At 39.7% G+C, this 1,153,433-nt stretch overlaps 11 protein-coding genes and 3 long non-coding RNA genes across 29 annotated transcripts in view; 9 read left to right on the forward strand and 5 right to left on the reverse strand.

Annotated features, from left to right (window-relative positions):
• Nucleotides 1-217: 217 nt before the first annotated feature.
• On the reverse strand, nucleotides 218-21,435 carry USP38 (ubiquitin specific peptidase 38). Its single transcript, XM_039696060.1, has 10 exons — nucleotides 20,679-21,435; nucleotides 19,256-19,391; nucleotides 14,842-14,971; nucleotides 14,468-14,569; nucleotides 11,259-11,417; nucleotides 10,709-10,902; nucleotides 10,087-10,180; nucleotides 9,156-9,262; nucleotides 6,723-8,070; nucleotides 218-3,966 (listed from the first exon to the last, which is right to left on the reverse strand). Exons 1-10 carry the CDS (start codon nucleotides 21,361-21,363, stop codon nucleotides 3,805-3,807), a joined length of 3,117 nt encoding a protein of 1,038 aa, XP_039551994.1. The 5' UTR covers nucleotides 21,364-21,435; the 3' UTR covers nucleotides 218-3,804.
• LOC120496033 lies at nucleotides 21,436-28,177 on the forward strand. Its single transcript, XR_005626202.1, has 3 exons — nucleotides 21,436-21,809; nucleotides 23,144-25,865; nucleotides 27,313-28,177. It is a non-coding gene; the product is annotated as an uncharacterized LOC120496033 (long non-coding RNA).
• A 124,591-nt stretch (nucleotides 28,178-152,768) lies between these two features.
• SCOC (short coiled-coil protein) lies at nucleotides 152,769-855,184 on the reverse strand. 3 transcript variants are annotated; one of them, XM_039696140.1, is made up of 4 exons: nucleotides 855,045-855,184; nucleotides 845,821-845,892; nucleotides 845,637-845,720; nucleotides 152,769-152,978 (listed from the first exon to the last, which is right to left on the reverse strand). In XM_039696140.1, exons 1-4 carry the CDS (start codon nucleotides 855,106-855,108, stop codon nucleotides 152,845-152,847), a joined length of 354 nt encoding a protein of 117 aa, XP_039552074.1. In that variant the 5' UTR covers nucleotides 855,109-855,184; the 3' UTR covers nucleotides 152,769-152,844. The 3 variants fall into 3 exon arrangements, with proteins under 3 accessions (XP_039552074.1, XP_039552073.1, XP_039552075.1); XM_039696139.1 differs by lacking the exon at nucleotides 152,769-152,978 and adding an exon at nucleotides 842,820-845,076 and having other exon boundaries at nucleotides 855,045-855,172; XM_039696141.1 differs by lacking the exons at nucleotides 152,769-152,978; nucleotides 855,045-855,184 and adding exons at nucleotides 842,820-845,076; nucleotides 846,550-846,625.
• INPP4B (inositol polyphosphate-4-phosphatase type II B) lies at nucleotides 193,837-381,094 on the forward strand. 2 transcript variants are annotated; one of them, XM_039696121.1, is made up of 23 exons: nucleotides 193,837-193,927; nucleotides 195,532-195,576; nucleotides 217,672-217,790; nucleotides 219,639-219,755; nucleotides 261,793-261,843; nucleotides 265,159-265,238; nucleotides 271,764-271,875; nucleotides 273,609-273,681; nucleotides 279,488-279,635; nucleotides 290,672-290,802; nucleotides 295,420-295,524; nucleotides 300,257-300,365; nucleotides 308,337-308,514; nucleotides 313,712-313,924; nucleotides 319,935-320,079; nucleotides 330,584-330,756; nucleotides 332,295-332,418; nucleotides 333,347-333,464; nucleotides 338,605-338,745; nucleotides 341,177-341,274; nucleotides 344,935-345,047; nucleotides 347,982-348,136; nucleotides 375,785-381,094. In XM_039696121.1, the coding sequence occupies exons 1-23, from the start codon at nucleotides 193,837-193,839 to the stop codon at nucleotides 375,915-375,917; spliced, it is 2,772 nt and encodes a 923-aa protein (XP_039552055.1). In that variant the 3' UTR covers nucleotides 375,918-381,094. The 2 variants fall into 2 exon arrangements, with proteins under 2 accessions (XP_039552055.1, XP_039552054.1); XM_039696120.1 differs by lacking the exon at nucleotides 375,785-381,094 and adding an exon at nucleotides 374,383-375,765.
• Nucleotides 419,065-450,359, reverse strand: IL15 (interleukin 15). 4 transcript variants are annotated; one of them, XM_039696138.1, is made up of 6 exons: nucleotides 450,233-450,359; nucleotides 434,275-434,375; nucleotides 433,783-433,864; nucleotides 433,588-433,629; nucleotides 432,577-432,720; nucleotides 419,065-419,088 (listed from the first exon to the last, which is right to left on the reverse strand). In XM_039696138.1, exons 1-6 carry the CDS (start codon nucleotides 450,293-450,295, stop codon nucleotides 419,080-419,082), a joined length of 441 nt encoding a protein of 146 aa, XP_039552072.1. In that variant the 5' UTR covers nucleotides 450,296-450,359; the 3' UTR covers nucleotides 419,065-419,079. The 4 variants fall into 4 exon arrangements, with proteins under 4 accessions (XP_039552072.1, XP_039552071.1, XP_039552069.1 ...); XM_039696137.1 differs by lacking the exon at nucleotides 419,065-419,088 and adding an exon at nucleotides 431,128-431,181; XM_039696135.1 differs by lacking the exon at nucleotides 419,065-419,088 and adding an exon at nucleotides 431,659-432,050.
• On the forward strand, nucleotides 422,795-456,772 carry LOC120496076. The gene is made up of 5 exons (XR_005626205.1): nucleotides 422,795-422,916; nucleotides 450,245-450,380; nucleotides 451,720-452,125; nucleotides 452,643-452,729; nucleotides 455,063-456,772. It is a non-coding gene; the product is annotated as an uncharacterized LOC120496076 (long non-coding RNA).
• On the forward strand, nucleotides 431,010-448,618 carry LOC120496077. The gene is made up of 3 exons (XR_005626206.1): nucleotides 431,010-431,121; nucleotides 447,594-447,950; nucleotides 448,059-448,618. It is a non-coding gene; the product is annotated as an uncharacterized LOC120496077 (long non-coding RNA).
• Nucleotides 529,751-541,472, reverse strand: ZNF330 (zinc finger protein 330). Of its 2 annotated transcripts, none has more exons than XM_039696130.1 (10): nucleotides 541,368-541,472; nucleotides 538,550-538,678; nucleotides 538,274-538,293; nucleotides 538,086-538,156; nucleotides 536,735-536,814; nucleotides 535,371-535,497; nucleotides 534,529-534,633; nucleotides 531,984-532,030; nucleotides 530,797-530,914; nucleotides 529,751-530,458 (listed from the first exon to the last, which is right to left on the reverse strand). In XM_039696130.1, the coding sequence occupies exons 2-10, from the start codon at nucleotides 538,667-538,669 to the stop codon at nucleotides 530,181-530,183; spliced, it is 966 nt and encodes a 321-aa protein (XP_039552064.1). In that variant the 5' UTR covers nucleotides 538,670-538,678; nucleotides 541,368-541,472; the 3' UTR covers nucleotides 529,751-530,180. The 2 variants fall into 2 exon arrangements, with proteins under 2 accessions (XP_039552064.1, XP_039552065.1); XM_039696131.1 differs by lacking the exon at nucleotides 541,368-541,472 and adding an exon at nucleotides 540,960-541,342.
• Nucleotides 565,825-674,942, forward strand: RNF150 (ring finger protein 150). Its single transcript, XM_039696128.1, has 7 exons — nucleotides 565,825-566,727; nucleotides 630,469-630,719; nucleotides 636,709-636,780; nucleotides 637,187-637,269; nucleotides 643,384-643,480; nucleotides 649,043-649,253; nucleotides 672,732-674,942. The coding sequence occupies exons 1-7, from the start codon at nucleotides 566,262-566,264 to the stop codon at nucleotides 672,848-672,850; spliced, it is 1,299 nt and encodes a 432-aa protein (XP_039552062.1). The 5' UTR covers nucleotides 565,825-566,261; the 3' UTR covers nucleotides 672,851-674,942.
• Nucleotides 708,957-757,302, forward strand: TBC1D9 (TBC1 domain family member 9). The gene is made up of 21 exons (XM_039696119.1): nucleotides 708,957-709,091; nucleotides 722,725-722,835; nucleotides 728,448-728,566; nucleotides 730,203-730,431; nucleotides 731,407-731,668; nucleotides 732,782-732,989; nucleotides 735,055-735,261; nucleotides 736,674-736,844; nucleotides 737,913-738,063; nucleotides 739,565-739,779; nucleotides 741,220-741,337; nucleotides 742,248-742,533; nucleotides 743,240-743,369; nucleotides 746,840-746,938; nucleotides 747,059-747,127; nucleotides 748,455-748,695; nucleotides 751,789-751,854; nucleotides 753,098-753,184; nucleotides 753,817-753,891; nucleotides 754,031-754,131; nucleotides 755,066-757,302. The coding sequence occupies exons 1-21, from the start codon at nucleotides 708,965-708,967 to the stop codon at nucleotides 755,786-755,788; spliced, it is 3,795 nt and encodes a 1,264-aa protein (XP_039552053.1). The 5' UTR covers nucleotides 708,957-708,964; the 3' UTR covers nucleotides 755,789-757,302.
• Nucleotides 754,179-771,397, reverse strand: ELMOD2 (ELMO domain containing 2). 3 transcript variants are annotated; one of them, XM_039696134.1, is made up of 9 exons: nucleotides 771,179-771,397; nucleotides 770,049-770,077; nucleotides 769,356-769,450; nucleotides 768,494-768,623; nucleotides 767,538-767,671; nucleotides 766,920-766,988; nucleotides 766,042-766,175; nucleotides 758,401-758,470; nucleotides 754,179-754,556 (listed from the first exon to the last, which is right to left on the reverse strand). In XM_039696134.1, the coding sequence occupies exons 1-8, from the start codon at nucleotides 771,321-771,323 to the stop codon at nucleotides 758,406-758,408; spliced, it is 801 nt and encodes a 266-aa protein (XP_039552068.1). In that variant the 5' UTR covers nucleotides 771,324-771,397; the 3' UTR covers nucleotides 754,179-754,556; nucleotides 758,401-758,405. The 3 variants fall into 3 exon arrangements, with proteins under 3 accessions (XP_039552068.1, XP_039552067.1, XP_039552066.1); XM_039696133.1 differs by having other exon boundaries at nucleotides 754,179-754,814; XM_039696132.1 differs by lacking the exons at nucleotides 754,179-754,556; nucleotides 758,401-758,470 and adding an exon at nucleotides 761,324-765,681.
• On the forward strand, nucleotides 777,514-813,479 carry MGAT4D (MGAT4 family member D). The gene is made up of 15 exons (XM_039696142.1): nucleotides 777,514-777,747; nucleotides 788,196-788,357; nucleotides 790,410-790,550; nucleotides 792,258-792,391; nucleotides 794,582-794,628; nucleotides 796,422-796,535; nucleotides 797,851-797,926; nucleotides 802,773-802,884; nucleotides 803,437-803,567; nucleotides 807,524-807,631; nucleotides 808,982-809,175; nucleotides 810,840-810,918; nucleotides 811,026-811,104; nucleotides 812,081-812,193; nucleotides 812,706-813,479. The coding sequence occupies exons 1-15, from the start codon at nucleotides 777,657-777,659 to the stop codon at nucleotides 812,730-812,732; spliced, it is 1,608 nt and encodes a 535-aa protein (XP_039552076.1). The 5' UTR covers nucleotides 777,514-777,656; the 3' UTR covers nucleotides 812,733-813,479.
• Nucleotides 816,771-841,722, forward strand: CLGN (calmegin). 6 transcript variants are annotated; one of them, XM_039696125.1, is made up of 16 exons: nucleotides 816,771-817,015; nucleotides 821,154-821,324; nucleotides 822,087-822,157; nucleotides 823,929-823,987; nucleotides 825,962-826,103; nucleotides 826,299-826,380; nucleotides 827,318-827,510; nucleotides 829,469-829,658; nucleotides 830,210-830,323; nucleotides 830,898-831,054; nucleotides 831,927-832,142; nucleotides 833,539-833,658; nucleotides 833,836-833,971; nucleotides 835,768-835,848; nucleotides 837,934-838,067; nucleotides 840,034-841,722. In XM_039696125.1, the coding sequence occupies exons 2-16, from the start codon at nucleotides 821,163-821,165 to the stop codon at nucleotides 840,106-840,108; spliced, it is 1,932 nt and encodes a 643-aa protein (XP_039552059.1). In that variant the 5' UTR covers nucleotides 816,771-817,015; nucleotides 821,154-821,162; the 3' UTR covers nucleotides 840,109-841,722. The 6 variants fall into 6 exon arrangements, with proteins under 6 accessions (XP_039552059.1, XP_039552056.1, XP_039552061.1 ...); XM_039696122.1 differs by having other exon boundaries at nucleotides 816,772-817,015; nucleotides 833,836-833,974; XM_039696123.1 differs by lacking the exon at nucleotides 816,771-817,015 and adding an exon at nucleotides 818,950-818,969 and having other exon boundaries at nucleotides 833,836-833,974.
• Nucleotides 855,185-908,397: 53,213 nt separating the features above from the next.
• MAML3 (mastermind like transcriptional coactivator 3) overlaps nucleotides 908,398-1,153,433 on the forward strand; it is a 246,148-nt gene continuing 1,112 nt past the window's right edge. Inside the window, exons 1-5 of one of the 2 annotated variants that reach the window (XM_039696148.1) lie at nucleotides 908,398-909,990; nucleotides 1,065,961-1,067,445; nucleotides 1,145,688-1,145,921; nucleotides 1,147,987-1,148,074; nucleotides 1,150,757-1,153,433. The exon at nucleotides 1,150,757-1,153,433 is cut by the window's right edge and continues 1,112 nt beyond it. In XM_039696148.1, the coding sequence (XP_039552082.1) occupies nucleotides 909,541-909,990; nucleotides 1,065,961-1,067,445; nucleotides 1,145,688-1,145,921; nucleotides 1,147,987-1,148,074; nucleotides 1,150,757-1,151,739 (3,240 nt within the window). In that variant the 5' untranslated portion in view covers nucleotides 908,398-909,540 and the 3' untranslated portion in view covers nucleotides 1,151,740-1,153,433. The remainder of the gene's footprint in view (nucleotides 909,991-1,065,960; nucleotides 1,067,446-1,145,687; nucleotides 1,145,922-1,147,986; nucleotides 1,148,075-1,150,756) is intronic. The other variant, XM_039696149.1, reaches the window with a different exon arrangement.

The following is a 1,153,433-nucleotide window of genomic DNA, read 5'->3' on the forward strand; positions in this document are numbered from 1 at the left end:
ACAGCCTACTGAAGATACCAAGTGCTACAACTCATTACATCTCATTGTAGGTTGTTACCCAGGGAAATCACCCTTGTGTTAGAAACTGAGCACATTTCTTCAGATCACAACTCCTCTAAGCTTCCACTTGCCATGATTTGGAAATTTTTATGCTTCATTCCCCTACATCAGAAACCAACATCACCCAAAATTAAGCAGTTAACTTTTGTTGTTATGTCACAATTTAATATTCTCTTTATTTACCCTCAAATCTTTAAGCCTTAAAAACAAGACTGGCAATGAGGCAAGACAGGAAACCCAAGAAAAGAGCAAAACTCTAGGAAGAGACTGGAGAGGACCTCTGGTTTATCAGGTCTAGTTGCCTACTATTCAGACACCACTTTGCATTTCATGTCTTTCATAGCCATAGCTCGCTCTTCCTTCAAAGCAAGGCTCTGCCCAGAAGGCTGTTCCAGAATTAGGAACTTTGTTTCTAATCTAAATTTTATTTACAGAAAGTTTATACCCACTTGATTTTGTATCAACACTCTCTTCTCCCAGAGCTTTTGCCCTTTGCTTGTCACTTGTACAGAAAAAGTGTTCTGATTCAATGAACAAACTTATTGCTAGAGATTAAAAAAACTAATAAATTAAGGCTTACCCATTAAATTAAACTTCCAGAGCATAGAGAAGGTAAAATATTTAACTTTCCAAAGAAGGGAACACAGGAAAAAAAAAGAAAAAAAAAGAAAAACAGCTAGCCAGAAAGTGTGATTTGTTCAGTTATTCAAAGAAGCCTCTTCTCATCCTGGATAAATGGGCTCACAGACATTGTAATCACTTGTTACAGGGGAGACTGTTCACAGTAATCCACTGTGATGCTCCACATGAAAAAACGATAAAAAATTAACAGCACAAAAGAAAGTTAATACAACTCCAGTGACCATGAAAACAAAGACCAAATCACAGTCTGTCTTGGTAGAAGCAAATACGATTTTAAGACACACCACCCTTGAGTGGTACAACTGTGTCTCTTTCATGAAAGTAAACAACAAAAACCCCAAAGCTTCTGAAATGGTCTTATGCATTTTGTATCTTTCTATTGATTCAACTTAATAAACTTGCTAAGAATGGAGCCAAAAACGTAAATAAATCATCCAGCATTCATTCACAAGCAAAAGAAATCAAAGTACATTTTTCTTTCACGTCCAGAAGATAGTGGCATGCAACACCATTGCTGTAAACAATAAAAAAGGTGCACATTTCAAAGTGTGAAATAATTCTTCACTCCCACTAGGTTTACTGAAACCTTCCAAGTTGGGTATCTATGACTCACCAGCCTAGGACAGCTGTCAAGTCAGCAAGCAGACTTACGAAAAGGTAACCTGAATTTTAAAGTCTACTTTTAAAACCCCAAGCAAATGCATTGACAGAAGTCAACAAGGTGAAAGAAAGAAGTTATTTTCAGTTTCAGACATCCATAATTTTGCACCTAAGCAGATTCAACCTGATTTGCATTATTCTCATGTAAATTTTCCATATTTAACAACTAATTTAGAATAGGCAAAAAGGGTGTAGAAAGCCTTCTAAGATCTTATGAAATAAATATAGTTCAACAGGTATACAAAAGACATACTGCATATTACTTTTAGGTAGGCTGCATAATTTGTATTTTTACTGTAAGAACATAAAAACAAAACTGACCTTTACAAAATTATGATTTCATATAAAGTAAAACCACTTGCCCCTGCTTCTACTCACTAGTAGTTGAAAATGAACAGTAAATTGATACAGAGACAAAATATTCCCAAGATAATGCAATGAGTAGACAGCTTTTTAGTGTGTCCACAATCTGGGAGACAAAAGCCAAATTAACCTGTCTTATAAAACATTTTCAAGCCAAAGCAAACTGGCAGAGAAGCCTAAAAGAAAATAAAGAACCCTCTTGGACTCAGTTACAGAATTTCAAAGCAAAGTGAACTTTCAAAAAAAACCTCATCCAAATGCAATGAAATGAGAATGTTCCTCATGCTGGTCTCAAAACATTCCATGTTTCTGTGGCTGAGCCCCTGGTTCAGAGACCTACCACTGAGATAGCAATGAAAAGAGTAGGCCAAAGCCAAGGTATCACAAACTGTCACAAGAAAGCTTGGATTAAAAAAAAATAAAAAAATCAAAGTGAGCTGCTCTAGCTTTCTTGAGTATAACATCTGAATGTATAGTAAATCACATAGTTTTAGTGATAACAGAAAAATAGCTTGCAAGCCAAATTACCTTTCAGACTCAACTCCATATATTTAAAATCCTATGAACAAGACTTTATACTCTCAACATATCTTAGGCTTTTTTTAAAGCATTTTAAAAGAAATTTGCTTATTTTTATACAGTTATTCTAAAACTTCCGCATGCTTTTTAGGGACACACTTTGTCACCTAACAGAGTACAAAAACACAGCAAAAACAGTGCAGAATTTTGTAAAAAATATTTTAAATAAATTTACACTTCACTCTAAGATTACTCAAGAATTAATCACTGGGTTCAACAGTCTAAGTCCTTTACTTCCGTTATCCTCATTGCACATCAAAATCAAAGTTGCTATTTCTGTCAAGCCTCAAAGGAGTGGATCCTCAGCCTCTGCTTGCCTAAGAGCCATCAAACACTGCTCCTTAGGCAGAATAATTGTGGGCTTCTGCAGACAATAAAAAAAATCCTGAACTCACCAGAAAGTTCCCACTACCAGCAAAACCCAAAGGCAAAACTTCAAAAGACTCTTATAAGCAAAGATCCTCAGCAAAGACCAGTAGAGGCAGATTTTCTGTGATTTCACAAACATAGCTCCATTTTTATGACCAGCTTTTTCTCAGCAGTACAGGCCATGAACGTTACAGATCACTAGGTATGTATATTTTTTAATCGAAAAATAAAGGGCAATATTTACTGCATTTCAAACTAACAGATTTTAATTTCTGTAAACTTAGAAGCTTTCTATAAATGTCTTGATTTCTAATGCTGACAAAAAAATTGACTACTAAGACATTTTTCTCATCTTCTGCAGCCTCAGAGAGTTTAAGTTACAGTACTGCAAGGCACATACAGAATCTCTTCCTTTCCAATACTCAGCAGATATATTCCCTGAAATAATTTTAAAATCCTCAAAACAATTAGAAATGCTACTGAGTTAAGAATTTCTATTTAAAAACATCGCTCCTACACAACATGCATTTTTTGCATGACAAGGTAGCAAATACTTATAATTTTTTTCTTTTCATTTACACTGGAAATGGACTGACTAATTTTTAACCTGGAAAGTACTGTATCATGTCACATTTAAGTTATTGCCTTCATTACAAATTGCATCATCTCTGAAAATCCACATAGGTATTGTATTTGAACAAGCAGTGGGTGAGACTACAGATGCAGTTTAGCCCATCTGAAAATGGCTTTTCACATAAAGCAATACCATCAGAGTAAAAAAGTGAACTTTCTTCATTCAGTGTATGAGGACAAGAGAAACTGATGTAAGTACATTTTGTTCAGTTTAATGCAACGTTATTAGCATTTACTAAAAAAAAAATAATCTTAATTTTCTGGTTTTTGGGCAAGCATATCTTACTATGAAAGCAACTGAACTTTTAAGAGGTAGGTTTTTTCCATTATGCAATTATTTATTTCAAATAGAACATAACCAAAAAACCACTAATATTTGCTTTTGGACAAGGATCAAGTCTCAAAGCCTGGTACAACTCCGACAGAGTTCAGTATTTTATTTGTCCTCAGCAGTACTAGGCTGCCTTGGAACCAGTGTATTCCAGGTTGTCTTCATAGTCAAAAGACCAATCTACCAACAGTACTGAACCCACCCCCTCCTCCTCCACCCGCGGGCCCACAACTTCCTGGGGGATCATTGTCATCAAATCCATTGGGTCGGAAAGAGCAAGAGGCTGAGGCAGCTTGAAGTGCTTGAGTTCGAGCACTAAGCTCTTGTTCCTGAAATGAAAGAATAAAGACAATTAAAAAAAATCCCCCACAATCTCATGCCCTTGAAATAGCTTTTAAAACAGCATCACTAATTTCTAGTGAACAGCTATGCTGAACTTTCAAGTTGAACATCCACAGCCAACCTAAGATGTACAATTTCACTGACTGTCAGTAAGGGTAAGTGAAACAAAATTAAATCCATCTGAGTTCATGCTAAAATTGTATTTTATAGCAATATGGGATGTCACCAAAAAATGAGACTGCTGATGAGAAGCTAACAAAACAGATTTTGATACATGTTTCATATAAATTTTCATCCTAGCAATTTTAATATACTCTTGGTTGCAAAGTCAAAAGGTAAAACCTTTATATCAATGTTCATTACTTTAAAGACACTTCTTCATTCCACTCCACAGAGTGGAATGTTACAACTGCATAGAGTAACAACACACTCCAATAAAAGCCAAAGGATGGACAAGCTCTCTAGTTTCCATTCACTGCAGCTTTTCAGCTTTCCATTATTATTGCTACGCTAACTGTTATAATGTAGCAAGTCTCTGCAACTCTCAAGCACTTCCTAAAAATCAGAGTTACTTGCCGGAAATGTACCCGCATGAGTGGAAGGAACATGAAAGTTCTGCTGCCTGCCAGCTGCTTTTTCAGCTGAATGCTCCTGAGGCTTCTTAAGACATCTAAGAAGGGGATGAGCACACGCTTTTCCCTCATTAGACATATCATGCACTGTTTCGTCTCTGGACAACTAGTTCAATAAACCCTGCAGCAATTTTCTGTCTTTAGTATACCTTTCTCAAACTGGCCAATAACTTCAAAAATTGAGGGAGAGAAGGCAGACCTTTGCTCTGGAAGGCTAACAGGAAAAGACAGTGGACCTGGCAACAAACTGAAATTATTCCAATGCTAAGGCTCATACTGACAGCTGCCTTCCCATGACACTTCATCACCACACACCTCCCTAAAGTCAATGCGAGCAAACTTTAGAACAGGGTTTCAGTAACTACAGGGGTCACCTTCAGTTCTCCCTGACTGTATTATACTACCATGAAACCACTAAACTGAAGTTTTGTCCAAATACTTTCACAGATGCTAAAAGGAGACCTTGCAAATTTAAATTATTTTGCCCTTTTCAAAAACACAGCCTAAGTTTGAAACTAGTGTACACTACTAAGGACTGAAATGTATACTCATTTTCAAAATTAAGATATTTGGAGGACAGTGTCTACAGAGATGTGCTGGCCATACTCCTGAAGACAGTATTATGCTATCTCCAGCAATATGGGGAGTTGCAAGTGTCTGGCTAACTCTATGACACACCAAAAACTATGTATGTTTATTTGGAATAACAAGGAAATATTAAAAACTTGTAGTACCAGAAATCAACCATAGATTTTGATTTAAATACCAGACTTTGCATAAATAGCCTGTTTAGTTCAAAAAACTACACTACCAAACCGTTTACCTTATAGCATTGGCATTTTTACAAGCAACAGCCTTATTTCTAAAATCATTTAATGTTTTCAGGATGTTATATTTATCCCCACAAGTACTACATTAGGTAAGTAAAACTTGATAGTCAATCAGTTTTCTGGACTCAGATAATGCAGAGCATCCCCTCTTGCATTGATTCACAGTAAGGGTTTTAAAATTTGTTTTAAATAGAGTGCAGGTTTAGTTATTTATACTGAAAACATCTTCATTTGCCATGTGGTAAACAGATATGCACTAGCAAAAAAAAAGCAGTAAGATACAGAATTTTTTTTGAACATACCTTCTGAAAATTAAAGGCTTTCTCAGGACAGAAAAATATATTCTTAACTTAGCTGGAAAACATTAATTTAGAACTCTGAACCAACAGTGAAATATGGCATCTTAGAATAATCTAATTCAGTGAATCACAGTATTTGCAATAATTTCAGAAAAACAATAACCAAGCACTTGTAATGAGCCTCAATTAAAATGACAAAAGGTCAGGAGGCTGAGAAACTCTGAGATTAATAAAACACTACAAAAAAGTTCAATTTACCTAGTTTTTCTAATTTGAGTTAGCCTAGAGCCCTTTATAGGACAAAGGGCACACAGTGAAACATACTTTTACTCCTAGAACATCAAAAGAAAGCAGCAATGCTCCAAGAAAAACATACTGAAGTGTGGAGAACACTGGAGTTTTTTAACAGCAAACAAAAAGGCTGCCACAGAGCTAGGTGAAGTTCTCAGAACACAGGGAGTGTGCTGCTGGAAGCACTGGTCCCAGAGAGGATATGGCATAGGCAGCAAAGGGAAAATGGAATCCAGTCCCCCACATTTGGTCATTGTTTTAGTTGCTCCAGCATTTGAGTAAGCACAGTTTTTTAAGTCAAACTTTACTACAAATGAAAATGCACTAGTAAGAACACCACTTAGAAGTTTTTTAAGTAAACTTAAGCCACTCTTGTAATTTCCTAAAGGCAATGAAAAGTTTGAACTGTTTGAAGCCTCTCCCATATGGAATGATAAGTGGTTAAAAGATGCTGTACAAGCATCTTCACTCTAAGTTTAAACTGAAATGAGTTTATGCCATTTTCCTTGACATTTCCCATCTAACAGTGACAAACTTACTACAAAACCTGTCCAGTAACACCAAGATGAAGCCAGACTGGTGATTTGTAAGGTTAATATAGCAGAACACTTAAAAGCTACCTTGTTCTTTCCTTTCGACCGCCTCTTGTGAGGCTTAAGGAGACACCCTTTACACAAAATTTCCATCTTACCTGCAAGTACAGTTTGTTATCTTTTGTAATTGCATCCATGAGGTCTTTTTGTAGAGGAGGGTCTCCATTTACCCAGAGGCCATTTGCTGGATTGGTGTTGAAGCCACAGGTGCTGTTCTGTTTTTTGTAAAACAGAACATAAGCAGTGTCCTTTGGAAATCTACTGGTGATTTTCTGGACTGACTGAAATGAGGTAAATGTCACTCTGCTGTCATTGAACAGAAACCATTCTCTTGGCATCTCAGCGTCCAGCTCATTTTCTACAACAGTACAAGGACTCTCCTCTGTAAACAACTTATCCTGAGGAGAAACTAAAGAAAGAGCTGTAGACTGGTGGCAGAGCCCTGAAGGCCCTGACCCAGTAACATTTCTAGCATATGAATAATAATGTCCACTTTCAGAGGATACACCAGAATGCACCACCACAGAGCTCAACACATAGGGCACCAATTGTGGGCAGATCACTTCATCAGCACCAGAGGGCTTCAGTTTTTTAGCAAGGTTTTCTCCAGTATCAGAAATCTCCACACCAACAGACCAGCCTCCCGAAACGACGGCTAAAGGGGATGTTGCTCTTTTCACTGGCAGTTCCAATACAAGTGGTAGAGAAACATTGTCCAAGATTTTGCGCCTTATGTGACACTTTGGATCATATGAAAATCTCAAAAGAGTGAGAATGAGGTATTCAGGTTCCTCAATGATTTGCATAGTTTTTTCAGCATTCTGTAGAGAGGCACACTTTTCGCAATAATATTTGTTGTCTCCACTAAGGATCTCAGGTGCCAGAAAATAATTGAGTAAGTCTGTAACTGACAGGGTATTTTTACCTACTAGACTCTGAGACATATCCCCATTATTTTCAACTTTGAGTTCAGAAATTGTGGTATTCTCAGAGCTTGGCTCACTAGAAACATCTTCTATGGTTCCTTCATTCATTATTGTGTCACATCCATGATTTACTTCCAAATTACTGAGAGGTGTTTCTGCAACAGGACTGGTTGCTGAAGTATTACTTTGCACCATGTAGTCATCTTTCACTTCAGAATGTTCTATGCATTTTGGGTCAACATTCTCCAAGGAAGTTGGGGGACAGAAAGCCAAAGAGAGATCTGTAAAAGCTTCTTCCTTTTGAGACATACTTTTGCAGTTCAAACAGCATATGTTAGTCTTCAATTTTCCTCCAAACATCTTCTCTATCAGCGTTCTTTCTTCACTTTCCATACAAGATGCTTCAGTAAATCCTTGTGTTTTATGGGCAGTTTCTTGTGCCTGGGACTTGTCAGTCATAATACTTGCAGAACTCTTGGCTGAAGACAATGCTTTCAAAGTTCTCTCTTCTTCATGCAACCTGAAGACAAAGAAAAATAAATCCAACTGTGCTATTTTCCAAATATTGCCACACTATTTCAGATTTTTTTTCCAGCTAAAAAATACAGATGGTTAAGTTATTGAAGTGTCTTACAGTAAAAAAATCTGTTTGTTATTTTTTATAAAAGGAAGCTGAAGCAGAGTTCTGCAAATGAGTACGAGTGGCACAAATGCATTTGTGGTGGATATCATTACATAGAACACAAGGGCTATATTGAAAGAACTAGCAAATATTAAAGAAACCTAACAATGTTTTTATTATTTACCATTACATTGTGTAAATAAATCAGCCCTTGAGTTGACTGGGCCTGTATGACAGACTTTGTAAGAGAAAAAGTAACTATTTGTCTACAGCCAAACTATTTCCAAATAAAATGTCAGAATTCTGCAGCCAGGAAAGTTCTGCAGCAAGAAAATCCAAATGAAAAAAGGAACCCAAAACATGGGGGGCCAAAAAAGAGAGAACACTATTTCACTATTGAGATAAATTTCTCCAGAAGCGGAATGTGTCTTAAAGTAATATTGCTTAAGCCCCATTTAGCAAGCCAAAAATAAAGAGGGTTATTTATTTAATTATTTTAAATAATAAAATAAATTTAAATAAAATATTATTTATTTAGTTATTTAATTTCGTTATTACTGATTTATCTCTGACACAGTTAATTTGCTTGCTTAATTAACTGGTTATAAAGACATGTACATCTCTTTGTGACTTATGCACCCAGTATGAAATACAGCTGTCTACCAACATGAAATTCCAGAAGCACAACTAAACTGCTTTCACCAACTACATTAATTTAACAAGAGGACCACAACTTGAACATAACACCCATGTTTAGATTTATCAAAATGGCACATTGTTACCACCCTAACCTGTTCTCAATTATGCGGATTCAAGGTGGCATCCAGACTTTACTAGAGACTAAACCAGAGAAAGACAGGAATGAGGTTGAAAATTCCTGATCCCCACTCATGCAATGGAATTGTTACACAACTGCTCCTAAGAGTTCAACATTAAGTGGTAAGGCTGTAGATTCGTACCCATTAATGGCACCATAACCATACCTGTCTAGCAGGAATCTGAGATATTCCGAACAATCCTGCTGGGATCGAGGAGTGAACCATGGCGGTCTGGAAGCTTCAAAGAAAATTGTAGGAGCATATGCCTCCCTCTGTTCAAGTGAGAGAACAGGCAAGGTAACACAGGAACAACTTAGAAAGTTGGTTATATAATTTTGATATTAGCTGAACTATGGACTACATTATCGCAGAGTAGCTGAATGAAACACAAGGTACACAAACATTTAAACAGCTTAATCATACAAAGGGAGAGCCATTAATTTTGTAGCAAATCACCTCTAGTACAAAGATAAAAATAGCTTATTCTGCTGGCAAATATTAATGTTTAGTGAGTACAAGCCAGGTATTATAGCAGCTACCATTCTTGCTGGTGAATTAAAAAACCTGTTTGCTTTCTTCAGAACACCAGCACTTCATAAGTACCCACTTATTTTGAAGCTGATCCAGCCTCATTCTCTTCAGAAGTTTATTGCTATTATTCAAAGAAGTGTCTTGTGCCTTTCCACAATTAGCAAAATGTTTTGAACAGCTAATGATGTTCACATTAGAATTTGAACTACAATAAAATTTAGTGTAAATATCAATGAAGAAGGTCACAGTTTACTCTAGAAGGACAGATAAAATCAGCTTGTATATCAACTCAGGTCTTATTTGGATTTTTTCATTCTCGTTTCTCAAAGAAAACCTATCACTACCTATTAATAGAGACAACAAAATACCAACATATTCCACCTAGAGAAACATGTATTTCTTAAGTACATCCACACCATCTGAGCATTTGAAGGCAGACTGATTCCCATACAAAACTATGTTTACATTTGAAATATTCAGGACTCCTCCCATGGCATCATGCTTGTTTCTCAATTTTGGTATATGGATCTAAGCTTGAAGAAAAGCAGATGAAAAACCAACATACCTGGGTATGGGCCAAAAATGCAAAAAGATGCTGTAATTTTCTCATTAGGGAATTACAGCCATTTAGATTCAGAGATAAAACATGTCTTCTGAAACTGAAATGAAAGGGAGAGACATCAGTTTCCTTGCTAGACTTCTAACAATGCAGTTATCATTCCAGCTCAGATAATTACTTCAAATTGAAAGCAAAACACAACACTTCCCTTTAATACTGGTATGCAGATATAAAATTACTGTATGGTAAGAATTAACACTGCAAAATACCTAAGTCTTTAAAATTTAAATGTGTAGGAATGGGATACAGATAGATTTTTAATTCCCTTCCAGATTATAACAAAAGCATCACCAAAATTTTTTACAATACAGTAGTGAGTGAGCAAGGACAGTGAGGGAAAAAGGACTTGTCTTTTGACACTAGGCAGAAGGATCAGGATTTTTAGTGGCTAAAATTGCAGTTTCCAGAGCTGAACTTGAACAAAGCAATCAATAACTGAGTGCAAAATAAACCCGCTCAGCTCTAGCAAGGTGAGAGACCCCAGGACATGTTACTATTGTGTGAAAATCAAGAATGCAGTAACTACAAGAATTATTTGCCATGAAACAAGCTGTTAAGAAGCACTTACTCTGTAGCCATAAAAAGTGCCTGAATAACACTGTTCATGTAGCAAGTATTTCCTAGATTTATTAGGCCTGTCTTCCCAGTTTCAGATTTTCCAGAAGGTCTAGATAAACAAGATGGCAAAGAACTGGATTGAGAAGTCCAGGCACTCTGATTGAGGATCAACTTAATCTTCTCTTCAGTGGGTTTGGGCATATCCTGCAAGAGAAACAATTAACATGCTTAATAGGTTTCTTTATTTGTTTCTCCAATGGGTCTTGCCATTCAGCAGTATTCTATCTTCCCCTGCTCCCCAGCTCTCCTTCAAGTTCTTGCTGCTGTCCCTAAGAGCCTAGGAGATACAAGACCCCCCACCCATGTTCCCTTCCCTCCCTGCAACCTTCTTCTTCAAAGTTTTACATTTATTTTATATTTCAAACACAGGATTGACATGAGATTATGTGGTTAGCTCTTTTCTCCATGTGGAAGCTCTAAAGAATTTGGATCTGTGGAACTACAGCTTCACATCTGGGAGAACAAAAAAACATTCCATGTTCTTAACATTCCTGATGTACCTTAATAGCTTCCAGAATGGGTTCATAGAGCTCAGGAAAACCTGAATAATGATACATCATACAGTGTATCAACTCAGTCAACTGCATCAAAAAGGCTGTGCTGGAAGGCAAGCCATCTCTTTTGAAGGAGTGAACCAAACCGACCACATGTGGGACAATCTGAATGAGAAAAAGAAACAAAAAAAGGTGTTAACTGCATTTTTTCATTGTTTTTTTTCTTCTACAAAATACTTCATTAAACTTCCTTGGTTTATACATGCCAAATGACATGGGATCTTTTGTTATTAAATATGAAGTGGTTGAGAAACAATAACTTGAAAAACAAACATTATTCTTTACACACGACAATTTTCAAGCAGCACAATTAATTATTCAATGCTCTCTTTAGCTCACATAGCAAGTTTTAACAGGAACATTATGAACTTAAAAGGTGCATGCTAAGGTTTTAAACAGTCAAGTGTCCAAAAGTACTCATCTTATTAAGGATATTAACTGCAAACATTTTGCTTTTGTGCCACTAAGATGGGACTTAGGTGGGGACAGTGTGTCAGATTGAATGTCTCCATTCTAATATTAGCTTTGCTTCCAAGTAATCTGCTGTCATCCTCTGGTTTGGGTTGTGTGCCCAAGGACATCTAAGCTTTTGTACAACAGTTACTCTGTGAAAATGCTGTTCTGTTTTCCTAACACTTTGTGCTGTCACAGCTGGGACACTGCAATAGCCTGGATGTGCTGAGTGCCTAAAACCAACTATATGCCATAAACTTTCCATTTCTCAGGGTTATTTCCTACTTAAATGTGTAAAATTTACTAACGTGTAAAAGATACTAACAGTTTACTATCTTGTTCTGATTTCACAGACATGTTTTTTAAAACAAACCTCTAAATTTTCCTTTAACAGAATCTATGCTTGGACTTACGAGCCAATGAATACATTCGTGTTATTCCTACAAGAAGGAAACTGGTCCATAGCTCCACCTAGTGAGGCAGCTCAGCTCCATAAACCACAACCATGTCATTTACTACAAGCTGAAAGTTTACCACAGCTACAGTAATCTATCTGAGACTTAGTTCAGATTCAGGAATACTTTAAATTTGGTCAGATTAGAATCAGAAATGTTTACTTCATCTCCTTCCTCTTCTTCAGCACAGCTGTCTACTTTTAAATGTGGGAGACATTGGCCTTAAGACATCAAGTAGAAGTTTACATCAAAGCAATTTACAAAGAGCAGGGACTTCTCATTGTGAACCAAAGTATTTCAGACTCCTTTGCCAGTTTCCAAGTGATTAAGATCGATTAACTGTTAAAAAACTTGATAGAATAATTTCTCGTCATTAATTACTACCAAACAATTTGTAAGCTAAAGGCATAAAATACAGAAGAGGAATCATAAGAATATAGGAATCTGAGGAAGGTATACCAATTACAAGAACTCATATAGTTCAAAACACCAAAGTAAAAAGGGCTAGGTGCAAAATACAGATTTGTCACTTTTTCATATATTGGTTATTCTCTGGGTATAAAAAATATTTTTACATCTTTGATAAATCTTGCTCTTTAGGTAAGCAAGATACCCACTGTTTAAAAATAAAAACACAAAGATGAAGTGTTCACTGTATCACAAGTCAATACTGAAAGCTTTTGCAATGAAAAAATTCCATCTTCCACTTTATAAATGTGGGTACACAGCAATGAGAAAGCAACTACTGAGCTCCAAGAAGGAGCTTTGTATCAAGTAGATCTGAGATATGGTAATTCTGAACAAAGCACATGGGAAGAACAGAAAAAGGATAGGTTTTCAATTCTATCAAAGAGTCAAATTCTGCAGGCTGGATAATACTGAAAGTTACACCTTGAATACACACAAAATTCTCTTCTGGCTTGAGGTTGCATTAAACTTTTATATATCAGTAGATGTTTGATGATCATAAGTTCTACATCATAAGTACAAGACTGCTTCTGCTACAAAAATATCAAACTAATTTATGCTAATGGTGCTCAAGTGCAAGGAGAGGGAATGTAATTTCAGATGCATTATCAAGTAAATTCATTTCTATTTATCAAATGTGCATTTGACACTTTCATAATCAGAGCATTTGTTATTAAAAAAGTAAACAAGCACTTAAAGTGAAGGAAGATATTACAGAATATTAAATGGTAGTAGCACAAGAAAATGATAGTGAAGAAAATTGTTTAAAATGGAGGAAAAATGGTCAAGAAATCTTACAGGGAGGTATTTATGCAGTACAATATGCAGCCTCCAATAGAAATTTTCTTTGGTAAATCAAATTCCTCTTTCTAGAACAGGCTATCTTACATTTTTCTGATGTTTTGTCTCTCTCAGGAAAAAAGAAGCAAGACAGAAAAATATATGAAATATTTATGTTTTGAACATATTCAAAGCTTTTAATTGTAACTGAAATTTCTATCCTAAGACAAGATCAGGGCAGTGGAGAAACTTCAGAGATCTCTTGTTAAACACCAGTGTAATGGACATAAGGCAATTACTCTGACATTAAACAAAGGGCTTGATATCCCTTCAGAGCCTTAGGAACAGCTTAGAAACAATGTGCCAGGCTGCTACTATTAAATCTCAGATACTTCTCCTAAACTTTAAGCTGAACACCAAGTGTGGGAACACCTTGTTAATACCTTGCTGTATTAACACAGTCACTGTCACGCCCTCCTATCTATGGCCTTCACTAATGGATTGCATTTTGAAAAGGGGTCATTAAAAATGGTGACCTTTAATTTGCTCATAAACATTGACACAGACAGCACAGCTTTCTGGAAGTTAAGTACTTCTTGGTCTCATGAGCCTGTTCAGGCTGACCAGGTTACATATAGAACAGATTATCCCTGTTACCTGTTTTCCCCAAACAGCTGTCCTCAAAAACCTACTTGCAGCCCGACTTTATCAGCTGATTTCACATACACAAAATGGATTTCCAGAAGCACACAGTCAAAATGTGGTGCCCAGATACTCCTGCCAGAAATAGGTACATTCAAGGAAGGACAATGCTTTTTTCCAGTTATATATGAAGTGGTTGAATTTGGAAGTTAAAAAGCCTCCCTGTAACCACAGGAACCTGAGTCCAGGACCTTCCAACAGACAAAATCCAAGCACATCAATTCTGATGCTCTTTACACCCATTTCAGAAATCACACAGTGAGTGACATTTCAAAGCACTGAAAAACAGTAACTCACCAAATGAAAAGCTTCTGGAGAATGCTGGAAACTAAGTAACATGTGGGAGAGGACAGCAAGGGCACCAGGCCTCACTAGAGGAAACCAAAGTCGATTAAAGACCTAAAAAAACCCACATTTATTTCAGTGAATCTGCAAAGTAAAATTTCAGTAAACACAAAAACAAATCTTCAAACACACATGAAATAGAAAAAAATCATTACCTGCTTTACATTTACATATATATTTTACATATATCATACATATACATTTACATCATATTTGCAGAGGAAGAAGATACTGTATGTTACAAAAAAAAGGATGCTACACAATTGCATAGCTGGTAGCAATTCCTTTCCCTGTCCCTCAGTTTTGAATACTTTTTTCCAACATACCAATTCGATCTTAAGTAGAGTGACATCAATGAGGATGGTAAATTTCTGGACTGCAGCCAAGCCTTTCAGCAGTGCAATCACCCATGTTTCCACGTGCTGAGCCAGAGGCCAGGACAGCCAGTCAATCATTCTGCAAGGCAACAGGAGAACAAAAAAATATAAGAAAACCAATATGCCACTAACTTTAATCTCCACAAAAAAGATACTCTATATTAGCTTGCAACATACTTATGCAATAAGACTCACAATAAGTAACGTAGGAATGTTGGGCAAGTGGTAAATTAATTTTAATTCTATCTCAAGTCATTTAACTCTGAAATTAATAATGATTTATTTAATACATTTGAAATAAATATGCATCCCCAAAAATACCTTATCATAAAAAAGTCAATATTTTGTATTGCTTCTTTTTTGTCTAGAAAATGCACTCTGATGTTATAGACATTGAGCTAACATATGGCAAAAACTTACAGCTGAAAAAGTGCCTGTACCTGGTAACGTCCCCTCTAACACCTTTTACTCCAAAGCAGACCAAAACTGACCACTAAGTAAGATTCTACAACTTACAGCCACACTCCTGGAAGCCAACCCAAACACTCTAAATTAATGGTAAAATCTAGTAATTTTAAATACATTGAGCAGTCTGGGGTCTGCATACATCTCAAAAGGGAGCATTTTGCTTGAGCTAAGAAAAAAGTGAAGGAACCTCCTGTGCCTAGAACATACAGTGAAATATCAGGAGCAGGAAACAGAGGTATTTTAAATTAATAGTCAGTTTATACTGATCCTTAAGGCAGACAAGCAGATGTGTTGAAACAATTCTAAGACAGACAATATTGCAAGGGAGTGCCAGCTAAAACATGAAATCTAGGCTTTGTTCTTCTGAGATTTTACTTGGCAATAGTTTGAATTTTCTTTCACCATCCATAAGATTCCTTTCTTCAAACAAGATGAGGCAGCACTAATTAGGTGGAAGAAAAAACCTTCTACCATGAGTGGACAGATATTGAGACAAGTTATAATGTATATATCTTAGAATCTGCACATATAAAGTTCAGAGGTTTCTCTAAAAGAAGGGATATTTAGAACTCTCTTTTTAACAAACAAGCACAAATCTTACCAAGTTTCTTCCCTATTACCATAAAAAAAAAGGGAAAAAAAACCTGGCAACATCCTAATCAGTGCTCTGAATTTACACAAAGCTCTCATTTCCTCAAGGTGTTGAATTCAAACATGTTTATCCTGAGCAACCTTTCCATATATCCTCTAAAATAGAGAATCAAAAACACAGGCCCAAACTGTTTTTGTTTGCTAAGAAATAACCTTAACCTAAAAAAAGGCCCCATAACTCATAAACCAATCATCTTCAAATCTTCCCCTCCTTGATTGTAGGCCTGATATTTTTCAGCAGAAACATCTGCACAGCTAATTTAAACCTAATGACAATATTTTCTTATCTGTTTAGACAAGTATCCTGTAGAGCCCTACATCAGAACCACTATTCTAAAACATCTGACTGTTAATCTGAGAGTTAATGATTTTGAGAGCAGAAACAAAAGCCAGAAGAAGAGACAGAAGTGAACTTGCAGACCTGCTTGAGACTGTCCCAAAAAGCACCACATCTTAGATCTCGTAGGTGAAGATCAGGTACTTTGGTTGCATTTACTTGGCTTCTGCTCTGTTTCAATCAATGAGAGCATTTTTAAGCAGACACTAGTATGGGCCATGATGATCATGAATATAAACAGAGGATGCTTTTTTGGGTTTGACTAGATTAAGAGAAGCTTAAAAGCCTCAAGAGGACCCTGTGCTTCATACCACCCTAAAATCAGCAGGTCTTTTACCCACATATGTGCCTAGTAAGGACAGCATTTTTGATATCTTTGAATAGAAAAAAAAATTATTTGTGCAACCTCAGACAAACTTCCTTCACAAAATATCTTCTTTACCACACCAAAGAATCTGGCAGCTCAGTCGTGAGTCCCTCAGATTAGGAAAAAAAACCCCAAAATAGCAACAGAAGATCCTCAGACTACCTGTTACCCCCAATAACTTACAAATCTTTTACAGAATTTTACATTTTTTCCCAACAGGACAGATCACCTGGCTACATCTGGAGTTCTTATTAGCAAAATTTTCAATTTCTCTCAGCAAAGATACTTGGGTTGAAGTGCAAAGAAGCATTATACTTGTCAGGATGCAGAGTACAGCCAGTTCATTTCCTCCCAGAGTTATGAATTAGACTTTTAAAGTACCCATATATCCTCAATGAGATTCAACAATTTTCTGCTTTTCCTTCCTGATGCTTCAGGTAAGGTTTCATGAGACAGCTGCATCAATCAGAAACAGCTCAAGCCAAATTCTAACATGATCTTGTGTCTAATGTACCACCCACTCTGAACAAACTAAATTTATGAGTTTGTTAAATACAAATTATTTACTATTCTGTGCTGAACTTTAGAAAAGACTGCAGTGCCACAGATGTTACACTTGGGAAGTGAGCAACAAGGTCTCTAATCTACAGTCACCAAAAGCTCTGCTAACTCTCATCAGACCTTGTTGTGCCTGGAGTTCTGCATCTCCTGGGAATGCTGCAAGCCTGATGACTGCACAGTCATTTGGTGCTTCAGACATTCCAGCTGCATTAACCTCTTAACAATTGGTTCACTAAGCCAGAAGAGAGTAATAACTGCAAAGGGTTGCCAGAGGTAGAAAAAGAAACGGGATGCAGTGGTGACATGAGGTTCCATGGAACCAAAAAGGTTCCATGGAACAAAACTAGAGGCTCTTAAGAGAGCGTATTACCTCAAAGAATGAACAAAGCAAGTAAGATTATCCTTCCATTTCAAAAACAAGAGAAAAACTCACCCATTACATGGCTGGTACCAAAAAAAAAAAGCACTTATTTGATAATAACAGCTCCTACTGTAACCAAAGCTCAGTACTGCATTACTTCCCTAACCAGAGGGACACAGTGAAGCTGTTCTCAAGCTCCAGTTATATGATTACAGTGTCTTGATGCAGCAATGCAACATAAATGTCATAACTACACTAACTTGAAAATTAATCACCAGCACATTACTGGCAAATTATCAGCATGACCAAATCCTTAATTTCCCAGCTCTGACCTTTAGACCCGGAACACAGTTTTGATGAAATCTCTTCAGTCAAGGAGATTCTCTTAAAGTCCCTAAACAATATGTTTACCCCAAATTGTATTACTAATGCTGCTTCTTTTAATTATGTTTTTGACTGAAATACAGTTTCTCGACTTACTGTAAACACAAGGAATGTTTTCAGTGTGAGAAAGCCCACCAAGATATTCAAGTGCTACACTACATGAATGCTTAAGTATTACAGTACACTCAAATGGATGTACTTAAAAGTAATAATATTGCATACACTGAACTCTGAGTTTAAGGCTTCTTAAATATTATTATTTAAACAATACAAATTTGTAATACTTCCCTTCTTAACTGCATAACCCATTTTCCTACCCTTTAGTGCTCAGTAACAGCTTTTTAAATTTGGTTTAATTGGATTAAAAAAAACAAAACTTCAAGGTCTTCATCCTTCTATCACTGTCATCTTTCTGCATCACTATTATTTGCATATCTGAAGATACTAATCATGATTGCAATCTGAATCCCAGTCTGTTTACACTGCTACTCACCTACACCACATTTACTCAAGGTAAGATTATTGACAAACATAATATGCGACTGCTTTTACATCATTTCTATTTCTGTATCATTCAAAGAACATCCAAAAACCTATAAGGGCTTGAGTGAAAAGGGTAACAGAGGCTATTCTCTGTGAATCCTTCTAAAGCATCATTAAGATATCCAAGTAGGAAAAACCCCTCAAAACTAAGCAGTAAAATTCATTTTGAACTGGCTCCACTCTTCAGAGCAGGACATGATGGTTAATACCATCACATGAGAATGCTACCTTGCTTCTTGAAAAAGCAGAAAGGTTCATCTTCTGAAAACAAGGCCTTATTTCTTAGCTTGACTGTAAACCCTATGAAGTTTCCTACTTACACCATCTTCCATAAGGCAGAAGACCTCAGTTAAGATGCCATCTAAGAGGAACACAGGTGTTTCCTCTCAGTTACTATTTAGCCCTCTTCATCCACCCTGGCAGGGTTGGAGAATGAAGCCACAATAGCAATGAAGGCAGCAACCTTAAACTGAAACCATGCCAGTAATATCCACAGCATCAGATAGATAAATAGATAGATCTCCTTAAATTTTAATGTGCCAAAAAGCATGACTTGGAATACCATTTTAAAAGTTCCTCTTCTTCATGCTTTTGTTTGTTTGGTTTTTTTTAATGGAACTTCAGTAACAGCTTCAAGAAAGGCAAGATTAAGAAAGAGTCTTTTCTCTCCCTTCACAATTAAATACGTTACCTGCACAGAGCTTGAGTCATACTTGTATCTTTCACATTAGGATCTGTAGTAAGGCTCCTGATGAGTACTGTAATCATCTGCAATGGTATGTGCTGCACAAGACTTGCCAGTGCAACAGAAGGCTCGAATGAAGTGTCTGTAACAATTGAATATTACAATGTAAGGAAGTAAAAAGAAAACCTCACAGAAAAAAAGTAAGCTTCTTGTTCTACCCTACAGCCTCATCATAGTTTAAAAGTGACAATAAATCTATCCTATATCTTGCATTCTATTATCACAAACCAACCCAAAATTAGAACACATCAGTGAATTAAGGACAATGAACAGCAGCGAATTACGAACTCCATTAGTTCATTTCATAGCCATGCCACAAAGTGACAATCTGCCAACTACTTCCTCCTCCACTCTAACAGAATTGAGAAGTAGGTGTTGTATTTTTCTAAAAAGAAGTACCATAAATTGTTTATTATACTTCATATTAAGCCTAGGAATTTAGTGCAGCAGGTATTCCCCACATCCTATCTCAACAATTCTCTGCTAACCATATCACTTATGGCAAAATGCAATGTCAAATTTCCCAGGTGCCTCAACAGCAAAGGCACTTTGCAATGGGAACTGTTATAGTACTTCACTGATTTCAGAAGTCAGAAAGGACCTATTTACAATCACATTTCCATTACTCAGGCACTGGATGCTTCCTAAAATTTTATACATATTACTTATACATATTTATAAATCCTGATTTGTTAAACAGTTCCAAGGAGCAAGAAGGAGCAGTTTTTCATTGAATCACATAACTGTGTTGGAAGGGACCTCTGGAGACCACGAAGCCCAACCCCTCTGCCAAGGCAGGCTCACCTGGAGCAGGTAACACAAGAACACACCCAAGTGGGGTCTCCCTCTCTCCAGAAAGGGAGCCTCCACGACCTCCATGCGCAGCCTGTTCCAGTGCTCCACCACCCTCAATCTAAACAAGTTCTTCATGTTAAGGTGAAACTCATGGTTTAAGTTTACGGCCTTTGCCCATTGTCATGTTGCTGGGCACCACCAAAGAGTCTGACACCAATTTCTTGGCAAGAGCCTTTGAGATATTTATATGAGTTTTGCTATTGATATTTTAAATCTTCCTTAATAGGGCACCCAAAACCTCATTCCGGTATATGATTTAAAGCACTGCATGACACAACACAATCCTGCTCTGCAGCAAAATAAATCAGTATTCCCCCTCTAGCTTTTGGGGGGTGGGCAGGAAATAAAAAATAAAAAAGGATTTGCTTTCTCGACAGTCAGAAGTTGCATTTTAGTATCTGGGTGATAAAGCAGTGGTTACCAGGTGATGCCTGCAGAGCGCCCACCGCCCGCACTAAAGCTTTTCCCGTTTGAATAACCTACGCCCCCGTTACTCCGCGCCGCTCCCGCTCACCCGCGGCGGAGATGACAGCGAACAGCTCCTGAAGCGAGGGCAGCAGCGTGTCGGGCTCGGCCTTCCAGACGCTCCGGAGCAGCGCGCTGACCTGCGTTACCTGCGACACGTAGAGGCGCAGCTCGGCCTCGCGGGTGCCCTGGCTCTGGAAGTGGGCGATACTGCGCACCAGCTGCTGGCAGAAGGCGAGCGAGAGCTTCCTGCCGCGGGGCAGGCACTGCGGGAAGTCGCCCAGCAGCTGGCAGAGGCGGGCGCAGAGCGGCGGCGCCGGCCGCTCGCACACCAGCCGCAGCGCCTCCACCTGCAGCAGCTCGAAGAGCTCCAGCACCGACGGGCAGCTCATGATGAGCCGCAGCCCCGCCTGGATGTAGTCGAGGATGGCGGGGTCGCGGTTGCTCAGCTCGCCGTAGCCTCGCTGCAGGAGGCCGAGGACGAGCCCGCGGTTGAAGAACGCCTCGAACTCGGCGCGGTGGAAGCGGCCGTAGGCGTCCAGCACCTGCCGCCCCACCTGCCGCTGGAAGGGGTCGGGGCCCTGCAGCACCAGCCGGGTGCCCAGCGCGAACATGGCGCGGCACTGCGCCTGGCTCAGCGGCGTCTCGGCCGACTCCACCACGCGCCGCACGATCACCCGCTTCAGCGGCAGCGGGTGCGAGGAGCTCACCAGCCCCTCCAGGATCTTGTCCATGGCTCCGGGCGCATCGGCCGAGCGGCGGCGGCGGCGGGCCAGACCAGGCCTCGCAGGGGGCCGCCGCGAGCCGACCCGGAAGCGGAGCCCCGCGAGCGGGAAGCCGGTCCGGCGGGGGCGAAGGAGCATCGCGCAGGCGCCGGCTCTGCCGCGGCACGCCCCGCCCCCCGCGCTGCCCGCGGCCAATGGCGAGCGAGGGCGGGGCTGGCCTGGCCGTGAGGGGACGGCAGGAATGGCGCGGCGGGAAGGGCTGGAATGACTGCGTGGCAGGGGTTGGGGTACCGGGAGCGGCTCCGAGAGGCCGGGGAATTTAGAGTCGGCGCGGGTGGGTCCCCTGTCCCCCGCTCCCCCGCGTACATGACGTCCCGCCTGCTCCGTCCTCTGTCACGGAGGCGCTCTGGCGCATGAGGCGATGGCCGCCCTGCCTCGGCCTGCGTGTACAGTCCGTAAGCTCCTCCTGGGATGTGTGTTTATTGCTTCAGTTACCGCTCATCCTTGCTGTAGTTATTGCTCGTGTTTAGATGCTCGGTGCGGGTGTGCTGGTGACCAGCGGCACTTCTTCAGAGAAGCCTTTGCTCTTTGGCAGCGCTCTAACCGAGTAGCAGTTCGTGCCGACACACGTGCTTGCTGTTCCCATCCTTATTTAAGGATCCTTCATTTCTGACCCGGTTTACCTCCAGTTTCCAACAATCAAATCTTGTTACTTTGCATTTTTATACCACAATACATTTTGAGAATAAGTGAAAAAGAACAAGTTCTGCAAATTACACAGACTGAATATTATCATACACTCATGGAATAAGGGAACGCTTTGGCTTGGAAGGGATCTCAAAGGTTACCTAGTTCCAGTCCCTCCTACCATGGGCAGGGATGGCACTCAGTACATCACCTTTCTCAGAGCTCCATCCACTTCTGTTAGCTCTTTGTGAGCTAGGTAACAAGAAAGGTCACAAATTGAATTAAGACCATCATTGCCAGTAAAATAACTGGAGGCCAAACTCCACTTGCTCAAATGAAATCCTTTAGGCTAGCTCGCTGTGGCATAAGCTGGGCAAAGCCTTCTTGATTTGCTGTTTCTCAATAAATCTTCATGCTATGTGGTTGAGCAATACCTGCAATTCAGCATCAGGAGAGTGTGGGAAATGAGCCTAATTAATCCCTGCTAGTATTTAAAGTGGAACAGGTGCAGAATCTGAGCTGGAGCTTAGGCTGACAACAGATACCATTGATTTTAGAGTAAGAAAAAGACCCACAAACTCTCCAGGGAGAGCTGTGAGATACTACAGCTGTCAAACAACAAAACACAAAACTGAGAAGTTCAGAGATGGCCTGAAAATTGAGTGCCCTGTTGATAAAATATTTCAATTGCTCAGTTAAACAGCTTAGATGACCTGGACTTTGCTCCTCACAGATGTAAAGTCTGGTTCTAGAAACCACTGTGCAATTTACCAAGTTATTACAGTCCAGTATAAAGTGTGTTGGTCAAGGGCTTTTTTACAAGAACTTTTCAAAGGCCAGATGCTGTTACTACCAACATCTTAACTATCTAAATTGTGTTTGTACAGTGTTCTGTATGGGAATGATATCTAAATTAACTATTTTTTTTCAGAAGGACTTTGTTGTAAGCATAGATAAAAAATTAACCTTGAAGAAGGTGCTGGATTCTGTGGCTTGTATACCTGTGGAACTTAATGCTTTGCCTTCTGTGATCCTGACTAGGAGTGGTTTAATTTTCTTATGTTTACTAGTGTGAACTTTTTTTATTTATTTTTTTTCCTAGCACTGTGGATGGTGAGTTCTGAAGCCAGAAGAGGAGAAGAGTCCCCTCAAGATCCAAAACAGAGCTCTGAAAGAAAGAAGCACTAAAATCAAGTTGCCAGGGACACATGCATGGAAAGGGATGAAGTGAGACCTTATCTCAGCAGAGAATCATGGAGAATGGAAGGAGAAAGGAAGTTTGGAAGTATGTGAAGCTGCAAAGGTGCTCAGGTTTATTGTTGTGAAAGAGAATAAAGGGGAAGAAAGGGAGAAAGGCAGGTGGTATGGCAGGCTTGTGGGACATAGGATGGAGTAGGAAAAGCAGAGAGATAATGAGTGAAGCAGTTGCCACAAATAGGGAAGAAAATGTGGAAGAGCTAGAACAGTCATTTGAAAAGCTGGAGACTTATGGATGATTTTCAGGAGCACGGAGATATGGGGAATGCTGAAAGCATGAGCAGCTGCAGATTAGCAGGATCAGGGTTCCTGTGAGCCAGGAAATCAGAGGTCCCAACAGGTGTTTAGTGCTTTGCCCTTTGTTTACATAGCAGTGTGGGTGGGAGGGGAGGCAGTGCCCACTGCTTGGGATAGGAGAGCAGTTTTCCTGGCAGCCTGGAACTGCTCTGTCCAGCAGCTCAGCCACAGAACAGTCACTGTGTAGATAAAGCAGGTTCTTCCCAAAAGGCCCAGGAAGGTGTGAAAATCTACAGCCCCCATAAAAATTAAAATTGATAGGTGGAGGTGAGTAGTTGGAAGGAGGGCAAGGTAATTCTAGCAGAGAAGCTTGAAAATAGTGATCATATTTGCAGACAGATGACCAAGCATGCATAGTCCTTATTTAATTGTTGTATTTCAAGCAATAGAGCCAGCAATGAAAAACAAACTGTTATGATGTTTGGTTGAGTCACGTAATTGCCTGTGACCTCAGAGCTAAGACTAACCTGAACTGTGGGGATGATTCTAATGACAACCTTACTATTAGATATGCAATTACCAATCTATAATTACAAGCTAAATTGTAGAACACTGGCTGTTCCTCTGTTTACAGTGAAACCTGACTCTTCTATATAAGAACATTACTAAATGTGACAAAATTAAAAATAAATTCATTATTCAGTGAACAAAATATATATTTAAATACTTTCTTTGAAAAAGTAAGTAAAACACCCAGTCATGTTTCATGAAAAGTAATGATTATTGTTAAATACTAATTACCCTTACTGTGAAAAACTACAAATAGCAGCAGAAGGTTAACCATGGTGGCATCTCTGTCATAACTTGACAATATTAAAGACAGGAATGCAAAAAGGAAACTTTTTACTAATAATCCTGGATTAAAGATATTCTGTCAGCCTTATGCATGAGATGTATCCTTTCTAGCAGAACATTTCATAGATAAGGGGGCCATCCTAAAGGCTTGTGAGGCTTTGGATGCAGCAGCTGCCCATTCCTTATGGTGCTCACGTGAAGCAGTTTGACATGCTGGACCTCCTGCTGCTGTACAGAGGCATGTCCAGTGAGGTCAGACTTCCTGAGAGGCAGGATCCCAGCCTCTGCAAGAGGTTCAGGGCCTCTGACAGAGAGCATCACGTGGCTTGGCTGTGTGCTTGCATGATTGCCAAATGTGGTGTAAGACAGGCAACAGGAGACTAGGGGAGATGAGGAGCAGGCTTCTCTTTTCAGTCACAGCTTGCTCTTCGAAGTGTCACAGTGACATGAAACTGCACCATGAGTGAGGAGCTCCTGAGCACTGCTTGTGGCCTCCATATCTACTCCAGTAATTCTGCCAGCAGCTGAATTAACTGCTCAGGGTTGGTATCTGTCAGGTACAAAGAGTGGTAGCTAGGTGCTTGAGAGCACTGCAAGGTTCAATTAATAATGTTTGCTAACTATTAATTAAGTGTTTTAAGTTCTAAAGTGTTGATGAGAAATGCCTGAACGTTGAATCATCGTGTTCTAGTTGTCCCAAAGGTTCATTCAGCTGATAAACAACAGGGCCAGAGGTTTATTTATCCAAAAATCAAGACAGCACAGCATGTGGCCCCAGTGTCTTACGGAAACCTGTTATCATGATGCAATTATTTATTTTTGAGGAGAGAATCTTTGATTTGTTTTGCCAGAGCTGTTTTGCCTCCTGCAGATACAATCTGTCATGATTCAGTTTTGCATCTATAATATAAATATATTTGCCATGTCAAGGAGCAACATCTGACTGAATGTGGCTTTATTTCTACTTCTGTATTAGTTTTTCTCAGTTGTAAAAGAGAAATGTCACAGGGCTTGCATTTGGTATTCAAGACCTGTGCAGTAATTGCCTTGAAAGCAGGGAGAATCCATAGCTTCAGACAAGGAACTGACTATTAACAGCCGAGATTAAAGGCTGCAGTCCAGCAATGGTGGGAGATCTGGGTAGCTCTTTAACACTCATGTGACAATAATCTGCCACAGTATTAGGCTGAGGCATGAAAAAAGTTTGAGGAGACTCAGGCCTTAAACATACGCAGCGTGGATTGAGGGGCCAGAAAGGTGATGTTTTAAAAGGCAAGCATATCCATGTGAGATAAACTAATAGACAATACCTGCCCCTGCAAATTTACTGGAATAAGAAGCATCCCTGTGATTCAGCATGGCTCAGATATATCTTGGCTGAAAAACTGTATTTCAGCTCAGGCTTCTGTGCCAGATACATCCGCCTTCTTCACTAAGTACTCTGTCTCAGTAAGGAGTTCAGCTGGTCCACTGTGGTGAGTTTATTTTGTATTTCTGCTTTTTATTGAAAAGGATGACTGGCAAAGCTTTACACAACAACTTTCTCTCAAATCTCCCTTACATGAATAAACAATACTGCTTGTTACCAAATATACTTTTCTCACTGATGTCTATCTCAATGCACACCCTAGAGGAAATGAATGTACTAGCCATGGTGAAACAATGGTGGTTAGATTGATATTTGGACAGCTGGAAACTCAGCTGTGCATTAGACTCTCCTTGTTCTTCACTTTGTGAGATTTAGAATTAGATCAGTGAAGTCTCACAGTGGTCAGGAAGGTTTAAGGTCCCTAGACATTCACAGCTATACCCCAGAGGCAATCTATATGCCAGCATTGTGTGTCATCAGTATGAATGATACACAAATTCCAAGTCCTGACAATGTAAAAAGTGAACTTTTGGTGGCTCCATATCTCCTTTCTCTCGCATTGCAGAAAATGTTCATTATAAACATCCCAGATTTTAAAGTTGATATAAACTCCATTATGTTTGGGATGTGTGAACCTAGATGTTTAAATTTAGAGAATCAGACTAAGTTGTGCCAAAACCCTTTGAATTTGTGAAATCCTTTATTTATTTTACTTGTGCAAATGCTTACTTTGCATGCATAAATTTGCAATACAAATACGACTTGAGTGTGTTCATATGAAAATGTGGCATCATGTAGGAATTTATGTGCAATGATCATACTATTTTCAGGGAAAAATTTGTAATGGTGATCATCTCTTTCAAGTACAAACTGCTCTTAAACCCAGGAAAGTGGGCCTCTATGAAGAGCTTCATTTGATAAATGATACATTTGATAAAATTCAGATATGTGCTGAGGAAATGACCTGTTTATAGAAATAGAGTTATACATCAACCCAGCTATCTGGCAGAAAATAATAAAAGTTGATTGCCCGTGAGGTCATCTGTGACTCAGAAATTAGACAGAATATGGACTGTGGAAATCAGCTGTGAGGCTATGGCAGAGAACAATGCCCCACAGCTGATTGAACTTGATTGAATCCTCCCCAAAAGATGTGTCAAATATCACACCTTTCTCACGAAAGAAGAGACTCAGTAGGTGAAGAAAGTATGAAGCATTCTACTTCCTTGCCTAGCATGCACAACTGACTTAACAGGTTTTTCATGATGGGATAGTTCTAAAATTTTTATGAAATGTTTGGTAGTTGCACAGACATCCAACCACATACATATTGTAATTTGTGAAAATGTGGCAGCATGCGTCACAGTAGCAGGAAAAGTAGCAGGTTTAGCTTAAGTTAGACTGCTGTTGCTTTTATCAGTTTTTAATGAGACACTTGGCAGAACCAATACTGAAATCCTTATAGCTGTTGGCTGACACACACAATGTCTACTGCTTAATGAAGGAGTAAATTGTATCATAAATCTCCTATTTTTATTGCTGTTTCTTTGTAGGAGGAGTGAAAATCACCTTTCAAACGTGGACATTTCTGCTGTTTCCTTCTTCATGTATTATCAATGTGTATTGTAAAGGATACCATAAAAGGATGTAATTTGTCCAAGACCAAGTATCAAAGATGCTATCACATCTTCTGGTTATATATTTTATATTTTTATTTTATAAAAAATTTATATTTAAAATATAATATTTTAATTTTTAAAAATGTTTTATGGATGAAATTTTGTGGAATGATTGAGGACTAAATGCATATTATCATTAAAAACAAGTCCAAAAATACATGGGCAAATCCAGAAAAAAATCCCAAAAAACAGAAAGTAAAGTTTCATAGAATAAAATGTTTTATTCCTGAGAGATTTGCCCATGGCTTGATTTGTGTGTATTTTAAAAGATTTACCTTATTGGAGTCCATCAATTTTCCAGTATTGCAATATCTATGCAGCCTGTGACGATCTATGTGTACCTTTGCTAGTTGTTACCTTACATTTCTAGCACTTCTCTCACTAATCCAGCACTTTTGCATGTATGGAGCCCTTTGCCCTGAGCTAATGACACAAAATGTTTCAGTATATGTCTGATAATGTGGCACAAAAGAAATCTCATTATTTTCAGTGGGGCTTTTGTAAGGCTAACTGGTGATCATTGCCTGGGCCGTTGCTGTTCTACTGATGTGTGCAGACTCCTCCAAAGTGGAGTAATACACACAGAGTCTGTGTTTAGTCTTACTTCCATAGTGCTGTTACTACCCTGGTCAGGCTTCATCCGTTTCACGGGCTGTACAACTTCATTTGTTTTGCCAAAGATTCAGCACTAGTTTTCCTACCTTCTGGGAATTTTGTTCCAGGTAATAAACATGATTTTCCTTTCTCCACTTAAGCCATTAATACATTTGTTGTTTATCAATCACAAATATCTCTTGGCATCTTTTTTTTTTTTTTATTGTCTGTGTTTAAAAATATACTGCTTGGTTAGCTCATGATATTCTGACTTATTCAGGAAACACTTCGTGTTGAAAGCATCAGGCAGAGATCCCTTTTATCCTCTGTTGTCTTTGTGACTGCATCTAACCTACGCTGCGTGATAGAGGCACCTAGCTTAGTCCCATCCTGAGCAGGTGTGTTGGGACCCTGCCTCAAATAATAAATAATGCAATAATAAGCAAAGCAATTCATGGAGGCACAGCTGAACTGCTGGCACTTGAATTCAGCTGCCATCAGTTCAAGTATCTCTGCAGTATCCTTTGTTGGGAGGTAGGTAGGTCCTTCACTGCCAGAGAAAGTCTGTTTCATCAGGTAACTCGTTGGGTTTCAGAGCCCACCGTAAGGGTCAAAGCATTACACCTCTGAAGTCTGTACCTCTTGACAAATCCAAGTGAAATCAGCATTTTTTTCCTAATGCTTATGATGAGGAAGAGGAGGTCAGACACAGGGTCATGACAACATATGTCTTCTTTCCTTGCAAATCTAAGAAAAAGAGTCTGACTTCCAGCTTGAGGAGTCCCAAAACACCGGAGAGATCATATGCTGAATAAATTCACTCAGCAAGGGAAGTGCTCTGGAATGAGGAACACAGCAGATCTGGACAATAATGAGGGGAAGAAAATAAAGAGTATTTTCGGCAAATGTGCAGGCATGTTTAATGAAACAGAAATCAGATGTAGATCTGTATATCCACTAGCATATATCCTCCAAGACTAGGGCAGCATAAGTGCATTGTGTTGGCCTTGTACAGACATCCTTAAAGATTTTACACTTAAATGAGCAGATCACAAGGAGTGATTTAGCCCTAAGACACAGGGTAGCCACACTGGTAATTAGAATGTACAATTAGTTTCTATCTTCTGCCAGAAATGTCAATGCAGTTTAGTGAATTTTTTGAAGGGTTTGCAAACCTGCAGTTTCATTTACCTAGTAGATTGTGGAATTTTTTTGCTTTTTAAATTCAGCTCCAAAATTCAAATTCCCTGAAGACTTCATAGCAACAAAGTCATGTATCTTAATTCAGAATATTTTGGTTTGGAATCTGTGATAATCTTCAAAGTAAGCCAGCCTGTCCGTATTTTGATACCTTGGTGGTGGTATTGGATGCACTAACTGAAATGCATAAGAACAAAAGGAATAATAACCATCATTAGGGTTGAATAGCTGAATTTTGTGTTAAAATTTGGATAATTAAGAAAATTTTCTAGACCTCAACTTACTTAAGATCCATGAAAATAACTATTACGGGGTACAGAAAAGCAGTGCAGGGTCAAAAATATACTTTGAAATGTGAAATTTTGTAAATACATTTTTATTTGATTTCATTTTAACTTTCAGCACAGACAGAGCTTGTGATAATTCAGTAGTGGCGGTACTTTGTCTCCATCTGAAACCAGGATGTGACATGTTCTTCTCTTACAGTAGCTGCTGAGGAGAGCTTAGGTTAATGTGTAAAATAATTAGTTCTCTGAACAGTTGGGCACAGTCTCAATCAATTCCAGTTTCAGTATCAGATTTTTTTAATCAGAGAGAAGTATAGTATTTTTTTGATTCTCTGTATGCACTGAAATTGCTTGGAAAGAAAATGCTTTGAGCAGTGCAGTATAGAAGCAAATATTCAATGTTATAAATAACATATGATAATACAAATATACTAAAATTATAGAGTTTATTTATGTTGAATCAGTTGTCAGGGTTTACTATGGACTCTTTTGTCCTGATTACAATGATCTCATTCTTCTGGGAGATGACCTATTTAAAGTAAATTTCATGCAAAATATATATACGTACACATTCATACATATAGTCAAATAGTTATTTTTCTTTATTGAAGACAAAATTCTCTACTACATATTATCTACAATATGAAAAAATGAAAACTCATTACTTGTGGCCAAAACATTTTTAAAAAATGAGGCAGATCCAGCCCCGTCTTTTTAAAAATTACCTGCTCTATGCTGACAGCTTGATATAACTTAGCCAAATTAAAAGAAGACGGACACTTTTTTCTCATGTAGTTGTTACATATGTTTGAGTATCTTCATTTTCCTAGAAAGACTTAAAGCAATGAGAGGATCACAGAAAGTTTATAGTGCCATAAATTGCTGTAGAAAAATGTGGATAATAGAGAGGAAAATAATTTTTATTTAAGTGGCTATAAATTGCTCCTGGTTTGTTAATGTAGCTTAATGTAAATCAGACACTTAACATATGTATGGAATGTTCTTTCTAAAAAACACATTACCATTCTAGCTTTTCAACAAAGATCTGGCTAAAGTTGATCCCCTGGGGAGGGCTGAAAGGTACTTGTTTTTCCCTTTGAGCCAGTCACCTTCCAGTCCTTCCTGAGCTGTGAGTGCACATTGCTGGGTCATGTCCAACCTCTCATCCACTGGCACCCCCAAGTCCTTCTGGGCAGGGCTGCTCTCCATCTGTTCATCCCCGAGTCTGGACTGATACTGGAGGTTGCACCAAGCCACATGTAAAACCTTGCACTTGGTCTTGTTACACCTCTTGAGATTCCCATGAGCCACTTCTTCAGATTGTCCAGGTCCCTCTGGATGTGTCCCGTCCTTCAGGTGTGTCAGCAGCACCACTCAGCTTGGTGCCATCTGCAGATATGCTGAGGGTGCTCTCAATCCCTTTGTCTATGTCGGTAATGAGGACTCAAATACCACTGGTCCAGTACAGACCCCTGAGGGACAGTTCTTGTCACTGATATCCTCTGAGCCCTTGACCACGACCCTCTGGATGCAACCATCTGGCCAATTCCTAGTCCACCTAACAGTCCAGCCATTCAGTGCATCTCTCTCCAGTTTGGAGAAGAGGATGTTGTGGGGGACCATGTCATAGGCTTTATAGAAGTCCAGAAAAATGGCATCTGTAACCCTTCCCTTGTCCACTGATGTAGTCACCCCATCATAGAAGAACCCTGGGCTGGTCAGGCAGGACTTGCCCATGGTGAAGCCGTGGTGGCTGTCCTGGATCACCTCCCTGTCCTCCCTGTGCCTTAGCAGAGCTTCTGGGAGGGTCTGCTCCGTGATCTTCCCAGGCACAGAGGGGAGGCTGACAGGTCTGTAGTTCCATGTCCTTTCTTCCCTGTTAAAAGATGGGTGCAATATTTATTTCCCTTTTGCAGTCACCCGTGACTGCCATGACTTTCCAAATATGGTGGAGAGAGGCTTGGCAATTACACCCACCAATTTCTTTAGGACTGGGATGCCTCTCATCAGGTCCCATAGACTTATGTGCATTCAGCTTCCTTGGGTGGTCATGAACTTTATTTACAGTGGGAGAGACTTTGCTCTCTCAGTCCCCATCCTTCTATCCATCCATTTGAGGAGTGTGGGAAGAGAGGTTGCCATTGATGACTGAGGCAAAAAAGTTGTTGATTCTTCTACTTCAGTCTTCCCCTCATGAGTTGTTACCTGTTCACCAGTGTTTCTTATCAGGGGGATTTCACCTTCTTTGACATTCCTTTTCCGACTAATGTACCTGTAGAAGCCCTTCCTGTTATTCATTGTGTACCTTGACAGGTTCAGTTCCAGTTTTGCTTTGGTCTTCCTCACACCCCCTCTACACAATCATACTTTTTTCTGTTCTCTTCCCAGGTCTTCTCTATACTCTTCTCAGGTTACCTGTCCTAGTTTCCACTGCTTCTGCATTTGTTTCTTTCCCTTTATTTGACCAGCAGGTCCCTGCTCAGCCATTCTGGTCTCTTACCTTCCTTGCATGATTTCATGCTCCTGAGAATCTCTAACTCTTTTTCTCTATAGAAGATTTCTTGAAAGATTTGCCAGTTCTGTTCTGCTCCCTTTTCCCCAAGGGCAGTGTCCCAGGGGATGCCTCTGACAATCTCTCTGAAGAACAGAAAGTCTGCCTTCCTAAGGTTCAGAAGCCTTACTTCTTACTTGACCTATGTTCCTCAAGAGTGCAAACTCCACCAATGCATGATTGCTCCGATCCTGACATCCCCAATTATCTCTCTTATTTTGGAGACCATCAAATCTAGTGTCATGTTCCCTCTGGTAGGGCTGGCTATTACCTGGCCTAAGAAATTATCTCTGGAGTCTTCTAGATTGTCTACAGTTCACCATGCTACTTTCTACCAATACTTCACAAATGCCAGTGCTTTTGAAGGTAAAAGGCTTTTAGTGCTTGGTTATTTAAAGTTTGTCTTCCCTACTCTCTCCTAGAACCCTTGCAAAAGATTAATTGTAGCCCACGAGTTGCTTGTGAAGTTGACATCACTGTAGACAGTCTAAATCATTCACCTAAGGCCAAATAAGGATTTTACAGCACCTGGAACTCTCAGAGAATTATACTTGACCTTATTAAGTAAACTAATTTATTTTTATTTAGACAGTAATTTGTCTGTATTTTAAAAGTGGATCAGGAGGAAAAGAAATTACCATTGCAGTTTCAAAGTGCTTTATGAGTATCAGCCTTGCTAAAAACCAATAGGATGCGTGTTCTGAAATTTCTGAGATGCTTTTGAAAATCCATCTCTGCAAACACCTTAACATTTTTCCTCATGAAGCTCCCTCTCACATACCTTATAAATACCTGCAAAACCACCTCATTCTTTTTGTCACTTTTTGTCAAATTTGTCTTGATGTGATACTTACAGAAAAAAATCTAGTTTGCTGTTGGAACCTTGGTTACTGAGAATTTTAGACTTTCTCTGCTGACAGGCACTGACCCTCAAGAGAACACTGCATTTGACCTGAGGCCATGGAGAAGGCTTCCAAAATTGAATGATAAAACTGGGATTATGGGCGTGTAGTTTGAATAGAAGTGTATCACAGTTGAATAGAAGTAATATCACAGGGTGGAAAATTTAAAGTTTAAGGTTTTAGGATATAGTAATACATATAAAGCAAGATGGAAGTTTTAGGGCAGAGGCTAGTCCTTCTTCTTCACCTTCTTCTTCATGGGTTTGGGTGGTATTTTGTAATTGGATAAAAAAGTTCACATTGCGGGCCACAGGTGGTTGGTTGTTGGGTTAAAAGTAAAAATAATTTAGGTGTCATTTCTTAATTGGACAGTTTACCCTTAAAAAGCCTTGTAGAGAGAGAGATACAGCTCCATTTTTTAATCTGTTAGAGTGAGGTGCTGTAGAACTGACAGTTTGTGAGACTGTAATATAAATAAGAACTAATAAAGATCTGAGTCTGAATGAGAAATACTGTCTCACGCATTTAACCCCAACCCTGGCAAAAAAAAAGTTAAGACTCAACAGTTTGCTTTCTGTGATCATTCCTTGTTTTTACTGGCCTGAATAATCACAGTCACCTTCATACTCCATCTATTTGTTATTTCTTCTCTCTTGGCCCATATTTACATCAGCAATGCTCAGGAACTGGACTGTTCTTCCCATTTTGTAATTTTCCAAAATGTGCTAGGGCATAGCTTGCTTCACAATGAACATTTCCAGCAATCCCAAAGCAATAATGCACCAAATTTACATGCCAGGGAAAAAGCAAGTGAGTGTTGCATGAACAGAGGTGCCACTACCCAACTGTAAGTAGGGAACCCCATCTACCAGGGACTGTTTGCCACTGCAGTACTAAGAAGTGCTTCAAAATGAGGTGGAAATTACCAAAATCTTATTCGTAATTTTGCCTTAGTAGGCATGCTTATATCTTGACAGGACATGCCATGAAAAGATGTTTCATTACAGAGGAATGGTGTAGCATTGGAAATATAAATAGGGACTGTATAATACAAATACAGATGCTTAAATAAAAGCATTTGGGATTCATCTGGAAAGAATGAAATGAAACTGATTTTTGCTTAATTTGGATAGTTCAAATAGAAAAAAAGACCATTATAGTGCCAGTGACACACTTGCTAGCACAATAGAAATAATCAGGATTCCAGTTTAATGAGATATTGTAGAAGGTGAGAATATTTTGAAGTGCTAATGAAAAAGAAAGAAGTGTTATAAGTGTTAGAAAATGGTAATTGGTAGATAGTAGCACTTTTAAAGAATAATAACAGTTTCATATGAAAAAGGATTGTAAGAATATTGATTAGCTTAACTGGAACAGGAATGATTTACAGAAAGAAGGGATTCAAAAGAGGAGCAGCTTTACTTCTGTTCTTACAAAGCATTGAGTAGTGTTAATTAAAACTGAGGCAGGACAAAGCTTAGGGCATGCACAATAGCACAGGTATCCTCTGAATGGCATTGACCAACAGAGGTGAGTGTAATATTGCAGAACTTGGGAGAATTACTGATTGCAGAGCTCATTGCCTTGTACCTAAGAGGTTGCATGGGTAAAGCATTCCTATTCCAACTTTTTGTTCTCATTGTCCTCTCTGTATTCCTGGTTACCTGTGGCAGGAGCTCGCTGCCTATAGGCCATGGACATTCTGGTCTCATTTGTGTAATTTGTGCATAGTATTTGAGCCCTCTGTACCTATTTTTATAAGAAATTATTGAGAATTAGGGATTATGATGCTTCTGGCATGGCTTTGTGCATGCTGGTTTTAGATGCAAAACAGGGAAGCAGCAAGTAATAACCTGAACTTCTATCTGGTTTTATTTATTTAGGTCTGCCTTTTTCACACTACTCACTGACAAAATGAATGCAATGAAAACTTTGATTTTTATTTTATGCTACTTATGGTACTGCAAATGTTTTAAAGATACGGTTTTTAAAATACATTTAATATAAAATTGAAGGGTTTTTTATTCAGAGCTGAATATGTCTGATGCTGTTGTCAAATATCTTATCTTACTCGATGTTAACATAATTAATTTCTTACAACTAAACTAAATTACCATCTTAATCATTATTCTCTGGTTTGTCAGCTGAAGTTAGACCACATTTAATGGTAATGCTATGTAAAATCTGATATGCTGGGAATATATAACATGTTTCTGAAGGGCATGATGATAATCAGATTTGTCTAGACATGTAAAACACATTTGTGATGCTGTGAACTCCTCCAATTAATTTCATGAGTTTCTGAGACTCATAATAATTTAATTCAGATGTAGTGTGGGATTAGAAATTGTAGCAGCCACAAGTTTTTTAGCAGAAAAGCCACAGACTTCTTAAAATATTGAGGCCATGTCCCCATGTCTTATAAGTACCATTGGTGTGTTATTTCCAGTATTGAATGTATTCACTAAGATTTTTACTTGATGCAGGTACTTGCCTGTCTGAGGAAGGGTAAATTTATACATTGGGCAATGTAGTTTATCCACTGGTTATTTAATGGCATGCTGTCTTCTGCTGCAGCCATGCAGCTGTGAACTTTTTCAGTTCATCATGCTTCTCTCATCCTTATCCAGCATATGCTGGTTGCAGCAATCCCTCTCCAAAGTGGTTGAGGAGTAGTGGAGCACGTTGGGATATCCATGATTTTCTACTGTGGCTCTGCTCAGTAGGAATATAACATTGTCCAAAACAGTACTGGTAAGCTGCTGCATGTTCTAAAGTTGCAAAATGAGAGGTGCACCAATTCCAGTTTTAAGCAGCTTAAGTGCTGCATGTTGCCACCACTTCAAAGCCTTGGAACACCCACTGGTTCTCATATTTGCCTTTCAGTTCCCCTTGCTTTCCCCAACATGCATGCCTCTGCTGATGAATGTGTTCATTTAAAGCACTGATGACATATCATTTGTCAAGCTGAATCTTTTCCCACCTCAGTCTGGGTTTGGTGTGGGTATTCTCCATACTTCATTTCCCCATGTGGAAAGAGAGGTTTGTCTTTCTCTCTTTCTTTTCCATCTCTGCAGATGCCCACAGACGCTGTAACACAATGTGAGCTGGCACAGGAGACCTGGCTGTGGGGGGGGACTGGGGGCAGTCTGTCTCTCTGTCTACCTGTCTGCATCCATCAGCTGATTTGTCTTCACTGTCAGACTGCACAGGAGCAGTGGATGACTGAGGAAGATGAGCTGTTCCATGGAAAGGACAGCCTCTTGCCCCAGCAATGCCCCAGCTAGGCTGGTCTCTAGCCTTCCACAGCTGTGCCTGACCCTGCCTGGACAAACCCCTCTGGGCTCTCCTCACTGCCCCCAGCTCCCATTCCTAATGGAGCTGACAACTCTTGCTGTGCTCAGAAAGACTTGCCCAGAGAATAAAGGCTTGAAAATCACAGGGACATTTAAAAAACAAATATCCATCACTTTAAGATAGACTCATGTCATTTTTTTTTCAAGGTGTGTCTTGAAAAGTTTTGATGTGTGAAATCCAGTTCTAGCTGGGAGCTATCTGAATTTCCCAAGCAAAATGTTACCAATGGGGGGAATGTGTTTCAAAATCAGGAACAAAATGTGTGACCTAGAAGCCATAGGGGAGACAAGGAATTAATTGGAGAAAGCTCCAAATGGAGCTCCAAACCTGCTGTGGGGGAGGACCATAGGAAGGGTTTCCAGGAGACTCATCTGCTTGGCAGTGTTGTCACCTAGACACCTCAGTAGGGATCTAAATGCCAGCCAGAGTGCATGAACAGGAAAGACAAGAGTGGAAGAGTAAACTGTACAAGGAAGGCAGTTAATTTCCTGTATAAAGGTGTAGGAGAAAGAAGGAGAAAATCTTTTAGGGAAAACTGGGATGATTGTTTCTCAAAGAACAGATGAAAACACTAAAGAATGATGCAAAACAGGATTTGAGGATTTGACAGTCTGGGCTTGAGCACTTCTTAGAGTGCATTATGGGAGTAAATGAGTCTCCACTACATCTGTAGGAGAAGGAGTGTTCCCACTGCCTCTAGGTTTATCAGCATAGGGTCTGGTTGTACCTTTGGACGCTTTTGGAAGAACTGACATAGCCAAAGGCAAGGTACACAACTTCCCCTTCCACCCTGTGTCCACAAATAGGTTGTCAATGTTGTTGCATCTGAGGAAAAACTGCCTGACTGTAAACTTTCATTTGCTGACTGTCTTCTTTTACCAGTGCCTTGGTTTGTTCATCTACCTGGCTGCTTTTGTGTGGGTTGATGCTAAAAGCTGTAGCGCACTCTCCTCTAATGCATGTTAAAGCACAGAAGCTTTGAAGATACAGATGTTTTCATTGTGAGCTAACATCTGCCAGCTTGAACGTATGGTGCCAAAACAGCAGTTCCCCACAGCAGACACAGCATGTGAGCCTTATTCTGAGTGGAGGTTAGAGGGGAATGCAAATAGTTTTTCCTTGGTTAGCATCAAAACTTTGAGTTAGCGCCCCAGCAAAGCTGAGTCTTTCTCTGGGGAATACTTGTGAACCTTAGCATCATCATCAAATTAATTAAAAGTTGTTCCTTCTCTCTTGAGGTTAATCTGAAATATGGGCTTTAGCAGAGGACTGAAAAAGTTTTCTCTTTCCATAGGAGGTCCTGAGCTACCATATTGTTTATACTCACTGGAAGTGATCACCTCTGAAGTACTAAAAGATATTAGGTTACTTTTATATTATTTATGTTAGGTTCAGTTATATTGTTGTAATGTCTTATTCCAGTATTCATCCAGGAATATATTAGTAATTACTAATACTATAATACAATTATAAGATCTCTTGAGTAGGTGCATGAATAAAGCCATCAAATAAGACAAAGGTCTAATAAAATCTTACACAGCTGGGGGAATATTGCTATAATAACACTTAATGAAGAAAAGGTCATACATAACAAAAATACAGTAGTACAATGAAAACAATACTATAGTTAAGGATTATTAATTAAAGTACTTTCCATTAATGTAATTTGACTATAGTCCCATTCCACTAGGGGTCAAATTCATCCCTGGTGTTACATGGAGAGTGTGTATTTGAGAGATGGATTTTTGCCTTTGGTTCGGGCTGCTTAGAATTTTGTGTCCTGCTGCTTCTGAAGAAGTTCTGAGCACCTTCTTCTGGCATTTGTGTAAACCTGAGCTACAGTTTTTTCAGTTCCTTAGCTTTGTGTCCCTGCACGCCCCTACTCCTTATGCTCTTGTCCTTGAATGCCTTCTAGTGATTCCAGCACTCTACTGAACCAGAAATGTTTGCTGAAACCCAGGAGCAGAGCTGTCCTGTGACTTGGGGAATACTCGCATCAGTAGGTGGAGCTGTGCCGCGCAGCAGGAGCTCACTTGGATGCTCTGGGTTGCATCCACATTAGCGCAGGCGTTGTGTTGCTACAGGTCAGAGGAGCGCATTTGAAGAAAACTTGGCAGCTGTCCCTGACACGCTGCACTTTGACCCGCAGCACAGAGCAGAGGGGACAGCAGTCCTGTGTGATCCTGGCCGGACAGGCCCTTCCCATTAGCAGAACAGAGCCTTAGATTAGGGAGTCCCCAGCATAAAACTGTTTGCTGAGTGTGCTTGAGGTAACACTGATGATTATATGATCAGAAATCATTAAACTATTCTTTTTTCTGTTCTCTTTTGTCTCCTACTAATCAGCTTGCTGACTATTTCATAAGGATGAAACTGAGCACTTTCAGTGCTGCCCCAGGATGTATTGGCTACAGTCAGAGGTCTGCATGTGCAGATTACTTCTTTATTAGATGTGTTTTCTGCCTTCTCACCAAAGTAAACAAACCATCACTTGCAGTAGTTGAATTCATTTTATGTTTGTTTGTGTTTTTGGTAATTTATTCTGTATGACTGCTGGTGTTTGAGTGGAATAGCTGTCTGAGTTCATTAGTCAAAGAATGAGAAGGCTTCCTGGAGCTATCTCTCCATGCTTGTAAATGTCTTGCTAGTATTAAAACTTTATTTCTATCAGCTTTACTAGTCCTTCCCACAATTTTCAGTTCTGTTAGGCCACACTTCAGTCTTCTTTTTGCGTACATCTCATGTTCCACAGAAATTGTCATAAGCTGTTGAGACCTGATATTATTTTTATTGTTTTAGTAGCTCTCAAAAGCCATGGTGCCCCATAAAGCAGAATTAATACAGTAGTACATCTTATAAGCTCTCATGTTTTAATTCTGATCAACACAGCAGAACATGTAAAAAAATACTATTTAATTTGCCTCCTTTATTGCATTTATGTATTGGACAGATGGATGTTTCGATGATTCTTTCACAGTAATTACAAAATCCTTTTTCTGTTCACTTTGCTGGATGATTGCTCCATTTAGCACATTCCTGAGCTTGATTCTTCACTTCCAGGCTAATTATTTCACAAGGTGCAATGGCTAATCTAAACTGTTATGTCAGGCTGTCAATACCTGTAATCCGTTTCTTTCCCACCTACAGGTACACCCAACCAAACATTCAGTGGAAAAAAAATAATGTGAAGGACAACTCTCATTCAGATGTCAGTCATATTGCTGTGTAAACCAGGTGACAAACATCAATGAAGTAGCAATCACATTTCCACCAGTTTTCCTTAACTCTTTCAGTTATCTCAGCACTTCTTTGCCACAGTAAGATCTGAGAAGACCCACACTCTACCCACTTATAACTATAATCTCAGTTATATGAAATACTGCTTCAGCAATGTTTGCATTTAAAAACAGTCATCCCCTTTTTCTGCCATCCCATATTCTCCCTTGGGCTATATGAGCTTTATGCAGAAAACAATTTGGCATCTCTCAAACAGTGTTTTTTCTCCTTTTTCCCTGAGAGAGGCATTAACTTCTTTCAAGAACTTTTCAGAGACTTCATACTGACTAAGATATCTTAATCATTTGTTTGCTAAAAAAAAAATCAGGCTAAATGATGTAGATCTGAGTATTAGCAATGAGAACTTGTTTCTCTGCCAACCAGGTATGTCTTGCAGTAGGCTGATCAAAGATTTCAACATGCCATCATGAAGCCCATGTCAGCAAAGCCTCAGGTGACTTAAAGCCCTAAATTAGTGTGTGTATTTGAAAAATGTATTTTGGAAGAGAGTCTGAATGCAATCAGCAAGGACTATTGCAACATCATGGTCGTCTAAAGCAACAGAAGCAGTCATGTTCACCCAGATTTTGCCTCCCTCACTGTTGAGGAGAACTGAAAGAGGGTGTGGACTTAAAGAAGGCACCACTTACAGCAAGGAAAATTCCAGATAAACTCTAAGAAAACAGTTAGGTTGGACAATCATTCAATCAGGCTGCTCAGGAAGGTTGTGGGATCTCTATCCTTAGAGATATTCAGCATTGGACTGGCCATAACCCTCAGAAATTTCATCTAGTTTGGAAGCTGGATCTGACTTAGAATTGGTGATATTTAGTGCAATGGACCAAATGACCTCCAGAGGTCCCTTCTAATCTACATCTCTCTGATTCTGTGGTTACAAAAGAGCTGATGAGTTGCAGTGAGAAAGCAGAAATTGGGAGGATGAAGGGGAAAATACAGTGCTAGTTTTGCTCTCTACAGTAAACAGTTTTCTTAGATTCTTGGGCTGTTACAGAATATTTAAGAAAATGCTGCTGTGTCCAAATGACTCAGATTCACAATGCTTCCAGCAGTGCAATGGCAGCACAAAAGGAGGTTTTTAAAAATGTTTATTCTTCTTAGCATGAGTTTTCTTGAACCTTGTTGAGTTTAACACTGTTAAGAGTTAGATGTATAGAAATACAATCTTGAAATGTAGCAAGGAATATGCATAAGAAGAGACCATTTAAAATCTGTCTTCCATACAGAGTTATCTGGAAAACAAGAGAAAAGGTACTAATAACAATATCTGCTTTTGGCATGGTTGAATATTTTCTGTGGAAGAAAAACTAGATGGAGTTTTTTAGTAACTTCAATAGTCAGCTTCACCCTGGTGACTTACATCCATTCCTATTGATTTTTACATCCATTCATCAATCACTTGTTTTGTAACTGAATCTGCAAATTGTTTCTGGCTTAAAACTCTAAATTTTGGGATGCAATAATGGAAAATTGCAGTTCAGAGCAGAATAGAAAGTAAGAAAGTACTATGGTGATTATGCTGGTTTCTCTTGTTTGATTGTCTTGTATTCCTATGTGTCTTTGAAAACAGTGCTTAAAATCCTTGGGCACGGATGGTAGGATGGTGGTCAGGGAACTAAAAATAGCACTGATAACATGCACAGATTTAGCAGTGACACTGGTGATTCATGATTTATCTGATTCTTCCACTTCAAAAAATATTTTCTTGCATCTCTGCATGGCATCAACTTACATCTTCTCTCCAAGATCTGCTGCATTAAAAAATCAGTAGAGCATAAAGTTTTTCCGTTTTCAAAATAATAGGAACCTGTGATTTTCTGGATTTCATATTTTTAAGGACTCTGAATGAGATCTGTGCTTATATTGTACATTTTTACCATTTTATTTTTCTTCCTAAAATATGCTGATCTAAGACAGACTATATGAAAAGACCTGTAGTAGTAAAAATTGAAATTATTTATGCTCCAAACAGTATTTTTCCTTAGAAATGCTGTGCAAACACAGCAGCACATTCCACCCTTTCACGTTCATGGCAGACAAAGAATATATTGTCATTCAGTGATCGTTGTAAGGGAAGCTCACTGAACTGACATTTCAGTGTAAATTTATGATTTATTAAAACATTTGAGATGTTCTGCTAAATCACTTCCCTCTTGCCTTTCCCTTGTGCCTTCTCTAGCTTATTCATATAGTTCTCTTCTCCTTACAGGAAAAGTCTCTGTGCCATACAAACTGTGACAGCATTGCCATCCATATGGTTATTACTTCCTTGATCCTGAGTGAGGGATGATGGCATTGAAAGCAATGGGAAATGACTATGAGAATATGAGAAGTCATTTTAGAAGTCATCTACTTAACTGAACACAGCCAAATGCCAGTTACCAAAATGAAACTCCAGTGTAGTATTTCCGGCAGATATTTACGTTTATGGTTATGTGTCTGTGTTTATGGTTTAGTGGTTAACCAGTAACTGGTGCCATCACTGTAGAGGCAGTGGAACTGGGCTGTCCTTCCCCCCCTCAGGGTCATGTCCCAGTTCCATTACCAGCAGAAGAGTTTCTGAAAGGAAGGTGTACACTCATCCAGACCCCTGTGCATCCAGCATTTCTGTTGGATGTAAAGGATGTTTCAGGGCAGTCCCCACCAGGCAGTGCTTCCAGCAGGGCTGGGCTGACCTGTGCATGCACACAAGGAAAAAACAAGTGTATCAATGCAAAACATTTATTTCCCTGACTTTGCACAGAAACTGAGCTCCAACTTTATTTGAGTAAGGAAGGGTATTGGTGCCCATCTCGTGATGATTCAAAAGCAAGTCAAGAGCTGTCCTGATTATTCTGCTTTCCAAGTTGTATGGTTGGCTCATCCTAAGACCAGATATTGATTTGTGGTCAAAACTTAACCCAGAACACATCAAAACCAGTGAGAGTTCTGCTGAGATTAGGTGGACTCAGATTTTACAGGTAATGATGAATATTTTGTCTCACCTGACTAACCAACTGACAGGACAATAAGGGGATTCGTGTCTAGGGGCAGGGAGATTTGCCATAGCTCTGTAACTTCTTTTGTTTTTCTTCAGTTTGTAATTAAAGGAATTTTGGAGGCTATGAAGCATTAAATGAAGTGGTTCTGTGGTCACTGTCCCTCCAGAGTTCCCTCTTGGTAGAGAGGAATCCTTTCTCCCTTGCTTCTGTAGATTGTTTTAGGAAGTCCCTGCAGTCCTGTACTGTAATTGTTCTCTTATTAAGGGAAGTTCTTACATACTTTTTTAGAAGCTACTAAAATGCATGCACATTTAGCCCTGGAGCCCTAGTTCTCCTCTTTGCACAGAGGGGAGTGGCTGTGTTTGATTAACAGCCATGACCGGCAGCCAGAAAAATAGCACATAAAATCAGAGGTAAACAAGGATACTTTGTCTGAGACTGTGTGGAGTAGCCTTCATACCTCATTAACAAAGTCTCAGCTTCACATATCTCTTCTTTATAACAAATGACAGTCAAAGATACAAAGTCTCTGAGTGACACCCTGCACCACTGAGCCCCTGCACTGGGGTGGACTGGGAACACAGGGATCCTGGCACCCTGCAGGCACCACCCTTTACTATTTCATTTAACAATGTGTCTGACTTCTGTCCTTGGATTCCTGAGCATGGGCTCTTACTTGTTACAGCTCTAGAGTCTGGCAGGAAGAAAATTTGCTTTTATCACTAAAATGTGACTCTGATCATACTTCAAGAGTGGATTTGTTGCTGAAGTAGGGACTGTTTTTGTAATCACATTTTCAGAGAACCAAGCCAGAAATTATTTAACACTGGCAAAGTAGACACATTTTTATAGTGGGAAAGAGTCATGTTTCTACAGTTCTTTGTGATAGCAAACCAAAGATACTGGTTTTGTATATCTAATATAAAAAATTAATTTCCTTTAGCATATCCCTGCAAGTGAGTGCTGTAAAAATAAAAGGGAATGTGTGCATTCTTATAGTACACAAGTCAGTTTGTGTTGTGTCTTCCATTAAAAGTAAATCAAATGAAATGCTGCTTATGCCATTACATTTTGAAGAATACAAACTACATATTATTTTGAACCTCAGCAGAGAAAAGTGCAGTGCACTTGCTTCTCCCAGTTGTATCAACTTTCCATTCAAGATGTTTTGGCCTTCAAACCCCATATACTAGTCGAGGTGCATAAGGATTAACCTAACTAAAAGTTCATAATTCTGTCCAAAGGATTCACCTGTAATTCAGGTGGCAGGAGAAAAGGGGAGGTAGAATATGAGAAATATTTTTAATTCATAAACTAACACATCTGTTATATATCTTTTTGGGACGATAAGGTTCATATTGAAATCAACTGGCTCTGCACATGTTTCAGAGTCTCTTGTCGGTAATTGCCATGTTGAAAAAATCTTGAAGGTCTCTTCTATGTGACAGAGTAGCTGGGTATTGGTAAATTTAGCTTTTTGTTTGTGATTTGAAATGGTTCCTGTTAACCTAGGCCCTTAAGGTGATGCTTTAAGATAGTGAGGTTCCCAAGCAGAAGACACAAGACAGAAGTAGAAAGTTGCACAGAATGTTTTTTTAATACAGCTATGTTTTTCTTTAATGAACAGTAACTGAAGGCCTATTATTTAGCAGATCCAGATTAATGCATGTAATTACAAGTGGAAAACACTTTGGTGATAGGAGCCTTTCCTCCAACAGGAAAATCCTGGCCCTATGTCAGAAGCCTCAAGGATTGAGCCAGCAGCAAGGTTTTGGGTGAGACAGGGACTACTTTTTGTTCTGTAAATGTAGATATAAACATATAGCAGTTAAGTCCCTGTCCTGCAGCAGTTTGATATTACCACATGGTATTGATTGAGTGCTTAGTGGCAAATAACATACATATAGAAAAAATAATTTGTCCTGTATTTCATTTTACCACTACAATCACTTTTGTGTGATGTGGTTAGACTTTTGTATACAAAGGATCATTTTTATGATCTCTTGAGGTTCCAAAAATTTTGTTGCAACTCATTTTTTCCTTATCAGTCATGATCAAATGATGTATTAGTATTATATAAGCATTTTAAATGATAGTAATTTGGATGATTTTATTACAAATGTCTTATGTAGTTTCCCTTGTTTTTTCTATTTGTGTCTGCTGAAAGACCATAGTAGAAGAGTGATTTACTAAATCCATTTGAGAATTAAACAATACTTATTAGCCAATGTTCCATGTTGTGTTTACCAGCAAAATGTGAAGTACAAAAAATCAGTATAAGGAAATATTTTGAAATGTCCTTAAATCATATGGAACATAGCTGTTCTAAGTATAATAGGTGATAGAATAGATGGGTGAAATAAACTGAGTTTATCTGCCAGCAGCTGAAGTCAATTAACCAAGCAAGCATGTTTACCATATTTCTATTTCTATTTCTGTCAGAAATGAAAATCCCCATTTTGAAAGAAGGAAAAAACCCCACCATATCTAATAAGAAAATGCTCGGTTTTGTAGGCCTTTTTTCCCTCCCTTTCACAAATCTCTGTAATCCTCTTCAATGGTGTATGTAGGAGTTTATAAATACTGTGAAGGAGCATCTCCTAGAAGAGCTTCTAGCAGCTGGGAATTGGCTCCAGTGCACACAGCAGTGTTATTGGTGCTGTAGGTTTAACTGAAGTACTTCATGCTTCCAGACAGCATTATTCAAATGACTTTTCAGGATAAACTTTGTGTTATGCATTAGCTGTTAGAAGAGCTGGTACTGGAGAGAGAATGCACAAATACCCCTTTCCCCTTTCCTGACCTCAAAAGAGTGAAGAAAAATATTTGTGTTTTGCTCCACAGATTTTAAGGGGTGAGAGACTGCAACAAGAACTCTTTCTTCTTGTCCTTCTTATGTTTCTGAGTGTAGTGAAGAGTGACTCTAAAAATTAAAGTTTTATGAGCCAGTTTGTAAACCTTCGAGTATTGCTCCATCAAATTTATTTTTGGACTCTGCTAATAATTCTTACTCCCCTCATGACCCATTCAGTCCATCTTATCTGCAGTTGCCTACAGTCACTTTCAGACAACTAAATTCAGACAACTAAACCCCTCCTGAGTAGTTCCCTGCCAAGCCTCCTTTACAAAGCCAGCTGCTGCCTCTGGGACCACCTTTATGCGGTGCCTGTAGGATTACGACACACAGGGTACAGATATGTGCCTGCAGCCCCATCTTTTTGAGTGGCACAGTGAGATAAAGTTGTCAATATTCACTTAGGAGTGTTACAGGATAAATATAATCCTTGTGAATACAAAGAATGTCTGAAGACACAATTTAAGTGTGTCTCTTGAGTACAGTGACCTTCTGAGGACATGGCAGGATGGCTTCAGATGGTATCAGTTGTCCCTTTCATCATAACTGGCTCCCTCTACTATGTTAAAGGAAGCTTGGGAACAGGTATGTGTAATGGCCAAAGATGGAGTTGTGCAGGGAGAAACACTTCACAGATACTATGCCCAGAACTATATAATTTTTGCTCTGGAAACAATATCTCCTGCAATGGAGATATTCTGGAAAAGACTTGCAGGCTGTTGAGACAGAATTGGTGGACTGAGGGCTGGTAATGGAAGAAATAGCTGGAACAGTATGAAACCCTGAAGTACAGTAACAGGATGTATTTTCCAATGTAAAACTTTTATGACTGCTGCTTTTTGGAGTAGGATTAAATCCCAGCTGGATTGCAATTGGCAGTTTGTTATAGCAGCTCATCTTGAATTTCTCATGAGCTGAGACAGTTGTTTTGGTTGGGGGTAAACAGTCCCCCAAAGGGAAGAAGGGTACTAACTGAATCAGAGAGAACTGCCTGTTATACTTATTTAACTGCAATCTTATTCTAATATCATTCAGTCCTTCTGACGTCCATCTTTTTTCTCAAGATAATTTTAAAGAAGCACACATACTCAAAGCTAATAAAAAATGTTTTATTTAAGCAATTTTTGTAAAGAAAAAAAATTCTGTCTGGTAGTTCATTTCCCATCCCCATTTTATCTTCTACTTTGAAGAAACTTTCTTTTAAAGTGAGGAAAATTATTTTGGAAAACACTTAAACGTCTTGTTGAACAGCTGCAGAATGCAGTGCCTTGAGTTTTGCTCCTATTTAAAAAGTCTTTGCATAAATTAACAGAATGGAAACATTTATAATTTATTGACATGTTTTGACTGTGGACTTGTGTTACATAAATTTTGATTAATTGAAAAAAATCACAATATGCCTTTTTCTTCCAGCTTGGAATTATATCACTGCATTTTCCAGTCACCACTACTTCAGAAAAAAGAAATATGGAAGTGGGTAGGCATAACAGCTACTGAAATTCTCTGGGATGCCTCTTTAAATTTATTTCCTTTCCTACGGTTTCGATCATTTGTCATTACATTTGATTTTGCTGTGCTTTGGGACAAATTATGTACTTGGTCATGATAGCCCACTATTTTACAACACCACTAGTAGGAAAATATTGATTATCACAAACTTAAACCAAATCCCATAACATTAAATGATAATATTCCTTTTTTTTTGGTCTGTCTGCTGCTCTGTGCAGACAGACACCCACCAGCCTGATTCCAGGAGGCAAAATTTTAATAAGTTTGCCAGTATTCTGAATTCAGACTGAGCTGGCTGCAGTTCCAATGGTGAATTACTACCAGGAGCTTTCTGGGGGCCTCTGCGCTCTCTTGTGCTTGGCATTGCACAAGCACACAGTAAGAGTTTGTGTCTGACCCAAAGAACTACCTCAAAGCTTGTGCAGGCAAACATACGAAGCAGAAACTGGAGCTGAGACTAATTAATCTAGTGTGCTGACTCCAAACATCAATTAGCTGGGAATAAATTTTAATCCCTGCTTGAGCCAGGCAGAGTTTCATTTGGTATGAAGAGGTGACAGGCTGTATCATTCATTTTCCACACTTTGTGTTCTGGGAATAGATTATGATATTGAGTCCTTATATTTTTTGGATTTTGCACAGTCCCAGTCACCTCGTTTTTGGGAATACAAGTGAATCTGCTCAGTTCAAAGGGTGCTTAATGTTATTTCTTCATTCTAGTCACTTGTCACCTTTGCCAATAGCAACATAAGTGCCCCAGTTTGTGTACTGATTCAGATTGTGCACCACTGAAGGATATGCTGCAGCCTGAGAAGCACAGTCCCAGTGAAGCCAGGAGGCTGCCACAGCTCTTCCTCGAAGAGCTGGATAGTGTCAGTCAGAGAAAAAAATGTACAGCAGTAAAACATATAGTAACACAAATCTTGAAGTCATATATTAATTTAATACATTGGCATAAAATTGTTCTAGAAGCATCTGAATTGGCCTCTCAGTCTGTGCAGGAGCCCATACTGGCCTGTGAGTCCTGGTTTCAGTGATGTCCAAATCACTTTTAGAAGTCCTTTTTCTGCAGAACTGGAGAATAATAGATACTGTGCAATTTGATGTAATGTATTGGGTTGTGAAGGGCAGAGAAATATTAACCACAGTTGGCAGAACAGCTGGGACTTGAACAATTAGCCTCTAGACACATAGATAAAGCTCTCTTCCTCAAAGCCCTAAGACGTTTTGAATGGGATTAGTTCCTCATTCTCATTTTGCTTTGCAAAAATTGTGTGAAAATTGCAAGATTATATATAGCGGCAAAACAGCCTATAGCAGTGACCAGAATTATGTTACCTGTGATTAATAAAAAATGACAACAGTGTATGTATGTGGCCTATTTTAGCAGGAGGAATCCAGAAGTTGCAAACACAGAAGCTGGCCTCCACCCTGCTGCTCTCTGTGGTGAAAGAGTCATCACTTTAGCTAGTGCAAGAACAGGCCTTTTGCAGAATTTTGCAAGCTACACTTGTGGCACAATTAATCTCTCACTGTGTAGCCACTCCATGTTTGACACTGTAATATCCAGCAGTTCCGCTTCATCGCATCACTCCAAAATAAAGGACAGCTGAAGACTTTGGGATAGATGCTTTCTCTTCCTGTGGTTACTTCTGACCTACAGGGCCAAGAGGATCCCACTGCAGAAGCAATTTGTAGGGCATGACCCTAAGCTTTGTGGCCTGCTAGAGCTTTCCCATCAGCGCCTGCATGCTGAGAGAGTCCCAGGGAGGTGAACTAGGGTAAATGTAAAGCCCTTGTGCATGGCTCTGCAGGTTTTCTAAGGTTCTTGGTCTGCAGGTGTCATACGGGATGATCTTCTGGAAGTCGTAGTAGTTGATAATTTACCCTCAGTTATTCTAGCTTTAATTTCTAGCCTCCAAAATGGCCCACATTGTAGTGTAAAAAATAAAAGCAGCTATTAGCTGTACAAATTCCTGGGGTTTTTTTTGTTTGGTTGGTTTACTTTTTTTTGTTGGCGGGGGGTGGGTAGTGGATTGTTTTTGTTTGGTTGCTTGGTTGGTTTGTTGGTTTGTTGGTTGTTGTTGTTTCTCAGTTTGGGCTTGGTTTTGGTGGTTTTTTGTTTTGGTTTGGTTTGGTTTTTTTTCCCTTTCTGTGTCATTTTTAGCAAATAAAACAATTTCTACATGTCCCTTGGTTTCTTTTGAAATCAGGCACCTTCAGTAACTCGATGCCCCTTTCTCATAGCACTGAGGAAGTGATTTATTACTGATTGAGAGAGACACTGTGCAATCAGTATCTGTTATGACTTGATTCTGCTGTGCTGTTTTACTTGCCTTTTCTCTAAAACAAATTCCTGTGAAATGGGGGTGGTGTCAGTTTTGTGATCAGATGCAGCCTGCAGCAAGATAAACATGGAAATGGTAAGGAAGACCTTATATTTACTCTCTGAAGCTTTTTGTTCAGTGTAAGATAAAGGTCATTTTAGAGAAACATGTCAAGAATTCTAGTGAAGCTGGCTGACATCTAACTTAACCAGAGAACCAGGAAGTTTAAAAGGGATTTAAAACAGCAAAAGGAAATATTCTAAAAATATTGTTTAGAAATCTACAAGTTTGCTTTTTGAATGTAAGGACATTCGGTCCTGGTCATGTCTTCTGAACTGCAGAAAGCTTCAGGTGTAAAATGATTTCTTCTCTGTTTAGAGATGCACCACTTTCCTTTCCCTTGTGTTTTCCAGCCATGGTAAACTTGGTAAAGTGGGATGGCACTTAGCAGATATTTATATGCTGAATTTCAAAAACAAACATTAATCTATAAAGAACAAGCCTCAACAGATACAAATAATAATACCGATTTATGAATCACTTCCTGAAGCCTCCGTTTCCTTTGGCAAGTCTCATTCCTGCTGAAATTGGAAGACCTGGAATGTAGGTTATTATAGAGGCCACAGTAATCAGGATGTGTAAATTTAAAAAGAGCCTTTTAAATATTGTTGGGAGTGTGTAAAATGTGCTTCCTTCTCCATCCTTTCTTTGATGCAGAATGACATTGATTTTCTTCTTTGATGGTCAAGGTTCTAGAGTTTGTGACCTAACAGATCCACTAAGTATAAAGGCAGAGGGAGCTCTGATTTTGAAACTATTGGGTTCTTATCTGGTAGGTGTATCAAAAGTCCAAAAGAGGTGAATGGGTGAGGATTTGAGATGCAGCACCGTTTTCAAGATGCAGCACCGTTTTCAAGATACAGCACCATTTTCATCTGGCTGACAGGGAATCTGGTGAAAAGTTGTCCTTGGCCATCAGCCTAAACCAAATTTACAGCTTAAGGGTCTCTTTCCTGTTCTAATAATATCACAAAGAGCACCTCTATGACTGTTGGCAGTTGCTGCTCTTTCTCCCAGTCGCTGCTCTTTCTCACTGAGCATAGGTGCACATTAATGTGATAGAGCAGGATGCCCTTTTGAGGGGCACTGGCCTGTCTGGAAGCATTGGCTGAATTGTTACTTGCATTTACTTCTCTTTTAAATGCAGAAGTAAGCATAACTTGCTCCTCCAGCTACTTTAAAGGCCTTCCATGAACAAAGTGGATGAAGAACATGTAAGAATTTTACTTGGCACTCTCAGAGGACACCTGTGACTTATGACCCTGGATAACGAAGTTCAGAAAGGGTATTTACAGGCAGGTCGAGATACAGCTCAGATCAGCTTGGGTCAGGCTAGCATTGCCCACCTCATAGCAGTTCATGAATTTATAATCTGACAACTGAATGAGTTAAAGTCAAATGTGCTTTTAAACCCTGCTGGAAAAACAGAGGTTTATGTCAGCCAGTCATTTCCTGATACATTTCCTGGGTACTCTGCACCCTGTCTGTTGGGATGTGTCTTCCTTCCCCTTACAGCAAACTAAAATATTTCAAGTTTTGTAGTAATTTCTGATGGAAAAGCCAAAGCCACTGAACTTTCCCAGCTGGCTTCCAAGTCAAACTTGTCCCTCTTTCCTCCACTGGTATGAGCCCCCACCCCCACCAGGTTGGTCCTCCCCCATCACCACAGTGCAACAAGTCTGCCATAGGTATGTTGCTGCACAAGCTCTTGCACCCATATCTCTTACTTCACAGCTTGTCCTTTCCAGATGATCCTGCCTATACTCCTAAATTAGATGATAGGGGTGGCAGTGCCTAACTCCTAAATTAGATGATAGGGGTGAAAAGGCAGTTTAGGGTCACTCAATGAAATTAAGCTATAATATGATTATATTTGCCTGCTAGATCCTACATCATGGGCATGAGTTGTACGAGTTGTTCCTATAAGTTATTGGCTATATAGGGTATGACTTCCCCATGGTTGAGGACAGGTAGCATAGCTTCACTGCCACTTCTAGGACTCCAGGGGTCCAACTGAGTATAGCATGGCACAGCTAAGACTTCAGGGCATGCCTGTCCTTATTTCTGTTGATGCTTTTAGTTGCATCTTGGTGCTAGGACAGTCTGAAAACTGCTCTAAAAGATGACTCAGGAATGTGTGACATGGCTTGCCTGAGAAGAAAGAATGAAACAGTAGGAAGCTACATACAGGTACTGAAAATTTGGGCCATAGTACCTGAATGTGTCAGCAGGCACAGTGCTCGTTTTTCACGCTTTTTTCCATTTCAGGTTGATAAACATTGTATTCAGTCATTCATCAAAGTTAATAAAAGATGCTGGTAGCAGGCTTTGGGACTGAGTTCCTTTATTCAGAGAAGATACTTCACAGAGGCAGTGAAAACATTCACATCCCCTAGACAGTTCTTTCAAAGTGCCTTTATGCTCAGTCACCATCTCTGAGATGTTAAAGGTCAGTTCAGTCAAAATGTTTATGGAATCCTTGCCCTTTCAACTTAAACTGCCTACAGGGAAGGCAACTAATTCTGGCTCGTTGGAATGTAAACAGTAAGGACTGCTTCTTGAGCACCAAACCTTCTAAGTATCATTTATAATAAGGTTTTTCATTTTATTTAAAACCTTCTCTGCTACAGTAGTTCCCATACTGTGCTGAAGTATAGATTGTCATGACCAAATACTCTGATCTTTCACAGAGGTGTATTAATAATAGCTTCTTAAATGAGCCACAGGACTGCCTTCCTTGTACAGAAGCAAGAAATGGGGAGCTTTTGCTTATTCCTAACCTTGCACCCATCATCCTCAGGCTCAGAATGATGGACAGTGGAGGTCCATGCCTCCAATGCACTGACTCACTCCCCTCTTCTCAGTTGGTACATAAGTCAATAGCATTTTCTTCCTCTGTGAAGCATAAAAATCTCTGGATTTTTGTAGCTCTCAGGCAACAATATTTCTCCTCCTGCAACTGGTCATGTACCTAGAACATAATCACATTCTTAGCAGTTAATTTTAGGAGGGAGAATAAATAATGGGCTGTCAAGATTATCTGTATATTTAGAATCTTTGTATAGTCCAATTTTGTTGTCAAATCTTCATTATTTGATAGTGGTAGATAAATGCTTCTTTCTCTCCTGATAAGTAGCAAAACTTTCATTCGAACAGCTGATTACTCTTAACAAAGTCACTGTAGGAAAAAAATCACTCAGAATTTAGGTAGGGGCAGCCTGTTTCTGGTGAGATTTTACTTTCTGTGGTGGGCTTGTATGTTTTATACAATTAAACTGGGTCCAAGCAACCACTAAGAGAAGGGATCTTCTCCTCTTTGTATTATTTACTGAATTAGCCTTGTGCAGAGCAGATTGAAGGGGTGATGTGTGCCAAGTAGCAGCCTCCTATTCCATAAATTGTAGGATTTTAGGGAATGTGAAGAATAAATACAAACACAGATTGCTGAGAGGTTTTATTAGCTGAAGTCTTTTGAGAGATCTTAGGTAAATGGACACTGTTTTCTTCACTGTAGTCTCTGTGGAGGAGAGAGATCTTGGTCACCATTGCTCAACTCATTTATTGACAGTGCAAACAGGGTATTAAAGGACACCATTAGATTTTAATAGGTTTCTGTATTTGCTCAGCACCTGGTTAACATTAGTGCAAATGGATGTACTTTTCTTTTTCTGAAAGTAGTATAAGCTGTGGCATTTTGTCTGCTTCCTCTTTGTGTTGCTTTTCTTTTACTTCCAGAGCCACAGCTCAGGACAGATTTGACTCAATGCTGAGCCCTTAGCCAACTTAACCAAGAGAAACCTCCCCACAGTGCACAGAGGCAGAAGTCACCTTTCCACTGAGGGACACTGATGGCTTCAGAAAAACCAACAAACCAAAGAGAGCACTGAGGCAGCACTTCTGGGTCGATGGTGACCGACATCTGACACCACATGCTGTCCCACAGACCAGCCATGGGAACTTGTGCTGGTACTGGCCTAAACATGCATGGGAACACCTACACCAAAGCTTTCTTATTCTCTTGTGGACAGCTCTTCTAGGGCTCAAAGAAATGATCCCTCATGCCACCCTAAACACCATACAGGACACCTGAAGCCTCAGACTGTCCCATTTCATCATTATCTGCTGCTCATAGAATTTCCTTTGTGTTTCTTCCTCTGGCCACCAGACAGAGATCCCAAACAACTGCTCTCCCTGAAGTCCCTCCAGCATTCCTACAAGACTTGACTTGATGACCAGGCTTACCACCTACCAGAAAAGGGATGTAAGGTAGTCTGCTCCCCACCTAGAGCTGTCTTTAAACATCCCATGCTCAGCCTGTTAATCCAGATAAACTATTTTTTTTTAAATTTACATGTAGTGTTACATAGACTAAAAAAAAACCCCCAAACCCCAAAACAAAAACCAGAAAAAAAAAATCAGAAAATAAAGAAATCTTTCTCTTGCTGCTTTGTGGTAATTTAATTTCCTCTTACATATTCTAATACCAGTACTTCCTAATCAAAGAGTTGAAACCTTGTGTTTTGTTTTCAGTATTCTCTAAGCAAAGGAGTAAGTCTGACTGACATTGAAATAAAGAGGAGTCTGCTTTCCAGGACTAAAATAGTTTATCATCCTCTACCTCTGTCAGTAAGTTCTAAGCTTTTAGCTGTTCTTTTAATGGCTGCTCTAACTAATTGGTTTGTTGTTTACAGGCAGAGATATAACTGTCAGGCTTGTTAAGGGGTTCTGGTCCTATATCCATTTTTTACCCATATTACTGCTGTCTCCTATTTCTTTTCCAAGATCTCTAATTGCCATTCCCAGCTTGTGCTGTCATTAGTTCCCTGTGCCTTTTACCTGCTGCTGCTGCGAACTCACCACAACAGTGATTTAGGAGCTCTCCTACCTACCTAAAATTTTGTGGATTAAATTGAATATGTCCCCATCTGCAAGGTTTGGGAACTGCCATGCTCTCAGTTGCAGGAGAGAGAAGCAGGTTTTGACAAGCATCCAAAATACAAATGTCCCAGAAACTGGTGGAAGAGACAACAGTTAGACTCTCTCAGTAAACTCATCAAATAATAGGAAAATAATATTTTTGGTTCCAGACAAAAGACTTGATAAGAAAAGAGCTGAATGAGTTTTGACTTCTGACTTGTCAGGTTTTGTCCTTCAGTTAAGAACTCAACAGAAGGGCATTTTTCCAGAACAAACTAACTGATAGGGAGAAAAGAGAGATAGCAGAATAAAGAAAGAGGAAAGGATTAAAAGGTAAAAATTAAATTGAGAAAATCATCATCTTTTCTCTTTGAACCTTCCGCCAAATCCTTTGATCTCTTTTTGGAGCTGTGCTCTTTCTGCTGAGGAAGATGAAGCAATGTCCCTTTCAAACCTTTGCAGAGGCATCTGTTGTTTTGTTTGTTTATAGCAGACAGTCCAATTCTTTATCTCCTTTTGCTCTATCAATATACCAGGCCTGGGGGAAGGGGTAGAGAGGAAAGACCAGCAGTTGTTAATGCTAGCACAGCTTAGTTAGTGTGGGAAACCCAAGCTTGAACTATATTTTTGAGAGCTGACCTAGCTACTGTCATGAAATCCTTTTCCTGCTCTACGGCATTATGCTAAAAAATATCATCAATTGCTTAGATTTCAGCTCAGGATTATGTTTTCACCCCTATTTATGTGGTGGCTGTTAAACAATTTTATGAGATTTTGCGAGGACCAAATTTTGCACACAAGTAGTCCCACTGAGCTGGATTTCAGCTCAGTAATACAGGGGTAAATGCAGATTAGCTCCTTCAAAGGCAGTGGAATAAGTCCAGATTTACTGTGGTGTTTTTTTCTGACTATTTCTATGAAAGAAAAAAAAAGACAAAAAAGACATGCAGGCACTTGCTTAAACTCTGCTGAGACTGTCTGGAAGAAATTGTATTCAGGTTATCAGACATGATGGTTTGGGAGGGAGAAAAAACGGACTGTTAAGGTTTTGAACCAGCAGTCCTTAGAGAAGTAAAATTTCCGGAGATGCCAACAGGGAGTTTGGTGAGGATGGAGGATCTCAGTACTGCACGTAGGTCTCTCAGAACACCAGCAGAGAAATTGCACAGGGAAACAGGGTGACTGCTGTGAGCAAATTCACAGATTGTTTAGGAGAAACAGGAACTTTAATAGGTAGGAAAGGCTGACTTTAAAGCACAGGCTTTTACTTTGCATTTCAAGTTAGCTTATAACCCAGCCTAGCATTTAGATCATAACACACCAGCCTGAGAAACTGCTGTCTGGGAAGACAGCCAAGAGCTAAGAAAATTAGCGAAGGGAGAAAACACATTCTGTAAATGTTGAGCTTCAGAGAAGGTATGCTCCAGCCTGATATTTCTACAGTTTTCTTGGGACTGATATTCATATCCTTAAAGCAGTCTGCTTTTATGTGAACAACAGTTACTTCTTTTTGATGAAAAATGAAAGGTTGTGCATCCCTGATTCCTTTTGCTTTACTTCCTTCTGTGCTCACTTCTCTGTCCATCCCAGTAACAGTTTTACAGTAGTGAAGAGTACTGAATTCAAGTTAAGAGTGACAACTCTTTCCTTCTATTTTGTCACAGATTGCAGCTTTAAAAACAAAATGTACAATGGGTGGTCTGCAGTACTGTGTATTACTAAACTCTTCTCTAAGTGGAGAGAAAAATGTACAATTAGCTTAGTAATAAACAGAATTGTAGTCCACTAAAATAGTAAAATGAAAAAAAAATCTAGAGGGTTTTAGCTCTGCACTTTATTAGTCTGCCAAGATGAATAGTTATATGTGTTTTTAAAATAACAGCACATGCTATTACAAGAATAGAGCTTGGACAGAAAAAAATTCCCTTTAACTATATAGCACAAAAATGGCTCAGAAGGGTGCAGTGTCCTCTGAAGATGCAATGCTGTATTTCACAGAGTTTATGCACATGCCTACAGAAGAATTCTACTTTGGTTAACAAACGTATTTTTGGGATGGAGTTACAGGATAAGGCATTGGGTGCTAGGTAGTAAAGTTTGCATTGTTTACTATCCTGTAATAAAACAGAGGAAGTAAACTGGAAAAAATGTGGCTGATCTAATTTGAATTTGCTGTCCAAAGATGCTCACAGGACTTCCATATAATGTAAATCAAATAATGCTATATATCAAGGATTATAGAAGGTGAATAAAAGGCGCCTAGGTCACACACAGTATTTTGTGAAGACTATGAACTCCAAGTTGGATCTTAAGGAGAAACATCTGAAATATTATTTTGGTCAAATTAATTGAAAGTCTCTCCAAAGCAGTGTAGCATTAAATTTGTTTTTGCCTTCTGAAATTGTGGGGTTTATGCATTAAGTTTGAGCACATCCCAAAGGTTTGACCAGTAAAGTAGTTCTATAATATTAAGAAATTGAGATTTTTTTTCAGCTGAAGGAAGGAGTATGCAAAAAGCCTGAAACTGCAGAATGTAAAAGGAAAGAGAGAACACTTGCAAACCTATCAGAACCAACAAATTACTCTACCACTGGCACTAAAAGATTGTGCTGGCATGACCAGTAATGAGTAAAGCTTTTTGAATTGAATATAGAAAACCTATTCCCATTCCTGTATGGGTTGCAAGAAGCTGAACACAGTAGATGCTTAAACACAGCAGAATGTTGTCTTTTCTTAAATGATGAATTGCTTGGTAGCAAAGAAGCCTCACACAAAGTGATTTTATACTCCTATTTTCTATAAAATATGTGATTGTTTTTATGATCATTTTATTTTATTTTATTGCTTTCGTATGGCTCTTGTAATAAATTTTCAGCCTTATTTTTACCAACAGAGTAGTGAAAAATAAGAATAGATTTATATGATTGCTGAAATGACTTATATTTGAATACACACAAACACATACACATACACATATATATATATATATATATATGAAATATATATTTTCCCACTCAAAATCCTAATTAATTTATTACCTTAGATAGGAGACAGGTAAAACTATAAACAGAACCCCTATTTGAATGGCTTTATCACTTTTTAAAAAGCCCTGAACACAAAAATGAACAATCAAAGACATTAACAGAAACACTCTTTCTACAATGAAAACAAAAAAGAAAATCAATACAATGATAACAAAATATTGTTATTTTGAAGATATAACTATAATAATTACTATAATATTTCTTTTTTTATATATTATTACCAAAACAAATGACCTAGCAAAAATGAATCTAGGAGATGAGGCATTAGTATTTTTTCTGACTGGCCATATTTCTTTCTGCCCAGGATGCAGGACTGGTTTCAGGTATAAAACAGAAAAAATTTCTACTCATATTTGATGCCAGTGAGGCTTTTCTGGTGTGCAGCACAGCCCCATCCTGTTTTCCCAGCCTCAGGTACAGATGTTGAGCTGTAGGTAAGCTACAGGACCTTTATGCCTACTGCAAGCTTCCTGTGGTGACACCCTTCTTCAGAGAACTTGGTCCATTTTTCAGTGTCTGTTTTTTGCAGGAGCCCAAAGAGGATGGAGTGGGCCAGAGCCTTCACTGTACTTTTAGACACCTAAATAAGAAAGAGATACATAAAGTTCCTGCTTTGGTTTACAGCAGGGATCCCAGAATTAATTGTCCAGATATTTTGACAGCTCTGTTAGATTAGAATTAAAACCTAGTTCTTTTCCATATGCACAACTTCAGAAGTCAGAGGGAATGACTGAGCTTTCCCCAGAAACTGTACACAGTTAGGGAGGACCTTCCCAGGGTCTCTCTGCTGCTGGGGGTGGGTTTGGACTCCCTGCTCTCAGCACACGCTTGTGAGGAACTGCCTGGTTTTGCAAACACTGCTAGAAATAAAGCTCTGCACAACCCTCCATCTGAGGTTTTCTGCTGATCAGTCCTTGTATGCACCAAACCAATGGGAATAAACATCAAGGCTGGGATACATAGGCTGCATGGGTATATCCACTGATGTCATTGTCATGGACACAGCCATGGAAAAGAAGCCTTTGTACTCTGTTTCTCCTCCTTCCCTTGCAGTTTCTGTGGCCAGAGGCCTTTGAGCTATCCTTGATGGAAATGCTTTCAGGTTGTAGAATAATGACTGGGAGAAGGAAGCACTGTGAAAGGGATGTTCCATTACATTGTACAACAAGTTTGTTATAAAATTCCAAAACATCTTGCTAAGCAGAATCCTGGTTTACTGTGTAAGAATGAGAGCAGAGAGGAGGCTGTAGCTCACTACTTTTGGCCAGTGTGCCATGCCTATTTGACATGCTATCTGTCACATTAGACATGAAAATCTTCTTCAGATATCTTTCCTACAAAGGAAGGAGTTTGATTCCTTCAGACATTCAGGTTTTTAGTCCGTCACAGAAGAGGTTTAAGAATTCACAGCTTCAAATAATAGCCTAAGAGTCTACAGTGAGAGTCTGGTAGATATGATGATGTCTGCTTCTTGCCTTCAACCACTTTTTTTTACATTAAAATGGAAACAGGATTACTATTGTATGGTTTTGAAATTTAATATTTTTCAATAAGCTGTGCAATTTTCAGTCTCTGTAATAATCAGAGCCCAGAAAATTAGCTGTTTCATGCTCAGATAATCACTTTTGCAGTAGAAGTGGGTCTAAATAAAGAATTATTTCTGAATCAAACACAGTTGTACTCTCTTTTTCTTGCATACCGGTCAAATTTCATTGCATTTACACTTAGTTGCTGATAATTATTGTCAGAACAGGCAGAACAAACCCTGTGGCTCCTGACATGCTAGAAGGCAGCATTCAGCACTGCTGTGCTGAGCTGGCTGGAGGAACCTGTGCTCTCTTACAGCACCTGAACTCCCGTGAGAGGAAAGCTACTCCCCATAGAAAAGTGTAGAACCTCTCCTACAAGGAGGTCATCATTATTTGTTTGTCCTTTGCACCTCAAAAGCTCAAGTCTGCAAGCATTGTCTTTTACTGTTCTTATGAAATGAACCCAGTGGAAGAAAAGCACCTGCTTGTTTGCAAGCATGCCAGCTGTGCAGGTATCTGGTACTAACACACGTCAGACCTTGTTAAACCATTTGGCCACCTAACACATAAAGAAAATCCCCTAAGGACAACATCTTAGTTTTTACCTGTGATTTGAATTATCATTGAGCTCAGTTCTATTATTTTTTCCTTCTTTGCAGAGAAGAAACTCATGTTTAATTCTCACTTAATTTGATGGGCTTTTGGTCTGTTTAATTAGTCAGAATAAAAAATAAATAACTCCTATAATCTATAACCTATTTTGAAAACAACTCCTTAGAATTGTTCTGTAAATATCAGAATAGACCAACAAGTATGATACTTTGTTTGAACTTTTAGATACCAGTGGGTTTTCTTAGTGAAAGTGAAGGTTGGCGCACTGGAAGTAAAATGGTGCAAAGAAGCAGTGCTGTTCTTCCATAGCCTTGGTCCAATTATTGCATTAGCAAACTTTCCAATTAACCTGTGATCCACAGCTTGACAATGCAGTTATCACTCAAAGATGTTGCAGTTGTCCCAGAGGAATCTAAAGTGTCTAAAGTGCTAGATGTATTTATCACAGAGTCTGCTTTCCAGTGTGCCAGACACCATTCTAAGTTAATTCTCCATCTGCATTAATGGCTGCTTTAACTAAAATGCAGACTCAGTTGTCTGAGTGGTCTCTAGAAAACCTGACAAGAAGTGGAGCCAGCCTCCACAATGTAGGGTGCAAATGCACACAGTTGCAGCTGATTTTGTCTAGAAGTAGCTCAGGCAGAAATCAATATATAAGGCAGGCAGAAGGTAACTGTCAGACAATGAATAGTTTTGGTCACCTGCCTGTACCCCAACCCAAAATCATTCACACACTTGGCTGCCAATCTTGCATCTGTTTTGAAAAGATTTGGATGCACCATTAAGCAATCCTCATGTGTGAGCTAACAGCATAAATCAGCCTATGTTTGAAAGTAGGCTGCTGGGCTTCTCTGCATGTTTCTGTACTCCAGAAACATGTGTAAAGCCCCGTATTTGTACCCTGAATTCTAGTTTGCTCTGAAAGGAAGCTCAGACTGAATTATGTACAGTACAAGGAAACGGGATGTTACAGTTTGAGCAAAACAGATTAAACGCTTCTAGACCAGGTAGTCTTTGACATTGAATAACAGATAAGTAGCAACATATGAGTCATATAAAGAAATAGCCAGAGTTTTTTTCTTAAAATTTTTACTGGTGTAACAGTACATCAGACTTGAGGTGTTCTGTTCTTGTTACATTTTTGTTTCATACTTACCTTCTGTCAAAACCATACAAGAAGAAAATTGAAATATTCAGGAGAGACTTGAATTTTTTTTTTTTGGTCATGAAGCAGTTTCAATCAGCCATTACTGAAATCTCTTGTTTCTCTAACCAGTCCTTGAATCATTTTGGTCTGCCCAGGAAAATTCTCCCTGTATTTAAAATCTAGCATTGCAGATGTTTCAGATCACACAGATGAGAACAACCCTACCTAGAGATACATTTTGTGTTATGTTTTTTGGTAGAGATGAGATCATATAAATTTCTTCATAAGAAATTCAAGTAGTATTTGTCTCAGACCACTAAGTTACATATTCAGTAACACAATTTTGAAACAATATTCTATTGCTTAAGCCCATACGTTTTTATGTATCTACCCTTATGGAAGTGTTTCTGGATTTAAGAACCTAGAAACTGCAGAAAATGGTATGCTCCATTATCCATTATGTCATTCAATGGAAATAATAAGAGCTGTGTTGGAGATTAATTTGGAGCTAGTTTGGCTATCAGGTGTTTCTGCAGCAAAAGGTAACCTATCTGGATATTTTTAAACTATTGAAGTTACTACAGAGCATCTAGTAAAGATTCCTTTTTTATTATTATAAATATTGTTGTTATTATTTCAAAAATAATAAAAATGCTGCTCTCTTCTCATTAACACACACAAGACTCAGGGAAGTAATATCCACTGTGGATCTGCATTGAGAGAATTTTAAACTTTAAAGGCAGAGCTTTTAAAAGGTAATTTATTGAGTGTTTCTATGACAATAAAGACATGAACTTTGGAGACTTAAAGCGAAAATAGCAAGACGATGATAAAACCATAATTGTCACCAAAAGGAAGAACAAATTCGAAGCACTTTTTGCTTTCTTGAAATTTGGCATTTTTTTGTCATTGAAACTACCAGAAGAAACTAAACAAGTGTCTTGGGATGCACTGAGCAATTTAAAGTCCATCAAGTTTCTCAAGAGAAAATTACTTCCTTACTCTGCTGGAGAGTTTACAAGCAGGTAAGAGGTAAGTCTCTTTGAGCTGAACACCACATCTCATAAGATGCTACAGAAAACAGAGAGACTTGTTAATGAGTGAAAAAAATTAATATTCCCTTTTCTGTTTTGAATTTGATGACATTGTAGAAATGGTTTAAGCTAGAAGTTGTGGACATCATAGGGGCATGGACAAGGTAAGGAGACCATGGTAGCTCTGATCAGTCTCTGTTCCACTAATTCTGGCTTAATGCTTTGTCGTTTAGTATTAAAGACATGGAGGGAAGAGATGAAGTAGGACCCAAGGTAAGACAACACTTATAAGCACTGAAACTAGCTGTCAATAAAAATTGGTTGATTTTAGCATAGATTTTAGAAGGTGTAAATTTAATAGGCCATTTTCCAAATGTTATTTCAAAGTGTCTCTGTGTTTCTGTCCCCCTGTTCTTCACATAGATTCTGCAATGCCTAATAATGTGTGAGCATGTTTTCATTCTCTGTAGGGCTTCCTGTCTTCTTGACTGTCTAGATTACCAGAACTTGTAGAAATCAAATAATTTGGAGGATTCTTTATTCCTACTAGATTAAATGTGACCAGAATTTTAAACCAGTATTGAAGAAATGGGATGGAAATAAACAGAAAAGTACATATACAGAGCTGGACCTTGAGGGCCAGTTCCTCATAAACCATATATAAATAAGTTTCAGTCTGTGGATTTGGTACAGGGGAGGGTACAAGGTAGCAAGAAAGATCAATGTGTACTTCATGTACTATGGGGTGTCTGCCCAGAATTACATCCAAGACCTGGTACATGTGGCAGGATGTTCTGATACAAACCTCAGCTTTATCAAGACTGCAAGAAATTATGCACATTGAGAAATCCCTGTGGCTCAGGTGCACCTACCTTAGGGACATAGCTAAAATGTAACAGTTACAATAGTTCTTCCCTTTGCCTCAGGTACTTAAATTTCATTTCTCAAACCCTTGGATGCAGCAAGGAATTTAGATTTAGATGGTGTCAGATCCCAACAAAGAGAAATCAGGAACTGAGGTTCGGACTCATTCCAATTTTGAAGCAGGTCCAGAGCATTCTGAGGCTTGGGCTTCATTCAACTCCCTTATCAGAAACCCTTCAACTGCTTCTGCCATCTCTGAATGGAGAATAAAACTGATCTTATTATTTGATATTTCTAGTTCAATGTCTGATCCTCTGCTGGGAAAAAGTGAAATCCATGGATATCGAAATCAGGACATCCCAGAAAGTTGGAGTGGAGAGGATGATGCATCTGACTCCACGGATATCAAAAGGCTAATTAATTACTTTATTATACCATATTACATACATCTAAACTGAATCTGCCAAGCACTCACCCTGCACACAACTGCACAGAGCTGCACTCACCTCCTGACTGTCCCGGGACTCTCAGCCGACAGCCCCGGCACACGCACACACTCTTGGCCCTGACAGGCCAAGGAAACAAAACAGCATCACTCTGGGTAAACACTCTCCATATTGCATTCTACTTTGGCACAACACAGGCACAGCAAATGACAAGAATTGGGGTTTTTTTCTCTGACATTCAATCAATGTGAATCTCAGAAATCCTTGGGAAGAACTGTGTCTTGCTTTTCTCTGTGAAGAGAAATGTGGCAACACATGGACACTTTATACTAGCAGAGAATCTTAATTTTTCTCCTTCAGCTACAAGGAAAGAGGTGGAAAACCCCATAGGGAAAAAAAGAAAAGTGAATCAATCCATTTTGTGAAGCTGGGCAAGCTGGAGAGCCTGGGAAGTCACTGATTCCAGATGCCTTACTCAGCTTTCTCTGTGTGCCAGCAGAAAGTATAGGAGTACTTCGGACTCATCCGGACTACTGTGGGTTTTTTTTTCCTTTGAAGTGTGTAGTTTCTTCCAGTCTGTTGTGCTAGCTCCCACAAGGGCTCTAGCTGGAGGAGAATGCCTCTGACACCACCCTGCCTTCAGCAGCAAGCCCCTGCCTCTGTCCCTGTCCCTGCCCATGCCAGCCACTCCCTGCAGCATCGCAGTGCAAGGGCTGGCAGATCCAGGAGAAACCCCCATGACAGCCCCTCTCAAGCATAAACTGCAATAACTCTTACTCTTGCAAGTCAGCATGATGCCCATAATTTATTCATCCCAAGATGTATTCATCCATCCATTATTGATTTGCATTTGTTTTACTACTATCATTACAATTTCATAAACAAACATAGAGAAGGAGATGGGAAGTTAAAGGCAGAGGTAGCTGCTGGACAAAGACCCTGGCCTTGCCTCTCCTTGGCTTCTGAAGGCCTTCAGGTTTTGTGTGAAGGCATAACACAGAGTAAGCAAAATTTCTCCTCTTTCTGTTCGCTTCAGCAGTTTGGTGGCAATCCTTTCTGCCACCTAAATTCCTCTCTGAAGTAATTTATATTCTGTTAATGTGGTGAGGACACTGGAATGTAGCAAGGCGGTAGTCAAAAGCCAAGAGAAAGGCAGGGATAGAAGGGGAAGGGATGTTGGTGCTACAGGTCACCATCTTCCCTCCTTAATGCATTCTGTGGGAGCAGGTTTCTGCTTCTCTGAGTATTAGGAATGAACTGGCTTAAGGTCTATTTGTACAATGAAGAGATTTAGATTTACTATTTCTGGCCATGATGAGGTGTGAGGATTCCAAGGGAAGTGGGAGATTGTGTTGAAAGGAGTGGGTGGAAAAATCCTGTGTAAAACATTCCCTCCATGGCACCCTTCCTCCACAGGCTCAGCTACCTGGTCTGGGGACAGATGGTTGGGAATTATTGGATTCCTGTGTTTTGGCTGTGGCAGCTGCTGGCCTGTGTGCTCATCACGAGTCAGCTGCAAGGAAAGGAGGGTTGGCTTAAGCCACCTCCATGATCATTTTCTGTAGACAGAAGTTCAAACACCAGGTACATCAAGGAACATGATTGAAGGCCACTCGGTTTCCCATCAGGGAACTCGAGCCCTTCTGTAGCACAGGGCTTTCTGCAACGTGTTATTGACTTTATAAAAACATAGCAGTCTTCCTCTGACTACTGCCCTCTAAACCCCCTTCTTTCAAAAAATATGCAGCACTATTGTAAATCAATGTCCAAAACCACTTCAGCAATACTACTTTTATCTGGAGGGACCATTTTGTAGAAAAAGGACATTTCTTTAAAAAATAAATATATATATACAAAACTTCCTAAGGAATCATTTTGAGCCTTTTCAATCAGCCAGATATTCACTTCATGCTACAAAACCACAGATTCGTTATTCAATTTATAAGAAAAAAATAAAAGAAAAAGATTGCTATTTCACTACTATATAGAAGCAAAAAATAAATTGTTATGAAATTAGATGATGGTATATAAACCATTTATGTAAATTAGGACAAGAGGCTAAGTAAAAAAGTCCTTAGCATGAAAAGTGAACTGTTTCATATTATATATGTTCTGGATTTTTAAAAGGACAACTTATCTGTAGCTTTGTGTAAAACAACTGCAGATTTTGGAAAACATGAATCCAACAAAATCAAATCAAGGTCTTAGACATGAAAATTTAATTAGGAAAAAAGTACTAAATAATACATGTCAATGTCATGGATATTTGAACATTTGTTGTGCAATATATGGTACATAGAGTTGTTTCTTACAACAGAAGGTTATATTCTGAGGAGTTTTCTGCACATAAGCACAGGTGAGAAGAGCAGCTGTGAGATGGAGGAGCAGAAGTTAGCATCCCCTGTTCTCTCCTCAATAACTGCAGGAAGTGTGTTTTGCTGATTGTCCCTGCTAGGCACGAATGAACACACAGGCTCTGGGTCCAGCAGACCTGGGGCATTGTCAGTGTATTTAGATGTGTAACCAACCAAGAAAATGAACTATTATACACTATTCTCTTCCTTAGGTATCCTTACTGTATTATTTCTGTTATATTTTAAGGGTTCCCTAGTTAGCTCTGATTGCAATAATAACCTTATCTCCCCATTACTGTCAAACAAAAGTACTATTATTATCTCTTAAGTTGGGGTAAAAACTATGGCCAAGAATGCACCATTAGAGATCAGAACTATTAAGTGGCAACAGTTTCCTTATTTCTGGACTTGAAGGATGCAGAAGAATTGTACACAACTGCCATTTGGTTTGGCAATATTATCCCAAAATAGTGTTCTCTCTCTGGGTAGTATGCACCTAATGGAACTTCATGGTATTTGTAAAGCATTTGCACCACATAATTCTGCACTAGAACAGTGTAAATTTGGGTCAGTTTCATGTGCATCATAACACAGAATGTGGAGAGACTTAAAATATTTATAGTATTGTGCTGTATGATATCTTAATGCCATCTCTGCATTTACATTTGATTTAACTGTTATGCTGCCCTTAGGGAAATCTCTTTTGCCCAAGAATACATGCTTTCTGTAACAAATAGGATCAAAAAAAATCACAAAAAGGAATCAAACAGCAGTAATATTTATAGAAGAAGAAATATCTGTGAATTTGCCATGATCAAGAATATTGACCTAGAGAAGCATTTTTGCACTTGAATAAAATCATTATTAAGCACTTGGTCTGTATGTGGTAGCAAAGCTTTGAAGGAAAAATGAGCAGAATATATATCACATAGTGTGTTCCATTGTTAAAAATTTCTGTACATTGGAAGTGTCTGATGTGTCCTTAACAATATTTTAAGCATCTGATCCCCTGTGCTTTAGATTCCTGTTAGAAGGTCTCTGACCATCTCCTGTGTGGGAGGACTCAAATAGTTAAGGGAACCTGGACAGTTTTATATTTCTTCAGAATTCAGCTCAGAAGGTGAACAGCATTTTCCAGTCATATAGGAAAAATAAACCAGAAGAAACTCTAGGGAAATAAGTTTCTGGCAGACCAGAAGTTAAAAATGATGAAATCTTTGTCTGAAATTGAAGGTGGACAGAAACTCCAAGCCACATGACTTGAAAGCAAATCAGAGGTGGGTGAATACCCTTTGATCAAGGCACTGACCTGAGAGCAAGCCTACGTCCCTGTCTGTGCTCTGCCACAGACCTCTCCCTTTACATCTGCTGCCTGTGGTTTTTTCTGTGTACAGAGGCTTGGAGCATCTCATCTGCTGGGCTGGGGGCTGGCTCTGTCTTCTGCAGGGAAGTGCCTCTTTTACATCCTTTGAAAGAAATTGGAGCCATATCACCTCCAAGTATTTTACAATATGTTGGTTTCTGGAAAACTGGCAGCTTTTTGACATTCTTTCCTGGGCTTGTAATTAAAACAAATGTAAAAAACCTACAGTTTTCCTCTCCGACATACATCCTACTTATCAACAAGCCTCGCTACACAGAGTCCACCAAGATCACCGTTTTAATAAAAATGCCTTCAAAGCATTAATTCCACTGTTATTAATTCAAAAACCCTCTCAAAAGTTCAGTATTCATAAAAGAAAAATCTTCTTTGGCTCACTAATATATAAAAGTAATCCTTCTAATTCAGCAGTACTGTATCAACAGGAGCCAAATGCTACAGATATAATTACTGGGCATCACTGGCTCAGGAGTCATAAAAACCTTGACTCTGAATAAAAAGCAAAACTTCTATTAATAAATTATAACAACTACTTCTTGTAGCAAACCATATCTTCTTATTATAAAGAAATGCATATTTATGAAAATATTAAATAATCTGATTATGTAAGAGCATATTTGTGGCCTAAAAATGTCCAGCCATGCTGCTATCACTAATCTTTACACTGAATTATAATCAGGGTATGGTAACAAGAAAAGAAGAGTGGTGTCTCTCGATGAAATTTGAGAGACAGGGCTTGCTGACTTCCCTCTAGGCAAAGTAAATTTTATAAATTTTATGCCCAGCTCCACCACTGTCTGTCTGAGACAAAGATGTGTTTTCAAAAGTGCTCATCAGCTGGCTGATTTCAGTGGACTCAGCAGACTCAGTTCTCTCAGTGGGAACAGAGCTGAGACACTGACGAGATCTTTTTGAAGTCCTTCCCTCCTCTGCTGTCCTAGGGCCAAATCTCTGCTTTCCACGGCAGAGTGAAAAAAAGATTCTACAGAATGGAAATCTCTAGACTGTTTCTTTGCACTGTTTTTTTTGGGGGGTTTTTTTGGGTGTGGGTTTTTTTTTTGTGGTTGTTGTTGTTGTTTTTCAAATTATGACATGGTGGTTTTTCAAATTATAACATGGTGGGAAAGAGTTTACATCATTAAGCAAAGTTGTCTTCACTCAAAAGCAGTAGTGAAGGCTTCCCATCACACTGGGCATTCTTGTTCAAGTGCCTGGTTCCACAGCTGTCTTGAAATCCTCTAAGAAAGGATTTTCTAGCCTCCAAGGAACACAACAGGATAGATAAAGGGCATTTGATCTTACTTCCTTTTTCCAAATGCATTCCTGAACTTTCACAAAGCCTACTATTGATTAATGAGGAGATAGCAAGAAAATTGTGGAAATAGCTTGCTTTGAGGTGGTGTATAAAGCGATAGCTTTCCATGTCTGCACATTATTACTCATTCATGAGTAGAAGGGCATGAGCAGATTCTGTGTAAGTCCGTAGATTTCTGTCATAGTATTCAAAGGAGTACCATTTACCTATTTCTGAGAGAAAGCTGTTTTCTTAATTATGTAGATATCTGTCACTGATAGATAGAAATTAAGAAGATAGAAATTAAGAAGGAAAGAAATAAACCTAGCAAAGAATGAGAGCAGTCATTTCTAGCTTCTTTGGTCTGGGAATTTACAAACACTGGGTCTGTGCAGGCACAGGTTGTAACACAAGCACAGGCACTCTGGAATCAGAGGACTGTGTACAGCAGAACAGAGAGTCAGGCTGTGTTGGGGTTTTTCACGAATGGAACAGGACTGCTGGGATACATTCCTTGAGTTTTATTGCAGCATCAGCCTCATTACATGGCTGAGACAATAGAAAGATGGCAACAGCCAGCAGCAGCTGAAGATTTCTTTGTTACAGAGCATTTTAAAAACTTTCTAGCCAATAGCATATTGCCAAAGCTTACAGACAATTGTTCTAACCAATCTCTAAAAGTACACGTTCGACTGCTGCACACAATGCTTGCTTGTATGCTTTCTATTAGCAATACACAATACATCATTATTAAGCTTAAAACCTTCTACTATCTTGCTAGGCATATTTTTCTGTAGTCTTAAGGTCTATCTTAGCCATGCCTAAAACTCAAACTATTGTTTCATGTCCTTGCTTGCTGTACTATTGTAACCTTTACTACTTTTAGACTTAGCTAGTCCTGAGTTTCCTGCTCTTTCTGTTTCTAAAGCCCATTTTTACAGCTTTCTGGAAATCATCTTACGTTTACTATTTCCTGCATTTCCCCCTCTTGGTACAACTGGAAAGAAACTTTCTTAACTTTGTCATTTATTAACTACTTTGCGTTACATAGCTGTACTATACTATGGGTTTTTTTGGTTTGTTTTTTTTTTTGCTTGTTTGAGGCACCTCTCTTGTTTGTTTTAAGTGTTGTTATTTACCACTGCAGCAGTTTTTAATGTTGTAAAGGATACAAGGATAAAGGATACAAGTTAAATCTGATAGTAGTTACTATTTACTGTTCCAATGTCTCGTCTGTTCTAAGGTATTAATTTAAAGGTTTTATCTATATCTATACTTGCATCTACTATCTCTGTAAGATCTTGAGAACTTTCTGTGATTCTGTTTTTTACCTCTTTCTCTTGTATGATAAAAATCTCTTTGATAGTTTTGTCTACCATATGTAGCACATACTGAAGTATATAAGGTAGTACTACTAGTAAAACTATTAGTAGTAGTTGTAGTAGTTTACTAGTACTACTACTAAAACTACTAACAAATACAAACCTATTTTACAAAGTTCCTTTAACTATGGTGTAAAGTTTTATCTTTTGAACAAATCATCTAACTATGATCTACCATCTTTTTATTTAAGCTGTTAGATATTTTAGTTTTTGTATGCTTTTGTGGATGGATTTAGAATGGTTAGACAGATCCATATAACACAATATTTCAAATTCTTCATAACTATGTCTATGTGCCAGTAAAAGAAAATCAATTCAGTGAAAGAAAATCAAATAAAAGAAAATCAATTCCAGAAAGCTTTTCCATCTTTCTAGAAATCATCTCACCTTTACTATTTCCCACATCAGGCTTGTAGCACATGCTGATTTAAGTGGTGGAGCAGAGAGGAATGGAGGAGGCATAGAAGTGGTAGGTTTTGATTCAAATGAGCAAGACCAAGTATCAGGACTACAGGAGATAAAACATCAGGAATCAATACGTTCAGTACATCTTAAACTGAGGCTGTTTTCCATTCAGATTGAATGAATCCACTAGTAGTTGTACAAACCAACACAAATTATAATTGGGGAAAACATAAAGAGCACTCAGCCTCTGTGGTAATGAGGCAAGACTTCATTTACTCCTTGTTATACCAACTCAAGTGGATGAGACCACCTTTCCTTCAATGGTGCTGAACTCAGTTCAATGTGGTCAATAGACAGCTGTTACAACAGGATATTCAAAGTGCCCTAATCCTGTAGGCACGTCTGAATAACCTACCGTTACAGCAGAGGAGACTTACAAAAGAAATAGGCAATAAAAGAGTAATAATTCAATCACAGCCATTCCGTTGTATTCGTATTGGGAAAAGTTAAAACCTGCCAGATTGGATTTGAGGAATTAGTGACTAGTAAGAAGGTATAAGAGAAAGGTTGGAGAAATATAGTACCCTGGTGAGGAGAGAAATCCCTCTTGTAAGGAGAAACGGCATCTCACTAGACTTGTCTAAGTATGGTTTAAAATGATTGAGTCAATGTAGTCCACTTGGATTTCCAGAGGACTTTGGGTTAGGTATAAAATCTCTCAATGAAATCTTGCAACACTGGCATGAGGAGATGGATGAAAAAATGTTAAATGATCGTTATCATACGATACAAGAATCTGCAGATGGCATGAGGAGAAAGATCTTTGCATGGATGAAAAAATGTTAAATGATCGTTATCATACGATACAAGAACCTGCAGGGAGGCTGCTGAGGGTATGGACCAGGCTCATCTCAGTGGTGCCCAGCAATAGCACAAGAGGAAGGGCAGAAAAGGATGAACAGGAAGTGCCACCTGAACAAGAGGAAGAACTTCTTTATTGTGCGGTGTCCAAGCACTGGAACAGGCTGCCCAGAGAAGGTGTGGAGTCTCTCTCTCTGGAGATATTCCAGAACTGTCTGGAGGCAATCCCTTAACATGTGCACTGGGATGACCCTGCCTGAGCAAGAAGGTTGGCTCAGATGACCCAATATGGTCCCTTCCTGACCCATTCCGTGACTCTGTGATGCGACTAGATGAATAATATGGCAGTGGAAAGAGATAGTGAAGAGTTCTGCAGGGCCAGTGCTAGGATCTATGCTGTGCAGTATATCCATAAAAAATGTAGGAAAGCTGATGAGTGGTGACATGAAAAACTTTGTAAATAACACTAACTGATGTGAGAGAATAAGAAAGAAATATTGGTGAAAGATCCCATAAGCTTAATAATAACACAATGGCAACTGAAATTTCATTTAACTCAAATGTGAAAGGAAAAAATTGTTGCCTAAGTTTATACAAACTCTTTGTTTACTAGTGGTATTACAGAATAAGATTCCAAGTTTGTAATATAGACAGTTTTTTGAAAGTTTCTTGTCAGTGCCCAGCTGCAGTCAAAAAAAGTTAATTTAGAAATTAAATCTTAAACTGAGGCTCTTTCCCATTCAGACCGAATGAATCCACTAGTACAAAACATTAGAAATGGAAAATAACAGAGAACACAATTTCCCACCTCTGAATACTGCATGCTGTTCTGGTCCTTGCATTTTAAAGGATCTAGAAGAACTAGAAAGGTTTCAGAAAATGGCAACAGGCTTGTCAAAATTATTGGACAACCTCACTTGAAGTCAGGATTAAATAGACGGGAATCCTTCAGACTGACAAAAGAAAAGCCTGAGGGATGTAGACCAGTGAGTGACATGACAGAATGCATAATGATAGGTCGTCCACAGCTTCATCTACTACAAAAACAAAAATATATGAAACAGAGATAACAGAATCTAAATTCAAAATAAAGGATATGATAATAGACCTGAGGAACTCCCTTGTATATGCTGATGGTTTACAGGCATTTGCATGAAGATTCCATGAATTTGTAAAAGGAAAATCTATGAAGGAATACTCAATGCCCAGAAACCAACTCTGTTTCAGGAATTCCTTGAGCTGGCGAAGATTGAATGGTAGGAGACTCTCAGAGGAGAACCATGTTTCTCAGGCATCCACATTTGACCATTGGTGGAAACAGAATACTAGATTATTTTTTTTATACTCCAGTGTGGTTTACTTTTGTTCTGTAACATCCTTTCAGTACTTGAAGGGGCTTATAAAAAAGTGGGAGGATGACTTTTTACACAGGCAGATAGTGAGAGGACACAGCAGGAACAAAATGATCATTAAGGTCCCTTCCAACCCAAACCATTCTAAGATTCTATGATGGTCAATAACAGGGCAAAGCAATTTCTAGCTGCAGGCTAGAACCTGCTATGTTTGCAGGTTCCCTGTCTTATATTCAGGGAATGCTATAGAAACTAGGCTGTAATTAATAAATTTTCCTATGCTCTTGGTAACTGGACCAAATACCCCAAATTATATATTTGTAGCAATACTGTGCATGCAATAAAATCTTAACTGTGAACATTTCCGTCTGGATTGTTGGTTACTCTGAACATACATCACAGGCAGTAAAACAGGGAACAAAAGTAGTGTAAGTTACCCTTTCACATTCTTTTCAGGCTCTCCTATGCTGCCAGAGCAATGTGAAATGGTCTTAAATTTGTGAAGAGCAGGCTGTTCCAGCTTACATCTGCCATTCTTTGAGAGGGGCAGTCCCAGCCTATTTGATTTCTGACAGGAAAGAAGTACGAGGGAGATGGTAGGAGAGTAAACTTGTCACTGATGTGGCCCATAAATGCATGCTGCAGAGCTACTTTCTCGAGTCTAGGTGACAAAGAAGAGCAAGATGAAACAAATGACACACAAAAATGTTCTTTAGATTTGAGCTGTTTCAACAATAATTTGTTGTCCATCAGACTCATGAAGCTTAACTAATGTTTTGTGAACTATATCAACTAGGATATCCTTTTTCTTCAAATATCTTTTCCAGTTCATTAGCCTGTAACTAAAATGTCTCTTGGGTAAGCTACAAATTCTAGAAGCCCTAATAAACTGACTGACCTGCAGCCTGTTCCCATCTCCACACTGCTTTCCCTCTTGTAATTCGGTAGGGTTATTTCTGTCAATATATTTTTTTCTATAAAAAGTGTTGATTATTTTCCACCAGCTCTGTACTTGACCTCACCCTTCCTGATGCAAACCTTAAAATTAATGGGATACCGCATGTATCAGCTGAATTTTAAATTTAAAACCAAGCCTCTTGTTTAATGACTCCACCAGGCCAGTGTCATAGATATAACTGGTAGAGTGGTCTTTTACAGATTTTTGGCTGGTTTTAACTTCTAGATATGTTTTGTTAAAAGATAACCTTTAGCTGAGAAATCTAAAATATATTTTTTACTATGATATAAGTGTGCAGTACCATTTTTTGTGGGCTTATGGGAAAGCAAATAACCAGGACTCACCTCTAATTGCAGTAGACTGTCACCATAAAAATCAAGCCTTGCTTAGCTGCCTTTCATTGTGACCTGGTGTGCAACAATCTGCACAACTTTTGTCCTGCAAAGGCTAAGGGAGAAGTAATTCTAATATATAAAGCACAGATGCCTTTATTATCATTAGCAAGCAGGCTAGATTATTCATGAAAGTTTCACTTAGAAAAGAGGAAAATATAGAAATTATGGAGAAAAATTGTTTTCCTAGTTTTTTAAGCTAAAGAGGCAAACATACATGTACATGTGGCTACCTCTCCCAGTTATGAGTCAGGTAGTGGTAAAATGAACTGTTATCTATTCTTGAAATCAGGCAGAAGTGGGTAATTTCTATTCTGGAAAATTAGAGGAAAGCTCACTCTGTTGACTTCTGTTTGTCCTTGACTACACAACTGCATGTAGTTTTATGTCTGGGGGTTTTATGTTCATGTGTAATGGCATCTCAAATTTTTAAAAAAGCACTAAACTTTGCACCGTTAAACTGAAAATAATAAACTGAAATGGCCTGCTTAGCACCTTTAACAGGTGTGTTCTTCAAGGTGGTTAGCTGTGGGGTTTTTTTCAGCTCTTTGTTTCTAAAGACATAACATAAAACTTCCTAGAATTTGCTCTAACAAAAAAATTATTCCCACTAAAAGTCACCTTATTTCCATGTGATTTTTATGTGTATTATACATTACAATTCTCTATAAAATTATATATTATGTACAAAAATAACACCACATTTTTAAAATAGTTTATTATTCCATGGACATTTTCCATAAAACTATTTATTTTTTACAAACTTCTTCTCGCCTCACCTGTTTTTGGGTGTTCTGCCTGCTCCCATATCTCTTTACTATTTTAATGAATGACAGTCATATCAAAAAGCCAGATAAGTCAATTAAATCATTGGTTTAGAGAAGAATAAATAATGGTGCCGTAGAAACACGCCTCAACAAGAGGCAATGAAGGTTTGATTAGGTTGTTGCAAAGGGAAGAGCAGCTTCTTGGAGCTGGAGCTCTACTTCACCTATTAAGCAGAAAGATTTCTGCGTAACAGCCTCATTTTCTTCAGCTCCCGTTCTTCCTTGTCTTGGCTCCTGTGCTGAAACTGTTATTGTGGCCGTAACAGACATTTGTGCTGTTTGTGCTATCACCTAAACGTGAGCCATGATTTGTGTGCTTGCAAGGTGACAGTATTGCAGAGTTGTTTATGGCAACCCCTGGCTGAGAAAGGGAAGGGAAGGGAGGGATGCCCTACACTGCATTACAGCTCACACTAAAACTCAACCAGCTGCACATCATTTGCCTCCTCTCTCAGCTTGTACCTCTCTGAGCTTCCTTTTGTTTGAAAGTCCAAGGAGGAGAAAACAAGGATCATTGAAGTGGCATATGTAATTATTTCATTTCATCTTGAAATGATAAATGCTGTTTGCTTGAATGTTAAGCAATAAATACACTCAGGCTGAACATTATGATAAATTCTGTTGCACAGTGATGCAGGGAATCCAAGGCAGATTTTCTTGCTATTTCAAGTTTTTGAAAGGAATTATAGATATTTCCTAAATCTGTTATGCCATCATTTTATATGGGCCAAAATTGGGCCTTCATCAATGGTAGCATTTCTGCCCAGCTGCGGGTATTTTGAATCCCTGCCAATACTTCTGAACATCTATGAATATAATTAAAATATGCATTTCCACCCAGTCACTAGGTGCAGAAGAAAATTGGGTGTTTTTTTGGTTTTTTTTCTCTTCTATACACCATCCTCATTTAAAAAAATAAAATTAAAATTCTCTTTCTTTACATGCTCGTCTTGCCTTAACACTGTACGTCAGAGATTTCAGGCTACTATTTTGTCTGGGAATGGTTTGTTTTTCTTTTGTCCTTAGCAGTTTTGCATGATCAGTAGATAAAGGAACTTCATGAATGTTCTTGTTTTATTGAAATGGACACATAGAGATTGGGCTGTCTGTATAAAGTGAACCACAGAATGCAATAAATATTTTTCCTATGCATACTGCCTGATCACACAGACAGGAAAAGGGCTTAAACAAAATGTCAGCTGAGAAATATGCTTGATTCTGTGTAGCCAATGTGTTTAATTTTAAAGAAGCATTTTGTCATATTCCCTGACATTTTAACCTTTTTATTATGGCACTGTCAACTTTTTTAAAAGCACTGTAGTGACAATATGGATTTATCCAAGCAGCATTTCCAAACAGCAGGCTGGTTTACTACTCTTCTGCACACTGTGTCTTCTAGAAATCCTAAAGTAAAGGGAATAAATGCCTCAGTGCTGAGAAGAGTAGATTACATCTGTGCTGAAATGAATAAACTCTGTATCTAAATCAACTCTCCCCCATTTTGACAGTTTATGATAACTTTTTGTGTCATTTTTTCCAACAACCATATTTACAGAAATTGTACTCTGAGATCTAAAGCATCCTGTTACATTTTATAGAAAGTATAACAGCACAGTAACTATCAGCCTGAAGTCTGAGGAAGCAATTCCTTGATATGACAATGGTTGTTGCTTTAATCTCCATCTCCTTTGTTTATAACAAGTGGTGTCACAAGGAAAGCACCATGCACTACAATCCTTCTGGCCAGAAAGCAAAGCTGCTATTGCCAATACGTGCTGAGGTAATAAATGTCAATGCTAAATGAAGGACTGCAGTGCCTTGAAGATCACTGGGTCATGTGCTTCTTAGTCCTTGCTCAGATTTTGTCTAGATTATTCCTGCAGTCATATGACTTTTCCAAACTTTTTAATGATTATCTTATTGTCGGCTACACAAATATACACTGAACTGTACAAGAAGAGTGAATGGCAAGAAGCCCTGATGTACTTCTAACTTCCTTCATGAAATCTGTAGTTTTGTGCTTCAGCACTCCTTAGTTTCTAAGATTTAATATGAAAATGAGCATGAAAATAAATCCATTTCCACAGGTATAGTCAAGAGAGATGACACTCAGCAGTTTCCTCAGAAAGCAAAGCTCCAGTGAAAGCACTCGACAGACTCAAGCTCTTGGAGACTCATTACTAGCAGCAATACCACAGACTTTTCCCTTGTACGCTGTCATCCTGCTCTCACCTTTAATTCTGAAGTGCTTGTTCATTCCCCAGGTTTTAACTCTTGCCCTTAAGGAGAGGAAAATGAGTGGCTGCCATAGCAGTAGCTGTGGCACGAACATTATCCAGGATATATGTTTCTTCTCTAGCCAGTTTCACATGAAGGTTAATTTTGTTCTTTCAACCACAAGAGATGTTCGTTCCCCATGTCCTCTGCATGCAAGCTGGGGCTCATGCTGCATGTCCTCTGAGCACGGCAGAGGTGAAACAGCTCTACCTCAAGGACTCTGTTTCATCTACAGCCAAAATTTCTTATATCCAATAAATGCTCAGAAAAAACTTCCCCTCTGGCAAGATTATTTCCACCTAAAGGAGAACTTGCCTTCAAAAATGTAATATACAAATCCAGAGTTTCATAGTTCCAACATGTTTTTTTCTTTGCCATTGTGTCTTCTCAGTTTTCTTTTTCTTTCTTCATTTTATGTACTTTGCAAGAAACCTCCTCAGGCAGATCACTGTCAGAATACAAAAGGCAGAAAAAATAAAACATATGTATATTCTGGAATGAGATTTTAGGGAAATCTTAAAGAAAATCAGAATTTGTCCAAATTTACTTTGCAGGAGGAATGTAATATTTGAAATATCCCCCAGATTCCCTTGGCAAAGGCTGCTGGACAATAACTCTGTGGAAGTCAGCATTTGCTTCCTGTCTTTTAGTCTCACCTTTTTTTCCCCACAAAATGGTTTGAGGTTGAGTTGGAGGGTTAAAGTCTCTCCACAAAGCATGTGGAGCCATGTAGAGCACAGGGAGGGGACAGGCAGCCACAGCACTCGTGGTCACACTGGCCTCAGGGTGGAGGAATGACAGAGCACAGCCCCAGCCTTTGCCTCTACCTTGCTGTCCACCCCCATACTTCCTACTCAGCTCATCTCTCACTCACTTTCCAGCCCACACTACAGAGTTCAGCTACTTGGTTCATGTTTCCTGAGGCTCTGCGGGGTAATTTTAAAAGAAATGTGAGAGGTGCAAGGTAAATTCCACCTGTGATTGGCTGGAAGGCAGCTAGAAGTGCATCTCTTGCAGGGTGGACAAATCCTCTTCTTACTCCGATGCTGCAGCTTCAGAACACTTTAGCTGGATCCAATAGAATTTCTCTGAATTTGTCATGGGGGGAAAAAATAAACAGACTCTGACGCAATGAACCAAATGCAGCTAGCTTAATACTTCTGCAAGAAGCTGTACTTTAATTTTTTCGTGCTTGACTTACAAGTAATATATGTGTAAACCACTAGATCTCACACTGTCCCCAAAAATAAGAGGGAGGAAGTGGTTAAAGAGTTATTAACACCATCCACATTTGCTAAAATGTTTTTGCTACTCTGAAATTAACATCTTAGCTAGTAATGCTAGCTAACGAGCAAAAGAGATCCTCCCCCATACAAAAAAAGCCCCCAAACTCATGAATGCAAATATTATATTGTAACGGGTTTATACTTTACCTGTGGAAATTACCTTTTAAGTAGACTTAACAAAAATAATGCTAGTCACATAGGTCAATTTACCCTGAAATAGCTGAAATTGTATTTATTCTGAAGGCATTTATCTATAGCTAGTGAGCCAAGCAAATTAACATGCACTGGAGTTATGTACCTACCAAAATATATATTTTTTTGAGAAGGATCAAGAGCAAATGTTTCTCTCTAACTGATGTGCTCTATCAGTTATAGCTATCTTCTCTGTGTGGTTATGCTCCAGGACACAGAATCCTTGATTTTTTTGTGATAGCAGTAAAATATTAGAATGTTGGCAGAAAAATACATAAAGCATAGAGCTAAATATTCTTACTGTCAAGCTGCAGAAAGAGGTCCTAAAGCTACATGAGAATAACTACATTAAATTCAGTGGAATATTTGCATATATCAAGATGACCTAGATAAAAGTCAGGAAGAAGCAGGGAATAGCTCTTGAAACCAACCTTCTGCTAACCAGAGAAACTGACAGATATTAATTCCCTGATAAAAATGGGCTTGACTTCTCATATGACCTTAAACATGACTTAAATTATCTTAAATGTGTTCCTCTTGAAATGAATAACACTTTACTCTTGTCTAGAGTCTGTTGGTCGAGGATTTTAGCTTGTCCTAACCACACAATTAAAGGCCAGGCTGTCCTAGGCATGGAGAGACAGACAGAAGCCTGATGGAGACTCAAAGGAAATGTGCTTTCTTCTTAAATATTTATAGGCCAGCAATGCCACATGATTCTACATTCTCCCAAGCTCTTTGAGGTAATCATCTGTGTTATTTTACAAGTGGTTCTGATTCATTTAAGTGAAACTCTCAAAATTAAGTAAAAGATCAGTGACAAAGATGAAACTAACCCCACATCCTCACCATCAATCACCACATAGTCATTATTTCCATTTGTTTCATTTACAGTGAAAGGCAGAAAATATTTTTAAACACAGTGGAATAAACAGACCTCAGCCAGCAGAGCAGACAGCTCACTTTGGGAGTGAACATCATTAGCCTTAGGTGGTTGATTCATGTTGCACACAAATTTTCACAGGACAGACAGGGTCAAAATCCAAAATATATTAAAGATCAGGAGAGGAGAAGTGAGAGACATAATCAGCTAGGCATATAGTAAGCTCTCCAAAATATTCTTTGTATCACTCTTTTAAATTGCAGTACAGGGAAAAAGATACACCATTAAGTGGTGATGATTTCAGATTAAGCATTTACCCTAAGACAGGCTGCAATATCATACACAGACAAGAGACTGCTATTTTTGAATGGCATCAAATTGTGAATTGAAGCACAGTGGGTACGAAAATACTGCAAAGGGATTTGGAAATGATTGCTCATCTGTGTAGTAAAATATATCCTCTTTAAAGTCCTGCTGTGACCAGTATAAAATGATCAGGGATGAGAGTCTGCATGTGGTCTGCCAACATGCAGGAAACAGAAGGGGAATCATTGTCCAAGATAGGGCTGTACTTTACAGTTACATGAATAAGGCAATACCAAATGGTGACAGAAAGTTATCCTACAAGTTAAACTTTTCTGAAATCAAGATGGCTGTGATTTAAAGTTTTGTCTGATTAGAACAGGGGCTAGCAATTTTCAAACAAGAGGTGTCAGAACTGTAGTTTCCTTTTTCAAATTAGAAAAAAAAAAGTGTGACAGCAGGAGCTTGGTAGAAGCTCAGCAAGACCAAAGAGGGTTTTTTCCCTTCAAGAGATAAGATGCTGCTAATTAGCTGAGTGGTGGTATCTTACCTCTGTGGCAGGCAGGCAGAGCTCTCTGCTTCTGCTGCTCCTGGTACCACAGGGAGCAGTGAGCCAGCCCCTTGCTCAGATGTCTCCCTTGGGGTGCAACATCCCTCCACCTGCTATTCAAACGTGCCTGCTTGTTGAGTTCAGTATTGCCTCGTGAGTCCTTGTTTTTCACAGTCAATATATGATGTGGTTAATCTGCCTGTGTTGTCAGTGACATCCTCTTGAGGTATGGATGACACACAGTGAGAGAAAAACATGTGCTGGAAGCGATATGTTCATTTCTCTGAGGGAGTTCCCCAATGGTTGCTCTACATGGATGTGAGAGGTTTGGAGAGTCATGGTGCAGGGCACCAGGTTTGCCCCCAGCTTTAAGGTTTTTGTTAGCACCCATATCAGGAATCCACTTAGGAACTATGAAATTTAATAATCCAGAATTTTTTTACATGAACCATGCCCTGGAAAAATTGTCAGAATCCAAGCTAAAGGCAAAAAATGCTGCTCTACAGAGTAATGGACTTGCACAAAGAGTTCCCTCAGATATCAACTGCACCTGTCCTATACCCAAACCCCTTTCAAGGCAAGAGGGGATAGCCTGTAAACAGAAAAGAATGCAACTTCCAAAGGTTATTTTTGTAGTTTCAGTCACACCTTATTTCTGAACATTCTATTCAAGCTCTAAACCCCTGTTTTTATATGGAAGAGAGTATCTGTTAAAACTTCAGCTTAAATTATTTTCTTTAGTTTTCAAGTGTTTATTCTTCCTCAGACAAGTATGGGATCTTCTTGGACTCCTCTCGCTGTGAATTCACAGGGTATACATAAAAGGATATTTATGCAGCTGTAAAGGCAGATGCATATTAAATAAGAATGGGGTTCTCATAATGATTTTATCAAGCTACCGATGACAAGGTATCCTATCATCTTGCTACTTCAATCTGGCAGGCATTTGTGGATTTTCAGGTTTTTAGATGTTGCTCATCTTCAACCAGCTGCCACAAGTGAAGCCAAAATCTATTTCAAAGGAGAGTGTGAATTACTGTGTGAACTACTTCAACAATAGCACTGGAAAGCTCTAAGGGCTTCATATTCTATTGCATCAAATCTTTTAATTTTCACCATGCAAATTAAATAAAAAAAGCTGTCATGGTCTGAGAGAAAGTTGTTTTCAATATAACATGATATAAATAATTACACCAGTGGAGAGCAATGCAAATGTGAACTTGGCTGCTTTCTGAAAAATTGTCCCTTTGAAAAATGAGAGAATTGGGAACAGCTGGCCATTGGCAGGGACACCTGTTTTTGTAGGCTCTGCTATCCCAGAGGACTGTTTTGTCTCTGAATGCTGAAGCAAAGGGAACCTGGGATTAAATTTAGGACAAAGCCAGATTCTCTTGAATTTTTGGCAGAATTATAAAGGGACAAGATCAATAATATTGTTTTTTTGTAGGTAGGTAATAGTTACAGTTCTAACTCCTGAGAATGAAACTGGAAGTCTGAACTAAAATTTAAGGAGGTTGTAGGGGAGTAAAAAGTGCCATAAAATTGGTTTCAAAGCTATAGGAATGGGGTTGGATTTGGGGATTTGAGGGCTGGAGATTTTTTTTTAAAGAAATGTTCTTGACAGGTGTTTTTGTTTTATTAGATTTTTTTTTGGTGGGGTGGAATTATGGTTGGGTTTTTCTTTTTGTTGTTGTTGTTGTTGTTGTTTTTTGGAGTTTTTTTGTTTTGGTTGGGTTTTTCTTTTTTTTTGTTGTTGTTGTTGTTGTTTTTTGGAGTTTTTTTGGTTTCTTTTTGTTGTTGTTGTTGTTTCTTTGTTTGGTTTTTTTGGGGTTTTTTTTGTGGTGGAGAGCAACAAAATACTTTAAAACAGGTCTGTTCTGGCAATGTAATTCCTTGAAATTCAGCCTACATAGAAAATGTGAAAAAAGTGATGGTGAAATCTTGTCAGCAAGAAGGGAACCATGTACAGCATCCACTTAAGCCTGTCTGATGACTTTATTGTTTTAGACAGTAAACTATCTGCTGGCCTGCCCTTTCACCTTCTGTCCCAAAAAAGTATTGCCAAAAGATATTGAAGTGTTTTTGCCTTGTGAGATAAAATCGAGCAGTGTGATTTTTTGGCAGAGGTTAAGTGTCCATCAAGTAACAAGGCATTTGGTCTGAAAAATGGCATCCAGTACTAGTAGACCTAATAAAAACTATGGCTTCTGCCCTAAGCATAGGTCAGTAAAAGACCTCTGAAGTCTACAGACTTTGTACTAATGGAACTGGTCCAATAATGAAACCGTTTATCTTGACTCTTTTAAGCCTTGCATGCTATCTAGTCATTTACACTGGTGTAAAGGGAGCAGAAAATGAAATTAAAACTCCATCTCTGGGGTTTTTTGTTTGTTTGTTTGGTTGGTTGGTTTTTATTTTTGTTTCAGAAGGGTTTTTAAAGCAGCAGCCCCACACTATTTATTACAAGATCTGCACATGTCTGTCTCTCCTGGCAAATCTGATCCAGATTTGGCCTGGGCACACAGCTGCACTATTGTCAGAGTGGCCAGAGAACACGACACAGTGGTTATACAAGCTGTAAGAGATGACACCTCACATGGGGGCTGCTTCAATAAAGTCTCTCCATTTAATGTTTTGAGCAATAGAGAAGGCTTATGCTGTTTAGCATTTTGTGTCATATGAATATGATATTTCCAAATTCATATTAGTGATAGAATCACATTTTCTGTCCTTTGGAACTTTACTTCTTGTCCCTTGGTTTTACACAAAACATTGCACAGCAACAAATGTTGAAACTGAGAGAAAATGCTATTGAAAAAAGAACAATAATAGTGCAATAGTGCTTTGTCTGGGATTTCTACGATTGCCTTTTTCCTGGCAGTGGGGCAAGAAGTGGAATTATTGTTTAGATTGATGATAAATAGTTGCATGTTTTATCCAATGTGCAGAAAAACATTTGAGTTACTGTGTTACAATCATTCCCTACTTGTACAACCAACACAGTAAATATTGCCAAAATGTAAAGAAAGCAAATTAATCTACCTTTCAGCAGAAGGTAAAATCTAGGCAGCATAAGACATCATTTTGGTTTGGGATTTTTTACTATTTGCCATAACCCCCCCTCTTTTATTTAGTACCCAGTGTGATACTCTCTCTGCAGTGCTTCCTCCAGCAGCTCTGTGTTGGTTTTCCTCCATGTATTTTGATGAAAAGTCTGTGATCATTTCAGACAACTGAGGAAGTGTTTTCCTTTGCCATTGCTTTCTTCTGTATTTGGTAGTAAGGTGTTTTTCTCAGTTTCAATTTCACCTCAGTGTTATTAGTTACACAGCTCTTCCTCTGGTGGCTGTTGATCCTGCAAGTTGTTTGATGCTGACACTGGCCTGCAGGGGCCTCAGAGGAGCCACTGGTACAATCTATTGCCCACACAGAATAACCTGCAAAGTCAAGGCTTCACTTTGTTCAGTAAGTCATGGTTTGCAGCTCCCCTGCAGAACCTAGGCCCTCTTCCTGCTTCTTCTGCAGTCATTCTGTAGCTGCAATATGTATGTTTGGTATAAATTGCAATATTTAAGTTGTCAAGGTAGCTCTTTGGCACATGTCCACCATCAGCATAAGTTACAAGGTGTGAGGCACTGAGAGCTAAACTGAAGTTTACGGTCACCGGTTCTGTTGAGAACCTGCCAGTGCAAGGATTTAAATTTTGTGCAATAATCTAGAGTGACACTGTTATGCAGGAAGCCCTACCAGTCAAGTTCAGTCCTGCTATGATGTGGTTTTTGCTGATTTTCATTTAATGTTTTAGGTTTATCTTCAGTATCAGAAGCATCCTTTGGTTTCAGGCGGGGTTGTTGGTTCCAGCAAGAGATGACATTAAGGGGTGGAAGTGGTCCTGCACTGATAGAGGAAAGGTTTATGCTTTCATTAGGACTTAATTTTTGATTCCCTAGATTTTTGCAGTTAAAAAGCTGGTGTAAATTCAACAATATTTGCTGTACTGTGGGTAGTATGAAGAAGAAATGCAATTATCCTGTGCAATTATTCATATCAACTGTCCAGAGAATGAGCAGCCTTCAATTTTTACCCTAACTCTGCCTTCAAAGATATTTCATAACTTGGGAATACACTATGCTTTAGATCTTCTTCAGTCCCTCTGATTCTGAGCCTAAATTTAACTTCTCTGCCTAAAACAGCCCTGCTTCCTAACAAGGTTAGCATGACAGCCCCAATTGTGTTTGCTGTACATTCAGTCCTTTCCCTTGGTAAACTGTCCTACTGAATGCCAATTGAAGATAACACAAAAAGCACTTCTTGAAAACAAACCCTTTCTATCCATCAAAATGTACTCTGTGCAAAGATTCACAACAATAAATACTTGCATTTCTTCTTGCTTAGGTGTTGCCTTTCCTTGAAGATTTAGTAAATTCCTATCTTTCCCCCTGTGCACTGGGGGGGACTTGGATTGCTAGTTAGAACTTCTCCAGTAGAGAAGTTCTACTCCAGCTGCTGACAGGCCTACTTCTTTTCTTCATCCTGAAGTTCTTCAATGACTTATTGTTGTCTTTGATCCCAGGCCTTGGTATAGCAAACCTCGCTAGTCAGAGTACATCTGGTTAGACTGGATCTGGCTAGCAGAGCAGGGATATTCTCCAGTAGCGCCACTTGCTATCCTCTTATGAAGTCTTAAGTCTGTCACAATTTAATTTCTTCTTTTCTTCCCCTCTCATCTCCTCATCTTTACCCTTTTCCACTAAGTTAGAGACTCCTGATAAAGATTTCATATTTAAAGGTGCAATGTGGGATGCTATACATAGGAGTTGGGAGATAGTAGATAGGGAGACTTCGGAGCAATAACATTGATTTGGAAAATAGTGGGGAATAGTGGAAAGATATTAATAAAACTGCCATAATATTAATTAATATTAATTTTTTCTCCTTCTACTAGAGAAGTCTGCTAAAAGCTGGGCTTCAGATGCTACTTTCCATATACCAAAATGAGCTGAATTATACAGTCAAGTACTTTGTTAGGTTGGAGTTTTGTTTTCTCATGGCTGAAGTCTGCATTTCTTTTTTGAGAATACTTTTATAGCTTGCCTGAAGCTTTCTGATACATTTATTATGAAGCACAGGTAGAGGTAGGCTAAAATTTTCAAGCCTGAATGGATGCAGTTAGACACCCTAAATCCATATCTAGGCACTTTAGGAAATGTGATTTTCAGAGGTAGGGAGCATAGAAACACATTCAAAATAATTTTGAGGCTAGTATTTTTGAGCATTAGATACCATTTTTTATGCTTAAGTGTATTTTCAAGCTCTGAAAATTTTGACTATATCACAAAAGAGAGCTTTAGACTATATATCCATTATAAAACATTTCAGAGCTGGATGAAACTCTGATTAGCTAATATATTTTTTTTCCATTCTGATATAGGGCTGATTTCTGAACATCCATTTTCTAGTAACATCTTGAGTCTTAACATAAGACTAATCTAAAAATCAGCCTTTTTCCTTCCTGTGGTCTGCAGTATGACTGGCTATACAACAAAGTCTTGTCCCAAGAAAAAGTGTTCTTCAAGAAAATATTTTTGATAACTGCTCTTAATAAAGTTCAAAGTCAAGGTTTTATTACTGAAAAAAGAAAGCAGGGGCTGTCATTGCATTTCTCCCCAAATCTAACAGAACATCTACTTCACAGACTCAGTATTCCATTCTGAACTTATATAGGAGTTTGGGATTGCTTTCATTTGAAAAACAACCACAGACTAAACCCCCATAGCATTTGGTTCTTAAGGGAGCACAGAGAAAGGAACAATCTATGCAATTGAATTGCACATAGCCAAGTTTTTCAAGTTCCCTGTTCACCATCTAGATTGTCATTGGTGGCAACCTGAGTCTACTGTTACCAGTTTCTGTGACAGCAGGATCTTTCCTGCTATATGTTACACTATGGAACGTTAAAAGTTTAACAAGGAAGATTGTTCCAAAACTCCTGTTGTGAGAAGCAAAATATTGTTCATGAGAGAGGCTCAAAGACTAATGTCTGAATTGAAAAGACAGTTTAACTTCATTACGACGATTTGTTCAATATGAGCCTTATTCTGCAAACATTTATGCATGAGTAGCATTATATAAGTGGATAGTTCCATCAAGCTAGATTTTTTGTGTACTCCTTTGTTTAGGTGTTTGGACAAGGTCAAATATCTCTTGTGCCTTCTCAGGATTTTCCTTTCAATTTTGTGTGTAGCTTATAATGCTATTTGTTTAGTTCCCATCTTTGTGTCTCTGCTCCCAGCTTTGTATCTCTGTTTTGACTTCAAGCTCTTGAAGCTCAATCAATCTTGCTTTGCACAGATCATTATAATGCTTTGTGCTGGTACCTTGTAGATGACTGCAGTTATTACAACATAGGAAACACTAAATCCAACCCTGAAACAAATGATATTGAGTAGGCTAATGTAGCTATCTAATCTGTATTAACTTCAGTCACTTGGAGAATGATGGTGTAGGAGCGTGTTATGCTGCTCAAATCCCAGACGGTGTCCTGCAATAATGCACAAGTAGTCTCAAAAGGACTGATTGAAGCGTCAAATACCAGGATTTATCTAACTACAAAAGAAGTAGAAAAAAAACCCCGAATTAAAAAAAAATTATTATCAAGTGAGCAAAATGCTTTACAAATTATTTGCCTTAATCCCTCTGTTGCCATACATACAAACCCGGTTTTCAGATGCCATGAATCAAAGGCCAGGTGTATGGATGCCATGAATACTTTCTGGAGCTGCAGCACCGGCCGGAGGCGAGGTAGGTCCCTGACAGGACCAGGCATCCCTTATCGCCCACCCCTCCAAGTTTTGAGGCTGGAAGGCAGCTGGCCCGCGACACCGCTTGCTTGCCTTGTAGGCAGATTCGGTTTCCAGCTCCGGGACAGGGAAGGGACTAGTGTTTCCCACCGGTCCTGCTGCCTTCCCCTGAGCCCCCCGGGAGGTACCGATGCGGAGCGTGCCCGCCGGGTCCAGCCGGCGCCGGCCTCCTCGGGAGCGACCCCAGCCTGCTCCCGGTGGCCCGGGGCCGGGCGAGCTCCGGCCGCCTCCTGCCAGCCCCGGCAGCGGCGGCCGGGCTCCCTCTGGGCGGCAGGAGGTGAATGGCAAGCGCCGGCATCTCCCTCCCACACCCCAGCGTCGGTCTCGCCTTCTCCAGCAGCAGCAGCAGCAGCGGGTCACCTCTGCGCGGCTGAGCCGAGCCGAGCCGAGCCGAGCCGCGCTCTGCTGGCCGCAGGGCTCCCGGGGAGGCGGCTGGCGGCTACCGTGGCTACCTGCGGGGCCGCCGCCGGCTCGCGGTGACATTGGGAGGGGACGGCAGCGCTGGGGGCAGCAGGAGCGCCGTGCCCGGAGCCAGCCGCACCTCTCCCTCCCTCCCGGGCGGGCTCCGGCTGCCCGAGCCCTTCATTTCCTCTCGCCGGCCGCCGCGCTGCTGGAGGCTCCGGACTATAAATAGCCCCGAGCGCCTCCCGCACACGGAGGGCAAAGTGCCGCCCGCCGCTGGACAGGTACGGCCGCCTGGGAGGGGTGCGGGGGCTCTTGCTGCCGGCCAGGGTTTGGTCTCCTTGTTTTCCCCCCGGGCTCCGGCGCGTCGGGAGAGATTAGGAGCCGAGAATCGGATCCGGCGAAGTCCCTCCCTTTTATTCCCTTACCAAGTTTCTTAAGGTCGCAGCCCGGCGGGCGCGCAGCCCGGCAGCGAGCGGAGGAAGGCGGCTGTGCCGGGAGCCGCGCGCGAGGGGCTATCCCGGCTGGAGCGCGCCGCTTCCCGCCCCCTCAGGGCTGGGGGAAGGAAGGTGGCCCGGCCGCCCCGCAGACCCCCGCCCGGCCCGCCCTCCGGGGATCACCGGCAGTGCGGAAGGAGCCGACCTGCCGGGGCAGCTTCCAGGTAGGAAGCGCCGGGGATCTGCCCTGGTTTCTCCCGCCGGGAGCTGGGATGCCGCCCCGGCCGCGGTGCCGGTCCCCAGCGCAGCTGGGATCGTGGCCCTTCTGAACGGGTTTGGGGGGCTGGAGGAACTTATCTGCGAAAGGTTTTTTGTCGCGATCGAAAGTTGGGAATACTCGGGTGAGGGCAGCGACTTCTGTGGGTGACGCTAAGGGTTAATTTGGTGGAGTAATGGAGCTATAGGATCCCCATTTGCAAAGAGCAGCGTCTGCCGAGATGTAATGGAAACCACAAGAAAGGTATCACAGATAATGAAATTGAGCAGAGTTGTTACTTGAAATTGTATCAGCCAGAAAAGGTGGGAGTGGGGGATGATGTTCAATTTCTGATCTACAGTCGAGGAGAGCTCTGTTTTCTTTTTCTGAAATGACACATAGAATTTGAAGCGTGGATGGCAGAGCTTGGGAGTCCCATCTTGATCCCCAAAACACTAACCCCGTACCTCATCCAAAATAGAAATAATAGGATCAAGTCTTTGTGGAGCTGTGTTTTCATCTGATGCCTAATTATGATTCCATTTATCTTCCTTGCCAGAAGAAATTTGCTTGTTTATTTACCCATTAATGATGCGTTAAATAGATATACTAAAATCAGGCCATACATATGCCATTTAAATCTGACTTTCAATCTCAAAGATGAGAATATTTTTAGTCTTTACTGGCTTACAGGCACTCTCTGTATGTAAATGATGCCTACATAGCAAGAATGATGGGGAGAATGTCTCTTTCTCGGTCTGTATCAAAGAAAAAGTATACAAATAATTGGTTACTAACAAAACTTCTGTTTGGATAAGTATTTGCAAATGTGATAGCAGTCTTTAAAAAGGCAGTTTTCTAGTCACTTGGTTATTTTCAATGTTGCTTTTATTTCACTTGATTAAATTTGAGCTAGCTTTAAAGCCCTGCAGAATCTCAGATTTTTTGTACTGTGAACCTGTCTGTTGAATGGCGTTTGTGTACATAAGCTCTTATTACTGTATCTATCCATGCAGGACTGAATGCTGTTTACTTCACACATATTGATAATTCCACTAAAATTAGGATACAAGTCACAAGATTAATATGAGCAGTAATTAGTCCTGTGAGATTTTTTTCAGCCCTGATGGCATTAGTGGCAGCATGTGGTAGTGTTACTACTTCAGAGCCCTATTTTTGCCTTTTTTTTCCCCCTTCTGCTTTCTGACAGTTTCTACAGCACTCAAGATCAGATTAAATCTTTCCTGAAAATACATCTTTTCTTTTACTGGCTTTCTTGGACTGACTGAAGCTTCAAGTTTCTGTACTCCATGGGTTCCTCAAACCTTGCAAGTGTGGCTGATCCTTCTTTTGCTTGGGTTTCTCTTTCTCTGGAGAGACTTATCTGTGAGGCTGCTTTACTTTTTTTTGATCAAAGAATTCTGTCTTCCTCTGCCTAAGGTATATCCGTTTGAGCAGGTGTATCCAAGTGCCTCTTACATATCCTCCTTTATGATCTATAGTCTCCTTATCTTCTGATCTGCCTGGAAGATTTCATATTAGGTGAAGGTTTTGTGAACCAAGAATGCAAGATTAATACTCTGCTTAGTGCCTAGGAGTCTACTGTACTGTAAGAAGAAGAAAAAAAAAACAAAACAAAACCACAAACCCCCACCATCCCAAAAAAACCACAGGAGTGGAAGACCTGCCTGGAGCATTGAAGTCAGCCTGCAGAGGACAGTGCTGCCAGCTTACAGTGATGAGTGGAGGCTGTGAGAGAGTCTGCAGGTGAAGTAATTGTCTGAATAGGCCTAGGCCTAAAATCAGTGTGAATTTTTGGAGGCAAAGCAGTGAGATTGATAGGTATGCTGAATTATTAAGTTTGCTATGGATATATATTTTAGCATATGACTTCTGCAGAGAAATATGAAAAGAATACTTTTTGAATTTATGTGACAGATTTACATGAGGAAGCAAGATTGTTTATGAGACAAATCCAAAGGTGGACAGTTACTCCCAACACTAAAGTTTCTTCAAAACTTCTGATGACTTGAGGCTGCATGCTTAAACACTTGGGTAAACAGCTTAAACACTGTGTAGCTAACACAGTTAGTTACACGTCTCTCCCTAACTTATATTTTCATAACTCTTCCTGTACGTCAAATGCTCTGACTGATGGAAATTTTTAGGAAGAGCTAGTTTTGCTTGGCTTATTAAATGTCATGTATTACACTAATATTTTGTTGTTATTATTGATGAATGGTGAATTTTATTTGAGAAAGGATTCTTTCTTTGAAGTAATCTGGGCTGATATAACTCAAATTCTACGAAATAATTTTCCCTGGATTTTTAAATTTGCTTGTAAATCTCGCTTTGATTGTCAAAACATGAGCTGGATGGAAAGCTGAAATGTTATTTGGGATGAGTCGGCAGTCCTGGCCTTATCAGGCCTTGACTCTTGTCTACTACTTACCCTCCCCATGCTTCCTGATTTCACCTACAAACCTGGTAATTTCACTACAAATTTGTCCTGATTTCTACATCTCTTTATCCAGCAGCAATCACAGCTGATTTCACTCTTTTAAGTTTGTTTGTTTGTTTTTAAGGGAATGTCTAACTCTTCCTTAACTCAGTTGAGTAAGGATCTGGTGAGTTAGTTTCTCAGGCTCTCCTGTCCTGGATAGTTGATGTGTTACAGAAAACCTGAGGCAAACTGTGAAAGGCCAGCTGGATTGACAAGGTTTGAGTGTAGTGCTGGACTTCAGCTCACAGATGTCTTCACAGTGATACAGGATTTTAATTAAAAAGACTTGCTTGTCTTCATACAAAATCCATGTTGACAATTCTAAAGAGGGCTTGAGGTTTGTGGATTTCAGTTTCCTGCTGTTTGGAGAGCTGTGCTTTTACTGCTTGCCAGAAGAGGGGGAAAAAAATGAACTACTGATGTAGAATTCTCCATAATCTGCAAAGGGCGATTCAGTTGATTTGGCCAGGTCAGTAGCAGGTCTTCTTGGGGAAGAATTTTCCCCTTTTTTTTTTCTTTTTTTTGGTCATCATAAATTAACTAAATATGGACAGAATCTCAAAGAGCAAATCAGATTTAAGCAATCCATTCTACTATGAAAATTGCTGATAGGAGACAGGATACGTTGTGTCTTCCAAGACTTGTGTACCTTTTTGGCAAGGCATACTGAAATAACATACTGAAAAGTGAAGTGAACATCTTATGCTGTACACGGTACGAGTATTAATTTGTCTTGAGAGGGAGTGAATAGAACAAACTGTATCTGCTTTTTCTGTAGGGTTTTCAAGTTTACAATGATAAAGTTTGCTTACCTGTTTCAGTAATGGGTTTTGAATTGTTTGATGTCAGTTGGTGTGACTTTTAAGAAATGTAGAATTATTTCTGCTTCTCAAGTGTTATAAATCCAAGGTCTAAAGAATTTGCCACCCTTCAGAATCCAAAGAGACTGGGCTGGAGTGTTCTTTTTACAGTCGCTTCAGCTCTGTCTCTGCACAGGAAGTTTAAAATTTGGTTTGGATGTAAAAAGCCTTTTTGTCTCAGTCTGGCAAAATAAGCATCTTCCTATTTGTCAGTGAATTTGCCCCACAGGTTCCTTTAGATTGCTTTTAATGTTGAACCAGGCTCTATTTAATGAAAATACATAAGAAAACTCAAGCTAAAGGTACTTACTTGACATAGTACCATGTCAAAGTGTTAAATGTGATGCCGTTTATCAAGGTCACTTTGGCAGGCTGAGTTTGTGCTCTGTTGCTGGGTGCCATGGCCTTAAAAATTAAAACCATCAGTGCTTTTTTTTCTGGATGTCTTTTGTTTTGTTTTGTATCCTGTTTCTATACAATTTTACCCTGTGACCCCAGTGAAAATTTATCCCGAGTATGGCAGTAAAGTCAGTCTGGGGGGAACTTTCTCGTAAACTTAACATATATAAGTATCAATTTCTTTCATTCTGTTATCTGTACTCTTTTTAATTGAAGTTTCTTGCTGCAAAAGCACTATTTTGGCAAATAGAGTGAAGTCTCTTAACATGAGGCACTACGAAGACCCTGTTTTTTCAATGTGACTGCAAGAGGTGGATATGTGAAGGGCAATTAAGAGGAAGAAACTCTTGGGAGGAATAAGCTTTTATTGTATTTTGACAGCTGTTCATGTATCATTAAGTTTGTATTGTTTGTTTAGTTATCAAGTGTGATCTTAGTGTATTATAGCAATGCTAGTAAGATGCACTAAGCCTAGGGTGCATATTTCTCTTATGAAAATGGCTCAGAAACATGCAAATGTGTGTAAAATCTAGGTGTTAAATGTGGCTTGGTATCTTGTGCATTTGTGCAGATGGAGCACTAAGCAGAATGCATCAGCTCTGGTGTTGTACTGTGTTTGTGTAGCAGCAGTAACAGGTTCTGTTTGCTTTGTGTTTGTGTAAGTGGCTAAAGAAAACAGCTGTTAGTAAAGCTGGGTTTTCTAAGATGAAATAACTTTGTCTGCTATAGAAATGTAATTTTGGAATAATATCTTCATTGGGTTATTCCATATTGTTCTGTAAATGAGAACAGGGTTTGGTACACAGAGTAGGAGATACTGCATTTGACATTCATAATAAACTCAGTCTGCTATTTTTATATTTAAAAAATATAGCATAAATATAAAACTATATTTTAAAATATTTTACATATACAGTTTTAAAAAGACAGCACTTTCAATCGATGATAATTAATTTAAATTAATTTTTCAAATTAATCATCTAGACATTGTAGTGTCTAAGAGTGCCTTTTGCTTTAGCCAAGTATGAGTGTGGGGAGGGTTTTATTTTTCCCCCTTGAAAAGGCAGCTATAGAGCTCTGCTGTATCTGGAATTTCTGTATTACTGCCTGTCATGACACAGAACTTGGTGGCTTTTGTATAGTAGCCATGGAATGTAGCCTCTCTGGGTTAGCTGGAATGAGAATTCCATGAGATGTTGCCTCTGTGAGGAAAGTGGGCTGTAAAGCAAGCTCCCCTGCAGTCCTGCACAGCAGCTCTTTCCACAGGAGTACTGTGACAAGGATCATCAGATGGTGACCCAGCCACTGAACCTTGCAATAAAGACAGAGGATGTAAATGAGGAAGAAACACCTGGTGAAAAAAAAAAGTAAACATTGAAGTAAATGTTCTGACCTGCAATTGAGAAATATTGTTCAATTTGTTCTGTAGTTTCTACACAAGCACAAATGCTTAACTTGCATTAATTTTCACTCAGTGAATCTACACTGAACATTTTTCCAAAAGATTCATATTTGATAAATGTTCAGCCATAGAGTTACAACAACTAGGAACTATGTATTTTTAATTCTAGGAAATTTTTTTTGGCTTTCCTGATGTCAGTGTCAGATTACTTTAAGTTCTGCTATTTTGTTTCAGCTGCCTAGCATTGACATTTTCTACTAGGAACTGAGAGTTTCCAGGTAAGACAAACAAAAGTGATGACTGCTGTTTTTATGGAGGTTGTTTTGGTTTTGGAGACCACAGGTGGCAATAGTCAGGAGCTTGCAATATATCAATACAGCCTACACTAGGTGGCAGTGTCAAATATGAAGAAGCCTAAAAACATTTGGAATTCTTTATGAACCCAATATAAGCTGACACATTTATAGCTCATTTTGTTGATAAGACTATTTTTACTGCATAGTCTCCTCTTAGATATGAGGTCACTTACTTTTCATGGTCCTAATTTTTCTTGACTTAACCTTGTTTGAGTCAGGGAATATATTTGGGCACCTACTTACTGTAATATAGCTGGTATACTGAAAATTCAGTCTACACTTTTATTGTGGTTAGTTGGCTTGTGTTTGTAGTTAGTTATTGTTTAGGAAAATCATACACAGTTGAAAATGTTATGTGAGATGTATATTTTTAACTGTAGGACAGAAGCTGTCAGCTGATGAAACAAGGATGGGTGAGACTTCATTTAAACCTTTTATAGCTGTATTATAGCCATTTATAATTTATCTAGAATGATCTGGTGTGCATATATTATTTTTAAAACGAAAATACTGGAATTGTACATAATCTGATGTCAAATTGCATGTACTGTTGGAGCTTACAGTCTTTCACTTAGAGAATATGAGAATGTCTATATGTGTGAACTGATATATGTATTTATACACCCCCCCACCCCCAGTTGCTGTGGCTATAAGTGTTCTTATAAATGTTAAGATGTGTGAGTCTTAAAAAGCTCAAATGCATCTTAATGCTCTTCAAGCATTGTAAGAGAGCTGAAGTGACAGTGGGAGGCGGGACAGTGGTCTGTGAGCAAAGTACATCCTTTGTTAGTAAAGTTTGGAGTCCTTTCCAAGTTTTCCTTCAGCAATGCCTGATTATACACAAACTCTGATCAGGATGGAGAAAATAACATTTACTGAAACCTTTAAATCAGTTTCTGTGCCATCAAGATGTGATAGCCCAGAGACAGAACTCCCTACTAAAGCATAAAAAGCAAGAGGGATCAGATGACCCAGCCTGTAAAGGTTATGTGCAGAGTTCCTGAACTGCTTTGTTATGTGAAATGAGAAAGCAGTTTGATGTAACACCATGAAAACTTTTTATTTTTATAAATTGGATTTTCTCTCTCTGACAAAAATGAAAAGCCTGGTCACAATAGCTTCTTTGGAGCTGTGTATTACAAAAAGCCAAGCTGTCCACATGCTGAGGTTCTGAAATGAATTTAAGCTGTCAAAATATGCATGGAAATATATTTAGTATCTTGCACTAAAATAGATCAGTAATTAATCTGATGGTAAATGAAGAAGACTGTACATATATAAGGTACCAGTCAGGATATGCTGAATATGTTTGAAGAATGAACATTTTATAAAATCCCAGCATTTGATAATGACTTCTTTTAAGCAGCAGACACAAAAATGCTATGAAGAAGTGGGAGTATTTAGTGAGGAAACACTTCCCCCTCATTGCTTTTTGTTCATAGTACTGTGCTTTTCACAGAAGAAAATGTTTAGTACCATTGATATCTGTCATTTCAGTATTTTGAAGATAATGTGAAAGATTTACTAGCAGAAAATGTAGATAGTCAAGTAAACCTGTGATTTCAGACTAAGTGAATGGATGTAATGGTCCTGGAGGGGCATCATAAGTAGTGACCCTCTATGTTCATGTAGTCTTTGGGAAATTTGGCCTTAACTTTTATCATTCATAGTTTCAGCAAAGGAAACCTGGCATGAATTCTCCTTGGCAGCTCTGAATCTTAGTTGTTGCTTGAACTCCAACTGTAAATTGAGACATCATGTCTTAGTTTGGATTGTTTTGGTTCAGCATTCATATCTATTTTTGTTCATTTTGACTGGTGTTGATTAAATGGCAAACTGTGCTAATCTTGCACAAAAGTAAAAGCAGGCTAGGCACCAGTTTATCAAAAAAGGAGGATTGTGGATGGCAATATTAATGTTAATAGGAGTTGTCCTACAATTTGCAATTGAAGATTGATCTAAAGATGTGTGGGAACCTGACAGAGCAGTTCCCTGACAAAAGCAGATTGTGAAAAGTCAGTGACTGAGTCACAGGGTGAAAGGAATAGAGACACCGAAGCAAGATTAAATGGTAGCTTATTTTAGGCCTGTATAAAAAGTATTCCAGAAATAAACTGTCTGATCTGATATCCAAGAGCTCATCGCCAACCATGATTATAAGGAAAATTAAATCCTGTGGTCCAGTTTGGGCTGTGTTTTATAACCCATGGGTGAAAACTGAAGGAATTACTGATGCAGATCTGGGAAGCAAAGTGGTGAACCCCAGCCTAAGCAAAGCAAACAGTCTCCAGAGGTTCTGGGAACAAGTCAAGTCTTATCTGAGCAGTGGGGAAAAAAGGAAGTCAACCCATCTGGAATTCTCCGCTTGTTTTGTCTAGTAGAACCAAACCTTGGAGCCTTCTTCTAGGTGGTAGCATTTGTTGGCTACTATGTTTAAATAAATCTGATATTTCACTAGAAAACATGCTAGAACTGTTTCTATGTTACTCTGAGAAGATACATTTATAACAATTATTTTAAACTCTAATTCAGCACTTGGTCTACTTGTTGAACAACATGTTAATGAGGTGTCCTGGAGTTATCTATGAATATTTATTAAGATTTATATCAAGAGTAAAATATAGAACAACTGTACTCCTTTTCAAAAGAGAAATGATGATTACTCATTTTCAGTGCTCTGAAATTACCTTAACAATAAATTTTGATATGTTAAAATAATTGCACGCTTTTGAATTTTACCTGAAGCAGAGATCTGATGTTTATGGCTTCTCTGTGTTTTGGGGGGCTTTTTTTTTTTTTTACTCTTCTAGAAAAAGAGCTACCTTTATCCTCATTGTAAAACATAAACATAAAATATTTTGCCTATATTAAATAAAATACTGATGAAGATCTAGCCCATGTCTGTGGGAAGTTTTCTTGGCAGATGCTTCCTAAGTTCTGAGAAACATCAGCTTTGAGAATCTATTTTTGTGTTCTGGAAGAGCAGTGTCTCTCACTAAAGAGACTTGAAGGTTAAGGTAGAAATACGTTTTTGGAAATTGAACTATGAAGTGCAAGAAGATATATTTTTAAGCAATTTTAAAAGACAATACCAGCCTGTCAGTTTTGACCCTAGTTTTTCATTTCTTTATTTGGAACAGTGTTGCAGCTTTGCACCCAGATGATTTGTTAGTTCTGCTGTAGTAAATAATTCAAAAGAGCCTTTGTTGTGTAGTCAGCAATGTCACACATCTCTCACCTCCCCTAAGTGATGGGAGCAGATTCTGACCCCATTTGCAGTGCTGTAGGTTTGTGGCAGCTCAAGGAAGCACTTTAGAAGATCTTGGCTTTTGGGTTTTGTTTTCTAAAAATAAATAAAATCTTCACTTAAAAATGGAATTTTAAAACTTAGCAGTAATTTAGCCTCTCGTATGTTGATTCTGAAAACTCACAGATGGGACAAGACGGTAAAGAGAAACCCAAGCATGCTGGTATTTTGGTAAGAAGTGTAGGCTTCTTCTTGGAAACACTTACTGGGCTGAGTGTCAGACTGGAATTTTGAATCCTTGAACAAGGTAGGATGTGCCTCTGTTGAATGGCACCAGGGAACTGTTAGAGGAGAGCTGGTGCCTGCAGAGCAGAGCACCTCTGGGAAACCATAAAAACATCGGGGCTAATAGAAATTTGCCTACCAGCTGGGAAAAGGAGTATGCCATAACCAATCTCAGTGTCGCAGCTTTCCTCAATCTTTAACAAGTGTGCTTGGCTACTTTGCATCTTATCTGAAAGTTTGTTTTGTTTCTGTTTGTGTTTAGAGAATTTCTGTGTCTATGAGGATATAAGCTGGCTGCCTCTTTCGACTACAGTAAATTCTATTCTTACATGCTGCTGAGCAGTCTGGGCTTTGTTTTTTAATGAAAGGTGCATATAGCTGTTTTTTTGGAACTTAATGAGAAATTTTAGTATGAAAAACTTGTAAAGTCTCTGTCATACTACTGCCAACTCGCCCACTTGTCAGCAGAACTGGATTTTCCTTTTTCTTCATGGATGGTTACCTTTCAGCTTGTTCTATTTCTGTCCAAAGTGATGCTCCTATTCTAGCCCAGTGAAGGATATTCATAGTTTTCAGACCTAGTTCTCATCACAGCCAGACCACTAACAGAATCAGACAGTGCTGAGGTGGGAGGTGCATGGAACTTGCCATGCTCTTCTCAGTAGAATTTTCTGCATCTGACAGGTGATGCAACCAAACAAATAAACAAAAGTCAGATCCTGTAATGTCTGTAGGCAGCAGGTGTTTGTACAGGTCATGGACTGCAGTGGCTCAGGTAACTGAAAAAATAAGCAAAATTTATACTGTCTTGAAAACAGACACTGCCTTAATCTATCAACTTAAAAGTTGTCATATGTGAAGGAGGGGACAATGTAAGTAAGTTCATAAGATTGGACTGAGAGAGACAGATGATTCTTCTTTTCTGCTGTGCCACATTAATAAAAAAAAAATAAGAAAAAAAAGCCTTAAAAGAATTACCAGGCAATGAGGAGATAATTATACCATCAAGCACAGGGAATTTCATGGCCATTGTGGGTAAACAACTCTGGCTGCTCCATTCAAAGGACCAACTTAATTAAAAACAATGACCAAAAAGAAAAGTCAAACCTAAAATTCAAATTTAGTTAACCCATTTACCAAAGAAAAATATTGAAAGCCCATTAGTTTTTCTACAGAAATGAACATTTTGTCTATAAATGCAACATTTTAGAAACTTGCTAAACTTCCTCTGGCTTTGCTTTAAAAATATAAAAACAGCATTAGTTCCAAAATTTGTGGATTTAAAATATATTTTGTGTCAATTTTCTGATACTGTTTTCTCATCACGAAATATTTAATTTTTCACATCTAAGTAAGGGGAAAGCTGAGATCTATAGCAGGAATTTAATTTTTTATTTTTTAAATTTATTGGAATAACCTTAGGGCAGAGAGAAAGATGCAGAGGAAGCCAACCATACCCTGGCTGCATCCAGAGCCCTGTGGGCAGCAGGTCAAGGGAAGGGATTCTGCCCCTCTACTCTGCTCTGGTGAGACTCTGCCTGCAGAGCTGCATTGGTTCTGGGGTCTCAGGATAAGAAGGGTGTGGACCTGTTGGAACAAGTTCAGAGGAGGCCACAAAGATGGTGAGAGGGCTGGAGCACCTCTCCTATGAAGACAGGCTGAGAAAGGTGGGGTTGTTTAGCCTTGGGAAGAGAAGGCTTCCAGGGAGACCTTTAGAGCAACCTAAAAGTGCTGCAAGAGAGCTGGAGTGGAACCCTTGGGGCATGGAGTGGCAGGACAAGGGGTAATTAGTTAACACTGAAGGTGGGCAAGTGTAGATTAGATATTGGGAAAAAAAATTGTTACTGTGAGGGTGGTGAGATACTGGAATAGGTTGTCCAGAAAATCTGAGTATGCCTCATCCATAGGCCAGATTACATGGGACTTGGAGCCGCCTGGTCTAAGGAAGGGTATTACTGCCCATGGCAGGGGGGTTGGAAGGAGATTATCTTTGAGGTCACTTCTAACCCAAACCTTTCTGTGATTCTGTGACCATCATGTACAATGAAGCAAATAACCTGTTTCATCTGTGGTAGTATGGGTGCTGTCCTGGCCTGTAAGCCTTGCCTTGTCTGCAATTGAACCATTGTGGCTACAGCATTACCAGTTTAATATCTCATTACATAGCAAGCATAGGGAAATAGAAACTTCTAGGCTGGATAGCCCAGGGAAGCACTTAATGGCTCAAGTAAAGATGGGTGTTTGTGTGAGCTTGGGACTGTGTTGTACCTTTAGATTCCAAATCCAAAACTTACCAAGTCAACATCAAAGAAAAAATTCAGAATGAATCTATATAATACTTTCAACCTTCAGTTTTTAAGAACATTTTTATTTGCACTTGGTATGCAAAATTGTTACAGAATATGGTGTGGGAATGGAACTGGCTGGGATGAATAGTGGTTTAGCCTCAGTGGTATATACAGGAGGCATCAACCTGAGACCATGGGAAGTGGGATGCTGGTAAGGTCATGGTGAGAAGAGTGTTGCCATGGGAGTTGGTATGTTAATGGTATGTTAATGGCATTACTCTATAATAGGTCATATATAATTGTTCCCAGTTGGTTGATGACCTGTGACATATCAGGTCATGTTCCTAGTTTGTGCTTGTGATTGGAGCCTTGCCCTCAGAATACCCCTATGGATTTTTACACTTCATCTTTGGATCTTGCCCCTCAGATTGTGTGGTTTCTATGTTTGTTATTTTGCTGTTAAAGTTCTTTATTCTTTGGGCAATTCCATCTGTCCTGACCCTCTATTTTTACCACATTCCCCCTGGCTGGACCAGGCTTGGGCTCACAGTGATCTGGACTGCTACAATGTGGTATTTGAAAATAGCAGCATCACTTCATAAATTGCTGCCACTCTTACTGGCCTATGTACATGCATTAGCCACATTTCTGAAGTTGGGGGGGAAAAGCCTAGAACTGAGTGCTTTCTTATAAATGGACATATATAAAATTGTGCCAAAATGGCAGCAAGGGAGAAAATGTGGAAACCAAAAGGCAGAAATAAAGATTCTTATAGAAGTTTCTGCTGCTGTGCTTATAAACAATGAAAACTTTTCCTGTTGTGTCCAGTTGAGCTACCTGGCACCTCTCTGACATTGGTTTGGAAATGTCAAAACTGAAATGTTTTTGAGTCAGAGTATGTGCATCCCTTCTAGCTCAGTGGGACAGTGATTCCTGGTAATAGAAACTGAATTCAACATCAAAGTCATATTATTACAGGGCATAATTCTCTAACAGTTTTTGCAAGTAATTTTCCAATCTTACTTTTAATTGTGGATTTAATATTTAACATGTGAGGATTCTTAATGTTAAGGGTAACATTAAGGAATATTAATGTTTAATTCAACATCATAAGAAATAGCTTACACTCATTTTTGCAGATGAAATAGGTAGAGATATCTCTCATAGTTTCTTTAGAATTTTGGTGCTTCTTAATCACTCTGCTTAAGGGATAAGGCATAAAATCTTCTTTTTATGTGACTACCAGAAGTTAGATTACATTAGAACTAAATAAACACTGAGTTGGAAGGGATTTAGATTAACATCCATATTTGTAGATTTTGAAATTACCTTAATCTGGAAAAACAAAGCTTGAAAGTTGTCATCTGTGTCAGCACTACGCTAAGCTCTGCATTGGCACAGTTCTTACTTCTGTGCTGCTCTAAGCTAGAACTTGGTGTTTTGTAGCTCTAATTTTCATTCATGGAAGTAGGACATAGTGGAAGAGCTGTCTCCTTGAATGTGTGCTTTGAATTTCACTCTTCAGGGCAGCTCGCTGGTCAGAGTTGGTGACTTCACTGGAACAGAAGGTTCAGATCAGATCAAGAAATTAACCTCAGTTAAGGTCAACACTGAAAAGTATTAAATCTGCATTATCATTAAAACCAGAACACATTGCTGATTTTATTAAAAGTCTTGCTTTGAATTATGGTTTGAATTTGAATTCTTCCTTTAAAGAATTTTTGGCAGATTTCTTCTGGCTCCCCTGTGCCTCTGTCCCTGAGCCCAGAGGCACTTTTGTGTGCTGGTAACTGCTCACTAGCTCAGTTTCCTATTCTTCAGCTTAGTTGTAGTACTCTATCATTAAGAATTACTTAATGATCTGGTTAGATCTGTGTATTGCCATATACTGAAATATTTCTTCCTCTTCATTCTTTTAGTGCTATTTTTCTGCCTTAATCTAAAATGCAGTTTTATTCTTCGCACTGAATGCAGTGGTTTAATGACTTTCTTTACAACTAAAAATATGGGGTTTCTGGCTGAAATAAGGTTGTTGAGTTTTGGGTTTGTTTTTTGTTTGTTTGTTCTTTTAATAGTGGGATAGATTAAACTGTTTAAGAGTATTTTAGGGAATGTCTGCCTCAAACATGGTAAGATGCTGGGAAACGGGAAAGATTTGGGAACAGAATGGTTTTACTAGAGAATGCTAATGTTGGAAATGGTGGGAATCAGTTTTGTGGGAAAAAAAGACAAGGTAGTTCCTGTAATAACAGCCAGGTATAATTGAAGTAGGAGGTAGGTATGGGAGATTAGGATGAGAATATTTTATAAGGATTAGAAGGATGGTCACTACAGGTGAAGTGACAGTCTCTTGGATCATTTTGCTGTCTACATGGATTTCTTCCTCAGTTTTTGAGGTTTTTCTGTTAACAAATTCTATGCAATTTATTTTGGGTAGCCTACAAATTATTTGCATGACTATCAAAAATCTTGTGCAAGTCATAGTCAAAAAAATTAAATAAATCCCAGTCTCTCCCTTCCACGTGACTGAAAAATTACAGTCTAACACAGGAATAAATAATCTGAATAAATGCGACAGAAAAAGGCAGAAGAGCACACATAGCCTGTGAGGTAGTATGAGTTCCACTATATGAAAGAGAAGAATGATGAGTATTCTGTAATCAGTTGGTACAGGACAACAGTGTTTATTCTATTGGTTGACTTGTCATCCAATAAAGTTTCCTGAATGCTCTCACTGAAACACCTAACTTAGTATCAATAACAAAAGTCACGTTGCTCCCAATGTGCTGAGCTGGCATCTGCGTCCATCTGCCAGCAGTCACTTCACCCCTTGAAGCACAACTCAGCAAAACCAGACAAGTAAGGGGGCAGAATTAGTACTGTAGGATTGAGTCCCCTGATGACATAAAAAGAGGCAAATTATACATTTCTATCCAATGATCTAGGGCTCAGAACTTACTGTTGTATTTCATTAACTGCTTTTATTTAGCTTTCTTCCTTTAGTTTAAAATGAAAATTGCAATTTTCAAATTGCAAATTTAAAGACAAATATATTGTTTTCTCGGGATCCATGGAAATGTAATAAAATAGCAGAGAATGCAGCTGTCAGTGGGAGCTGTGCTTATTAAATAACTGTAAAATTTGACCTGAAGCTAGGCCTCTTTGTATTTCCTTTCCTGTGGATAAGGGATTTGATGGAAGTATTTTGGTATGGTAGCATTTCAAAATTTTGACATATATTTAAATAAATGCTTGAATGTGTACTTAGCCTTTCACTTAACCTGAAGACTTATGAATGAAAACAAAACAAATGAACAAAAGCATTTTCTAAAATCATCTTGAGTGATGCCTGCCATGTGAGGAAAACAGCAAAGCAGCTGCCAGACAGTATCAGACCTAAAAAGAGACAACCTCATCTGTTACTGGCTACTGCAAAGAGTTATAGTAAAATGTGGTTACTGCTACGCAGTTATTAGGAGATAAACTACCCTTTTCTTTTTTTTTATTTTTATTTTTTTATTTTAAATGCTGTGCTGTAGAGTAAATAGAAGCAGTTATTAGGAGGTAAACTACCCCTTTTTTTTTTGTGTATTATAAATGCTGTGCTGTAGAGTAAATAGACAGCATAAATGTTACTGATGTGTCTCAAGATGTATGAAATGTCCTAGAACAATGTTCCCAGTCTGTGGAACATGGCAGCTGGTAACACAGCTGTCTTCTGTGACAAGTTGGCCTGGCACTGCTGCAGCCAGGCCGGGTAACTGTGAAACCTCAGATATGTTTTGTCTGCACGGCTGTTTTCTCCTCATTAAATGTATGTCCCACCCCTGATCATCCTCTCTGGAGTCTAAGACCGGAAGTACACTACTGGATTTTGGGACAGTGGAAGATGAAGCTGTTGCATTTCTCCCTTCAGGCTCAATTGGCATTCCTATAATTTATGTCAGTTTTGAGCTGATGCCTCAATATCTCTGCTGTTCAGATTACTCCAAGCATAAGATGTTTTGAGTAAATTGTTTCTCATGCTCAGATTGGCTTCCAGCACCTCTCTCCCTGGTGTGAATGTAGGACCACTTTGTTGCTGAGATGAGAATTTAAATTACTACCAGACACATTATGGATTCTTTTAAGGATTAGCCCAGAACAGAGAAGTGAAACATTTAATTTTGATACTACTCCCTTCCTTCTCTTTGAAAGGGTTCCAAACACTGTCCAACCAGAGAACTTGAACTGTACACTGGTACGTGCCCGTTTTTCTGTTGCTGGATTTTTTCTTTATTTTTACTAGAATGCAGAAGCCCTTTAACATAGCCACCAATAAGGACAAAGAGATGAACAGTATCTATCTGAAACAGCACAGGAGAATCTAGGCATTGTGCCAGTTTTTCTGTTGCTGGATTTATTTCTTTATCTTTACTATGTTTGGGGTAGAATGCAGAAGCCATTTAACATAGCCACCATTAAGGACAAAGAGATGAACAGTATCTATCTGAAACAGCACAGGAAAATCTAGGTATGTATCTGGGAGTTAGGTTTTGTCCAGGATGCCATAATTAATGCCCTTAGTAGAAGGCAAGTCTCCATTGCTACATGCCAAATGTCTTCCATGCTCATCCCAGTGTCAGAGGGTGCTGTGCCCCTATAAAACTAGCAGGTTTTCACCTTTTTCTTGGAGCTGTAGGTAACCAGAAGTCCTTTCTGTCTTGGCAAAGTGATGAGCTCCAAAAAATCTCTTGGACTGCTTGTGTTGTGTGTGTTTATCTCCTTACTTCTGAGAGTAAATAATACACTACCCAATACACTCCCCAGATTTTGCTGCAGCAGTGGACAAAATACTTAACTCACCATTGTAGTTTTAAATATCTTTTTCAAATGTATATGAAATTGTCACTCATCCCAACATTAATACTCTATTCAGAATGTTAATTCAGCTAGAAAATAGTCTCAGAATTAAACATCTACTTTTTCTTCAGAGGATATTTTAAAATTAAATTTGGCTGATTCCTCACGGTGTTTTTTGTGTCCTGTATCAATAATACATTGATATGAGTTTTTTTTTTCTGAAGGAAATTTCATTAAGTTGATCAGTTGCTGCTTTATACTCCTTCATCCATGCAGTTCAGCTTGATTTTTGTTGGTAGCAGCAGTGGAGTGTAAGGAGCAGAAAAATGAATTACTGGTGTTGCCTGTCTCCTCACCAGAAGTGTTTGTAAGTTAGCTACTCCATTCTTCATACCATTCCAGTCAGGACAACCTGTACAGAAATGGCTTTCTTCATCAAAGTGAGAGAACATACCACTTAGAATCCCATTTTCATCCTGGAAATGGAGAATTGCTTTCCTTCTGGGAGGCATGGGTATTCAGACACACTAATGTCTTCGTAACTTTAAAACCAGCACACAGCTCCTTAGGAAAATGAACGAGCTGTCAGGCCTATAATCTATGTCCAAGAGTCTGAGTCTTCCAAGGCTCAACATGCAGGACCAGAATTTTGTCCCTTTGAGATGAAAATTCTGTGAGTAAGGAGAGCTCCCTGTTTCACAATTCATTAAGTAAATCATTACCCCTTTTGATATATCTGAAATGTTTGCTCTCCACGTATACCATGCATTGCCTGATTCAATGAGAAGACTCAGATAGGATTTGGGTGTTTTCTTTCTTTCCCTAGTTAACCAGCATGTTTGTGGCAGATAATTAAGGTGTAAGAGAAGCAAAAGTGAAGCTGTGCAGTCATTGATGGAGTGAGCAGTCATTGAAAAGAAAAGCATTTGCGGGATCCCAGCACTAACATCCATCTATCTGTGATCTCCAGGTCTGTTTTATTCACCAAGGTTTTCAGGAATACAGAGCCTCCTTGTAAAAAGCTCTCTGAGGAATGATTCATGTTTTTGCCAACAGGATGACACCAGTCTGTAGTAAACTGTGTCTAGTCTGTAATCAGACTCAGTGGGGCAGATTAGGTGTTCTCATAAAGTAAACATGGCTGGAGAAAATTGGCAGCAGAAAACAACACAGATACTGAAGCAGCTGGACTTGGATAATCAGTACTCCAGGAGGCTGGAGAATTTGTTTTTGAATGCTTTGCTTAAATTTTAGGTTAAGAAATAAGACTTGACATTCTCTAGACATAGCACCAAGTCCCTTCAGATTGTAGGAATTGTTTATTTGCATACATTCATCTACTTGATTATGTGGTTTTTGTATTTGTTAAATGATGGTGATCAGCTATGCTATTGCAAGAACTAATCCCATCAGGAGCAGCCTTGCAATTATGGAAAACCATAACCTTCAGGGATTATGATTCATCTGTGTTTAAAAGGAACATACCGACATGAAATACAAGTTATATTACTGAGCATCCTGAGATCCCTGCCCCCTGGCTTTGTACAGCAGAAAGGAAAGCAAGAGTAGAAGGCAAATGAAGGCTTTGCTGTGTGTTGCTGAGGTTGCTGGGGAAATGACTCTCCCTGACTGGGTTGTTGTGGTGTTAGTGCTGGGCAGCAGAAACAAATGATGTTCTGGCTGTTACTGGTCCCAGCCAGGTGTTCTACTTTGTGTTGATACCGGTGCTCATTTGTGTTGAACAGCAGGTGCTGAGAATTAGCATTTGGTTTTCTTTGTCCTCTTGCCCTGGGGGTGGTGTCTTCCCCAAGGAAGGAGGAGTGGCAACCAGAAATACAGCAGTTTTAGGCTGTTACTGCTAAATTCAGTGCTGTCTGTTGGAGAGGGAAAAGAGCAAGATTTGTAGAAAATTGAAAATTTCAGGGAAGAGGGGAAAAAATCACAAGCAATGAACACGAGTTTTTTGAAGACATTCTGCATTCTACCCCTGATTCACTAAGTTCAGGTAAGGTAGTTGGGTTGTAATTTTGAAGACAGTGCCCTGACTCACTAAGTTCAGGTAAGGTAGTTGGGTTGTAATTGCCTTTCATTTAGAAGTAATTATTGACAATTATGTATTATATATTATATAATTATATATTTTTTATATAGTATGATATATAATAATTATTGACAGTTATATATATGTTATGTGTTATATATAATAGTTCTTGACAATTATGTGTTTTGGTGCTTAGCCTGGTCCTGGCTCACCAGGGTATCTGAAAGCTGTTTGACCTAATGGAGTAAGCATTGTAATGTAGGCTCTATTTTGCATGTAGTAGCCCAAAGGGAATTATGACAAATATATGTGGTCCCCTATTTAATGAAAAAATTGCTCTTTAGGCTGAAGCTAGCTCTAAAGAAACTGTTAATAGTTTTAATATTAGTTCTTCATTGAAACAAGACCTTTGGAAATAACTGTAGGTTTCTATTGCAGCATCAGATTTATTTGTTAGATATTTTGGTAACGCGGTGCTGAGTAGCTTAGGTTCCCCTATGATGTCTTTTTTCTTCTTTCTCTGCATAAAATGTAGAGCCCAACAAGAGTGAACCCCACAATATGCAGGTTTTGGTCCTAACTGCATCTACAGAGATTTGATGTGGAAGAAATCTTAAGCGATCTGTGTCTTCTTGATGAGTTTCATAAGCTAGAAACTATAGATTTGTATTTCATTAAATAAAATTTATGTTATTTCTGTTCTTTTTATTTATCTTAGCAGCCTTTTGGTTTGGTGTCCCTATGAGAGCACTGCATTAATCTTTTCTTATCTATTATTTTGCAACTAGCTTGCCTTTTTCTTTCCCTCCTCAATAGCAGAACTTGATGCCTCATTTTTTCCTGTCCTCTGAGGGTATACCACTCTGTTATCCTCTAGAGGCTGCTGTAGAAATTGCTGTAATACATAAAAAAACTGCTAATGTGATTAGTAAATTTAAAAGTTTTACCAAATTTCCTTATTAGTTTCCATTTAAGAATGCACATCTAGACAACGTATTTTCTCTACTTGACCCAAGGGCCTTTTGCAGTTGAATAGGCTGTTCAGTGTTTTTTAAAATTTGTAAAAGTCATAATAAGCAAGTTGTACATTGTTAGTTGGTTCCTGTTTTCTCTGAAAAAATACAGATGCAGTGAAGCATACTGAGAGTTATCTGCTGTCTGATCCCAGGCTAAAATCAGAATTATGTTATCAGTCATTTACCTAAGGTTACCTTGAGGCCCTATCAGTGAGTTGGTCTCTTTATCCCAGATGGATTAGTTTAGGTATCACATGTGTTTATATATCCCACTTATCTTTTATATGATCAATCTAACTTCAGGTTTTCAGTAAGCAGTTTTCCCTTTAATCCCATCAATTCATGCATGCAACTTCTTTACAGGCTAGCACTTAGCTTGTACCTGCATAGTGTCTATGTCGAACTTCCATCTTTTTATCATTTTTATGATAAAAGACAAAGTTACCAAGTTTGTATTCAAAGTAATCTCAAAGTTGCAGCTGGGTTAGAAAAGGTACTTGAATATTAAAGAAAAGGAATAAATAACAAAGAAAAGATGGTCAAAGACAGGCCAGAAGTTTGCTGACCTGTGTATTATAAATATAGCCAATGTGTGGAATTTCAACCTGGATTAAAAATGACAAGAAGTAAGGTTGATAATACAGAGGTGTGTGTGTGTGTTCAGGTGGATGTGATAAGTCTGAGCTCTGTCATTTGCTGAAAAATAATCTGGAAACTAATTGTAAATTACTAGTTGGATTATTATTTTGGCTTTAAAAAAATGTAGTGTGTTTCAAACCCCTTGTTATGTGTTATGGGCAAGTTACTAGTGGCGAACACTGTGCCTGAAATTAAATAGCTGCTAGAAAAGGGAGGCTGAGTAGATAAGAGACAGGGTTGGGTTAATGCTTGCAGGAGGGCCAGACTTCCTTGACAGGGTCAGTTGGTGGCCAAGAAATGCCTTGTGAGAAGGAGTGTTGTGCACCTTTAGGAGATGTGGTAGAAGCTGTGTTCCCTCTTGTGTTTGTAGCAGTTACTGCATTTCTGTACCGCTCATGAGTGAAATGGGGACAGCTGCATTTCAAATAGGAGGATGTCTGGCCTTTCTGGTTTTCTTCTGTAAAATTAGTGAAGCTGTGTTCTGTGAATCGATGGATAGCTCTTAGATGCGATGATATAGATGGAGATAATCAACATTGGCATTTTTTAGTACTTAAAAAAATACACTTGTAACTTTGGGGTTAGGATCTTGGGCTTCTGTGATTTGGTCTGAACTGAGAGAACAGGCTCAGTATTTCCAATAGCCCAGTTCAAAAATTTTTAAGAAATGTATCTGCATATATTAAACTTTCTGGTGAAAATATGAGGCTTAGTCTGGTGTAAAGTAATTGTCTGCTAAAGTAATTGTGTCCATAGGCTTTGGATTCTGTACAAAAATGCATCTGATTTTGAATTCATGTCATGTTTTGATAGTGTTCCTGTTTGCATGTTCTCTATAGAGAGTCTAGTGCTGATAAAACCAAACTTTATGGTTATATGCAACTTCTACTTGACTTGCCCTCCCGCCATTTTCTAGCATGATATTTTAGTAGAAAGAAGCAAAGTATACCAGCTACTGCTCCATCTCTTTTCCTTTATGAATAGGATAAGGAGCTCAATGGAAAAGAGAAAGATGCTGTGTTTCTTTAAGAGTGACACAATGGTGTTACAAGCTATGTTTCTAAGATTGAGAGAGCATGTAAAATGAGTAAAAACATTTGTAGTTACTTATGTATGTGTGAATAACATTTGTGCTTAAGAGTGAAAACATGAAGACCAAGTATTTTCAGACAATATGTGCTAAAAAGATTTGATGTTTTTACAGAGGGAAATATATAATTTCATACTTATGCAAAATAGAATTAGTGTTCCATCATAACTTTCTGAGCTCTAAGTCTAGCCTCTTGTAAATAGTTTTATCACAAAGGAATTTAAGTGTTACCTGGACTATTCAGAAACCTTTCTTAAGGATCCAGAACAGAGTTGCTATATTAACCTTTTCTGTTCTATGACATGAGAAACTGAAAATTTGTCTTTGCTGCTTGTGTTCTGCATGTTATTTTTTTAAAATTTCATTTTCATTCTGTTTTAGAAATCGGAGCCTGTTTCTCTATTAGTATCTCCTAGAGACAGGGATAGTACTACCTATTGTTTCTTATTCTGAATTAATTCTGACTTAATTTTACAACTGAAGAGGATGGAAATACTGATTTGTGGTTACTGCTTTCACATTTTGTCATTATTTTCTTTATCGTTGTTTGAGACAAGTGACAAGCCTCCATTTGAGATTCAGAGCTTTCTTAGTGTGGTAGTACCCTTAAGTTTTGTCAGCTGAGACTGCATTGCTTTGCTGTGAGAACAAGTGTCACATCCTCTGTTGTGGCTTTGAATGTTTACTGCCTTAAATTTCTAGTTGGATACTTGGATTTTTGGTATCTTGGATTTTTGGTATCTAGAGGAGTATGACTGCTAACTTTTAAAAAGAGAGAATATTCAGAAATCACCCCTGTATTTTTCTGTGAGATTCTCCACCCCTGTTACTCATGGTTAACAAATGAGTCACTAGAAGCTTCATGTAACCCATGCTGGTGACAGTCATGGAAGTGGGGGAAGGTGAAAGAAATGTTAAGTTGCAATGAACCTCTTTTCTAAGCCTGCTAGCCTCTTTTTGTTTTTGTTTTGTTGCTTTGTTATGGAGAGACCAAAAGCTTACAGGCTTGAGGTCACATAAGACTTTGGCATAGAGGTATGTGTGTAGATTAAGGTATGTGAACTTAGAGATCGGCATATGCAAAATTCTAAGTCTGGACAAAATGGTAACTCTGCTGGTAAATCAGTAGAACCTGTCTATTCAATAAGCTTGAGATGCTGAAGAACAAGGCTGAAGAGAAATCTGAAGGGTAAGATGTTTGTGACTCTGCAGACAGCAGAGATATGGAAGGTTTCTTTTGGAAGAGTGCACTGGGTTTGGAAAAGCTGCATGGCTCTCCTAGGCCTTGGAACAAAGATGAAACAGGGTAACAGAGATGTATCACTTGAGACCTTTTCCTACAGAGAGGATTTGAAAATTTTGACCATTTAAATGCATTTACTGGAAGAGGAGTCTTTGAAAAGATGAGATAAAACTGCATTCTCCAGAGAAATGGTTTGCTGGCGTTGAGAATTTATGCTGTTGCTGAAGAAGAACTTGAAATTGAGAAGTGTGATAGATTTGCATAATGCCTATTTTTTTTTTCTTTAAAGTGTACATGAAAAGAGATAGAAATCCAAGGATACCATAGCAGATAAAGTGATGTAACTGAACAGAACAAAAGACAATTATTAGAATAAAAGTTAAGTGCAATAAATATTTCTGAGAATAGTAGTCAGGTATGTAACTACCAGTTATGACTATACCAGCTTTCAGTGCATAAGATTGTGTATTAGCTGAAGTGCAAGCAAAACTGAAACATTTTTGTGCAAATACCAAGAGGTTCGGGTGTAAAAAGGAATAATTTAAATTGCAAAATGTTAGACTGGATATTGCAGCCATAAGGTAATAGCATAGCAGGCACAGCAGAACATGAATATTGAAGGATACAACTGAAACCTAGAAATAGACATTATTGAGTGGCATTAGAGTGTTGCTGTAAGAGCTTAGAAGAAATGCTAGTGAAGCAGAAACCACTTGGACTGATGTCAGTTCAGTGAAAGGTGCTAAGTCTTCTGGGGCACTGGTGGACTTCTGCACGGCTGAATCTAGAAACAGGTAATTGTAATGGAGTCAAGATCAAAATTACTTGGCACATCACAAGAGAAACCATCTTTGTGAGTATCAATTGGAGAACAAATGCTGCTGACAATAGTAGGTAGGGCTATGGTAGTGCGGTTTAACTGCATAACAGTTTTTAAAATTTGAAAATAAATCATGGGACCAAAACCAGGTGGGTCTGGTTTTGAGTAATGTAGTTTCAACTCAACTTGTATATCTTGAGGATTTATGAGGGTTTGGTCTTATATGTTTTCCTGAGAGATGGGTTCAGGGAAGGATTATGAGAACTGGAAAGCATTTCCTACAGGGGATGAATTAGGGAATGAAAACAACCCAAACCTTGGCTTCCTTTATCACTTCCATTAAGGGAAAAAAAAGAGAATATACATGTAAGATAGAGGTCAGTGTTAGCATAATATTGTGGATAATTTGGACATTAAGACATTTACTTTGAAAATTAAAGAAGCTCCTTGATGTTAAACCAGTCAGCTTCTGGACCAACATTCCTCTGTGAATATAGAGACAAAGCTATCTAGACACTTTTAGGCTTGAGCTAAATAATATGTTGGGGAAAGTATTAGATTTTTGCGTTGCATGTTGTAGTGGATCTTATACCTCAGAGGGCTCTTTCTGTTTTCTGATGTGGTTGGACTAATCCTGTCCCCAGCATGTGGTTTCTGGGTTCAGTTTGGTTGAAGTCAGTTTGTCTTTTTCTTTGCTGAGATAGTTCAGGCTTTACAAGGAGTAACTTTGTGCTAACAGTTTCTTCTGAGAATTAAAACAGTTTCTTCTGTGGTGCCCTAAACCTACCATGCAATTAAGTTGCAATGGTAAGTTTAGGGCACCACACAAAAAAAGTTGCCCTAAACCTTTCTTTTTCACGTCAAGAGAAAGTACTGAATGTGAAGTTTAAAGAACTTCATGTCTTTAAAACTGGCAGTGCTGTAGCTGACTGGTTTCTGACCCTTGTAATTTTTTTGTGCTTGAAAGGTAATCACAGGAACAGTCTTTCATTTCCACACATTTCAAAAGCAGCAGCACAGAAAAACAAGGTGACAACAATTCCCCTCCTTCACCTGCTACCCTTTTAGACTTCACACCTCTTCCATTCACCTGCATAAAAAGTCTGATGTGACTGGTTTTGACACTTGTGCTAATGGCAAGGGAATTGTCTATGCATCTCCATACACAGTGATTCTTAAATGAATGTTAGACTCCTTTCCTAGAGAAAAATAAAGGCTGAACCTTCTTATTTTGGTAGAGCAGGAGAAATCAGATGATACATCCATAGACTAATATAGGAAAGCTGGATTTGAGGAAGAAAATAAAAAGCAGCTACCTAAAGAAGTTGTGTGTGCCTGTCTTACTGCTGGGAGATGGGAAAAAATATTTTAAAAGATAAATGTTGGGCAGAAGTTAAAACTTTGGCCATGTTTACTGTGAATGATCAAAGAAAGTGCCAACATAGTGGCATTTCAAGCAAAATGTCAGACTTCCTTTGATTTATTCATTTGAAAATTTTATTTGTTTTAACAATTTATTTAAAATATTTTCTTATAAGTGCTGGGAAAGGAAGGAGACAGGTAAGTTTGAGAAACAGCAGAGAGCCAAGTTTCTCTGATTGTATCTTCCAACTAACATATTCTTAATTGCCTGACTGCCTGAAGGAAATCAAGAAATCAGTTTTTGAATAATTTATGAAGGTTTTTTTGTCACCCTTGTAAGGTGCTAAAATGCCATAGCGAGTTGAGGAGGGGGTGGGTAGCCACAACAACTTGTAGTGCATAAAATTAGTGGAATGCTTTTAGAAAATACTGTTTGTGGGCACATGTGTGTGCTTGCAGTCTGAAAATTTAAAGATGTTCTCAGAAGAATGCAAAAGCTACTTACCAGGAGAATTTAAGTTTCCTAAACTCGTTTGTGTGAACTCCCGCACAAGTTGCTTTTCTTCCTTGAAGTAAGATGAATAAAATTGTTTAGGCTAACATCTGAAAATTCAAGAACAGGAGGGGAAAAGAAATCCTGAAACAAATTATGTTCTGTTTGGGATAAGAATTTTAAGGCTGTTATACATCAGTTGCAAAATGTGTGCCCCTCTTCAACTGCAGAAGAGCTGTTGGTCCCCAGAGCCAACCATCTTAGCTGGGCTTGTTTAGAGAGCTGGTAGAAGCAGTGCATGAGTCTTAAAAACTGACTCCCTTCTGACCTGGACCCTGAAGTTTTAGTGTGCTGCCTTTTTACCCATCTTTTTTTCCTTTCTAGGCCTACTAGCAGCTCTTACAGAGGGCTCTTTCCACAATCCTTCTCATATGTTCTCTACTTTGTGTTTCCAGCAACTCTAATGACTCTTCCCAGGCCATGCTCAGTTGCCATTTTATACAGATATGTCTCTCATCTTTAAAGTGTGTTGCTATATTTGGTCCTTTCCTTTCTGTCCCCAAACTTTGCTTCTTTTTGTGGTGTCCAATTTCAATTGACTCTCTGGTGGCTCTTTCCACAAAGTCTGCACTCTTAAAGCTAACTTTGAGAAGTATGTCCTGGAACTGCATTTCTTTAGAAAATACTTTCTTGAGAAACACTTTAATTTCATAAGTTAGGTAATATTCCTGGTAATTGAATAAGAAAGAAAGTATTCATTCTGAAAGATTTAGATCCTAAGAGATTCACATCTTTTAATGTATGCAAATGTAGTTAAGATCAAAATAACTTCATGTCTGCAGCAGTGCAATGGCATTGTAATGGAATGATGCAGTGAGGAGGAGGAGATAGTTCATGATGGTATTATTCAAATTTATTTTTGTGCTGAATTAATTGTACTTCATACAGACAGAGTGATTATATGGGGTGTGTTTTTCTTCAATATCTGGCTCTATGTCATTAGTAACATTGATAATTGTTCCAGTGCTGACTGGGATGGAGTTTAGTCCAGCCACTATTTTTCCTTGGAGGGCATCCTCCTCAGACTGTGCTTACTGTGTGAAGCACCTCTCCATGGGCTGTGAGATCTTACTCCTCTATTTTTGCCTACTGCAAACACCTCAGACACTTAGTGATACCCAGGCTGGTGAGAGAAGCTTGCTCCAAGCTCTGGCCAGGCTGTAGGTGTTGTGCTTTAATACTGTGGTGGGATGACAGGAAAGCCAAGAACACAAGTGTGACCAAGGAACAGCCTGTTTGTAGCCACCACTGCAGAGCTTTGCAAGATTAAGTTCTGAGGGATATTTTTCTTTTTAGCCTTCTTAGAGTCAGATCTTTTGGTGCATTGGGTTTTTTGGTCCCCTTCTAAGCTCTGACTCTCTGCTTCAGGCTTCCCCGTTAATTCTTGCCCAGAGGATTTTTTAGAAGCTGAGAATCCTTCAAAGCATGTAGGTCTGATTAAAATGTAGGTGATAATCCCTCAGCTAGGCGTTGAGCAGCTATTCCAGGCTGGGCAATCAGATGAAATTTTGCTACAGATGAAAAAGAGGCTGTTGCCAACCATTCACATCCTGAGGCAAGCTCAGTTTCTGTCGAGGGACTTGGCTTGTACTACTGTGCACCTTCAGTTTTCATCACAGAAACATTCGGCCCTGGACTGACTCTAGTAAAAATCATAGTTATGTTTCATGTTAAATATAAAGCCATTCATTTAATTCAGACATACCTGCTTTGTAATAATTGCATCATACCACTTCAGTCATGGCCTTTTTACCCAAGTCTGTAGCTGAGGAGCATGAATATCTTAGGAAACCAACTCTTGAATTTTGTTTATAGTGAATAATTGTGATAGCCTTATATTTATTAAGTTATTGTGAGCTTTTTTCTTTGCATGAAGATTTAATCTGCAAAACATCTACTTTTAGCAGGTTTTATGTAGCTTGGCTATTTATCAGTTTTAACTTCTTAGACTAGAAGCAAAAGTTCCAGTTATTGCCACTCAGATACTGTATCTTGCAGAATGGAGGAGTACAGTGCAATATTTTTTGAAACTGTTTACTGTGTCCTACCTTCATTCCTTCCTTTAAGGGATTGGTGTTCCCAGCAAACCACCTCCCCTAGCCTGGTTTTACTACTGACTTGTGTGTAGGAGCTCCTTGTGAATTGAGCTGTGCCACACTCATTTACTTAGGATTTTGTTTTGTTTAGTTTGAAATGGCACCTTACAGGTTCATGTATTTTCATGCCTGGAGATTAGAGAAAGAAATCTGCTGTGTAAATAAATTTGTAAGTAAGTACTGACTGAAATGCTAATATCTAGCTGAGCTCCACTTGCTCTGAACCCATGGGGTCACAGTCGTGGGTGAACCTGTCTTCACAGTTGTTTGCACGTAGCAGATGTCTTGAAACATTAGTTGGTGCAGTCACTTTTGAATAAGGTTTTGAAAGACTGACTTAACCTTCCAGTATTTGTTTTCAAGTGCAAGAGAAGATAATGCCCATAACACAGTCTTCTTGCTGGTCCAAGGGAAAGTTACAGCCAGTGCTACAGCATATCTGTGGCTGAGCAGACATGGGAGAAGGAGGAATATAGACAGTGTTTCTTGAAAGTATCATTGGGAATTTGAGTGAAGATCATGGATTAATTTGAATTTGTCATGAATTGTCTTGAGTGAGGACTATGTTTGAGGTTCTTCATGTGGGAATTGTTTTGTAAGGCTGTACTTACACAATCATCCTCTGCAGAAGGATTACCTGTGGGGTCACACTTTTGCCCTCCATGTTGGGCTGGCACTGACGTTTCTGCAGCTGGCCAGATCAGAGAACAGCTTGGTTAGGTTTTCATCGAGGTCAGTTCCTTGAGCTGACCGAGGCTGTGTGGCTCCATCAGCACTGGTGCTGCTGTGGGGAAGGAGAGCCCCTGTAACCTGTACCTGTGTTGGGCTCTCAGGTGCAGCCTGATGAAGGTTGCACTTTGAACACTTGGTGTCACAGTGCAGTGGCTGTGCTGAGCAAAGCAGTGAATTCTTGCTCAATCTCTGCCTAGCGTGGTGCACTAAAACCACGAGGGACAACTCCCACAACAGATAAATGACTTCCTTCTCACAGGGCAGGTTTTCAGCTGGATCAGTATCAGTAGCTGGAAGTACATTGTTCAGTGGGTGTGTCAGGTGATACCTGTTGGTGGTAAGTGCTTATTTGCATTATCCCTTCTAGAGGAAACAGAAGGCAAGATTTCCCCCCCCCCCTTCCCCAGGAAGATCACATCTGAATGTGATCTGGGAATGAATACTGGGAAACTACATGAATCGTTTAGGAATTTGCTTGACTGGGAAATCTGTCAGCTGAAGGGAAGATAGAGCTGTTCTGCTTGGTTGCTAATTTTTTTCAGCAGAAGGGAATACCTTCAAGGCAAGCCAGCATTTAATTTTTCATTATCTGTCTCCAAATAGAATAGCTCACCTCTAAGTACCTCTATTCACAGGAGATACTTTGCTTTTAAGGTCTTGTTTGGTTTAAGACTTTAAAAAGGGACTTGCAAACAGCAGTGATAGTGGATGAGGGTGTTGGTTGGTTTATGTGGCAGAAAATTATGCCATTGCTACGTCACACGTCCATTGGAAGAAGTCTGGTTCTGTTTAGGGATTGCTGTGTCAGCTGGAGCTCCTATGGTGTTTTTCAGGGCATAGTGAGGTAAGGGTGACTGAAATGAAAACTTACAGAGGATGAAGTTATTATGATATGGTGTGTGTGATTCAGCATAAAATAAAACTGAAATAACACTGGTACTGTTGCAAAAATGGACAACTACTTAATGTTTCTGTTACCTTTCTTCTATACAATCAAACAAATCAAAATTGTTTTCAATGCTCAGTAAAGGGTGTTCTAGGAAATAACATTACTTATTAACTTGTTGAATATTGCAGGCCTTGTATTGAAAATTGTAATTTTTTGATTCTAATTGTTTTTGAAAGGCACAGTGGCTGATAAATTGTAGGAAGAAACATTTGAAGAAGTTAAGGATGATAATTTGTTCAAATAGATTGCTATGGTACTTCCAGCCTACCAAAGTATAAGTGAAAATTACAAACATTATTTGATCAGCCCTAGCTTTGACCTTGCTGGAAGAAAATAAGAGCCAGGATACCAAGTGAGGTGACTGTGCAGCTAGAAAGAAACTGAAATTTTCCCTGAGTATAATCAGTTAGCTTGACTGCGTGCAGCCAGCTGATAAGCATCTTTATATAGAAAGGCATGAATAACTTTGTAATGCCAATAGGTATCTTCTGTAGATATCCTAGTACTTAGTGATACTTGGTATATAGGTCTTGCCTGTCTTTCTTCAGTGAGGAAAAAAGAAAAACCCTAACCTAAAGAGAAGATTATTTTGTAAGATAATTTTTTCTACTACTTTCTACTTTTTCCCCCCTTTATATTAAGGTTGCCTTTGCAGATCTCTGAAACCTTCTTTGGAATGCAGTCCCTGAATGTAGGTCAGCCAAGAGTTTTCTTCCCTGCTGATCAGCTGTTAATGATTTTCAAGGTAAAACTTAACTATAGCTTTTTGAAATTTTTACTTATAAATACCCAATATCTGTGTATTTGAAACTCCTGCTATGTATTAATTCTTTTTGCTGACTCTGCCTTGTACTCTTATTTCCTCAGTCTAAGGCAGAAAACCCAGTGTTTTGTTTCAATGTGCAGGGATCAGGGGTAGAATGGATAGTTTTAATGAGGGAGCATCAGGTGTTATTTATATTTTATGACCTAATAAAGAGACAGTATGATGAATTAGCAATATCTCCTTGCTTAAAAAGAATATAATTTTTGAAGACAAATTATGGACTAATTTTGCAGCATTCCTTTTGAAGGCTGATTCGTGTGCTGTGTGCTGAAAAGATTACAGAAATTCTTAATGCAAAATGATGTGAACTAAAAATACTGTACCTTTTCAAAGGAGGAGAATGGGAGTTTTGAATGTATTCGGTAGAGTCTCTGAGGACTTGAAGATGTGAGTTCTGGTGTTTTTCTTTTTGAAATAGCTAAACTAGTGAAATTGGGCAGTCAATTTTATTGACTTTACTTCAGAGATTTAGGAGATTGTAGTATTTAAAAGCTTGTATTTTAACACTTTACCAGAATATCTAGAATTATATGAAGTATTAATGAAAGCTGCAAGGTATTGTGCACTGATTTGATGTTGATCTGGGCTTATGATCTATAAGAAAACTTGGAACCTAAGAGACAGTGCTGAAAGTGTTTTTTCAGGGTGGTGCATGCAGCCATGAAGGTTCTTACTCCCTTTTGTATTTGTAGTAGTGACCTTCTGCACTTTCTGCTTTGGATAGATAAAGTGTGGTATTTGTAATAATAAAAAACTAATAAAATATGCTTTAGTAGCTGTTCTGCATGGTTAAAGAGTTGCACATTTTTCAATGGGTAGCTATTATTCATGCTAGCCTTTAAGTGCTGAAGTCAATTTTGTGTGGGTTTTACATGATAAAAATTGCTTGTAATTAAAATTTCCTCAAACATGCTACTGGGTTTTTTGACTTACAGTATTTATGTATGGGGCAAGAGGTGCATTTGCATCTCCTCAAGTTTCAGCACTTTTTCTGTGTCACATATATCAAATAATTCTGATTTTACCCTGTCCATAGAAAGCGATCATGAAAACTATAACTTCAAATGCAGGGAGAATGTCCAGCAGAGAACTTGATAAATTTTGTGGTCTATCAGCTGTCAAAATGGTCATCTCTTCTAAAATTATTGCTTCGAAGGACATAGACTCCTCCACCTCTTTCTCTCCTGGCCTCTCACAAAGTAATTGATTGGACCAGTTTGTTTATAAATGATGGTTGTGGTGATTGTGTGCAGAAGAATGTTGAGAAGGACTTTGGACTCAGCACGCTTTTGTCTTTTACCATGAGTATTAAATAATGCCTGTCTTTTGAACCACTGGTGTTAAATAACTGAAGATAATTTCTTTCCTAGCATGAGCTCAGTTGAAAAGAGACTATCTAGGACAAACATTTGAAGGCACTATATGACTACGTAGTTTCCCTGACTGACAGTTTTAGTCTGAAATGGAGACAGAAGGGAAGTGCACTATTGAGCTAGAAAGTCTTTCTTGTCCTTCAGGGAGACCCAGTCCTGCAGCTGAAGACAGACATGTTGTTTGGGGTGGCCTACCTTTAATTTTATTATTGTGATCACTGGTTGTGATAGCCTTTGGATGGTCATTGAGTCTCTAAGTTAAACCAAAGTTTGAATCCCAGGATCTTTTACATATTTTAGGTCTGAATACTATTCAGACACTGTCAGATTAATTTAGCTTCTCTGGCAAACTTCCAGGGAACAGGCACCTTGATTATTATTGCTGTGGAACTACTGGCCCTGCTGCCTTGCATTTCCAGGTGCTGGCTGATCTGTACCAAAGTGTTCTGTCTCAAGGGTTTTACTGCTGGGTCCTGTCCCCCATGATTTACACGTTATGGCTCCTATGCAGAGCTAGTGGTGCACAGGTGTGACAAAAGGAATTCTAGGCTGTTACTTCTTTACTGATAGATGAATGCAAGATACATACCATCTCCCCTGGAGGGAAAAATAATAGAATCAATAAGCACATCTCTTCCTGAAACGTCTTTATTACTTCCCATAGCCTTTCCAGAAGTCTGGTGTGTTCCATTTACCTGGCACTATTTTTCCTTTGCTAGAAAGCAAATGCCTTCCTAATAGCAGTTTACAACTTGTCTCATCTCCTGACCTTCTGTGTTTTGCAGTTCTATGTGGAGTACAGATGTCTGTGCATTACAATAATTACTACATTTAAGCATAATTAGCTTAGTCAGTAACCTTTATTTGCTTTGATAACTTAGGTTTTATTAAATTATTGGCAGTTTTCAAGGCTTTTCCATCTGGGACCAGACTCAGAGGTTCTGATTTTCCTTATGCTATTCAAAGAGATTGAAGCAATCAAAAATAACTGTAAGTAGATGAAGTTGCAATTTAGGATAGATTTATAATGTGTTTATAAAAAGGACTGGAACTAATTGGTTCACAAACCAGTGAGGAGATTGTTCTAGAAATCCAGCAGCAACCATTCTCTAAAACAAGAAGGGTACCAATGAGCTGTGTGAAAGGTGTGCAAGAGATCTAAGAGGGAACCAGCCAAACCAAAACTGTGCACAGATGGAGACCACAGAAATTGTTTAGCTTGCCAAATTTTCATGTTTTTCTTGAAAAATAGGCCCATTGCAAAGAATTTCTACTCTGTTTTTAAAAATACAGTCTGTGGCTATAAAACAAAATAAAGAATTAATTCAATTCAGCATATGGAGACTGTTTGGAATTGGCAGTGCATACATTCCTGAGCTCCTTTTGCAAGGGTCTCTTGTGGCTGGGTTTCATGTGTCATGTGGCCCAACCAGTGTCTTTTCATGGATTTGGTCTGTGTAAGATTACAGTGCATAATAAGTATCGTATTTGTGAGTGCTGTATGAGTCATCTTTCCACAGCTGTAATCTGTCAATTTACAAAACACTGGCAGCCAGCTGCACCTGCATGGTGGAGCCTCTGGTAGCTCATTTTGGGCACAACAGCATCCTTGTGCTGGAAATCGTAGGTCAGGTTTTCAGATGATTGTGGAGTTATGAGGTTATTTCAAGGAGATTATGAAGATGGGATAAAAAGTATAGCTGCTGGTGCTCAGGGGAAAACAAGAAAGAATGTGTATATGTGGGAATGAATGGAAAAGTTGGAGCTGTACCTTCTAATTCTTAGATACCCGTTGGGACTGCTTGCACATATTCTCTTCCTTGTTTGCCAGGGTATTTGATAATGGAAATGAAACTAAAGAGATTTTAGCTCTGTACCAGTTCTGTAGAACCTCCCTAGGAAAAAAGAAATACTTGGAGATTCATCTTCAGAACATCATATTTTTGACTTGGCTATTTTTCACATGTACAAAATAACAGCTAAGTTTGGTTTACTTTCACTGACATAGAGCTATTGGAATTGGCTATTGGAAATTACAGGACACAGCAGTGACCATTGCTTGAGGGATAAATTCAAAAAGAAAGTGAATGTAAAGGTAAAAGTGGGAATGTAAGGGCCCACAGAAAGATGCAGTGCAGATGTAGCTTCTCCTTCAGCTCAACAGTTGGGAGCAACTCTATCAGGAATTGTTAAGAGTTATAGTTCTCCACCAGAAAAATATGCCAGTGTTGCTCTCTGAAAAATAAAGGTTCCTGATTTAGAAACTGAAACTGGCTTTTGAAGCCCATGTACTGAGAATTAGACAGCTTTTTTTTTTTTTTTTTCTTAGACTGCATAGGAGTATTAAAATGTATCCGACAGGCTTCACTTGCTTGATTGTATGAGGGTCATAGCAGTAATTCTTTTTTTGAATAAGACCTTTACAGAAGTATTGGATATTAAAAGCATAGAATATTGTGGGAATTAAAAAGAAGATCTCTAGAACTACTTTTCTGGCCTTATTTTCTCATCTTTGCAGCAGCATGGTGCTGTGTTAACTGCAATTTGGAAAAAAATATTTGCTACCAAATATCCAGTGTTCAAGATTCCTGTGGAACTTAATGTTAAAATAATTTTCAATAAACAGAGGAGAGGTTTTGAGAAAGAAACAGAGATGTCTTATATGTGCCAAGTATAATTTTTTCATTAAATTCAGTATATGTATTTCCAAGAAATAAAAGCTCTTGGGTTATTTTTGGTGGGTTTTTTTGGGGGGGTGGGGGAAGAGAGAGAAACACAACTCATTTCCTGAAACCACAGAGGAAAATATTCCAAAAGTACTGAAAACTGTTTGAACTGTGGACTTTTATAGTTAATGCTTGGTATTTTGTTAGAGCTACTGTTCCTGTGAAGGAGATAGAAATAAAAGCCAATCTACCCTCTTCCCCATGCCTCATAAATGCATCTTGGAGCTTTCTAGTTATTATATGTCCATAGCCAAAATGTATCTTTAATGGTATTACTTAACTGTGGAAATGCTGCATAAAAATTACATCTTCTGCATAAGATTCTAGAGCTACTGAAAAGAAACTAAGTTTTTCTTTCTCAAGAAATGTGTGGGGTTACCTAAGTGACTTTGAGTTTTTTCTCCTATTACGTACACTGCTCACATGTTATGAAAAGAAAGTAATATTTGGAGTCCATCCAATAGAATGGAAACCACAATAAACAATGGCATATTTCATATTTATGACTTTTTTGTTTTAATGTCTCAGGTGACCTTCACATCTGCTGTCTAGATTTTTCGCAGCTTCAACAGATTAAGTGGCACCATCATTGTCCCCCTCCATCTCTTACTTATCTTCATCCTCTTCCCTGGCAGCCCCATGAGATTCAATGCCAAAGATCTGGCATTGCTGGCCAGGTGCCCATCAGGTTGTTTTCACAAGGAAGGAAAACTGAAGATTTGCAGGGATAAAAATGTGTGGTCGGGGATCAAAAATGAATAGTTATAAATGACTTGCACTGAAAACTACTCCTGAGTGCTTTGTGCAGTTGTTAGCTTGGTTTCACTCATCACATCGATCTAACTTTTTTTTTGTTTTCTTCATTTCTGGTGCTTGACTGGCACTAAATACCTTTCTAAATAATGCAACTTAAAACTGGTTTGCTCAAGTTTCCTTTTGTAGTTGTTAGCTTGGTTTCACTCATGACATCAATCTAACTTTTTTTTTTGTTTTCTTCATTTCTGGTGCTTGACTGGCACTAAATACCTTTCTAAATAATGCAACTTAAAACTGGTTTGCTCAAGTTTCCTTTGTCATATACCTGAGAAAGGGTACAAAGTCCTTAACATTATTTTTCCCTTGTAAACAAAGACTTGTTTTTCTCTGCTAGTAACTAGTCACTGGTTGCCATGTTCTAAAAATTAGATATCTACTTCCTCAGAATTTACCCCTCCCATCTCAAAAGACTGGGTTCTTTTATCAGTATAGATTTCCCATTGCTCACTTTACACCTCCTTTGCAGGTTTCTTCAGGCTTTTATGACCATATTTTAAATGTCTTTCAATTTCCAGTAAGCTTGAATAAATGTCTATTCCCTCAGTGGCTGTTAGAAAATAGCTCATGTTTAGTGATAAAATCAGTCCTAACACAGTCATTTCAGCAACAGCAAATGTTTTATCTTCACTTGTCCCAGTTGATTTTCATTGTGATTGTATTTACTTTTATTCTGTTAGAAAAACCAACCCAAACAAGCTCAAACCCAGCACAGACTCAGTTATAAGGGGCAGAGCAAGTTCTGTGCCACATCTTCAGAATATTTTATGCATGTCCTGGTCAGACCACAATGTGCATTTTCTAATGATAATTAGCCGTAATTTCCTGTGAAGTGTGCAGCAACTTTACTGGGCAGAAAGCTTCAGGAAGCATTCACTTCTGTCTGCCTTGAGGTTCCTCACCAGGTTTACTTACCCTGTGTACTCATTGTAGGCATCACATAAAGCCCTGCCTGATGCTTTGAGGCTGTTCTTGAATTTTCTGTTAGTGATGGTTATGTTGAGTGCTGTTACTGCTAGTACTGTTAAAATACCTTGTATTTGCTGGAGACATACCAAACATTTCTGCAGCCCAGTATTGTGGGCTATCTGTGCCATGGTGAGCAGTAGATTCTAGGAAAGTGTTTAAAGAGTTATGCATGATGTTCCTATTACTGAGTGAATGCTTCTGGCTCCCAGCAACCTGTTATGACCCCATGAGAAGAAGGGTCCTTTCTATCAGGGCATGTTAGTCACTGTGTGTCCTGGTCTCTGATAGGCTTGTCATTGTTAGTCTGACTAATCTTTGGATCTGCTTATTTTTCGCACATACGAGGTAATGACTTTCCCAATCCTATAGAAAAATATCTTTTAACTGAAAAAGCTGCAGTGTGAATGTGATTCCTTCCTTCCTTAAGCCCACAGGCTTCTGGGGGATGGAATTTGGTCTTAGCAGCATTCTGTGCTTGTACTCTAAAGCTACATACTTGGATCTGATAACTTAAAGTTTTTAGTTGGTGGATGTGTGCCAATTCATGTTACATTATTTGCTGTGTTGTCCTTGCACTACTAGGTCTGAAAAGATGCAGGAACTTCAATTCCTTTTCTAAGAAACTCCCCCAGGTTATTACTGAACACAGTTGCTCCAAGACTCAGTGCCTGTAAGTGTAAACCTCCCACTCATGGGGAAAAAGGTACTCTGCTTTTTCCAATGTTGCTCATTGAAGCATCTTAATTGAAATTATCAACAGAAAAAGAGAATGTTTCTATCCCTCCGCTAAAAACCTTAACTTTTTAAAATCATGATTCATTAGTGTATTTATTTACTGCAACAAGACATCCTCCTGCTCAATATAATGATTTTAGTGGTGGCTAGCTTAGGAATATACAAGAGTTCCTCAGAGGCAGCTGTAGAATAACATAACCTTAAGGTACAGCTGTGCTTCCAGCTCCCTAGCAATTCCAGTCTGGCTGCTGTCTGGAGGTACAGGATTTCATGTGTCCCCTCAAAAATGTGAAAGAATACATCTTGTTTAGAAAGAGTTCTTCCTCTTTTAAGAAATGATCTCTAAAGAGATCACATTTTTCTATGAGATTTATATCTGTTTATAATAGGTTTATGTATCTATATGTATCTACTCATACATCTGAAAGTGTGTTTTTTAGAAGAAAAATAATGTAATATTAAAAATCATCTGTTTATGGAAGAATAACTTTTCAAAATTTTTTGACCACTCACTGACTGTGAAGTTGTGAAACATTCCCCATTCTCAAAAGTTTGTGTACATACCTGCATGTGTCTACAAACAAAACGATGTTATCCCACAGTTTAACAGTTTAGCACTGTTAAAAAGTGTAGCAAAATAGTAATAGCAAAGTGGCTGTAAATATTTAGGCCTCATTTTACTCCTTTTTTTTATCTTCTGAAAACTGTAAATTCGTATTAGCATGTTCTCATATAAGTGCAGTAGTGAATGTTTTTCTGTTTTAACATAGATTAGTTCTGACCTCCTGAAATAATGGGAGCAAAAGGTGTTCCATGATAAAATGCCTGCTTTTGCTCCCCTGTGAGGAACAGGGAGAAAAGCTGAGAAAATAGTGTTGAGTGTGACCAACCAGTTCTCCTGGCTACAGAGTAGAAGAAACCTTCTGGGAAGTTATTTGACATCTGACACAGGCAGCCACTGAGTTATGCTTTCTTGTTGGTTGATAATGATTTTCTTTCCTGACCTTTATAACTAATTCACCTTTTTGAGAAGCATTTAGTGTGTGAAGACAAAAGGTTGGTTTTATTAATCTCTTACCTCTTTGCATGCAGAACCAAGGGCAAGATGGTGCTGACTGAAAGGAAATCTGCTTTTTCTAATGAAAAATAAGGTAATTCATTTTCCTACTGCCTTTTTGCATGTGCTAGTCTAACGTGAGAACTTGAGTAATCCTTTTTAATGACAGGTATATTGGCATTGTGCTTTTAGGGACAAAAAATATAAATCACTATTATTAGAAGAGTAGAAATGAAAAAAACCTGTTTGCTGTCTGTAATGCTGGCTCTTCTTCATGACATCAACATCCTTCAGCTGACTCATAAATAGTCTCTACTCAGGGTCTGCTCATAACATACACAGGTCTAAATCCAGAATTACTCCACCAAATCCACTGGAATAATGAAAATGAAATCTCACAGCTAAATGAGGCATTGTGGCAATGTTCAAGATGCAATTTCAGAGCCTGACTACAGTTTTTTCATTTGATTTTGTAGCTAGATCTGTTATAAAGAACGTTATTTTCTCTTCCTTTGTTGTAGAAGGCGATTATATGCCGAATATGAAGGGCTTGTTCAAATAGGCTGTGACCCTGACATGTGGTGGAAAGCTTTGCACAAGTTGCTGAGTGCCCTCATCTGTCATTGGCTTTATTAGGAGTTGAGGCCACTCATCTTCTGCAATGAACAAGCACTAAGTGTGGAATTGCCCTTTTTCTTACCCTTTCTGTCTGATACTATAGACATGCTTCTGTAATTGCCTGAAAATAGCACTGGCCTGGAAAGAATTGGGGAATAGTGTGCAGCTTGAGATGCTCACCTGTTAACAGTAAGTACTTTATAATTGGCTTCCAGGATATTTTTGTACTGTATAAAATCTTTCCAACAAAATATACAGTCTGACCAGCAGTTGGAAATGATTGCACTGCTGGGCAGACTGTATATTTTGTTGGAAAGATTTTTTGATATGATATAGTGACTTATCTTAATATAGTGATGAATGTGCACATATGGTACATTTTTAAAGCAGTGTTTGCTTTCAAAGCACTGTTCAGGAGCTTGTGAGATTTCTGCATGTTTGCAAACAAAAGGAGGCAGTAGGATGTAAGGCGTTCTATGGCTGCAGTTTCATTCAGCTGCCTTCCTGTGGGTGGTAAATGATCTGACATGTTTAATGTAGGTAACAGCAAGCTCATGGCTATGCCTTTGTCACACCTTCATGCATTATCATTCTGCTGAGTGACTTGCAGACATTTTTAGTGAAGGGCTTTAAATTTGAAATTACTCTCCTCTACTCCATGTTCCTCCAAGCACCCTATTTTCATGGGAGCCTTGGCATTTTAAGTGAAACAGTTTAAGGAAATGTTTTGATCAACTTTGCAACAGTGAAGAAAGGAGTGGGTGAGTTTTGTGGAAATCAACTGCTAGGTCCACTTAGGCTTTTGAAATTCAAAGCTGCATTTTGAAAAACTTGGAGAGTGAGACACGAATTAATGGCTTGTTGCTGAAATGATTTAGGCTTGCAGAAAATAAGCGGGAATTCCCCTTGAAATGCTGCAGTTTGAAACCAGTTAAATAGGTGGGTGATTTTCACTCCACATCCAGGTCAGTGCTAGAAAACTGTAGCTTATTCTGATTTGTTTAAACAAGTTTTCAAAATTTGCGGAAGTTAAGGAAGGAACCAGGACATTGGACAAAAGGTGATTTTATCTGGTACTTTCTTTAATTAGGGAGATGACAATAAGAGAGCCACTTGGAAATGGAAGCCAGACAAATGAATCTGATCACAGTCCCAAGTGTGGTTAGATATAGCAGGTGCTTGGTTTTAAAATATCACAAGGTTCCAGACTCAGTACAGAGACCAGTGAGTGATTAAAGGGCAATGTCTTGTGATGGATCAAACTAAATGATGTAGCACTTCCTAGCCAGCTTATATCCCAGGAATTTGTAAAACAGTCATTTTCACAGGCTTCATCTGTTGGATACTATAAAGGATAGCTTCTTTGACAAAGACAAATCTCTCTTGAATCTCATAACCATGTTTCAAAAGATGTAATTTATAGGCATACTAAGTAAAACCAAAGCAATTTGTGTGCTGTGAGGACAGAAGGGAGTGTACCCTGTATTTTTTTTCTTCTTACATCATCCTAGATATGAATAGGTTTCTCATCTGAAGCAGACTGTTGACATATGAAATCATAGTTTAAATTTTGAGAGCTAATTTGCCAGTATGAAAACAAAAAATAGTCTTATGATGAAATGTATCTTAATAAGCATGGTTGCCAGTTTTCTGCTCTTTGCTTGAATTAGCAAAGGTTTCAGTAGGCTGCTAATGCAGTTTGTGAAAGATATGTCCCAAACAGCACTAATGAAGACATGTGCCAATTTTTGTTGTTGGAATCTGGCTTGGCTTATGGCTTGGCATGGAAGAAAAGTAACTTTGATGTTTTAGAAGATCATCTGAATGCTAAACAATTAACTCTGGAAGTCACTGCCATGAAGCAAAGACTGATTCGTTAGTATTTGTTAACTGCTCTCAGGGGCACGTGCATGTCTGTATGTACAAATATTTATAGTTTAGTGGCAGACACTCATTTTAGTTCAGATGTTCATAAATTATACTACTTGTAAAGAAGAATCATCCCTATGAAATTGCAAAGAATGCCTCCCAACCTATCTGTGCTGTAAATCTTAAGTAGGAATAAGTCTTCGGTGTAGGGAGAAAATATGGTTCATTCTTCCACTTTTTCAAATTTAGATGCAGGATAATAAACCATTAGGCATCTTAAGGACATTTATTTTCTTTGGTCTTGCAGTGTAGTTGGTTATTTTGAACTGAGACACAATCCAGCATTTGCTGGTGTTAGTGAAGCTCTTTTCCTTTGTAAACTTTGGTGTGGTTTGGTAAGTGGTTCTTTGGTTGTTTGTTCTTCCCCCCACCCCCCGTTTTTTCCCTACCATATTGCATTGGTTATAGATAGCCAAGTTGCAGCAGTGATGTATGAGAAAGATATATTTAGGAAATGTATTAGGAATGTATTTTGGTATTTGTTATAGCAAGATGTATTTAGAAAATGGAGGTATGAGAAATAGCTTTGCCAAAACTAAAGTGAGAGGAGATTTTGCAGGGGCATACAGATATACTCTGAATGGTGTGAAGCCCGTGGCCAGTCCATGTTGGTGCTGGTCCTTTTGAAAGGAGCTGTAGCCCACGGAGATGATCCACACTGGAGCAGATCTTTGATATCTGGACCCTGTAGGAGGGGCTCGATGCTGGAGCAGGGGAAAATGTATGAGGAGGAAGGAGTGGCAGAGAGGAACTGTGACAGACTGACTATAAACCCATTTGCTATCTTCCTTGTGCCACTTAAGATGTGTGGACAAGGAGGTTAAGTAGTTGAGAATGAAGGAGTGTGAAGCTGTACCTTGGGAAGAAGGGGGATTGGAGAAAGCTGCTTTAGTTCTTCTCTTTGTTTCTTATTGTCTTTCTCTGTTTTAATTGGCATAAACTTAAATTAATTATCTCTGGGTTTTGCCTGTGATGATTATTGGCAAGTAACATTCCCGTCTTCATCTTAACCCATTAACATTTAAATTTTATTTTCTTGCCCAGTCCTGCTAAGAGGAGGCCTGACCAACCACAGATACGATCCCCTTTGGGAAGCATATTTTGCTAATACTTCCATGTGTGAAGTCCTTAAACCTTGAGCTTGTGTGTGGGCTTTGTGTCCACTTCCCAGGAGGTGGCAGATGTGCCTTTGCATCCTATGGGCACACTCAGTGTAAGTTGCTTTTGAAGGCAGAGCTGGGAAAGGGACTCCATAAAGCTGCGGTCAGGAATGTGACAGGGCTGGGGAACCTAGTGCATGCAGGGCTTCCAGAGAAAAAATTGGCATTGTGTTAATCTTGAACCAGTTCTTACAGATCCCAGTCCAAAATATTTCTTGTGGAATTTGGCAGCTGTGCGACTCACCTAGAGTATCTGGCAAGTGGGTTATATATATACTGAGTTTCTACCCACGTTGAGCCTGGGAGGTACCTTCTTCCAGAACGCAAGTGGGATACTGGGAGAATGATTACTCAGCATCAGTTATGAATGTATGCAATAAGTATCAGAAATTTATGTACCTTTTTTCATTAGCATAGGAGGGGACTTTTGATTAGAAATTTTGGATCTCTTTGAGGATTGCAGTATTGTGTACTAATTTTTGCTTTAATTGCAGATCACAATTTGTAGCAATGGTTTTCTTGAGGAAAACACCTCAATATAAACCAACAAAAAAGCAAGAAAACAGAACATATTTTTGGCATGCTGTTTCATTTCCTTTTTTCTGTTCATAAGTTCTTCAGAATAGTTTTGTGTTTTCCTTTTCCCTAAAGGAATAAACATATAGCTTTGGCCTTTTTCAGTTTCTTAATGCTTATGCCAATTCAGGGCTGGATTTAATCCTAAACTGTTATTTGCCATATATGTGTGCATTTGGATTAATTGCTAGTAATGAAAAGAAAGAAGGTACCTAACCCACCTATGGTTCATTTCCCCATATCCTAATATTCCCAAATAGTAGTGTTGATACTTAAGCAGATTTATAAATTACTTTGCAATTTAGTCACAAAAAAGATACATTAAGAAGTACAATTATGTTTTTGCATCCAAGTAACAGTTCCAGAGGGCCCATTATATTCTATTGAGTAAACATGTTGACATTGCTGCTTATTTTTGAACACTTATTTAGGAGTTTAGTTAAAAATGGATTATTGATCAATGGTCTGTAGTGAATTCCCTAGGAGAATCATTAGTGTCCATTGTGTAAAACTTGTGTAGCTTGATGATCCTGTGGAGGTAAACATTCCAGTCTGTCAGGTCAGTTCGTCCATGCAACAGCTCAATAAACTCATTCTGCTGTTGTGTAGGAAAAGTTGCCTTTTAAGATTGCTGTGATTTACTGATTTTTAAAAATTATCACACAGGAAAAAAAAAATAGTTTACAGATGACACTATTGAAAGTTAAAGTAAAAGCCGCTATGAATGCTGAAAGTTTTTTGCATTAGAAGTTGTATTTCATAAATTATAAATATATCCCTTTTTTCCCCTGTAATCTAAACAATGTTGTGGTAGCAAACTTGTATGGCACATTCATACTGTAATAAATCCATATGCTTGTTTCATTACCTGCCCTAAACCTAAAGGGATTTATATTGGCCAGAGCCAATCCATGGACTTAACTACACAGATGTAAATTAAAATGCTGTAATAGCCCTAATTCCAGAGAGAATTATGTAAAAGATGGTGAATATTTTGAGACTCCTCTTATAATGAATTAAATTTTCTTAAACCAAGTGCATTGTTGGGCTTGAGATTTTATAGATTTTAAAGAGCAAATCTTAATGGTTATACTGTCAATAAAAACAAGCTTTCCTGTAATGTATGTGGAAGCTTAACATAAATTACATTGTTACAGCATTTATTGCAAGTGTAATGTGTTATTAACAGTTGGTATAAACAGCCTGAAAGTGAGATTTCAGATTGACTCATAAATCAATAATCAGAGAACCACATAGAAGGTAGAAATAATAGAATAATGACATTGTCCTGAATTTTGTATATGAATTTCATTGTAATGCATCTGTGAAAATACTGTTTGAGTTTTCATGACATAGTTGTATGTGAGTTCTGCCACAGAAATGTGTGAATGTATCACAGAATCTTATCTGCATCAGGCAGGCATACACAATGTATTTTCACCATTTCATAGCTGTAGAGTTTTAGTATTTTTCTCTCCCGTTTGATATTTTAAAAATATTCTTACAGAATGAAATTGCTTTATATGTACTGAAGCTGTAGAGTCTTTTCTGATCTGTTAGAATATGGAGTTTCTGTGTGTGTGTGGTTTAGCATTCTGTAAGTCAGTGATCTCTCCAGGGCATCTTGAAATAAAAGTGTCTCTTCTAGCTAAGGATGTACTTATTGTAAACCATTTTTCAGCAGTCATTTTAATTTTCTAGAGCATGCTCTGTGTCAGTTTAAAGACGGAGCAACTGAGTAAGTGCTGCTGCACAATGTAGCAGAGCTTTGGGATTGAATATCATTGCTCAGTGTGGTTTTTGTCTGGCTATAAACTACATGTATGATATTAGTTATGAACACGTTCTGCAAGCTGAGGAGCAGGTAAATGAATGTCCATTAAGTTTCAGTGAAGTATGTTGTTGCTGTGTTGGTAAGATTTTGATTTGCAGTAGGAAGTGTGCTAAATGGAGAAGAAAGTGGAAAAACTACAAAACTGTGGTACAGGTGGCTCTGAAAGCCTTATCACCCCTTCATGGTTCAGAAGCCCCAGTGTGTTTGAGTGCTTGCAGCTCCAGTCTTGTCTGTGCTTCTGCCTGCACTTTAACTGGCATGTGAGTTGTTCTCTGACTGTGGGAATGTTAGGTATATAACATTATATACACATGAATATAAATTTACAGCTATCCAGAAATATGTAAATATCAGTCAGTGTTTAGTGAAGAACTCAAATGAATTTGGTTTTGTTGAGAGAAGAGATGTTGCCATGTAGGCTTTGAATCTGCATTCGAGTTGGTCACTTTCCTGTTCCTGTAGTCTTGCATTCAACTCAGCAACACGGAAGGGCTGGGCTCAGCTGAAGATGTTTACTAAATAAATAAAAGGCCACAAATGAGCGTGCAAAACAAAACATAAAAAGGGCTGCTTCACAAGTCCCCGAAGTGGGGCTGACGTGTATGTATAAGCATGTGTGTATATATATATATATAGATATATATATTTAGTCTCTCATGGAATGTTCTAGACATTTTCTGGCCAATGATGGGCTGTTACACCATCTGCATGGCCACTCCCAATTGGTCCCCACCTTTGCTTCTCGCCATAAGCTGCCTGGATGTCATTGGCTGTGGCTGCTTATCTCTTGAGACTTGATGTTTGTTATCCATTGTGTGGCACATCCCCCCCAGGACAAGCCCTCACAGCAAAGCAGGCTCAAAACTTGGAAAGCATATAAAGAAAACTTTATTAATAGAAATTAAAAGCATAATAAGAATTGGAATAAAATTTTTAGAATACTTATCTTTTTCCCTGTAACTTCTTTTTATTGTTTACAATGTCTAGAAATAATTTAGTTTATTACTTTTAGAATAGCCCTTTTTTAGTTTACTTAGGGAGAGAGGGAGAGGAGTCTCTCTTGTCAATTTAGGGAGACTTCTCTATAAGAAAACAGTTTTTTCATGGCTTTTAATGTTTACGAATAGCAGCTGCCTAGAAATCTTGCAGTTGTGAAGTTTCTCTTATTTTTTACAGCTTTTTTTAATAGCGGTGTTTATGGGCTATGTTAACTTATGGGGTATTATTTTAAGGATGAGCTGTTAAGAGTAAAGGGTTTTTTTGTTTATCTTTGACATCATCCTTATTTCTGGAAACAGAGGTTTTCTTCTCTTCTTGGGGCAAAGGGTCTTTATCACTCTTTTCTCTCTCTCTCTGTGTTCAAACTTCTTATGGGATCACAGCTACTTTAATATCTCTTTGCTTTAACATAGATACTTTGGTTCATATTGATAATTTGAATGCTTCATCTTTCATAAAATTATAAGGAAAAAAGAGTCTGATGTATTAACTATGTATTTTTTAATAGCTTTATAAAAAGATTCTGGCTTAGAATTGAGGCATCGCTAAATCTTTCTTATTTGGCACTTAACTTTTTTCTTCACTGACTTTAATGTCTTTATGTTGTTCTTCTGCATGTTTTCACTCCATCCTTTTCTCTCACCCAAGAAAAGACTGAAGACTGTAAGTCCTATTTTTGTACTAAAAGAGTTCATATCTTGCCCAGGGCTTTCAGATAGCCAGGTGACCCCAGCTGGGCTCAGCAGTCTGCAGTAGGTTGAGGCTGGGCTGGGGGAGCAGCTCAGATCTCAGCAGTGAAGCTAAGGCCCAGTTCTAGTACAGCAAGGGTGGATGGTGTCCCCTGCCTGCCACCCACTGGGGCTTGGCCCCGCAGCAGAGCCCGCCTGGCCTAGCCCGGCTGAGACGAGGGTTCAGGCAGGCCTTTTTACTTGTTCTTAGGCCAGAAGAAAAAAGAAAATTCCCGAAATTTTTCACTTTTAACGTATGTGTTCATAGAAGGGTGTTTAGCTTTCTAGTAGTTTAATGAAGTATCAATATTTAAAATTACTCTCTGATTAGTTTTATTAGACACAGAAGAAGATCTTAACAGCTCCTCTTAATATGAACGCTGTAAACTCTAGCCTTAGAACCCTGCTGAGCATGATACACATAATGCCAATGCAAAGCCCTGGGTCAGCAGAAGACCACCTCTCCTTGGGGTAGCAAGGGCACACTGGGATTTTGTTCCCAAGGGTCTGTGCTGGATCTAGAAGTACTGACTATTGCTGCAGTCTTTCCAACAGTACTTGGAAATGCAATTTATAACCATTGAGGAATAAGAATAATTAATTGCTTCTATCTTTACTATGAACTGAAAGACTTTACATCTCTCATTTCCCTTCTTAACAGGATCCAGGCAAGCCCTACTGCCTTTTTGCCATCTGATTCCCTCCATCAATTGCTTCTATCTTTACTGTGAACAGAGACTTTACATCTCTCATTTCCCTTCTTAACAGGATCCAGGCAAGCCCTACTGCCTTTTTGCCATCTGATTCCCTCCATTTCCTTGCTGCTTCTCCTTCCCTGCTCCAGATATGACTGACTTTTTCTGCACACAGTAAAGCCCTCTCTTCTCTTCCACTGCTGTTGGAGTCAGACTTTTCTTCTAATGTGTTCTCACTTGGATAATCTATCTCCTGGTTTTTCTCTGTGTCTGCTTTCACGTCTTGCATAACTTGTTCCATGCCTTCCTTTCCTTATGTTTTTTTATGGTGTAAGCAGGTTTTACTCCTTCCTCTTTTGTGTCTATTTGTCCTTGACCTGCCTGCTCCCTCAGCTTGGTGCCCACTACTCGGTTTGATATCCGAAGTATTGCTTTGTTTACAGTGTCCTCCATTGCATTTCCATCCCAGAATCCTCCCTGGTCCTGTGCTATTCCTTGCATTCTATAGAACAGTCTTTTACTAATCACTGAATAAACTCTTCTAAATGAGAGCTAAGAAGCATCTCTTGTTCATGTGACTGACTAGGGGAGAAAGGAGCCACAGTGAGAGGGTGAGCTAGTGTTGGAAGCAACAGACATTCTCAACTTTTTCCATTGATTTTATTCTTTTGAGGGATTAATGCTGTGCTGTACCTAGGGTCAAAGCATATATGAGAAAAATGTAACTTTAAACGGAATATTCTTCAGTACTAAGTTGCATCTAGACTTGCCTCAATACTTGTTTGTCCAAACTGCGCTTTCATCTTGCCTTTCAAAGACCTCTTCCTGTGCATTTAGCCATGAATTCAATTTCAGTGAGCATCAAACAGCTGCTTAATCTTTTATGTCAAATTCTTTCTTCCATTGCTTTTGATGGCTGAAGCAAACATCACTTCTGTTCCTGCTGCTCATGTAATTTTTAGCATTGCTTTCAACAGGGATGTGTTTCTAAGTATTTGTGTTCTGGCCTTCTTTGTGTTTTACAGATTCTTTTTAAGACAGACAACTCTTTCCTGCTCTGTATCACCCAGAAGTCTGGACTGCGATAATCTAATTTTGCATTTTCTTTACTGAAATATCCTTCTCCTATTCTAGGTAAAGAAGGCATTTGGTTATATTCATTAGACCCTTGCAAAACCAATTTTCCTCAGTTTTTATCTCTTTTTTGACCATCATGCTTTCATTTGCATCAGATTGTTGTGTCCTTCCTTACATAAACTTTTTGTTTTTACTGTGAAGATTTTTCCCAGTCTCCAGTACCCTTCTTGTTCTTTCCTGAAGTTTTCTTTAAAATTCTGATTCTGAACTGTGTCCGGCATACAACAAACATGTTCACAGATCTGTCAAACCAGCAAGGAATTACCAAAACAAAACACTTAATAAAAATGTATTATAATAATTATCATACCCAAAGTTCTGCCTTTACAAATAATCTTTTCTATAATGCCTGCCAGAAACTCACAACAATAATATTTTTAAATTTAATATTCATTGGCTTTTGTGTAGTCTGATGCAGGCTTGCATGTCTGTGGTGTGTAAGCTCTCCAGCTTTCTTTTTTATCATCTGTGTTCCGTATCTGTCAGTGGTTAATATCAGAGGGTCCTGTGATCCTTGATCTGCATTTGTAAACCCTTGGGTGATAAATATACACTTTTAATCTGAGCAAATCCCTGAATTAGTGTTATCTAACAGAATTAGCTCAGTTGAAATTTTAAGAAATTGTTGAAGCAATTGCTGAATTATAATTATGTAATAGATAGAATTGTATGTGTTACAGTTACATAATTGATGGTAATCAAGTATTAGTCTCATTTGCACTAGATAATTGTCTAGATAACTGTATTTAATGAAATGTTACTGAGCATCCCCATGTGGTTCTGTCTCAGTTCAGTGGCTCTTACTGGATTTGGTGCTGCTCTGTGGTGTTTCTCAGAGTGTGGGGTCTATCAGATGTTTTTGTTGAACAGCTTCTCACATCACTGCAGAGAGTCCTAGGAATGAGTGTGCATTCATTATTTGAGATAAATTTACAAGATCAGAACTTGATTAGCCTTCCGTACTGTGCTGTTTTGGGGGACTTGGGTGGCAGTTCTTGAAATGCAAGCTATTGTTTTTAGAGAGGACTCTAATAGCTATCTGGTTTGGGTTAGAGAGGACCTGGTAGCTATACTGGAGACAAGAAAGGCTTTGAAATGCTGTGTGCAAGTCCTGTAGTGGAACAGTCTGTAACTGAGTAGATGGCAAGTGAAACACTTGGTATTTATTAAATATTAGATTTTAACACATGAAAGAAACCTAGGGATGGGGGAAGGCTAATAATACCAGAGCATGTACATGCTGCATTAAGAGATGGCTGCTGCTGCAGTCCATGAAGCCACACTGAAGGGAATAATGGAAATGTTGTGGTTTGTGTTTTGAAGTTGGTATTGACTGTAGCGGGAAGAGCTTTTAGGTCTCTGACACTTTTTTGCTTCACAATGCATGCCAATGAAGGACCTCTTAGGAAAACAAAACCATATCAAACCAAGCACAGAACTGGCCCTTTTGATTACGTTATATAAACTGCAATATTATTCTAAGACTATATGCTGTCAGAGAATTAGAGCTTGATCTTGCCAATAGTGTACTTACATTCCTTTATTGCTGAGTGATTAGTAATCAAAGAAAGAAGTCCCCACACTTCATTAAGAAAATAAACCACCTCAAAAAACTTATGGCTTGCATCAGATTTCTTCTGTTTACGGCAGTAAAATAATTTTTGAGGATATTGTTGCTAAACTCTTCCTTCACTGAAAGTAATCTGTGCCTGGTATGAAGTATTACTTGTGTTTTATTATTCTGTTGTACGGAGAGTGTAGTCTGGCTGCCAGTCTGTGCATGCCGGACTTTTCTATTGCACCAGTTTGTCTCACTTTAGACTAACCTTGGTTTAAGCTGCTTTAAATTTTGTTTATAAGGGAAGCTGTCAGTAGATGGCAGCAGCAATCTCCTCACATAATAGTTTTAGGTTACCAGCCAAATGAACATCTTACATTAATGTTAACTAATCCCAAGGAAAACCACTCTACTGAAGTAATTCAGTGCAAGCAAAACTCACTTTTATTCTTAGCCTAAAGCAGGATTTTGAAGCTAGGGGCTGCTGATTCACCTCGGTTTAGGCTTTCATGTGCCGGCTGATGAACGAGGAAGGGAAGGCAAAAGAGTCTATCTACAGCTAGACACACCTTGCAGCTGCAAAGTGATTGATGGCAGCCAGCCCTAGAAACTCGTGGGTGGAGCCGAATGGACCATTAGAGATCTTCGGGCTGGGCTGCTTTCTGCGCCGTATACTCATGAGTGTAGGCTGTGTTTAGCACAAGGGGGAGAGGGGCTGTGCATATACATACACGTGCATTTCAGGGTGCTGCTCTTTCAGTTGCATTAGTGATCCTGAGTAGCTCTAGTGCCTGCTCTGCAGTGGCTCCCAGGTCTGAGAGCAGGCTGATCTCAAGGGGCAGGGGGTCCAGCCTGCCATACCCTCTGCCCCTTCAGGAAGTGAAGCATCAAGGGTTGCTCCGTGCTGTCCACATCCTTTCCTGAGAGGGGCTGACACAGGATGCGTTTTATGGCTGCTGGAAGGTGCCTCAGGGAAAGGCTGTGTTACTCCTCTCAAGGGCCCAGCTGTAACACGATGCTGTGGTCTGGGTGCTGTAGGGATGAAGGGTAACCTCTGAGTCGTCTTGGCACCAGCACGGCGATGAGACAAAGGAGGTCAGCAGTGAAAAGGAGCCATGCTTCAGGAATCTGGTTGTACCAAGAAGAAAAAGACGATTATTTTTTTTACCTGTCTCTCACTCTGAGATGAGATTTTAATTTTCCTCCAAAGAACCTGAATACCTCTGATTTATAAGAAAGGCTGTAGTGCTATCCTACCCTCACATTTGGGCAAAAAGGTGCCCTCTCATTCAGTATCTCCACTGAGCACTATTTACTATTCCCATTCTTCTTCTGACCAGCCCTGAGAACTGAGCTGAATTCTCCACAGTGCCACCTGAACTTATTTGCTGAGTGCTGAGAGCTAGTTTTAAGTCCAGTGGTATAAAAGTGGTTGTGCTTTGACAAAGGTGTACAGTTTGCACTTAGCAGCAGTGAATTTCATTTAATATTTGAACTTGGCGGGGATACTGAGAGCCTTTAGCTCTCCCTTCAGTTATCACCTTGCTATACATTGTTGTACCTGGGCATCTATTAATAGCAGATATTTGCCTTTTATGCCTCTGCGGTGCAGTTTTTCCAAGCAATTGGCCAAGGACCTTGTAAACATTTTCTTAAAAGGAAGTCAATTAATGCTACACCAGTGCTTCTGATTACTTGCCAAGTTTGTAACAGGTGACTTTTATAAAACCTGTTAACTCTTCACCTTCCTGTTATTTTATTTTTATAAATTTCTCTTATTTTACTCTGTGTTATAATTTCCACCCATTAGTACACCACAGTGGAGTTCCTCATCAGAAAGATTTGAAATCTGCTATTATGTGCCTGCTTGTAGAAGTTTAGTAATACTAGCCATAGGCAAGGATTGGCCAGGATATGAGCCAAACTAGCTTTTTAGGGCAAGTTAAATACTTCTTTTGACAGAGGATTTGTTATTTAGATTAATAAAAAACTGGCATACTTAGGGCATTTTTCTAGCTATCTGATAGAAGTTCAGAAGAAGTGAAAGATGGGGAAAACCATCTGTAGCTTAAATCATACATGTTCTATTTTCCTTCATAGCAAGCAGGAGACAATGGCAGATTTTATATGTAGAAACAACTACTTGGTTTGGGAAAGTTTGGTTATGTGGTCTTGTGGGTGTTTTTGTCTTTTCTATTTTTTTTAGCCAAGTTTTTAAAATTTAGTGTTAACGTCTTAGTGGGGTTTTTTTGGTAGTGTGTTTTAATTTTGTGTGGATTTTGGTCACTGTTTTTGTGTGCTGGTGTGTTTTGGTTCTTTTAAATCATATGCATCTGGCTTTTAGGCTTATTTAATTTCTTAGACTTTGGCTCCCTTCACTATTAGAAATGTCTGCCTGTTATTGAACGTATCTGTAGACTTTTGCCATTGACCTTTTCTTTAGAGCAGTATTTATAAGACTAGAACAAAAGTGGAAGGAAAAAAAAACACTCCTGAAACAGAAAAGGATATCTATATACTGTTTCAGAATGGTATAAAAGCTTTCCTAATATAAAAACATTCTGAAGTATTCCCATGAGAGAAGATATGCCTGAGCATTAGCCCTGATGTCTCCTTTTTTCTCACAGCCTTACACTTGAGTACTAATGGATCAGCTCTTTAGAGAATTGCAATTAATTCTATTTCTGTTAAGTGCATTGCAGATACCAGTGCAGCATGGCATGTGAGTGACAAGCTCCTGTGTCCTACCCGGCACAGGTGGTTCGATTTCATTGGAGTGGAGATCATGGGATGCAGCAGTACTGCTTTTTTTGCAGGAGTTATTTGGATGATGTAGGTTTGTTAATGTGCTACGCACCTGAAGTAGGAGGAGAAAAGAATAAAGTAAATTAAAAATTAAATAACCAGGATCACACCACCATTTCAAAATTAGTTGGTGGAACTGCTTTTAGTTGATGCAGTCTTCAATTTTATGGATATGTCCTAGATACATAGAAAGCTTAAATAAACAATTAAACTGTAATGGGACATTTTGATGATTAATGCCAGTGTAATCAAAGATATTAATGGGATTCAGTGAGGTCAACCTGATGGCATTTCAGAGAAATAGAGTGTATAATCAGTTTTTACTGATGAGGTTTTCTGTATTTGAGGAGGAGTTTCTGATTGATAGCCTGGTGACTAATCAGTGTTACTTGGTCTGGGTTTTACCAAAGCTTTGGTAGCTTCAACTTTACTGAACATGGTTTTAATACCATGTATAGCCATCTTGAGCAAAGCCAATTTATAAACTGATGAATTCTTTGGGATACATGTAGCAACAAGGAAACATAATTTTCTTTTTTAAGAAATGAAATAGTTGAAGAGAAGAATCATTAGGGTGGTATAGGTTTTTCTGGATGCATCATTACTCTTTTTATATGTATTGACACTACTTTCCTTCTATTTAGGAAGTATTATATAGATTTTAAGGACTTGGGACTGATGTCTGGAATGCTGTACACATGGCATCTACCTGAAGCCAAATTATTGGTTAGAATATTCTTAAATTCCACTGCACTTCTCTTTAATGAGCACAGCAGCTTTGGTCAGGTGTGTGGGAAGTGCTTCTGTGTTCCTCGAGTTTGGTATTTGTTTCTACCTATCGTTCTTTTCTGACCCATGGTGCCAACATTGACCCTGCAAATCCCCCTGAACACTTTAAAGACCCACCTTCAAGTTTAAAAATGGTTTTAAGGTACTGGTGCTTGCTATGTTTTGTCTTGGAATGATTCTATGGTCACCAGCGATCACAGTATGATTGTGTTGAAAAGATGGGACCTTGAGCTTTTTCTGGTGCTGGCTGGAACAAATTGTACTTGTTTCAGTTAACTTACATGTGGGGAAAATACCATGTCTGTTCTCTAAGTTATTAAACATAAAATTAATGTTTTTAAATAGTTTTATGGTTGAGAACTGTGCTGGGAAACTAGGACAGAAAGAGAATTCCTGTGGCATGAAAATAATTAACACTTAAACAGCCATTATTGAGACTTAGGTGTTTACCCTGTTTAAAAAGATGTGAATTGAAGGGAAAAGAATGTTTTTATATACGTTACCACAAAAATGGTTTTATATACATGATCACAAAAATCTTTAAAGATTCTTTTAAATGCTCAGTAATCTATATTGGAGAAAATTGCATTTGGGAAGTGGTAGGATAAGAGAAAAGGCCTTAAGTTGTGCCAGGGGAGGTTTAGATGGGATATTAGGGAAAATTTATTCACTTAAAGGGTTCCAGCATTGGAACAGGCTGCCTAGGGAAGTGGTGGAGACAACATCCCTGGAGATATTTAGAAGATGTGTAAATGTGGTGCTTAGGGACAGGTTTTAGTGGTGTGTTTGGTGGAGACTGTCACCACATTCCAGTATGTGGCTGCAGAGAAAATTGAGATCCCCATTTTAACAAGGAGTCACATGGGAAAGAAGACTAATGGGTATGAGTTACTTCTGGGGAGATTGCTACTAGTCACAAGAGGAGAATTTTTCACAATGAGATCAATTAGTTGGAATAATCTCCCCAAAGAAGTGGTGCATTCTCCAAATTTGGATGCTTCTAAAATTCAGCTGGACAGGTTGCTGAACTTTCTTGTCTAGATGGTGCTTTTGCCCTGAAGGGTTGGACCTCATGATCCTTGGGGTCCTTTGCAACCTGGAATTCTGTGGTTCTAAAAAAGGCACTGTGAGTTCAGAATTTCTGTTCCTTCCCTGCACAGAAGACTCAGTGCTCTACACTGTCTACTCTGACATGAGTTAAAATGTGTTTGTTGAAGACAGACAGAAAAGCTTTGTATTTCACTTGAAAAACTTTGCTTGTTCTGATTATACATGTAGCTACCAACCTGCTTACTTGCTTTAGACTGTTACATGTATTGATGCAATGCTAAACTGCTGAAAGATTCCATATAATAACTCTAAAAGTTGTGCAGATGGGCTGTTCTGTTCCACTGGTGTATTGTACTTTTCTTTGTATGGGTAGGTTTAATCTGACTACTTTTTCATTACAAGGGGTCACATGCTGGTGGGAATCCACTTTGAAGTAGATTCTTGTCTGAAATGTTCTGAATATCTCTGTCAGAAACAACAGGTCCTTTTACTGTGTGAAGCAGTAGGCCATGTTCCCTTGTACATGCCCCTTTCTGCCCTGGAAAAAATTGCAAACAAAAGGGTAGGATGAACTTTCATACGTTATTCATTACTCTGTCCATTGTTATTCAGTGATACATTATTTTTGGTGTCCAACCAGGTTGAACAAACCCTTAAGGTGACCAGGATCAACAGTATAATTGACAGGAATGTGTTGTTTTTCTTTTAAATTTTATTTTATTCATGGAGAGTCTGATTTTTCAATCTGTGCTCCCTCATGCCCCCAGTTTCATGGTTAACACAAATATTTTTTTATCTAATCTGTGAACTGCCTATGCTTTTAGCCTCTATGTCACTGTCTTCACATTTCAGAGTTTAATTCAGACTTAATTCAGTTTGTGAGGAAATGTTTCCAGTTTATTTCTGCTTGGAGGTGGAAATAAGTTAAATCAATGTCTGACCTACTAATGATTTTGTCCTCTTCCAAAAGTTGAAAGGAACTGGAAATATTCTTCCAAGATGTCTTTAGCTGCCACATGAATAACAAGGAATCCAAGTCTCTTTTTTTGCATATGTGCAAGCTAATTTGAATGTTTTCAGCTCTATTCTACTGTATTTTAAATGTGTTTTTTTGTTGAATGAAGGAATGTTCTTCTAATTGTTTTTCAAAAGAGGTTTTGAATTCACTATTTAATTTATATAAAGTAGGTAAATTAAGAATGAGGAAAAACTACCATTATTTTGTTACTTGATTTCTTAATTGCATACTCAGTTATTTTTTAATTATATGCCCTATTCTCCACCTTCCTTTTAGAAGGTGATAATTTTTGAGTGTAAAGTTCAAAATAGAAAGTGTCTTTATAAGGATCATTTCAATGCTCGGCTGTATTCTTAAGCCAAGTATTAGTGGTTGCACATTTTTAAACATTGTTCCCTGCTCACTGTGTAGGGAAACATAACCTGACAGTATGGCTGTGCTCCTATGAAGGAAGCAGCATAATTTGTATGTAAACATTACAGGCTAAAAACCCTAATCAACAGGTGTGCCTATGCATGCTAGAAATTCTGGTTAAGGAGATGAGAACTGTGCTTCCATGATCTTCATCTCTCCCTGGTTATCATGAATGAGGATTTTCTGGGTGACCCTGCCCTAACAGATTTATTGCTACATGTGCCTCTTTGGGGTCTCTGCTTTATGGAAAAGATCATTAAAGACAAGGAAGTTTTGCATTGAATTCTGCATTCCACCACTTTAATGTTGCTATTCCTATGTCTGTCCTTCTCGTCAGGAAGGAGTTCTCATCTCTGAAAGGAGATGATAGTTGCTGTTTTGATTTTTTTTTTTTTTTCCCCCTGGTGCTAGACCTACCTGAATTGTGACTGCTGTCATCTAGGGCAATCCTGAAGATCTATATTGAAACCTTACAACAAGGTCAGAATACCCTTTTACCGGAATGATGGAATCTTGCTGATGTCATCTTAGGATCTCTAAATTACACTTTCTATACCTCTTTCCATAAATATGGGAAAACTAAAATATCACTGTCTACCTTTCAGATATATTAAGTCTTTTCCTGTTTAAAGTTAGGAGCCTATAATGTTAAAGTCAGAAGAGACTTTTAGAATTGTGTAGCTAAAAGAAAAAATGCCTGGTATTGAGTCTTGTATGTGATTTTTGTTTATTGCTTTAAGTTGTCTGGAAGATGAATTTCTAAATTTTTTAGGACAACCAGTGAAATATGGAACTGTGTGAAATATCTCCTCAACAAAGTATTGCTCTTGAATGTCACTGGCTCCTTCTCTTTCCAGTCTTGCAGGAGCTCCAAAGCTGTTAATACTCAAATGTTCTACTTGTACAGGAATATATGTTTTCTGATCCAAAGTCAATAGAAAAGTGTTGAATGAAGTCAGCTCTTGCCTATTAAGTAATATTTTTGTGGCTTGTAAAATGGGGAAATGGAATATGTGACAATGAAGCGTTCATTTTGATGTATTGCTGGCTGTTACTCCTTTCAGAATAATAAAAGGCATACTTATATATGAATTGGAGAATAATGTCAAGGGAAAAAATGTTACTTTTCGGCAATGTTTTAAAATAACTTAAACTTTAGAAATGTTCAGAGTCAGGTGTTTCCATTTTGATTCATTCCATTGCATTAATATATCCCTAATATTTTTTGTAGTAAATGACCTTTTCCATTTCAAATTAAAAAGACAAATTATGGGCAAAGCTTTTTCTGATTTTCTTCTTCCACTCTGAAATAGAAGCATCTTCAAGTTCAGTAAGTAATCAAACATTTACGAATGAGGTAAGGAGTAGAAATTTAGAGTGAGTTGTTCCATAAAACTGGAGTAAATGCAATACTTTCATTTAAATAGTAACAAAACAAAAATTTGATAGAATTTTATTTTTCTTTGAAGATCAGGTATATGCCTGCATAGGTGGTGTTTGTGGTGTGTATTGGATTCCTTTGGGTGTGTTTCTTTATTTGCTCTTTGTCTTTTTGCCTGTTTCTTGGAATGTGAGATCTGAAGTCAGTGGATAGAGCTGCCCTTAGGCTACACCACCTTTCAGGAGCCATGGAGACCTTGGTTTCCAGCTAGGGCTTGCCAGACCACCTTAATGAGGTGTTTCATGTTCTCCAGATCAGCAGGTTGTAAGAGAGCCTAAATTCTGATTAGCTCTGTTGACGTGTATCACACCCGTGCTTCTAGAAGGAGATTAAGGTGAGCTGCTGCTTAACAATTCCCAAGCTCTTCAACACAGCAGCGTATAAAGTGAGCAGCATGATGGTCACTTCACTGTTCATTTGTGTGCATCAATGCAAACATTGATTGGAAACTGGAAGAAAGGTCAAGTCTGTTCTATCAACTACTCTCACAGCAGTTCTACATAATTTGCCATCATGGTGACAACTCCTGCCTCTGATTCTTCCATTAATTAAAATAGGAAAGAAAAAGGTCTCACTGAGAAGTCTTTAAGTGGGATATTACTTGGCAAGCACTAGCCAGCCATGTAGATACCTCAGTAAGGTTCCTTAAATTCCTTCAGATTCTCAGTGAAGGAAGACAATGACACATCCTTTGAATTCAATAATCAATTTGAGATTTTATTACTCTGTTGGTCAGGATTCCTCTAAAAGCTGGCTCAAAACAATATTTAGGAACTTTTCATTATTGGTGAAACCTTGATATTCTGAGACCTAGTGAAGTGAGATTCAAAAGTCCATAGGTATAGCAAAAAGAAATTTTTCTGTATTATCTCAACCTTGCTTCATTCAAAAAGTCTTAAGAAATAAAAAATGCAATTTTTATTTCTTTTTTAAAGATTTAGTATGTTTTTGGAATTCCATAATGCTGACTGTTTTGGTAGGCAAAGGGATCCATTATATTGTAGCTTAAAATTAATATAAAGTAAGCAAATTTAGAATTTTCCAAGTTCAGTTCAGTTTAACTTTATATTAAGCAAATATTTGTGTTTTAGCACAGCTCTCAAAGGCATAATTTAGGCAACTTCATCTTGCAATCAGTGTCAATATAACTTTTTTCTTTGAAAATTTTAACTAATGAAATTCTTTCAAATTATAGAGTTTAATAAGAACCAAGTTGAGCAAATGTAGCCCATTGACTTTACTATGATCTCTATATGGATTAGTACATGGTGCCAAAAATAACATTCCTTTCTGTTGATACCCATTACTGTATCACACGGTGATCTTGTCATTTTTGTCCTTATTGGTGACCTTAGATGTTGTGGTTGAGATGTCTATTAAATTGCAGCTTTGCTTACATTCTTATTTAAGATGAAAGTTTTGTATTACATTTCACTCTGTTTTATTAGTTAAATTTTATGCCAAAGAATTTCTGTTTCTTTAATAGCTTCGTGTCAGCAATGCATCAGCTTTCACTTTGTGCACAAGTCGTATTTCTCTACCCATAATGTAGGTTAGAGTAACTGAGAGGCATATAAGTTATAAGGCTCCCCAAACTATTCCCAGATGCTATTCACTTTGACTTCACTGAGAGTGCTGTGAACTCAAGGTTTTTAAGGTTATGCCCTTAGTGTGGGACATATTTGAGATGAGAACTCAAATTTAAACTCAACATTGCTATGTGTTGCATTGACTTTGTAGATGAGTGAGGTGTGCTCACACTGCATGCAAACTAATTATATTAAGTATTCTCTTAAGTGGAAACAAGTCAAAATAGTACAAAACATGTTAAAATTAGAGGACTAAGTGAATGAAAGACAGTTCTTCACATAATTAAAACACTTGTTTCCAGATGTCATAAAACTGATAAAATAATAGAATTGAGGTTATTTTTTTTAAAGATAAGACTGAATAATAAAACAGTGGAAGATGGAAAATAAAGCATGTGTTAAATATATTTATGGAGATGGAAAATATATACTCAGAGATAAAATTCAATGTGTTTTATTACATCAAGTGTATTGAGGATAAATGACAGAGATAATTAATCAAAATAAGCCAAGAAGAACATGAGTATTGAAATTGTTAAAAAGACAGGGTTTTATGTTGAGCTAGGAATCTTGTATCTTTGCCTGGATAGGTTAGGAACATATTGGTGGACTATTTCTAGATTTTCAAGATAGGTTTTTAAGCTTCTTAAGGACAAGCTTACTTGTGTTCTTTGTGGGTTTTTTTGGTTGTGGGTTTGGTTTTTTTTTTATTTAGTGGTTTTGTGTGGTGTTTTTTTTTTTTTTTTGTTTTGGTTTTTTTTTTTAGGGGAAAGCATATTCCAAAGTATTGAAAAATCCTACTTTTTGATCTCACTAGCTTGATAAAAGCTTTTCAAGCTTTTCTTTCATTGCAATCTACCAATGGCAAGGTAGAGTAACATCCTTCAGGAAAAGAAACAAGTGTGAAATACAACAGAGCTACCTTAAAAGTGCATAATTGTAATGGTTACAACAATACTAATGAAAGCATTATTTCAGGTACTTGTTTCTGCAGGGAGAGAGGTTGTGGATCAATTAAGGATTACTGCAGCACTGGAATGTGATACACTGTTCTTTAGTAAGTCTTGTTTTATCCCCTAGAGGCCTCAGGAAGGCTGCAGTTTGACTGAGCCATTTCAGGTCTTGAAGTCTCTTTGTTCTCTTTGCTCTTGCTTATTTATAATAGACTCAGGTGTACTGTGTGTATTTCTGCTTTGCTGGTGCAACTCACTGAGAGCCGAATAACAGAACAGGTTTGTTTTTTAGGAACTGAAGGCTAATATTCACCCCTCTTCCATGCTTTTCAAAGGATTCTACGAAGACATTATCTGGCACAGTAGCAGCAGTTGATGGAACTGCTCCTTCAGCAGCAGAGATTCCCAAATGTGCACTGAATAGACTGCTAAATCATGCTCTGACAGCATTCATGACTACTGGATACTTAGAAAATTTTGTTTTGTTGGTAGGAACATGAATGGAGTTGGTTAATGTAAGACATAAGGCAAGAGGATCAGTAAAGGTCAGGGAAAAAAGGTGCCTAGAGACAACAGCAGCTTGAAAAGTGGTGAAAATGAAAGAAAATATCTAAATCCTTTTTACGGATTGTTTGTCTTCTGAAGGTAGAATTGGAATAAATGTGTAATTATGTCTCAAAGGTGCTTTTTCAAACTGTACATCATGTGCTGCACCTTCCATGGCTCTTTTCCCTCACTGGTAGCAGAGCACCTTCCGTCACCTGTAATAGCATTGCCTCCTGCATACTGACTTCTCTCAGGAAAAGTGAGTGACCGTTTCTACTTAAGAAACTGCAGAAATTGCAGCTGGGTTGGGTCTGATTTGGTGCAAGAGTCATATTCTCTGCATCAGTTTGATTATGCTGCCCCCAGTCTGATATTCAGAACTTTAGAACAGTGACTGATGTAATTATTTCTTCATTGTAGCATTCATTTAGGCCAGTCTTAAAAAAAAAAAAAGGAATTATGGCAGGTACTGTATATTGTTGTGTCTCAATTTCTTCATGATTTCTCTAAGTGAGAGCTGGAAATGCAGTTTGTCCTGTATGGAGTTGCTTTGATTAAATGAGGAAGAGATGCTTATAAAGTATTTGTAAGATTCCAGACCATTCCAGACCCCTGTGTCCAAGGTGCCTGAAGAGCTCCAAAGGGAATGTGCTCTCTTATGTGGAAAACACTTGGCACTATATGCAGCATTGGACTGATGATCCTTTTTTTCAGATGCCAGGGTTGAGCGTTTCCTAAACACTCCAAACTGGATTTTTGTACCTTGGTACATAAATTATGTAACCCTTTTTTTGGGTTTCATTCATGTCAAATTGTTGCAGGAATACTATGTTTCAACTTTTCTTTTAGTCTAGCTGTCCCATCTTGGTTTTAAGGTAGTTTGGTTTAGTCAGGCCTTTTGTTTCTTTCAGTTTCTTTCTTTTAACCTCTGCTAGTTTTTTCCCTGTTTCTTGAGGGAGATGTAGTTCTTTCTTCCAGTTATGTATGAAACCCCCAGTTCTCCATCTGCCTCCTACTTTTATTTTTCCTTTAGCTTTTTGTATTTTGTTCAGTTTTTCCATTTTCATCCCAATACCCTTTCTGCATTAGCAGTAATAATTTCTCATTTTATAGTGGTGTTTTTTCTTGTCTTTCTTGTGATCCATGTTTTAGAGGCTGCATAATGTCAGTGTTACCAGGCATATCAATATTATGTTGCATTTTCAAGAAGCCATTAAACCTGACATGTTTTGTGACTCCTACTCTTGTATGTTATAATTAACCCTAACTATTAATCAAGACAGAAAGACTAGTAACTAATATAATGAACTAATTCTGTTCCATATTATTAAAGTAAGTTATTATTTACTTTATGTGGGAAATATTTTATGTATGTTAGAAAGGATGCTGTAAGGATGGAAACATTAAAATGGTTCAGTTAACAAACTGTGATTGCTTTTTCTATCTACTGAAGAGCCTAGTTGTTAAAGAGATTGAATGACTTCAACACCCACTCATTGTTCACGATGCAATAAGAAATACTGTGCCTTCTAAGTAAAATTTTAACAATCTGCTCCTAATTCAACACCCATTTAACTTTTTGAGCCTGATTATTTTCCAGTAAACCAGCAAAATCAGTAGCTTATGTTACTATGTCAGCCAATTTTCACCTTTAGATAGAGCATTTCTTAATATTTAAAACTGAGGGTTTATTTGGCTTACAGCTGCAAAACTATTGTGGTTTTCCTTGCTGCTCATGGAATGAAAATTGGCTGTGTATAATTGTGTGCTTGATAGTCACATTGCTGCTAGAATTTGTATGGCTTGTATTGACTTATTGACAGCAAGCTCTTGAGTTTCCTTCAGTTTAAATAGGGCATGGCATGGAATTGAATCTGCACTTTTTACTAATAACTGTAAAGCTGATAGACTTCAAAGAGTCCTAAATTTAATTTTCAATAAAGAAAAGTTGTTCAAAAATTTAAAGCTATTGCTATTTCAAGACAAATTACAGCATTGTGTTAAAATTCTGCTTGTATATGCCACAAAATTCAAGGAGCTGGAGTTTCCTGCAGTATAAATGCAATTGCATTTGCCTTGTACTGTGTTGTCCGAATTTGTTTTACTTTCATAGAGGTTGGGTGAGAATCACAGAGGAATGGCTAGAATTATGCTTTGTTCATGACCAGAAGGTGAGAGTTATACTTTGTTCATGACCAGATCCTGCAGAGAAACGAAAACTGGAAAAAACCCACACGCTTTCTTCCTCACCCTCCCCCCGGCCTCAGTTCCCAAACCCAAGAATTTAAAGATAGATGTAGAATTGGGTTTATCCATCTTATTCTATTAGTCCCACAATTTAAAGTTTAATGAATGTTATCCGGAAAAGGTCTTTGCACTATGATCAATCCAAACAGGCCATGCACAAGGAGGATTGCTTGGCTTTTGCTCTCTGGGAGAAAGGCAAAACTTTGCTTTGAGGTCATCTTGCGGGGTTGGATGATGTCTCCTGAGGTTTTTCCTGTGGTGGGGCTGGGTTGAAGGTGGGCTGGGCAGATGGGAGGCCTCTGATGCACCAACCTTCCTGCATATCTTTGGAAGACCCACCCTTGCTCTGGGTCCTGGTGCTGTTTGCCTCAAGAAGCTATAGAATAGCAATCTCTTGGTTATATGAAGGTTGACCTGTCTCTGAGTAATGCTTTTCTAACATTACTCAGGCACCAACTTCTCCTCCTCTGATGAAGCATGGATTTTCTTGCCTTGATCAGTTCTCTTTGGAAAAACAATAAGGAAATAAATTATTGTTTTTAGCTAACCACTAGAAATATCATGATACAAATCTGTCAACACTGGTCAAAATAATGAATTGGTTACAAAACCTATTCAACTGCTCACAAAAATGTGGATCAGAGTCATAAATTGATTTGATTTGGGAAATTACAGGTAGTGTGTAGCCATGGATGGCCAGGAAGGTAATAGACTGCAGCCTCCATAGATGGTTTTGTTTTTTAAAAGCCCTTTTCTATGTTTTGTCTGAACCATCTAGGACAGAAGCATTAGTTGTTGGCAATAGAGAAAATTTGGCAGCTGCTCTCAGGAATCATTTTGTAGATGTAGGTCTCTTCAACTGTACTTATTTTTGATTCTGCTAATTCGATGCATTTTGATTAGGGAATATTCTGTGGAAGGCCAAATAATCTTGCCATGAATAAGCAGATATTATATATAACTTTGTTACTCCTAAATAAACCACTCTTTAATTATTACTATGTAGCTTATGATGTGAAAGAAAATACAAGGAAAACACAATAAATGAAATGTGCTGTTTTTTGTGGACACAGACAAAAAAGTCTTTCCATGAAGAAAAAAAAAATTGGATTGGAAAACTGCATCTACCTAAAGTATTCCACATAGAGAAATAATAGCGAAGGATTAAAGCAAAAGGTTGATTCCTGGATTGCTAGCAGTATTTTGTTTAGTTGGAGGATTGCACAGTAGGCTTGGCACACCTACATTGATATTGACAGGTGGTGTTTTTCTTGAAGGTCAGCAGCTACACCAGGTGAAAAATTCCACGGTCAGGCAGGAGACACTTTGACTAGTGATAATAGCATTACAAAAATTGATTTATTTTGCTTTTATCTTGTGCTTTATTAGATTTGGTTTTAGTTTTACTGTTTTGTAGGCTTAGGAGTAAGAGGATGATGCCTCCATCTTGTTTATTCTCTGTACAAAGTTTAACAAGGGCAGGTGCCAGATTCTGAATCTGGGATGGGGCAACCCTGGATGTACAGACAGCCTGGGGAATGAGGGGCTGGAGAGCAGCGCTGTGCAAAGGGCCCTGGGGGTCCTGCTCGATGGAAAGCTGAGTGTGAGTCAGCAGTGCCCTGGCAGCCAGGAGGGCACCAGGCACAGCATGGCCAGCTGGGCAAGGGAGGGGATTGTCCTGCTCTGCTCTGCACTGGGGCGGCCTCACCTCCAGTGCTGGGGGCAGTTTGGGGTGCCACAGTATAAAAAAGGCATGAAGCCACTAGAGAGTGTCCAAAGGAGGACCACGAGGATATTGAAGGGCCTTGAAGGGAAGTTGTACGAGGAGTGGCTGAGGTCACTTGGTCTGTTCAGCCTGGAGGAGACCGATGAGAGACCTCATCGCAAACTACAATTCCATACTTGCCTTGTGAGGGAAGTGGAGGGGCAGGCACTGATCTGTTCTCTGTGGTCACCAGTGACAGGACTAGAGGGAATGGCTTGAAGTTGTGTCAGGAGAGGTTTAAGTTGGATATCCAGAAAAGTTTCTTCACTCAACAAACTCCCCAGGGATAGGTGAGATTAATTTGTTTCCTTTGAGCAATATTTGAGCTGATAGTATCAAAATTTGGTATAAAAGTGTTTTGCACAAGACAGAAGTGGGACTGAGTAGCTTTCAAATTGTTGTCTGTAGTATCCTTAGTATAACAAGCAAGCCAAACTTAAAATGTTCAGTCTCTCTTCTGCTGTGTTGTACTTTCTAATTTGTGGCCCCAAAAAGCTGTTCTAGATTCCCTGGTCTTAAGACTGTAACATTGTTCTTATCTGCTCCATTGCACAAAACATGCTTCATCAGCAAAGAAGCAGGATGTAGTGAGTGAAAACACAGAAAAACTCTAAATAGATATCATCTTTTATGCCTTAATCTCTTACTTCTTAATAGAAATAAACTAATATAAGTTTATTCTTCATAGGAACTGGATTTTAGAAGTGGAAAAATTGATGTTAAACATTCTAAAAATCTGAAGAAAGTGATTTGGAAATTCTGCTCTAAACTCAAGTCATTTTACTGGAGAAATCTTTGTTTTAAATTGAAATACTGATTTGGATATATACTTCAGTGGATGAGGCTTGTTCTGCTGGCAAACGCCCCAGAAAATTTGCGCTTTAAGCACCATGCTGATGGTATTAGAGAGAGAATCATTATCTTTGCTCTAAGTGATTTGAGATAATTTGCCCTACATCAGCTAGTCCATGAGGTTCTGTAAGCATGCAGCACACTGCTTTCCCTTTATGTGCTAAATGGCTGCCTGAAAAAATAAATGTGGCATCTCAGTGTGTTGCTTTTTAGTCAGATATTTGAATTTATGTGTGTACGTGTGCAAGCACAACTGTGTGTAGCTGAAAGGACAGAAGGCAAGGGAAGCAGTGATAAATACTTGAGAAGGATCACAAACTGCATGTCCAAACTGCCAGAATTACTGCTGCAGGAAAACAATGTACGGTGCTTATTGCACAGCAGTAAGTTTCTGTTCCTCTCTTCAGCATGTGAGGAAATGCCACTGTTCCCCATTTCTGGGATCCAGAAAAGTGTATTAGCACAGCACATATCTCATCCTGTGCTGCCAGTCTTTACTATTTTTCGAAACACGTCCAAAAAAAGCTAAATTGACTATTTTTCTGTACTCCATGGTCATAAGTAGATTAAAATAATCTATTTGAGGTCAAGGCTGTTAGCATGTGCTACAAGTTATGAATGGTTCTGTACTCCAGTCTGAATTTTTGTATGTGTGTCCCTCAAGGTGCTGCGCAGGTAAACTACAGTTGTGGTTCTTAGGGCATCATGGAGTAAGGGATTCTGTGTTCTGTTCTTCATCTAAAATGCTGCTTAGAGTCAGTTTTCTGAAAGGTCTTTTCTTTGTAAATTGACTGAGAGCAGATTTGGGATGTATTTTTATAAGCCTCTGTAAATTTTTATTTAAGTGTTTGCAGATTGCCCTATTTCTTAAAGCACCTTCATGATTTACTGGCAAAGTTTATTTCTTTAACGTGAATTGTTATCCTGCCTCTTTCTCCTGAGAACTGGCAATTAACTGCAATTCTCGTATTTGACCTGCTGCATTTACCATGTGTAACATGTTTAACATGAATGTTTTTTTTATATAAACTATCTGAAGTATTTATCTATGTAAAATATCTAAATGCTTTTGGTCATGTTGAATACCAAAGGTGTAGGCTTGTTCATTCATTGAAATAATGCGTAGTCCTTTGTCCTGGCTTAGGACAAATTTGGGAGAAAACCTCCAAAGGGGGCCCTTCCACAAAGCAAACCCACACGGCCCCTCCCCCCAGCCAGTTTGGAAAGGATTCCTTGTAGAGAAGTGGAAAGAACGTGTTTATTTAACAGGCAAAATACCCCCAGCACACAAAATGAACAACACCGGATGACAACACTCCTTCACTGCTCTGAAAAGGATGACAAAGTCAGAAAGTCTCTCCTGGGAGTGGTGGCTCTGCTGTCGCTCCCTCCGGCGCTGGGGATGGCTGCTGCAGCCACAAGGTGCAAACTCCTGGTGTTTCCCAGGTCCCAGTCTGGAGCAGGCTCGAGTGGTTCCAAGAAAAGGGAAAGAAAAACAGTCCAGGGAAAATTCGGACTGTCTAGCTAAACTAACTAACAAGCAAAAAGCAAGAGCAAAGCAAAAGCAGCACCATGTTCTGCCCCGTGTCTGTGGGGGAGTGTCCCGCTGACTGTGGGGGGAGTGAGCAGGCTGATAACAAAACAAAACTTCACTTTTCAGAGCCAGTCTTGAAGGCACAGAACATAATATACAGCATAAACAGAACACATGATTGGGATACAAGCATCATAACGTCACCCTAGGACATTCCACCCCTTATCCCCATATTGTCAATATACCCCCACACATCATGTATTTTATTCACGTACAAACTTCCGTCTGTTCCCCCCAAAAATTACAAGCTATACCCATCATGCCCTGGGCCAAGGGCTACTGCATGAGCAGTCTCCTGCTTAATGTGGGCAAAGGCTTGTTTCTGCTCAGGTCCCCAGTGGAAATCGTTCTTCTTACGGGTGACCAGGTAGAGATATGACTGTACTCGGGAATGTGCATTCTCCAAAAACCTATGGCACCTAGGAAAGCTTGTGTCTCCTTCTTATTTGTTGGTGGAGACATTGCTGTGATCTTGTTGATGACATCCATAGGAGTCTGACGCCGTCCGTCTTGCCACTTTACTCCTAGGAACTGAATCTCATGAGCTGGTCCCCTAACTTTGCTCTTTTTGATGGCAAAACCAGCTCCCAGGAGGATTTGGATGGTTTTCTCTCCTTTCTCAAACACTTCTGCAGCTGTGTTTCCCCACACAATGATGTCATCAATATACTGTAGATGTTGTGGAGCCTCACCCTTTTCCAGTGCAGTCTGGATCGGTCCATGGCAGATGGTAGGATTGTGCTTCCAGCCCTGGGGCTGTCGGTTCCAGGTATACTGCACTCCCCTCCACGTGAAAGCAAACTGAGGCCTGCATTCTTCTGCCAGAGGAATGGAGAAAAATGCATTGGCAATGTTAATGGTGGCACACCACTTCACTGCTTTGGACTCAAGCTTGTACTGGAGCTTTAATGTGTCTGGCACGGCAGTGTTGAGTGGTGGAGTCCATTCAATGCATGGTAGTCCACAGTCAATCTCCATTCTCCTTCAGATTTACACACAGGCCAAATGGGGCTGTTGAAGGGTGAGTGGGTCTTGCTTGACCACCTCTTGGCTCTCCAGCTCTTGGATCATCTTATGGATGGGAATCACAGCATCTCGAGTGGTTCTATACTGTCAATGATGTACTATGGAAGTGGCAATTGGTACCTGTTGTTCTTCTCCCTTCAGAAGCCCTACTGTAGACGGATTCTTAAGACAGTCCAGGTAAGGTGTTCAATTGCTGGATGCCCTCTGTCACTACAGCTGCTATCCCAAATGCCCACCTAAGTCCTTTTAGGTCTTTGAAATACCCACTTCAGAGATAATCTATGCCCAAAACACATGGGGCCTCTGGGCCAGTCACAACAGAGTGCTTCTGTCATTCATTTCCAGTAAGGCTCACATCAGCTTCCACCAAAGTGAAATATTGTGATCCCCCTGTCATGCCAGCTATAGAAACAGACTCTGTCTCCAATGGGGATGTAACAGATTCAGAGGAGAAGAAGGAAAGCAAAGCACCTAAATATCCCTTTCTTCTATTCCTCTAATTAAGCCTCTGCTAAAGTGAGAGAGTAAATCATTTGAGTAGAATGGAAACTGTATTCTAACAGAAAAATGTTGCTTTTCAAACTTACTTGACCAATAGTGGTATGAACTCTGTTCCAAGTTCAGGCCCAGGGAGGAATATAGGGTTTTCTACTTTGTTTTAAGATGGTGCAGATAATTGTAATGAAAGTGCAACGTCTGCAGGCAGTTTTTAGTGTATTTATTATGTTTCATTGTAAAATCATTGCTAAATTCTTATGTTACTTTTTTATTAGCTGTGATAATTTAGGATAAGGTTTGTCTTGGAACTGGCAAATGGAAACCTTGATCTATTTATTTAACCAGAGCAATTTTTCAAAATTCAGGCTTGTTTATCTGAGAGCAACTATTTGAAGAAAAGGATAATATTCTTTTTTTCAACACTGGAAGTGTTGGTACCTCATGAGAAAAATCTATCTCTAGAAGATAGAAGGGTGCACATGGTTAGAAGAGAACCTGCTTAAGGGTGGTAGACCTTTTTTGTTTCCTCTGTATGGAAAGGAAACTTAAAAAGTAGTTTTGCTGCATTTAACAGCACTAAGCCTTAAGAGGAATACAAGTGAAACAAATGAGCTTTGGTTCATTTTTGTAACTTCTGTGAATATGAAAATACTTTTTCACTGCATGCAGTCCCAAAATAGTATGCTGTCTTGGCCTTGGTGGTCTTTCAAAATGGGGAACTATTCAAGTAAGTAACATCTCTACAACTGAAAGGAGGGTGTCAGTCTCTTCTCCCTGACAACAGGGACAAGAAGAGACAGTCTCAAGTTGTGCCAGAGTGGGTTAGATGAGCTGTTAGTAAAAATTTACTCACCAAAAATGGCAGTGTCACCATCCCTGGCGGGATTTAAAAGACGTGTAGATATGGCACTCAGGGGCATGGTTTCAGTGCTGGGTTGATGGTTGGACTTCATGGTGTTAAAGGTCTTTTCCAACCTAAATTATGCTGTAGTTCTTATTCTGTTTAGTTTTTCTGACCTGGATCAGAGTAGTATCCACACCTGTCTTACGAAGTGTTGTAAATTACATAGATATTTCTGTCAGAAGTGACGAATTTCTCAGTGTTAGTTTATGTATGTACTTCCATTTTAAATTCAGAATTGCCTTGTATTTCTTTCTACCTTTGTTAGTGGAGAGTTCAGAAGCACAAAATAGTTTTCAAATGGGATTGATTACTGAAACTTCATCTCTGTTTTCAAGCTGTTGGTTAAATAAATACATGGTTGCCTAATGCATCTGCTGTACTGGTTTTAGGAATCTGGATGTGACTGCCTGTCCCTGATGCCAAACATGGATGCTTGCTATTTCAGCTTTTCTGTAATGCAGCTTTCTGCAGCACTTGAAAATTGTGAAATGAAATAACAGAAATGAAAGTTAGAATTGCTGTACAGAACAGAGCAAAACATAAAGTGCTTGATAATGTCAATTTTGTTTCTTAAAAATATATACTTAAAAACCCCCAGAGGCTCTTAAACACATACCAGATGACTAAGACTGTTATTAAAGAATGTTTTTGGAGTCTATAGAACTACATTTATGTTATGATTGTGTTACTCTTCAGATCAAAGCTACAAAACAGACAACTGGAAAGAAGATTTCAGCTGTATGAGAGCTTTAAAAGCCAGACAGGCAGTCACTGATGTTGTGAAATTTCATTCATTAAACACAGTAGGAGTATAATACTCTAAATGAAACAAGAAATTTAAATTATTTAATTGTGGAGTAATGCCAAATTTCTTGTAGCTGCCTTTTCTTTGTACTACAAATAGCTATAAGGATATTACTGATTGTTTTTCAGGGTTTTAGCTGCAGTAAATCTGCTATTTCAGGTCTTTTTGTTCTCCTTTGAAATTGACACCTTCAGACAGGAGAGTTAAAAACTTGTAGTAAGTTTTGTTGCGGGCAAAGCATACTGTTGCCTCTGTGTTTGTTCCATTTTGAGCAAATCCCCAAGTTTCAGCCTGTTGGGATTCACAAGGAGGCTGAAGTACACATGTTGAGGAAGCTCCAGAACTGAACGTGGTGGGGCAGAAAAAGATTGACTTGTGCAATAAATATGCAACATTTGAATCATGGGACACACCAGACATGTTCTTGAATCCTTGCCCTGCCAGCTGTGCAGGTGCAACTAGTACAATAATTTTATTTGACTTTTCAGAGATAGTGAGTTAATAAGAAGCAGAAACTGAGGGAGAAACTGTGGCCCTTGGTTGAGATGAGCTCTTCCACTGTCCTGCGCCACCAGGCAGCTCTTAAGGTCAGACTTCATGTAGCAGTGGGGGTTTAGGGGGTTTTTGAGTCTATTTGGGGCTCCTTTGCAGTGGATTTTGGGTATGTCTCTGACTGTCTGGTTGGGATGGCAGTTTGAAAATTTTTAGTCTTATGTTTGCCTCTTGTTTAGCTTGTGGCACTTGGAGTAATTTGTCTGTCCCAAAAAAATCCTGCACCTAGCCTAAAGAATTCTCTGTCACTTACAGTCTTTTCTCTTTACTATTGGTTTGTCTTTCTCGCCTGGGCTTCTGACCTTCCCCCCGCTCCCCGACTTCCCGCACTGTCCTACAGAAAAGCAGCAGTTCTCTGTCCCCTCGCTCTCTGCCACTGCCGGACCCCGAACGGCGCCGGCACAGCCACCGCGGCTCTCGGCTGCGGGAGGGGACATCGGCTGCGGTTTCTGCTGAGGGAGCGAGACCGGCCTGAGGGACTGGGACCGCCCTGAGGGACCGGGACCGGCCCGCGCGGCTCCGGCCGCCCCGCTCCGCCGCCGCCGCCTGCCAGTGCTGCGTCATCGGCCTGGCGCCGGCGCTGCTGCCCCGCGCGAAAGCCGCGCTGCCAAAGCCCAGCGGCGCCAGCCACAGCGCCGTCCCCCGCGGGAGAGAAATAAAAGCAGCTCAGGGCCCTTCTTTATTCCTCTGCCACGAATGCTTTAGGCGTTGGAGCCGCGTTCTGACCCAGGGCACGGCCCCGTGTCACGCGTGCCCCGATCGCCGCCCGCGGCCGGGGCGCAGCGTCAGCTTCACGTGAGGTAATCAAGTGTGAGATGAGACCACTGGAAGCAGTGGCAGAGGAGGTGAGATAAACGTTCTTTCCCTCTCTTGATGCGACATCAAGTTGACTGTGAAATGGTTCACGAGGACCTCGCCGATGCTGGTCAATAAGCTGTTCGTTTGACAGTAACTCCAGTGTTCTGCTTGTCCGCCTTCAGCTTTCAGAGAGGCAGGACCTGAGTGATGTTTTTGAGTGTGAGTAAGTGGCATGGTGGCCTTGGAAGTGCAGTAGGGACAGTACGTTGCATGCTTTGGAAAGTTGCTTTACTGATGCTCTAGATTAATTCTGTTTTGATTGTGAATGCCTCTGCTTTGTTGGCAACATCCCACATTAAACTAGTATGTCCATTGTGAAAATGTGTATTTTATGATTGGCTTTTCAAAAAGGTACCCGGACTGTCCGTATCTCTTTGTTTTCATTGTCTCATATTGTCCTAATCTCAAATGTTCAAATTTTATTATTCTAATTATATTACTATTTTTATAACCATTTTATTACTAATAAACTTTTAAAATTTCAAAACCAAGTGATTGGCGTTTTTCACACCTTTGAGCTGCATCAATGTTAAAATCTCAAGATGAAAAGAAAAAGCACATTTTGTTGTATTTATTTGCTTAGGTATTAGAATTGAAATGCTTAACTCACAGGAGTTTTGAATTTTGCTAGTAACTTGTCTTTGATGGGTTATGGAGTTTTATGTTGACCATAACGTAAGTAATTAAGGTAAAATGGCCATAGAATTTGCAATTACATGAATTAAAAAGTCATGTGATGAGATGATTAAAGTGGTTATTGACTACATATTGAAGTGTAGGCCAGCTGTTTAGTAACAAAGTTTAACTGTTCTTATATACATGAAGGAATGAGAGAGGTCCTTTGCAATAAGGAGAAGTTATTCAGAAAGACAAAACCATTAGATCAGAGCTGTATTAGCTGAAGGTACATTGATGGAATGGTAGGGTATTATGCAATACACTGGGAATAGATTCCCAACTTCAAGTGCTGATTACCCAGATACAATTTCTTGCAGTGCCTCCATGGTATTTTACACTTGCTTGCTGCTCTGTTTTGGCTGTGGGAATTGAAACTGGGCCCTTGTGTGCCATTCAGAACTGGACACAGGAGAAGTGGCTCAGTGGAGACTGGAAACTGCATGCAGTTCCTTAAATTCTCTCAGTGAAGCTTAGATCTTGGAACTAAAACTTTTATTAAGGCAAGCCAGTAAGACAGCCTTTTGGATTTGGCTACCATTTTTAATGAGGCTTGGGGGTTCCAGATCCATTTAAGACTTCCTGTATACCACTCCTAATGAAAAACTGTGTGGAAATCTGGTTTTGAAACCTTATGGTACTGACTTTATAAACTTTCTTTAAAAAACCCCAAACCTGAGGAAGACTTCTAACAGCACAGGCAAAAAGCGTTCTCTGAAGCAAATTTATTTATTATGAAATAAATTTTATTTTATTTTTATTATGGTATTGCTTAGCACTGCACTCTATTGCCAGGTTTCTGAAGTGTTCTATTTAAATTGAAGTCATAGCCAAAGGGAGTCTTAAGTTATGTAAATATTGTCAAAACCACTGTTCAAACCCTAGAGGAATTACTGCTTGCTTCCTGTCAATAAATATAATTTAAAATCCAGGGCTTCTGAAAGAATAGAGGGACAGCCTGCATAAGAACCTTTTAAAAAAAATTTCTTTTAGAGAGACTTAACTCATACAGAGACAGAAATCTTGTTAGACCAAATTTTAATTAAGTTTTCTTTTTTGACTGTTTTGTGTCCTCTTTTAACCTATTTTTGATGCTTAAGAAATACTCTTCTTTTTCTGCTTAGGAAAACTCTTCTTTTTTTCATCTTAGAAATGAATACTATATTGGACTACATGAGGAAAATGAAGGTATTTTGTATTTAATGTCTTTCTAGAAATCTAATTGGATAACGATTTTGTCTTCATGGGTAAAACTGGACATCACAGCCATCTTCCGAAAAAGACAAGTGAGGGGGTAAATGGACCTGCTTCACACAGGCTGCTTGTAACCATAGAGGAACAGAAACCAGAAACTGTTGTGGAAAATGCCAAGCAACAAGATGGGCTTCATTTGATTCTGACGCTATCAAGTTTTTTAGGTTCAAATTGGCTTGCTCAGCATTGTGCAGCTGGAAAGGTGCAAACACTGCTGGTGTCTTGCAGGACAGGGTGAGAGTAACCCCATAAATAAGGGGTGTATATTACAGGCAGCATACTTAGGTGGGAGGACTTGATTTTGATAGGGAGTTCACATAGCCTTGGAAAAGCAAAACTAGTGAATAATGCTTTTGCAATAACTGAAAAGGAAGAAAATTGTTTTAGGTATTCTGAAATGCAGAGTAGCTAACAGTAAGATTACCTTTTCTTTCTGTCTCCATCCTACAAGAATTTTTACAGCAACATATGAATCTGTGTTGTAGCAGTGGTCCTACTGAATGTGCAGATTGTGCTTCATCCAAAATTTGACCTGTGAAATGGAACTTGTTAGTGTAATTCCTGAGTCACTGATGAATTGCAAGGGACATATTTGACCCACAGAGGTAGAGCTGGCAGCTGAAAAGCCTGGAATAAGCCATCATATTTCTCAGTATACCTTAAGATTTTTTACTTATTAATTCACCTTCTTGGTGTTTGTTTTGGTTGTTTTTGTTTTGTGGGTGTTTTTGATTGGTTGGCTTTTTTTTTTTAATTTTTAAAGCTCAGTGTCAGTGCAGAATTCAGCCTAGTAGACATGGTTTCTCATGTCATCATTGGCTTTTTAAGCAGTGTAACTTTCTATGAATACAATTTTTAACATAAAAGAGAAATAGTTTATGTTCTCAAATGTGATCTAAACCCATGTTTTGGAGCAAGTCATTATGGAAGTGTTGAAACTGATCTTCTTCTTTTGATTTTGCTTCTTTTTCTCTCTGTAAATGCTACTTTCATAAAAAAAAAAACCAAAACATAAAAAGTGAAGGCTTGGTTTCCTATTTTTAACTGCACCAGAGCTGTATGGGAGTGCAGTCAATGCATTTAAGCAAAGAAGCAGGAAGGCAGATTTCCCAGACTTAAGAGGCATCTGGGAAGAAGATTTGAAATCACCATTCTGAACTCTCTTTCTTAGTTTATTTCTCAAAGTAGCCTTGAAGCTTTTTGATGGGCTTCACTTCAGTTACATGAAATTAAACCTGGGACTGATGCAAGAGATGCCATCTTAAAAAACGTGAAGATTTCCACATCATTTGGTTATCTGCAGTCACGCCTCTTTAGCATTTACAGTTTTCAAAGGTTTTATGGTCTTTTATGTGATAAGTCTTACTTAAGTCTTAGAGCAAGACTGGCTCTTGTACTACAAAGTGACCGCAGTGGCACAGCACTAGGAATTTGAAGTTCTTGGAATTGTACAGTGAACTGTACCAGCTGCTGGAACAATCCTTCTCATCAATCAGTACTTTGAGTGCACAAATCTTTTTTAAATGAGGATTGCAAAACTTGAGTCTTCTAGTCAAATACATTCTTTCCCTTTTAGTTTAGATTCTTCTATATGTGTGCCAAGCATATCTTTGCACAAGTCATTTACCTCTCATCAAATTTTTTAAAAGTTCCATGCTGTATATTCCAAAGACTCTGATTATTTTCCAGTTTTGGAGGTGGGGTGCTGCTCACCAAGAACTTAGGGCTGATTTTCCAATTATGCCTTTAGAAAAGGAAAGGCAATCTGTTTGGTGTGGCAAGAAAAGCTTAATGATATCATGATTAAAGTGGACACTTTAGTCCACTTTATAGTCCAATATCACTGCATTTCTAGTACCTTTCAGACTGAATAGGTTTTTTTAAGTATAAAAAGATATTTAACGAGTAGCCTAAAATCCCTCATATAAGTGGTGAATATATTCTTAATCTAATTTAAAAGGCTGTATGAAAAAGAATGAAAAAATAAGTTTAAGTATTAGGGTATTTTACATGTAGTTTTCAGGTAATTTCCATAGTATTTCAATGTAAAGAACTTGACTATAATTGTAACACTATTTTTTTTTCTCCCAAGGGAAAAAATATGGTCATGAAGTTCAAGCACGTTAGAAAGATTCTCACTTTTCTTTCCAATTGTTTGAATTAGGCTTTTTTATCTGGCTGTTGTCCTATGAGTCGCTGGATAAACATCTACAGTTTATTAATGGATGTGCTATTTACTTCTCCTTTGTATTTTTTGTCTTATTGAGTGTCTTGATGATTTTCAAAGCAGTTCCCATCTCAGCTCTAATGGAATGATGATCTTTTAAGAGAAAGGAAAGAACAGTATATTTTGGGCCAGGAGAAGAGGGAGGTGAAGTGAAAAGATCCCTTTAAATAGTAGGAAAAGCAGTAAAATGAATAAAATGGAATACTACATGAATGGTCAAAAATTATTTTTCTGGGACAGAAAGCTGCTTTAAGGGGCATGAAAGGGAAGTTTCACTACTGTTACAGCCCTGAAGAGTGATAAATGTCTCACATATCATCAAAAAGTCACACAAATCATTCAGCTTCCGTAATAGTGCAGCTCATTTAATACTTGTATTTGAATTCTTGCCATTATTCATAATCTTTAAACAATAGTTCTCACCAAGTACATTTATATTTTATGTTCTATTCCCATAGGTGTGTTTTCCTAGTTCTATTCAAGCTGGATTTCATTTTATTTCTGGTCCACCCACTTTACCTCTTTAATTTTGGCTGAAATTTTTTTCTCAGCCTCTTGTGTTGGAAGGAGTGATCCCACTTTTATTCTGTATTAGATCACTTATGGCTATGAAGGAAAATAAATTTCTTCAACGTCTGTCGCTTTCTTCATGTCAGAGATAAAAACTTTGCAAGTCTCACTATTATCTTTGTATCCCAGGGTAAGGTCCTCTGTAAAGGTGAGATTTTAGTCCGAAATTATATAAAAATGTACCAGTCACATATTGACAACAGAGGAAAGCACAGGGAGATGGAGGAGGGATACAGTACAAGTGGTGAACTGTGATGTCCCTGTTGATACTATTAACACATGTTTTTCTTTATTAGAAGCAATATGGTGACCAGGGTGGCAGGAAATGCCATTTGTTTGAGCAGTCAGTATAGCTGTTAGATGGCTTGGTGTATCTTCTCCAGCTCTTTTCAGCAAACGGGGCCAGCAGAGTATTAAGGACCTCAAAGCAAATCTCTTCCTATACAAACAACAGTTGCCTGCTTAGGAAATCCATGTGAGCCAGCACAGCATGTGAGAATAGAGAATGCAGGAAATGCTTTACAAAGCTCTAGCACTAACATAGCCACCTGGTTAGAATTGATTTGCCTGATTTTCTGCCCCCTGTGCAATGGAATAATCTTGTCAAATTACATAGGGAGCTTGGTAGCCACAGTGCCACAGCAGTCTAGTGGCAGAATTAGGTAAAGTTTCCAGTGTTTGACTATTTAGGAATTTTATACATGTTGTCCAGGACTTCTGTGGCTGACTATGCAGAAATTGACAATTTTTCATAACAAAACACCATTACAACAGTTTGTCTTTTTTTTGTTTTTTGTTTGTTTGTTTAGTTGGTTGGTTTTGAGATGAGCAGCAAGATGGTTTCACCATTCATCTACTTCATGTGGGCACCCTTGTTCTGATTTAGGAAAAGCCTTAGAACAGTACTTTTACTCTGTGTGTGTGTCTCAGTTATTTTCCTGTTCAATTTGAATGTAAATTAATTGGTAGCCTGTATTAATACTTGCTTGCATAAGGAATGCATGATTTTGATGTGGTTCTACATGGATTTGCTAGCTATCTGTGGGATTAAATATTTAATATGTTAATTTCTGGCTGCAGTTGAGTATTGTCCCAGATCAGTGCCGCTTCTCTGAGTTGTAGGTCTATCTAGAGATTATCCCTTTGTTAAAATTATTGGTATTTTTTTAATGTCTGTTCTGTTCTTTGTGACATTCTTCTGCAAGAGATTTGGCTGTGCATCACAGAAAACTCTGTATCAAGTTACATAAAACTTGCTGAAAAGTTATTCTGTAGCTGTACCCAGCCTCAGAAGCACTACTAGGGAATTCAGTATTTCCAGATGAAGAAGGATCTGGATGTAGTTTACAACAATGGGTGAATAGCCTTTCACACCAGTTTTTGCAGATGGCAGATCTACACTGGACTTCAAATTGGGATGCCCAAGCCATGTAAACAGCATTTTACATTGTAAAACTGCCAGCAAGAGAAAAAAAAAACCAAACCAAAGCCCAAACCATTAAAATAGCATTATGGGATAACTGAATTTAGTGTTGGTAAGATATGAGACTAACTTCTTTGTGCTCTAGATATGTGGATAGTACTTATCAATTGCTTTTTATTATGATTAAAACTTCAGTTACTTGAGTGCTGACTACTTCTTGTTGGTAATATATCTGAAGTCCTGCGTTGGAAACTGGAGTGTTCTAACATTCTAACACAAAATGCTGAAACAAATTGGCTATGCCTCTCCAAAAGATTATTAGGCAGAACAGACCATAGGATTGAATGTCTATAGGTATATGTTCGCAGTCAGTTTGTTTTAGGATTAACTTCTATTAAGTTTGAATTGCAGAACTTGACCGTATTTGTCCTTTTTTTCCCCCCCCAAATTTCACATTAGTTTGAAAATGTTATGCTTCCTGGAAGATAGAATCCATATTGGCTGGCTTCACATGTTTTACTCAGGATTATTGGATATACTTTAGAGAAGCCTCTTAGTTGATAATGTACTGAGCTCAGAAGTATCTTGTTGAGTTGTTAAACTGGGACATGGGGAAACATTACATGCTTATTTACAAAAAATAGGCCATAGTTTTCAGGGCCATTTGCAGAGCTGTTTTTTTAATAGCATTACCACCATGTGCTGCATGCTGGCTGAAGTCACACTGCAACTGGGGAAGAATTTTCTCTTTTCAATAAACTTTTAAATTTAAGTTGTTTTTTGTTGTTCACATAAGTATTGGTTTCAATTATTTGAAAGACTGAGATCAAATACAGGAAAGAAAAGCAGCAGTGTTTTTTTCTTATTTTTTCCTGTTTGCTTATCAGAAGTTAAGGTGAACTGTCATGTACCTACTTCTCCTTTAGAACTAGAAGCATCCTCAGTTTTTGTGGTTTCCTGCCTGAGGAGGATAGGAATATTTACAGTGGTGCTGAACTAAATTTATGAACTAATGAGAGACCTGCAGTTCATTCAGTTTTGCCTTCCTATGTGCTTGTTGTGGGGTACTATTGTCAAATATTCTGTAATTTGGAGTGCCCTCTTTATAGGTGTGCTCCATTCATTTTTGAGGCTTGCAATGTTTGCAAAAATGTATTCAAATTGCCATGCTAAACCTCAATAGACTATGTAAAATTCACACTGTCTTGTAGAGACATAAGATACTTCTCCCAGTTATGTGAAAACAGCCCAGTTTGTGAGAAGATTAGACCTTGTTCTTTGGGCTGAAAAGGAAGTATATCAGTTATCAATTGAAACAAAGTTTATTCTTCTTTTGAAAGCATCAGCTGGATTTTAAAAATAATTCTTGTTTTTTGAATTCTAAAAAGAGGTGCTATTTTCCCAAATTCTGATTTCTGATGTGAACTTGAGTTGTACATGAACATTTTTCCCCTCTTGTGAACCTATCAAAATAGTAATTAAAAAGAAAGAATGGAATGCCTCATCTCAACTTCTCAAACAACAGCTCCTGCTCCATGGTTTTCCAATTCTTAAGTGTTTCAAAAACTTCCTCTAGATTTTAAATCTTTTATTGGTCCAAGCCTCTCTAGAAGCAGAGCTTCTCTTTAGGCTACTGTGGGATATCACTTGGATCCCTCTACAGCAGTGGCAGTGATTCTGCTTTGAGGTTTTGAGCAAGCAGAAGGATTCCTTTTCTTTCCTTTCACCCTTAACAGGAAGTTAAGATAACAGGAAGTATTTTATGTTGTAGATAGTTTTCTCAGGTGGGGGGTGAGGGGGAGACAGCTGTTAGCCTAGTTGGAAAAATTAATTAGATTTTAGGGATGCTATCACAGATCTGCCTTCCTATAAAGGAAGGCAGATCTGTGATATCTCTGAGCTAATTGTATGGAAGACTGGTAGTAGAGCAAGTGGGTATTACTGAAACCTGTCAATCTCTGAGTTGATGGCTTTATGGAAGCTGACTCCTGCAAGACACAAGCTGCTTGATGAGCTTGCAGCTGGCTGGTATTATATATTTGCAGCATTATAGCAGTGCATTTGCTAGGTGGGACATAGCACACAAAAAAGGGACTCTGTTGAAAATACCTGGAGAAGTCTCTCTCTTTTCAGGCAGACCTGGGTTCTGCTATCCTTGCAGCTGAACTTTTGCGTGTTTCAGATTCAGTGATAAGCTGTTTGAATGAGGTCTGACATATCTTTTCACCAGTTGTCACTAGCCACTTGCTTAACTTCAACTGTAGTGATAATATTGCCTATAGTGATTGCTTTCTCAAGGACTGAAGTTGTCAAGTGTTTAAGAAGAAAACCCTTAGGTACTATGAAAATTAGCCAGCATCTCAAACTGCTTAAATAGAGCCTTGTTGCTGAAGTAGTTTGCTCAGATCATTTACTTGACTCCTTTCCAGTGGTAAAGGTTGTTAGTAAAATCAACAGCTGTCCTCATGAAATAACAGGATAACCAGAATTATTTTTCTACCGGCTTGAATAAGGACTCTGCTTTCTGTTTGCTGTAATTCTACTATTTTAAGCTGCCTCTTCAATTTTGGACATCATCAGTAGCATGGGCTCAAGTTCTGGAGGTCATAGTTACCTTTGGGGCTGAACTTAGCTTGGAGTGCTGTCTATTGACTGCACCATTCAAACTGTTGTGGATTTTTTTTTTCATTTGAAGATGCTGGTTTTATTCTATCACTTAAAGATTCAGTGAAATAAAATACGTTATGGCTTTTCTCTAAGAATGACAGAACTTAGGTTTCTATACTATGGAGAATTTCTAAACATAAGTAAAACACAGTCTTGAAGGATCTGGAGAGCTGTCATTCCAAATACTGCATGGAAAATTATTTTTAAGCCCTTCAACATTGTAGTACATTTGAATGTACTATCTGGGATTTAGTTCCACTACTAAGAATGGTCTTTATCTTTAATCAGACATGTCTGTCTTTCTTCCAGTCTCAACCAGTTTTAGCACTGCAGCATAGTGGTATCCTGCAATTGTCAAGTTTAACACTGGCATGTGTTTTCTTGAAGTTAATTGTTGTTTCATGAAAATGTTTTGGGAGTTCATAATGTTAATATGGTGATTATTTCCTGATAAAAACAGGTAAAGCCAAAAGCAGATTGCAAGCTCACATCACCTTGCACCAAAATGAAACTCTGTGTGTTCAGCTAGCAGTGAGGCAGATGTTCCTTGGATTTACAACTTCTCACAGCCACCGGGATTAAGAAGTACTTTTTCTGCAAGGTCCAATGTCACTGAAACAGCTGCGACTGCATTCTATATTCAGAGTATGCTGGCATCTGTGGTGAAATTAGAGATGGTACTTATTCCAGCCAGGAGCACAAGGTATTGGGCAAGGGGTTTTGTCTATTCATGGGCTTTTGTTTTGTTTACTTTGTGTTAATTGGGTTTTTTTAAAGTTCTGTTTGCCCAGAAAAGTTTGCTCAAACTACATAAAAGTCATCAGTTAATTGATGATGATCTTTTAATAGAACATTTGGATGTTTACTGAACTTGAAATACATAAATTTAAAGCCTGTCATATCTAAGTTGAAAGGACATATTTAAATGGAATGCCAAATTGAAATTTTATTGGGAGAGAAGCCAGGAAATGAAGAATTATAGTTCTGATATGGACTAAATTGAAAATCCTGCTTGCTTTGTGTATGTACAGTGCTTCTGATTAAGGAATCAATTTCTTGTTTATTCTTTGCTGAAAAATTCATGGGTTTGAACTTATGTTTTTACTTAAAAAAATAGGCATTTCTAAGAAATGTGAGAACCAATAACATATGATCAGTGAGTATAAATAATATTTTTTCTAACCCTATACTAAGCTTGAAATAATACTGATTTGAGTTATCAGTCCATTTTAACTAGTGGTTTAAATCTGTGGGTGAAGCTGTGCAGTGAGCGGATTGACATTATGTTGCTGTTAAAGGAAAATTAAGTAATCCTGCTCCTTGAATTCGCCCTTGGTCACAATGGTGTGGTTCTGTGCTCATCACTGTGTTTCTCCTGATGGTATTTTGAACTGATTTGTTCACTAAGTTAGCAGAAAAACCATTGTATTACTGGGTTTCTCATCTTCAGGCTAATACTTGATATAGCTTATGGAGTCTCATGGAGCGAATACCAGAATGAAGTGTGCGGCAGCGTAGGTGGCAATGCAGAGAGAGAACAAAAAACCCTAGATATTGTGATATATCTACATATGGATGGCAGTTAGACTGGCACAGCCACCTTTATTCCTTCACCCTGAATTTATGGGATTTTGTGGCAGCCTGCTCCAAAATTCCTCACTCCAAATAAATCTCTGTCATCGCTAGTTCAGGAGCCTTATAAGTCATTCTATGGTTTCTTTCAGATGTTTAATAGTGAGTGCATTGAAGAAATGAAATCATAAAAGGGTGGAATGGTGAGGGTTGGAAAGGACCTTAAAGATCATCCCATTTCAATCACTCTGCTATAGTCAAAGACAACTTCCACTATGAGGCTGCTCAAAGCCCCATCCAGTCTGGCCTTGAAAAATGAAAATGTGAACACAGATCAAGTAAAAATTAATAGATTGCATACTAGAGTGACTAAACTAGCTTGTAGCGTTTTTTAACACAATTTAACTGTGGTTTTTTTGAATTTTTATGTGTTGCACCTATAGTGCTTTTTTAGGTTGGGTGTCATTTTGGAGTTTGAAGCTGTGATGTTTGGCACTCTTACACGTATAAGCTGGAGTTTTGGCTCTAGAAGAGTTATGTAGTAATTGCTTTGGTGTTGTGGTAAAATAAGTAGTAACAGAAAAGCAAAAATAACTTGGTAGAAAATTTAACAGCTTAAGTTAATGAAGGCTTTATGGATTTTTGCCACTTATTTCCAAAAAACTGGCCATAAATCATGGAAAAAAAAATCTGTAGTAAGTATTGTAGTATTGCAAAATATGTTCTTACAGAACTTGATGTGCTGTAAGTTTGATTTCTCTTTTTGGCATCTTAGCTTATAGAGTAATAGAGTTTTAATAGAGTAATTTCTCTCCAAGTGTAATGTACTAGACATCATCTCTCTGCTTTCTGCACCCAGTTAGTTTGTTGTAGTTCAGAGGGTTCTTCTGGAGACTAAAACAGTTTTCTCATTTCATCATATATGATCCATCTTGATAGAAATCATGGCTAATAATAACGATGATGATAAAATTCTCTGTGCAATAGTTTTCATGAGGAATAATGCAATTGAACTTCTTAGCTGCAGCCCGAATGGTGGACTTTGAAATGGTTTTTTAAGTTCTTACCCTGATCATCCCATCTTCTGCAAATGGGAAGACAGAGAAAGGTATGGAGGGCTCTCTTTTTGCTCAGGCTGCATTCCTGATCTGCACAATTTGGGGATCAGGACCTGAGACTGTGTTCTGGACGCAGAAGTTGAAGTCAGCCTCAGTGAGCAGTCTGTCTGGTTTGAGTGTTTGTGGAGGTGCTGTCAAATTGGCAGGAGTTTTAGGCTGGGCTCATCTGGGACGTGCCCAGGTTTGACCTCCATGTCCTTGAGGGCTGTTGCTCTTGGGTGTGTGTTAAACTGTTTCTGCATGAAGTAAACATCTTTGGCAGATTGGCTTTCCAGCTTTTAGCTCCTGCTGCAGCTCATTCGCCCAACACAGAGGAGCAGAAATGGGAATAAGAGACTTATCCTAGAATTGTCTGTCACCATGTGGTACTGAATGTAGCCTGATTTCTCACTAATCTGAAAATGAGAGTGAGCTTATTTGTTGACCTTATATGTGGCAGCTTACATTTTTTATGCAAAATAGGGTGTTTGGGGATTTGTATTTAATGAGGCCAGAACTGGGTCAAAATTAACACCTAGAATGGAGGGAGCCTAAAGGCTTAATAGGAGTTTGCATCCGGCAATGCAGAAGCAGAATGATCTCAATATGACAGAACTTTCTTCTACTTGCCATGTCATATCAAGTTATTTAACCCAGAGCAGAAATGCCATGTGGGACCTTTTACTTATCTTTTCACGTTTTGCCTAATATGGTCTTTGATAACTGCTTATTGGCCGGAAATGCAGTTTTTGATCTATTACTCAGATGTTTTTATTCCTAGCAACATTTTATTGGTAAATTAAGATGTTAACACATCTGTTGCTGTTTTCTTACTGCTTTCTTGTGCTATTGTGTAACTCATAATAAATAATTTTTCAGAACAACACTGTCTTTTTATGGCCTTTGCAAACCAGCAAAACTGTATTACAGCCATGACAGTGATGACAATTTTAGTAACTAAAGTCTTGTGTTTTAGGCACAATTTGTTTCAGTTTATATACTATAGAAAGGTGATTTCACAATGCAATTACTCTGTAAAACACACCACTTTTTCCTGGCAAAATGAAAACATTGTAATTATATTCATGTATCACCTCACAGCCATTATGTCAAAGTGAGGGGCTCATATAGTCAGAATAGCTTCATTTAAGGCTAAAATTCTGTTACACCCAAAGAATTAGTAATGAATGACCTCTTGAAGTTTAAGTAGTGCTTGGCACTACTGTGCTTGTGGAGAGCCCAGATGAACTGGAAGGAGCCCGGTACAGCTGCCTGCAGTTGCTTGGGCACGGCAGCCTGTCTTCAGGCACTGTGCAAAGTCCTGTCTCTGTGCTGAAAACCTGGGATACTTAAAATAGGCTGTTTAAATCCTGTGCTCTTTGTGCTGGGATGCTGGATAGTAATTGCAATAGGAAACCAGGAACTCTTTCTGTTAGATCCAGCTCTCTGTAAAGCTGCTGTGCTCCTCTGGAGCGTTATGTGCAAGAAGACCCTGAGTCAGGAAAGTGCTAGAGGCATTTATCTCAAGCTGTGTTCTTTGCCCTTGTCTGCCAGTAAGGATGCAGCTCCATGTGCTAATTCCTTGGAAAGTGGTGCTGCTTGTACAAAGTCCTGCCATTTGCTGCCTTGTTAGTTGTGCTGATGGTGCTGGTTGTAGGGCTACCTTATACTTAGAGCAGATCCATGAAGTGCTGGAGGGATGTTGTTCCTTCTTAGATAGAATGATTTCAGCTGAAGGTCTGGAGTATGTGCACACTTCAGGACATGCCCATAAAGTGCGCTTCCAGCTTTCACTCTCTTATATTTGCAGAAGATATGTTTTCATTTTAATTGTAAGATGTGGGTGGGCGTATGTTTTAATGATAAGCTTGTCATAGAACTCGTATTTCGCAACATCTACTATACTTTGAATTAAGATCAGCTTTTCAAGTCATTTGTATGTATTCACAGAAGGCAAGATGGTAAGATTTACATTCTGCATTGAACACTTTACATCAAGGCTGAATGGGGCAAGTAGTTATGTAATTATTAACTGTGGTTAACAAAGAGAGCCCAAATTAAATATTTTATAAATGAATGTGCAGGATTTCTGGACATTTTTCCAGCTTGCTGCATTTGACATTTGTCAGGCTCAAATGCAGGTGGCATTGATGTAAGATAGGCTGTTGTAGTAGCAGCAGTTGCTGGGGAATATGTGAACCATGAGAGTTGGTGCTGCTTTCTGGGGCTACAGGTGAGCTGTGTTTGGTAGCAGCCTAGGGAGAGGTGGAAGCCACAGACACTCTGCTAGTGAGAAGCATTGGGGAGAACTGTCATATAAACAGGCTTATTTTCTTCTCTTGCACTTCCTTTCCTTGTGGCCTTCATGAGCATGTCTTAATAGGAATTGAAATTGTGATAAGAGTTGCAAATGTCTGGGAGGCTTCTTGGTCCCTCTACTGTGCTTTATATCCTCCTGTATCCTTATGCTTTTGTGTCACCATCTAGTCCCTTATGTGAAGGTGGAAACCCTTCCAGAATTTTGGTTTACCACAGTGGAAAAAATATTTTAATGATAATGGCAATGCAATTTCAATATATTCACTGATTAGTATAGTATGATTTTCAGAAAATTAAAATAGGAAATTAAATACACCAAGACACATCAACCTTGAATCTAGCTTCTCTATCTTCACCTGTCTTAGCAATGCATTAACAGTACTTGATGTCTGCAATTTGGGTTTGTAAAAATGTTAAAAACTTAGTAATTTTCAAAAAAAATTAAGCTTTTCTTTTAACTTTGAGTTAAAGTGTGAGATTGAGTGATTATCTATTTAAGACCATATGGCTGGAGCAACTTATGGTGCAAAAACTCTATTAGTATCATTGGCATTCTGGACTTCAGTTCACCTTTGCCATTGTCTCTGTTATAGTTTGGCTGTTATAAGGTCTAAAGACATGATGGATTATGGTGCTTGAGGATAAACTATGTGAAACTCTTTTTTGGGGTGCTGCACGAAAAAAACCAGTTTTAGATGTTCCATCAAAAAAAAAAAAAGAAGGAAACAAAAAACCTCCCTAAAAATACTGAGGTAGAATCAAAATATTGTATAAAGTTCAATTTCAGATAATACATATTCAAAAGCTGTTACAAGAACCTTGAAACTGACACATGAAATGTAACAACTTGGGATTAAATTATCTGGGGTAGTTATTATGGCATAGCCAGGAAGTACCAGAAAAAGATATTTTAAAAGGTTTGTATGGAAGAAGATTATTATTTTGGATATCCAAGTAAAAACAACACATTCTGCTACATTAATATGATTATTGAAAAGTTGATTTACATTTTCCACAGCTAAAAAATTAATATAAGAAATGTCTTAAGAGAAAAAATTCTGGTCTTCTGTTGAAGACTTCTCTGCTGCGTTCTTCTAGAGTGTCTGTGTTCTGAAATCAACAGGTTTCTGTGATGAAAATAACACATTGACCTAGGCATAAAAATGTTGCTTTTTCTCCTAAAAGCAAATTTCCTGTTTAAGCACTGATTTAAAAAAAAAACAAAAAAACAAAGCAAAACAAAACAGAGGGTTGAAGGGGGGGCGTTTATGGCATGTGTGTTTCTTATGAGCACATATGGTTCCAGTGGTTTCCTTTTTCAGAGCTGGAATACCAATATTATTCCTACTGATGAAAAGAGCATGAAAGTCAGCCTTGCAAATTTAGATTGTGTGTATGTAACTTTCTGGACATGATACTGCTGCTTAACATTCCTAGCCAGTTTCCTGAATTAAAAGCTAGCTGCATGTAAGGAAATGCCCAATATGTTTCAATTTATACACAGCAAAAAAGGTTAAATGGTAGCTGTAGTTCTTATATTGACGTGAATAAGATGTTCTGGAAAGTTGATTCTTTTACTTAAGGGCTTCCTTGTGTGAGAAACTTACCTGAAGAGAAGTTCTGTGGTAAAGAATTAACGAAGACTGATTGTGCGTATCCCTGGCAATTATGAGAAAGATAGTTGGAAGAAGCTGAATTTCATTTTCTCTTCCTCAGAAATTACTGCATTTATATTGGGCCCTTAGAGAGAAATTACAGCTAGCAGCTTAAGAAAACTTAAAGTCCTAATTTTGGTTTCACTTCTTTGGTTTATTGATGTTAAAAAAAAATGAAATAAAGAAGCCCTCCTGAAGTGCTTCACTGTCTCTGGAAATGACACTTTGAGTCAGATCTTTTAAGTATCTTCTGTGTATTGAAACACTTGCTGAGTTTTATCCTTACTGCTTTTATGGCCATTCCTTCCCCTCCTCCTGGTCTCTTCATGAACATCTCTGCTCAGGATCCCTGTCCACAAGTCTTGTGTGTTTAGACAGTCTTGTTTTTCACATGCCCAGAATGATGCTGAGGTGGTTTTGTGCAAGAAGATGAGACTCCTGTGGCTGTCAAGCCTTTCTTTTTCTTGGTATAGGTCATGAGTACATATCTCCTGCAGGAGAAAGAAAATTAGAGATGAGAGCATCTGAACAGAATTATAGATAGCTCATTTTTTATTTTTATAGGTTTTTATGTGACACAGTGCTAGTCTCAACCCTGCTAGCTCCACAGCACTTGGTAAGCTCCACTTACCAAGGAGTGGGGTGAATCCCAAAAGTTTAATATTCAGAGTTCAGCTTAGCTGGGGGAGAAAGCTCTACAGCACAGCTTTGTAATCCTCCACATGGGCAGAGGTAACAACAAGGAAGAGGTCTTCTGTATGGGTTCCAGAGAGTTTTATTCTCAGGAAAGTCCAGGGACAGAAAACAGAAATTCAGAATGTTCAAGGGTTTTTTAAACAGGGGAGGTTCAAGGAGAGGGTACAAAACTTTAGCCAGTAGGGGGAAAACTGGGGAGGAGCATAAGGCGAGATTCACAATTTACAAACCAAGGGGCTGGGAACAGATCCAACAAACCAAGGGGGCTTTGGAGGATATAAAAATGACAGGGAAGTCTCTGGAAAAAGTGGTAGGTATGAGGAGGGATTGACAGCTGTAGGGAGGAGGAACATCAAACATTCTGGGCAAAGAGGCTGGTTCAGGATAACCAGGTGGACAGGGGAGCTGGGAGGATACAGGTTAAGGATAAACCAACTGTATGGGGGAAACAGAATAAACCATTTGGAATAATAATAATACATAATAAAACACACTGCAACATTTACCCAATGTCAAATATAATTATCTAATTTTGTTTTAGTTTGAAGTCCACAGCAAAGTGGTAAAGACAAGAATCAACTTAGTGGAAGCTGTTGCTTCCTCTAAAGTTTTTTGAGTTCAGGACTGGATTGACAAAATCAACATTGCACAGCTTTATCCTCTGTTTTGCCTCAAACTCCAGAAAGATGAAGGCAGTATAGGGTCTAGGACTAATGGCCTGTGAAGACTTAGGGAAACAGGACTTCAAGCCTAAGTTACTCAGTGACTAGAGAGAGCTGGTACCTGCAAGCTTCCCTAAACCAGGAATTTGGAAGAAATATTTAGGGGTTCCAGTAAAGGGAGAAAATACGCTTTTTTCCCTAAAATTCCAGAGGAGAAGGAAATGGTTTTTATTCCCACTCTGAGTAGAAATCCAGGACCAGTTGGGAATGGTGTTCCTTTGGTCCCCTGACAACACAGATATGAGGTCATTCATCTCTGGGTCCTGGCTGGTGGAGATTTAGTGGTGTTTTACCAAGAGAAATGAAAATGCATGTGTAGCGATGTTACAGTGTCAACCGTATAATTTTACCAGGTTGTCTGCAAGCTCACAATGTCCTAAAGTGTAGCTGGGGTAGATGTGACAAAACAAAATATATTATTCATGTGTATTACTTTGAAATGTTCAGCTGGTGGGTTCTTCTCCTTATCAAATATGATTACACGTTGCAGCGTCTCGGTATGATAAACATATCCTTCTGTAACACTGAAAAGTCACTGTTAGTTGCTTTGACATTTAAATTATTAGTAATATGATGGATGTAGTGGGTACAGAAGTCAATGATGTAAGTAGCTTCACAGGGTTTCTATGCAACTGAGTATAAATATTGTACTAATTCTTTAATGTGCTGTTGTTTTATTGTACCCTAGATTGCTAGTTGCCATTTATGCTGTGTCATTTTGATCAGTTTCCTGGGGAATATCTAATACTTCATTCAATGTTTAGGCACAGAACTTACAATGAGATGGTGTATGAAGCAATAAATGCTTTTTTGAGGGTGGCTAAATGCCAGGGCAGTGATGAAGCTGCTAAATGAAAGAACTGTTTATAGATGGGGTTTTTTTTTGGAGAAGCATTTTTCTGTTTTGCTCTAGATGGAAAACAAAACTAGTAAATGGAAGCAGGAGAAATAATGTTCTGTTTATTTTAGATTGAGAACATACACTTTGCTGCTCACTAAGTGTCTCTGTGTGCAAACTGCTTGTGAAAGTCTGGAAGGATTTGGCAGCATGGCACAGGAAAACTCATTAAAACCACAAAGGAACAAATGTGTGACACTGTGTTAGCATTGTACATATATCTATTTGCAGGGGGATGTGTGCATGTGTGTTTGTAGTGTTTTGTGGATGTATATCCATGTGTTCACAAGCACTACATAGATGGGAGCAGATTTTGAAACAAGATTAGTGTGTGTTTTGATGTCTGTAAAGAAAAAAGTGGTTGTCTGTGGCTTTTATGGGGAGTTGGTGTTTGGTTTTAGGGAGGGGGTACTATGGCTAAAATTTTCCTTAGTCATTTATAATGTAGTCTGGAAGTTTTTTATTTGCTGTTTGAGAACAGTGCTAAAACTATGACCTTTTAGTTTTATATTCTCTTTTTTTAGACCTATAATTCTAGCTTCAAGTTGGAATATGAAGCCCATATGAATGTTATAGTTGGCTCTGTGAAGGGTTTCCAAGTGGTTATGTTGCAATAAACATTGACATTTCCAGAACACTGTACAGCTTCACCATCTTTAATCCAGTGCTTTCAGCTGCACTCTTCTTTTAGTAATAGTAATGAATGTGTTTTAATTTTATGCTGAAAAATCTTTGGGGAAACTTAGTTGCTGTTATCTGTAGTTCAGCATTTGACTTAGTTGTTTCAGAAACTGTAAGCTGCCTTTTTATGACTGATGAAGTAAAAGGCTGAAGGGCTAAATAACAGCTGTTTAACCTTAACTTGCTCATGATCATGTAGTAAAATCACTTTGTTGCCAGTGGGATTTTAGAGTATTTTATCAAAAGACCTCCAAGTGCAGTATGAACCAAGAACCTAACAAACCCCAAAACTGAATGCTAAAATGTTGACATTTTTGAAATTATTGCTTTGTTCCTTTTTCTCACAAAACAGATGTGTTTGTGATTTGTCTCAGTCCACGTTTATGGTGAGCTAAGTTTAACCTAATTTTGCAGAGCCTGCAGTAAATGTTAACTCAGTCTTTACTTATATATAGTTTTGTCAGCAAACTGTAACTTCTTACTTGGATTCTTCAAATGCATGGGCCCTTGAGGCTGTGTATCAGAACATTGTACAGAATCTTTTCCTTGAGGATGAGCTTTTGTCTGTAGAACTGGTCTCTCCAGATATGGTTGCACAAACATTACTTAGCCATTGTGTCCTAGCCTTAAAACACTTAAAAAAAATTAGGATATCATTCTTGCAACAGTTAAATATGTGTTTTTTAGCCAAACTCAAATTCTCAGAGGTGAAAATGATAGGACTTATATGTAATTTTGCAAGAACTCAGAAGTGATCCATATTGGCTTTTTGCTTGCCTGAAACCTATCTGTGTGGCGTGCTTTCTGCATATTTCCAAGTGTTTTCAAAGAATTTTTACTGGAGGTTTTATTTTGTTTTCTTTTGTTATTGCTGTGTGAGTACAGCAAACTAGAAGAATGTCTTTTGTAGGAGGTTATTTAAAATAAAGGCCAAGGTAATTTCAGGAAAAAAATTGAGCAAGTTATAAAAAAATAGAAAAAATGAATACATTCACAAATGCATTATGCTGAAGGAATTGATACAAATTCATTAAACACAATTGCCCATTTGTTCAGAAAAGTCCCTGAACAGGCCTAGCAGAAGCTTGGAGGTGTTTTAGAGGAGCATGATTATGAGCTTGCCCTGTTCTTAAAGAATTCCATGTTTATTTTCCTTTGCTTGCTGTCATAAATTCACACAGTGCTATGTGGATCTTTGCACAGATGCAGCAATTATTGTGTAGTTTATTTATTTAGGCTTTTAAAAATTTTAATTTTCTGGCTTCTGTTGTGATGTAAATGTGGTTCTGTCAGAGTAGTCTGGTTAGGAAATTAAGAGTTTGAATTTTTGTCAGACACTGACATGACTGGAGGGATAAGCAATACTGTTTCTCTAGATGATAGCAAAGATTCCAAAATATTTTATTCTTGCCTGCTCTCTTTATTGTGTACCATTTTTTGAATATTAGAATATTGGAACAAATTTCAAAGCAAGTTGAGGCATCTGTCTTGATGATGGTAAAATCTGATATTAATGTCATGCATAGTAGCTAACGGTGGCCTGTGAAATAACCTTAGTATTTGATGAAGGATATGTATTTTAAGGCATATTTTAGAGCTTTTCACTTACCACTAATTTAACAATAAATTTTATGTTTGCTGTTTATAGCCAACATGTGCTCCTCTAGACTTCAGTATCAGACACCATATTTGAGGCAAGTGAAATATATCAAAATAGAATTTAGATGTAAATGAAGAAATATTTAGGGCTTGTTAATGCTATGATCAACAATTTCTGGATTCATTGCATTTCAATTATCTAACTTTATAGTGGCTGTATTCATTTTGCTTTGAATGTAGAAGGTGATACTTAATTTTTTGAGAATCCAGAAGACTGATAGCTTCTGCAGCTGGACACTTTTGTTCTTCATGCTCATGGCTTCAATTAGAGATTGCATATCTGGGGTTTTCAGTTTGGGACTGAATTTTGTGGTTTCCTTTTTATATATACTTTGATTTTTGGAAAATGTAGAAAGAAAAGATTTACACAGAGAAGTGCAATAGGTCTAAGTACAGATAAAAGTTTGCTTTAATGTATTTACTCATCGTTATTTAAAAATAATTTAAAATTTAAAAAAAGAATTCTGTTAAATAGATGAGAAACCCCAGTGTTACTCTTTGCTAGGTACCTTTGAAAACTGTATTTGAACTGCACATTAATTGTTAAATGTAGTTTGAATTTAAACATGCACTGGTGTCCCCACTCAAACAAGTAGGTGCCTTCCTTGCTCACACGTATTCACCTATTGACCTTTCTTTCCGAATTGCTAAAAATACCTTTCCTAATTTTTTTTTCTGTGGGCTCATTACTCCTTTTTTTTCTTTTTGTTTGTGTTACATTGAACAATGATAGTTGCCACGTATCTGATGGAAGAACACAATAAAGACCAGTAGCTGGAGGCTGTGGGGTTTATTAGACCAGGTGACACAGCTGACACATGACATGTTCTTGATCACAAATGCCTTTGTTAAGGAAATCAAAATATCAGTATTCAAAATTATATAGAAGGTGAAGACTGTTTCTAAGAGTTAAATAGAGATCAATTTTCCATCTCAGAAACAGAAGGTAGCTCCTGGGAGGTGATGCAGGAGAAAAGTAGACAGTATATTCTTGCTGGAGTGAAGAGATGTGAAAGCATTTGCCTCCCAAGGGTCAGGCAGTTTATAGCCGGTGGAATGTGAGGCGTTGACTGTGGAGGGAAGAGATCATATGGAGCCCATAATTTTTATTTTAAGGCCAATTGGATGTATTTGGTATCTAGCAGAGTTAAGAATTATTGTCATTATGTCAGTTTAGTTCCTTGTAAAACTGCACCCTCCATTCCAAAGCTTGGATTTGAGAAATGCTGTGTAGGTTTCCCTTGATGATGGTCGAGAGTTTGGAGATGAAACAACTCTTTAATGAGAAGTGTCTTATCTGGCTGGTTTTGTTCCATATCAGTGTGCTTATTTCTTAAATATTTGTTCATGCTTAGTTACAGGTGTTACAAATACTCCAAAATAGTATGATGTTTTAGTGAAGCAAAACAGTGATATTTTTTGAGTTGAAGCACTTGTTTTTGTAATAAGTATCTCTATACAAATTTGTCTGTTAAGAATAAATTGGGGCAAGCTTATTTTTTGTGTGATTTCACAATTTCCTTTGATAATAAATTAATCTTAAATATTAGTCTTGCTGTTTACAACATTTTTCTCCTGATTCCCAAACACCAAAGTCCTGCAACCATGTGAATACTTTAATTCGTGAGAGAGTTCCTGAGATGTAATCCTGAACGCCAAAAAGCCAATAAGATGTCTGAAATAATGTTGCTAATCAGTAGTGAAGGGAGATGTTTTTCTTTTTTAAACTAAAATTGATGAAGCTTAATTAATCTCTCTCATTTCAAATAGTGTGATGTAAGCTTTCTAAATTGAGAGCTTATAACCTAGATGGCTTTTCTCTGAGTGCCCACACATGAATTGATCCTTCTACCTTTTATGTCCAGTGACTTAATGGTAGCAAGGGAATATGAGAAGAAATTTCTCTGGGAGATAAAAAACCAATCATATTTATTTCTATGGCTGTTGTCTGAGGTTTTTTTGCTTTGTTTTTCCTCAAACATGATATCCTCTATATATTTTAAGGGCCTATTTCTGCTGCTCTTACAAACACACAGATGTGGAGATTAAAGGCAGAGTGTACCTTGCTCTGACATATCTTCTTATGCCCATTGCATTTGGAAGTGGCCTGTAGAGCTGTCATTTATCAGCTCCAAAAAAGAGAGGAAAGGAAGAGCAAATGCTCGAGAAGGAATGGTGAAGTTAACATGAAGAAGCCTAAGAAGAATTCAAGTATTTCTCTTATTTGGTTCTCTGTTCAGAAGTTGTTGTTTAGTGACTTTGGGTCTGGTGACAATTTACAGGTCTGCTAGGATGACTTCTGATCCTCTTATGGACTACAGCTAATCACACATTCCATCTCTTAGCATGACAAGTCTTAAGCATCCTGAAAAATATTCTGTTTGCTGCTTCTGAAAGCACTGTGCAGGAGATTAAAGTTTAGGGGCTGTGTGGGGGAGAATCATAGCCTGCTTTCAAATGTACATCACTGTGGGCAGTCTAAGGAAGCAGAAGGAGTTATCTTTACAATACATACACTAGATACATTTGCAGTTTATAATTAAAAGTATTCAAACCACTTAATTTTTGCAGTGTTTCTATTCCAATTTTTTTATCCTAAGGTTGTGCAAAAAGTGAGTAACATGTAGTAAATTTTGGGTTCATTTTTCAATTTGGGGGAAAATGTAAGAATGGTTATAAAGGATATTTTGTTAGGAAGTGTTCCATCCTGAAGTTCTCTGTGGAGTTCTCTGGTTCATGAAGCTCAGTCTTGAATAAAGTACAGTTCTCTGCAGAGGTAATTTGCATAACATATTACTTGTTGGAGACCAATGAGTAGAATGCAGTTTGGTCCTGTTTTTCTCTGCTCTTGAGGTATATTTAGAATGCCATATTTTGCTACAGTTTGTGTTGTCACTTATGATATTCATCCTTTAAAAGTATTAGACTAATTGCATTTGTAGTTTTTGCATCATTTAAATCAATGATCTCTATGATGCCTGAAAATATCTTTTACTTCCAAAAATTAATGGAAAATAGTTATATAAGCAACTATTTTCATTCACTTTATATGCTTGCATTCTTCATTTGCCTTTCGATACAATTTTTCTCACCTTCTGATGCAAATAATGCTGACCACTATATTGCTAGACTTCCACTTACATGAAAAACTAATTGAATATAATATCAGGTCTAGGAACTGTGACAGCCTGGTGCTGTCACATCTGCATAAATAGGGAAAAGAAGGTAGGCAGTGAGGTGAGAAATTCTCTTACTTGCTAAATAGTTAAGATGGGGTGCCAAATATGAGAAGTCATAATGCAAGTCTAAACCGTCAGCAATTAAGTGGTAGATAAAAGTCAACATCCAAAAATGTTAATGAAGAACACTACATTTTGAAGAAAGTTTATAAGCATTTTTCCTTATCACACAGCTTGGGTTGTAGACACAGGATGGAGATAGTATTATGGCAGAAGAATATATAATATTGAAGGAGATTTTTGATTGTTGAATTCTGCTTGCTAGCATTTAAAGGGGTGTTTCTAATTCTGCAAATTGTATATTTGTGATTGCCATTGAGTCATTTGTTAATATCTCAAAATTAGAAAATTTTTTTACTCTCTTTGGTAATGGACATATTGCTGTGGAAATATATGGAAATAAATTTAAGACCACTAGCTTTTCTGTTTGTGAATGATAATGCACTATAATTCCTGCTCCTTTTTTTCTTGTTGAATCTATAAGAAAGCTGTACTTTATCTGTGGAGTGATGAACATCATCTTTGCTAATGCCTGAATATCAAATGTAGGTGGTAATGTTTTTGTAGCATAGTCAAAAGTGTAACCCGTGTACATACCTTCATTATTGAGCTACTGTCAGTCTGATTAGCTCATTTGCCAGTACCAGGGAAAATAACTGATGTGAAAAAACACAAGCAGTTTGGTGTATGTAGCATTCCTAGTCTATAGGGTTTTGATTTAATTTTTTTGAATTTGTGAATGTATGCTTTTAAAATAAATTAACTCTGCAATTCACACACACCCACCCCCAGCTGACTGGAGATGCTTTAAATAAGGTCTTGTTAGAAGAATTTTTGCTTTCTGTTGTGTTCTTTCTACAGTGCTATAGCTTTACTTTTTTACTTACTGTTTTAACACAAAGGAATTACCTGGAATGTCACTTCTAATTTTAACTGTCAGCTTAGTTCTTGGCTTGATATACCTATTAGTGCGTTCCCTCCCCTGCCTCCAGGAACAAATCTCCTGTTGTAAAATCGATTCACAATGACACACTTCTTCCCCCCCACAATGGTACATCAAAACAGATCTAGAGGAATGCAGAAATAGCTCAAACGTGATGTTCTCTTTGACAGATTCAAAAGTTTCTCAGTGCTTTAATTTTCTAGGTTTGGGGACTCTTCTTTAGCAGTTTCACTGAGATATTTAATTCAGATTTAGAAATAATTTGTCTCCTCAAATCACTGTTTTAAAACAATTTCCCAATCTGGGACGGTGGTGGGGTGCCTATTGAGTTTATCACTGTTTAGAGGAAGATGTAAGAGTTTGTCTAGTTGCTGTTTGGCATTTGATTGATTCAGTAAATTTTTATAAAAGTTATTGAATAATACCAATGGCAGGAGTAAAACCTCCCTAATGTATTACAGCTTAACACAGTGGTACAGATCTGATTTTGATAATATTTTCTATGCATAAAGACGAGATCATTACAATGTGCCCTTTTAATAAAAGAAAACCTAGAAAAATAAGATAATAGCTAATCCAGATGAGTTTATGTTATGCATCTAAAATAGGAGAAATTTTGGATCTCTTCAGGTGCTGAAAAACAAAGCTGATCCTTTATCAGATATGCATAATGGTTTCCTTGATTACAATTTTGTTATTTAATTTGTAAGTAAATTTCTTGTTAGCTTTTTGTGTGACAGGCCATAGCACAGCTCATATAATGGATGAAAAGTCCACCATAATGGCAATTCTGAAGATTTTTTTATTCAGGTTTGGGTCAGGATATAGGAAATGTTGTGCAGCAACAGATGCTTTGTTTTCTGGCAGCTGCACTGAAAGATTGACAGCTCTTGAACATATGAGCCTGCATTATCTGCTTTTCAAGGAAGGGTTATCTGTTTTCAAGAGAGACTCTGTTGGGGCTTTGAAATGTAAAGAATTAAAATAGTTACCAGGATCATTCCAGTGGAAGACTCTTCCTAATTAGTCTGCTGTTTGTTTTGTTGGACTATTATTGCCTATTTTCCCCAACTGACTTTAGCTCTTGCTCATAAAGGCCTGGTAGATCCTCAAAGAATGCTTCACTCAACAGCACTTGAGAATTGCTGCTCGGTTGCCATGTATTGCCACTGACTTGATGGATTCTATAAATAAAAAAGTTCTGAACATAGCACTTGGGTTACTATCAAAACTCACTGCGTTGTTTCACTACTTTCTCCTTTTCTCTCTATCTGTTTTAAACAATCAGATGGGCTGTTTTTCTGTCTGCATGACAATATGTTCCTTCTAGACCAGCCCAGTCAGGATAATTTTTCGAAGAAATCAGTTTACAAGTAGTTTCTAGATAAGACTGTTTTTCTTAATGTACTACAGCTTGTCTCTTGAATTCATATTTCACATGAATTTTTCATATTTCAATACAACATTTTGTTCTTTTTTCATACTTATCTGTTTTATTTTAACCTTTTGTTTCCTTTGGGTGATGATTTGTGTTTAATAACTGGGTTTGGAGTATTCATTTAGTAAGTGGTAAAATGTTAGAGAGAATAGAGTTTTCAAGGAAATACTTTTTAGACTTTCTGAAATGTTATGTGTTCTGTTTCTAGTCAGCCTTTCAGTAGGCAGTGTATCACGATGTAGGTAAAAGGTCCTTTTGTGAGAAAAACAGGATCAAGACATCCACTTGAAAATTAACCCAAAACCCTTGGAAAAAAGTTTAGTCTTGTTCTGGTGGGCCAAATAAAGCAGCATAGATACAGAGAAAGGGGTAGACAAGAAAACTTGTGCATATTAGGCAGGTGTTATAAATATGAACTGTTTCATGAAGTCATTCAGTAATTGGCAGATATGTTAAACTAAAGTTCAGGCTTTTGGTAAAATTGCTGCACAATGTGAAAAATATTTTATCTTTAGGATCAATTGGAATAAAGTACCACCTGAGGAACGAGTGCTAAAACAAGCGTTTGCATTAATCCCTGCAGAATCTCACTGAAGTTGAAAGTGAGCTCTGTAACATTCATGTTGGGAACCTGGTATGAAGGGAGTTATGGGTGCATAGTCTGAGGGTTATTTGTTAACAGTTAAGGATAAAAAATGGATAATGGATAATAAGAGATTTCAGGGAAAAATATTAATCCTGAGGGGAGTGATTGATAGCTTCACTCTTCTGAAATATGAGTCACACTTATTAACTAGGTGAGTTTGCATCTTATCTGCAAAGCATTCACAAAAAATTGTAGTGGTAATTTGTATCCTATTGCATTCAGCAATAGGTCCATATAATTTAATTCATTTGAATTTCATAGCCAGAGACCATATTCAAAGTTTCAAGTGCTGATAAAGAAATCCCTTTAAATAAAAATGGAAGAGAAATGCCTTCTGTAAAATTATGCGTTATTTTGTTCACTTGAAAATATCCTAGTCTTTGAATAGAATCTGACATTTGATTCAGCCTTGTTCGAAAATATGAAAGTTTGAATGAGCTGGGCTTGCCTGACTTGCCTAGGAATGAGGTGTCATCTAAACTTTCGAATACTGGAAGTATGACAAAAACCCTCTGAAGTAACTTTTTAAAGTTTCCTGCAGGGTCTTTTCTTACAGTTTATTCATTTTTTAACTCATTGATCTGAAGTAGGATGGCACAGATGAGTAATTAAAGAATGCCTTTATCCATCTGCCTAGTGACTTCTATGCTTCGTTGTCTTTGTACCTCTGTGTCACTTCAGGTGTGAACAGACAAACAGAAGGACTTCCCAGTTAGATTCCAAATCCTAATGTTTTGCCATCTTTGTTTCACAGAGCTCTGATGCCTCTGAAGTGGTAATGCTGGAGTGCTTCTGGGTAGTGGAATTCAGGAGTAAAACAGATGTTTCAATAGTTCTCAGTAATTAAGGTATATCTCAATGTGTTCAGTGTGACTCTTTTATTTCTGCCAAAAAAAAAAAAAAGAAAATAAAGAACCCCAGCCACCCAGGCATTGGAATTTTGTGAGAAATTTAACTAAAATATATCCAACTGTCTGTTCAATGCATACATTTAAATACTGGTGGTCTCTGAATTCATGCCTACAAAGAAAATCCTAAAATCAAGTGAAAGCCAAGTCATCATCTTCCTCTGACAATAAACAGAAGTTTGAGATTCTGTTTTGTCAGATATCTTGTACAAAATGGGGTTTATGTTGACGCGTAGTCAATGCATCTTGTTCTTCAATAACTAATCATTGCTAAACTCTCTATTAAATGACAGGTTTTCTGTTTTTCTTACTTCTTGCCAATTATTCATTCATACAATTGTTAAAAACAGCAGGAAAAAAATAGCTATCTCATATAAATCAGAATCCTTATTTAGGGGAAAGATTTTATCTGGAGAAAGTGCTGACAGTTTTCTCTGCAGGAGCCACTGAAATAGCCATTGTATTAGAATTGTTTTATGACATGAATTCTTTCTAATACCTCTGCAAAGTTTTGAAGTCCTTAGAACAGTTTGCCATTTTCTGTTAGCTGTGATGGTCTAAGAGCTGAGGTAAAAAAGTTAGGCTGTGTTTGTGGGCTTGATGGATACATTTAAATTCAGTAGAAGCTCCTATCATCTTTTTATGCACCAAAATCTCTAGCCCACTTCTAAGAAAATGTTGCATTAATTATGCTGACTTTTGTCCTCACCTGCTGAAGTGATTCATAGTGGTTGGTCATGTTTGAGAAAGCAGTGATTTAAATTATATTAATTGTGGATTTTATCCTTATCTGGGTAGTAATCTGGGCAATAGCTCAAATCCTTCATCTTTTGTAGGGAACAAAATAATGTATTTTGTACCTGGTGTTGAGGCACTGCATCAAAAAGTATTTCTTTCTTTCTTTCTGGGTTTGGAAGCATTGCTTTCCCTGACTAAAAGAGCTGAATGTTTCCCATTGACTGTCAAATTGAGACTTTCTAATTGTGCCCTCAATGACTCCAGTTCATTCACAGAGTTCCCAACTTTATGAGTATGAATACAGTTATGTCAGTTCTCTTCTGACACTTGTGTTACAGTGCTTGAACACAAGGCAGCTGAATGAACCCAGAATACAGCTGTAATTGCTGACAGGACTCAATTAGCTTTGAAGCCTGCAAAGAGGATGATTTCTGTAGCAGCGACACTGGCAGATTTTGAGCCCAAAAGCTGGGGCATAGACAACAATGGATACTGAGTAAGCACTTCAGGCTGCCTGTGGAGAAAAGAAAACCTGTGAATATGTGTGAAGGAAGAAATAAGTTTGTATAATTAGGAACTAGCTGAGAGACAGACTTTCCAAAACCAAGTTTTGAAGGTTGATGGTGTTTCAGTAGGAATCTGGGGTAAGGGTGGCATTCTGTGTATCCTCTAAAACCATATTAAAGGGGAAAATAAGAAACAATGTAGGAAATTTCAGGTAAACAGAGCTAGCAAATAATGATGAATTCCTGGGCATGCCCAAACAATATAGAGGAAAAGACAAGACAGGTAGAGGAGAAATATATTTCAGACTGGGCAATTTTCCCATGCTGGAGAGCAAGGATGACAACCTGGCTGATGATTTGTTGGATGGGAAAAGAAAGCTGGACTATTATGAGGTATTAGAACAAAACTGAAGACAAATGAAAATGATATACAATGTACAGAATGAGGATAAAATACTAAAAGAAGTGAAATAATAATCCATGTACTGTAGGGTAGAATGAAATTCAGAAGACAAAACGGGGGAGAAAAGCAAGACTTATGAACTATGAAGAGAAGCCTTTTATCAGTAAGGACTTTGACCATGAAAAGCTAGTTGTGTTGTCACAAGATTAGATCCATTGGCTATTGGGAGCCAAAAAAAGCTATAGAACATGTATCTGGGACTTTAAAGGATTCGGATGAAAACAGGATAGGAGGACATAGCTGCTCACAATGTCAGATTTCTTGTGGAACTGATGAAGGAGAGTTTGCCACAGCATAGCAGAAGCTCCAAGAAAGGATGCTGTGAGATTTAACTTGTGGTCAAAGGACATTTTCTTCATCTTGCAAGCTTCAATTTGGAACTGTGAAGGGGAATTGGAGAGAGCCTTTGTCCAGTTGTCTCCATGTGTCTCTGACTGATGGATTGAATCCTAGGAGTCGTAAGAGTGAGAAAAGGAGACTGACTGGGCTGTTGAGGAAGAGAACATAATTAGATTAATTTAGTAAATCAGGAAAATAATAAAAAATGGGCCTGTATGTAGGAATACCCCTAAGACAGCAAGCATTCCCTTTTGCTGTTTGTAGTATGCAAGCCACTTAAATTTGGAGATTTTTGTTTCAATAGTGGTGACTTGGAAAGGCAGGTCAGGACCATTCCGTATTTTAGAGATGCAATAAGTGAGGCATATACAAAGGTTTCTGTTGCAGATCTAGGCAGAGAAAGAAGGTCTCTGAATCCTGCCTTTTTAACGGCAGACTGATGGTCCAGCCAGGGATATGAACTGCTTCCATTCAGGAACAGCAATCCACTGCTTTGCAAAGGCCACCCTTGGAACTTTCAGTGAATGCTGCAGTGTATTTGTTCAGGGATCTTGAGATACCAATGTGATATTCAAATATTTGTGTGGTTTGCATTGCTTCCAGTATAGGTGTGGTATTTAATGAAAGGGTATAAGCAGTGTGGCCTGTGTGGAAAGTACAGGTATGAGAAGAAAACAGTGTTCTACTGCAGTAGTCAACCTGGGGCATCATGCTACATTAATTTCAAATGCACTCTAAGTGAGGCTCTGTAGGGACTTAAATGGAGCTTATAATAGTAACTTATGTAAGTTTATTTCAGCATTGCAAAATTAAAAAACATCACTGAAGATAAAAATTTTAATTAAATTCTTTATCTTTGATTGAAAATGTAACTTCCAAAGAAAGATTAACATAGCATCATGAGTAACCATGGGATGATTTCATCACTACTAATTTGAACATGAAATGCATCAGCATATAGAATTCAGACAGCTTTGTGAATTAAAAGCCTCTGATGTCTGTATTAGAAATATCCTGCGGATATAATTTATGTATCAAAGCTTTCATTCTACTTTCGTTACAGCATATGGTAGTTAGCTGTGATGGTGCTTTATATTTTAGAGTGTCAGTGACTCACTGATATTCTTAACCCTTTTCCACTGCTGAGCTAGCAGCTAATCTGAGAATTGCTTTTTTGCTGGTGTGTGTGAAAAGAGACAGACAACCTTTAACCTTTCTGAACTCTCTTAATTTGCATGTTAGCATAGAAGGAAAAATAGTGATCCTCTAAAAAAGTCAGGGCTGTCATTGTGGATGTTGACCGTGGGCTTTGTACATTTTATTAATTTGAATTATCCCTGTAATTTCTTCTTCATCCTGTTCAACATGATGTTATGCTTAAATTCTCATGAAGGAAAATACAGCAAGCCAAAGAGCATCAGTTTTCCTGTCACCTTTAACTGTCTAGTAAAATAAACCAAAAAACTTAAAATAAAAAACCGTTAATAACAAGTGAATAAGATGTAAAACCAAAGTGGAAATATATTTGTTTTATTCGTTTTTATTTTGAAAACCTTTCCATTAAACTGCAGTCTTTTGCAAGGCAAGAATCAGGTCCAATAACTGCCTAAAGCTTTTTGGTGAATTAACAGAAACCAAAGGTTCTGTGTAAAAGACTGTGACTAAAATTGCAATAAAATACTTTAAAAAATTCAGGGAAATATCACTCAGACAATTTTAGCAAGACATTAGTTTTTATTTTAAAAACAACAGACCTATATAAGTATTTAGAGGGAAAAGAAGCAACTGCTACTGTTAAATTGAAAAAGTTAGGAAGAACAAATTTTATTATAAAATAATGGAAAGAAGGAAAAGGTTTCTGAGGAGGAAGGAACTAATATCAACATAAATTTCTGATTTTAGGCTGTTGGATTAGAGTAGAACAGGCTTTCCAGTGCCACTAGGAATGTGTCAGCTCTTTGTGCTGTTCCGTTTTTCGACAGCAGCCCTTCAGAGTAGGGGCATTGAGTTACTTATTTGAGCAGCAGAAGTCCTGTGGGACCAAAACTTTCTATACTGACTTCTGTGGGAGAAAGTCTCATTGAGACGGTGCTTAAGCAAAGAGTTGTTGGTGAACAGACCATGTCCTCAGGTCTTGCCTTCCGTTGGGTCTCTGATACTGAAATGAGGAGGAGCAGGGAGAGATAGAGCTACAATTATATATAATTTTCCTTTCAATTTAGTGCTGTGGGTATTTTGAAGGAATTTTTAATGAATTAGTGATGAGACCTCTGAGTTGCTTTTGATGGTGTGATTTATTTTTCTTCTTTTCTACATAGGCAGGAAGGGTGAGTTTGGCTCACATCTTCACTGCATGGCTCAGATGGTCACAAGACCTCTAGTTATAAGACCTTTTAAGGATTTATTAATCAATAAAACACTGCTAAAAAGGATATTTATGCTTTTGACTCAATCCTTAGATATTTTGTCTTATGGACTCATGCTAGAATGTAAGCTTTCTTAGCCAATCATTATGACATACAACCTTACGGTACTACACTTTGAAACTCTAAACTTTACTTAGCTTAATGTGTCTCTCCTTTAAACTATAAATCCATATTCTTGCTTCTAGCGCTTACATTTGGAAGCCTTTTCCAAGGTCTCAGATAAAATCCTGTGTTTAATTGTAAGCTTTGGCTTACAGGTCCAAAGTTCTGCAAATTCCCTGCATTTTGGATTCCAACAACTACTACTAAGTTCTAAGTTTGTTCTGCAAAGAAAACCAGTGTATTTAGGTTTTTTTAAGGTTTTCCCCCGGGTTTATGAACTGGAAACCCCACTGGGGATGTCCAGCTTTAAGAGGAGGATTATTGTTCTGCTATTGCAGATTCACAAGTAGAAAATTCTCTTAATATAGAATGTTCTTAAAGCTTACATGTCATCATGTTCAAAAATGGTATCACAACAATAAAATTAGGAGTGCAAACTAGATAAGCCACTGTTGTTGTTGAGGTTAGCAGTAAATGCTTGTAAAAGGTAAGGTTTTTTTCCAAAACTACTCATGGTAACTCCTTTCAGCAGTAACACTATAGCGCAGGGTGCTTGTGTTCTACAATAACTTCTTATCAGCAAAGTGTGAAGTGCTTTTGTCCACCTATGAAATACTACTGCATTTAGGTCTATTATTTATATTGTTATAAATTAACATATCTCTTATTTATTTGAGTGTTAATATTTTAATAAAACATGAAGTAGCAATTTTTATTTAATTATTTATATAACTCTTCTGGTATGTCTGCGCTTTGTTTGAGGCCTTCACTGCATTTGTTGGTCTATTAGTTTCATTTTGGGAAAGATTCATATCAATTTTTTCCCCTTACTGATATTTGGAATGTCTGAGCTTGTTAGGGAGTACTGTATGCAGCTGATTTAAAATAATAGTCAGCAACTATTTGAAGGAGAAGAGCAAAGAGATTATGATCTTTATTACATAAATAAACCTGTGTGCTCCTTTATTGCAACAGACTTTTTTTACCAGCGTGCATTTTTCTTGTTGTGTTTCCTCTGGCAAGTTGACTTTTTGTACATATATAAACCTTTCAGAACCTAAAGAGGGATCTGCAGGAGAGCTGGAGAGACTTTACTGGGCCATGGATTGATAGGACAAGGGGGGATGGGTTTGAACTAAAAATGAACAGGTTTAGATGTTAAGAAGAAATTCTTCACTGTGAGGATGATGAGGGACAGGCACAGTTGATCCAGAGAAGTTGTGGGTGTCCCATCCCTGGGGACAAGGCCAGGTTGGATGGGTCCTTAGCAACCTGGTCTAGCAGAAGGTATTCCTGTCCAGGGGCAGGGGGATTGAGCCAGATAATTAAGGTCCCTTCCAACACAAACCATGCTGTGATTATGTGCATTGAAACAGAATGGAAAATAGGTAACTTACCAACTGAGGTAGGTAACTTACCTACCAGGCATACTGGTATCAGTGTACCTACTGATACCTTCATTCTTACTGCAGAATGAAACTTTTTACATTTGCAGTGATGAGTATTTTCCAGGCATTTTCATATGTTTTTCAGAATTTAACTTAGCTCTCAGAGTACTCCAAGGATCTAAATATAGCAAACTGTAGTGTTCTGAAGTGATAGTTTAGAATGAATTTCCACATCTCAAAACTAGCACCTGTTAGATCAGAATTATGCCCACTGCTACTGCATTTCACTCTTATTTCTGGTTCCATGCATGTTAATGATGATTCAGTATGCCTTTTGAGCTTGGCAGTCTGATTTTTACAGCTAAGAGGTAAATATAAATAACATGATTTCATGAATTGAGAAACATAGATTTCCTCCCAAAGCAGATGTTTTTTATCAAGCTAGTGGTAGGATATTTCAAGGCAAGATTACTGTTCCTATTTCCATTTAAAGATAAAGGGAGAAAAAAAAAAGAACACCTGGGTATGTTTGTATTTTGGCTGTTAGGTGTTGACTTGTTTCTTTGACAGCTTTTCTTTCACCTAAGGTATTTTGGATATCCAAACTGCTTTTATTAAAATTGTCTGTCTTTTTTTCCTTTAGAAAGTTGAATGGTATAAAGACATGTTAACTTTGTGGTTTGTTTTTTGTGTCTGTGCATTTTGGTGGTTTTTTTTGTTTGTGTGGGTGGTTTCTTATTGTCATTGTTGTTCAGTTTTTAACGTTTTGTTTGGTTTTTGTTTTATGGTTTTTTTTAATTAAAGTGAATTAGTTAATTTTGATCTTGATTCTTACATACCTTTTCTTTCCTTTCCTTTCAATTTTCCACTAGTAGCTCAAAAATACTATGAAATATGACAGACTTCAGACTCATTGATGTCAATGACAGGAGGAAGTAGGGCATTCTGCTGGTGTGGACCTTATCAGAGCAACAGAAAGTTAATAGCTCTTCTAAATACTGGTCTTTCTGAAGGTTACTTCATGAAAGTATGGCTCACATGGAGTATCAGATCACAGGAGTGCTTACAGCTAAATCTTCTGTCTCTCCAGTCACCTTGGACAAACAGCAGAGCTCATCTTGGTCAGGTTTGGTTGTTCAAGAAAAGATCTTGTCTGAAAACAGGATCTAATGAACATCTGAAGCTCTCTAAGGTTTTGAATATTCTTCTCTCAAGCATTGAATACCTGTTTTTTCTGACAGAGTCAGGGTTAAAGGCAAGCATTTGAATCCTTATTAGCTTTTTATCTGCCCCTGAAGCAGATGTTTCCACTTAATTTCTCTTTCCAGTCTTTCCTCATGAAATCTATGGTCCAGATGGTACATGAAATGATACCCAGCATTTTTAGCAGCATCTGCAGCCACACAATTGGATTTCCTTAGATCCAGCCCAGACAAAAAACTTGTCCTATCTCCACAGGGATTTGTGTACAGTTTTTAGAGCCTTCCAGACTTGAGGTTTCATCTTTTATCCCCTCCATAACCATAAAAGTAGAGGTTATTGGTAACAAGCAGATGCTCACTTTATGAAGTGAAAACAGGTTTAGAATAACATGTGTGCAAGTGCCCAAGGTTCAATACTCAAGGTAGTAAAAGAAATTTAAGTTCACATTGTATGGAAAAGAACTTTTCTATTGTTTCTATTGTTGTTTGCATTTTGAAACTAAGTATGAAAACCTTTCAGTGTTCTGTGTTGTCCAGTGATATGATATATAGCTGATTTAGCTCAGAATGATTTTCAGGCCCAATGAAATACTTCAATCCTTGTTAATAAAATAGCACAGGTGTTTTATAGTTTTAGGTTTCTAAATTAGTTAGTGACTTGTTTTTAAAAAAAATTGATTTGCTTTCTTTCCCAGTTTGCTCTTCTTGGTGTGTGTTGCACTAATTTGTGCACGCATTGAATTTGTGACTCTGTGAAGCCATCTATTCTGCAAAATTTTAAATGCCTAAGAGGTCTTTATTCTTCCTGTTCTAATATTAATAAAATTACTAGCCCTTGCTACTTATCTGGATTCCTTGGGAGCTTCAGCTTCCCCCCCAACCCCTTCTTCTTATGTTCTCAGAAAATTTGATCATTAAACAATTAGACTCCAGGCAGAACAGCAAATGACATGTGTATAATAATGAGGTCAGAAGCTCCCACATACAACCTGTTGAGTCTTCGCAAAGGAGTTATGTTGTGCTAAATTATCTGCATGTGTTCCTGATTGTATTCTGGCAAGGATGAATGAGAGGATGAGCATAATGGAGATCTTTAATAGAAGAGATGATGGACATGTTCATTCTGGTGAATCCCATTCTCTGAAAGAGCTGTGTCTGCTGCCCTTGCTAAATCAAATTCTTTGTCAAATTAGCAGCTCAGAGAGCTGCCTTGTAGGCTGCAGAATCTGTGCTGGAAAAGCATTTCCCTTTTTGGTTTGATTCTGCCACCTAATTTAGCCATCTGTTAACTGATCTTTGAATTAATCTGTGGATATGTTTAGTACTGCACCAATTCTGAAGGAGTTGGGATTTGACTCCAGAGGTGGATGGGGCTGCATGGTTCTGTGACCATGAACATAAGTGTGTATGTAGTGGTTTTGATTGCTTGTGCCATCAGTATTTCCATCATCCCCCTTTCCAATCACAGTCCCTAAGAGCTGCTTTCATGCTTTCTGAGTGCAGAACCGGATCTTTGCCTCCAAGCTGCATCAAAGCCAGACTGTGAATCTTGGGCTGCGGCGCTGGGAGAGGCGAACTCGGAAGATTTGCGGAATAAAATTCAGCAGCTCCGGAAGCTGATCATGGAAATCAAAGAGGAGAGATCATCAGATGAAGCACGACAGTTTTTCCCTTCATCCCAGTTAAACAGTCTAGGAGAGCCCCAGTTTACGAGTAAGTGCATGTACTCATTTTATGGAATGGTACAATAAAGGTGGCCCAGTCTCTGTGGCAGTTCAGATAGTGTCACAAGCAGGGTGCAAAATGTTGTTCAACTTCTTGCTTGTCAAAGTGCAGTTTAGAGGAAATAAACTGATGAAAATTGTCTTTAAATTTTTTTCCCTGATATATTTTGATTTATGCACATAACCTTCAGGGGAACAACTGTGTGATTTCTGTGTTTCTGAGTTTTTCTCTCTAACTTATTTTCTTCATAAGAATTAAAGCATTTTTTTTTCTCTTCTATGTGCTATATGGACTACTGTTTAAAATATAGTCTGATAATGTTAATAAGTCTATAAATCTTTAGTGATACTTAAACTAGTATCACAGGTTTGTTCTATGTGATGTGAAAGCAGTCTGGGGATTTGAATGCAAGTAGCCATATGTTGAGTTGTATTTGGTGCACTGGAGTCAAAAGATTCTATTTCAGTTGCCCGGTCACTTAATCAGTTCTGTAGCCAGGATATTCATGAAGTTGTTTCAGGCCAATATGCTACTGGCAGAATTCAACTCAGAAATTTGCTAAAGCTCCATTAAAAAAGCCCAAAACCCCTTTTTTCTTTCCTTTTTGACCTTTCTAAGCTCTGCAGCTGTAATTTTCCTCACACAGATGTGAATGAATAGCAACATTAATGAGAACGGTGTGAATCTAGACTTAGCAGAATCATGTTTTTATGGAGCAGACACAGCTATAATCTTGGGGTGATTTTTCTGTTCATGGGTTTTTAATTTTTTTTTTAACAAAAGTCTTGCTCCAGTTCATATACTAACTCAATCCTTCCCATCTCACCACATTCTTCAATACCGACCAATATTTAATAATGCTTACTGGAGACAGTACAAAAATGTCAAGACGAGAGAGTTTAACTTCTACAAGTTCATTGAAACTGTACTTGTTATCCAATTACTTTGTGCATCAGATGAACAATTAAGTGTTACTCACCTATCCCTCCTTGCTTCCTACTTTTCTGTTGTTGCATCTCTGTGATTCACTCCTTTATTTTAGCACAAGAAATAGCAAGAAATTATTGCCCTTTGCAATAGAACATAATTCCGCAATGGATTAAACTGTTCCTGCTACGTAAGAAGAGGAATTAATGTATTTATTCTCCAACAAAAAGAAGTTGGGCTTATTGCTTTACAGTTTGTTTGTAGATCAATAATGGGTTTATATTTTACTATATTAACCTGATCTACCTACTTTCACTAAACATGGAGTTTGTTTTTTATGTGATGACATACCTACTTAAAAATTATGAGACTTAATATTTTCCAACACATATATAGTCAGTCGCTGTAACTGAAAATCTTACAAGCAACCCATCCATGAAAACTTGGGTTTTTTTCCTAGTTTCCTTTCCCAGCAACAGAAAGTTTCTATTAAGAAGGAAGTCTTCTTCAAAAGTAGCCTTTTTTCAGGCAAATATTTCATCCAAGTTTGCTTTGCCCATGAGTTTCTAACATAAAATGTTACTTCAGTGGCAATGGCTATGTATTAGAAATTAAGACATGGAAATCAAATTATCTCTAATTTTTCTTTTTCTTGACCTTTTAAGGTATTCAGAGAATTGCAAATGAGCCAAAGCTGGAGTTCAGTCTTGGTAAGATACAATTTTGAATTTTTGGAATCATAATGGCCTGTGTGTGAGAAGTTTTTATATATATATTGTTATACAGTGTAGCATGTGACCTGTTTAAAAAAAATGAAGGTCTAGGTGGGAGAAGTGCCTGTGCATGCCTTTTGAAATGCTGATTTTAGTTTCTTAATTGGTTGGAATGTCTAAAGGTTTATTGAATTCTCTTGTGCTATGCTGCTCTACCAGGGTGAAAATCTGCCCAACAGCTTTGTGGATGTAGTTTTTGAAATACTACTTATTTGGAAAAAGACATTTAATTTGAAGATTTTGAAACAATATTCAGATAAAAGGACTGTTGCTTTAGAACAAACTTTAATCGAATTGTGATATTATTTGGTAGTGAGGAGGCAATGTAACTGTTTACCTGACTTTGCCATTTTATACTTAGTAATACTTAGTATACTTAGTAACTGGTATATGAGAATTATATATTGTTATAGTATGTAGCAGAATTGTTTTGGGAAGGGTTCTATCAGCTCAAGCTTCCCCTTCCATTTAGAGGTACGGAATGATTCAGATTGCTCAGTAAGTCAAGAAATCTAATTGAATAATGGTATATTTGTAATACAAGGTCACGGCGCACAATATGTCACCTCAAACTGTGCAAAGCAAGCTTGGCTACTTTTCACTGTTCTTTCAGTGCAAAAGCTTTGAAGCCTTTGAAATAGTAAGTGAAATAATTATTTGCTGTAGAAGCACAAACCACAATAATTCCGTGTGGGAAATAAGAATGATAACTAGGTTTAGTTGATTAGTGGCTGGACTCTCTTCAGCTGAAATGATCCTGTGATTATTCCCTGCTCCTGTGTATGGTAAAAGAACACAGTCAGAAATAGTGACTTTTCAAATATTTGATTCTATGTGCTGTCTGCATTATGAACTAGTCAAATTTGTTATAATGTTTATATCCATACGACCTGTGAATAATTATCTGATGTTGTGTAGCTATAAACTGAGAAACATAGTGTTATTCAGTGTCTGTTAAGTTCACTCTGGTATAAAAACTTTTATAACATCTGTTGCAAAAAAATGTAAGTGTAAGCGGGAGAGGAAAATACAGATAACTATGAGAAGACTATTATATAAATATCAATTAGACTGCACTATTTGGAGAATTTAAATAGTCTGCAAACAAATATCCTTCAGAAATTCCAAACACAGCAAGCAGGATGGCATGAGTGATGTGGCTTCTGTGGTTCTGTTTTTGCCCATTGCATTCTGGGAGCTTCTTTCCTGGCCTTGTCCTTGGAAGTGGGTTACACTCGGCTTGTGTGCTGCTGCAACTACACTGATTGAAAAGCTGACACCTTAAAGCTGTGCCCTTTGGGACAGGCACAGTTCTATTTGTTACAGCCATTTTTAGAATAACTTACATTTTATCTGTGTATTTTTTATCTGTATGTCTTTTAAAAATCAGAAAGTTATGGCATCACAAAAAATTTTGTTGAGTAGGTCATGAAGTTTTTTTGTTCTGTATAGACTATATCTGCAGAAATTGTTAAATGTTGGCATGGAACAAAGGCCTCATTCTCTGTTGGCGGGAAATCACCATGGTGTAATAATCGTTAAGAGCAGATTTAACTTTTCTGTGCATTTGTATTTACATCTTATAGGTGATGTGACTGTAGTACTTGGGCAGAGCCAGTAATTGCAGCATTCCAGCAATAGCAAACTCTCACAATGACTAGTGTAGTGTAGGAGAGGGAGGAAGGTGCTACAGGCACTGACTACAAATTAGATGAGCAGTGCTTCAGGAGAAGTTGCTTTCAGTGATAAATGTGCCCCAGCAGGTAGAAGTGTAAAAACAAAGTAAAGCCATTTTCAGACTTGTTTGGGCTCGTGCTGGATGGATCTCTGTTCACTCAGTGTCAGTATTTGTGTTTTGCATTGGGCTGTTTCTAGTAGGCATTTATGTTCTGTGGTTTGTTCTGCAGCATTATTGATTGAGTCATTGCAGCCCTTTGAGGGATTTCATACACTGGATCCTGCTGCTGCTCAGGTAACAATTGGGAGTAGCAGCATAAACCTCTTGATTTTGGCTGATACTCCTGTCCAGAGTCGTAAGTCAGGGATATTTGGCAGTACAGGCAATTGTATAAAGGTGATTCTTAGTGTCTTGGACCCTAAGTACACTAAATGTTTAAGCATAATACATTTGCATTAGGGGAATCCACCTTTAGTGACTGAACAGTCCATGAAATTCTTAGCAGTTATCCTTCTTACTGGAATATCAACATTCCCATGCCAACACTTCCTAGCTCCAGGCACCCCAGTCACCAGCACTGTGCTGTTGGTTTGTACAAATGTTCAGCAGACACCTCCTACTGATGAGTGACACAGGAACAATTTAGCTGGGAAGGATGCATGTGATGTGTGGTGCTAAAATTCCCCTCACAAGGGCAGTGAAGATGCCCCTGTGCTGTTCACCTGGTTACTGGCAGGGCTGGAAGGGACTCTGCAGCCTGGCCTGTGCACCTGGGGAACACCACTGCTGCTGGCAGGCCAAGGACACTGCTTGACTGACACCATCCTTTGAGGGATTTTATCTAGTTAAAGATTTGGCTTTCACTTCAGCTAATTAAGGACTTCCAAGATCTCTCTCTGAGATGAACCAAAACATGGTAAGCAGGGATGAGAGAGGAATTTGCTGCAAGCAAGTGCCACAGGTATGATGTGTGCCTAGCTTGGGTAACCAAATCTTTAGGACTCTGTAGAAACATTTCAGCTTGATTAGGCTGGTATTTGGCATTTATAATTTGGAAGGCAAATCTAACAGTAAGATTTATAAAGCTGGTCTCTAGCCCTGAAAGAATGGCTTATGCCTGTAATTTTGTTCATATTAGTTATATAATCAATATTATTATATTAGTTAAGTAGCATACTTACACATATATATGCAAATAGACATTTTCTTTTATCATTTGATATACAAATGTGTTTAAATATATTAAAAAATTGTAACATCTCATAATTGTAGTTTAAGTCTCTTGTCACTTATTGGTCAATAAATAACATTCAGAAGTGGAGCTCCAGTAACTAAAACAAAATATAGCTTTTAAATAATATTTGAGTGCTGCCTAATACATGGGTTTTATTTATGGACATTATAAATAAATACTGCTGTTCAGTGTTTGAAGTTCTGATAACTAAATTTTGAAATAATGATATTAAAATTCTTCCTAGGGTTTTGTATTTTGTTACGGTAGTTACCTTGCAACATACTATGTCCACAATACTCCGGAAAGCATTCTCTTCATAAAATGTCTAAATATTGCCTTCTCTTATTTTATTCTAAAGTGCAATAAAGTGGTATTTTTTTCTTTTTTCCTGAGGTTAAAGCAAAGAATAAAACTCACCTGAATCACAGCTTTCCACTGCATTACACTCAGCATTTTCAGGAGTGTGCCTGTCTTGTAACATAACTTTGGAGTCAGAGCATCCTTTAGACAAAGATTTTTTGTGGTTTTATATTCCTGGGGACTCTTTGGAAAGGTGGGTGATTTCTGAACCTTGTAGCTGCTGCTAAGTTTACCTTTTCAAACTCTGTGTTGCTGTTTGGCATTTTGAGTGCCTGTGTTCTGCAAGCAGTTCCATGAAGCATTAGGAGGTAGGATCTGAAAGCCTATGCAAGGTGCTGAGTAGAGAGGAGGAGCAGAGCAAACAGAATGAAACCAGATACTGGGCCTGAATAACAAACCAGTGAAACTGATGAAAATCTTTCCCATGACTTTGAAGTGTGCGGGTTTAGATCTGTTTATTTTGAAGCTGCTCTTCTTGGTTGTTTCTCCAAAATATCCCAGCCCTTGAGTCCCAGATCTAACTAAATATGTTGTGGGTTCCTGACTTCAAAGTAGCTGTGCTACCTCAATGTGAAGTATGTGAGCCCAGCTGATGTATAAGGTTATAGTTATGGGAGATAAATTATATTGTGCATTTTGATAAACACTATTGTGAAGTTTTCAAGAGCTTGTGCTTCTAAGGGTATTTGATAGTGAACTGGAAAAGCAGCACAAGAAAAGTGCAACAATCAGAAAAATGAGGGAACAGGGTAGAATGCACAGTTGGTGGTCAAAGTGCTCAAATGTGAACTTGGTAATGAACATGATGTTAGTAGGGAGAAATAAATCAGAGGAAAAAAGGAAATGAGTTTGTTAGTTACTCTCTCTATAACCAACACAATTTTAGTGGTTTTGCATTTGTCTAATTGCTTAGAGTTGTGAAGAGAGGGCAAGGGATATGATGGCTGTAGTAGGGTAATAGCAACCAAAATTGCTGTGCAGAAAAAAATGTCTTTGCACATATTGCAGCATATTCAGGTGGTAATTTTTATGACAACACCTGTCTGACATTTCCAAAAGTGATCTCTTTTTTTGCAAATATATTAGGTCAGTGAATTCTGATGGACTGTTCTATTATTGAATAACTTGTAGGTACTTTTCAACGTGTAGAGTAATGTAAATCTTGTGATTGTGTTTTTACAAAAAATCTCATTAAATAGTGCACAAATCACAGGAAACTTGAGCAAGTACTTGAAAGAATTAAAATTAAAAATTTCTAGGTTATTTTTTTTATTCTTTTTGCTAAGTAGTGGGTTGATACAAAGGCAGTCTACCTGTAAATGCCAAAATTTTCATTCTCTACGATCTTATTTTTCCCCAAGTGATATTGTGATGCCATCCCTTTGGAAAAGGTCTTGAAGCAGATTTAACTCTGCATGCTGAACATAAATGGTACATTGATGCTGCTCAAAGAGCATGACTAAATGATTTTTCCAATTCTGAAACATAATCTGGAACTTTTTCAGCAGCAGCTTATCATTCACTAGAAGAATGATAAGCAGAAAAACTTGTTTTATTCTTACCACAAACTTGAAGCCAGTCTTGGTCCTAGTAGAATTTGCCCATTTGGTTATCCTTCTGCTTCATCAAGTTATGAGCTGGTGAATAAATGATGCTTTGTTGTGTTAGCCAAATAAAATTGTAAAAAAAGTCGTCATTGCACTTTTGAGTAAATCTAAAAAGTGATCACTTCCCTGTGAATCAAACTCACAGTGTCACTTATTGCTGAGGGATATTTATCCCTCAAAAAAAGTTGTGTTGGCCATGTTAGAAGCAGTAGCAGCAAAAACATAAAAATGAAGGCTGGGTTTGTGACTTTTAAATTTCATTTTATTTGTTCGTTTCGCTCTTTGTTGTTATAACAATTTTCTGAGTTTTACTTGAGTTAGTTCTAGTCCCACACAAATTCCATCTTCCACCAAAGCAGCTAGTCAGGTTTTTTCCCCCCTTATTTTTACTGGTGTATCTTAGATACTGTTACATCACAACAAGAAATAGTAAATAAAAAGGCAGTGTAAATTGAACAGAAAAGATTCAGGATGTAGAAAAGCTACCACATGATTGGAAAGAATGCTCTTGTTTTCCTCTGGGAGCTGCTTATTTGACTTCTGTCTGCTTTGAGACTCCTGCACTGCAGCATAAGATGCCTTAAATGCAGTTTATTCTTCATAACTCAGTGTTGCTAGGATGAGTCCTTTTTTGACTGAAAGGAATCCTCCCAAAGAGACAGCAATTCAAGCCCAGTCTGAGGCTGTGTTGGCGTGTTTTGACTTAGGACTTGTAATGTTTTAGCAGTAACTCCGGCAGGAATTTCTCCTTTCCTCACTTCTGAAGGAGAACTTGAGCTAACTTGCAGTTGGTTTCAGTGGAGATAAAGCAGCAAGTGAAACAGTCTTCCAAAAGGTTCTAAGGTAGTGAATGCCTGTCATCTTTCACATCATGCTGTCACCTCTCTTGGCAGTGTTCAATGATGGATAATGTATATCCAGCAAATTGATGAGTGATGCTGAGTTAGTGACTCCTGAGGAGAGTCAGCCCTTCTTCTGTGCTCCTGCATTCTCTTGCACTCACAGTAAGCTTTTTTTGTTATATGCAGAAGTTGTGTGAACATTGCTGCAAAGTGATTTGAGAATGGATTTTCCAAAATCCCACATCATTTTTTTATCCACCTCTCCTCCCACAGTACTTTGCTCACTTTAAAGAAGGCTTTTGGGATTCTGTGATAGCCGTTGCCACACTGAGCCTGACAGTTTGGGGTTTTTAAATAGGCAGCTTTCTGAAACACTGCTCCTTCATCATTGTATACCTCTTTAAAGCATCTCTCCTGAGTTTTGCGTGTTGTGTACACTGTCAGAAAAAAAGGCCAAAACTCACTATATACTACCATTAAGACTTGGTAATGTTGGAAAAACAAATCCAGGAAATTGAGATTTTGGGGTGGGATGTGTATGTGGCATGGACACGTATCCCAAAAAGCTCAAAACCAGAATCCTTTCAAAAACTCATACACTTGTTTGGTTTTTTTCCAGCTTAGGTGGGTTTGAGTCCTAAAAATTAGGCTGGATTTTTAAATTTGCACCTGTAGGCACTGTAATTCTAGAAGTCTATCCTTCAATCCCTTTTAGGGCAGGGATTGTCTTAATTTTCACTGCAGCTAGAGAAGCAGGCTACTGTCACGGTCCTTAAATATTAATCTGTACTAATTGTTGGGCATACAGTGCAAGGACTCAAAAATTCCAAACATGAAACTTGGGAAGTTGTGTGAACAGTTAGTGTTCTTTGTGCTTGTTGCATATTAAGAGAAACTGAAAATTCTGTTTATAATAATATGTACTTTACAGTTAAATAGAGTTCTTAAAGAAATTATCTGTATAGAGAGTTAAATAGCTACTCTATGTAGTCCATAAATATGATTTTTTTTTGTTGCTGAAAACCCATTACATCTAGTGTAGCATTATTCATTTTTATCTACTTTGTTTCTGTGTCAGTAAGAAGCACTTCCTAATAGAAGCAGTCACAGAAATATTTCCAATTTGTCACCATCCATTGATACTTAATGATTTTCATTAACCAGCTTTGACTTGTGTAAATTCAATTTCTGTGTAGGTGTTAGAGATTAAAATTCTACGTTACAAGGTCCTGTGTAGCAGTTAATCCCCACAGTGGGCTCTTTAAATGCAGGGATATTTATTTGCTCTGAAGTGGGTCAGAGCAGAGGATGAACCAGCATGAGGGAGCAAGTTGTTACTGTCTGAGTATATTTCAGATGGATTTACAGGAATCTGCTGATGTGCTGATGCAAGTAGTAAGAAACATTGAAGATGTTTTGAGTATCAATATTAAACCCAGGTGCAAACTGAGTTTCAGGCAGTTTTCTTCCATTCTGCTTCATGAAATTGAAGTATTTCCTGTTTCCAGAAGCTTTTGCTTTTGTGAAAAAAAATTGTATTTGAAACTATGGGAAGAAAGTGGTTGACAACCTTGTAAATATAAATATGTATAAATAAGGGCTGAAACTAAGGGAAGCTTTTAAATCTAATAGCCTAAAGATTCTCACAGTGACTTTCACATGTTTTGATATAAACACTTATCTAGAGATAAATTTTGAATAGCTATGGGTAATCTGTTTAGAGAGGAGTTTGTAGATGCCTGAATTTGAAAAGCTATTTAACAGTTGAGAGGGTTTTTTGGAATTTAGCCATTCTGAGAGACAGGGGTTTATCATCTTAGCTCTTGAGTGATGCAGCAGATAATAGGATTAAATTCTGTCAGAAATGTACAAATTCTGAAATCTTGTCAGTTATAAAACTGCTGGATTTATAAGTCCAAGGAAAAAAAAGGAGGATAAGACTAGGAAGGACCTTTCTTTTTCAAACCTTAAATAAATAAAATTGGTAGGCTTCTTAGTAAAATCAGGTTTTTTTCTTATACTGAAAATGCTGCTTTTGTGTCTATGGCATGTATTTCTCATAGACTTTGCAATTGCTGTCTCACATGTGCAAAATTCCTTTTATCCAAAATTTCAGAGGCAAGGCTGTGTCTGTGCTGAAAACTGTTATATTTTCTGTGAAGTGGGGTTCCAGCTCAGTTTCCCAGTGAGTCCGAATCCTAGAAACAGATTAATGACAAGAGCTCAGTCTTAGCATGTGTTCATCTACCTCATTCCATGCTGCTTTGCCGGAACTATTTCTAGTTTCTGAGGTAAAACATTCATAGCTATCAGTAATATAATGGTAATTTTTAAGGCTGATTCAAAGTTATATATGGAAAAGGACTCCAGAATTACTAAAGAATTTATAGATATGGGTAGAGATTTAATGCAATTCTCTCAGAATTGAGCTTTCGTAATTTTTTTCTCCCTTAGATATTAAAAAAAAACCCACCAGAAAAGAGCTAGTGGATACCTTAATTTGTCCTTTAGTATTTTCACATGCATTGTGCTTGGCTTCTGAATTATTAGGTGTTCTGGTGAACGTGACATTAATTTTTCAGTTAGTCTGATGAAATGGAAAACTTGTGTTTCCAGGGTATTTTTAAACTAGTTCATAGGAAAGCAGGATTAAAGATCATTGCATTAGAGAGAAGTTATTTTTGGCATATGCCGCTGCTCTTTTTTCATCATTATTTTTCTCTTCCTGCTTTTGCCCAAAAATATGCCTCCTATTGTGCATACTTTCTCCTATTTGCCTTGCCAGTCTATGTGTTCTTTCCAGTTTGATATTTGAACCTGATTTTCTCAAATTAGGCTCTTCAGTTTCCCTAGGTTGGTTCCCACATGGGTGTGGTAGATCTCATCAGGAGATTTGACTTTCTCTTTGCCCATACACAAATGTGTGTGCATCCTTTACCCCTTCAGGCTTTAGGATCTTGGGGTGGCCCAAGAGAGCGAGTGGGAGGAGGTGTGGCAGTTCAGTGGCTGAACTGGGAAGGGAAGAACCATGGTCTACCTGGCAGTTTTCTGCCGTGGAAGGAGATTTTCTTGCCAGCATCTTCCCAGTGAGCGTGGCTCTGAGTGCACTGTCCCGCTATGTCACCACACATCCACAGGAACAGCCCCTAAGTGACTGGCTGGCTTTGTGCTTACCTGGTACATAATAAATCTATGACTGATTTCTCTGTGGGTCCATGAAACTTGTCAGAATAAAGAGGACTATTTAGATGCTTACTGAGAATGTTTTCCATTTCAGATATTTGTACACAGAGAGCAACAAGCCAAATAAGGATGAGGTATTTCTTTGTTGTTAGAGAAAGCTCTATAAGACTTTCTTACCTACAACTGTGATTTGGATGGCAGTTCTGGCCCTGCTGCCTTCTTCCAACCTTTCTCTGCCTCCCAGGAAGCTGACAGTTTAACTATTCAGAATGCAAGAGATTTTTTTTTCTTAACTCCTTAACTGTGCTGTTGTGAGGGAAGCTTCAAATGTATGCAGTGTTTGCACAATGTTTTCAGCAATAGATGTTGGTCTTCTCCACATTTTCATAAATCCTTTAACACTACAATGTTTCTTCTAGAAACAGAGCTTTTTTTGATCAAACTGCAAAGTGTGCTAACATTAAAGTTTTAAACTTTATATCTACTTAAAAAAGAAATTGTGTGTACCATGAAGTTTCCTGAAGAGCCATTTTTAGTATCCCTGGTTGTGTGCTTCAGTGCCTGACATCTTAGTTTTCTCTGCTATTGCCTAATTGGCCCTTGCAGTCCTGGGATTTTTTTCTAGGTAGAAATGAGAAATAAATTTTATTTTGGAATTACTGGACAGGGATAGTTGGGATTTTTTTTACTGTGAAGGTGGTCAAGCACTGGCACAGTGCTTGGAGGAGGTTGTGAAGTCTTTGTCCTTGGATGTTGTGAACACTTAAGTGGATGCAGCCTGCTGTGGTTGACCCTGCTTGGGTTAGACTTGTTAAACTTAAAGCTGATTCCTGTGCCACAAATTTGTCATGTAACTTTCCAGGAAGAGTTTGGAGGCTTTTTAGAGCTGGTAGTGATTGGTTTGACATGAACTCCTCCAACATTATCTGTTGATCCTTACTGTTGTTGATACCCAGCTTGTGATCTAAAAAATCTTCAAGTTCTCTAAACAATCACTTACAGTTATGTTGCAGTTAGACTATTTTAAATGGTTGCTCTCTATGTGGACTCAAGCTGTTCTGTTAATTATGTTCTTGCATCATAATTAAACCATTATGTGGGGCACACTGAAGGTACCATAAAGGATTTAAGAGCAGCCTGAATAGCCTTTGCTTTTGGGAAAAAAGAGTCAGGACGGGATAGAGTCAGCCATTGTTAAAATAATTTTGTGGATGCTCTTGGCCTGGATAATATGTTACTGGTGCTCATTTTTATGAATTTTTGTATATGTACAAAATCATGTTTGGATTTTTTTTTTTTTTTTGCATTGCATTTCCTTGTTCTCTCAAGGAACAGTTATTCATGGGAAGGTTTGGAAAATGAAAGCTTGAAGTAAAACATGTGTAGTAAACTTGTGTTTTCAGAAGTGGTGTTTTCCAGGAATAAAATTGAAATGGACTTCTACCCTGAATTTAAACTCTCAGCCCTTTCTCTGCAAAGAAGAGAATTTGGGTCAAAGACAAAATAAGCTGATGATGACTGTTAAGTGATTAGTGCCCTTTTTCCAGTGGGATGGACCTCAGTTCTGGAGTGATTATGGACAGCAACCTGCGTTCAGTGGTACTGGAATGTAAAAATATATATGTAAAATATCAAAATACTATCGTCTTTTGTGCCCTCTATGCCTGCTGCCAGGAAAATCTTCCTTATTTTGCAGTCAAGGGGAGACAGCTTTGAGTGGATACAAGCAGACTCTCAAGTCTTCCTCTCTCTTGTGTAATTGTTTGCAGCTTTTTGTGGTTTGCAGCTGCTGTGTTAGAGGTGGGCAGAATGCTAAAACCCTTGGATCTGCTCCGTGTGTGACCCCCTTCTGGTCCAGTGCTCTGTTGAATGAAGAGAGGCACTGGCCCCATTTCTCCTTCAGCCACCCCGCCGGGAGTTGTGAAGGAAATCAGCAGTGATGTTTTTGCAGAATGTGGACGAGCAGCTGTGCCCTGACACTGCCTGCCAGCCCCAGCTTGTCAGGAGAGATGTGTGGTTTTCAGATCCTGACAGGGCCAGAGGTGGGCTTGGAGCTCAGGGCTGAGACAGTCGGGATGTGCCCTGGAGCCAACCTGCAGGTGTGTAGGGACCTCTTGCAGTTCAAAACTTAAATACCTGGGGGCTTCAAATACCTCCAAAGCCAAGGAGGTGTGTGGAGTCTCAGAGTACTCTGTTTGAAAACCACTGGTGGATATCTCTGGCTTGTTGAGAGTTTACTTTCAACTTTTTTGCTGCCACTTTTTGCAGTTGCTCTTTTCTAACCTTTAGCCCAGTCTGTCAAACACTTAATGAAAAATTGCCTGGGGAATTCCTTCCATCTCATTCCTTGTGTATCTTTCTCTGTGAAGGTAAAGTCACCTCATAATTCCAAAAGGGTAGAGATTATTTGGAAGACAAAAAGCAAGCAAATGATTTAGAGGTTATAGTAGTCATAGAGTTGGTGCTTCTCATGCCGAATGGTAATGACTAAAGAGAACAACTCTGTTGTTAGGCCAGTAATATATTAACTGAAAACATTTTTAATAACTCAAAGCATGGTAGCTCTTGACTTTTTTGACTCTTTGCTGCATTAGCTGAACCTTTGTGTTTCAAGTGGCAGTTGTTAAATACCTCTCTGAATGTGCCTGTAAAAATAATTGCAGAAATACTTTCATGTTGTAAAACATTTCCCAGTGGACTTGTTTTTAATCTTTGTGTGTGGAAACAGAAGTTACATAAATAGAAAAACATGGAATTAATAGACGACTAAAGTCATCCTCTCCTTTTGAAAACATTAGTTATAGATGTATATTTTTGGAAATTCTGGAATGCATGGCCTGTGGTGAGATTTTACTCAGAAATCAGGTTCTCCTGCAGGCCCTGAGAAAACTGGAATTCTCCTAAATTCAGCAGCACAAAATCCCACACAACACGTGATGCAGCATGACTAGCAGACTGACCTGAGGTGCTTTGCTGAAAACAAACAAAATGCTTAAGAATGCTTTTCTCCATTGTTTTACCCTTACCTACTGTGGCAAATAAATTTTCTAGTCCAGTTATGGACACTTTAATTATTATTATCAGCCAAATTTTCAGAGTGGTTTTTTGCCTCTTATGTGGAATATAAAAGTGCTATGTAATACAGAAGCATTAAAAAAAATTACTTCAGTCTTGTTCCAATGTTCAAAACAAGCTAAAAGTTCAGTCTGGAATTCTGTTGCTTTTAAAATTGATTTCTGAGAGACTGAAGGTGTGTAGAATTTCATTATGATGAGTTAAGAAGAATTTGGTCTTAGCATTCATTAAAGATGAGAATTCTTCATACCTGAGAAGCTGAGGATTGTTGTTGGTAGGATTGTAAATTAGCTCCTTAAAAACTGAAGTGGGCTAGCGCTGTTTTCAACTTTGATATGAAGAGCTGCAATACCTAAGTAATTCAAGATTCAGATCTCTAATCTGCCAAGGGGACAGAGACAGATAAAAGTTTTTGGAGTTTTTTTTGGTTGTTGGGTTTTTTTGTTGTTGTTGGTTTTATCATTGTTTTGTTTCCTCTTAATCCTGAACTATTATTTCTTTGTACAAATGAGTGAAAATAATTTAAAATTTTATCTCTGAAGAAGTCAGCTATGTTTTTACATGTGTCAACATATCAAAATCAAGGCAGTTTCAAACATATTATTGTTGCATGTAAATAACTATTGTTCACCCTTGAAGAAACTTCTCCTAGAAATTAAGAGTGTATTTATAGTATAAGGATTAAATTCTCTGGTTTGGGTCTTACTCCTTTGTAGAAATCATTAATGTGTCCCCTTTTAAATCTTCTTCAAAATACAAACTGCAGAGTTGAAAATTTAGAGTAATAATTATGACCCTGTGTCTTGGAGGGGAAGTGATCTTGGTGTTGATATTGAAGAAACTACATATACAGATGTATTTGCTGCTTTAAAAATTTTACTTTGAAATAACATCTAGGCAATCACAACAGCTACAGTCACTATGGTGTTTTTCACTCTGTACCTTTTAGAAGGCTGTTTGTCTGTACCACCAGAGTTCTCATGGCTGAGGTATGTTTTTTGGAGAAGTTTAGGAGTAAAGGTTATTACTTGAGAATACACAAGTAAACAAATGCAGGATGTTGACTTCTTGAAGCTTGTCCTCTGACATGATCCTTGACCTGTGAGGTTTTATTATTTCTGGACTCTGTCATTTATGTGAAAAAACCCAAATATATGTTTTCTAAAATTCCTTGCGAAGGAGTTCTACTTTGTTATCTTGTGCAGGTCCCATGCTATTAAAGAAACTGTAAATAATTGGTCAGAATGACTGCTTCAAAATCCTCTGAGGAGTTAATCATTGTCTCTTATTTAGATTTCTAAATTAGGTATTAATCCAGTATTGCCACCTTTTCAAACAAGTCTTACTTATGTTAGAAGATCTTCTCTTTTTAACTACAGCTTGAATGCAGATTATTTAACATTTATCAAGCATTTCCCTACCAGCAAATTTAATCATTACTGGGCTAAAAGTGATTGTTCCGGATTGCAGAAATCTATTTTCTCCTTTGATTAAAAGTGTGTCTTACTCTTCTTTGCCTTGTCTTTGAAGTACATTTTAGTCTGCTTTCCTTTGAGATGTGTGGGTTTTGTTTTGCTAAAAGGTCACCTCTGGCATATTGGAGGGATTAGTCAGTGGTTTGCATTGCGTTTTCTGTAGAGGATCATCTTTTTAGGCTATCTCACTGGTCATTTTCAACATCAGACACCTATGCAATGAGAACCAATTGTGAATCAGCCTGACGTTTAGGAATCCAGCAGAGTTGGGGGTTAAAAATGAAAAAAAAAACAAACCCAAAACAAACATACAGGTAAATAATACACTGCCTACTTTTTTTTAAAGGCCACATTTTACCTCTTTTGAACACTACACATGGAGAGTACTACAAGGCTCAAACATTCCTGCTGTCTTCCCTTAGGGTATGTTAAGGAGGTGGTTTTGGTGGGGGGTTTTAATTATTTTATTTTTGGGGGTTTTGTTTGAATCTTTTTGAAGTTGAAACTACATCACTTTCTTGTCCCCTTGGCACAAAGAAAGGGAGGAACACAGATCTTCTCACACAGATGATTGTTATGGCTGTTCAGTAAGACAGTAGATCTATAGTTTGCTTTTATTATTGTCTGTCTTTTATTTTGTGAGTTACTGTTGTTAATATAGCTCCCTACTGCATCTTGTCCTAGCATCTTCATTTGGTTAGCTGTAATATGTAGCATTTTTACTTAAAGAAGGAATTATTAGTTTTATTCACCAGTAGAGTCTCATGGGTATCAGGGCTGTGGCCACACATCAATTTGCTGACAATTAATTATGGAGCTGGCTCCAGAGAATTTTACACAAAGTGCTTAATGCAGCCCCTAAACTTGAAGCATTTCTTAGGTGTACTTATGTTGGTGTTAACATCAGCTGGTTTGGGTGGCTTGTCCAGGCTGCAGGTGGATCACTTCCTCCGGGGGGCTGGACTCCAGTCCAGTTCTCTTGTAGGTGGGCTTCTACCCAGGAGCCAGAGTAGCTCCCTTACAGCTGCTCAGAGCAGCTGGTGTGCAGCAAAGAAGCACCCTGAAAGATTTCAGGTTGCTTGGAGCTCTTCCTGAACCTTCTTGTCTGCTGTAGTTGCTAGACTGTGTTGCTTGACTGCCTTCCTTTGTTTTGCGAGGGGAGCATTTTTCTTCACCAAGCATGAAAGTATCTTGTGAAGATGCATATGGTGACATGGAATTGGAGTCAGGCTAAGCAACAGCTGAATTTTCTTTACATATTAGAGAAGAATTACAGTCAGTCAATACTGCACACTGAGGATCAAACCCATGTAATACTACACTTGACAACTGGTACAGCAGTGAAAAAATGCTCCTGTCAAAGGACGCAATGTGTGCTGTTGTAATAAAAACAGATGTGGCAGACTGAAAACTTTGAGACTTGGCACTTTTGTTTCTTTTCGTCTTCTTGTGGTATTGCTGATGTATTTTTTTTATATTTATCTTATTTCCAAAGAGATGTAAAATGTTAGGAAACAGAAGAATATATTTTCTAATAAAATCTAAAATAAATTGTTATAGGTTCTAGTGCGTTTTTGTTGAAATGCCAGCTGCAATGATCATCTTATTTGCAGATGAAGTGATTACTGGTATAAGAGTATGATATAAAGAAGGTCATAGTTCAAAGAAAAATGGAATTCTGCTTACCATTTGCAGATCTTCCAATTCTTCATTTGGTACTTTAACTTGTAACCACTCTATTTTTTGGATGGCGAGAAATCTGTGAGAGAAATTACAGCAAGATTACTTTGTCATTAGATACTTGATATGACAATTTAGGAAAAGGTGAAGGAGGAAATGGTATTTAGCTCTATTTCTATGAAGATTCAAACCCCTTTTTGGTATTCTGAAATACCAACAACACCAAAATAAATTGCAGCCTTGGAATAGCAGTATCAAATTTATTTTGGTATGGATGTATTTTGAAGTAGAAATGTATAGCAAGTTTTTGTAAGGCTTCAAGCCCCTGCCCCCGTTCTTTCTTCATTTCTCTCACTAGAAAACTGAAGATCAGAGCCTAAATATGATTAGGAGCTGGTGCCTTGAGTAGAATAGTTTTGAACAGAAGGAAAGAGGATAATTTATAATCTAAAGCAAACAGCAAGAGATCTGCTTTGCTGTCACAAGTCTACTGCAGCATCTCTGTGAAAGTTTTCTGTGCTATTAGTCACAGTGTGCTCAGTAGGGAAATGCACTCTTTTTCATAAAAAATATATTTTTGCAATTACTTGAAAGAGATAAACAGAGACATATATTCTCAGGAACATTTTCAAAAATTAAAGAAGTTCAAAAATCTTGATCAAAACCAGTTTGTTTCATTACTTAAGGAGGTCTTCTAAGCCAAGCTGTAAGTTCTTGTTGCTGTTGTGTAGCTGAAGCCTAGAGCACAAAGATGATGGAATTCAGTTCTCCACAACTGTAAATAAAGCTGGAGCAAGATTATGGATGTGCTGGAACAGATCATCTGTCGTTAGCAGCAGATCAATGCACAACAAATGTAAATAGCACTGGATGGATACTTAACACATGTAATCATGCCTTCACTCCTGCAGTGCAGGAGTGCCTGTGAGCTGTGTTGATCGAGTCAGCCTGTTTCCTGAGCCTCTTGCATCTATCGTGCTTAAACCCCTACATGTCTGGGGCTGTCCAGGCTAAAGAGCAAAGCTGTAAGAGGAAATAAGTGTGTTCTAGCATGTCAGAAGAATTGAAACCCCATTGCTGGCAACGGGCAATGAAAAGTTGCACATTAAGCCTTTGCATTGCTAAGGAAACTTCTCTGTCTGACCATCCAAGCTCCACTCTGGCAGTCAGAATCCACCACCTGAGCTGGGATCAAAGCTCCCTTACAGCTACACCCCCCACACTAACACAGGCCTTACTCTGAAATAGATCACGTCTGATTTTCACGGTGGTAGTTCTAACCAGATTAATCACTTCATCTGCAAATAAGATCATGAGTGCAGCAGGCATCTCAACTCATGGGCATGACCACTTATCAGCGTATAACATTTCTCCCCTGCAGCATTCATGTGTATCTTATTTCAATGGCTCATAAATAATCTTGTTCTTTTAGCTGCTAATTAAGTGGGTAATGATTGATGTTTTTCTGGGCAGCATACTGATAGATTATTTAACAGTTAGTACTGTTAATATTGTTTTGTGTTTGTGGGGGTTTATTCCCCCAAAACCTGTACTTGTAGAGATGTCTTAAGAGATATTTTTTTAATTATTAATTTGGTAAGACTTCCCTGTTATCTTTCTCCTTGGATTGTTGGTAGAAATTTCTTCCTGGTGTTTATTACAGACATCCCTGAAGGATACTAATTGTTTTATGTGTGTACATTTCCTTGAAAATATAACTAGGTTTCTTTAGCAACCAGCTGTATGTTCTAGAGACCAGATATATTATTTTTATAGAAGCCTCTCGCCCTCAGAGACAGGAACAGTGATCTTGAATGTCTCCATAAGTAAAAATCAGTGGATCTGTACTTATTTGTATATGTGCTCCAAGTGTAGTTTTCTGTTACACTGAGTTTGTTTTCATTATAGAGGTCACCTGAATCTGAGCATCTATTGTGGTCACTCCGATTAAAGAGTGTCGCTCCTAATGCATACCTGTTGCATGGCTGTGTAACTGTGCCCTCTTTTTGTGGTAACGTGACATTAATTTTTGTGGTCACATCCATTTAGCATTGCATGATGAATTGTTCTGGGAGTCCACATTGCAAATAGTGGGAGCAACTTCTCTGTTCTTTCTGTCCCCATTAGCAAACTGAAGCATTCCTGCTGACACAGGAATGGGACAACCAGTTAGTAGTATCTATGATAAACTAGTTAGTGAAGTTTATTATGGAGCACTAGCAGGAGTGCTCATTAACACCATTCTGTGCTAAAGCCCATCCTCAAATGTTAATTTCATTTGCTTTCAGGCATGTTTCGCCAAACAGAGAACACACTGCTGTTCAGTTCTCAGCCCTCTCACAGTTTCTTTTGCACTCTTTTAGAAGTATGGCCAAAGCTTTCCTGTGTGTTCCAAAATTTGATTATTCCTAAGCTTTTGCATGTGCCTGACTGGAGGTATTCGTTTTCAGTGGAGGCAGAAACAGTGGTGATGTGCACTTCCTTCTCTTATACTTCCCTACCATCCTCAACATTCCCCCAGGGTGGAAGAAAGTAAACTGTATGCTGTTCAGTGTTCTGCTTGTAGCACAGGTCCAAGTGTGGCATTCCCTTCTTTAACATGTCTTTTTGCCCACTAAGGAATAGCTACACCTTACTTAATTAGTTTATCAAGACAGACTGTACATTATCATTTATAAATTAAGTTTCTTTGGGATAATAATGCTGCTGCATTGTCATGAAATGAATAAAAATGTGAACATTACCTTCATATATATATGTGTGTGTGAGACACAGGCTTTTCCCATGCCCCTTGTCATCAGATACTACTAATTTTTTGTTGTTTTGACAGTGTACAAAATAGCATACCCTGGAGACAACAGGGCTATGTTGTTAATTCCTGTTCTTAGCCAGCCCCCTGGAATCTGTTTTGGTTTGGAATATGGGAAGGAATGAAGCTGTGGGAAACAGTGTTTCTGTCACTGGTTAGAGAAAGAGCTGCCCTGTACACTGCCATATAGGCTAATACATACATTGTGTGAATCCAGAGTATGAGAAGAATTCACCAGTGTACTGTATTTTTCCTCACTAGCAAAAATAAACTATTCAGTTTATTCCCAATTTTTGATATCCTGTTTGGCTCATTTCCCAAACAACTCTGAACTCTGAGCTGGGAATTGGGAATCTCTTTCATTCCCCCTGCCCATGTTGTTTGCTCTAGCTACTGGAACTTTTCCATTCCTGGGAGATGCTGCATCTCCCTGTTTCTCTGCCAGACTAATTTTTTTGCTCTAGTGGGCTTTGTACTTGGAGCAGAGTGTGCTAAATGCCTGGTCAGAAGTGTTACAGTTTCAGGGAAGGTAGATGATGAATTTCCAGGCTATTTCTGTTTTGGGTTTTCTTTGTTTGTTTGGTTTGTTTGTGTTTTTTTGTTTGTTGGGTTTTTTTTTTTCCTTTTTTTGTTTCCTTTCTTCTTACTGTTATGTAGTAATTGGGATTTTTTAGTTTTTCTCTCTGTACTCTCTTCCAATATGGATGTAAAATTTTCAAAAAATCCTCTAAGGTCCCATGAGGAAACAGTAACCAGTCTTTCCATTCTTTATGTGGGCACATACACACAGAAGGGCAAAGAGCAGAGCCATCATGTCAGTGTAGCACAGAGAACAGTGAAATATCAGTAGAAGATTTCTTTCTCCCTGCTATCTTAACTTTTTTCTTTGTTGATATTAAAGCATAAATTACTCTTAACACAGTTCTTCCTTAAACATTCATTGTACACTGATAGGCTCAGCAGAGGTTTGGTCACCAGGGGAATGGATGACTCAGGCTTTTACACACTGAGTCAACAGTCACAATGAGTAGATTCATATACTTTTGGCATGTAAGTACAAGCTGGTCCTTCATTTCACTGTGTTTTGTTAATTAATTTTTCCAGAATTAATTCAGACATTCTGAAGTATTGGGCAATAACATAACCTGTGGTCTGCCTGGGCGTAGGTTACGGTCGAAAGTGCGTTGATGTTGTTACCTGCTCTCACGGTGTCACGTTTGCAGTTAAGCAAACAGCCTCAGAATGCCTTTCATGCTTGTGTTTTCATCAGTTTCTGTTGGAGGGGTATGCTAATAATACCTAGCAAACTTGTTTAAATATATAACATGCTTCCCTAACTCTGTAACGTTTCACTTTGTTTCTTTGAAGACCTAAGGTTTTTGAAGGTGCTGATAGTAAATTTGTTCAAAGGGCAATAATGGAGCATGGGGCTGTGGAGCTTGCCAGGCTGCAAACAGGATATAACAAGCTTTTATTCTTTGGCATCTGCTTAAAGGTAGTCCTTTTGTTTTGCTAAAATTTTCATTTGGACTGTTTTGAAGTGAAGTGATGCACTGTGGCTCAAACTGGCAAGTTCTATGTTCTTTACCTGGGATAACTTTATTGAATATTCTCTCTGATTGAAAAGCAAGTTGTGAACAGCAGTAGTCCAGTGTCACAATAGAGATAAATAACACTGTCATCAAAGTAGGTGCAGGTTTCATTTAATTTCATTTATCTTTCTGCACCAGTGTCTCCCAAAGAGTTCTGATGCTTTATGCTGATCCTCCCTACTGGAGATATGCAGATGAGTTATTTTTCTGTCAGCTCTATCCAATGAAATTCAAGATCATGCTGCTAAGCCATCTTTTTAAAGGAAAAATGATCTAATGACTGGATTGCAGTACTGTCACAGAAATAAATTGTCTCCTATGTTCAGATAGCACCAAAGTAGTGACCACTTGGTGCAAATCTTCTTCCTATTGTTAATGGTTTCTCAGTAGGATAAAAGCCGGTGCTCTTGGTAGCTAAAAGATTTAGTCACATCTAGATAATGTATTTGAGACAAGCCACAACTAGATCAACTATTATTTGTGAGGGTTTTGCCTCCATTCATCATGCAGTAGTACTTTTTGCAAGAGTTCAGCTGTAAAGCTCCTGCCAGAGTCACTGATAATGTTTTATGGGGGTCTAATTTTATTTTTCCTAAGTGTCTGTGTCTTTCTGTTTTTCTCACTTTTGTGGTATTCTATTGAATTGTGAGCTGGCTAGCCTTCCTTTGTGGTGGGTGGGAAAAATTTGTCTCTCTGTTCCAGCTTCTGGTAGTGAACATGAGCTCTCTTGCCATTCCTCTGAATCTGTGCTACATTCTAAAAAGATGATTGTAGAGTGCAATATTTAAGGGTTGTATGGTGCATGAGATCAGGTTCTGTGGGGGGAACTGGCTATATTTGGAAATGTCAGTGATCTGCTACTACTTAAAAGATCAGCTTTCGAGAGGACAAAGTCAAATAGTGTCAAAAGGTGTCTGCCAAACCTTTTGTGCTTTGAGAACTGCTTTTCACGAAGTCTACTGTAATTTTTAGGGTGATGTCAAGTAGTGCTAATATTCAGTCATTTTAATAATGCAGTAAGTCTTAGCAGCAAAGACTTGCTGGCAACTCACTGTTTGAGCCTGGTACTGTTACATCAGTCGTTTCGTAAAGACTTCATCATGCACAAACTTTTATGCTTATCCCATTTTTCCCACCAAATTATAATGGGGTCAGTTTGAAACTATGTACCAGGAGATTTTAATTGGCAATTGGACTAAAGCAAAATCTTTCATGGTTAGATTTCTCTCCCTGTCTCTTAACTCTAATAAAAGAATGGTAAAAAAGCTTCAGCTAGTTTTCCTTTTATTTACTCCAGCAGCAGGTTGAAGCCCAAAGGAAAAAAAAAGGTATAAAACAAGCTGAGTTGGCCTTTTGTATGTATTAGAGCTTTTCTAGCATTGGCTTCTCATCAGACGAAGTTTGCTTGCTGTGAAGATAATCTGACTCACCTTTTGAAAAGTTAAAGGTCAGCTGCACTTGAGGAAGCCCCTGGTAGGCAATGGCTCATAGAAAATACCCTCAGCTCTTTCTTGACAATTACTCTCTCTGAAGCCATAGTCTTTTCTTTGTGTGCCTCAGGCTTCTGAGATCCCGGGGTAGTTTATTACCCTGCAAAAAGCACTGGCTAGATCCCACCACAGTGTTCACTGCTGCATATTCCTTAGGGAATAATAGAAGGTGTATGGTTTTTGATTTTTGGCCAATGCATGCCCCATTAATCTGTGTCCCTTCTGTGGAGCAGCTGATGATGCATTTATTTGTTTCTTCCTCCTTTTTCTTCAGTGCTTTCACCCTTTCATTTTGAAGGCACAAAGTGTATTAGTGTAAAGAATGATCTCAGTCACCTGCATGACTCTGAGCCCAGGATAAAAGTGAATTATTAAACCAGAATGGAATTTCTCTGTTAAGTAGAATGAGTTTTAATAATGATGCTATATAGGCAGAATGCAATTCTCATTTATATACCAGTCACTGACAAAATAATTGGTTATGTCACTGTCTGCTTTTAGGTATGTAGATTTATACCTGACAACTAGTTCTGCTAAGTTTACAAGTAGTAACAAACAATATAAACCAGCTTAACCACTGATAGCAATTAGTTGTTTTAGAATGTATTTGAAATGGTTGTGTAACTGGGGGAATTGTCAGACAAGAGAGGATCCAATAAGCTGCCAAAAGAGATTTTGTGGGCAAATTAAATGAGTACTTATGTAAAATTACCTACTATTGCAGCGTTTGCACACGCACACTCATGGACTGGAGCTGATGAGCCTCTGGCAGGGAGCTTTGCAGAAGCTGCAAGTATTTTTAGTGGAAACGAGATCTCAGCTCAGTTCTGTGGCATGTGACTTCCTATTTCTGTAGGTTACTTCCAAGGGACTTCCTCTGTTAAATCGACTTGCCTCTGGAGATTTAATCTGGAGCCGGAGCGTGGTCTGCTTTGTCCTGTCTCTGTGACAGCATTTTCCTGGAGTTTGCTTTTGAGTATTTTATTTTTATTTTGCACTGTCTCCAGCATGCAAGGATCTAGTGGCTGCTACCCGTGATCGGAAGCTGAATACGTTTATCCAAGTCTCAGTGGTGCATCCAGCAGAGCACATTTTGACGTGGTATTCAAGCACTGAAATCGTGGAGGTGAGAGTCTTTCTTATTCAATTAACATTTTGATTATTGGATTGCTCATTTCTTCCTTAGTAAGTGAATTAGGAATAAAACAAGTCAGTGCATTGTCTTCGGTAACTCTGGCAGTTAGTAAAGCATACCTAAGTGTGCTGTAGTTCTTGGCATTTAACCAGAATAAACAGAAATTAACTTGGCTTTTCATGAAAGCTCTGTTGTTCCAAGTAGAGGCATGGAGAATATTCGAATTTTGCAGACAGAGGTTTAGAATGAAACAGGGAATAGTTGTTCACATGAAGGGACAAGGCAATCCAAAATAAAACTTAATTAAGAGTATAGTGAGTTTGGAAAGTATTTTTAAATGCAGAAAAGCATAGTGTATTATGTGGTTTTATACTATTTGTTTTTGTTCTATTTTTTCCATTAAAGAGTTGATGCTTTTGCAATTGGAAAAATATTACCCTAGATCTATAATTTGTGAAAGAAATGTGTGTATGTAATGTCTGTGACTTTACATAAAATAATTAGTAATTTGCATCATACATTGCAACAAAAGTTGTCTGAGGCTGCTTTGCTAGTCCTACTTTGCCCTGTAAGCATTAGTGTCAGAAACAGCAAAAATCGTTCAGAGAAAATGAAGGGTGAGCAATGTAGGTGTAACTTGTTTAACTTACTGGAGAGATTCATTAAGAGCAGGGAAGTCTCATTGTAAACACACACATGATTTCACCAGAGGCTTGTTTTAACTGTTAAATACAATGAGAATATTTCATGAGCTCTTAGTGTGACTACTTTCAACCAACTACTAATTAAATTATTATGGTTTCAGCCCTCAACCATCCTGAAACTGCTTAATTCAAGTATCTTGTATCTGATCAGGATGTCTCATTGCAGACTGTCTGGAATGATGTTGTGCAAAAGATGAATGGATAACTATGTATTTTTTTAATAGAAGTTGATGTATTTCCTAATGCAATGTCCTAGACCTCAACAAATTCCTGAATTTGTTTTGTCAAGGTTCTTGGCTTTGTAGTCAAGCTTTGGTGGAGGGCAAGACAGGGGCACAGAAAGTTAATCCATAAGATAAATTACCTTTGTCATGCACAATTCTTTTTTAATTTTATTTTTACTTAATGGAAAATTTAAGGATACGCGCATGGTAATCTTTGGAAATTAAATATAATTAAACATTAAGAAATTATAAACAACATTTTGTATTATTCATTTAATTGCATGTCTTTAGCTATGATATAGGTACTTCTGTGTACAGCTTTTAAGTGTAATCATAATGTTTCAAAGCACAGGAATGTTATTTTATTGCACTACTGCCTAAAGAGGAGTATTTCAATCCCCTCTCCACAAATCAATATACTTACTGAGAGTCTCTGTAGCATTTCTATGCACTTATTATTGTGACTTAATGAAGATTGCTCCTTTTTGTATGTGTGTGCAAGTGAAATCTTTAGTTTATTTAAATTAAGATGAAATTGTGGTACTTTCAAAAAGTGTCACGGGAATAAGAAAGGGTTTGGTTGTCATGAATTGTCATGAACCTGATACTGGCTGAGCTGTTTAAAAATGTGATACTAGGCTCTGCTTCAGAAGCACTTCATATCTTTTCCAGTTAAAAACACTTTCCAGGAAGTAGTTGTGGTTTTGTTTGGATTTTGTTAATATGTTTTTAGTTTTCCTGAGAAAGTTTTAAGGCTGTTTGTTTTTTTTCATTGATTGGGTAGTAAAACTGAGCTGTTCCCATATCTCTGCTGTAGACAGCTGACACTTTTTGGGTTTCTGTACGTCCACAGTGACATCCCTCACATTGCTCAGCTGTTACCTTACTGAGTGTTTACTCATGTTGCACAGGGTACAAAAGATCCACTGTTTTTGACTGGTGTGACCTTCCCACCGGAATACCCGATCTATGAGGAAACTAAAATTAAACTAACAGTCTATGATGTCAAAGATAAATCCCAAGACACGGTAAGTGCTTTGCTTCAGTCCTTGCACAGATATTACTGAGGAATAAGTTTCTTGCTGTGTTGCTTTTTTGCTCTCATTAGCAAATTGGGGAAATGGTTTGATGTGAAATTAGTTTTGTTGTTCTCTTGTGCCTAAAATCTACTTTATCTGTTGTTGATATATTAGAGAATAGAGAAAGAGAATCATGCACTTAAGATGGGCATTTTGCTGTTGGCTTTTTAACTGGTTACATGAGTCAGCACAGGTATATAAAGGTCACAGCACTGGCAAATAAAAGATTGCTCTGGTGTGCTTTTGAGGGCAGAGAACACATGGAATAGACTGAGATAGCACCACTGTGAATAATTTTTCAGAAATACATTTCTGATAATATTTTACTTACATGCACAAACCAGAATGACAGTAGAGACTGTAACTTGGGAGAGAGCTTCTCAAATTTTAATCTCTTGTGTGGTGGTATCTGCAGCTTTTCTGGTGCTGCTTCGTTATTGATTTGTAGCAGTCCAAGCTCTACAGTGTCACAGCTAAAGGTGAATCTGTTGGGGTTCCAGTGTTGTACATTTTTGAATACAGAGTCAGCTTTTTATTCTTGGGTGTTACTCACTTGAACTGATATATGGAGGTCAGTGGGACAATCTGAGTGATTTAACTGCCAAATAAAGAGCTTGAGTACTATTCTGTGTGTTCCAGGTAATTTAAGACTACCTTAGAAAAAGGCTAAGCCTTTGTCTTAGCCTAGATGTCATCATAGGACCTATGGGAGATGTGTGTTTTTCTTCTGCGGCAGCTGGAGTCCAGCTGATAGGTTGCTCTTCGACATCAAGAATGGCCCTTGACACCTGTATTTAATTAAGTGAATTGCTTTTTGTGTATCTGCAGTTGGCACCCAGCATGATTAAAGCAAGTGCAAGCTTATGTCCTGACTGTATATCTGTTCATTTTCTGTAAGAAGGAAATCGAAGGCATAATTTAAAGCTTGAGTCTTTGAACTGCTTACAGAAGTAAAGTTCTATGTTTTGAGAACTTGTAATTTTTTTCAGGTAGAAAATTATTGATGTATTTAAATTTTCAACCTTTGTGAGCCAACAGGTTGGTTCTGTCTCCTCACTGTGCTCTTTCATGGGAATGTGTGGAGTATTTTAAGCATAGAATCTGAATTTCTCTCTAATTACCAGGAAAGGGACATGTACATGCATTTTGTAATGTATATATTTTAAATTTGGTATTGGTTTAGACTAGAGTGCCTTAAAATGGGATGTGCTGTTTATTCAGTAGAGTTGTCACCTGTAGACAGGTAACAGGCATTGAGTGAAGGGAGTTGGACTTTGTCCTTCTCTTCCAGTTTCATTCTGACTGACAGATGCTGGAGAATAATACTCTGTCTGTGGGTGATAAAAGTGAACTGAGTTTATGTGGGGGGATAGACTATAAGGTAATCTTACCCCTGAGGAGTTGCAGCTGTACAAACTACCAAAGATTAAGAACAGCCAGAGCTGTAACCAAGAAGAGTGCTGTAAGAGAGTGGTCTGGCTGATCGAGGAGGAAATTAGGGTTTGTTGGCTGTGCTGTGAGGAAGGAGTCAGTACTGTGAGGGGCTGCCCATGAGAAATCATGAAGAAGGTATGGAACATTTGCGAATAAGGAGACAACAATTGAACTTTTGCAAATAAGATGATAATAAGTTTATAGTACTTTTCCCTGTACTACTTCTTTTTTAGCTCCAGGCTCCTCTACTGCCACTTTTGAAAGAGAAGATCACCCTAGAGAACTAATATAATTTGATAAGCTTTTTGCAAACCTGTAAGAACTTTTTGTAACTGTTCTAACAACTGTAGTTCAAGACTAGAGTCTCTTCCAGGGAATTCCATTGATGTAGCTTGTAAATCATGAGAGAATACCTTTATCTTTTGTCATAGCATTTATATTGTTCCTATGTGAAACATTCTAGATCTGTGCTGTAGTATCTTTTTGTGGGGGAAAATATTAATCTCATCTTTGGTTTACATACATTTAGCATTTTTTACTACTCAGCCATTTTAAAACTGGATGTAGGCAAGAAAAAATTAAATAATATGTAAGATTTAAATCAAGATAATCTGCAGCATATGTGAATGACCCCAGGCTATCCTGGTTGCAATTTCATCTGTGGCAATATTTGGACTTCTGTTTACATCCTAAAATCTCACTTGTGAAAAACTTCACTTTCTTACCTGTAATTAATTAGAAACCATCGCACTTTCTATTAGTTTGGGTGACTTTTTTCAAGTCTGGATGTTTATGTAGGCTCATAAAAGTGAGGTTGAAATAAGCTATAATTTGATATCATTACTGGCATAGCTGCAGCAGCACAGACCTCCATGCTTGCTTCACAACCCCAGAAATTGGATATGACCCTTTGGCAGTGAAACTGCTCCAAGTGCTGTGGTGTCACAGCTCTGATTCTCCAGTCTGCAGTAGAACTGGTTTTCTTGTTTCTCAAAAAGTGCTGCCACATACTATGGCTACCATTCCTCCAAACAGACTGGTAATCCAGTTGGGGGTGAAGGGGAATCCAGGCCTGCTAGGCATGTCCTGCTCTTCTAGGCTGTGCTCCAGAGCAGACACCAACTCAAATAATTGGGCATTTATGGCAGAAATAAACCTTGAACTTGACTGTGAGATATTTTGCAGAAATTGTGTTACAGTAATAATTCCACAGCATCAGAGCTGTAGTACTGCCTGCCTCAGTTAATAAGCTCGAAGTAGTTAATATCCCTTGTCACAAATATATACTTTTAACTTTTCTTCTCTTGTTGCAACTATAAGAAGTGAATTCTGTGCATTAACTCAGCAGGATTTTACTGCCACAAATAGTAGACTGTAGAGAAGGTGGGGAAAGAGCAGTGAGTACATCACTGAGTAAAGCGTTTTCCTGGGTTTTGTTAAACCTGACTGACTACACAAGAGAATTAATTCTCATTTTCAAACCTGCTGGACTTTTACTATAACACAAAAGTAACTAAATGCTTCTTGAGTTGTGCATGCAGGTGATAATATTAAAGTGAAAGAGGCTGCTCCTCACTGAAAAACAACCAGAATTTATTTTTGGCCTGCTCTTTTAAAAAAATCTTGAAAATAACCTTTCAGTGCCAGTATTCCTGTACCAGAAAGCTTTTAGTTACTTTATTCTTGCTTGTCATTTAACTTACATTATGTAAGAAGTATGGTTTAATTATATTGAAATACTGTGCAGCTGGGATCACATTCACTGTGCTTGACACACTGAATGTTCTGACTGCACTTTTCACTTTTTATGCATCTCTGTCTGATGCTGATTATAATTATATCTTGGCTGTGTCAGATTTTCTGTAATTGAGGCTTTTTAGTTTAATGAAACAGGGGTTTTTGTTTGTTTTGACTAGTCTTTCTAAGTGATTAGTTACTGTAAGTTTTTATGTAAATAGAAACTTTTAAGGACGACTATGGTATTCCTAGTTTACTTTGATATACTTAGAAAAAAAGTAGTTGAAATGCTTATGAAATATCCTTTAAATATATCCAGTGAAGCCACCTATACAGATTAGTGGGTAAATACCATTTTATGAAAAATGTATAGTGACATGTATGTCTACATCACAAAGATTTTTCTTATATTGCCATGAGCAAATTTATGTTTTGTTAGCTTGAGCTACACTGTCTTTAGGACTTTATAAATTTAGGTTTTGTTGTAATGCAGGGGCTGTACCTGTTCTTTGTCATTGTCTAATAAGATCAGGCTTGTAAACTGTTGAAACCTCTGTCCCAGTTTTGTACAAACATGCTGTTCTCACCTTTCTTATAGACATGCAGGTTAGCCCAGTTTGGTCCAGCAAGTTTTAGAGCCGAAGCCAGGTTCATTGTCTGGGACAATACTGCATAGCACAAGTCAGGTACCACTCCTACATGACAGAACCACAGATCTGCTGATTTTGTGTTACACTGAGGGAAGTCTACTGCCTAATCAGGGAGGCAGCAGTTTGGAATATGCGTATCCTGCAGCAAGGGTTATGAATCTAGTACTCGGCTGGGCCACCTCTTTTTCATCCACACGTGGACAAGTGCTGGGAACAGAAGCAACTTTCTGTACCTGCTGGGAACTTTCTGTATGTTATCTTTGCGTCACCCCTTCAAAGATAATGTCCTTTGGATGGATATTACTACTGGAACTCGCATGCGATACTGAAGGTTATACACAGCCACTCCAATGTTATCCCCTGAGAGCAAGGAGAAACTTGGTGTATAAAAGGCTGTTAAAATATTTGACAGTCTGGTCTTCCTTTTTTTATTTCCCAAATTTTATCTTAATCACTGAGAATAAAATTAAATTGATATTTTTAGAAGTAGTGGGGCTAGAAGTTCTCTTTTGGATATGGGAACATATGTTGTAAAGCGGCAATTTTAGATTACTTTGGCTTTAAATTACGTCTTTTAAATCTTGAGGTTTAAATCTTCTATTAAACCTGCTCACTAGGAATGAAATTTTGCAAAAGGTCTTGCTTTGTGTGTTTCTTGATTTTGCAAGTGCCCCTGTTAAAACTGAATCCCGCTGGGGTGAGTGGAAAACGAAGACTTTCCATCATGACAGAGGTATTTTGAGTTAAGCTGTGAAACCAAATCTGAAGCGACAGCTTTCCATGTTCCCTCATGGGCATTGATCCCTGTCACACCACCACCATCATGCAGTTTGGTCTTTGGTGCTTTGCCATCTCTGCTGAAAAGACTCAGGGCTGGAACATTAGGAACACTGCAGAGCAGTGTGTAAAATGCATTAGCAGAGATAAATGTGAAATCTGGTACCTCGCTTTCCTGTTCTCTGCCTCCACCAGAGTGCACTCAGTCCCTCACTCCTTTGAATGCTAAAAATACTCAAACAGTTTCTCTTCAAAAACTGAAGCAAAGTGCTGTACTTTGTTTAAAGAAAAAAACTTCCCTTTGTCAGTTGTGTTCACTGCCGTCTCTGCAGGATTTGCAGAGAAATACTGTCTAAATTAGAAACTCTTATTATGTCATTCTCCATAACAGAGCAGTACTGTAGACTACTACAGTCCTACCCATAGAAATACTTGCACTAAAGCTTTAGATGTTCATGTTTCTCTTCAAAATCATGTATTTTTTTCATAAATATATATTTGATGATAGATTTAGTTTTCCTTTTGCATCAGGCTAGATGTTCTTACTAAGCATCATTATTAGCATGAGGAGAGGAATGTTTTTTGATTCTTCAAGGTACCTGCATATTGAATCCACCTAAAGTATTATTGTCAGTCCTTCTCTGTTTTTTTTTTTTTTAAAGTCTTGGATACAAAAAGAGAAATTCAAACTACTGACTTTCCTTTGGGTTTATATTGATATAAATTTGTTTGCAGTGGCTGAGAGTACAAATAGGTATCATATATCTTAGTCTGTCTGTAAGAGAATTGTGGATCGGATAAGTGTCAAGACTGGTAAAGTTACTGTTAAAGCCCATTTGTAGCCTTACTGCTCTTTGCACCTCACCCTTAAAAATTAAGTGGGAGGATTTGGTTTTGTAAAAATCTTTCTCCCTTTGAAACTATCTACTACTTTTTATCCTACCCTTTTATTATTTTTTTCTTTTCTTATTGAGGCAAACTCCTCCCTATTGCTGTATCTTCAGGGAAAATTGTAACCTACTATTCATTAATTTTCCATTTTCTTTTTCTTTTCCACTTACTCTGCCAATCAAATGCTATTGCTGCCTCACATCAGGCAAAGGTTTGTTCTAAGAGCTGACATTTGGGAAAAGGTTTGTAAAAGTACTTAGCAAAGAGACCAATGGTATTCTCTAAAAGTTTAAAGGGTTGCCTTGAAAATTTCTTAGAAAGAAAGAAACAAATTAGTAAATTATAACATTTTCCTGTAAATTTTATTTTAATGAGCTAGGGATTTCAGTAACATAGGCATGATTATTACAGTCTCTGTAGCACTGCCTAAAAAGCTTGCAAATATATCATTCTTGTATATCCTTCATTGCTCTGCCCCTCAATAGACCAGCACAGAGCACATCAGAGCAGTCAAACAAATCCAAGGTGGCTTTTCTACTGCCCTGTCATTTCTAATGATGACTTCTAGTGTTCAAGGGGCAAGTGCCTTGTATGGAAGGCTGGGATGTTTTCCTCTGAAATATGTATGCTGCAGCAAATAGAGGATACAGAGCATGGCAGCACAGTGTTTCTGTAGTCAGTGCGGAGCAACCTGGCTGTGAAGACATGCCCTCAAGTTGTAGAGTATGCTTCTGTCCTTTCAGAGGGCTGATCTGCTTTCCCTGTGAGTGCCTTTGACGCTGACACGCCTGGACAAGGCACTGGAGGAGCGGCTCCTCAGGAGGGATGGCTGGTGCTGCCAGCAGGCTGACTACTGAAACCCTCATAGGGAGCCCAGGCACTGCAGGGGTGAAGGACTTCCTTGAGCTAAATGCAGCAACATGGAAATGTTTGAGTCACTTCAAGGATAAGATTTGTTTGTTCTCATTGGTAATTTTTTATTTATTGTCGGTTTTTATTTATTGATCAGTTCTTCCAGCTCAGATGCATGGGTGCCCAGATATCAGCTGGTCTTGCTATTAAAGTCTGGGGCAAAGAAGGCATTTTAAGTACCTCAGCCTTTCCCTCATTCTTTGTCTCTGTGTGCCTCTGCATCCATTAAAGATGAGGTTCTCTTTAGCCCTCCTTTTGTAGCTAACGTATTTATAGAAACATTTGTTACTGTCTTTTATGGCAGACGCCAAATGAAATTCCAGATAGCCTTTGGTCTGCTAATGGAATCTTTGTTGTCCTCCTGCATTGCTTTCCCTTTCTTCCAAGGGCCACAAACTCTCTTTTTCTCCTTGAGTTGCAGCCAAAGCTCTTTGCTCATCCAGCCCAGTCTTCTTTCCCACCAGCAAGTCTTTTTGCATGGGGGGATGCCTGCTCCTGTGTTTTTAAGATTTTGTGAAGAGTGTCCATCCTTCCTGGACCTCTTTGCTCCTCAGGACTGCTACCCAAGGGTAACCACATTCCTAAACAGGCCAAACCTTGCCTTCTGAAACTGCAAACTGGCTGTTCTGCTGACTCCCTTTCCTTTTCTGAGACTTGAAAACTCATTATTTTGTGATCATTTTGCGCAAGGCAGCCCCCAACCAACACATTACCCACCGGTTCTCCTCTGTTCACAGAAAACAGGTTCAGTGAGGTGCTCCCCCGGTTGGCTCACTCACCAGCTATGTCAGGAAAGCCTCTTTCCCACATTCCAGGAATCTCCTGGACCCTTTCCTCTCTGCTGGGTTGAATTTCTTGAAGATATCTGGGAAGTTGAAGTCCCACCATGAGAACGAGGACTACTGATAGTGTGACTTCTCCCAAAGTTTTGTCCACCTCTTCATCCTGGTTGGGTGGTCTATCTGTCTTGTTGCCCTTCCCCGATCCTTTCCTGTAAACACTTGACCCTATAGTAACCATCATTAAGCTCTAGACAATCAGAACCCTTCCTAATACACGGATCTACCCCACCACCTCTCCTTCCTTGCTTATTCCTTCTGAAGGGTTTGTAGACATTTGTAGATATTACACCCTTTGTAGAGATCGATGTAAAGCAGTGAAGTATCCAATCAGTATTGAAAATATGAAAAGAAAGGTGTATGGAGCAGTGGTAAGTTTGCTTTTGCTTTTGTGTTATGAAAGCAGGCACTCAGATGTTAGAAACAGATTTTTCTTTTGAGGTTTTAGGATGTGTGTTCTGTGAAATTCAAAACAGTAAATTCAATCTGTTAGAACAGATTTTTCTTCCTTTACCATGTTCCTCACAAAAGTGTCTTTTACAGTTATGTTTACATTTGAAACTTTGTACTTAAAAACTAAAGCTGAGCAAATAATGCTATTAAAAAATTAAATTAGAAACATATGCACTGGATGTAATGTAAGACTTTATCTTCTTGAGCAAATTTTTGCTAGAAGAGCATAGTAAATTGCTCTCAAAGCAAACTAGTTAAATGTTTTGTATTATGCTGTATTTTAAATATTTGATGAATAAACATGAAATGCTTGTGTAATCATTTAGAATTTCCAATGCTGTTAGAAGTGCATGTATCATTGAATTTTACAGTAATCAAAGCCTCTTTATGTAATCATTATGCAGTATTTTACAGAACTAAATTCCCATGTGGCTTACATTCTCCATACTTGGCTTTCTTTATGCCAGAAATGAGGATTTTATTTTGATCAGTTTTTTGTTTGGTCCATCATGGATTGTGTGATCACAAAGGGAGGGCAAAAATCCCTGCCTTCCAGCTTACGCTTGCTTTAAGGATCTGTTTGCAGCTTGCATAGTGATAGCCAGAAAGCCAGGAGACCAAAGGAAAAGTGCAGCCTTGTAGCGTGATCAAAATTTAGTGCATGTGGTCCTCTCAAAATCTCAGCAGCATAAATGTGAGTGAACACTATTAACAGCAACAATTGTGGACCCATGTTTCAGTGTACAAAGCAGTTACTGTGTTTGTTCAACAGAGCATCAGCTGCTTTGTAGTGTTCTGGCACTTTGTGGTATCTGAGATGTCCTTTCACTAGGAGTAAACTGACTTCCCTTACCTTGAATTTATTACTTGTAGGTGAGATCATGGATTACAACCAAGGACTCACTGGCACAGTGACATTAGTTATGTTTCTATTTATTCTTTTTTTTGTGTTTGCTTTTTTCACCATTCTTCAGTGATGAGAATTTAGTGCATTTTTTTCCCCCTCCCCTCTGTCCTTCCCCCCCCACCTCACCCTCCACCACCCCCCACTGAGTTCTTCTCATTACAATTGTGGTATTTTAAAAGCAAGAATAGCTGAATACTTTTATAGCACCATGCAGCTGTTGATGTTCTTGCAGTCTTATAATCCTTAAATCCTTTGCGTTATACACAGTCGCACTAATGTCAAATGAAAATGATGGAAGTCACAACTATCCAAACCACTTTGATAAGATTTCATTTTTCTTTTCTTTATTTTTTTTCCCCACTTCAGAGTAGGGAGCAGGACAAGTTTCTGTTTTACTGCGTTTTTCTGCCCCAGCTTTCCCTGCAGGCTTCAGCATATTTCAGTAAGGCACAGCATTTAAAGCATAACCAGTGTAATGGCTCATAGACCTTTCAAGGTAATTCAGAGCAGAAAACAAAGATGACATTAGCAGAGACTGTTCTGTCAACTTTGACTGTACAACACCTGAGCCAACTTCTAGTGAAATTCAGAGGTCTCTCACTGGAGAGGAAATAGAGAAATGTATTTTGTCTGCAAGTTGATAAGCAGACATGTTGCCATACACATGTCAGGAATAGTAAAGAAGTAGAACATTTGCACCATTTCTAGCGTATGTGTTCTTGTGAGATAAAATAAAGGTTTTGAGTGTGTGTATGTCATATGTTAGGGTTGTCAAGTCAGATATCTAGGTCAGACTTTCTGGTTGTCTTCTGAAGTCTTATTCTTGTGAGATAAAATAAAGGTTTTCAGTGTGTGTATGTCATATGTTAGTCTGACCTAGATATCTGACTTGACAACCCTTTCTGGTTGTCTTCTGAAGTCTTTTTACTTCATGTGTCTCACCATTACATATAGTTGTCTACATTGCTCTGGTTTTTGGTTCTAAGGTAAGACCGTGGGCATTTGTCACTGTATTTTTAGTGAAATAAAGAAAATTACTAAATCTCTGTGGAGCAGAAGTCTGGGTCTTTTAGCACAAAATTGTGCAGGTGTAACTGTCTTAGAAATTTGTACTACTACTTCCATCAAAATCTGGCAGCAGCAGTTGGGCAGCACTGTATCACAGCCCTTCAGTTTTATTTTTCCTACTTTATTCTACAGCAGTTTTACTGGGTGTATTAGAAGTGCATTGAGAGTTACAAGCTATTTCCTTTCATTGCAGCATCATCTGCACTGTGAGTAGTTGTATGTAGGTATGTTTTGTCTTAAAATGCAGATCCTTAAGTTTGTTGGAGAAAATAATTTCTCTGTTGAGAACCCTTCAGACAGGGTTGTTTGCTTCTGAACAAAAAGCATCTATGTCATGAGGGACAAATGTGTTTTTTTTTCCTGTAGAAGGCAGCAGTTAGTATGTTTTTGAGATGCTTGGAAGGCTTGGATTTTGACACACAGCTGCCTCAGTGAAATCGAACACTGAGGTCCTTGATTTGTTATAGCTGTAGATTCTCACTGCCTCTGTTCCTGGGGAATAACTTGGCAGCTTTTCAAAAAGAAGTAATTGCTAGGCTCTTGCTAAAGAAATTATCTCTGAATGTGGAAGCTCTGGATGGTTACTGCCCAATTATTGCTACCCTGTTCTGAAATAACTTCATCCCTGTGAGACAAGGAAATTTCTGAATAATTAGCTGGGTCCAAATGGCTTTCAGGCTTGGGTATGACAGAAAACTGTCCTTGCAGTATAAATTAAAGTGTAGGTATATACACCCAATTTCATTGAGAGACTTCCTGAGAGACTTTTTCCTGTGTACACAAAATACTCTGTATGGGTCATGTCCACAGTTTTATTGCCCATTAAGATGACCTTGGCATTATCAGCTTGCAATCCTCTCCTGGTGAATAAATCTGTCTGGACTTAGAGTTAGTCCTGTACAGAGTATTTGATAGTTGGGCAGGGGTGTATTCTTTTCTCTACTACTTTCTTAATGTTCCTCAGGCAGTAGCCCAGTGCCCCCTGGAAAAGGCTCCTGTAGGAGGGACCACAGGGCTTGAAGTTTTCATGTCTGTTTTCAGACAGGTGAAACCTCATAATCAGCAGTGTATTCAGTATGAAGACAAAAAGCCTGTTGACTCCAGTTGCATTAAACTCCACAGGAATAGGATACTGGCATTCTTAACATCTGAAATATTGTTCCTCAAAATCCATGAGCTATCTCTTGAAGGAGTTGAAGAAGATGGTAACAAGAAGTGAAAGGGGTGTTATGTAATTTGAAAAAGCAAAGCATTTTTTGCCTTGGTTTTGGTTTGTTTCCCCCCTTTTCCTGCCAGTTCATTTTTTTTCAGATTTGCAGTTTGGTTTGCCTGCTAGGTATGCAGCCTGTTCTGTATGCTCAGCATGGACCATGCTGTTTATTTGATGTTTCTGAAACTCTTAAATGAAACTGCTTTTAGAGTTACCTGATTTTTTTTTACTTTTATTTAAGACAAATTGGATGTAGTAATTGAACTACTAATGACTATAGGTCTTTACACAGGAAAAAGCTCCAAATTCAGATTATGTAGACAGAGTAATTAAGTCCGCCTATGATGCTGCTTTTAGAGTTACCTGATTTTTTTTTCACTTTTATTTAAAACAAATTGGATGTAGTAATTGAACTACTAGTGACTATAGGTCCTTTACACAGGAAAAAGCTGCAAATTCAGATTATGTAGACAGAGTAATTAAGTCCGCCTATGATCTGAACACCTAGCACAAGTAACATAAAATATTCTGGATTGTCAATCTCCTCTTTAAGATAAATTGTCAGGAAATTTGTATTTAGTATATTTGCATCTGTGATATAATCACAGTGAATCTTGTGAGACTGCATAGCTCAGACACTTCTTTTGATTAGATCATAATTATTGATGTATTTTAATTATTAAAAATAGAATGGGCAGTAAATTCTTTGCTTCTTTAGTGAGTGGCTGTCATCCATAACAGTTTATTGAGAATGCTGTAAGTTAACCTGCACAGCATGATGCTTCACAGTCAATTAAAATGGAAGTGGTTGGTCCTGGCTTTGGGAATTCAGTATTGTAGACCCTGTCTGTTTAAGACTAGGTTTTTTGTATCCTGGTTGCTGGATACTTTCCATAACTGAGATTGCACTGTCTGAAACCAGATACAATAAGTATTTTTATATAATGATGGCAACTTGTTTAATATGGAAATGCGAAAAAATTTTAGATTTTCAACAAGCCCCTTAGCTTTATTAGAGATAAAAAGCAAAGTTTTAGTCTATAGTCTATTTTCTTTATTCTATAAAGAAAAGAAAACATGTATTTGCAGGTGGTTTTAACATTTTTTATGACTTCTAAATTAGAGATAATAAAAGTAAGCAAATGTGGTTTGGGAATGTGCAGATGTTTTCCTTTACCCTTTTCCCCACCAACTGATGAGAGGACAGGGATTTAACGTGGAATTAAGCAAAACTGATGTTGAAAATGAGCTTCTAATGCAACCTCTGGACTGGGGAGAAGATGTGCTTTGCTGTAACATCCTGTAGTCCTTCTCTACCAATACCCAGACCTGGTAACCTGGGTGGAGAAATGTGGCGAGTATCTGGTCAACATCCCAACACAAAGTGCAGAGTGGAAGGTAGATGCTAGGAAAAATCTTAAGGGCCTAGATATGATCTAGAGGACCAATCTAATAGTCCCTAGCAAAGTAGACCATCATTGCTCTCTTACATGTCTCACCACACTAAAATACTGTTTTGGCTGTTCTGTTCCTTGGCTGCTGAAATTTGATTTTGTCACATGATGAGTGGGGGATGAGGAGCATCTGGCCAAGTGGAATAATTAGTAGGGTTGTGATAGGAAGGAAGTCCTAGGGAAATTCATATTCAGAAAGAGGTTGAATTAGAAGATATGGTCAGACTTTGTTATGTTGAGTTAAACAGCCCACACCAGTCTGTCCTCGGTGTGCATTGAACTGGAGATGGGTTTGTTTGCCTACAAACAGAGCAGGATCTCTGAAATGGGCTTCAAGTCCTAATTCCTCTGATATTTGCCATTGGAAAGAGTGATGATATGTGTAAGGCATTGCAAGGAGTTACTGGAGAGATAAGCACCAATACTGTGGAGCCTTAAGATAACACATCTTTGCCTTTGTGTTTGTAGTGAAAAATACAGAATTAGCTAAAATATTAATATTGCAAAGACTCGGGTGTTACGTAAGGTAAATAATCTCAAAGCTCAGGTAAAATGAAGGAGACCACAGGTTCCCCTACAGTTGCTTTGCTATCCAAAGTTTGTGTAATTACATTGTATACCTGCAGTTTGTGTGACTGCAGTGTGTACCTGCTTACTCTTGTTTTCTGGGCCTAAGGCACAGGAAGTTTAGTGAAGCTGTTATTGTCATTTGCTTCCACAGTTACCAATATTGTAACACTGGGTATAACAAATTATTTGTGATGTTGAGGTTAGGGGAAAAAAATTTATACAGTTTGAGACTTTTTTTTTAAACATGGAACTTAAAGCATTAGTAACGAAAACAACTGCAAGTAAAGTGTGTTTCATTGTCCTTGAAAAATGCAACCAATATATGCTGACATTACTAGCAAGTGCAATATAATGAGTTTTGCAAGTATTTTTCTTAATATCTTAAAAACATGTTCAGAGTATATCAAATTGCCTAGTGTGCTTGCCTACACCAAAATAGGAATTTAAAGTACTTTATTTCATTTTATTTGTGGTTTCTCATTTATGTGATGTATTCATGTCTTGTTCGGGATTAGCCCTGCAAAATATGAGAAAAAGCCTTCAATACTTTATTAAAGTAATTTAATTTTTCAATGAATTATTTAAGTTGGCTTTTCCAAATAAAGAAACATTGTAATTACTATTAAACTAATGTAATAATACTGCATTATTATTAGCAGTTATTTTAAGCAGATAATCACGTTATCTTAAATTAGCCTCTCCTGTTACTGTAAGGCCATTCACCTCTGATGACATCTCACCTTCCTGCAGAATGCAGTGGTTAATGGGGGCATTTGGTTTGGCTCATATTTCTAAAATTATTTCATTTTCTTATCTTCCATGAAATTTAAACTGTTTTAAAAGATGATATTAGACAAAGTACCCTTTAAATGTTTGAAATAAAATTCCAAGAATGTTTACCTAGTGTGTTTGATTTCCCTTGAATTAGTTTTTGTTTGGTTGGATTGAGAGATACTAGAACAGTCCCTTTTCCCCCTAAAAGTAAGATCCTTGGCCTGATACTTTAAACTTCCTAGGTCTAGCTGGCTGGATGAGTCAAAATTTCCATGTGGGATAATTCCTGGAGCTTGAGCTGGCAGGGAGTCTGCGGGCAGGGTGCTGCTTGCAGCCTGGAATATAGGTTAGTATCTCAGCAACAATAGTGTTTGCAGGAGACAGGGCTAAAATTATGAAAGGTGCATGTATTTACATGAAGGTTTCTACATTCATTTTTGAGAGGCAGCTTATGTTGTTTCTTTTAATCTCTTACTTCTTCTCCTGGTTTTCTGATCAGTAAGGAGATCACATATAGGTGGATTATTTTCTAAGCTGGGTGTAAAGATTGGAGTTTGTACCCAAGAGCAGCGTGTGCTGTTTAGTGCTCTGACTTCCTTCTGTGTGCTCTTATTAGAGTCAATATTAACAAAGTCCTATGGAAGATGAAAACAGTCTACAATGAAAAATGGATAACATAACAAAGTCTGCTACATATTAATAGAGCAGTTCCTGTTTATGCGGGAGGAATTTGTATACCTGTATTTAGAGTCATGCAGTCTTAGAAAAGCTGCTACTTTTGAGGTATAGTTTCTTTAGGATGTTTAAAGGAAAAGGCTGGAATGTAGGCTACAGTATGAGGTATCTTTATTTACCTTTGTTTGTTTTGTTTGTGGGGGTTTTTTTGTTTGTTTGTTTCTTTCTCTTTCTAAAGCTATATAGTCCTTGTTGCTGCTGATCAAGTTCACTGTCTCTCTGTAACCTTTCAATTTTTAGGGAAGGAAGTTGCAGTAGTGCTTGTATTGTTACATTTGGTTAGCTTCAAATTCAGAGCTGGAAATCTACGAGTTTTGTTAATAAATCCTTTTCTCTAATGTCTGTCTGGAAGTGGAAGTGATGTGTGGCTGCAGTATTCCTCTGGTGGTATCACTTCAAACACAGAGTTGTTTGCATCATGTACTGAGTGCTCACGCTTCTTTCTTCTGAGGGTTCTGTAAAAGTTACTGTTCACAATATTTTGATACTTAATAGTAACTCGCAGAATTTATTTCCTGAAAAATTAGTTGTGCAGGTAAGGATAGTGACTGCCCTGATAATCTGAAAAAAATCTGCATGTGTAGCACCTGTTTTTAAAATAAAAGCAGTATTATGCCAGGGAAATAGAGCCTCTAGTCATGTGGGATATAATTTCTACATGGAAAGAGAGACTTAAATTAAATGTAGTCATCACAGGAGTTAGCAATGCTTTGACTAAGACCCAGCAATGCTACACACTGCTGGAAGAGAAGAGCTGAAGTCATACCTTACTGCAGGTACTGGGAGGCTTTAGACAGGTGTGTTTTAATCAAGAACAGGGCTGGAGCACAAGAATCCAGACCTGCATTTCAGGACTAACCCCTCACCAAGAACAAGGATGTGTTGAAGTAAAATGCTGCAAGAATAAGCAGTGACATTGTGTTTAACTGAATTCTCCTGGCAGTTGTGCAGATAATATTAATTGCAGAAGCTTTTGTGGCTGAAAATTATGTTTGCAGTGTGTTAGTACAAGTTGCATTTCCTTCCCAGGAGCTGTTAGTATTTTCATAATGTTGGAATTGAACATTGGATGTAATTTAACTCTGAAAATTTCTTGCTAAAGAAAATTTTCTTTGCAGTAAATGCACATGAAAATTTACCTAATTATATTTCCAGAACTTGAGAAATTTCCAGAGAATTGAGGTACTTTTTTTTTTTTAGGCCCATGTACCTCCTCAGGCACTTTTAAACTGCTTTAAAAAGTCTGTCAGCACCTTTTTCAGACTACATGTACATTTGAAAGATGTGACCCTACCTTCTCCAGAGTGGTGCCCACCAGAGTATCTGTTAGGAAACAGAGGTCAGCCTACCTACACAAAGCAATATGCTCCTTAAGAGCAAGACCAAGTACCTTTCCAAGAATTAATTAATCAAGGGTCTGGATGAAACACATTCCTGGCCTTCAGGTCACTCTTCAGACCTGGTCCTAACAGTTGTCTTCAGTGGGAAAATGGAGAGCTCTCTCCTACAGTCACATGGGGGGTGGGGGAAATATTTGCCTTACATAGTGGTATAGGTTTTCAGGGATTCTTTGGGCAGACTGGGGAAGAGATGTGTGTGTGTCCAGTCTTTGTCTTGGTGGTTATTATGCTCAACTGAGTTGAAGAAATTCAGTTATATGGTTGAAATGCTCTTAAAAAAAAAAAAAGAGGGAAGGAACCCAGGTTTTAATACAGTTGCAGCAGGTATCTGTAGAATGAGTCAAATGTTCTGGGGAGTGAAAATCAAGTAAGAGCAGGAGTGCCTTTGGAATGTAGAACCTGGAAACCCATGTCTGGCAGGTTTATAGACAACCAGCAACATGGCATTGAGATAAGTTTTTTTCAGAAGAAAAGATGTCAACTGTGATGAGGTGGTAATTCAGCAGAACAGCTTTGGACTGAATTCCAAAATATTACTAATGTAGTTTCCCTCTCATTTCTTTTGGGAAACTGAGTAAGCCTAGACTCAATTGTAAAATTTTGTTTACCTTTGTTTGTACTCAAACACACAGATGGTTGCTATGACAAAATTTTGTCTTATATGTAACAAAATGGGATGTTAATAAAGAAAGGGGGTCAAAAAACTAATACATTTGCTTCAATCTCCATCCTTTTTTAGTGAAAAACTTGGCAGTAAAAATCTTAAACTGAGATAAGAATATGTGTTCATTACTCCTGTTCTTACAGTCACAGGAAAGTCTGTGAAGGCTGCGATCCTTTGCTTCTAAGTCTTTGTTATAAAAGACCACTGGAAAGGAAAGTAAGTGTTTAATACAGCAATGAGAATGCATTTAGGAAATTCCAGCTCTGTCAGCAAGCCCTTTCTAAAATTCCTATTCTCTTGGGGGATTTTTTGTCAAAGAAATTGGCTTTGGGCTAAATGCATAACGATTTAAGGCTGAAGTATAGGAAGACTTTGATACAGGCACCTCTTATTCTGACAATGTGAATATATGTAATAATTATTATTTTTTAAATTAATTTTAAAAGTAGTTGGTTTTAGGTGCTCAAGTGTGATGGTTGGGTTTGGAAGAGGTCCTTGGGCCGGGTTAGTTTTGTGGGGGTTTTTTGTTGTTGGTTTGAGGGTTATTTGGGGTTTTTTATTGTTCATTTAAAGTAATTTGTGAGAATAGGGTAAGAAGGAGGAATGAGGAAGGTTTTGTGGGGGCTACAATACTGATCCTGTGCTTATATGGATCCTGTGCTTATATGGTATGTCATTAGCACAATGCTGTAGCTATTTTAAGCAGGGCAATGTTCATACTCTTTTATGCACCTCAGGACAAAACAGGAATTTGGGGTTCTTTGAACCTATCCCACTGAATACTGGATTTACACTGGCCAGGTGGTTAAAAACTATGACAGCTTCATAGTTCAGTATGTCTGCTGTGGTCCAGAAAGCAGTCATAGTCCCCAGGGCAATGCAAGCATAGTAGCAGTCATGGAGTGCCCAAAAGAATTCAAGAGGAATACAGCCCAAAGGGAATTTGCAATTGTTCAATTACATTCAAAGATATGGTTATTTAGAGGACAGAATTCAGTTAAGTTGAAAATTAATCTTTTTCTGTAAGAGAAATAATTATGCTGAGTCACAAGGGGATCTATTTTTTAAATTATTTTGGTATTATACAGTCTTCAAACTGAAGACTTTTATCTATTTTATCTGTGTGTGCTAAGATTATCTTTTTTGCATGGATCAGGGCAATCCCTAGCAAAAATATGGGCTGGGTGGTGAATAGATTGAGAACAACCCTGCCCTGCAAGTAGGACTTGGGGGTGCTGGTGGAGAAGAGGATGGTCATGACCCTGCCATGGCACTCTCAGTCCAGAAAGCCAAATGTGTTCTGGGCTGCATCCAGAGCACTGTGGACAGCAGGGAAAGAAAGGGATTGTGCCCCTCTGCTCTGCTGAGAGCCCACCTGCAGAGCTGCATCCAGCTCTGGGGTTCCAGCACCTGTAGGAGTGATTCCAGAGGAGATCATGGAGATGATGAGAGGGCTGGAACACCTCTCCATAGGGAGACAGGCTAAGAGAGTTAGGGCTGGGCAGAAGATGTGGCTCTGGGGTAACCTTATAGCATCTTCCAGGGGTGCCTACAAGAGGGCTGGAGAGGGACTTTTTACAGGGTCATGGAATGATAAGACAAGGAGGAATGGCTTCACACTGAAAGAAAGTAGGTTTAGATTAGATATTAGGAATAAATTCTTCCTTGTGAAGGTGGTGAGACACTGACATAGGTTGCCTTGAGAAGTTGTGGATCCCCCATCCCTGGAAGTGTTCAAGGCCAGGTTGGATGGGGTTTGTGCCACCTGGACTTGTGGAAAGTAAATTTCATTCTCCATTCTTATCAGCATCCTTAGACCTGTTTCTTGAATGTTACTGGCAAGTGTTCAGAGTATTGCTGGCAAGTGTTCAGAGTATTGCTGACAAACAGGAAATAGATTTCCTGTTGTATCTGAAAAGAATAATTGTATTTTTTTTCAAAGTTATTGATTTCTGATACTAAGCCTGCTTACCCCTGATATGCTTAATTCTTTCTGCCACTGTGTTTTCTGAACTAACATGCTTCCAGCACAGAGAGGAAGTGCTAGTTCTTCCTATTGAATGCATTGTCTTGTACTTAATATGTGTATATTTCTGTTATTCATATCTTCCATGGGTAATTCCTTCTGTAGCCCATTGTGGTTTTATTTGTTACAGATTCTGCCTTTTATATTTCATTATAAAACTCCTACAACTTTTGTTGTAGCATTCAGTGAAAACCTGAAATAAAAATATCCCCACTGAATCTCAAGGAAATCTCCTTACTGTTTCAGCTCTACATTTCCTGATTAGGCAGTCTGTTAATCTCTCTAATTCCTTTCCAACTCAGTAATAACTTTTGAAAAGGTGCTATATCAAATGCTTTGTTGAAGTTCAGGAGATAAGAGCTACTGCATTTCCTTTTATCTAAACAAGCAGTTAACTTATTGAAGGAAATTAAATTAGTCTGCTTGATCTCCTCTTAATGAATACATCTATTTTCCTAATAAGAGTATATACTGTATGTATGTATATGTATTGTGAAAACCATCAGAAATAGTCAACCAGTCAGTGAATGCAAAGTCATGACTAAAACCTAAATTAAACTGGAAATGTCTAGAATAAATTGCAGTTCATAGTAAGATACCAGCTAGATCATACACTTTCCCTGTAATGCTACTGACATAGGAGGTGTTAAACTACAAAAGGTATGAAGTACTCTGAACTGATGGGACTTGAGAAAAAGGAAGATTCAGAAATGCATCAACGAAAGTCTGAATCGTAACTGGTGGCGTTCTGGAGTGGTGGGTGTTTTTTTGTTTCTATTTCTTTAGCATAATTGGGAGGCTTGATATCTGTGAGATCTTTCTGACATGTGAAGGCTTGTTTTTAGTCTTAAGAGTCTAATATGCAGGGTTAATTCTGGGGTTTTTAGTTTATATTAAATAATTTATATTCCTAAATACTTTCCATATCACTCACTATTTTGGTTTTTTTTTTTACACTGGGCTAGTACCATCATAGTTTATTTGCAAAGTGTTTCTGACTGCAACTTTAAATCTATTTGGATCTCAGCCTCTTGGTGTGTTTCAGATGGCAGCAGGTGGGTTGAACAAAACCAAAATATGCTGCTACATGTCATGGTGGATCTGTCTTAGCTTTTTCCCCTTCTCAGTTTTAGATTCTTTAGTCAGCTTTAGTGTTAACATTGAGCTAGAATAACAAGTCAGAAATAATGCAGATTTCTTTGAAACTTCATTGTTGAAAGTCAAGTGATAAGTCTCCTTCAGTCAGTCTTAACTTTTTGTCCTGAAATAATAGAACTATTAAGATGACATTTGGTTCATGCACATTTGAGATACTTCTATCATGAGCATTTTAAACTTTCATGACAAGACAATTTTTAATAAGCACAGAAAGTACCTCAATATCTGCAGAAAAATACATTTTTATTGGGTCTTAATTAATTGCATAATTTTCTTGTCTTTAGCAAGTGATTGTTTTTCCATGGAGAAAATCTGTTTTACAAGCTTTAGGTAAGTTTTAGTCTGGTATGAAGCATTTCTCATTTGCCATTTTGGTGTTTGCAAAAGATAGATTCTGCTCTTGTACTTAAAGGCAAGAGTGGTTCAGTTTTACTCAGAGCTAAACTCAGCTGGTTAGAAAATGGACTCCTAAATTTTCAACACAAGCCAAGAGAATACATCTTCCCCTTTGCCTTCTTAGTGAGAGACTCTTTCCCATGGAAGAAGCAGCACTGAAGTAGCAAAACTCTTGAGATGGGTTTGAAAACACAGATCAACTATTCATTGTGTTAATTTATATTATGATTTGACATTGTGCACCTAATCTGAAGTAGATGTACTAAATATTGAATTCCATCCTATCCTGCTCCCCCCCCACCCAGTTTTTTTAAGCCATTTTAAGCCATGTAAATACCACTTTTTTCTATCTGTTAAAGTAAAAATTTATAGTTTGGTTTAATTTCAAAGGAGTACTTTTTTTTTTTTCCCTAGATTATCCTTTATAGACCCAAAGCCCCTGGTTTTGCAGTGGTGTTACTTCGGTGACCTGGGTTTGCTTTTAATTCACATTTAGACAGCTAGGATCTGCTCTTAATTGTTTTAATCTATATCTGGCTTGCAAAAAGCATGAAATATTTATATTCATGTTTGTAAAATACCTGTTTAACAGCATATTTTTCATTGTACTTATTGAATCTTTCTCTGTTAAGAATAATTTTTTTGTTCCAATTGTGCTTTCCTTACAAAATGGCTGCCATATAGCATCTGGATAGATCCATTTCCCCATGAGGTGTCTTTGTGAAAGGGCTATTCAGATTAACTATTTCACAGTTAATTAAAATGATACCATCGTTTTGTCCTTTTTGTTATGGTCTAGAAATTCTGAAGTTTTGACATTAATCTCTTGTCTCCTTTTAAGCTTATTCCTTTCTTTTGCTGACTTTGAAGGTGATTTCCAATAGCCTTAGACACTGTTAGGGCAGAAATTACTGATGCTCCTGGAATGGAAACTGCTGCAGAAATCCTGCATAGTACCTTAGCACTAAAGTGCAGTTGCAGTTTCAATGGTGACGATATTATTGTGATGTTTGTACTGACTTAAGGGAAGGGAGAGGGGGAAGTGAAATTAAGAGTCAAGATGCTCAATTTAGTTATGGATATGCCAAAGAATTATTATAAAAGAAACGTCAAAAAGAAACTTGTTAATGCAAGGAATTAAGACATTTTTCACTCTTTAGGTGTTGACATTGTGTTTCCTGCTTCTTTTACTGGAGGAAAGAAATGAAGTCTGCAGTGTAGAATTTTCAGTGACACCAATTGCCATGGGAACCTGCTTTCACATCCTCAAGTTCTGAACCGGGAGTGACAAATATTGTTTATCTTCCTTGAAAGCATTGCCACTGTCCAACTGGAACGGGAAAGATTTCAAAAAGTGATGTAGAAAATCATAGTTTACTTCATCACATCTGACATCAACAGTTTATTTTTCAGTATAATTTTAAATTTGTCATTAAAAACCCACCCCTAAGCTACTGGTCAAGTAGTAAAACTAGTTATGTAGCTGTAATTAGTTTTATTCTATTCAGATGATCTGAGGTTGTAAAACACGGTTAAACAACCAGGGCCCTTTCAATGATTTCATATTGGTCTATCTTCCGTCCTTAGCACCCAAACTGTTCTTCAAAACAAGAAGGTGCTTGTAGCTCTGAGAGACACCCTGTGCTTTGCTAATAGTGTTTCTAAATCGTCTGAGGAGATAAATCACTTGTGTAAGGTGCTGGATGGGAAGTCCCTGAATAGCCTGACTTTTAATGGAGCTCTGCCCAGCTGGACCTTGTGGCTGGCACACATGGCTTTTTGGGAGTTTTTCAATTAGGTCTTGGACTTTGAAGAGGTATTAAGGTAGTGCAGTGGTTAGAATAGATAAATGGATTGGGGGGATACCCCCAGCTGTGAAAGGAGAAAGGAAGCTGAGTAATCCTGTGGAATGGGAGACAAAAAACTGTGTTCTTAATTTTTGCCCCAGGCTTACTATGTTATCACAGGCAAGTCAAAACCATTTTATTTCTATTCTGCGGAGGATATTTTCTTTTGCAAAATTACCCCCAGTGGATGAGTTTAAATCTATTTGGATATGTTGCTAGGAGCAGTGAGCCAGGTAACTAGCAAGCACCACTACAGTGGCTGGGTAAGGAGGAGCTTCTGCCTCAATGAAGTGATGAAAATACCTAGGCATTTTACAGAGAAAATGCCTGGCATGTTATAGAGTTAACTTTCTCTTTTAATAGAAAATAATGTAAAAAATGCCAGGCTCCTTCCATCCCTGTACCCCTTTTTATTTTCTAGCAATATTTGGATGCAAGGAAGTTCTCTTTTCTAGTAAAATTCTGCCACTTTTCTTGTTGCTAGTTTTAAATAGAGGAATGGTGAGAAGCTTAGAACTGCTTGGAGTCTTTAATATGCTACTATCTCTCTGATTTGGATGTTCCCACGTGCTGTTGCATGGTGTTTGGGATGTTCCAAAAGTTTCAGTTCTTTGCTTTTGGTTAAAGGTTACCCCAGCTTTTAAACACTACTGATAGCTACTCTGATATTAGACATCTGCATTCTAAGTAGAAAAATTGAGTTTCTTCCTTGGGATGCCAGAGGGCTACCAGTGGCTTTAGAATTTATTTTTCGTCCTGGTGCAACAACTTATTTGCACTTGGTCAGACATAATTTTTTCACCTCTTCCCCAAACCAGCATGCATTCCACTGCCAAAGGCACTTTCTGACTCCACTGAGGAGTTCTGAAGCAGCATTGTTCATGCCCCTCATGAAAATATCACTCATAGAGAGGAATGGTTTTCGTTTTCTGCAGGTAAATTCCTCATAAGTAATCCGTTGTATCTCTGGAAGTCTTGGGCTGTAGGAGAAGGCAAAGTTAGTAATTTTGCCCCTAACTCTTTTGTGTGGAGAGTTCTCACCAGAATGGAGCAAGAGTGCCATAATTTAAAACAGTTTCTGAACAGCTAAACCAAGTAAAAAAAACTTTAATAAGTTTCTTTTTTTTCTTCTTTTTCTTTCTCAAAGGTATGTAAGTACACAGCAATAAAAGTTATAGAAACAGATTTTTTTTAAAGCTCTTGTAGCTAGAGTTCATCTATCTGCCTGAAAGGAACAGGGATCCACAGCTTTGCCATACCTTCTTGGTTTATTAACTCCTTTTTTGCAGGTGCAGGTACACTGGAGTGGGAGTTCTATGGAATATTACTGTGTGTGATGGACAGCAACATGATTTGAGCTGGCATTTCGTTTAGTTACCCAACTGAGCTGCCTTTAATTTAAGTGTTACTGTGTGTAACCTTTGCTGAAACATTTTGAGTTGTCCTACTTTGCTGCCAGTCAGCCTCTGGGGGCTTCACCCTGACTATTTACTGCAGCTTGTTTTCACTTTGAGTATGGTGGTGTTGCTTATTTTAATATGCAAACAAGTGGAGATTTCTAAAAATGTTTTTTAAAATTTGAAATGTGGGTGTCAGGCTTTCCTGATCTATTGTACAGGAATTACTGAAATTTGCAGGAGCGTGAAGCCATTTATGAATAATTTTCTTTCATACATGGAGAGAACAGATCTTATTCTCTGTAAGTAAAGAGCAAGAAAGTCAGGAGTAGATTACAGAACAATCATTTAATGTAGTCTGATGTGTGTGTGTCTCCTCATGGAAAGTGGCATATATTCAAATACAGAAAATAGTGGTACAAGAAAAACTTTCTGTGAAATCCTATTAGAAATGCTGGTACATAACACCCAGGAATATGCTTGCCAATGTTGTGGTGAGTATTAAAAGAAAGTTAAAAGACATATATGTGAACTTTGGTAATTTTGAATTTGAAACTTTGTAGATGAAGTTTGTAAAGGCCTTCATATAAAAAGGCTGTGAATGTGGGAGTTTAGAAAAGCAGAGATGACTTTCCTTTGTGATGTGAACTTGGTGACCAATGAACTGGTTGCTCTAAGTCAAGCACAGAACCTACTTTGATTTCTGCTTACTAAAAAAATAAAAAGATACATACAGAAAAGAGTGAAGCCCTTTTCTGGGTTCAGTGTAACCATGCTGACTCCTAGTGTCTCAAGCAAGTGAATATGCTGTACTGGCCCAGTGCCACAGGGCAGCCTTTATCTGTGCCCTGCAGGCATGAGGAATTATTTTTCCAGATGATTCATGGGTTGCCAACAGAGCAGGATTTATAAAGAATGCATTGGAACTGTTAGTTATCAGCACAGGATGTGGGAAATCTAGGGGAGAAAAAAAGGGAGAGGAAAAAATACTGCTGGTTAATACAATTGAACTGCGTAACTGGAAGTGGCTTTTGTTGTTGCTTTTCTATATGAAGGCAGTGCTGGAAGCAAACTGAGCTTCTGCTCAGGAAGTTTGGTTTTCTTAAATGATGTTCACTAGGCACTGGTGCTTATCTTTACAGGGAAATATGCAAGTCAAAATGGCAGTCAGCCTGCAGATTTTCTTTCTTGGAAAGTGTAGTTTGCTGAGAGGATACTTTGGTTATGTCTTTGGTGAAATGGAACAAGAATAGTAGCTCTGCACTTGAGAGATCTTCAGCATCCACAACACAGTAAATGAAGAAAAGGTTAAAAACATGAATAATTCTTTGTCTTTTTAAAGATCACTTTTTAGCAGGGAAAAAAATAAGATCTTCCAGACTTCACTTGGATTTGTGGGGGGTTCTTTTGGGGTTTTTTTGGGGTTTTTTGGGTTTTTTTGGAAGGTTGGTTGGTTGGGTTTGTTTTGTTTTGTGGGGTGTTTTTTCCTGAAGTTTATTTTTCTTAATTGTGGATGGTAGCTATAGTGCTGGCAGGAGCTCTGTTGTGTGTAGGCAAGTGAAGTGCATGATTGTAAAATGATCTTCAATCCACATGGCAAACCAGAATGATTAACAGGAATTTTTTGGCCATAGGACTAATGATACTTATCATGATGCTGATGCTTCCAGCTGATGCTTCTTAATGTTGTCTTTGGAAGAACCAAAATATCCATAACATATATTCTGTGAATATATGTTATGGATAAATGGTATTTTTAAGTAGAAACTGAAGTTAGAAATAAAATAGGTTCTGTCATTTGAAAAAACTTGCAAGAGACATGTAACAAAAAGTAGTCCTTCAGCAGCAGTGTGCCTTTTCCCAAGGCTTCTACCAGCTGTGTTCACAAATAAAACATAAAAAGGGGAAATGGTAATTTTTTTTTAAGGAAGGCATTTCTTTGCATCAGTTTCCTTTTTATGTCTATAAAATAAAAAAAGAGTAATTAATTTAACTTTTGTTTCATACCCCAGTGGTAAAACTTCATAATGACTTATATGAAACAGAAACTTCTGCAGCAAACTTCATTATTAAATTCTTGATAGTGAAGAATGGAAAAAAGTAGAAGTTTGGCCTACCAGCAAAGAAAAGTTTCTGATCATGGGAGTCCAGAATTCCTGGAAAAATGCTTATGACATGTGGTCCATACTTGTGCTGTCAAGGTTGAGATGTTAAATACCAGATTCCCTCAGCAGGGCTTTGTAGATCACTGTGTTCAGCTCATTGTTAAGGAGGGAAAATAATTCTCTCTTCCAGAAGAAAAATATCTGAGGAGAAAATACACCTCAGTTGGGAATTGATTTTTAAAGAAAAGAAGGGTCTGTATGCTTTCTGAATATTGTGGAGTCTGACTTCTCTCTGACAGAGGCTGAAAATACCTTCTCTGTGTCTTCTTGTGAGTCATGGGGAGGAAATAAGGGAAGTACTGCTTCAGGAATGACATGTTTCACTGTGGCAGCATGGGAAGAAATTGCTATGTGCTAAGGACAAAGATGCTAGGTAGAAAAATAAATTAACAGTTGAATTAAATTGTGGTGGGGAAAACAAAAATTACCATGACAGAAATGAAAGTTCATGCAGAGCAGAGAATTGATGTCTGGGCATTAAAATATGGGCTCCAGCATCTTGCGTCCTCCATTCTGCAGGACAAAGGTATTCAGTTTTACATAGACATGGATGGCTTTTATGAGATGGATGTCAATCGGAAAACAACTTCCATAAGTGTCTAGCTTTTGAGCTTGCTATTTTACACAATTGACCTTCCTGCAGGGGTCTGAAAGTCTGTCACTCCTTTGTTTGCAAAATATCCTTCATGGGTGTCATTCAAGGGCTCTTGGTTTATTCTTGCATGTGCAAGGGAAAAGGGAAGTATCATTAACTCAGAAGAACTTTGAGAATTCTTGGGATTTTTGGGGACCTTCACGTGCCCTGAAAGTGTCCCTGTCAAGGTATTTGCAATTGTGGATTGCTCAAGGTTTGTGGAGCAGTTATGGTGGTAGAGAGCGGTACATAAATCACTGCCTTTCTGTGCCATGAGGTCTGTGTAGAAGGAGGAGAAGTATAAGCTGAAGTCTTTAAATCAGACCTGTCATGCACACTTTGTTAATCCTAACATTATCTTGAGCTGAAGCCTCACATAAAATTTGGATCAGTGGTGGGTCTTCCTTTTAAAGAATGCTCAGCTAGTATTTTTAAATGTGTACTTTCAAGTTCAAGCATGTTTTAGTTTTTGCAGGAGTGATTACTGAAGATCATTGATGTGGGTTTTATTCCACTCTGATCTTTTCAAAACCAAAAGATTCAGACTTCAATAAAGAGCATGTTATCAATGGCTCTCTGATAAGGTCTATGCTGACAACTTTGGAGTTAAGGTTCTTGCAGCAGTATTAAAATAGGTATTATTTCAGGATCTTTAGTGCTTAAAGCTGAGCAGAGTGACTTAATGAAATCAGAGACTGCAACAGAAAGAAATTAATCTCTTTTAGGCCATGACTATTGAAAATGTATAAATAAGCAATTGGTATACTTTGGATTAATTGCTCATTCTTATTCTTGTGCATCTGAATAAAGATGGTTTTACATGGTGCTAATATTTACGTGCAAATAGAGGAAATTATAGCAAATTCTAGCAAATGTGTATGGGAATACTTATTTTGATTTTTCTGGTGTTTTGTGTTCTTTTTTAAGTTAATTTATTGACCTCTGAGATTTTAAAAATATTTTTTCCATTTGCTAGACCAAATAATGAAAAGCATTTTGACCCTTTTTATTCTTTCTTTTGTGAAATGAGCTAGAAATGACAGAATTAATTTTGGCCAACTTTATAGAAGTTTTAAAGATGGAGAAAAGATTCAGGGCTAATTTCAAAATAATTCTGATGATACCGGTACTGTACAAAATAATCACCAAGTTGGGGAATACATGTGAGAATGGAATTTTTCTGTCTTCAGAGAGATGTGATCAACTTTTATATGAGATGTTTCAAATGATGTGTGTAAAACAGACCCTGTCTGTCTCCCTTTAAGGTTACACTCTCTACCCATCTCCAGTGTTCACTGGCTTCATTACATCCTTATATTTTGTTTGTCATTTTGCAATGTGGCTGTTACTGTTGTAGATGAGGACCTGGACTGTTTATCTGTAGTATAAGAAATAAAAAGTCATAAATCTGTGTGTAGACGGTGTTTGTGGCTGGTTTTGCGTTGTGGTTTTAGGGTTTGATTCTGAATCAACTTGTACAATTCAGCTCCTGGATGTGGCTTTTTTAGCATTGGAAATTGAATGGGTTTTATTAGAAAATTGGGCACATGACCCTTGGCATTCATGCTAAATTAGTTCACATCTTGAAATGTTTTCTAGAATTAATTATATAAAAATTAATGCATTTTTATCTAATGGAGTTTTGTCTTGCTTTTGATTTGTGTCAGAAGGACCCATCTGTAAGATGGTTGAGTTTGGAGAACTACTTTTGGAGGGCTTTTCCAACATTGATGGTTCAATGATTCCACTGTAATAGTCATATTGGATGCAATGTGGGTCTGCAATAGTTTACAAAGAATCTATGGCCTGTGTTGGACGATCTTCTATGAATGCAACATTATTTCACATATAAGCTCTTCTTTGTTGCATATATCTTTTTCCCTTTTAGTTGAGTTGTGGAAGGGGAAGCCTTTAAACATTAATTTTCTAGAACTACCATTATCCTGCCAGGACATAGGATGCTGTGCTATTGAGGGTGCTATATCACCACTTGTCCTCAAGCTGAAGAGATTACCATATTTTCACATGTAAAGCTACCATTCATATAATTCATCATGTATTAAAATGCTTTTCTTTTACAAATAATGATTCCTTTTGTCAGGAAAGGAGGTTCTACTGAATGTGGAAGGAGTAAGGCTGCTCTGTACTTGGATGAATTATAATACCTATAACTTATGACATATAGCCTTATGATACATAAAGGCTACCAACACATTTTTGGAAGCATAGACTATGTGGTTTACTAAGCAGATAGAATCTCTCACTGTTTTTCAGAAGTCCCTCCTCAAAATGTTGCATTATCTGTAGTGACCCATTTGAAGGTATATAAATTTAGATTTATCTATGGCAAGATGTATCTGTTCCTTTCACTTTGTTTAGACAGAAATCAACTCTGTCATCTAGTTTAGATTACATAAAATCTTTGCTGTGGAAATGTTCATGTGCTTTTTTCATCCCCTACTCTTGTTGTAGGTTCACTTTCTAGTGAATTTCTAATATCAGTTTTGATGTTGGAGAGAACTGTTAATGATTTAAAATGCAGCTACCTTCCAGAAGCTAATTTATCTAGACCAGGACTCAAATCAAAAAGAATGTAATGCACTTCTCTAAACCAAGTGTACTCTTAATAAGTGGACTGGTTTTAGGTTAAGGTTGTTGACTGACAAAGTGTTTTTTACAAGTGCAGTTTGTTCAGTGGCATGGAAATACTGGCCTATTAAAAAATCTCCTCTTTCCATTCCTGGTGTCCATTTGCACATATCCTGAGAAACAATGCTGACTTGAAATCTCTGCATCCCACCCTATTTTTTGCCACTTGCTGAGGAAATAAACAGTGACTCAGCAAGCACTGTCATCTAAGCAGAGCACTGCTGGAAGCAACAAAATGATGTGAGAGTGAAAAAATATCCTGAGCATCATAAGAGGGGAAAAAAAAGTAAAATACAAAAATGCTATTACTGGAGTTTGTGCCATAACTTTTCTGTCAGCTGGTTGTGGCACTCTCATTCAATAAGCTATAGTGGCTGGTGTTTGGATATCTCTCAGAAAATGTTTCTGGTGGGATACAATGGAGATGGCTTGGTGTTAAACATCAGGGAATACCACAGAGAGGGTGTCTCTTTTCTTACACTGCTTATGGTAGTTTGGGGGTGAGCTAAGGATCCACAGAAGCAGGTAGCCTTTTGTTAGATGAGCAGGTATAATGGAGAAAACACAGAATTTTTCAGAAGCACAAGCTTTCTTTGGTTCCTGAAGGAACCATGGACAAAGGAAGTGTCTGTTTCCATTTTACATCAGCTTGTCTGATAACAGATTGTATCTTTCCCAGAAAACAATATCTTGATGAATTTCCAAATAAGAAGATGCAATATAAAAGGAAGAAAGAATAAGTAATTTCTAGAAATAGAAGTGTGGTGGTCAAATTTCAGACCTAAGCAGCTTTGCCAACAATATTGTTCCTAATAGATATTTTTATGTGCTGAGAAAGCATCACTGAAAGAGTTCCCCAGAAAAATACCACTTTTCAGGCTTTGAAAAAAGTTTATTTTATTTTTTTCTAAGTAGTAAAAATATTTAAGTATATTTGGGGCTTACTCTGAGCCTTAGAATCTTTCTGCATCCTCAGAACATTAATTCTGAAAGAAGCAAAATGATTGCTTAAAAACATATACCTAATGTCTTTATTCACACCTTATGCTTCAAAAGAATCAGAATTTAATTACTTAGCTCAGGCAGCTGTGACTAACAACCTGCCTGAGCCTACTTATCAGTCTGAAAGTAGGGTGCTCATAACTTAACTTGGTTTTAAGTAACATCTCTGCAAGAGCTTGATCATGCTTGTCTTAAAGGATTACCATGTCTTGCAGATTGCAGTTATGCTTTAAAAAAAGTAAAATTGACATTGTAGAGAGGGAAGAGGGTTTATCTTTACGTGGCAGTTAAGCACAGTGACACATGCTCAGGTGAGGAAAACTGGTCTTCCTGTGAACCAGTTTTGGGAGCAAAATCATGTGTTTAATGGGGAAGTAATTATGAATATAGTATCACTGATAGAAAAAAAAAATGAACTGCTCTTCACATAAACCGGTCTCTGTTACAGGAAAGAGAGGTACTGTGTGAAATCTGCTTTTTATCTTCTCTTGTAAGTACAAAGTTACTTTTAGATTGCTGCATAGTAAAATAGGCCCACAGAGATACTAGTTTCCAGTGATATCTCCTTCTTCCTTTACAGAAGAAACTAATTTAGATTGTGGGAGAAATCACACATTTGTCTTGAAACTTCTTCTAAAGCCAGCAGTGAATTTATTTTATAAATAAATAAATAAAACTCCTTTCAGTTTCTCATCTCAGAAGACAGGGAGAAAAGGGCAGAGCACTAGCAAAGACTGTTTAAAGATGGCTGACCAGAATGTTATGGGTTTTAGTGTTTGTGTACTCAAGAATTTAATTCTTGCTATGCAGGTTTAACTGTTTTAATCCAAGGAAAAATGCATTCTCAAATAAATAAAAAGAATTGTACATTTTTTTCTTTTTAGATAGCTTTTGAAATGTTTATATTTGGATAGTTGGGAGTGTTTATATTTGGATAGTTGGGAACATTTATTTTCCCAGGATCTTCTAGAGGTTCTTCTGAGAAAATTCCTTGCTCCCTGCAAGTGTGGATTGTTAGAAATGTGGATGAAGCATGTGGGAGCCCTGGACACAACAGTGGTTCTCATGAGAGTACTGTGGTTCCACAGGTTGGAATGGCCATTACCTATGGAAGTGCAGCTATAATCTTGCTAAAAACAGACTTTTATGAATAGATAGGTCGTGTCTATGAAGGCAAAGACAACTGAGCTTGTAGGATGCCCCAAATATTTACGTACTTCCTCTCATCTGTCAAAAATATATTTATGCCTTCTGCCACAGTAAATCTGATGAGCAATTTTACCCCTAATTCTGTAAAAGAGAAGTGAATTCCTATCCATTAGGAAATACTACTACCAGACCTCAGCCTCAACTGTTTTTTAAACATTATCACAAACTGTCAGAAGAACAAAAGAAAAATCCTTATTGGTGAATATAATTTGCTTTGCTTTTGTGGATATTTCTGTGAGAGTCCTTCAGCTTCTATGTGTTAAAGTTTGGTGTGTGCAGAAATTTCCCATAGTTCTCCTAAAAGAAAAAAAGGGGTTGCCAGCTGATACTACTCCTTACCCATGGAACTGCTTCAAAGCAGTCTGGAATAATAGAAATAGGATGAAATACAGTAGTCTCTCAGTACATGACTGTTCTTTTCTAATAACATGAAGTTTTTTGGGTGAACAAATACCTAATGTGTCAGAAACAAATTGTGTGAAGGAAACCACAGGTAAATTAGTTGTTCAAAGTGTAACAGAGCAGTGGATCTAATGCAGCAGAAAGAGGGAAACAGAACTGATTCACAGAAGAATCCAGGGAACTCTGTTCCATACACACAGGTTAGGTCTCTTCTGGAAAGCTGGCAGTAATTAGATCATTTGTGTTCGAGAAAGATGAATGTGACTGGAGCAGATGATGTGATCTGGGGAATGGAGAACTTATTGTATGACAGTGTATTGGAAAAGCCTGGCTTATTACCCTAACAAAATGAAGTACGAGAGGGCATATGATTCCTTTCTTATTAATACATCAGGAGACCAGTATGAGGAACAGAAAATAATTACTTATCTAAAAGACCATGTTGGCAGAAGAGCAAAGGAGTATAAACTCAGCATGAGTAATGATGGGCTGTAGATTATAAAATTACTCTGAACTATTATTGCAATCATTTTTTGGAATGACCTTCCAGTCAGAAGGGAGGGAGAGGAAATTAAAATAATTTCAACGTGTAGTTAAAAAATGGGTGGGGAGGTTTATTATAGGGTGCCTGTGACAGTAAAATACTAAAACAAATGATCTGAAAATTATCATTGAATGATGAATCTGATTGTGTGTTGCTAATAGGTTTGGTTGTTTTTGTTTTTTTTTACTGAAAGTACCAGACTCTTGGTTGCTTTTCATACGCCTATGATGGATTTTGAGGGGAGTGGGTTTAGTCAGAAAATGTATGCTCCACTCATATTCATTCATATGCTGCTTTCCCTGCTTCTCTCAATGTCTCACAGATGTCCAGGTTACTGATGTATGGCTCTGCTTGTAGACCTAGCACAGACTGTAGGGAATCAAAGGAATTCCTTTAAGCATTCACAAAATTTCTTCCTGGTGATACTAGTGCTGCAGCTGCCTGTAGCAGTAGCTGCAGGGAAAATCCACTGCTGGAATTCTCTGTGGGAGACACCCATTGAGAAATTAAAAGGTCAAGACTGACTGGCTGAGCTTCATTGCTCCAAAATGTTCACTTTAGAATCTAAAAATTTATGTTAAAAAGTTACCATAAAACATGGAGTGGGAGATAAAATCTTCAGTGTTTTTGGGAGGTGATCTTAAAACTGTTTGCTTCTATGAGAGCTGATATTTGGTTAGTTCATAACCTCACATAAAAATAACTCTTTCCAAATACTGAACTTCAGGCCCCCAGCTGGCAATGCACTCACGTGTTGGCACAAGGATAATACCAGCTTCTCCAAGGGACCTTTGGAGGCTCATGGACTGGGGATGTGACTGCTCCAACAAGTTAAATTCTGAGTTCTTCATTTCAGCTTCTGCCATGAGTCAGAAGACAGGGATATTTTGTGAAGAGTCTTGAAAAGTCTGGATTTGTGTAAGGCAGCAAGACTTTTTTTTTTCGGTGTTTAATATGCGAAAAGCCTTTTGTCACTTAAGTAGATGTTGCAATCTGTTAAGGAACTGGGAGTGTTGGAAATACCTCTATAAGATGCTAATATAAATCTTGTTTCTTGTAACTGGTTCATCAGTGGAAATGGCATAATGTTTAATTTATTGTAAAACTTTTTAATTCAACCTTTATGGTAATAGATGCAAATTATGGAATGTGGACTTCAGCATGCTCAAAAAAGACTGTTTATTCAGTATATAAAAAAATTGGATTTCAATTTATTTTGTCAGATATTCACAGTCAAAGTTCAAATGTTGCTGAAATTTTGAGGCAGAAGATCATGTTCTGGAAATTTTATTATGCCACTGAGCTCATCTGATCAATTCAGTAATACTTGCTTTAATTCATGTTGTCTGCCATACACTGAAGTGAGACTGAGTTGACCTGGCTGTTCATCAGACAACTGTATGAGCTTTTTACCAGCCTTGGCTTGCATCTTCTCAAGTTTCCCCTGAAATAAATGGTTAGAGTTTAAGTTCTTTCCTTGGCTTTTTTAGCACTGTTTTTTGGACAGGTTCTCTGATATTCATATGGGAATGAGATTTCCCCTGAAATAAATGGTTAGAGTATAAGTTCTTTCCTTGGCTTTTTTAGCACTGTTTTTTGGACAGGTTCTCTGATATTCATATGGGAATGAAATTTCTTTTTTATTTCTCTTTCCACCCAGCTGCCTCAGGCCCTCTGAGCAGTGCTGAAATCTTGCATTCTAGGAAGGCATTTTCCCCTGAAATTCCAACTTGAACACTCAGAGTCTGCTGCTTCAGGCGAGCAAGGTGCTCAGACAGACAGACTGAGAGATTGCTGGATAGTCATGTTTTGCTGAAGCAGTGTGCACAGCTGGGTGTGTGGGGAGTAGGGTGGAAAAGCGTGACAAAACCCCCTCTCCTATTTTCTTCATCATTCTAGAGTGAGTATTCTTTGGGATTTAATTTGTCAGAACGTTTGGATTTCTTTGGCTGCTATTAACTGCTGCCTTTTTTGGACTGTGGAGTCTGTCTCAGGGATTTTTGGATAGTGGCATTGCAGTAACTAGCCTGAGGTATTTAGACTTGAGCAAGTAACAAGTCCCCCTTGGCTGGTCCATGTAAATGAAGAGCCAAAAGAGCTTAGGAATGCTCCATCTGTAGCTTGCTGACAGAAGCCAGAATTTGCCTTTTGTGAATTTTATTTTGCAGTGGAAGAAAGCCAGGAAGAGGAGGCATCAAAAGCACTTTGAAGGGTATTTTTACTCTTCAAATTTTGTAGATTTAAAAAATCTTCATTAAAAAATAAAATATGAAGCTTCAAAATAAAATCGGTATAAAAAAGACTTTAAAGGGATCATTCCTGGAAATTATTATGGGGAGGGGGCAAGGCTAACTGGCTAATTGTAACAGCTACAGATTTAAATGTGATTTTATATTATATTTTAGTAAAACTGTAGCTGACCAAATGCCTAGAATATTCAGTACCTATTAAGACTTTAGAAGGCTACTTTGCATCATTAGGTTTTGTTCAAAAAAGCCTGAAAGATGGCGAAAAAAGCCTGCAGCTCATTAGCTTGCTACCAGTGGTCATTGATTGCAAAAATTTGACTGCTTAAAAAAACTGCAATAGGTTGACTGATAAACAGCAACGAGCTGCTCTCTGTGTCAGTCAGCACTCATCGCTGGGGGGACTGGGGTGGGTGAGTGTCCCTTCCCTGTCATGGTTATGCACTTTGCAGCTGTATTTGAGCCCCTGCAATGCCTGAGCCATCGCCTGTGGGTGTTTCTTGGTGGGTGCAAAGTGTGTACTGGAGGCACAATGCAAAGTTTGTGTTTTACTGGGAGCTGTTCAGGAGCGGAATGAGGATGAGCTCATCATGCAACACAAGAAGGTTTAACTGGGTGCAGCAGTGCACAGCTTTTTCCCCTCCCCAAAAAGCAATGTTCTACAGCAACTGCTACTGGTAGAGTGATGTACCCCAAGTTTCAATAAAAAGCAAATTAATTGTGAGTAAAAGAGGTTCTATTTTTCATGATGCTAAGACTCAAATGTTAATTATCTCTAATTTATAGAGGCCATTTCTCTTTGTCGCTTTTAATCTGTTGCATAACCTTACATGACAGAGCTTTCTCTGTAGAAAGAAAGCTGTTTCAATTTGGTTAAAAAAACTGAATCCAGTGCTCATGCTGTGTGCTATGTTTAGAAGGTAAATAAACTCTTCTTCCTTCCATTTTTTGTTGCATACACTAAAAATGTATTAAAGATTATTTAGATTTATGTGGCTAGACATGACAGCTTTTTCTTATTTCCTGTAAGTACAAGAGATATATGAATCTTAGGACTTTGCCTTCATCAGCTCTTTATTTATTATATGAAAGTAAATAACTGTGGAATAGAATAGACCTTAATATGGGGAGGTGGTTACAAGTGTGTTCCAAAGAGGTGTTTTTCAGCTCTATGATTTTCAGGTTTTTTTGCAATGTACTGAGGAACAAGCTCTGTGTGTGATCTTAATGCTTCGTGAGGGAAAGGCCAAGAACAGGAGCTGCCTTTTTTTCCTCTTTGCACATCTTAGTTGTTTTTGCTGGTCTGAGACCAAGTTCCAGCAGCTGATGCTCCGATCCATGCGAGCTGGGCCCTGTTTGTTGTCCCCATTATGTAACCTCTGCTTGGAATCTGAGCTACGCTGGGTGCTTGTATAGATACGGCTGGTGTCATTTTGCATTGATGCACAGTGCAAAGTGGTGCAGCTCTACTCTGGCTGGCAATTATGCTGAGTTAATAAGCTTTGCTGGATCAGATCTGACTCTGTTGCTGCATGCCCCAAAGCACTCATATGTATTGATCTTTTCTGTCACTTGAAGTTCCAGCTTCCATGTGGATGCTGCAGAGTTGGTATGTTTTTGTGGTGTGCTCAGTATGGAGAGAGTTCCTAAGTAATCTGTTCTCTTCGAACTGTGAGGTTTTCATTCTGATCAAATGCCCAAGCTGTAAAAATAGACAAACAAAACTGTATTTCTAATCAAACACTCACGATTTTGTGGTTCTCTGCTCATTATTCATACACCAAATTACATACCTACATAAGCTGTTAAATTTTGTTAACTTTAGTCTTTGCTTGTGATTCTTCTCTTGTGCCATGTGTTCTCTAGAAAGCACACAAAGATGCAGCCTATACAGAGAAAGATACTGAGCTGTAGAGATGTCTGAAAGAAAAGCAATTTATGAAGATTCTTAGAGACTGAGAAGTATATATTTTCTATTATCCTCACATTACATCTTAAGGAGTGTGCCTGGAGGTAGCACACAGTGTCAGTGCTGCACAAATTAATGGACTTGACTCCATGCTCTGCAAAAGAGTCACATTCAAACACTGCCTATGGAAAGGATGCTGATAGTCCTGTCCTTCTGTTTGACCTTTTCAGATAAGTAAACAGATGAAACTGTCAGTTTCTATACAGCAAGTAATAGGGTTATACATATTTTCCCTACTGTCTGTAGAAGGGAATATATATATATAAAACATTTTGTAAGTTTAAATTTAATTAATATATTATACAAATAACATTATAAAACATTGCAGTAATTTGATATAGCTTATATTCTCTTTATTAGTTTTCATCTTTAATTCAGTTTTAACTGAATTATTAGTTTCTCTGCCTATCAGCTTTTCTATTGGAACTGTAAATCCTGCAATACCATGTGCATGTCCATTGGGAAAAGATTTTCACTTTCATTTTATATGGACTGTTGGAAATAGTGTGCTGAAGGTTGGGAAATTACTGCATTGGTATTGTCCTACATTCAATAAGCCCTCATCCAACAAACTACTGATGGAAGTATTTTACTTTGCTGACTACAATATGCTGATTGAAATGATGCCTCAGATTTTAGCTTTTATATTTTTCAGATTCTGTACTTCTAGTGTGTAATTCTGAGCTTCATATTAGGGGATGGTGAGCTCTCTTCACAGAGTAGGAAGACAAAACAGTTCCTTGTCTAGCTGGGAACCAAGAACAACCAATTCAAATTTCAGGCCCAAGAGCATAAGCAATGGCGGAATGAAGAGAGGAAAACAAGAAAGATGGGACTTCATAACCTAAAGCTGTAGTTGGGCAATCAACTCCAACATGCTAATGGACCAGAGCTTACAAAAGTGAGAGACTTTGTGACCAGTTGTCCGTTCTGTGACCATTTTAGGTTCGTCTTGGGTGTAGCCCAGGCTGAGATCTTGTACTGCCCAAGGTGAATCGATTGAGGCCTTTTAATAAATACCGACTTCATTCTTTAACTCCATCTAGCCTCTGTTCTAGGTCAGACTTCACAATGCTTCAGTTCTGGTGACAGCAAAGGGACAGAACGCATCTGGAAAACCTCCTGGACCAGAGCTAGAGGAACACCCAGCTTCTGCCCCACCACTCTTGCATCAGAACTATTTAGCAAATTGTTAATCTATATGATGAAAATAAATAGCTGGTAAATGCAAAATATCTTCATTCAAAAAATAATTTGCTGCATGTACTGGAATGGGTTCTGTCCTATAAAAGCTAATTCATGTTGTTGCAGAACCCCATAACAATTTTGGCATTTTCAGCTCACCCCGCACAAATACATGAAGCCGCAATTTCTTTGACTGAAAAATTCCAAGAAATAGTAACTCCTGGACTCTAATGGGTGGTGGTGCCAGCTAGCAGGCAGAGAGTGGTGGTGAAGATGGGGCTGACTGCCTACAGCAGCTGTCTGTGAAGCGTATGGTTGTGTTAGGAGAGTTTAGTGTTCTTTTCCCTGTGGGAGCAGAAAGGTGCAGATGGTCACCCTCCCAGAGCACCTCCAGGTTACTGCATGTGCATGTTGCGTTCCCATACAACTTCAGTTTTACTGAAGTCGGGAATGCTTTCCTGGAAGGTGCTTTATTGAAGGAGTGCCAGTAAATTTTTCAGTGACTGCTTTCAGTAGTCTCTTTCATCTTGCCTTGCCTAGCCTTGCCTGATGTGTGTACTTAGTTATTGTGAGATGCCAGGAGTGTATACCAATGATGACAGAAGAGTGGATTTGACCAGCCAACAGCAGTGAGTACTGGGAAGTCACTGGAAGCCTCTGTTGATTTGATGGAAGAAATCCACTGTAACCAAGGGAAGGATCTAGCATTATTTGTTTGTGAAACTTGAGTGCGTTCTGAACATGGCCTTTGATCATCAACTGAAATGCAAAGGCTTTAATTAAAGGCAGGCACAAAAGATGATTAGGTAATGATAGTGAATGAATCTTCTGTATTTTGACAGTGTGTGAGAATGTTGCTCAGAGTGCTGCAAATGACTGAAAGAAATGTTCCCTTTAATCACACAAAACTGTCTTCTACAAAAGGGACAGTTCATTAAAGCTGAATTTAGCATCTCTGCCTAGAGAAATTTAACAGATGTGTCTGTGACAAATGCATTACTCACTGCATATTGTTTTGTACGAGACTTAAAGAAAAGTAAGCATATCATGAGTGCCCACTGTTGTCCACTGGTGTTCCTCCTGGTTCAACAAGCTGTGGTGTGTAGCTGCGAGGAGATGTGGTCAGTGCTGCTACCTTCTCCCTCTTGAGGACAAGTGTCCTCAGAGGGAGAACATTTGGGCAGGCACATGACATTCACACACTCGAGCACACCATAGCTGGCAGGCAGGCAAGACATGGGAAGATCTTCTGTATGGGCTTCCAGTGAGGGTTTAGAGTCTGGCACTGAAAGGCTCCAGGGAGGGAAGACAACGGACAGAGGAATGTCCAGGGTAAAAATATGCAAAGGAGAGGGTGGAGCAAAGCATCAGGGCCAATCAGCTGAGAGGGCATAGGTGAGGTACGAAGGGCAGGAGCCAATGGGCAGTGCCAGGGTGGACAAGCAGGGCTACATTAACCAATGGGGAAACAGGGATTATTCTAGAACAAGACCATATAGGGTTAAAAGGGGTAGGAATGGCCAACGGGGACTACAGAACTGGGGTGAATTGGCAGAGTGCTGCAGAGCGCCATGGGGCAAGCCTTCTGTCTCCCCCCAAACTGTGGGAGATGCCCACAGCCTATGGTGCATGCCTCCAGGGCATTGCCACTGCCCTTTTCCCAGTAGGTTCACAGGCCTCCACAGTGGTGTAAAAAGGTAACTGTATTATTCTACAAACAAAATTACAGGAATGGATAAACTTTTTTGCATTTAGCCTAGGTCGCAAGCTGTCTTTCTTGCATGCCTTTGTGATCTCTTCTTGTCTGGGGAGGTAAAGCAGTAGTGTGTGCTGTTCCAGGGAAGGATGGTTTTATCCTAGTTGTAAATTAACTCCCCTTTCAGAGGTTTGCATTTTGCACAGGAAAACCTAGGGCAAAAAATGAGAGAGCTGAAATTCTAACAGAGTAGTGGATGTTTGGGATTAAAATCTGACTTTCTGTTTGCATTTATATTTTGTAGTTGTTCTAGATGAGGCCGGTGGGGAAAAGTTGATTTATGACAAGGTTTTAAAAAGTGTGGCGGTTTGTTTAATGAGGAAATGCACTGGGAAAATATTTGACCTTTCAAATCCTCTGTAATTGTCTCCATTTTTTCTCCTCCATTTTATGGATTGGGACTAGAACTGACTTGTTTCTTATGCTGTATAAGTTTTTATGAGCTGACTTTATAATGAGACCTGCGTGAACATCCCATAATGATACCCCAATAATTTCAGCATTCAGAGAGTTTTTTAGGAGCTCAACAAACAGACAACCTGAAAGGATTGTACCATCCATGTACGTATTTACGTACACATATTTGGCTTCTCTTTTAATAAATATCAAATAGTAAAAGTTTCTAAAATTACATATATTTGCGCACACTTAGATCAAGATATTAGATTTAATTTAAAACAAAATATATTTTGGGGAGAAGAGAGATACAGTCTAATGTCAGTCCCACCAAAGACAGAGTTAGATTTGGCTGTCCAGCTACTGGTTATAAAGGGGTTAAAACCAAATGAAAACAAACAAACATAGCTGAACAAAAAAATATTGCAAAATGCAACAGAAATTGTTTCTGTATTTTAAATCCATTTGAAATTCAGGAATATGCTTGTATTAAATGGAAGACTCTAGGTTAGTCAGGTCTTGGCATCCCTTTCCACGTTTGTGTTGGGCCAGAAAAGCTGAAATATGTTCTCCTGAATTGATATTTTATTCAGCAAAAGAAGGAATTAATATTCTATGAGTCTAAATGAATGTTGAATTCCCTTGATTTCAGTATGTGTAAGAGACACTTTAACTTTATCTAGCTGTAAAGTACAACTTAGTATCACATAAAAACACATACACTTCTAAAAATATTTGCTGAACTGCTGTTGGGTTATAAATACATAAGTAAATGGTGAAGAATAATGTTAATGCTTACATTATTAGTTTATTTTTCTTGAAAAAATAGCCATAATAATAATTGGAAAATATAAATACCAGACTTCTTGTTGAGCCAGATGTCACTTCTTTGAGGCTGGCACATAGAACAGCTTTTAGCATCTTAAAATGACACAGCATTTTTGGCCTGATGTTGATACTCCATCTTTCTTTTAAGAAAGAGATTGCTCTTAGTTATTTGTTCACCTTCAAAAGGGAAAGATGGGTATCATCAGCAAGAAAATGTTAGTAATTTCATTTTCATTCATGGCTTGAAGCATTTAAAGATTAATTTCAGATGTAAATATTGTTATTGAACATTTTATACTAGTTTTCTGTAGATGGCCAAATGCTTTGGAGTTGTTAATGTACATAGTGTCTAAAATCTAAATGTAAAATTGCATCCCTATGAGGACTCCCACAGATTTCTAAAGTATGCTGTCCCTTACTAAATTAATTATAGCATGTTTTATTATCTTCAGGCTTTTGTGGAAAAAACAATGCTCTCACTGTAGGAAATCAAGGGATAAGAGCTGGCTGAGAAAAGCTGTGCTTCTGCTTTGTCAAGACTTTGTGGTAGCCTTTATATCGGTGCTTTATAACAGCATGTATTTAGAATAACAGACAAATTATCTTTGTGTTAAAGGAGTGTTTCTTTTTGTGTACTAAGTTGCAGCTAGAATAGAAAAACTGGTCATATTTGAGGGCATGGAAAAAAATAGTCTTTTGCAAAATGAGTTTGAGTTTTACTTGGAAATCAAGCTAAAAGTTTGTTCTTGGGGAATGAATATCTGTTATTTAGGCTGGGTAATCATACAGATGTACATGCTCAGTGTATTGTCCCTTGGGTGTTGCTTTTAACAGCAAGTTATTCCAAAGGGCCGATTTTGGCCCAGGCAGGCCATCAGGGATGTCACTGGGGTTTTCTTATACATTTTCTATCTAATTTTTGCTGTTTAATCAGTTGTCTGTTCTCAACCACCTCTCAACAGTAAAATTATAAAGACACTGAAGACACACCCACACACCAACCTGTACTATATTTTGGGAAATACAGAAAAGGAAGTCAGATTATCCCATCCTTGCTCTTGTGAAATGAAAGCAGTTGAGTACAGTGGTAGCTCCACCTTGCAGAAAATACAGGGACAACAGGAGGTTCTGTGTAGGGGAGAATATAGAGGATTTCCTTCTCTGAATGCCTACAAACATCTCTCACCTCAGAGATGCTTAGCAAGTGTTTGAAGGAGGTAGGGTCATACACTAAGACTGGGGATCAGGATTTCTGCTGCAGATCAGTTGGCAAAGGCAAGTACTTATTTGGAGAAAATACATTTCAATGTACTATGCTCTTTCACTTGAAGCTGAAAATTCTGTTTCCAGATAACACCTCTAGATGAAGCATTCTGTCACTCAAGTTACAGCAAAAAAAAAAATATCTCCTTTTAGGAAAAAAAACAACTAAACACAGGTTTTCTCCCTTCAGAGACTCAGGAAAGTTCAGAATTATAAAAAGGGCAGTGGTAAGAGACTATCTTTACAGCAACCAGCAAATATTATGCTTAAATTACTAGCTGTTATAAATTATATATACATATATAGCTCCATTTAAATTTATCTCCAAAATGTCAAAAATATGAGGAAAGAAAGGCATGAGTACTTCTTTCATTCTAGTTGGAAGGCATCAATAAAAAATATAATCATTTCTTGCCTTTTTTCCCCTCCCTTCTCTCAGGTTCGCACCAGTGTCCTACCTGATTACAAGGAACCAAAAGCAGATGTCGGGGTAAGCAATTATTTTCAGTAATTGATTTTTGTTTTTTTCATCTCATTGGCAGGCAAAAACACTCAGTGCTCAACAAGAGCTGACAAGCTTTTTTAATAGCAAAAATTTTTTGTTAAATGAATAAAATAATCAAGGCAGGAGTGGTAGTCTCATGGTAATCTCATTGATGTATTCCCATTCAAATATCTAAAGTCTTTTTGAACTGAAGCTATCCTGAGATAAGCACAACCATGTAAACTCCTTGCTAATGTCATTCAAGCAATCTGGATGAGATTTAGAGTCTGGAATGGCATTTCCTCAGGAAGCCTGGGCTGTCGCTTTCTGGTCTTCGTGTGCAGGGTATCAAACATTCTGCAGCAGGAGTTGCCTTTGGTTTGTGTTGTCAGAAGTGAAACTGGCAACATATAGAGGACTCACTTTCATGTGTAGATCTACAGAATATTTGAGAAAGGTATTGGGAAGTAATTTTCTGGGAGGGCAAAAACCTCGCAGATAATAAACCTTCCCACCTGGTGGGGGTAGGAAAGGTTGGCCCTGCTAGAGCTGGATAAAAGAACAAAGACCACCTGGTGCAGGTGTCAGATCTGTCTGCAAACATGTAAAATACCTGGGGGGTTAAATTTTTTAGCCTAAGGTATCGACTTTTCTGCCTTACTGGGGCTTCCTTGGTTTCAAGACTTCAGCTAGTGTTTGAAAAATCTGTAGCTTGGCAGCAAGTTCAATCTTAGTGAAATAATCGATGTGGTTTAGCTTTCCATATAGCTATTATAGAGACTTTTCTCTTTGGCTAGTTGAGATTATTCATCAAACTACTTAAGGCACATATCTTAAGATTTATTGTTGTGTCTAGAACACTAGCAAAATTCCACAGGAATGTTATTCTGCAATTAGCATTACAGCAGTAATTTTGTTTAAAGCCTACTTTTCAAGCCTTTCCAAGTTATGTGGGCAATGTTAAATTGGTTTGTAGACTGCCAGTTCAGGTCCCAGGGTGGACTGTTGATATCTAAATCAGTATGGAAAAAGTATTCTCCATTTTGATATTAGATGCCTTGAACATTAGCATAACTCTCTTAATTTGGGTCATGGGATAATTTAAAATTGTATTTGATTTTGCACCTAGCTCTGTGTTGTCAGGCAAAGAATTTCTTTTTTTCTAAATAAGAATAAAACTATGAAACAGAACTGTTCTATTGAACAGTAGAACATTTTAAGCCAATAAAATAATTCATCTTTAATTTCATGACACTGGAGAAGTAGATCTGACGCTCAGACACGTTTAGTGGGTACAATCCACTCTCTGACTTTATGAGAGAGCAGTGTAGCTGTTTCTTGGCCCTGATCACTTGAGGACTCTGACTTAGGATTCTTAAATATATATATATGGTTCTATTTTGCAGCAGGAAGAAGCCCCAAGTGACCAAACCTTTTATCAGTTTCATTCCAAATACCCCCCTTCCCCTTTCCAAATGGTCAGCTTTCGAGTACAAGCACTCAAATGTCATGAAATGCCAGAATAAAGGCTGCCATAGAGGCACAGTGTTGTGGAATGTTTTCTTACAGTATGAAGAAGGATATGCTCTTGGAAAAAGATAAATAATCTGGGCTAAATGTGTGACCAGAGTGTTTTAGTGCGGAAACACTCTCATGTTGACTCATCTAAAGGAAGACAGAACCATCTGCGTGTTCACTCCAGCAAGGCTGTGCATCACCATATTTTGCACCTGGGTGTCTTTTTTGTCAAAAGTACCTTTCATTTTGGCACTGAAAAGTAACTGTGATCTTTGCTTGTGTGGCTATATTCTTTTTCTTCTTTTCTTCCTGTTCATCACTTCCCAGATCCACTGTTTTTCCAGCCTTCCCTAGATTCTCAACTTGTGTGCTTTTTCCTTTCCTGCTTACATGCTGCTTAGGAAATCCAAACCTGTGCCATTGATGGGAGCAACCATACCTCATGACTCAGTTTACCAAACTTCAGACCAGCAGTTTGCAGTTTACTAACTGCAGTGTTGGTGCTTGCCTAATTTCAGAATTGGTTTTGAACTGTACATTGTATATGGAAGAAAACTTATCTTAGTGTAGAACTTTATTGTTTGCATTCAAACAATCCGCATCCTGCCAGCTTTCCTGAAAGAAAACAGGCTGAAGGGTTTGTTTTTTTACCAGAGGAAGTTACTCTTCTCAGCAGTGAGAAATTCTTTTCTGTTTTCCCAGAAGGGAACATTGCTCTCTGTAGGCAGCCTCTGTTGACTCATAGCAACTTGATTCTTCTTTAATTTGTATATCCAAGAATATATCTAATTTAGCCTAGAATTCTAATTTGCCGTTCCAACAGTAAACTTAGTGTTATGTAACAAAACCCAAACTTTGTGTTCGTTTTATTGCCAGAAATTAAACATAATGTAATGATCTTCTTACAGTTTCTTTAGAGCAAGTGATACGGTGTTGTATATTTGGAGGATAAGTTGATAGAAGATGGCTGTAGGCTGTTAGTTTCTTGCCCATTGTTCCCAAGGCAAGAATACTGGCCAAGTTGACAAAACGGGATTTGAGCAATGTGGAGCAGGATATGAGCAGAGGTTAAAAAGTAGCCAAAGTGCAAAAGAAGATTTAACCCTTTTTCCTCTTTGAACTTTTTTTTTGTGTCAAGAGTGATTTTTATAGAAGAAAAAGATACAGTGGTGTAGCTAAATTTAACTTTAGGCATTTTCATTGCATTACCACATTTCTTTGCAGTTTTAATGCAGTGAATAGGTTCACCTTAAAATGGAAATAGAGGAAAACTGTACTAAAAACATTGCCAAGAACTAGATAAATATAACATTTCTATTAATATACTTGTGCTAAACTCAAGAGTATCTTCCTAGCATATACATTCATATTTGGAATACACGGATGGTAGTGCCAATGGCTTGAGAGAAATCATAACAAGAACAACTTTGGTAAAACACTGAAAACTTAGCACTTCTTGTAATCCAGAAATTGGAAAAATAGGAATAGATGCAAAATGCAAATACTTGTACTGAATGAAAATTTTCCTGTGGCTGTACATCTTACAACCTGTTATTTTGTCAGATTGTTAGACACTTCTTAATGGAAAAGGGAAAGGTTCCTGCCCATAAAACCAATGTTTTTAACAGTTTACTGATAATAGCAGTGCACCAATAAATTCTAGTGGATAAAGTAATAAAGTAAAACTGCTATGTTGAAATGCAATATTTTTCTGGGTACCGAAGAAAGATTGCCAAGTGTGAGACCAAAAGAAGTAAAAAAATGAATGAATATATTATCTTTTCTTTCTGCTTTTATTTGTAGCAAAGCTTCCTGGGCTGTGCAACTTTTAGAGTAGGAGATCTGGTAAAGTCAAAGGAGCACCAGTTGACCCTCACTCTCAGGTAAGTGTTTCCCTCTGTTGTAAATCATGGTTTTTCTAATTACTAACCCTTGGCATTTCTCATCCAAAGATTGGCAACAAAGATAGGGAAGGGTCTGCAGCTCTAGTAAGGTTAGGTATGGCTGAGGGAGTTGGCAGTGTTTATCCTGGAGAAAAGGAGGCTCAGTGGAGACCCTATCACCGTCTACAATTAACTGAAATGAAGTGTTGTGAGGTGGGAGTTGGTCTCTTCTCCCAAGAGGCAGCAAGTAAGAGGACAAGAGAAAATGGCCCCAAGTTGCACCAGGTGAGGTTTAGATTGGATATGAGGAAAAAAATTCTTCACATGAGGGGTTATCAAGCGCTGGAACAGGCTGCCCAGGGAAGTAGGGGGGGGTCACCATCCCTGGAGCTATTTATAAGATATGTGGATGTGGTCCTTAGGAACAGGGTTTAATGGTGGGCTTGGCAATGCTGGATTTATGGTTGGACTCAATGCTCTTAAAGTTCTTTTCCAGCCTATACAATTCTATGATTGCTGCTTGACTGTGTTGTAGACTCCATGTTCTGTCAGGTATATTAGATGAGAACTTGAAATGCTTCTAATTCTGCCATCTCTGCAATTAACTGAAAGGAAGTGTTGTGAGGTGGGGGTTGGTCTCTTCTCCCAAGAGGCAGCAAGTAAGAGGACAAGAGAAAATGGCCCCAAGTTGCACCAGGTGAGGTTTAGATTGGATATGAGGAAAAAAATTCTTCACATGAGGGGTTATCAAGCGCTGGAACAGGCTGCCCAGGGAAGTAGGGGGGGGTCACCATCCCTGGAGCTATTTATAAGATATGTGGATGTGGTCCTTAGGAACAGGGTTTAATGGTGGGCTTGGCAATGCTGGATTTATGGTTGGACTCAATGCTCTTAAAGTTCTTTTCCAGCCTATACAATTCTATGATTGCTGCTTGACTGTGTTGTAGACTCCATGTTCTGTCAGGTATATTAGATGACAACTTGAAATGCTTCTAATTCTGCCATGTACAAATTCAAAATTAAACACCAAAATCAACCCTATAACCTGGAGCTTTCCAGGTGCCAGATTAGAAAAGGTGATTTCATACTATGATAACCTATGGAAGAATTGCAGGAACTTGGCATAGGGAATATTCATTCAAAGCTTCCTTTAGAGAGGAGCATAAGATTCTCAGTTTTGTTCGGTATGTGTGGTTTAAAGAATTAGCAATGTACAGTTTTTTTCAGGCATGTTTAAAGAAGGTGGGCCTAAATTTTGAAGGTGTCTCCCATGTGAAAATGCTTGTGGTCTCCTAAACTCATTGTTATATGCAGCCATACTGAAATTGTAGTGGGTGTGATGTACAACTCTAATCAGTGACAAAGTACAGAGCTCCAGAAGGGTCAGAGACAATGTTCAAAACCTAGGGCTGGGCTGAGCAGATACATCTGGGCACTGAAGGAAAAAAAAAATCCCTTTCCCTGTGGTGGTATTTTGCCTGTTTCCAGGAAGGGCCTCTTTGGTTGGGCAATTTTGATCTGATTTTCACTTAGTTACCTGTAAGAAGCAGCAAAGGAAAAAGACAATAGTGCTGTCTTGTGTTCTCTGCAAAAATAAGGTGCATCTGTCTGACAGGCTTCTTTTAAGAGACTGACAAAAGTGTAAGTAGGGTACTTCAGTGTGAAACTGGGGTGGTGTTAGTACCGCTCTGATCCTTTGGCCTCTGTGACAAGAAACTCCATAGGAGTGGAACTAAACAAAGAGGAACTAGGAGGGAGGGTATGAATTATACACATGTCGTGGTTTACAAGACAGGTTTCTGCTTGGGAAGGCAGAAAAGCCTTTCTTGGAAGGGAGAATGTAAATACTTTCCCTCCGAATTATTAGAATTTGTCTCTTTTTATCTGCCCCCATTCTTGCAGTATCTCTGCCCATCCACTCCTGCAGAGAAACTCCCAAAAACTAAAGTTCTCCCCTCCCTGCCCATCTCAACGACTCAGCTCTCAGTGTTTCTTAGCAACTCAATAGAAGAAATTCTAGAGGTAATAAGGAAAGAACACAGAAAACCCAACCCCCAACAACAGTTTATCTGGGAGGTCATGTCTCTATATGTCTGTCAGTCATGTACTATACAGGCTTCTTTAATCATGTGTCAGTGCTTAAGCTCTTGGCCAGTATCTATTTGTCTAGCTATCTATCTAATTTTAGTTGTCATCTTTTCGTTAATCTTGGACAGGACTGAACTTTCTTTAAAGAAAGAAGATAAACCTAGCTATTTTTGACAAAAAGGTCCTCTTAATTTCCCTCCCTCCTAACAGCTTGTAGTTCAGTGGGTCAGAAAACATGTAACTGCACTTTGGTAGTAGTAATATTCACAAAGTTTAACTAACTAGAGAGAATTGGAAAGCCACACAGTAATTTCTGCAGTCATTTATGTACTTAGCATTACTTCCCTAGAAAATGATGACTATAAAATGCTAAATATTTAGCTGCTTTTCCCTATTAAAATTCAGTAGATATGTCTACAACTAGTTGTACTTGGTCTCCCTCCTGAAATTGTTTCTTGGCTCCTTCATGTTGTGTCATCCGCCTCAGGAAGCTGGTGAACAACAGCTTGACTTCATAAGTCAGGCGAGTCTCCAGTACAGTTGAGGTGAAATCTGTTCTGACATGAAACTTAATCAACTATACATTGAAATAATGAAAACAGAAGGAACTGAGCATTGCAAAATTTTGTTTATCTATCTTAGAATGCAACAAAATTTTATTTACAGTGGACTTGTTTAAAACCAGTATTGATTATTTTAATATGCTTCACTGTGAATTCACAGATAAACATTTTTCTGTAAGTGCAATACTTTTGTGCTTGGATATATCAAAATATATTATACCAGCAGAGAAATTAATTTTATGACAATCTGTAGGTTAGCCTTTGCTAATTGCATTTATTGTGTATTGTGCACTGGAGAAAGGGGCTGCCTGCTAGACTCAATCATGCAGTTTGCTTTTCAGGCAGTCACTTTGTCTTTTATAATTAACACAGCCATAGAGATGTGAAGTCTGCTTCCTTTCTTTCTTTATGTTATTGAATATTTTTCTTGTTTTCTTTTTTTTTTTTTTTTTGTTTTGGAAGAAAGGTGTATGGCCAGGGGAACCAATTAGCAGGCCTAAATTTAAATATTCAATATGTAGTAATGAGACTTGATGAGGTCACCATTGGAGGTGAATGAGGTCACCATTGAAGGTGAATGACTGCTGTTCTCAGTCCATCTAGCTCACATGCTTTTCCATCAATAGCTTGTTAACCTTTTTCCTCTCTGGATGCCTTGGTCAACATTTTATGGCCAGAAGTAGTAAGGTGGGCACAAGTTCCTGCTGTGTTACTGGCTGTCTCCTTCCCTCATATTTGAGGGAACTAATACTGACCTGTGGATCCTTAAGGGCTTGGGATGGTAGAGAAATCTATTTCAAATGCAGGTGCTCTGCTGACAGGTATCAGATGATTGCTGAGCCTTGTCCCAGGGTGCTAAAAAATACCAGCAATTTTCCAGCTCCATAAGCCAGGTGGATTTTGTCCCATGTATGGGCTTCTTATGTTGATACTGATTTTATTCTCTTTGCAGTATCCCCCATCCCAACTTGTCCTAAACAGGTTGTCGAGGTGCAGTCTTTTGTTCTGTGGGGATATAGTGTCTCCTGTCTTGTGACTGAGAGCAATTTCATGCAGGGATCATCTTCAGTGCACCATGTGAGTGCCGAGTGTCCTTCTCAGCTTTATTAAACTACAGCAAATGAGCTGATTTCATCCTAATGCATTATGAAGTATCCTAAAACCAATTAATTATTTCTCTGATGCTGTGTTGAACAGTGTGTATGTGTGAGAGTCTTCACATCTCCGCAGGCAAAAGACATGAAGTGTGTACATAACGTGTGTGTGCTCAATACTGTTAGTGCAAAGTAAAATTATCCTACTAAAGTATGATCACTAAGCTTTTTTTAATTTTTTCCCACTGCATCATTTCTGTTTCTCTTTTTAAATTTTCTTTCAAGTGAAATTTTAATCTCATGACATTGCTGGAAAGTTTGAAATGTGTGTCTTCAAGTACCTGAAGACTCACGCACTGCTGGTGTTTTAAAATCACAGTCTGACACTGCTCACAGCAGTTTTGCCCTGGGCATTTATAGAGCTTTTTGTTGATTTGAATGCCTGTAGCATTCAAAAGAAACTTTGATTTTGGGTTTTGGTGGTATTGTTGTTGTTGCCTTTTTTTGTTGTGTCTTCGTATTTCTGTGTGGGAAGATAAGAACTGGAGAAAGAAGTGCAACTACAATGCGACAAGTCCCACTGTTTAGTTTTATTGTGTTGCATTACCTTCTCTTACAGATTGGTATTGTTGTTGTTGGCTTTTTTTGTTAAGTTGTGTCTTAGTATTTCTGTGTGGGAAGATAAGAACTGGAGAAAGAAGTGCAACTACAATGCGACAAGTCCCACTGTTTAGTTTTATTGTGTTGCATTACCTTCTCTTACAGGTAACACATGTTCCAGATTGTAATATTACAAATGTATTAGACCAGAACAGGAGTGATTTTGAGAAGAAAATAATAATAAAAAATACATAAAAGTGAAATTTGATCAATCACTGTTTTTAAACCCATTCAAAATATGTATTGCTCCTCATGCAGGCAAGTAATGCAATGCTTACTGTCATACTGAGGCCAAGTTTTTACTAACAGCATCAAAGGAAACATTTAGGATTCTAAAGAATAAAAGACAAGGACTGAGAAACTGTAGCTAGCATTTCCATTTTACTGGTGCAACAGGTCTTGTTGGCTTGGATCACTTTATTCACTTGACACTTTGATCAGAACACCTTAAGCTACTGAAAAATTTTCAGTCTTACAAGCACACACTTTGGCTTTTAAAGATATGTGATTTGCTGACATCTGCTGTATTTCCTTTCTGCTTGGGAATGCTGAAGTGCATTTGTTGACAGAGCCTAATTTGGGTGCCAATTTGACACAAGAAAGAGAAAAGAAGTAAAGTCAAACTTTCCCCTGAGTTGTAGCAACTCAGGGGAAAGTACTTAATTCAGAAGGCCTTTTCAAAAGTATTATGTATTTCTGCTCATAACCACAATTTGGACACTGAACCCTTATTACTTTTCTTCTGGATGCTTTGTCAATTAATATAGGCTTCTTCAATTGCAAAACTTTTTGGAACGGGTTCATTTTTAATAGTTTCTTTATTGTCAGTAATTAATCTGGCTTAGAACAGATGAAGTTTTACATGTGTAAAATATGACAAATTATGTTTATTTTGCAAGGTTTTATAGAAGACCAGATTTGTATAGTTGCAAGATGAGTGTATTCTACTGACTGTATATTAAAGCCTAATGGATTTCAAGGAAAATAATTATTTAATTTGGAAGCTTGAGGGGGTAACTATTTTTTGAGATTTTACTGTAGGAGTTGGACTTGTTTACTTTAATGGGTCCCTTCCAACTCAGCATGTTCAGTAATTCTGTGGTTTTATGATTTTATGACATTGAACTTTTCTATGTATTGTTTTTTTCCTGATCTGTCACTCTTCATTTCCACTGCTCAGAAAATACACAGTATTGCCGCACACATATTTGTTTTGATTCTCCTTCCTCACTGTGTTTTTGTAATTGTGCTGAACTTATTATCATCATTTCCTTTTTGCCTATTTTTGCTTGGTGCCTTTTGTCATCCTTTCCTCATTATTATGAAACAATCTGTTACTCTTCTTTCCTTCCTTTCCAAAAATCCAGCTGTTCAGAATAAGCCAGGGGAGATAGACTGTATGGTTAAACTTGGTGCTGTGCTGCCAGTGAAAGCTGAAAAGCATTTGGTATCTTTCAGGAGTTTAAACCCTTGTTTCTTCCAAAAGGTAGATGATACTCTTTTCTTGGTGATCTACATCTGAATGATTATTTGTTTTTGATTAATTGAAAGTAAATTATTTGTGGAGATTATAATAAAGGAATTCACCTGTAACTGTACCACGATTCCCATATAGTTCAAGAAATGGGATGGATTCTGAATAATTTCTCTGTGGAGGGATTAGAAAGGGAAACATGATATTCAGATTAGTTTTGTTGTTTTGGTTTTGCAGGGGTTTTATTAATACACGATGTCCTTTCTTTGCAGATTTTTAGGAAACAAAGCCATGTAATCGGCATTGGGATTGCAGATCCTATGTGGAATATTGGTGCAGTGTTACAGCCCTTTATCCAATGGTCCACAGACAGGATAAGGTCTAGAATGAAAACTTGGCAGTGTTCATGGATTTGTGCACCATTTATAGCACTTACCCGTCCTCAGTTTTGTGATGAAAAGTTTTGTTGTCCTGAAGAAGTTACCTCATTGTTAACATTTGGTTTGTGGTGGTAAATAACCAATTCAATACAGGTGGCTGCAGCTTTACAGAATGGAGAGGGCACTAAATATTTACTGATAATATTCTAATTGAAAGAATTTTATGCTGCAAGTGACCCAATGTCATGGGTTGGTTTTTTTTCCAGAACATCTAATGGTGGAAAGACAGTTGGTACCATTGAAGTCAACCTTGTGAAGATGGGAGAGCTGGAGGAGGGGGAAACAGACCACATCATAGCAAATACCCAGGATCAGAAGGTAGAAACTCAGTTTATTGCACAAAGTTAATTAGAATGATCAGTTGTACCAGATGTCTAAAATACTAATTACCAAACTGGGTTAAGGACATAAAATTTCTGGAGTAAGTACTATTATACACTTATCTCCCTCAACTAAAAATGTGCAGAGTAATAGTCTAACCTGAGTTTCCTAGGCCCTTTCCTTCTTTAAGAAAAAAATAGCTTATTTTTATCTCAACTGGATGTATTTGATCACTTCTGATCAAAAACTGTCCAGAGAGATGCCATAAGTACAGCTTTTTTTTGCCTTGGATAGCTGCTCTGGTTTCTGCCCTTGAAATCCTGTTGATGTTGATTTTTATGTGCAATCTGTGCCCACAATACTGAAAAGCTGGGAAAAATGACAGGTAAACCAAAGAAGAGGTGAATTCCCTTGCAAAGGGGCAGGTTTATCTGTATTTCATTGGAGCACACATTTTTTACAGCCTTAATACGACAGTTTACTGCTTAACACTATGGTGTATTCTGTTCTTCGTGAATATAAAGAAAGGAAATACTGCTACAGCAAATGGAGTGGTTTTTTTTGTTTGGAAGTTACATAAGATTTTTTTTTGAGAAAAGGACATTGTTTTCAGTAGCTTTTCTGCTTAGCACAATCAGTCTGCTTTTACGTCAAATTCTGAGGGCAAGTTTCACACTTTTTTTTCACCACTTATCTCAGAGGACTTCAATGCCTTTTTAAAACAGTAGATATGTGTGACCAGTTCCAAAAAGCCAACAAATGCTGTGAAATCTTTCAGATTTTGACCTGTAAAACTTGCATGATAGAGGCAACACGAGCCGGTTTTTCAGCCTTCTCTCTTATTTTGCTTTTCTTCCACTGCAAAATGTGGAATGAGACTCCTTGCAATTATTGGAGATGTAATTAATGAGCCTGGGGAAGACAGAAGGCTTTAATACCATCTTTCTAGGGTTTTCTAATACTTGTAAATAGAGACCAGACTCATGACCGAGGTATTTTCTGTGGTCTTTAAAGGAGTCCTTGGTTTGTACAAATGAGTTGCAACACTATCTTGGTTTATATATTGATAGTGAGGATGCAATTGTGAGAACGATGAGTTATTGAATTAATATTAAATAAATAAGTTTTGAACTGGGCTTGTTCAGTTTTAGATAAACTATGTGCAGGAATTTCTCATAGAAGAGGAAGGTGATGGTTAAATTCATTTTCAGATATAGAGAGAACATGATGTGTTGTTCTCTGCCTTAAGTTCTCCACTGACAAAACCTGAGCATATTTTAAGGACTTTTTTATGCTTCTTACTTTTCCCTTGTTTAAAAATTAATTAAGTGTTTTCTTGCATTGTGCATTTGAAAATGCTTTGCCTAAAGAAACTTCTTTGAAAGCATAGAACTTGTCAAAAATTGTTGTAAACTAAACTGCCTTATTCTTATAATAAAACTTACTAAGCTAAACTATTATTATCTCTCAACATTTCTGCCATAATACTGGAAGGAAACATTTCTGTTTTATTATGGAACAGCTGATCATATTTTTTTCATTTTCTTGGCTATAATTCTTTGTGTTACAGTATCTTGGAACAGAAATATAAAGATAAAAATGTAGATGATAAGTAAGACTTTGGAAGTTTGTATTATCAGTGGTGGTTTTCAGCCTACCTTTTATAAACTGCCATGGATTTATTTCAGACCCCTGAATGTGTCACATTTATGGTTGTATTTCTTTTGCAGTGTGCATTGGTTCATGAGTGTACAGCCACTGAAGGCATAAGTGGGAAAGACAACCTGCCTTCCTTAAATGCAGGTAAGAATTCCAATATCTGTAAGAGACAGGTCTTGCAACTCTACGTCTGGTCCTGCAGAAATCGCACAAATTTGTGGCAGAGCTCATAAATGTCTCTTCAAATGCTGCACAGGTGTTTAAGTTAATATTTGAGTGTTTCATACATATTTGACATTATCATTTTATTGAGAATTTTAAATAAATGTGTTTCAATTATGTTTTCTGGAGCAGTGCTGAAATCTCCATCTCCTACATCTTCACTGTTCAATGATTTTCAAGACTGTCAGTGACTTCCATGGGCATGGAATTAACATCATATGTTTCTGTCATGTCATTGCATGGCATTCTGTTAAATAATGTTAAATAATTATGCGTTATTTGTAAGTGAATACGCAGGACAATCAATCACTCTTGTAACTGATGAAGTGGCAGTTTCAGTTTGTCTGGAAACTATATGTCCTGGAATGAAGGGAGCTGTTGGCAAGGCATTCTCAATTCTACATCAACTCAGAGCTTGAGTGCATGGTGTTAGACTAGATCTATTTTTCTTTCATTATGCTGAGAAATATTACATGCTGATATGCTGCACCATAAAACTTTTAGTAGCCCAAGTTTATGAATCTCCATTACTCTGCAGTAACAATGTCACAAATAAGTTATTTGGGTCATCTAAAACCACAGCACTGTCAAGAATTCTGTGTTTGCTACGTACAATTGAGGGGGAATGTTACTCAACTTTTACAACTTTTTAAAATTTTTACTGAAACTTCATCTGACTTCTCTGGTAGGGCAGACTTTCTGAATCAGCTTTGCAGTGTAAAGGAAGCACTAAAAACTGCCAAAATTAAGTCTTCCATATATGCATGAATATTGTAATCTTTTTTAGTTGTTTAGCCTAGATCAGAAAAAGAAAAAGTATGTTCTAGAGAAATACCATTTATTTTCATCCGTTCAAAGTGAGAAAGATGTTAATTGAGAATTTCTGAATGTACAGGAACTACATCTGGCTACAGAAATTCCTGAACTGGAAATAGCTGGAGGCAGGGAGGGTATCTTGTATCTCTAGGTATTTATTTATGGCTTTTCTTGGACACAAGATACAGAGCCAGTTGAAGGATTTGTTCTAACCCAGTACAGAATCTTTGATTCTGATTCTGTATGTCATCCAGATTAGTGAGACTTGAAGAAACAACATTTCTGTTCAGAGAATGATATGGATTCACAACAGATTTTTTTCTATTTCTATTGCCTCCATTGCGTAGGTTTGACTGGAGTTTTTTGTTGACTTCTTTTGTATAGAAAAATGCTGTAGGTTATGAATGTATTTTGTTGGAACTTCCAAGGTAGATGTCAGTTTTAGGAATATTGAAGTCTAGATCAATTTGTCAAGAATATTTCTATGTGATTCTATAGTGTATCTAGACAATGTTTGTGTATTTATTATTGTCATATACAAACACAATATAAAACCAAAGCCCACCCAACATTACTAGAGTTTATAAAGTCAAACATACCATGGAGAGCTTTTTTTTGGTCATTTTTTGGGTTGTCATGTTTTTTTAAAGAATTGAAGGGAAAGAGGTGCATATGCAAGAAATGACAGCATGCAGGAGATTGGAAAGAGTTTACACTCACAGGAAGTTTTTTCTGATAAATAGTTAATTTTCAGTCTGTTTCCTGCATTTGTGACTTTCTCTTCTCATCCAGCATTGCCTCCACTTTCCGGCTGACGCCAGGCACTGATTCTAGGTTTTGTCAGTCCTACTCTTTTTATTAAATTCCTGATTTCTTTTCTTAGAAAAATTTTAGCTGCCGTTTTATACTGTCAGCCTCTTTCCCCAGCCCATCAGACTTCTTGCCCAGCATGCCTCCATGACTGGGCTTCCTGTGGATTAAGGCTCTCTGTGTTGCCTGGAGACAGACAGGATTTCTCAGATGGATACCTGGGCAGAAGTGTCAGGAAAAAACCTGATAACATCAACAGTGCCTGCACTGCTTTGCCTGCTTTGTTCATACAGAACTACCCCCAGAACAGTATGTTTTCCATATACATTCATATTTAGTACATATGTATGCTGTTGTAAAGCTGTCTGGTACTTTCTGCTTCTTGTTGTTTATCAGTCCTTCAAAATGATGAAACTGAAAAAAACCCGCCTCTGTGAATCCTTAAGCCTGTGGGTATAGAAGCATGCAGCATTCTTCTGAAATTTAAATCTTAGGATAGGGAACTCTCAGCCCTCCAGTGAGTTAGGAGATGCTTATTGAGTGAGTGGGAATGAGCAGTGTTTTTCAGAGCCTTATCACTATTCCATCTATACCTCAAGAGATTGAATCTACATCTCAAAATGCAGTGGTTTATTTATAATGCTGGAGAGTTTGCCAGTTGTTTACATGTAAACAAATTGCATTCTAAATAAAAAAAAAGAATTAAAGTAATTGAAATAAAGCAAAATTAAGAAAGCTGTAATTATTATTCCTGAGGTAATACACATCATATACCTATGCTACAAAGAAAGATATAAATAGGAACACTGTTGGCAAATTAATATATGGCAGAGATATGCTTTGATCTATGTTCAGTAGGGAATGAAAATAAAACCAGAGTATTCAATCTTTTTTTTTTTTTTATTGTACTTTCAGGGGAAGCAATGTGAAGGATATGGCATGGAATAAAAAGCACAGAGGTCTTCATTTTTAAAAATGAGAATGTCCAAAAATAGGAATGGGTAAATATATGGCATTGGCTTTTAGGCTTGATGCTCTAGAGAAAAGCTTTTAAAACAGGGTTTTCTCTTTTTTAACCACTGCAGCTCATGTGGATTTTGGGGTTTTTTTAATGCCTCTCATGATCACTGTCTAAATACAGGAAGGATTATTTTTATGAAACTTACATTCATTTTAATCACTACTTTTTATAAAATCCAATTTAGTCTTGCCATTCTTATTGTACATGCCTTCTAGAATGTGGTTCCAGACAACTTGTTATAGTTAGAAATTAATTACTGTTACAGTTGGAGGGGAAGATACTTCTGAGATTTTTATAGAGTTGCATGCCTTCAGTAGTTCTGTTTATAAGGAAACCTCAAGTACTATGCAGCTTTTATTGGCAATCATAAGCTTTAGCAATACTGCATATTGGGATTATTTGGGAAAAATTCCCAGGCTTTTTTTTTTTTACTTTGTAAATGAAATTTTCCTCTTAAACCCATGGAGATACGATTTGACCATTTTAAAAAACTTACAACACACTTGAGATTATCCCCATCTGAAAATTCAGAACTGAATCAAAGACCTGAAAATTCAGCTAGTACCTGGAGAGGAGTTTCATAATTCTAGCAACAATAAAAGCCACAACTTTGAATCCATATTTTCAGTGTTCTTTGTCCCTTGCTGCAGTCCTGCTGGGTTTTCTAGGGTTTGTTTTTTTTCTTTGTGATGGTGGTGACAAGGGAGATATTGGAGGAAAGAGATTTTTCAGGTACATATTTGCATTAGGTTCTAACAGATTAATGTCTGTTTTTCAGTGTAGTAGATTCTGAGTGTGAATTTAAGGGCTGCTCTTGGAAAAAATCCCATGATAAACTCCTTAGTAAGTAGATATAAAAAAGTAAAATAAAGTCTTTTGTGTCTGGGGCATCATCATTTAAAATGTCTAGGTAATATACTGATCGGGGGCATAACAGAAAAAAGCAGTACCAACCCAAAATTATCATCTGGTTTGGCAGTTTTCTGTTTAAGGCCAGACCTGAATTAGCCCTTCGTTTCCTGAGCTCTCCCTGACATTTGAAAATTTGCATTCCCTACCTTGTTAATGGGAGATGATTGGTGCATACATCAGCTTCGTGAATTGTCACAAACTGTTAATATTATCAATGAGACTGATTTCATTGATTACAAGAATCTCAGCTGAAGAGAAGGATAATAGGAAATATGCATTGCCACATATTTTAACCAAGTGATATAATAAAGCCTGAACAGTTGGTGAAAGTTGATGATAGGCACAGGACTTGCAGATGGTTTTTTTTTCTGTAATTAAATCTCCAGGGTGAGGATCCTTAAACTAAAACTGTGTGGAAAAGTGTTTGAACATTGAGATATTTTGGGTATTAGTAGTAAAGAAAAATTGCTCTTTTTAACATGTCACAGAAATTAAGCATCTCTTTTGTTTATTTCACAACACTGAGTGAAAATTTCGTTTTTGAAAGTAAAATCACTAAGAATTCAAGGCAAAGTGACTCTAAAAAGGCTTATAAAATGACTGTAAAAAGGCAAGAAATGCTTATAATGTGCTGTAGTTAAGAAATAGTTGGCTTCTGATTGTAAAGGCATGAATTATAACATCAGTGTTGTCTCACCCTTCACAAGAGACTGAAAATAGAATAAAAGTTTTTAAAACACCTCTCAGTTGCTGGATCTCTGGGTCAGAAAAGGGCATAATCTAACAACAGTTTTTCATCAAAGACTAACGATGAAAGACATCTCAGTAGAGTGATGGGAATATAGAGCAGTACAACCACTTAAACATTGCTCCTTTTTTCAAGTTGCCAGCAATGGATTTATTATCAGTATATTTAAATCTCTGGTCTTCTTTTAGGCATTTCCTAAAGGATTTTTGTTAAAAATCCTGATTGCTTAGATAGACAAGACAGTTTGTATACTTTTTATTTTTCATTCTCTATAAATCAGACTACATAAACATTAATGGTGTCAGGAAGCTGGGAATTGAAATGTCTATTAGTAGCTGTCATTTTGACAGCAGCAGTTTCCCCGCAGCACACATGGGGAATGTATTCCCCTGAGTTATAGACCACTCAGTGGCTGATCAATGGGAGCCTGCTGGAAGGCAGCTTTTTCCAGAAGGCTTGACAGAAAGGTAGCAGTGGAGGATTTGGATGGCTGTCGAAAGTTAGTCTTATTCCAAGTTAGGATGTTGTGGACATGTGTGTTAAATGACAATCATTTGTCTCCAAGTAAGCTTATCAAAGTAGTGAAACAGAGCTTTTTATTCCTCAGCTTTTTCCCTTTGTGTTCTTTCTGGAAAATAAGAGCAGAGTAAAAAAAGAAAATAAAAATATGGAGGGAGTAGATTATATGGCATCTTTTTAAGATCTGAATGGAAGTGTAGCCAACACATGTAAACTGTAAAATGAAAAATGTGATGGGTTTTAAGCATTATTTTCCAAAATACAAAGAAATGTGATTTTCTTAGGTCACGTTGCAATAGTAATCTGAAAACAGTGTATGTAACATACTGACAGGGCTGTTATATTTATTTCTATGTAGTGGCAGTGTCTTGACCACATCAATGATGAAGGTAGCTCTAATGTGGTCAAAGGTTTCCTTTAATGTAAAAGCACATCTTCTGTTTGTGCTAATGATTTGTATGTGCATGTCAAGGGGAAGACGCAGTTGAACTCTGAATCCTGTACAAGTTATCAGAATAGTGAGTGGTGACAGCAGGTGGTGACAAGCTATGGTAGTGACTGTATTAAGTTCTTTGTTCATTTGTGCATTCTGTTCTTCCTAACTTCAGCTTAAATGTAAGAAAAGAGAGTCTAATTTATATTCTCACTACTTTGAAGACTAAATTCAAAGGTTACCTGCTCTGCTGGTAAAACGTACTTTATTGATGTACTAGTAATATTTTGTCCTCCACATGCTGGTATAAAAAATGAAATAAAAATTAAATGGTTTTAGTATAATTTTAATGGTTTTTAAATTAATTTTGTTAGCAAGGGGGAAAATAATATAATAATTTTATATTGTCATAAATTTTCAGAGTCATATAACCACAGTAAAGCAATGATATCATTTTTCCTCTTTGCAGTGTTGAGAAACCCAGTTTGTAAGTTATATAGATTCCCTACTTCTGACAACAAGTGGATGCGGATCCGGGAACAGATGGCTGAGACTACCCTATCTTTCCACGTTCCTAAAGAGCTAATAAATCTGCATATAAAGGAAGATATGAGAAGGTAAGGAACAAGCAGCAGCAATAGTAAGTACTAAATTATACTTTTCTGACTTGGAATTGTGCAAATGATGAGCTAAAAATATTAATTTGAAATATGAAATAGGCACTTCCTGGCCGCCAAGAATTTGCAGTTGTAACTGAGCAACAGAATTGACTGCTCAGTAGGACTTGAGTAGCCTCATAAGTTCTGAGCATTGAACTGTGCTAAAGTGTGGTCATGACTTTAAATCTGTGAACAACACCATTTGGTTAACAATATAAATATTCTGGAACATGAACATTTTATGAAGAATCAGCAAATGACAGGGGTGTGAACAACATTATGTTGTGTTTGGCTATGTGTGTGGGTAGAGTTAGTAACATAGACAAACATGTGCAATGAAAAATGACAAGTTTATAATAAAAAAAGGAGCAATGAGGATGAAAATTACATTCCTCTAGCTAATCTAAATTAGTTGGCGTAAGAAAAGGATACCAAAGTAATGTTTGTTTGAAACCTTAATGTTTGGCCTTGTAACCCAGAGAGATGTCTGAGAATCGTTACAACGTGTATGCCGTGGAGAAAAAGGAGAATAGGGAACACAGATGTCCCAAAAGCCTTTGAATTTCCAATTTCCCTTTGCAGTGATTAAAATGGCAGCCTGTCTTGTAAGCTGTGATGATAAAATTTGGGGAAACACATTTATTTTAAGTAGTCCAGGGCTACCCTGAAGACAATGCCTTCTCCTTCCAGTGATAATGGATGATGTCGAAGATATTGCCTCCTTTCTCATGAAAGTTAAATCACACATAGATGGGTGTCTGGTCTCAGGTGTAAGAGTAATGCTGTGACCTAGTGTTGCATCCCAGAGCCATCCTGTATGCTTTCAGGCAATTCCTTCCTGTGTGGTTTACAGAGGTTGTTTGTTCTGCAGTATGGAGCTTCTTTTTTTATTCACTCCATCTCTTGCTTCTCTGTGATGTTTATATGACAATAGAACAGCAGGTGAGAGACTGGAATCTTGATTTTAATAAAGTCAGTGGACTGATACATACTTATACATGGTGATGATGGGTTATAAAATTCCTGTGAATTGTTATAATAGTTTATTTTATTCATTTAATAGTGTGTTTAGGCATTTATGGCCTCATCTTGTTTGAGAATACTTATGTGCAAGGTTTTTTTAGTAAGCAATAAAAATAGATTATGCTGAGTCTCACAGTTCATGCACTTCCCATATTCTTATTTGCCCCATGGGTAAATGCCTTTTAAATGTTAGAGGATTACTTTAACCACTTTTACTACTACTGCATCATTCTCTCCAAAGGCATAATCCAAGAAATAGCCCTTGTTGCTATTTCATATTATAGAATTCACCTCCCTGGATAAACTGATAGTAAAAATTCACCATGGTGAGGTTTTCTGTTCACCAAAATAAATATTTGAGAAAGAAACAGAAGTAAAAGTTGCACAAAGATTGAGATAAGTGCCTCTGATTTTTCTGATTGCCAAAGTTGAACTAGCTTGAACAGCTTGAACTAGCTGTTCAAGCCTAGTTGAAAGTGTGGGTGTGAAAGAAAGAGAGACAAAGTGATTTATACAGTTTGCAGGAGAGGATAAGACTAACCAAAAGGAGCAACAACATGTACAATACTAGCAGATGGTGGTAATAGGGGCATCTGTCATCACTTAAGAGTGTGGGTTGGAGCTTCAGCTTTGTCTGGGCTTTTTCAAAATAATTGTGAAGATGTGTGTGCTTGTGGAGTCCTTACACTTGTAATCTAGTAAAATGTGTGAGGAGGATGCTACTATATTAGGTGTTGAGCTCACACAAAACATACACTGCACCATCTTCAGGCTATTCTCTTCTGAAGTATTCTTCTCTGTGTCTTTTTCCCTCAGTTAGCATGAAAGGATAAATATTTTTGTCTCAGACGCCATTTATCACACTCAGCCTGTTGCATTTTTTTTTATTGTGGCTTCCGTATAGTCAGGTCTCAAGCAATTACCTATAAAAATACACAAGTGTTAATCCTATTCAGTATTCATTATAAATTGTAGTTTAAATTCCCTTTTCTCACAGCTCTTAAGATTGATTATCTCTTGATAAAACTTCAGTGTTCATTGTTAACCAAACCCTTCCATTTACTGACATGATGCTTTGAAATATGTAACCTCTAAGGGTATTTAACTTTGGATTTCAGCATGAAATAATGCTTTTAAAGAAATGCATGAATTGAAGATTTTATCCTTCAAGCCTCCCTGGAAGAAATTTTAGTAGGAGCTATATGGTAATTTTTATTGTTCTAGTAAAGGTCATACAATCTGCTTTGCTGGTTTTTATTACAAAATTATCTCTGTTTCCTCTTTGAGGTATTCCAGTGAGTCCTTTCTGCTGTTTTTAATATTTCTTTACGCAAATCTGGTCCAGATATTTTACATGTGTCATGCAAGATTAGCCAACTGGTTCTTTGAACCTAATGATTATAAGAAAGTCTTAGCTTACAATAATTTTTCAGAAAGTTGATTTGCCTATATAATTGAAGCTTGCAGTTGTAGATGCAACCAGTGTAAGTGGGTCAGAATAGCAAGAGATTTGGCTGAAAGGAAATTCCACCTGTACTTGAATTTGGCCCATGGCATTTGTGATCACAACTCATAAGCAAATTTCAAATATGAATTACTGAACTTAAACCCTCTCTCCAGAGTACAAAGCACACATGCAGGCTTTGTCCTGCATCAGAAATTACTGTCCTGTCCCATCAGCATGCGGCTTTTTTTTTTTTTTTTTGGTGTAAATCTATGCTGTCTGTATTTTATTTCTTTCATGAAACATTTTGAAACTATGACAACATACAGACTGTCTGAAAAATACGTTTTTTTTTTTTACTTCCTCTTACTACACTACTTCTGTTGAGAAATAGAACCCCAGGCATTGATGCCATGGGTTGAGAGTAGGCTTTGATATTTTTTGGATGTTGGTATTTACTTGACTTGTTTTTGAGCAGTGGCATTGTTGTACTGATAGGCGGTGATAGCATTTAATGAAAGTGATTTTGGGTAAGTTTATAATGACTTCTGAAGATATTTGAACCAACCACATTCAGAGAGGCACTGAATTATGCTTATCCAGTCAAGGATTTTCACAAGATTGTTTCTTGTAAGTACCTAATTTTCAACACTTAAAAAGTTCCCAAACCTGTCAGTAAAATGTAGCTCAAATGCATACAAAGGCAGTATTTACCTCATCGTACATCAAAAAGGATATGAAACTTCTCTTACTCTCCATCAGTTACTGCATAAAGGAATATAAGTATACGAACATAAGTGTAGCTTGACTTCTGTAAACAGTGTTTAGACAGTTGTCTTCATGAGTCAATATCAATTTTAAATCCCGTTAATTTATAAACTAAAGGATAAAATATTGTAATGAATTAACATAATTTTCTCTCCTCTTGATATCACTGTTCACAACCAATTTTGGAAGATATGGCCTCTGTGAAAGCCTAAGAGGGACTGTTATAGGTGACTCAAGTAAAATTTTCTGGATTTGACTTTGATTTTGGGTGTCTAAAGTTGTACTGCACTGGAATGGAGTGACATCACTTGATTTTTTTGTGACAGTTACCTCTACATAATGTTACCTTGAATTCAGCAATACTGTGTGGCAGCAGCTGTCTGGCCACAGAGAGCAAGACATAGCTTTCCCATGCATCCTCTTTGGAAAGGCTGTGGGATGATCAGAGAAAAGAATGATAAACAATTCTTATCTTCACTTGCTGCACCTGTTGTGAACACACGGAATGTGTTATGGAGATGTGTTTACCAAAGGGTGGTTTCTTAATTGGCCAGTGGTGATGGGTTTGGACTGGAGGACCAGTTAGGTCCACCTGTATCATAACTGTCTATAAAAGTAATGGGTTTCTCAATAAGTATAGTATAATGAAGTGATTGATCAGCCTTCTATGAATCATGGAGTCAGTGCTAATTCTTACCTGTCAGGGGGGCAGTGACGACAGTGCTGAATCTATAAAATGCTAATTTACATATTATATTGGGACTGCCCTCTCAGAGAAGTCTTTTTTGCAAGATCCATACAGGTTTTAAGACTCCAGAGAAATCATTCAGTACCAATTAGCAAAGGCTGCTGAGATTCCCAGATGTTGTATTTGGACACAGCATGCCCTGAGGAAGTCCATATTGAGCAAATTAGATCTTCCCACAACATCGTGAAAGAATGCAAAATTGAAGTGAAAAATTTTGTCGCTTCCTGTCACTTAAGCCTTTAGGGTGACTAAAAAAGCTTTCTACAGTTTTATAATATTGTTTGTGTCATAGAGATCCTCACTCAGTATTTGGAATTATGCATGCTGATTAATAAATTGGGGGAAAAAAACCCCCCAGAAACCCAGAAAAATGTTTGAATGGTTGAGTAATTGTTAAATTAATAATGTGATCAATCTTGCCACATATATGACTCCAAGCTGAAAGAAGGAAATAAAGTTTTAAATGTAAACTGTGAAAATAAAACGGTTTTGATCATATCGTGCAACTGAAGCAATATTGTCTAAAGCTGATTACACTGTATTCTGGTGAAACAATCAAAATTGAAAAATAACCAAACAAAAAAAAAACTCCCTAAAGCAATTCTAGACACTACTGCTAATTAATAAAATATAATTGAGTATAAAAGTGTAAATTGCACAGATGCCATTCTAAGTGTTACTTAAATCAAGACTCTGCAATTGGGTGATGCAGGAGAATGATCTTCTGCTATTAAATGCAAATCATACAATTAAGTCCAAATTATCATGCTCTTCGAAGACATTGAGGTTTTGAAAGGTAAACCCTAGTAATATAATATCTAAGGAAGGGAGAGAGTTCAGTAAGGAAAGAATTTAAGGCAGGAATGGAAGCAAAATGGTCTAAAGTAGGAAGGGGGAAATTAGTTAAATTTAGCTTATATATTGTCTACACTTTTGTATAATAAAAAGGGAATGGTGGTGGATAGAAAGTAAAAAGGAACTTAAAATTTTTATCTCTTAGGAATGGTATAAAATCTTATGGCTTTGCAAACCCAAGTCTATTCTCCTTACATGTATAGGAAAAGAGGCTTTAAAATATTTTTTAATGCATTTGTTGCCTTTTTTGGGTTGGGTAGTTTGCTCCTGTGGTTCTGGTGAGATTTCTTTTGTCTCTCTGCTTTGTTTTTTCTTTTTCTGTTTGTTTGTTTCTAAACACCTGCTCAGGGCATGCAAAAGGTAAGCACAACCTATATTGTAGTTTTTAGTTGCTTGTCAGGTCAGGCTTACTAAAACTTGGAATAATTTTGGGAAAGTCTGTAAGAAGACAAAAATGGCAACTGTTTTCAAGACAGTCTAAAAGAAAATTATTAGTAGAAATAAAAACATGCCTCTTTTTTTTTTTCCCCTTCTTTCTTACTGACTCCTCCTCAATAGTTATTTGCCTGTTTTGGACACAACAGAATGAAAAAGCTATGAGTATTTTATTTCTGGAGGGAATGTTATATTGTTTGTCTGGAGTTTATTGCCTGTGTATCACGGAAGCATATCTTGTGGCAAAGAAAAATGAGAGTAATTTTATCTGATTCTGTTCTTAAAAAAACAAAAAAAGGCTATCTATACATTTGAAAGTGAACTTTGTTAGGAAGAATAATAACTCCTGTGTTCCTTTCCTTAAAAAGAAGCTTCTCGACTTCCTTAACACATGAGTGATTGAGTCATATTTGAAAGCTTATGGTGTATGTTTACTCCAGAGCTCCTGTTTGATAAATATTCAGAATTTTTATGCTGTTATAATATTACAGAATTTTTGCAAATACAATCTGCAGAAATGTCTCCTCTTGTTTTGAATCCTGCCAAGCTCTTTGCTTCTGATGTTTTGTGAAAGTAGATTTCAGAAGCTAATTTTGCTTGGTAGAGACCAAAATCACTTCATTTTTTAGGTGTTGAATTTGTTATGTTTACTTCACTAGGAAACATCATTGGATTTTTGAAGCTGTATGTAGAAAAAATTGCTACTTGGTCTTCCTAAGAATTTTTAGTTTGTCCTTTTATCATATATTCTCTTAATTATCTCCTCTTCTTTTAAGTGCACTGATCTTTTCAACTTCATCTTTCAATTTGTCAATCATCTCCTTCTTTTCATGTCACAATGGCCTTTCTCATTTTACCAGACCCATCATTGAATACAGCAATTCATTTTAAGGGTGTTCAACTGTTCAGGCGTTTTAGGGATAGCTCAGTGATCTTATGCATTTGCAGGAATATATGACTTGGTAAATGATAACAAATTTGTCCCTTGATATTTTGTGAAGCACTTTGTAAACATGTGCTGCTGGCATAGCACCATTCAAGTTCTTCTTGCTTTACAGGTAGAATGATTTTTAATGGATCTGTTGTGTTCAATCACAAACATCTCTAATGGCTTTTAATAATTAACTGGGCAATTAATCGTAGATGGTAGGGGGCTGTCTTTTTGCTTGATGGGGCAAAACACCCGCTCTAAAACATGCAAAGGGTCAGACCACTGAGTATCCCCTTGTCCAATGATAGTGGTAGGATGAAAATCAGCATTGAAAATAAACACAGTAATACACATTTCCAGGTACACCTGTTGTCATATTATTGCAAAAAATTCCATACTATTGTCTCCTCATTGCAAAAATTTCATACCTTCTTGGTGTTTTCTGCTGGGCAGCTCCTCAGAGCACTGACTCTTTCCTCTTCACAAAGTAGTCAAAATACCACCCATATAATGATAAGAGTATGCCCCTTGGAATTGTTCCCTTTTTGATGAAAGAGCCTGTGCAGCATACCATTGGCAGATTGTGGGGCTGTTTTTCGTACCTTGAGGAAGAATTTTCTATTGATAATGCTCCAGTGGTGCAGCGTTATTAATGGAAGGCACAGTGATGGCAAACTTTGGGGTATCATTTGGATGCAGTGGAATAGTAAAGACGCAGTCTTTTAAATCCACAATTAGGATATCCCAATTGGCAGGAGTCATTGTAGGAGATGGCATACTTGGCTGTAAGGCTCCCATGCTCTCCCATGACTGCATTGATCTTTCTTAAATCATGAAGCAGGCTCCATTTCCCAGATTTTTTTTTTAAACAGACAAAGGGGTGTTCCAAGGGCTTGTGGATGGTTCTATGTGTTTTTGAGCCAGTTGTTCCTGCACCAAAGACTTAAGGGTGTGTAGCTTCGGTTTCTCAAGGGGCCAGTGTGGCACCCACACAGGCTGAGTGGTAAGCCGTTTTAAGGCTAGTGTACGATGTTTCATGCCCTTTAGGACAGTGGCCCCCATTAAAAATCTGCCACCACCTGGACTCCCCAAGCAGATAAAACATCCCTTTCCCACAGGTTAAGTGGAGCTGCCATGATGTAAGGTCTAATGATAGCTGTTTGACCCTCAGGATTTTTTACTAATACAGGTTTACTCCTCAGGCAGCTCTGTGTGATCCCTCCAGGGCCAGCAACAATAGATTTTGCAGGCTCAGTGGGCCACCATGAAGGCCAGTTGTGGGTAGAGAGGATAGTGACATCTGCTCCTGTTTCAGTCAACCCTCGGATATTTATTTGGGAAGGCCTTGCCCGTGGCAGTGTGATGCCTGTGGCAACAGTCCGTATTGGGCCTCTGCTCACCCACGACCTGGGTCTCAAATACTTGGGGTTCTCCCATAGATCTGAAGCCCTGGTCTCCTTTCACCTTTAGGCCTGTTTCAGGGACACAAGACTTAAACAGAATAATCTCGGCAGTTCTGGTTTTCTCAGGGATTGTCGAGGATGGAGTGGGGATGGAAACCATAGCATGCATTTGTCTGGTGAAGTCTAAGTCAAAAATACCAAGATGAACATTGATACCTTGCATCATAGCACTAGACCTTCCAATCAACAGTGCGCTTAATCCTTTCCTGATAGATTCCTCTCAAAGTTTGGGGACCTTATGCATCTTTGAGTTGCTTATGGTAACTGTGTTGGAGGTGAACACAAGGACTGGAAGCTGCTCTTCCAGTCCTTCCTGTGAGCTGGTCACATAAACCTGCACAGGAAGGTGAGGAGATGCTTTTGTCTTCGCTCGTCCCGTCTTTGCACTGGGTCTTTCTTTTCCCTGGTCCTTGAGAGAATGCCCGTTAGAATGAAATTTTGATCTACATTTTTTGGCCTTTCATGTAATAATAATAAAGCTTTGTACTATGGAGTATTGTTGATGGAGTTTAGACATAGGAAAGACAATTCTCTTTTTTCATCCATAATTCAGAATTGTATTAAGTCAACAACAGCAGTGATAAACTGTAAAAAACCCACAAGACATAAATCCAATTTAAATCCTCTGTCTTCTATAATTTCATTAGAAAAAGAAATAAAGATATAAAGTGAGGCTGTGAGGCTATTTTCTGAGGAAGTGTCTGTCATATAATCCTGTTTTCTAATGGTTTTGATTTTGTTGTATTTTAAACTGAAAATAAATTCAGATAATGTAGTCTTTAAAGTTTCCATACTGCATATGCTCTAGATTGCTATAGCACTGTACTCTTACTTTAAACATTGTTGATATGTCTTTTTTTGCAACATATTGAAGACTGAATTTTTACTTCAGTGATTTGTACATGTTTCTGAGAAGAAACAAGTACCAACCTTGTCACCAGTAATGGGGGCAGGATTTGATATTTCCTGAAAACCTATTTAAAAATTAATATTGAGGGATTTGAGTTTCCCCTTCCCCTTGCTGTTGGTGTCAGTGGAGTTAACTCATAGTCAGCCTGTTAAACAAGTTTTTGGGTTTGGTTGGATGTTTTAGTCTGAGATAAAAGTTTTCTATTCCTGCTGTTGTTTAACTTTAGTTTGAGACCAACAGCCCCAGGCTTGAGCTTAGACAGAGGCAGGGATATTGTTCTTGGATAGAATGCTATCATTCCTATACAGAAGGAGTAGGAAACGTTTTGAAAGCCAGCCAGGTCCAAAAATTGTTGCTAAAACTATTAAATCAGACACCATCAATATTAAGGACCAAAATATTATCACTGCACATAAACAGAATTGCATACCCTGACAAGTTTTACACACTTTTTTTGAGAAGGAAGCCCGAAGATTTTATTTGAAAGGGATGCCTCATGTTATGCTGCTAAAAAAATAATATTATCACTGCATATAAACAAAATTGCATTCCCTGACAAGTTTTACACACTTTTCTGAGAAGGAAGCCCTAAGATTTTATTTGAAAGGGATGCCTCATGTTATGCTGCTAAAAACTGGCAAAGAAAATTATCACTGAGAATGTTTGGTTTATCCTTTCATCCCTTCATGGCAGATGGTTCTTATGCTAAAACATTGCCAGTTTGTATTGTTGGAGGAAAGTTGAATTGATTCAGCTTCAGGAGCAATTAAATGGCAGAAAGTAATAATATCATTAACATAAACTGTCAACAAGTTCATGTGTTGTAATCTTTGTTTCCAAGTTGATGTTTTCAAGAACATGTATAAATTAAATGCTTTAATTCTGCTTCCAGTGCAATCTGTTTGGTTTTGATTGTCATCTACACCAGGAGCAGAGTTATGCCTATGGAGCTTATTCTGACACTGTTCACACTAATACAAAGCTAATAATGATGGGGTAAACATCACCAGTGTGTGGCTGTTCTGTTTAAGAAGTAATTTTAAGACTTTTTGAGTAATGGTCAGATCTGCCGCTCACATAAGTGAACTCTGTGTTCCTGTGCTGCAGGCTCACTGGTCTTTTTTCCCTCTTTCCACCTCTTCTCCCCCATTTTTTCATTTTCTTACATAATTTCCTGTGCTGCAGGCACACAATTGGTCTTTTCCTCCCTCTTTCCACCTCTTCTCCCCCATTTTTCGTGTTCTTACATAATTTTTCTGTGTGCAAGAGCTGTCCTCTGGAAGACTTTTTGGAGACTTCCAAGAATTGCAGTGAAGCACTATTCTTGATGCTCCAAGGAAAATAATGAAAACTGGTTGTGTTGCAAACATTTTCTCCTGTAAAATTCCAGATGTTTGAAGACTCAAGATCTTTTATTTGCTTTAAAAGCAGGTCCCACAAAGTGGCTTTGGGAGAGATACAGGAGAAACTTCCTCTGCAAGAGGAAAAACCAAACAGAAAGCCTAGAATACTAGGCTTGTTTGTGCAGGAAATTCAGATTATTTCACTCAGGTCAGCTCTCAAGACTGTACAGGAAAACTGATAATTTACTAAAGGATTTCCTTTTGGATTTCCAGTGACATGTTTGGTTACCATAGCACTACTGTTTTGACCTGACAAAAACCAAACAGAAAGCCCAGAGTACTAAGTTTGTTTGTGCAGGAAATTCAGATTATCTCTATTTCACTCAGGTCAACTCTCAAGGCTGTACAGGAAAACTGATAATTAACTAAAGGATTTCCTTTTGGATTTCCAGTGACATGTTTGGTTACCATAGCACTACTGTTTTGACCTGATGAACATTGTAAAGCTGGGCATGACGTATTAGGGAACTGATGTTGGGGGTGTTTGTGTGTGTATGTTTTGTTTTGAATGCTGAAGAAATGTGGTGAGGGCTGGTGTGTTGCTTAAACTGACTTTTGCAGAAACACTGCTAGAAATATGTTTATGAAAGTATCCAAAGAGTAGTGCATCAAAACAGCTATACTGAAAGTTTTGCAGGAAAAACAAACTTTGTGTTCTTTCCAATGGTGATTAATATTTCTTTACAAAAAGTTACTTGCTCTAAGCACAGCTCTGTGGAGCCTGGAAGCCTTCTTTCCTCCATGAAAGAAAAAGTATTTCATTTTGAAGGTTACTGCATTTATACCAGGTGAGTTTTGAACACAAAAATTACTGCATTATCTACTGACATACTTTATTGTGTACTTGTAAAACAGAGAAGAAAAGCAGATCTTACAAGCATTCTGAAAAAAGATTTTATTTCAATTAGGAAATCTTTCTGAGGTCTTGTAGCAAACTTGTTTTAGATTAATTTCAATTAATCTTAATAAATTAATGAATTAATTAGTGCCTTCTCTTTTTGCTTTTTGGTACAGGAATCAAGAACTTAAAGACCTGGGAGAACTTGCTCCTCACTGGGACAACATGCGCAAAAGTGTAATTACTCACTGTGATCAGATGTTGAGCATGTACCAGGACACTCTTGCAGAGCTTGGGAAGCATACAGGTAGGAATCTCTGATTTTATCTGGAACATTTAAGAACTTACTAGATTGTTAACTATGAAATACTGGCATATTCAGCAAGAATAAAATACATAAAAATCTTAGAATCAAAGGATGGTTTGGATTGAAAGGGATCTTAAATATTTTCAAGTTCTAACCCACCTGCCACATGCAGGGATGTCCTCCTCTAGACCAGGTTCTCAAACTCCTGTCCAGCCTGGTCTTGAATACTTCCAGCAATGGGGCATCCACAGCTACTCTGGGCAACCTGTTCCCATGTCTCACCCCCCCTTACATTAAAGAATTTCTTCCTAATGTCTAATCCAAATCTACCCACTTTCAGTTTGAATCCATTCCCCCTTGTCCTGTCATCACATGATCTTGTAAATAGTCCTGCTCCAGCTTTCTTGTAAGCTCTCTCCATTACCGAAAGGTTGCAATTATGTTAGCCTGAAATCTCTTTTCCAGGTTGAACTATTCCAATAAGCATCTCTGTGACCTCCTCTGGACTCACTCCAACAGGTCTATGTCCCTCCTGTGCTGGGAGCCCAGAGCTGGATGCAGAGATGCTTGGTCACAGAAAAAGAGAAATCCTATTTTAGTGTATGAAGAAAAGCCACTCTCTAACTGAAAGTAAGCTTTTTGAAAGCAATTGATCAACTGCTTAAATATTTGTCGGGGGAAAAAAGCTCTTGTGTTGCACTAAATGTTGTATAATAATTTCTATTTTATTTGCAGAAGTGACATTTATTGTATTTAAGATTGTTTGCCATCATCAGAATATCCCGGTTCCAATTTTGGCAGCTACTGTCTAACGCAGTATGACACTTCCTGTGATTCTGTTTTAAATAATATATATATGTATTTTCAGTCTTTGGCTAATTGATCTTGAAAGCACTCCATAAAGTGTCATAAGCAAGCCAATAAATATAAATACAGATAATGATGGATCCAATGTAATGATTATAACGTGGAGGAAAATATTGAAAGGATGATTTGAGAATAGAAAAAATAGACAATATAATCTATTAAACATAATTCCTGTGAGACCTGTATTGTGCAAAGTGTCTTTCTAAAGAGTTTATAATGTTAAAAGACCCATCTTAATTGGGTCTTGGGAGAAATAATGTGGGCCTGGGAAACTGAGATTATCCAGGAGGAGCAAATCAGCACATATAAAAGAGAAGGGACATTTATCAGAAAACAAAGCAACCTAATAATTGTAGAAAAAAGAGAAATAACCACAAGGCTTAAGTGGTTTCATTTCTTCTCTATAAACAGTACACTTTTTATAACTTAAAAAAACCAAGATCATAGTCTTTGATTAGAAAAGCAAGCCAGACATAGATTTGACTGCATACTGTAGTTGTACAAATAGTTATGTTGGGAGCACATTGTAGCTACTTGAAATTCAAGTACTTATGAAGTAGAAATTGCTAAGATTAAGGATGTGAGCACAATTTTAATTCAGACTTTTCAGGTCAACATATTTCAAGGCATGCTAAAAACCATTTTGCTTTTCAGTTTAGGCAGTGCAGGTGTCTTTCTTCATCTTAGAATATTGCCTGAGTTTGGGCTGAATTGTTCAGAAGGGCAGATAGCACCTGCAAATAAAATTTCTCAAAAATATTCTCATGCTTCCCCAACACAATCTCATGTTGGGCTTTTTGAGTGATACCCACTTCAACTCAATGAAACTATTTGTGGAATTTAGTGGAGAAGGCTGTTAGGAGACCACTTAATTTCTTTCTGAAATTGAGAGATTGCTGTGGAAGTATGAGGAAACCACATTAGTGTTAGACAGCAATTTTGCTTTACCAGCATATTTATTGAAAATGGATGTTTAAGAAGGTTAAGACTATTTTAGATTTGAGTTGTTTTGGCAAACACTTTTATCCTCAGTAATGGGAGAATTTTAGAGAATGTAAAGCATTTTATTGTAAGGAAACATACCAGGAAGATATAAGGGTTAGGAAACAAAAACCCCAATAATTTTAAGTAAATCTCAAGCACAGATTTGGTGATATTGGGAAGGAGTGGAACTTGGAAAATTATTTGTTGGTTTCAGTTTGACCTGAAATCATCCCCAAATGATTTCTGCTACTCCCCAACTTACTTTTTTTTTGGTTTCAGTCATCAAACAGAAAAATCTATTCTTCATCCACCCCGAGAAGTGGGAAGACAGTCAAGGCTAAGGCAATTGAATGTTGTTCTCAAAAACTGGACACTATCCCTGCCTCTGTTGCAAAGCTCCTATGTGGGCAAGTCAGACTTGAGAAGTGGTTAGTGTGTTCTTTTATGGAAGCCTGGCACTAGACTCAAGTTGTTTTGCAGAAGTGCTTGGTACTTATGGATGCAATTCAGCCCAGTGGGAGCTGTGCTTCCAAAATGGAATGTGACGTTGCATTATAATGAGTGTTCTGCAGGACAAATTCTGCCATATCTTATATTGATGCATTGTTTCTTAAATGTTTATTCCCTGACATAAGGATGTGTGAAATTGTAACTCAACCAATTAAAATTATTTTATCAAAATTTGTAAAGTCCTTAGAGGCTGTTAATATGTATATAGTAGACAGGTTTGAGGAGATGAATAACCTTGACTTTGAGGCAGGTTTGAGCAACATGTTAAAATCCTGAATGAATACTGAAATAAAAGTTGGAAACAAGATATTGAATCACTGCTTTTAAATGGAGCAGCAAAGACACTGAACATTCAATGAACTGGTAAAAGCTCATACATGATATATTATTGAAGCCCATTTCACAATTCTTCTTCAGGTGGATGTCGGATGAAAGTTGCATCTATATTCTGTTATTTCCTAACTTTGAAGAGTTTGATCTTGCAACAATAATAAGAAGAACTGTTTTAATTGAGAGAGTGTTTCTTTTGGGTTTTGTTTAGTTCTTAAATTAAACTTAAGAAGTTACTTAAAAACAGACTATACTTAAAGTTAGTTTTATTGTATGGATGCTATTGGTAAATGCAGATAGAGATGTTAATTCCACTGCATGGATCTCATACCTGAGCAAATCTAGTGACTGATAGCAGCTGGATGGTCCTTATCCAGTAATTTTATGGCACTGGATGGGAAGGGATACCTGCTTCACAGGTCTTCCCTGAAAAAAGGAAAAACACAGTTCAGCAATGCTGCATATCTTGTGCTCCTGCTCAGGGTGAAGTGTACTCTTGGGAGCAGGCTCTTCTCCCTCCTACTATTCTTTCACCTGTCCTTTTAATCTGCTATCATCTTATGCTCCCCTTGTTCAGCCAGTGTCTCCTTGTCTCAGGTCCATTATCAATCCTTAAGCTTTGAACTTGGTCTCAGCTGAATTCTCAGAAATAATCTTCCCTCCTTCTGTTCTGTTTCCAAATTACTTAGAGTCTCCTTCCCTACACTATTCTAGTTTATTTTCTGATAGTTTGAGTTGCCTTTGCTACCCCCCTAATTGCCTATGTTTTTCAGATGCATCATCAACAGCTCCTGATTTCAATCTGCATCATGGGATTTCCTGTCTAATCTAAAATTTTGACTCCTGTGACTTGCTTTTCTTCCTGGCTTTGCTCTTCATCTGTATTAAATTATTATTTTAAGTTCCTAAACTTCGGGAGCAACCTAATCAAGCTTGGCTGGTCTGGAGCATCATTGGTGCCCTCTGGAAGAGTGGTTTATATTGGGAGGCTCAGTGTTTAGTCCTGCTGGAAACTATGGCAGTTTCAACAGAAAAACACTAGCAAGTCTTGACTGAACAAGCAAAAAACAATTTAAAATATTTCCTTTAACTTTTTGTGTGTTTGTTTCAAAAAAAGGCTGAACCTTGGAAAAATTTATTTAAAAATTCTATTTGAATGAGAGGAATTTTAGTTCTAATAATTAATAGTTGGCAAAATGAGAGGGTGTTGAAAAATAGGTAAACATTGGGCTGCCTGAATTAGAAGACAAGGCCACCTCTCTTTCCTAATCTACACCCTTTTATTTTATACAGATTCTGTATCGAATATCTTCAGGTAAATTATATTTTCATATTCTCAGACTTTAATTATATTCCTTTACACTACCATAAAACTACTCATAATCTAATGTTTTGGAAACATGCAGCCACATTCATATTTTTTTTGTTTTTCCAAGGCATCATGCCTCCTGTGAACAAATATATGTCTTTCCTTAAGATAGTTTGTGTTTCTTTATTTGAGCTTTCTAGGAAGAATGCATATCCTATTCAATATAATACTTTGAAGAAAAAAATCTGACTTGGAAATAGGCAGTGCTATCATAGTTCTGTAACCTTGCAGTTTTAGCACAGAATAAACATAATGCATATTAACTGCTACATTGTCTCCAGCAGACTCTACAGACTGATTTCAGACAGCAGGGAAAAGTATCCATTTCCTAGAATAAAAAAATTAGATTGCTCTGTGAATTAAAAGCTGGTTTGTTGTTTCCAGTATGGATATGTGCTGAGAGTCAGATAGTGAACCTTTCATCTCGTAATTTATAATTATCCGTTGAAGGTAAATTAAAGACAACTCCTCACATATAAGTATCATCCTCACTTTAAAAGGCATACAAAAACATCTGGGTGCTTAAGACAATGATTCTTTAAACTTTTGTTTTTCAGGTTCTTCCTTTAAGTCAAGCTGTAGCAAAGGAGAAAAAACACTAGAATTCATCCCAATAAATCTTCATCTGCAAAGAATGCATGTGCATAGTCCTCAATTCAAAGGTAAAGAAATTCCCCAAGTGTGACAAAGTATGCTTTGAAATACAGTTTCACTGAAATTTAGAAATCATGTCCAAAGTCAAAGCTCTACAAGGAGTTTCCCTGCCTCATCTTCTGATGCCACAAGTTGTGGACGTTTACTGTACATCTTGGAAAACTAAGGGCTGATTAACTAAATTCCTTTCTAAAAATGGATTCCAGGGATGTGCTCATTTTGTTTCTATGACACTTCAAGCAAATAAGTAAGCGCAGAATATACGCTCACTGAAATGTATTGGTAACCTATGCATGGTTAAAAATATTCTGTTGTAGCAGTGCAGAACTAATACTGTCATGATTCGTAGTGACACGCTGCACAATGCTCAGTAAGATTCAGGTCCTTCTTGCACACCCACTTAATTTTTCATTGTGATCCATAATGCTGTAAAAGCCATGCTGTAATGCTCTTGTTTTAAGGTGGTTTTTCTTCTTACCCCCCCTCCCAAACCCATCACCACCAGAGATAGTGATAGTGCACAATACAGTACTTTTCCTCCCAGAGATTGCTGGGATGAGCTCACCTGCCCTGGTGATGGGAGTTACATGGTTCCATAAAGGACAGTATTACTTCTAAACCTAATTTATCATATTTCTTAAGAAGTTGTAATGAGCCCAGCACTGCTTGGCTCTAAATCAGCTTGTGCAGTGCTACTCTGTTGTGCCCACCTACTCCATGTAAGTGTTTGCTCAGAGTTAAGTGAAAATACCTCACTGGTTATTGTTGAGTTTGCAGGGGTCCCCAGGAAGAGGTGAGAGATGAATCTGACTCCATGTTCTGAGAAGGCTGATTTATTATATTATGATATTATATTATGTTAAAAGAATGCTATACTAAAATTATACTAAAGAAAGAGAAAGGATAAATCAGAAGGCTAACAAGAATGAATAATAAAAATTCGTGACTGCTGCCAGAGTCTTGACACAGCTGGATGGTGATTGGTCATTAAGTTAAAACAATTCACATGAGACCAATCAAACCACCTGCCACATTCCAAAGCAGCAAAACAGGAGAAGTAAATCAGATAATTATTATTTACATTTTCCTCTGAGGCTTCTCAGCTTCCCAGGAAAAGAATCCGGAGCAAAGAAATTTTACAGAAAATATTATGGTGGGAGATTATGCTGAAAATACTGCAAAGTTCCAACATCACTTGGAAAGGGAGATAACTTTCTATAACATCATCTGTGGTTCTTTTTAACACAGAATTCTGTTGTTGCCACTTGCTTATGTTTTTAGCAGCTTCCTTTACAGATCAAAGATTATACTGATACATATATATGACCAAATCATGACACAGTGAATAATTTGTTGATAAATTGAGACCTGTTGAATTTGCTGTCACTGCAAACACAGAAATTACATGCTGTAAGGTGTTTGCCTTATTAATACACTCTACACCTAAGATTGTAAAACAGTAAGTACAAACAGTGGTAAAACTTCTGATGTTCTGATGTTCATCCACTTCTAAGTTGGGACCAGGGCCTTCCAATTATCTGTTAGATACTGGTTGGTTCAATGTTTTGTTATTTCTTTTACTAAAAAACTGTGCCTCCAAATATTTCAGCAAGATGGGCATTTATAGTGACATAATGTGATAGCACAGATTTTAATTTAATGTTTTCAAGTTAATTAACTCAAAAGGATTTTTAGGTTTGTAATGGTGGCCAGAAGCTTAACATTGTCTTTTCAAGAAAACCTCTTCATGAACAGGACATTGTATGTCTGTTTGCTAAATAAAAAGAAAAGTGGAATGAAATATGTGACTTACTTAAGCACGCACAACTTTTATAGTACTGAAATTTTGTTTGGTGTTTTGTTTTTTTTTACGAATTTTCTCCCTTCTTCTCCAAAACCATTTTGCTTGGGTTACATGGTTAATCCATAATCAAACAGAAAGAGATAAATGTTAGAATTATTCTAGTTGTCTTCTAAATTTGGATCTTTAAATGATAAAACTCTGCCTCTATTACTTAACTAACATTCACTGTGTCTTGTATTAGATATATAGAGTCTAAACAGTTTCTAGCAATTGCTAATCAATCTGGAATAGGCAGTACTTCGATATTAAGTGGGTCTTTCTCAGCTCATGCTTTGCTTGGCATATATCAAAGGACACCTGGAATATAACCAGGAGAATGACATTGGAAGGGGGAGAATAAAAGTTCATAGAGGTGGCATTTAAACAAGCTAATTATCCATGGAGGTGTCATTAACCCTTACACTATCAGATATCTTAATTTTGGGAACACAAGATAGGTTTTAATCCCATCTATTGTATATACACATTGGTATGTGTTTTCTTTGTGTTTGACATGTATAATACCAGGTGTACTTCTCCTGAACTTTTATTTGGGTGGTTATTGGGTACTGACATGGAAGAGAAAGTGTGCTTAAGCTTTCAGTAGGAATAGCTCTGAGAAAAATAGTATTTTCCTATGGGTCAATGGTATCCTTATCCATTTGATAAACACCACATTGTGCTCTGTTCATCATACTAGAGAGATTAAATCTATATATTGACATAGCTTTGCTTTTGTTCCTGTTTACAATATGTGCTTGTTTTAAATAGATTAGTGAACTGAAGTGGTTTTTGTTTTGCATCTGGCCAGTTTAAGACACTGCCTGCCTCCTGTGGAGGAAGGCAGGTTGACTCAAAATTGGGATTGAGATGTTCTTGACAGCAAGATACAACTCCTGTGGTGCTCTGCTGCCTTTTAAGCTCTGTCTTCACTTCAAAGGGGTGTCAGCAGTAGCCTGCACTTGCTTGATGGTTATGAGTTACTGGAGCACTCCTGCAGCAGTGCACTGATGCTGACACTACATGTCCTTCACAAGGAGCTCCACTGATGTGTAAGTAGAGCATATCACAAGACATTTCTCCCAAGCCATGCAGCACTTTCTGCTGCACTGTGCTGTGGAAAATGAGAGTGAGATTGCTCTGTACCCATCACCAGGTGTGGATGTTTGCTCCTCATCTTTGCCATCCTCACTCTCCCATGTAGGTTGTGTGAGGCAGATACTCAGCTGTGCTGGGTGTGTTTCTGTCTCAGACAGCTGCTCCTCTACCATGCTGAGAAGAGACCATAGGCTGAATAAAGGCTCCCTTCTGTATAAATCCCCCCCACCTCCCAAAGTAACTATAAGCAGGGTCATGTCTATTTTTAAAACAGTCAGAAGCGGGTTTAGTCTTTTAAATGTTTTCCTGTTGTTTCATGAGTTATCTCTAAACATATTCAGAACCCTGATGAGTTCATTTCTTATCTTGATTTCAAGCCACTGCTGTTTTAAGCAACAGAACTCCTTGTTGTCAAGTACTAGTGGAACTCTAATAGCCGAAGAATATGTGTTATGAATAAATCTGTATTAAGACCTGAAAGAATGGGCTATTTAAGAATCTTGAAGCTCACCTTAGGCTAATGAAATTATGTCACTTCTCCTTTTAAGTGGATATTGAAGAGTCACCAGCTCATTAGAGTTCAAATCAATTTGAGCAAATATGTTCTGAGATTCAGCTCAGGAAGTAAAGCATAGTTCATTAACTGTGAATCATTTCTACAGTGTTCATGCTTCTGGGGATATTTATCATCAGAATGCAAGTTCTATTTTAGGAGAGGTCCAGATTTTAATTTACATGGGAAACTTCTTTGATGAATAAAACAGTTCTCAAAAAACATCCTGTTTCCTTTAAGAATGAGGCATTCTGAACTGTATTTTTATACCTCCAGTGAATTCAGGTACAAAACAGGTACTCACTGTAAATGTAAATTTAAACTTAGACGAAATAGTTATGTGGTGTGGGGTGTAATTAAGTCTTCATCTCTGCACTGACAATCAGTCACAAGCTCTTTGAAAAATGGTGTTTCACCTCCAGTTCTGTAAGCATATATCCACACAAAAAGTTCATCCCCTATGCCATAAGGCATCAGGTATATACAGCAGGAGACAACAGATTGTTTTCTCAGCAAGAATTTCATTAGTATGGTTTATCTCCTATTCTGGTAGCTTCTCAGCTGTGAACAACTGACTTCCTCCGTGTTTATAAACATATATAAAAAGTGTATGTCGTAGAGCAGGGCTCACCAATTTAGCATTAAACACCATTATATCTGAAAGTACAGTAGCATTACATCTAAACAAATTCAAACTAGAAAAGGAATTGGGAATGCAGTGAATTCATTGTCACTTGAAATCTTTAAATCATGACTAGATGCCTAAACAAAGAGATGCCTTCGCTCAACCAAGAGACAAGGTTGATGCAGGAATTATTAGCTGTAATTCTGTAGTCTCTATTATTCAGTGAGACTATTCCATGATAATGGTCTCTTTTGACTCTAAAATGCTTGAATCTATGCATCTCAACATGACTACAAGTTAAATAATGAAAGTGGCAATAAAATGAAATACACAATGGACCAATTTACTTGGCAGCTTTGTAAACTGCAGAGCTGGAATATTGCTCTTTACAGTGGCACATAATTTAGATATAGCCATAAATCAAATGAACTTTTTAAAGTGTGCAGGTGGCTGTATAAAAAGATTGATTAGCTCTTGGGCCTTCTTGGGACATGGATTATCAATTATTCCCTGGAAATTATATAGACTTATCCTTACTTTTTGTGGAGTAGATGTCACAGTGTTGCCATGACTTGGGGATAGGAGCATTCAAATGTCTGTGTTCCTCTATTCCCATTCCAGATGCTCTGTATGATGTTATCACTGTGGGAGCCCCGGCAGCACATTTCCAAGGATTTAAGAATGGTGGGCTCCGGAAACTGCTGAGTAAATTTGAGGCAGAAAGACGAAAGTAAGTATTCTTGCTGTTAGCTGGGAAAATACCATTAAGGTTGCGTTAAAATGTTGTCAGTTCACTGAATAGCGAAACAGTTTATCCTGCTGAATGAATGGAAGATTAAACACTACTAGGATTGGACATTGCATTCATAAAATATTTCCTTTTTTCCCCCTGCTTTGATGAAAATTGAAGCACGGTCTACTTTTAGTGTTAAGACTAATTTTGAATAAACACAGGAAATTACCTCAAGCTGTGCCAGGGGATGTTCAGGTTGGGCATCAGAAGGATTTTTTCATGAAAAGGGTTTTGTGCATTGGAACTTGCCAGAGAAGTGGTGGAGTCATCATCCCTGGAAGTGCTCAAGAAGAGACTTGGCACTTGGTGCTATGGTTTAGTTGATATGGTGATTCTATCAAAGATGGAACTCGATGATCTTGGAGGTCTTTTGCAATCTTCATGACTCAGAATTGTGATATTTTTCCTCATATTTTAGGAAGCTGGAGGTATATCGGTACTTGAAAAGCTGTGGTTCAGAATGAGGCATTTGGCAATTGTTGTGCTAAGATGAACGCACCTCTAGACAATTTTTAAATACAGAAACTGTAACTTAAGATAGCAACTTTACTTCTGACAGGCCTGGGTGTATGCTAAGATAAAAATATTTTCAGTACACTGTGAAAAAACAAACTAATCTTATTCTTCAGAAAGCCAAAATAAGACTAATCAAAAATAAAGGTTTCAGTTTATTGTGGAACTCAAATGCTTTGTTCACTGTTGAACATGCACAAAAGTGTTAGTTACATATTTTCCTAAGAATTGGATGTATTTGTGTTTGTTGCTGTGGCTGTTCAGATTTTCAGGCAGGCACAATTGTCACTGGCAGCACCTGTAGTTGTGACTGCTCAGTGCTTCAGTTGATGGTGCTGACTGTGGTGTTCCAAAGAGAATGCAGGAAGGAAGTACTCTGATCTAAATTATCATGACAGGCCACAGAAAAATAATTCCATGATATTCAATACTCAAAAAAGTTTCATATTCATATAAAATATTGTAAAGAATAAAAGGAAAATTATTCAAATCTGCTGTTGACTTCTAGGTTGAATAGGAGTTGGCATTAATATTAAAATCAAGCAAAACCCAGCAGATCTAGTTGCTTTGAAAGCTGTATTAATGAGGGGGTCTTGCTTGCACTACACAGTATAAAAACTCTGTTAAATCTTCAAATATCTTTCATTTCCCTGACCACCTCTGATGCTGAAACCTGCCAAATGAAACATATACATCATGTTGATCACATAAGACACATCAATGAACTCTGTGTTAATATTCTGCTGTCAGCAAACTGGTAGGGGCAGCCTTATCCCCATCATATGAAGGCCTACAAAGTACATGTTTTCTGCTGAAGAAAATGTCTGAAGACATTTCTTAAAGTATCTGTTCCTTTACTATCTGATTAATGTAGTTGCAATAGTGGTTTGTGGATTTTTATCATAATAATTTATAACTGAAGCCACAAGATATAAATAATATAATAGATGTAATCCTTTAAAGTCATATGATATACAGTTCTCACAGTGCTCAGCTTTCAGAAGATGAACCATTTCTTACTACCTCAGTCCTGCAGCATATCCATGCTGGCAAAGTGCGACTGCCGAAAATGGAGGATAGCTGTGAGACAAATTATTCTCTGTGATTTCCCTTCATTGGAGAAAAGAGAAAATGCCTTATAGGGAAGAGAATGTCTTCCTGGAAGAACACACATTGCAGTATCTCATAGGAATCACTAGACATTGCCCATGTTTCTTAGTTGCTGGTAATAGAGGGGAGGAGATGATGGGTGAGAGCTTTGTGCAGGTTCTATCAAGGCATTTCAGGCCTATGTCAAAAGCCTGCACATCATTTTACATTTGCTCTGCTGTTTAGATTTTCCTGCATCCCTCAGAAACACCCATGTTTTGGCAATTTTTAAGGACAGGGTAGAAGAAGTTTACTCTGACAGTTTCCTTTATGTTCCTGGGCTCTCCTGAAAAAGCAAAAGTCTCTCTTCAGGATGATGTAACTAGGGTGGTAGCTATATTGCTATTCTGTTACTATCATGTGTTCCTAAAAAATTAGCCTGAGTCAGTCTAGGAAACTGAAGTTTGAGCCCTGAAAACAGTGCACTGCAGTTTTCAGCTAATCACTGGCCACAGCTGGGGAAGTGGTCACTTGTGTATGAACTTCCACAAACCAGAAACCAGGAAGCCTCAAAATCATCTTTCCTGCTATCTTTTAGAGCAGCTCAGAGAAAACTCCTGTGGTTTTTGTTTTTACAGCTTCAAGAACGTGTGCAAGTTGAAAGACAGGAGTAAGCAAGCTCTCAATACAATCTCACTTAATGAATATTCAGGAGGGGTCTGCTTTAAATACATGAGAGGACCATTCTCAATCTTATAATGGAGACATTTATTTCACTGTAGCGACATCAACAGTTTATTTTGCTGTATAAAGATGCTTTGAGGGCACATAGTGTCCTCAAAGGCGTGCCTTTTGCAATTTAAATTTCCCGTTTTACAGTGGGGGCAGATTTTCTGAAGATTTTGTTGAAGGAAGTGATGCTTTGCAATATCAGTCAATATACAGAATGAACAGAAAAAATGCAGATTCAGCAGCCATTTTCTCTAGGCTAACTGAGCTGAAGACCTAGAGCAAGATGTGGGAAGAGATTAGTTCTCAGCCAGTCCTGGTAGCTTTCAAGATGTGACAGAATTGCCTTGCATGTCTTTGGCCTTCAGTCTGATTGTTAGAACAGTTTATCAAAATATTCATCAGTGGCAGCATATTGCAATATATTTCATGCTCAGTCTTAGACTTGTGGAATTAACAGACAAAGAGGAATGGTTATCTGGTAGCATTGGTAGTTGCAAAACAAAAACAAGACTGGGACGTATGTTTTGTGAAAGTTTATCAAACAGAAGAATGTGGAAATGTGTATCTGAAGATAGTTCGGGCATGTTTTCTATTACACAGAATATGCATCTTTGTGCAGACACAAAGGGAAAGCCCTGTATAATAATATTTACCAAAAATGCAGTGTTTTTGCAATTCTTCTCTCATTTATTACCATCAGGAATGTCATATCCAACTTTTTAAAAAGGTATATTAAAAAAAAAGGTTTGAAATAAGAACAAGAAAGGCTTTTCTTTAGGTGAAAAATATAGAAATTTCTGGTATATGATCTGAAGCCCATTCCGTTGCATACTATTATACTTCATCTGTACCAAAGACACAGATCAAAGGCCCTTCCACTATAAACATGAGTCAAGTCTATGAGTCATGGCTCTAGTATGTCTGTCCCTTTAGTAGCAGGTAGTGAATTTCATAACACAAGTAAGAACAATTGATACTTTTTAAAATTTTTGTTTAGCCATGATAGCATTTACATTAAAATAAATTAAATAGGATGATTAAAATATGGTAAATAATTGCAGAATATTAATTACTTGTGAATGATATACATTTTTCTTAGAATATTTTTCATTATTCTGTATGGGTATGTTCTTTTATTTTTTTTCCTTTCCTATATCTGTATAAAAGAAAAAGTCAGGCATTTGTTCATACAGTCTCTTTTGGCTTGACAGTATAGATTATTTCTCCTTCCAGCAAATGGAAGGGCTTGTCTTCTCGTCAGTCTAGATGGCATAACAAATTATTGTTTTTAGAGCTCAGCTGTGCAGAAATATTTAAATCAGATATTCTCTAAGTTATACCCATATAGTGTCTCACTGATTGAAGTGTTCATAAATCAATTCAAGATACACAAAGGACCTTTTTTCTTATTTAAAATCTAATTTAATCATCTCTGTTTTAACCAAAACACATAGACTTAAAATTGCAAAATTTTAATGCCCCAACTCTAACCATCAAGACAAAGAGGTATGTACAAGCTGCATTAGGTGCTGTGATTCACTGTGGATTTATACTTAATTTCTAGCAAGCTGTTTAGAAATGATCCTGCTTTAAATGTGCAAAATGTTTAAACTAGAACACTACTGAAGACGACTTTCTGTTAGTTTTTTGGTTTTTTTTTCTCCAATGCTGTAATAATTTAATTAATTTAATTTGGTTTTGAACAGTCTGAAAGGACTATTTCTGTTTGAGGCTTAGATTTTTGTAAAAAGTGAGGTGTGCTCCTTCAGTAAGGTAACTTTTTGGTGACCAGAGATTTTATTAATGTTGCAATATTCTGTGTTCCTATTGCCTGAATTTTGTAGCCTTCAAACCATTCCCATTCTCTGAGGAATCAGAAATGCCACCATTACACAGAAAGTCCCGGAGGTATTGAAATAATAAAGATCTGTGTTTGATCTAATTGTAATCTTTCTTCTCAAAGGAAATGCCTGCCATGCCTAACACTTTTCATGTGATTCTTTGCTCACTTTACCCTATTTTTTGCATGTATACATCTGTGTGAGGAAGAGAGATTGGACTTCATTGAGTTAGGAATGAAGAAAAAATAGAGAAGCAGCAGGAAACGTGCTATGCATACAGCCTTAGCTATTTGCCTCAAGATGAGGATTTGTGGACATTTGGCCATCATAGACAGAACTAACAGCATCATTCCATTTTCCTCATATTCAACATTAGAATTACCAAGGTGGCAAGGGAATCTTCAGGAAATAAAAAGAATCAAAGTAATTCAAACTTCTAGTTTCTTTCAAACCTGTTTTCATAACCTCAGCACTGATCATCTGGTTTAGTTTCATTTCCTGAGATCATGAATTATCCAGAGTTTTTTATGTAGCAATTTATTTTTTATCATAAGTTCCCACTTTAGACAGAATGCATATGATCCATAAGTAAGCCACTGAATCAGTATCTTCAGTAATGTAGATAAAATTCAAGTTATCTAGGGGTGGATGTACTTGCTCTGTATGCTTTAACTGTATTCTTGATGCTAATGTCTGTGGGTTTGGCTGTGGAAAATAGGAGGTCAAATGTTCATTGCTGGAAGACTGAGCCAGTCCCAGATGGTGACAATTTAACTCAGTGACACAAATTATGCAGTTAACAGCGGGAATGGGGTAACTCAGAGGTTCATTATAAATTAGACATTTACCATACTGCAGTATTTATTCTCAGGCAAAAACTCTGTTAATCTAGACTTAAAATGTAGCCAATTTAATATTAATTGAAATGTCTTGGTTTGAAAGACAGGTGTCTGCCAAAGAAGGCAGGAACCTCCCTTGGAATAGAAAATATGACCCCCTACCCTCCAAATGATTGTAACTTTGAAATTACAGGGCTTTTAGGCAAAGACGTGGAAAAAGGAATAACACTTCTTTACTAGAATATACATACATATATATAAAAATATTTAAAAAAAAATATATATATAACATGGCAACAAACAAGCACAACAGCAGCACTACAAGCAGAACAGAAGCAGAAATCCACCCGCAGTGAAAGGGAAAGAGGTAGCTTTCAACATGTGACAGAATTGCCTAGCAGATGAGGGAATGTCACTGACTTGTAAGTAATAATGTATTTTTATGAAGGGTACGGCCACAGTAAACCTCATCCAGTCATAGATGCAACAGTGTGAAGACAACAGTTAGAAACTTCAAATACTCCCAAATGTGTTGTTTCTGAAAAATAATTATGCATTCTTCTAGGGGGGTGGAGAAAGTTGCCCTCAAATTATGAGAGAAACTAAATATTTGAAGTTGTGTCATGCTTACTAGGGTTCTGGAAGTGTTTAAATTATCCAAATAATTACCAGTCTGGTAATATAATTAATTCTGAAGAGTCATTCTCTCTTCACTAATTCCTTTACTTAAAAGCTATATTATTTACTTAATTGCAGTGAGAACTGCCCCACACCTTTGGTGTCACTCTACCCTCTTTCTTACAGTGGTGTCTGTAGCTTTTCTGCTGCAATATTCAGTGAAGCTTAGAGCTGTGGGAGATCAGTGAAGATTATCTGGGATCTAAAGACTGAGGGAAATCCCAAAAAGGAGTATGTGCATGGTGAGCTTGATAACAGCATTAGCCAGATTCTGCCTGCAAAAAAGACTGTTTGATAAAGGGAGGGAAAAGCCTGATGGGGAATTAGAGAAGTATCAAGACTTTTAAGACTATGTCTTCACTGCAATTAGCATAAACTATTACTCTTTGTCCCTGCCCTATCTACTGAGCCTGGCTGCTTGAGTGTTCCAGTGAACACTCAAGTGTTCCAGTGAATGTCCAGCTAGGTCTGACTCTGGAAGTCTGTCTCACTAACAATGTATCCACCTCGAAGGTAGAACTGTGGCAGTTTCCTTATTACTCAGAGGGACAGAGGTTTGTTTGGGCTTTTTTCTCTAATTCATACGGAGAGACAGTTTATATTATTAATTTTGCTGAAATACTCAGAATTATGACTTCTACTAGCCATGAGTCTAGTAGACACGAATAGCTCATTTAGGTTGGAGATGCATTGTAATTTAGATGTGGCTGGTAGCATGGCTGAGCTTTGCTCACTTAGATGCCATTCATCCTGACTGCCTCTGCAAAGAATTGTATCTAGGAATGAAGACATTGGTGAAAGACAGAAATATATATTGGGTATAGGGGAATAGAAGAATAGAATTGGGTATTGAGACTGTAACTCAGCAAAATATGTAAGCAAGAGCTTTAATTGTAAGACTGCTTGAAGCTATCCTTATTTGCCAGAATCATAGAAAATGCTGAATTGGAAGGGGCTGATCAAGATCTAGTTTCTAATTTGTAGAAAACTAACGAGAAGGAATTGGAAGTGACTCAATAAAAGACACAAAGGGGAGGTAGGGGGAATGAGGAGGTCTGGATAAAGACTGAAATGAAATGCAATGCATAAAGTTCAGAGGATTGAACAAGTGTCAATATTTGGTCTTGGTATGCAAAATTAAGAAAGAAATTAGTGGTGAAAGAGCTGAAGGGACTGAAGTACTTATGATGAAAAAAACACAAGAGGAGAGAGGGGAGATACAAACACTACCAGCTGGGACTAGTATGTACATTTCTCTGACTTTGGTGATGTGCCAGGAGGTGGTTTCTTTTTTTCCTGTTTTAATCTGAAGCTGCAAAATATTTTGGTTAGTTTCTCTGAAAGACTAAAACAGGGCTTTATAAAAGGAAGAGTTACGTACAAGAGGTTCAGGTGAGAAGCTGTGCACTGCAGGCATGAGCCAGTGGGTGCATGCATGCTGTCTGAAATGGCGTTTGAGAACAATGGTATAAGAGGATATTGCAAAATTTGTAAGGAGGAGAAGAGGAAAGAGAGGTAGAAGTCCTGCAAAAGAATTGCAGTAGTTTGAGCAGTTGAAAGTAGGAAGTTTGCAGTGTGCATATTGTGTGGTTTTGAAGTAATTCACTTCCACACCCCATTGCTGTGTCTCTTCTTGCAAATCAGACACCTGTTTTTTGTTGGAGATAGTGCTGTTTATCGTCACTTCCTGGACATCACTGAGGCTAATCAAAAAACATTGTGGGCCACTGAGGCTGATCAAAAACACAGTGTGGGCCACAATTGATCAACTAAACATTAATGGCCCATTTTGAAAGACTTAGTGAGGTAGTTAATACTCTTTTGGGAAGTTCAGTTGGAAAAATAAGGAGCCTTAAGCTCTTTGATATTATTATATGACTTTGTCAAATATTTTCTGTCTCTAGAATTACAGTGTTTAAAAGAAACACATAAAAATATGGGGGTTTTATGTTCAGATCAGTCCCTCAAAGGAATTTTGTACTGTATTACTTGGAGCATGTGGTGGTGGGCAGTCTGCTTTATGCTACTGTTCAAGGAAAGGTTTGTTTTTACCTGTAAAGGCAGGAGCATTTCAGTGGTGTCTATGAAGTTCAGGCATCTGGCTTTTTTTTTTTTTTTTTTTTTTTGCAAAAGTAGTGGCAAGATTTTTAGCACCGTAAGCATTGCTATTAATGGCAGAAATGAATTTGACATTATGTGACTCTCTGTTATCACAGTACTGGATACCAGTGTATTTACTATTCACCTGAAAACACAGCCAAGGCAAAAGAAGTTCTCAGCAACATCAGTCATCTGCAACCTCTCATATCAAGCCATGCAGACCTGCTGCTTAGCTCTGCAAGCCAACGTTCTCCAGACAGCTTGAAGAATTCTTTAAAGATGCTTTCAGAAAAAGTAAGATTCAAATCCTCACTGCAATGGAAAATGGAATAACCAAGTCTCTCTAACTGCTGGGGAGGAAGGGGGGTTTCTGCATCAGGAAATGTTAAATAAACTCAGCTAAAATAAGCATCAAAATGTTGTTATTAGAAAAATAATGTTATTTAGCATTTCTTTAGGCTTTCCATACAGAAAATTAATGAAATCTATAAAGATTGCCTTTATTTAAAAATATTTAATTCCATGTATCTTCTTTATTCTCTAGTGACCACATACTGGAGTTTGCAAAATACCAAAAATTATAAATAATTTTGTAGTATAAGAAGTCATTATTTTTTAATCTCTTCCTGTTATATTTCAAGTTGCTGCTTATGGGAGGTAGTTCAAGCCAGGTTGGTGTATAAGCTTTGGAATAACAGCATGATCAGAAATGGTGATGCAGCCTGGAAGGAGAAGCTGGGAAATTTGTTCTAGAAGATCTCGAATTTTAGTTCTCTTTCTCCTATTAGTCTGTAGCTGTAGGCTCTTCCTCATTTAAGTTCCTTTAGTTCTAAGTTAGAGAAGATAATATTTCCCACCGGTCTCACAGACCGATAACGGAGATTAGCTGAAGCCTGTAGTACTTCCCAGCATATGTTATCCTATAAAAATATGAAGCTCTATAGCTGTGACCTGAGTGGTTGTGAAGAGTTTCCCATTTCTCCATGGGCCAGCCCTTCAGTAATGCGATCCCGGTATGGCTTAATAATACGATCAATAACCATTTCAATATATCTTCAGCTATTGGGAAGTGACAGCCCTTGTGGTCTGTTGAGCACCATTACCCCAGTAGTTCCTTGTTCAATGGAGAGTTTAAAATCTGAATATTGAGCTTGGCCACTTGCTGTGAAGGCATTCCAGAAGAGCCATGGGGGAGAGAAATATTGCTTTCAGTTGCAGATGCGTAAATCCACAGTAAATCTGAGAACACTGGAGTCACTGTGAATGTCAGGGATAATGGAAGAAAGCAGAATTCAGCCTGGAAATTAAACAGAAGAATTCAAAATGGGGTGTTGTAGCAATTACAGTGTACCTTTGCATGTAGCAGGGCATTTTTAGCTGTGCATAGAACAACTGAAGCTTCTCTGTTAGAGGTTAGTTCAAAGCTTTATCTGTAAGCACAGGTAAAGCAAATCAGACAAAGAAGTGTTTGTTCAGAAGATCCAAAGGGTGGTTGCTAAGGAATGTCTGTTTCCTCTGGCCATTTGCCTTTGGGCAGGAGGAGGGGATGATTTCAAAGGGGTTGCAGGCAGCCATGGCACTAAAGCACTGCTTGAACTGTGGCCTGCTGGAGATTCTGGCTATAGAAAAGGGACAAAAAAAGACAATTCATTTAGTTTGCAAAAGTCATAGGTATTTTACATTTATAGCTGGTGACTTAGTTGAGTATGTTCGTATCAACTTTTCAGGACCAGGATCAAATTGCTGTTAGTACATGAGCTCACTCCATGTACTCTGTGGATGTCTGTCTAGACCTTTAGCTTGGAAGAGATAAATCCAGTTGTCTGAACAACTGCAGCAGGAGTGGTTCAATACCTGCTTCCCTGTCTATCACCAAATTTACTCTTAGGAAAAGAAGGATAATAGAGAAATAGGGTGGATTGCTGAGGAAGCAAGTGTGGTGGGACCAGCTGCTTGTAAAGAGAGGAAGAGAGATAGGGAGGAAAGACTGAGAAACAACTTCAGGAAAGGGAAATACCATTTCAAAGCCCTAAACTCAGTGAACCCACACAATACTGAAATTAGATCCCTCATAGTTAATTCAAAGCCTTATATTGCTGTCTGAAAATATTCTGTCTATAGTCTGGTACAATACTGGAGAATCAAGACTACCAGAGTGTTCTTGCTTATATTTAATAGAGAATAGCACATGCACTGCTGAGTATAATTACATGACACCTACTTGTACTCAAGGCATATGTAGTAGTTCTGCTATTCCATCTTTCCTGCACTTTTTACATGTAAAAAATAAATGCTCTTATGTTTTAACTTGATAGAAATTTAGAAATTAAACAGCTCTTTGAAGAAGTCATAAACATGATTTGCCTGGTGATTAAATTCTGCAAGTTTATTAAAAAACATATCACTTGATATATATAATAATTCTTTCTGTAATTATTAGGTAGCAGTGAGTAAATCTGACCTATCAATAATGTGAATTACATTTAAGTGTTCATGTTGGAAATGGAAGGACTGCCTGAATGGATTGGAAATGGAAAATTAAATCATTCCACTGCTGCTTCTTAAATGCATCTTATTTTCTCATATGAAGCATGGTTTTACATCTCCATATATAATTTACAATTTACTGTAGTTTTTTTTCCTGAGACTAACCTTTTATCAACAATTTTGTTAATTGATTAAGGAAGCCTTTAACTATCAACAAGTGTATCAGCATTTGCAGCTTGCAGAAGGCTTGATAAATTAATTTTCCAGCTCTGCCTATCTTTGTTTGCAGAAATACTCTTTAGCAGAGTATCTTAAAGATTTTGCAGAGTTTTTATTTCTTTGTATAGACTGTTTTTGTGATTTCAGTGCAATTTCATAAATAGTGATGTTCTGCAAATTTAGCTGTACTGAGATGTTAGAAAGTGAGGTTAAAATGTAGACTGCTGTGAAACCAATGGGATCCCTGAATGGAATTTAATTACAGGATAACTTTAGTTTCTGCATGAAAAAATGGAGTCTCACTTCTGTACTGATTTTCTTTTAAAAACTAAATTTCCCTATAAAATATTTCTATTAAATTATATTATTTTAACTTCGCAGTCATAGTGGACATTCTTTACATCAAGCTATCCAATACTCATAATTTTTTGAAAAGCAAAGTTTTTTTGAGTCTGCCATACTGAACCAGAGACCTGAAATTATCTCAAACAGACATCTTGGGGAGGATAGGTATGAAACCTCAGCAAAACCATGATACTGCTGTTTTTAAGGATAGACAAGTAATGGAGTTTCAGCTCTCTTGATATGGAACTGTAGAAGAGTCCTGAAGAGGAGCTTTGCTGTTACAACACAACCCTTAAATCTCATTGTGCCATGGTAAGGCAAAGTAATGCTAGGGCTTGATAGCACTATTCCCCAAAGACTAATTCATTCTTCCAAGCCTGCACCATCTGGAAGCTGGAAATGTAGAAAACTGAAATTGTCCTGCAGAGCAATTCAGGACTATGAGGAGACAGTCCTGAGGGGCTGCATATAAGAAAACTGTTTAAAAATACCCTTTCCCTTGGGCACGAAGTTGGTAATGAGGAGAAGGAATGGGTCTGGTGATATTGCCAGGGAGATGAGTAGTGTTGCCTAGTCTAAAGAATCCCAAGTCAGATCTGATTTTTGTTTAAAAAAATCAATATTTTTTTTTAGATATGCCTGCAGTTCTTATTTTTAGAGCTGTAGAGATTTATTTGCAGTAAAATTTTCAGCCTTTCCGTGTGAAACTATTTAGAAAATATTTTTTTCCTAAACATAATGAAAATAGGAAAAAAGCAGAAACTTCTCATTCAAGTACCTAACCCAGCAGCTGGAGCCTTAAGAAAACCGTCAATTTTTTAGAGCCTTTTTGTCTTAAATATCCGTAAACTTTTGAGAGGGTATTGAGACAGGAAGACAAGAAAAAGAATTTGAGTAGGAGTGGATACAAAAGGTGAACAGGTAGCATGAAGAAGGGATAGGATAAGAATAGAAATGCAGGAACTGGGAGAAAAGACTAACAGGAATCTTCTCAGGAGTTCGAGGGAGATGCTTGACACTTGTTTGATTTGGGATTATTTTGCTACTTTTTCCTCCAGTTTTTGCATAAGCAGTACATAAGGGCTGAATGGAGCTTGGCTGGGCAACCCTTATTTCTAGCATTTCCTGCTGGTTTAGGCTGGATCCTCTGACTCTTATCTACATACCTTCCCACATCCCTGTTTAATTAAGATTGCGTGCACAAAGGCATTTCAGCACTTGAATCTGCCTGCACATGGCAATCCACTATGTTCTGGGATAATAAGGATTTAGTTCCCATGGACCTGGGATAAATAAAATCCCACTGACCTGGGATAAATAAATTCAGGTAATTGTGCTGTGAAAGAAATTTTCAGCCTCCCCTGTGAACCATGACTTCTGTCTGTGGAGGGGAGCTCTGGGTGGGATGTGTGGGATGTTCTATGGCAGCAGGGTGTGCCCTCTCTCCCTGCTCTGACAGATGAACCCTGTTCAATGTTGTTGAAGTAACAAAAATTGGGACTCTTCCGAGCTGTTCCTGTGGCTTTGTTAGCTGTTACACCCTGTAGTGAAAGGAAGTGTCTGCTCCTGTTCCGTAGGTTCTGGCAGCTGATGGAGGGAATAAGCCAAGTCTCCCAGGGGAGATAGGGAGATGGGCATGTTTGTCACACCGGTGGCTGTTGCAATGGTTGTGTTGATGCACAAGTGCTGTTGCAATGGTGACAATCTGGACATGGTGAAGCCCATATGCAGAAAGTATTTTACTTTTCTTGTTGAGGTGGAAGGGAGATTAATAATGCAGGAAGATTGAAGGATTTTAAAAATATGGTAAAATTCCAGCTGTAACAGCCAACATAGAAAAATGACACAGAGATTGAGTAGCATCTTCTGAAGACCCAAGACAACTACTTCAGAGTTTCCTTTCTTTAAAATGTACATAAAATCAAGCTTAAAATCAGGTGTCACCTACCATGATATCTTGGTTGATACCTGCCAGTAATGAAATTTATCTCTGGAAACACTGCTTTTGCAGATACTGCTATTTCAGGGTTGTAGAGTGGTGGGTTTTATTTAGGGATATTATTAAACTGGTTAATTGTGTTTTATCTAACACTTATTCAGAAATTTTTATTATGCTGTGGTTGTTTACTCTTGGACCTGGTTGAGGCTCGCCTCTGAGGCGAAATTTGTAATTGGAATAAGATGTGAAAAGATTATGATCGCTATGACAGATAATGTACTCTTGTGTTAATCCTTAGAACACTGGGATTATAGAATGTGATGATATCTCTAAAACCCTTTAAATTTTCCTCGTTATTTGTTGGCCTACTTTTTTTTTCTGCCTCCCAGGCAGGCCTGAAACAAATACCTGCTCTGCCTAAGGATAATTCAGTGTTATACAACTTTGCTGCAGTACTGCATTCTTTGGTCTAACCTTTTCATTTGTTTGGTTTTTTCCTAGACGGAGTTATTTGTGCACACATTCAAGGACCAGCTGGTCAGAAGTGCCCTTTTAGCACTGTACACAGCCCGGCCTGGCTGTGTCCTCAAGAAACCAGCTGTGCCTAGAAACAGTGCAGAAGAAGGGGCTGATGCACAGCACCAGGATCATCCTTCTCAGATTAAAAGGCAGGACTCTATACCCCATCATTCTGAGTATGATGAGGAAGAGTGGGTAAGTAGACAGAAACCCTTGGTCAGTGTTCAATGTGAAACCCTACAAATCAGCATAAACAAGCTCAAGCCCTAGGTGTCCTTGTCACATGTCATTGCAGGGGGTAAGGGGTGCAAAAATGTAAAGTTGTGTTTTTCAGATGCATCGCAGATTTTGAAGCTAGATTTGAAGAATTTTCCTAAATACGGTGTGCTGCTCTGAGACTGCCTGGTTGTGCATATAACAGTGAAGATATTGAGTATCTTCTTGCCCAGTCAGAAAAATAGTCTTTGTTCTTACATGGATTGGTTTTGCTAGTTGGGCAGATTTAAGGACTGGAACAGCATATGCTGTTCAGAGGGAAATATTCTTTTCTTCCCCACCCCCTGCAACATCCCTCTCCAGCCCTCAGGCTGTAACCATTTTAAATATACTTGAATTAACCCTCAGCAAAACAGAGGCCTTTGCCCTTAGATTCTATTCTTAGAGAGTGTCTGAGGTTGTGTAAAAGAATTAAATATAACTTTTATATTTTAACATTCTTAGCATATCTTTCAAAGGTATGTATTATTTATGTGGCTGAGATTTTATAAATCAATTATTTGGTAGATGTCTTCATAATAGATCTGTTACTTTATTTCTTACGTACTCAAGCTATTTTTATTCAGTCCAGGCTCATACATTGAGTTCATCACTATATTCTCATAAATGTAAAGGGTGCCAGCATATTCATCTCTGTTGTAAATAATTAATAACTTGTGTGAGCTATGGTATTGCATCTGAACTGTAATTTTTATCCACACCCAAAAATAAAGGAAGAAGAATATATTTATTCTAGAAGAAAGGCAATTATTTTCAGCCCCATGCATTATGTAGTCATGAGATTTAAACAATAAATAACTCATTATTTTATTTGTCCTCCGGTTTTAGAGCCTTTAATTCACTTTTTTGTGTTTTCTCAACAACCTGAGAGGCTGGAATGGTGGTTCTTTCATTGAACTAAAGCCAAAACGTTCATTTTCAGCTGTTGAAACATTCAGAAATATAAATAACACAATAGTTTTTGTAAAAGAGAGAAGTTTTGCACTGGAAAAAGTGGCAATTTGTGAAAGCTGTATTTTAATTTAGTAATGCATTTTAGCATTTCTGGAGAGAAGATAGCTTTGCTGTATTTCATAACTGATTTAAAAAAGCTGGTAGGTGCTTGGTCCTCACCTATTAAACTGCACAAGTGGGTCGTTTTAAACAGTATTTATTTTTTTCTGCTGAATTAGTAAGATTATCTTGATTCAAAATTAAATGTATCTTTCACTGTTTTCTGAATTGAATTGAGTCAGAGTCATTGTCAAACTTGAAACAGTATAAATTCTGGAGAAATTTTGTGATTTTTTTCTGAATTTCAATGATTAGACTTTGGATAGATAGAAGTTATTTCTGTCAGTAGAGGTGATAAATAATGTGTTTTAATAATCAAATTGTGATTACCATGATCGAAAGAGAAAGAATAAATGCATATAAAATTTGAAAAAACACTTAATCTACTGTGAAACTCAACTGTAAAGGAAAAATCTCTAATATATGTTGCTTTGCATGCACAATGCTATATCCGTCTTTGCTGTTGTAGGTTTTTTCCTCGCTGTTACCAAGTACTAGTGTTACATTTTGCAATTGGAATTTTGGTTTTGCCTGAAATCTAAATCCTTAAACAACTCTTTAAGCTGACCCTGCTCCATCCACTTCACATGACTGTGTTACCTTATGACATCACAGAAGTACAAAGAGCCACTGGCAGCAGTATGGATTGAGCTATTTATATTGGTGCACTATGCACAGGCAGCAGGAAAGCATACTGCCAAAGGGAGAATATTTAACTTGAGAGTTTTATGTTAGGAAAGGTGTTCTTTTCTCCTCTCACCAATTGCTTCTGCTATCCTAGAACCTAGGATATCTATCCTAGAACCCTAGATATGTGTAGGAGGGCACATACCAAGTTTTCTTTTATGATACAAGAAAAGGTGGGCACATTGCCACTTGGAGCTGGCCCTACACTTCTGACTGGTTAATGGGGTTGGAGCTGCAAAGAGCAGATAAAATGGCATTTCCAATAAACTCTGTACGAATGCTGATGTGGTGATCAGACATGGGGCTGAAGGACTAATGTGTGTGTGACCTATTCCATGTGCCACAGCACAAGGGGGTATTAATCATACATGTAACTTAAGATATTTCCTGTATCTCTGAACAGAGCTCAAAAGGACCTTAAGGAAATATCTAAATATCCACTCAAGAAGACACAGCTTCTTCAGAGCTCTGGGAATGCAGATGCTGTGTCATACATGGCACAAGTAAAGCACACAACTGCAGTGGTGTCCATGGAGGGACAAGAAATGACTGAGGAGCTCTGTGGTGAATTCAGAAAGGCTGAGAATGCTTTAAAAACAAAGATACAGCTTCTGTGACTTCACTGGCTGGCAGTGTTTAGAAGGAAGACATCCAGTTAGGTGCAGTGACAGAAGAGAGTATCCTTTCCTGCTCTCTGAAATGAGGAGGCTGTCCTACTTTTTAATGATACTTTCCAATCAGATGGAAATTAATTACTTTTTTTTCAGTTGGATGAATGAAAGAGAATTATTTTACAGGTTCATTTTTAATTGTCCTAGGAGAAGTGCCCAGCTTTCACTGATGTCAAGGCCTACCTTTCCAAGGAGATCTTTCAATGTGCATGTCTGCTGGCCAGTACCATAGCATAGCTGACAGTAGAAGTGTGACTATGGTCATTTTTAACTAGCAACACCTAGCTGCATGAGCCAGGGCTCCATATCATTCCAGATGACTTCTGAAGTTTGGGAGAAGTATAAGATGTAAATGCACTGCCTTGTCTCAATGGGGTCAAGTCCTATCACAGATTTCCACCTTCCCTGTCATTGCCTTGACTTAAAGAAGCAGTAATGAGAGGGAGAAAGAGATCTTGTTTCTCTCTTTCATACCACAAACCTACCATCCACATTTGCTCCAGCAACTAGTGGGAAACTTGTGATCAGGGGAGAAGTATCCTGCTAGAAAACTAGGGTGTTATTATGACACTGTTGAGTCAGGGGCAGGCGAAATGAGACCATGGTTCAGAAGGTGAAAAAGAGATACTTTATTAAGCGGTAGTGTCCTGTTACAACCAGGATTGCTAAGGTGAAATCTGACTGATCTCAAAGTAGAAACCTTTCACACTGTTGGTGAACTATGAATGGCACACTCCAAAGGTACATATCTATAAACAACATGAACAGAAAGAGAGATAATAATTGTTTTTATTCTTCCTCTCTAAGTTTCCCAGGCCTGAAACCTGGGAGATTTCTCTTCGACTGAACTGAGAAACTCCACATTAGTATTTCAGCGTGTCAATAAAAATTTCTCCTGATCCATCACTTGACACAGAGAGTTTGTAAGAGTGCTTACTTAAGAGACTGCTAGACTCTATTTTGTCCTTTAACCTGGCACATGCTATAAAGTGATCACTTGTGAGATTGTTCATGGGCAAATTGAAAATAGACTGGTTAAGAAGATGAAAGGTCAGTGCTAGGCTACAGGAAAATATTCTGGAAATAGTAAAGAATGACAATATGAAGTGGATTAATTTCTTCTCGTGGAGAATCATTGAAAGCTACTTGATTTTCACTGATTGGAAACTGCATTTTTACTTGAGAATGGTTCCTGCCAAACTGTGGAATTTCAGCAGCCTTCTTAGATAAATGTGACTGCCTTTGGTGGAGACAGAATAACATCTCAATGAATGATAGATATCTCTACATTTACTATCTGCCCACAATCCCAGGAACCTCCTATGTGGAGAAAAAGAGCTGTGAGACAGGCCCTTGCTCCCTCTCAGTTGCTTGTATATAAAAAAGCCAGATACATGATAATAAGAGTGAGCTTTCTGCCAACAGATGTTTATGAATTTTGCTTCTAAACCCTCAGGGAATGCTTGTGAGAATGTTGCATAGACATCATCTCAATGCTGTGTTAATAGTTGGTTTGAAAAAAGAAAAGTGCTCTTTCCAATGTGAAACAAGGGCTCATATTTGTGTTGCTTGTGCAATAACTCCAGATGCTCCTTAAGAGCTTAATGGTTTTGTTGGTTTTTTGGGTTTTTTTTAGTGGGGGAATTAAGCTCCCCCAGCAGACAAAGGAAAGATAAATTAGATTGCTGCAGCCTCTCTGAGCAACCTCAGTTGCATATTCCTCAGCAACTTCAGTAACTGGAAGCTCTGAAGCTCCTTGATACTCTCTGGAGGATTCTTCATAGAATCCTTCTCCCCAAAATTATGTTTGTGGGTGGTAAAAATCAGTAGTTTCACAAATATTCTAAATGTTTTTTCAGGATTGCTTGAGCTGCATATAGGAGGAAACTTTCGAAGGAATCTATACCTGCCCTCTGTCTTTTGACTTCTAACTGTATCTAATTGTATGTGAATACCAAATACTCATGTGTCTAATGTTTTATCTCATGTACAGGTGCAGATGTTTCCACATGTTACATTGTACATGCAGCACTTTAAACAGTTGTGGAATAAATGCAGTTCTGCTTGAGTGTGACCAACTTCTTGCCTCTTGTAAATCAACAGTACCTTTTTCATAGTATGGTTAAAGCAGGTCTATCTAGGGAGAAAATGAAAACATTGTTTCCATGTTCACCTATAAACTGGATGCTCACTTGTCCTTAAGGCTGCCCACAAGAATGCTCCAGGAGTCAGGTTTGGGGAGCTGGAGGAGAGGAACTCTGTTGTACAGGTTGGGAAAGTCCATGCTTCTGTCTGTGGGCCAGTGTATTGTCTTTTGGGTCAGGATGCCACTTGTCACAGGTTGTGTCCTCAGGAGAATGGAGCAGGGAAAGATAAGATCCGTCTAGTCAGGCTGAAGTGTGGTGCATAGTTGAAAAGTAACATTAGATTTAAATGTTTGCCTTACTAGTAGTAGTAGTTATAGATTTGCCTCCACTCAAAATCCAAGGGTTGCCATTTATATGGAACTATGGTATTTCTCTGAGTTCTCAGTTTTCTTTAACCTTCTCTTTCTTCTGGCACTGTAAAATACAAAATCAAGTAGTGATGTTATATTCCCATTTTTAACCCTCAAGCAAACTCTGGTTGCTTTACAATATTTTCAAAATGACTCATCATTGAAACATATACTTGGAGAGGGGAGGGTGATTTCAGTGGGTTTGTTATGTTTTGGTTTTAGTCTGATTGTGTGTCTTGTGTACAGCCTCATTTCTTGTATGGCTTGGTTTTTTTTTCTTCTTATTCAGTGCTGCAAAAGTAGATGCAAAAGCTTTGATTTCTGCAGCATCCAGTACCTGAAGGACTCTCCCTATATCTCTGTTCCATAACAACTCTTTCATGTGTTCCACATTATTTCTTTTGTTCTCAGCTCGTACAGAATTTTTTCTACCACTCTTACTTCAGTAATTCTCCTACTATAAACTCTGTTAATTGTGATGATTGCAGTTTATGTGAGAGGTGGGGAATGAAACTGAAATGGTGTTACCTAATAAATATGCCATGACAGCAAGTTTCTCATTCTAGTAGTTGAATTTAGCATTTACTTTGGCAGAGTAACTGATGTGATAAAATACAGGATATGTTAAATTATCAAAAAGAGGTTATTACGTACTGTGATAAAACTGGCCCACAAAAGGTTTGATTTGGCAAGGCTTTTGAGTGTGTCTATACTCCTAAGGTATCATTTAAATAGACAAGCTGCTCAGTTCCTTGCTATTAGACGTGAAACTTTGTCTGCATTTTTATGTCAAGTTTGAAGCACAGTGTCTAAAACCGTAAGAATTTGCATTCATTTACACTGCAAGAAAAATCTCCATGAAAATGTCTCAGGTTGGTAATAGGCTGAAGGATGAGAGTTGTCTAATATTTCTAGTAATTTGCATGTCTGTCTCAGCTTGAGGGGTTAATAAATTACTATTGTCTTCTCTTTTTTTTTTTTATTCTTCAGTAACATGCAGTGATAATTCTGCTCTTTTCAGGACAGGGTGTGGGCCAATGTGGCAAAGAGTTTGAACTGCCTTATTGCTATGGTGGACAGATTGCTTGAAAAAGACAACATCAGCAACATTAAGGAGGGTGAAAATGAGCCTTCAGCAGCAGATTGCAAGGTGTTGCATACAGGAGGTAAGCAACACCCCCTAAATTTTTATTTTTTAATCATTGACAAGAGTCAATAAAAATCTACACAGCAACAGAAAAGTCATCTAGAGAAGATTCCATAGTATCTTTGATGAGAGTGCTAATAGCAAGGTTTTCACACTTGTAGGGAAGTTATGTAACAAAGTACAGCTTTAATATGTGCTCAGACTGCTTGCCATGCTCAGTTGTTTGTGCTAGAGTGTAAACCTTTTGCAACCACAACGTTTTCTTTTTGTAGGCTGATGTAATATAATTTACTTTAGGTTTTACTTGCATGTAATATTTTGAGGAAAAAAAATTGGACTGTGTCTTACCCCATAGAAAACTTGTATGGAAAGGTGAACATTCTGTATCAGTCTCATTCTCCTGCAAAAGCTTCTACTTTTCTGAGGTGATATACTGATTTTTACTTTCTGATTTGATAAAATTCATGTTTACCTGCATATACTTATCAGTCTATGTCAAAAGGTCAAGTGGAATAATTCCATGGGATGATGTAAAGAAAATTTTGTACATGGTGAGTCCTTGTCACTTTCTGATCTTCACCTTCTGATCTTCTTCTGATCTTCTCCTATGGCTTATTCATGTTTGCATTCTTGATGCAGAGATTAGATCTGCTTAATAAGTCTGGTGAGACTTTCTAGTCTGAAAGTGTGTTGCAATAAATTAAACAGATCCTTAGTGATAGTGGTGGTAGTCCTAATGCAAGGAAATCAGAGCCAACCTTTGTGCCGCTCTTTAGCTAAATAAAACAACTCCCCATACAAAACAACAAACCAACACAACTACTTTACTTTTTGGAGCTTTGTGTAGTTTCAACTTTCTTTTTTTTTTAATTGTGCATTTTATCCTGTATCTTCCCTTACATGTTCTCCACAGAATTTGATTACATAATTTTAAAGTTATGAGTACTCACTTGTAATTTCCTTCTTACATAACAAGAATTAAAATTACTTTTTTAGCTTTATGTCATTTGTGTGGTACTGGTGAGTTCTGTGAATTCTGATTGTAGTCTTGATTTTTAATGCAACTGTAACATCTGCATTTTACCAGTGTGAGAGGTTTGTGTTGGAGTCCTGGAATCCTTGTTTTCACCGCAAGATGTGTTGGACTTGATTTTGTATGATTAATCCAGAGAGCAACTTATTCCTTATCTGTTTGGTTCTCTAAGTTTCTGTTTACCAGACATGTAATGTTAGAGAGGAAGGTGATAAAATCTCTGTTCTCTAGTGAAGCCTTGCAGGTGAAAAATATCAACACAGCTTTCTCTACCTTTCCTGCCTTCCTCAGAGAAGGTACAAACATTTAACAGCTAGGTAGGTGTAGTTTTGAACTGGGAAGAATCCTGAGATGGTGAACTCAGGCATATTCATTGTGATTAAAAGAGAAAAACTGAATATTGTTCTTGTTCCTAACTCCCTTCTCTTCCCCGTGGTGCTAACAAGCTTTCGTGCTATTGTTAGAAGCCCAGTATGTCTTGTAGAAATGTTTTGCAGTTAAAGTGGTAGTAGTACACTTTCTCCCAGACTTTCCCCCAAGTGACTGCAGTGCATTTGTGTGTGTATGCATTGACATACATGTTGTGGGTTTTGTCTGTATTTCATAGTTGTGGAACAAAAGTTCTGATTTCCATACCTCCTTCCTCTATCTGGAAAAAAAAAGGTATGAATTAGGATAATTATTTTGGAATGCTTTCTGACAAGCCTAGCTCATGCCAGCATGAACTTTTACATAATTTCCTTTACTCTCTTCAGCCCCCTGAACATCTCCTCTGCTGTACGCCATGTTATGGATTTAACCAGTTTGTTTGAGTCTTTCATTCTGTGATCATAGCTTTGATTCAGGTTCACACCCTTCACAGGCAAATGGAATATTGGTTAGAGCTTTTAGGTCACAAGCCAAAAAAAAAAAAAGTTGAATAATTTTAAGTATTATAATAAGCAGCCATCAAGTAGAATGAAATGTAGCTCTTGTTTTAGTAATAATGGTAACAGTAATTGTTAGAAAATTATAGATGAGTTTTATCCAGCTGAGAAGTTGACTTCTGGAGCTGGTAGGCCAAGGACACAAGAAGTATCCAACTGCTGTGGTGCTGGAATAAATCCTTCCTTTTTTCTTCATTTCAGAGCCATCCCTATTTCTCTTGAATCAGTACAGTTGTCCTTCAGTGAGTGCAGTCAGTACTTTTGTTAAGTTGTCCCAAAAGTTCTGTAATACTCCCTCACGGGAGAACTGCAGAGATTTGTGGGGCAGACTGCTGTGTTTTCACGTTCTTCTTGAGTAAGACATCATTTTAGGAATGCCTTGGACAGTTTATAGGACTTTCAAGGTCAAATAGAGATGGAGGTATTTTAAAATTGCTTTCTTTTATAGGACTAACTTGAAAGATGGAGCTTTCTGAAGAGCTGTCCACGTGTATGCCAAAGTTGGTTCCCTAATGATTTTCAAAACTTTGGGGCCAGAATTTTTCATGCTTGACTTCTCTAGGAGAGTGTGGGTTTAGATGTTTGGTTTTTTCTGCATCTCCCTCTCTGAAATTTAACAAGAAACCATAAGGGTGCACTGTGAAGCACCTACACAGAGGTTGAGATTCCAAGATTACAGTTACAAATTTGGCCTTAATTCTGCTTAATTTTAAACTTGAAGCCTGGTTGTGAGTTCACAGCATTTTCCTAGATACAAAATCACACTATGTGTACACACATAGATACATTTCTAAAATTACAGACTTCTCTGCTACTTAAAATTCACAAATGTGACATAAATGAAAATCTTGCCACATCTTGCTTATATATTATACATAATTTGAGCATAATGTATTTCATTAATGCTGCAAATATATGGGCACAGATTGATCTTTGACTCTGAAACTGCTTTAGTTAATCCTCTGAGAAACTGGGCTGCTTTTGTAAGAAAAAAGAATACAGAGTTTTGAACAAAATATTGACAAGTATGCCTTGAAGTATGGGATACAATTTTGCTTATTTAGTGAACCTGACTGTTTTTTGTAGCATGTAGCAATGAAAACCTTTCAAAGAATGCACACCTGTTCATTTTAGATTATAGAAAATGTTATGACATTAATTTGATGCAATAGCATCTTCATATAATTATAGATGTTATTGTGACATATATTCAGGGTTTCCTAAAGTAGGTTTATATTTGCAGTCTCAATGACTGTGTCATTGTGTGATCTTACTCTTTTTTTTTTTTTCCAAATACATTTATATTTGTTGTTTGGAATCTTTGTAATTGGAAATATTGAAGCACTTTTTCTCCCCTGTACTCTGCCTTTCAGTGTGAATTATACCTTCTTCAGCCTTAACTTTTCATGCAGTCTGACCTTTGAGTGTATTCTAAAGACTGAATTTGAGTTACAGTTACCAAGGTAACATGCTATGGTTTCATCAGTTGCAGGATTATGAATCCTCTGCAGGATAAATCAGGAAGAGTAGAAGGATTTTTAAGGAGAGGGGGTTTTTTGGTTCTTCTAACTCTAGTCTGGCTTGCCTTGGAGAAATATGTGACAACATTAAATTCTTTTTACTTTTGCCTTTTCATTTTCCATGAGCGTTGGAATGTGAAAGCCTGTCCTGTAGCATTAAAGGTGCCAGTGAAACACAGCAGTTTGCTTTTGTGCTTACACAGCCCCTGACAGATGTCTGTGTTTGGCTGCTGAAAGTGGCTGTTTCCATCTGCTTCTTGTACCATCCCATCAGGGCTCCCACCCAGCTGTTCCTTCACCGGTTCTGGGTGAGAACTCCCTAATTTGATACATACAGGATCCACCACATTATCACAAACGATTTGAGTTGCCAGTGTGATTGCACCTGGATTTTGCCTTTAAGTGAATTATGGAATCGTAAGCTCTGTGAATTGGCCTTTGATAACCTTCAGCATAGGTTTGCTTGGGGAACGTTGCCACATTTCCTAGCTGGAATTAGAGGAAACCTCTGTTCATACTCACATTGCTACAGACATATGTGGGTTAATTTTTCTTGTATTATCTGTTATTATGTATTACCTGTTTGGGACAATATAAGTCTAGATTCAAAATTTCTGACTTTTAAATGCCCTGGGGATGAGCACTGCATCCTTTCAGTGCATCCGTTCCAATGCAATTCTGGTAGAAGTGGGAAATAAAGCCATGTTCTAGTTTTATTTGCATCTTCAGAAAAACTTTTATTTTAAAATATTGTTTAGTCAGGAAGATGAAAATTTTTTTTGTGGTCTGTGTCCTTGAGTAGCAGACATAATTTATTTAGAGCAATCAAAAGCTTTCTCTTCCCTTCCTCTTCCTTCCATTTTCCCTTCCTTTACTTTTAAGCTTGTCTTTGCATGAATTTTACTTATGCCTTTTTTTTTTCCCTTTTCCCTCTCACTTTTGTGTCATCATTTTCTTTTTGATAGGATCTTTATCTGGGCTGAATGTAGCCCAGAAATACAAGACAACCCCTTCAGCCGTACTTTCTCTAAGTACTTTGGCTAAAAACAGAAGCTGAAAAATATGTAAGGTAAAGAAAGACTATTTAACTGAATCAACAAATTAAAACAAGATATCAGAATATTTAGTAGCACAGCATTCACAGGACATTCCTATGTTTAAAATGTATTAGATTTCTTTAGCTTTGTCTTTTACTACCTTTGTCTTCTCTTTCTGTTTTCACTGTGATTAAATGTGCTGAGATACTTGTGTATGTATGATTGGATGGTTTTGGGTTTAACCATTAATCCATGTGACAGTGTAGAAAATCTTGGATGATTGCAATGGAATAATAAATCCCAAGAATTCAAAATTTCTGGACACCCAAACTGTGCTTTAAAGGGCAGGAATACTAGGAAAAATAATTCCGGTTTTTATTGTTCCTGGAAATTATGAGTACAAAGCCTCCTCCTTTTTAAAGAGCTTAGCCCTCAGCTGGAGTTAAACTGAGCTCCAAGAGCTGAGTGGCAAAATATAGAAATAAGGCACTGACCTTTTTATGGTGCAAAGCTGAATATGTGAAATCTTCTAAGTTAGTCTTTTTAAACCTCCCTTTAAAAAATATAAATTAAAAGACTGCTCCTGTCCTATGTGAGTAAAACCAAATTCTGGGTTAATTATTTCGCACTGATTTTAGGGATTTACTGCTGCTCTGTGTTGGTTGGTTGGTTTGATTTGCCTCCTTTTTCCTTAAAACAGAGTTTGTCCAATGTTCACTTTGTGATATCAAGACAACTCATTTATGTTGTTTTACCTCTATTATTTCAATTCTGTCATGGATTATTTTTATGATCAGGCAGTAAGTGATTAATTTAAGTGAAAGGTTACCTCGTGGGTATCTGCTGTTACATTTATATGTCACATTTATATTTATATATCTTACATGTCTGTAGTGCCCTCCTTTGATTTAAGAGCATGACATTATACATTCTTCTGCTTATTTAAGGTTTGGTTTTTAACTTCACACCATTTAATTTTGAAGTGACTTAAAGCCATTCATGGATTTTAGGTGGCACAAATAGCAGTGACAAAATTGACTTTTTTAATCTGTTGTAGGGCTAAAGGAGATGCTATGCTGAAGCATCCTTTTTGGTTACCAGCATATTTTAATAAGCATTTCAGTGGGCTTGACTTTGAAAAGACCAGGAGCTTGCTTTTCTGCCAAGCTTTGTCAAATTTAACATGTGGTTTGACATATTTTAACTTGGGTATGAGCATGCAGAACTGACTAGCTGCCTGCTAAGCAGGTCATTTGCCTGTACAGGCCTGTTGATTACAGGAACATGGTACTGAAAGGTATTTTCCAGTAACCAAAAGGCAAGTCCTATCACAAACTGAGCTGCTACCACTCTCTTGGCAATGGACATGGAATATTTACTCAGTGCTTTGCTGAACATGCACTTTTGTTTTAATCTCATTCTAACCGCATAGCGGTGGTACTGTCTTCTTAGTTTCATCCTTTCATTCTTTAATTTAACGTGTTTAGTTTTTATGCCTTGTTTTAGTTTCCAGTGGCTGACTAACACTATTTTTGTACTGAGTTTCTTTGCTTCATCAGGAGACTCTGACAGTTCTTCTGGATGCTAAGTGATCCAACCTGACAGGCTGCCCATGTCATTTTAGCAACCTGACAGTCATCCTGGAGTCTCCTTGTTGCTTCTGTTCTTGCTCCTAATCTCTTTTTTTCAGATATTCACTCATTCAGTTAATTCTTTACCTTTTTTCAAACAATTTTCCACTGTGTTGTGGATACAAATGTTGTGATTTTAATTTAAAAGAAAGTTGAGATCTGAAGACTCAATGTGTTTGAGTCTGTGTATGTGTTAAAAGCAATAATTTGTATAATTCCTTTTCTGAAGTGATTCTACAAAGAAATTATTTGGAAATAATAATTGATATTTGGAAAGATATTTTAAAATGTAGTCAAAGTGATTCTACAGTCACTCTAAGAGATGTGACATGTCAGCTCCCTTTATAAATAATGTCTATATATTAATTGCATTAGTATTATATATTTATGCCTTGCGTAAAAAACAATCTTTTTTCCCCAAGATCTACTGAATTTACTTGGAGGCTTCAAAATACAATGTTTATTTGTTCTTTTGTTTCACAAACTTTAGTTTCACAGTGCTTCTCAGTTTCAAGGAACAACTTACAAGCTGCAGTACTTACATATAAGTAGGTGTTACTGCTTGATTTTTGGATCATTGTGCATTGTTAATGAATGGATTCTCATTCGGATTCCTGGTGGAGTATTTGCAGCATGACATCCTGCATAACAAGTGACACAGTGAAATTTAACCGAGCAAAAATTGGGCACCTTTTTTTTTCTTCCTAGGATTGGCTTTTTTAAGATCTCATTCTCTGATTCACCTCTTATTTTGATTTTAAATAAAGCATAAGCATGAGAATATACTTGTTCATTCATGAACATTCTTTTTTTTCAAGAAACAATGCAATCCCTGTCACATTTGCCTACTAGCTCCACCTTCTGGGGACTGGACATCCTTATTAACACAGTTTCAGTGTGAGCAAGGAGCAGAAGATTGTTTCGGAAAACTTAATCACACAAAGGTTCTCTTCTTTACTAGTGACATGTGCAACTCTATATTCTACAATAATTTCTATTTCTCAGTTGCTTGGGTAAGGTTTTCTACAAACTTACAATTTTTATTGTTTACCAAAAAGCCAAATACCTATGTAAGTAAGGCTCTGTATTCTTTGGGACATTAAGTACTCAGTAGGATTTATTTTTAATAAATTTAGTATGAATGTTCTTTAGTAAAAACATGACCTTGAGAATTTAAGGTCTTTGAAATCCTTTTAAATGCAACTGTTACAGACAAAAACTGCTTATGTTGGTAAATTAATAAGTTAGTATTCCAAACATGTAGTCTCCCCTCAAAAAATGTTGTGAGAAAATTATCTTGAAGCTACCAAAAGGTATGTGCAAATTTGGAAAATCGTAATAGAAGGTGGTTATCAGTTGTTTACTGCCAACCTAGAAAGCTGCATGGAGAAGAATCCACTTAGATTTGTTCTGGGTCCAGTATTATTCAGTATTTTTATTACTGACTTGCCTTATGAAATATGGATGATGCATATAAAATTTGCAGATGCTTAAAGCTGGGAGAGGCCTTTAAGCATTGTGGGAGCAGGAGTGGAATGGATGCTGATGAAACAGAGCACTGAAATGTTAGGATGCAGTTCATCCTGCATCCAAAGAGAAATACAAAGTTATGTTCCTGAAGAATCAGAAATCCACAGTGGGTGGACTCGTTAACTGGTAGCTCTGTTAAAACAGATCTAAGTATTAAGTGACTTGTGGCCAGTATGTGACCCCCTCTGTTCATAAATTTAAAGAATGGTATGGGTTGGAAGGGATCTTAAAGGGCATCTCATTCCATCCAACCCATCTGCAGCAGTTGGGCAGGGACACCTTCCACTAGACCTGGTTACTCAAAGCCCCAGTCAGCCTGGCCTTGTACACTTCCAGGAATGGGGCATCCACAGCTGCTCTGGGCAGCCTGTGCCAGTCCCTCATCACCTTCACTCTGAAGAATTTTTAATTTCTTCACTCCTAATATCCAATCCAATCCTACTCTCTTTCAGTTTGAATCCATTCCCCCCTCTCCTGTCCGTACATGCTCTTCTTTTATGAAAAAGGCTGTCAGAAATGCTCTTTAGCCCTATCTACATAACCTGAAATCATAATAGCAGGTTCAAGAAGTGTAGTTAGTTCTAGAAATTCTGCTTTTTCTGCCCTGGCTATCAGAGTATGTGCCATATCCTTGGCATCTGTATCTGTATCCAGCTTTTCTTTCCCATGTAGGGGGAACAGATGCCTGCTGTACCTTCAAGTCTATTTTGAAATGGCCAAGTGTAATATTTTTCATTATTTGCTTAAGTAAGGGGCAGCCAACAAACTAGTCTTACCACATCCAGCCTTCCTTATTGGTTCAGTGTGCCTTACATTTTTTGAGCTTATTTTGCTGCTGTTGCTTTTATTGCTATTAATAAAGGATTGTAATTTGACTTGAAAAGAGAGTTTAGATTGCCTGATCTGTCTACACTGACTTCCAGTATATCACACTTTTTGTCTACCTTATTTCTAAACTTGTCTGTGTTTTGCAGCAGCCTCTGATTGTTCTTTTGCTTTTATTCCCTAGAATAAACACCACAGTTAGTCCTTGTTATTTTCTCCTCATGAAGAGGGGAAATCAAGTTGCTGCTCAGACTTTTTCATCATCCTAAAGAGATTAAATTCTAAATCTTGGTAGCTCTGCCCTGCAAGCTCTCAATTTTTCCAGCAGTCTCTTTAAAACGTGTACACCAGACCTTGGCACGCAGTGTGTCATCCCTCTGTTAGTCAATGACATGTATAAAATCACCCGGAGCTTGTACCTGGGGGTGGATTACGATCTGTTTTGTCAGGATGACACTCACTTCAGAGCTGCTGTTTTCCAGGGAATGCTTCCTCAGTCTGTATTACTCATGGTTAAATATGTATGACTGTGTTAAAACCCATGTTGTCTGACCACAAAGACAATAAAGGAGCTCAGGTTGTTCTCTGTGCCTTCTCTGTCCTTGTTCCCCTTTCCTGCTCCTTGCTTTCTCTCATTTCTCCCAACTTTCAGAGTTCTCTTCAGTCTTCTTGGCTACAGTTTTATTAATTTATGTGTTTTTCTGGAGCTCTGCCAAATTGACTGGCACCAGGCAGCCGTGTCTTCCTGCCTAAAGAACTTCCTCAGTACTAATGAGTTTTTACTGGCCTGACTCAGAATGTTACCTGAAACAAGATGCTGCTGTCTTGCACCTAATTACAACAGATTTTAATTACCATTGATTCTTAATTACACTAATCTACAGAAAATATGAGCCAATTATAGACTATTGCATTGTCAGTTGTATTCCCAACTTTTATATAGATTCTTCCAGAGTGTTGATTTTCCCCATTTCAAACTGTACAATGAAACTGAGATGTAGATTCCGAAGGAGGAGGATTTTTTTTTCTGTTTGTTTGTATTATGTGCTCAGCTTAGAGGGTAGGCAAAACAACTACAGTGCAGGTCTGATTCTATTAAATCCTGTAAAATTCAGGAACAGCTGGGATTATTGGGAAAGTTTGTGTAAGGTGTTCTGATTTTCTTCCATTTCTAGCTATCACTGTTTCATTTGTAATGTATTAAGGAATCATATTTTTCAAGCATTTCACTAGGGGTTTTTTAATATTTTACATATTATTATTTATAAATAATTTATATGTAAACAATATATTTTAATAATTTTATATTATATATAAAAATAATATATTTAATAATAGCATGTATTTTTACAGGGAAAAACATGTTTCAAAATAGTCTGCATCTCTCTGATGGAAATAGTTAAAATGAGTTCAATATCTCTAAATATTTAAAGAGAACAACATAAAGAAAAGCTAAAAAAAAAAAGGAATATGATCTGAAACTTATTATTTTTCCAGCCTGTAGATTAAGCAGGTACCCTTCCAGATACCTATTTGTTATTGTGTTTTGCCCTCCAGCACCCACATTTTCTTAAATACATGGTTATCCTCTCTGGTTTTGCATTTTTGATGCTACTTCAGTTCTTACATAGCCAGTTGTAAGTCCTGGAATGGAGACCTTCATCTCCACGGTATTAATCTTTACGTGCTAAATGAGGATTTATGTGTTTCCCTGTATACTCTGTCTGTGACACTTAAATACAAGTTTTACAGAGATACTGGGACTGTTAGAAATGGCCATTGTTTCACAGTGCAGTTGGATTCAGGCCTGGGATTTACCCATTCCCAGTGGTAAGATGGAGTCCTACTTATAAGCATGTTCTCAGGTGGCATTTGTGATCCCACAGTGGTCTGTGGAGAGCTTCAGGGTTGTTTTAAAGGGAAGGGTGATCTACACAGCTGCTGCCACTGTCCTTCCTAGCGGAAAAGGGTTTTTCACTGCAAGTTTTCCACTTTGGAACAGATGACCTGTTGTGTTCTAGATGACTGGTATGAGCAGCTGTACCCGCTGGTGATTACACTGAAGGACTGCATGGGAGAGGTGGTGACCAGGGCCAAGCAATCCATGGCGTTTGTCCTGCTCCAGGAACTTGCCTGTGGTTTGCCGCAGTGTTTGATGCTGACCCTAAGAAGAGACATCGTCTTCAGCCAAGCAGTAGGTTGTCTTGTGTCACTTACTTCCTTCTGTTGCTGTGATTATAAGTATACTGTTCATGCCAGTGTTTGTGGTTTGTTTTTTTGGTGGTTTTTTTTTTTTGGTTGGGCTTTTTCCTTCCAATTTGCCACAACTTTTAATTTATTTTCCATGATATTTACCTAAATATTTTATAATATGGTAAGAAACTAAATAGTAAGTAAAAATTCATGGTACTTCTATCACTAAGTCAGAGAAGCAGGTCTGCAATGGGCTGGAAAAGTTGCCTAATCCCGCCTTTGCACAAATAAATATCCAGAAATCTATTTTTAGACTTGATAGATTATATACTCTCAAGTCTAGCTTTGACTATATCTTGCTGATATTCATAATCACAGAATAGGTAGTGTTGAGGGACCTCTAGACATCGTCCAATTCAACCCCCCTGCCAAGGCAGGGTCACTTAGAGCAGGTGACACAGGAACACTCCCAGGTGGGGTTGGAAGGAATCCAGAAGGGGGACTCCAAATTCTCCTTGGTCAGCCTGTTCCAGTGCTCTGCCACCCTCAGTGTAAAGAAATTCTTCCTCATGTTGAGGTGGAATGTCTTGTGGTTTAGTTTATGGCCCTTTGCTCCTCATCCTGTCGCCGGGGACCACTGAAAAGAATCTGGCACATCCTCTTGGCACTTGCCTTTGGGGTATTTATGTGCATTAATGAGATCCCCTTCAGTCTTCCCCAGACTGAACAGGCCGAGCCCCTGCAGTCTCCACTCATAAGAGATGCTCCAGACCCAAATTATCTTTGTGTTCCTTCTCTGGGCTCTCTCCAGTAGCTCCTTGTCTTTCTTGTCCTAATGAGCCCAGAACACAGCACTCCAGATCCAGCCTCACAGGGCACTGGCTAGGCAGCGTCCAAGCTAAGGGAGATTTTTTCTCCTGGTCACCTTGGAAATAGAGAGCAGATTATTTGTTTTCAGTTTGTAGCAGTATTTTAAGTGTTTAAAGACTATTAGCATGTCTTTCCTTAGAACTGTCTTCCCTTGGCAAATAACTGAAGCTCTTTATATCTTCTCCTGTAGATCATGTTTTTTCAGATAGATTTTTCTCTAAATATTTCACTTAATTTCTGCCTTAAGTTGTATATTGCAGCTGCCAAGGAGATTCAGTTGCATTAGATGTTGAACCACTTTCAAATCCATCATCATTCACATGTTTAATTCACATCATAATTCACAGTCTTACATGTTTAAAGCCTGACAAGTAAGGTTCTGGTCTGATTTATATCAGTGTAAATTACATACAGTGACACCAAACAAATTAAGCTTATCTAATATAAATTAACAGAATATTTCACTACTTCATACACCCCAAAAAAAAAAGGCATCAAAATACATTATTATGAAATCATGTATATAGTCACTAAACAGAAATATCTATGCTGTTTTCTTAAATATGTTGGTGTTACCTCTGTTGTGTATAATGATAGCAAGCCTTATTTTAACTATTTGTCCTGTAACAGTACACCTCTTAGTTGCACGTGTTTTAATTATCTTTACAGCTTGCTGGATTGGTCTGTGGTTTCATAATCAAACTGCACACAGGTTTACATGATCAAGGATTTTTACAACAGCTTCATACTGTTGGATTGCTCGTGCAGTATGAAGGACTCCTTAGTACATATAGTAAGTATTGTTCTTGGACAAAGTTCCTTATGTACCTGGCCCAGAAATTACCCAGGAAGTTCTTATTTTAACCTCTGTCCTGTTTCCAGTAATTTGGCTTGTTGAATCAAATATTGTCCTTACAGGACAGTAGACTTGCACATAATAGCACAGCTGAAGTTATTGATACTGTGTTGCCAATTCTGCAACAAAAATTATTAATCTATTTAATTCTGAGTTCCTCAGAGAACACGACCTGCTAATTGTTCCATGCAGACCTGATCCAAAATACCAGTTTTATAAAGCTAACCCAAACAGCAGGTTTAAATACTTACTGCCTTTATCAGCCTCAGCCCTGATCACCAGTGCTGATAATGTGAAGATAGCCTGAAAACTGTTTCATAGTTTGTTATGGATGCCATTATTTGATATGTCTTAAAAAGGAAATTTTGAACAAGAAATTGCCTTATGTTCTCAACTTTGAACTACATCTCTTGGAATCATTCTCTGAATCAGAGGTTTTGACTAAAGTAGAGGAATATAGCATTTGTGCAGCTTTTTAATGCAGTTACTCACTTGGAGATAGCTGTCTTCTCCATATTACATGATACTTGTTGTTATTCTCAAAATCTTTGTCCTCCATCAGCAGGAAAGGCTTTTAAACACTTTCAGAATCGACAAAAATGGCTTTTCTGAGGTTATACTATGCCTGTATAGAGCAGGCTGATTTTCAGAACTGCTTAATACTCATAGTTACCATTTAGGCCACAGAATTGTCAGCAGTTCAAGAAATTAGTCTGGTTTTATGTAGGTTACTGTAATGTGGATTTAGAATTGTGATTTTTAGATGCACAGACTGGAAAATATAATCCTTGTATTGCTTTACTCTAACCTATACAGTGACCGATCTGCCAACTCTGTTAACAATCTCTTTAATCTTTTCATGTAGGTGAAGAAGCAGGGATGCTAGAAGACATGGCTGTGGGCATTTCAGATTTGCAGAAAGTAATGTTTAAAGTAATTGAAGCCAAGTCAGAAGATTTTTTGCCTATTATAACTGGAAGGCGGTAAGAATGTTATTTCTTGGACCCAGGAAACAAAGCTACGGTTTTAATCTGTAGCCCATGAAATCTAATGGTTTTCTTGCTGCTGAATTCTGTTTTATTGAAAGTGCAATAGTTTTACTTTTCAGAAGGTGAGGTAGTAGGGATTCTAAAAGCCAGTAAGCTCTGGGTTATTCTCCTGATAAAAACCTAGAACTTCCAGTTACTAATACAAATTAATCAGAACAATGTCTGTGTTGTGCAGAGCTGCTGGTGCATTATTCACACATAGATACTGAATCCTAGAGAGGTGAAAAAGTCATTATTTACAAATGTGGTCTCTAACTGAGAAACTTTGGTTTTGAATGTCCCAAATTCGTATTTCAGTGTGAGCAATAAAATTGCAATTCCAAGAGTTAGGTCTTGATTGTTTTTAAGATGGAAACCAAAAAATTCAGAGGCCACTTAGCATTCAAAACTTAGTAGTCACTTATAAAAATGGAAGCCTTTTTTAGCTGCTGAAAATCCCACAGGACATACGCAGTCTCAGAAATCCTTGCACAAAATCACTTATCATTTATGAATCTCATGTAAGTACTGCTGAATATCAGGACATAAACTGCAATACTCCATTAATTTTGGCTATTTGAGGGTTAACAAGATTGGAATGGATTTTTCATCTTTATTATTATTCTAGTCTGAAGCTCCAAATGCTTTTATTTTTCAGAAATCACTTCCTTAATAGTATCATTATTCTTACAATGACTGTAAATTAAATTCAGCTAAAATCAGCAACTTCCAGAAAATATATGTTTCCTCTGAAGGGGTCTTTCACCACTGATTTACTTAATTATTCTGGATGATTGACTCTCATTGTATGGGCTTTCTGAGAAAGAATTTAAATAAATAACAGGAAGGCTGGAGTATCATAGGCAACACATTGGGAATAATTAAGAATAATTATGATGCGTGGATAAAACAGAAGAAATACATCCTTTGTAAATCACAGCAGTCAAAAATCCTGAAAAATCCAGCATTTGCTGGTTTGCTGCCATTACTGTGGTACACTGAGCTGTGACAGCAGGAGGTCCTGGATTTGAACTTTCAGCTGCCTCAGGCATTCTGGACTCAGTGTTTAGGAAGAAGAACTACAGCCCATGATTGCTGTACTGTACTTACTGGCAGATATTCACTGGATGGGATTGGTATCAGAAAAAAAAATCTATAAGGCTTATGTGGAGCAGTCCCATTCTTAGAGCTGTGATGAGACTGCTCCTATCAAGCCAACCATAAAAAGAGAAGATGGTGAAAATCTAGTTATTTTGTAATAATTGTTTAAGAAACCCTCCATTTTTATTTTGGTTGTTATATGATATGGCTCAATAAATGAGAGTAAAAGACTGTAGAAATGCAAGACAGAAAATCAAACTACAAATTCTTATTTTAAAGAGTCGCTATATTCACTTGTAATTGTTTCTTCTAGGGAAGTGCTTAAACCTGACATTCTGTGTGTACAAACAAATCAATCCAAACTGTGTGGCACTGTCTAGCAGTGCACTGGTCTGCTGGTGTGGGTAATAGATACCAGCCACCCAGGGGAGATGAAATTCTGTTCAGGAACTCACATTCTTTTATTAGAGGCCAAAATAGGCAATTTTTGAACAGTCTTTACAGAATCACAGGATATTTTGAGTTAGAAGGGACCCACAAGCATCATCAAGTCCAACTCCTGGCCCTGCACAGGGTTTCCCAAGAATCACACCCGGTGCCTGAGAGTTGAAATGCTTCTTGAACTCTGTAAGGCTTGGTGCTGTGACACTTCCTTGGGGAGCCAGTTCAACCTGCTCAACCACTCTCTGGCTGAAGAAGCTTTTCCTGACATCCAACCTAAATCTCCTCTGACACAGCTTCAGGCTGCTTCCTCCTGGAGTCGAGTCCTGTCACAACTCACTGGAGAGAAGAGATCAGTGCCTGCCCTGCTTCCCACAAATCACACCCGGTGCCTGAGAGTTCAAATGCTTCTTGAACTCTGTAAGGCTTGGTGCTGTGACACTTCCTTGGGGAGCCAGTTCAACCTGCTCAGCCACTCTCTGGCTGAAGAAACTTTTCCTGACATCCAAGCTAAATCTCCTCTGACACAGCTTCAGGCTGGAGGAGATTCTTTGCTCTGAGGGTGGTGAAGGACTGAAACAGATTGAACTGTGAAGTTGTTGATGCCTCATCCCTGGAAGTGTTCATGACACGGTTGGATGGGGCTCTGACCAACGTGGTCTTGTGAAAGGTGTCCCTGCCCACAGCAGAGGAGTTGAATTTAGATGATCTTTAAGGTCCCTTCCAACCCAAACCATTCTATGATTGTGCACATGAACTTTGAGCTATCACAGTCTCTTACACTGTGTTATCAATGAAGTCCAAGACTGGACTAGCACTTAAAGCCACACTGAAGTGATCTAAAACATTGCACTCAGCTGAAAGAAGATCTGGGTAAAGAACCTCCAAGCTGAGTTGCTGTGACTGACCAAAGTCCATGTAAATAACTTGTTTTGGGTTTACTGCAATGAGTTAAAGGTGTGTGATTTCAGCCAACTCAAAACAGCTGCAGGATCCACGAGCCTCAGCTGTGTGGGGGGTACCTTTTAGAAGCATTCTACCAGGATTACAAGTGTTTGTCTATCTTCATATGTGATGATAACAAATATTAGAGAATAATGCAAAGAAAATTAGAGAGGAATATTTTTAAGCAGTCCTGTTTAGGCAAATAATATGCATTTAAATATTTAAGACCTAAATTTATACAGTTTCTTCCTCAGTAGATGAAAATTTATTATTTAGTCTCTTAAAACACAAGCTTGCTTTCTCCATTCTGTTTTTCTGAAAAGTCATTAAATGTTAAAAATTATATACTGATTTTTGCATCTCATTGGAAAATGTTGTACCCACCTAATCCATCTCCTGCCTAATAGCTGTGCACTGAATGTAGCCATGAAAGAGAAAGCATATGATGATAAAATTTACTGTTATTTTTTTTTAAGTACAATCATAGACCTGTAAGATTTTTGGCTAACTGTTGTCAAACAAGTCCTCCAGATGTCCTCCAGTCCTCCAGTACTACTCTGAATTGTTTCTTTTTTTGCCTCCATTTGACTTCAGTACTTACTCCTGGGCTTTCTAGACAGCTCTGTCATAGCTTTATGGCCTTTTCCTTCCACAAACAGAAACACATTGTTTTTATTGTGCAATTGGTAGCAGACTTTTTAAAGTTACCAAGAATTATCTCTGAGACTTCAAAAACTGTTTTGAAAAAAAAAAATGACAAGGGGGAAGTCTCAAATTGTTCTGATACTAATTTATCATGCCTAAAGGTCAGTATTTCTCAGCATTCTTTCACATGCAGAGATTTGTAGTGATTTTGGGAGTAGTGAAATACAACAATGCAGTAATTTGCTGGCAGTTCAGTTCTGTAGTGCATGCTCTTTGAATTAGACTAAACCAATCTTTCTTAAGCTCATCAAAGCACTCCAACTCCAGAGTGTTCTGGTAGCACTTGACAGCAGCCAGGAGGGCTCTCAGGCAGGCTAAGAATTAATGCTGCTATGCAGAGGTCATGAGAACCACATTCTTTACTCTCCTTTTTTGCTATTTCTTTCTCATGGGTGAATTAATTAAACAAAACACAAACTTACCTGGGAAGCAGAACTATTTTGATTTCCCTCCTCCCTGAGACATGTATTCTCCATTCAGGACTGATATTCCCTCTCAGTGGGGAACATCTGGCATTTGCTCAAAGATTGGATGCCAGTTCTAGCCTGTACTAAACAGATGTTGCTGCCTTTGCTCAATGCAATTACATTGCAGTCACAGGTCTGCACTGATCCATTTTACTTTTTTCTCAGACATAAGAGCAGGATAAAGTTTAAACAAGACCACTGGCTCTTCCAAGTGAAATCTGTTTTTCCAAACACTTGAGGTGGTGCCAGTCATCCCTCTAGCTTGCAAAAGGTGTCAGAGCTGCTACAGAAACTGACAATTTTCTTCAAGGTTTTCTGTCTTTTTCTCACCCAGATTCTCCAGAGGGCATTTTTATTCTTTAGCAAGTATGTGATTGAAGAGTTGGAGGGACTTCAGGATTATTTACATAGGTGCAAACAATTATCCATCTTAAATTTACATACAAAACTTGAGTCACTTCCTCGGCCTGACTTCTGTAGGCAGAATAGACCTTCCTTCCTCTGTGTTGCTGTAACACTCCTTGTTGCTTGTTTCATATTTCAAATGTTCTCTGCAGGAATGAAAATTTCAGCCTCCATTATCAGTCAGTCCTCTCTGATTAAAATACCAGGAACCCTGGAAACAAATGGGTTTTCTACTAGTCTGTTTCGGTTTTTTTTTTTTGCCTTTTTAAAATTTAGATTGGTTGCTCTAACAATGAAAAGAAAGCAAATAAAAGCTAAGATAACATCACCCTAATTGTTTCTGTTGTGGGGTGGGGCATCAGTTCTCAAAGGCAGGTGGAATCCAACTGGGGGCTTCCATGTGATCAGAATTTGGCCTGGCAGCCAAAGTAGCACATTTTTCATGAAGCCAGACCGAACACAAATATAAGCCCAGAACTGCTATATATTATATCCCTTCTCCTAAATCAGGATTCATGTTTGTGTGATGAGCATTCAGTTATTATCTTCACAATTTTGTTGGTGGTGATGCTTTCTACCCCCAGGGAGAAAATCCAACCACTGAAGAAAATGTGAGTTTTACTTTGGGTTTTTATGAAACATTTTTGCTCATATTACTTTTAGAGTGGATACCAGATCAAGTTGTGACTTTGGAAGTTTTTGTAACTCAGCAGCATGCATTTTAAGAGTTGAGGTATTCTTATTGATATTTTGGTAGCAGAGGACTTTTTTGCTGCTTTCATCCTTACTTATATATGCCTATTTTCACTTCAGTAAAGTTAGTTTGTAGTTATACACAGTTATACCTGCCTTTCTTCATGTAGCTTGGTTATGCTTTTAAAACAAGCAAGCTGAATCATCCCTTTTTATGGTTCAATTAAGGGAAAAAGGGACAGATTTGTAAGTTTACACATTCTCTATAATTTTGGAAGGTTATTTTAAGCAGACCACTCAAGAACCCTATCTTTATTCTTGTTTTATATTTTTTCTAGTGAACATTACATTATAGAGGTCCAGCTTCCAGCAAAGATGTTTGAGCTGCTGCCACAAGAGATTAAAGAAGGAAAGCTGCTTCGCATGTATCCGGTGCTCTTTAATGTTGGAATCAATGAGCAGCAAACACTGGCAGAGAGGTAAGAAAAAGTCACATTTCATTTTCTGTGCAAGTACTCCATGCTGGTACAGGATATCTCTCAGGATTAGAAATAAATCTTTTTTGTTATTTGCTCTTGGAAAATCTCACATTGACTCAGTGTGTATTTTCAAAGGTATTAAAGGAAATAAAAACAAGCTATGAAGCAATGTAGAACAATGAAAAAGTCCAGATGAAGATACGACCATAAGTAGGGCTTCGTTTCACAAAGTCAGTGCCATGTTTCTCTTGGATACAGATGCAAAATATTTCACAGATGCAGAATTTTTTTTGTATGCACTACTCTGAAATTCTCAAACAAGTTTGAAAATTCAAAGTTCTTATATCTTAAAGTGTTGAAGAGTCTGGACAAATGATAAGCTAGAGAAATGGTCTCCATTTTTTAGGGCTTTCTTCCAGGGTTGTGGAGTGGTGGTTAATAATAGGGAATGCATTAGTAGTATGTTTGTAGAAATGTGAAGGCTGATAAAGTTCTGATGTGTTATTAGTACTCCTCTGCAACAGATTGCTGGAAACTAATTAATTAGTATAATAATAGTCAAAGTTTCACAAATGTATTAATTTTCTTTTCCAAGAGAAGGTATCTGTCCGTCATGTTAAATTACTATGTTTGTGCAGTGCTAAAACTGAAAGGTAGAAGTCAAGATGTCAATACAGACAACTACTTTTAAAAAACTTCTTTTCTTCTAGCTGCTTTTATTAACAGAGCATCCAAAATACATAATGCTTATCTTTAGGTTGCATTTGCTGTAAGCCAAAAGCTTATAGCAAAGCTGTAGCTGGAGTGAGAGGGAGACAGTGAAAATCCTTAACCTGGATAATAGGCAAGAAGTTAAGCACCACAGTATTTCACCTCCTGCTCATTGTAGACAGTCAAGTAAAATCAGTCTCATAAAGAAGTCTATTAAAGAATGCTATCAGGTAGCTTTGTGAATGTTTATGGGACACTTTTCCAAGTTGAGTGGTGATATGTGAGAAAATTTAGACAGAAAATTGAAATGGGAGACATAGACTGAATTGAAAGACAGAAAATTTGGCATTTTACTGGTGAAAAGGTTGGATAGTTGGTTAGAGAACTTGGGAACTTCTTGAAAATGAAAATAGGTTGTTCTTGATGCCATAAAGAGGAAAGCGTTGAGAGCAGTGATGTGGCCAAACTCATAATGAGCAAAACCAACAAAATCAGTCATGACAGTTCTGAGTGGGACACTCAAAAAATAAGAGATAAGACATGAGGTGGTAGCCAAGAAGCAGGCTAGTGGGAGCTTACATGTGTGAGACAAGCAGGAAGCACTGAATGTTACGAATGTTCTGAGGAAAAATTGAGAAATAGCCTGATTACCTGGGGGCTTGTAGAGGAGTTGGTATGAAAAGATGCCTGGCTTGCAAGTGAAGTGGCAGAAGGTATTGTTCCCAGTGGTCATTTTACATTGTGCACAAAGAAAGCCATGAGAGAAAACGTAATAGCCACATATCTATAAATATGGATATGTACTATTACTCTATTAGAAAAAACCATCTTTTTATTTGTTCTTTGATAGAATACACTTGACCATATTTCTGATTTAATAGAAATGTTCTCATGTGACAATGCAGCAATGGCTACTGAGGAAGTAGTCACATCTCCCTGTGCCCATTGAAATATTTTCTTCCGTTGTACACAATATAGCCGTATATTTGGTATCTTCTGATCCGTGTCCCCTTCTCTCTACCTGAGTTTCTCACTTACCTGCCCATGCCTCTCTTCCTGTACTCCTCCATTTCCATTTCAAAGCTATTCTAAACGTGAATTGCAAAAACTTGGCCCTAAATGCCACAGGGACATCCTTGTCTTTACAGTCACATCTCCGTAGTACCATGAGATTTATTTTCTTGGCATGTGAAATGTGGCTGTTGTAGAAATCTTGATCTTAGAGAGAAAGATAATTGTTTCTACAGCTATAGTTAGTTTGTAGATAAGCTTCTCTTCCGTCTTGTGTCACTTCCATATTGTCCAGCTCTTAGAGAAATTAATATGCTTAAGCAACAGCTGCACTAAGAGATGGAGGAGTTGGTATTCTCTGCCTATGATACCATTTGGAATTACCCAAAAGTGCCTTTCATTTATTCAGGATTTGTGAGGGAAAAAAAAAAGTGCCTTATTGCATGTGTATAAATAGATTGCTTTGTTAATGAACTTTTGGAAGAAGTATGCATCAGTGATGATCTCATTTCCAAAAATTAGTTCCAAAGCATACAAGAACTTAACTACTGCATGTTTGACAAAATCTAATGCATTCAGCACTATAAGACAAGTAATAGAAAACCAAAGTCATTTCTTTATGCAAAGAAATAGTTATGAAGGATAATTTATCTTTTTTTTTGTTTGTGGGTTTTGGGTTTTTTTCATAATTTATTGTGTATTTTCATAGGTTTGGAGATACCACTTTGCAGGAAAACATTAACCAGGAAAACTTAGAACTTCTCAAAGAATATTACAAGTTATTTACGGAAAAAATGCCTCCTGATTGTGAGTACAAAATAATGCAATGTCCAGGTGGCCTTGAAAAGCTTTGATGGGTAAAAGGTTATAAGACAGTAATATTAGCAGAATTGTATAACTTGTTCCATAAATTTAAACATTTTGTATCTGTACATGACTCTGTTGATCTCAAGAGTGATTTCAGGCTCAGTGCCACAGCAGAAACTACAGAGAAAATGAAACAGAGGAATGAAGAACTGAACAGCTATTTTAAGTTATTAAAATAATAAGTTTCTTAATATTTCATGTAGAAGACACTCTGTGCCTACTGTATTTGTACAGAAATACTTGGTGGGAAATTTCATCAGCTTCAGTCATACCCTCTGTTCTTATTTGGAAAATGTGTTGAGGTTTGGTGAACCACTGAGAAATCTGCAGATGCAAATAAAAGCAATGAGCCACATCATCATTATATGAATAACAAGGTTTCATTAGAATAGGCCCTGTATTCCACTTCTACAGAAATTCCGTATTATAAACATAAACATTACTATGCTGTTACTCAGATTGCCAAAAGCAAGGACTGAAAAAACATTTCCATCAATCTTATCCTGTTAGTTTTAATGCCTGAACTACGAACTATAGTCCCAAATGTTGCAGATTTAGCAGCCTGATTTTTAAATGCTATGTAAAGCTTTGATACATCACATGCGTATGAATATGATTATCTCTTATATCAGGATGATTTAAATTTGATAATAATTTTGATAGAAACAAAAGTTCTCTTCCTGAATGGTGGGCAGGATGCCCATCCATCACAGACCTAGTATTTCTAGGATGCCTACAGAGAAACTCATACAACAAGTTGGGTGATTAATTTAGGAGAATCTTGCCAAGAAAATATCCTCGAAAAACTAACTTCATTCAGGTTAGGACTAAGGTAGATGTGGTACCTCATACACGGATTTTATTTTATAAAAGCAAAAATTTGCATGCAGATAGTATTGGCTGCTCTTCATTAACAGAATTTAAACTTGTACTGCCTTCCTGCAGGATTATTAGTGAGCCACACAGTTCCTGGACTTCTTTCAGACTGTGAAGGCTTTTGAGAATTAATCTTGTCTAGTTCATCATGTATTCTATGGTTATTATAACTTTCTTGCTTTCTTCTCTACTTTTAAAAACTGAGTCTCTTTTTTTATACAATTTCTTACAGAACACAAAGCACCTTTTGGTTCCACTGCCCTTCCCAGTAGCTCCCTGCCAGCATATGGAATCCCCCTTTTGCCTTGGAGAAATATGCCTTTTAAGCCAGCCCCCTGGGAAAAAAGTGAAGCTCTCAAACTTGTTCATTTAGGGGAGGACTTTAATCCCACTCCTGTTCCCCCACCTCTGGAAGACAAACTTCCATACAAGGCTGGCAGCAGCCCTGGTGCTGAGGCCAAGTGAGAGGCATTCAATATTGATGGCTCTTTGATGGTTTTATCCTACCTATCCAGATAATTTCCTGTAGTGCCAAATCTGTGCTACAAAATAAATGCAGGACTGTGTTCCCAAAGCTGTTAGTTCCAAAGAGTGCTCATAAAGCCCAACAGAATTTGAGGACTCGCAGCCCTATTTGCCAGGCTGGTGCATCCACTCTTGGCAGCCTTCCTGGCCTGCTGCTTCATTCATATATTCCCTTTCAAAAAATTCAATTTTCCACTCCCAGAAAGGTATTGCCACCTTTGCTGTTAGTTTTTCCTCTTGTGTCTATATTTGTCCTTGCCAATATACTTGCTTGCAACTAAGCATCCACTGACTTTCTGTCTTTTTTAAGATAAACATACACTTCACCATTTACACATTTCTTAACCTCTTAAATTTTTAGCAGAAACTGAAAATAAGAGTGTATTTCCAGCAAAATTCCTACCAAAAATGCTGACCAAATATAGCTCTGATTGAAACACCAAAATGGTACCACTTTTATAGAAATGCTGAGGATAGTAGGGGTCCAAAAATATAAGATTTTTGTTTAGTCGTATATAATTAACTGAAAACAACAATGCTGTTTGGTACTTCCAGGCTCCTCCCCCTTATAATCTATAAGCCTGATTTGGTGGTTTGATACTATGAGAGACCCAAGGAGTTTAAGCAATTGATCATTTCCAGTCAAGGTGTGACTCATTTGGCAGTACTATAAATTAGGAGACTCTTGTGGTGCAGTCACCCCTCTGAGATGTCACATTTTCTGCTGTGAACCAAAGGAAAGCTGCCTGGAAGCAGTAAAATGTTTAGTGATACATCTGCATAATCTCAAAGCATCTTTATAATTGTGTGCTCTATGTATTAAAGAAACAGATGCACCCATTAGTGTAATAGTCTAGCAGAGCGTGATGTGTTTTTATGTGCTCTGCATTATCTAAGTGTACAGTCAGAACTTGTAATACACGGTTAAAACAATCCACATTGAAATTATTGCAAAGCAGATTCTGGATGTACATTTTCCTCCCTATTTCTTTTTTTGTTGTTTGTGAGTTTTTTTAGACAGCGCAGTATGAGTGAATCAACTTATTTCTTTTTGAATGTATTTAAATTACTTCTTACTATGAATCATGGATAAGGGAAACTACAGAATTTATTAGATGTGAAAGGTAAAAGCCTGTTGATAAGAGGGATCATTCTAACTTGGATCATGTTAGGAGAATGGATATTGAGCTTCATTAATACTTCCCTCATTTTTATTCTTCCAACTGAGTATAAATCTTTGGGCTTGGATTTGGGGCCTGGATTGTGGGGTTTTTTTGCTTCACTGGATGGACAATTTACTTTCTTTGCTTGAAGAAACTGTATCCATTGATCAATTTAGTTTCACTTTGTTTCACCCCTTTTTGGTGAAAAATATAATTAAAATTCTTTTTACTTTGCCACCATGAGAAGAAATCATTTCAGAAAACAGATTCTGTTTGTTTTTATTGATTTTCCAAACTAGTGAAGATAAAAGTAGCATTAGAAAAAATGCTCCTCTATATACATATGAAACAGGGGGGGAAATTAAATTGTTTGCTCTTGAATTTTTGCTAGAGACGTAGGGTAAATTAAACTTCAGCTTAAATGCCATACCCAGAACAAGCAGGTAAAATTTTGGATTTTAAGTAAACTTGAAATTGACTTGAAATTTTCTGCCTCAAAATAAAGCCCCACTTAATTTCAGGAGAAATATACTTTGATACTTTTTAGAGGGGATACTTAGTGCTGTTTAACCCTTATGTTACATTGTATAAAAATCTAAGGCACATTTCAAAACAATAATTAGATGTTTCAATTTGGAAACAAAACCAAAATGTTTGACTTTAAAATAAAAAATCATCCCATCAAAGTAGGTTGTAATACACTCAAGTTTTGTTTTCTGATTTCTGTTGCATGTGTGTAATAGCTGATGAACAGAACCACAGCAGAGATTTGATTTTGTTTTTCACCATCCATTTATAAGATAAAAGTTGAAGATACTTTAAATTTCCACATAAAGATCTTAGGGAAGACAAAGCAATACTCAAAAAGACATAAGGTTTGCTTATTCCTTAAATATTTAGCTGGTAATTTCCATCTTGTATTCCAAAACAAGGCTGTAAATAATAGACCTGTTCTTTAGCATAAGCATTCTTTAGTCAGGACAACTATACCATCAGCCTTATCAAAACAAGCAACTTTTTCATCCTTTTTTTCCAGGTTTACCACATTTTCAAGAACAAAATGATTTAAAGGGATTGCTAGAAAGTCTTAATCAAAATATCCAGGCCAAAAAGAGAAAGAATGTAGAAATCATGTGGCTGGCTGCAACGGTAAGCTCTGTTGTTTCAAAGAAATTGATGAACCAATCATGAACTCATTTTTATAAGCTTACTGATATTGTAAATGCAGTGGATTTTAAGGATATGATTGGAGAACTCACTGGTTGAAGGAGGCAGATGTGCTGTAATAGTTTTTAATGTACTCATTCCACTCATAAATTTATCTCTTCTTCTTCCACCTAAATTGAAGACAATTTCTTTTTCTCACTTTTTAAACTAGTAGAACCTGCTAGAATTTGAGCAATTTGTTTCATATCCATTCTTTGATAATATAAAATTACTCAAAATAATTTCTGTTTTTAGTGTCCCTGAGGTATGATGTGGGACATGATTGCTTGCTCTGGATTTTTTTTTTTTTTTTTGCTATTGCTGCATTCAACTTTTGATTTTCTGTAATTGAATTAATTTCACAAGTAACTTGTCACAAAAGACATGCAAAGGACAGACAATCAGACAGGGAGAGCACAAAGAAAATTGTTTATCTAACAGTGATTAATACTTACTTTACTTTTCTCCCATAATTCCTTTCTGTGTCCCAATTCTGTGGGGTTTGCACACTCATGACAGTGCAAAAAAAAGTTTCTTACATGAAAAAAAAAAGGCCAGGAAAACAACTTGTAGTTTATAAAGAGCTCAAGCTTTTCAGGAATGTGAAATTCAGCCACATAGTTGTCTTATATTTAGAAAAATACCTTTGGTATCTCTACGCCTTACACCAGCAGAGAGTTTTTGGTATCTACTGAAAGTGAAGCAAGGCTTTGTGTTTTGGGAGACTTTAAAATGTATATACCCTTCAAGGCAAATAAATATTTGATACAAAATTATTAATAACATTTTCCATTACTTTTTTTTTGCATTACTTTTTAATACCAGGGAAAAGACAGTCTTAACTGTATCTTTGTATTAATAATAGTGCTGTAACTTTCATATTACTAATAACATTTTGCCATGTGGTTAATAAATATTATCATACGCTATTGCAGTATAATTCCTTTATAAGGAAAAATATGTTTTTCTTGCAGCACTAGTCTTGCAATTACTATGAAACACTGCTTTTAAAAAAGTAAAAGATACAATGCAAAATTATTTACATAAGAATGTGCTACATCCTTGGGTATAGAAAGTTGTATTTTACAATCTATTTGGGGTTCCCTGAAAATAATTTGATGGGTAAAAAGCATTCTTTGGATATATAAAGTGTTTCAGGTTTTTCATTCACAGAATTCTATTTCTCTTTAGGTTCCCTTAGTTTACCTTCCTGAAATGTGTATTTCTGGTTCCAGTGATCTACACATTGTTATTCTATATTCCATTTATTTTTTGAAAAAGATGTAAGAATAAAACTTTGTCAGTGCGGTAGCTGTGAATATCACTTTTTTATTGCAGTAGGTGTACGAGATTCCACTTTTGTATCTGTACCTGCATGGAATCCCTGATATAATTGGAATAAATTTATAAGAAGTTATAATACAATAAGAATAAATTTAATAGAAGTTGTCTATTTCCTCTACTCCTATGTCTCCCTACATCAGAGCCCATCACTCATCGAGAATAATTACTTGGGATTTTTTACTTTATTTTTTTATGGGTTTTTTAATATTTTAATTTTTTTTAGGACTCATTCACATTGAATAGCCCCCATGAATCATGGACTTCCAAAGATACTAGTGCAAAGAGAATTAATCTCTTCAATTATAGAGTTAACTTCTTTCACACCATTATTTAAGAAAATTATCATATAGTACTTGTTTTAAATCCCAGTGTAACTGTTCAAATTGTTAAACAGATTTAACTTATAAAATTTTAAGTTATAGGATAGAAGAAATACTCATAGGTTCTCCTTCACTATCCTGTACCTCTTTGGATTCTAAGTAAGATTCCCTTAACTGATTCCCTCAATTAAACTTTTGAGTTGCCTCACCATGGTATCACAAAGAACTTAAAGGCTCTAAGTATTTTCTGATTTTAATAGAATTTAATAGTATTTATTGATTTGAATAGAATTTCTGAGAATGCAATTAGCAGATGAAGAAACACTTATTTGCTGAACTGACATTGTGGAGATCATGTTCCAGTTCATCCTGCAAGCTCTCCCATGATAGCCAATGTGGGAAGTTCCTTTTTGTGATTACTGCTGTAGTTTATTGCCTTGCCCTCTTCTCACAAACATTTTGAGGTTTTGTGCAATTATACCTATGATTCTCCAGGAATAGGTGTAAGCAAAGTATTACCTTTTCCTAGGACAAATTATATCTGGGGAAAGGTAGACCCACACTTGGGCGCAGCAGCTCTCCTTTAAATTTTTCTTTTTCTAGTAAAATATTGTTTGAAACTGAAGTATAAACTAATAGAATGTTACAACCACCGATTGATTCTTAAGGGGAGAAATCATCCTCCAAAATGTCATGTTTCCTTTATGTGTTATAACTTTTTCAAAGTATAAGTGAAAGTAGACAATCCGTGGCAGTCATTTGTGTTAAACTTTATTAATTGTGAGCCATACACTGAACAGTTTACCTGCTGAAAATAAAAACTATATAAGTTCAGATGTGTCTGACTCCATACCTTCACAAGAATTTAATCTGCTGCATTCATGTTTGTGGGTTAAGACTTATCAAGATTTTTCTTTATTCATTAGGTATTCAGACAATTAAGCTTTAATTTAACAGGGTGGTTGCTAGATTAAGTGAGGAAATAGTGAAGGAATTGTTTCTTTTATAGTTATAAAAAATGTCTTTTTATAGTTATAAAAATCCTACGTCAAATTCAGGAATTTAATGTACCGGTACTGACTTTTAATGGGTGCTTTCTTCTTGAGAAATGCTGTAGCTGTCTGGATGCACTTTCTGGGCTTGCAGAGTTGCAGGGGCTGCACAGCCTGCCTGGTGGAGAATGGCTGACCTGTGGGGCCTGCCTGTGTTTCAGATTTGCCGGAAGCTGAACGGGGTGCGCTTCACCTGCTGCAAAAGTGCCAAAGACAGGACATCCATGTCAGTGACGCTGGAGCAGTGCTCCATCCTGAGGGACGAGCACCAGCTGCACAAAGACTTCTTCATTCGGGCGCTGGATTGCATGAGGAGGTAGGTGGGGCTCCGTGCACTTCAGGCACGGACCACCAGTCCGTGGCCAGGAAGGACCAGCACAGAGGGTCTAAGGCTGGTTCTAAATGCCCAGCAGAGCCCAAGCCTGGCTGAGCAGCAGCCTGACTGCTGCTAGGTCACCTCTGGAGTGCAGGGTCTTTGCAGCTGTGTGTTTTAGCAGTAATTAACAGTTTCTGAGATAGGTGATACCTTGCAAGGGTCAGTGACTGCAGAATCTGAGCAGCAGTCTGAACAACAGTTTCTTTAAAAAAAAGTTATATTTCAGTTTTGAGGGTATTTGAAAAACATTTGCACAGTCATTAAATAATTTGTTCAACATCTACACAAGTATTGAGAAAGCAGAAGAAACATTTGTTACAGATGGCAATTCTTACTAGTCTGTGTTATTGAAAAGAAACATCCAAGTAGGTTTGGACTGGTGGTGTTTGCCATTAATATCTGATAAAATCTTTACTGTGCTTTAGAAGAAGTTAATTAAAATATATTTTATTCTAAATTGCAACTATGCAGAAATTGAGGCTGATGTTATCAGGGATGTTTAATTAAAAGATGTAAAGATTTCTCATTACCTGAGTTTTTGATGAATAAAAAACCTTAAGCAAAAAAGTTTTGATCATAAAATTAATCCAGATGCTAGATTGTCTAAAGACACTTTCATCATTGGTTTTAACGAGCTTCATCATATAGTTTTATTCATATAGTAATAGTTTTAATCATATTGTCTATAGCAGTTTTAAAATATATATCCCCAACACTAGAATAACATATAGCAAAGATCACTGCAAAACTAATAGAAAATATTTTGGTCAGCCTGCAAAGAAGTAACTGAATCATATCTTGGACATTTGTGAAACACAAGTTGTTTGCATGGTAGATTTTTAAAGATCATAATAAGTAAGCAATCATGTTTACAGTCTGTAATGGGTAATTCTGGACCTTCATATTCATTATTGCCAAAATAGATGCTTACTGTGTTGATTAATACTATAGGTTTACCCACATAAACCCTTTGCCCTTTGGCAAAGATAGCTGTTCTAAAGAAAAAAGGTAATTTTATAAAGAGTAAATGAGCTGAGATGGCTTAGTTGTAAGTTTAGTTCACAAGGTGCTGCTAATGCAGTGAGATGTGGTGTGCTGAACTGAGCTGTATCGTTTTGGATGTATTGTACCTTGCATAAATCCCTCAGTCTCTGTAGTAATTCAGTGAGTGAATGAGTTTTGTGCAGTCTTTCATAACTACATGTTTTATCATTAATGAATTCTGAGTTTTCTGTGTTAAATTTCGTTTATTGGCATTTCAAATGCTTTTTTTTTTTCTGTTATGTCTCCAAGAAATATAAAAGTATGTAAGCTACAGTAAGTTACCAGACACAGGAAAACTAATTAATTACACAAAATCACCATAATGTTAGAATAGCATTGAAAATTTTCACATAAATATAATTTTAAAAACCCTGAACTTGTTACTAAAAAATCTAGTATGTTTTTGTAGATCAAAATATAAATGATTTTGAGTGGGTTTATGTCATGTGACTGATTTGAAAGTTGAGAAGATGAACACATTAGTTATATTTGCAGGCAACAGTAATTTGAAGTCATGAAAGAGTGACGTAAAGGAAAAAAAATCTGAATAATACTTAAAAATTAAACAGGAAAATGGTTATATGATGTTGAAGCACCATTACAAAAATGTAAAATCTATCAGTTATGCTGTAGTTTCAAACAGACAAAAGCTTTATCCTGCTCTTACCCTGTATATGAATTTCACAATTGAACTAAAGTAGGCGAAAAATGTGTTGGATAGGCGGTAATGACTTTTATCTGGGTGATAGGATTGTCTGAGGATTAAAACAAAGGCTTTGCAAGTAGTGGCAGTAGCATACAAAATAATTTGCACCATCAGGATAATAAAGAAAGAAATAAATCTAACTATGCTAGTTGCTATCAGTCTAACACTGTTCACATAACTAGAGATTTAAAAACAAAATAAAATAAAAAACCAGCCAAATTACTCTTTTTCCCTCCCAAATTTATTCTTTTCCCTCCCCAGATATTTTTTTCCCTCATGAGTTGGTCAATGAAAGCCCAAAAGGTCAGAACAGAAGAGTACAAATGTCAAATGGGAGCATAGCACTTCACCCCACAGTGCTCCCAGTGGGAGTTGGCCATTGGCCTAGCAGTTTAAGATGTGTCTTTGGATGGGGGCGTGGGAGTTGTATCTCTGCTGCTATTTTCCAAAACAGGGTTATGCAGATACCAACTGAGCAGGGGCTGCTGCTCACTCCCCTGGGCTGCAGTGTCTCTGGAGCAGGGTTAGAAGGGACACAGCGCTGCTGCCTGGGTGGCCTGGCAGGGATCCTCCAGCTGGGCACTGCTCCTGTTTGCAGATGCAGAATGGAGCATCACAGAGAAAGGCATTCTGAGACAGCACACTGGGAAGGAAAGAGCAGGTAGGCAAAGGAGAGGAGAAAAAACCCTTGATTTCCACAGGTGTTTTAGCTAAATGTCCTGTATTTCACTTGAGGGAAGTTTGGCAATTGTGTTTTTGAGGTTTGTGTGAATGAGGTCAACAGACTTGTTTGGTAGCCATTGTTGCACTTGTCCTTTTGTAGTTTCTTTTTTATTTGATTACTTTTGCAGATTTGAAAGATAATGCTTTGCATTTCTAAAATTTTCATTAGGTACTTTTAGAAGCTTTTAGAATGATTTTCACATCTAAAAGAACCTATTTTCTTTCAAGGGCAGACAGAGGAAAACCATTTGCCGTTTAATTTGCAATTTTAGCAGTTTTTTCCCCAATGAATCTTCTCTAGATCACTTTGTTAAACTTTGCCAATCAAATCCCTTTGTGCTGATTGCCACAAATTGCTTTTAAGCCTTTCAAAAGAACAAGTAGACATGAAAAATTCAATTTTAACCTCCAGAATCCTAACAGTTTGGATTGACCTTTGAAAGGCTTCTTTTAAGAGTTAACAGTAGGAGGTAGAGACTACTGTGAAACTAAGTGAGCTGTAGGTGATTCAAAAGCAGACTTTATTGGAAATGCCATAATTCTGAGATATGAAAATTATAAAGATGCCTGTGTAGCTGTTAGGCATTTTCTTTGTCTGCCAGTGGTGACACAGCTTTTGCTGTTGGGAAAGGGAAGCATGTACTTACAGGTTCATGCTTTCTTGCCACCAGAAGCTTGGAGATGCTGGACTTCTGTGTGCTGCTGCTTTTCAGTTTCTTCAGGGTGCCCAGAATTTTGATCAATCCAGAAGTGATTCCCATAGTTTCAGCATATTTACTTTAGTGTACATTGCATAACTCTGTTTTGGAAAATACTGCCTGTAGCTGTTTTTTTAATGACTTAGCTTGTAAGTGGAATTGTTGTCTTTTAGTGACAAACTATACAATGTTTGTTGCTTCTTTAGAAAAAAAGGCTGTACAGGAATCCTTCTATTAGCTCTTCCTTTCACTTATGAAAAATGTGGTGAATGAAGCAATGATGGGAATGCGTGCTTTATCATTTACAATATGTAATAGATGGCTTTGTCCTCAGTCATAAGTCTGGCCATTATGTTGCTGCAGTTGATGTGTACCTGAAGCAGCCATTCTATAAATAATTCCACATATTATAATTTCCTTGATATAGGTTTGTGACTTCCATTGATCTTAGTGACATGCATAGTTCAGAATGAGGAAAATCCATATATCATCCCCTCTATATCAAGTGCTTGTAATTCACATCATATTAAAATCCTGTTTATAATGTCTTTGCCACTTCCAAGTCACTTTTTACAGGCATCAGTATTCTTATTTTTCCCTTCACCCATACATGAATGTTTCCTATCATTTGGTGTTAACTCTATTCCAAGAGACAGAGAAGAATAAAACTGATTTATCTGAGTTCTTTGTGTTATCTGTCACATGATCTGTTTCCTTGTCTTTAGAGCTGGCTACTGTTAAGGGAGAATGGACCCTTGTGGGCAGCACATAATGAAGCAGCTCTGTAAAAAAAACAGATTTTTTTTTTTCATTTTAAAGGTTTATTTCTTTTCTGAATCTATTTGGCTTTATTATTTCAGTGATAGGATCCCTTTTGGATGCTGTGGGTAGTGAATAATTTCAGAATCTCCTATCATTGAGCATGTTTCCAACAAAGCCTCAAACTAGTAACAAACAAAGGAAATGACAAATCCACTGTCTATGATGAATCCTCCATGCTGTCAGCCTTATCATCATTCTTAGCAGGGCCCAACACCTGTCATGTATTTCTGACATTGAATACAAAATTTGACTCAATGTGGGACACACTGTTTCCACTTGAAATGGTTAAGGATATTTTAGGGTATTTTATATAAATTGCCTATCAAAAATATGACTGAAGCACAAGTTCAAAGAATGAATGATCTGGACAACAAGTACTGGGCTTTTGATGAGCCAATTATGAAGAAAATATCTCCTTTTTTAAAGAGCTGTTTGAGGACAGCTTTGCTTAAAAATGAGTGAGTTGAGGAGGAGGAATAGATGTAATAGCTCTTTCATCAGGGACTTCCAGGTGTTCTGGGTGTTGAGGTGGACCTTGGCCAGGGAAGAGCCTGTACTAAACACCAGAGCTGTAATTGCCACATGGACTAGGAAGGAGGAGCAAAGGGATGGGGTTAGAGACAGGGATGATCCATGTGCAAATCTTTCTGTGCCTTTCACCCTGTCCCTGTGAGCTTGTGGCAAGAGATGCAGCACATGAGGAGTCACACAGAAGAGGAGGCACAAGTTCTCCTCTAACCTTTTTCCCGGCCCATCTAACCTTCTCCACCTTTTCTTTTTTCATTTAAAAGTATTAGCACAGTGCAAACAAAACTTTAAAAAGGAAAGCCTGACTTCCAGTGTAGATTTTTACATTTATAGAAACTTGGAAACTTAACATCTCTATTTTGAGGTGGAAACTGTAGGTGATTTGCATCACCTGAGGTACTGATAGGAACCTGGGCATTAAGTAACAGCAGGGTCCAGTTTTGATGCATTGAACTGCCATCCATTTTGTTTTCTAAAATTAAATTACTGGTTTGAGGTTTTTTAATAGCCACAGTGTGCAGAGGGAAAGAAAACAAAATGGAGAGAGGTGTAATGAGAGTCAATGCCATTGGACACCTTGCTGGAGCTTTTTAGAATTAAGGTCTAATTCTCACCATCCTTCTGGAAGGAGGAGGATTATAGACAATCATTGTGAGCAAAATATCAAACAGTAGTTGAAAAAGCTTTTATATTAGAAAATCTAAGCTTTTCTACTACAACTTTTGAATTTCACAGAATTTAACTTTACAGTGTATCTTTAAAGCAAGTCTCAGATTTTAAAGACTTAAACCAAGTTAAAAAAATGAAATAAAGGTAACACATGCACACTTTATTTGCACTCTGGAAGGTCCTGAGGTTCAGATGTACTGCATAGACAAACTAGGCAGTATAATTGGCAGTTGTTTTGTAATATAGCCTCGCACTATATGAACCAATTTTATCTGCCTCACTGGGGTCAGATGTTTGAGTTCATGTTTTGCAAGTGAATGTTCTCTAGCTGCATGCAGAAGTTTCATTCTCCTGGACCTCATTTCTCCATCTTCTTCCTAAGTGCTGTTTTCAGACTTCTTTCTGATCAACACCCTAGTCAGAGTCCCAAAAACTCTCTCATGTGATCTTTTTCATCTTCCTCTTTTTTACTACACTTTTGCTTGAATATTTCCCTCCTTTTTCCTCTGCATGTATGGCTGCCTCTTTCTCCTCCTGTTCAGAATTTGGGCTCTGGCCTCAGTCACAGCACAGAGAGAACAGCAGAGCCAGTCCCCTGCCTCATGGTTTTGGCTTCATGTTACAGTAGTCATCCTCTGCAAGGGAAAAGAATAGCAAGGAAAAGCCTTATCCAGCTCCTTCACCTGGCATATGTTGAATCCTCAAAGTATGTACCTGCTGAATTTTAACAAGGCTTTGTTAGGAAGAGATTTGAAAGTCTTGCAGGAGCATGCTCTTGGTAGTTACATCTCTCACATCTTTATTATCTTGGAATATCAAACCCTGTTCTTCAGCATGGGGGTACTAGTAATTCTCTCAAAAAATAGGGGGGGAAAAAGCTGTATTTTTTCTTCTCTAAATGACATTGTAAGTTTGAATTTTGCCATTCAAAATGAGCTAACAATTATGAGTAGACTCTAAATTGAAAGCATTGTGTAGCCTTACTTATAATTACCTTTCCCCTGGAACGTGTAATAATATTCTTGGACCAATCACTTGGGAGGAAAGGGTGTTCAAGGGAAAACACTGAAAACCTTTGCCACTCTTTACAAAGAGTATTTAGGGAAGTGACTCAGTCTACATCGATGTAGCAGGCAGTAAGCAAGAATTCTGAAATAATGCTTTGCTTTTCTATCAGTGCATGAGGGGAAGGTAGAGCCAACAGAAATCTGTATGGTCTCTAAATTTTGACACCAGTGTTTGGGGAGTCAGTCCTTGAAATGCACCTGCTCCTTCTTCAGTGACTACTTAGGGAAGGTGAGCTCTTCAGGAGGACTCAGAACTTGACAGTAAATTTTATATAATAGGAAAGCATACTAATATATCAATTGTAGTATACGGTATTTTATTGTATATTAAAATAAGTTCCTTTTCAGTTGAAAAAGAAAATTTTAGGCAACATTTAGGTTTCAGCTTTGTGACAAGAAACAACCCTTGATTCCCTGTGATCTTTTTACTGAAGGGCCCCTTTTACCTTTGGTTTCAGACTGTGTGTGCCAGAGTTCTCCAAAGAAGAGCTCAGTTAATGGAATTCCAATCTAAAACTTGCCCTACTCTTGAGTATTCACCTCTGATTTGAACTTTTTATTTCTCACTGAGATATTGATGAGGTAAACAATCGGTTAAGTAGCCCAAAGTTGTATTTGTCATATCTTGATCCAAATGAGAGTACAGAGAACTGAGCTTTGTCTTAGCTCTGTGTGAATATTTTAATTATTCAGTATAGACAGTGAGAAATATATGAAATTAATTACCATGTGCACTCTATGGTCACTTAGTTTCTAAAACCAGCCTAATGAAAAAACCTTATCTGATAAATTTGCTTTCCCATTTACTGCCACAGTCTGTGTTTGGATGCTTAATAGCGTAGAAGTTAATTTAAACACTGCATTTGATTAATTACAGAACAAAAACAAAAAAAAACCAAAAAAAAATGAAAAGGAAAAAGCTTCCTAAAAACCTCTTCCAATGGAAAGTGTTTCTGTCACTTTTGCCATACATATATTGCAGGCCCATAGTTCTGGATTTCACCTGTCATGGTTCGACAAATCTAGCATGCAAGTAGTTAGATTATTGTAAAATATTGTTTGGTGTTCACTTTTGAGATTCTTCTACTTGTTTATGGAAAACTTCATTAATTTTCTCATTCATTTAGTGCTTTATTGCTTATTTAGAGCTTCCATGAAAGACTAGGTCTTAGCAGAAATCAACGACCTGATGTATTATAATCACCAGACTGAGTAGTACCAGTTTTCTTCCTGTTATATTTCACTTTAATTCAGATTTCCTGGAAGAGTGTGAGAAAGTCCTGTATGCATGCTTATTATCTGTTGAAAATCCAAGTCCTACAGCTGAATTACCATGGCTTTGGCCATGTTCAGTTAAATCTCAGGAAGAACAACACTGCCAAGTCTAAAATTTAGATAAGAAAGAAGCAGGAAATGAGAGTAAGAGGGCAGTAGCAGCATACAATAGCTAGTTAAAGCTATCAAACATGCAATCTCTTCAAGAAATTATTGGCCTCTAAAACAGTGTTCTTCTCTGAGTAATATAACTTGGACAGGGAGGGCTCATAACTTCCTGTCTGCGGTCCCAGCAACCTACAGACTGTCCAAAGGTTGGAGGGGGCACACAAAGAAGCAGCCAACTGCTCTTCCAAAAAAGGTTGTTTTGTAATAGAAGATTCTGCATTCGTTCAGGAGAAAGATGATGGAGTGTCAGGCCACAGCTCTGGCTGGCTTGTGAAAGAAGCAGGTAACAGACACTTCTAGGTTTATCATTCTCTCATTTTAGACTCCCTTGATCCCTTCATAAACTTAGTTTCTTTTTGTAGGAATACTCCCTGGCTTGGATAATCATCTTTTCTTGTCCAGCACCCTGGTTTCATTTTTTTTTTTTCATAAGTTCCATCCCTTGTGATGCTGTGCTGGCTCAGGGCCAGCCACCATCTCTGGGGACTGGCCTAGTGCTTATTATGTACATCACATGAGAGAATCCAGCATTCAATCTCCATATTATCTTTCTCCATTTTATTATTATTAGTAGTAGTAGTAGTAGTAATAGTATTACTATTATTATCATGCATTCATAAGGCAACCTGGCACATTATGTTATAGAATTGTGCTTTCAAGTAGTTAGGGTCCTATTCAACTTCAGGCACTGGATCTGAAATTTTCTATCTCAGGTTCTTTATTGGATACCAAAATAAAAGGAGAGATGTAATTGCGTGTCATTGTCACGCCAGCCCCCCCCCCCCCCCCCCCCCATTTCATAACCATAATTTGAGGAACTGTCTTCGCTGTATGGGGGTTTTCTATGGGGGTTTTCTCCCTTCAGTCTGCTGCTGTTTTCTTTTTCCAATGAGCATTTCCCTGTTTCTTACTCTCTTGCAGTAACATCTTGGTGTGTGGTATTTTTATAGAAACTCTTTTGACAGTGGCCTTTCTCAGCTCAGCTGAGGGACTTAGTTTTAGTAGTAGTTTCTACTTGTTGCTTTCTGTTGCTTTCTGTGGCAGCTCTGGTTTGGTGAGTGACATTTCATAAGTGTGTCCTTATTACAGCAGCCACTGGTGACCTTTCACTGGAATAGCTGGCAGCAAAAAGTTCTTTCTCAGTGTTTGCCTGCAGTACAAGTTCTGGTAGCTGTTTGCAGTGGAATGACCAGAGGCGTTTCCGTTTGGATTATTTTGTACCTATTATGTATTTCCTACTTTCGTGATGTTATCTGCAGTCAGTTGGAACTAAACCCAGTAATGGAGCTGGCAGTATTATATTGCTATCCCATTCTCTGGATCATCCAGAGACAAAGCTGGGAGATAATTCTGGGAACTTGCATTCTTAATAGCAGAAGTCTCTACTATAATTTGTGTGAATAGGAAGCACATGTTTATAATGAAGTTAATGCAAAGGAAATGTTGGAGTCCTCCCAAAGTGCACAGCCAGCTCCACAGTTGACTCCTAATGCTAGACCAGTTAAAGTGGTTTCTTCAGCCTTGGGACTTGGTGGTGCTGCAGTTATTCTGTGGTTCTAAGCACACCCCTAATGCCAAAATCACTGGCCACTGCTTTGGCTGTGCATCTCCAGTGCTGTTCTTGTGCCCTGGTCTAGGTTTACTTCCCTGCCAGCTTGTCTCCTCTCCTCAGCCTGGATGTTGCCATGTGTGTATTGTCTTCCAGCAGTGGGAAAAGCACCTGGCTTTTCTCCTCTGTTGGAGATGCTCCTAATGCCCCAGGAAGGTGCCAGAGCAAGTTTCTACCACTGCAGAGTCTTTCGATTCCAGGCAAGGCTTAGCCAAGATTTGAAGTCGCTTAGACCAGGGAGATCAGAGCATGGGAAGGGAATCACTGTTCCCTTTCTCTTCTGTTGAAGGATGACATACTTTGGTATATGAACCAGCCTCTTTGTTACATTACTTCTTACTGAGGCAGACAATGCCTCTGCATGTGGTACTCAGGAACTTCACTTATTGTTCTTTGAAATTATTGTGTAGTACATATATAAGAAATCTTCCTTTTCTCCCCTCTCATTCATCATGTGGGTTTCATGACATATCATCAGCTTTAATTTCATGCTACAGCCTCCCCTTGACTGCACATTTCCTTACACTAGTTACACATTGTAATGTTTGAGCCTTCTTATCCCACATTTCAATTTAACTGAACTCAGTCCCTGTGCCCAAAGAGGGAATGCACAGATTGCTGTTCCTTCCCCTCACACCAAGAGCTAGCATGTACCCTTTGCTTCTAGAGAAAGACAGGCTAAAAAGGCATCAGCTAATTATTATCAGCAATAGATCAGTGAGATACACCTGACTTTTAAAAATATATATATTTACTCTTCAGCCCCACTCCAGTCAGCATTTTTCAGATTTGAGGAACTTTAGATTACTAAAACATTGAAAAGTCTAAAGTGTAATCTGATGTCATGTATATTTTATAAAACCCTGTTGTAGGATCATCTCGTTAGTAGTTTGTGTCCCAGGTGAACTGATAGGTCTGATGAAAATATATAATTCCTGTCAAAATAATGGTGGGTTTTATATTTGTTTTGCAAAAATCATTACAAAGTTGGTGATTCTTTAATTTAAATCCCTTTATAACTCCTTCATAACTGTTGACAGCAGAGCACCTACAGAATACAAAGTAATCAGCTCAGAAAGGTTTGCAACTTCCAGCAACCTGCATTGTGGTGGTGTGGTAAGTAGAATATATGAAGGTCCAGAGTAGTTTGTTGTGGAATGTTTTTCATGTTTTTGGTTTTGTTTCTTTTGGGTTTTACCTCATGTAGTTTAACCAAGACTGGCATGGTCTGTTCTAAATTTATTTCTGTTAAATGGCTGCTACACTGAAAGCCTCAGGAAAGCAAATAAAAATGGCTAAACTGGCACTGTGGCAGGGGCATTATTGGTTGGTTTTGAAATGATCAAAGTAGCGTCAGGCAGAGGCAAGCAGCTACAACAATATCTCATTCTCAAAGATCCATTAAATGATTCTGAAAATCCACAAGAGACTGCTTTGATAATATTGGTTATAACCAATTGGTTCAAATATTTATTCCATTTGCACTTTCTGAAGTAAAATGTTTTTTGACTTAAAAAGCTTGTAATTGACAAGCAAAGGGTGAGAGAAAGAAATACACTTGCTTCTCTTTCAATTTTAAAGTGTGAGAAAACTAGTATAGAGGTGCCAAGTCCCTTATGACCTCATAGTCCTTCCTTTGTTTGAAATTAAATTTGAATCTACTTTTTCTTTTAAAGGGCCTCTTCTCACAGACTGTTTTGCTTTAAATAAGAGTCCTGTTGCTGTATTTGAATGTGCAGTAGCAAAGCTTGTAAATGTTCATTCCCTTACTGACATTCACTATTCTGCATGTTACTAATTCTCTTTTCACATCCTTTTTGCTACTTGGGGTCATGCTGACATAGCAAATGCAGCAATGCTGACTGCACAATTCAAGGCCCTCTGCCTTCTGGACATTGCTGAACTGGTGTGTAAGCATCTGAGTGTTGATGGATAGTCTTCCCTCAACATGATCCTGAATAAAGTTCTCTTTTGCTTTCCTGCTGTGTGGTCACCTCAGGGAGAAAGCTGCTCCCTATGTCACCTTTCTCTATAAAAATGTGCTGCCACAGTGGTATTATCAGCAAATTTGTAGACAATCACTTTAAACTTAGTTTGACATTCATTTGCCATGTGAAGAGGCTTTTCGAATTTATTTTTAAAGTAAGTTGGCATATATCAGACCACTATGATGCTGTTTATTTTCTCTCTTGTGCCGTGGAAGCAGCCCAAGATGTGCTGCCAGGCAGAGGCATTTTGCTTTTGCTTCTGTAGGATTGTTTTTCCCCCATTAAGTTGCACTGCTGCATTCTGTAAATACTGTCGTGCTCTTGCAGCAGCTCACATCCTTCTGCTCTTTCTCGGAGGGAAAAGTACAGTACTTCATAGAATCATGGAATGGCTTGAGTTAGAAAGGACCTTAACAATCACTTCATTCCAATCCCCTGCCATGGGTGGGGACATCTTCCACTAGACCAGGTTGCTCCAAGCCCCATCCAGCCTGGCCTTGAACACTTCCAGGGATGAAGTATCCACAATTCCGTTAAGCCCTTAGTGTGAATACAGCCTTATGTTTCATGCTGTCTTTGCTCTGCAGAAGAATTAGAATACTGTGTTGTGACTGTGGTTATTGTCTGTCTGACTATGATTTGCTCAATTTCAATCTAGTAGAGCAAAATTCAGTAAAATATTTTCCGGCTAAAGGGGATTGAAATCACCTTTTGGTGATGCTTGACAAGGCAACACTGCATACATCAAAGCTTTGCTTCCCAAGTATGCTGGTCTGTGTTACAGTGCATATAATATGCACACACACATAATTATATGCAAATATAGAAATGTAGGAATTGATACATTTTAGTTTGTCACAGTGGTGATTAATTACATGACATAATGAAGCAAATTATTTTAAATTGCTTACAAACTTTGCAAATATTTTTCCAAGACAGGAAACTGGTTTTAGAGTACTTTATTTCTGCATCACTGTGGTTTCTGATTGGCAATTAAAAGGTAATTAAAACACTTGAGACTTCCATGTCCGGTGTTGACCTGGTTTTGTCCTGTGATTTCTGGTATTATCTTCATGTGATAATCCTTGTTTGTAGATGAAGATTTTGGTGGGATAGAAGCTCTAGGAAAGTATGGTTATTTCATACGATGTGATCAAGCTCTTGTTTTTGGTTTTCAGAGAAACTTGAGTGCTGGTTTTTCAAATCAGACATATTTTCTTACTTTTACACCAAGGGTATTCACTGGCAAGACAGTGCTGAGCACTGTAGTGTAGAAAAGTATTTGTAGGCTTAGCTGACTTCTTAAAAATCTTTTTGTGACAGATGCATCTCAGATTTTATGTTTTCTATCCCAAAGGCAATCTTTCTTCCTGCTGTCACAAAGCATCTTCTTTGGTACAGCACACAGGGATAACAAAACTCATTTCAGTCTTAATTTCAATATAAAAAACTCGCAATGAGGTGGTAATGAACTTGAACTCAGTACAGATTACCTCCTGCATGCTTACATAGATGTTCAAACACAAAACAGATATTTTCAAGACATGGTTCTGTTCTGAGAGTGTTTCTCTCTTGAGCAGATTAAACCCTGAAATTTTCTGCTTTGTTTGTTGTTACAGTTAATACAGTAACACCATTTGGAGTTCCACCTTCTAGGTTTGAATTAGATCTACATAAATACATACCCAAAAGAAAAAATTATCATCATGATTATCAGGATGAGATCATTTTAGCAAATAACGAGTTGGTAAGATAGAGACTGATCCTCTGAAACAGAGAATTATCAGACCAATGAAAACCATTTGAAAAGCAAAACTCAAACATGTTTCATAGTCCCAGCTGTGCAGTCCAGTGAGTACTGTGCTGATAACAGCCACCATCTTCCTCAAGTGCTTTGAATTTTGACGTGTTTGTTTTTTCCAACATACTGGCTTGTGCCCCATACACTTACTACACTCATGGATAAAAAGCCAAATAATAATAATTTTTATTTTCTCTGAACTAAAACTGTAGTAGCTCTAGCAAAGTCAAAAGAATGACACCAGCAAACACTGGCTAGAAATTTGCTGTCGGAGGTCTCTGGTGAGCCTTGTTCCATGCCCTGCTCTAAGCAGCTTCAGCAGCTGTATGCCAAGTAGGGAAGAGAATGCAGATCTTTATGATGCTGTCATCAGTCCTTTCTGGCCAGTTTGCTCTCCACTAACAGTCCCTACCAACTGTTAAATTAAAAAGGAACTTCTCCCCATGCATTCAGCTTTTCAGGCACAGATGAGATATCTGTTCTCCCCAAATGTGGCTCTCTGTGGTGAGCACTTCACTGATCTCTGTGCTAATGTGTAGCCCAATGAAATAATGGGTCCACACTGGGTTAAGGAAAGTCTAAAGACCTTTTTTCAGACAGCCCACCTGGTATTTACTGGTGGGCTGTTTTATGCAAATATTACAGCTTCATTATTATTGCACCACAAAATGCATTAGGCATCCAATTTTCTTTGTAAATGAAACAATGTATTACTTGAATAGCTACTTTTTAAGCTCTCTGCAACTTAAACCACAGATGTTAAAAACTATTGGAATTAAATGAACCCCCTCTGAGTTGTAATCCTTGAGTAGACTATGAGGGTTTTTTAATTATAAGGTTTATTAAATGAAATATATACTATAATGGAGTGCAAAAAGTCAAATGATCTTATATGGCAAAAATAAAAACTTGAAGCTCGCTATATATACTCCATTGGGTATGGAATGCCAAAAGAGAAATAAAAGACATTTAATCTTGTTGCAAAGCCTAATGTTCTGTACCACATCATAATGTAGCCCAAAACAGACAATTGCTGCCTCATAAATCTCTTGGTTTTTCTTGTATTCACACTGCAGACAAAAATCAAGTCTGACCTTCAAAAATACTCTGTTGTCAAGTGAGCTTGAAAGTTTACGTTGTTATCCATCATGTTTGACTATGTTTATGGTGCTGGAGATAAAATCTGAGGCTTGTGAGGTTCATTTTTTAGGTGATGCAGTGGCAGTGCAAGTATGGGCTGGAGATTATAAAGCTCTTTGAAGATGAGAGGGGAAAAGCATTTTGCAATTGGCATTGGAGAAGTTATTTCCAAAGACCATTGAATTTAGTGCAACACTTATAATCAAGCTGTTTCCATCATAAAACTTTAGATACCTAGGTAGGAATGCCTAGTTAAGGACTCAAGTTCCCAATACTCTCCTGGGGGGGGATGGTTTGTAGCCTGATTTAGGGGCCCTGAATCATCCTGAGGATGTTCGGTTGAAGTAGGGGAAGCCTGGGCTGTTAAATTTGGCACCCAAAGACTTGCCACTCATGTTTAGGGATTGTTGCCTTTTAGAGGATTTGGATCAGATCTCAGTAGTGTATTCTATAGTTATCATGGTAAACAGTTGAAGGTAAAATAAAGGTAGGAGGGCAAAACTTAGCATGAGGAAGATTTTGCTGACATCAGCACCTGCTGTGCTTTTAAACATGTGCTTGTCACTAGACACTAATTTATTTATTATCATGAGATCAAGGAAGCCAAAAGTTATTAAAAAGAAGAAACGTGTAAGAAACTAAATGTGTACTGTTTAAAGCTTAAAGTTTAGCTGCTATGACTATTGGCTGCTTCCTTTGCTTGTTTACTCAATTAATATGATAAAATAACTACTGCATGCTTTGAAGTAAGGGTAAAAGTCCACTTTGGTTACTTTCCTTGTTTACATAGAGAGCAGTAGCCATTAAGTGATGTAGTTATAGTGCCCTTATCTTAAATTGTAGTTTATTTTCATAGGAAAACTTTATTTGATAACTCTTCTGGACAAAGTTACTTTAATTTGCATAATTTCAGCAACATTATGAATTTGGCAAATATTTTGCCATTTTGAGTAGATACATGTGTAGAAGTTATACTTCTATACTGAAGAATACTTTTTCAGTATTTCATTAAAAGTTGCTCTAGTTTTTCTACCATTGTGATTTGATGTGTTTATTTTCAAAAAAGAACTTATAATCAGTGTTCCTTAGTAAAAATATGCAGCTAATAATTTGAATGAATGGGAGGGAGAAGAAGCTTTCTAAATAAAGTATGTCCTGTTTATGGAAGCAAGTGTTTGGTAGAGAGCTCTTTCCTTGCCCTCAGGTTGTCTGTTGCTTCTTCAGTTGTTAAATTATTCTGTACTCAAGAGAACATTATTGGTCGAATCTAAACCCATTATTTTTCCACTGAAATTTCCATTATCTGTTAGCAATTCCATCTTGGGGAGGATTATAATATTTTTCATTTTCTGTAGTGTTCTGCATGTGTTTCATTACTGTGCACCCTACATGAGAAAATGTCATTATTTCATGCACCAAAATACTCTGTCTGCACTGATGAGCATTCTTGTCTGACAAGTGCAGCTGCTGGCCTGCACTAACATGTCTTTAGCTTTATTTGAATCTCATTTCTGCCATCATTAACAATTCATGCAAACAGCAAAACCAGAGGAAAGTAGTTCAAGGAATTCATAGTGCTTGCTTTAACCAAGTCTTACATTCTGAGAGTAGGAAGGATATTATGAACCACGTGGTACATAAACAGTGCAAAGGTCAACCCTGTTCCCTGTGTACATTAATGAGATAACAAGAGATGCCTGTAGCTCAGCAAAGATAATTGTTTAAAATTGCTTTTGCTGTTTAATTGCAGCTTTTGTATTTTATAGATTTTATTTAAGCTGTCAGTAACTGTGCATTAATAGTGTATTTAACAAACACAGAATTGAATACTAACAAAAAGAGAAGCGGACTCCTTTTCATGTGTATGCCAGGCTCTGACAAGATGATGTGAACTGATAATAAGTTTTTAATAAAGGGTAACTGAAAATAAAGCTATAAGAATAGTTGAGATCTTTAAAAACACCCCAAAATTGTTTAGTTACCAGAAGCTTGTAAGTGCTGTCCAACAGCCACAGAAGCTCAGGATTATCCAAAAAATAGGGACAGAATCAGCCTGTTCAGATGTTTTTGGGGAGTGGCTGCACTTTTTCATAGTCCACTGGCCATGAGCAAGTGCTAGAGGATTGTGAGTTCTGATATCCCTCACTTACCTGGAAAGTAGTATTATTCCCAATGAGGTTAATGTGGGGTGAGTTGCAATATATTTGAAGGGTATTAGCATTTATTAGAAATTAAAAATGAAGCAGAATTCCTTAAGGCCTGACATTACAGGCATTTGGAGAGGATGAAATGTTTCTCATTAACAACTTATGTGCTTTTTGGCTGCACTGCAGATTTTTTTGTATGAACACCTGGCCTCTGGCTCATATTTATTCAATCCAAACACCTGAAGCATATGAATAAGTGTGATTGGTTTTCCTAGTAATTAAAGAAAGCATGGCCAGAAACATGAACAATACCAGGATGTATTGTTTCTCTGACTTGTGTTGAGAACTATATTCTTATAAAGCAAGTGTAAAATCAGAGGCACTGGCATTGCCCCCAGCACAGCCTCAGTCCATGTTGTCTAATATTTTGAAGTTATTTCAAAATACAGGGTTTATCTGGAAAATTGGAGCAGTGTTTATCTAAAGTGGCAGCACCATGAGATGATGAAACACTGAAATGTTTCTTAAACTGTTTTCCTTCCAGTGTGCATAATAAGCAGTGCATATAATAGAGTAGAAAAATGCACTGTAGACAAAGATCACTCTCCATCATCCCAGTGAGAGATTTGTACCCACTTGCTACCTTCTGTGTCCCATCCTGGGGAAGGAAGGAAGGAAATACTCCAACATTGCTACTGACCTGCTGCTTCTGAAGAAGAAAATAATAATGGATGAATGTTTCCCACAAAATCTTGGATGTTTCCAATTTTTTTTTTTTTTATATTTTGGATTTTTGATAGGAAAACACCTTCTTTTCCCAATTATAGGCATTTAAGAATAGCATCCATTCCACTTACATGTGATTGCAATTGCCATTGCCACCAAATGTGGAAAGGCCCATTACTGTTCTGCTTGGTAGTTGCATATCTGGCTTGCTGAACGTGTGCTTGGGAACATTCATGCTTAAAATATCTCAAATCCAGAGTCTCCAAAGTTTCAGGAACTGGCAGATTCTATAGAAGGTCGAAAGGCATTGTAGTTAGAACTCCGGTGAGAATGTTTCTGCACTACTGATTTTGTGCTTGAGAGAACACAGTCTGCCACACAGGAAAGACTGACTTTATAAAAAAATTAACATGTATCTGATAGTTTAGTCCAGGTCAGGAAGTAAATTGCCATTTTTTTTCATCTGTCAGAGACTTAGGTCATGGTTAAGCAATGCTGACAGTGTAGTGAGCTCCTCTTCTGCTCAGGGAGTCCTGAGCATAGTTCATAAAGCTTATCCTGAAAGCTGCATCTTTGATCTTTGGCAAACTGACAATTACTGTTACTGCACTGAGCAAAACCATGTCCTTCAGCTCTTTGTAACAGTAAGAAAAATGTAGTGTTATTATAGAGAGGAAGATATTTTCACCTGTATTATAAATTATTTACTCCTTTCTGCCAGCAAAGATTTAGGAATGCAGAAGCTAAATATATGGCTTATGGAATTTTTAGTCTTTAGTGATCCCAAATCTTCTGAAAGTCTTTTTTTTTCTTGATACTGGGGGCAAAACGGTATGGGCTTTCATCTCTTTATTCTCAGCTTATGGAATTTTTAGACTTTAGTGATCTCAAATCTTCTGAAAGTCTTTTTTTTCTTGATACTGGGGGCAAAACGGTATGGGCTTTCATCTCTTTATTCTCCCTGTCAGTGCAGTGCTATTTTTGCTTAAAAAGTGAATCTATGCTAATATTGTCTTTGTGAGATTCAATGAACTTCTTAACAAATCTGCAGTAGCATTCAAATAAAAATTTCTTTACAAATGCTACTTAACAACCAAAGAGAAGATGCTTGTATTCAATATACTGTTTAAAAGGTTTCAGTTCTCCTCCTTGATACTTGGGTGAAGAACAAGCTCCAAAATTTCAGCCATCTTCTAAAAATATACTGAAGCAAAACAAGTAAAATGAAAGAATTACATTCACTCCTAATTTCTCATAGAAAGGTTTATTCCTCTAAGTCTCCACATTGTACCTATTAACAAAAAAGATGACAAATGCATTCAAAGCATTTAAATTAGAATTTTATCCAGCCTTGTCATTTGCCCTGAAGGAAGTACATGGAAAAGTAGTGTGTTTCAGATTCAAATAGAATTTTCCTTGCATTTTCCAAAGTTCTCTTAAAATCTGCCTGCTAGAGAGAAGAGAAGATGGTTTATTGGTAGTAATGTTGGAATACAATTTTCAGGTTGCTGCAGTCTGCATGCCAGCCTATACATTTTTTTGATAGGTTGTTTTGGTCAGCTCCCTACCTAACCAAAACAGGGCTGCATTTTTTGTTTCTGGTAGCAGCTAAAATCAGATTTAGGTGCATTTTTCTTTGTCACTGGGAATTTATATGTGCACAAATTTCTTGTCTAAATATACACACATACTCTGTGTGCTGCTGAAAGAACAGATAAGATCTCAAACTGATTTTGTGTTTTTTAAAAAATGTATCAGTGTGTTAGGTGAAAGTTTTTAATGAACTGGCAATATTTAGCTGAAAGGGACTAGCAGTTGCCTGTAGTTTGTGACTCACACTTTGGTTAATCCCATGAAGAGACTATGTGAGTTGGTGTCATTAATGAGAAGCAGTTGCATTCCTCCTTTCGTATATCTCAAACTGAAGTTGCATGCAAAAAATCCCACCAAGTCAAAACATTCAAATTTAGAATTCCTGCTGTTCAGCACCCTCTTCCCTTAAAATACCCAAGTCAGAGATGTAACATAGATTAAATGATCTGTTTACACCAGCAGTTCTCTAACCTTAATTCTGTCATCCTACCCGTAGATTTGAACACCTAAAAATGAATGACAGATTTTAAGCATCATCTTTCACACATGTCTGTTAACTAATGTATGAAGCCCTTTCTGCCTCTTAAATCAGCTTTGCTACTTGTCCTCAGCATAGGGAAAAAGACTAAAAAAATCTTTTCCAAAAGAAAAGGGATGACTCATGAAGATTTATTTTCATGGTCAACAGAAAGTATTTAAACCTGATTAGACATATGAAAGAATTTATCATGGATTTATGTTTCACTGTGCTATGTGAGCTAAATGTATAAATACATCTTCAGTAAAACTTTCTTACTGTGACAGAAACAGTCTGGAAACAAGTGTGACTCACTAACCAATTATGCCAGTGCCATAATGCTGTGGAAGGAAATGTTGTAAGTATTCAGAGCTTAACTGAAGGTAAAACCTGTGGGGTTTTGCTTGGTTGTTTTCCTGCACAAAGATGTAGACTACATTTACTTTCATTTTGGTTGTACATTAGGCTGAATTTCAAACCTTGTAAGAGAAGTTTGTCAGGAAAGATTTTTGCAATTTTGTCCTGAGAAATTCCCACATACATGTAATCCTAATACTTTATAGAAGAGTGTCTAGGAAGATTATTAGAACCATATTTTTTACTAGAAAGAGAAACCTTTGTAAAATTTATGTGTAATACTGCAGAGCACTATCAGTAAATAGCAGAATAAAACATCAAATCCTTTCCTTGGAGTATAATAGAGGTGAAAATCATGTTTCAAACACTGCTTATCTGTCTTGGCAGGTAAGGAAGAATCTCTTCTGCAAACCCATCACTTTTCAGTTCTGAAGCTAATCTCTCACACAGTCACCACAATGACTTTGCAGGACTTGAAGCCTCTGGCCACACTTGTAAATTGAAAACCTCTGAGGATAGATTCTAGAATATGATCTCAGTCATTTTATACAGTAAAAGTATTTAAGGTTTCCTGATGCAGTTTTGGCAGATTGTGTGCTCTCAAGTGATTCCAGGGCAGTTTGGGAGTTAGCATGACCAAGGTACTGTTCCCATGTGGCAATATCTGGTTGTCCATTTTGGCAGATTAAGGGTCATAGGCACAGAAAGTCAACTTGGCTCTTCAGATGCTGAGGGTGAATTTAACCTGCTAATGTAGGTGTCTTAAATGCACCAGTGAAAAAAATTGTGATTCTAACTGGAACTTTTTTTTAATGTTTCTTATATTTTCACTATAATAATTTTGTCAATGTTATTTTTTACCATATAGATACTCTTAATGTTGAGGGGAAAACATTCTTGCAGGCATTCTGTATCAGTCACAAAGGAAAATATTAATTCCTCTGCAGTCAGCAGAGATTTCTGAACTGCTAAGATTAACACTGGTAGAGATGTATATTACCCAGTAGCATGTTTTATGCATATTAGATATAAAGCTTGAAACTGCCCTTTTTTCATCTATTCTTTGGAATTAATTGTATATTAAAAGTAAACATAGACAAATAGTAGGGGTGTTGCTCTGTGGTGAACCAACAATTTGGGAGATGTTCCCATAGCCCAAAGCTGGAGTGAATTGTGCTGTTTCCTTGCCTGCAGTGCAGGGTGTGTGTCTCTTTCACCTACTCTGGGAAATGCAAACACAGCTAAGCTGATAAAATAGGTCATAAATTTGCACATTTATAATTATTTTGACTTCAAGGCGAACACATACACAGCAGAGCAAAAGAGCAACTGTGTAAATTGAATTTTGACTTCATCATTCCTTCCAAAGGATCCCTGTCTGTCCATGTGAGCATGTTAGACAGCAGGGTTTTCCTGGATATGGATATGTGGCTGTAAGACGGTGTCTCCTTGCCTGTTAGTAAATACTGCTGCAAGAGGGTTTCTTTATTAATCTGTTGCTCTGCACTGAACTGTTATAGCCTGTTCATAATAGTGCTTAAAATCTGTATCCTGTCCACAGCTGAACCTCCAGTAGCTTGCTGTCTCTGACCACCTCCTCAAAGCTGAATTTTTAGCTCTGTACAGACTGAAACTCCATAATAGTTTTGAGCTCAAACCCTACAGTTATTTCTCAATAGCTGTTTTTCAAGATCTAGGTGTCTTATCATCATAACTGCACCATGAATCTGCTGCTTAGTCCAACTCAGTGGTCAAGCCTCATGTTATATGATATGCTTTCTTTTTTATTTCCTAAATAATGCATTAGAAAGTCATGTGTTATAACCAAACAAGGAGAGAAGAAAGGAATAGGGAAATGGAGGATGCCAGCACAAGCAACAAGGGTAGGGAAAAACTTGCAGCACAAGAGGTAAAACAGGAGGAGGGGATTAAGTGACAATTTGATAAAACAGATTTGATAAACAGTCTGTTTTTTTGGTGTATGTTTAAATAGCTGTCTAAATCACTGACTGAATTCCTCAGTATTCTTAGATCTAAGACTGCTCATCAGTTTCAGCAATTCTAGTTGTTTTGAGCTGAGATTATAGGATCATATAAGCAGCAAAAATTTATTTCTAGCATCTTCTACTTTATTTAGTGCCATGTAGATTTGAGGGGGAAAAATTGTAAGTTATTAAATGTGTATCAGAAAAAGAATGGTTGTAAAGATCATTGATACAGAAGATGTCTCTGCTGGTTCTCTTCCCTCATCTTCCATTTTGAAACAATGCAGAACCATTTTTTTGGTTCTAAAAAATTGTTAGAGGTTTATTGTACCAACTTTATCTTTCAAAATAATTTTTTTCCCCAATATTCCTTTATATGTTTTATCTGAGTTCTGCTCTGATACTGAAATCCTTCAGGACTAAGCTGAGACCTGTTTATTTCCTTCTGAATCATGTTTTATTCTTCCAGATGTTATAGTGCAGCAGCTTTGTAATAACTAGGAGATGTTCACAAGGATCCCACCTTTTCTCTTTGAAAAAGTTAAGGCTGCCTTCTTGAACTGCAGTGCTGTACATTGATACAGTTGATTATTCTCTGAAGTGTTTCAGTCAATCCCAGTAACATGTATAATGTAGAAATTAGGATGCTTTCATTCCAAAAACTTCTTAAGATAAGCTGCTTCTTGAAAGCTGCTTCTGAGTTTGACTGTCTTGAAATAAAAAGAATAGGTAAGTTATCAAAATTGTGTAAGACTAAGAACTGTTGGCAATCCTTTCTATTTGAAGAAATGTCTCTACTATTGTCAGATGGGACTTCTTACTTTTGCGGTTTTTGTGTGTCAGCACTGGAGTTTAGCAAGCAAAACACAGCAGGAGCAGAAAATACTGCTTCAATCTGTCTGCAAAAAAAGGAAAATTCCCATAAAGTACAAGTGGAGTAGGACATTAATTCAAACTGTAGTCACCACTAGCACATGGGACTCCGGCCTGTTGATAGAAAGCTGCCCATTTATTCTACCTTAGGAAATCATGTAGAACAGTTCAGCATTTCCAGTGTCACTAGTGACTGTAGCTGGAAAAGTTCTAAAAAAGAAGCATGCATCCCAAAATGTGAAAATCATCTCCTCCAAAAACCTTGCTCAGGGACATCTGTGTGACTGATAATCAAAAGCCAGAATGTGCCCTCATGTGTGTGCTTGACTCTATAAGGACTTGAGAGGCTTTTTCCTCACACTATTTTCATCATCTCTGCTTCGCTACTTTGAGGTTCAAATAATTTGTCATCTGATTTGAAAACAGCAAAAAATACCTGCTGTTTTGTCTTTGTCTCATTTGACAGGCATGCAGCAACTCCTAATAGGAGTTTAGGATAATAAAACATCAAATGAGATGGAAGACAGGCTGAAATGGTTATATTGTCATTAACTTAGAGTATCCTTGGCTGCTACAATGTGTTTGTGCTATGCTGTAGGTCTCAAATGAACAATTTGAGAGTAAATGAATAAAAATTGTATGCTAGGTTAGTGGGGTGTTCATGACTCCAGATGTTACAAACTTAGAAGCTTTCACTACTTCTGTTAAAATTATTTGTGAAATAGAAACTTGCTGGTTATGTTGGGAGTCTTCTTCCTTCCTTTTGCTGTTACAGTACAGTTTGTGATGGAGATAACATCTGAAACTACAGCTGCATCTTCCCACCTTAGCATGTTGCACTCTGTTCTGGTTGTGCTGTCAGTCAGAAGCCAAATAAATCCAGCTGACAGGGCACTAGTGGGATTCCTGCTGTTTGCAGTAAAACTTCTCCAGGGTTGGATGAGCCAGGGGAAGCAATATTATGATGCTGACAGCAGGGTATAGGTCCTTTCTTTGTTTAATAGTCACTGCAGAGGACGCTTTAGGGTGTGTTGGAAGGCACTGTCACTGCACTGCATTAAAAAATATTGGCAGATCCTAGCAAGGCATCTGACCCTGATCAAATATTCCTTTTAAATTAAAAGCATATTTAGCTATTCTGCTCAGCTTGTTCTTAGGAAGCTAATAATGGAGTTGGATCCTCTTGCTCTATTTTGAGGATGTTTTATTGAATTATGCATTGAATGATGTGACTAATTTGTGGAACAGAAGTCCCTGTGCATCAGCAGTTCACGGTCATTTTCCTGGGGGAAAGATAGAACTTTTTATGTTAAAAGACACTGATCATTCTTTTCAGCATATCAAAGAACAAATGTACTGTATGCTTTTCTATTGAAAAAAAATAGAACAAATGGCTTTTATCTGTATTTTCATCACTACACCTGCATAAATCTCACTGATGCTAATGGGACTTGTAGCAATGTAGATAAAAGCCAGTCACACTGTTGAGATGTGGAGTCCAACAGAGCAAGGTACACAGCAGAAGTAGGAGGGTTCATCCCTGTAGGGACAACCTGCAAGTGTGTGACTCAGCCTGCTTGGAATAAACCATTGGTGTGCAAAGCCAAGGCCCTCCAAATTGGTGTACACAATCAGTCTGATTAATGCAGTGGCTGTGCAAACTTACTGAATGCTCAACTTCACTGCTGCCCAGATGGATTTCTCCAGAAAAAAAAAGTTTGGTCTCTTCATCCACTCAGCCATAGGAGCACATACGATGTCTGTGATGGAAGAGAGGCCAGGCAAACAAAATCACCTGGACTCTGACTGGGAAGGAAGAGATGGGACTATGAGGGTTGAGCTAGAGCTCTCATGAATTGTGGGCATAATGGGAGTTAGCTGAAACCTGCAGGCTCACCTTGAAGAGCAGGAAAGGAGTGAGGGGACAGTGCGAAAGGGTCAAAGGGGCAAACCTGTGGGATGATGTAGAGATTAAGAAAAAAAAAAGAAAGAAAACCAGCAAGCAGCAGGTTCTTAAAAGTATATAGAAATGCATTGTGGAGGACAACATTAACTGGGAGCAATAAAGTTAGTCCTCACAGCTGATCACAAATAGTAATGTGACTGTGAGCAGAAGAGGAAGGAAGTTCTGTGGGTGGACCCTAGGACAGAGGCATTAACTGGGGCAGTCTGATTGAGAAACACAGAATTACTTATTTCAGTGTTGACAACTGATAAATCATGTAATTAGCTTCATTTCTTGATATCTTCTGAGAGAATGCCTGCAGTAAAGTCTGAGTTCTGCCCAAGTTCTATCCATGGACACTTGAAATCTGTAGAACAAAAGCAGCAGACACACTGCCCCCAGCAATTACTTTGACCTAGATGAAAATAGCAGGGATTTTATTTTTTATCTTTTATTTTGCTATTTAAAATAGTAACTGTTGATCCCTTTATTAGTGTAACATACAGATTGAATGTTCAAAGCAAAGAATCAGACTAAGAACTTATTATAGAAGGCTTATTCAAAAGAGGAATTAGGCAAGGTTGATCATTTGATCAACCCCCTTGCCTAGGGTTCCACCTGTAAATGCAGTTCTTGCACCTCTCTTGCTATCCAAGCTTAAGAAAAGCAACATTGCTCTTTAATACACAAGTCAGAAAGGCAAGCTTTCTGTAAGGTGAAGTGGCTGCTGCTGTCTTCAGAGTATCATTTTCATCTTACCTGGAGCTGTAGGACAGTAATGTCTGCCAGCATTTTCTTTCTTAAAGAAAGAGCATACTTGTCATATGTGCTTCTGAAAGGGCACTGTGTTGTCATCTGATATATTTGGATATTCTCAAGTCCACAGAAAAAAATGGCAAGTTATCTTTCCATCATAGGATATTCATAGTAAATAGAAATTTGCCAGTCCTTGCTGCCCAAAGGAAGTCTATACACAGAACTCCCGAGGGTATGCAAGTAAGCTTCAGAGGGATTGAAGAGGTGTGGTTGAAGTGTGAGTAATTCTACTTATAGAGAATCTGTCAAGAATACAAAAGAAAAGCCTGGCAGTGGAAGTATCCCTGTTGCTCTGGTAGGACAGTGACCACACAATTCAGTGAGACTCAATAGAACTTGTAAGTAGATTGGCTTCTCCCTGTGTTGACTGATAAAGATACACGGTGATATGCTTACAAGAATGTAAGTGCAAGCCTTTAAATAAAAAGAACTGCTATTGACTTTGAGTCACCAGCACTGATGAATTTTTTGAGTCAATTCACCATCATTTAATATACTATTTTGGAATAGCTGTTAGTGTGTGGCCTTTTCATTTCTGCCAATAAACTTCATAATAGATACCAAAGCAGGACTGAAAAGCCTGTGAACAGCATGGAGACACTATTTGTTCAGTGTTGCATTGTGACATACTCATGATCTTTTTTTCTTTGCTTCCTTAGCTTTTTTTTTTATTATTATTATTTTAAACTTCCTTATTTCATTTCTGTTAAGTGTGTGTGTTCATTTTAGTGATAGTGTAGTTCATTGTGGAAGTTATTTAATGTTTGCTTGTGTCCAAGGCACCTAGCAGCATTAATATGTTAGTAGCCCCCACAGTCATCATGCTTCCCATGTCAGCTGTAGAACACAAAAGTTATACTGGAAGTACTTAGATAAATCTGTTTCATCAGAATGGCTGTGTGCTTTCACTTTGTCAAAATACCTGCGTGTTGGCTTTCTTTGCTGCTTAAATGCTGTTCTATCTGTTCCTAACTTCCCCTGTTTAACAGCAGACAAACCCAGGGAGCACTGAATGAATCGGATGATCCCGAAACAGGCTGTCTAACTGATAACAAGCCAACTTCTCGACACTTCTATCCTGTCGCCTTGCTGCTTGTCAGCTCACACTTGCTGGTTGTGTGGCTTATTTTAAGTCTTGCTTTGCTATTAGCCAAATATCAATAAACTTCACTTGTGTTCCTTTCTTTTCTACAAACTGCAACAAACTAACTCTAGAAAAAAGGAATCATGTTGTAATATTTCTACAGACTCAGACCCCAAGGATTCATCTTTAAGATTCCAATGTCTGAAATGTACTGTGTTTTCATTCTTTTTTCTGAACTCTAAGAAGTATACTATGCATTGAGTGAATTGATTTGCTCTTTCTGTTCATGGTAGAGCTTTCCCGTTGTAATTAGCGCAAAGAAAGCCCACTTACAATGCTGTCACTGTATAGAAGTTGTGGAATCCTGAATGCTTGAACCCCTCTTTCCAGAGTAATTAGTCTGACAAAAAAAAAAATTAAAAATGAATTTGCACAACACAAACTAACCCCTAGACAAATATGGCAGGGCAATGGTTTGTGAGACTTTTCTTTTGTTGTGGTTTTTTTCACTGTTACTAGCTGATGGGATTGTTTTCGTTTAATAAATGATTATTACTTTGCTACAACTAACCCTTTTCTGTAGAGTAAATAGAATATAATAAGTTCTGTTTTGTAATGAAATTAGCCTGTTTGTAATTGTTGCTTTAGTTGCTTTTGCTTTCAAGACACTTTTATATTCTTTTTAACAAAGTCCTGTTTATGTCTTGATGCACCACTTTGGCACTTGTGACTTTTGTACTCTGTGTGAACGAACATCCTTCCTTTATAAAGCAGAGAGGTGGATTGGACTGTTTGAAAAGCCATTCTCTCTTTTTTTCATTGCAAAGCTGAACATACAGGAAATGAAGCAGAGATGAAACTTTCCTTCACAAATCTCTAGGGCCAGACTTAATAAAATTCCTTGTTCCTAGAATGCACATTTTAGGGCAGTGTATACTCGCACATATATAGCAAACAAATTGAAAAAAAAGGTATAAAAATGTTTAAAAGGCAAATATATTTCTGGAATTAGAACAAAATGTATCATTAAAGTATTTAATTTTTTTTTACTGAACTTGAAACTGCAAGGGCAGATATATTAGGGGGAATGGAAAATCTTATCACCTATTTCTGAGGGCAATAACTGTACTGGGCCTGGCCTTGGATTTAATTCTGTAAGATGTATCATCACTCGTGGAAAACAAAAATGTAGAGTTGAATCCTTGTTATTTTTACTTCAACTGTTGCTGAAACTCTGCAATGAACAAATAAAGCATATTTATTTATTCTGTGTTTCATGAAGTTGTACTTTTTCCCCCTTTCACTAGAGAAGGATGCCGCATAGAGAATGTTCTGAAGAATGTCAAATGCAGAAAGTATGCATTCAACATGATACAGCTGATGGCTTTCCCAAAGTACTACAGACCTCCAGAGGGGACATATGGAAAAGCTGACACCTAAGTTTCACAAAAGTGTAATCAGGAGCATATATCATGCTAATTAGTGACTATAACAACCGCTGTTTATGACGTATGAATTGGGAATGTATAACCAGTGGAGGTGTTATTTTTATAAGGTTTTATCATTTTACATTGAAATTAATCTGGTTAGTCATTATGAAATAAATACCATGAAAAAGCAATGGACTGGATATTCTGAAAAACAAATATATTCAAGTTATTTTTGTGAAATTGAAGCTTAGTATGACTCATAAGCCAGCTGGAATTAGTTTCTGGGGTCATTTGATTGAAGATTAAAAAGGGAAATGGCATTTGCTGTAGGAACAGAGATTAGTAATCTGGAAGGTGGCATTCTGACTCCAAACAAACCCTGAGATTTGATTTAAGGGGTCTCTTACTGCTGGAAAAGGTGTTTTCTGTAACCAGCAGAGCACTGAGGTGTTGATCACTAATGATTAAACCCTTCACAGAAATATTTATGAAACATGCTAATGTTAATATCTGGGCTAAATATAATTTTGGTAATTACAATTAGCTTCTTTACATAAGCATGGTAACTTCATAATATGTTTTTAGTAATTGCAGACTGTAATTTCAGTAATTCCATTTTGATTCCCTGCGGTTCATTTGGATGTATCACTCCTGGTTTTTTGCACCCCAGCCAAATACCGCTTATTTCACTTTCACATAAATTGCACTGAAATCAGGGAGATAATTCCAGAAGTAAGGTGACCTGAATTTGACCTCCTATTTAGTGTAAACCCTTAAAAGTAAATTTTCTTTAGTGGTAGGGAAAATAAGTTGTATATACAGGAGTTAATGTATCTTTTGACTATGAAAAGATATGTTATTACAAAGCCTAAAATAAATATTATGAGTAAACTGCTGTAGTAGGACTACTTAGCCACTGCAGCTGATTTATACCAAGTTTGTAATGCTGCAGGTAGACACTCTAGGATGAAGAGCTATCAGCTTTAAAAATGAATGTTAATGCTCTGCCAGCTTGTGTTAGTCCTGAAATTTGTCTTGCAGAGAACATTTGTGTTTTCTAATTAGGTCTATTTACTACCTTCTTCTGCCTCCCAGAGAGAAACACAATTTAAAATTCCCAAGTATTCACTGGTTACTGACCTTTATGTAATGCCTTCTTTTCATAACTAGAGCAGAAGTATGAGAAATGTATCCTAATGAAAGTACCCTGGGAATTTGAGCATCTGTAGGAAATTGTAGTTGCCATGGATAAAGAAGTAAATGTTTGCTTACTCCTATGGAAGTCAAAGAAATCTCTATACACCATGACTTTTAATTTGTTGTTTTTAATCCATTAATACCCATTACTGGGTATAAATCTGTAACTATAACAGAATTTAAGAGCCTGATTCTGCAAATTTCATTTGGGTGATCCATAGAACTGATCTATCGTTTAGCTAAAATTAAATGTATCTTGTATATTTGCATGATCAGGCTTTGGAGTTTGTAGGAAAACATCAGAAAGAGATCCTCATTCTAATATTCATTTACTTCAGTGGAGCCAGAAATTCACCTATACAATATATTAACTAATTGGAACTTCTTTTTCCAAGAAAAGTAGATAATGTAAGTAGTGTTTTGGTGCATTAGTTTTTTATTTCTATTATATAATGTGCTGTCATTAATTGCTTCCTTTTTCTTGGAATGTATTACTTCAGTATATGTCAGAAGAGTTGACAATGCATCACAGATAAGCTCAGACTGATGAGAACATAATGCCTTGATTTCTTCTTGTCATGTACCAGTAAAAGTGGACAATACTCATTGGCTGGATATGTGCGTAAATTAGTGTTTGTCAATGAATATAATGTAGCTGATCTCTGTGAAACTTTTTTGCGGATTTATGGAACATAATCCTTCCTAGAAAAGTAATGTTTTCTTCTGTCAGGCTGCTGCACTAGCCCTTACTACATACATGTTTATTATTAGCTTAAAAAAGCACTACACATGCAATTTAGAGATAGTGATAAATTCCTCATGGATCACCGATATAACCCCAGGTATGTAGTAGAGAATGCCAACCACTGCACAGTAGTTCTGAAATTATCTGTAAAAATCTCAGTGGAGATGGTGTTCTCTGCTGGGTGCTATAGATAGCGAGACTTCTTTATCTGAGTACCATTGGCATTCTGTCAAGTTAAAAATATGAAATTATCTAGATTTTCTTGTCAGGAAAACAGTTTTTCAAGATTTTGCCTCAGGATTTTAATCCTGCCTGGGCTCTAAATTGCTGTTGTCACTACCATGTTATTTTTGTGTTGAAGTTGTTTTTCACGTTGAAGCCATGGATTTGATGAGGAGAAAGAAAAAATGGCACTGAATTACTGTCCTTTTTGTTTTAACAGCCATTCACAGTATGTTCTGGTGAAATTAAGTAATCTCTTATTTGCTAAAGGTAATTAAGACAAAACCACAAGCACATCAGTCAATGCAATGAAACTTCATTGTGCTCGGGCCATTACAGAAGAGTTGGCTGAGTTCTGCCCTAAATAATGCTAAAATTTCTCTCACTAATATTTGGATTATAACATCTTGTTGTAGGTCAGGAGAGCTTTGTAAAACCTGCTGAAGTGCTCCAAGTCTCCTGAAAAAGCCTCATTGCTTCAGTAGCAAAAAAGGCCCAAATGTTTTGTTGTTTGGTCAGTGCCTGCTGGTGGTCCCTGTGGGCAAAGGCTGTGCCATCAGCTGACCATGGATTCAAAATTCGTGGGTTTTCTGGTCTGCCTTTTATGAAGAAACAAAGAGGGGTTTGTTGCACCTTGATGGTTGTGTTACATGGAGTACATTTACTTTTTCGGCAGCTGCTTGCAGCCCTCTGAGTTGTTTGAATGTCTAACAGAGGAGTTAAATTATCCCTAGGGTCTTGCACATTATCTGGTAGCTCACTGTGGATTTCAGATTAGTAAAACCACACAACTTAATTTTTATAAGCAAACTACATTGTTTGTTTTGCAGAGGGATAAGGTAAGCATAGTGATTTTGATAGTGGCTTTGCAAAAACGGTTCCATAACTGCTCTCTTAAAACTTTTGTAAGGTATAAAATAATCTGCTTTTAGAGGAGGGCAGTTCTCAAGGGCTAGAAGATGAAAATTCAAAAATACATCTGGCATCTAAAGCCAAATCTTGTCTTACAGATTATATTATTTGTAGAAATCAAATCAGGATCTGTCTTGAGGAATCCTGAAATAAGGGCTCCTAGCTTTCAATATTTGTACAATGCAGCACACACTTAGATGGGGGTTTTGTCCCACAGAGTTATGACTAGATAGAGAGCTAGTCTGAAATACCTAAAAACATAAGGAAAGGAATGTTAAAGTATTTTTTTTTCCCAGAAATGATTGTAATATTGTTATAATACATGTCTATGACTGACATTATATTATCTATTGTTTATAATACATGTTTATGACTGACATTAAACAGGCAGGTCTTTTTTTTCTGAAGTCTTTTGAGGAATTTAAAATACATTCTGATTAATGTTTGTATTTTGGCTTTTATGGAGCAATTAGGAAGCAAAACTTTTTATTATGTTATCTGATTTTTGTCTATGTGAAGCTATGTATTTTGATGAAATCCTAGCAATGTGTGTGTTATAAAGAAAAAATAATTTAGGAGGACAACTGAAACAAAATACAAACTGAGAAGTAGTGTTAATGAAGCCCTTTGCAATCTTAATTTTTTGGTGTCTGAACTTTGCTATTACATAAGTGAAATGAGGAAATTAACAAACAATTTTGTGTCTAAATCAATCTCTCCTGATGAAAATTCACTTAGTTGCAGTGGAATAACTTGAAATGGTATTCCAAATCTTCACTAGTAATTTTGGTATAATGAAGTGCAACACTTCATTCTGAAACATTCTCTAGAATATGCCTATTGAAAATTTCAGGAAAAACTTGTTTTTCTTTCTAGATTAAACACAAGTTCCAAGAAATCCTTTGGTCCATTTAAAAAGAAGCAGAAAATGCACTGAACATCAACCAGTGTAATAAAGAAAGGAATTGCATTGAAAACTATGCAGAAAAATTACTTGTGTGAATTAATTTTTGTAATCACTTAACAGTCTTATATGTACATTGTGTCAGTTGATTATATTGTAAACTTGAAACCATTGATATCTATATTTATGCTCTTTTTATTATAAAGAAGTGTACTGTATAGGCAGTGCCATGAGACATGAATTTGCATCTTGCTTTTCACTTCCTTGCAGCTTAAAAGCATATGTTTACAATGGATATGCTTTAAAGTAATTTGCTGTTCTTGAAAACACAAACTTACCTTGTATATTGCATGTTTACAAAAAAAAAAAATCATACAAATGCTTTTTTAGAGAGAAAAAAAATCACAGACTTCAGTCCTTAAAACATTGTTTTTTTCCCTAAGCCATGCAACACCTCAACTGTTGTGTTGCCAAGCATTTGGCTTACACTCAACAGGACTCAAACATTTATTTTCTCTTTCTTTCATAGCATCTGCTGAATAAGTAATATAACAGCCATGACTATCAGCATGACACTCGTGAGCCAAGGTTAAAAACTTACATTTCCTATGAGCAATTACTTCAGGATAAATAAACTGTAAGAGACTTGTGAACCAGCGTCTCCCTGTTCCAAAGAGCTGAAACATAAAGCACAGGATTTGTGTGCTGACTGGGAAAAAGAGTTACAGTAGGAGTCTGACTATGATAAAAGAGTGCCCTGGACAAGCCAGGTTCAGAGTAGTGAGATTTGAACCACACTGCACTTACTTAGAGTTCTAACTGTTGGCAGTGGTATTTGATTACTCTTTCCATGCATGCAAAATGCTTTAAAAGTTTTCAGCACTTCTGTTTATGAATGGTCTGATTTTAAAACTTCTGAAAAACCAAATTACTTTGGTACTTGTTTTCTTTTTGTGTAGCTGTTCCTTGTGATGTTCCTGTCTTACATTCTGGAGCACATAGGGCTGTGTACAAGTAACATTAACAGGACTTCAGTATGCAGCATGTGTTTGTCCAGAGAAACAAAGCACAACTATAGGAATTCAATGCTTTTTATGTTTCAGGGTTTATCATTTTTGTTTCATTGCTGTTTGTAAGCCATGTCCATTGTACACTATGTGTATATTTTTATTTAAATAAATTTAATGTTTATTTTTTATGTTTCTGACTTTTTTGTTTGTTATTCATTTTTCATTGTCATTGCGGTGGTGTTGCCCAGAGGGAGGATTGTCCATGCTAAAGAGAGTGTGTTCCCTCCTGAAGGAGTTGGTGGGAGCCCACTCAAAGGTCTCATCACTGCTAGGAGGAAGGATTTAAGAAAAGTTCTGATATAACAATTAAAAAGCCTGTAATGGGCAAAAATTAATAGTTCCTATTCTTAGTCTTACCATAACTTTCATCTCAGAACCAGGTGGGTCATGCATTTTCTAGGGCAAAGCAAGCAAAACATTCACATGCCCATGAGGAAATCCCTTTCACATAACTCTTGGTCTGTAATTCAGGCGGGATCAACACTTTTCGTAATGAAGACTTTAAAAAAGGTAACGTCATACTCTGTCTGGCACTACATCTTCACCATCTCAGTGAATTGCTTCCTTGGGAAATAATTGCTTCTGTGCTGTTTTCTTGAGCTTCTGTTGGTATCTGGATTTATTATATGATCTCTCACCACAATGAAAGGTAAGTTCCCCAAGAACAGATCTTCTTTTTGGGTATATGATAAAATGTGGCTCATCTGTGCTATCAGTACTATGAATAGAAGGTGGTTGCATAATTTAGTATCTCTGTTTATATGTTAGCATTTTTAGTTTTACTAAAATATATTTAGTGAGATTTTAATTGTCACAATACATGCAAGGTAGAATATTATATATATTATAATATATAATACTTATATAATACTTGCAAGTCTCTTGATAACACTGGGAATTAGTGCTTCTCTGGAAATAAGTTAAAAAGCTGTTATCATTCAGCTAACAGGAACCAAGGAGTTCTGTCTCTTACTAATAAAAGTGAAAGTCTTTTAAAATTACTTTGTCTCACTTGGCATGTTTATGGATTTTATTTTCCTCCTAAACTGGGAGCCACTTTCTTCTCACAGCAATGTAAGAGAGAAAAAGAGAAAGAACCTACAGCTGAAGTGAGATGATAGAATAATATGATAGTAAAAATATGTTTTCACCAATTCCCTTTCTAATGTCACTTCAGGGTATGCTTGAGTATACCACATAGTATTTATGAACCACAGCCTGCAGGGTTCTACACTGGGATGACCATTGCTGCCAGTAAAACAATGTGTTCACAAATGCTGCTTCTGCTAGGCAAGAGCTTTCCTGTGAGTTTAGTGATGAATCTTGTACAAATCACAGCCTTCAATAGGTATGTGACAGAGGTTCTTTATGGAATTGAGGGCAAGAAGGTTCTAGATGCAAACTAGACTGTGTGCTGCTTGCTGTGCCCAATTAAACAGACCCTTTGCATTTCTGTGTAGGCTGTCTGTGCCCAGTCCTAACCCAGTACATAAATGAGAAGTACACTTGCTCTGCTGCAGGGAAAATTCTTGACATTATTAGAGTAGATGTAAGCTGCTTCTAAATAAGCTGGAATAAGAAGTTGAATTGAAAGATTTCTTCCATGTGTTTGTTTACATGTATATGCATATATATTATATTTACATTTTATTTCTTTATATGTTGTAGGATAGCAAAGGGCAGTGACATATGATCAGTTGAAAAATTGAACTTGTGATATTTCTAGCAGTCAAATACAATTTTGCTATTGGAAGTGTGGCACCAAAGACAGGCTCACATGAACAAAGCTGTGGCTTGTAGCATGCCTGGTGGCATGTGGTGACTCTAATGGTAAGTTGCTTCTGGGGAAAAAACAGAGAGAGAAATGGGAAAGGGAAGGTATTTCCCAGACTGGAGTCTGCCATTCCTGCCAGGAGCTTGAAGATCTCAAGCCCTGGCTGGCTGTTTCCTCTCATAACTCTGTTGTCAGTAGCTGAAGTGGGGCTTGGTCAGGGCAGTTCTCTCTGCTGCCAGGTAATGAGCTTGGTGTGCATGTGCTCTCATGAAAACAAAAGGCTTCAGTCAGGGGACACAAAGAGGAGGAAGGAAGGGGCTAATTCTGTCCCACTAGAAATCACTTTCCTAAGTGTCTGTCTGCTCCAGTAGTACCAGACCACAGGTGCAAAGCTGTGAGAATAACAGCAGAAGAACAAGGAAAGAATACTGCTATCTTTCCCCAGCAAAGTCTACATGTTATATCCATTTTTCATAGAACAATAATTTTGATTGCTGCAATTTACAGGACTGCTGACTTGAACAAAATAAGAACAACTGTCATAGATAAGCAGAGCAGAATTTACCCCTTGGGTGATACCATTCCTCAGTGGTTTCGTTTTAGAGGCAGAAAAGTTTAAGGTCTGGTCCTAAAGTCATTATTCACAAGCAAAGAATCAGAAATGGGGCATTTCAGGTGAGAAACTCCAAGGACCAGGTTTTGTGAGAGGTTTCAGAATCATTAACATTCCTCAACTTTGGTTCAGAACTGTAAAAAACATTTTGTTTGTACAAGGCCCCACACAGGAAGAACATATTCATAGTCATGGCAAAGAAGTTGATGGCAGTTTCCTGTAAATTATTATAATAAGTAGCTGATGCTAAGAAACTTGCATAGAGAAGGAAATATATGCCATCAACACAGTGTCTTTAGAAGGACTTTTTTAGTGGAGTAAAATATTCAAAAGCATCTGAATAGGATCTGGTTTTGCTAGTAAGATGTAGTACCCAACTTTCTTGAGCACTTATCAGCATTTAAAAAACATCACATAAATAGGAGCTTAAGTCTGGTTTCCTACTTAAATCTAGCTAGATTCTGAATACTCTCCATTTGAATTTAACTTCTATCTGGTATGAAATATTACAGTCTGGCTTTTCCTATTTTTCAAACAAGACCAGAGTACCACGAAATAGTGACGAGGTTGTGTCAAACAATGTATATAAATGGAGTAATCTGACTTGATTCTGCTTGCAGATGGAAACTCAAAGTCTTAGTGACAAAGATGAGACTGATGTTACTATGGTTAACATCTGGACTGGTTTCCAGCAGCCAAATTCAGCTGCCTGCTCTGTAATATGGCAGCTCTCAGCCAGACTCAACTGGAACTCAGTAATCCCAAAAGAACCTCTTAATAAATCCCAGCCTTCTTCCACTCAGCAACGTGAATTGTGTTCTAGTGTTGGGGATTAATGGGCAATCCCAGCTGTCCCCCATCACCCCATCTCTGCATCATGGCAGGTGGGTTCTCTTTTCAGAGAGCAGCTGTGTTGTGGTGGTTATGTGAGGGAACTCAGGGTTCAGCTCATGGCATCTATGTGAAACCCCCAATAATAAACATGTAATAAAAAATAAGAACACAGGTAATAAAATCATGGACCAAAGAGATCTATGAACTAGGTAAGGAAGGTTATGTCTAAGCTCTGCATTTTAGACTGCATTCAACTTTTGTCTTCACCTGAAATGTTCTTGGAGTTGGAAGATTTTGCTGCTTTTGTGACTGTGGTAGCAGCTACAATGGACATAGACTGCAGGAGTATCAACATAAAAATAACCTTGAACAAATAACAGGATTGTTGCAAGGGCTGTTGCTGATTGGCCAAACAGTATTGTGCACAAACATTCTCGTACAGGCAAAATCATTTTGAGGGAAAAATGGTTGTACCACTTTGTACATTCTGCCAACAGCAAAGGACAAGGACAGTGCTCAGCTGAGAACATAAGGAGTGTAAGAATACATCAAGGCAGTCCCTTTTATGATTGATAAAAATTGTAATCATATCCAAACATAACAAAACATTTTAGAAGTTGATTGCAAGTCCTAATGTAAATAGAAATTACATGCTTCTAAGTACTTTTAATTAAGTTTAAATAGGTTAATTATTTACACTGTTCAACAGGAATATTTGATACAAATCAAGGTAATTTCCAGCATGAATTAAAAGCAACTCCCCAACTCACAAAATAACATTAGCTACTATAAATCAATACTTTTACTAGCTACCTTTACCTCCTCATGATACACTACCTCCATGCTTTGTTGAATGAAGGATTATTTAAAAAAAAAATTAAAAATCAATAATATCAGTATGGGAAATAGAAGTGATCATTTCATGAGTGGGAAGTAGTAGCTGTTAGCAGGTTTTTAGTATGTGAATCCAGTTAGTGTGCTTAGGTATAAAATGCTGAGTAAGAGTTTAAAAAAGAAAAAAAAGTGGAGCACCCAGCTTATATTCACATATTCATGGGCATAGTTAATAGACATCAGCAGGAGAGATGTGATCCCACACTTTTTAAAAATCAAGAGGAAAGCAGTGCACACCATGCAATTCCCTTTTGCATTAAACTTATTAAGTCAAATCAATTTTTACAAGCACATAGTCTAGAGTTCTGGCACTTAATTCCTTTTGATCTTCTGCCTGCTAAATTCTGCTTCCCACTGTGCTACCATGCCGTTTATTTTTAACAGATAATTTGTTTGGACATCATTAAAATGAAAATACTGCAACTTCTAGCTCTACTAAGGCACTGAAATTCCTCTCAAGTTATTAACTGTCTGCACACACCCACACACCCACATAGCCATTTGCACAAGGGAGAATTGTAGAGTTAAGAAAATGCCACTGTTCTGTTCAAGAGCATGAAGCACACAAAATACAGGATCTTGACTTTTGCAAAGCCAGCATTACAGAATACTCCCACTAATTTCTGTGCTTGAGGTTCAGCTCCCATAGCAGTTAGGTGTCTGGAGAAGAAGACTGCTATGATGTGACAGGTTTTAAATGGGAGATTTTCTGGCTGAGTCAATTGGTTTTTATTTTCATTACAATATGACGTTAATTCAAAACTTTTCCATGATTAGTGTTCTGAAAGGCATATTTCCTAATTATGGATTGTTTTTTCAGCTGAGCACTACTTAGTATAAGGTGTTTTCTGAACAAGTAATGCACATCTTTGGCATGAGGGTTTTCATTCTCCTTACACCTTTCTGTGAGGAGCATCTTAAAATGTTTTAAATATTTCAGTATCAATTACACTGTGATTATACTACTTTTTTTTATTATTATTATTAAACTAGTAGTTCACTGACTTTTAGTGATGGGCCTACAAACAGATCTTACCCCCAGGTGTGCTCCACTTGCAGCAGCCAGATCCACACTGGTTTGAGCACCAAGAGTTTAAATAGCCCTAAATTCTGATGGATTGCTGACAAGGGCTGATCGGGCCCTTAGCCGCCGTGTCATGGAACCTCAGTGACGAAGAAAACAAGATCTTGGGCTCACACACAGATTAACTCATTGCTCTCCTTCAGGGAGGTGAGTCTTGGAGAAGGATGGTGGCACCTTAGCTGGGAATGGAACTGTGTGCATCCAGTGACCTTCAGGTATTTTCATGGTTTGTGATTGCACCCTCACAGATCATAAATGCTGTCATAATCCCGTGGCCTACTAAATATCCTGACCTTTTGTCTTGCTCTAACTAACACCTCTTATCTCCTTTTCAAGTAATGATCTAATTAGTAATTCATGATTTCATGAATAACCTACTTAAGTAGATATGAGTTCATGTCCTCAGAAAGGATGATATTACAAAAGATAACGAGACACATGAGAAGTTCATTCTATGGATTAAATACTCTGGTGAGTCTTGATCTGAATCATCCCTAGGTCCATAAATCCCTGCCACTATCACCAGTATAGATCTTTGACACTGCAGGAATCTTCTAGTACCTAGTTTTCCTCTGCCAGATTTTTTTTTTACAATCTAGCTTCCTGCTTTCATTGCTGGTCTGGTAACTTGGGAAGACAGATGCAAAACTGGGTCGGGAGAACTGTTGTACAAGCTTTGCCCTTTGAGCCCTGAAGAATTGCTCAACAGAGAACTCTTAAAAACTAAGGCAAAAGTACAGGCTCAGCAAACAGTACGTACAAGTCATGCTATCAAGTTATACCTCAAAAGCAGGAATCAGATCCACCAGGAGAAAATTCTGTGGGACGGCTTTTCCTTGGATATGCCAATTACAAATAGGGAGCACTTCAGTAAAACATAGGGGTCTGGCTCAGTTCAGATTTCATTATGCAGTAGGGAAAACATGACAGATTAGCCTTTTTAGATCTAGGTTAAGTAGAACATCTACTTATCCAAGGCTTGGAAAATGTAGGTCTTAAAGTGAGTTTTCAATAAACTTGTTAAGAAGACAAAGTTATGACGTGAATTCCAGTGAGACAAGCAAAGCCTGGAGCCTGTAACAAAATCATTCCAATCACAAGGCAAAGGGATCAGCTAGTACCCACCTAATCTTTTGTAGGATAATGCAGTTCAGGAAATTTCAGGTATAATTGCCACTTACCTTCTTCAAAATGAACATTTGTTTCATCTATCAGGTATAGAACACATTTTGTTCTGACTTTCATTGTGTTTCTTTAACTTGGGCTTGTGTCTTCCATCCAAGGCAGGATGAACATAGATAAACTTGATATTTGTGTTGCACATTTATTTTAATAGAAAATTCTGTGGTCCTCCAATAAAGTTTTGAAGTATCATCTGCTATAAGAATAAAGTGTACACCTAAAAATATGAAGTTAATCTATGCTTATGTGTCTTGGTTTGAAAAGACAAGTGTCTGCTAAGGAAGGCAGGAACCTCCCTTGAAATGGGAGAATGTAAACTCCCTCCCTCCAAATTATTATAATTCTGAAATTAAGGGGTTCTCAGGAAGAAATATGGGAATAGAAATAACAGTTATTTATTAGGGAAAAAATAAAATAAAAATGCAGTAACTCAAAACAACACCGACAGAGTCAGAATACAACTTGGCACCCTGTGGGTCAGGGCGTTGGTAGCAGTCCCATTAAATGGTGGCTGCAGTCCTGCTGGAGTGGCAGATGTGGTTCTGTTGAAGCAGTGATCCTGCAGAAGAGTGGAGTTTTTGAAGATCCAGTGGTGGTGTAGATGGGCCTGGTCTTCCTCTGGGAATCCAGTAGAAAAGGCTGCCTATGGTGTTCCAAATCTCAGATTATCTCCAGGTAGGAATGCTTGGCTCCTCCCCCTGGGTGGAGCATCTCCCAATGGGATGATGTAATTTTATCAGTCATGCAGTAACACTCATGGTCCATTAACAGAAGATATTTCCCCGAGGGAGGATTGGTTGTGGAAGAGATAAAGCAAACTTCCCCACCTGGTTCTAACAGGTGGCCCAATTAACAGAAGGTAACTGCCCCACCTCTTAACAGATGGCAATGGAACACACACCCCCAGCCACATCTTGCACTTCCATCCCAAGACATTATGAAACTGAAATAGGACAATAAATTTGACAGCAAGAAAACAAAAAAATGTCTAGAAATAATGTTATTCATAACATGATCAAAACCAGGATTTGGATGGAGACTTTATGTATATTTAAAATCAGTTAACCAAGCAAATACCCAATTATTTGGAACACAAGGTATGTCACTCTTGAGTATTCTATTTTAGTCCTAAATTTCCTTTTGGAAGGTTTGGTTTGATATTTTGATGGGGAATAACTAATACAGTTTGGGGAATAACTAATACAGTTTTACTGGTAAAGTCCTTAATTTCTGGCCATGCTAAGGCCATAAGTCAGTGGAGAATCTATATGTAATGTACTTCTCATTTGGAAAAAAATACTACTCATTCCATCTGAAATTCGATATTACACAAGTGAAAATAGTTATAAAATGTAGCCAAAGTGGTCAGGAAAACTGGCATTTTGATCCGCATGCTTCAAACTTAAAAACTAGAATAGCAAACTCAGCCCTCTTGCATTGCACTAAAAACTTTATTCCACTTCAACAGTTTCCTCAAATTAGCCAAATTGGTCAGGGAAAACTGGCATTTTGATCAGCATGCTTCAAATTTAAAAACTAGAATAGCAAACTCAGCCCTCTTGCATTGCACTAAAAACTTTATTCCACTTCAACAGTTTCCTCAAGCATTTTCTCCCAGTGTACTGCTCAGTTCATGAGTGGGTTTGAAAGGAAATGTGTCATAATATATCTTATTTCTCTAATGCGTTTTTGAAACAGCAAAATGAAGACTAATAGCAATTAAGGCAACTTAATCAGCACACAAGGCAGATAGGAGAGTATTATATCTATTCCTATTTGAGGCAGCTGAATGTTTGTACTTTGCTTGCTTTTTGCTTCCCTACAGCAATCCATGATCCAGGAGCTTGACCTTGGAATGTTGGCTGTATGTTAAACTCCTCTATCTCTTTCTCTGGTATTTGCTACAGTTTTTATTGGCTGATAATCTTCATCCTCTTCCGCTGTCTAGAAAAAGACATAAAGCAAAAGGGAAAAAGATGTAATGCACAGTAATGTGTATAATGTGTGTTTTTCTCCCTAACGATGTGTGTGTATATATATAGTGCACCAGTGGGGATACAGATACATAACACGTTTTGTCTATATACCTTATTCTACAGCAAATTACCATCACTGTGCTGATATATTCTTGAGTTTGAGATGTAGACTTCAGCAGTAATAATGCTATTGATCACAGTTTTCCAAGTTGCTAACTGCATTGAGATTTTGCAAATGATGCAAGATGTAATACATTGCCATCACAGGTCCGAGACTGCAATCTAAATTTAATGCTGCTTTATTTCATTTGACCTGGAGGAATTATGATGAATTCCACACATCAAAATGTTTTCCAAAAGAAAATTAAATATTTGCATTTCTCTCATTGATAAATTTATCAATTTCAGGTATCATTAAGACTATCGCATTTTAAAATGGCATGGGTTTTATAAGATAGATCTTTATTATGATTCCATATTTTATTATGAGTGAGAGTCTCTGAGGCCATGATGGGCATGAGGCCGTCTCCTCAAGGAGCTGGTGTTGTGATGGTGGTTTTCCTCCTGAGGAAGCTGCCATTTATCAGTGAGGTAAGGCAAATCCTCCACAAACCAAAGGCTCCATCTTGACAGGATGAGCTGGACGGGAAGGGGAGATCCATTTAAAAAAAAAAAAAAAAGAGTTGATAACTCATTCACTGTTTCTTTTCCCTGTAAACACTTTTATAACAGGTTATTTATATCTGAACTTACCGTAACAAAGAGATCAACTTTCTCTGCACCACCATCCCACTCCAAAAACTACCTTCTGCAAAATCAGACTCTGGGTTTTCCAGGGAGTGTTTTCCAGAGTCCTGTGTTATTGTCTACAGTGGGAACACCACTGTGCAGGCCAGCACAGCTGTCTGTGACCCTCCTGCCACATCTCCTCAGGGCTGTCTCACTGTAGACACAGGAGAACCCTCTGGAAGGTGCGGGGTGAGAAGGGGGACCTCTGGGAAGCTCTGAAATGTGTGTTTGAGGAAGGCAGCTCTTCTGAATGGTCAGAGCCCGGTGGAGGGGCTGCAGGAGCCCTGGGGACATCCACTGAGAGTCTCTGAGGCCATGATGGGCATGAGGCCATCTCCTCAAGGAGCTGGTGTTGTGATGGTGGTTTTCCTCCTGAGGAAGCTGCCATTTATCAGCAAGATGAGGCAAATCCTCCACAAACCAAAGGCTCCATCTTGACAGGATGAGCTGGATGGGAGGGGGAGATCCACTTAAAAAAAAAAAAAAAAAATCAGCTTTGTTGAGTGAAACTTGTTGCACAGGTTCTTCCCACTACTGCTGTGGTGAGTGTTTGGAGAGAAGACACAGGCAGCCTCCCCTCAGCACCGTGACACGGTCGGGATGGGGTCCCTGAGGGGACTGTGCCTTGCCTATGGCCTCAGAGCATACACCATTTTGGCAGGGAATTGGTATTTCCAAGAGGGATTGCATCAAACCTGCTTGTGCAGCACAGCCAGGGGTGGCAACATGTTGAGGAATACTCAGGAGCTTCACAACTTCAGGATCCTTTATTCTGTAACCTGGCAGCATGTAAAAGGGAGTGCCTTTAATTCTCTTTCTGTTTTAAAGATCTGCTTGCAGAATGAAAAAGAGCAATCGAGAGCAAGTTTCCTGTGACAGATTCCAGGATAGGTACTTGTGGGTAGTTGCTTTTGCCTACAAACCCACTGGTATTGAAATTGCTTGCACTGCTGCAATCCTACCCTGCTGGCTCTGGCAGCAGAACTTGTCGGCTGGGTTTTTTAGGCTCCATGGGCTCTTTTCTTACAAATATGCTACAACAAGAGATGAAAGCTGAAAATACTACACCCTTGCTTTTCTTGTGCCCTGATTTTTAAATATTTGGTTTACCCACCAAATATTAGATACAAAATGGCAAAGGAAACTACTCAAAAGAATTAAAAAATGCTTAAAAATACAGATCTCTAACTCTTTTTCCCAAACTGCTTTCATACTCTCGAGATGATGGGAGCATTTATTGTGGATGTTAGCTGGATGAACAATTTTTCCTTTGAGTGTGAGGGTGTGATAGCATTTAGATGTCAAACAAGGCAAGAAAAAATTAGCATTGGGATGAGATTTTTCTAGATCAGAGTGTTGCATGGGGTTTTTTCCCTGCTGTTTGTAACCACTTGTTCTGTAGCTTTACAGTACAGTTCAGCAAGAGCTGCAGAGGACAAGGTTACCTTACTGCCACCTTCCTGACACCTCTTGGTCAGGAGCCAAATCAGGGTGTGTAGAATTTAAATACCTCTATCAGTCTCTTCAGGAAATAGTGATTCTCAGATTTCAGTTCCTTGTAAGCCTGGTTATGAAATTAATGACACCACAACATATGTAGACTTTGAACACTCCTGTGTTGTTTTTTCACATTTTCTGGACTTACAGCCAGGTGAATACACATGACAAATCAAACATAAAACTTATACAAAATGTTTGTTCAGGTACTAGAATTTAGTAAATGCTCACCTCTGTGTAGCAGTGCCTTTTCTTTCATGTAAAGTCTGTTAAATTATTGTATGACTTACAAGCACTTGTAACCTGACAAATGTGGGACCTAAAACGAATACTTAAGGTTTCATGTCTCTTTTCTTGAAATAAGACAAACTTTTGGCAAAGTTTTTCTGGAGGCCAGTTTGTATTCTAGTGCACACTTCAGAAATGCATGGAAAGTTTCTTACACTGATGTTGATTATTGTTATTCTCAGGCCATGAATCAAGCCTGCAAAAGTGCAAATAATTCACTGTAGTTAGATAGCAGTTATCATACAAGTTAGGCACCCTTACAAGTTCAGATGCTTGTGTTTCAAATCACTGTTGGACTATTTGATAAAAATGAATTTGCAGTTTGATGGTAAATTCAACAGAATGGTGCTATTTCTCCTCCCTTAAAATAACGGTAAAACCCAGCTGATTTGGAAGCAATCTTTATTTTGTTCCAAGAACTTCAACATACTGAAGATTATGGGTACTCCTTTGCTGAGGAATTTGAGTCTGCAGAAAAGAACAAAAATGCCTGAACATCTGCAGTTAGCTAAGATCAATTGATGTGTGACATTGCCAGGGTTCTGAAATGGCTTTTACTCATAAGTCACCAGACTTACCCAGAGAATGAGAAGATTCCTCAGGTGCCCTGGGTTCTGAGAACTCTGTATAACACCATGATTTTTCACAGGAGTGAAACTGTCCCTTAATGCCCCCAGGTTTTTAATGCCAAGTTATGGCATTTTGCAGTTAGCATTTGTCAATGTCTTATTTTGACACTGTACCGTGCTTAGCCAGCGAGATATCAGATAAACCAATTAGATCATGTGTGTGCAGTGAACTCTGTGTGCCCCAAGGACGGCTTGCTGTGCTGTAGGACACGCGGGTCTCTACAGTGTGTTTGACACTAATGAACACGAGCACAATTGCTGTATAGCACTTGACTGTCACATCAGGATTTGGGGTGGAGGATAGAGCAGCCTCTTTTCCAGAGATGCAAACCAAACACGGAAATTTACGATGACCAGGGGTTTTTTAGGTGGAATTAAAGGAACATTGGGAAAATAGAAGTGCATGTTAAATGTGGTCTGTGCACTGAATTCCAGAAGTGGCATCTGTAAGGTAGCTTAATTGTCCACAAAATGTATTGGACATTGTGAGAAATGACACTGACTTTTAAAATTCCAAAGGCTTTTTGAACCTTAACAAAAAATACAACAAAGGGCTAAAAAACAGCACTGGGAGTCTCTGTGACTAGCAGTCACGTGCTCATCTACAAAATGGGTGCTCTGCCTTTTATACCCTTAGCGTCTCCCAAGGTTTTGTCGGTCAACTCCTTCTCTGCCGTCCATTGGTGGTGATCACTTTTTTACATCTTGATTGGAGGTCAGGTGCTGCCATGTTGCACCTCTTAGGAATAAACCGGCACTCCCCAAGTGCTGTGACTGCCAAGGCTGTTACAGGAGGACATATTCTCTTATAATACATATAATATCTGTCTCTTAATTGTGAGGGCCAACTGTCACATTATTAATCTATAACAGACATGTTGCTGCAGCCTTTGTTTTGTTCATTCTCCATGCTCCATGAACAGAATAGCCTGAGACTGCACAGCCAAAAATTCATGGGGCCCAGGCAGACATCTGTGAAAGCATTATTTTCAGTTTAGCAATGCAAAAGTGTTTTCTGAAGCTGCAATGTCTCCTGAGAGGTCACTTTTAACTGTTTTTCTCACAGCTTTAAAAAATACTTTCTGCTTTTCTCATAAGAGTTCTCTGTTCTGCTTATCTGTACAAACAAAGCAATGCTCATTTAATTCAATTATGGATCAATATGTTTGGTTGTTGGGTTTGGGTTTTTTCTGTTTTTTCTTGTTACGTGTGGTATTTTCCCCATTGAGTAGCTAAGAAGCACTGATGGCTGGGTGTTTGAGATGGAAGGGAAGGGGAACTCCTTTGGCTTTGGGGAATTTTCTCTCGGGGAGTGTGGAGAAGAAACACGAAAGAATGGGGGCAGTTTAAAAAATATGGAGTTGGGGACAGCCTCTCTCTCTCTGCTGGGCCTCATACGAGGACAGTCGGGCCTGTGGCTTGGGAAAGGAGTTCACTGCCACCACCATAACCCAGCAGGGAACCTTTCTTCTGCCGCTGTGCTCCGCATACCCCTGCCCTGCCAGGACATCCTGCAGCTTCCAGCTATTTGTCGTAGAGTTTTGAGACATTCTTGTCCATGCCCCGGGATTTCTGCCCATCCCTGCTGTTCCAGCCTGCTGCTTCTGAGAGTCCCGCTAGGCGCACCGGGACTGGCTGCCCCAGGGTTTGTGGATCAAGGCCTCTCCTCCAGCACCGGGACCGGCTGCCCCAGGGTCTGTGGATCAAGGCCTCTCCTCCAGCCCCTCCCGTCTGGGCCCGGCCGCCATTGCCGCGCTGCCCGAGCCCGCGCCACAGCGCCCCCTGCAGGCGCGGGGGATCACCGCCCCTGCCCCGCCCCCCGGGAGCAGCAGCGCCCCTGCTGGCCGTGAGCGGAACTGCACCGGCGGGAACAGACAGCGGGGTGTCGATGCTCGTTTAGTTATCAAGTACAAGTAATGAAGACTTTTCTCTTAGCCATGGGGAGAGAAAAATTTAGAAGCAGTCACCTGAGAGAAAATGTAACAATTAGGTTCACAGAGCAGTGAAAATTGAGAAATGCATTGTGATTGTAGACAGAGCTGTTTGCTGAGGAAAACTGCTGGCAAAAATTTGTTTGCAGCCCTTTGAAGGGTGTATGTAGTGACACATGTAGGATAATTAAGCAGATAATTGACATGTAGTGTGGTTGGGTATTGATTGTTCCTCCTTAGAGGGAGTGATTAAGGTAGTGATTTCTCTGCCTTCTGTTTCATGGACATGGCATTAACAGTTGTGATCATTCTATTCTTTGCTCTCACTGGCTTCAGGTTTTCACCTGGTGCTATGCAGATTATATCCTGCATATGAGACAATTAATTTTGTCTAGAACTTTTATTTTTCCTTTTTTTTTTTCATGCCTGCAGTGTAGCAGGTAACCTCACACCAAGGACCTAATTACATTACTTTTCCTAGCATTTCTTCTCTCCTTAAAACATTCATGAAGACTGTGTAACTGTTTCTGAGGTCCTCATAGGAGTTGAAGAAAGCTTGTCTGGCAAGGAAATACTTTAAGAAATATATGTGAATGTGATGTGTTTAAAATCTGTCAGGATCTTTAGTGTAATGAAATTGTGTACTGCTGTTTTAAAACAGAATAACTGCTGCCAGTTCTCTGTCACACCCTTCTCAAATTTTTAAACAGAAGTGAGCATAACTAATAGTGATAAGCGGCAGTGAACCCTACAGGGCTGTTCCTCTCTTACCTGAGATTTTTTTCTATTAGGGAAAAAAGAAGATTATGTAATTTTCAAGGTATTTCTCTCTTTTGTATATTCCAGTGTCTTTCCAAATGTTTTAAGCAAGATCAAAGTCTAGAGTCTTGTAAAGTCTGAATTTAGAATCCTTATCTGCAGTAGATTTGGGATCTGGCTTCACACAACTCTCTTGTATGACAAGGTGTGGAAAGGACTCTCTTGCTTTCTAAACTCCTTCTCAGAGAGGAGTCTGCTTGGTGTTGGACCCAATCTTGGCCCCAGACTTTGTCAATAGTTTATGTCCAAAGGATTATACAGATGTAATTGAGACTTTATCCAACTTTGTTCAGCAGGATTAAGGGTGGCAAACCAAATTTATCTAAAAATAAATTGTTTATTATGATAATTATTAGACTAGATTATCTTAATCAGAATTATTTACCACTGAGTATAGGTAGCTATAACTATAAGTATAGTGCACTATTTTTGAAACAATATTGAAGCAATTATATTAAAGCAATTATCTTGAAGCAATTATATTAAAGCTAGCAAACCAGTTTTTAAGAACAGATTGATATTACTCACCCATGACAATCTCTTTCACTCAGCCTCAAGGAGTAACTTTGAGGGATGCCCCCACTCAAGGGAGCAATCTCCACGTATACTTTGAGAAGGGGGTTGTTAGTAAACCTTCCTGTTAAATGGTAGGACTGGGTTTTTATAGTGATACATATACATATTGCTGTAACATATTTTTAAGTGTGTACATGTAGGGGTATATATACTATATATATATGTATAATAATAATAATAATAATGGCAATATGAAGTGATTTTCTATCAATCATAGATGTTTGAGCCAGCAGTGTCAGCTTAGCATCTTTAGATAAGTTACCAGAAGTGTCACTTGTTTGTGCCTTTATGAGATAGGCCACATGTTCACCTCACTGCCAGGATGTTGAACTTTGGGACTGATGAGTCAGGCAGGTCTCAGCACTGTTCAGCACCAAAAGCAGCATAACACCCGCTCCTCCATCCAGCACAGTTAGCTTTGCAGAGAGGATATTGTTCAAGTGATTTTGCCCCCACTCTAGGAAGAGTTTTCCTGCTACACTGGTGCAGCTGGTGTAATGGATATCCATTTCTTGTCCCTGATTTTCACTGCCTGTTTGTTCTCTGCCTTTTTCTTGACTGTTTCCTTTTCAAAGGAGGGCAGTGCTGCTTGTATGTCTGTCTGTCTTTTCCACTCCAGCAGTGGCTCTGTAAGGGCAATTCTGATGAGGTGTGCTGAATCTCTGCTATTCTGCCATCCAAAAGCACACCCCAATCTTTCCACCAAGTGCTGCAGCAGAGCTGAGGTACCAGGTGGGTCTGTGTGTTGCAGTTAGGGAGATGAGTGCAAGAAAGATTTTTTTCCTATAACTGATTCTCATTTGACCTTATGACATTGTCTTCAGCAGAAGATTTAGGAGGACAACTCCAGCCTTTCAGTAAGATCAAATCATTTGGGAAAGAGACAGTAATGGGAGGAGTTAAAAATAAATTTCCTTTTGCTTTTCCCAACCAGCTATCTGAGATCATACTGAACCTTTTTCTAGAGTCTTAATATTAGCAAAATCCTTGGTGATACTTTGAGAGGTAACACCGTTTATGGAATATTCAGATGAAACTGCTCAGCACAGCACTGCAAGTAAGCATTCAAGTATAATAAAAGCAGAGTAAAATTTTATGCAAGTGTTAAAATGTGTTCAAACTTCCAAAAGATGGAGGAGGAGAACATATTGCTATATAATTCCCTCCTAGTTTTCTCCTACTCGTAATCAGATCTCAGCTAGTGCACCATAGCCAAGCTGAGTGAAACTCTTCCATCTTTCAGTTCCAAATGATTTCATATCCAAAGGTAAATAAGAAGCTGTTTACAGTAAAGCAGGGCAAAATAGCTCACTTCTCACATATTTGTAACTCTGCCACCTGAAAAAATGGCAACATTTTCTTCCTTATAGATTTTTCAGGTAGGGTGGCTAGACAATATAGCTTCCTGCAGCTTCTCCGTCTGTTAGAAGCGCACTTGATGTGAAGGAAAATGAAGCATTTTACTCTGATTTTAGGGACATTCACTTAAAACAAAGTTGCTTTTACTGATCTGACTACCTCAGTGGTATATTTCTTCATCTGACATAAAATCAAGAGAGGAGGGAAATCGGAGTGTCTTCAACAAGAGATGTCTGTTAATACCAAAATATGCTGACAGTGAAATTTCAGAACGGTTTCAGCCTTGCTCATTTGCTTGTAAGTAGGAAGCCAGCAGGGTGATTTTGTTTTGGCATTAAAGTAATGAGTTCTGTTCAACTCAAAATTCAGCACTGAATGCTGAGTTGCTGTAATCTGAGACAAAGTTGATTTGGAATGTCAGGTGCTTTCTGATATAGAAAGATTTTATCTGATGCTGTGGTCTGATCTGTTTTCCAAATATGGTAAAGCTTAAATGCAGAAAGTTTGACTCTTCCTCAAAAGAGGTGCTGGAAAAGCATGTATTATTTTTTCTTGAGGTTAATAAGCCAACCTTAGGTTGCTAATGGTAAATACATAAAGTACATGATTAAGGCACTTGTATTTAGATTATTTTGTTTTGTAAATGCCTTTTTTATTATTATTTTATTTCAGAAAGATTCTTCTTGTGGCTATGCAGGGTATTTTGCACCTATGGTTTTGTTTAAAAATATCTCTTCCCCTTGGAATCAAATAGATTTTATATTTCCTCATCCTAAGTTCAGCATTGAAAGATTTCAAACTGCTGTACTGCTGTTATTTGGAACTGATTGCTAATAAATCTTTTTTGAAAACTATAACAGTGAGATAAAGTTTACTCTTCTCTTATACTTGGGATAGTACTTAGAATTAGTGTTACACTCTCCAACAGTTTTCTTTTAAGTGAAGAGTGCAACTTTAAAGGAACATGTTTTTCACTGTTTGTTGGGTTTTATTTCATTCTGGGGTTTTACAGGAAAAGTAATAGCTGAAATACAAGTGGAATTATTGCTTAAATATCTCAGCTTTATGAATAAGCCAGCATAGACTTTTTAGCTTTGTTGGAAGAAAAGCCTCATCATCTGTATTTCATAGTTCACTGTAATAATCAAGGTTGGCACAGAGTTGGCACAAGTTCCAGCTTCTTGCTCTTGGACTAGATTCACCTCCTGCAGTTCTCATGTACTTTGAACATCCTTTCGCATTGTGATGGCAGAAATCCAGCAAGAATTGATCTTGTCCAGTTCTGTGAGTGAATGTTGCCATTTTGGTGTTGCCTTGAGTTCCGTGGACTGAAGGTGACTGTGGGGTCCCTGCACAGTAGAAATGTTTGTCCTCCCATCTTCAAACTCTTTGTCCTGCAATGCTGATATTCCAATATCCTGCTTGGTGCTGCCTTGGAGGCCACCAGTGTGGGAGCACAACCATTTGTTTGTCAAAAGTGTATTGGAGGAAGCATTCTTGAAACTAATTTCCTCATACACATTGTGTTTTCTTGCATCTAAATTATTATTTCGTGCCACTGAAGGGGGAAGGAGGAGGAATATAAAGTACAATAAAATTGCTGCCTCTGTGAGGCAGGTTAAGACATGGCTGTGCTTAAAATCTTGATGAATGAGGTCATTTATGGGCTTCCCCACACAGAAGAGATCTGCTTAACATTTTCTCCTGACATACAGTTCCCATATGAAGAGATTATGTACCACATTATGGAATATGAAGTTTGTGATCTCTTAAAAGAATATTCCAGGAAAGGTGAGAGAGAATCCAGTACTTCTGAAAATGTATTTAAAGCCTCTGCCAACAAGATCATCTTAAGAATTAGACAGAGATTTTCTTAGTCATTTTGCTTTCAGTGCTGCTGACATTTCTAAATAAGAGGTTGACAATAAACTAATTCAGAATGAGTTCATGCCTTCAGGCTTTTATCATACTATAGACACAGCAGTCTCCATTGGAAAAAAAAAGGCAGTGCAGAGGACAGGGTTTAGAAGGCTTTGAGACTCATTATTTCTCATGTCAGCAGTGTTTTAGATTTCCTGGTGTAAAGAATCTTACAACTTCAACAGATGCCAGTTGCCTTTTTTCTTCATCTTTTTCTTAATCCCAAGTTGCCAACAGCCGTTGTAGAAATAAAATATTCTGTCTGGTTATGCAGATGCATGCCTGATTTTTAATTAACCCAGTGAACACATATAGGTCAAATTTGCTATATCCATTCCTCTGTACTTGAATTAGGGAGAGGCATGTCTTCAGTGCTGTAAGGTAGTAAAGTTTATTTTTAATTAACCTGCTTTGCACTTATAAATGAAAGCTAATTAGTACGGCTCATTCATTGTTTATATCTAGGACCACTGGGAATGGTTTGATTTTTCTACCTACTTGGTTCTGGGCCATAAATATACATCCACTACCTGCAACTTTCAGGTTTTTCACTGAACTGATACCAGTATTTGTAAGAGTTCTTATTATATAACAACAAAGTTGTCCTAGGGCAAGATCCCAGAAAAGATTTCTGAATCTTTGTCCATTTTAGCTATTGCAGTATGTAAATCATGGATCTGAGTTTTGCAGATATAACCAGGTTTTATTCTTCTTAAGCAACTGTGAATTATCCTTAAATAACTTCTCATTTTGATGAGAGAGCATACTGAATCATAGAAAACTGGGGGCTTACAGAGCCCATCTCCCTCCTTTCACTCCTGAGTCATATTTAACTTGCTGGCACACCACTGATCTCAGACAGAAGGAAAAATAGTGCATCCTTCCTCTTCCTCTGCCCCTGCCAAAAAAATTCAGTCAAATTTTCCCTGTGGCTTTCAATGTTTAATCTTGGAAAGGTTTCCTAATATCTGCCTGAATCTTCCAGGAATGCTCTGGACAGTGAATCTTTCAGGAAACAAATAAGCTACAGCAGAATGGTTTGGGAAAGATCTTTGGAGGGAAAATATATCATTGGAGGTCATATTCCACGTTGCTATACAGATACCCAAAGCTAAAAAAATATATTGCAAACTCTGGTTTTCTGGAGGATAAAAGGAAAAAGACTGGGACAGGATGTATTCTGAGCTTACTGGTTCCCTTAAAGGAGTAAACAATGGCAGCAAAAATACCCCTGGTATTCTATAGCTGCTGGCATCTGGAGCTGGTAAAAAGATATTTGTTAATGGTGCACACTGCTAAATGTTTTATTTCCTGACAGCTTTTCTGAATAAACAATTTAAGTTGAATTTGTTTGCACCAGTTAAGCTGTTTTAAATGTGATCCGACTGCCTTCTTGATGTGTTTTTTTTTATTACTCCTCAGTGCATAAGCCCTATAATCAGCAAATGGCAATGTTTCCTTGTAGAATGCAAATGCAACTTCTTCTCTGGGTGCACCTGATTCCCCCTCCCTGTTGGTCTACACTGAGGGAGGTCAGTACACAAACCTAGCATGGCACAAAGCAATCAAGCCATTTTTAGCACCTACACATGCCAGAGGAAAAAAAAATCAGATTTCAGGACAAGATAAAATAGGAACCTACCATCTTGTCAGAGCAGTGAGTTGTTTGTGGAACAAAAGTTTCCTTCACGAGTTATGTTGTTAGTGTGAGTGCAAACTTAAACATGCTCCCAGATAGAACCAATTTCTGTTTCCTTTCATGAGATCTGAGGAGGACATGCAGAAATTAAAGACTGAGAGTGTCAGAGTGCAAACGTCCTGCGCTGGCCAAGGCCTCATGTCTAGCTGACAGTAAGTGGTGTCAGAGCTGGCCTTCACTTGAGGGACACTGTTTCCATGCAACAGCACTGTTGCCATGCACTTCCCTGGGGAGCCTGTTCCAGTGCCTAACCACCCGCTGGGTGAAGAACCTTTTCCTGATATTCAACCTAAACCCCCCTGACACAGCTTCTTGGGCAACATAGGACAGGTAGTAGATTAATTGCTGCACTGGCCTTTTTTACTCAGTCAATGAGTAGTAAAAACTGTCTTATCTTCTTTGTAGCACGGGAGAAAGCAACGGTCTATCATCTTTCCAGCAGTGAGTGTTAGTTTTTACTTCGTTAAATGCGCAGAAGGTTTCCATTATCTTTCTCTGCATCTCAGAAACTGTTCAGTACCATAATGCTCTCTTTGACACACAAGTGTTCTGTCTCAACAAGAGCCAGCTGAGAAGTTACCTCTTCTTGAGGTAACTTCTGCATAAACAACTTGGAAGTTCATCCCTGACACTCCTCATGTAGTTTCCTCCATCTCTACCCAGCCTATCTAAACCAAAAAGGAAGCAGAGCTTCAAAAGGCAAGAATAAAAAAGGTGGATTTTTCCTTATGAGAAATGTGGCTCTTTGGACTTCCTGGCTGACTGCTCTGCAAAAAATAATAACCTGAAGTTAATATAATGAGCAAGTATTTTCTCTTAATTAAATATGTGGGGAGATGCAGTGTTGATCAGGCTGTATTTAAGTCTAGACAGTTTATGTTAATTATGGTTTCCTGAGATTGTTGTTACTTTAAGCAAACTGCTTTTGTTGGCAGTGTCCACTCAGCAGATTATCCTTTTTACACATTGTAGTTGTTTCACAGGAAACCTCTTTTTATGTGTGGACCTTTATGATGAGAAACAACACAGCAGTGGGTAAAATTGTTTCTACTTTCCTTCATTTTGTTTGATGAAAAATCAGTGGCAAGTAAGACTCTTTCAGGCTTCTGTCACTGTTAATTTTCATATAGAATTCACAAAAGATTAATCAATGCATTTGTTTGAAAGTATCTCTGGGGATGTTGTTGGAGAAAATCATGTTTATGCTTGTTGTAGACTTTCTGCCCATGTCTTGAACCAACACTTATACTAATTTCTACTACAACTGCTCTGTCTTAAATATAAAATTAAATTCTGGTTGATCTCATGTTCAGGTTTATTTTTTTTGGGGGTGGTGGTAACAGGTGTTCAATGAATAACCTCACACTTTTAAGACAAATTATTTTCTTTTTTTTTTTTTTAAACATTGTAGTTTTAAATTAAATGAAGCCATTGCCTAGTACATATTTTTTCAATTTTTAAAATGACAGGTTAATTACTTGTCCATTTTGCATTGCTGGGAGATAAAACTTTGTGAAATGGAATTACAATTTCTGATATAAACTATTTTTGATGCTATCACTTAGAAGTGATTATTCTGACAGCCTGTATTCTTCAAGGGTCAAAATTACTTTAACAACCTTGCTTTTCACATTAAATTTTGAGGTGTTTTATCAGATAAGTGAGGTACACAGAGTGCCCTAAGTCCCCACCCCTCTTTCTCTTTTAGGGCTTAATGTGTCATGAGATTTATTCCTGGGAACTGGCTAAAGTGAGCACTGATGCTGATAGGAAGTGCTCTATGGGGAGATTTGGCAGCTGAGGGTAATTGACCCGTGGTTGCTTCAACTGCACACAATTTAACAATGCCATTCATTCTCCCTAGAGTATTGTTTTAAGGTCATTTATAGCATCCATTTACAGTGCTCCAGTACTGCTGGAAAGCCCTGTGCCTTATCAGAACAGGCAGCTGGAAGCCAGGAGGTTCCAAATTCTCTTCAGCTTCCGCTCTCCGCTCCATGTAGGGTGTGGCTCATCACCTTCCAGCCTCAGTTCAGCGTCTGCACAGCCTCCCTGACAGAGGAGATGCTTGTTAAGTCTCCAGCAGGACACAGACATTATGAGTATTAACTTGTTAAAGCCTCACTCATTGCCCTCAACACATGCCTTGTTATAAAAACGTGTGGTCCATCACAAAATATAGCACAGGAAGCAATTGGGGAAGAAAGTTTGCAAATAACAGATAAAGAGCGTTCCTGAGGCAATGAAAGTTCTTCAGATGTTGTACAAAACTCCAAAGAAACCAAAGAGTCTGCTCTGTCAAAGCTGATACACAGCAAGAACACAGCACATGAATTTTTAAAAGCTGCTTAGAAACATATGGGCAAAGCACTGCCTTATATGTACCTGCTTGTGGTTTTGGTTTTATTCCTTCTCCTCAAAGGTTTTACTCCTTCATCACTGCTTCCTGTGATGAAACCAGAAGCCCAAATTATGAGTGTCTGATGGAGGCTGATGAATTGCAGGGATGGAACCTTGCTATTAGACTACAGCAAATATAACACCTTTGGAAAAAGGTATTAGGGATTCAGGAAATAAAAAAGGTAAAAATCAGGAAGCAGAAGTGGATAGCATAAAATAAAAGCAAAATTTGTACTAACTGCAAAAAGTGTTTCTGTGTTGCAAATTACACAGGTATCTGTATTTATAGTTCAGTACTAATATTGTAAAAATATAGGAATGTTATTATTAAGTAGTTATTATTTTTAATGAGTGGGAAGGTGTTGAGACAGTGCAGAACCATGATCTGAATAAGATTAAAAGTGAGAATGAAGATAAAGGTATTGGTTGTCCTTAGGGATTCCCTAGATGCTCTTCAAATCAAGAGGGAACTGTTATGGAACTAACAATGCAGTGGTGTGTTTTCTGCATAAGATCACTACTACTATACAGAAGATATAAGAAATAACTGCAGGGCCACCACAAAGGGGAAAATCAATTAAGACCTGAAAAGTTTGATGTGATATAATCTTACCTGATAGGATATTGGATTTTCACTGATATTAGAACCTGGATTTTCCAAGTGGGTAGAGAAAAATGTGGGTGAGTTAGAGCACTGGATGAACTAATAAATCTCTATTACATTATTACAACATATTGAACTCTGTTTGCATAGACATTCTTTTTACTGGTAACAGCAGAGCTGTTCTATTTATTGGGCGTGTGTACACCCTCTTTTTCTAAAGTAAAGTGTATAACTCTGTGTTTTACCACATTCTCAGGCCTCACTGCATGAAATCCCTCCACCAGCAAGGAACTCAGCTTGCAGTCTCCTCTCTTTCTAGCCTTGTATTCCAGCTACCAAAGCTGGACAATCCCTGAGTATGAGTGGAGGACATATTTAATTGGTTGTGATAATTCTTAGAAAACTAGATTCAACTTGGACAGTAAATCCATGTAGTTGGATTGCTATACTTACTATAAGTGTCAAGAAGATCAAGTGACTGCAACTAGGAAAATATATAAAAAAATTGAAATTACTCGGCCAAGAAATAACAGCATTAAAAAGATCCATGTTGGCACTCAGGGGACTTGATAAGCTCTGATGGTTCAGCCAAAACTGAGATTTAAAAAAAGATACCTCTTAACTGTTAAGTGCCTTAGAGAAATTGAAAAAATTACAGTATAATAAAACATTGTATTTGATGTCAAAGTGAAGCTTTATGCAGACAGTGTACTAATGATATTACTCTCTGGAGTGGAAGGTGATGCATAAAATAAAACAGGCATGAGAAGGCTCTAGGCAGTGCAGGTGAGAATTCTTCAAAAGATGGCAAGCGCCAAGTACAACTTTTTAAAATCAAATGTGGGCAAAAAAGGTTAAGGTTTGAAATCATGGGACAGGAAAAGCTACAGAGAGCCTAAGAACAGACCTAAAAATAAAAAGGGCAGGCTAGTCCCAGAGTGATGACAGAGAGAAAGGCAGGGCAGTCTAGGAAGTGTGCCCAGCCTGCTCTGAGGAGTGCAGCAATCCCCAGCCAAGCGTGGAGTGATCACTGCCCCAGTGCCCTGGAGCACTGAGCTCACTCCCCAGGTGACAGCCCCCGCAGCACAGCCAGCTGAGGGCAGGGAGCCAGCCCTGTGCCCTGGAGTCCATTAGCCTCTCGATAAGGCACAGCAGGGATTTGACTTACCTGGCTCAGACATCTCTTTGCTGGGGGGAAGTGGAAAGAAGACAACTTTCACATCCTCTTAAATATAAGACATCAGAAATTGTAAGTTTATATAAAAGTTATGAATTCTTTCTACACAACAGCACATTATTTAATAGTATGCTGTCAAACTGCGATGTGACAAAATATATGCAACAAATACTTTGGTATACATCCGAATTTGCCTCAATTACATCTGGCAAAGGACAGAATGAGCAATGCATTTTTGGCAGCAATTAATGGAGAGTGGTTTAAACAAAAGGACTGCTTTACAACTCAGACAATTACACTATTCAGTGTTGCTCTAACTGACCTGAGAAGAAAGAGCATTTCCCAATGTGTGGCCTCCAAAGCTATAAGAAATCTGCAGCAGTACAGCATTATACTTCATTCACAGACACATCTGGTGTGCTGCTGTGCACACTGCACCTTGATTTTCTTTCCTCTGTCCTGCTACTGTGGCCCCAGCTCAAGCATTGGGCTGAAATGTTTTGCAAGTTTATACCAGGCAGCCTTTTCTGTGCCAGCAGTCCCATTGGCATCACTCTCCTTTTACTCTCAGAGGGCTTTTAAGATGAAAGCTCTTGGAGTGGGGCAGACTCCCAGATACTGAAATAGCAAATGTGTACAAGTAGCTGGGATAGATTCCAAACAGAGAAATGAAAGTTTAAAAAATACTACAAAATTTTCTCATATAGAAATACTTTGTTGAGTACAAAAGTATGCAACATCTATTTCATTCCTTTAATTTCATTTCAGTACATTTTCTTCTTGAAAGTGTATGTCCTGGAAACTGATTGATTTCAGCAAAACACATGGCAGAATAAAGTTCAGGCTCTCTAGTGGGATTCAGGATCTGGTAGGTGCTGTAAAGATGATGGTATTCCATAACTAAAAATTGGATATGCTGACTTGGAGGGGAAGCTGGTGGTAATAAATGGATTGATGCTAGCAGACATCCTTTAAATCTTGCTTCAGTTTGTTATTTGTTCACTTTCACTTATATTTTTCTGAAATCATGATCCTGAGAAGGGCTTGTCTGAACAAGAATGTCCTACGTGGATTACTTAAACCAGCTTATAAAACTGCAGTGTTAAACTGTGCAAAAGGGTGTGTGGAATATTAGTCTGGTTTTGGCTGTGCTTTTTTGTAACTTTTTTTTTTTTTTAAATAAATTGTAGGTAATTACATCAACATTTGCTTTCAGCAAAATGCTCAGGGGAAAAGATTGGTTGCCATCCTGGAATGAACACATATGGAATTTTTAGAGAGAAACAGTGTTCAGTTCTGGTTTCTGTATGAAATGGAAATGTATAGAAAGTAGGGAGTTTAAACAATGGGCTGCATAGATTAGGCAGAAAACAAGCTATGTGGATTTATAGAAGTCCATTTGTATTATATTTCAATAGATCAGTCAATAAGGCTGTAGAGAGTTTTATTGTAGCTAAATGTCTTTATTTATAAAGATAATAGGACAAGGGAGAATGGTGGTGGTTTGATCTCAGCAAGAACCCATCAGTATCTTGGGGCTGCAGAGTAATGTCTCCACACTGAAATAATGACTGCAATTAATTGTCATGCGTCAGGACTTCAGTCCTTCCTCTCGTGCTAACTTTGTTTCTGGCATTTTTATTTATGTTTTTCTTTCTCTGAAACACCCAAGATTACACAGTGAATCCCAAGTGAGACTGGAGGTGGGACAGAGGCACCTCTCCACTTGTCATGCCTTACAAATATGTTCACAGTGATACTGGATGCCTAAGCTATGATTCTTCCTGCAGGTCAGAGTGTAAGGCACCTTTAAAATTGTTTTAATCCACTTTCCTAAGAAAGCAGGCTTCATATAATCATGTCTGGTTCTTTTCCTCCAATAATCTCAGAAACTGTTGGCTAATTTTAGTGAAATGGCAGGAAAAATTATAGTGTTAAAGGTACTAATCTTCCATGGGTTTGAGGCAACAGGGTTAATGCCATGGCAGAAGGTGTGTTCAGCAGTGAGAACTTGCTCTGTGAAAGACACTGGAGCAGACACTGAGGAATACATACAACAGATGCATATCTAAGAATCTTTGGAATGTCCAGGGAGCTACACATTTCTTCTTGGCTTTTATGCAGTAGCTTTTCCGAGATTATCTTGGCGTGTCTCAAGACTAGTGAACTCCTAGTCTTTTTTGGCTTTCAGGTTTCATCTTTCCTGGTCTATCAACAGCACTGACAGGCCTTCTTTTAAAGAAGTGACTTTCTTACTTTAGCTGGAAGATTTAGGTCACTGATCATTTCTTCGATGGGTAATTCACTGGCAAGTGAAGGGATCAGCCCTGATGGCCTGACATTGTCCTCCAGCTTTATTTAACTTGAAGAAAAAGCTCTCCTATGCAGTTTACCCTGGCAGTGCACCACTGGAACTTTCTCATAAGGGTAACAAAGCCAGTTCTTGGTGCAATATCCACCTGGTGGTCCTGAAGTACAGTAAACATAAAAATCCATCTTCCCAAAGAAGAATGTGGTCTGGGTTTTGTTTGGGTTCCTTTGTTTGTTTTTGTTTAATGGAAAATATTCTGTCATTCTCAAAGGTTGTCATGCTTGAAAAGAATATGTGCTACACTAAAAAGGCTTGGATCTATCAAGGCAAATTCCCTTATAAGAGCTAAAAACATCACTTAGTACCGTGTCTACAACTGAGAGGACAAAATCACTGTGAAAGTCATACAAGGTACTGCTTTTGATCATCAAATTAAAACTAATTTCTTAAAGAACTGTGGGGTTTATGTGCAAAAACAAAGTAAAAAGAAGCAGGTTTATATAAAATCTGTCTTATTCACTGACTGTGTTTCTCTAGTCTTTTCAATACAGTTTTCAAATTTACCTTGTGGTTCTATTATATTTTATACATACTTATTTTACCCATTCATCCTTTTTTCTGCAGCCAACTCTATAATGGCAATTTTGGCTATTCAAATCTTTATTTAAATTTGTTTTCATTGTGTTAACTGCTCTTTGAATGTTACCAGTTATCTTTCTGGATTAAATTAATTGATTATTATTGCTTATTAGATTGATAACTTTTGAATCTTTCTAGTTTCACAAAACACGCTAAACTGATACAGAAAATCTGATTTTCATTGCCTCAAAAATATTATTTTCTTTTTATCAAAAAACATGGTTGAGAAATTGTTAGGTAATATGGTGAAAATTATCACTAAGCACATTAAAACAGATTATCTCTGAATCCTAGTATGACCATCAAGTGTTCAACCCTGGTTCCCAGACAAAACAAATCATTGACAATTTATTTACATATTATCTTCAAAATCTGTGCAACGTCATACCAAACCTACCATAAATATTCTCGGGAGAAGATCAATACAGCACATTGGATACAAAAGCTACTGATGTAATAAGTAGAGAAAAAAACATCCCTCCAGAAATCTTGGTAACAATTTTTAATGAAACATATATGAAAAGTGCTGCATTTCTCCTTACTAATTAATAGGGACTCAAGGTGGAGCAACATTCAGAAAAAAAGTGTTTTCCTTGCTCAAGTGGAGCCTTGGGACCCTCTTTTGATATTAAATCCATGCAACAAAATCTCTTGTGTTTCTCCAACACACACTGATTTTAGAAAGAATCCCATGGCATAAAAATCCGTCTTTCATTACCTCAAGGAGTAGATATAGTATTTTTATTTTATGGGTAAGCTCTTTTCCCAGCATGATTTCACCACAGATTTTCAGGAGTAGTTAGTAGTTATGACTGCCCAAAAAATTCTTCTGGTGGCCTTCAGAGTAAGACAAGAATTGTCTAAATTAGGTTAATGATGAAGTTTGGTAATCAATAACAGGATAACAAAACAAAACAAAAAAAAAAATCTCCTTTCAATTTGTGATATGTGTTTCAGGTTTTAGTATGTTTTTTCAGGATTTGAGTGTTTTCAGTTTCATCAGATGTTTTCATGTAGAAACTAGATTACAAGAGGAAAGCAGTATTTCTGTATAGATGTTGAAGGCACTGACAGTTTTGGATCTTCTCCAAAAATAAATAGCCATTCTTGAAAAGCATTAAATCAAAGAGGGCAGCCCAAATCCTACACCAATGTATAGCCCATGCATGTATGGTACTACCTCTGACACATGAGAAGCTGACAGCTGGAGAAGTGTCTCACAAATAACTTCACTGGAAAAGAAGAGCCTGCTCTAGCATTCCTGTGTGCCTGTCAGAAAAAGGGCCACTAAAGATTCTATTTGGTTTTCTGTAGCTGTCGACAGAGGTCTGGTCTTCCCAACCACCTCAAGCACTCCTGATTCTAAAAAGGGATGGCTGAATTAGGTCTTGCCCTACATTCTTTTTCTGTGTAGGTGCCAGCAGGCCATCAAGCAAGGATTTTCAGGGAAGGCAAGCAAAGGTGAACCATAATAATTCACCACAGAAATTCTGCACAGTGTGTGCACCTTTTCTCCTGCAAAACATTAACTCCATGTGAAGTGGTAACTCCAGGAATTCCTTTACAAGAGCTGACATCTCAGGGCATTCCGCTGTGCCCTTATTCCAGCTCTGCTGGTTTTCTATTTAGGTCACCATGGAATGCCTTACTGGCTCCATGAACCCCTTCTTGTCAGAAAGTGACAATGACTGCTTCAGTTAGAAGTTTAATGGAGCAGGTAGGAGGTCAGAAGTTGAGACCATCCAAAAGAGAAGAGACTTGCCACAAATTATAAGATAATGGTTGTAGGCTTTTAGCCATAAATTGGAGGTAAAGTTTTTTCTTAGAATTGGCTGACAGCATGAGATTGTCAGGATGTTGTCATATTGCTGTAGCAGCTCCATTAATGTCTGCTTAGATTGTAAATAAAGACAGTGAAAAATAGCCCAAGCAAAGCTTTGGTCTTTGCTGGAAGCCTAACATAACCAGCTGTAATATAAATTAATATGAAAATTATTCTTATTGAGGTTTGGAGGTTTTTCATAATACAAGAAGTCACAGTGTCAATATCCATTTTATATCTGATATATGACACATTGTTAACTTTTCTGCTCTTAGATCTCTCTGCCATCTAGGTAGGAAATCAATGTTGCAGTGCTTCCAGTAAGGTCTTCAGGAGACTTGAATTACAGCTCGTATCACTGTAATTAAGACTCAGATTTGGGAATTTGCCTTTCATTTTATTCTAGCTTTAGGTGGCAAATTAAGCAGTTGCTACATCTCCTTTCCATGTTTAAGAGAATTTTCTTCAAGTACAATGAAGGGATCTGAGGTGCAGCTTCAGACTTATCTTTCTTCCCTCTGCTGACAATGCTACTCTTGAAATGGAGAAATTTTGTAAAAACCCCACCATCTGGGGACCCAAGAGGAACAGATACCAGGTATCTTTCAGAAAAGCTGCTCCTTGCCTTCTGAAATTGCAAGGAATAAATGAAGATATTTTCATGCAAGGAGAACTGGAGAGGTGTTCCCAAGTCATCCTCCTGGATGGAATATTGTAGTTATCTTAGGAAAGGATCTGACTGGTGTAGATTAAATACTAAGTCCTTTAAAGAATTATTTAAGCAGGACATAGGCTATTCTTCTTTCTGGGAGTGAAAATCGCGGAGTTTTCATGTCCTCAGTGCATCAAGGTTTTTACTTTTATGGAAAGTAAAGGTAAATGTAATTTGGAAAATTAGATAAGGTTTCTGATGGGCAGTTTTGGTACAGTATGTCTTGCTGAGATCCATTAGTTGTCATCCTGATTTTATTAATTATGCTCTGAAAATAAGCTTATCAATTTGAAGTAAATGCTGGGACAGAATTTTGTGGGGAAAATACATAGTGTAGAAGATAAAGCACAACAAGACTTTCAAGTCACAGGAAGGAGTAATTTTGAGAAGAGGGAATGGGGAGGAAAGTGTAAAATTCTCAAGATCTGCGCTAAAATGGTAAGAATTAAGATTATTAAGATTATTCTGGAGCATAACAAAATGTCCTTCTAACCTTCAGTTTTAAAGACCCCCTTCAATTTCATGAAAATAGTCTTTTGTTTTTTTTCACAAGGCAGCTTAAACTTTCATCATAAAATTACTTTTCTACCATACACTACAGAAATACAGTTCAAAGCCAATAGTGTCAGAGGGCATTACATTTAAGGGTAAAACAAAAATGAGAAGAAACTGGTGTTATTCAAGAAATGTTCACTATTTCCCTCAGTAATCATATTTGATATGTATTAATTTTTAGAAGACAACTCCAGGAGAAATATTTTCTTAAAAATAAAATTGTTGCATAAGATTGTGACCCTTGTCTTCATTACTGCCTATAGATTCCTGAGGTTCTCACCAAATGGAAGAAATATTTTTCTATTGGCAAGAACTCAGTTGAAAAATGAAGAAAAAATATCCACACACCAAAATAATAGCTTCATGGGAAAATATATTGAACAGTGAAAGAACCAGGAGAATGAGAGCTAATTTAAATTGACGGTGTTTTCAAACATGTCAGAACTAAGTGAACTTTATAGTCAAAAATGTTGTGCTAGATCCCTAAAGGACATAAATAATTGTATACATTATCTTCCTCGTGAGATAAAATCAATATTTTATTTTTAAAGGCAGTCAAAAGAGATGGAGCTCCAGATTCTCAGAGGCACAGAAGATCAGTGTAAGCAGGATAAAGTGTCTGAGGCTGTGTGGGTCTCAGACCTACTTTCTTTATCTTGGAAATCTGCAAAGGATAAAAATGGCCTACAAATAATTCAGATTATCTTAATCTAAGGCATCTGGTTTCCATGAGGGTTTTTGTCATTCATTCAGAAGAGTGAAATTACGTTATTTTTGGAATGCTGTCACTCTTCTACTTGAAAGGCAGTACAGAATCAGCACCGCCTTTGTTAGAAGCAGGATTTGCAGAGTCAATGTATGATCTATGACAATCTGCTCTTCAACATCAGATTTCTCTGTAATGTGATATTCTTCCCAGCATCTGGGCAAGGAAGAGTCAAAGGACTCAGGGGGTTTGAAAACTTTAGCCCAGAACATATTGTGATCCTGAAGACAGAGCATAAAGAACTGCAGTTCCTGGCAGACAAATGGACCCTGTGTTCTGCTGTCTCAATACCCAGGGAGCACAGGCACTTCAATGAGTACTGGAGGAGAAAGACATTTGGGTGCTATTAGCCATCTGCCTGAAAACAGATTTCCTGCTCTGGGGATAAGAAAGACTGGTGTGCTGGACACATTCTTGATCCTCTCTTATACAAGGTTTCTAAAGCTGGCATCAGGCTGCAAAGACTCCCTTTCCTTTGAGTGATCTCATGTAGTCCATGCAAACTGTTTCCTCTGAATAAAATTTAACTGCCCCTCCTGTAGGAGTTACTGCTTCTCCTCTGAGATCTGATACACAACTAAAGAAACCTGGGCTTGCCATTCACTCCCCTCTCTGATGTGGGGGCAAATCTTGTATTTTAGCAGGGATCCAGTGGAAGAATTTGATCAGGAGCTCAGTCAAAGAGGCCTGTGGATGCAAGTCTGTGAACACTTCAGAGATGAAATAGCCAATGTTTACCAGCAGCATTTGGCAATAACTCAGGGGAGCAATTACTGTCTCATAAAAGAATGCAAGATGAATAATAACATTTTTCTACTAATGTACGTATGTTCCTTGCCATTTTCTTAGGGATGGAAGGCTGTGTCTCACTATGTGTTTAAATTTTTTAAAAAAAGAGAGGAAATGCACAGTTAATGTAGTTTACGACTCACTTTTTTGATCTACCGATGTCTTGATATGCAGCTGCAGGCAGGCAAATACCATTATCACAAGAGGGACTACCATTTCTGGGAGAATGAGAGCTAAATCAGGGCCCTCCTGCTCACATGTTGATGTGGGGATTTTTGTGTTGGGAGGGGTTTTTTTTAAACGTCATTATTGAAAATAATTTGTTACAGACGCAGAGGAATTTGGACAATACTAGGAAACAAAATGTTCTTATTTTTGCTATTTAAAAAATTGTAAGCAGTCTCCATAGAATATAAATGCAGTGCAAAAAAGGTCTGTTCTTATCTTATAAATACCAATGAGAACAAGTCCATTAATTTGAAAATGTGCCAAGGGTTGTACTTATGAAGCATAGAATATGTGAATTACAAAATTACAATTTCTATTCAGTCACAGAACAACTAAAATTAGGCTATGCTTTGAATTATCTATGGCAGAAAATTAAACCTTCAAATGAAGTAAATGAAACTCTTTCAGGGTTTTTTACGTTTGGGCAATTAAAACATCTCATAATTCCACAGTATATGAGATCCAGTGTAAGGCTCATTGAAATAGATCAGAACAGATCCACTACATTACATTCATGATTTGAGCAACCAAACATGCTTTGAATTAAATAAAATTGCACAATACTAATCTTGATTTCATTTTAATACATTCCAGTGATGGATGGTTCTCATATATGTGTGCTTTAAGTTTCCCTGTAAAGCATTTGAAGTGCAGTTGTATAGTGTGGTTTCATACATTGAAATATTGTAAATAAGTTTTTAAAAACAACCCAGAAGATAATTTTTTCTCAAAAATATTTTTGGCAAAAAATAGCAGCATTAAATATATTTTTGACAAAATAAATTTTGTTTGGAAATTTGGACTAGATCTAAAGTTTCAAATGTCAGCTTGAAAAATTCTTTAAGTGAGACTACTTGTCTATGAAGCTTCAGTTTGTTCTTGCTCAGTTTATTGGAAAAAATGTTGGAAGAAATTAAGCGATATCAAGATGCATTCACATACACTTCTTTGTCTGCAGTCATGTTTTAAATGTGAAATGACCTATCTGCTCTTTTTGTGACAAAGCATGGCAGTAGCTTCTGCTCAGAGTCATATTGCAGGAGTGAAAAAAAAAAAAATGCAGCAACAGCTGTGCTGGAAATGAGACTTTGTGTTGTCCCATCCCCTTGTGATCCCAAGGGCTCAGAGAACAGGCCAAACCAACTTTTGAAGTTCTGTCTCCTGCTGTAACTGCGTTCTTTAGCTTCTCCCCTTAGAAAAATTTAGGCTGATTTACAGTATTTCCTCTTCACTTGATTGACCAATGACCTAATTTTTCATCATCATCTCTTTTTGCTGTGATAAACTATAATTGCATAATTCCCAAGAAGGTACTTTAGCGGTCCTTCAACTTTTTCAAAGCACTGCTTTTCTCTTTAAAATACTTTGCCTCTTTCCACAGCAGAAAGGGCAAGGGATAAAAGGGATTTGACATGTACAACTGAATAAAATATGAGCTTTCTTACTTTCATAATTAGGAACATCTCACGTGAAATTTTTTTGCCTGTTTTGCATGACCCCTATAAGAGTACTACTCCAAGAAAAAAAAAAAAAAAAGATAAATTTATATCCACAAGTAACTTCTGGGCTAAATTCTGAGCTGACCTGACATAGGCTGTCTGGTTAGGTGTGGATATGGTTCCCGATGGGGTTTTCATATGGTTAAGGATGCTGTTATGACTGAGTTAGTATTGATACCAGTTCCTACTGGTAAAGTCTGGCTGGGACAGGAGAGGCTGGAATGATCAAGAGGCTCTGCCTAGACCTGGTGGTTAATGATACAATTTTCCAAGTCTGGGTGGATAGGGCCATGGTTAAACTTAAGCTCTGCAAGAGTCAGAGAGCTACATTTACAGTAATTAGAAAACTTTTTTGTTCGATTAAGTGGGTAAAGGTTAATAAGAATAACTCTTTCACACTGTCCAGTGACTTAAGAATCCTCAAATTAGTAGTGGACTACACACTATATTTTGAGCAGATTTCCCTTTTTGACATATTCTAGGTGTGTCATGAGCGTTTTCTGTGTCCCAAGGACTTCATATTTGGGAACATTTGAAGATATAGGAGCCATAATGCAATAAGTATTTTAGTTTTTATGTAGTTACGCATGTCTCTGCATATTATAGAATTTTTTCCTGTAAGGAACAGGCTTAATTCCCAACACTTCAAAACATGGCAGTGGTTTACATGTTTTCCTATCCACAGTATTCCATGTGCATTACATATACAGCCACACTACTGCATGTTATAATGTGGGTGGGTTTATATACATCATAACATGTGTGTAGTTACACACAGACACACACAATTAAGATGCTTTATAGAATACTAAAGCTATATTCTGTATAAACTACTAACAAAACCCCCAGACCATGGCATGACAAAAGAATTAAGTTATTTTAGAACATTTTTGGGGTTTTTTCTGGAGAAAAGTATTTATTAAGAAAGCATAGTCTTTCATCCATTTGTTTTATTTAGTGACAGAGAAAAACTAACACTTGTAGTAAAAGAATCAACAAAGCCTAGAAATTGGTATCTGGTTCAAGATAATTTCATAGGACTTCCAGAGAAAACAATTCCTTTTTTTACAAAACTGTCCTTTTCAAATTTGTTCTACAAACCTTAATTAAAACATTTGGCAATGGAGTAGAGAGATGTTGTGGATTTCCTGTTACAGTTTAAAATATTTTGGTGTATTTTCTTTTAAAGTATTATTCTGTTGAAAATCATGGTAGGTGTTTGATTCAGGTGACAACATTCCATAAAGGTGTATGAGATATTTTGGAAGTTTGATTTTTGCTTTGACTATAAAGCTTCCTGATGCAGCTTGTCTTGATGAGAAATCTTAGGTTATAACTCAAACAGTCCTCTGATTTTTCTCACACGTTGCTTTTTCAAAAGGGATAAAATAAAGATTTTATGTTGAATTTGACTCAGCTGTGTTTGATGGCATAAATGAGGGCAGAGGCTAAGCCTGACTGTGAAAGTGGGACCTTCTAAAGAATTCAGCTGTGGGTACATGAAAAGCAAAGCAGTGCAGCTTATTCACAGCCTCATCACTCTTTTGATTTTGATGCTTTGATATGATGATATCAGTAAAATGGTTAAAAATATTTTAAAATAAAGACAGCAATTGAGTTGAGAGATAAAATAGTGCCAATTAGAAAGTTTTCACGTTTCACAAACTGCTCAGTGCCACAGAATGAGACTGGACTATTTTTAATTACCCTTAAATGTGACTAAGCTGTGTGTAGGTATCAGAAGCAGGTAAGTCAAAGGGAGAAACCTCACACCTCAGTAAGGAGTTGGACCATCTGAGATAAACCAAGACATGTAGAAAATGAAATCTGATTTAATAATGCTGAAATTAATAGAATTTTTTTTTTTTAAAGTCTGAAGCTTACTACTTCATTCAGTTTAAGAAGTGAGACAAGAAACAACAGAGTGGAAGGATATCAGAGAGAGAAACCCCCTCAGAGAGCAAGCCTTTAATTAAATCATAACAGATGCTGACCTAGGCATTAAGGGAAATCAGTGGTTTTGATTTGTCCAGCATTTAAGGAGATATAAGAGGTGAAGAGTGAAAAGCACAGAAGTTCATGTATGCTTTGGTTTTATTCCTCCCGGGATCACGAAGGGCATTGGAAAAGTTGCTGCTGACCATAAAGTCACATGCTCAGGCCCATCTGCTCACGTTGTTGTTTGGTTATTGTTCATAAAGAAAACAAACATTCATGAAACTGGAAAAACAAAAATTTCCTTGGGGTAATTGTGAGCTTCAAGAAGTTTAACAGCATTGGAATCTGGCTGCAGCTGCAGTATTAGCCATTTTCCTTTACACAGGAGATTGATGAAATTTTGTGTATAAAAAAATATCTGACCTTTCTCTATTTGCACTTAGAAAAAAACACGGCCTTTAATGGACTAGCAGTGCTGTTTATAATACTAGGGGTAACAGAAAAGGGATAGAAAGGTTCTTTTTACAGATATATGTGCATTGTTAAGACTAGCAGTGTTCCTTTTGGCCTGATTTTGTCTCTTTAGGACAGGCATGCCTGAAATGGGCTATTAACTTTTTCACGTTGGGCCTCTTTTAGTCTGCTAAACATGGAAGGTATGCAAGGTGGCTAATAGTATTAAACAAGTTGTTCTAAGCACAACTCCCAGGTATTCATCATTGAATGTAAGCCAGAAGATAGAGTAACTGTTCTGTATGGGAAACAGTATTTTTACTAGTAGATGGTGCCTGAGGCTTGAAGTTTAGGGTTTGTTGGATTATCAAAATTCGTTCCTTTGTGTTAGTGATTTGAAATATTTTTAGTCAAATAAAATAATTTAGGTCGGATATGCAGTCATTTATCAGTAAACCCAAAAAAAGAATCACAGTACTGGATGTCATTTACTCCCTACTCTTTGCAAATCTTACTGAGACTGTAATCTCCTCAGGACAGTCACTGTCTGCCTTTGTTGTCTTTGTGCAATGCCTCTACTTTTTCTTGCCTTCTGAGTGCTGTCTCAATACAAAATAAGTAACATCGTTATGATTCTATTGAATTTCCTTCTCATCTTCAGGCCTGTCACAATTCAAAAAATAACACCACCAAGACTCTTAGCTATAATATCAGAACTGACAGCAGCAAGAAGCACTATTCTTTATTCTGAAAGGAAGTCCCCTGATACAAGTAGAATTTAAGACCATTGAGAGATCAACTACGATTTATAATTTATGTGACTCCATGGCAGGTAGTGCAGTCTTTGAATAGAGGAGAGTAATGTCTAACATCTGTATCACTTAAGTGGGTTAAACGAGTTGTGGGCTTTTGTAGGTAATGAACAGTAAGTTCTACTAATATTGAAGTTTAGAAGGTTATTGTGGAAACCTGGACACAGCTATGTTTGAATTTAACCTATTAGTTCAAAATAGATCATCACCACAAATTGTGAATTTTATATTAGTGAATATGTCTCCATAATTATAGAAGTAAGAGCAGCAAGAACTGCAGCACATAATATGTAATCACTATTAAATAGGAGAATATTTCTTTGTTCAAATAGTCCTGTTGGTACTGGGCTGGGTCAATTCATAGCAGACGGTGGAAATCAAGGCTCAGACATTTCTAAGCATTTGGAATTTGACTCCCAAGTTTCAGGATTAGTCTCCCCACCACATTCCCATTACTTGTTCTTGTGATTTTTGTAATCAACCTCATAAATGCATGAAGTATATTGCATTTTAAATACTCAAAGTGCTATAGAGACATTACTGCTAATTTTGTCCCTTTTATCCCCCCCAAAACTTTTTAATTTTTAAAATAATATCTTATTTCTCACTATCTTTTTTCCCCTTCAGAGAAGTGTTATGTTCAGTGATGAATATTGAGAATTTCCAGGGCCTCTCAAGCTAATGCCTGATTAACTCCTGCTTCAGATTTGATGAGATTTTTCTCTGCCTGTCCTGAAACTGTGCTTGGACAGACTGGGGAATGGCATTATGAAGCAGAGCTGTAAGTGCCAGAGACAGGAGGGCAAGACTCAAAATCTGAGCAGGTGGGAAACAAGGTCTGAGAGAATTAGGAGCCAACATGTTTTACCTACACATCCTCCTGTGTTTGGGGTGAATCAGCTGATTCCTTAGATGGGAAGACTGATAGAGCAGAAACTGAGGGACAGGTTGGATTCACCTGGAATTCTCTGCAACCTTGATGAGTATGACATCTGTCTGTATGTGTCCTAGGTGAACTCTCTAAGATAATGTGTTCTAAAAATAACAACACTTGTATATACACTTGCCTTCAAGGCCTGAAATGTGATACAGCTGCTCTAAAATTTCCAAGCACTACTGCTTCAGTAGTCAGCCTCTGCCAAATTGAAATGAGGACAGTTAACAGGATTGCAGGATGCAAACAGCATCTTGTATATACACACAGCTTGCCCAAGCCAGGCCATGTCATAATTTTCTTCAGCATGAGTCTGTAGGTGCTGCAAACTGCACGTTTAGCTTGTGCCTGAGGTGACAGAGATTGATTGCCATGGTCTGAACAGTTCATCCCTACCCCATCTGCTGCTGCTTGTGTGAAGATGAGGAAGGGAATGGCAGCCCATATAAACAGCCCAAATCCAAAGCAGATATTGTCCCACCAACACATCTGCCTCAGCTCTGCCAGGAAAAGGTCAGAAAGCTTCATCCTCTGAGATCCACAGATCTTTGGGTTCTGCTTCTGGTGCTGTCTTGTCTTCAACTCACACTTTCAGGAGTTTCTCTTTGCCCTTCCTTTATTAGGGAAGCTGCTGAGAAGAAAAGCAGGTTAATCAGAGGCACAGAATAGAAGATGGATATTAAGATGCCTTAGGCAGTGGAGAGGAGGGAGAAGTACTCTCTCTAGGATGGGTTGTGAGGTATGGGATGAGGTGGAAAGAAAACATGTCAGAAAAAGGACAGGATGTAGGGGGGGGGGAAATGAAAAATCCCTGTTCCTCACCATACCTTTCAAAGTGTCTTTCAGACACAAGACTTAAGCTTCCATTTTTTTCATAGACAGCTTGCTCCCAGGCCTTCTTACTTAAACCAGCTTTTATACTCTTTCAACTTCTACCAGCCTTTTCCCTCCCCCAGTTCCCCATGCCATGTACTCCAGCCCCGAAAAATATTAATCTTTTTTCTGTTTTGACACAGCAACATTCAATTTTGTTTTCATAGCTATGTAGCTTCTAGTCTTCTGTGCTATAAGGTAGTCCAATAGTGTGGAATCATCCTGGTTTTAGTGTGCATGGTTTCAGTGTTTAATGCATCTTGGTTTTAGTGTTACTTATTGAAAGTAACTAATTGACATACCTTTACTACTGAACAAGTTCAGTATTAACAGGCATCTTGAAAAAATAATGTTTCACGGAGAAGCCCATTCCATCAAAATTCTTTAAATCAGACTTCAATAAATAGAATACTAGTGAAGGGCAAGGGCTTTTCTTGTTTGCTCAACAAGTCTTTGCTGAACAATAAATATATTTCTATTAGAGTGTGACTGGGAAGTAATCCTATAATAACATGCACTCAAGTATTTTCAATTACTAGTTCAAAGGGAAACACTTGATAAAAGGGAGCAGTGTCAAGTGTGATCTGAAAGGAAACTCTTTCCAGTGCCTAGCTAGAAGAGCATACACCAAGGTAAAATATTCCATTATCAGGTATAAAGTATCAGCTGTTGGTTTGTTTCAATATATTAATTAACGATATTGAAACTACAGGTAATTCTGTCTGATTTTTGTGCTGTGTTTCAATTGACAGTGAGCTGTTTTGTCTGAGTTTTTCCATTTTGTTTAATTGTCTATAGTGTTGTTAAGTACCTAAGAGAGCCACAGGGGTTTGGCTGAATCTGAAAAGAGTACACTAGGCAATTAAATGCAAAACTTCTAATCTATCCTTACATTTAAAATGTTGCTGGATTTTATGAAAATATTAATCCAGGAGTGATAGTTAAAATCTCAAATTCTTTATTACATCTTTCATTGACCATCAAGCAGATGTGTAATGTAGTTAAAAATGCATAGAATACAATATGAAAAAAATTGTCTTTCAAATAATTTCTTAAGGCTGAGAAACCAGATCTTATTTATACACATCCCACTATCACTGTCATAAATACTACTGGCATAATGTTCTTAGTGGGCTAAGTTAAAAGACCACAATGAATCAGAATGCTGTTTCCAGGATGCTATAGGAATCAGGGCAATTAGTTAGTTAGTGTCACTAACTAATTGCTTTTATCTCCTTCATGAGGAGATTGATTTCCTGAACAAAACCATGACATCATCCATAAGCAGCTCTAATTATTATTATCAGTTATTCTACAGTTAAAGAAAACTGTTATTCAAAAGCCAACTGGATGTGGTTGTTGCCAGCCTCGTGTAAATGACTCTGCTTGGCCAGAGCTGGTTTTAGCAGATGATCTTTAGAAATCCCTTCAATCTCAATCATCTGGTGATTTCCAAACCAGAGCTTATGAAGACCTAAATGGATTCCAAGACAAGTGTTATGCTTGGACACTAACAGACAAATGTTTCATGGCATTTCCAAATTCTTTAGTGACAGTGTAAATCTTCCCTGTGCAATCTCCTGGCCGTTAACCAATTCCTTTGCATACTTTAATAGATAGACAGTATCTTTATATGCTTCCCTATAGACAATAAAAAGTTTTTAAAAAAAAGAGAGAGATTCAGGACTGTGCCTTACTTACACTGCAGAACTATAAGATTTGCATGTTACTAAAAACTGTTGCAACTATGTCACCTGCCCATTACAACTGAAAAAAACCCATCTCATATATATTTTTATTAAATTTAATTGAAATTTGCTAGAGAAATATAAGTATAAAGATTTTTTATTATCTTAAATGACTTTTCGTAAGAACTTTGATCCTGCAAAAATCCACTCTAGTAATGGAATTTCTGAAGTTACTCCTCCTACTAAGTACAGCACTACAAACACTTTTGGGTGTTCATGGCCCACCATGACATATATGAATCAGATGCTAAAAATGAAATAGTAGGAAAGGACAAAGTGTATGAGCACTGAAAACACAAGGGTTATTTTCAGTCTTTCATTTACAGCTGTCAGTTCAGGTATAATTTGGATCCCTTTGTAGAAATTGTCCATTTATGCCCAACAATGTAAGTCCCTCCAAATCAACTAGGCACTCATGAGCTGTCTGCTTTGCAAGCTTGCTAGAAAAATATTCTTGAAAGAGAGAATTTTATTATGCATTTCTTCATCCTGTTGCTAGATCAGCAGCCCAGTCATGCCTTCTTTTTTTGTTTCTGGTTTTGTTAGTGCTACTTTTTTCCCTTTTTTTTTCTTTCTTATGTAGATACTCTAGTAAGTGTATTATGGAAAATAATAAACCTTATGTCTAAGGTTTAAGCAGAGATACTGTTATGATTTAAGCTAATGGTTATAGTTTATCATCTGCTGTCTGTTCCATGAAAGAAGTTACACAATTGCATGTGTTTCAAGAAGTTTTTTTTAATAAACTTGGTGTCACTTCAACACTTAAAAGAAGATGTTACAAAGTTCACTGAACTAGACTTATCTGGTTCTATTTACTGAAATTATTACTGTGACCTATCCCCTTTAATTTCTTTTAAGTTATTTGGGAAATTGTCCAACATGTGAAGGGCCAGAACGCAGCCAAGATATTCCATCTGGTGGTTTTTTAAGTGTTCTAGTGAAAAACTAAACACTAATGTTCAGCTTAAGCCTCCAATGCTCTTGAGAGCTCAGAATAATCTTACAGAGTAGGTTTCCTCTTGGTGGTCAGAAGACATTCACAGTTAAAACACATTTGTTTTTAATGCTGTGGCAGTGTAATGGCTCTGCAGGGAGGAAAGGACTGCACACATTTTGTCATTAACCCTGGCCTTGATAAGACCCTCTCTGGAACCACACAGACACAGAAATGGGAGCACAGGAGAATCCATATCCAGTTTGTTAACCTGATTGCAAAGCTTACAAATTACTCCTGGCCATGTGATTTGGAAAGCTGTTACTTGAACACATGCTTTGTCTGCATGGAACTGCGGCATTGCTTAGTTGGTATTTTCCCTTTGGATACTTGGTTGAAAAGTTCAGTTTGTCACAGTTAATTTTAATTCATATTAACTCCAAAATGTGTTTAGTGCATTGAGAATGCTGAGTAGTACATGCTGAGGATGGAATAATAAATTGAGAGGTTATTTTTATGCAGTGAAGTGGGGTTAGGGATCGCTGCAATTTGCGTGCCTCTGAGCTCAGACACCAAAGGACAACAGCTCTGTACTTGTAGTGCACAGAATGGGTACTCTGGGTTGACCTCTGGACCAAACTCATCCCCATCTTTTCACTCACTCCCCTCCACAGCTGGAGGACTTCCAGAAGTGTTTGCCTGCAAGACAGGTCAGTGGTTGGAGAGCTGGTTAGATATTTTCAGTAGCAGAGGATAAGAGATGCTCAGGGGTTCTTTGTTGTTTGATCACAGTTCACAGCTGGCAAGAGCATGTAGTATGTGCATTATCTGCTTTCTGCCATTTGATACTGGATATCTTACACCTCAGCAATCCAATGTTTAAAGAAGGACTGGTAGGGTAAGTAGAGAAATTACATATTTATGTCAGCAGGTGTAGAAAGAAGATGACTAATTTTGACCTTTATAAATATCTTTGAGGTTAAATAGCAAGGAAAAATGAACTAATTTAATTAAAGAAAGTATTAGTTGTCCCTTCTTTTGAGCCTGGGATCAAGAGGCTGGCCATGAGGAGGTTTACCACTTTGCTGTATGGGAACATCCTTTTAGTTTAAAGTTGTATCTCAGTCTGAAATGTAACCCTTACAGCATAGATGTTGCTACCAGTGATTCATCTCAGTTATCTTTCTCATTTTCTTTCTTTTTACTTTCATAAAATTCTTTCAAATCCTTAAAATGAAGGCATCTAAACAATAAGCATTGACAGCTGTCCACAGCAGAAGGTTGATGATGCACAGACTTCTCTAAATTCTGCTTCTCATGCCAAGGAATTATCACCTCATTGCTCCACAACTTCCTTGTTCTAAGGATACTGCCATTCTCACAGCCCAGGTGAAAGGCTGTATCCTGGAGGCATGACCTAACCCTGAAAGTGTAACCAAATCCTTTAAGGGATTTCTTTAAAAGCCTGATGCCTGCGTCAAAGAAATGCTGGAAGGGACACTATGAGGAAGGTGATAAGAGAAAAAAAATAATAATATGCAAAATTAAAATTAAATTATAGTCATCTGAATAATGTTCAAATACTCTATTTTCCTTATCATTAAAAAAAAAATTCTTGTTATTCTTTATTTGAGTCTCTACCCTCAGCAAGGGTGTTGTAGTGCTTCTTCCCAGAAATGTATTGAATTTCTAACTGTTGAAATGGCTAAAATTCTAAAAATTCAGACTTATGTTTTACAGTAATGTTCCCCTGTTAGAATATATTCTGAGAAACTTTTGAGTATTTTTATATGGAGTAAAAAAATTAGTTAAATCTCTTTTGATTCTAAAAGCATTTGTATTATTTTGGACAACTCAAATTCCTGATTTTAATAAAAAACACTTTCAGCTCTTTCATCAAGGAAAAACACAAGAAATTTCAAGCACAAGGTGGATTTTCTCATTATATTTGCAAAACAAAAATGAGTTTGTACCACTCATTGTAGAAGTATTGCCAAAGGTACATATCAGGTAGTATTTGAGTCATCTTGGAAAAAAATACAAGAAACACTTGTATTGAAAGAGATTGAGTCTTACATTTACATAAGGAATGGAAAATTCTTAATTCTAAATTCTTTAGATATAGCCAAGTTTTTTACTGTTGAGCCAATTTCTCTGGACTTACTCTAAGTTGCCATTTTTTTTTTTGTTTGTTTGACAATAGTGTAAGTTGGAAATTCCAATAATCCTTTTTGGAGTACAGAATAAAAACCACTGTAAATTTCCCTGACGTCCTGAGGAAGTTTGAGAATGTAATCTATATACTCTTTACGTGTGCTAGTATGCCACAAGGTATTTTCCTAGGAATTGCAAAAAATGCAAACTACTTCACTACGTGATTTTTGACAAATATTTGTTATTCTCTTTTTACAATAACATCAGTAGACTAAAAATAAAGCAGCAGCTTAAGAAGTTACTTCACACACTGTTTCTGAAGATGCAATAAGTTTCTGATAGAAAATATTTTCAAGTACAAAAAATAATTTGCAGTTCTGCTTACAAATCAGAAAACAGCCAATAATGATCTTAAGTATGATTACATTTCTCAGCTCTCTTGAAATATTTTTGTTACAGCAAAAACTGTGAGTGAATATTGTTTGAAATAAACATCTTTTCTTTGCACAAATGTTGTCCAGCTGCAGTGTTCAAGTCACAACATATGCCCCAATGTCCTAAGTATTGTGCAGTGTAACTCTCTTAAAGAGAAGGGGGCTGTAAAGGAAGCACATGCAATGCTTTTTATCATGAAACAAGAAAGTAGGTAGAGTAAAGGCAGACCTTGTTTTCTGTCATTGATAAACCAAACTATTCCCAGCATGGGTTGACATTTTAAACACTGAATATATTACCAAATTTTTACTCCCTTCTTCTCAGAACCTCGAGATTTGCTAGTCTCAGCATTCATGGGCATGATATGCAGCTAAGGAAACAGCTCTATGTTATTCTTCCTCAGTTTCCCAGGGTCTGGATGATTGTTGTGGTTAGAGTACTTCAGGTGTTAGAGATTACGATTGCTGAGGTGGTTTGCATTTGAAATGCTATTTACAGCTGCTCAGGGAGAAAGGATGCTCTGGTTTCAACATACAGTACTCCTTGAGTTGGGTGTAGTGTGCAGGCTTGGAAGATGCAGGTAAAAGCTTAGTGAGAGGAGCCACACATATATTCCAAAGAATATATCCATATTCTTTGGAATGTTACATTCCAAACATTGTCAACTTTAATATTTAGTGGTTGGAATAACTTTAAGGACCAGAGGGAAAAAGAATGCTTTCTGTGCCTTCATCCTTTCCTTGTGATTCCTTATAGCATCTACCTGTCAGCAATGCTGTAATTTTTGTCCTGTCCCTTTCTGTCAATGCAGCTTAAAATTACTCCTTACTTTCTGGGACTAAATGCAGACTCATAAATTCATGTGGCCAAGCCCAAAGTGTGCCGGTGCTGTGCCTGTTCACCTCCCCACCCTTTCTTGTTGTTTGTATAAGCATAGAGGTCTTTGATAAAGTCCAGAGAACACAACTTTGAATTTTTTATTTTAAGGCAGCTTTCCTAGAAAAAAAAATTATCTGTTTAACCACCACGTTCCAAGATAGTCTCACAGCTATCACCACCCTATGCAGCTCTTAGTGGGATTTCCAGGAGCTCCACTGCACAGAGACAGAAATTACGGCTTCTCAAGAAATGTTTCCAAAGAGCCACTGGCTGCTGGTGATGGTGCTTTTCCTTTGCATTGAGGAGGATAAGGAATCATTTCCATGGCTTGGCTTACTGTCAGTCACAGATAACTGAGACCCTACACAAGCACCTGTCTGGGGAAGCTTATGTCCCAGCTCTGACACAATTGATGCTTGCTTCATGGAAGTTTTTCTGCTTGAGATTCCTTCACCAATGCTGAAATAAGTCACAGACTATACAAGATTATTCGTGCTTTCAGAAGGTCATTATAGGAAAAAAAGGGGACATAAAGCTGACAAAAAAAACCCTTTAGGTCTTTAAGCCAATGCTTAACATCTGCATCTTATCTGTTATAGCTGGATAACTTAAAAGTTACAAACAATTTCAGAAATTTAATGAATTTTGTCTAAGTTGTCCCAAGTAGATCTTCATAAGTTATTAGTGGTATAAAACACTGGAGGATGAAGTCCTAAAAAGGATTTATGTGATGTGATAAAACTACAGTACAGCTGAGGGATTTTGGTTAAGTTAACTTATCCAAGTGACTGATACCTACTGCTGGGAAGCTTGTCTGGGGTAGAATAAAGCCAGGTCACTGGTCTGCAGTAGGAAGTGTAAGAGGGACAAATGTTGTCTGAAGATTTCAGGCAAAACTTTAAAATGTCAAATGGTTCATGAAAGCAGGAAGCTTGTTACAGAAAAAAGTTAAAGGAATTATTCATAATGATCTAATCTTCTTTGAATTAGTTGCCAAGGCAACCAAAGGAAACATAATCTCTCATTTGATATCTTCAACTAAAAAAAGAAAAAGAAGATTTTTTGAAAACAGGATATAAAATCTACAATTAAGGTTAATGAGGAGAAGGATTGGGAAGTTCCATGTGCTACTGAATAAACTCATCTAAATGCCTTAAGATTGACCAAAACTAAGGTTTGGCTTCTCAATACTCCATTGAAAAATAGTAGATTCTATCAATCATAAGAAATATTAGATTTTTCATAGAGAAAAATTTTCTTCATAAAGAAAATTTTCACTCATTGGGAAACTAATGGCTCAAAAGACCCCCAAACTGGGGTTACTGATATGGCCTGCATTACTGCAAGACTGTAGATTTCCAGGTAGATTTTTTTAAAAGCATATTTTTAACTGCAGGATATATGTGACTCTTAGAAGAGCTGGGAAAGACAACTTTTAAAAATAATGATTTCTCAGTTTTATCTGTGGCGCAGGTACAGTGTTTCAATTAATGTTATTGTTGTTTGTGTTGTATTCCAATGACATAAGTATATTTTAAATTTCTCTTAAATTCTCTTGCATCAGTTTCTTTCAGTCTGTCATGTGTGGTAGAACAGCCATTAAGGTTCTGTAAGGATTACTGTCCTTCAGTATTTCATCTTGAAAAGCTGAATACAGTTGCTTCCTCCTGAAAGGCATTAATAAAACAAAGCTAAAACTGATGGCTTTTGTTCACCTCACAACAAAATACTGTATTGGGATTTAGTGAAGGTCCTTTTAGCAGCACTGTCAATGTATTTTATAATTTGATTTCAGGAAAACATCTTGACATAGGAGAAGTTAGTTGCATTTGTTTGTTTTCCTTTACTAAAACTTGTAAAAACAGTTCATTAGAAACAGTTCTGTATATAGTGAAGTGAAAAGCCCTGAGGAGTTTTGAGTCCCTCTAGGAAAAGGAAAAAGGGGGGAAAGTTTGTATGGTTGAGGACTCAGAAGGAAGAAAACTAGTATAAGATAATAATTTGTATGTTAAAGTTAAAATAAGCTTTTTTAGCCTTTGGTACTTCTCAAGAAAATTCCCAGAAAACCCCCTGATTTCTTTTTCTGTTCCAACTCCATTCCTTTTTCTCCTATGTTTTTTTTTACCTTTTAGAGGTAATGAGCTGCTTATAACATGGCACAGATAATCCTTTATCTCAACAGATTTTTCATTCTTTATTGTACTACTTCATCTTTCCCCCCATTTTTACAAAGCCCTTTGATTCCTGGTTGGCTTGACTTGGTCAAGAAAATACATTTAATAAGCATGTAGAAGAGAGTGAGGTTTTGAAACATATTTATTTCCTTTTGTCTTTAAGTTGTTAATTATTGGCTTAATCAAACCTTTTGATAAGAAGAGGTGACTTCTCCAGCATTGAAGGAAAATAGTTGGAAGGAGAGAGTTTCAAGGTGCTAATTTGAGTTTTTTGTTGAAAAAATGCTAAGCTTGCTCATCTATGGCTTTCTTTTCCTCCCTAAGTGCATGAGAGTAAAATTCCAATAGAATTCATATGAGCAAAGTTTGTTTCTTCTCTGCCTCTAGAGATGATATAACCCTTCAGACTTTACAGAATGTCCCTTTTAAATATGGCTGAGTGTTGTGTTGATCAGTCTCCTGATGGTGTACAGAAATTTCTGCTTTATCCGTGGGGAATACCTGTTGATATCTCTATATATATCTATATAGATATATCAAATATGCTGTTTTCCCTCCATTGTAAGTATTGCCTCTGTACGTTGGGCTGGCTGACTCAAATATTCATTGTCTGAGCTTTTGCCCCATGGAGCTGGAATGGATGTTGAAGTACATTTCTTTACTATTATTTTGCTCACATAGTCATATGAACAAGATGGATAATCTGAAATTGCTGTTGATCCCCCAGCTATCTCACTGCAGGCAAAGAATTCCCTCTCATATTTTCCTGAAGGTCCTAACAAGAAAGGTATCTGCAGATCAGAATTTAAAATGTCTGTGAAATCATCTGAACAGTACCTGATCAACAGGTGCTCAAACATTTCAGAGCCACTAGAGGCAACATTCTATGCATAAACAACTCATATTTATCTTCAGGGTCCAATAAAACATCAAGAAGGCAGAGGATGTCAGACATCATCTGCACTAGTGTTACTTGCATTATCCTGTTAGTATATAGACAAGAAATGTAGATACTAAGTACTAGGAATGGAAAGGAAAAGCAGATTTTATATTACTGCAAAGTCAGGAAAACAGAACTATGTAGTGCAAAACTTTGATGGAAGGGCATTTTTCTACTCTTCTGGTGTCCAAAGGTAGTTGTTATTCCTTCTATACATAGAAGCAATCTGCTGTGAGTTGCCTTGGTCCCCTGACAAGGATTCATTGGAGAAAATACAATATTAATCTTTTCCTTAATATTTGACAACAGCACTTGGAAAAATATTAGCTAGTAAATGCCACACAAATAACTCAACCCTGTGTAGAAGAAATACCTTCTTCAACCTGGGGATGTTTGCTTCAAAAGTAGCCATTGTTCTGCCTGCAGGACTAACAAGTCAGATCAGATGTGTCCATGTTTTAGTCATATTGAAACTTTTCCTCTGGAATATATATGAATTTCCTAACTGTCCTGGCTTGTAAAATAAGCATGTATTCTATTTTGCCATCTGTTGGGGGTTAGGCAGTTTTTTTTATCTCTTTAGAAATCCGGCGTTAGTGAGTAGAGTCCGACCTCTCCCCTGCCCAGCTGCGTCTGGGTGGGGGAGGGGGAGGCCATGACAGGGAGGAGGCCGGGAGCCCCAAAAAGTGCAAAAGTAAAAGAGAACATGCAGGGGTGGAAAAAACTTGGGATGTCTGGGCAGCCCCCCCGGAGAGAGGGACAGAAATTGTGCTAACAGTTCAGCTAACCAAAAGCGGGGGATGCGTCGAGAGAAGCGCCCAGCCGTGGGAGTCCTTGGGCAGGCAGAATTTAACCCCTTTTTAGACTAATAAAAACCTTACAAATACCGAATCCTCTTGAATCAGGATAAAATAAGAGAGAAAAATGAAAGATAAAATAAACAGGCGTGAGAAAAGCTGGAAGAAAAGAGAAGAGTCCTGAGTGAAAGAAATAATGAAGTGGCCTTGGGCTGGACTCTTTCTTGTATAGCCATGGACAGACCCGTGTTTTTTTCCCTGTGACCCAGAGACTGTATTTAGGGGGAGGCAACACCAAGGAGTCAAGAGTAAAACAGCAGCGTGAACAGAAACAGCTAAAAAGAGTGTAAGATGCCCTCTGTCTCCACAGAAAAAAAAATCTCTGCTCATGAGACCCCTCGGCCCCAGGGGGTGAAATTTGGGGGGGACTGGTGTCCCAAAGTTGACCTATGAGGCAAGGGGGGACTCCTCTCTCCCGGATGAATTTAAGGGTTAGTAATTTGAGGGGTAGTAAGTGTGTGGAGAAAAAGGAGGGGGAGGAGGAAAGTATCTGGAAGGTTTTTATTTTTAGCTTAGTATGTGTTCCTTTTTAGATTTGTAATAAATAAAGTGTTGTTTTATTTCCCTTCATCCCCGAATGGGAGCCTGCTTTGTTCTGTTCCCGGGTCACATCTCACAGCAACCCTTTTAAAATATACCCTTCATAGAAGCCCTGGCATTGTGCTAAGGTCAAACCATGACACTAACTTAAAAAAAAAAAACAAAAAAAAACCAAAAAACCACCCACACACAACCAAAAACCACACACAAACCAACCAAATAACAAGCTGGTCTTAATTTAGTCCTTCCTTTACACCAACCAGGTAATTTATTATAACCATTGAATTCAGGATGTAGTAAAGCTCTCAGTTGGCTGCTTAGCTCTCAGGAAAAAGTAAGCCCTAACACAAATGCTGGAGATCCAGATTAGCAAATCCCACACATCGACCTGGTGGAAGCAAAATGAAATAAAAGGGATATGGCCAGTGTCCAACAGGAAGTGGCTAACAGAGTGACAAGCTGAGTGGTCACAGACTTAGCAATATTCTTTGGAAACACAAATTCACAGTATTTAACATACTTGCCACTGGTAAATGAGTTAATGAAAAATAAAATAAAATCAGGAAGTTGATTTTCCACATCGTCAAGATGAAGAAAATTCTGAGCAAAGCAGCTCTTTGGTTCCCCCATACTCACTATACTGCTTCCCTCTCAAAGCCAGAAATAAGGAAAGTCCCTTTATCTCTTTGACTAGAGACCAAAGTTGTACCTTGGTGTTACCTTTCCTGTGCACATGACATTAGGTAACGAAAAATCATATTCAGTGCATATCACTGAATTAAGGAAAAATTTAAAATTTAGGACCATTTTATTTCATGCAAACTATGTAATAAACACTTCTGGTTTTGATGTTTTATGGTGGAAAACAATTTATTTCTTTTTTGTGATATTTCTTCCAGTGATTAATGCTGATATCAATGTGCTTATGAATTTACCAACCTGTTTGTCTACAAGTCCCCTGGAAGATGACATCCCTCATGCTCACATTTATGTTCTTCCTCTTGCAGTTTACTGGAGATTCATCTCCTCAGAGTGCTAAAGACTGACTGTTGGGAGCATCCCAACAATAAAGGGGAAGCAGGCAGTGTGTTTGTAGCCATAATGAGATTGAAACTTCCTTCCCAGTAAGTGGAGAGCTGAATGACTCAGCCATTTATCAGCTGAAGACAGAGAAATGGAGGCGCCTGGAGAAAAGAATTCCTTATTATGGATGGCAGCCGGCATGACATGAGTATGAGTCATGAGGAAAGCAGTTAGTTTAGAAAGAGCCCAAAGGAGACTGGACAACATTACAGAAATACCAGAGGACAGGTGACTACATTGAATCTTAGAAATATAGTTATGATTTCCAATAATTGATCAAAAGTGATTCGTGTCTTCAAAGTTCTTCCCCAAAAGGAGACTAAAGTTACAAACCCTACTTCACAGGCAAGATTTCTACCTAATTCATAGATTTTTATTTTTTTTTTAAAGACTGCAAGAGACTTGGTCAGCTCCTTTATTCAGAGAGTTAAATTAACACTGCTTTGGTTGACATCTCAGTTGAAATCTTTGGCAATCAATAAAGAAGTTGTAGTCATTATAGTAAGGAATTGAGTCATGTTAGAGGTAACAAATGAAGGAACAGAACATGTTGTTGGCTAAAAGAACCAAGCACCAGCTTTACCTTCTGTGAGAAGACTGGAGATAATTTTTTATCCCCTTATGCTAGTATTGTACAAAAGGGGGAAAAGGCAAAGCAGAGTCTTCACATAAATATTCTAATTTTTGACTTTGAGTTCTTGGGTAGAAGAAGCAATTGGTCTTACCTGAAAACCACAATGGAAACAGATATATTAAGAGATAGCCAAGAGGATTGTAATTTTTTTTCTGTTTTATTTATCTAATTTATCTGAGAGTGTTCATGTAAGAATCTTGTTTCCCAGCTTATGTCTTTTGGTCAGTGTTTGCAATCCCTTTGTATAACCTTTTCAAAATTTTGTACAAATTCTGTAAAATTTTTTTCTTCGTATTCTTCACATTCTTTGCATTTTTCTGATTTTGTGGAAGTCAACTGAAAAAAAAAAACGCAATAGTAAAGCAGGATACTGATCCATTCATTCTGATAGAGAATAAGCTTTTTTTGCCCTGTTTTGGGTAATAATTCCACTGCAGGTAATGGCTAAGGAATATATAAGTGGAGGCTTCCATGGTGTGTGCATTTCCTGGCCTTTTGAATAGGACTGTCTTTGAGAGGTACATCACTTCAGTGAAAGATGCAAATGATTGTCCCTCTGAAAGTTAAGACACTTTTCTGCACGTGTCTCACTTATCTGACTGCAGGTACTGAAGCTGCAAACTGTCATTTATACACACACATTCAAACATCCTGAAATATGTATGCATGCAGAAAAGTATTTGCTTTGATGGGAATTCTAAACGTGTTTTTCTAAATACCACTGATTTTTCATTACTACAAGTACAGGTTACTGGAATCTCGTTAGTTTTCATCCCACCGTTTATGTAACAAAGAAGTATTTCTGCTACAGAAGTAATATTTTTAATTTGCCTTTTTTCCATGCACCATTGGTGTTGCTTACCTTATTTTTTTCGAAGCTTTCATTTCCATTTTTCCATATGTTCCACACATCCTGTGTTTTGCTACAATTTTTGATACGACATTCTTGAATTATCACCTGTGTCTCTAAGAAAAAGCACCTCATTACAAGTTCTTGGCATTCTTCCTGAAAAAAAAAAGTTGCAATAGTTTTATGATTAAAAAGAAATAAGCAAATGTAGGACATAATTTATTATATAATTTAAACACAGGTATGATATAAGTGAGAAGGAATCTAAGATAAAATCAACCAAAGAGAGGCTGATTTTTACTTACTGGGCATCTTTTTTTTACTATTCAAATACATTTGAATATCTGCAGAGATGGGCTGTGAGAGCTAAGAACAAAAAGACCAAGCAGTTTGCTAAGATGGGGTGAAACATAGTGTCTTAGTGAAGAACATAGGAAAATAATTAATTAGGATAGGAACCTGACATATGACTAAACATAGTAGAATTTATTTAATTCTTAATAGTTTTAACCCTTTAACTCAGAGACCTGAATTCAGAATGGGTAAGAAAGTAGAAGAAGCAGGTAATGCTCCCTTAAATGAAAAATGAATTAAAAAATGAAAAATTAATCCCAGAATTATTTTAGCATTGTTTGCCTTGAAAAATTATTTTGAATCACATAATCACAGAATAGTTTGGTTTGGAAGGGACCTTACAGATCCTGTGCTTGCAGCCTCTCTGCTATACACAGGGACTTCTTTCTGTAGGCCAGGATGCTCAAAGCCCCACCCAACATGGCCTTGATCATCCCTTTCAATTGATTAATTTTAGTAGTAGATGACTAAATAAGGATAATTAATACCTGCTTCCATAATTTATCATAAGCACATTGATTAGAAGAACTATTTATTCCAAGGCAAATTATTTGATTTTAGATACCTTTATCAAATTAGAACAAGTCTACTTTAGGGGATAATTTTTAGTAAAACTATGAAGCCACCACATTAAACATTTAGTTGTGGTCATATGTGAAGTTTACTTACATCCTCATCTGCATTTGCAGTGTATAAACTGACATCAATATCCTACAAGAAAACAAGAGTTGGAATTATAAACATTAGCTAACAAACACCATCCCTCTCCCTCTCACTAACATTACTTAGCTGAGTGCAGTGCTAAATATTTTATTAAGTCTTCTTCTATGATTATATGAAATGCTGACTGTTTTATGAACTTACTTTGGATGTCTTGATCCTTTCCAAATCTTCCAGAACTTCTGCCCACTTGCAGTGACTGGCTTCTGTCTTTGGTACATAAGCACTAGAACAGAAGAAACACGGTGACCATTAGGCTAAACAGGAGGTATCTACAACATTTATCCTGAAAAAAAGGACTCAGCGTTGTAAGATATTACAGACACAGTGTTTACATGTAAATACATATGGTAAATGTTTGGGGCAAGCAAGCATACTTGACAAATCATAAAATCACATAGATATATAAAAACTGTATCTCATGTCACACACAGTATAAAAAATGTGGGGTTTTTTGAAGACCAGATTTAGAGAACATAATGCAAGAGAAGGGTTCAATTACCTGATGTAAAGTACCTAAAATTCTTTTAAAGTGTAAAAGAGTGTCTCCACTCCCTGAAGTGACTGAAGACAAGTAACAGCTGTGATAGTAAAAATAAATAATTTATAGTTACTCTCTGATTGACATTAACTTACCATAGGAAGAAGATGATTAGTCCCATCCCATTCTTTAAAAACCAAAAGCAATGGCTGTTCAGAAGCAGATACCTCAGACAAATACTTTTCAGGTATGTTTTCTGAAAGACACAGCCAAGGTGATACCTTGTCACAATTTGATTCCACAGAATTTTGCTTTAGTACTGACTTAATTAACCAATTTTCCAAGACTTCCAATAAAGACAAGACCCTGTTGTGTATAGCTGGAAAGACCAACTGATTTGTAGCTTGGAGAAATACATAATCACTTTACCAAACAGTTGGTAGAAAATCAGATGCTCAAGGCACACTGTGAAGACCTGAACTCATCCTGGGCTCCCTATTTATTTATCAATTCATACTGCAGGCTGCAATTTAATGCAGAATCAATATTAAAGAACTTTTGTTTTCCACCTCTCTCCGGGCTACCATTTTTTATCCAAATTCAATTAATTACCTACAACTTTAACTCCAATACTGTGGTTGCATATATGTGAGACTCTACATCAAATGCATAAAATACTATAGTTATGTGTACAAATGTTAAATAAAATATTTAGCTATAGTATATACTTACATTTCTTTACACAGTGTATGTGTGTCTAATAGTGGACAATGATGCATTTAAGAATTTCCTCAGTGGAGTTTGGCAACTGGAAATAAGGAGAAGCTGTGAGAAGCTGTGCATTGTCCATCAGGAAATATTTCCCTGTGCACAGCCTGGTAACCTTTGTTCCAAAGTCACAAGCCCTTTGATTTAGCTGATGAAGTTCCCTCACAGGCTTAGGTTAATTATCTGCTGCAGTGCAGTGGTTTTGACCCAAGGGTTTATTCCTTATCCAACAGGCAATACTCTGTAACTGACTCAAATGACGTTTCTTTACCTGCAAACTTGCAAGTAAATATTTGAAAATGGACCAGAGAACATAACAAAAGAAGAGCTGTGCAGGAATGAAAATATCCAAATGGGAGGTCAGTCCATGCACCGTCAGGATTGCAGCTTACTTGCTTAAAGACAATAAAGTAGAGTAATGACCACATGTGTGACAGGATTTCCAGAAAGTATTTTTAACAAATACTTGCTACTCTCTTAAATAGAAAATGCTTTACATACATTGCAATTATTTTGTTTTCAATCTCCAAAGATGGAGCTGAAATAGCATAGTTACCTAATCTTACATAAACTTCCACATTCAATAATGGGACACAGTGTCAGTCCCTTTTATCCTCTTTGCTTGTCCAAAACCTGTTAAATAAAAGCTACATGAGTGAATTACACTGTGACAACCTAAATTGCAGTAAGGACAGAGCAGGTAACATCTCCTACATCTTCTGAACAATTTCCATATGGAATCCTGTGTTATGATCAGCCAAAGTAAGTCTACAAGCAAGGCTAAACCTGACACTGCTTCCACAACAAATGGAAATTGAAAATATAAGTACTAAACCCAAAATACAAGGTACTTATTCATGTATGGTTTTCAAATATACAGGATAAAAAAGGAAAATAATTATTAACTGCATGAATATGTGAAAAGAGCTAAATCATCTTACTATAACAGAAAAGCTTTATCCTTTTCACAGCTAACATTGATTTGAAATTGATATGTTATTTCTTTTGGGTTTGGATTTTGTTCATTTGTTTTGTTAAATCTGTGTACTAACTTCTTTCATTTGATATGCTAATCCTTAGAAAATATTCTATTTTGGTTGGGCTTGGGGTATTTTTTAGTATTATTATTATTTAAGTGAAGTCAGAAGTAGCCTTAAGGGGAAACTTCAAGTGTATTTAAAGAAATTTTAAACCTGGTTGGTGAATACAGCTGAAGAAAGCAGGTTTTCATCCCAAGTTTTAGGAAAATAATTTAAAGTATACTAGAAATATTTTACAATAGCTAAACATTTTTATCATTCTACAAGCTAGTTTTTATGAAATGAGATGAGGTCCCAACAAATTAAAATATGAATGACTTATGATGGGTCCATAAGCACATACCAGCTTTGTAATTATAATAGCTTTATAATTTATAATTAGTGTTATGGGGCCTTAAAAAATTGATTTGAGAGGGAGGCCCAGGACAAATGAATTGTAAAATTTATGCTGCAGAACAAAGTTTTCACGGTGAGGAAATAATATATTATGATATCTAGTGAATAATGGACCAGGGTTATCATTAGTTTGTAATTTGTTTCCTATTTTAAATAATTGTTCATTGTAATGACACTGGAACACTGTGTTCTTAATGATTGAATGCCTGCATCTTTGGTTTTCTTAAATATTGTAGGTAACCTTTATTGTAATAAAATTATAATTGCTAGTGTAAAATAAATGCTTAGTTTTTAGAAGTAATAGAAATCTTGTACTGATGATAAATATGTGATAAATATACTACATGCATATTCTAAAGGGTACTCCATTTGTTCATGAAGAGGTTTCAATGTCAGCTGCATCCCCCAACACACTCCTTTGCAGACCTAATGCAGGGCCATTTTCTACTTGAATTTCTTAATTCTTTCATCCAAACTATTATTCAACAACAGAAGCATGCTAGTTGGCTTAGAAGCTTTTACAAATCATTCTCCTGCCTTGAACACATAATGTTGTAATGTCAAAATTTTCTTTGGATAATGTCTGGTTTTGGTTTCTTACTCTATGTAATCATTAACTAATTACTCTCTGTCTTCATTACATCTCTGGTAGCTTGTAGCTTGTGTCCTGATTACTTGCTACTCTAAAGATTAAAGCCTTTTGAAATGAATATATGCTCTTCCAAAAATAAATTATGATATACACAAGGTTTGGGAAAGAAATGCTGGTTTTTAATAATGAACTTAAATTAAGCATTTTAAGAGCAGCTACCTCTGAGTGATATCTAAGGTACAGTTGTATTGTTTTCTCTTTAAAGAAGCAAATCTTTAAAAGCAAGCAAATGAAAAAACCTTTCTTCAACAAAGCAGCAACAGCCAATGACTTTGCTGGTTTGGCTGTCACAGAAACATAATCTAAGTTGCTCAAAAGAAAATATTCGTGGCTTTTTACAGTACTTAAGTTACATGTGATGGAAAATACAAACAGTTAAAATTACATGTTTCTGCCTATGTTTAGACCGTATGTCTAAACTTCTTTATTAATATTTGCTTATAAATGTCTCCTTGAATCCCTGAGATAAGATATTCATAAATAAGAAAGTTTATTTCCAGGCTATGCCATTTGGTTCTATTGGTAATGGTCTTCTCTTTTTTTCTCCTTCTTTTGAACTGTATTTTTATTCTTTATTTATATCCTTATTCCTCATCTGCTTCCTTGTTCTTGAAAACAAGTGACCAGAAGCATGCAATGTAGTCAGATCTTATGAGTGATTTAGAAACTGGTGATGCCATTTTCATTTTCTATGGGAAAAACAGAACTACTGCCAGTGTTTTCTTCACGACTGGTGGCTCAGACCTCAATATGTTTCCCTGCCAGAACTTTATGTCCACTTCTTTCAAAATCCTGGAATGTCCTGAGAGTCTTTCACCATTTGCAGAAAACTCTCACCCTATAAAAAACCATAGAGCCCTGAAGTCTAACCTTCTTAATTTTTGATACTCTCAAATTTTCTGTAACTTCTTGACTTCTAGCATACAGCTTTTTTCCTTGATCAGTCCCCCCTTCCTGGTTCCCATGAGCAAACCAACCTTCTCAAACACCTCTCTCTCATAACAATCTATTTTCCCATTTCTCAACTTCATTCTGTAGTGCACTAGACTTCTTGCACATTATTTAGTATTATTATTTTAGTCGGTCTCTTCTTCTCCTTGTTCTAAAAATATGTGTCCTCAGCATTTTCTCTCTGGCTTCCTGTGCAGCAAAGTACTTTAAATCTTCTTTTCTCTGTTACTGCTGCGAATTTCACTCTAAAATCTTATCATCACCTCCAGCTCTCTCCAGTCCTTTGGCATTTTATTAAGAAATGTCTCATTCATAAAGTAGAGGTCTTTTTAGATCTGTATTCAAGTGCTGTCTACATCATGTAGAGCTGAGTTTTACACCCACTCATTTGCATTGTTGCAACAATTCTTCGGGGTTTCTTTTGCCACAATAATTAGAGCCTCCTTTAGTGAACTCTGCCTCCTCCCCCAACAACATCTCACCCCATGGCTCTTGCTCTGCTATCCTCTGCTTGTTGGCTCCACTAATTAATTGTTCTGTCCTCTTGCTCTAGTGCAATTACCTTCAAGGGGACAAAGTACCAAGTAATTGCACAGCTAGAGTGCTGCATCTATTCAAGGTCTCGTATTGTGTGTAATATTTGAGCTCCTTCTCTCTGCTCAGAAACATACAAAATGTCAGAGTCCATAAGACTGAGAAGAAAATCAACTTTTTTCCCTAGTCTTGTACCAAAAGAGCATTCTTTTCTAATTTTTTTTCCAAGGGTGGAGCCATGGAGAGTAAAGGTTTCATAAACTGTGACTGGAAGAGGAATGGAGCCCATAGATAAAGCAGTACTTCTGAACTAGATAGATGTTTCCATATTGAGCCCTCAACTAAGTAATTTTGAAATAAAATTTTCATGAATTATGAGTAAGTTTTAGAGAAAAGACACGTTCATTGTGTCTTCTCATAGAGTAAATGCTGAAAGTAAAAGAAGCAATTTCACTGAAGAATCCCTCTGCTCTTTCATACCTAAGTTCCTTTAGGCTTCTTATAGGAAACAACCAAAGGGAAAGCAAGAAAAAAAAGCCCCAAATTTGAATTAGTGTCAGAATGTAATTATTCAAATTTATAAACACAGAGAACCACATTAATCTTCTCTGAGACAATAAGAAACTGTCGCAAATGCTACCTACACATACAGCCCTCAAAACCACTGCCAAAAAAAAACTTATTTTACATCTCTGGTAACTTCTGAATACCATTTGATGCTACAACTATTAAAGAGTTGCTTCCACGCTATCATGGTGCCTGAATCCATTGTAGTTCCTCTTCTCCCTTCCTATCAGTCTTTGCACCGAAGCCTTGGAAATCTGCCCTCAAGCTCCACCAGGTGTTATCAGCAGCTCTCCTCCTCAAAGTTTTAATGTAAAGAGTGAGCTTTCCATGCTTTTGTCTGGTTTGTACTTACTGAACCAGAAAGGAAGCCGATGGAATTACTAGGTCATAAACTGAATCACATGGCTGAATGCTTGTCTGGCTGAGAGCCAAACCATGCCTTGGTTTGTTAAATGTTTACGGTTTTATGACATGAAGTGCTTTTAACAGTTTTGTATTTAGCTAGAGTTAGGCTGGCTAAAGCATTTTTTCCTCAGCAATAAAACTGGTTATTCTTTAAATACTATTCCTATTTGGTTACTTTCCCTTCTCTCTCACCAAGGACTACAGCTTTTCTTGGTTTTTTTGTATAGTGGTGACATTCTTGTGGAGTACTCTCCTACACAGCTTATTCTGCCTGTATCAGAGAAGTGTTAACCTTCAAAAGAGTATTGTCAGTAATCAGCATGGCAGGAGGCTCTCTCAGTTTACTCACATTTCGTATTTATATGTTCTTTCTTTGCTTAAGTAGTTGTTGATTTGCTTTGACAGTCCTTTCTTCTCCTGTACGTTCCTGATAATTGGCATTTATGCTAGAGAGTAAAGTTTGCAATGCCTGTTTGAAAATTTTGCTGAAAGGTCACAGAGTCATTGCTATTCCATTCCATACCTTAAACATCAGAACATGAAATGTAAGAAGTTAAATATTTTCTTTTGACCTTTATTTTTTTTGCAAAATGTGCTTGAGGCCCAGAGCTCAGACTCTTGCCTTGCGAAGATGTGTCCTGTACATAGCTACAGACCTTATATTTGGCAGGTAGCAAAATCCAGCCAGGAAAGAAAGCTAATATATGCTTCTTTCTCTTTTCCTCCTTCCATGCAATGGAAGTCTCTTTTCAAGGTATCAATCATTCCTCAAATTGTGAAAGATCAACTTAATATTTTCTTGATGCAAGGATATGTAATATTAATGCTAGGTTAGCTTGCCAAACACAATTGACACAGAGACTCTCTAAACTTTGCTAGTGACAAAAATAATTTAGCTCAAATACACAGTAAACAAAAAATTCAGAGAAAAAAAATCATTTGTATGGCACAGATGGTTAGATTTGACCATTTATCCCCAAATGACACCTTCAGGATGCAATATGTAATAGCTAGTTAAAAGGCCTTTCAGAATAAGTTCTCACAGATAAGCAGTGAGAATAAAAAGGGATTCAAAATGTAAAGGGCATTAATAAACCACACAAAATGGAGCCAGAACTAAGGTTCGTTTAGCAAAATGTGTTCTGATCTATACATTTGCTGTTAGGCACTCCTTGTGAATATTATTTGTGATATTTTTATCATAGTAACAAATACCCAACAGGGAATGAGAACACAATTATGGATTAAGTTTCTGTGCCTTTAGAATAGGATATTAAAAACTAAAACAGTATTAAACATGGAAACTTGAACAGCAAAAAAATTATAAATTTTGTCATATTGATGCATAACATTGGAAACTCTGAGACCATAAAAATAATTGTTACAGGAACAGCTGCTGGACAAATAATATCTCATCCTTGGCAAAATATTCAGCTTAAAGACTGTGAGTAAGACCATATACTGATAGAGATCTGTAACACGCTTATAATAGACGAAATACTAAAATTAGCAAATGTAGTTCTCAAAATTGTGAAGTTAGGCAGTATTTTCAGAGCTTTTTTAAAAAGGATTATAATCCATGGCCCTATTTTACAGGGAAAATTTTGCTGGAATTTGCTGGATCCTGAATTAAAGAGGCATTATGCAGTTTGACACATTCTACTTTCTTTTCTGCTCCTAATGTTCTTTAAAGAGCAGAAATAAATCCTAATATGTGACAATTGCAATAGCTTTCCTGAAACCAAAGAAATTTTTATTTCCAGAGTTGTTGAGAATTTGACCAAAATATTAACCAGGGAAAAATAAAGTCATTGAACAACTGAGGAAACAGCACACAGACCACTATAAACACATGAATAGGCAGAAAAAACTAGAATCAGGATTCTAAGAAAGAAGAACAAAGTATCTCTATTACAGATTTATTTAATATAGGATAAGCATAGAAAAGGAAAGAAAATTTGGAAAACAAAGTGTTTCTGTTTAATGTTCTTTACAAATAATTTATAAATAATAGTGCAACATACTTACAGCAACAGGACAATCATTCTTAGTCTCTTGTCTTTGGATACAGGAGAAGTGATTATTGGAAAAGCTCTAGTGTGTGTGCTATGGAAACTTCCCTCTTTCATGTAAATTTTGAATGTATTTTTGTGTAATGTAGCCATTATGAACTTGCACACTGACCCACTTTTTTCTACATGTAACAGGGGCTGAGTGCAATACAGTGGTAAAGTATGTGCAACATTCACATTGTGGTAAAGCATACTAGAGAGATTAGTTAAAGATCAGATTTCCCCATAATATTTTCTTTCAAGCATGTTTTTTCATCACTTTTGAAGAGTAGAGCTAGAAAGCAGTCATGTCATTCTAAGCAAGGGCTGATACAGTGTTTTATCTGCCTCACGCTTATGGTCTCTATTTAAAAATAGAAAAGTGACTGGTGATATTAATAACTGTGTGTCAGACTGTGTGCCTGAACACAACTCAGTTTTCTGAAGGCAGTACAGCTCTGCTGTGGTATATAGACTTTTCTTTACTTTCCCAACAGCTCACTGCTTCCCTGCCACCAGAGCAAGGTACCTATTTCTCCTGAGTGGAAGGACAACTTTACAAACAATTTATTTTGCTGTCTTGCAAAGAACAGCAAACAAATTTGGGTTTTGGCAGATACCCATCCAAACACCACGTAAGGTCCTCCTGGTCGGTAATCAAATTTAAAACTTGGCAAAAATATCTGGCCATTCACATACAACCTGGCATCTTTTGGTCTAAAAAGCATAATAGGCATTGTGCACATAGAGGCTCGTGCCAGTATGCAGCTGAAGACAGTAGGGAAAATTAATGGGAATTATCACAGGTGAGTCCCAGGCTGCCACCTGGCTATCGAAACACTGCTGACTATATGCTGGAATATGTTTAGACTTAGCTTTATACACAAGTTTTATGACTGCATTTTCTATGACGTGCTGTTCATAATAAATCTCTGGGCATTTCAGTTGGGACCTCAAGGAACCATGACTCTGTACATGTAAGCATTAATCTTTGAGGTTTTTTAAAAACTTCAGTGATAGCATTGGTTGTCTATTTCCAGAAGGGAACAAAAGCAGAACAAAATGTGGTTGTGTTACATCTGTCTCAGGTCAGAGTGAACACATCAGCACATTCTAGCTACTTTGATAGATTACACCGACTCCCAAACAAAACAAAAAAAAGCTGTTGCCCATCCAAATAATACAAAAATAATTATTTGAAGGCTCAAAAGAGCACAAACTTTCTCCAATGATCCTTGTGCCCTCACCATCGGATACACAAACTGGCTAATCAGCATAGCAGAGTATGGCTGAAATGTGCATGCTGAAGGATTTTACCCTTTCCTTCCCTAAAACCAGGAACTTTACATTTCTAAGCTTCTAAGCTCACTCATTTTTGCTCCTACCCTCCAGCAGCAGAATTTCTGAACTATTGTACTGGACTACTCCTCCTGAGAAAACACACCTTGAAGTTTCCCAAGCTTCTGCAAGAACAGGTCCAGCAGCATTTCAGATCCAGGAAACAAAATGTTCTTCCTAATTCATGTTTTGATTTTTCCATTATGCATTCATGTCATTACTGTATGCTGCCTCAGAAAGTTTTTCTTGCAATTGATTAGGCTACATTTAATGCTATCATTTGTTTTACACCTGGACATTGAGCCTGCAAGTTGCTGTGTCTGCTTTTGTCCCACTGGGTTTTCTACCTTTTGCTTTCAGAGCCTGAAGGACATTATTGATCTTTATTTTATACCTGTATAGACAGCTAGCAACAGTTTCACATCAGAATGGCCACAGGAGTCATCTTGCTCATGACCTGTTTCGTATTTGAACTTCTTTACAGCTTCTGCATACTCAAAGGCCTGCAGAAAATCCTGCTGGAAGAATTATGTTCCATATAATGACATTTCATTAGCCTGTGCTTGCCTCCTGTAGTACACACCTTATGGGTAATAGGATGAGGTTATATTCATAACAGGCTAAAATAGGTACATGCTCCTAATGTGAATTAGAGAAGCACACAGGATTTAGGAACAGCAGAGCTGACTGCAAGCAAAGCCTGATGTCTCCATTTACTTCCAGCTGAGAATACCAAGGGAAGAGCATATTGATATCTCCCTCATATATCGTTGTTTTCCAGTAAAAGAGACTGCTTATAAAGCTTGTCAAATTTGGGGCTAGCTTTTGCAAGTTTATAACTTCTCTAGCCCTTTTCTCCCTGCTGTTTACAGCATTGATAGTTATTTGCTATTGAATTAGTTTATTCGAATTTTATGTAAAACTTTCTTCTGTGCAAATATATTTTCAGCTTACATTTCAATTTTTATAGCCACTGTTAACTTCTAAACATAAAATATGATGGCAAGTATTACGTTAATGAGGCCTCTTCATAATGTAGTTTCCTGAAGAGCACTGGTTTTACACGCATATATAACCTAAGAGAACATAGCTTTCTTTTTTTAGTTCAGATCAAGTTTTCTAAAAGTCACAATGTCACAATGAATAAATAATTGAATAAAAATACATATTATTTTCAGACATTACAATGGAGGAAATGCTGGTGTCTACCCTTTTCCTGAAAACAAGTATTTTATTTTTTGTGGGTTTGACCTCTTTAATTTTCTTTCAATTTGCCAGGCACTGTGAGAACATTTTCATCATTTTAAAACTGAGCAATATAACTGAGAGAAAACAAATTTCTTCTCTCTTAGTTTTCAATGATGAATAACAAAAAACATGGGCTTTTGTTTACTAATTTTAGATACCTGGGAAAATATAGTCTACTTTCAAGATTACTTTTTACACAAAGGCAGGAATGTGTAAAATTTTTCAGAGCATGTAGCAAAGTTGCACCCCACCAACCCAAGTACCAACCCAAGTTTGTTGTCAGCTGAAGGGATGATAAATACCAGTTTATTCTATTCATTTCAGTAAGAGTGAAGCATTTATACTACTCAAATGCTTAGCATATTTTTTGCAAAGGTGCTTCCTTGTCCTTCAGAAAATCTGAGGGGCAGTGAGCAAAAAGAATAACTATTGCTTTGAGAATGTTCAGTTTTTAATTATATGTGAGAAGTAGTTTACCTAGGGACATTTAACTCACACAAGACAAGATTCAAATATTCTTTGATCATGTTATTTCCAGTCCCATTTCTTTAGCATCCAGACTGACAAAAATTGTAAGTACATTACAAAACAAACTAGAAAGCAAAAAGTTGTTGTTTACAATTTTATTGGATAAAACCTTTGTAACAGCTAAAAATCTGAGTGTAGCTGAAAAAAATTGCTTAAAATTTGGCATTTTGGTTTCTTTCTGGTTAGAAATGCCAAGTAGGATGTTTCAATAAAGATTTTTCTATTTACAAAAGTTTTAATTCGTTATATAAATTAGATGTAATGATCCTTTAGAAAATAATTAAAGTATAAACAGAAATAAAAAGTAGTTTTTATTACTTAAATAAAGGCTATTTTGTTTTCTGATATTTACGTCCAGACAAAACAGGTGTCATAGGCTGCTTTGAGATAAATCATTCTGTCCCAGTTTTTGGATGCTCCATACTTTTGATATGGTTTGAGCACTGAACTCTTAGGAAAGGTACTGGCAAAACCCCTCAGGTCCTAAAGACCTGAGGCAGAGAATGACTTGTAGCATTTACTGCACCATGTTGTTGTTGAAAAGTCACTTTTATGAAGGGTAATACAGAGCTTGAGTTCACTCTTAACACTTTATCTTGCTCAGAGTTTCAGTCAAATCGTTTTCTTTTTAAAAATTGTCACAAGTGCACAGTACATAAATTTGCATTATTGGCAGGTTGTTCATCTTTAGCTGGAGAAAAACTACTAGGAAACTACTTTGTCCTCACTGTGACCTGTGTATCCTGAAATTGCACACAGTTTAAAATGAGACCTGAAATATTCATGTTTCATTTAAATTATGCAAAATAATCTACAGCAACCATAAAACCTTATGAATCTGAGAGATATTTTCAGTTACATGAGGACAGGAGATGAGTAAGGGTTCTGTCCAAAAAAAAAAAAATTAAAAAAAGAAGAAGGAAAGAGAAGGAATTGTTTCAAAAGTAGGACATGAGAAAAGTTCAATTTAAATGCTACAAATGAAAGCTACACTTGGTGTTTTAATCAGCTAGAGACAACGCAAATGGTAACAACAGATACCTATAGTAGAGTTTTTTAGCCTGGGTTTATGTCCACACTCTTTGAGTGCCAATGTAGATTTTCAGGCAAACAACCACCCTGCTCCAAAGATAGCAAAAATGGTCAATCTTAGGATAAAATGTCCTCACATATCAGCATAAACTCTACTTAGCAACAACTAAAACCTGAGTTTTATTAACATTATCCTCGTCTCAGTTCCAAAACACAGCATTGCACCAGGTACTTGGAAGAAAATTAACTCTATTCTAGTCACAAGGGCATGAAGACACATGCACCTAAAATACCACAGCATACCTCTCAAGCTAAATGGGCAATTTTTACCTGCAAATCATCAGCAGATAGAATAAGAAACTTTGTAGTTGATTCACATGATTCCAGACCTTAATGTTGATATTTTATCATCTCCCCTTTGCATTAGTGTCATGATACAAAATGAAATTAACGTCATTTAGTACAAAAAACTTTAAAATCAGGCCTCTTCAGTAGCCCAGATAGCTGTATCTTTGAAGGACTGAATCCATCAAAATATGCTTGAAAATTCTAAGATAATGTAAAATATAGCACAGCCCTTCATTCTGAATAGAAGCAGGGGAACAGGAAAATGGGGTTAGTCTCTAACTGTGTGGAACAAGATAATGAGGTGAGAAATATCTCTTTTGTACAAAACAAAAGGAGCAGGCAAAACTCTGTAATCCATTAAATAATACTGTGTTTGTCTGGAATTGTAATAAAACAAAATTAAAAAGGAAAAACATGCAGTTATATGGTTTGTTTCTGCGGGAAATGGGAAGTCACAAGAGCAGTCTCTCTACTTGTATGCAGCAATAGATTCTAGGAAACACAAACAACTGGTTAAATGAGAAAAATTGCAGAGCAATTAAGAAGAGAGAAGAGAAGAGCACAAATCATGCAAATCAAGGCTCTCTGCTGAAAGGTTTGCTTGAATGTAAGACAAGGAGATGTGAAGCAAAGCATACTTAAGATTCAAGAGAGAGGGAAAATACCCACACGAGAAGTCAGCCAAGACATATAAAGGTTAATAACTCTACTTTGCAAAGAGTATTCTGAGACATAAATAATCTGGTGCATTGTGTCATGTTGCAGGAGAAACAGCTACATTTATAGCAGCCTTTTCTTTAGAAGTTTAGTTGGAAGCTGTCTGAGAGTGTAGAAAAGAGTGTAGAAAATTGCATGACAAATATATATTTTAATACAAACTCTACTTTTTAATAACTGACAGAATTCATCCAAGAAACTGTTATTTCTATACCTGTTTTTCTTAAATCAGTACATACAAATGCCACTGTGAGGTCTTTTCCTCCCTCAACTGCTGTCTAACCTCCTCAGGATATCTGTTTGAAACCACTAGGGGATTGTGATTGTAGTCAGTCCAACAAAATCCCACGTTCCCTATGAAAGGACATAATTAATCACCTGTCTTGGAATGAAGTAAAACTTCTAGATTGTATTTAGAGGGGGAGATTTTATTAATCAAAAAAAAGTGCTAGTACACTGCCACCCGAATTTGCTTTCATTTGAAAGTAAGTCGTCATGGTGACATTTTTCTCTCTTTCCTCCAGGGAAAAAAAAAAACCAAAAAGCTTTGAATAAACTTTACCTAGTATAACTTCATTCAAAAAAGTATTATTTCTTGGCTTGGGTAATTACCGCTGAATGCTGTGAAAGGACAGTGATTCACAAATATGTGCTGGACACTCATATGATATCACTCCACTGCTGTGCCTGTGATTCAGTCACCAGACAAAATATGCAGGCAGGAGAATCTCAAGAGACTGTAGATAGAATGACCCATGGAAGAGACTTTGTTTGTTATCCTCATTTGGGAGCTAGGGAACATAAAATGTTACATCCGTTTCTCCTTGGCAACAATGATGAAAATTGTGTTTTTCATAAGTTATGGAATGGTTGTTTTATGGTCTTCCTCTTGTTCCCAGTACCATCTGGAAAACTTGGAGACAGAACACATCTTCATAAGCTTTGCAAAAAAGGCTTGATTCCAGCTTTGGCCGGGGATGTCAGAGGACTGAAGTCAATGGAACATGGACAGGAGAAAAATCCTGCTTGCACTAGTGGCTCTTAGAATCAGCAAAGAAATACGCCAGATGAAACATACATCTCCTCACTCTATTTTAATTTTGTTCTCATTGCTATGTTAGTTTAGTGGTTTATACTAAAAAAACATGTCAGGTGAAACTCATCCAGCAATCTCCTCAACAGTGACCTTCTAGAGCCACAGAAAAGCACCACAGCTCACAGACTTGCACTGAGCAGGAGCTTCTTCTGTGCCTTGGGTGAGGGGTTACTTGTGACCCTACAGATTAACATCTCCTTTGCTTCCCTGTCAAGTTCCCAAGGATCAGCTGCTTCCTAACTTTTTGTTTATGGCCTCTTTTCTTCAGATGTGTGAAGATAACTCATAAAAAGTGGCCAACAGACAGGTTCTGTTACTCAGCCATTTTGGTAATGGAAGACTGATCTGATTTCTGGGAAACAGACTGTGAACCTTGGTTCCTAAATTTCTGCTAATGTTGTAACTACCTGCCTGTTCTGCAAAGAGTGATACCTCGAGCCAATCTCTGGAAATTGTTCTGAAACTTCTGATATCAGAGTGTACTTAAGTTAGTTTTTGTGCAGCAGTTTTAAAGACTGTCTTATATAAATAATCTCCATTGAAAACAAGAGAAAAGATAGCTCATATAGTTCAAGCATCATATAGTTCAAAGCATCATATAGTTCAAGTCTTTAATGATTATTAAAGATTTAAAGGAAAAAAATCTGTACAAAAAAATCAGAGTGCACAATGATACATTTATTCTTAGTGGTTGGAATCCCTCAGCTTTTTTCCTAACAGTAGATTATTCTACTATGATTTATATTTTCAATTTATCTGCGCTTTTAATTCTTGTAAGGGACACAACATAGATGATACATCTATATGCTATATCTGGCTAGGTGTTACACCTGTTTTTAGAAACTAAACCATATTGAGAAGGTTGCTGTCTTTTTATTTGTACCTTCATAGCTACACTATTGACTGTGTATAAATATAAGAAACAGCATAAAATTGTTAATTTAAGAGATGATAAATTAATGGCAAAAATATTAAACTTACATATACCTTTAAAGGGGGCACTGGTATAGTTGTATTTTAAAATGTTCACTGTCTTTGGAAGCTAACGGAATTGCTTCCAGAACACATGAGATGTTTTATTTTTCATGAAGGATGAAGGCATTTAAATAGGTAAGTCATAACAGAAACACTAGTATGACCATATGGCAAAACAAACTTGCTTTCTGCTAGTCACTCAATCCTGTGTCTGCATCTTGCTACAAGAGTAATAGCTTTTTTTATTCTTTTAAGAGCTGTTGAGGAAATCCTGTAGTCAAAACAACACTGGCTGAATGTGCATTTGAAATTCTCAGTGTAAATACTTATTTGCTTGTCATGCATTTGATTTTTTACAGCCTTAGAAGAGAAAATAACCTTAGGCTATTTGCATGTATTACTGGCAATCATTGTGGAAGAACTGGCATGCTCAAAACAGTGACTCATGACCTGCTTCCAACTTTCCATAGCTTTCATTGTTGACACTTGAGTTCCAAATTTTTCTCCAAAATCAGGAGGTCTATATTTTCATGCTTTTAATAAAAGCTTAGACTGATGCAATCACTCTGGCACTTTGCATGAAATCATACAAAGCTATTGGGCAATCAGTAATTAACTCAAATTTGAGATGATTAATTGGTTTTGTGACTTCTGTAGAAAAACTACCGGAAAGCCAGCATAAAAGATGAGAAAGACTGAGCATAGGACTAATTAACATAAGAATCATCAACGAAAAGGAGAATTAATATGAACTATGTGACTTGTAGCCAATGAACATTAATGCCTCTGTTTGCTAAAATTTTATAAATTGTGAAGAGTTTCAGTAGTTGTTGTGCTGGCTTTGTGGAGGTGCCATCCAGCCTCCATTTCTGGACAGAAGTGTAAGTTCGTCTAATACCTCGGCTCTGTGTGTGGATCTGCCTGTTGCACAACCTGCTTTGGGACAACACCAAAAGATAATGACCTTGGGGTTATGAAAAGGTCACCTGGCCACAACACTACAGGAAATGCAACTGCTACTAAATCATCTAGGAGATGTGTGGGGAGCTCTGAAGAGTGCTACAGAGGTTGGACACTTTTAAGGATTTCACCCCACAGTAAAGAGTGTAGTAAATACTCTCAAAGATCAGGGGTTTTGGCCTCACATGTTGTGAAATATCAGCCAGACACAGAGATTAGCACCGAGCAGAAAAGTTGGCTAGAATTTGCTGTGCCACAAATCAACTGAAAAATATGAATGTGAAAAAAACTCAGACCTATTTACGACGTAATTCTGGTAAAACTGAACAACAAGTAGCGGAAAAACCAACAAAAAAATTATAGAGTGTAAGGATTTAATCTAAAATACTGGAGATGTTTCCAAGCCTTAAATTTTCTTTATTACCTACTTTTCATGTTGGGTTGCAAAATAACTTTAAAAGCTTTGCTGAAATTTTAAAAAATGTCATGTTGTTAAATGATCCTTACCTGTCCCTGCAGCCTGCTCAATGCTCCAGCAGAGTTTTGTGTTTGCCGTGCCTTCCCCTGCATCCTGCCTGCTGGACCATTACTCAGAAGAGAACAGCATCTGGATCAGGAAACTACATTTTGGGACCTAAATGTGGGGGGAAAAAATGTAAGTATAAAGCCACAATAGATTTCTGAGTGACTTTCAGCCTATCCATTAAGATCAGTCAAAGCAGGAAGCCTCTGAAATTTTGTGAGCAACTTCTGCAAGTCCCCTGTATATATTCTAAATCAATGGAAAACACAAGGCAGAGTTTTTGAAAAGGTTATTTTCATTTAGATAGTAGAATCTTATCTTTGAATTCTGTATGATAAAGGGGGTTCCCCTGGAAAATATGTATTGTCAGCAACAGGTAACCTTTGATTTCTTATGACAATCATGGCAACTGTCTAACAAGTTCATTGTCCTTTTTATTACCTTTTTACAGATGACAAAATAAAATAAAATAAAATTGGAAGGTTTCACTTTTCTTTTATAATTTTTTCCCTAGATTCATGTTCAAATCTTGCAAGTTTTGTGGTTAGAGAAAAAAGCTAATATTTTGTTCAAGCAATACATTTTTTACTCATAGGAAGAGCTCAAAGAGATACAGCAGAAAATGAAAGCATGTTGACAGAACAGCTTATTTGGACATTATTAGTATTTTTATTAAAGTAGTCCCAACATAATCTGCAAGAAAATAAATGTGTGAAGGAGGCTCCCTGCAGAAGTTGAAGAAGCTCCATCCTCAGAGGTACAGAAAAATCAATCAAAGCTGGAGCAACCTGCTCTGATGTCAAAGTTAGCCCAGCTTTAAGTGGGAGGCTTGAAGATGGGTCCTGGATGTGTCTCTTCCAAATATGAACTATACAATGAAATAAAAAGAAATACGGTGGAGGATGGAAATATGAAAACACATACAGATGTGTGATTGCATAAGCATTGTCTTCTCAGAAAATTAAGAACAGAGAATTTCAGAGATACGGGCTGAGAACACAGTCTTATTTCTGTAATGTGTAAAGGCACTGGTTTTGTAGCCATTCAGCAGCTGGGTCTCAAACAATAAGACTCAGATTCAGTTACCTGTATTTTGATCAAAATTAACTTATTGGAGCTGGAATTTTCAACAATGAATTATTTACTCAGGGTAGTGATTTTCTTTTAAGTCCTTTAAAGGAGTAATTCACTCATTTCCAAAAACAAATTAGCAGAAAATATGCATTTCTTTCATGTATATATAATGTTTATAAGTATTTAATTGAAGCTGTGCTTTGCGGTAGTGTTTTCAAGTTGGGCAGCCTAGAAAACCTGCATAAACTTGGTCAAGTCCTGAGTGGCTTATTTTATTTACATAATTGCATAAGAGATTTTTTGGCATTGTGTAGGTGGTCTACAGCAGTCTCTTCACTGACATATTCCATCTCAGAGCTTCCAAGACAAGCAGAACTTTTTGTGTTTGTATACACAGGCTTTCTACAGGAACAGCATTGTGAAGGCTTAGGAGCAGAAATCAGTGATGCTGCTGATGCACAGAAGTGGAATTTGAGTTTTATGACTGGATGGAGAACACAGCAAAGAATTAAGACATGGTTGAAGTGAAAGGAAAGTTTGAGAGTAGCAGAAGTAGAAGGATTTATGATCACTAAAGCATATTCTACTCAACTTCAAACTCAATCCTATGCTCACTGCCTTCCCATGACTTCATAGTTATAAAAAGGTATTAAATCTTTAATCAGAGTAAGATGTAATGATTTCCTTTTTCTCATACAGCGTTTGTAAACAAAATGGATTGTTTTCACTTAGTGGACCAAGCTCCTGGAAAAAAAACAAACCAAACCAAACCCCTGTATAAATGGCTTTGTTTAACCAAAAAGGTGTGTAGAAAAGGAGACAGAAAGGAAACCTGAGTTCAATGACAAAGGCAGCTGGATGCAGCCCTGAGTCTTCTCCTTGCCTTCATCTCACCATCTTTCTGTGATTTGGGCAAACTCCTTAACACAGATTTTTCACAAGCAGCAATAGTTTTCTGAGTTCTGACTCACAAGAAATTCTCCCTTTTAGTGGCTTTGCATATCTGCCCCTAGGATGGGATGCTTCATGCTCCCCAAGCAAATATTTCTGGTTGCTATAGTCAGTTAGCTCAGATGCTGGCTCAGGTTTCTCCAGGGAAGATGTTACAGCGTGAAGAAAAATATATCCTTCAAGAGCTCAGTTCAAAATGGCTGCAATTCCTCACAGCTGCACCAGAACACATTGGGGGCTAAAGTGAACACAGACAATCCTAGAGAATCCTAAACAATCACTTAAAACAAAAAAATAAAAATTTATCCCTAAGTATCGCATATTGGGCCCAAAATATTTAGGTTCTTCCAATGTTTTTTGTATTTGTAGAGTGAAATTCCTCTTTTCTTATCCTTTCCCATCCTTTTGAGAAAAATTAACTAACCCATGATCAAGAAGAAAATGGGTAATATACTGGTAAGTGGCATATATATACACATATGTGTGTGTGTGTGTGTGTGTGTGTGTATTCTAGTCAGTTCAAAATCACATTTCTTGTGCCCATGTAAGTAATTACTATAAGATAGTGTAGCTAAGGCTGTAGATCTTTTTTTAGTCAATAAAAATTGTTGAAAATTAAACAAAATGAGGGAAACAAAGCTGTAAGCAGTGAGGCAGTATATGTGAACTCCAGTGTGATGGCTTTGGCCATCACCAGGATCTAGTGTTGGTCACTGCAGGACAGGTTTACCCCTGGAATCCCCAGGCTGAGAACAGGCACCAGTGTAATCCCAGATGAGCTCCCAGTGCCACCCTCCTCTCGCCTTCTCTGCTGCCCAGCCTCTCCACTGCATGTGGCAGCCCGGAGTACAACTAATCATAATTCCAGCACTAATCAAACCTCAGGAAGTGAAGCAACAATTGACCTATTCACCCTTGCAAGAAGCAGCATAAAGAAAAACTCTAGGAGCTACACCACTGCCAAAGTACACTGTCAGGGAAATAAGCTGCATTTGTTTTTCTGACAAAGGTTACAGTTCTTTGTAGAGTACAGAGCCACTGTGACTCACATTGTTGTGTTCTTATAAGCACACTGCACACCATTGTTCTAACAGGTATGCCTCTTCTGCCTTTATTATTTTCATGGCATTCAGCCTGAGGTTAATTTGACATTCAGCCTGAGGCAACTCGACTGTGTGGCCTATACTAACAGATATCATTCATTGTTTTTGAGCAAGTGTGCTCATGTTGATAGCTTTTCCTTTTACAAGTAGGTTGGCGGCACTAACCAGCTGCAGCTTTCAGAAGTCAGGCACACAGATTCCCATAGAGAATTCCTTAGTTCTGGAAGGGCAGGTAAGGCCTTCTTCCCTTACAAGAAAACAGACAGCAATTTTGTCACTTGCCAGAAAATGTGCAGGCCCCACTGGTGGAGATGCCATAATTCTTAATTAGCCAATGCAGCATCAAAAGAGGCTGCAGAGTTCATACCCAACTTTCCATCATGTTGCTTATCAACCAAAAAAGAACCAATGTTAATAGTATGTTAACAACATATTAACAGTTAAAATTAGTTTTAAGATATGTGAAGTAAACCTTGTCACTCTTGTTATTCTTTTACCAAAAATGGGTCTTCTACTATATATGTTTTTCACAAGATTTTTAGCTCAACACCTGCATTGTCCAATTTGTATCTTCACAAACACAGTCCATGGCAGATGGTGACATTACATAGTCAATGAGATCAGGTTCTTTCTCCAGCAGAGACAATAAACTTTCCCACACTGTCCTTATTTATAGCTTAAACTCTAGGGAAGAAAATTACCAACACTTGACATTCACTGCCTTCTGGAAGACACTGCAGCCATGGAAAGGTGCAGTGGGAATCATTCCTGACTAGCAGTTTAGAATATGATGGTCCATCTACTCAAAAATAAATTGCAGCCAGTAAATATTCTTCTCTTTAATTTTTACTTACAGAAAGACATCCTGATATATTTGATAAATTTTAGTCATGAGTGGGTTGGATTAGCAACTTCGGTATAAGACTTTTTAAACTACTACAGAGTGCAACACTTTTGGTCTACATATATCTTTATAAAAGTCTTTTAAAAGCAATTCCTCAATGGGCAAAAAAGCCCCATCCACCATTTTTTTTGTGAAGATTATATAAGTATTGACATTAGAGTCAATTGGTAAACCATTAAATTGTTCAGTTGTAATGTGTAGCTGCTGTATCAACAATGTCTGAAGGATCATCCTATGCTGCCACTAAGGACCTACCTCATCTGTTGCGGCATGAAATTCTGTATGATAATTTGTAATGATGCAAGTATCTGGTAACCTGCTTATAATAACTTATCAGCAGAGACAACAGCTTAATTATATAGTGCATCTCCTGATGGCTTCCAAATATTTCTGCCATTCCTCACTAATTTCTAAGGGAAACAATAAGTAAATAAATAGGAATCAGTTTCCTTATTTTACAGTATTCCATTGGTTTATGAATGGAAGACAGAAAGCTTTTATTAGCTGCCAAGGAGACTGTATTCTTTGTGCTCTCATCATGATATAAAAATTTAGCCCTAGCCACCCATAAATCCTGATGGATGATGGAGAACAGGACCCATTTAACTGACCCAAGTCAGTTAAAGGATGTGGAGGAAATCCTAGACCAGACTTCTCAGAGGGTTGTACAGACTATTATCTCAAAGGTGACACTCAGCCCTGGTCAAGTGGAATCTCTGTTCACACTGATAAAGTACAGGCAGCTGGGATGAAATGCCCTTCTCTTCTGGTCCTACCTTCAGGCTCATTCTGAGCACAGGATCACAGGACCCATCTTGGGAACAGCACTGGACCAGCAACAGCACAGGAGTTTCCAGTGTGCAGGAACTTTCTCTGGCACAGAGGCAGTGAGAAGGTAAATCAGTATGGGATCAATGATATAAAAGCAGAATTTCTTTCCTCTGTGAATGAATAATCTGTGTAGGTATCAGGGGCCTCCAACATGGTTCTGTCCCTTTAAACATTGGCTCAAAAAGGAGTTCTGACGTGCATTCCCATAGGGAACCATTAATAGTGCTTTCCACTAGAGTTTGCTCTTTGCAGAGACAAACTCTATCACCTTGTTTGTTAATATGTCTGTATTCATTCTTGGAATGAATTTCTGTCCTATAAAAACCTGTAAAATGGGAATCAGACACTTCAGCTGAGTGAGAAAATGTCTTTAAATTTGGGAACTGCTATAGAAAATGAGATTTTGCTTCATAAACATTTCTCTGAGAAATCGGAGATAATAAATAACAGAGTAGGGATTTCCTCCACCCATTTTGAAGCAATTATTTTTAAAATACTTTTCAAAATTAGAAAAATTTTAGCATGCATGGAGAGGAAATGGATGTGTTTAGGATGTTCTGGTTTTGCCTAGCACTATAATTTGGTGTAGAGAATTGGGAATGTATTACAATAAGGAGAATAGGCAGTGAATTACAGTCCTGTAGTTAAAATAACCTTTAAAATCACTATCTTTCATTATGAGTGTTTCAGTGCACAGAAAAGTCTCAAAGAAAAAAAAACAACAAAAACCACAAACCAAAAAAACCCCAGGAATGCATGAGTATTCAGTCTCCTGAGTTTTAGTTCCTAGTGATGGCACACTAGAAATAGAGAGTATAGCAATAAGACTGAGTCATGTAAAAAAGCAGGAGGAATAGATGTTAGTTGTGCAGACTAAGGAGTTTGTTCCAAAAACTGTGTATGCGCTGCTGTGCTTCCCTGATCCCTGCAAGCAGCAGCACTGTGGTGGCCTGCAAAGCAGTGACCCACTCTGGGTCACAAACCACACTGTTTAGATAGCGTGGAACGTCTCACAGCCAGCTGTTCCAGGCTGCCTTTCTCCCTGCTGTGCTGGCTGCACAAGCACAGAAAAGGGAAATGTTCTTCTAGCAGAACCCTGAACTGACAGTAGGAGGTTTGTGTCAAATATATCACTATCCGTGGCGTGAAAGATACTGGAAGCTGAGGATAAACTTTTCACTCATAAGAAAAAATCTAACATTATATTATCCGTACTTCCCAACTATTCCACATTGTACCTCTGTCCCCTGTGACCCTTCTCCATTTTCAGTGAACTTTTAGGCAGCCTTAGAATGGATCTTGTAGGATCATATTTACAGGAAAATGGACATGTACTAAATGAACCAGCCTAACCTTCTGGAACTAAAGAACAAGGTCATCTTTATGGATAAAAAAGCTGATGTTGCAAGAAGAGAGAAGAAACAGAAAAGTTGCTGACAGACAAAGGGGTGCCAACCCGAGTAAAATTACGCTTACAGCATCTACCAACTAGATTAAGAAAGAGATGCGTGCTTGCCTCGTGGACAAAGCAGAGATACCAATCAAGAGATGCATGGACAAAGCAGAGATACCAGTTAAACAATGTGTGACTGTGTAGACCAAGATAAGAAGTAAATATAAACAATGTTTAGAAGCACAATAAACGGCTTTTGCTTGATTCACATTGGTTGTTCAGGGTCATTTTTTCTTCTCAGGATCTGACCATAATCATTTTTCCTAGAGAATTCAAACATTCATAATGACAGCAAGACATAAAGCATTCGTAATTACATCATAGAATTGTTTAAGTTGGAAAAGACCTTTAAGATCATTGAGTCCAGACATTAACCTGAGTACCACACCTACGTGTCCTTTAAAGATCTTCAGTGTTGGTAACTCTACCCCTTCCCTGGACAGCCTGTTCCAATGCTTGAGCACTCTAGGTGAAGAAACTTTTTGTATTATTCAATCTGACCCTTCCCTGGCACAACTTGGGGCTATTTCATTGGGGAAAAAAGATCAATCTCCACCTGGCTACAACCTCATTTCAGGGACTTATAGAGAGAGAGATTGTGTTAAGCTTAAGCCTCCATTTCTCCTGGCTAAACACCTCCAGCTCCCTCAGCTGCTCTTCACAGGAACTCATTTCAGGGACTTGTAGAGAGAGACAGTGTTAAGCTCAAGCCTCCATTTCTCCAGGCTAAACACCTCCAGCTCCCTCAGCTGCTCCACACAGGACTTGTGCTCCAGACTCTTCCCCAGCTCCATGCCCTTCTCTGGACATGCTGCAGCACCTCAATGTCTTTTTTGCAGTGAGGGGCCCAGAACTGTACACAGCACTCGAGGTATGGCTTCACCAGTGCTGAGTACAATTCCTGACCTGGTCCTGCTGGCCACGCTAATTCCTGTTACAACCCAGGATGCTATTGGCCTTCTTGGCCACCTGGGCACAGCTAGCTCATGCTCAGCTGCTGTCAACCAGCAGCCCTAGGTCCTTTTCCACCAGGCAGCTTTCCAGCCACTCTGCCCCAAGTCTGCAGTGTTGCATTAGGTTCTTTTCCACCAGGCAGCTTTCCAGCCACGCTGCCCCAAGTCTGCAGTGTTGCATGGGATTGAACTTCTGCACCTGGCCTGGTTGAAACTCAGTTGTCCTTGGTTCCTTGATCCAGCCTGTCCAGATCTCTGCAGAGCCTTCCTAGTCTCCTGGAGGTCAGCACTCCCATCCAACTTGTCATCTGCAAAGGGACTGAGGGTGTACTTGACACCTTTATCCAGATCATTGGTAAGATGCTGAACAGGGCTGGCCCCAGCACTGAGCCCTGGAGAGCACCACTGGTGACTGGCTGCCAGTTGTGTTTAATTCCATTCACCACCATCCTGGGCTTGGGTAACCAGCCAGTTTTTCACCCAGCAAAGAGTACACCAGTTCAACCCATGACTATCCAGTTTCTTCAGAAGACTGTTGTGGAGGGGAATCAGATAAGACAAGCAGGACTTACCTTATGCCCTTCTTTGCTGACTGGGCCTGACCCTCTGGTAGCCCTGTACTTACTACCAGATAGCACTCAAGATGATCTGCTCCATGACCTTCCCCAGCAGCACAGTCAGGCTGACAGGTCTGGTCCCATTGCTGATGTACTCACAGAAATTTTATTTGTGTGTCTTTTAGGGCAGTAGCCAGATAAAGCTGCAATTGGGCTTTGGCCCTCCTAATTTTCTTCCTGCTTAAGCTCCTGTTTGCTCATGTTGTGTGTGTTGGTGTAATGACACTTCAGCTGAGCTGCTGATTCCACCGCCTCCTTGGGGAGAGAAGCTCTAATTCTTACATGACCATTCTCAGGTGCTTGCATGGTTTCTAAAACATCACTGACCTTTGTGCCTTTTTTGCCATATGGCTCTCCATCTCCTACCTTCAGTGGTGAACAGAAGGAACTCGCTAGCACATAGTCACTCAAAAACTGGTGGGCTACCTTCAAGTTTGCCTCTAGTGAGCCTGGTTTTACCACTTTTCCCATTTTAGTTTAAAGTTGTTTTGATAAGTCCTGCTAATTTCTGCACAAAGATCCTTTTCCTCCTTTGGGACAGGTGTACCCCATCCATTGCCAGAAGGTCTAGTGTTAAGTAGACAAAATCATGATCAAAATCCCTGAATTCTATGGATGACACCAAGCTTGAAGCCAAGTATTGGTCTGCTGGATTGTACCATTCCTTCCCTGCAACAGGATGGATAGAGGACAGTGACAGTTGTGCTCCCGATCCCTTTACAATCATCCCAAGGCCCTGGAGTCCCTTACTTGCCCTTGAATTTCCTGTTGCAACTTCATCACTGCCTACCTGAAGAAACAGAAAACGGATAATAACCTGAGGGTTGTGCCACAGGGTTACACTTTCACTTTACATCTTTAACCTAGGCCCCAGGAAGGATGCAGACTTCCTGAAGAAGTCTGCCTGGTCTGCATATGGATCTTTCTGTTCTCTTCAGAAAGGATCTTCTATGACATCAATCTGCCTTTTTTTCTTTTTATGTAAGTAATTTTGACAGGGGGCACAGGCTGAATTAGCTTTAGTGACACCTCCAAGCCAGACTGGACCACCCTCCTCATTCCATTCCAGTTGCAGAGCCTCTCACCTCATGTGCCAGGTCACCTGGGGCAATGGGGCAGTAACACAGGAGACGTGCAGCAGCCTGTCAACATTCCTCCATCTCTTAAGTCACTGTGCTTTGCCAGGCAGAGAACCAGGAATCCCCTGTGTCATGCAGGGCTTGTCTGGGGATGCAATTCCAGCAGTTTGTCCCTCTCACACCCCCAGATATCCCATTCCCAGAGGGCTAGCCCCTGTACCAGGGATTGCCACTGCTGCCCTCTGGTGCAGAGCAGGGCACAGCTATAAAGTCATACTCTGGGCTTCAAACAGCCCACTAGGCTCCCAAATTTATCACCTCTATTGAGCTAGTCAATATCTGTTTTAGCTAGTTAATAGCTGTTTGTTTAGACTATTTTAATCTACAGTTATCTTCTTCCAAGACAAAATAACCTGCGGTATGTTTCCATTTAACTGGTACATGCCAAATTAATTTGTAACTGTAAATAAATTAAACACCCTGAGAGATAAAGGAAGCACTTCACTATGTACTATTTGGAGAGTATAGCCAAACATGCTGTGATAACTATCATCAGGAGTTTTCTCCACAGTATAAGACTCTCTTAAAAGTAAGTTGCCTAAAAATATCTTCTTTATGCAGAAGGAATTGCAAGATAGTTGTTGTGCACAGGAAGGAGAATTTCCTATTAGACTTATACAGATATAATTTTGCAGGTTGTGACAATACAATCTGTGACAAGTTTCTGTTCCCCACATCTTTCCCTCTTTTCCAACCTATATGAATCTATTATTCTATGACTACGTAGAAAGCTGTTTTTAACAAGACTCACCAGTGCATATGTTTACTCTTGTTGACTACTGACTAAAATCTCTCTATAACGCTGCTATCATCTACAGAAACTCTGTCACTGTTTTCAGTAAGATTCCACTGTCTGCAGATTTTCTGTTCTCTGCCTGCATTTAATGCCCTTTCAGCTGTTTACACTAAGGAGTAAATAACTTTTCTCCCAAATTTTTGCCTCTCTCTTTGCTATATTAAACCAGGCTCAGAGCAGTAGCTTTGTTTTCTCCTCATTTTTGCTGAGTGAATTTGTTAGTAAACAATGACAAATTTTCAAGGGCTAGCACCAGTTTTCTCTATTTGCTGATTTCTCTAAGAAAGCAGAAACAGACAAACAGGTACCAAGTGCAAGGTTAAATACAGTACTTAAACTATGTCCTTCATAAGAAATCTTATTAGACAGTTTTTAAAAGCATTTAATAATTTGAAACTAAGCTCTAAGTTCCCTCATCTTTCCAAGGAAGAAAAAAGAAAACAAGAGGATGTCAAAAGTTGTGAAATACTCACAAATCCTGGAGTGCTGAGCAGCAAGTCGACACGACACAGAAGTTAGGATAAAGTTTGCACAAGTGACAGCGCAAACGCTCCACCCCCTCCTCCATTCTGTTTTACTTTCAGTTGTTACATAAATAAATTTGTATCTAATAAGGTAAAAGTTATTCTCACCACAAAGGGCAGACCGCAGGGATTTCCTGCTGCCATTTCCTAGCAACTTTCAAACCTGGGGGAAAAAACCCTAAACAAAACAGCACAGGAAGAGCTGCAGGGAAATACATAAGCCTACAATTTAGAAGGCAGGCAAGTGAGTGCCGAACACGAAAGGCAGCTGCTGATTGCTATCTGAAGCACGGACCTTCCTGGACATTCCGGCTTATCGTTCCCTAAAGGGAAGAAGGCTTATGGTTTGCGCCCTTTTTGCTGCACTTTGTAGCTTAAGTGTAACCTTCTGACCAGGGCTGGGCAGAGCTGCCTGCCTTGGAAGCAGGCACTGTAGCTTTGTGCTGTGACTCCTCCTCTTTCCAACGAGAACAGTGTTTTTTTTTACTGGTGTGGCTGCCTTAGGAGTGAAAATGCAGCAGCCTTCCAGGACAACACCAAGAAGCCATGGAAGAAGATTATGAGGACAGAGAAGAGCTTCTCCAAAAGGCTTCTTCATCTGGCTTGCTGTGGAACAACAGGGCAGGGAGGTGGCATAGGCCAGCAGAAGAGTATCCTTAGAATGGAGCTGAAAAGAATAATCTGCAAATTGCATTGAAATCCAGAGCTGTGGATTTTTAGCTGTAAAGAAAAGTGGAGGTTTAGGGTCTATAATAATCACTGGGAATGGCAGCTGTACACCTAAAGTCCTGCCTTGATACCTCATCATAAAAAAGCTTTTGTTCCTTAAGATAAACTTGAATGTCTTGAAGATGAAGCTTAGCAGCTCCCCAGGAGTACTGTCAGGTTTCCAGGACCCATCCTATGTAAGGTTCATGCATTCAAGAGGCAACAGTGAAAACTGTTCTTGATCTCTGTGCAGTCTCTTTGATATCCTTGGCTGTGCTGTTCTGGGTGCTAGTTGTTATTCTGTGTATGTCACACTGAGAGGTGCTAAAAATATTCTGCAGCTAAATGACAGGGTTTTAGAAATTACTGACTGCTTACTGAAGAAGAGATGAGTTTCTGGAGCTGGGTATTTCCTTCTTGTTTCTCAGAGAAATAATATTTTTTTCAGGAACACTACTTATAAAACAATATCAGTTAGTTCACTGTGCTGGCATATTCTATTACAGAAAGATTACAAAAATCTATTTATGAATGTAAACAAGACTTCTGTATCTTCAACAGCTGTCATACAAGTGAGAGAAACAGGACCTGGGACTGAATGTTTCCAGAGAGTAGTTACAGGCAGCTACATAAAAAATGCATTGTGTGGGGCAGCTCACTGCCATTTCTTAGCACCCTGGTGTCCTGTGGTCCAACATTTGGGTCCAGCATCCATTCTGCAGAGCAGGAATTGGAATGAAATGCCAACAAATTAATTACTTCCTGCATGGGTTCAGACTTGCCATCACTGCTACTGCAAAGAACAAAAAAAAAAAAAAAAAAGCCAAACTCACAGTTTTGTTCTTGTCAGGGACTCTTGACTCTCTCACACAATACCTTATCTGTGCCCCCAGAAAGGCAGCTACTTGTGCTCCTGGTACTTTGCCTCAGTGCAGGCTGTGAATGTCAGTTTTTAAGCAGGTGGTCAGACATGAGAGATGAAATCTGCTTCACCTGGCAGCTGTTAGAAACCCGGGCAGGATTTGAAAGCGAAAAATAAAAACACAGACTTTCCATGGCTAGTGACAGATTATGAAAAGAAGTACCAGCATTGCAGGAAAAGCATCAGCTTGGGTAAATATTTAAACCAAAGGAACATATCCATTTATTAATTATCTTGTGATAAGAGCACTTATTTTCAGACAAGTGTGGTCATAAATACCTGTTTCTTCAGTTCACTCCAGCTCAAAGAGTGAGAGTAAATGATATCAAATATTCATGTGATTACATGTGTGTACTTGGACTTGGATCCAAAGGTGTCTCATATTTTCCACTGTTTAAATCTGAAAGAAACAAAATAATGTATAGCTATTTCTAATTTATGGAAGTTTAATTTATAGTGGACACAGGCTGTTTGACAAGAAACTGGCAACTATTCTCACTAAGGAAGCAACTAAATTATAACTTAGTGTTTTAACTACAGTGGCAAAGAATGTGAATGCAAACAGTAAAGTGAAAACAGATGCATGCCTGTCATTTTGGAACTAAAGCAGGAAAACTGAAAACTCACACATGACCATCTTGGTTTGAAGCAACATTACCTAAATGTTTTGTGCAACAGTGTGACTCTCATCAACAAATTTGTGGTTTCTCTCTTCCTAAAAGTCTGCCCATATTCTCATGGAATTCCTTTGGAATTGGTGTTAGTTCTGTTGCTGAGCACCAGAAGAGGAAGTATTGCTACAGCAGCAGGAGTGAAGAAATGGGAGGGAGAAAGGCTCTTCCAGAGCTGTCTGTGTGAACGGGTGGGTTTACAAAAACCAATAGTTCTAGCAAAAACACCCCGTAGGATGGCCCCAGCTGACTCAGCCCAAATCCAACTTCCTTTGCTGAATTTCTAAATGCTTAAAGAGGGGAATGCACTATGCTCTTCTTACCTACTGTCTTAGGATCAGTCATTTTAATAAGAGGTCTGGAAATGAAGACTTCACTGGTAAGTTCTCAGCTCTATGATAAGCCATAACGCTCTATAATGATTTTAATTTTGGAATTCTTTAAATGATTTCCAAAACTTTTAGCAAACCTGAACCCAAATATACAGGCACATGTAGAAGATAATTGCAATTTAAAATTTATCTCTTCCAAAGTACTTTTTTTTTTTGTTATAATATTCCTGCTGTCTTTGAATTTTTGCTCCAGGGCTGGACTATTGCACCATCAATTATCAACCCTATGAATTTCTGCATAGGAAAATGAAGGAACTGTTGTTTTCTTCCTTTAGTTGACAGGTTGGATATAAAGAGCTGATAAGGATGTACAATTTTGGCTCCCTCCACCACTGCCAGTGTGGCAGCCAGAGGAGGTAGTTCCAGGGGAAACAGCCTTCTGCCTCTGAAAAGTCACATCCCAGTAATCCCAGCAGCCTTCACCATTACTCCATGGTGGTTTAGCAAAGGTGAGCCTTGACTCTAGAGATAGAGGCCAGGAGCAGAGTGCCTTACTACTGAGAAGGACAGGACAGAGGGGAGCTTGTATGATGAGGGCCTCACATCAATCTGTCTTTTAGATAAGGTAGTAAGGTGCATTTCTGGAAATTATCGTGTTCATACACATAACTGAATTAGGTATCTGTTCTGCACCAGTGCTGCAACCACACATACCAATATTCAGGACTGAAATAGTTCTGTGGAGCAGTAACTCCTGTAATAGAACATGTAATGTACTAAACATGTTACTAGGTGGGAAGGTGTACCCTCTGAAAATCTAGGCAACTTCTGTTTCATGGCTGGTACAGGACTATAATCTGTCTTTTTCATACTAAATTGTAATGTTTCCTAAATTATAGACTCTTCAGATTGCTTATTAAAAACTGGCATTGCAAAACTGGTATTTAATTTCTAGGCACATCTGGAGAGACATTGTTATTACGCCTTTCAGAATCATGCACAATATTTCTGTCATGTTATAATTTATCAACTACTGCCACTAAGAATGAGCTATTCCTATTTGAAGAGGCAGGGTTTCCAAGCAAAACCAGGTCAGTTGCTAAGTCAGCAAAAGCAAAACAAAGGGAAAGGCATTTAATGCATAAAATGTGTAGAAATATGTTTTGAATCTGTGAAAAAATTAACACATAGAAATGTGCAGCTCTTAGCTGGAGTTGTTTTAGGAGCATATAATCTTAAGTGCCACATGAGCAAGTACTACTCTATTCAGACAAAATATTTGCAGTATTTCAGCCTACAAGTTTTCTCAAGAAAGTTGCTCTTCAAATTGTATTATAGGAAAATTCTACATACAAAATAATTATTTTTAAAAATTATTTAAGTTCATTATAAATAAAAAAACTGCCTAACATCCCAAAAGAAATCCCTTCACTATAGATGTTCTCTCAAATTATAGTTATGTTATTTCTCTCTGCGTTAATCAGACTTGAGTGGAGCAGCCAGACCAAAAAGCTCCTGCAGTTCACATTCTCTGATTCAGGGAGCTACATGCCAAATCCACAAAACCACTGGTGACTCTAATCCTTCCACTCCATGATAGTTCCTACAGGAACAGAACTCAAGTGCTTCTTTGAAATTAGGTGCTGTGCTAGTTGGCCTCAGATGACTGGTCACCTTCTGCACTGGCTAGCTGGAGCCCACAGCAGTGCCCTGGGGAAGCAGGCACATTTCCCTGTGAGGTTGCTCATGCTGAACAGAGTAATGCTTAAATTAGTCGAGTAGCAGGGCTGGCAAAAACCTTTGAGGGTTTAAACGCCCTTGGCTGCACTGGTACTGCCTTCAACCAGGACCTTTAGCTCAAAATCCTCCCCTGAAAGCAGTACCTTTATGCAGTATAAATCACAACATCCAAAACATGTATCAGTCTTTTTTTTATTTTTCTAGACAAGCATTTTCTAAGTGTTTCTCTACTGAAATTCCAGAACAGTGAGTTGAAGAGTCAAAATTTTACATTATAGTAATCTGATTGATTCTCTTGGGAGGGGAGGGTGGATTCCTTTCCTCTCAGCCAAAAAATTTTCCCAAAATCTCTCAGTCTCAGTCCATGTAGACACCCTTTCTGAGGTTAGCAGCCTGCTTTGTGGTTCACTTCACCATTTGTAGTCAAAGCTTTAAGGAACACAGGAAAATTTGATCCTAAATTTCATGAGGATGTAAATAAATCCTACTAGAAAGAATAACATGAGAGACATTAATAAACTGGAGCGATAAAAGAGGAATGCAACTGAGTAATGATGTACATTCCATCAAGATAATTTCCCTTTTTTTCTTCTTTAATATTGAAGTAAAATAACTGTGACATTTGTATCAAATTTCTCGTCTTATGCTTTATGCTGTAATACAACTGTCTCTTCAATGATCAGAGCTTTTGTGACAGAAGTATAAAACCCTTTGTGAAAACTAATTTCTGTATAAACAGAGAAGACAAGATATTTAGCTACCACGTACATAGAACGTATTCTAAACACTAAAAATTTAAGAGACACTGCACAACACAGTGTGTTTAGCCAAAAGAAAGGCAAGGGATTTCTCCAACTAGTTTAAATTAGGAGTCATACCAAATTCAAAGTTTTCTTTAGTTTTGTCACATTGCTTTCATGTTCTAGGGAACATAAAGAGAATATATGAAAATATATTATGACACTTGTGGAATCTTGAACTCCCACTACACCCCACATTATCACTCCTTTACATAAAAAAAATCAGTGTGCTTTCTGTAGGTAATCTTAATACATGGCACACTATGTACAGAAAGAATGAATGCCCTGGGAGCTGGCAAAATTTTGGCTAGTTAATGAAAAGGTGGTGGTTTGAAATTTACCATCAACAATTGGTCATTTTTCATCGCAGACCTGGGCTTTACAGTAGTTTATTGTAGTTTATTACTGAGTAGTTTATTAGCAGTTTACAGTAGTTTATTACTCAGACCAGTGATGTTTCCCATCTGTTACTTCTTACCTCTCCCCAGAGCACCTGTTATTCAGGAGCAGCAGCTTCCTCTGAATGCTGTGCCTTTGCTTTTACTGGGGCCACAAGGGACACAGAAAGGTTCAACATGCATTGGAATGGAGATTCCCCGTTTTTAACCCTCCCTGCTCACTCTGATCTCTCCCACTCTCTGCCTCATGGCTCTCTGGCCTAGCTGACTAAAATTCATTGTAGGAAATCATGCAGTAGCAAGAAGCTGGAGAACTATACAGCACATTTCCAGTCCTCTCTGTTTCCCTGATGATTTATCTGTGTGTATTTCATGTATCCCAAAAACAGCCAAGTGTTTAGGGACAGGATTTCCAGTATGAGGCCATTGAACCCCACCTGTCCAGTGAGCAGCTTCCATGAACTGTCTCTATGAATGTCCAACACGGGGCTGGCTTGCAGGAGCAAACCGCGTTTCCTAATACTGATAGGTCTAGCTACCCCTGATTTATGACTTTATGTTCTTGTTACCCTTCAGTGGGCTTTGAAATCTGCTCCAGATTGTTCCAAATAGAGAAAAATCAAAGGCAAACTTCTCGGCTGTGTCCTAGCACAGAGTGTAATGAAGCAGCAGCCCTTTAAATTGCTGCAGCAACATTGGCTAAACTGGGCAAACACAGTAAGCCAAAACTTTTTGCCACTATGTTTGGATCAAAATTTGTGTGTATTAAAATAATAGATGAAAGATGCTCAACACATTGTTATAGTCTCTGCAAAGTTGAAAATGTGGGAGAAAAAAAAAAGCAGGTTTTTGTAAAAAAATTATTGAAGAGTTGAAACTCAAAACACCCATGGTTGCTTTGCCGATTTTTGTCTTGTGTACCTGTACAGTGCTTAGTCAAATATAACCAAAGAGCAATGTCCAGAAATATTTGAAATATAAAAAAACCCCATATATAATGAACTTTAATCAATAGAGGCAAAGATGTTTTTTCACTGGCAAAAAGTTGAGACTTAAGCACTATGAAAGAGCTAAAGCAACTGTACAGGACAGATAAGAATTCAAGCACTGATAGGTGAGCCTTAGGAAGGAGAGCAAATCAAGGAACTAAATCATGTCTAAACTCAGAGAAATACATTGCCTCAAAAATATTTCAGTTTGTGAGAGTGCAACTACACACAGTAATGCTAGTCTATAAATCCTGTGTAACGAAGATGGTAAATAGTGAACTTGCAAGATATGGATGGATGTTCAGTGTAGGCATGCTCCAGAAGAACAGTGGATGTAATGTCCCCTGAGAAATAAATAACAATAAAATCTGTCCAAAATCTCAGATATTAAGACTCTGGTATTTTTTGTCACTTCCCAGATACCTACATTACAGACAACACCTTGTCACTTTCTTGTTCTAAAAACAGGATTTCTCCTCAAGTGACTCCTACTCTTTACCAGAGAGCATCTATTTTTGTGCAGCTCCCATCGTAGCTAGTTTTCTACCTTTAAAAATGAATGTTGGGTGGCTTAGGGGAGGGATAGATTTTAATTCTTGCTGATATAACACTTTCTTGCAAACTCTTCCATGTATTTATACTGGTGTGGAGTCTGTGATTTCCAAGATTTACATTACATGGAGCTGGTCCATAAAATTGCATGTTTACTTGTTTCATTTCTGGGTGACTGTATGAAATCAGTTCTAGCCTACTCTTATACACCTCTCAGTAGAAACTTAGACTGAAGAATCAGATAAACACAGTCTTCTGGCATTCCAGAGGAGCAAGAGATCCATTTCATCTTTCTCAAGAGGGAATGACTAAGTCTTTGCACTGAATGTACGAAAAAGTAAACTGTAACTGATGATGTGCAAGTTCTTATTATCCTAACCTACAAGGGCTTGGAGGCCTTTTTCACTGCCAGTCACCCCTGTTAGCAAAAACTGTATTCAGCAACTTTAAATCAAATCCTTTGTGCTCTGGATGAAATAGGAAGTTTAGCTTAAAATGAGGGGTTTGGGCTAATTTGTACCTTTCTCAGGAGCAGGGTGAATATATGAAACTGGTGAATCTCTCAAGGATTCTTCAAGAATATAAATGGCCACTGTGTGATTCCTGAGGGACAGGTAGTGTAATTTGAGATTATAAAAGTACTAGACATATTAGTACATTTTACCTGATAATTTAAAAATAACTACTTCCCCACTTGAGAAAGAGAAAAGCTGTTTGTTTTTCTGGCCATCATTGTGATTTCGTGTTGTTTCTACATTCTAGCATTTATATGAAGTGTTCTTCAGTTGTGTGTATAATACAAATTGGAAGTTACCTTTGTTCAAATAGATCAAAAACTGAGTTGTAAAGGATTTTTGACTAGTCCATCCTTCTGCCCTAAAGTGTGAGCACACATGCCTAAACCATATCTAGTGGATATTTTGTTGATCTTCTCTTCAAAATGTCCAGTATGCTGAAAGAATTTCAGGAATTTGACATAATAGGACATGCAAGGAAGGTGCACAGCAAAGGGAGTATCCTGTGGAAAAAGCATGCAAATTTTTTTGATAGTATTTTGTGGTGTGCTTTTCCCTTCCAGAACACTTCATTTTTTCTGTTTAATACTGCCTGAGGTTTTGTGAGCAGAGATTTCATTTGAAAGCTGCCTCAAAAGTGAAACTGCTTGAACAATCCTGAATGACCTTCCCATTTTCCTTTCTTTCAATTACATGAGTTCTTCTCTGCACAGCACTCCTGAGTCCATCTGACGGGTGCACAGGTTGTGCCCCCTCATGCTGACTGATTTCTTGCTTGCTTATATTAATTTTATAGGACAGGATGTTGAAAATCTTACTGAAGTCAGGATGATGTGACAGCTACTGCTTCTCCTGTATAATTTGGACTTTTTATCCTGTCACAAAAGGAATAATTTGTCAGAATTCATCCATAATGAAATGTGTGGGCTTATGCCTCCTCCAATTTTCATTTTGTCCAAGCACTTCTTCTAGAAGGTTTCCAGGCTTGGGAGATTACCTATCTAGACTGGTGCACTCAGTCTTTCTGCCCCTGTATCTCGAAAGCAGTCATCCTGAGCCTACTTTTTATCAGCTTGGACCCCAACACATCCATCAGATCTTCAGGAAGGGAAGCCAACAGGAAGCCCCCACCAAGTAAAACCAAAGTCCTGCTATCCCAGGATGCAGCCTGACTGCCATCCACTGGCCAGGAGCAAATGAGGAGTGTGAGAGGAAAGCCAGAGCACAGGGACCCTTCCCCTTGTGTCCTCTGGAGGTGCCTCAGACAGCTTGTTTCTCTCAGGTAGCAAAAAAGCTTTGCAAGCTGTCATAGTCACATCAGATTTTAAACAGGAGTCCCCCTTTGTTCACAGTGCTATTTGCTCACTATTTGTCTTCTATGCTTCTCCTGCTAAAGAGAATTTACTTCTGACTTTTGGTGACATGATCTGTTCCCTGTAAAAAATAAAGTTAAACATTTTAATTGTATTACTGAAGATCCCAGTGATTTTCAGCCGTCTTGATAACTGAGATTTATATTGTTTTTAGAACAGTCATGAATCTAAAATTTTGGGTAACGCCCCTCTTTGCATCTCATGGTAAATGTAGTATGTCCCTTATACAATACTTCCAGAGGCACGGAAAGTACAACTCTTTCATCATACAAATTTTGGCCCTAACTTAGCGCACATGTGGTTCATGATTTCTACCCTAGGTGTATCATTGCTGCATTTTCAGAACCAACTGAACCTTTCTATGTAAATATTTGGACATTTGAGGCATTGGAATTTGAACACGGTGCAGGACATTGCATAACAGACAGGCTAATCTATTCCTAGAAACCACTACAAATAAGCCCCTACATTTCATTTACCCTCACGTCTTCAGTCACTTGTTCATCACTTCAATCACTGCTTTGTACATTATACATCTAGAAATATTTTGAACAGGGGCAAATTAAAAACTGTTGAATGACAATTTTGACAAGGGATTTGAAAAAGCAATAGGACAGCAGCTCCAGTGGAGCAATTTCATTGGTTAGCTCACTTACCAGCTACATCAGGAAGTTCTTTTCCACACACCCCACAGATCTCCTAAATTGTTTTCTCCCTGCTGTATTATATTCTAGCAGATATCTGGCAAGCTGAAGTCCCCTATGAGTGGGGCTCTTCCCAGCTGCTTGTAGAATATTCTGTGTGCCTCTTCACCCTGGCTGACTGGTGTATAACAGACTCCCACCATGACATTTGTCTTTCTGGCCTTTCCCCTGATCCTTACCCCTAAACACCCAACATCATCGTCACTTTCATTGAACTCTAGACAATAAAACCCCAACAGCTTCTTGCAGGGAGAAGCCCTAATTCTTATCCTCAGGCATTTCCATGAGTTTCTACCTCATCAATAATCCCTGTGGTTTTGCTGCTATGTGGATCTTCATCCTCTGCCCCTGCTGAGACAGCAGACTGAAGGACCTCACTAGCACATTGTCCCTCAAACATTGGTGGGCTGACACCAGGCTTATCTTATTTTTTTATTTACTTCTCTTGTATTGTTAAGTAATAACTACTTGCAGCTTCAGTAGATTATTTTTTAATTAGGCTTTCCAAAAATTCCATAGGTATGTTCTTGTAGCATCTGATCTCTTTTATGTCAGTTCAAGCTTTATCATTATCTTTTAATGTGCTTTTCAAACTGTAACCTGGGTGTTTACAGTGGAAAGTATCCCACAAAATATTTCAGAAGAGGTGAAAAAAATTCATTTTACTTTGCTACAATCTTTCACTATTACCATGTTTCCCAGAAAATTGCTGATCTTTAGGGATAAATGTAGATTTGAATCACGTGTCAAGTAAGGACAAATCAGCTGGTATAAATTGGTGTAGCCTGTTATTTGCTGCTCCATTATAATTACTTACCATTATGGAGAATTTAGAAATTTTCACTTTTAGGAAAACTATTTTCCTGTCTGAAACAAAACATTATATTACTTCTTTCTCTGTTTTTATAATGGGCCATATTGTTGCAACAAATAAACAGAAGGATTCTTGTTAGCATGCATGGATTAGATGTTTACAGGGAAGGGTAAGTTTTCTAAGGTAATTTTTCATTTGGAAAAAGTTCACTTGTTCATTGCTGTCATGTAGAAAGATGAAGGTACTTTTAGAGTGTGAATGTCAAGATTAAAGATCATAATTCAGTGGGTGAAAATATTAACACAGGCTTCTTGAAGAGGATTTATGGAAGATCTCCACATCTAGGAATCACAAGGACAGGAGAAAGTACTACCTTTAAAAGAACAGACTATTCCAGAAGGTAGATTAACAAGGTTAGCAGATAAGCACATGATATCTTAAAGTTTTGAAAATATTTGTGTTCCAAGAGTCACAACCTACTTAATTGGATTTATAGAGCCTTTGATTCTATTCTGTGGGAAATATGAAGTATGAAATAATAGAACATTCCAGTAAAATATATGAGCATTATTGCAAAAAGGAAGAGAGGTCAAAAGGACATGTTGAAAGGAAGTAGGAAAATAATATTTCCAAGTTGAAAAAGGGTAAATGTTGAGAGGAGCTTGGTGATTTAATCTTTCAGGATAATTCACTAAATTTTGTAAGTTTTTAGACAAGTTCCATTTCAGTAAAAGCATCTTAACTATTCTTAGGCCAGTGAAGACATAAAATGGATTTTTAGATAGGATGCTGGTTAGGATTTTTAGCTATTTAGATAGCTGCTTATTCTTCTCATCTTTTTATTTTTTCTCCCACCCACCTTAGAAGATAAGTAGATGAAGCAACTTGCTTCTTAACCTTTTGAATGAAAAATTAGTTTATAATGGCCATGGAAAATCTGCATCATAAATCAATTATTCTGTGATTTGTGAGCAAATCTTGGCTTTGTAAAGATTACTTTCTTCTGTGTAATTGAAGTTAGCACTGCAAATTCAAGTGTTAGGTGTGTTTTACATGTAAGTGAAAATTACTGTATAAAAGCTAGGAATTACTATTTATTTACTGTATGATATTCATAGTGAGCAGTATGTGAAATTATGTGGTAATGTCTCCTCTACATGAGCTGACCTTTATAATCTTCCCCTTCTCGACTAAATAAATGTTACAATTTAGTTTTCCCTTGCACACCTGTAAATGAAACCACTGTCAGATGGGGAATATTAATGAATACCAAACCAAAATAGTACATAGTTGATAAAAAATTGACAGATTGCTCAGCTTATGTCCATATGCTGAGGATTTTTTTTTTCCCTGCAGTAAATGGAGATTTATTTTACAGAATGTAGGCCTTCTTTTTTTCCCATCCTTTAGAGCCCAAAGGTTTATGTGGAGAACTTTTCACTATTAAATGTAAGCTACGGGATATTCAGTGTGGAGACAGATGAGCACACCAGCACTTGGAGAGACATCCCTTGATTGGGCTATGATAAGATCTTCCCAACCGTCCTGGACTGAGAAATCCTCCTGGTCATGGTGAGCTCCCAGCATGCTTTGGAACCCCATGTAGGTTTTTTGGGACTGATTGGTTTTTCCCCTTTTGTACCACCCCTGCTCTTCCCCATAAAACCCCCATTTCTGCCCTGTTCAGGGGGAAGCTGCCATCACTGGGGTCCTTTGCAGGGTGCTGGAATAAACGTCACCTCTGTGGAATAACCACACGGTGCTCCTGTCCCTGTCCCTGTGCTGGCCTGGGTACACCTGGCAAGGCAGAGCTGAAATCCCTGCTCAGAGCTGAAATCACTGCTCAGACCTGAAATCACTGCTCAGAGCAGAAATCAGTGCTAAGGGCTGAAATCACTGCTCAGAGATGAAATCCCTGCTCAGAGCTGAAATCCCTGCTCAGAGCTGAAGTGCCTGCTATGGCTGAGGTTACCCTGCAGCTGAAGGACTAAGACTCCTAGAAAGCTGTCTCTTGTGGGACCTCTCTCTGGGAAGGTTGTGGTGTCCAGGTCGAGCCATCAGACACCTGAACGGCTGTCCACAACAGTTCAGCAGCTAAAGTGTTTTGAAAAATAAAGATAAGAATTGTGAACTCTACTTTTTTATTACTGATTTTTCAAGTCAGTCAGCAGGGTGAAGAAAGTATAAATATTCCCTGTTTTACTGGTGGGTCCAGCAGACAGAAATCACCACTGTGTCTGTCCGTCTGCTGACTCATACCAGGCAAAGTTTCTGGCTGTGGAGCACTGACATAGTCCATTTTCCATCTCCCCTTGACCATTCCCACCATGCTTAAAAGCCAAGGGCTTAACACAGTCAAGAGGTGTGAAAACAGAACTTGCACAGGGCAATTCCCACCCAGTGACCCTTTGGAAGAACTCAATCTCTTGACATAATGCTGTGCTTGTTCCCAAGACAAACACTGCCATCAGTAGTGAGGCATCCTGTGATTTGAAAACCAGCATCACTGTGCCTGTGGATATCTGATAATATGCTTATAACCCCCATTCAGACAGAAATTTGCTTTGGCTGCCAGAAAACCAGCTGGACTTCAGCAACTGCTGCAGCTAAAAGCAGTGTGTAAATGTATTTTCTGGACTATACAGAAGGCACTCTCTCACAGACAGTGAAAACAATTTGCAGCTTAACAGAAACAGGATTGATTACTTCAAATAAAAACATGTCTTGTTTCTATCAATAGCATGATTAAGCTGTTGCTTTACTCAGGGGTTAAGATAGGAAGTCTGATAAAACAAGTAGTGTTTTTTTCCCTGCTGCTTTTGAGGAGCCTCAAGACTCAATAACAAAACATAGCTCTTTCAGTTATGAGCTCTGCTTTTGCTGCCAGTTTCAAGAAGATTCTCTAAGGCCATATTTCACACTAGCATGAATGTGGTTTTTTATAAGATTTCCATCAACAACCAAAAAGTGTGTTGTGTAAGTGTGAACATGTCATAACAACTTTCGTGTTAACCCATGTTAGAGCTTCTCCTCACAAAACAATTTAGAAGAACTTGGGCAGAGCAAAATAGTGATATGTATAAAGGAACAGTTTTAATATTTGTACTGTGTTGCCTTCATTTTGGAATAAAGCTACTTTAGGTGATGTCATTTCAACACCAACCTAACAGTAAAGGTATACCTTTCCCTTCCAAGGGATTACAGGTAAAAAATATCTATGCAACCAAGGATTTTCATCTTTTGATACTATGTCATTTGGTAACTGCTGAAATAATCCACTTCTTATCTTGCAAGATGCAGTCCCTTTGCAGGGTTCAATATGGTCAATTTTACTGGTGTAAAGAGTTTCATTCTGTCCATATAACTGAGCATGAGGCTTGGAACTTACTGGCTCTGTTAAGTACTGTGAAACAAGGATTACATAAAGAGTTGTATTTAAAGGATGTTAATTACTTCAATCTTGGCAAAAGAGTAGTAGATGAAAAATTTTCTTTGGTTCCCAATGGTTACTGTGAAGAAAAGAATCTTGGCTTCCGAGGAATTTTAGATCATCTTATTTAGGTCATCATATTTAGATCATCTCTTCTTACAAAATATCATTGTGCTTGTTCGTATATTATCTCCTCCAGATATTTTTAGTTTTCCACAAAATAGTTTTGGGATTAATTTGTTCAATGCACTTCATTTTGTTTGCATGCCCCAATTAAGGATGAAATATGTGTTTATCAAGATATTCTTATGTAGAGGCAAATGAAAGTTTCATGTGTGTATTCTATAGTTTCTTGCTTATGATACTGTTTTATATTCTAGTTTAGGAACCTGAATCTTCAGATTTGAGCACTCAAAATTCTTTTTTATGACAAAATTTGAACCTTCTTGACCTGTAAAAATGTTTATAAACAGAAGTTTGCAAGGTCTTCTAAGAAAATCAATCTGGTACAATTGCAGTAAAGAGCTTCTTATCACTTTCTCCCTTCCTTTTTTTACTCTCACATTTATTCTTGTCATTATTTTCTCATCTAGTAGTTGCTAGTTAGGTAAATTCTTTCTTTAAAATTCTGATTTTATGTTTTTATTTAGCATTTCACTCTTCCCCTCTCAGATTTCTTAAAAACTCCTGCAATTCTGGCATATGTGCCACTCTAACCCAAATCCAGGAATTTTGGTTGTTCTATGGCTTATTCTTGTATTCTTTCCAGGCCCTTATGTTTGCCCTTTCGCAGCCTCTGGGAAAATAACATTCACTTGTTTCAACACGCTAAGCCATTTAAGGTTATATTTGTCTGTCAGATAGCTCTTTTTGTTCTGTCCTTCATATTAACAAATTTCACAGGAGACAAACCCATCTTGCTGTGAACCTCTTGTAAAGTGTGTATACGAATAACAATGTTGCAGAAACTAACCAGAGGCAAAGATCTGTCACAAGTCTGCTTAATTACTCTCTTACTCACCAATGCTCTTTGCATTATTGAAAAGCCTATAAAATCAAAACACTGCCTTCTAGAGCCTGAGCTCCTGACTAAAAATAATAATAGCAGTTGTTAAGAATTAGACACAGGACAAGCAAATTTATGCCTAAGCCCGAACTTGCAAATGTGGTTTTAAAGTACAAAGAAATTGTGACACATTCTTCAGCAACAGAATAAAACCTAAACCATTCCCAGTGAGAAGAGCTTGCTATATCTAATACTTCTTCAACTATAATATCTTCTTGTTACACTATCAAAAGCTAGCAAGAATACCAGGATCCTTATAGCACTGCAAACACAGCCAAGATCTTTTGGACAAGAAATCTTAAACCACCATCAGGCTCTTCTGTAATTTGTTCACTTGGTCACCTTTTATGTTGTTTATTATAGTGGCCTCCTCACCAAGAGCCCTCATCATTCCTGCTCTGTCCTTGAGGTTTCACTGCCAGCTCTGAAACGGTGACAAACTGACGCACGAAGGACAGTCTCCTAGGTCTGAGCCAGCACTGATCCATCTGCTGTTTAGCAGCGGCTCATGGAAAAGGAGCCGGCCCAAATGCTCCCATTAAAAGTGAAAATAATTTCATTTATGCATAAAACCACATTAGCCTTATTTAGCAGGACCCTTGTTCCTCAGTGTGTGAGAAATGTGTATTTGTTCAGCAGTGCCTTGTTTTTAGCCTCAGGCCATAGGCTGCATGTAACCATTGGCCTTCTCCCAACTTTGATAATTGCCTTATCAAACAATGCTACTTCCATGAGCTCTATGCACAGTTTTAGCATGGCATAATTTCTGAAAACACGCATTTTATAGCTAATTTGTTATAATTATATCTTAATTTGGAGAAGAGGAGGGTGAGAGGGCAAAAGGTTTAATTGCTGCTACATGGCTGGAGCCCTGTACCACCATCTGATGAAGTGCTGTATAATTTGCGGAGTTTTACCTTGTAATATCTCTAATGGTGTGATATTCCTAACTAGTTTTCCATGTATGTTTGCAAATTTAATTGTTAATAACAATCTTAATCTGGTATTCATTAGCCTGTTAATTATACTGTCATTTAGAAACCCTTGCTTCCAATTAGCTTTAATGACAACATCAGAATAATTTTTCTGTGCTTCCATTTTTGTGCAACACTTTTCCATTTAAACTGCCTGCTGTTCTATCTTAATTAAATTTAATAACAGTAGTGGTAGTTTACTGGGGACATTTTAGCCTCATTTAATGTCAGACCATTTATACTAGTTTGAAGTAGGCACTGAAAAAGTTTGCATTAATCCAATTACTTTTAAAAGAAGCAAACTTCACTTTTCAAAAGATTTTAATTAAGGCAAAACCCCTATGAAAGGTCAAACTCCCTACTTGTGCAAATATGTAGAAACATTAGGGGGTTTTCTAGGTACAATGCAGAGACACTAAAAAATCAGCAGTATGAAGAAACACTAAAGCACTGATATAAAGAAGGAAGCCATAATTGTTTGTTTGTTTTAATAGAGGAGAAAAGGGTGAAAAAGCTGTCAGTGTCATTAGTGACTCAGTATTGCCATTTAGACTGAACTTTAGATAGGGAATAGTTGCAGCATTTTTTATCTTGCAAAAACTCCACAGGGCCTGAATAATATGCTTAGCATTATGTAGCACCCTTGAAGTTGCACCGTGAGACTAAAATCATGGTTCTCATTAAGAATAATTATCTTTTTAGCCTATGCAAATTTAAAGCCCTTCAGAGAATCTTTCCAGGGGATTACAGAAAATCATAGAAAAGTAGATTGAAAGAAACGCTAGAGGTCACCTAGTCCATCCTCCTCCTCAAGCAGTCTGTCTGAACCAATACCATTCCTGAATAAAAGTTTGCTGGACATTACAGTCCTATTGTGACAAGAATTTGTGTGTTTATTACACAGCACAAAGGTGTAACTGGCAGCTTCTGCTCAGCTTTACTCATTCCTCTAAATCTTGCTCTTAGGATCATAAGCCACCATTACATCTGGACGAGAGTTTCATAGAATCATGGAATCATTTAGGTTGGAAAAGATCTTTAAAGCATCAAGTCCAACCATTGATCCGACACTGCCAAATCCATCACTAAACCAGGTCCCCAAGTGCCACATCAACACATCTTTTAAATACCTGCAGGGATAGTGATTTAACCACTTTCCTGGGCAGCCTTCCTTCCCTGTTGCAATGCTTGAACACCTTTTAAGTGTTCAAATTTTCTTAACATCCAGTCTAAATCTTCCCTGGTGCAACTTGGAGATGTTTCCATTTCTTTTGCTTATTAGCTGGGAGAAGAGAGCATCCCACAACCTCCTTTCAGGGAGCTGTAGAGAGTGAGAAGGTCTCCCCTCAGCCTCCTTCTCTCCAGACTGAACAAGCCCAGCTCTCTCAAATGCTCCACATCAGACTTGGGCTTCAGACAGTTTTCTGACAAAAAAGTTCTGTTTCTCTAAATATACACAATTCTTGCTTTCATATTATAAGATGCCAAAAATTCTCTGTCTCAGCTTCATACAATTAATTAATTTCCTTTTTGGCTGAGAACTATGAGCTTAGCCCTGTGTTTGTAGCTTGTGTATGTCAGCTGTGATGGGCTAAGCTTGCATCTTCTGTTACAGAAAGGACTTTGCTGGTTGCACTCACAGAACTGAAAAGTGTTGTTTGTGCTACTCTGGTTTCACTTAAGGTATGATTTTCTTCAAGAACATGAAGCCTTTCCACCAACAAAAGCAACTGAGTGGGGATAATAAGAAGTTTTCATCATGCAGGCCCAAATGTGGGATGTAGCTTTTCTCTTCACCTGAAATTTCTGCCATCGGGTTTTTCTGAAGTAACCACCTGAAAATCACAGAAAATAGGTTACTGCCCTTTTTTTCTTTTAATATTGAAGCTACAGGAATAACTTGTTTGTGCAAATATAGACTTTTGGACTATGCAGGACTAGCTGTATGCAGGAAATCTTAGGAGAGGCTTCCTTACCCTGAAGTAGCAGAACTTTGGCAGGGCCATGATCTTTTCTGGGTCAAGTTGCAGCATCAGATGAAGAAGGGAAAGGATGCAGGACAGTACCAGGCTACACAGGAGTGACAATATGAAAAGACTTGATTCTGTGTGCTCTACCAGTAGTTTCAGAGGATATCAGTGAACACTCTTCATGAAAAGATTCTGTGTGCTCTACCAGTAGTTTCAGAGGATATCTCAGTGAATACTCTTCCATCTGTTTTGTCACCAGAATTTCACCTACTGCTGATAGAAAACGATCCCATAAAATTTTTAAAGTAGAACTTATATCTTTCTTTTTTTATAGATTACATGTAACAACCACGATAATTTGGATGACCACCAGAAGAAACTATTTTTGACTACCAAGGTAACAGGAATAATTTGAAATGTTGCTACCTGAAAGCAAAATGGAATGGGTAGATAATGAGAATACCGTACTAACAATAACCTCATAAGTTTGACACCTTTAGTCCTAGTACGAAATTGTTATGCCCTCCTTTTTATCTGTCTGAAAACAGGGCTGAAAAGGGCTGAAGGAGGAGGGGTGTCCTGGCTGTTGTGCAAAGGGGATGCCTGTCACCTCTGGCAGATGGGCAGGGAAGGCTCGGGCAGGCGGCTCCTGCGCTGAGCGGGCTGACTCACACACCAGACACCATTATTCTGCAGCTCTCCCTGGGCTCACTTTATCTGTCTGGGAAGCTGGCACAGCTGCATCACTCCTGTTAACTTCTGAAGGCGTGCTGAAGCATCATTGCTCCATAGTCTTTTCCACAGGCATGTGTCCTCATAAATCCTGTCTATTAAAACCCAAAGTGAGCATTCATCTGTGTCCTTATCCCTATGCAGTAGTATCCCTGCACTATGTAGGAATCTGGCAGGGTAAAAATTATAGGCCAGCAGTCCAGCTGTATGTGAATATCCTTTCTGTGCTTGCCTGTGCAGCTGCAGCAGGACAAAAGCATTAAAACCCAGACACATTACTCCCCTACACTTCCAACCCTGTCCTCAAAAAGGCTTAGTCCCTACTTATTCCATTTTATTTTTGTTCTGTAGCAATTTCCATTTCAGTAATTTTTTCTTCACAGACTCTTGGCTCACTAGTTTTTCATCCAATATTTATTTTAAATATTAATTGTAATTCTATGTTTTCTTCACAGAAAAACTCATCTTACTACAGAGCTTCTTCCCAGTAGATCTTTCATGATGCAACACTGAGTGGTTTTTCTTAACTTACAGTAATTAGGAAAATGTGTTTCTCCAGAAGATCCTGTGAGTAGTCATAGCAAAATTTAGCTTGGAAAATACCTTTAGGACCACTAACTGCCAAGGGGAGCAAATTTATGGAAAATTTGCCTAGCAAAGGTTCATGAGGAGCAATTTTGTGAATGCAGCAGTTTCTCAGTGTACTTGTAGGTGCTGTGGATAATGTTGGTATCTGAGTGCCTTCAGTGGCTGATGGGATTGCAGAAGCCTTTCCTGGGATCGGGAGAGAAGTCTTTTTTTAGGCACATTGAAGTGAAAATTAGCTGTGAAAGTTAAAGGCAGAAAGAAACTAAGATGAGGTTCAAATAATTCTCAGTGCAACTCAGAAGCAAATGAAAAGGACATTTCAGGATTACAAATGAGAGGAAGGAATAAAGGTGAATTGGGGGTTGAAAAAACAAACAGCAGGGAAGAAAATCCTACAATATCATGTCAGTTTGATATATACCTATCTGTTAAGTTTGCCTGAATTCAATAGCGAGTAATAGAATAGTTTGAACCATACTAGTTTTATAAATAAGTTTTATTGCTTAAAACTTCAAAATCAAAGTGCGAAGATGGATCACAAACTCTATCTTGTGTATATTGTACGATTTTTTTTGTCCACCTCAGGAAACTTCTGGCATTTCTTACGCAGCTTTCAGAATAATTTTTCAGACAGATTTTTTTGCTTCTATTTCTAAAAAAAAAGGAGAATGTGCATGAAGCATAGCTTGGCAGTTAAAGGACAGAGTCAAAGGACTTAGCACAGTTTGCAGCAAAAAATTGAACATTATCTAGTTAGAGTTCAGTCCACAGAACAGTGGAGTGTAAAACAGCTGCAGCCAGGGGATGGAAGTGGACAGAGAACTGGACAGTAAATGTGTCATGTGGGAAGTCCTCCCTGAAGTATATCTTTGTGAAATTTATTACAGTGTCCCTTCTCTTTCTGTTTCTTAATGTGGAGTGTGCACAAAAGCAGCATTATTTAATAGGGCATTTAGCTAAGGTTTTTAGGCTGTATTTCTGAATGTGTGTAGTCTTTCAGACAGACTCATTAAGAGAACCAACACTAAGAAAAGCAGGTATTTCAATGTATTAAGTACCCTAAATTCCAAATAAAGTTGTGACAGCCAAGAACAGTGAGGACCATGCAATGCAGCATAATAATGCAGTGCACCTGAACAGATATTATAAGAAACTAGGAAACTAAAAGAAAAATTCTTTTCATCTCTGTCTCTCATGGGGAAAGAGAAATACTGAGGGCATGAAAATAGCTTAAATCTAGGATTCATAAATGAACATAAGACAGGCCTACCTCAACCTGTACACACAGCTTGTATGCACAGCCTGTCTGCACAGCTTGTATGTGGCCTTACCTGTTCTCTCTTCTGGATGAATGCTGTTGTGGAGAAATGCCACTAACCATGAACATATTTTCTGTAAAAAATTCACTGCCACTACTACAAAAGCAGCTCTTTCAACATAAGCTAGAAGAGTTTTTTTCTGCTTCTTTTTGACCTCGAATATAAATAGCAGAATAAAGGATCAGAAACATTTTTCTCAAAACCTTTTTAACAGGGATTTTACTAGATGTTACAAGACCTTTCTAACTTGCAGCTTAATGGTTCAAAGGAATTGTGTGAAAGCATTTGCTTACCCTGTGACTGAGGTATCATTTCTTCCAAACTTTGCTTTTTATGGGAACACAGAGCAAGGGTGTCCTCAAAGATCTGATGATGTTTGATTAGGTACACTTGTCTGACAAGTGTATTTAATTTCTGGGCAGATATTCAGTCTTATTCAATTTCAGCTAGTAACTTCTCTTGATTCTCTAAGTATAAAAAAGACTGTCCATGTTTGTATAACCTCTGAAAATCAGAGGATTTTTTGAGTGTATGTATTTTCCTGGTTCTGATTTCTTGGGCATGAACATAGGAGGTATGAACCAGGAATTTTAAGATTCTGTCCTTCTCAACATCTGTCTCTCTTTAAATCCACAGCCTAGAACCCTCCAAAGTTTAATTATATCCTCCTTTTCAATAAAAAGCACAGTGTCCAATAAAAACCACTTTGCTATTAAAACTCAGTTGATTGTCATTCCTGTTCATACTGTAGTTCCAGATGCAGAGTCCAGTGTGAGCCCTCAGCTGAATTCCTGACCTCTGAGTTACTGTGCCTAATGCTTGGGCTTTCATCTGCTTTGGGATCAAGGTGACCCTTTTCCTTGTAAGACTGTTGTCACTTGATTGTATCCTTCCTAGAAGGCAGTATGTATAACCAGAGACTGGCAAAATAGTCCTATTGCAATCTTTTAATGGGTAAACAAGGTCCAGCATTGTTTGTACTCCTGCCTGAAGGATGAACATAATCTGTCTGGAATTCAACAGGCTGCTTCTGATCCCATGCCCTTGCTGCCTACAGCTCTTGGTATAGACTGAGGGAAGAGTGTTTGCTCAAATAAACCTTGTGCTATGAGCCAGGGGAAGCACAGCAAAAAAGCCCTGAGCTTCTCAGAGCTGGGAGGTTCAAATGTCCAATTTCAAAAGAATGATATTAGCACAGCATCTTGCAGAGCCTGGGTTTTGTGGTGTAGGAATGTTCTGGGAGAACACCTACTGGATGGAGACTTTCCATCTTGCTTTTGAAATGCCCCCTGACTCAGAGAGTGAATTAGGAATGGCAATTTGGTGTATGTCTGGAAATCTAATTGCAGATGCCTGGAGAAATGTAAAGTCGAGTCTAGTCAAGAAAAGAAGGAGCTGTGGAGTTTAGTATTTAACATACTGGTTAGCAGCAGTATGCCTGCAGGGGCAAGAGAAGGGGGAGAGAAGGATTAACTGCAGCTTTGGGAATAAACACTTACATTGCAGTATCATTCTTGTTCGTGTCAGCCTTTTCTTGAATCCAGCTTCATAAATACAGGACCAAAAGGGAGAAAATTTAGTCAGATTGTTTAAGATGTTATTGCACTGACAACTAAGCACAAGGAAAGATGCTGACAATTCATAGGTAGAGGAAAAAACTTAAGAGACAAGAGTATGGGTACAACAAAATACCAAGATTTGTAAGATCTTTTAAAATGCAGGCTGGTTTGTTTAGACTTTAAAAAAAAAAATAAAAAAAATAAAAAATAAAAATAAAAAAGGTGACAGCTCAAATGAAATAATGTTGGGACTTTCCAGTGCAGAAATAGTAACATAATTTTCAGATTCAGCAGGAGAAATTGTCCAGTAACACTGACTGCAGTGCTTTTATCACTACATTTACTGCTCTTGTTGTTTGATGTGCAAGGGGACTTTTTAAAATTAACTTTCTCTCCTATTGCATTAATTATCTGCACTTTTTCATAACACCTATTTCTGCTACCTTTGAAACGGTTGTAAAGCCATATGCTACTGAGCTAGAGTGATAAGATATATGGAGACAACTCTGGGCAATGTACACACAGCTGGCTGAAAAGATTTTAGGAAATATATCTTCATACTTGAAAAAGAAAGAAAAAACCTGAAATTATTAAAAAAAAAAAAGAAAAAGTTTATCTGGAAGTGTATTTGAAAGGTTTTAAAACATCTCTGTATAGAAAAAAACTAAGTTGTTGCTTATCATAAAATAAGAATGGTTTGTGTTGGAAGGGACCTTTAAAGGTCTTGTAGTGCAGCCTGCTTGAAGCTCAGAACATGTACAATATTTGCTCAATGCAGCAGCAAAAGGTGTGGGTTTGTTTGAATTTTCTTAAGATAAATTGGCTTTTTATTGCTCATAAATCCTTTTTTTTTTTAGGATTGTAGCAATATCTTCATGCACCTTTTGATTACATATAAAATTGGAAGAACTCGTCTGTCTAAATGCTGACACAGAAACTGTCCATCACTTATCTTCTATTTACAACAAATAGTGCCATTTTTTTTCCCTATTCTTTCCAGATGACTGATTTTAAATTTCTATGCAATGAAATTCAATTATCAGCTGCTCGACATCTGGTTTGAGAGAGGATACTGATAACACATATTTCTCAACAAATTTTGACTTCCTTTCCTCCTGTCACTCATATCTAGCTTAATAACTATTCTGCTTTCAGATATTTATACTCTTTAACAAGTATAATACTGCCAGTGTTGCAGATGAATTCCCCAAGCACTCCTCTGCAATGCCACCTTCAACTAGAAGTCCCTGGATGGAGTTTTAACAATGCAAACAAAATATATTGCTGCTTCAGAATGAGCTTCACATAGGAAATATTCCTCCTGCTTTCTCAAAGTGGATGTTCATTTAATAGTTTTGAATTATAGTGGTCAGACACTCACCAAAATCTTGACAATATTTTTCTCTTTCACGATTTCTATGCAATTCCAGCCTGCCTTATGCTGTCCCCTTTATACAGAGCAGTTGTTCTACAGGTTTTCCAGAAAAGTATGAATACAGACCCACTTAGTTCTTCTTTTGGAAAACTCTGGAAAATTTTTGCAATTTGTGATGTTTCACAGGAAATATTTAGTCACTTGAAAAGATTTCTCCTGTTTTTCATCTTAAAAAGAAAATGAAGTTACAGGTACAAAGTGAAGACCTCTTTAGAAAGTCTCTAAGTTTGCACATATTAACATTAATGTCAAATAGGCAATCTATAATAATTTGCTGGGGATACTGTAGAACTGTCTAAGCTGTTTCCCTAGGAGTTCCTGTTTGAAATTCTTATCACAGAATAATAGAGGGAAGGTTTGCACAGAGGAGCAGTATCTCCTCTTAGATCAGCTGGTAAAAGGATGGGGCAAGCTTCCAGGCACTTTCTTCTGAAGCAGAGGCAGAAAATGCAATCTAGCAGAGATCAGGAACAAGTCCTGGGAGTCAAACAGCTCTACCAGGTTGCCAGAGGAAGTGATTTATCAGAAAAGTGAACTTTGTACTTGCAGAGAACAGTGAAATAATAAAAAGGAGAAAGGGAAGACAATGTTGGGCCACCTTGGCTGAAGCAACTCTACTCTTGCTGCTTTTCTTGAATAGAGTCTTGATCCTGAAGTTCTTCCATTATTTTGTCAGAAGCAATGAGAACCAGCACACCAGAACAGAGGAATTACTGCATTAAAAATAACACCAAAACACTGCTCTTATCATCAGGTTTCCACTGAGCACCAAGAAGCCATCCCTTGTAACATCTTGGTTCTTTGTGTTGGCCAGAAGAAGTTTTTCAGGAAGATTTGGTGTCACCAAAGAATCTGAAACTAAGAAAGCACAGCAGTGGATGGCCTGGCAGCTCTGTGATGGCACATTATAGTATTTGTACTGCATTTACTTTGTCCTGCTGATAGATTTTCGTTTTTGCATCAAGGTGGCCAAGATTTGACAAAGCTGAGCAGTGTCTTGCAATCAAGTGACAATGTTTCTGGGAATAGGCTTTGGAATGACTAAAATGACAGTGGCTATTTTATGTTGGTCTCAACAAATGAAAAGGAATAATTTTTGGAAGTTATTTCACTCTTTCACTATTTCACTGTTCATACATATCTTAAAGAAATCTAAGAGATGTTTAGGCCTAGATGGTATTCCCTTGGCAAGACTGAAGATCAGTTAAAATGCCAAGCTGGTGGAGCCTGTATAGTGCTACTGATTGCAAAATCTGAGTCTCAGAATTCTAAGATTTAGCAGTAATCCAAGTGTCAGGGAGAGGACAGATAGAAATGTTTTCTTAACTGCTTTTTAGTCAATTTTGAGAAGTTTCATGCTGCCTGTTTACTACTGCTTTCTTCAGCCCACTGTCTTGAGAGATGGTTATTCTGCAGTATCATGGCAAGTGTTTTGGGGTATAGGTGGCCCTGCTCTTCTGTAACTGCTTACCCTGGAGAACTGAAAAAATAAAATATTTAACTGTATTATCTGTCTAAGTGTGTCAAGCTGTGCAAATGTCTCTGATTAAAAAGACAATAGATGCTGCTGTATTTGAGAAAAAAAGCACTTTAATAAGTACTAAAAATGTGATAAAATATAATAAGCACTTTTGTACTCAAGTACAACTGCTGAGGAAATGCCCACAAGGAAAGGGTTAGCAGAGTAAATCAGTACAGGCTAAATGTCTGTGCTTTCAAAATAGGGCTGAAATATAACATGTTGGGGTTTTTAATTTTTTAATTTTGAGATACCAAGGATGAGAGAAAATTCTCAAATTGTAAATTCTCAAAGCAGATAATAAAAACCTTTGTTTTGGTTGAGGTTTTTTTGTGTGTTTTTGTTGTTGTTGTTGTTGTTGTTTGTTTGTTTTTTCTGGTTTTTTGGGGTTTTTTTGGTTGGCGATTGTCAACAATTAAGAGAGATAGGGAAGACTGATTTGGTGATCAGAATACAATTTTATTGTGGGGTACAAATGCTTATGTACTATTTTAGGGAGGATAGTAAAGTTTTACTACAGTGATTGGGTTCATAATCATATAAACATTCTTATGCATTTTAAACATCTCTCGCTTGCAGAAGTCTGATGTAGTTTTCTTTTTCTGGTAAACTAGTCTGATTGAATTTTCTTTTAATCCTCAAAGTTCTGTTTGCTCTTGCCAAGACATCCTGTTATCAAATCGCTTATGTTAACCAGGTCCAAAGTCCATCATGTCTTGTGTCCCAATACCCCAACATTTTGGGTTTGTTTTTTTTTTTGTGGTTTTTTTTTTTTTTTTTTTTTTTTTTTTTTGCTTTTCCAGTGCTGTGCCATAAGTTTAGAATTCTATGTTTCTACTCTTTATGTTCCTGTTCTGATAACATTTGTGAGAATAAAGCAGTAGTTTATAGCTACTTCTATAAAGCTTGTTAAAATGTTAAAAATCTGGCACCAATAATTTGGAAGTTTCAACATAAATGATCTAAACGAAATCAATAAATAATAGTCAGAAGCCTGGCTGACATGTCACCAGCAACAAAGACCTAAACCAAATTTGCTCCTGGTTACCAGGTCAGCCAAGTTTCTGAGCTTTAAATAAAGGCTAGGAGAGATATTTATGGGCAAACTTATTTTACCATGTGCTGCTTTTTTTAGCATAGATTGGATTCCTTTAAGAATTGTTTGTTAAAGTTTCAGTTTAGGGTGTATTATAACAATCAGAGATACAATTTAGTGCCAGTTTTTCCCTTTGCCTCATAGTTTCCCTGTAGTACACATGTGACTTGTTGAAAGGCTCACCCATCCTTCAGAACAGAGATCTCTCTGAGCTTTCCTCAGATGGATGACCTGAGCTTTATGAATGTTTTTATCCATGCCTTGAGAAAAAATGGTGACATGAGGTACCTGCTGCTACTTCCCTGATATTTTTGTGTGCTTTTGATGTAAAATGATATTGTGGAGCTAGGTGGATTTTTCCGTAGATTTTCTCTTCAGCAGTGGCATCTATAATTTCTTCTATATCATTTTATTTATTTTTTGTGGAGCTAGGTGGATTTTTCCATAGATTTTCTCTTCAGCAGTGGCATCTATAATTTCTTCTTTATATTCCCAGCCATTGCAGAATGCCAGTAGTACAGTGACTGTGTGTTTATTTGTTGCAATTGCCAGCATATTTTCCTGTATGCACTAGAATTCAGTTAGCATGTGTTTTCACTTCACTGAAGTCATTATTGAAAGCAGCTATTTTCCTAACGGTGTATGTTACATCTCACGCTGGTCAGTCTAAATATAAGAATGTCTCAAGATAGGAGGTAATGGATAAATCTAATGGATTAAATTAATGCCTATTTTAGACTGAACAGCTTCAGCTAGAATTATCTCAGAAATTAACTTGACCCAATATGTGAACAGAACAGTTATTACCAAGACTACTGGTGATATCTTCTCTTTTACTTCTATTGTTAGAACTATAATACAAACTTTAGTCCTGGTGAGAATGAATGAGGAGACATCGGCCCTCACTGAAGTCAAAGTCAAGATTTATTCTTCCTACAGCCTGGCTGTGTGTACATACACCTTGGCTGGTGTTATCAGCCCAGCCGGTTCCAATGCATCTGCAAAATCAAACATCATGCTCTGACTTCCTCCAAGAAACCAACACTACAGCAGGTTTGCACAAGGTTCTTGGCTCATAATGATGCAATTTGATGTGTAATCTGTTAGTTTATTCTGTACAGGCCAGAACGGAGATTAAGTGTCCAGCCTACCTTGCAGATGGTAAAAGCTGACACTAGTTTTGACAATTAGTAAAAGTAGCAAAATGGTTTGACTACAGGTTAATAGTTAGATGCCTTCACTCTGATGATCAAATCAATGCCTGATTGATCAAATGCCTGCCTCTTGTCACCCCTACCCTTTCTTAATTGCTTTAATGAGGTAAATTCAATTGAGTAATGAGGAACTTACTACCACAGCACAAGAGATTTTACTCTTGCAAATGAAATATATAATGGAATCTATTACTACCAGGCTCTTAAAAAATAAATTTAAAAAAACCAAACAAGCAAACAAACAAACAAAAATCAAGCAAAAAGAAACAACAACAAAAAACCCTACCCCAACAACTAATATTGGTAGTCTGAAGCAAATGAACTTACCTTTCTGGTTTTTCCTGAACTACGGGTTACCATCTTGCAACCTTTACTGTGATGCATTTTCTTGGCAAACTCTGCCACAGGATGAAATTTGAGGAATTAAATAAAGTAACAACATGCTCTTTTGGCTTCCATTTCTTCAGGATGCAAAAATGGAATATTTGGATTTCTTCTTTTCCAATTACTGCAATGCAGCTTGTTTGCTTGCTATCTGAAGAAAAAGCTAGAGAAGAAAAATTACAATATTTTGGAAGAAAATTTTCATTCCCATACTGCATTCTAAGGATGTTAGTTTAGTACCAATACTTTAATATTTTTCAAAGATGAATAAATTTTCTACTAATGAGGTCTCAAAGACCATGGAAACAGTCTAAGAAGACTTTTTTGCAATTTTTTTCCTGCTTAGCAAAAAGAGCTCTTCCACTTTCCTGGTAGGTTTACTATGTCCTCAACCTTTTTACAATTTGATAATAATGTAGGGGCTGATGTATCAGTGAGAAGTCATCCCTAAAAGTGAAAACTATCAAATGAAAAAACAATAGAGAAAAATGACTTGTAGCATTCATTGACTCTTAACAACAGCTTTTGAGTCCTGTGACTCTTGATCTCATTCCAGGCAAAAATTGGCTTTCAAAAATGGATGTTAAAAGTCTTACACATTATGACAGCATTTATGTTGCTATTCAGTGGGAAAAATGGCAATGAATTAAATGCTGTATAATTTTCCTGAACTGGGTCATTCTCAGCCTACTCTCTTGCATATTGAAATGTTTTAATAAGCTCCTTTACAACGGCATCTCTACTTTCAGGTAGTACTGTCCACTCCAAGGGAGCTCTTGCCATGTATTTGCTTAAAACTCTGAAGTACTGGAAGGCTTTCCCCCAAAAAGGAATCTTCATTTTAAGATAGCCTTCAAAAGCCAGCAGCAGTCTAAGATGTATAAGAGGAACAGACACACTGAAGATAACAACTTCTGGCAATCCCTGAGTCTCTTTTTTGCCCTTTGAAAATTAAGGTTACCAGAGAGGGAGCTTTTTCCCTGAGGCATTTTCTTAATGTTTTCCAAATGTTGCTTCATCAGAGACAAATGGTCAGAGCCACTGAAGAATCCTATTACAGACGCAGATTTTTTTTTTTAAATATATTTCCCTGTTTAGCTGCATTCCTGAAGCTGTAACAGAGATAAAGCATGTATAAAAGCTTTGCTTATGGAGTTCTCCATGGCTCAAACCCAAACAATTTCCCTTCAAGATGCATTAGAAGCAAGATGCTTCCAAGTGTGACAATGGCTGCTTTGCATAATAAGCACTGAATCTGGTTCATGTAAAATATTCCTTTGTTGGCAAGGAAACACGTTTCTAGCATTCCCTTGCATGAAATTCAGAAGGAGTTCAACAAACTGCAGTTCAGCTGCTGAAGTACAGTCAGCTTGGACTGCTTTGGGTATGTTTCACCTATTCAGCTAGCCTTTTCATTATTTCCTACATTCAACTAAAGCTAGAAAGCAAATGGGGAGAATAGAAGGAAGGGGGAAGTCAGTGGCTCTGAAGCACCAGAAGTGACAGGCAGGACCATGTATAATAAAAATTGAAATTGTATATACTTGAAGCAAATTGAAGCCCATGTATGTACATTTATGCAGGCCAAGCTTCCCATCTGATGGTCTCCATCATATCTACAGACAAGCTGACTGAAGGTATGAAGTTATGGTATACTACAGGCCTATTTACAAAGGTGCTTCAGACAGAATTTTTGGACATGACTGACTAGTGTATGCTCTCTTGATTCTTTTTTTTCTGAACCATTCCCTTTTCTTCCTTTATTTCCCCTCTCTTTAGAGCCTCGTTGTTGAGAAGTTTGCCTCTCTACAGGATCCTGACTTTTGTTGCCGGATAGTTGAAGCCTACATAGAATCATTGTTACACTGGGAAACACATTTCTATTCTTGCTTCCAATGATATAGTTAAGAAAAACTGTTCTTCCATGACTAGACTGGCAACAACAGGGACCAGTGGCAAATTTAAGTGAGCCATTACTGAAACACAATTTGGGAAATGCAGAAAATCAGTCTAAGCTTTCTGATCATAATGATCTGATTCTCTTTTTTTACAGCAACAGATCAGTTGGTAATTGTAGGTGATACCATATCAAAGAGAGAAAGAAAAATGAGTTGAAACATCTCCAGCCATAAGCTTTGCAATATTAAACCAAATTTCCTAGTGTGCAATATGTTAATGTTTCCAACATGCAAACAGGAGTCAGTTGGCTCAATAACATCATTGCTAAGCAAAAACAGAAAAACAACAACAACAGAGATGACTGGGATAAATGCGTAATTTATGAAATGTGGTTACTTCATTTTTTCCATTATTTGGAGAAAGCCACAAAGGCAGCTGTGGGTTTCAACTCATTGATACACCCCTCTCCAAGTCTATTGTACATGTATTCAGTGTGTATTTAATCACTAGAGTATGCAGAGGGTAATGTCTTTCCAATTTGAAATATTTTAAGCACCAATTCAGGAACTTTATCCTTTTTGAAGAGATACTAATATTGCAGCACATTTTCTCAAAGACTCTTCAAAAATAAGTCTCCAGTTTGGCTACAGGTGGTTTGCTCTGATTTAAACTGAAGGATTGCCAAAATTATATAAGCAAAAAAATGTGTCTCTCCTTAACATTTCATTAGGCCTTTCATTCATGTCTCCTCAACATCACTGCAAAGCTCTCTGCAGAGGATGAGGGAAAGCTCCTCTCCAGATGTCTCCAGAGTAAAGGAGCTTTCCCTTCCTTTTTGGCCTCAGGCACTGATCTTAAATAAGGCTACTATTGCCAGAAGTGGTGGAGATTAATGTCAAACATAAAACTTCCCTGAGAGACTATTAAATCAGTGTTGAACTGATTTTAATAATATGTAGTATTTTCATGGATTTCAAGCAAGTAAACAAGCTTTGACAAACACCTTGCATAAATGGATTTTGAAACAGAAAAGGCTATTAAAAAATCAGAAAGGATACAGAGACTATTTTCTGAAGGGGGAAAAAAAGGATTTCTTTTTAGAACAGTACTTCACTGATTTAGAAACTTGTATCACTAATGTGCAGTTTCTTGTCTTGGACAGTTCTGCCATAAAACGCTATTGGGAAAGTTTCTTGAAAACATTAGTGTCATGGCTTGCTGGGATCCACTGGCAAAAATGTATTTCAGATGTACTTCAAAAATGTACTTCAAAAATCATGTAAGGAACCTGAAAGATCAGGTGAAAGTTTGTCTGAGATTTAGTCCTCTGGATTACACACGTACCAACAGCTGTTAAAATTGAGATACTCTGTGTTAAGTTTTGATGATTCTTCATATGAAATGCAGGAGGCAAATGGATTGCCTCTTCAGGTAAATTACATTTGGAATATAATGCAAACTTAAAAGTAACAATGCTGAAGAACTGTCTGGATCTTCAAGTATATACCTTATAAGTAAATACCTTGCTCCTTTGAGAAGAATCAGTAGTTTTGAGTCCACTATTGTTGGTGGTGTGCCTAAAAATTGTTGATGTGCCAAGGAGGAAGTAACCAACCTGCAATTTTCTGGATTATACTTTATGCCTCCAATGGAAATTTGACCTTGCTTAGACAGCTACTTACAGCCAGGAGAGCAGTCTTTGTGGCAATTACTCCTGACCACTTGGCCAGCCCTGGGGTGTGACTGTCTGCCTCAGGTTTAGCAAGGCATTCAGCACTGTCCCTCACAACATCCACACAGGCAAAATCAGGGACTGTGGGGTAAATGATGGACAGTGGATTGAGAACTGGCTGAATGACAGATCCCAGAGGAACATGATCAGGGTCTTGCTGGAGGCCTGTCACCAGTGGTGTCCCCCATGGTTCAACACTGAGCCCAGTATTGTTTAACCTGCTCACTAATGACTTGGAAGAAGGGGCAGAGACCTCCTCAGTGAGTTCACTGATGACACAGGAGGAGTTTCTGGTACCTGAGAGGTCTGCACAGCCCTTCAGAACTGCCTCAACAGGCTGGAGACATGGGCAGAGAAGAAACACCTGAAATTCAACCCACTGTAGTCACTTCCAACCTCAAACTATGATTCTTGGTAGTGTTTTAGCTCAGTGAAAGTCCAGTGGAGAAATATTGTTGCAGGGCCTCCAGCAGTGCACCTGGATGCAGTGCCTGCCACGTGTGTCTGCTGCAGCCAGAGATCTGCCCAGGTCCCACTGTGCTCTGTCCACTGCCCTGACATGAACAATCTCTGCCTGGCACACTTGTGATGCTTTCTTGCAAGCAGGCTGTGTATTCACTTCAGTCAAAGAATTGCTGCATGCCTAAGAGCAAAGATTATATCTGCATTTCTACCCATGTCTGGCCATTCGTGTTTGCTATAGACATTAGTTTTAAAACAGAGCTGCTGTTCCTGAGACTCCCGTTGGGACACAGAACTTTTACTGCTCATGTTGCAAAGTATTTAGTGTTTCAATATCAATGTCTTGCTCATAGCATGCTTTTTTTGCTTTGTTTTACATATTCCAGTTCTTGAGTCTATCCTCACCTTACATACTTCACTGTGAACCAATTGTTTTAAAAGCTTTACAAGGTGTGAGAGCCTTATGCAGTAGCTGGTCTTGTAAGTATATAAATAAAAGTTCTTATTTCTTCAGTGGATATCTAATGTTTTGGGGATTTAACTTCTTAACTTTAATTAGTACGCAGCTCAGTGGCTTTGGGTTGACAGCAGCTTTGGAGAAGAAGTTTTGGTGCTCTTTCTTTGCAAGTCTTCCTGGCCATGGCCAGCTTCCATGTCATGAACTCTGTGCTTGGTCAGGCTGAAATTGACAGGCACAGAGGGGACTGCTTCTAAACTTAGTCTACTGTCCTGGAAATTCTCTCCTTAAAATTATAGAGGCTCTTTAGAGCAATCCTTTTTGGGAGAAAATGGAGACTTCCTGATTATTGTTTTCTTCCCCCCTGTATTTCAAATGAAATCTGGTACTTAATTCATTGTGCAAGACTGTGGCTTGTCCTGTCCTGCTGATCAGCCGCAATGGACATTTTGTACATCAGCCATAATGTGTTCTCGGTGATACATTACTTGCTTTTCTTACTTCTTTTATTGGCAACCACACTTGCTGTTTAGCCTCAAAATGAGGCTAACTCTTTCACGTACTTATCAAGCCTAATCCTACTGCTTTTCCAGTGAATTTCCCAGTCTCCTGAGTGTCAGCTGCAATCAGCTGTCCATTGTTTATCCACCCCGGCTGCAGGAGCAGCAGAAGATTTCTGCATCCTGGGTGCTTGTGAGCCAACTCTCTCTGCAAGCATTTCTCACACCAGGATCAACCTCCCCTTCCTATTGTTGCTTTGTAACATGGAGCACTCTTTTCTTTTCTTGAGGTAGTTGTGGTAGCAGGCCCCAGAATTGCTGTTTCCCATAACTCTTACCAAATTGCCTCTCAGCTGCATATTAATCTTCCTATGAGGCATAGAATATTTCCTGGCCCTTGACACATGCATCCTCAGTTTGTGTTCCTCTTTTCCACTGAATCGCTTTTAGCTTTAGCCTGTGTACATGTTCCATCTCAGTGGTCCTTGCTGGGAAAAAGAGAAGGTGCATCACAAATTGCATTTAAACAAGCCCAGGGACAGAAGTTAAATATTATAAGAATAACAGTAATGGATTTAGCCATATGGTCATCCCTTTTCACCCTACTGGAATTCTGTCCTCTGCTGAAGCAAGAGGGAGAGGGACTACAGAAATTCCAGCTGTCATTGCAACATACTTTTCTACTGGTGTACTTAATAGAAGTATACCAGGTGATGTGCAGTACATCGAGCAGATTCATTTTAATGAGTTCAGTTGAGGCCATCTATTGATTATATAGTAAATCCAACTTTCAAACTTCTAAATTGGGATTGGACAGCTTCTAGTTGCATGAAACAGCAGTGATTCAGTGTAAACCCACTCTGAAGATTCAGATTGGTTCAAAAGCAGTATGTTTAACTTGTATTGTTACTTGTAATACTGTTATATTAACTTGTAATACTGTCACATTAACTTGTAATACTGTCGTATGACACCATTGTATTAGCATGCTGTCAGATCAAGCACTGTTTGTTCACACAAAACCAGCATTAAAAGCACTCTGGGATGTGTACTCTGGCTAATCTGCCAAAACCACCATGGCCTGGTCCAGATCAAAGCAGTACTTCTGGGTGGTCATGTGCAGCCCTGGCATTCCTTGCTGGGACCTGCAGTGACCAGCACACAACAATAAGTGATCTCGAGCTCTCGGCGAGCTCAGGCTCTCGGTGTTTTTATTCAGTCTGCCTGAGCTATGGCTAATGCCATGAAGGGAAACTGGGCACCCACAAAAGTCTTTGAGGCTACATAAATTAACATATTTATTACTCAGGATTTGCTAGCAGACTGTTTGGTTCTAGTCTCTGTGGGAGGGTCTCACTTGCTGCTTCCATTTTCTGCAGCTTTAACTGTTTCTAGCACTTGAATTCACTCCAAGAATGGATCTGATGCTGATCTTTTCCCAGGTATCGCTTGTGAACATGTGATGGAGCAAGCGAGGAGCAGACCAAAGTTAAGATGAGATTCTTGCATTATCCACAGGCACTGTGTATGGTGAAGAGAATCTCAAGACAAGACACAGCAGGTAATGTTGCCTAAGCATCTCCATTTCTCATCCTCACATCACAGAGTTCCATTGTGATTCACTGTGTGATGCTGACTCTCTTCCCCAAAAAAAACCAAACCCTCCAAACTATATTTTCCCATGGTAAAAAATTCCCTGACTATATCCTTTGAGGAAAAGATTTTTTTTAATAGAGACAAACCTCAGAATAGCTCAGTACCCTGAGCAAACTTAAAAACAAAAAAAAAAAACAAACAAACAAAAAAAACAAACAAAAAAACCCCAAAAAATAAAAAAAAAAAAACAACAAAACCCTACAACTTATTACATGCTCATATTTTCAGTTTTCACAATTTAGCAGTCACTATCAAATGTTAGTGACAGTTCTGAGTGCCACTGCAGAATGAAAATACAAGCAGTGCCCTTACTTTGGCTACTCCTCTTTTTAATGTGTTGGGAAGAGATATTTGAATCCACAGGATGTAGCCATCCTGTTTTGTCAATCCTACAAACCCCATAGTTTTGGCTATGGATTATAAAGTACTATCTCTTTGCACACCTGCTGCTAGTTTTTGGGGTATTTAAACTGATTTGGGCTCTTTCTTAAGCTGAGAGAGCTTTTGGTGATGTCTCATGCAGTTCAAATGCAATGTGGCATTGTCAGAGGGGTCTGCTGGGCAGGTCCCACTATTTGTAGGAGAAAGAGAGCAAGTGAAGGTCAGAAATGGAAAGCTGCCTTAGATCCCAGCTGCACATGCAGCTGAAGTCTCTCTAACAGAGCCATGTCCTCCTTTTTCTCTAGGCACTCCAAGGAAAGCCTGTCCAGTGGCTCTCAGCATACATGGCCCAGGGTTTAGAAAGGATGGTGTTTAAGTTTGAAAGCTGTGTGTTCAGTAAGAAAACAATTATATCAGCAGTGGATATGATTAATCATTTAGGGTGAACTTGTTTCATTTTCCTCCAGCTTTTTTTTTTTTTTTTGCTTTGAATCTCTGCCCACTGTGAAGCACAGAATGTTTCTGTGTTGTATCAATACAAACTGTTATGAAGAACCAGTCTGGGACACTAGTGCCTTGTCTGGCAGAAAGAATCTCTGTAAGAGGGGCGAAACCCAAATCCCAAGCACAGTGAAGAGGCTGTTTAATTCTTCCCTGAGCTACTTGCTGGTGCTTCATCCTTGCTGCATTCCATGCTGCTGAGAGCAGTGCAGGCCTGGAGCACCCAGGTTTCTTCTGGCAACCCCTAAGCCAGAGCAATTAATTTAATTTTTTTTTCAAATTTTGCTTCAGCCATCTAATCTCCACTTATATGTATAAAGGAGTCACCTCGTTTGTTTACCAGACCCAACCAGCGGCTAAGGTGGTGAGTAAAAAATGGGTGGAAGTGATTCAGCTAAAAAGACCAGAATAATTGTCACTCTTGGTGAAGTTCTCAGTCTTCATCATGCAGCAGAGGGAATTCTGGAGGTCTTTTCTGGGTGACTTGAAAAGATGACAAAAGGTGGTCTTGACGTGAGTCACTCCTGAATTCTGTCCCATGCACGGGGCCTTATTTTATGTGGAACCCTTAAGCAGCCCAGCTAAAGACTGTTCTAGTGGACACAGAGGAATAAATGTACCTGCTCAGTGGAGCCAAACACACAAAGTCTGCCTGGAAGCCCGGGTGTACATCCAAGCACTGCCCCTCTACCTGCTCTGGGAAACATAACTGGTTCTGAAAAGTGAAAACCTGTAGCCCAGGTTCAGCCATGTCTTGCCAAGTGCCCGGTATTTATGGGCATAAAGAGAAGATTCCACTTTTCCCTAAGAAATTACATGATATATCCTTTGATAAAGTCTTTTGAAAAATTACATGCAGTATTTCCTTTTGACAGCAAGAGAAACAAGGGATCCAGAAGTTCTAACTAAGCAGCAAAGGTAAAACTGATTGGAAAAAGAGGGTGAAGAAAAGGAGATTTTCATATATTTTTCCAAATACAGTGTGGTTTTGGTATTTGTACCAGTTCCAGGAAGTAACACAATACTGTTTTGTTTAGATCACTGAAAGCAACTGATTTGTGTGAAATGGAAACTACTGGGTAGATGTTGGTAAGAAGGGAAACTCCACAGTGGCTTAATATAGATGTTACCAAATTCACTGCTATGGAGGTATGCTTGAATCCATATTTTGTAAGCATGTCACATCGTAAGGTCCTTGTGCTTCCTCCGTGTCTACAGATAGAACCTTACAAATTTTCCTTATCAGCTTTCTCATTGTTACTTTCTCTGTGACTATTTTCTATTAAACCTTTACTTGTAGTATTTACAGGCACCTCTGTGTTATTCCCATTGAGTTTTTCATGTTGACTTCTTTATTTCTAGTAGTTTATATTTTTCTTTCATGGCTAGCTATAGGTTTTCCTGAAATGACATTCCAATTTTAACATTGCCATATAATGTCAGTGTTAAAATGTTTCTAAGAAAGAAATACACAGTGATAATTTAAGCCTCAGAAAATGAAGAGGAGGCTGTTATAAAGGAAGAGCCTCCTCTGAGGTCAGGCAGGATTCAACACACCAAGAGCTTGCTTCTGCCACCTTCAGTCATCTTGAGCAGCCTGTGATTTCTGAGGGGCCACTCTTTCAGATCACTTGGGCTCCTTGCCCAGTGAAAATCTCTCCAGTGAGGACAAGGGGAAATGAATCTAAGAGTTTCTTGCCTAGAAGCTTTCTGAAAAGATTAATTACTCCGTGAAAGAGTCAAGTAATGAGAAATGACATTGCTTTTGTCAGAGGCCATTGGGTCCCTGGATGGTTGTCCCATTTTCCAGGGCTAATCTCTAAAGTAAATAGTTTTCTTTTGTTGACTGTCAATGGTGTGTCACTGTGCAGTGACCTGCATGTGCAAGTGCTCTGGACTAAGATCTTGTGGCCTCTGACACCTCTGTATAGGGTGTATCTCCTGCTCCCCAATGCCTCTGCCATCAGTTCCTTTCCGTTGAAAGGAAGGAGATTGAGCAATTTGTCACTGCTTGTTGAGAAGTGGCCTTTGCCACTTGATGTCCAAATCCTTTCTTGCTGGCCTTTCTTCTCTTGCTTTTGAACCTCTTTTTCATTTCTTAATTGATGCTTTGATGCATCCCTCCTCCTGCCTTTTTCTGCTATTTTCTATTCTCTGCTTAACTCCTTCCTTCTTTTCAGGTTATGGCTTGACACGTTTGTCGTTCACATACATACACAGAGAATTTAATAAATAGACAAATCTACTTCCAACAGACACCTACAACCTACTTTTTTCTCTATGATTTCACAGTGTTGTGTGGTCTACTGTTGGTCTCTGACTAATTAAAATTATCAGGACACCAAAGCACATGCTCATCCAATTATTTTTAATTTAGTTGCACGTATTTGTTGTTTCCTTTCTAAACCATATAAGAGCACCTTCTGAGTGACAGTTTCTTTGAAAACTGTTGATGTCAGGGGACAATGGATTAGTAGTGGTTTGCTATGCAGCTGCACTGAGTCTTCCACAAATAATAGTGAGAATGCTTAAATTAAAAATCTTCACTTTTATTAGAAAATTTGCCTTGGTCACATGAGAACTATCACCTGGTGACAAATTCCATATTTATATCTATATATCTACTGGCAGCCTTTAATATGCACCCCAAAAGATTTAAAACACCAGAAAGGGGGAAGGTGAAACTACCCAGAAATCTAGTCCTCTGTATCCCACAAAAGTAATTTCTTTGTTCCTGCTGTCACATTCTGCAGCACAGCTGACTTCTTGGGTGACAAGACTGAGGACTGCAATTTGGCTTTGGGAAGAAAACCGTGTGCACACACCTGAATTCTGTGTACAAGCATACAACTATTGATTTTCCACAAGGTTGCCTTGTGACGATTCTTCATTAACACAAAGGTGCACTGAAGAGATTCTTACTGTGCTGAACCCTGCAGTGCTGCAGCTGATGACTGAAGACAGAAGGGAACAAAACCTTAGACATATCATCCTAATCCAGTGGATTGTAATGCAGCACTGTCACTTTTTGTCCCTGATCCTTTTAAGTACTCTACTTTTTTTCTCATGGAATGAGCCAAAGGACACAAAAAGTGACTGCATGTAGAAGGCATCACATAGATCTGTTCCCACCTCCCCCAGGCAGCAAACCTGGCCAGAAAGCATACCACTTTATTGCAAGTGAAGGGGAAAACCAGGGACTTTTCAAAACTAAATACAGGCTCAGCAATCTCTGGGACACATGAGGAAGCTGGATTTCAGCCATGTATGTCCCAGGTTTTCACACCTCTAAAAAGCTTGAACTGCTTCTCTGGTAACAGAGTGTCTGAAACTGTAGGAAACAAAGCCCTGGCCTTGCCTCACAGATCTTGTAACTTCAGTAGGTGATAAGAAAATGAGCAGATGTAAAACCAAAGGTAGCATCCAGCTGAGCTTGAGAGTTTGGAATAAGTATAAAGGATCACTGTCAGCTGTTAGGTTTATCTGAAGGCATCAGTAAGTCTTGAGCAAAAATTTGAAATTACTGTAGATTCTCTTTACAGGAAGCTTCTCATTTCCAAAAGGAATGTGGCAAAAGAGGAGGAAGTAGTAGCGCAGTGTTGGAGAGCACCAGCAGCTGGAGAGTCACCTCTTATCTTCTTGGTCAGCTGCAAGCAAGCACTGAGCAGTGTGTGCTTTGATGGAGGGGGATAATAACATGGAAAATATTTGATCCAGTACAGGTAGATGAGGGATGCAGACTATGAAAATACTATAGAGGTGATAAGTCAGCAACATACATTTTTCTGCATTGTGTTAAACAGTTTTCTTGGGAGAGAAAGTAGATTCATGGAAATCAGGAAAAGGAAGTTTCAGATGTAAAGGTGAGGCAATGAAAATCTGAACCAGAGCTTTACCAAAGGAAAAGGGGCTGTATTTTTAAGGGAGTTTGCAGGTAGAATGAACATGATTTGTGTTGAACAGGTTGTCTCTTCTCTTGCCAGCTGTGTGCATTAAAGAGAAGAATGCTTTTGCCATTCACAGGTTACTCCTCTTACAAAATTACTGAAAATTTCCATGCCTGTTGTTATTTAGAAACAGTTGCAATTAAGGAAATCCAATTATTTCAGTTTCCTCTGTTTTGGTTCCTCTTATTGCTGAAATTAGTTTCTTTGCTAGGATCTGCAAGCTTTCGCAACTTCTGTTTCACTCTTTATTCCCAATGTAACCATTATGTCAGCATAAAAATCCTCCCAGCTTGCAGAGTGCTTTTCTATAGTTCTGAAATCCTGTGAGAAGATTTTTGTTCAGCGCCTAAAACTTTAAGACTATCCAAACTGTGTTTCTGAATTTTTATCTTCTTTTTTTATGTCACTACTAAAAGCAAAAGCTCACACAACTCTAGGGCATTCTTTAATTAACCCTTATCTAACTCCTACTCATGTTCACAGAAATACTTCCTTTCATGTCAGTGAACCTGATCTGAGTAAAGTTAAAACCTTGATAATACCAATCTTACTTCAGGAATATTAAGGATTGTTGTAATACAAAGAACAATACTCAGGAAGTTTCCTGGTGATGTAAAACTGGGGGGAGTAGCTGATACACCTGAAAGCTCTACTGCCATTCCATGGCACCTTGATAAGCTGCAGAGCTGGAGAGAAATTTAATGAGGTTTAACAAAGGCAAATACAGGGTTCTGCATGTGGGAAGGAATAGCCCCAAGTCCCAGCACAGTTTGAGGGGTGACCTTCTGGAGAGCAGCTCTGCGGAGAAGCACCTGGGGGTCTTGGTGGGTGGCAAGTTGACCATGAGTGGCAGTGTGTCCTTGTGGCCAGGAGGGCCAATGGTACCCTGTAGTGCATTGGGAAAAGTGTGGCCAGGAGGTTGAAGGGGGGGATCCTGCCCCTCTACTCAGCCTTGGTGAGACTCCACCTGCAGTACTGTGCTCAGTTAGGACAAAAATGACAAGGAGCTACTGAAGAAGGCCCAGTGAAGGAACACAAAGATGGTGAGGGGTCTGGACCATCTCTCTTATTAGAAGGGACTGTGGGAGCTGGGCCTGGTTAGTCTGGAGAAGACTGAGAGGGGATCTCATTAATTCACACAAATATCTCAAAACTGGTGCCAAGAGGAGTGCCAGACTTTTCATTGGTCCCCAGTGACAGGGCAGGGAGCAAAGGCCATAAACTAAAACACAATAAGTTCCACCACAACATAAAGTAAAATTTCTTTACACTGAGCGTGGCAGAGTGCTGGAACAGGCTGCCCAGGGAGGCTGAGGAGTCTTCTTCTCTGGAGACATTTCAACCCTACCTGGGGGTGTTTCTGTGTCACCTCCTGTATGTGTCTTTGCCTTGGCAGGGCAGTTGGACTGGATGATCTCCAGGGGACCCTTCCAACCCTACCTATTCTGTGACTCTGTGAATGCCATTTTCAATATACTGCACAGAAGTAATGTTTGGTGTACAACAGACATCACTGAGGATTTTTCATGTATAGTTTTCCAATCTCTATTTAGCATAAACCGTAGATATGTTAGATTCATGTTTGTGGTATGTAACCTATGATGAAAGAAACAACCCCTCTGGTTTGAAAGGACAGTCGAGGTGATAGCACATGCCGTGCCAAAGGGAGATGATTAGCCATCTCCCTTCATCTCTTCTGTAGGTGCCAGTGGCCAAGAGGAGTCAACACTCAAGTTGTCCTAGGGAAGAAAGGTAAGATTCCGTTGACTTTTGTTTGGTTTAGTGGTTGTTTCCTTGACAATATGAGAACAGAAGTCAACTTTTAGCCATGAATAAAGAGTTTTAAAAAGAAGAATATTTTGTATTGTTTTTCATTCTCAACCAGAAAGGAAATTGCTCAAGTTCTGCTGATTTTTTTGTTGGCGGAAAGCATAGGTGTGGAAACCCAGTCACTACAAGGCTAACCTAGGGAAGGGGCAAGATAGAACAAGACAGCCTTCATGCTCTTATTTTCATAGGCTTTTGAGACTGAGGATCCAAATGATGATGTTATGACAGTATTTATAAAAATATTCAATATTTTCCATCAATCTGACACATGGGGCTGTGGAGATAAAGGTGACGTAGGAGGGTGTGCCTTCAAGCCAAGGGCTGAAGTTTCCCTTTTTCTTCACCAGCAATACAGTGGGGAAGGTGAGTAAAGCTGAGGCTGTGATTCTGCAGTCTCTCTGCACTGACACAAGCACAGGCTGCTGCCAAACACACAGAGCAGTACATTTTGATGACAGGCTGCCCTTGTACTGTGAGTCATGGAATTACAGAATACCCTGAGTTGGAAGGGACCCACAATGATCATCAAAGTCTATCTCCTGGCCCTGCACAGGACACCCCAAGAATTCCACCCTGTGCCTGTGAGTGTTGTCCAAATGCTCCTTGAATTCTGTCAGGTTGGTGCTGTGACCACTTCCCCAGTGCCCCATGGTGAAGAACCTTTTCCTCATATCCAAATTAAACCTTCCCAGACACAATTTCAGGCCATTCCCTCAGGTCCTGTCACTGTTACCACAGAGAAGAGATCAGTCCCTGCTCCTCCTCTTCCCCTCATGAGGAAGTTGCAGACTGCAATTAGCTCTCCCCCCCCATAGTTAATTCTGTTAGTTCAGGCTTACTTGTTGAAAGGAAATGGGGCATTACTCTGGCTTGCATGTAAAAAGCAGCAAAAATCACAAATGTAACATAACTTCCTAAGTACATAGGTTAAATTTCTCTTCTCGGTTTATTTTTTTTCAAAAGTACTAGGGTGTTTGAGGCAATTTTATCTTACATGCTGCACCCAATTTTTGAATAAATTTGATGATGGCCATCAGCCAACAGAGCGGGTGTTTTGGAGAGCACCAAGTGCCTGGACATGGTGGTGGTACCACATGCCTCTATCCCTGCTCTGCTCTGGCAGTGGGACCCAGTCAAGTAACAAGTCCCAGCCTTTCTCCCTTAATACATATGCTCTGTCTGCAGGAAATAGGAATGAGGAACTTCTGCGATCACTGCTGGTGGTTCCAAACCTTCCTGTCAAGGTGCTAACTCCAGAGATCACATCTTCATGAGCATGACAGTAGTCACTTGACCAGCTTCTTCAGGTAATGCTTGAAGTGATGTCTTCAGTTGATGTGCTTTCTTGGAAACAGCCTCTCAACATACAAAAGATCCAGAAACTGCAAAGGACAGATCTAGGTGTGCACCCTATTGCTAACTATCGACAACTTTTTTCACCTATAAAACAGAATAAAATTGTTTTGACCCCCTTTAAACATTTTCTTTAGTGATGGTGCCTGAAGGGGTACTGACAGCAGGCCACGTTCTGTGGTACTGCCCACCTCACTGACCTCTGCTGCTTCTTGTTCTCGCCCTCTATTGATTTGTGTTTTATAAAAGATGTGAAGCAGAGATTAAATGTGTGCAGAACCCAGCAAAGTACAGCTTTGGTCTCTGACCAGCTCTTATTATCAAACTCATCAATAATAACCTGGAGTTCCTGGAGCACAGTTTTTTGTTCAATACTGTTCACAGGGCGAATTAGCACAAAATTTCTCCAGTGTCTGAAGAAAGATGATGCTCAGCTGGTGCACAGATAGTATTCCTCTCTTCTTCCTGCCTACCTACTTCCATGAAACCTGCAGAAAGATAACATACAAGAGACCTTATGTGTGAATTTCAGCTGGCCAGAGGTTGGGAATAATGAAGGCAGGAACTGAGAAATACCAGAGCCATGACTTATGTTTTCCCTCCAGATCTTCTAGGCTAAAAATGGGCTGCTTTATTTCCAGTTAAGGAAAAACAAAACTGGGATGGTACCATTGCAAGTGGTGCACGGAGTGTAAAACAGGCCACAGAGCCAAAGTAACACTGCCTTACTAGGCTGCAGAGAGTAATACATCATTCTGCTAACGCAGTGCAATGTAGAAAAGCAAAGATGTGTACAAAGCCTGCTCTTCCTTAAGTGTGAATTCAAGACATTTTTACTTTGCTTCTTCATGTTAAGTCAGATCTGTGTTTCTGGAATACAGTGCTTCATATAAAATCTGAAAGTATCTATAGCAAAGGCTGTGATGAGGACACCCCAAATAACAACCCTCAGGAAAACCTACTTCAGTTTATAATAAGTCACTCTCCTCCTCCTGAGCTTTCTTGGAAGCAAAATCTAGAGGAAGTAAAATGGGATCTTGCTGACTCCACTTTTTCCTCAGCTTCTCAGAAATAGTTCCACTAGAAGGCAATCATTCCAGCAATTTAAAACCTATATTTAGAGGATGCTGAAGGATTTGTTTGTTCTCCATGAGAATGTGCTTCAGGTTTCACATGCAGAAATGGAAGGAAAAGGTCACTCTGACTCAAAGTCTGCAATGCTAATTGAGCAAATGCTGGGGACACAGGCCAGTGTTTTGTGGTTTCTGTCTGTTTAACTCCCAAAAGAATAATCAATCAAGTAAATAATACTAGAATCTTTTTATCTTTCTTAGACAGACTTGGCTTAGACAGTGGCTCTGCCACTGAATTTCCTTTGGTAGAGACTACATAGGAAACATCTGAGCACAACCCTTCCTTGAGTGTGTGACAGCCATTGATGTACGTGTTCTGTGCCGTGGGTGGGAGAAAATTCCCTGTTTGTCATCACCACTGCAGCGCTTCCATGGACAGAGCAGCTGCATCTCTTGCCCCTCTACAGCACTTGCACTTTGTGCAACAACAGCAGCCAGCAGCACTTTTGGACATAAATGTGTCCAAAATCATACTTCAATTTAATTACCTATAAAACTGTATATGATAAAAGAGGAGGAAGAAAATGCCATAACTTTCCTTAAATAGATTGAATTTCAGTAATAATCCTGAAAATTCCTTTACCTTTGATTTAACAAATGCAGGAAGGGCCTGGGTAGTCACTAAATCAGCTGTGCACTGGTAGAAGGAACTTGGTACAGCAGCAGAGATTCAGTGCTTTAATTAAAAAGTCTCAGACTGCTGGAATTTTCCATTATGAGGACAGAATGTTTCTCTGTCTCACAATTATGATGCTATCTTGACTTGTCTCATATATCACAGACATGTAGAAAATAATTTTGGGGAAATTTAGAATGTGTTCTTTACAGCACTCTCTTTTAGGAAGGCTGGAAAAAAATGTGCTGTCCATTTAAAGTCCCTAAAATTTGTTTCCAGTGTTCCTATATTGCATTCTGATACCAGACCTTTTCTTTCTATTTTCCTATAAGGAAAAAAAAAAAATAAAAGAAAAAAAATCTGGGTTTCTCATCTTACTGGTGCAATTGTGTAGGAACTTTAAAAATTTTCTTATTATACAAATTCTTCCAATTTTCTGGGTGTAGGGCATTGTACTACTGCCTGTAATTCTTCCAATCAACCTGTTCCAGGTTAGTTTCCATTTCAAAAGAAATGGAAAGCACAGTTTCCATTTGAAAGCACAGTTTCTTTTGCTCCTTTCTAAATATTTCATGGAGATCACATTTCTAAATTATGCGGGAAAGACACCAAAAAAAGAAAAGAAAAAAAAAATTATCAGCAGTCAAAGCTGTAGAAATGGTGTTGTCTGCTAAATGGCATCTGGGCATGTTCCCACTTAATATAAAGGCAAGAAAGTAATGCAGTCCCACGTATTTAGGAAGTCCAGTGGAGAACAGGAGAACTGAAGAATAGAGACCATATTTGATGATTGTGTTTTCAGCTGCAATCACAGCACAGAACGGTCTCGCTGCAGTAATTGGTACAGGGTGATTTGCAATAACGAACAGTGTGCATGTTGAGACAAACTCTGAAAGCAAACATTCCTGAGGCAGACACTGCTTTTTGTAAAGCTTATTTCACAGTTCACTTCAGCTGGCATCACCTTTTTCATACCCCCTCTGTGGCTGTCACAGAATGAGGGTGTATCTGAAGGGCAGCCTTGGCCATGGTCCTGTGCTCACAGGATGTGTGCACACCCAGTCCCACCCCACCTTGTATCAACACAGGGGACGTGGAGTTACAGTTTAGATCCTAGTCTAGGATTTGTGGCAAGGTTATGATTTGAGAATAAATCTGCTAATACTTTCAGACTGAAATAACTTTATCTGCATTTGTAAATTCACAAGGAAATTGTAACTCTCTTATTATTAAATGTGAAGCTTTAATATTAATGTTAGTATTCCCCTGCATTTTTTTTTTCTTGTTAAATATATACAACTTCTATTTTATCTGTTCTGAACTTTCTGATTGGAAGAAACAATTTCCACTCACTGCCACTGAATTTTCATTGGGCTCATTACCTCCAGTGAGATGGGCAGCTGTGGTCGCCTACAACTGGCCTGTAGGCCTGTTATAAATAAGTTATAAATAATCCCAACTCTATAATTAAATTATGTGATTGATTATACAATTACCTCATGTAACTTGACCAGTAAGGTCCATAGGAGAGCCGGCCCAGGCCATGAGGAATTGGCTGGCTGACCAGATGGCAACTGGCTTGACCAATGAGGATCCACCTCATTAGCATTCTGATTTGCATAAGGAAGAGAGGTCCCAACAGAAATGGCTGTTGCTGCATGAGCTTCCTGGTGTAGGTGGCTTTCCTGCCTCGAATGCATTTTTGCATCATGGCATGGAATTATTAAACTTTATTCTGCTGGTCAGCGGGGGATATTTCCACCCTATTCCTTTGGATTTGACCTTTGGCTAAACACATTTCTCTTTGCTGCATGGATGGTGGTTCTACCCCTGGATGTGGTGTGGTGCTTTATCCTGGATGAGACAGTGATTTTTACAGCATTGTTTTCCAAACTGTGTTTGCAAGAAAGAAAATGTCATCTTTTGTACTGCTGAATGATGACAAATTTTTGTCTGCACAAATCCTTATTAGATGGCAATAAAATATTATTTTTATGCCTATGAGAATTAATTTCCATAATAAAATTTCATTATTAATATTTCAAAGGAAGTTGTGTTGCTGTGTTTTATAATGTAGTGTTTAATCACATAAAAATCTAAATCAGAACTTTCTGATGTAACCCATTATGTAAGAATAACTCTTGAGAGATTTCACAAAGAATCAGGAGTTAATTCATAATGAAATTAAGAGGAATAATGCTTCTATTATAAGTTTTTCCTTAGTTAATAGTAAAAAACACCCAAGATAATAAAAAAGAAAAAAAATCCAACAAACTCCCAAAGTGAAAAATAAAAAATCTGCCTGTCAAAGTGAAATGTGGTGTAGCTACAGTATGGCATGGCCTTGATTTACTGGAATCCAGACAATGTCTGTGGATAACTGGAATTTTCCCAAAGAAAATTTTGCATATTTTATTTTCAGGTCATTTGAATGCTTATGAATATGGGCACCCTATAGACCAAAATGTGTGAAAAATGCTTCATGGGAAACAGCAGTGCAGGCTTTCTCACACCATCTTCACAACATTGTCCATCTGGATTTTGTCAGAATGAAAAAACAAGGGAAATGTTGTTCCTTGTCCTGCCAGAGGTAAGTTTCTGGGAACCTCTTGTTCCTTCTCTCTGCTTAATTTTTGCAATAAGTTTTATATTAGCAAACACAATCTTAGTGTAGTAACTCCCTAACTCTAGGGAATTTCCCCTTTCTTGTTTTCTCACTGTCACTTCCCTCACTCTATTTAACAGTTTTTCTTGTTTTTCAGTGGAAAATCTTGCCTGTCAGGGATAACAGAACATGTGGGCTCCCTTTGTAGTAGAGCAGGGAGCATTAAACAAGGGTCTCCCACACTTTTTCTTTGCCTCTGTCCTGTTGGTCTCACGAAGCACCATACAGCTGACAATTTACAGGTCCTGGTTTTCTCATCTACTGGAAATCACTGTCAGATCATGATGATAAATGGGGTGTTTAATGTTGAGAAAGTTAATTTTTGCAGCTAGGCTTTTTTCCAAATTCTTTCCGTATTACTGCAGGTCAGAACAAATGTCCTCAAACTTCTTAGAAGTATCTTGTACCTCTACAATAATTGAGGACTGGCCAAGAACAACTGTCTGCCACTGAGGGGTTTAGTGCATGGCCAACATGATCATTTGTGCCTTTGTTCAGTCAAAGCAAATAACTCCATTTAATATTCTGAGAAACAATACGTAAATTTATGCCTGTTTTAAAATGAATTGTTTTGTGTTGAAATGAAACTAGCAAATCTATTGCTCCTCTGGATACAACATCATTTTCACTCTTAGTACAACATGAATGCAAAGAAGTGAATGGGATGTGAGCAGCTAATGCATCACTTAGTTTTCAGCAATGCCTTAAATGATAAAGATTTAGTCTTGCAAGACACTGTAAAGCTGGGTGAAAAATTTCAGTGAAAAAGGGGGAAAGAGAGGAAACTGTGACATAAATATTTCCTGTGTTTGGACATATTCATAATGTGAGAATTTCTTTCAGGCACAATGTGACCAAAAGTTACCACACAGGAAATTTAGATGTGTCAGGGCCTCATGAGAATTGGGTTAGAAACACTTTTCCAAACCCAAGTAAGGAAAGGCAGACCTCCTGGAGTAAGAGAATTCTGCTTTGAATGATAACTCTGCTTGCTGATGAGGTGTGCATTTATTGGCAATTATTGTTGTGCTACTTCTCCCCTTTCCCAACCTCCCCACACCAGATCTTCTTTGTACTTCCCAGTTTTGATTTAATCAGTTCTCTTCTTTGGTCCTAGCACATAGGAGAATTAAACAAGGCTTTCTAACCTGCTAGTAAGATCAAAATCCATAAAATAAATGGAAGATGGAAAAAACCTTCTGTTTGAACAATAAAAAAAGGGGAAAAAAAAAACCTGGTGAAGATCATGATAATGAGTCCCCAATTACCACAGCAATTTGGCCACACAACTATAAAGTGTGGGGGGTGGGGGGAATCCACCCTAGCATCTCTCATTTTATTAAAACACTGTCATTTTTAAGTGCTGCCATAAATTTACCCACTGTCACAGACATATTTTATGAAAATTCTTTTTGCCAGGATCTTTTCTCCTGAGAAGCTGGGAAGCTTCAGCTTCTCCATGGTTTGCTGCTTTGGAATGTGATTTGGACAATTGTTTACCCAGCATGTGAAATTGGTTTTACTTGATGACCCGTGACAGCCACCTGTGTCAAGGCTGTGAGCATTCACAAGATTTTAGCATCGTTCCTTTTCTTTCCTTTCCAGCTTTCTTATGGATCTTTTCTCTCTATTCTTTTTAGTATAGTTTTAGCATAGCATTTCAATATAAAATCATAATATAATAAATCAGCCTCCTGAAACATGGAGTCAAGATTCTTCCCTCATCCTGGGACCCTTGAACACAACCATAACCCACCAGATTTATAAATCTAGACTTCGTGCCCAAGTCTAATTGCAGTTCAGGAGGTGCTATGCCCACATAGGTTTCCATGGATTTACTTCAGAATAACTGACCCTTCATACAGGGAAGAGTCTTTTGTCTCCTGGGCTGACCAAGCCAAAGATACTACAAAGAAACCAGCAGTAAAAGATGGCAGCTGCAGAACAAGAGAGTATCAGTGAGCCTGGATTTCATGTGCTACAGTTAAACTTTTTCACTTTAATTCGCTTTCTTTAGTGCGTCTGTGGATGTTTAGTTGGTAGATAGGAGGAGGTGTGTAGATATGAATAATTAGTGAAGCCCACTGGATCTGGGATGTGTTAAAAGCTCATGAGCTCTTCTGCCTGGAGCCCAAGCTATTTGTAGTATAAGTCAGGCAATATGAAAAATATACCTTAAAAATTGATTTTGTGTTTTGTTGGTTTTTTTTTTTTATTGAAAAGTTTTGAACTTAGAAAGACAGAAATTGTCCGATAAAATTGTTAAAGTCATTCCTTCAAGTGTTTATGGTGCCTTCAGAGAGAAACATGTCCTATTGGTGTCCTTTTTGTAACTTCCTGAGTCTCCACAGCACATGCAAAGACTGAACTGTAGGAAGTCACCTTTGGCCACCTCTGAAATGAAACTTCACTGGGCTGCCCAGATAATCTCTCTGTATTCCTCCCAGGCTATTTATCCTTGTTTCAACCACCAAACCTTTCTTTGCAATTCTGCTATGGCTAGCTATTATTTACAAGAAGATTTTAGAGGTTCTTTTTATTGTATTTTGGGAGGGATTTTTAAATTCAAATCACTGAGGATCAGTGAGCCTTCCTTCAATATAAAGAAAGTTAGATAAAATGATAATGCAATTTACTTTTAAATAATGTAGGCCTGAGCTAGAATAGGTTTGTTAATGGAAAATAAAATAAAAGGAAGGTAAAAAGGTCAAGAATAAAAAAAAATATTAGAGAAAATAATCATACAAGGATCACAAAACACATAATTGACCTCTGACAGACATTCAGTATTCCGAAAGATACAGATTACCCTAATTTACTAAACATTTAAATGGGATATAAATCCTGAGGTTTCAGAGTTAAGTCAAATTTCAAATGAATGGAATGAAGAATAGTAACTTTATATAAAGCTATCATTTCTATACTGTCCATAAATTTATATCTTGGAATTTTTCTCCAGTGCTAACTTCTGTCAGGAGCAGGTTGCTGAGGCTTATTCTGGCTGGTGGGTCAAATTATGTTTCTGCAGTGCAAGTGACCACAAAGTGAAATAGATATGGAGTGATTTCTCCCTTCAAGAATGTGGTTATGGCACCAGCACATCTTTTAAGAAATCTTTGGATCCCTGATGTCCTCCTAAGATACCCTAGTTCAGCTGCTGGGAAGAAGACACATCCCAGGTGACCCATTAGCAAAGAGAGCAATTGGGAAGCACATGCAGAAGAAAATGAGATTCCACAGGCCCTTTTATGCTTTATTGTGCTTTGTGCAAGATTCTCATCAAAGGTAGTTTTGCTTTTAAGATGAGTTTCTAGTTTCAATTCAGTCAGCTTTGTGAAAATGCAAATAATCTTTCCATAGCAAGAAAATGGTGTTTTTTAAAGCTTTGGCCAATGATCCAGTTACTTTCCCTCTGCATTCCAACAAAGTCTTCTGAAGTCCCCAAGTGCACAAACAAGATAGATGGTAGTAAACTCTCTTAGAGCGGATTCTCATTTGAGTGGAGTCACAAGCAATACATTTTTATCCCTATACAGCAGCAAAAGGCTCTGATGTGGTAATTTTCCCCTCCTCTACTTCCTTTTCTCCTCCTTCCTTTGTATTCACCTCGATATATTTAACTCTAGAGACACGTGGCTGTCTATCTGCATTCATAACCCAGAGCTGGAATGCCCTGTGCTACACCCACCAGAGAAAACCAGAGTCTAGGGCTGGCTTGGGATGTTCCGAGGCTGCTCTGTTTTATCAGGAGCAGCAGCTGGGACAGGAACTGGTCCAGAGAGGACCAGACAGGCTGCTCCCAGCAAGACGTTTTGCTGAGTTGGGTTTGTTGTTACAGGTGTTTTTTTAATTGCTTACCTGCTCTATAAAAGGCACTCACAGCTATGATGAGCCCCTTGCAGTCAGTTGAATAAGTGCAGGTTCTAACGGGGTTCCTTTCACAGCTTTCAGTTTTCCTGTCAGCTCAGAATTGATCTTTTGCTAATGCTTTCACATACTCTCTTCCAGGGCTCATACCCATTTATTTCTCTCAAAAGATGCTGAGTCATGTTAAAATTCTAATAGAACTTTGTTTCCCAGATACCTACCTAAATTGCTCTTGAAAAGCTTTTCAAGCTTTTTAAGGTGTAATTTTTTACAGTATGAAAGAAAACCCCAACCAACCAAAAAACCCACCAACAAACAAAAAAACCCACTATAATTTATGTGTGCAGTTCTAACAAAAAAAAAGTATTGGAAATTTTGATATTCATTCTGCTCAAAGAAGCAGAGTCAAAGCACAAATGGGCCAATTGTTTGTGTAAGCATTGCAATCAGAACAGGGAACTCTTTGTAATTCAGTTACAGCTACAGTGCAGAAAACTTCATCACAAGTAAGAATGGGAATATTGAAAAATATGGTTTAGTTTTTGGATATCTCTTGTAATACAGAAGCAGCCCTGGAACGTACATTCAAGGGCCTGGGAATTAGCTAAAGAGACAATGGCTGTAAAAATTCTTTAATACAAAAAGCTGAGTGCTCAAATGACACAAAACCCACTAAGAAAGTTCTACACAAAATGATGCAAACAAACTTCTGGCTACAAAATTATTCTCCCAGGAGGCTCATCAGACAATTCCCAGCATGCCCTCCTGCCTCTTCTGGGAATGTTTTGACTAAATCTAACAAAATAATGGCTACAGTCACCTCCTTTTATAGTCACTTGGGTTATAAATCAGCAGCAATGTCAAGTCCTTGAAGGAACTGATGGTTCTCACCAGCAGTATTTGACTGTCAGATGCATAACACTTGGCAGACACACAAGCATGTTGAAAGCCATTGGAAAAAACATCCTTTTTTTTTCTGGACTGAGAAGTCCTGAGGGAGGAAGTACTTTGGATATGCTACTTTTTAAGAGAAGAGTTTTTCCTATTACTTGAGGTTATTTTAGGAAAAATGCTTCTGGAAATTTCACGAGTGAACCATTCTGTTCGCTCTTCCTTAGCGTAGGCACTCTCTGTGCCCTTATCAGGAGTAAGCAACTTGAGCAAAACTAACTTCAGAAGCCATTTCATAGCACTTGTCCTTTCATTACACCTTTCATTGCTAGTCATAAATATTTGTTTAAAGAATTTGCTTCCAAAAATTGAACAAGATCTCAAAGTTTAATATGTTATAAGCCTGTCCATCTTGGGAGGTTCTGCTAATGTTGGATAGGCACCAAAATGCATCTCTCCTTCTACAGATGTAGAACTGAAGCTGTACCTGGGGCATAAGTCAAAATGGCCCTGTTGAAATTGGTTTCCTCTGGGAATAAAAAACCCCATGTGAGTGCTGCTGTGTGTGCTAACACAATTTTGTGGGGGACAAAAGTGATGAATCTCATGTGTTTCTGATTGCTTCACAGATTCCTGTCCTTTAAGGTGAGAAGTGGCCATTAGCCTCTCTCTCTCTCCTGGCTGTCTCACATGGGTCCCAGTATCTCTTCACCAGTGTAGCAAGGCTTGTAACTTGCAAGTTAGGAATAAGGACGAAATAAATCAGCCAGAATGAAAGCCCTGAGGTGTTCCTTCTGCTGCATCCTCAGAGGAGAGTAGGAATTTTGTGACTGCCCATCCAGCATTGGCAATGAGCTCAGCTCACTCGTCTTCCAGCTCAGGCTTGGGTGTGCTGTTTTAGGTAGTTCTAGGAAGGGAGAGAGCACTGCTTTTAGAAATTTTTGCTTGTGAAAAGGTTATGAAGTTGAAAATATTATCTTTAAAAACTTTTTAGATCTCTGAATCCTCATAAAGCATAGTATTTTAATATTGTTCTGTATTTTTTCAATTGATTCTACATGGTTTACAAGCTTAGGAGAGCTAAAAGATCTTTTCTGCCTTTGGAGAAAGCTGTCCCCAGTGGCGACAATTCAAAATGTTAGACTTATTCAAAACTTGTTATTTTCATGTCTGAGTGGAGAGATCAGTTTCAGTGTGGGAGTGAGAAAGTCTGCTCACATGCGTTATTGAGTTTAAGGAAGTGAATATTCTTGGACCAGGCTCCTCTCTTTTTTTTAAGGTACATACCCACAAACTTCACCATCTCAAGTTGCAGAATCAAAACTCTGTTTCAACACAGTTTGCCATGGGTTTTACAGTCTTTAAGGATAATATATTGGATGACAGAATCACAAAATCTTTTCAGTTGAAGGAACCCACAAGGGTCATAAAGTCAAACTCTTCAGTGAATGGCCATACAGGGATTATAATGTATTATTTTCTCCAGAATTCATTGTAAATAAAGTTGACATCATAGTCCAGAATACTCTTCCTTTACAGTACCTCAAGAATTGCCAATAGAAATATGATCTCCAGTCTTTGGGAAGCTAAACTTCATGCAAGGTAGCTGGCAATCTCCTGCATCTTCCAGAAAGATGATCTCCTTCAGCCCTCAAGGGATCTGTTTCTCCTTTGTCAGGTTTGCTCCTCCACTTTTTCCTACCCACATTTCCTGTGTAAAGGCTGCTCCTGTTGCCTCTCATTCTGGATCTCACAGAGCCAGCCCTGAAAACAGATTAATTAACCTGAACATATGGCTGCAATGCACCCCAGATACCCTGCCTACAGGAGCACAGGTCCTGCAGGGCTTGCCTGGATGTCATGGTCAGAACTCCACAACTGCACCACAGTCCCAGGCTCCCAGAGGACATTTTACTACTCCCTCTGAATTCTGTGGAGCTGGAATTTGGCAACTGCTCAGTCCCCAGAACCTTGTGTCTGTAGATATGGGTTCATTCATCATGTGTTCGGGCTGGACCATCTCTCCTGTCAGATAGCCAGGAGCACAGGTTACATTGGTGATAAAGGGTGCGGGAGGATGAATCTTCACCACCTTCCTCTTACTTGTAGGAACTCAGCCCTGATCCATCTCTGCTGTCTGCTGCTGAAGGCAGAGCCAATCCCTCCATCTTCTCACTCTAACATTCCCTCAGGTCCCAAAGGCACTGACCCACTGTTTTATCTGAGAACTTCAAGCTGAAGATGTGGTCTAAGAAAAAAGAGCATTCCTTTCCTTAAGGGTATATATTTCTCCCTGCATATCTCATTGCAGCCTGATCTGTTTAAACATCAAAAGTACTTGTGTAAATATATACAATGAGGCTAAGTGATTAGAATAATCTAATGCAAATTTCAAAGACTCTGAGGAGATCTGAGAAATCAACACTGTCATAAGTTTCATTTCCACAGCATGAATGGAAGTAATATTAGTAAAATACAGTTTGTACTTCAAAGAAAAGTGGTGTTGAAATGCTAATAAGTGAGAGGATTGCTGGAAGGTGGGGAGGGGAACATGGCAGGTGTGGGGTAAGCTCTTTCTCCAGTTGTAGATGCATTTTATTTCTCATAAATGCCTTAGAAATGTAATAACCTCTCTGTGAGCAATGAGGCATTATTTTCCATTAACTTTTGCCACATACGTTTTTCATGCGCTCTCATTTTTCTCCTGAGCCTGACTTGAACTCCACAGGCCCACACTCCCTGAGTCATGGGCCTGGCCTCCTTGGCAGCACCAGTGACAGCCACCACGAGGGCTGAAAATAAGAGCCATATAAAGGGCTGAAAATAGGAGCCATATAAAAATAAGAGCCATATAAAGCTTCCCAGGGAAGAGAAGCCTTCTCAAAGGCAGCACCCAGCCTCAGCCACCCTCTGCCCAGAGGCAAGGATGCCTTCCTCTTGGACAAAAGGGAACCTAGCAGGAAAGCAAAATATGATGCCCAGATGATTCAGGTAAGAAAATGCAGTAGAGGTGTATCCCCTACAGGTGCCACCAGTCCAATATCTGCTGTTCTTGTTCAAAATCTGAGCATCTGCTCTGTCCCCATCACGTCCCAAAATGGCACTGTGTCAGCCACACTGAGGAGGGAGTCAAGGTGTGGGGGCACTGTGTCCCCTGTCTGATAGGGATGTGAGAGAGTCTCATCTAAACATCCACTGCAGACTTAAACTCTGTGGAGGGTGCACAGTTTCGCCTGCCAGCAGCCAGTTCATGAAAAGCTCCTGGGCTCTGGAGCTGACAGAATAAGAGCAGCCTCCTTCCTGTGACGGGAAATGGCCTGTCTGGCCCCTGAGCCGGGGCTGAGTCTTCCACCTCCTTTCCCTCCTCTTTATCCACTGGGTCCTAGTGCAGCTCCACTGCCCAAAGTGCTCATTTCCTCCATGATCATCACTTGCACTCAAAGTGCCATGGGCAGCTCCTCAGGGATGGAGGAGCTGATGGAGAGGTGGCACATCAAGGCTAGGAAAATGTCTTATTTTTTCAATTCTGAGGACAGGCATTTTCATGAGGGAAAAAAAGGCACATTTTTAGATCAATAAGAGGTGAACAGTTCAGAAATAAAAGCTTTTCCTTCAGAAATGCAAATCATTTGGATTGCTATAGCATCTCCAGGGCTCTAATGAGCTAAAGCACTGTCTTTTTTCCTGTCAGCAAAGCAGCCATAGCTTGACCTGTGAAGGACAATTTCGTTTCAATTGACCTGGGGAAGCAATAAAAATGGAAAGACAAAATGGAAAAGAATATTTATTTCTTCACTCATTGCACTATTTTTATTTGCATCATAGAGATCATAGACCAGTTCTGTGTGATGTTTCCATTCCCAATTCCAATGGTCCACTATAGCAAAGGCACTGTTTAAGATCAATCATAAAATAGCTACAAGTACAATTTAAGCTTTTGCAATTACAGGTCAAACAAGAGAAAAGGTACTTTGTATTCCATCTGGAATTCTACTCACTCTGTACAGTGTTAATAAAATACAGCTGCAGCTTGAGTCAGTGGCAATCAGAAGTCATTAGTATCACTGTTCAGGCCTGTATGACTTGTATTTTGTTGGTCTCAGCTCAGTGCCCATTAGACAGACATCTACATTACAGGCAGTGTCATTGTGCCATTGGCAAGGAGCACTGTGACACATATTCTCACTGAAGTCCCTTTCTGGAAGTTGGACTGACCACTTTTGGACACTGTGGGGTCCCTTCTCCCCAGCACCACCTGTGCGTATAACCTCTGTGGTCCCTGAGGGCAGAATGTGCATGTGCAGGGTGTTTGGGTAAAATGCAAATAGGGGCCAAAAGAGAAAGCCAAACTGATGTAAGAGCAGAAAGAAAAACCTATCAGGCTGTCTGTCTTTCATGGAGGGAGGTGATACTTCGTCCCCTTCTGAACATCCAGAACCAGTCCCACATGTGACTACAGCCAAAGGCATTGCTGCAACAAGAAGTGTTGTGTGCCTGCAAAACATCTCTCTGAGTGTACGACATACAGCACACACAACCAGGGCTTTGCTATCTAAGAGATCCCTGATCAATTAGAATAAAAAATTGGTAAACGCATGACTCTTCTCTGCCCTGCAGCACTTCCCTAACCTGCCTGTGCTTTTTTTCCTGTGATGTTGCTACATTCAGAGCACAATCCTGAGGCAGGACCTCCATTACCACCCTTTCTGGTTTGTCCTGCTCTCTCTAAAGCATTTGGCACTGCACTTGGCATGGGAGAGACATCATTTTCCATCCCTATGTTGCAGGATCAGCCTTTCTGAGGCACGCAGGGACGCGCTGCCAGCAGAGCATGCTGTAGCCCAGCTTTGAAGCCTCACTGCATCCATGTGCTTCCAATGATCAGGGTGATTTTTCCCCTGGTTTCTGCATGGCTGTGACTTGTACCTATCTCATCCATACAGCCCAACCATGTCCATATGCTCTTGGATACCAGCAGAAGCAAAAAAAAAACATTCCAATCTTCAGGAAGCTGTGTCCATCATTATCCCAGATGTCACCACAACAGGACAGGGCTAGGGAGTTTCCAGGTCTCCTGTTGGGACTCTCTACTCTTCTGCGACATGACATTTTCACTCAGATTTGTCACACACCTCCCAGACTGGAAATCATATTTTGAGCCATTAAATCCCCCAGTCCTGTCTCCAGAAATATGTTTCATAGAAAAATGTCTGGAAGGCCTTTTTTGCTGTGAAAATACAGTAATAAATTTGGGGTTTAAGGCTGTAAGGATCTAGAAATATGTATTCATTCATTGAGATGCTTTAAAAAGAGTACAAAGCTAAGCAAGTGAAAATAAAGTGGATCTGATTTATACAGTAATACAGTAAAAAAGCTGTGCAGGAAAAAAGCAAACAATCATTTTATGTATGTTTATGCACATTAACTTTCTAAGTGATTATACAGTCTCTAACATCTAGATTTTCATGGGGTTTTGTAGTGCTTCAAAGGAATATAGCTACAAACAGACACGTATAAGTTTAATTTCCTTCATTTCAGTAACAGAAAATGCGTATTTTTTTCTTTCAGACACTGCCTCTTCTGTCAGTAGTACTTACATTTGTGTCTACTTTTCTGCTGATAAAATTCCACTGATGTCAACTATAGCAAACATTCATGCTTGCTAAATTTGTGAAGAAGAAGGGAATAAGTGCCACACTAAACAAACAAAGGTCAATCATCAAGGAAAAAATGGGGCTTTTAGCCTGCTCAAAGAAAAGGTAAGTGGAAGGGCCTTTCTATAACTCTTCCTTCATGCTCAAAGGTAATACATGGATGGTGTTATTTATAAAAAAGCTTATTTTTGCCTTCTTTTTTTCCCTGTGTGCTCTCAGAGGAAATTCTTTTGAAAAGGCTAAAGCCACTGACATTTTGGTGTTGTGAAAGAGTGAGAATGTAAGCTAGACATTAATGGGAGTGGATCCCTAAGTATATGAGCTATTAAGTTATGTTGCAACCCTGAGAAATGAAGCATAGAGTATTTTCTTAAAATCAATATCCCACAGGGGTGAAAGCAATATTAGGATCTTTCAATGCAACAGCCCGGTAGTACCTAGGTATAAATACAAAATACCTCTGGTTTACTTAAAGGGACTGCCCTGAAAAAGTACCAGTGCAACTGACCACAACCCAGGGCCTCTAATCCCAGCCTGGATGTCTCCAGGCTGGTGTTCCCAATGCTCTGCACCTGCCAGTGGCAGCTCACTGGAGGGTAGGAATAGGACCCCAGGACCTCCCATGCCAGGCCTGAGATGGATCTGAACTGATGTTTTCAGGGGTGGTCAGCTGCAGGAGATTTTCTTTTCAGTAGGATGAAATAAAGAAAATTGCTCTAGAGGGGAGTTCTTTACATGGCATACCTGAACCTTAAATACAGAGAGAAGCCAGGCATTAAAAGAGTGCCAGCTTCAAAAATCTGGCACTGACAGATGTGGCTGATCAATGGTGCTTTGTTGCTACAAGGGGAGCTTCAACTGAAGCTGTTTCCCCTTGGTCCACTGCCAGGGACAGCAGCAGAGGTCTCTGAGGAGCTAAGGAAGAAAGGAAAGGGAGTCTGGAGGAATTCCTTTGTGACAGTGACTACAGACCGAGAAAAACCTCTCAGCCATATACGTCTTTTATAGCCCAAAAACTTTGCAAACATTAAAAGAAGTCAGTATGCTGCTGAAAAGAAAGTGAACTCAATCCTCAAATCCTCTCTTCACTGTATTCTGTCTTCAGGTTCTGTGAGTGACAGGTGAAATGAAACACATCTGAAGATAGGTGCTTCTCCATCATTCCCTCTGCTTTTGGCATACTGGGATCTAAAGGCAGTGGCATTATGAAGCCACAATTGCACAGCATAAGGGCTCTCTCCCCTCTGTCAGTTCAAGCAAAGACAGAATCACAGAGTCACAGAATGGGTCATGAAGGGACCAAAGTGGGTCATCTGCTCCCACCTCCCTGCTCAAGCAGGGTCATCTCAGAGCACACAGAACAGGATTGTGTCCAGACAGTTCTTAAATATCTCCAGTGAGGGAGACTCCACACCCTCTCTGGGCAGTCTATTCCAGTGCTCAGTGATCAGTAAAGAAGCTTTTCTAGTGTTGAGGTAGAACATCCTGTCCATCTGTTGCCTCTTATAACTTGGCACCACAGAGATAAGGCCTGAGCAGGGATTTTTCCTTGGTGAGGGGCCTTGTCCAAGCCCAGGAAGCAGTTTATGCAGGTTAGTGTGCCTCTTTTTCTAGTGTTGAGGTAGAACATCCAGTCCATCCCTTTTTCCCTGTTGCCTCTTATTACTTGGCACCACAGAGATAAGGCCTGAGCAGGGATTTTTCCTTGGTGAGGGGCCTTGTCCAAGCCCAGGAAGCAGTTTATGCAGGTTAGTGTGCCTCAGCCTGGGATTTCCCTGGTGACCCCCATGCTAGAGCTGCAGCAGCTCTGCTGCTTCCAATCCCTCTGCTGTGCAATGGCCTCCTGGAGCACGTGCATTGGGCCCTGCACCGTGGGACTGCAGCTCCCAGGGTGCAGCAAACACATCCTTCCAAGCAGCAGCTGCTCTAGGGGGGCTTCAGCCTCTGCTGTAAATTGGTCAGGGAGACACAGCATCAGACGTGCAGCATCAGGCCTGGTGTTAGAGATGCTGTCACCCCCGCTGCCCACAGCTCTGCTTTGGGGCAGCAGGCCCATCTCAAACACACCCAGACGAGCTTCAACCCACCCGGCTCAGGTGCTGCATCCTGCTGAGGCACCTTGGCTCAAGGAGCTGGGGCTCCTCCACTGCTTTGGGCTGGCTTTTACCCCTTTCACAGAGACATCAGGATCCTCAGCAGAAGTTAAACCCACATATGTGAACCACACGCTGACATACTCCAGTTAGTACCTCTTGGGCAGTACAGGAGTTAAGCTGAAATTGTCAGGCCTCTGGTGTGGCTGACAATCATATGCAGGATGGAGAAGGGTCGGGGTCCCTGTAATGTCACAGACTTTAACTAAATCTGTCTTTCCAGCTCTGTCACACTCTTTTTGAAGCAATTATTTTAAATTTTTCTTCTGGAAATAAAACAGATGCTTTTAATAAACAAGCAGAGCCCTTGGGTGCTGCATCTTTTTAACCAGATGACAGTGTGACCAGAAACCATCTCTCAGCATGATAACTTTTGCCTTATCTCTAAAGTAACACATTTGCCTGATCAATCAAATATAAAAAATATAATTTAAAACAGCTGCATTTGGGGTTTCTGAAATTCATTACATCTTTAGACAGTTACTCTTATCCCCTAAGCTGTGATATAATTTTAGTTAATAACCTCCTCCTTCACCTTACCTTCTCCTTCACTTTACAGTATAGTCCCATTTCATCCCTCGCCTTTAAAAGCAATAAATTTGATTTTTTGGCTGCTGGGGAGGTGGAGGATGGGGGACAGGACAGCAATGGGGAGAAGGAAAAGATGAATTTATAGAGGAAACAGGATTGCTTTTGTGTCTTGCTTTTCTTTCTGCGCACATAAATTTTAGGCAACAAGTAAACCTTCCCCATCTGTGACTATGCAGAAGTAGGTTACACTGCCTAAAGCAATTGCAGTAACTCACTTGCCACTTTTATAGAATTCCCTGCTTTATTAGTTTTATGCTGATAACTTTACTTTCCAGGCATATAAAAGTAGGTAATTGAAATCACAAAGGCAATTTAATACCTGAGCTATCATATCATCAGCTGGATGGATCTGAAACCAGATAAATACTGTGTTAGTTCTTTCAGCTGGCCAGTGATGTAGTTTATGTATCACATAACTGAGTGTTCTCTGTGTAAAAAGGACAAGTGACAGAAGGACCTTTTCTCCCGACAGTGCAAGTTCTGTAATATTTAGAAGCACAAAATTAAGACCATCTGGTCAAAAGCTACTCTTATACTAATAAAGACACAATGGGATAAATCTGGAATCCAAATGTTTGGAGTAGTGACATTAGTAAAAGCAGAGAATTTTACAAACTTTCTGGATCTTCAAAGTGTTATAGAACTCAGATTTATTCATATGAAAAACTAGTGCTTTTGTGGCTTACAGGCACAGATGGAGAAACAACTTTCACCATTTCAGCCACAATGAAATATTTCATGGTGGCTATTAAAATGCAAGAGTGAAATTACAGACTTCCCTTTCCATGGCAGAAATAAGAATGGTGATGAAGGTGTCTGATGCAACCAGATCTCAGGAAAAATCTGAACTGGCAGCACGTAATTCCAACACCTCAGAATATGCTGCAGTATACAGTAGTCCTGGGAGTTCCACCTCATGCACTTCTACTTCATCTTCCACACCTCTAAAAGGTATTCCTTCAGTCAGTCAAGCATGATATTGGCTTCCTCTTCCCTGCAGAGTGCGACTGTATCAGCAACAAGTTGATCCACTGTTCCATAAATTTCCAATTAAGATGGCAACAGAGGTCTCAGGATATGTGAAAGCTGAGTTTGGAAAAACTATTTTCAGATTGGGCTCTTAGAAGCCAGGTAAAATGTTTGATTGTTCATATAGTAACAATTGGTCTGCAGCCAGCTGAACATGATCCCAGCTGTGCCCAGGTGGCCAAGAAGGCCAGTGGCATCCTGGCCTGGATCAGCAATAATGTGGCCAGCAGGAGCAGGGCAGGGATTGTCCCCCTGCACTCAGCACTGGTGAGGCCACACCTCGAATGCTGTGTCCAGCTCAGAGCCCCTCACTACAACAAAAACATTGAGGTGCTGCAGTGTGTCCAGAGAAGGGCAGTGGAGCTGGGAAGGGTCTGAGCGAGCACCCCAGCTCAGAGCCCCTCACTACAACAAAAGGTGCTGCAGTGTGTCCAGAGAAGGGCAGTGGAGCTGGGAAGGGTCTGAGCGAGCACAAGTGCTGTGAGAGGGAGGGGAGAAAAGGGGGGACCTTTCTCTTGGAGAAAAGGGGGCTCAGGGGGGACCTTATCACTCTCTAAAACTCCCTCACAGCAGGTTGTGGCTAGATGGGGGTCAGTCTCTTCTCCCAGGCAACAGGACAAGAAGAAATAGCCTCAAGCTGTGCCAGGAATAGTTCAGGTTGGACATCAGGAAAAATTGCTTCACAGAAAGTGTTGTTAAACATAGGAATGGGCTGCCCAGGGAGGTGGTGCAATCACCACTCACACATTCAAACAGCTCACTCAGTGCCATGGTCTGGTTGACAAGGTCAAAGGTTGGGCTTGATGATCCCAGAGGTCTTTCTTTTCCAACCTAATTAATTTGGTGATTCCGTGATTGCAAGTGGATAATTGTTATCTCAGCACATTCCTAACTTTCCCAAGATCAATTGCACAACTCTTGTAATTTAAATGACAGGAAATTATTGTTTGCTGATTTCCTGCACTTAACAGAGGCAATTTGAGATGAGTCTTCAGTGAGGGCTTTTAAAACTACAGCCACTAATGCTATATGTGTATTCATTAATTTTGAATCTCAAAAATTGGAGACTCCTGTTGTCTGCAGAAAACAGGATGCACAAACAGCTTTCTGTGCTGGTCTTTCTGTTCAGCTTCAGAATGAAATGTTGTGTGCTGTTAGCTTGGGTTTGCAAGGCTCTGAGCAGAGGCACTACTCGAGGGAGCACAAACTCTGCAAGCAGCTGGATCTTGTGCTCTTTGCCTTGGTCCTTGATTAGACTTCATTCTTTAGGCAGAAATGGCTCCCTGGAAAGCAGCAAGTGGTGCTGGGCTGAGATTGCTGAGACAAGAATTGCCTCATGCTGTTCCCAGCTGCCAGTTCTGGGTAAATAGAAGTGAGTTGTACTTGGGCTCTCCATCACTTACCACACTGCAAAAGCACCTTCCGAGGCTAAATCACACACATCAAATTGTCAATATTAGTGACAGAAGGAACATTAATATTGGAGAAGGGCAACACAATGGTGCAGACCCTGCCACAGTTGCAAATGTGTCTGAAAGGACCCTCTTAGGTCCCACAGGCTCAGAACAAGTGGGAAGGTGTCCAAGGACAGTCCACAGGCTGCATTCCACTGGCACCCAGCCCATCCTAACACAGTCATGGCTTACTGGACTAGACATCAACTCCTGCAGTTCAGTTGAACCTAAAGGTGAGTGGGCAACTGTGGGGCTTTGGCAGGAGAGAAAAGTGCTGAAATTATCCTGAGCAAAAGACCACAACCCACAGAGCACCTGGGGAGCTGAAGGACTACAAGTGACAAGTACAGGAAAAACAACCCTTGGGTTTATTAGTAATGTAGTTTGGCAATTTTCCATGTATTAGGACAAAATGCAGTTTCTAGACTTAGTCTGGTAAAGAACATGACAGATCTTTTGGCCTTTGTTCTCACCTTAGGGCATCTGACCAGAGAACCCGAGCTTAGCTGGAAACAAAACACTGTGTCCTGCAACTTCACGGGTCAGATCACTGCTTGGGCTGACACTAATTCTCTGTCAGCTGCAGCAATGGCTGTCACCCCAGGGCACACTCTCCTGCTGGGCTGCAGCTTATGAGAGCAGCCATGGAGCAAGTGGGAAGACCTCTTAACTTTCTGTATAAACCTGGAAGCAAGTTATTATCTGAGAACCAAACATCTCCAAAAGGACAAAGACTTTCAGATATTTTTTAATGGTACTTTAGAGACTCTGGCTCATTTTCAATGTTAATTATCTGATATAGCTGTAATATATTTTTTTTAATATCCAAGAAAAAATTAGAGCACATAAAAGACCATGAGGTAATATTTTAGTTTTCTAGAAGCTGAGATAGTCATATTAATATATTATGAAGGCATTGTAGAAAGACATTTTAAGATAAAACATTCAGGGTCAGCAGCAAATATATATCATCATCTGCAAATTCATTTTAGATATAATAAAATAGCATAGCATAGGAGATCTGTCACATCTTAAATAGGATAAATGTTATTTATACTTTATGCTGCAACATTTTATCTTCTGAAGAAGAAGGAAAGCACAGCAGGATTTAATATTTGATCGTGTAGCATCTGCAAATGTGCACAGCAGCCATAACAGCTCATCCAACAGCAACAGTCCAGGGCTGCAGGAATTGCCATGTGTGGGGAATGCTGGAGGCTAGCTGAGGAGAGAAGCCATGCACAGCTGCCCCACACAGAGTCAGATGGGCCCTGCCGGAGGGGTGCAGGTGGGAGAGAGGTGATAACAAGGGAAGCAGGTAGTGAGCAAGCTGTGGGGTGTCAAGGAGCTTTGGCTGGCCTGGAGCTGCTTTGCCCATGGGTGAGTAACAGCCTGGGTTTCTCCACAGGGGAAATGTGATGGTTGGGTGCAGGTGGTGGCAAGCAGAGGAGGAGGAAGGCTTGTGGCAGTGAGTGGTTTCCTTTGGGAGTGAGCTCTGGTGCTTGCAGGGGTGGCTACACAGGGTGCAGTGGTTCTGACAGAGCCCAGGGAATGGTGGGAATCCATGCTCCAGCACCAGTAGGATGCTGGGCACAGGTCTGCCCTCAGTTGACTAAAACCTACTGACTTAAACCAAGGTCAGCAATGTTGCTTCCAGGAAAGGCTTCTTAAGCTGTTGATTTGCTGATGACTTTGGGAATTGTTGAACAGAAGAGCAGTATTTTTCTGAAGGTGCATCTATGCTTAGATGGAATATGATATGTTTTATGTTGGCCCTGTCTGCTCAGAAATGCTTTTGACAGTAGATCACAGCAGTGTTCTTGTGCAGTACTAGCAGGTAAATGTCGAGAGGGGATCTTTGAAATGCATGTAACATCAAGAAAGTGTGGAGAATGTGGAAGGAATGCAATTTATTATCTAACTTCTGAATTGTTTTAGGGTTCCAAATCTGGCAGCATTGGTTGTATCTGCTAAATTCCTGGTAAGGAATTGCACAGTGCTCCACAGGAACTGTGAATACTTTGGCAAACAAAAGCCCCAAGGTTGAGCTCTGTATAATGCTTTCTTGGTCTACACTGACAGACTTAAGAGAGAGATGCTGAAAAAGCCAACTGTGAGCATATGGTGTTGCCCCTTGCATACCCTTCCTTCAAAGCACTCAGTGCAGCTTTGCTGTTCAGCTTAGATAGGGAAACATCTTTATTGAACTTCCTACCTAATTTTCTTGCTTAAATCTGTGCTCAATTGATTATTTTTTTAATAATGTAAAAATGGTAATAATGAGTTCTGTACAAGCTTGTGGACATATTCTGTTATTCCTGAGGAAGAAAGCAGAGTGCAAATACCTTCTCATGGGATGCAGCTTTGCAGTAGTTATTTTTCCAGGCAGGATGCATTTAGGTTTCTGCAGGCTGCCAAAGCAGGCTAGTGAAAGGTCAGGATTCAGTTGTTACCACCTTGAGCTGGTTCACCCTGTGAATTGGTGTTGACATCCAGGGTGAAGTCTTTGCACACCTCTCCTGTTGGTGGGAAAATCTCAGAGGGGCTCATCCTTGTCTCTGCCATCAAAATAAGGTGCTGAATTTAAATCAGACAGGAGGCACCCCAAGGGTTTATGTCAACTTCTTGCTCTATGCCAAAAATAAAACAATAGGAACAGCAACAGGCAACTATAGCAGTAAAATACTTGTATTACCTGTTAAGGAAATTGCGGGGGAATTGGCATTTTTACACTCTAATAATTCTTTTTTTTTTTTAATTAGTGTTTTTGTAATGTGAAAATCTACAATAAATGTGATGTAACATCAAGATGAAGTGAAAACATTCCTTGGGCCCTGAGGCAGTCAGTATTTCTCATTTCAGAAGGAAACCAAAGTGAATTTCGAATTACATTTAAGATCAGGAAACACTGTGGGAGAATCACAGGCTGCAGAAGTGAGGTTTAAAAGAATGCAACAAGCACTTTAGCATACTTTAGTGTTAGAAAATAGTAGGAGTTGGGATAGCTACAATAGGCTTCCTTATGCTTTGCACTTGTTTCTCAGCAAATGTGCTTATCTGTAGTTGTTTAATTTGGTGAGACACAGAAATGCAATTTATTTTTTCCCCCCTTCCATATTGAAGTACAGGCTTGTGAACCTACTGTTTGTTTAGCAAAGGGAAACTAGTGGCTTTTCTGTGGATTATTCTTCACATCTCTGACACCGTCATGCTGATTTTTGTCTATCCTGCTTGTGGAAGCTAAAAACTAGGCTTTGCTTCAAATTTCCCATGTGTAGTAGCCAATTACAACACACATGGTCTTAATAAAGGAGTGTCATAAAATATGTTTAGTCTCGAGCTTCATGGGTAGGAGATGGAGAGTCCAAGCTGCAGAAGGCTCCTGGCCAACTGGACAGTCCATGCTCTGATTTTGTCAACTACTGTGTTTTCTATTTATGAACATAAAAAAAGAGAAGATAAAATTTGTCTACATCCTAAGTGCTTTGAGCTTATAGAAAATATTTATTAATTACATGAAGACTTTTGGGAGATGAGTAATTACATCTCTGCATCTTGTAGAATCAGATCTCTTCCTGTTTAAGCAGCTTCATCTTTCAGTCTTGAGAGCACTTTCCAGTGAAACTGTTAAAATTTAGAACTAATGTTTTCATGCTCATGGTTAACATATTAACCTCATGTTAAATGCTTTGCTTCATCTTACCCACTTCTGCTTATGCTCATGTTGTGTTTCATAACACCTCCTGACATTTAAGATAAACTGTAGATACTGAAGATTATTGAATTGTTTCCAATGGGATAAATAGGAACTTTGTCATTGGCTCCTCTGGAAATCAGGAATCAGGACCTGGACAGATGCATGTAATATCTTTCAAGACACAGTAATACCTTTCTGCCTAAACAAAGAGCACTCTGAGCACTTCTAAGTTTGTCCTTTAGCTTTATGTGACACGCCTGCTACTACGTTTTGCTGCTCAGTACATTATAATGATCTTCCCATTCATTTTCTGGAAAGAAAACTAGCAATACTGGATTGATCAAAAGACTCCTAGTCACAGGTGCTAAATTACACCTTGGTTTAAAGGAAAATGCATTAAATCTACAGGAACACCCAATGAATTCATAATGAGCTGACGCTGTCACCATAATAAACAAATGCAAGATAAGAGCTTACAGAGATGACTTTTTTTTTCAGGTTCTGTAGGCACAATAAATACTGCTGTGACTTTAATTTCTGTCCTACTTAAGCTTTGTTTAAATGGCCATCACAGGTTAAAAAACCTGAAGTGTAAGATTTTATCAAGGTCTTTGCTTCCTGAAGTACAACACATAACTCGTGGGTATTACTGGTTACATGTTAGAACTGTCCCACTCTCAAATCAGAACTACCTTTAACCAGGGACAGTATTTTTAAAGGAAATGTATAGCAATGTAAAAAAAAATGGAGCCAATATGATTTTGTACCTGACCTGCTTTTCAACAAAGTCAGAATACGTGTTCATTTTCTGTTCCATCCTGTTCCTGCCATTTACCTTAAGATAACCAAAATTACGCACTTTCTGAAAGCAAGCCTATCCCAAACAGAGCACCTGCTTTTAAGCAGAGAAAACACAACACATCACATCCTATCTGGCCTGTGTTGCCACAGATTGACATGTTTGTCTGTTCCAGCCTGAATCCACCAGATTACTGTAAAGCAGCTTAAACTTGCCTGTTTTGACCCCTAGAAGGCCAGGCACTGCAGGACTAATTCCTGATCCCAATTTCTAGACAGGCTGACAGCACAGGCATTTTCAGTGGTCTGAACAGCAGCACAAAAGAAAAGCAAATAAATGTCCACTGAGTAGTGACCTTGCTAAATTACAGCAGGTACCTTGAGCATCTGCTGTAGGCACCGCTGTGACCCTCACTTCCAATGTGCCATAGGAACACACATTAGCTTTGGAGTATTGATCTAGCAAGGATCAGTGCAAGGGCACTTCAATGAGAAAATGAATTCTTTATCCTGATTATGATTATTAATTCTGTTATGTCAGCAGCCTTTGGCACAGCCAGTGACAGCACCAGATTTCACAGGGGAAAAACCTAATTCAATAGCCAAGAACCTTAAAGAGGGGTTTTGTTTGGCTAAGTAATATTAATAAATACAACAACACAAGCAGCCATATTACATATATGGAGAAGCACATGTATTTTCCTCACTTCTGTATCGGACTTGGTACTGATGTATAAGTGTTTGGTACTTAAAACACCAGCCAAGATTTAAAACCTGACATTGTTGCTGGAATTGACCAGATGGACTCATTGTGGAAGTTTTTGGACCACATGAAGTTGAGCAGAAATTCTCTCACACATGCCAAGTTCACAAATAAATAATCAGTGTTGAACTGGCAGGTGTCCCGCTTCCATCACTTAAAGTTTGGTTATGACAAAGACTAATCATCTCTCAGGTACATCATTTAAAAGAGGCTGTTGCACATGATATTGGATGTTGCAATGTTTGAAGGGGATTTGCTTTCAGACAGTGCATTGACTTGTTTCCTCTCCAGTTCTGAAGGCATGCACTTACCAGTTGTGCCCCTCTCTCCTACACAGTTTCTCCCTCAGCTGCCATAACCAAGTTGTGCTCTCTGGCAGCTTGCTTTTGTCCTGGGTGGGCTCCAGCTCTTGTCTTTCATGCATCTGGTAGGAGATGCATTTAGGAAGAAAGTATCAAGACCAGGTTTTCCAATCCTGTTTTGATACAAAATGTTCATTTGGCAACCTTATCATTAAAAATTATTCTCAGTAGGGTATGCTCTGCTAACACATGACCTTTAGCTTTTTAGAAAGAGTAGAGAAACACCACAAAAGCAAGTAATGGTATAATCAGTTCAGGTATTTGACAGATAACAAAAAGGGCTCTCTTCCATTTAGGCATGGCATTTAGAAAGCCTGAGAAACACTTCAGGTTGGTGGCCCTTGTATCATGATCTGTCTGCTGTAAAACATTCCCCTACAGAGGGAAATTAAATGCCATCACTTAGATCTGTAGATGGGTAATTAACATGTTCACTTTCAAATCAGAACCACTGCAAACACTTCTGTAGGTGTCACCTTCTCAGATCAGAAGTGCTGATTGTTTGCCTTGTACTGGCAGGCTTGCACAGAACAGTATTTGGACCCAGCATTTTGAACCCTCTGTGTTTTCTCACCTTCCCAGTTCACATACAGCGTTGTTTCCTATGTAATTTTTTTTTTTATCATATGCAAGGAAAAGAGATGAAGGCTAGTACAGAAGAAACCAGTCTCCTTTTCATGTAATGGCAAGCTGCCTTACATATTTTTGTGGCAGAGAGGATACCAACATTTTATTTCCATAAAAGTTTTGATTATCTGGGGTAGTCTTACAGTGACTATATATAGCCTCACCAATTAATATCTATTAATAAAAATACTGAAAAGGTGATGTGCAAATACACAAAGAACTACATTGATCTGCCATACTGACATAAACAAGGAAGCAATTTAAGTGTCAATTTACACTTTGTACACAATCTGCTTTCCAGCTATTCAAGGGAGATCAATAATTATGACAGTTCATTAGATGCAGTTGATTTTTATTGTGCAGACCAAAGAAAATGCAGTCACCAGCCCACCACTGCATAATGTATGAAATCAGTTAACAAAATTATTGTAAAAAATAACTTCTTTTCTGATGAGCAAACGGAAGCAACAGCTACAGCTTTCCCACATTCCTGTGTTGATAGGAGAAAATGGTATTGAACCATTATACTCAGTAACTCAAGAACAAAACCATTCTGTTGTTTAGGGGAATAAAAATACCCTGATTTTCTCCCCCAATCCCAAACACATAATCAGTTCATCTACAGAAAAAATGTCCTTTGGAGTTACTGCAGAAGTCCCACACTCTTTGCTCTCTAACTCTGATACCTAAGTACCCAATAGAGCTATCCTACCAGCATGTACACAACTCAGTGAAGCATTGCTTGGCTCCTTCCAAAGCCAGCACTTAATCATCTGATTCCTCATAATGTGCATACCCACTCGCATAGGTCCTTCCTAAATTCAAATGGCTAAATACATCCGTGGCCTCAGAATCTGAATCCTTCCCTCGCTCATCATTGTCATCTTCATCATCATCTTCTGCTTCATACTCATCATATTCATCCTCACGGTCACCTGTATCTCCAGTCTTGCTGGAGGAAAGGTTTTTCCAGTAAGCATCATAACCAGAAGCTCCATCTGCATCTTCTCCTCCAGTCTGTCGGCCAAACTTCAAAGAACGTGCTGCAGCCAAAGAAAAATCATCATACTCCCACCAATCCAACATTTCATTTCTATCTTTTTTTCACTACTTGAAGAGTAGTTTAAATGGCAATTATTTTTCATTATTCCACAACTAAAATCTCAAACTAGACAAAAGCTTTCACTTTCTTGGAATTAATTAATTGTTAAGAATGAGACTGCTCAATTCCAGAACTCAGAAACACAAAGTTTTTCTCAAAACAAATGAAGCAAAACTGTGCAAAACAATTGAATGTAACCAGACTTTACTCAGTGCTCCTAGGTAGACATTAATCACTAATGGCATTTTTATGGCTTGTTAGCTAGAGAAACTGGCTTACTTGACATGCTCAGATCCTTTGTCTGCTGAGTTTCATGGCCACATTTAGGGCAAGGAGGCTTTTTCCCTTTTTCCTGCTTGAAAACCTTACTTCGCACATGATCATCACAAAAACAAGCCTGTGTGTTGAAGGGAGAGTACAAAGGCCAAGTATTTTAATCACAGAAGCACATTCTTCAACAACAAGCAAGCAAAAATGTGTCTAACAGCAGCAGGGTTTTCTGGCTGGGATTAAAATTTAATGAGGTCTCTCTTGCAGTGGACATGGGGTCTGTGCACAGAGGAACCACTCTGTGCTCAACGTGGTTCCAGGGTTTCTGGGGAAGAGGCTGAATAAAAGTGCCAATAAACATGCAGAGAAAGTAACATAATCCAGGGCTGGATTGCAGTGCTGCCCACAAGGAGCCTGGCAAGCTTGGGTTTGTGTTGACAAGCTTAAATAAACATAATGAGATGTATGCCAGAACAAAACTATGCAGGAGCCTGAAGGAAAGAATTAGAGATGGGAAGTTCACACGCTAAGCACCAGGGTGCAGTGAAAATATCTGGAAAAAGGAACTATTTGGAATAGGTCATTGATGCCATGGGAAAGTACATGGAAAACATATGGAAGATAAGAAGAGTAAGAGCAGGCAATGAACCAGCACTTGGAGAAATCTGGGCAATGCTGATGATGAAGCAGGTGGAGCTTTTTATACTTCTGAGTGTGTAAAAACATAAGCCCAATGTCAACAAATCAGCCTGTTCATATGGACAACTGGATTAGCTGTGGAGATTATTCCTTTGGATGCAGCGATTTCTAGTCAGATAATCACCTAACTGTTTAAAATAACAACTTTTCTGATTGTTGCAGTTCCACACTGGTTCAAAGCATTTTCCAAAGCCTTGGATTCTGTTAATGACCAAGGGTTTATTTTGTTGTCTTGGGTTTTTTTTAAAGCCCCAACATGCTGCAGGCCCAACTTAAACTAAGAGGGCTGGGTGAAGATCACCTCACACTGTCTTGTGGTGAACAGGCAAGCACAGAAAAAAGACCTTTTGTCCCCCACAGGTTTGACCCCAGGCTACAGAAACTAATACAAAAGTATGAATTTCCTTTCAATCATGGAAAGGAAGATGTGGCAAAGCCTGATACCAGCCTTGGAGGCCTAGGAGAATCAGCTCCTCACAACTGTCTTTTCTCTTTACCTTGCAACGAAGGCAGGAATGCTGCCCCAGCCTGTTACAGGAGACACCTGTTGGAGAAAAGCAGTATGACAAATTCAGGACTTGGAAACTGCAGACCTGTCATGTTTTTAAAACCTTGTAAAAGTATGCAATACCATAATTGAGGCATTTTTTTTTAATTCCCTGACACAACTGTACTCTGGCAATGTAAATCAATCATTTTACCCCACAGCACCATTTTACTAGGTTTTTTTTAACTCTAAACCTCACTTTGACACAAAAAAAAGAAATTTAAAGAGGAGAAAAGCATTTAACTATTTCTTGAGCTTCTAAACTTTTAAAACCTGAAGTTCCAGAACCTATTTGGGGTTAAGGTCTCATCTTGCTTTTCCTTTTCTCACAGCATTCTGATGAAGGAGTGCTAGAGATGTAAGAACACTTTAAGCCTGCAAACTTCAAAACATAGAAAAGTTGTTACATTCTATATTTTCTGTCATATCCTCTGGAAATGTACTTGACTGCACAAAACTTCATAAAAGAGTCTATCTGTGTTAAAGAACTGGAGCTGACACACAAGCTGTAAAGAGCAGAATCAGTGACCAAAATTTAACTTGTCTTGAGCTTCAAACTGTTTTTATTATTCCACTAGAGGGAGTACAGTAAAGGCAAACCCTGAGGAATTGGTGCAACATGAAGTTTGGTGAATAGTTACTCCTCGAGAAGCAGTAACACGTACATTACCAGTTTCTGTGCAAGTACTCATTCCTTTCCTCCTTGTCTAAACTCTGTGACAGCAGTTTTTCAATCTGAAGTAATAAGTATCATGAGTTCTCCACATGAGCAGGACAGATGTGGGATTTAGAGCTATGGCGTGTTTAAAGATGGAACTGGAAATGCTGATACTGAATTCATCATTTTTTGAGTACCTGCACTTCAAAAACCTCTCTCAGATAGTGATGGAAAGCAACAGCACCTTTTTCACAGCTAAAATGGATTTATACTACAATTGCATGACCACATTTGAAGTTCAGGTCTTCTTTAAAAGTACAGGTTTTATAATCTTGTTACCTCACTGACAAAAATCTTGTCTCTATCAAGTCTGCTCTGTGCCACAAAACACAGTGAAAACCCTCAAAAAAACTCTCTCTCTATTTAGGATGTGATGCCACATCTGTGAATTGAGAGCTTCCAACAATCATTGAAGAAACACTCTTATGGAACAGCTGTTGCTGCCTCAATATTGCTATGCAGGAAGAAAATGTATTCCGTCAAAATATATCAAGGGAATTCTGGCAGAATACATCAAGAGAAGCTATGCAAGACTTAAAAAATAGCTGTCTAGGAACAAAAGCATGGAAAGTCAAAAGAAGATACGAGATGTCTAAAGATATTGATTAAAATATTAACATCGCAAATATTCTGGACCAGGAGAAATCAATTAGGACAAGAGATTAGTCAGTTCAAAGGAAAACAGCCTTATGATAAAGACCACCTGCAATTTCTACAATAAGAACTGAAAATGCTGCAATAGTCAAGATACATGCATGTAAATTTTGGGAAGGACAAACAAATGCTTGTATTGTGACAAATCAAATAATTTTTAATGGATAGGCAAGAAATGCTGCTAGAAAAATTTTGTTATTTCAAATATGCATAGTTTTGGCTTGTTTTGTTTTATTGTTCTTTTTTTTTTAATTTCCCTTGAAGATACCCTGTTTCAGCCAGAGATGATTAATGAGTGAGCAATGTCACGCACGGCCATCATGTCTCCTTACAAACAGCAGTTTTATCCACACAATTAATCAAAGTTCAAAAGGACATAAAGTGTTCTTTACCCAGAAAGAGTGAACATGTATCAGCATTTGATACACTACCAACAGACATGTCCACAGTCCACTGGTCAGTGAGGAAATGAACACTGAAATCGTGCTCTGGGACTATTTTTGTCACTTCCTTCTGTGCTCACCCTGTCTCACTGAATCAGATGACAACTGCTGAGTCACAGCCTTCCTCGGGACTTGAGCAGCTGCTAACCTTTCACCAGCACACAGGCCTTCCACAGCAACCTGGGAAGGTTTAGCCAGACTTAGACAGGTAGCATTGTTTAGGGCAGCTCTCTTCCAGGAGGAACAGGTATCTAGAACTAGTTCATCACTGGGTCAGAAGAGTGGAAAACAAAAAGCTCCTTCTGCCTGCAGAGCTTGGTGGAGTGAAAAAGCAGCATCAGCAGCTCCAGTTGTTTTGTTGCAGTCCTGCTACTGCCAACAGTGCAACTTTGGAGAATGCTGGCTCCTGCAAGGGCAGCTTCACATGGGAGGCCTGTAAGAGCCTGGCAGGAAAACAACTGCCAGATATGCTCTGGAATGGAAAAAGGGCCATGAAAAAGAAAAAAGTACTAGTCTGGATAACTGGATACCAAAAGCCAGTGTACAGGAAACAGGCCCTTCCCTCCAGGGGTGGCAAAATCTGCTTGGGAAAGGTGATGGGAGAGTATTCTGGAGCACAAAGGAAACAAGTAGAGCGTCTGCTCGGCTGTGGCGAAAGGAATTATGAATAACTAACTTACATTTAAATGTCTCTGCTTCCAGAACCTGGCAGCTGGCTTGATGTTCAAACTGATCATCTTCACAGAGGAAATCATGGCAAAAAGAGCAGGCGAATATTCTGCCTCCTGAAAGATTTATCAAGGCAAAATAATCAACAATGGGCAGAAGCATCAAGTCCTGCTCTGCAAACAGTTTAGGCAGTAGTTTTGACTTGAAGACCAGTTCTACATTCTGTGACAAATGCTTCAAGGTCGTAAATTAGATACTGGCATCCATTTTTACACTGAAAAATACCTTCTATGCTACAATATAAGACAGCATAACTATAAAGCAAGTATTATTTCTAGTACTTTTCTTCATTTTAATTTGACTGTAGCACTAATTGTTTTTCTCAAATCAGATCACACTCTCATCCAGTCTTCTCCACTCAGCTCTGATACACACTTGAAATAAACATTTTAAAAGATTCAACAAAAGGACATCAGCATGGTTTCCTAAGCAACTGGGAATCCAAATACCTGTGCTAGTGCAGAAGAATGGAATAAGAATGGCAGAAAACTGTTGGCAATTTGATGCAGTGCTTAATTATGTGAATAATTAAGCTGATAGAAACATTATAATTTAGATTACATAATCATCCCTGAATTGAGCACTGTATGTTCTTGAGCAGGTCATTTACTTTCCTCACGTAAAATGACTATTTTTTAAACGGGGAGAATCTTGGCTTTGAACAAACATACTGCAGGGACTAATGTAGTGAAGACTAAAAAGGCTATGTTAAGAATATAGGTACACTCACTTAAGAAATGCAAGGAAAGAAGTGTAATTTATATGTACTTATTTTTAAATGTGAGCAACCTACCATGGTCCCAGACACTTCTTTCACACTCAACGCATTCTGCGTCTGCCAGAGGGCACATACACGCGTGGGTGCTGAGACACTTCCTCCCGTGGCACACCCAGGCTTCACAGAAATCACAGATTGCACCCTGCAATCACAGCAAGATATCATCTCAGGACTTCTACAATACCAAGAGAGACTTATCCCATAATCCTCAATCTATCCTAGTATCCATTCTCTCAATGGGCTTGCTTTAGCTGAGTGAAGAGTATTGAATCAAACCTGTGTTCCAACCAAGCTGCTCCACAGTTCATGTTTGTTTGTTATTTCATTTCTGCAAAATAATTTTGTTACCTATCTCAGTCCTGGTTTTTACATTTCTTATCACACACTTTGCACATGGAAAATCGTGTCTTCCAGGTGAAACCTGGGATCCATAAATGATAACAATGTTCTGGCAAAAATGAAATTTCAAAGACCTGAAAAATGCCTCTAGACTCTTAGAGCTGAAATCACTCACTTGGATTTTCAACTCTACTAGATTAGAGCACTACATTTATTTTGATTAAATTATAAGATCTCTGCTTCAGCTATCCTTAACTGTAGCATTTAAGAAGCCCTCTTAGCCCATAGGTAACTAATTACTATGTGCATTACATGCACACAAAGCTAAGAAAACAACGAGGAATCCAAATTTAAGTGTTGATGTTTTCAGTCCTGCATCAGTGAGTGCATGGGGTAAGTTCAGGAACACCAGCATGCAAAGGCTGGCTGTGTTACTGAGAACAGCTGATGGCCAGCTGCAGGCAGCAACAGGATAGAGGTTTAGACCATTTAATCCAGAGGCTGTGACAGGTCACACCTTGCTTTCCAGAATGCAGACACTGGAAAAGAACAAAACTTCAAAGACATGAAGCTATGATTATCTCTAATTAAGAGCCCAAAAGAGGGGTTTTGTTCCTTAAAATTCCCCTCTAGTGGAACAGATTCCTCTCTGTGTTACTGATGTCTCTGCAGTACTAAGACAACAGCGACAAAACTCTGCAGGTTTCTGCAGAATAATCCTACATTTTAATGAAGGCTGGGAATTTTCTGTGGTGCACGTGGGTCCAGTGCTCTTCATGCATGTGCTTAGGGCCTGCCATCAACACAGATCCATTAGCATCCAGGACATGTGCTGGAGTTTGCAGGAGCTGAATCTAAAACTTAAAAATTTGGGTGTTTCAGTATAAGGGAAAAATCAGTTTGTTACAGAAAAGCAAGGGAAAAACCAAACTTGGTATGGTGCATGCCATTGTTCCATAAATCTGTTTTATCATTTTTCCAGGAAGATTTGCACAGAATATCCTCATAGTGCAAAGAAGGCTGCAATTTTGTATACATACCACCATAGCTAGTCCAGTACTGTACACACCAGCATGTTTTATAACACAGTCAGAAGACTTCATCATGCATTTGGTTTTTCCTGTTTAAAATAAAAAGGCAACCATAAGAAAACTACGTAAAAATAAAATTTTTAAAAAGTGGCATGCATGTTTATGTAAGAACAGCACTTCAACTAAATGCTTGTGCTTAACCATAAATCTAGGTAAAAATAATGCAAGCAAAGATGTTTGCATTATTGCTGCATTCTGCAACCCACCTTCACACCTTCATTAGGTTAAATTAATTATTATCTGTTTTCAGTCCAATCTCTTGTCCCTGTACTGAGATAATAAGACAATATACTGGTCTTGCTCTGTGTTTTGAGGCACTGGCAAAAATTTCAAATGTCAAAACTAAAGTTAAAGACCAGCAATGAAACCTTAAAGAGTTAAGTTTAAAACCACTGCTAGTTCTGTCCCACCATAAAAGCAGCTGAGCTGGGCAGTGAGAGGTGGTGGGGGCATTACTGGCTGTGGAGCACTGCAACAGAGCTACCTTGCTCCCATCCCTCACAGGCTCCTCTAACAAAGATGCTGCTGGTTTATAGTCCCCAATGCTTGATTAAGCATCAAACAGCTCTAATGGTCTTCATTTGGAAAACCCGGGGTCTCAATATAGTATTATGGTTGCTGATAGCAATGTTTTTCCTCTAAAAACATACTCCAGATTAAGATAAATGCAACACACAGATATGAACCATAAGACAGAGCACGTTTTTAGTACTTCACTGCATGGTGACAGAAAGGAGACAGAAAGGGTGACAACACTGCCTCACACTGTGAGCAGTTTTGTCACCAGGAATCCTTCTCTTCTAATTTCAAAGCATCAGCCCTCAAGCCCACATAAATAAAAAGAGATGCATATTACATTACAACCCCATGCAAGGTGAATAATATATTGATGCTTTAATTAATATTGAATTGATCAGAAATTATATAATTCCTAGAAAAGCAGTATTTATTGGTGCCTTGCTAGCAGTCAGAGCTTTTTAGTTTTGCTGCTGTTATAAACAATGCTCCATGTGGTCAATCTACAGAAACAGTCAGATTTTTCAAACCTAAAAGGAAGTGAGACAAATTTTTCCAAAGAAGACAAGCCATGATCCAGGCTTGCAAACCTCTAGGGGTTAGAGGCATATATACTGATCAAGGAAGATCAATTCTCAAGGAGGATATTCACAGCAGATTCAAAAGAACCTGCTCCACATCACAGAGGTACTTTAAGATAAAACTACTGTAACACAGATACTGAGAGTTTAACATCACAAACAGGACTGAGGACAGCTTGTTTTTGTTCACTATTTCTACTCACCACATTGTGCACAAATGGGCAATTTCTGAACAGAATTACAGAAGTAACAAAAAGCTCTATTCTTCTGTCGTCTAGGCACATGGAGGTGAAAAAAAAAAGAAAGTATTAAGCTTTAAAATAAAGCATTAAAAATACCTGTAAAATGTCTGAAACAATAAACTTGGTTTTAGAAGGGTAAAAATTCTTACCTTTGGCACTTATCACATTCCTATAGAGAAGAAATAAAACACATGTTAATTATTTTCATTCTAGGTAAAATATATAAAATGTACAGACCACCACAGGGAGTTACAGTTAGCATCCAAACCTTTTAATCAATATTCTGTCTGGTGCAAACGTAACCTTAAATAGGATAGTAGGAAGAATGTCATTCTAGTGGTATTAAATGCATTCAAGGTGTTATCACTAGGTTTACATAATTAAAAATTAGGTACTTTAATAGAGAATACTTTAGGTTGATTTACCATTGAAGCATTACAAGGATGTTTGGCCAAGTCTATGTTGGCTCGTGAAGCCCTTATCTGCTTCTCACGTTCCCGACGGTTCTCGGCTTTCTTACGAGCACCAGTCTTTTTTTTAGGCATGTTTACTCTCTGTGGGGGGAAAAACAGGTATGGAATCAATGCACATAAAACTATGTAAGTAAATGCATGACACACATGGCACATCCAGCATTAAACCTGGATTTTACAGTTCCTGCATTAACTGTGCTTCATCTCCATTCACTTCCTTGTCTGAAAGTTTCTTCTGAAATGCAGAATAAGGGGACAATCCACAAGGAAGAGCCATGTGATGAACCATAGAGAAACTTGTGATCTGGAAAACTTTGCTCTCCTGAACTTTGTGTTTAACTCTCTTTGAAGGGTTTTGCCTTAAAAAAATGAAACCATTACTATCTGTAGGTTTATTTGTGATGGACCTCTGGTCTTGGTTTGCCTTGCCTGTTTAATAAGCATCTGTAAAGACAGTTGCAGCATCAACAGGCAGTCAATTCTAGCAGCTTCAACTTGGAAGAAAAATTAGTATCTTCATTCAAAATGTCTTATAAACAAAAAACTCCTAACTTTCCTGAACACAGAAATATATTGTCCTGACCAGATACTAAAATGTGCTTTTGATAGCACACATAAATCAGTTTTCTTGTGCTGCTGCACTTTGCACCATGTTTAAATTGCATTAGTGTCATATTTTGTAGTCAAAATTATATTGCTGTGCTGCCTGCTGGCAATTGTCATTATTCTAGAGTGTGACATTTCTGACACTGGGAGTCCAATATCAGGCTCCACACTAATTTTCACACCACTCAAATGCTGATTTAACAACAGAATCTAATGGTTAGTATTTATACCTTGACTTCTTCACTTTCCCTCATAATGGAAAGCACCAAAATGACAAACTGTTTTCATGAAAAGCACTGCCCCAGCGCCTCCTGAGGACACAGGCTATGGGAAATTTTAGATGACAGTTTTCCAAAAGTTGCACTGAACTAAGTAACAACAGAAATGCAATGTCAGGTCCCTTCAGCAAAGCTGTTGAGTGAATCCATGCTTTCAAACACCATCCAATAATAACAATATCCTGTACATCAATATTCTTATCACTCTTTCCTGCTGAGCTTTCATTTAGGTTGTTTGTTGTCTTTGTCCTGGGCTCAAATTTTTAAAGAAATTTACCATCTTTGTAATTTTTGAACTAGAGCTTAACAACGTTGATTCCAGAAATTATGACAGCATAAACCCTGTCTACCTTCAATTCCTTTTAAAGCAGAATATCACCTCCTTTGAAACTACTAATTAGTACTCAAATGCCTCTGGAGAGTGTTCTACCTGCACTTTTGGCACACTGTTACCAGATGTTCAGGCAGAAAAGACCCAGTGGATTCTGTCTGCAGTCCACACCCCTGAGGGGTGTGTGGGAAAGAAAAGCGCATCTAAAGGACCGAAAATAAGAATTGTAGGTCCATGCCTGGCTCCCCCCTCAGCCCCAGAGGGTACGAGTGTGCTGCCCTACAGAGCACTGGAGCTCCTGCATGGGAGCATTCTGCACAAAGGCTGTTTCTCCATTTGAAGCTTCCTCCTCAGGAGTGAGGTGCTGTGCCTCAGTCACAGCAGCAGCTGTGGGAGTGCCTGTGGCTCCCCAGCTCAATGGCAGATGCTGTGGCACAAGGAGCAGAGCTCAGATGTCAGGAGGCTATGCAGGAGTGAGGTGAACAGTTCAAAGGAAAACCCCTAAAATCTGCTATGTGAATATTGGTTCCCCAGCACTGTGTTCCACTCTGTAAATTTTCACCTCCTGTTACTCTCCTGCTGTGTCATTTGCCAAGGCAACCAGGGGCAAAGACTACAGATTTCCCTCCAGATTTACACATCCAAAGAATCCTGGTGTATTTCAGCTGGTGGTTGTGATGTGAGGTGCATTAGCAATGCCTGGCATCTAAGTTCTGCTGAAGTCACAGCTTCTTGTCCTCGGTGAGGTTGCAGAGACACACCCTGACTCCACCAGCAGGTTCTGGATCTTTTATGCTGAGCAGGACAGTGCCTTGCCCCATTATCTGGTGACACACTGCCCACCCTGCTGTGACAGACATGGTGAACAGCTGGAACAGGCTATTCCTTGTGTGCTACCCTTGTCAGGCCACAGATCCCAACACCCAGAAGAGGCTTTCTGTGGTTCGAGGTTTCTTGTGCTTGACCATCAAACAGCTTTCACTCCATACATATCCAAAATCTGTTTCATCACTCATACAAAACTACAATTAAAAATAAAAATTAAACTATATTAATAGTAGTTCATACTTAAAAGGATCATGAACTGAACACCCTAATAATGCAAAAACCATTCTCCAAGCACTGTGATGCCCATGACTTACTCCACCTTTTAAAAGCAAGGTGGCTAAAAACTGCGCTGAGGGCTGCTGTGCTGTAAGCGCCCAGGCGTGCGGGGCTCTCCCCAGCTCCCCTCGGGCCGACTGCCTCCCCAGGGCCGGGAGCCGGCCCGATCCGCTCCAGGCTGCGGGTGAGGCGCGCACAGCTCCCGGCGTGTGCACCTTCCCTCATCCTCAGCACCCGAGCCTGCCAGCCTGGATGGCCGCGCTCCCGGCACTCGGCTGCGGGGGAGCCGCACACCGCACCGCTGGCTCGGGCATGGAAGCCGCGAGGGCCCGGCACCGAGACCCTCAGCGCCTCTAGCCTGGCCCCGCTGAGGCACCACTGCCCCTTCAGCGTCCCGGGCCCTCCCGCCAGCCCATTCCAGTTCCCGTTCCCATTCCCGCCCCGCTCCAACCTGGCCGGGGCTCCGCGCGGAAGCCGGAAGCGGCGGTGCGCCGCGGAGCGCTGCCCGCCCGGCCCGCGCCGCCCGGCGGGAACGTTCTGAGCGCGATTGCGCCCCTCGCCCCTCACGGGCCTCCGCGTCCCCTGGCGTGGGTGCTGCGCCCAGCGCACGGCCCGGCCTCAACAAAAAAGCGTGTTTGCTTTCGAGGCAACTGCGCCTCTGCTCCCACTTGTCAAGAAACTGAATTTGGACGTAGCAATCACAGCGATTAGTTGTGGTTGTAGTGGATACCTGAAAAGTTACCTCTGAAATCTTTCATCTGTGACTTGAGCTGTTTTTAAAATGAAGTATTGATTAACCTAAATGGTAGGAATGCAATGTAGCTTAAAAAGAGAAATTATACCCATGCTATTAAAAATAAAACCACTGCACACAGCTCTGTCTCCTCTGAGGTTATGCAAGTCACTGTCACGAATGGATATTGCCTGAAAAACCCTTTGTGAAAATCATTAGAAGGCGTATTGCATAGATATTTAGTGGAAGATGAGTGCACGGATGGCATTCCATTGTATTTCATGGTTTTTCACCTAGAAAGGGTTTGGTACATATTTCATATAAGTAAGTAAGATCCAGGGCATTGCTTCGTATGCTTTGATCATCAGTTCGCTGCAGTGAGGTGGTTGTGTTGCTTCACATTGTGCTTGGTCATGTAATGCTTCCTGAAAATTGGCTTCTGGTCATGGAATGTGATTTTCACACAGGTTTTCATGGGCCATCACTGCCTTTCTAGGAAGACCCTCCTAACTTTTGTGAGGCAGTTGTTGATTCTCCCACAACAATTTGTTTACTTGTCACTCTTTTCCTTCAAGATGTGATCTTCACAGCAGGGTCAGTGGGATGCACAGAAAACAGCATTATTGTTTAATAAGTAACAAAAAAAAAATTCCTGGTGGTCACTAAACTGGATGCTTCTTCTTCATGAGAAGGTGTGTGGAAAAATAATTTTTCAGTATTGTCAGTCACACTGTTTAAGTAAAAACCTAAGTAGAAAATACCATATTTTCTGAGATGTTAGAGGAGTTTTTGTGTAAGTCTCACTTTTCTTAATGAATGTCATTAATCACCAATATTCTTGTATTCTGCTTGTGACCACTGTAGTCTGTTTTAGGCAACCATGAATGCAAGAACACAATTAGGATAAATGTTATAGCATTGGAAAAGAATACAAACGTGGCAGCAGCTCTCTGGCCACAGAGAGCAATGCACAACTTTCCCAGGCATTGTCCTGGGGAAGGTTGTGAGAAGATGGAGAAAAGAATGATAAACAATTCTTATCTTCACTTGCTGCACCTGTTGTTGTGCACATGTGGAATGTGTTATGGAGATTTGTTTACCAAAGGATGATTTCTTAATTGGCCAATGGTGATGGGTTTGGATTCAAGGACCAGTTGGGTCCATCTGTATTGTGACTTTCTGTAAGGGCGATGGGTTTCCTGATATGTATGGAATAATAAAGTGATTGATCAGCCTTCTGAGAATCACAGAGTCAATGCTAATTATTACTCCTTTGTGGGCACCTGGTTACAACACAAACAGAAAGTTTTAATCTATTTTATAATCATTATCCTAGTCAGCTACTCTGCTTTCATGAATGAATGGAACTGTTGAAAAAAGGACTGTTACATATGCACAGATGTGACTGGGCATTTTTACATAAACTCATGAATGAAAAAGAAGGAGAACTCCAGAAAAAGTCCCAAGGAGATATGTAGATGCTAAGATTTTTATCTTGGTTTTATTTTACCCCGTGAAACATTATCTGCCTCAAATATGTTTCAGCAACCACCCTCTAGATGGCAGGAGTTCGTCACTTCACTCATGAGCAGTAAAACATTTTCAGAACCAACAGAGTGGCCTAGGGCTGTAATACCAATGAATTTAAAAAAATAATAGATGAGAATAGCCAATTTAGGGCTTACAGAACTTCCATTAGCAGTACTGGACTAGTCTCTGGGGAGTTGTTACAGACTTGTTTCAAGGAAAATGTAGAAAGTAATGAGAGTCAGCCTCATTTATAAGGTGTTTTCAGTTACTTTGTGCGAGAAGCAGTGGAAGGGCAGTGAGTGTGTCTCTGAACAGTTATCATTCCATATTACCTGACAGAGGATCAGAACTGTCACGTCTTCACTTAATGCTTACTGTCTGGCTGGCCAAGATAAGAGGTGAGGGCCACCCTACACTGCCTGGAAAAGGCATTTGTCTAGTCAAGAGCTGTCAAGACAGCACATTGGTGATTGCCTTAACCCTGAGCTGATCTACCTGCGCTGAGGTCACTAGAGAGAAAAGTGAAAGTCACTTCTGTAAGCTAAATGATGCAATGAGAGCAGAGCCGCTGGTCTTCCCACGCTGAAGGCATAACCCTGCAGCAGCATGCACTGGTTTCCTCTTCTGTTCCACTCCACCGTGTCATCATGCATCTCACAAAGTTAGTTTTGCCTATACAAAGGGCTAGAGGATGCTAATGAATCAGAATCTCTCAAAACTAAATGGATCTCCTGGATACAGAACGAAGAAATTTTGAGCAATCTCTTTCCACCTCGCTCTCTTTTTTGTTCACCTCTCAGAGTTATGTGGCAAGGCAGAGCAGTGGCACTCTGGATTACATAGTGATTGCTGGTCAGATACATATTTTTAAGGCAGTAAATTCACATTTCAAATGGGAAGAATTCAGTAAAAGGGTGTTGCAAACAGTTGTCTGAGGGAAGGTGGGCTTGCTTTCTCCAGAGTCAAAGCTGAGTAGTGCCATTGCAGCACTGCGTACCAGCTCACGTGGACACTGAACATATTCAGGGTTGTTCTGCTCACTTCTTCCTCTGCTCATCTCATAAAAATTCTTCCTTTGCTGTGAGAGCACGTTTCAGGAATGGACATTTACTTATTCCTTACATTACTCATGCAATAATAAAGGATTCATGCCTTCTCACTTCTACTGCTGAAAATTATAGAGATCAGAAAGGAAAATCAGGAAATTAGGTGTGTGCACAGCCTCTATCAGAATGGCAATATTCTGGGACAGATAAGACCTTCATATGCAGTGACACTGGACTATACTGGATGACAATGAAATATTTTTACTGCCTTTTGCTGTGATATCTCAGTCCCTTTAAAAATACAAGAAAGCATATCTCTCTACTTGAAATAAATACTGACCTGAGTTGTTGTCATTTACTTCTAATTGAATTAATTTAAATTTCTTTTTTCTCTAAATAATATGCTTGTTCCAATCTATTTAAACCTCTATTGCCTACTTGCCTATTACCATAATTATCTGAATTATTGCAATGTCTACTTGCAGCATTCAAGATGTTTGGCTTCCTGGGGATTGCATTGTAAAATAGGTGCAGCATACACCTTTCTAAATGACCTTTGAAATGGCATACATCAAATTTAATTTGTTTTTAAATCCTGGCCTTGCAGCAATAGACCTTAAAAGTCATGTCAATATTTTTGTAAGATAATTTTGTCTGAAGACATTTGTACTTGTTGACTTACCTACATAAAGAAATGGGAAACAAAGAAAATAACTTGAGGCAAAAATCTTTAGTGACATCTACTGAATGGGCATGTTCGAATATAATATTTTAAAATGGGCATCCCAGAATTAGATGATGTAGAGATTTTTTGTGTATGTTTTCTTTTCCCCCTGCTATTATACCTGATGCTTGCAGTCATTAATCTTAGCCCTGAAAAGTCATTCCCCCAGAAATTTCTAGATGATTATTTTGTCTGGTCAATGTTTGTGGTATGTATCAAAAGGGAAAAGAAGAAAGATAAGAGATAAAACAAAAAGAGAAATTTTGCTGTTAAGTGGTCAGAGTCTTGATTCAGGGAGCTCACTCAGTTGTCAGCTTCTTTATTAAGATCTATTAGTCTTTCCTATGATATTCAAGTTGCATTTTTTCACATTTCTTCCATGACTTCAACAAAATACTGAACAGCATTTTTACCATGGTGTCTTACTGGGGCTTTTTATTTTGTTTTTCAGATGAAAGATATACAGTAAAGCTAATACTGGGATTTATGTGCACAATTAATATGCCATCATATGTTAATTACCGTATATTAATTAAGATTCTGAGGTGAGGGGATAGTGCAAGACTAATCAGTTACTCATTTTGTAACATAAGGGGGAAGCTATAATTTTTTGTTATGGAGACATAACTTGTCTGCTGGCAAGTTATTAGTATTGTTTTTCCATTATGAGATTGCAATATCATAAATTACCTTGTTTCTCTTCTCTCTGATCCCATCAAAAGGCTGACACATAGTGATATATTTGCTGCATAGGTGACACTGGGAGGCTTTGTTTGGGAAGAGGAGGGAGATGTCTGATAAATGGCAGCACCTGTGTGACAGAAATGAAAAAGGTGAAAAAAAATCAAGGTCAGACAGAGGATGACTGATGGCAAGAATTTTTCTCTCAGTGCTGGAGGCTTGTCAGGTGGATGTGGCAGAGGAGAATGAAAAATGTGAATGTTTTAATTGGTCACGGAATATGAGAGTAATTCACATAAGTGATCAGGAGATGCCAAGGTGATCAGGAAATGGAGAAGCCAGTCCCATAGGAGGAGGCCAAAAGAACGTGCTGTATCTGGCAAAATGAAAGGTTGGAATGGGACAGTGGAGTTTCTATCCCTACTGTGTCTGTGCTGAGTTAGAGGGGTGAGCAAAATGCCTGTTCTGGCACAAGAGCAAACGGGTAAGAAACTTTACAACCTGGGGCCACATGGGGAGAGAGAGAGAGAGAGAGAGGTAGAGAACAACAGTGGGAAAGTGCCAAAGTTCAGGGGACATTGTTTTGTGATGTATGAAGAGAGCTGACACAGTTTAATCTGGAGAAGGGAAGGCTGAGGAGGTCTAATTGCTGTCTTTGAGGACCTAAAGGAAATTTATAGAGAAGACAGAGCTAGGCTCTTCTCAAGGGTACCCTGTGACAACTTGACAGGCAATAGTCACAAGCTGCAGCAAGAGGAATTACAACTCATATACAGAAAAAAAAGTTCTTTGAAATGAGAGTGATTAAGCAATGGAAAATCTGTGCTGAAGCCCCAAGCACTGAGGTCAAGAAACTCTCTCGTATCCAGAATGGATATTATTAAAATAACACAATGAATTAGATAGGAGGGGATCTCTAGAGGTCACCTATCCAAGTCTCCTGATGAAAGTTGCTACATCAAATAAGGCTGGTCAAGGCCTTGTCTAGCTGAAACTTAAAAGTTGGCAGGGATGGGGATTGCTCAACTTCTCTGCCCTTTTCCCAGGATTAACAACCTTGCCGGCAAAGATCCTGAGTAGGAGGATCCTACTGATTTCAAAGGCAGTTGGACTGTGTCCTAGATGAGGTAGAATATTTGTTTGCCATATTTTTCTGAAATATCTGTTCTAACAAATTCAACGTTTCAGCCGTTCCATGTTTTTCTTCTGTTATCGAGCTCTGTGACATGTTCCTCTTTGGTGTCACTTCTTATCTAGATAGCAATGTTTCTCCTTTAATTATGGCTTTTCCTTGTTTAGTAGAATTCATTTGTAGAAATCTTATGCAAATATGAACTGATGGTTTTCCTGTCTAATTACAGCCCCATTTAGATGACATTAATATCAGTGGCACTGAGCACTGGCTGAATTAAATACTGAATTTATTCAGCTAATGAAAGCTGAAGGACAGATCATTTGTTTTATGACATACAACATGGGTGGCTTAGCTGTTGATTCAGGGGACTGAAAGAGAATTTTTGCATCAAGTGTTCGCTTCCCTGACATTGTAAGGAGCTCTCTCTTATCATCTCTTTCACTACATTAACAAGCTCCCATCTTACTTGCACTCACTGTGTTTTTGAAAAGCACTGTGGACAAAGAACAGGATTGCACCCAGTGTAGCATAGGTTCATACAGCAATCCATCATATATTGAATTTCACAGTGTAGGTGATGTAATACCTGTATTATAAATAAGATGCTTGAATGCAGGTAATAGAGTGTCAAATCAGATGCTTATGGCACTATGAAAAATGATACTTGGAACCATTTCTAGGCATGGGTATCAGTCCTCAGTATTCTGATTGATTTAGAAAACCCATTTGTTTATGTTCCACTACTGTTAGTTAGTATTTTGAAAATAGTTTCTCATTCTGAAAATTCATTCTCATCTGTGTTTTATTAGATTTCATTTATGGTCCAAAGTTGTAATAACAGTTCTATTGCTTCTCAAGTACCTGTACATTGAGACTTTTTGAAATGTCATTCTAAATAGTCATGTGCTCACTATGTGAATAGTCATGTTCACTAAACTCCTTATTTATATTTATTGTGGAGTAATGAATCTGTAGTCCTACTCTGAGTTAGAGCTTATCCACTGGTGATATTATATACATTTCCATTTTTAGAATAGGTGTTTGAAGCACAGTGCTGTTAAAAACTCAGCAAAAGCCTTTTCGATGGATTATGAGGGGGAATTGAAGAGTTTGCTCCAATTATTTAATTGTATTCACATATTATTTAAAACACTAGTGAAAACTGCAACACTGTTGACAAGACAAAAAGCAAAACAAAAGCAAGCAGTTTCTGAAAACAGCATTCTGGGCTTTGAGCCGGTTTCTGTGCTCATTTTTACTAGGTTATATCTCTTTTGACTTTTGACTCTGCATTGAGTGTGCATCTGATGGGTCCTGGAAGTATCAAAGTGTTTGAAGAGCTGTTTGTTTGTTTTACCGTGTTTCTTGTTGGTGTCATGTCTCTGGGCAGACTGTTGCCATTTGCAGCTAGGATGTGGCTATGTATTTTATATGAAGTTAAATATTTGTCTGCAAGGGCCTTGAGGCTATGAATTTGCAATTTGCATGATGATGAGTGAAGTTAGGAAGGAATAACTTTTGGTCACTGCCTGCTTCTCTTGGTCTGACCCACTCTGAGCTTGAAGACCTTCCAGGCATCCTACAAAAGCCAGTTGTGTAACAGATTTGGGCTGGAAGATGGATGGGGTGCCCCTGGCAGCCAGTACGTTTCCAGAGCATTTTCATTTGTATCATTACCCAGCTGAAGTAAAATGTTGCTTGCATTTGTTTTATGCAAGTGGCTGCTTGGTGGAGTTTATTTGCATAGTGGTGTTTTTGTCACTGGTCAGTTAATTTTAAATCTAATTCATTTCAGAGAGCTCAGACCTTTTAAATGAGCTCACTGTTTTTCTATGTTAAATCCAGCTAAAACAGCCTAGAATGAACTGGAGCACTGGCCTAGAAAGGAAAGCCTTCACAGCCCATTACTGATCCCCTGAGCCATCTCATCCCCTTTACTGTCATGTAATGTTTGTTTAATGCAAAATTTCCATATAAAGCCAAATAAAATAAAACCCAAAATGCAGAACAGCAGCCCTTTGCCATTCAGATATTAAAATGTGCAGGTAGTGAAAATGAGATTTCCTTTCATAAATGCATTAGTGACCTTAGGGAGACCCTCACCAGGGAAATGCCACAGTGGTGAGAAAAGGCTCAGCTCAGAGGAAGAAGGTGGATGAGCCTCTTTTGGCACTGTGGGCTGGAGTCACTGGGGAGTTTTGCTTTCAGCTTCAAGAGAGCGGAGGCCCTTGTGGGAGCCTACAAGGATTTCTAAAATCAGTGCTCTGGGCCAGGCTGTCACTGTGCATGTTGCTAAGTATATCTGGGCAGGAGTGTGTCACTGTGTGACTGACTGAGGATTGCTGTGCATAAGGAAGCACATCATTCCATGAGTCACTGCAGATTTCTATGCATGAGTGACTATTTCTCTGCTCAAATATGAATAAATAATATTCAGAGCCTCCAGTCATTCTAAAAAGGTTTAATCAAGGCTATCAAATAACTGGATTGTTAAAAAACATTCCTTGCTGAATTTATTCATGAGGTTTCAGGGGCTAAAGTAAATTCAGCATCCCAACAGTTTCTCATGGGTCATTTAATGTTCCCAGAAATATCAAAGACCTCAAATTAAGATCTTTGAAAATCTGAAGCCCAAATGGGATCACTTGTGTGAAAGGTGGAAATGATGTGTTCAGTCCTGTGCACATATCCATTCTTGTGGGATGCTTTCCAGCTCAACAAGTGCCTCTGCAGTCACTGGTGGATCTGTCGAGTTTTGCACAGCATTGGGTGTTGACTGTGGCGTTCATCCATCGGTGGGCTGGGGATTGAAGGTACTTGGAATGAGGAGTGAGCATGTAAAATGGGAGAGACAGCCTGAGGTGCTGGGAAAAGGCAAGGGAGAGAATTTCAGAGCTCCCTTGCTGAGCAAAAGGTACAGTTACATGTTTTCACATGGACCTGCTGAGTCTGGCACTTTGAGCAAGACCCTCACCTGGCCTGCCCCTGTGTCCCACTGCTCCCACTGTCAACTTGGCCTCACCCTACCTTTGCCCTGTGCTGGCACCCAGGGGAACATTTGTGTCACAGCAGGTCTGTCCTTTCAACTCAATCTCTCAGAGGCTGCCATGGCCCCACCAGCACTGTGAGGCACAAATGAAGGCGAATGAGGGGAGTGGGCCATTTTGTGGATGAATATAAAGACATTCCAGGAATGCTATGGAGTTACCAGAGCTTTTCTAAAAGGCTATTTTTTTCACCACAAAGTTGGTGAGTGTGTCTGAATTTGAGCTTGAGAAGGTTTTGAAGAGAATGGGGCAATGGTCCTTGTTAGGGAGTGGTGCAATTTCTTCATTTCACAGTTGGACAGTCACAAGTATAAGGAGTCTCAGGGACTATCTGTGCCCTGCATCTCTTAAAGACCAGTGGAAGCACTGGAAAGGTGTTCTGAAAGAAAGCTAGAGAAATTACACATTCTTCCCTCTGATTAACCCAATCCACAATTATATCAGACTTCCTTGGATTCAGCTTCAACAGTTGCTCCTCAGCCTGGTGGTGAGCTCATCCAAATGGGTGGGTATCTAGCAGATAGCCTTGTTTGCATCTGAGGTGAAGTGGAAGTAAAGTTTGGAGTGATTTTTTAATTGCTGGTATTTTATCCTTGCTACGTAGGAATGCCTGCCAGAGGCGTACAACACATGCAATGTGACACAGCCCATCTAAGAACAGAGCTGGAGCTGAGGTGCTAAAATAAAAGCAGTCATTGAAAGCTAGTCAAATATTACCCTCAGAGAGTTTGTTTCCCTATCTCTATTGTGCAGCTACATCTCTAGTGGAGCCGTTGCAGCTTATAAATAGGAAGTGGGAGTACTACAGGAATCTTTGGGAAAGAAGGATGCAGAGATAAATGCAGGCAAACATGAAATACAATTATCCAGCTTGGAAATGGGTTGCTGCACAGTTCTGATTGCCTTTCCTTTGGGGAATTTTGCTGACACAGACTTTCCACTTTCATCCTGTGATAGAAGATGGCACCTCCCATAGTCTCATGCACATTAGTAACCCTCAAAAGCTTTTGCTCATTATGAACTGAAAGACAGCACCCTTGCTGCCTACTAGATCACTGACAGGCAAGTCTGCGAGGTTTTCCCTGGTGGAGGTTGGTTAGCAATTGATGGAGAAGCAAAACCTCTTGGCCAGTCCTGGGTTATTCTGGAATGCCACCCCTGTGTCTGGCTTTTACAGGGCAGGCTATAGCGGTGCACTGGCTGGGCAGATGCTGGAGCTGCTAGTGGCTGTGACATGTCTCTTGGCCCTGGTTTCTGTCCTGAGCTTGTGGGAGCTGGCTATTACCTTGTTTCTGGTCCTTGGAGGTATGGCCTTGCTCCAGCCCTTGGCCCTAACAAGTGAACAAGGGCCTTGAGATGAGCTGAGATTGGTTGCACAGTTTAAGGTCAGCATTTCAATCCCATCTCAGCCCACATATCACAGGGTTGTAGTCCTTGGTCTCTTGTTGGTCAGACTTGTTGGACAGTACACCTAATCATTTTTCTATGTTTTTGGCACTTGCCTTTCCTGATGCAGTTTTTCATACCTTACATGCTGATTTCAGAACTGCTTCCTACAAACTGGAGAAAAATTATGAAAATTAAGAAAAAAATTAAGAAAAAGTAATTATTATGCCAAAAATTCAAATTGCTACATATGTCAGTATTATTTTGCTTTGAAATGCAATATCATTCAACAAAAGTGAGCAAAATAAAACTGTGAGAGGAGGAGGAACAGGAAAGAAGAGAAGGAAGTCCCAGGAATATTCTAGGTGGTTTAGTGCAGTACGGCTGTAACACATACCCTGGTGTAGTTATTCCTGTAAAACTGTATAGTGCAGGGAAAACTTGTATAGCTTAAAGAGAGAACCCCAGCTATGCTTTTTGGCTCCTTACGTGGCCATCTGAGGGGAATCAGCAGTCAGAACAGATAAGCTGAGAGAAGATATCACAAAGAATTACTACATACAGCTACAAGAAAGGGAAGTATATATTTGGGCTGAAATACTTTGGGAAGGATAAGTTTGGGCTGAAATGCTGGGTTGAAACCATGAGCAGAGAGGTTTGGGGAAAGATTCCCATGAACACAGATAGAATCAAGGTTTTATATGAAGTTTGTGCATAAAAAGAAGTGAAAATTCTTTCATAAATTTTTCCTCATTTCATGAAAGTTGCAGGAGGTGTTGAACTTTGAGCTTTCTAAAGGGCCTGGATTTGGTACTGATTGCCCAGTTGTGCTGGATTCATCTGTCTGGCTATAAAACAACTGATTTAGCAGACTAGTGAAAGCTGGTGTACTTGTGTAACCTGTAGGTATTAATAGAATATCTGGGCATATGCATAATATTATTTAGCAGACAAAGTTCATCTGATGGAAGATATGAAATTTTACATTAAGGCTCATATTTGGTATAAGAATTAAGATAATTTTGCCTGCATAAAGTATGCTGCAATTTTCATGGGAAATACAATAGAGATGTAAAACAATCAGAGTTGGGGTTTTTTTTCTGTACAGAAAGTATCCATAATAAGTTTGAAAATTTTAGATGGTATATTTTTATCACTTTCCTCTAGATTCAACATAAAAATGGATTTTGTCAGGCCTAGTAATATAGTTCAAATATTCAGAGTAGTTGAACATTCAACTATAATTCATGTAATATAAAAAAAATAACTTTCTACATGAGCAGAACTATTTGGTGGAGCTACTCAGTATATTGCAGTGTCCAAGTGTAAGCCACAGTACAGTGATTTCCTTATACATTGTGTGTATGCAATTATTAAGAATATTTAAGGTATTTTCTCTTTATTCCCCCAAAGTAATTCTTTTTTCTGTTTGTCTGTTTCTCTAATGTTAATTATCAGCAATGCTGGTAAGAAAAAGTGAGATGAGGACAGTCATGAATAAAATGTGAAGTAAATATTAATTGTGGGATTCTTTATTTGAAAATTAATTTAAAGTACAGTAACAAATATACTCTATAGCTAGAAAATTGGCATGTAATATATCCATGAAATTCCTGAATTGGATTTCTTTTCTTTTGCAATATTTGTCCTGCAAACTTTTAGCATTTCAATAAATTGTAGCTACTTATGAGGATAAGTCTGCCACTGGTGCTAATTGAATGTTCCTGGATTGTTAGGTTTGATCTGTGATGAGGTTTCCATGGTGATATCTGCAGATGATACTGCGGCCACTACAACAATTTCTTTGTGCTGATGTGACTCTCCAGTGCCTATCTAGCTGAGGATGACATCCCAGCTTAGCCAAAAATCAGTAGAAGTTTGCTGTTGACTTCAGTGAATTTGGTGTTGTCTCTGATGTGACTGGAAACTGCTCTGGAATCATACAGGTCCCACCTGAAGGCATATCTGTATATCAAGATAATACTTCTGGTTTAAATTGTTCACTGTGTTGCTTGAAACCAAGTGGAATTTGCTGGCATTCAAACACACTCCCAGACTGACCATGCCTCCACACTAAATAAGTTATGCAAGCCATTTCCCTCACAACTCAAGCCTTCTGGGATAGTTTGATTCCCATGCATGGAAGCCCTTAGAATGGAGTGGGATGATATGGCATAAGAGATCATGAAAGTAAAAAGATGGTTCTCTTTCAAAGAGCTTGCATCTGGATATGGATGGACTCCTGAGAAAGACTGGGAAAGAAGAAAGAAAGGAGAATTGGCAGTGATCAAAGCAAATCAGTTGCCTGGCTACATTGACATTAATATGTTACCAGTTGAATAATTGACACTGGTTTAAAAGAGGCTTTTGAAGGAAGACAAAAGGATGCTCCTCTGTGTGAAGCAGGTGGAAGAATGTGTGGCAGTGCTTTTTGGGAGTTGGGTGGGCAGAGGGTATCACTGTGGGCAAGGAGGCAGCAATGGCAAACTTCAGAGGTATTCCAGTGCCCATTTTAAGGGACAGTTGGAGGCAAAAGTATGGCATGAAGAATAAGGAAAAGCTAATGGATGAATATAAAAAAAAGGAAGGAAAAGGGCCAAGATAAGATGATGATCTCATTTTAACAGTATTCTGAATTGCCCTAAAAATGGCAAGTGACTGGACAAGACATAAGGAAGCTGATGAGATGGGCAAAGGAAGCTACATAAGATGGATGAAATTCCTGTTGTGACATGAGATGGGTTCCTAGGTAAGACTTTTAACGTACAAGTGTGGTTAAGAAAGTATCATTTTCAAGAGATTTTGTGAAAAGAAATACGAGTTTTAGAAGTAATCAGGATAAGAGAATCTTTGGAGTATAAAACAGTTTCCAAGCCTTACTACCTCCTTATTCCAGTGAGACAGTCTTGGATCAGATAACAATAGAAAGGAAGCATTTTTGTAATATTTCAACTGGGGTTTTTTAAGTTGAGAATAGGACAAGGGGCAAGATTGATTGTTGAAAGTCAACAGGAAGGAAGCATGTGAGCTGTGATTTTTATTATCTCTTCTTTTGGACTGATAAGTATATGTTTCTCCTAGCAAGAATAAAGTCCCAAATAATATCCCCTTCCTTGATCCTTGTGTTAAAGTTGAACTATGAACATGTGGAAAAGTTCAAGAAAGAAATTTAGCAAAAGCGAGAAAAGATGTATTAAAGGTACATATTTATAAAAACCACCTTGAATTTACTACAGAAACTTTTTTTTTTAATGAAGAAAGCAGAACAATCTCAGTTGTGTCAGTTTTTTCAAGGTCCTGAAAATACTGAGTAAATCCAGTACACTTGTGAAGACAGTTTTCCTCCTAGACTGCAAAGGGTTCTCATGGACCAAGGATGACCTCTTGTGGTTGGTTCTCTAGGAGAGATTCAGGCTTGGCCAATGCCTAAAAGAGTATGGATATTTATTAAATGAGAGAGAGTCACAACATACACTAACTATTCCTATAGCAATCCTTTATTTAAGTGGGGAGTATGAACATGTCGCCTCTTTGCTGGAACTTCACTCATGTTGAGGTTAATGTTCCAAGCTGAAATGCCTTTTTTTTTTTTAATAACACATAAAAGTGAAACAAAAAAGCAAATAAACTTTGTGTTATTAAAGCCTTCCAGGTAAATGTTCCTATCAGTCTAAATGGGTACAACGCAGAAGTTGTGGCACTGTGCTGGTATACAGGAAAGTACAATATTTTCACTGTTTATGCTGACTAAGATAGAGACTAAATATTCTGCACCAGCTGGAGAAAAATGTATTTCTAAAATGTCTTGCTTACAGGTAATCTAATTTGCTTTCACCTGGCTGGTGTTTTACTCTGTGCTGACAATGTTCTTTTGAAGTTACCACTAGCTCTAGTGATGTAAAAACTTGTACTGTTTAAGATTGCATCGTTTGTTTTTAACTGTGGTCTGGAAGTTAAAAATCTATTGACTGACCTGCTTGTGCATTTGAGAGAGGAAACAACTTTTCTTTTTCTTTTGCAGAACATCAAAATCTTTGCTAGACGTCCTTTGTGCCTCTGCTAAGCAGTGCAGAATACTGTGAAATGTGGTAGGCAAGAAGCTCTCAGTGCCTGTGGACAGACCTAATGTTTGCAGCATTGTTCTCTTTGGGTATGCATTGCCAACGTTACTGTAAAATCTGTATCTTGAAGATTGGGATGTCAACACAAAAAAATTGTCTAATATCAGTATATCAGTGAAGGGGCACATCTAAACTTCTCAATAACCTTGGGAAGAAAGGCTTGATTAGAAACAGAGGCTTCATTACCATGAGATGTCACTGTAAGTGAGAGTCTTGAAAAACTCAGAGACTGCAGCGTGAGGCGTTTTGAGCTGTATTTAACTGATGGTTGATGTTAGCACAAAGCAGAGGTCTTGTGCTTTGGTATCTAAGCCAGTCATTTCTGGCAGGCAGTGCAGTATGAGCTGGAGGCAGTGATGGGAGGACAAATCAAATGCTTCCTTGTGCTGAGGGCTTGGCTACTTCATGGTGTGACACTGGCCAAATTCCATGCACCCAAGAAAGCCATTTGCTCACTCTCCCCTGCCACAGCTGGGCAGAAGAGAGAAAACAAATTAACAATGCGTTTAGTTCCTCACGGAAGCCACCTCTGTGGCCTCCCACTACCAAAAAACAGGATGTGCAAAACCTGTACAGCTACCTACCAGGTACTACAGGCTGTCCTAAAAGTTTTAAGTATAAATAATGATGTAACCAACATAAAACCAACTAAATAAATAAAGTTTTTTTATATGTTTACAGAGGAGGTAGAGCATTTTCTTTTTGGTGTGCCTTCCCTTCTGCTTTAAAAGAGATGGAAAACACGGGTGATACCTGCTCCAAGAGAGGCCACTTATCCAGAAGACCTTTCAGCAACGTGAAAGGTGCCCAATTAATCTCCCATTCTTCAAAGATTATTATGATGATGATAAAAAAATAGCTATTATAGTTATAAGAAAGAGAACATTAGCAGAAACCCACAAGTGTATCGATCTATCTCTGTAAAAATTGCATGCACACATATATTTCCAATCACAGGATCTTCCACCACTCTAAAGAGTGGAAATCTCAGACACAGCCTTCCTTCCCTTCTGTCGTCAGAGCCTGACTTTCCCCCACATGGTGAGGAGAGGAGGCTGGAGGCTTCTTCTGTCTCAAGGTGGAGAGAAAGTCCCTGTGCTTTCTTTGATTTCTCTGGATGTCCTCACAAGGTAAAGGGATGAGAGCTTCATGAAAAATAATTTCAGCCTTTTGCCTTCAAAATCTTGCCTAAATGTTGATTCTCTAAAAGCCAAAAGGCTTGACATTTGATAAATATGGCAAAATATTTCTCTTAGGCCTCTCTGGACTATTTGGAAGCAAGAAAGCATTTGGGGGAAAAAACTTTTTGATGGCTTACATGTGGCAGGACAGGTAGTTGCCACTAGTACTAAACCAAGCACTCTGTTTAGAATTGAAGTATTCAAGGTAAAGAAACAAGAACAAGGTTATGCTGTGCATGGAGAAAAGAATATTAGTTTTTTACTAAATGCATGCTTGCGTGCATGTGTACTTTTTGTCATCACAATACAGGCAGGGCAGCTTTGCTACCTACTGAAATATTTTGCTAGTTTTTATTGATGTTATGGATAGAAGGAAGAAAGTGATTTATAGTGGAAGTAAGTTTTTCTATATTCATGGGTAGCTTAGAAGTCAACTAATGGATTTCTATAAACTTACTTTGAAGATCAAAAATTAGTTTGTAAAGTTTGAGAAGCATAATGAAATATAAACCTCTGTATACATTCTTGAGATACAAACAAGCTGAAGATTTACCTTTTTTTTTTCTAATTTCTCATAAAATATGGAGCTAGGAATGATACCTGATATTAAAAACAATGTTAACGATTTAAATGTTAATAACATCATTAGCGTCTTAGGAAATTAGAGTAGGTGATCATAATGGATTCTTCCAGGAACCCTAATTAGTCTTTGCTATCTGTAGCAAAAACAAACCCTTACTGACTCCAGAAAAGTCTTGTCTTCTCCCAAGACGATGTTATAATGAACCATTACATTGACTCATATGACAACAAAAGTTTTAGTCTCCACAAAAAACAGCTTTTAGACATCATATTGACTAAAGCATTTAACTCTGTCAGACAAACAGCAATGTTATTGCAAACCGCTGTGCTCAATCCTTTATTTATTAAAAAAAGGTCCACATCTGAGACTAGAACTAGAACTTGATGAACAAACTTCCTCGAATGATTTTTTTTGCTGAAAGCGTACTTATCAATCATTCATCAGTTCTTCCCCTACATGGGTCATTTCTCTGTCACTCCAGCATGGCCATTTCTTTGTCACTGTAACTGTAGTGATAAACACTTTATAAATGTATGAGGTAAGAGGACAATATAAAGGATAGGGCTATTATCTAAACCCTAATGCAGTGTCCGAAGTATTTGAGTGATGAGTTCAGAACACTTACTTTTGAAAACTAGCCTTACAGGAGGGCAGAAATCTAAAGCACAAAGGGAATGAGAAGAGGTAATAGCCCAGAATTCAAGATCTGAACTCTATCAATTTTTTTAAGCAAACACTCTGCATACTTTTTCCTTTAATTCAGTTCAAAGTCTTAATAGGCTGTAGTCTGAGCTGCAGTCCAGGTAACAAATACCCTTCCACTTGATTTAAGAAAGATCTGAGGAAGGAAATAAGCAAATGAGACAGCAAAATCCTAGGGTCTCTTTTTATTTTTTTTTCATGGGCTTGGCATCCCTAAGATTCAGTGCAATTTTCATTAAAACTGGTGGCAAAAATACTATTTGAAGCAGAATTTTAATATCTACTTATGAAAGTGTTTCCCTTGAGCTGTAGCACTGCTTCTAAGAACCTGTTCAGTCACAGCTTTCAGCAGCAAACAATCTTAAGAAGCATATGTGGGAACATCATAAACTATGCTTAATGTGCCCATGCATTTTGGCCATAACCTACAGATATGAAAGTCTGGAAGTACAGAGCTTGTAAAACTCTCGGTGACAGCACCATCTGGTGTCTTCTAATAATGCTATTTATGCTGTTTTCAGGGGAAGGAAAGAAAAGAAACATCCTGGCAACCTTTAAAGCTAAATTTGGATATGGACAAAGGGGATTTCCTGGATCATCTAGTCCAAACTTTCCTATTGCATGTCATCACTTAATAATTCCTTCACATCTGTTTATCCTGTCTCTTTAATTATAGTTAGGTAAAGAGAAAATGACACCTTTCTGTAAATTAAAAGCTTTCCTCTTTTTATTTTATTTTATATTTGTTTATATATGATCAATTTGCAGTCTTTTTCTTAAGGGCCAAATCCTAAATTGCTGTTTTCCTTCCACTGCATTTAGCTTTCCTGATATATCAACAGAGACCATCAAATCTCATTTGGTTTTGCCCTTGTTGTCAAGCTTTTAACTTTCTCATAAATAATTCTTTACTCCCTCAGTCTTCTAGATGCCCTTTTCTGCATCTTTTACAAGAGCAGCTCCAGGTGGGTTTTCTTGAGGCATCACATGAAAAGGTTTGTATGCCTCCCATCACTGCTGATCCTATCTGCTAGTGCATTTTAGGGCCACATTTGAAGGGGGGAGGGGGTGTTAATGAGATCTTTGTGACACTGTCGTCTTCATGAACCACTATCCCAACCAAGAAGCTTCCAGTTAAGAGGAGAAATATGTGTTCCAATCTGTAAATGACCTGGCATTGTGCACTATTGAATTTCATCACATCTCTCTCGGTTGGATCAATAAATTTTGCTGTATTCCATACATGCCTTTCTCTCGATTGCCAATGGCACCTTATTTTATGTTGTCAATTAATTTCCCATTTTGTTTGTATGCATAGAGGTCATTTATACTCCTGTTAACGGTGATCAATCCCAGGAATCTCTCTTGGGAAATTTCTTTTAGTAACCTCACCCATCTGTGTTCAGGAGAACATATTACTGTCTTCCATTTGGCCAAGCATCTGTGACACTGTTTAAATCTTCTGTTTAAGGTCATTAGCAAGGTGTACTAGTACAGAATGCCCAATTAATTCAGGTATATGCTTCCCATCTCTCAAGCAAGACCAGGAATCTCTGCATATGTTTGAATTGCTCCAAAAAAATCCCTCTTGCCATTATCCTGGATTCATCTATTTTTCATTATTGCATTCAGAGAAAGACCAGGAACCTCTGCATATGTTTGAATTGCCCCAAAAAATCCCTCTTACCATTATCCTGGATTCATCTATTTTTCATTATTGCATTCAGAGGCTTGTTGGTGACTGCTTAAGGAGCAAGATGCAGGATGTCTGTTGAGCAAGTAACTTTGTATGACTACTCTGTTCTACAGCATATTCACTGATATGTTACACTACACTAGTGCAAAGCAAAACTCTGCCACTAATTTGAAAACTGCAGTAATGTTTTTTATATATTGTCCACAATATACAGGTTTTTTTTCTGCACAGAGATTCAACTCTGTGTTTCTTTTAGGCATTAGAGAATGGCATGAAGCTGGCAACCTCTGCTTCCAAGATTTATTGTGGTACTACAGATGTTATAAGCCACCTAACAAACACTTAGCATGACTCTCTTTGCTCCAGGTCATATGAACTTCCAGCATGATCATCTCTAATCATGCATTTCTTTGCAGCTTTTGCGGCAGGTTCTACTCATTACGCAGTCTTGATTAATACATTTGTCTGTTTTTTTAAGAAATTATCTCTTTTATCGGTTACAGTTTGGTTTAGGTTCTTCACAACATTTTCCCTGGAAGATTATTAAAACACTAAAAACTGACACCATTTTGGAGCTGTGTGTTAAGATATTCTGCCTCAGCAGGACTGTGTTTCACTCTGTGTGTGTCTGTCAGCAGAGCAGCAAGCGCAGATGCAGAAATACAAATCTGAGCACAGTCAAGCTAAGTGGTGTCTCCAGTTGGTCAGGGTGACTGTTTAAGGGAGCTGCTCGTCACAGAAGTTCCCTTTTCCCTCATGCTGTGGACTGTGGAAGATGTTAAGCTTAATAACAGAAGCTTGGGGGGGTTCTGGTCAATCTTTGATATTTTTAATTACACCTGCTCTGCCTTAGAGGGAGACAAGTAGGAAAGGAGCAGTACATAAGGTGAGAACTTATAATCAAGTTCCTGGTGTCCTGTAGGAGAAGCCACCTGGCCAGGATGGCAGGAAGTGCCCCCTTGGCTGCCCTGCAGAGCTGGGGCTGGGTTTTGCCTGTTCACTTTTTCTGTGAGACATCAAAATACCTCCCTTTATAGGAGAGCAAGGGAAATAACCTAATAACAGGAGAAAACTAAGATTTTGATATTTTTACATTGCAAAGGAAAAGCCAATATTCTGACTAAGGGCTGAATAAATCTCTACATGAGATTTATGAGCTATTACGAAGAGAAAGAAATTACAGAAAGGTGACTCTTTCTTTCAACATATTTTTAGGAAGCTATATTAGTATAAGGAACAGGCACAAAGAGGTTCATCAGTAGCCATCTCCTAGGGTGTACTTTACCAAAAAAATCTCTAATGGAAGCAGACACTAAACAAATATAATGAAACATGGCAGGTTTTGCCTTTGGAACACAGGGAACACTATCTCAGTATGAAAATAGAGATCAAAGAAGGTAAGGCTCCTTTGAACTATTTTCATAGTTTTTAAATTAAAATATTACTTTCCCTATACATTCTATTGAACTTTTCCTTTAGCTCCAGTGAGAAATTTATTTTTGCTGTAACACAGATCCCTTTTTGTCTGGGACTTGACTCAGAAACTTTCTTTAAAGTGTCAAAGTATTCTCAAGAACATTTCAAATGTACCTAAATAAATGAAACCAGAATGACAGTGGCAACTGTAGTGATACAGAGAATGTTAGAGTAGAATTAAGCAGTATTCCAATCTAAGGCAGGATTCTGGAATGAAGTGACAGGTAATATAGCTATTAGCATATGAATAGGAAGATGGATGGAGTATTATCAGTGTCAGTTAGGAAAAGAAAAGATGTATGGCTCAATTAACTCTCAAAATGAACTGACACAGTGGGGTTGGTGACTCAAACCAAAGTATTGGCAGCAAATAGATGAGGAGATGGTATTGTTTTAGCATTTGCATGGTCTCTCAGTGTTAACATCTCTTCTGCTCTTCTCTAGCTGTAGAAAAGAATCAATTTCAGTCTAATATCCAGGGAAGGCAAAAGAACTTCTCCTGAGCACACACACAGATTGTATTTCAGTCAGCTTTCCTGCTGCCCATCAGCATCAAGAAACCTTAAGACTTGCACTGATGTTAGCACTAACCCCAGGTCCCTCTCAGACACATATGTTAGGGCCCTAACCCCATGGGACAGTCACACCCAAGGCTGAGGGAACTGATCAGAACCTCCTCAGAGGAGAGACAGGAGGGACTTCTCACCTACTCTGTGGTGTGTATTTTCCCAAAGTTTGCTTTTGCCTGTGCCCAGTTCAACACATCATGACTGACTTTTGGGACTATCTAGGTCCTACATACAATAAGGCATCAATTTTGCACACTCTGCATTGCTTCCTGGATGATCTTCCCTGCAGTGATAAAGGGAGCCAGTGCACCTAGTATGGGCTTTTCCAATATCCTGTAATGCCACCTTCAGTATTCTTCTGGATGAAGATTTCTAAATTCCAGGTAAATCCCCACTTCGGCAGAATTTAAGCAGCCTAGTATTTTAAAGTCTAATTTTTAAACCTTTTGCCATTTTACCTCTTGGCAAGGTCCACAAAACACTATGGGATTCGATAACAGAGGGCTTTAGTAACCTGGTGAGATTCCTCACCTTTAACTAAAGAAATTTCTGCTATTTCCTTTGAGATCATTTGGGTTTTGGTACACAAATGACACATAATCCAGCACAATGCAAGCATAGCAATTGCCTTTTAAACCAAAAAGGGTATAAACTAATGAATTTTACCTCATGAAAGGGCCAAGTGTTGTAGCATATTGCAGAGATAGTCACACAGTGAATTTCAATGTATGCTTTGCTAATTATGAGCTGTTGCCTAAATCCAGCTTCTGAGTTTCTATATATCAAGAATCTGGAGCTGGAGTTCCCCACATGCCACTTCTCTTCTACTTACTAACCCTATTTCACACACTCAAGTTTGAATATGATGGTCTTGTAGCTTTCTGCAAGGTTCAGATAGTTCAGATGGAATTATTGTCACTTCAGAAACATGGAAAACGGGGCAGAGAATTTGTAATATGTTGTTAAATTCATACATAACACTCAAATTCCAGAGATACACCCCTCATCCCAATGCTACTGATAATGTAAAATTATTTTCAGTAGCATATAAAAGTGTGCTGTTCACTGTAATTCGGGCAATGAGATTTGTGACAATGCCTAGTATGCTTCTATAGGTTTGGGTTTTTCTGAAGGAGAGAACATAGGGTAGGGTAGGATGGTGGCAAATGTCTTGGTGGCCTGACAAGAAACATTTACTGCTGTACTTGAAAGCATGGTGTCCTTGTGCCAGGACTAGAACAGAGCTCTGGAGAAGATATTCCTGTGAACAGAAACAACATGGGAAGAACCACCATCAGCTATGACATCACACTGGGTGGTTTTAAGTCAAAGCATTGAACTGGTCAATTGTAGTTCTTCTTTCAGCAACAGAAGTAATGAAGTATTCTGTTTTCTTTATTCAAGAGTATTTTCAAGGTGAGAAGTGACCACTAGATTATAAATTAATTGTGATTAATCTTACATTTGAAGCATGCTTTTGATTGGTGTTTGTTTATTTAATTTGAATATAAGAGCAGATTGTCTTTCACTTGCCAGAACCGTCTCACTTCTGAATTTTCTCCAGTAGACAGGTACTGTTTAATCAGCTACTTTTGCTCTGAGCTGCACTGTCTAGTTTAAACTTAGGCTCCTGTTATGTTTTATCCTCTAGCTTAAAGAGCCTGTTAGTACCACTGTTTTATCCCTGTGATGGTACTTACACAATGTAATCACATCACCTCTTTTCTTGAAAAGCTGAATAGATTGGGCACCTGAAGACTATCCCTGGAGAGAAACTACTTAAAATTATGTTTAGGTTTCCTTTCTTAACTTTCTCAAGGTTCTCAATATCTATTTTAAAATGCAAATACCAAAACTGGACAGTTTTCAACATTTGTCTCACTGGCGTTTCAAGCAGAGTAAAAATCTACTATTTCCTACTTGTTGCTCCTCTGAAATATCCAGGGATAGCTGTATCCTCTTTAGGCCCCTTTTCCCTAGGAATACAGAACAATTCTTTCCTACTCTGACCCCACACCCTTCCCTGTGTGTAGAGTAAACCACACACTGCTCCAGAGTGGCTGGCACTTTGTCACCTGGAGATGTGTTTTTACATTAAGCTCCATTAAAGCACATTCTGTTTTAACTAAGTTCGTCTTATCTGGTCCCTAATAGGTTACAGTGTAATGAGAGTGTCATGTATCATTGAATAGCACACCTGTCAAAAACCTGTTATGGATGTGGCTGTGTAACTTTACTAACCACGCTGATAACTTCCTCACAAAAACATGAACCATATTTGCTTGGCAGGCCACTTCCCATAAAAACACTTTGCCCGTACTTTTTTTTTTTTCCTCTCTCTCTTATTTTTCTTCAAGTTGGTTAATGTCAGCCTAATCAGCCTGTAACTAACTGGTCACTGTAATTAGTTTTTCTGAACCTTATCAGAAAACTGAACACTAAATCTTTCAAGATTTTCCTGCTATGCCAAGATTTACTTGAAGTGTTAAAAAGATAGTTACTCTCTCAGTTCTCCTGTCCCTTCTTTTGGTATTTTATTGGTACATGTGTGCCATTTTTCTGGGACTGCTGTTTTTCATATGTTCTTAGGAGATACTTCTTTTTTTAGTCCATAATCTAGCAAACATTTCCTCTCTTTCTTTCCAAAAACAATCCTGAAGTATTTATGTAAAAAAACATATATATATATGTATTTTAGCCTTCTCTTCTAATAATTCTCCTTCCACTTCTAAACATACAAATGCTTTATTACCCATAGCCCCTCCAGGCATGGATTTTCCCCTTAGGGCTTTTGCTTCCCTGATGAAATCTCAACACTTTCTAATTAATGTTGATTGCCATCTACTTTTGCATTTCAATGTTAGTTCTACACAGTAATTTTTCTTCACATTTGATGACTTTGCTTATTCAAGAATGGCTTTCAAGGAAAATTTTCCTCTTGCTTAATGGTAGACTTCTTGGTAAATTACCATATTTCCCTGTAAACTTCTCTATTTTATTCCCCTATTCACATTTGCCTCCCAAATTCACTTTTTTCAGCTTTAGGGAATTAACTTTTTTGAAACAGCATGTGTGTGTATAAAACATGGTTAGGGCTTGTTTGTTTGGATCATGGGCAGCTATGAACATAATCTGGAACGAGGCAAATATTGACACGAGTGAGATACTCAGGCACTCATTGAATGAAAGTGAATGGTATTTCTAGCAGCAGGTTTTACTAACGGGCTACAAGAGGCACTACCTATAAATCATGTAAGACATTCTTTTTTTATGGAACACAGTGATAGGAAAGTGGAATTTTGGCCTTCATTTGCACTAGTACAGACAGACATAGAGTCCAGCTGTGATCTGATCCTTTTGAAAGGTGTCAGTCATGGCCAAAATTCTTTTGGGGTGTTTCATACACTGCAAACCCCCAAGTCTGGGCTTTCACCGAAACAAAATTAAGCACATCGTTGAACTGCCTCCAGGGAGCAGCTCCATCGTTCTTTGAGGCTTTCTGTGCTCCTGTCAGCCACATCTGATTTTAGTAAATTCGCCTGTCCTTCCCATTCCGGAAAGTACAGCTGGAAACGTATTCGGCGTGTTCTTAAAAACCTCTGTACAAACGACCACCCCTATGGGCTGCGCGCCATCCTTACACTGTAATACCGACATAAGCAAACTTCTCAGCGTCTCCTGCAGCAGACAGGAAAAGCGGGAAAGCCGGAGCAAAACTCAAGCGGGCGCTCGGAGGCGCCGAGCTGTGCTCCCGGGAGATTCCGGGATCCCGGCACACTCCCGGATCCCGGGAGACTCCCGGATCCCGGCACGGGCGGCCCCGGGACTGGCCCCCCGCGCCCGCGCCGCCGCCAGGTGGCGCCACCGCGCCGCTCCCGCCGCCGCCGGGAGCCCCTTTCCCGGGAACCCCTCTGCCAGGAGCCCCTTTCCCGGGAACCCCTCTGCCAGGAGCCCCTCTGCCAGGAGCCCCTCTGGAAGCAGCCCCTTTGCCGGGAACTCCTCTGCCAGGAGCCCCTCCGGCGGGAGCCCCTTTCCCGGGAACTCCTCTGCCAGGAGCCCCTTTGGCAGCAGCCCCCTCCGCCGGGAGCCCGGGAGCTCCTCTGCCAGGAGCCCCTCTGGAAGCAGCCCCTTTCCCGGGAACCCCTCTGCCAGGAGCCCCTCTGCCGGGAGCCCCTTTGGGGGGGGCCCCTATGCCGGCAACTCCTCTGCCAGGAGCCCCTTTGGCAGCAGCCCCCTCCGCCGGGAGCCCTCTCCGCCGAGCCGGGCAGCGCTGCCCCTCTGCCTGGAGCCCCCTCCGCCGGCAGCCCCTCCGCCGGGAGTCCCTGCACGGGCCCGGAGTGCAGCCCCTCGGCCGGCAGTCCCTCCTCCGCCAGCAGCGCGTCCGTGGGGCCGGGCCGGGCCGGGGCCGAGCCCGCACCGGGAACTGCGCCGCCGTGTGCGCGTCGGGAGCTCCCCCCGCGCCGTGCCTGCCAGCAGCGGGGGAGGCAGCTGCGCGGGCAGAGCGAGGGAGGGAGGGGAGGAAGGGGCAGGAGGGACGAGGGAAGGCGGAGACGGGGCCAGCCCGAGGAAATCAAACGGCCCCGACATGAATTAGGCAGCGGCTGCAGAGGGGAGGGCTCCCTCCCCCGCTCGCTGGCCCCGCTCGGAGCGGCGCTCGGGGCGCGCACGCACACACGGAGCGGCGGCGGCGGCCGGGCGGGAGGGAGGCAGGGAGGGAGGGCGGGGGGGCCGGCAGATGAAGATGGCAATGTCTGTGATCCAAGCGTGCCGCAGCCTGGCGCTCTCAACATGGCTGCTGTCCTTTTGTTTCGTGCATCTGCTGTGCCTGGACTTCACCGTGGCCGAGAAGGAGGAGTGGTACACGGCCTTCGTCAACATCACCTACGCCGACCCGGCAGCCGGCAGCGCCGAGCTCCGCAGCGAGAAGAGCGAGTGCGGGCGCTACGGCGAGCAGTCGCCCAAGCAGGACGCCCGCGGGCAGGTGGCCCTCTCCGCCTCGCCCGCCGACCGCTACGCCTGCGACCCCGGCACCCGCTTCAACGCCCCGGCGCCGGGCAAGAGCTGGGTGGCCCTGATCCCGCGGGGAAACTGCACCTACAAGGACAAGATCCGCCACGCCGCCGCCCAGAACGCCTCCGCCGTCGTCATTTATAACGTGGGCTCCAGCAACGCCAACGAAACCATCACCATGCCCCACGCAGGTGAGCCACGCCACCCCCGGGGGTGTGCTGGGGGGACAGACGGATGGACGCCCCTTTTCCAGCCCGTTCTGCCCTCCCGCATCCTTGGTGTGGGAGCTGCTGCGGGAAGGTGTTCTCGCACCTCCTGACGGGGAGCAGGATGGGTTGTGGGCGTTGCTGCGTGGTGGGTGCCCGTCGTGGGGTCCATGGAGCTCCTCTCCATGCTGCCATGGCAAAGGATGGGTGTGCTGCGAAGATATCCATAGCAATGCATGCCGGTGCTCCAGGGTTGAAAAGTTTGGGGCACGCAAAGTTTGGGTCTAGTCAGAGGAATAGGACGCTGATCCCGCTGTGATTCGTTGTGTCCTGAGAATCTTCTGGCAGGTGCCGCGTGGGATCGAGTGCGATTGAGAACTTTGGAAGAGGAGAAGTTGCAGTGTTGTGGTGCAGGCTTATCGGGAGGTGCAGTAAAGGAGAGAACACGGTGTCCACCGTCTTGGCTGCAATGATGTAAAAGCTGTGAGATTGAGTAGGAATGTTGAGTGTCTGATTTGGTGGGAGCATCAGATATGTTGTCCAGGACTGGAATGGAGGGAGTGTTTCACTCTCCCAGGTGAATGTTCTGGTGGAGTTTGTGCTTGCAGCGTCAGCACATGGGTGGTCAGGTCCCAACATGTGCTTGTCAACTAGAACCCAGTCAAAATCCAGTCATTCAGAATAACCTAAACCCTGGCTTATGCCCACAAAAAAAACCCCCACTGTTTCTGTACTAGTGCTTGATCTGAAATAATGTCTTAGAAACAGTTCACCAGATTTATATTTAGGGACAATGTTTTCTGCCAGGGGTCACTTGTCTTTTATACCAGCTGCCTATGCCATGGAGATAAGATGCCACCTATTGCGAAATCTCAGCTTGGTTTCCATCCAGTAACTAATCCTGCCCAGCTATTTCATGCCAGTTGAATCTTAGTAGAGTTGGGGTAAATTGAAATACAGAAATGCTGCAAAACAGGATGTTATTCTAATGACACGTTACATTTCCACAGTAAACTAGCTAGCTTGAATGTGCTAAAAAGCAATTTGTTGCCTAACCATAGTGCTAAAATACTTCTGATGCAAAAGGAGTGATTTTGGAACCTCTTGTGTCCAGCCTGTTTCAGAGATTAACCACTGGTATTGTTTCTTTGGTACAGTTGGTGCAAGATGGGGCTTTTTTTAATGTTTTCCTTTGGCTTTGTGAGACAAGCAACTCATAACCTCTTGAGCTTCCTAAAACTGTGTTTTATAACCTGCCCATGGTTTAGCAGCTATTCAAATTATACTTCTTGCTACTTTAAGTATCACAGATTATATCCTAAGAAGTATAAAGTAGTAGGAGCTTGGCATACTTATGCACCCTCAAAGTAAGGCTCAAGCTGTTTTAAAACTTAAGATGCAGCATAGTTTATTCTTCTCTAGTAAGTTTCTCTAAAACTGCCAACATGTTGGATTAATTAATGGTTTGCCTGTTTTCAAAGTAAGCACTAAGCTGTTTTCCCACACAAATGGTGTTTTATTAAGAAATGGTGGGAGTAAAAAATGTGTCTAACCTTTTAAAATGTTAGAGCTTTGGTTTGTTTCAAAGTCTAAGATGAAGTACGGAAAGAAACTTTCTTACTGCAAGTGGCCTCAGATTTACAAAATATAAACATAGTATCAATTATTCTGGGAGCAGCTCCTTCTATGTCATATGATTCCACAGGATTTGTTCTGAGAATCCTTTCTGAGTACTGAATTGATACCCAGCAGTGGGTTTGTACAGCACCAGCAGCTGAAATGAAAAGAAACTGGACTTGTGGAATATGATCAGTGAGTCTGAAGGCCTTTGCTCATAGATTTGATGAAGTTGTCTTCATTCTAAGGATTTTTATTCAGCGATGTTGAATAATGGTTGTTGGGCTTACCTTAGAGAAAACCGATCATCTGCACATGGTTAAAATTGAGAGGAGTTTTAGACCACAAGTCTGATGGAACAGAAGAAAAAAATAATTATTCTTATATATTTAGCAATCTAGCAGGGATTCAGAACTTTACTCTCCCTCTGGTACCGCTGTTACTCTGGGACAAAATGAATGGTCAGGCTGTGTAAAATTGTGGCTGCTAGTTTCTAACTTGGAGCCTTTGACATTTGTTTGTTCCCAGTCTAAGTGATAGCACAAGATTCAAGGAAAAAATGAATCAGTTTCTTGGTTTCTGAGTTCAGCAGCATCTGCAGTGCTCTGCCCACGCGAAATCCTGGAGTGAGAAGAAGAAAATTCCATCCTGGAAAATACTTGGAGGTTGGGAGGGAAGGGTGAAATGTGACCTAAAAAGCAATTTTAAAGTCAAAAGAAATATGATGTTACTTCCTTATTATTTTCTATTTCTCTCTCACTAATTTTTTTAAGGTTTCATAGAAGCTTAAACAATCTCTTCCTATACAGAAAAGCAAACCCTGTTGCATAACAAAGTGGCTTCTGCCCTTACTAAATAACTTCTAAGAGTAAAACTATTCCTAAGAGTTTTTCCCCCCTATGTATATTCTTCTCTTCTATATGCTTTGCCTTCTTTCCCTTATTGTCACTTTCCATCTTTGTGCTTCTTTTTCTGCTCCTCTCCACCTTGTTTCTTCATCTCTACCCCTGTGCTTCATTCCCTGCCTTAACCATGTTACTTTGCCATTTCATAGTGCTTTGCCCTTGCCATTTGCTTCCCAAGGCACTCTTTCTGTTGCCAAAGAACTTACCTCATGGCTCTATGTTTAATTACATTTCCTGTTTTCTGCTGCAGTGCATGCCAATGTCCCATTGCTCATGTAGTGCCTCCTGATTTTGAAATCTATAGGCAACTGTAGCGAGATACTGTGTTTGAACTTGAAGGAGGCTTCACAGACCTCCCTTCCACCAGCCCCAAATCAAAACCAGGGTAGTATTATATCAAAGCTTGTTGTGGAAATCTTAAAATATAACTCTTCAGGATTTATTTATAGAGCATACAGCACAAAGTGTGCGATTTGAACCAGTTCCGTCACCCCATCGAAAGAATTTCCTTTCAGGGAGCTTGTACTGAGGTCACTGCTAGCACACCCAGAAGGATGAGGTGGAGTTATGATATCTACACATTCACAGAGAATATGGAGCTTTGGGATTCTCCTGCTAGGATGTCGTTAGCTTGTATATCATCTGCTACAACCTGGGCAAACAGGCATCTTTCTTTTTATTGGCTTGAAGAATGGCATAGGAGCTGTGAGTATGACTTTGCATTTTGACTAAGTAGGCTCCAACCAGAGAAGGAAAAAAAGCATCTAGAATTTCTATTTCAGGCACTTTGCATTTCTTCTAGATCAACTTTCCTAGCAGAAAAATAATCTAATAATATAGAGGATGTTCTTTTTTCTCCAGAAGAAATCCATGGTCTTGGCTGCGGTTTCTCATTGAAATTTTTTCTTACTCAGACCAAATTAGCTATTACCTAGGTTTGGAAAGGCCCCAGCCACTGTGTCTATATTTAATAATTTAGTATTAATTTGCAGTAGTCTTACTACCTGTTGTAGCTTATATCCTAACATTTCCTCTGAGCTCTGAGTAGGGACAGTAAGAGAGCCTTCCAGAAGGTGATTCAAGATGGGAACTTCCTTCTCTACAGTTTGTATTTGAGGGAGCCTACATGGACCATTTCTAACTTGGGAACCTGCCAGGTGCTTGGGAACTTAACTGTGATTGTACACGATTCATATGTGGGTAAAAATCAAATCTGTAATATTCTACATAGTTTCTAAGATTCAATTGGAATTCTGATGTGCATCAGATTATCTCACAGAGCGGATATTTTTCACATGTGAGGTAAATTGCATCCTACGTGTTTTGCACCAGGAACATATGTTAGTCAGGCAGTGTTGCATTCTCCATATTCTGTTTTTCCAGTGCATTCCATCACAAATTTTAAGTCACTTGCCTCTCCTATGACATACCCTTTGCAATAATGGCCAGATGCCTCATTTTTCTTGTAGTGGTTTGTATACAAAAGGGTCTCACAAGCGGTCTAAGATGATTCTGACTTCTCCCCTCCCTCTCTGGCTCTCAAGTGCAGTGGGTGTATGTGCCAGACTGCATGAGGAGGGCATGGCCATCCCATTGCAGATTCAGATGTGTCCCTCCACATGTGCTGCAAAGGGGGCCAGACTCAACCTGGGAGCATTCAACTCAATAACAGTCTCTTCCTTTGTACTCAGACTTTTGGTCCTCAATCAATGAGTAGTATTACCTTTTACATATTTTAAGGTGTCTTGGTAATAGGTTGGGCTTTGGCCTGCCCTGTAAATTTGTACTGATGTGCAAATTAAAAACCGAAGTTGAAAATTTCTCTCTTTACAGGCTTAATTCAGTACTGTAGCTGCTTTTGTTCCATTATTAAAATGATTGTTTTCCTAAACTTTTGTGGAATTCTAATGAGGAAAATGTGCTGAGAGCATTCACATGGAAGTATGGAAAAGTGTGAAGTAATGGAGGGCTGGAGATTTCTGCCTTCCAAAGTCTGCCATAATTGTTTTCTTTTCCAGGCACCCAAGATTGATTCCTAGTAGAAACTCACTCAGTGGGAAAAGGAGATGGAAATTAGTGCATCTTTGAGCCCTGTCCATTGAGGCATTGCAGGGAGGTACTGCCATTTTTAAGAACTCGGAAGAGCTGCTGGATCCATCATGTAGGCCTGGCTTTCTGCAGTGTTTGAAAATCTAGTTCTCTGTGTTTATCAAAATTCAGGATTTCTAGCTGACAGGCTGTTCCATTGCATTCCCTGGTGAGTCATGCTTCTGCTGCTAGTTCTGCTCTGAACAGGTTCTAGACTGCTTTGCTGCCCATGTGTTCATCTATACCAGGTGGAGGGGGCACATGTGCTCTTAGGTAACTAGTTCAGGTTAAAATAAATTGAAAGGAAGTCATTTGTCCCCCAAGGACTAGAACAGCAAAATAACACTAGACTCTGGCACTACTTGGGACAGCCACTTCAGCTGGGGCACTGAGTTTTGTCATTAGATGAGACTTTTTACTGTGTTGAGTCTTGCTTCTCTCAGCCTCACAGCTGGATCCTGTGTCTCCTTCAGGACCCACTGCAGACACTGGGAAGTCAGACAGTGGAAGGACACTGAGTCCACTGAGCTTTGGATCAGGTAATAAAGTATAGCTTTCCCTACAAAATGATGAAGTATTGATTCATTGAAGATTTCATTGATCCTCCAAGGTTACTGTCTGCAAAAGCAGATTTCTGCTTTGGTTATCTGCAACATTTATATACATTGATATTCATACAAGTGCTGTCTTCAGATCTCTGCAGTAGGAAGTGACGCAGCAAGAAGAAAATCTTTTTCAGGAACAAAATTGTATCCACATCCACACTAACTGCTGACTGGTGATCTGGAGCAACTCCTTTTTGGTATATAGTCCTTAGGAGAATGGCTTGCTTTTGAGAAAGCAGTGCTTTGTCCTAGTCCCATTGATATTTTGTCTTTAAAATGGTATATCTTAGCTTGGGTTATTAGACTATTGTGGCAGTCTGTGGCTTAGTGCAGCTCACTAGTTGATGCAGATATATTTCTGTGCTACCTCCCTTCACATCACAGAAGATGGGAACATTTTCAGCAAAAAGGGAGAGAAAACTAATTCAGTGTTGGTGCTCTTAAGAGTCTTTTCCTGGTGAGAGGAAAACTACTTGGTGAGTACTGGTGAGACTGGTGAGACTTTCTACTTTTCTCATGTAAGCAAGGGCTTCTGTTGTAGTGCAGCACTTGTTTGATGGAGCTCATGATGCTTTGTCATGTGAGACGACTGAGTTTCAAGTGATGTCTGCCTCTGTACACCATGAGCCAGGCTGATGAAGAGTGAAGCCTTTATGAAGGGACAGCCCAACAACTTCTCCACTTCCCAATAATTTCTGCATAGCTAACCTGCACAGGAACAGCTATCGTTTCAAGACAAGCCCCACTTCTGCCCTTTCAGCTACTCCTGAGTAACAATCACTTGATGATGCCTTTGGTGCAGAAGGGAGTGAACAATACAATCATTGACTCATAGAAATCAGATATGGAAAAGACTGAGTAGGCCATGAAATCTGCCACCTTACTAATGCAGGGCTGTTTCCTACAGTTTTACCATCCATTACCATCACAGTGCTTTTTGCTTAGCATCTTGCAAAGGAGAGAATTTTGTGGTGCTTCAGAAACAAATGGAGTCTGTGTAAGGAGAATGGTTCTGAGGCAAGAGATACAAAATGTACAAAGATGTTAATTAGGAATACTATACCTTGCAGTAATATTAAATTCACATAATTTCCACAGAGGCACAGCAACTAAGGGGTAAGGTTAAAAGCCAACTGTATCCATTGTATGTCACAGGGGAGTTACATGGCAATTGTGAGAAGAAAGAAGTGGCAAAATATTTTGCAACTGGTTGTGTGCAAACAGGCTTTACTGTGCTATGTCTTTATCTGCAGCAGGATGTGATCCCAGACTTTGTTCACGACCAGTGCTCTCCTCATTTCACTCCTTAGTGTTTCAGTTTCTCTGGAAAAGAACTCTGGATGGTTCAGCCTCAGGTCATGCGCTGCAAGGTTTGACTGGATTCTGAGTGTGGATGAACAGGGGTCAAGGACCCCTCAGAGTATCCTAGTTTTCATGAGTGCATTTGGATGTAGTATCTCACAATGTAATTCTCTTGAGAATTACAGTTTTTCTTACCTGGAGAAGAAAACCCAGACCTCTTAGAGGCACCCTTAATTTTAAAAATACACTGTATTAAATCTGCCAGCTGTATATCTACTATCTGATGCACTGGCCACATTAGTAGAAGTAATTCTTCAGCCAGATGAAAATTACTGAGTTAGGTTCTTACCAACAGTTGCGAACAATGTTTTTTAGTTCAGAAATGGATGGGGGAAGCACCTCTGGGAATCTGTGCATGCATCTCATCATACACCTCTTTGTTCACCAGTTCTAATAGATAGGTTGTAAATATTGTTTGCTTATGAAACATCAATACTATGCAACTTTGTTTCACAGGAGAGGCCTATCAAAGGCATTCTTTACTTTGTCTCCTCTTCAATAAACTATTTGAAATAAACCTTAGAAAACTGAATTGAGGAGAAATTAAGGAGACAAAGAAAAAATTAAACTGTTTTATTGCTATTCCGCACTGAAATATGAAAAGCTAGCATACTCTATTCTGTGCTACTTAAAGATAATAGCTTTTAAAAATAATTGTTCATTTCTTTTCCATCTCAAGAGTGGCCAATAAATAATGTCAATAAACTGAAGTGCTTGTTCATTTGCCTCTGACAGTATAATCATAGTGATATTCAATTATACTGCTAGACCTGAGAGTCTGTCAAAGTTTTGGTCTCAAATTTGATGTGATTAACTGTGTTTCTGTACAGGATAGTCCTGCTGTAAATTGGAAAGGTATTTTCAGTTTGAGACAAAATTAGAAGGAAAAAAAAGTTTATCTTTTTAGTTCCCAAACCCCAGAAACAAAAATTGCTGCTGTGTAACTCCAGAGAATTCTGGCTTGAGTATGTCTTGTATAATTAAACGTAGATAGAAAAGTCACGTCTGCACAGGAATGCAGTTCTTCAAGGGATACATGGAATAGGTGGGCTGGAAAGTGCTCCCTTGTGCTACATACTTAATGAGACATCGCTTTTAAAAAATAATTTGTATTCCATGGTGTTATGAGCCTTTATCAAGAGAAAGGACCTTAGCAGTTGGATGCTCCCTAACAAAGCACGTTTTTTTGCATGGTTTTCTGCTAAGACAGCCCCTTGCTACTGACATATTTGTCTATGAACCATCATCATTTGTCACTGAAATGGGTTTAATGATATAGGATTTTATTCTTCCTCATAATTTGTTCCAAATCTTAGCCTTCCTCCCTTCTTATATGCTCTTTGGTTTGCTTCTTACTGTTCAAGTCTCTCTTTACAAGCTATCTCTTTTTTGCCAGTCAATGTAAGAATATCTCACCACATATATGTATTATATTATTAAGGGAATTATACATCACATTAATCTCTGGATTCCAGCTTTATAAATCACATGTCACAGTCCTTTTCAAGAAATTGTTTGTTTGTTTGTTTGTTTGTTTTTTAACATGGTCACTGTAACAGTGAATAGATCAAATGTGCCTGACATTACACAGCCAGAGTGTTCACAATGGATTTGAGAGCCTAGTGGGTAGTTTCATCTTTAATTAACATATATGTCTAATTTTAAGATTGCTGTAAAATGTGTCAGCATTAGTTGGATATGTCTTGTGGATTGCCTGGGTTCAGACCCAGCACAATAAACTCTACAGTTTTATTGTTTTGATTAAGTTAATTTGTGGAGCACTTGAGAAGCTTTTGCACCTAATTGTTATTCTCATAGTGACAGAGCATTTCCAGATCCTCAGGATCAAATCTCTGGGTGTCTAACAAGTTTCACTATAAAAGATTTCTTGCATTTTCCAATTATGCAAGGGTTCTCTGTCAGTATCTGATAAAGATCTCTCTGGTTTTACATCCTGTGATTCTAGCTAAAATGTTCCTATTCTTCTTCCTTTTCCATTTCAGTAACTTCTATTAGAAGACAGAAATTATTTCTGTGTTTCCTTTGCCCTTTCAAGAACCTCAGTGTTAGAGAATCTTAAATCTTTGGCCATATTTCTAGTACATGTCTGTGTTTGTACTGTGTTTGTACTCAAAAATAAATCAGTCTTTAAATCAGGACAGTGTGATGCTGCAGACAGATACATGATTGCTTCTTGTACTTGCACAGAGTATGCTTTCCCCTCTTGTGCTTTTTTAAGCTTTTATTTTATGCTGATTGTCTCCTAGTTTTACCTGACATTATCATGTTCCTTGATAGAGGCAGCTTTTGTGAGACTCTGTAATCTCTGTGCCTGGTCTCTTATTGCTCTTTATGTGACCATGTGTTTGAAGTCCCATCTGGTTGTCCATCAAATCCATACCTTTACTAAACATTTTACCAAAATTTCTTATGCTGGAAAATGAGGAGCTGTCTGAGTAAAATGCATTATGTATTTTTATAATGCTGTCTTTGATGTATTTGCCTTGCCTTATATTTCCTTCAATCATGTACCGTCTTTATTTTCTACCTAATTTTTTCTCTCCCATGGTTTGTTGGGGTTTTTTTTTAAATTATTATTCCTGCTTCCAGTAAATCTTTTCCTTGGACTTCTCACCCTTTTCTTTCTTGCCTTCTTCTCTTTCCCTTTATGTGTTCTTCACCTGTTTTTCATCTCTACTATTTAGATTTTTTGTCCTTTCTGCCCACTCCTTACCAGGCTGACAGAAGGAGTCAAAGGCTATTTGCTTTGCAGCAGGATTATGCTCTTTTGGTGGCTTTTTCTTTGCAGCTGACTCTGGGTTTAAAGAGCATCTGTTGGCAGCTGCTCAGGGTGGGCTCAGAGGAGTGGCACATCAGCAATTGGGACATCCTCAGAAGAGTGACAGGCATAGCACATTTGCTGTGCACAGAAGGGGTTTGTGCTGAGCACTCCTAACTCTTTTTCATTAATTCTTAAAAGACTAAATTATGGTTTCCTCTCTTTCATGCTTTTATGGAAGAAGATTAAGTTTGCCCGCACACTGGATGCTAGAAAAACTGATGGGAAATATTTCTTATCAGAACTGTTTTTCTTAGGTAGTGAAATGGATTTTCAACAGAAAACTGTTTTGAAAAGTTTTTGTTCTCTGGAAAAGTCTTACAGGTCTGGTTTGAATAAAAGTTTTCTTTTAGTAAATACTTTATGTTGCTGAATTTCAGTTTCAGAAGCAGTTTGGTTTCTCTTTTCCTTTTTTGATGATACATTACATGTTAATCAGCTTCTACCAGCTTCAGATAATAGTTCCCTTCCAGAGCACAGACCTGACTTTTTCCCCACTCACTTTTCTCTGGGAATCTGTGCATGCATCTCATCATCATTAGTGTTATTTAAAGGTACTGACCTGAGGTTTGCTGTGCTGAATTTCTTTTCCCTGTGACTGTGTGACAGCAGCTTTCTGTCTTCCCACAGTGCAGTCCCTAAGCTGTGTAGGGTCTTTAACCCTTGCTGCTTGTCTTTACTAGCAGATTTCAGCACTGTGTCTAGATACACATTGGAATGGTACTTAGTGTGAGGTAAAGATTGCTCTCACAGACAAGGGCGTAACAGGGATCAGTAGCTGTCAATGCAAGTGAAATAAATTCAGGCTTGTAGTATGATGCAATTTCCTAAATGGTTGCCCATAGCTTAATGTTATTTGCATGGGACTGGATAGTTCTCTAAATGCCAAATCCTGGTAAAAATACCCCATTCTCTGGGGAAATGATGGTGGTATTTGTACAAGGAAGGTTAGAGAAGGTGTTCATAGTAGTTGTTATGGTTTTAGGGTACTTCTCTGGAACTACCCCCCAGCTCTTTTGCACACTTGGAGATGCAAAACTGCTCTTGCAGAAGCTCTGTGTGATGGGCAGAGATAAACCCTATGCAGTGAAGCATCAACTTTTCACAACAGAATGTCTGCAAAGCCCTTAGCAGGGTAACAGCGATGAACCAATGTCAGCTTGGTATTGCTTTGTGACTGTTGCTTATAGGGAGGGTACTGCAAGAACAGGCACTTGCAATATAAACAGTCTGAGCCACTTCTGTTTTTTGTGTCTGAAGATAGCTAGCAAATGCAGAGAGGCGTCTGTAAGCCTCCGGCAACCAATCGTTTGCTGAAGTTCATCTTGCAGCATGAGATGTGAAAGCCTTTTTCTTCTAAAACGTTTATTTAACTGTTGAATGCCAGCACAAGAAGATGTTGTATGGAAGGCAATGTTGAGCAGCAAAGCTATCACAGGTGCGGATGAAATAGTTCAAAACATGATGGTGCTGTCATTCATTTTGTCAGAAAAACAGCTGAAATAGCCATTAGATGAAAGTCACATGGATGAACCTGAGTCCTGGAGAGGTGAATTCATGTTGATGAGAAAATAAAAGCCATCAAAGTAAGTGGTGCCCTCTGTGGTCTCCCCATCATGTAGGAAGTCTTCCTCTCAGAGACTGTGAAATGTCTTTGACTAATCCATATATTTTAAATGTCATTTCAGTTCTGCACTGGCTCCCATTTCTCACTGGCACCCACTTTCATGATCTTTGGCATTTTCTTGTTTGCTGCCTCACTGCTGTTCGTGCCAGTCCTTCCCTGCTGCCTTTACAGGTGGTGGGATCATTCCTTGAGATGAGGTTCTTGATTGGCTCCAGTTTGAGCTTGTGTGTTTTTCTCTCTTTGCATTTAGCAGTTTTGCATGTTTGGGAATGGCAGGTTACACTGCTCCCAGAGTGCTGCCCAGCTGGATCCACAGGTGAATTAGACAGGGAAAGCCACCAAACAGCTTAACTGCCTGTGAAAGCCAGGAGCTCTGTCTGAGGCAGCTGGGATCCTCTAGGGCACAGTGATTCCTCAGGGAGCTCGTCTGTCATTTTCACTCCCCGACTTACTGACCCCTGCTTAAGAAGATACACAGGTGAATTTCTTTTTTCATTGTTAGTGGGGGTTTGTGTATTTTTTTCCATCTAGAAACATTCTCTTTACAGTATACCCAGGCAGCCTTTTTTTCCTCCCTTTTTTCCTCCCTTTTTTTCCTGTCGTAGCCTAATGACCAGAACTTACTGAGATGCAAGGTATGCGATCCCACAGACAATTTTTAAATCAAAAATATAACTGCATAACTATTTATTTCCAAAATTATGACTTTTAATGGTTGTTAGTGCAAAGAAATTTTTGGTGCCAGAGAATTAGCGTTATCTGGTTTCTAAATATGCATGACATCACTTCTTTCTGCAATAATTAAGAGCTTCATTCCCATTAACTAATTTGTGTAACCATCTTTCAGCTGTTAGACTCCCAGAAAATAACAAAGCAAGCACTGAATTTTTAGTGGAAAATATCTCCTGTTGAGTACCTTGTACATTTGAAGTGTAGCATCTGTTCTTAGTTCTTAACCAATGCTGTGTTGAATTAGCATGATGATTACTGATGTCTTTCCATATTCTGGCCACCAACCAGGAATATTTTTTGCCAATGCAAAGACAACTCTGCAAATTCTATCACAAAACTGTTATCTTTGCCTCTCAGTAGCTGAATGGGTTGTGGATTAGCCCACAAAACAGGAGCTGCTGTGCATATGTAAAGCAATAGTCTCCTTGGTAGTAATGATAGTCGGGAGGCAATTTTAATAGGATCTCATCTGGACTAATACAGCAACTCCTAAAATCTCTTCCTTGCAAATGAGACCAATACTTAAAAACCACTTCTCACATTAGTAAGCTAGTGATTTGGCTATCATAAAACTCAGTAGTAGGTATTTAAAAATTATTTCTAATGTTCACATTATATTAAATTAATTTGGAGAACACTCATGGCCCAGTTGAGGAAAATGTTTGCACAAATAATTATAGTTAAGTTCACATTTAGTTCTTGCTGAGAATAGACTAGAAGTTGAACACCTTGACTAAATGTCACTGAAAGTGGTTCTGTGAGGAAATGTCATCTATGAAAGATGTAGAAGTGTCTGACATAGCCCAGAGGCTTATTACTAAGAATATTAGTGTGGTCATCTCAGGTGAAGCTTATGCCCTCCTATAGCACTGTGAATACTCGAGATCCTTACAATAAGCACTTTTATTTGAAATTGTAAAAATAAGATACATATGTTTTATGTCTGTCATTAAAGTGGTGCTAATAAATACCAATTAAAAGAGATTCTTTAATTATTTTTCCTTTCTCCACATAGTTTGGCTTCTGTTTTCTGGGTTATCAGCCATGTCTGCATCACAATACAAAACAAAGGTGCCTCTCAACTTCTATTGAGCACTGTGCCCCTTCCATCCCTTCTATCCAACCCAGCTGCTGTCTGTTCTCCACTGTGTTTTTATTTGATATTTGTCACCAGTGCATGCAGAGGAACAATCACAGCTGTGGGAAGCATGGACAGCTGTTTAGTTATTTGCAGATGGCTTAAAGTTGCGTATCAACCAGTCACTGGTACTTGCTAGGTGAGCTAGAGGAGTTAATGTCATTTAGAACAGCCACACAGCATTTCCATGCTAATCAGGAAGTGGCCTAAATTGGAGATAAAAGTATATCTTAGGCCAATCACACAGCAGCAGCTCCTTACTTTACACCCATTCCAGTTTGGGAACAATTATTACAATGTTTTCCAGTTTTGGTTCCAGTAAATAAAATTTTGCATCCTTCCTTGTGGCCTTGTCAGTCTGTCAACTTCATTTTGCTTTGAGAAATCCAGGGCAGGTTTCCTTAATATTCCCAGTGATACATATCAGTTTTGAATAGAACTTCTAGCCATGCAGACAGTTGTTTGGGTTATGTTGAGATGATAGGAAACTGTAACCAAGGAGGAGGGAAGTGTAAAATTAACAGATGTTCCTCCTTTAGACATTCCTAAAAAGCTAACTGCCATATATAGTTAAAGGGCTCTTCCTGGAAATAATCCAATTATTACTTCTAATAAGCTGTAAGTACATACGGGTGCCCCACAACAGAAAGACTTGCTAGACCAGGCAGATGTTAATGTAGAATACACAAATGCTAATGAAGACCTGATGTGACTCCTAGTGAGTGTCTCGAGTGCTTTGCAAATCTGTATTTATCATGACAAGCCTCAAAGATGTTCCATAATCCATAATGTGGTCGGCCTGCCGTGCAAGTGGAGGGGATTAGTATCTGTTTGTGAGTGCTGTGCTCTACACAGGTCTGGGCCCTACTTTGCCTTCTCCTGTATCTCCTTGCTTAATAAAATAGAGTTGGAATCCATCCATCAGTTAATTATTGCAGGTTTGATTAATTTATAAATAAAACTGGTCTTCATGCTGTTATTCAACAGTTGTCTGCATTGGTTGGCAAGAGTTTCAGGATCTGATAATGCATTAAGTCTTTATTCATAAAGTGCATGATATTAAGTCACGTTAAAAAAAAAGTAATTGCAATTTCATTTTGGTTTCCATCTTTAATGATGGAAATGTCCTTATCACTGAAGTGGATAATATTCACAGCATGTAAGCACCTCCAGGCTCTAGCAGTGAAGAGATTGTACCTTTTTTTTGAGAAAGGGTGCTGCTCTCTGCAGACTTGGTAGCATGAAAACTGAAAGAATGTATGAAGTTTTAAATAGGTGGGTGAATTTTAGGTCCAGTTTATAGCTACTTTGAAGAAGCACACATGACTGGAAAAGACACAAGAAGTTCATAGGAAAGAAAAACTTCTCCAGCAGCAGTATTCTGATCTCAGTTGTTCATCCATGGAGTATTGGGATTAGACTGGGCTCTAAGCTGACTTTTCACAGGCCATACTTTCCATATGCACACTGCTTTCAGACCAGCTCAGGTGCTGATTTCTGAACTTTCAGGCTAGTCACTATTTAAGGGTCTCTAAAAGTTCCCATTTAATTTAATTACATTTTTGCATGTTATGAAAAGAATTCCTATAACTGTCCTGTAAATTCCAACTCCCAAATCTTTCCTTTAGAAAAAGCATTCTGAGATTGCTGATTTCCAGAAATGCACTTACTTATGCCACTGATTTGTAACCTTACTTCTGAAATCCTAACCATGCTGAAGTCAATGGCAAACCTTCCTAAGATTTCATTGCCAAATAGTTAAATCAGGAAAATGAATACCTGAACTCATTATATCTTCTGCTGCCCTCATAGTTTTGAACACTTTGTCAAGCATAGAGGAGCCATCAAGAAACATAATACCAGGCTTGCACCACCATTGGCAATGAAGTATCAGCAGTCAGCATTTCGTGTGAATTGTACACATCTGTTGGATTCAAGCAAAACATCAGACAACACCAGAGCTTCATTAAGATAATTCTGTAATTGCATAAAATGATGGGTCAGCTTGTGAGTGCCTTGGGCCTGTAAATATTAACTGGCATTGAATTCTCCAGCACATTCAACAAAGGGTCCATCTGGCCTCAAGTGAATGCATAAAATGTGTAGTCATTGTTACATTTATGATGAACGTCAATGAAGTCTTTGTTACATCATTTTCTTGCCTTTTGAAGAGCTTGAGAATGGTAGGTCCTGTCTTATGTGTATTTCTGACAGTGGGCTTCAAAACCTTTTTTGAAATCCCCTGACAGCTAAAATTTGGTTCCTGCAAGGCTTATGGCTTTTGTGTGACGTGAAAGGAATTGGGTGTGGCGGTGCTGTTAGAGCTGTGTTAGGAAGGGGCTGAGAAGCTTGGTGTGCACGATGCACATCCCTGCTAGCTTGTCTCCAAGGGCAGGGAGAGAGGGTGCTGCCTGACAAAAGTCATAGTCGAGATAAAATCTCCAGAATCTCGAGCAGGTGCTGGCTGGATGCACTGCAAAAATACCTGCTCTAAATTTGGAGAGAGAAAGTAATATGGTTTTCACACCTTTCTTCACTAACTGGTATACTAAGAAGGAATGGCAATGATGACAGCCTCATCACGAGGGGAGTGCTTCCATGGTGGTTGTCAAGAGAATGCTCAAAATTAGCATTCACTGTCTCCAGTGAAGGAGTGGAATCTGTGTTTTGTGCCATCCATCTATATACCAAATAAATGTGGACAGTTGTCATAGAAATAGTTACAATGTCTATCCACATTAAGCCTAGCAGAGGTCATTTCTAAACTGCACACTGTCTGAACAAGTTAAGATGACATTTAATATGGACTGAATTTGTTCCAGACAGAGGTTTATTAGTTATTAGATCTTGAAATACATGGCTGGTTGGTGATCTTTTTTTTTTTTTTCTTTTTTTTCCATAAGTTTTCTAGAAATAACCATTCAGCTGAAGAGACCACAGTGTAGGCAATACCACATGGTGATTTCATGCCTTCATCCTGACATGCATACTGTGTTTTGAGTGATGACATTCTCTTTTGAGATCTTGTGGGATTTTCAAAACCGCTGCTACGTTAATCTCATTTGGGCTCTCTAACATACTTCAGATCACTCTCTCTTTTTCGGAGTCTGATCACAAGGTACTGAATGATGTTTTGTAATGCAAATGGGCTGTTTTCAGATTTTCACTGCACCATCATTTTGGAAATCTTTAACTGTTTAACCTCTCTGTAAGTCTTCAGCATGCTATATTACAGTAAAATTCTCTGCTGATCAAGGTGGTTGCTAATGAGAGAATCACTGTCTCTCACTCAGTAGAGGCACTGCTGTATCCTGAAGATATCTTGCCTTTTGATCTCCTTGATCCAGATTAATTGTAGGAGGCTAAATTCAGAAATATCAAATGCACAGCAGCGCTTAACAGAAATGTTACAATTACATACAAGTAAGAGAAATCAAAGGAGGGATTCAGATAGGTGATTGAGCATGGAAATAACAGGGTAACTGAAGTTCATGATTTCAGCTTGTAGTTGTGATCTGCTCATACGTAGACACCGAGTCATCAGAGACAGAAAAGTAAACGAGGAGAGAGAACATAAGCTGTCATACAAGAACCAAGGTAAATAGAATTACCTGCCTTTCACGTCCTCTTTCTACTGGCTGAATTCATCTCTGATGAATCCGAACACAGAAATACACGTGCAACGCTAATATTACCAGCAGAGGAAAATTTTTAATAGTTATGAGTGGCATTCCTCCCTGGGAGCCAGTGTGTGTTATGTTTGTTGTTGGGTTTTGTTAGGTTTATTTGGGTTTTTGGGGTTTTTTTGTTTGTTTGTTTTAGTTTGGGGTTTTTGTTGTTTGTTGGTTGGTTGGTTTGGTTTGTTGGGTTTGGGGGTTTTTTGTTGGTTTGGTTTGGGTTTTTTTAAGGGGAGAGGAAACAAGCATGTGAAATAGCATGTAAGTATCTGAAACTGCATGATACAAGATCTGAGTTCAACATTCATGGAATAACTAGAAGCTACCATTGAAGATTGGCTTAAAGCAAACCTTGCTTTGGAATCAAACCGTGCAACTTAAGTTCATCCCTTTACGTCTTCAGATCTTTCTTATGTACTAAAACTTGCTACATTTGGGGCAAGATTTAATTTCTGAACATCTTAAATCTGAAATGTTTAATATAAAATTCTTGTTTCAAGTCATTTAAATAGTTATGAAATTCACATTCAAGCTCTGAACCTTCTGGCTGCAGTACATGTTCAGATAATGAGATTTCAGTAGGGAAATGTAGCCTTTGCCTTATCTATTGCAGATAGATCTAGCATGGAAAACTTATAATCAGCAGGTACTGTAAAAACATCTGCATGAGTATTCATTTGTGATTTAAAACAAAATAATCTAATTAGCAATGTACTGTGGTATCAGCATTATCTTAAGTGCTTTTGTTTTCATCATCCTCAAAGTGTGCCTAAATCTCAGAGAGAAATGAGGAAAACCATGTAATCAACCATATAAAATCAGTCACAGCTGCACAAAATGTAGTGTGGGCAAAAATGTGCCCTTTGGTGAAGTCTGAAAATATTGACAGGTAACTCTGACAAAAGCTTTGTTGTAGGAATGTGAGCACATGCAACACACACTAAGCATCAGCAGAGCATTATGAATTTGCCTGAGAAGCACGTGCTAAGAGGAATGTATTTCTGACTGAAGAGGAATTTAGTTCTGAATTTATTTCTGCATTGCCATGTTCTTGTAAAAGTACAGAGGAAGGACTCTGCCTGTTAAAAGCCGATTTGGACCCATTTATGCAGATCACTCCCATGTAGGCGTAAATATCTTTATTTAGGGGTAGATAGCATGAATCCTTCGCCTGTGGGTACAGAAAAAAATGGTAATCTCCTCCAGGGAGACCAGCTACAGCAGGTAACCCACACCTGGTATTGAACTCATGAAAGAGCCCAGGATGTAGAGATCCCATATCATTATTTGGCCAAGAATGATCTAGGTAGACATAAACAGCCCTGCTTTTGATCCACATGGTGGTAGCACTTTTGCTGGATTGCCTTGCGATTAATTTCAATTGCAGTTCTGCAGAGCATGGGAAGAAAAGAAAAAGTAGAGCTTTTAAAAAAGTTTAGGAAGTTGTAAGAAACCCCTCTTCTGCGTGCTTTTTTGATTTGGGGGGATTCAGGAGAGAGATAGGGAAAACAAATTGTCTCAGCCAACATGAGTCCTTAACCTTTCAGGTATTATAATGCAAATAAAATTTGTTGCTCTGAAATGTAAATAAATGTTTGGTACAGACAACTCATAATGCAATCCTGCAACTTGTATATGCACAGGTGTAAGAGAGTGGGGACAGGAATTTGCCTTCTATTTGTCAGCTTTTCAGAATACTAAAAGCTAGGGATTCCATCTGGAGCAGAGTTTCTAAGTTTCTGAGAACAAAAATGAGATTAATGTTGTTCTTAAATTGTTCCAACTGCTTGACAGAAATGAGTCAGAGAGCAATCTCTGTGTTCTTCTCTGGTAAGCTCAGATATGAAATTAAAAATGGTGTTAGAAGTGTTTAGATCCTTAGGTAAAAGACTTAACTGAAAAGACAAGGTTCCTTGTATGAAAATGAGAAATTAGTTTTACAGTGTAGGCCCTCATGCTGAAAATACTCATGCGGGCATGTACCATGGATGTAATGAACTTGCTTGATCTATTTATAGCTTTACTCAGTGTATGTTTTTACCCAGATGGTGCTCCTTGAATTTCACTGGACTCTGTATGAGCAGCAATTCACACAAAAGATCACAGTGCAGAACAAGAGTGCAGGTAGCAAACAATTATACTTAATTAAGTAGACATTCGCAATTAATTAATACAATTCTTATGACCTTTTTATGGTGTCTCTCTGCAAGAAGAATTTGTAACTTTCAAAATTGCTAATTATTGTCTTGTTTTTGTTTTGGATAAGTTTCTTTCCAAGGATAAATAAATAACACTGAATTTTGAGAATGGAGAAACATGCAAAAAGGGTGGAGTAGCCAAACCTTACCATGTGCCAAGAGTGGATTCCAACCTTCCAGCATCTTCTTCACTACACGTTGCTTCTCCAAGCTTCCTATTTGATAGTTTTGATTCCACATGTGTACTCTTTTCATATGCTTGAGCTTCCACCAAGACTGGTTTGCTTTTCTTTTCTATTAAGACTGAAATTTTCCTCCATTTTCAACTGAAGTCTATTTGTATTCACTTCTTTCATAAGTTATTCTTGTAATTTAATTTTTTAAATGTTATCGTTTTCATATACATTCTGAAATTCTCCTTTAATCTACCAATGCTTAGTTTTGTAAATTTAAAAAAAAAAAAGAAAAAAAAAAAAAAAAAGAACAACATGCCTGTAAAGGGGAAAAAATAATCCAGGCAATTACATTAAACATACTTACATTAAATTATAGTTGAACCAAATGTCTTTCCCCATGTTCCTCCCCTCCTACTGAAATAATAGGTTTCGTGTTAAATACAATATTTGAATAAAACACATTTTGGGAGGTTTTTTTGATATCCCCAGACACTGAAAGGAGTTTCATCCACTGATACCCTGATACTGGTACAATGTATCTGGTACATATGAATTTACCAATTTAGCATGGCTAATTTTAAGGCTTGCTGGGACAGAGATTCTGACTGGGTGTGGTGTTGCCTGCAGCTCTCTTTGGGACAGTTATAAATGAAAGCTCAATGGATCCAGGTTGAAAGTACAGCAGGTTTTTTGTTTGGTTTTCTTTTCTTTTGCTCTGCAACGTGTCAGGAAGCTGGCTTCCCTTGTGCTGTTTGTTACTTTAAAAGAATTTGAAAATACAAATGAAATTATTTAATTGAGCTCAATGATTGCCAAGTATTTTCTGTGACTTTTAACAGGTTCAATTACTAGATTGGGATCGCATCAAAGGAACTGCAGGATTATTAGCATTACAAATCTGCTTCCTGATCAGAACTACTCAGCACATTAAGGAGGGGAGATTAATATATTTCTGTAAAATGAATGGAGCCACCTGAGGTTCTAAAACAGCCTCTTGTGTACTCCATAAAACTTCCCTCTGTAAAGAGACAGGTGCTGTGAGGTGCTGATTGTCAATTTTAACCTAATGGTTCTAACTTTGGAGGCTCTACAGAAAAGCAGTGAACATGGGAATAGTGCCCCATTCTCTCTCGTTCTCTTCCTTCCTTGTCCTTTTCAAGCTGCATGGTTCCCACTCCCGCACTGTTGTTTGCTTCCCTTTTAGCTCTTTCAAAATGAGTTGGGCTTCAAAAAGCCTTTTTTAAGATTAAAGAAGAAATTAGTCTTGGGTTTTTTTTCTGGACCCTATCAGACCTGATTCACCCTGTAGTCCCTTAGTTCCATGCAGGCCTCACTGAAGGCTTGGTGAGTGGCAGTGCTGTGGCAGGAATGGCAGCCCGTGGTGAAGAGGACCATAACTCTGTAAAATGGCCTTTTTTCCAAAAAAAGAAGAGGGTGGGACTGCATATCGATTAAGTCTTATGTTGAGTATCAAGTGCAGCTGTTTTTATTACACTACCTGCAAAAGAGAGCAAGTAGTGTGCAGGCAAAGCTCAAAAGCCCCTTAGCAGCTTCCTGATATGAGGTCAGTTGGGAAAGGATTCTCATTCCTGGATTCAACTTCCAGTTTAGGTGAAGGCCCTGTACCCAAACCCTTTGTGCACTGAAATGTTGTTTGAAATTGTTTGGGCTATTCAAAACCCAAAACCATCTGATGCCTTTGTTAGAGGACCAAGGGTCTGGAATACACGTAAATAACTTACATGTGGGATTGTCAGTGTAATGTGTGTGCCCCAGCTTTCCAGCCTCAGACTGTTGACATAGTCCTTTCCTGCCATACATCCTTAGGCTGTTCATACTGGTTTTTGACAGCATTTCTGTCACATCAGCTGCAGCTTCCCACTCTCCAGGTCTTGGCATGCCCTGTGGGTTGGCTGGCTCGATGATATTCCCTGTTCCTACAGAGCCATCTCTTCCTGTAGAGCAGCTACCATATCCTTGAGGACCTCCTATCCCGTTAGCAGTTCACCCTCACTTTGACTCTTTCCTCTCTCTTTGGCTGTGATTTCAAGTCATACCACAGCCACACTGCTCCAGGGCATGCATTTTCTCTTTCTGAGCCATGTGCTTGCCTGATCATGTTTAATTAGTGGTTTTCCTAAGGGTGATCTCTGGTCTTCTTGCACAGTTTCAGTAACCGCGTCTTCTTGAAACTGCTGTAATATTCTGACATGTAGTGGAACTAAATGTAAAATGTTCATCTTCCTATCCAAAATGTTGTAAGGGGCAGGGGAAGATTCTCAAAGAAAGACAGCTGAGGTCAGGGAAGGGCAATTACTTAGGCTGGAAATCTGTGAATGCATGTTGGGTAACTCTTCCTGTGGCTTCTTTGTGATTGTGAGGATGTTCATAATTCCCAAGAGCACATACAAAGTTCATGCTCATTCTTCATGCTACTGCTGCATGACTGGTCATCTCATGTCAGATGTGAAGGAGCTAGAAGTGCAACTCTTCTCAAGGAAGTTTTTCTCATCAAGGCTAAGAGCAGCATCTTTCTCTCTCTGCATCTCCTTTCTGTCCTTCATGACTTAAATGAAAAATTAGAAACAGGCTTTTTCAACTTTTTTTTTTTTTGTGTACATAATGACCTACTTGGCCATTGTAGCTTCAAAGAACCATTATGCTTTTCTGCTCTACCCTCCTATAGTCACAAGCCCCTCAGATCATCAGATGCTCTTCAGACTTAATATCAAAAACTGAACAATGCAAATCATGTCAAGATTGTGAAGAGCCTGAGAAGTCCAGGTTAGCTGTAACCTGGAGTTGTTGGCTTTATCTTCTACAAAGACACAAACAACTTTAAAATCAAGGTAGATCTTGTTTTATGGAGTTGTATCTGATCAGTTTAGTTCATGAGTACATCTTTCAATGACAATGAATTAGTTTAATTAATTCTTTATCTGTATTACACTGTCTAGGCTGTGGACAGCATCTTCTCCCTATTATTTCTCACATCTCTGTGTTTTCTTGTGACTTGACAGAACTATTGCAAACAAATAGCAACTCAAATGTAAAGTATTTATGCAACTTTGAATATGACTTCTTTAAATAAGACTTGGTGAACAAACTTGTCTGTGGTTAGGATTCTGGACTTTTTTAATCCTGTGCTGTCTCCTTATCACAGATATATTTTAATTCATTAATAGTTAATTATTTGTAGCAGACTTGGCAGAGGTAGAGATTATAGCATTTGAGAAATAAAATCTGAAGGTATTCATGGATTGCAGTAAGAATGGGAAAACATTTTTCTCAGCAAATGAAAAGGTTTTTCTTCTGTTTTATAGATGGGAGATGGAATATGCTAAAAATGGAACTTAATATATTTCTACATCTCATTTCAATAGTCATCAAGCAAAGCAGGTCTGTGTGGCATCAGAGTATTTGGTCGTAGTACTGCGTAAACATGGATTGTTATTTCTTTGGCTGTTTGGGTCTCCCACAGAGTACAGTACATACTTCACATTTAAAGTATATACGCACTTTGCATTTAAGAAGGGGCCTTTTATATTAGGAAAACTTACACAAAGGTCTGTGATGGACAACAGAGAATAGCAGCCACCATGATTAAATATTTTTTTAATACATTGTTTTTAATACAATACATGTTACAGAGTGGGATCAGATGCCTCTTAGGTCAGTGAAGATGGATGGGGAGTTTAAAAGCTGGTACTAGAGTCTAGTATCAGTATAGGCTTATTGTGAGGCTCTCCATCACCACCTGGAAAGCAGTGTTACCCAAAAAACTTATCACAGAATCTTTTTAGGAAGTGCATAGCCAGTCTGCAATTATTTTATCTTAATGCAAGAAAAATGCATTCTTTGTATCTCTAGAAGACAAACAATTAGTTACTACATTCATATCAAAGAAACAAGCATAATTAAATGGCTTTCTGTGTTTTTATTCTGCTTTCAGCATTAGTTTTCTGAGTGCCATATGTATCAAAGTTATAATTTACAGCTCTGGTATCTGCTTGTCAGAGAGCAGTTTATGGCTCAAGCCAGTTGTTTGTTTTGTTTGTTTAAACGTAATGAGGAGTGCAGTTTACTGTCCATACCTTGGCTTGGGATGTCTTTGGCACAGGATTGAAATGGTCCTGCCTCAAGTCACAGAAAACTTGTTTCTAAGGCTGGAAATAAGACAAGTCAAGCTGGTCACTGATGCAAGTGCACTGCTCTTGCAGTGCAGTGAGGGCCTTTGACAAGAGGTCTTCTGAAGGAATCTAATAACAAGCTCCCAGGTTTCCTCATTGTGTAGCACATTGTCTCAGAATTACATGTCCTGTGCCATCATTTCACACAGTTTCATTGACTCATCAGAGGCTGGTTGCCAACATTGTGCTTCATCTGTTCATGCCGGGAGAACAATCTCGTGGAAAAGCAGGCATGCATGTTCTGGAGCTATTCAGAGCTCCAACAGGATGAATGCTACAAAAGAGGAAATAGAAATAGAAATTACAAAAACCTACAGATGTTTGGAGAGCCAGAAGACTAGTGCAGGAGCTGCCAAAGAAAGAACACATAACAGGAAAAAGAAGTGGATGAGAAATACAGGAATGTGGGATGTGGTAGAAAACCCTATGAAGGGAAAAACTTAGAATGTTTGTCAAGGCAAAAATTGTCACCACACCAGGAGCAACGGATTGTATTTCCTAAGGTATTTTCTGTTTCACCACACTTTGATAATTTGATTTCATTTGATAGGGTGATTTTCTGTTCATTTTCATTTTCCCAGCTGAATGCTTGTGATCTAGCAGAAATATCATAGGTTTATGGTTTCATATAGAACTATGTAATTGTAATGTTTGATACTGTTTAATAATGCTAAGTAGAAAAGAAAAGCTGATAGTCTAGAGTAGCTGAAATAAAATTTGTGGTAAGTATTTGCTACAAGTATTTTAAGTGGTACTTTTATCAATATTTTGAAAAGAAGTACCTCTTCATTCCCTAGACCTGTGGAATGAAGTTCTGCTCTGTGTGTGCAGATGTTAACTTTGGTATGATTGATACACAGTGACACATCAGTGCCGAGCTCCTTCCCACAAGCCAGCTTAAGGAATACTCATCTAGGAAACAGAGGTGTAACACAAGCAATGCAACTCATGCCCCAGGAGAATCTTGTCTAGCTCCAACTGAATTCTTCACTGAGAACTCTGGTGCAGTCAGGTCCTCACAAAGAAACCTCTGGAAGGCAGGCAAGGAAAAAACACTGCAAGTTGCATTTCCATGAAGTGAAAGCAGAATCCTAAATAGCAGTTCCTCTGTGTAAAGTATCAGAGTAGGGTAACCTCAAATGCCTAATTTTCTTCAGTGCTTGTAAATATACCATCACACACTTGTTAGTAAGAGGAAAATGAGATTGAGTTTCCCTGTGAAATATAAAAAGATGGCAATGACACAATAGTGCAGAGGTGGAGGGCTCTGAATGTGTTCTGACATTACAGCTGTCAGCCTTCCTGTACATGCAGATGTCGTACTGTCAGAATTCAATAGGGTGAAACAGGTTTTCATTTTAGATGAACAAGAACTCCAATTATAACCTCTTACAATTCCAGTTTCTGTACTCTGTGAATGTGTTTAACATCAAGTCAGCCTGTGACACAAAAGTCCTTTGCATGTTGCCTGGAACTACAGTGCAACACAGTAGTTGCAACAGTCTGCTTTCTGTGCATTAGGGTGGAAAAGGAACTTCCCTTAATTCTGCTGTATTTGGGTTTTGTAACTGTTTCAAATGAGTCTTTCAAGCTTCAAGTTGTCACTCTTACTGTTAGTCGAGGACTTCATTTCTCTTGATAATGGGTGAAAGTCCCACCTGGCCAATTGAGAGCTCTGTGGTTGTTCAGAAATGATGGTTTCTGATTAGCTAAAGAAAAACAGTCTTGTTCCCTGTATTGATATTTCTGAAATACATGAGATCAGAGTACTGAGTATCATGGAGGAATCGTGGTAGCCCTAATTGTAGGAATAAAATTTTAGTTGGCATTTTTTTTGCATTTATGAAGGCAGTTATTTTGCTGAAAAAATCATGTAATTTTGCTGTAAAAATCATGGTGGCAAAGTCAATAAACTTTTATACGTTGTATATGTGACGCTGAAAAGATCTATTTTGCAAATAGGTCCTCACAAGGGAATGTTCATGAATTGAAGTTAAAAAAAAAATGCTGCCAGGTCTTAAGTATCTGTTTTGGTATTGAGATAAAAACAGCTAAAATATTTTAAACAATATGGTTTCTAAAGAGAAAGTGTTTCCATTTTAATTCCCTGTTGTAATAGCTTGGAATCACAATTGAGTTCCATTATCTTTTTATATTTATGATCTCATGCAACTTGCTGTATTACTTGTGCAAACACTCTTCTTTTTCAGCCAGATGGGATCATTTGTTCCACTCAAATGTATACATTTTTAAGACATAAAGTTCTTACCTTGAAAGCTGTGCATTTAAATATACTAAGTTTCTATCATCTCCATTTATTCATAGTCCTGAGTGGTAATTTCACTTGTGGTTGCCTGTGTTCTAAAGCCCATGTCTGTTTTCCTGGCAGTGAGCAGTTGTCCCTTGAAGCCTTGTGTGAAGATGAGTGAGTACTGAAGGCACACCAAGACTTAACAGCCAGGACAGAGCTTGCCTCGTTCGTTTGCTCGTTTGCTAAATGTGGCATCACAGAATTCTGCTTACAGGTTAAGAAAGTTTGGTGTGCAAGTTATTGAAGAGAACTAGTTAAAGCTTCATCTGCCTCTCTTCTCTGAAATTCCTTGCAGAATAAAAAAGTCAGTAAAAAAAAATCTGTCACTGCAGCTGCAAATGTTAGTATTAGCATTAGGATATATTTCTATTATAATAGCCAGAAAAAGCAATTTGTTCTGAAATCTCGTCTCCCTACTATGGCATATACATTTCTATAGCCTTGCAGCCTTGTTGTGTTCATGCAAGTACATGATTTGCTGAGGATTTTCTAATTTAAAACATCTAAAAATATGTAGATTAAATCAATATAATAGACAATTATAAAATAAAATATATTTAAGCAAAATAATAGATGAAATAAACACAGTTTAGTCCACGTATCTCCATCTTTTGATTTACTATCTTTTTTAAAAATACATGAGATGTAATAGCTACAAAATAAAACATAGCCCTAACAGATTAAAGTATGTAAGAGTATTATTTATCAGACATTTTGTCAAATCCAAACCTGAAAAAATAATCCATATCTGGGCTCTGTGATAAAAATAACAGTTGGATATATTTTGATCATGAACTAAAATGAAATTCAGCTGTCTGACAGCCCTGTTGATCTTTTCCTGTGTGCCATTTAATCTGGTAATGAAAGACGTGCTATCTCCCTCCCCCATATGTTTAACTGGAACAATTTTTTCAGGTGCTAAGCACCTGTGACTCTAAACCAAATTAAGTGCTTTTTGTAGCACAAATTGAGAATTCTGTTTCAACACAAAATGCTCTTCAACAAGTGCTTTTTATTGCTGAGATGACCGTCTGCCCTTGTAAGCTCTTGACAGTGCTATTTTGGGATGGTTTCACTAGTTAGCTCTGGAATGATCGGAACACATCTTAACAGCAGCAAAAAAACTGATGAAAAACAAGTGTACTTAACTCTAGCTCTGACATGCTGGAGATGATTTAAAATCATATTATATTTTCTTCAGAGGAAAAACCTTTAGAGAAAATAAAGTGAATGAGCAGTGGAAGTGGCATTTAAGGCATGCTCGCAGAGTTTAATTCCAGATTAAGCTTTGCTGTCTGGATGCCAGTGTACTCACTCTCTTGCCATAAAAAGATCCTGTCTATATCTTCACTTCAGTTGATTGCTAGAATGTAGAGAAAATGCTCAGTGATGGAGTGAGATACAAAAATAAGTGCTTCAGATTAGTGCAGTCAGAATTTGGAGTGCATGGTGACTTCTGTCTCTGAGAAATGATCCTTTCAGGTATTTAAAACAGGGCTTGGGGCAGAGAAGCTGTTTTTTCATTTTGTTTACTTAATGCCAAATAGTATTTTATTGATAGAGAAATCAATTTGAGAGCAGGATATGTTTTTCACAAAATGTTTGACATGTACCATAGTAATCGGTGCCTGGCTTGACTGAGTTATCTCACTGGCACCCAGTCTAAAATTACTGGGAAAAATGCAAGTGAAGTTGAGGGCAGAACCTGCTGCAGATTTATCATCCTTCTTCCACCCCAACTGGTGCTCTCAAGAAATGAATATACTTGATTAATTTGAACAAAAAATAATAAAGAAAGAGGCAGTCAAATGCAGAATGTGTCACAGAAAGTTACTGATGACGTCTTTTAGGAAAAGTTAAAATAATAGTGAGTTATGTCAGCACAGAGAGCTTCAGAAGGGGGAAAAAAAACCCCTCCCAAACCTGTATCATATATTTCATGACGTAAATGTGTGTTTTCTAGTTACACTGAAGGTTCTTGTACATGCTGTTCCTCACCAAAACTCATGGAAGCAAGAATTTATTCTTGAATCTCCTGGAGAGAATGGGCATAGTTGGACAGGGCATGCTGTTTCCAATGCACACTGAAGCTCTCCTTGGTGATCCCTTAGAAGGGGAAGTAAGAAGCGTGTAGCACATGTTATCACCACAGGTGATGAAATAGTACATTTTGGGGGCTGAACCTGCTTATGCTAATAATAAATGTTATTTTTGGTCAGTGCTGAACTGAATCATCAAGAACACTCTGTCTTGCTGAACTGCTCTGTCCTATGGAACTGGGATCAAGTAATGAGGTGTCTGAATTACTTCAGTTTTGCTGTGGCCAAGTTCAGCTAAAGGTTTGGTAGTTTGGTAGGTGTATAATTAATGGTGTAGTTTTGAGCATTTCAATAATCAGAATTATTTTGACCCTGAAATATGCTGTAGCATATCCCCAGGCTGCCTTCTTCTGGAAAGCATCACCTGAAGTTTATTAAAATCAAACCTTGAGCAACAAAAGCATTTTAAATTTGAAGTTTTTCTAGCAGGTCCTTTGTGCAGTTTGGATTGAATGTCACCTTTTCCCCATCCCTGTGTTTATTTTTCCATAGCAATATTGTTTCTAGAGATGTGCTCACTGATTCAGGCCTATTAAGCAGGTTATTACAGCAATGGAATCATTTTCACTTGAACCTACTGTCTTGATTTGAAATAGAGGTGCCTGCCAAGGAAGTTGTGAACCTCCCTTGAAATGGAAAATATGATCCCCTTCCTTTCAAATTATTAAAACGTTGAAATTACAGGGCTTTCAGGCAAAGATATGAGAAAATAAATAACGGTTCTTTACTGGAAAATATATATATATGAAACAAGGCAAACAAACAGCCACAGCAGCAGCAGAGCGAGCAGAGCAGAAGCAGAAACCCACACACAGCCTTCTCTCGGCCATCGGGCACTTTCCCTTCAGTTATATTTTCTTTAATATTAATTAAAAAAAAAAAAAAAAGTGAGTGCAGTTAACGGTAGACCAGAATGGGAATAGAAAGCTGGAAAATAAACGTGACTAGGTGTATGTCATTATTGGAAAAGTTTCTGTAAACACCAAGTCATGGATTCTTTGAGTCCTTGGGTTGACCCTTTCTCTTTAATATTGACCAAATATGTTTCAGCAGGTCCATGGAATGTGCAGTACCTATTCTGTCTGTGACAACTGGTACTTAAGATGCAGCAAGGCTCGTTTGTATGGAGGCCTGGCTACCAAGAATACTTGTCAGATCATAGCAGTTGTAATGAATTGACCTGCATTCCCTTCCCAGTGGAGTGAATACCAAGAGCTTCCCAATAGTTACTTATCTCTTTTTGGAGAGTTTCCAGTGGAATAACTTCATTCCATTTTCAGAGTACTTTCTGTTGCATACTGAAGATTTGAGTAACGTGTGAAGTGCCTGAGTGATTGCAAGCTCCCAGAGGGATAAAATTAGGACTAAGCTTCCTTGTGAGATATCCCATACTTTTTAATATTAAGGATGAATATGGAAAAGATTATCAACAAGACAGGACATGAGATGAAAACTTGGACAAGAGATGTACAATATATTGATGGTCAGGAATAATTGGTTTTGGCATATAAATAATCTGGTTTTGTGACACCCTTTAGACATTATTAAACTGGACATATAAAAGTAAATGATCTGGCCTGCTCCTCTGTGAACATGGAAGATGTGCTGTCAGGTTTTAACTGGTGGGTAATTTGTCTGATGGTAGTGTTGGATCCTCAGTATGCTCAGTGGGTTGATTTTGCACTTCAGTAATTTCTCTGAAGAGTTTTTGCAGTGCAGTAGCAACCTGTAACAAGAAGCTCACAGAAGCAACAAAAATCAAGGAGATGAGTTCTCAGGATAGCCAGTGTTCCCCACTTGAAGTGGTCATCCACACACTCCCCCATTGCCAGTGGGGAGTGTACAGTGGTGGTGACTGGGTGGAAAATCAGATATTTACCCTTATTTAGCAACACTCAAATAAAAAAAAAATAAGTCACTCTATTATCTCTGTTATTGGGAAGTGTACTGCTTGTGGATCAGTTGGAAGTCCTGAGTGCTGCATAGCTCATGGGAACTAAGTACTTGAGGAGGGTGCACAGAGAACAAGACATTTCAGGCTGTAGTTCTGGTGACTACACAGATTTTCAGTCCAAAAATCCAGTTTAGATGATGTTGATTGTCTTAGGCTGGAAATGTAAGATGTAGCTGGGGTTGTGTATTCTATTGCCATCTGTTGGAGGTGAGGTGGTTGCCTTCTGTTAATTGGGCCACCTGTTAGAACCAGGTGGGGCAGTTTGCTTTATCTCTTCCACAACCCATCCTCCCTCTGGGGAATATCTCCTGTTAATGGGCCATTGAGTGTCACTATGTGACTGATAAAATTACATCATCCATTGTGAGATGCTCCACCCAGGGGGAGGAGCCAAACATTCCTACCTGGAGACAATCTGGGATTTGGAACACCACAGACAGCCTTTTCTACTGGATTCCCAGAGGAGCAGCTTTCTTTTCCACTGGATTCCCAGAAGAAGACCAGGCCCATCCACACCACCACCAGACGTTCCTAGGAAAACTCCACACTTCTACAGGATCACTGCTTCAACAGAACCACATCTGTCACTGCAGGAGGACTGCAGCCACCATTTAATGGGACTGCTACCAACGCCCTGACCCACAGGGTGTCAGGTCCTATTCTGACTCTGTCAGTGGTTTTCTCGTACTATTGCATTTGTGGTTTAATTTTCCTAGTAAGGAACTGTTATTCCTATTCCCATATATTTGCCTGAGATCCCCTTAATTTCAAAATTATAATAATTTGGAGGGAAGAGGTTTACCTTTTCCATTTCAAGGAAGGCTCCTGCCTTCCTTAGCAAACACCTATCTTTTCAAACCAAGACATTGATAAATTGGTGTCTCTCATCCTGGACCTCTGTTTTTATGTCAGGGCTCACAGACTTTGTCACAGAGTTCCTGGTGCAATCCGGAGGCTTTCCTGGCAAATTATGATACGCGACTGTGACAGTAGTCTTGGATGCTGGCTGTGGTTTGTCTCTATGTTTATGCTGTTGGGAAATGATTGAATTTCATTGTCTGTTCAACAGTTCAAAAATTGCATTACTGGAATGTTTCATTAGGTGTCCTTTGGCAAGTTTTATTTTGTCTTCTGTTCTGAAAGTAGAAAAAGTATTTCTAACCAAGTCTGAGTTCTAAAATCTCACGAAGATGATTTTGGTCAAAAAAGATGTTGTATATTCCGTGGAAAGGTTTTCACATTGGATGAGGGTTTAATCTAAGTTGATGGAATTAAAGAGAAATTATTTGGTACTGCTTAATACGCAAAAATTGGCCAGTTATAACAATATTCTTTCTTCCTCTGAAAGCCTGTTTCAGATTTAATTCCTATTTCAGTGTCAAAGATAACTTGATCAACTTGTAGTGAACTATAGCTGAATTGTACATAATGAGAGAGATTTGTGTGATGGGAGCATCTGTATGTGTATGAGTAAGAGGGGAAGAAGGGAGGGATTTTAGCTTGTTTAGAAAATAAAATGCATCATTAATCTAAATATGATAGTAGCATAAGCTGTGAGGACTGTCTTCCAAACAGCATGCTATGAGTCTGCTTTTTCTGCTGCTCTGCCAGCTGTACTCACATTTTTGCTAACTGCTGGTTTGTTTTCCTGGTGCTTGGATGAACCGACTGCTGCCTCTGCCAGAAAAAAGCATTATGGGGAAAGACTGCCTGAAAAACAGCCAGTGAAAGAATGATCTGCTCAGATGCAGTGTAGTGGGAATGAAGGGACAGGGAAGAGAGGTGCCAGTCCATCACTGTTCCCTAAATCTGAACACCATGGAGAGGCTTTGTGTCATGTGCCTGGAGTCTTTGAAATGCGTGCATTCGAGAGGAATGTGTCAAAGATAGTGGAAGAAAATGATTTGATGAGAAAAATCTGTCTGCAAAAGCTGGGTTTGTTTCATTTTTATTCCTTATTGGGAGTGATCTTTAGAATGATCACCTTTCTATTTTGCTTCCCTTCTTCAAAAGCTAAATGCAAAGGGAGCTGTAGGAAAGAATATGAATACCTAATAATTTCATGTGTTTGTCACCACACTGCTCTGCATATGTGGTAGTCTTCTCTCTTCCTTTAATAGATGTTTCTCCTTTTAAACATTTTGCAAGTGTTTCTTTTTGTGGGGTTTGTTGCTTGTTGTTTTTTTTTAAATAGCAAAAAGGTCACGGGCAAGTGAGTGCAAAAGCTAACAACATAAAATAAACAGCAATTATGAATAAGAAATGCATGGGAAAATATTAATATGTGTACAGAAAGTTTTTACATAAACTGAATATAAATACAGTGGAAGCAGAAGAGGCCGAACTGCTGCCAGCAGGATAATTATATAATTGATGTACTTGTCTATCAAACTGCTTTTTCTGTGCTTTGATATGTAACTCCACCAATGAGGTGGGGTCTCAGTCCCAAAATTTGGTCTCTGTTTCTTGTGTAATATTCTTCACAATTACAGCTGTATGAGGAATATGCCTGCAGCCTTTTGGAAATGAAACACAGCCCTTCTAGGTAACACTCCTTGCATCTCACTGGTTTCTGGGTCACAGTTTTTGCCACTTCCCATCTAAGGGAAGATGGTGCTGGGAGTTGGAACAAACAGAAAATTAGAACCATGTAGTGCACACAGCAATTCACCTCTCCTTCCTCACAGCAGTCACGTTTATTTAGATGTATTTTCCTGATTGTTTTTGTGACTGAGTCCTCCTTGACCCTTCCTTTGCTAATTAATCATACTCTTGTGCTTAAGCAGAAACTGATCTTGGGGGCAGATTGATGAATTCCGTGAAGGTCAGGCAAAAGGATGAGGCTGATGGATGTGTGACTGGAAGAATCAGGTTGTCTTGCTGTTGTTTCACACCAAAGTACTGATGTTTTGAAAAATAAGTGAGTCTACGTTGAATATTGCGTTACCTGGGACCAGAGAGATGATTATGGCTGAAAATTTATTTTACTGTGTTGTTTCATTTGAAGATTATCAGACTTTTTTTTCCTTGCTCTCTTTTTGTTTTCTGTCTGAATTCTCCTCATTTCTTTGAGCTGTCCTTGTAACTTTGCTTCCTCCTCATGCATGCACATGCATGTTGAGAAATAAGTTTCAGAGCTCCATTGTTTTCTTTCAGAAGGGCAAAAAGGTGAGAGATCCTCAGGCTTTCTGTCTCCTCCTTTGCCTCTGTTTCCATCTTTCCATTTCTTGTCCCCTAAAAAGAATCCCACAGACCAGTATTTATTTTCTTGAAGTTGCTACTTTTGCTGAAGACATTGGTGTTGCAGAAGCCTGCTGACAAGTTACTGTCTCTGACCTGTATTCCATGTGTCTCCACCACAGTCCCAGGGCTTAATGCAGATGAACACGTTTTGGTGAGTTTTTTTCTGTACTCCTTAAGAGAGTAATCATTAGCAAGACTCCAATAGCAAGATTCCAGCATACTCCTGTTTCCTAGCATTCTGAAGGGTCAGTCCCTGTATATTTGTGCGGTAATACGTTCTCGAGTGAAAATGAGGAGGCTTCAAATCTGGAAACACTGCATTTTAAGAGGTAAGTTTAGAATAATTAAAAGTGTTTTGCTATTGGTATGCTCCAGATAAAAGCATGGAGACTAAAGATATGGTCCAGAAGTTCCAGATGTATATCACAGAGTCACACAAGATTGTGCAATATGTACCCAGAAAAGAGATCCCAGTGAGATGGGATGGCATCTGTTCACTGAACCAAGAGGACCTGCTCTTCTGCTCTGCCCAGCTTGGCTTTGCTGTTTATGCATTAAAGTTGGCATTTAAACCTTTACTGGAGGTATGATTCCTCGGCTTTGAAAAGGCACAGATCTTGAAAAAACAGGTGACAAACCATTTAAAGGACATCATATTGCCAGAAAACCTGGGATTTATGCACAAAGCCTCAGATGGGAAGCATGCCACCAGGGTGTCATATGTGTCTGCTGTCCAGAACAAAAAAAAACCGGCTTTGGGAGCAGGATTTATTCACTTAAACAGAGATTTCCAGTGCCCATGTAGGCATTGTAGCTTGATCTGTCAGGGATCCTGCATTGTAACTGATATCCCTGGGCAGGTTCCTCACATATCCTAAGGAGGAGAAAGTGACACAGCACACCTCTTTTAAGGCCATGGAATTTGGTGGCAGGAGGAAGTGTCTGGGGGGACTGCTGGAAATAATGCCAGGAGCATTGGACAGCAGGGGAAGAGCAGCTAGAGCACGTGATAAGGGAGATGTGAATGAGGCATATAAAAAGTGTAGATTCTTTGTAGCATGCAGATAATTAAAGAAACTTAAAATATAAGAGCCTGTTTTTTTATACACTGACATGTGCTTCTTGACAGAAAATCACATTAGTGACTTCCTCCTGCTGTTGCAGAAAAGCAGTTCAGGCTGGAATTGTCTTTCCATAGATCTTTTTATGAATAAAATACATTGGTGTTCTGTAGGTTGGAGAGGAATTTTTTCATGTCTAAAGGGTTCACATCCTGCAAATTCACTTATTTTTCAGTACTGTAGGTGACTAATATGAACCAAATTGATGGTTCATAATTGTCTTGAAGTAGATTGGTCTTGGTATGAGGAGATATTTTCAAGCAAGTAGGAAGCCCAAAAATAGGGGTAAGGAAAATGTATGCAGCAGAACCACGACTGGAGAGTCATTAGCAATGATATCACTAACTAGGCCAGACTTAAAATCTAAATGGGAAGACACGTGGATTATGCAGTGGGAAGCAGTATCTGAATAAGCCACGGAGGAGTGCCAGTTTTATGAATTCAAACAGAAAGTTCACGCATTTAAAAAATCTGGCTGTACACAGACTGACTTGGTAATGAGTCAGCCTGGTGGCCAGGAGCTGGCTGGGAGTGCTGCTCAGAATGGAGCCGAGCCAAGCCACCACTGCTGGGCAAACCTGCTCTCCGTGGCAGCCCAGCCTGGGCACGGCTCCTCCAGAGGGAGGAGGGAGCCTGGAGAGAATGGTTTGTAGCACTGTGCCTCTACAGTGGCTGTGGAGCCACGTGCTCCAAGTCCTGGCATGGCACTGGCAGCTGGCTGAGCCGTGTCCTGTCCTGACCTAAAGCTGTCTCGGGCATCTGCCTGATCTGTCTAAGCCTGGAGCTGGCTCCGAGTTACCCGCTGAGGTACTCACTATTATTCTTAACGAGTTATCAAGAGCTCAGATCCTAGCCAGCAACATGTGGTCAGTACATTTGGATTGTTATTTTTAACTCTGTGAAGAAAGAAAGCAGTTGATTATATTGTTTAAGCTGTGTTTCTTCTAAACAGGAATTTCCTTTTTAGCACCGCCATATCCCTTAGTGTCTCCTTTACCTCTTTCATAGTTTTTAGTTGCAGTATCAACTACAAAATAATGTCTTCAAGTCAAAAATACCAGACATTTTAGCTGACAGTGTATGACATGCTTGTATGAGGTTCCGGGGTAGTTTTCTTTCTTTTTCTAGCTCTGAATGGCAAAGTAGATGGGACACAATTACATACTTGGAACAGGTGTGACAAAGGCTGGTATTAGCAAAGCGCCATGGCTGAAGGATAATTAAGATTTTGCCATAAGAAAGATGGATTTAAACTTCTACAATTAATAAAATATATTGCTTAACACATTCAATATGCATCCAGTCATGGTTCATACATAGCTATATCCCAAAACTTACCAAGATCACAGGAAAAAATAACATTGGGAATACTGCCTGGGAATGTAAAGGTATTATGAGTGAATTTTATATCTTCCTTTCAAGGATAGCTTTGATATTGTTCAGTGCTGTTATTTCTTGAAAAAAAATGTAAATTAGATGGTGTCTAATGTTTGTGTGTCATGTGTGATATAAAAACTAGATCTGCTTAAAGTAATAACTTTTGATAAAGAAAACTATTTCCTTAAATTTGTTATAATGTTATTCTTTCATTTACCAACTCATCCTATATATTAAGAGTTTATTAGTATATGTTATATATTATTCACATGGATCTTTACCAACTTTGTTCTGAGCTGGAAGGAAGAGAAAGAGATCCACCTGCCAGGAAAAAGACATTCCTGGTTCATGTTGTAGTTAAATGTAGGAAAGAAAAAAACCCAAACCAAACAATGAAAACAAATGGTAGGCAGGTATGAAAGTGGGTTAATTACATGTTGAGCTCTGCACTGGCACTAGCATACATATTGGTTTTGCTGTGTTTTTTTTATCCCATAGTTAATGTGTTGAGAGTTTTTGTTCAGTTTTCTAAAATATGCTATTTTCTTGTTTTTTGAACTTTCCATTTCAGTGCATTACGGAAGCCTTTTTTCACTGTCAGCACTGCTAACAGAAGCTGGAATAAGAGGACTTTTAAAAAAACTACTATCAATGTTACAGAGGCCAAAATTGTCCTCTGAATTTTTCAGTGTTGAATAATGTCCCAAAATGGAAGAAGTAGTGATGCTAATTAATCCTCCTTATAGTATATTAAAAGCTCTGATTCCCTTGTAGTTCCATTTCTTTAAATAAAGAAAAAATATGAGATACAATATTAATTAAATATCAGTATAATTTTTATTCTTAATAATTATTTTATAGCATTATTTATGCCTGGAGAATGACTGGAAGTGTGTCAGAAAGTAAAAGGACAAAAGTTGAAAATCATATTTTTAATGCTACTCTCCCTTTCTTACCCACCATGCAGTCCCCTGCTATGATTTTTATTGTATTTCAAGGTACTTTTTTACCTCCAGTGATGTAGTTCGTTGTCACATATTTCATTGCAGGCCTCAAGCCCTCATCATTCAAATTTTGAGTTTGTTAATTCAGTTAAGTTCCTCTTTCTAACCTGTTTTTCCAACCTGCCAGTTTTTCAAAATGAGACCATAAATTGATGTCGATTTCTTCTTTGTCACTTTTCTGTGTGAGAAACTTGAAAGTGTAGTCATTGTAAGTTTCCACTTTTTTTTCATTAAGGCTTTTTTTTTCCTTTTTATTACACAAAAGTCCGTGAGGTCCAGAAACAAGAAAAGGGGACGTTCATGCAGAACTACTTATTTTTTCCTTTCTCCTCTCATTTCCTCAGTACTTCTGTTTGCCATTCAGATTTTTTTTTTTTATCTGAGGATTTTTTCTGGAAAAAAGAGGGATATCTTCCCCTCAACCTCATCAGTGTCTTTGGACCCTACTCTTTTAGAGCTTGCTGGGGCATTGCACACTGGGAACATCCTGTAGTTGCTGAGTGCTTTGTGGCTACTCAGCTTCAGCAGGGTGGGAGGATATGCAGCTTCTGCAGCAGGATCCTAAACAGGTGGGGTTTTATTTCAGGAAAGACTGGAGAGCTCTGTGTTCTCCAGTCTGCTTTGCAGTGACATTTGCACGTGGGAGGGACAGGCCAAAGTTACTAGGGAGTAAGCGCAGCCACCACCTAAGTCCTTCCATGAATTTTCCAGCCCAAATCAGAGCTCCCATCACAGTTGAGTTTTCCAGTTATATTAGAAGTTAATCGAGCCAAATATATTAATTTCTGGTTTTAAAATTTAATATTTTCATTACATTTCCACAACATGATTTCAAGTTTTAAGATTAACTCTGCTTGCTACAGAATCCCCAGAGAAATGTAAGATACGAAGTGTACTGTTTCTTGTCTTTTCCCTCTGTGCTGTTATGAATATGCATGTACTTAGAAAGAGGAGCTGGTTTTGTTCTGAAAACTCAGTCTTCTAGACTTTGTAAATGATAGGAGAAAGTTCTTATACCTTTTCCCTTCTATTTTTTTTTTCACTCGGCCGTTAATGAATTATTCATAAAAAGGTCTCAAAAGACAGAGCATGAAAAAGTAGAGTACCTGAATTGCCTGAGATTTTCATTTTTTGCTGCTTTTCAGTAAAAAAGTGCTGAAGTGATACCTACAGCCGAGTCTGTGAAAGGCACTGTGGAATATAAATATGTGATCCTGGGAAGATCCAGATGTGTTTAAGTGCAGGAACCTCTGATTTCAAAAACACTTTTACAGCTACTAGTAATAAGCATTCCATCTGAAGCCTCATGTTTGGAATGCAAAAGAGATAATTCTGTGAGAAGAAGCTGGGTTCTTCACCTTTGCCAACTTATAGTTTTCTTTTGCCTTGATTTATTCCCTTTTTTTTTTTCATTATTCTTTGCTTTGTGGTACTTGCATGTAGCAACCTGTAATAGGTAATGGTGTAATGGACAGAGAGTAATAGAGAGAAAGACAACAGCTCTGCATAATTAAATCTCTATAGTCCTCCTGGTACTAACATTTCTCATACAGCATCAATTTCAGAAGAGCTTGCTTGATGATGGAGAAGTCTTTTACAGACTTCATGCTTGGTTGTGTCACAGCTTATACTAATGGTTCTAAGACCTAAGACCAGGGAAACTGGGAAATCTGGAGAAAAAAAAATAAAATAATTTAAAGATTTTCTCCTCTTGTTTTAAAATGTCTAATGGTAGTATGACTCTAGTCTATAGAGCTATTGTGGCAGAAAAGTAAAATAAAAGAAATAATCTAGTTTTTGTCTTGATGCAAGATTCAAGTGTCTTGTTTTGGCAATTGTCAGCACTTGAACCACCCTGCTTTCTTTTTAATTTTTTTTCTTTAATGTGCTTCAGAAATTAAAGGCATGGAGAAATTTATTTCTAACACACAAAACCTGTGAAATCCTCTCAGCTCATAAATGATACATTTGACCTCTTCAGTTTTATGGCCCCTAACTATTATTCAAGGTGATCATGAAGAAAATTTCTAGTATCTGAGGTGGAGTCCTGTTGCTTTTTAATCCCACTACAAATGAGTATTCTCCATCTTTTCTGAGTATTCATCCATCATGAATTCTCCATCTTTTCTGAGTCTTTCAGTTAGTACACAAGATTCAGGAGAGATCTTCTGTCATTAGCACATAATGTGATGAAGCATTCAAATATTACTTTTCATATTTAATAGTGTTCATAATATGTGTCCATTCTGATTAGTGGTCTTTGTAATTAGAATCATAGTACAGTTCCCGTAATAGTTTTCTTTGGATCCACTCCTTGTTTGTGTGTTCTGCACTCTGAAAAGCCCCATCTAAGCTGGTGTTAAAAGGCCATGTTCTGCCACATCTTATATTGAAGGCAGAATGATTTAGAAAAGGTGAATGAATGTTCTTTTAATCTAGAACATAGAAAAAAAATGGATTCTGACTTTTTTTACATTAGAAAATGTATACAATGTATACATTGAATTTGGATAGGAAGATGTATGGAAATGGAAAGACATTTCATAATTTTTTTTCAGAAAGTTTAATTTTACATTCTCCACTAATGCTTTATTAATATTTTTAATAGAAATTAAATGTTGATTTTGTTTTCATTTTATACTCACATGGATGGCTCATTTTACAGGGAGTAATTTTTAGTTGTCTGGTCTGTCATCAGGTCCATGAATCCTCACACCAGTCCTTTCTGCTCCTATATTTTAACCACTTCTTAGTTAAAGAAGAATACTGTTCTGAGCAAAAACATTGTGATGATGATGATAAAATTTCTAAACAAATATATGAGATGAGCTGTAACAGAGTTACTCATATCTAAATGCAGAATGAGAACAGACATCAAAGGGAAGTAAATATACTAATACTTGATATCTGCTGATGAGAAAAAAAATGTTTGTTTTACTAAAATAAACCTTGTTTTTACATTACTATAGAATGTGATACTAATATCATTTAAGCTGATCTAAGGTAATTTGCTGTACTGTTTCATTGTATGTTGCCTGTAGTTTGTGTGTGGTAAAGAACCAAAGCATCCGGAGGAAGCTGTATGTTTGATTGTCTTTTTTATTAATAAGCTGTTGGCTAAATAAATTTCCATTGTTAAAAGAGTGAGGCAGTCAAATATGTGTGATACAGACATAGGGCAGTTTCTTTTAAAGGCTCTGTAAGAAACATATGAGCAAATGACTAAACATGTTTGGAAAATGGGAATTTCTGGGATTAATTGTCAAGGATTCTCGTTGCAGTCACTAACTCTTAGCCAAATGTGCACCTGTTCTCCCCTCTCCACAAATGTGTTGCATGGACGACGTTGTGATGGCTGCTTGTTGGTACTGTAACTCGAAGATCACTCTTCCTGCAGCTCCATTTTATTTCACACATCTGGGGACATCATGTGCACAACAGGATGTCAGTGCTGTTATTCAGCTGTGATCCAGTGGCCCTACACATATGCACTAAACCAGTTCCTTAGGCTGCACTTAAAAATTCTTCTTGTACTTATTGCTCTCTATTAAACAACATAGTCAACTCTTTTGTCAGTATTTGTCAGTTCCTCAGAATTTCAGCAATTCTGAGATACCTTCCATGCCCTCCAGCATATAACATTGCAGCCTAAACAAAGGCAGGAGAGTTTACACTGGCAATGTAGTGTCTGGATTGCTACTTTTTCAGCTTTGGATGGATTTAATGCCTTTGCAGGGAAGTGAGCTCAAGGAGGAGGTGCTCTACAAATCACAGTCCATATCTGGCAAAGAAGTTTGCAGAAGATAGACATGTCTTCTATGATATCCCTTCCCAGCCCAGGCATAGCAGATCTTGCTCTGCTAATCTCCCATGGTGCAGTGATTTCTGAGGTACCTGTGCTAAGCCATGCCTTTGCCCTCAAGGTACTAAACAGGCTTACAGAGTGAAAATCCTTTGTCTACACAGTCCCTATGGACCAGGTTAGTCCAAGGCTGTCCTAGATGTTTGATAAACCTCCAGCAAGTATTAAGGCTGAGTTATGACTCTCAGAACCAGGTACCTCAGAAGTACCTATGTGCACACCTCCTTTCTTCTTTGCACTGAGCAATGTACTTTACTTATCTTACTGTAGTGCATCATACTTGCAAAATACTTAGTCACACAGAATAATGGTTGGATTTTGAAGCCCAGAGAAAATAAATTCTTGGAACCTGTGTAAATGTGAAAAAATTAAGCAGAGAATACACAGGTCCTAATTTTTAAAAAATGTCCAAGTGTTGTTCTGATTTTGTCAGCCTGTTGTTGTCCAGCTGCTCAAAAAAAAAAGCAGCAGCTGCTGTGTCTCACTGTCTGCTTCTTTCCTGGTAGGTCCTTTATGATTTAAATCACTGCTTTGGGTGGAGAAAAGCAGATCTCTCTAATTCAGCAGCAGCCGTTTACATTGACTTGACAGCAAGAAATAAAACCATTTGAAAAGGATCACTGCAAGGAAAGAGGAGAATAGGTCTGACTGATAAAAAGCTGCTGGAAGCAAAAGGAAAAGATACTGCTGGGGTTTAGCTCTCAACCTAGGAACATAAAAAACATACGTGTGATTTTATGCATTTAGAAGTAAATTGTTGTTAGATGAGGTTTATTTGTCATTTTGAAGGCAGGTTTTCATAATATGCATTGCTTGTAGTTCTAGAATAATATCTAAACTCAGCAGCTTTCATGTTCTGTGTGGGCATTTTAAGCAAAGTGTGGGCTGTCTCCACATTAAATCCTTTTGCCATTTTTGACTGGAGAAGAAATGCTTCCAAAGTCTGTGCAAAGACAAGGTCAGAATGTGCTGCTTAATATTTGTGACTCTTTATGCCCTGTGCTTTTAGCAGAATGTGGCATGGCTAGTGGGGAGCTTCCCCCCTCAAATCAGATTATCTAACAGTTAATCTGTTTTGTTGATGTTCTGAACAACAGCAGCTCATTCAGGAGCAGACTCGGGGCAGGAGGGGGGAGCTGTTCTGAGAGCAAGCTGTTTAAACCAAACATTTTCCTTTTAGTGATTCATAGGATTAAATTTCAGGCTGTTGCCTATGGAACCTGGCATTAACAGCCAACACATTCATCACATTGGCTTTTCTCTTCAACTTCCCTTATGGGGGAAAAAAAAAAACCCAGAGCCATGGTTTCACCATCAGACTCTCTTGACCAGCTCCTAAGGCTGTGATTACATTTTTCATCACTTTTTAATACTGACCAGACCCTGGATGGCTAAATTCACAGTCCCATCATCTTTTTTATTTTCAGCACATACGGAATAGTCCTGAAATGAGCTTAAATCGATCTATGCTAATGTTAGCCTCCTTCCTTTATAGACAGACTATTATTACTTCGCAGCATATGTGTGGGAACTATCCATATGTAGCAAGACTATTTCCTTTTCACCTACAGGACAGATGGGGATTGGGATACGTTTATTGCACTGTCTTTTTCTTGTTTTGATTAAGTCCAGTAGATCTTGCTATGGCTGCTGATTTCCAGTTTATGTAGTGCTTGGTAGTTTGTGGGTCTGAGTGGTGAAGCCTCTTGTGTTCATCTTCCTCACTTTTCCTGACTTGCAGGGGGGCAGGGAGGACATAAGTCTAATTAGAGTGAATGAATCTGTGTCTTGTACGTGCTGCTCAGAGGCTTTGCTGTCTCTTATCCACATTACTGCCGCAGCCAAAGAGCAAACCCCAAGGGCACAGACCCCGAGTGCTTTATCTGTATAGATTACTGCAGTGTGCTCATGCAGGGTGAATCTGGACTCTGCAGCTCCAGCTTTCACAAAGCCTCTTCGCAGGGGGAAACAAATTACGCTGGCTAGCACCTAAGAGGTGAAAGCTTAATGAAATCAAGAAAATGCGCAGTTCTCACAAGTTGCAGTGAGTGCAATGGGGATGTTGAGAAACAGTCAAAGCCTGGTAATAGGCACTAAAACTACAGATAACCCTGCTTTTTCAGGACTGCGTTTTGCTTTACTCTGTGAAAATGATGTAATACCATGTTTTGACATCACAGAAATGAGATTTCAACCGGTACAAACAGGGCTGAACTAATAATAACCTAGGGGACAAAAAAACTAGACGACTCTGTGCCTTCAGCTTAAAGCTTCCTCCTCCACAGCTTGCCTCCAAACAGGTTGAATGATGCAGGGAAAGTCACTTTTCAATTCTGTGTCTTAATGCAATATATGTTTTTTACCTGTTTCTGTAAGCTCAGATATGAGAATCTCTGGTGTATGTCTAGCTGCCATGCAATGAGGGTAGGAATAAGAAATTTTAAAAGTCTGTATTTTCCCTGGAGGTATTTAGAAGATGTGAGATGTTGCACTTACTGCCATCTTTTTGTCTTGGACTTGGCAGTGCTGGTTAAATGGTTGGACTCAAAATCCTTTTGAAACCTAAACAATTCTATGATAACAAGAAAACTCAATGTGGAGTCACAGGGTCATAGTCTGTGTATGTCTTTTGGGAATGTTGTGTTTGCTTAGATGGACTTGCTAAACAGGAACTAACAACTGCAGGGAAGCATCCTGTCTCATTATGTACCCATGTTATTGCTACCTGGATATTTCTGTCAGTGGAGAGTGTATAAATGTCACGGTAGGACTGTGTGTAATCTGAAAGATGCCGTAGTGAGAAGAAAGTTTCCTTGGGCTACTGGATCAATACAGGTGGATTTTTAGCTTCTAGACAAATAGTTAGAAGGGTTGTGGATAAACCTCAAGAGTGGTCCTCTCCATTCTATTTCCAAAGGTTGGAAAGCCACCATGTCTGGGGCAGCCCAGGTTCTTGGGTCATCTGTTCATCTGTTTGGTCTGAGTTTGCTCTTTTCCCATGTTATTTTTTGGGTCTGCCCTATGTATGACTCCAGACTCCTGTCCCTTGGTCCTGTTGTAATTGTAACCTTTTCATTCTTCTTTGATTACCATGGTCAATCAGTCTGTTTCTAAGCCTGCATCCCATTCTTCCCTCATGCCATTCTGGGGGATTTGATAGGAACAGACACGTTGTCCAGTGCCAAAGGGTGTTCAGTTCCAGCCTTCCGATTCAGCAAGCAGCTCTGAAACACCACCAAAACAAAGCACCCCTTTAGCCCCATGTAGTTCAGGCACCATTTTTAAAAATTTTGTAGCCCAGGGTCAGTCTTGGCCCAAGACATGATACAGAAGTCTTTCTTTACAGTTCCAGGTTTCTGCCTCTTCTGGGTCTGTTTTTCCAGTACCTTCTAAGTAGACTTGTAAAACTCCAGTGAAACCAGCAAGGTTTTACCATCAGAGCATTTGACTAATATTTTATGCCAGACAAAAACATTTTGAAGATTAACTGTGTGTCTGTCATCAGTATGGACTATTTGCTTATGTAATAGGTTTGTTTATTTGGTGACTTTTGACAGCTACGGTTTAATTTTACCAACTCTTTATTTCTAAAAATGAGGAAACAATTGTATTTGATGATCTTAGAGGTTTTCTCCAACCTTAATAATTCTGTGATTCTATGAAAATATGGAATAGCAAGAGCAAAAATTGATTTTGTGAAAATATAGGATAGCAAGAGCAGAAATTATACTTTTTAATGTAAACAACTTGGTTGTAGGGAGTTAATGAATGAAACAACTACTGAAAGACAAAAAGCATTGTATTATTGACTAGAAATGTGAAGTGTCATGTATAATTCAAAACTTAAGTCCCCCAGGAAGAGTTCACACAATGTACATGAACTGCTGAGAGGTTTAATAAGCAAGGAAACCAAAAAGGGCAGCATTTGCTGTAATCCAGACACCTATTTAATGCATACAGGTATTTGCAGCCAAGTGCAAAACACGGGTTTTAACACTGAAGTGTTTCTTAGTGAGAGGAACTGATAATATCGCTGTGGTTAAGCAGATTAGAGAGGAATACAGCTGTCTTCTTCTCTTAAAACGCAAGAAAATTTTATCAAACCTTTGAAACTCTTGTGGATTCACTTTTTCAGGGACTGTGATACAGGAATTTCTAAACTGAACATCTGTGCTTGCTACTCTGCAGCAGTATTATGGGTTGGTAACGACTGAAGCCATTACCAATATACAACCTGGCAGCATTTGCCTCATTTTCAACCAGCACTGTAGATAACTCAGTGATGTGAGACCTTCAGTTCCTTCTGTGGTTACCTTTTTCATGAGAACTCGACACTATGGTGATTTCTAAAAACTTGACATTGTAATGAAAGCTTGGGTCAACCAATCTTTTCTCAAAGTTGATGAGAGTGTTGCCATTGATCCATGAAAGTCACTTTTCATCATTTAGCACAGATGCTACTTTTGGTTTTTTTGCAGCTAAATCTAAGATGGGAATTGCCATCCCAGCAAACGCCACTGATGTCTATCTTCAACGGGATAGCTGAACTGCTCTCTTTCTTTGAAGGGTCCTACTGCCCTTTAGCATTTTGGTCAAACTTTTGGCCAAACTAGCATCAGCTTGCATAGTCTGCATGTTCCAGTCAGCAGCAGGACTCCCTGCCTTGGAATGACTGCAGTTTCTTTAAGGCTAGATGGAAGTCAGCTTTTGTTTGTCTTTGTGTGCTCCCTTTGGTACTGTCTAATCTGCCTGACATGTGAGAATTGATTTGAAAGCTGTAAACAGTATTTCCTACTAAAATGAAATCTGAAGAAATCAGACTGAAGAGAACCTTTTCTTTTTACGTGCTATTTTTTTCAAGTGTTTCTGGATGGCTCATTCCCTCATGGGAAATGCGAATATCATGGAGTGACAGATTTCAAACTTCTAGGTCAGGGCAGCACTGTACTAATTGCCTAGTGACCTCTCTTTTGGATCCTTGGCAAAGCCTGTCTTTTCAACAACACGTGCTTCTGCAATGACCTCTGATTATAGACATTAAAAACGTATTCCTTGACTTTTCTCTTGCTGCTTGAAAAGAAATAGGTATTGGTTTGCTTATTGGCCATTATTCCCTGCGGGCTTTCTCCAACCACTTTTCAACTGAGATTGAACTGAGATGACCAGATTTGTGGTTTGGGGCAGCCTTCAGAGGGTGGAATAGAGTTCTTTCGTCTCCCACAGATGTTGTCCAGTGGCAGTGGGTGGATTGTTTTGGAAGGCATTCATCCTGCCTTTATTTAACCAAAGTTATCCTAAAGTGGCAGCACTAGTCTGAATGAGGCAGGTAAGGTTGTTGTTGTAAAGAGCAAGGCATCTGCAGAGGATGAATATCTCATCTTTTTTGACTGTAGAAAGAGCCTTAGGCATCCCATGTTCAAAGCGTTAGGTTTAATTTGTCTGGCTTTTTTTCTTGTTTTTCTTATAACATTTAGATTGCCATGTTTTGAGGGGAAGCTCACAAACAACTGATCCACCGCAATGTCTCAAACATTGTTTCAATGGAGCTTTTCTTAAACTCCTTGTTTTTCTTTTTCTTGCATGTAGATTTCTACCAAACATTTTTAGGCACCACCATGATGTAGCAGGTAAGTGCTACAAACTAGTAACTGAGAGAATCATGTCAAAATAGCATTTGAAGGGACCTTTAAAAGTCATTTGGGCCAGTGTTCTACTCTTCACAGTAAAAACAACTGTTGCTAAGGGGCACAAAATTTTGGTTTGTATCTTTATTAAACTGAGAGCTCTTACTCACTCTGCTCTTTCTGTACTGACTTAAATGTTTTCCACAATGCTCCAGGATTCTTTAAAAGGCCCACCTATTTGTAGATGGGATAAATGCTGTCTGAAATATCTCTGCCATTTGCATGGTACTGAATATTGCATTGTTAATAACCAGACAGTTCTTTGTAGACCAAACTGCTTGTCCTCTGCAGGAGGGAAAAAATATCTAAAAGAATGAACCAACAAACTTGAAATCTTTCTCAATATATACTGTGTCTGCATCTTTGTAGAAAGAGCATTAAAAAATCACCACCAGAATCCTGGACAAGAGAAGAATTGCATTCAGTTTTAGATCCTTTCTTTTGTTATTTCTGATTTGCCCTCTGGAAGTGACTGTCCAGGTTTAAGTGACAGAAATAATATTTTTGGTATAGAAATCCTCTATGTGTTGACTTTAATGTACCTATCTTTGAGACTGCCAGGCTCACCTTCCGGGGAAGTTTTACATAATTGAAATGTCACATAAAATGTGTTGCTTTTTGACCAAATTCCTTTAAAGTCTTTGGTATTTCCCTCTTTTATTTCTGAAGTTCCTTCATTTCATATCATAAACACTGACCTTTCTGAACTTTTGCCTATGAATTGCTTTGAGACTGGGTGACCACAAACACAAAGGGAAGTGAGAGATTTATTCAAACTTGGCATTAATGCAAGAAACTGGCATTTAGAGGCTTTGACCTTAATAATAGGAACCCCAAAACATCTACAAGAATCAGGAAACTGATGTTTAACTGCTTTAAATCTGGAATCAGAAAAATTAGCAGGGAAGACCAAAGGTCATGACATAAGAGATTTATGCACCCAAGTGCACAGGCAGCAGCATCATCATTGTTAGATGTGTACATAATGTAGTAACTTTGCATTGAAAACAAAATCCGTATCGTTGTTCTGGTTGGAAAGATAGGCACCTGCCAAGGAAGGTGGGAACCTCCCTTGAAATGGAAAATATGACCCCCTTCCCTCCAAATTATTATAACTTTGAAATTAGCGGGCTTTCAGGCAAAGATACGGGAAAAGAAATAACACTTATTTACTGGTATATATGTATCTATAGATACATAAAGCAAGAAAAACAGCCCATCAGCAGCGGGAGCACAAACCCGCCCGCAGCCTTCTCGCGGCCGCCGGGCGCTCTCCCCTCCGCTGCAGTTCCGCTCACGGCCAGCAGGGGCGCTGGTGGCTCCCGGCCGGGCAGGGCGGCTGCCAGGATTCCCCCGCGCCTGCAGGGGGCGCTGTGCCGCCGGCTCGGCCGCCTCCCCACACGGCCATGGCGGCTCCGGCGGCGGGAGGGAGAGGAGAGAAGGGGCTTTCCTTTGCAAACCCACACAGAGCAGCCAGTTTCAGTGCCCCTCTAGGTCTGTAAGGGACTGCAGCAGGTGGGGCCAGCAGAGGCGAGCACGCCCGGTGGGACCACTGAACAGAAATGAGTGAAAACCCTAAGCCGCAGCAGGAGCCGCGTGTATCGCACGGGCGTGGGATGTCGGGTTAAAGTGTAGTGAAAAGCCCAAAGCAGTGCCAGAAAACAGCCGGGCCGGATAGCAGCAGACAGGCTCCGCAGGCAGCTTCTGCAAGCAGGTGGGAGATGCTCCCTCTGGGAAGGGGGAGCGGGAGAGGCTGGGAGTCTCCTTCACAGTGAGGTTGGGTGTTGGAAACATCCCAGTTCAAGGGCGGCAAAGGCTCACCCACAGGAGGACAAAAGCTCTGTAGGGCAGCGAATTCTCTGGGCAGCAGCAGCCGGGCACCAAGCCCCACCTGTCTCCACTCCAGTCCTAAGAGCAGGAGAGCGAAGAGGGCCGACCCCAGCCCCTCACCCCCCAGCAAAACTCTGAAATTCTCTCAGTATCTCTGCAGTTCCCAACAGAAAGCCCCCCAGGTAAGAGACTGCAGCCAGCTGCACTCCTCTCCTTTCTAGACTACTTCTTCTCTTCCTCTTATGGATGCTTGTTACCATCTCTTAGGCAACAAATGGAAGAAAATTCCCAGAGAGAAGAGAAAAAAAAGGAAAAATCCAAATTTACAACAATCCTTGTATTGTCAATTTTGTCATCTTTTTTGTCATCAGGAGATCCATGAGTTTTGATTCTTTGCACAGGCACAGCTTTGATGGAAAGTGACCACACGCTCCAGGTTGCTGCTGCCCTTGCCTTGAGCCACTACTCAAGTACCTGCTGAGTCCAGCATCTTGGCAGAACTGTGCTCCCATGCCTTCTGTGGGTGCAGAATGATGCCAGAAAAGCCACAGAACCATATTTTTGAGCCTTCTGCATTAACTGCCAGAATAATGTCAATTTTTTTTTTTTTTGCAGTGCACTATTGCAAACTTTGTTTTACATTTCCAGCTGGAGTATAGGTGAAACAGCTGTATTCGTGGAGGATCTGGTATCTCTCCAAGTTCTGCAGGACTCGGTGTCATAGTGACTGTTCCCATGAAACCAGGCTAATCCCTGGGTAATAGGAGTGATGCAGTAATTGCTCATTTGAGCAGAGAGCCTCCCACAGGGCAGGTAACACTGTCTTAGCTCTTGATTTCATTTCCAGCCTTTGCTTAGTAAATGTCTTGAGACCCTGTGAATAAAGGTAATTCCAGGAGAAATGGACTGGAAGTGTTTGCAAAGAAAAACTCCTGAAATAAAATTTTTAGCTGATATTTTTACTGCAGAAGATCAGTCTGGTGTTCCAAAGAGTGGTTTGTGGTTTCTTCCAAACACAAGACGTTCTTTGCCCAATGTAACATATATCAACAGAAACATGGAGAGCTGTGTATATACTGCATATCCTGCATTTCTTAATGTGATTGGAGATACCTCAGATTGATTTGAATTGTGTCTTTTCTTAAGTAATTTCCCATGCAAATACTTGAAAGGCTAAGAAGCAGTAAATGGAAGATTTATTTCCCTGTATCATTCAAGTATGAAGCATACAGCTCTATCAAATTAGATAACAGTGATGTAAAAATAATGGCATCTTTAAAGAAATACAGACCTTACATCTGAAAGACACATCAGAGCTACAACCCTTTTCTTATCATGCCCACATGCTTTTGACAGTGGGAAAAGGGTTTGCTGAGCAGATGAAGAGGGATTTGTTGATCTGCAGGGGAATGTTCTCAATAATTATAACTTGTTTTAATTAATTATTTGGAAACAGCATCTCTGAAATGAAATTGTGGAATTATTTTAGCTAAAGCATATTCCTGGCATTGATTCATTCAGATGCTGTGTAAAGTGGTGTTTCATGAACTCTGCACTTCTGTTTTGCTGAAAATGGCAATGTGCAATGCTGCGACAGACTTCAGGATCTTAAGAAAACATTTAGTTCTTATACCTGCCAGGATATCTGGGGCCCTGTTTCCTTTCTCTAGGATGTCTGTAACTTCCATACAGAATTGCTAAGAATTGCTCATGTCCCATGCTAGGAAAATGAGGCCTGTGTGCCAGTCTGTTAAAACCTGTTGTCTAAAGAGCAGTGTATAAATAAAAACAGACAGCTTTTTCAGTGGTGGTAGATGTTTTCCCTTCCCTTTAGTAACCCTTCCACAGCTGACTTTACATCCAAAATGTCCAGTTCTGCATTGTTTTAGCCAGTGGGGGGTTTTGACTTTCATTTCATTGTGGGGAGAGCCAGCTTTAAGGAGAAAAGGTGTGTGATTTCTAACTGGAAGTACAGATCTTTTCTTCCTGATTAAAGTGAGAAAATAAGGTTTATATGGCATTTGCTTTTCATATAATATAAATGCACCTTTGAGGTGTTTATATTACTATCATAGCAAGGTGTGCATTAAAAAGATTTTTAAGTGAAGCTACATATCCAAGCTCTGCATGGATTGCAGAACTGTAAGGTTCCAGAGCATAGTTGTTTCTCTGTATTGCATTAGAAAGCATTCCAGTGACCTTCTCCTTGTGAAGGCAGGAAAGATAAACAGTGTGCCTCTATAGAAATATAAATATTTTTCTCCAAGACATTTAGACTTTCACATGTTGTTGAAGATTGTTTTTCTTTCTTTTTTATTTTTTTTCCATCTGTAAGAAGTCCTGCATATTCAAAATATTTTCAGGCTCGATGTGTAGCTTAGGGTGGGTGTATCTTGCAGAGCTTGAGGTTTGGTGAGCACTGCCAGCTATTTCTAGGTTCACATGGTTCAGTCATCTCGTTGAAGCCTGAAAAAACATCTCTCCTGTGTTTCATTTGTGGGGTTTTTTGGGTTTTTTTTTCTCAGTATGTCTTTTTTTGTTCTGTTTCTTGTTTTGAATCAGGCTTTCTGCTCTTGAGCTTAAGTTGGAACATCACCTTATGAAAGATCATATGTGTTTGGTAACGTGCAGCTTGTGGTGCCTCTCCAGTCTCCCTCCTGGAGCCAAGGATGACCGGCTCAGTAATAAACATTGAGGAATTCATTAGTGAGAGTCATGTGTGAACAGCAGCCTCTGGTGATCTTGAACTTCCTGTCAAATAATCTCATTTATCACCCGTGTTCCTTTAAGCACACACAATTCTAGTGGCAGTTACAGTTGCCAAGACAAGTGTTGGTGACTCAACTTAAATAAACACACACACACACACACATACACACTCTCATACACATATTCTGGGCAGCTGACCCCTTGTTTGGACTTCCGTCCATGTGGAAAGAGACACAGAAAAGTTAGTGTTTTGTTAAATTTTCTTCTCAGCTGAATGTGCTTGACATGAGACCAGGGAAGTTTACCATCTCTGTTTCAAAGCTTCTGAGGAGTGCACATCTAAAAAATCGCAGGGATTTTTGCATTTTTCTAATCTGATCTGTTTACTAAGGATAAGTTTCAGTCAGCATGCTCCTCCCAAAAAATAATCTTTCCCTATCTAATCACTCTCACAGTTTAAAACTCCATAATTTATTCGTGATTTAGTTCTGATTTGGAAAGATTATCTTAATACTTTAGCTATACATTTTCCAATGTAGACAAAGATACTCTTATTCAAATCAAATGTGCATATTCATATATGTAGATAGAGATATATATCTGTATACACATTGTGTGTGTACACATATAATCACGTTCATCTCCTGGTTCTGTTTTCAATGAAGCTCCTCAAATTCTTCAGATCTCTTCAAAAAACCCTCTCCACAGCCACAAGCATTTCCATTATTCTGTTTCTCTCAGTTCTTCTTTGCTTCTGCTCATTGTTTCCTGTTTATAAATCCCAGGATTGTAATGTTCTTTGCCACTAAGTTACTTCTGAACTTACCCTGATATGGCAGATTTTATTTTGGTTGGCTATTCTGCCAGACTTTCCAGTTTTCAGTCTCTTTTTTTTCATCTGTTTTTGTTTTGTTGAGTTTTTTTTGTTGTTGTTGTTGATTTGGGGATTTTGGTGTGGGTGGGTGATTTTGTTTTGTTTTTGGTTTTTTTTGGGGTTTTTTTGTCTTTTCTTTTTATCCCCTGATTTGTTTGTCCATTTTGACTTCCTTGTTCTTAGAAATACCACCTTGCTTGAAGAAGTTTGTTAAGAAATGTGCAGGGCCACAGATCATCCCTGGCATCCCTCCCCTGCCACTTGCTCTGCTTTATTGAGCTATTTTTGTAAGAAATGTACACTTTGTTGTGGGAAATGGCTGGGCTGGGTTTTCCTCAGGAGCATTAATAGGGATGCGTTGGCAGTTACAGAAAACACGTGTAAGAACTAAAGTATCAGAAAATATTCCTACTATTCCTCAACTCTGTTGAGTCCTCAGAGAGTTGGATTATTCTCTCCTGTGCTTTAGTGGAGCCAGAAAGTGGGACTTGTAGACGTGGGTGAGTTGGGGAAACCAGAGCTGTGTTCTCCCTGCTTTTTCTCTGTGACTTGGACACTTTGTGTCACTCTCAGTTTGTAACATTTACCCACCATTACAGCCACTCCAGAGAGATGATGATGGTGTTGGCAGCAGCAGAGAATTTCCAGGGATGGGGCATCCACAGCTTCTCTGGGCAGCTTGTGCTGTCTCAGCACAGTCCATGGTGCCAGGCAGGTTTAGTTCTGCTTGCTGGTGCTGCTAAAGACTGGCATAGAGAGAGCTCAGGGGCTGTGATGGTAAAGAGAGAATTGCGGCTGCTTCAACCATTCTTTTCCTGTAGGAGTCAGGGCTCAGTCTGGTTTTTTAGTTAGGCTGAAGAGCAGCAGACAAAGTTAAATGTAATTACACTTACTTCAGTGCTGATAGTTGAATCAGTCAGTCAGAGGATTATTATCTCAAACCAAGATAGTTCATTTGGGTAAAAAAAACCTCAAACAAACCAAAAATCTAATTAAGGAAACCCTCTGCCACCCCAAACCAATGTTTTTAGATGGCTTGTTCTCAGTTTTGTCCCAATTGTTTTTAGTTATCTCTCTGCTGGTGTTATTCTGTGTTGTTTTTATCACATAATCAACTGGTTGCTAAATTTTGTGTGTAGATAACCCTGACATGAGTTAAAAAGGAGTTTGTTGCCCCCCAGACCTTTCCCCATGAGGTACTGAGAGCCGTATTTTACTCTAAAAGCTATCATAGTTCTTAAAAATTATTCTGATTTCTTTGTATTGGTGTAGATGATTAACTATGTCAGTGTGTTCACCATATAGGAAAGGCCTGATATTTATCTTCTTCTTGGTTTTCTTTCTTTTTTATTAGACATTTTAAGTATTGCTTACTCTAAGGGATCATATGGAGAGCTAGAAAATTGCAAAACTGACAGTGACAGAGACTAATAAAATAAAATTTGATTTCTTGACAAAGGAGATGATTTTTATTACCCACACCATATACTTTGCCCTGGGTTTTGTCTGATTTGTACTGATTTTACTTTTTTATTTCAGTGTATAGAATAAGTCCCCAGTTTTTATCATAATGCCTGAAAATGAAGCCCAAAGTTTAAGCAGCTGTGCCCCATCCTCAAAATTGAACATTTCCCTAACAAGGTTCCTGAGCAAACAAAATTTCTCCAACAAAAACAAGGAGAGACTTTGTTATTTGTGTTTATGTCTGAGAAAAAATGAGCTAAGACAGGGCCCCTGTTGCTGGACCCACAGGAGTATGTGTTTTTCCAGAAGCTGGGAAGATACATAGAAAACGGCTGCTTGAACTGAAAAATAATTTCAGAATTTCTCTGTACTTTTCAGAATGATTTTGTTATCGTTGATTGAAGCAAATGAGGGTTAACTGCTGTGTGAAAACTCAACTGCTGCTTTTGCAGAAGTTGCAGAAACTTGTGGCATCAGTCTCCCCTGTGACACCAACAGGAGGTGACAAAGAAGGTGGATCAGGCTTGTGGCAAGAACTTACGCTGAGCATGAACAATTGAACCCTTTTTTTCTTCCTGGGGAAGTCTTTCAGGTGGCAGCACCTTCCAAAAAATGTTGGCAAACAAGCCACTATTAATCAAACCTATCCAACCCCTATATGGAAAAGTATGTTCAAGGTATGGAATGGCTTCCATATGAGGAATGGCTGAGTAAGACAGGGGTCACTCAACTTAAAAAAGAGAGCTAATGGTACATATTGTAGAGGCATAGAAAACTCTTATACAAATCTAATAGCACTGAGGGATGATCAGCAGTGTTGGAGGGTTTGGACGTGTGCTGGTGTTATGCTGCCTCAGCTTTGGCTTATTTCACTCTGCTGGTGTGTTCCTCACTTTCTGCCTGAGATGTTATTTATTTATCCTTTTGTTTTGCTTTTTACCATTTATTTTCCCTCTTTTCTCTCTTTTTGCTCCATTTTAATTCATTGTTCTTATCACAGACTGATAAAAATAGTTTTTGCACCTCTGGGGATGTTATATTTCCCTGAGTGAGGAAAGAGGAAATTCCCTGAAGTAATTTTATGAAATTTCTGGATTATTGCTCTGAGTCTGTTTCTTGTCCAGCTAATTCAGGGTCACTCGAACTGGAGTATGCCCAGTAATGTTCCCTAAAGCCACAGCAGATGTGCCATGCTTTTTTCTAGCTCTTTACTCTTTCAGTCTGTGCTTTTTGAACCACACACCACTCCAGCTCATGCAGAGCCATCAGAGCTGTGTGTGGCTTCAGCCAGAGTTGTCTAAATCTCTTAGTCTGGGGATTTTCATTCATCTTCTCTGGAACAGAAAAACACATGCCCTGCAAGGCTGCTCTGACTGGCAGGTTTGTTGGTGTAGGAGGAAGAAGTGCATAGTCCTGCCTCTCCAAACAGGAGACATCATCCCTTATTCCCTTATCTCCAGTCTGCAGCCCATGGTGTCCCATTCCTGAGTCACTGTGGAAGTGGGGATCACTTGAGCTGGGGTAGACTTGAGCTGTCCTGCACAAGAATTGGAGTCCTGAGGTTGCTCTGCTAACTGGTAGCATGACGTGCTGTGCATGGGAGGTGCTGGGAGAGCCCTCACCAGCCTGCAGGTGCCACAACACCTTTGAAACTGGTTGGACTTGCACCGGGAACTGATACAGTTCCAGTCTTTGTTTCCAGTCTTTGGGTCAGTGATGAGAACTCAAGCACTTTTGTTGAAAGTATATTTTTGCATACATGCTTTCTTCTCTTTTTTCCTGTTTTAATGGCTTGGAAATTTCCTGATTCTCTGCTCTCCAGGGGAAAAAGTTGTTTATTTAGGGTATGTCACTAATATTTTTTTCATGTTATGACTAAGTGAGCAGGATTGGTCAATATGTGAAAAAAAAAAAACATTAATTCTGTGTCTTAAGTTTAGATTAGAAGCTTCATAATAATGCATGTAGTAATAATGATTAATCAACATAATAACGGCAACATTGTTTTCTTTCATATATTTACACCCTTCTAAGACCACCAGGCACATTAAGTTTGCACTGTACTCTACCCTGACTACATAAGATGCTATTTAAGGCATATTTTCTTTTGGCACAATTCCACTGAAAATAACAAAGCAGCTTCTGCTTTAGACAGTGTGTGTGTTTTGCCAGAACTCTGAAAAGGTTGTATTTTACTAATAACATATTTTGGTCTGAGTTGGAGCACAGCTGAGCTGTAAAGCCTGCATGAAGGAGTTTTTCTGACCCCCGGTACATAAAAACACTTGTAAGTGTCCCAGTGCAAATTCCAATACAGAAAACAAGTGGCATATGCCATTAGCAGTATATATATGGTTTAGAAACCAAGGAAGAATTATGGGGAGGTCTTCAGTACAAATGCTTAGCAATTATAATAAAGTACTATCCTGGTTGAGATAGCAGTCTTGACAATTTGTGCCTTAGGTTGGGCTGGGATCTAAGCAAACCTCTTGAAGCACAGCCTGTTTTCTGTAATTTAGTATGAGTATGCATTGGTTCATAAGCCTTGGTTAGTTCAGCAGACTGATGAGCTGATACTGTAGAAAAGAAGCCCAGGGAAAATGCAGTTATCATGATGAATTTCATTTTGTGAGCTTTGTAGCTGTTTGCTTCTTTTTCCTTTGCTGCAGTTGCTGCATAAAATTTAGATAAAGTCAATATATTCTGAGGTCTTACAGCCTTGGCAAGATCAGCATTGATTGCAAAAACATGAACAGAAATTTCTTTGTCCCTAAACAGCAATAAAGTGTCTGAAGCTGCTTTCCACAGGAAAGATCACAGTCAGAAGCTTCTTGCCTCTTCTGGATTTAGCATCAAAAGAAGTTAACCAAGAAAAGCTCTGCTGGAGGTTGTTGTTGTCCAATTCAGGACAGAATAGCAAAACTTTTTATATTCCTTACTTAAATACTGTAGTCAGTCATTTACATCAGTACATCTTTTTTCCTTCTGTGTTACTTAATTATCCTAATAGATACTTCTCCAATGGCAAGTGTTTCATAGCAATTAGATTGTCTAAGGAAAAAAATGGTTTGTGTAAAACAATTTCCTAATTTCCTTCTTTTGCAAATGGGAAAAGTGCTGTAGGGAAAATATGTTGCTGCTCTCTCCATGGTTGTTGCATTTGCCTTTTAAAGGAAGCTTGATTTATAGTTAAATGTTTTGGAAGATGGGTAAAGACCAAGGCAAGTGCTAGCAGTGTCAAGGAGAAGTGGGAAATTAGTGAGAGGGTAAGCTGAAGGAAATATCTCTCTGTTTAATAACATAAAAGGAAAACAAGTTGGAAATGGTGGTGGGAGGAGATGAAAACTCCTGCATCATTGGAAAGCAAGGGCTCTAGAGCAAAAAAAGAAAAATTATTATATGACAAAATCTTGTGTTCTGATAGCTTCAATAGTTTGATAGCCACAAAAATAGGGCTATGTGCTACCGGGCTGTATTTGCTTCTGGCCTTCCTCTACAATTTTTTCTTCTCAGGCTGGACACCCCAGAAGGGCTGCCCAATAGGTCTCAGTTTTAGCAGTGGGAACAGAGAACAGTGGCATTCCTGCTTTGCTGTTCTGCTGGCATCTCTCCTCCTCCACCCCACAGGGTGGGAGGGCAGAGAGGCTGCAGCATCGTGGGGGTACCTGGGGGATGGCAGTGCCTGTGGATTGTGGAAGTGGGTGGACAAAGACGTCTGCGTCCTGCTCTGCAGCTTTCCCACACTGTAGGCTGAAGTCCTGCCTGAACCCTCCCCAGTCCCTTGTCCCTGGTTACAGTAATGCCTTTCTGGGATCGCACTGAGAGAAGAGGTGGCCAGGCCCATCTGCAGGGCCCAAGTGTGACTTTCAGCATGAGGGTTGATGGAGGATACAGTCATCTCACATGTTGCTGCTGCTTTCCTCTGCTTTATGCTGTGTTCATACCCCTGTGGGGGCTGCTGGACATTTGGTGTTCACTATGTGCTACAGACCTCAGGGCCATCAGCCCACCCTCCTGCTTCCACATCGGAAATGCACTCTTCTGCCTTGGGTCAGTTCCTCAGTGGGGCTTTGAAAAGAAAGAGGCACCACCTGCCTCAGCCCCTGTCCTTCCGTGTTCATCACTGGTCTCAGAAACAGGTATGGTTTCCCTATTTCGGCTTAGACAGTGACTTCTTGGTATAATCAGACCTCTGGCTTTGGCCCTGTTGGTTTGGTGTCATGATTCAAGTTCATCTTCCATCTCTCCACAGGAGTTAAAACTTTCAGTTCCCAGTTCTCCAACTGTGGTTTGAGACCAAAGGTCTGTCTATCTCAGATAGCGTTTCTCATAATGTTGAGCAGCAGCTGTGTAGGGAAGAGAATAAGCACAGTTACTGCTAAACATTGAATCCTGCCTATCCAGAATGGCTCTCCCAGCCTTCAGCAGTTTGTGATCCCTAGATGTTTTTTGTACCTAGTTGCTCTTGGTTGTTTTGAACACCTTGATGCTATGTTTTAACCTCTTATGTTCTCATGTGAGGCCCTTCCTCTTTTATTCAGAACCACTTTTTTGGCTTGAGAGTCTTAGGTGAGGAATCTCACTGAATAACTTCGGACAAGCTGATCTGTAGCTGCCCATATCTGTTATGAAACTTCATTAGAAATTGGTGTCCTTTCCAGTCCTCTGGCACTGAGACAGTTTATGTAAGAGATTATAGATCACAGTCTGTAGTCATTCACCTGTGACACATGATGTGATGACTATGTATTACTGCCACTTACTGTATATTGCTCTTCTCCTGCCAAAGCTTTTGTTGTAGTATCATTTATTAATGCTTCAATTTGAGCCCAATGCCTTGAATGCCCAGTAGGGAAAGGTTCCTGCAGGGAACAGTCCTTTTACCCACTTTGATTTCTTACCAGTAATGTAATGTTTCACTGTTTGCCTAAATAAGTGTCTAGGACGTTGTTTAAACAGTGTTGTGCTTCCTCTTCCTCAAACTGGGTGAAGCTGAGAGATCAGGTTTTTGGAAATATTGCTTTGATTTTCAAATGTACTTTTTGAGTTCACAAAAACGTAATGTAAGGCTAAGTTGTTGGGTTTTTCTAAGATAAACAGGTAGTCTGATCAATTTATAATTGCACCATGCAGAATAGAAGAACTGAGCCTGAGGTCTCAGTGGGTGGTCATAAAGACTCAGAACCCTTGTTACAATTATGAAGATAGTAGTTCAAGAGCACATTTTGCAATTGAGATAGTATTCAAGGCCAGCTTGGATGGAGCCCTTAGCAACCTGATCTAATGAATGGTGTCCCTACCCATGGCAGGGAGGTTGGAAGGGATCTTTAAGATCCCTTCCAACCTAAACTTTTCTGTGATTCTGTGATATTAGGACAATTCACATAGGCATTCTCATTAGCCTATATACCATTTCTCATGTAACTTCACTGGAAAGACACCAAACACAAATATAAAGCAATACTCTTTTCAAAGAGAGCAAGATCTGCAGCAGAAGGTAGAAATTTCTGATGGCCAAGCAGACTGTTCTTGGCTGTAATTTAAACAATCACCACAGCACCGTCACCATGGAGTCCTCTTCATTCTCTTCAGTGGTAATTTTTCAGCTGAGTTGCTGTTCTGGGGAGGAAAAAATAGTATTTTTTAACAAATGTCTGTTCTTTACTCTGAATTTGCTTTAAAATATTACCCATCATCCAAACCAGTGTAAAATTCATTAACAGGGAAGTAGGCAGCAGCACAAGCTGTGGCAGGAGAGCTCAGTGGTTGGCAGCACAGTGAGTCCTTATGCAGAGGGAGCACTGCTGAGCTCCCAGGAAGCACCACCACCACCAAGTTCCCTGACACTGCCTGGGGCTGGCACAGACTGCAGGCTGAGCCTGGGTGGGATGTGGGATTGGTTCGATTTGTGCCTGTTTTACTTCCTTACAATAGCTGCTGGTTACTGAAATGGATTCCTAACAAAATAATTTCTTCAAGAAGTAAGGAAGAATTGCTTAGGCTCTTGCACCTCCCTGTAAAGTTTCTGTTCCTGGGCTCGGAGCCAGATTGAACACTGGGCAATTTCAGGGCAGTGTCAGGGCAATTTCTGAACTCAAAATAGTGTTTGGATTTTCACTTACAAAATCTTTACTGCTTGATTTTGATCTACAATATAAGACAAATCTTCATTTATATCTTGATAGGATATCTTGGAGAGAAGACTCTATATGGCTCCCAATTGAAATTCTATTCAAATAGTTCTATTAACTTCTCTGACTGACTTCTAGCTGTTGCCAAGCATGAAGAATTAAACTGCCTATTCTAAAATGTGTCAGAAAGACCACATTTTAGAGTCTCCATCAAAAACTGACAAAGCATTAAAGAAGCAGCCCTGCCACTGCTGGGCCTGACTGCTAATGAGAAGAGAGGACTGTGCTCAGTGTCACCTCTGAAAGCTCCTGGAGCAAAATCAAGGAATATCACAGGTTTGTAAGCACAGCCTGCAGCCAAGGTACAGCATTTATGTACACCTTTTGGGTGTAAAACTTGTTCATTTCTTCTACAAAAGCCACTGTTATGCACTAAAGTCTTTCATTTCCTCTGTCACTAGTGAATACATGGTTACCCTTGAAGTTTGCAGGTTTTGCATGAAGGCATACCTGCTGAAATGTATTTCCATAGCCAAGTACTGCGTGGAGAGGGTGGGTTTGGAGAGGGTCTTTTGGATCTTTTTCCAAAGTATGCATTTACTCCACCCAGAAATATTCAATTAGGCAGGTATGCTTCAGCAAGTTAAAATTACTTAAATCATCCCAAATGCCTGTAATTTCTGCCTTACTTGTTTCATTAGGAGAAAATACTGATATGTTAAATGTTTCCTTAGCCAAAAAATAAAGAATAAAATCCATTCACTGCAGCCTAAATACCTTTGATTTATGGATCTCTGGTTCATCCTGACAGCTGCTTAAAAATTCATGTCAAACTCTGCATTCATGTTGGCCAGAAAAAGAAAAGAAATGTGTTAGGGAACAGGAGTGCCACAAAATGCAGCTCCCACTGTGGGTGTGTTTAATGAAAGGCAGGGGTAGCATTTAACTTGCCAGGGAAGCATCAGTACATGTTACTAGATCCTTTCTCTTTTTTAAATCTGTTGAGCAAATGTGTACTTGGGCATAAAAATGCACCTCTAACACTGATGTCTCATTATGTTCCCTTCTTTAATTTGCATTCTTTTGTGTATGTTGCAGCTTATGTGAAACTGAGATAATACAAATATTTTGTTTAAAAAAGGAGAAGGGAGAAATAAGTTATTTTATTTTTCTTTTTTTTTCTTCCTAATATGAACATACATGATATTAAAAACATAGCTTAATAACATGATTGATAAATAGCATTGTCTATTATGTCTTGGAGAAATTATAATAACATCAGTAAAATATTTTTTTTTAATCTGATTATTATTTATCACTGCTCTGATTATTTTTTCCAACAATGCTTCATTACAAGTGCTAATTTTTTCCAAGAAAATAACCAGGTAGCCTGAAATTTTAATTTATTAAGGGTTTGAATAAATAAAAGCAGCTGCTTTCCTCTTGGAATAACAGTGTCTTCTACATTTTTATTTAGTATAGTAGTTTTATTTAATATATATCCATGGCTTAGTGTCCTGTGTCCAGAAATATATTAAACCTATATTAAATATGATAAACTATAATATAATTGAACATAATTAAACACGTGGTTAAAGTTTTTTTAGACATGCAAGATTCAAGACAATTAAATTGTTAAGATACTACCTGTATGTTCTACTGGAAATGGGTTTATCTCTATCTCCATTTTCACAGGCTTTTAGGTGATGTCCATGCAGTGTCCTAGGTTGTACTGATGATGATGTTAAAGGTCAGCACTGGCTAAGTCAGTTGGACAGAGTGGTGGCTTTTGAGAGCAGGGATTAAATTCAGTAATTTTGGCTGTGGAATTTTTCACTCTGGGTTTTTTTTTTTTGCCTATGCATAAGATTGGTGCTTTGGTTTTCCTGTAGAATGAATTTAATTTATTTTTTTTTAAGACGGGGAAAAGAACAAAGGAAGCCATGTGGACAGCTAAGCCCTGCTCCAGACAATTTTTCTTTTTGACTGCAGGAAAATTACTGGCATGGCACCAGTGCCCTTCTCAGCCACTTTGAGACTTGGCAAATTCTCCCTAGGCCATTAGGGTAATGTTTGCATTAGCCTTTTGTAATAAAAGGGTATCAGAAGAGTTGCAAGGCTAGATTTACCTTGACTGCTGATGGTGGTCTCTTGGAAGAAAAAAATAAAGGGGAATAGCTGAAAAACAGTAATGCTTTATGGAAGAGTATCAGCAGGAAGGTTAAGTTTCCAGTCATGAATATCTAAAACTCCTGACTCGGCCAAACATTTGATCCTCTCTATTCATTGACTGGCCTGTTCATAATCAGGGAAGCATTATGATGGAAAGCCTCATGAGAGGAAGAGGGGTGGTGTTTACACTTCTGCTCTGAGACTTGAGAGAGGAGGGTTCAGTTCCCAGCTTCATAGCAGATTTCTCTGAGTAGCAGCAGTCTGCCACAGCTATTTCACTACCTTCAGTGATGCAGGCAGCCAGCAGAATTTTATAAAGTTTCCACCACAATTAGTGTTTCCTGCAGAACACCACCGCCCTGTGTATATCCAAACTCCTGCCAAAAACCTCATGGTCTTCAGCATCCAAATCCATCTGAAAACCTGGTTTGTACCTCCCAGGGTTTCTTAGTGAAGAAATGCCTGACCTGGACTTTGAAAACCGGGATACAGTGCTGAACTGGTGAAGCTCACATTGGATACCAGCTTGGAGGGAGAGGGATGCTGTTGAAAATGCAAGTCACCCTCCCATACCTCCATTTGTGGCTGAGCGATCCCTTCCCATCTCCATGAATGCCCCTCTGAACACAGTGCTTTCCCCTCCTGCTACAGTCAAAATACTGACAGCCATGGGATCAACAACATCAGCAGATTTCCTGGGATTTCACGTGAAATTCTGAGGCCCTACCCCAGCATAGCTCTTTGAGTTCAGACACCCCCGGTTTGTACCTTTCTAAATGCCAGTTTGTGAACATTTGCTGTTGTTCCTAGCACATTTTTACATTACAATACACCTGTCTGTCCTTAGCTACTTAGAACAATTGGCTATTGCAAAACATAGTTTAGGTGTAAAAATTGTCTACATGCTTGTTTAATGAAGTGAAAGAACAGAATATCCCTAACATTAAACTGTGAGGCCATAAAAGGCATTTAACGACCTAGTGATTCCCAGATAATTTCAGACATATATTATGTGGTCTTATACACAGAGGACTTAAAATTGAAAAGAAAATAGTTTCAGCAATGTGTGATGCAAGTAACATCAAACACTACTGTACAGAGAGGAAAACTAGTGTGGAGTTGGGAATAACTAGATCAGTGGAGGGCCCAGTTCACAGGGTCATGACAGAAGGCTTGGCAGGACTGTAGGAAGTCCCTGCTTCATCCCATTAGTGGGATTTTGCTGCCTCAGCTGTGCTGACTTTCATCCTTGTGGGGCTGTGCTGCACGCTGTGTCAGGGGCTGATATGGGCTGCAGAGGCGATTTTTTGTGGAATTAAACAATGATCTTGACTTTAAATTTGTATCAGTTGGAGAGTCAAGCTTCCAGCAAAGAGTCCCAAATTGCTCTATGGGCTTGGACTGTGGGGAGCCACTGGGAACATGTTGAGCTGCTCTTTGGTTGCCAGCCTGGTGCAAGAGCAGTGATGCTTTGGCATTTCTGGTTGTGAAACCATGTGGGAATCTGTGATTGAAAGTGTTTCTGATTTGGATGCAGAGTTTGGAGGGGCTTCTCTGACAGACTCATGACCCTGCAAAACAGACTGTGATAAATGTATATGGAGTGTTGGATGCAGTGTACCTCCCTGTTTGCAGTGTTTACAGCAGTATCATCCAGATAAGCCTCAGAAGTCCTAGAAATCTGTGTTTATCTCAACCCATGGAACACATTGTACGTATCTCACCAAGATTAGTATGTAGAAACACAGTGTGTGACTGGTTTCAGTGGAAACCTTCACCAGATCCATCTGACTTTCCTCTTGGTAAACAGGAGGGAAGAGCAGAAGAAAGCACAGACAGATTTATTGTTACTTTTTGCCAAAACTGAACAAATCAGACGGTTGGACAATCACCAACCATAGGAAGTTCAACAAGGGAAAGGGCCAGATTCTGCACCTGGAATGAGACAACCCTGGATGTACAGACAGGGAAATGAGGGGCTGGAGAGCAGCGCTGTGCAAAGGGCCCTGGGGGTCCTGCTCGATGGAAAGCTGAGTGTGAGTCAGCAGTGCCCTGAGGAGCAGGGCCAGGAGGGCAACTGTGTCCTGGGGGGCACCAGGCACAGCATGGCCAGCTGGGCAAGGGAGGGGATTGTCCTGCTCTGCTCTGCACTGGGGCGGCCTCACCTCCAGTGCTGGGGGCAGTTTGGGGTGCCACAGTATAAAAAAGACATGAAGCCATTAGAGAGTGTCCAAAGGAGGACCATGAGGATGGTGAAGGGCCTTGAGGGGAAGCTGTATGAGGAGTGGCTGAGGTCACTTGGTCTGTTCAGCCTGGAGGGGAGGCGACTGAGGAGAGACCTCAGTGTGATTATAACTTCATCAGGAGGGGAAGCAGCAGGGCAGGCACTGATCTCTTCTCTCCAGTGAGCAGTTATTGGACACAAAGAAATGGCATGAAGTTGTGTCGGGAGATTTAGGTTGGATATTAAGATTTTTTCACCGAAAGGGTAGTTGGGCACTGGAACAGCCTCCCCAGGGAAGTGGTCACAGAACCAAGCCTGACAGAGTTCAAGAAGCATTTGGACAAAGTTCTCAGGCACATGGTGGAATTCTTGGAATGTCCTGTGCAGGGTCAGGAGTTGGACTTCAGTGATCTTTGTGAGTCCCTTCCAACTCAGGATAATCTGTGATTCCATGATTGCCTTTTGGTGATCACTTGTTTTACTTAAGGGTCCCTTTCTCTCTCTGTCTGATAGGCTTAGAAGATGTTGTAGCAATAATGATTCCTGAACCCAAAGGAAAAGAGATAGTGAGCCTCCTGGAGAGGAACATTACTGTGATGATGTACATAACCATCGGGACTCGCAACCTGCAGAAGTACGTCAGCCGGACCTCGGTGGTGTTCGTCTCCATCTCCTTCATTGTGCTGATGATCATCTCCTTAGCATGGCTGGTCTTCTACTACATCCAGAGATTTCGCTACGCAAATGCCAGAGACAGAAATCAGGTGAGCAGGGCTGGAGTAACAGCTTGTGTTTCCAAAAAATCACCAGAGGATTTATTGTAGAAGTAAAAGTTAAAGAAATTGTCAACGTGTAGAAAAAACAGAAAACTAGAAGAAAGCCCAAGAAAGTGAAAAGAATAGGAATATTAAAGTGACTGGGAAAATCCAAGACTTATGTCAGTATAGATGGGATTCAAGAAAAAAAAGAAATGAATAGTGTATGTATATTATGGGGTTTTTTCCTTATGCAAAACACAAAAAAATAGGCAGAAAGGTGATGTTTATTTGTGAAAATATTGTTGTGGTGCATATAGCCAAATGTTATAGCAATATGTATAACTAAGGACCCTTGAGATCAAAATGCTAACTAAAACATTGTGAGGTATGTGTGTGTGAAGCAATGTTCATGGTGAGTGAAGAAAGCGGGGGAAAAAGCCTATTCTCACTTTAATGCTTCCTTAGAAGGGTCTTGGGCTAGAAAGACAAATATGTCCCTCTTCATTTGACAATGATCACTGAACAGGAGTGTAGTGACAGTCACTAATTATTAAACCATTGTTATTGGTTTTGGCATCTTGTCCAAAGCCCTTGAAAGAGATAAAAAGCCTATAGAGCTGAAGAGAAGTCAGTAGCAATGGTTTCATAAAGCATTGCCCATATTTATGGTAGTTCAGCAGTAAATAATAATAACAATAATAATAAATTTAATATTTTCTTGGCCAGATGCAACTATCTCAGCAGAACTGGGAAGCTGGGGCTTGTGCATTTCATTCTAATGGTGTAGTAGAAAATGTTATCAATGTATGAAATTTGAAGAGATAACCATTTTATTGCACTGTAAAAAATGCACTGTAATCAGAGAGGTTTCTAAATGCTCAATAAATTACTGTCAGGACCAGGAGGGCCACCTTGCTTATTCTGCAGAAAAGGTAAAATTCAGAGTATAAATAATCGTCTTGTAGAGAAAAACCCTGCTACACACTCTTTAACAAATACTTGACATGTAGGAATCCCTCGCCTTCCCCCACTGAAATTCAGGCATCCTCTGAGATAGGGAGCAGCTGCTCTGTATTTACAGACAGAAAGAATGTATTTTCCACTTAAATATACAGTCTGGAATTTTGGATAGCAAGAACAAGACTATCCCAGCTGGAATTTGAACATCATTGGCAGCAGATTCACTTTGACTGCAATGGCTGTGATAATTTTTAGATGCTTTGTCTGCAAAAGCACATGCCTGCCTTATTTGTGTGTGTGAGTAAGTGTGCTTTCAGTCAAGTAATTACACTGGCAGCTTAGCAGGGTAAATTGACATACATAAACATGGAACTCATCAAAATAAGGAGCTCATTCAGGTAATATGTTATAGTTTGAAACTGATGTGTTTATATGTTGAAACATATTTCCTTTTTGGTATTTTCTTTCCAAAGTTTGAAGGAGACCACATGTGCACAAGCAGTTGTCCTATGGAGGGGTTTTAATAACTTGGTTTTTATATTAGTTCTCTTATTTAGAAGAATTAGAAAGGATGCCTCCTAAGTAATTACATATTATTAATTATTAATATTATTATTTTGGAGGGAAAAACTGGGCAATAATAAGGGGCAACCTAAAAAGTCTTCATGGAGTTTTCTTCATACAGTTTTGTCTGACATCTAATCTCTTTATTAGCTCTTTTCATATGAAAATGGTAGCAATATATAAACAAAACTCTGTTATTTGTGTTAATGGGTTGGTGTGGCTTTTTAGTTTTGTTTCCTTTAGTCCTGGCTACAGAATTTAAATGCTGTAGGTAGTTCTGAGGAGCTCAGCTTGCTCTTGCCCTTCCCATGAGTGTTCCTCTTTGTTTTCCCTCAGGTTCTGGGTTTTTTTTTCTTTGACACATTTTCTTGTAGCTCAAGGATGGGATCACAAATTTCTGATTAAAATCATACTGTCCTTTTGTAAAGCCTCATAAACACTTTTGTCTAGTCCTTCTCTGTCTGGTGACTCTCCTTTCCAGGTGCACTTCCCTTCTTTCATTAGGCGTAAGGTTTTGAGCAAGCAGTAAATCCAAAACAAAATGATTTAATTATCCATCAAGAAAGCAGTGAGTCCAGCTATTGAGAGAGACAGCTAGAAAGACTGAAAAATCTCCTGGAATCATTTCCTGTGACTCCACAGTGAGACGAAAACTGGACATAGTCCATCTATATCTTCAGCTACCAGTCTTACTCATCATGTGTGCAAAATCTAAGATCACATGCCAGAAGGAAGACACAGCTTACTCCAGTTAGGTGCCTGATTTTGATGAGTGGAGAATCAGGATTTCAAAGATTCTTGTTGAATGCCAGGGTCTATTCATCCCCACTTGGCTGAGAATCAATGCAGTAGAGCACAGAATTGTCTTCCACTATGGGCTTGTGCACCTACAGCCAGGGTGTCAGCTGCAAACATGGTGAGATACTAATTTTTATTTTAATACATTTAATTTGTAAGAGTATCTCTAGCACAGACTACTGTACATTGTATATGGAAGTAGAAGATACGTAGTAGTATTCACATGATTGAACCTTTTTTCCTCACCTAATGAGATGTCCAGGAAGTTGGTGGGTGCCTTGATGATGAATCCTTTTGACAAGAAGAGAATAAATTTGTGTAAGAGAATCTGTTTCTTCATCAGCTTGTTACTAGAGGGCTCTTGAAGATGAGAGAGTTGAGAGATTTTGTAAAAGGCTGTGGAAATTGTTTAAATCCAGAAATATCACATTGTAGAGCTAATTAGAAGCAGAATTAGAATTACATGACAAGTTAAGTTCCAGAGATAATTCAGCAAAATATGACCTCATGTTACAGCCCTGTAACAGCCAGGGCACAGACTTAAAACAGGGCACAGCTACAACAACAACAAACCAACCCTGTCTGTCTGTCAGAGCTTTTCATATTTCACCAGTAATACTAGAGTTCTTTTTTTATTGTTTGTGACATGAGAAAATGAAGAGGTGGTGATGTTTCAGTTCCAGACTTATTTACCACATTTTTCAATGTCCCTTCTTTCCACTGGCTTCTTGTTCAGAGGAAGTTTTCTACACAGTCATTTTGAAACTGGTTGTACTCCTTAAGTTTTGCAGGATAGTGGAAGCCAAAGCAGGTAGTGATTGCACTGGACTTGAGGATCTTGTGTGTCCCGGGTTAATCTTTAGTATGTGACTGTCAGCATGTAGAGCATTTATCTAAGAAGGAACACTGGTGGCTGTGGCTTGGAATGAGTGTTTTAGGCCACTGTACAGGGATGTCAATCTTTGAAGCAATTTGGGAAGATGTTTCCCATGATGGAGTCTGCAGCCTTTGTCTCTGGTTAGATGTTTGATACCTGTGCTGGTGATGCATCTCATTCTGCACAAGGCACAAGGTGATCTCCTTGCAAAGATGATAGTTTAGTAAGGCCATTAAGGGAGAAGCACTTACTGTAACTTTTCTCCTCCACAGCATCTCTGGTCATTTACTTTCTCAGGAGTACATAAGTGGTCCTTTCCATGCGACTGTCCTTCCTTTTTAATGAGCATTGCCATCTCCTCAAGACCACTGCATCTGACGTGCTTAACTCCTTCCAGTCCAGTACTGAATGTTGCAGCATTGCTAAAGAGATTATGAGATTTATGACTGTAAATCTCTAAGCCTCACTTTAAACTCTTAAACTGCTGTAATGCCTCTTATCTTTTGGGAAAAAATAATTGGTTATTGATAGCATGCCTTGCTGTTCAAATGGGAGAATCCTTTGAAAGTATGCCTTTAGTCCAAGAAATCCCTGTTCTTTCAAAAACTAAATTACTCTCATTTACATGTAAGTTATGAACTTATCTATTTACAGTGGATAAGAGAAAGCAAACATGAAAGCAAGCAAATCAAAGATGTACAGGAGTTTTTGATCTTGTCCTTTCCCCTTCAAGAATATGCAAAAAAGAATGAGGCATTTCTTTCATTAAAATAATAATATTGATAAAAAGGGATCACAAGCACTTTCTGGAGCATGACATAATAGCTCTTGTCTGGCTGTATGTTAACAATCTGTCTTTGATTTACATTAAAGAACCAAATAGCTGACAAGAAATGTTTCCAACTCTCATTCATTCTTTTATTTAAGGGAGACTGAGAAAAATGGACCACAGAAAGAGATGTTGTCTAACTACAAGATACTCCTTCACATGCAATAATTAAGTTGCTGGAAAGCTCATATGTAAATCTCCTGATAGTCAAGATTGTTTTGACCTCTTTAGCTAGATCTGAAATTGCACTCTTCTTTCAATATTGCATGTCTTTTGTCAGCCTTTCCAATCCAACAAGCTTACTCTGTAAATTTAATTTTGTGATTTTAATTGAAAGTGAAGACCAAAGTGGCAATTTACTGGTCATATCTGTGTGGTGATTAGGTCTCAACTTATAAATTGCCTCAAACTTCCTTCTGTTTTTGGCCTCATGCTCTCACCCCCTCCAGCTGGAAACTCTTCCTGCTGACAGGCCCCTCTGAACTCTGGCACATGAGTTTCCAAGATCAGAATGTTAAATGAATCACCAAGGCCCTAAGTCTCCTCTCTAGCAACACATGGCTGGACATGTGGTTGGGGAGAGGAGGTGAAGGGAAGAGTTCAAGTCATTTATTGGTGGCAAATTGGAACGTGCTGTATCATGAACTGTTATAAAGATGACATTGCAGTGGACACTGCTGCATGAAACCATGTGAGAGAGGCATAGAAAAAATGGGGAGTGCCCAAAGCAGGGTCACCAGTATGGTCTGGGGGCAGAAGCAGATGGTGTCTGAGGAGGGGTCAAGGGAGCATACTAAGCTGGGTGGGGAGCCAAGGAGGAGGAAGGGCTCTGCTTCCAGCTGCAAAAAGGGTGGTCAGAGAGGAGTCAGAATCAGCCTCTTCCTGGAAGTGCACAGAGTAATGGTCACAAATTACCAGAAAGGGAAATTCCATTAGTATGTTTAGAGAAGAAAAAATGCTGAGATTGGTTAAGCACTGGAACAAATTATCCACAGAGGTTGTGAAATTTCCTTTCTTGGAGATAGTCAAAACTTGACTAACACAGTTCTGACTTTGAAGTTGACCCAGTCTTGAGCAGGGGTTGGGAATGCATGACCTCCCAAAGACTTTTCCAGCCTGTGAGTCTGTCTCCGGACTGCCTTGCTGCTAGATTTTGTGTTGTTAGCACAAGTGAGCAGCCAAGTCCTTGGAGCACTGATACAGGAACAAGCTCTGTAGCACAGGGTGCTGACCAGTAACTGTGTGAACTGCCCTGCGATGTTCCCAGCCTCTTAGATATGTCCATTTGCAGTATCTGAGGACAGGGTGTTTTGTGTCAGGCTGTTATTACATACTTTAATCCTGGTGGCTGTGACCCTGCCAGCACAGTAACAGTGTTTTGGAAATATGGGAGAACAGTCAGAAACATCACGTGGTAATCACTTTATGCTCCACTGGAGGGAATGATAGAAAGGCAAAGAATAAGCAAATGGTTATGTATGGGCAGGAGGTTACTGCAGGACTATATAGTGCTTTACCCATAAGAAACTGCAGATGCTTCCACCTCATTTTTATAAAGTAGGCAACTCTGTATTGCAGGAAAAAAGACAGGAGAGATTATTCAGTGTTTTTGTTGTTAAAAAATTAACAGCTCACTTTCAGAAGTTGTAGCCTCCTGAAGATAATGAACTAGTTATGGAACAATGTAAGAATAAAGTTCAGCATTCACTCTGATAACTGCCCAGTATTTTTTTTTTTAACAAGTGAGGGAAGAAGTAGGACAATCAAATAATGGACTTGTTACCTACATTAGTACACACTGCTGCAGCGTAGTACACCTGTGGTGCCCCTTTTTATGAATTATTATGTTTGTATTTATACACTATCCTGTTCCATGTTCTTAACATTATTAAGATGCCTAGGGAGAAAAAGTTTTGATTTCTGCATGAAGAGATGCTCTTTGCTTAAGAGAAAATTTTGTGTTGCAGCGCCGGCTTGGAGATGCTGCGAAGAAAGCAATCAGCAAGCTGCAAGTCAGGACAATCAGGAAAGGTGACAAGGTAATTTTTCAAAATTCTTGTTACTAAATTAAACTCTATGCTGAGGATTCCTTTAGACCTCTGGGACAATGAGGCAGAACAGAAATGCCAATTGCTTATTTAGCTACTGTGTCCTTCAGGTGGAGAAGGAGTGGAAGTTAAATGAAGCAGGGTGGGGAGAGAGGGTGATTTGGTTAAAGATGCAGAAAATTCTGAAAGTTAAAACATACCAACTAAATCTGCCTGCTTCCCAGTGCAAGTTTCCAGCTGGAAACATGTCAAAAAATCTGACTTGCTGGCTTTGAAATGCATTACTGGATTTGCAATCTGCTTCAGTGAGTGTTTTACTTTGTCACATAGGCTCTTATATGAAGAGATTAGCTAACAAAATAAAAAATGAATATGATGAATATTCTCTTTCCTGTAGGAGACTGAGCCAGACTTTGATAACTGTGCTGTTTGTATCGAAGGCTACAAGCCCAATGATGTTGTCAGGATATTGCCTTGCAGGTAAACTGAATGTGCTTTGAGCTTTAATAATCTCTACTTCAAGAAAGTCTTTGCTCTCACACTGATGAGATTACCTGAGAACTTGGGGAGGGAAGGGTGAGTTTATTATTTTGGCCTATTCCACATCTGTTGGTAAAGATATCTGAAATGCCTCTTTATTCAATGTGAAGTGAAACTAGTGGTGGTGGTGAGACCCTGAGGGTTTAGTATGGTGGTCAGAAATTTTATCCGACCTGAGCCTATAACAAAGTCTTTAGTAGGATTTTTAAACAAAAGTTTTGATTTGTCTGTTTTCCTCACTGTTTTTTATATTAGAATAAATGCCTTAGGAATATTTCCCTCTGACTTGAGAGTGAGCCCTGGCCACAGCAGCCCGGGATAGAGCAGGCTCCTGCTCCCCATTGAGCTACTTCTTCTGCTGTCCTGGGCCTGAGAAAAAGATGACTTTTGACAGAAAAAATCCCCAGCCATAGAAAGAGATGCCTCATGTGAAGATGCCCTGTGCAGCACATCCACCTGCAGTGATGTGACACAGGAGTGCAGCCTCTAGCCACCCCTAACAGCTGTACTCATCTTTGTGCTATTGTACTGTCATTTGTGAAGTGCTACCTAATGGAGGATTTCTCTAAGGAAATCAATTTCTTGAGAAATTTCCTAGGATCAGTTGTCCCTAGGAGAGCAACAGCAAGTGTTTGATTTCCATAGAAATACAGATATGAAGTGTTGCACATATAGAGCCGAGATTTTATTTTTTCAATAGAACTTCTTTCTTCTCCTGAGTCATGTTAACTGGTTTGAGAAACCAAAATACTTGTTTATTTTCCTGCTGTGTTGTACCCTAGTAGATATTTGAATGTTACAAGCTGTCCATTTCTGTTACTTCATGTGATTCATTAAATCTGTTTACTGCCATCACTAAATGGCTAACACAAAACAACAGATTAATCATAAATTTGACCTACTGCAAATCTCCCACAATGACAAATTGCATGTGAACTCTTTTATGAGCAGACACAAACACATCACTTCATGAAGCAGAAATACAGAAAAATGAGAAATTACCGGAAAATGTGGACCTTGGTTTGGCATCAAGCCTTTTTGCACAGAAGGAGAATAAAGTTTGGAAATTTTGCATGACAGAGACAGGCAGTGTTTTGTGGTAGATCTACAACAGCTTAAATATATGTCTAAGCTTCAGCTTTCACTTGTGTCCCACCTCATAATTCAATGAGCCTTTGTAATCCACGGCATTGCGTCAAGCAGAGTGAATAGGAAACACAGAGTTAACAGGTGGTGTTTAGCTCTTGGCTGGCTTAAAAGGTCACCCAGAAAATGACTCATGCTGAAAGGGTAGCAGTAGCTGAACTGTCTTGTAAAATACCCACAGTTTGAGCCTTAGTAGTCTGGAATTATAAAAACTCAAAGATCTTTCTCAAGCAGCTATTTCACCGACCCTGGCTTTCCTGCTACACAAACTGCAAGGGCAGTGTTTTACATACTTGCATGGGTTTGAACTTCTGAAACATGAAATGGTACTCATGATTCTTTCTGCTGTTTTCAATCTCATCTCCTCATCCAAAACAAAAAGGAAAGTGGATTCATTTCTGTTTCTGTGCAGTGAGTAGGAGTGTTATATCTTGATAAAGACCTACAGACTCTGTAGTTTTCCTGCTACAGTATCCTCAATTAAGCCAGGTGCATTTTCTACATAGGAACCTCATTAACTCTCCAATATAGCAGTGGATGAGTTCTGAAGTCAAAAAAATACATGTTTACTAGGACTTGGGCTGTTTTCCCAAATGCCCTCTGTTTTCTGCTGGCACTGGGATAGCTGTTTTTATGTACCCCACTCTGGAAAGCTCAGAGGAGAATTCCAAGTGAACTTGTGCTTCTTCCTCTTTGTCTTCATCAGGCAGCTCCCACAACTGACTGAAGTAAGAAACTTCACAGAGTGTATTATATAAATAAGGAATGACACTTGATAAAAGTATAAAGTGTTGACTTGCAGCTGGTTTTAAGTTTAATGGTAGCAAACATCTCTGAAGTTGTCTTTAAGGGCACTGACACAACATCAAATGTAACCAAGTTCAAGGTTCCTAGAATGACATCTCTTGTCACAGCCTTACTTCATTCTGCTTGTCTTCCATCTCCAGTTTCAAAACACCATTGCCTTTTCTGCTGTAGCTTTGGAGAAAGTACTGCTCCTGCTGCTCCCAGTCTGTGCCTTTTACTAAACTTTTACTTTAAACTTCTATAGAGAGGCAAGAGATTTCTTTCAACCTTATCTCTACTGAGTGCCTCATAGGTTCTTTTTTTTGCTTTTTCATTTCTTTCCCCAATAAACACATTCTCTGACCTCACTCCAGCTCATTCTTTTCCCCTGAACTTTCACTCCATGAACAACTGTGAGTTCAGAGAGTTATCACTCCTGCTCTCCCTTTTTATTAGCTTCTGTGAAAATTATTTCATCACACACATTCTTTTTGATTCCTTCCTCTCACCCTCATCATCTTTTGTCCTCCTCAGAAGTAAATAATGCTGTACAAGCACCCCCCAGAATCTCAAACCTTCTTGTTGGATACTACAGTGGTACTCAGTCTCTCACTAATAAAAATTCTAAATCCTTTACCTCAGCCCTAGATCTAATCCAGGCAACTGATGCTCTTACTCTAACGTTCAGGGATATTCCTCTCTTTCTGCATAGGTGAGACTAGGAGTGGTAGGTGGGAGGAGAATAGTTTCCCTTAATCTGGAAAAAAAGCCTCTCAAAATTGTTGGTATGCTGAACACATTACAATAGTTGTACTAAAACTACTATTATTATTATTATTATTATTTATTTATTTATTTATTTATTTTGGGCTGAGTGTAGCATAGTTTTTTTTCTTGTATTATTAAAATTGCATCTTTTAAAAATAATATAAATACATTTCAAACAAAAACAATGTCTAGTTTAAAAATGTGAAGTGCTATTTAGATAACAGCAAATGGAATGCTCTGGGACTGAGGTTCTTTTCCTTTGTGCTCTGTGAGCTTTGCACAGCCATGTGCAGCCACAGGAGAGTGCAGCGCAGGAGGGATCCCAGGAGGCCAGCACCTCTGGAACAGCACAGGGGCTCTGGCACGCACATGTCGTTCTTGGCAGCTTTTTCCAACACACTATGCTGTCTCCCAGGATGAAGAAAGCAACCCCCCTGATAATTTATTGCAGTGCTTCATTACCTTGACTGTGGTGAAGCCTTTCTTATTGTGTAACCTGGATCTCACTTGCTACAGTTTAAACAACTTCATTGTGCTTCTTATCCCTGGGGGAGATGAACAGTTGTTTCCTTTCCCTTTGTATGAGGTTGGGACAACATCTCACCTTCCTCTCTGTCAACTCATCAATTGCAGTTCTTTTGCAAAATTTTCAAATCAATATCAACATCATTTTGCAATGAATGTGGTTGCACACAATAGCAAAAAAACCTGTGTTTTTTTCTAGCTTTGACTTTGATTGTCAAAGCTATGTCCTGAGCCCGAGTTTGAAACATCTCTTACTGTCTTCGTGTATGGGTCATTACTTCTGAAATCACCCATGATGGCTCTATCCTCTCCTTCCATTTAAAACTTGCATCAGTCAGAGCTGCAAAGGGAGGGATTTCTGTTGTTGTTGATCTTTTTACATCTTTGTCTTACCATGGGACAGTGAAATACTGCAGTTGCTCTCATTTTACTTTATGCTGACCCTTCTTTTGCTTGAATTTGGAACATAAAACAAATGACAATCTGTTGAATGCCATAAGCATGTGCATAGTGCTGTACCTAATAAACTTTCAAATCCAAATCTGCAAAGCCTGCCCCCTTGCTTTTCTGCACAAATGTTTACATGTTCAAAAGAGACATTATAAGAACTCTAATTGTATAATGCAGTACAAAAATTTTAAAAGGCAAATCTTCATCTGATATTCAGTGGCATTCCATTATTCTGTGAATTTTTGTCAAATAATCAAGTTCCCTCTGTAGTACATATTAAATCTGAAATTAATGGAGTCATAATGCACTGTGCTAAATTAGTATTGAGATGTGCAAAGTGACAAGATCTGTCATGTTTTTAAATTACTTGGATTTATTTTAGAATATTGTTTTTGAAGCCAACTTTAGGAACAGTGAACTTCAGATTTTAAAGTCTTAAGGCATGAAAGTGTTCCAAGCTTTTGATGCTCAACAAACACCATGAAATTCTCTTATATGAACCCCGGTTTGACTGAGGCTTTCAAAGCTGGAAATGAAAACAAAAGGGAATTTTCTGGTCTCTGGTAAAATGTCTTGGTGGAAACTATGTATTTTTTATTCAAAACAGATTTTGGAAATCTGTTTTGTTTTCTGAGAGATTAATAAATATCTCAGGTTTTGTAAATGGACTGATTATTTTGGCACAAATGTGCTTCTGATGTTTGCCAGTAAGCATATTTATGAATTTGATTATATAATTAAAGAACACCAATCACTAACAACAGTTTCTTTATTATTTCATGTAACTGAAAGGTATGACATAATGAATTAACATTGACCTAACAAACTCAAGAAAATCTGTTGGTTAGACTTCTAAATGTAAAATTACAGATGCCTAAGAACTGTATCTTTATGTTTTCACCTATTTAGAATGCTTTTCTGGTAATGTGCTGAACATGCCCTTCCTAAGATAGAAGGAAGAAAATGTTAAGCAGGACAGAGACCAAAATCTGGTTCATTTGTTGTTATCCATTAGGTCAGGTTGTGTTTGGAAGTACAGCTGTGGACTTCAGTAGCCTTAGTAAAGTAGTGGCTTAAACTTCAAATATCACAATGCTTCATTTGATTAATCATATTGACATACAGGATCAAATGAGGTTTGATACCCCAGCCAGCTGATATAATTAGACTGGTCTGAACTTCCAAGAATATGTTTGCCCTTTGCCATAGTTGTATAAAGTGACACAAAGCGCAGGACCATGTAGTGACACATCTGCTGGCCCATTCAGCTGAATAAGTAGCAGTTAAATATTTAGAGTTACTTTGGTACATTAGGTGACTCTGGCTTTCTCAGAGATTGCATTTCCTTGTAGAGACTGGTATGTGTCCTGCTCCAGGCTGAGCCTTTGGATCATACAGATATTTAGGTATTTCAAGTCCAACAATAGACCCAGCACTGCCAAGCCCACCACTAAAGCATGTCCTGAAGTGCCACATCCACACCGATAAAATACCTCCAGATAACACTTCCTTGGGCAGCCTGTTCCAATCCCTGACCACCCCTGAGGTGAAGGTGTTTTCTTGTATTCCTAGTAGAAGAATATGCTCTCAAGAGAGGATACAGTCTGCCAGTCAGGTACACACACTGAATATCTCTACTGTCAATATCAGTTTGTTAAAGGCAAACCTAAACAAGAAACTTTCAGATGCTCCACCTGAATAATGTCTAGGAAAAGTGGTGCCCAGCAGCTACAGGGCTCAGGTAGCTGCTTGGTGGTCACCTCAGACTCAAAACAGGATTAACAGCAATTCCTTCAGGGAACTGTGTAGGAGCTCTCTCTGATGGGCAGCTTCTAAAGAGCAGGGAAGAGCAGAGAGAATATTTATAAAAACATTGTACTGGTTTTTCTGTTTAAATGGAAAGTTGGGGTTTTTTTCAAATGAAATTTATTTCTTTATGCCTCTGTCCTGAAAATACTAGACCCTCAATGGCTTCACATTTAAATTATGTGTAATTTGTCAGGTTTGTCTGTAGAACTATTAAGAAAAACTAGCATTATTTTTACCTTTTCCAGCAAGCAGCTTTTGTTTGCTGGCAACCTTTAACATTAAAAGAATATCGGGTTTGCTGATGCATTTTGTGTATCTTCTGTAAGTTTCTTAATTATGTGCGTCTTCTATTCCAAACACATTGAAATGTGCACATGTGCTTCAGTTGCTGCAGGAATCATTTTAGCCTTATGTGCATAGGACCTCGTTCTACAGTCCTTGAAGAGGTCACAAACTGCACCAGTTGAAATAATCTTGCTTGAAAGAATTCAAGCTCAAGAATCATCTGGTACTAAATGGTAAATTGTGCTGTGGTGCATATGAATTAAGATATCCTGGTTTTCATTGCAGGCATCTTTTCCACAAGTCCTGTGTAGACCCCTGGCTGCTAGACCATCGTACCTGCCCGATGTGTAAAATGAATATTCTAAAAGCTCTAGGGATTCCGGTAAGCACTGCAGAGCAGCCCATCAGGGCAGAGGGGAAACACCAGCCACCTGAGTATATCCCTAGCCTTTGCCTGTCTGTTCCCATCTCACTCTTTTTGCCATATGATTGAATAATTAATTGATTTATTAAGGGAAGTACAATTGGAAATGTCTGATTCTACCTCTGTCCTGCACTCCACTAGTATTAGCAAGGAAGAGTGTGTGTGTATGAGTGTTTTTTGGGATTTCTGTGTCTGTGGCTGCCTGCTTGGTGAAGCAGAAGATTGTTCACTGGTGTTTTGATGGATTTATAGACTCTTTCACATAGCTTTCAGGACTGGATTTATTTTTTTAATCATGCTCTCGGTTCGAATCTTAAAGCAGAAATTCTGCAAGTGAAATTTTCTCTGCTATACTCATCAAGGACAACAAATTGCTCATTCTGGGGAAGCAAGTCCTTTTTCTGTCAAATTTCTCTTAAAGTCTATCTGAAGCAAGGTCTGTACTCCTAATTCCAGTTAAGGGCCCTTTTTCCCAGTTACTAAGCATGTGGTGGAGCACATGACATACAAGAAATTGTTAAGCTCTTTGTTATTTGGAACATTCAAATGTGGTTAGAAACTGCCAAAGTAATTGATCTAAGTCACATGTTTGTGTTCTGCTGGTGTATGTCCTGTCTGCCATACACTTTCCCAACTGGAGCTATCACCAAGCTTAGAGGCTTCACTAGGAAGGAGTGAGTCACTGTCCTTCACTGTGCAAGGCTTGTGAAGTTCAATACTGAAACACCTCCAGTTGATGCATTACCAGGTGCTGTAAATAGCCCCCTGAGTTTCAGCCAGTGATGCACCAGTTCACATTTGAAAGAGCTATATAAAGTAAAATAGTTGTTGGGGAGCTGGTATAGCCATTCTCAGAGAAATCAGTTTCATGGAGACGAGGAAGCAGGTTGCAGGCAGATATGTTAATAAACCTAATATGATAAAATCCAAACTGAAAACATGCAAAGTAGAAAAAGAAGGAGGGCATTGTAGCTAGGGTAATTCATCAAAACAGTTTGGCTAGTTTTTCTGCTAAATGTGTATATTGTCTTAAATATATTTAGAGGTGGTGCAACTGTTAAATCGGGGCTTAAGATCAAAAGCCCAGACAAAGGCTAGCTCTGCCATTCAGCATCTCTGCACCTAGGCTTAAATACAGAAATATTTCCTCAGGTTCTATCTCAGCTCACAGGCCTGCTATGAGCAGTTACACAGGGCTCTGACACCTCTTCTCCCTACCCAGTGTATTGTTCCATGGCTTCCCTGTGCATCTGACAGCACCATACCATTTCTGCTCTCACACTGGCCCGTTCACATTTTTGTCCAAATTTGTCATTAATGTGCTCTTTGTCCAGAGCACATTGTCCAGAGCTTTGTAATCAGGGCATATAGGCAAACCAGAGCAATGCTTTCTGGGCCTGCAGTGAGATGTTAAAGGTTTCCCAGAAAGTTTAGTGCTGTTGGAATTTACATCCAGAACACGGCTCTCACTGGCTTTACTGGCTGCTGCTGAAGGCTAAGCATGTCCACAGGCTGTTTGAGGCTGGGCACAGCTAGTGGAATAAAAAACATGCCCAGAGGCCATGTGTAGAAGTTTTGGTTTACATGGCTCGATTTCATTGCCTATGAACAGCTCTAGTGGCAGGTGTAGAAGTACCTAATTGCCAGGAATAATTGAAACACCATTTCCTCAACCACTGTTTCCCTTCTCATAGCTCTCTTTCCTCTGCTGTACAGTACAGCAGAACAGGGATCTAGCTCACTCTCCTCACTGAGAGCTTTATGCATGGAGCTTCTTTGGAAATAATTGTACTGAGCATGTAATTAAAGATGCTGCTGTAACCTACGTGAACAACTGGTTCAAATTAAGATTTCCAAATCAGCTGTAGTGTTGGTCTGTCTTAATACTAAAAATAAAGCACTTGGATGTGATGTTAATGTTCCATTAGCAAAGTTTTTTTTAGGGGATTTTTTGTATGAATTTCTGTAAAAATTTCCTGTAGGTTATTCTCATACAACAAGCTGAAAACAGCCCTATTCATCTCTTGGAGGAAGCATATTGGCATACATGGATCATTGGATATGTTCATGAAGGGAGAGTCTTGTCCCTCAAAGTGACTTCCAGTAGGAGCTGCTGTCCATGGGAAATTGGAGTAAATGGTAGCCTCTGTGTCAGGTTTCCTCTGGTTTACAGCAAAGAAAGTGGAGGTATAAGAGCATCTGGTAACTTGGGGGTTAAAAATTCCTATACTGCTATCAGTTGCTCCTCTTCCTCTCTTTTTTCTACCTTCTCTTTCTGAAATATACCTCAACTCCTGTTCGTTCCTTTCCTACCTTATGCTCTCTCCTGCTTCTCCTCTGCATAACCACTCCTGCCCAGCCTGTGTCCTTTTGAGCTCCTGCTCAGCTCTCAGGACCTGTTTTCTACCTGCACAGAAATCATGTTGTCCTCATCATTCTCACTGCCCAGCACCAGCTGAGGACAGCCCAGGGTGGGCATCATTCCTAAGGTGTGCTTTCTGGTGTTCCCGTAAACCAAAAAGCCACCAACACACATGAATTGGCGTTTTTAGAGACTCATCACTTAGCCAGATGTCCATAGGCTGCTGTGGGAAAAGATATTGCCCTCAAAGAACCCGTAAAGTTCTAAAGGCTTCTCTGTGAGAGGTGGCAAACATTTCTGTAGAGTGGATAAAGCAAAATATCATTCCCTAACCACATTCCTGAGTCTTGCTGAGCCCTCTTAGCTGAAATTTCCACTCATAAAGAAGAAAAAAAGCCTTAGGCAGGCATCAAGCTCTGATGGGAGACTTGGGTGCAAATTTGCCAAAGCCTTTTTGGAGGCTTTTACAATGGGATGAATGAGGAAATCTTACCATAGACAGGCTATGGGGTTTTTTTTCCCTGCCAGCTGCATGTTTGTCCTTGGTTGTTATTAAAGACCTGGCTTGCTTGTCTGTGGATATAGTGTACTTCATTTAGCAGGAAGACATTGGATTTTCTAGGAAAGGATTGGTTAAACCCAAAATATCTAAATGTTTCAATTCAATTCACCACTAAATTCTGCATTTGCTTTGTAATAGAAACTTCAAATATTATCTACCCTAAGTTCAGATTCCCCAGGCAGCCATGAGGCACCAAAACTCCTGCACTCATCTTCACAGTCACTGAGCACCCCAACAGCTCCACTTTTTTCCACAGCACCCTGCAGCTCCAGAAGATTATTAACTATCTACCAGCAAATGGTTGGCCTGACCTTTTCCACTCTTTGCTGGAAAATCCAGCTCAGACTACACCTGCAATATTTGAAAAGGATTATTAGTGAAAGTGTCTTTCACTTTCAAAGAGCTACCTTGCTATTGGGACAATCATACCACATGAAGTAGTTTCCCTCTGCTTCTTCCCCTTTCCTGCAAACATCTGCTGGATATGCAGTCAGCTGCATTTTTGGCAGCAGATTGTATGACTTGAAGCTATTCACTAAGAGCCTTAGCCAAACCCTCTGAAGTCAATACAAAGCTTTCCCTTGACTTTAGTGGAATTGTGCTCTCAAAGCACTTACATGCAGGAAACAAGTGAAACCAATTTAATTAAACTTAGCAACTGTATCTGGGTCACTCTGGCAGCCAAAGCCATAATGGTTTGGGGTTTTGTTTTTTTGGTTTTTTCTGATCAGTGTTTAATATAAATAGTTTTACAGCATGCTCTTAGTTTTGGGTATTTTTTTCAATTAAAATTATTCAGGAGTAAAGAGATTAATTACATCAAGCAATATTATTTTTGCATCTTTAATGTTGACTTTCAATTATAATCCCCTCTTCAAAAGGTTTAAAAGTTTGTGATAAAGCCCCATTCTAGGAATAACTGGAATCAGAGCAAAGGACAGACATCTGGTCCCCTGAAAAATGGAAATTATTTTTCCTATAGGAGAAAGAAAAATAGGTTGTTTTTAATATACACTGTCATCAAAAGTAAATTAAATTTTAAATTATATTCTGAAAACATTGTTTTATAATAGCTAAGAGAGGGGGAAAGAGTGATAAGGAATAATTTTGGAATAATTTTGGGTCCCTGTCCTACAGATAAGTGATTGGTACTTCACTTGGAAAAATACAGATTCAATAAGTTTCACTAATACCTGGTATAGTTGAATGTGCCTTTTTTATCCCAAATCTGGGGCATTCTTGCTGCTTGTGGGTTAGACTGGAGCCAGACAACAACAATTCTAGTTTTCATTCCAAACTTCAGTTTGTGGATCCGAGACTGCTTAAATTGCCTTTTTCATTAGGAACACTTGTGAAAAAAATACTTAAGAGGTGACAACAATCAAACAGGGAATGTGTGGAAAAAAGAAAACATGCTAAGTTCCTGATTCTGGGGAGGGAAAAAAAAGTAAACATATGGTAACCTTCTGTACTTGAATTCAAAGGGATTTCTCTTGTGCTTAATGTTAAATCTCTCTTTAAGCCTTTGCTGTATCATATTTTGCTTAGTTTCTTGGTGCCTGCTGTTGGAGATAAACAGATAGTGAGATTTTCCAAAGTGCCTTGGCATGTGAGACAACTAAGCATAGGAAAAAAATCAGATCCACCAAATAAAGTACAGCTCCTCTGACACTGACCATTTGAATGTTGGGTTTCCAGTCTAGCAGCTTAAGCCCTGTTTCTGCTTAGTGCTGAGCAGAGGGAGCAATTCATACCTAGGGTTAGGGGATAAATCACGCAGCAAAAATGTCTCAAACCCCTGAAGTTAGAGGAAACCTAAGTGACGGATCCAGACTAGCTGTCTGATTCCTGGAGAATAAAGATAAATGGGAACAACTTAAATTAATGTTTCCTAGCTTAACAAGGCACCACATATTGCAGCTCAGTCATGCTTTGTCACTCTGAGCACTGGTCTTGCTTCACGTAGCAAGAAAGACTGTGAATCAAAAAATGCTCTTCAGTTTCCCATTCTTGTCTGCTTGTTTCTTTTCTCATAATTGTGTTTTGTAGGAAATACAGTATTAGCAAACATCTTTTGATGTTTAGAAACTTGTGTTATAAACAGTTTTAGCTTCTAGTTTTGCACCACACACATAGATGCACCCACAGGCACTTCCTATTGAATTCTTATTCCTGTAAGCTCAGATACTGGCTCTGTAAAATGTATATTTGAAAAAAATAATAAATGTTAAATACAATCGGTCCCCTTCAGCTCCTGTCTCTGTTTACATTTGTGGTGTGATTCAGCAATCTGCCTCTATTGAGCAGATCATACCAATAAGTGAGTTACTTTTTTAAATGTGCACATTCCCTAACCATTTTAAAAGCATAAAGAAGAATGTTTAGCAATTGTAGGTGACACAGTTTCCATGGCATACTTTGGGTCTCTCTTCCAACAGATTGTATTAAGTACATGAAGACAAACTCTGTGTTTATTCATTATATATTTTCATTTTCAATACTAAAATAAAGCCAAAAAATCTGATGAAGAGGTAAGAAGTAAATTGAATCTTTTTATCAGGTAAGAGCTCGTTTTTCTCCTTTTTCTTCCCATTAGCCAAATGCAGATTGCATGGATGATATACCTCCAGACTTGGAAGCATCCATAGGAGGACCACCGACGAACCAGATCACAGGAGCCAGTGACATTACCGTGAATGAAAGCTCTGTGGCCCTGGATCCCCCAGCCCGGACCGTGGGAGCGCTGCAAGTCATCCAGGACGTAGACTCCTTTCCTCAGGCTGGCGAGAGTAACTTCACAACAAGCAGTAAGTTCCAATTTCTGGCAGGATTTGCACTGAAATAAATGTGTAGAAACCCCAACCACAAACCCGTCTCTAGTGAGCAGCCTTTGAGGGCTTCTCATTGGAGCAATGGCCTTATTTTAAGCCCAGCAGGAATCTACAGGGTAAGGAAATTTAATTATCATGTGTTCTGCTATACTGGACTGATGGTCAGAGTTCCTGTACTTGAAAGCCTGAGTGAGTTAAACAACACTAATGATTTGTACAATAACAAAAGGAGAATTTTACATGTATTTGAACAAGTAATTCTCAAAATGTCTGCATGTCTCTCTATTCCTAAAAATTATGTTCTCTGTTGAAAAGTTGCTTCTGACTCTTTAAAAGAAATGTTGTCAGCTGTTTTGAGTGAGGACTGTGCTAGTCTAAAATTCTCAATTTTAGGCAAAATAGCAGATCAGTAGAAAATACCTATCTATTTGATACCAGTTGGTGTACTGACAAGACTATTATAGAAAATCACTAGATATACTTGAAGAGAGGTAGAGGAATGTGATAAAATACAGTTTTGTGTAGGTTCTGGAAAAAATACACATTTTCAGTGGTTTCTAGGTACTGCTATGGTCCTGGCCATGAAAAGGAAGGTAAGTAATAATATCATATGTAAATTCAGGAGATGGCACTAGGCTGAAATTATTTTACATTACTCTTCCTACTCTGTGGAGAGACTTGATAATCCCATTTTCTCTCATGTGGTCATGCCAGTGTCATGGAAGTGAAAATAACTTCTAGAAAGACTGGACTTGTGACCTTAGATACAGGTGACCCAGATTTTTACATTCTGTTTTGTGGATTTCAGGTTTCAGGTTTGGTCCTGTTATGGTCTAAGTTCTGGATCCAACAAGGGGTGAGCAGCAAGGTTATAATCCCAGCCCTCTTCCATGGCCAGCTGCCAGCTTGGGGCATTCAGTTTTCTCAACTCTCCTTGAGTGTTGGCAAGAGATGTTCAGAACAAGATGGGATTTTGTTGCTTCCAATAATTGTATTGAAATGCATTTAAGGCTGATTTTAAAAGCAAAGGAAAGATGGCATCACAGTGTAATAAAGACTGGGCTAAATGCTGGTCTCTGCTCTGCCCTTTAGCACTCCAGCAGCCAGTAGATCCTCTCATGGATAATGGTCCATGCTCCACAGTTCTCTGCAAGATTCACACTGTTAAGGCTGGGAAGGAGGGCTGTGGCGTGCCCCTTACCCACACAGCTGTATGACACATGCTGGGAAAAGCCAGCAGCCTGGTCCCAAGCCCAGCATGAGAGCAGTCTGTGCTTTTCATCCCAGGATCTTCTCAGGCTGAGAAGCAGCTCTTCTGGTTTCTCAGCAGGAGTAACAATGGTGTTGAGGCTGCCAGGAAGCACAAGAGCTTGGTAACTCTCCAGGCACATTCTTCCCTCCAGATTTGTTTCAAGAGATTGCAGAAGGACCAAACACATTTTCAATTCATTTTCCAAGTTGCCAGCTAAGTTAAGGTGAAAAACCTTCTCAGAGCCAGCAGAATTCTGCAAGGCTGCGAAGATGTTTGATTTTGCCTTGGTGCCCTTTGTTTTCCACCTTACCCTCCATTTTCCCCTTTACCTTTGATAATATTGGACAATAGATCCGAAGACTGGACAATCCTGAGGGCTGGCAGCAGAGCCCACAAACAAGGAACTTACATCAAGACCAGGTACACAGACGGCCAACTATGGAGCATCAGGAGATCATCATCACCTGAAGAGACTGGCCAGGCCCCGGGGAAGGACTGTGAAAAGAGTTTTTTCCTGGTTATATGAGAGAGAGCAAGAGAAGAGAGCAGGGAGAGAAAACTGGCCAAGCTCTATGAAGGTTGTAAACCTCACACTGTCAGAGGTGTGGGTGAGGAAGCAGCCCTTTCCAGTGGCTTTGAGAGGAAAGAAGGCCTGAGGAAAGCTCAAAGCACCTTGGGACCTTCCAAAAGCAAATATATGCCTGCCTTTGCTGTCGTTGTCACACAGTCACTCAGGGAAATCTGGTTTAATGCTTAGTTAGCTGCTGTCATTCATTCATCATTGATGTGTAGACATGAATCTTCATCTGAATTTCTCATCTAAAGGGCAATGTAGTACTTGAATATTTGTCAGTGATGGATGAGCAAGTTCCCCTGCTGTCATCACCACATCCAGCATGGTACATTTTGCAGTAGTTCCCAGAAAAGTCACTTAGTCACTTTTTGCAGCTGAGCTGCAGCAAAGAAGAGGTCTTTGGTTAGGGTTAGGGGGACAGTTCCAGCAGTTATGGGAATTTGGCTCTCTAGTTGCCTCATGTGAATTTGGAGAGTTCAGGCAGCCTGAATGGTAGAACTTGGCATTGTAGGCAATCTGCACTCTTAAGGCAATGAAAGGGGAACATCCAGGACCTTATATATGGTTGTGGTATGAATCCAAATGCTAACTACATCAGGGGGCAACTGTAGGCTAAATAACTGGGTCATAGCTGTCAGAGTAGATGGACCTTTATAGGCATTGTGCCTGTTTATTGTATTTCTCATATCCAGAATGCTCTGTTACGCAACCACAGAGCTTGCTGAGCTTGCCCTTTCTGTGAACTAGCCTGCCTGGGAATTTGTAAGTGATGACATTGATTGCTCCTAGGAATCTTTGCTGAAGTTGCTAGGTTCTGGCCTCTTAATATAGCATTACTGATGCAAACCTACTCCAAGGCTGAATCGGCATTACAAGTTTTTTCCTCCTTGTTATTGAATCTGTGCAGACTCCAAGACTCTAGTGCAGCCTTGACGTGGCCTCCTGCACCCAGCACCACAAGGCCTTGCATCTTGCCTTGTTCCTCACAAAGTTCAGTGGTCCAGGAGGTAAAGGACTTGCCACCTTCTTTCCACCCACTTCTGCAACACTTTTGACTTCATATTGTTGTTACATTCTTTTTTGTCTGTTGATTAATAGTTCTGGTATTGTTGTCTTGGTTTGGGTTTAATTTCCCTTCCTGTGTTTCCAGTGATTATTCAGAACCAGAAGACCTCCCACAGTGTGTCTGGAGGGAGGGTATTTCCAAAATACTGTTCACATTGGGTAAAATTCTGTCTCCATGGTGGTAAATCTCCTGCCTACTTCAGTGGGGCCAGATTTTAATTTCTGGAACTCAACCAGTGCTTTTCTTCTTATTTCTGTGTGTATGCTCAGCAGACATCTTGCTTTCTCTCCCTCCCTTTTTGCTCCCCATGCTCCTGGTATCTGTGGGACCCTCAGAAATGTAGTGTACTGTGAACATCTGGATGGGACTAAGCCCTAGGGTTCCTTGCTAAACCAAGAATCTCCTTTTTAGTAGCACTGAGCACTTAAAAATGGGCCAGCATTTTCTCTCGTCTGCCTTTTAGCAAGATCCAAGCCTCCATCAAGTCTCTTGTGCATATCCACAGCCCAAAGTCTCTTCAGTATTTAGTCTTAGTGACTGTTTGCCTTCTGTGGTGGAATATTGTGTAGGATCCTGGGATAGCATGTTGTTATTTCTGTAACAGGTTGCTGAAAAAGTATTGATGGAAAAAATGAAAAACTGGAGTTTTTTTTTAAAAAGGGGGGGAGAGTGGGTGGGGGAAAATAGTGTGACATATGTAAGAGTTCATCTCAGCTGACTTTACTGCTCTGATTTTTTCAGCTCTCCAGAGCATATGACAGATGACAACCTAAGGATCTTTTTCAACAATAATGTGTCAGAGAAATCTGCGGTGCCTAATTTTTAGTAGTGAGTTTTGCAAAATGCTAACATTTTTGGAAATCTCAGTGCAGGTGGAATTTCCTGCTCTACATATGATATGAGTGTAAGCTGGACTTGGCTAAGATCTGAACTTGAAGGAGCTCTGGCTACACCAGCTTCAGAGGGTGGATTTAAGATTTGAGGAGACCATTGCAATATTCTTTGGGTCAGACTCAGCTGGGATTGAATAATATGGTTTAAAAAGGTAGTTTGCCAAGAAAGTAGCATCTAGATATTCTAAAGGTATGGTGACAGTGGCAGGTGAAAAGTAGTTACTGGATTTTATTCTTTTATAGCATCCATGGTCATTTATCTCTTTCAAGCAATTACTAATTTCTGCAGTAAATAATGTGCACTGTCTTTGCCAGTAAAGTTTATCTCTTCATAAATACTTCCCATTTTTCAACTTAGACAAGCTTTTATGCTCCATTCATCCATTCAGCATGTTCCATCTCATCCCGCCGCACAGGGCCTCAGAAATCCCATTAGTACTAGCTCTGTAGATGGAGGGAGATCCATAAATAATTCTACTGCACACATGAGCAGGACTTTTAGTGTGAAAAACCACAAACTTTCCCCCAAGGTGTCATATCACCTGCAAAGTCCACAGAGTTTGGCACACTGTACTACAGTGTGGGCAGTCTAGACAATATCAGTAGTTCATTTTCTGCCTCTCATTTTGTTCTTTCCATAATACCCTGCCAATGTACAGCTCATCGTGACTGTTAGGACCCTTTCAAATCTCTTCTGATAGCTCTTCATTAAGTCTATTAATATAACTTTTCAGGTAATTATTTTGATCTGTGTATGTCTAAAATATCTTTCTGAAGAATAGTCAGCCTTTGGAAGAGGATGAAAGTGCATGATAAGAATCTGATCCACTGTTGTCTTGTAACCATTTGACTGTTCCTCCTTGCTATGAATAGTAGGGTTTTATAGGTGGAATGTAAAGGGGGAGGAAAATGTGGAAAAACTCCCTAGACACTAGTTAGTGCAGCAAGTTATTAACACTTGCATTAACAAGTCCTAATACTGTCCCAGAGAGAGAATACCGATGGGACCTAGTTAAAGACTGAGCAGATTGGGCCCCTTGTGCCTGGCATGTGACATAAATCCTGGTGGTTCTACTAAAATCTTGTGGGGATATTGCACTAAATAATTGTCACAGACCAAAACTTCCAATGAGCTGAGTTCCTAGATTGTTTTGGGACCAACACTGATGCCAACATAGCACTGATGGTTTGAAAGAGTCACCAAGTAAAACATAGCTGGTACTAAAAATGTTCTCTGGATTATCATATACACCTACGAGACTCCTGCCAGACTCTGAAGGGACAGGGAAGTTTTTCTGTTATAAAACTGTTCCTTCTTTCCATATGTTGAGAAGTGAAACTGAAAGTGTTTCTGCAGAGAAAATTGCAAAAAGGGATGTACAAAACTGCTGTGAATCAAGGAGGAAATTTAAATTCTAATTTATTTGTTTGTTTTCTGTTTCACATCTGTGTCCATTGACGCTGTGTACAGAGCAAGGACGAAGACATCAGCTCAATAAGGTCCCTTGTCCCCACTGAGCTGTGATATGGCTCATTCAGAGTGCATGGTAAGCACTCACAGCAGTCTGGACTAACCTAGGGTCCCAAAAAGACTGCAGATGCCATGAAGATTGCTTAACATTTAAGTTTAGGAAGAGATATAGAAGAAAGTGTTCACTTTCAGTAGTGGAACCTCCATTTTTAACTCTGCCTGTACATTTGAAGTCTGTGACAGTCCCTGGCTTGCCTCTGTCTGTCTTAAATTACATTCCTGCCTCCATGTTGCTTTTATGTTGTGTAGCTGCCTTGGAAGCCCAGTCCAGAAGCCAACCAATTTCTTCCTGGTGGTTTTGTTTCAATTGGATGAATTTTCTGATCCAGAAGTTGTTTTGCCAGTATAACAGGAAGAAAGAAATGTGGAGCACAAGAGAACAGAGGGACATAGAAGCCAGCTTTCACCACACTATTCCCAAAAGCCAGCACAGTATCTCCATCACAAATGGACGCTACACAGCTGTCTATTTTGCTCAAAAATCATAATGAACAACTAGGCAAAGAAAGAATGAAGCTTCAAATCTCATTTGAATGCTCATATCTGAGTAAATAAGCACTTTATTAATGTTCAGTGAATGCAAGAGCCATAAGGGATTTATTCTCTATGACAATGAAACTAAGGAAGAAAAAGTGCTCCTGTAAAGACTGTAGGTATTTGGCTTGCTTGAGAAGGTTTTGGTAGCAGGGTAGCTTCTATCAGAAGCTGCTGGAGACTTCCTAGTTGTCTAGTGGAGTCAGTGCCAGCTAGCTCCAGGGTGCTGGAGCAGCCTGTATTTTCAGGACTGCACCCTGTGAAGGGACCCATGCTGGTGCAGTTAGTGAAGAACTGTGCCTGTGGAAAGGGCTTACATTAGAGAAGTTTGGAGGCCTGTCTCCTATGGGAGTGTCCCCATGTTGAAGCAGGGGAAGAGTATGAGGAGTCCTCTCCCTGACAAGGAAGGAGAGACAGAGGAAATGTGATGAACTGACCACAACCCCCACTCCCCTCTGCTGCTAGGGGGAAAACAGGCAGTGAATTTGGGAGTGAAGTTAAGCCCAGAAAGAAGGCAGGAGTTGAGAGAAGGTGTTTTAAGATTTATTTCTCCTTATCCTGCTCTGATTTGATTGGTAATAAATTAGATTCATTATTTTTCCCCCAAGTCAAGTCCCTTTTGTGCCTGATGGTAATTGGTGAGTGATCTCTCCCTATCCTCAGCTCGACCCACTTGACTTTTGTTGTATTTTCTTCCTGCCCAGATGAGGAGGAGGAGGAGGGAGCTAGAGTAACTTTGGTCAGCTCCTGGTGTGCAATCAGGGTCCAGGTACCACACTGTGTTGGTGCACAAGTGTGTCCTTAGATGTATCATTCCCAATTGCTCTGAATGTGCATTGCACGTGTGCAGGGGAAAAGGGGACCTGAGGACTGGCACCAATGATAACATAGTTTGTATCTTTCTCTGTATTCACTGTCTTTAGCAAGTATCTGAGTAAAACACTAAACAAGAAAGCTTTTAAAGCAAAATTGACAATGTAGAGCAAAATACAAATCTGAACTGCAAAGAGACCAGATGACTTCATACTAGCTAATCTCTTTTATTTATACGTGACAATAAAAGCCTTTCCTTGCAAGAGATTTTCAGTATCTTGCATGCAATTGACTTGATTATTTACGCTTGAACTGTCTGTGGAGTTTTTAGTCTCATCAGTTTTTATGCAAAAGCCTCCACTGAAATCATCAGGAAGTGCTGTTTAAGATACAATGTGCTACTCTGATTCTGAATGTTTTTCTTATCAATTCAGAAATGAAACCAAATGGGAGACTCAAGGATCCAGCTTGGATCAGCACCTGAAAATAAGAAATAAGAAGTATGGCAGAGCAGTGGTTCTACAGTAAGGCAGGCAGAAGAAGGGGAGGATTCCAGTGTGCCTCTGGTTGCTGCTGTCATTCCAGATAGGCAAGGCAAAAGTAGTGCTCACCTATACTGTGCAGACCTCAGAAAGCCTTGCTGGGGTCAGGCTGTGCTGAATCACTCAGTGCACACACAGATATGGGCCCACTTCCAGAAACCTCACAGGTTCCTCCCAGAGCAGATCACAGCAAGCAAACAGGTCTTGTAAATTTAGTGGGAAAAGAAGGACAATGAAAAGGCAGCTGTGCCTCTTGGAGGGTAAAAACAGGAGGCTGTGGTGCAGAAGGTACTCAGAAAGTCATTTCTACAGCAGTTGCTCTCAATTCTGCTTGCATGTATTTTGTTCTGGCTGCATTGCTTCACGAGTGTCTGTTCGCCTTAGTACTCCATAGTGAGGGTAACTCAAATGAAAGAAGTCAGGCAAGAGCTCTGCTGATAAAATATTTCCAGTCATTGGTACATAATGTTTTTCACCTTATTCATCCAGGCTGTGAGCCTGTGAACATACAAGAGAATCATTTGCTCAGGGATGCTGACTGGTTTCTCATAAGAATTTAAAGGATCATGTGCATGCTTACACCTGTATTTCTTGTGTTGTAACCAGCAATCCTCTGATTTCTCAGAAAACATGAGTTAGAAGAGATCAAGTGAAAGGGAGGGGGGAGTGTGCATGTAACTATGTGATAGTTTTTTGTATGGCGGAAAAACAGTCTTGCAGGAGATGTTTGGCCTGCAAGAAGCATCCAGAACTGCTGTGGTCTAAATTTTCTCCAGTGTCCTGTAGGGGCAACAGCTCAAACTTTCACATACAGTCTCTAACACTCCACAATTTCAGCCAAAAAAAAAAAAAAAAATAAAAATCAGTGGTATTTGCTTATGAAATATTAGTGAAATCCTACTCATTTTTTCATCAGTTTTCTCCAACCCCTGCAGAAATTAGAGTGCTTCAGGGATCCTCCAGGGTTGCAACAGTAACCAGGCCACTTCATCTAGAAATGAGAGTACTTATTACATTCTTAATACCTGGACATTCTGTTGTTCTGGATGTGGACAATTCTAAGTAAAGAAAGTGGTTAAAACTGATGGTTTGAGACTGATAGGCCAGATGGAGAAACTGTCTTATGAGTGTTTATAGAAAATGGGAATGACTGGGAGAGAAGAAGGTAACAGGTCAAGCCCAATATCCAAGAGGAAATATCCAGCTTCTGGCATGCATGTCAGAGGATTTTCTCCTGCCTGAGAGCTGGGAATGGGAGGGGTGCATTAGCCCTCTCATTTAGGGGTGCTGAAAATAGGACCCATGTGGATATATTCTTGCCCAGCTAGATGCCATCTTTGCACTCCAGTGGCAAGGCTGGGTAAGTATATCCTGGGGATAAATAAATATATCCTGGGGAATATACTCAGGCTGTACTCAGAACAGTGCACACTAGCATCAGAGTTGCATTAATGAATATCCACCCAAACTGGCTTTTTATTGTGACTGTCTTTTGCAAGTGCCACTGCCTTTGACTGTTCTTTTCATTGTAACTCATGTTAACATATCTGAAGCACTCAGGGAGTAGGCAAGAACATAGGCTCAGTTGGGTGGCAATAATTAAGCCATGAATTAATATACACAATGTGCAAAACAACTTACCTGGAGATCTTTCTGAATTTTTTCCGCTTTCTATGTGGCATAGTGCTATAAGACAATTTAAAAAATGCTCCTACAGGACAAGTACACAGAAAATGTATAGAAGAAGGGCCACTGGCAAAGTCAGAATATGAAAAGCACTTAGCTGAAATAGCTTTACTAAATTTATTAAATTGTAGCATCTCAGTGGGGGGAAAAAATCACACAAAAGGGGTTTAAAATCTGCCAGTTCCTTGCTCAGGTAATTAAATAACACAGTGTTATTATAAAAGTGTTTTCAGCTGCTAAGGTTTTTTTGGGAGACAGCCACCAAATGTGGTGTGTCACATATACATGAGAAACCTGACTTCAGATTTTGTCCCCAAGTGCTCAGGATATTGAATTCAACTAAGGTGTTGCTAAACTTCATTACTTCCCTGTAATTACATTTTTAAAAGGCACCACCAAATTATCTTTCTGTGCATGAATACCTGTCAATCTATAAGACTAAAATAGCCTTAAAGAAGGATGTTTAGAAAAATGACCCTTTACCAACCTGTTGTTGGAGATGGAACATGCTTCCAGCTGTGGAGAAGCCTGCAGCCTAAGAGCACACTTCCAAGGAAACAGTTTTGGAGGAAAGCTTTGGGAGAAAGGTTGTGGTTTTAGTTGTTCACCCTCAAAAGTTAAACTACTATAAATGTATATTCCACAGGGCAGAAGCAATTGCATGTGTTTGCAGTAATTCCTTCTGTCTCTTTTTTATTCCTGAATTAATCCTTCAGTTTTTGCTTGATTGTGACTGAAAGATACAAGACCACTTCCCTTGTAAAAACTTAAAATTTACTATAAAGTGGTACTCAGCTTTTAAAAGCCCTTTTTCCAGACCAGATATAAAATATACCAATATTTTAATCTTGTGTTTTCTAAAGGCTCCTGGGGTCTAACTTGTTCTGGGACTGCCTGGGAACCTCCTGAACATGACCACTTTTCAATGAGAGGAGTGGAAAGTGCAAAAACTTGAATAAAAAAGGAATGGCGAAAGGGGTTAAAACCGAACTTAATGCCACAGAGTTTTGACTCTAACATTACAGTAGTATAATAAAGAGAAATAAAAATGAACAGTGCAAATGCATTTACATTTTTTGAAGTTACGTGGTTGGTTTCCAGGTGGTAAAAGTGGTTTTGTTACTTTTATTTTTCTAGGGAGGTATCATTATGTAGGGTAACAACTCTTTCTTTTGCCTCTCCAAGCAGTGTTAATGATCAGAACATAAAAGAAAGAGGAAAAGGACTGTATAATAACTTTAAAAATTGAAACAGAGACAAAGGTTTTTTTATGCAGAGAAACAGTGGGTTTAAGTTATTCTGTTTCAATTTGAGTTTCACATGTAGAGCGTTAGGGAGATCTTGATGCTAGTGGTGGCGGCCAAGTGACCTAATGAACATATTTTCAAGGAAAATTCCAGATGCAATTTGTTGAAACTTAAATTGACCTTTCCCATCCACTGCTCCAAGAAGAAACTCAGAAAATGGATGCCTTGGGTTTGGCCTTTGTCATGTTCCCATGAGCATTTCAGCAAGCATCCCTGATAAAACTGGGCTTTGGAGGGGATTTTCTGATGCCAGAAGTTGTTCAGTTGAAATTACACTTGGACTGGAGGCTTATTTGAAAGGAAATGCTAAATGCCCCTAGATTTATATACCTAAAACCAGTTTCTGTTGATGTCCCTGCAGGATTTCCTACCAGCCAGACCCAAGGCTCCAAGGGCACTTTGCAAATGAGAAGTTGTCCTCAGATGCCCTTTAGCCAGCTTTAGTGGCCTCTGGGTGAGACTGAGTTCCCTCTTCAATGTTGGTTTCTCTGCTTATTGTCCTGGTTGTCCCTGTCTGGGTTTTGTCACACCCAGCATTTTGAAATCCTGTAAATGGAACTCACTTTTTTGTCACGTTACTTGTGTGAACCATGAATGAAGAAGCAAGAGGGGTAGGTAAATGAGGAGGGAACATGTGTGCACTCTTTAGGCTGGAGAGACAAAACTCTTGTTTTCAGACCTCAGGTCAAGAAAAACTGTGCTATGTTCTTTTAAATACGGGCTCATTTGGGACAGAAAGGAAGGCAGACAGGAAGGAGACACAGGTTCAGGAGGAGACTCACATTAAATTAATTTGAACTCTTTAAATTGATATTGTCAGTTTGGTTTCAGTTGTTGTAAAGGCAGATTTTTTTTTTTCTTCTTCTTTACATGAAGCTATTTTCATAAATTTTTTTCAGACAATATTTCAGTGTAACACTGGCACTGGCAGGCCTGGTACTTCAGATTTATTTTTAATGGGAAAACAAATGTTGAGCTATTGCATGATTGTCAGAGGAATGTTCCAGTTAAAAGGAGATTGGCATCAACTGATTTAAATTTTCCAAAACAAACATACAAGATAAACAGCTGACCTCTTCCTTTATGAGAGCTTTTCTTGATTGTTGTTCTGTACTCATGTGTTCTCTGTGAGTACATTGAATGTTCATTAATGTACTCAGACTAGCTTGTTAGAATTTTATTTGGTACACTAGCCCTACCACAAGACACAAGTAACATTTTGGACATCTCTGTTCCAAACGAACAGTGGTTCTGCAACCTCCTAGTCATATTTTAATACTCATCCTATGTGCTTGTGATGTGGTTTATATGTGCTCATTTTTCTTTCCTGTGAAATGCTTTTGATTAGATAAAAAATATTGCTTAATCCTCTAAGTAAACCATGAAAGCAACCTAAAGAGGATGCAAAGGACATTAAAAAGGTTTACTTTTCCAAAAGGAAAGGTTTTGCCATAATTTGTTTGTTTGGGATTTTTTTTATTATTTCTAAACTAATGAAAAGGGACATGGTTCTCATAAAAACAACTATACATGGACCAATTAAATTGGGCAGTTTTGCTTAACTTTTCAGGAAGTCCCTGTAGAGGTGTTCCTGATGGAAACTATGAGCTGTTTCAGACTGCAGAAATCTACTTTAATTTTCCTGCTAGTACTCTGTCCCATTTATATGAGGTCTATAGATCCTATCAGCTGACAATGTCATCTCCTACCTGCCAATCCATAAATGCCAGCAGCAGTCTGAGTAATTTGCACCCTCTGCAAAAGGCTGACCCACAGACCCAGTGGCACAAAAAAGACCTTCCCAGTACACAGACTATCCAAATAGTGAGAAGTTGCAAACTTTTAGGTGTAAATGTCCACATTTTGCTGTTGGGGGTCTTGATCAGATTTCCTTCTCAGTCAGAGAACTGGCCACAGCTGTAGATACGTTATTGATAGTGAAACTATTGAGGAGGCTGCAGGAAGATCAGATCTGGGATAAAGCTGTTCAAAAGCTGCATGATTACACTGGAATATAAAATGTGTTGCAAGGTTTGATAGGCTTGTGATAGGCTTTTAAGGAAAGGAGAGTTCACAGCTGAACTCATCTGTCACTGTCGGATGTTGAAAAAAATATTAAATCTCTGTGATTTGGTGCTGCATGAAGTGCTCTTTTGAAAACTGGGTATTACGGCTTTTCGCTGCCACCCATCTGCACTTCTGCACTGGCACAGAGATGAATGAGCTGGCTGGGGAGCTGGTGCAGTGAATGATGCTAATTGCTAGCAAATCTGAAAGGGACTGTGTCGTGCAGCCATTACAGTTGTGGAGAGTAGACTCAGCTACCCAGGACATCCCTTCCAGAGCAGGTCTCTTACAGCTTCCACTTTAAGCACAGAGTAATACTCCCTGTGTTAAAGGTACTGTTACACTGAACTGGTTTCTACACTTGTCTGCCCTTTTTCCCGCTCTTGTTTTAAAACATCATCACATAAGGCTCCAGAGGGGAAAAAAAAAAAAAAACAAAAAAAACCTGAGAATAGTGAAGTATTTGAGATTAATTAGTCTAAATGAGACACTTTTGAAAACTCCAGAAGTTGGTAGTACCTCATCATAAGTGTTGCCACTGGTCAGTAAAGGTCAGAGCTGTCCTTTCTCTGTGTGTATGAGGGAGGACCAGATACAAGAACTTACCAAGAGTGTGTCCTTAAAGGGGGTCCTAGAAATTAAGTGTGCACTGTTTTGTGTTTGGATTAAAACTTCCTTCTGTAAGGATTCTGTGAAAGTGGATATTAAAGAATTCCTTGCAGAATTTTTAATTAGGGACTTCAAAAGAGGAAGTGTATGGATACTGTAAGAAGCCCATAGGGAGGAGATTTAAACTGGTAGAATGCTTTGAAAGCACCTACAATTTATTTTTTTAAAACTACTGCATTTCTCATAAAATTAAGAGGTGACACTTCAGCTTGTCATGTTATTTTCCTTCATTGCTAACAGACGTATAAACAGCAGAAATTGTTTCTTCTGTTTGGAAAAATGGATGTTCTTATGTAATTGATCATCCTATAATCTGTTTGCCTATGTGCTCATCCTGGAAGAGAAGAAATAGTGAAGCTATAGGCTGTATCTGTAGTGATCTGTTCAGGTTCACATTTTTACTTTGTTTCAATGTATGCATCAGCCCTGTCCACAGAATATTGTACTATTGCTGGTGCCACACTATCAAAAAAGACCACATCTACAACCCGATGGAATTTGAGAGACTGAAAAGCATGTTCTTTGCTTTTAAACTGGGATTTTTTAGAGTCATTGAGAAGTTGGTGGGGCTCCATGACTTTGGGATTTTTTTTCTGCTGTTACAAATTTGTCTACAGCTGAATTGCACTTAACTCAATCTTTATGTCTTGAGCTGCAGTACGTAGATAAGCTATGTCCTGTGACAAAACTAAGATGTCCAAATCAAATCAGGTTAGACAGTCTTGTAAAGTTAAAAAATATATTTTCTCTGAGTTGTGCTGTTTCTGTCAAGTATTCTCTGTTTTTATGGACTTGTAAGAATTAATCTTTAGCCTAAGCAGTGTACTTTGGTCCAGTGTCTCCCAGGTTTTTGGGGACAGGTACCTGACAGTCCTGTGAGCATGTGGCAGGAGACTGGAAATGGTCAATTCCTGCAAGTCCACATGTGTGAGCTGGCAGGAGGGACACTAATTTCACTGTGAGGTGTCAGAGGGCAAAAAGAAAAAGGTGCGACATAAAATGTTACGGTCTCTGCACATATCTGATGTTTGTGGGCAACCCTTGGGTAGCATGGAGGATGGGGAAGGGTGTGTGGATAGATGACCATGGAATGCTGTCCTAATCTGCTCTGACTTGTCAGGCACAGTGTTGCTACAGCTGTGCCCTGCTTCAGGCACTGGAGCTGCTGCTGCAACAGAGCATTCTCAGGCATGTTGCTTCCTTATACTGAACAAAAAGGCAGCCTGTTCTTCCCTTAAAGTTAAACTTCAAAGCTGGTAACTGTTAAAAGTTGTATTTTGCTAGTGACGGCAGTAAAAATCACTTACCTGATATGTAGGTTCCTCCACCACCTCTTAGGTGGGGTGGAGGAACCTGCATATCAGGTAAGTAAGGGTTACCTGATAGGGTTTTCTCTTCTGACTTCATTACTGTGGGTTGTGGTTTTTTGGGTTTTTTTAATATCTAATGAGAAAGACATCCCTGGGTGAAATTTTTATTATGGGCATTTCTATTGGAATTGAATTTCAGCCAAGGTTCACTGTCCCCAACATGCGTGATGAGGAGGGAGTTCTTACCAACATGCACAAAATTAATGCCCACAAAGTTCTGGGCTAACAACTTGCCCCTTTATCCTGGAAATGATCTTGGCATCTCAGGTGGAGCCTAGTGTTAGCAGCATTGGATAGGAAGGCATGATCATGTGTGAGAGAGGGAGAGAAGATAAACACTCTTTGTTCAAGTAATTCCACCACTGTTGAGCTCTTCAGCCCTCTCCTTGTGCATTTGCTCATTAAGTCCTCTAATAGATGCACAGGTATTTTTGTGACATCTTTGCTTAAGGATGTTTGGTGTTACTGCTCTTGAGAGTTCAGTACCTGATTCCTCAGTACTGTGCTTTGCTGGTGACCTGAGAGTTTATGCAGTAGAAAGTATTTAAAGAGACAGATTGGAAAATCATGCACACACTGCCACGAGAGACAAACTCAGGCAGACTGTGAGCTTTTCCAGCCCCCTCATTCAAAAATAAACAGGAGGTGTCTTTGAGGCAAGGTGCTGTTCTCTGTTATAACTGTGTGCATACTTGTAATTGTGGAAGCGGTTCATTGTGATTAGGCAGAAATATAGGGGGTTTTGTTTGTTACAAGCAGTCTTATGTTTTACATCAAGTTCTCAACATTAATTTCTCCTGTGTAGATTTTCACTGACTAGTAGCCACCTTGCACATGACCTGAAGAAGGAGTGAGAAGTTTCTAACATCCTATAAAAAGCTGCATGTCCACTTCCATGTCCTAGCTTCATTCTGTGCCTATGGTATGTTGCTCTTCCAAGCACCCAATGCTTTCTTGCATTTCCCTGCTGTCCTGAGGAGAAGCAATCTCAGCTGGCTTTTTGCAGCTGCTTTCTGCCATGGAGTTCCCCAAGGAGAAGTCACAGTCCTTCAGCATGATCAGACCAAAGAAAAAAGGTTTTGGAAACCACTGTCTTACATTGGGTCTTCTGGATTAATATTGTGTCCAGCTGGGGATACCACTGCAGCATGATTGCTCTGAGGGATTTGTGTGGTGTTGGCTGGTTCATCTCTAAATCACCCCTTTAAAGGATGTTCTTCCTGATGTTCCTTAGGAGCACAAGAACTGAAATTTCTCTCACCATAACACTCTTGCTCATTCAATCCAGTATTTGAGTGAGGCTTGCTGGAAGCAGAGCACACTGCTGACTTGGGTTTTTAAAATATAGATAAGGAAGTTCAGTCATGGTAGCAGTGCCCAGGATAGCCCATGGAAGCCAAGATGCACAGGATTAAACTGTGGGATTATACTGCTTGGATGTAAAAGTCTCTTTATTCTGCCAGCCTGCCAATAAGCTGTGTGTTGTACACCACACACTAGTACATACAGCATTTAGGGTCTGCTTTTGTCTCACACCTGCTGTCCCTTCAGAGTTTTGAATGGCTGGCAGTGTGAGTAAAGGTGTTTGCTCACTGCTCAAAAGATGTTTGTCTCTCCAGATGTTTCACCTTGGCTACTGGGATAATCCTTGCAATATCCCTTACACACCATTAAAAACACATGACAAAGCATGTTTTTTTCTGTAACTTTAACCCTTCATGCCCATTGTTTTGCAGTAACACCAAGGAATGCTGGTCATTCAGCAGCTAAGATAACCAAGTAAATAGTCCCCATTGCACACCTCATGCAAGGACAATTTGCAGGTGTTGAATGCAGTAATATATTACCAACTGCAGCTGAGGTACTTGAAAATCACAACTGTCATGTACTTGCAGCCCTGTGCTTCAGTGTTTTTTTAACCTTTTCCTTTCTTATGGGAGATGTAATTTTCTGATTTTCAATTAAGGGCATGAATAATTTTGCATGTTCTAAATAATAATAATAATAATTTGTACCAGTTGGAACTTTGAGTGAAACACCTCCACATTTACTTATGGAACTTCCCATGGGATCAGAAGAACATGGTGTCCTGACCAGAGGTGCACCTGGTGCAGGGTTTGGGCACTGAGAATAACCAGTGGTGAACAGTAAAGGAGGGTGCGCAACAGCATCCCATTGTCCCTCTCTGCTTCCAGACAGAGGGAAGGCCTGGAAAGAGAAAGGAAAAGCAGTTTTGCAAAGGTTTAAGAGGCTGGATGCCCTGTTGTGAAGAAAGTAGAGTGGTTTTTGTCTGTCATTGAAACCATATGAGAGTGAGGGACTGAGGTATGGGGTCAAAGATGGAATAAAACACTTTGTAGTGAATAAAATCTAGGTGGTGACATTCCTGTCTATGGCATGGGGTTGGAACTAGATGATGTTTAAGGTTCCTTCCAACCCAAGTCTTTCTATGATTCTGTGAAGACCAGATGTGCAGGAAGGACCTTGAATGTGGGAATGAGCTGATCCAAGAGCATAAAGTGCAAGAGACAGTATGATGACTCCATTGACTGTTCTGGTAATCCTTGGGACCAAATTTTGACTGAGTTTCCAGTGAGAAAAAGGAAAGTCTAGTCATGTGAAAAGAAAATTATATTGCAGTATGTAGGCCACAGAAGGAGTTTCCCTGCTGGTCCCTGGAACATGATGAGCATGACCCATTAAGAGTAAGAACAAAGAGGAAATTAAACTGAAAGCAAAAATATTTTATTTTCTTGTGTCATACCTGGCAGAGGCATGTTTGCTGTATCACAGAGAGGTTTGGCAGCTGATTAAAAGTTCCCAAAATGTCAGCTAGTCTATTACAGAGAAGAGACTGATTTCCAAAGTGTTGACTACTAAAATAATGTTAATATGTGCTGTGAATTTCAAAGGCTGAATGTTCTGATTCCTGGGTAAAATCCCAAGGATTTAGTATATGCTCATTAAAGATAGATGTACATATATATACAATGGGAAAAAAGAAGTTTTGCTTTTCTAGCCAGTTGGGCCCAACTACTTCCATACAATAACATCTGTCATGTGTTCTGCCCCTTTTTTTGCTCAGACTTTTGCAAATGTGTTTGCTGTCTGCTCCCAGTGTTATTTACCCTTATTTGGACAATTTTTTTTCTTTATTTTGGAGAAAGCATTTGGCTGCTGATACTTTCTGCACTCTCTCTGAAAATGAGTTTACTGGTCTTGCCAAAGCCCAAAAAGTCTTCTCAGGTAATTGACGTTAAAGTTTATTGCTTAAGTACACGTTCCAAATTTAGGTTTCAGAAAATTAGTTATATTACTAATAAATTTTCAATTTTGATCCTTGGCTTGAGATACTGGGGTGTGATTTCCAGATGATGATGATGATAGTAGCCCTTCATACTGCAGGATGTTTAAAGACAAAGAACCATGTGTTAGGCTGTTTTTCATTAAGAGATGCTGTATTTTCTCCAAACCACATACTCTAGAAGAAGATTAAGGGAAGAAATTCCCTTTTATTCAGTAGTAAGGAAAAAAAAAAAAAAAAACAAGTTTACTTTGGGAGAGCCTCCAGTGGTTTACGTCATATCCAGATCCATCTGTCACATCTCTCAATCACTTAGGGGTTTGGTGCAGGTAAACATATTTTTGAGGTGTCCTCTGGAATTAATCTTGCCAGGTCATGGCATGTTGTTCTTTCCCTGTGTGCTGGTGTCTGGGTATTCTTTGCAAAATGTTTCAGACATCATTTGCTTTCCCTCCTGGAAGAAGCTCTGTTGCTGTTAGTACATTCTTAGAGCTCTGGCTTGTTATTTACAAAAATGGCTCTAACTTTTTCTTCCAAAAGCAGTTACTACACAAGTACTTGTTCCCCTTGCTGCTCAGATAAATCTCCCTCTGATTCTAGGGAACAGCAATAAAATATTTCCCCAGTGCTCTGCTCTCAGTCGTAGCCAGCCAAACTTCTTCATCTGTTTTATTAGCCTCTGTGTACAGGAGGACTGCATTACTAGCAAGGGGTTTTATAACCCTTACTCCTCCAACATATTCTCACAGTTTCTTTTGCATTAGAGATTTTATTGGCATTTTTTTACGTGTATTTTATGTTAGTGCCGTTATGGCCCATTCTATAGTGTTACAGTTCTCAAGATGATACGGAAGGAATTTGAGAGTTATAAAATGATCCAAGGAGTACTGTGAGATTATTAACTTGAGAATAGTTTTAACAATCAGTAGTAATTTTAAAAGAAGGGGTCTTAGTGATAAATTTAATTGGTATTGTTGTGAAATTATTTGCCATTTGAGGTAAAAATTTCATAAGATGCTCTTCCTCTTAGACTAGAAACAGCCAAGTGATGCAATGGGAAGGCCACAGTAGGAGGTAACAATAAAGTCTGTAATGGTAAAGTGCTTTCTTAGACAGACAATAGAGGACTCTAGATATGTCTCATAAATCAAATGTGATAAATTGTATCCTGGTTGTTCTTATACTGGAAATAAAATCTGACTAGCACTGCTTGCATTGGCATTCTTCTGTGGCTTCAAGCTGAGCTGAATGTGTTTCGATAAAGATCGCATATCAATGCCTCTAGTGACTCTGGATGTATTTTCTGATCAGGTCCTCAAAGCTCTAGGAGATGGCCACGTTTCTGGTTTCTTATGAAGCAAAATCCTTAGACATATCTGAATGTTTTCTTAGAAGAAGTGAGCCCTAGACTGGAATAAGATTCGTGGCAATGCATGCATTTTAGATACTTGTCTAGATCTGGGAGCATAACTAACACCAGAGATTTCATGGTTTTGTTTAAATCTGTCTTCACAAACTGAAGAGTTCTGAAATAAGGTATATTTCACTACAGTGAGGATGTAGTAGTAGTACATCTCTGCTTACTCTCAAATGCATGTAATAGCAGAGAGCTACCCAAAGGTCTGTAGAAGGAAAAAAGTGCCATCTTAGACAAACCTTATATATATTTAATGCCAAGAAGCTTTTGTTGTTAACATTTTAGTGTGGTCTCATTTTTCTGCTGATTTCCTGGATGCAAATTGCTTATTGACATTTGAGCCCAGTTATGGGCTTTTACAGCTTGGTGAGCTGGGGGAAAACTCAGCTTCTAGGGCAAGCTGGAACAATTTTAGGATCGCCCCATGGCACTGTCTGTGTCCTGGGGACATCAAAGGATAGTATAGAATATAGCCTCCTCGGGAGGGGCACAGTGGTGATCAGGAGTGAGGCCTCCATGAGTGCAAAGTCCACCAGTGTTTCTCCAATGCAAAGTTCACCAAAGTTCACCAGCTTGTTTCTCACCTTTGAGTGGGTCATTGCAAGTATATCTCAGCTGGTGCCCATGTCTGTGTGTTTGGCAGAGGAATGGGTTTGTAAATGCACTTTTCATTTACTGTTCAACGCTTAGCTCCCTCCCAAGCCTCTTGCAAGCAGTATCAAATTCTTAGAAACCCATTGTCTGACCTCTTTCTTTTGGAATATTTATTAGTGTACAACAGCTACAGACTTACACCAATGGTTATGAATAGCAGCAGCAGTAGGTAACTATTACTACTGTGCAATCTTACTGTTTTCAACACACCAGAGTAATTAGCTATTTTCATCTTTGTTTGATTGCACTAATATTCAAATGTAAGCATCACTTGATGCACCTTTCAAGAAGCAATAGCTGTACCACCTTTGTGTAGGCCACTTCCAAATCTACACGGTGATATTCTTCCCATGGTAGTGTAATTGATTTAAAATAATATTGGCTAGAGAAGGAGTTTGGTTAATTTCACCTCTCAAACAAATGTGTGTCAGGAAATAAAAGTGAGTGGAAAAAGTCTGTCTGGACAGGCAGCATGCTGTGGTGTATTATGTTTCCCTGACATGAGAGGAATGTGGCAGGGAGGTCTACAGTTCCCTGCTGTAGGCACTAACACTGGCTGGAAAGCAGCTTGAGATGTGCCTTTTGCTTCATTAAGCAAAAGGCTTTCTCCCCATGGCAAGAAGTGCTGTAAAGCACAGCAGAAGTATTATAGTGTGTGTAGTTAAGACAGGGTTGCCAATTTCAAGTATCTAAAATCACAAGTCAGATATTCCAGCATAAAATCTGTCTAGAAAATAGAGATTTAATTTTTAAAACACTTTGTTTCCTTTTTGCCTCTTGAGCTTCATTTATTTTTAAGTGAAAGCTGAGATCTTCACTGAAAGTTGAGATCCTTGTCTGACTTCAGGGCTTTAAGAAAAACAGCAAATTACAAAAAACTTGCAAAAGAGCCATAGGGGTTGTTAACAGTGAGTCAGGCATCTCCTGTAGAAGCTGCACGATTGTATAAGCTTTGTCATTGTAAATAGGATCTGAAAGGCAGGGATGCAAAATGCAGGCTAAGCTCCTGGCACTTGCAATGTAGTTGAGGTTTGCTTACCTTGAACAAATAACAGTAACTGTGGTGGCTTGTGTTATTGAGCAGGCAGCCAAAAAAAAACTAACAAAACAAACGGGCACAGTCTGGCAAGCTGTGTTGTGTGAGGAGCCACAGTGAGGCAGTTTGAAGACCTTGCAGCCAGAGGTACCTGCAGCTGATCCGTGTCTGGTGTAACTTCTGCAGCCTCCCAGAGTTTGCTCCTGTGTGTGAGGGGGTCAGTGGCAGTGTTCCTGTTTCCAGGAGCCAGCAGAAAATGCTGAGGGATGCATTCATTTCCTTCTGTTGCCTACAGCTTCCAAAGGAATGGCAGTGCTTCCCTGAAAGGGAAGGTGTAAGAATGGTGATATCCAAGTTGTTCTCCCCACTCTGCCGAAGCTGTAGCTTTAGGATTTTCAGCTGCCACACTGCTGGCAGCTAAGGAAGGTGGAGTGCTTCTGTTTCTAGGCACTATCACAGTGCTGGAAAATCAATGCCAGATCATAGGCATAAGCATTTTTAGGATCATTCCTTGTTCCTGCACTTCAGTTCCAAAGAAGACTACAAAAGCCCACAATTTGCAAAGACTAAGATCCAAGAATTTGAACAATTTTATAGGATTTGTAAAATAAAACTCAAGTTTGCTGGTTTGGAGAGTGTGTGATCCTGTACCCCCACCAGATGTTAGGTATGTGAGCTGCAAATCTGGTCCTGTTCTATCTGCCTGGTTTGAACTCTTGAACTTGAGATTTTTTTTTCTGCTGTGCAACCCTGGAAGGAACAACGATTCTTAAAATAACATTTCAGCATTATTAAACACTGCTTGTTGGATGCTCTGACATTTGGTGTTGGCAGCTCTGCCTGCCTCTTCAGCATGCGTTTGGCTGTAACTATTCAGGCAGTCCTTTTCTTCTGCACAGCTAGTTCAGATGTAAAAAACCTTGTCCCTCAAGAGTGCTCCAAGTGGCTGTTCAACATGGATAAACCTCAGGAGCTCTGTCTTGCAAATATGATCTTGCTCTTAAGCATAATTTTCATTGTTTTCGAGAATCCTATTAATTATAGAGGAATGATAAATAATCCAGTGGTCTGAAACCCCATAATTCTGACTCAGGGAGCTGTTGCCACTAAAGGTGATGCTTTCAGTGCTGGAGGTGTATGAAATGCTCTGATGTACTCTAGGATCTAGCAGCTCACATGAAGGTTCAACATCATTTAAGACCACTGAATCTGCAGGATGTGTCATTCAACTTGTAAATACTTCCACCTTTGGTGGAAACATTTATAGTCAGAAACAGTGCCTTGAAATGTTTACTACTGTCATATTGAAAGGGGAGAAAAAAGATAGAGATGTAAAGATGTTGTGTGCATTAATAATTTATCTTGCAATTAAGAAAGTGTAAAAGAAATCCAGGGTGAAAACTGGGAAGAATTGCAAAGGAAAATACTGACTCTTTCATTTTGAATAATGCAGACCCCATTCAAGCTTTCTCTGCAGAACATGAGGTCTAATCCCAGCACAAGTAAACACATGTGGGGGTTTTAAAATTTAAAATGTTTAAAAATCATGCTGCTCTTGAGAGGTGATTAACTGTGCTCACTTAGCTGCAAGTGAATAATTAAACTGTGAGAGTTACTATTTTCCTGGCTCCTCTGTCGTGTTTCTTATTAATTCTTAGATATTCAACTTCTAGACTTTTTAGTATCAATCAGGCTCTGCATCTATTGTCTGAAAAATAAAATATGTAAAGGGAAAACTGCCACAGATTTAAATACATTGTATTGTTACAGTATAAATACCATCCTTGTAATTAAACCACTTGAAAATATGAACCATCAAATTTTTCTCTCAGGGACTCAGCCACCTATGAGGGTTTTGAAAATCTCCCTAGTGTGCTTTGCTTCTCCTGATTGTTCTTGGAAGAAAATTAGCTTTTAGTTGTTTAAAGTCTGTTGGCTTTATTTGCTACTAAATATACACATGATAAGTGCTGTGGGATCAAAACAAAACCAAGTTGCTCTTCCAACGATGTGATTTGCAGTTTGGCAGAAGTCAACAATACAACTCTTAGTGTGTTTGGGGTCACGGTGCATTAAGGTAGATCCCATTGGCCTGGATCAAGAACCTGCAAGGTATCTTCAAACAGAGGAAAGAGTGAATTTAAAGAGACTAGAAAAGGATGAGAGAAGGCACTTGAGAAGGCAGGTAGCCTGGTCCAAAGTCCTGGATTTGTTTTGTCCTTGTCCAGTGCGAATGTTCCTATATTAGAGTGGTGCCCTCTTAAATATATCCTCTGAGATTCTGTCACTTAATGAGGGTTTGGGCAGATTTTTTTCATGTTGGGAAAGTTTTCCTGATGACTGAGTTGCTCCACCAGGTGCCTGTGGCTTTGTCATTAGCTTGCTATCTTTGTGGGGAGAGTAGGATGATGCCAGGTTGAGAAAGTGAAAGGGGACAGGGAGGGAAATTCTCACATGGTGGGAGGAAGTTCTTGAAGGACCTGGATGAAAAGCCCTGGGAGGATTAAGAGAAGAAAATGTTACCCATCTAGGCTTCTTTTAATCAAGTTTTTCCCTATGAATGTCTTGGATTTTGGGATATTTTTGAAGTGTTTTAGACAGATATTGAATAACAGCAAAGTTTGTAATCTAATCGCAATCTCAGTGGGGGAGTGACCTCTGGATTCCACCTGCAGAACTAAAAATTAGTAATGATTTAAAGAAAGACCTGACCTTTTCCTGTCTTTTCTACCCTCACAGATGAACAGGAGCCAGCAGTCAGCAGCGATTCAGATATTTCATTGATTATGGCAATGGAGGTTGGACTCTCCGATGTGGAGCTTTCCACTGATCAAGACTGCGAAGAGGTGAAATCTTGAAAAACAGAGATCCAACACTAAACTACAGGGGACGGTCACGGGTAGGGACTGAGTCAGCTTTCTAGGATTTGGACCAGTCATGCATATGCCTCCAGAGCACTGTCACTCCTGCACACTCCATGCTGAGATGGTCATGAAAAGCAATAGCAGCTGTTGTGTCTGCCTGGAAGCGGTTTCATCATCTGCACACCTTTGTTTGGTTCACATGGGAGGTGGAGACACTTCCAGTTTACCCACGTGCTTGAGAGCAGTCATGGAACTCTCCAGGGGCTCATAAACATGCAACTGAAATGACAGCTTGAGTGTTTTTTACACTTGTTCAATCAAATTTTTGTTGTGTTTTTTGAAAAGGCATATGTTTATTTTGTTTGTTTGTTTATAGTTTGTTATCAATGGACACTTTGTTTTTATTGACTGATCCCAGCTTTTTCAAGAGTTCAGTCCAGAAACCTGAATTCCCATTCATTGGTCACTTCATGATCTGACCAAGATTTATCATTGCCTTGTTGTTTCTGCATGAATTACATGTGGCTGGCTTCAGAAGGATCATGCACCAGCACCCTGCATTAATGTAACACCTGCCTTCATTAAGTGGCAGGCTTGGAAATGGTATATTCTGAAGGCTTTTATTTGTAAGAGAGCTCTGAATTAGCAGAAATTTGGGTTAAAATGGCATTAGTTTGTCTCTTAAAGTTCTGTTCTAGACAAGTATTGTACTGTGTGAAGGAGAGAAAGAAGAGCTTAAAGCATCACTCCATCCATGTAGTCCTGTCCTGCATTTTATGCTACTCACAGGTGTCAGTACATTCGTGTCCTTCCTCCAAGTAACAATTCAGTAGCTGGAAAAAAAGATCTAGTGTAACATCACTTCTGAATTTTACAGACCAAAACCAGATCAGTGGGCTAAAGGAGCATCTGAGAGGTTTCCAGAGGCTGCTTATTAACAGTTCTGCAATAAGCAGGTGACAGTATTCTCACAAAGTGTCTGGAGATGCTGCTGTCAGTGTCAGAAATTGCTAAGGGAGCAAGAGGCAACAATTTGAAATGTTTAATTCCTGGTTTGCTTTGGGTCTTTTCTCTTAGTGTGTTTCATTTCTTACATTTTGACAGCAGTTTTTGTCTGCTTGTTATCTAAAAAGAGTTCAGGTAGTTTGTTGCCCTCCAGAGTCCCTGTCAATGTTTTCAGAAGCATAACAGAATATTTGCAATTTGTGTACAGCTACATACACCAAAAGATATTGGGGAGGGAATTTGAAAATAAAAGAACTAATATAAATCAAAACACCTAAATAATAATGACCTGACATAATAATTTATTTAATCCTGAGCTCTGCTTTCCAGGTAAGAGCTCATTGTTAATTGTTCAGTGTGTAATTTGGTTTTTCAGTGAAAATACTCAAATGTGAAGAAGCTTACTGTTACATAAGAATACATAGTTTCTGCTGAGAGTCAGATGATTTGAATCACATTACTGCCTCCTGAGTCAGTCCTCAGAATCAACAATTCATTTTACATTGAGATTTCGTGCAGAGGTCAAACATTTTGACTTGGCAGTGTCATGGCAGCATCTCAAAATGCAACTGTTGGGGCTCACTGCATTTAATCTCCTTGTGGATTTACTTGTTAAATGTGAAAACCAGCTTCCAGCCAAAATTTTTGTTTGTCAGATTTTATTCAGGAACAAATGTGTTTATCCCTAAAATTTTGGCTGACTTGCTTCTTCATTATAAAAAGAAGGAAAAATATTCTACATGCTCTTCTGTCCATTTAGAACTAATTGAGCATTTTGTTTAATTTTGTTTTATGTTCTTTGTCCCTAAATTGCAGGGTAATCTTGACGTAAAGATTTTAAACTGAAAGAGGGCAGATTTAGATTAGATATTAGAAATAAATTATTACTGTGAGGGTGTTGAGGCACTGGAAGGGGTTGCCCAGAGAAGCTGTGGATGTCCCATCCCTGGAAGTGTTCAAGGCCAGGTTGGATGGAGCTCTGAGCTACTTGGTCTAGGGAAAGATGTCCCTGGCTGTTGCAGTTTGTTTTGGGAGGGGGCACCCCAGGGTGTCCCCAGAGGGCCCCCTAGGCTGTGAGTTGGCTGGCCCTGGCCATGTCACCGGGTTTGGAACTAGATGATCTTTCCAACCCAAGCTATTCTGTGATTCTGTGAAAATGACCCATAAATGTGCTGTTACATCTTTAGAAGCTGTTGGAATGAAAATCTTTTTTCAATTGAAGAGATAGAGGCAGCTGGAATTATTGGTTAAAAAAGAAAGTTACAGATTGTTCCAGAGGGTACACTAGGTTAGTCTTGACAATATTTGTCGTTCTGTAATCTTGTTTTCTTCATTCTTTTATGCCTTCTCTATTCCTTGCTGCTGTGGAAAAGGCCTGACACATCAATGTTGAAATTGATCCCTACACACGAGAGTTTGCACAAGGTACTGCATCAGCTCCACTTAAGCTCTGTAAATAATGCTGAAATCAGATTTAAGTGGTACTTACATCAAATTTGGACCCAGGAATGAAATTAATTTCAAACGTCTGCAGGGAAGGAGTGAGGCTGGTTGTATACAGTTGGGCTCCTTACAGAAAGTCCACACACTGGTACAATTTCTTCTGCAGCACTGGAGCCTGGGTGGTACATGTCACAGGACAAATGTGATGTCCAAGTTGTCAGTGATCCTTTCACATATGCACACTGGAGCTCAGCACACAGGCAGAGAACTCCTGGCCAAACTGCTTGGGTTTCAGAGGAGCTGTCACATAGTCTTAATTTTATTTCATGAACTGAATTAAGTTGATCTCAATGGATAGATTGACCAATTAGCTGTTGCTGCAGCAGAACCACCCAGGGCACAGCAGAGCAAGCAAGGTCTGTCGAAAAGCAAGGCAGGAGGGAAAACTCCCAGCTGATACTGAGCTGGGTCCTTTGCCCAGGAAAATCATTAAAGGGCCCTGTGCTCAAAAAGGCATGGCAGGTTTGGTAATGCAGACCCTGCATGTATTTCTGAGAGTTAATGAGGAACTTTGTAGAGGTCATCTGCTGTGCACACACTTTTCCTAAATATCCCATGTTAGATCTGGTCCCTCAGGGTCCACAGGTGGCCACTAGCAGAGGTAGGGTGCCAGGCTGGGTGAGTGTTTTTGACATATCACCAATTAGTGATATGCCTTTTAGAAGAGGCATCCTAGCAAACCTGGGTCAGGAGTCTTTCTGCTTTTGTTTTCCCAGTTCTACCTGCAGCTTCACTCAGGGAAGATGTTGTTCCATTCCTGTCCTCAGGTGTTCTGCATCTCTGAGCACTGTTAAGTGATGATAAGGGCAAGGCTGGGTTACACATCACTGAAGCCTGTACTTAGGAAAGCACTTAAGTAAATGTTTTATTCCGTCCTTCTTAAAAAAAACCCACCATTAATTTTGGACTTGCACAAAAATTGCATTATTTTCAACAGGTCTTCTATGAACATACTTAAGCCCCTGTGTCAAAAAGAAAGCAAGTGTTCATGGATATAGTGCTGCAGGCTGGCACCATGGCTGAGTGGAGGGCCTCTCCTGCACAGGGCCAGTGTCCAGGAGATTGTGTGGGCTCCCAGGTAAAGGTACTCCTGTCATTAATTCCTGTGCTTCTCCCAGCAATTCCTGTCTTGTCATCTGAAGCACTTTTCTTGAGCAAGTGGTAGGTGGGAGAAACATTTGCCTTAGTGAGGCTCATCATCACTCAGGCTGGGTTGCAGGATAAAACCTGGTGAGACGGAAACTGCACTCAGAGTGTACCTGGATTTTCTTGGGTTTCACTACGCTGCCTTCCCAAAGGTCTGTTCAACAGGTAGGAGGCATAGGCAGAATTTTGCACTCACAAATGACCTGATGTGTGCATGCAGATGTGCAAGGCATCAGGTCTACATCCCCTCCCCACAGCTCACCTATTCTGGTGGGGATACAGATATGGCACTTACTGAGGGTTTGGGGTTTTTTATTTTCTGACTGCTTTAGAGCCCCAGAAGCAGCATCAGGACTATCATAGCACTGCAGTTCATTCTTTAAGCACTCTATAGAATTAAACTGACATGTATGCTTTAAAAGTGTATTGATGGAAAAGTATGGAAACTGTACTGTTGTGAAATCAGAAGCAGTTGTCATTTTTAGGCCTTTTATTTGAGGGAAATTGTGGCACAAGGAAAAAGGCTTTATAAGGCAATTTGGAAAAAGAAATTATTGAAATCACATATGATAAGCGGTCCCTTGGATTTCACTAATGACCTCTGGATTAAATCCCAAAGAAGTCATTGGAAGAAGGGCACTGATGTTGGGGTGCATCCATTTCACAACACTAAAATGGCAGAAAAATCCAGACTCTTCTTTCCCAGCCTGTCTCACAAGAGTTTGTACAAGGGTGAGCCTTTGTTGCAGGGGAAGGAGATCACGGGATCAAACTTGCACAGTGCTGCTTCCTCTCCTGTGCTTTGTGCTGCCAGTATCTCTTGGAGCAGGTTGGAGAGGGGAAGGGAGCTTGCCCAAGTTCAGCTCCAGGGCTTGGTGAAAAGCAGGCCGTGGGCTTCCAGCAGGTTGGGGACAGCCAAGCTTCTTCATGGCTAGTGGTGACCCTGGGACTGGAACTTTGCTGGTGAACACTGAGCCCATGCAGACTCATTTGTTTTGTAGATGCAAAACGTGTGAGTGTATTTGGCGCAGGCAGCATGACAGCAGCGAATCAGCTTGGTTAGCATGAGCAGGAAACACAACGTGGAGTAGTTTGGGGCTGAAGGAAAACAAGGCTGGGTGTTTACAGCTTCTTAAATAGAGGAAGCTTTCACAGGCTTCTTAAATAGGGGAAATTGGTCTAAAATAAGCACTGCTTTCATTTTACCAACCTGTTACCTGAACTAATTGATAGTTTCAGAGAATGAGGAATGCCAGATGGACTGTTCAGGGAGGATTTGTTTGTGAAACAGATGGCAGCTGCAGGGTGGGACAGAGAGTGAGGGCAAGGGTGAGGGCTGCCCCTCTGCCGTGCCACTTACCCCGCTGGGCTGGACGCTCACTTGGCCCCTTTATCTGCCCATTTCTTTTTCAAGAAAACACCCTTCTAAGAAGGAGCTCTATTTCAAAGGGAGAAATAAAGAAATGAAAGATGTGGATTTTGAATGAAAAGCCAATGTATGTTTTTTCCATCTGAAATTAATCTTTCTCTCTCCAATGTTTTAATTATGAATTGGTGGAAGTTATTTCTTTCTGTAGTGAATGGCAAAAGAAATGAGAGGAAAAAAAAAAGGAGTAATAGTGTTTTCCCTTTCTTGTGTATTTCTTGATTCTTTATCCTGAGTAGCATTAAACACAATAGCCAGATCAAGATGCTTGTTTGCTCTGAATGTATACAGTTATTTCAGATGTCAAATATCTAAATGTTTTGTATATGTATGTAATGCCATCCACAATACTTGTTTCATGGTAGGAACCTCAAATGATTGTACCGTTTTATAATCAGATATGTAAAGAGGGGACAGTGGGTGGGTCTGTTATTTTTATACCAAGATGTTCCTTGTCTTTAGTGAACATTTAAAACAGTTTTGTACTTGTCAAAATATACATTCCATCCATTTCCAGAAGAGAATTATTTCTATTTAGAGTAGTTTATAAGCAAACCAAAAAAAAAAGGTGGCATCCCACTTATATGCAGTTCCTGAACAAAGCAGCAGTATCCTGGTTTTCAGTGATAGCTACAAAGCTAGCCATGTCTCTTCTCACGTGCAGCAGAGATATACCAGCAAATGCCAGTGTTATAAAGGGAATTAAAATCCCAAATGAAATAAATACCACATGGATCAGTGCACAGCTTAACAAAATAAGTTCATTAAGTTCAGAGACAATGGTCTGTCCCAGTGAAATTCTCCAAAGTAGTCAGCCCTGCTCTGGACAGCAGGAGCTGATTTACTGGGAGGCTTCAGCTCTGTGTCCCTGCCTGGCAGAGCCAGAAGGCTCAGCAAGCTGGGGAGATGCAGGGCTGTTACACTCCTGCACTGTGGCTCTGACTATGCTGCAGCTTTGGTTTGGGAAACACCTACCCAAAGGTCATGGCAAAGTCATACCGTGGCATTTGCATGGGCCATTCTTTTTCTTGTAGTTGGCTTTTTCATTCCCTCCCTTTACCCGCTACCTGTGATGTGCTGCCAAAGCTGTGCAGTAGCAGTTTGTGAAGATTTTTTTTTTGCCTTTTTCCCTTCTGTACAGTCTTGCAAATAAACTTTTAACTCTTTGCTGACATTCTATAATGTATTCATCTTCCTCTCCAATGCACTTTATTTCTCTTGAAAAATGTTGGAGTCGGAGAACTACCATCTTAAAGGGATTTGCCTGAAATCATGAGACACGTACTTTTTATTATTTTGTGTCCTTTTTGCTTTGTTCAATACTGTAAATGCTAAAGAGCATAGACAGTGACTCAGCTGGGGGAAATACCGAAATGTTGAGGCTAACACTTGGAAGCATTAATCAGTAGTTCAACATGGCTATTTTTGTTAAATAGAGGATTATAATGTAAATATGTGAGACCGTGTTATTACGTACTAGTAAAATATTGCAACTCTCAAAGTTGAGATGGTGAATTCCAAGGAATTTTATTGCAAGTTTTTTAATAAAACAAATCTGATTATTGTGTTATATGTATTTTCTAACGGTGTGTGTAAACCTGGAATTTCCTGATGTGTGAAACTTGTCGGTTTTTTCTCCCTGAACTCAGCCACTGCACACTTTGGCATTCATAGGAGGCAAAAGGTACCAGTGGGAAGGGACACAAGTGACAGCCTCGTCCCCTGCTCCTGCTCCAGCTAGGAAGCGTGACACGTCTCCAGCTCCTTACTGCTTTGGTCGCCTCTGCCCTTCAGCTGCTTCTAAACAGAAAGCAGCAGCTGTGTGAGAGGTAAATGCTTCTGCTGCCTCAAGGGAGAGCTGCAGCCTCAGGCCAGACACGGCTGTTTTAACACGATGTATTAAAGCAGCTTTAAAGGATGACTGGTGTGCCGTGCCTCAGCGGGAGTTGCACCGCTGTTGTGAGGAGACATCCAGCTGCTCTTCCCTTGCCTCATCAGACATCACCACGCATCCCTGGGAGCAAGGGGAGAAGGAGAGCCAGGGATTGTTGTGTCATCCGGCATAGGTATGCTGCTTCCTAATGGTTTGAGGCACAGTAAAAATCCTTAATGCAATTTAAGAGACCTACAGAAAAGTTTTCCAGTAGATGCAGAAGAAGGCAGAGAGAAATCCCTGACGGAGCCAGCTCCAGGCTCAAGCCACAGCCCTGCCACGGGTCCCAGCCTGCCCCATCCTGGCGCACCTCTTCTGCTTTCTGGCTGGTGCCGCCAGCGCACACACACCTCTTCCAGCCACAGCGCCGCTCTCCAGATGACAACATGCCCTGGATTGTGTTCCCCCCAGGAGCCGGGAGGCAGCAGCTGTGGGCCAGTTCACTCCCAGCTCCCCAGACCCTGCTGCCTCCTTGCTCCTGTGCACCCACCCCGTCCGTCTTTGCTCTGTCCACCACAGAGGGGCAGCAGCTGGCTCAGAGCAGGAAAACCGCGTGCAATTTAACGTGGGTTTATCAGCAACGCCGGGAATGACTTCCCTCAACTCCCGTCAGCAGCACAGCCTGACGCTCCCATCCCACCTGCCCTGCCCTCCACACCGAAACAAACCCTGGGCTGCCTTTAGAAAGATTATTTATGTCTTGCTGGACAAGAATGAAATGGAATGAATTTCTGGTCAAAATGTGGGAATAAAGCAGTGCTCTGTTGCTTTGTGGGTTTTTTTTCTTCCAGAAGGAGTAAGGCAAATTTTATTTGCTGCCCTGATTAAAGGAGGTAACACTCAGATGCATCACAGTCAATGGAGAGGGTGTGAGATTCAAAGGGAGTTTATCCATGTTTGCACTGCACAGCAGGGTCCCGTGAGATCCAAACCATACTAAGGAAGAAAATGCACTTTTAGGGTGCCCATAAAGGCAGTGCATTCACCTGTGCTGGGTCTCAGGAAAAAAAAACACTGAGAAGGCAATTCTCTAACACAGGGAGATCAGGTTTGGGGGCATCACTGAGGGAAGAGGACTTCACGGCCCAAAAGAAATCTAACGAGCCAGTGCCTTTATCAGAATTCAGCTCTAGGAAATCAGTGCGTAATAGGTGAGGCTATCATTTTGCAAAACATTCATTCCTCAGCTTCGATCTCTGTGCAAACATGTTGCTGGCAAGTCCTGGCAGCAGTGGAAGTGGGCAAAGCGTGCACCACCCTTACATGCCTGGGCCACTCCCTACTGCAGGCTGCTGCATGGCTCCTCTGGACATCCTTCTGGACATCTGCATCCTCAGCTTGGGTTTACAGCCCATCCTCTCACCTGAGAGTAAAGACAAGCTTGCAGCAACTCCTGGTGACTGAAACCCAGGCAGATGTCCCTGCTCCTGCTCCAGCTAGGAAGCATGTCCGTCCTGGCAGAGAGACAGAGCAGCCATCTGGGAGTGGCAATGCCTTCGATGTGTTGGCAGAGCCCCAGCTCTCATCTGTTGGAGCCCAGAGCTCAGATGAAGTTGTTCCTCTGTCCCTGCTTGGGGCAGCCATGCTGGCTAAAACCAGCAGCCCACTTTGACTCAACCAGGGCTGGGAGCAGACAGCTACAAAGGAATAACACCAGAACAAATCACCTCCCTTTATGCTGCACCTGGTTTTAAAAATTATTATAAAAATATTATGGAATCATACAATTCTTCAGGTTCATAAACAGCTCTAAGACCATCAAGTTCAACTGCTAAAGCAAGTGTAAGTGCTGCCTGGCTGCAGGGGTTAAGCTCAGTCTTATTTATGGGATGCTGTTCCATGCCTTAGCATGCATTCAGTTTTGAGCTCCTCGCTACAGGAAAGACAGAGAGGTGCTGCAGTGTGACCAGAGAAAGGCAACGAAGCTGGGGAAGGGTCTGGAACACAAGTCCTATGAGAAGCAGCTGGGGGGTTTTATCCTGGATAAAAGGAGGCCCAGGGAAGAACTTACCACACACTACAACTCCCTGAAAGGAGGGTGTAGCCTGGTGAGATTTGGTCTTTTCTCCCAGGCAATGAGTGACAGGACAGAGGAAATTACTTCAGCAGGGAGTTGCAGCAGGGATTTAGATTAAATGTTAGGAGAAATTTCTTTGCTGAAGGGGTGGTCAGGCATTGGAATAGGCTGCCCAGGGAAGCAGTGGAATTATCATCCCTGGAAGGGTTCAAAGGGATGTAGATGTGGCACTCGGGGACACAGATTAGCAGTGGGCATTGCAGTGCTGATTAATGGTTGGACTTGATGATCTTAGATATATTTTCCAGCCTTAACAATTCCATAGCTCTAAGATTCTATGTCCTTGCTGCCTTTCTCCAGAGATCACTGCCCTTTCCTTAACTGCCTGGCATGGAGCCTGAGGCAGAGCACAGTGCCAGGAAAGGAGGATGGAGACAAACGCCGTGGCAGAACCACAGCCAAGGTATTACCCAGCATCACACCAGAAACACTCCCCACTCCCATGGGTTTTGGATGTTACCTGCATGTCCCACCCTGAGCACCAGCAGTGCTCCCCACCTGGATATCCCGGGGCTCCTCCACAGGTGCCCAGGGGGGCCAAGCTTCAGCTCCTGGAGGCAAAGGAATAACGAATGGAGAAGATGGAAGGGAAGCAGGGGCGCAGCCTCAAGAATTAAGAAAGTGGTTCCAAAAATGAGCGGTAAGTGGTGTTTGTCGCTCCGTGGGGACAGCGGGCAGAGGCAGCTGCCTGCATCCCGCATCCCGCATCCCGCATCCTGCATCCCGCCCGTGTCTCTCCAGCAGGAGGCTCTCCCGCCTCGCCAATCCGTCACCCAGCCTCGGGCACCCACCCGCGCCTGGCTTCATTGAATGAACCGAATCAGTGACCATTTACCGTGTTAAACAAGTGAAAAGCCCCACTGTGGAGGGTTTCTCTTCCCCTTGAGCGCAGCCCAGGGAACTCCGTCCGTGTCCATCGCACCTGAGGGGAAGCACAGGAAGCCACCAAACCATCCCCTCCAGGTTTGGGCCTGAGTAGCTGCATATTCTGGAGCAGCACAGCACCTACGGCATGGGCAGCAGGTCACTTAACTAAAAATACGCAGTTAGCCCTTGTCAGCTTCTTGGTGAGATTCCCCGGGTCACCCAGGGTGCATTTGAATGGAAGCCCAGGAAAGCTGTGTCCTGCCCAGCAGCCAGCAGATTTGTTGGAGGGGAGCAGAACTGCTACCCCAGGGAAAAGGAAGCAAACCCAGCCAGGATACAGTGGCTTCAGCAGGAAAGGGACAAAAGTGGGACTGGACACCAGCACTGCAGCCCCCACCACAGCCTGATCCCATGGGGGAAAGAAATTGCACATTTCCTCTACACTTTGACTAAAAGATGTGGTTAAACTAAATTGGTTAAATTTCTGCTTGTGCATGCACTTAAACCATTTAAAAGCAAGTTATTTTTGCATGGCTTGGGCCATGGATCAGACTGTGCAGGAACAGGTCCAGACATGAATTGCCAGAATCGCCCTGCACTGGGAATTGCACTCAGATGGGAGTGGAATTTTGAGGCAGGTAAAATCCCAAATTAGAGCATGATGCCCATTGTAGCACACTGGATCCCACGTCCTGTGTCAGCCCAACCATGAGAGGCCTCCATCTGACACATTTACTGGGCACAATTTACTGGACACAATTCCACCAGATCTAATTCAATGCCACTCATCAGCTGAGCCATCACATCCTCTCCAGGCTGTTTCATGTCCCCGAGGTACAAGAGAGGCTGGCGGGACAGCTCCAGGTGTGAAATGCTTCATCCCCCCAGCCCTGGGTGCATTCATTCCCCAGCAGAGAGGAGCTTGGCACCAGCTCCCTCCTGCCAGCAGCGCTGCCGGGGAGCAGGGAGCTTGTTCACACCCAGGCAGGCAGGAGATGAGCTTCTGTTTCAGCCTGCCTTGAATGTGAGAGTCAGAAAATACCAAAGAGCAGGCGAGAAGAATTGCACAGAGCTATGTTGGCTACACAGTGCTGCTTTGATGAGGGTGGTGTCTTAAAATTGATTGTCCTAAAGGACAATGGAGATTTCCTAAAGGACAATGAATGGAGCAGGGGATTTTCCTAAGGAAAATTGACCCCGACTGACTTTCAGCTGCTTTAAAAAGGATCATTAATGTTAAAGGGATGGGAAAAAAAAAAAAAAAAAAAAAAAACACAAAAACCAACAACAAAACACCACTTCTCTCTTTGCTTTAGCAAAGTTTTCAATACAAGCAGCTGCCCAAACTGCACAGATGAACGTGGGCACAATGACCAGCTGGGGCCGTTCCTGCTTGAGCCGGGTGTGCAGGATGGAGGTGCTCTGCAGGCTGGAAGGGTCTGGCATTTGCAGCACCTCTGGGGGTTGCTGGTATGGACCCACAGAGCCTCTGAAAGGGGAGCGCTGCTTGCTTGTTTACCTTTTGCTTGATGTGCTTCGGCTTCGTTCACCTTGTTTTTGATAGAAGAAAAAGAGCAATGCTGGGGCCCTGTTCTTCAATGTGTTAAGGACTTGCCTGTGCTTTGACTGGTAGGAAGAATGTATTTCTTCCCTGAAGCTGGTTGTCCCTTACTGGAGTAGTCTGCCCAGCTGTCCTTATTTCAGCTGGGATAGAGTCAATTTTATTCCAAGTACCTGATCAATGCTGTGTTCTGGGTTTAATGTGAGAATAACACTGGTAATACACTGATGTGATGGCTGTTACCCAGTTGTGCTTACCCGAAATAAAATACTTTGCAGTATCCCGTGCTCTGCCAGTGAGGAGGTACACAGAAAGTTTGGAGGGAGTATGGCCAGGATGGTGGAGCCAAACTGGTCAAAAGGATGTTCCTTACTAGAGAAAATCATCCCAGGATATAAACTGTGAGGAGTTACCCAGGAATGGGCCAACCACTCTTTGGGGATAGGATGAGTGTTGGTAGTGGGTTGTGAGCAATTGTATCATGCATCAGCTGTTTTTCTTAATTTTTTAAAAATGTAATTTCATTATTATTTTAATTAGTTTCAGTCATTAAACTGTTCTTATCTCAACCCACAAAGGTTTGGGGGAAGAGGGTCTTACTTTTTTTTTTTTTGCTGTTGTTGTTCCTGATTCTGTTTCCCCACCCACTGGGAATGACAAGGAGTGAGCAAACAGTTGTGTGATACTTAATTGACAGGTGGGGCTAAACCCTGCCACCTGAAATAAAGAGGGCAGGAGATCTTTCTCCTTTTTAATGACTTTATTTTAAAAATTCACCTCAGGGTGGAGAGAAAGGACAGGTCGCCCTCGCCGCTGCTGCTCCCAGGAGCTGCACGGAGGAGGAGGAGGAGGATGATGATGATGATGCAGCTGTGTGCACTGGTATGCAGGCAGAGGTGGAGCTTTCATCCTCCAGGGAGTAGTGGGAATTCCATTTTTTTGTTCTAACATTCCAGTTAACTCTTTCTAGTTAACATCTTTTGAGGTTAGGGTGAGAAGTAAAAAGGATTTTAGCAGATACTGGATTTAAAAATTCACCTCAGGGTGGGGAGAAAGGACAGGTCGCCCTCGCCGCTGCTGCTCCCAGGAGCTGCACGGAGGAGGAGGAGGAGGATGATGATGATGATGCAGCTGTGTGCACTGGTATGCAGGCAGAGGTGGGGCTTTCATCCTCCAGGGAGTAGTGGGAATTCCATTTTTTTGTTCTAACATTCCAGTTAACTCTTTCTAGTTAACATCTTTTGAGGTTAGGGTGAGAAGTAAAAAGGATTTTAGCAGATACTGGATTAAGTTCCTCACCTTTAGACATTACTTTAGTCTCTTAATTCCATGTTGGCTAGTTGTTTTTAGGGGTTTTTCCTAGAAAATTGCAAAATCTGGTGAAATGCATTCTCATCTGCATACCAGCTCTGATGTCACACCCTTCCCCTGCTACCTGCAGGGTCTGGTGTCACACCTTGGGAGCATCAGTGGGGACAATGGCTCTGATCACCAGCCATTTACAGGTAATTGAAGAAAAACTCTCAACAATCCCTGACTGCAACATGAAGCTAACTTTCAACAGCGACTGGTCTAACTTGTTTTAACTCTGCAACTTTAAAATTAAAAAATGGATAATTTTTACTCATAACACCACCAGCTCATGGTCTAAAATGCTCCCTGAGTGCACCTCCATTTTCCAGGGTTTTCTTTTGCATTCCTGATTATTTAATAAAAGGCCATATTTCTTTTACACACAATAACTTGGGGTGGGGAATTCTCTTGAGTTTGGCTCATTGTCAAGGTGAGGGGGGGCATTACTCTGAGCTGGGGCCCTGCTTATTTTGGGCAAATTGCTGACAGTGTCCAATGTACCAACCAGGGGCATGGAAACAGGAATGGCTGGGGGTGATGGTTATTTTCTGAGTGCGCTACGTGCATTTTGTTGGCCACCAAGCTCCATCAGTGGCAAAGCAGCTTCATTCTGACCATAAGAATTTCTCTCTTTCCTCGGTTAAAAATGATAGAACCTCACCAGCAAAGGAACAAGGCAAATCAATGGTGCTCAGTCTCACTCCTCAGGCACTGGAGATATTCTTCAGAGCAATTTAGAAATGTATTTGACCCTCTCAGGGAAGTGAAGACTGACTCCACACAAGTGACACATTAAATACAAACTATACACAAAGCATAAAAATTATTTTGACTTTCTAGCAGAAGAATTGTCAGGTCATTTTGATTTGCCCTTGGTTGTAATGCCAGAAACTTTCCCAAATATGGCTATTCTTGCTGGTGTTAGGAAACAATATCTGTCTTGTTTTTCTTCAAACTTGGATGGAAACATAGATTGCTTCTGCCTTTTTGTTTGCAGTGCTTGCTGATAGGCAGAGAGCCAAAAGTTTTTCCTTTCTTTCTTTTTTTTATCCTTAGATTTAATACTTTACTGTAAGTGTTGCCCCCCTGTTGCTCCTTTCTGACTACATTTGTCACTCCTTTTTAGAGGACTAGGACCTTCTGAAATTGAACAAGGGGTACAGAAGCTGCAGGACTTGATGGAGAGCTTGTATTAGTGTTTAAAACTCAAACAGAGTCCATGCTTCCATTTCTACTGTTCAGAATGCAGTGACACTGCTGACCTCTTAAAAAAAAAAGGAAAAACTTTTGAAAGCAACAAGTTAAAATACTTCTTTTTATAATGAAGATTTCAGGGGTAAGCTGGCTGCAGGGATGATTCAGTGTTGAGCATGGTGGGTGGGTGTGTTAAGGAAGAGGTGTTTGAGTGATTTTTTTGGGGGCTTTTTAATGAAAACCGTTGGAACGGTGAATTGATTGTCCTGGACTACAGCTGTGTGAAAAATGTGTATTTTATGATTGGCTTTTCGCAAGTATTAAAATGAATATTGTATTATGTTAGAAAGTTATGCTATATTAATTTTCTTAAGTAGTGTATTAAATATAGTTTTAGGGTGTAACATAATGTTAAAATAGAAACGGTGCTATGTAAGATATTTCTTTAAGAAAGGACTCGCACCAGACAGAAGCCACAGGACACCTACATCTTTCAGAGAAAGGGAATTTATTGTTCCGTTATCAGCAGAAAACTAACTTCTTCCCACCTTGCTGAGACAGGAAGACGGCATGAGGATTAAGAGGGAGAAATTGACAGTGACCAGACAGAATCCTGTGTTTGAATGGAATTTATGCATCATGTATGAGGTGTATGAATATGCAACAGGCAATTGTTTTTAAGGGTTAATCCTCTGTTAACGCCTTTTTCGGGCTTGTGTTGCCCAGAAAAAGGTACCTGGACGTCCGTATCTTTTTGTTTTCGTTGTCTCATATTGTCCTAATCTCAATTGTTCAAATTTTATTACTCTAATTATATTACTATTTTTATAACCATTTTATTACTATTAAACTTTTAAAATTTCAAAACCAAGTGATTGGCGTTTTTCACAAGCTGCAAGCTGTGAAAGCACAGGCTGAGCAGGGCTGTGTGGGAGGTGCTGTTTGGGACTTTCTTGCTGAAGGGATGCTGGTGGCCAAAGAACACCAGCAGCTGGGGCTGGGGCAGCATCTCAGCAGGACAGAGCCCCCAGGGCAGGTTATTTCCAGATCAGTGAAGGATGAGGAGCAGGAGCCAGATCTGCGAGCTGCCTTCAGGCCAGCTGGGTACCTTTGTTTTCAACATTTGTAGTACATGATGATAGATTTCTATACTTTTTATGAGTTTTCAGCCTCCAGCCTCTTGGTCAGTCCCAGTTTGCTGTTCCAACCCCACAGGAATTATTCCTGACTCCCATTCAGAGAGGTTGCAATCAGGTCATCCATTCCTTGGGTAATGCTTCTGCAGAAGCCTTGATGCTCAGGAGTATTTTCCCTCCTTCCCTGCCTTTTCTCCATTACTGCTGTGTTTCCTCATCTTTACCTGACTTTGGCTTGTCATGTGGCAAATCATCACATGAAAACAGCTGCAGACAAGATGTGCTTTAAAGAATTTCCCCTTAAAGTAGCTACAGGGTATTTAGAAAATAAATAAAATAGATGCAGGGTATTTAGAAAAACCTGATATATGTATACCTGGCACGATGCAGTTCAGCTTGCAAAGCAGAAGCAAGGAGGAGGAAAGAAGGGGCAGGATGTGCATGTGGCAGTGAGATGAGGTTGTTGCAAGAGACCTGAGTGGGGAGGGAGGAGAGGCTGCTGAGTTACATGTCAGGAGCAGTGGCTTGGAGAGGGGCAAGTGCAGGAAGGCCAGGCAATGATGGCTCAGCCTGCAGTAGGTAGCACACCTCATGTGCTCATCTCAGCAAGGGTTTGGCTTTGTGTATGCAAGGAACTCCAGGGTAATTCTGGGTGCATGTGTTCATGGAACAGGTGTGAAAAGAAAACTGGGAAAGGAGCTTAGAAAATGTACATGAATGGCTGCAGCTTTATTGTGCCAGTGCTAGCAATCCCAGGAAGTTGCCCAGCTTGTTCCTTGTGCTGCAGAGGAGTGGTGCCACTGGGCCCAGAGCTGGTGCTGCTGATGCAACCACTGAAGCTGGAAGAGAAGTGCCAACTCCTCCATGAAGATCCTGAGGCCATGTGGAAAGGTTCATATTCCTTCTGCTGCCCTGGCAAAAGAGAAAATTCCCTTCCCCCCCCTCCCTCCCCCAGTCAGACCTACTGCTGCTGATGCACACATCTGAGAAACCAGATAAATATGAGCATCATCTAAACCAACAGACCCTTTTTCTTTTGCAGGGAGCAGTCTCTTGAAAGCATTTTAATTAGTCCATGAAGGATAAGGGCAGGAGTCCTCTCTGCAGAGTCCCTGTGAGGTACCCTAGCCACGAGCTGGCAGCATATTTCTGGTCAAAGGCAGCCTTGCTGCTTTGCTGTGTTTTGCAGAGCATTTTTTCTTCTCTGCTTTTAATGCAAGTTCTCAGCTGTTCATATTCTGATCACACAGGAGGAGCTATTTTCTGCAGCAACAACCTTCTGTGCTGGCTGTGCTCAGGCAACTCTGGCCTGGTATTTGATTATCACCAAAAAAAAAGGTGGAGAAAGATGTCTCTAGGATGTATATGAATGAATTTGAAGTATGGTGGGGCTTTTTGATTGGAGATTTATTTGCAATTCATCTTGGGGAGCTGCCTTGGGCAGAGGAGCCATGTCTGCCTTCAGAGCTGGTTCCTGGGATGGAGATGGAAATCACACTGGGCTTCATGTTAGCTAGTGTTCTGTGTCTGCTTTGAGCACTTCTAGTCAGTCCAACATCCAATATCTCCTACAAGAAGCACCCAGAGAGTCATAAATACTGTAGGATACTAAGCACTTTCTACCCCCATTAAAGACGGATATGAAAATGGGTTTTGTTTTGTAGAGAAAGCTTAAGGGATGTGTAAAATGCCCTTGCAGAAAACAGTTATGTAGTTATTTATTTCTGCCTGAGATAAAGGCCTGGAAGATGTGAGACCTAAAAGCAATGAAAGGAAATAACATAATGCAGTATCCTATTGATCTGTGGGATTTTCTACTGCTTAAGATGATGGCGCCACATGTAATGTTTGTAGTTGTACTAACTAGAATTAAAATAATTATAGGATGGAAACAAACCATGACAAAATCTCCTTAGGGCTTAAAGCTTTCTGCTTCTCACTTGTTGGCTGATGGGGTCCAGCGGTTTCTGCCATTCCTGCATATTACTCCAATGCCCAGTTATATGTGCTATGAGTGTCTTCTGTCTCACTCTGGAGCAACTGCTAACATTTCCTTGGACAGGCTGAGTGTCAGGTCCTTGGCTGACAGAAATCGATGTAGTGGTGCTGACTCTGGAGACCCCCTGCCCCTGCCAAGGGCTCATCCAGCTCCCTCCCACTCCAGTGCCAGCAGGGAGCTCACACATGAAATAAAATCAGAACATTATCAGAACAGAATCAGAACATTCCCTCTAGCTAAGAGGGAAAGAAACAAGGGGAAACCCTGCTTCTGCTAGGGAGATAAACAGCCTGGCATCCCAAAGCAAGCCAGGGACCAAGGTGCTGAGACTCGGATAGCACAAGGTAGCAGGGAAGGTGTGGTGGGATCAGTAGCACCATGACAATAAGTAAATGATTCGTTTTAATTATGGTGTGTTACAGAGCTGTAGTGGAAAGCATGTTTTATAATTCCAAGCCATAGTTAATACATGACTGTAATCAGTAGTCCAGCAAACCCAGGTGACACAGAATCTGAGAGCTGAGTGCTAGGACACAGCTCAACCTTTCCCTAAGCACCATTGCTCTGTGCACTAGAACAGCCTACTTTGAAGATTCTGCTAAAACAGCTTTTATTTCTTCCTTTTTTCAGGGTAAAGAGAGGGTTAGGTTCTTCAAAAGTTGGAGGGTGGGCTTCTGGCCTCAAGACCCTCACAGAGCTCCCAAGGTACCCGCATCCAGGCTGAGCACTGAGATGCCTTGCTACTGGTTTGAAGTAACATGTAACAATTTAGATTCTTTCCAGGATGCAGCAAAGTGTCCATTACACTTCAGGCCAAAAATATATTCTGCTGTTAGAAAGGATAAAAAAATATTAAAAATAAAATCCAGTGACTGGAAGAATCAGGGAATTTTTTCATGGGAAGGTTTGACTACTTTAACTTGCATTAAAGCTGACTGATGAGGACTCATGTTGCATCATCCTTCATAAGAGAAATCTGGCTCACAGGAATAGCTTCTTCTCCAGTGATAGGCTGCTTCAACAGGCAGGTCTCAAAGGCCACACAGGGATTTAAAAACAAGCCCCCAAAGTTACTCCATCAGCCCTCTGTGAAGTGACACATAACAGTTACTAATGAGAACAAGGCAGACCACAAAAGACTGATGCCTTTCTTCCTGCATCCCCATTTTCTCCCCCCAACCCCAATATACATCTGTACCCGTGGATCTTACCAAACAGTCATTAACCATTTCTGTGGGTCTTCTCTTCACAGTAACAAATGGTCACGAGGCCAGGTGGGAGCTGAGACTTGTGCTACAGATTTTCACACAGGCTTCAGTTAAATACTCATAGGACTGGCTGTGGAAAAAAAGCCTTAAAATGTGTCTTCTGGGTTTTCAGCAGCACATCTAGGAGCAGGCACTCATAAGGCTTGGTGTTTTTATCCACCAGCCAAAAAATGTGTTGGAAATATTCCTGTCAGAGCCAAGTAAGACAATCTCCCTTTCAGTTCCTAATATCCCTTTATGTTGCCATAGTATCTTGTTTTCCATGTTTACTTGCTTTTCTAAAGAAAGCCCAAAGGCAGGTGAACAAAATCCTTTGCCTATTTGAGTCCCCTTGCCTCTCAAGTGATGCTTCAGCACAGCTTTGAATGAGGCTCTGGTACCAACCCACAGGGATTTCTGCCGGCTCTGTAGTGCAGCATCTGAGTCATGCTCCAAAAATAGCCAGGAAAATGTCAGCCCAGCCAAAGTCATTGGCTGATGAACGAGGAAGTTGTACAATTCTAGGTATGTCCAGATATGCTCCTGATCTTAACTATGGAGCTGGGCTTTTTAAAAATAAATAGATATATAATAAATTTTATGGGTAGTGAGTTAAAAAAAACCCCAAACTGTAAGAGGTAATGCAGAAACAGATTTCTTTATCCTGAAACAGATTTCTTTATCCTCCCCAGGAAAGTATATAATTAGCAAAGGGATAGAGGGACTGTCTGGCTCGAAATGCAGTGTGTCCCTTCTCGAAGAATGAGAAATTATTCTGGACAGAAATTAAAAGTGGACGGTTGTATCTGGAAAAACCTTTTGTCCTTGAGGGCAATGTGACTCTGGGTTGTGTGGAAGTAGGAATGGTCTGGGGACAACCATAAGCCAGGGACATAGTGGAGGATCAGCCACTGTGCCCAGCTGTGGAGCTTGTCAGGCAGAGGAGTGTGGAAAGGAGCTTCCACAGGAGGAGCTTCACTTGCCCAAAGGGACAGATCTGCTTCACCAGGACTGATGCAGTTAAAATCTCCCTCTAGCACCAGTTGTGCAGTGTATTCCAATGCAATGGACAAGCAGCTGATCTCTGAGCTGTGGTTAGCCAGGGAACTGGGACAGAGGTGCTGATGAAGGCAGGGGAGAACATCCCAGTGCCAGAAACATCTGTCTGCTGCAGGTGCTGAGGCTGCACCTGAAAGAGCATCTGGCACCAGCACCACCAAGGACCTTGGAAAATAAATAAAATGAATCTCATATCTCTGAAAGCTGATGTGGTGCCAGAGCAGGCTGAACCACTGCAGCAGCAGCTTGTGGTGGCCACATGTCCCTTGGGCCAGGCACGCCAAATGGTTTGTGTCCAAGGGCGGTAGAGGCAGATCTGAAATACCTCATCTGGAGAAACAAGGGAATGAATTGGCAGTGAGCAGATTGGGCACTGGTGGTCTGGCACAGCTACTGCCAGATAATGCTTTGCTGGCAGAGTTACCTGTTCCCATTAATTAATTCTGGAAAAGTCTTTGTTCCTTGTTTCTGATTTCTTACATGGGACTCAGCCAAAGGCTGCTACCCACATGGGCAAGGGGAGAAGAAAAGGCACACTCAGATGTGTCCAAGCTGTTGGAAACATCAAGGACAAGGGTAGGCATGCCAACACCCTGTCCAGTAAATTGGTCTGCTTTGTGTGCCAGGCAGGGAGCATTGCTTTGCTGCAGCTTTGGCAGTCCCTTCACATCCCTTTGTGAGCTCCTCACCGGTGCCCAGAATATTGGGAGTCAGGACCAAAACAACAGAATTATTGATGAGCACACTGCCCCTGCACATAGTCCTTGAGTCATCCATTCAAGTAAATAAGATTTTCTACACATGTTCTCAGGTAGTCTGTATGTTAAGCTACATGAAAAGATGTCTTGCTAGGGCTAGTAGATAATCAAAGTTGCTATTAATGACAAGGAAGAGAGGGGAAAGCTTTTAGCCTGATATTTCTGAGGTGCTGTCCTTTAAAAGAGGAAGGAAATGTGTCTCTTTGACAGATCTCATCATGCTTGATGCAGCACAGCAGGATGCTCTCTGCAGGTACATCTCCAAATAGCTTTTCCACCTCAAAAGTAATCACTTTCCCCCTGCACATCACAGCCCTGGTGGGCACAAGAAAGTGAAATCACATAAAAAAACAGCGCTGGGGTCCCCCTGCCAGAGGTCCTGATGCCTCCATGGCATGGATGTGCCTTGCATCCAGATGAGCAGATGGTCATGGGGATGCTGTGACATCCCTGGCATCATTCCCTGTGATCATCCTTTAAAGCCTGACCCATGGCATTCCCTGAGTCAATGAGTTGGAGGGCTGGGGGACACCCATCAGAAAAGGGGTCACACTGACACACAGTAGCGCTGCAGGGGTGTCTGACTGATGGCTGATGTCTCTGTAGGAGCAGGTTCTCTGCCCCCACAGTGGTTCTTGTTTTCCTCCTGACCTCACTGCCTCACTTGTTTGAAATTTAAGGTCACTGACGTGTGGAGGAGCTACCTTCTTTTCAGCTTGCTGAGTCTCACAGATGAGTGAGCACTGCCTCCATGCCTGATACTCAGCTGCTGGGCATGTGTCTTGGTCTGAAAAGACAGGTGTCTGCTAAGGAAGGCAGGAGCCTCTCTTTAAATGGAAAATGTAAACTTTCTCCCTCCAAATTATTATTATTTTGAAATTAAAGGGCTCTCAGTCAAAGATATGGGAGTAGGAATACCAGTTCTTTATTAGGAAAAATAAAAATAAAAGTGCAGTAATACAAAATAACACTGACAGTCAGAATACGACCTGACACCCTGTGGGTCAGGGTGTAGGTAGCAGTTCAATTGAATGGTGGCTGTAGTCCTGCTGGAGTGACAGATGTGGTTCTGTTGAAACAAACGATCAGTAGAAAAGGCTGCCTGTGGTGTTCCAAATATCAGATGATCTCCAGGTAAGAATGCTTGGCTCATCCCCCTGAGAGGAGCATTTCCCAATGAGATGATGCAATTTTATCACTCATGCAGTGAGACTCAATAGCCCATTAACAGAAGTTATCTCCCTGGAGGGAGGATGGGTTGTGGAAGAGATAAAGCAAACTGCCCCGCCTGGTTTTAACAGTTGGTCATAGAATACACATCCCCAGCCATATCTTGCATTTGCATCCTAAGACAGCATGCAGAACAGTCAGGATGTGCAACATGCTCTCCTGGATCCCTCTTTTGCCAGGCAAAGGTTTCCATTTCTTGCAGAGGAAGGATAACTCCTCTCCAAATGCACCTCCCTCACTCTGCAGTGAAAAAAGCTTTGTGTGCCTCAGTGAGAGAAGAGGGCACAGCTTGATTTGCCCTGTCTTTGGGTATCCTCGGTTCACAGTGACATTGAAAGCTGTATTTTCATGCTAAGTGGAGTGGCCGCCCTTTTCCAGCTTCTACCCAGGACTAGGTGCTGCTGGAGATTGTGAGAGATGAGAGAACAGCTTCACAAAGAGGATGCACAGGTGGGGGTGGGTAGATTGCTTAATGCACTGTGAAATCCAGATTCAAAGGAGCAAGGGCAAGGCTGTGGATCAGGCAGCACAGCAAAGCGCATGGAAGTGACCTGGCTGCTGTCTGAACTAATGTAATTGTTAAAAAGAGGTTTAAACATTCAGAGGAATTAAGTGTTTCAATTTTTCTCTGATGCTGCTTACCACTGAAATATATGTTATGAGAAAGAAAATATTTCTGCCAAGTGATTTTTAAATAAGTATTTTTTCACAACCTCTGAGCTTTAGTACATGAATTTTTATAAGCTGGTTAAATGCAAATTAGCAATAATGTTTCCCTGATTTGCCAGTCCTTCCTCTTGCAATGAGGACAAGGGAGGTGCAGTAGATAATGGGGAGTGGAGCAGTTTACCTGTGCTAGGAGAGGCCTCTTCCTTCTCAATAATCAAGGAGTAATTTTTCATGCCATGTTGGTGTCGTAATATGCTCCCACCATCCATCAGTGTTCCCCTGCACAGTAGCCCCATCTGTCATCCCTCATAAATAAGTTTGAAAGATGTAATTTGTTAAGCAGGCAGTGCAGCTTTATTGAATAAATATTTCAGGGCCACAGACAGTAGAGCAGAACAAGGCATTAATGAAAATCTCCCCCAAGAAAATATCCTACAGATATTTTATACAATTCTGGCCATTACCAGACCACTAACTTCCATGTGAACACGTGGGTAAGCACATGGAAACAAAAATGTGGGCACCCCTGGTTATAAAGGCCATTAGTGGAAAGGAAGACTGTTCATATTGGCACATGTGCACACAAAATACAACATTTCAAACATAGATCATGGTAGTCCAGAGACACATCTGAAATACTCCAGCATAAATTTGATTTTCACCAGGCAGAAGCCAGTGGCTTCTTCCCCATGGTGTCACTGTTTTCACTCTGGTCTGAGGTCTACTGATTGGTAATCCAAGGAAAATCCCCAAACCTTGTAATTATTCCTGCTCCCGTGTTCATGAACTAAGATGCAGCTGCTAAAGTATCATTTGAAAGTAGTTTTAATCACAATCATCTTTAATTTTGTCCTTCTTCAAAACACAGGTCTACACATGAAAGTCAATTTAGGTAATGGGAGGTGTGGGTTTACACTACTATATTTGTAACTAAAGAATTCCTTGGAGCATAATCTTATTCTAAGAGGAAAAAAGTAGTCACTTAATCCAGATCAATAGAATTCACTTTCAGACCCAAGCTTGAAGAAGTTGAATTTGTTCTTAAATGTAATGTAATGGATAACCTGTGTAATCATCCCAAAATTACTCTGAGGAGTTATTTTGGGATGATTACACAGGTTATCCTTTACACTGGAGTTTCATTCTTTGAACAGATTACCAGATTCCACTGATTTATTTTTCTTGCCTATCTTTTTTCTCCTCCTTCTCTAATTACTTTGATACTCTGCTGCTGAAAAGCAGGCAGGAAATGCTGAGAGATTGACCTAGAGCTGGCAGCCAGCCTACAAAACCTCACTGGCTCAGAACAATGTTTCCTTAGCACTGCTTTTTTCTGCTTTCTGGAGCTAGTACTGGCACTCTATTATCGAGAGGATCAGAAGGTAAATGTCTCTCTACAAATTGTCTAGGTTGGGGTTTTATTTGGTTGGTTTTTAACAGGAAATGTGGTGGAAGCAGGTGTGTAACTCTTTTGCACATTATCCACCTGTAACAGGGCCTCCTGTTTTTTGTATATGTTAAATGTCATGGACTGACTACACCACTGTCTCAATATCCTGATGATGCAGAGAAATGCTCTCTAGAGGTCCTTCTGCATCAGAAAGGCATTATTTCTTCATTTCAATGCAAGAAAGACACAGCTCTGAGCTTAAATGGAATTGACTTTGTTGATGGTCCTCTATTACAGAGGATTACCGAGGGTGGCTCTGGTTCAGAGATCCCTTCAGTGTTGTTCTCAGCCCAGGTTGTGTTTGATATCTGAAGGTGTCAGAGGTTCCCTTTATATTCCTGGGGACACTGAGGACTCTCACAGATTTGAACAGAGGGTGTTAGATACTTTTGCAGGCATAATCAGAGGTCGGGGTCTAAAGCTTAGAGCCAACTGTTGAATCTTGAAGATTTGACTCCAAGAGGCATTTTCAACTACATGATCTTTTTTTTACAGAAACAATCAAAGAATCACAGAATTTCTAGGTGTACTAGTTTCAAAGCAGATCAGTGGGAGATTCCAAATCAGAACTACAACTTAATAGAAAAATTAAAATAAATGCAATAGTACATAAACACTGGCCTTAACTGACACTGTCAGAGCACGACCTGAGACCCTGTTTGTCAGGGTGGTGGTAGCAATCCAATTAAATGGAGACTACGGTCCTGTTGGAGTGATGGATGTGATTCTGTTAAAGCAGTGATCCTGTAGGAAAGTCTGGTCTTTCTCTGGAGGTCCTTTGGTGGGTATTGAGCTCTTGTCCTCTGGGAATCCAGTGGGTAGTGCTGCCTGTGATGTTCCACCTCTCAGACTATATTCAGGAAGGAACGTTTGGTTCCTCCCCTTGGGTGGACAATTTCACACTGGGATGATGTAATTCTGAGTCCTGCTGGGAGACCTTGATGGTCCCGTAGCTAAGATAGCAACCGGAGGGAATTATCCCAGCTGACACATGGAGAGGATAAAGAACACTGTCCCTCCATCTCAACAGTTTATGTAGATGGTGACAGAACACATACTTTTGGTTATATCTTACATTGTAACCTAAGACTTCAGGGTTGGTAGGGACCTCTGGATGTCATGTAGTCCAACCCTGCAGGTTACACAGGAATGTGTCTAGGTGGGCTTGGAAGGTCTCCTGAGAGAGAGATTCCACAGCCTCCCTGGGCAGCCTGTTTCAGTGTTCTGCCACGCTCATGTTGAGGTGGAACTTGCTGTGGTTTTGTTTTTGGCCACTGCTTCTGGTCCTCTCACTGGGCACCACTGAAGAGTCTGGCACCATACACGTGGCACCCAACTTTGAGATATTTATATACACCAGAAATCAATTAGTAAGAGAAGAAAACACTATAGAAATGTAGATAGGCATGAAGGCCTGTGACTGCTTTGCTGAAACATGCAAGCAACAACTGGGCCTTCTCTTACCCAAAATAATAGAATTATGGAATGGTTTGTGTTGAAACAGACCTTAAGAATCACCTAGTTGTAATACCTGTGTTTGTGTTAGTGTGAGATTGCCTTCATCTCTACAGATATTTCTTTCTGTATCAAGAACTTGCTTCCTTTCCCCTCCTTGTTTTTTTTAGGAAAGAAAAAAAATCAATCTGATCCAGACACACATGACTTTCCAATCTCTGAAAAGCTCTGTGTCTCTTTTTGCCTTGAGAACAAATCATCTTTTCAGAGCAAGACACAAAAGAAATAAGTCAGGAAGTTGTGCAGTGAATGAAAAGTATTTCTGGCTGCCTTTCTCTCAGATGTCAACAAATTGATTTCTGAGATTTTTCCATTGTGTGTGTATATATATATATATTTTTATATATATATATATATATATATATATATATGCATTTTGAAATATATTAGGGCTAGTGATTATTTTATGTAAAATTGAACCAATATTTTCTGAAGTTGTTGTGCCAGATTGCCTTCAAAACTTTTCCACCTCAACTTTCTTGATTAATACCTTGCATTTCCATTACTTTTTTTCATGGCTACACAAATATCACTTCCATGCATAGAGAGGCTGCCAGAAAAGCTGAATTCTGAGATATAAAATAGCTATTTCTCCTACATTACTTGTAAAATTTTAGAGATTGAGTGCTTAAACCTCCATCCCACACCACAAAATATGCAATGACAGAGACTTTGGTCTTTATGTGAAAGCCATCTGTGCTTCTACAGTAAAAAATCCCAAAGTACAATTTTTTATGGTCATTATTTTCAACCTTAATTTTGTCTGCAGTTGCTGAGTTGTAAAGAGCTATGAGCTGTGGACTTTTGAGACAGTTGCTGCCTATGAATGCTTCTGAATGGGGAAGAAAAAAACCCACAGGTCATCAGGTTTTTCTTAGGCATTTGACAGCTTCTAGAAGGGGACAAACAAAAGTCAATAGTATGGGTTTACAAAATGTTGGGGAAGATGAAACAGAAAAGTCTCATAAATATAATTGCCTTGCAAAAGATTTTGAGAATATGGAAACTATAAGCGAGATTGAAATGAAAGCAAGCTTTGAGATACCTTAGTTACTGAACAACTGGAAAGCAATGGTATGGCTGGCTGAAGATAATCCCCATTTGGTGGAACAATACCCTCTGCTTGCAGACAGGTCCAAGGGTCAGAGCAGACCCTACTAGCTGAGCAGAAGGGGTCCAAAGAGCAGTTTTTAAAATGTAACACAGTATGGTAATGTAATGACTCTTATAGGCTGTATGTAAATGCTATAGGATTTGTATCTTGTATTAGATTGGTTAGTAAGAATTAGAATATTCAACACAGAAGAAGATTCATAGTATTGTAACGGGAACCATTCATTCATTCTCTCTTTACCATGCTCTTGTATTTGTGGGAATCCATAAAATCAGAAGGCTTTGGGAAAGCTGTGAAAGGCAGGCCTCAGTGACAGCAGAACTGTGATTAGAGCTAAGCAGTAGCCATAAAATAAGTTAGCAGAAAAATTATGTAAAAAGTAGAAAAGTAAGGACAAATGGAACAATGGTCTGTGTATTAACACTTGTCTAGAATAACTCCCTAATCTGCAGAAGAGTATATCTATCAAGAGATTAGGAAGTTCTAAGCTTATTATTGGAGCTCTGTGCATTGTGTTTCAAGGCTTACAAACAGGTATTGTATTAGAAATAAGCATGCATTGTTTTAACCAAAGGTACGTGTGCTTATAGTGCTTGGATAGAGCTACTGTCAATATGCTTTTGCTTTGTGTGATTGGTCAAAAAACTTATAAAGTAAGTTGTAACACTAAATTATTGGTCTGCTGCTTGATGTGAGCTGCTGGCATCTTCCCATTGTCATAAGCATGTAATGAGACTGATGCTGGAAAATAAAATGGCTCAAGACACGTTCCTAGCAGTCCTGTCTCGTCCATGATTTGTACGTAGCCCCTGGCCGGCGACAGCATTCATTCCCTTTACTCTTCCTTGCTCTCTCATTCTCTCTCTCTACCACTCTCTTTCTCTCTCTCTCTGGGGCCTGCTCTGAGCTGTGGCTGGCATCTCCAAGCAGGGCCCTCTGCAATAAACCCCAAGTCCCAAGGCCTGGCTTCAGAGATCTCTGGTCTCCATCTGTCCCAACCATCCTGACCCCTGCAGCTCCTACAACAAAACTGTTGATAACGCATGTACACACAATATCATAATGAATCATAAATTAATTCTACTGAAAAACTAATTAAGTTTATCCCTGCAGAACCTCTAGAACAGTACTGAGAATCATTTGAGAGTTTCCAACTGGTAAAAATATTCACTTGTTAAAAGATTGGCTGTTGTTAATAGAAAATTTCAGTGTTTTGTACCTAAACTTGTTTCAACCCGAGAATCAGTTTAAGATACCCTTCGAGTTACTTAGCAAGGAGTTTGGGGGTTTTTTTGGTATGTTGCTATGTTTACAGATTGCTCTGCATAATTTGTAGCTGATATTTTATGGAATAGTGTTGTATTTTCAAAAGTATGCTTAACTACCCAGAACTGCGAAAGACTAAGTAATGCCTCTGGTGCCCAACCTGTTGTGAAACACTTTCTTAGTTAGTCATACCCAGAAAAACTAATGAAAGTGCTGAAAGTTGTCTCCTGTTGTGGTTATATGCCGCTAACAATTCTGCTTCTGCTCCACAGGAAAAAAACCCACAAAGCAGCTTTTTTGTATTTTAGTGTAGCATATAATAGTACTTGAAATGTGTATTTCCCAACAAATTATTTGGGAAGATTCACTCAATATATCCTACTCTTTTCTTTTTAGGACAAAATAGAGATTTCAAGAATAATTAATTTCAGTAAGGCCATCATGGTATGCAACACTGACATACTTACTAGCTGTGAGATAATGACTTTTCTCCATGAATCTACTAAGTAAATTCTTCCCCTTTCAATCATAGGTACAGGCATATTTTATTCCCTTTCTGATTTATCACTGTTGTCATCTTTCTTTCGTTCTGTCATCTTTGGTTTGTTAACTGTTTCTTCTTTCCAAAGGTAGTTTTGACCCTTCTGATATGAAACTCTTTCTGGAATGGTTCCTTTAATTCCTTATTGCTCGTTATGCATGTTAAAAAGTAACACTGAAGTAGTTTATTAAAATTTTCATAAGCTCAAAATCCTTACCACAAAGGTTGTTTGTGAGTCTCTCCACCCCTTCAAGTGTAATGTCTAAAACTATAGTTTAAATCAATACATAAGGTTCTACAGATAGCTTCATCTGCAGTGGCAAACAGGATGGGAGTTCAGCTGGGAGTATATCTATAAAATATACTAGGTTTCTGGAAGATTTAGAAACAGATTTGAGAACATGCAGTATAAAACACAGGTATGATCCTCTCTGATGCAGCAGATTTCATTTGTATGGTGTTCTAAAGGCCTTCTCTAACACAAATTTCCACCCCTAAAATTAGAAGTAAAGCTCTTCATGCAGACATACTTCTTCCTGACTATTAATTTCTAGCATATCTCTGATACATTGATCTCTAAACTAAGAAAAAACGTAGCAGGTTTTTAGAACAAAAACTATTTTTAAATGTCTGACACGTTGACCAAAACACAGCCCCATACTATCTGCTATGAAGAAAATTAACTTCGTGCCAGCTAAAAACAGCACATGTTTAACAGAAGTTTCTGTTGTGGAACAGATCCACTTTCACATATCTTTTCTGCTACATCAAGGTAAGTGAGCACTGAAGTGTGAAAAGATGTCAGAATTCCTATAAGACATTTAACAAAATGACACAAATCCCTAGAAATGCTGTTATCAAGACCATCTTGCATGTAACAGTACATTTGAATTGCAAATCAAATGAAGAGCAAAGTAAAACACTAATTGTATTGGAAACTCTTGGGGTAGCCCATGTTGTAGTTCAGTTGCTACTGAAGTTGTTATTCCATTGCCATAGCTCTGCATGTGCATGGCTTGTTGTCTGTGTGACTTTCTCAATTGATTTCTGATGTTTTCCATGACTGCTCTCAGTGGCTGTTTTTAAGCAAAGAGGAAAATTTCACAAAGTTCCACTTGGTTTTTGAGCTCTATACCACTTGGAATATCCACCTGAAAAGATCCAAAATATAATTTTCTGTAGAAAACTACTGCCTATACATGTAGTCAGCTGCAAAATCTGTTTTATTGTAGATAGATTTTCCTAGGTAATGGGATGGAAGGGAAATGGTTACAAAATTACTGATGAATCATTTGTAAATATTCCTTAGGGAAGTATTCCTTATTCTTACCAGGACCTACTGGTCCCTTATTCCCTCTCCAAATTCTTCACATACAGTTACCTTGGGACAGGTAGCACAGAGTAACTCCTTCCACAGGATCCACAACACAATCACAAGCAAATATTAAGTAATTGCCCAGAGCCCACAGCTGAAATTTCCTCCAAGGGGAGAGGAAGCTTGCTGTACTCTGAAGTTTACCTCTAATTTTGCATTTTTGTGTTCAAACAGCCAACTTCTGTACTTTTCTGAAATCTGCACAATGATATGTGCTGGTACTCAGCCAGGAGCTGTGCAGAAATTGCATCCATGGTATTGGTTTCTACATTCTACATTCTACATTACATACACACTGCTGTAATAACAAAATAAAATACCACTCTCTTCTGCTTACGGGGAGAACAGGGGGCTGGAAGAAAGTAAAGAGGATTCTAATGAAGAGATACCAAATTTTGTGGCTTGGACTCCAGAGGTGAGAATTATCAGATTTAACAAAAAGGCTGAGGGGTGAGTTGTGATTAATATCACCCTCCTTAATATTCACCAGGTCATGACAATGTCCCCCTGTAGTGACCTCTGCAACTCTACATAGCTCAGGAGCCAGCCAGCACTCACTTGAAGCAATATACCTGTGACCAGGCATTTTCTGACTAATTTTCCCTCAGCTACCTTATGGAAGGAGGAAGGTTAATCCCGGACATTGAATGGAGGTGGGCTAGGCCTGAACTTCAAGCCAGTGGTGGGAGGGGGCAGCTGAGGTTTTTAGTTTGTTTTGAGCATAAGCAGAGTAGGCCTTCCATGCTGCTTCACAAAATTGATTCATACTTTTTCCCGTCCTCTGATAATCAAAGATTTTTTTCTCTCCCTCCACCGAAATATTCTCTTGTAAACTTCTGAAGAAACTTCAGATTTACTAAGTGTGCAGTAGATATCACACTGCGAACCACCTCATCCCAAAGTTACAGACTTACATTTCAAAGCCTCCTTTGTCCACAACTTTTTGGTGAATGCTGAAATGTAGAAGGGTTTTTCCTATCTACAAAGCCAATAATAATAACAATAAAAACTTGCATTCTTTCTTCTTTTAGAGAAAAAGGTTTCAAGAGAGCTCATGTATTAGGTTTATATAGCAGGGTGGTTCCAGTGAAAAGCTGCCAGAAGCTTTCCCCGTGTCTGATGGAAGCAATGCTAGCCAGCTCTAACATGGATCTGCTGCTGGCCAAAGTAAAGCCCATCAGCAATGGTGGCAGCACCTCTGGATTAAGAGGTTTAAGATGGGGAAAAATTCTCAACTGCACAACTGCAGCCAGAGAGAAGGAGGAACCAGGTCAGTGTTCTTTTACCTGGCTTGTTCAGAAAACCAGCAGAAACCAATTCATGCACTTGGGTTTTTGCAAGGCTGTGTGGAACTCCTGCAATGGCAATCCTCTTCTAAATTAGACTGAGTACAATGACATTATTTATGGGAGCTTTTATATGCATTCCACTGCAAATGAGGCAGCACTTTCAAAAGAATTAAGCTCTTCATATTTCAGTATCTTAACTATTCTTGGTGCTGTCATATTCTTTTCAACAAGCAGGCAAGTAAGTGGTAAACAGTTTATTACCCATCATTTACATGTCAAACCAAGCATATTTTATCAGCCTTTCAGCAACCATCTAGTTCCTTCATGGACATGTAACAGAAGTTTTTAAGTGTCAATTCAGATACCAGCTGCCACATAATAATTTTTAAAGTATTTAGTCACACAAAGAAACACAGAATAAGAATCTAGCTTCACTGATTGCACTGGAGTTGCATTATGTGTTTCTTATCTTTTGTAAGCAAGTAGAGAACATATCAGACACTTAAAGATAAAATAAACTGGGTAAAATGAAAAAAATCCCAAACAGCAGAATAACTTGTGAAATACGTAAGGGAATGATTATTCAACTATACCCCATTTGTCCCAATTAATAACTGCAAATTGACTTTGTAAATCCTTTAACACACAAATGTTTAAATGGATAGACCTGTGTCTTGGCTTTTACTTGTTTTAGCAGGTAGGTTTCTTACTCATTTTTCATGGAGTGTTGCTTCTCTAAATTATTTCACTTTCAGATGTGCACTCTATTTTAGGATAACACAGATAACAAAACCCGTGTACAGAAAAGCAAGGAACATCATCAGAGGGGAAACAACATTTATTCTGAATTTAAGGATAAACAAACCCAACCACTTTATGAATGGGCAATGTTAATTAAATCTTATGACATATATCAAAGTATTTAGATTCAGGTACTTAGCATAAGTAATTAATGAATGGATTCTGGGGTAAGTAATTGCTGAGTATTAATACTCTTAAAGTCAAATTAAGTCTAGCATTTCTCTGTTGTCCAACATAACATACGTTGTACCTCAAGAAATCTGTCATCTCCAGCTGGCTAAAACAGTTAATTACATGAGCATGTAATGAAACCATCAAAATCTTTGAAAGCAACTTCATTCCTTGCCAGTATTTGTTTTCAAACATTCTAATTCATGTCATGCTAAAGAAACAGTGCCAAAGTTGTTGGCTGAACTGGTTTGGCTGAACTGGTTTGGTGACTTCTCATGTGCCTAGTTGCTGCTGGCTCCAGAAGGTGCCAAAAGGAAGGTGCAAGAAGGATTTGGATCACTGAATTTCAGACAAAGGGCCAATTCTGCTGTTACCAAGATGTATACCTCCTTTTTTTTCTTCCCTAGCATCACACTGAAACATGGTAGTTGTGCCTTTTTTAGGGCACTGCTATATTAAAATCCAGCTGCCATCAAATGTTTGTTAGCTTTCCATTTACATTGGTAAAATGTAACCTTGGCTCGGTGTGTGTAGTCTCCTAAGGCATATTCAAAGAGCTGCTTTTCTTCTCAGCTTTATCATTGTCAGCTCTGTTATCATGGGAAATTTATTAACTTCTTTGGAGTTTTCATTCTCAAACCTTTTCTATTTTCATTCTACTGGAATATAGCAGATGTTGGAGTTCATACATTTATCTGTATAGTGATGCAGTTTTCACATTTAAAAAAGAGCAGCTCTATTAATTAGCTAGTTAGAGTTAACTAACTATGGACTGGTTAGTCTATCACTGAACTTTGTTACAATAACAGAATAATTAATCTGCCACAGTGTTAACAAATACTTCCAGGGTGAGAATATAATTGTTCTTGCACAGTCTTGTGGAAGTAGGTCCTGTCAAACAAAGCTTGCTTCTGTTTTGCCAGGGTGAAAGATTTGGTCAATAGAAATAGTAGGGTTGGCATCATATGCCTGAATTTTGCCAAAGAAATTCTATTTGTAACAACAGATTGTATATAAAATTAACTTTGTCATAACACCTGGGTGTAAAACCAACCCACAGAGATGTTGGAGAATAAGGGGATAATAGTGCATGGGGAAGCTGGTAGGAGTCCCTGTATAATTTTAATATTCTACATGATCAGTCCTGTGCTAAAGAAACTTAATGACAATATTTCTGAATGGCATAGGGATTGACAAGATAAATAGTGATGTAAGGTCACTGCTATATCAGGACTCAGGTCACTCTACTATAGCCTAGTGCTTATATCCACAAACCAGACATAAGACAAAGGGTGTCAGTTATAACCAAGATAGGGGCCACTGCTTTGGAAAGCTTTTCTGAATGAGGATTTTGGATAAAATGCTCAATGTGTTCCCAGTGCAGCACTGTGTCAAAAAAAAAAAAAAAAAAAAAAGGGTTCTGACATAATGTCTCCAAATTAGCAGAGACTTTGCCTCTGTTAACATACAAAGTCCACCTCCCACACCTACACTCCAGCAATTATCAGAGCTCACAGGACGGTAAAGACACGAAGGAGAGCTGGAAGCTGTGAGTCTTATCCAACACACCTCAGGAAGCAGGGTAGCCCACAAAAAGATGGGTGGGCTGTGGACAGGGACCTGCCTTACCCATGGAGAACCTGGAACACCAACAGGACTTTATAAAGAGTAAAGGGATCAATATGACACTCAAGGGGAGTTAAATATAGGGAAACACTTTTTACGAACTGGTAACAAGTTGTCAATTTCTCATGAAAGAAAGCAGAACTTCACACCAAAAAAAAGGCCTAAGTAAGCTGCCATTCACAATAAGAGAAAAAGTGGTAAGTGGCACACTGAAGAACAGCCATCATAATCATAGAGAATTTTCTAAAAAGTGCATCTCAGAAGATGAAACTGTTTTATTTAACATTGCTTGGAAAGGTAGATTCCTCATCCAGACTGAAAGCTTGCAGCCAGTCTGTTTCTCCTGAATACATACACCTATTTTTCCAACCCAAGTAAGGTGTGCATTTCTCAAAGATAATCTTCCAAAATTTCATATGTTAACTTTGCTCCTAGTCAGCTGAATTACTATCTTGAACCACTAGCAAATGCTAGCTGGCTGCATCTAATGAAGAGATTGTAAGAAGGTCTTCTGAGGAATAAATTATAAAATGTCTGCCTTATTTAATCTTTTTCCTGCTTAAGTAATGTTAATATCCATTAGTATGATGATATTAGACAGAATGGTTGTCCTTCTAGAAGCATGTTTATTTTCTTCCCTGGGAGGTTTATAATATGAAATAACTCCTCAGTTTGTATTGATATCTGGTCCTGATTCTTTATTTTTAAAAAATGAATGACATACATTATAGTTTTATATGTAGTGGCACAGAGAACATTAAACAGCCCCATTCAGTGTTAAAATCACACTGAGATTCCAACCCTGTACATTTTTTTCAACAAAATATTACAAAACATGCAGGGGCAAATATTCTTTTATTTCCATTTCAGATTTTTCTAAATCCTGATTATAATTAAAGGGACTGACCAGAAGTTCATTATTTTGTTCCTGTCATGGTTTGACACTGGCCAAATGCCAGGCACCCACGAAAGCCACTCATTCACCCTCCCCTGCCACAACTGGACAGAGGAGAGAAAAAAAATTTAATGATGGGGTCATAGTCTGAGATAAGGGAGAAAACACTGCAAGGGCAAAACAGGCTCAACTTACAGTACAAAGTGAATTTATTACCAACAGTCAGAGGAGGATAATGAGAAGTAAAATAAGCCCTTAGAAAAACACCTTTTTTTTCCCCAACTCCTTCCCCCCAACAGCACAGGGTACAGGGAGGTGGAGGTTTTGGTCAGTTCGTCACTGGAGCTGTTCCTCCACTGCTCTGGGAAAGAGTGAAGAGGCTTTTCTGCATTTCCACTCAAGGTGTGCTGCTCTCTTCGATGGTGAATATTCTCCATGGTGCAGTGGAACTGACAGCAGAACTGGCCATTTTTAAGGGCACATCAGGGACAGTCACCTCCCCTTCCTGAACTCTTTACCTACCCAGTAACAACCACATGGCTGCTACCTCAGACAAAGAGTCATTTCTCCCAGGATCGTGTTTCTGTGTTCACATGATGGACACTGGGTACCAGCTCTATGCCAACACCAGCTGATGAAAGGCTGGAGTCTTCTATAAAGTACAGCCAGCATGAGCAGTTTGTGCCCAGAACGTGGCTTCATGTTGTCTTTGGGGCTTAATTTAGTGTTAATAAAATGAAGATACATATCTGATTTGAAAGTAACAATTTTATATCTAAAGGGAGGTCAGTGTGTACAGTCCTTTCCTGACAACCTGGAAACCAAGTAACATTCAGAGCAACAAGAGTAGAAAATGTGTTATCTACACACACAGGTGTTCCCTTTGAGTATGCTTCATGCCAGGGCTCTTCAGTTCCTCAGAAATTACCTCCAACTTTAGCACTACGCACAAGATGGTCTTCAGCAGCAGAGGTGAACCTCAAAAATAGTGTGGGGCACGGCAGAGAGCAGGCACAGAGTAGGGGCTGTGGCAAGAGGGCAGTGTCACCTCCTTCTGGTCGAGACCAGAGCCTGCTCTTCCTTTTGACAACCGATTTCACAAAATTCTCTGTGCAGCATGATGAGAAGTCCAAATCTTTCAAGGTGGGCAGTAAAAAGGGGAACCTTAAAATGGTTAGGGTTGGACAAAACCTTAAAGATCACCTCATTTCAACCCCCTGCCGTGGGCAGGAACACCTCCCACTAGACCAGCACCATTCCAACATGGCCTTGAATGCTTTAAGGGATGAGGTGTCCACAGCTTCTCTGGGCAACCTGTGCGCACTGTCCATTGCCTCCACACCCTCCGACGGAAGAATTTCGTCCTGGTATCTAATCTACACATATCCTCTTGCAGTTTGAAGCCATCACTTCATGTCCTATCAAAAAGTCCCTTTCCAGCTCTCTTTAGCCTGTTCAGTCACTGAAAGGCCATAGAAGGTCTCCACGAGCCTTCTCCAGGATGAGCAAGCAGAACTCTCTCACTGTGTGCAGAGGAGCCTGCGGACCCCAGAGCTGAATGCAGCACTCCAGGCCAGAGCAGAGGGGCAGCATCCCCTTCCTCACCTGCGGCCCGCGGTGCTTTGGACGCACCCAGGACACAAGTTTGGCTTTCCGGGGGAGCCGGGTTCACCTTGCGAGTCGTGCCGGGCGGGGCGGCTCTCGCTCCGCGGCTCCTGCCCGCAGCATCCCTGCGGAGCGGCGCCGAGCGCGGCCCCCTGCCTCCGCCCGGTGCCCGCCGGTGCCCGCGGGGCTGCGCCGTCCGCCGCGGCGGCCGGGCATGGTGGCGCCTGGTGCGGGCGGTGCGTGCGTGAGGCAGCCCTCCCTCAGCCCGCCGGGCCTGCCTTTGTCCGCGCCGGGAGCATGTGGGTGAACCCCGAGGAGGTGCTGCTGGCCAACGCGCTGTGGGTGACGGAGCGGGCCAACCCCTACTTCATCCTGCAGAGGAGGAAGGGGCACGGCGGCGATGGCGGCGGCGGGGGACTGGCGGGTAAGGGCGGCGGCGGGGCCGGGGCGGGTCCCGCGGTCCCTGGGGCGGCTGCGGGGAGCTCCGCGCTGCTGCCGCCCGGCCGAGCTCGGGAGCGCGGAATGCGCCGCGGCTCCCACGCGGGTTTACGTGTGGGAGGCCCAGCGGTGAGCGATGGCTCCGCGCATCAGGGTGTGACTCGCCCCGTGCTGTGGGAGAATTTTCTTGCCGAACCTTTAGCGCGCGTTCCGTAAAATATGACAGTATTGTAATTCAGAAATTTACGAAGCGAACAGATGTGCTTCGGCTTGTCCGTATTTTCCAGATGTCCTTGTGAAGTGTGTTGCCCGAATGCTTTGTTTCCCACTGCTGGCAGCTGGAGACGCTTTTGTAGAGGTTTCGGTCATACTGATCTAGATCTTAATAATCCTGTGCATATACGTTCATCGAGGTCTTCCACCCTTTCTTGGGCAATGCATATGTATTTATATGAGATTGGAGATACAGAACCCAATGGTGTTTCCACTGGTACTTCTTGAATTGGTACAGAATAATAAAGCTACTTCTGAAACCTGTGCTTTCTTCTTTACGCACTTCTATGATAATTAGTACTTGAGGCTAAGCAAAATAAACATACCGACTGCATCTGTGTTTGGTTCAAGGTTCTGTGCATGTTTACTGTGAGATTAAGTGTTTCTTCAGACCTTCAATGCTCTATGGACTTGTAAACAGTTCATAATGTAAACTAAGGCACTGCTGTGAAGTGTGTTTTCATTTAGGCTGCTGAGGTCTTCAGTCAGTGTTGTGTGTTGATATACTACCTCATTCCAGTGTTGCAAGTGACCAGCAGCCACTCCACATTGTTCAAAAATTTTAGAAATCTACAGTCAGTCTTTTGAAGTGTGGACAGGATTGCCAAACCCATAAAGAAAACGTGTTTTGCCTCAAAAGTTCACCCCTGCTCTGCTTACTGAGTAAATTTTCTCAGGGTCTCCTCTCATGGATTACCTCCTGGCCTCTCAAGGTCTGAAAATACATTCTTCTACTTTCTGACTTGGTTATCTTTGAGTTAAAAATGGTTTTAGATAGCCATCAATTTTCCAGTAATTTCTCAGTTATTGGGGAAACAGGTTGAGAGTTTGGGGTTCTGTTCTTCAATCTGTACAGTGCTTGCGTACCTAAGTCTTCTTGTGGGTGTGTGTGTAGTAGTCTGATGGAAGTAGGATTCATAAATTTGCACCTTTTTTTTCTTTTTTTTGAGGCCAGAATAAGCCTGCAGCATTTGGTAGAAGTTCAGAGTAGAGAAATAGTTATTTGTTTCTGTGTTACCCACCTGCCTTTTGGAATTTAAATATTTGTGCACCGTATCCATTATTTTAGGATGTGAATGAAGTCTGTAGAGTCTACATATGAATATTATTTAGAAGGTGAAATTCTTCATGTATTTTGAAATCTGCTGTCAATGTAGTTCTTGTGCTTTGCCTGCAATTGCAGCTGCTGTGGCACTGAGGTAGTAGCAACAAGTTGGTTTCCAGAGGTTTTGTTTGTTTATACAGAAAAGGGCTGGTAAAAAGTTGTAGCTTTTTTTCAGTATGTTGCTAAAACCACAACTAATTAAACCCCTTGTAACTAACTAATTTATTAGAGTCGGCAGCATTTAAAGGAACATATGGAAACTTACCAGACCTTGTGCTAAAATGGCAAGGGTTTGTGACACAGTGGTCAACAAAAGGTGGGAGAGGAAGGCAGGGGGGGATGGATGGAGTCTCCCAGCCACTCCCAACGTGACAGGCACAGTAATAACTGGAACCTAAGTTTATTTTTTTTTCAGGGAAATGCTGGAATTTTCTGCTGGTTCTTTTAACTGCTGTGGTCTGCCAGTTGAGGGACAAGGAAGTTGGATAAAGCCAGTGGATTGTTCTTGGTAGGAAAGACTAGTTAAAAGCAAGGTATTGAGTGATCTAGCTGATCCTGAGTTAAAGAACAAATCTGCTGACATGGTAAACAGGATACATAATTTGGAGTAATTATAGCATTTAGGATGACTCTTTGGAAGCTCCCTAGATTATACTGATCTTGTGACAAAGGTGGAGTTTACCTGGTCGAAAGTAAACAGGGAAAAAAAGAACTTTTGGTGTGATGGGTTGGATTTTTTTTCCTCCTTAATTACATTTTCTGTAGTGACATAATACTGAAATTTGCTCTGATATAATCTAGGAAGTTAGCCACCCATTCATATGGTATCAAATTTGGCCTAGTTGCTCTGTGGGAAACTAATTTATATGTCCTTGAATTTGACTAGAAATATTGTATACAAGATTTTTAGCTGTGCTAGGGATGATCTCAATTCATATTTGCAAGAGAGGATGTAAATACAGCTGTCCTTTTTTTTGTGATCTAACTTTTGCTGACTTATACTCCCTCATTATTGACTCTTGAAGTCATTTGTCTTGAACTGTAGAATGAGAATTGACTTTCAAATTGATGAGACTGTGGGTAAGATGACATTAGATGGCTTCACCATGTGACTTAAGCAGTGGCTAGGCAATAAGAAGCGTTGATTTTCTGGCATTGCCCTCAAATCCAGGTTTGCTGTGAAACTGTCATCACCAAACTCATCAGGGTTAAGTGTAATGCCCTTCTCTCCATCTGTGAACATGGCAAACTTCTTTTGGCATGTCTCAGTCTAAAGCCTAGTATTTTATGTAGCCTTGGGGGTGGGTGCAAGTGCTTCTTGTTGGCTTTATGTTGGAGCAGAACAGTACTCGAGTTATCTGTTCTCCTGGATGCACTCTGAGTGTGTCAATGCTTTCAGGAAAAGGGGTATCAGTCACTTGGGGGAAAGGGTGAAAAAAATCTGGTTTTCTCCTCTTGGCTTTGGTTTATGTAGCAGTTGAACAGAGAAACTCTTATTTAAATACTTGTTTGGACATTGGAGACATTTTCCTCCCCTATATCATATTGTAACAAGTTGGGAGAATGATGATGATCTTTTAATGCATTAGGGCAGTGCTGATTAGCGAGTCCATAGAAGTAATCTCTGCTAACAAGGTGTATTAGATCAGTGGGTAACTTCAGAGATAGAGCTTTTCTAATAAGCAGTGTGGATCCATTTTTATACTGAATTGGGTCTGGACTCATTTAAGTTATTGTGTCAATGTCATTACTAGTCACATCAGTGGGGCTTTTCTTTGTAAGCACGCCTTAATTGAAGGGTTGTTTGGCTTTTATTTTCCTTTTTAACAAGAAGAAAATAGAAAATATTTTAAATTGGATTTTAAATTGGATTTTCATAGCTGTTCTGCAAACTCACATTATCTTGCATGACTGCATTAATCTTCCAGGACAAGACCAAAAAATGTACTTTTCTGCTTTAAATGTATTTGATGGTTGATGAGCTTTCTCTGTGATTAAATTGTTTTATGCCTTGCACATAATGCCATGCCCATATTTTGCTTCTGTGTGACCCATGGTCAGGAGTTTCATTTTCCTTTTGTTCAGCAACAGGGGGAAAAGTATTTTCTTTCCTCATATTCTTCTTGCTTCTCTGGGCAGCCTGGTCATTTGGCCTGTATGAAATAATTCCTTCTCCAGAGGAATGTGGTGTATTTATTTCCGCAGCAGCCTGCATCAGCTGTAGCAGAGGCATTTGGACAGAACATGAACCCAGATCTCTGCCATGATTTGGGCACTGTGCCCTGTATGACAGTATTACTTTTATGGATGTAGAGATCTCAAACATGTCATCAACTTTATAAACAATTAAAAGGTCATGTTATTAAGTGTATCTTGCATTGAGATGCAACAAATAGGTTAAAAAATGCCTCTTAACTGCTTTCTGCTGTGATAACATTTGCCAAACTCTTCTACTTCAAGACAATATAGTAAGGAATTACTGTATCTGGTAATGGATGGCAGAGCAGTGTATTCACTTGGAGCTTACAGGATGAGAGACTGAGGCTGTGGTACAATTAGCTGGTGGCTACTGTGCTCCTTTTGCCTGTGTACATTTGTGTGTGTGAAGTAGAGATGCATTTCTAAGTGACTTTGTTTAAAATGTTATTGTGAAATCTCTGAATCCCAAGGGAAATAAGTTGTTCTTAGCAAGAACTGGTTTTAAAAGTGAATTATTTTGCAAATAGGGTATATGTACTTACAGCTGGGACAGTGCCTGCGTGAGAGATGCAGTAGGAGTTGTAAGTCCATGCCATATTGCCAAGAATGATTCAAATGTTTAAGCAGAAGAGAGCAGATGGAAATATGCTGACTTCTGGTGATAAAAGGATCTGATGAAATACTACTTCTCCCCAGATATTTTTGCAAAAGGAGTTGTCATTTAATTTCCATACTGGAAAGGCAAAAAGGAGAGGTTCTGAGCTCTGCTGGCTGATGTGACATATCAACATCAGATCTAATATAATTTTAAATACTGTGACAGTGTTCTAAATTGAAAAGCTTTTCTGCAGCCTTGCTGGACAACACAATTAGTATTTCACATTTGGAGCTAAGATTCTGGCTTGCTTGCAGCCACTCAGTTCAGAGAGTTGAGGAAGAGATTACTTGAAAACCTGTTCATACTTAAGATTTAGAAAAGCTTTTGGCCACTTGATCTTCTGCCTGAAGAACGTATGGTCCATGTTTTAACAAACTTGACACTTTCTGCCTTTGTTGATTCAAGTACTTGGGATTTTGCATGTCAGACTTGAGTACAAAGCACGTGCTTTCTGATAATTGAAATACAGTGTTTATCAAAATGGATGCAATTATCATAATGGATAGGGATGGACAGCATATCCATCACCTTTCCATGATTGTTTTGGCACAGATAGTGGAAGCTGGTCTCTTCTGCTCTGCTTTCATTTGTCAGTACACCAAATCTACTCTGATGCTCTAAGCTGCTCCTTAGGATCTGCTTGTGGGTGTGTTTACTTCTCCACACCGCTGCATTTCCACTTCAGGGAATACTCAGATGTCTAGGGCTGAATTGGTGTTTGATTCCCCAGACTGACTCACAGTCTTCCTGCTGAATTTCCAGATGCTTTTCCAAGTTCCTCACTTCCTGCCTAATGCTTCTCTGCATTCTCTTCTGTTGGCTCTAGAGACAACGTCTCTAGTGCCTGAGATGTTGCTTGGTGCAGCTTTGCTTCTCCCTCTAATATTTCTTGGTCAAAGACTTTCCTTGAATGATGCTTTTATCTCCTACACTGTGAGTAGTGTGGCCTGTCCAGGCTGTTGAGCTGAGCTGCCTTTTGCCACTTTTGCCCTTGAAACAAAGGGTGGCCTGCTCTTTCTCCTGAGATCTCTGTTTGTAGGAAACCCTGTTGGAAATGTTGCACAGGATCACAAGATAGTCTAGGCCATTTAAAATTTTTCTGCATTGTAGCAGAGTTTGCATTGCTTACAGGGTTTTTGTTACTGTTCTTTGGTCCTACACTGAAAGGTGTAGAAGTAGCACTTCTTGACACCAGTTTCCATATTTCCATCACTCCACTGTCCAGTTATGCATCCTTGTAAGAATGTATCATATTTCACAGAGGTTTGGGCCCTTGATAGTTTCAGTTAGATTCCTGCAGAACTAAAAAAGGTTCCACAAAGTATGCTACCACATACTCAAATGTCTTTGGAACTTAATTTGAACATACAGTATTCTGTGTTCTCATACAGTATTTCTTCTTGTAAATATTTGGTATAGGCAGAATCTCCTTGTTTTTATCCTTCACAGTATCACACAGTCATATGGCTTTTCCAGACACAGGAGTTGTCTCTGCCATGCTTTTGCTAAAGTATGATGATACAATGTGTATAAAGAGCTGTGAGCATTTGACTGAAACTTACTTATCTTTATCTCATTGACCATTAACACATACTTCTGTTTTCTGATCAATGTTGATATTCAGAAATAACATTTGCATTTTGACTTTAAATCTGGTGCTTAGATGATCTTAGGTTCTAGAGGACTTCTTCCAAATCTTTTCATTTGTTTTCTTTCCAAAGGAAAGCTTGTCTTTTCTATGCCGGATTTGTGATTTTTTTTTTTTTCCCTGTAGTTTCCAGATGGGGGTGTTTGAATTTCTACCACAGCAGTAACCTTGGTTTCAGCTAGTGCATTTTTAATGTTTTGGATTTTGTTGTTCTTTATGCATAGTCTGTCTTGTTCTTCCCCTCTGTTTTTTGCAGTATTTTATCAGCCAGAGTTATTGGGATCTTGCGTTCAGCATTGTTCATTTGCCTGGTGAAGTGCCTCCTCTGATAGCTTATTGAAGTCTGATCTATCTGCACATATTCAATCAGAACTGTGAAAATCTAAAATTCTCTTTTTCTGAAGCTATTGCTTCTTTTCAGATTTAGCTTGCATTTTATCATGCTTCAGGACTTCTCCTTCTGGGTCCATGCTGAGTTTACTGTGGCATCTTCAGTCCTCAAACTAGATTCAGTTTACAGTAATTTTTCTTAGGTTAGCAGTGGTGGTGTTTGGAAGTTTTTTTTCTGTTTTTTTTTGGTTTTGTTAGTGGTTTTTTGTCTTAATTTGCTCATACTTACTTGATTTGTTCTTTCATCTTACACAGTTTATCTGAGTCTTATGTTGGTGCAGCTACAGATTTAAATTTTCCTGTGGGATGAAATCTATTAAATTTGCTTATGCTACTCTGACAGAATGGGATACTTTAAAATAATTAGTTGTGAGTGAAGTTCAGTGACTTCTCTGCTGTTTTGGTCCGTGATACTTAATTATGCTTTTCCGAAGTGTTTTTTACAAACTTATAGGTAATTGTTTATATCACACCTAGAAGGCATTTGATAACTTCATCTATATTTTTCTCACTGTTTTTCCATAATTTCATATAGTCTGGTGTGATTAATATGTAATATAATTTTTTTTTCAGTAGTGTGAGATAAGTTGTTTGGGTTTTTGTCTAAATATCAGTTTTCTCTGTGTTGTAAGCCTTCACATACTTGTAACTGTGGAATGTCCTATCCTGTCAGTGATCATGTCTTTCTGTGAGCTTCAGTTTAGCAGAGTTGCAAAAAAATGAAAAATCTGAAAGTCTAATCCCAACCAGATTTAGGTTCAAATTAAAATACAGATTTTTTACAGGGTTGGTCATGGGTTGATTGGACACTTAACAAGTACAGCACCCTTTTAAATTAACATATTTGGAAGATAAGCTGATTGAATCACAGTTGTTAAACTTGAAGGGTGGATGAAAGCTTTATTGTTTCTAGCTGCTTTATCCCTTGATAATCAAGCCAGATATCACATTGGCAGTTCCCAAGCTTTTTCTTTAAATATTAATGGTCAGTTTTTCAGTCTTCTCTCATTTGTGTTGATCAGCTTGAAGATGGAGAAAGTTTTGCTGCTGGTTTTGCTGCTTTTCTTACTAAATGTGTCAGTAGGGTGACAGTTCTTAGAATTAGTTTCACTGAACATGTTTGAAAACTCCTGTGCAAATAAAAGGGTGGCTGGACAAATCTGTGGTCTGTAGAACTGTGTTGGTAAGAAGAGAGAGCAGCAAAGGCAGACATTGGGGAAAACTTAACCAATCCTATTAATCCCATTCTTAAATATTTAAGAAATATATATATTTAAGAAACAGATATCATTATTATTTAATTAAAGAATATTAATTTTTTTAAGTCTAGAGGAAGAATTTTGTTTTCTTGATACCACATTAGATGCCCATATAAGCCACATGGGCAGACAGAAAATAAATCTTTAGAGGTCATTTAACCTTCTTTTATATGAATGAACACCTTTTAAAGTGTAGCCCTTCATGAAGTTTTAAGGGCAGTGTTCACAATGAAGAGGTTATATTCTTACTTTTGTGGGTATTATTGCCAGTAGTGGAAGATTAAAACTCAATTATTTTTGTGTGGTGTATAATATTTTCAATTTATATAGGCTTTCCTGTGAAATTAAATCAAGTAGCATTGACCCTCCCTTTGAAAAGGATTTGTCCATAGTATTGCCCATGGAGTTCAGGTTGTTGCTCTAGGTTGAGTTTTGACAGACAAGTAATGGGATCTCACCCTGTAATAAAAAATGAGAGAGCTAATCACATAAATTGCCTTGAAAAAGAATGGAAGAGTTGGGATTCATTATCCTTACTATGAAAAACAATAGCTAGTGCTGTGTACTTCAGTTATGTGTTTTTAGGAGTTGTTGCTTTTATAGCTCAGGAAGCAACACTTGAACTTTAACTGGAGTTTATTCATTGTCCATTAAATCAATATAAAACTGAATGCTCAGGGTGTAAATATGATTTAAATCAACCCTATTGATTGAAGCTCTCTTAAGAGAGATCAGATGACATCTACAATCTGAATAGGTACTGTGGGTGTTTCAGGTTTATGACCAGAGCTCATTATGTGTCCATCTTACTTTAGTGGAAAGAGGAGTCATCAGCGTGCTTTAAATACTGAGGACCTTTTAAGCAGTATGTTTTTGATTCACTGTTGGAATGTCACAGTGCCTGTTTTGAAAAGTTCTTGCAGGTGACACATGTGACATTCCAAGTTTTCCTGGTTGGGGTGTTAGGCTCCTACACAAATGGGCTGCTGACATCTGTGAGACTAAGTGATAGCTCATGAGCCTGACTCCAAGAGTCACAGTCTGACCTGTATTATATCTCAGCCCTTTTGCAGGGTATTATTTGGTATTTACTCTTCATGCTAAAAACATGTATGCTCTTTGTTTATACATTTTTAGATAAAAATCTTCAAACAAAAGGTATTTTGAGGTATGGATTCATGTCGACCTGGAAGGAGGATGAGGCAGGGCAGGGCTCTTCTCCCTGTGAAGAGCCATGTGAATAACATATGCTTGCACTCTGGCAAACTGGGGGAAGGGAGGGCACAGCAGTTGGTGAAACCAACTGCAGGGTGACATCAAGGTGTGACACAAGTTGTCTGTGCCACTGAAGAATGGATGTGTCACAGGTTCCTGGTGTGTGCTGAAAGCACTTCTACTCTAAGGTTAGAAATTACTAGGAAGCATCACTGTCTGTTACCATCCCAAGCTTTTTGGTGCTTGCTGTGCAGCAAAGCCATGGCTGCTGGTAGTTCTTAAGCTTTGAAGTGTCATTTTTTATTATAATTCATTGGCTTCAGTATTTTAATAAGGTGCTCTAGAGGTAATATATAATCCAGATCCTCACTTTTGAATATGTAATCCAATTTACTTTGAACAGGTAAAACACAAAAGCTCTCAAATATAGTACTGCTGTGAGGGGGACTGTAGAAGGGTGATAAAGACTACTCAGTCTTTGTGGTTTTAAATGAAAACATGGCTTTCTGTGGAAGAGGGTTACTGTTTGTCATAAGAAAATCCTTTGCTACTAAAGAGTTTGCTCATGTGTACAGTGCATGAACTTGCTTCACCTTTAAAAACACTAGTAATTGATGTTTTACAAAGACACTTGAAAATTATGATGAAAGGTAAAAGAAAGAAGAGAAATATTCCTGCAGCAAAGACCTGTGCCATGGATGTCCAAATAGTCACAGATATTGTGACTTACGACAGGTGTTTGAGTCTATGTACTCTGAGGTGTGCATGCTTAAAATGTACAGGCTTGATTCTACAGGTCCTCACTAGATTTCAGTTTGTGGGTAGTTTGTAATCAGTTTGGACTCTAAGTCATCTGGAATACTGGTCTCCAAGGAGCAAGGAACTGCAGTGGTGCTTGGAAGAATCTCAGCTGGCTGAAGCTATTGGCTTAGTTTTCAAGTCAAGACGACCTGTCTCTGAAAAATACCCTTTGGTGAGATAGGAATAATTTGTGAAGGCGGTCTGTGTTATGGAGGAGGTGAGGCTTCATGTGGTCATAATCCCTTCTAGCAAAAAACCCAGGCTGAAAACTGGTTGCTGTTGTAAGGACACAAGTAGAGCACATCATACATTAATTGATGAACATAAACTATTAATCTCTACTTTCTGCAAGGGTTATAGGCTTCTCCTCCAGCTTATGACTAAATGTGAACCACCACTGAATGTGGTCAGTTAAGTAAAATGTAGTGTGATTTCTTCCTTCAGCACAAAGTGCATCGGGTAACTGAACCTCTTTTCCAGTAATTCCCTCTAGTGCATTGCATGTCCTTCCAGTAACATGATGCGAGAGCAATTGCCCAGGCCCTCAGCCAATTGTGGCTTTGTATTCCCTGATTCCAGATATTACATATCATTATTTTTCCTCTGTTAATGTCTTTGTTTTATGGAAAAAGACAATATTGATCAATATTCTGGACCTTCGCTTTAGAATTCAAGTTTGCAAAAGAGGAACCTGACTTTATTAAAAAGTTGTATCAAGTAAAGTGAAGGCATTATGCCTCCCTTTTCCCCTCCTGCCCCATCTTATAGGTATGGTTGCTCAAGAAATTGGGCACATGTGTGTGATGGGGCTGTTTATACATAAATGGTTGCTCATGCTTGAGCACCTTCAGGATCAGGGCTCCCATCAATTAGCCAGATGCTAATCCTACAAATTACACCATGTGTTTTAAATAAACCTCTTGCTTCAACAAGGGCTTGTAGATTTAGTATCCTTGCATTGGAAATTTCTCCCCTTATTTCATTATGCAGTCAGAAACCTGATGAAATAATTGGGAAAAGATTGCAGTCAGTATAGTCATGTGATTTGATGCCTGGGTAATTCACTGGCTCTTGCCCAAGGGCCAGTCTAATGTCTAATATAAGGAATATTATTCTTAGTTGCCTGTTCTGTTTCTATAGAAACTCAGTTACTTAATCATATCTGAAAAGGCACTTGCTACATGAAGAATTAATGAGCTAATGAACAGTATTAAAATTCTCTTAATATTTGTTTTTAATTTTCATTTCTACTTCATATAGAAAATCCTCAAACAAATTATCAGTATGAACTGCTGTGATTTCATTCTGGTTGCATCACATGTCTGCATTGCAAAAAAACCCAACCAAACAACAAATACCCAAACCCAAAACAACCAACACTGACCTAACAACATGAAAAGGAACAGTTCATGAAGGAGAGCAAGCAGGCCCAGCTGCACGATTGCACGAGTTTTCATGTGATAAAAACACATGCTATTTTTCAGTATCACATGTATTATCTGTCAAAACAGCTATCGCATGATACAAGTAAAATGTTACTGATAAACTGTCAGTTGCAGTTACCTAGGTAAGCTCGGATTTCAATTTCCATGCAACGTTCTGGAATTCTGTCAGATTTCTTCCTTCGACCTCAATACCTGGTTATTTTTTCAATTTGTTTACTGAGAAGCCCCTGAACAGCTCCCACTTCCTGCACCATTGGAAAGTATTCTTTGTTTGCTTTTCCTTTCCTACCTGCCATCTGCTGTTTCAGTCACTGCTGGCTTCTCTCTTTTGTTGGTGTTTTATTTTTCATAGTTCTCTTCACATTTCTTAAATACATTGCTCTGTCTTACAGTGTTTGGTGGCACAGGGGGATGTTCCTCTCCTGTCTGCCATATCCTGGGGAGAAGAAAGTTGGATGGGAAGTTCCTTTGAACCTGATGTTGCTATACAAGTCAGTCAGTTTATTCTGACTTCCTGATCTTACCTGCCTATCCCAGTTTCTACAGCGCTGCAAGAACTAGGGGCAGAATTGTTTGGCAGGACCACCCACATGCCAGTAAATTTGGAAGTACAGCAGGAGGAAAGAAACAAGCATGTTTTTAAGGAATACAGGGAATGAACAGTGTTTCTGTATCTCAGAGAAGATTGCATTTGGCCAGCATACAACTTTATTTAGATATTACATCATGCCTATTGCATATTTATTACTGTCAGTAGTCATGTGAAACTGAAAAGCAAAAAGCAAATATTCCTGCTGTATTTGCAGCAAAGCCAGATGATGAACACAGTGTAGTGTCTGGCTTGGTCCCCACTTTAGCTGAGCAGTACTGGCAGCCTTACATGTTTGAGGATTTTGCCCTTGGTTGAAGTGACATGTGCATTCTGGGCCAAGGCCATACTGCATTTGTGAAACTCAGAGAGGGGAAAAAAAAAAGGTACATTTTAACCTACTTCATTCTCCTGAATTTGAAAGGAGCCAGGGTGTATCTAGAAGGGCTGGTGGAGAATTGTTCAGAGGGAGCTTGTCAGTGCACAACCAGTAATGAAAATGTATGAGAGATGAGGGGCAACTAAAGCTAGTGAGACCAATGTACATTGGGATATTTTACATTCATATTTTATGTTTCTATCCTATAATTGTCAGATAGTTTTGTAGCACACCTTACTAATGGCCAAATGGCCCAGACTTGTTTCTCATGTCTCGCATAATTCTTAGATTAAGAAGTGGTGCATGTTAATTCATGGAGCAGAAAGAGATTACAGCTGATCCGACCTGAGAAGATGTCTATAAAACAAAATGCAAATGAAAGAGATAGAATGGAGGAAATACAAAATCACTGGATCACTGGTGGGTGGGGTAGTTCTTAGTATCAGTTTCAGTTCACATTTGAGGGGTCTACTGAGATGGAAAAAGAGTACTGCTTTTATATCTTTGATGCACAGCACAAATCTGAAGGGACAGCAAGTGAAGCAGTATTGCATATACCAGTTTCAGCAGAGAAAAATGAGGAACTAATAAAACTATGACAATACAGGATGAACACACGAGACTTGAAAGGAGAACTTCTAACAGGAGAGTTTTAAAATGTTTTTGGGGCATGCAGTTTATTTCAGCTGTTTGGAAAAAACCCTCTAATTTCTACCCTAATAGATATTTTCACCAAAAACATCTCTGAAAATTCATCCATTTGTTGTTTATATATTTCAATTTTTTTTCCCCAAACAATTTTCTGAGAACTTCAGCATGAAAATTTAAATCAGACATCTCTGCAGGGGAGATGAAAATGCTTTTTGAGATGGAAAATGGGAAAACTTTGACATAGTTTAAAAATAAATAGGTCCTCCTTGCAGAGAATTTGGGAGGGTAGAATTTTGGTTTTAGTATAGTTTATTATAAAAATAGGATCTAGAATTTGTGGAGATATAGTTAGGAATTATTGGTAGCTTTTGGTATGCAACTGTTGGTGGCTCTCAGTAGCAAAGAATTTTCAAAGCTACTTCTGGAAAACAGTATTGCTTTGTCTTTCCTCAGTATCCTTTCGTCTGAAAAACACTTGACTCTTAAGGCATTTTGATCCTTTCTACCCTAAATAATCAGAATGTTAAGTAGCACAATTATTTTTGCTGGAAGTCTTTAGTTTTACCTAGCTGACATTCTAGTTTTGACCCCTTCTGGGATGTATTGTCTGGGATTTCTTGTTGGTGTTGGAGGAGGGTTTGTAGTTGGTAGGTTTTTTACTGCTCAGGGTTCCAGCAGCATATGAAACACAGGAAATAACTAAATAACTTTTAAACATGATTATATAACACAACTACCTTCTGTTTTGTTTCTGTTTGCCTGTCTTTATGTCAAAGTACATTACGTGGATGTACATTAGGAGTTGAAGTATTGTTTAAGCTGAAGATGTTTCCCTGTTAAATCACTCTTCCTCTTTACAGCCTGAGACAACAAGTGTGAGGGCGAATATGTAGATCTGCATTTTGCTGTGGAGGGTGAAATGGAGTGGGGAGGCGCTGCAGAGCCTTCTCCTATGGGATCTTGAATTTTCCATCACTGTGTGTTCATCAGAAATTCCTCTTCTACAGGTCTCCTTGTGGGTACTCTTGATGTTGTGTTGGACTCCAGTGCCAGAGTGGCACCATACCGAATCCTCTACCAAGCACCAGACTCCTTGGTCTACTGGACCATTGCATGTGGTAAGGGCAAATACACTGATGTGGATTTTTATTCTCCCTGGATACTGTGTCACATAACATAATAAGAGAGCATCCTTCCTGCTGAGCACAGTCACGTCAGGACAAATAAATGGGTCAGAATGAAGACCTGCTGTAGTGGTAAAATTCAGTGGCACCAGAGTTTCTGCTAGTCAGACTTTGAATGCCAGGGCAGGGGGGCGGGAGGATTTTAAGCATAATGACTGAATGAAACCAGAAATGGCCGTGGAGCAGGGATGAAACATCTATTTCCCACTTTTCTTCTCCCAAAGGTGTCCCCAGACCAGCAGTACCAATTCGCCCTCCTTGCATGCTGTTCTTTATGCCCCGGGCTCACTCCTACAGCACTTCTAAAGTGCAGCATTCCTGGGCAGTGGGGTGTCTCTAAAGAGAATGATGGGAGCAGTACCTGGACTATAGCACCCCAGTTACTCAGTCAGGGCACCAGACTTCCCTTGCAATGGTAACCAGGAAGAAAGTGCAGTACTCACATAAATACTGAATAGCAAACAGTGAGACATTTCCTGTCTCCTCCAGGATAAACACCTTCTAGATCCCAGGGATGCCCTGCCTCCTGGATGTTTATTTCAGTGTGTGGTCTTCTTTGTATGATGTACTTAGAATTCAGCAAGATGGTAGTAGGTTAAAGTTAACTACAGAATGTATGTTCTTACACAGGTGCAACAACTTTTAAGAGTTTTGGTCTTTAATGCTCCACCTTGGACAGACCTATCACTAAGACTGCTCCTTTTGTCATTATAGTAGTGAAAACAATTGAGTTTATATTTTTGTACATTAAATAGGATTTCTGTGTGTATCAGATGCTGTACTAAATGTTTATTTCTGTGGTTAGGTACCTGTTACAAGTAACATAAAACAGAATGGAGTTAGTCTATGGTTTTGTCTGCTGTCTCTGAAAATAGTGTCTGCAGTTCAATGCAGAAGATGCAGGTCATTTAGCTTTGATTGGCCAAGCTTGCCAGGTCATATAACTGGTTTGATGGTATTGCTTTTCAGTCTTGACAAATGAAAGCTTTTCAGTGCAGCTCCTCCAGCTCAAAAGTTTCACTGGCAACAAAGTGTTTGGCAGCAGCCAAAACTCTGTTAATTTGGGAGAGAACTGAGAAGAGAGAACAAATGAGAAGTGCATACATGCCTATCATCTCTAATGGCCTGGTAACCTCCAGCACCCCCACTGCTGCTTGACGTTCAAAAATACTGGTTAATGATGCTGTAGGTTTCTTCTCCACTAACTGTGCCACTTCATTAGCGCCCATTCTGCCAATGAAATTTGACATTTAGATTATTTGGATGACTTTTTCTCCAGACAAATACCCTCTTGGGAAGGAAAGAGAAGGAAGAACAGATGAAGGTTTGCTACAGATCTAATAATTTTAGTTCAAACAAGGCTCTGTTCTTAGGAGCATATGATTTCTGTGTCTGGCAAAGTGTGAAATACAAAGCTGTGTTTCGTGTCAGGTACATACAGGCAACGTGTGTATTTTTGATTGTGATATGTGTGGAGAATGACCATGGGACAGTTATGAAGACAAATTATAATAATAATTGAGGAAGTAAAGCATGGAAGAAGGCCTTTGAACCTATCCTTTGTTTGCAATTAACCTTTAAAAGTCTTAAGTTGATTTAGGAGCATTCGAATTAAAGCTTTAAGGGTGTTGCTGTTTGACAGGAACTTTCTGTTTGTAGCTAAGCCTTAAAGAGTTTTGCAATAATAACCTTTTGAAGTATAATTTTAGAGTATTGCTTGTAGTAAGGATCTTTGAAAATATAGCTTTAGAACATATGAAAAGGAAACATGCTTATCTCGACGCCTTAACAAAACGGTGAAAAGCAGCTTTGGAAAGGAAGATGAACATCAACTCAAGGATTGATAGTTTCGACCAAGGGAAGCTGGACATCACTGTTATGAGATTTATAGTCCTTGCAGCTAAAAGGTGAACCCACATCTGGAATCTGGACCTCACCAGCTGGGAGACTTCTTTCTTCTTTTGGAAGCTGGACCCCACCATCTGGGGATACTCCTTTCTGGGATACATCCTGAGAAAAACTAAATCACAATAGTGTATAGAATTGTGACGTGAAAATTTGGAATAGAAACTGCTGAGAAATTTTATGAAAACCCCTATAAATATCTGTAAGCCCCAACTATTGGCGTGCAGTTGGAGGGAAAATTTCCCCCACTGTACCCAGCTCTTTACCATATGAATTAATAAATTGATTGCTGCCTGAATATTGGCCTAGTCAAGCTTCTCATTTGTATCAAAAGGTGATATCAAATCTGTGTCACCTTCTGAATCCAACAGTAAGTTTTGCTAATAGCTGTTATTAGCACAAGTATTTCTTACTATTTTGATAGTATCAGATCTGAAAGAAGGCATCAGTTCAAACAACCTTTTTCCCCTCTACACCTTTTAGTACCAACTCCCTGAAGATTTTAAAATTCATATAACATAATTTACCTTTGATGGCAGCTAATACTAAAACCAGATATTAACAAAGTTGTCAATATTATGAAGGTTGTTCCCAAACCTGCATTTAACAAGCTTTTTACTGTCACCTACTCTGCTGTGACTGTAAGTAACGCGTGTCAGCTTTGCATGGATCTCAGAAGAGAAAGAATGGTAAAAGTACTTGCCTGTATGTTTGTTTATTTCCATCCAGATGTCAGTGCACAGCTGTTGCCACATATCACAGTACAAGCTGGCTGGTACTGTGTGAATTTACCAGCCCCTGGGTTGACTGGCAGGGGCCTCACCCAATCCATCTCTCCCAAGGCTGCAGGCATTTCACTGGCCAGAACCTGAAGGGGTGTAGGGATCAGACCAATGGAAATATCCAGACCAGGTTGTTCAAATGCCCTTTATAAGGAAGGGCTGGAGAATAATCTCTGTGTGTTGCCACATGAGCGTCTGGGTGAGTGGTCTCTTTGTCTCCAGCCCATTCCCCCCAGCAATTGGTAACCACCTCCATCCCATAAACTTGAAAGGGGGCAGCTGAGGACACAAGTTTTCTTGCCATTTGCAGACTCCCTTTCAAAGAAAATAGTATATCACAAAGCTCCCAACAAAGTAATGTTTCTTCCAAGACCCTTATACTGTGCATATATTCAGAAATTATTTTTAAGACTTTAGAAATAGGCCATGTGACTTCTCTTTAGATTTTTTTTGCAAGACACCTATAGATAAATACTAATTTTATACCTGCAGTGTGTTCTCAAGATAAGCAAGGGAATAAAATGGAAGGAATAGTTATGAGTTACAGCCCTAGAATAAATAAATGTATCATACATGTAGAAATTTATGGTTCTGCTGAGCGGTGAGAATTTTGATTTTCTTCTGAGCAAAATATTGTGGCTTTTATGTAGAAGTACTCTGTCTTCATTTCAAGCTAGTGTTAATAAACATACACTTCAATTATGAATCTTAGCCCTAATTGAAGTTGCTAATGTAGTTAATTTATATGTCTGTGATTCCATTTTGTGAAGTGTGTCTTAAATGTTTAGTCTCATAATACCTGGTTGATAGTTTAGTTGTTTTAGTTAAATTAAAAGTCTGCATTAGTGTAGTCTTGTGACTTAAGGGGAATGGTGTGGATTTTGTAGGGAGGTAAAATTTTACAGAGAGGAAATAATTTATTTATGCAGTCTTGAAGCTGAGCAGCCCAGTGTTCCCTAAGGCTCTGTGCTGTGGTTATTTTATGAACTTGCAAGTAAAGCAATTCCTTCTGAACTGATCAAGGGTTGTTAAAATTATACTAAGTAACTAAGGTTACTAAGGGCTTTGGCTGCATTTAGCTATGCAACTCTAATTTGTTCTGCACTGTCCCTCCCTGTTCTCTAAGGTTAGACTGCTGGATATTTGGTACTTGTAACCTGTTTTTACAGAAATTTGTCTTTTTCTCTGCCTTCAATAAAGAAATAATCTCCATCTTCAGTAAGTGGCTGTACAGAGTGACTCAAAGAAATGTGATTGTTTCATGATTTGTTCATGACATTTGGTCTTGCTCAGTGCAAGAGTATTCGGAGGATGAAGGTAATCCAGGGGGGTTTGTCTGCTCTAAATTTAGACAGATTTGGATGTGAATTTTCTTGGATATTAACTCTGCTGCTCTAGGCTATGTGAGGATTCTGGCTGGTGAATCTGAAGCCTTATAGTTCTGGAGAGAAGTCTTGTTAGCACCCTTTTTCCAGTGCAGGGTTGCGTTAAAGATGTCACAGTTATACAGGAGAATTGTTATTTACTTTTCAAGAACAATTGATGGTCTAGGAATGCAAAATGGTGTACACAATCAGCTTTTCATATTGTAGTAGCACTTCTGTGTCCCATGCCAGTGTCCCTCCCAGTGTGATATGCTCAGTTTAAGGTGAAAATGGTGCTATATCTAAATTCTTTTTGGAACTGAACAACTTTTTTAGATCCTTCTCCACCTATAGTTAATTCTTTTTACAGTGGCTTTGTGTGTTTTTCAGGTATAGAACTGCTGTAGGGTTTTTTTGTGGTAGTGGTAACTATATGCATTTTCATGCAAGTTGCTATGTTGTAGCTATTTTCATTTTTATTTCTTGCCAGTCTTGAGGGCTCTGTATTTTGAAGTGCAGTGTTTTAACTGTTAAATTTGGTTTCTTCCCCTTTCCTGAGAGTCAGTTATTGCTTAATTTACCTAAAAGGCCAATGTTGGTAAAATGGGGAATTACTTTTAATGTGCTAAGATAGGTAAAAACTTTCCAGTAACAGCGATAAAATAACCTGTAGTTCAAAACATTGCAGCAAGTATGTATTTTAGCCCTGAACAAAGCAAAGAGGAAGACCTGTCATGATGAATTGTTGAGAACTGAGGTGTAGGTTTTGGGCTGATTGTGTGATGTGCTGTAGGGGAGACTGGGAGAGTAAATAGTGAGATAATGGAGACAAAAAGCAGTGGGGGAAAAAAGGAGATGTATTGTTATGGGTTGAGAATAATCGGCCAAAGCAGTTTCAGAAAAAGTGATGAAAAATAATTCATGAACCATACCAGAAAGAGATAGCTTTAAGAAATAGTTCATCATGATAGTGTGTCTGCACTGCTTGTCACTGCTCTTACAAGCTAAGCGATTTTTCTGATGACAGTTTAGTTTTATATACATAGCTCATGCATTTAATCATTGCTTTTTACAGCAGTGTTAAAGCCAACAAGAGGTAAAATAGTGTTCAGACCACCTCCTGAGTTCTAGAAAGGTCTGGTTGCATCAAGTAGTTTTAAGGAGAAGCAGCGGTGGTGATCATTTGTGGTTCTGAAATATTGATAACATATGTAGGCTGTTCTGCAACATGATTTATGTATCTGTACTACAAGCAGAATTGTGACATTCCCCTGGAAGTTGCACAGAATGTTGCATTCTGTTGCCGTTATTAGAGTTGTTAAATTAAATACAAATGGGAGAAAATTTTGGAATTTCCAGAAGGACAGCATCTAGTGAAATATTGCATCTCCACTTACTTCAAAGTTTTCTTAGAGTTTTTTGTTTGTGATTAAAGGGACATTGTCACTAGTGAATTATTTTTTTGTGACTTTTGGTTTGTTTGTTTTTTATATAGGTTGCTCGAGGAAGGAAATCACTGAACACTGGGAATGGCTGGAACAGAATTTGTTGCAAACTCTTTCAATCTTTGAAAATGAGAATGACATAAATACATTTGTCAGAGGAAAAATACAGGTAGTGTATTAATTACTGCAAATGTTGTTAGTGATAAATGTGACTGGGGAAAGAGAAGTGATGTGATTTTGAAACAAATTGGAGCTGGTAGTCCCCAGGCTGCTCTGCCTTTTTGAAGGACTACCTAATGCTAAGTAGCAATATGTGTGTAAAAAGCAGGGAAACTGGGAATAGTGCAAGTAGCTTAGAGAAGTGATTTTTAAAAAACCCATATAAATATAGGCAGGGCTTAAGGCATTGTAAGTTCTAAAATTAATTGCACTGTCTTAAACTGTGACAGTTGTCTGTTTTTCTATTGCAAGGCTTAATTTTAATTTTTTTTTATGCACTCATAATGTCTCCTCCCCCTCTTCTGTATAGTTAAATCCTGTAGTATTGGCATTTACACTTCATATAGGTGTTAGGGTTGCTGTCTCATTGATTTGTTTGCTTGGTGGGAAGTGGGAGTGTTGGCTTTCTCAGAATTTCTTTTTCTCTTTATAGGTCAGATAATAACTATACTGGCAAAAAGTACTTTTTTTATACTAAGAATTATCTAAAAATGCATACTTTGTTCAAAGATTGTAAGAAAAATTGCTGTATTTGCTGGTATGTGTTCAAAGTATTGGCTTTGTCTCATTCCTCTTTTAACATTTCGTATAGTAAATCAGCTCTCTTACAAATCCCACAGTTGCCTGTGTTTCCACATTGAATCAGGTATGAATGCTATAGATGGTCATGGAAATACCTTATATATGAAGACATCTGTGTTTTGAAATATAATCCTTAAAAAAATTGTTACTTCTTAAAGTTGGATGAATACTAAATGTGAGCAATGTTTCTCTGTGTTATACTCTGCTGTTCATGTAAATATGGAGCAAGTTGAAGGAAAAAAGTCACAAAAAAGGCTAAAAATTTTATAACTTGTATATAAGAGAAAATAGAGATTATTGTAAAGGAGATTGGGAAAATAAGCAAATAAAACAGAGCTTCAGTATAGAACAGAAGGAACCATAGTCTTTAAAAATATCAAAAAAACATCTTTTCACCTGTTGCCTCTTCAAATTTCATGAGGGTCATCTGCACCTGAAAGTGGGAATTTTTTTTTTTGCATCTTATTAGTAAATCTAATTGAAGATTTTTTTTCTTCTTTCTCCCCTTCCCCCCCAACCCTTAGCTCTTCTTCTGGGCTGAAGGTCCAATAAAAGGGGTCGTAGAGAAGTAATACAAAATTTTCCCTAAAGAACAGCAGTTCCTTTTCTCCCTTTTACTTTTTTCCTTCCCTTCAGAAAAATTTCATGTGAAATGCTATGTCTGCGTCCTCAGGAAGGAGGAAGAGGAAAATACTGCAGATCAAGGTGCTTCACAGGGTGTTAGGAGTATTTGAGTTAGGCTGGTTAATTTAAAACAAAGTTCTGGCAAGTGGCTGGTGTTTGGTTGCTCTGACATAGGAACAGTAGGGAGTAAGATCTTCAAAAAGAAATCCTTGAATAAAGTAAATAACTACATAAGCCAACGAGTGAGCAGAACAATAGGAGCTCACTGAGCGACTTCCTTGGCATTGCAATAACTGTAGTGCCCTGTGGCCTGGATAGCAATGGGAATTAGGATATCTGATAGCCCACTAACAGGATGTGTTCTTTTTATTCCCTACCAGGGCATCATTGCTGAGTACAACAAGATCAATGGCATCAAAGAGGATGAGGACACTGAAAAATTCAAGGAAGCCATAGTGAAATTTCACAAGCTGTTTGGGATGCCAGAGGAAGAAAAATTAGTGAACTACTACTCCTGCAGTTACTGGAAGGGAAAGGTTCCCCGTCAGGGCTGGGTGTATCTCAGCATTAATCACCTTTGCTTTTACTCTTTTCTCATGGGCAGGGAAGGTACGTTTTCAGTGGAATGGTAATTTGTGCATCTAAAAATGGTTAGGAAATCTCCTGTAGCTTGCTACTTTTCACTACTGCTCACTGAGGGTACAAAGACACTACTGAGGAAAAGAGGAGCAGGGAGCAATTCCCTGATTTGTCACACTGCTTAACTATGTGCTTGTTCCCTTGTTTGTTTGGTCTTTCTCAAAGTAGTTCCCTGTAAAACAGTACTTGGCATTGTCTAGGGACATGATTCACCTCAGAAGCTATGCCCAAAAGGGAATAGGGACAAGATCACACCAATTCTGTCTTTCTCTTCTGCTCTTACACAATCCTCAAGTACTACTCTGGCAGACTTTGCAACCTTAAATGACACATCTACATTTGTTCAACACCAGAACATCAGAAAGGTTTCAGAGTAGACCCAGAATAAAGAATAGCATAGTGTAGATGCAATCATTCTGCTCTATAGAGAGTTAATTCAAAGCATAGTGGAGGTGAACAATTCAGCAGTATTTTGTTATGGGCAATGGATCAGTCTTGGGATTTAGCCCCTGCTTTAAGGACACTACCTGTATTGGTGTTGGGAGAAAAGCTTAGGTTCTGTCATGGCTGAAATATTTGAAACTTTTTACTGTATAAAAATAATACAAGCCTGTCTGATGTGTTTAGACTGTGTTTCTTTGCTTCCATAGGAAAAGAGGACATCAGAGTTTGAGCAAGTGCAGTGACAATGATATGTCATGTTAGCTTTGTAATGCTTATGTGGTGTTCTGTAAATGAAGTAAATTATATTTAAACTCTTTTATCTCCTGTTTGTCAGGTGATAGTGTTTTGTTTGTACATACTTGATCTATTTATGCTGTGCTCCCAACTTTTCAGGATGCTAGAAAAAGTTAGTTGAATGCATTTTATAGGAAAAAGAAGCTAAAAGCTCCTGAATATGCTCATTTTTGTACTGAATCTTGTTTTTTGTTTGCTCCTGTTCAGCAAAGCTAGTAATCCGTTGGGTTGATATCACTCAGCTTGAGAAGAATGCTACACTGCTCTTCCCTGATATGATCAAAGTGAGCACAAGGTCAAGTGAACATTTCTTCTCAGTATTCCTTAATATCAGTGAGACATTTAAACTAATGGAACAGCTTGCCAATATAGCTATGCGACAGCTTTTGGACAATGAAGGATTTGAACAAGACAGGTCATTACCCAAACTGAAAAAGAAATCCCCCAAGAAAGTATCTGCTCTAAAACGGTAGGTAGCATCAGCTCTTACTCCTCTGTTCCTTCCTCAGTCCTTTTACTTGCAGGATTTTGTCCAAAAGTTTTCTAATGTTGTGGCCATTTACTGTTACTCCTAAAGGAATGATTGATTACAACAGTGGCAAAATGTGAATAATTATTCAAATATAATTACCTTGTATCTTGTTGAATAGGAAATGGAAAACACCTGAATGTGAGCATGTTGCAAAATTAAACTTTCTTGAGCCAAATGCTCATTTGTTCAGAAGCTCTTTAGTGTATCTCCTGACACTGGCCACAGTTTGGTATCTGTTGTAAGGCCATTTTATGTCTGTATGGGATGGTAATAAAGTGATTAATGTGTTGTTAAGAACTGTGCCTAGCATTCATACTTGGTCTTATCACTGGAATTGAGAAATTAGAATCTAGATTATTAATTCTATCTGGAATACAGTTTAGGTAAAAGCGATACAACAATTAACATAAAATTCTAAGGGATGAAAAGTTATCTGGAAAATATTTCTTCTCCTTTTATATGGCACTTCAGTTTGTTAGTTTCTTTTTCATTTTTTCTTCATATGTTGTTCATGTTAGTGTACCTTACAGAATTATATCCAGTCCTTGTTTATATTTCTCATTATTTAGTGACATCTGACATGCATTATATCACTTTTGTTTGTCCTTACTGTTGAGTGTTTTGCACTGAATACATTATCAAGAGTAAGTCTTGAAATTGTTACCAAACTCTAACCTTAAGAATTCTCTAATGTTAATAAAAAAGCCTAAAAGAAGCATTTTTTATTATTATTAGCAAAAAGTGGATTCACTGTATGTATTCTCAGAAGTGGCTGAATATGGAAAGCTCACTCAGTCTTTCCTCTCTGAGAAGTAAGGATGAATGTCTGAGTCCTTCATGGCTGACTTTTTTTTTGTGTAGTTTTAGAACCTTCCAAAAGTGAAGACTGTATCTCTACTATAGGCAAATTATTTCCAACTTTTTGCTGTGTACTCCTTGCTTGGCTGAGTTATGTGTTGCAGGTAACTTGCAATGATTTGCATAAAATACATCTTAAAATGCATTAATATATCCCTTAAGCCAAGACAATCTTTCTGTGGGTTTTTTTAGGGATCTTGATGCCAGAGCAAAGAGCGAGAGATACCGTGCATTGTTCCGACTTCCCAAGGATGAGAAATTAGATGGACACACAGACTGTACTCTTTGGACTCCTTTCAACAAAATGCATATTTTGGGTCAGATGTTTGTTTCTACAAACTACATTTGCTTTACTAGTAAAGAAGAGAACTTGTGCAGCCTTATTATCCCTCTTCGAGAGGTAAATACTTGTATTTTTTAATTTATAGGGCAGGTAATAAAGCAGTGTCTTATTAGATATTTCAGCCTAGCTTTGAACTTTTTTATTTTGGTGGGGTTTTTTTACTATTTTTTGGTTCCTTTTGGAGAAAAGCCTCTTTTCATCCTTTTAATCTCTTGTGAGCATGCCATACTGATGTGTTCTAAGTAATATTTAATGACTGTGTATCTTAGTTCACGATTCATGCTACTAAAGCTCACATGGAATTTTTTCCATCAGTTTTCATAACCCTTCCTCTCTCATCATTTGTATTCTGATTCACAGCCCAATTTTACGTTTTTTGTGCCTCATAGTGGGGAGTGGAGGGTAAAACCTCCTAGATTGGATAAGTGGAAATTCTGTTCAAGAATCTGTCAAATAAGATTTGCTTTTTTCGGATGTAAAATTATTCATAATCCTCAAGTTTTGAGTTGCCTCTTACAGACTGGTAATTGTTTATTCTTGTATGTGGAAAATATTTTGTCTGTATTTTTCAAATTGGTGTGTTTCCCTTTTTAAAGCTGTTTACTTAAAGCAGATTATCAGTAAGAATAGTTTGTTTGATCCAATAAAAAATAATTATGTTGGGGAGTTTTTTTATGGTTGACTTAATTTGTGGGTTAATAGAAAATTGTGGTAAATTGTGGTAAAGCTGATGTAAGCAAGGACAGTTAGGCTTGACTGAAGAACCAGGTAATATTTCATGGCAGTGTTCTCCCCTGCAAATCATTAAGAGTAAAACAAGTACATGTTCAGAAATTTTGAAATACAGCTTCTCAGTGGCTTGTTGCAACTACTTTGGTTATTTGGGGTGAGACATTCAATTGTGGTTGCACTGTTTGTCTGAAAATCAAAGGGAATGGCAGTCCTGTAGGTAAAGTGGTGGAGGAGGAGTCAAAGTCTTCATTTAACAGGACCTCTTTTCCTGAATGCAGATTCAGCAACTGCTTTTGATAGCCACAGTCACAGCAGCATGGGATTCAGGGCAGCTCTAAAGCTTTAAGAGACAGAAGTAGGTGAAGGAATAAGTGCTTCTGTTTGAACAGCTCCAAGTCTCAGCACCAGCAAGGAGAACAGTCAACCAGGGGAGTAGTGGCAGTCCTCAGAACATCTGATCAGTACCTTTAGTAATTAAAGGAAAGCTTTCTATCTAATTAAAGCTTTGTGTTAAACCATAAGTCAATTCCAGTGTTCTGTAATATCCTGGAGGTGTTTTGACAGATGAGACAAGAAATTATGAAGGAGAAAGATGTTTTTCAGTGGCTGACTGCACTGCTCACTGCACCTTCAGCAGGTGCCCTCCCCAAGACAAAGCACTTCAGATATATGTGTGTCTCTATTGAATAGGAAATAAATGGATATCAGGTCTCATTATAGCAGAGCTATAATTAAGCTTGCTTTAATAATGTCTGTCCTGTGCCTTTAGAACTGTCTGTATTGTGTGCTGATGGCACTCAAACAGCTTTTAAGTGGAACAGGAAACATTGGGAACCCTTTTTAGCTAACTTTAATGTGCTATTAGTGAAGTCCTTTAAGTAAACAAGTAACTAGTAGATTTGTAGTTAACAGAAAAATAAAAGGAAGTGGGGAGAATAGAGAAGTGGTTTAGCCTCTGAGCAGTGCACCAGTCTTTAAGTCTTCAAAGAGAAAGCATGAAAAATGTTTATCCTGTCCATTTAGCTAGAGCTATCAATATTGTAGTGCTCATGTCTTACCATTGATAGCTGTTTTTAAAAGGGTTAAAGGAGCAAAAGTCGAAGTCCTAGCAAAATTATTTGTCCTACTTTCTATTCTGAATGCAGCAAGTCAGTTTTCATTAAGAAAATCAGGGGAGTTTTGGTGGAATATGTATTGAAACCAGTTTTTTGAGGGATTACAGCCTTTATCTTTCAGGCTTTAAGCCCTTTTATGAAAACCATGTTTTCTGGCAAAGGGGTGTCCATAGGGATTTGATATAAGGGTGGAAGGAGCATGGGTTTATTGTACTAAGAAGGTTTTTTAGTTGATTAACTAAAGATCTTAAGGTGTAGCAACTGTTTCTTCCTAGGTGACAATAGTGGAAAAGGCAGACAGCTCCAGTGTGCTGCCCAGCCCACTGTCAATCAGCACAAAAAACAGAATGACATTCCTCTTTGCCAACTTGAAAGACAGAGACTTCCTTGTACAGAGGATCTCAGACTTTCTGCAACAAACCACTTCAAAAATATATTTGGACAAAAATATTTCTGGAAGCTACATCAGCTCGGATGATGAGGTATGTGAAGGAACATGAATAATTTACTAGAAGAGGATTTTAACTGATGTGGGGAGAGGAAACACCTTTAAGATTTTTTGCAAAGCTAACCTTTAGGTACAGAAATGTGACCTTTTTTGTGTTAATGCCTTTGACTTGAAGTGTTAAAATTTGTCAGTTAGGATATCTATCCATGTTAAACCTCAGAGAAATCATCATTGCTGAGGAAGAGCTACTCTAATTCTTGCTATCAGATTCTGAAATTACCATGTGTCTTGCTGGAAAGTGTCATAGTTAACTGTTTAATTGAATAGTACTTTTAATATCTATTTACTTGTCCAACTCAAGTGTAATTCTGGAATTTTAATAATTTGAAGAAATTATCAGTTGGCATGAAACTCCTTTTATTCAAGACTTTAGCTGCTAAATCACATCTTTTGATTCTTCTGAAAACAATGTCTGAGCTGAGCAGGTTTGCATGTGCACTGCTTGTGAACTTTGGAACATTTGACCTAACAGGAAAAAATCAGCCCTGTTCTGAACATCACATGACCCTATTCTGAACTACCTTCTTAGATATGTGTGCAAAGTAAATAGGTCTTAAAAGTTATAATTAGATACAGTTAGGCATTTTGAATGTCAAGCCTTCTGCTGAATTCCAGCTTTTATGTATGAAATTCAGATCATATAACAACCTCATGAGTTCTGTTAAACCCAGCAAAGTACAGTAATTCAGATATCAAAGTAGAAGGGGTTTTTGTGGTGGATCACACATTCCAAGTCTGTCCTAAGCCATACATTAGTACTCTCCTGAGGAGCCCTACCCTGTTTGCCATGTGTGTCTTAAAAGAATTTTTCTGCTTGCTTTGTTATGGTGAGGTATAATTACCGTGTTGCTGTATACCAGAGCATGTATAGTGCTGGAACTTATGCTGTAAATGGATCTAAGCATTCTACCTACTGAATTATAAAAACAAATTAATTGTAAGCATTTACTACAATTTGTAGTATGACTACATGTCTAGATATGCATGACTGACTTGCAATTTCAGGCATTTGGTGTGATCTGCTCCGTGAGATTTTACTGTGATGCAGTTTCAAAGCTGTTTGAGAAGTCAGAAAATTCTTCAAAATACTTTTCTTCCAAATCACAGTCTATCAGTCTTATGATGTTGACAGATCAAGGGAGCTGGTTCAATTGCTTAGGGCTACTTAGGGTTAACATTACCCTAGCAATTCTAGTTCTAGAATTTGGTTGTGTTTCAGGAGAGCTGTTGAGAAACTGGAAGATATTTCATTGGTCTAATCTGGTCTAATTTTTGCTGGCTTATGTTTTTGTTAACTGTTAGCATGCATATATTTTAAAGTAAAGTGAAGTAAAAAGTCCAGACTCTGGCTCATCTTTATGCCTGTATTGTGACTGCTTTCTACAGGTGTTTACAAGGTCAAGCAGTCTAATTTCTGCCAGCCCTCACAAAAGCCTGAGCTCTGAGTCAGAGGGAGAGCGACAATTCAACCTCAATGATAATGGTATTCCAACAGCAACTCAAGCTTTAATGACAATGTATCGGCGCAGGTCACCTGAGGAGTTCAACCCTAAGCTGGTAAAATACACCTCTGAGTGCTCCACCTGACTGAAAAAGCTATTTGTTGTAGTGTGCTTTTATACTTTGTAATGGTTTTGGTTTTGTATCCCCTTATTTTCCCCAAATGGTGTACCCCTTTTTGTACCCCCTCCCTCTACCTGTGTAACCATTTTCCTGTGTTGAGATCGTCCCCAAATCCCTGCCCTGGCTCTCTGTCAGTCACTCAGCATCCCATCCCCTCTATCCAGAACTTTCGGTCAAAGTCGTCGAGTGATTAGTCCAAGGCCAGGGGGCAGCCCCCCAAGTATTATTTTATACGCTATCCCAAATGTCCATCCCTAAGACTGCATCCCTGGAGGGCCTTTACTGGTCAGCAAATGTATCTACTTTTGGTTTCCTCCCCCCCTTTAAATGTAACCTTGAGATTCCTTTTGTTTTACTCTGAGCAAGGTGCACACTGAGGTGTGGGGCTCCCTGGGAAGCTCTGAATAAACCTTGGACTGCCCCGTGCTGAGAGTCACCTTTTATCCTCTACTGATGGCTCCAGTGTCTCCTCTGCTGCAAAGGCAACCAGCCTGGCTGCCCTCAGTACCCTCGGGGCACCAGAGAGTGTCCCCTGCTGTCAGTCCCTTCAGGGCTGACCCCGTGTTGTCTCCTGAGAGGCACCCAGAGAGACAGAGACAGCTATTTAATTATGTTTGCATTAAAACCCATGTTGCTGATCCAGAAGAATTTCATTCTGCCAAACAGTTAAGAAGAGGCAGTATTTTTCGTAGAAAAAAATGTTGTTGTTTCACCAGTACAAATAACTTCACTACATGAAAGAAAAGTTGGATGTAATTCAAGGAGAGGTTGTATTCCTGCTCTTAAGTATAACTGCTTCTCTTAGCAGCAAGGTCTACTGGCATAGAAACTAGGAAATGGGAGGAGGGAGCCCTTTAAGAAGGTAACTGGACTTCAGCCAAGTTATTTTTGCTCATTTGGAAGGTTAGGATATTGCAGGCTTTTGAGCATTCAAGGTTTTAGTTGAGTTAGAGTGTTAGAAAGAGAAGCTGCATCTTTATGCCTGCCTTTCTTTGCTTTTAGGCCAAGGAGTTCCTGAAGGAGCAGGCCTGGAAGATTCACTTTGCTGAATATGGCCAAGGGATCTGTATGTATCGCACAGAGAAAACAAGAGACCTTGTGCTAAAAGGCATTCCAGAAAGCATGAGAGGGGAACTTTGGCTGCTCTTCTCAGGTAGGTTTTCATTTGAATGTGTCTGTGGGGTATAAGCAAAAGCATAAGGGAAGAAGGGATTTCTAAGATGATTAAAGGTGCACATAATAAGTGTCTGAAAATATTTGGGAAAAGTAAGGCTGTGATTGTTAGCGGGCACCAGATAAGTTTAGACAAGATTTCTGTTCAGACCAGCAAATGCCCTTTCTCAAACAGGCTCACATAATTAAGGAAGAGTACATAAAAAGCAGAACATGCACTCGGTAACCAAAAGCCAGTAGTTTAGGGACCTTCTAGATGTTCAGCAACCACCAGCAAGCCTAATTCCCATTTATTTAATAATTTCTGGATCCAGATAAGCTTTTGACATGTTGCACGGAACCATAATCTTTCGTTTTTGTTGATACTAAATAAAAAAAGCTACCCTAACATTTATTAGGTGCTTCCATTATGTGACAAAATGGTGAGAAAATATTTGTCTGGGGTTCTGTGCCATAAAAGATTCTCTAGGTCTGTGTCCACTTAAAGTTGTTTTTTTTTGAAGTTGAAGAATTGTATTACTAGTGATATGGAAATCAATCCTACCTCAGACATTTTTCATAACCTATCACCATATGCCTTCTTTAGCTCTACCCTCCCCAAGATAGTTACCACAGGCTAGCTACTCCACTTATGATATGAGCATGAGGGCCTTTTATCTGATGACCTAATGATGCTTTCAAGTTTGTTTTCTGTTTCTTCCCTGGTAATACATAGTCATAGTACATAGTACATTTTGTACATAGTACATAGTACATTTTCTCTTTGCTACTGGGCACTAGAGAAACGTTTTCAGAATATAGGCACAGGAATGCAGAGCTCTATTTTGTGTCCTTTTAACAGCTAGTTTGGATTAATTTTCATTGTATAACTCATATTTTCTATGTAGATTACATTGTGCTACTGACACTTGATTTTTGTTTCTGGAGAAGTTGTAAAGTCAGTAGTGAAATCTCTTAGAAACTCTGTGAGCATGTATTGGTATCCCTAAGGCTGAGTGCCCTGCCCGAGATGACAGTGTCATTTTCAGAAGAAGGATTAGAACTCATGAGTTTTTGTCTCTTGCTTTTGGGTGACATGTCATACTCTCTGCATTTACTCTGTTCCCAGGGCAAGTAGCTTCCTCACAGACAAGTTTTGAGTTATTTAGGATAACCAAACCCACAGCCAGCTGTAGAGGGAGCTCATGATACCATGTGACTGCACAGTTGGTTTGTTCTTCACGCCTCCTGTTTTGTTCTGGCTGAGAGGGATTTTAACCTCATTATAAAAATGTCTGTAGAGAAGACAGGAAGGGCTGATAATCACCAAAGCACATGCTTTTAAATTTTTTAATCACCCTTAAAGAAACAATATTTTCATATTTGCTTTCGAAGTTCTTGGTGACACTCGGAATGGAATGGGAGCAGATTATCATGTTGGAGTACTGTACCTGCTAAACCTTCTGTTTTCTTCTGGTTTTAATACTGTTCTCCTACTCTAGGAGCCATTAATGAAATGACCACACATCCTGGCTATTATGAGGACCTAGTGGAGAAATCGATGGGAAAATACAATCTTGCTACAGAAGAGATAGAGAGGGATCTGCACCGCTCCCTTCCAGAACACCCTGCATTCCAGAATGAGATGGGTATTGCTGCTTTAAGGAGAGTCTTGACAGCTTATGCTTTCAGAAATCCAAACATAGGATATTGTCAGGTAATTTAAATACCCTTCAGTTTCTGGAGTTCCAGTTCTCTCCTTGCAGTCCTGTTTCTTCAGTCATGCACATGAGGGTTTGGCTGTGTGAAGCACACTGGGGTGTGGATGGTGCTGTGAGCTCACACCTCAGTGCTGCAGAGAGGCAGGAATGCAGAGGCCAGAGGGATGTCATGCAAGGACCTGCTCTAACAGCAGTATTGGCAGCACATGTTGAGAGATATTTTCTGTAAGCATAATTTCTGCTCATAAATCTAGAAACTGGACAGATGATATCAGAGCTGTCTACAGAAAATGACAATGGACCCTGAAGAAAAGTTATTTCCATATTAACAAAAAATTACCTCAAAACCAAAACACTTTGTGTTCAACCTTAAATTTTTATTTATACATCTTATAATGAAATGTTATTCAATGTATTAGTTATAATGCTCCAGAACCTCCTTTCCTCTTTCAATGATGCCATGCCATCATTCAAAGCAATGAAAAGAAACAAAACCAGAAAATAACCAAAAAAAAACTAAGGAAAAAACCCCCAAATACTTTGCAAAAAATAAAGCATCCTGGGAGATATCATCGTGAGTCCCAGCCATATATCTGTGGAGTTAATGCTGACCCCAGTGTGTGGTTTTGAGGTTCTTATGCCCATAATTCAAGTCACTGTAGTTTCTGGTCCTAAATCATTCTTTCTTACTATAATTTTGGTTTATCACATGGGCCTTTTTTTGCCTTCCTACATACTTTTGCAAAGAAGAAACTTAAATTCATTAGTGTTAAGAAGCCTGATTAATATCTGACTGTTAAGGCTTCCAAATGCAACTTGAGTAACTGCAAGCAGTTCTAATAGATACCATCATCAATTATTTAATAACACATGTGGTACTATGTAATAGCTACAGCATTTTTAAAGATTATTTAACAGAGGAGCAGCAGAAAGACATTTAGGTTCTGGTCCCTAAAACTGTCACAGTAATTAGTAACCTTGAGATTTGGTTCAGCTACAGTGAGAATTCAGGCACATCACTAGTGCTGTGGGAGGTGTTTTGGCTGCACCAGTCCCAGATTCCCCAAGAGCACCTATGGCAGACTGTCAGTAGCAGTATAATGGATGCTTGCAGACCTGTCAGACCTTGATTACGAAGAAAAATCATAATTTCTTAAAAAAAAAATCTGCAACACAAAACAAACCAACCCCCCCCAAAAAACACCAGAAAGCCCCAGTGAAACAAGAACAACAAAACTAAAGGAAAGCCTTAAAATTTACTGTGACTTGAGGCTTTCTTAAGCCTTTCTTTGAGCACTGGGAAAACACTGCTGTTTTTACAGGGAAGTAATTGAACAGTTTGGGATCGGCAGAGAGAGATGTAGCTAATTTCCTAACCACTTTTCTGCTCAGGTACAGTGCTAGATATTGAATAATTATATTTCCTTTTCTTTTAGGCTATGAATATTGTCACTTCGGTGCTCCTGCTTTATGCAAAAGAGGAGGAAGCTTTCTGGCTGCTGGTGGCTCTGTGCGAGCGTATGCTGCCTGACTACTACAACACAAGAGTTGTTGGTATGCTTTGGGGACATTTTTGAAATTAACTGGTGTTATTTGTACTGAAAAACAAATATATGGGTAGATGCATCTCTGTATGTTAGTGATGAGGCCGCTTGCTCAGGAGAATAAAGGCAATTTCCTAAAGAGGCAATTTTATTGTTGATAGTTTATCACCTACCTAGGATCAGATGGCATTCTAAATTGGGGTCAAGCAAAGTAGATTTTTAAGAAAAGATGGGAGGCTAAAATTTGAGTTTTAAATGATCCAGTTAGCCAATTAAGGTAATGTGGAAACAGGAGCTTTGGCAGTTTGCAGTAGAAGTCTTTGTGCCTGTACCTCTGATGTGAAAGGGCACAAGTATCAGAATGCTATTGTTGTCAGATGAACTTCCTTGTGTATGTCGAAGAGAGTGACTTCAGTTTATCATGGAATCTGTTTTTACTGTATCTCACAAATACTTGAGATACTCAGCCTTAGAAATTATTCTTCCTGGCCTGGTTAAAACACTGATGTTGTGGCATGGGAATGTACAATACTGGGTTCTCTTGAAGTAAAACTAAACCCTCACAGTCACCCTGGCCTCATTCAGCAGGTGGTGCTGAGGTGTTACTCCAATTAGTGATGGTAATATCAAGCCACTATTTAACTTCTGCTAGTGCTAGACCAAATTACTCAATTTTTATTTATTATGGAGTGTATAATTAAAAAAGGAAAAAAATTATTACAGTTCAATTTGTATCTATAGCTCAGTAGTATGGTGGAGTCTGTTACTCATTTGAAAGTGAGAAAATATGCATAAGCACCATGCAAAATATTCTTAGGTTTTTTATTTATATACATTAAATATATAGATTTTTTTTTCTCCCCTAAATGGCAATGTATCTGTTGCTCCTGAATTAATTTGACCTTACTTATCTTCAACAGGAGCATTGGTGGATCAGGGTGTCTTTGAAGAGTTGGCTCGTGACTACATTCCACAGCTTTATGACTGCATGCAGGATTTGGGTGTAATCTCCACCATCTCCCTGTCCTGGTTCCTCACTCTTTTCCTCAGTGTAATGCCATTTGAAAGTGCAGTGGTAGTTGTGGATTGTTTCTTCTGTGAAGGAATAAAGGTGATATTTCAGTTAGCACTCGCTGTCCTCGAAGCTAATGTAGACAAGTTGCTTAACTGTAAAGATGATGGAGAAGCCATGACAGTCTTGGGAAGGTATTTATTACAGAAAATTAAGTATCTCTGTGTTTGTGGTTTTGGGTTTTTGGGGTTTTTTTTGGTCTGCTTTTCTGATTTGTATTCTATGTTGAAATACTAAATTTAAACCAGTACCATATATGTAAATCTTTTACATATTTGTAGTCTCCTTTCATTCACATAAGGTACTCCTTATATTATTTTAAAATAATGCTAAGTGACCAACAAGATACGAATTCTTCTTTCAAGACATTCAAATAAACTTCCCAAACCTAGTTATAGAAATTTAAATTGATTTGTTATCTTAGTGGATTACATGAGTTTTGTTACTTCAGCCTGCTACCTTTTAAATGTTAAGAAAAAGCCTTGATGTTAAGGAAAATTATTTTGGGAATAGACTAAGTTGGACTCAGAAGAATTAGGTAGGATCTTGAACAAACAGATTTCAGTGGCTTGGATCATTTCATCAGAACTAGTGCTGCTGTGTGTTACCTCTGATTTTCTTGAGCTTGGTAGCGATGTTTAGTTTTCAAGATGCTTCTGGAACTTTGGAATTTTTTCATAATAAATTTCAGTAGTATAACCTTAACTCTTCCTAGAGAACAGCTCAGTCACTTTTACGTGTAATAATCAATATGTAACCTGTATGCTGCTAACCCTCAGGAGGGAGGGCACACAAATTTATCTTGGGTTTCTCCTGTCTTTTTTTTTTTCCCCCTACCAGATATTTGGACAGCGTAACCAATAAGGACAGCACTCTTCCTCCCATTCCTCATCTTCACTCCCTGCTCAGTGATGATGTAGAGCCTTATCCTGAGGTGGATATCTTCAGGCTAATCAGGTCTTCCTATGAGGTAGGATAAGATTTCTTAACAGGAACTTGCCAACTAACACAACTGCTGCTTCACAGAGGAATTTAGTACTCTAGTTTGGCTTTGCTTGAAACAGAAAGAACACAAAAGAAATGCAGACTCATCTGAGAAGCCTGAAATGGAGCAAAGAAGAGGAGTTAGACTTTCTTCTTCTTTTAACCAAGACTTTTAACTGGAGCTGTTTTCATAGAGAAGTCTGAGGCCTCAAAGGAAAGCAGCCCACAACCAAAAAGTGATTTACAAACCAAAGGCTGAACTTTTAATTTGAAAGGAGTTAATTCTCATTTAAGCTTTTTTGTGCTTTTCCAAACTGAAATAGTAGTGAAATCTGTATGATTTCAGAAGACTTTTCTATTATCACTGAAACTTTGTTTCTTTTGCCTTTCATTTTCTTAAAAGTGCTGATTGTGACCATGGGCCACTATATTCTATCACTAAAGCTAAAAAAAATTCAAGTGAAAGGAGCTGGTAATAACTAATATCTATTAAAGGACAGGACAAAGCCTGCAAAACCAACTAAAATCTGCAGCCTGGTTTAATTGTCCTTAAATTAAAAAAAAAAGCCATCAGTTAAAATATCTCTGATGGTTACACTGACATACCCATATTTTATAAAAATTAAGGAAAAACTGTAAAGATTTTTTCTCTTTAATTTTCATTATTCCCTTCTATTGACATGGAGTTGATTTATACTTAGCAATAGCACAGCTTTCTCAAAAGCACTTCCTATGCCCCTAAACCCCACTTGCTTTAACATACCACATTTAATAAGGAAGTAGGTAGACCTTAGTGTATTCTAAGTGTGTCAGGGTAGATGGATGTTTGGTAGATGTCAGAATGGTCAGGAAGGTGTTTATGTGAAGTTGTGTTTCCCATGCATTTTGCCATTTTCCTCATTGTGAAGATTGCTTTCATTGGCTTAACTGCTCTAAAATGAATAATCTGACTCCATGCAGAGGTAGTTTGTCTTTCTGGGGAAAGACAGACAGCAGCACAGAACCTTGTACATCCTTGGTAAATAACCAACTGCACTTCAGTATAATTAGGCAAAACAAGTACCATGGGGATTGAGGAACCATGAGGAAAGCAGGAGCTGGTTGGAAAGAGAGCATTCGTTTCAAGAAAGTTGCTGTTAATTAATTTATTTTAAAAAACCCTAACAATTCTTTAGTAAACTATTCAGATTCAAAAACTTTAGGGGACCTGTTACACCTGTTATGTTTCTTGATTAGTTATGTGCAATCAGGGCTGGGAATTCACTGATAGTTTTGTTACAGCTACAAAGAATGAAATATAAACTAAATTAGCATATTTTTGTTAATTTCTAGAACTTAAACTGCTAAGAGTGCTTGCTGGGTGACTATCTATCCTTAATCTTGTAGACGTTTATAATTTAAAAATAATAGGAAGACCTACAGCTGAAGAAAACATGGGTTTTTTTGGGACCTTTGCCTTCCCTCAAGCATACACACACAATCTCCAAGGAGAGGGGAAAACCTTGTCTCTTCCAGATTGTCCTGTGATATTTGTAATGGAAATGTGATGAGTCTGAGAACTTGATGGCAGTGGCTAAGTCACAATATATGAATTGTTTTATGAACACCTGCTTTCCATCATGCTCTGACACTGTCCAGCTCCTAGGTAATCCTGTCAGATGCATATATGAGAAGTCTGCAGTGAAAGTTGAAAGGATGCAGAATTGCTTGGTAAATAAGTGATTAGGACCCTCTCTGCAATGATACTGAGCAGACTTTCTACTTTCAAAGAAGAAATTGTCTTAAAAAAAGAGAATATACATAAGAAGTGTGTTTTATACTGCCAGTACTTTCTTAATTTACTGAAAATAGTTTTCAGTAAGAAATCTCTTATCCTTTCATTCAATTTGTAATTCAGAAGCCGTAGATCCTGGTGTCATAATAATTATAGTAGGAGTGACTGAAATAATGCATAATAACTGCAGTTTTAAAAGTCTGTGCATAACTCCCTAGCTGTCTGTGGAGTGTAGACTCATAATCAGAGCTGTTACATGTTTAACTCATTTAATTTGTCTGTTAGCTAGTTAGGAAAAAAAAATGGCCTTCAAGATTTCAGCTGTATGTACAGTGGTATCTGGATGTTGGCCATATTAACTAACAAGCTGACAAGGTCTGTGCTGTGGAAAGGATTGATACAGTTTTGACCTTGAACAGGTGACATCCTTCCAACAACTCCTTGCACAGTTTGAAACTTAGCATGGCCAAAGGACCATTCCCAGAAGGTAATCATCTGCAACCTTCCTATTTTGTAGACTATGTGAGCTTTAGTTTTAGGGATGTGAACAGACCTTCTTATTTGGCCCTCCAGACCAGTGAATAAACTGATTACTGGAATAGGTGTGGCCTCAAGAGCTACAAAAGATCTGTCTTTTCAAGGTTTTGTGACCTCTGTGATACCTGATATTAATGAATGTTTACCTACGTTCCATTTTTGTCAAGACTTCTTTATTTGCAACATGCTCACAAGTACATGAAGGATCTTTTTACTCCCTAGGTACATGATAAAGGTGAACACCTTTATAGATAAATGCATTTAGCATTAATTTCATTTTACAAGGATGTGCCAGCACATGCACATATGCCTGCTCATGTAGATGCACTTGCACTGGAAATATAAATCCATCTTGTATGAAAGTGTGTCCTGCCACCCCTTTATGCTTTACATGTGGTGTAGCTGATGTCTGGGGTTGTTGTTCCTGCTGATCATCTGTGCACTCCTAAGTGTGTGGATTTTGGATGGCAAGAAACTTCTGCTCATAATGCTTCTACAAAAATGAATCTTAGGGATAAGGCATTCCTCTGCATGTGAAAATATGGAATATTATTCCTAATAGGTTTTCCCCCATGATGCTTCTGTAGTATGTGCAGGAGCTCCCTGACACTGTTATGTGCATTATGGAAAAAACTTCTGAAAATAAGACTTGGGTAATAAAGAGAATATTTTCCTAGTGGACATTGCATTCTTGCTACTTTGTTTCAGATCCTCAGAATGTAAGGACTGCTGTACTGTCTCAGCGATTAGAGATCCAGTTAGTTTAATATTCTCTTTCTGTTGTGATTATGAGACATTCCAGGACAAGCTGAAATGTTACTCTGCAGGAGGACTTACGAAACAATCTATTCACAGAGATTTGCCAAGCAAGAAGTTTCTATGTACTGAGATTACAGTTTGAAATGAGAGAGTTTGAAATTGAATAAAGACCTTTCAAATTAAAATAAGTTATTGGAAAAAATAAAATCTAGTAATATACTCCTAAAGTCTTTGTAATATTGTAATGCATTTAAAAAATGTGTTAACAGCAGTTTCATTTGTGGTACGTCATCTAATTAAATTAATTTTTCTAATAAATTAAAGGCAAGCTGAATATTTTGAATATTAATACACAGACAATCATGTACTACTTTCTCTCTTTCAAGAAATTTGGAGGTATCCGGGCAGATCTAATTGAACAAATGAGATTCAAACAAAGACTGAAAGTCATCCAAACCCTCGAAGATACTACAAAGCGCAATGTGGTCAGTACTGAAATAATGTTCTTTGCACATAATAAGTTCAGTTAGTTTCTGAAGTTTAACTTAACTTTTCAGTGAAACATGGATTTCAAATCTGTAATTGTTAATGTTGTGTTTCAAAAGGTACGAACTATTGTGACAGAGACTTCTTTCACTATCGATGAACTGGAGGAACTATACGCGCTTTTCAAGGTAAAGCTAAGTGGAGATAAGATCATGTGCCTCCAGCAAGTGTAAATGTTCATTTTTGATGGGGGACTCTGTCTTTGCTAAGCACCAAGTCAAGTCTGTCAGTTATTATTGGGTATCTTGAAACAAACTTCAATTAGCTGCTGTATTATTGATATACAAAAATTCCTAAACTCAATCAGTTTTTAAGACATTGGGAAGGGTTTAGTTCACTTATTGATTTGTCCATGGAAAAAAATATATACTGGTAAAAAAGTAAAGTGAAAAATTAGATAGATGCTTTTGATCAGTCATTAGAAACTAAACATATGTGTCTCTCTACCTGACCCAAGGTTTGGAGTTTATCACAATTATTCTATTATCTCAGACAGTTAATACTTGTGTACAGCAGTAGCTGAATTTTGCCATTGTTAATGCTTTAATGCATTAAATGGGAATTTAATGCCACATAGTGATGTGTCTTTATAAGTTGGTTGTACAGAAGTACCATTAGATCCACAAATTTAAAGGTGAGCATTTAAATGTGTTAGGTTCACCTTCATGCACAATGTCTTAAATTACTTTCTTACTCTGTTTCATTATAACAAGAGATTTTTTTTAATATGATGAAGAATTTATATCCTGTTAATTTCCCATCTGTAATAAGAAGTCTTAGTTGTGTAAATCCTGCAGTGCCTTCTTTCAGAAGGTCTTCAATGAAATCAGTGAGACCAAGTCAGACAGTCTTCCCTGGTTAATCACTGTGCAGTTCTGGGATCGTTTTCTCTAAGCTTCTGAATAGTTTTGAATTAGATTCTGGCAAAATCAACTCCAGAACCTCCACTGACTTCAATAAGACTGAAAGAACAGTACATTAGTCACTATTTTTGAGAATCTACAAAAATATTTAAAATAAACAGGTATTTTCATATGATTAAAGATTAAATAAAGATTTCATGAGCCTTGTGACTTGACTGCATGATGAGGGTGCAGAGGGGGACTAAGCAAAACAAGCCTGTGAAGTCACAGCTGTGGCCAAAACAGGTATTTCATGTTTCATCTGCTTGAAAGGCAGAAAAAGTTTTGCTTCATCTTCTTTTTGCTTTTTTGTTTTGTTTTGTTGTTTGGTTGGTTTTTTTTTAATAGAGGGATGCTTTTTTGTGCTGATTAGAGGAGGAACCCTTTTCAGAAGTGGAAGGGCTGGATAAATTGAAATGCATCTGTTAACTTGCATTGCTTTGAGAATGCATGTGGAAGAGTTGTTTGGAATTGTTTTTATCGTGGAGAGCAATTTGTAGAGGAGTTGTTTGTAGAGGTGCTGACAACCTTATGGTGTTTACCTTCTGTTTAGGCAGAACACCTGACGAGCTGCTACTGGGGAGGAAACAGCAATGCCACGGAGCGGCACGACCCCAGCCTGCCGTACCTGGAGCAGTACCGCATCGACTTCGAGCAGTTCAAGGGCATGTTTGCCCTCCTCTTCCCCTGGGCCTGTGGGACTCACTCAGATACGTTGGCTGCCCGCTTGTTCAGGCTTCTGGATGAAAATGGAGATCTGCTCATCAACTTCCGTGAATTCGTCTCTGGACTAAGTAAGGAGGATCCACAGCACTTTCAATCCAACACGACAAACCAGTTTGTTTCTGTTCAGCTAATTTTATCATCCTGTGACAGTGGTTCCCTCAGATCTTAGTAGGTGAATCTACATTAGCCAGTGGTGTATCACACTGGGAAAAGGACTGCACATGGGCAGATCTGTTAGGGTCTGAGGATTTCACCAACTGCTAACTCTCAACACAAAAACTTAACTGCACAGGTGCCTAATGGTGTATTTCCCCTAGGCATAGTTAGAGTGTGAGGTACTACCTCTCTTGCTTCGGAAGTCAGTAACCAAAACTGCTGAGAACAGTTTGGAAGTCCCCTGAAAAGGAGAAAGTGGAGGTGCAGGTCAGAGAGGGAGACTGAATGTTTTTAGTCTTGAAGAAGCAAGATTTCGGGACGTGAAAGTCAACATTGCGAGCCCCAGGATTAACATGAGGAAGCAAAGATGAGGCAGGAGCTGGCCACTCCTTTTTTAAATAGAGCAGGAGTTGTTTGCTGTAAGCGACCAACATCTCACCATCTACCATGTGTCATTTCATGGCAGTGTGGAATTTCCACCAGCTCTGTATTTTGATTCTTTCTGGGAGTGAAAAGGTTTCCCTGTCTGGTTTTCAGCAGCTCTTTGTTAACAGTATGTTTAAGCATTAGAGCTCCAAATGCAGCCTTGCATTAAAACCCCTGTACAGCAGTAGTAGCACCTGTTCTCTTGTAAGTGCAAAAATAGCTGTGACAGTGAAACTGGATGCACACCTCCCCTTCACACCACCAAAAAATCCCAGTGCTTCCTGTGATGCAGTGATTTGTATTTGAGGTACTGTTCCAGGTAACACTCTGGGTCCTTTTGAGGACCCAGGAATTAACTACTCTTCCAGTTTACAGGATGCTGTTAGTAACAGTCAACCAGCTATTGATTGAGACAGCAAGTTTTGGAATCAGTAATGAGTAATAAGAACAAGGGCCAGTATTGAGCACTGTGAACAGAAATGAATGTAAAATGCATAAATGTGGCTATAAGCCAGGATGACTGAACTAAAATCTTCAATGGTCAAAACAATCAAAAATACTCACTCTGAAATCTCATATTTTTCAGAAACTAAGCCCACTGTGGTGTAATTTGAAAGCCTTCTTTTTTTTTTCCGCCTCACTGACACCTTTTTTAGTTGAGAAGCACATGAGTGGTAGGAAGGTCAACGTGATCAACAAAAAAACAATGGACCTGTTTGAGCATATTTCACCATGTCCCAGGACTTATAATTATTCAACTTCTTTTTCATTGTCCCTACAACAAATAGCTCAAGAACCTCCTACTTCAGGTGCCTGTAGGGCCTCAGCTGAGCAAAGATGGAATAACCTGGTGTATTCTTTATGTTTACTCTGTGCCCTGTTACAATAATATAGTCCAAACATAGGAGTTGTTTGCCCAATGAGTTGTGCTGCTCAGAAGAGGTTTTCAGCCTTGGTTAGGAGCTCTTCAAGTTATTCACTCTTGACAAAGCTCCCCTGCACTCCTGTAACACACTGGATTATAGCATGACAGCTGTTGACTGCACATCCAAGTAAGCCACAGAGATCTCTACAGGGATTCCAAGTGGCCTTCTGCCTCCCGTCGTGTTTCTGCGATACTCCCTTCTCAGGGCACACAGCTCCCCCCTTCTCCAGTGGCTGCTGCTGACTGCAGTACTTGTCACAGCCTCCTGTCAAAGTCAGCACCATAAAAGCTGTGTCTTGCAAGGACTACTTGAGTGTATTTTTTTGGGGTTTTTTTGTTTTGCAAACAGGGTTTTTTCAACCACAGAATGGAGGAGGGTATTCAAAATACGGAGTGGTAACCTCACCACTTCTCCAAGCCTTTCAGAGGCAGAATCACCTCCCTTGACCTGCTGGCAATGCTCTTCCTAATTTTGAGCAAAAAGGAAAAGGGAAGCATTAGGAGGAAGGAAAAGTGTGCATCAGGAGGCACATACAGATTTATCTCAAATTGTAGCTATGGAGCTTTTTCAGTTCTCTTCAAGTCTGAGGACAGAGAGAGCAACAAGCCTACACATGTCACCCTGCGCCCTGAATCATATTTTGCAGTTCCCTGTTGATGGAGGATGCAGAAGTGCAGCCCATTCTGGTCCTTTGGTTGTGCCATGTTGCTTTTACCAGAAGAGTATACATAGTCTGCATGGTGTGATACACCAGATGGGAACATAACAAGGTTTTGTGCTTAAAAAGGACCATATTGAAAGCAAAATGGCTAATGTAGATGTGCTTAACTTTTTTTTTTGGCCTAACATCTGTATTTATTGGAGTGTTAAGCTTTACAAGAGACTGTGGTTGTTAGTAGTTGCTACACCACACTGTAGTTTGCATAGCAGAGGTACGCTGACATGGTCACCTATAAGGTAAAATAAATCTCTGCACAATCTAATTAATTCATTTTTTATGGATGACATGTCACAACAAGTGAGATTTATGAAAAAGTCTGATCATCGGTTATTTGATTACTTCAAAATTAACTACTGTCCATTTAATTAATTGGAAGGGGGGGCTTCAATAGACCTCTTGGATTTCATACAGCTAATTCTAGTGTAGTCCAGAAACAAATAGAGGTTGATGTGGAAAAATCACTAGAAAGTATTGCCTAAACATCAGTTTAGCCCATGGCTAAGCTATGATAAATGCTGTTTATTTGAATTTATCTCTTTTTATTTTTTTTTCCTGTAAATATCTTACTGCTCCGAGACATGTGATGTTATTAGATCCTCAGATCAGAAAGTTTGAAGTCCACACAAAAAAGGTATTGTTAAGTTCCAGCTGGAGGCCTTTCTGAGTGATAATGCCAAAACCATAGACAGTTCTATGAAATAGGCATTTAAGAAAGGACCCAAGATTGAAGTGCAAAATTCAGGGTAGATTTGTCTGTGTTCTCTTACTGTTTTTACTGTATGATCTTAGAAGTCCAGTGACTGCCTCATGATCTTGAGCTTTAAAGGGGTCCAGTACTTCCCAGAGTGAATGTAGCAGCTGTTACTGTGGCAATAACAAATAAAATGGCATAGAATGCTGAACAGTAATGTACTGCATGTAATGTTGTTTAGGTGCAGCATGCCATGGAGATCTTACAGAGAAGCTGAAGCTACTGTATAAAATGCATGTGTTGCCCGGTAAGTGAATGATGTTAAAATAGCTCTTGTTTTGCTGAGAACAGGAATTTGGAGCAGAGTTGTTTTTTACTGGCTTTCCCAATTAAAAATTAATTTGTGGGAACGTAGTTGTTTATGCAGCAGTAAAATAAGGAAGCTTTCACTCTAACCAGACAGATTGGGAAAGTCTGAAAGCACCCTCACAGCCCTCAATTGCTCCCTCCACATATAAATGTCTCTTGCCTGTTACAGCTGGGGTTGGTGATATCCTCCAGGCACAAATCCAGTGTTCTTCAACATATGTTACCATGATGCACTCTATTTAAGGGTTCCAAAATTAAGCTAGTTTGAAATGTTCCTGCATGTCCTGGATCCATATTTCTGTCCCCAGGCTTTCTTCTTGGTTTCCCCTCTGGGCTGACACAACTGTTTGTAGAGGGAAGCTCCAGGTTGTTTCTTAGATATGTTTTCCAGGGAGCTGTACAATCCTGGACTCAGCTAAGAAAGAGAAGCAGTTCAGGGTGGACAGGGGATGAAAACAGTTCTGAAAATTCTGTACTGGAACTGTGTCCTGTCTGGCTGGTCGTGCACATGCCATAAAGAACCTACTGCTGTCCTTACTGAACATGCACTTTAAGAACATTGCTACTGCTTGGGTAGTTTAATTCTTGTGCACATCTGCATGCTCTGGTAAACATATCTAAAAACTTTGAGAGGACATTCACCTTTCCATGCTTTGAACATGGCTGATTGCTCCCAGGTGGTTTTGCTTGGAGGTAGGCCTGAGGGATTCAGTAATTTAAATGGGAAAAAATACTTCAAATACTTTGTAAAAATACTTAAAATATAAAAAGAAATTGAACTATTACAAAAAAAAATATATGTTTTTAAGAATGCAGCTTTTCATATTTGGGGACTGGCAAGCTCATTCCAAATGATGACAGATTGTTTCCAGGTAGGAAAGAGAGCAAACCCTGCTTAGGACACACTGAGCTGTATAGAAGAAAGTAATGGAAGCAGGCATGGGAAGCCAGCCTCTGGAAGCAAACAGCTCCTTGTGAGACAGTATGGGATGTTGGAAAGGAGACAATTCAGTTCCAGTTGTTCATCTCCTATGAGTTAAAAAGAGATGATGCCTAGCCCATCACACCCTCATACTTTTACTTTTAGAAATTTACATTCTTAAATGTATTAATGGAAATACCTTTCAGTTTTTAATTAAAGGATGAATTTTTTAATGAAAGAATCTTACTGTGTTGCTTAGATCCATCCCCTGAGCAAGAAGAGCCAGACTCTGCTTTTGAAGCTACTCAGTACTTTTTTGAGGACATCACACCAGACTGTACACATGGTAGGCATCTTTTGTCTCGGGCATGAGAAGATGAGGTGATGCATTTCAATCAACATGTCTTTTTAGGGAGCTACTTTTTAATTGGATTAAACTTAAAAAACCAAGAGCAAAAGATACATCAAAATGTAGTTCAATGGTTTGAAATCTTATGTGCCCTTTCTTGTGATACTTCCTCTTTCTTGTGATACTTGATGTGAAGTTTCTTTTTGATTCAAGAAAAATATAACTCATCCTTCAGTTTATAAGTGGGAGGAAAGTTGTTTGAAAATACAGGTAGGAGTTAAGAGTCTAGAAATGGCAATTTCAGTTCCTGAGAGGCAAAAGAGGATGCACTAGCATAATCACCAAATATGTATCATGCTAGGAGGTGTGTTGTGTTAGCACGGATTAATCATTGTACTACAGGGACAAAACCTAAGGTTGTCCCAGCCTAATAGTGATATTATAAATTAAATGGAATTTGTTGGCAGGCTTAAGGGTAAGCAGAACCATAATTTATTCCTGTAATTTTTACTCTGCTTTTTTTGCAGAGTTTGTAAATATTTGTGAACATTTTGTTGTTTTGCATGAAAACAATGTGTGTATCTAAACCCACACTGATCTCTCTCTCCCCCTGCCCCTCCGCTCCCTAGTTGTTGGCCTAGACAGCAGGAACAAACATGGAGTAGATGATGGGTTTGTTACAGTGAGTCTGAAAACAGACAAAGGTATGCTTGGTGTCTCCTTGTGAGTTACATCTTTCATTTCATGTATAGATGCTCCTTTTGAAAATGGGGAATAAAGGTAATAATTTGAGGTTTCTTCATGGACTTTTTCCTCCATCTCTGGGTAATTTGTTGGCAATAGGCAAGAGGAGCTCACAAGAGAATCGAAATTACCTGAGAATGTGGAGCCAAGAGAATAAATCCAAAGCAAAAAACACAAAGGACTTACCCAAGCTGAATCAGGTACTTCTGCTGCCACTTACTTTTAATTAAATTTAAACTTTCTTCACATATCTATAAATATTCAATGTCTTAACACTGAACAAAGGTTTTATTTTGAGCAGATACATTTTTACCATATTAGCAGTCAGCTGATTGCAGAAGTTTATTGTTTACAAAATACTTTAACTGGCATTCAGCTCCCAAAACATCCCAAAAATGAGATACACACATATAGCAATGGTAAAACATATTATTTTGATCTCTAGACAAAGGATGTGACTCTGAATATCACCGGCCAGCTCTTAATGTCAATAAGCATAATCTGAAAGTAGTATTTTATGTTTTGTAATTTGTACTGATGGTCTCATTCCTCTCAGATGCACAGCTGCTGAGGAGATCCACTGGGATAGCTGTTTCTTCCAGAGCATGTAGGGAAGGTTTATTTCCTGTAGAACGGTGATTCTTACTTAAGATTTACCCTGAGCAAATATTCCCATCTAATTTATCAATTTGAATTTCAAAAGACTCTTGTATCCAACCAAGTTACTTCTCTCAGCTAAAGAGTGTTGCAGGTCTTCATTTTTCATTACTTCTCATCAGTTTTAGTAAACCCTTAGTTATACTTAGCATCGTTCCTACCAGAAAATCCACCAAAATGAATGAATGCAGTGTCTCTCTGCTCACCCTCCGTTGCCCTCCTGTGGCTGCAGAGAAGTGTATTTGTGATATGTTGGACAAAATATCCAATAATTTATTCTAAATACCTTTAAGAAATGCAACATATCTGACTGCCCATAGAAAATGCTTCCTAGACTGCACCTGGATTATTTCAAATTTCACTTTAGTCACATAAACTCTTGTGTCCTGCCTCAATCCCAGACTTTTAAAACTGGTTTGAAAGATGTCAGGATGATTTTTTTCTACTCTTGTTAATGTTCCTTCCCCCTGTGTTTAGGGGCAGTTCATTGAGCTGTGCAAGACAATGTACAACATGTTCAGCGAAGACCCCAATGAGCAGGATCTGTACCATGCTACTGCTGCCGTGACGAGTTTGCTGCTGGAGATCGGGGAGGTCGGGAAGCTCTTCAGCATGCAGCCCCCCAGTGACACAGACAGCAGCAACAACTGCAGCAAAGCCATTCAGAGCGAGCTGTTCCTGAAGAAGGAGCACCAGCAGTACCCCCTGGAACAGCACAAGGCGTTCCGGGGCAGCCTCGGGGCCAGCGAGGAGGAGGCCGCGGGCACCGACAGTGCCCTGGGCATGCAGATGGAAGACATTAAGCTGGAAGACTCCTCTCCCAGGGACAATGGAGCCTGTTCTTCCATGCTCATTTCTGATGATGACACGAAGGACGACAGCTCCATGTCCTCCTACTCGGTGCTGAGTGCGGGCTCACACGAGGAGGAGAAGCTGCACTGCGAGGACATCGGGGAAGACACGGTTCTGGTGAGGAGCAGCCACACCCCTGCCCTCCGCAGGAGCACGAGCATCGACAGGGACTGGGCCATCACCTTTGAACAGTTTTTAGCCTCCCTTTTGACTGAGCCAGCGCTGGTTAGGTACTTTGACAAGCCTGTGTCCATGATGGCTAGGATTACTAATGCTAAAAACATCAGGATGAGGGGTAAACCAATAACCTCGGCCAGTGACTATGAAATCTCTACTATGTCGGGATAAATGGCAGTCGGGTTTTTTATTTAATTTTTTCTTTTTATTCTCTATTTATTAGTACCTGGCAGAGGCCCTGGTATTTTCAAAACATAGTTGTTTTCACTAATGTGAAAATGTTGGGGTGCAAACATAACTATCTTCAAGTATAATCACTCTTTCTGTGGGAAATGTTACACATGCAAATTTTATTCAAAATACAGAAAAAAAATGCTTGTCAGTGAAGTGTGTGTATTATTAATATTGCTGTCAGTGTATAACGGTAAAGATTAGTTATTAATTTCTAAATGTAAACTTAATGCCAGTATTTATGAGAATTTTTAAAATAGACATATATAGAGATCTGATGCTTGGGGGAAAAAAAAAAAAGGGCAAAATGGGAAGAACATAAAATTTAAAGGGACACTGTCAACCTGAAAAGGACCTGGGTTGAAAATAAATTCCAGGCAACATCCTTGAAGCATAATTTTATTTAGTATAATTTTTTTCCAAAGAGGCTTTGAGCATATGCTTTGATTTTACTTTTCTGACTATATGAAAGACCACTGCTAACTTCTCTGCCTGAGACTGGTATGCTCAAGTGAAAGTGAGAAGTCCATCCCAACCTAGCTGCCACACATGAAATGTGGATAAATGTGATGGTTTCTGCGTGTTTGCCTTTCCCTGGGGTCAGCAGAGAGAAAACCCTTTCCCAGCTGGGGCCACCAAAGGAAGATCTCCAGCATGACCCTGCCCAGGGCTGTATTCCTAACCAGTGGACTTGGAAGCTTTGCTGGTGTTCTCCAAAGACAGTTGTATGCAGGTCCCAGAACAGATTGGTAGAGTCTCTTTTCAAAATTTGAAGTTTGTTTTTAAAAGCTTAGGGAAAAAAAGTATATATATCTGCTTCTAAGGCTGGATCTACAGCAAATATAGCTTAGTTCTTAAAACTAACCTTTACCACCAACCTATTATATCCTTGTTAGATTAAGAAAATAAAAGTCTGTATTGCATAAGTCTTTATTTACTACAGTGTAAAGCAGCAGTAATGAAAAAAAATCTGGAAAATAATGTAACTGAATGTTTAAATCTTACTGAGAACACTGTCACTTTATATGAAATGAATAGTATCCTGTATTGACTTACTGAATAATAGTGTTAAAATGAAAACTGGAGCACCTGCACTTTGAATCCTTGCTTTTTTTATACAGGTATTTGGGATTTTTTTTTTTAGGTTTTGTTAGCTTTTTTTTAAATTCATATTTGTTTGTTTCAGGATCATGCCTACATGCCTAATCTTTATTTGCTGTTTTGAGAATATTTTCTGTAGAATACTGTTGATTTTTATACTCCTGTATAATACTGCATCCATGTAACTTGCAGATTTTTTTAACACAAGCTATGTTTAATTCTTTTGTTTTAAAAGAATGCTTTTGAACTGTCAGATTAAGTGGTTTTTAACCACAAATAGGTAATGTGAACAAATAAAGTACACTCTGCACAGATTTGATTTTTAACTATTAAAGTCATGCTAAGAGGGAAAATGAGGTGGTTGTGCTTTATTACACAGACAAATGTTAGTATGTCTACTGTATGAAAAAGCACTGCAGCCTTTCTGCTATGACTGTGGATGGGTTTACACATGTATTAAATAATGATATTAATTGGAAGCCATAATCACCATTTTGAATGCTACTACTTTGTTTTAATTTAAGATGCCAAGGCCAGAGTGGGGGCTTTATTACAATGTCTGGCAGCTGAATAATGGAAGTCTTCAGCACTAAGAATTAACATCCTTAAGTGGACTACTGACCTTTTTAAGTTTGCAGATCCCTAAAATATTTCTCTTTTAAGGTGTCTGTTATGGTAAAGTGAATTTAAGCCTATCAGCAAGTTACACACACCCCATGGGACACACAGGACACAGCTCCGGAACATTTTCCTTTTAAGAGCTTATCAGCTTTGTTCCCACCCCACCCACACAGTAGGGGATGCAATAGCTGACAAGAATTATTTTGCTGTTCGGGCTCCTGTAACAAGAAGAGGCATCCACAAGTGGATCTCTGGTGTAACATGAGCCAGTTTACAAGGCTGCTTCTTTTTGTTTTGCTCCAGTAGCCTTGTCCTTTTTAAGAGTGGCATTGCTATAGGTAGCAGCCAGGTGAGCTGATCTTTTCCAGGTTTGTTTGGATGAGGCTGCCCACTTGATCAGGACCACCTGGAAGTTGGTTATTTGATGACAAGTTCTGCTGTTCCCTGTTCTTTAGTAGCAGTGTGGGAGCTGGTGAACAGAAAGCTACACAAGAATTCAGCTGACCAGCATACAATGGCATGAAACTTCTGGGAAAATGTGTAAGTATTTTTAAAGGCTTATTGTTTGTGCCGGTGTGCTACACAGTGAGTATGGCTTCAGAAATACCTATGTCTTGTGCTTTTTGTGCTTGGAGATGCAATCTCTATTCTGTGAATTGCAGAGTTCAGTTTGGGCTGCTGTTTTAGAGCTTTTTAGTAGGCTATTTTATATAGAACTTCCACTACTTAAAAAAAAACAACAAACAAAAAAATTGAGAAGAATATTTCTTTATGGCTGTCTTTCAGCTCAGTAAGAAGCTGTTGACACCTGGAAGTTCTGTGGTACTTACCTCCTTCATTGTAGCATCCTGCAATCTTGCAGCTCCTGAGTTCTAGGTGTTAAGAGATGAGGGTTGAGACCTGCAAACATATTTGTTACACGAGTTGTGTTACACAGATAAGATGCTCATTACGTGATGTATTAAACCTACTGGAAAATGACATCAAAACTGTTGCAAAGAGAGAAGCACTTTGTGAGTTCCTACACAATGATTCTGGAGCTTCTGTTACAGTAGAAGTCAGGTGTTCTGTCATAAATTCAGGTGGTGGAGGCTGGTGTAGGATATATAGTGTGGAATATAAGGAACTGTGGGAGAAAACAGGAGCAGCCTGAAAGCAGCTGGTCTGGCAAAGATGGTGCTTTTGCAGCCAGGTCTAGTACCTCCTAGTCCTAGGTGGTCCTAGGTACTCCAGAAGCTTCTGGAGGAGGGCCTGTCAGAGGGTCTTCATTACTAACCTTTAATTTTGCAGCATCAGAATGGAACTGTGGTAACTGGGCTTGTCAGCAGTAGCTGCCATACAGTAACTGACAAAACATCAGGAGGAGTTTTAATTCCATCAGAATACTTACAGCAACACAACAAAGCTCCTGCATAAACACTAAATCTACAGCTTGTCTGAATGCAGAAGCAGTAGGTCAGGGAAGGCTGTCCAAGTGTATTAAAGCAGGGAGAACAGCTTGACCTGTTGTACGTGCCCTGGTGAATCCCAGTGCTGCTGCACTTCTGGCATCCCTGTAGTGCCCAGTCTGTTCCAGTTCTTGGTAATCCAGTAACAGGGGATGCTGTAGCTAGAAGACACCTTTTATCAGAAATTAGCTATTAACAATAAAAAGTAGTTTATGTGTTGCACCCATTTTGGTAAGAAACATGGACTAGTTGGGCATAGAGCAAAACATTTTGAACAAATGAGAAGATACTGAGGAATGGTGTATGAGTTGGTAGGTCAGCTTAGCCTTTGGCAGTGTGCCATGGTACTTGGCTTGGTTAGATGCTGAGGTTCTAGTGTCCCTTCAAATCCTGGTGTCAGCTCCTGGTGCTGAGGGAAAGGACTGCTCCGTGACTAGAGCTCACCATTTAGCTGAGCAGGAGTGTTATGGTGAGACTGAAAGTGAAGCAGTTGTATCTATTACTGAGCTTTATCCTCTCGTTGGAAAAAACATTCCTATGCTATTTCTGTTTCTTTCAACTAGAAGGTAGCCTTGAGTCAAGTGTTATGTACTTCAAACTGCAAATGTGACTTTTAACATGATGGTTTAACTCCAGGCAGCCACCAAGCCCCAGGCACCCACTCTCTCCCTCCCCCACCAGTGGGATCAGAGTGAATTGGAAGGGTAAAAGCTGGAAAACTCATGAGATGAAGACAGTTTAACAGGGAAAGGAGAAGCCACACACAAGCAAAGCAAAGCAAGGAATGAATTCCCTGCTTTCCCATGGGCAGGCAGCTGTCAGCCATCTCCAGGAGAGCAGGGCCCCATCACATGTAACTTGCAAAAGCAAACACCATCCTTCATGCGCCCCCTTTCCTTCTTCTCCCTTATACACTCAGCATGGTGTCACATGGTCTGGAATATCCCTTTGGTCAGTTGGGATCACCTGTCTGGGCTGTGTCTCCTCCCACCCTCCCAGGCACCCCCAAATTCCTCCAGTGGGGCAGGACAAAATTCAGAAAATATCTTGGCTCTTTGGGAGCCCTGCTCAGCAATAAGGAAAACATCTCTGTGTTATCTGTAGCCTATGTAGAGTACAAATCCGAAACACAACCCCATATCAGCCTCTGGGAAGAAAATTAAATCTACCCCAGCCAAAACTGCCACAATTTAAAATGTTGATTTATTCGACAGAAAAGCCAGAAATTGGCCTGACAGCAAATAATAACAAAACTGAGGCAGAGAACATTTCACTGGCAAATGGTTAATAATAGAAAATTGCAACATGTGCTCATAGCAGCAGCATCACTGTGCAAGAGTGGCTTAGAGCTGGGAATACAAGCTGTGAAATACAGCTTAGTCAGTCTTAAGAGCAGTGCAAGATGTTCCTGATACATGGTGGCAGATCTCTCAGAAGTATGTCACTTCAGAACACAATTAAGATTTGGTTCTTCTCTTTCCTGTGGTACTCAAGATCTCAGTTTAAAATTTCCTGAATAGCTGCCTGCTTGTCCTATTTTCTAAACACATTTGCATAACTGATCCACCTGACATTTGGAGCTTGGAGGACTGGGATGTTCCTGTAGTGGCAGGGCCTGTCTGTGCTGCTGCAGAAATAAAAAAACACTATGGATGAGATCTTGTTCTCATGGAATGACACTTCAGTACCTTAATAGAAGCGTTTGTTCTTCAGAATTCAGGAGGAGGAGTAAAGGCTGCCTGAGAGATACAAATAAACGAAAAAAACCCCAAGATACAGAGTCTGAAAAAAAACCAAACAACAAACCAACAGCACTTGAGGGTTTCTATCTCCAGAGTTGTTCTCTAGCTTTTCAATTTTGTTCCTCCTGAGCAAAAATGCTCAGATTTTGAGTTGCCTCTGAGAGTTAACTTCCAGGTCCTTCAAATAAAGTCATTGTTGTGGGGCTTTTTGGGGTTTGGTTTTGGTAGGGGCTTTTTCTTGTGTTGTGGATTTGTTTTTAAATTTTTTCTGTGCTTTTTTTTTTTTTTTAGTCTGAGACAGAGCTTCTTTTCAAGTGAAGATGTTAAAAGCAACTGAAATGAATCAGTAATAAACCTCTACCACTTGCAGCAGAGCACAGCAGCCCATCTGTGTAACAGGATCGAGAACCAAGGATCTCTTAGCAAGCTGAAGGCAAGTCAGGAGGATGGGGGGAAGAAAAAAGTAGGACAAAGCTTCCACTCATATCCCAGTGCAGGTACATGAAACTGACAATTGTTACATTTTCTAGCAGGCCAAAGACACGACTGTTGACAGTATTTTAGACTAACCCGTTCTTTATTTGCTACCATTGTAAACATCTCTATTACACAGACATCACAGTACACATTATTGCTTTTATATTGTGGTAAACAGGAATTCCGATTAGTACGCAGCTGTCTAAGCACATTGTTGTAAGAAGGAATTGCCCACAAGTCATCTTGGGCTGGGTTGTTCTTAATTCCCTAGAGAAAGACAGTGCCTAGACTGGCACAAGAAACATCAGTCCAAAGATGGGTCACCATGGTACTACAGCAACACAAACAAGAATGACAGAAGGAAACCACAGGCTACAGCTTCACCACACATCACTAGCAGTATTGTCAAGGATGCTGACTGCTCAGCTCCCACCTAACTAAACACAAACTTTTTCATCGTAATTCCTAAAAAAAAAAGGCTAAGTAATTTATTTTGTGAAATTTTATTTAAACCAGGACGGAAAAATCTGGAAAACCAATGGAGCTGTGTGTGTGTGTTTTAATTTTTGTTGCATTTTTGTTTTGTTTTGTTTTTCAAAGACTGAAACTATTTATCTGGGGTGTTTAAATTGGCCCCTTTTACTATTGCACTTAGGACAAAATGCCCTATTCTTCACATGGCTGTATCAGATGACTGGAGCACAACCAGTTTAAAAAGATTGTTTATTTCTTCCTATGTAGCACTGTCTTCAGATGGCTTTCCAATCAAGTTAGTTACTTCTGAAACAATATGTTTACTTAGTGAAAGACTAGATTTTACATTTGCTTGTAGTAAACTTCTGCTTATCTCCAGATTAATTTGTTCACAGAGTGGCACCATGTTTCAAGCATACACTAAATAACAAAAGTGAAGGTAGTTTGTTAAACATTTGCTACAGGGACAACAACAAATTTAGAAAACCACCTTGTCTCCAGTTTTATTTTTTTTTAATACTATTGCATAAAAGTTTTCACATAGTGAATGTTTTAAAGAGGCAGCAGGTTAGAAAGCTAATAGCACTTGCAAGTTCTAGTAAGATAATATGTATTTAAAACCTGATGGTTAATAAATAATAATTTACTGAGATTTTAAGACTCTTAGAATAACCTGTGAGCAACAAATTCTGATGTTCAAGATTATATCAACTTGCAGAAAAGTGGCCTACCTCCATTTCCAGTCTTCCATAACCTTAGGATTGTCACCTTACAACAGAGTTAGCATAAAATACCACTGACTAGTAAAGCCTTGTTCTTGCCTTCTCTAAACACAATTTTACCTATTTCAATACATTTTCTAGCTACCACCATAATACAGTTAACTTACCAGGGGTACAAACAGGGACAGCAGTATTAGTCTACATATAGTGAGTGACTCCTAGACAGAATTACTGATTGATCACACAAAACCACATGCAAATTCTAACTGTGTCCTGGAAAGGTATACTGGAGCCTAACATAAACATTCACCTTAATTACTACATGCACACTAATGTATTCCCTTATGTCTCACTCATCTGATGATGGCTGGGTTTACTGCCACAGTTCACTTCCCAGATCACCCATTGATTTAAGAAGAAAAAAAACTAGCCAAGATGCATCTTATTATAAGCTTGAAGTACATTTGACACTAAAACATCTCAGGTGTGTGATAGGAACCCTGAGACTCTATGGCTGGGCTTTAGAAGCCTCAGCAATAGTTAAATGTCAGTCTCCCAGTGAACAAGGAGCCCAGTGCTGGAAAGACAAGGCTGTAGATTACTTTTGCAACTGTTGGGGGAAAAAGAAAAAAAAAAAACCTTGCAGGCGTAGCTCGGGGAGCCTTTACAGATTGCTCAATTTTGTAACTAGCTGGCAGGCAGTAGATGAAAACAAATAGCATCTCCTTGCTGCTGCTGCCAAACATAATTGGGATCACTTCTCGAATTCAAAAAGTCAGTTGTGTTTTGCTTGCAAAGGAGATCTACAAGCAGTAGAGAAAGTTACTAATGAAGACAAACTCAACAAAAGTAACTACTTGGGCCACTTTCCTTGCTTGGATTTTTGGCATGTCCAGGGTCTGCAAAGGTCAGAGAAACAGAGCCGCACCACAGGACATGAACCCCAGAATACTCTCCACAGCACCTCAGTTCTTCATTGGCGAGTATTCCAGGATCCACGTCCAGGGGAGTAGCAAAAGAACTGGGCCTCCCATTGTCAGTTTGGATCTATTCTGGTCAAACCAGGGACAAACCAGGGACAAACCATAAGTACTCTGCCTGTGCACATCTTCACAGTGTTGGTGTTGTTGTTTTTGGGGTTTTTTTATATTGGTAGAACAGCATCAACCCAACAGAGGTAAGACTGAACCCTTCCCCACCCTGAACACATTCAACTTGTCTGACTCTCGTCTGTACCTAAGGTATCATAAAAAGAAAAGAGAACTGTGTTACCCCACACACAGGTACTGTGGGCCCTGATCAGAAGCTGCCCCAAAAGCAAGAGATCCCCGTGTTTAGGGGATTGAGAGCACAAGGGTGGGTGCAGTGCAACAAGTCACTACTCACACAATTACAATCACAGAATTACTGGGGTGGGAAGGCACCTCTGGGGATCACCAAGTCCAACCCCCTGCCTAAAGCAGGGCCCCTCAAAGGAGGCTGCTTAGGGCTACGTCCAGGGGGGTTTTGATGATCTCCAAGAAATGCAGTATTACATATGGTATTTCATACTTATGTAGTGTAATAACACTCATTACAAACAGAAGGTTGTCATTTTTCAGGTGTTTTTTTTTCCTCATGCTTCCATTCATCGTGTTTAATGCTTATATTGTTCAGGAATCTCTTCTGGAGTAGTCATTGACTAGAAATTAACTAACTAGTTTACCTGAGATGATTAAAAAAAATATATGAAAGCTTGTACCAACATACAAATTTTGTGCCACTGTGAGCTATTTAGGTACACGGTGAAAAAATCTTTCTCACACTACTCAAGTTTCTAAGGCTGTGATCTAGTTAGAAGACTCAAAATAAAAAGCTGATTGAAAACAGCAGAAGGCACTTATTTAATAGAAGGTCTTAGAAAACAAAATGATGGTCATACCAAATCCATTTAAAGTTGCTCTGAGCAATAATTAGTCACAATACAGACATGCAGTTCTATCTATTAGATTGTCTTGAGGATGGCAAGACTAAGAAACACATCAAAGTTGCATCCCCTCCATGGAAAATATATTTTTAGACTTGTACTCAGATGTAAATTTATTTTTACAAAATAAGGATTGCAGCTGCAATAAAGGAGTTTTTAAAAAATTTATAAAATGGCTAAAGAAAATCTGCTGTACCTCCCACTAAGAAAACCCCCTTAGCTGCTAAAAGAAAGGGCTGACAACAGATTCTGAGTCAATCATCCTCATCATCTGAAGTCAGATTAGAAAGAATCAAAAGCTTTTAAAATAGGAATACTTTAAAAAAGAGTAGCTTTAGCCTGAGGATCTTATCCTCATGCTGATGACACGTGGTTCTTTTTGTTTGTTTGCAAACTAAACTACTTTCAAGCACAGGAATTGGCTAGTACAAATCTATAGATAAACTTCCTTTCCAGAAGTAATTTCTAGTAAGTACTAGAATACAAGTAAGTACAACATGCTGATGGATTAACCCTCTTTTCCAAAATTATAAACAAATAATAAATCTCCTTTGAGGACCTCTTAATTACAAAGAAATTTAACACTGTTGAGTGAACGATCAATGACATATAAAGGAAAAAGAACACAAAAAATCTAAACCAACAATTTCAACTAAAAGCTGACTTTAACCGTTACAAGGTTGGAATGTGAATTCAAATTTGAAAAGTACAACTTAAACTGTCTTTTAAAAGACCATTAACAGTCAAACCCATTCATAGAAAATATGATGCAGCATAAATATCTGCTTCATGTTTCTATAATAAGAAGTATTAAAAAAAAAAGTAAAAGTAAGCAATCCAGAGGTTCTTGAGATTTTTGGGTTGTTTTTTGTGTTGGTTTGTTGGGTGCATTTTGTTTCACTTCCTTTTCAAAAAGCTGCCCTAGGAGAATAGCATAAAAATACCTGTAAACAGAGGTTGATTGTCCAAGCTTCCTTAACTGACTTTTGGTAATTTTCTTTTTCTTAATGTAAAAAAAAAAAAAAAAAGTTCTGTTGTTAGACAGTTTTTGGTGAAACACACAAAATTTCCATCCAAATGCATCACTCAATTTTTAATACAGAACCTCATATACTGCAGAGGAATTAAGGTTTCTTTGTATCTTGTAAGGTCAGTACCACATTGTAATCCAGTAGAAGTCCCTTAATTTTTTCATGGAATTTCTCTCTGTACTGGTTGAATTGCATAATGCTTTCTGGTTCCTCTTCAAACCAGAACTTGTCAAACTCATAAACTAGATAACCTGTGAAGAAAATAAAATACAGCCAGTCCTGGAGTGATCCTTTAGACTCTCTTCAACCCCTTAAAACAAGGCCTGTCCCATCCTGATCTACAGCAAGCTTTTGGATTCTCTAATAATAAATAAAAAATAAATCTGCAATTACTGAGTTTTCAGACTGGAGTATCTGAAATACAGAACGCCACAGAAATTATCCTTAAATGTACATTTCTGCAGCACAATGTTTAAGAAGCAGGTGCATTTCCAAGACAGAAGACAAACAGCTTACTCTGGCTAATGAGAAAAGAGTGGAAATGCACTCCAAAGAGCTTAAACTCTATGCTATGGCCTACCCTGAGTGCAAGAGCAGCTATAGATACTCACAGTAAAACTGATGGAAGTGCTCCATCTGTGGCAACCCAGAGACCATGTTGTAGAGATGACCCTTTAAAGCACCATTCTTGAGCAGGCTGTATGCCATCTCTGTCAGATTGATCCCAACTATGGCATAGGAGTATCTGCAACACAAATCATGGGTTCACATTATGGACTGAAAGACTTCAAAGGTTCCCTAAAAAAGTAAAAATTCATTAATTTGTGCCAATTATATACTTAGCTTATTGAGCAAAAACTCTCATGTATACTGTTCATAACAGAGTTGCACAGGGTAATGTTATTTACAATCAAAGTTTTTTGGTAGGTCATCGAGCTAGATGGATCAGATTATTATATCTGACTGGTTTGAGAGTATATTTCCCTGTAAAATCAGCTAAATGCTTAAATATGTGAGGTTTTTAAAAACAAATTTAAACAAACAAATCACCTGTTTGTAAGTACTTATTACACAGCAGAAACCTAGAGGGGAAAAAAAGGACCTTAAGAGGTAATCTAAACTATCCCAACACAGGATTAGTAAGAACGTGAAAAACAAGTATGAATTTCTAAATCTAATCTAAGTCTACTATAAATAAAACTAACTACAATGTTAAAGGCATTTACTATGTTAAATAAAGATGATATTTTGCAACATTTCTGCCCCCACAAATCAATTCCGAAAGGAAAAAAAAAAGCTGCACTTAGGTCCCAGCTAGAAATTGCTTTCTGTGTTTGGTTTCTCACACCTTTCTATTCTGACCCTTTTTTCATTCTTTAATGGAAAAAGCCCACATGTATTTTCCTCTTTACTTTCTGGACACATGTTTAGCAGTCTTCACTTCAGTTCTTACACAGAAGCAGCCAGAAAACATTCCAGAGTGACTTACCCCAGCTTTGGGTGATTTGACCGAGAAAGGATCTGACGAGCTTCATCGGTGTAATGCTTACTAAAATACCTGGCAAAGTAAAATATTATTTTAGATTCTTTGAAAAAAAATACTTTGTTCATGTCAACATTAAAGTCTGTACCTTTAAACTAAAATGGCACAAAATGAAAACCAAGGAAAAGGTAGCAAAATAAATTATATTCAGCATGAACTAATACTGTAAAAAAACCCAAACATTGTGATCTGAACATCAAATATTAAGTTCAACCTAGTCCAAAAGTCAGCTTAGCAAAGATATGCAAACTTGCCTATTTTTCATTACAGCAGGAATTTTTACATTCAGGTATTTTTAAAGCTTTTAAAAAGTTAGGTATAACCTCCCAACTCTAGCATAAGGCAACAAAAAATAAGGTGTCTTGGGCAAATTTCTGTCCCTTCCCTCACTTCTTGTCCTTATCCAACCACATCACATGTTTACAATGTGCAGCCACTAGAAATGTTGAACATACTACTTTCTATTTGCTCCCACTCCGTTTTTATTAGAAATAGCATTAGCTAGAGAAAATACAGATACTGAAAATGAGTTACAGAAAGAATGAAATACTTCTTTTCACTTACACCAGATTCACCAAGCCCAGCAGCCCCATTCCTCTGAAGTCTGTTTTAGGATCATCGCCTTGGAAGCCGATGTCACACCACTGTTTGCTGATTCTGGCCTTCAGGTTCTCGTGGGGCATCAGCAAATTCCAGAGCTGCACAAATATACTTCCACGTTATGCTGCTCAAGTATTCCAAGTCATATTAATTCAGACAAATTGCTGCTGCACACTAGAAACCAATCACCAGGTATTGAACAGGGTACAATCTGCATGCTGCTTTTTTCTGTCAGTGGCAATCTGGGGTCTGCTACTGCTACAATGGCTCACTTCAGCAATTATGTAAGTTGTTATATATAAGATTAAATATGGCAATTTCCCTTCACAGACAAAGATGCTGTATGAATACCAAAGAAACAAAGACTTTTTTCACTACAGAAATTAATTTATGCATCATTTTGTAACAGGACAGCTATAAACTGAAATAGAAATTCTCAATGAATACTCATTTAACATGTCAGTGTTGGGGCTTCCATAGCAAGCTGAGATAATTATGAAATTTTATCTTCCAGCATCAAACTATCTTCCTTGACATTGACTGGGATGCAGTAATAAGAAAAAATATGTGTATTTTTTATTTAGTAACTAGTGGTTTACAAAGTTAGACGTGTGCATAAGTTTATAAATCTTTTTAGTAGTGATTCTTCAGTGACGCATCACAAATTAATTTTTCTACATATATATTGTTGTTATGCCTGATTTCACACAAAGTAACTCCATTGCAAGTAACTCTAGTTTATTTTTTAACCTGAGGTTTTATTTTAATGTGTCATTTCTGTAGCTTGCAGTTCTGCTTTGCAGTTTGTAAGTAGAAAAAAGCTTTAAGCTGGTGAGAATGCTACCAATAAGTTCTTTCAAGGTGTTGGACTTGGAGTGGATAAAAACCAAACAGTACATGTATTTTAAAAGTTATTTCACCTCAATTAACTGTTCCTCGTGTTCCTCGTTTTCTGAATCATATGGGACCTTCCTTAGGTTCTCCACATTCAAATACAGTTTTTTATAACCTGATATCTGTAGCAAGGATATATGCAAATTTGTCTTAAACCTGAAATAATAATAAAAAAAAAACCACATAGAGAAGTTTTTAAATAGGCCTACTGAGCCATATATTCTAGACTGAATTACCAGGTAAGACCTTTCTTATGTTAATGCAATGTAAACACCAGAATTAGGAAGTGCTTTATGTGTATCTTTACAACTACAGCATACTGGTTAAGTACACTTGCAGACTTTAAACATCTCTAGCTGATTCCAGTGCTGCAGTCAGCCTCTATTACCTTCAATTATGGAGGAAAAAAAACCCCCAAAACTAAAATCTGTTATGGCACAAAACTCCATATATCATCCTGACCACTGTACCTTGACATACCCCCAAACTTTATTAAGTCTTACATACAAAAAGAAAAAAAGAAGAAATTTTGATTATTCCCTGTCACTCACTAATTATTATGGAGATGAATGCAAACATCAATCAGGCATCACTATATTCTCTTAAGTATATCTAAGTAATTATATAGTCTTGTAATCGACCTATGCAATGATCATGCTAGTTAGAAATACGGAGTAACAGAAGGGACTTGCAAAACAGAGATACAGCAATGCCAAATCCACATGAATTAAACTTTGTAATTTATTTTCTAGAACTGATGAGAACATAACCACACCTATTTTTCAGATTTCATTCAGAATACTTGCATTGAATATAAATATTGCTTCAGGTGAAGCAACTGGAGGAACGCGCAAACAAGAGAGAACAGAGAGAGGTTTCCAAACACACCTTGTGTCCTTCTGTTCAATCTTCTTCTCTTTCATTACATCTCTGACACACTTCTCCACTTCAGCTTCTTCAACATGTACAGCATTTCTTAGAACCTAGTTAATACAGTAAAGGACTTCATGAGGAATGAAGACATTATCTACTTTATTATTATTGCTCAGTTTCTGTGTACCTGTTGTATTATTTACTATAAGAGGAAAAGGGTCAGTTTAAGGCAATTGCCTAAAATGCACTGGCTCAAACTGCATATAAAAGATCTGCAATAATTACATGACAGCATGATTTGTACTTTGTCAGGCTGTAAACAACAATGTTCACATAGGAGTTGCATAAAGAATAAATGCAAAGCTGGAGAGCTGCTTGGTCTAGATTCTCGTTTGCTTTCAGGTGCTGAATTGAAATATGTTCTTCCTAATCTAGCTGAGACAAGTGCAGCCAAGAAAATGCTTCAGAATTAGGAGATATGTAGCTAACAAAGCTGAGATTTCAATGAAACAAATGTTTAAAGGGACATGGGATTATTTTTGAGAAACCTTAAATAAACCTAGCACACAGAACACAAAATTCCAAGTTCTCTCTGTCATTTACTCGTCTTCAGTTCACCCCTCTCAAAAAGTAAATGCATGTTTTATTCTTCTGGGATCTGTCACTGAAAAAAGGTTTTATTACAGTTTCATCTCTACTATCTCTTACCTTATTTTTTGATGATTCCAGTGAATGTTCTGCAATATGGAAAAAAGTAGATTAAATTGAACTGTTTTAAATAATTGATAATAAGTGTTCTTGCGGTATATAAGTACTATAAAATTTTACATCTCTTTTACATATGTAATAAAAAATTAATCAATCTTAAAATAAACAGTTTATCAGGTAACAAAATGTCTTAATTTACACAGATTTTTTTTAATAACTCTTCAGTACAATGCTGAAAGTAGATTTGGATTTTTTAAAGCATCAATTACATGTACAAAACAAAGACAAATTTGAAAAGATGTCAGGAGAGAAATATGTCAATTGATATTTTCCTGTTCTCAGACATTATTTCATTTTTATTACTGAAGAATAAGGAAGTACAGTCACTTCCGCAATTCATTGTAAAGCCACAAAAATGTTCAGCAGTTTCTTGAACTGCTGTTTTAGATCAAAATTCTGCATCAAGCAAAACTGTAAGTTAAATCACTCTTTCTTCCTCACCTCTGAAAAAATGCATTTATGTATATTCAGTGTGATTTTTTTTTTTTTTAGTAAAGGCATATACACAAAGTGATGGGAAAACTCTGGGGGAGAAGCTATGATTTCAGATTCTCTTTTTGATGACACTGGAATTTCCTCAGTAAGCAGACAAGGAAGCCAGCTCTAGCACTCATTCAGAATTCTCACAGGACAGCTGGGATGAAAGGAAGAGTGACAACACAATTCTGGGGATGCACACCAGGCACTGGTCTCCAGCTCCTGGAAAGCAGCAGGCTCAGGGGCACTACAACCCCGGGAAAGGAGGCTGTGGACACAAGGGGGTCGATTCCTTTTCCCAAGTAACCAGGGACAAGAGAGGAAACGTCCTCGGGCTGTGCCAGGGGAGGTTTGGGTTGGATACGAGGGCAAATGTCACTCAGGGCTGTCAAGCACTGCCCAGGGCAGCACTTCAGTCACCACCATCCCCGGAGAGATTTAAAGGACGTGTGGATGTGGCACTGGGAGACGAGGTTTGGTGCTGGGTTAATGGCCGGAATCGATGATCACGGAGCTCTTTTCCACGCGAAACGCCGCTGCGGCTGCTGCCGAACGCCGCGCTCCGGAGGCCCCGGCCCCGGCCCCTCCATTACCTACGCTCAGCGTCCGGCGCGCGCCCGCCTCCGCGCCGCCCAGGAGGCGCTGCAGCTCGCACTTGCCCGTCAGCAGCCGCAGGACCCACTTCAGCCAGAAGCGAAAGTAGTTGCTGTACAGGAACCGCCAGGCGTGAGCCCACATCTTCCGCGGGCGGCGGGGCCCGAACCCGGCCCGGCCCCGGGCCTTGCCCGCGCCCCCCGCGCGCCGNGCCGCGGCCCCTCAGAGCGCGGCGGGCAGCGAGCGGGGCCCGGCCGGCGCCCGCATCCCGCCGGAAGGAGCTCCCGACCTGGAAGTGATCGCGGGCACGGGAGGCGGCGGAAGTGCTGGCTGGGAAGAGGCTTCCTTTTCCCTCTGTGCCTTGTGGGCTAAGGGCGCTCCCGCTGCCCGCCCGCCTCCTGCCCCGCCGGGCCAGGCTGCCCACAAAAACCGGCCTGATCGCCCGGTGTGCAACAAGCCGATAATGAGGGGCACTCGAGGGACATCGAGTATCTGTTTCAGTGTTGCACAAGCCTGGCTGGTTAATCCACAGATCAAGCGCTCCAACTGTCAGAACTTCTACTATTTATACATTTTAGCAAACAAAGTGATTAGTGTTCATTAGTTGCAAGTCACACGATTCTCTTGTTAATCAGTATTCTGTTTGTGCTGGTTAATGGTTCTGCCACCTCTGGTGCTGATCAGTCCCGTGCTCAGTCCCTGTCTCCTTCGTGCCCCGTGGGTTTTTGTGTCGCTGCTCCGTGGGTCGGTCGGGATCTGCCCCTGCCGGAATTCCCTGTCACCCAGCTGGAGCCGATTTCAGCACAATTACCAAGTTGTCTTCGTTCGTTTCTTCCTTGTCTTGGGGATTCTGCCAGGTGTCCTTGTGGCCCCTGAATTCTGCATTCGTGGTGTGCACTGTGGGACATCCACTCTGTCCGCAGTGGCACATCCTTCTTCCCCAGCCTTGTTCCCTGGGTCTGAGAACACTGAAGCCTGTCCAGCCCTAAACCTTAACAAGTTACCAAAAAATAATTTTTGGTAGAACACCTGGACATCACCTAGAGCTTGTTGGGTGCTCTCTGTTTCATTACTTAAATCTCCCCTCCTGCTGATTAGGCTTGAAAGTAGATAAAGATCAAAACACCAAAGGCTATTCTTTCTTAAGAAAATTTTTACATATTTCACATCTTGCAACAGTTGGGCTAGATGATTTTAAGGAGTGTGTTACCATGGATCTTGCCTTGCCTTTGCTGAATGAAAGTTCAGCCTGAGTGTTCCATTTAGTTTCAGTCACTACTTCCATTGTATTGTAATTGATTGCTTCAGTAAGCATGGGTTGAACATGGAATTGTATGCAAAATTTGGAGTGTTGTAAGGGAGCTGGCAGACTTGCTTGACTGCATTCTGATATATTTTTTGATGTGTGGAAATTGAACTTACTTTTACACTACATCAAAAGCCACACAGCAGGTCTGATGGCCTATGTCCCACAGAGCATTTCAGAGCATAGACCAACTTGTTTGGCATCCTCTCTCTGGGTTCCTACGCTCACAGGGGTGCATAGTTTCATGTGGGGAAACCATTGATGTGTGAACTTCAGTTGTTTGCATATCTCATTCCTACATTTAGAAACTGTGAGGAGTGGTGGTGCATGTTGCATGTTAAGAGGCAATGTAAATGCTTAGTGAGCAATCTGACTTTCAAAGCCCTGGAGCACGGGGTGAAAATAAGCTTGAAAGTATTTATCTCTGTTTAAAAGTATTCTTACTTGGTGACAAGATGACATGATGATTTTATCACATTACTTATATATAAGTTGTTCCGAGGTAGCCAAACCCCAGGAAACATATATTAAAAAAATCAAAGATCCAGTGCCTTAGAACTAGTAACAGAAACTGGAGGAAATAAATTTGTCTGTATTGCAGGAGCTGGGTGTGAACTATAGGTCCCACCTAGTTTGTATATGAAACAATTCTGAGCAAATACTTGGGGAAAAAAAGATTGTGCTATACCTCCCATCTGACAACTTGGCAGCGCACTGCTGTGGTGATATTTAAACATAGCTAGGCTGAAATAATCTTGTCAGAGGAGTCCTGGCTACACCAGCAGCTGAAGAGCATTATTTTGATATTGGGAAGACAGAAGAATTGCAATAATGTGAAGAAATGTAAGGGTGGTCAGGTCCTTCCTGACAGTCTTTATGCCCACACATGGATTTCACTGAGGTAGTTTATTAGAAGTCTGAGCTAATGAAATTTTAGGAAGTCCAGCAGGTGCTTCCTTTAAGTGTGTGTGTGCACAAATAATACAGGGGATTTCTAGCTGATGAGACTCTTGATTTTTCAATAACAAAATTAAACTCTGCTGCTGCTGCTTCAAGGGTTTCCCTTTCCATGGGATCTTTTAAGGGGTTAAATAGCTTCATACAAATACGACATTATATTTATGCTTAAACAGAAATTACATTTTGTGTAGAATGTTAATAACCAAAGAAACCTTTACTACAGTTTCTGGAATTTGTTCCACTTTCTATTGTGATTTACTGTAACAATACATACACACAGTACAGGATTATTGTTTTATCAGCTCTCTTTGCTTCCAGTCTCCAGCAGTGATGTGTAGAATATCTGGTGTTGACAGTACATTGCCCAACACTTCTCTGTGATATAATTAGATTTGTTGAGGTAAGCTTGAGAGATTTTAAGGTGTTGGTTTAAATGAAGCACTTCTGAAATGTGTTTAAAAGATGCAAGTTTTAGTCCTACACTTATTTTTGCTCATACGATGTTTTCTTCGCTTTAAATCTGTATTTTAAAGTAAAATCTGTAACCAATTAATGATTTAAAATATTACAGCATGTTTTTTTGACAGTTTTTTTCACAGCTTTTTGTAAATTGCAAGACAGCAAGCATGTTTGATTTCGTATAAATGTTAGCACTGGGATCATGCAAGATGCTTCTGTATCATTATGTGCAGTCAATTAATAAATTATATTAAGACAGTCAAAAATACCATACAGTAGCTTAAAAAAAAAAAATCCACCTTCCTCTTGTGTTCGGTATTTTCCTTCAAATTTTACCTTCACAGAGACTTTGGCTGAAGTAAAGATCATAACCTGTTTACTTTTTGAAATCCCATTTATGGGGTGACCAGCAGGGCAAATAACCAGCAGTTGGATCTCTCTCTAGTCAGAAAACTTTCCATGGCAGCAGCTATCACGTATTACTACTGGTAGTTATTCTTTGTTCCTATACCTTTGCAGGTGAAGGACATGGAAAATAATCTGCTTGGCTCAGCCAGAAGCCTGTATTATATCAAATATTTATTTTAATGTTTCGTTTCTCTACCCTTGCTTACACAGGGATGTGTGAAAACAGTATAAAAATGTGGAGCAATCATCTGAGCAAGAAGAGACATTCACTTACAAAGCACAAGGACAAGCTTAGGAACTCTCTCTTGCTGGTAAGGAGAGCCAGTCCACTGAATCACTTTCTTGGTGTTAAATATTACAGGTTATTCAGCAACGTGTTCTTCTGTAGAGTCTTTTTAAACATAATCCATTTGTCAAAAATGCAGAAAGTCTGCTGATGGGAGGTAAAACTGCTCTGAAACAATTATCACCCCCCAAAACCCAAACACAACTTATTCCAGTTATACACAGTTCTTCAGCATGTGAAATAACATGAGGAGAGTCCTGGGAGAGAGATCCTGTGAAAGCATGAAGCAGATAAGGGACCCTATTTGCAAGTAGGTCCAAGTGCAGTGGAAGTTCATGACAGTTTCAGTCAAGAGACTTTTGATTATTTTTTTTGAGGAACATTTAATGCACTACCTCATTGAAAGTTAATGACCTAGTCTATGGTCTTGTCTTTTTTTTTTTTTTCCTTACTTGCTCTGAACATAAGCTAAAATAAAATGTGTGTTAGATTTCTGCAAATCCTATCTTCAGCAGTTTGACCACATCATTTACGTGTTCACTTTGGCTTTATTACAGATAGAACACCAACCAATAAAGACATTTTATTCATTATTTGGGGGGTATTTAATGCTCATTTGTTCCTCTTAGTTCTAAATCTCTATTTTACTGCAAATGTGCCAAAATCTACATTGACCCTCCATCAAAATTCATGCCCTGAGCTTTTAGTTTATTAAGTGGGAGAGGGACATGGTGATGGGGAGGCAGTAGGAGAAGAGGATTGTGTTGTGATTGCATTGCATCTTATTAGCCAATTCTAAATGCATATCCAAAGTGCAGCTCAAAGAAGATTTCTCAGTAAAATATTTCAATGGCACTGAAACAGAAGGTGGAGGGAAGTTCATCAGAAATGCCTACAGGACAGGAATAATGAGGTCTAACTCAAGGCTTCATGGCAATTTATGGAGCCACACTGAGATTTTTAGTTCACATATATACTGATGCAGGCTACTAGCAGTCTCCTGCATTTTTAATGAATAATAACATTTATAATTCAAAGTAATTAGTAAACAGAGATATAAACCCATCCATATCAGAATTCAAAAACAGGAAGGTCATGCTAACCTTGCCAGAGCAGCAATATACAATTTATGAGGTCTAAAATTTCCAAAATGGACATAGTTATACTGTTGTTAGTATAAGAGTAGCACATAAAGGCAGCAGTGACATTAGGGCTACAGCACATCTGTGTCTGGACACAACTGTTGTAGGGTTTGCCATTGCTTTGCACCACACCATTCATTTTGCACACAAAATGATTTGGGGGTTTGGTAAAAAATGAGATAAATTGTTAAGTGAGCAAATAGAGAAAAGGAAGGAAGAGATACTTATATTAATAATACAAGCATATTTTTAGAAAACAAATTGTCTAAATTACTATGTCCTCTGGCTAAATAAGGTAATGAATTATATATGCTAGTAATACATTAAGAAGTAGACAACAGTTTAGATAGCAAAAAGCTTGCTGCTTTTGAGAGCTACCCAAGCCCAGTCTGATTTCTGAAGCTGTCCTTTGCATGTTTGCCACACAGAAGAGGAAAGCATATTTTCTTTATCATAGCTGTAGAATGAAAAGTAGATTTGTGAGCAGGTAGAGAACTTTTCAAAGCAAAAGCCACTAAATACCTGCTAATCAGATATAAGAAGGAGGAACATGTTTGTCCATAAAATGTAGGTGGTTCTATTAGAACTCTGTTGCTCTAAGTGGTTCCAGGAACCTTGGTAAATGAGGTATCTGTTCCCTTTATAAACTATTATTGTAGAAGATGTATTCTAAGCAGTGACTAATTTTTTGTTTTCTTTTGGATTGCTGAAGACCTAAACGGGCAACAGGTGTGCATGTCTGAATGGAAAGGCACGTGTGGAGCAAGGTGCAACGGCTGCATATAATACTGTTATCAGGGTAGCGGTACCAGGGTACCATTAGACTTTGATCGGGTTGGATTTTGCAGCTGCTTGCCCTCCTTCCTCTTTAAAGGTGAACTGAAAAGCTTGGTTTATTTGCCTGATTCTGTGACTGTGCTAAATGCATGTATTAATGGTACGCATCTCGGCTTCCCGATACAATCTCACAAGCAGTGTAAAAACAAAAGCCCAATTGGTTTTGAATGAGCAAAATAATGTTGACCATTACAATGCTGTGCAGAAAAAATTCACGTCACAAGAGGTTTGTGTTCAAAAAGGAGACAGAGGAGTCCTGTAACTTTATTCATGAACAAAGGGAGAGGCTATGAGGCATTTCCCATGGGGTCTCTCAAACTGTTGGAGGACACAGCCCCCTTATTATCCTGATTTTCCCAACCACATCACCCACTTTCTTTTTCCATTGGCTGAGGTACTTGGAAGGTCCAGACTTCCCAATTTGCCTACTACACGTCCCTCTTAACATGCACACACACATGCACCACCCCTTGCATAAGATAGTTCTATCAAGTATTTATCCTTTCCCTCGAAGTTCGAGAATTAAGCATGACCTTGGCTGAGCAGTAGTCCCTGTCAATGAGTAACATTTTCTGAAACTTGTCGTTTCTCTCGTTACTTCCTTATTCAAGTCTCTGACCCTAGCTGCAATCCGATTCACAGCACCTGTTTGTAAAGACACATTCACCTTATTCCTTTCAATGTTATGGCTTCGGCTAAACATCACCTGTCCGAGACGTTTTTGTCGTGAACAGTCTATACTTGCCTCAGGCAAGAGTTTTTTCGGCGTGGGTCCGAGCTTCGGGAAAGCTGAGGGCAGGGCAGGGCTCTGCCAGGGGCTTCCCCGTGGGAACCGGCGCGGGCACGAGGCTGGTGTCTCCCGGGGAAAGCCGGGCGGCAGGAGGAGCGGGTGCCCGCCGGTGGGGACACTCAAAGCGCAGCGGGGTCAGCCGCTCCTCGGGGAACCCCGACGTGCAGCGGGAGGGCTCGGCAGCCCCGCCCTTGGCGCAGGGGGTGGCAGGGCAGGGCAGGGCAGGACGAACGCGTTGCCCGGGCGGAGGCGGCGGCGTGCGGGGCCTTGCGGGCAGCGCCCGCGGGAGATGCGGCTGCGGCTCGGGCAGGTGCTGCCGGCGCTGTGCCTCGGCGCCGCCTTCCCCCTGCTGTGGTTCGCGGTGTGGCAGGGGAGCCGAGGTGAGAGCGGGCGGCGGGGGTGCCCCGTGCCCCCTCGGCTGTCCGGGGCGCGCTGGCAGCGGCCGTGCCCCTCCGGCCGGGATGGCCGGGGGTGGACGGGGAGCGCGGCGGGTCGCCCCATCGCCTCCCGGAGCTCCGGAGCCCATGGGCTCTCCGGGCGTGCCGGGCAGTAAGGAACCCGTGTGGCGCCGAGGCTCGGCAGCGTGTAAGGCTGGGCATGCGGGTCTCGCCCGCTCCCCCGGGGTCGTGGCTTAACTGCACCCAGCACAACCTTGCGAAACGGCTTACAGGATGGGATCCTTAGGCCATGCTTGCCCTATTAAAAATACAACCCTAAATTTAAGAAAAAAAAGTTTCTTTTTAACCTTTTTCCTCTCTTTTTCTCTTTTATTTTTTTCAGCTCTTTTTTTCTAACAAGCGTCTTGCGTTAAGATGGAAAGAAAAATCTAAACGTGACTGCTGTGGCTGTCACTTTTAAAGTGGTTTTGATTTTATTGTTGGGGAGGATAAAGTGGCATTGTCCATCCTATAATTGTATTTGTGCCTCACGTATCGTCACGTTTTCCTGTGCATATTTCCAGGTCTGGAATGCAGAGGGAAAAAAAACCCCATAATTTTTATATTTTATTTCTAAACTTTAAAATAATACACTACCTTTTTAGTAGGTTATGTAGGTGGCACATGCCAAATAGATCTTCATAAAACCATGTCTAAGATTCTCTAAACCAGTGCAGGAAAGATAAAACTGATAAGTTGCAGACATGGCTTGTTATGGGTGAGGGGGTGGTTGCTTTGGGGTGAGGGAGAGTGGATCTTTGAGTGCTTCCTACATACACCTTTATAATGGGTTTGGTTTTATAGGTGCAGAAGAATTAAACCACTAAGTAATTTCTAGGATGAACAAAACTCCAGCTAGCAGATGATTGGTTTATATTAATTATTCCTGTAACAAATAAAAGTGGCGGTAGAGATCTTGGCCCCACAATGGCGTATTGAATAGAGTCAAGACAGTGCTGATCCTCCTGCCTTTCAGGTCAACTATATAGTTGTTTACCTTACAACATTTTATGTTTCCTTCAGTGGCACTCCTGCAAGGAGTGGGGAAGTAAAATTAGGAAAAATCTTAGGAGACTGAGATCCAAGAGAGGTCAGAATGAAAGTGTTCATCCAATCTGCAGTTACCATTGTGGTGTCTTGTGTCCTGTGGGTCATGTTTTGAGACTCCTCATTACTGACATTACATTTTCATTTCACTTTCTTTTTGACGTTTTCTCTGATGACATTCCATACTGGGCTGTTTTGCTTTGGGATTTTATTTGTTTGTGTTTCGTTTGTTTGTTTTGGGCAAGAGGGATAACGTGGTGTATGTGTTGTCTTAACTTCTCTTTCCACAGCTGCCTCCTCTTCCACAGTAAACTGAGTAACTAATTCTTCTCAGGTGGTATAATTTTCCTAATTACTATTATTTGCACCTGTTTTGTAGCACACTTGACCATTGCATATGTGAAGTCTTTAGTCTCTAGACTTTAGTCTCTCTTAAACTTGGTAAATCTCACAAATGTGTAAATAAAATAGTTAATATTAGTAACTAAAGGAGAGTAGTAGTATGTGGTGAATGATTTGGTATTATATTTGTTTTACTGAAAATATAGTCTTTGCTCCCAAGGGGTGTTAGAAGACAAGCTATCTACCCATCCAGAAAACCTTAAGAACAGCCAGCCATAGATAACAATAACAAAGGTTGTTATCTTTTTCTGCAGAGAGACAATTATTGGGAGCAAACCCACTAATGCTCTTTGTTGTCACAGCGTATTTGTTTAAGAAAACGGTTTGAAATTAATATTTTGCTCTGAAAACAGGCAGATATCTCTGCTTAGATGTTGTTCAACCTCTGTTTTTTTCCTTCTGCACTGCTGAATTTGCTCTCCATTGTCATGCTTAGAGCACTATAGGAATTTCCACTTTTGGTGCCTCTCAAACGACAATGTGTATTTTCTTTTCTAATGCCCTTCTCATTTAGCCCACCAGTTACTGTGAGTACTGTTGCATCTTGTCAGCTCCCATCTCTTTCCCTCATTTGTCAAATGTTTTCTTGGCTCATTTTCTTTCATACATCTGTTAAATCTCCCCTAAATTTTGTTAACTTCTCTGCTCTGCCCATTGAAATGTTTAGGCTGCTCTTGATTGTTTGACTACAGTCTATCACACTAAGCAGTGTAGACTACTATTGCTGTGTAGTCTGTAGTATTCCCTCAAGTTTCTGTCTTGTTAATTGTTGAAACCAGTGATTTTGTGATAGTAAATAGCTTTGTAAAACTAGGACAGGGCACCCAAGCTCAAGACCAGTGGCTTCAAGTACTTATGTAATATAAAAATATGTGAAATGTTCTTCAGTTTGTCTGCAGTCTCAGAGCCTTTCAGCCCTTGAATTTTAGAAGTTTGAATCAGATATTGGGTCTGTCCCACATTCTGTGCAAATAAAAATCAGTACCTTAAGTCACCTTTAAGCTAAAGTGACTTTAAACACCTTGTAATAAAAGTAGCTTGAGAGATTTGAGTTGGAGTGTATTTACTGTCAAGACAGCAATAATAATTGGCTCTTTGGTGCTGCTGCTGATTATTATGTGCAGCCTCAGTATTGACTTGGAGTTGTGAGAGTAACATCAAGTACACGTAACTCACACTGGAATAGCAGGGAAGATGCTACTCGCTCATTCACTTAAAAATAAAAGATCAGAATCTATCACATTGACTAGAATTCAGTTATTGTGGATAATGCTGTGTATATTTTAACTGTGGTTAGAAAGATGTTTTTATAGTCACTTTTTCCATTGCTTTATAAATGTAAGCAAAGGTTTCATACTAAAAATGCTGATATTTTTGCAGCCAGAAAAAAAAATTAAGAAATTAAAATAATTGTGGAGACAACTGGTAATGATCAGATCTTCAGTGAAAGCAAATGCTGTGTCTAAAGTAGTGTGAAGATTCCTAAAGCACCCACAAGTGTGCTTGTGAATGCAGGCTGCTATTAGTGAGCAGTCAGCTGCACTGCTGCAGCAATTCCTGTTCCATGTCCTACACGGTTTTGCTGTGAACTTCTTGGTCCCTCCCCAGGCCCCAAGCCAAACCTGTCTGAAGCAATTTGTATCTGAGCATAGGAAAGGCTGTTTTTAGGATGATGCAGAGGTTTCTGCTTGTGAAACTGAGTTACAATTCACTTGTTAATTCACCTGACCAAAATTGTCTGCTCTCACAAAAACACTCTTCATATAGTTTTGGAGTTCTGAGAAATAACATACAACTTACAGTATACATAGTGCTTCTCTCACAGTTTTAGCTATTGTTTTCCATGTAAATACTAATCCATTAAAAAAAAAATCGCTCATATATAAAAACAATAATGTAAGTGTAAGGAGGCAGTAATTTTTTTGCCACTTGAAAAACAGAAGGCAAAACCATATTATAAACCCATTATGATACATGAAGTTTCTTCAGAGGAAACAGTATTCCTGAATAAAAAGAAATTTTGATGTCTATGCTGAATAGCAGTGAAATTTTTGTAACTCACAGCAATGAGGTAAATCAGATCATCTATTTTGGCAGTGCTTCCTGTTGCTCTCAAGGGTTACAAGATTAAATCTCTTTGAATTGGTTTGTAACATGTTGCTGCCCTCTTCACTTAAATTTGTGGGATGCTTTGTCCAAGAAAATTAAAAGTAATCTTTGCCTGGAAGTTAGGAGAAGTTGATGCTGAAATATGATGTCACAAGGATCTAGGCATATACACATTGTGTCAAACAGTGTGAAACCTGAAATTCTTTAGTTATTCCTTTGAGGCGGGATGAACTATTACATTCACAGAAGTAAGGATGATAATTTTTTTAAAAACTGCATTTTGAATTTGTTCCACAAATTTGGGGGGGAGGGGTGTATTTCCAGTAATCTTCTGCCTATGGTGTTATGCTTTGTTTCAGCTGTGCAGCCAAGCGCAGGTCCCCAGGAGATTCTGCCATTTGTCATGGAGTTCTTTGCAGGTTTCCTATCCAGTCCCAACTGGCATACTCTGACTCAAAGGTTCAATAAAATAGTGGCAAATCGACAGATTTGATAAGGAAGTCTTGAATTACACTGCTCTCACTTCAGCCAATACAGCTTATCCAGATTTCTGAACGTGCAGAAGCCAATCTTCCTGTCTTCTGCTAGGCTGTGTTTAACCACCACTTTTCCCAGCTGTCCCAGCTGACCGGTAGGCTACATCTTCCCTTCACGTGTACATTTCCTTCCAGTAACACTGAGAGCAAACAAAGGTTATTGCACATTCAGGTTTTGCCTCAACATGCACTTGGGATGTGGCTGAAATGCACAGTGTGATAAGGAAAGAGTTTTTCAGTCCATCAGTTGCTTACTCAGTTTCTTTGGGCAGTTCTGCATTTGGCATTTTAAAAACCCTCAAACATACAACAGCCTCAAAGGGTCCAGTTAAAGCTCAGTATTTACTGATCCAAATTTTTATATCAAAATTCATATCCAAGACTTCGAAAAGCTGTGTAGTTTTACTGGCTTCAACATGTGTAATTTATTAAATAAAGATTCTGCTGCTTCTTACTGTTACTTCAGGCACGACTGTGCCTAAAGAGTAGAGAAACTTAGCCATAAATCTTGTGGCACAAAAGGAGGCCAGTTATTGTTGGGTTTTGTAAGGAAAGAGATAAGGGGGCATTTCAGACCTGTCTTTGCTGCACAGTGTCTTGTCATAACCTTAGACAAATGTAACCATATGACCTTCTGCTTTCCTAGTGTTGTACACTGAGTCTTGGGTAACAGAGCTTTGTCTAGAAATGCCTTAGTCAGTGGCTAGGCATTTAACTACATGTGTGTATCATTTGGTGGTTGCTGCTACCTCAGGAAGAAAAGTAAAATATTTAAATATTTAAAATACCAACCAGAACAAAGCAATAGCAATTGCTTGAAGTGAATGAGTACTACCTTAAAACCAAAGTATACCAATTATGACCAAACTCTATACAATATCCATTCAATTTCTATACTTTTTCACTTACTATAATATTGCTTTCCTATATGGTGATGTTGTGACTGATTTTTTTTAAGATCACTTTTCACTACATTCTAATATAGGAGAAGACTTGAATCTAAAATGAGGATTGTTTGCCAACATTTCAGAAAATATTGTTAGAGCTTAAATTGTATTTTCTTTGAAACAAGTTTGCTTATCTATTTTCAGTTACAGTATGTAAATTGTTCAGTAAAAGTATTCTGTGCCAAACTCAAGACTGAGTCCATGTTCATTAGACAATATTGTGAGTTTTTAAAATCCACTTATTAACTTTGATCTGGCTTTAACTCTGCAAGGTGTGCGTTTGTTTTAATATTGAAAGTATTCTGATCCTCTTCCCAGTATGGCCTGTGTAGGAATAGAGGAACCCTCTCTCCCCTGCTCCAAGATGCTGGCAGAGTGCTTTTCTTTGATGTCCCTGGGTTAATGCAACGTCCCTCTACTGCCTTGTAACTCCTGATGTGGGCACTGTCAATGGCATATGGGAATAGAGAAACCCTCTCTCCCCTGCTCCAAAATGCACAGTGCTGTACTTTGATGTCCCTGGGTTAATGCAAAGTCTCTCTACTGCCTTGTAACTCCTGATGTGGGCACTGTCAATGGCAAGTAGATGTCTCTAATGTTTTGGAAGACAGAAATAATACTGTGCTGTAAGACTCTAAACAAAATAGTTAAAGGTAATGCACATTGTTGAATTTAAGTGTTTGCCCAAGAACTTGCTGTTCTGACCTGAGGCAGAGGCATTGTTTGGGGAATTTTTTTCCTTCCTTACTCAGAGAGCACAAAACCTGAGCAGGCAAAGCATGTAACAAGATTCAGAAAGGTATCTCAGATCAATTATGGATAGATAATAAACTGCCAGTCATTAGTGCAATGTATGCCTCAGTGGTTTAATATGCCTCATAAGAACTTGCTGTTCTGACCTGAGACAGAGGCATTGTTTGGGGAATTATTTTTTCTTCCTTACTCAGAGAGCACAAAACCTGCACATGCAAAGCATGTAACAAGATTCAGAAAGGTATCTCAGATCAATTATGGATAGATAATAAACTGCCAGTCATTAGTGCAATGTATGCCTCAGTGGTTTAATATGCCTCATTAACCTGAACAGTGAGCAGTGGTTCCAGGCACAGAGTATGACAAGAACTTTTGCAGTTAGTGTGCTTATACAGTTTTCTTTTAAGGAGGCCATTAACCAAATTTCAGTTTCTAAAAGAAAAAAGTCTTTGGGTATGATAAGCATTTAGCTTGTTATCAAGAAATAGGAACAAGATTCACTGCTAGACTTTGAAGTGTTTTCTGCCCTCCTTTCTGCCACTCCAAATTCTCCTTATTGTTTATTTTCTGTTTGAGTGCTAGGAGGAGATAGTGATGAATTGTTCCACAGCTCTTAGATATTGCCAGAAGTCGTTAATGAGACTGAAGCATTTATGATCATACAGGAAGCATGTATGTATGGAGCTAAGAGAAATAATCAGTTGGCTTTGAGAATGAGTATTTGCTTTAGAGATTGCTATTGTTTCTAAACAGTTTCAATATGCAGTGCAGAAAGTTTTTTTAATGTAAAATGTATCTATTAGGAGATAACACAAGAGAGCCTTTTAAACCATTTTAAATGTTGCTGCCTTAGAATTACAGTATCCATAGGTATATATGCCAATGTGTAGTTAACAGTCAGAGGAAAGCTACAGTAGAGCTCAAAATTCACTGCAAAAGCTTTTGAGTGCCATCACTGTGTCTGGGAGGTGGCTGGGTCTTTTTTTACTCCCATGGCTTGTGGCTAGTGTAGTCCCATTGACTTTTCTTAGAAAGGAAATTCAGTGAACCACTCTAAGCCCATCAGAGGGATTCATCTTCAGCTCACCAAGGGGAGAAGAAGTCTTTACATAGAACCCCAGAATATTCTTAGATGGAAGGGACACACAAGGATAGTTGAGTCCAACTCCTGGCCTTGCACATAATCACACCATGTTCCTGAGAGTGTTGTTCAAAAGCTTCTTGAACTCTGTCAGGCTTGGTGATGTGACCACTGCACTGGGAAGCCTGTTCCAGTGCCCAACCACCCTTTGGGTGAAGAACGTTTTCCTGATACCCAACCTAAACGTCCCCTGACACAACTTCATGCCATTTCCTTGGGTCCTGTCACCAGTCACCACAGAGAAGAGATCGGTGCCTGCCCCTCCACTCCCCCTCACAAGGAAACTCAGCCACAATGAGGTCTCTCCTCAGTCTTCTCAGGCTGAACAGACCAAGTGGCTTAAGCTGCTTCTCATAAGGCTTTCCCTTCAGACCCCTCCTTTGGACTCTCTCTAATGGCTTCATGCCTTTTTTATACTGTGGCACCCCAAACTGCCCCCAGCACTGGAGGTGAGGCCGCCCCAGTGCAGAGCAGAGCAGGACAATCCCCTCCCTTGCCCAGCTGGCCATGCTGTGCCTGGTGCCCCCCAGGACAGGGTCGCCCTCCTGGCTGCCAGGGCACTGCTGACTCACCCTCAGCTTTCCATCGAGCAGGACCCCCAGGGCCCTTTGCACACCGCTGCTCTCCAGCCCCTCATTCCCCAGGCTGTCCATGCACCCAGGGTTGCTCCATCCCAGATGCAGAATCTGGCACTTTCCCTTATTGAATGTCCTACAAGTGGGGATTGCCCAACTGTCTGATTTGTTGGGGTCTCTCTGCAGGATCTCCTTTACCATCATTTGCTTTTTGTAGTTTCACCACAGGTCCTCATCTTGCTCTTTTCTGGTTTTATTCTGACTCTCCTCGTTGCTGATGGAACCATTGTTAGACAAGGCATTGCTAAGTCAAGTCACAGGCTGTTGCTGGGCACAGAGTGTTTCATGCTGTCCCCAAAGCTCCATCTCCCTGACCCTCCTTGTCAGAAAGCACTGTATTTGTAAAAATGCCCTGTGTCTTTCTAAGCAATCTATTGTAAGCAGCTGTTTTAGTTCTCTGTGGATCATTAGATGCTGAAAGAACATTTTACACACACACACACACACACACACACACACACACACACACACACACACACACACACACACACACACACACAACTGAAAGAACATTTTCCACACACACACGTGCTCATCCACACAAGTCCATTTAAACAAAATGACTGTTGAAATATTTTGGGTGTTTAGCTTCATAATACTTTCTAAACACACATTTTTAACAGAAGTTTAGTAATAGTCAATGTTGCTTATTTACCTGTGCTCTAATAAAGTTTAGAACATTTAATGTTCTATTTCAAACTACATATTTTTATAATAAATTAATTCTTCACCCAGGGTGAGTGGATTTTATGTTCCTTGTGTCAAACCCTTGCTTCCTGAGCCATCGAAAACAAATGAGATAAGTGATTACTAACAATCATGTTCTGCTGTCTCGAGAGAGGGTTCAATTCTGAAAGACATAAAAATGTAGTTTCCCTCTTCTATTTCTGAAGAAATAGATAAGGCTGATTGCAAATGCCAGCTTCTTTGGCTGCACTAAATGAGAGTTGAGTGTTGACATTTTATTTCCAAGAGGCACCTGTGACACTTTGGTAGGCTCATCTGTAAATAAGCAAATACAGCTGCCATTACTTGGTGTTTGCCAAAATGTCAGCCCAGAGGTGACACTGGTCATTTTGAGTCACACTGACAATGCATAGCTGAGAGAACTATGACAGAACTATGAAGAGAGGGACTATTTGTCTGCAATTTCTTTACTAATTCCTTCCATAAATTGGAATTTAAAGAAAAACTCATGTCCATTATTGTGTATTTATCTTATAGTTCTGGATTTGTCTAGGAAATGCAAGATAAATTTCCACCATGTTTATGTGTATTGATGTTCTATCTGGAATCACTTTCTTGCTATGAAAATGATGCAAGAAAGTATATTCATACATGGTATCTGATGAAAGGGATCTTCCTTATGTATGCCAAAAAAATTAGCCTGTTTGGGGTTCTAGCTCTGTAGCTTGATGCCTGGTGACAGATTTTTAAATTTGAAATCTATTTTGATCTATTTTATATTGTTTAAAGATAGACTCTTCATCTGTTTCGACCTACCATATTTTTTTAAATTTATTCTCTGATTTTCTTAGGAAAGCCTACTTCAGTCAAGTAGAAGTGTCTTGTTGCATGCAGCTGAAATAATCCAGATTTCCCCTTCCTTCAGCAATGCTAAATTTATGTTTGTAGCTCCATAGTATAAAATATTCATATCTACAAATGCCTGTTTTGTAAGTCAAAACCTTTTTAAGAGTGTCAAAAATTTTAGGAAGCATTCATTTAATGGGATTTTATTAAACATCCTTTGAAATTTTAATTAGGTAAATAATGACAATACACATCACATGTTTACTTAGTTTTTTCTAACTACTTTCTTCCTAGATGTTTTAAACTTCAGTCTTTCAATCACACTTTTATTGATTAAATTAAGGACTTGTGTTTAATGCAAATAAACAAAAGTCCTTAATTTTATCCAAAATACAAACTGTATTGTTATCCCTGTTTATCCAAAATACAAACTAATTCCAGTTGAAACACCTCTACAAATCCTCACAAATTTGCATTACCTCTGTATTTTGCTTGTAGTGTATTTTACAGGTGAGAATCCCTGGGAATTTACTTTTTACTTTTCCAGAGAGACAATGGTGGGTTCTAGAAAACGAGAGTTGCCACAGATAAAATGTAGCACAGCCTACAAATAGAATGGGATAATATGTTACCTAAATAACAGCATTTAACTAGGAAAAAGTCAAACCCAACAAAATAAACCACAACAAAACCAATAAAAGAGGCAGCATTATAAAACATTTCAAAATGAGGCAGAAGTCCACTTTTACATTTTTTACTCTCTGTTGCAAAGGGGTGATGTTATTGAAGTATTGCTTTATATTAACCATCTTTAGTAATAGTTCTGAACATACTCATAGATGAAGACTGAATGCTTTGTAAACTCATAGATGAAGACTGTAAGTCATAGATGAAGACTGAATGTTTTTACTACCTCTGTTTAATTCTTAATAGTGTTTGAAACACAAGACAAGCCATTACATTAATTGTACTTTTCAGTGTGAAAAGGATCATCATGGTTTGTTATTTGGTGAAAAAAGGAGCAACTTCCCCTGCAACTCACAGTCTTTCACTGACTTTTTCCTTATTATGGATTTTGTATCCTTCGTTTTTTCTTCAATTTACCTTTACCCAGCTGTGCTCCCTAAACTCTACCTCCTTAATAATCTTCCAAACTACTTCTTATCCTGAATAAACTTTATTATTGTTTATGCACTTTGGTGATGTGATCTTCTGGACCATCTCCTATTCCTGAGCTTCATTCCATCATAAATCACCTTTTAGAAAATAAATTATGTTCTTATTGCAGGAAATGACTTAGATATGTACCAACACCACTTGCTGGAACTTCAGCAAAGACTGTTGTATGCTGACAAGGAAAATAAAAAAAGATCACACGAACTGAGCAGTGCCCTAGATGAAATTAAACATATAATTGCAAGAAGAATGAACATGACAAGAAACCACACAGGTGTGTAGGGGTTTTCTCTGGTTTTTGTTATGTTGTTTTGTTGGGGCTTTATTCTTAGGACACCAACATATAAATTTTAGTGCTCTGGCTTCTTCCCATTAATAGAACTTTTTAGCTACCTTGCCTTACAGACTGTTGTACATCTCTATCTATCTGTACACTCTAGTTACATGCAATATATTGACAGTTTGATTTTGTAACGTAAAAATAAATTATGTAGTTATGCAGGATCTGTCTTCCTCCCTGTTGAGACTGGCAGAGCTTCTTCCCTGGAGTGAGAAGGGGAACTAGAAGAGGCATCTCTGTGCTGGAGGCATTTCACAGAATCCCCCAACTTCAGAAAGAGTCTGGGAGTGACTGAAAACTGCCATTTAACAATCCTTATTTTCATTCAGTACAGCAGGCTGATAATCAGACTAAAATGGGGAATTAACGTGGACTGTTAAAGGGGAGGAAGGAACAAGGTGCATTTCTTCTTTGTATAGTCAGAGTTGTTTCTTCTCCTGCTCTCCCCTGCCAGTTTTTTGTCTGTTTATCTGATAATAATTCATTTGGGCTGTTCAGAACTTTATAAACAAAGGCAGGGTGGTGGCCTTAGGAGCTGTCAGCCCCCAGTAACCCCACATACTGTGGGCAAACAGTTACTGCCTAATGCACAAAATTGCAGTAAAGGAGAGTGCAAGTTCTCCTTGTCCCTGCTTTTGGTTCTTATTGGAGCCAGCTAAATTTCAGAAACTATTATATCTGTCAGTTCACAGGATTTAAGGCAGAAATTTCTTAAAATTGCTGAATAATTTTCCTTTTATTTTTACTTACCCTTCTGCTTCCCATTCCATCCATGTTTTATTATACAACCAAAATTAAAGGTTTATTGTAGTCAATGGAACTAAACTCCCTTGCCAATATTTGATAGGTACTACTTCCAAATTAAGAAGAAAAGTCCTTGAAAAGTTGTGAAGGTGGTTTCTATGCAGCAAAATTCCAGTATATTTAATGGCTTAACAGTGTGGAAGGGCTTGTGGGTCTCTCTCTCTCATAGAAAAATGTCTGGGCAGATATATATATGGTTGCTTCAGGGTTTTTTAAAGTATTTTATGTAAGGTAGGAAATCTCTTTTTAGAACTAATTTTCAGTGGGAGTATCTTTTGGAAGTTGAAAAACTTAAAATATTGCCCATTCAGTAAGCCTCTGCTTTTCTTAATCTAAGCTGAGTGAATGAAGCTGATGATGGTTTTTGTGATACATGTATGTAACTTTGAAGGTGGTAAATTTTGGGAGTTATTTTAGATGCATTTCTTGGGAAAAGCAACTTTCTGTCCCAGTCAATAAACGTTTTGTTGCTTTCATGTTTATTTTAAAGTAGTAAAGAAAAATAAAATCCTTTTTTTTCTCTTAACTGCTGTAGCCTTTTGTTTCTTGAATAGTTTTTAAAGGCCTGTATGTGGCCATTCTTTTTACCATAGGACATTTGATAAACTGAGAACTTTTGCTTGAGCTGTAAAAACCACCATGTGTTAGTTTTTGGGGAAAGCATTTAAGTTTATTAAGTAGTTAAGAAAGTTATTAATCAGAACCTGTGTTTATTTTAATTTAAAAATTTTTTGCCAACCGTGTTAAAAAAAACTAAAAAACAACAACAAAACCAAACAGTTTTTTACTGCTGCCTTTAAAATAACTACTTACTGTGTTTTAAGAAGACTCAGTCTTGCAAGTGTGCAGGCATAGGGAAATGTGTCCCAGGATGTTCAAGCTTGGAGCTCTGCACCGCCACCTGAGTGGGAAGGAGTTGTACTGGGAAATTCTCAATTTAATATAATGTCATATATGTTATATGACATTAATCATAATCTGAGAAGCAGCATTAGAAAACATTTCTGAGGAATGTTTTAATAATTTCTGAGGAATAGAAATTGAATAACCTTGTGTGTAGTAATCTGCCAATGTTCAGATGGGCAAAACAGGTGAAGAAATAGGCTTCTCTGCTTGCTTTTTACTTTATGTAAAGCTTACATTTTACTTTATGTGGATCTGTGTGTTTGTTGTGTCTTTAAGGTGATTTCAAGTGGAAAGAGTTAAACCTCCCCAGAAAACTCCCCATGCATCTTACAAATATCTACTACTATCTCCCTCACCTTCGAAAATATGAAGATGCAATTTTCCCAAATGTTATTTTTGGGCAACAGAGAACTGGAGGTAGGAAATCAAGTTTGGCTTCTATTTGCTATATGTTTGTATTTTTTATTAATTTCTAGCAACGAAGCATACTCAAAAGTTTGGAATAGATTTTCTCCCTTAACTTTCTAATGTTGCCAAGCTGAATGAATTTTAATGGCAATAGCAAAAGTGCTTTTAAAATGCCCACCCCTATTTCAAGTTTTTATCTCAAAGTGTTCTGAAAACCCCTTGAAACAGTAATAAAATAATCTTAATTGAAAAACAAGGTTATTTTTTAAAATCATATGTTCATATGGCTAAGATGCAGTTGCTGACATTTTTTCCCCACAAAATTAGTATGGATGAGGAAGCCAAGGCGAATTTGCAATGTATTCAGTTTGCCAATGTGAGAAGCAAAGGGAAAGGTGATGTGATAATTTAAAGGATATTAATATATCTTCAATGTAGCTTTTTCATCCACATGACAAATCAGCTGGCATCTGTAGAAATCATAATGAATTCCAGTGAACTATAATACAAATTTTAAATGTATTGTCCTAACTGTCATGTGACAGGTAAAAGGAACATGCAGAAATAGTAAGCAAAGAAGAAACTAGTCAACCATTTTGCTGAGTTTTGTGTTTTGTTGAAATTTTTACTTTTCTCTAGGGTGATTTTATATGAAGAAACATTGGCAGTGTTTTTGATTTAACTAAAAAAAACCCCAAACCCTGCGCCATGCTCATGACAATGGATAACTTTCCACAGACTACTTATTAGTAGGTGTAGTTGTAGTAATGTGATCTAGTGTTGGAATTCTCACTGGAGTGCCCATAGGTCAGTGTCACTAATACAAAAATACTCTATGTTTAACCTTTTTTGTTTTATTTGTACAGGAAAATCACAATAGCAAGACTGCAGTTTAATAAGTACAGGTTGACCTTCAGTGTACAAAATGAAACAAACCCCAATGGTTTAATGGGATATTGCTGGGAAAGGAACATTGGCACTTTGGTTTTTGAGCTGACACTGACATGGAAGTCAAAGTCAGAAGGAAGTCACTAACTGCACCTACTGTTTTATTTCAAACTGTTGCTTCCTCACTAGCCTTCTGGGATTTTGGTGAATAGAAATAATCTGCAAGGACTAAGATTGCACAGCTTTACTGAGCTATGTTTGGCTGCTGATTTAAGTAATGCCCATACTAATGAAAAAAGAGACATCCTGGTTATGATCTGAGGGTGTAACACAGCATAGGTTTGCTACTAGTGGAGTGCTTGCCAGAGACAGTTTCAGTTCCTTCTTTTTAATTGCAGTAACATCTTAGTTCTTTATTCTTATTGATGCTATGAAAACCATTGATACATATCAATTAAACTGCCCAGAGGGATTTTTGAATTGGGTTCCTTCCTGAAATACACAGCATTCACTTCCTATGAGAACCTGCTCACTAGAGTAGTGCAATATTCACTTTTGAATCTCAGTAGCAAACACCTACGTGTTTGCCAGAGGCAGGGGTATCTCCAAGTTCTCAAGTGTAGACCTGGTGTTTGTAACACAGACACAGGTGTCTCTAAACTAAACATAGCTGGAGGTATCTCCCCTCCCAGGTAGTAGAGGAAATGCCATCACAGTGCTAAGGAAATATTAACTGTCTCCAAGTTTCATGGTCACATCAAATCAAAATTAAAATGTGATTTCAATTTCCCTTTAAGTTACATGGCTTGAGGCATTCTCTCTTTGCAGTCTCCTTGGTGATGGGTATTCCTACAGTGAAAAGGGAAAAACAAAATTACCTGATTGATACATTGCATTCCCTACTGTACCAACTATCTGAAGAGCAAAAGAAGGACTGCGTAATAATCATCTTTATAGCAGAGGTATGTGTGCATGGAAAGATGCAGGATGCTGATAAGAAAACATGGAGATTTATGTCTCAATGTAATAGTACAAAAATACTGTTGCAACACAGTGCAAATACTATTTGCAAATACTATTTGCAATAGTACTAGCAAAATACTAGCTTGGCCTTTGGGAGGGATTTCTTCAGGGCTGGAGGAGATGGTGAGCAGTTAGTGCCTCAGTGTTCATATGTGGAAAAAAACCCTGTTATGCAGATGATCTAAGAGTAAAAAGTCTTATTACATTTACCAACACAGTCCTTGGATCAGATTTTCCATCAAAACCATATGAACTCATTATTTATCTTTGAAAGTAAGGTTTTCTGCTTCCAGAATGAAACGTATGTCCTCCACAGAAAAGTGCCATAGAATATGAAGACAGTAAACTTAGTGTAACAAATATTCAAATTATATATCTTCTGGTTTGATAACATGTGTCTTGCAAAGTATCTTGACATATTGGAGCCTTCTGCATGTGTTTTGGCATTTCCCATGCAAAAGAAAACTGTTGAGAGCCTTGAGCCTGTTTGGGAAAGTAAACAGTGCTCAAGGTAAGATATTAAGGATAATTTTTTTTTTTTCCCTCACTCAAAAATACCTTGATTACATCAGAAAAAAAATTTAAAAAAGGCTGCAGAAAGGAATTAGCTAGTAATAGCTTCTAGCAGGTAAAATGACTGTGCAATTATTCAGAATTCATATTTATTCTTCTCTGTTCTTCCATAGGCAGCATTAAATTAACGCATTAAATTAACATATTCATTAACAGTTTGCTATTTTTTATTATTTAGTCATCACTTTTGCTGGTATAAAAGTGTCAAACAGAGTATAGTTCACTTTAATTTTGGCCATGACTTCCAGTTTTCTGTTTGGATCACAATGATGAGTACAGAGGACTAATTTTATTGGCTGTAGTTCCTCTTCAGCATAGTTTTAAGGAGCTGAACTTGCCTTGCAGTTCATATTTCACAATGAAGAGCCTTGGCAGTGATGAGCTTTGACTGGCTGCCATTGAGGTAAACTTCTTATTACAGGGCTTCAGAGGATTCTGTGAGTTTTTAAGGGTTGACTTTTGAATAGTTTCCCACTGTGGAGAGTCCTAATGTGATACTTGGAACAAAGCTGTGGTTGTAGAAATAGTCCATATTAGCCAATTCAGGATTAAACTGCCATTGTAAGACCTACTCTCCCTTTTCTCCCAACTCAAAAGTCATGTTCTCACAGCTTCCATTTTTTCAGCAATAAATTGGAGCAGATAAGCATGCTGATCTGATGAGAGGTGATAAGAACATTTTATTATGGGAAAAGGACAGGTGTGTTCACTGGTCATGAATCCACACCTTCCTTTTTCCCACAAAGTTTTAAAAGATCAAGGTGAATGTTTACATCATGGGTTAAGCTTGAGTAACTTATTGACTGAGAGTGAGTTTTAAGTTCTGGGTATTTTTTTTCTTACCACAGTTCTGTATTTCACTTTTATTTTACTTACCACAAGTTTGGTAACAATTATAATTGGTAACAATTATATATTAAACAATTTGTTTATTTAAAGAAAAAATCTGAACTCCTAAGACAGTTATTGTGTTGTTTTAGAAATAAAACTTTGCACTCTAAATGTAGTTAACAGATATGTTTGGCACACTAACATTGTTACTTTTATGAAACAGCAGTAATGAGTGTCTTCAAAATTTCCAAAGTTAGAGCTGTAAGTTTGTTATATTAGGAAGAAATTAAATAAAAAATGTAAATATTGCTGGCTTTAGAATATTTTGCTTAGGTGATTTTTCTCATCAGCCGTAGGCCTCTTTTGTGACTTTTGAATTATTAACCCAAACCAGCTCTTTTTTTTGCTGATAGTTATATGGCTGTGCTTTACTGGCACAGCAGAACAGAATTTTGGCCAGAAAATAGCTTGATCTTCTGCAAAAGCAGTGAAAAATAAAGTGCCAAAATGTCAGCTGGAGATACTTGGAAGCAAAAGTGAGCTATATTGAAAGTTTGGTTGGCTTGAAAAGCCCATACTGTTCCTTACTAGAAATGCTGCTGTAACATACCACATTTGTTTGGAAGGAAAATAAATTAAGTGTTTGCATATACAGATTCCATACAAAGTGTTGTTTCACACAAAAATGAGAGACTTTTAATGAAACCCTTCCTTCTTTTCTTTAGGTGGATGCAGAGTATGTTAAGAGTGTTGCAGAAAGCGTTAAAGCCAGGTAAGTCCTACACTCAATCACCAGTGTGAACATATTTGGAGCTTTTATGGAAAGAACTAGAACATTTCAACACTGAAATGGAACTGAGGCAAAGGTGCGCTCTCAATATGTATGCCATTACACACTCTGAAATTGAGAAGTATGTATATCAATTAATTTTTCATTTCTTATTTGATAATTATGCTTTAACTAACCAGACAAGGTCTCAGCTTAAATCTCTGATAAATATTTACTTGAGCCTAAGTCTTTTCCCCACGAAATTAATGGTGGAATTTATACACCTGAGGTTGCATATATGAGGTCCCCAGTGACTACACAACCCTGTAGTGTAATCTGGCATCTGTCATAGAATCACAGAATTCCTTAGGTTGGAAAAGCCCTGTAAGATCAATAGAGTTCAACCATTAGCCCAGCACTGCCACCACTAAACTATGTCCCCTAGTGCCACAGCACAGCCATGTTTTCCCAGGCATCTTTGTTTCCATTTTTTTTACTATTTTTCAGGAAGGCAATAGACTTGGGACAGGAATGGGATTACATTTATAATCTTAAATGCTATTACATGATGGGAAACATGAGATGGGTAATCTTTTCCTTGCCAAAGTAACCCTAGAGATGTCAAATGGAAGCTTGGTTCCCACTACAGTTCTGCTTGCTCTTATCTTCCTTGAACAAGATCCCTGGAGGAGTTGACCTTCCACATTTGAGGGTTTCTGCACATCCTCCTTCACTCAAGGGTTTCCCAGACTGTGTTTTGTGTGTGGGTTTCCCCCAGAAGACTCCTCATACTGAGGCTATTAGCTAAGTAATATTCATCATTTCCTGCCCTCAGAGGATTTAGCTCAGCTAATCCTCCCTCTAAAGAGGACAAGGGGAAGAGGCATTCCTTCTTGGCACTGCCAGGGTACAATACCTACAGCAATTGAAACACTCAGAGAATTTTAATTACTGCTTTATGGCTTTTGAAAAAAATTACTGCAGAGTATTTGCTTTGTCAGGGCTACACAGATTGATATTTTTCCCATAATGCTGGTATTCTGATGTGTTTAATTTTTAGTGTTATCTTTTGTTTACTAATCATAGGAAATGGGAACTCAGTTTTGGAACCACTACTCTACCTGTTTTGTGTTTGGGTTTTAAAATTATCAATTTATGGACCTGAGGCCTGATTGTTTGTTTTTGTTGGGTTGGTGTTTTTTTGTTTAGATTTTTTGATTGGTTGTTTTGTGGTTTTTTTGGAGGAAAGGGGAGATTTGACTTCCAAGTTTGGCTCCCAAAATAGGTCACACATTTTTTCAATGTCTCGTCAATGGAAAATTTAATTATTGGAGCAGAGACTAGACCCAGATTCCCCATTTTGAACTCCTGCTGTGGGACAGTATAATTTTGCTTAGAAAGTAGAATTAGAGTTGGAGTAATGGTAAGGAAACTGGGACCGCTCATGCAAGACCAACAGTTGTGTGTTGTTCTAGGTAGTGTGTTTGGCTGTTAATTACTGTTGCATTTTGGCAACTATCTCTGGATTGTTAGTAAGCATCTACAGCTGCAGGAGGGACAGGATTTCTGAGACACACTCCTCTCCAGTGTTTTCTGAGACTTGGATGAGTTCCTGACCTATCTGTTCTGATGGTTGTTAAAAGCCCCTTCTTGGTTCCAAGTTTGCAGTCAGTTTCTTCGCTAGAGTGGTGAATTCCACTTCTGGAGGAGCAGACCTAACTTTGGGGAGCTGCTCTCTTTGGCTGCCCTCAAAAGTCTTTTTGAGGAACGGGTTCTCACTAGGATTCCCTTCCCAGCTTCCCCAGAGAAATCCAGTCTGGAGTACTAGAGGTTATTTCTCCTCCTGCTTCCTATTACCCAGATCTTTCCAACCTGAAGACAACACTTGGAGATTCTGAGGACCGAATAAGGTAAGATTGCTGTATAAAATCCAAGAACTTTTGCTAAGAGTGTAAAATGGAAAATTCAGAAAATGTCAGCGTTGTTGAACTGATAATGTCTTTGCGTTTCAGAGCTAAAGGACCTAATCTGTACTTGCAAAAAAAATTTAAAGGGGATCTTGAGAAATGCTATGCTGCACATCAGCTTCAGGGTGAGAGCCAAGGCATCTCCTTTAGGTCTTGGCTCTAGGCATCCAACAGGTTTTAAACCAGATGGATAATGCCAACAAGTGATAGGCTATATAATCTGTCATAAAGGAAAAAATAGAAAAATCTTTAATGTAACTGATGAGGGAGAGTCTCTGTGAACACACAGCCAATATGGTCCTTTAGCTAGCCACTGACAACTACTGGGTTTAATTAATGACCTAACTTATGGTGATCATTGCATTTTTATCTACTGTTACTACACTCTTAATGGTGATTTCATTCACTCCCATGCCGCAGATTCAGTAAGACAGAGATTATAACCTTAAAAAAATATTTATTGGAGGAAAGTAATTTTCTTCATCAACAAGAACTAATTTATCAGAAGCCACTGCAACAATGCAGCAAGAGAGTTGCAGTACTAAGAGTTTAGGCTGGAGGAAATCAGCTAGTCTATTTACATATGTGTGTGTATGTATATTGGCTTTCTAGATAAACCTTATGTGTTCATACCATAGACCATAAAAAAGTTTACATACTTATAATTTAGTTTTAGATGTGATTAGATTCGGATCATTTATATGTTCGCATTAATTAAATGCCGATAAATTAGTCTGTAGTCTTTCAGTGTTGATTATCAAACATCATCATCATCCTCTGGTAAAATGAGAGACAGTACATAATACATGTTTATATTTAAACCTGAAAATTACAGTTATCAACCTGCTCTTGTGCTGTTCATATGTAAAACCATTTACTTTTTAATCTTTAAATAATCCATGTGTCTTTACTTCTACTCTTCATAAAATAATGAGTAGAATCTTTTAAGTTATTTGACATTAATAACTTGTTAGACATTTTGTTTCACGCTCCATTGACGGAGATAATTTTTTTTGTTTATTTAATATTTATTTTTGTGTATTTAATGTTAACTTTTACAGGAAACTAAAATTATTTACAAATGTTTGCATTGATTGTAGATTAATCCTTTTGCACTTAATAATGGAATATACAGAATATACAACCTTACAATTTTATTGTATGGACGAAAAATGCAGAGCTTAAAAGTTCTCTTATTATAGAAATAACTCTTGCAACCTGCTCAAAAAGCTTATCAGAATTTGCTGCTTATGTTTAGGTGGAGAACTAAACAGAATTTGGATTATAGCTTTTTAATGCTATATGCTCAACCTAAGGGGACATTTTATTTACAGGTATGTCCGTATGTCCATATTATCATTAAGTAGCAGCAATACATCTGTACTGCTGATTAGTTTTGGCAATTTTTATTTCAAAGGCCTCAATAAAATTCTGTGTATTTTGCATATGCTCCTTACAAGCATCCACATATTTCTGTATTTATCTAAATCTTGCAGCCAGGTATTATTTTATTAAAACCATCTCTACCTTCCTGTCATTTGTGAGGTTGAAGAGCAAGGTAACTGAAGCATGAAATGCTCATTTGATTAGGTTAAGAAAGTATCTTTTTACTTACTGCAGCCAGGAAAAATAGTGATAGGTTCAGGTTATAGCCCAGAGGACACTTAAGTGAAATATTTCAGACAGGGAAATACCAGTAGAGTGATACTTGAGCTAAGGTCAACTACAAGTTGGCACAGACCCTTAATTCTCCAGAAGATTTTGTGTTAGCCTTTAAGAAGATCCCCATGCATATAAGCTTAGCTTTAACCACCATTCTAGATTTGTGCTAATTTGCACTCCATAAAGATCTTAATCACCACCAGAGATTCCAAAATTTATAAGAGCTGTTCAGTCATGGAACAGGTCTATACAATTTCATGTAGCTCAATAATGTCAGCAGTTTTTAAAAAAAGCTCAGAGGAGCATTTTGCCTCGGAGTTGGTATTCCATGAGGACATCACAGGTTTCCTGGAAACAGAAGAATGCAGGACCTGGCATCTCCTACAGTTTTTCTCAGGATCCAACAAAACCACGTTTGAGCTGGGCTACTTAAGACTCCCCATGCTCTGTTCTCAAACGTGGCATAGGTGCTCAGGATGCAGATGGACAAACAAAAATGCCCTGTTTGAACAATTATGGTTTAATGGAAAATAAAGTATTTTCCTGTGGCTTTTGTATATTTTAAGAACATTATCTAAGTTTATTGAGTGCACTACAGCATCAAGGTGTACGAAACCCAGTGAAGTGAAACATTAGGATGCTGCCAGACACTTGATATCCCTTCCTGTTACCAAGTTCTCCAAGGATTCATATTTGTACCACAATGACTTATGTATTTGTATTTGTAAAGGAATTTGAGAACATGTGTTTTCTTATCTGAACTGTGTTATTAAGAACAAAGCCTGGATGGTGGTGGTCTGGGGGGAGTTATGTTTGCTTTTGGAATTTTCTTAAAAAGAAACTATACTTTCCTCATAGCGTTCCTACTATATCCCATTCTTCATTTGTATGACCAGCCTGCAGCTGTTCCTGCAGCACAGATGCTGCTCTGCCCAAAAGCTACTCTGTAGAGTGCAGGTGTAAAGAACGAACACTTGCTGCCATAAACTTAGTTATGTCCTCCCTCTGTTTAGAAGTCTTGTATTAAAGGAAAGCAAACAACTTAAAACTGCTTTTCCTTAGACTGGTACAATATTTACTTCAGTAAGCTTAAGCAAAACTTGAGCTAGGTTAGATTTTTATTTAGTTTAGTCATGAATAGTATTGATTGAGTGGCTGACGCTAACTCCCAAACCTTGAAAGAAGATATATGCACATAATTAGTCTTGACGTCTACAGAACAGTTGATGTCACGAGTCAGACAAGATCTTTGCTGAATAAACACTTGTTCTAGATCCTGCTGAACCAGGATTTAAGTAAGTCTTTTTGTGAAGTCCATTGACGCTAACAGGCATACACTGGGGATGAACCTTACCCACTGATTACCCACTGATTACCCACTGATCAACTTGTCTACTTAAATCTTTTCCCCACTCCACCACCCTGAGAGAACTTTGGGGTCCTTGTTTCCACTTTCACTAAACCTCCTGGCATGCACCAGAGACCCTTGAAGCACTTACAATAATGGGATCATAACATAGCCATAAAAACAATCCAATCCCAGCCTAATAGTGAGGACATGCATTTGTTATTTCTTGTCCATGTAAACTTAGTTTACTGCAGGAATCAAACATTTCAAATCTGAAAGAAACACAGATACAGCGGTTTTTAAGTGGTTTCTATTAGCACTGAGATGAAACAAAAATAAACCATTAAATAAATCTTAGGTTCTTCAGATAAAATCTCTTATCAAGTTCTAACTTAACTTTTAGTTGTTTCCTGAACTACTGTTATGATTTTTTTATTATCTCGTATGGAGGCTGGGAAAACTTTGTGTATTTATATATTTTATATTTATATATATATATATATATACACTGGTAAAATATATTGCCACCAGCACGTCTCTAATGGATTCAAAGCCTAAGCAATATCTCAGTGATATCACTAGTACTCTTTATATGGACTTTTTTTTTTCTTCTTCTCACTAGACTCTAGGTTATGCCTGCTATTTGGTAGAGCTCCTAAAAGGTGCTCCACATTTTTCACAATTCATTGTTAGTGAGACAAAATGTAAAAATACTCTAATAAAATTCAGGAAGGAAGAACCTTCCTGTCTGATGCCTGAACTTTCATTGTATTCTTCCACTTTTTTGTTACTACTTAATTTTTACTTCTCTTAGACAGACAACCTGCATAAGAAAAATGAAAGGAAACCCATTTGGTACTTATCATGTAGGAGATTTTCATAGTCTTGCTGTATTGGATGTGTATTTTTCCATTCAAAAGCACTGATGAGAGAAGGGAAGTTAGCTGTGATTATGTGTTTTGCTGGCCTTCCCATGGCAATGGGGCAAGTGGACTAGGCAGTTCATATCTTAAATTTCCTGATCCAGCTGTGTGCAGCTGCACATCCTCCTTTGGTAGATAAGAGCATATGAGAAAACAAGTGGCTGTAAGCTGAAGGCAGAAAAAAAAGTCAAATTAGAATTTGGGTACAAAGTATTAAACATTCAGGATAATAAAATGTTGTACAACATACTGAAATAAATGGATACTGGAATCTCTAAGCAATGAGAGAGGTTCTCCAAGATGTGCTTAAGTTGAACACAAATTACAGGGTTAAATAAATAACTTTAATGGCTTGTGCTACATGGGATATCAAACTACATCATCTAATAATCACAGTCAGCTTCAGGAAAGACCATCTCAGACTTCAAAATTACTTTCTGTTCATAACCACATTCAGTCATGTTGCATCACAACCTCTGTGCTTTCAATCTTCACTGGTTTTGCATACTTTTCTATGATGTTTCTTGATATGGTGGCCTCCCTAGGTTTTTGAGATACTCCAGTCTGCTTTGCATCCTTTTTTGGTGCCCCTCAATTTCTCTTTAAGGATTCTCTAAAACCTTCTTTGATTCTTTGCTCTTGTCCCTTTACATCTTGCTCCAGTCTAATGCTTTGAGCTCATTTAATTTTATGCCAGATTTCTTGTAAATTGATGTTTGGGTTTGGGTTTTTTTCATTGTTCTCTTCTGCTTAGCTCCCAACTCAGTCCAATCCCCAGATCTCAGAATCTGTTAATCTTGATCAGTTTGACTCTATCTGTGCATTTATCTCACCATCAGCAAAAGCTGACAGGGTCAAAACAGATCTCTTAATCTCATTTTTCATTGTTCTTTTCTGCTTAACTCTCAATCCCCAGATCTCAGAATCTGTTAAGAAGCATTAATCTTGATCAGTTTGTCTCTGTGCATTTCTTATGTTACCATCAGCAAAAGCTGACAGGGTCAAAACAGATCTCTTAATCTCATTTTTCTAACTTCATTTTACTTATTCCTGGGTTCACTATTGCCAACACATTTCTTGTCAGCCAGCCCTACACTTGTAGCAATGCAGAAATTCAGCTAAAACCTCTGGTCCTGATCTTTCAAGCTCTTGATGATGACCCTGCTGCATCAGTTGAAGACCCAAAACCAGCAGGAAATCATGTTTTGTTTGGCTGGGTTTTTTCCTCAAAGAATTAGTTTTCTAGCTGTTTAGCTTTCTGAAGCCAGTTCCAGCAGAATCAGACATGCAGCAGGGCCAGTGAAGTACAGCAGTTAGAATAAATTACTATATGATTACACTACACCCCAGCAATATTTTCCTGAAGTCTTAGCTTCCTCTTCCTGTATTTTCACACCCATACTGAATTCAAACCATTAATTACTTGCTCCTAAATTATTTCTGGAATACATTTATTTCCTTTGTGTCATTGCCTCCAACCTCCTTGTCTGGATTCATAATCCTCAGTTTTAGTAGCACAAACAGCCTCTGGCTTTTCAGATGCCCAGTTCTTGTCTGAAAGCCAGGCAAAAATGAAGCCAATACCTTTCTCATTTCCTTGATGGATGTCAGTCTCCTCTTCCAAGTACCCTTTAGGTGACACTGCTGCTGTACTCTGTGCTGGACTTTACAACATCTTGAAAACTCTATGTATGCCTGTCCTTCAGTGTGATTCACAGAGCACACCCCATCATTTCTAGTATCCCCTGGGACAACCTGGTTTCTACAGGCATCTCAGTAACCATCCACAGTCCTTCTCAGTTGCCTTGTTTGAATGACAAAGTCTGCCCAGGCTACTGAACCTTTTACACACCTTTCCTCTCAGACAGTTTGCTCCTCTAGCTCAGCAATGCTTATACAACCTAAGAACAAACTGCTTATTGTTGTCTTCCTTAACCGCTTGTCTTTTTGCTTAATGTTTTCTTCTAAGTGAGATCTCTAAGGCAGGGAGTCCTCCTTCATCAAAAAAGAGAGAGGCACCCATGGTGTTATGGTCACTCCTGTAGATAATTACTTAATGAGTGATATATGTAGAAACTAAATACCAGTCCACTTGTGGGTTGTTTGGCACAGCTTCATTACACGTGGTACATCACAAACACAACACAGTTTTCACTTGCTTGTGGCAATGTCACCACCCCCTCTGCAAACAATTAAATCACTGCTTACCTTCTCTTTTTCTGTTGCATTTCCCCCCCCACCCTCCAGCTGGAAGATGATATTATAGCCAAACCTGATTTTATTGAAAGTATAAAAAGGTTTGCTGCTCAACAGTCCCAAGATTGGATGGTTCTCGAGTTCTCACAACTTGGATTTATTGGTAAGTATTAAGACCTTGGCAGGATCAACTGCATTTGCAGCTGTGTAGATCAAAAAGGTCTCAGTCAGAATCACATCTCAAAGCATGGAAGAACTTGCACTTCAAAACTTCCTTGGTTCTTCAGGAAATAGCCCACTGAAAGTAGTTTACTTTTTGTTCTCTTTAAAACTGTCTTGTTAATACAGAGTCTCTTTAGCATAGAATCTGTAATTGAGTTCCCATAAGGAGGAAGTTGTTCCACCTCAGGGAACTTTGTGCCCCTGTAATGTGTAGTTCTCTTTTCAAGAACAGAATTTAAACAATCTATTAAAAAACCCCCAAAACTTCCTTTTCTTTGTGAAGGAGATTATGCATCCCATATCATAGGACTGGATGATGAGCAACTCTTCAAAGCCAGACTCTATGTGAAGTTTTTCATTAAATATCATAATTATATTCATGTGTGCAAGGCTGGTGTGATACTTAAATGTTTATTTAAATAAATTACATTTAAACATAAAGCTGGCGATTCTTGCATAGCAATAAAAATATAACTTCTTGTCTTGCTTTCAGGAAAATTGTTTAAATCAGAAGACTTACCACTCATAGTGGATTTTTTCCTCATGTTCTATAAGGATAAGCCTATAGACTGGCTTATAGACCACCTGCTCTGGGTTAAAGTGTGCAATCCAGAAAAGGATGCAGTAAGTATAACTGAGTTTATGAAGATAAATAACATTCAAACACTCTCAGTGACAAAATTCATTTTCAAAAAGTAGAATATAAATCTCTCAAACTGGACTTTGGACTGACCAGAGTTTCTGCTTCTTCTTGAGTTTTAGGATTCAGGAGTTTTAACTGGTGCAGCCAGTTTCTGCTCCAGGATTTGCACGTGTTACTTTTGTGTTGATAAAGGACCAAGAAGAAACAGACAGGAGTTGTGCAGAGCAGGAGATTAAGGGGAACGGAACAAGCAAGCTTCAAGTTTTACCCTGTAGCATAAGTGACTTCTGGGGATAGCAGAAGATCCCTGGTTTTAGACTTAGTAGTGCATTGCAGAGTCTCCAGACCCACTCTGTACAGATAGGAGCAAGCTTTTAAGTCCTGCTCTGTGGGTTAGGCCAGTTCATAGGAATTAAGAGTGTGCCTCAAGAAACTAATTTCAGTTCTTGCCTGCCTGTGAAAACAGATTAAAAACCAGAATGCTATTATGTTGACATCACCTATTCCAGATCGAACATGTGACAACTTCCATCCAATAGATGAAATACTTTATTTACAGCTGTTCCATCTTCTAAGACCTGATTCCTACCTAAAATGAAGCTGTGTTCCCAAAAGGCAGGCAGGCAGCTTGTGGAAGTCTGCTCTGATCAAGCCAAAGCAGAGTGGTGCCCCCAACTTTCTACTGAGTTTCACTTCTGCATTTGCAATTTCAATTGCTGTGGGTAGAGAAAACCTACTGAGATAAATCAGTCTCACATGGCTCTTGGGGGGGAATGACCAGTGGCATGACATGCTGAGACTATTCATGAGAATGCAGAAAGTGGAGACTGGCAGAAGGCTGGGGATCCCAGCTGTGGCACCTTCTCTCTTTGATTGGTTAAAGCACTGAACTTTTCCTATAGGCATCAGAGAAGGCGAGCTGACAGCTCCTCACACTTTCTCCTTTCCAACCAAGAGTGTCACAAAGTAATCACACACTGTGCTACACAGGAGGGTCAGCAGAGCACTTGTTTGTGTTTTCTATTGACATCCTGTGGTAAAGGATATTTGGCATGTGTTTACGTGGAATCATAGAATTGTTTGGCTTGGAAAAGACCTTGAGTTTGGCATGTGTCCAACCCCCTGCTATGGGCAGGGACAACTACCACTAGATTGCTCAGAGCCCCATCCAACCTGGCCTTGAACATCTCCAGGGGTGGGGCATCCACAGCTTCCCTGGACAACCTGTTTCTGTGCCTCATCATCCTCACAGGAAAGAACTTTCTCCTAACAGCTAACCCAAACCTACTCTCTTTTAGCTGTAATCCATTCCTTCCTGTCCCGTCACCACAGGCTCTTGTGAAAAGCCTCTCTCTGTGTTCCTTGTAGGATCCCTTCAGGTACTGAAAGGCTGCAATTCCTAAAGGCTTCTTTTCTCCAAGCTGAACAATCTCAATTCTCTCAGCCTTCCCTCATAGGAGGGGTGGTCCAGCCATCTGATCACCTTGATGGACTCCTCTGGATCCAACAAGACAGGTCCATGTCCTTCCTGTGATGGAAACCCCAAGCTGGATGCAGCACTGCAGGTGGGCTCTCACCAGAGCAGAGCAGAGGGGCAGGATCTCCTGATCCCCTGCCTCCCCTGCTGCCCACAGTGCTCTGCATGAGCCCAGGATGTATTTGGCTCTCTGGGCTGAGTGCACATTGCTGGGCCACCAGCCTCTCCTCCAGCAGCACCCCCGAGTCCTGGGCAGGGCTGCCCTCAATCTGCTCATCCCCCAGCCTGGACTGATACTGGAGGTTGCTCTGACTCAAGTGCAGCACCTTGTACTTGGTCTTATTAAACCTTGTGATATTCCCAGGGCCCACTTCTCAACCTTGTTAAAATTTTCAGCCTGGACTGACTATTAACATATCAAGGTTCAGCTATATTTGCTCACCAAGAAAAGACAGTTTGTGATGATCAGAGCCGTCTGCATGGTTCAGAAACTTTTTCATGGTTGCCTCCTATGAACCATCATTCACTGCTGGGGTCCCCAGTACAAAAAAAAAAAAATAAAAGCTATGAACCTGTTAGAGCAGGTAGAGAGGCCAGAGAAATGATCAGAGGGCTGGAGACAGGCTGAAAGAGTCAGAGCTCTTCAGCTTGAAGAAGAGAGGGCTTCAGGGGAGACCATATAGCACCTTCCAGTATCTAAAGGGAGCTTGTAGGAAAGAGTGTGTTATGATAAGACAAGGGGCAACAGTCCTAAACTGAAAAAGGTATATTTGGATTGGATATAAGGAAAACATTTTTTATGGTTAGGGTGGTGAGTCACTGGAATGGGTTGCCCAGGAAAGGTATAGATGCCACATCCAGTGTTTCTGACCAGGCTGGATGGGGCTCTGAGCAACCTGGCTTAGTGGAAGCCTGTCTGTGGGGAGTCAGAACAAGATGATCCTTACAGGTTGCTTTGAACCCAAGCATTCTGTGTTTTTGTGCAGTGGCCTGTGCCTATCACATGCAGTGGGAACTGCAGGCTGCAAGGGTGGGAGCCCTGACTCAACAGGCAGTCTTATCTCAGCTTCTGCAGAAATGACCACACCAGCCTCATGCCACCGATTGCAGCTCTTTTTCTAGTGCTGCCATTGAATGAAACAAGACTTCTAGAGCCTGCATTATTGCAGGGGATGAATTGCAAACCCTGTCAGTAGAAAGATCACAAATTTATTTTCTTGAAAATATTTCTTCTTTACTGAAGTCTAGTGTGTCTTTCAGAGAAACAGTTGCCAGTAAATCAATTTACACACAATTGTGGTATTGTGGTTTGACATTGTTTTGCTGAACATCTGCTGTGGACAAAAAAAAACAAACCCCAAAAAACTTAGTTTTTTAAATAGCTTTCCAGGGCATTTTGAACTTTTAATTAGTACTCCTGTGGAAATCACAAATCCCTCATGAGTTTTGATGGTTTTAAGCCAGTTGAGTGAAGACTTAATCACTTCTGGCTTTAGAAGGCATTGATATATTTAATGTAACATTTTTCTTTTATAGAACTGATAGCACTTGATGGAAGAGGTAAGCACATTATCCTCTCAAATTTTAAGGTCTGAGACCTGGAATACAGAAAAGTTAAATGATCTTCAAAACTCATATAATAGTTCTGTGGCAGCACCAAGAGTACAACCCAGGGAGTCTCATTTTAGCTCTTCGCTTTGTTACTTCCCACTATGCTTTATTGTCATATTAATTACTGTGGCATGATTGTGACATTGTATCAAACTACAATGCTCTATATATACAAAGAAAAAGAAGACATTTAAAGAAGTAGTTTGCTATCATTCAAAGACCAAGAAACTACAAAGCTAGTACCAATTATAGTTATTAAATTCCTTGATATATGTCATGTCCCAGGTGTAGTAAACCAGAAAATAGTGGTTGAAACAGTATTTAACAGTATTAAGTATTTAATATCTAATTATGTGATAAAAGATCCATAACTTATTATACATTAAAGCCTCCCAAACACAACAAAAAGAGGCAAAATTATGAATATTGAAATGTAACCAGAATCCATCTTAAGAAGGTCAGTTTTGGTCAGAATAGTTTAATTAGAATGATATGGCAGGACTAAGAGTTGAAATAAAGTTTGCCAGAAACAGCTAAGAAATCAATCAGTTTCAGATTTGAGTCAGTTTTTGTCACCCTGAGAGTGATTCATCACATACTGTGCAGAAATCCCTGAATTACTGGTGATCAAGCCTTCAAATCTAAATAACAACATGAGTGGAATTATGAGATTTGGTCTAGAAACAGTGTATGTGACAGAAGGTAACTGTTAATTTAAGGATTACTCACTTAAATACGGATAGAAAATCTGAACCCATACCCTTACCTACATAATGAAATTGCCTTATGGAACATAGTTTGTCTCTCCTTGGTTAAATAATCTTTCACTCCCTTTTACTTTCTTTCTAGACACACTGTGAAAAGGAAAAGTCAAAGTTACGTATCCGTGCTAAACCATCTCTCTTTCAGCATATGGGAATTTTTTCATCATTGGCTGGGAAGATACAGAATTTGAAAGTAAGAATAAGAAATTAATGCCATATTTTTACATTATATACTTGTGTTCTGACTTATTTCTCAAATGAATTTCAAGGACCACATCTTTGGCATTATATGGCATATCAATATCCAAAAATCATGTTGTTCTACAGATTTGATAGAGAATTTTGATCTGGCATCTAAGCTGCAGGTGGAGTACTGCTCCTGCACAAACACCTTTGAATCTCTCATCTGAGCAGCATTTCATGGCATGTAGGAACCCCCTTCACAACACAAGGTTGCAGATGCTCTGCTCCATGCTAACAAAGCCATGACAATTTGTTTTGTCTGAGCAGTTCACATTCCTAATATGAGGCACAATTAAGAAGGTAGGACAAAGGTGTGCCTAACTTGATGGCCACAGATTTTTAGGGAGAGTTTGGAGAGCAAACCACGCGTCTAATAAGCACAGGAGCAATGATGAACCAGACTTCAGGAATCTCCTGATGATGCCATCTAGACTAGAAATCTTCTTGAAAAAGATTTCTCAATTGGATCAGACCAGAGATTCACGTAGCCTTTAGCAGAGCCCAGCAATCACATGTTCTGGTAGAAGGCATCCTAGACAACTCTGAAATGGCCTCCTGTGAAGATTTTTATTTTTAAATCTTGGCAGCTAAGAAACAATCAGTACAGCTCTGTATACAAATTGTGATGTTGAGTCCCAGTGATTACACTAAAATTAATATTCTATATGTATTAAAAATAGTTGGTGTATTTTTTGACACTGAGGTGATTATTTTATGGAATAGCTTTCTGTACTAATTACAGATACCAATGCACTTTTTTCCATTGTATGAGTGAACTTACATTTCTTTATATCAACAGGATAAAGATTTTGGAAAAAATCAGCTACATAAAGCACATAATAATCCACCTGCAGAAGTGGACACAAGCCTAAGAACATACCAGCAATATACCTTGGAAAAAATTTATAAAGGACAAGACTGTTTTTGGGCTTTAGCTCCAGTGGCAGTGACAAGATTTCTCAATTGGATCAGACCAGAGATTCACGTAGCCTTTAGCAGAGCCCAGCAATCACATGTTCTGGTAGAAGGCATCCTAGACAACTCTGAAATGGCCTCCTGTGAAGATTTTTATTTTTAAATCTTAGCAGCTAAGAAACAATCAGTACAGCTCTGTATACAAATTGTGATGTTGAGTCCCAGTGATTACACTAAAATTAATATTCTATATGTATTAAAAATAGTTGGTGTATTTTTTGACACTGAGGTGATTATTTTATGGAATAGCTTTCTGTACTAATTACAGATACCAATGCACTTTTTTCCATTGTATGAGTGAACTTACATTTCTTTATATCAACAGGATAAAGATTTTGGAAAAAATCAGCTACATAAAGCACATAATAATCCACCTGCAGAAGTGGACACAAGCCTAAGAACATACCAGCAATATACCTTGGAAAAAATTTATAAAGGACAAGACTGTTTTTGGGCTTTAGCTCCAGTGGCAGGCGACTACATCAGGTTCACATTTTTAAATCCACTAGAAGTTGAAAAGTAAGTATTGCATAATATGGAACATGGAAGCCTACATATATCCAGTTTGGAAATGCTTGAGACTATTTGAAGTTATCAGTGCTCAACTGTTTGCATAAACCTTGTTACTAAAAAAATGCATGATTTGCTATTTATCTGCTCTTCTTGAGCTCCCCTCCTGAAATACAAGTCAGTAGTAAGACAGCTTCTTAATTTTTTTTCTTTTATTTCTTCAGGTAAGTATTTCACATGATAATTCTCAAGGGAATTTGTTTTTAACTGATGACTTTCATCAATGGTGTCAGTGAAAGCTTTATTTGTGTAGCTGCCAACAGAAAGGCTGCTTGCACGATGTCAAGTCTGCATCTCCACCTAGTGAGCTGCAGTGAATGACAGTTGTCACAATAAACACTGGTGCCCTGCATTAATTAACTGGTTCCTGCTTTGTGAAACTTGGGCACGCTGTAGTTTTGGATGCTCCTGTTATTGTGAAGCTGCCTTGGATGAAGCTAACTTACACATGGTATTGTCTAATGGCTGGTCCTGACACCTTAAGAGGCTACCTGGAGCAGAGGCTAGACAGAGTTACAGGAATAAAGTAGGTATTTATTTAAAAGCCTTCAAAGGACACACCTTGGGCAGTCCAAGAGCCTGACCAAGGCTACACCCAAGATGGACGACGGATCACGAGTTTTCACACTTTTATAAGTTTTGGTCCATTTTCATATTGGGGTTAATTGTTTAATTACAGCTTCAGGTTATAAAGTCCCATCCTTCCAGACTGCTCTCCTCAATTTGCTGTGGCCTGAAACTGCAACTTGGTTCTCAGGCTGGAAAAGGATTCTTTTGTCTAAGTAAACTGTGAGGAGAACTTGCTAACACTTTATATGAAGTTCAGAGTTACATACTAATGCAGTACAAAATCTGGAAAATATGAAGGCTAAAACTTAAGGCATCAGTCCCAGCCCCACTACATTGCTAGTCTGTGAAAATATATGGTAAATCCTATAATATTTGGTGGGTTTAAGCTTTGAATATTTGATATCACAGGAGAGAGTTTGATGATTTAAATTCTCCTAGTTCTTTTTGAATCTAAAACCCTAAGAACTCTTAATGCCAGAAATTTAAAACCAATTTGGTTTTAAATCAAAAACAAATCAAAGACATCTTAGATGTTTTTGCTTGGATTGTTGTTGGTCAATGTTCTTGCTTATTGGCTATAAAGGAAATTCTTTAGAAGAACCTGAGTTGACCAGTATTGATCAAAAAGGGGAATTCTCCTGGCATGTAGTATATGGCCTAGTAGAAACAGAAATTTTTGCTGCCACTCACCTTCCAGAAGCCCATTCCACTTCAGTCTTACAATTAAAGGAACAGATCAAAGGGCAGATCTTCCTTAGCCATTTAAATATGAGTAGTTAATTTATTTGGAACTTGAGCACTAAAAAGGGGGAACACTTGCCTTTGTGGTCCCAGAAAAAGATGGTTTAAATATTTGTTCTGTTTAAAATAAAAATACTATATGATGGTTTGGTTTATAGTTTCAAGGCCCATTTCTGTTCTCTATAGCCCAAAATATATAAAGAAAAGGTACCTGAAACTTTCCTTCAAAACTGGAAAGAATTACTTCCCTAGAACTGTTCTGAAGTATAAAATACCTGGAAATAATACACCTTTCTCATCAGGTACTTGTTCAGAAGTGGAAACATGGAGCACCCTGGTGATAAACTGTTTAACACTACTGTGGAAGTGCTGCCTGCTAATGTAAGTCTTTCATTTAGAACCATATTTCATTATCAGAATTATATTCAGCATAAAGTGTCATACCCTAGAAAATACTTCTTGAAATGTTATTGTTTTATTTTTTATAGGAAATGCTAAGAAAAGAATTGGTTGATAATGGAAGTAAATTTAACTACCCAGCAACCAAAGATGGATATTTAAAAATAGGTAAATTATTGTTACTTAAAAACCAGTAATTTTGTTCCTACATATCAAATGTTTCTGCTCTTAATGATTTAATTAAGCTTTCCAAGGTGAACTAGTAAGGGAAAGAAACCCATTGCATTACTGCATATTGTAGTGTATGGTGTTTGACCAATGACTCTCCTATTTTGACGCTCCTATCACCAGCGGCAAAAGCCAAGACATCTAATTAGAAGGAGAACTAATTACAGTCCCTAAAGGGTCTGCATGGCAAGGTTTTGGTAGCTGGGCCAGGGGGCTGGGGGGAATCTGCAGGGGTAACTTCAGTGAAAAGCTGCCAGAAGCTTCCCTTTTGTCCAGTGGAGCCAGTGGCAGCCACCTCCAGGACAGACCTATGACTGCCCAAGGCTGAATCCATCAGTGAGGGGATGTGTTATCCATTGTGGGATAACACATTTTAAAAAGGGGGCAGAAAAGCTCTGTGTATCAACAATTGCAGCTGGAGAGAGGAGGGAGAATACATAAGAGAAAAAACTCTGCAGACACCGAGGTCAGTGAAAAGGAGGGGAGGATGCCATTCTGATTCCCCTAAGGAGGAAGGAGCAACAGAGAAACATGCCCATGATCCCAGTTCCCTGTCCCCCTGCATACCTGGGGGAAAGGAGGTAGAGGAAATCAAGAGTAAAGTTTAGTCCAAGAAGAAGAGAGGGCTGGGGGAAGGTGTTCTTAAGATTTGGTTTTATTTCTCATTACCCTACTCTGATATGAATAATTTTTTTTTTTTCCCAAGTCAAGTCTGGCTTGCCCATGACAGTAATTTGTGACTGATTGATCTCTCCTTGTCCTTCTTTCAACCCACAAGTCTTTTCCAAAACATTTTTTTCCCTAACATACTCCTGGATTTAATTTATAGTTTGTAATTAAGAAATTTTTCACAAAGTTTGCTTGGAAGTGCTTTCATTCTAATAAATGTCCATATGGGTCTTGTGGGTTTCTTAAGGGGCATTTGAAAATGGCACTGCAGAAGGCAGCATCAATCAGGCAATAGGAAGAATAAAGGCTATTCGTTTGTCAGTCAGCTCTGATTCTCCAGTCTGGGCAATACTGAGTGAGGTAAGCATGCCAATAGAAGCATTTTTATTATTCATTATTAAACAACTGTATACTATTGGTAATCATTTGTCTGATTTCATTTTGAATAGAATTTTGTGTGGAAAAACACAAGTGAAGAATGATGTTAATTATTTTCAGGAGAGAAATTAAACGTACTTCATTGAAAGTGCTGTAAATGCTCAAATGGGATGATTCTCCAGTTTTGCAGGGCTGTCACTGTAATTGCTAGGACTTGGGTTGTTGGGACAAACAAAGCTCTTTTCAGTCACCATCTTCGATATTAATTACATTATATCAACATTTTCAGATGAGCCTCTGATTTTTTAGTTCTTCCAAGTTTTTCCCAAGTGTTTAAATGTCAGTAAGTCATAAATAGAAATTCTCAGCAGAAGTCACTGAAGAGCATTACTACAGGCTTAAACCCTAGCCATAGCTGGAAGAAGGGAAAAAATTAATGTCGTAGGCCAAGCTCCTGCAGATTTTAGAAAATAATAGACTTTGTTTTTTTCCAGGTACTTATCAAGACATCTGAAAACTGAAAAATATACCTTTTTGACGTGTCACTTGTTACATATTTCTTGAAAACAAGGCTGACTAAAACAAAGCAAAACAAACAAAACAAAACAAAAATACTGGGTCAAAAGATCAATTTCATACCCATTTAGTTATTAATACTATGTATTAGGAAAGAGTTGAGATAAATCTTATATTTTTATATGACAAGGTATATGAAAAGAATGTTAGTAATTTCTAGAAAATGTTCTTGTCTAACATGTCATATATAAAAATCTCACCTTAGTTTGGCAACATTAAATAGATATTATTGAAAACAATTGATAAGGCATTACAGCCTGCCTCAGGGACTAAAACATAAAGAAGAAGTTTCACCAGAATTAAAAATAACAGACATTTTTGAAAAATATTAAGGACACAGTGTTCAACTCCATTAAAAACACTGGTCAATTTTGCAGGGAAATCAGAACTGAAGGAAAAGTTGTCAATATTCATTGCAAGTATTTAAAGCAGTTCAAAGGAACAACTTAATGTTATGAAAATTGATCTCAATATAAATGTGTTTCAGCCTTAATGTAGCATAAGTTATGTTAAATATTTTTTAAAATGAAAATTGCCTACAAATTATCATTTGAATAACTTGAAACTTAAATAGGTTTTTTTTTTTGGAAGATTGTAAAACTTCTCAGTGAATTGTGCATTGAATTAATTGTAGGAAAGAAGAGTATTATGTGTAACTATATTTTTGTAAAAAGAAAATCTATTTAAATAAAATTTTGGATCCTGGAATTAGATAATCAGCGTGTACTGATATTTCAATCCTTGTCACAAGTTCAAATTCAACATAAATTTGAAAATAAAGAGTAAACCACAGTAGTCTCATTTGAAAAGTTTTTGGGAAATGACAATCTACAATCTACCTTGGACATCTACCTGTTAATGGTAAGAATTCCAGAATCACTTCCTTAGCACATGAAGCACGACTGCACCCTCATCCCCCTACAGAGGCATTGCATCCTGAAAGTAGGAAATAAACTGCAATATGTGAATTTGTATTGAATGGGTTACATTAATGTAGAGTTGTATTCCTAACGCCACAGTGGTTTTCCTTTAGAATGAGATGGAATTATTTTTTTACATCAAAACAGTTCAGAAGAGTGTTTTTTTCAAAGACAACCTCTATTAATATTTTGATAATATTGCTTAGAAGCTTATTGTTTATTTTTTTTACTTTATTTATTTAGACTTTTATGTACAGGATTGTTTATATACTGTGGTGCCATATATATGTGCATGTAGATGTATGTACATACATATATTAGAAAAAATATTGCAGCCTTCATTAGATTAGGTGTTTAATGCCAGTTAAGAATTAGTGCAGCAATCCAACATGCTTACAGGTATACTGGGGGACACCTTTGTTCCTCAGCACTTGTAGTGAAAACATAAAACCTTATTTTGCCATTGCTTTCTCTGCAACAGATTCACTGTTGGGAGTAGTGTCTGCACTCAGGGTGCCTTACATTTACTTGTTACAGGGCAGTGTCACTAAGGAGGAAATTCCATAGCAATTATTTAAATCAGTGAAAACATAGAATATACTAAAATAATAATTTTTTTTTAACGAAAACATCTCATTTTTACAGTGAAATGAGATTTCTCTCTAGTTCTTGAAGCGTACTTTTAAGCTCATCAGAATACTTGAAATTGTATTAGGAAATGACTGCACTTTAAAAAAAAAATAATTAAGATTTTTTTAACGAAAACATCTCATTTTCATAGTGAAATGAGAGTTTTCTCTAGTTCTTGAAGCGTACTTTTAAGCTCATCAGAATACTTGAAATTGTATTAGGAAATGACTGCACTTTAAAAAAAAAATAATTAAATGAAATTTTCCATTCTGTGCTTCCAGCTTGGTGTTTCATTCCTTGTTTCTGTTTTTACATATTTTACATGACCGTAAATCAGAGAATACCCTTCTCATCACTCTGATGTAAATGAGGTTTTGTCTGATGTTGCAAATAATTAATGCTTCACAAGAACCATTAATTCTTCCCCGTGCTTTCACAAGAGCAGAGGTTTCTTGCACAGTCTGCAGAACCACAGCTCCACTATAAAATCAAAGGAACTTCCTAAGAGGAATTCTGGATTTTCACTGAAGAAGCAATAGAGGAAAAGCAAGCATTCCAGCCCCAGGAAGTTTATGACAAGGGAGTGCAGTGGAAGAATACTTCAGCAACAGCTGAGTGCTGTGTGCTATTGGCAACAGCCACCACAGCTTCCTCTCCACCTCGCAAGCAAGGTCTTACCTCTGGTTTTCCATGTCATAATCTGGGCACTGAACCTTCACACTCCATGGCTCCGAGGCCAGATCAAAGGCTGAGTAGAAGCCTTCCCATAGGAAGGCTTCAGTTCAGGTCCAGGGAATAAAGAACTTCCTCTGACTTTATGAGTGACAGCTTTTGAAGTCTAGGCATTGTGATTGTTCACTTACAAAACCAAAGGTGGTAAACTGTAGGTTAAAAAGATAACTCTGAAAAGAGTTTCACATTACAAACCAGATCACCAGGCTCACTGAGTGGGGAATTTTACTGCAGTAATTTCATGTGGTTTAAAACATAAGTCTCAAAAATGAAGTCTACCTCAGGCTCATTGTACTAAATGATGTTAAAATGTCTGTGTGTTAAGAAACCACAATTTTCAAGCTAGTTCTGTTACCAAAATCCTCTGAAACATCGGAAAAAATAAGACTCCCTCAACACTCACCTTTTTATTGTTAGGGAGTAAGGCATTACTTTATTCTTGGCCAAGAGGTGTGTGCAGCTGACAGTTCTAGCTTCCGTGCTGGGACAGATACAAAACTTCCTCACTTATTTATATATTTTTAGCAAAGAAGGGAATTAATGCTCATTGGTTCCAAGTTACATAATTCTCCTCATTCATTAGTATTCTATCCTCTATTGGTTTCATGCTCTTCATGCCAATTTGGTCCCTATTTTTTTAGTCCTTTTATCATCTTTTTCTCAGATGGTAAGCCCCCAAATTTTCAGGCATTAATGCTCTCTCTGCTTTCTGGTTACTTCAATATCCTTGAAAGGCCACAAATTTAAGATTCCAGTTTTCCAATCTTTAGTTCCCTTTGGCTCTCTGTATTGATTTAAGGATCACAGTAAGAGTCTGTGAAGAAAACTAGTGCTGGCTAAAACCAGGCATTGCTTACAGTTAATGAAAAATCTTTTTCTCAGATGATAAGTCCTCAAATTTTCAGGCATTAATGCTCTCTCTGCTTTCTGGTTACTTCAATATCCTTGAAGGGCCACAAATTTAAGATCCCAGTTGTCCAATCTCTAGTTCCCTTTGGCTCTCTGTCAGGTTAGTTTTAGCAAACTTAAGATTTCACTGATTTAAGGATCACAGTTAGAGTCTGTGAAGAAAACTAGTGCTGGCTAAAACCAGGCATTGCTTACAGTTAATGAAAACAACTAATTAAAAATCAGTTAAGAAACATACGACCTTCAACAGTTCAATATCAATAACGTTTTATTCAAACAATTTTGATTTTCACTGAAGCACAGTTATTAAATTCCCTGAATGATGTGTCTCCATTCTCGCCTTAAATCTTTTTAGAGACTTTTGCAAGGGGTACGCCAATATTTGTCTTCAGTAAAAGAGGCAGATACGAACTTGGCTTTAGTAACTGATTAAAAATGTCTTTATTTCGCACTGCATCGCGACACGTATGTTCAAGCGTAAGGGTGAGTGTCCAGCTGTAACTAAGTGTTTCGTTAATTCGAGGGTACAGGCTGGAAAATTCTTTATCCCGGCGGCTCCCCGGGCTGCAAGCGTGTGGGGAGCGGTGCCGTCCCGCGGGCCGCGGCCATACCAACAAACCCCCCTCCGCCGCGCCCAATGCTGATTGGCTGAGGGGCCCCGCGCTGGGCGGGCCGGCAGCCGCAATCGAGCCGCTCATTGGCTCTCGCCTCAGCTCGGCCGCCTCCGATTGGCGCAGCTCGCTGCCCATCTCCCGCGCCCCCACACGCTCGGCGGCGGCTCCGCTCGGCACGAGCCTGCGGCACCTGCTCCCGCACCTGCTCCCGCATCCCCGGGAACGGCGGGGGCGCCGTGCGCCTGCGCGGCCGGGGATGCGCCGGGACGAGCGGCCGGGCCCGGCTCCGGCTCCGGTAACCGCCCGCCGCGGGCCGGGCAGCGCCGGGACCGCCGCCGGCAAACGGCCGCCGTGGGAGGAGCGGCGTCGCGGTGCTTGGTAACCAGGCCGGGAGGAGCGGTGGCCCCGCCGCGCCGGCGGGAGGTGCGTGTGGATGCCGTGTGGGGATGGGAGCGGGTGGTGGCTGCCCCGCTCCGGCTCGCTCTCCTCGGTGCCGGGGGTGCCGTGGGAGCCGGGTGACGGCGGCGCAGGGCAGGGTGCGGGCCCTCAGCCGCTTGCCCGGGGCGGGCGGGAGAAGAGCGGCGTCGCGGCCTTCGCTCTCCCTCCGAGGTTCCCAAAAAGCAGGTTTGTGTCGGGTGCTGACAGAACACCGCACGGCCGCCTGACCCGAAGGTCTGGGGTTTTTTTGTTTTTTTTTTTTTTAATTGGGAAATAAGGTCTTGTTGAAGGTTTTAGTCGAGCTCGCTGTAGCAGCAAAATATCTGGAGGCACCTGCGGGGGTGCGGCGTTGCTGAACTTCACATTCGGCATCCATTCCAGCGCAGGGTGCTTAGCATCTCAGGTAAAGGAAGGGAGGTACAGTTTTCACAGCCAGTAAGGGAAAAAATTCAAGTTGTGCGGGCATTCTTGCATGCGTTTCATGAAGCGGTTACAGCTGAATGTTGTCTTATGTCAGGTTGATGCCAGTGTAGCAGAATGGGGGAGGAATAAAGCAGCTCGTGGTTACGGATGGAATAAGGGGTCTGTGAAAAAATCCTCCACTTTTCATGGCCCTGGATGTAATTGGTGTTTGGCCCTATGAAAAGTCCATGTGTTTATGCTGGATGCAGGAGCTTTGGACTTCAGAGTGAGAGATTACCTTTCTGCTTGAGACTCCAGAACTCTGAGAGTTACGTGGAAAAGGCATGTTTTCAAAGTCCAGAAAAAAGTTAGTAATCTAAAAGATCCTGGCCTCTGCAGCAGATGGAATAGTGATGATGCTAACTTAACGGCATGTACGCAGTACACAAAAGACCATGGCACAGAGGTACAAAGGTGGATGCATTTGCACCATGCATCCCAAATCAAATCATTCAGGTGGGGAGGGACACCAGGACGTCTCTCCTGACCTGCTGTTCACAACAGGTGCAGTCCTGAGGCTGGTCCAGTTTGCTTAGAGATTTTTTTCTGGACTGTCTTGGAAAACCCCAAGGACTGAGACTAAACAGCCTGTACCGCTGCTTACCTGTCCTCGTGGGGAAAAACATTCCAATATCCAGTCAGAATATGTTTTCAGCTTATGGTGTTGTCTTTTATAAACACTAGTCTGTGTCTCAGAAAAAGCAGCTTGTTACTTTAGGTGCAATATTCTGCTGGTGTTGCAGCACTGTTGGTGGTCCCTAGAGCATGCTTTGCAATAATACTGCTGGCTTAAATGTGCTGCTGATGTGTGGCTGTGCTGTGGTTGCCCATGGCAAAAAGTGACCAAGCTATGGAAAATGCATGTTTAAAATTACAGGTCTGAACTTAGATACATTGACAAGACTGCTGGTAAATATGTTTGGTGTTTTGTGAGAGCCATAGACCTTCCCAGTTTGCTTTGTTTTGCTAAGGAAATTATAACAGGGAGAATCCTTTTGCCTTATTTTCACTGCCACCTTGAAAATAGAGTAAGAAAAGTTTCTCATAGTCCTCCTGTGTTAATTAGGAAAGTTCAGTAGGTTTTAAAGATAATTAAATGTGTGGTGTGAAGTTCTGTTTTGAGACCAGAAACTTATTGGCTTAGTTGAAAGATGTATTTTATATTCTAAGACTGTAGTGTGGCAGAGTTCACAAAAGTGAAAAATGCCATGGGCTGGTTAAAACCATCTTTGCCTGGCAGTTGAGTGATAGCTGTAATTGGTCTAGATAACATATTTCAGCACTTCTGGGATTATTTTAAAAGTATATCAAAAGGTCAGAGGTTAAAATGCGCCTCTTCTTGAAGTAAGAAGTAAGAGATGTAATTGAAAGCTGAAAGAAATTAGGGAAGTGCTAGGTAGGATCAGGGAGTAGTGGTAAGATTCAGTGGGAACAAAGTGAAAGCATCAGAAATTCTGGAAAGAAGCTGTTTGGAAAGGTGAGTACTCGTGTGTCTTGGATGCCTGTGTTAGTCTGTGTATGGAGCAGAAGTGAAAAGTGAATGGGGCTAACTACAGTAAAATTTTGGCTATGTAAGTGAAAAGCATTTTGGATCATACAAAAACACACCTGAAATCTACTGGAGGAGAAATTGTACCTCTCGTTTGCTTTAGGAGAAGCAGAGACCATGTGCATGACAAAGTAGCAAAGGTAAGGTATGTGCTAAAAATGCAAGTCTGATACTTGGACACTTCAGCTAGGAGCTAAGGAGTCCCAAAGGTATTGATGTAGAATTCTTTGAGTGCTTGTCCTAATACGATGGTTAAGGAACAAGAAAATGGAGTTGGTAAAACTGATACTGCTCAGACAAAGGTGTTCAAAAATACACCCTAAGATTAAATATTCACCTGTGATAAACTCAGTTACTTTAAATCTTCAGGGCAAGATTATTTTAAGTTCTAGGACTGCTAAGGAGGTCAGTGAATTAACAGTATCTCTAGTTTTAAATTAAAAAAAAAAACTTTAATACAAAACACTAGTAAAATTTGCAGATAACTATTGAAGTGTATTACCTGAAAAAAAGAAGGAACCACAGACTCACCATCTTTGAGCAAGGTTGTAAGGTCCTGCAAAGAATGGCAGGAATTGTGGATAGTAGTGGGGGAGAAAAAAAAGAGGCTTTTGATTATTTCCTAGTATTGACATAGTAATGGTGTGTGAAACACTTCTTTATGATAATCTGTGTTTTATTAATATTTTGGCTCCAAATATAATCAGTGCAGTTTATATTAAATTAATAGATCTTAAAAGAAATAAAGCCCTGATACAGTTTGATCTGTATTTGTGTCACTTGATAAAACTTGCAGGTGTTAAAACATGAATGATAAAATTGGTGCAGTTACAATGTTTGAATTGCTTACCAAATTTGATAAAGCCAGGAAGAAAGAAAGAAAGAGACTCACACTTTCAATATAAGATAGTATCTATAATTGCTGGGATATTTAGAGTTGTAGTGGTAAACAGTTTAATCTCTAAGGAGTGATGATGTAACTGAGAGCATGGCTGCTCTCTCAGGTGCAAAAGGTATCTCAGCACCTGAGCTTTTAATATAACTAGTAGTGGCTACAAGTAATGCAAGGCTTGAAAATGTCTTAAAATAGAAAAATAAATACCAGCATTTACTTAAGCTTACTGTGAATATAAATTAGTAAGAAGCAAATGATAAATACCTGTGCAGAGGTGTCTAGAATCTGTCTTCATTCTGTTTACAAATTCAGACAAAATAATTTTTAAAAACCACATTTTTTGCAAGACCTTTGAGGAAGCATGCATAGGCATTTTCAATACTGCACTTCCTCAAACCACTGGATACTCTAACATAAAATTGGATTTGTATGTCTTCTAGATGTGAAGCAAAAAATACTGGGCAATAATAATTTCACAGCAGATTAGATTGAGAGCCTGTGGCAATTTTCTGCTATTGACATATTCATACTTACACAGATTAAAGATTTTCAGGTTTCCCTGAAATTAGGAAAGTATTTGTGTTTAAACTCTTGCTCTACCTGACTTAAGCTTGCAAATTACTGGATACTAGTTTCAGAGAAGATTTTCTGTTTAAAATTATCTTACACTTTCTTTTGGCACTTAGAGCTAGAGCCACTATACACTCTGCACTTACCTAAACGTAGTCATTGGTAGTAGGGGCAAATACAAATGTAATTCTGGCACTGGATAATAATACATTCTAAATCTATAATTTAATTTTTCCTAAGGAAAGGGATGTTACTTCTGGCTGCATTGTAAAGACTGATTCAATTTAATTACTTGTTTAGATTGTTTATGAATAAGAAAAATAAAAGCAGTCTTGATTAGTTCTTAAAAAGCATACATATTGCAGTCAGATTCTTGCTAGATTTGGCAAGGTAAAGGAACAGGCTACAGGCACTTCCATAGGGAAAACAGGAGGGAAAAGAGAGTCTGAGTCAGGACTCAGAAATAAAAAAAAAAAAAAAGAAAAAAGCAAATTAAGGTAATATTATAGTGACAACATTTTTTGATAGTTATTTCTCATTATTTTAATGGGATTTTTTTCTCTTTTAGATAAAGTCGGGTAAAATTGAAATAATATTGATAATATAGTCGAAATTATGTTTAAATTCTAAAACTTTCAATTCTTCAGATAACTAAGATGCACTTCCAGTGGGACTGGCTGTGGTTGGGTGTCCTGATAATTAGCTCAGTGACTTCAGGAATGGAAAACGAAGAAAATCTGGATGCAGATGTTGAAGTGGAGAATTTTGACAAGCAGTCCCAAGAAGCTGATGTTGACAGAGATAAATCTTCTCTAGAGGTAAGATTACAGAAGTCTTTAGCTCAAGCTGGTTAAATACAAGACACATAGTTATAACTAGAGCAAGTTAATCTGCATTTGGCAACTGTGTGGGTGTCAATATGGCAGTCTGAGTTTTTTGCTTGCTATATGTTTTATGCTTTACAAGGCAAACTTAATGAATGAATCTCTTACATCCAAGTGTAAAATTTCCTGCCTCTGGTCAATAGTCATGAAAAAGGTTTTCCTTCAATCTAGATACAGAGCCTTTTGTTGCAAGTTCTAAAGAAGTAAATAGAAAGCACCTTGGTCTCCCCGAGACTTTGACTTTCGACCAGCATCTTGACTTCATCAGTCACAGCTGCCTCTTGACACTGTGTTTATTACCAGAAAATCTGTATGCTATTCTTCAAAATAGATGCAGGCAATAGATGGGAAAACAGAAGAATGGAAAACATATAAAGAAAGAAACAGGGAGGAAGCAGATTTGGTGCAGGTTCAGAAAAAGTTTTGGGGTTTTGTTTCACAGGAGATAGAACAAAGTTTTAGTTATGAGCTTTGACTAGAGGAAGCAACTTTTAAAGTTCAGAGATACGAAACTGCTCACTGTTGGAGGGATGCACACAAACTATTGAAATGTGGGTGGGGGAGAAGTGGTTTTATGCTGCTAGGTATTTCTAATGAACAATATCTGTTTGTCTGCCTGGGTCTGTTACTTCTGGAGATAGGAGTGTATTTCAATTGTAATTTATGTTGGGATGTGTATCTGTATATATCTCTTAGGTTGTGTACCAGACTCCAAAGCCAACTGGGGAAGTGTATTTTACAGAAACCTTTGATGAAGGATTATCGAGGTAAGCTTATGTCTTAAAATTATAAACTTTTACTTTCAGCAGTTTAATTTACAGTGGCAGGACTTACTTTGTACTCATTTTTCTGCTACTATCTTTACAAAAAAATATTTTTATGGGGATTAGAATTGGGAAGACTATTAATGCTTGCTCCAAATACATCATAATGTTAAGTTGGACACTGAACATTTCAGATATATTACTTTTCTATGTGTGTTTTAAGGAAGCTTTTAATAAACTCTGGATTTGTGGACATTAAGGAAAATAATATGAAGATTTAGCCAGTTGGGTTTAACAAGCTGAGAGGTGAAGTGCCATTTCATTTCAGTAGCAAACTCTTTCTTTTCACGTGATCTTAGGTATGTGTCAGTCCTAAATGTTAAGTGCAAAAGCAGCACCTGTGATGACAGAAAAAATATTAGGTAGAAGAGGTGATAATGGTTGTTAAAAAAACAAACAAACCACTGAAAACCTTGATTAACAGATGCAAAGATTTAACTGGGGTACTTGAATGATGTAATTCATTCAAGCTTCTAGCTTTTTTGAGAACTGTTTGAAGATTAGTTTGTCTTCGTATTAAATCTAATGTTCAAAGTTTTAGCTACAATGCTTGGTATTTTTTGGTCTAGCTTTGCATAATTTACATAAGACTAAGGAGTATGGAAGAAAGTTTTATGAGAAAGGCAGCATGCTGCTTACTTTCTTCCCTGAAGTGTGGAAAAGAATATATATAAATTGATAGGTAAGAATAGAGTAGCTTTTTTGAGAATGGGCCTTGAAAATTTTTCACATGACTTGTAGAGATGTTTTATGTCCTCACTGGTCTCTGTCCTGGTAGGCTGAGGATCTAGTTTGCTATTTATACTGTGAAGCTTTTCCAGCATCTCTGTTAACAGTGAACAAATGTGGCTGCAATTCAAGCAGAAAAGAGAAAGCATTCATCCCTGAATCACTCCATGCAGAGGACAGTTCAGACTGAATGAAAACAGTTATTTCCAGAATAAATCATTAAGAATGTATTTTTGTGGTTGATACAGTAAAGACTTCAGCAGTGCTGTTGGTTTAAGATATTCCTGTGCATGGCTCCAGATAGAACTGCTGTATGTCCAGATGAGGGTGGACTGCCCTTTTTTTTCTTTTCCAGAGGAACACTTTGTGTGGAGACTGTGCATATCTTGTGATACCTCTAATGAGATAGCCAAGTTTGTCTTCCTCATAGAATCAAGGAGATCTGGAGTGTGTTTTCCCTGTTGGATCTCCTGTGTGTAGTACAGTTGGCATCTTGCATTTGTCACTTAGTTTTTTTTTGTCCTTTGCTATGCATATGTACTCTTTCTGTCAGATAAAGTTAAGACTCCTGTGGCGGATTTCTTTTTCTTTTTTATTGAAAGGTATTATTTCCTCTATTGAAGGTATTATACTTGAAACTTGCTATTTTCTGTGCATTTTTTACATTAAATGCATATTCTGCCAAACTGAATTTGTATATAAAACTGAAGTTTATTCAGAATTAAATAATTCAGAAATTTAATTACTTTAGACTTTTAATTGTCTATCCATTTACATTTTTAGGAAGTATTTTGAAATGCTGTATTAGATTACTCTCCTTTAATTTTTCTTTGCATGTTCTTAGAGCTACATGCAGTTCCATGATGCTGACTCAAAATCAGTATTGCAGGTTCACAACCTAGAAGCAAAAACTTTTTTTTCCTTTGTTTGTTAAATAATACAGCTTTGCCTAGATAAATCAATGACCAGTACAATTTTTTTTTAGGTGGGTGTTGTCTGTAACTCTGAAAGATGACATGGATGATAACGTTGCTAAATATGATGGTAAGTAGCTGTAATGTTTATCTCCACTATGTAGTTTGTGATGTTCTGTTGCTTTTTGAGAAATAACTACCATTTCTTTGAGAAATAATGCAGAATTTGTCTTGGAATGTCTAGATGGCATAGGTCAAAAATGTTAGTTTGTATAATGACTGTTATCCTGAAACTGAAATGTGAAATGTTGCTCATTGGGTTATTTAGTGTGAAGATTACTTTTTTTTTTCATTCCAACAATGTATTGCCATGGATCATACCAGAATACCCTTTGGAAACTGAATATTTAATACTGTTGGTTTATGAGTATTGTTTCTTTAGAACTGTCTTCTCTGAAATCCCGTGATTTCAGAGACATATTTACCACTTCAATTTCAGTTGTTAAACAGTTTTCTAAAGCATTGTGTTCCATTCTACTGATTCATGGATGGGTCTCTTGGTATAGCCTCTGAAACAAGAAAGTTAAAACTGCTTTTTTTTTTTTTTAATACTTTTTCAGATTGCCTGTGCTTGAATGTAGGGCTCTCCAATGGTTCTTGTACAGTTTAGTCTTAGAGTAGCCAAAAACAAATTTGGAAAGCAATAATGAAACTTGTACTGATGGTTTAATCATTGCAGTTTGCACTTGTGATTTCCTAGTCTAGAATTAGCTGCTTAAAATTTTGGCAGATGTGTGATCTGCAGCAGTAATTTGGCAACCTGAGTTTTATTTCATTCAAGAGGGAGTGAGGAGAAGAGAACAAGTTTCTGCTGCAACAGAGAAGTATTTGCTACTGTTCTTATGTCAAGTGAAATCTATTATATTAATAGAAAGTGGTAAGCAAGCATAACTTGCAGAACAGAGTCGAACTGATGATTCTAAATTTAGTGGTTACCAAAAATAATTGGTAAAATTAAGAAGTTGCCGAGGAGATACCTGCACAGATGAGATGCTTCTGAGAAATGAGGTCTCCCTGATTGCTTGGCTTCATATTAAATAAAAAATTGTGTTTAATATCAGAACAGTCTTATTTACTTGAAGTCAGAAAATTCAACATTTAATAAAGTCTGTTATAAAGATACATTTTTGAACCACTTTCTGATTCTTTTTTCCAGTCTTATTTTTTTGCCTTGCATTATTGTTTGGCCTTAGTTTCCAGGAAGGAACACTATTGAAGAGGATAGAATTCTCCCTTAACAACTTTTACTAATCACACTTCAGATGAGTAAAAGTAAATCACTGTTCATTTGCACATCACAATTTATGAATCTTCTTTAAATTACATGCTGAGGAATTCCTGATGTTTTCTTCTTTTTTACATTGACACAGTCATTCTTCAAAATTACAGTGGATTATAAAATAGGGTGTTTTGTGCTGTGTTCTTTCCTGGGAAAAATCCCCCACAATGAATCTTGTCCTGTTAATCTCTGAGAAAATATAACTACTGTTTTAGAAGAAATCTTGTTCTTTGGATATTAGGCACGTGTGTATTTATCCCAAACTTGGAGAATGTATAAATATGGAATCTTCTGTTTTTAAAGCTGTAAGCTTGTTTTGGACCAAATCTGATAATTCTTGGAAAGACTTTGGGGAGGAGGAGGGAACTTCATCTACCCTGTGATTAGATTTGAATCAAGAGATTTTAATTTTATGTAAGCAGAAAAAAGTAATTAAGCAGGTCTTTAGCTCTATACAGTGCTTTGTGACTAATGTTTTTTATGTGATGATGGTAGAAGTAAATTTAAAATCTGGAGAAATATTTTGTTCCTCTAGCCATTGTAGGACACCACAACCTAAAGATACAGATCTACAGTAATAAAGTTTACTTATAGATTTTTTTACTTTGAGAACAACAAGAAATAACATCTTTGACATCAGATGCCAACACTTCTGTCTTACTTTGGCAGCTAGGCTTTATTTGTTGCTAACTCTTTGCTTTTAACAAGGCTGTGATTTCTTTATTCAGACTGCATTTTTTCAAAGACTTTGTGTGTGTTTTTTAGGAAGATGGGAAGTAGAAGAGCTGAAGGAAAATGCAATGCCTGGAGACAAAGGATTAGTGTTAAAATCAGTGGCAAAGTATCATGCAATATCAGCAATGCTAGCAAAAGCATTTGTTTTTGATGATAAACCTTTGATTGTTCAGTAAGTAATCCTTCAGATTTTTTACTTGATGTTTATTAGTAAGTTAAAACATTTTGCTTACATAGAAGTGTTTTGACAGTAGGTACTAATATGCAGTCTTAATATATTCATAACAAGAAGTGCAGATTAGCAGTTTATTCATATTTTTCTGATACTTTTCTGATAGAATGTTTGTGTCACTTTCTCTTTGTCCAGATACGAAGTGAATTTTCAAAAAGGCATTGACTGTGGTGGTGCATATATTAAACTTCTCTCCAGCAGCAATGACTTGAATCTGGTATGTCCTCTTGCTTAATATTTGCTATCAGTTGTTCATTTGAGGGACAGCTTGGTTCTTCATGGGTGGTGTCTGATATCCAGGATAGATGACTTTTGTGTACATTTAGTGTGACTTTCTGCTTTAATAGAAGCCATAGCATCTTAACTCATAATTTGTTAAACAATTTTACTGATCAGCACATGCATATTACTGTGTATTCCAAAGACAGAAAACATAGATAGTTAAAAGACACTGACATAACTGTGTAATGCAGCATACTCTGAAGGAGAATAACTGTATCTGATATTTTCAGGATTGTTTGTTATTGATAGTTAATGCGGAGAGAAAAAGATACTTATAAGATACTGGATATTAATATCCTGGGGTTTATCTTTATTGGAAAATAAAATTGTTATGAAGAACAGTAACCAGTTCCCTTTCACCTTTTAGTGTTGTGTAATGCAGCATACTCTGAAGAATAACTGTATCTGGTATTTTCAGGGTTGTTTGTTACTGTTACTTAATGCTGAGAGAAGAATATACTTATAAAATACTGGATATTAATATCCTGGGGTTTGTCTTTATTGGAAAATAAAATTGTTATGAAGAACAGTAACCAGTTCCCTTTCACCTTTTAGTGTAATGTTTGTAGAGGGAGAGAAATACTTGGGTGTTTTGATTTGTAACAGGCATTCCTACTTAACATAAGGATAAAGTCGAAATATATAAAGGTATTAATCTTTCTCAAAGAGACTGAGAGTTAGTCCATTCCCTGAAAACAGAGAGCACCCAGCTACTCCAGAGGACTGTTGAATTCCTTTAATAATTTACCCTACCACTTTTCATTTACCTTTTAGAAATAGGTGACTATGCTTTATGCCAAGAAAAAGAAGTACCAAAAGTGACATAATAAAATGTCCAGTATAACACATGCTCAGCTTTCTTGCTTCTACAGGAATACTTTTTTGACAAAACACCTTACACTATTATGTTTGGACCAGATAAATGTGGAGAAGATTACAAACTACACTTTATCTTCAGACATAAGAATCCTAAAACTGGAGAATATGATGAAAAACATGCTGAACGTCCTGATGTAGACCTAAAAAAATTCTATTTGGACAAGAAGACACATCTGTATACTCTTGGTATTGTTAAATTCTTAAAAATGGAATTCCAATTCTTATATTGGAAAGGAGAGATGAAAAATGTATTTTTTTTCTGCAGAAGCTTTGTAATTGAGTCTTTGTTTGTAATAGCTTGTTAATTCTGAGTGGTGGTTGCTTAATGATTTGGGTTAAATGGCGTAATGACAGGGCTTAACTGCAGGACATAAAGTAGCTTTCAGATGCTACGGCTTAATATTCAGTTACAGAAAAAACTTATCAGCCCTGACTAGCCTTTATAATAAATGCCCTCAGTAATTATTGTAATAAAACTATTTTTACTTAGAAAGATATTAAAATGTACAACTTCCCAGTATTCTGGGGAGGTGTCAGAGTTCAAGCAAATTCAGTTAAATCTGTAGCATGCCACACACCACTCTTTTGCACATGTTAAGAGTTCTCACCAACACCTGCATCTGAAGCAGTGTGCACAAGCAGGCCAGCACAGACTCTGAAGTGAATGAGTATGGACTGATTTTAATTCATATAACAACTCTTCTTGTGCTATTGAACTGTTCAGAGAAATAAAAGTTAATTTTTATCCCCTTTTTCTAACTTCTGAGGAAGAATAGCAGTCAAAGAATGGGCTAATCTATGGCATGCTGCAAATCCAGCCAAATTGACTGTACTTATGAACTTCACTGAATAGTAACAGAAGGCATGTTCAAGTGTTGTGCCATGGGAAAATCTAGTGGTTTCTAAAATAGATTGCTGTAGTATGCCACAGCAAACTTAGACTTTTAGATAATAAGTCCTAGTTCCTAATAATTTTGGGGATCTCATAATAAAGGAATGCATGCATTCCTGTATTTGGATTGTTTGTTAGAAATTATGAATCAAGGTACTTAAACTTGAATTTATTCTGTTTGTTCTGCATTTATTCTGTTACAGTTGTTCAAACAGACTCCATAGGGCTATGTGATTCCAGTGCATTTATGTGACTGATAACAGAAGTTTAAAAATTAGTTGTGTTTTATCTAAAGGTGAAATGGGGGTTTCATTCTTGCATTTATGGATATTTTAATACTGTTGAAAATTTCAGGCTGGAAGGCCATCATTAGATATTATCAGACTGTTACAAGACTGTTACTATGATTTTCTTAACCTGTTTTTAGAAAACTGGCATAAAAGTGTAATAGTAATTACTTTTACTTAGTAATCTTCATTATGTTAAATGGACAGTTGAACCTGCTATTTAACCAGTGAGCACATTTAGAAGTGCTAATTAGAAATAGGTCTGGATGCATCTGGATACTGAGTCTAACCCTGTTCAGTTCTGTGACCTTGGCTTCTCAGTTACTCACACTTGCTAACATCCAGGAAATTCTCTTCAAATGTTTAAGCATATGCAGTGTGGCTGCTAGAGGTTAGAACACTGTTCAGTGTTAGACTTCACTTGGCTTCTCAGTTACACTTGCTAACATCCAGGAAATTCTCTTCAAATGTTTAAGTATATGCAGTGTGGCTGCTAGAGGTTAGAACCTGATAGAAAATGCTGCTTTGATCCTTCTGCTATTATGTTACTGCTACAGTTCTTTTGTTCCCATGCCTTCAAGTGTGAGATTGTAATTTAGTAGCAGAGATGCCTTTTGGGATAGAGATTCTTTTTGCGCTGTCTGTGCTTTTGAAGTAAAACCACAGAATTTTGGCCATGTTGGTAGGTTTTTGAAAAACCTCTTGGGATGTGTTTGGATGTGTTTCAGCAATTGAATTTTCTTCAAGTTTAATCTTTGTGGACCTGATGCTGGTCATACATTCCCTCAAGGGCAATGTTTTGTGTCCAGATCCAGTGCCTGAGTGAGGAGTCTGTCTCCTGTGCTAGTGAGGATCCTGTTTGCTGTTATTTGATTAAGTCTGTGCTTATTCTATAGTTTTGGTTAAATATATCTGTAAAATTGAATGGCTCCCTTATTTATTCAATATAAATTTCTTCAATTTAGTGCTAAAACCAGATGACACATTTGAAATATTAATCGACCAAACAGTTGTCAGTAAAGGAAGTCTTCTTGAGAATATGATTCCTCCAGTAAATCCTTCCAAAGAAATAGATGATCCTACTGATAAGAAGCCTGATGATTGGGATGAGAGACCAAAAATACCTGATCCAAATGCTGTCAAACCAGATGACTGGTAAGGAGAACATTTTCATTTTTACAATGTGTTGTACATACAGGTTATTTACTTGAAAGATTTGACTGGTTTTATTTTGGGGTTTACTAATGACAGTTGGAATACATTTCACTAAAAGCACTGCAGTTTGAAAATATATTTGAGGTGGGCGTAAGGAGACAAATGAAATTGTTATTTGCTGATTTTGTGCCCTGCATGGCTGCAAGTAGTAACTAAGGTTGCTACACATGGATAAGTTTTTTCTGCCATATAGTCCTAATGTACAATGAATTTCTACTTCTGTGTGAACTACTGTTCTTATGGCAACACACCTGCCATTTGATACCAGCAATTTGTGGACTAAATAGCACTATAAAACAATGTAAATATAATCCAGTTATATATAGGCAGATAATTATATGTGTCGTGCTCATGATCAGTGAATCTCATTCTGTTGTGTTTTTGAAAATCATCCCTTTCATGCCAGTTGTAGTCCTCTGAAATGAACATTGGTCCAAACATTGGTCCAAAGTCAGGCTACTGTATTTTCTAACATAAGTGTGTAATTAAAGGGATGAAGATGAACCTGCCAAAATAGAAGATCCTGATGCTGTTAAGCCTGAGGGGTGGCTTGATGGTGAACCACAGTATGTTCCAGACCCTAATGCAAAAAAACCAAAGGACTGGTAAGTGCAGATTGGTAATGTGTTTTGTGGATCAGACTGTTCTGTGTGGCAGATTACTAGTTGTGGAAGACAGTCCATATCTCATTGTCTTTCAAGGTAGTAAGTTGGAATGTGTAAGGTATGGCCAAATATTTGTTGGTGTGGGGGACCGCTTTTATAAAAACATGAACTTGTCTTTGCCTTTTGTTTTCTGAAGATATATAAGTAAAAACAGAATATGAAGGTCCCCTTTGAAATAATTTGCTAGAGTTTAAGTTGATAACTTGAAATCATAATGGGATAACTTGAAATCTCAAAGGGATCTCTAAGCATCCTGGGTAGAAGTCTTTCAAGCTGTCTGCAGAGGCAGGAATGTGATTGAAGTCAGTTATACTGTGGTAGTTATGAATATGTGACCTTTAAGTAAAAGGTGTAGCACTCCTTAAAAAAAGTGTTTATACTGTTGGTCAAGTTCTGTGAGCTGGTCAGGGTTCTGAGGTTGTTACAACAATACACCCTAACTTCAGACTGCCAGTGTTTGACACTTGGCTGATCTTGAAGCAGTTGTTTGTGATTTTTCTTTTTTTCTCTCTAGGGATGAAGAAATGGATGGGGAGTGGGAAGCCCCTCAGATCCGTAATGCAAAATGTGAGACTGCACCAGGTTGTGGAGAGTGGGTGCGTCCCATGAAGAATAATCCAAAGTATAAAGGAAAATGGAGAGCACCTATGATAGATAATCCTAACTATCAGGTAATAGCCAAATTGTTGGTCATGGCTAAAAGATATAGAGTTCAGCAGAGCAAGCAAGTCAAAGCAGTATATTTACTTAGGCTTTTTTGCAGTATACTTATATTTTAGAATGAGTCTGAATACTCTCCCTAATTGGAGATCTTTCTGCTTTTAATTTGCCTTTTTTTTTGTTGAAGTATACTGGGAAACAGTATACCAGAAATGTTTCTGGTATTAAAACAGCTTACTTGTTTAAAGTTGCCTTTTGTACAATTTTCATTGGTACCATTTATTTAATATAGTCTTCAGAATTGTATTCTGAATTACATTAGGATTTTAAATATGAGTCTTTTGAATTAGTCTTTTTAAAATACTGAAAGGCTTCTTTTGTTAATAAGGAGAATGCCTGACTAGTTCAATTTTACAGGAAGCGTCAATTTTGGGGAATTTAATTCCCCTCCAAATATAAGAGCTGGATATTAGAGAGAGTTACTTTGTATTAGTTATGGGAGTACTTCAGTCTGATGTCTTGGAGGGTAAGATCCTAAGCAGGTTTGTAAACAAAACTGGGCTCTAATTTGCACAAGTATCATAAGGCTGAATTTTCCTTCCCTAAAATTTTCTCTTAACACTTTTGGTAAGAGTCAGTTATCACTGTAACCTCTACAGTAAAAAAGAAAATAATTACTTAGGAGGTCTGCCTTAAACCATAAAATTGAGACCATCTGCCAAAATCCTACAGGCTATTTCCAGTTCTGTTTTAGATAGGTTAAACTCTACAGCTTGTCTTCTAAATTATTTTGTCTTGTCTTATTATTATTTTGATATCTCTTTCAGAAATAGTTCTTTTGGTGAGCTTTAGGTAATGTGATTACGTTTGTTTCCACTAACAGGGAATCTGGAGCCCTCGGAAAATACCAAACCCAGACTATTTTGAAGATCTCCACCCATTCAAGATGACTGCTGTCAGTGCTATTGGTTTAGAACTGTGGTCTATGACATCTGATATCTACTTTGATAACTTCATCATATGTTCAGAAAAAGAAGTAGCAGATCGCTGGGCAGCAGATAGCTGGGGCTTGAAGAAATTAGTAGCAAGTGCTAATGAGGTATAAACTTTACTATTTTCTTTATAGTAGAAAGTAGTAAGGAAGCTGTGCTGTTGGAAGAATTTTCTGTCCATGCTGACAGAGTATTAATTTGTCTGCAATTAATAATTTTGCTGAGTAACTGATAGGTTTTCTGTCTTGTAGTTTGGCTTTTCATCTTTCCCAGCTGAATATTTTCTTGAGGTTAAAAGGGTACTGCATTTTACTTCAAAACCTAATAAGAAATTGACTTCCTGTGAATCCTTCTGCTGTGTACATTAATATTGCAAATTCAGTACCTGACAGCAAGTGAAAGCATGAAGGCTGAATTATTTATATTCAAAGACTTCCCCTCCTGCCCCCTATTTTCCCTTATGGTTATATCCATGATATATATTCTTTTGATGCTTCCCTCCCATGAAGAATGAATAGTCTAGTGTTTGTTTCTGTATAATAATTTTAGGTCTTTGTTTGTTTAGGTGTGCATTTCTATGTGTGCATCCACATTGTTTGTGTACTGCACTTTGACAGCCTTCCTCTCTCCTTCCCTATGCTGTGGGATGGCTCTGCCCTGCCATAGGAGATCATGGGCTCCACCTTCACTCCTGTTTCTGTTCCCTTTGGTTAAATGGCAACAGCAGGCTACTGTTCTGGGGGAGACACAATGGCTTGGTGGAAAATGTGGCCAATTCCTTACAGCTGCTGTTTGTCACAGTCAGCTAGCAGCAGCATATCTGTCCATGCAAGCAGGAAAACTATCTCTTCACACAACCTTGCCCTTTTCCAAAATGTTTGGGTTTATGTCTGAACCTGTATCCATACCTGTACACACAATGGCAAAAAAATTGCTTTGAGTCCCCTTGTTCACTGTGCCTCTCAAACTTCCTTAGTTCCTAATGTCCCTCTTACAGAGATGCACCAGGCACTTGCCTAAGTGTCTCTATTCTGTAAGTCAGAGCTGTACTGGGAGGACAATTTACTCCCTGAATAATTGGCTGTCAAAGGAGAGAAGGTGGCAGTACAAGTGGAGCCAGCATTGCTCCTCAGCCTCTTGATGCTTTTGAAACTTTTAGCTGAAGATAGTACAGTGTGCAGAAAAATAGGGTAGCTGGGAAGGGTGTGAGGTGTGAGGTTGCCAAGACTCCAAATACTACTTTACAAAGTTGAGTTGTGGCTGGTCTGGTGTGTTTGGAGTTCTACATCTGTTCCTCCTTACTCAACACCTGCCACTTATTTGCAGTTTGTGGAATTGTTACTTCACTAGAATTGAAATGCAATATTGCTTTAGTCATTAAAAAGCAAAGGTAAAGAAGGGGTTTGGACAATATAAATGTATACAGTACACTTCATAAACTTATGTAACTGTAGAGAGGGATATAAATGCAATTCTTTTAATTTTATTTTTTTTTAAATACAGCCTGGTATGTTTAGTCAATTGGTGACTGCTGCAGAAGAACACCCATGGCTCTGGGTTCTTTACATCTTGACTTTAGCTCTCCCTGTTGGTCTAACTGTGTTGTTCTGCTGGCCAGGAAAGGTTAGTGAAATTTACTATATTATTATTTGGTTTTATTCTTAGTACTTTATTTGGAAACTCTTGAGCATCTGTGCAACAATGTGCCCTTTTAATATGCCATTGCTATTACTTAGCTTACAGTGCCTGTTTAATTCTTAATTTGAGTTGAAATATAAATAGATTTTTAATTTGTTGTAGAAATCAGATGAATATATTGACTTCAAAAAGCCTGATGTATCTAAGCAAATTACAAAGGGAAAACTAAAAGAAGAGGTAGAGGAGTTTGAAGATGATGAACTAGAAGAGGAAAAAGAAAATGAAGATACTGATGAAGATGGTAAGATGAGTAAGAGTGTGTTGGTTAAAGACATGAATAGAACTAGTTCATGGATTACGTTGCCAATAATTACAACCTGTAATTAGACTTTGTGAAATATGCCTTGCTCTGAGCCTTTTTTTGTCATTGGTAACTTCCAGTGAGTGGCATCCCATGGCTAATAGGTCTGAGAAATATAAGTAGAAAGTAAGGCTCTGCTCAATTGCCAATAATTACAACCTGTTTTCTTAGACTTTGTGAAATATGCCTTGCTCTGAGCCTTTTTTTGTCATTTGTAACTTCCAGTGAGTGGCATCCCATGGCTAATAGGTCTGAGAAATATAAGTAGAAAGTAAGGCTCTGCTCAGCATTTCTTCACTTTCAAGAAATGAACATGCTTCCAACATATTTATGTTTGTATACAGTGATACATATGTTGTCCCTTCTAAATATTTCATATATTAAACGCATTTTAATTATTCACATAAAAGTACCTGAAGCTTTTAAAGTCACTTTATTCTTTAAAATGTGTCAGAATAGCTTTAAGTCTCTAACATAAATCTGCTTGCAGCTCTCTGGGAGGGCTATACTACTCTGCTGGTCACTGATTTGAGTTATTCTTGTTAAAACTTGAAAATACAGTAGGCTTGAACTACTGACATCTGTAGCTTCCTTTATGTTGCTTTTTAGCAACCTATTGCATGCCTGCAGAGGTGTGTCCTACTGTCCAGGGGAGACATGAATGACTCCATAGGTTGAGCTGTACTCCGGCATCCAAGGATAAAATCATCCCCTGTTACTGTATCAAAGATTACTGGCTACTACTCAGATATAGCTTTGAGGTGCTGTTAGCATTTCCCTGTGTCTATATAATGAATAAAAACCAAAGCACCTAACTTCCAATGCATTATCCTGACTTGGATGAGAAAATTTTTATCTTCAGAACTCTGCAAGATTCTGCCTCTTATTTCACTCTTCCTTGATAAGAACAAAAAAAAGTGACAAGGGACTGGCATGGCTAATTACAGACAGAGCAGACATTCATGTTTTGTTGGGGTTTTTGTCTTGGTACTAACATCACTTTGTATTACTGACTGAAACGTGGTGGGTTTTGTCTGACTTTGCACCATGTTCCATGAGTGTGGATGGCTTCTGTCTGCACTTCTTAAAAGTTCACTCATCATCAGCAGTTCCCATGCCATTACTGACAGAATTGAGTACATATTTGGCACAGTGCTTGCCACACCAAACTTAGTCCATTTGCCTTGCTATTGGAGAGCCTTACCAAGGTACTTGATTATTCTGGTTATGCTATATACATTCTTTAGTTTAAATTGTAGGTACATGATTTCAGTGTTGTATCTTCCTACATTTTCCTTTTGATCTTACTCTACTCGACCTGTTCTTTGCTCCTGAATTACAGACTCTGTTTTATTCAACCCAGTCTTGATGCAAATTGTGGTTGTACCTAATATGCTGCTGTTGCAAGGCTGCCATTCCTCAGTTCCAATATTCAGTTAATTTATTTAATTACAACACATCTCTTAATAAATAAATACCTTAAAATATGTGTTTCAATGTTGGAAATAAGGCCTGGGCAATTGCAGAGGAACTGTGATTACACTTTGCTCCCATATGACTTCATTGTTTCTTGCTTTAGGAAGAATTGCTTAGTTTCCCTCAGCTTCCTGCCACCTTTTACACTTGCAGGTTGAAATCTTCCCTTTTTTTCTATTGCTCTTTTTTTCTCTTTGTGTCGGAAAGCATTAGAGAATTTGTCTTCTGCCTCCTTTCTCTGATTCTTTTTGCTACAGAGAGAAGAGAAATGGAGGAGACAAAAAGAGAACTTAAAAAGGATAGTACAAAGAAGATGGGAAGGGAGGCTCTTCTTTCAGGTACTGGGAAAGGGAAGCAAAGGGCCAGGACTTGCAAGTGGATCTATCCTGTTTTCTTCCCTCTGCTTCCTTGTTGATGGTAGAACTTCCAGCTGGTGGATGCCAGCTTCCATCAGGTGCAGATGCAAGTTTCCTCTGAGATTTCTCTCTATGGTATCCGTAGTCATAAATATTTTCTACTAGTATCTTTTGTCTCCTTCTGATTTTTACGGTTCCTTCATAGTCATTACCTCCTCCTTTGTTTTTTTGGGAGTTGAAGGCAATGGGGTTTTGAGCTATGGAATACTGAGTGTCTTAAAATCCACATTGTATCATGGGACCATTTAAAAATAAAGAAAAAGGAAGTGTAGCACAACAGCAAATTTTAGAAACACGTGGTGATTTCTGTAACACCATCGGCAATGAGTTGCTGGCAGAGTATTTCTTGAAGGGCATTGATCTACTGTTTTATTTTGTTCTATGTTAATTTTTGTGACATTGTCTATTTGTCTGCTTTGTCTCCTTGCTTTCCTTGACCTGTAGAAAGATATTGCAGGAAGTAAAAGGGTGTTGCCACAAAATGGAATTTCAGGGACACAGTCTGAACCTTATTTGTCAAGTTCTACATTTATTTATATGAAAGAGTGCTTAAATTACTAAATGGTTAAATTTAAAATAATAATTTAAAATAGTATAGTTTCCCAGTTCTGGTTTCTACAGCTTCTGATATCTGAAGTCTTTTTCTCTGGGGCTTTTTCCCCTCTATTGAAATTCGTACTTACGGGAGGAGCTGGATTTGCATCATTTATCACTTCCAATTTCTTTATTAGAATATGACCAAAGGCTTTGTGAGTTTCTGCCAAGCGCTTCTATTAAGGGCTTGTTTTTAGGACTGAGATCTTCATCTGTGTCTTTCCTAAACATAATCTTCATTATTTGGTCATATTTCTCCTTTTGATAATAGAAATAGAGACATAGTGGACATGAACCAGGTATACTGGCATGGCACAATGAACTTCTTAGTTCATAACAATTAGTGAAGCTCTGTTTGGCTCAGTTTATAGCTATATTGCAGCCAAAGTTCTTGGGACTTTTAAGTACAAAGATTTGACTTCCTCAATTTGAGACAGAAGTTCTCAAATATTTTAACAAATTAGGTATTTCTAGATTTTCATCACCAAGAATCAGCAGAGTCTGGTCTGATATGTGACTACATTCTTAATTTGTATGGATACTTTTGTTTCAGTTTAATTCAAATGCAACAGTAAGAATTTGATGTGAGTACAGATTTTTGGTACTTGTTTTTGTTTTTTCCTATTTTTTTCACACCTAAGCAGTGCTTATGAGAAGTAGGCGTGACCTGACAGGGACAGAATTGAGCACTACTTCACTGCTGTTTTTAAATAAGCCACAGCCAGACTGTTAAGTTGCAAAATGCTAATGAATATCCTTTCTGTGAGATTTAAGATTTGTTTACTCTTGATAGAAAGTATTATAAAGGGTACTGGTATTGCAGTAGTAGTGCAAGCTGGACATGCTTTGAGTGAACTAAGGGGAGTACTGTGCTTTTTTGACTGGTTTCTGCATTGCAAAAATGCAACAAGAAAGGTGGAAATAAAAGCTGCTTATCCGTCAAACAAAACAGTATGTCAGAAGAATTCCCTGCTGAAAAGGGGAAGTGCCATTAGGATGTAGGTGTCTCCCATGATGGATGACTGATAAGTGCAATATTTTACTTCCCCATCTAACTCAGAATTTTTTCAGTTGTCCTATTTTGGACTTTGCTCTCAAAACTGTCCAATACAGTAGCTAGTTTTAAAGTAAAGTAAATCAAGTCCTTTAAGTCAGTAACAAGTCTGAAGACAGACTATTATGAAAAGAGGCAAAGTTGGAGTTGTTAAAATTGGCTCTTAAATCTGGCAGTTATCACTTTCTACTAATCCATGAGAATTCTACTCTGTATCACAGAGATGTTTTTATGGGTTATTCTGAAAAAGCAGTTCTTTCTAGGACTGAAAATGGCTTATTTTCCTTTACTGGTATATCTGGATATGGTGTATTTATAATACAGTTCTGTTTACAAAGTAAAATTAACTTCTTCTGCAGAAGTTGAAGGTGAAGGTGGTGAAGATATTTATGATGATGAAGAAGAAAATGAAGTTCCAGATGAAGAAGAAAATGAAGTTCCAGATGGAAGTCCAGAAGGTGATAGATCAAATAAATCCGATTCAGAAGATAAGGTAAGTTTTTTTCTCCTTGCCATTGTCTGACATTGTACTTCTGACTAAGCTCAGTTACCTACAAGTGTTTTTCTTCTGCTGAGCCATAAAACAAATTGTGAGGTAGAAATATGCTTTCCTTTCAATTTGACACCTCAAATGCTCTGCATAAATACAGGTATAGTATAGAAGTGGTTGGGCAGTTCCCTAAACATGATGTATTTTTACAGGAATATTGTTTTTAACAGATTATTAAATGAATTGCAGGTCTTGAAAATTTGGATGCTGCAGCAGATTGGTCAGTTTTCATTGTGCTTTTCAACTGATAGAACATGCTTCCAACTGAATACCCTTTTCTCCTAGAAAAGGCCTAGAAAAACCTTAAGTTTTTCAGTTATGTTTTGGGTTTTTTTATTCCAAAATAAGGTGTTAAGCAAAATGACAATACTGTTTTTGAATACAGCATCTGCAGTTTCATTTTTCTTGTGCAGATTAATCCAGTCAGCCAGATATTCTACAAAACTATTTTCATAAAATATCATTGTATAATGCAATTTGTGCTTTTCTTTTTTATCAGCTACTCATTATTTCTTCATTTAGAAACTGCTAAGTGTCTGAAACACTTTAGATCCACCCACTGATCATCTTGTGCTTGTCACTCCCTAAATGAGTCACTTTCCAGGTTAAGGGAGTTGTTTAATATAATGTTAACTCCTTTTCATGTAAAACTCTTCTAGGAAACTGTACCTTGCATGAGGTTGCGTTGTTTCAGCACTAAAAGTCTTTGTTAATTACCCCTTAATCTGTACTTTCTCTCATTCCTGTAAGGAGTTCTCTTTTCCTTGTACATTTACCCAGCAATACAGTACCTACTAAGGTTCACATGACTCCTGAAAGTAACAGCAAGCTCTCAATGTGTCTGTGGCACTACACAGTGTCACAGTGAGACCATGGCTTGCTTTTCTCTGAGTGTTGTGAGTTGTCTGGAGCACATCGTGTACCCCATGTCCTCACTCAGGCTAGGCCACACTCTGTCAGCTGTTCCTTCTAAAGGAGGTGCCTGCCATTAGGTGATGCAGCAAAGTGAGGAAGCAATGCATGATAGGAGAATGGATTTCACATTGGAAAGGCTTTTCCTGAGCCACTGTAAGCCCATTGCTTTTAAATTGGGAACACCACATCTGATTTAAGGACAGTTTGCTCTCTTTGTAGCTCTCCAAGGGGAACAGTTAAAATGTTTTAAATGCATTTTACTTCAGAAGGAGAAATAAAATCAGCAAAAGGCGCTCTTTAAGGAAATTGGTAAATTAATTTAAAAATCTGCTTTTAAACCAGCAAAGACATGGGCAAAACCAAATTTCTGACATCAGTTTAAACATACAGCTCTCTTCTTTCTGAATATAGAAATGGAAAGTCTTCTACCCACTTTATTAATCATTGCCATGGATTAGGACAAATTTGGGAGAAAACCTCCAAAGGGGGCCCCTCCCAATACTCCCAGGTCCCAGTCTGGAGCAGGTTTCAGTGGTTCCAAAAAGGGAAAGGAAAAACAGTCCAGGGAAAAATTTGGACTGCTTAGCTGAACTAACTAACGAGCAGAAGCAAAAAGCAAGAGCAAAGCAGGAGCACAGCAGAAGCAAGAGCAAAGCAAAGAGCAAAAGCCACACCATGTACTGCCCCGTGTCTGTGTCCCGCCAGCCGTGGGGGAGCAGGCTGATAACAAAAACCAAAACAAAAGATTTGCTCTTCAGAGCCAGTCTTGAAGGCACAGAACATAATATCCAGCATAAACAGAGCACACGATTGGAGATACAAGCATCATAACCTCACCCTAGGACAATTAGTGTGGAAAAAATGTCTCATCACTTAAGTGCTGCATTTAGTGATAAAATGACTGGGGAATTCAGGAAGAAGAGTAATGTAGCATGCCAGTTTGAATAATCAAAATAAGTTTAAAATGTTAATGCTGAATTTATTTTTTTTCCAGAAGAAAGAAGCTGATGAAGGAATGGGAGACCGTCCACTGAAATCAGTGCGCAAAAGAAGAGTACGAAAGGACTGAGTTATTTCCAGCTGGTGTTTGCAGGTCTAGAGACAGTGATGGTAACTTTTGGTGTGCCATTTTAGTGGGCCTGGCAAATTCCTGAGCTTTGATAGGAAAAGGAGGGGCTCATTGCTGTTTAACCTCCTATTTTAATTCTCTGGCCTCTTTAACAATCCCAAACTTCCTCAATTCCCTTTTTTTAAGGATAAATGCTATCTGTGAAGAGTTAGCTGGTATTTCAGATTCAAAATAAAAAGGAAATTACAAGCTGACTAACTGATTTTTAGGTGAAGATTCTTAAGATTTGAAGTTTCTTAGAAATTAGTATTTAGTTGGAGATAAACTTATTCTAAATATTTTTTAAATAAATGCATTATAATACTTTTGTAGCTCTAGCACAAAATAAGCTGTTTACAGTTTTCAGCTTAAAGAAGATGGTGGTACAGATGTAGCATCTATAGCAGTTCACATTGCTGTGAGAAAAGGTATTATTTTCTGTGCAGAGCTAAATGCAATAATTGTTTTTGTATGATGATTTTGTGCTAGCAACAATTTTTATTGTAAATTATTTATTTTAGTCGATCTTGTTACATGGATGGTGATCTGTTCACTTTAGACATTGGTTGCAGTAATTTATTTTCAAGATATATTTTAAAATAGAATACAAGTGGTAATTGTGATTTGTTTTACTTTTGAATGCAGGTATCAAATTTGCAGGTCATATACAGATGATTTTTTCAAACTTTTATAGTTCTCATGTTCCAAACCAGAGTGGTATAACCTGTTTATAGAATACTTGCTAAGTGTATATTGTCACCTAAATATATTTATTAATTCTTGCTTAATATGAAATTTATTAATATAGATAAGAATTTTTGATGGATTAAGTTTTTTACGATGTGAGTCATTTGGGTATTCTCATAGTTTAAATAAACTGCTTATTGTAAAGAAACATTGTTTCATTGAAGTTCAGCTGTATATTAAACAATAAAATTTCACTCACCAGAAACCTCTTGGCAGCTGCTTGTAGTAGTAGTAGAATGTGTAAATGCTAGCAAAAGTAGTTATACATTACAAACTAAGTAGAAATACATTAATTCATAAGGAATCTAACAGATTTTCTTGTGCCTGTCATAAAATTTGTCTGCTTTAAAAAGAAGTATTTTCACAGCAGATTCCATGGAAGTCTCTAAGAAATGAATGCTTAACCCTAATGAAGAAGCCAATGTCCTCAAGTGCTTGTTTTGAAGTGTTCAAAAGTTAATTATATTTGACTTCTGTTTGGTGTGAATTACATGGAAATGTCTCTAGGTTTTTGTATAATTTGGGACTTTTTGTGTCTTTTTAAAAATTAGTTGCAAGTTCCCATCTCTTTATTTAGGGCCTCCATGCAAATGGTAAGAAGACTCCAGATTACTCCTCAGCAATAGATAGAAGCTTTTACCAGTATAGTATCCTGCTGACAACAGTTACTGTGAGCTGTTGGAGCTCACCTTTTAAATGAATTATATTATTTCAGCTCACCTTTGTAATGAGTTATGTCTGAGTCTGATAGAAGTCCTTTTGAATTGTTACAGCATTTGCAAGTCCTGGGGGTCTGGTTTGTTTGTTTGCTTAGGGGTTTTGGAGGGTTTTGTTTCTCTGATATGGGATAGTTACTCTAGTTACTATTGTTTCTTTGATGTGATTTAGTTACTCTAGGGATTGGTCACCCCATGGGGAATGCTCATCTTCCCTTAGGGTTTTGAATTTAAAGTTTCCCATAAAGTATTGAATGATGCCCCATCCGCTTTGATCATCTAGAATCTAGAGATAGCATACATCCTTCTGCACATCAACTTACTTGGATCGAGATTTATGCTGGTAATTAGAGGAGAAACACCAGAGATGTTGAGGACTTAAGGCGCTCTAGAGAGAGAGCCAGGCAAAAGGGCAACTCCTGTTCATTGATACAATGCAGCAGTGAGATTTCACCCACACCTTCTGTGCACTGTCCATTTTTATCTGAACAGGTATTTCAGGAAACATGCTTCATCTTGCTATCATGGTTGCCTGAAAGATCTTTAAAATTAACCAAATAGTGTTTTTCAGTTCCAGCATGTCTTGCTATTAAAACTGTCAGTCATCTTTGGAACTCTGTAAGTAACAAGACCTCTGCAGCCTGCACTCCTTCTGACTATGTTGTAGCTTGGTCACAGCTCTTACTGAGGATACCAGATCCCAGACTGAACACTTTACATGCAGGGAAGGCCAAGTAGTACTGAGGCCCTTTTATTTAGTTACAGTTCAAGCTACTCTTCAGTTAGCATTTACATTCATGAAGGCAGGATGAAGTAATAATTCTGGTTTCTGTCTAATGTAAAGCTCACTAAAAGTATAGGAAAAAGTAACATTTCTAACTTGGCTTACTGGTCTCCCACATGGAGAAGTGCAAGTTTTAGCTTTTTACAACAGTAGGTGCAGTCTACCAATCCTTTTACTTTAGCAAGAACAGAAAAAGTAGACAGAAATTTAAGATTGATGGCTGAAAATAGCAAGTGAGTCTGGAACTGAAGCTTTGTTAAAGCTAGATTCATTAACTCCGGTTTAATCTCAATTCCATCTAGTTTTTCAGACAGTTCAGCTATGTCAAAATCATTAAGATGATTACTAACCCTACTGCTTTTTCGCCTTTTGACTACAGATAGTAATGAGAAGGTTTAGGGTTTACAAATGTTAAACCAAACTAATTGAGACAAATGAAGTTTTTATTTGGTGTAAAGTCAGAAATACAACATCTTCAAAATGTTCATAAGTTAAATGAAGGCCACAGTAATGGGATGTAAAATGGCATGGAGATTAAATAACTGCTGTATACACACTGATGGATAAAATACCACTATTCAAACTACAATACAAAACCGTGATTTTAAAATCACTTTATATTAGGAATTGCTGAAGTCTAGCAAGCGCATGCTGTGTTACCAGGTGATCTACAGTGCAGATGGAGATGGCAGTTACATGGTTTTAAAGCTACGATGGCTGTAATGCAATGGAATCTTCAGAAGTCAAGTGCTTGCTGTGATTTTTCTTCTTTTAATGCTCAAACTCTGGACTAGCCATGTGATCTACTCTACCTGCTAATTTAGAGTTCCAGCAATGTGAGAAAGTAGTCCATAGAAGATTAGAATTAATTCTAGGTGTTGACAAGGACCCCGTGACACAAATGGTATCATCCATTTTTCATCATTGGGTTTCTTGACCCAGACTTGTAAGCAGCCCTCAAGACTGTACAATTAGTGCTTTGTTTGCAGTGTTTTGCCTTTGTTTAGAGTCTTTGGACTCCGGTGAGCATTCTACAACTATTTTAAATGGGGAGAAATGGGCAACCTCACCTTTGGGAGGGGGAGACCTCACAATGCCAACTTACACTTGAGACACAGCAGTACCTAACTAAGAAACTTGGGATTTGAGAGGGATTTATTATTCTGTTACACTGACTCATTCACACCATGCTTCAGAGAGATCCTTGAACTAGTGGTTTCCTTTTAAAAGGTCAAGTTAAATGGCTTCATTAGTGAAGCAGCAACTCAGTCCTAGCCAACATCCAATAAGTAAGGCTGCAGTGCTGCTGTAGGGCAAGATGAAACAGGTGCAACTAAGTAGTGCTAAAATTTACATACTTGTTTGTATTTCAGCTTCTGCTCTCCCTTAATACTGATTATGCTGGACATGCTGCTTCTCTGGGGAGTGCTCAGACCCATCTGGGCTGAGATCCTCTACAAAACCTAACATCCAAGACAGGAAAAACCAGCACCTTGACACCAGGCATTGCTCAGAGCAGCGCAGTTTTGAGAGGCAAAATCGACCTTTGTTCCACTGCATCAGTCTGCTTTAGATGTTTCTAGGCAATGCCTCCAGAAGCACTTTGCAAGTGCAGGCTGCGAGGCAGGAAAAGACCTGCTCTGAGGCTCTGCAAAGACAAGTTTGGCACTGCAGGAGGAAAGTAAAAGGTGGGAAGGAAAAGACTTGTTCTCAGTTCCTCACTTCACACTGTTCACAAGCATGAGGAGCATTGCTGATCTCTTCTTGCAAAGTTTATCACTCAGGTTTTTACTTTACTTTTCATCACACATCAGAAGAACTTCAGGAAGATCATACTTGTGATGATGTGCCTGGGCATTCTTCAGGGAAATGGGAAAGTAGCAATGGTTTCAAGTGTACATATGACATCTGATACTGCATCAGTTTGGTATTTCCCTGATAAATTGCTTACCCTTGTTGCTCCTCTTACCTTCCCCCTTCCCAAAAACATCTGAGGTGTTTTTCTGTAAGTAAGCCCTGCAAGCAATGTCATACTGTTCCTACTTCACAGAAATGCTTAACTAGTATATAGGTTTTTGTTTTGTTTTGCAGAACTGTGAACAGCACTATGCAGTAAACACATCACAGGTGCAAAAAAGTGATGCAATAAAGTCTGAATATTTTTATCAAATGGGGTTTCAACACAATATTGTAACACAATATAGTCAAGAAATCTACCCTAAGATCTTAGAATGCCAACAGGCCTTTGTTTAACGTGACAAAGTAATCTTCTTTTCAACAAGATATGGTAATTTTTAAAACAAATACAAAAATTTTGTAATTATCTACACTACATTTGCACATTACTCAATCTTAATACACAATCTTCTGTCTCCTGTTCATGATAATGCTCTTAATTCTGTTTATTATCAAAGTCTATAATCTTTGAGAATCCAGTAAGCCACAAACTAAAGTATTTTAGCTTATGTAGCCTATGCCAGTTAAAACAAAACAAAAAAACCCCAGCAGCAATACAATTACATAATCTGTGAGTCAACCCTTACTTCCTTTTGCTTTTTGTGTCAGTTGTTTGGAAAACACTAGATGCTGACATCAGATTTTCTATATACTGTCCAAGAACTTGATTTTCTGATTTCAGTTTCAAGTTTTCTTCCTTAACAGCATCTACTCGTGCTGAGAGATCTGTGAAGGTGATATTATAAGAAAAATATTATACACTATTACATACAATAACGAATATGTTCTATGGGCCTACATCAGAGTAGTCACACCTTTAATCCAGAAAACATTACCATAGGGTATTATAAAACATTCTCCTACTAATGTTTTACCTAAAGGCCATTTTTCCTCCATTATTTTGTAGTACAGTATTTTGACCAACTCGTTAAACTGACTGCTAGTCTGTAAGTTTATTGCTTTCTTGAATTTTTGAATTAAGCTATTGCAAACTAAATTACTTGGAAACAAGAGTTCAGTGATGAGCAGCCTCAGATGTGTGTCTTCTAATAAGCACAGACACATTAGCTGTATCACCTGTTCTACTTGCTGTGTACTACCAAGGTTGAGCAAATGTAATATTGCATAAAAAGGAAGCAAAAAACTATTTCCAAGACCTTGGTTTTGTACCTTCAACTATATTAAGTGACATACTGCTGGACACTGTGACTAAGGGCAGAGCAGTCAGGTTCTCTTTTGCTTATTACTGTGTACTTGTAAAAAATCTGATATGTCAGGCTGCTAACCTTCAAGTGTGTGCTGCAGTTCCAAAACTTGATTAATAAGCCGTGTTTTCTCTTCTAATTCCACCTGATTCTCAGCCTCAACAGCTGCAATAAAGCACAAGAGTTTTAGTGCAACCTCTGCTAACAATTAAAAATTATACTAAATAGAATAACAATGAAGAACAAGAACATTAAGAATTTATACCATCCATATCAGCATTCATCATTGTGGTAGGGGTTCTTTCCACTTTTGAAGAGAGTTTTCTTGAGCGATACTCTGGTTAAAGGAAAAAAAACGGAGGCAGCAATTATTGGAATTTCCATTATATTTGAATTTTAGATGTATTTTTGTAATTCTGAAGGGTCAGTTGCTGGTAGAGCAACGTTCTTCACCATTCTTTAATTGTTTTTCCTAGGCCTAATGCTGTACATGCCTAAGGTTCGTTGAATAACTATGCCTTTGTTTACAAAAATAACTGCTCTAGATTACTGCAAAGCATTAAATACCGCCGTTTCAGTGATGTAATCGCCGCCTTCCCAGCTGTGATCATTCTGGATCACGGGTTATTTTAGACCTGGATATTCCCGACGGCCGAAGCGGAATGCTGCTGCATTGTCCCCCCGCCACCCCTGGCCAGCGCGCGGGCCTGCGGGACGGGGCTGTTCGTACAGCCCGTTTCCCGCACGCCGCCCCGAGCTGCGGGACGGGGCTGTTCGTACAGCCCGTTCGCATCCCGGCCCGGAGCTGCGGGACGGGGCACATGCGGCACCAGCAGCGCCCGCGGCCGGGCTCGGCAGCACTGCAGAGGGGCGTCCCCGCAGGAGCCGCCCGGCCCTGCCCGCGCATCCTCCCGTGCACTCCCGACATGGGTCGGCCCCGCGCCCCCTCTCTCCTTCCCTCCCTCCTTCCCTCCCTGCCGCCGCCGCCCCGCACCTGCCCCGCTGCCGCCGCCGCCTCCCGCGGGCTCTGCCCCGGCACGGCCCGGCCCGGNCGCTCCGCGCTGCCAACGCGCCTGCGCCGCGCCGGGCGGGGCGGGGCGGGGCGCGCGTCTGGGCCGTGCCCCTCACAGGCACAGCCCGCTGAGCGGCCAGCCAGGGAGTGTGTGATCGGTGCCTTCTGCGCTCACATGCCGCCGCTGTTCGAGGCTGTGGGCGCTCTGCGTGGTGTTCAGAAGAGAGTAAGACAAGGCATTTGTTCCCTGGTGTGGAACCCGTTCGGATTTAGGCAGGTTGGCAAAGCCTGAGGGAGGTCCGAGGAAACGGCGGTGCGTGGCTGCTGTTAAAGCCCCGGTGCTTTTGTGTGGGCTCTGGGAGAAAGGAGCCTCCCGGCGAGCTTTCCCTGCCGCAGTTCAGTGCCCTGTGCGCCTGGCCCAGCTGCTTCCAGCCTGGCCTTTTCCACAGCAGTGTCCAGAGTAAGAAACTCGTGGTTTGGCTCCGCGCCTTGGGTGTCACAGCGCTGAGATCCCATCACATAAGAACCTCATTAACTTCACGGAGCTGCTCTCATCTAAAGGCTCAGTAGCCCCGAAACAACACTCCTGTGTCATTGTTTTTCCCTGGCTCCCTGGAGGGAATAACCCTTGCAGAACACGCTGCGCAGGGTTCTCACGTTAATGTCATAGCACAGTCTGTGAGACACAGCAAAGGAATGGAAAACATTCGTGACCTGAGCTAATTTTGGTGGCTTCAATGAAGTGACTGCACTGCACTACTTATAGTACAGTCAAATACCATGTAGTTTGAACCATATGTTGCAGTGAAATATATTAATATTGTATCTGTAAATTGCAGTCATATATCTAGTTGTAAATAAATAATTCAGTGCTGTGCAGACACTCAGGAAGATAAAGGCATTTGGGAAGTGAGCCCTCTACTGTATTTTTAAATACACTTCAGAAAGTGTATATTTCTAACATCATCTTTTGGCTGCCTCCACACTATTACCGTGTCAATGACTTTTTTTAACCTTAAAATCAGATAAATTCAGATTAGACTGAATGCTATTCAAGGTCTGAAAATGTACTGTAATTAGAGTCTTGCTATCCATCTATCCTGGAAAATGAACCTGTTTCCAGTTCCATTAGCTAGTTTACTTAAGCATCTCTACAGAGGGAATTTTCAACACAGCAATCCTTCTTATTTCTTGGAAGCCGTCCTCTCAGGTGGTAGCTGGGCTTTAGGAGTTTGTTGGAAAGTTTCCTCGATTGCTGTTTATTAAATGCCAGATGCTTGCACTGTTTCGATCTTGCTTGCTGCACTGGCAAACCTGGCAATCAGCAGGTTCTCCTAATTCTTTCTAATGAGACAATCCCCAGCACTTGCATTAACAGGGGGAAAAATTATGGCCAGATTCTCCAGGTGGGTACAAATGCATGGAGACCTTGCTTACCTGCTGAAGGACATGCTGTGTTTTTATACTGTAAGAGGGGGAAAAATTATTGTGGGCTGATCTTGAGGAAATGCACCCCTCTGCTGCATAAATTCCACTTTTCTTGGTGTATTACAGTTAGAGATTATTTCCAAAACTGTCCCAAAATGAGCAAAAGGGGGAAATCCTTGATGTTGAATTACAGGACAGAATGGGAACCAGACATATTGGCTCCTGTGCTGTTGCAGCTAAAACAGTAGCAGCAATTTCAAGAGCTGCTGGTTTACCTCCTGTTTCCTTTTTGGTGTGTGTACCGTTGGGGTTCATTCTGCTTTGCCTGGTTGTGGTTTCTCACTGTAGTACTTTCTTTTGATTCTGAACTCTGAGCGTGAGCACCAGGATGAACACCTCTTCAGAAATCAGCCTCCATGAGTGGTTTTTTTGCTTTTCCTACAGAGAAAGCTGTTGTTCTGAGCTTCCACTGTTGGCATTGCAGAGGGGTTATCAGCAGGGAGCAGGTGACATTTCTAGTCTGCAGAGTGCTGTGTGTTATGAGGTTAGCTTGGAACGGTGCAGGGACCAAAAGGTTTGGATTGATACTGCTGCGTGCCAATTCCACAGAGAGAATGCCTAGATCATCCTGTGTTCTCTTAAAAAGGCTTGCATTCCTAACCCTTCCTCTGTTTGCCAGTGCAAAGAAGGCAGCTCCAGAATTCCAAATATCCTGTGCACCGCTACTTTTAAACAAACACCAGAAAACATGCACACTCAAAAAAACCCCAAAACACTAAAGCAAAAATGCCCAAACCAAATATATCACAGAACAAAGGTCCACAGCCCAAAGTATTCTTGTATGAGAAATCAACCAAGAAACCAGAAGCTTAATGTATCACGAGTTACCTGCTGCCTTTTTAAATTCCACACCTGTCTTACATTGTGTAATATCTTATAAATTAAAAATTTTTGTGCACTTTAATTGTAAAGCTTTAGGGACTTATGATGTATCCCCAACAATCAGATTCCTTTTATAACTCAGAATGTATCCCAGGGAAAGCACCTATTCATAGTATGACACCAAACTGTGTGGGAGTGTTGATCTGACAGTCCTGCACTTGGGTCACAACAACCCCAGGCAGAGCTACAGACTATTTTCTAAGCCATTTGGTTAAATCAGAGGAGGCATTCATGATATTGTCATTATATTAAATTTATAGCAACAAGTTTCAGTTTGCAAATGCAGCTGTCTATACTTACTTGTATCCTAAGTTCTAGTTAGTTTCTAAAAGTAGCTGATGTCACTGGCAAAAGGAATCAATTTATTCAGTTTCACTGAAAGAGCAATTTTTCCTTGAAATAAAACAACCTCCCTAGGATAAAATGTATCATTAATAGATTACTTGAATTCATATACAGGTAAAGTTACAAACTGAGAGCAGAGGATTTTATTGCTCTGCACTCAGACTCTCAGTCATTGCTGCTAATGACAAACACTTTCAGACATTTTATTTCCAAAACTCTGGTTTACATCCTGTTTTTCCCATGGCACACAGTGCAAACCAACAAGCCCCTGACTTCCCTTCTGGTGACCAGGCAGCAGGGGCGCCTGCACGAGCTGACTGATGACAGAGGCTTCACTGTTCACCACTACAATGAAATGTATCCTTTTCTGCACTAACTAACAGAGGAAGGCATTGTACCATTGCTGAGATGACTTTGCTGTTTGAACTGTACTGCTTGCACCTCTGACTAATTATTGCCACAAAGAAAAAGACAAAAAGGAACACAAGTGGCTTAAGTGTTTTTCCTTGCATTGCTAACTCTCGAGACCTTTTACATCAAATCTTCGTTCTTTTGTTTCTTTGCAAAAATAACAGACTCTGAGGAGGATTTGTTTTTGGTTTGTTTTTTTTTTTTTTTTTTCATGTAATGTTGCATTCTTTTGTTTCTTTGCAGAAATAACAGACTCTGAGGAGGATTTGGTTTTGGTTTTTTTTGGTTTTTTCTTTTTCATGTAATGTTGCTTTACACCAAATCCTCTGCAATTCCTGTTACTCTTCCAGAGTAACCTCAAAAAGCTTTTCTAGCCTAGTGCATATTCTTGAGCAAATTTACAATGGGGGTCTTCTGTTAAATGCAGAATTTGAGTACTGCTTAGATTTTGCTTTTTCCAACTAAATCAATTTATACAAAATGAGCAAATATTTGGCTTACATTGTTCTAACTCATCTGTGTCCCTGCTTATTGTTTATGTCTTGGTTTTGCCTTAGGTCTAAGTGAGAATGGGACCTCATCAGATGATGTAACCTGTGAGCGTACAGTTGGAATGAAAAAATGCCATCCCTTTGGAAAGTCTACAAAAAGCAAACCTCAGGAAGTAATAATTTATTTTTATCCCTGAAGAGGCCTGTCTTCATATAGCTACATGCAGCTGTATAGCCAACACAGAGCTGCATCCTGTCCTGTGCAAGACTGAGCATAAGAGCAAAAGTTCTCATTTCTACTGACTCCACAAAAATGCTTTTTTGAATAGACTGAGGAATTGAACACTTTGCAGCTTTGGGCTGTGAATACCAACATGTATTACATAACATTATTCTCTTAACTGTTTGATCCTCCTTGTAATCATCATATGGTTTGCCACCAGGTTTTGTGGAAGGGTATTTAGCAAGGTTCCATAAAGCTTTACTGGTAACTTAATTAGATGAAAAACTGTTCTGTCTTTCTATAAGTTAAGGGTTTGTATCTGCTTTTAAAAGGAGGGGTTGGAAGAGAAACATAGTCACTAATGTTGGCTTTCTGTAAAGCATATTTGAAAAACAATAAGATAATTTCTAGGTACTCTTCAATGAGTAAAGAGGGCCTTGATCTGCTTATTCAGCATTGATCACAAGTACAGTAAAGAAATTTTTGCAGATATTAGAAAACATTTCACTGTTTTGTTTTACTTTTGGTTTGATTTGCTCTGTGCTATTGTTTGGGTTGGTCATTTTTTGAGGGAACTTTTATCTAGTGCTGTGAATTTCTAAATTGGAAGATATTTCTTTCACTAAAGGTGAAAATATTTTCACATGTTTTGCTCGATTTCATGTGCTGTTAATATTGCTATTAAAATACTATCCAGAAAGTTTCTATCTTGCTACCATTTTGTGTTTGTGTTAATTTATATGTTTTATTTTTAATACCTGCATATGTAACAAATAGAAAGACACTGCTGTTTTGAAAGAGCAGTAGCTATTAAATATTCATAGCTTGTGCTTGGTTAAGGAGGCTTAGTAACCCCTGTTGCTTTGACACAATGGCTTTTCACTGTACCATGGAAACTTTGATATGAAGGCTGTATTCTGATTATTGCTCAGATTGTACATATATAGCATGTTGTTCTACTTTGCCTGTTTAGTATCTTTCCAATATGTTTTAAGAAATGGGGGGAAAACCTTATGCAGTAACATGTGTTTAAGTTCACTAAAACCAGTGCACCTTTGTGAACCTTTCTAATATTTTAATTTTGTCATTTTAATATTTAAATTTTGTCTTAGGTTGCAAATGCAAGGTGTGGCAGGAGGTGTGTATTCTATTGCCATCTGTTAGAACCAGGTGGGGCAGTTTTCTTTATTTCTTCCACAACCAATCCTCCCTCAGGGGAATATATTCTGTTAATGGGCCATTGAGTGTCACTGCATGGCTGATAAAACTACATCATCCCATTGGAGATGCTCCACCCAGGGGGAGGAACCAAGCATTCCTACCTGGAGACAATTGGAGCTTTGGAACACCACAGTGAGCCTTTTCTACTGGATTCCAGAGGAGCAGCTTTCTTTTCCACTGGATTCCCAGAGGAAGACCAGGCCCATCTATACCACCACTGGATCTTCAGGGGAAAACTCCACCCTTCTACAGGATCACTGCTTTAACAGAGCCACATCTGCCACTCCAGTAGGACTGCAGCCACCATTTAATGGGACTGCTACAACACCCTGACCCACAGGGTGTCAGGTTGTGTTCTGACTCTATCAGTGTCTTTCTTGTACTATTGCATTTGTATTTTAATTTTCCTAGTAAAGAGCTGTTATTCCTATTCCCATATATTTGCCTGACAGCCCCTTAATTAAAAAATTATAACAATTGCGAAGGAGGGGGTTTACATTTTCCATTTCAAGGGAAGCTCCTGCCTTCCTGACAGCAGACACCTATCTTTTCATACCAAGACAGATTTTGGTGCCCCATTTGGGGCCCAAGAGCATAGAAAGAAATGGGTGAAAAAAGGAATAACAGCTCTTGAGTAACCTAACTTTTTTGTGTGCTAGATCTAGAAACCTCATTAGGTGTCACCATATGGTCCAGCTTACCCTGGTTTGGGTGGCATGTGATTGTGGCTAAATTTCTCCCATTTGCAAACCCTTTTCTAAGGGCTACTGTGGCTGTTATCCAGTTTGCTTTATGGGTTAATAAGGTGGGGAATTAATGGGTTTTTAACTTCCTCTGCAAGGTGGGCACATGGATTCAGAGCTATCACACACTGACTGTATGTTTTTGGGGTTATTTTAATAATGGTATCTACTGTGAGGAAATGACACCAGGGGACATTTTCTCACAACCCTTCACCCATCTCATTGGGTCTGCCCCACCAGTTTTCAAAGGGTTCAAACCTTCTCTAAATACTAATTATATCATACAGTGACTGGTGTTGCTGATATGCCTGTCCTAGTTAGCATTCAGAGGCAAGGGAGGATTGACTTGGATAACCACCCACCCCAGAGAACAGGGATGCTGTCCCAGAACCTGACATGGCCCCAAAAACTAGGAATGCTGCCACAGAACCTGAGATTTTCCATTTCAAGGGAGGCTCCTTCCTTCCCTAGCAAACACCTGTCTTTTCAAACCAAGACAATAATTAATGAACACTTGGTTGTTCTCAGACAAAGTCCACTTAGGATCTACATATGGCAAGCCGAGTTTCCTTATTCCTTGCTCAAACTTGCTCTTGTCTATCCTGAGGAATCTTTTTCTCTCTCTCACTGACTTTTAGGTTCCCTGCTCTACTGGAATTGATGCTATTCTCCAGTCTTACTGTTAGAGCCATAAGTCTCACTGTCTTTGTTAGCTTCAGTGCCCCAGAGTTACTGTAATTAGTCTTCTGCTGGGATAGTTAAAGAAGACCATTTCCTACAAAGTATATCCTGGTCTCTTCCTGTTATAGGTTAGGAATTTTCTTATACTTTCTAACCTCCAAGTGTTGCCAGAAGAAATGGATCAGGGTTAACGTGTTCTCCATGAATCATATTTACTCTCTGTGCCTTCAAGCTATAAGCTCGCCTGAAAATGTCACTTATTTTCAGTTATTCTGATTTTGCTTCTACTTTTGGACTGGCAGTCCCTACCTCTTCACTACCAGGGGAAACACTGTAATTCTGGTAGCTGATCTTTAATAAAGAAGCTTCTGTGCTTTGAACATGAGCTTTCTCTGACCCTGGGTGTTCTGCTTCAGTCAGGAGTCCAGCAGATTTGAAGTGCTCAGTTTCTGAGGTGCAGTACAGTCCTATTTGCTGTGTTGCTGAGGAGATCTCTTTTATAGCAGTGACATCTGTCAGGGCTTAGCTTTGAGTATCAAGCCCCAAATACCAAGATTGACTTGGAAACCCACTGGCAGTTGGTGCTTGGATAAGAGGGTTTTTAACCTTGCTCTATTTTCCCATGGGTATTACCATTTTCCAAGCTGCAGGGTGCTGAGGTTAGAGCAGGAGAAGAGGCTGGTGGGTGTTTGCTTTCTGAAGAGACTTTACATCTCATGAAAGACTAAGATAGGCATATGGCAAAAACACCCCCCTGACAGACAGAGCAGGTTGAAACCTGTCCAGTATTATGGAATCATCCCTAACTCAGCTTCTTCTGGAGGCTGTGCAAAGACAAGATGAACGTGCCACTGAATGCAACCCCCCAATCTGTTCTTGGTATGTTATCAGCTATGCAACAAGTCACAAAACTGTGTCCTGTACAATATCTTTTCTCTACTCTTCTACACCCTGCTGCAGGAAAAGAGTGAGATTCATTGTCAACAGAAACCTGCATTCATTGTTCTACAGCTTGGTCCAGGCTCTGACAAATTGTCTTCATGAGAATAGTTTCTGCCAACCATATCTTGGTGTCAGCAGCCCTGTATGATGTACAGACAAAGTCCGTTCAAACATCCAGCTCAGCCCCCTCACACCAATATGGAATTGCTAATAGAAAATTATGTTCTAAAAATAAGATTAACTTAGTGGAATTTGGGGTTTTTTTTTTAATACAGGAGGCAAATACAGCATGCACAATAAGATTCTTAAAAAAAAAAAGGGGGAAGGAAATGTAGCTTGTGTTGTTCAAAAAATAAGCCCTACAGATCCCTAGTAGTGTGAATTAGCACAGCTCTTTGGCAGCAATGCTGACATAATCAAGTTGATACTCTGGCCAGACGTTTCTAAATAATTTATTATTAATTCATATTAACTCAGTTCATTTTTCCACTATGTAGGACTCTCCTGCTTCCCCTTCCAAGTAATTTTTATTCTGTAAGTGGAGAGGAGGAGGGTGGAGGGATAGGCAGTCTTTGCTTTTGGAGTTTCTTTTAAAACAATTAACAGTGGGGATCTAAAATATCACCTTATTTCCATTACCAATTAAATTGCATCACTTCTTGTGAGTTTTTGCTGGAGTATGTCAGCGGTTTATTATTCTGTATGCAGCATTATCTGTATTTTATTTGATGGTAGTAACTACTTAGTAAATACTTCTGTAACAGTGTCTCTGTAACCAGTAAAAGGCTCTCTGTGCTCAGATGATGAGTGTATATTGCCAAGTGTGAATATATGAAAACTGTGGTAGCCTCGTAGCCTCCATACCCCCAAACCCTCAATTCTTTTCCCATCACAAGGCTTATTCAAACCACTCAACAAAAAAAGTTTGCTTGAGGGTATTTGCTAAAAATACCTTGTACCTGGTAATCAGGACAATCTTGTCTGCTCTAACAGTGCTGTTATTCAGCCTTTGGATTTGCATTGTATCAGCAGGGTAATGCAGTCTCTTACCTGAATCATCTGCCAAAGAAATGTTGGTGAATGTGCCATCCTCCTCGTCCAAAGGTAACTCCATTTTCCTGCCTTTTCCCAAAGTTTTTGAGATGTGTGTTAGGCATGGCAGTTGTCAGCCATTTTCAAGTGCACACGTGACTTCTCTGGTTAAATCTTTAATGAGTCCAGCGCAGGTGTTACTGGCAGCTGCACACGCCTTGCTCTGTGTGCCATCTCCTCTGAACCTTGAGCTCTTTTGCGGAAATCGTTCAGCTGGAAAGTTTCTGACTTCTCACTGCTTTGTCAAACAAATGCTGAACAAACACTGCTATTACAAGTTCTTTCTATAACAGAATTGTATGCATCCTGGCTGTTTTTTTGTTGTCATTCTCCTTTATTTTCTCTAGGGCTGCACAGGGGGGATTTTCTTGGAGGGATTTTTGATAGAGAAAGCAAAAGTAACTTAGTGTTCAAGAAATGTTGCTTACAGTCCATGAAAATGCAATGGACAGACCTGAGAGCAGCAATTTTAAAATACAATTTTCAAATACTTAGGAATGTGAGTGATTATATTTACATGAAACAGCTGCATCAAAACCATTAGGTAATGTGAAAAAGTGAAGGTATGTAAGTGAGTGTCAGAAGTTCTGTGGTAGAAGACAGAGGAGTAAGGAAGAGAAATCAAGTTCAAAGAAAACCCCACTTTAGTCATCTTGTTTTGCTTCTTAATGCTGGACATAGTTTGAACATACAAATTAAAAAATCACCTCAAACTACTTACTTTAAGAATATATTAAGAGTATATTTTTTTTGTACTCCTGGAACACAGTATTTTTTCTTGCAATTAATTAGAAACTATAAAATGGCCTTGACCGAAGACAGAATAGTGAATAGTGGAATCACTATTTTCAGGGTGTTGTATCAGAATCTACCTGTCCTTTATTTTTTTAATTTTGTATTCAGAAAAAGACTGTTAATTAAGGGTGTTGACAAATACTTTTTTTTCTTAATTGTAATTCGGAGCCTTTCCAAAGTCTCCCTAAAAATCATATCCAAGTTTTGTGAAGCAATGACCAACTATCGAATGAGAATTCTCTGAATTTACAGTTTGCCTTTCACACTTTTGGATGTAATCTTGGACTCGTGAGACAGCTTCTATGTACAAAGGAAATGCACATAACTTTGCAGGACAAAGGACAGAAGACACAGAATCACAAAATTAATTAGACTGGAAAAGACCTCTGAGATCATCAAGTCCAGAGGTCACCTTTGATCACCACCGTGTCAACCAGACCATGGCATTGAGTACCACATCCAGCTGTTTCTTGAACACCTTCAGAGATAGTGGCTCCATCACTTCCCTGGGCAGTCCATTTCAAGTTAAAAAAAACCCTTTCCCTTTTATCTCGTCATGTCCTGATATTTTACTGGTGAAAAAACATCTTTGGACAGGCGATGCCATGTTAAAGTACAAGTACCCATTTCTTGCTGTCACCATGTGTCATTTAAAAGGAGGAACACAAAGGAACAGCAGCAGACAGAGACAGAAAAAAAGCTTAAAAGAAAGCTATGTAATGGAATTAACTGTCAGAGCAAAAGAAGTTTACTTATTTCCAAAAGTGAATTATTTTCAGTGGAGTAAATTAATGTAAAAGTTAATTTGGTTATAAACTATCAATTCATCTTTCTGAGGACTTCATTACCAAGTTGAGCAGAGGTTGTGGAATGCTGACCTGGCAGCTGTCTGGCTGCCTTTTAAAATAGGTGTCAGGAACTGGCAGAGGAGGTTGAGGGTAAGGGAAATATGGGGACAGCATCTTCTATAGCTTCTCCTGAGGCTTTTGTTTGACTTTACAGCAGTAACATCAGTTCATGTAGCCATGTGTTGGCCTGGTTTTGATGAGTGTTGATAACAAGCACATCAGCTGATCACTGTCTGGACTGTGGTGATTGCCATGAAAGCAATAGATAAACACCCAAGAATGTCTTCAGGCTTGGTACTGAAATGAAGCCCAAGATTTTGAGGTTGATCTGTGTCAAGGACACAAATGCAAAAGGGTGTAGATCCTTAGTTTAAAACACCATGGATAAACCTCTCTGGTAGTATGTTTGCATTTTCATTTCTGTAAGTACTGTGTAACTGTTTTCTAATTAAAGCATTTTTACAGTGACCTGAAAAGGAAGCTGGCTCTGAGTTAAGTATGGGTTTGTGGAGTATTTTAGTGAAACCACAGCATGTGCTATGACTGCTGTACATACCAACACTGTAACAGTGCTTATAGTAGCGTGGCTGAGGCAGACTTCAATACCACTCCTTTCTTTAGGGTTCAGCCTTGCATTTTCAAACTGAGCTACAACATCAAAACATTCAACAGCTCTCTTCACCTGCTTAATTTGTTTCCTATTACAGTGCTAATTTCTTAGCTCTGTGAGTCCACAGATGTGGTGCTTTTTGGAAACAATTTTCAGTGGCTCTGTTTCAAAAAGGAAAGTTTAGCCAGTTGAGAGACATTTTTGTTGTCTGCAGCACTTGGCAAAACCTCACTGACTCCTTGTCCCAAGGGCATAATCCTCTGCATGTGCCTGCTGTTGCTCTGGTACTATCTGTGTATGAATAATATAAAAGTTTTAGGATTTTTAATGTCAGAAAAACAAGAGAACATTACTGTTGCTTTCAGAGAACATTGGGACAGAGTCAGAGCACTGTTGGTAGGTAAGATCCTTGTTCCAGAGAGTCAGAGCACTGTTGGTAGGTAAGATCCTTGTTGCAATGCAGTTGTAGTGGCTGATCTTCCATCAGGTTGCTCTGTGCAGTCCTAATGTGTTCTGCTTTTGTAATACAGGTATACAGGGGTTTGATCAACTTGAACACAAGTTTTGCAAATGTGGATGAGTGTGATGTAAGCAATGCAATGTAGTAAGTAAGCCACTAAAAACTCTGAAGTAAGGAAACTATGTTTTAGATTCTTAGGAAGTGCATTCTTCTGCTTTTATTCAGCACATTTAAAAACAAACCCAAAAATACACCTTTTGATTTTTACTTTTTTTTTTTTCCAAGACAATAAGCTCTGTGCAAAGAGCAGTATTTGGAATTATTTTTCTTACACAAAACATTCTAAAATGCATCCAACATATCAGTTTCCCACTGTATATAAACCACAGCATTTTAAAACTACATGCCTTGTTAGGAAATTGCAGCTGCCAGTCCATTTCTCTTTTAATGAACTTTGACAGAATGAGCTGTGGCCTGTGTTCAGTGCATGCTAAGAAAGCATTAATCACACCAATGAATTCACTGGATGTTCAATGCTTGGCCAACACTGTGGGACAGCAACCTACTTGCAGAACAGTTTCCTAAGGTGATAACAGAATTACCACCATTGTATTAAATGTGTTATTCACAGATTTCATCTGTAAGCTGAGCTATGTTTATACTTGTTAGTGTCTTATGTGTTTATTTTCTTCCTCTGCTTCCTTCCTTACTTACCCCCTTATCTTTTAACGTACTTACAAGCCATGTTGTGGCAGAAGTTGTCTTCCAAATTTTGATTTGGGAGATTTCAAGCTGCTCATGCTATGCAGATGCCCATCATTATCTGCAAATGCTGCTTCTGAAGCTGCATCTAAAATTGCCACCTAGGAATCATCCACAACTGCCCACTTGTACTCATATCCTCAGATTTACTACATTTGATTTTTATGAACGTGTACATATTGTTTTTTTCTGCATGAGTAATTTTTTTTAATTTGGATCCTCTGTCTCAAAATGGGTGACTTGTTCATAACATGTCTTAAAATAGACCCACTTTCATTCACACATGCACATTCTAACCTCTCAGATTTGCTGTCCTGTGTCTTTCTAGACTTGAAGAACACCCTGTCTTCTAAATTTAAAAAAAAAAATCTACTGCTTCAGACTGCTTCACATACTCCTTAAAGTTTAATTCTGTTATGATTCCTGTGTAAACCAGACAGTGATTGGGCAATGGATGAGCCTATCTATATTTCACTAGTGTGTGCTTTTCCATTTCCCATTCCTTTTTCTTTCATCTGATACATCATCATTCTTAACTAGGTGCTTCAGCATATGTGCAATATGCAGCAGAACAGGACTTTGGAATGATCAATCTGCTCTTCTCTTTGAATGAAAGCCCTTTCTGCTTCAGTTCATTGATCTATGATTCCAGAGATGGCAGTAATTTAGGAACAGGCCTCAAGTAATTTCTGCATCTCTGGTAATATTTCACCATGTTCACTAAAGACACTAGGAAATTGTTGGTTAGCTCACCAGAGGGTACCAGTGTAAAAAATGAATTTTTTTTCTTTCAATACTTTCATTACTTTCATTATTTTTTTCTTTCATGACATATAGTCATCCTAACTATTTCCTCCATGTCTTTGGAATACAGAGATGTACAGAGCATTTGACCCTGTCCCATGGTGTGTGTTCCCTCTGCTTTTGACAATGTATCTGATCACTAGCATCCTTCTGAAGTGAGCGTACCAGAACAGAGGAACTCTTCCTTCTTCTTGGGCCCCCTAGGCCCCTAAAGGTGTGTAACCAGCTGACCTGTTTGCTGCTTCTGTTCCATAGTGCAGATAAATGGAAAGCATTTCAGGTTTTAAATGTGTAGCCATTAAAATTGTCATTGTCAAATGGATGGGGGAGGCTTAATCCAAAGAAAGCTTGTTGATTAACCAACAATTAAATGCATATAATACTAATAGATTTTACTTTGTAAGATGATTGCAGAAATTGATGGATCTCAGTGCAGCCATAGAAACTTTCTGCACAACAGTTTAATTGCTGAGATCTCTAGTTTGAGTACTTAAGCAATGTAATTTAAGCACTGATTTCAGTGCTGGCCTCAGAGCCAGTTTCAGGAGAAGAGTAAGTGCCTTGTGCTGCAGCAGCAAGGCAGACATTGGTACTAGGTCCAACAAGGTGTCAGCCTGCCAGCTCTTCTGCATCTTTTTGTCAGAACCTTACCACTTACCAGGAGGAAAAATAGGGCAGATACATAAAGCATTTTACCATTTCAAACCTTTTTTGCAAAATCGGATGCGATCTCTTCATGGCCTGAATCCTCCCTACATGGGGCTTGATGAATTTAGTTGGATGCTCTTTGCAGGCTGCCTGCTCTTGTTGCGGGCTTTGAAGGAGAGGGTCGTGTGGGAACTGCATATGCTGGTCTTGGGTACTTTGTGTGTGTACCGAAGGAGGACTTTGGCTTGTTTATAGCTCTGTAATGTGCAACTGGTAAAGAGGGCTGGGTCCAGAATACCAGGCAGAATTCCAAGACCTTGATGACTTATTAGCTGAAAAAAATATGGTATTTTCATTTTCTCTGACCAAAGTGAGTAGCTTTCCTTACCAAAGCACATAAACAGGCTGCTACTCCTCACTTGGAGCACTCTGCAGAATAAGGTGTGTGTCAAAGAATGACAAAGTCCATGCATGTATATCTATTTTTTCAAAGCCCCATACTTTAATAAATGCTATTGTCACTTACATGCAGATGCCCACTTTAAAGAGTTCAAGTTTCCTGTTGTCACACATCTGGTTTCTAGAGGAATCTGCAGTGGAATGAAATCATGTAACACATTTGCTCAGTCATTTGTTTCTTGCTTATTTTTGGATGTTGTCTATTTGAGCTGCAGCTATGCTGGCTTTCCTTTAGTACAAGTCTCTCTCATCTGTGGCCAAAGCAGGTCTGGAGAGATTAATTATTTATTGTGACTAATGCATTTAATGGACTTGATGATCAATAGTCCATAGTAACAATACAATAGTAGGGAAATCTCAGTTGAGAGTGCAAGATGTTTTCAGATATGATAAAAGCCATTTCTGGAGAAGGAAGTGGTATTTGGACATATTCTTTCCCCTACAAAATGGGCAATTTCCCAGTGACTTTACTAGAACTGTGTGCAGATCTTAGTTTAATCATGGATCTTAAAATGGTGTTTCTTTAAAAAAAAAACAAAAACAAAAACAAAACTGAAATTATGTGAGAATCTTCATGGGTTTTATTTTTAAAATGCATGTCTTGTGATAAGGAATGAAAGTTAAAAGGATACTTGTGAACTGTGACAGAAACTGAACACAAATGTGAAGTATCTGAAAGTACATTCTGGTACTTTAAATCTAAGTCCATGAGACATGGCATTTAAATGGTGGAGTACTCACTTTGTTCCCATGTTTCACTCTAAAAATGTTTTATCAAGGCAAGGGGTTTTTTTTTTAGAAGTTTAAGTTTTTTTCTTTTTTTGAGACTGTGGAAGTGGTTACAAGGTGTTATCTCTTGTTCTCACGTTTGAGTAGCTTTGCTTACCAAATTCCCTGGGTGGGAATTACATCATCTTGAAGAAAAGGTTTTCAGTTTTGGTTTGGAAAAGCTGAAAGTAGATGGATGTACTAGTTTGAAAGCAAACCAGGGGGAGATCCCAAGTCACCGGATGTACTAGTTTGAAAGCAAACCAGTGGGAGATCCCAAGTCACAATTACAATTTAGTAGGAAAATTAGGATGAAGGCAAGAATACAGAAACACTGGCTTAACCTGACAGTCAGAGTACAACCTGACACCCTGTGGGTCAGGGTGTTGGTAGCAGTCTGATTGAGGGGTGGCTGCAGTCCACCTGGAGTGACAGATAAGGTTCTGTTGAAGCAGTGATCCTGTAGAAAGGTCTGGTCTTCTTCTGAACGTCCAGTGGTGGTTATGTAGCTCTGGTCCTCTGGGAATCCACAAGGCAGTTTGTGGTGTTCTAAATCTCTGAGTATCTTCAGATAGGAATGCTTGGCTCCTCCCCCTGGGCAGACGTGGGATGATGTAACTTTGTCAGTCATGCAGTGACACTCAATGGCCCATTAACAGAAGATATCCCCTGGAGTTATCAGGGATGAGACATGGAAGAGATAAAGAACACTGTCCCACCTGTTTTTAACAGTTTACGTAGATGGTGATAGAATACATACTCTTGGTTAAATCTTGCGTTGTAACCTAAGACAAGGGAAAAGAGAAAACAGTAAGAACAAAGTGAAGCTCAATTTCCAAACCAAGTAAACAATTCAAAAAGGAAACAATGAAGCTGTGATGGAAACGCCAAACTTCAAGATTCAAAAATGCTACTCTGTAAGTGGTTCAACCTGAAAGAATAAATATTTGGATTGTTTTAACCATTGTGCTCTTTAGCCATGGACATTAATACTTCTAACACCTCTTTTGGGCCCAAACAAATTTTGGTTTCTTATAGGGCATCAGAGCTAAGATGTTATGAAAGTGTGTCCTTTCAAGATACAGGAGAAAATACACCATTTTTTGGACACAGTCCAGGATAAAATTTTAAGAGTTGTAATGATGTCTCACATAGTGAGAACCAGCTGTGCAACACTAAGAGTACACATTCTAGGTGAATGTTTGCTGCCAAAAGAACACTCATCAAAAGCCCGCAAACAGAAAATTTGCTCTCAGAAGTTGCAAGTCTAACAGTGGAATTACCTGGCATAGGCCAAAAAATAGAGCAGGTGAAGGAGCAGCAAGAAGCTTTCCTGTGTCTGTGCCTCAGCTGAAATTTCTGTAAATATGGGGAGGAACTGAAAGCTCTTCACTCACCTCTGTGCTGTGGTTCACAGCTTCCTAGACTTTGATCATAAATATAAGGCAAGGTCCTATACCTGGGGAGAAGGCTGGGTGGGAAATCTGGCCTTATTTTTAAGAACACTACACTGAACAACTTAACGTGAAATGATACCTTTATAAGGCAAAGTTAAGATTGCTTTATAGTTATCATGGGTTTTGTCCTTTGGGAATGAAATGCAGTAACTTTAGGGGTATTCTATTGGAACAGTTTCAGGCAGAAAGTGAAGATGTCTGCACATACAAGAAATTAATGGGTGAAGAGTTTTCCTAAGTTCCATGGATTCTCTGCAAAAAGAAAAAAAAACCAAAAAAACAAAAAGGCTTATTAGTTCTCCTCATCTACTGTATGAAGAGCCAGATCCTAAGATACATGCATGGTTTTTCCTTTAACAAACTCTGAGGGAAATTGTGGTTAAGGAGCAAACAAACCCACCTAAGCATCCTCTCAGGATGTGAATCTTTACAGTACTTTTCTCATTAGTCACACCAAAGTGTAAGAAGATATATTTGCCATACAAAGGGAAAAGGAGTCATCTTTTTTCTTGATAATCTTTTCCACAGAAGGTCCCCTTCATCTTTGACTTTCCCAACAGACCTCAGTCCCTTTCCTTGAATTATCTCCCAGTGGAGCAGTAGTTCCACACTCCAGCAGTGTTGTGAATCAACAGCCAGGCTTCATTAATTTTTTGACATTCATTAATGCTAATTATTCATGCTCTGTGTATTGTATGCTCTGCATGTGTATGGACCTCACATCTGTACAGCTATTTTTTTAAATTAGCTGAGAGTTTTCTAAAATCCATTGCTTTGTATGTAAATTATATTCTCTAAGAAAGTAGGGAAGATATTTCCAAGCCGTTTTGTAATGTCCCTAAATAAGTGTCTGGAAGTGGGCCCGTTTCATTTAGATTGAAGCTAATTTGAAGAACTGTGGCATACAATGTTAAATTTAATAAATATTACCTCTCCAGGTCCATAGCAAGCATGGCATGTGATATTTGAAGTTTCAGGGTGGTATTTTTCAAATAAGATTTTAAATCATTATTCTTTTGGTTGAATTCCAAAGATGGATCCATGGGAATCAGCTAAAGGATGCAATACCAGACTTGACTCCTCCAGCAGGGATTTTCTTGCTGTATTCTGAATTGGAGAGCATTGATATCTGATCCAAAGGAGGGCAATGTTTTCTTCTTCTTCTTCTTCTTCTTTTTTTTTTTTTGAAAGGAAGCATTTCCGTTTGTTTGAAAAAGTCTGACTGAGAGATTTTTTTTTTTAGTTGAATTTGTTGTGACAGTTGTTACTTGGGTCAGCAGAGTGCAAGGTCAGCTTCCAATTACCAGTAACTAATGGAGAAACACATTTAACTAAATAATTGCCTTGATATAGTGTCATTGATTTTAAATTATGGATGAGGTAATGAGTATTCTCATATGCTCACAAAGCAGTTCACCAAGGTGAGCTAGACTAACACAGCTAGACCAAGTGCTTGTAGTATAGTAGGAATGCATCCATCATCAGTTACTGCAGACTAACTTGGGAAGTCCAAGGATAGTTAATTTGCATTTCATTCTGCTAAATATACCTCACATTTATATGCAGTTCTTGTAAGTTTTTGGTTCTTTTTAGTTTGTTTGGGTTTTTTTACAGAATGTATTTCTGAGCAGACTAGAAAGTGGAACTAAACAAATCTATAAAGGCTCCTGTTTTGGTGGGAATGTTTGCTTGATTGTTCAAGTGCCAAAGTAACAAAACTCAGCAGCAAATTCTTACACACATACAGCAAGGAAATCAAACCTCAGCATTTCTAGTTCTGCTTTTTGTTGCTGTTCACCCCTAATTTTAGCATTTTTATGCTGTGAATCTAATATCCACACATATCCCTAAGTTAAGTCAGTTTTGTGTGATGAGGCTCACTTAAGTGATGCAGTTATTATCTGTTTTCCTGGGGTAACTTTATGATGCTTGTATCCCCATTCATCTGTTTAGCCCAGAAAAAAGTTTTGCATTTTTAAGACTGGTTCTGAGAGTGAATGAAGGGAGAGAAGAAGCACATAGTTTGTTATCAGAAACTGCACTCACTCCTCCACATTCCCTCTCCTGGACTGTCTGTGGATGGATGGACAGACAGCAGGACAGAGCTCTCTTTTGTTTTTAGTTAGTTTTAGCTAACTGAGGCAGAGAAGTGCCCTAGACTGTGTGTTTTTATTTTTCTTGGACCTGTTCAAGCCTGCTCTGGGCTGAACAGCCAGAGGAGCACCCAGAGCAGCTCCACCTGTGGCCGCCGGGCCGGGCCTGGGCCGCGGCGTTTCCAGCCCCGAGGGACTGACCAGAGACTGAGTGAGCTGAGCTGCAGCCACCAAGGGACTGGCTGAGTTTGGCATCTCTCCAGAGCAGCAAGAGGTTTTATTGTGTAATATTGTTCAATTTTTTTGTGGTGGTGGATGCCTTGCCTGTTAAATAAACAGGTTTTTTCCACCATTCTCCAAGGAAATATTTTTCCTGAACCGGCTGGGGGAGGGACTACTTGAATCTGCTTTCTAGAAGAAACCCCTTCAGAGGTTTTCTCCCAAATTTGCCCTAAACCAGGACATCTGTGCATACAGATTTTAAAAGTTTGTTCTTTGGATATTTAAATAAATATTAGGAATTCAAGGTCTTTGGGTGGCTCAATAAGCACAGCAACATTTGTAATGCTGAGTTCCCTGTCCCATAGTTGCCTTCACAGCAAAACTTAGTTCAGGATTTAATGTAAAGTGCAGTAATTTGTGAAATTCTTCCTTACAGCTGTGCCAACACTCCTGCAAAAATGCTTTTTCTTAATTTTTTTAGCTCTGAAGTGTTTCTGATTTCTGAAAAAAATATTTTTTTAAATAACATTTTGACAGAAATGCCACCTAGAAATATAACAATTTCCTACAGAGATGAAAGAGCGTGCCAGGAAAATTTACCTAAGTGTAGTCCTCCATAACAAATATGACTTGAGCTTTACTGGCAGCTCCTCAGGCTCTGCCCTGCAGTATTTTCTCAAAGAAACTGTGAACCTCTTTAATTTCATTAGTGTTTATATTTTTGCTGTGTACCTGATACTCAGACACAGATGGAGAGTTCACTGTGTTTGATGCTGTAAAAATGCAGAACAAAAGGATCACTGTTCCAAAGAGGCTGCAATTAAGAGAAGCTACAAAGAGGTGGAAACATGAAGAGCCAGTGGGATAATGTTGGCTTTATGCCAGGCAGTATTTTCAGCACACCCACAATCTGACTGTTGTCACAGTTTTCTTTAGAGCATCAAAGGAAGACTGTGGAGAAAGGTAATCAGGCAGTATTGTTGATATGTTGCAGCTATCTTTAGGGAACTGCTAGTTTGGGAATATAACAATTAAGCATCCAAGCTTGCATGGCAGTGTGATCAGCGTGGAGCATCTCAGTAAAGCACAAGAAGGTGAGGGAAGAAGAGAACTGAGAAGTCTAAGCAATCAAAATGAGTTGAGTTTGTGGAAGAGAAGCAGCTACTGTTTAAAAACTATAAGGAGACAGAGATGGCCCAGTCAAAAAAAAAAAAGAAAGAAGAAAAAAAAGGAGCCAAGAGATAATATCTTTGCAGTGGTACTTTGAATTAAATAAGACAAACAAGACTGCATCTGCCAAGACCAAAGGAGAAGGATGTTGTGGTAATCAAGATGAGAATCAGTTTCAGCTATGTGGATGGGTAAGAAAAGTCATGGCTTAGATTTGTTATCCAGTAACTCTCCTGGACTGTCTGTGGATGGATGGACAGACAGCAGGACAGAGCTCTCTTTTGTTTTTAGTTAGTTTTAGCTAACTGAGGCAGAGAAGTGCCCTAGACTGTGTGTTTTTATTTTCTTGGAGCTGTTCAAGCCTGCTCTGGGCTGTGCAGCCAGAGGAGCACCCAGAGCAGCTCCACCTGTGGCCGCCGGGCCGGGCCTGGGCCGCGGCGTTTCCAGCCCCGAGGGACTGACCAGAGACTGAGTGAGCTGAGCTGCAGCCACCAAGGGACTGGCTGAGTTTGGCATCTCTCCAGAGCAGCAAGAGGTTTTATTGTGTAATATTGTTCAATTTTTTTGTGGTGGTGGATGCCTTGCCTGTTAAATAAACAGGTTTTTTCCACCATTCTCCAAGGAAATATTTTTCCTGAACCGGCTGGGGGAGGGACTACTTGAATCTGCTTTCTAGAAGAAACCCCTTCAGAGGTTTTCTCCCAAATTTGCCCTAAACCAGGACATCTGTGCATACAGATTTTAAAAGTTTGTTCTTTGGATATTTAAATAAATATTAGGAATTCAAGGTCTTTGGGTGGCTCAATAAGCACAGCAACATTTGTAATGCTGAGTTCCCTGTCCCATAGTTGCCTTCACAGCAAAACTTAGTTCAGGATTTAATGTAAAGTGCAGTAATTTGTGAAATTCTTCCTTACAGCTGTGCCAACACTCCTGCAAAAATGCTTTTTCTTAATTTTTTTAGCTCTGAAGTGTTTCTGATTTCTGAAAAAAATATTTTTTTAAATAACATTTTGACAGAAATGCCACCTAGAAATATAACAATTTCCTACAGAGATGAAAGAGCGTGCCAGGAAAATTTACCTAAGTGTAGTCCTCCATAACAAATATGACTTGAGCTTTACTGGCAGCTCCTCAGGCTCTGCCCTGCAGTATTTTCTCAAAGAAACTGTGAACCTCTTTAATTTCATTAGTGTTTATATTTTTGCTGTGTACCTGATACTCAGACACAGATGGAGAGTTCACTGTGTTTGATGCTGTAAAAATGCAGAACAAAAGGATCACTGTTCCAAAGAGGCTGCAATTAAGAGAAGCTACAAAGAGGTGGAAACATGAAGAGCCAGTGGGATAATGTTGGCTTTATGCCAGGCAGTATTTTCAGCACACCCACAATCTGACTGTTGTCACAGTTTTCTTTAGAGCATCAAAGGAAGACTGTGGAGAAAGGTAATCAGGCAGTATTGTTGATATGTTGCAGCTATCTTTAGGGAACTGCTAGTTTGGGAATATAACAATTAAGCATCCAAGCTTGCATGGCAGTGTGATCAGCGTGGAGCATCTCAGTAAAGCACAAGAAGGTGAGGGAAGAAGAGAACTGAGAAGTCTAAGCAATCAAAATGAGTTGAGTTTGTGGAAGAGAAGCAGCTACTGTTTAAAAACTATAAGGAGACAGAGATGGCCCAGTCAAAAAAAAAAAAGAAAGAAGAAAAAAAAGGAGCCAAGAGATAATATCTTTGCAGTGGTACTTTGAATTAAATAAGACAAACAAGACTGCATCTGCCAAGACCAAAGGAGAAGGATGTTGTGGTAATCAAGATGAGAATCAGTTTCAGCTATGTGGATGGGTAAGAAAAGTCATGGCTTAGATTTGTTATCCAGTAAGAACATACAAGACACTTTTAATGGAAAGTACAGATCATCTGCCTCAAGCAGGTGTTTATTAAAACAGTTATCAAACTGTTTATTTCAGAGGAAGTGGGAGGAAAGGTGAAAAGACAGATGGTAAAGAGTAAACTGTAGGAAGGTTTTTAGCACTGCTTTCATATGTCACCATACCACAGCCAGAGGCTGATGGCATATATCTGATCATAAGGTCAAAGTTGGTCTTTTTCTTCATTTTTTAATTGTTTCTCAAATCAGCAGCCTTGATGCTGTAACACTGAAGGAGTGTTGTGCATCCACCCTCAGAGGTGGTGATTCTCATGAGCTAAACTGAACCATCAAGCCTGCAGGACTTAATAGATACACCTCTGCCTCAAGCTCCAGCAGAGCAACTGGCTGGGCTTAAATTATTAACCAAGCCCTGATTTATGGGTTTTCACCAGCCTTGTGTTTTGCTGACAGTAATCACTTTCCTAATGAAGTTTGACTTGATTCTCCTTCCTTACTTCATGAAAACCTTTGGGTTCTTTTCAGTGTTATTTACTGAAAATGCTATTGGCTGGGGAAACAAGTACATAATTTTCCCCCAGTTCATGTACAAGCAAACCAGTTTATTTGTTAGTTAAGATAACACACAGAATCTGGCAAAGAAGTGATCACAGAATTTGCTGCTCTCTGGAATATCTAAGGGTGGTAATCGAGCCTTTTCTTCTTCTGACATTCAATCCATGGACTAAAGCTTTAATGTCAATTGATTTATGTTGTTAAAAAGATACATAATTCTGTCTCAGTATTACACTTCACAGATATAAAGCATTGAGTCCTAGTGAGTCATTACTATATTCTGTTACCAGGGGTCTTTCTTGTATGGTCCCCAAACAATCTTTTCTATGTAATAATTATGAGTTAATGTGAAAGATAGCTCGTAGCTCAGAGAACTTCCTTGGAATATTTCCCTGTGAAATCTTGTTGAGAATGTGAGGGAAGGATTGCTCCAAACAAGCAAATATTTTGATAGCTACTCCTATTTTCTTGGTTAGCTGATGAAAAGAACTCCTAAATTCACAAAAGCTGCAGTTGCATGTTGTGAGATTTTAGAAACACAGGAGAAGAGTGCTGAGACCTGGGAACCCATTAGGTAGAGTGATTTTGCTACTTAAGGAAAACAGCCCCAAAACTGCAACACATATATTACAAGGGGAAGCTAGATTTACATTTCTGAATAATTATGTAGCTCCTTCTGTTCCTGAAGAGCAATAGGTGGTGTAAGAAGAGGATGGAATACAAAGAGAGCTCAAAAATCATGTAACTTGTCATGCAAAGTTGTAGATGACATGACACCTCTTTTCTGCTAACACTAACTTCTTAAGATTTCACAATCCAAGGAGGCAGACAAGGTCTTCTGCAATAATTAGATAAATGAAAATTATTTTCCTGACAATTGTGTTGCAGCAGAAGAATGTCTTCTCCTGAATTATCTTAGAGGATCCTAGAAATCTTTGCTTAGGTTGCTTATGGAAGGAAAAAAATCTAATATCCATAAGGTGAAATAATGTTTGGTTGGCTAATATAATCCTTGCTTCTTGAGTGGCACCTTAACGTCACCTGTAGGTTCAATGCCACTTGAGAGACTTGAATAACATTTAACTCTTACATTATTTTGGGGTTGTTTTATACCTGAGTCTCCTATTTCAATAAAAATATCATTAGTAATCACAATTATAATTAAATGTACTTGAATTACAGCTTCCCTTTTGTGAAATTATGGCAACATGCAGCTACATAAGGAACAAGAATTTAACATTTGTTGTTGTCCTGGCTTGTAAAATAAGCATGTATTCTATTTTGCCATCTGTTGGGGGTTAGGCAGTTTTTTCTTATCTCTTTCAGGAACAATGACACTGCCCGGAAGACAATGTCCTGCTAATGGGCTATATAATGTCCTGGCTTGTAAAATAAGCATGTATTCTTTTTTGCCATCTGTTGGGGGTCAGGCAGTTTTTTCTTATCTCTTTCAGGAACAATGACACTGCCCGGAAGACAATGTCCTGCTAATGGGCTATATAATGTCCTGGCTTGTAAAATAAGCATGTATTCTATTTTGCCATCTGTTGGGGGTTAGGCAGTTTTATCTTATCTCTTTCAGGAACAATGACACTGCCCGGAAGACAATGTCCTGCTAATGGGCTATATAATGTCCTGGCTTGTAAAATAAGCATGTATTCTATTTTGCCATCTGTTGGGGGTTAGGCAGTTTTATCTTATCTCTTTCAGGAACAATGACACTGCCCGGAAGACAATGTCCTGCTAATGGGCTATATAATGTCCTGGCTTGTAAAATAAGCATGTATTCTATTTTGCCATCTGTTGGGGGTTAGGCAGTTTTATCTTATCTCTTTCAGGAACAATGACACTGCCCGGAAGACAATGTCCTGCTAATGGGCTATATAATGTCCTGGCTTGTAAAATAAGCATGTATTCTATTTTGCCATCTGTTGGGGGTTAGGCAGTTTTATCTTATCTCTTTCAGGAACAATGACACTGCCCGGAAGACAATGTCCTGCTAATGGGCTATATAATGTCCTGGCTTGTAAAATAAGCATGTATTCTATTTTGCCATCTGTTGGGGGTTAGGCAGTTTTATCTTATCTCTTTCAGGAACAATGACACTGCCCGGAAGACAATGTCCTGCTAATGGGCTATATAATGTCCTGGCTTGTAAAATAAGCATGTATTCTATTTTGCCATCTGTTGGGGGTTAGGCAGTTTTATCTTATCTCTTTCAGGAACAATGACACTGCCCGGAAGACAATGTCCTGCTAATGGGCTATATAATGTCCTGGCTTGTAAAATAAGCATGTATTCTATTTTGCCATCTGTTGGGGGTTAGGCAGTTTTATCTTATCTCTTTCAGGAACAATGACACTGCCCGGAAGACAATGTCCTGCTAATGGGCTATATAATGTCCTGGCTTGTAAAATAAGCATGTATTCTATTTTGCCATCTGTTGGGGGTTAGGCAGTTTTATCTTATCTCTTTCAGGAACAATGACACTGCCCGGAAGACAATGTCCTGCTAATGGGCTATATAATGTCCTGGCTTGTAAAATAAGCATGTATTCTATTTTGCCATCTGTTGGGGGTTAGGCAGTTTTATCTTATCTCTTTCAGGAACAATGACACTGCCCGGAAGACAATGTCCTGCTAATGGGCTATATAATGTCCTGGCTTGTAAAATAAGCATGTATTCTATTTTGCCATCTGTTGGGGGTTAGGCAGTTTTATCTTATCTCTTTCAGGAACAATGACACTGCCCGGAAGACAATGTCCTGCTAATGGGCTATATAATGTCCTGGCTTGTAAAATAAGCATGTATTCTATTTTGCCATCTGTTGGGGGTTAGGCAGTTTTATCTTATCTCTTTCAGGAACAATGACACTGCCCGGAAGACAATGTCCTGCTAATGGGCTATATAATGTCCTGGCTTGTAAAATAAGCATGTATTCTATTTTGCCATCTGTTGGGGGTTAGGCAGTTTTATCTTATCTCTTTCAGGAACTCCTGTCTTTTCAAACCAAGACAGTTGTTCATTGCCAGAGGTTTGTTTTGTTTTTTTTTTTACTTAAAATTCCAAAACTTCCCTAACTATATTTTGTTATTTTGTTATTTTTGTGTTGTTTTTTTACCAGTTAAAATACTTACAGCCCAGTTACACACAACCTGGATCTCTGCATTTGTTGTACCCCTCTTCTTTGGGTGTTGTGGCTGGAAAGATGACATGTTTTACATGTACTGGAAAGTGCATGTTCAAGTCCTTAAGAACTACTACATATAAGAAACTCAAACATCAGTGTGCTTGTTTGTTGAAATGGTTCCTAAGTTTGTAAGTGGTCCTGCATTCAGGGGGACATTTTCTTTTCATCTGTGCTACTGTGGGAGCAGAGAAAGAGGAATGTTTCTTAGAGACTGAGACACTAGAAAATCAGAAGTTCAAACTGTATCACTGATAAAAATGTCTAGGATAAGTTTGGGCAAGGTCTGGTGCTCTTATTCCTTTATCGCATTCGGGAATATCTCTTCTATGATCTCTCTGACTCATCTGTTTAGACTGTTTGCCCTACTCTGGAGAACTCTTTTTAATTTTATATTTGAACAATCCCAATTTTAATTTGGGTTAATTTATCACATTAGTCATCTCTGTTCTCATTTGGTGTTCAGTTGCTCTTCCTGTTCCAGTACTTGGCAAATACTTACTTGCACTTGTTTAAAAAAAACTTTCCATTTTCTAGCGAAGATTTAAATTTGTGACTAGCAAAGTTTGAATGCAATTGTCTTCAGCATCTTATTTCCTTGGCAATTGAAAGCAGACTTTATTTCAAAAGAGAGGTGTCTACTATAATGATTAGGGCTATAGCACAGTCTTGTAAATCAGACTTTACCTTAAAAGGATTTGCCACTACTCTGTGACTGTCAGGATTTTTAAATTTTCAAGGAATGTAGAAAAACCCATCTACCTCTCCATATTTTCCATTTGCATAACTTTAGATCAGGACCTTTTTTGGTACTTTAAATTGAGCTGTGTGGTTATTCTTTTGGGGAATAGATTCTAAGTTTTCAGGCCCCTGATCTTTTGATTTAATATTTCAGTGCACAAAATATAAATCCATCTATCTGCTTTTCCAGGTCCATGGGCTAGCTGACTGCATCCTGAATCCAATGTTGATGACTCTCCTAAGATAAGTTACGGTATCTTGATTTGTTTTCACTACTCATATTCTAAGCATAGGAATTTAGGAATTTACTGCAAGGTGAAGTTGCAAAAAACTGGAAAGGTTACAGATCAGCATAAATAGACGGTTGTGTGTACAGGTGTAACAATATTTCAAGTAATTATATTGAAACTGGTGCTATTATGGCTTGGTATTACAAAGAACAGGAGGAGAATGTTTGTTTTGTCAGAAGATTGCTTTAGTAGGTTATGGTGACTTCTGTTTTTTATTGAACTACATAAATTAGATCTGCATCACTGGGGAGCATCCAGAAAGTTATCAAGTATAATTGTTGACCTTTAAAAAAATACAAATTTAAATCTACATTCTTGTAGATGAGATAGGAGTGCAGAGGTTTTCTTTTCTCTATTTGAGTGTCTGCTGGGAAAAAGAGCTGTTGAAACTACAGAATTTGGTTGATGCAGAAGAAATAGGAGAAATGGATTAAGACTGGGGTTAGAGAAGTTATCCTTGATTTGAGCAGAGTATCTTGATTTGACAGCATTTTTTTTGTTCACTTGCCTGAAAAGAAAACTGCTATAGATTGTACAAGGCAAAGGCAAAGCATCCAAGTGAACTACATTTGTTTTATAGAAAATTAAAGTCTTGTAGCTCATCCCCTGCCTCTTCCTCCTCCAAAAACAAATGTGTATGCCTTTTGCTCCAGATTTGTTTATTTTCCAGTAATTAATGCTGTCAGTGTTCCTTGGTTCTAACTGTGGATCAGGACACTGATCATGACAGCTAAAAAAAGAAGAGAGTCCATTCTGATCACTGCATGCTAGGAACTGAAATACTTTGGCTTATTTTTGCAAAATACAATTCCCTCTCTTTCCTTGGAAATAGCAACAGGTAGGATACATAATCTGCTGCCCACTTAGTGGTTAAACAAAAAATTTTCTTTTTCAAACAGATGTTGCCTACAGGAATGGTTTAAAATGTATGGAATATGCGTTACTTGAGTTTCATTTACTTTTATGTTTAACATTTACTTTAAAATGTTCTGATCAGACTGAAGTTATTTATGCTTACATAAGTAACAAAAGAAAATATGCACATTTACAAATGCAATGCGATCACTTGGTAGCTTCAAAGTTTGCTTTTGTTGTTTTATTTACTTGCCTGTGACTTTCACATTAAAACATGGTTCAAAAATGCTTATTTGCAGATGTCACTTTAAGCAGTATTTTTCAAGAGTTTATTTTTCTTAGAAAACAGATGTCTGTAATTATCTTCTTTGACCTTGAGACTTATCAAAGTCAAACAGGTAATCATCCAATCAGATGGGGTATCATTATCAGAAGAAAAGTAATTATAATCTGAATATGCTTGAACATGATTATTACAAGCTTTAAACAGTTACACTTTTGATTGGGGCAGAACTAAAGACATTATGCCTTCATAATTCACATGATATAACTTCACTTACTCTTGTCATTTTGGAATATGAAGAGCTAAGTTTATTGAATAGTGTAGTTCTTAAAACTTGAAAAAAATTTCTCATACCCTCTCTAAAACCAGAAGGATTCTCAAAATCTTTATACTGAAATTAAGGAAAACTTTTTAAAAGCACAAGAAATAAAACACAATTGAGAGCAATCTCTGAAAGGACTGAGGAGTACAGCATGTGTTTCTGTATGAAAATGTTTGGAATGAAGTGAAGCAGCAAAAACTGTTGATAATTGGAGAATGGAGAATATATGGGGAGAAGGAGAATTGTTAAATACACAGGGTTGCCCATGGTAGATGTTTTGATTGTTGTGGTGTGGTGCTTCCACCTGACAAGAGAGGTAGAACTTGAGCTCAAAGCTCAGAAGTCACACTATTCTCATAACCAGAGAAAGAGTTATTGTAAGAGAAAATTCCTGAAGAGATTGTACTTGCTGAAGTCCTTCTGAGTTTGAAGGACAATGTGACCACATTCAGTTGCTGAATATTCCTTCTCTGCAGAGAATAATCATGATGGTTGACTTCACCAAGTGTGAGCCAGCAGAGACAGAACCAGCTGACACAAAAACGCTCAGTCCAGATTCTGCTTACAGTATTTCAGCACTGTGCTTTATGTTCAAATTGGGTGGAGCAGAGTGATCTGAGAATTTTTGATTAGGATTTTGACTGTCAAGTTCTATTATATCAGTCCTGCACAAAATGCATGTGTGGAGTATGGACTGGCTTATCAAGCAGCTTCAAAGAGGGCAGAAGCTTCCCAGATCCCTGGGGAAATCTGTCAGAATAATCTAACTGCACTGTTGGCCTTTTCTTGGATCTTGCACATCGTTGGGGAAAATTACCAGCATTAGATTCTCAGTGGACAATTTGAAAATCAAATCATTTTAAAAGATGAGGAAATAGATTCTTTCATGGCAGGATATGTCCTGTGGTGATATGAATGGGTTTGGAGTTTTTTTACTTCAGAGATGTGCTTCAGAGCTTCACAGAGACTTGTAAGACCTAGAAGATGTCTTGGTGCTTACCATACCTTTGAAGAGGAATCAGTATTCTCACACATTGTTAAGAATTACCTGAAGGCTACCAATCCTAATTAAAGCAAAATAAATGGAAGTTGTTCTGTAAAGAGAGAAACCACTTCCAGCATAACCAGTGAGACAAAAATTTGCTTGGAGGGAGTAGGGAGGCTGGACACTCTGCAGAACTATCTAACTCCCTGCAAAACTCACTGGCCTGCATATTTTTAAAGGGCTCCATTCCCATGACAGAAGTTTTATTGGTATGTGTAACCATATTTCACAATCTCTGCATAGGCTGGGTGAAAAAAGGACGACATTTCAGGAGTCAACTGCATGATTTAACATTTTTCAGCAGTGAAAAGGGAGTTTGTGCACTTTCCAACTCAGTTTGTGCAACTTTTCAGCTCTCAGAGTCCCTCTGATGCTGAGCATCACTATTAGAACTTACTGTGTGAGGCAGAACACAAATGATGTTGCTGTCTTGCTACAGGAGAGATCTAAACTCTCCATGGAGAAATGAGTTGCACTACCTGAAATTTACAGCAGTGATTAAACATACACAGCTTTCCCCTTGGTATCTGTAAGAAAGAAAGGTTATAGGCAGGAGATGAAGTGCATCACTCTTATGGCAACTTTGGATTCAGATGTTCTTCCTGATAATAGAAAAATTAATATTTTGATGTTGCTGCTGCTTTTAAGTCCAGGCATAAACAAAATTATGCTGCTGGTGTCTGTAGACAGTGTTGCAGGTGGTTTGTTGTCTTTCCATGCTGGGGAGCAGGGAAGTAACTGTTCAGTAAAAAATGTGTCTGCTGCAAAGAAAGCACAGTTGTCATTTTTTCCTCCTTGCTTGTCAGAATTAGAAATATCTCTGTCCCCTGGAAGAAGAAACATGGAGACCAGAATTAGCCTCTATTGCAGTTAAAGCTTCCATGAAACTAGAATAATGTATGACTAGCAATTTTAGTTTCTAGTAATGAATTAGAACAAAATGTTCTTGTTCTATTCCTGCTGTTCCGAACTAGAAATACTCTTTCCTGATTTGCTAGAAGAAATGTGGGAGAGAAGGGGAAAAAAGCTGTAGAGTGACATGGACAAGAGGGAAATAATTTTGGGGTTTTGTTATAGAAAAGTTGAGATAAAAATGATAATACAATTATTCTTTAAGTCAGTTGTTGAGTTACCTAATTCTTGCTGGATTAAAACTGACATTTGGGACCCAGATTGGAAGTGTGTCAGTTAAGGATGAAATCATTTGGCATGCAAAACCAGGTTTTCTTTGGGCTTAATGGAATTAGGTCCTTTTAGCAGTAAGAAAAGTGAAACACTAAAAGCTATTGCCTGGAGTAGCACGGTCTTCATGCAGAAGAACTGTGGAAAAGCCAGCTGAGGAGATAAGAGATTCCCCTGCTGTTGCTGCTGCCTGATGTAAAGTCTAAGGTATTTATAAGTATTGGTTATTTGAGAGGCTAAAGAGACAGCTCGTTAAAGCACAGGACTGATTAAAAGGCAGGCTGGGATTTTTGAATGACAGCTCTTTGTCCCTAGTAAATCCAGAGAACCACAATTTTATATATATTTTTTAAGAAGAGAAATCTTATCTTCCAAAGAAATACTCAATGTTGGTTTTGTAGTGGCCTTTTGAAGGGGTCAGCATACTGTGGTGGTTTGGTCAAGGGTGGAGGAGCAACAGTGGATTCAATTACTCAGCTTCCTTTGGTTTATTTTTCTGGATTTGCAGTATTTTGGATTTGTTATACTAATGCCATCATTTCGCAACTGCAGCCTTGTGTAAGTTTGGTGAGTGAGTATTGTCAGGATTTATCCCAGACATTCAGTCAAAGTTTGGCTATTTCTTCTAAATTCTTTCTTGCCTACACATCAGTTTATATTAGAGATGGTCTGTAAAATTCTTGGGTAAAAAGGAGGTCTCCCCAGACACTTCACTCTTCACAAATAAGTGAAATCCATGTAAACAATTTATTTTATAATGAAGAATTTCTTGTGCACTGTCCATTTTCCAGTCATTTAACTCCTTGATCAACACAGAAATTCAAAACCAGATGAGATATTTTTCTTCAAAAATATACTCATCAATTCTCCTTAGATCAACTTTACAGAATTTTTGGAGCTAAAAAAAATTTCTGTTTTACTATTTGATTACTCTTGAGTGAGTAAAGCAATGCTGTGAATATGAAAACAGCTCTGATTGTTGATTATTTAACTTTTCTCTTATTTGTTGCTTTTTTTCCATTTCTTCAAGACTATGAATATTTTTAAGGAAGAAAACATTCAGGTTGTGAAGGAGAGAAAATTGTTTTACTGATTTTTTAAAAGTATTTTATTAACAAGCTCAATACCTGCTCCCATATTTCAGACATTTTAAATTTCCTTCATGTGCAATTAATTTCCTTCCTTCTCACTTCTTATTTATCAAATTAAATCACAGAAGTATTTTTGCAGAAATACCTTAACCTAGTGCTTCCTGTTGCTTTTGTTACTGTTCTGCTTCACTACATGCCCATAAATTCATTTAGCCAAACTAAGCTTCATCTTGTTTGAGGTATCAGGGTTTTTTTCCCTTCCATTTCCTTGTCTTACATGATGGGTTACAGCTGCTTAATATGGCTCTCTCCACAAAAAGGTACTTTTCTTTGGTCTGAAATATTTCACTGTTAGTATCTCCTTCTCTGTCCTTCTGCCCCCAGAGCTGCTGTGGCCACACTTCCTTTCTGAGGAGGCAGTCCTTCTGGGCACACCAGGAGCATAACTTTTGAGACTTACTAGAAATAACTCTATAATTAAAAGTGATTCCTGTTTGGAAAATATGAAAATATAGGCAGATGCTGAACTTCCTCATATGATCCATTCTCTAAATTACTTACATTCTTGGTTATGAGAATGAAATAAATTATATCCCCTCTTTTTAATGTCAACAGTTTGGAGCTCTGAGCTGTGACAGCACACTGGTATTTATAGGCAGCCAAGTGTATTCATGGAGCTCTGTTAATTGAATAATAAAACTAGTACATATCTCCCAGTTCAAAAGCATCCATTCTTTGTATCCAGTGGCATCTGCCTCAGGGAGCCAAACCACACAGTAGTAGGACTTGAAATGTCTGGAGCAGTGCTGTTCTTTAACTTAGAATAAAGTAGTGTCTTCAACTTGAGCTAAAACACAAACTGAAATGTAGATTCAGTAACAATGGGATTCCTATAGAATTATTTCACCGCTAAGAGAATAATATTCTGTGCTCCAAATTTTCAGCAGCTAAAAGCAGCAGAAATTTTGTGAGCTAACTTCTCTGGAGAAAATCACCTGCAGATAGGTTTCCAGGGAAGCTGCACATATGCATGATTATATGTTGCTGTAAGTTAAAACAGAATTTGTCTTGCAGTTTTTGTAATACATTTCTTATACAAAACAACTGGGGTTCTTCAAGAAAATCACTTTCTAGTTATTATTTATCACACATTTACTTCCTTCCAGTGTTCTCTAATGAGTGACCTAATCTAATCTTTAACTGTCTTCCAAAATTAGGCCCTTTTCCCTTTCATTAATCCATTCCCTATTCTATTTTCAATTGCTTCCTCCAAACTTAGTCCACAGTACTTGTGAATGAAACACGGACGGTCTGCTGGCTAAGCTTAAATTGGAAGTGCATTTGCGTGTGCGTTGGGCAGATTCTGAATGCAGTGATAACCCCCACTTGCAAGGCTCCCAACAGAGCAGCTCTGAAGTGAAAGTGCTCTGAAATACAAGGTAGCCACCACAAGTGCCAAATCGTACTGCCTTGATACACTGACCTAGCCCTAACCCTAGCCCGAGGCAGGAAATCAGCCCATTTCCAAACCATGCCATGCACGGCTAGGGCTGGTTTCAGGGAATCAGGTGTGAAGGAAGGCATGTTGTGCCTCATTTGTGTTCCCCTTTGGATGCCCTTTGCAGCTGCAGTGTGCCTGGAGCCCTGGGCTTTTTGCTTTTCAAAACCCTAACCTGTTCTCATCTGGTTTTGCACAGACATTACAGAACTGTGCATCCTAAAAACTTTCTTGTCTTATCTAAAATATCTAATATGCTATGGGGTGGGTGGCAGGCATTATGGCAGTTTTATTTACATTGGATGCCTTTAGCTTCTCAGAAGGGAAAGAGTAGATTTTGTAATTTTTTTCATCTGCTTTCTATCCAAAGTGATTGCCATTTTTGTCATTAGCTAAAATTAATAATAATTTCCTAAATCCAGATGGGTTTTTCTGGGAGAGAAAAAAACCCGCTTTTTCACCTTTTCTGCTAATTCTATTACTAACTTGACACTCTGCATGTATATTTCTGCTATTGCAGAATTCTTCACTCTGTTTTAACTCCAGTGTCTTTTCTAAAGAATCTGAACTTGCTGAAGTGAAAGTGCTCTGAAATACAAGGTAGCCACCACAAGTGCCAAATCGTACTGCCTTGATACACTGACCTAGCCCTAACCCTAGCCCGAGGCAGGAAATCAGCCCAGGGCTAGGGCTGCTTCCAGGGAAAAGCTGTGAAGGAAGGCATGTTGTGCCTGGTTTGTGTTCCCCTTGGAATGCCCTTTGCAGTTGCAGTGTGCCTGGAGCCCTGGGCTTTGTGCTTTTCAAAACCCTAACCCTAACCTTTACCCTAACCCTAGACCGGGATGATATGAGGTGAAGTGCAAAGGGCCAAAACATGCCAAAACTAACCAGACTGATGTTGCAAAAGCAGGAGAAAAAATGAGGGAGCAAGACAGAACTTAGAAAGGAAGATATGAGTTCCATGGCATCAACACTGAAAAAAAAAAAATCCACCCAAGTCAAAACCATCAAAAGTCACAAGATGCCATCAAGTGCAGGGACATGGACCAAAGATAGCCCAATTGGTCCCCATTGAAATCTTGCCTCCCAGGAAAGAAAGGCTTACAAATGCTCTGGAAAGGAGATACGATCAAAGGAAATGCAACTGAAAAAACCCAAAAAATCAGAATTTTCAGAGATTTAGTGACTAAAAGGAAATGGTCTGGGAGGAAATGAGATGCAGCACAAAAGAAAAAATGATGCCAAAACTAACCTGAGAGATACTGCAAAAGCAGGGGAAAATAACAAGGAGGAAGACAAATCCCTGAGGGGAAAATGTCAGAGCCATGGCCTGGATGCCGAAAAATTTAAAAAAAAAATTTTGCCCATATCATAACCATCAAAAGTCATGAGATGCCGTCAAGTGCAGGGACATGGACCAAAGATAGCCCAATTGGCCCCCATTGAAATCGCAAGATTTCGTTTCCCATCCCGAAAGGAAATGAAATTTCCTTTTGGGACAGGAAACGAAATCTTGCCACCCAGGAAAGAAAGGTTTCCAAACCATGCCATGCACGGCTAGGGCTGGTTTCAGGGAATCAGGTGTGAAGGAAGGCATGTTGTGCCTCATTTGTGTTCCCCTTTGGATGCCCTTTGCAGCTGCAGTGTGCCTGGAGCCCTGGGCTTTTTGCTTTTCAAAACCCTAACCTGTTCTCATCTGGTTTTGCCAAGACATTACAGACCTGTGCATCCTAAAAACTTTCCTGTCTGATCTAAAATATCTAATATTCTATGCCAAAACTAACCAGACTGATGTTGCAAAAGCAGGAGAAAAAATGAGGGAGCAAGACAGAACTTAGAAAGGAAGATATGAGTTCCATGGCATCAACACTGAAAAAAAAAAAATCCACCCAAGTCAAAACCATCAAAAGTCACAAGATGCCATCAAGTGCAGGGACATGGACCAAAGATAGCCCAATTGGTCCCCATTGAAATCTTGCCTCCCAGGAAAGAAAGGCTTACAAATGCTCTGGAAAGGAGATACGATCAAAGGAAATGCAACTGAAAAAACCCAAAAAATCAGAATTTTCAGAGATTTAGTGACTAAAAGGAAATGGTCTGGGAGGAAATGAGATGCAGCACAAAAGAAAAAATGATGCCAAAACTAACCTGAGAGATACTGCAAAAGCAGGGGAAAATAACAAGGAGGAAGACAAATCCCTGAGGGGAAAATGTCAGAGCCATGGCCTGGATGCCGAAAAATTTAAAAAAAAAATTTTGCCCATATCATAACCATCAAAAGTCATGAGATGCCGTCAAGTGCAGGGACATGGACCAAAGATAGCCCAATTGGCCCCCATTGAAATCGCAAGATTTCGTTTCCCATCCCGAAAGGAAATGAAATTTCCTTTTGGGACAGGAAACAAAATCTTGCCACCCAGGAAAGAAAGGTTTCCAAACCATGCCATGCACGGCTAGGGCTGGTTTCAGGGAATCAGGTGTGAAGGAAGGCATGTTGTGCCTCATTTGTGTTCCCCTTTGGATGCCCTTTGCAGCTGCAGTGTGCCTGGAGCCCTGGGCTTTTTGCTTTTCAAAACCCTAACCTGTTCTCATCTGGTTTTGCACAGACATTACAGAACTGTGCATCCTAAAAACTTTCTTGTCTTATCTAAAATATCTAATATGCTATGGGGTGGGTGGCAGGCATTATGGCAGTTTTATTTACATTGGATGCCTTTAGCTTCTCAGAAGGGAAAGAGTAGATTTTGTAATTTTTTTCATCTGCTTTCTATCCAAAGTGATTGCCATTTTTGTCATTAGCTAAAATTAATAATAATTTCCTAAATCCAGATGGGTTTTTCTGGGAGAGAAAAAAACCCGCTTTTTCACCTTTTCTGCTAATTCTATTACTAACTTGACACTCTGCATGTATATTTCTGCTATTGCAGAATTCTTCACTCTGTTTTAACTCCAGTGTCTTTTCTAAAGAATCTGAACTTGCTTAATTAAATAATTTATCTAATCCTGCTTCAAAAATTCACCTGTTCTGCATCACAGCTAATCCTGAAACTTGGCATGAAACTATGCACAATTTATTTTGCATAATCATGCTGTATTCTTCAAAAAGTCTGACAGCAAGGTTACTGGATGCATTTTCAGAGCACAAAAGACTGAGACCAATTTAATCTCTATGTTTAGCTCAAGGAAGTTCCTGACCTACAAACAGCTCAGGCTGGATGGACTGTTCAGTAGCTCCTCTGTAGGTGTTCAAGCACATTCCATCAAAAAACTGTACCCAAATTTTAATAGAAACTATTCACATTGTGCTATAAATAGTGTCTCTTATACCATCATTGAGGTTACAGCAAGTAGATGGTGTTAGTCCTGAATTATGACATATTGATCTGTTGGAACAATGGCTTCTGTCAGTTCATTGGGTGTCCTGCAGTTTCCACCAGTTCTGTTTAACTTCTTTGGATCTGAATGTTGGAAGCATCATAAGCATAGAGAGTTTTTAGAGGAGGGATTCAGTTGAATCAAGGTTGATATGTGTGTATCTTGACTGAAAACCCACAGTCTCACTTAAAATGCTTTTAAGTGTGCTTCTGTCATTACATTCTTGTGCTTCTAGTCATCTTCATCTTTCACTAATTGGATCAAATACCTTCTCTTGTGAACAAGTTTGGGACAACAGGATTTGAACCTCTGTTTCATACTCTGATATCAATAGCCCTGTCTTTTGCATGATATTTACTGACAGCTTTTCAGTTTAATGCAGATTAAGAACCTGTTTCAATTAGGCTCTTCTTGCTCTAATATGTGTAGCTGACAAATAAAACAATCCATTGCTTTGGAATAATTTTCAGCTTTGAGAAGAGTGAGTATTTATTAAATAGTTAGCATTAATAAATCCAACATTCCATTCTCCAAAATAAAAGTTTTTTGTTACATAATAAAATATATATATCTAAGACTACTTAATTTATTGTTTAAATATTTTAAAATCCTATATGGCTCATAGTGTTTGTATAGACTCATTTATAAGAATAGTTTATGTTTCTGTCTATACTCTGTGCACACACAACTAATTTGTAATAACATTATTGTGACTGCAAAGTCAAATATTTAAAATTGTGGGTTGCCATAATTAACACCTTATATTTAACCTATTTAGTTTTATCCTTTTTGGATTTTGCTTTGTGATGTACAATTTGAATATCATTCTATTCTGCTGCTTTGGGGTTTTTTTCCCTAATGACCTGTCTCAGTGTCTAGCAAGGCTGGTTAAATGGAAACAAGTCTGTGTAACAAAACAGAAGTCTGTAACCTGGAAACTACAGGTTACAGTAACAATGGTGTGAGGGTTACAAGGACATGGTGAAGGGTTTTTTTTGAAAAAGAGGACTTTGCCCTGTTTTTAATTCCATCTCCTTTATTTAGACATTTTGCAAAATTTTGGTTCTTCCCTTTTCTTCTCTCACTTCTTGGTCCTCGTACATCAGATTAGCTCTCCTAGATATTCAGGTATCTTATCATACCTAAACTCAACTGCCCCCTGGTTTGCAGGTCAACTTCATTTACTGTGCTACCTCAATGAATCAGCTCCTTCTTCATCTTTAGCTTCCCTCCTTGATTCATATTCCTACACTACTTGTCAGAATTCATCTGCTTCCTTCCCTATTTCAGTTTTTAGATTGACTCTATCCCCAAATGAAGTATTTTTTCAGAACTGCAGGGGGTTGTGCCTTACACTTGACCCTTCTGTAGCTGATTCAATAAACTGTATTACCTGACTGAGAACTGACTCTTAACTCTCACAAATTTTCCCACTGAAAGGTCTTGAAGAAGGTTGAAACATTTCCCCAAGTACAGATGGCAGTGACACTGCTTCCACTTGAAATCTTAGAGAGTTGCAGAAAGCAAAGGTTAAAAAAAAATGTATAGTAGTAACTATTGTGCAGCTCCATGTTGCCATCTTATTACAAAGGTTCCATACCTTCTCAGTGGTTTCTCATAGGCAGCTCCACACAGCAGTGACTCTTTCTTCTTCTCAGCACAGCCAAGAAACTCCATCTCACATCTCAACCAGCCAACCTGCTCTTTTATAATACCCCCTTAACTGGATCCAGCGATGGCCTATTAAGGGCAGGCTTGTTCTTAATGCTTGATAATTGGCACAGCTGTAACTCTTTAGGGGTGAGATTACTTTCACCACTATCTCTAGTCTCCTATCTTCTATCTATCCACAGCTCCACTAATGATATATTTGATAATCGCTCTCAATTTCTGCTTATCATTGTGATTTTTTTAATAGCAAAAGCCACATGATACATCTTGCAGAGAAGGCTTTTGATAAGCACAAGTGAGGGTAAACTTGTCTGACTTTCCTTGACATCCTGTGTGCTAGAAGCATTTGATTGCTGGTCGCATCTTTGCCAAAATTTTCCCTGCATCTTTAAATGTATTGGTATAAAGCAAAGTAAAACAACACCTATGTTGAACTATAGTTATTAAAATATTTTAAGTATGCTTTTAAATGTACTTTGTTATACTTGTCTCCATAGAATAATTTTGGTTGGAAAATACCTCTAAGATCATCAAGTCCAACCATTAACCTAGCACTGCCAGGTTCACCACTAAGCCATGTCCCTAAGGGCTACATCTAGAGTTGTAATAAAGGACTAGTAATCAGTTTAAAAGCAGTGAAAAAAAAAAAAAAAAGGAGCAGTGGAACATAGCAGAAGTTTTGATATGTTTTCTCTGTAAGAACAATATATTTTTTAAGATAAGTTGATTGCAACTTTTAAGTAAAGCTAGAAGGGAATTAGGTATTTTGCACTTCTACAAATAATGCCAAATGTAAGAGATCTCTGGAGAGCTGGAGAACTTAAAAAGTACTGTATAAGTAGTGACTTAATCATCTCAGCAGCTGGTATGCAAAAAGGAAATTACTTTTCCAATTACTTTTCCAGGATTATGTTCTTAAATATTTAAATATAGGTGCACACATGAGGAACACGGTGTATATAAATAATCTCAGTCACTTAAGTATGTGATAAATTTATAAAGATGCTCGGGAAAAATGAATGTCAGAACTGGACATAAAAATGCTGTTCTATGGAGCAAACAACAGGAGTGACAATTAAGTTTCTGCTGAGGAGTAAGAAGAACTTCCCAATGTTTATTGACATGCCTTGCACTGATGTGTGCCACAGCTGTATTTCCATCTCCAGCACTGTCACTATTGCTTTCCTCATGCAGAGTTTCCATCCTGAACACTGCCACTACACTGTCATAGCCACAGCGCTGGTTCTGATTTGGGTTCTGGAAGTCTGTAGTGGTTGCTTGGAGAAATGGCTGCCAAGCTGACAGGGGAGCAGAATACTAGAGTGACAAGAAGAGGCAGGGTTTATTTGGGACATCATGGCAGAAATCTGCAAAAAGAAAGCATTTGTGATAAGATGATTAGAAAGAATTTTCTGAACAAGGCTGCTAAAAAATGTTTTTAGCTTGGGATCAATGTTTTTAGTGGATCTGCAGTTATCTGTTTAGATTATACAGTATGCCATATTCACCTGAATTGTTTTTCTTTAAATATAAACTTTATTAACAACAAAGAATATTTTAAGTTCTAGTGAATCTAGTCCCATTGTTGCATTTTGGAGGGGAAGCAGTAATGAGGTACTTCAGCTCTGCTTCGATAGGCCTTGTAAACAGCCACTGTCAGTGTTGGCTGTACATGTTCACCACTTGTTTCGGGGAAGTAGGTTTTGTTCAGTGGATGATCTAACATGACTAAGTGAGAGGAAAGGATCACTGTTCCTGAATTAGAAATTTCTTCTGATGCAATTTACACAATAAAATAAACTTGTAGTAGTATGAAATTTAATGGTTAGGGTTTGTGGGTTTTTAATCTAGAGGTATTTCTCAACTGCTGTGCTCTATTAAACCACAAGAGCTCTGGTTTATTTCTCTTTGGAAGGACGTGTACCTCACTTACTAGGAGAGATCCCAGTGTACTGTGAACTCTTAGAGAAGAAAGGAAAATAAACTTCAGCATTTAAAGCAGTGCAAATATGAAAAAAAACCAAGGGTGTCTGGAGACATTTTGCATTTGTATATCATGTTCTTAACCCAGCATCCACAAAGTTCCAGTAATCTATTACAGACTCACAGTATCATAAATTGTGTATTGCTACCTCCATTTCATTGACAGGGGGCTGAGGTACAGAAATATTCATGGTTTTTCAATTCATTCTGTGAGCTAGTTTAAAAATGGAAATATTGTTTCCCTTTTTAAAATTCTTACTGTGTTTCAAGTCAAAAAGGTCTTTTTCTTTCACAAAATAATATAATTAAAATATATTGTTTTTTGTAATCCCCAGTAAGACTTCTGATTTGATTTTTTTTTTAATATCAGTCTCAAAATATGTTTGTTTAATTTGCTCTCTAGTGACAAATACATCACAACCTCTCCAGGCAATATGTTTCAATGTCTTCCTGTGCTTATCACTAGAAAAGTTTGCTGCAATTTAAATCTATTAATCCTTGTTCACAACGGGCAGGAAGAACCAATTACTCCTTTGCTTTGAAAACGGTGGCCCAACTCCTCCTCAGTCTTCCCATCTGGAGAAAAAACAGTAGGAGTTCTTTTGATCTTTCATTATAGGCTGTATTTTCTAACCCTCTTTGCTCCCTGCTGTTCTTTCCAGTTAACAACATTCTTGACGCGTGCCCAAACCAAGGTGCTGCACTCAAGCCTGATGGCTTATTAGTGATGAATACAGCAGAAGGATTACTTCACTTGTCTCACAGAGCAATTTCCTGTTGCAATGGGTTTGCCTTTCCCCCCAAGAGTGACTTTGCTGATTCACATTTGCTTGTCCTGAGTTGGAGACCTGTTTTTCTGCGGAAAGGCTTTCTTACCACTCCGGTCCCAGCCTGGCCTCTGTATGCCCACCTTGCAGCTGTCACAAGAATTTGATTTGGAGTTCTAGAATCCGGCTGTCTTCATCCTTTCTAGACTGGATAGATAGAGCTAACAGGAATGTAAAGCACAGAGCCCACCCAAGCCATCATTACTGCAGCCATCACAATGAAATATCTACTTCTGTACATTCTTCAAATGTAAGGTTTTTCTTGCCTACACCATGTTGACCATTCTGGGATATTTGTCGAAATATTTGATCTAGTTGGACTATATTGGACTATATTCACTTGTTCTCATAGCAGAACTTCTCCGTGGTGTAGATACCTGTGCAAAGAGCAGCCCTGTCCCCTGTTAATTTCACAAGATCCTGGAAGCCAAGGCATTTTGGTCTCCTTCCGTGTCTTGAGCGCTGTCAGTGACAGGATCACCTTTGGCAGCACTGCAAAAAATGAGACAATAATTATCTGGCAGGTGATAACCAGGTGCTGTATTTTACTTTATTTTCCGTTTATCTTCACAGTTTTCACTTGTTCCCGTCAAAACATTCCACATGACGTTTTACTCAAATGATACCTAATGCGCTCATTAATACGTGGTGTATTACGTTGCTGAATTCCTCAATCCTTTCCTCAATCCGTTCCAGGGGCGTTGCTACAGCCGCTGGCGCCGGCATTCCCTCAGGGAAGCCGCTCCTCCGCGGCTCCCTCAGGCCGGGCCGGGCCAGGCCGGGCGCGGTGCCGCCGCTGGCCCCCAGGTGGCGCCGCTGCAGCGGGGCCCGCGGGGCCCGGAGAGCGGCGGGGCGGCGGCTCCTCCTCCTCGGGGACGGCCCCACACACGGCTGGTGGCCCCGCTCCGCTAGGCTCCGCTCCGCAGCTTTGCTGCGGCTCCCGGCCTGCGCTCCTCAGGGCCCGGGCTCGGCGCTGTGCCGCTGGTTAAAGGGCACGCCGGGCTGGGCAGCGCCGGGCGCGGGACGGGCCTGCCCGCTGTGGGCGCACGGCCAGGGCCTGCCTTTCCAGGGCCAGCCAAGGACTGCCTTTCCAGGGCTCGTCCCGCCCCGCCCTGCCCTGCGCTCCCTCCGGGCAGCCAGCGCCTTTTGCGGCCGTGGTGGAGCGGGAGCGGGTCTGGAAAAGGCCTGCTGGCGGTCGGAGGGTGGACAGGCTGGAGCCTCAGCGCTCCTGCTCCCTGCTTGGCGTGGTGCGCGGAGGGCGCGCCCGACCCGCAGGATTTGCGCTTCACTCAGTGCAAGGGCTCAAGTAATCAAAATGCTGGATTCAGGAAGGAGATTAAAATTAAGGAGTCGCTGATGAGCCAGACTTGTCCGCGGTGTTGCTTCAGGTTCTGCATTAATTCCCTGGCAGTGTTGTTAGCCAGGCCATCGGTTTGGGGAAGAGGGTTGTCAGAGGCAGCAGGGCTGTGTCTGTGGTAGGCAGCAGCGGGATGCAGTGGGAGTGGATCTCTGCAGGGAATCTTGCTGGTGCTGCATGACCGTGCTATGTGCTTTCCAGGATACTTCACTTTGTGCTGCCTCTGGTCTGGAGCAGTGGACTGAATGTCCAGTAATGGCTGGAACACATCTTCCAGTTTAGCCTCATTTGAAATTAATCCAGCTTCAAACCGCTCCATGGATTGAGCAAGCCACGGTGAAACTATTAGGACAAATCTCTTCCAAAGCACACTCCTCATACAAAATGAAATAGTAGTGCCAAGGCACTCTGTGCATGTTTTTTATCATCCAGACCTACAATGCTTACTTGCTTTTAGTACTGTGGATATCATTAATCTATTCCATGAAGTTCAGCAAGGCTGCTGCCCCAATCCTTGCTAATCACCTGTGATCAACGGGGATAGAACAAGGGCTTTCCCAGAACAGCATGGGCCTTTGTGGATTTTGGGATGCAGATAGCTGCATCTCTTTCCAGACCTGAGATCAAAAACACATAGTGGTTATTTTAAGTGAAAAGAGTAAGATTTTTAGGCAACTCTGTGTAAAATATACTGCCTTCCCCCCCGCCCTTTATTCCTCCAGCAGTAGCTAAAAAAAAAAAAAAAAAAAGAAGGCAGAAAGTAAGAAATGTACAAGCCTGCCTTTGAAAGTTCACAGAATTTCAGATATATGCCTCTTCCTCATGCTGAGCAACATTGTAACAACCTACAGAATCCACCTCAGTTAAACAGTATCTGTATAATTTCTATTCAAAATTTGGAAATTTCAGTGTGAGTACCCAGGTTGAACACATCTGAACCCTGCTGTAAGTACAAACACCATGTTCACAGTTTTAATATTTTCTTCATGATGTAGGCATAGTCGAATAAAACTAAGTTAAAACATGGGATGTGTTTTGATTTCTGAAGAGCACTGCATTCTGTGCTGGAGTGAAGGGACAAGTTGTTCTGTAACATTTGCTTTTAACAGGGGGTGCTTACAGTTGATGTTGGATTTTTGTATTTGAAACTGGAACTGGCCAGTGGAACTACCACTGAATCACAGAAAGTAGAGATGGAAAAGCCCAGTTATATAATCCAGCCTTTCCTTCCTGGTGTAGGATTATTGTGTACCAACCACTTCAGTGCTTTTTCCAGTGTTGTTTTAAAAGTCCCCAGGGATACGCCGTGCCTCTTTCTTCAGGCAAATACTCCACAACTTTCTGTACTTTACCATCAGGATCTTTTCCTGAAATTTGACCTAAATTTCTCCTTTCTTAAGTACATTCCTTCTGCTGAAGATTTATTACCTTGAAGCATTCTAAGTAATTCCAGTCACTTTTTAGTATTGACGTCTCTAACATGCTTGTTCTTTCCTAATGCTTTGTCCTTTAATCAGAACAGCTATCCATGACTAGCCTGTGTCTTTACAGTCTTATACCACTTCTGCTTTGGTCTGTAGGCTAATAAGGATTTTTGCACTATTTATTGCACTTCTGCCTTAAGTTCATTTTCTTGAGAGTAACTTTTATAAGACTGATTTTTTTCATGGTTAACATGTCTGAAATAGCAGGTTTTTTCTGAAGGAAAATTGTAAAAATGCTGTCATTATAGTTATTTTTCAAAGATATTCGGATAGAAATAAAAGACTGTCTCTAATTACCAAGCAGTGGCACAGGTTGCCCAGAAAGGTTGTGGAGTCTCCATCTTTGGTGATAGTCAAAAATTATCACAAAAGTCAGCACACTTCTGAGCTGGTGGCTCGGAGCAGGGGACTTGGAGCAGACAATCTCTAGAAGCATCTCCTAACCTCAGCTATTCTGTGATTCAGTTGGGAAAGGACATATCTGGCACTAACAGTGGTAATTACATGACAGCATCCTCTGAGTTCACACAATCCATTGTTACTGCTTTGTAACTAACATCATAAGGTGTACAAGACCCTAAACCCGTTTAAGTCTGTTCATAGTTAGAAGCCTAAGAAATTTCATTTAGAAAATCCCATAGCTGAGTCACTGGGAATCATAAATTGCTTAAAATGCAGAAGTCAGATGAGCTCGCTCCTTCCAACAGGTCAAGATTAGAATTTTGAGGTCCATCCTTGAAGGTGGACAAATGGAAATTTGCATTCATCCTGAGGAATACTAATAAGGAATGAAGTTTCAGAGGTTATCAGAAACAAAGAAGTAGCCAGTCCAGGTGTGTATCTGTGCCTACACAGCCTCCCCTGCTATTTCAACACTTTACTTTTGTCCCTGAGGTTCACACGCCTCAGGACACCATTTAGGTTTATCATGACCTTTGATGACTGGCAGCTAGGCTTTTGCTTTTTAGAAAATAAAAATCCTGTAGTCCCGGTGAAGTTCACAGGAGCCAGCACCTGCCATTCAAACAGGGCCCTAATCTCCAGTTTCTGCCCCTGTGGGGTGCACAAGGGAGCAGCTCAGGAGAGGGTCACTCAGAGCAGCAGCCGGATCTAGGCAAGGAGGTTTTCTTCCCTTTAAACAGGCAGATTTAGGGAAGGAGAAAAGGGAGAGGGAGGCTTGTAGTATCTCTGAAGGTTAACTTGGAATGTTGTGCTCTAACTTCGACTACCACAGAGTAGGAAGGTCTTTGTGGGTGTCCGTGTAGCAAATCCTGGCGGCTCCCAATTTTTTTCTGAAGGAAAATTGTAAAAATGCTGTCATTATAGTTATTTTTCAAAGATATTCGGATAGAAATAAAAGACTGTCTCTAATTACCAAGCAGTGGCACAGGTTGCCCAGAAAGGTTGTGGAGTCTCCATCTTTGGTGATAGTCAAAAATTATCACAAAAGTCAGCACACTTCTGAGCTGGTGGCTCGGAGCAGGGGACTTGGAGCAGACAATCTCTAGAAGCATCTCCTAACCTCAGCTATTCTGTGATTCAGTTGGGAAAGGACATATCTGGCACTAACAGTGGTAATTACATGACAGCATCCTCTGAGTTCACACAATCCATTGTTACTGCTTTGTAACTAACATCATAAAGTGTACAAGACCCTAAACATTTTTTCGTTTAAGTCTGTTCATAGTTAGAAGCCTAAGAAATTTCATTTAGAAAATCCCATAGCTGAGTCACTGGGAATCACAAATTGCTTAAAATGCAGAAGTCAGATGAGCTCGCTCCTTCCAACAGGTCAAGATTAGAATTTTGAGGTCCATCCTTGAAGGTGGACAAATGGAAATTTGCATTCATCCTGAGGAATACTAATAAGGAATGAAGTTTCAGAGGTTATCAGAAACAAAGAAGTAGCCAGTCCAGGTGTGTATCTGTGCCTACACAGCCTCCCCTGCTATTTCAACACTTTGCTTTTGTCCCTGAGGCTCACGCACCTCAGGACACCATTTAGGTTTATCATGAACTTTGATGACTGGCAGCTAGGCTTTTGCTTTTTAGAAAACAAAAATCCTGTAGTCCCGGTGAAGTTCACAGGAGCCAGCACCTGCCATTCAAACAGGGCCCTAATCTCCAGTTTCTGCCCCTGTGGGGTGCACAAGGGAGCAGCTCAGGAGAGGGTCACTCAGAGCAGCAGCCGGATCTAGGCAAGGAGGTTTTCTTCCCTTTAAACAGGCAGATTTAGGGAAGGAGAAAAGGGAGAGGGAGGCTTGTAGTATCTCTGAAGGTTAACTTGGAATGTTGTGCTCTAACTTCTACTACCACAGAGTAGGAAGGTCTTTGTGGGTGTCCGTACAGATTTAGGGGAAGGAGAAAAGGGAGAGGGAGGCTAAAATACCCAGTCCTTGTAGTATCTCTGAAGGCTAACTTGGAATGTTGTGCTCTAACTTCTACTACCACAGAGTAGGAAGGTCTTTGTGGGTGTCCGTGTAGCAAATCCTGGCGGCTCCCAAAGCTGGGCTTAGTTCTGGGCAGGGAGTGCTCCTTGCCCTGCTCTCAGCAGCCCTGAGCAGCTGGCTGTAATTACACACTGCAGCTTCAGAGGAAATTGGCTGCGGGGAGTGCGCAGGGCTTGGATGCAGATCCACTGCTTTTGAGGGTAAAATGGAGATGGAGAGAGTAAAAAACGGTGACACAGAGTGCAGGGGAGGGGGAAAGCCTAATTATCCCCCACTTAAACTAGCTGTCTTGTTAAGTCATTATGTATTTCTGAAAGTCCCTTGATAGATGTAGATCCTAAATGAAATCAGATGAAGGAAAGACCACATTCAGATGCCAGGAACTCTTGCCACAAAGGATTAAAACTTCAGAAACTAAAAAAAAAACCTCTAAAACTCTCTGGAAATATATTTATTTATTTTGCTACTCTCTACCAAAAATTAGGCTAATTTATCTCTCTTGGAAAGAAAAATTACATTGAGCTAACATATTGCAGTGATATTGCAATAGCATATTGCTATTTTTGGTCTTACCATCTAAAATTATGGAGTTATAAATAGAGCAGTGCAAAATACTGCTATTTTGGTTCTCACTGGGGTTCACACAATAATTTGCTTTGCTTTCTATCATTGGATTCAACCCTCCACTCAATGCTGTTTCTTCTTTGAATACAGAGGATTCATCATATTTTGATTTTTAAACAGCCAAATCAATTTGTATTTGAGATTTTTTTTGCTGACACTAGACCTTAAGCTGTTGTTTTTTCATCACCTCAGGTTTGCCAAAAGAATTGCAAAAGTTTCAGTGAAGGTAGCTCATAGTGCTGGTTTTGTAATGAAACCCAGAATAAGGCAAATTTTGTCTGGCAGTGGACATTGTAATAAAAGCTCTGGTTATAAGGGTCAGAGCATGTGTAATGGAAATGGCCAGTGAATCCTAAATAGCAACAGAATATATTGCTATGAAATGTGTGTACCTAGAGGGGGGAATTATTATCCCACTCATGATAGAAAAGCAGCAGCTTACTTGGAGCTGTTCTCAGATGTTAGAGGCAGTCACCAACTCCCTGGTCTGTGGTGTCATCCTGCTAAATTTTGGCCTCTCCAGGGAACAGATTTATGTTTTTAACAGATGAAGCAGCCAAAGTGCACAGAGAAAAGGTGGGCAAGGCTATCTGCTGTGTGAGATTATATTTAGGGGTCCAGCAGAACTGTGACTTGCATATATTTGAGATTTTGTCTTTTTCTCAGATGTGAAAAACTTCTTGAGGCCATCCAGGTAAGTTATCTTACACCACTAAGTGTTGATTAATTATGGGTTGCCTAATCACATCAGCAGTTCTTTCAAGCAATGTCTGTGCTGAGTGTGGATCTTACATATTTCTAGGCAAGTACAGCTAAGCTTGAGTCTGGGGGATAACTCAAGGTTTTATGGCTGCTTTACTACTATACCAGAGTATAGTAGAGGATATTAAAACTGGAGTGCTTTGGACAGGCTTCTCAGGTGAACTTTCCTGTTTGAAAGGCTTAAAAGTTTCTTACTGAGAAACATGTAGTCGTGAATTGAGCATTTAGAGGTCTGTGATGGGGAGGTGGGTTTAACCAAACTTATGCCATTGCTTCTTTCTTTCTCTCACTAAACACAGGTATGTAGGAAAGAGTATTATGTACCAAAGTCTACTTTAATTTACCCAGTCTAAATAAACATATTTTTTACATATGTTAAAAGACTAACCTCACAGCTTTCAGTAGAATTACTCCAGAGAGTCCCAACTCCAAAGCCCATTGTGTTTCCAGATGTTTCTTAACGTTTTCCTATATTTTGGCTCCTACTTACCCAAACCAAGAACTTGTTGCTATTCCCATCTTACTAGGCATTAGGTTTCTGTGGAAATCAGGCTGTAGAAGGAAAAAGCTGATACCAGCATAAAGACAAGATTTGGTCAAGACCTGGGAAAACTCTTGCACTTTATATATCATTGGGTTACCTGCACAGATGGGAGGAAAATAAGATCTGTAGCTCATAAACCTGTGTTTACTTAGGTGAATAAATAGCCTAATTGTTGGAGACCGAGAACTGCACCTTCACATCAGAGCAACACAGCTTATTTTATGGCAGGACTTAGGTACTTATCTCAGGCATGTAGTATTATAGACTGTTTGACCAAGAGACATCACCTTTGGTGGGACTTTTGCCTTGAAAAACTTATTATATTTAATAAAATTTCCCAGACAGTTAAACATTCAAAGGTACTTTTATTAGCTGATACATTGCTCAGAAAAACACCTGACATTATAAAACCTCTTTAGCACCCAAGAGCTTAAAAAGAAGATGGATTTTTCCCCAGCTTAAAATTAAGATGCTCATGGACTAAAATTTCTAGTAGAACACATTTGTAAGAGCAGCTTTTAAACCTGTACAAATAGGGAGTAAATGGAAGCAGTCACAGTTATTTTAATACACGAACAGTATGGATGCTGACAGAGGTTTATAGGGTTTCAAGATGAGTTACTGTTTCTTTTCATTAGGCATTAATGAAATAATTTGGTGATACAGGAGAAGTTCTGCTCTTAATGGTGGGAGAAGGTAATACTGATGAAATGGTCTGAACTCATTTTATACAATACTTCTTTTATTAACAATGTCTGTTAAAGACATCTGCTGGAAGTCTGTAACACTGATTTAATAGGTAGAAAAATTAACAAAGTTTTTTAGCAATTCTCTCTTCAGTGTAATATTATGAACTTTTAAAAGAGGGTTTATATGTGCTACATTATTAACTGAAGCTCTGCTCAAATTGAAATCAAGCCCACAAAACTTGCTTTTCTTGAGATCATACTAGGTTTTAAACACAAATATTTAAAATTACACAAGAGAATGAATATACATTCACTTCCTTTAGGATTTTTAAAGACCATCAGGTCAGGTAGAGAAATATTTCTAAACACCTATTCTCTCACTTACAGTATGTTACCTCTCTAGCAATGTTAAAGTGCAACAAAAAAATTACCAGCTTCCTCCACTAATTCTTTACTAGAGAAAGAAAATCACCTCCAAAGTGACTGAATTACAACTTGCAATAAAACACCCAGTACTTTATACTGGTTTTGTCAGGGCTGAAAGATATGTCTTTAGTTATGAGCAAGACTGGGGGCAGACAAAGGTGGGAGTGGCAAAGATCGTGGAAGAAAGCTTCCTTACAGGAATTAAATACTGAACTTAAATTAATCCCATTGTTGCCTAACTATAGATGACATTGTGGAGTTGTTCTTTTTTTTCCAAACATAAATGATAAAGATTAAAGTAATAAAACACTTGGCATTTTTATCACTTAAATTTGGAAAGGCCTCATGTTTTCCATGCCTGTAGCGTTGATGATTCTTTGGGCAGTTCTGCCACTGATAAAAGGAATAACTCACCAGTCAGAGAATTTGGCTGTTTCATCACTGACATGAGAGGCCAGCCTAATTCCTTGGTGATTGCTGTCTAAATTGCTTATGTAGGTTCTTCATGTACATTTTGACCAAAGAGTGATAACTCAGGCAATGAGTTATTTGGCATTAGCCTCCAAGACAATCTGTTTTCTTCTTAGAAACCTGCAGCACCTTTCAGCCACCCATTTTTAAATAAGACTGTTGTAGGTTAGGTTCTAATGTGCCTTGTGTATTTAGTCAAAGGATGGTTAAAATAGGTTTGCTAAGGTTAAAATAGGTTTTTTAATTAAAAAAATAAACTTTTTGTTTAATTTTTTTTTTTTGTAAAATTATATTTCCTGAAGTGGTATTGAGAAAGTGAGAGATGAACTGAAAGACTGTCTTTATTTTACAACCTAGGAGTGTGACAGGGCATTTTCTTCCTGGTGGTAGTGACACTGTCTCTTCCCAAGAGAAAACCACATTGTCCAAGAATCAGAGGGGAAAAAATACACTAACACCAGCCTGTGTCTAAAGTCTTGGACACACCCAAGAGAAAGGAAAACAATAAGTAAAATTTTTCTACAACTGAAAAATTATAAGAGATTGTGCAAGGAGGGAGGTGGTTGTACTGAAAATTTGGTAAACAACAGGTAGAATGGTGCTGTGAAACTGACAGGTTTTCACATTTGGATTTTTTTCAGTTCTGTCCAAGTATTTGGATGAAAACAGCAGCAGTTTCCTTGATCTAGATTTTCTAGAGTATTATTTGGAGGATTCCCCACATAACAGGATGACTGAGTGTTAAATATGATCTGAAGAGCTGCAAAGGTGATGGGTGCTTTGGACATCACTTTCTGAGTGTCTTTTACTCTTTTCAGTAAAGTAAACCAGTTAAATCATACAGAAATAGTTGCAGCTTATATTTCTATTACACCAATCTCTTGTGTTTCTCTATCTTTTTTTCATTTTGGCTCTTAACTTTTAGACAAAGCAGTGATGGAAAAGTATAGGTGAGTTTTACAGTGTTTCCACCACAGCATCCAAGTTAGAATCCATATCCTTTTTAAGGCAGATTTTATTTAAACAAATGTAAGGATGCAGTTCCTTCTTGAAGGTGCATATGAAAACCATCTGCATCAGGCATGTGTCTTGATTTGTGTCACCAGATGAAAGATTCCACCTTTTGTCAGTCCCATTTAAACCTTGAAATGGCAGTGCATCGTTGTGTGGTTGCTTTCAAAGAATTCTAGCTATACAAAATTTAGTATTTGTCAAAGAAAATAAGAATTATACATAAGGAGAAAAGCTAATCACAAAGCATTTTGCATTTATATGTCAAAAGACTCTCCACTGGCCTTACTGAGGTAGTTCAATGAGTGTCACCTGGGTTAATTTTGTATGGGAGGTTCCTCTTAGTCACCCAAAGCAACTGAGAACAGGATTGACAGATGAGGGGTTGCCATTCGTCACTTTTCTCTCACTCTTATTTTCATCCTTTTTTAATTTTTTCTCTTTTATGTATTTTTAGGTTTTCATTTGTATTTTTTATTGGTCAGGTTGAGCTCCCTCATGAAAAAGAAGGACTTGCACTCTTCTTCACTGTCGTGGGAACAGACTTATTACTTTTTGATTCCAAGTAGTACCCTGGAATTCATTGCAACAGGTGGGACAATGCTGATGGTCTTGGCAAACTGCAGGGCATGTTTGAGATCCAGAACTGCCTGCTGTACTCAGTGGCAGTCCTGAGAGCTCTTCTGGTGCAGAAGTAGAGTTCAGCAGCAGTACATGGGTGTGCAAACTTCCCAGTCACAGCCATTTCCATGAGTGCTCCATTGATGCCGTGGTGGCTGCTACTTTGTGCTTACAGTAGATCCTACCTTCTATTCCACTCTTCATTCTCTCCGTTCAAGGGTTGAATGAAGGTCCAAACATTCAGATCTGAATTTGCTGGTTTGTGATTCTGACATTCTGATTTAATGATGTGTGATTTTTCAACCTGACAAAACCTCATTTTTATTTTCTGATTAATTTTTGTTCTTTCTCTACAGTAAAATCTGCCAGTCATGGGAATCACATGAATGAGTCTGTGGAGCCTGACCCAGGATTGCTGAACTCATTTTCATGCATGGCTAAATGCAGAATTGAACCTCATGCTCCAGAAGTGAAAGGTTATTGATTTTAGATGATTTTAAAATAATGCTATAGGACTTCATACAGCTATTGTCAGTCTACTCTAATCCTGTTTTTCGTTGACTGCCCTTGTGAAGGCACTGGTTTCTGTCAGTGATTAAGAGAAGAGATTGGTTTTCAGCTCTGTGCTGATTCAGCACAGCAAAGAATTAGTACATTAGCAAGGACTCTGAGCAAATTTTAAATATTGGTAGAGTACCAAACTTCTACTGTTACTATGTCTTGGAGGTGAAATTCCAATGTAATTACTGTAGCAGGCAATGTGGGAGAGGTGACAGTTCTCTGAGTCATAAGAGAGAAAAATGGAGAAACCTTGTATCCAGTTTTTCACTTGTTAGTGTCACTGCTATAAAATTACGATGTGCAAAATATCTGCCTATAGAGCTAGTATGCATTTTACTGGTCTCTTCATTTATTAACAAAATGACATTGACAGCTGAATAATAATTAATAATAATAGTGCTTTAGTGGTTTTGGTAGGTAGTGCTGGATTGCTTTAGAACATGTCCCACATGAGGCATGGGAACATTGATGAGCTTAAAGGCTCAACAATGTAAATGTTGTGTCTGTATCACCTTATTCAATCAGAATGCCTTAATGGTCTATCAAATACCAAACATGCTTAAAAAGCAAGTCACCTTGAAATATCTGTTGCATAAAAATCATTCTATGTTTACATTGACACAAATATTTGTTACAAACAGGTGAAAGAGGGACTGGAAATCAGGGTGTGAACACCTCATCTGGGCATGCTGACTACATAAAATCAACTATAATTATAATAGCAATTAGAAAGCAATGCCCCCATTAGTTTGCAAAGTTTGGGATCCTAATAAATAAGGGAGCTACCAATATAGGTAGCAGAGTGAAATGAAGAACCACAGGTAATGTCTTTTGCCACTCCTCTGTTCTGTGGCTCATAAATGCTTTGCAAAGAGGAATGATGACACACAGGAAGGTCTGAGAACCACAGGCTAATAAATGCTAATTATTATCAGTGTGTATTTCAGGCAAACTCAGGAATCAGAACAGATACAAATGAACCCTCAATTATGTCTGGTTACATCCAGGAAAACCAAAAGTCCTTTTGCAGTTCTTTGTTTACCAGCCACTGCTGCTCTATTTTATATATATATATTTATAATTTGCACAATTACATATAATGCATACATACCCACATACATGGACATATATATACATGTATATCTTGCTGAACATCAAGATTGCTCCTTAAGAATGACCTAACACCCTTGGATTCCATATCTTTGGGGGGCAATAGAGGTCAAAATGCCCACTACTGTTGTGTTAATTTCAACATGGGGAACTATGTGAAAATGAGAAAGTTTACCAAGAACAGACAAAGAACTCCACACAGGACAATTAAATCCATAAAGGCAGGATGAAAACTACAGAAGGAGACCCAATAGGCAGCAGAGAGCCAATGCACACTATTTACTGAAAACACCTGAAGTACGAATATGCAATCATAGCCAAACAGCAAAGAAAAATAAAGAAGGTGTTCTTTGAAAAGCTAAAGACATATGCAAATGAAAACAACAACAGCAACAACAAAACAACCAAAAACCAAAACCAAACCAAAGTATCATAAACACTGATAGATATAACTATTATGAGTCTGAGACCTCACTACTGAGAATCAAAAAATGGTCAATATTCTTTTTTCAATCCATTAGGAAGGAAGAAATTGTCAGAGAGTATGAAAATGACAAGAGTATAAACTGAACTCTCAGGGAGGGCAAAGTCACTGGAAAGAAGCTGAACAATTTATATCCTTTGTTCACTGTGGAAGATGGGTTTGATGACCCTGATAGGATGCCAGGTGCCTACCAAGGCTGCTCTGTCACAGCCCTCCTCATCTGGCCAGGGGAGAGAAATTACAAAAGGTTTATAATTTAAGGCTGGGGAGAGATCACTCACCCATTACTACCATGGGCAAAAACTCCTCCCTGTCCTTCTGCACTGACCTTGGAGTCTGCAGAGTTGTTTCTCTCATATATTTTCACTCCTCTCTGTGGCTGCAGTTGTGCAGGGTTTGTGGTTTGCCTTTTCTAAATACATGAGCCTGTAGGCATTACCACCATCTCTGATGAGCTCAGCCTTGGCCAGTGGTGGATCCATCTTGAAGCTGCTTGGCATTGACTACATCAGACACAGGAGAAGCTTCTGGCAAGTGTAGCCCTCCCCTTCTACCAAAACCTGGCCACACAAACCCAACACAAAGAAATCAGGGAAATTATCCTTCCAGAGTTCTTTTGTGGTATTCAGGGAATTTGGTATTCAGGGACTGTCTCTAAGACTGAAATACTTGGAAGGGGTAATGGTACAAAAGGCAGATACAGATGAATCTTCAGGATCTGAAGGATTTACCCATAAATTCTAAGAAAACTCAGGGATGAAATATCTACTAAAAGCAGCATGTCACGTGTCTCTTTACTATTCCTCAGTACGTGAAAATCAGGTATCAAATGTGATGTCCATCATTAAGAAAGGTTCGAGGGTATCCAGCAACTTAAAACTGACATCTGTTCCAGGTGAATGACTAGATATTGTAAGAGAGAGAATTAGTGTCTTCCTGAATAAATATTATCTTATCAGTGAGAGTTAATAAAGCTCTCAGAGTTCTTCTAAAGGGGTCAGAGATACATAAATGAGGATCATCTGACTGATGCAGTCAATTCAGATTTTTAAAAGACATCTGACAGGACTTTTTAATTAAGGTGTTTTAGGAAAATCAAGCAACACAAAACTGTCACTGGCATAAGAAGGAAGATGCTGAAATGGATGAGAATATGAATTAAAAGATGGGAACGTAAGATAGACCATCATTGGATGGAAGAAAATTATCACTTATTGCACAGGAGGGAGAGCACAGGAAGACTTCCATGCTATTCTGTATATTCTCAAATGTCCTGAAGAAGGGAAGTTATCAGCAAGGTGACAAGGCTTTGCTGGCTATAGGAGGTTATGCAAGGTAGTTAGGATGAGGAAGACTGTATAGCCTACAGAAAGATTAACTGCAGGAAAAGCAAGGTGCAATTCAGTATAAATAATTATAGAGGGGTACATTTGGGAAAGAATAATCCTATCTTCACCTCTTGGATAATTTCTAAGCTGAGCCAAAGGTCTTCAGGAACAAGACCTTTGCATTATGATAGACAGTTCCATCAAAATATCACTTAGCAGTATTAATTAAAAAAAATAAGAATTATTAAAAAAACAAAAAGGTTTGTTTTGTTCAAGTCCATATGCTACTGTAAAAATGCAGGGTTCTGGTCCATTTCTCTAGGACAGGCTACTTCAGAACTGAAATTATTCAGAGATGACCAAGGATGGTCAGAGGTATACTGTGATTGCCATTACAACATGCAAGAAACTCATCCATTGAATATCCATTAATCTTATTTGGAAATACACATGACAAAGTGGGAAGGTAAGAAACAGTTTGCAAAACTGAGAGGTCTGGAGAAAAGTAGAGTGGGATTGATTTTTTCCTGGCTCTTCTAATACAATCATGAAGGATATTGGAAGATAGTAAGATCTTCATTCAAACAAACCAGAAGAACTAGTTCTTCAGACAGCCTATGTAGACCTGTGATGGTATTCCTCAAATGACTTTCTGGGTCAAGGAATTTGTAAAGAGGCAAGGAGAGAGACTGGAAAAAACTTTGGAAGAGATGCTGTAGAGTCCACTAACTAGATAAATCACATAATCTGACTTGAAAATGTCTGAAGGCTGGGAGGCAGTATGTCCTTACACTGTTCTGTTTTCTCCTGAGTGTCCATTCCTATAGCTACTGTGGGAGATGGAACACTGTGCTAGATGGACCTGTGGTCTTAACCAGTAAGTTCATATACAACCTTCTCATTGCACACCAAAGTCAGAGTTAAATAAATGAAATTATTAACAGCTTAAATATATTTATGGCTTTCAAGCTCCCTAAGTAAGTGTAATGTTATGAGAATTTAGGACCAGAAGGAATTTTAAGAACCTAATCCACCACTTTGCTCAATGGCAAAATCAATTACATTGGTCTCCTTAGTGACAAATTTGTCTTACCAGTTCCTGAAGCTTTCAATGATGGAGACTCAATGGCCTCATAAGTAATCTACGTAAGTCTCACTATTCATACTATGAGAAGGACTTTTTCCCTGTCTAACTGGAATCTAATCAGCTGTTGTTTGCTGCAAACCCTTAGCTGTGAGCCTGAGCTAAGATTGGAGGCGTCCTAGACTTCTGAAGAATGTTGTCCAGTAACTTCCATGATTCTGGAAATAGCTTGAACACAGGCTTGGTTTTTAATGCAGCTCATAGTTACTTGGTTTTTAGTTTGGTTAACATGACTGAGCGTGTGCAGGGATTATTTCTGTATCCTTTTACATTTTTTCTTGTTATTCTAATGTCTCATCTCTTTAGCATCTTCTGGCTTCAGGTAAACTTTCCCTGAGCAGTACTTTCTAAACAGCATGTTTTGACTTAGCTGCAGCAAAACCTATTTGAAAGGTGTGTCTACAGAAAAAGTGGAACAAAAAGATTTATTTTAAAATATTACTGAAAACCAGCATGTAGTATTTTCTTTCCTGGAAGGTCTAATTCTGGTTTTGCCTGTAATTCACTGAACTGTATGTGTTTGAGACTAAATGTTTGAGCTTTCTTACATGATGCTACTCAGTTCAAGCAAACTCTGCTTCTTGCAAATGATCATTAATTGCATTCCCCATTCTCCAGGTACCTGATTTGACAAAAGGGTTCTGCCTGGCAGAAATGCTAAGCACCTACAGATTCAACTGAAGCTGATGTGGGCTGCACTTATAAAACATAGTGTGCTCTGAGTTGTGTAAGCCTTTATAAAAAATCAGCTCAATTGGGGGTCATTTTAGCAAAACCTCTTAAGCTTAATTTCCTTGTTCTCAGTCTCCACTCTTCAATCTAAAAGCATTGTCTTCTCATTTGCCATGAATTGTGAAAATCAGTTTGTTGGTACAAGTGAAACACTGGAGTAGGAGTGGCAGCCATTCTTAGGAGATGAATGTCTGTGAACAGGGTTTAAATTAATAAAAACCCATGAAGTGATATGAGGATCTAAAAGGGGAAAAAAAGTATTAAATATGCTCCTCACTGGTGAACCCTGACAATTCTTTGTACAGAATGAAACAAACATCCTGTGGAAAAACAGTGTGTCACGATGTATTTGAAGACTTTATCATGCTGTGGATTGTGCAAAGATTACACAAGTGCTTTCATTTTGGTTGTTTTAAACTCACTGCAGGGCTACAACCTCAGTGATGTACTTTCAATACAGGTTTGCAAATGTATGTGATATAAAGGTTTATTTGTAAGTTGCAAAGTCTTGCAGTTTCAATGAAACAATGCTGTTGTCAGTCAGCACATTGGCCCAAGGAAGAAAATATTGTATTTCTTTTTCTTGAAGATGGAGCTAACAAAAAATTACCACTATGGAAAATTACCCTTTATTCCTAGTTTCCTGTAATTTAAGAATTTGTAAAACTGTTCCTATTTGAATGTTGAACTTGATTGGTTATGCCAAGGATTGCAGAACAATTTTCAGTTTCCCATATGGACGAGGATGAATGATAGTTTTCAGTAGCTTTAGTCCGTCTTCTGGCTCAAAAAATTCAAAGTGATCATGTTCACAATGGAATTCTTATAAATGGCTGATATCTACATAGGAATTGCCTTGGAGGAAAAAAAAAATTCCCCTGACTGCTTCCTCATTACCAAAGCTAGGCATTTGATTTCAATGGTAGGGGAATTTTTGCTTGTCGCCCTGTGAATTCAGGCTATTCATTTGAAATGAGACAGTCATTACTGAGAAGCAGTGGGCTACTCAGTTTAAGAATGACTAAAGAAATCTAAGTTCCTTAATGTATATTTCTAGTGACAGCTTCAAGGATTCTCCAGAATCGTCTCTCTGAAATTTTTCCTAGTGTCTTTTCTTCTCGTTGTATCCTCTCCACTCCCCTGCCTCCCTCAGTTATCCCCCCGAGATCAGTGTGACAGATCAAAGGCTGAGATGGGGCCTGAGTGATGACTTTCCTTTCCCCTCCAAGCTCTTTGCTAGCTGTCTCCATGGGTGTCTCCTACAGCTGTTACCATCAAAACTAGACCTTCTAATTAACAGAAGGACACAACTGTGGCATATCAGAATTAATTCTCTGAATTCTTCCTAAACTAAGTTGTATGGTAACAACACTAATCAGACGGGATAGTGTGTGGACAACAATGTTCATTCATGACATTTACTTTTCTTCTTTATGTTCTTATTATGGCATATCTGTAATCAGACCAGGAGGGAACAAGTCCACATTTTGTGTTCCTTCCCCATATTTTTCCAGCCCTCATTCAGCAGAGTACTTAGGTGTGTGTGTATCTCAATCCATTTACCTGTCCTGTTATAACAACTGCTGAGTTGGGGTTTCAGTGTTGGTCGTAACTGGAAAGATTTTGGAAAAATTCTGATTTGGATTCCCTATGTTCTACCACTTGACACGTACAAGCCGGAAAATGTGTCTTGAGGGTGTTTTGGTTTTGTTTGTATTTACACAAAGTGATCACTCCAATTCCTGCAATGCCTCTGCCTTTTGCAATTTGAACTTGCTTTCTTTGTTGCTTCCCCTTCCTCCCTTCATTGTCTTGTCCTTATGTTCCTGTGAAGCCTTGATGACTTTCTCCTTAACTATTTAGAGCAACTTTGTTTTTGCTCCAGACTCAGTTCATCCCTTGAAGAATCCCTACAATTCTGGATGTTCTAACAGCCATAGCTTGTCCCCACCCCAACTGTCATGAGAATTTTTGCCATGCTGTAGTTGGATTTCACAGATACATTCTTTCATGGAGGTTGTGGGGTTTTTAGTTTTCAGTGGGTGGACCCTCAATATTATACAGCTTTGCATTAACTATTCTCCAAATGGCTTTTTTTTTCTTTTTTTTTTTTCCATGATGATGAATTATGCAATATGCACTTCAGTAGCTTGTGGTAGTGATGGAAGCACATTTGATTTGCTGTTAGGTAGCACTGTGTCCAAGAGAACCTTCACCAGAAATCCCCATGAAACCCTTTTCAATATGTAAGAAAGCTGGTCCTTGCAGACCGAAGAAGTTTAGAGCTACTCAGTGAACACATTGTATGCTTGCCTCTAGGTTTGCCTTGCAGCAGATGCCTACTTCACCATGTCATCCACTGATTTAGACATAAACCATTTAATTATAGTAGGAGTTTTCAGAAAGGCTTCTGCCCAGGTGGGCAGAAAGGTTAATCTCTTGCCCAGGATGGTTTGAAACTTGCTGTCACAATGATTGGAGTTTCCAACCTGACTGGCAGTGCCAGGAACTAAAGTGTGGGACTTCCATTTGTCCTCACAGTGGTATTTTTCATGTTGCCCATTGACTGAATTACCGTCTAGCTCAGCTGACCAACTGTAGTTGCTCTGCAAAGGCATATTTTATGTATTTTTATGGAGCCCCTCCCACTAATATGACTGTCTAGATTATCTGTAAGGCTGTGCTTGTTCTGAAACCACTATTGATTAAATGCTGAGATGAATTTTTTTTTAGAAGCTGTCATTGGAACATGCTTAGACTGCACTTGCTGTCAGCTTAACAGTCATGTTTCTGTGTCTTCCTCTAAATTCCTCTCCCAGCTGGGCTCTTTCATATCTTAGCATTAAAATAGTTCCTTCCTAATTAGACAGATCTCTGTCATGATAATCATCTTGAGAACGTATGCTGTATTTTCATACTGCGTATCTTTTCACAGATCAGGCCTGTTTTATAATTTTTCAAAATCATAACTCACTGAATAGATCTCTCACCAAGCAATCATCTCCTGTAGCTGGTAATTAGTGTCCTGTCAGCTGGTATCGGTAGGCATTATTGTTCATCTGCTGCCATCAGCAAGTTCATCTTAGATAATTTTGATAGATTTGATACTTTTCAAATTCCAGTTGTGAAGATGGTATTCCAAAGCTGATGTGCAAGCAGGGAAAAAAAGGTTATAGTGCAAGTAAACACATTTGTGCATGCAAAGTGAATTTCTACAGAAGAGGTGTTTGTAAGTCCATGGTCATAAAAGTAAGAGCACACAGTCATGAGTGAGTCTGTGATTGTATCTGACTACAGAACAGAGTTTTGTGGTCAAGGCTGTGAAGAATATCTGCTTTAATGATAATAATCAGTAGTTAGAACAAAATTGAGATCTCTCTATTTCTTGTATTGCTCAGGCTATACTACAAGGAATTTGTTTCCTGGTATTATTTTTTCAGACTCAGAGGCTTAGCAGAAGTGTTGTCCTTCTCAAAAATTGGATTTAAATAGTTCACTAAATAGCTCGTTTTACTTTAGCTTTTTAGAAGCTGGTAATTGTTTATGTAAGTGTCCTTAAAATAAATGATGCAAAAATGAACTGCGATATCTCTATTAAGCTATTTTACAATTGCCACTCAATACTTGGCCTTAAAAGAAAAACCTTCCATCAGAAGAAAATTTTTAGTTAGCTCTTAGGTGGTGGATGACAGCTGTAAAATAACAGAGGTCAACTGCCATTTTTTAATGAAATGAAAATTCTGATTCTACTGATTGTCTTTAGATCTAGGAGGGACTGCCTTATCTTATAAGTGCCTTATCTTAATCATATATAATTGTTCTGTAGAATAATACAAGAATCACCAGTGTGCTGTTAAAATGATTGGAAAATAAATATATATTTCCTCAGCTTTGCTTTAACCTCAGGTAATAAAAAAAATATTTTAGTCAGACTCAAATGGGTTTTGAATGTACTCAGATGGAGGGTTTTTTTTGGGAGTTTTGTGTTTTGTTTCTTTCTTCCTTTATTTGGTTGGTTGGAATTTTATTTCCACAAAACTGGTGATTTTTTTGCAAAACTTCTAACACTAAACACTGGTTACTCCAAAACTTCTTTTATGCAAATCATCACCCTTGGGCTCTGCAGCCTGGCAGAACCAAGGTATGTAGCTGAGAGATAAAAAATTCCTACATTTTTAACAGGCTGAAATTAAATTCTATAGCAATGCAACTTACACTTAAAAATTACCATGTTGACAACTGCCAGAGTAATACAGTGGAGGTTAAGATGTGTTTTTGTCACTTCATAGAGATTGAAAATGCTGTTAATTGCATTTGTAGGAAAAGAAGACAACTTCTGTAAAATGCACCGAAAAAGCAATCTGTAAGAAGACCACTGCTTTACATGTATTTCTGACCCTGTGGGTGTAATAAATTCTTTTTTTTTTTTTGGACTCGAGTGCTACCCAGCACTCTGTGGAGCCAGGCTGCAGCACACGAGCTGCGGGCTGCAGGGGGCACTGCTGAGGAATCCAAAAAGTACTCGCTCTAAGTTAAAAGTACTTCACAGCCCTCTCCCTCCTTGGCCTGATTAAATTTTCTGCTACCTACTACTACTACTTTATTATTGTTGTTATTATTATTATTATTATTATTCCTGGAATTGCTTCCCCCCTTCTTTTTTCCTCCTCTTTCTATTCTTACATTGAATTTTAACTATTCAGTTCAATAGTTACTAGAGAATTTACAACACATCCGCTGTCTCCAAATTAGGAGAGGCAGAAATCTCTGTAATTGACTCGGGATTGCAGTTTCCCCGCGTTCTCACGCTGCTTCTGAGCAGAGCTGTAATTTCCCAGTGCCGGTTCTGTGATAACGTAGTCATCAATGATCATGAAAAACTTCAAGTAAATTCACTGTGGTTCTCAAACTGATACTACAGAAAAGTTTTGTTTTCTGGGGGGAAGATGTGTTTGTTAATCCCAACGTAGGGAAGGTACTAAATGCTATTTTTATTTGTCCACTATTATGTTCCATCTCAACATAGTCAATAATTGTGGCAATAGGCATGAAATCAACCCCAAATTTCATGCTGCTGAGGACTTAAAAGACAAAGACTGCTCTTTGTCACAGTGTCTTAGTATCCTATGCTAATCTGCAGTGGCAAAAATGAAGATGGTTTAAATCAGATTACATTACTAATGTACGAGTTCCCAATTTTTGTTATATCAGGTGCTTGTTGGAGAACATGGGTGTCTCTCTGACATAATTCTGTTCTATACAGATGTATTAAAAAAATTGGAAGTGCATTTCTCACAGGGCTAGATAGAAAATAACACAATTGTGGGCGCAATAGCTTTGTCTGCAGAATGGTTTAAAACTAGATTCCCGGGATGTTATTCTTGATCCATTAATCACCCGCGCTCTATATGGAGGCAGCCGCCGTTCCCTCGGACAAATGTTACTGCCCGGCGTATTATGTTTCCTCTGTTGTCTAAAATAGAAAGTTCAGCCCCGTGCCGGGGAGGCGCGGGGCTCGGCGCCGCGCTCCCATTCATTATGCAACAGTTGACACGGAAGGCAAGGGCGGCACACGCTCGCCGGGCCCCCGCCTGCGAGCCGCGGCCGCCGCAGCCCCTCGCCGCCGGGGCGGGGAGGCCGCGGGGCCGGCAGGTGTCGGGCCCCGCTCGCCCCACGCCGCGGGGAAGCAGCGCCATGTCCGCTCCCGCTGGGCGACGTCCGTGCCGGGTTTTGCACCTTGTCCCCGGGTCTGCCTCACGGCCCCGAGCAGCCGCCGCTGCCGCCGCCGCCGCCGCCGCCGCTGCGGTGTTTACTGAGCGCTCCTGTCCTGATATCACTCCGCTGGCATGGAGGAGGAGGAGGTGGAGGAGGAGAGCATTTGATCATTGTGATGGTGGCAGGAGGAGCAGCAGCCAGCACGACAGAGCAAAGCGCTAGGCTGTATCAGCTCAGCGTTTGGCAGAGACTTCAGAGCGCTACTTTTTTTTTTTTTTTTTTTTTTTCCCTTTTTCCTTTTTGCCTCTCCAGCTCGGTCCGGATTGTTTATGTGTTTACTTCCCCCAGCCCGAGGATTTGAAATGCAACTGAGCAGCCAAAGTACTTTACGAACACGGTGCGGCATAAACACCAAAACTTTTTTCTAGAAGGAAAATACAATAAGCAAGCGGCTTTGCCTGTCTTTTGATGCCGTGGAGTGAGAGTGAGTGTGCCGTGTGTACCCAGCGTGTGCCTGTGCTCGGATGTGTGTGCGTGTGAGCGGGCGTGTGTGTGTGTGCATGTGGAGGGGCGCGTGTTTCTCCTCATCCATGGGGAGAGAAGGCTTTTGGCAAAATCTCCGGAAATCTCGTGGAATCTGTTTTGAAATAATGGATTATAAAAAAGAAAGAGGTGGAAAGGAACTGGTCTGATATCTCCTGGAGTTTGCTAATCCGAACTGCTGCTGCTTAGTTTGTTGTGCCTTTTTTGTGTGTGTGTGTGTGTGTGTGTGTGTTGGTTATGTTGCTGCCGATAACCTTTTAGCACCTTCTCTATTTCCCTCCCCCCTTCCCTCTCTCTTTTTAATGTTTTGGAGCTTCTCGAGAGGGATTGGCTGGGGGAAAAGAGAAACATTTGCTTGGGATCGCTGTTTCCCTGATACATGATGGTGCCCCTTCACCCCTCCCTGCCCGGTTCTCTAAAAAGTATCCCATCAGGACCCCAGAGGAGACTGTATGTGTGAAGTGTAGGATAAAAAGTTCTTCCAAAACAGTGTGCACGGGGACGAGGATGGGGGATTTTGCAGCCCCCGCTGCCGCCGCGAATGGCAGCAGTATTTGCATCAACAATAACCTGAAGAGCAGCCTCGGCGGGGCCGGTATCGGGGTTACCAGCACTCCCCACGGCCCTCCTGCCGCCGCTCCCGGTAACAATAACGCCGGCAGCGGCGGCATTCCCAAGCACAGCACGGTGGTGGAGCGGCTGAGGCAGCGCATCGAGGGCTGCCGGCGGCACCATGTCAACTGCGAGAGCAGGTACCAGCAAGCCCAGGCGGAGCAGCTGGAGCTGGAGCGCAGGGACACGGTGAGCCTCTACCAGCGGACCCTGGAGCAGAGGGCCAAGAAGACGGGCACCGTCGGCGGCAGCAGCAGCAGCAGCAGCAAGCAACAGCACCAGAGCAAACAGCAGCAAGATGCTGAGCCCGCCACGGCGGAGCAGAGGAACCACACGCTGATCATGGTAAGGGGATGCGGGCCGGGGGCGCAGGGGTCACCGTGCGCTGCTCGCCGCGATGAGCTGGAGGTCGGCCCCGTAGTTTGTCAAGGGGGAACGGGGCTCGACTCAACTTTGGCAGGGTCTCTGGCGGGACGCTTCGCAACTTCTCACGGGCTGCGGTGGAGGGAGCGGACAATTTTTTTCTTTCCCCCCCGTCCCCTTCGGAATGGTAGAACTGCTCTGAGGGAAGGAGCGGTGCCGGGCGTGCGCCGCGGCTGCCGAGAGCCGGGGGAGGGTTTTGTGTGCGTGCGTGTTTCGCCGTGCGGGGAGCCTTTAAATCCCGCCGCGGAGGAAGGTGGAAGGCGGCTCCGCAGCCTGGGCTGGCGGGTGGAGGAAAAGTTGGGCAGGCTTCTCGCTTGGGCTGCCCCGGCGTGCAGCAGCCCGGCTCCACGCGAGCTGAATCGCTTCCCAAAGTTTTCTTGGGATTTAAGGAGCTTAGCGAGAAGCGGAGGGGGGGGGAAGGGGGCGGGGGCTGAGCCGGTAGAAGCGTAGCGGCGAGTAGGAAGCGGAGTTTCCCACTCCCAGGCTGCACCGATGAATAATAAGAGCTGCGGGGGGAGCCGGGCCCTGCGCTCCGGCAGAGCCGTATTTAGAGCCGGTCGCGGTTCTGCGGGGGTGCTGGCGCTGTCCGTGCCGGCCGGCAGGGGCGGCGCGGGGGACACGCGTGTGTGTCCCGGCGTGTCCCCGGGCAGCCGGGTCCCCACCGCACGCACAATGGGCGGCGGGAGGAGGGGAGGTGCGACGGCGGCGTGCGGCTCGCCAGCCTCGCACGTCCCTCCCTGTCGCCGCCCTGCGCTGCGCGGGGAGGCGTGTCCGGGCGGCAGGGTCAGCTGCTGCCGGCCGCCGGGGGAGGGCTCCGTGACAAAGGGAGGGAGGAGGGAGCCGTGTGTGTCCCCGGGGCCGCGCCGAGCCTGCCCGATGCCGGGCATCTCTTGCCCGGAGGCGGGCAGCACCCTGCCCTGCCCAGCCCCGCTTCCTCTCGGTGGGCCGGCTGGAGGCGGGGATCGCTTCGCCAGCGGCAAACAAAAGCTGAGCGCCGAGCGCTGTCCCCGCCTCCCGGCCGGCCGCTCCGGGAGATGCGCTCCCGAGGCCGGGAGGCGGGGATGCGGGGGGAGCGGTGCCGGGCAGGAGCCGCACAAAGCGGCGGGGCTGGCGGCGTGTCTGCGTGTGCGCTTGGCAAACAGGAAGTGCGGCGACCTCACTGACATCTTGTTGCTTTCCCGGTGTTACCAGCGAGGCATAACCGTGTTTCCTTTCCTTCTGGCGCCTTTCCTCAGGACCGAGGAGGCTTTTGAATACGCGGCGCCCCATAGCACTTTGGGGTACCCCTACTCCTGGGGCAGCAGCGGAGTCACTCCCCAAACACAGGGACTACCTTTTCGTCAGCCCGGCTGTCCTCAAATCCCTTTTCACACCTCACGCCTTTTCCCCAAGATCCAGGAGAGGGGCTGGAGGCTTGGGGACATTCTTAGAATGACTTCTCGTCAGGGCAGCCGGTGCGGTGCGCCGTGTCCCCATCCCGCTCCAGAGCACTTTGGGCACTCTTGGGCCTAGGCTGGCGCTGGGTTGTCCTTTCCCCTTATTCCCAAGCAGCGATGCTGAAGCTTTAAAGCCAGGATTTTCAGATAAGCAGGTCTTCCCCTGAAGATGTGGGACAGAAAGCCAAAAGCTATAATGTGCAAGTTGTAGAAAGGAAAAAATAGAAGGAGGAAGTGCAGTTTCAGATCTCACTGTTGCTAGATTCTTTCTGCCTGGGACATTTGAGGAGCTAAGAGTTGCCTAATTAAGAGGTAATTTGCTATAAAATTAGTTGTAACTCAATTCCTGTGCTATGATCGTCATGTTATTTAAATATACTCAATGTGCCCTATGCTTTTGATCTTAAAAACATAAATTCTACTGCTTTATCACAAAAAATACCCATTTCCATTTTAAAAAAGAAAATAAACAAATGTTGCCAAAAAATCTTGACACATCATCTGCTTTGTTTCACTTGTAAAATGTTAATTATGATTTTTGACTAACATCTAAGAACATTGGGGAGCATCCATGGGAACATGAAAGCAGTACTTAAAACCCAATAAATTACTCCTTTAAAAACAGTTGAAAAGTATTTTCTCTGAGACATCTTTTTGCAGTAAAACCAAATGCAAACTCCCAAACTTCTTAATTTCTAGCAATCGTAACAGTCTGTTAAGTTTAACTGTTTACGTGCATCGCAATTTTTATTTAACAAAATAATTCAACTTTTTTTTTTTTTTTTCATGAGGAAAAAGTTAACTACATTTAGGGGTTGTCTTCCTTTCTTTATTCTCTGGTAAACTCCAGTGGAAAGTTTTATAGTGGAACAGTCTGCTGAGAATCTGCTACTGCTTTACTCTTCTTTTTACACAAAAATCATTATTAGATTTTTCACTCATGTTATTAAACTGCATGGTTTGGAAAATAAGCTGTTTGGATTAAATGACAACAAACACAATGAGGACAGCAAGAAATGCCTTTTCTAATTTTTTTTTTAAACAAAGAAAATTAAAGGACAATATAATCTCTCTGTGTGTGTGTGTGTGTGTGTATGTGTCCTTCAAACTCAGAGATGCTGAGAAGGGAGGGGAGATGTGCTTAATCCAGGCAGCAAGTCACCCACCAAACCCTCCAAGAAGCTGGTCCTGACACATGCTGAGTGTCTTCCATCCAGCTGGGTAAAAAACCCAAAACCATCTTTAGAAGACAATTATTTGAAGACATGCCCTCTGGTTTTCTTCACTGGATGGAGTACAAGCAGTGCAGTTTGTGCAGTGATTCTTGTTACCACCCCCACAATCTGCACTCTCCCTCCCAGAGTTCATGGCAGGCACTGTGCAGTTTCTGCTGGTTAGGATTCTGTGTCAGCTGTCAAGAGGTTATCAATGGAAGCCTTTTGTCAAATGCAGTGTGGGAGCATAGGCTTGGCTGTATTTCATGAGTTGCTGATCTACCCTGAATTTGCATCTTGTTGTAGAGAAAGTTTTCACTTGCTGAGTTTTGAAATACCTGGATTTATAACTACTTCAGCCTCTTCTGTTGAGGAGAACAGTGGGTTACAGAACTAGTTTGCTCATACACAGGCATAGACTGGGGTGTGCACAGAAACTAAAATAGTTTGTAAATGTCTTTGTGGACCTTTCCCCCTTCCCTAGTTCAACCTGGCAAAAACTAAAGTTGTTTTCTGTGATTTGAATTATTAAAATGTTGTACCAGTCTGGCTTTTAGAGGAAGTATTGGGAAAATTTGCAATTCATCCAAAACTCTGCTGTTCATCTTTGGATGGGTTCCAGGAAATATCAACACATTGTATCAGTTATTTGGTTCTTTGTGAGCTAATCTGCTTTCTTGTTTCCTTATTTCAGTGCAAGAGTCTTCTTGGCTCTGCATCCATGTTATGTGTGAGGTTCAGAGGTTGTAGGTGTGTGTATACAAATACATTATATATAGAATAAATAATGAATTTAGTAAATAATAGCCAAATACATAATAATAACTGCAAATTATATCACCTCTTTTTCTTGTCCCTGTGACTGTTGTTCTTACCACACATTCTTTGTCCAGGGATGTATGTTACCACACTGGTCTTCTAGGACACATTTATTTGCATCTGAGCTCTCTTGTAAACTATAAAGGAGCTGAAGCTACTTTTTTCCTATTTTAAGGCTCTTTAAGCCTTTTTTTTTAATTTAGCATTGTTGTGGGTTTGATAGCCACTGTCTGACTCTCCGTTTCTAACTCTAAACCTAGTACTTAGGAAATTGTCTTTTAAACACCTAAACTTAAAATATTATTTAGATCAGAGAAACTAGTGACAGAAGTCAAACAACCTATCAGATCATCTTTTCCGTTCCCCTGCTGAAGTATACTATGCCAATTCAGAATTAGTTAAAGTCAGAGAAAACATGGCTGGAAACATACAGTATTTTCCAGTCCTGTTCTTTACCCATTCTGGGCTAAGGCACTGCCTTCCAGAAATTAATGATCACATTGCACTTCTACCTGAGGGGAGGAAAATGGGCAGGCCACTCCTTTCTGCTTTCTCTGTGTAGGGACAGAATGACATGTCCAGAATCATAGAAATCTGGTTATGTGTCTTCCTTTTTGGTAGATATTCCACGCAGAATAGTAGATCCTTCCTTCCTCCACCTCTCTTATTTTTGTTGAAAAAGGTATCCAGAGTGAAAAGTGGAAAATCTTCATTTGTCTTAGTGATTCATGGGTAATGCCAGTACTGGAACTGAGTGCCACAGAATGTTGTGAGGAGTTTGTTAAAGCTTACATCTCCTGTATTTAATATGTGCTTGTGCATGTGTTCACAAACCTGAGCACATTTCATGTGTTCTTTCTTGTGTAGTATTGCTGTTCAACTTACGTTACAGGTGCTTAGGGGTTCATCACTCACACTATAGGAAAAGTTTATTTCTCTGGCATTGCAAAGATGGAAAAAGAAGATAATTTTAGATTTTATTTTACACAAGAGGTCAAATACTTGTAGCCCTTACTCATGCCTGATGACTAAGTAGGATTAAGCATCTCTTCAGTTAATAAGCTATGTCTGATCTTGCTCACACAGGGGTAAAGTCAGTAGTAAATACACAACAGGGATGATACCAGAATTAAATCCCAGGCCAGCAATGCTCCTTCTCTTTCATGTGCATCATAGAAGGAGTCATTGTGTAACCCTTTTTATTTTCCTTTTCCTATAAGGGTGGATCTCTGTGTCTTTCTTACTCCACAGGCCTCTCCCATTTGTTTTCTCCTTTTCATACCAACTCGCTTGATGCACCTGTGTGATTACTGTCCTTTAGGACAAGAAGTTTTTGTGCTGACCTCCTTTTGCAGCTAGTCAGCACAATAGGTTTCAGTTTAGCAAACTGAAAGGAATGAAGAGACTCTTGACTTCAAGCACTGCTAGCCTCTGATGACCTTTAATGCTCTGGTGGAAAGTATGTCCCTTTCAAAGACAGTAGCTTGGGTTATCACAAGCCGGAGCTGGAGCAGGGCAAGTTGTATTTTGACATAGGGTATCCAGTAGAAATCTCAGCTTCGAGTTGACCAGACAGAATGTGTTGAAAGTCCTGCAGTGACTTTCTAGGCATTGTTAAGTTCAGGAAGAGCAGCTTTGTCTGGAACACATCAAAAACTTGCTCTGCTAACGCAGCGCCAAAAATATGAACGCGATTGTGTTAGGACAATTGGTTGCATTTAGATTAACCTCAATTTACAGTAACTTGACCTAAAGTTTAAGGCTTCACAAATGGCCTCAGCTGGTGTAACCTGAGCTGTCACCGCTGAGGAAGTCTCCTCTTTCCTGCTCTTGTCGGGGGCTGTGCTTGCTGCCTTTGCAAGGGCGGCTCTTGCTTGTGCAGCCCCGGGTTCACCGGGCAGGTAGCAAGGGCAGACACCCTTCTTCCTTTTCCTCTGCATTCCTTTTTAGCTGGGTCAGATCCATCATTTGTTTGACTGTCCCTCCCGCGGTAGCACAGCCTTACAACATCTTAATCCTCTCGTGAAATTCAACCCTTATCCCAGGATAAACATCTGGGACCTCTTAGTTCAAACATGCTTACCTGGTAGCATACATCGAACCTCAGCTAAGTTACACCTGGTGTCAGTACACAATTCTGTTCCTGGGCACAGCCACTGAAACAGGGGCAGCTGTAGGCAGCAAAGGAGTCAGGGTTCATCTTTATTTAAACACTTGCATGTATAAGACATTAGGTTGCATATTACTCCACTATGTATAATTCATGTGAGAGATGTGCTTGAATTAGCAGAGTTTCAAGAACAGGCCTGACAGCCAGTAGCTGCTGACTGGAATCCTTCAAGTATGCTGTTTTGTGAATTGAAATGTGAGGTACAATCTCTGACTGGAGTTCTGAACCTGTGATCAGTTTTGCAGCCTGGGATCTCACAGGCTGTTCAGATAAGCAGCTTGCTTGTACATTCAGTGGGAATTTTGGAGCCTTAACAATTTGAAATATATATTTGTCTAGTAAGTCTATGCTGGTGAATCACAACATCATGTAACTTTGATTGCTCTTTTGCTTCCCTCTTACTTAGTTTAGTTTCCCAATGTTTGTAGCTCAAAAGTCCTACAAACTGCTCCTGTTTCCTTTCTGAATACTTGAAACTCAGTTTCATAGGGCTTAAGAGAAAATGTCTTTTTAAACTTGGAATAGTTAATAAGATTGCAGCTGCTGAAATTCTGTGTTTACAGGAAGAGCTGCCTTCTTTCAAAACTTCCCTCTTTCATACTGATTTTGTTTGCCTCTACACACCATTAAAATCGGTGAGGAGATAAGAATAATTCAGTGTTCAGTTGATCTGAGAGAAGTGTGTCCACCCATAGGAACTTGGCATTTTCTAGAAGTTTGTGAAAGTGCTGAAGCTAATGCTGCAGCGCTGTTGGTAGCACAGATGATCTGTTGCTGTTTGCTTGCTGTCAGTTCTTCACAACCACAGCACACAGGGAGTAGGAAAGAGGTTTGTATTCATGACTTGCAGGATAACTAAGGGAATAAACGGAAAAATCAACAGGTCAAGGATTTGTTTTTCTGGGTGGTTTTTTTTTTTACTTTCTTTAAGGTTTTCATATAGGGCTCTACTTGTAGTGTCCTACAAGTTCTCATCACCTGAAGCTTGGTGGAGTTGTACATTCACTGATGGAAGGTGGGGCTGTGCCTCTTTCCCTCTCCTGTCTTCACTTTCCTGTCTCCTCCCTACATTACTTTTACTGTGTGCCACACAGTAACACTTCAGGTTTAATGGAACAAATCAACTTCATTTTCCTCTGCTCTTCAGATTCAGAGGAACAATTGCTCAGTGATGCAGTGAAGGTGTAGTTTTTCTGCATTACCTTTATGATGTTTGTGAAAATCTTGGGCCAATTCAGAAGGTCCTTGGATATTGTGTACCTTGGAAAAGAGCAGAGAATTGGTTTTTAACCTTACTCTGAGCCTGGGCAGCATGACAACCAAGAAGCCAATACGCCTATGTATGTGTGTTTGTACCTGTACTTACACACTGATTTTTAACTGTACTCCAAGGCAAAGTGAAAAGATTTATGATCAGTTTCAATGGTGAAAGGGGATGTAATAGTCACACAAGTTTAAGAATCACTGATACATACCCATTTTCTATATTTGCATCCTCTTTCTCTTTACTTTAGCTCATATCTAATCTTCTGTGATGTTTTGGCACTTCTGCATTGTGTTTCATCTAAAGGAGGAAGGGAGGTGGCTATGGCAAATGAGATTGTAGAAGAGTTCTGGAAAGTATAGAAGTTTTTTAATCATTAATTCCTCACATTAAGAAGGGTAGATCAGCACTTTGCCAAAAAAGAAGTTGTTGTGTTCCCTACCACTTCTGTTTATGCAGAATATTGTATTTCAGACTCTCTAGCATCTGCAGGAATGACCTTAAATCTGACTGCCTTACCTCACACTAGTTGCCTTTGGACTGCTAAATGGATTGTTCCATTTCAGTTGTGATCTGTGCTGCTGTTCCTTTTTGTTTCCAGAGCTGGTGACTGTTCTTCTGATTTCTCTGGATTGCATTCCAGTGCATAACTGAGGCAGCAGAGGGAAAACTGCTATTGACAGTAAATTGCCAATTTCTAACAATGTTTTCAGCAAGCAGTGTTGCTATTCATTAGACATGTTTTTAGTTGCCATCAAAGCAGGTAATGTAGCTTTGAAGGCGTTAGTGGACTCATGCAGAAGTCTGTAAATTTCTGTAACTAAACGGGGGTCACATTGTTTGAAATTGGCTGAAGTGTTCTGGTCAGTAATCCATGGCTGAATATGAAGCAGTGGTTTAAAATAATCTGTAGGTCCTTCTATTATTGCATGTTTCTGGGCTGAGCTTGCAGTCTTTACCTTTCAGTAAAAGTGGAGATATGATGCTGAGGTGGCAGTGCTGTCTCTTTGTTTTTCCCCCCTAGTTTATGCCAGGTAGTTTGTACACTGAAAGCTTTAAAGGCTGGACTGCTGCAATTTTTAAAATTTACCTGAGAGAATTTGACTTTACATTTTTTTTTCACCCCATAGGATTTTCCTGGAGCTTATTTTTTAACCAATTTTAATATGTATTCTACATCATGTAAAACAAAACAAAAAAAGTTCCACTTATTTTCTCTCCTCCATTTCATTTACAACAAAACAAAACCACTTGATGGTCACAGTAAGGTTTACTGTCCTTTTCAGTAACACATTTGCTGTAGAAAATGTCAGCAGTGGGTAGGGGGAATGAAAAATTGTGAATGTAGAACAGAAAAAATGAAATTAATTTTGACTGTTTTTGAAAATTTCACGTATCATTGTGATAATGTGCCCATTTACTTACAGCCAGATAGGGGTTCTGGAAAGTTCTGGTATGGACTGTATTCTTTTCCACTTAATGGTGTCTTCACATAGTACTGCCTTGGGGTTAACTAGATGAAACAGTCGAAACAAATGAATATTTTGCTGCCATGAAACAGGGTGGTCTCAGGGCTGCAGTCCTACACCTATACTGTCTGCCTGTGGTAGCAATGAAGGAGGAAAATTAGCTGTCTAGGAGGAAAACAGTGAGGGGTTTTTTAGGAGTAAGTTGAAGGTACACCGTGCCCTACCAGGGAAGATAGACTAGAGGAAAGGGGAGGCAGAAGGTCCCATGTAGTTTGCTTTAAACTTCAGTAATAAAGTTGATCAACAATTCAAAATATCTCCTGTAATTCTGCATGCAGTGTCCTTTATAGGTCTGCAAAATCAGCAGCTTTACTCCCAGGGTTCATGCATGGAGATTTAGCTATGCATTTCCATGGACCAACTGGTTCTAGATATTAGGAAAAGCTTCTTTGCTGAAAGGGTGTTCAGGCATTGGATCATGCTGCCCAGGGGAGTGTTGGAGTTGACATCCCTTGAGATACTCAAGAAATGTAGATGTGGCCCTGAAGGACCTGGTTTAGTGATGGGCTTGGCTGTGCTGGCTTAATTGTTGGACTCCATGGTCTTAAGGGTCCTTCCAGCCCTCCAGCTGAAAGCCTGGTGGTTGTGGTGCATGGCTTGAGTTAATTTAGGAGTGAAATGCTTGTGCAGTTTATGGACCATCAGGCAGAACATTATTGGGAGTGCCTTCAGGAATACTGCTAGAGTTACCCTTAAGGGCGAGGTGATGGCCCAAAGTATAAAGGATGAGGAAGAGAGTATCCCTTCAATTCAATCTAGTCCAAAGAGGATATCAGCTGCCCACAGCACAGATTTGTATCAGGTAGCTGATAACTGTCCTTCCTGTGAGGAAAGAAAAAGGAGGGAGGGCTTGGTTAATTTTTTTTTAATATAGAAATAATTTTTTTATATTGAAATATATTCTGTTTCAAATTTTTTTTGCTAATTTCCTTCTGAAAATTGATAAACTTGGTCTCTTGCTAAAAGAAAAGAAGGAGAAACATAGTTTTGCTTGATCTTTGCAGTATGGTGATTGCATTTTGGCTACTCAGTGTGTTGTGGTCATTTTAATTCCATGTAGAATTAAACAATTAAACTATTGTTCCATGTAGAACAATAACTAGGTTAAGTAATTATGAAAAGCCCACATAAAAATTGTCACCATTGTGATGTCTTGACTTGCTTATGGAACTTGAGGTAACATTGAAGCAAGGGGCTGTATCCAAGACAGACACTCACATGTAGTTTTATTTTCCTTCTATCTGAATCCAAATCTGGGCAATATGATAAGTTAGTGATTAAAAAGTTCAGTGGTTTGGGTTTTTTGGGGGGATTTTTTTGTTTGTTTTTTTACCTGCCTTCTCAGATGTTTTATTTCAGAATTAGCTCATTTGCTAATGAATCCAAGCTGTTAGCACATAAGACTATTATCAGTATTGGTATTTCTAGTGCAGTGTTCCCAATGTTAAGTTTCACTAGCAGTTACTAGTGGAGAAGACATTGTTTCTGATTTGAAAATCTTTTACCTCCCAAATCTGTGACTTATCTCTTGTGGGTAGCGAATGCATAGTGAAGATATGTCATAAAGTCAAGTAAAGGATTTATGGGAGCAGGTTTGGACTAGCTAGCTTGTCCCTAAATGTAATGGCAGGAGAAAATTGTTCTGCTTGTCTCAAACAACAGTAGAATATGTAACAAATTTTGACCAAAGTACTTCACCTCATGGTTTTTTTTCTACTTTTACAATATGACTTTTTTTTTTTGAGAGGACTTTCAAAGCTCTTCATCTATAAACTTAAACATTTATAAACTTAGAAAGATAACCAATAACTGAGGCCAGTAAGTGAAAAAAAATGACTGAGCCATATATATCAGGTTCTGTGAGAAATGTAGCACAAACAGACTCATAAAATTTCAGAATTTTCAGAGATGCTTTTTGTTTACAAATACACAGTTCTCACATGATTCAAGATTTTGTATTTAAACTGAGGATGAAATGTCTTTCCTATTGTGAAGGGAAGGAACAAAATGCCTACAGTTATATAAAACTTCTATTAAAGTGATATTTTTTAAATTAGGCATCCATATTTTTTCAATTTTATAATACACTTTTTTTTTGCAAGGGTTAATTTTATAGGATATATTTCTTGCCTTTTAACCTTGGTTTGATTAGTTGGGGGTTTTGTGAGGTGGCGGGTTTTTTTCTATTCTTTGATGGTTTTTGGTTGGCTGATTTTGTGGTTTGGAAGGAGAAGCAAGAAGGTGCTGCTTCAGAAATGCAGACACCTGAGGAAGTAGTTGGGAGGACAGGAAAGAAGTGTGGGATGGGTGGATGGATGGATGTGGGATGGATGTGGGGTAGACAGCGTGGAGCTAAGCAGACATCAGCTGTAATGGAAGGACAGAAATATATAAGAGGTTGTTGGATTTGTTGAACCAGTCTGAAGAGCAGAACTTTGCCCCTGCCCATGTACTTGGGCTTCACAAAGCCAGTGAGAGCACAGGGAATTGTAAGGAGCCCAGCATTTGCCACCTGGAGTAGCCAGTTTGGTGTTGGGACACTCGACAGGGCCATACTCATGGTCAGTTGCAAATAGCAGCTGAATCAGTTGCTCTGGTTTTCTTGCTTTTCCAGGCCTTATGTCCATCAGAACATTGCAGTGTGTTATGCTAGGTGATTTTCTGCACTGCTCTTAACTGGGTGGTGACCTTTCTTTTGTTCAGATTTCAGGAATTCTAAACACTTTCCAGTGACATGGCTGATGAATGTGTATGGCAATCAGCAAATGTAAGCCTCTGGACGGCAGACTTGCTCTTCTCAGTTACCTGATGCTTATTCCCTGGAAGGCACCAGCAGTCCATGTGAAAACCATTGCCTGGGGACCTTCTTACACATTAGTAGTGGACACGTGTGTATTTGGAATCCTTTATGTCCAAATCCTGTTTGCACATTTCTAAACTTGGTTTAGTAAGCGGTGTGGGGTTTTTTTGCCTCCTGATGGATTAGCTCTGTTTTTCTAAAACAAGCTGCATTTCAATGCACTTCCACCCCACTCCCCCCGGCCCATGCATATGTCCCCTGCTATAAATATATAATAGAAATCAGATTTTAGAAGTGATTGCTGTGGCAGGTAGAAGGCAATGTGTGTTCTCAAACCAGTGCAACAAGTGAAAAGAATTTTAGGTGGTTTAGGCACAGTGTTTTAGTGGCTGACTGTGATCCTGTTTTCTGATAGATAGAGAGAACTGCCCAGCAGTGTGCTGCAGGCACACTCAACAGCTATGAGAGATTTCCTTTCCCTTGAGTAGTACTATCTCATATTTTGGGTAGGGAAGGAATAAGCTGCTGTTCCTGAGGTAAAAATGCAGCACCAAACAGCCAGGAATTTTGGAAGATTTACAGTTTAATAAGCCACAGTTATAGTCTTGTCCTCTTGTTCTACAAGCAACCCTCTCTGTGCCTTGGTGTGTGAAGTTGGTGCTTCAGATATTTGGGGTGATTTGCATATCCTTAAACAGGTGAGCTTGAAAATCAGTGCTGGCTTTCATCAGACCTATATGGGCCATTACTGTCTTAGGGCAAAAGAATTGGGTTTTTCCACAAGAATCAAGAACTCTTCACAGTGTTTTGTAACATGATTTGTATGATCCAAAAGTCTGCCTTTTGCAGACGTTGTTTGGGCAGTTGACAGAACAAAGTTTTATATGCCATATTTCATGTTTCAGTCATAATACTGAGAGGTCAGCATTCCTCAATTAGTAATCATTCATAATATTGACATTTCAGTAAGGGTCCTTGTGTTGCAGAGTTGCCTCCTTTGGTCTGGAGGGTGGCAGAAGGACATATGGAACTGACTATGGATTTTTCAGCACAGTAAAGTCCAAGAAGTATCTGAGCTCAGTTTGGATAATTTGGCTTTGGCCTCAAGGGAAAGACAAAGAATGATATGGACATATTGTTGGGAGGGCAGAGGGAAATCCAACCAGTTTCACACCTAGTATGTAGGCTGTAGCATGAGAGAGACCCTTTCTTTTTCCCAGGGACTGTAGAACTGAATAGAAGGTCTCATATTGTTTTGGTAATATTAAGTAATAGTATTCTTATTTTCCTCTCTCATTATTGACAGCTGTGGTTTTGTGTTGCTTCTGTTGCTTTCATTGTTCTGTTAAGTATCAATATGAGTCAATCTCTTCTTCTTTGTTATGTTGTTAAGAGATTGTTTGTATAATGAGATATAAAAGGTGTCCTATAACTTCAGTTTAGTTCATCTTTGAGACACAGAACATGTAAGAAAAGAGACAAATTGAAAGATGTCACCAAATGTCTGTGGTGACAGAAGTGAAATCTTACTGGTAATATTTAGAACAAATTTGGGGCTATATCTTGCGAAGTTACTGCTGACATTACCAGTATACTGCATACTACAGTTATGCAGTATCTTTATCCAATACATGCATAAAGAACTATCCTAATTCCTTTAAGAAACTGACTTTTGGCAAACTGTAGGAAAAAAAAATACTGCAGAAATCTCCAACTTATTGCTTACATTTGAGCCATTTATATGGATGATTTTATGAATAACTTTTTTTGTGTCACATATCAGCACTTCCTGGTCTTGTTTTCCAATATTCCCTTTATGTAAGTTTTATTTCTAAACCTGTAGAATTTAGAAAACCAGAGCTGTCATTTCTCACAGTTAAGAAAAACAATTTGTGTATATGAAATTTCTGGAAGTCCTCTGCATCTCTGCCAGGAAGAAACCTCCCTCCCTGAAAGCTAAGAATCCACAAACTGTAAGCTGTTAAAAACTAATACAGACCTTAAGAGCCATGTGTCAAGTGCAAGATCTTTGCAAGTTTAGGAGATATTAGATTCAAATGATTGTTGAAGTGTGTTGGCTGGGCTCATGACTGAAAGGAAGAAGATAAAAACCAGATTTTTTTTCTCTTTTTTTCCTTTTTTTTCTTTCCCCCTTTTTTATCCTTGTTTCTTTCTTATTGTTTCTTGTTTCTATTTTTCTTTCTCCTTCCCTCCTTTTTTACTCCCTCCTTTCTTCCTTCCCTCCTTTCTTTCCCCTCCTTCCCCCCCCCCTTTCTTCCCCCATTTTTCCTTTTCCCTTTCATTTTTCTTTCTGTGGTAGGGGCTCGTGTCAGTCCTTCAAGGGGAAGAGACAAAAATCTTCTGAATTTTTACCGTTTGGGTGTTATTTTGTATAACTGATGTAAAAACACATCAGTTCCTCAGCACAGTAAACCTGTACTGCATTTCATACGGGTGTGGATATTTAAGTGCAGTCACTGTATGATGGGTTTTGTTCAGCATAGGTGGTGGCCACTGATGGTTTGTTTATATATGAAAAGATACTTTCACAAGTTCTCTGTCATGATAAGTATGTTCTGTTGCTCTATCACTCTGTAGCAGAGGATGTTGCATTAGTTTAAGTGTCAGGGCAGAGCCACACAAGAAAGCCTTTGCAGTTCAGTGGCCTCATGCAGAAATTGCTCATAAGACAGTGTAATTAATACAGAGAGAAGCTTACAGTGAGTAAGGGATTTATTTATGGTAAATGTGTGTTTTCACAACTGGGACCATACTTTTCATTTCCATTTGTAAGGCGGAGGTTTGAAGAATTGAAGGGTTCTGACACTTCAAGAAAATTATGTGATTGGAAAAAGGCCTAATTTCCTCCAAAATCATTTTTCTGCAAAGGTCTTTCATCCTGGCACAGTTAAGTTACTTTAATTCCACCAAGAGAAGTGTGTATGAGTAAAAGCTCACAACAAGACTCTGTTTCTGCAATAGTTTTACTGACTGCTTCAATTCAGTACCCCCCTATCACTGCATACAGATTTATCTCAGTAATGGCTCAGTCACATAAAGGAGATGAAGTTTCAGAACTAGATCATATTTAAAATTTGTTTAGTGGTGACTTTATTCTTTCTGGCTGAAGCTTCTGTCAGGTGTAGACCACTGCTTTTAAGAAAACTGAATCATAATCTGCTCATCTCATTGAGCTGGATGTGTGGGAATGGAGAAGTGGCAATAGCTTTCCCAGTGGTGGTATGTGAAACTATTTTCATTTAGTATGATGTCAGAAATATATTCTGGCCTATACAGTAACAAAGGCTGCAGGTTTTCCTCAGCACAAACAAAAAAACGCATGCATCTTTAATTTTAGTAGTAAATAGCCAGTGGCTTGGAAGGGCTAATTCCATACAGCTAGAAGACCCTGATGGGCAAAAATAAAATTCATTTTCATTTCAGTGCCTGTTCTCAAGGTGATGCTAGCTCTGTATTTTTGAAGTAGTTACACCTGTGTGTGTTAGTCCAGGAAATGAGGAAGCACTGGGAAAAGGGCATTAATCTGCCCCCTTATACCACCAGCAGCACAAGGTAAAAAGGAATAAGGCCATACTGCTGACTTGTTCCCTGGTGTCCTGTTGGATCCATCCAAGCGCCTCTGTTTGCTGCTCAAGCTAGAGAAAAGTATTGCAGAGAGGCAGAATCTCCTGGTCCCTGATCAGGATGTGCTGAGCTCCAGGCTGATCCCTTCACTTGTGTGATTTCAGGGTTGTGGTTTGGTTTGTTTTGTTTTGGTTTGGTTTGGTTTTTTTTGGTTTTTTTTTTGTTTTGTTTTTGTGGGTTTTTTTTTTGGTGGGTTTTTTTTTTGTTTTTGTTTTTGTTTTTTAAGGATAAACAAGAGCATCAAAAGATGATTTGTTCCATATTTAATATTAAAAGCGCTTACTAGTTTAATACATTCATATGAGCAAGTACATTAGGTACTTTAAAGAATGAAACAAAACAATTATAAGTGCTGAAATAAAGTCTACTCTTAAAATACAAGTTAAGGGAAGCATATAAATTAAATCTCTCACAAAATGTATGGTATTATAAGTTGGACAGTATGCAGAGCCCATTCCCACAATTTAAAAACAAAACCCTTGGCATTACTCCTGTGTGCAGGGGGAAACCCTTGGTAATAAGCTTTGAGCTCACGCTATCCTGGACATAAAAATAGCCAGCTGTCCAGGCTGTGCTGGGCTGCAAGGAGGCTTAGGAGGCAGGAAATGGACACTCTTGTTCATTGTGTGATGTGCTGGTCAGCAGTGGCCAAAGTACTGTGTCCCTCTGGGACTAAATCCCAGTTGTTAGATGAATGGTTTTGAGGTAGGGGACAAATACTTTAAAAAAGATACTGTAACAAATGTGTGTCCCTTTCATATTCCACCTCTCATATTCTGATTTTTATTTTATTTTTTTCAATTGCTATTTTTCTGCAGTGGTTTCTTCCAATGCACATTGTCCAGTCACTCTCACTCACTTTGTGCAGTGGGAAAAAGATTTGACAAGAGCTTTAAAACAAACATAGTATTTCTGCCTCAGTTTTTCTTATTTTTGGCATGATGTGTGAGGAACACTCACGGATTCACTGTAGCATTTTTATATGGATGTATTCCTGACTACCCTGGTTGTTCAGCTTCTGCCCCAGAAAGGTGACAGAGGCAGCAAGGGAAGAATTCACCAAGACAGAAGAAAGAACCCCAAGGTGGATTATCCTGGTAAAAGTAGCAGTTCTTGGTGTCTTTCTCAGGAACTGCTGCCATGCTTAGTAAAACGGGTTAGTCTGGTGAAAGGAAAAATCTGCTGCCTTTTTTTTGTCTGCAAACAGAATTGATGCTGCTTTTTGCAAGCTGAAGGAGGATACAGGGAACTTAAAATTAAGCTGTATGTGTTGATCACTACAGAGCAGTCTGAAGGGTTTCTTTCAAATTTCCCACAGCATGATTTCTGTCACAGTGAAAAACCACTGATAGCAGTGTCCCACCCCTCACATGCACTTCATCTGGATTTTCATGTAACTCACCTACTTCAGTGGCATTAGAATAGTAAGACAAGAAATTTTGAAACAAGATATAGATATTTAGAATATCATATCCTAAGGCTCCTTCACCTCAGGACCATGAAGAACTCTTCTTCTCCCAGGTTTTGAGGTGGTTATAGAGGCATAGAATGGGTTGGAAGGGATCTTAAAGATCATTTATTTCCAGCCCCCTTGCCACTGACAGGGAAACTTTCCACCAGACCAAGCTGCTCAAAGCCCCATCCGACCTTATGCTATTGTCCTCTGGTTACTTGCAGTCTGTGCTCCAAAAAGATAATTCAAAATTAACCAGGTTAAACTGACGGATGAGGGTGATAATTTTTTTCATACCTCAGCTGCAGTTATTCTTTTGTGAGTCGTTTGTCATAGGTGTTTATTTCCATTTCTCTGCTGAGGCCCTTGTTTGGAGTGTGTTTTGCTTTCTTTTTTTTTAATTGATACACACACACACACTCTCCCTACCTGAAACACTGAATTTTTCCTAGTCCTTAATTCAGATTTATGAGCCCTATTAGTAAAGTTAAAATTAATTTTCAAAACACAAATCAGATGTGAAAATAGGATAGCTTATGCCTAAACTTCCTGTCACCTGTTAAAATAATCCAACCGTTAAAAAAAAAAGCAACTGACCACTATATTTACACTGAAATTTTGAAGGAAATTGAACCAGCAAAGGTAGACATTTAGGAAGTATTCTGGAACAAGGGGGCCTTAAAATTCTGATCAAGGCAATGGAAGCCTTCTGTGCTGATACTGACATGGGGTCTTCATCAGTTTGCTAGATTCACTTAGTTTGCTTAAGGCTGAAAGCTGAGTGTGAAGACAGCTGGAGATTTCTGCTTCCCATAAGGTGAAAGCCAAGGTATCTACTAATCTTTAAGTATTTGTAAATATAGCAAAAACCCAATTTGGTAAACTTATTCTCACATAACAGGTGCACTGAAGGTATTTTAAAAAAATTAATTAGAAAACAGTATTTTGCTGTGTTAATGCAGAGTGGTTTGTGTGTTTGTGCAAAGGACATACGGAGTTGTCAAGTAACACATTTTAGTAGTTACCAATCGGTAGGAATTGACCCTTCCTTAGGAAAATCAGTACAAATCCAACCATGCTCCCAAACTGATTTATTCATATCAGGATTTCCTGCTTGATAATTTAAATCCTGTTTAAATTCAGCAGTTTAAATCATTTTGATTTACATCAACCATTCTGCCTTCAAATGAAGTGGGAATGTGCTGGGCCTGAGCCTCTCTGCCATTTAGCACTACACTTATTCCATCTTTCAGTTTTGAGTTGCTTACATGGTTTGACTGCTACCTATCTGCACTTCCTTTGCTGTGCTCATCAGTTCAAACATGTTCCTTTATGTCTGTGGTTTTTTTCACTTATGTCAGAATAAGGAAGGGGTTGAGTAGTTTAACAGTGTAATTGAGATGATAATGCAGCACAAATGTATAATTTCTACAGATGTTTGTCATCAGTAAATATTTTGTATCATAATGAAACCTGTTTATATACAGTTAATTTCTTTTGTTTTTACCATTTTCAGTTCTGTTTATTTTTTACTGGGCTAAAATTCAGTGAGATTTTGACGAGTTTGGTTTGTGGTTTTTTTTCTCTTTCTTAATGAAGGACATCAGACTCTGGCCCTCCCTGTCTCTTTCCCTTTAACTTGAAATCACAGGAGCAAATGGTACTTTTTCAGCTGCAGTCTCCAGATCAGATGGATCATTTATCTGTGCTCAGCTGCCAGGAGGAGAAGGTGTCTTCAGAGCAAGCAGATCTCATAAATGCACTGTTCTACTCACTAGGGTAAATAGATTACTTTTATTTACTTAAGTTAGTTATGATTTATGATATATCATAATGGGAAGGTTTTTTTGATGCATCAATTGGCATTTTGGAATAATTTGTAATTTTAGTGTCAAAAACAATGAGGAAACAACATCTTCAAGTAAAACACAGAAGTTTTAGAGAAATTTAGTAGTGAACTAGGTGCAAAGTAGAAGTGCAATGTTGCTGTGGTGTAAGGTTTTGAAGAGCACCACCACCCCCTCTCCCTGTTGGAAACTAGTGAGCAGACATTGTGACAAAAGATACAATTGTGTTTAAATTGAAGAGTTATGCACCACATTTCACACCACGAGGTTTGTGTTTAAATTGAAGAGTAATGCACTACATTGCACACCACGACATTTAACTAGGAGATGAGCTTGAGGGCTGTGGAATGCTGATATTATCTCCAGCATCTCAGGTTCAGTGTCTAGATTGGCTTGTCTTCCCGTTCTTCAAAGGGAAGGAATCAAATGTAATCCAGAAATTTTGAAGCAGTAGTAGATGTGAGTTCAGGTGTCCAAGCTGTATTGTTCTGTTAGTCTGGCTGGCTGAAAAGAGTCTTTTTATATACTCTCTTCCTCAGCATTATTTAGTGTGTAGATTGCAATCAAATCAGTGCAGACTGGGCCATGTTTCCATCACCAGTGAGTTCTAAGTTTGTGTTGGATTTGCTGGAGACCTGATCTTGATAGCTCTTTATCCTTAGAAGAATATGGGTGGGAAATATGAAGGTGTTGGATAGTAAAATTCCTTGAGGAAAGGGATTAAAAGAGAGAACTTGTTTGGCAGATTGTTTTACTTTTCTGATTGTACAGATCTTGCCACAGTAGAAAGCAAAGGGGCAGGTAGAAGGTTTTAACCTGTCCTGGTAATTCATTAGAGCAAGAAGGCTGTGCTTATGTTTGGGAAGTACCTGGCACACCTGGGATGCACCAATGATCAGATGGAATAGGCAGCATGGTTCAGTGTGGTTTCGTAACTGTTTCCTTCATTATGGAGATGGACAAAGTCCAAAAACAAATTTTGAAGTTGTTATTACAAGTGACTGACATGAGCAGTTAAAGACTCTCTGTGTGTGTGTGTATATATATATATATGTGTGTGTGTGTGTGTGTGTGTATAAAATGACATGGAGTTTTGCCAAAAATGCTAATATAAGTCTGTGTTTACCTATTGAAAATATAATTGATACTGTTGCCAATTCAGCAGTCCATACAGATCTGGCAAATCCAGTAAACGTTGTAGAAAATTACAGCCTTCGTATCTCAGGAATAATTTAAGTACAGCTTGTCAGCTGTAACCTGGTTGACCATATTGGAAAATGCTTAACTAGAGATTGCTTGAATATCATGATCTTTTCTTAATTTGTAGATATGCATGTAAGAGAGAACTCTTCTCTTTTGCACTTTGGAGTTAGTTATTGAGTGCAGGGTAATAAAATATCTGCATACTTGTCTTCCCCCACAGATTCTGTGATTAGGAAAACATTAGCAAATCTTGACTGTGACCAACCTTACCTTTCTGACCATGGAAAAAGATAAAATTCTAGACTACAAATAGATTTTCAAAAATTGGTCTGTGGGGAAAATGGGAAAGTAATTACATGGGAAAAAATAATGCAGAAACATTTTTGTGGCTTGATCTGCTTTTCCCAGTTATATTTGTGTTAGAATGTAGACAGATACACCTATATCACTTCTTTGCAGACATGCTTGGCACTAAAGTTCTGTATGTAATGAAGTCTTGAAAAATGAGTTATCCGGTTATATTGTAGGAGTAAAAATGGATACTTAATGAAGTGGTACAAGAGTAGAAATTATCTGCCATGCATCACAGTTGTTAATCAGTAAATACCTGCAGAGTTTATTTGATGATATCTGAATGCTTGGCCCAAATCTGACTGGTGTTCACAACAGGTAAAATCTTTGAACCATTCTGTGAAATTCAGACCAGGCTCTCAGTTATGCTGGAGTAAGTAATCTATACTCTAATACTAATTCTTTTTCCTTAATTGATATAACTGAGAAATAGTACTGAAGTCACTACCCTTGCTCCCACCTTTCCTTTTGGTGGGAAATTATTGCACTATTTTATAGAAAGCACTTTTTCTGCAGCTTGAAGCCTCAGTTAAATGGAAGAGGTTTTTTGTAGATACTAGCAGGCAGATGATCTGGTGTGAGGACTGCAAGGGCCTGGAACAGACAGTATGGATACAATACTGTGCATTCCAGACAGAGATCAGATTCAGTATGCACACCTGTAGGTGGGTGCAGGGTTTAATATAAAAAATGTTAATGAGAAATATGAAAACTCATTAAGAGGGCAGGATGAGAAGAGGGGGTGGAAATGGCAGTGATGTCAATAGTGTCCAACTGTTCATTAAGTATGGTCATAGTTTTGCCAATTGTGGCTCACTAAAACTACATTGCACATTTCAAGATGAGTTTGGAGTTGTCGAAAGGGTTCTCTTGGTTTCTCTATAGTTAGTTGCTTGTTGTGCAAGTCCTCACCTTCCCTAAAAGCTGGGTTTTTTCAGAAGTGCCTGTGGCAGCCTGTAATTTAACACCTCTCATTACTCATTAGCAAAGGCATCCAGGCTCACTTTGTAGATGTTTCCCTTTAGTCAGGCTTCACTTAGGAGAATTGCTTGATTGATTTGTGACTTTCTTTGCAATTAATACTAGTTTACTTGTTGACATGTGGGAATTTCATTCATGACATATTTTCTGTTTTCATCTGGAAAAATCTCTTAATTGTTATATCATAGAAAAGTAAATGTGCTGCACATATCCTTTAGGATTAGTCTGTATCTGCTGTAGGGAGATAGGGGAGTGATACGGAGGGAGGAATGCTGTGGCTTGTTTGTGGCAGTTTGCCTTTCAGGAAGGGGAAGATCTGGTAGGGGATTTCTTGTGTTTATTCCTGAGGAAAGACTGAACACCAATTCAAAGTTACACGTGTTGGATGCTTACCAGACTATGTACAAGTACTAGTTCTACAAAACACTAGTTGAATACACTTCTTTCCATCAGCAAAGCCATCCCTACACATTTGACAAAGAAGTGAAAGGGGATTTCACTCCCGAGTCTGTATCTATCTGTGGAGCTGTATTACAGCTGTTCTCACTGGAGTAGCTGAGTTCCTTGGCTCCAGCAGGAGGTCAGTACTGTGAAAAGCATTTGCTTGCTGTGAAGAAAACTAGGAAGGTATTGGTGAGATTAGTTCCATTTTTCATATTGCATCCAGCTGGCAAGTCTTCACCGTCCTTAGACTTCAGGTGAGATTTTGAAACTCAAAGAACCTGCAAGACAAGAGTTTAAACATAGGGGAAATAATGTCCTAAGGAATAGGTCTTAGACAACACAAGTTAGGCATGATTTTGGGTGGTTGCAAAGCCTATCAGACAGGTGTTGCTCTGAGTACAGGGTTCTGTGTCTACTGTATCTGTATAAAAATTAAATGTGAATAAATTAAGTCTGAGAGGATAAATAAATAAATACCAGAACAAAAATGCAGTTAGACACTGACACATGCAGTGACAATGAAGCTGGAGGTGTCTAACATGTCCAGTTGAACATGTGACTTGTTGTTTGTGAACTTGCTGGCACATTAATATAGAAGCAGGCACTGAATGGAAGTGCTATATGTGCAGGGACATCTGTATCTGGTGAGTCTGTCTGACAGAGCACGTATGGAGTATTCCACCTCTCCTCTTCAACATGCTGCCAGCTGCAGCACTGGCCTGCAGAAAACACCTCTACTTTGGGAGGAGATGCATGATAGATGTGGAATCATGTGATGCATAGGTGCACATCTTTCTGGTCACTGTTTGGTATTTGATGCTTCCTCTCACTTTCAGGTGTGATTTACATTTCCGTTTGTGGTTCTGCTTAGTTGTCTGGGGATTTTTTTTTCTGCTGCCTATTGTGCTCATTACATTTTGGCTTCTAGTAGTCTTTATTTTTCTATAAATAGCTGTGTGTGTATATATATATATATATATATATATATATATGTATATATAAAAATTCAGATAGATGAGGCTGTATCTCAGATTTTCTGACCCATGTCAGTGGTAGGATTTTGCCCTTCTGAATGCTGAAGTCTCTTTGGGTCATAGTGGTTTCCATGTAGGTACAAGGTCTTTGGTGGTTCTTAGTCACAGGAGTAAGAGAATTAACAGGCCAAATGCCTCAGAACAGCAGAGTTCTGATCCAGAGCACTTGGATCTGTATCTTCCTATTTTTGCACTGGGTTTCTGCTGCCAGGCCACCAGACTCACATCTCCAGCTGGCCTTTCCCAGCTGGCTTGTTGCCAGGAAGCCGCAGTGTAAAGTCTTCAGTGATCCTGTGCATGCAAAAGATCCCAGCAAAAGCAGCGTGGCCTTCTGTCCTCCCCCCCAGCCTCATGTGATAAGGAATGACATCCTTGCAGCAGCTGTAGATGTGAGGGAGGCTTGGGGAGAAAAAGATGTCATTGCCAGTGTTTGGATGTGGGCATGCGGAAGACAGGGATGCTGTGAAGGAGTTTCCCAGCTGCTATTCCTTTGGTAGCTGAACTGCACCAGAGATACAGAACACCAAAGTTGGCTGGATTAGTGCAAAGGTACACCTGTGACTTTCCTTTGGCCTGCTTCCAGTACAATTTTTCACTCCAGACTAGTTGTATGCAGTGCTGACAAAGATCCTGTGTGGCGCTGGTCTGTGGCTATTCCCTGTGGCTGCTTTGTGCCTGTCCCCAGGCACAGCCCCTGGACATGGAGAGGCACTTACTGGTACATTTCACCTCATACTACCCAGAATTTCCTAGACAAGATGCCTTCTGACCACATCAAGTTCTGGGAAGCATTCTGTTGTGGCCTTTGGCTCCCTGGGGTCATTCCTGAAGTCACCCAAGCAGGGAGAACGCTTGGGCAGTTATTAATGATACAGTCTATTAAAGAGTTATTAATTATAATTTTTCCTATTTCCTGACTTGGTAGAGTCTCAATGCTCTGACCAGAGCTTGCTTTTCATGGCAAATTCCTAATAATTAGAAAGATTCTTGCATAATAAAAACCACGGCGTAAAGAAAAGAGGAGAACCTAATCCTCATATTTAGCTAAACTATTATTCTGGTTTACAGGATTATGCTTTTAGGTCTTGCAGTGGCTATGGATACCTATTTGTTTTCTGACTGTTTCATCAACAGTGGCAGGTGGGCTCTGTCAGACTTATTCAGCTTCTTTGTCTTCCTTCTGGACAGTGTGTGTGTGTGTGTCATGTATTCTGCATAGGGACATTTATCTCAGATTAGCATTGACAAATAGAGCCAGCACTCTTCCATAAAAGCAAGAATTGGTTTGCAGGCTCTGTCTATTGGTTATTCACCCCCTGTATGAATTAGTAGTAGTTCAGTAAGATTAAAAACAGGAAGAGGCACCTCGACTCTAATTCCTTCCCAGAGGTTGGGTGTTGCACACAGAGGAACTCCAAAAGATGTAGCTAGTACAAGCCTGAAAATATGTTATTTGAATTGATCTTTCCCATGGAAAGGAGAGGGAAAGGAATTAAGTGCATAAATGTGAGGGGGCAGGAACCAAATCTTCTCGGAAGAAGTTCTGAAGTAAATAATGTTTGACACTCTAAGATATCTTTAAAAAACAAGATAGGATTTAGTGCAGTGATTTTGATAGTACTGACATGCAGGTATAGTAGAATACTGCAACAGTATTCTTCATGAAGAAGGCAAGGAATCTATTTGAGACACTCTACCTCTGCATTCCTAAAATAAGAAACCAGTTTGAGGACGTTGCCTATCTCCGTCATGGAAGAGTCGTCAAGCCTCCATTTGAGGGGGCTGGCCTTGATTATTTCTTCACTGGGAGACGTCCAAGGTGAGCCATGGTGCTGGAGGATGCGCTGTGCACAGTGCTGTAGGTGGCACCCTTCCCTTTGCGATGGTGCTGAACCAGTGCCAGAAGGCAGGCAGGAGCTGGGGGCAGAGCCCTGGACCAGTTTCCCGACTGGTGTAAAGCCACACAGATCCGCTGGGGTGCCTGATTTACCCCAGCTGAAAAATCCGTCCAGTCCCTTGAAAACACCGGGTGAAAGCAGGGCTTCACCTCCTTGTCATCAGTAGAGATTTCCAGCAGTGCAATCTGCAGAGCCCATGGCAGGCCATGCCTGCTGCCCTCCCAAAGCATCCCTGTGCCCTCCTGGGCAGCCTGTGGTGCACAGCCACACCACGGCTGGCTGGCTGTGGTGCAGGAAACACTAGGTTTGTACCCGGAGTCACATAAGATACTACTATTGAAGATACTATTACCTTTGTTGGTTGTAACGTTTTATTTGGCTGACATGTTAAAAGGTGGTCATTAAATCACAGCATTGCTTCTCTTAAAGTAATTCTGCCATGAATGCTGAAGGTTATTTCAAATGTGTGCTTGAGCTACATCAGGACTGAGGGTCCTCAGCCCTGTTTGTGTTCCTGTAGGTACAGACCAAAAAAGACTGACTTTTTATTTACCTTGTGGTTTGGGAGTTGAGAGTCAGGACTCTGAGGCTGGAGCTACAGTGGGGTTACTGTGTCAGCTGAGCCAGGGTAACCCGGTATGGCAAATGCAAGTAATGTGCTGTGAATGAAGCTTTCATTTCCTGGTGCCAAGGCTGTGGCCAAAAACATTCAACTAAAAATATGTCTCTAAAATGGGCAGTCATCTGACATTTTGTTTACTATTGTGGTTTGGATATGGGTGGATGAAGCATTTTAATAAATTACTGTATCTTTTTGTCTGTTCACATTTATCACATTTCACTAATTCAGGGGTATTTATTATGTGACTAATAAATTGGAGCTTTGACATGCTGACTGATTTGCATGAAGGTGCTTGGAGAAGAAGGAAGGATTGGGACAAGGAGTATGAAGCAGAAAGCAAAGCTTTTCATTTATTATGGATGTGACCTAAACCTAATCCTCCAGCACCAAATTCTGTGCCAGAAGGTGTTGTATTTGTACCTACTGCATGGTGAGAGTGCAGAGATGTTCACTGTCCAACATTTGCCATACTTCAAAATAAGTTCTTCTGGTCTGTGTCATGGCTGGATTCCCTCTGTCCTCTCAGTTCCCTGCAGGGCAGGGAAGTCATGTCCCTGTATAATGGGTGCAGACTGGGTGTCATTTTACCCTGATCTCCATCCTAATTATGGCTGTGGCCATAGACAAAGGAATAACATTTGGCATTTTCTGCTAGAGATGGAGGGAATGCAGTGATCCTTTAGGGACAGTGATCAGAAAGGGTAAAATTCTGAAGCACTGCCCTGCAGTTCTGCTTTAAAAATTAAGAATTAAGAGATGGTCTGTTATAGAGGGTGGAGAGGAGGAGCTGCTGCTCTGCTGTCTCATACACAGAGTTCCCTCTCTCTTTAGTGACAGTCACATCTGAAGAGCCATGCTTCTTGCTGAGGCTGCTGCTGCACAGTGCAGCACGGTGCTTGTTCATTTTGATAGGAAGAAGTCTTCCAGGAAGGGGAGGGAAAAGGAGGGCAGCTAATATCCTCTCTTCACCTCCAGTGCAAAACCAAAAGGGTCTTAAGTGATGCTCTACAAATAGAAGAGAAATTTTCATTTATCCCTCTTAGTGGTTGGTACATTCCCCTGCTTCTGATTAGTCCTTCAGCACTGTGAAGAGCCAGTTTGCTCACACTGCTGCTTTTTCTATCAGGCACAGACTTGCTTTTCACTATTTCTCTCCCTTCCAAACCCACTTAAGGTTTCTTTTGGGGTTTGTTTTCTTTTTTTTTTTTGCAGAGCACCCATGAGAGAGGAATAAAATAATTTTGAAGAGCATTATATGGTGAGAATTTTGACAATGAGTTGAAGATTGTAATTACTCTCTTCCATTAGACTCAGTGGCTTTGGACAGATAAGCTGTATTGAAACGTGTGACCAGGGCATGGGATCATGGATTGTCTTTCACTGTTGTCATGGCAACAGTGATGCAGGTGGCCTATAACTGCCTGCCTGTCAGATCTTATACATCAAACTGGTGCTAAGTGAAAATATGTTAGAGGCATGGGGGGAAAAATTGCCAGCAGTGTTTATAGGATTGGGTGGAAGAGAACTAGATAGCTTTAAAGGCAGCTTTTTGTGAAAGCTGTGGATGGCTCAGGGATGCTTCTTTAGATTGTTTATGCTTTCATATGAACGAAATCAGTTTTAAACAGGGAAAATATGTACAAATATACATCATCATTATTATGTCTTTGCTGCTTTCTCAAAGTCAAAATGATGGTGGTGTTAGGCTGAGCTGGAAAAGAAATGGGAAGAATGGCAAATACTTCTAGGTGGGAGCTGGAGCAGGCTCTAGAACCCAACAATAACAGAGGAAAAGATGATGATTCACTACTGTACCGCAGAGTTGCTAACAGAAAGTTGTCCAGATTTAGAGATGTTTAAAAAACTTAAATTGTGAAATATCACCTCAAAGTCAAGGCATCTTATAGAAAACATTTGTTGGATTTGCTATAAAGTAATTTCTTCTCCAGAGCTGTTCTCTCTCATGGGTTTGAGGCCTACATTCTGTGACATTTCAAATAGATTCTGACTCTCATCCCCCTCCCCTTTCCAGCTGATGGTACCTTTCAAACCACTGAGATTTACAGTAGTTTCTGACACTGAAATTAATCTGTGTCATTTTGGCAAGTCCCCCTTGCCTTGTACTAGCTATTGAACTATCTTCCCTCTCTAATGGAAGTGAACTCTTTGCAAAGAAAAGAGTGAAAATGATAGTACAAAAATTAATTATTCTTGTTAAATGTGAAGTATTTGTTTCCTGCAGTACTTTTTCTACTTGCTTTTTCTTCTTGCTTACCTCTTGCAAGTTTTAATTGCACCTTTGTAATTGTTAATTGCATGCAATTGTGAATTGAAGAACATCAGCCAAACAATGTAAATGTTTTATCAGTTGAAGGATATAATCAATCTGATGTGGCTAAAATTTTAAATGGAAAAAATAAAAAATTTCCTGGCTTAGTGCTTTCTAACCTGCTATTCAGCTTCTCTGCACTCCAGAACCCAGTATAACATGTTTTGGTTTTATGTATTTTGGCGTTTGTAGATGACACAAATATTTCATTGCTAGTAGGAGGAACTTTTATTTTCATCAAAGTTCCCTACGGAGCATTTAACTAGAGCCAAATACTTATTTATGGATCTGTCAAGGATACTATTGATATAGGGAGTTGTTGAATATTTATAATGAATTTGCAAAATTAACACCTTTATACAATGTGTCTGGTAAAGTTTCGCTTTTTGATTTGGTAGTTTTGATCTGGGTGAGAGTAGAGGAGTTTCTGGATTCATTCTATTTTTCATCTCTGGGTTTTTTTGCTATTTTTTGACCAAGCTTTGATCAAGATCAGGTCTTTATCCCTGTTCTAAACATTGCAGTGTTTTAGACAAAAAGTGAAGGATGGAGTGGGAAAAGTCCTGCAGTTTAATGGCTGGTCCTGGCCAAGCAATCTGTTGTTCCTTGTCTTGAATGGCCAGGACATTTGCAAGAATTCTGGGAGATTTGCCTACTTTTTCACTCTGTTGATGGAAGGCATTAGGTAAGTTAGATACTATGCACAAATGCAAGAGGAGAGTAAAAGAGTTCAGTATAGTAGTGAGGGAATAGTGTCAGATGGTTAGAGCACATGAAGCTGAGCACTGAGGTTTCCATGTCAAGGTTTGTTTTTGGTAAACAGTGCAGCACAGAGAAGGAAATCACCCTTTCCTATGCCTTAAACTGCAGAGGAAACAAAACCTGTAAAGATTAATTATTATTATATTATTAATTATTATAATTAATTACTAAAACTTTGCCTCAGAAGTGTAATGAAATTGCATCTTTACCACTGACTGCTTAAGTATGTTAAGTACGAAAGCATGTAGTGATGTTCTGTACCAAATACCCAGTGTCAGGTAATGGTACTCAAGTAACTCAATAAACATCCCAGTAATCCATGAGAATTGCCTTCAGGGAGAATTGCCTTCTGTTTTACTGACAGAAAATAATCTTAGCTGAGATTTTGGTTTCATTTGTGGTTGCCTTTAAAAGTACTGTGGTGTCTTCAGCTTTCATTCAGACCCCAAATGCATTAGACTAGCTTACATAAAGATTTGCATCTTTAATATAGCTTTGAGATCATCAAGAGACAGAAAAGGCCCAGATGTGTATATATAAAGGTTTTCTAGCTTAAGAAGAAAAAACCATGTTTAAGATGATGCCTTAATTCATGTGCTTGAGGTGCTTCATTGTTTTTTAATCATAGGTTGCTGGCACCAAATTAGCATTTTGTAATAGTTTTAGCATTAGTATTCAGGACAAGTCTCGGTAGGAGGGGGCTGGGGTTTTTTCCAGTGTTTTTTTGTTTTGTTGTTGTTCTTTTTCTCTTGAAGCTGGAACACGGAGGAGGTTTGATGTTTACAGTAGCCGTACACAATTTTAAAGAGCAAAAATAGGTACAGAAATGTAGCTGCTCTAACCATTTCCTGACTAACAAGTCAGTCTGACTGGTGAACCAGACTCTTGTTTCTAGTGTTGTGAATTGCATTATGCAGTTTGGATGTTAATTTGGAAGTAACCACGGAGGCTGGAGGCTGGGAAGTGTTATTACCTCATTATCCATTGCTCAGGGTTAGCTGTAAGATTCTGACCATCTGTACACACACACAGAGGAGGAGGGAAATGGACAATACAGATTACGTATTTCAAGCCACTATGGATCCTGATTAAGTTTGCAGCTCATCGCAGCAGGACAGAGCTCTCTGGTTCTGTCTCATTTTTACAGCTCAGAATAGTTGCTCAGCTATTGCTCACTATAAATCCATGCCTTTTAACAAGTATTTTTGCAAGGTTGCTGACATAATGCTTACTGTTCTTTGGGTAAGTGAAGTTTTTCCCCGTTTTGCTGAAAAAATTGGGACTTCTGACTTTTGAACAGTTTAATCATACTCTAGGTGAAAAGAAAACTAAATAAGAATAATGTTATTCTGTCCTCAGAGTTTTTTTAAATGCAGTGCTATACCTAAATAATTAATAAGAAACCACTTTAATCCTGGTACAAACAGGCTGTAGTGGCATTGTGGTCGTTGCAGCTACCATGGTGCGTGTTGTTTTACATTATTAGCAAAAATAATACGGCAGAAGCCATATGGTGGTGTATCATGAGTTCTGTACTATGCCATTTGCTCCACTAACGCACAGGAAATATGTTTTTGTAAAATCTTGTTCACTGCCAGCCCTTTGAATTAGAGCAGATTATTTGCTGGGTGAGTTTAAAGACAGTGCACGCCGAGGTGTTTCCCATTGGAGCTGCTGTGTAGCGCTCCAGCAGCTCCCCTTGCTCCTGCAGGAAAGGAGGCAGCGAAAGGCGAGCAGTGGTTGGTGCCTCCAAGAATCCAGCGCTACAAAGCGGGTCGGGGGAGTTTCCTGTTGTAACAACAAAGCCAACAATCATCAGGATGCTTGTCTGCCATAGAGGAGTGTCTCTGTTTGGGTGTGAGCTGTGTTTCGTGCCTCCCTGTGAATCAAGAATCATTTATTTTGGATCTCTGAGGGTTTCTTTTCCCCTTTCTGGTAAAAGGCTCCCCCCCTTTCCTCCCTCCCCCTCCTTCCTGTCCCCCCCTTCCCAACATATCTCTCAGTGGGCAGGCTTTATGTAATGAAATCCTATGTCTAAGAACAATGGCATCTGCAAGAGTCACTTGCACAGCTTCAGTGCTGCTGACAAGGATGTCTCTTGCTGCACTAACAAATAAATGCAGCAATGTACTTCTTTTCATGGGGTGAATAGAAGGAAGTTTGGGCTTTCTGAAGCTGTGCAGAGAGAGACTGAAGTGGCACATCCGTCCCCTCTGCATATCCTTAGTTTGTGAGCTGCTTGGGATGCAGATACAGCCTTTTGTCTCCCTGGCAATGTCCCTTGCAGGGAATAAGTGCAGATCAGGGCATGTTTGGAGGTGAGGCTACACAAAGGCCACTCTGGGCACTCCTGAGCTGCACTCTGGAAGAGCAGAGATTTAATTCCCCAGGGTGCATTTTTAGCTCTCAGATTTCCTGTGTTACAGTACTGGAGCTCACACAATTTCCTGCATTAAACTCAATGCAGAGCAGAGCGTGCCTGCCATATCCATTTGCAACTGCTCAGCGTGAGCCTTAATACTGAGACACGTGCCACTTAAACCAAGTGGCCGTGTCTAGTGCCAAGAGCCTTAAATCCACTCATGGTGAGTGTACTCTCCTGCACACTTAGCCCAGTCTAGTTTAGCTTGTTTACAAAGAGATAAGGCAGTGCAGGCAAAGAGGTAAGACAGTGCTATGGCTGTAGTGGCATAGGAAATAGCCCTCTGGATCCCCCTGCTCACCAAATCCATGCTCTCTGGCACAAAACTGTAAGGAAAGGCTGGGTTTATGAATGGTGAGCCCTCCACACATGGCAGATGGGCAGAGCTTCCTCCTTTAAAAATTGCTTCTGGTCCAGGTGTGTCCTTTCCTAGAGTTTGCTTTTTATATTTTTTCTTTTCCAATATTGCTGCTCTTTAGGAGCCTAACAGTCTCTCTCTCCTGTGTCAGCCTTTGTCTCCTTTGTTCTGCCAGTGATGCCAACACTGACACACTCTCAGTTTGAGTGCAGCTGCGGCACAAAACAAAGGGGACCAGAGCTTGTGCTTTTACATGAGCATCATTTGGCTGATCAACGTGTGCTCTGGACCAAAGAGAAAAAAGCCAAAACTTTTCACATGTTATCAAGAAGCTGTAGCTGTGGTGATTAATTGTGACTTTAGGATGGATAAAAATGCATAGTCCATTCTCAGGACTGACAGACATTCTGTGTCTCAGAGTTTCAACTCTCTTGTGAAAGCACATCCCAAAGCTTGGGCTGTATCAGGCCATGCCTGTCATGCCAGCTTGATGGGTACTCCACATGCCCTTAGATTACCACGTGCTAGTGAGAGCAGGACTTCCTTTCTGTCTGCCTGGAAATGCCCGTGCACAGTAGACACAATCATAAATATGCTCCCTTCCTTTCTGTCTGCCTGTGCACAGTAGACACAATCATAAATATGCTGACGAAGAAATCATGCCTGCCCTCAGGGGACAGGGCAGAGAACTCTAGCAGCAGAGGGGTTTTTGATTCCTTCTAGCAGTAATGGAAGAACTACAGAATCAATTAGATTGGAAAAGACCTCTGAGATCATCGAGTCCAGCCTATGACCTAACACCACCTTGTCAACCAGACCATGGTGCTGACTGCCAGATCCAGTCCTTCCTTAAACACCTCCAGGGGCAGTGATTCCACCACCTCCCTGGGCAGTGCATTCCAATGTTCCCTTTCTGTGAGTAAATTCTTTCTAACATCCAACCTAAACCTCTCCTGGTGCAGCTCAAAACTGTGTTCTCTCATCCTATTGCTAAAGAAAAGACAGGTAAAAAAGCCTCTGCCCAAGGAGCAGAGGGGGTGATGTTGGTAGTGGTGATTTATGAAGCTTTTGTGCAACTGTTTTTGATGGAGGTCAGCACGTGTAAAGGGGTTGGTATGTGCTCCTATGGGTTAGTCTCGTAAGTGGTCGAATCTATGAAACCCTTCTGCAGTTTCCTTGTTGCTGAGGCTCTTAACTTTGTTGTATACCAGTGTATCAAGAGCTTAGCCAAAGTCCACAGCTCTCTTTGGTCTGTTGCTATACTGACAGAAGGTTGTGTTCCAGGTATGAGAACAGATCCCAAATGGACAGCAGGCAGAAAGCAAAATGGCTGTGACTGGATATTAACTAACGTGATAGCAATGGTCTCTCAGTAGATTCTCCACCCCAGAACTGGAGGAATTGGGCAATTATGAGAGTTTATGGGGAGCATGGAGAAATTTGTTTGACAGTTTTAGTAGAGAGGGGTCAGTGTCTGCCATGGGCTGATCAGTGGTGGAAGCCTAAATGTAATTTGGAAGAGACAAAGAGAGGCTATGAAGAACCTTGGATGTGAAGTAGCTTTCTGGAGAAGTGAATGTAATCTGTGAGGCAGTAAAATCATCAGTCCAGAACCTAACACAACCCCTTTGCAATGCATTAAGGATGGGTGTAGTGATGATGCCTGTTTGTCGAGGCAGGAAAAAAGAGCACTGCACTTGGTTAACTCTCCCCACTTCTAACATGGAGCATACTTTTTCCATCCAAATAGCTTCTTTTAAGTGCTGAAGTGCACTTCTGGGAACTTCTGGAAGCAAACCTTCCGACAGGCAGGTTTGAAAATTACTGAATGAAACATAGTAGTATATCAGTGCTGGAATTGTTCTTCTGTAATAAAAGCAAGTTGGAGTAGCATATATGGTTGATTTGGAAGTTTTTATGGACTTCTGTTTACTAGGAAAAAATAATTTTCCTGAGTACCTTTTGGAAAGGGAAATAGATGATAAGAAGCAGCAGCATTCTCTGATGAGAGTTGTACATTTGGGAGAAACAGAAGCTTTAAAAAGGTGTACTTGGTGTTATTTGGTAGCCAAGTATTGTATGAGCTGGCAAAAAAAAATGCCTTTTTCATCCTTTCCCATGGTTTGACTTTACATCCTTAATTTTCTTTTATTAGAGTTTACAGTGTACAGTGGAGTACTTCTTTGCTTATGGGATTTGCAGTTATGAAGGCACCTCTCATTAATTAATTAGTATCCATTAACTATTGAGATAGAAGGAGTGTTTCATCTACTGTATGTAATAAGTACTGCTTGAACTGAACACCTTTGCAATGAGGGACCAGAACCTGCCCAGGCTTGATGGGAATACCTTTTTATGCAAATTAGTTACCATGTGCAGTCCATTCTTCTAGTCCTTCCTGGAAATGACCTGGAGAGCTTTGGGGTCTTGGGTGGTCTTGACCCCTCCCCCCCTTCCCCCCTGCACTGTCACAATCCAGTTATTAAAGTTCTTAGAAATGCCTCTGCCTGAATTAAGGTGCAAATGAGACCATATGCCAGTGACAATAGTATGGATTTTATTTAAGAGTAAATATGAGAGGGTGAGACATAAAAAGGAAGAGAAAGAAATAGGAGAAAGAGGCAGGGGGACAGAAAGGCAGTGACATAGACAGAATAAGGAAAATATGACCATCCATGGATCCTGATGATCTTCCTTTGATCATCTCCAGCTGGTCTTCTTGGTGGTGAAGGTCCCCACAAAAAGTATAGAATCTGATGGGTTAATACATGCTCAGGCCAGGTAGCAAAATCAGGCACCCTCCCTGGTGGGGGGAATTTGCCATTGTCCCTTACAACAGACTGGGTTTGTGGCATCACCTGCAGTCCTGTGGTTCCAGGCTTCAGGAATTACTCCAGGGCACTTTGGGGGTCTTTGCAGGATTAAGGCACCCCCTCAGCTCCTCTCACAGGAATGTCCCATGGATGGGGCCATGGGATTGGAGGTTTCACAGCTGGGCTGATCTGTGTAAGGGAGGATGGGTGTTCACTATCTCTGACCAGAGGTTACACCTGAAACCTCCTCCCCCCCTCATTTTGGAGAGAGTAAGCCTGGCTTCTGTGGGTTGTGGTCTCTCGCACCCCAAATTCAGCCAGGGAAGAATCTCTGCTGTGTTTGGCTCTCTTGTGGACACATTCCTCTCCTTCAGCTTTGCTTGTTTCTCCCTAGACCTGAGATGATTAAACAATAGTGTGCTCCTTATCTTATCTGGGTGGCTTAACTCTCAGTGCAAAGTTCTTCAGGGAGGCTTCTGTGGTTGTAGCTTCTTTATCCACTTTTTGCTAGATAAAAATGGGCAAAACTTCATAACAATGTTTAAGGCATGAACCATTTCAGTCCCTGACATATACTCAATGTCCTTTTCTCAACCTCATTCCTGCACTTGTGCAGTACCATGTTGTGCTTATCTCCAGGAGCTAGAACAAGGATGTCTATTCTGCAAAAGTGCTGCCCTGCCTCTGCATGGGCCCATTCTCCAGCCTCATCTTGTTCTTTTTCATGATGTGTCATTACCAACAATCCTTGGTCAGCTCTGCAACCATCCAGCTGTTGGTATTTGAGACACACACATTAGCCCCTTGTCTTCTGGGATTCCACACCACACTGTGGCACAAACATCAATATGGACTTGGTGAACCATTCTTTGAAAATGGAAAAGATGAGAAAGCTGATAGAATGCATTTCCCCCTCTATCTCAACTCTTTGGCGGTAATCTCTCTATACTCCTTCACAACTTGATGTAAAATGCAATTATCAAAAGGAAAGGCAGAAAGGTTAGTATTGAAAGAACAATCACAGGATGCAACACCTTGTTAAAAACTCCTGTTGCTGTTGGCAACCATCCAAATAAAATGTCCCACCAATGCTGTTCCCCATCATTTTTCACCCATTCCATCACCTGGAATTCTTTTACATCATGAGGAGCAGTAATCAGTCTTTTGTCCATTTTCTTGTGCTTGCTTCAGTAGCAGCTTTATCAAGTGTAGGTGTAGGTCTTAAATCAGTGTTAAATCATAACAATTGATAAGATGTAACAGAAGCTCAATAACTAAAATCAGACCTCATAATTTCAATGCAGTTACAGACAAAAATGTGAGTGATTACTTGTATCTACAATAGGGTTGTCTACAAGAATAAAATCTCAAGGGGTTCTTATGCAGACACATCCATTCCATTGGGCCCTTACTCTCTGCTCTAGGGAATAGAGTACAGCTCTGTTGGGATTTAATCTTGACACAATGATTTGGTATGTAGTATGTACAAAACAAAAATTTTGGATTTACTCTTGGTGGAGTCATAAGTGAAATGAATGAGTTACCACCAAGAGTGGAATTCCCTTTCAAATTTGGTTGAATTATCCCAGGTTACCTTTTGAATTTGAGTGGGTAAATTACTTTCATCTCCTTCCTTTACAAATGCCATAGTAAATTGCCCTCACAGCTGAGAAATGTGTGGTGCAGAATGTACTATTGTTACCGTAAGTAAAGAACAGTCTCCACTCTGTGGGTTCAGCTTGATGATGTGTGAACCAAATTTGGTTCTTGCTGGCTGTCATTGCTCCTGCAAGAAGGATAAGCAGTCCTTCTGGATATACTGACATAATTCCCAGTATCGTTCCTGGGATTAGAAAATGATACAAGTCCTGGTGGGGTTTGTCCATGGCTCAAGTTGTGGCTCAAGCGTTTAGTGGCTCAAGTTGTTTAACAGCTCCAGCTGATGACAAAATTATTTTTCTCCACTCAGAATATCTGTCTCTTTAAATGTAGTTGAGTTGAATTGTAAAGATCTCTTTGGTCCGTCAGGGCCAGTTGGGCCTTGACGTTGCTCAGGTGGGATCTCAACTCCTACTTCATGAAGTGGTTGCTGTACTGCTGTTACTGCTTCCCCCATCTTTTTGGGAGGGTTTCCTGTGGTTCAAGTTGCCTCCACAAATGGGATGCTCTCTGAATTTGAGTTACTATTATAAATGTTATTATTTGTTGACAAGAAATTCCTACTGGAATCTGAATGTATGGGCGATTGCAATGCGTGCAATAGGATTCTACTTGCCAGATTTCCATCTCATCTGGCTTGTGGCCATAATGCTCTTGGCAAATCAGCCACCTGAATCAAATAAAATGGAGGGGGAAGGGGGAAGTGTAATTTTTTGTGTGATTTTTTTCCTCTCTACCCTGGGGTGGGGTCTAGTAGGCTCAGGGAGACTTGAAGATAAAGAATCATCTTTCCCTGTTCAGTGTTGTCAGGATCAGCCCATACATTTCCATACTATGCAAGTCTGCTGTATTTTTTCTGGAACTCTGGTGTCTCAGTTGCTGTATACAGAACTGTTTGGGTAACAATTTGCTGACCCTGACCATTGTCTGTGGTTTCAGTTTTAATTAGGGGTCCTAATGTTACTTCCTCATCATCAGATGGCAATGCAGACATTACATCTCACTTTGTCAGAAAAACAGACCTGTGTACTGTCTTCCAACTTCTCCACTGTTTACAAAGAAATCAGTGTTACGAAGTGGTGTTTCTGCAAATGGTCCAAATTTTAAATCCTGCAATTCCTCTTATAATATTCTCTTATCCACATCCCAAAGCTCCCCTGAAGCCTCCTAGTATGCTCACACTCAGTAAAACCCAACATTTTTTTTCCAAAGCCTGCTTTCTCTCTTATTTAACTGGTCCTGCAATCTTTTCACCAAATCCTGCAGTCATCCAGTCATTGTTTCCTTTCTACTCATTTGTTGGTATACCTTTCCTTTTGGGCAGCAGTAAAAGCTGCTCCCAAAACTGCACATAAAATTGCTTTACCTTTCCTCTTTTTTACCTTTTATTCTCCTAACACCACATTTATGCGTTTAACCACCATGTCAGGATTATCCCCATTTTCATTAGCCTATTCTGTGCCCAGGGGAATTGGGAAGGCATTATAGTCTCTCAACTTTTCCAGAATCAGGGAGCAGTCAAGCACTGACATTTCTAGGACAGTCTTGGCTTGCAGCTGCTCAGATCTCTCCTGACTGTTAACAACCAATAGATCACTTCCCAGCATGCCCTGGCCAGAACTCAGGGGTAGAGTGATGGTATCCCAAACAAATTCTTTCAACCACAGCATCCTGCCTCTGACACTAAAAAGTGTGATGTCACACCCTTAAGGGAAAATGAGCACACAAGATTCGTAAATACTCCTGGTTGAAAAGAAGAACAAAAGCCAGAGGATCCACAAAAACTCACACTTTTATTAGTAAATTACACTCCTGGCATGGAAGATGATGCATTAATCCCTGTCCTACTATATAGACATACAGCAGATAGAATCATACAGCAGTGAATTTTGGATGAAGGGATAAGATGAAAAGGAGAGAAAGAAAGCCAAAGCCAAGTACCCAAACTTCATTTAAGTTCTAAGATCAGTGAGTGCTGTCTGCCTCTGGAAATTTGGCTGATGGATTGTTGTCAAGATGTAAATTATAGCCAGGTTACTTCTGCCTGCTGTAGCAATTAAAGATTGCTGTTAATTAAACTGACTGACCATTAGGAGAGAACCTGAAATTTATACACTCTCAGCTGTTTTGGATGATATATGCACATGCATGCACAAGAGAGCTCTGCCTCTGATGAAACACTAAATCTCAGTCCCAAAAAAGGACCTTTTTTGTCCTCTGTGGGTTAAAAAACAAAATGTAGCTATTTGTAGCTATTGTTTCCTTATTGAGAACCTCTGGATGATGGTATGCACTATTAATCTAGAGCTGGTTTTTCATACTGTTTGACTCCTTGTATTTGCCTGGGGACGTGGGGCAGGCAGAAAAGAAGCTGGTGTACCTGTATGCACTATTAATCTAGAGCTGTATTTTTCATACTGTTTGACTCATTGTATTTGCCTGGGGACGTGGGGCAGGCAGAAAAGAAGCTGGTGTACTGTGTGTCCTGTTTCAAAGTGGTCCAGGATTTCAGTGCAATTTTTCTTGCTTCTTGGAGTTTGACACTTCAAATAATTACTGCCACTCAGCCAAAGGTAATCATAACTGGGAGGACCCAATGTACAGTCTCAACCTGATCAACCTATTGTTGTCTCTTGTTGATTCTCTCTGGTCTTCAGATAGCATAACCCTCTAAGAATTCAGTATGAAAGAGTATTGGGCATGTGAAGATGGTGGTGCTGATCACTAAAACAATGAGTTAGAGAAGATATAAAATGCTTTGTCCTGGGATGATATTATGATACTTTATTCCCCTATTGTTGAGGACTCCCCATATGTGGAGACACGAGGATTGACTCCATTTTCTCAGAAGGCTGATTTATTATCTTATGATATATATTATATTAAAATACTACATTAAAACTATACTAAAAGAACAGAGATGAAATATCATCAGAAGGCTACGAAGAACAAGAATAGAATGAATAACAAAATCTTGTGACTCTCAGAGTCCGATGCAGCTGCATCTGTGATTGGCCATTAATTAGAAACAATCCACATGCCCGAGTCACAGATGCACCTGTTGCATTCCACAGCAGCAGATAGTTATTGTTTACATTTCTTTCCTGAGGCCCTCAGCTCCTCAGGAGGGGAAAAATCCTAGCAGAGGATTTTTCATAAAATATCATGGTGACACCCTATGGTCTGCTTTATGCCCAGAAATGGGTCCTGTAACTTTAAGCTAGGTCCAGGGGAAGTGGGGGAAGCTGGGCAAATACATTTGGCAGTCTGTGCTCACACACAGATACTCTCCTGCTCTCTCTCTTGGTTCTTTCTCAGCAGAAAGAGGGAGAGTTAAATTCTTTGCTTTTAGCTAGCTTCTTTTTTGTCAGCTGAGGCAAGGGGTTTTTTCCAAGACTGTGGCTGCTTCTTCTGGAGCTGTTCAGCTTCGCTCCAGTCCAAACACCAGAGCATCCCCAGGAGCCCCATGCCACAGCCTGGGAGGGAAGTCTTGGAATGCCACATCCCAGCACTGGACCGTGAGAGGAGCCCAGCAGGACTCTAAAATCCACCAGCTTTCTCTGCAGTGAGAAGGTTCAAATATTAACAGTGTTTTGTTTTTTTTATTCTTCCCTGTACCCTGCGTGTGCTCCACTTGTTAAATAAGCAGTTTTTTTCACTTTCCTCTGAGAAATTCTTTTTGTATTGGTGGGGGAGTACCAAAATCTGCCTTCTTTAGAGGAGATATTAATTTCAGGATATTTCCTCCTAACTTCTCTCAAACTGAGACATCATTTTAGAAAATTACATGTGGAGAGTGCTTCATACCTGCTGGTACATTAAGTGTAGATACTGTGTGTTCTTAAGGAAGCAGCATCTCTCTGTAGGATGGGAGCATGTACATCCTTCAGTTTGTGTGAAAGGGACACCAAAATAAGGAGCAGCAGCAGGTTTTAGTCAAAGCTCTATAAAATGTGACAAAGGCTTCCACAAATATGCACTAATTCAGCTGCTCTGCTGAGCCCTCCATGGCCAGGATCCTTTGAAGAGAGCTGGCTTGACCAGTTGCTAAAGGCAGGGTTAACAGAATAAACTTGAGGTGGGGCATTTGGGAAGTCATCTCTCCTTAGTCACAACACTAAGGAGCCACCCTTCGTCTTTAGCTACTGTCCTTGCTGTGTCACTTGAAGAAGCAATAACAGTCAGTGAATTAATCCCAAATGATTCCAGCAGACCATTCTTCCCCAGCTGTCACTCAACTTGTCTGAAGAAATTCCCTCTGTGGAACTTCTTTCCCACCTAACATATTCAATGCCTGGATCACCATTCCACTTTTAAAAGCACAGAAAAAATGCCTACTTTGTAAATGCAGATTTTGAGTTTGGCAGAACCAGATTGGTAAGCCAAGTAACAAAAGACTGTTGTATTTTGTAGCAGGAAAAAACCCATAAATAATATAGAATTACAGGACAACATGAGGTCAGTCAAGCCAGCATGAGCTGAAACAGAAGGGCAGCGCTGTTTGTGCTGTGGTGGTGTTCAGAGGCAGAATGCCTGGGTCAGTAGTTGTGTGGACTGTAGTGGTGGGAGTTTTTGTTCTGGAGATGCTATCTGCCTTAGCATTTTTTTTCCTGGTGATAAATAGAGGGTTTTTCAAATTACCGTTGTGTTGTGACTCAGTGCAGGGAGAAGGAGAAGACTCATTTCCCATACTAAATTATTTTGGCTTAGAGACAAAAGAGAAAAGAGCAGGTTTTTTTGGCTCAGGTTAGCAGATAGAAAGCTGATCAGTAACTGATCAGCTTATTAATACAGAGGATTTCAAATACACAGCCAAAAAAAAAGCCCATTTAGAAACAATTAAAAAGAAACAAAAAAATGGGTAAATTCTGTTTGCCTTCAATTAACCACAGTCCCGTCTCTGCCTACCTTTTAGAAGCTGCTTTAGCTTATTTGTTTAAACATCCTTTATTTTTTTTCCAATAAGAGAGGTCATGATGGAAGGGGAAAATAAGCTCTGTGTGAGGTTTACATGCAGGTGCTTTTTTAAACTTGAAGTGGCAATCTAGGTGTCACAGCAAATCCTAGTCTTCCATCACATTTCTACTGGCTAGTTAAGAAGCAAAGGCAAGCAGTGTATTTTGTTTTGGTTTGACTTGATCTCTGTTTTTTCTTGGTTAGCATGGAGCAAAAATGCTTCTCAGATGTGCTAAGGATAGTTCATAGCCTCTGACTGCAGCTCATCAGTGACAAACAACCTTTCCCTACCACACTCCTAAGTAGGAGGCAGCATTTGTTCCACACTTGCTGGCTGTTTGTATCCCACTCCATTTGGGCAACGGGTGGACAGCCTGAGTGGCCCACAGGATGTCTTAAAATTCATTCTTTCATGGAAAAACCCATGGAAATTCATCTTGTCAGTAAATAAAACTGATGGTTGTGTGCGCCTGATTCTTTTTGACTGCAGATATCAGAAGAAATACTATTTTCAGTGGCAGAGGCTGTGTTGAATTAGATCTAGCTGAAGTGGTTCTTCCCTCTCGGAGGTCTCTGCTGCACCTCGTGTGGTGATGAGATGTCACAGAGCAGGCTGACAAATGCAGGCACCACAGACTTTTCTGTCAGCAAGGAAGAGTGATCCCTGAGCTCCAAATACTATTAAGTAAATGGATTGTTTAAAGAGCTGATGCACCTCTAAAACTGGTGGTAAATTTTTGTTGCGACACAGGCAGGCTTCAACCTTCAACGAAGGGAATCCATTAAGTGATGATGAACTTTTATTTTTTATTGTCTTAGCTGCACTGTTTAGGAAGCAAAGCAGTAAATGAGCAGCTGTAGGTGCTGTGTTTTCATCTTACCTCCACAGAGTAGCAGTTGTGCTCTGGAATTCCAGCTTTCCCACAGTCATCCTAGGCTCTTCCACATCCATTCCCAGCTCTGTGCAGTCAGGTAATGGCACGCCACCAATATGTATTGTGACCATTCCCTAGCTGAGAAGCTGAGAATCCTTGTTTTATCCATGTTCTCCTTGACCAATCCAGTATCGTTAACCTGCTAAGTACACAGGTATAAACATTGTGGGCCCTAAGGTGCATCTTCCACAGGTAGGTGCTACAAGAGTACAAATACTGGTGCTCTGTACCCACACCCTGGTGAGACCTTACATGGAGTGTCCAGTTTTTGGGTCCTTAGTACCATAAGTGGGGCTCCTGAAGGACTGTGAAGGCTGTGAATGTGATTATGGGACTGGAGCATTCCTCTTCTGGAGGAAAGGCTGAGGGAACTGGGCCAGTTTAACCTGGAGAAGACTGAGAGGGAATCTTATCAATGTCTATAAATACCTGCAGAGGGTGTGTCAAGAGGATGGACCAGGTTCTTCTTGGTGGTGCTGGGCAATAGGATGAGAGGCAACAGGGCAGCAGTAAAAGAAAGTGGAAAAAAAAAAAGAAAAAACCCTGAAAGTTCCACCTGAACACGAGGAAGAAGTGCCTTACTGTGCATGTGACCGAGCTCTGGTACAGGCTGCCAGAGATGCAGCCTGGAGTCTCCTTCCCAGGAGATACTCAAAATTTATTTGGACACAACCCCGAGTTAATGAATTTTTGGGGAGCCTGCTCAAGCAGGGAGGTTGGACTAGACCTTCAGTGCTCCTCTTCAACCTCACCATTCTGTGTGAAGAACTAAAGAATAGTCATACTAAAGTACACCAACTCTGCCTGCTGTGTAGGATCCAATGGAAATTCAATGGATTTGGATTAGAAAATGCAACCGGGGATGATGGAGTATCAGGAGGTGCATCAGAAACAAAACATGTACCATTGATATCCAGTGTATGTCTTTCATGCCTGACCTCCTCTTGAAAAACTCCTCTCTGGCCTCCTGCAGGCTCTCAGCTGGGCTTGGGGTGTCTTTCCCATCCCTGGAGATGGCGGTTCCCTGAGTACCCCTTGGAGCTCAGTGTGGTGTCAGGAGGGGGAGATGGGTCCTGGACATGTTTTCCCTGAGTACAGGGGACTGAAGAATGGCTTGGCTTTGCTGTGTGCCACCAGGGCTGGTGCCTGTGCCCTGGCTCCTGATGGCACACGTTGAAATACAAATGACAGCGGTAATTGGCAAGAGATAAACCTGGCTGGAAGGGCCCGGGCTGCAGGGAGTGAAATGCTTAAGTGACAATTATTGTTCTGCATCCCCCAGCATCCCCAGCAGCAGTAGCCTTTGTGCTTTAGAGGAGATGTAACACATTAATTGGAATGCTTCTCTGTTAACATGTCTCACTTAGTTTCTTGTCTGATGCTGCTTTAGTGGGGAGGCGGGGGAAGGCTTCTCTTTGTTGAGGTGGCTGTTTATTGTTAAATCCTATTGAAATGTGTCTCGTTTGTCATGTCGTCGCCTAAGATTGACTAGCTGTCTTTTTTTTTTTAAGGTAGAAGCTGCAAGGAGAGCAGTAATACAAGTTAGATATAATACTAGCTGAGGGTTGGAAATAGGATTTAGTATTCTGATAAGCTTACAAATTAAAAATGTACATTTCACACTGACCAGCTTAGGGGATTACATACTTCCTTCACATATGAAGAAAAACAATAACTTAAATTGGTAGATAATATACACATTTATTATACTGAATAGTTAATTTTCATTCCATACATTATTTGTCCTTAATTTTGAAATTATTTTTTACAGCTTGAAATTCAACACCAACCATAGTTTGGAAGAGTCTGACTCGGCTTTCTCATTGTGTTTCCACCCTGACTTGCAGTATTAATAGGTGAAAGTAGTTAATTCAATAATATTTATAAGTGACAAGCAAAACTTCCTTCTTTTAGATTTAAAAGACTGAGAAGAAGAGAGTCCAAAGAGTCAGATCTTGATGCTATGACATCAAGACTGGCCTGGCATGTCTGAGGCACAGTGTGGGCAATGAATATTGTAATACAGGTTGCTTTCACCCATGGAAAGGTAATGCATTACATAAATGATTCCAGGAGCTCCTTTGCAGAGTGTTTCAGCTTGAAGGCCTATAAAGTAGAGAAATGGCAGGAATAAAAATTCCAGGATAGATTGTAAAGCTGCAGCAATAAGTAGTGTGCTGTCAGTCTCTGGATCAAAGCAGTGATAGCAAGTGCAGCAGCAGCTCAAGAAGAGTTTAAAGACCTGGGAAAATCAGCCAGAAGGGCAGTAATGGCTCCATCTGCCCACTAATGTAAACAGGTTGTAAATGACAGAGGACATAGCTTGTAGGAGTGGGTAAGGACAAACAATGTTTTGAAACAGGGCTGGTTTTAGTTTTCTAAAATATTCAAGAGGAAGGCTGTTTTCTTTCTAGGAGTAAATATCTGGCCCCTTTCAGCACCTTGTTTTATGCCTTCCAGTAGTTATCCTCATAAAAGAATGTGGTTGCACTGTACTGTGAAATGCTCTCTCAGCTCATCTTTCAAGTTACTAGACTGGGCAGGTCATTGTTTGGTGGGAGACACTAATGTGACTAGTTGTAGAGGGAGAGGAAAAGGTGATTATTTTACTGAAAATTATGACTCCCACAAAGTGTGACACTGAGGTACCTACAGCTTAAATGCCTTGATTCCATGCCCAGGTATTGTTAGCTGCATGATGAAGAATAAAGGGAAAAGATAGCTTACATGAAATGTCTGTTTTTAAGAAAGGTACAGGATGGACCAGAATAGAACTGCTCTTGCATGCTCCTGATCTAGGGCTGATCTGCAGCTTGAAAAAACTTCAGCATTACTTACACACCCTAGTGGTCTGACACATAAGTAGAGGTGACTTACATTGGGATAACTGGTGGAGATATCACCCTGAGCTGCCTGCTGACTTACACTGTCTAGGTAGCAGAGCTCTCACAGTAGCTTTTGAATCCATGGTTTGCAGCCCGATGTCTTAGGAATACTGAATCTGGTGTCTGCCGACCTTAAAATGGGGAGGTTGTTACAAGCCAGGATTGGCTATAAGACACACAGCTGTCCATGGGGCAAATAATTTGGTCAGGTGTGCCAGATAAGCCAAAATGTGCTCATGGGTGAGTGTATGCCCTGGGACACTGTGCATTGGCCACAGGACCATGGCAGGTCTGCAGTCCTGAGAGGGGCCCACTGAAATGTGTTTCTGGGGATGGGTGTTTCATGCTGGGGGCTAACATGATCCCAGCTGTGCCCAGGTGGCCAAGAAGGCCAGTGGCATCCTGGCCTTGATCAGCAGGGGCCATGATTGTCCCTTTGCGCTCGTGAGGCCACACCTCGAGTGCTGTGTTCAGGTCTGGGTCCCTCACTACAAGAAAGACATTCTGGTGCTGGAGCGTGTTCAGAGAAGGGCAATGGAACTGGAGAGAGGTCTGGAACACAAGTCCTGTGACAAGCAGCTGAGGGAGCCAGGGGTGTTCAGTCTGGAGAAAAGGAGGCTCAGGGAAGGCCTTATCAAGCTCTACAACTCCCTGAAAGGAGGCTGTAGCCAGGTCGGGGAGGTGGCTTCTTCTCCCAGGTAACAAATGAAAGGATCAGGGGAAATGGCCTCAGGTTGTGCTAGGAGAGGCTTGGGTTGAATATATGAAAAATTTTTTCACAGAAAGAGTTGTAAAGCATGGATCAGGCTGCCCAGGGAGGTGGTGGAATCATTATCTCTGGAAGTTTTCAAGAAATGTTCAGATATGGCACTTGAGGACATGGTTTAATGGTGAACGTGGTGAGTGTGCTGTTTTGATGACTGAACTCAATTATCTAAAAGTTTTTTTCCAACCATCATGATTCCATGATTCTATATTGCTGCTTGGAAACTTTTCCAAAGAAGACCATGAAGTTAGCTGTAGAGCTAGCTCTCATTTTTGCCACACCATGGGAGCTTTCAAGTTGAGTTTCCCTTTCCTGTTGCTCTTTCAGTACACAAATACTGAAGCAAGAGCTGAAATTTCGCCTGGTGTATTTTGGATGAAGTGTTTAGTTGAGAATTTGAAAAATGTTATTAGTAGTTATCCCATGACACTTTTCCTAGAAAAAGGGTGTTAACAGCAATGTCTAACCCAATTCCAGGTGAGAGAATTCTATTTTGCTCACCTAACTTCTCACTGTGTTGTCAATCTGCAACTCATCCTGTTGTGCTCTGGGTTTCCTTGTGTTGATAAACAGCTGCTGCAAATCCTCCTCCCATTCATGGATGGGGTGCTTCAGGCAATGAGACTGTGTAGGGTTTCCAAAGCTCCTTGGGATTCTTTTAGATCACAGACACTATGTATGCTGAAGTTATTAATGTTAATGTGATACCTAGCATCAAGGAAGTGGTTTTTTTCAGGAAAGAGGAATGAAAGAATCATCAGGTTGTCTTTAGAAAGGAAGACTGAGGAAGCTAATTAAAAAGAGCCTGAAACTAGGTGAAGTACTCCTTTGACTTAATACAGGGAGACTGATTCACTCCTAGTCTTTGGCTGACACTGAACACTTCCGTTTTAGCCCATTTTGAGGAGCTGGGCCTGACAAAAAACTAAGAACCTAATTGTTTACTGCATGGAACTGATGACTGCAGAGTGTCTCTGAATCCATCAGCTTGGTGCTACTGAATGTGATTAAATGCTTATACAAACAAAAGAGTCAAACAGAATGATGACACATTTTCGTAGTGTAATGGGAGAGAATGGAGCATAAGCAAAGGAAAAAATGCTTAAATGAGAAAAGACAAATATTAATGTAGAGCAGAGCTATACTTGGTGAGGGGACAATAAACTCAGTATGAGTCATGCAAGTAGTGAAGTGGATGCCTTTGTAGGAAAGCTAGAAACCAAAATGAATGAAAGGAAGTTAAAAGGACAAATATATATGCATATATATATATATATGTGTGTGTGTGTAATTTTCTTCCAGAATTATATTAGAAATCCAGTGGAGAGCTGATGCGCCTGAATAGCTCTGGAGGCTCAAGGGACAATTAAGAAGAGAAAATTAGAATATAAAATACTTTTTACAGTGGAATACCTGGCACACTTAACATTACCTTTTGGTAAAGAGTTGTCAGGAGTAGAGCTACTTTTATACTTAATAAGCCCTCATTGAATCTCATGATTTAGCAGGCAGTGATACAAATATGAGACTTGGACTCTGCTTGTAACCTTGCCCTGTAATGCCCTTGTCTGTGCTTCATTTTCCTGGTCTTCAAAATGGAGATAAAGATAGTGGGTTTGTTGTTAAAGCAGTTTGAGTTTGATGGACATGTACATGTAAATATAGATAATATTAATATTATAATATCTGAACTACATTAATCTATTAAGTCAGCAGTTATTTCTTCAGTATTAGCTGAATTACCTCCTAGGAAAAAACAACCCCAAAATAAATGCAATTTAATTTATTGTTACAGCTATAATAAGAATCTGGAAGAGTGCCAGTGCTCTTTTTATTAAGGTGGGAGAGATGATAAGGGTGATCCAGGGAATTATAAACTCATGACCCTCATTTAAGTGCCTAAGAAAATTGTTGAAAAAGTCATTATAGATTTCATTATAAAGTACCTGAGGTGCAAACCAGCATAACTTTCTCTAAGTGTAAACTTCCTCTAACATAGAGGAAGAATTCTTGGAAATAATTAGAATTCTTTCAAAGAGTTAAAGTAGTGCACAGTGGGAGAAATGTTAGATTTACTTTAACTTATTTGTACTCCTAAAAGGCTTTTCTTGAAGTTTTTCAGAGGAGGCTGTTAGGGAAAGCAGGTAATCAAGGGGTGAGTCTTACAGTCACATTGCAGGTTTAATAACTGTCTTAAATAGGAAGCAGAGAAATTGCAAATTTGTACCAGGGGAAAAGGCTGGCTTGTCATAGCAGGAGAATGTTAAGAGCAGAGCACCTCGGGAGTCATGCTGCTGTACAGAATGATGACAGTACTAATGGTCTGTGAGAGAGGCTAAGCAGCTTGATTATCAGTCCTTAAAAGAGATACAACATTGGTTTGGTCAATCAAGCGTACATGGATGAACTGGGAAACCTTCCAAGAGGAGTTTTCAAAGTGTTTAGTCCAGCTGAACCCTCAAGTTGAGGAAACCTCTCCTGGATCGTGAGGACTTCGGTGGTACACAAGGATAACACAAACCCAGCATAAAATAAATATTTGACAATATGTTCAAGTGTTTGTGGCATAGTGATGTGAAAGAGACACAGTGGCGAAATAGTCAACCTTGCAGGAGGAGGTCAGCAGAGGCTGTGTTCAGCTCTAATCCATGCTCTGGAAACAGAACAAGTTGGCTAATGCAGGCCTGGCCTTACTGGTTGGGCCAGAACCTGTTAAAGGCAGTGTCTTCTGGGATGGTTTTGTGCCAAGCTGTATTTAACCTTCTGATTTTTGGTAGTGGGCATTAGCAGATCTCAAGAGGGCAGAGAGCGACGCTCCTCATATCTTGCCGTTAAGCATTCCAGTTTCTGACAATCAGTGGCCAAGGAAATTACTCAACCAAAGACCTTGATGTTTAGAAACAATTCTAAGGACAGCAAAAGGAATCTACAGTCTATTAACTTGTTTTAATCCCTGGTTGAGCCCATTCCTAGTTTTGGTATGCACCCACAATTGCCCAGTTTTCTGTAGTTGCATAGCAAGAAGCTTTTTCCTCTTGGTCTCAATCCTTTGCTGAAAGGCACGGACATATTTTTGCTGCAAAACCTGGAAAGAGAAGAAATACTTTTCTGTGTGTGACTTCTACTACTCCAATTTTCAGCTTCTGATGTCTACTTCCTCACTGTTTTGTCAATTGTTAGGCTATCTCAGGAGATTATTTTTGTTTATTTTGTTTATTAAAACTCCTAAACCACTGGAAATACATGTAGCTTTCCTGCTGCCCACCTCCTGTCCTTTGTACCCTTTTAAGATATGAAAATGGTTCATTGGCAGATATGACAAGGATGAGGGCAACACAAGTAATCTTTGTGGCTGACAGTAGTGAGAGATAGTAGGTGGAAAGGGAATATGGGACCTCCTCTTTTTGGTACCTGTGAGTTAAGGGATTTTGTGCCCTAATCATCGCTTTACATCTCCTAAATACTCATCCATACTTCTCTGTGTTGTACATTCTCATGTTCAAAAGAGTTGTTCCAAAAACGAGAGGATTTTTACAGCTTGTAAGTAGTTCTCAAGAAAACATGCAAGATGCTGAAAACCTGTAGTCAGATTTTATCTGGAAGTGAACATGCATTATTTTCCCTTTAATTGTGGGGCTCCCCTGGATACCTGCATGCCTCTGGATGCACTTTTGTCTTTAGTGAAGAAATGGAGACATGTGGGCTATTGCACGACTGAAGCCACAAATCCAGATGTGAAAAGCTAATGGATTTAGAAACTGTTTTCATGCATACTCTTGAATTTAAAGGAGACACACTGGGGGAAACACAGCAGGAATTCTTTCTGTTCTGCAGCTTCCCGGCCTGTTCCTTATGCTCATGCAGCAAACCTCATTGGACAGCTACTCTCAGGCTATTTTTTTCCCCTATGGGAGCAGTCCCTTCAGTTGAGCCCTTTGTTGTGATGGCTTCTGCTGTTACTTTAGTACCCCCTTAGATGTTTTAGAGTGGCCCCTCAAAGCCAAACTTCACATTTTCCAGAAAGGCACATGGCAGTAAACTAGGAGAAGGTTAGTGTGGGAAATGTAAATCTGATCAAAGGAGTGACAGTTTAAACAAACTTCAGCCCCATTCCAGAAGGGCCTTTCATGCTCATGATATGCTCTGTTCATTCAGGTGGGAAGGGCACGTGCTGCCCACCCCTGGGACAGCAGAGTGCATTGCCGTGGTGCAGGCTTCTGTGTAGGTGAAATGGCAAACACAAGCTCTGTTTGTGGTGAAATCTGATCTGCCAGAATTTGGTGTGTACTTCCAGGAAGCCAGAAGCTCTATGATGTTAATTCCCCTTCCTGCTGAGGCTCTGCCCTGGCAGCGTGGGGACGTGCACTAAGGCAGAGCTGGTTCCTCTCTGCCCCTCTGTCACAGCACCAGAAGTTTGTGTAGATATGGGGCTTCATCCACTCCAGCCCAGACAAAGATCTCAGAGCAAGGATCAACCTGCTTACATTGCTGCAGAGAGCAGTCATTACCCCAAGTCCTTTTCTCTGTTGTTCCCTCTGTCACTGCTCACCTCCTGGGGTCTCAGTTTTCATCGTGATTCCTACAATGAGCATTTTTTATGTGTGAGTTTGAATGGGTGTGTTTTCTTTTCACAGTAGAAGGGGAAAATGTTACATTGCACTGAAAAGAAATTACTTGGGAAAAATAAGTTTTTAGAAGAGATGTTTATTTCACCATCACTTCTTAAAAACCTGATAACTATCTTTCATATTTTAAGTTTTTTCATTATCTGGTTTTACATCAGGCACAATTTTAAAAATAAAGGGCGTGGGGCACCTTTCTATTCTTAACTGAACAATTCTTTTGAAGTCTGTAAAATATTTAATGAGGGGTTTGGGGATTTTGTTTTGCTTTTGATTATTTTGCCTTTTTTTTTCTTTTTTAGTTTTAAACACATTCCTGTCAGTAGGTTATCTTCACATAACTGCCAGTATAGTTCTAATACTTTTTAAATTTTTGTAGTTCTGGTAAATGAGTAAACTCCAACTATGTAAGATGATCTTTTTCTGACCTCAATGATTCTATGATTATCGAAAAAGTGAAGCCAGAGCATGTTAAATAAGACAAAAAGAGAAGGTAAACAAGGTGAAAACCACAGTCTCTAGACAGGCCATATTTGACACGAAAACTTGTGAAATGTATTTTGAAAAAGAAATCGTCATAATAAATAGCAAAAGCTGTTTTGGAGACAGCACCTGCCCAAGGCTGCCAGCCAATTTGTGTTCTGTAGTGTCACTACATTGTAGCTGGATGTCTCTGTGCAGGGTGTCTGCAGTTACACAAATTGTGAATCAACAACTTCACCGTGTCAAACAGTCAGAAACTTTTCTTTTTTAATGTGTTTCCCTTACAGAGCTTATAAATGTTATTTGTATGAATAGCAAGTGTTAAACAGAAAAAAAAGAAGTATACAGCATGGGTCTTAAAAAAGGGAAAAAGCACACTACCCTGAGATACAATTTTGTTGGAATTTTGCCTGAATAAAGTCAGAAAGATGAGATGCTTTGTTTTTGAGTCCCTTAGTTATGCTCTTATTCCTCAGTTTCATAATATATATTCTGCTATATCTGAGAAAGAAACCAACTGTGATTTTGAAGCACTAGGCTGAATTCATCCTGATCATTCCAAGTGCAATTATACTGAGGAAGAGTTTGGTCCAGGCTTTCTGAATATACTGAGAGAACAATTATAATCTAACCTGCAAGAAAAGCATGGAAAAATCTGTAAGAGCACACTGTTACCAGCAGCATTTCTAAGGCACTTTTCTTTGTCTTCCCTTTATTTTATGCTGATTACAGTCGTGTTTCTTACATATGTTCCCTTCTTCTTTCCTGTAGATTAAGTATGGAAGGATAAATGTATTTGCACAAAAATATGTTTACAACAGAAAACTCTGTCATCTTTTTTAAAGAAAAAAATTATGTATTCCTTACAACTAGAGATATATGCTATTTTATCTGATCTTAAATATTTATAAATTGAAAGAAAAAATATTTGAACTACTAGATTTGCTTTCAGCACAGGAAGAAGTAAGATAATAAAAATAAATTGTGTTTGTTTGGCTCTTGCATGCATATCCCATATAAAAAAGCACAACAGTACAGAAAGTTCAGATAATGTCTCCTCTGTTCTGTAAGAGACTCAGTATTCCTTACCTGCTCTCTGCTGGCTTTTATATGTTTGGACATGTCATTTAGATTCTTGGTGCATCAGGTCGTATTGTCAATGGGATCTGTGGAATGAATAGAAATGTGTCTTCCTGGAGGGTGTTCCAAACATCTGGATCAAGTTGAAAGTCACTAGGACCAGTGTAAGTCCGTGTCTGCAGGGGCCTGTTGTACAGGGATGCTCCAGAGTCTCTCTAGCATGACTGAAAGGAAAAACCATGCCAGTGGGCTCCATCTAAGAACCACTGGATTCGATTCACATTGCACTTCTCTATTTTATAACCGTGTGGCCTCTGTGGAAGTTATGACAGTGTAAAGCCAGTGCTCTGCAGTGAGCTCTGTGCCACACAACACGGCTTATTGCCAGTGCATGGGCTCAGCTTGGCCTGGCCACTTAGGGCTGAGGTCTGACATCCCAGGAGAGAGTTGTGGATGTCAGCTGCTGTCCTTGCTGATATCCATGGTCCCAGCCCTGGCCAAACTCAGCAGCAACTGAATACTTGTAGCAGGTTAAACTGCATGCACAAGTTCTTCGGCCAAAACAACCCATACCCATGTTAAATCAACAACAATTAAAAAAAAAGAAACAAAACAAAACCCACCAAAAAAAAACAAAACCCAAAACCAAAAAATTCCCTAAAGTAATTCTGAACTGCTACAGTAAAATGCTAGAGTAGCAAAATATTTTTAAAATATTGCTTCAAATTGAAAAAAAAAAAAAAAGGTGTGAGTTCATTAACTGCACATGACAGAAAATACATCTATTAATAAGAATTTAGACAATTGATTGGGGACCACTCAGAAGTGTGACTTATGCTGTCATCCTCTTAGATAAGCTCAACCAAATGGGATCAAGATGTTCTTGTTCCACAAGGGGATACCCACATTTGCAGTTCTTCAGGATCAACAGTTGTGCTTTAGTCTCACCTGAATTATTGTTCAAGTTCAGGCAAGTACCATCCTTGGAGGAAACAGACCCTGTTAAAGCAGACAGAAAACCAGCTATGTGCTGCATGTGATTAAACATAAGTTAATTTCAACAGAAATCCACCCACACAGTGATCTTGCTGTTACCCAGAGTTCATAAGACTTATCATTAGAAAGTGGAAATGTTGCTATCCCAGCCCTGCTTGTTGAGGGACACACCTTCATGTCTCAGCCTGATCCCAGCCCTACCCAAGCTCCTTCATGACCACAGCCAAGCCTTGGCAGCAAAAAACCAGCACTCCAGCACACAGATTGGAGATGCAGCAGCTGCCAGAATAAATGGTGACACTGCTCTCTGCAGCTGTGCCCCTTCCTTTGCAAGCCCCATCACTGCCTTGCTGACGTGGAGGATGCAGTGCAGCAGCCCCACATCACCTGCTTGCCTTTGTACCCCAAACTCTCCCTTCCTCTCCCTCCCACCTTGACATGGTGTCAGAGCAAGCTGCAGCACTGCTCTGAACTTGTTCTATCCAGTTTATGTAGCCAGCCTCTTCCTAGAGGTACATTCCTGTGGCTGCCTGACGCTTCACAGGAGGAAAAACCTTCTTGAACTTCCCCCCCATGCCTCCCAAGCTGTTTTATAAGCAAAGGTCAGATCATCATTTCTTCTGCTGTCTGTTCCCCAGATTCTTGTGGCACAAGAATCTTGTGGCACAACTTGGGGAGAAAAAAACTCCAACACCTTTTATTTAAATGTGTGTTTATAAGGGAAGAGAAAGTGCAGAATTAATCTTCATAATTTTAAAAATGTTTCCTTTCCCTAATTAAACATTTTTGGGTAACCAAAAAAAACACCAAATCATCACAGGTGAGCAGAAGATTTTACAACTCCCCCTGTAACTTTATTTAAGAATGCAGAATTTCTTTGGAGTTCCGTGCTGTGGAAAACTTCGTTAGCGTGGGCTGCTGACAAAAGCAAAAGGTATATTTATAGCACACGATCCAGGATAAGCAGATGACAGCTCCATTAACTAGCAGCACAAATGGCCTGGGACATGACTAACCAGCAAGGGATCATGCTCCCCATTAGTCTTCCTAGAGAACAGCTGCTGGAGGCAGCAAGGCTGACCAGATCAGTCAGTGTGGGTGGGGCAGGGCTGGGCAAAGATGGTTTTATCTTCAATTCCTCCTTGTTTTAGGGAGCCGGGTCATGATGATAAAGCACCCCTCATTCCTTCATGTTAAGATTACTCTTTTGGTCTGCACTGCTGTGGAACTGCTTACACTGCACTCATGGTGGGCTGTGAAAATTTATGCCTACAGAAAAATAAAGATAGTGACTCAGCAGGCCTTACTCAGTGCAGATTAGTGGAAAGATTATGTATCGTGTTCACAGCTCCATGTGAATAAATGGCTCGAATGCTATTTGTATCCCAGAATTAGGCTGCTGGGTGTTTCAAGGCCATCACAGACAGGTAGCTGGAAATACTCGCTCAGGGAGATTGTGAATGAAGGTCAGTCAGTGTTGATGAACGAATACAGTTAAAGTGGTGACAGCTGTGTTCTCTGGTGAGAAAGCTGCTGAGAATTGTAATTGTGGAAATGATACACAGATGCTCAACGCCAGGGTTTAACGCTGTTCTGAAGCCTGCAGAATTCAGGTTCTGTTCCTGGGCATGCTGTGGCTGGTGGCTCATTTTCTCTGCAGAAGTACCTCATTGAGGGACCAAGCCCTGCTCCCCTTGCTCACTGACCTGGCAGAATTGCCACAGCGAGGAAAGGTGGAGGGAAGGCCCTGGCAGTCTCCACCCTGTAAGCAGGAGATTTGGAAGTGTGGGTGTCAGATGTGATGTAGCTCAGGTGGCCATTTACTTTTCTAGGCATGGAAGAGCTGGGGCTCCAGGACATGGTTATGAGGTCTGCAAAAGGCTCTGCTCTGTGGCAGGGGAGGGAAGCTGTGCTGAGCACCCATGGGCTTCCTTGCCCAGCTGTCCTGGGCTCTGCTTTGGTCACTGGTGCCAGGCACTATAGGGACATGTCAAGATATGATCTTGCTTGGGGCTGTGCCAGTAGTGTGCATGTTCCCAAGTACTTGATCCCTTTCCAAATCATCTGTGGGAGCTCTGGTAGCCCAAGAGGGGTTATTTGTTAATTAACTGTAAATGCTTCCCTATTCAGAACACTCCCAAGTAAGCTTAACAGCATCTGCTTCAGAAACCTTCTTCTTAGTGTCTTTAATGCTTTGGCTGGAAAAGTGTAATTCTGGGAATGTAAGAGGCCTTCTCTTTCTGGGTGATCATGGTCTTGCTGTCTGGGTGTGGATGATTCTTCCACAATAGACAGACCCCTCCTTGATTTGGTGGAAGAGACACCAGTAAAGTTGTGTTGACCACTTACTTGTCTCTCAGTGAGATTTCAGTCCTTGTTTGGCTTAGCTTTTCCAAAATGCCTGCACACCTGAGTAACAGAAAGCAGGGTGAAAAGCAAATTGGTGGCCTTGTATTGAGAAACAGTGACTAGAAACTCAGCTCCTTGCTGCAAGGGGAGATGTGTCCTGCCAGCATATGGTCAAGATATCAAAGGTGGTTACCCTGGGTTTCCCTTTCAGTATCCATCACATTCCTGCAGTCCTGGCTTTACAGAAACCCTGTGATTGGCAGAGCAGCCCAATGCACCCCTCAGTTGTACCTTTGCCCTTTTGCAGTATGAGCTCCATCTTTCTCAATGCAGCCACAATGTAAAACCAGGTCAAGTAGTTCTGTCCTAAGGCTGAGGCACATTAGTCCTGGATGCAACTCAAGCACGGTGAATAAAAGTTTTGCCAGGAAATAAACTTGATCCTTAGTAAGCAGGTGTTTATGAGCTGATAAAAATGATCTCAAAGGCCAAGAATCATCCTCACAAGTGGAGAGAGCAGAAATGATCAGTGGCTGTTTTTCCTGCTGTTGTGAGTCAGAAATCAGTCTGAGGGTTTAGTGCAAAGAGGGTTAAAACACTAGTAATTCAGTGCCTGCCAGTTGGGAAGAATAATAAAGCCTGCATTTCTGTGTTGGTATGGGCCAAATGCTGCAGAAATAGAAATTCTATTATATAACTCTGCATCCTACGTAAAGCTTTGGGGGGTGGGGGGAAGCTAGCAGGGCTGCGTGTCATTAAAATGACACAAAACATGCTGCCACGATCAGAGTCCTGTGTGTGAGCAAGACTGTATGAGACTCACATATTCCCTGTGGCCTTGCCACATCCATGGATTTCGGTTCACTTGGTGCACAGCTGGGAGGGAGGAGGCTGCCTGAGCAAAAGGTGCTGTGCTTTCTGCCGTGGAAATGGAACATGAGAGTGTGGGAGGGGTGTTGTTGTTTGTTATTGTTTCACAAAGGATTTAATGAAATTATTGAAAGGAAAGGGAAGGAAAATGCAACTCCTAACTCAGAAAATGCTGAGCTGAGCACACCACCTCCTAAAAGCAGGGAGGCTTGGAAGCACTGCAGGGTCCATGAAGCCCTTCTGGATCATGTGTGGTTGTTTTGTGGTGGCCCCTTTGCCTTCTGTAGGAGTGCTTCTCACAGACTCTGGTGGAAGCTGCATTCAGCTATTGTCAGGATAATTTGGTCCACCCACAGTAAGAGACTCGCAGACTTCAGGGAAAAAAGAGATCCTGGTTATTTTAATATTGGAGTAAAAACGACCCTTTATCTCAAAGTACTGGATAAGCAACAAATCATATTAATGTCTCTTAGGATGAATTGAGCAGCACTTTTCCTGTTGTACAAGTGAAAACTCTGACATTGAATGATTGCAATTCTCTGCCAGAAATGGCAGCTCCATGGATTTTCTCTGAGCACATGCCTAGTGGTCTGTCTGATGAGATTTGTAAGTGTTTTCTGTTGTCTGCTTCTTTAAGAAAAGCAGAAAAATTAAGAGGAAGTGAGAAGATATTTCTGGGTTTGTGTATGTTGTCAGCAAGCCACCAATAGAACCATGAAGAGCATTCTTCTATCTGATTTTTCAATTCTCTGTAAGCCAAAATTAAAGCATTCTTTCTGTTCTGAAGATCTGACAGTTAAAGGGTCTAAATCAGAAAAGTATTTAAACCATCTGTATTTAAATAGGCATTTAAGCACTTCTTTGGATTGTATCCTAATAGGGATGCTTAGTTGAATGAGGCTGAAATAGAAAAAACAATAGAAGGCAAGGTGTATATTATATTAGTGAAACACCTGGGGATGCTAGGAAGCATTTTGCTGCTTCCATTTCAGTTTTGCTTTGTTTTGATTCCATTTTTGTTTAGTGGATTGGAGGGAGTCATGAAGATGTAGCCCCAGTGGCATAGGGCAGGGAGAGAAAGAAAAAGGGTGATGCACGTGAAATAGCCAGGGAAATGGCAGAAGTGTGAATGAAAATCAACTTCTTTTTTTTACAGACAAAACAAAGATCAAACTATTTTAGTTCCCATACAGTTGGGAGGAATGAAGAGCTGGGTCATTAATAACGGGTTCCTCCAGGTGTTTAACTGGTTGTTGGTACCCTGTGGAGGATAATAGTGCGTGACTTCTATCAGCACTGGGGGAAAAAAAAGCCAGCTTAGAAATAATGGGTTAAATTCTGACCCTTGTTGGTCCAAGCGAAGTTAATGGATTTGCACTACCCTAATGAGGAATACAAAGGTTTAGGTGTTGCTTAGTTACTGGGCCTGCAGAGATTTCAGACAGCATGACATAACTTATATATCCTCTAGGCATATTTTTATCACCACAGTCATGATAACATATGTCATGCTGCCACTCTGCCACTGTGGATGAAACATTGCAGTTGGTGGTCTGTGTGCTGTGCCACTGTGTGCTTCTGTGTAGCCTCCCTCTTTTTCCAGAGGATTATGGATTCATTTGGGTTGACAGGAACCTTTAAAGATCATTGTGTTCCAACTTCCCTGCCATGGGCAGGGACCCCCTCACTAAACCAGCTGCTCAAAGCCCCATCCACCCTGGTCTTGAACAGTTCCAGGGATGGGTCCATCCACAGCTTCTCTGGGCAACCTCTTCAAGTGCCTTACCACCCTCACAGCTGTGTTGAAACCCAGCTTTTGTTTTGCCATCTTCATGTTTAAGGATCTCTGCCTTCTTCTGTGTTTGTGCAAGGCCCCACAGATGAGCCCTTCAGAGCATCAGCACAACATGCAAGTTTTCCAGACTGCAGTACAGCTGCTCCCAGGGTGAAACCATAGCTGAGTCCCTCTGTTTCTGGAGATCTTTTCATGGCATATCCAGCAAGTCATAATTATTCATTTCAATGACACAACCAAGCCTTTGTTCCTGTTAGCATTGCTGTGTCAGTGGAGCAGCACTGCTGGGTCCCTGCAGTCCACGGTGGTGGTGGTGGGTGCAACCTTCCCCAAGAACATCTTGTGCCAAGGGGTGGGAGCCAGGAGAGCACCAGCACACAGACACACACTCAGCAGCTTGGCAGGGAAGGCACAGGAGAGTCCAGGCATAGAGTTCCAATGTGCTTTATTCCAGGCAGTGCTGAAGGGGTCAAGAGACCAAAGACAAACAAGGGCCCAGGTTATAAATACAGGGAAAGAGGGGGAGCAGAGCATCAGGGATCCAATGGCTGAGCGCTCAGGGGTGGTACAGAGGAACCAGTAGGGAGTGCCAGGGTGGATGGGCAGGGTTACATAAACCAATGGGAAAACAGGGAAGGGAGAACTCTGTAGAACTTGAACTTTTAAGGGTGAAAGGGGTTGGGAAGGCCAATGGGGAGGGCAGCTAAATTAACATAGTGCTGCAGAGCATGTGGGGAGCTTTTGTGTTTACCTTAAGCTGTGGGGAATGGAGCCTACAGCATGTTCCTCAGGGCACTACCACTGACTGCCCTTTCCCTGGAAGGCTCGTGGGCCTCCACACTGGGTCTCTTTTGTCTGAGCACAACAGCCAGGTGGTTCCAGCACTGCAAAGTCCTTGGCAGTGGCTGTAATGCAGGAGGCAGAGGAAAGCAAACTTCACAGTAGATGAGATCTGTGCTGAGCTGACAATAGCAGAGGTTGGAATCGATCAAAAATCATTGAGAGAGAACAAAAAGGCTGACTTAGTTTTAACCCCATTCTTCAAGTGCACTCCCTGCCTGTCTTAACATGCAAAACCCCAACAGCCCCACTAAGGTCAAGCAATGGGAGTGAATACAGCAGTTTTGTCTGCCTTATCTACAGAAAGCATTTCATGCCTGACTGAATTGGATGCACCATGAACAAGTTACTTGATTGTAACCTGAACATATTAGAGGCAGAGGTGTTTTATAAATCTTCCTGTAAGTCTGCAGCTAACTTACAGAAGAGGTCAGCAAAATTTTTTAGCAGCCAGTTTGCACAGCCTGTCCAAGTATAAGGTGCTTTTAATAAAGTCTCTGCCTATACAAGACAGGTACAGGAAGCCTGTTCCATGCTCATAATGATTGTTTGCTGAACTTTTCTAGTGTAGTGTCAAATACTGAAATTAGCCTGCAGTATTTTAAAGTTCTTGTTTAAAATACTTGCATGGTTGGTATAAGTGGTTCGATAAAGCCAAAGGAATCCTGTGCAGAGGTGAAGTTCTAGTGCTGCTGAAGAAAGTGGCAGGCCTGGTGCTGACTGCAGTGAAAGGCAACTTTACAGTTTGCAGTGGTTAGCAAGCTGAGAGTCAGGCCTGGGCTTGTCATTGTTTCCCATTTCCTGTCACCTTTCCTGTGAGGAGACAGATGCAGCTTTATTTGTCTTGCAGTTATTGTGAGCTGAAAGGAACAAGAGAGGGCTGAGGGTATATGAAAATAGCCTTTAAATAGTCTATGCAGTTACATATAGGAATATAACATGAAAAGTACCCATGGTGTGATTTACACATTAAAATCACATTTGTGATGTGTTATTAGTTATTAGAAACTTTACTCTTTGCTAAAGTTTACAATGCAGAACACATGAATTCTGTCCAAAGACCCTCACAGAGGGAAGGCTGGAGGAAAACAGTCATGAAGATGTAGCTGAAGTGTGTTTGCCATCAAACTTTACACAGTTCTAGTCAAGTATACCTGTACTGCAAATAGACCATGTCCTGTTCTTTGTCTGACACTGCTGACATGACACAGTATTCCTGGGGTCAGCCCAGTGCCATATGACCTGTTCTCAAGTATTTGCTTTCCTTTTGGGGATTAATGAATTTGAGTGACTAGTTTTTGAAGTGACAGACTTTGCCAATAGTGGACTTGTTCTTGTCCCCTGGATTATGAAACAAAATAAAAATTTAATCCACAAATATTGAAAGGTATGGGAGGCTGGGTGGGTATGTGTTTTGTAAGGCACCCTCTGCTCTGAGATGGTGTCCCACTATTTCCAGCAGTCATGGACTTCAGAGATCTTCACTCAGTGTGGGGCAAGGCGACTCAGAACTTATCTTCATGCCCAGGACTACCTGTTTTTTGTTGCATAAGAATGCAAAGCATGAAGGAGCCCATTTCTATTCCTTCTGCAATTTTCTGATGGCCAGAATGCAGTCAAACTCCTAAAGGATGATTGAGGGGATAGGGCAGATAAAAATTCCTACAGACAGGATTATGACACATGATTCAAAGAAATCCACTGGGCTGAAAAAGGGGATTCAAGTTCAATTTTTGTAGACCAGAGATGCCAGTAAAGTTGAAAAGTAGATTCTGTTTTGCATTATCACCACCCACTTTTTCCAAAGATGTTCTACTTTTCTAAGCAGCCTCTCTATTGCTGTAGCTATAAATAAATATATAACTGTATGCATGTGAGAGATTCAAGTTTAAGCTTATATTTAAGATGAAAGGTTATATATAACAGAACTGTACTAAAGATGATAAAAGCCTCATTGTTCTGTTCATGTTTTATCTCAGTGTAGTGTGTATGTTCATGGGTATGTGTGCATAAAGACAGATATTAACATATGTAGACATGCATAGAACCAAAAACCAGTCCTGATTCTCTACTCAATTTCTGTAGTTGGTGTAATTAATTTTCATGATACAAAGGGAATAATTCTAAGGCAACAGACCAAACAGACAAAACCCTGTCTATTTGTGCACAAAGACGAAAATTTAGATAAGGATGTTATGTGGCAAAATGTGTAATTGCTAAGTTTGGTCATTTCAGGTTCACTTTAAGAATCTAATTTTCTAGACCTTGCAAAAGGATTTCTGATGCTGGTTTCCTCTTGGTGTTTGAAAGTAATCATATTTTATCCTCCCAGCAAGCACCATAGTGCTTTTTATAAGTAGAAAGTTTTGGTTTGATCATTGCTTAGAATGGCTGTGCTTTTGAGGCCATGGAAATGTTGGTCAAGTTTATATAGAACAAGGAAAGTTACTGGTACCGTGGTAGCTGGGAAATGCCCAGATAGTATAGATCACTTGCCAAAAAGAGCAGAAGTTTAGGATGCCTATCCTTTGCTTAGAGGAGGGTCTTTGGCAACTTGCTAGGGATGTTCCTAAATTCCAAATTGAGAAGCAGGCTAATGGTGTAAGCCTGTAGAAGACTGTAGTACCTGTAGTACTACATTCTGCTAGCTATAAAGACCTCAGCACAGGGGTTTTGGACTGTAGTTTCTTCCTTGCTCTTGTTCTTTGCAGGCTATTAAGGAAACAAACGAAACCAGCTAGAAACTGGACAGTCACCCCTGTGAAATTGTTGGAGAACATCGTAGTGGTTTGATACTGGTCAGACACCAGGCACCCAAAAAAGTCATCCCTCAGTCTCCTCTGCTATAGTTGGGCAAAGGAGAGGAAGGAATAAACCAACAAAGGATTCATGAGTCGAGACAAGGGTTGGAAGAAAAACACTCTAAGGGAAAAATGGGTTCAAATTTAAAGGTGTAAAGTAAATTTATTATTAACAGAGTCAGAGGAGGATAATGAGAAAATAAGCCTCTGAAACACCTCCTCCCCACCCTACTCTCAGCCTCTCCCTCTTTCTCACAACAGCACAGGGAGACAGGGCATAGAGTTTTGGTCAGTTCACCACTTGAGTTTTTCTGTTCACTCAGAAAGAAAAGTCTTTGCTGTGCCATGGGGTCCCTCCCGTGAGGAAACAGTTTGTCCAAAACTATTGTGGTGTGTGTCACTCATCCACAGGGTGCAGTCCTCCTCTAGTTTGGAAGCAAGGGCCCTCCTTCTCTATCTCTGGAAGCCATATGGGTCTCCCAATGGATCACAGCTTTCTCTGGCATCTACTCAGGCATGAGCACTTTTCCCATGGACTGTGAGAGGATCTCTGCATCCCCCACAGACTTCATGCATTACAGGGAGACAGCCTGCTTCACCATGGTCCAACACAGTCTGCAGAGAAAATTTCAGCTCTGGTGCTTGGAGCTCCTCCTCCCCCTCTTTCCCACTGACCTTGCCTTGTTGTTTTCCCTCTTGTGTCCTCACTTCCTCCTCTTCTCTGACTAGAAGAAAAACTGCTGCTTGTAGGTACCACTGCCAACAAGTTCCAGCAATTCCAGGGTTCCTGCAGGGTCCCAAAGCTCTGAGAGGTTGATCTCACCCAGGTTCTGTGTCAGGGAGTTGCTCGTCACGTTTCCACTGCTGCCAGCAGCGCCAGGATGGCCCCAGCAACAGCGCTTTGCCAGCCCTGGAAAAAAATATACATATGCTGTTTTGATTTTTTTCTTAAATATGTCATCACCAAGGTGTTACCAACTTCTGTGACTGGGCCAGCAGCAAGTCCACCTTCAGAGCCATCAGAGATTGCTTCTCTTGGACACAGTGGAAGAGAACCAGCAGCTTCTCACAGAAGCCACTTCTGTGGCCCTCCCCTGCTACCAAAAACCAGTCTGTGTCCGTCAAAACAAACATATCCCCCCATCTGGTCTTTGCTCAAAACAGCTCCAACCAGCCTGGCTGTCAAAAGTTCAGAGGGCTCTGAACTTTTGAATAGAGGTTGAATAGAGGGATTCAAATGACTGTAACAAAGTTGGCTGGCATGGAGCTGTGCAGGCAGCCTTTGCTGCCCTGCCACACTGCACGGTGGTGGCTACTGAGAAGGGATTTTCCACATGGAGGATGTTTCTGCCTGTGAACACAGGATTATTTATTATCACTCAGCTTAGGGGTCCTGTGCCTGAGGGAAGTCCATGGCTTTGAAATTTTCTGGGCCTCCGCTGAAGAGTTCAATGACTGTATGTGAGCCCTTAGGAAATACCACGTAACAAGTGTTAGTTTGTAGCTCCACGGAAAGTTGTAAGCTAATGAGCCTTTGCCTCATATTTGCTACAATTCAGCAATGCACAATTACTTCCTGTGGCTCATCCAAGTCCTGCTAATTTGTTGTGCTTGTAAACTCGGATGCTTGTCTGAACTCTCAGACACTAGTGAAATCCACAGCCTGCCTTATTCTGTGTATCCTCTAGTTCTATTATTTTTTATTTTATTTTGACTGATTTGTCATCTGTTGCTAGTCAAATGTATATGGTTCTTAGGTTCCTGCAGGAATCTTTTAGTAAGATTTTATGGCCGGGTTGGCCATTTTCAATGAAAATTATTAATTTTTTAGATACTCACTGAATCTAGGGAAGGAGTCTTATTTTTGTTTTCCCCAATGTTAAAGGTAGCAAATGCTTTTGCTACTGGGCATGAATAATAGCTGGTTCCACTACTGCTTAAGTGAAGGGGTCACATTTTGTGGGGAGTGCTAGTGTTTCTGGAGCCTGAAGCGCAAAGAGAGCGGTCTTAGTCCCTGTATATTTGCACAACATTGGATTTCCAAGGGCATTCTTTTTGTTAATGCTGTTTGCTTGTTCTTTTCAAATGATCAAGAATGGAGGTATTAGTGAAAGAAATCCAACACAGAATTCACCACCAGCCACTCAACAATGTCAGGCAGAGGAGCAGGGGAAGGATCAGCTGAAGGGTGACAGGCTTTTAGTATTCTGCCTGAGTGTCAAGACTGGAGATGGGATTACAAACCAGTGACAACTGTGATGGCTGCTATTATGTGGACACCTGCTCACCCATTGCTGGACACAGGCTAGTGTCCATACAGGATGCTGAACAGTCACCAGATGGTGATGGCTTTGGGTTGTAATGCAATTTTTCTACATTTGATCCAGCAATTCAGACAAGATGCTCTTAGCTAGCAAAACAGTAGTAAAAAGGACATGTAGCTCTAAAAGGATTTAAAATAAAAAAATTTGCTAATGAAACACAAAATCACTGTGGGGAATGTGTTTGGATTATTGTCACTGAGGTTTCACTATATGCCAAGGTCTAAAGTAGCCAATAAATAAATGGTTCCATCATGCAGTCATTTATATAATTGTGTTACTGCTGCTTTTGTTGGTGTGTTTTACAAGTTGTTTTTTTCAAGTATAATGAAAAAAGTTCAATAATTTTTCTTACCAAAAGTCTGTGTTAATTTCACTGGACAAAGTTTGGACCTTGAAGTGGACCCACCCAGGCAGGGTGGGTGGAGATGAGTTTGAGTGTTGAAAAGAGGAGTCTGCTGACTTTCTTCTTTCAGTGTATGACCTCCTGTTGGACAATGAGCTGTAGTGTCCATGGAAGTTCCAGGGTCGAAAGGTGGGGAGAATGGAGAGGGGGAGAAGCCTCTCAACTGGCCTAGACTTAACAGAGCTCCTTCAAAGTCAGTGGAGCATGGCCTTGGCTGGCAGCAACTGCTCTGGCTTCATCAGCATTGTACACCATCATCCTCAGAACATGTAAATCAGCATAAGCTCACTCTGGCCCTGAGAGTGTTTCAGGTCACTGTGAAATCCACAATGTTTTTTAAATGATGGAAAGGTGGTTTATAAGACCCAAAACATACTCCCACTGATGTCTGCTCATAAATCTCTGCTGCTTAGGTGGAATGCTCCTGTTATATCTCTCTATACTTTAAATTGCTCCATTTGGCGCTCAGTTCACAATAATTCTCTTAATTTTGGCCATTTATTGCCCTCTCAGTCCCATTTCAGATTTCCTTTTGGATTTCTCATCGTTTTAGCTTAGATTTGCTACTGCAATGTGTCTGTTCCTTGGTGTCATGTGATTAGCACATTAAGATGAATATCTGCCATGCTTCACTTCCAAACTGTACTAAGGATTTGTTATACAGGGGAATTTCTTATATTTGTGCTGTCAAACATTTTGCACATCTTGTATTTTAAGAACTTTCTCCCATAATTGTTGAATTCTTCATTTAGATTTCTTTTCATGTAGATGACATATTAAATTTTACATTACATCACCAGCTGGTTGCAGAAGGACATATCAAACTTAAGAAGAAAATGTTAAGCTGTTGGAACATCACTTAGAAAATCCACACTGCAGTCATCCTTTATCTCTTTCTGATTTACAGAAAGAGTTAACAGCTGTACTTGCATGGCTGAAGAGAATTACTAGCCTAATTATCTTCTCTGGTGGGTCAGACTTTCCAAGAATCAGTTTATTACAATGAGAACTGTCTCTCATCTCTCTCTGTTCAATATTTCTCTGTCTTCTTTTTCCCCCCTAGGAAAATATTTTAAAGGTTGTGCAAAACCTGTTTTATTGTTTGAAGAATAGTTTTTGAGTTTTAGTTGAAAAAATTGTTTGTGAATTTCTCCTTGGGAATTTATTAATGGAAGGTTTTGCCTGTATCACTAAAATGGATATATGTTATCTGGATAGTTGTTCCTTTTCTTTCATTGTATTTCTGCTGGAAAGTGGGTCCAGCCCCATTGATACTTGGGGTAGTTTTCAGCAGGTGATAAATACACAAGGTGTTTGAGCCCATCTCTAGTTCTTGTATCCCTAGTCTGTGTGGATTTCTTGTTTGTGCCTTTGTGTTATCTCCACTTGATAAAAAATGGCACAGAGGAAGTTTTCCTCTTCAGTGACTACGGCAGAGTCTGGTGGTGTGGTGATTAACGTTTAGGTAATTTTCTGTAGTGTAGAATATGGCTGTTCCTGCATGCTTTCCTATTGATCAGTTGCTTTAGATTTTTCCAGTTTCAATTACTATTCAGTAATTTTAGACTCAGACTAGTGAAATGTGTAATTGTAAATGCTGTTTTGGTGCCCTAGTAAATTCTTTCCTTTCCAATCTTAAGAGGCTGACAATTGAATTGTTGCAGTTGTCTCTAGAATCACATCTTGAGCTTGCAGGAAGACACCATGCTCATCTCCTCGCAAGACTTAAGTCCTTTGGCTGTCATTTGCAGGTGTTGTTTTGCTCCATTTGAGGTTGGTTTGAGGGGCATTCCTTTCATCATGCTGTGGGTGTCAAAACCCCAGGGCCACCTGGGGTACCTGCGTCTGTGGCCAGAGCTCCCTGCTTGGGTGTGTAGGGTGTAGGACCCTGTCAGGGTAGTCCAGCCTCAGGGAGACAGAATTGCCTGTCAGGTAGCAGAGGATGTCACACTTGTCTAGCACCCTGATTTATTGTTTTGGTTCCCCTGAAGTACTTGGGCTGTTTCACATCCTGACTTTTATTATCTGAGGAATATTATCAGTGACAGATAATTTCTCTGTCATGGAGACAGATTTCAATTCATTCTTTCTTGAGTTTGAGACTGGGTTATTTGATTCTATCCGCCTCCACCCTTTAACTCTTGTAAGTAAAATCTAAAAGCTGCAGGAAGGCTGCTGCCAAAATTCAGCTTTTCAGAACAGGAGAAGTCTTTAGTGTTCTGTGTTCAGTGGTGTGTCAGTTGTAAACTCTTCATGCTGATTTATAAAGCTTTGCATGGCCTTCGACTGTCTGATGAAACTGTCTTGATAACCACCCACTGGTGCTGCCTTCCTAACTGCCTGTGGAACTGGATTTCATTCTGCCACTCACAGAGCATTTCACCATTATTCTTCTGCCTTGTGAAATTCTCCTTCACAAGAGCTATTCTCTTTCATAAGAGCTATCATTCCACTGAAGTTTTGTAAAAGAATCCTGGTTTTTTGGCGGAACTACCTGACGCCAACAGCGAGATTCTCAGCTGGCATTACGTTACCAGTGATGCAAGTAACACAAAGCAGCAGCTTTACCAAATGGGTCATGATTGTTTAGTGTTGCAGTTCATTTTGGGGAGCACCCCGGGGAGTCCCCAGAGGGCCCCCTAGGCTGTGAGTTGGCTGGCAGCAGCAGGCAGGCAAGGAGACTCCACACGGCTTCTTGGGGTGCTGATTAGATGGGGGTTTATTGGGGGTCCCATCCCCAGGAGCAACATGGTTACTGAGGGAGAAGGGGAAAGGGGGAGAGAGGGGAAGCCTAGGGGAGAGAAGAAGCCAAAAGTGAGTCTGGTCTGCCTCGCACAGCTTAACTGGGAGATTCAAAGTGGGCACGGAATCAGACTTGGGCCAATGGGATTACAGATACAGGATGGTTCAGGGGAGGAACACAGGCTTGGAATAAACCGTACATTTTTGAGGGGTGAGACAGAGCATACCATTTAAATAAAATGTAACACCACAGTTTAGAAATGCATTTTTATTGTAATTTTGTAAGACTTAAAGAGACAATTAGTGATGCAGTCAGAAAAAATTTAAGCCCAGGAGTTGACTACTTGAGCTTTTCATTGTCATGCTGATATTTATATACTGTTGTGTGATGGAGCAGTTATGTGAGCTGCCTCACTCATCTGAAGAAGGGAGTGTGTATCCTTCTGTATTCACTGCCCTAGATATGCTGTAAGTGTGCTGTGAGAATTGGTCAAACAGTAAAATGTTTTGGGCTGAGTAGGGTCTGGTGACCCCACTGAAATGTCTTAAGTTGCTCTGATAAAATGAGGCAGAGTAAGGGCCTCCCAGATGAAGAAGAGAATCCATTAAAAAAGCAAAGAGGCAATGGTTTAGTGCCAGGTCATGTTTACTGAGGAGACCTCATACACAATGTATAGGATGCACCAGTTAGCAAGGTCACATCGTGACGTTTGGCATTCCAGCTGTTTGTCTGTCAGCAAAACACCGTCGTTCTGTTATTGCCTTCATTTCTGTTCTCTCAACCAGAATAGATATTTTAATAACAAGCTGTTGCCTAAAAAGGATCTATACAAAGTATAACTAAACCACCATTTTAGAAGCAGTGGGAAACTTCTTTGGCTATTAGGAATTCCAGATTATTTACATTAAGAAAATTTCTATATGTAAACTTTTCCATTTAGGCTATATAACGAGTTATGCTAAAATGAGTGGCATGATAAGGGGCTTAGAGTTTACCTGTGTTTGTCACAATAATTTTATTTGTAACGTAGTAGGGGCACAAATGGGACTAGAGATTGGGTGAAGAGTGATACCCCTACCACCACCCCAAAAAACCCCCTCCCAAAACACAGCCAGAACTGAATCTCATGCATAGACTGAGGATGTGTTCTTTCATTATTGTTTTATTCTGTTGTCCTGAACTATTCCTCCATGGCTATTTAGGTAGCTGGGTGTTGAGAGAGAGATCCAGGCTATTTCCGAAACATTTTTCTCCTTTAGGCATTTTCTTCTACTCGGCATTTTTTCCTACTTTTCCTTCAGTGTGTTGGAAGGAGCAAGTGTGTTTATGAGAATCCTGTCTATACAGAAAAACTTCCCTCTGAGTGTGTTTAATTTTTATTAACAAAACAGAAACTAGACAAAAAGAAGGTTTGGTTTTGGTTTTTTTTTTCTTCTTCTAAAGAATTATTTTTCTTAAGGTAAATTCCCCATTCCCTTACCAAATGAGAATCTTTAACTCCACAGAGAAGAGTATTGATTTGTCTCCTACAGTGAAATTGCTGAAGCATAAAGGAAATGTTTGTGGTGTTTAAAAAAAAAAAAAACAAAACCAATGCTTAATTATTCTCTTTCTCCCTGCTTATTCCAGTAACTTAAGGTACAAATTAAAAGATGGGCTGTTAGCAGGCATTGTTCTTCCTCAGATCATACCAGTTCAGAGGTGGCATTCAAATCGGTCCCTCAGGTGGGAGCTTTTTAACTGTGTATGTGTAATGTGGAGACTGTGGGACTTTGAGTAACCTGTGAAAAGTAGAAGGTGTCCCTGCTCATGGCAGGGAGCTGGAGTGGTGCCTAAAGATTTTTAGCTTTTTCATATATGTGTAGCTTTGTAGATTTATAACATATAGTTGTATAGTTTCCAGCATTTTCTTACCCTTTCTCACATTTCAGGACAATGGCTAACCCTTTCTCACACATTATGTCACACTTTTGCAATTCTGTTTAGTCTTATTTTCAAGAAAAGAATTTCAAATAGGGACATCTTATTTTGCACCAGCACTTGGAAGACATAACAAGAAACAGGGCAAAGAACCTCCTGAAGAGACTCCAAGGGGCAGGCTCAAGGGTGGATCACTAGGACAAACCACTCTCCTATTTGATGTACATGCTAGATATACTAATCAATTAAACTTATAAAAACTTTGATAATCTGATACCATGGGTGTGCATATCTATATTTTGTGCACCTGAAAGCTTTCATTAAAGAACTGCTCTTTGTTATCACCTCTAATATTGTTTGGAAAGTTTCTTTCAGTTCTAGGCAACAGGAGCAAGACAATCTTTAAGGTTCATTTCAACCCACATTATTCCATGATTCTCTATATTCAGTGCCATACTTCCTGCAAGCAGAGAACAGGCTGCCTTGAGAGGTGCTCGTCTGCCTTGGCTTCCAGCTCTTCCTAAGCTTGGGGTTCAGCAATGAACAGGAGATGATGTCTTCAGAGCAGAGCCAAGTCCCTGCTTTCTGCAGGGCTGTTGCTGTTGGCTCACAGCCCCCAGGACTTCAGTGCTCCACATGAGGTGGGCACTGGGTCGCTGACAAAAGTGTTATTTTCAACTCCTTGGTGCTGCAAAGAGATGAGAGAGGAAAAAAGGCCTCAGAGTTTACTTACAGGTGGAGGATGCCAGTGCCACTGAGCTCAGAGCCCTGGTATCACAGGTCTTTTTATTTTATTTTATTCTCCACTTAAAATGCAATGTGCAGACACATGAAAATGGGATGTCAGAAGCCAAAATATATTATTGGGTTTGGGCTTTCATTTCAGTCTACTGTATTGACATTGCAAACAGATTTCACATTTATGAGATAATAACAATGACCATGAACTTCATTTAAAGTTATGAATATATCCCAATGGGAATCCTCAAAGCTATCTAATAACCCAAGTTTACATTTTCAGTAAGTTCTTTAAGCACTTGTAGAAGATGACTGTAAATTCAAATGCCTCAAATAACCTCCCTGCCAAAAGTGTGGAAAGGCACCTTCTAAAAAGTCCCAGGTAGACTTTCTGCAGTCCTCAAATCACTGTCCTTAGTGCCACACATTCAGGCATTGCCAGAGCAGTTCTGCAGAGGGCAAGCAAGGCAAAGCCCTGGGCAAGTCACCAGTGCCATGGCAGCTGGGGAGACAATGGCAGACTGCAGCCCATGTTGTAGGAACTGTAAAAGCAAGGTCCTGGCAGAGGCTGAGGAAATGGAATAAGCCTCTCGTGGTGTCCCTTAAATGCAGGTCAGCACATTCACCAACAGAACAAAAATTTTAGTTGCACACACCATCATAGACCATCAAGGTGTCCGGCTTCTACGTGATGCCTATCATACTACTGGTGAAAACGATCATTACTTCTTTAAATTATAAAATCTGAAGGATTTTCAGTAAGAGAGCACTCATATTCCCACTGGCTTTGGTAAGAGTTTGCCTGAAGCACAGGAAAGGTGACCACACCAGGGCCTTGCTTCTCTGAGGCACTTCCAGTCTCTTTGGCCATGCTCAGCCAGGTAAACATCTTAGATTTGGTTTTCCCCCTTCCTCTTTTTTTTTTTTTAATTTATTTTTTTTTCTTTACACCAGACTCTTTCTCATAATACCAGTGGACAACTCTTGAACTTTTTCTACCTCTGCTCAGCCCCTGTAATCTGTAGATTTTTGTTGGCAAGGTGAAGTCCTTCTGTTGAGGAAGTAATAGGAGAACTAGGCCTGCAACCCATGCTGTGGACTTGTTCCTCCAAAAAGACAGGTTCCTCTTTAACAACTACATATATGTTTTGGATATATTGAATCTAGGGAAGTACCATTTCCTTTCCTTTATTACATATCCATTGTATTGTTGAATATAAGGAAAATGTAATAGAATTGTCACACAAAAGAGGTGAAAAGGATAAAACAACACTCTTGGTTGCTTTTAAGCTCCTTGTTCTAAGTAGAAAGAAGGTCCTGGTTGGGTTTTTTTTTGAGCTAAACTGTTTAGAGCTGATCAGCTGCTGCATTTCAGTAGGCCTGATTTGCAAGATTATGTGTTCAAAGTTGGAAAGATCAGCAGTGATACACTGCACTGCACATGTAGAGGGACTTGCATTTAGTTTTAAAATTAAAAATTTAGATCTACAGAAATGTAAAGCAAGTGGGAGAAAGAAAAGGGTCAGTGACTTTTGCTCTACAATTACTTCATTTGGGGATGGGTGGAGAGGAGAGAGACATACCTTACATGTGACAAAATTATGCTTTCCCTGGTGGGTGCTCAGAGCTCTTCTTAAACAGTGGCAGAAGGGAAAATACCTGATGCCAGTTGCATGGGAGGGTTGCAGGAAAGGAAAATACCTGATGCCAGTTGCATGGGAGGGTTGCAGGCTATATGTTCCCTGTGGAATGATCTGCATGAAATATCTTGTGTTGTTCTGAACAGCAGCTTGAAATAATCAGTAATCTCTCAGCACAAGTCTCCTGTGCTTCATAAAGGAACTAAGATCTGCAAAATGCATTTTTTTTCTGTCTTAACACTTTCCTCTGCTATTCCTTGCCCTGCTTTTTAAGAAACTGTCATTCAGAAGTAGCGGAGATACAAGCTCATGTTTCTGGAGGTTAAATAATGGCACAGACAGTCTCACTGCAGTTGGTTAAGTCTTGGGGTTTTTGCTAATAGATAGCAGGAGAAAAAGTAGATGAAGGTAAATTCATTTGTTCTTCCTGCATAATCTTATCTCTGGCTCTCTTCCTTCCCCATCTTTTTTCTTCTAATGCATCACATTTTACATCTGTATTGTTTCAGGCACAGAATCCATGCTTTACAACCTGCATTAAATACAGGCTTTATTGAGATTGGCTGTTGTTGTTGCTGTTTGTAGACTCTAATTAAGCTCCTGTATTAAAAATGCAATATGCTGACCTCTCAAGCTGCTTTCAGTGGGATGCAGGGCACCAGCACCTGTTGCTGCCACCCCTGGAGGAGACAGCATTGGTGCAGAGCAGACCCTCTGCAAGCAGGGGCAGAGAACATCCTCTCAGCCATCCTTACAATCACTCTCTCCTCCTTTCTCTCATGGGTGCGTTGCCAGATAGTTTTGCTGTCTGCTGCTTCTGCTTTCTGTTGCTAAGTGAACAGCTCCAGCTCACACACAGAGCAGAGCCAATAGCATCCTGACCTCTGAAGGCTGCTAAAAGCTGAAGAAAGAGAATCTAACAGATGCCATCTTTTCTTTGCTCTCCTCTCACCCCCCGCCCCCTTTCACATGGAAGTGGGGAGGGCAGAGGGAGAATACAGGATGGTGAAGATAATTCATAATAGCCACTTGTGTTCTGGTGATACACGCAGTAATACCTGGGGAAAGAAATAGAATCCTATGCTCCTTTGTATTTATACACACACAGAGGCAAACATGATTCTCCTTGTGCTGTGAGCTCCAAGCTGTGATTGGGAAATGAATTAACACTATGAAGTTATTTTGCTGTGCTTTTTGCAGCTGTTAATCTACTAATCACTGACACTGCAATATATTGTAAGGCTCATCTTTTCCTCGACCAGAGAAACACTGAGCATTGCTTCAGCCTTCCTGTCACTAGCCATGACACAATTATCACCTTACAGCTATTGTTTCCCTGCTCTCCTTCAGGAGTTTTTGGGAAGAGGGAGTTGCTCAGCACACTGCAGACACTTGTGTGATGGCTGTAGTCCCAGTGAGCACATAGCCACATTGTCAGTAGCTATAGGAATTGGCCATTTTATAGACATATTTTGTTAAAAAAAAAGAAATTCGTTTGGGCTCCCCTGTCACAAATGCAGCACAGGATTTTTGTGATTTAAGTGGTAAGATAAAGCATGTGTTTGGTAGCCTAATGTTCAGTGGGAACCTCTTGGGGTTTTCTCTCTGGCAGAGATGATCCCGAGGTGTGCTAAAAGTCTCTTTTCCCCAACCCAGCTGTCCGAGAAGAAATCAGAAGTATTCAGCTGTGATCCTGGGTTCTGACAGGAACCTAGTGTAGATTGTTTTGTAATATGAAGTTTTTGCTGTTTAAAGATATTTGCATCTTGAGCACAGTTTTTTAGGCACAACAAAGAAATTAATGGATTTTTTCTGTAAACCATCAGTGCCAGTGACAAAAAGTACTTGTGTTTGCCCCATGGCTGGCTTGAGTCTGCTGTGTTGTGTGAGGAATATAGCACACTCCTTGCCTCTAAGCAGCAGTGTGAATGATTGCAGTTAGTTCTGGATCTGGAAGGAAAACACAACCTTCTTTCTAAGTGTAAATGAGAGCAGCATGTCCAATATTATTGTTTGCATGTCACAACCACCAAGCTTTCCCAGCTGCAAACCTCAAGGCAAATGGTGGGCAGATAAAAGGTATCTACAGAGAGACAGTGGTTGGTGGGATGAAATGCCCCTCAGAACTGGTGATTGGACCTGATGAATAGGGTAAATTTGTGAAACTCAAATACTCCATTAAAGAAATTAGATTTTTTTTAGAAAAATTTTACTCGTAAATGACAATTTATCTACTTAAGCCACATCATGATCGTTAACTCTTTATTTATGCCTCTGAGCAGTAGCAGTGAAGGATTTCCTGTGATAATCTAAAAGCATCAGCACAGACGTCTGTCTTCTCCAGCTGCCACCAGAAGATGATGAGCAGTGAAGTCCACAGTGTATTAGGTTGTACAGTGTAACACATACATTGCATGGAATGCAATAAATCACACAGGTTGGAGAGCTGTGCTTTCCCTGTGCTGCTGGAATGGCTCTGCTGCAGAGTCTGCTCCTGCAGGGGAGAACTGAGGGCAGGGTGGGGTTTAGGGAAGATGTCAATGGCCAGGCAAGGATCTGGGGACAAAGATTGTTCTCTCTGCTGAGGAAGAGCAGCCTGAAATTGAAATGAATCCAAGTGATGCAATAGTTTAACATAAGGTCAGCAGTGCTTCGCTGGACATCCCTTGAAACAAAAGGTTGCTCTGCTTTTATAGTCACGTACAATGTAAGTCACTCATGTCACTTGCTATGACATGTCACAGCTGCCACTGTGCCACCGAGCACAGACACAATACCAGTCCTTTCAAGCCAACAGAGCCCAGCTGTATGTGGCAATCTTCAATCTTGTTTAGTGCTTTGTAGAGCTAATCCTGTGCTTGCCTCCTTAGCCCAGCTGATGACTGTAAAAGAGTGATAGAACTTGGAAGAGCTTGCCACAGTCAATAATTTTGCATTGTACAATGAAATATAATGTTACAGTTGTCACTTTTAATTAACAGATGACACATTGTCAATCTGCAATCAATTGAATTTAATTTTCAGTTTTGAACTCCCTTTGCATTATCACCAGATTAACTGTCCTTACATTTAAAAAAAATGCATAAAAGCATAGAATTGTGCTTGATTAAAAAATTGTTCTGATCCATAGGTTTCAAGAAAACTAAACAACTCAGGATGAAGTCTCATTTTTGTCTCTGCTCTCAGAATCATCTTTCTTCCTTCACGCAAAGTCTCAGCAGATTGTGAAGGGTGTACCTGAGTCTGTAGTCAAGGTTGGGGGAGTCCTGTTCCATAAGGGGTCACTTTCCCTTGTGCAGCTTGGCAGCTGAGCTCAACCAGTCTATTTGCAGCCCTGCTCCTCCTCTGGCTGCTCCTGACTGTTCCTTGCTGCCCCTGCCTGCAGCAGGGAGGCACCTAGTACCTGTCACCTTCTGCAGATTTTTTAAAAATTCTCTTGTACAAAATTCACTGCATACAAATCCATTTGTCTGTCTCGACTGTTGTGTTGAGTGGTGTTCCCAGTGTGCTTATTGCCGTGGTATCTAAGCACTTTTTAATATGTTCCATCTGAAATTTGCTATGTTTCAAGCTTAACAAAGCTCCAGTAAGAGGAAGACTTGGAATGAGGAAGAAATGACACTTTGGAAGAGCAGTTAAAGGGGAAAAATATGTTCAAATTATCCTAGTTGTTACGTTATTCCTTCCTTCTCCACTGAGGATTTATACAAATGAAATTTTGGTATGCAAACTAGGGCTGACTTTTGTCAGTTCAATTTATCCTCTGAACCTGGAGATTATTGATTGCTCTGTCACTTCCCATAACTTCACCATTCACTAATCTCCTCTGCCTTTCCCCTCTTTTTCTGCCCCCACACAGGTCACTCAGGCTTTGTCTGTGTTAGGCAGTCTTGCAGTGTAAATAAATTGATGTATCAGTAGCTGCACCATTATAGACTTCTCTTACAAACACCCTTCTGGCGCAACAGTAAACTCAAATTGTTTATTTCTTTTGGCAATTAAATCCACTTAGGCTAATCTGGACTACAGCCTTGCAGTGTGCCCATTTAAAGATTTTTCACATGGTTTTTCTCACGGGTGCTTGTGGCTGGTGGCACAGTTCTGGGTGTGGTGATCCTCAAATCACCCCTCACCACACCCCACTGGTGCACAGGTCAGCTGTGGGCACACAGTTACCCCTTTGTTTTATGTTGCCATTGAAGGACTTTGGGGTGTGATCCCACTGAGGTCTGGGTGTACCTGTGCACATGTTCACACAAAAAACACAGTCTGCACTAAAAATCTTATGGGTAAGAACAAATATTGACTTTCCCTTGCTTTTCACGTTACACAGGCAGTTGTTTCTAACCTGCCAGGCTGGAAGTTAAGTCACTTTATCTATAGAGTCAGAAGAATATGCTTGAGGTGAAAGTGGAGAAACAGGCTTAGTTTTCCTTTCCTGATGTTCAAAACCACACTGTACAATGGAGAATCTTATCATCCTGTAACTGCTGTTACTGATTGCTTGAATTTATATAAATTCTCCTCTTGTCTGGAGAACTCCAAATGCTTTAAAAACTATCCTTGGTTCAGGAGAGTTAATTTCAAGATACAAAATAAGTGTACGTATTATAATGTAATATAAAATCATCTGTGGCTCTTAAAATATTTAACAGCATAAAGTGGATCATTCCTCCCTAATTTTACACAACTGTGTAGAATTCATATAATGTCATACACTCACTATTAATCATACAGATAGAACTGTCATCTTTGTGGGCTTCGCTGGAATTGCTAAGGTGCCCTCTGCAGAAGATACTGTGGCTAATGTTCTCATTACCAACTAATTGGCTAAAGAGAATTCTCTCACACTGCATTTAGTCTGATGGATATTTTCTATCACCTGATGGATGGAACGGACAGCCAAACCAATTATCACAGCAAAGAGTGCTATATGCCTGAAAATTTCAGGCAGAGACAAAAGACCCTTGTAAGATTATGTCTGGTCGGTGCCAGCTGATGTTGCGGTCTGCAGTGGTGGTGGATGCAGCCTTCCCCATGAGCATCTTGTGCCAGCAGCTGGGAGCCACGAGGCCATGAGAGCACCAGCTTACACAGACACACAGCAGCTCAGCAGTGAAGGCACAGGAGGGTCCAGAAATGGAGTTCCAACGTGCTTTATTCCAGGCAGTGCTGAAGGGGTCCAGGTTATAAATACAGGGAAAGAGGGGGTGGAGGAGAGCATCACGGATCCAATAGCTGAGGGCTCCGGGGTGGTACAGAGAAACCAGTAGGGAGTGCCAGGGTGGATGGGCAGGGTTACATAAACCAATGGGAAAACAGGGAAGGGAGAACTCTGTAGAACATGAACATACAGGGATAAAAGGGGTTGGAAAGGCCAATGGGAAGGACAGAACTGGGGTAAATTATCCTGATGCTTCAGAGCACCATGGGGGAAGCTTCTTTCCTCGCCCTGAGCTATGAGGAATGCCCAGAGCCTAAGGTGCATCTCTCCAAGGGATCACCATTCCCCTCTCTCCAGTAGAGTCACGGGCCTCCACAAGCTGAGGTTTTGTTAAACAGATTTGGATTTGGGTTCTTTGGTAAAAGCGCAATTCAGAATACCTTGAAGCTTCTGTAAGCCAGGTAGCCCCTGTGCTGATTTTGCATTATGGTGTTGGTGTTTTGACCTTAAGTGGGTGTGGAGGGCTAAAAACAAATGGAGCCATCCTGAGCTGTTAACAGTGTTCTGGAAATTTTGTACCTGAATGAGCCTTGTGATTCAAAAGTGCTGGGGTGTGTGCTATTTACAAAGTAACTCCTAGATGCAGGCATTACTCAAATTATTTTTGTGTTTATTTTCCTTTCATGTAGCTCTAAGAAATTTGAAGGAATGTTTGTGCAGTAATTGAGATGGGAAGCTGTTTGGTTATTTTCTTTGTAGTTAACAATTTAATTTTTGTGATCTTTGAAATGCAAAGGTAATTTTGTGGAGTAAGGGAGAACAGTTGTACAATTCTCTTGCAGGCCTAGCTTTTGGTGCTTTGGGAATATTATCAGTTTTTTCCATCATCAGTGGAAAAGCTAAAATTCCTTCTCTCTCACCCTGAGAAGCTATCATGGGCTCTGGAGCATAGCCTGTCTGCCCTGTGGCCAGTCCATGTACCTCACCCAGAGCCTGTGGTGCTGCTGCTCTTTGTGAATCCTTCTGCTAGTGACTGGACTGATAAAGGAAAGGAGAGATATGCCATGCAATTGCATTTTGATTAGGAAGACTGAGGAGAACATGAGAACTGATAAGAATCAATGACCAGAACAGAAGATGGCAGGAAGGCCAGAAGCCCTGTGTGGGGTGGGGTTAGTTACTCTCTTCTCCTTATCCTATCGTCTCCAGCACCAGCACTGTTCCCCCAGCCCTTCACTCCTTGGGGTGTCACCATGCAGAGCTGCCTTCCTCTTTCTCCAGCATAGCAGAAGCAAGGTGTGCCTGTCAGCTCCTCTTTAGTATTCTCCTGGAAGCAGAGATCTGCCTCCCTGATACTGTCTTCCACATGGATTCTGGAAAAACATGCTCTTAGAGAGTTCTTTTAGTAATGCATTCCTTTTTTTTTTCTTTTTTTTTTTCAGTCAGATCATTTGTAGCATATTATTTTAAATAAGCTCTCCTTGCTTCATTAAGACCATAATGAGAACCAGAAAAAAAGAAATTTCTCAGATAAGGGCAGGTGACACAGAAGAACGTAGATTCCTTTTCATATACAAAATGAAAAGTGTATGTGGTCTATTCTTTTTTTGTTCCTTACTGTATATTCTGCCTCCTTACTAAAGGGGACTGCACGGGTTGAGAGTTTGGGCTCGGTCCCTGGGAGGCTGTAATCCAAATGGATGAAGGGAGAAGACCAGAGGAAAAGGAGAGGGTTTTCATGAGAAACTCATGTGACTGTGTGCATGCAAGTGCATGGATTGAAGCTTCTCCAAGTGTTTTGTTATTGAGAGGGTATAAGCCAATGCTCCTAAAGAACACTCCAAGAGGGATGAGTGGAGCCGAGGGATCAGGCATTGGAATATTGAATTGTCTTTAAATCTCATCATGTACTTCAGCTCTGCATGGCTGGTCCATAGGTTATATCTTGGAGCTGCTGCAGTACTGAAGTAAGAGAAGCACTGGGCACTGCTGATCTACATCTAATTTGAAAAAGAAAAGTTTTAAGTTAAGCATTTCTTTCATCCTTGATTCTTATTGACTGACAAGGGTGATGGAGGCTGGACATGTTCTGGCTCTGTTTTTTGGGTAGCGGTAGCTCTGTAGAGAATCTGCACCCTCCTACACAATGGAAAAAGAGAACATGTAACTCAGCATGACACAAGGGCTTGTTTGTGTTCCTGAATTGTCCTCTTGCATTAGTATGTAGATTAATCGAGAGCCAGTCTAGGAAGCATCATGAACGTGCATGCTAAGTGTTAATGCTTTGTTTTTAATGAATACTCCAAATAAAGTGGACCAAAGGGGTAAGTGCAGTTAGTATCTCCAAGAACAACAAAGTACTGCTATATTGTGGTGAAAAACCACTTAAAAATGCAGCAAGCCTCATCTCTAGATTCCTAAAGCAGTTCACTCCCTTGCATAGACGGGCTTTGTTTCATGCTTCAAAGTTCATTTCAGTTCATTCTTGAATATAATGCAGCTCCTCATAGGCTCCTCAATAATAAATACAGAATCAGAATAAAATTTAATGACAAAATAGACACTATTCTGATCAGAATTAGACCAAAGCATGTGCTGTCAAGCTCAAGTGGGGGAAATTTGGTGTTAAATTTTATTGGTTCTATTAGCATTTTAATGAAAAGTCTTCCCAGGCATTCCCTAAAGGTAAAGAAATGAGCTGTCTCCTAAAAACTATATTTTATTGAGAGATGCAACCTAAGATGCAGTAAGTGCACTCCTGGGTAAGGAGAAGGACAGTTTGGGCCAAGGCTAAAATTACAGTCGGCAAAGAAGTGTACATTTGCTTCTTTCACCTGCTCATAATGTGTTATTTTCCACATGATGGCCATAATCAGCTTGAAGTGGGGTTTTATTCAGCATGAACGTCTGCTTCTCATTGTTCTGGGTGAATCATTCCAACTTTAAAAAAAAATAAAATAGAATTGTATTTAAAAAATTTAATTGTCTCTGTCCACCCTATCTGGATTCTAACATATGCAGCTCTTGATTGTAGATAGAATTATGGTGCGTGCAAAAAATTAGTCAAGATTTCTTGGCTTAAGTCTTCTGGGAGATCTCTAAGTGACAACTGCCCAAATGTCAGGATGATGTTGCTCCCTTCAGATAAAGCAACTGAGGCTGGGTTACTTTTCACTGTGCAATCTCTGCTTGCCCTGATGTGAATATATTTTTCACTTTGTGTGTGTCTTGCAATTGTTAGTGATGTGTATTTTCTGTCAGTGTTAATTAAAAAATTGGAATTGGTGAAACAGGTAATGATGTCCTCTTTGAGACATTTGGGCTCTGATTCACTAATTTCACTATGTCCAGATTACGCTGGATGTTGCTTTCATTTTAAAATAAGTGTGTTGGTGACTTGTTTTTTTGATGTGGTCACATAAACTGAATGTCTGTAGGATCTGCCAGTGCTGCACTATGTGGTTCTGTGCTCTTGGCACCTGTGCTGTATACTGAATATTTCTGATACAATGTGAATATGTCCATCCTTGGGATGCACAGCTTGCATCTTCAGTAAAATCAGAGTGAGAAAATATCCTCCTTGATTATTTAGTCAAATCAAGTGAAAAAAAGACCCAACAGAGGAGGGCATGCAGAGAGCTAGAACATACTAGCACTGAAAATTACTTAAATAATTGCCTCTTTCAGAATATTATGTAATAATTAGATTACCCACTCGTCACATTTGCAGTCAGACTTGATGTCCTCTTCTCCAGCACAAGTTCACAAGAGCATTCTTAGTACAAGACAGGTTCCTTGGGCTGTTGGTTTCACTTCTCTTTAATCTGGTATGAATCTGCACAGCTGTCAGTATTGGAGGTCCCACTTTTGGACACTTGTTCCTGCTGCTTTCTTGTGTCAGCAGCAAATATCTTACAGTCACAAAATAAACAGGCTTGTAGGGCACATCTAGCAGAAAATAAATCTAGACTCCTGCCCTACTTGTACCTACATGGTGTTATGATGTGTTAAAGTGGTTGCATGCTGGCACCTGAATTTACTGTGAAAAAAGAGCTATATCTGGGTCCTAGGTTCTGTTTTGGGAAACCTAATTAAAGATTGGCATCATGTTCCTCAAATAAGCCCCTGATGACAAGTTGTCTTCTCCAGAAAGCTGGCCATCTGAATTACAGAAAATGTGGGTGATGGGATATGTAAATAATAGCTGTGTAAACACAGGGCATTCTTAATTTGCCTTGTCCATAATTTTAATAATACCGTATTTTGAGTTGTAGGCAAGGCCAGATTGGATGGGGCTTTCAGCAACCTGGTCTAGGGGAAGGTCTCCCTGCCCCTGGCAGAGGGATTGGAATGACACAATCCCTTCTTATCCAAATCATTCTGTTATTCTGTATGTTTCCTTGTAGGCAAGAGAATGCATAGTTGCAGAAAACTATAATAAAAAAAAAGTAGAGTATTAGCAAGGCTTCAAATGCAGGGAAAAGGTGACAAGGTAGCTGAACTTACAAAGATTTTTCCAGTCGTAAGACACTAAGTGAAATGTACTGTTGTAAGTTTAAAAAAAAATTGTCCCTGCAACAGCAGCCTGGCACTAAGACCATGACTGTCTTTGATCCCAATCCTGAGCGTGAGAGAGCCAGGAGAGCCAAGCCCAGCCCCTCACCCCCCAGCCAAAATCTCCAGGTATCTCTGCACTTCCAAAGATAAAGCCCCTGAGCTAGAGACGGTAGCAAGCTGCAGCCTTCCCTTTCCTCCTCCTACCAGCCACATCTTTTGTCTCTCAAATATTGTCATTATAATCTCTTAGGCAACAAATGGGAGAAAAATTCCTGAGAAAAAAAGAAATAAAATCCTAACCTCCAACAATTGTCTAGGCAGAAATGGCAGTAAGTAAATAGAAAAGGATAGGGTTGTAGGACAGGCACCCCTCTAACAACACAGCCTGGTACCTCAACAGAGTCAAAGCAGCACTTACAACTCAAACTGGATACGAAGGGGGGTATTGAAAGTGTTTGTGGTTACAGTGGAGCAAACCTTAGAATCCAGACAAGGTCCTGAAAGCCAAGTTGGAGTCCAGATTTTGAGCATGATCTTGGCAATTGGACAAAAAGCACAAGTAGATCTTCAAAGTAGAATGGCATGGGATGAAGGCAGAAAGAAAAACAGGGCTTGTGCTGCAACCCTCCATTTTTATAATTAGTTTTAATTCTTTTTTTTTTTGGTAAAAAGTCATCAGTCATCTGATAAAAGGATTTATTACTGTTCCTTGTGTGGAGACTGATAAAAAATAAGTGATAGCAGGGAGTGATATGGGGGCTTCTGCCCAACCATTCCAAACAACTTCTGTTGCTGTAACAATTTAATTGAAAAAAAAAAAGTAAAAGTTTGTCCTAGAAAAGATTTTACTTTACATGTGGCTTAAATCTTTCTTGGCACAGGCAGGGAAATTATATATGGTGAAAGCAAACATTTAGACTACCATTACCTCTCTTGCAAACTAAAATATACAGTAGTAAATCAGCATCTCTAAAGGATCTGTGCTCAGTCTTGCTCAGGGAGGGCTTCTTGATCTTGGAAAATGTATCTCACCTCTTCAAGAATCACAGAATTATTAAGGTAGGAAAAGACCTCTAAGATCATTGAGTTCAACATCAACCCAGCCACTGCCAAGGCCACCGCCAAACCATGTCCCAGGTGCCACATCTACACTTTTTTTGCATACATCCAGGGATGGTGACTCCACCAGTTTCCTGAGCAGTCTGTTCTTGTGCCTGACCCCCCTTCCAGTAAGAAATGTTCTCTAATATCCAATCTAAACCTCCCCTGGAATGACCTGAGGCTGTTTTCTCTTTTCCTATTTGCTCATTAGTAGGGAAAAGAGACCGACACCCACGTGGCCACAGCCTCCTATAAGGGAGTTGTAGAGAGTGACAAGGTCTCCCCTGATCCTCTGTTTCTCCAGGCTCTATTCTGTTTAGTCTATGGATGCTCAGGCAAGGAATGAAAGCCTGGAAAAAAAGCTGGTTGCACTAGCAAAGGAGAGAAAGGAATGAGAGAGAGGGAAAATGACCAGGATAACAAATCTCTCAGCACAAGGGATGCACAGATGGGAGAATGGAGGGGTAAAAGACCATAATGTAGTGGTCCCCAGACTGTATGCTGACTTGGGGTGAGCATGACCAGGTTTGGGGCTGTGAGGGCAGGGGCTAGGCAGCTCCTTATCTCTCCAGGTGAAGTTCACCTATCCCTGGGCTGCAGACCTCACCTCCAGTGTTCCTCACAGATGAGGAAGCAAGAGGAAAAGTGACAGAAAAGAGGAGCAGATAGCATTAGGAGCTGTAAGAAAGAGCTTCACAAAAGGACAAATTGAAGAAAAGGGGGGGAAGAGGAGTAAGGAATAACACAGTCCTATCAAACAAGTTAAACAAGCCTTTTTAATGTCACTTCTTCCTCTGAGCATCCATAGACTAAACAGAATAGAGCAGGAAAAAAGCTTCCTAAAAGAGGAGATAGAAGGGAAAAAGATGTTTTGTGCAATTTATGCTGTTCAAAGGACATATAAATTCTGGGTTAAAAATCAAATATATTGCAAAATCAAATTTATTGCAAAATTAATCTAAAATTTAGATAACTTATCTCCAATTTACAGGAAAAAATAAATTGGTGGTTTGCTTACTGCATTTTGTAAGGAACATGTACAACTGTTGGGCTAATGTAAAAATGGCATTTCAGTAATAATTACGGATATCTTGCTTCAGCCTCATTTAGAAACATGTTATTGAAGTGATAGATGCAGTGCTTATAAATAGTTTAGGTTTGCTAATGTAATAATGAGCAGTTCTCTCATTCTCTCTAGGTTTTTTTCCTTTCCTACATGTTTTTGCTTCTGAAGCCTCTTTTTTTTGTTTTTTCAAATAACTCATTTTCCTTCCCTGCTGCTGACCAAGAGCATTCCTGGGGGCTTGCTCTGATGCACTTTTATGGTCTTGTGCCCTGGGAACCCTGTTGCTGGCTGGGAGTCCTGGGCAGGTGCACACAAACAACACCAAGTTGCAACTGGCTGGGGAAGGCAGGTGGGTGGAAGTGCAGCTGGCTGAGGGGCTCCTCACTGGCAGGGAACCAGCAGGAGGGAATGAAGACTGCAGAGAGAGAGAGAGAGAAAGGGCTGGGGGAGGCAGTGCAATGTGTCATGGATTAGCAAAATTAGTGTAGTAAGTCTCGATAGTGAGAGACAGGAGACAGTGGTGATAAATGGCGCAGGAGATGAGAAATAAAAATGTAATCACGTCATGTACGTTGAAGTGCTAATGAAGTCCAGGGAAGGAGGAGGAGCTAGGAGTGAGAAACTATGGGTGCAGCACTGCTGTACTCTGCAAAAGATCTTCTTCAGACAGATGACTTGCCTTGTGCAAGTTCTGCCACTCAGCTCTCCCCAGATTTTTGGAAACGCCAAGATTTTGCCCATGCAAAGTAAGGGTAAACGAGTACTGAAAGAGTGAGAGACCAGCTGAAGGAAGAAGGCATTATACAGGTTGGGGAACTGCTAGAAAAAACTGCTTTGGGAACTGTCCCCAGCATTATCTAAAGGGTTGTCTGGACCTGTGACATGTGAAGATTCTATTAGTGTTTTCCTGGTGGTTTAAGGGTAGCGGGTATCTCTTTTCACCTGCTTTATGATCTACTAAGGAAGCTCTTCTAACATCCTGTCGGGCAATGACTACAATTACTGACTATGAATACTGTCAGGTCTCCATGACCTATAGTACTGATACTGCAAAACATTCTTAAAAAAATTCCAGGGACTTTTGCCCAAGAAAGAGTTTTTTTGCTCTCAGTGAAGTCTGATAAAGGAGTGTTTCCACTTTGTGGTCTTTTATCTCACAAAATCTTCTCTCCCCTTCCATCTTTCATTTGTGTTCTTGTGCATAGGCAGATTGTTATTATGTGCTTTTTATTTTATGTGAACAAATGGAAACGGCATCCAAATATTAAAATGAAGGAGAGAATGGAGCTGAACAAGCTCATAATGTCTGGAAAGGAAAATTTGTCTTTGTTGGTAGTGAAATAGTTTGAGGTACAAGTTTTGTAGGGCAATGGCTTCCTGTATTACATCTGTAAGGAGGATGAAAAATCTTCAGAAGTAGGGACAAAGTACATGCAGCATAACACCAATGCATTTCCATTTTTTGATGTTGAAATAATTTGTTAGTGTGACTTTTGCTCTTCCTTGTCATTGGTGGGGAATGTTTCCAAATACTGGCAGTGTCTTGGATTCTTTGCTTTGAACTGCAATACTGGTAACCTCTCGGAGCTGCCAACATCAAGCATTAGCTTAGAGGTTTCTTAGTGAAATATTGCACATGAACCAACATAGAGAATGAGGCAGGCTCAGGGCAGTCAGTAAAAGCAGTGTTTCATGTGTAGTGGATCCTATGATCTATGAAAAGAGTTGTTCTAAAATACATTTTGTTCTTAATTGCAAAATTGCAAAGAAAAACTTAAGAGTCAATAGGATTTGCGTTGTTTTCTGTGATGCCTTTTCTTGGGTTGGTTTCACCTACAGGCTTATTTGTTACTAACTGTGTGGACACGTGAGGCTTCTGAGATCTGGTTCATCTTTTTGCTCTCACAGAAGAAAATGGAAACGAAAATTTCCACTGGAAGCCTGATTGAAGTCAAATTGCCTTAAGAAGGCAGGGGCAAAAAGGAGTTTGGGGAAGAGAGGTCAGTACAGGCTTTTTTAAAGGGTAAAGAACTCATTTATGGGAGGTAGAACAAATAAAGCTGGGACGCAGTTCAGCATTTGAAATTCAAGTACAGATGCACTTACCTTAGTACAGTAAGTGTGGAAAGTAGGACTTGGTTTCCCCAAGATGTGAAGAATACCCCTTTCTCCTTGCTTCAGAGTGAGCAGAATAGTTTTCCCAATGCAAAAATTCCCCAGACCAAAGTTGTCAAAGACAGGTTATAGGTGAGAAAGCAGGGTAGAGCAGAGCATTTAAAATAGGAGGGAACATAAAATGTAAACTTGAGAGGCAGATGCCTGCCAATAAGGACATTCTGATGTTGCAGGGTGGGAAGCTCCTTTAGTGCTGGTGTGTGACTAGCCAGCTTGTAGCCATGACACCTTTGCATCACTCTGGTGAAGGATATATACATGCACATGATGGGTCCATGATAATGTGGGATTTAGGGGTTTTTTGGAGTTTTTGGGTTTTTTTAGTTGTTTTTAAACACACAAGGAGGACAATATTTATATGATGGCCACCACATCCCTCCTGTCTGGGTTATGTGCAAGGCCCTCTGTAAAATAATGAGACACCTTTTATGTATCCTGTTATAGTTTTCCTTTCATTCGGTGAGCAGAGCTGATTATTCAATTTCAGTGTCCACTAAAGCAATCTCCAAAAGCAGTTAAAATAAAACTCATTACCGTGTGTATGTGATATGGTATGTTTAGAATCCTGAGAATGTGCTGCAATAAAACTTCTGCTAGCTTTCCCTCTCCATGGCAGCAGATAACAAAATTTCCACTGTGTCTAAGAAACTGAAAAGATGAATCCCCACAGACTGGGGACGATTGTTTCTTTGTCTGCTGAGTAGTAATTTATTTGTAGAGAAACCCAGAAGCCACCTCCAAAGGTGAAATCTGTATTTCTTGAAGATGAAAATAAGCATTCTGTGACTGATAAATGGCTGAGTTTTCTACAAATATGGATTTATATTTCTCCTCACCCTTTTTTTTACTGCATGGTTCTTCTGAACAACGTGGAAATACCTTTAACTCCTTTTGTACCTGGGATGCACTGTCCTTGACAGAGGCTGGGCTGGTGTTTGTATAAAGGGAAATCTTGCCTAGTGCAGTGGCCATGGCTGAGATAGCACAGGCCTTATTAATACTTAGCTTTGAGTAAGCAAGGCAGCTCATATCCATTGTTACTACTTACATCCAAAGGTAGTGCAGCATCCTCAGCTGACAAAGGTCAGGTGGAAAACAGGCTTGCTCTCTGTGAGAGGGACTTTTCTTTTTTGTAAAAGATGCAGAAACACTATGTTTCTCAGTTCTTGAGGGTTGCTCTGCAGAGAGGCTGTATATAAATATTGGATTAAGTGGGAACCCCCTGTGCCACAGTTCATCCCAGATGCTAGCAACCAGAGGTATTTGGAAGGGGCAGAAGAGGTAAGGGCTGGTTTGGTTTGGTTGGAATCTTGCTTGGTTTATTTTTACACTGCAGTAGTTTCTTTATGGGTCATTCATTTTCCCATTGCATGATAATCTTTGTTTTGTTACCTCATGGATAAGGTTGCTGCACTTTGACATCACTTGCCTCCTAGAAGTGAAAGCTTTTGTTGTCACACTTGGAGAGTTTGTGACATCTGTTTCAAAGAGAATTTTGCTGAATAATTTGACAGTCACAAAGTATCTGTGGTGAAGCACCTGGGATTGGGGTTTTTTTATTACTTCTCTGAGCACATTGAAAGACATGGCTCTCTGGTGCTGCTGGTTTTCTGTTAGAATTCCAGTCTTGCTCAGTAGAATCTGTTAAAAAATACAAAGTAACTGTTCCCCATTTCTTGCCTAACTACCTCTAAAAGAAGCCAAGTGCCAACCTCACTACCAGACACATCTTCCTGCCTATGGGGCAGACAAGAAAGAGAAAAATGCTTACTAGAGTACCATCCCCAAGGCCGTTTTATAGAAATTATTCCTCTGTTGTAAATCTCCATCTTCATGGAATAGAAATTTGATGCATGCAAAAGGACAATGTTTGGGTTAGGGCGGCACTTAGACCAGTTGGGGTTGATAAATAAAACCAAAGTATAAGAACCTGAGGTCTGCTCTTGGCACCATGGATTGGAAATACCAGAGAATCCATTTGCATATCCTTTTAGAGCTGTAGCACCTCTCAGCACCCAGAGTAGCACCTGAAACATCTTGCTGAGTGTTCTGTATTAATCTCAAAGTTTCCTGGGGGTGGATTGTATCCACGAAGTTGTATCCAAATGAAAGCTGTGCAGCCACCAGACATGAGCAGTAAAGCACTCTTGTTGCTTTTGTGTTGAAATAGGCCTTCAAAATAACTTGGCGCCTTACTTGATTTTCAAGTTGTGGACTTCCCTAAGGAGTGATGATAGCAAGATGAGCAGGATCCAGCTGGCCAGCAAACACAGGTGTCACCACCTCATTCTCGCAGTGGCCTCCCTCCAGTGCAGACTGGCTGTCAGCCACTGTGTATGGGCCAAGGCTGAAGTTCTGCCCAGTGCTGAGATGTTGCTGCGTGTTGTTAGCTGATTGTTGTGTATCTGAAGTGGTTAAAAGCCTCTTCATGGAAGTGTTAACACCTCCTTTTACAGATACCTGGCTTCTTCCAACCTGTAGGCCTATCCAGGGAAAGGGTGACTGGTAAAAAACGTGTAAGATCCAATCTCAGTCTAGCAGAACTTTAGGACCATTGGAGACAAAGCAATATATACAATGTGATTGTTACAAATGATTTGTTTGAATCCTGCTCAAAGGCAGCTAAATCAACAGAGCCACCAGGAGGTGATGCAGGCTGGCTTGTAGGTTTTCAGAGCACTGTTTTCCCTGCTTTCCGGCATCACTTGAAAAGTGTTCTCTAGCTTGTGGTTAAGAACATAACCTTCAAATGTGAGAGGAATCTAAATTGGCACAGAGCAACTTGTCAGAATCAGCACCCAGTTTGCAGCAGGAGCTTGGGAGAGATGTGAACTGCCTTTGTTCTTTGCAGTGGGGGTGTTAACACTGAAGTTTATGGTAATGTACTTGCCAGCATTGTTAATTATTCTGCTGGAAGGAAGGAGCTGGAGAGTCTGCACAATTTCCTGTCAGTAAGGGGCTTGTTTTGGCATTCCAGTTTGGCATCTCAAAGAGGGGGTGTCTAGGAGAGTCCTGTTTTCTTGGGGGGTATGTGGGGCTGTGGGAGGGGCTCTTTTCACTCCCTGATTTGTGTCTTTATTCCTCCTTGATACAAATAAGATTCTTCTGGAAACTTGGATGAGCGAGCTCTCAATGCTTATGGTCTTTAAAAAAAATTTTTTTTTCCAGTTGACCCTCCTAACTGAAGCTCATTAACCTGAATGGCTCAATTAGCCAAATGCTAACATGCTGTCAGTACTGCTGCTACTGTCACTGATGCCACTTCAAAAATGTTGTGTTTCATGCATATGCTTTAAATGTTCCACTTCTGTTTTCCTCTGGGGGAAAAGATCAAGCACGTGCACTAAAAAGATAGATATCATGCAGTAGTAGCTGAGATAATACTGAGTAGTACCTGCCATAGTATGAACTTGTTCAACAGCTTGAACAGCAATCTGTTTCTGAGGTATCTGGAGTAAGAAAATTTGACTGTAGAGTGAGAGGTTTATACAATTAGCAGAATGAAATACATGTATCTCTCTTCGTCATGGTGTTAATGAATTTTAGTTTTATTTAAAACATTTTAAAGCACATTTTGAAATAGTTGTATAGAGGTCAAACTTGTTGGTTTCAGTCACTTTTTGTCTGTTGTATGTTGCCATCTAGACCCTCAGCTGAAATGTTACATCTTGTTTGCATCACGGTGCCCATGCTCAGGACAGAGCAGTCACATTGGTTTAGCACAGTGATAATGGAAAACCTGATTTTGGGCACAGTGCATGACTGTACAGGCTAATTATGAACATTACATTGGTGTGGGGTCTGATCAAAACAGGCGTTGCTTTTATCCAGTTTTGCAACCTGATTTTAATGATGGGGGTCTTGGCAATTGTTATTGTTGGGTAACTGCCTGAAGCATTAATTTCTTTAGTTTATCCAGTGAGGCTGTAAAATGAGCATAATCAGACAAACTAGTTTCCAAAGACATGGTGTGTAATTTGGGTGTTTGATGTGATTTCTCCATACCTGACCAACAAGACAGTATGCATATGGTTTGTTTGGATTAGCTTTTCCTCTCTTAAAAGAATAAATAAATCTACCCTTTTTGTACCTCAGGGCTATTCTCTGTTACCAGCCTCTTTCCCAAAACTCCCAGGATCTCTCTCAATGCAAGCTTTTGATTTAGAAAGTAAAATAAAAACTGGAAAGAATGTTTATATTCCTTGGGTTATGAAAATAAGAATCCAAATGTCAGTTGGTACACTGACTGATTCTTCCTAATATTCAGTGTGAGCCTTCCCGAGTAGTAGAAGTTATATTGTATACAAAACCATCCTGTGTAAAATGAAGCTCTTGAGGGCAGAGGAAGATGGTTTACCACAAAAATTGTTGTCTATTTGCATTCTTCTGTCTCTAGAAATGGGGGTGCTGGATGAACCTCTGCTGTTGCCTACCTCTGCTCTGCAGAAGCTTTGCCAACTCTTTTGAAACCTGACTCTGCTCCCACTGTTTCCTGTGGGGAAGTACAAAACTTAAAGGCATTTTGTGTAGCCAGCAAGTTGCTCTCATTTTTTTTCAGGTAAACAAAGCTGTGTGTCTGAGAGCCTTGCCCAAGAGCTGCCTTGTCAGGTAGTTTAAGAAGTAATGAGGGCTGTGTGTGTTAAACATCCTGCAGTATGTGCTGTAGCAATGATCAGGAGCAGCCAGCCAGATGAGTGTTAGGTGGTACCAGCTGCAAAAGGAAGGACCCAACCCTTCGAGTCGGAGCTGATCAGTGAGGGCAGAGCAAAGCTGCCTTTGTGGTCTGAATTTCCAAGTCTGTAATAGCAGCTGCAAGAAATATTTTTACCTTTAACTTGTCTGGCTCTGTCTTGACCTTACTCTCTTGATGTGCACTCTTGCTAACCATTTAGTTAGCAAGGGGATTGGGGAAACAACAGCAAAGTGGAAGTTAAGGCTCTATATTCATCCCTCACTCCAGCCAGAGAGCTGTGCCACTCTGCAGAACAGTGCCTGTGGAACAGCTTACTGGCATTTTTTACAAGGCCTGTTGCCACTTAGGTTTGCCTCCATTCCACAAACCAGGTTCTGATATGTCTGGGCTGCAACACATTCTCTTAAACAAAGGGTAAAAAATACTTCTATGATGTGTCAAAGCACGACGCAGATGTCAGCCTTCCTCATCTACTTCTGTTACAGAGGATCTCTTATTTGAGCTCTTTATAACACATATAAAGGGCAGAAGCAGTGGGAAGGACTTCCATGTGCTCAGCAGCAGGCTGGTGCATTTGCAGGGGCAAATATAGATGGAGTGAAACTTTGCTTCTGACTTGACTTGGTCCTGTATTTTGTGTTCCGGTTTCAAGTAATCTGTTTTGTGGGGCAGGATGGAACATAATGGTTCAGTTATGATGGAATTATTAATACCACACCATCTTTTTGTCAACTCTGCTGTAGGTGATAGAGGGTACGAGTCTCATTTATTTGTTCCACATTGGTAAGTTTAAAGGAATTAGATGGGAATTTCTTGTTATGTACTTACCTTGAAGTTTGCTGGTTTGGGGTCCAGAGGACCCACTGATCTCTGAAACACTCATTGTGTATTGCATGTCCCCAGAGAAGGGAGGGACAGAGATGCAGTGCTTGGGTGCAGCACCACTCTTTGCACAGGGTGTAGCTCCTATTACCTGCTGGACATGCTGTGAAAAGCCACCAGCTCCTAACTGGGAGACAAGAAGCTACTCAGGGCAGGTAGTTCTCTCTTCCCCCAGGCCAGCTCACGGCTCCATGAAGACTGGCATTAGCCAAAATCTTGTTGTTATGTTTTACACAGATTCCTGCCCCATACCCAATCCCTTTTGTGATGTGCTGATTCTGAAATGATCCCATCCAGTGCCATTTCTTGGGGGGATGCTCTCAGCATCAGGCACAGCTCAGGTCTTGCAGTGGGTTTCAGTGAAGAGGGCTGGGTGCTGGTCACCCACGGAATCTCAGGCTAAGCCAGTCAAACAGCTCATTTCCATGTGTTTTCCAGTGCACCTCCCCTCACTCCCACCTCACCTTTCCTTGTGCTTTATCTCACCTCACCCCAGCAGAGTTATTTATCTAACCAGTTTAGGGGTAGGGACGATACAGTGCTTTGTATTTGCTGGGAGAAAAGTCATGTGTAAAGCTGATTTCTGAACGTTGCATAGAAGTAAAATAAAGGAAGATAAATGCTCACCTTTTCCCACAAACTTTAGATTATAAACTGAGCTAAAGAAATTGGGTTGATTCCTTGCCTGGTGGCCAGCTCTGATTTGTTGTAAAGCTGTGCACAGAAACATTGCAGCTAAGAGCGTGCCTGGCTTTGTTTGCTGGTTGGTTGGATATTTATGTCAGGTTGCCAGGCAAATTCATATACTGCTATGCTGCAGGCAAGGTCTTGGGGGTGGGGGAGATGAGTAAACATCTCAGAAAGATCTAAAGGTGTAGGAAGAGGTTTGGAGGAAAAGAATGAGGAGCTGGGTTTGCAAGTTGTAAAACTTGCATCTATTTTTGTCTTCTGTTGCTGAAGCAGAGGTATCCAGAGCTGAGCTGTTCTGCAGCGCTGCCAGCTTCATGTCTGTGCTGCTTTCTACCCTTGTGCCATAAGCAGGCAGCATCTCGTGGAAAACTTCACAAACCAGTTGGTCCCTGAGATGTGATTTGAGTTTGTGTCACTGCCTGGACAAGTGCATGTTTATGGACTCCTGCATGCTCCAAACCTGTAGTAGTTTCAGTTAGTCTCTTCTGCCAGTACAAACCACAAGAAAGTAATTAAATAGACAATAAATCTCTCTGTGCTCCATGAAACAGTTCCCTTTCTCACCCTTAACTGCCTTCTTTCTCCAGCCTGTGTGTTACTCCTCAGGTTCAAACCTGCAGTTTATGATACAGGATGATTTTTTAATCACCACTTGAGTGCCTGGGAAAAAGCAGGTGACTCCCTCTGTGTTTGCAAGTGCGTGCTGTGATTTACTGGAAGACAAAGTGTGCAAGCCAAAGCTGTGATGTTCTGAAAGAAAAGTTCAATCAGGAAACAAAAGTAAAGACCTATATCAATCTTCTATATATTTAGTTACCAAAAAGCATCTCATTTGTCAGCAATACATGTAACAACCACAAAACAGAGCTGCCCATTGCTTTTAGCTACTGTCTATTCCAGGGCATTCTGTTCTTGTATTCACACTCAGAAATAGCTGAAATTATTATAAATATTTTTGAGCAAACAGCAGTTGTTCGGGATTTTTTTTTAGCAAGTATAATTGCTAAATAAACTGGGGGGTTGCAAAATGCTGAGGTTCAGCACTTTGCTGGACAAGCTGCATGTGTTTTTGGGACAACCAGCATATGGGAGATCATCAGCAAACTACTATCAAAGACATTTGTGACTCACAGCAATGGAGAGTTTTCAAAGGGAAATCATGTTAGGTAATCACAGCCTTTGCACATCAGTGAAAGCATGTTTTTTCAGCTATTGCTTGAGTCCTTTCTCAGACTTGGTTGAAAATCAGTTTGGTTTCATTCTCTTTTGATTAGGAAATTAGAAATTTATATTTTCAATCTATCATTATTTCTCTTCTGGATAAAGGAAGGGAGTTTATTTGAAAGGTGAGTTGCAAGAGATTCATGTTCTCGAAGTATGTGAGAAACATTCTTTACATCTTGTTTAAAGCTGTGAAATGTAAGAAAGTTGAATCCTTATAGTTACTGAACAGATTCTAGGGCAGGTACATGGAGTTAGTTTGCTTTCAGCAGAAATAAAACAATTTCTTGTGTGGGAAGACTAGAGGAACAGGAATTCTTATGGAAACAAATTCTGGAAACAGCCAGCCCAGGAGAGAGGTAGCTTCCAGTTTGTTTATGAAAGCTTATAATGAAATGGAAGATAACAAGTTAGCATGATGTACAATCTGGTGGGCTGAACCTGTACTTCAGATTTGACAACACTATTCCTAAAAATATTTATTTCTGCAATTTAAGTGGAGAGTATCAAGAGAAATAATATTTTATTTCTGTCACTTCATCTTTACTATAACATAGAAACAAGTAATTTAAACAGTAAATGTTCCAGTGACTATCTTGCACATTAATATTTACATTAGTACACACCCAGACAGTGCTTAAGTGTTCTTCCTAGGTGTTGAGCTGAAGGCTGGGTAGTCATTGTATTTTTTCTTGACCTGCACCTCCAAGCACTATCCACAGTGTACCCTTGGATACCTTGGGACAGTGTCACTGTTAGGTTCATTGACAAACCAGGTAGGTTGGAAGCAGGATTGTTCTGTATCTGGGCAAGATGATTTTTGTTATCTTCAGTATGAATATATGCAAATGTCCAGATGTATTCCTGCAAAGAAGCAGGTCTGTCCTGGGGCAGTAATTGGATTGTAATTACTCAAACAACTGTTACCTGCCTTTCTTCATAGGAAAGACAAGGCTTATATCCATAACAAAAAGTAAGAACAGCATCTCCTGCTAAGACTCCAGTACTTGAAGCATTCATTCAGACATGAATGTCCTGATGCCATTTAGATCTGTACCCAGACCTAATTAGAGAGGTGAGCAATCACTACTTGTAGGACATTCAACAAGGGAAAGTGCCAGATTCTGAATCTGGGATGGGGCAACCCTGGGCCTTGAAGGGAAGTTGTATGAGGAGTGGCTGAGGTCACTTGGTCTGTTCAGCCTGGAGGAGACTGAGGAGAGACCTCAGTGTGGTTATAACTTCATCAGGAGGGGAAGCAGCAGGGCAGGCACTGATCTCTTCACTCTCCTCATCAGTGGCATGACTTGAGGGAGCAGCCTGAAGGTGTGTCAGGGGAGCTTTAGATTGGATGTCAGGAAAAGTTTCTTCACCCAGAGAGTGGTTGAGCAGGTTGAACTGGCTCCCCTGGAAAGAGGTCAAGGCAGCAAGCCTTACAGAGCTCAAGAAGTGTTTGTACAGTGCTCTCAGGCACAGGGTGGCATTCTTGGGGTGTCTTGTGCAGGGCCAGGAGCTGGACTCTGTGACCCTGAGGGGTCCCTTTCAACTCAGCATATTCCCAGATTCTGTGATAGAAATTCCATCAGTGCAGTAACAGGTCTGCACGTCAAAGGGGACAACTTGTCTTTAAAGGCTTTTAATGTTTTAATTTCTTCTTTTCTTTTTATTTCCTTCCTATTGAAGATAGTAGTAAAAATCTTCATTGGAAACAGTGTCTCCTTTATTTTAAGCTGCTGATGAAATAAAATTGTATTTGACTTATGAGCATTGATAAAATTGCTCATATTAGTTGCTTTTAGTAATTTTATACTTTCTGACTCTTTTTCTTACCTTTTCTTTGTTCTTCCTCATTACTAAGGACTAAACAAAATGTTTTGCTTTACTGACAGAGCTTCTGATTCTGCAGTATTTCTTTCTCAAGGAGACTTACTTTGCTTGCTGTTGAGCATAGGGCTGCATTAGTCAGTCACAAATATGTTTGCTTCTCATAGTTCCATTTGAGCCCAGAACAGAAAGCAGTCAGTGTGGGTCAAGATCAAGAAGTGGAGAAATGAGAAATTGTGCCATTTTGCAGATCCAGATGAAAGCATTGTCAGATGCCAATGTGAGATATTATTTGATGGTACAGCTGAGTGCCAGGGAGTCCCCATGGGGAGGAGATGGGGTCAGGGACAGGCGATAGGGAGGGGACCTGGAGTGCTACTGCAGCAGGGACAGGGCAGTCCCTTCCCTCAAGCACCCAGCTGAACTGCAGACTTGGGCACAGAACCTGCCAACGTGCTTTGTGAATGGAAACTGCCAGCAGTGCTGTGGTTTAAGCCCAGCCTGTCTGAGGCAAAAAGGCTGAAAGTTAACTTCTGGTGTATAACGTCCAGTTGGAAACAACTGTGTGTGTAAAAATCTGAAGTATTCTGTAGCCTTAGATGCCATATCTCTAAATGCAAAGCTTGGGGTTGCTTCCTGCAATTACCTGAGTTGGTAATTTTTAATTTACTGCCATTTTTAAAATGCTTTCCAGGAAAAGACAGAAACCAAGAGCTGACTAGTTAAATTTTAAAATACTAAGCTGTGTCTTTCCATGTGGTTTCCCAGCAGTAGTCCAGAAATATAACAGATCTGATTTCCAAGCTCCTGTCTCAATTTTACATGCTGGAATCATGTAAATAATCTCACATTCCCACTTTTCAGATAGGCAAAGGATTTATTAAAACTCTAGCTACCTCCTTGTCTGCTTCGAGTCTGTTCATCTTGTCACAGTTCTGCTGAATATGTTGGCATTATTACAAATCTAAACAAGGTTGCTCCTTGGTGTGACTGCGGGTTTCCTGCATCTGGTTTTGAGCTTTTGCTGCCTATCCTCTCTCACAAGTGTGAGCCTCACAATCATAAAGAGCAAAACTCTCACAAGAATGGGAAAATTCAGCAAGGAAGTGACTCTGCAACTACAGAAACAGGATAAGGTGAACCATTCTTAATTTATTTTTCAGGGAGAGGCAAAAATCTTTTCTAGATATTCCTTTTTTCCAGGTCAGTAAAACATTTTTTCATGCTTCATCCCTTTTTTCCTACATACATAGGCAAAGAAATTCCTGGGAATCTCCCTGAATGAAACACTGCATCATCTGAAGGCACTGATCAGGAATGTCTGATACTGAAACTTTGTGTTGGAGCAAATTTCATCTTAATTTAGGTAAAGGATAGATCCCTCATGTTTGAAGGAGTAAATGTAGTAAAACATTCCAAAACAAAAAACATTGCAGTCACTCTTAGGGCTTAATTTTGGATCCCCTCTCTTAGTCCCTTCTAGCACAGTCTTCCAAGAGAAACACAAAAGCATGTTCCCACCACAGTACTGAAGGGACTGCCAGGCAACTGGGCTGGGCAGCTGAGTGAAGTTACTTAAAAATCCATTGCAGAAACAGCTGTGTATTTAAAAAAATAAAATAAAAAATAATAATAATTAAAAAAAACCACACACACACACAAAAAACCCAAAAAAAACCAAAACAACAACAAAAAAAAGCCTGTGGCTCACATAATTTTACAGCTCAGGTATCAGCAGTGCAGGTTTATGTTCAGAGATCAGTGCAGGACAAATGGAATCTATCTGGAGAGTAAAGCCACATTTTAGGCAGGTGTATCTAGAGAGTTGTTTAAAAGGTCCTAGTTAAGCTTGGAATTCAAATTGTTCTTTGCAGATATTTTAAGCGATGCATGAAGGTTAGATATGAATTCTCAGCTCCTCCTCTTATTAAGGCAGACAGATTTACTGCATTTTGAATTTGTGTCCATCCCAGAAGGTAATATTTTGCTGGATTTTCAATTTGTCTTCACCCCAGGGCTGACGTGACGTCTCTTCCCTTCTGATCCCATTCTGGTGTCAGAGATGTTGAGGAAACATTACAGGATCACAGTGGTTTGGGTTGTAAGGGATCATGATGATCAGCTTGTTTCAACCCCCCTGCCAAGGACCAGGAGAGACCCCTTTGAGCATGTTACTCAAAGCCCCATCCAGTCTGGACTTGGAACACTTCCAGGGGTGGATGGGACATCCACAGCTGCTCTGGGCAACGTGTTCCAGTACCTCACGACCCTCACAGTAAATAATTTCTTCCTAGTAGCTAATGTAAACCTGCCCTCTGTCAGTGTGAAGCCATTCTCACTTGCCCTGTCACTGCATGCCATTGTGAAAAGTCCCTCTCCAGCTCTCCTTCTACTCAGCACTTTATCATTTGTGCTGCTATGGACTAAAACTCAAAGGGAACTTTGTGTTGGAGTAGCTTGCCATTAAAAAACGCTCTGTTGATCCTTGGGGTATCTGACATAAGGTGGGAGCAATTCTTGCAAAATGCAAAAGTAATTTTTGAGGTGAACTGTTAGAAGTTACTTCCTCTAGTAAAGCTCTGTAATAAAAAGTGGACAGAAAAATTGGCTGCCAGTGGGTTGCTGATTTTGTTACCTCTTTAGCTCTCAGAGAGGGAACAGATTATTGTTCTTTTTGGACTGACCAGCTTGGACTTTTCAGACAGCAGATGAGGTGGGTAAAGTTTGGAATTGGGGATTGAGGAAGGAGTGCAGCAGAGAGTGGTCCCGTGGGTGTTACCTAGCACTCGGCAGGTACTGACTGTGTGTGTGACAGTGCTGCCCATACTTGGTGCCTCAATTTGAAGTTTGAGGTATGTTTAATGGGGGACCTTCTGCCACCCAGAGAAAGAGCAGTGATAGACCTGTCTGATTTGCCTTGATTATTGTTGATAATTTAATTTAGCTAGAGCAGCACTGCATCTCTGTTGCAGTTAAGCAACAGCTTCTGTTTCAATCCCATGGTACCAGCATTCATGTCTCAGCCTTCACTGTTCCCTTGTGAGTACAAAGTATTTTTTGTCTGCAGTGTCTTTCTTGTCTTGCAGGTCTACTATTTTAATTCACTTTCTAAATTCTTTCTCTCCCTTCCTCCTGTCAGTCTTGCTTCAGATCTCTGTTATGTGGTGCATATGTGCAGAAGGGGCTGTTTCTAATGAGCTGCTAGGTAGGAAGAAGGCAAAATAGATCACTTTTAAAATTGAAAGAGAAGGGTGTGGGTGGGAGTTTACACAGAGGGATGCTGTATTTTTAATAGATTCTTATTTAATTAAGGGCACTTCTGGAGCGATGAGGGATGATGGTGTCTTTAGTAACACATTAGAGAACAGCAGTTGTTTGGAAATTTTTTCCCCCCAAAAGCATTCTGTGATTTTTCTTTTTGAGAGCTGCCTTTGTGCATTTACTTTACGTGTTATGGTTGATAAAGAAAAGAACACAACCATAAGCCCATTGTGAAATACCTGTGTTGCCTGAAATGCATTGAAATGAGCTCTTTTTGACATACATGTGAAGTCTGATGTCTCTCTGATTAATAATGAGGGGAAGGTTCCGTGCTCACAATGACATTGATTGGATCAGATAAACTCCCTTTAGTAAAGTATTTTTAATTAAAATTCAGAAATAGAAAAGAAGTATCATCTGAAATTAAGAATTGTCACTCTAATGGATGCAACCAAAATACTAGTTTGACATAGGTCTTTTAGTACAAGCCTTAATTTAAGAAAGAAAGAAACTGATCCAACTTGGGGGAAAACCCTGGTCCCACCTCAGTTAGTTGTGGTGCTCAATTGATGTCCCTAGTGCCAGGAGCTCATCCTCAGTGTCCAGCATGATTCTGTAGGATGGGTGGTAAGAAAAGGGGTGTGTGACACCTAATCTGAGTGCTGCTTGGAAGTGGATAAGGTGAAGTGAGACTTCGTCTAGAAAATGGTACCCATCTAGAAAATGGTTCAAACAGTGTTTGCATTTCAGGTGTGTTGCATATGCTTTGTGGTGGAGGCAAGGTTGTCATAAAAGAGTCTTGACCCACAAGCACTTGGCTGGCTCCTCATCCTTCCCCACGCAGAGTTTCATACTTTACAGCTGATAATTGACATAGGGGCTACATCCTCTCCTCATCTCCCTAGCCTGTCTTTCCTAGAAAACCTAAAACTTTCAGTTCCAGTGCCGTAGTCATAGGAGCCATCCCAGCATGTCTCTGTGATACCAATGATATCATACCCACGCAGGTGTGTGTACATCTCTAGTTCCTCTTGTTTGTTCCCCATGCTGTGTGGGTTTGTGTACAGGCATCTGAGCCAGGTCCTGGGTAAAGCCAACTTGATGGCTGGGTGTACTGGTTTGGAAGTAAACCAGTGGGATAAATGAAAACTCCACACAATTACCTTGCAAGAGATTTCAGGTTGGTGCTACAATTTAATAAGAAGATTACAATAAATGCAATGATACACAGAAAACTGGTTTAAACCTACAGAGTACAACCTGGCACTCTGGTGGTCACAGTCTGATTCAGCAGTGGTTGCAGTCTTGTTGAAGTGATGGTCAAAAACAGTGGTCCTGTGGAAGTTCTGGTCCTCCTCTCGATCCATTGAATGGTGATGGTGGTGGTGCCCCAAGTCCCCACTTATATAAGGCCACGTGGGAATGCTCAGTGCCTTCTCTGGGGTGGGGAGTTTCACAATGGAGTGATTTCATTCTGTGAGTCTTCATAGGGTCTTCTTGGGAGTCTTCGATGGTCTAAGTCACAGCTGGCCCTTACGCTGGAGTCCTGGAGCCGTGTAGCCATTATGCCCCATTAGCAGACGTGACACCCTTGGGATGGGTGTAACTGTGCTGGTGCTTCCCTGAGGGTATTGTCGTGGTTGAGTCGAGCCCACCTCACAGCGTTTGCCTCTTCTTTATTTCATTTTACACACAGTTTGTAGCCTGAGGTGTCAGGTGTGCACTGGGCAGCCACTGCAAGGGACCCGTGGTTAACAGTTTGTCAGAAATGGCAGTAGAGGGGAGTAGAATACACAGTTTGCTTACACCCCACATTGACACTCTCCTACTGTAACCCAGGACACTGGAGTGTCTGGGATCCCTTTGCACTGTTCCAGGCATCCATTACAGGTTTTGGCATCTGACTGGCAAGATCGGCATGGATAGATACCCCGACAAATCTAGATTAAAGCCCCTTCACCAGTACAGAAAGTTCCTCACCCAAGATGGTTTTTTCCTGCTTTGTCAGATGGGCCAGTAACATCCCTAATCCAGGCTCCTGGAAGGCAGAAAATTTCTATTTAGCATAGCTCAGGCTGACAGACCGAGCCTCTGGACCTCTTAATCACTCGCTACTATCACCCACTGCCTTTTCTTGGTTAAACTAGTTGTTAATTTCTGTATTTGTGGAGCGGTTTGGGCTGTTCTGCTTAGCTCTGGGTGTCCTTTCAGTGGGTGCCTAGTTAGCCTGCAGAGCTACGAAGGATACTGAGTGGGCATGTCCAGCTGGGTGGGAATGTCTGGCTGTGAAGGAAGTCCCTTCCTTTTGTTAGTTCCTTTCCTCTTCCTTTTGTTGTTGTAGGCTTTTTTCCCCCCACCACTTCCCAAGCTCCGGTGTTAATGCCCTCCCTCCCTTCTATATGTGCTGGGATATGAATTTTTGCCTGTCCTCAGCAGGCTGTGGTTCCCCCACCAGAGGGGCTTGGAACCAGCTGACCGATTCCCTCTCAGCCTCCAGAATCTCTCTCAGTCTTTTGACTGTCTCCTGCAGCTTGACACGCTGTTTCTGGAGGTTTTTCACCAGGGCACACCAGCTACAGTTCAGTGAGCTACCCCTCTTGTACTTCCTGATGCTCTTTGGCCTCTCCACTACTTCATTCAGCTGTGCCACCACGCTGCGCAGATGGTTCCCCTGTTCACACCTCCAAGAGATGTTGCCTCCGCCACCCTCCAGCATCAGTGACAAGCTCAGACATTCCCTGCAGCTGGAGACCTGGACAGCTGCATGTTGATACATGAGGTGTCTGGGTCATCATGTTCCCTCTGACAGTAGCATTTGACCATACTGAAACCACAGTTAGTCCTCTTCCAGACTGCTAGGTGATGACTGAATCTCTGAATTCTGAGCCCTGCTTTTCTGACCTGTCATGCCTTTTTTGCTTGTTCCTGTTCACCACACTCCCTGGAGACACTTAAATCTCCTTGGGGTGCTCCTGGCAATGTCCCCTTGCCTGGTTGGCTCCCAAGGGCTGCCAGGTCCTGATGGAACTGACTGTATGTTGTGTTTGTGTTTTATTAGTATGTTTACTGTTTGATTTGTAATTTTGTAGTTTCCTTATGCTGTTTCCTTTTTGTCCCTGCCCTTTTCCCAGAACTTTTGTCACTTCTCCTTTTATTAGATGCCAGTTTCTCCCTGAGCCTCCTCCCCTCAAGAATTTTCCCTGTTAGTTTTACATTTCTTCAAACTCTATTAGTTCACTAAAAATGTTCTCCTCCCTTGAAATTTTGTATTGGTTTATACATTGTATTCCCCGCCTTGTTTTTACTTCCAATTCTCCTGATTTGTTAAGGATTGTATCCTCCTTGAGACCTGCCCCCGTTTATAAGTCACAGAAAAAGGTTAAGGAGCTTCCAAACAAGGGGGACACTGTGGATATTATGGTGCCAGGGGAGATGCCAGACAGCTGGTACCTCCCTGAGCCTGCCACACTGGGATGCAGTTTTCCAGCACTGAGTGATGAAGTTTGGGGCTGAGAGTTTCTGTGACACCAGTTTGGAAGCTGGGCACAGTGCTTAAGTCTACTTGGTTTTTTCTGCCCCATGTCCTCGCTGCTAGCTGTGATTGTGCTATGTAGACTATCTTGTTTTCTCTTGTTAAAAATAAGACCAGAATCTTCCTGCTCTCTGTCGCTGTTGTGTTAAATACCAGTGTAAACCATGAGAGCATTTGAGAGCAGCAGAAAGTGCCTATTGCAAAGCACTGTCTGATCCCTTCCCACCATAAAGACACAAAACAGGCTGGTTGCTTGTGGTGCTGCCTCAGAACAGGTTAGGCAGATGCAGGTCGTGTCAAATATCTGGGAGTTCCTTATAATCACTTTAGGAATACAGGAGTGAGTTTGTTTGTTTGTTGTTTGAAGTAATGCTAGTAGCTACAGGTCCTATTGTATCCTAGCAATTTAGCTGTGTCAAAGCTGTGATTAAGCCTCAGCTATGGGACTCAAGTAAAACTAGCAGACCACATTACTAATACAATTTGTGACTGTACAGCAGCCATTTCCAGCTTTCTTTTTATGCACGGCTTTGATGCAGATCTGGTTTTCATTCTTCACTCCTGTTCATTGAAGGGACACATGGGATTATAAATCAGTAGTTAAAATTCATATTAGTTGGAATTTAGAAAGTAAGAAGTTTGACTTCTTAATGAAGAACTTTGACTCTTTGCATTAACATTTAAATTATGGTTGATGGCAAAGCTGAGTTAAGGCTGAATATGTTCTGATTTCCTGTGAGTCCTGGTTTCTCAGGCCTTTGGCATATATAGAATTTGCCCTCCATATAAACCCCATGAATGAAAAGCTGATCTTAAGACTTGGCCTCCACTGAATTTATGTGTGATTCAAGGGAAGGTTTTTCAGAATCACATAAGGTAGGAAGGGCCTTCTTCCCTGTTTCTCTTTTTCTCTTTTCAGCAGAAATGAGCTCCTAACCAGTGTATATTCCCAGATCTCTCAAAAGAATCCTAGTCTTGTCTGGGACCAAAATGTTCTATCTAATATTTAGTTTTTAACAGTTTTTGATTTTTACTATTTCTGTTAAAAATATTTCTGTGGATTCTAGCTGGTTTAAACACACCAGTCCTGATCCACTAAGCATGGCAAACACTAGATCCATGGATGAAATCAGTCCACTCAGGTAATTTTTCTAGAACAAATAATATTTTCTATTTAGGCATTTTAGGCATATATATCCCTTTAAGACTCCCAGTTTTATGCTTGCTGCCTTATCAAGAAGCTGGGTTTGTGATTTGCATTCTTGATCATAAAGAATTATTTGTGTGATTTTTATTTAGCGGATTGAGAGATGTCATAAAGAAAAAATGTGAGCAGGCATTACTTAGCTCCACGTCTCTTTTCCTTCAGTCCCACAACTACTAAATTATGGTTTTAATTTCATTATTGAAATTACAGGACCTTCTAAAGATCTGGCTGCATCCCAAAATGGCCTATTGAAAAATGCCTGCAGCCATGCCAAATAACCTTCTGCAGACTAAGGTCTTGGGGTATCAGTGATTGCTTGTTTGCAAGGACAGCTTAGTATCTCTCACTGACAGATCCTTTGGGAAATGCAGACAAGGATATATGTGTGCCCTGCTCTCTCTTAGCTACACTGGCTGCAGTGAGGTAGATTAAGCACCCAGCCAGACCTGTGACTTGGGCAACACTTCAGAGGAACTGAGTCTAGAACTGGCTTGGATCCTGGCTGGTTCCTTCTGGAAAATGAGACATGCAAATGATGCTAGATGAACTGACAGTTCTGACCACCTACAAAGATCCATGAAGCACAGGAATACCCCAGTGTGTGCCATGGCTGCTGTGGGGCCCCTGAGCCTTGGAGCAGCTGGAGACCAGCCTGAGCAGGTTGTTTGTATTTCAGGAATACTGGCCTGATCTGAAACAAGCTTCAAAAAACACTCCTGGCAATGCCAGAAGAGAAACATTTTCTCAGTTTCTAGTTTTGATTGCTTTGGTGTTTATGTTTGTTGGGAACAAGAGGCTATGTAGTCTGGCTGGGTATGCATCCCTGCAGGTGACAGGGATGCTACATTTGAGATGAACCACAGCAAAGGCTATAAATTTTAAATGGAGGAAGTTTTCATCTTCAATTCAAAAGTGCCATCCAGTATGCCAAAACCGCAGGCACACTGCTCACAAGTGTGCAGCTGAACACTTCTACTTCTTGTAAACAACTAAGAGAAGGCATTTTGAATAATTGCTTTAATTCTTTTTAAAAATAGTTATTTAGGCAGTGTCTTTTGAGAACACACAAGCTTAATGTGCTGGTGTCAGTCAGTGTGCAGTTCACAACAGTGCAGGTTTGATATGAGCATTGCATTTATCTTTGCTCGAAAGGATACCCTGGATAATTTTCAAGTGCCACAGCCACTTGATATTCTCACTCATGAAGACAAAGTGTGGTATCAAGGCTTAGCTATGCTGCATTGTTTGTGTGTGCATGAGGCTAAACATAGGGTTTGGTGGCTGGTGAGGGACATTCCAGAGTCACATTTTGATGCCAGTCTCTATAGAAGCCCCAAACCATTACAAGATTGCAGTTAAACTTTAAATAATTAACATCCTTTAGTTTGTTTCCTTTATGCTTCAAAAAGTTTCTAGACATGAATAGTGGCAGAATCTGAAGAAGAAAAGCAATCTCATTTTCAGAAATACTGGAGTCATATCACTGCTACTTTCTAATTTGTTTTTCAAATTAATAATTCCCCTGGCGACCAGGAGGAGGAAAAAGGCAGGAAGGGTTTGTGTGCTGGTGGTGAAGTGGATCTACGCAAAGGTGCTGTGTATCAGCTGTTTTCAAAATGATCAATTGTGAATTTCAGATCCCTCAGACCATGTGAGTAATATCTGACAGATTCTGCCAATTACATCCTGTGATGTCTGGGAGTAAGGGCAGTCTGGCAGTAGCTTTTGGAAAAATGCTTATCCTCATCAGTAAGATAAAGCTGTCAGAAGAACCCAGAGACATCCATGGAAACAAATAATGATTCAATATGCAAAACTAGTTTTCTACTCCCAGGGAAATATAAGAGAGGCACATTTTTGAGAGCTGCATTTGAGCATCCAGATGAATGAGGGAAGAGAGAATTGCAATGACCTGGTGAACTGAATATTCTGGAGGACTTAAAATGATAGGAATTATTTCTGAAATGTTTGTTCAAAAATACCAGTTTATCAAAGATAATATTTGTGGCATATGAGGCCCTGACATATGCATCTCTATACTGTGAAGAAAATGCTGATGTTTCTCATATTGTATATTTCCTGGGTATGTGGAGTAGTCAGGAGAATGAGTAGACTGAGTCTGTTACAAGAAAGGACTAGTTTATTGCAATTTTTTGAGTTTAATTGTTTAGTGGAATGCAATAGCAGGTTACTAGTAACTGGCTCAAAGGACCCCGGAGATGGAGCAGGTAATAAGAACAAGAATCACTTAATGCATGGCATTAGCAAGTTGCATTAAAGTAGCTGCCTCTCAGGTGTGTTCTCAGAATTTTGTGGCCAACAGGCTCACTGGGAAATCATTCCTCATTGATTTAATGTCTTCTCACAAGGATAGGATTTGTTTCCCTGATTTTTGCCTTTTAATATACTTTAATTGAGCACAGAGTTGTTTGTTTGGTGTTCTGTTTTTTGGCTTTTGTTTTCCTTGAATGTGTGTGACAGCATATGTTGGAGTACATTCTATGTTAGTAAAAAGCACCTGACTAACATCCTTCAAGCTGGCACAAGCTCATGCTTGTTTTGGGAGTGCCTGTGAATCCTCTCCACATGTCAGGATCCACTGTAACGTTTGTTTGGTGTTCTGTTTTTTTGGCTTTTGTTTTCCTTGAATGTGTGTGACAGCATATGTTGGAGTACATTCTATGTTAGTAAAAAGCACCTGACTAACATCCTTCAAGCTGGCACAAGCTCATGCTTGTTTTGGGAGTGCCTGTGAATCCTCTCCACATGTCAGGATCCACTGTAACAACTGAAGGTATCCACACCTGTGCAGTCCAGATAGAGCAAAATAAAAGGTACCCTTGCGCCTTCATTATTCTCAACTGAAATAATGAATTGATGTGATGAGAGTGCTTGTTTCTCTGTTCTCACCTTCCAGTGCTGTGCTATCCTGCTGTATTCCACCTAAAAGCAAGAAGAAATCCCCAGAGCTATATAGGTCCTTTCCTTAAAACTTTTTGCGGAATATTTTTGTATTATGGGATAAGGATCAAGTAGTTGCAGCTCTTGAAGGTCATCCATCCCAGCTACTGTTCACAGCTGTGCCAGCTGCTTCAGGTTGTGCAGGGTTGTATTCAATTGGGCTCTGAGTATCCCCAGCAATGGAGACTCCACAGATTCTTGGAGGAGCCTGCACCAGTGTTTGGCTCCACTCACACTGGAAACCTTTTTGCTGATATGTAATTGCAATTTCCTGTGTTGAAATTAATGTCTTGCCCTTCTGTCTGCCACTATGTGGTCCACTAAGTGACTGACTACACCTTCCCATTCCTTGAAGGCAGCAAGGGAATCTCCCTTTTGCCTGTGATTTCCAAGGCAAGCCCCAGTTTGCTGTCACTATTGCAGACAGTAATGGGGAGGGAGGGATGTGATTGTTTGAGTTGTAGGCACCCTGTGCTGAACCTGCTGCTGCACAAGGTCATTTTGCACAGACCAAGTTTCCCCAGCAGACTGGCTTTATGTCTGGAACTTGTTGGCCTCAGGCAGCACTCACTGGAAGGCTGGAACATTTGGAGGTAGGAGAAGCTTTTTCCCTCCTGGAAAAAGGATACCCCTTCTGGGGTATCTTGAGCCCTAGAACTGAGCTTTTTAAAACTGGCAGTTGTGAAGGATTCCTCAGCCACTTTCTGCAGGAAGAAGAGGGGAAAAGAAGGGATTAAACCGTCATTGCTGGCATATTTTGTTTTTTTGGTAATGAATAATTATTACCTAAGCAGGGCTCTTTGTACAAGCTTATTTCTTAAGAGTTCACCTCACTGTGCATTGTGGTGAGGATTCTTCTTTTCATTCTATGCACAATGAGCAAATTCTAGCTAAAAATCCCAACAGCTCTTGCATTCTGCCTGCTGAAACTCCCTGCTGCTGTTCAAGCAGGTTTGGAATACACTGCCTTATGTCCCTAGGCTGCTGCTCACTGATGAGGTGGCCCCAGAACAGATGAGGAGGAATCTTGACACCCAGTTTGCAAAAACAACTCAGTGGTAGAGATCTGCACTATATTAATTTGCTGGTTTATAATTATTTGAAAAGTAAGACATTTTCTGCAGTTAATTTTCTGCATTCAGGGAAAGGGTTCCTAGGGAGTACAGAATTATCTGCAGGACTAGATGCTACAAATTCTCCTCAGATGGTTCTGTTTGGTAATTCCTTCAAAATTTATTTTTCTTGTGGTGATTAAATACATTGTACTTGTAAAGACATTTTTGAGTATGTTCCATTTTGCTAACAGGTCCATACGGTTAGTCAGTGTTGCTGTGGGACTGTCTGCCCTAAAACAGAAGGAAGGCTGGTTCTCAAGGGATGAAAATTTGGTTTCAAATGCCCAGAATTCCAGTTCTGAGAGAAAAGGACCATCCAGGACATGAGGCCTGGTCTAACATATGCTTTTATTGCCAATTAGAGAAGTAATTTCCTCTGTCAGAGCATTGCTTTTGTTTAGCTCTTTAAAGGGATGGTATAGTCCCATAAAATTAAGGGTACAATTTTAGTTATTCCTAACATGGCATTATATCTCTGTGAAATTATTTTTTTTCTGTATAGGATTAGGGAATAAATAACCTCTACAGTTAAGGCAGTAGAACAAGGTTTTAGTTATCTAGAAATCAAAATGCAAAACCCCAAACCTTCACCCCTGTCCTAATCCTTAAAAGCAGTTGTGGTTTAGGATGCCTGAGACAACCTAAGAAATGTTTGCCCTAGTCTTACACTCCTCTGAAAGCTGTGGCAAAATTTTTACTTTCCCTAGCTGTAAAAGTTGGGAAGATATTAATATCTTGTGCTGATGATAATGATGAGTAGGCCAAATCACCCTGGATCATAGGTCAAGCCTGGGAAGTAATGTCAGGAGAGAGGTGACCTGTTACACACACCTCTGGAAGGCAACATGTGGCAATACCCTTCATTTCCTGTGACAGATTATTCTTGAAGCAGTGTGGGTCCCTCCATGTGAACTGCTGGCCCTACAGATTGCCATAGCATTTCCAAGTTGTATTGTTTTATGGGAAAGAACACACTTACTTCTAAGCAAATATTTATTTTATCATTTTGTGCTGGGTGGCAAAGAAGGAGCAAGCTGGTTGACTTTGAGGATTTTCTGACACCAGCCTCTTCTCCCCTCGTGTCTGTGGGTAGCCTGTGGTGTCAGGGTGGTAACCCTCGAGCTGCTGAACGCTAAGTGCATTTGATCAGTATCATTAGCAACCCCAAGTAATTGATTATCATCCACAGCTGAGTGTTCAGAGGAAGCACACAGCCAATGGCAGTCACTTAATCTGTCATGCCTGCATGTTCTTGTCCTCCTGAGATCTATCAGCTGTGTAACCTCTGACCCCATCGGCAAAATCACTGATGGCTGCCTCATATTTACTGTGTACCCGTTGTGTCACCTGTATGAACCAGCTGAACTAGCTGCAGTGAACACGGAAGGAGGATTTACAACAGCAATGGCAGTTTGTAGGTCTCATTTTAGTCTTCCTTTTCAGGCATATCTAAGCCTGGATTTTGTGGGAAGGGGGGCGGTGTCTTTAAATGTACACTGTTCAATTATTTTTCTGGTGTTAGTATTAATTGCGAGACTCAAAATAGGTTGATTAGGATAAGACCTCACAGGGATGTTTATAATTCAGATTTTGGAGATGTGACTAATGAATAACAACCACAGCTAATCAGTTCTCAAAACTGATGGTAATGAGCAGAAAAGGGGGAGGAAGCCAACCTGGATCTCTGCTAATGCACTGCAGTGGAAGATGGCAAGGTCTCTTAACATGTGTTTGATTTGGATGGAATTTTCACAGGAAAAACCATTTTTTAAAAGCAGAGCTTGAAGATAAATTTTAAATAACCAGTAGTCAATTACAGCCTTTAAAGTTAAGGTGGTATTTAATTGTTTGAACTGTTAAGAGACTTGAGGATTCTTCTGGCATCTTTGGGCTTTTTATTTATAAGCTGAGTTTTTCTGCATTCATAAGTGCTACAGAAATGACAGCACTGAACACTGGAGTCCTTTATTCACAGAACTGGCACCATAGGGACATGGACACTGTGGTTTTTCTCTGTGTTTCCAAGATTTTTGACCTTGATCAAGGTCATTTCTTAAAGATGAGGTGGAGTAGTAAGTCTCTTGCTATAACCTGCTCAGTCCTCTGTCTCTGTGCACATGTTTGTTTAACCTTGTAGTGAATTTTCTGTCCTGAATAAGAAGGAACTTAAAATGTATCAGAGGCTCCTAGACTGGAACTTCAGTCAGGAATGATCCTGATCCACACGGGAATTGGTATAGTGTTAGTTTGGAAAATGCCTTTCAAATCATAGGCAGACATCTTCATGTCAAATCTCCCTGTTTCTGCCATGCACCGCATCCTTGTAAGGAGAGAATTTCCTACCACCTCTTCAGGTCATACATAATTTTTTTGGGATTTTTTGACACTGAAGGACACATTTGTTGTCAAAGACCATTCTCTGCAGTTGAACAAATAATCCCACTTATAACCAGTGAGATTGCTCGTGGAAGAAGGGCAAGAGAAGAAGCAGTCCTTGGCTGGTGAGGCACTTGTACACAGTTTAGTGCACTCAGGGAGGTGCTGCAGATGCCTGCTGCCTTTAAGAAAAAAACAAAAAACAATGATCAAACACAGTTTCAAGAACTCAGTTGTGTAATTTGACACAGAGCTGAGCTGCTGGTTTGTGTCATTTATCTTTAAATAATACCATAGAACCCAACTCAGTATGACCATGAGGATGAAGTTCTTTTGGCAGTGAGCAGTGCGGTTTCTAAATAAAGATAATGGTAGAAATGTGTTGTGTTTAATGCTTCAAGTACTGGGGAAAAGAGTACACTAAGGTCAAGGTTGTTCCAGTTGCTTACAGAACCCAACTCAGTGTGACCCTGAGGATGAAGTTCTTCTTTTGGCAGTGAGCAGTGCGGTTTCTAAATAAAGATAATGGTAGAAATGTGTTGTGTTTAATGCTTCAAGTACTGGGGAAAAGAGTACACTAAGGTCAAGGTTGTTCCAGTTGCTTATGACCAGCTTGAGGCTTTGGGGAAGTGAGATAGACACCTCTACATATCTCCCACCCTTTGCTTTCTATTCCCACTGTTTGTCATTCACAAGATCAGACTCAGGAGCAGTTCAGCTGAAAGCTTTCCTGTTTTCGGGGACACTGAGTTCAAATCAAGGAGCACTCTGGTGCAGTCCATAGTGCAGCTCCATGAACATTACTGCTACCATGGGACGAGGAAGTGGAGAGCCAGGGAATCTGAGAAACAGGCCTGGTATGTTGATACATGGGTACATCGGTGTTTATGCTCATTTCAGTTTGGAAGACAGATGTTTGCCAAGGAACACAGGAACCTCCATAGGAATGGAAAATGTGACCCCTTCCCTCCGAATTATTATAACTTTGGAATGAAGGGGCTTTCAGGCAAAGATATGGGATAAGGAATGACAGTTCTTTAGCAGTATGTGTAGCAAGGCAAGCAATCGTCCCCAGCAGCCCAGCCCAGCAGCAGCGGGAGCACAAACCCGCCCGCAGCCTTCTCGCGGCCGCCGGGCGCTCTCCCCTCCGCTGCAGTTCCGCTCACGGCCAGCAGGGGCGCTGGTGGCTCCCGGCCGGGCAGGGCGGCTGCCAGGATTCCCCCGCGCCTGCAGGGGGCGCTGTGCCGCTGGCTTGGCCTCTCCCTCACGCGGCCGTGGCGGGCGGGCGGGATGGTGACAGTGGCGGAGCCTTGGAGCAGGGGCTGGAATGGCAGGGCAGGCTCACATGTAGTAGCAAGCACAACGTAGCAGAAACTCGGCAGCTGTTGCAGGAGCCAAGGTGTGTCCTGGCAGGCAGGGGGTGTGGTGCTACAGCGCAGCAAAAAAACCCCCAAAGAGTGGCAGAGAAGCGGTGGGGCTGGGCAGAGGCAGCCCGGCTCCCGAACAGAGCTGGGACAGGCTCCTCGGAGGGGCTGGGGTCCTGCATTCCTCTGGGGCTCAGAGGCCCAGTTGCAGTATAGCTTACCTTGGGTGGGACTGGATGTTCCTAACTCTTCCATAGCCTCAGCTTTGGGGTTTGCAGCAGCAGCATGACAATGTGAAGACGGCTTCCCCACTGCTAGGTTCCTCACTGGCTGAAGTTTTCAATGAGTAAAAGGCTCATTGGTCAAAATGTTTTTGTACATGACTTAAGTCCACATCAGTTCCTGGGCCAGTGCTTGCTATGAAGATGTGTGTGTTACAGTCCGGTTTTTTAAGTTGTTAGAAATACCTATGCTTGAATTAAGGTGCAAAAGGGACCATATGCCAAAGTCAATAGTATGGGTTTTATTTAATAGAAAGTAAGAGAGAGAGAGAGAGAAGAAGGGAGATAAAGAAAAAGAAAAGAGGTGGGAGGACAGAAATAGAGTGACAGAGACAGAAAATATCACCACTCTATGGATCCCACTGGCATCCTGATGATGCTCTCCAGCTGGTCTTCTTAGTGGGGTCTTCTGAGAAGCATAGAATGGATTAATACATGCTCAACCAGGTGGGAATGTCCAGGTACCAGGGTGGGGGAGGAAAGCAGTTAAAGGGTCTCTTGCATACTCTGGATCTTGTGCATCACTTTGCATCATGTGCAGTGCTGAGGTGCAAGGCCTCAGCAATGTGCCTGGGGAGCGCTCTGGTGGTCTTTGATCGATCAGGACACCCCCTCAGCTGCCCATGGATGTGGCTGTGGGATTGGGGGTTTCACAGCTGGGCTGGTTTGTGTAAGGGAGGATGGGTGTTTGCTGCCTCTAACCAGAGGTTATGCCACACTCACATCTGAAACTCCCCTTAGTTGTGGGGAGGGGGATTGGGGAGGATGGGGTTATCTGTGCAAACCTGGCCTCTGTGGGCTGTGGTCTCCTCCACCCCAAACCCAGCCAGGGATTATTCTCTCCTATGTTTGGCTTTCTTGTGGATGCATTCCATTTCTTCAGCCTTGTTTATTTCTCTCTAGACATGAGATGATCGAACAATTGTGTCGCCTTTATCTTATCTAGGTGGCTTAACTCACAGTCCAAAGTTCCAGTCAGGAATCTTTAAGGAGGGGTGGGCTTCTGTGGTTGTAGCTTCTTTATGCAGTTTTTGCTATAATGGGCAAAACTCCTTCATAACCGTGGTTAAGGTATGAAACATTTCAGTTCCTGACAGTGGGTGATTTTCATCACAGGAACATGAACTTCACATCCTAGGAACTGTAGAGACAGAAACGTGTATGTTGGGAATGGGGGGAAGAAGGAGCAGTCTTTCTTCTTTTGCTTCAGTTGCAGGCTCTAAGGAAGAGAAGGCTTTTCCTCATTCTTTCAACCCCTCCTTTAATTTATTTGTGGCCAGCCCTGGCAGAATAATCCCTGAAAAGTTAAAAATAATATTTTATATTGCAGCTGTGATCTTCACAAGAACAGAGGCGTGAGGGACAGAGCAAACTCATACAGGAAGCACCTTTATAAATGCACGGGGTTTTAATTTCTTGCAGCAGTTTGAATGTGTGAACATTGCCTAAAAGGGAGCAGTGCAGCCAGCATTACAGGCTGCAGGAGGGAAGGGAGGAGAGATGCAGGTCATTAGTCACTTATCTGCTCAGCCAGCTTCTTCCTCTGCCAGATACTACTGGCAGGGGTGAAGTCCCAGGGCCCTGTCATTCACAGAATCACAGAATGGTTTGGATTAGCAGGGACCTTAAAGACCATCTCTTTCCAACACTCATGGACAGGAACACTTCCCACTAGACTAGGTTGCTCAAAGCCCCATCCAACCTGGCCTTCAACATTTCCAGGGATGGAGCATCCACAACTTCTCTGGGCAAACTGCTGCAGTGCCTCATCACCTTCACAGCAAAGAATTTCTTCCTACCTTCTAATCTAAAACCATGCTTTTTCAATTTAAAGTATTTGTGTGAAAAGTGCCTTGTAATTTAGGGGCTACGAACATCCAAAACATTTAAATCATTACTGGTTGCAGCCCCATCAGGCTCACTCTCAGCCATGAGTCTGTGATATAAGCCAGGGGTCTTACAAGAACAAAACATGTTAATACAGGCAGAAAATATATTTATTGACTTTGTCTAAAGTAGTTTAAAACTGTAGGGAATTAAAACAATGCAAAATTTTGCACAGAGGTTCTTGGCATGTAACTCAAATTAATATAATTAATCAGTCCTTGCAGTCACCACCTTCTTTTAACCCAAGAGCCAATGGAACAAGAAAGTGAAGGGCATTTTTAACATGCTTTTCGCATATCTGCAGTTAAGCACTGAAATTTGTATCTTTGCACCCAGGTAAGAGGCTGAATGTTTACATGATACATGTAAACGAACGATAAATGGTGACATTAAAGACATTTTACGTCCCTACAAATAACCCTCAGCTCAAGTCTAGTAACAAAATTGAGCTTCTTTTATCTCTGGCTCATTTAAGACTTGTCTAGTAAAGCCATGTTTGCAATGGTATTTCAGTTTGTAACATTTACTTGGCTGCTGGTATTGTGTGAGAGGGACTAAATGCTTCTATATTGGCAGTAAAGTGTGATAATCAATCGAGTTAAGGCAGCTCACTGGAAACAGCATGTTTTCCCTAGTCTGAGCAGTCCTGGGGGAGCTTTTCTAAAGTTCAGTCTAATACTACGCTCTCAAAATGGAGGCAGAACAATTCTGTCTTTCTTAAAAAAAAATTTTCTCTTTTTCCAAGTACACAGTGAAAGCTGGTTAAATTTGGCCATGCAGGCTGGCCAAGAGAACTGGCTGAGGATAAAGCCAGGGTGTGGAGTGGCTTCCTGGTGGCCAGGCAGCACTGAAGTGGAAGGTGGCAGCAGGGCATCCAGCAAGGATACCAAGAGGATTGTGTCCAGCCAAAAGGGTGGCCATGGAATGATGCTGGCACATCACCTTGGGCTGGGATGTCACACTGGGCCTTGCTGCTAGAGCCAGAGGATACTTGCAGACATGCCAGCCAGAGAGTCCTTTTCCAAGGTTTTCAGCTTGGTTTGAGGAAATGCTCCATCAGCTGCACTTTTAAAATAGTCTTTGGCCAGTGCCTGTGCTATCTGTGCTGGCAGATGCCTTTATGTGAGTGCACATATCTGGTTAGAGGGAATCTATTCCACACTGTATTTAGGCAGTGCATTTGCTGTCTGTATTTTCTTTTCCTTGCTGCTAGCTACAGGGAGACTGTGCTTGTTCTATGCTTAAATCCTCTTTATTCTCTGAAGCAGATGAATTAAAAAAATAATATTTGGATGGTAGTTAACCACTGGAGCAGATTTTTATTTTGACTAATTTTGTTTTGGTAGCAAAATATGTACTTGGATGGCAGGACTAGAGAATCAAATTGAATTTTTGTCATATTGCAAAAGTTCCGTACTGTTGTCTCCTTATCACAAAAGTTTCATACCTTCTTGGTGTTTTCTCGTGCGCAGCACCAACTCTTTCTTCCTCACAAAGTAGCCAACCAACTCCAGTGCTTCTCAACCAGCCAACCCACTCTTTTATAGCCCTCTTCTCGTTGGCCTGTTAAAGGAAAGCCTGTTCGTAGTCTTTGATAATTGGCCCAGCTGCAACTCCTTAGGGATGAGATTTCTTTCTGCACTATCTTTATTTTCTTATATTCTGTCCCCCCGCAAGATGGATTTTTATTTTTAAGTGAAAAAACCCTGCATTTCAGATTCTAAAAGGGTGTAGGCCTTTGGAATCTGATTCACCTGGGTTACAGCTGATATTAAGGTGTATAACTGGGAGCAGAGGAAAGTCACAGTATCGGAAGCAGTAATCTACTGTGCTCCAGCTCTGAAAGAGTTTTGTCTGTCTATAAACAGGAAGGCACAGAAAGCTGAAGAACCTTTCAGAAATATTTTTGTTCTACAGCATGACCAAGAAAGAATTTCAGTCATTAGGACATATTTTGCTGGAAATGACAAATTGATTCATGTAAATGGTGGTCTTGCCTTTTAAAGTTTCTTGTGAGCAGTGTTGTACAGTGTTCTTTGTGAATTCAAAATGCACACTAGAGATAGAGAAGTGAGAACACAGTCTCTTGTTTTTCTTTGATAGTGGTTCCCTTTTCTTTTTTCTTTTTCTTTTTTTTTTTTTTTATTTCTAGCAGAAGAGCAGATGAAGGCAGGGTGTTCTAAGAAATGTTGGTGGTTTGACTGCTACTGTCCGATTACATGCTTTTGGAATAAGTTTGCTCTTCCTATATAGGACACATCAGTAGATGAAGTACATCTGAGACAAAAACCTGGACTTTCATTGGTGTGCAAAAAGACAATTCTATATGAACACCAACAAATGCATTTAAATCTCTGTTAAATATTCCTGACACTGAGCAGCAAAACTACTATGGAAGATTTATTTGTCAGCCTTTTAGTGGGACACATAATGAAAAATCTACTTAGTTCACCTGTCCATCAAAATATGACTTGTCTTGAGTGGATGAGTAAAATTTTGTAACTCTGCATTACGACAGGAGTAGACTGATGCTGGGGCTGTCTTGGGAGTTGTGTTACTTTAATGTAACTTGTGCTGGGGGAGGCGTCTTGTTTATGCTTTGGTTTATTACTTTAAGCTGGTGTGAGTAGAAAAAGACACCTGCAAGATGATGATTTACACAGTACTGCTGATGTTAGTCCCATTACCTTGCCTGATATTTTTCATCTCTTCACCTCCCACCCACTTGAACTGAAACTTTCTTTGCTGTGAGTCAGAGCAGAGTCTGGTGTGATGAGCAGGTGTGGCTTGCAGTGCAGATGTGCTCCCCAGCTTCATGCAGGCAGCCAGGATAAAGGGAAAGGAGGAGAGGATGCCTGCTCTGTGTGTGTAAATGCAGGGGAGGGAGGGAGGTGGGAAGGCAGGGAGAGAAAAAGAGAGTGCTTGGAATTTTCTGCTTCTAAATCCTGGAGAACAGCAAGCAATATGGACTGCTCTCACTCCCAGTGAAAGGGAAAGAAAAAATTCAGTGCCTGCAGACTGATAGGACAGAATATTGTCACAGTAGAAGAGTCGCTCTTGTGCTTCTTGCCACCACCTGTGCCCAGAGTAATAGAAGCCTCTGTCCCCACAACACGGTCTTGGGCTTCAAGGAGAATTTGGTGAGTGCTGGTTGGCAGCATCACCTCTCCTCCTCAGACAAATCCTTTCAGACACCCCTGTGGACTGTGTACACTGCTCCTGCATGCTCTTGAAATGCCCTCAGTGTGCATGGGGAGGGCTGTGTTGCCTGGGCGCTCCTGATGAGGCAAATGTCACACAAAGGGACAGGAGATGAGTTTCCCTCCCTTGTACGTGCTCAGGCACTGCAAACCAGGGAGCCCAAGTCTGCTAACCTGCTTTCTGTCCACTGGGAGGGTAAATTGGCTTCTTTGCTCAGGCATTTGAACTTAGACTTCCATCTTTCTGGAATCCTTTATGAAATGAAGGGAACATTTTGGTTGACTGTGGAGCCTGAGCTAGAAGGGCAGGCCTGCAAAGTGCTCATCTTGGCAGGAGCAGCCTTGACTGATGGTGAAGTGTCACTAACTTTGCAGAATGAGATTCTCCTGCATGTGTTCCTGCGGTCAGCTCAGACGTGAAAGTGCTGAAGTGGAGCTCGGAGGGGAGCTGGGGAACTCTGTGCACTAGTAATTGGGCAAAAGATAGAAAGGATTTATGCTGGGAAGCCATCAGTAGCATTGAAAGCAACCAAACAAGCAAGTATCAGTAGTTTGGATTTCTTTGTGGTAGGAGAAATTCCCTAGGCCAAGCAGCTCCATTTATACATTCTTGTTGTAATTGCACAAGCCATGAGACTGGTTTATGCAATTTGAAAAGCAAAAACAGGACAGAAAGCCGGGGGGGACATGTTGGGGGAGGTGCATGGCTGTCCTTTCCTCTGGAAAGAGTAGTCAATTCTAAACTTTTGTTCATTTGCAACAATACATAGGGGCTGTGCAGTGACTGCTTGAATGTTAAATTATAGCACTTGTTTTACTCTTTATGTCTGTGTCTTGTATGACGCAGTTTGTACCAGCAACATCTGAATGTTTTGGCTTACTTTGAAAGACTAGGGGAGTTAAGGGTCTTTCATGAAATAAAAGAAAATCCTGAAAATAGCCTTCTGTGATTTCTGAATTGTATTCTTAGCGGTATTAGCATATAGCTGGAGTTAATTCATTTACATTAGTGAAAAGTTCAAGTGAAAGCAGAATTAGGCCTTTTTGAAAACCAAGTCAGAGTCATATCTGATGCAACTCCATCTTGGCTTTGAATGGAAGCCTGTCATGTTGCTTGTGAACCTGGGAACATGGATGTGTCACATTCATCCCCAACAGAAGCTGTGTGACATACCAAAAGGAGAGGGTTGTCCTCAGAGCTGGACTGGGGTCCCTGGCTTTCCAGCCTCCAGTGGTGGGCAGAGCCCTGCCATAGGATTTGCTGAGGTGATCCAGCCAAGTTTATTCTGTACAGTGACTTGGGGCAGAGACGTCTCCCTCCTCTCCTCCACTGACCATCCACAGTGCCCATGCTGAGCTGGACTCCCCTTCTTTCAGTCTGGTTCCCCAGACTGTGTTGCTGCTTGTCTCTGACCCTATAAAGGCATAGCTTTAGATGGTCGAGGATGTGGGTTTGTGTTTGGGAGATAATGAGGGGGTGGTCAACAGTATTGTGGGATCTCAGCACATAATTGCCATGGATTTCAGAAGGAACTGGATGCTCAGCTTACATAGGCACTTGGAAGTCCCAAGAGATGCTATAGTGAGGTCTTCTGTTGTGGTTTGATACTGGCCAAACACCAGGCACCCACAAAAGCTGTTCGCTCACCCTCTCTTGCTCTCAGCTGGGCAGAGGAGAGGGAAAAAAATTAACAAGGGGTTTATGAGTTGACATGAGAACTGGGAGAAACCACTCTAAGGACAAAATGGGTTCAAATTTAAAGGTATAAAGTAAATTTATTATTAAAAGTCAGAAGGGGACAATGAGAAGTAAAACAAGCCTTTAAAACACCCATTTCCCCTCCCTCCTACCAACAATGCAGGGAGACAGGGCATGGGATTTTGGTCAGTTTGTCACTTGAGATCTTTTTTTGTTCACTCAGGGGAAAGTCTTTTCTCTGCAATTCTGTGAGTCTCTCCCATGGGCAAACAGTCTTCCCAAAACTGTTGTGGTGTGGGTCGCTTGTCCACAGGGTGCAGTCCTGCAAGGACAGGCTCCTCTAGTTTGGAAGCAAAGGCCCTCCTTCTCTATCTCTGGAAGCCTCTCTCTCTATTTGGGTCTCCCAATTCCTTTCCCAATGGATCACAGCTTTCTCTGGCATTCACCCACTCAGGTGTGAGCACTTTTCTCATGGACTGTGAGAGGATCTCTGCATCCCCCACAGACTTCATGCATTACAGGGAGACAGCCTGCTTCACCATGGTCCAACACAGTCTGCAGAGAAAATTTCAGCTCTGGTGCTTGGAGCTCCTCCTCCCCCTCTTTCCCACTGACCTTGCCTTGTTGTTTTCCCTCTTGTGTCCTCACTTCCTCCTCTTCTCTGACTAGAAGAAAAACTGCTGCTTGTAGGTACCACTGCCAACAAGTTCCACCAATTCCAGGGTTCCTGCAGTCCCAAAGCACTGAGAGGTTGATCTCACCCAGGTTCTGTGTCGGGGAGTTGCTCGTCGCGTTGCCGCCATGGCGCAGGCAGTGGCGCCAGTGTTGCTTAACGCCTCTCCTTGTGCCGGGTGCTGGGAAGGAGAAGCCACCACCAGCCCTGCCCTTCTGCCCGTGGCACGGCTGGGCAGGAATGGCCAAGCAGGCAGGGCTTGCCACAGCAGCACCAGGATGGCGGCTGCAGCGCATCGCCGTAGCTGCTCCGGGATGGCCGCGGTGGCAGCCCTTTGACACCTCTGGGAAAAACTGTGCCTGTGCTGTTTTGATTTTCTTCTTAAACATGTCATCACAGACACCCTCTCTAATTGCGCTGTGTCCATCTTCAGAGCCATCGGAGATTGGCTCTGTCGGATATGGTGGAACCGTCCAGCAGCTTCTCAAAAAGCCACCTCTGTGGCTTTTCCCCAGTGGCAAAAACTAGGCCGTGACAAATCAACACATCTTCAAAGGAGGAATTTCTTCCTCTCCTTGGTTATCTTAGTTATACTTTGACTGATGCAGAAGGGCAGACAACCTATTGAAACTTGCAGCAAAACTATAAATCTCCCTATCTGTGAACAGGTAATATTTTTTTTAATCTTTAAGATTATGTCTCAACAAGATATTGAACATTATCTTTTAATCATACTGTACTTTAGATATATTTTCATTAAATGGCAGGGTCTTTGTTTATTTTTGTTTAGGAAAATAATAAGAAAAAGGGAACTAGACCTTCCTTAAAGCATGTATTATTGGACAGTTTTTATCATGTCAGTTCTGACCTGAGTTCTCTTTAAACTGATAGTTACAATCTCTAAAATCCTTCTTCAGATGGAAACTTCTCTATGCCTGTAATAACATTTATCCTTTTTGAAATGGGGCAGCAAGTATTAGAGTGGGGAATGTTCATGAAAGCTTTACTTTTTACATTTTTTTTTAAATTTCCTTGTATTAGCACGTTCTCCCATCCTCTTGTTTTGTTTCTTTGCCACTTCTTTGTCCTTCTGTGTAGAGCAGGTGTTTTCATTCAGCTGCCTGCAGTGATGCTGAAGAATTTTCCAGGGCAGTTGGAGTTGAGATGACATCCATCAGCAGGCATGAGGAAAGTGCAGTTCTTTATGTGCATTACCTCACATTTGTCTATACTGAATTTCAGCTGATCAGAGAATATTTCCTCAACATCTATGGAAATTATATAGTTATTGACTGAGGGGAAGAGAGAGGATAGAAATTAAATGGTCACAATATTTGCTGAATATTTGCTAGCCGAAAGGGAGGGCTTCTTTGAAATGAGACCAGTTTCTCTCTCTCTCTCCATATCTAACAACAGATTTAGGGACGGTGTGCAAGAAATTTCCTTTAATTGTCTTCATTTTGCCAAGACAGGGCAGTGTGAAGTTGGCATTGCAGGAGTTGTGTGCAGGGGTTGTTTCAGAGCTTCCATTTACTCAGGAAAGGGAAGGTGGCTGGTGTGGGGAAGGTGGAATAAGCTGCTGGCAAACACTTGTCCCTAAAACTGAGAGCTGAAAGAGCAGAACTCACAGCAGACTTTCAAGCATGTAATAAAGCTTCCAGGGTTGGGAGGCTGCCCTTTTGTTCCCTATGCTTATGGGTGGATGCCACACCAAGACAAGATTTTGGGGAAATCTTTTCCTCCTTGAAATAAAACCAGCTAAAATAATGCACAAGTTCTTAGTTCCAATGCAGAACAAGGTTAATGTTATCTCCTGCAGACTTGTGCTTGCCTTATGTTAGGAGGGGCACTGCTCTATCACCTGAGGTAAAACTGGCCAGTGCTGGAGTGCATCTGGGGCAAAGGTTGTGTTTGCTACCACAGAGGATTCTGAATCACATTAAGTAAAGAAAAAGTCAACTGTAATCCACATTGGGTTCAGCTGTCTGCAGTTGAGAACACACAAATTTGGAAAGTCTTAACCTGATTTTTACAAACAGAAAAGCACTACCCAGAAAGTTCAATTCAATTTTCAGTTGTTCAAGCCAAAATTCATCTGTTTTCCATCCCAAGCACTGTTGTCACTACTGTTTCTTCTCTGTGCCGTGGTACATTTATTGTCCAGGAAGCTCTAGGGCACATGAAAGTTCATTTTCTAAGCAGATTTACACATGGTCTTGTTGAAACTTCATTGATAAGGTGAAGTGATACAAGTACATATGTGTTTAGGATATGTGTCTGCAAACTTTCTGGGTGGCCTGTGGCAAATGCAAACAGAATGTTTCAAATATGTTTCTATCTTTAAAGACCAAACACACCAGCTGAGCCATCCACAGTTCCCATTGCCATCCAAGCCCCAAATCCTGCATGTTAAAGCAGTCAGGGTGAACCAGTTTTGAGCACCACCTCTAGCTGAAGATTTGGCATATGAATTATAATTTATGTGAATGACTTTTAAACAACACTCTGATCATTCTTTAAAGAAAATTTCTCATATTTCATACCGTCTGCTCATGTGCTTGATATGACACCAAAAGGTGCTAAAGCACAGTTTTAAGAGCATCTTTCTTGAATGTGAGTTTTTGTTCTTCCTCATGCTTCTCCCTGAGCACCCATCTGCTCTGGGCTTGTAAATGGCACATGTCACTTTGCAGGCAAGTTCAGCCATGGAAAACTGCCCATGACTGCTGCTGAGATCCGGGTCACATGTGCAGAAAGGCAGGTGGTTCTTGGCCTCTCTCCATGGAGAAGACCATCTTGTCAGAGACCCATGGATTTAATCTGTGGCCTCAATTCTGACACTGAGCTTCTAAGACTTTGGGGAAAACTTGGACATGGTTAATGTCTTAGTGTTAGTTTGCCACAGCATCTGCTGCTACACCATGTCACTATGGTATGTACTGGGCTGAGTGAGTTTTGGAAAGCAGAATAGTGATGAGAATGGTGCAGTGTAATGCTTTCAGTGCTTACCTGGTCTGCTTTTCCTTTATCCCTACTGATGTAACATTTGTCACAGAATCAGTGAGGTTTGAAAAGATCTCTAAGACCATTGACTCTAATTGTTAATATAGCACTGCTGTGTTCATTGCTAAACTGTGTCCCCAAGGGCACCCTCCCCCGCCAAAATGTACTGCTGTGTAGTCTTGTTATATTTATAAAATGCTTTTTGAGCATATATGTCCTGACACTTGTTTACATGGCGTTAAAGTAGTTTTCTGCTTGTGAAGTTACACCTGCCTATGGCCTGTTGAGAATGGGTGTGCAGAATGCAGTGGCTCTTCACCAGGGAAAGATGAAGTATGTTCACTGCTAGATTACTATTTAAAGAGAAATCTCTCAGGTGTTATAACTGGAATACCCAAATTGTGGGCTGAGCTTCTTCTTCTAGGGTCGTGTTGCAGCTTTGATATACAGACTTAGCTAAAGGTTTTGAAGGCAGAAAGCCTGCCAGGAAGAATAGTAGCAGAAAGCAGGGAAGATCAAGATATCAAAGGGAGTGGTACTGACAGAGAAGTCTGCAGTGATGAGGCTCCTATGGATCTTTTCCTTTCTCTTCCCAGGGTTCAAGAGCTTTCTACCCCCAGCAGAAATTTAAATGGGAAGCAGTGGGCATTAATACTTTGTGCTTGTCAAGAGTGGCCCTCCAGAGCCAGGGAAGGAGAGAAAAGAGAGAGAGAGAGCTGTAATGTACTTCTTTTTTTGCTGGCTTCAGTGAACTTGGCTCACCATGGGTCCCTCTCTTGCTCTTGTAGAATGCATCTGAATTTGATGCAGCATAAATGTGATAAGTTTCTGGTCTGTGTTGAAGAGCACAGAGTGGTGCTGTCTTGCGCCTGGGCTTGCTCAGACATACGCTTCATGTATCACTTACCCACCATGCAGGGTGGTTATGAGGATTAATTAGTTAATGTTTGTACAGCACTTTGAAAATGTAATGCACTATTAGGCTTTAGTCTCTACTTGATGCATGAGTAGAACACCCATTAATCTAATAGAAGTTTCATGCATTCCTCAAGCAGGGAATACATAAATGCTGAACACAATTATAATTATTATTGTATTTTGCAATATTCCTTTATCATGGTTTTGTAATTTAGCTTATTTTTTAATATATAGCTTGCAGAAATTAAAAAAAAAGTTCTTAATTTTTAATCTTGCATTCAAGAACTTCTTCAGCCTGAAATAAGCAATCATCCTTTGTTCATCCTGTTTCATTGTTTTCTTCCCCTTATTCTATCTTGTGCATGGTCTGACCAGAGGTAGGTTTCTGTGTTCTGCAATTGGCAGAGGTATCTTGCTAGCTAAGGAAGCAGACTCGTAACACCTCACACAAATAGTATTTGATTAGTGCTAATTACAGTGCTGTCACTTAGACAGGGGGAAAGAAGTTGGCTGGCTTTGTCAAATAGCAATGAAATAACCTGCTGTCTGTCTACTGACTTAATGGCTTTAATTGCCAGTGCATAATCAAGATCTGGTGAATTTGTTTGAACATATCAGCAGGCACCAAATATTTCAATTAAGATCAAGTTATATAACTGTTGTTGCTTTACCTAGAGCAGGATTCTGGTAAATTCAGGTTTTTGAGGCTCACAAAAGGGTACTTGGCGAGAGCCAGCAAGCAAACGGACAGTTGGGTTTTTTCTTCTTTTTTTCAGACTTTGAGTAACCTTCCCCTCTGATGCTACTGGACCCTTGTAGGTGGTTCCCTTCTCTTTTCTTTCAGTCTGTTTTCTTTCTCAGGATGCTGTCTCTCAGAAGAGTTCATGCACTGTAGGCTTTCTGTTGTGAATGACGTCTGGGTCGTGGTGGGCCATTGAGACAGCTCCTTTGGCCTGGAGTAGAGTCTGTCCCAAACTCTTGAAGGAGGCTTGCTGCAGCAGTGAGAATGGTTTAATAGTTCCTGAAGAAAATCATAGAATCATACAATATCCTGAATTGGAAGGGACCCACAAGGATCAAGTCTTAACTCCTAGCCTTGGACAGGACAACCAAAAGAATCATGTGTCTGAGAGCATTGTCCAAAAAGAAAAGGGGGGAAAAAAGGAAAAGCTGTGGCCTGGCACACCATAGGTGGTACGTTTCTTCCATGTAAATGTTGATAGAGCTTTTTTACCCTTTTGGCACTCATCCTCTTGCCAGAACAGTATTTTTCAAGAAATCAATTCCTTTCCTATAGCCAGTGGATGATACAAGAGTTTGAAATAAATGCCTTAATTATGTTCAGGTTTCAGAGATGGTTTTGTCCCAGACTGTCAGAAAGCACTTTATTTTTGTCAAAGCCTCAAAGATTTTTGTTCTGTCTTTGAAGGATCCTTCCTTCAGGGATTCACGCCCATTCAACCAGGTCATTAGCAGCTTCTTAAGCACAGCAGAGAACAGGTTCTTGTGATAAAATCTGCAAGGCCATGAGCTGGACTTGCCTTTGCTCTTTCATTAAAGGCTGAAACAGGAGCCTTCCACTTCTCTGAATCGACTTTGAGCACTGGATGCTGTAGACTACCCTTACCTGTTCTGTTCATATTTAATCACGACATTTGAAAATACGCACCTGATCCAAGTTATGCCTGTTTACCTCATCAGTTTTAATTTTGCTACATAGTTGAATTTTCTGGTTTATTTGTGTGGTTCCTATGGCTTGTTGCCTGGTAGGTATTAGACTGGATCGGTGGGTGGATTTTCTTGGCACAGAGAACTCTCACGTAAATGATCTTCTTAGTTTTGATGGTTAAAATCGATGCCTTGACACCGGGAGAAATTATCTTTTCTTGTCTATCTGTTGTTAGCTTATCTGTGATACTCTATGACCTTCATCCATATGTCACTCAGTGCAGCATTGTTTGACCCCGAGATGTGACCTGTGTTTCACCTGTAGCTGTGACCTGTCTTTTCCCTGCCTTCATAAGCCATGTAATTTTAGGGATCATGCTCAGCAGGCATGCACTCAAAAGCTGGCATGCAGCAAATCACAAGTTCTTTCTGTTTGTTTTGAAGGACTTTTAAAAAGTTGTACCTATCCCCTGCTTAATTCTGGCAAAGCTGGAATCATTCTTGTGTGTGTTTAGTGGGAACTGTCAGTGCTCCACAACTGTCTAGATCAGACCTGGAGTTTGAGAGCTAAAAACAACCCCAAAATGCAGAAATTATATATGACAGACAGATTTACATTTGCAGAAAGGCAGAAAAATTAAGCCAGAGTTTCCTTCCTACATTTATTTTTTTCTTTTTATGTTGAAGAGAAGAAACCTAGACCACTAAATGCTGCTACCAGTTTTGCTTCTTTTGGATATGTGTGTGTATGTGCTTCAGTGAGTATACAGTATTGTAATGGGTTCTATATATGGATATTTTAAAGGTGATATCATAGTAATAATAGGGTAGGGCAGAGATTCTGAGTTAGGTCAGTGGGCTTGTACACTGATGAAGTCAAAGAGTAGGAGGAATGAGGAGAGCTTGTAAGAGTACATACTTTGTGCTTGCTATCCCTGAATCTAAATTTAGCTGAATTCAGGAAACTTGAATCGCAAAGAAACCTTCATTTAAAAAAAAAAAATCAGATAGTCTTTAAATTTCTTTCTTTTTTTTTCTTTCCCACTCAATTTCATTGCCTGGCTTAAGTAACTTAAGTATCAGTCACACAGTTGCACTGTTCTCAATGATATCACACAGAACTAAGTTCTCTGCATCTCTACCAATGCAGAAGATGGTGGGATAGCAGCTGCCTAACTGTTACACATAAGAGCCACCACTGTGATGGACAAGGAACAGTCAGTGATCCTACTTTGGAAGCGGAAAAATAACAAAGGAAAACAGAGGTTTCCCACTTTGTTATTTTGCTAGTGTGCTTTCCATTTTCTGTGTTTACTAATATATAGGTAGCCCAGTAAGAACTTCCATGTTATGAATTTCATTTTCATTTTCTGCTAGATAAATATCTGTCTTTTGGAGCATGCTGTTTCTGTTAATTTTCTGTTTCTCAATTGGTTTTCCATTTCACTGGTTGACTGTAAGCATCAGTGTTCTTAAAAGTACAGGCCAGATGCTTGGAAAGGGTAAAGCAGCACAGCAAAGCAGCTGCTTCTGCTTTTCTCACCTGATACCCCCTTGTTATCTTTTTTTTTTGGGGGGTCTGCCATTTGTTTGTGCATTTTGTAGCTCTGAGCAAACTTTGTTAATATTATTATTGGCAGTTCTATCTTCATTAGTTTCTGTCTTGCCTGTAAGTGCTACCAACATTCCTGCCTTGTTTATTTCTGTTCAAGAGCTGTAAGCTTTGGTAATTTTCAAGCTGTCATCTCACACTTCCAAAGTCACCAGATTTCTTTCACTTGTGGAAGTGCAGTCTTTGAAGTGTCTTTTACTCCCTGCAAAGAGGTTACATCCAGCTTTTTAAAAATTTTAAAAGTCCTGTTTCCTTCTAATTATTCTCCCCAGTAAGAATTAGTCTGCACTGGTGCAAGATGTGTGTCTTTGGGAGCTCTGCTAGCTAGTGGAGAAGTGAGAAGCTCTGCTCTCAGTCTGTGTCCTCTTTAATCTTAATGAGGTGTAGGGATTGTGGATAGCAGATGTGTGAAATCCTGAAGGTTTTTACATTGCCTTTTAAATTCAGTCAAAAATAGTACTGCTGAAATGCTCCTGCCATAAAGAATGTTGGGGATGCATGTGCTTGGGTAGTGAGAAAGGTAGCAACAAGTGAGGTGGACCAGAGCAGGGATGGGCACCACCAAGGTCAGATTCTTCAGTGTTCACTCCACTATCTTGATTATTTTTGTAATTCTCATTTTATTTTTGCTGATGAAATTTCTTGTTGGATGCCCTTCCATGGAAAACTTAGTAATTTTCCTACATAGTTAATATTCAGATATAAAAAAACCTATTACAGTCTAAATGATGAATAGATGCTAATTTATACATATATACATATACTCAGAATGCCTAATTAATGATCTTCTGTGTCAGTCACGGATATGCAAATCACTATATTTTGCCAGTCTTATCATAATTGTGTTTCCCTGCTGGCTTCAGTTTGGGGAAATGTTTTTACTGCAGTTTAGAAAGGGATAAGAAAGAGACTGAGCAACAAAGCGGTAAAGAATACAACTGCTGTGCTGATCAGTCAAAACCAGGTAGATCCTGGTTGTTTTCATGGGTGCTAGAGGCATTTCTGGAGCAGGAACTAAGTTACAGGATCCGAGTGGCTTTCTTTTCTAGGTTCTAGGAGAACTCACCTATCCCTGTCCACTACAAAGTGGGCTACATTCACTATACTTTACTGGACTAATGTCTGAAGTAATATTGGGAAGTCTTCATGAACCCAGCATTTCTCATTTTTTTTCTCTTTGCCATGCAGATGTTCCTCAAAAAATAAAAAACTCTCCGTGCATTTTACTAGTGTTTGTGGGTATGTTTCACTACATAAATAATTCTACTCTTCATAATTATGGAGGACATTAATAAAAATAATTATTTGCTCCTCTGATATATATGTGCACAGAAGTTGCTCCAAATCTGCAAGTCCTGGGACTGGGACAAAGGAAAATGGACAATGTTAATCATTGTTATGTCTATCTTTTTGATATCTTGGACTGAAAACAGCTGTGAGGGTGGAAAAATGTAATCCTGAAAAATGTCATACAATTACTGGCCTTGGAAAATATATATTTTTTAAAAATGAATGAACACAAGCTTCTTTCTAACCCTCCAGCACTTGTATCAGGGTGCTGTATGGGCAGAGTATTTGCTGGGGGCAGCTATTTTGTCAGGTCCCAGGTATTTTGTAAAGGCCTCCCTTTCTCCCCTTAATCCCCTGGTGGAATTAGTTTGTATTGTTTCACCTGAAACAGCATCTGTAAGTAGAAGGTGGTGGTTGTGCCACAGCCCAGGGAAAAGACAGGCTGAATGTCACTTTGAGGAAACCCAGATCTTGCCTCCAGTAAGGAGAGATCCTGGCTCTGCTCTCAGGACCGCTCTTAGATCACTGCTGGGATTGCAAGGAGTTTGCAGAAGAGTTGTGGTGAAATTATGGCTCTGAATTGATCCTGTGGGCTGGGATGTCAGACCCTGCTTGGGAAAGCTATTGATTCTCCAGACACAGCCTCAGAGGACAGGGAGGTGGTGTGATCTGTACTGCTGTGCTCTTTCCCCCCCCTCACAAGTTATGAGCATTGTGACACAGGGATCCAGTTCTTCTCCATGAGAGCTGGATTACCTTGGTCCTTATTGCTGCAGGATTGCAAATTTGGAGTCTGTACCTCCTGACAGTTCTACTTGTGCTCATCCTCTTTGCCAGCTTGCTTTGGCTTTGTGGTCACTTTTAGCTGTGTTAGCATATTGAAAATTGCTGACAGTAAACACCAAGGGTATGCATGCATGTTACTGAAAAAAAGAAACAACCACAAGGAAAACAGCCTTGGGTAAACAGTGGATTTGCTCACTGTTAAATGTTCACAGCTTCCATACACAGCCTGTAGCCTCTTACTAAATATAGGGCTTGGAATTTTTGTTTTTAAAGGACATTGATAGAGACTGTGACACTGCTCACTTTTTCATGTGACTTTTGGTACATGCAGTAGGAGAGAGGTTCATCCTGCATGGTGCTGTGCAGAACAGCAGAAATATTAAGACTTCCAAGAAGAGCAGCAGCCATAGGCATGCAGGAACCTGGGTTTTGTGTGAGGAAATTTGGCCATCCATCCACAAGAGAGCCTGGGATGTCCCAGAGTCTGATGCTTTGTGCTGTCACTGTCGTGCCCACCTTCAGAAAGGTGAATTATGTAGTGTGCAGATCAGCTGTGCACTGCAGCAGGCCTGAATTTTGCACAGATTAAATGCTGGGAAATGGAGAGCAGAAAAAGGCATATCCTTGGGCTCATCTAGAGCAGCGTAGAAAGTACCTGAGCACATCCTAATATTTGGTAATATGTCCAGGGTATCCTCATGTTCCTGTAGCTCTCCTGTATTTTAGTAGTTAACCATCAGGGATGGGGCTGATGAGCTAGATTCTGCTTCTGCTAAGCTTGCTTAGATGCTGCACAGGTTCATGGAATTGGCCACAAAGTCCAGAGCCCAGCTTTGGGCTGCACATTGCCAGCAGCTGGGCTCAGCTTACAGAGTTCAGGGAGGAGCAGGCTGGACTCAATCAGAAATGGTTTTTCGCTGGGAGCACATTGCTATTTTTATAGTTTACCCAGCTGCTTCGGAGCCATTACAGCTGTCCATAGCAGTCCTAGTCCCAAGCAGTCATAGAAGGTTTCTGCACCTTCTTGGAAACATTCATCCTGCCTGCTGTTGTCAAACCTCAGAACTGTGTCCACCTCTTCAGGTGCTCTGACCCCTAGCCACTTACCCACCCACAAGAAGTTCCAGCAACATGGGCACTGCCATGGAGGGTTACCCCAGAGGTTCTTTCCTTTTTCCTTTGCCCCAGAAATGGTACAGGATGCAAATGACAAGACCTGCAAGCTGGACCAGAAACACAGACAAAACACAGGCTAGGGTCCCATTTCTCCAGAGTGAAAAGACAGTTTATTTGTGGAAATTATTAATTATTCTGCTATCTGATTATGCAGTTAGGATTCAGAGCTGGTCTGTATTAATGAAAGGAATGAGAGAGAATATTTTTACAAACAAACGGTGGGCCTGCAGGTAGATAAACCCGGGTACTGATATTTAAAAAAGCAACAGGAGTAACCATAAATTTCGTAGGAATTCCACTAGTTGACAGAAACTGTTGCTCACCCAAGGCCGTGTTAAATTCCTGGACTTGGAGAAAAAGAACAGAGACACAAATAAAAAGAAGGGATGGGGGAATGCACGTTGGAAGTGGGCGATCTGTATTAGGTGATTTGGGAAGTCTGTACCTCTCAAGTACCTCAATCAATACGGAAAGAGAGAAGGAAATGTGGCGGGGAAATTAGGATAAAAAGGAGGCTGTATCCTCTAGCAATTTGAAAGACCCCAGGGTGATGCCCCATGGCCTCTTCTTATATTCAAATAAAGTTACAGGACTCCACTGTCTCCACATCATGATTATTTTCCTGACATCAGGAATATCTAATTAAGAGGATGGTTTCCAAACTCAGTTTACATTTGGTGTGGTCTCATTCATGCCTGTTAGCCATGCTGCACTTTAGTATGAGCTAGTCCAAGTTGACTTAAATCTCTGCTTTACACTGAATTTAAAGAAAGACGATCCAAAGCTGACAGGGTCCTTACTGCCTTCCCAGCTCAAGGTAAAATGCCATGAGAAGCAGTTGCTGGAAGCTGGATAGAGATCAATTAGGGGAAAAGTCAGGGGTTTGGGGGATTGTCTTTGTGTTGTGTGTGCTGCTCCATGCTTGAGCCAACAGGCCTGGCAGAGGCTGCTCTTCCTGCCTGTGAGTAGGGGATAACCTGCTCCGAGCACTGTGTAGGCAAGGAACAAACCAACTAAAATTACTGACACCAAAGACTACATTAAATCCCTGCTGTAAAGTTCCCTGTGCTGGACCGCCAAATATTTCTTAAAGAATTCCTAGGAGGAGGCTGGCATATACTGACTGATTTTGTAAATCCTGCATTAAAAATGGGGTTGTACATTGGAGAGCCTTCTGCTATATTTAGAATGAAACTCCATGCTCCTGCTGTCAGGATGGGAGCTTAATTACAGTGTGCTGCAAACTTTGCTTTTGTGAAGGATATTTTTCTGCACTCCTTGCTTCAGAAAGCACAGTTTTGCTGCTATTTTTATGATGCTTTTGCAACAGCAGCAGGAGTTTAAATGGGTTAGGTGAAACTTGAGAAGGATTCTCTGACAAAATCAGCAATAGTATCTGTGTGGTTCCCAGCATGGAACTTCTCACCAGCTGAAATTAATCAATGTCAGGAGGAAGTTGTCGCTGGTTGCTGTTGCTTTTCTTTCCTTCCTTTTTACTTTTTCCCCCTTCCTGCAACTTGCAATTCACTTTTTTATTACACTGCAAATTATCTGCTCACATTTTTAATATGGATCCATATTTGCTGCCTGTGAATAGGTAGCTGCTAGAGGATTGCAAAACTGCTAAATTTAGCACGTTTTACATCCAAAAACAATGAAAAAGTGCACATGATTTAGCCTCCCTGCCTTAAGAGACAGCTGATGTTTGCTTACAAGAATTGCCAAGCTCTAAGGAGTCTTTTGTCCTTATCATGGAATTGGGATGCATTTTGCAGAGGCCAGCATGCTTTGTTGCAGGGAGTAGTGTTGTGTGGTGTTGTTATAATCAAGAACTTTTGAGGTGGGCGTTGGACATGAACAGCAAATGATCTGATAGGAAATAGAAAACAAACAAGGTTTGGGGAAAATGGGGACTGGGTGGTCTGTATTTTTTCTTAAGGACTCTTTCCCTCATTCAGAGGAGTTGTTATCTGTCTCCTTGAGCTGTATGTGCATACAAGGTAACTTGTGGCAGGAAGGAGTTTTAGTTTAAGCAGCATAAAACACTTGACCTCTCCCCAAAGTGTTATACTGAGGGATACATGTCTTACTTGGACAACACAATTTACATAGTCCTGCATGTTGCTGAGCATAAGGATTACAGCCTAAATTACACTGGCACCTTTCAGAAAGTTCTCAAATGAAAATGCAGGACTGAATTCCCATTAGAGTTACTCCATGAAATCTGCATTGCTGCTGTTACCATTCTACTGCAGGAGAAGGTTTCAGTGTTTTGCACCAATCAAATGTTGGGGGAAGTAAAGCAGGACCAAGGTATGATGACCTGTCTGGTCAAACAAAGAATTTGAAAGTCCATATTCAGTCTGCGCCTAGGAAAAGATTCCCCAAGCAAACTAAGTATTTCAAAGTGAGGAGCATTTGCCCACCTTTTTAAAATTTTTTTTAACATTGATTAAAGTTGTCATAAAGTGGAAAAATCCCCATTTTTAAATGGTGGCAGAGAAGCTTTCTAGAAAATATTTAATTTATCAACATGTTACCCTAAAAAGTAAATAGAACATCGCCTGCTGGAAAAAACATTATTTTCACTTCCACAAATAGTAATGTAAATGTTAAATTTGCTTTTATTTCCCCTCCTTGGTTTTTAAAAGGAAAATAAAATAATTGGCCAGATGTCTTTGAGATTTGATGATAGATTACACAGTACAGAAGCTTGACACCTGTTAGAAAGTATTCTTTCTGCAAAAGCTTTTATAATGTACCGATATAAATTCATCTATCTAGGGTAAACTATTTTCTGTTCCCATGAGACTCTCACATGTTGTAAGGATTCTACTGAGACTGCTTACCCGATGAGCAGAAAATGTATACAGGTGCCATTTGCAAAACCCCAAAAGAGAGAGACTCTAGTTGGAAATAATAATAATTAAAACCACTTTTAATTTAGTCAGAGCCAAAGACATTCTCAAAGACATTCCAGCAGTTTACTAGAAAATTACTGCTACAATAATAAACAACCCCAAAGGCTGGGCATGGGTCAAATAATTGAGGATCAGGAGGTGGTATTTTGCCTGTGTGCTGTGTTTCTTGGCTTTAAGAGTATCATGGCTGCCCTCCTGTGAGAAGGGTGCTCATCTCCTATAGAAAGGATGAAAAGTTTCCTCACTTTTTGAAATACTGAAGGTCCCTCAGTTTCTAGAAACTCACCTGAGTAGAGCTGCTATCTGAAAGTTGAACAAATAAACCTCACTTGTCCCTGCTTTCCCTGGGATGTGGGACTCTTGGCTCTGTGATGTGGGACTCTTGGCTCAAGTTCACAGACTCTTCGCACTGTGAAGAAAAGAAATTGTTGATATGAATTTATTAATTATGGGCCACATTTTGACATTCCAGTTCTTTGCTTATCTCTTCTAAGCATCAGATCTGCGACAGTAGAATGAATATTTTGGCTAGAACAGCTCTGTTGTGCTTATGTTTCTTCAGACATAATCTAAGATGTTAAAATCCTTTGTCAGTGAGATCTAGGCATTAGTCTTTATACAATTCTTGCTGCAGTTAGGAATTGCATAACAATCTGATTGATACAGATTAAAAAATAAACTAGTAAGGATTAACAGAATATTTGTCAAGAAAAAAAGAGACCGGTTGTCCTGTCTCTCTGTGGAATGTGTAGAGAAAAACTCTTCCACATAGACCAAAGCTTTTGGAGAAGAAGAGATTGAAATTGTTGATTTAATGTAGCTTCATAGAGTAAATGTTTTGACTAATACCTTCCCCAGGTCATTAGGTAAATGATAAAGCAGAGTTTCTTTGGTATAGGCTGTTCTATTTCCATGAAGGCACTTCCATGAATTTGACTGCTTTTTGCTGAAAAGTACTGACTTCCTGAAGCAGACTAGGCAAAGGGCTTCATACACAGAATATTTTTACCTCCTGTTGGTCTCTCTCAATCCCATCTCTTCTCTTTAAAGGTCCTGTAACAACTCTGCATCAGAGGTAGTTTTAAGTGAGAATGCTGTGATTAATTTTTTTTATCTCCTTACTCCAAGTCGAGGTACCAGTATGCTCCTTTAAGGAGAGCTGTACTAATGCCATCCATTCTCTCTTAAATGTATTGCTACTTCATTGCAAGGTTACTGCTGGCACCTCAGGGCTTGGTCTAGTAGGAATGGCCAAGAGGAAAATTGTTGAGACCTGTTCTCCAGCTCCCCTGAGAAGGGTAGATGGGTGGAAAGGAGAAGCAGGAAAGCACTGGAGAGAATGTTGTTCTTTTTGCCTCCTTCCTCCTATAAATGGTAGTGCTGGAAACTTCAGTCTGGAGTGTAAGTCTTTCCATCTGAGACAAAAATTATGGCAGGTCTGGCTTAGAAGTAGCTCTCTATCATCTTCTCTTCCCAGACCCTCATGCAGTGACAGGCTCTGGTTTCACAACACACCCATCAAGGACCTCTAGAAGCAGGAAGGCCCAAAGGATCAAGAGTCACCTGTTCCTAAGTAAATTTATCACACCCAAAGTTTGATTGGGTAAATTAGACCAGGCAAATATGTAGCTGTCCAGCCTGTAAACATCATGGAGTGTATAATGTATAATATCTGATGGGGTAAGCCACCAATAGCTGGGCAAAGGCCCAGCAAATGCCATGACAGCCATGTAGGATATTCCCTGCCCTGAGCCAGGGCACAGCCTCTTGGCAGAGCCCCAGACACCAGAGAGCTGGTCCAGGTAGGGGCTGGCCATGGGAGCTAAATGAGGGAGAGAAGAAAAAAGACATTCTCCTTTCTCTCCCTTTTTAAAATCAGTGCTGGCTGATGATGTTTCTGTTGTTACTGACACATTTCAGCAATAAACATCAATAGGAGCTGGAGATGCAGAGCTAACATCAGCACAGCCTTTGTGCTCTATGGAGTTTCCCTCCTGTCACTTATTCTTAAGAGGAGAATTTTCTAACTAAGACAATATTAGGCTGTTTTGTCTCTCTTTTTCTCAGTCCACCAGCAGCAGATGCTTTGTAAGCTGGAATGAAGAAAAAGTCCTGGAAGACAAAGTAATCAAAATGAGGCAGAGTGGAGGAGGGCAAAGTGCAGGAAAAGTGCAACTCAAGTGATCCCTAACTTTGTGGTGTTCACAGCTGGGTTGTGGCCAACACAAGGGACCTGGTTCCTAGTGGATCTGAGTCTTCAACACTGTGTGTTATTTGCACAATCTGCCAGCTTCCTGTCCTGAGGTCATTCTGCCCAGCAAGGAGCAGGAAGACAGAAGCTTCTGCAGGTATTAGCTGCCAAAATCAGGCAGCCCAAAAGGCTGCTCACTTGGCCTACCCATGATGTCTGTTGTGGTTTTGATTTGCAGCTGGTACTCAGGTAGGGGATTTATGTCAAGTGTGGATCATAATCCAGAATTATATTAATTACAAGATTATTTAAATTCTGGAAGTTCTGGTTTGGAGTGATCACTTGTTCAAATTGCAAGAAACTAATCCCTTAACCCCTCAACTTTTATTGGAAAGCTTCCAGGGAAGGCTTTGGACAGATTTATATTGTTTCTTTCACTCTGTGCAACACTGCCACTGATAATTTCTGTGCTTTCTTCTGAAGGAGAAATGAAGGCCAAACAATGCAAATCTTGTCTCTTCCATAGGCAGAACTATCAGCCTGACCACTAATACAGAAGCACCAAGAGAAACATATTTGCCTGGATTTATTTTTCCCCTTTTCTCAAAGCTTTCTACAGTATTTCTTTGGGTGAAACAGATGCAAGGCAGAAGTACAGGGGAACATATGCAAACTGGATAATTAACTGAAAGCTGAAACGTGTAGTGAACTTTCTCATACATCGCCATGCATCCACATCAGCACACATCCCTGTGAGCTCAGAGAGAGGAGGGAAGCTGTTATAGGAAAGGAGGTATGTGAAGGTGTTTCCTGTATAAGAACACTCTCACAGCTACACAAAGAAGTGTAGCTGGAGTTCAGTGGGTCACTGTGGAGCTGGAGTGACTTGGAGGGGACTGGGTATCTGTCCCATAGCTGGGTGAGGTTTCCTGTAGGCATCAGTATTAATTATCTATGAATAGCATGGCTTCTGAAAAATTACTTTGAAATCTGAGTTTTAGGTTGATATCTGAATTTTGATCCCTAAGTTACCCTTGCCAGTTACTGGAATTGCATGACTGATTTATTGATTTACTTGCTTTATCGTTACTGCTAATAATCATTCCACTGATTATCTGAATATGCCATAGAGAAAAGAGAATGTATACACTACTGGATGACCTTAAATCTACATTGTAGGATCTAGAAATCCGGTGTCTCAGGCCAAAGAAGGCAGTTGTTCCATTTAGTTGGTAGAAAAAGGCCTGGTGCTCTGATCAGCTGCAATCCTTTTTATGAGTGGAAACCCTTTCAATCTGCTGTCAGTGCTCAAGACACCAGAAGTATACTGAAAATGGTAATTGGTTTGCCCTGCTGACATGGGCACCAAGAAAAACTACCTTGCAGAGCAGATCCAGTCCTTACGGCAAAGGCCATGCCCAGTCCTCAACATCACTGCAAGTGAAACACTTTGGCTCTGTCACAGACTTTATTTGGGGAAGTACCAGAATCTGCTTTACAAATTATTTCAGTGAGGCATTTTAAGGTGAACGTAACACTGTTTTCAGTTTGTTTCAAATGCTGTACTAGGAGTTGCAGGAATCTGAGGAGATGGTTGAAATACAACACCAAAGGTTCCAGTGTGAGACATGGCTAATGATGAAAAGTGGGGATATTTTCACCTGTTTGATTTTCACCTCCCTTATTTGTCTCTAACACAAAGCCCATCAATCCCTAGTGTGCTTTCCAAGGAAAAGTGGGGATATTTTCACCTGTTTGAAACCAAACCAACCTCCCTTATTTGTCTCTAACACAAAGCCCATCAATCCCTAGTGTGCTTTCCAAATTCTGCCCCATGAGCCACTCTCAGGGTCTTCTGCAAAATGCTTTCCAAAAGCATCTAATTTGCCTCCATTCTTCAGGCTTCTTAAAGAGCCCAACCAAAATCACATGTAGTCAGTAGTTTATTAATGCTTGGGCATATCATAACACTCTCATTAGGTACCTTTAGTGAAGTACAACTGATGGCTTGCATTTTTTTGCACTGTTGTGTGGCTGATTTTTGTGTGGTTAGTGACAGTGAATGCCAGTCTAATGTTGCTGATTTCAAGGCAGTGACTATTGATGTGAACAATCAGGAATGTCCTGATGTGAACAGGCAGGAATAAAAAAAAAATCCAGAAATGTCTTTCAGTTTTAGGGTACGTGTTCAAAGGTACTTATGTGCAAAAGTCTCACGTTCAGAAATCTGGTATTTGGCATTTTTCAAAACCTGGCTCCTCTATACGTGTAGCTGAGACACACTAACTATTTGAACTGTTCTGGAAATTAAAATGTAGGTGGCTGCTTTTGGTGTTTGGGTTTTTAGTTGTTTTTTTTTTTTCCTCTCTTGTTTCTGTAACTGACAACCTGAAATTCCACTTCCTAGGCCAGTAAGTGTATCTTCTGTAGTGGAGCTGGTTGTTATCCTGCTGAGAACCTAGAAACCAAGATTGGAAGGGACAACCCCCATTCCTTACTCTTCACACCTCCACTTTCTCTTGCTGCTTTTCCACTTCACAGAAGGAGAGCTCACCCATTCTCACTTGTAACCAGGTGCTTCCCTTGGAGGCCTGGGACTGTAAACAAAGCATTTCATCTACTTGTGGTGGTTTGGAACTGTAATGATGGAACCTACCTCCAGATTCTCCCTGCAGGAAATGAAGCAGGAAATGGCATTTTCTCAATTTCCTTTACCTCAGTGTCACCCTGTACATCTTCTGATGAGATGATACTATGGTTGAGGAGCACTCGGGATTTTTTTCTTTCCCCTAGGTTTTTCTCCTGACAAATCAATCCTTCCATTTATTACCCCTGAAAGTGTGAATTATAAGAATGTTTAGGGTTTTTTATCTAAACAGATTACAGACATTGGATGTAAAGCAATTTATTACACTTTTCTTCAGCAGTATTGATTAATAGGAAACAATCTCCATTGTGTAAAACTAGGTTCTAGGTTCCTGGAGAAAGTTATTTTATTCTGAGGAATGATCAACTTAAACTGTAAATATATAACTATGCTGTCTTGGTGCATTTTATTAAAAGGGGATGGGAAAGAGGAAATTCTTGTTGCTTTAAACTTTATTGTGTTCTTTGTGCATTTCCTGGAGTCATATCTCAAAGAAGTAAACCAGTCAGACCCTTCAGAGGTACTATTTCAAATCAAATAGTGAAATATGTTTTAAACAAGTAACAAGTATGTAATGTATGCCTTCAAGTAACTGAATCTTTAAAAAGTGGTAGTAATTTCATTCTGAAATTAAAGTCTCCTTGGGGATTAATCTTCAGTAACCCTGTCTCCACATCTGTTTTGTCATTTGTGCTAGTTTGTGTCAGAGAGCGTGTGTTCTGTGCTCCAGGGCCAGCTCAGTGCCCAAGGAGGTTCTAGGCTGAAGGGAACAAGCAAAAACTGGAAGTCACTGAAATGAGATGGGAGCTGGGGAGAGACAGACCTTGAACAAGCTGAAGGGACCACTGGGTCCCTTCCTTGAGTCCCAAGGTATCTCAGAGGTTTATGAGAAGACAATGGGTGGCAGATCCTCTAGTTGCAGTGTTAGAGTTAAGAGAATGAAAATAACCTCCAGCACACCTTGTGTTATTTAACAGTCTAGTCTGTCTTTCGTTGTATAGCTCCCTGTGCATCTCAAAGCTGGGGAAGTGAAGATTATAAACTCACCAGCACAGTGGGGTGTCAGGAGGCAGGAAAGCTTGTTGAGGAGTTGAAGGATAAGCAGAGTACCAGGATGAAAAAGGAGACAGCAAACAGCCTCATCCCACGTTGCAGTGGGGTGACACACATGTGTAGGTGATTGTGAGATCGCAAAGCCCTTCTCTGACTGGAGCAAATGCTGATTTTCCTTGTGGGATGCTGTGGCTAGACCTTCCTGCAGGACTATGTCTGCAACATCCTCTCACTGCTGAATGTAAGCAAGTGGGAAATCTACCTTTCTTGTCAATCAGAGCTTCCCAGTAACAGCAGAAGGACAAAACTGGCAGGATTCTTGGCAGTTTTGCTGCTGCCCATAGGGTACTGATTATCCTTAATGAGTCTTATTGATTTCACGGTGCAGCTTCTTGGGAACAGCAGAAGCCTGTCTGCAGACTCAGAAACACAAGCACATCAATGACCATGTTTGAGAAGTTATCTGTGCAATCACATGGGCTGGGGATTTTGTTCCTGTTGTGTTGTTTTGTTCAAATTAAAGGCTAGATTCTGCAGCAGCTGATGATTTTAAGAGCCACATCCTTCCCTAGTCTCATCAGGAAATCATTCCACTTACCACTGGCGAGTAGGTGAGTGGGTTTCTCAAACCCTCACATAAACTGTATTTTCAAGTTCAAGAGAGTGAAGGAGTTCTATATAATGTGACAATGGCCTCTTGGGGATCTCTGGGTGTGATACTATCAAGACAGCCTGGTTTTTGTTTTGGTATTGGTTAGGCTCTGGCTGCTGCATTGATCCACCCAGGACAATGGTGCTCTTTGCCCTGTCTTCTTAGTAACAATCTCTGTTCTAAGGTGTGGAAATTAAATCTACATTTCAAGCCCTAACTGAAGAGCAGTGTGTGGAAGGATTCCCCCTTTACCCAGACATTATGTCTCCACCTCATCCTCCCCCCTGCCCCAGCTCTGGCAAGGAAAAAAACAGCAAAAACAAGTGCTGTTTGTTTGTTTGTGTTTTGCTGTAAAACTGAAAATAAGAAAATTACTGTGCTTTTTTTTATTTTTTTCTTTTTTTTTTCTTTTTTTTTTTTTAATAAAGAAAACAAGTGTTTCCCAACACTTCTTTTACCCTCTTGGTTTAAAGCTCCTCATTTCTGTCAAAACACCCATTAGGCAGTCATTCTCTAACTAGCTGTACTCAGGCTGCCTGTGGCATCCTGTTGCTTGCCCTGAGTTTAGAGTTCACAAGGGGATTGTGGCTCTAAGACTAATTCTAGGGCAGGAAAGGTGAGATTTTGGGATTAACTCCATCCTGCTCCCAAAAGTTGTTTTCTTAAATTGTAGGAAAATAAATAAAGAAGTAGTCTCCCCTGAAGGTAGCCTTTCCAAAGCTAGACAATGCTTCTTTTCCCTGTCCTCCTTGCTGCAGTGTGGGGAATGGCAGCTTCTCCCTGGCAGTGGGAGTGATGGCAGTCGGATGATGTTCATCCCTCAGTAATCAGCTAATTGGCACAACCCTCTACCTTTCAGCCTGCACTTGTTAGCATCACACTGGATTTTTGACCTGTGAGAACTTTGCTTTGAAGGGACAGCTTGATCCTTAAGCCCATTAGCCAGGTTCCAGCCCTGGCAAGGCCACTGGTCAGGAGCTCTGGGCATGGGCTGGTGCCAGTTTTGTTCTGCGGGTCGTGCCCTTCTGCAGGGCAAACTTGGCCCACAGTATTGGGGACTCAGCTCTGAGGAGGACAGGCTCACCCTCAAAGATTTTTCTCCTGATTCCCAGCTGTACACACAATCCCTTCCCTGCAGCAGGGAAAAAAGAGGAAAGTTTTAGCTTCATACAGCCTTGGAGCTGTGGAACACAGCTAGGGACAGGATGCCAAGCTTTCTGGTTTGCTGGCCTCATATGGTGTGGCAAATCCCCTTTTCCTAGGTTCCTGAGGGTAGCTGTGGCCACAAAAAAGCTTGGCAAACTTTCCATATCATTTGCAAAGCTGCTGTCAGAGTGAGGTCATCTTACAAAGTCTGCTTAAAATTAATGAAAAAAATATAAAGTATAAAAGGAAAACATTCCCTTGCTACCTCATCTCCCTATCTTTCACTTAAGAGTAAAGGAAGTAGAACATTTTAAAGCAACTTTGTTTCTGTGTATTAAATGGACTGAAATGCATCTTCTTTCTCCCTTGACTTTCTGCCCTCAGCCAAGTAAAGAGCAGGCCCATTGAAATATTGACTATCATTAGTCTGAGATTTGGATTTTTTTTATCTGTCAATGAAGCACAGATCTTTTTATGGTTACCATCAGCCCTCTGTCATAGCTGCTCCTGTGTAACACTTCCACTTTGATATGACAATGACTTTGTACAGAGGAAAGGACCTTTACCAGAGGAAGAATTGTTTCAAGAATTGATGAAGGATGAAATAAAATTGGCAGCATATAATTTAATATAAATTATTTAAAAAAAAAAGACAAAAAGGTGGGGGTAACGAGGAAAAAGAGCACAGCTGGGTGTGTGGATGAAGAGGGAAGGAGCTCTGTGTGGGTAGGAGAGCATTGCTACCAGGCCCTCTTAACAATGTGGAGTTGCTTTTTCCAGCTCGCCCATTGACTTCCTCCTGCCCTCCACAGGCCTGGCTGCAGTGAAACCTCATGTCTTCCTAGTGATGCTGAACCGAAATCAGATTTTGCTTTTAGTTGTTCAATCAAATTTCCCTTCCTGGAGCTTAGAAGGCACACTTGGGAACTTGGGACTTCATAGTAATTGCCTCCCCACACTGAACTGCTGATACCTTTATTGGATTGGCATAGGGTTTCAGAGGACTGTGTTTAACATGCAGTGAGCCGCAGCAATGCAAACAGCTCCAGTGTTTAAACAAGCATCCATTAGTCCAGGAAACAAGACAGTGCCAGCCCATTTGGTGCTCTTTAGAGCTGGCAGCTTAGGGGGAAGGGTGCAGCAAGGGTTTGCTAGGAGGGGGGGCAGGATGGGAAAGTCACAATTGTGGTGTCAGGAAAACAAGCAAAACATCTCTGTAGGTTTGTGAGAAATGAGCTGCAGAGTGGGGGAACACTTAGAACGGGGGACATGTGCAAAGCTCATTACTATCTCATTATGTTCGAGTTGCAGTCTCCCAGAAGATTGGCATTAATGTGTGATGTGCTGGAGGAAGGGGCTACAGGAGAGCAGCAGGGATATTTTAAGCAAAGGGGTTTTTTTTTCCCTTCCATTTTTCCTTTACATTGAAGAAGCAGAAAAAAATAGTGAGTGCCAGCAAACCATGATGTTTTGTGCATCAGCCATGTACAGTGCACTTCATCAAACAAGAACAGTGGTCAGTTGGGCTTATCATAGCACCCACTAGCATTTTTCAGTATTTCCAATAAACCTCCTTTATTTTCAGCACTCTTAAAGCCAATTGTAAAGTTTGGCTCGGTGTGAAACCTGCAACTTCCAGCATCTCAGCCCAGGATTAATTCTCCCCACCCCCATCTGGAAGGATTAGGGAGTCCAGGAAGTACTTAGACTTTTTTTTCCCCTCCCATAAGTTTGTAGGTAGAATGATGTCCAAAATACTTTTTCTCATGCTCCTATACTGAAATAGCTTTTGTTTCATCCTTAAGTGGAGCACTGCAGTCATTAGCTTATCAGCTGATAAGCTGCAGTCATTAGCTTATCAACTGACATCAGTGCCTGTACTTGCTTCTGCAGGACCACATAAATTTTTCTGATAAGATCTTGACTGCCATGTTACTGGGAAAGACCCATTAGTTTTAGAGCCAGTTATTCCTTGACTTGCTGTACACGAACATATAAATCCTCTTAAAAAATAAAAGGCAGCTCTCAACAATGCCTTATCCAAAGAAGAACCCTCAAAGACTTTATGTAGTGGGAGAACCTTGCTGTGCTCCCAGTTGCTGAGTTGCCTGATTTATCTCATGAACTTTCATTGGGAAGACTGGAGTCATAGGAGGGACAGAAAATGTGCTTCTTTTGTGTTCTGCAGCATTGGGCTTTTATAAGGAAGTATTTTACTAGCACATCCTAGGAAGACCTCTGGGTTTTGCTTTCCTGCAGACATCTACTCCTTCTGTGATTGCACACAAAAACCATTTTAATAAGTGGTGTATTGGAGGAGATGTTTATAGCCAAACTGTAGGAAAATCATTCTTCAAATCCTTTTAAGCTACAAGAGCAAAACAACAGTTAAATTAGTCCTGACTCTTACAAAATGCTTGCAAGCCCCTAGATCTTGGTTCAGACTGCATATTATGTTTGAACTTTATTGCTCAGGCTATTTGTTATGTGTTTATCCTTCCTAGTAAACTTTCTTTTGCTTTTATGAAACAATATTGGAGCCCTCCAGTGGCCAAACTAATCATTCTGAGGAATGGAGTTCAAGTTCTGCCAATGAGGTTGATTTTTTTTTCCCCTTCCCTATTAAAAATTTAATTTGGTGATCTTTTTCTATTCAGAATTTATGTGGAGTTAATTTGAGTAATGGCATCATATGTGAAAAGTAAGAAAACCTCAGAAAAATAAAAAGTAGTCCCTTTGCCTTTCTAGAATCTTCATATTTTTATTCTTCTACATTTTCAAAAATTTAAGGAGTTTATTGTTTAATTAAATTCTATTAGATTTAATTTTCAGAAAGGATCCCATTATACGTACAAGGTAGAGAAAATGCATTTTGAGTATCATTACAATTCACATTTCCTTAAGAGACTATTATCAGTTCTGTAACTTTTTATCTGTGATGTGACTGGTCTGTTCTCTAGCAAAACTTAATTTTTCAACAAGACATCATCATTTGTTTCAGGGGGCTTCAGCACATTGAAGATTTTGGCCTCAAGGCCCTCAGTCGTCTCTGGCTTTCACTTTCCATGTGAAATAGATAGTCTGTATATATGAAAAAATAGCTTTTAATTACATTGTATGCTAGATATTAGTGAGAGGAGTTGTCTTCAGAAAGGATGTTGAGTTCCTAACACCTAAAATTGTTTACTTATGCCTCTTCAAGTTTAATGTGGTAGTTATTGCAGTCCAAATGGTAATAACAGTCTTTCAAAATCCAAAATCAGATAGGTAGGTTTCAGTTGTGTTGGAACTGCAAATTTTGGGTGGAGGTGGGGATGAACAAGGGAGGAGAAATTATGGTCAATTGGTTATCTTCTGATTGGATGACCACAATCTGGCATTCAGTCCATGTTCAAAAAGCAGTAAAGCGAGGGATTAAGGTTGTTATTTTGCACCAGTTTGTCTTTATTTAGGGGCTACTGGAAATGAGTTTCTACCACATTGCATTGTATAGCTGCTGCTTTGTAAAATCATATATTATCATCAAAGTGCTTCATAACAGAACATTGAAAGTCTCGTAGAGGGAGGGTTCTGTTTGTTTTATTTCAGTAAAGATCTTTTAAATAGCATTTCTTCTGCAGACACTTGAGGAACAGTTGTACTGGGTCATCTCAGAGGGAAATTTAGCCCAGTGTCCTCTCAGTAAGCAAGTAGAGTGTAAGAAAAAGAGCAGGCACACAGTCAGCCTTTCCTGGCACATCTTCCAGCTATCCCAGGTCTAAGAACCTCTTGCTGAGCCCATCTGTACACAGTTTGCTTTTGCAGCCCCCTGCATATGTGAAGAAGGTTTCTTCTTGTTCCTGAAGAGTGGGGTGAAATTAGGAAAGCCAAGAAAACAGCTGTAGCAGAAGCTTCTTGTTTGCACTGCATATGGGGGGCATGTTATGCAAATTCCTCTCATCGGCAGTAGATGGAATTCCTGGAGCAACCCTAGGCTTTGTCTCCTTTCATGCTTTTCATGTGAGTTTGAAAATTGCTGGAGGAGATTAATGCCCTGCTCCAATTCACCTTTTGAGGAAGCTGCTAATGAGGTCAGTTTTCTTTGTGGCTTTGTTCAAGACCGTAAACACCAGCAGAGCTGGTGAAAAAAGCAGTTGGAAAGGTGGGGAGAAGTTGCTTGCAGAATATGAGCATGCATCAGGCAAAAAGGAAGGTTCGTGTCCTAAGGCTACCTTGCCCTCTGCAGCCACAAAACGTGAGGCTGCAAAAGGCTCACACTGAGGCTGTGAGATCTGAACTGGAACAGGAGAGGGAAAAAGATGGGACTGTGCCAGGGGGGGAGCAAATGTTTCCCACCTGCCTGATGCACATTTCATAGCCAGCTCCCTGCAGCTCACATCGCTGCACAGATCTGCAATGGCACCTTGCCACTTGGTTGTTGAAGCCTCCTCTGATCACTGCTGCCACTCTTGTGAGAGCTCCAGGGCTCCAGCAGAGCCCTGGGAAAGCAGAGGAGGCAGGGACCAGTTGTAGCTCTTAGGCAGCAGCACAAGAGCAGCTTTATCCCCAGGGGCCACTTCTGTATGTGCAACTTTTCTAGGAGAGCTTGGAGCCAGGAATGCCATAGCACAAAGGCTGTCTGCAGCCCTTCTGTGCTGGGACCAAGAGGAGAATCTCTGCAGTTCTGCAGATTAGTCTGAATCCTTGTGAATCTGAATCCAGTAGCTATCTGGGAAGGCAGCACTCCCAAGAAGGGTGCTGTGCCCTGATGTGTTCCCCCAGAGCTCCTTACGGAGCCTTTTACCTGGGGCCCACTTTGTAGTTCTCTGTTTGGTAGCATTTCCATGCCCTGTACAGAGAAAACTTTGTTCAGGAGGTTATGCTGCTGCAGAGAGACATTGGAAACACTCAATGGGAAAAATACCTGCTTTAGTTCCAAACACTGCAGTCCTTTCTCATTAGCAGGGAGAGGAGAAGGCTGCCACTACTTTACTGATGAGTCAGGAAAATCCTCTATGTTTACAGCATTGAATGTTTCTAATATGATTATTGCAGGTCTGAATTTGGAGTGTGGCAATATCAGAAAGCTTTTGAGTTTTGGGGAAAAAAAGAAAGAAAACAGTAATGACTTATGTCCCTGGATACAATGAAATCATGATCCCCTGCAAATCCTACAGCCATCAGGACCCACACTATTCAAAGTTGTTCTTGGCCTCATACCATCCACCTGGCATTGAAAAAAAGTCAGTCTCAGGCAGCTGTGCCTTTTAAAGCTGGGCCCTTACTGTAATTCTGAAATATGCTAATTGCCAGGCTTTTATTTTCATTTGATTCTTTTGAAAAGCTTAGGAGAAAGGAGGGAAAAGGAGTTTTGGAAATAGCCCTAGGAAAAACCTCAACCTTCTGCCCATGTAATTTCCTTTAAAAACAAATTTTGTGCTATGTGAAACTTCATCATGCAGCAGATTTGCACACAATCCTATATGTCCAATGTCTATGTGATTTTATATAATTTCTTTAGCATGTTTGTTCATTGTTACAGTTGTTACTAAGGTTGTTTTAACTGTCATTAAAGAAGGAGGAAGTGCATGCTTACCCCAAAGTTTGGCTATGGTTCCCTGTGTTCCCTATGTCAAAAATACCTTTTTTTCCCCTCCTCACTACAGACTTTGCTGAGACCATCATGTCTGTAACACTGTTTACTGTTTATCTGATTTAAACTGAAGCTCCTCCTGCTAGTTCTCCCCTTCTCCTTGCCTCTCTTAAATAACCCAGAAGTGATTGAACATGGAAGTTAGCTACTAAGCAAGAACCTGGAGCTGCACAACCTTCTTTTCCTTGGCAAAGCAACAAAGTTGCAAAGAGTAAATGTAGTATCATTATTATAGGCCAAATTATGAAGATTTCAAGCTTTTTTTTCTTAGAGTTTAGTGGAACAAAACTGAAGCCTCTGGCAATGAAACTGGGGGGAAGACCCAACCCACACAGACAGAAATCTTTATTAAACACAGATGTCAACAGCAGTAGCATGTAATTAGTGCCCTAATTGTGACTTGGCAAATAACAGTGGCTTGGGGAGGGTCCAGATGAAGGCATCTGACTGTGGATGTGTCTTTTTCTGCTAGTTATCAAGGTCAATGAAAAGAAAAAGACACTTTCTGGACCATGATTTATCTCATCCCATCTTGGCCTGGTATAGGGGGTGAGAATTGCGTTCTTAAGGCTGGACTGACTTGACCTGTTTTTGCCTGCACCTTTCTTATGGTGCCTGCAAGGATTCCCAGACTCCATGTCCTGTTCATAGCTCCCTTCCCTGTACACACCTCTTGTTTTTCCTAATTAAGTAAAAAAGGAGACATAAAAGCACATTGATTTGACGAGATATAAGGTATTTTGTATTCCCATTGGTTGGGGACAGGATTTGGGAGACTTGAGTCCATTTCTATCCCTGCCACTGACTTAATATACAGCTTTAGGCAGCTCCCTGCTCTGTTTTCTGAAGTGAAATTTAGAGGTTTTATGTATATTTGCATCTGAATGATAACATTTAAGTCATAAATTATGGGCGGAGGGGGGGTTGACACACAATTAAGTTTGCTTTTCTTTTTAGATTCATCTCACCTATGTTTTTCTCTGAGACTAAAATCCACATGATTCTGACAGTAGATGAAGGGTACTGTGTCTTCAGACTAACAAATTAAAAGCCCTGAATATTAGGTGGCTTATCATTCCTACAACAGGAGAAAAAGAAGGGAAGGAGAAGTCCTTTAAAAAGAAAAATAAGATTAATGGAAGTCCATGGTATGAATTTACACTGGCTTATAATGCATTTCTATGGCTTATCTAACAGTAAACGATGATGTCTCATGCTTCAGACCTTCAAGGGGTTTAGGAAACAACTGTATTGTTCTCTGTGACTTGGTCTTTACCTGCAACAAGTGCTTTATTGTCTTGTGCTTGTTTAGCATTGTCAAGGGCGCAAACTTTCAGTGGTGAATGGGACTTGAAGTCTAAATTTAATTTTAGTTACCTGCTAGTATATGCTTAGTATGCATAGATTGCTGAGAATAGAACCCATGTGAGCAGGCTGTGACTACATGTGCATGTAAAAAAAAAACACAGATTTTTTTTCTGACAGCAAAAGGAAAAAAACCCTGTGTTGTGTACACTGGGAATGCACACACATCTATAGCATTATGGGTTGCAATTCCTTCCCTTGGAGGGCTATTTTCAAAATATACAAATAGATAAAAGTGCATGGTTGGAATGTGGTGCATGGCCACAACTAACTGGGAATGTAACCTGTTTGGCAGAACACTGCCCACCTTTCTCCTGGTAATCTTTTTGGTTTGTGTGGAGAGATCTCAAAGCCTTACACACCTGTGGGATCTGGGAATCTTCCTGCCATTGCTGCCATGAGTTCAGCACTATACTGTATGTATATTCAGAGTAGGATGGGACAGAGGATGAGGTTTATCCTGGGATGGAGACAGCTGCTGTAGATGAAATAAAGAAGATCTGGTCTGATGTTGTCATTTATTGCATAAACCATTCTTTGTATTTTGGGTTGCTTAGTATACTCAAGATGAGCCATATGTTAAATATTGTGCTGAATCAGGGCCTTCATTTGCTTAAAATCTTTTTCTTTATACTGAATCAGTAGACTTAAATGGTACATTTGCAGTTCACACCACACAGCAGGTCCACTTTTGTGTGTCTGTGACTCTGGTAATTCCTGGGAGCTGAGAGACCAGATGTGATTTTTCTTTAGTTGTGGTACGTGCCTTTCTGAGACCTGAGGTCAGCTTGACATGAAGGTACTGAGGCCACAAAGAGCTCAAGTTTGTATGGTTTACTTGGCCATATTTTGCGCAAATCTGCTGTTCAGTGCTGTCTGGCCTTTATCCCATGGCAAATAGCTCCCAAACTGTGCTCAGAATAATTCAGATCATGTCTGGGACATTCTATAAAGTCCTTGGATGCCTTGAGTCTTCACAGATCTTCAGTGATCTTGCTTGGTTTTTTGGGGGTTTTGGGGGGTTTTTTGTTTGTTTGTTTGGGGTTGTTTTTGGTTTTTTTTTGTTTGGTTTGAGATTTTTTTTGTTTTGTTTTTTGAGATTTGTTTCTGTTGTTGTTGTTGTAGGGGGTTTTTTTGTTGTTGTTTGGTTGGGTTTTTTGTTTTGTTTTTGGTTTTTTTGTTTGTTTTGTTTGTGTTTTTTTGTTTTGTTTTGTTTTTGTTTTTGTGTTGTTGTTGTTGTTGTTGTTGTTGTTTTTTCCCAGTACTGGCTATAACTTGTATTGAAATAAAAAAATGAATGCAAAGAGGAGTTGTTCTATCAGACATAGTGTCTATCTCTGAAGAAATTTGGATGCAGAAGAAATTACCTTATCAATGCACCCCTAATTCTGAGTGCACTTATTGGGATTCACCCTGAGTATGTTCAAGGCCAGGCTGGATATGGTTCTAAACAACTGGTCTGGGGTGTTATCTCTGCACATGGCAGGTGTGTTAGAACAGGATGCTCTTTAAGGTCCCTTCCAACCCAGACCTTTCTGTGGTTCTGTGACCCAAGGGCTTCAGCACCTCTCAGGACTGAGCCAAGGGTTTTGTCCAGGAGTCTTTCAGAACTGCTGCTGCCTGTGTTCTTTTAAAGAGATATGCAAAGTCAAGATGAACAACCAGTTCCTGCATTGCTCTCCTTTCCTAGAGATGGATAAAGCTGATTGTGCTGATTGGGGAATTGTTTGACTGAAGAAAAAAGCTGTCTCTGACATATTTTCTATTTTGGGATTTTCAGTTATTTGATTTTTTTTTTAATGGTCAGTAACTTAGCACAAATTTATTTCCAAACTCATCTGTCCTATGTTGGATTTTTTTTCCTTTCCCCAAAAGACGTCTCATTACTATGCAAACAACTAAAATGTAGAAAAAATATTAGAATTAATTACCATGCAAAGCATTCATTTCCCTCTCCTTCCCCCATGCTTGTGTCTCCTTTGGAATTCTTACTGTATCATTAATTGTTCAATCTCTACTTAGATAACCTGCACTCCTTTAAAGGTATTTGTCCTTGCAGAGAAATCTTCAGGTAACCTATGTCCTTGGCCAAGCTGCCTGTTCAGGGAACAGATGGGAAAAAGGAAGCTAAATTTACCATTTTGTTTGCAGCACAGTATGACTGATTCACAAGATTTTTCTTTTAATGTGTTCATTGCAGAAATCTGTTAATTTGATATTTAAATTATTTTCAAGTGGAAGCTTCATTTATGGTGTTACCTCAAGAGGGTGACTAAAATGTGTGGGCTTGAACAGGTACAGTGTATAGACTATGTGGCTCTCATTTCCTTCCTTTTCCAGTTGTATGAAACACTTTGCTTTAGAAAGCATGAACTTGAACTTAGTCATGTGGAAGAATCCCTGGAATTACTTGGCCCACACTGATTTGAGAAACTGGAAGGTTCTGCTCCATGCACCTATGGAATAAGTAGCTATGTTGCCATGAGGTGATGTGTTTTGGGAGTTAACACCAGTGATATGAATGGAAGACAATTGTGCCATTTCTGATTTCAGTCTTCTGTCAGCTTGCTATCTGTCTTCTAGAGATCATGCACGAGACAGGCTTTGGTGGTAAAAGAGATCCAGTAGAAACTCATAGTCCATGGAAATCCATGGTATCATCAGGGGATTACTGTCATGCCTTCACCATCTCTTCTGGCTCTTTCTTCAGAGTTTCTCTGAGAAAAGTCTGGAGTAATATATTATGTATGTAGATTGTGCCATGGCAGTATTTTGCAAGCAGCTGAAGATAATTTGCTTGCCCTAAGAATAGGAAGGGCTTTTCCCTTACATCAATTAGACAAGGTTTTAGTCTGTCAGCTCTGAAGTCAGGAACAGAGCTCACATGCTACTGGTGCCTTAGTGACAAGGAAAGCAGAGGCTGTGTCAGAGCTGCTCCTCCTTTGCAGAGGACAGGAATGCTTTCATGTCCCACATACCCCTTTGCTAGGCAGGCAGGATGCCATCAGCATACTTCACTAGCCCACTACAACTTGTGCTCATCCAAGGATGTACTAGGACAAGATTTTTGCCAGGAAATCATTCCTAGTGTCACACACACAGTTTAAAGACCTACTGGGCACTAAGTGTGTTGTTTTGCTGCTTCTTAGTTTAAAACACAAGAGGTTCCTGCATTTCTTTTCAGTCCTGATTTGTAGTTCTTTGGGAGGCACAGCTTTAATAATCTCCAGTGTCTGCTTTTTATCATTACCCCCTCTTCTGTCCAGATACAAAGCAGATTGGAAAGGGTGAGGACTTATCAGAACAACTCCCAGACAAGTCAATTGGAGGGTGCCTGACTAAATTCTCATAACACACCCTGAAAATACAGCTTATGCCATCTGCAAGGACAATTTCAGAGAGAGTAGATCTCGGCTGCTGGGTGTGAGAGGCAGGAATAGGTACTGCCAGCTCAATAGTTCAGCTTATAGGCTTCTTAGCACCTTCCTAAGACTTGCACAAATGCAGCAGTGCTGGCACTGCAATGAGATTACTGCTTTGCTAGTGTTTACCCCGTTGAGCCAAAGCAAGGATTAAATGAGATAGATCTGAAGAGGAGTAAACCATGTTGATCATACACTTGGGCAGGAAGGCTCTTTGACAGTGATAACAGCATTCCATCCATGAAATAGTTTGTGCTCTAAAGTTCAGCCAAACTTGCTGTGCAATGTCTTTGCACTCAGCTTTTCTCAAGCTGCTTTAGCATCCTTACCTGGTTGACTGAGGGCAGGTGGAGTCACAGCATTGACCTGGTTGGACTTCCCCAGTGCTGTTGCTGTTTTGCTCTCATGCAGTGCCTTTTTTTGTTACCCTTCTTCCCTGTTCCTCTGCTTGATCTCCCAGTGTGATCCAGTTCCTGCTGGTGGCTGGGGCCCTGACAGCTGGCAGGCAGCTCTAGCAAGGGGCCTGTGCTGCCAGCTTTGCATCCAAGAGTCACCACGACTCTGCTCTCCTCTTCAGAGAGCAACCCTTCCTGTCTGATCAGCTAAAATGTGAGGAGCTGGATTGTTTTCCTCTCTGCTAACTCTTGCAGGCTTATGCAGTGCCTTGGTCATCATTTTGCTATTACTGGGAGGTATTTTGTTCTTCTGTCAGTTTTTGTTTGATTGACAGCAAAAACAAGGGTGATGACAAGAGACCCCAGTAGTCCTTTGCAGGGTAAGGGGCAGAAGGTTGACCCCCTTCCTGAGGCAGGGGTTACTCTATGAGCCTGCAGAGCTGAACAGGCAAGGTTAGCAGGGTGAGATTTTACCAACTTCAGACAGATTTCACAACGTGAATTTCCTATATATTTGAAGCATTGCCCTGGCCAACAAGATCTGGCCAGCCAGGCCTAGCATGGAGAAACACAGCATGTGCTTTAAATTAGCAATTGTGCTCCAAAACCAAGTTGCTACATCAGGCTTCATCCAGTGAGTTAGCAGACATCAGTGCCATGCTTTCAGCAGCATGAGGAAATTAAGATATTAAGGGAGTGGTTTGATGCATGAAATACTTTCATTTGTGGGCAGTGGTGATCTGTAACTCACCTTCATGTTGCTTGGCTGCTTGTCTGAGTTCAGCTCCAGCAGAGGTTTCTGAAAGGCTATCCTCTGCTCTCACCACCTCTGCAGGACACTGCAAGTGTCATTGGGAAGCTACTGTGGAGCTGGTGGACTTAAAACACTGATGACAAGATGTATCTCAGGCAGTGGCACTCCGGCAACATGGACTTTTGACTGGCAGCATCAGAGGCGATACAGCAAGAAGGTGCATGCAAAAAATCCTTTCAAATGTTGAAGTTGAGCTTCTGGCATGCAAATGGCAATGCTGGTTATTCCTTACTGATCTAAGATGCTGTCATGTCAAATCCATTTACTTAGTGTCACTTCACAGCCACCCCTGGGACACTTCCTGAATTGTTGATAGGATTTAAGTGCAGCCGAAGAAGTTAAGTAGCAAACTTTACTCAGTCTTTAGGGTGCAGGCTGGAGACTAATGAATTGGGGTGGTGTTTGGCAGAGCTCATGGTAAGTACTCCCTGCTGGAGGTAAGTATCAAGGTCTTTCCATAGAAGCTCTAAGAGAAGAAGGAAGAAGAAAGAGGGGGCAAACTCAGGAACAGACACACTGGTGGAAGGGAGAGTAGAAACCCTAGGGGAAGGCCCAAGACTTTAATTCATTTCATGAAAAGGAAGTGAAGGATATGATGACTGGCAGGCCAGACTGATTCAACATGAAGAACTGAAAAGATCAATTTTTAACAGAAAGAGTCACAAAAGAGCATGTGGAGAAGATAATAACCCTTGTTTTTTGTAAACATGCATATCCTCTGATTATTCAGATGGACTTTGGGCTTTGGCTAGTTTCTCTACTTTGCCACAGGGAGCAAAGATAACTCCAGAGCAGGGCTGGGGAGCCAAGTGGACCAAATCTCTCATAATTGTTGCCCTTGTCTTGTATTGAAGTGGCTGGAGCTGGTCTAGGGAGAGGAAAGTCAGTGGCTACATGTAGCTGGTACACAAAAACATCCGCAAAAGTGACATCAGCCTCCTTTTCTGGGGGCTTACAGAGGAGAAGTGGACCTGTGGTAGACTCTGTGAACAGCTTCTGCTGGCACAGTAGAATTTAGCTTCTCGGCTTCCCCACCTCCCTCTGGTTTTTGTGCTGGGTGTTTTTTTTTTTTAAGGAGCAATGAAAGGATATTCTGCTGCCACAGGCTCAGTCACTCCCCGTGCATGCCTGGAGCAGCCGCCCACCAAAGGCAGCTCCTCCAAAGGTGGAGGATGGGGTGGAGGATGGGCTGCCGAGCGGCTCAGCTGTTGCTATAACAACAGTGCCTCTGTCTCGTTTCTTCTGAAAAATGAATTGCTGTTGGTGAGCTGAAGCGGAGCAGCTTCTCCTCACAGATGAAAGCCCTGCCAACAGCCTCCACACGCTCGTTTATCTGTTGGGTCTGTCGTGGCACGTCCGAGCAGCTCTGCCGAGGGTTTCAGGATGGGCTGGATGCGACCCTTCGGGTTGGTGTGTGTTTGTGTGCACAGACCCTGTCCCCCTGCCTCTCCTCCAACTGAAAATCATTTAGAAAGTCAGCCTGCCAAAGTTTGACCTTTTCTCACTCTGCAACTGGAGTTTTTTCAAGGGCATATAAAGAATCGAGAGTCCTGCTTCACCCTCTTGTGCTTTGGGGTAGAAAACTGCAGTGAAATGAAGATTCATCAGCCAAATATTTTGTGTGAATAAAGCTAAAAGCTTATAAAGCTGAAAGAGGGTTATTTTATTTCAATATTTTCCTTTGATTTTGATATTTTTCTTTTATTTTTATTCTATATGTAAACAATCTTCTGTTCCTGGACATAAATCTCTCAGCCACTGCTAATATCTTCACAGTGCATGCCTAAAACATGCACAAACTGTGTACTTGTAGTAAGAAGGAGAGGGAGGGTCCTTTAAAAGATACTATTTTACTTCAGGGATTGTGTTTATAAAGGGAAGGGGAAGTGCTGGGGTTTTGGTCTAAGACACTCTGGAATCCTGATTGTAGTAAACTGTTTGCCAGTATATGTTTAGTGTAGGATATCCAAACCATTCAAGAGTTAGTATGGTGATTGGGAATAAAATCAAGATATGAAAATGAAAGTTTTCATTAAAATCATTTGATAAGAGTATTTCTGTGTTGTACCAAAACAAAAAAAAAAAAGAGAGAGAGAAATATGCATTTATTGTTATGCCTCCCAACTCTCCCAAAATGCTGGAGTCAAGGGACTTCCCCACCTGCAAAGGTTGTACCCAGCATGTTGCCTTCAAACAAACCTTTCATGTTAAGTCTCTGTCTTCCTACAGTTTTTCAATGAGCAAACAAAGAAAATAAAAATACTAGTGCCTGTTAACCCCCAAATCCTAATGTTTCTGAAGGAGAACAATGTGGATAAACAAACTTAGAATAGGTTTAATTTAATTTCTTTTTGCAATGAGGCACAACTTCTGTATTTTTCATATTTCACAGAAAATAGTTTTCATGTCAAGCTGCTTTTTGTTGTAATGCATAATAAACATGATTATGAATATTTATATACTGGGCCTGCTTTTACTTTCACCAAAGTCACTGTCTATTTGTAAGGGGGACACCCAAGTTGAGCACATGACAAAACTTTAGGAACTAATATTTTTAGGGCTGGTTATTTGCCATTAGATAGTTTTGATTCTTTTGGTAAACATTCATATGGAAATACGGTTATTGATTTAGGATAAAATGGTAAATGTTTTAAAACCTGAAAGTGTGAAACCATGTAAAAGCATATCACTCTCACCAATATTTTTGTAAACTATTCATTCAAACTTGCAAAACATACAGAGTTGGTTCACTTGTATTCCTCAGTCATTTTCATTAGTCCCTGCCTCGTCATTAAGACAAATTTTTTTCCCATCTTTTCCTTATAGGAACTTTCTTCTTGATGAGAATCCTGCCACCACATCCTGTTCTTACTTTACCCCAGCATTTGGTGAATATAAACTTGGTGTAAAGGGCCAGGACACATTTTGAACATTTCTTCAAATCCCGGTTTTGCCTGTGCATTCACTTGCTGTTTGGGGAATGTTTTTCTGATGTGGCAATAGCAACTTTGCAGTGTGATGGCTTAGGAATTGAAATTTGAAAGGGTGATTTCAGCTGTAAATTGTGTGAGTGGCCCATTAATATTTAATAATATTTAAAGATGCTGTTTTAACCCATTGTATGAGCTGACCACCTGCACTTGAGGCCAGCTTGTGATCTTTCTTTTCTTGCCCTGGAGCTGTGCTGTTGTACTTGTGAAGTGGCACCATTACCACATCTCTACCATCCTTTCCTGTCTCCAGGATCTGATCCAGGGTTATCTCAAGATCAATGGAACCAACTCAGCTGTAGGAATCTGCAGCACAGCAGATACACAGCTCAAAAAGCACCAGGGAGCTGTAAGGCCACACACCAATGTTCAGCTTAACACGGGTTTTTAGGGGAGGGAGGCAGCAGAGGTGAGAGCCATACCACAAGTCCCCTTGTGGGATCTGATTTTGATCCTTCACACTAGTCCTGGACTTCCTTTCCACATGGCTACTAACTGGCACAGATTGAGGCAATTACCACCTCTGGGCAAGCACCTCTTGCTGCTGCAGCACAGAGGGAGGAGAAGGTGTGGACAGAAGGCAATACTCTCTTGCAGGGCTCTGTTCTCTGCATCCTGGTGGGTTCCTGCAGACTGTGGTTGCTAAACTTGACTGTGCCAAGCTTTAATCCACAAAGAGTGGCACAGTGTGCATTCCCACCTGCACCTGTGGAGCTCATGGGGACAAGAGCTGCTGCATTTGGGAAAGGAGTGGAAGCAGAGTGACTGGGACTTGACAGGGAGGCCCAACACATGCCCACAATCAACTTGACCCCCACATTGCTGCAGGCTAGTTCCACATCACAGCCTGCAACACAGGAAAAGGAACTTCTTGGTGCAAACCACTGGCCATGCCTGTTCCCTCATCTCCAGAAACTGGGGACGGGAGAGACTCAGGGTATGGACAGCTGCTTCAGAGCTGCATAGGCATAAGTTCACAGAATTTAGGAAGGGTTGGAAGGGACCTTAAAAATAATCTAATTCCAACCATGGAAGGTGGAATGGGCAGGGACACCTTCCACTAGATCAAGTTGCTCAGAGCCTCATCCAGCCTGGCCTTGAACTCTTCCAGGCACGGGACGTCCACAGCTTCTCTGGGTAACCTGTGCCAACACCTCACCATCCTCACAGGGAAGAATTTCCTAATAATATCTAATCTAAACCCACCCTCTGTCAGTTTGAATCCATTACCCCTTGTCCTATCACTTGTAGAATGTCCTTCTCCAGCTCTCTTGTAGGCCTTTGGGTACTGGCAGGTGCTATAAAGGTCTGCCCAGAACTTTCTCATCTCCAAGATGAACATCCACAACTCTCCAAATTCAGGGTTTTATGACCAGACACTAGAGAAGGAGACCAGCCATGTGGCAGAGGCTGTGGTTACGGAGCAGCTGGTCTGTGTGGCACCACAGAAGCCACAAGGTGGAGGAATTTCCACCTGCAGGAGGCTTGGCACACACTGGTTTTGTGCAAGGTAGAACAGGCAGCAAAGTCTTGGCCACTTATGCCAACAGTGACCCACTGGGTACTCTTATTCACATTTTAATTATTTTCCCACATTAAAAAGCTGTTCTGCTCCAGTGAACATCAAGGAGTTGATGGTCTGCTTAGACTCATAGTGTTCCCTTTCTGCTTGGTTGTCTGCAGAAGAGCAGCCTCACAGTAGCTTGGTGTCCTGTGCATGCTCAACTGTGGCTGCAGCAATGCCTGTGCTGGCCACATCCCTCTGCACTGTGTGCTGAAAGAGGCCAGGCTGGCCTGAGGGGCAGGAGAAGAGCACAGCCTTCCCAGAGCCACTTCCTCCAAAACCCGGGCGAGATACAGATTTGCTTGCCCGTATTACACATGGGATGAAAGGGGAACCAGCCCTCTGGGATGGGAGAAATAAATGGGATCTAGATTATGAGAAGAAAGAAGGTTCAGGACCTCTAGGTTAGGGAAGGGGTGGGAGTTGCATATCTGGGACTTTCCTATCAGTAAGAGTACTTTAAAAACTGATAAAATCTTTCAGTATTTTGTCTTCTATTGTTCTAGTATCAAGGATGCAATTGTGTCCTGAAGGCGTTTGCTAGAGCTGTGACCTCTTTGCTTCCTCCCCTCCCCACTATTGTTTTTTGCCTTAGATGAAGAGAGATGCTTTTTTTAGCCTCATTCATAAGTAAAGGACTCCATTTGGGTGTGAGTGGGGAGGACTGCTGCTTGCTACAGCTCTTTGCTATGCTTCTATAACTTGACTTAAAACTGATGTTAATATACTTTTTTTTATAAAATTCTTATATTCCAATTTTTTTGCTTTTCTGTAGACTTGTCTTGCTATTATTTCTGTTAGCTATTTATGTTTTATGTTAGCTCTTAGCACATAGCTGATTTCCTTTTTTTTTCATTATTTGATTGAGTTTAAGTTATGCAAAGCACCTTCTGTTTTCTAGGGTGGATTTATTTTTTTTTCTCCCTTAATAGTGATTCTCAATGTGCTAGCCAAGAACATTGGGCTAGTCAAATGAAACTATGTAATTTTTTTTTGTCAGCAACACATTTCAATATAAGTAGTCAATCAATTATATTTCAGTTATTTTTAAGAAGCTTCTAGAAACTTCAAAAAAAATCAGAGTGATTAGTAAAATTTAATGATCCTTTTTTTCTCTTTTTTAAATTCCATTTTAAGACTCCTCACTTTGTTAGGTACATTGTTTAAATCTTATCCCTGTATTAGGCACTAAAATGTCAAATTAGTCAACTTGTCCCTAAATTTCTTGGAAGTTAGCACAGATTCAGCTTGGAAAGCACAGACATATTTTACAGTTCTGCTTTCCTAGTCAAGAGAAGGTTTGGTTTGGGACAGGGGGAAGTGTTTGGTTGTTTGGAGGTTTTTAGACTGAGTTTTCAAATTGATCAAGGCATAAGAATGAAATCAGAGTAACTTCCTAATCAGTTTTAAAACTTATTGTCACTGGCTTGATGAGGAGTCTCTTGTCACAGTGCCCATGAGCACTTCTTTTGCATCTGCAAATGGTTAATTTTTTTTCTTTCCTCTTGTTTTCTTTAAGCTTCAAGAGACAGTCAAAAGGAAGTTGGAAGGCGCACGTTCACCTCTCAATGGAGAACAGCAGAATGGAGTTTGTGATGGGAACTTTTCTCCAACCAGCAAGCGGACACGCAAGGATGTGCCAGGCATTGAGGCAATCAACAGCTTGCCCATTAATTTGCCTTTGCCTGCTGTTTCTCCTCTTCACCAGCTTGACATGAAAGCTCCTCTGCTCCTGCAGAACAGTGGAACCCACAAGAGTGGTGTAGAAGACTTGGGTGAAAATGGTGGGCTTTCTGAGATAAAGCTCCCTGTTAATGGCTGCAGTGAGCTGGATGATAGTTTTAACATCCTGCACAACAAGGAACTAAAGCAAGAGCCTCTGGATGACTCCAACTGCATAGACACTTCTGAAACATCTCTTTCGAATCAGAACAAGCTCTTCTCAGACATTAACCTAAATGATCAGGAGTGGCAGGAGCTTATAGATGAGCTGGCAAACACCGTCCCAGAAGATGATATACAGGATTTGTTCAATGAAGACTTTGAAGAGAAGAAGGAGCCCGAATTTCCCAGGCCTGCCACAGAGACTCAGGAGAGTGCAAGCGTAAAAAGTGATCCATCCCATTCTCCATTTGCTCATGTCCCATTGGGGTCTCCCCAGGTCAGACCATCTTCTTCTGGTCCTCCATTTTCCAACATCTCCTCAGGCTCCAGCGTTGCTTCTGCATCCAGCGCACCGCTGGCCCCAGTCCCTGCTGGATCACCAGCAAACTGTGTTGTCCAGTCCCCTCAGACTCCCAGCCAGGCCCACACTCCTGGACAGACACAGGCACGCTCTGGGAATGGCTTCCTCATGAACCTGGCATCGGCTGTGGCAGGATCGGGGCCTGGGCCGGTGGCCCTGCCTAGTGCCGACCTGTCCCCAGCTGAGCAGCTCAAGCAGATGGCAGCCCAGCAGCAGCAAAGAGCCAAGCTCATGCAGCAGAAGCAGCAACAGCACCCAAATCAGCCCTCAAGCTGGTCACCAGTGGGGCCTCCATCTAGTCCCTATGGAGGACCCTTCAGTGCAGACAAACCAAATAGTCCAATGATATATTCTCAAGCCTTTAACAACCAAAACCCTATAGTGCCTCCTATGGCAAGCAATCCCCAGAAGACCACAATTAATAACTACCTCCCTCAAAATCACATGAACATGATCAGTCAGCAGCCAAATAATTTGGTCACAAACTCCTTGGGAAAACAGCCCAATATGCTTTCTTATGGCAACACCAAACCTCTGACGCATTTCAATACGGAGCTGAGTCAGATGATGAGCCCAGCAATGGCAAATCCCGGGAAGAACACCATGATGCCGTACATCCAGCAGCAGCAGTCCCAGCAGACGCAGATGCCAGCTCAGGTGGCACACCTGAGCGAGGAGCAGAAACGCATGCTCATCATGAAGCAGAAAGGAATGATAAATCAGCCCATGGGATATGCAACGCTCCCTGCCCTTGGCCAGGTAAGTGTGAGTGCACAACACGTGGGCAACAAGAGGCCGATACAAAGTCTTTGTGAAATGGGCACCTCTTTTCCAGTCGCCTCCATTCACCTCCTCTTTCCCCTGGAAAGTATGGAATGTCATTGCAGATGCTTCTTGGATTTTTCACATGGTATTGGAACCTGATTATTTTAAGAAATTACTAAAATTATGTTGGATTATACTTCAGAGCTGTTGTTAATTCACTTCTCTTTGCCTGTGCCTTTTCTGCTGAGAGCTTGGGGCTACTCTGGGAAATTTTGGGTCAGAAGTCACTCTTCCTTGGAGGGTTTATTTCCTTTTTTTCATAATGCAAGACTTGGTGGTTGTGGATCCCAAACCACTGCATGGCTTAGTTTACCACAGTGTAGTTAGCATTATAACAAAAAGATGGAGCAGTTGGTCCCTTCTTCTCAGGGTAGAGATCAAGCCACCTTTAAACAGCATTTTTGGCATTTTGGCTCAGGGAGCAAAGGAAGAACATTTTGGGTTCTGAGTGCCTTTGGTTTTAACCGGAAAAAGTAAGAACAACAGAATGCTTTTAGTGGTGCTTGGACTATGATAATGAGATGAGATGGTTTATTCTGGGACTTTCAAGCAGCCTTTAGCAACCCCAAGTATTTTGTCTTTCAGAAAGAGGCTAAAGCCATGTTGGCCTCAGAGCCTTGGCATCAATGTCTCACATGTATTCCGTGCTAAGCTCTGGTGCAGCAGTTGTCAGGCTTGGAGAATACTTTGTAATTAGTAAATAACCAGTTGGAATAGTGGTTACATCAATGCCCTGTCACCTCCTGTGTCAGCAAGGTATTCTTAGCTGTGCAGCCCCTGTAAAGATCTGCCCACTCGTGTCATGGAAAGGTTCAAGAACAAATTTTCTAAATGTTGTATTGAGAGTTTAAAAATGGATTAAAGTTAATAACCAATTCTCAAAGTAAGTGATGCCTTCACAGAAGTTATGTGCCACCAAAACATGTCAAGAAGTCTGATATACACTAATAGTGTTTAATACACTAATATAATTGTTGGTTGATCATTTTAGCATAACAGTTTTTCACCAAATTAGCTGTTTCCACACCACCTACAAGGAATACTTCATTCTGAGCATGGTATAACTGTGACTCACACTGTAATGCATGTAGAAATACAGCAAATTTTGTCATTCCTTCAGCTTATGGAGTTTGGGGATCAACCAATAAGGAGAAGTAGGAGCTTTACCAGGTCAGAGCACATCACATATTATTTAAAGTTAATTGCAAAACAAAAAGAAATGTTCATCTGCTTCCTGGTTTTGGTTCAGGATGTATGGTGACAGCTCAAAGGTTTGTATTTTTATATTAATTCTGCTTGCTTATTTTATTGGACATAGATGATCTAGATCCTCTTCTTTTGGGGAAGGCTTATCTAGAGAAATATTGCAATAATAACTTAGAATGCAGACTGTAATTGTAGCTACAGATTTGTCATTTTGTAACTAAGAGGCAGAGGATGCTTGGTCATGCTGCCTAATGCTTTATTGTTTCTTTCTTTTGCTTTTGTGAAATCTGCTGAACTCAAAGACCCATCAAACAGCTGAGAGGATGAACTGCCTGTGTGAAAGAGTTAATGGCATCTCCTCTGTTTTATAAGTCAAGAAATTAATATTAATATCTCTCTGCAATTCCACAATATGAATGGGTAGCCAAGGTTTCATATATCTAATCTCATTCAGTTCCTCTTTTTTTAAATTTATTTAATGATTAGAGATCATCTGACTTGTACATAAGTGCCTTGGCTTATTTTCTGTGTACTGCTGTAAAATACCTAATATGTGGCTTAGTTCTGTGCATGTGTATGGATACTAATTAAAACCCATTTCTGCCTGAGGTACTTCTGTTGTAATAAGTAGCATTCTTATATGAACTCATTGCTTCAGTTGTTGAGTGTATTTTAGTGAGATACACCATTGTTTTCAGTCCAGCTGGGGCTTTGCAGATGCTCTGTGGAAGTCAGCTGTCCATGACTGTCTGATTAATGTGTCGGTGCTCTGGGCTTGTGTCAGCATCACTGCCTGCTCTTGAAAAGAGAAGAAGCCTTTCTGCTCAATATGTGTGTGAGTGGTTGGACAGGCAGGGTGCTAAATCAGCAGCCTAGCTAGCAGAGCTAGAATCCAACAGAAGCAGGGCTTCTCTAAAGGATCTCTGCATTGTATTGAGACTCTTCTTGTCAGATGTGTTAGTCCTTTGCTCTTCTGTGGAGATTCAGGACTGGTACTGCCACTGTAGCCCTCAACAAACTCTTGCTGAGTGACCCATGTGCCCTGAACCATGAAGTCCTATATCTTATTTTACACCTTGTTTCTCTTCACAGGAGCACTGGTTGGGGTGTTTTACACAAAGCTGATACTTGGATTTTTGAGTCAGGGATTTTTTCAGAGGTGGCCTGAAGGTAATTTTGATGGGATTTTTTTTCTGGAACTGTTAAAACCATAGGCAGATCCTGACCCATCTATATCCAGCAAAACTCATGATGGATCCTGACGATACTGGTTTGGATTTTTGAGTCAGGAATTTTTTCAGAGGTGGCCTGAAGGTAGTTTTGATGGGATTTTTTTCTGGAACTGTTAAAACCATAGGCAGATCCTGACCCATCTATATCCAGCAAAACTCATGGTGGATCCTGACTCGTCTACCTAATCAAGACTCTTTCTTACTAATATTACTTCATACCTGACTGTTCTCCACTTGGTCGGACTCACACTCAGAATTCCCTGCTCTCTGCCTTGCTCCATGTACCCTGATCTGCCCTAAACCCAGTTGTTAGTTTGTGAGTATGTGGCAGGTGTTGCCCTTTTTTGCTCTTGTTTTTTTCTGGGTGGTTCTTCCATTCTTACTTAGATGGGGCTCATAGGCTAATCCAGCAAGTAGATTTTCGCAGGGCTGGCAACTTGCTTGGTATTTGAGGGGTAGAGATTTTCTTCTCTTCTGGTTCTCATGTCATAATAAAAGAAATCAGTTCCCCACCAAGATGCAACAGTGGCTTTGTTTAGACTTTTTATATTATTTTAGAAATAAAAGGAAGAAAATCTTAACCCACCTCCTTCTCAAAAATTATGCTGTTTTTTAAGCTAAAATGTTCCATTAAGTTTTTGAGATGTATGCAAGGTTTTATGGGAGGCAATTTTTCTCTTGTTCCTCAAACCAAAAAGTAATTTCAAACTGAGGAAAAGTAAAAACATTTTCTTTGGGAAATTTAGGAATAATTAATTGTGCTTTTTCTTAGTTCCAGCTGTTCTATATGAATGTATAATGGTAAGGAAAAAAAGCAGCCCAAAGGAATAACTGTTGAATGGCTGAGGCAAAATTTGATGTTTGGAGCCAAGTGTGAGAGGGAAAGTAATGAGAGGTCAAAACAAAACAGGATTCTCCGTGGGCGTAAGAAAAGTAAAACTAGACTGCAGCTATTTGCCTGCATGGGACTGTGAGAATGCTGCAATTATTTCCTAATTAAACCACTAGTTATTTTGTTTAAAATTGTAGAGATGTGAATGAAGGAGAGAAATTATACAATCCTGCAGGCATATCTTCATATTTAATTATCTGTCCTTTGTTTTAATCTTATACATTCAAGATCCATCATCTGCTCAGTCTGGTTTTGCATGCCAAAGATAAAGGGGGACCTGTGTCCTGAGAACACTTTCAAAACCTAATCATCATTGTCATTTTGAAGTGAAAGGGTGTCTTTCTCTCTGAAGTGGTAAAAGAGATTTTACACTTTTTTAAAGGTTATCTTTGAGATAGTAAGACAAAGAGATTGTTGATGTTCTAGAATTTGGCCTTTTCTAAAAGCCTACCTGTAAGTAAAGAAGAAAGATTTGTATTCACTGCATGAAAGTGTGACAGACAAACAACTGTCATACCAGATTTTAGGGGAGACAGGCTGGAATGGCAATGAAGGAGATAGTGAGGATCACTTGCTGAGTAGCCTGTAGAGCTATAGTGAATGCCCGTCTGTGCTATGTTTGACTTGTAGACACTGCTTTCCACAAAGTTTAGCGTTTAGATGCTCCCTGGAAATCAGTCTCTGGTAGACTTTTAAGGACAGATGGGTTAACAAAACATGCTCAGATGGATTCTGACCATCTTACCAGGCAATTTGTGAACATAGCATAGCCTTCTTACCATGCCTGCTGTCATCTGCCCATTGTGTTGTAAAGAAGGCCATGTTAGCATGAATCACTAGAAACAAACATTGGATAGCATTTGGCTAAGATCTCCATGGCATAATCCTAAAAACCATTTTTATTGATCTTTCCTCATTTTGTGACTTGTGGGTGTGTAGTTATTAATGTAATACAAACTTTGTTCATTTCATTTAGCAGTGTTTTTTCTTCAACATCAAGTTTTCTCCCCAGCCTAGACCTTGCAAAATCAAAGTATAAGAGCATTGCTCCCATGCCCCGACTAAACCACTCATCCTGTTTTAAGGAAATGGGAACAGACTGTCCAGGGAAGTGGTTGATTCACCACCCCGGAGGTATTTAAAAGACATGCACTTGTGTGGCCCTAAGGGCAGTGGTTTAGTGGTGGACTTGGCAGAGTTGAGGTAAAGGCTGAACTCAGTGATCTTAGAGGCTTTTTCCAGCCTAAATAACCCTATGATTCTATTAATTTCTTTGGTGAAAGGTACTGTCCTGAAACCATGCTGACCAGTATTCACTGTTAAATCCTCCAAGTTACTGCTGGCAGAGAGCTGAAACCGGTGGTTCCATTGCTTTGCTAGAGAGTGTGTAGAACAACTGGTCTTTTCCACTTTATAAAACACGGTTGTAGTGGCAACTCTTTGATTCATAGAAATGTCTCCATTTGTTTAAGATTTATAAAAATACATTGTTGTGTGATTTTCTTCTTGTCAAATTTCTTGAAGACTTATAGTGATCTTATTCACATCTGTAAAGAAAATGTCCTACGTTATTTTTAGAAACAGATATTTTGTATTATTGACTGCACAAAGTGTATATTAAATGTCCTCTATTTTACTTCTTTTCTTTACACTTTTCCTTCGTACATGATCTAGATTGCTACATAAAGAGCAGTTTGTCCTGCTATTTAGCAAGGTCCAATAGTTTAATGATTAAATGTGTGCCAATCAACTCTCCTTCAGTTTTACTCATTACAACTGCAGTTGTGAAGCACTGTGGTTTTGAAATGTCTATAGCCAGTAGCAGCATATTTTTACATAGAGTGCTACCCTTTCCTGGTGGGTTTTTTGTGCCATTTTCTTCCTGAAAGTGCAAGTTAGCATCATCAGTTTTAGCTTCCAATCTCATGACCCGTTCTACCTTCTTCCAGCAATACCAGCCATAACCAACTTCTTATTGTCCACGGGCCTTTGTAACTTTCTGTCTTTATTGCAAACCAATAAACTGTCCTGTTTTCATGTAGGCACTGACTTCAGGTCATAAGTTAGATTTTGTTATTTTCCATTTTTATTTTAAGAGAAGACTTATTCCAAAGACAAAGAGCAAGGTTCCTATCCTTGAGAGCACTTAGTCTATTTAGCCTTTAGTACCTCGCTACTGGTTGCCAGAACTCGCAGAGCACTTGTCTGAGCATTTTGGTTTGACTGACCTGGTTCCTTTTTCTCCAGCCTGGGATCTTGCAGTACTCAGCCATGATGCAGATTGAATCATAGCTTGCCCTTAGATAATGTTTGAGTTTTAGATTTGTGCTTGTGTAAATTTTGTTTTGTAAGTCTATATGTGTCCTTAGCTTTACCTTTTCCTGGAGTGTAGACACTTAGACTTCGTCTTGCCCCTGTATTTATTCATTTCCCTTCTACAATTCCTAGGTTTGCCAATTTTCTTCTCAACATCTCAAAAACATTAACCAGACCATAATTTTACAGGAATGTATATTCCTGTGCGTAAATTCATAAATATAGAAGTCTCAATGCCTAAAACAAAAGTCAACTCATGCCTCACAACACTGCTGGTTGGAAATATTCAGAAATTCTAAAATTGCTTTAAAATAATGAACTCATAAAATTAATACATATTAGGGATAAGGTAGTAGTTATCTTCCTGTTTTCTGAACTCCTAGGATTCTTGACTTCCAGATGTTCTGTATCCATCTGGAACAGCAGTTTGCTTTTTAGAGTTAACCTTTGATTCTTCCTCCTACTTTTGGCTTCAGAATATTAAAGTGAAGGGAAAACATGTGAAATTATGAATCTTATAATGATAAGATAATGTAATACTGGGGATTTTCCTTACCACCATTCCAATCTAACCTGTTCTTTTACCCAATTGTACCCTCAAGGTTCTGATGCAACTCCAGACCTCTTTCTTGGAAGCTCCCCTTTGGCTGTGTTTGTATTTCTATGGTGTCACACGGTCCTTTTAGAAAATACACATCACAAAATGAAATTACATTGTTTCCAAGTTACAGTCCATACTGAATACACTGCACCAAATTTCCACAAATTGCCACAACCTGGCACAGGCAAGAAGGCTGTGAATGCAGTGGATTTACTGGGCCTTGTAGTTTGCAGCAGTGATAAAATCAGCAGCAGGTCCTGGCCAGATTTAACAGAACAGGTTCAATGCCAGGAAGATCTCTCTACTTCATCTCTTTTTCAGAGGGACAGGGAAGATTTCTCTGCCCAGTCTTCCAGGTCTCATGCTAGTCAATGAGATTGGTGGTCAGCTTTCCCTTGCTGGTAATGAGAGCCAGGCAAGTCTTGCAACTCATTTTGGAAGAGAATAGGCTTTGCTGGAAAGGCTGAAGGAAGGCTTTGCAGTTGTCCACCCATTTTCTCTGGCACTGTTTTGGATCTGAACACACTCAGACCTGTCTTATTTCCACTGAATAACCACGAAAAAGGGGAGTGGGTGGGTGTCCTTATAATTTCTAAAGATCTGAATGTAAACGCATAAATCAATGAATGATTAGCCTTCATCAGGTATATAAAAATGGACTTCAGATTATTGAGATCTGGGGCCCTTACTACTCTATGTACTGATTATAAGAGATGAAGCCAACTGTCTCCTTTTAGCAGCATTTCTAAGCCTCAGTGTCATTTCATGTATCTCTGCCAACATTAGATTTAAAATTGCCTTTTGACTATTCTGTTCTGCGGGAAACAAATTGTTAGCAAATTCCTTTGCTAGGAAAGCCTTTTCTGGGTACTCCGGGAGTTTATTTTTCAATTTAAGCATAGTGTCATTGTCTTTCCCATCCTTTGTAAAGGGAACAAGAGACTGGATTAAAAATTAACTCTTTCCATCTTTTTCCATCTCCCTCCATAGCAAGGGCATATACAAGCTGAGATTTAATTCCAAGAGAACTTGAAATTTAGTTTTTTCAGTAGTATTTCAAGAAGACTTTAATACATGGCAGTGCTTTCCCAACTGCTCCTTCAGGCAGTCCTGTGCACCTGAAACAGCTGCTAAAAAAACCTAACATTGTGAGGAAGAAAATGTAGGCGTTTCTGCTGTGGTGGCACTTTGTGGAGAGTGTCAGAGCCACCTGTCAGAAGAGGCAATGCCCACCTCAGAGGTGTTGCAGCTAATTAAAGAGGACACACGGTGACAGCTTCATTTTGGGTAGCACTGTGAAGAGGTCTGAAAATCAGAAATACCGCATTTGGAGTGTCCACAATTATCTGTGCTGCTCCATAAGGTGCAAGAGTGGCAGAAGAGGAAGACACAGAGGGAAGTCTAGGAGACTAAGCAATGCCAGAAAGAGAAAATCCGTGCTCTGTTGTAATCCCTGTGTTCCTTAAACGACATCCCTCCATCCCCCTGCCTCCCCAGGAACATGTTGATGGCACTGAATGATTGTTTCTCCCAGGAGCATGAATACATTCCAGCTCTTTTACTTGAGGGGAACATCATAAAGTACTGACTAACGTTCCAGCTAGGAACTTAGGACCAAGTAAGGCTCATATTTTCAAAGGAAAAGTAATAGCCCCATCTTTAGGGGCTCAATTTTGCTCACCTTTCTTTACTGCACTTCATGGCTGAAGCTCAGCAATGTTCTCAATGTCACTGTGTTTTCTGGAGTTGCACGTGGAACCCAACAGCCCTTTAAAACTTGTGTTTACATACTCCTTTGTGGCTAGTATAGCTTTTTGGACACATATTGCCAGGATAAAAAATCCCTTCTCTAAAGCAATATGACTTACAGCCTGGTTGTGCCACAACAGAGGGCTAGCCACCTGAGCCCAGAGCCGTGATACCAGGACCAGTGTCAGCATCCATTCTCTGAGCTCTGAGCTCAACATCTGCCTAACCTGTGTCTGTGTGAAGGAGTGCTCTCTGATGGTGTGTCTGTACTCCCTGGATGGCTAGGATGTTCCACATCAGCAGCAAGGTGTACCTCTCACTTCTGACTTCCTATTTTGTCTTTCATTTTATCTATGTGGATCCTATTTCTGATGCTCTCCAAAGCATTTCTAAATGTTCAAGCCTTATGCTACCTAGAAGCATTATGTTACTGGTATGTGTGTTCCCTCCTGCAATGTGTGTGTGTCCATAGTAGGAACACTTAACATCTCTTGAAAGACTGTCCAAGTAAGTGGTTAAGTGCAGATTTGGAGTCCTTTGCTCAGGACGTTCTGCCAAATCCCAGCTGGTGCATCTAATTTGCTAAAGAATGTGGCTTCTGCTCTCTCAGCAAAGATTTCATTCCTCATGGGCAATGAGAAGCCTGCCCTCTTTATGTTAATGTTCACCTGCTTAGTGTTGTCTGTCAAACTACCAAATTTGTTAATAATAAAAAGAGCAGATCTGTTGGTCCCTATGTTCTTTGCTCTCTTGTTGCATTCTGGAGTCCTCCCACTCACTCCCTAGCCCCTTTTTCATATGTGAGAGGAACATTTTTTATGCATTAGCCTGCAAGCGTATCTTACACATCGGGACAAAAACACCCATTCTGTGGCAAAACAATCTTCCAAACAGGTGCTTCCTCATTTTCACCTGGTGGGAGCTTGTTAGCAGCTCTTCCTCTACAGTAAGAGAGGAGCTGCCTAGAGAGGATCAAGTATCAAGCAAGCCCAAGTTTAGCAGTACTGTCACAAAATCTTGTTTCCTCTATCTCCTTTTCACTTGTCTTTCACACTTGGGCAGTATTAAAGCTGATTAGTCACTCCAGAAGCTTTGTCTTTGGCTCATGCTAGCACCCTTCTGTAGAATCTTTTCTGTCAGATTTCTCACTTCTGGTTAAAATATGGTTTGAAAGACAGGTAAACCTATAAGATGCCTTTTGTTTGCATATACTGTTTGGAGAAACTGGAGAAAAGTCAGTGTCTTTGAAAAACAAAAAAGAAAAAAATTTCAAAGTGTCGATCTAGAGAGAGCGTAAGGTCTGTCCTGAGATGACTCCTCCTTTTGTGACATGACATTCCTTGAAGAGTTAACATCCTCAAAAGAATCTGAATTTTTGTACATGGTATTGCCTAGAGAAAGAAAGATTCCTGAGACAGCCCAACATGCACTTTCCAGGGAATTATTTTTCCAGTGTGTATTTATTTCCCTCTGAATCCAGCAGGCTGGGGGGGATTTTTTTTTTGTTGTTGTTGTTTTGCTTGTTTTTGGGTTGGTTTTTTTTTTTGGTTGGTTGTTTTTTTTTAATCTGTCTTACATTATTTGTCTACTTCTTTTCTCTCTCCCACTACTCCATAAGCCATTTTTCTTTCTCTCTAATTGCATATACTGTTTGGAGAAACTGGAGAAAAGTCAGTGTCTTTGAAAAACAAAAAGAAAAAAATTTGAAAGTGTCTATCTAGAGAGAGTGTAAGATCTGTCCTGAGATGACTCCTCCTTTTGTGACATGACATTCCTTGAAGAGTTAACATCCTCAAAAGAATCTGAATTTTTGTACATGGTATTGCCTAGAGAAAGAAAGATTCCTGAGACAGCCCAACATGCACTTTCCAGGGAATTATTTTTCCAGTGTGTATTTATTTCCCTCTGAATCCAGCAGGCTGGGGGGGATTTTTTTTTGTTGTTGTTGTTTTGCTTTTTTTTGGGTTTTTTTTTTTTTTGGTTGTTGTTTTGCTTGTTTTTGGGTTGGTTTTTTTTTTTGGTTGGTTGTTTTTTTTTAATCTGTCTTACATTATTTGTCTACTTCTTTTCTCTCTCCCACTACTCCATAAGCCATTTTTCTTTCTCTCTAAGTTCCCTGCTTAAGCTTACCTCCTGTTTCCCCTCATCCAGTTTTTATCTCTCTGTTTCCCCTCCATACCCATTTAATAGCACAGGACCTTTTTTTTTTTGTATTGTCACTGTTCACAGGAAAATACTGCAGACACCATGGCTTTCTGTGATCTGTATACCTCTGGCAAATGGAAATAATGTTAAATATTTGTTGTCATATTAAATGGTTTTCTAACAAGTCATGAGACAGGTGAAGAACTGGGGAATCTTAGCTATAATCTCACTAATGTAGTAGCACCATTCATCAAATAAATTTGGCCTCTATACTTGCAGTCTGACTGCTAATCCATTTTAACCAGAATTTCAGTGTTCCAGACTATGGAACAGCTTCACTGGATCAAGATTATTTGCAATGTGCCCTTATCACAGATGGCTAAAACAAAACAAAATATGTAGGAATTTTCTATTGTTAAGTGGCATGGGACATGCACACCCTAGAGGATTTGTCTATGGCAGGAGAATGCAGTAAATTAGAGTTACAAACCCTTGCAGTCTTACAGATGGAAAAGCAATTTTAAGTGATTTTTTTCTGGAGAGTAACTTTTAAACCCTTCATATCATGCGAAACTGGTCCCATCATTTGAAGACAACTTCACTGTTCTCATAGACATGTGCATAGAACAGAAGTATTTAAAGCCTTTTAAGACATTTCTGGAATAGTTACTGTGCATATAACAAACTACACAATGCACATGGATGTATACATGGATGTATAGTAAAATTTAGTGTATGTGGTCACTCTGACGATGTGTTCCCTTTATTAATCTGATCATATGGGGGTTGCTAGCCCAGGATCAAAGAGAATCATTTCTGTGTTTCCCCAAGCACCTGCTCACATCCCCCAGGTAAAAGACAACATAATGGGGAAACTGTATGTACCAAAAAGCTTGTGTGTCTGAAGTGAGTGCAGCTCTGGGTGTCAGTGGGAGATGTCAGAGATTTCTCACCGTGAGACAAGAGAAGTCACCAGCTGTGCCTGTGCCACTCTAGAAATTTCCCTTTGCACTTACCCATTCCAGTACCTGGTCTGCAAACAGTACAGAGATTACATCCCCAGTCCTTCCCAAGGTGCAGACAGGAGTGAAGACTGCTACCAAAAAAAAATATAAATCTTTGACTCAGGTTGCATAATGGGTGGGCTGTTTTCCAAATGCCCTGCTGAAAGGGACACGGGTGTCACCTGCAGGCGCACTTGCACGAAGCCTACTTTGGTTGGGTATGGACGGTGTGTCAGATGCACTGAAAGCCTGGGATTTTTGTGCTAATGGAGCAGTGGAAAAGGTCCCACTTTGGCAATGACTGGGGGTCAGGGAGGGGGAAAACCACAGGTACCAGTGCAGCCCTTCAGGAGAAAGCAGTCTGTGGAAAGAACAGGGCCTTTTTGCCTTTCAGTAAAAGCTGCAATGCTCACACCATGCACAGCAATACAGCATTGTTGCAGCAATCCTGCATTGTTTCCCACTGCAGCTGGCCCGGGAAAGGTGAATAAAGACCAACAGAACCCTTATGCCTTATTATCCACTCACATGTCTGGAGCATCCTGCTTTGCCTGCTCTGCTTTGCAGCTACTTGGCAAGCATTGTGCCAGAGGGGGCTCTGGCTTCTGGGCAGCACAGGACAGAGTAGAGTGGAAATGTCAGGGCTGTAAGTTAAGCAGAGCTCCCAGCTTTGTGCTTCCTATAGCAGACAGCAGCTGTGGAGTGGCCAACACAGGCTGGGAGCTCTCCTGGGTGTATTCTGGCATTGCTCTTTCACCAAAGGCAGCTGATATGTCTGCTTCTGCCCAGGCTCTCTGCTTTAAGTACAGTGTACTGGATCAAAAAACCCAAAACCTTAATGTCAGTAAATAGGCTGGTTTATTCATGCTCCTGAGGAGCACATTCCTCTGTAAAAAGCATGGACTTTGGGAAAATCCTCACGGGTAAGTCTGAAATGAGTGTACTAGAGAGGACACTGAATGGCAGGGCATTTTTTTTCAAGGTGGTCTTTTACCACCTCTTATATTTCTCAAAGAAAAGAACATAGGTTATTGTGATTGATTTTCAGTTAATTGAGAATACAATACATGGTCTCTCTTTCCCTCTCCTCCATTTTTCTTATCTATTCTACCACTTTTAATTTCCTATTAATAGACTGTACTTTTCCTTTTCAACTTAGTGAGTGATTTCTCACCTACACAACCTTAGTCAATGGGAGCACTTACATAAGGACTGCACAGTGTGCCCCTGTGCATCTTAATGAAATTGGAGAAACTGTGGGGTTTTTTCCCCCTTGTTTTTTTGAATTGCATTCTTCTTTCTCAGAGACTTTTTTTGGCCTCACAAAATTAGATCACAGCTTTGCAAAAAACAACCCACTGTGATCACAGCTTCATGGCACAATGCCTGTGCTTTCTTGAATGTTGTTCCCATCTCTTCAAGATTAAGTAAGATCCAGTGGGTTGGACCTTTGATCTGCATAATAAAAGGCAAGGAGGTAGTTTGTAAATCCTTCATTTCCATCTTTATTCTTTGCAGTTTGGGACCTGAAGATCTGAAATAATTTTTGCTTGCTGAGAGGAAACTTTATGTAATGTGGAGATGCTATTATGATAATTAGTGTTGTTAGGAAAAATCAATGTGTGTAAGTCATCCAACAGCAAGCAATGATCTTCTCACAATCAGCAACTTATCATGCATTGCCAATGCAGGAGGGCTAAGACTATTTTATTCAGATAAATTTCTCCTTCATTTAGTCAGTAAATCATGGTGCACCTCATGATAGTAATTTTTAATGTGACTGCATTTTGTTAAGTTTTAATCACACACAATGGATTTTATCTGACAATGAGGTCAATCTGTAGTCTTTTCCTCTGTCATTTGAATCTTACCATCCCATCATGGGGAAGATCACAGTCACACCTGGATGCCCCAGACTGCAAGGAGATAGGGACATACAAGAGGCACAGGAAGATGAGCTGTTTAGACTAATTTTTAACAATTGAGGCTTAGGTGAGGATTTACTCCTGGTGGAACAATAACAGATGGTACTTGATGTATCTTTGTGTCTGAGTGTAGCTGAATTTGTTTGAAAACTCTTTGCATGAGCTCTCCAATGAAACTTTGGATCTGACCAGTTTGAGCCTGGGCTGCAGGAGCACCTTTAATCCACTGGGTACCCTGGGGGGGATGTAACTAATGCTGCTCTTTTGTCTGCATTCCATAGTGAACTTTTTCATTGGAAAAACAGTCAAAGATGAGGCATAGAAGGGAGGCAGGGAACCTTTGTGGTTTTCAGTGAGAGACAGGCTTTTCAGTGTCTTCATCTTGAGTCTGAACTCTGCTGTGACTTGCTCATTCTTAAGCTGGTAGAAAGAGCCCTGTTGTCTTCTGCTACAACAGGGATGTGCCCTGGATCTCCCTTCCAGCTTCAGTACAATTCTTCAGGTCTTGCTTTTGTTTCTGAGTGGCTGTAGAGTGTTTCCATTTGCTTTTTATATACGTGGTTTGACTTGATGTCTTTCCCCTCTGAAGCAAGCTATGGATGACTTTTCTCTTTCCTGCTGCTTTCCCTGTGTTTCGGTAATCTTCTTTTGCCCTACACACCACCTTGCACAGGTCTGTGTTACACAGTCGGGTCCAGGCTTATTAAACCCCTGGGGCAGAGACCTGAATTTCCTGCAGGTGTTCCTGTGCTCCTTCTAGCACAGGAACTGTCATATGACCACCTGCATAGACATGGTTTTCTCTGCTCCCTTCCACTGGATGCAGCCTTCATGTGAGATCAGTACATCATTTAGAGAGGTGTTTGAGTTCCTTTGGGATGAAAGGTCCTATGGAAGTATAAAATCCTCCTAATGTCCCAGAAGGCTGGCCATTGATCTTGGAAGATCCATTTAATTTCTCCCTCCAGATCCCCTGATTTCTTTCTTTTGCTGTTCCTTTGAGAGAGTGACAATCTAGAGACTGATGACCCTTTCTCTTACTACAGTACTAGAGACTTTTAATGTCTTAAAAGGCTTTAAATATTTCTGTTCTATGCACATATCTACGAGAACAGTGAAGTTGTCTTCAAATGACGGGACCAGTTTCGCATTATATGAATTCATTCAATCATTGTCCATGAATTTTGCAGGAGTTTTCTCCTCCTGTATCAAAAACTTGGCATGCCTTGCATGTACTGAGGCTGTGACTCGCCACCCTGTGATAGCTTCTATGTGGAACCTGACCTGCTCTTTCTAGGTCAGACTCTCTCTTGTTACACTGCTGCAAGTCGGGAATATTCATTGGATAATGAACTTATGCAGAAGCATTTTAGTAAAAAAATGTGGTCATTAGGTTGGTAAATGGAAATTGAATAAACCTTCTCTGATGTTTTGTTTAGGCGGTTGGGGTTTTGATTTGTTAGTATTGAAGAGAAGAGCAACCTGAAAACATTTTGTCTTAGCAGGTTTTTAGTGTCTTTCTCTCCGTGTCTTTCTCTGTCTCACTAATGCAACTTTGCCTACAGCTTCATGCATTAGCAATGCAAAGCAGATTTTGAAAGCCAGATATGAATTCATTCAATTCATTGTCCATGAATTTTGCAGGAGTTTTTTCCTCCTGTATCAAAAGCTTGGCATGCCTTGCATGTACTGAGGCTGTGACTCGCCACCCTGTGATAGCTTCTATGTGGAACCTGACCTGCTCTTTCTAGGTCAGACTCTCTCTTGTTACACTGCTGCAAGTCGGGAATATTCATTGGATAATGAACTTATGCAGAAGCATTTTAGTAAAAAAATGTGGTCATTAGGTTGGTAAATGGAAATTGAATAAACCTTCTCTGATGTTTTGTTTAGGCGGTTGGGGTTTTGATTTGTTAGTATTGAAGAGAAGAGCAACCTGAAAACATTTTGTCTTAGCAGGTTTTTAGTGTCTTTCTCTCCGTGTCTTTCTCTGTCTCACTAATGCAACTTTGCCTACAGCTTCATGCATTAGCAATGCAAAGCAGATTTTGAAAGCCAAGGGAATCCAGGCTCTTTGAGATGAACAGTGATTTTAAAAAGACAAAAATCTAGAAAAAATAAAGGTTGTTCAAGTGACATACGGTGTGACAGTGACCCTACTGTAAGAACAGATGTACAGAGCTAATGGTAATCCTGCACCAGAGCCAGATAACATTCTGAGGTTAGGAAATCAAAGCCCAATGCTTTGGCTTAGCAGAGAATTAGCACGTGGAGCCTGCCTTAGCTCTGGAAACAGGGCAATTCAGTTCTTAGTCGTGTTGCATTTGGGGCTTTCAGCTTTGGTAGCAGCAAGATCCTACCTCATCCTGTGCAGGAAAATCAGACCCATGTAGTTTGACCAGGGAACAGAGTTTATTTAGCAAAGCTTGAGTGTTTAGATGGATTTGTGGAGAAGGTGTATACTCCCTCTGATAATTAGTTCTGAGAAGTTCATGTCTATTACTGCAGAAACAGGTCATACACTGCTTCAAAGCTGTGGGGCTTTAACCTGGGGAATAAGTGCTGATGTTCAGAGCAGAGTACTGGAGCAGAGGCAGCAGCAGTTGGTACCCAAGGGATGTTTTGGAGCCTTTTTCACACGGAGACCCCCGAAGATAACCTACAGCAAAGTAAGCTTCAGGTTTGCACAAGAACCTCCTCTGCTCACAGAAGGTTGATATCCTTTAAGAAGCAAATCCCAAGGCATGGAGTGCAGCTGTTGTTCCCTTGAGTCGCAGCACAGGCAGCCTCTGGCCAGCAGTTTGGAGGCAGCTTCAGGTGGCCAAGCACTGTGCAAAGGCATATTCTTTTTCCAGAGAAGAGAGGGGAGTGCACATGATGCCATTATTTTATTTGCCAGTAGCTTGTAATTTACCTAAATGCTGTGCCCTTGTTAAAAAAAAGTCATGATCAGTAGTGAAAACCAGGAATGTTTTGTGCTCTCTAGCAAACTACCCTTACCTCACTCCAGCCCACCTCTCTGCCCTACTTCTTGTGACTCCCCTCTCTTTCTTCTGGTTTTAAAATATCTTTAGCAATGAGATCTTCCTTATTTGTATTCTCTGAAAGTACAGGAAGTAGGTCATGTCTTCCAATAGGTGATATCAGCAACAATCCTTGGAAAACAGAAATTAATAGGGTAGGACCATAATTTTTTGGTGCAGTTTTGAATGCCTTAGCAGCATTCAGTTAGGCTTGATTTTTAAAATGGCAAAATGTTTCCAGTATCAACAAAAAAAGATGATATCACTGACTTTTTACAATACTCATTCAATTTCTCTTTTATGTTTACTTTTGCTTTCCCTCAAAGAAAGTATTTGGGTACAGAGAAAAACGCAAATCCAGAATGTCTAAAAACAATATATGATTAAAAAGTGAAAAAACATTTTCAGGCTTACTTTGGAAACTGTCTTCAGTTGCAAAAGGAAGACAAAGATTTAAAGAATTTGTTGATGTTGTTCTTCAAATCCTATACACGTATTTTGTCTCATTATTGTTCAGGAATGGGGACCTGTTGTATTTTTTTCTATTTGCTATCAAATATTTTCTGTCATAGTATCTGGATCCAAGTACAAAATTAAGGTTATGACAAAGTTGTATTTCAGTCACTTCAAAGTTGAACTGCTTTATCTATTTAAAAGGCACATGTCAGGGTTTTTTTAATACAATCTTTTTGAGAGATTTTTGGTCTAATTCATTGCTTTAGAAGCAAGCTTGGGTGTTTAGTGTCATTTCTGTTTACATTTTTCATTCAAATGGTGGTGTGATTAAAAAAAAAAAAGTGGCCTCTGTGAGTATCTTTCTCTGCTTTTCTGTCGCATCATCTGCTTCTTGTTTGCCTCCTGCAAGTGTTATATCCTCTTGCTTAGAATAATGAGTGATGGGGAAAATAGGAAACTGATTTAAATACTTAAACCAGGAAAAAGTCCAAGTCCCTCTTGTTTTTCCTGGTGTCCCTGGAAGCCAGAGCACAGTTAGTCATTCCTGCACACACAGGCACAGCCATCCCAATAGTGAATATTTAAGATCCAGGCTGTTCACAGAATATCCATGTTGGATTTTGTTGCAAGTGATGGATCACTAATAATTTAAAATTCAGAGACTGGGAATTTCTTCTGTAAATTGAAGGGGATTATTTCATGCCATTGAGTGTCCCTGTCAGAGTAGAAAAGTCTATTAGGAGAGGTGGGGTTGTGCATCCAGGGCTTGCTTGCAATATATGATTTCAGTAAAAAATTGAAAACATACACACATAGGAAAAATCAAACCAAGCAGACAAAATTTCAACTCTGTCCTGCTACTGTCAGATCAAGCACCTGAAAAGGAAACACTACATAATACGCACCTGGAAAATGTGGCCTGATCAGGTTTTTGCCTTGTGAAATATGGTTTGGCTCAGCAACTAGTACAGTTGCTTGTGATACAGAGGGCTTGCTCAGTAATGATGTTGTGAAAATTCTTTTAATCGTTACACATAATCACTCCTGAACTCCATGGTAATTCTATTTTGGAGTACTAAAACTTAAGTTAGTAGAATCATAAGCCCAAGCCAGTCTACCTGTTCTTTTTCCACACTCCTGACAGCAGGTGCAGTGTTTCAGTTCACCCAACTGTGTTCTTCACATGCAAAGGGAAAGTTCTCAAAAAGGCGGTGATGCTCCCAAATCCCACAGAAACTGAGTAGTTATGTCATTGAGTCTCTAATTCTCATTTCTTCTTTTAAAAATTTTCTCTCTGTATCTTTGTCATTTTGGTTTGACTAGATAAGAATGCCCAAACATCTTCCACAGTTGGTTAATTTGATTACAAACACTGACAGATAAATATAATCCCTGCTACCCTTCCCACATTCCTGGTTTCACAGGCATTAGCTGTTAGCCCTTAAGAAGTGGGAAACAAAATGAAATAAATCTTTCATTTCACCTCTCTGTCACCCTTTTTCTATCAGAGTTGCTTTAAAAGGGCTTTTGGTCCTCATGACAACTCTCCATAGCCTGTGTCAGGGACGATATAGCACTGGCATTTTGGGAAATCCCTGTAGATTTAACAATTTGGCTTAGGAATCACGGCCTCTTTTCTTGAGTCAGTGATCTTACTAGAGAAACCTAGCAAGAAGTTTGTAATTTTTTGGAGAAAGATGGACAGCCAGCTGCAGGACAGTTTTTTCCCTAGACCAAAGAGCACCTCTTTGTCATCAGTATAGAGCAGAAGACTCCAGAGTGGCAATGCTGTCTTGGCAAATGCTTTTTCCATTGCAGAGCTGAACTGCTTAGGGTCCCTCCAAACCAGTGCTTGTCAGCAGCCCAGTCTTTGATATACTCAAATCTTATCCTACTACTGTGTACCTGCACTCCTCTTCCTTTAAACATCCCACTGTTCCTTTGAAACCTTGAAAGGGTGAAGGAATGTACTACATTCTTTTGAATGATGCTCTTGAGTGGCTTCTAAGAGAGATAACACTTTTCAGGCTTATTGCCATTTTAGTATGGAAAACCCATTTTTTTCCCCTTCGAGGGAAGTGTGAGTGTCCTTGGGTCTCTTACCTCAAAGTTCAGGATAAGTCTTTGCTCTCTTTCTCTGACAAAATCACAGTGAGTGGAAGGAGACTGGGGCATTCACAGCTGACAGAAACCTTGTGAAATACAGAAGCTTCCTTGACTATGGAGTAACTGGGATGTCCAGAGCTCACCCATGGACACAGAGAGGAGGCCAGGTCCCTCCTGTTGAGCAGACAGACAATCAGTGAGAAGTGTGCCTTGCTGCAGTTTTCCTTGGGTTCTTCAGTCCTCACTCCCAACACAACTGCTATTCGTAAACCAGAGAGGGATTTCTTCCCCTCTGCACACTACAGTCACTTTGCCAAAGAATTAAACAAAGGTGAGGTAAAGAGAGGGGCTGAGACATCATCTTGCAAGATGGCAAATGTTGCAGTACTCATCAAACCCCAGCAGAGAAAGGAGGTGCCTTTTTCTGCCTCACCTGTGGATGTGCAGGGCCCAATACATCCAGGCTCCTTGACCTTATGTATGATTAGTGCACATCTCTGTAATTTCCAGAATTGTCTCAGTTTAGGAGATTTGATCCTGACTAACTGGGAGTCTGGCAAATAGCAGAGAGTATATAAGGGGTGCAGACACAGAACTGCTTCTAGGCTTTCTGATTTGTGAGCTCGAATAATGTGCAACAATAGCTACAACTTCATATCAAAATGTACTAAAATAGAAAGCTTCCTATCTGATTTGCTTTGAGACACACCTCCACAAAATCCAGCCACCCACAAATGAAGCACCAACAGCTTCAGCTTGACACTTTGAAATATAGTAAAAAGCTCTTGAGAAGACTTCCAGGACAGAATATGTTTTTTGGGACACGTAGATCCATTTTTCTCTATAAGAAGGAGAGGTGGTTCTGTGCAGCATGAACAGGCGTGGGAATTAAAGTGAATTTCCCCCATCACTCTAAAGAGTGATCGTTCTAGAGTTCCACCTTGTTAAATGGCTGGCTGAAATCATGCATCATTAATGGACAAAATAAAAATTAGATTATGTGTCTTCACTCTTCCTGTGACCTCTACTTTCTCCTGTATCAACTTAAAGCAGCTGGGGGTGGGAGGGGAAGGGAAGGAAAATAATTAAAATCCTATATAAAAATCCAGAAGAGAAAGGGAAGAGGGAAGGAATGGTGCAGACCCCCTCTGTAAGTTATATGCCAAGAATCGTGGCTTCTGAAGTATGAATCCCACAGTACTAAAGCTTGAGGAATTAAAACGTGGAACAAATGCCAAACTTTCAGGCTGCCTGTCAGTAGCACCACATATGCCAATCACCCATGTGGAACTGCATCCTCTGGGGAATTTGGTTTCCCTGTGCAGCTGCACACGGGAGGTGACCTGCAGTTCAGACACAGTTAAGCTGTTGGAACAGATGCTTTCCCCTTTCTGGAAGACAGTTTTAGTGTGTTGCCCATTTTTGGACTCCTGTTTGGGCTATAAATTTGAAGATATGAGTCTTAAAGGCAGAGGAAAATCACTGCTTGCCCGCAGGCGTGGGGCTCTTTGGCAGTCTTGACATCCTTCAATGCTGTCTTGTGATCAGAGCATGGATCTCTGCACTCACTGCATGTGTGCAGGCACCAGGAGTGTGTTCTCTTTTCATGCCTCTGCCTGTAATATCAGAAAGCAAAGGTTTTCCATTTCACTTACAACCTTCTTTCACAGAACAAAATCCATCTTGCTGTGCCCTCTACAACTTCATTCTTTGATGGAAAAATGCACATATGAATCCTATATTCACTTAAAATAGCTAAAAATCAATGTGTTACATGATTTGCTACTCCAATAACTTCAATGGGTAGGTTAACACAAGGTGAGTAGAGCAGGAGTTTGGTATCAGACTGCATGAAATTGTTTATTCTCCCCTTTTTTCCATGTGCAGCCATTGGCCTTGGGGACTCAGGCAATGGGATTTCATTTGAAGAGACCAAATGAAGAGACCACATGAGTCCCATATGACTCTTGCCTATTTCTGTGTCTCAGAAGGGCTGATGAGTGAGAACCATGCTTTCAGAAGACAATCCGTGTTCTCCAGCTTACATTTTAACATGGAGTTTTTATTTGGTGTCTTCTTTGGAAGGTCTCAGATCCTGCAACTTCATTTTTGTGTTTTAGAAAAGGCATCTTCTAGTAAAGGAAAACTTGAAGCTGGCACCTGCAAAAAATGGGCAAAGGAGAAAAAGACAAAACATGATACTAAGAAGAAATAGTGAGGTCTGATCTCTTCTCTGTGGTGACCTGAGACAATACCTGAGGGAATGGCCTGAAGCTGAGTCATGAAGGTTCAGTGTCAGAAGAAAGTTTTTCACCCCAAGGGTGATTGAGCCTGGAACAGACTCCCCAGGGCAGTGGTCACAGCACCAAGCCTGACAGAGTTCATGGAGTGTGCTCTCAGGCACAGGGTGTGAGTCCTAAGATATCCTGTGCAGGGTCAGCAGTGTGACTCTGTGATCCTTGTGGGTCCTTTCCAACTCAGGATATTCTATGATTTTAGGGATTTGCTTCCTGATTTTTAAAAGTTCAGGGTTGGCTGTTGTGTGATGGTCTTTTAATCTCCCTTGTAACAAAACTGCTATAAGAAATTTCAGTGTTTCCTTTGGGAGTCACTAACTAGGTCATGGGTATTGCTGCTGTGGAGGTACGTAAAGTTTCCTTTAAATTGTTCTGAAAATCAGAGGCTTAAAGGAAGAGAAGATGGTTCTGAGCAGAAGTTCTATTTCAGGATTGGCATGTTTTTCCATCCTGTAATCAACTTGTCCAGATTCCATTCTTCTTTTGCTGTCACTTGAGTTATCAGAGTTGGGCAGTACAAAATGGAGGTGGGTAATAATAAATGTAACGAAGAACTCCTTGTGCCTAACATTGCACAGTTCTCACAGGTTGGTTTGGCCACTTTCTGCCTAAAGTCTTCTGCTGTTCTGCTGGCCTGCAGCAGGAGATCCCACTTCCATGGCATCTGCAGGGGCATGCTGAGGAGCCCAGGACATGGTGCCCCCTGGTTCTTTGTCTCATTCATGCCTTTTTTTTTTTTTTTTTCTGACTTTCATGTCAGAATTCTCTGTACCTGTCCTGTCATCTTCTAATAGTTTCTTTTGTAAAGGAGAGCCCTCTGAGAGTGTGTCATCTCTGCTAGAGCTGTCTGTTGCTACAGGGAGAGATATAACTGAAGTGACCTCTGAAACTCATAGTGGGAGACCAAGCACTGTAGCTTTTATCTGGAGTTGCTCATCAAGGTCAGTCTGGTCCCTGAGAATCTCCCTGTCTCTTGTTTCTGCTACAGTACTACAGTACTTGTGATTTGTCGTTCAGTTTGCTCCCTGTAAAAATCATCCTCTTGTGTGAAGGGAATTCCTTAGAGAATTGCAGGAAACATCTTTCATGAGATTTGTGAAGCCCCTTTGTAAAGGCTATCATTTTCTCATGGAGACCTTTGACTCAAATGCCTCAAACAGCAAGTTAAGGACCCTGTTCTTTGTAGAGGTGTAGGTGGTCATAATACATGTCCAAGAGCTGAATAAATGTATAATTGAAGATACATTTCTAGTCAGGTATTTTGACTAGTCAGCTAATAGCTGCAAATAAGGTATTCTGCCCTCTTCTATCAGTTCATCTGCCACTCTCACTTGCTTAGTAAGATATATGCTACTTTTTATGCATATAACTCTTGCTAATGCTAAGGATCATTATGAGTGTGGTTTGAGAGACGTCCTTGCTTCATCCTTTCAGGATATTGTCCCTGAAGAGGAGCTACTGCTTTGTACGATATGGCTGTCCAGAAATGTTTGCAAATCAAATGCTTTCATTTTCTGTTTATGCAGGGAGTGGGAAGGAAGGGGGCTGCACACCTTAAAAAATCCTCTCACCCAGCATCTTGCTCTAAAGAACAAAGTCTTTTTAGCTTTGCAGGAGCACAAAAAGGCATTCAGTCACATCCACTTTGAATAATTTGATATGAACCTATATTGTTAGATATGTCTGCAAAATCTATTTTTAAAAAATTTGTTTTGTTTTGGTGCTATCCCTGTCTAAGCAGAGAATGGGTGTCAGAAAATCCTAAGTTTGTTTCCAGCCTCAGACACAGTGACTTAACTTATTATGTAAGTTAAGTCACTTCTCTTTTTCTTCATCTCTTACTGGCTGAACAGTTTCCCAATGTATATTTTCTTTCATATTGCCCATCTGTTCAGTTCTGTGATTTTTTTTAATTTTTTTTTTTTGGTGTAGGATTTCCATTGTTCCTCCAGTAAGGTGTGTAGTCAGGGCATAAGGCAAGTGGTGATTGTCTGTTCAACATACAGCAAGCATGAGTGAAGAAAACCAGAGCTTTATTTACACAACAGTCCCAGTCTGTGCCATGGCACCACAGTCAGTGTACAGGAGGCTTGCAGCCACGCAGCTACACATGTTCTGGAATATAGGTACTCCATGTGCTGTTTTCCAGCCTCCTGGGAGAGCTTGCCTGCTAAAGTTGTGGGATCTGGATCTGCTGTGTCATTTTTGTACCAGCAGATAGCATAAAGGCTGAATTAATTTGTTTCATGTTAGATGCGGCCCTCTGCAAAGAAACCTACATGTTAAGAAAGCCCTCCCTGACGTAATTAGTTGTCTGTAAGCCACAGCATTATTGTGCAGGGTAATTAGTTGTGTTTATTTAAAGGAGCCCCAGAAAGCTATTAGCAGGTACTTGTCCAGTGGACCAGGAAGAGGAAAAAAGAAAAGGTAAAACCCCCTGTGTGGTGGTTATTAATCCTTCATCATACTAAGGGACAGCTTGTAAGGAATTGGACTTGCTATCAGTGGCCCCAAATCCCAGCAATCAAGCAGCGGCATTGCTTCTCCTTGCCAGAGATAAGGGCAGCTTGTGGTGGCTTGGATAGGATGCTAATTTTTTTTATCTACTAAGTGCATGATGCTTGTAAAAACAGAAGTGGCCCTGTTACCACTTGACATGACACTAGTTTTGGCTGTTTATGCTGACACGCCACTGCAGTCTTTTAAAGCTCCAAGCTGGGCTCAGATTCATTAGAGAACTTCAGAAATTATAGTGATACAGCATCTGGGCTGATTTCTTTATGCTCTCTGCTCCAAGCAAGAAGGGGAGACACAGTGTAGCCCAGTGGATGATCTTGACTTGCTTGTCAGATTTACTTTCTGTGGTGAAATAGTGGCTTTTGGAAAAGCAAATGAGGTACTTCATTTATCTGTAGGTTGACTTACGCAAGGATAGGGAAGGTAACTCTGTCTGCAAGCCTTGAGAGATGAAAAGGAAACAGGCTCCAGCACAGGCTGTGTGCAGCTGGCTGGTGGCCCCAGCTCCCAGCAGTGATGCTTCTGAGGAAAGAGCTGTGGCAGTGGCTAGGCTCAAACAGATCTTGCATAGATTTAGGACTCCTGAACTGAAAAGTCTTAAAAAGAATGTCACCTACAGCATTTGCTTCTGAAACCTGTGGCATTTAATATATTGGAGTTTTTTCCTACAAGATTTCTAAACCATCTTATAAAGTCAATTAGTGAATTATTTCTCTGTTCCATAACTGGCTTATAAATTTTACATAGGGGTTATTAGCTATAAATGGTTGTGACAAAAGACCTGTGTGAAGGAGGAAAACTTAGTTAAACTTTTCTTCCTTGTCTCCACCCGTAGATTTAGCAGCTGTGCTATGTCTGTGCAGGCTTTCCATCTTTGTAAAAATGGGTACCTGTGAGGAGATCAGTGAGTGATTCTAAGCTCCAAGGAAAGGGCATCTCCCGAGAGGGGGAGAAAACCTTCTGGAGTTCCCCATTGAGACTGCAGTAGTATTAGTGATGAGCTGCCTGAGATAGCTGAAATAGAGACTATAGGTAATTGCTGGGGCCCTGATCTGAGCATCTGCACTGAGAATGTTCCCATTTACCACCCTAAATCCACACACAAGTTGGAACAGTTTTGGTGGAAACAAAGCTGTGTCTACCAAATTCTGTCAGGTCAGGCAAGAGGATGTTGCTGCCTGAAAAAAAGGGACAGTCTTCACAGAGGACTAGGAAACCTCTGGCAGTGGCATATGACTGGAATCCATTTAATATTTGTCAGGGCTCCTTTGTCTGAGCTTCTGCAGAAGGTCATTTTCAGATCTCTGCTCTCTAAGGTGTCCTGAGTAATTTCTGTATATAAACCAAGCCATTAAATAAATAAGTAATCCCCATCTTCTCAGTACCCTCAAGTCACATTTTATATCAGGCCTGTTCCTTAGGTATCTTTTACTTCTAAGTGCTCTCACTTCTACGTACCATATATCACATATATCACATTTATGTGATATAAATAATACTGCTAGGAATCTGAAAGCTGCAGATTGTTATGGTCAAAGTGTGATATTATTCTCTGAATTCACATTACTAATTTTCCTGCTTGTGGCTGGCATCCAGCCCTCCTTAACATGCAGCCATCCTGCTCTGCTCCACCATCAGCTGCCCTGTGATTGCTGCATGTGTAATGCACCTGTAATCATTCAGCCTGAAAGCATGGGGGAAGGTAGCCAACCAAACATATGAGTAAGATTTTTGCAAGCATATTTGAGTCATTTGTCAAGAGTTTCTTGTTTCCATGGGAATTAGTGAGGGAGAGAAGACATAAGTCAGTCTTTTTCCTTGCTTTAGCCTCAAGTGTGCCTGCATCAACCTGCAGGCCCTATAATTTAGACCCGTGGGGGACTGAGAAAGCTCATTTTCCTTTTTAATTATTATTGTGCTAAGTAGATGGTGACCTATCATGGGAGGAGAGGAATTGTGTGTCTACTTGTTAGAATAGCCCAGCACTGCAGTCCGAACTTCCTTGTGCGGCTGTAAATATGCCAGGCCTGCCTTTGTGGTGAACTACAAATGCTCTCAGACTTTTGAGGAGCCCAGGGAGTCAATTCCACACTCTAAGGAAGAACAATTCATCCCTTTTCCCATCCCCCTGTACACATCCCCTTGTCTCTTTTTAGGTCATTTATAATCAGCAGTCATGGAGCACTGGCCTCATTAGTGATATAGCCATTCCTTCAGCACTTCAGAAATAATCATTTAGAAAAAATGCATGGTTTTCTTCCCTTGAGAGCCCGTAAGTGATGAATTTATTTCAATCTGGCTGTGTTGGCTGTCTTGCTCAGACTTATCTCCATATTTATTTCAACAAATAATGTACTATGGTGTCCTGGTTGAGGGCAAATTTGGGAGAGAACCTCCGAAGGGGTTCCTCTAAAAAGCATATTCAAGCAGCCCCTCCCCCAGCCGGTTCAGGAAAAGATTTCCTTGGAGAATGGTGGAAAAAACCTGTTTATTTAACCATCCACCACCACAAAAAAATGAACAGTACTAAACAATAAACCCTCTTGCTGCTCTGGAGAGATGCCAAACTCAGCCAGTCCCTTGGTGGCTGCAGCTCAGCTCACTCAGTCTCTGGTCAGTCCCTCGGGGCTGGAAACGCCGCGGCCCAGGCCCGGCCCGGCGGCCACAGGTGGAGCTGCTCTGGGTGCTCCTCTGGCTGTTCAGCCCAGAGCAGGCTTGAACAGGTCCAAGAAGAAGAAAAACCACAGCCCAGGGCACTTCTTTGCCTCAGCTAGCTAAAACTAACTAAAAACAAAAGAGAGCTCTGTCCTGCTGTCTGTCCATCCATCCACAGACAGTCCAGGAGAGGGAATGTGGAGGAGTGAGTGCAGTTTCTCATAACAAACTGCGTGCTTCTTCTTCCCGCCCGCCAACCCCTTCACTCTCTGAAGGTCTTAAAGGTGCAAAACTTATTTCTGGGTTACACAGACAAATGGGGATACAAGCATCATAAGGTCACCCCAGGACATATGGTAACAACAAAACAGAGACAGACAGGACAGTCTGGGCAGGGAAGGGTTAACCAGGGAGATGGTATTGGAAAGCTGGGACTCAGGGGGAGGCATTTTTATTCAGAATCATTATTTTAATGTATATACTTTCTGAGTGTTTGTGCTTGTAGAGTTTCAGAAATCCTGGGATTTGGATGTTGATTTATTCATAGGACACCATTTAGAGAACAGACATTCTCCCCTGAGTGATCCCAGCCACCAACCTTTCTCCTGTAGAGACCATCCCTTTTGTAAGAGTGGACAGGTGATTAACTTTCCATGCCAGCTAATGACTTGGGTCTCTCACTAGCAAACACTGCTAGTTGTGACTGGCTGGGAGTGCCAGGGCCACTGTCCTGGGATCCATGTCCTCAGCAGCTCCCTGCACTCAGGATCCAGCTGCACATTCCTCCATCTCCAGGAATCAGCACTTGCAGCTACTGTAAACCAGACTCACAGAGGGGCTTCAACTTGTGATTTTTACTGTGCCACTGGCCATTCCAGTAACTGAGTGTTGTACTCTGGAGCTGAAACTCCAAGCTCAGTGGCCAAGGACTGGGAGGCAGAGCTGTTCTTCAGATGTCCTGGGCAGCCCAGCTGTGCTATCATTTCCCAGTGTGCACATCAGAATGAAACACAGCCTTTTCCTCCAAGCTACTGGCTACCACAGTCACAGCAGGTTTATTTGAATAACATTAAATGCTCTGTGTTCCTTGAAATTATGCTTTCTAAGGATTAGCTTTCCAAATGGGTAAGCTCTTCCTGTTAGACCACTTGGCACCGCTGCTCCTGGGGAAATAAATCTGAGTATATGGCACCACTTAATGCCATGAACTTGTGCAAGCACAAGTCAGCTCTGCATGACAGTTGTTTTATTTGAAGTTGGGGTTTATGTGTACTTATGAAAAGGAAAGCTGAGCCTGTCCTCTGCCAAAATATAGCCCCTCTCCTTCCCTCTTCCCCTCTCATGCAAGCTCACATGTGGTTTTTCCACTAGGGCTTGTGCCTGCGTTTCATTTGTTCCCTGGGATCGCTTTTCTGAAGCATCTGGAGCTTGTGATTTTTTTGTGCAGCTTGCTGTAAAGTGTAATGTGCCTTGCTCTATGTTTTCAGAAGCAGCTCTTATCCAGATTTACTTACAGGTAGCATTTGTGAACCGAACACCCAGCATTTGACTACAGGGTTCCAAGCAGTGATGCACGTAGCAGCCCTGTTGTATATTTTGTGTATGTGCACAAATATTCTTAATGCTTCTTCCAAGTTTTGTTTTCCTTAGCGAGGATGGCAGTCATTTACCAAAAATCCTTCCCCTGCTGACTTGTTAATTAGTACATATTCCCAAAGTTTTCTTTCGTCCTCTATCCCTTTTATACTGAACTTTCAAAGGCTCAAGCTAACCAGCTTTCTGCCAGCATAAGGATAAGAGGTTAGCAACTAATATTTTAAAGCCTGTTCAAATGTTGCTTGTGTCAGTCTTCAAATGTAGAGACAAATATGCCCCTCCAGTCTTTTCTATTAAGGTAAAATGATTGTTTAGTTATTTTCAGCTGGTTTCTTCATGCATTGCTTTCTAATCACCTTGGTAGCAGGACTGTAACTAGGTAATAGGGAATAACTTGCAGTTGGCTTGCTGTCTTCTTCCTTAAGAAAAATCAGTGCATGCATCTGCCCTACCTTAAAAATAAGCATCAGCGACTCAGGAAGTGTGGGGGGGTGTTTATAACCAGGAAGGTTCAGAAAGGTGGCATCTCTCTGTGAACAGGCAGAGATCTCAGGGGAGGAATTTAGCACTTTATTCTTTCCAGCTGCTGGTTGGGAATGCTTTCAGCTTTTGCAAAGTCATACCTCCCTTGCCTTAAAAGAATTTACCCTTCAGAGGGTAAAGAGGAAGCATAGATCCTATCTTTGAAACACTGCAACTTGTCACCTTTGTTTTACAGGTGGAGAAAATGACTTGAAAAGAATTTCACAACAGGCAACAGTTGAGGGAGAAGGGGTGGATTCTGAAAGAGAGCAGGTAGCTTTCACTTTTCTGTATAGGCCTCAAGGATATCTGCTTTCTGACAGAGAAACTCCTGAAAGTCTCAAAGACATTTTTTTCATCTTTATTGAAATGCTGGAAGTTTTACATTTACAGAACAGATGTCCTTTGTTACAATTTTTTCAGTTCTTATTGAAATAGATATGAAGAAGAATTCATACCACACAAACTCAGGGGGAAGCAGCATTTTAAATGGAATGATTAAAAACCTTACCTTCTGCTATTGCTTCATTTTTCTCTTGCGACTCCTGTGATGTCACCCATTTTCTCCTCTCTAGTTGTCATAGCTTTTGCTGGAGAAGAGAGGAGAAACTCACCTTAGGTGTCCATAACCAATGTCAAAGGTAAGGCAAAAAGAAAATAGAGGAGAGGGGATATCTCTTTTAATCTTTCCAGATCAGAATGATCAGGATCCACACCTGATACGTTTTCTTGATGCTCATTAAGTTGCGCTTGTGGTAAACTACTGTAAAACATTAAGGCTTCAAGGCTAAGATGCTGTGCTGGCCATCGCTCCCAGATAAATAATCAGATAAAAAATCAACCTGTAAATTGACAGGTCAATACATCCAACAAAACCTTGGCTGAGACCAAGTTCATTGTTAAGACAGTGTGAAAGGAGGTCCCTTTGTGCAACTGAGGTTGTTGGATCCTACACCTAACATGTGAGCCAACTAAACCACAGTTTACACCAAAAGCTTGTGAGCTTCTAGAACTGTATGGTTGCTAGTGATATTAATTTACTACAAATCCTTCCCGTAAGCTCATTGTAGAGTTTCACACTGTGAGCTTCTTTTTCTGTTAATCTTTTCTTTTGTGGGGCTGAGTTTAGCGCTGGTGAGGAAAGGCAGCCTGATGTCCATGGAAAATTAAATCCTTTATTTATCCATAGACTATGCACCAGTTGTTCCAGCAGTAGAACCCACTGCAAGATTGAATTCAGCTCAGTCAGCCCTCTCCTTCCCCTTGCTTTGCCTTCTGCAATTGCCTGTTGTGTAGTGAAATTGGTAAAATCCATTATAAATTAGGCTGACACCACTGAGTTGCCTTTCAATAGTTTTGCAGGTTTTGTCAAGTACAGAAAGACTGAGATACTTGCTTCCCATCTGTCAGTCAAAGTAGGTGCTTCAGAAGAGCTGTGCTTTACCTTTGAGATTCACAAACTATGGTATATGCTAACCTCTAGCAGAGCTCAAGGTGTAGTGGTTTCTGCATCTATCTGTGGAGAGACTCTGCAAAACCCTGCCCACCACCCTGCCCATCACAAAAACACTACAGAGCTCAGATGCTGCTGCTGCTTTCACACAGGACAGGTAGGTTGTCCTAGAGACACCACTCTTCCAGCATCTTCATGTCCCAGCAGAAGGCTCCCAGCTGGACCACAGGGCTCCCTAAAAGGCTGAGTTGTAGGATCCCTGCTTGATCACAGCAACCTTCAAGCTTCTTCACTGCCTGGGTCTGTGACCTGGGTGTCATAAGTGAGGTAACCTTCAATGTGCATTCTGGCCTTAAAAAGTGTTGGAGCCTTCATCAGTAAAGTATGTTTAAAGGAGAATCAACAAAATGCAAACAGAAAGTTGGAGGAAGTGGGGAACATTTTCATTAAAAAAACATTACATTTTCCAGTTACTTTTGCTCCCAACACTAGGTCCTGATACATTTTCATCTCTATTATAGTGGCTTGTCAACAGCTACTGAGGCCACTTTTAAAGCTGGGGCAAAACCACCAAGTTCCTACTATTTATCCTGATGTTTCAGCCTCAGGTGCACTTGCTTTAGGCTGTGAACACAAGCCAGCCTCCTACAGTGCTTCCCTTTTTTTTCATCTGTTTGTGTATCATGTAAGTGGACCTAGATTAATTGTATTTTTCTTCCTCTCTAGACCTGACTATCTTGAGTAGCTGTAACACCTGCAGGATATGGTTCAGTCAGGGATTCAGTCAGATGGATTAATATCTTCCTTTAGCCCATGGCAAAATGCAAGAAATCCCATCCCAAAGCATCCTAGCTTTCTTAAGTTTGGCTTTTGCAATACTGGTTTTAGACTCCATCAGATTTCCACAGCTTGTAGATTATATGAGCAATCCTCCTTACCCTCCTTCCTTGTATGCTTAGTTTTGCTGATATTTTGGGAGTCAGCAGTTCATCAGACTGAGAAAATTCTGCCCAAACCCACACAGTTATTGGGAAAGTGATGCTTTTACACAAGAAATCCCAGAACAAAAGCAGTGCCCCCAGTTACCAAGCTAGCACTGAGCAACCCAGCTCTATTTCTAGTCTGTGTCTAGAAACCACTCTTAACCCTACAGCCATTTTTTAATTGCCTCAGAGTAGTTTGGCTACTTCCACCACCCCAGAGTCCTCTTCACCAGAGCCACCAAAACAGGGAATTTGCCGAATTTTGTACAGCAGGATTGTGGCTGGATGTAGAATCAGAAGTCACCAGTTGTTGATAGCTGCTGATGAAGCTGCTGCTGTAAGAGGTCTGCGCTAGCCTCAAGCCAAGGCACCATTCCCCTAACAAATCTTGCTGTCAAATCTTTGCAGCCTTTGGCTGATATTCAACTCAACTTTACTGAAAAGTTTTCAGGTTTCCTGACAGACTTACCAGGATCAGGGTTTAACCCTTCTTAGCTGGTATGGTGCTGAATACCATACTTTGGCTTATCTACTCTAGGTATGGAAATAAGGATGTGCCTTGTGTTATGTAACTTGGGGGCTTGCAGTCATGCCTGAATGCAAGGTTCTTTTTGTTACATGTAGAAAAGTTGAGGTGAGATTCATCTTCTTGCAGTTTCTTTCATTTTTCTAAAAATCTCTTGTAGATGGTAGGAGATAAGTCCTTGGTTTTAATTCCTCTGAGCCTAAACTTAGATTTATGTACGGGAGAATAGCCTCTAACAAAGCTGTGTGACCAGCAGGTAGAGATGATATAAGCAGCAATGGCAGAAACACTGTAGAAATCCTAATGTAAAGCCCAGGGGTGGAGGTCTGGAATAATTTCTGCTGCTGGCATATCTCACTGTCCTACACATGCAAAAATGGAGAGTGAGGGGCTTTGGGTTAGAGCAAGTTTTGCAGCTCTGCATCAAAATGGTAGTGCTCTGTTAGGGCCTTTCTTCCAGAGTTCCTTCTTTCCTGGCTGACACCAGATGGGAATGAGAGATATGGTGTTTTCTTGGTGCTTCGCCCTGGTGCCATCTCCTGTTCTCCCCTCTCCATCCTCTGCCCTCCCCTACTCCCCTGCACTCCTCTTACTCCCCACTGCCCACACTGAACATGTACAGATTTTATGGTTCACTGGAGAATAAGTGGCTGTCATTTCACAGATGGGCCAGGATGTAATTAGCCACAATGCATCGAAGTAATGGAACAGATGTCTCTTTGTAAACTGAGTTTGCTGTTGCACACTCTGTGTGTGTGACCTGCCGACTGCTGCAGGCAATCCCTCCCAGCCCACTCACCCCTTCCCTCGCTCTGCTGCCGAGCCAAGGGCTCGGCTCACATCGTGTTTGTGTTTGCAGGTTTGTTTGTCTCCCTTTCTCGTGCGGTCTCTCCTGTTGTAAGACCACTGATTATGTGATGGATTGTTAGCAAGCAGAACCTGCATTTATCGATGGAGTCATTCAAAATAGAAAAGGTGATACCCCTCTTATGAGATAATTGGCAGTTTCAAGTTGCTCTTATTACCCGATGATAATACACCAGTAAGATCATAAATTACTGTTATGATGCCCAGCCTCCCCCTTTCTTTTTTTCTTCTTTCTTTAACTGAAACTAAAATAACCATTCTCCCTGAGCCCTCAAATTAGTATTTATATTTTACATAAGAGATAGACTGTTGGATTGGTTACTATGTGATAAGGCACACAAGCTGACAGCAAACACAGCCACTCTCAGAAAGTGCCCACCTGACTCAGATAGGAACTGCAATCCAACCACCAGTATAAACTTAAAAGAGGCAAAACCAGAACCTGCTCATTTTGTAGAGGATGCAGAGGATTTTTCTCTGTCAAGTACAGCGAATGGATACATTTAATTTAATCTAGTGGAAGGTGTCCCTGTACATGGAGGGCTGGAATGAGATGATATTTAAGGTCTCCTCCAGCCCAAAACCATTCTATGATTCTACAATTCAAATTTTCTCCCTTAATATTATTGATACACACTTTCAGGCTATATCTATGCAGGTTTTCCATTCCTTTAGCTCCTGAACCCTGTGCATCTGAGCGCTGGCAGATCTGCAGTTGTGCTGCTTTAGCTGCTACTGCTGAGGGCTTCCTGCCAGTGCTCCACACCAAGGCAGGGGGCAAAGAGACCCACAGGGCCAGGCTGGCTCTTGGCCTCCAGTGCTGAATTTGGCTTCACTTACAGCTCAGTCAGGCCATGGAAGAGCTAAACCCCGTGACCAGGCACCAGTTACTAGCAGCAGAAACCTAATGGTGACATAAACAGGAAGGAGATTTAGAGCAAACACGACTGTGTTTTTGATGCTTCTGGGTATTGTCAATGTTTGTATGTCAGAACGCTCGCAGTCAAATCATGCAGGTAGTCCTTCTGCCTCTCTGTGCATGTGCTTGCATGCAGTTATGGTTTATTTTCACACAAATTTCCTGAAGAGACACATTGTTTCCCCAGGGCAGTTTTGATGAGAAGTGTCCCATTAGTTCCCCTGGCTTTCACACCCAGCAAGCTTAACTTCGAATTGCACATCTTCTGAGTGTTAATAGTGGTGAGATACATTCAATGATGATGGCAAAAAGCAGGTCCTTTGTGTAGGTAGGAGTAAGCTTTTACCTCAAGCTACAATGATAAAGAGGCAAGCTAGCACGGTGATGTATGTAAATACAATGGATGTGTGGAAACTAGAGAACAGTGTCACAACCCAAAATAATCTTCTGCTGTTTTGTAGATAAGGCGTTGGCCTGCTGCCATCTTCAACCCATGGAGTGGTTGATTAAAGATTTTAAAGGATACAAAAATTCGGGATTGGGCTGCAGCTTCATGAGTACATCTCAGAATAGCCATAGTGAAACACAAGAGAGAAATAATAACCCAGTTGGTGCCTGCCCTTGAAAGCAAATCATCATGCAGTGGGTTTCTGTACCCTACCACAAAGCTCTTTTCACTTGTGTGGACACATGCACTGAGCAATCCCCACGCTGGCCTGAAAGTTAGGAAACGCAGAACTTAACAGAACTCCAAGTATGCATCACAGAGGGCACCAGAGCTTTTCCAGTAGTCTTTCAGGTCATCTGGGTATGTGTACAGGATTGACAGTGCTAGAGAAGTCTTCTGAGTCTTATCAGACCAGCAGCAAATTTTACAAACACTGTAGTGCAGATTCCTTTGAGTCAAAGACCATATAATGAGATATGAGAAGTAGCCTTTAGTGCAAGAGTGTGCATTTCCACAGGAAAAAAAAAATAAATCAAATTATGCTATGGAGTTGAGAGTGTGGTTTTTAGTTTCTTCTGACAGTTTAAGTAGTAGGTATTTTATGAGACAAGAAATACAGAGTTTTGACACAGTTTTGTTGTGCAGCTATTCTTGGCCAAGGCTTATTTCTGCTTAGCAATTAGTGAAGAGAGCAAAGCACATGAGTGTAGCCCAGGCCCATGACCCCACTAAACCCCCTGACCCAAAGATCTGCCAGTGGAATTGGGTGTGCAGGTGTCTCTGTCTGCCAGAGCCATTCACATCAGCAGTAACACTTCCATGGAGTTCTGTCAGTGCTGGTTCTCTGCAAACTTCATGTCCCCCAAGGAGGACTTTCCTGCTTCCAGCTCCTTCCTTTGTGTTTGGTTTTTGTTTTTGTTTTTTTTTCCTTTTGACACTCATCTCACCTGCATTAATGGAAAGTACTCTCAACCCACATTATTGGCAGAGAAAAAAATGGTCATCGGTTGCGATTTTTCAACCTTGTTTAATCAAAAAGTCCTGTGACTTCCTTGGGTTTCAGTGGACATTGTACTCTGTATGGTTGGTCTGCAATGAAGTTGATACTTACATGGTATTTGTGGCTGGTTTTGTCTGATTCCTGCCTTTCAAGAGGCAAAACCTGAGGTTTGTTACGTCTTTGCAATACAGTAAAATTGCAAAGCAGGTACAATGGATTGGTTAAGCTTTTCCTTTGCCTTGTCTCAGAAGAACCAAGCCTATTTCTGCAAGTGCAGGATGGTCTCGTTAGGGAGAAAAAGGGAGTTTCTCTTTGGGTCTAAACATAAGCAGCTTCTGGCAGCTTAAACTCAAAGTGGTTTGTCAATCCCTGGTCAGTGACAATTGTGCAACACTTCAGAAGACACTGTACAGCAGCAAGTGCTTATGACAATGAACTATCCCTACTGAACTCTTTTTAAAATGGTATACAGCTTATTTGACAAGAATTACTTTTTTACTGTGTAAACAATAACTTTCATGCTTCCAAAGCCCTTTCTCAGGCAAAGCTCCCCCTGACCCCACAGAAGGAAGACTGAGTTGAAACCGTGACAACAGCTATCACAGAATCACAGAATGGTTTGCACTGGAAGGAGCCTTAAAGATCATCTCATTCCAATACTCCTGCCATGGGCAGGGACACCTTCCACTAGACCAAGCTGCTCAGAGCCCCATTCGGCCTGGCCTTGAACACTTCCAGGGATGGGGCATCCACAGCTTGTCTGAGCAACCTGTGCCAGCACCTCACCACCCTCACAGAAAGGAATTTGTTCCCAATATCCAACCTAAACTTAACCTCTGTCAGTGTGAAGCCATTCCCTGTTGTCCTTGTAAAATGTTCCTGTCCAGCTCTCTGTACGCTCTCCCTTAGGTACTGGAAGGTGCTATAATGTACTGGAAGGCTGCATATAGGATTTAAGTGCATGTTACTTGATTTTTTTAAAAAACAGCAGCTGATCACCAAATGCACATCTGTCTTTGCAATTACCTATGACAGTTTACAGAGTATCCTAAGGTAGTAGTTTTTCTGTATACTCTAACGATGTACCATTTACAGATGGGGTAAACTGAGGCAGGGAGCAATTAAGTACCCAATTCTGTCCCAAACACATACCAGTGAGGATCATAAAATGGGATTCTGTGGTTCTGAATAGTAGGACATATATTAAATGTGGAGAACCATGACTTGTCACTGATGTTGTATGTTGGGTTGTGTTAGTGGAAAGAGCTTTCCTGCAAATCCCTGTGCTTCCAGTGTGTGTGTTACTGGAACCCTCTTGCAGGGACTCTCTAGTTTGTTAATGGTGGGTCCTTGGCACTATGGTTTTGGGGATTGCTGCTGCAAACCAGCACAGGTACTGAGAGCAAAACCACTTATCTTTCACAAGAGCAGTGCAACCTTACTGTGATGTGAGGGTGACCCCAGAGGAAACACAATCAAGCATTCCTAGGTTCATGCTCATCTCAACCCACATTATTGGCAGAGAAAAAAATGGTCATCGGTTGCGATTTTTCAACCTTGTTTAATCAAAAAGTCCTGTGACTTCCTTGGGTTTCAGTGGACATTGTACTCTGTATGGTTGGTCTGCAATGAAGTTGATACTTACATGGTATTTGTGGCTGGTTTTGTCTGATTCCTGCCTTTCAAGAGGCAAAACCTGAGGTTTGTTACGTCTTTGCAATACAGTAAAATTGCAAAGCAGGTACAATGGATTGGTTAAGCTTTTCCTTTGCCTTGTCTCAGAAGAACCAAGCCTATTTCTGCAAGTGCAGGATGGTCTCGTTAGGGAGAAAAAGGGAGTTTCTCTTTGGGTCTAAACATAAGCAGCTTCTGGCAGCTTAAACTCAAAGTGGTTTGTCAATCCCTGGTCAGTGACAATTGTGCAACACTTCAGAAGACACTGTACAGCAGCAAGTGCTTATGACAATGAACTATCCCTACTGAACTCTTTTTAAAATGGTATACAGCTTATTTGACAAGAATTACTTTTTTACTGTGTAAACAATAACTTTCATGCTTCCAAAGCCCTTTCTCAGGCAAAGCTCCCCCTGACCCCACAGAAGGAAGACTGAGTTGAAACCGTGACAACAGCTATCACAGAATCACAGAATGGTTTGCACTGGAAGGAGCCTTAAAGATCATCTCATTCCAATACTCCTGCCATGGGCAGGGACACCTTCCACTAGACCAAGCTGCTCAGAGCCCCATTCGGCCTGGCCTTGAACACTTCCAGGGATGGGGCATCCACAGCTTGTCTGAGCAACCTGTGCCAGCACCTCACCACCCTCACAGAAAGGAATTTGTTCCCAATATCCAACCTAAACTTAACCTCTGTCAGTGTGAAGCCATTCCCTGTTGTCCTTGTAAAATGTTCCTGTCCAGCTCTCTGTACGCTCTCCCTTAGGTACTGGAAGGTGCTATAATGTACTGGAAGGCTGCATATAGGATTTAAGTGCATGTTACTTGATTTTTTTTAAAAAACAGCAGCTGATCACCAAATGCACATCTGTCTTTGCAATTACCTATGACAGTTTACAGAGTATCCTAAGGTAGTAGTTTTTCTGTATACTCTAACGATGTACCATTTACAGATGGGGTAAACTGAGGCAGGGAGCAATTAAGTACCCAATTCTGTCCCAAACACATACCAGTGAGGGTCATAAAATGGGATTCTGTGGTTCTGAATAGTAGGACATATATTAAATGTGAAGAACCATGACTTGTCACTGATGTTGTATGTTGGGTTGTGTTAGTGGAAAGAGCTTTCCTGCAAATCCCTGTGCTTCCAGTGTGTGTGTTACTGGAACCCTCTTGCAGGGACTCTCTAGTTTGTTAATGGTGGGTCCTTGGCACTATGGTTTTGGGGATTGCTGCTGCAAACCAGCACAGGTACTGAGAGCAAAACCACTTATCTTTCACAAGAGCAGTGCAACCTTACTGTGATGTGAGGGTGACCCCAGAGGAAACACAATCAAGCATTCCTAGGTTCATGCTCAAGTGCTACTGGAGTCTGGCACTACTTTGGTTCCTGGGTAGATTTGACATGTTTCAAAGTATGTCCCTAGGTCCAGGAACAACTTTATGTCGCTTTGAAAAACATGGCCTGACCCTTTAGGGCAGCATAATGGCCTGTTTAAGGTGGATTAATGTGAATCTGAACTCCAGAGGCTTTATAGCAAAGCAGAGGTCCTGCTTGCTGCACTGTGCTGCAGGGAAAGGCTCTGAGTGTCAGGAGGAGGCAGCCCAGGAGACAGCCAAGTGTCCAGGAGGACATGGAAAAAGCCTGTTACAGGGCAGGCGAAAGCTGGGCTCAGGATAATAGTCCATCAGGACAATCATTCAAGAACATGTATTCCTTTCCCTCTCTCTTTACATCTGACTGGTTATCTATTGTTCCTCTTTACTGCAGTCTGCTTGTAGAGCTTCATAGCTTTTGAAGGTATAAGAATAGGGCTTTCTCTCCTTTTTTTTTAATTTTTTTTTTTAATTTTTTTTTAATTTTTTTTTTTATTTCTCTTGCCTTGAAGTAATCATCTATATTTAGGTCACTGACATGATGAAAGATGTTTATGTGTTTTTATCTAAAGCTGGAAATTGCCTTTCCGGATATCGCCGAATGGAAAAAAAAAAGCTAATGGAGCCTTGTTGTGCTTTCACTGTTTTTGTAGTGGTCTTTTTGTTTTAGCACTAAGGCACATGAAGCATCCCTTCCCCCACTGCATGGCCCTCAGCTCTCTCTGCATCCTCTGCTGGCTCCCCTGTTCAGAGGGGACTCAGGGAAGGGCAAGGGAAAGTCACACAAAGTTGTTTCCATCTCCAGCTACCTGGAGCAGGCATTGCCAGCTCTGGCCTATTAAGTAGAAAGTGTGGCACTGATAAATCCTGTGCACTAAGGAACTGAGCCTTTTTAATATGCAAGTGCTTAGTCAAAGAAAGTAAACGGACATCTCCTTCTGCTGGGAATTATTAGACAAATGTCTCCCTCCCCTTACCCTCCTTCCTTCCTCCTCCCTTCCATTTAAGTGTTGGAAATTCTGCTTGCTTTATTTGATAAAGAGGAGGAGGGGAAAGGACATATACTGAATCATGGTTAAGCTGCTGTCTTCTACCTCAAGACCTTCCAGTGTAGATGTGCTTCATTAATTTGATAAGCAGACACCAAAAAGGGGGAGGGGTGTGGGGTTTGCAGGAGGGGATCTGCCTAGAGGCTGCCCGGAGGTTTAAGAAGATGAACTGCTAATGATGTTGAAGCTGTACCTTTTTGGGACCTCGGCTCCTGGAGGAAAAATGGGCCCTTTTCACTAATTGTGTTGTGCTCAGTAGTGTGGTGGAAAGGATCTCACAGGGGAGCAAAACAGAATGAATATCGGCTGGGCTCTTCCCCTGAGCAGCCCTCTCTCCCCTCCTCCCCCACGCTAACCCTCCTTCCTTCAGTGGCGTGTCTGGCATGAAGTAATCCTAAATGCTGGGAGATAGCATTAAGAAAAGAGATTATTCAGTCATTTATTTGGACAGTCTGATGCAAGCTTTGTGAACTCAACATAGATTTTTAACAAATGTTGTCCAAATTGACAGTGCAAATGTTTTGATGAATAGCTACCAGCAAGACTGTGAACCTTGGATCTGGCTCTGCCTGTGTGCAAACACAGGATCTGAGGACTTTCAAATGTTGCTGTCTCTAATCCTGTGCCAGCCTCTTTCCTCTCTGACTGATCCATGTCTCAGGAGTGGATAACTGTATTTTCCCTGTGCAGTGGGGTGTGCAGGTTTTCACCTCAGGTGCTATTGCGTATTTCCACATGTGCTTATTTTCCTTTCATGCCACCCCACTTGGGAAGGTAAAGAGCAATTCCCAGGTGCACTTGTTATTCCCATGGTGAGCACCCTTGCTCACCACTGCATTTCCTTTCTCCTGCTGTGATGTTGGCCCTGCTCAGCAAACTCTGGTGTTACACTGTGAGTTTTGGCGTGGGAGGGACTGGTAGTGGAGTGACAGGCTGTGCTAGGCTATGCCAGAGAGCCTGTTCCCATGCTCCTGCCAAATGCCACCCCCTGGACAAAGGAGGCGGAGGACTGGCATTTTTTCTTTCTCAAATACCAGCAGGCACAGCAAGCCCAAACCATGCAGATTGATGGGCCTCTAGGTTCAAAAGGGACTTTTTTAACCTAGGCGTAGCATCGTCTTAAAATTGTATATCCCTGCCACAACTAGTGGCTGGCTAGTCAGTGACAAACAGGTGGGAATCACTTGAAAAGCTGTTCTGTAAGGGAGACACGGGTGGAACCTCAGGAGACAGCTGGGTACCCAGGGAACTGCCCAAATGTGAGATTTCCCTACTGTCAAGGAAAAAAAGCATGATAATGTAGTGTCTCTGGAGCATTTCAGCAGCACAGGAGTGGGCAATAGGTTTAAAGTGGGTTTGTTTGTTTTTCTGCACATCAACTGATGCACAACACAACAATATGCAGAATTCCCTGCTGCATGTTGCTACAGAGGTTGTATGTAAAAGGAATTGTTTAAATGCACCAAGGAGAGCTTTGCAGGTCAGAACAAGGGTGTTAGATCTATGCAGTCACCAGTACAGGATGCTCTCAATCCTAACTGCTGGAGGCTGTGAGGGATCCCAGGGACCAGCTTACTGTGCATCCATCCTTGTTCCTTTTATGCTTTTCCTAACAATTTGTGGCTGGCTACTGTCAGAGATGGGACACTGGGCTAACAAAACCCGGAATGAATGCCTGAACTGGGACATGGTGGGATAACCCAGGCTGCAGAGCAGAGCTTTATGGCACTGCTGTGGTCATGAGTGGTTCCATGCATGACTTCCTCAGCATTCCTTTGATGAGGTTGGTAAAAAGAGGAGTGCTGGCAGATGGTGCAATAAATGCCGATGTTATATGTGTTGTAAACTACTTCACAGGGTGAGGTGAACATTTCCCAGGGATTAGTGTGGCAAGCCTGAGAGACAGATCGTTTGAAGCTATGACCAACTGCATCTCTTCCTTTCTTGTCAGAGGTGACTTTACACAGTGGGTGACACAGACAACCCCAACCAAAGCTTATTTGAGAGGTTTTGCCCACCTTCCACCCTGCTGCCTCCTGCCTCAGCCTGTCATCTGACACTCAGAGAGGGACCGACAGGGGCAGCTTGGTGGCTGCTCCCACCCAACCTCCCATTCTGAAGTGTTCTGGTCCTCCCTCTCACTCAGCATATGTTGTATTTGCACCACTGCCCTGACCAAAATCCCTGCTCTGCCAGCTCCCAGCAGCAGAGGCGGTAGGGGCAGGAAGTTGGATCACCCCCACTCATGGGGGGGTGCAAGGCAGTCTATTCTCTTAGAGAAAATGTTCATCACATGGGGTGATGGAGAAGGGGCTGTGCCTTGGTCCCTGTAATTATACCCATCTGTTACTTCCCTGTCTGCCGCCGCTGCTGAAACACACAAAGAATCACAAGTGATTTAAGCCCCTGGAGAAGACAATGGCTACGTTTGAACAAGCCAAGTTGGCTTCCAGAGCCCCATTTATGGTGCTGCATGCTGGGCTGGGGAGGGCTGCCCTGGTCCAAGCCATCAGCTCTCCTGCCCAGTCATTATTAACTCACTGCCTTTTTGTGACTGCTGCTGCTGTTGTCAGACTGGCGCAGGAAGGACGATGTTAGAGCACTTCCTCTTTTCCCTACCACAGTGGTTTGGGAGTTCAATGCTTTCCACATTAGTTGCACTGATAAACTGGTTTGTACTGCAGTTGCTCTTGTTGTCTGTGCCCTCTTGTCATTGCTGTTGACTCATCAGGCTGAAGTGTCTGAGCTTAATTGAAGCAGTAACAATGCAATCAACATTTCTCTCTATTTTTATCTGCATCGCCCCCTCCCCTCTGGTTTTTCTGCTACTTGACATGCTATTTCTGGGGCTGAGAGCTTGGCAGCCTTGCCAGAGGTTGCATTGGAAGGGAATGGAGCCACAAAGAGAGTAAACCCACCAAAAGTAAGAGAGGTTTTTTTTATTTTTTCTGAGTGCAGCTGGACTCTCTGCATTGCATTCATCCTTGCTGTGCCTTGTCAGCTCCCCCTGTCATCTTTTCTGCAGCTGAAGAAGGCCTGGGCAGAGAGAAGCAATTCTATAGCAGGGCTGCATGGATACACCTAATTAGCATAAAATTAGCATAACCCTCTTTGTTTAACAGAGTACTCAGCTCTCCTCTTTTATCCAAATGATGTGACCAGAGGCAGGGAGCAGTGACTGGTCTTGGTGCAATCTTTATAAGAGACTGGGGGTGAAGATGCTGCCAGCTCGGTCTTTGAACACCAAAGGATTCTCCCCTGCCTTGAGCAGAGCAGCTATAGCCTATAGCAAGGAGATCATTTTCCTGGGGTATAGAAGCTGGAAGTTCTCAAGTCTCTGTAAACATGCCCTCTTAGAGAAAAAGTAGTGGTGGGAGGCAGGAGGAAGTAAGAAAATGTGGCCATTTTGTATTAAATGAAATACCATATTTTGAATGCAGTGTCTGTGGACAGAGTAGCAAAAAACACGTGTAGCTTAAAGGTTTTTAAAGGATGCCAGCTGGCTTTTAAATGTTTCTTCTTCTGAAATCAGTTAGGGTTACTATTGATGTTGGTAAAATCTAAAGTGCCAAGAGGAAAAAGTATGAGGCAAACCAGTGTTTTAATTTTTTCCCCTATCAAATGTCTTGGTACACTGAGCAATGCATGTGTGTCATTGGTGTCCAAGCTTTTTCTATCCCCCCCCAAATGCATATTTAGCTCTTCTGCAAAGTAATGGCAGGCAGAGAATCATCTGAAAGTATGAAAACATCAATAGAGAAAAAAAAAACAGAAGTGATAGCAGGCATCTGAATAGGGAAATTTATTGAAAATACTGTAGCTTATGTCTGTGAAATGCCTGGATTTCAGGTTGACAGAGTTCTTTGCCATGAGACATGCCTCTCCTTTGTGTGAACCTTACCAGCCTGCATCCTCTTTCTGCACCTTTTTAGCATTGTTATTAGACTGCTCATCTCTACTTTGTAATCCTATTCACTTCTTTTAATACAGAATTAACATACTCTTCTCCTCCTCCATACCACCCTGCAGTACAGAGAAAGATTGCTGCTTTGTATCAAACCCAGAATTGTTCTAAAAGCAATAAATATATATCTAGACCTCTTACCATTGATGCTGTAATCTCTGCTGGCATCCTCAATAATTTTATGTCCTTGTGTTAGACTTTGCCTCCCAAATATATATACAAAGCCCAAACTCTGTTATCTAGAGAACAAATGCTTTCAAATCTGTTCAAAGGGTGTGTAAGAACCAGCCACTAAAGCACAGGAAGGCAAGAGGCAGCTGACTCAGTTAAATATTTGTTAATACTTCTTGCTGTTGGCAGTGCCTGAAGTTGTAATCAGCTCTGCCTGTGTGTCTCTCTATGCCTTCTGCCTGTGCGTGTGCCTTTTTGGGCACGGTTCTGGGTTATTTGTGTGTAGCTGCATGCCTGCTGGCACGTCTCCCGCGTGCGCGCAGTGTGCCTGCCTGCTCCGCACAGGCTGTGCTTCAGTGTGTCCCAGGATGTCTGCCTGCATGGGGTCTCTGAAACGTGCCAGCATCTGCCTCCCCGCGCTCCTGAGCGGAATGTGCGGATGTCCCCGGCTGCCTGAGCACGCCGTGCCTTGGCATATTAGTGTGCCTGGACGTGGAAGGGGATGCTGGATGCTTTGTGTGTCACAGCATGTGAAGATGACTGTGCTCGTGTTGAGATGAGGACTCCATCGTTTCCCTCTGTCAGCCTCACTGACACTTGCACCGGGGAGGAAAAGCTGTTGCCTTCGTGGCTTCAGTGAAGTGAAATGCCGCTTCAAGTCAGTGGGAGTGGGGCTCGCTTTGCAGATGTCAGCTCCTTAAAAATGGCCTCACCTAAAATATATATGGAGTGAAGTAAATGGATTTTTCTCTTAAAGGAGGGGCTCGTACCCTTGCATGGTGTGGGATTTCCTCCCCCTGCCAAAATCCAGGCAGAATGCTGTGCTCTGAAGGGAAGGTCTTTAAAAACAAAACAAAAGGCAGCTGTCAATTTAATCCAAGCTCCCTGATAAAATTCCAGCAGAGTTCCTTTTCTCAGAGATGAAATAAGAACCCTGGCAGGTCCTCTTGACTGGCCACATAAATCACTTGTGGTAATTGCTCTGAGAAAGACGTGTGCCTCTTAGGAGCAGGGAGGGAGGAAGGCACCCACAGCCGCTGCACAGCACCCCGGTACATCAGCTCCTGGGGACCCCTGCCCCAGGGCTGAGGGCCACCCACTAGGGTGGGTGCTGCAAACCCCAGGGGACAATGTGCTGCAGAGGATGAATAATAGGGTTTTCCCTATTATTATGTTGCCTTCCCTTTGTTATTGGTCCTGCTTTTAATTGCCCTAGAGGGGCAGAAGTCAGATGGAGGGGGAGGATTTGGGGAAGGAGGGGCTGAGAAGGAGAGGGGGAGGGAAAGATGAAGGCACAAGGAAGGTGGAGAGAATGAGATGGAGGTGAAAGGAAGAAGGAAGAGATTGATTTAAGTGACTAGCATTTAGTGCAGTGGGGCACAATTTCAATTAGCTAATATCTCCTTGGCTTGGTACATGACTCTGCATGTTCCTTGTTGCTCCAATTAGGAGTAGAATGGTAATAAAAAGCAGAGTGCCAGGCTCTGGTGTCAGCTGTTTTTGCTGCAGCAGTGCAGGGGGACAGCTGCTCCAGGAAGCTGCAAGGCTGTGATTGCACTTTCCCTGGGAACTCATAAAGATGGGGATAATAAAATAACAGGGATCTGAAGCAGCACTACAGGAGTGGCCACCAGCCACAAACTCCACAAAGAGGGCATTGCTCAATTCAATCCTTCTCTTTCAGGGTAAAAGCAGCAGAGCATAGTTGTTATTGTATTTAGTATAAATCTGCAACTTCTGCTTCAAAATTAGCTTTTCTTAAGCGTATGTCAAACCCCAGTGGTCTGAGGAGTTTTGGCGATATAGCTGCAGCTAAGAATAAAAATGTGAATTATGTATAAAGTCAGTGCATATGAACAACTGAGCTAATGGTGATGGGCAAGAGGACCAGACTGGGAGCCTGGAGGTCTGGCTTGTATTCCTGTTCTGCCACTGGGCCACGCTGGACCAGACTCCTCTCCCCTGAGCCCACCACCCCTTGGAACCTACCTGGAGCAGCCCCTGGATTATGGAAGGGATCTATGAGCTGGGCAGCAGAGTTGCATGGTGGCACAAGAGCCACTGCTGTGGGAGCAGGAACATGCTGGCTTTCAGCATCTCATAAGTGTGCTGCTGGCTCTCTGTGTGAGCCCTGCCTGCTGCCTTGCAGGTGAGTATTGCTGCCCAACAATTTAGCTTTGAAATACAATCTGCACCAATTGGTTCTGTGGCACTTACTCTGCTGATCTCCACAGGGGAAGCCCACTGCCATTCCTAGTGCAAAGCCAGAGCTGACATGGCCTCTTTTACTTGCCACAAACAAGCTGCTCTGCCCGTGTGTCAGACATCTCATTCCCTTCCTTTTTTTTGTGGGCATGGAGCCCAGCTGCTGAGCACATGCTGCAGTCTCTCTCTGAGCAGGGTCTTAAGAGAAAGGCTGAGGAACAAAGGAGTGCAGCCAGCATGGCTGACTGGCAGCTGGAGTCAGTCTCCCAGACAAGTTGCTTGTAGTGTTTCCAGCACGGTCTCTGGGCTGAGAAGAGGGGACAAAGATGTGCTCACTCTACACTCCCCTGCTGCTCACGCTCAGCTTCCACAAGTACCAAGATCTGAGAATGGCCCTCAGAGCCTGTAGCATCCCCTGCTTTTTGGGTTGCCACTTCCATGCCCTTCAGGCACTCTTCTCTCTCTTTAAAAACACACAGGCACTTGCAACAGAGAGAAAAAAGTAGTTTATGGGTGGGAAAATTGTTTGTGGGTGGGAATGAGTTAAGGTGTGGGTGAGAACAACTGCAAAGTTATGGCACATGGCCTTATACATGTGTGTGCTACACATGTACATACCTGACGGGGTCTGTATTGAACCAGACTGTGATAAATCCCTGTCACCCTCCCTCCTTCTGAGGGCCTTGGCCTGGAAACGTGTGTGAGTGAACATGCAGCAGTGGAGGAGGTTGCTGTGCCCAGCTGTCATCCATCCCTGATCCCAAAGTAGCTGCCCTTGGAGCAAGAGCCACTTAATCATTTTTGAATCAGCTCCTGAACAGCCACAGCTCACAGCCCAGCACATTAAGGTGAACTGGCAACAGACTGCAGTTTGCCTTAATGGGCTGCAGCCGTGCAGGAGAGGCTTTTCCAGCAATGAAGCTCTCCCTGTCACACAGGTGGGGAGTGTAGTGGGATGGGCACAGCCCCAGCCTCATCTGTCAGTGCTGGAGAGTGAACTGACAGATGGAAGGTGAGCGAGCTTGCATGCTGCAGGAGCGTGCAGGGATTTTAGCCTGCTGCCCACACATGCTGGGCCCAGCTCGGGGAGCCCTCCTGGCTCAGTCCCCCTCTGTCATCACCAGTAGATGTGCCAACAGCACCAGTTAGTGATGGGGTTATCATCCTAATTATCAGAAAGGAAACAGTTGATTTCCCTTTTAGGAAGACTGGGACTGAGAGGTAAAGAGCCAAGAGTGAAGAAGTTTGGGATAAAGACTTCTGTGTCAGCAGTGGCATCCTACTATTTCTCTAGTACACATTCTTGCTTTTTTAAACCCTCTGGTTCATTCTAATCAGTTCTGCATGAAAAGATGTACTGTCTTGTAGGTACAACATTCAGTTTCTTGTTCCATTTATTCTCCCAATTGCTTATATTTTTCCTTTTCTGTTCTTACCACTTTTGTAAAATGCATTAAACTACATTTCCTGCTGTTTAAAAATGAACCAGAATTAAAAAGCACCTTTCCTTTGAGGTGAAGCTGTTAGAAATCATAAAATGGTGTTAAAATATCTGCACCCACATTCTGCTTCACAGTGGGTCGCAGTTCTAAGGAAGCTGCTGGCTGGGTAGAAAAACTGGCAGTTCCCATGTGGTGTGATGGGGAAGGGTTGATTTCCTACCCTGCAGCCCTTAGGACAGATGTGATGAAACCCTTGTGTCACTTAGTGAGGACTGTGACCTCGAGAGCCACCGTCCCACCCTTGCAGCGGGCTCAATGATCCTGCGGGCTGGCATGGGAGGGGGAGGTGAACCGTCCCTGCTCCCTGCCACAGCCTCTGGATAGCCTCACTGAGAGCTACACTGGGTCTCTGTCATCTGTCACCAGCTCTGACTGATGCTGAGAGAGTGGCTCCAGTCTCACTGGGGGACAGACAGAGGATGGGGCACTACGGGAGTTCTCAGTCAGAGGGAAAAGGAGGATGGCCTGGAAAGAGGGCCTGTCTCTCTCTCCTAGCAGTTCCAGAAGCTATCCCAGAGCCAGCTGCCAGGTGTTTCATTTGTTACATTGCTGAATGCCAGGATGCTGCTTCATAGGATGGCTGTCCAGAAAACTGGGCTGGATTCCCCCATGAGACCCAGGCTGCTGAAGTTACCTCCCAGGTACCTCCCAGAGAGCTGGGATACCTCCCAGAGAGATAAACTAGTACTCCTTTGTGAATAAAGCTCTGGGAAACCTTCACGGAAAGTGTAGAAGAGTCTACATCTCTTTTACAGTTAAATGTGTGATCATTCCTGTTAACTGATGGATTGTGACCCCATGAAGTGCTTTTGAGCCACAGTAAAGTTGTTTCCTTACTTGCTGGATCTTAATATAATCTTTGTATCTTCCTGTAGACTTTACGGTGCTCTGGTTTGCCTATGATTCCACTGGAGCTGGCTTGAGGAACACATTTCTACTTAGTCAGCTAAAATGTCTATCTCACTGCCCTCTTGTCAGGTAGAGATGCTCTCTAAACCTGAGCCCTATGGGCTCACGAGGGCTGGTGGGATCCCAGGGTACTTGGACACCTTGTGTTGATATTAATAGCAGCTGTCAGCATGCAAGGCAATGTATGATATAAAGGTAAGCAAGTGCATGCTCTCAGCCCACAGCTGGAAGCTTCCCACAGAGGATATGATAGGATTTTGTACAGTTAAAGCTATCTCCTTTTGGATCTACAAGCTGTGCAGGTGAGTCCCTGTGTGAGAACTCTCCTTTATTTTTCCTGGACGGCACAGAAGGTGGAACTGAGGGAAAACGTTACTACAGCAACCTCATATGTGCTTGGGGTCAGAGAGAAACATTGTACTGACATTAACGCAAACCCCAGTCCTGTTTTTAACCCCTACTGTGTGAAATGCATAATCCAGGGTTATCTTTCACTTAAGTGTAAGCAATCACTAAACTAAGTTTCCAGCTGTGAATACAGCTTACCCTGTAACTGCAGCACTTGGATGCTGACAGATGACACTTGGAAAGCCAGATTGATTGGCACAAATAGAAATTCAGAGATTTATTTGAGGGTTGTATAGGATCTTCAGAGCATCTCCTCCATTCAGGCTGTCAGTTCTGCCTTATAAGCACGTATCAAAGGTGGCTGTACAGGTTCTCCTGAGATGCAACATGGCAGAATTACAGTTTGTTCTAATTTTTTACAGATACAGTAAAATAAAGTCTGAGGTTTATTTTAGTTCATTGCATAAGGCTTTTTGTAAACCACAGGTCTGGAAACTGCTTGGAGTTAGTTCAGAGTGATGCTGGCATATCTAGCCTCTCCTCTGAGGCTGTGCAAGGTATTAAAACAGAGAGTCTCAGAATCTAAATGGTATTTTAGCATGATATATTTCATTCTGTTTTCACTGTAATGTCTTTTTAATGACAGTACAGAAATCTCTGCAAGGTGTACTTTCCATCTGTATCTCCATACTCAGGTCTCATGCATTTGTACTCAGGAGGTACATCCACTTTGTTCTTCCTAACTTGGATCAAGCAGGTTTTATTTGAGCACATCTCTGGCTGTGTTATGCCTTATACCTGAATAATTAGGAACTGAATTCCCAATTAGCTCGCCTTTTGCAACTGAAATCCTGTTGATTTCATAGCCTTGTTTGAAATACACAGTGAAACTGCTCTCCCAGTGCTTCCCAGGGGAACCTTGTAATCTTATTAGATGCACCTGCTGCCATTTCATTTTAACCTCTAAGTTTTTCCCTGAAGCATAATGAATTCAATATTCCTCTGCCACAGAAAACCTTCCCAAATGTGCTTTGCCATCACTTTGAGGAGGAGCATACCTGCCTCTGAGGCGCTGCCAGCAGCACCTCCATCCTCCACTGCCCAACCTGGAGCAGCTGGGAATCACCTCCACCTTCTGCAGGTGCCAGCAGACTCTCCTAGGTCCCATGGATGCTCGCATGATCATTCCTGGTGCGTGTCCCAGCCCCAGAGAGGTGCTGCAGGTGCTCATGGGGAGCTGTGCGCTCCTCTCAGTCTGCTGAAACTTGACTCTAAATCCTTTCATGTGGCTGTTAAATCAGTAATAAAGCAGGATATAAAGTGTTTTTGAAGCTTCTGGGATATTGGGCCTCTTCACTGCTGGCTTCACAGCTGTTGCTTCTAATCAGCTGGGCAGACACCATAGAAATGTTAATTTTAATAAACACTCTTTCATTTCATGTTGGGTTTAGTTTTTACTGGTGGAGAGGAGGAACCACTGACCTTGCAATCCCTATGCCAGAGCTGCTCACAGAAGACATGTTGCTTCCTCCTTTGCTGCCTTCCCATGTCCTGAAAATGGAGTTGGGGGGCGCGGAGGGGAATGACATTAAGCACCTGACAAGTGACCAGCCTGAGCCCATGGACCTAGCATCCCAACCTAGCATCCCATCCTGGACAGTGGGTGGAAGCCAATACCTCGGGAGGAATGTGAGGGCATAAGAGGGCAATGGAGCTTTCCCCAAGAGATTCTCTGAGCTTTCAGTGGTCTTCATCTCAGGGACTTCAAGAACCACCCACCACATCTCTGTGTTTAATTAGAGGTATATAATTAGCAGCGGCTCCATTTGGATCTCACGCTGCTTTGAGCCCAGACTGTGTCAAACTTGGCAAGTACTGTACAGCAGCCACTTAAAAATCTGGGAATAAAAAAATGGCAGAGTCAGCATCTTGGCTTGAATCCCTGCTGGGAGCTTGACATGGTGGGCTGAGAACTGGGTCTTGCCTTCAGGGCTCAGGTTCCTCTTTGCACTGTGCCAGGCCATGAGCTCTCCAAGAAGACCTGCCCTCATTACCACTCCCTTGCCATAAGGCTTCAACTGCCCACCAGCCTTCCCTAGCCCCTTCTCCTCCCTGCCATCGTAGGCAGTGATGTCACCCACCCTTACTGTTTCTAACAAGCCTTGTCCATTCTGTCCCCCCTATAAGGCAAAAACACATGGGCATCCTGTAACATTTTTCTTGCTCTTTGTTGGCCTTGCTCTGTCTAGGAAAAGTACCAGGTGTTATCCAAGGTTTGAGGAGAGTAGCTTCTTACAGGTACCATTTTTTATCAAAGCTGTGTGGGTTAAGAGAAGAAAAAGAAGAGGAAGAATACTGATTTGTTCATTTTTCAGTCTCTGCTGTGGAATTACAGGCATGGGAATGAATCCATTCCCAGGAAGCCACCGGTAGAATTTGTTAAAGGGTATGAGATGAAATATTCTCAGCAAGTTGAAGTAAATCATGGTGGGAAAGAGACAGGGAGAGGGGGAAGGCCCCCATGAGCCCCATTGCAGATGCTGCCTTCTCAGCCCAGCAGCATTCCAGGGCAGACACTGATGTAGTTTGGCTCACAGGTCTCCCACCACCACTTTCAGACCCAGGAAAATCATTCCCCTCTCACAGTGCTGTCAGAAGCTGTTGCACAAGTGGCTTTGCATGTCGATGTTCCACTTGTGCACGTGTACCTCAGCATGGGGGGAAAGCAGGCAGGGTTTCTTGCTGATCCTGGGGAATTTGGCTTCCTTTAAATTCAGGATCTCTGCTCAAACTCATTTTTTCCCCCAGCAATCCCTCTTTGTCAGGACCTCAGTATTTTCTGGAAACATGTAATATGTCTGGCCATTTCTGTCTGTTGAGGAAAATGAATGTGTGGGTTGTAATATGTATTAATTCCCTGGAGGAACATTGAACTGTTTCCTCTGCCCAGGTGGAAAAGGATAAACACAGCCACTGACATGCTGTTTAGTCTGAAAATAGCCCACTGAATGCATAATGGAGAGCCTCCTGAGGTGTTACTCTGCATGTTAAAATGGTGTTCAGCAGCCTGTGCTGTCACACAACATAATTAGACAATAAATGTGCATCTAATCAGCCTGCCAATAGCTGACTGTCACTGTCTGTGACTGTCTGGCCATTAGTATTACCTGTCTGTTCAATGGTAGCCGCATCTTCGGGAAACAAGAACTTTGTTGGTCCCAAAAATATGTCTTATATGTGAGCAAGACAAATGAGGAACTCTGTGTCTTGGCTTTGTGCTCAGTGTGCATTTCATGCTGAACAGCCCCTTGGGTTTAGCTGGTGAGGACAAAGGAAAATGAATGTTTTTCTGCCATGGGAGTATTTCTGAATGATCAGGGAAAAGAGCACCCCATGTCCTTTGTAAGCCTAATGAAGGCAGAGCAGCTGAGGGTCCTTCAGTGAATGATGCGGCATCTTCTGGTGCACACAGTCCCTGCCTGCACTGAAATAAAAATTGTCAATTTGATGCTTTAAAACACAAGCCAGGTTTTGAGCAAAATGGCTCAGGTTGGAGTCAACTGACAAGTGGCTTCTGCTATTTAATTCACACCCTGGTAACAACACTTGCATGAATGATATATAGACAACCACTTTTGTCTCTGAATGTTTGACAGTAATTAGGGCTTCACTCCAGGGCAGAACATCATACTAACACTGGAGTGCTGGAGGAGGAGGTTAGGGTAAAGAAATTAGCCATCTGTCTGGTGGAGACTGTATCCTCCAGGAGGCAGTTGGATGTCAAGAACAGGAAAAATGTTTCCATTCTTATTGTCCCGTGCTTCAGTTGTACACAAAAGCATGAAAGGCACATTCACTCCCAGTTATGCAGAGGTCTGCCACCAGCCACCCCAACAAACACTCCCTGGCAGTTGCAGCAAGTGGCAGCTGAGAGCTGCCCCCCTCTGTGCTGTTTGCAGAGCAACTTGCCAATTTTGCTTGTCCCATCATGGAGAGCTGGGAGGCAGGGATGTAGGGGTTCAGCAGGGGAAAGCAGAGCCTGACTGCAAATGAGGAGGCAAAGTGCTTCTTACAGCCCTTCATTTCAGGCAGGAGGAGGGATCCAGTGCAGGCTTGGGCTCCGCAGCACATTTCTGTGCTGTGAGCCCTGGATACAGCACTGTGGCCATGCCAGACAGGAGCAGGCAGGTCTCCTCAGCCCTGGGTGGCTGTCTGTCAGCTCACCCAGCGTGCCCTTGCTCCACATCGCTTGGAGCAGCGCATCCATCACACTGATGCTTGGATCCTTGATTTAAGGAACTCCTCATTGCCGAGGAGCGTCCCTGCTAGATTAGACTGGCTGAGGGTTTAGGGAGTGTGTGTTGACATTTGGTCATGTTAGTCACACTGAGCTACACAGACAGAGAAAACTGCCAGGTCTCTTGCTTCCTGCTCTGAAGGACTCCCTCTGTAATTTCTGCTGCACAGGCATGTTTGTTTTTGCTTTTGTTTTCTTTTCTTTGTTTTTAAAGAAACCAATTAGCTACAGCACTTTCCTGTCAAGAATCTAGTTCTGATAAACACAATGCCCTTGCACAATTCCCCTAGCTTGATGATTATAAAATTCAAATATAGGACAATTTTTCTTGCCTAATTTTTAAATGTGGCTGTGTGTCTATAGAGAAAAGCACTTCTGAGAGAGCAAGGGGCAGCAGAACATGTATTTTCATTGTCTGCATTTGTCAGCTTCAAAGGGTAACTTGATTCCAAACTACTGCCGTGGTAGAAAAAATACAACTCACCAGTAAAGCTGCTCTTGTCAGCCTTCCTAATTGTACCTAATTGAAGGCAAACCAGTGGGAGACTCCAAGTCAGAACTACAATTTAGCAGGAAAATGAAAATAAATGCAAAACAACCCTTACTGGCTTAACCTGACAGAGTCACCTGACACCCTGTTGGTCAGGGTGGTGGTAGCGGTCCAGTTAAATGGTGGCTGCAGTCCTTGAGAAGTGATCTTGTAGAAAGGCCTGGTCTTCCTCTGAATGTCCAGTGGTGGTTATGTAGCTCTTGTCCTCTGGGAATCCAATAGATAAGGCTGCTTGTGGTGCTCCAAATCTCAGAATATATCCAGGTGGGAATGCTTGGCTCCTCCCCCTGGGTGGAGCATCTCACAATGGGATGGTTTTAAGAGTCATGCAGTGAGACTTTGATGCCCCATTAGCAGAAGATATTCCCCGGGGTTATCAGGGATGAGTCATGGAAGAGATAAAGAACACTGCCACATATGGTTTTAGCAGCTTATGAAGATGATGATAGAGTACTTTTTTGTTTGTTTGTTTGTTGGTTCTTTGGTTTTGTGGGTTTTTTTGTTGTTATTGTTGGGGGGGGGGGTTGTGGGGTTGTTTTGTTGTTTTGTTGGGTTTTTGTTTGGTTGGTTTTTGAGGGTTTTTTTGGTTTTGTTTTTTAGTGGGTTTTTGGTTTTTAGTGGTTCGGGATTTTTTATTTGCATTTTTTTGCTTTGCTTTGGGTTTGTTTTGTGTTTTTTGGGGTTTTTTTGGGTTTTTTTTGTTTGTTTTTTTGGGGGGTTTTTTGTGGTTTTTTTTTTCTGTTGTTGTTGGTTTTTTTGGGGTTTTTTTTTGTGTTCCATCTTACATTGTAACCTAAGAGTGATGTGCAAAGAAAGCCACACACAATGGCTAAGGTAGGGCTCTGGCCCCCTGATGTGCCCCAGATGACAACTGGCATCCCCCCTTCCTCCAGATCCTTCACACTAATTCTCGTACATTTATTAAGTGGAAGACTCTAATGAAAGTTAACTCTCTGAGGCTTCCAAATCTCAAGCAAGACTTGCAACAGTGACAGAACTAGGAACTCCTCTGTTTCCTTCCTGGACACTCTCAAGTCTTCCTTTCAAGGCTTGGGCATCAAGCTGTGACCTCTCCCCAGTCTCATGTCTCACAGCTTACTACTCCTACAGGCTGTAAATACTAACTTGTGGTCAGCTGGGCTGAGTTTGGACAAATCTGTTTGGCTTCCCCATAGGAGCACATAGCCAGTGGCAAACCAAGTTTTCTTTATTAACAGTAAGCACAGTCCCTGTGATTAAAAATATTTTAAATCACTGGTGCCCATGCATGCCTGCCTGCCCAGCAGATGATACCTCCAGCAGATTTTTCAGGACATCCCAGGAGATGTCCTTCTCAGTTGTCATTCCTCAGCAAATGCTTTTCTTTTTCATGGATTACCTCTCTGAACTTCCTCAGTTTTTGTCCTTATTCCCCCCTAATTTGTGTGGAGTCCTTCCCAAACCCTTTGTTATCTGGGTAGAGGCAGATGGTCAGACCTGCAGTGCTGATAGGGCACGTTTTGTCTCTCAGCAGACCCATGATCGCTCATGGATGGCTTGTCAGGACTATGTGTTTCATTCTTGGTATCCTTTAATGAAACAAAATCATTACATTTACATCATAAACATTACACTAATGAGGTCAACTTACAGAATTCATAAAATGTTACTGTGGCTGTTTTAGGGAAGAAAAATCCAGAAACCAGACTGGCACAGAGATCCAACAGGACACTTCCTGCATCTTGTATGAAAGTCATAGATTTAGTATTTCACAGATTTAATATTTAGTATTTCAGAGCAAAGTTTGGTAGGGGCATCTTCTTCTTACCCAGCTGTTAGGATTTAATTACATGTTCCAGGAGCAGTCGCTACCTAAAATAAGTGGAGGACTGGTGTGAAATCCTCTGACCTCTTACAGTCCTTCACAACTGTTGGTAGAAAGGAGCAGGGCAATCAAAAGATTAAGTGTACAATAATGACAGTGGGATCCTTAGGGGAAAAAAATGGGAAAATAAAGGAGAAGGAGAGAAATTTTATTACTTATTTCCTTTTGTAGCTTGGAAATTTGGTTTGGATCTGCTCTTTGGTTCATCTGGTCTTGCTGCTGCTGTCACCAGTATTTATGATTCATTATTTTAATGTCAAGGAAAAATAGTTGAAATAAACTGAAGAGAGTGACACTAGGTAACAAATGATTTTGAATTGTGTCCTCCAGCATAAAGTTTGAGTTTCATATTTCAAAGGCTACATAGATGGAAGATCCCACTGTGGATGAAAATAAAATCCAGCAGTGGGTATGTGGATCTGTAAATAGATACTGGTGGGATTTTTTTCCTAAGCATTCTAGCTGCTGAAACTTTCAGTAGCCTGGACCTGAACACAAGCACAGTTCTGTTTTCTGACATGGGTACTTATTGAGAGGCTTAACTCTGTACCCAGTGATTAAGGATGTTTACAAACATGAGTTATGAGTGAGATTATTACTTCAGATGAGCCCAGTACTGCAACAGGGCTTTGAGCTGTCCAGCTTCTCCCAGCACCTCAAATTCTGAAATGGCCTTATCTGGGAAACCCCATTTTCTACAGAAAAAAGTGTTAGGTGTTGGTATAGAAGATGTAAAAATGCTAAGCACCAGAAACCTACTTAAGCAGTTTACAGAGTGTTGAAATGATGTGGGTAGAGATTGTCTGAGATGCATTTTTGGTTAAAGGAAGACTTTCTACTGACAGAAATAGTTGGGTGTTACTGGCTCATTTACTATCTTCACTCTGGTTGCAATCTCTGTGATTGTGTTAGTTTGGCACAGCCTGGTTTTTGGTAGCAGGAGAGGTAGAGGGCCACAGGGGTAGCTTCTGTGAGAAGCTGCTGGAAGCTCCCACCATGGCCAAGAGAAGCAATCTCTGATGGCTCTGAAGGTGGACTTGCTGCTGGCCCAGTCACAGAAGTTGGTAACACCTCTGTGATGACATATTTAGGAAGACAATCAAAACATCACAAGTGCAGGATTTTTCCAGGGGTGGCAAAGCGCCGTTGCTGGGGCCATCCTGGCGCTGCCGGGGCCGCCACTGCCTGCGCCATGGCGGCAGCGGAGACGTGATGAGCAACTCCCGACACAGAACCTGGGTGAGATCAACCTCTCAGAGCTTTGGGATCCTGCAGGAACCCTTGAATTGGTGGAACTTGTTGGCAGTGGTACCTACAAGCAGCAGTTTTTCTTCTAGTCAGAGAAGAGGAGGAAGTAAGGACACAAGAGGGAAGACAACAAGGCAAGGTCAGTGGGAAAGAGGGGGAGGAGGTGCTCCAAGAGTTGGAGCTGACATTCCTCTGTGAGTCACAGTGAGAGCTGTGGTGAAACAAACTGTCCCCTGTAATGCATGAAGTTCATGGGGGATGCAGAAATCTACTCACAGTCCATGGGAAAAGTGCTCATATCAGAGTGGGTGGATGTCAGAGAAAGCTGTGATCCAGTGGGAGACCTGAATGGAGAGAGAGGGCCCCTGTTTCCAGAGACAGAGAGAGAGGGCCCTTGCTTCCAAACTAGAGGAGCCTGTCCTGCACCCCATGGATGAGTGATCCACTCTACAACTGTTTTAGGAAGACTGCTTGCCCATGGGAGGAACCCCACAGCATAGCAGAAGAAAGACTCCTCTCCCTGAGCAAACAGAAAGAGAACTCTAGTGACAAACTGACCAAAAGTCCCACACCCTGTCTCCTTTCTCTGTTGGTGGGTAGGAGGGATGGTGAAAAAGCTGGATGGAAAAAGCTGTTTTAAGAACTTATTTTGATTTCATTATCCTCTTCTGTCTCTATTAATAATAAAATTACTTTAAACCTATTTTGCCCTTGGAGTGTTTTCCTCCCAATCCTTATCTAAACTCATGAACCCTTTATTAATTCCTTTTTTTGCCCTCTCTTCTCTCAACGTAGCCAAAGAGGGTAAGCAGATGACTCTCGTGAGTGACTGGCATGTAGCCAGTGTCAAACCACAACAGCAATCTAAAATTGTTGACTTTTGTTGGGACTGGTTTGTACAATACAAGTTTCATTTGGGTCAGTAGAAAAGCTGGTGTGAAGGAGAGGGCTGTGTGTGTGCCTGTATGTGATGTCCCTAAAAACAGATGTTTCTGTTGAATAACAGAACATGTTGAGGCTGAGAATCTTGGAGTACTTTACATGCTGCTGCAGACTAATCTGGAAAAGTAGAAGAGAGCAAGGATGGGCCAGGCACTAAAACAGGGAGCTGTTGAGAATGGATGGAGAGCAGTCAGCATTAAAAAAAAAAAAAATAATGTGGAAGATTTGAACAGAAGTTACTGTGGCTTTGCTGCCCCAGAAGGTAAAAGTTTGTTCTTTCCCCTTCCTTAGCCAGCTGTCCTTTCTCTTTCTTTGCATCAAAAGTGGGCACCCCAGTAAAATTCCTTACAAGTGTTATTTCTTTGGTTGCTGCTTCCTGCTGCATCTCCTATGATGTGAAATCTGACATATGCTTCAGGAAGTGAGGTAATCACATGAATCTCACGAGCAGAGATGTATGTGGACAGCAATTAAAACTAAAGCTATGCAATGTGTACCATGACCTGGAGGAGTGGGAGATCATTTAACAATGAGAAAAATAAGAAAAAGAAATAAACGCTTCCTTCCAGACCTTGTTGCAGACCATCTCTGCTTTCCCAAATGAATCCTCTTAAGTTTCCACAGAGCATGTGTGTGGTTGAGGAAACACTCATAATTTGTTGTTTTGCAGAAGGGTGGTTCCCTGTGTCTTTGGAAAGAGGTCTTTGCTGAAAACTAAACAACAAAAACTTTCACTCCCGGAAGACAAAACCTGGTATTTGAAAGCATACAAGTACATCCATTGACTTTGGCATGGTCTCTCTGCAAGCATCCAAGATCAAATTTTGTTCTGAAAGCAATGAGATGTGTAGAAGAAGCAGTAACACTCTGCACATGTGTCACAACACACTGAAAATATTATCCCCACTGTATAATACATTCAGAATCTCATAGTGGTTTTTGGGCAAACAAAGCGCTGCTGGATCTTGTATTTCTTTGTTTGTAGTGCTCCAGATAGCCACTTAAACTTTGGGGGGAAAAGTATTAAGAAAGGGGAATTAAGCAAGAAGCAAAACCCATTTTCCAATTCTAAACATAACTAAATGCCATCATAACATTTTCTTACACTGACAACTCTAGAAATAAATTTAATCAATTTCTAAATGATTTTGCTTTAAGTTTCTGCCTTCCCAGACTACTTCAGGGAAAATGGTGTCTCTTCTGTTTATTCTTTTTGGAATCTGGCCATAAGTCACATGGTAATGTTGTTACACTGTGGGATTTTATCTGTTGGTTTTTGTCCCAAGACATGGATTTCTGGAGCCAGATGATGGAATGTCTTACTACAGCTCTTGTGTTTTTTTAAGCAAGATTCTGTACTCCATGGATGTAAAGGTTCACATCTGGAGCAGAACCAGCTGCAGGTGTACTTTCTGTCCTTAACTCTCTGGCGGAGAAAGGCAAGATGAGCTCCTGATTTTGAAACATGAGAGAGCTCCAGCACTGAGATTTGCAGCACTCCAGAAACCAGGGGCATCTGTGTCCTTCTGTGAGTTTCTTGCAGAAGCAGTGATTGCCAGGGAGACACATCTTCCAGTGGTATTTACAGCTTGATGTTGATTGTATGGCACAAGTCATTAGAAACCTGACCACTTTCTTATTCCCTTCAGTACTGTGAGTAGGGCATTTCACTCCCAGGCTGTGCAAGCTTGCAGATTACTTTCTTACCTATCCTCTCACCTTCCCACTGGGACATGTTTGCCAAGCCTAAGCAGCACTTTGGAGCTGAGTGAAGCTCAAAGGAATCTGATGTCTGAGTAGGCACCTCTAGTTAAATAAAGTTAAGCTCCCAGTGCCAAGTGGCAGCTTCAGGGAGTGCATCCAGAGAGGCTGGTCAAGTACCACCTTGCTGCACGTGCAGGGATGTGGTTTCACTGTGGTTTCACAGCCTGTACCTGCTGGCATAGCACCCCCTCCTTGGGCTGGGACCCAGCAAGCTTGTGGCATGTTAGTGGCTCTGACAGAAACTACCTTGGAAAGCTTCTGTGAAGCTCATCAGAAGGAGGCTTGTAGGGAAGACAACATCCCCGTTTTCTGAAATGGCAAGGCAGTTTTACTCCAGAAAGCCTCTAAGGAGCTCCTCTCCTAGCAGCCATGTGAATGAAAGACCACAGATAAAGGCTACTTGGGAAAAAACACCCACCACGTTTTTCCTTCCAACTTTCTTCTTTCAGATGTGAAAGAAAGAGCTGGCAGAGGATGCCTTCCCTTCCTGCAAATGAGATTTCAATACCCAAAGAAGTTGACAGTGTCCCTCTCTATCTTATACTCTGACACAGTGGAAGGCTTCAGCTTAACCCTCGTAGTTATGCCATAATTGTCTGAACTGATCCAGGGGGAAGCTGTAGAAAAGTGACACATGTATCCTTTTTTTTTTTTTAATGTCACTCATCCAATTGGCTTTTAACAAGAGCACTCTCCAGGCTGTCTCTAGAAGGACCTGTCTGCTAATGGGCATATATCACAAACTTCTTGATCACCTCCCAGGCGTTTTATTTGTTAAGGAGCATTGATGTGCTGCAAGATTCTCTTGTTACAGTAATTTCAGTGTGTTGGACTAAAAAGTCCTCACAGGAGCTGAGAGATGAGCTAGCTGATCTTCTCCATCACTGCCTTCTGTGATTCCGTTGTTTGTATGTGACACTTCTCTAAACACTGCCCTCAGAGAGCACTGCTGGCAATACAGGTCTGAAATGCTGGGATTGTGCAAGGAGAGCCTTTCTAGCTCAAAGCAAATTGCACAATAGAAGGTGTAGACAGTCTAATGGAAGCAGTGATTTTGCAGTCTAGGCATGTGGCACATACTCAGAGGACTGTGGCTTGACTCCCGTTGTCTGCCACTCAGGCCATGACTTGGCATGGCAGCTTTTTGTGAGCATGGTGCATTGCTCTGCAGAGCTGTCACCATGCTGAACAGCCACACCAGGAGAGCAGGCTGTGAGCAGCCTTGTACCCTGGAACATGCTCTGGCAGCTGGACCAGAGCCTTGGTGCAGAAGGGCTCCATCCCTTCCTCAATTCTACCACTAATGGGTAATCGCTGGAGTTGTGGGGGGTCTCCTGTTCACTAAACTTTGCTTCCAGTGGACACAGCAGTGAGTGAGTGCTGGTGGTGAAGCACAGCCCGAGACACCACCACAGCCATCAGCGCTGCCAAAAGCAGCCCAGAGCAGCAACCAGGGCCAGCCTTGGCCCTCATCTCCACATCCTCCCTCAAATCTTCAGACAGTGACTGTGGCATGGCGGAGTGCCCGTAAGGAGGGGCTGGGTGTGTGCCTGGCAGTGTGCAGCACTCAAGTGACACCTGACAAAGGGGAGCTTGCTGAAGGGGGAACACACAGCTGTCAGCTCCCTACAACCATGGGGCTCTGCTGCTCCATCTCACCCTGGCAGATATCAGGAGATACTTGTCTCAGAGTCCACAGAAGCTGGCACCACCAGGGCCACAGAAAATCCCTCAGTTTTAGCCACGAATCATGTTGTCCTTCTCCTGCCTGCTCCTTAACCTATGTTTTTAGTGACATTGCTTAAAGGAAGTGGAAATCACATAGAGAAATTATTTTATTTCTTGAGTCTTGAGGAAGGCTTTTTTGTCAGATGATTTGTTTAGGTGCATGCAGGCAAGAAATACAATTCTTGGCTTTCATTTGGAGAAAATGTTTTATCTGAGAATGTAACTAAAGCATGCTGGCACTGTAGCTGCCTGGATCCCATTGCCTTGCTGGGGTTGGGGCAGCTTCTTGGAATCGGAGGAATTGTCACTGTTCTGTAGGGGTGGAGATGCTAAGGCATCAGGCACAGTAGTGATTTGTCCAAAATCTGCATTGTTAATATATCAGGCTGCCAAAAACCAGTCTACAACATCTTGTCCTGTGTAGGGTTAATAAAAACATATCCTGCACACTTCCTAAAGCTTCATGCTTGACTCCCGTTGTCTGCCACTCAGGCCATGACTTGGCATGGCAGCTTTTTGTGAGCATGGTGCATTGCTCTGCAGAGCTGTCACCATGCTGAACAGCCACACCAGGAGAGCAGGCTGTGAGCAGCCTTGTACCCTGGAACATGCTCTGGCAGCTGGACCAGAGCCTTGGTGCAGAAGGGCTCCATCCCTTCCTCAATTCTACCACTAATGGGTAATCGCTGGAGTTGTGGGGGGTCTCCTGTTCACTAAACTTTGCTTCCAGTGGACACAGCAGTGAGTGAGTGCTGGTGGTGAAGCACAGCCCGAGACACCACCACAGCCATCAGCGCTGCCAAAAGCAGCCCAGAGCAGCAACCAGGGCCAGCCTTGGCCCTCATCTCCACATCCTCCCTCAAATCTTCAGACAGTGACTGTGGCATGGCGGAGTGCCCGTAAGGAGGGGCTGGGTGTGTGCCTGGCAGTGTGCAGCACTCAAGTGACACCTGACAAAGGGGAGCTTGCTGAAGGGGGAACACACAGCTGTCAGCTCCCTACAACCATGGGGCTCTGCTGCTCCATCTCACCCTGGCAGATATCAGGAGATACTTGTCTCAGAGTCCACAGAAGCTGGCACCACCAGGGCCACAGAAAATCCCTCAGTTTTAGCCAAGAATCATGTTGTCCTTCTCCTGCCTGCTCCTTAACCTATGTTTTTAGTGACATTGCTTAAAGGAAGTGGAAATCACATAGGATAGAGAAATTATTTTATGTCTTGAGGAAGGCTTTTTTGTCAGATGATTTGTTTAGGTGCATGCAGGCAAGAAATACAATTCTTGGCTTTCATTTGGAGAAAATGTTTTATCTGAGAATGTAACTAAAGCATGCTGGCACTGTAGCTGCCTGGATCCCATTGCCTTGCTGGGGTTGGGGCAGCTTCTTGGAATCGGAGGAATTGTCACTGTTCTGTAGGGGTGGAGATGCTAAGGCATCAGGCACAGTAGTGATTTGTCCAAAATCTGCATTGTTAATATATCAGGCTGCCAAAAACCAGTCTACAACATCTTGTCCTGTGTAGGGTTAATAAAAACATATCCTGCACACTTCCTAAAGCTTCATACACCCACCTGCCCCCTTTCCACCAGCTAATGACCTCTCTGGAAGCAAAGAAATTTATCTGTTCTTGGGAGATCAGTTAGCTGTAGGCAAGGTGGCACCCCAGGCTTTTTGCCTGAAAGAAAACAGGTTGATCTGTATAAGATTCTGAAATAAGTTCCTTTTTTTTCCAGTATCAACAGCATGCAGGACCCTAAGGCCACAGTATTTCCTTACACTGCTATTGACAGAATGCTCTGGATCCCAAGGAGCTCTTCAAAGAAGGACAACTTGTTTACATTTACTCCTTTTTGATCTCACTTCATAAGCACACAGAGCTGTCCTGTCCCTGAGCAAAGAGAGGTGTGCTCTGGCTGACTGGAATTACTTGGACAGTACAGAGCATTCCCAAAGACGAGATGAAATGCAAACAGTCAGCTAGCCATCACTTGAGAAAAAATTATAAGATAGAGGAAGAAAGCACTTATTAACAGGAAACAGGAGCTGGTTTTGCATCCTGCTTTTTCATTATCTCAGTAGAGAAAGGTTCTGTGTCATATTCATGCCTTAAGTGTGGTGAAGTGGCCTGATCCTTCTCCAAGACCAAGGCAATAGGTGAGGTTGTGGCCAAGGTGCCCTGTGCTTGCCTAGTGCTGGAGTGGTTGCTCAGGAGCCACGACAGTATTGGACAAAATGCCATTTAAAAACATCAGGGACAAGGATTTGACCGGATTCTCTGTCTGTTCGCTTGCCCTGGAATTGGTACCACAACCCATGTGTAGATATTCTTTATGGAAAAGAAAGCCTATGTTAGATGTGTGTGTTCTCTTTTGTGATTTCTCTCTCTTAAAATGGATCTGACAACTCTTTAAATTTCTGAAAACTTCAGAGGAGGAGGAGGAGGAGGAGATCTCTGTGTGCTTGTTCAGCACTAGTCTCTAGTTCTCTCTCCTCAGACTTCTCCCCCTCCCATCTACTCATGAGCATGGGATTGGGAACAGGATGTATCAATTCAGACTTATCTCAGCAAGAGATATCTGTTGCTATTTTGGGTTCCATGGGTGCACCCTGCCTGCCATGAACCTAGCACGGTGAAGTGTTTTATTCAGCCTCCTCGCTAATTTGAAAGGAGGCTGTTGAGCACTCTGACCACCACTGAAGCCCCACTTTTACAGCTGGCCATGAATTTCCAAGTGTGCAGTGATATCTTTAGCTCTGACTCCAGAGATTTCCTGTGGAGCTGTGAGATGCAATCCTGCAAGCACACTGGAGCTAAATATACTTTCCTGAGCTGATGTGCAGACAGAAAAACAGGGGCAGTGTCAACACCAGCCTTTTGCAGTGCTGAACGGGTTGAGTCCTTCTGGAGGAAGTGAGACCTAGTTCAATTAATTAGGCAATTAAGTTTGTTTTGGTATTTAACCAATCTTTGGACCTGTCTGTGTTTACCTTGTTTGTACACCTCTAGAAAATGCCATGTGACCATTGCAGAAAAAAGTTTTCACCCTCCAGGCAGACTTTGGCTGCAAAACAATGTTGTAGGTTTCCACTTGTATAAGACCACAGCCTTTAGGAAAGTTGAGAAAATATATTTTGAAGCAGTCCAAGTTTAGTGAGGGATAATAACAGTAAAAACCTGGAAATGAGACAGACAACACTGGTTTGTTTCACATACAATCACCAAACTGCCAAACTGCTGCCCCACAGTGTAGATCATAAGGAAATATTTTGAGGGAATGAAATAAAGCTAATTAGTCCTTCAGATTGTGCACCTTGATTTTGCCTTCATAAATCTTCAGTCATTTTCCCCCTGCAAACAGCTGTGTCCATGACCAGCACCTACTGAAGATGCAGCAGCTTTCCTCCTCTGCATATGCATTTGGCTTTTGATCTGTGTGAGTATGGAGCTGTTTGGTTTTCCAAAGGAAGGGTGCTTCCAGGTGACAACTATGACTGTCACTGCACTTACAGTCACCATGGAGAGCTCTGTGAGGATGAACAGCAGAAAGACAGGGCCACTCCACAAGCTTTCTGTACCACCTCCCCCAGCAGCTTTTGAAGGCTTGTGGCTCTGCCTTGACTTGCATCTTTGCTGATTTTAGTGGCTAGCCAAAGCAGATGGAGTTTGCTGCAGGATTGTTTCTGAAATGCCAGGGAGAGGAAGAATGAGGTTTACTTATGCTTGGTTGTTTTTTTTTTCCCTGAGCATTGTCACCATGCCTTTTTCAGGCAATGATGTGTTTATATCTCTTAAGAAGAAATGTTTCATGGTAAGCAGTGAAAACACGCACTACTAGCTCAGCTCAGAGTAACAGAATAATTTGGAAGGAAGCCAGCAAAGAAAACATGCCACTTACATTTAAATAAAAATAATACTTCTGGTTGATGAGTATAGGGCAACAATGCACATTGCTGATGATGCTTGTTGTTATGCTTGTTAAAGAGCTGATGTTTTTGCAGTGACAAACTGAACACTGAAGTCCGATGATTCTGTTACAATTTGGAGATGTCTGGCAAAAAATCAGGCTAAGAATCCCAATCCTTTCTGTACAGCTGAACTGCCTTACAAGGATGCACAGGTATTCTGGCTTCAGGACAAGGAAGTGTGAGCACTGCAGCTGAGCTGCCAGAGATGTCCATGATACGTAAAAGCAGCAGAGCCCCGGAGAGTCCCACCACTTCTGCCAGTGGTGTGGCCTTCCTGCCTGACCGCCGGATTTCTCACAGACACCAGCTCAAATCCTTAGCATTGGCCATCTCTGGCAGTTCCTAGGATGTCTTGGAGAAGACGCCTGGCAACTTTGGAAAGACCTGGAGTCAGCCCACTGAGTCAGCACAGTAACTCAGTGCATGTAAACTTGGCATTTTTCTAAAAGCAAAACCCCCACTGCATTTCATTCACAGCCAAATGGGTAAAGACTTTCTGTCTTTGTGCCTATCTGTGGTAGCAAATCTGTAGCAGCATCTTTAGCTACTTATTTCCCAGAACCTGTTGGTGGCTTTTGGTGAAGCTCAGAAAGATGCCAGCACCAGGATGGATAATGATTCTGATGGACAGCACAGCTGCCAGTCTGTGTGCCAGAGATATCTCAGTCTTACATGTGTTTTCATACATAATATCTAGAAAATCAGGTGTGGGGTAATTAGATAGAAATCCAGTGAAAATTCAGCAAAATGCACCCAAAGGATATAGGTCAACATTTTCAGGGGCTACCATGGAGATGTCTGAGCGCTTTGATTTTTGGACACTAAGAAGCAGATGAGAGTTTTCAGAGACTCACAAAAATTGTGACACTCCTAGTAGTGATGACTGCATATTTTATTTGAAACATTGTGAACTCAGCTTACCAGCTAGAATATAGCACAGGAATCTCACCTCACATGGTGTTAAGGGGAATATTTGGTTAACAAGTTTGCTAATGAAGCAACAGTGCTGCTGAAAAATGACCCAGACCTGTTAAACCTGTCTGAAGTAAGAAATGTGATTCATTTAGGTGTTTCCTACTAGTCTATTGCAGTGTTGTAGGTAGTTTTGGAAGAAAAAAAAAATTTCAGATACTAATGACAGAGTTACAGCTACAACCTCAGGGGAGGTGGAGATAAACAAAAGAAGGATTCATTAGAGAACAAAAGAAACACTGGAGACTTTGAACATAGGAGTCTCCCACACATCAACTAGGTGTACTGGCAATATGCTACAGATGTGTGTTACATCAACACATAAGGTAATGATATGTCTACAAAGGGCTGAATGCATCCGTTTGATATTTTGCAGTGAATTACATTTAAGCAGGTGGGAAGCTGCAAACTCCCCAGTCCCTCCTCATATCAGAAATAAGGTATTAAGAGGTCCAAAGCTATCTTCTGCAGTTTTTGTCGACTCACAGCTGATAGCCACACCATGTGTTGGTAAATTGTAGCCCTGCTCTATCATTGGGAAGTACAGCCCATGGTTTCACAAAGCCACTGTTGGCTTTGCTTTGTGAAAGGTTTGAGGTATCAGCTCTCTGGGCAAAGTCTTTTGAATACACACAAAGGATGAAGTAGCTGGAAGGAAGGAGGCAACCTATATCACTGGGGATTTCAGATCCTCCCTTTTCCCATGGTTCACCAGGTGAATACTGGTGGGGTGCTCAGAGAGGGACCTGTGTTTGGGACAGGGCTCACACAGAGCTCCCAGCCAGCCCCTGTTTCCCCAAATACCAACTGATTCAGCCTGGGGAGTAGGAGGTGTGCATAGCACTGATTACCAAGAAGACCGTGCAGTCAGACTCAAAATAATTGGGCCTCCAAATCAGGGTTTAGTCACAGGGAAAAGTGACTGCTGGGCCAGTAATCCAGGGTGTAGCAGAAGGAAGCCCAAGTAGAGGTACTTACAGCAGAAAGTTGCACTACAGGAGTTTGTCCAACAACCTGCTTTGTGCCTCACTGCAGAAAATAAAGCAGCATCAGTGTCCAGGAGACAGACCTCTCATGATCAGGACTGGGAGTTCCTGGCTTTACTGTAGCTTTTCTTATTCCTTCTGAGGAGAGCACAGCTGGGAGATGTGGCTTTTGCTAGTGACTTCTACAACAGTCAGGCTGGACCCTTAGGGTGGGGCCAAGATCTCAAGAGAAGCAAGAAAGGGGATGGGATTTTTGCAGCTGCAGAAAGATCAGAGTCAGAATTCAACTGCATTACAGACACTTATTCATCCTTAGAGAAGCAACCAAAATACGCCATTAGCACCACGTTCTTCAGAATTAGATTTATTTAGCTCTAGGTACATCTGTATAGTTTTTCTCGTGCTGTTCCATTTTTTTGCTATTGCACATTGGTCTCTCATTGAGCATTTGAATAGAAAAGGTATCAAAGATGCTTTGGAAGATCTTTAATTGTAGGTTGCTCCCTTTTTCACTATATATTACGGAAAAAATGTAGTAAGAAAATATGAATGTTCAGCTAGAGGAGGTCACCGACAACCTAGGCACCTGACAATGTCATTAGCTCCTTTGGATTTAGCACTGTGGGGACCTAAAGGAAATGTTCCCTAAAAATAGCCATCTAACTTACAAAAATGAGTCAGCCAAACCTTCCTTCAGCTGAGCCGCAGCTGCCTGAGCATTCCGAGCAGTGGTAATAGCTGCATTATGGATGCTTTTTCCTTTTCTCAAGAGATTCAGCTTCACAAAGGATAAAGAATGATGGATGGGAGATCTGCCCTGTTTTCAGTTAAATAACTTCTAATATCACCTAAGAGGGAGCAGAAAGATTCTGTCATTCCATCAGCATTTTAGATTTTTGCAGAGCCTGGCCTTGGTTTGGTGACTGGGATTTGAGTCACCAGTGCTCTGCCACTTACTGGGGTTGTTTTTTGCACTGGGACCCTGAGACATGGTCAAATTCACATGACAGTGATGGCAGGTTGTATTAATGAAGGGCATCATTCTTTGCAAACAGAGGTGTTTTTAATTAATAACTCCAGCAGGACTTTTCTAAAATTTGCATTTTTCTATTCCACATCCTTTTTAAGTTACTGAGATAATGAAATTACAAGGATGAAAGTGGGGGCAGGGGGAACACAACTCAAAGTCTGGAAAATAATTGCTGCATTTTTTCTAAAGAAAGACTGTAGTCTTCATTCTTGTTAGTGATAGCTCAAACAAGGCACCAGAGTTGACTGGCAACTGCACCAATTAGCAATGCTGCTGTTGGTCTGTGAATTGCATGTGAAATGTAGAATTTGTCCAGAAGTGCTAATGCAAATTGCTCAACAAAAAAGTGCCTTCTGTGTCAAGTCTTTTCACTTGTTCTGACACACTGATGTCTCCCCAGATTTCTCTGATCGGCAGATCCCTCTCTCAGTTGACAGCTACCAGACCTCATAAAGTAATGAAAATATTTCTTATTGCCATTGGCTGTGTCTTTTCAAGGAGGACTCCAAGCCAGCACCAGCTACTTGCTATACAACATAATTCTGACTTTTATTTGTAGTGTATTGGACTTCACATTTCCAGACTTAAATGCTAAAAGCCCAGTAAATGCCTAAGATTTTACCTGCACAGAAGTTCAAAGACCTGGTTATCTGCCACAACAGTAATTTGGTCACTTTGCATGTGTTCAGCATCCCCTGTTATTGTACATGGTGATAACCTTTGTACAGCACTGGAGGGAGCTGAGTTGCGATTGCCATGGGAACTGTAACTTAACATTTCCTGGCTTTTTCAGCACATGATAGCTCATCCTTATATTGTGTTATTTAAGAGAGATGTAGTGAAGCAAGGGCACAGTGAAATAATGGTGCTTTCATACCTACAGAATATAAAGTAGTGTATTTACCTGTATGCAGATTGAAGTTGGATTTGTTACACTATTTATTGCACTTCTGAGTTGTAGTCCCAGTTTAGGAGTCTCATTGTTCAGAGCTCTCTGCAGATGCAGGATGTAAGTATGTTTCCTTCCTCACAAATACCTCTAACCTAAGAGCAGATAAGAGATAATGCAGGGATACAAACACACCAGGGAGTACAAGGAAACAGAAGACTTCTGAACATCATGGAGACAGAAACTTCTACAAATATAACTATACTGGGGCACAGTTCAGGATCGGGTTTGTGTGATTTGGAGACTCTCCTCCCAAGGAGGAGATCCAGCAGGGAGGAAAGCATGAAGGCACTTACAGCTAAAATGTAACATGTGGAAAAGAGTGGGTTGTGATGGGGTGACAGAAAGTCTCAGCAGTGAAAGAGAGGTGATGTGTGAGGTGGCATATGCTGCAGCTGAATTGGAGAGCAAGGGAGGGTGTGGAAATCCAGAGTATAGGGAATCGAAGAGAGGGCCACAAGGAGAGATAGCACAGGCAGGATGACAGGCAAAAAAAAAATGAGCAGGACAGCAGAACTTGCACAGTCTACAAGCAGGGTAAGATTGCAGGTGTCAAGGTGTGAGGCAGCAGGAGCCTGGCTGTGGGACTGCACAGAGCATGGGGGCACAGATAACAACCAGGCCATGGACTGAGTGACAGCCAGGCCATGGGGACTGAAGGAACAGGAAGGACAGGAGGCCCAGGGAGTAAGATGAGAGCCTACTTTGAGCTTGAGCTGACAGATATCCACAAAATAATCCCAGAGGCAGGGCATGAATTTAGTCAGAACAGACAGGAAGTGGCCAGGGACAGAGAGGCTGGTCTGTGAGTCACTGGTGCAGAGAAGGTTCCTGAATATACAGAGGGAGAACTCACTCTGAGACATGAGGGAGAAGGAAAGGAGACAAGGAAGGAGGACACAAGGAAGAGGCAAAGAACAGCAGCAGGTGGGAGGGTGAGCAGTGATGAACTAGTCTGAGTAACCCTGAGCAAGCAAAGGAAGGTGTTGGAGTCAAGTAGGAGCACTGGGAAGGGAGGACCGGCTATGACAGAGAGCCTGGCGTAGTGCAGAGCTGCAGCCAGACAAAGAAAATTAGAAACTCTCTGATTCTGCTTCTGTGACAGGAGAGATGTGAAAGCCCATTTGAGAAAGAATCTGTTGGAGATGGAGCCTAAATTCAGTCTAAATCATATAAATGAGCAGCAGCAGACTCAATAAGCTTAATGCTGACAGTAAGAGGAGATTGAGAGCTAGAGAGTCAATAGGAGTCAAAAGTTGTTTGGATTTTTTTTTTTTATGCATAAAGATAAAGCATGTTTGTGCTGTAATGGGATAGAGCAAGAGGAGAGGTAGATACAAAAGGAGAAGGCAGATGAGGGCAAGAGAGATGAGAAAAGAGGACCCAGTGAGGTTGCTAGGACAAGAATAAGGGCTGGGGACCACAGATGAGGCCACCTCCTCTGTGGCCAGGAACAAAGAGCTGGGCAGGATAGGAAGTGGGGGTAGAGGGAGATCATGTCTTGCTTTAAGTCTCTTATGGGAGAGATCAACACAATCCTGTGCAAGACCTGTCTCCAGTGAAGGCAGGGCTTCAGAAGTGAGTCCAAGGCTGCAAAAAGGCAGCTGGGGTTGGGCTGGGAGGGCTAGTTAAGCTGGCAAAGGTAAGTAGGCATTAGGAAGATGGCAGCATAGACGAAGGCGAAAAAAGCATTCATGTTGTGGAGGGAGGAAAAAAAAGAAAGAGGACATGTAAGGCTTAAGAGGTATCAAGGCCATCTAGGAAGCCTCAGAGAGCATTAATAAGGGCTTGGTCAGCAAAGCAAGCTATGCCTTAGAGACCTGGAAGTCTAGGCATGAAGTCAGTTCTTCTAAAACTTGAGCTAGGTTAGGCCTTGCAAAGGAAATTAATTCAATGGTGAGGTTTTCCTTAGTCATATAAATAGAGGGAGCCATACAGTAGCAGACATATTGAGGTTAAAGACCTTAAAGACGAGCTAGGCATAGCCCAAATCAGAATGTCTTATCTTAGTTTTCAGGAAGACTAAGATGACTGTGTTAAAGAAAAGACCAGGTGGCTAATGGAAATGCAAAGAAAACATCCAAGAGGGAGGAAAAATCAAAGAGTTTCAAGTGCTCGAACTAGGTGGTCTGAGTTGCCGGGATTCAAGGATGTTAAAAGAACTAGCTAATGAAATCCTACACCTGGTTGTGCCATCCCAACCAGCCTGGTTTATCAGCAGCTAGTTATGTGAAACAACAGCAAAGATCCTGTTGCTTTGCCAGGCAGCTGGGCCACTTCCCTTGGGCCTGCCACCTACCTTATGGAAATATTTGGCTCTTGATTTAAGATGGAAGTCCCACCTCCAGAGGGGCTGCCCAGATAAGCACATGCAAACAAGGCAACTGAGTTATCCCAGCTCTTTGAAGTCACTGTTTGGCCGAGGAAGATCGTGGAATTTATGCATGAATAGGTACAGATAAACACTCTTCATAAGCACCAATGCCTTTATCAGTCCCACTCATAATCTGCTGAAGCCCACCAGGGATCTGAAGTACTATGTATCCAAGGCACACTCTCCCTCTTGGTCCTGTATGGGCACAAAGTCCTCACTTCACCCAACCCTCCTGGTGTGTGTTCTCCCTCTCCTGAGGGCACAGTGTGAATGAGGGAGGAGAGAACCCGTGAAAGGAGCTGTGCTGGGAAATACCCAGGAAGACAGTGCAGCTTTACTGCAAGCAGCAGGGACATGGCAGACATGCTCCCTGAGCCCTCCCCCCATTCCTACCAGCCCAGAGACCAGTCACAGAATCAGGGATGGTGCAGGAGAGGTCCCTGGAGCCATGCAGGAAGAGGACTACTTTGTGAGAGCCTTTGCCATACATTTTTCTGTGGATTTTGTTGTTTGTTTTTTTTTTTTTTTTGCCTTGGCAGAAGCAACACCATGAGGGTGACTGCAGCTTCCTCCCATTTTCTGAGGTAAGGTGCCTTCTGCATATGGGAAGGAGAGCATATGGCCCACTGTGTTTATTTCTCAGCCAGGATTCTTTCAGGCTTGGCAAATTACACACTGCTTGCTGAGGAGCAACACAAGTGCCAAGTTGGAATTTCTAAAAATGAAAGATTTAATTTATCACAGCACAGAGAAAATTATCTGAAAAACACCTTTAAGTGTGAAAAAATACCTTTTGTTTATGCTCAAACAAAACAACCAAGAGGAAGTTTGAAACAATTCCAGCTAGAGTAAAAAGAAAAAAATCTTTGCAGTCATCCACAGGAGACTTCAGGCAGCTTCTGCTAGGCATGAGCTAGAGCCAGGCTCTTCAAAATACCTCAACAACCAGTGGGGTCCATGGGGTCCAAGGTGATAATGTGGTACAGGCTTGGGCCATTCAAAGGAAAGGGGCTGCCTGATAATGTAGAGTGTTAACTTCTAGAGAGCTCCATTACAGCATCTTTTTCTTACACTTTTGCTTTTTCCAAGCCCCATATTTTTCCCTCTGTGTGCTTAGAAGCTTTTCTTTCTCTTACATCATTTATTTTTATTGTGCTATTTTCCCTCTTTTCCCCCTTTTCATTGGCCCCCTGTGTGAGTGTTTGTTTTAACCATTTGCCTGCTTTCATCTTCTATTTTTCTTCTCTCCCTCTTTCAGGAGCTCTCTAGCTGTGATTATCCTTATGCTTCACATTAGCTTTCCTCCCTCCTGTTCCAGGATGGGCTTGAAGGAGGCATTGATTAAAGCTAAAACCTGCAGCAGGAAAATTTCTATCAGGTACCAGCTTCAGGGTCCAGTGACTTCCATGAGCTCAGCTCTCACTTTGTTTTTCTCCAGGACCAGTTTCCAAAGTCCCAGGAAATCTACTTTCAGTGCCAAGCTGGCACTGAAATGTCAAGTCACAGCTCCTCTGGAGGGGCTGATTTGTATCCTTGGAAGCCCTCGGCTGTGGGAGAAGGCAGCAGGGATGTGGCATGGAAAAGCTTTGGCATGGGCCAGGTTTTCAACTCACTTCTCCTGCCTTTTGCTCCCTGAAGGTTCCCTCTTGCTTTCTGTGTGGTAAGACACACTGTGGAAGCTTCATGCAGCAGTCTTTGAGTGGAGTAATTACAGCCTTCACAATGTGCCTAAAATATAAGGTTGGGCACATCAGTATTTTTTCAAATCCTCACCCTCTTTCTCTGCCACCAGCCTTGCCTGGAGGCCAGTGCTCTTTTTTTTTTAAGGTATGTATGTAAAGAAGGTATTTTGGTTTGAATTTTTTTTTCTCCCAAAAATAGTAATACCAATTAAAATTGCAATTGCAAGGAAAATAGTTATTTGAGATAAATTAATACTTCTCAGTGCACAAACCCACCCATTATACCCTTACGCTCCATACCATGGTCTTATGGCATGCTGGTGAAATTGGGGGTAAACAAAACTGAAAGTAGGAGTGATTTCCCCTGCAAAGGTTTCTGTCTTGAGAGAAGAGAGAGATCACCAGAGCTATTATTTGTACAAGAGGAAATTAGCTGGATTTTATTAAGATGGTTGAAGTTTAGTGGCATTCAGTTGAAATGCAACATTCCTGAATCCGTCATTCCTGAACTCCATCAGTCATGCTCAGGGTTTGTGGAGTGAAACCCGTGGGCTGGAGCAGAAGTGGGTGTGTGGGGAGGTGCCAGCAAAGCCCTTTCTCCTCACAGGCTTTGAGAAGAACTTCTGCTGGCCTTTAGCTCTTAAACAGTTTTAGAAAAACAGTTGCCCCTTTTAGAGACCTTTGTTACCTCCATCACCACCAAAAATGAAGACATTGGAAAATTCCTAGAAGAAAACAAAAATACACCAAAGTCTGACAGATCCTGTTTGTTCTGTGGGCAGAATAAACTGCATGGAAAACACAGGGAGGCGACTTCCAGGTGAAGAGAGGTGAAAGGAAAACAAATCAGCTGCATGCAGAGGTCTGGTGTCAAACATCACAGGGATTTTTTTTGCTCAGATGCTGTATGAAAGACCATGGCAACCAGGGGCCTGGGGGGAGAGGAGAGGTTTGCAGCCCCTCCCCGAGGCTGGGTGACAGAGAAAATAGGTGAAGCAGTCTGCTCTGCCGAGCCTGCTGCTGGAGCTGGAATTGTGAACCAGCTATTCCATCCCTTCATCCTGTACACTGTTTTTCTGAGGCAAAAAACACCCTCAGAAGTCTGAAATTAATGGATTTGTAATTTCCTTAGTCTGTCAGATGGTACCATTCTGAGAAAGGTGGCTTTGCTGTGGGCAGTCTGATTTAGAGAGAGGATTAAGATCCGTGTGAGACACAATAAGTCACAACATTACAAGGAATTCAATAGAAATATTTCTGAGGGAGTATAGGAATGTGCTTTCAGGCTGCTCTGAAAACACTGGGTAGAGATTATGTTTTACTGTGATCTAGTGTATGGAAAGGGAGTAATATTTTTGATCCCAGTAATAGGTTGGAGATCCCCCTTCTTAACAGCCAGCCACACACACACAGAGACAGACATGCAGGCAGTGCCTGTGTCCCCAGGGCTGTGCAGAGGTGAGGGCAGACAGTGCTGTTCATCACCTCGTGCATCACACCCACTCCACTGCACTAGTGCTGTGGTTATGCAGAAAGGCATGCATCCTTGAGGCCTTCAGATTGTGGAGATCTGCCATTTCTGATAGGTAATGGAATCAGAGGGTAAAAATGTGATTCTTCTTTCTGATTTGAATCTGTCTTCAGCTTCCAGTCCTTGTATCTGGTTCTGCCTTCTTCGTTGGATAAAAGAGCTCTTTAAGGAATTTCTTCCCTCATGAAGGTATTTTTATCCACCATGGTCAAAAGCATCTCTACATTCTTTTTGTGGTGAACTAAATGGATTGAGCTCTTTAAGTCACTCGCTGGTAGGCATTTTCTGCCACAAATCTTTTTTTTGGTCTACTTTTTCTGCTCTGACTCTAAAATGTAGATGTCTGATTGTATACATTTTTCAAGTGTCATTCTTCTGATGCAGTGTGCAGGATAAGCTACCTCCTGGCTTCTATCTGCTTTTTATATTCAATATCCATTCGATCACATGACACAGGATGGCACAGAAAATGATGTTTGTTTGTCTGTTTTACACATTCCCAACCCTGCTTTCCAGTCTATGTTTCTCACAGCTTGTTGGGCAATGCTTTGCTCCGAGACGTGGAATACCCATTCTCTGTTGATTCCTGCCAGTAGTTGTCTGGAACAGCCCCCTTTTCCCTGAGGTGCCACTTTGGCCCCCCAGCGTTCAGCAGGCACAGAGCTGGCTCCTCCAAATACATCAGTCTGTGCATAGAGGGATAATGGGCAGGCTTGGGTGTCCCTGCCTGCTTCTTGGGGCTTCGGTTGGTGGTCGTTCTGCTTGTTCTGAAAGGAAATTGTGTGATTGCTTTTAGCTGCAGCTGGGGGATTGAATGACATGAGGAAGGAATAAATCACCACATGATAAGGAAGAGGCATGTAAGATTTGAGACAAAGAGGAAAATCTCGTTTCCACTCCCCTTTGTTATCCTTTTTACTGTGCATAACTGTAGTATTGCACATGTTACCCTGAGCTCCTGCAGAGTATTCCATCACTCCAACAGAACCCTGGAAATACACTGGGAGGACACAGGGTTTATCTTCCGGTTGCTTAAAGGATTGGATTATCCACAGGGGGCAACTCCCGTGCAGGCATTAAGTAAGCAGTCAGATCCCTGCACAAGTTCATCTTACCCAGTGCCCTGCACCTGTCCAAAGCTACAAACCTGTCCAGGTGTGTTATGCTGACCATTTGGAAACAGTGGCTCTGCTTTTGTTCCCAGGGGCCGAGCTCTTAATTCTGTCCCGGGCTACCTTAAGGGTGGACAGCTGAGGCTGCAGGGGCAGGAGGGCTCCCAGGGGGCTGATGTAGGGCCAGTCTGTGTTTGAACTTGCTTTGTGTCACAGCTGAGGGGCCTTGGCACCGTTCTCCCTTTATGTAACCAGCTCTTGGCTTCACCTGTCCCTCGGTGAGGAGCCTGCAGTGGAGCTGCAGCACCACTGTTCCTGACTGGAATGCCTGTGACTCTGCTCAAGCCACTGTTAGCAGGAGAGAGCTGTCTGCAGCCTGAGAGCAGCACACAGTGGCTTTCAGTGGTGTTAAAAAGAGCCAGAGTGAAAAATGAGAAATCACATTGTACCATTTTTCCCAGAATTATATTTCCTGAGAACACAATCTGTGTTTCCCCTTCCAGGGCATCTTTTCACTCTCTTCAGGGACTATCTGCCCACAGAGCACCCCAGGGCCCTGGGGGAAAGAGCTGGGCAGTCCCCTTGCTGCTGCAGATCCCTGGGGGTTACATGGTGAGCCAAGCTGTGTGCATGGGTGGGATGCAGCTACAGCCTGGGAGCTGATGAGGGCGTCTGGAGAGTGAAGCAAGAGGCAGCAGTGCCAGTTGGTGGAGAAAGGAAAATGCAGAGGCTGGGCAGAGGGTGTAGGAAGGAGAAAGGGCTAGCAGGGAATGAGGAGGAGGAAGGCTCGGGGTGAAGTAGGAGGATGAGGGAACAGTCAGGCAGAGCAGGAGCAAAGAGGGTTTTCAGTGAAGCTTGCATCAGTTTGGTTTTTAAGCTCTGTAAGTGTGAAAGTGCTGGACGTAGCTCGAGTCGCTTGACTTGGTGTTCAGCTCCTGTGATGAGACTGCATCTGGGTCTGGAGCTGCCATGGCTTGTAAGAGGCAGCCCTATAGAGTCCAGTGTTGCTTCCTCCATCCCCAGCTCCCTGCCACATTGCCAGGTGTCATCTCCACACACTGCCCTTGGAGGACAGCAGTGCCAGGCTGCAGAGCTAAAGCTCTGGGGAAAGAGCTCTGCTCCCAGGTGCTAGGGAGCATTTTCCTGCAGACACTTTTTGCCTGGGCTGTGCTCTTATTTTCAGGACACACAACCCAGGGCTGCTCCCAGTGATCTCAGAAGGGCCTTTCATCATCAGCTGGGAAGAGATTTTGCCAAGAAAAAAAAAGGAAAGGAGAAGAAATGTTCTAGGCAGGAGGGTGGTCTAGATGAAGAAGGCCTGGCTTTAACAGCAACAGGAAGTTTTCATGATGTACCTCGAAATGGCTAAACACACAACACTGGAAGTGACACCTGTGTGCTAATCTTCATATTTCCTTCAGCTGCTGCACAGTTCACCGGGCTCACATCAGCTGGTGGGTCTCCTTTCAAAACTTTCTTCCTTTTAAATGCCAGAATTACTTTATAACATAATTCATCAGAGAATGGAGTGCTTTCTGCGTGCGGTGAGCATGTCCCTCAGCTATACCCATCTGTGCATTAGGAGCCAGGACAAGAGTTCTGTAGGAAGATTTTATTTTTTTTTTAAAGGCAATTCAATGAGGACTTGGGCTGCAGCCCCAAAGGCAGCTGTGCACTGAAGCTCGCAGAGGAAGCTCAAGGGACGTCACATCATGTCCTTTGGCTCCTGGGGGTTTTCCCCTCCTTTTTCTTCACTTTGTAGTGGCTGCAGCAAAGGCTCCGTTATTTGGCAGCACGGCCTTGCTTTTGTATATAAATGGAAGCAGTTGGCCATTATCCCAGTATAACACAGGATAGTCCTGAGCATCAGTTATGCAATTGGTAGCTTGATGACTTCATCAGAAGCCAGGGGACAGCCAGGGGGTGGTAGGAAAAGGCTTTTGCCATCAGCTCTGCTGGAGACAGCCAATAAATGTGTGTGTCCCCCCAAAGCAAAGCAAGAGGGGTGGATGAAGGGTTCAGTGCAGGAGCAGATGAGGGATCCTTAGTGATTCCCTGACCCCAGCTTGGGGGAGACCCAGCCACTGCTGCAGCCCTGGCCCTCAGGATGCTGCAGGGACTGTGCTTGACCGGGCTGTAAAGTGCACAGTGATGGGACTGCGGGAGAAGTGGAAAGAGGAACAGGGAGAGAACTTTCAAACCAATATAGATGTTAAAAGGGGAAAGAGCCTAAATATCGGAGAGCTGCCTTTCAGCAGAGCCCTTCAGGGAGTATCAGTGAAAAGCAGAGACGTGGACAAATTGTATTTGTTGTTTCCACAGGAGGGTCCTTGAAAACCTGACCTTGATGCAGAGAGGCTGACCCTCATTTCCCAAGCTACTGAACTTAACCCTTTCCCTGACCGTGTGGGGGTGGGTGCTGCAAGATCCCCTTTCTGTACACCCAGACCACACAGTGACTGGCAGAACTCAAACACCCAGCGAGACAGGCGAATCCGAACCTCGCAGGCTTTGCACAAAGGATGCTAAAGCGACACAGGTCCTTTCCATCAAGTTGGCGGTTTTGAATAAGTACCTCTTGTTGTTCAAGAGGTTAAAGAGGTTCTACGGGCTTTTAACACCGAGATGGGGACCAGGCACGCAGTCGTTGATTTTCAAACACGGCACCAAGGGCGGCATGGTGCCGAGCCGGGTCCCTAGGGAGTCCCGTTTGCCCTGGCCGCGGGACAGCCCGGGGCCGGGCCTAGTCCCGGGAGTGCTCCCCGGGAAGAGCGGGCCCCGCTGGGCTCGGCCGGGCCGGGCCTAGTCCCGGGAGTGCTCCCCGGGAAGAGCGGGCCCCGCTGGGCTCGGCCGGGCCGGCCGCGGTGAGCAGCGCCGCCTGCCGGCAGCGGCAGCGCCCGGAGGGCTCCGCTGGGCCCGGCCTGCCTTCCACCTTCCCTCCCGACCCTGGGTCGGGGCTTTTCCCAGCACTAAAAGGCAGCAGATTTGATTGAAAATGCGAAAAGAGAGCAGGGAAGGCGCGTGCCCCGATTCCTTCCAGCCCCACACACTGGTCCAGTGCTGCAGGATGGAAATCTTGAAGAAAGACATAATGGAGTTAAATCCTGAGGTTCTGGAGAAGAGTTAGTGCTGCCAGCTCCCGCTATTCATCGTGTGCATCTAACACCGTGGCTCCTCAGTCCAGGGGACTATATTAAATTACTATGTTAAATGAAGAGAGGGAAACGGAAAGGAAGAGAAAATATAGTTGTGTTCTAGAGAAGGGCGAAAAAGTTTTGAAAAACACTACACTGAAGCATGAAAAAGCTAAGCTCACAACTTCATTATTTCACTATTAATTAATTATAAATGCTCCTGCTTTACGTGAGGGGCTTTGAATTCCAGGAGAAAAGGGGAACCTATTCCCTGTGGGGAGCAGTCCATGGCTCAGTCTTGCTCCAAGCTTCACCCACAGGCTCTGTGCCTCCTCAGCCTGGTGAGCTGCGATTTCCCTTGCCTGTGGAGTTCCCAGTAACAAGGCGTTCCCTTTTTCTTTTCACAGGAGCACCAGGTGGGATTGTCAGGGCCCATGGGGCCCATGCAGCCTTCCGTGCCAGCGGGCTCCAGCAGCGCAGTCACCGGCAGCAGCTCTGGGGGGCACTTCCTCGGGAGCCAGCCCCAGGCAGCCATCGTGAAGCAGATGCTGATCGAGCAGAGAGCGCAGCTCCATGTGATGGAGCAGCAGAAACAGCAGTTTCTCCGAGAGCAGAGGCAGCAGCAGATCTTAGCGGAGCAGGTACGGTATCCATCTGTCTCCAGCGCATTCTGGGATGAGCATGAGCGCTACAGACAGCACAGCACCAGCCCTTTCTTCTAGATTTGGGAATTCTCTCTGTGTGGGTCCTGTCAAGGTGTTTCAGCAGTGGTTGTCAAAGAAGATGCAACTCTATCAGTCCTACCATTAGCTTGGCAAATATTACCCGTGTTTCCAATGGTGTGCTTGATAGTCACGTTGGATTTTAGCCACTAGAAAAGTTATCTCTTAACCTGGCATCCAATGGTGCATTTAGTCCAGCAGAAGCAGACTCTGCTGCAGTTACAGTCACAGGTCCTCTCCCCTAGATCTAATTGTGGTCTTGCATTGGCAAAATCTGTGCACAGCTGCACAGTGATCTGGGACAAAGAGTGGACGTGGCTTAAAAGAAGACTTGGCAAGGAAAAATGTTACTATTTACCCAGACCAATTCCTTAATCTGGAGTGCCAGTAGGAGCAATTAGGTCATACAAGGGAGAGAACCAGAGACTGAAGTAGGAGAACAGTAAAACAACCTCCAGCAGTGGCAATGTGGAAGAGCTGCACTGGAGCTATTACCTGGCTTCCTGAGCTCCTGGGCTTTGCAATATGGTTGTTAAGCTACACAGTCTGAACAGTGGTGTGTGATTAATTCAGGTGTAGTTTTAAAGCAGCCCAAGAGAAAGCCAATGGAAAGTCACACTGTTGAGTCCCTACAAGACCATACCCAAGTTTAAAGTTGCAGCCTCCTAATGTTACTTAGACAATGCTCTGGTAAGTCAGCAGTTGCTTTAAGCTTTGCTTCTCTTCTCTTGCTAAGGAAAAGCAGCTTAAGACCATCTGCTTAAATTTCTGTTAGAACACATGCATGCCATGTAACCACAGAAATACAGATTGCCTCCCCCCCTTTCTCTTGTTGCCCCTGAGAAACAGAAAAATTTACTCTCAGTGAATAGGAAGGATGCTCCTATAAATATTTAGGATAAAGAAGCCTGAACTTACTCAAGCATGAATAAGTGCATGAGAGTGAGGATGCAGTAATGCATCCCATGGATTGGGCCAATTCACATGCAGAAAGCCAAGAGCCAGTATGCTTAGGCTGAAGTCAAGCCTAAAAGTGTTGAAAGGTCACCAAGCTGAGGCTGACATGCTTTTCAGAAATGAAAAACAGTAAAGTTGCAGTCCTCAGGATCCTAGCTTTGGGATAGTTTATGCCTAACAAGAGTCCCTCTTTCTTTTTGATAGTGTGCAACACATACTTATGAATGCAGGGATTAGTACTTCCTTCTTTCCTCTCTTCCATTCTCGTACCTTTGTTACACATCATCGGCTTTGGACACAGTATTTGTAGAGCTGCAGGTGATGCTCCCAGACATGCCCTTTCAGCCCTTGGTTCAGTACACTGTAGCATCTGAAGGCTCTGGTTTTATAATCAGCCCTTGATTCTGCTTTAAAATATTCACAAGTATTCATAGAAAACCACAGAGGATCAACGTGGTCTGGATCAAGGGGGCATTTTGCAGTCACCACTCCCCAAAGATCATTCACTGAAGCACAAGAGGAAATGTGCCTTAGTAATCCATTTCTGTTTTGGCTCAGGAATGTTCCAAGGCTGCAGTGCTTGGGTCAGGATGCAGTAATGCTTGCATCTGAGTGTTATAAGTGCAGACAAAGTCTTGCACCAGGAACACAAACCTCTGGACCTTGGCAGGACTGGGGGAAAGAAAGTGTGTGTGTGTGGCTACAGTTGCCCTTAGACCTAGGTGAGCAAAGTTAGTTCACATCACTCCCTCTCCTTTCTGCCTGAAGACAGTTAAGCTCATGCTGTAGCGGTCAGGATGAAATGGCTGTAACAAGTAAGGAGTGATGATGTTTCATGCATGTTTCTTTTTGAGCCAAAAGGAGTCTGAGTGCTGAGTAGCCCAAGTGCTCTGAGGAGGACTCTCCAGATGACTCTGCCTGTCTCTCCAGAACACCTCACCAAATAAGAACCACTGCAAGTTCTGCAGTTTTGCCAGCAGCCCATTAATTAATTAATCACCTCTTCCTTTCTGTCCTTCATTTTCAGCAGATGCAGCAGCAGTCACATTTGCCTCGGCAGCATCTGCATCAACAGCGAAGCCCATATCCAGTGCAACAGGTCAATCAATTCCAAGGTAAAAGTCCAGTTGTTTTTCCTGTTTTGGAGTCAATGCCCTAAAGGTAGCAAGTGTGTGAAAGCTTGTGCAGTTTGTGACTACTAGGTTTTAAGCAGTGTGCCAGAAGAGGAATACAGGCTGTGGCACACACCACAAATTTTACCAAAGACGAATGCCCAAGTTTGCATGTTCAGTTGCATTTATATTTTCCTTTCTGCTCTCTTCAGTGAAAACTGCTCGCTTTTTCTTTTATTTTTTCCCTCTTCCCCCCCCCCCCCCCCCCATCCTTTTTTAAAAATGACATTTATTTTGCCTCTTTGACATCCAGATGTCATGGATTCATTCAGAGATTTGTCTTGTTGACTTCTACTCTTATGAGTTTTTTTCCTGCTAGCATTTCTGACTGTATCTTGGTTTTGCCCCTCCTTCATCCCTCACTTTATCTAATTCAATGAGCAGAGAATTTAAGAGAGGTCATCCTTCTCTGGAGAAGGGACTGATAAATGTCAGGTGTGGGAAACACAGTAAAATATCTGAGATGTAAATAGAGTTTTTTTAATGATCTCAAAAAAAGCACAAGTATTATTTTGATGTGCTCCCAGGTAATTGAAAAATATAAGTGCACTCATTTTGGCTTAGGAAAAGAAGTTAGTTCTGAGCCTTTTAAGTGAAAAGCATCAGCTGAAGTCTTCACTAACCATGATTTCCATACAGCCATGAAATGAACACACACTTGTACTGTATATTCATGATAATATCATGTAGATGCAACAGAAAACAAGGGAGGCAGTTCTGGACATTTCACATTGCTGTTGTGGTTCCCAGGATGTGAACAGGCAGCCACATCTTCTGCTGGCATATATCAGGGTGGCTTCTTCTAATCACCTCCTCATATTTATCTTTGGCACCATAAGTTCTGTATGAAATTACTTTTTCCCCCAATAATTCATTTCCAAAATAATTGTGTGTGCATGCACACACTCAGATGCACGCATACAAGCTCTCTGCATTCATGCTTCTTTGAAACACTGCCTTTGTATGTATTATTTAAAATAAAGAGAGAAGAGTTTAGGCTAATCTGACAGAGCAATGAATTCATTTTCATAAATAAACTAATTTAAATAGTTCACCATTTTTTGCTTTTCAGTCACATGAATGTAATCCAGTGCAGTAGATTATGTGTAAATGAGACCAGAAGGTGGCCTAAAACTTTGAAATCTGTTGCATCTCTCTTTTAACTACTCCTTGTCTGATCTCCTGTCACTTATGCCATGTACAGTAGTTAACAAAAGCAGTATGTGAGCCACTTGCTGTTAGTGACTCTTTTGGAGCTTTTCAATTACTATTTTCAATTAAAAACAGCTAAAGATGCATTAAGATTTCAACATCTGTATCTTAAGCACATGCTAGAGTCATCATAAAAATACTGCTTCTAATCATGAAAGGAGCTGATCTAAGTTAAGAAAAATCAAGGGAACCCCAGTGCCAATCATTAGGAAAGCAGTTTGATAGCATGAATAAAGTAAAAGTTTCTGCTACATGTGGCCTGTTCCAGTGAGATCCAGATGGTCTCACTTCATGTGACAAAATGTTTCATTTAGCTGTGTGCTGGAGCTAAAAGAACCCACCAGAAGCTTGTGGTGCTGCAGAAAATGGAGTTGTAGCCATCCTCTGCATTATTTAATAGAACTACATGTATAGAAATGTTGCTTTCTTTATCCACCCATTTCTCATGGAAACCAAGCCAATGTCAATACAGGGACCTGTGTTCTCCGCTCCCCACGGATGTTCAGGGATGTTGTCTGCCACTGAGGGACAACAAATAGGGGCTGATTTAAGAACAGTCACATTCTGTTGCACAGTTCTGGACTCTTAAGCAATGATTTTATATTTGCACCTGGTATTTAATAACATTTCAGCCTGGAGCAATTGTGTGCCTCATACACTCTGAGCTTCACCTGCCAAGTGTTGTATTTAATCAGTGACTCAAATCTGCAGAGTTTGACTATTTAGTTAGTGGCTCAAATCTGACTGTTCTGTTTGGTAGTGACTCAAATTCACAATGAACCCATGGCATAATCTGAGCTCCAGGTAATTGTCTTTATTTAAAGATAGTAAATATAGAAGCATATTGGCTTCCCTGAAATCAATAGCTCCCCTCTACCCCGAAAGTAAGACACAAGCATGGTTAAGTTATCTGTCACAGTGTGGAATTTAACAAGGCTAGGATTTTCTGGTTTCCCATCACTGGCCTAAGGTGAAGTAAGATGTGCTTATAGTATTGATTCACTAATACACTCTCCCTGCTTTAAATGTCCACAAAAACCTGATTTTTCTTCTTTCCATAGAACTAATCAGCAACAATGCTATGGAAAATCCATTCATTAATGCCTCCTGAGCTATTAAAAGAATTGATTGGCCTTCTGAGACTGACATTTCCATTTTCAAGGCTTACTTTTGAAATACAATGGAGATATTTAAAGGAGAGCTTCAAATGGTAAACTGAAGTTCAGCTGCTATACTGCTAATGAAGAAGACCAGTGGAAGTTTTTCCATTTGCTTGCTAGAAGCTGAATTAGGTGTAGCTGAGGAAGATAAGTGCTGCTGAGGATGCTCCTACAGATTCTTTCTTATGCAAAAGTGTGTTAATTAAGATTTACAGGTTTGTGGGCTTTTTCTTACCTTCCTCCCTTTTTGCAGGTTCACCCCAGGATATAGTGGCTGTGAGAAACCAGGTAGCACTCCAGAGCATGAGGACATCCCGAATGATGGCCCAGAATGCAAGCATGATGGCCATGGGTCCCTCCCAGACCTCGAGCACGCTGCTCACCACAGCAGGCCAGTCGGATATGGGCATGACTCCCTACAGCAATGCCTCTTCCAGCCAGCCAGGAATGTACAGCATGAGCACGGGGATGAGCCAAATGTTGCAGCACCCAAACCAAAGTGGCATGAACATGGCACAGAGCACGGGCCAGGGAACAAGGCAGCCTGCCTCTGGACAAGCAGTGGGAATGGTTGGCAGTTTTGGTCAGAACATGCTGGTAAACTCTGCTCTTCCCCAGCATCAGCAGCAGACAAAAGGACCTGTGGGCCAGGTCTTGCCAAGGCCACAAGCACCACGACTTCAAAACCTGACAGGGACTGTCCCTCAAGGAACACAAAACTGGCAGCAGCGAGGCTTGCAAGGCATACCTGGAAGGACTAGTAGTGAAATGGGGCCCTTCAACAACGGCACCACGTATGCAATGCCATCTGGGCAGCCACGGCTGTCCAAGCAGCACTTCCCACAGGGCCTCAATCAGACAGTTGTGGACACAAGTGGGACAGTGAGAGCCGTGAACCCAGCGCTGGGGAGACAGTTGCTGCAACCACTGCCTGGGCAACAGGCAGCCAGCCAGGCCAGGACAATGGCAATGCCAGGAATAAGCCAAGGGGTCCCTGCCATGTCAGGCTTCAATCAGCCCCAAATGGCAGGTGGTACCTTTGCTCAGAGCAGCCAAGGTCAGGCCTATGAGAGGAATCCCACCCAGGACATATCTTACAGCTACAGTAATGGAGGAGCAGGGGGGTCATTCTCCAATTTAGCAGAGGGCACAGATCTTGTGGACTCCATTATTAAAAGTGGACCAGGGGATGAGTGGATTCAAGAACTTGATGAGTTGTTTGGAAACCCCCAGTGAATGGGATTGTATAGTCTGGAGTTTTGGTTATGTTTCGTTATGTTTGAACAAGCAAAGAGGAAGTCAGATGTTCTACCCATCCCTGGATTGTTGGTTATTGTTTGTGTTAGTTTGGTTTGGGGTTATTTTGTTTTCTTCTGTTTTTAATTGTGCAAACCAAGCTGATCTGTAGCCAACTTTGGAAGATTCAGGGGATGATGAAAACATCAGCATCCCAAAACTGTCATCAAGCAATCTTTGCTGCGCAGCAGCACCCCCTCTGTCTGTGTGTGTGTGTGTGGCAGAATGGAGAAATTGGAAAAGCCAGCTGATGCATCTGGCTGGGAATATTTGTTCTTCCCCCACTTAAAACAAGGTTTCATTGCACAGTGGTGAGGGGTGGTCCCGGTATGTCCCACCTTACATGACTGTGCACATTGCAGCTTCCAGGGAAGCAGATGGAAGAGCTGGGAGCAAAGCCTACAGATATTCAGGGGTGATTGCACAGGCTCTGGTCAGAAACATGCTTAAGCCCAGGGCCAAGCAGGTCTGGGAGAGCCATGGCCAGGCCAGTGGGGCTGGCTGTGGTCTGTCCTAAGGGAATGCACAACACTCACATGACAAACCTAAACAATCACAGGGAAGTCACCGTTTTCACTGCAGAGTGATAAACCCCACTACAAGTGCAGAAGAACATAAATTAGGCAGTGTTGTGAAGGCAGATTGATTATGTGACTGCTGCTGGAGACAGCCTAGTACTGGGTTAACTTAATGAACTGCTTAGTCCCCTTGGGACTTGAAATAGTGCTTCCCAAGTCAGAGCACTTGGCATGGCCCTGCTGCCTGGAGTGTTGAAGGCTGAGAGGTACCAAGAGACATTAGCAGAGCTCCTCAGCTGGTCCCTCCCTCTCCTTCCTCCCCAGGGTGTTCTCAGTTCACTCCCTTCTCCTCTTGTTGCTTCAGTGTAAAGCAAGCTGAGCTGGCTGCACTTTTTTTTTTCAGGCAAGCCACAAAGGGCCAGGCAGGGGAGGATAAAACAGGAGAAAACATACAGTGAGGGTTTGGCACACAGGAAGAGTTTCTACTCCCCTCTTGAAAAGCCCAGGTTTGGCAGGTATTATTACCCCAGGGTGTCTGTGATATGTTCAGTTTTAAACAGATGTTTGGTCTAATCTCTCTGGTTTGCTGGAATAAAATTCACTGCAGTATTTGAAGAACAGGAGTCAGTGAAGGACTACTGTAAAGAACATTAAATGAGTGAGTAAAATAATTGCTATTGTAAGCATGGGATCTGCTCAAATAAGGTTTTAGATAATAGGGATGTATCACTATCTCCACTGTATGGACCAGTGCTGAGCAGCCCTGTGATGAAGTTGTGACAGATCTCACACAATACTGAAGTCACCAGCCATTCTGAGTGTGTACAGCAGCGTTCCCAAACCTGGAAGTTATTTGGGAACCCTGCAGTTGGAGGCTGTTTTCTGGAACTTATTACCTCTTTAGTGTTTTCAGCTGAGAGCTGCTTATCAGGTTATATAGTTGTGCATATAAAAATGTTACCATGACCCACAGGCCAGAGCTTTAGCACCCTCTGGCCTAGCGCTGGCCTCTGAGAGCCATGAGTCATGCTCTGCAGCAGGGTGCTAGTGCCAGTCCCAATTCCCCAGCTCCTGATCACCTCCTTTTGTGCTGTCCTCCCTGGGCCCAGTGAAGCT

The sequence above is a fragment of the Passer montanus genome, unplaced genomic scaffold, assembly GCF_014805655.1.
Source record: "Passer montanus isolate IOZ18808 unplaced genomic scaffold, ASM1480565v1 scaffold95, whole genome shotgun sequence".
Lineage (NCBI taxonomy): Eukaryota > Metazoa > Chordata > Aves > Passeriformes > Passeridae > Passer > Passer montanus.

Excerpts from the sequence above, each read along its gene's own strand:
- ZNF330 (XM_039696130.1), bottom strand. The coding sequence starts at position 538,669 with ATGCCTAAAAAAAAGACTGGTGCTCGTAAGAAAGCCGAGAACCGTCGG. Across the intron at positions 535,498-536,734 it reads GTACTGGACTAGCTATGGTG|GGTGCAATCTGTGATTTCTG; the intron begins GTATGTATACAA and ends CTGTGATTGCAG. Across the intron at positions 530,915-531,983 it reads ATTCCTGCCTTCGTTGCAAG|GCTTGTTTTTGTGATGATCA; the intron begins GTAAAGAGAAAA and ends TTCAACACACAG.
- USP38 (XM_039696060.1), bottom strand. The coding sequence starts at position 21,363 with ATGGACAAGATCCTGGAGGGGCTGGTGAGCTCCTCGCACCCGCTGCCG. Across the intron at positions 10,903-11,258 it reads CCATTCTGGAAGCTATTAAG|GATATGCCCAAACCCACTGA; the intron begins GTACATCAGGAA and ends TTTCTCTTGCAG. Across the intron at positions 3,967-6,722 it reads ATAACAAACTGTACTTGCAG|GAACAAGAGCTTAGTGCTCG; the intron begins GTAAGATGGAAA and ends CTTTCATTTCAG.
- TBC1D9 (XM_039696119.1), top strand. The coding sequence starts at position 708,965 with ATGTGGGTGAACCCCGAGGAGGTGCTGCTGGCCAACGCGCTGTGGGTG. Across the intron at positions 730,432-731,406 it reads TTTTCTCATGGGCAGGGAAG|CAAAGCTAGTAATCCGTTGG; the intron begins GTACGTTTTCAG and ends GCTCCTGTTCAG. Across the intron at positions 753,892-754,030 it reads GAGTCTGAAAACAGACAAAG|GCAAGAGGAGCTCACAAGAG; the intron begins GTATGCTTGGTG and ends TGTTGGCAATAG.
- SCOC (XM_039696139.1), bottom strand. The coding sequence starts at position 855,108 with ATGGAGTTACCTTTGGACGAGGAGGATGGCACATTCACCAACATTTCT. Across the intron at positions 845,893-855,044 it reads TTCTTTGGCAGATGATTCAG|AGTATCGCTCAAGAAAACTC; the intron begins GTAAGAGACTGC and ends TCCTTTAACCAG. Across the intron at positions 845,721-845,820 it reads GATGAATGCTGATATGGATG|CTGTTGAGGCTGAGAATCAG; the intron begins GTATAAATTCTT and ends GCTTTATTGCAG.
- CLGN (XM_039696122.1), top strand. The coding sequence starts at position 821,163 with ATGCACTTCCAGTGGGACTGGCTGTGGTTGGGTGTCCTGATAATTAGC. Across the intron at positions 832,143-833,538 it reads TAGTAGCAAGTGCTAATGAG|CCTGGTATGTTTAGTCAATT; the intron begins GTATAAACTTTA and ends TTTTAAATACAG. Across the intron at positions 838,068-840,033 it reads AATCCGATTCAGAAGATAAG|AAGAAAGAAGCTGATGAAGG; the intron begins GTAAGTTTTTTT and ends TTTTTTTTCCAG.
- ELMOD2 (XM_039696132.1), bottom strand. The coding sequence starts at position 771,323 with ATGTGGGCTCACGCCTGGCGGTTCCTGTACAGCAACTACTTTCGCTTC. Across the intron at positions 767,672-768,493 it reads ACGAGGAACAGTTAATTGAG|CTCTGGAATTTGCTGATGCC; the intron begins GTGAAATAACTT and ends ATATTTGTGCAG. Across the intron at positions 766,176-766,919 it reads TCAAATCACCCAAAGCTGGG|ATACTCCTATGCCATAGTTG; the intron begins GTAAGTCACTCT and ends TTTGTGTTGCAG.
- IL15 (XM_039696135.1), bottom strand. The coding sequence starts at position 450,295 with ATGCAGGGGAAGGCACGGCAAACACAAAACTCTGCTGGAGCATTGAGC. Across the intron at positions 433,865-434,274 it reads CTAATCATCTTCTTCCTATG|TGCTTATGTACCAAAGACAG; the intron begins GTAAGTTAATGT and ends CTTCTGTTCTAG. Across the intron at positions 432,721-433,587 it reads CTGCAAATGCAGATGAGGAT|GAAGAATGCCAAGAACTTGT; the intron begins GTAAGTAAACTT and ends TTTTTTTTTCAG.
- INPP4B (XM_039696120.1), top strand. The coding sequence starts at position 193,837 with ATGGAAATCAAAGAGGAGAGATCATCAGATGAAGCACGACAGTTTTTC. Across the intron at positions 279,636-290,671 it reads ATAAAGGAAGATATGAGAAG|GAATCAAGAACTTAAAGACC; the intron begins GTAAGGAACAAG and ends TTTTTGGTACAG. Across the intron at positions 330,757-332,294 it reads ACATCGTCTTCAGCCAAGCA|CTTGCTGGATTGGTCTGTGG; the intron begins GTAGGTTGTCTT and ends TTATCTTTACAG.
- RNF150 (XM_039696128.1), top strand. The coding sequence starts at position 566,262 with ATGAAGATGGCAATGTCTGTGATCCAAGCGTGCCGCAGCCTGGCGCTC. Across the intron at positions 630,720-636,708 it reads ATGCCAGAGACAGAAATCAG|CGCCGGCTTGGAGATGCTGC; the intron begins GTGAGCAGGGCT and ends TTTGTGTTGCAG. Across the intron at positions 649,254-672,731 it reads GAGTAACTTCACAACAAGCA|ATGAACAGGAGCCAGCAGTC; the intron begins GTAAGTTCCAAT and ends CTACCCTCACAG.
- MGAT4D (XM_039696142.1), top strand. The coding sequence starts at position 777,657 with ATGCGGCTGCGGCTCGGGCAGGTGCTGCCGGCGCTGTGCCTCGGCGCC. Across the intron at positions 796,536-797,850 it reads GATTCTGAGGACCGAATAAG|GTGGAGAACTAAACAGAATT; the intron begins GTAAGATTGCTG and ends GCTTATGTTTAG. Across the intron at positions 807,632-808,981 it reads GGAAGATACAGAATTTGAAA|GATAAAGATTTTGGAAAAAA; the intron begins GTAAGAATAAGA and ends TTATATCAACAG.